Here is a 1,153,433-nt window from a genome sequence, read left to right as displayed (position 1 = left end):
CATTCGCGTTACCATGGGAACGCCCAGTGCTTTCATGGGGACTCCCATAAAACACTGGACCTTCCCGTGGCCCAGCAATGTTTCCGCCCCATCCGCCCCCTTCCCTCCCTCCTTGCAACGAATGGCCCGACGATTGTAAAACTTGCGAAAGCCGTTCAGTGCTGTTGTCTGCACAGGCGCAATTATGCACATGTACAGAACCCCCCAATCGGAACGGTTGTGAATCACTCCCATTGTTCTCCCACTATCCTTCTACCATCTCAGATAAATTCCCAACAATCTGGGTATAGAAACATCTAAATATGACCTGTGCTTTATGTGTTCTTTTTGAATTCTGCGCAGAATAAAAATCTAGAAATCCGTCAAACCTGATTTGCATTTATTTAAAAGTCAGCGGCTTAATGACGAGCGGAGCGGGGAGCTGGAAAGTGACATTATGCTGACAAAAGAGAAACCTAACTTGTCTACCGGGCTCGGCTGGAATACGGATTGTGGTGATAGAACATTTTATTGCAGATTAATTAACTTTTAAATATCACAGATGAGTGGCGTGTACAGCGGAGTCACTTAGCCTTACAAGCAAGTTGTGTGTCCTCTTCTTAGGGGACAGGAAGCAAATCATAGACAAGTGGTGATCCATACTTGCCTACTTTTGAAAACGAGTTTCAGGGAGATTGGCACCTAACTTGGTCGAGCTTTCAACTTCGTTGCTCCAACTTTATGGAACTCTCTTCCTCGCACAGTGTGAGATGCCCCCACTGTAGAATCCTTTAAAAATAGACTATTATTATTATTATTATTATTATTATTTTATTTATAAGGCGCCACAAGTGTTTCGCAGCGCCGTACAAAGGAACAATACAGGGAGACAAAGCTTGGCATAACATTGAATAAATAACAAAAATACAGTACAAATAAATAGCGCCACAGATCAATACACATTACAGCTTAAATGTAAGTAGTGAGGACTCAATCAACATACAACTAGAGGCTTGATGCCAATGATGGAGAGGAGTATGCGGACAAAGATGGTCACTGAGTGTTGGAGTATAGGAGAGCTGTGAGGGAAATGTGAAGAGAAGTGGGCTTTGACAACAGGAGGGAAGAGGGCCCTGCTCAGAGGAGCTTACAATCGAGTAGGAAGGGGAGACAGACAGATTACAAGAGGAGCAAGCAAGTGGGTGGTGGTTAGATAGCAGGATGTAAACAGGCAAGGGGTCGGAGAACTAGCTGGTTTATGCAGTAGAAGGGTATGCTTTGATGAATAGGTGCGTTTTCAGTGCCCGTTTGAAGCTTTGCAAGGTCGGGGAGAGTCTAATGGAGCGAGGGAGTGCGTTCCACTGAAGGGGTGCAGCACGGGCAAAGTCCTGTACTCTAGCATGGGAAGCAGTGATCAGGGTGGAGGAGAGACGACAGTCGTCAGCCGACCGTAGAGGGCGGGAGGGTGTATGAATGGAGATGTGGTTAGAGATATGTGGAGCAATGGAATTAGACTAAAGACCTACTTATTTACTCAAGCATTTCATTGACATCTACTGTTAACCTTGTTTTGTATTTTGAACAGTAAAGACAATGGTAAAGCACTTTGGGTCCTATTGGGAGAAAAGTGCTAAATATTATTAATATTATTATTATTATTATCTACATTTGGATATAAGTCATTTTACAAGATTCCTCTCAGATGTAGCAGCGCACACCCACACTTCTAGGTGCCACATTCACAATCTCTTTTCACAATCTCACCATATATGGAACTAGCCACGCCCTTTGGGAGGAGCATGACACGCCCCCTCAATGGGGTGCTTTGTAAAATTCTACTGCCATGTTTGATTAGATTTAATTTATCCTCTGCCAGGTTTGTCTTCCTCCATCGTCTTTCAAGAATATGACCCCTTTTCTTGAGATCTTGAATACTGTTGGCAAACCAGGGTGCTTGATGGTGTGGTTTGCAGGGTCATATACGCACAGGGCCGATAGTATCCAGTGCTACTGTCACAGCCCTGTTATAATAATGGACTAGGGAACATGGATCTTTACAGGTCCCCATTACTGCCAAGAGGTCCAAGTTAGGTGCCAGGGCCTCATACCCCTCCTCAGGCGATATCTGGTCAATTCCATGGGCAAAGATCTATTTTGAGGGGTTGCAACTGAGAACCATATTGAGTGGTGTTCTGACCATGTGACTGGGTTTATCTTTAGGTCAGAGACTTCTAATCCAACCTGGAAGACAAGATCAAGAGTGTGACCACTTTTATGTGTTGCAGAGGGGATGACTTGTGTGAGCCCAAGAGCATTCATTGTGCACATGAGATCTTGGCCAAGGCGTGAGAGCTCATCGTCGACCCATGCATTGAAATCCCAGAGGATGAGCCATCTTTGGTGCTCCAGAACTAGCCCAGCAACAATATATGCAAAATCTTGTAAAAATGTCTTTCTATATCCAGGGGGGCAGTAGATGAGAAGTACTCAAATGAGTAATTTCCATTGGGCAGACCCTTAGTTTTAGTGCTTTTTTAAAGCCTCCCCTGCGGTCCAGTCTGGAGTTGTGAATGACAGAGTAGTTTGTTGGAACTGCAGCTTCCAGGATAGGTGCTGCATTTTCGGTACTTGTGTATTTTGGCGGCGCCCCCGATGTCCGTCGTACGACGAACAGATCGCATCGCACGCCATGCACCCGATGGCATACGATGCGATGCGACGCGATTTTGACCCCCTATACGATCAAAAATCGTATAAGCACCCAAATGGGTGCTTACAATGTTAAATGCACCCCCACGCCACCCCCCCACTATAAACGTGAACCCGAAGCGTGGCGAGTGCAGTGAGCCCGCGAGGGGCGGCGGTACGTGTCCTACGACCTTTTCATACCCCCACTATCTACGTCGGCGTGGAGTTGAGAATAGAATAGTGTGGCGAGCGCAGCGAGCCACCGAGCCCGAAGCGTGGCGAGGGGACGCGGATACCTTCACAGGTAAACGCGTCCCTTCGCGGGCTTCACAGGTATGCGCTCGCCACACTATTCTATTCTCAACTCCACGCCGACGTGGATAGTGGGGGTATAAAAAAAAGGTCGTAGGACGCGTACCGCCGCCCCTCGCGGGCTCGCTGCGCTCGCCACGCTTCGGGTTCACGTTTATAGTGGGGGGGTGGCGTGGGGGTCCATTTAATATTGTAAGCACCCATTTGGGTGCTTAACATTGTATAAGCACCCATTAGGGTGCTTATACAATGTTTAATCGCATCGCATCGTATGGCATTGTATGCCATGTACAATGGCATACAATTTCAAAATTGTATGCCATCGTGCACTATCGTACGATATCGCGTCGCATTGCATACCATCGTATGCGTTATGGTATGCGATGCGATGGGCGCCGCCAAAATACACAAGTACCGCATTTTCATCCAGCCAAGTCTCAGTAATACAGGCTATATCTGACAATTCAATAAGGTCAGCAATTGTAGCAGTCTCGTTTTTTATAGATCTGGCATTACAAAGGACGGACCTGATGGGGCATACCAGAGGGCCTGCAATTTTCTTTAAGTTGTGTGTGTTGGCACTTTGGATGTCACTCACAGAGGGTGGGATGTATTAATATACATCGCCACCCTTCGCCTGACAGCCGCCGCGATGCTGCCGCATAGGTACTAACATATGCGGCTAGCATCGGGTTGCGGTGATGGAGACCCCCGCGACACCTGTGATGTGGTCTGCGGGGGTCTCCGTCACATCCCGGTGGCTGCCAGTGTCCCCCTGCGTCTCCTCCTCCCCCCCTGCAGCCGGATGTCCTCCCGGCTGTGACACCTGCTGGGGTAGGAGGAGATCAACGGACCGGGGGCACGCGGACGGCGGACGGCGATAGAAGCCCATAGGCTTCTATAGGGTATCGCCACCCAGAGGGTGGACGAGTATTGGTACATAGAAAAATGCGGTAAAACCCCCGTTTTAACGCATTTTCCCTTTAGTACATCCCGCCCAGAGCAATAACTTACAGATCTGTACTTCAAAGCACAGGGCCGTCTGTTGGGTACTGCTTCTATTTGTCTCCTATTTGAAATTGGAGAGACTGAGGACAGGTTAGCACGCTAGATGAGCCTCAAAGCAGTTTGTAAGAGCCACTATACTTGGTAAAGTGCTGGGAAATGGGGCTGATGATTCAATGAAAATGTATCTATCTCTCTTTCCTTTTTTCCCCAACACTGTAATGTGGGCTATTTGAAATGAGGGAGATTTCTACACTAATGAGGGAGAGAGGGAGATTGCTGTTATTTCAGGGAGTGCAGGAACCTGCCGACTTTCAAAAACTCCTCTCCGGGAGAAGTGAAAGGGGGGCGCGACAAGGCTTTCGGGGGTGGGGCGAGGATGATGTCAACAAGCCCCGCACCCATGATAGGCATCCATATTAATTTGCGGGTCTGTGGATGGCAGGTGGGGCTAAAATGACGTGAAATTACGCGATTTGCATCATTTTAGCCCCGCCGCCTCCCCGCGGACCCGGGAAATTCAGCATTTTATACCGCGGGTAAGGGGGGAGCAGTGGCTGTGGTGATAATGCGGGAGACTTACCCACCTTCCCGGGGGGCCGGGAGGGGGACCTGATTTGTGGGACCCTCCCTGCCATTCTGGGAGGGTAGGCAAGTATGGTGCAGGAGGGTAGGTAGCTATGTGGTGATTAGACTTTTTTTTTATTAAGCTAGAACCCCAAGTGTCATTTTAGTGGAGCTGGGGACCAAGGGCATAAATACCATATTTGCAAGGGGTGCAGCTGCTATGGGGCCAAGAGCTGAGTGGGGGGCATCTGCTTTGCGTAAGTTACATGTATCATATACATTTACAGTATCACCATTGGTTGCTACAGAGGGACACTTAGAAACTTTTGCTATGGGGCCTACAAATATCTAGTTACACCACTGCTGTGGACCCCAAAAAGGGGGTGTGGTACAGGGGTCTGACAGTCGGGATCTCGACAGTCATTAGCCCGATGTCGGGATCCTGACTGTCCGGACTCAGACAGCATGGTGAGCGCAACTAAGACCCTTGTGGGATCGCTGCGCTCGCCACGCTGTGGGCACGGTGGCTCGCTACGCTCGCCACCTATTCTATTCTACCTCTATGGGGGTTGTGGACCCCCACGAGGGAAAATAGCAGTTGGCCGTTGGGAACCCGGCTGTCTGTGTTTTGACAGTCGGGATCCCGACGTCGGGTAAATACCTGTCGGGACCCCGTCCTACACCCCCAAAAAGGTGGGTCCCATTACCACGTACTTCATTTAGTACAATAAGGGGCTTTACTTGACTTCATATTTATTTAGTTGTTTTATATTTTTCTTTATTGTATTTAGTCAAAAGGTAACCATACTTGCCTACCCTCCTGGAATGGCCTGGAGGGTCCCGCAAATCGGATCCACCCTCCCCAGGAAGGTGGGCAAGTCTCCCGCATCACCACCACAGCCCCCACTCCCCTCTTCCCCGCTGTAAAAAAATCCCGAATTCGCCGGTCCGGGGGAGGGAGCGGGGCTAAAATGATGCGAATTGCGACATTTTTTAATCATTTTAGCCCCTCCCCTAATCCACGGACCCGCGAATTAACGCAGCTGGCTGTCATGGGAGTGGGGCTTAGTGACATCAGCCTCATCCCGCCCCTGAAACGTAGCCTCCTCCCACCCCCCTTTCACTCCTTTCCGGGTTCTCCCGGAGAGGAGTTATAAAAAGTAATCAGGTATGAAGGTAACAATTATAACATATGTTCTTGAATGCGTGGTGATATGTTCACTTTGGGTCTTATTCAGACCTGCTCGCTGGGCTGCAAGTGTTCGGAGCACAGTGAGCAGTTAACTGCCACCCGCTGCCCTGGGAAATCGCCCCTTACGTTCCATTTGCAGGGCTGCGAACGAATGTGTACGGGTACACATCCGCTCGCATGCGGTCACTGAGAGGAAAACCCATTCAGTTTTTACTTACCATGACATTTTTTTTCCTCTTCTCCCTGATTCTCACAGCCGCAAGACTCACTCGGCGGCTGTGAGGGAATAATAGCCACTTCCAGGAGGGCGTCAACATCAAGCACCTGCCCTGGCAGGCAAAAACAGGCCTGCATTTTGGCGGGCAGTCCAAGCCTTTCATTTGCGCACAGCCATTTTTGCAGGCACGTCCATGAAATGTCAGGGATCCACCCCAACCCCTGCCAATCAGGTTGTGAGCGCCTTGCAAATAGTCTGTCCTAACACATGTGCATTGCGGCCAACCATCAGCCAGCATACGAATTCAGACCTGGCCGAATGGATCCGGAATTAGGCCTTTTGTGTGTACTCATTGGAAATTGAATTTGCATTGAATTTAACTTTTGAGGACCAAGCCAATGTACACCTATTGGAGGACTAAATTTTGATTCCATTCTTTGGAGCCCTCAATATATGTGGAATATTATCAGCCACATTAAACTCCAGAATTGAAATCAGATTGATATCATACAGTATTACTAATGAAAGCGGGGAGGAGCATCTATTGATAAAGATTTTGAAGATCATATACTTGTGAGATCACAATCATGGGAGAAATGATGTGTTAAACAAAAATATACAGTTGAATATCATTATTGGTCAAATAAAGACTGTCGAAGATTTATGTAACGCAACCCTGATGAAGTTTCGTAGGGAGACGAAACGCGTCGGGCCTATGTGTACATCAACTGTTTAAGAAAAATCCTCTGACAAGAAATTACTGTGGAATTTTTTTTTAATGCATATATATTTTAAATAAATGTTTTAGATTTGAAAATCTTGTCTATGGATATATAAGATAAGGAAAGACAAAAGTAAATACTATTGAATATAGGGCTCTATATAACACTATTGTAATATATGTTACTCCAACATAGAGATGCTGCCATAACTTTAAGAACTGTGCTCTGCTGTATTCTGCCTCATACGCATTTGCTTTGCGCCCACTGTAACCAGAATCTTGCTCGCCAATTGGCAGAGGGACTGTTAATTAGCCTCTAATTCAATAAGGATAAACTGTAGCGCAGGCACAAGCTCGTCCAATTGTTCCAATATCTGATTAGTCACCTCCACATCTAAAATTAAACTCGTACTGCAGGGATTTCACTGACTTGGGCCAATTCTTAATGTGCTGCCAACTGACTCATAATAAATCTGTTGGAAGGGAACGTCGGCTGATTTTGCAATAATCGGTTTTCCCACAAGACACCGCTGCACTGTCCATATTTTCTATAGAGGGAATCCACGCGCCAAGCTAATTTTATTTCATTTGTAAGTGTTTTGATCGCAGCAGATGTAACATGAGCAGAGAGAGTTAGATTTGGGCGGGGTTTTACTTCAAAGTGAGATCTATATAGCAGTGTAAAAATAAAGCAGTCAATATTTACCCTGCACAGAAACAAAATAACTCACCCAAATGTAACTCTCTCTGCACATGTTACATCTGCCCCCCCTGCAGTGCACATGGTTTTGTCCATTTGAGAAGGAATTTGCCTTTGCGAGTGAACCAGAATAAGGTCCCTGGAGAGAAGTGGGTTAATTTGTCTGACAAATCCACAGCGTCCACTCTGCTGCTGAGACAGGACCAGCCGCAGTAACACACGTCCTGGGCGAGGTGAGAGGTCTGTCATCGGGCAAAGAAATGATATTTTCGAGAATCGCTGACCCTCCACTAATTCCCAATTACCCTCTCAGTGAAACACAGCTGAGCCGCACTGCGCTGTGATGAAGTGTTCATCAGGATCTGAGACTTCCCCACCATGACAAGTCATTATTATCTCCAGTGCAGATTAACTCATTGCATGTAACTGGCATCTACATAGCCGCATGCTTAGGTATCTGCAGCTACATGGCACAGACCTATATAGGGAGTGGGACATGTCAGAGTTTATAAAGAAAATCTCTGGGTCTCGGTGTAGATTCCCCAATTCAGGGGTGAGTGCAAATCACGTAGTTACGATTTTTTTTAGAGCTTGGGAGTATAAAAATATGTCAGCTTGAGCATTTCTTTTGTGTACTTTCATGTAACGGACTGATCAGACCCTGGGATGCTCACTTTGTGTTAAAAGAGCAGAGCACTACCGCACATCCAGGTTTCCTGTTCTCCATGGAGGCTTCATGCCCTATCCCAAGATGGCTGCCGAGATCTCATGTGCAAAGGCCGTCTTATCTTGAGACTGTTTGTAAAGTTTAGTGTAGTGACACGTGGTTGGGAGACAGAAGTCTCTAGCTGTGTGCTGCATGAAACCCTGCGGCGCTCAAGCTTTACTCAATCACCGGAGTGCATGTAACAGTGTAAAGTGTGCCCTCACTTACATGTGTGCCACTTTCATTAATGTCTGCTGATATTCTCTGGGCTGTATTCAAATGTTTTTTTTCTGGCAGCCACTAGAGGGAGCCTAATGGAGCTATTCAATTGTAAAGGGGGCGGCGAGCTGAAATGTGCAAAAAGTCATCCATTTGAGTGCTCAAACTGCACTTTTTGCCGTGCGCCCATTATTTTGGCCATAATGAGCGTGATCAGGACAAAATAAAATAACATATTTGCCTTCTTTTAAGTGCTGATCTCCAGGAGAAGCCTAGAGCTGAGACACCGATGTGCAGTTTCAGGGACAGGTTGAACACTGTCATCACTAAGCCCCTTCCTCTGGCCCACCCAAATGCCACGCTTTGCGGGTCTATGAAGAGCAGGTGGGGCTAAAATGAAGCAATTTGGGGATGGTGGGAAGGCCACACGATTTTCCGGCTACTCCGGGAGGGCAGGCAAATATGATCCATATGTGCAACATTAAGTAATGTCCCTTTTCAATTTGTTGTATTCATAAGTATCCCCCCATCTCCACCTGTGTCACATCCTTTAAAGTCCCTTTTTATTGTGTCCGAACTCCAAATAAATCACTCTAGAGTGTGTGGATATTAGAGGTCATTTAAACTACATTTTCTACCCATCATCAATCATTTACTACGGATTGATTTTTTTTTGTGTGCGTAAAGTCTGATGGTCGATGTCTTTTCCCCAATGATGTAGAGCAGACGCTAGTTTCCTGCCTTCTGTGTTTTCTCTGTTTAATTCTTAAGCAGTGCTATCGATGGTGGGATCAGTACTAAATTACAGATGGTCCATATTCTACTACATACTAAGGTTGTACATCGATGGCCAATGTTTGCCAACTGTTGATGGTTCATAGTCGATGGATTTGCCATGTAGGGCCACAGTGGTAATTTTCCCTCGGTGGACCATGACGTTGTGATGGTTAAACTTTCAATGTATTTTGGCAAAGGGCTCCTCCATTGACGATCAATAGCAACAGCTCAGACAAGCCGAATACATGTACAAACTAAAAAACCTAACATTGCACCAATACAAAGAACGGTGTTCTCGGTTGTACATCTGTCGAGGTAGGTTTATGAACAAAATCTCTGGGACGCCATTCAGAGCCACCATTTTTCTCACCGCTCATTGAGGTGCCCAGCGACGTCGGTCTACTGTAATTATGTGCGTGGCAGCGCCTTGCCAAGAACTGAATCAACCACAGACATTAAAATACTGATTGTTCTGTTACAAGAGACAAGATATAGCGACCGTCTTGTCTCCACAAGTACATGCATGGCGTCAGTAAATGCTGGTCAGGCTGAGGTTAATCGTGCCCTGGGTGTGTGTTATTGTGTATATTCACTTACAAAGGAATTACGCAGCTGACAATGCCCAGAGCAGAAATAATACTACCCTACTCCGTCTAATACTCCGCTGGTCACCAGGTGCTGCTGGTGTTACCATGGCACCTATCGATTTTAACGAGGGCTGAATTCGCTATAAATTCAGATAGAGATGACCGCTGTAAATAAACACGAGGACATGGGGCTTTTAAACACTGGGGGAAGTTGTGTTTTATGAAAGTCAAGAGCTGAGAGACGGAGGTTTTGTCCTCAGCTCCCCAAGAGCTCAGGGGTTTTGTCTTTTGTCTTCTAAAGCGTTTATTGAACAAATAGAGGATTAATAGATGGAAATGGAATGGCCCTGAGGCTGGCACAGTCATAGAGAATGGTAGAACAGTAAGTGTTACAGGCATTGGGGACCAAGGATAAACTAGGGAAGTTGTTCAGCGACAGACTCCTCAGCTTCATTTTGTATAAAAAACACCTTTTTTGGGGAAAAAAAAATTTAAACTGATGTCGACATTTCATGGCAACCTTTTTATGTGTCGACCTATGGCCTGTCAACCAATAGTGGTCGACCTATTGACTGTAGACTTTATTACTGTCGACCTGCTGACTGCATCCCCAAAATACGCATAGAAAAATAAAATCTACTGTATCATCTATTATTTTGTCCCAACAGGGCCACAACTAGCATTAAAGCTGGCATGGCCAAACTATGGCCCTTAACTGTTGTGAAACTACAAGTCCCATCATGCCTTGACACAGTTTTGCTATTAGGGAATGCTAAAACTGTGGCAAGGCATGATGGGATGTGTAGTTTCACAACAGCTGGAGGGCCGCAGTTTGACCATTGCCTGCATTAGAGAAACCACTATGAGAGTACTTCACCTGTAGGAGCTGCATGTAATGTGCTCTATATGCAAAGCGGAAACTTTGAGAATTTGCCGCTTCTTTTGCAGGTTTCACGTGAAAAGTGCATTTACATTAAAGTAGAAAGCGCTGTGCACCGTACAATTAGGGGAATTATGCCACTTGGCAGTATGAATGCACCTGGGAGTGCACAAACTAGATACCTTGGAGAGGACCATGGACGGGGACACAGGAGCAGTGCTAGGCAGACTCACAGAGACATAGGAACAGTGCAAACATCAGTAGTGAACAAGTACTAACACTAAAACAGACTGGGAGCATACACACAATACACAGAGAGGATACTGGGGGAACTCACAGGCACAGGTAGGGGCTGGGAGGATGAGAGCCCAACGGATAGAGCGTCTCCCAGTATCAGAGAATAAGTATCTCTCCGGTAACAGGAGAGATACCTATAGTGGAGCTTGGTGTAATGCTTCGACACGTGAATGTACTAGTTGCTATAGGCAACCCCAGTCCCAACAGGGTACTACAGAGGGAGGCCTATAGATTCCTAGGTCAGAGATGAAGAAGACCATAGGAAAATATCCTAAACCCGTACCCCTCGCTTGCAGTACACAGGTTCAGCTAGCTGCCACCAAGCTGACACCCATGGGCCAGGGCCGTCTTAACAGCACTGTGGGCCCCTGGGCAAAGCAAAGCACTGGGGCCCTTACCCATTCTCCTCTCCTAGGGGTGGGGGTGGTATCAGCAGCATCTTTGATGTCCCACGGGTGGCAGCGGGTGTTCTATCTTCCATTCAACGTGTAGGACCTGGAGCAGTAACTTCTGCTAATTACTCCTTTACTGCACAGGTGGTGGGAGGGTGAACACTAACGTGTGGAAGGGAGGTAGGGGATGTTTTATACGCAGGGGAGGGTTGGATAATGGAGTGGGCTTAATATTCGTCATTTTCCGGTGGAAGGGTAGCTTGTTTGACTGCAGATATCGCCATTATCTGGAAATAGATTTCTTAGCCTTCAATAGTATAAAAACCTAGAGTCCCACCTTTCAGAAGGTGCTGGGGACTTGGGGATCAGAGATCAGGAGCCAGAGCAATCCATTGACAAAAATATAAAACTGTACACCAGACGTTTGGAGCTGGAGCAGAGACCGGCTGCTGGAAAGCTGATATCTCAGGTTCTGGGCATGATAGAGACAAGCCACTAGTGTGGACAGAAAGGGGAGAGTTCCAGCTTTTAAGTCAGAGAGAACCTGAGAAATATGACTGGGAATTGCAATTAACAGGTCGGATGTGGACTGCTGCTTTGAAGTTAAATATCTCCAGTTCCCCAGGGCCGATTTTCAAAATTCTGGTATCCCTGGAAAAAGGGGATCCTCAGCTATCAGCATAGGGCCCGTATACACCTGGGGCCCTTGGGCAAGTGCCCATTAAGCCCATACGAAAAGACGGCCCTGCCATGGGCTCTGCACTGAGGGAAAGGGTAAGATATCAGGACATGAGCGCACCTGCCGCACACAGGTTCAGCTAACTGCCACCAAGCTGACACCAGTGAGTGCTGCATAGGAAATGACGGAGTGTAACAGCAACCTAGCTGGATCCACAAGGTGGTACAGGGACCCAGCAGTTACAGTCACAACTCCTGATTACGGCTAGGTCTGGATCAAGGCGCAAAGATGCAAACTCCAAGACCTATATTACTGTAATCAACATACAATACAATTGCTAGAAACTAACTAGGCACAGGACAAGGCTGACTGGCTATCTGACGAGGATTCTGCAGCACCTGCCTAGCCTGAGAGGAAGGTTTATATAGCAGGTGCTGCCACGCCCCACTCAGACATCACAGACTGTGAGCACAAAACCAGTGCCGGATTCCCTGCTGTGAACAGACTGCCTGTCACCACTGCAACAGCAAAAACCCGAACCGGAGTGTCAGCTGTGCTCAGGTAATTTTGCTAACAGGGGGTCCGAAATGCATCAGTCTCTTTGCGCTTGCTTGGGACCCTCAATTTGCAGGCTTGGTACAGAACCATTTAGAGGGACGTTATCTCTCCAATCATCCTGGGACCTACTGAGCAGGGACTTATACAGTGCAGTGTATGTGACTCTGGCATGCTCGAGCGATTCCAAAAGCTGGAGAACTTGCTCATATTTTACATTTTGGTTTTTATGTATGTCTTGGTGCCTTTATATGTACCTTAGCTTAGCCATATCTCCCAACATTGGTGGTCAGTGGTGTGGGACCCTGCACACACACGTATTTGACTGCATAGGTGGGTCTTGATAAAGGTAGTGGCAAGTCGCCTGTTATGCCTATGTGATTTACAGTGATGTAAGAATAAATTGCTGATATTAACGAGCACTCTTTTTTCATATATTGCTATATGAGTGTGGCACCTCAGCCTTATTGCAAGAGATAACACAAGCATACCTCCCAACTGTCCCGATATTCACGGAACCATCCTGTTTTTTTGGGACGGTTCCGCCTCCCACCCGGGGCAGACAGTCATCCCGCGGTGGGGGGGGACGACGACACACGACTCTACTTTAGATTGGAATTAAGTCACATGTTGGCTATAGATCCTTATTATTTCAATTGATTTTCCAACATATAAGTGGCTTCGAAATAATCTGTCAAACTATTATTGTCAACAGCTGGTTCTTCTATCCATAAAACTCCTGATAAAGTCTGGAGGATGAAACGCGTAGGGTTGTATTAGAAAGACTCTAATTTCTATGGATATTGGTTCATAAGATTGTTAACTCTTAATGTTCCCTCATGTACACATTGTATATTTGTGTGTTTCATTGTTAAAAAAATCTAGGAGGATTTTGTCTTCAAAGAAATATGAGATATTCTTTTATGGAAATGTGCTTTATCTTATGAAGTTCTGTGTGATAATATTAATGTTCTTAATAAGATATAATTAATATAATATCAAATTATTGATATATTTTATTTGATTTATTATTAGCACCCTCCGATATTGCTGTTTTTTTCATATTATATATATTTTTTGATTAATCGTCCACACGTTCATTTTCTGTCTGGTAAAAGGTGAATTGCAATTCATTTTAGATCATTTGTTTTACCTCTATGGAATCTGCAGCCGCATTAGGAATCTCGCGGAATACTAACTAATGTTTCTTCTGCTCCGCACTAAAGAGATTTGTTATTACACTTAAAATGTTTGCATAAGACGAAGATTGTGTGAAGAACAGACTGTTACCAGCCAGGGATGGAAATGTCCCCTTGTTTTGAGGTGCCATGTGCTGATTACTGGCACGGCTGGCACTTCAGCCCCCCCAGCACAGTTAGCGTGGTCGGCAGGGATTGTTAATACAATGCGCTGTGTGGGACTGGAGATTTGGCCTAGAGACATCTTCTGATCTTGGCATTTCACAGTATTCATCCGTCTCCTGCCAAGAGAAAAATATGTTTACTAGATCTACTTTCTGCTAAATCCAGCTCTGTCCTTAAGCGGCGGCTGTGCTCTGGCCTGCTCAGCGCCTTGACACTTGTGGGTAAGATACAGCTATCAGTAAATTATTTTTACTGCGGTAGGATGACATTCTGTTGGTACAATTATCTGCCATAAAATCCGCCTGGAAGCTCACGGCCAGTGCACAGCGGTACATCAGGAATTACAACAGCTTGCTTTTATAGAGACCAGCACATTCCAACGTATTACGTGTGCGCAGAATGTACGTGATCATTTCACAAGCTTATAATTGTGAGGGCTTGGTTTATGTGAAGCACTTTGTCAGTGGGACAGATTCTGAGTCCGTTCCAGGAGCAGGCGGCCGCAGCGGTCCAGATTTGCGCGGATCAGCCCATCTTTGTGCATACAGCCGCAAAGCTCTCTGTTTTTTTCTTCCAACGTCCATAGCATAGACTAGGCTGGGTGCTATTTTTGTTATTGTTATTACCAGTTATTTATGTAGCGCACACATATTCCGCAGCGCTTTACAGAGAATATTTGAACATTCACATCAGTCCCTGCCCCAGTGGAGCTTACAATCTATATTCCCTACCACATGTACACACACATTCATGCTAGAGTTAATTCTGTTGGGAGCCAATTATCCTAACAGTATATTTTTGGATTGTGGGAGGAAACCGGAGTACCCGGAGGAAACCCACGCAAGCACGGGGAGAATATACAAACTCCGCACAGTTTCGTCCATAGTGGGAAAATAAGTAGAATTTGATTGGTTGCTATGGGCAACAGCAAATCTTCAATAAAACTTGTAAATAAACGACTTATATGGCAAACATCCAAGTGTGGTATAATATAAACCGACAGTCATAATGTCGGCATTCATCATGTAGACAGTGATAGAATGTCATCATACCATCCCTGGTGGCCCAGCAGTGACTTACATGCTCTAAGTGGCTGCAGCGGCAGATTCCAGGTCATGGAGGTCAGATGTGTCATCGGGTGCCGGACGGGTTCCCGACAGTCGGGATCCCGACAGTCATTTACCCATCGTCGGGATCCCGACTGTCAAAACGCCGAAAGCCGGGTGCCGACGGCCACCCGCTATTTTCCCTCGTGGGGGTCCACGACCCCATAGAGGGAGAATAGAATAGGTGGCACGCTACAGGCACGGTGCCTGCAGCGTGGCGAGCGCAGCGAGCCCGCAAGGGGCTTTTTTGCTCTCACCATGCTGTCTGAGTACAGGCAGTCGGGATCCCGACTGTCGGAGTCCCATACCACACCCGTGTCATCGCCGTTCAGACGGTGGTTTCTGGGCGTGAATAAATTAGCAGCTGCCATCTCACTCGCTACTGGAGAGCCCTTTGTGTCCCAGATACCAGCTCAGCTTCAGCGTCTACAGAGGCACTCAGACTCTGCAACATGACGTGATATGCGATGATCACAATCTGATATTTCAGCAATTATACACCATTGAAGAGATGAAAAGACAGCAGTGGGCGCCCCTCTACCCAGCTTAGCTACTGCCCATACTTAAATGGGGTGCCGGACGCGGTCCCGACAGTCATTTACCCGACGTCGGTATATCTCGACTGTCAAAACGGCGACAGACACCCGCTATTTTCCCTCGTGGGGGTCCACGGCCCCCATATAGGGAGAATAGAATAGGTGGCGAGCGTAGTGAGCCACCGTGCCCGCAGCATGGCGAGCGCAGCGAGCCCGCAAGGGGCTTTGTTGCGCTCACCATGCTGTCTGAGTCCGGGCAGTCGGGATCCTGACGTCAGGCTAATGATTGTCGGGATCCTGACTGTCGGAACCCTATACCATACCCACTTAAATGCGTACAGCAATAGACAGCAAAAGCAGAAAAAAACACATAGGAATCAGGCCCTTTGTCATTTATTAATTGCTAAAATACATAACGGCATCTATACTTCACACAAGAGTATGCCGTGTTTACAAAGTAAGATTAATAGAAGCTGGCACTAGCAGCATGATGGCATTGTGTAAAGTTGGCACAAAGCCGCCAACACACGATGATACAGAATGCATGCAGAAACTTGGCACGCTGAAGCGATATCCTGACACATTGTCACAGCTCAGCAATAGGATTAGAGGATTAATATAATACAATATCACAGTGGCAGGAAGGTGTGACACATTAGTAAAAATCAAAGCCACGGCAATCTGATATACTGTATCAGACTGACAAATTGCTGTCAGGGAGGGTTTCTGTATGGGGGCCTGATTATCAGGTAGGCAGAGTAGGCATTGGCCTAGGGGTCCTGCGCATTTTAGGGGCCCCGCAACAACTGATCAAAATAATATTGACTTGATCTTGAAAGGAATGTAAAATCAGGATTTATTAAGTTGTATGAAAAAAAAAATGAATCAACTCAAAGAAACAAAAACTGTACCGTAAAGACTCTATAGAGAATATACTGCATTAAGGTTATGTACCCAGTATGTAACGCCTTCCAATGCATAAACCATAGACCAGATTCACATTACAGGTTCCAGATCGTAGACTGTTGATCGGTAAAATTGAAAATGTATTAGGTGATCATTTGCACGGGGCCCCCACGATTTGAACTGCCTAGGGTCCACCACAGGGTTCAATCCGGCCCGGGCAGGAATGTAACCAGTAGCCTACCACCAGTGGCTATTTAGTATGGCAGTACTGAAGGGAAGATGTTGTGACTATGCTGAGATCACATTGGATGGCGAAGTGTTGTATTGTTAAAGAGGGTGTGGCCTAAATTTGTTTGGCTCCACCTACTCTCCTTCATTTCAAATGCAGAAGGGGGACAGAATAATATAGGACACAATCCTAGATCCTAGATCATCTGTTAAGTGCACACAGGGCCTGGTTCAGGTCATGATGGAGTAGTGGCACAAAGTAACAATGTTTGTGCATGCACCTGACTAGGTAATGCACATCTGCGATGTAGCATGCATGACTATTTGACACTTTTCTGGGTCAGGGAGGGGGCAGCAACGGTCTCTGTTTCCCATCAAGGCCCATAGTGTAGAGGTACCAAATACAGTACCTCAATATGTAAACAGATAGCTATACATCTGTGTTGTTCTGAGTAGAGCCTGGGTCACAGGGGGAAAGTACCACTTAGAGCCTGGTCCACATGCAGAGGGTCCCACCCAGAGGCTGGTCCACAGGGAGAGGGGACCATTGAGAGCCTAGTCCACAGAGAGAGGGGCTCACTCAGACCCTGATCCACAGTGGGAAAGGACCACTTAAAGCCTGGTCCACAGGGAGAGAGGACCACTGAGAGTCTGGTCCACATGAAGAGGGGCCCACCCAGAGGCTGGTCCACAGGGAGAGGGGCTCACTCAGACCCTGATCCACAAGGAAAGGGGCCCACTGAGAGCCTGATCCACAGGGGGAAAGGACCACTTTGAGCCTGGTCCACAGGGAGAGGGGCCCATTCGGAGGCTGGTCCACACGGGAAAAGGACCACTTAGAGCCTGGTCCACTGAGAAAGGGAACCACTAGGAGCGTGGTCCACAGGGAGATGGGACTACTAATATCCTGGTCCACAGGGAGATAGGACTACTATTACACTGGTCCACAGGGAGATAGGACTACTAATAGCCTGGTCCACAGGGAGAGGGAACCACTCAGAGCCTGGTCCACAGGGGGAGAGGACCACTTAGAGCCTGGTCCACTGGGAGAGGGAACCACTGAGAACCTAATCCACAGAAAGATGGGACCACTTGGGCTGTGACATAGGAAGCGATTAGCTACCTGTATGTATATAGCACTCCGTTGTTCACCATCCCCACCCCATGTGCAGATAAGGCCAGTTAGTAGGGTCATAAGTAGCGGGATAACTTGACATGCCTACTGACTGTTGTGTTGTTGACCGAACAGGCTACAGAGCACTCTATACTGTGCCTTAAGCTGGGATACCATACCAGAGGAACCTGGGAGTGCTGTCACGTGTGGGATAACTCATTTTGAAGCTTATATTCCCATCATGCCATGAGGAGCATCACCCCTCTAGATCTATCTACATTTCCCGAGCCACATTTTTTCCTAGCAGAAGATCTGCTCATTTAGATGACAGGACTGACACCAGTTTGGCAGCAGAGTTTGACTGACTGGTCCAGGCTTGTGAAATGTTATTTGCCGCCTCTTGCTCACGCCAGTCCCTCGCTGACGGCTGAGCAATGGGGGGAAGTCTGTACCAATTGTTCCCCTTCTCTAGGTAACAATACCTCCTTTGTTAAGTGAAAGGGGAACAATAAGGTTTATTGTTAAATAGCTTTAATACCATGCGCCAATCAGCGCCTATTGTATGCAGTGTCGTGGTTGCAGTTATAATACTTAAAGAGAGCACGAAGGCCTCATTAGAAAGTAACGGGAGTGTTAAGTCGATTGCTGCCATTCTCCTATAGAACAACACACTGGCTGCTTGAAGAAGACTCTTACACTTGGCTTTCAAAAGAAACTATAGGAAGCTCATTTGTGAACCATTATATGAACCAATCCGTTCCTCTTGAGATAGTGGAGGGACATTATAGTTTATGTCACTGGCTGTTAGCAACCACAAAAGGAAATGAACACAGCGCCATTATTTACCGCCAGAGACACTTGGGTCTGAAGGGCTAAAGACAGCACTTCTATACAAGGTCCACATGAGCCAGCTGCCGGCTGTAATGTTCTGTACATCTGATTTCTTGTTTCCAGTTCTAACACATACTGAAAATAATCCTCTTAGTGGAAGGCTCGGATAAGCTCTAGGTAATATGCTTTATTGTAGGATGGATTAATCAGAGAACCCTTCTAAGTGGTCGTTGGATTATTCATTTTACTTTCAAAAGTATTTCTTTTACTTTTAAGTGTTTTATGGCATTTTCCTCATCTACCCATAACCTGTTTATCTACCCTCCCGGTCTCTTGTCTGAGATGGGACCTATCAAGTGTGACCGCACCCTCGGTGAGTGAGAGTGGGGGCTTTCATGCAGGTGGTGGGTGGCGTTTAGTTGACTTTGCAGCTTTGCGAGTCAACCAGAATGACCCCATATATATTTATACTGTATATATATATATATATATATATATATACTGTGTGTATGTATATATATATATATATATATATATATATATACACACATAGAGAGAGAGCGAGAGACCCAATCCGCACTTATACTATAAGCAGCTCCTCTGAAGTTTCCCCTGTTAGACAGAATCCAACATTTAGAGATTAAAAGGAAAGGAAAGGGCGCTAGATTCAAATTATAAACAAATGCGTTCAGTATTTAATATAAAAAAATAAAATAAAAAATACCCTAAGGGCATAACATTGTGCATATAGATTTCAACACAATTCAATGTATCATCTTTTGAATCATATAGAATGTTGACATTACAATCATCAAATCCACATAGATAGCTATTTATGTCGATTCGATGATTGTTTTGGATTGGTGACAGTAGATTCTTAGATAGATTCAGTAGAGTCTTTTATTTTAGGCATTGTCACCGAAGTCTGCAGGCCGGGATTGCTTTGCATTGTACACAATTGACAAATGTTTGACACCAAATATTTTGATTATTATTATTTGATAGTTTGGCAAAAGGGGCAATTTGTCACAAACTGTAAAGGAAGAGACAAATATTTCTCTGGGAGTCTTCTGCTGCAAACAGGGTAATCTATCACAGGTGAAACAGGTGACACGTGGGTGTTATTGATTTTTGGTTTCGATAGGTAAGCTGGGTACACACTGGTAGATCTTCAGATCAATTGATTAAAGGGATTTTTTCGGATTTTGGGGGCTCCCTGACATCCAGGCATTGGCTTTGTCCTCAGAGGTATCCCCGGTTCCACATCATAATGTCACCGGCATATCCGCGCAATGCATCCTTGGGACCGGGGATGCCTCTAAAGATGAACCCTATGGGAACCCAGGGATGTCGGGGGTCCATGAGGGAAGTATGAAAACCGGTGGTGGAAAACCCTCCAAAATATTCCAAAAACTTCTGTTTTCGGATACCCAGATAATGGATACTCGACCTGTATACTATATATGTTTACACTTTATAAGAGTTAGGTAGAAGTCCTTAAATTGCACTGACCCTGTCTTAACCTAACATTGGCGGTAGCGGTATTTCTCAGCGTAGCTGTCCGCTTCTTCTTCTGATGTGGCTGCCATGGTGTAGCAGTGCGGCTGCCGACATGCGGCATGATGGTGACACTGCTGGGTTCGGCGGTTGGTGGCTTTGTGCTGTAACAATGTTGTGTGCGGCGGTTGGTGGCTTTATGTTGGGGTAATCCTCTTTTCCCATCCAACTCGTTTGGGTACTTTTTCAAGGATACCATAATTATTTGTACTAAAAAAAATTATTGTAATTCCCGTAGTTGGTTCATTTTAAACAGCGGGAACCACATGGTTCATTTTGACAGTCTCATTTTCTTTCATGAGAAGTACAAAACAACATACAGGAGTCACTCAAAAATAAATGAAAAAATGTAATAGTGTGAAATAGATATTAGAAAGGATTTGTGAGAAAAAGTATAAAAAATAGTTGTCCATTTAAAAAAAAAAAGCATTTAACTCAATTTAGCAATTTGACACGGTTATGAAAGAGATGGGGCATCTGGGAGATTTAGCTTCTTAACACAGATCATGAATATGTAAATTTAGCGTTATTCGACACTCTCATTGATCAGCGCCGTAATCCAATGGGTCTCTACTGTATATAACGCTGTTTCTGTCATTGTTCTAGCTAAAGCGTTCTCTCAACACAACATTGATCAGCTAGTCCTGTAATGCAGAATCAGGCGGTTCATCTTTTCTGATAACGCTCACCAGACTGAAAGGTTGCCCTCTCCCACCCTTAGAACCCATAAATATTTCATGTCACCCGTCTCTCCCCCCATGTTATGTGTTGACTGTAGAACAGAGTGAGATGACGAGAGAGACTGCAGCCGCAGATAACAGAATGGTGTCAGGCTTTTGAAGGGAAATGGAGAGAGATTAGGCCAGTGAAGTTTGTCCCCCTGGGAACCTATTCCTTTGATTTGCACACCCCCCTCTGAGGAATTAGATCTCTACTGGATGAAGAGCAGGATAAAGGCAGCATAATTGGGATTTATTCTGCTCAATGCTTTCCCTGTTGTCCTAAGGACTTTGTGACAAGCTGAAATTTCCATGCGGAGGGCGGGAAGCGATGTAGCTGGTCTGCATGCATCTCATCCTCGCCGACGCCTGCTCAGATCTATAGCACGTACCAGCAGCAGCAGCTCCCGGGGGGGATTCCGAAAACAAATTAATGCTTCTGAAACTTGGAATAATTATTGAAGTTTGCTGGAAGCGCTCGTCAGTGTCTTAGTTTATTGGTATTGTGGTTTCTTCTGTCAGCGACATTAGGGTGCATCTGTTGTCGCCACACTTGTGGCAGTTGTATTGTGGGCTGACTGGGGACATTACTGAGGCTGAGCTATGGCTGGTGACACTACTGAGGGCTGGACAGGGACATGCGAGCAGATGACATGGATGTTGTGGAGACAGTAGTCATGACATCATGGCTTATACAGTCACTAAGAATCACATTGTGTCTCATATAGGTATAGTATTCATTCTTGCACCCTACACCTGTCAAAACCAACCTGTCCCTCTCTGCAATGGTGCTTCTAGCACACTCTGGTCTGTATTTCAGTGCCAAGATACAGACCAGAGTGTTCTAGGAGCATAAGATGCAGAGAGGCCCAGGCAGGAAAGCAAAAACATCAGGGGTTGTGACAGATGCAGGGTTCTAGAATGAACTATGTCTTATTACAGGAGAAGAGATTTGTAATCTTTCTTTATGTGGATGTTACAAGTCTATTACTCAGGGCCTGATTAAAGGTCCCAGGTGCCCTAGGCGAATACACATGTAGCTCCAATTGTAATGCTGCTAAACACGTGTGTATGGGCAATCAGGGTCATACTGCCCATGTGAATGCAACAAAGGTTTTACAACTGGCATGTAGGATCTAATTGCTGTGGCGTGTGAAGAAGACTTTGGGAGTTATTCTGGTTGACTCACAAGCTTGCAAATTCGCAGCCTTTTGAGTCCACCAGAGCCTGCCCTGCGAATGCCCCCCCCTCCCACACACACACACCGTGGGTTTGCACAGCATGCAAATGGATGTTTTGCATAAACATCCATTCGCAGGCCAAGGGGAACCTCCCACATTTTTCGATGGATGTGGTGCATGCACGCATCCAGAAAGTGACTCTCAGGTCACTTAAATGTGCATGCACATTCGAGAGGTACTGGGCGGTCAGCCGTCTGCCCCCAGCACCAACGTAACCCTGTGATCACCATGGAAAGGCCCAGCGTTTTTATGGGAACGCCCATGAAATGCTGGCCGTTCCCATGGTCGAGTACTCGCCCCCCCCTGCTGTGCTGTTCGCTGTGGCTGCACGCACCCTGCGTCTGCACATGCCCAGAAATGCATCGGCAGACGCACACCATCGGGCCCATTGCGAACGAAAAGGTCCAAACGAACGGACCTGAATAAGGTGTTTTGTCTTTAGGCTGCGCAGCTGCCGCTGTCGCACAATGTGGCCAATTCTGGTTGGCTCGCTAAGAAGCTGCCATATCCTGATAATGTTCCTTTGGTGGATATTCCATACTTAGTGACCCGGAACGCACCTTGGCCCTCAGCTGTCCCCGCAGCATTGAGCAGACCAGCAGAGAGCGGGGTGTACTGGATGCTCTTTTTGCAATCTGAGCACTTTTTAATTACCAAGATTAGGACAATCTCCTCTCGTTATCCTGGTCAGACTGACTCAGTACAATTCTCCTTCGTGCATATAACAATTATTGAGTCTCTGTGTTCTGATTTGAAACAATTAAAGATCAGAGACTGAATCATCAAGTAATTACTGGCTGGCTCAGGATTACATGCAGGAGGGTCATTTCCAGGCCGCTTTATGCGCACGTTATTGCCAGGCTGATGCTAAATTAATGCTCAGGGTAGGAGATTACTGTACCTGCGCATGATTAAGGAAATTCACTGATCATGGGAGAAGCAGATTGAAGGCAGGGCAGGCCCATAGCTGGAGCCCTGTGGGGTTCCCACCTCTCTTACTGGGCACTCTTACCACCCCGGGCCGCACCCTTCCCTTACTGGGCACACATACCACCCCTACCCTTCCATTACTGGGCACATATACCACCCCTACCCTTCCATTACTGGGCACACTTACAACCCCTCACTAGGGAGACTTATTACCCCCTCCCCTCCCCTTTCTGGGCACACTTATCCCCCTCCCCCTTACTGGGCAAAATTACCAAGCGGCACCAGGCAGATTTAGCACCGCTACCCCTCCCCCTCATACTGGACACACTTACCACCTCTCACTAGCCAAACTTGGCATCCCCCCTTTAATGGGCACAGTTACCACCCCCTCTCCCTCAGTTATTGGGCACACTTAACACCCCGCCACACACAACTCTTACGGGGCACAATTACTTCCCTGCACCATTCAGACTTCACACCCCCTCCTTACTGGACGCAATTACCACCAACACAGTAAGTCAGCCACACTGAGGGCCAGATGTACTAAATTTGAAAAGTGATAAAATGGAGAGTGATAAACCACCAGATAATCAGCTTCTAACTGTCCTACCACAGGTGGTATTTGAAAAATCACAGTTAGGAGCTGATTGGTTGGTGGTTTATCAATCTCCATTTTATAACTTTTCAAAGCTTAGTACATCTCGCCCTCAGAGCCTCCATGTGTTTCCCACATCTTTCAGGGGTCTCCACTGCCACCCACCAGCCATACAGAGCTGTCACACAGCACTGACAGCCCTGGCCCTGCACACCATGGTTTCTGTCTTCCCATCACCACCACAGATTTCCGCTGCTGCCTACTGCCCCACCCAGACCCCAAAGTTGAAGTGAATCTAGAGACTTCTCTTCTACTGCCACTGGGGTGGAAGGGATTCTGGGAGCCGGCACTTCATTAACCCCTCCCCCCTCTCCGTTATGGGGGAGTAGTGGCATCAGCGTAAGTTATCCATATGTGTATTCAATGAGCCCCTGTTATTATTGGCACTGCTATCTTTAAGTTATGACACCGATGAGTGGGCAATGTATAATCAGTCAGTGGCACCGACTGTTCGGTCACCTGCAGCTATAGGAAGATGGGCCCCACAGCAGCCACCATGCCCATAATGCAGGGTGCATGGTACTGGACCCATGTGCACATTCAGCCATGTCTTGTGCTACTGCAGCTGCAGGTTTCTGTAAAATTAAAACCACACTTGCCTACTTTTGAAAACTAGTTTCAGGGAGATTATAGTTGGTAGTAGAATTTTGCACAGCGCCCCATTGAGGGGGTGTGTCATGCTCCACCCAAAGGGAGTGCCTAGTTCCATATATGGAGCGATTGTGAAAAGAGATTGTGAAGGCAGATGAGCCCTAAATCAGTTAGTAAGAGATACTATACTTGTGCTGGGAAATGGCACTGATGATTCAATGTAAATTTATCTATCTCCCATTCCTTTTTTCCCCAAAAATGTAACAGTGTAATGTGGGCTAAGTGAAATGATGGAGATTGCTAGACTAATGAGGGAGAGAGGGAGATTGTTGTTATTTCAGGGAGTCTCCTGCAGAATGCAGGAGGGTAGGTAACTATGATTAAAACGCCTACATGGGAAGCGTGCCCCAATAGATATACACACCATGCCTATCAGCACTGACCAGGATACCCCAGCCAGTCTCCTGTTCCGCGGAGCCCCCAAATCAGGAGATGGCATAAAGGCGAGATAACAAATCATTGTACAGCATGCAGTAAAAGTTGCCATAGCTGATATTTCGTTTCATGAGGTTGGAATGGCGCGTCAAATATGAAATAATAATGTCAGAAATAATATTTATGCCGGCTTTGTATTCTTGGAGCATCTTCTGCCTTAATGAAATCAGTGATAATAATAGATAGAATTACGTGTAATTATCAGTACAATACAGGGGAGCTGTAATGGATTATAATGGTAGTATTATCAGAATGTCAATATCAGATTGAAACGCCGGAAAGTACAACCCAATAAGAATCAGGCAGGAAGCTGGAATGTGATCTGAGCTGGCGTGTATAGGGGTAGAGCCCCGTACACACGGGGGAGATATATTGCTCAGCCATATATTGCTAGCAATATATGGCTGAGCAATATATTGCTCAGTTTCTCCTTTTCATCAGTGACCAGAGATGGTCGCTGATGAGAAGGAACCTCTGCCGGCGGAGCCGCAGAGGTAATCAGCTGGTCGCAGGAGCAAGCTCCTGCGACCAGCGATTATAACAGGGCTGAAAACGGGAGCGCGCACCCGGCGATTTACCGGCCATACTCCCATCACTGGCAATATGGTCTCCAGCGACCATATTTCCAGCAATTTCAGCCCCTAATCTACTTTTATATATTTAGCACCTTCTTCATACCTCCCAACTATCCCATTTATCGCGGGAACGTCACGGTTTTCGGGACATTCACCACTGCCCACCCAAGGTCAGCAGTGTCCCGCAGCGCGCGCGCGCACGGGGGGGGGGGGGGGGTCAGTTGGGAGTCCCCGCTGCCACCCGCTTGTCCGCGAGGAGTAGACGCTGTGCACATGCAGCATCTATTACCTGCAGTCAGACAGGCAGCAGTGGCAAAATGGGGGAGTGGCCTCGCACATGTGATCTCATTTGAAGGCCACACCCCTGAAATTTTGGGTGCGAAGGTCCCGGTGGACCACCAATGAAAGTTGGGAGGTATGCCTTCTTGGTTGCCCATAGCAACATCCCATCTGAAATAGAACTCCCATCTTAGTACATTTCCCCCTACAAGTCATACGGTGAGGCCGGTTTCACACAGTCCGGCTCTTACCGCTCGGCTTAAAAGCTGTGCCGCCCCTACAGTGTATGATGGACAGCTCTGTGTCCATTCACACTGGACGGTCACGGCGCGGCCGCCGGGTAGCAGCCGGATCTTGCCTCTGCAGCGTGCGGCTGCCGTGCCGTGGCCGTCCCGTTCTGCCCATTCAGTGTGGTGTGGAAGGCAATGGGCGCCTTCACACACCACGGAAATTGCCGGATACTTACGCCTGCCCCCATGTGACGAGTAGGGCCGGCGTACACCCAGTCAGACTGGACATGCCAGTCAAACTGTTTGGACCCACCCCCATGTGACGAGGGGGCGGGGCCACAGGATCTCCAAACCGCACCATGTGAAAGGTCCTGAAATCCGGCTAAAAACCGGACAAAGTGGGTCCGGCTTTTTTCCGTCCGGTCAAAACCGGAGTGTGTGAAACCAGCCTTAGTGAAGCATTGATGTCAGTGACTAAACCAGAATCCAGCTACACACAACTCAAATAACAAAACACTTAATTCATGGAGTAGAGAAGATAGGCCGACAGTCAATAGGTCAACATGCAATAGGTTGACATTGACAAAAGGTCAACACAAGCAAAATGTCAACATGACAATAGCTAATACATGAAAAGGTCGACATATGAATGTGTTGACATGAGTTTTTCCTACTTTAACATCCACATGGACTCTTATTAAGAATGGTAAAGCTTGGCGAGTGAAGCAAGGGTATGTGCTACACTAATTGGGGCTCCATGTCAACAGGTGTCGACATAGTAGCATAGTAAGTAAGGTTGAATAAAGACATATGTCCATAAAGTTCAACCTTTTAAAAAAATATATATTTTACTTTGGACCAAGCAATGATTACAGTGACATTATTTTGCTCCCCCCCCCCCCCCCCCCCCCCACATTGACACAAAAAACTTGAAATACTAATGTCGACCTTTTGTTGTCATCTAAGACCTTTCAGCAGTGGTGTAACTATCATTTTGACGCCCCCCCGCCGATAATAAAACACGCCCCCCCCCTCACCCCACCACCACTCCGGGCGCCCATGCCCACCCCCCATCCCCCGCATACTTACCTGTATTCGCTGCGCTGGTCCCGGCTCCCATCCTGGCTTCATTCTGATATGAAACACGGACCATCACAAAATGGCCGCCCCCATACAGCAGACAGTTTCAGAGAACTGGCTGCTATATGGGGGCGGACATTTTATGATAGCCCGTCGCAATAGCAGAATGAAGCCAGGGGAGCCGGGACCACCGCAGCGAATATAGGTAACGCTGCGGGGGATGGGGCATTACAATAGCGCACTTACCCAGCAACTCCCCGCGACCGCGGGGGCTGCGGTGCTGTAGTTACGCCACTGCCTTTCAGTCTCATTCTGTGTAGGAACCTGTGGTTGTTGTGTCCAGGTGCAAAAATATAATTTGGGTCCCCTCCTCCACCTCAAACCCAACTTCATAATCTGCAACAAGGTGGGGGGTGACAGGAAGAGGCAGAGTGAGACAGGAAAAAATAGTGGGTGACAGGGAGAGGCAGAGTGTAACAGGGAAAAACAGTGGGTGACAGGAAGGGGCGGGGGAGGCAGAGTGAAACGAGAAAAAAACAGTGGATCACAGGGAGAGGTAGAGTGAGACAGGAAAAAACAGTGGGTGACAGGGAGAGGCAGGGGTGACAGGGAGAGGCAGGGGGTGACAGGGAGAGGCAGAGTGAGACAGGAAAAAAACAGGAAGAGGGTGACAGGGGCAGCAATTAGTCTGCTGCACCTGTTGCACCAATGGTAGTTCCAGCTCTGCCCTCATTCACTACACTCATGTCAAGGACGGATGGCCCCTCGTTGAGACCACCAGTTGCCACAGTGGTAACACTTTTAGTCCAAGCTTCAAAATGTGTTTTGTGATGTGCCAATTTTTTGGGGCGAATGATCCCTTTGCAGAGAAGACACCTCTCGGTCTGTGCTGGGCTAATCTGGAATGGGGGAGAGTTGTCAACCTGATATGAGGAGCTGGGTATAACTTGTGTAAATGTGGACTTAGCGCCATCATGTGCCTCATCCGGTGCACTCATGCCAAGGAGGATTTTATTTTCCAAGATTAACCCCTTCCTGACAGAGCTAGTTTTTGCGTTCCTGACAGAGCCATTTTTTTCAAATCTGACATGTCTCACTTAAGTGGGGATAACTTTTTTTTGCTTTTACTTATCCCAGTGATTTTGAGATTGTTTTTTCGTGACACATTGTACTTCAAATTAGTGGTAAATTTGGGTCGATACAGTCTGTGTTTTTTTGTGAAAAATACCAAAATGTCGTGAAAAAATGGAAAATTTAGCGATTTGCAAAATGTTAAATTTTCTGCTTGTGAGACAAATAATCATACCACTCAAAATAGTTAATAACTAACATAGACCATATGTCTACTTTATATTTCCATCATTATTTCAACTTCCTTTTAATTTTTTTGGACACTAGGAGGCTTCAAATATGAATAGCAAATTCTCAAATTTTCAAGAAAATTTCAAACACTGATTTTTTTAGGGACCAGTTCAGTTCTGATGTGACTTTGAGGGACTTGTATGTGAGACACCCCCATAAATGATGCCATTTCAAAAACTGCACCCCTCACAGTATTCAAAACAGCATTTTGGAAGTTTGTTAACCCTTTAGGTGTTTCACAGGAATTAAAACAAAGTGTAGGTGAAATTTCAAAATTTCATTTTTTTTTCGGATTTTCAATTTTAATACATTTTTCTAAGGAACACAGTAGATTTTACTAGAGAAATGTGACTAAAAATTGATTCCCCCAATTCTTTGGTTTTCATAAATATCCTATATGTGGCCCTAGTGTGCACGGTGACCAAACCACCGGCTTCATAATAGAAGGAGCACCTACTTGATTTTGGAGCCTCCTTTTTATGAGATTATTTTTTAGGCACCATGTAGGTTTCTAGGCACCATAAGATGCTAAAAGTTAGGAACCCCCCCACAAGTGACCCCATTTTGCAAACTACACCCCTCAGGGAATTCATCTAGGGGTATAGTGTACATTTCAAACCCCCAGGGGTTTCACCAATTGTGGTACAACTGGGCAGTGAAAATGAAAAAAAATAATTTTTCATTTTCACAGCTCAGTTGTATCAAAATTGGTGAAACCCCGGGGGGTTTGAAATGTACTCTATACCCCTAGATGAATTCCCTGAGGGGTGTAGTTTGCAAAATGGGGTCACTTGTGGGGGGGTTCCACTGTATGGGTGTTTCGGGGGTCATTCAACCAGAATCTGTGCTGCAAAATCCAAAAATCACTCCTTCCTGCCATGCACCCAACTGGTATTTTTTGGTCACATGTGAGGCATTGCCGTACCCGGGAGAAATTGGGGCACAGATTTTGGGGTGCTTTGTCTCCTTCATTCCTTGTGAAAATGAAAAATTTTGAGCCAGATCTGCATTTTTGTGTAAAAAAATTTATTTTTTTACACAAAAATGCAGTTCTGGCTCAAAATTTTTAATTTTCACAAGGAATGAAGGAGACAAAGCACCCCAAAATCTGTGCCCCAATTTCTCCCGGGTACGGCAATGCCTCACATGTGACCAAAAAATACCAGTTGGGTGCATGGCAGGACTCAGAAGGGAAGGAGTGATTTTTGGTGGTGGAATGAATGGCGGGTGCTATGTCGCATTAGCAAGACCCCCGAAGCACCAATACAGTGGAACCCCCCCACAAGTGACCCCATTTTGGTCACCAGCTTTGGGAGGGGGGCTGGCGCTGCGGCTGGCGGGGGGGTGGGAGGGGTGCTGGCGCTGCGGCAGCCGGGTGGGGTGGGAGGGAGGGGGGCTGCCGGGGTGGGAGGGGGGGGGGCTGGCGATCGTAGGTGATCGGTGCGGTATACGCACACACACACACACACACACACACATATATATATATATATATATATATATTGTGTTATATATATATATATATATATATATATACATATATATACACTATATATACACACACATATATATATATATATATATGTGTGTGTATATATATATATATATATATATATAATATATATATATATATATATATATATATATTATTACACATTTGCACATTTTTTTTTATTTTATTTATTTTTTAACTTTTCCAGCAGCAGCATGATGCTGCTGCTGCTGCTGCTGCGGCGGGGGAGGGGGGAGGAGGGGGAGGAGGACGCAGCGTGCGCTCCGGACGTAGCGGTGGAGCCGCTGGAGCTGCTGCTGCTGCCGGGTGAGTGCCCGGCGGGTGGGAGGGGGTGCTGCCGCTCGGTGGTGATCGGTGCTGCACCGATCACCACCGATCCTGTGTTACCGAGCGCTTAGCCGCCGGTAACACAGGAAACGCTGTGAATGGCTGTTCAGATTTGAACAGCCAATCACAGCGATCGCCGACCGGGGGGGGCACCCCTGCCCCCCCTGGGCGACGAGGGGGGATGTCTGCTGTCAGGGACAGCAGACATCACCTAACTGTCACTGCGTCTCTAGACGCAGTGACAGTTTGAAGTCATGACGTACATTGTACGTCAAATGTCGGGAAGTACTTCCCGACCATGACGTACATGTACGTCAAATGTCGGGAAGGGGTTTAAACATTTACCAACACACTAAAGCACCATATTTTTGTGCATGGGTTGAGGTGGCGCAGTTCTAGACCTCCAGGGGGCACTATTTAGAGGAAAGTTTGTGTTGAAGTGCCAATCTTTTAGACGCGAATGAAACTTTAAAAAAAAACATCTCAGCTCAAACTTTTTTGTTCTAAGCTGTAATTAATCCCCTTTGCTGACCATTTTGGTGCAATTTGTGCTGTCACATCCCAACCGCTGACACACAAACTGTAACATGATTTTCAGTAAATCGTATGTTTCCATATTTTTCATCACACAGCAAAGACCAAATGGGCCCCCAAAAAGTAGGAAAAAAAAGGGAGCTAAAAGCAAATACTGTGTGTTGTTATATTCAGCATTAATCCACCGTTTCATTATGAAATCTGCAACTGAAAAAGATAATGTTTTTTACTATGTTTGAATAAATCCATAAACGTGTCGGAATAATATAGTACCCCGTACACTTGTATAGATGCCAGTATGCGGGAGATCCTGCCAGGATGCGGTAGAACCCACATTTCTGGACGGCACACTGTTAGAAAGAGGGCACTACCTTCTCTTAATGCAGCTGCCGCAAGGTGTACGTCTGTCTATGCCAGTGGTCAGGGAACCCGGTCCTCATTACCCCACGCAGTGCATGTTTTGCAGGTCTCCTCACAGAATCACAAGTGAAATAATAAACTGCACCTGCGGACCTTATAAAATGTGTCTGTGAGTAATTAGTACACCTGTGCACCTGCTGGGTTACCAGCAAAACATGCACTGTGTTGTGTGGTAATGAGGACCGAGTTCCCTAACCACTGCTCTATGCAACCTCTTTCCCTGACACTCCCACAACACGCCCATAGTATGGACCTCCGTTACCACCCCCTACATATTCAATACACTCCTTCCTGCGTGCATCTAACATCGCAACTGCGACTCTGTGCTAGGTACACACCAGAATGATCATGATTGGGAGCAGATTGTACGATGGTCGCACGGTCTGCACACAATCTGCATACGTTCCAATTACGATCCGATCATAATCTGTACCTCGTTGAAGGATCATTTACAAATCCTGACTGCAGCAGGTAGGATCTCAAAAACGACTAAACAGGAATCGGATCGGATCAAAAACATGCCCAATTTACATACAATCGGTCGAAATTGCATCGAATTGACGGGATTGAGACCAAATCGTTCTGGTGTGTACCCAGCATTAGACAGTAGCATTGGCGGTGCGTGCGCTTCTAAATCCGTTTTTAAACGATAAAATTAGTAGTCTTTTTTTATTTTATTTAAAAAAAAAGACCTAAAGTGCAAAAGTACATGAAGTTCATTTACATACTAATGTCTATTCAGAATGCCTTGAAGTTACAGTAATAGCAATACATTGCTGTCTGTTCTTTGTTTGCTTTCATTTGAAGTAAAATGTGAAAATATCTACATTTACTTCTTTTTTGAATTGGTTTGCTACAGGTCTACAGTGCCACCATGTGGTTAAGTTTAGAAATAAAATTGTATACCTGGTCCAGAAGCTGGCAGTATCCAGGGCAAGCAGTGTTGGCTGAACCTGGTCATCCCATACTTTGTTATTCCCAGAGTAATCTCTTTCTTGCACTGACAGGTTTGTGCAATAGGTGCTGTATGTTTGTCTGCTCTCTGTGGGACTTTTGCCTTGATATCTATATGGGGTATAAAACATGTGTCTACCTATGTCGGCAGGGGGAGGGGGGGGGGGGGGCGGGGGGCGGCAGCCAACACTGGCAGACGTGGTTGTTTCTTTGTATTGCTAACAGATTATAAGTCTGAGGTCTCAGGGTCCAAGGTGGACCGAAACCACAAGTGCATTTTACAAGCATTGCTGTACTGCCTGAGCACACATTGCATTGCCCAATGTCACCTATTCAGGAGCAAGTGGCAGAGATAGGCCCATCTATATGGGCCACACAAGCAAGTTACTCTATAGAAGCCAGCTCAGTGCTAATTCCTATTGTTATCAGGTTTATGCGGCGCCTATAGCAAATGGGTTAAACACAGTGTATGCATAAAGGCGCTGATTGGATGAATCAACCAATCGGCATTGAGGTAAGTGCATTCTATAAACTTATATGTAGAAGTGGACTAGTTGCCATGGGCAATGTCTCCTCTCCGCTGCTTTATACACCCCCCCCCCCTCCAAGGTGCAGGGATGCTGACAGTTGGAGAGTTTGTAGCGGCCTGTGCAGAAACTCACAGCCGGGTGCTGCACATCAGTCTATTGCTGCCCATACACGCCCCGATATGGGCGTGCTTTCCGTGCTTAACTAGCACGGATCACATTGCATTGCATTGCCTGTGCACACGCTGTGCATGCAATGCGATGCAATGTGATGAAAACTAAGTACAAAAAGTATGTGCAAGCACATAGTTTTTGTACTGTGCGATGAGGTGCCGCGGGAGCGCGCACCTCAAAGCACACATCGGGACAGCTCTCATAGCAGCGTGTATGGGCTGCTTATGTGCCAGATTCCCTAAGCTTCAAAAGTGATAAAATGGAGAGTGATAAACAGCCAGCCAATCATCTCCTACCTGCATGTCACAGACCGTGTTTGAAAAAGGTCAGACAGGAGCTGATTGGCTGGCTGTTTATCACTCTCCATTTTATCCCTTTTGAAGCTTAGAGAATCTGGCCCTTTGAATGTAACAGGCATTTATATAAATACAAGATTTCTTTAGAATTCTATCAGATAAATCATAGCAATATTATTAAGTAAGGGCTGTAGCCATGGGCCGAGCCATGTGAACCAGCTGCAGTAGGGCAGGGCCATCTTAACAGCAGTGTGGGCCCCTGGGCAGAGCAATGCACCGGGGCCCTTACCCATACTCCCCTCCTAGGGTTGGGGGGTGCTATCAGCAGCCGCTTTGGAATCCCACGGGTGGCAGGGGGTTCTCAACATGTGGGACCTGGAGCAGTAACTTCTGCTAATTACTCGTTTACTGCACAGGTGGTGGGAGGGAGAACACTAATGTGTGGAAGGGGGCACTGAGCTGAATGAAGGGTCCCTTGTAAATAACTTCCAGTGAGGTAGGGGGTGTTTTATACGCAGGGGAGGTTTGGATAATAGAGTGGGCTTAATATTCGTCATTTTCCGGTGGAAGGGCAGCTTGTTTGACTACAGATATCGCCATTATCTGGAAATAGATTTCTTAGCCTTCAATAGTATAAAAACCTAGAGTCCCAACTTTCAGAAGGTGCTGGGAACTTGGGGATCAGAGATCAGGAGCCAGAGCAATCCATTGACAAAAATATAAAACTGTACACCAGACGTTTGGAGCTGGAGCAGGGACCGGCTGCTGGAAGGCTGATATCTCTAGTTCTGGGCATGATAGAGACAAGCCGCTAGTGTCGACAGAAAGGGGAGTCCCAGCTTTTGGAATATACTCTAAGTCAGAGAGAACCTGAGAAATATGACTGGGAATTGCAATTAACAGGTCGGATGTGGACTGCTGCTTTGAAGTTGGATATCGCCAGTTCCCCAGCGCCGATTTTTAAAATTCTGGTATCCCTAGAAAAAGGATACTCAGCTATCAGAACAGGGCCCTTATACACCTGGGGCCCATGGGCAAGTGCCCATTAAGCCCATACAAAAAGACGGGCCTGCAGTAGGGTGGCCAATCCTGACATCGGCGGAATCCTGGGATTTGGCCCCAAAATTGCCGGGATTTTGGGAGCAGACTGCACCCGCCCAGACACTGCCCGGCCTCTTCTGTCCCTGGCTGTGCGGCTCTGAGCAGTGTGAGGTCAGAGGTCACTCTACACAAGCCGCACAGTCGCACCACCCACCTCGCTGTCTTCCTCACTGCCCGGCCACCCCCACCAATGTAAGTAAATATGTGGGGCATCTGAGCTTTTTTTTTTTTATTAGGGAAGCCAATCACGTGGGCAGCACGGACGGTGTAGTGGCCCAACAGCTCTGCGGTCATGGGTTCGATTCCCACCATGGCCCTAACTCTGCAGATACTGGTAGGTTAATTGGCTCCAAACAAAAATTAACCCTAGAATGTCTGTGTGTGTGTGTACATGTGGTAGGGAATATAGATTGTAAGCTCCACTGGGGCAGGGACTGATGTGAATGCTCAAATACTCTCTGTACATCGATGCGGAATATGTGTGTGCCATATAAATAACTGGCAATAAATAAATAAATCCAGGGATTGAAAAAATGCCCCGGGATTGGCTTCCTTAAACTGCAGGGGGGGGGTAGGTGATATGAGTCAGAGCAACCTCTCCAAGGCCCTTATTCTAGTTGACTCAGTCGCATGCGTATTTCCGGTGGCCACCGAGTGTTCTTAGCCCTGCCTACGGTATGGATCGCACAGACTGTCCGAATGCGGTAAGACGCCGAGCAAATGGACCGCGAGTGGATGTTTCATGTGAACAACTCCCCCATGTGTGGGAACCTCCCCCATTCTCCGATGATCGCCGACCATCGAATGATGGTCAGACAGCTCCGAGTGCTCCAGACCACTCGGACATTTTTCAGTGTCAAAGCCGGGATATGGGCGGGCAGCTGACATCCGGCTATGTCAGCTGCCCGCCCCCCCCACACGTGCGTCACGGCCGGATTACCATACGTACGCCCTGCATTTTCATGGAAACGCCAATGAAACGCGGGGCGTACGCATTCCGTACGATCCTTTTCTGCGCGGAATTCACGCTGTGTTCAGATGTGCAAGGCATTCGCTCATGCGCAGAAACACCTCTGCACATGCGCAAACACAATACATCAGCCACACAACACTTTTGTTGGTAAGCTGCTCAATCAGAGGTGTGTCAGTCAGGTGCCAAAAGGGAGGGGTAATTCTGGTTAGGAAAAAACATTTGGTATCCCAATTGCACACTGAGTGAAACATAACTACATATTAATCAGATAATACAGAGATTTTGGTTGCGTATCTCTGCAGATATTAATTGCTAAGCCCCTAGGCCGTACGCAGTGGCATAGCTATAATGAGGCAGTCTCCGCAGTGGCTTGGAGGAGACAGCGCTGCGGGGGCGCCAAGATCGGAAGCGGCATTGCTGCTTAAAAAGATATTAGTAGGGACGCGGAGGAAGCCCTCGCATCCTTGGCTCCTCCCCCTTCCCTACACGCCGCCGGCGCTGCTCGCTTCCTCCCTGGCCGCGGCACTGACTCTTAGGGAGGGAGCAGCAGCATGTCAGGTGACTGCACGCCAGGAACAACCTGCAGCGTCTGCAGCCAGCCAGCACATTAAGCAGCCTGACACCTCCAGCGCCATTCCCCGAGGCCCCAGGTGCCGCACTGCTCCTCCTTACTGTGAGAAGCTTTCTGCCTGCCCCTCTCTTCCTCTCATTGCCTGCTGACGAGGACTTCCCTCTGATGCTGGCTGCCCCGGAGCCAAAAGATTTTGGGGAGGTAATAAATCAGCTGTTGGCCCTGGGGTGTGCAAGAAAAGGAGACCTGGTGCCCAGCTCTGAACATGTTTTAGAGATCTTTGACATGTGTGTGTGTGTGTGTGTGTGTGTATGTATGAGTACACACTGGGGCAAGGGAATTATATGCAAAAAATTTTTTTTGCAAACAAGGTGGTGGTGGGAGGGGATCTCTGTAACAAAGGTGAAAAAGAAAACAGTAGTGGGGAAGGGGGGGGGGGAATCAAGAGAAGCCCTATGCCTCATAATAGCCATGTTGCACTAACACCCTACTGGAAAGTTAGCCTCCTGCAGAGCTCTGTCCCTCCATCACTGTCCTCGCATCCCATATGTCTCTGCATCCCTGCCATCTCTGTCCCCACTGCCTTTGTCCCAGCATCCCTTCTGCCTCTGTCCCCGCATCCCCTATGCCTCTCTCCCCACCATTTTAGTCCTGTATCCCCTCCAACTCTGTCCCCATGTCCCCTCTGTCTCTGTATCCACATCCCTGCCATCTATGTCCCCTCCACCTCTGTCCCTACGTCCCCTCTGTCTCTGTCCCTACGTCCCCTCTGTCTCTGTCCCCGCATCCCTGCCTCTGTCCCCACATCCCCTCTGCCCCCACATCCCCTTCGTCTCTTTGAGTCCCCGCTTTACCTGAATTTTGGCTCAATCCGTGTGCCATAATGTGAATTTTGTCTCAATCCATGTGGCATAATGTGAATTTTGTCTCATTCCGTGTGGCATAATGTGTAAGGGGCAAGTGTAATGGGATCTACTATTGTGTTGCATAATGTGCATAAGGGGTATATGATGTGGGGCATGGACACATAGTATAGTGTGAGGAGCATTACAGTGTGTGCGTATAGTGTAAGGGGAATCATGGTGTGAGGCATATAGTGTAATGAGCATTACATTGTGTGGCATGTAGTGTAATGGGAAATCCGATGTGTGGTGTATAGTGTAAGGGGCATTACGGTGTGTGGCATATAGTGTAAGTAGCATTATGATGTGTGGTGTATAGTGTGAGGGGCATTACGGTCAGACATAGTGTAAGGGGCATTATGGTGTTTGGCATAATGTGTACTGGGCATTGCAGGGTGTTGTGTAAGTGGCATTACGGCATGTGGAATTACGGTGTGTGGCGTAATGTGCAAGAGGCATTATGGGGGGGGGGTGCCCACAACTATTTTAGCTTGGGGGAGCAAAATTTATAGTTACGCCACTGGCCGTACGTCAAGGCATCTCTGTCACTGGGGGTCCCTAATACTGGGTATGGTCTGGGGTGTGGGCCCCCAACATGCCGACACAGGGTGAGTACTCCAGGGCAGCACACAAATGAAAATTAGTAGGGGTTAATAAGAAGCACATAGGTGCTATGTAGGGAAGTGAAGGTGTGATTAAAATACAAAATATATACAATGTGATAGGAAAAAATAATACGCTGGATTGCCCAAACCCTCCCCGAACTTGGAAGCCAAGCAGTGGAGGGCTGGGATAGTACCTAGGTGGGAGACCCCTGGGGAAGACCAGGTGTGGCAATATAAGTACAAGGGAGGCGAGCCGCCGTTTCAATCAAAATATCTGTATTTATGACTGCCAGAGTGAGTTTCTATTAGAGAGTATATATGTTTGAGGCTGTGACTTCCCCTTTTTTCCTCCCTTGGTAAACCATTCTAGGTATACCTACGGTGCAATAATAGCACAAGATTATATACATTTAGGGGGAACCGAATCATTTTACTGCCTATGTTCACTGATAATTGTACCTTTGATAATACAGTGCATAAATGAAAAATTAAAGTGTGATAAAATAATTACTATTCCTTAACATTATCTGTTTAAGGATCACACTACATTTTTAAACCAATTATCTAATTAATTGTGCCATTCTTTTAAAAAAAAAGTCTTTATATAAAGTTGTCTTAAAATAACCATTGAATTCATTCAAATTTAAAGGAGCGCGCCCAAAAAGCGTTTTTTCTTTCTTTGTCAGTCTCTTTCTGACAAAAATCCCAGTGAATAACCTTTATATCATAGGCAGAATTAACATTTTCAGCTAGTTATGCTACAGCAGCTCATCCAGCCTTTGCCCCCCTACATGAATCAGCAAGCCTTGGGTGCCCAAGGCAGAACGTTTAGGTAACATAGTAATTAAGGCCAAAAACAGACGTTGCTCTATCGAGTTCAACTTATCTGACTTGTAACTACTGACTTGACTAAAGCCCTGTGCACATGCATCGATTTTTTCCTGATTATCGATTCGATTTTGCTTATAGAAGCAAAATCGAATCAAATCCTAAATTAAATCTAATGGCTTTTGGGTCACTTTCAATCTACATTCGATTCGCGCTCCCATTTTCACAAAATCGAACAGAAAAATCTACTGTGCAGCCAAGGAAATATCGAATTCGATCTAGTAAATCGAATGTGTACAATGTACCATGAATGGATATCGAATTCAATGTCTAATACAAAAGTACAGATCTAATGCCAAATCAAATGGAAAGATCTAATGCCAGATCTAATACAAAATCGAATCAAAAGCAAATCAATGTGTGTGTGTACAGGGCTTAAGTCATATCTATAGGATTCCCTTAGTGGCCAAAAATGTATCCAGTTTTGATTTAAATTCATTACCAGTAGTTGCTGTAATCACCCCCATCGCCAATGCGTTCCAGAAATTTACTGCTCGAATGGTGAAGAATCCTCTTCTTAATTCAGTACGGAATTTATTTTCCTCGAGCCTCAGTACATGCCCGTGTGTCCTAAGTATAGGCCTGTTAGTGACCAATCATCTCCCAGTTCCATAGGATTCCCAATCCTGTATTTGAACATACTAATCATATCACCTCTCAGCCTTCGTTTCTCCAGTGAAAACATATTCAGCCTGGTTAACCTATCGTATTCTAGGGATTCCAGATCTTTCACTAGCTTATTCGCCCTTCTCTGTACCTGTTCGACTTCATTTATGTCCTTTATAAGGTTCGGTGCCCAGAACTGAACACAGTATTCCAAGTGTGGTCTCACCAATGCCTTGTAAAGAGGCACTATCACATTGGCATCCCTTGAATCCATTCCCCTTTTAATGCATGCCAGTGTCCGGTTTGTTTTTGCTGCTGCACTTGAGCAGTGTGGCACTATTACCCATTTATTCATCTATGATGACCCCCAAGTCATTCTCTACAGCACAACTTCCTATAATATCTCCATTTAGCCTATACGTACCTTGTTCATATTTGTTCCCATAATTAATTACTTTACATGTATCAACATTAAACTTCATTTTCCACCTTTCCAGTTTTATTAAGTCACTTTGTAGTGTATCCACATCCTCCTCTCCTGAGTTCATTTTGTGTTGTCTGCACATATTGCAATAGTACTCACTATGTCACTTCCTATATCATTAATGAATTTATTAAACAAGGGGGGTCCCAATATTAAACTTTGCTGTGATACCGTCTTGTCATGGAGGGGTGTAGAGGGGGGGGGGGGGGGACGGACTGTAGAAAACCTGAATCAGGCCCAATGTTACATTCCTCAAGCTTCGTACAGGTAAATAGTGCATGCACGCAGGTGGACTAGTTAAAGGGACAAGGGCTGGATTAACGTAACCCCTCCTCTATTCACTGCCAGAACTAAGAGGTAGATGTATAAAGCAGTGATAAGGGAGAAGTGATAAAGTGTTTGGTACTTTATCACCGGCCAATCAGCTCCTGACTGTTAAGTAACATGCTAGGTTTAAAAAGGAACAGTTAGAAGCTGATTGGTCAGTGATAAAGTACCAGGAACTTTATCACTTCTCCTCCCTTATCACTGCTTCATACATCTACCCCTTTATACATTAATAGCTGTGAGCTCAGAGAATGTAGATACACCGACCAACTACAGGAGAGTAACTTATGTATCCTTGTGTATTCCCAATACCTTCCATTGTGGGGTCTGGTATGGGATCCTGGTGATCGCCACAATCCCGACAGAGGGGTGAGTGCAACGCGGCCCCTGCAAGCTCGCTACGCTCGGCGCACACATTTATTCTCCCACTATGGGTGTCGTGGACACCCACAGAGGGAGAATAGGTCAGGATTGGGGTGGTCGGGATCCCGGCATTGGTATTTCGACCGCATCCCTCATTGAGTACATTGCCAACTAAACATGATCTTACTTTATGAAGGCCTGCAGCTGCTTGTATCTCTTCACCACAGAATAGTGCAATGTGCTATTTATGCTACTTCATTCTCCAGCTGCCATAGGTTTGTCTCCAAGCTCAAGCCCTCATTCTGCTACCAGCGCAGCACTGATCCATTGTAAGTGGCCATTGTTGAAATAGGTGACACCAACAAGGAGATGGTGCAGCTGTGCAACCACACTGAAGCCCTGTACACACACACACACATCGAATTGCTTTTGAGTCAATGTTAGATTCGACTTTCTATTAGATCTGGCATTAGAGCTTTCCATTTGATTTGGCATTAGAGCTGTACTTTTGCATTAGATATCAAATTCGATATTGAATTCGATATACATTCATGGTACATTGTACACATTCGATTTACTAGATAAATTTCAATATTTCCTTGGCAGCACAGTAGATTTTTCTGATCGATTTTGTGAAAACGGGAACACACATCGAATCGAATGTAGATCAAAAGTGACACAAAAACCATTCGATTATGTTTAGGATTCGACTTTGCTTCTATAAGCAAAATTGAATAAAAAAAAAAAACAAAAAAAAAACGATGCATGTGTACAGGGCTATACTGTACTCAAAAAGCAGCAGCTCCAGGTGCTGGTGTGGGGGACTGGGGGAACAAGAAGCTCAAGTTCTCAGTGTAGGTGTGGGTGTTGTGGACACCCATAGAGGGACAAAGTTGCGGCAGTCGGGATTCCGGCGTCGGTATTTCGACTAGTGGTTACAGTACTAGAGCCCAGGAGGACTAGTGGTTCCAGGTGCTGTGTAGGAGCTAGCAGGTCAAGGAGCAACAGGTGCTAGTGTAGGAGCCTGCGAGAACAAGTAGTTCCAGGTGCCAGTACGCCCAGGAGGACTAGTAGTTCTAGGTGCCATACAGGAACTGGGAGGACTAGTAGTTCCAGGTGGCGGTATTAGAGCCTGGGAAGAGTAGTAGTTCCAGGTGCCGGTACGGGAGCCCTGGAGGAGTAGTAGTTCCAGGTGCCAGTACAGGAGCCTAGGAGGACTAGTAGTTCCAGGTGTCTGTACGGGAGGACTAGTAGTTCCAGGTGCCGGTACGTGAACCCGGGAGGACGAGTAGTTCCAGGTGTCGGTACGGGAGGACTAGTAGTCCTAGGTGCAGGAGCCCGAGAGGGCTAGTAGTTCCAGGTGCCGGTACAGGAGTCTAGGCCTATACATTAGCAGACCCTGTATGAAAGTGTTTGACCAGTGATAATTGGACCATATTTTCCACCATTTCCAACCAACCCCTGCTAGATCATGGACAGTTGATAACTGGGTTGTTTGGGGTCTATGCTAGCTGCAGCCAGGACTAAAATAATAGTCTGCTGACAGACCTAAAGCCGGGCTCTCTGTCTGTCAGGTAATGGGTGGCCCTTACTGCTCACATGCAGTGCAGCTCCTGGGTTTTTGGACACAATACGGCTGCAGACTGTCCGTGATTAACAGTCCGCTGCTGTTTGGGCGGAGTATCAGGGCCAGGATCTTTAACAGAAGATGGTGATTCCAGGCTTTGTTGCAGGAACTACTGCGGCTAGTTTACATGACACCCACACAGCTCTCCAATGGTGTTACAGGTTATCCAGTGCCGTAACCAATGACGCAGCACGGATATATAATGTAAGCAAAAAGTGTCCAGTATTGGACGCCTCCTGCCTCATTACCATACTAGTACATGGCCATGAATGCACCTCCATCCACAGCTGAATCAGGCCCACTGTGCCTGCTTGAGTATAAAGGTTGTATGTGTATATAGGATGGTGATGTGGGATCTGGGATCTGTAACACTTAAGGTGGCCATATACACGCTGATTTATCTGCAGATCGGTCTGGTTGGAACAAAAACATGGTTATGGATGAGAACAAATGACAGTTGACCATTTGCTTGGAAAACTGACAAATTGTCACTCATCCATAACCATGTTTTATTCCAACCAGACAGATCTGCAGATAAATCTTACTAGTGTATGGGTACCCTTAGGTTTATTATTATCAATTCAGTTTACTGTAAACCGCCAGCACTTAAGGGAACAATAGAGAACCAAAAGACCTTTCAAGTGAGGTATGTAAATTGGGCACAGGACCCCCACAGTTCTGATATTTGAAATGATCCAATCACATAAGTACAATGAAGGAACCCTTCAAATCATTGCCTTTAATAGGTATTTAGGGGTTAAATTACTAAAATGGGAGTTCTATTGAAATGGGATGTTGCCCAGAGTAACCAACCAGATTCTATTTAATATCTTTTACAAGGTGTTAAATATAGAAGAAAAATCTGATTGGTTGCTATAATCAACATCCCATAGACCTCCCATCTTAGTAAATTCACCCATTAGAGCAGGCCTGGCCAACATGTGGCTCTCCAGATCAGATCATTGTCAAACTACAAATCCCATCATGCCTTGCCACAGTTTTGCTATAAGGGAGTGTTAAAACTGTGGCAAGGCATGCTGGGATTTGTAGTTTGACAACATCTGGAGAGGCACAGGTTGGCCTGTCCTGCATTAGAGTGTAATGAGAACCTTCTTTAACCCTTTCAAGTCCAACGTCTAGTCAGGCTCAACAGCCCTAGCGCTAGTAGCAGATCCAATGGTGAGCCACTTTAAAATAAGAACATTAACATCGTTCAACATTCAATGTAACCCATTTTTTAATTTAAAAAAAATGACAATTACTTTAAACCAGACTTTTTGAATTGCAAAAAATAAAAAAGAAATGGACTGCAAAAGGTTAAAGTGACAGGAGATTGAAATTAGTCAAGAATTAATCAACATGAACACATAATATACACAGGCTTTATTATATACAGAATTATACACACTTGTTAGTCACCAGAAATGTGTGTTTTTATTTGTGAATCAGTGCTCCTGGTATCTATATTAATATATAAATATATTTAAGGACTATTTTAAAACACAACTTTTTTTTCCAGTTTTGGTCATATATAATGCCATGTAAAAAATACCCATTTAAAAAAAAAAAAATCTTGGTAGGGATCAGACGGAAGGGTGTCAATACTAACTGGTTGCTTCATATAGTGCTTTTATCATTATTCTCCAACGGTTGAACATCCATAGTTTTAATGTGTCACATATTTCAGCAACCCTTCGGTCATAAAAGTTATAAGTGCCCTTTATTTTTCGTACTCATGGACCACTCCAAAACAAGACTGGCTATAAACCTATTCTCTGACAGCACCTACCATTTACCTGTAGCTTGTAGGAGAGTTCCTCGTTGGTTCAATGTTAAACTTGGTTTAATCACTATTTTATTTTTTAAATGTAGATAAACTGAGTAAATGCACCTGACTGCACAGATGGTTATTTTCTTCTGGAAGAAGAAAAAAAAAAGATAAAATCCTAAATATCTGGATACAACTGAAACAACGTATGTCTCGAGAAAAAAAAAAGAGGAAGCAGTAGGTAACGGTGGTTTTTGAGGTTGTTGGAGATATTGTACACTTCATCTCTTAGTACCCACTGCACGTATCACCACCTTCTGTCTTAAGATCCCAAAGAAACGCGTTGTGCTCTTAGACACCTAGTCTGGTTTTCAGCCCTGAGAATGATCATGATCTATGACAATATTTGGGCTGATGGTCCTTCTCAAAACAAGCCTAGAAACTTAAAATAAAAATATAAAAAATGTCTCCACATTATACACCATGCCTCACTCGCCACAATACAATTGTAACTCCATTGTTACTGGAAAAATCAAATTATTTTCCAAATATATAGAGTTTTCACTACAAAAGAGAAAAAAAATGAGAAAAACCTAATAGGTTTTACCTCTCAACTTTCATTTAAATACAGTTCAAAAATAACTTACTAAAAAAGTTATTCCCTCCCCAGCCCTGTAACAAGACTTCTGTCTTTACGGTGTTCACTCTTTGTAACAGTTATTGTGCTTAACAATTGGGAGGCGTTCACCAAGTAACTGGACGGAGAGTCATGCAGTCTTCATAAGTTTCAGTAACAAACAGCATGGTCTTGAAAGATCTTAAAACGAGTTGGGCACTCAGGAACGGAATGCTGTCGGTTAGAGAATGGATAAGAGAAGGGACTCTCTAAAGGGTTACGTGACCATAGTTCATGATGTGCTCATGCCTAGTGGGTAGGATATCCATGGTGCCTTCAGACAGCAGAAGTCCAGCAAAATGGTCATGACCCACCAAATAGAAGACTGACCACCCAACTAAGTGTGTCACTTGGACTGAGATTTCTACTTACACTGGTATCATTTGTTATCCACAAGCTGCACTTGGAACAGTACAGATCATACGGAAACCCTTATTGTCCCCAGTTAATCAGTCAATTTAGTGCTTTAAAACCACTTCTCATAAAATCTTCAAATAAGTTTATTTTACATGTTCTGCAGCATGAGAAGAACAATAGTATTTTTTATGAGCAATGAAAGTCGACAGACTACTGAACTTGATGTTGCAGAGTCGGCAATATCTGTGGTTCCCATTGGGCAATGGAGATGTTAGACCAGCCTTTGGGGGTTGCATTGCTTTGTCCCCAGGCAACAGCGCATGAGTGGACACCCTGAGTCCATCTTCCCTATGGTTTTCCACCAAAGGATTTAGAGGAAGAGCTGGAGAGCTTGGCAACAAGGGTCTAGGGGTGCTGGTCAACACTGACCGCGGAGTGGTAGTTGAAACCGGACTACCACTGGCTGATGAAGAGGAGGAGGAGGTGGCATCTTTGTTGTTTGTATTGTCTTTTTGGAGCCCGGTAAGTTGCAGTGGAGAGGACGATGAGACAGGGGGACTAGGCAAGCTGCTCTCTGATACATTACTTGGTTGCACCCGAGCTGGTAATAAAACCTCCATGACCGTGCCCTGTAGACGGTGACCTATGGTGGGTTTTGCCAACAGAAGGCCATGGACACTCCTGAAATGTTCAAGTAGGTCTCCTCGAATGACCACATTGGGAGGGCAATACGGACATGTGGCTGTAGAAGATGGAGTTGCTTCTAGTGCTGCAGTGTACTGCTGAAGCGGTTTGCAATCCGGAACAGCTGTATACGGCACAACGAGCGGCTGAATGGTCTCACTCACTGATGCTGGACTTAACGTGGCTCTTCTCTCCACTTTCACTCTCACAATGTCTTCCCCAATCTTTCCAGCTGCATTCGAGGGGGATTTAATTTTCTGAAGCTGCTGCAGAGCCTTTTGTTGCAAAGTAGCTGCAGGACACGAAAACTTCTTATGTGCCAGGTAGCTTTCAAGGCTGTTGAAACTGATCCGGCATGCAGTACATTCATGGTAGTCTGCCAAGGGAACCACAGCAGCAGCTGGAGAAGTCAACGGTGCTTCAACCAACAGACGAGGCTTTTTGCTTAGGTCGATAGGCCCATCCGCAGCATCTGGGCTGGAACTGGGTGAGGGCATAGCAGGAGCTGGTATAAGGCCTGGCATGATGGGTAGCAATGATGGGGCATTTACCTCTGCTGGAGTTACGCCATGGATTTCGTAAAGCTTCCGGCGTTTACGTGTTCTCGGAGCTGGTTGAGGTGTGTATGGCAACCCAGGCTTGTTGATCCCACTGCGTCGCAGAGGTGGGTCATGACGTGATGCGCAGTAATAACGCTTGTGTACTACATAAGTGTCATGTCTGCTGAAACAGATGTTGCAAGCTTCACACACGGTTCGTGTTGGATCTTCGACTGGGTCTTCCACCGAGCTAGAAGTCTGGCTGCTTTCACTATTATGTCCGCTCCCCGCTGCTTCGTTTTCTGCAGCGACACCCTCTTCTACTTTTATTGACACGATTGGGGTGCTACTCTCTCCTTCAGCTTCCTCTTGAGGTGGGGAAGTCCTCTGATCATCAACAACAGGTAGTGTAGAGGTTCCAGGAGCTACAGCCGCCCGTACAGGCACCACCTTCACTTTGCGGCTGTTGGCCGGACTCTCGTCTGACACGTGTCTCCCAGAGCAGTAAAGTCTCTTGTGTACATAGTAGTTATTGATATTGTTAAAAGTGATTTCACACTCAAAACAAGTAGCACCTTTGGGTGCGGGTGCCCCTGAAAAGCCGGTGGAGGTAATTGCTTGTCCTTGTTTCAAACGGCTGTGTACGAGTTCTGACATCTTCGCTAGGATCTCAGAGGCCTGCGGAACTATGGCTGGAGATGCTTCATGGCCAAAGACATAGTGTGGCATGATCACCGTCCCGCCACCAGCTGCTGCTGCTCCAGGCTCACTAGGGACAGGGCTTGATCCAGGGGTGGGACTGGAGATTTCAGTTTTCACTTTCACAGCAGGAGACGCTACCAATGACGCTCTGTCGCCAGTTTCACAGCCGGCAGCGCCAGGATCGCTGATTGCTTGTTCTGGTTCCGGTTCTTCTTTAATTTTGACTTTAAGAGGAGGTTCCTCACTACCCGAGGAGGACATAGGCGACTTAGCATCACCATTTTTCAAGACCTCAGGATGTTGCTCCCTATCAGGATCTGATGGGGACTTGACAGAGTGCGGGGTGAAAGGAACAGGAGCAGTAGCGTGAATGAGTGCGTGTTGCTGGAGAGTAGGGAGCCCATCAGCCAAGAATCCACAGAGGCTGCAGGTCAGAAGACTGGAGGTTGATGCTGGAGTTACAGCTGTGGAAATGTTAGAGGAGAAGTTACTATGGAGGTTCTACAGAAGGAGAAACTTAAGGATCAATATCTTTCTAAAATGAAGATTCCAGCCATGTTGCCTAGCTTAGACTGTCCCTATAAGCATGGGGTAAGGGGGAACATCTCTTACATCTCGTAGAGAGGCTAAGGCAGACATATGGCAGATAGTGGGGTATTCGGATTTAAAGCACAAGAGCAACAATGGAATTACAATAAAGAAAACAGATGTGCACAAGTGACCTGGAAAATAAACCTCTCAATGTCTCCAAGAGACATTTTCAATTATCATGGTTCATGAGTCTGCTCATGCTTAATAAACATATTATTATTTAGCCTGGGAGATGTTCTGATCCTGCAGCTGCTGTGTACTATGCTGGCACCCACAGCAGTATGAATGAGACTGTAGCTCATCAGTGAGGTACACAGTGCCCCATGCCTCAGAGTAGCTAGTTCCTGCCTCTGGTTCTGTACCACTAACTTACGATAATCAGCAATGTATTGTTCCCCATGGGGTTAGGAGCCTTGTTACAAGCGTGTATACAGCAGAACCGGATGTGGTCAGTATACTAACATCGGAATCCTGACCACTGGTACTCTAACAGGGGCCTGCGCAAACAAGTCCCTTGCGGGCTCGGGTGGCTTGTTGCAGGCTCTATTCTCCCTCTATGAGAATCGTGGACCCCCCACGAGGGAGAATAGCCCCTGTCAGTCGGTATTCCGATGTAGGTATACTGACCGTCGGGATCCCAACTGTCGGCCCTTCATCCGGCACCTGTGGATCCTTCTGCTTCTCCTAGGCCCAGTGAATTACATCAATTTCTGCTTAATAAAGACCACTTTTATACCGGTGAATCATAGGGAAGCGCCTACTCATACTTACTCTGATTTGCTGGCTTGGCGGAAGGTTGCGTTTTCACAACTGGATACACCTCGACCTTGGACCCTGGTTGGCAGATCATGTGGTTGGTTACCAGATGGCTGTACAGAATGTCACGGGTGGTGGAGATGAAACCACAACCATGGCAGACACCTGAGACAAAAAGTAAAGGAGACTTAGAACAGGGTCACTCCTCAGTTTCAGGTATTCTATCAAGTCACGTTGTTTAGTACAATCAGCCCTCGAAGAAACCACAAGATTAATTTCTATATATAGCCCCCTCCAACATTTATGCATTAAAAATGGTGAAGAACTATGCATGGGCAGTAATGCAGCGAGGCATTGATTCTGCCAACTTCTGGAACAGAGCGGCCAATACGCAGGACCATTCGTACATAAAGGAAGCTGCTCTGCGGATTGTGAAAGGAATCCGCTGTTTCAGAAATGCTATAAGTGCTAGATTACGTTCAGATTTGGTGGCCGTGGCTTTTGGCTAAAACCAACGTCCTCTTTATCAAACCAAGGGGTGACCACAAGCTGGTGCGGAGTGGATTAGGACACGGTCCTCCCAACAGACAGAAATGCGGCCACATGCCGGGAAGTGGACCTCTCAGTACCATTATGTAGGGCTTAGCATCGACCAGCAGATGATCCACAGAACATTATGGAAAGAGCAGAACATGCCACTGTTGGAAACAAACACGCAGGACTAGAGCCGCAGCGGCTGAGAACATGGCCAAGTAAGCTTAAGGTCATAAAAGAGTTCAGCAGAAAGATGAAGGATCTTATCTTATTCCATTGGTGGCATGTAGAAAGGGATGTATAGGGCAGTATAAGTATTGGCATCTAATACTTTATACCCCAAGTTGGAGCACCTTACCCGACATATTTTCTTTTACACTTTAAAATTACATTAGGATGTTCTTAAGGCATAAGAGAACAATAAACAAGATTTTCATATTCAGATCAACAGCATAACAGAGCTATTATGGCAGAATAAGGGTTACACCAGTGGTTCCCAAACTGTGCCGTGGCACCCTGGGGTTTTGCGGAGCCCTTGGTCGGACCAATTCAAATTATTTATGGTTATTGTAATAGGCAAGACCAATGCTTGTGGCTTCCAATCATAAAACACGTGGATAAACAGATGCAGATTCTGTCCCTCGCCACGTAACTCATTATAAGGATTACCTACAAAAACACAGTTTATTTCATTTAAAACATTTTTCTAAGGATCTCAATAAGAAACTTTTGACCTAGGAGTGACTCGAATAAATGTCTGATACGCTAGGGCACCAGGATTCGCAAAAGTTTGGGAACCAATGGGCTACACTGAAAATAGCCCATTAACACAAGAGGCAGAGATCTTTTATCCACAGGGAATACACCTGCACTGCAGTGAGACTGAAACCCCTAGAACAGGCATAGGCAACCTGTGGTTCTCCAGCTTTTGTGCTAAAACTGTTGCACGGCATGCTGGGACTTGTACTTTCAGCACAGCTGGAGGGTCATAGTTTAGCGATGCCTGCTCTGCCCTATTCAAGGAATAGATCTCCTACCTTCACTGCTCAGCAACCAATCGGTTGCCAGTTCTTTTGACAAGGACCATTCCGCCCCCTCCCTACCTTAGTGTTGGCAGGTCATATTGAAAAGCAACAGTAGTTTAATTACCGTTTGCTATTTGCAAATATATAGTGTAAAATGCCTAATTTATCAGTTCCCTGCCCCATAATGCTACAGTCAGCAGGTGCACAGGAAATAAACACCCCCCTCCAACCAATGGGCCTACACACGGGGAGATGTGCTGCTGAGCTAGATCACTCAGCACACAGCGATGGAGAACACTGGCCCTTACCGGCAATTATAGATTTATCCAGCATGCTGGATATTAATCGCCGGGCGATAGCGACGCTCTGGGAAGCGTATTGCTATCGCCCCTACACACGGAGCGATGTAGGGCCCCATAACGCAGCATCATTTCTGATGAGCTTCCTAAGCTTGTACGTATACGGAGCGGATTCTGCAGTGGACGGATCTCTATGCACGGATATAAATGATGACCTTTGGGGGTTATTCTGATTCACTCGGAAAGGCACAATGACTGGACAAAACCATATGCACTGCATGGGAGGCTGATGTAACATGTGCAAAGAGAGTTCGATTTGGGTGTTTTATTGTTTCTGTGCAGGGTAAATACTGGCTGGTTTATTTTGACACTGCAATATAGATATCAGTTTGAAGTGCACATTGAACTCTCTCTGCACATGTTACATCAGCCCCACCTGCAGTGCACATGGTTTTGTCCATTAGAGAGTGTGAGAGTGATTGTGCCTTTCCGAGTGAATCAGAATAACCCCCTTTATCATACGGAAACTGCATTATCATCGGGTAGTAAATTGGGTTTCCGCATCTGCCAGAAAACACGGCCCCTTTGTGTCCGACTCAGTCAAAAATATTTGAGCAATTTATATTTATCCTCTGTATATACATTGCAGATGTAGTAGTTACTATTTCCCTTTATTGCACAAAGTGACATGGCACGGAGGGTGGGCCCAGTTACCATTGAGGGTGTCCGTATGAACCTTGAGGTGGCGTTCGCAGTTGGCTTTGGTGGTGAACGCGGACAGACAGATCAGGCACACAAAGGGTCTCTCGCCTGTGGAAGATAAGAGCATCAGTTATTCAGCCTCTCACTGCACCACCCCGGCTCATCGTTATCACAAAGCCATAGGAGTACGCCGCACTCTGATTAAGATGGGATGATTGCTTCCTGTGATGCTAATTCATCTGAAGGGGACACTTTGAACAAACAGATCGGTCTGTATTATAAGGTAGGAGGAGGCCGCAGATGAAATACTTCTCTGATCAGGGCGTTTATACATAAGTGTCCAACTTAACCCCTTCCGTAAAAAGCTGCAGTACCCATCAACCGCCACAGGAGGTCATCCCCCTATGTAATACATAAGGCTAGCAGAGCAACTAAGGGTTAAATCAGTCTGACGCTCGAAAGCCTATTTTATCTGCCGATCTGCCCATGTGATAAGCTCGTCTGGAAAGTATCCTTAAACCACCTCGGTTCTACCATGCTGCGGGCTTATTGTACCCTAGCGATTCCTTATTGTCCCTATCCTGTGTAATGCGGAAATAAATGCAGGTTTATGTAGATACTTCTCGTTAATGGCGCATTAGTAGTCTAATTCCTAGGTGACAGAGATGCCAGTGGTATTCCTAGCAAGTGGAGATGGACTGAGCAGTTTTTCTAGTTGTTTAAATAGGAATTCTACCACTAGAACTGGATGCACCTGTTAGCTGGTGTGTGCAAGGTGTGTGTCTGCTTTAATCAGGTTGAAGCTGAAACTGGTGCTAGGGAAATCTTAATTTGATAATCTCCACATTAAATTAAGTTCAAGCAGGTTAACTAATTTTAAAAGTGTGTGCACATTAGATGATGAAACAAGCGATATACATAACGACCATTGTTAAAGATGTGTTTGTGCACAGCGAATGTCTATGCGCTAAATCGTTAATGATGCACGCTCCCGCAGCGATGTTCTCTGTCATCTGTACATGCAGGATGATGGAGGATATCGTTAGAGAGCCATGCTGGGGAAGCAGGTATTCAAGGGGAACACTATATATATTGATATAAATAAAACCACTGACCAGGTCCAGCAAGGAGGAGGAAGAAACATGCTAAGGATTACCTGCTGAGGGGTAACCTCAAAGTCCTGACTCCTCCTCAGTAACAGGAGCCATGTGCTGCAATGTAACATTACCTGCAGCATCTGGCTTCTGTCACTGTGTAGGAGCCAGAACTGCATACAGCCTGGTCTCCAGGGGCAACCTGCATCTCTGGCCCCTTGGAGTGAGGAAAACGGTTTCTGGGATTCAAGAAGATGCTTTCCACGAGGCCACAGCATCATCCCGCAAGGCCATACCCCTTTTCTTTGGCATGTAAAGAACATGCCATCCTGCATTAGGTGCCACCAGAGGTAGCGACACCACAGCACTGGCCCGAAGGAAATTGCAAGGAGGTGATTTAATTTAACAGGTTTCTGCCTCTCCCTGCTGGATCATGAGTACAGGGCACCAGAGTTAATGTATGGAGGAGTGCACAATAGTCTACAGAATATGCGTGCACTATATAAAATGAATGGTAATAATGATAATGATTTGCCCATTCATCTTAATGGACTGCATTTACCACAGATGGTTGGTTTGCAGGAATTGTGCTACCGGGCCCGCTGCCACCGCCATACTCACCGCTGTGGCTGCGCATGTGAATCTCCAGCGAGCTGGCACTGGGACAACTCTTCTTGCAGTGAGGAAAGGGACATATCCGCTCATTGGGGTAGGTGTCCTTGGGCTTCTCATCCACCGAGGGGGAGGTGGAACTCTGGCGGCTGGCGCAGTAGTACATGAGATGCGCCTGCAGGTTCCGCTCACTGCGATACCAGATGCCACAATCCTTACAGGGGAACACGTCCTCTGAGATAGAGAGAGAGGTCATCAGGGTGGAAGATGTACCAGAAGAAGCAATATTACGGCATGACCGAATACTGATCAATAAAAGACAATACACTATAAATCTGGTTCCTTTACCCCTAAAACGCGCCCATCGCTTCCTTGGTGAGTATGTGAGGATCTGCAGAGATCTCTGAGGCATGAAATGCCTTATGCCTCGGTTATGTCACCAGCAGAGGCGCATTGACCCTTTGAGTGCCAACATCTCTCTGAGAGATATGCAAAATATCTGCTGAAAATGCCAGCGTCACTCACATTTGTTATATAAATTCAAACAAAAAAATGTGTAAAAAAGGTTATATTTCCTATATACGGTAACATTACAGGTCATTATGATGAATAGAAATGGTTGCTTGCCAATTGTCACACCTATTTTTAAAAATTCAATTGGCACTCAAAGTAGTAAGCGAGGAGGGGGGCTCATGTGAAGTCCAGGTCTCCAGGAAGATGGCACTCGCCAGGGACGTTACTAGGGTGGGGCGGACTTTGCCACCATGGGGGGGGGGGGATGGGGGGCAGATTATTAGTTAGACAATCAATAGATCGACCCCAAAAGGTCAACATGCAAATAGGTTGAAGGGTGAAAAGGTCGACATGGGAAAGGTCAACAGGGTCAAAAGGTTGATAAGAAACATAAAACGGTCGACATGAGTTTTTCACATTTCTTTGGTGTCAATGTCGACAACTGTCAACATGGACCCCCAATTAGTGTCCCTCTTTGAAGCTCGGCATCTCCTGATTGTCCCGTTTCTTTCCCATACCCCTTCCTGTGCTATGTAGCATTCATAGGCTTAATATAGGAGCTCTTTGTTGTTCGGTCACACTGTCCTTTATTACATTTTGGGGTGCTTGCCTGCTCGGGATTCACACCCATTGCCTGTGGTGTTGCAGTCAAGACACTCTTTTCAAGAACTATCTGACCCTGCATGGAAGGATGGAGACTTCTGGCTGATTGGGGCTAACATTGTATTTCTTAAAGGGGTGATCAGTGTTTCAGCTGAGCAGATCTATGTGGTGTGTAACTATAAGGGTTTGGATGTATGGCTGCACATTGCATGGATCTGCTCAGATGCAATGATGGTTATTTATTATGGAGTACATGTAGCTTAATTAGTTGGGGTCTTGAAGCTTTTCTTCATGATCGGACAGCTTAATGGGTGTCATGTTTGGGTGCAGTGCAATAGGTTGTGGGTTCGAGACCTGAGTGTTACAATATATTGAAATGTAAGGGGTATTGTGATTGATATGTTAAAGGAATGCCACTAGTTCGCTGGAACCTAGATAACTGCGTGTGGTTCATCTACTACTTACTGTTCACAATGGCGGTGGCCAGAATGGCAGCCATGCCCGCTTGCTGAGGTAGCAGCTGGAACTCCGGATGGGGGTTGGCTTCCTGGGAGGTCTCACTGGGCTCCTCTTTCACAGTGAAGTTGGGGATGGCCTGAGGTTCTGCCATGAGGAAGGCTCTGATGACCTCACCTTGCTGTATGATCTGTGAGGTCTTGCACCAGATCTGGTCACCTGGGCACAGAGGGGGGTGATGGTGAAAGTTACAAAAACAATAAAATATCAGAACAGGGAACGTGCCACAGAGTTCTGCCCCGAGACTCACCTTTCCGGTACAACACAGAGTTGGCTTCTAGCTCACATGGGACCAGAGTAATGTTTTTCAGCCAACAGTCATCATCTAGGTCCAGCGAGAGTGCGACGCTCTGCAGACAGAAACAAAAATGCCTGTTTAAAGCAACACTAAAAGTTGGATGTCAAGGTGCCAGGAGCGCGACACTACTGCGCACTTTATCTTTTCACCCTGTATTGGGCACTCATTTGTTCCTACCCAACAGTCAGCCCCAAGTCTGGAATTTTATAGTTATTATTAATAGTCCATTTACTATACAAATAAGCAAGATGTCTACACGTGTCATTTAGCAACTGGCCATTAGGTGGCGCCCTTCTCCTTTTAGATACCAATTTTGCAACATTTTTCTTTCCTCTTACTTACCACAAAGATCAAGTGTGAGAAATGTCACTGTGTTGTAATTTATTTTAGACTAAAGGGCCCATACACTGGTCAATTTACCTGCAATTTGGGTTCTTTTTATTTGATTGCAGCAATCAAATCGCAGGTGACTGACAGCAGGTCCGATGCAATGTGTGGTCCCATGCGCATCGCACCAGACCCTCGGAGTCACCCCTGCTGCAGAAACAATCCCTTGGATTGCTTCTAAACTGGGCTGGCTTGGCTGGGATTGCATGCAATATATTCCATGCAATCCTGTGGGTGGCTCAAACCCAAAACACACACAGAGTTACATGCTGCCCTGAGTCCTGTATGGCTAATAAACATCTATTTTTTTTTCCTGCCATTTAAATCCCACTTCTGTCACATGGACACAGAAATCAGCTACAAGATCAGAGGCCATATATACTAAGCTTCAAAAAGTGATATAGTAGAGAAATAATGCACCAACCAACCGACACCTAGCTGTCATTTCTTTTTTAAACGGCCTTTAGGAGCTGATTGGCCGTTACCTAATAACTCTCTACCTAATCTCCATCTCAGATGCACAGAGAATATTCCCCCCAAAACATGCTCACTGTATTTATTTCCTAAAGCCATTGATTTGCAGCGGTTGTACAGTAGCCCAGCGGCAGCAGCACAGGCCTCGCATCTTCCCACAGAATACAGTCTGTTCAAGACGATTCAGCTTTTCCACGTCTCTAATGAATATTAATGAGCACAGAGAAAGAGAAATTAATCTGCCTGATCCTCAGATGGCTGCGTCAGTAACGATATGAAATCTAATTATTCCTTCCAATATTTCTAAGACCCTCTAACCGAGAGGAGCGCTGGCGCTAGTCAGCTCTGGCTTATCACTGTGACGAGCCGCATCTTGCCGGCACGATAAAGAGTGGAGCTGCTGATGGTGCAAAAAAAAAAAAAAAACATGAGTCGGTTAGTTGTCTTCGCCTTACCCCCACCCCCCACCACCGGTGCCGTCTCGAAACGCATTACACAAGAACGGCCTATGTGATGTCATGAGCAATTAGGGGGAAACAAGAAAAAAAAATTCCTGTGCCGGAGAGATATTCTCTGCTTGGAGTTTATGGATCCAGTCGCAGTTTAATGCTGCTTTGCATAAACAAGAAGTTCCCCTCTTTTCCTGCCAGAGAGAAATAAGCTTATAATGAGGAGTTGGGGACTCTGCATCTCCAAACAGCGCTCCTCCGTGTCTGTGACAAGATGTGTTGTTTTCTGCTGGAACAAAGAGGTCAGTGTCTCCGCTCTGAACTTTGCCTGATACCATCAGAAACTCTATCTCTGCTGCATCCGCTGTACGGCTTATCCTAGGAAGGTGCGCTCTAAATCCTGGCAGCGCTCATAGGCGAGCCGCAGAGGACAGAACGCGGGTGGGGGCAGCCGCACATTCCGGATAACCCCCCCCCAGTTCCTGGTGGCTGGTAGAACCCAAACATTATTTGTGACCCCTTAAGCAACTTTGTACTCCTACAGTAAAGAAATCAGAGCGATTATAACAGCTAATAAAGAACCACTGAGCCAAATGTATCAAGCTTCAAAAAGTGATAAAGTTGAGAGTGATAAACCACCAGCCAATCAGTTCCTAACTGTCATGTTACAAGCTGGGTTTGAAACAGGACAGGAAGAAGCTGATTGGCTGGTTGTTTATCACTCTCCACTTTATCACTTTTTTTAAGCTTGCTACATCTGGCCAATTAACTCTAAAAAAAACAGGCGCACGGTACACAGAGCAGCTACCAATAACCGTTACATATAGAGCTATAAGGTCCCATCCCATATTGTATTATAAAATTATATTTTCTATGATATTCTCCTCATATCTTACATGTTGTGCAAAACATGGCCGACTGCACCATACGGAACGTAAACAGATTTTTTTTTTTTTTTAAATCCCTGCAGTGTAATATTTATTTATTAACAGTTTCCTATACAGCATAGCAGGTTCCGTTGCGCTTTACAATTAGATATAGGTATAAAACTGGGTAGTTACAGTCAAATGGTAGGAGGGCCCTGCTCGCAATAATATACAGTACTTCATTAACTGGCACATATAGGGCAGTAGCCTATTGAATAGGGTCATTTTTCACACGTGTTGAATTACCCATTATGGGGTGATAACACAGAGCATATGGGATACGTTCCCATGTGTTATTGGATGAAACCCTAACCCTTTGCGTGCCCCAGGCAGAATCCAGTTTACAGGGCTAATTGAATAGGCCCCGGGTAACCCTTTAGCTGTAATAATTTACCGATAATTGAATACCGCTGTCATTATAATAGCAGAATAACATAATCGTATAGCAGCCACCGGCCTTGTTTTACAGGCTTATCTCCTCAAATGCTTTCCCATTGAGAAGTCCAATAAGGTATGTTCCTATCATTATGCATGGGCCGTTGAGGACCACTGGGCCTACCTCAGCATGGGTCACTAATCTGAGTAAACGCAATTAGAGCGATTATTGGCAGACCGCACGGGTGCAGCCTTTGTGTTGCACGTGAGGTCAAACTGCAAATGAAAATAGAGACCACTTTGCAATCCAGTCACAGTTTGACTGACAGGAAGTCAGCATTTGTGGTTGGAAAAAAGGCGTTTTGTGGGAGCGGTCGGAAAAACGCAGGTTTTTGTTTTCTGGGGAATTTCTGACATCAGCGCCGACCATTTTAAGCCTGTCTGTGTCACAGATTAGTGGAAGCCTCGGACTTACTCATATCTGCACAGATCGTAAAGTCCAATCACTAAATCTGCACATGCATAGTGCTTTGCGAAGCTTGCGCAATTTGTTTTTTTGCTTGCAGTCCACTACGTATCCTCTATGTAGCGATCCAACCTGGTTTAGCCCAACTCTTAGAGAACGATCAATGATTATTTTTGTTTGATCTCTCCGCAAACTCTAAATGCGTAGAGACCTTACACGCTCCTCGCAAGCTTGTGGATATAGAATCCTGTAAAAAATGAAGAGGATCATTTGGTTTTGGTCTAGGTCTGGGTGTACAGAGAAAGTGTTAATGTGCTTGGCTACCCGCTGACAGGCACATAGGACAAGGCTATCTAACCCCGGGGAGGATGTGCGACAATTAGTGGAGAGGAGGAAGAGGGGAATTGAAAAAAAAAATTATAATCAGCCTAAAGGAGAGAGGAGGAGGGGGGGGGGGGAGAGGGGAAGTTTAAAGTGCGAAGGATGATCCGATTCCATCCTGCCCCTCCTAGGGATGCACAGATAGCAGGGGGTGGGCAGAGATGAGCTGGGCTGCAAACCATCAAGACACCCGATAAGGGCAGGACAATGGTGGAAAACACTAGCAAAAATATTTAGACAATAAATGAAGTATTGGGAAGGCAGGGCGCTATCTACCAGGAATCAATCATTTGGCTGTCTTCTGTCTGGACAAGTGGCGCCATTAGATCATAACTCCCCAAACAGGGGAGATAAGGGGTTAATGAAGGATTTCATTCTGCAGAGATAACGGACTCTATCGCTATCACAAACCCAGCTTGCTCTCGTCTAATATTTCCAGCTCCAACCTTAAAGCGGAGGAGATAACGACCCTAGCCACCCCCCCCCCCACCGCCGCCTTTGTGTAAGATAGGAAAAGCTCAGATTTTCTGTTCTATTCGGTTCATTTTGTCCCTGGAGCAACAGTCTCCCGGTTTTAACCCCTGTCCCGGGAGGCATCGCTGTCCTCTGCCAAAAATAATCCGTATCTCCAGAAAATCGCGCTCCGTTACCGCCGAAAAAAAAAGAAGATAGATTAGGCGCTCATTAATCTATTGCGGAAGTTCACTGACACTGCGGCGCCAGACAGGAATATTCAATGCAGCCGCTTACGGTGTGAAATAAGAAGTTAGGACGTCCACATAAGGAGCGTCGTTCCAGAATCATGAGCCGGGCGGAGGGATTATGAAATATAAAGATATAACGGAAAGACTTAAACAAACTGCACGTATTTTATGAGCAAATGCTGGTTTCTCATGAGGACACGTGGGAACAAGGCCCCAAACGTGGTGACTATTCCAGATGGGATGTTGCTGTGGGCAACCAATCAGGTACTATCTATTATCTTCTCGAAGGTGCTACATAAATAAGAAGATTATAATTGGTTGCCCATAGCAATATCCCATGGGAAATAGAACTCCCATTTTAGTCATTTTAATGGATGTGCACTAGGTGGACATTGATAAAATGTCACATGATAATGGTCAATACATGTGAACGTCGACATGACTTTCACAGTTTCTCTCTTTTTTCGGTACTCTTTACCTAGAACGGCGCCCATCGGGGGGATCGCGGGCAGTACATAAACGGCCGCGACGCGATGCCCGCGATCACCGCGATTTTCCCATAGGGAACAATGTTAAAAAGTCAGATTGATCGCGATTTTGCATTCAATGCCTCAATGCCCGCGATTTTACCATAGGAATCAATGTTAAATGGGCTACAGAGCCCAAATAGGCTCAATTAACCCTTAAATGTCACCCCAATTTTTTTACGCCACCCCACGATCCACGCCAACCCGAAGCGTGGCGAGCGCAGCGAGCCCGCGAGGGGCGGCGGTACGCGTCCTCCGACCTTTTCATGCCCTACTATCCACGTCGGCGTGGAGTTGAGAATAGAATAGTGTGGCGAGCGCAGCGAGCCACCGAGCCCGAAGCGTGGCGAGCGCAGCGAGCCCCGCGAGGGGACGCGGATACCTTCACAGTTATACGCGTCCCCTCGCGGACTTCACAGGTGTCCGTGGCGACGCCGACACCTGTGAAGCCCGCGAAGGGACGCGTTTACCTGTGAAGGTATCCGCGTCCCCACGCGGGGCTCGCTGCGCTCGCCACGCTTCGGGCTCGGTGGCTCGCTGCGCTCGCCACACTATTCTATTCTCAACTCCACGCCGACGTGGATAGTAGGGCATGAAAAGGTCGGAGGACGCGTACCGCCGCCCCTCGCGGGCTCGCTGCGCTCGCCACGCTTCGGGTTGGCGTGGATCGTGGGGTGGCGTAAAAAAATTGGGGTGACATTTAAGGGTTAATTGGGTCTATTTGGGCTCTGTAGCCCATTTAACATTGATTCCTATGGGAAAATCGCGGGCATTGAGGCATTTAACATTAAAATCGCGATCAATTAGGCTTTTTAACATTGTTCCCTATGGGAAAATCGCGGTGATCGCGGGTACACGATTTTGATGTACCCGCGATTTACCCGCGATGCCCGCGATTTTTTACCCCCGACGCCCGCGATTCTGATCGCGGGCGCCGTTCTAGGTAAAGAGTACCCTTTTTTCTTTAGGCGCTTTTTCATGTTTTACCATCCACATGGATGTTGAGCGCACCTCCCCTGATGTGCAGTGAGCAAATCGAGCCATGCGAGGGTATGTCCTACACTAATTGGGGGTCCATGTGCTCAGGTGGCAACTTTTGACAACCCACAAAAAAATTCTGAAAAACATGTCCAACTGTCCTTGTGTCAACTTTGTCACTGTCAACCTAGTGCCTTTCTACCTTTTGTCGACCTACTGTAGTACATGTTGACCTTTGCTGTCTACCTACTGACTGACTGTCTACCTAGACATGGTCTGTGGGCTAATCCACACCTGGCGCCATGCCCCAGGTACTGTACGTTCAAGATGGGATTAATGAAGCGCTTGCCCGTCCGTGCGGGCTTGCATAGGATCTGTCTACCTCAGACACACTGGAGGAGATGGGCTGCTGATTGGGTACTGGAGGAGGTGGGCTGCTGATTGGGTACTGGAGGAGGTGGGCTGCTGATTGGGTACTGGAGGAGGTGGGCTGCTGATTGGGTACTGGAAGAGGTGGGCTGCTGATTGGGTACTGGAGGAGGTGGGCTCCTGATTGGGTTCTGAAGTATTAAGCAGTGGAGGCTAAATCGGTCTTAAATATCGGTGTTAGCATCTAGTTATTTTTATTGTGGGTCTGAATCTCCACGGCAACTCTCAGCTTCTAATGGACATAAGACAGGAAGTGGAAAGCAGAATTTCCCTTTAATAACACACAAGCTGCCAATATCTTTGACAACCATTGGTCAGACCTGGAGCAGTGAGGGGGCTCATCCCCACGCTGTGACGTGACAATAATGCTATGTGTCCTACGCTCTTACCATTTGTGTCCGGTCCGGAGAAGATGCGTTACCACTGAAGGTTCCTCTGAACGGACCCCAAGTACAGCCCTTGGCTATCTCCGTCTGAGCACGGACCTGGCTAACTCCATCAGGTGAGGGGATCTCCAAAACCAGCTCATCTGTTAAGGGTGGTGAGGGGAGAAACACAGGGTGAGTACAAGAGTAGCACGGAGATGTTCGCGACACATCCGTATTGTCATTAGTCATTTTCCTTGGACTACTGCATTTAGAAAATTACAATATTTACGGCAATAGAGTTGACACATAGGTGCTTAAAATTACAGGACGCAGCTAAGAAAGAATGTTAGATGAGGTCCCCACCGGTCCGGGCAATATTTGCGCTCTACTCTGCCTCCAAAGTCACCCCAACCCGTCAAACTGCTCAACAATAAAATATTGCTAATTACAATATGTATTTATTTACATTTTTTTTTAATAGCGCAGCATATTCCGTTGCGCTTTACTGGAAACAGTGATAAAACAACCCAATATAGAGGTAGACGGGCCCTGCTCGCAAGTTTAGAATTTATAGGACCCCCAGAATCCAATTTCTACTTAACCCTGACCACATGTATCCTAAGCAATGGCTGAGATGCAGTACCTATTTGCTGCCTACAGAGGTCAGTGTTGCAGTGCTGAGTGACAAGTCACCTGAAATGTATCATTTATTATAGTCAGTACGCTTAGGACTTGAAATGACCATTTACGGCAAGCCTAGGGTCCAAGGAATCTCTTACAGGATGTCAAATTTATAATAGACCTGCAGCCAAATCTCAGCTGAGACTCCTAAACATTCAAGACATATTTTTCATAAATAATATTCCAGTGTGTTTCCTATAGACACAGAACCGGCCCTCCATGGAGAAGGTGCGGCATTTCTGAAACAAGAAGGATCCTGTGTTAATATAAGGTTAACATCAGAGCTGCGAGGTCACGGAACTCATGTCTAACTGATAACGCTTTTGGGCTGACACTTTCCATGTCAAAACATCCATCTATCTTCTCTATATCAAACCCCACCAAGGAAAATACACAGAGCTGCTGATAAGGCAGCCTCACAAGCTGCAGGGATAAAGCTAACAAACAAGGGACACACAGTAGCAGAAGGCCCAGCAGTTACATTCCCAGGAGCAGCTTACAAAAGGTGTCCAAAATAAACGGTCAGCTCTCTGCTAACTCCAGGAAGAACAAGGTTGCGTCCCTATTATTATTTATTAACAGTTTGTTATATAACGCAGCAAATTCCGTTGTGCTTCACAATTTGAAACAGTGCAACAACAAACTGGGTATTTACAGACCGTTGAAAAGGTAGGAGGGCCCTGCTTGCAAGCTTACCATCTATACCAGTGATTTTCAACCTTTTTACCTTGCGGCACACTAAATAAGATTTAAAAATTGCCAAGGCACACCATGACATCCCCACAGGGCAAAAAACATTGGCCCCCACAGGACAACAATACAAACCTATTGGCCCCCATATTAAAAAAATATATATATATATCACACTGGTCCCCACAGGTAACAAAAAAAAAACACATTGTCCTTTACATGAAAAGAAGAGACGGGTAAAATAGAGTTAAACTGGTGGTGGCTGTAAACAGGTTTGGGTATCTCTAAATCTGGGGCAATCTTGAGAACAGCTCAAGGCACACTAGTTTGCCACGGCACAGTGGTTGAAAAACATTGATCGATACCCTAAGTAACACTGCAGCTCAGACTCAACAACGTGGGCCTACAAAAATAAAATTCAAACCTACTAATAAAAACACTACACAATAATTTCGCAAGTCGATCTCGAAAATTCTCACAACATTTGTCACATTGTGCAGAACAGACATGCGTGTCTCTCCATCTTGCTGCAGGTAATCTACAGGTATGAACCAGGTTTGTACAAAACTTTATCGACTGTCTGCGAAGGTGACACTGTCCTGGTATAAAACAGAAGGCAGATCAGCAAAATTGCCGGGACATCACAGCTGTTTGTCTGCTCCACCTGCATTACTGTTTCACAGGTGTACCACTCACAGTCCAAGCCCCTAATTTCAAACAACAAAATTCAAAGGCCCAGGCAAAATGGCTGCTCAGACGGATGTCCCACAGTGCACACACCTGCTGCTGTATAGGCTAAATCCTGAAGGAGAACCTGTTAATAGGGTTTAGTCGGTCTTACCCGGACACGCGCTTCCGGGGAACTCGCTCCCTGCTCCCCCCGCTTGGCAGCCTAGGTTTCTCACAGCGATAGCAAGTTAGGAAAGATAAAGACTGACCTTGCAGTCATTAATATTAAGAACACTCAGTGCGCTAATAGTTAAAAATAATCTTTTTTTTTCCCCCCGATTATCACAGGAGGCAAAGTCCGCTCTGAATCCTATCTCTGTATCAATAGTGTTGGTTCTTGGTGACACCACACTCCCAACAAATATAGACCCCGTAATCTAATCTCCCATCGCAGGCCAGCATCTGATTGGCTGACGCCAGCCAGCTGGTCTGCGTATTATCAGACTATTCCCTATCACCGGGATCATTAAGTAAATGTTGCAGGTAACTGGGGCTGTTTGTTTCTGATAAAAGTCACTCTGAAATGAAATAATAACAGCTTTAAACTATTAGCGGGCTCCCCGGGAGGGGTGGCGAGAGGTCAGCCGGAGACGTTTTGCATAATGCTGACAGAAGAGTCCTTCTCTCTGCAGACTGGATATTGGGGGGCGGTATAGGCTGTTGTTACACAGTGAGCGGAAATGACCAATGTCTGATGTTAGTAACAGAAAATATTCTTTTTAATTTATGTTTAAGTTGTTTATAGAGCGCACACATATTCCGCAGCACTTTACAAAGAACATTCGGTCATTCACATCATTCTGTGCCCCGGTGGAGCTTACAATCATATTCCGTAAGGCATGCTCACACATACACACTAAGGGTAACTGTTGTCAGAAGCCAATTAACCTAGCAGTAGGATTTTGGACTGTGGAAAAAAAAAAAAACAACCTATGAGCAGGGAGAACATACAAAACACACACAGATGGACAATGAGGCAGCAAAGCTAACCACTCCACCATCCGTGCTGCCACTGGAAACCTGCAGTTACATATAGGAGGAACACGTATGGACACAAACAGGATGCAATGCACTGTCCTGCCACTAGGCGGTGCACCGCATTCTCCCAATACACTCCCTACACAGTCAGCTTTGTACAGTGAGCACACCTGCGGAATACACAGGGCATCTCCAGGGTTTGGCAGTATCCATGTTTTATTTTACACTATGGGTTCACAAACTGCTTACGCTTTATAGCACGGATAGGGAACCTTCGTCCCTCCAGCTCTTGTACACATCCCAGCATGCCCTGCTACAGGTTTGCTATTTGGCCATGCTAAAACTGTTGCAGAGCATGCTGGGATGTGTAGTTCAACAACAGCTGGAGGGCTGAAGGCTCCCCCATCCCTGGTTTATAGGGTAATGGTCATCATGGGAAAACACAATGCAGCAAGGTGGCCCTATTTATACTTGCTGGGTTATCTATATCAGAGGGGAGGTGGTCCTACTTCCTAAGGGAAGTCTGGCCAATCCCCTTGGAGACTCGGGCTGGGGGGAGATACTGAAGAGTTAATGGGGCAGGAGATTCCCAGGAGTCTTGTTTTCGGGGGCTCTCGGTCTGCAGCCGGCTCACTGGCGCAGTTATGTGTTATTTAAAAATACTCCAGTATTCCCTATCAGGTAATTAGCTGGCCAGGGAGAGGGAAACAATGGAGGCAGGTAGAGGTATATCAGCCCAATTACACATCCTGAGCGACAGATGGAGCATGAATGGGAAGCAATGTCAGACTGGAGCCATGCCAGAAGCAGCCATTTAAAGGGACAGTCCAACTGCCAGGAAGTAATGATCCCATCTACATCCATAAGGTATATTTTATGCCCAATGACATCAGTCCTACTACTCGGACTAGCTGCGACGTGTCCCTGGCGCTGGGCAGTACTGTGACAGCAAAAAAACTATTTGCTGATGATTTTGCAATATCTTAGGCTTGAAATGAAGTCCGCTGAATGGTACCCCGTTATTTATTAAACCATCTCAGTGACTTGGAATGTGGGATGAACTTTTGCAAAAATATGGCAGTGTGACCTGCATGCTCTCTGCATTCAGTTAGCATAAGCAGCTGTTCTGGTCTTCTAAGAAAGAGTTTGACTATCTTTTAAAACCCAAACAAAAACAGTATTTACATTGCAAGGATCACAATATAATGCAAATATGATAAAGCACTTTACATTTCATACATGTTGTCCTCTCTTAAGCGGTGTACACACATTTTGGCTTAAAATCGCTCAGCAATATATTGCTCAGTGTACCGTTTTCATCAGCGACCAGCGATTTTGGCTGAAAATTGCAAGCTATTCTGTCTCTACCTCATTTTGACTAGAAATCGCTGGTGCACAGGTGTAGTCAGGTGCTGCACAGAGCATTGTGCACCAACGGCCATCGTTTTTAGCCATAACCGGAGGAGCATGCTGCTGCGACCTGCGACCATGAAGGGCTGGCAGTGGGAGCGCGCTCCCGGTGAATTATCTCCCACAGCACATGAAATCACTGGCAAAATGGTCGCTCAGTGACCATATTGCCAGTGATATGTGCTGAAATCACCCTCGTGTGTACACCACTTTAGCTCCAACTGGGATCAAAGGAACAACAAAAGACGTTTGCAGGTGGAGACAATCCATGCTACACTGCAGAAAAGGGTGCCAAGACATTTATCTGTTGTGCATGCAGGGTAAATACTGGCTGCTTTTGCATGTGGCCCACACCTGCTGGACATTTTTACTATTACACTGCAACTTAAGTACAGCTAGTACACGCGGGCACCCTGATCCCAGAGGACAACTCCCCACTGCGCATGAGAGGGGAGGAGCTCATATTGAAACTGCAGATAGGTGCCGCCTCTCTGAAGACCCTGACAAGAGGGTAGTGCCAAGGCAAAAACCTACTCCATTTTTCAGCTTTGACTACAATTTAGAATCAGCCCATAGTGGGCAATGGAAAGGTGGATTGATCTATATGGCTTTGTTCCGATACAATTTAGAGACAGGATTCCAGATGAAAAAGACCAAGAAGTTTCTAACCGCCAAAGCATGGAGTGTTGTATATCAGACTCATTGTGATAAAGACCTATTTCTGCCTTTCTCTGTTCCTGTGGGGAGGGTACAGTAGGAGCGGAAGTTGTGTTGGTTCCGTGTAATCTCCCCGTAGTATTCCCAAGTGTTGCACATAAACATGTATCCTGGACCACATACTTGGTTGTTGCTACCAATACACTGCACCCGGATTACAGTGGCGCTTTAGATTTCCTGCATTCCGGTATCTCCCAATCACCTGCCGGTTATTTTACCCCTAATACAAGTCTCTGTATCACCTGGGAAAATACCCGTTCCCTTGTACGCCTCCTGTAACGTCACTACAACCCCCGAAGGCGCCCTGTAGTCAGAGGAATACACCCTGGCTGCGATCGCCGCGCTTGGGAATCACAATTCACATTTATTGATTTTTTGACACAGCACAAAGTGAAATCTTTATCAGCGCTGAACTGTGACCTACACTAATAGCTGTGTGATCTCAGCACAGCACAGATATAAGCACTGGACTATGCAGAACGTATCCTGTACGGAGGGGGGAGGCGCGGATATGCGGAGGGGTGGGGCGCCTGGGAGCAGTACCTTGCAGACTACCATTATAGCCGCAGCTTACTTAACTTGGAGACATTCGAAAAGCCCTGTATCAGTGTTCTCTAATAGACACAAAAATAGGGCCTGATTCAGCCTAGCGAGCAGGTAAAGCCCCGTCGAATGCCCCCCCACCCCACACCTGAATTTGCGCGGGCGTCAGCTGTCATCGGCACGCCTGCATTTACAGGGATATGGCCAGCGTTTCCAATCACCCCCCTAGTGTCTACTGCACTCCGGTGATTAAATCGGGTTTCCCTTCCCTTGTGTTAGCTCGGAGCACAAGGAGAACGCAGGAATTGGTGCTTGCGTCGCGAGCCCCGCGAGGGGGCGCGGATTACTTTACATGTATTCTGCATCCCCTAGCGGGGATCGCCACGCTGCGCTCGCCACACTATATAAAATCAAGTCCACGCCGACGTGGCTAGTGGGGGTATGAAAAAGTCGGAGGACGCGTTCCGCTGCCGCTCGCCACGCTTCGGGGTGGCGTGGATACAGGGGGTGACGCAAAACAATGCCAGAGGTGCTTACAATTGTAGCACCCATCACATGTAATCACATCACAGGGAGCGGGAAAATCGCATCGCATGCTAGTACTATGCGCTATGCGATGCGATTTGACTAAGTTTGCGTACGTAGCCAATCTGGGTGCCGTGCTAGGAAACAAGTACCCAGGAATTTTCTGCAGTCACAGCAAACGCTGATGTGCAATACAAACAGGCTACAATAATAATCATTGATGTAACACTAAAAACAGCTGACATAAAACACAAATGCCCAGCGGACTAATTGTTTCAATATTGTGCTCCATCGTGTTACGTTTCTATATGAAGTGTTAAATCAACGGTGACACGAAACATAATAACACAGAGATACCCATCACTGCCAGTAGCTGAAACAATGGCGGCAGCCTTAGGACCGGCGCAGGTACACACCAATGATGGCGGCTGTTTGTGATTGGCTAATTGCAGACCGACCCCTGTATTTTACAATGGGCAGTGCCCATATTATATGATTTTATGGCCATTTCTATAACCAAGGGGATATATTTCACTATAAGGATTGTCTTATCGTTTGCAATCTTACAGGGTGTTTATTTTGTACCCAGCGGTGACCTCCAAGCCGGCAGTTCTATGGTAAGAGCTCCAGAGCTCTCTGAGCGAGAGAGATCTCACTCAGGCAGGAAGCAGAAGAGACAGCTGTGGGCCAGCCTTCCAAGGATAGCAAAACTTCCATTCCCAGGAAACCGTGGCAGGAGAAGGAAGCAGAGTGCAGCGCGATTAGCTACGTGCCAGATATGATGAGCAGGAAAGATGGAACCACATCTCTCATGTCACCCCAATCACTGATAGCCAGAGCATGGCTGTGACAAACTGCACTTCAGATGGTACAGGGCAGCTTTCAGCAGCTGCCCAGGGGAGTGAGACGCAGGGTGACAGACGAGGTGGCTACAGGCATATGATCCTATTGACCTTGGTCAAGTGGGTGTACAAGAGCCGGCTGCTCGCAACAGGGATTTTGTCTCTATCAATATGGCCAATAGCCATCAAGAGAGTAAAATAGATGTATTAATGGACCTGATCAACTTATACTAACCACAAGGCCATAGATCTGTACTGAATGGAAGCACGATCTGTAATAGAACTCTAGAAGGGATCTTGTGATTGGGCCACAACTTGAACCACAGCAGCACAATCTATATCTACCTGCCGTAATTAAATTTGTGTTCCACAAAATCATGACCTCTTTTGCAGTTTCAAAGTATGGCGCGCACACACATACACACACAGAAGGGGAGGAGAGATTACAGTACACAGGGATGACCTATTTCTAGAGTGGCATTCTGAAGCCTCTCTGCTCACTAACTACAGCATGAGGCATGTGACTGTGGTTGCCATGGTAATCACATGGCACTGTCCAGTATTATAAATACTTTTTAGCAGCCTGAAGAAACAAACCAAAGAATAATGGTAAATATGAGCATTCTTTGACTTATGATTAAGAAAATGAAAACACTTCTTTGTTTAGTTCTGTGGCATAATGCCATAAACGCGATCTAGACCTTTCAGTTATTGTTATTAGACAAAAGTGCCTGATTCAGCATAAGTTGTAATTGCCTGCCGGGTCCCTCACCACGATGCCATTTCTAAATTTTGCAACTTAAATGCTAATATGTAAACACTTGGCTGGATAGCAAAAGCATTTGCATAACTAGGGTAGGCCCCTGCCTGTGAAGGGCATCACCGGGCCACTATGTCCTGGGTCGCAGCTGCGTGTGACATAACACAGCCACCACGACACACAAATGGTTTAGACACTCCTTCGCTGCCCACCCCTGGCTGTGTTGCCACCCCTCCCAATGCTGCATAGCGCCGCCACCCGCCCTCCCCCCCAAACTATTCATGATTTCTGCACTTTAATGATCCGAGCTGAATCCTATATCTATTGAGTTCTGAGCTATATGTCGTGAGTTAGGCACGCACTGTGGGAAGCAGGACTGTGTGCCACAAATGTTGTCTCCTGCACATGGCTCACACTGTAAGTGAGGCTGGGGAAAGTTTAGGGGGAAGGGAGAGTAGGGATTACAATCACAGGGTTTGCAATCGATGGTGCTTTCCATCAATGAGCCGCTCTAGTGTGACACAAGGAACCAAGATAGCGGGGATACATCGGGCTTCTGCCATCTTTAGGCGACAGTAGGGTCTCCTTGACCTAGCTAGCCCCAATAAACTAGTTATGTAATATGGGGCATATAAATCTTTAAATAAATGTGCATTAATTAAGATTAAAGGCAGAACTTCATGCACAGATAAAAGGAGTCCTGATCTCGGATCATTTGTACCATTATTACGTTACTCTGGAACAATGGTATTCTGTGTTCTATCAATGCACAACTTCCAAGCAGCCATCTCCCTGTAAACTCTTCTTAACCCAAACTGAAAGTTCCCCTTTTGTTGGATACGAGTGTTAATCTAAAACAAATACTTCTATCTGCCGTCAAAGCAAGCTCTGCCGATAAAGGAGAAAATAACTTAAATTATTCTCCCCACCCACACATACCAAAAAAGTAGCACTATCAGTGGAATCTCCTCCTCCCATGTCCATCAGAACATACTGTGCTGAACTGGTGCGCTGTCCTGGTCCCACAGATAGGGAGACCTTGAGGTTTTTACCCAAACTCCAGGCATCTGGAGATTAGGGAGGCAGGAGAACTGGGGGGAGATAAAAATTAACTGAAACCGGTTTTCATCACGTTTTAATGAAATTGCTTTGAAATTAAGCAGTGAGGAATCGCACCCGCTGGACGGACAGCTGGGCACGTCATGGGGATAGTTACATATTTATGTGGATATTTTGGATGTATCAAGAGGGAGAGCTCCTATGTTTATGTCATGGAAACGAGCGTTATCCTACATCTCTGGAGGCTGTTGGGGTCATGCTGACCCAGCACAAGGTAGCAGACATAACACAGAAAGGTGATTCCTATGCACTACACTGCTCAGACTGTAAACATAAGTAGTTGTAAACGACAACAGCATGGTCCTATAGGTTGTATTTACTAAAGGTTGATTATTATTTTACAAAAAATAAGGTTATATTGGCATGTGCCTGGGATATTTTTTATCAGTGGGGTTCATTTATCATTGTACATTTGTGACTTAATAAGGGTATTTTCAGGGGTTAACTGCAAATATTAATTATTATTTATTTTATTAATAGTTGCTAACATATCGCAGCATATTCCGTTACACTTTACAACTGGAAACAATGACAAAACAAACTGGGTAGTCACAGACAGGCATAGAGGTAGAAGGGCCCTGCTCGCAAGCTTACACTCTAAAGAACTCCCAAGCACTAGTGAGATTTGGTCCATATGGGAGGCTGCTGATTGGCTGAAAGAGCTCTCAGCCAAATCAGTGGCTTCCCATTCATGTGTTTGGGGTTTTTATTGCAGCTCTTCTTCTAGCTCCCCTGCCCGGCTCTCCGCGAACCCCTGGCTCCCAGCTCCCTCCGCCTGCAGCTCCCCAGGCTGATCAAGGCCGGCACTGACGTCACAGACCCTCCATTAAAACGCCTAGAAACACCTGCGTTTTACCTAGCACTCCCAGAAACCGTCCGGTTACCACGACCAAACGCCGCTTCCTGCCAATCAACCTCCACCCACTTTGCATTTATGATCCATACGCATTTCATTTTCGCTAATTGGCCATGTGCATGTGCGTGGAAAGCATGCGCGGTTATTCAATAATCACTAGATTAGCAAGTTCTCTAATGATCGATCCACTCTAAATCAGTCACTATAGCAGGACATGCTGAGATGTGTAGTTCCATGCACTGCCTACCCCCAGACTACATCAGCGCCCCCTTATGACCACCTAGAAATATGACCTGCCCGCTTTTCTCAAATAAAACACCAATCCCATTTTACTGCGCTTGTGCCTAGTGTTACACTACAATACCCACAATGGCGTGTTTTGCTGGAAAACAATGAGTCTTTATTGTTCCTTTAAACCACTAATGTGTTGCTAATGGAGCCAAGGAAAGGGTTACCTGGGTGCATGCGTGGCTCGCGGACCGCTGACACCCTGTGAATTATGTACAGAGCAGGCCAATAAATGTAACAGAGGACCGCAAGGAACTTTAGCGCTGGCATGGAGAGAGAGGAAAACATGGCTGAGCTATCTGCAGCAATTCCTCATTCCCTGCCAATGGCAACGAGTTCCGATAGCATCTCTGCCCCGCTCGCAGTAATGAACTTTTAATTTTTATGCTTCCAGGCAAAATAACAAAGTGCCCATAAAAAGGGACAAGCCAGAGCATTAAAACAGATTTAATTAAAGCACAGTAAAAAGGGTGGAAAATGGATCATTAAAAGGCAAGACAAGAAAGGGAACGATTGTAACGTTTCCGCTGCTGCTGAAGGCGGCGAACTTGCGGAAAAATCTTCCTGCAAATAAGATAGTAGAAGCCAGAATCAGTTATAAAAACAGGACGGCAGAAGTCTCCTCCTTCGGTAATGAGCGGTAATAATAATATGCAGCATTACCTTGGCTTTAAGTATCTTCATCAAAAGCGTTATTATAGCGTGTTATAATGACCGTCAGTTTATAAATTATTGTTATTCAGACCAGGTATACAGTGTTCTTTCTACTACACTGCTTACAAACACATGGAGCCTTAGGCCTGGTACCCACTGGGATTGGAGCAACTACAGGCGAAACGTACGTCATGCGGCGGTCAACCGGAGCGTATACCTGCTCAGTGCAAGCAACACTCTACTGACCCGTGTGCACATATACTAGGGGGAGACACCATCTGTAAATCTATGCTACTCCACGAGTCTCCAATTGGCTGAGACTGGGGAATAATGGTTACAGGAGCGGTGCTGGGGTCACTCCGAGCAGGTGGCAGAAGAGACCGCTTTGTGTTTACTGAACTTAACTCAAAACTATTCAATTGTGCTAATTTAATGCATGAATCCTATAGCAGCAATGAATTCTAATGTACTGTTTGTCATATGGGCTGTTGAAAATTATCATTGAATCTGTAGGTGAGGTTAAGGGTTGGCTAGTGGGAAGGGGGGGGGGGGTATGAGAACCGTTTGCTCATCAATTTCTAAAAGTAAATTAAACAGCCCTCCATCTGTAAATGCTCCCAAGTTGAGGATTATAGATTATAGTTATCAGCTATTTGCATATCAGAATTTTAAGCAGACAAACCCCTCCAGCAAACAAGGTCATTCCAAAGATAAAAATTCAGTTAGGTTTTTTTTTTTTTTTTTTATATTCCCAGCCTCGACTTGTCTCACTGAATGCGACATTATAAATTTAACCCCCGAGTTCCTGCAAGTTCCTAATGACCAATATAAACTAAACAGCCTATTGTGACCGCCTTATTATCTGTGTGAATAGGCCATTATACAGCAGCTGTGCATACCACACACTTGCATCTGCCTCCCCTATTCCATGAACACAGGCTGTGTATGTTTCATACATCGTTAAGCTGATATATATCACAGCAGGAGGTGCGAAAATCCTTATAATAAACAATTTGCTTGAATAAATGCTAGTTTCTTATATGAGGGGGTACAAGACCCTCACGTGGGTGTTAGCAAAGATGTACTCTATATCCATTAGGAGTCATGTAACCTAATGGACAGTGAGGCGTATTTTACTGGACTGCCATCAGCGTGTAGGTTTCCCGGTGCCCTTCTAGAGATTGGTAGATAAAGATGCAAAGATGGGCAGCCTGAGAAGGATCCACGTGCTTGGTGCATTACCTAAGAGGAGTGCTTGTGGAAGACCAACTAATTGTGGTCCCCTTCCAGACTTGTCCATTTTTTCTGAAATTTCTCATTCAAATTGATTGATCACAAATAAAAGGATGTCGCAAAAGGCGTTCCAGACTGTTTTGAGTAAAAAATGATTTACCTGTAGTGGATTGAAAATCCTTGTTTCCACTCTATAACAACTATTAGAACATTGCCCCTGAGGAAGTCGTTAAGACGAAACGCGTTGGGGGTTTGTTTTCCTTTTACTAGACCATTTCAATTGTGCCAAATGATTGAGAAAAAATGTTTTATTGCATTTTTATATTTATTTTATTACATTTACCAAATTGCTTGGATACAGCTTTGAATCATTATTGTCACTTTAATTTGATGGTGGTGGTGTGTGTGTGTGTGTGTGTATGTATATATATATATATATATATATATATCCCAACAGTTTTGGGGATTCCCCCCGTCATCAGGGACAGCAGCTGTAGGTGTTGCTGATGCTTTTGCTGTCTACAAACTATTTTAATGAAACACTCAAGGTTTTAACCTCGACAGCACTCATTCATTTAATCCCAGCAAAAGTAGTGCATATCCCCAATCTACATTACACCCTTTAATATGGAATAGAACACGTTCTGGGTTACACACGTGTCACAGACTGTTCCCTTTATGAAAGGAAATCCCCCAGATATAAACTTCTCCTCCAGCTCAACCGGTGACACAAGACCCTGCTGTCTGCTCCGACTAACCAGAACACCGTTGGCACAAGTCACCCAGCTGGTTTTGGCTGGCACCTCGCAATACCCTCCAGGCTTTGTATATTTTTATTAAGAGCACACATTAAAGAACAACGGGCTCCATTCTTACAGGTTTGGAGCTGGCAGAGACATTGGCACTGCCAGCCTGTTCCCAGAACTATTAGTCATGTCAGTGGCATCTCTGATGAAGACACACCGAAGTAAAGGATTGCAGCGAGTGATAAATGTCCCTTCTTTAGTACGGTCCATCTATTACCGAGGCAGGAGAGGAGAACAACCAAAAGCGGGATCTCTAATCCCTCATGATTACGTAATGAAGAGGCCGGAGTGCTGCTTGATAATTATAACAAAAAAAGAAAATTATACCTTTATCTGTGTCTATTCTGCATATAGCAATATCCAGTTTATTCAAGTTCCATTACTACAGTATGTTTGCATTCTATTATATATGTACATACAGAGAGAGAGAGAGAGATAAAGAAAGAGGGGTAGAGAGAGAAATAGGGGGAGAGAGAGAGAGAGGCAGGGAGAGAGAGAGAGGGAGGGAGGGAGAGGGGAAGGTAGAGGAGGAGAGAGAGAAGGAGGGAGAGAGGAAGGGAGAGGAAGAGACAGATGGAGAGGGGAAGGGAGAAGAGGAGGGAGAGGGGAAGGAAAAGGAGGAGACAGGAGGTAGGAGGAGAGGGAGAGGGGAAGGGAAGGGAGAGGAGGAGAGAGGGGGACATAGATGGAGAGAGAGGATGAGAACTAGGGAGAGACGGGAAGAGAGAGGGGGAAAATTACTTTTTCTTACAAAGTGTCCCAACTGTACAGAGACATTTGGGGTTATTCTCAGACTTGCACCAGTAACACAGAAGTTTCTTTCAGGGAGTAAATAATACACAAAAGTAGTAATCCGCTTCCTTCACTCAGCCGTATAAAGCATTAAGGCTGATCTGGGGCTCCCTCAATATCAGACATGCAAAGGACTCTACTGGAAACGAAGGATCCAAGAACAATGGCCTGCAGAGGCAGGGGCATAGAATATTCTGGCATCAATTACCTGTGCGGTGCCAGTTCAGGCCCTAAGTTAGGTTAGTGGCCACATATCCATCAGGACATAGAGAAAAACACTGTTTGCTGAGCTGCGTCTTGTATCCGATATCGCTCTCCCACAAATGTCACCTAAGTAGGCGCTGTGTAAGCCCTGCACATGTTTTACAAGCTGTGCAATGCAAACAGCAGGGATCCAGTGCCTGCTCTCACCAAGGGAGAACACTGTGGGGCTGAGATAGCAATCTGAGCCTAAATTATTCAACACAGGCTGAATGCGAGGCAGGAGTGCAGGGCGGACAAAGGAGGGGGCAGACTGTTAACATATCCGCACAGGGGTTTCTGTAAATGAATTCACTGGCTCCCAACCATGGCACATATCTCCGTGCTGGGCACTGCCAGTGGAGCGGCAGCTACACGCCAGTCTCGGCTCTATTTTAGTTGATGAAATGTATGTGGTATTTCTATTAAGTCCTTTTTACAGGATAAAACAAGGGTACTCCCAAACCTCAGATGCTTTGCATACAAGTCAGAATTCTATGCATGGGCCTCCTGGCAGTAAGAGAACCGCTCCCATTCATGTAAGGGCGTCCATCACCTGCACCCAATGAAGGCCGGGTCACGACTGAGGGCAGCACCGGGTTCAAGCACGGCTGAGGGCAGCGGCGGGTTCTAGCACCGCTGTGGGCAGTGGCGGGTTCTAGCGCGGCTGAGGGCAGCGGCGGGTTCTAGCGCGGCTGAGGGCAGCGGCGGGTTCTAGCACGGCTGAGGGCAGCGGCGGGTTCTAGCACGGCTGAGGGCAGCGGCGGGTTCTAGCACGGCTGAGGGCAGCGGCGGGTTCTAGCACGGCTGAGGGCAGCGGCGGGTTCTATACCATTCTATGGAAACTTGCTAGAACCCAGAACTGTGACTGTCGCACTGCACTGTGCAATAAGGGACTGAGCATTCTAAATACTAAAAAAAAAAACCACCACATACCTGACTGTGTAACAAGAAATACCAGGCAAAGCACAGTGTGAAAATACAAGACGTGAAAGCAAAGATACAGCTAGCTGACCTTAAGAGCTTGCAATCTATTATCCATGTATGAGGACACGCTGTGCTTATAAATAGGGTATTCTCTTTTCATGCAGTGCTGTAAACCTAAACGTGCCCAAGGGCCTGAACACTGCTTATGTACGGAGGATGCCAATGATAATAATACAGAATATTGTTCCTCCTGCACTTCCTCCTGTCCCCTCTCCACCAGGGCTGTCCCTGATAAGTGTGGGCTGCAGAGGAGCAGATAGAATGCCTATCACAAGGGTATATGTGAGCAGGGAGCCCTATCACTACTCCATCGCAGGCACTGCCATCTACTCCCGGCCGCACAGAAATTAATAACACTCCAATTACCGGAACAGAGGCAGGCTGAAGGCAACTGATAGGGAGAGTTCTCTTACATGGAGGGGGGACCCCCACTAGGAGCCCAGTTAGAACTCTGCCATGCGCAGTATGTTCATTCTGTCTGAGGTCCAGAATGTAAATGACAATACAAATGCTGCGCGAGGAGAAAAAAAAAAACGTTCCAAAAAGGATGTAAAGGTATAGATTCCCAGCCAACCATAGACAGTACAACTGCACAGACCTAATAACTGCCATTGTATTCAAAATGAGGAGTGTGGATAATGTTGCAGTTCCACGTTCTGAGCCTTTACCTCCCCAGTACTTCTATGGGGCCCAGGGTCCTATCATGTGATCTCCACTCTTTGGACTCGCATACAGCCTAGACCATGGGTCTTCAAACTGTGGCCCTCCAGATGTTGTGGAACTACATGTCCCAGCATGCCCTGACCGTTTTGGCATGCTCTTATAGGAAAAAATGTGGCAATGCATGTTGGAACATGTAGTTTCACAACATCTGGAGGGCCGTAGTTTGAAGACCCATGGTCTAGACCTTTTGCCCTGCACTAGAAGGATGATGGGGGAGCCCAAACTGCTGCAATAAACCACAAACCATGCAGCGTAGCGAGTGATGGGCAGCGTTATGTAACATCTCCATCCTGCTAAATTCGGCTTATAATGTTGGGGAGACCAGGCCGGTGTCCCCTCCAAGAGTGCATGCCAATTAATTTGGAGTGACTTTCAATTGAAGTATTCTTCTCAATGAGCGACAACGGAGTTCACAAGATGTGACAGCCGATACACAAGGTGTTTTTAGATCTTTTTAATAATGGAAATCACTAGCAGTAAATATCAGAGAGCAATGGCATCAGATCACATGTTTACATGGGTGTGTAGTTGTGTGATATGCGCTAGACGTTTTAACACCGAGAGCGCCAATGGAAATCTACCACACAGAATCTCTCATCAGCCATTAATCAACGCAGGTGATTAGCTAATCTACTGAACTTTGCATGTGTCAGATTAGTCATCAATTAAGTGCTGCGTATGGCTGCACCAAGTGACCCTATCAGACCATTTATAGGGAGGCCGGGGTGAGAGGCATCGGGCACAGCTGGTGATAGCCTGGAGGTGGCACCAAAGTAACCAGGGTTGTAAATAATCTACTCACATTATTCCTAGCATAATGCAACTGATGGGCCAGAAGAGCATGCTGGGGCTTGTAGCTCAACAACATTGATGTGTGACAGCAGATAACAGGTAATCTACCGTCAGTTTGCACTTGGTTATTCTACTATTTATCATTATTATAATAATTGACCTTAATTTATATGTCGCCACAAGGGACCCGGGTGTGGATCGTTTGGTCTACAACAACTAGGTCGACATGGGTCAAGGTCGACAGGACATTAGGTCGACACAAGTAAAAAAAACAATGTCGACGATATGCTTGTGTCGACCTAATGATCTGTCGACCTAGACCCATGGTCGACCCAATGACCATATCCCAGGGATCCGCAGCGCCCAATTACAGAGTACATAAACTAATAAGCAAAACAATGACTTCTATCCCTTTCACATGGCAAATGCCAAGTTGCATTTGGGATTTAGACACGGGTCCATTTTGGGAGTGACCGGAATTTGCAAGGAGAGTCCCTCACAACGACGCGGCAATAAGCGGACATCAGAAAAAGGATGGTATGGCATTGTGTCATCGGAGGAGGAGTTAGCGCTGAGAGAGGTCACTACCTCCTCCATATAGTGTAAAAGGGATCTGGGTTACCCGTTCACACTGCACAGCAACCCGGGTCCGACCCATGATTAAGCATTCTTTTCACCCGGGTCAGAATGCTGGGTTGCTGGACCTGGGTATTTTGAAAACGTCCTTTCGCATCGCACATCAACCCAGGTTATTTTTGCGGTCTGTAAGGGGTATTACAGTTGAATACAATAGAGGATAAGTACAGGGTACATAACCATAGCAGAGGGCACCGGAATAAGGATCAGCTTGGCAGAAAACAGCAGGAGTTGGTGCTATCAAAGTTGTTTTACTGTGAAGGAAAAGCACATGTGGGAAGAGGGTCCTGCTTGTGAGAACTTACATTCTAAAGGCTAGGGGCAGACAGATAGGGGTGACATGGATGGGGTAGACAGATCTAGGTGACAAGTGACTGGGAGGAAGTAACCAGTAGTCAGGAGACGCTGCATGCATTTAGAAGTCTTAGGTTCCACACATGATATCAACGCACCACCCCAAAATACATACAGCCCTGATATACGGCTAGCTCCATCCATATGCGGACTGTTCCTATACTGTACACTTGTGTGTGCGAGTGTCCCCTACACAGCTGCATAATCTGTAGCAATCATTTCCTAAAGGAACTATAACAAGGTATATACACTGACGTGGACCTGTTCTTCTTACGTACAACAGATTAATATGGACGACTGGCATTACCTATCACGTGCGTCTCAGGGCTGTATCCTGCTGCGTACGTGCCACCTATTTCCTATCTGACAGTCCACTTCTTGTTTATGTTATCTTGCAGAGCATTCCAGTGCAGCTCCGTCACTCCACGTACAGTTCCAGAATCCCGGAAAACGGCAGGAAGTGTTCGCATACTACGGTCCGGTGGGACAGATCATTGGGATGTTTTCGAACAAATAACAGAATTTTATCATATATAACTGAAGAATATTTTAAATGGGATTTATACTAATAAGAAAGTAGCCTGTCCTTGTGTTTCCCTCCTATATCCCTATAGATTGTAAGCTTGCAGCAGGGCCCTCCTACCTCCAAGTCTGTCTGTTGTTACCCAGTTTGTTTTATCACTGTCTACTATTGTAAAGCGCAACGAAATCTCTGCGCTATATAAGAAACTGTAACGGAATCTGAAGCGCTATATAAGAAAATGTAAATAAAAATGGTTTTTATAATGATCTGACTGCATCCTGGGCAGAAGCGGAAGCTTTCTCATATCTATTAGCAGGGAGACTGTCACTCTGCGCTGTACCTAGGGATCGGATTACCTCCCAATAAATGCTTCCATAGAAGTTCTATTATTTCATACAATACAATCATTTTCAGTTACAGGTGATCATCATTTCAACACAAGACATTTGTAACCTCAATATGTCACAGAAGTAGGATTGGTCATTTCAACTGTGCATTCTATTGGTAAATAGGAGGCAATAATCGGCAGTACAGTTAGATAGAGTGTAAGCTCTTATGGACAGAGCAGGGCCCTCTCCTCCTCCTCAGTAACTCAAAAGCTCTGATCCCATCGGTCTGTCCTGACACGGCACCGTCTGCTATTGACATTATCGGTCACTCAGTTGTATAGAGGTCCCCCTGTTCGAACCCTTTCCCCTCCTTTTATCCCAGTACTAATAGCTCCAAGAAGGAAATCCCCACTGGAGCAGGTGCTTTGGATGCACTCCTTACTATTAATTGATAATGCCTTCATTCCCCAACACCCGGAATAGATTATAAAGAACTGTCAAACAAACCTGGACCGTTCCAGCTCATCGGCTCCTCCGCGTTCTCCGCACTCAGCGGTCGCTCAGGTGCTTTAAAATCGTGGTTCTCTTCACCCTTCTGAGATTCGCCCTCTGCTTTCAAAACAGACAACACCATCTCAAAATCACTGTATATATATATATATATATATATATATATATATATATATCATATATATATATATATACACACATATACACACACACATATACACATATACTTTGTGCTTATAGGGCAAGGGATGTGAATGAATCTAATATTCTATACAGACGTGCTGTACAATAGGAGCGCACCATATAAATAACTCCAAATACATCAAAAGACCACAAGGAAATCCCTACACATACTAGAGCCTGTATTTGACCCTTTCCCAGAAGTTTATCACTAGAGGCCATTGTGTCTTGAAAGTCTATTAGAAGAGACTGTGCACTGTTTACAAATCCTTATTTACTATTGTCTGATCTGCAGTTAGTGAATCTGGTGGCAGTTGGTCTGTATTCCCCACCCCAGACCTGTGTCCTTGCCCGCTTCTAGCCACCAGTACCGAGAGGCGCATTGAGGTTCTCCCCTTGTGCGGCCCAAACCTGGTAGTGATGCCAATACAAGGTATGCAACTAAGGGGGGTATTTACTAAGCTGTAGAGAGAGATACAGTACCAGCCAATCAGTTCCTAACTATCATGTTACTGGTTGTATTTGTAAAATGACAGCAGCAGATTGGTTGGTACTTGATCCCCGCCCACCTGAATGGCCAGTTAGTACCCAATTAGGAAATAACAAACCTCATTCCAACCTAATTTTTCAATTAACCTCAGTAGTAGCAGAACAATGAATGTTGCAGCGGTCATTACTTTACATATATAAAAACAATCTAGGAAATTTACTAAGACGGTATGTTGCTATGGGTAACCAATCAGATATGATCTATTATCTTCTAGAAGGTGCTAAATAAAAAAGAAGCCGACATTGACTGGTTGCCCATAGCAACATCCCATCTGAAACAAAACTCCCATCTTAGTGAATTTCCCCCAAAGTTTCTTAAGGCAGGAGGTAGACCGCCGGAGCTCTGCCCCAAAGAGCATGTTGGTACTTTTAGTTCTCCAACAACTGTAGCGCCACAGCTAGCCTAAACCTGACTTAGAACCATACACGACAGGCAGCAAGCAAGACAACTTAGCATACAGGAAAAAAGACAATTATTCTGCTCTGAATTGCTGTCACCCCTTAGATTTATTTTTAAGTCCTAATGTTCCCCAGTCTGCAAGTTACCGGCCCATGTAGATTGTCCAGTTGTATTCAGCAGCTCAGTGGTTAACAGGGAACAGGGACCGGCTCTCCGCTCTGCCTGCTCCTAGCAACTGACTGATAATAATTCTCCCCATTAACTGCAGTTAAAGATGGCGTGATAACCCTATCGGCATATGACAGTGCTGCTGATTACTGCACAAAGTGCATGTTTGCATATTCTGCTGCTCGGATCGATAGTGCCCATAAGCCAACGTCAGAATTATTAATAGCTATCCCAGAGTGCGATTACAATCAGGGCGATGGGAACTGAAAACCGCACCCCAAAAACATTGCAGAGACTAACAGCCTCAAACCCACAGGTGCCGAGCTTCTCTATCAGTAAAATAAAGACAAATACTAGTTGCTACTGACGATTCCTAGAAATTATATTAGAAAGCCTAGCAGGGAAGCTTTACAGTATTACGAAGACTTGGAGAGAGAAAATGTGGACGGAGATAAAGAACAAACCAATCGGCCCTCAACTGCCATGTTACAGGCGGTTTACAAAATGACAGTTACGAGCTGACTGGCTGGTAGTTTCGTAAATAGACCCCTTTATCACGCTCTACTTTATCTCTCTTCAAGGGCGGGATGTAGTCAAGAAAAATTGGGTTTTGTCAGATTTTTAAATGTACTAAAGCCCCTCCTGGCAGTCCTCCGCTGAAGACTGTTACGCCAGCTCTAGCTGACATAACCCCATAGAAGCCTATGGCTCCTCTCTGCAGCGCTGCTGTGTGAGTGCTCAGACACGGGCCCCTCCCAGAATGCCCCGCAGCCGCCAGTGTAAGAAACCCTGAAGACCAGGCAGCCACGTGGATCACAAAGGGCAGCTCTTATCGGGAGAGCTGCCCTTTGCATCGGTCAGTACATATGTGAGCATCACGACGGCGGGCGGCGGGATGTACCGCCACTGCTTGCTACATCCCGCCCTCTGTCTGTATCTTGGTCTATCCTGTAAGACTATTCTCCAAGCTTGGCTCCAAGTGCCCAAAGAGAGGAGACATTTGGCACTAGGTGAAGAACCATTGTAAGGGCCTGGTGTAGCTGAAGATCTGGACAGGCCAACTCTGACTGCTGGACGGTTTCTGAGTTCCCAAAGATCCACAAAGATGTGGCAGACTAATAAACGGTGTTGGTTACTAGCGCATGCGTAGATCGGGCGTACAGTTGGCGTGCTACTACTACTTCTGATCCGTAAAGGAGCAGCAAGCGGTCAGACAGCAATAGGAGAGCAAGAAAAACTTTAGTATAGGAATAAACTGCATTAACCTATAAAAGATGCAGGTAATTACCCCCCCCCCCCCCCCTAAAAAAAGCCCAAGACTTTATTTACCTGAGACACATGGAGACGAGAGTGCTTGGCACAGGTTCGGCAGTGATCCCGAATCTCCTGCATCTTGATCCAAAGAGTGTGGCGCAGAACTGCCTCCGTCTCCTAGCAGAAACGACAGGGGAATGGATCACATTGGGAATCTTGTGACCTGTGCTACTGTATGTACTTGGGCCGTGAAACAGGGTATCTGGATGATAGTTCGACAGTGTCTACGTCAACAGTCAATAAGTCGACACCATGTGGTTGACATGCACTAGTTTGACATTGACAAAAGGTCAACACAAGCAAATGGTCGACATGCAAATGACCGACATATAGATTTCACAAATTATTTATTTTGTTGAACTTCTTCATGCTTTACTATTCACATGGGTTAAACTTGGGAGCCATGCATGGGTACGTGCTATACTAATTGAGTGTCCAGGTCAACAAATGTCGACATGGGCACTAATACCCGTGAAATACTCATGTCAACCTTTTCATGTGTGTATCTTTTTTCTGTATACCCGTTGCTTGTGTCTACCTTGGGTTTGAATCGGCAGATCAACAAGTTCTAGGTCGACAGTCATTAGGTTTAGCACTATTGGTCGACAATGGAGTAGGACACATGGAAATGTTGACATGCGTTAGGTCGACATGGTATATTCCCCCTCCATGTCCACTGAGACAGTAAAGTATGAACAAGTCTTTTTTTTTGGGGGGGGGGGTGGAAACACTTTCGGCTGTGTCGACCAAATGCATGTCAGCATTTTCCAAGTGTCGCCCAATAGTGGTCAACCTAAGGACCGCATACCGTCTACCTTTTTCCTGTCTAACTATTAGACATTGACCCCCGTAAAAATGAAAAAAAACAGGGGGGTTCTCAACTCAATGTGGGGTGTGATCTAGTAAAACAGTCTGGGCGATTTCTGAGCAGCACTGAAAATTGCTGTTTGTAGGTATTGCCTTAAATATGTAAGGTCTGCTGTTTATATTAAGCATACGAGAATGTAAGGGTCCCACAGTTTTACTTTGCTGCCAATCCTCAACTCTTTAGGGAACAGTGACTGTAGGATTTACCAGCTTCTAATTAATATACAGTATATTATCTACTGTGTGCAGGACCAGACAAGGCCTCGGAGGTACCTTCTGGGCCGTCGCTGTAAGATGGGCTGGAAGAGTCGCAGTCTGCCGATTCTTCAAGATCCGAGCTGGTTCCGTCTTTTTCAGAAAGGTTGGATTCCACTGCCAGATTCTCCTCTGTCTCCTCCATTTCACCAAGAGAACCTTGAAAATCAAACCACAACAATTCAGCCCACGTTATAAAAATAGATCAGTCAGTCAGAACGAAAATACCCCAAAGCATTTACTTCATAAATACCGATCACACATGTAACATATGATATAACTTTATTCCTTATATCTGGTGGGGAGTGAGTGATGCCACCTTGTTTACGTGATTCTATGATTGAATATAAAATGGTCAGTAAAGATATTATACACCGGAATAATGCAACTTGGTTTAAAATTAGAGGTTGTTTAACAGAAGCAATATTGTGCTGGAAAGTAAAAAGGATTTATGATTTTTGGTTCACATAGAAGTAGGCTTTACTTCAGTGTGACAGCAGCTCCTTGCACCATAAAACTCTCAGTCTGTGGCTTCCTGTGTCAGTGTGACAGGAGCCTGATATCCCTACTCTGTGCTGCTGGGGACCCTACTCATTCCACTATATAACTCTCAGTCTGTGGCTTCCTGTATAAGTGTGACAACAGCCTGATATCCCTACTCTGTGCTTCTGGGGAACCTGCTCCTTCCAATATATAACTCTCAGTCTGTGGCTTATTTATTAGCAGTTTCTTATATAGCGCACACAGATTCCGCAGTGCTTTACAGAGAATATTTGAACATTCACATCAGTCCCTGCCCCAGTGTAGCTTACAATCTATATTCCCTACCACATGTAGATGCACACACAGACATTCTAGGGTTAATTTTTTGGGAGCCAATTAACCTACCAGTATATTTTTGGATTGTGGGAGGAAACCAGAGTACCTGGAGGAAACCCACACAAGTACGGGGAGAATATACAAACTCCACACAGTTAGTGCCATGGTGGGAATCGAACCCATGATCTCAGTGCTGTGAGGCAGTAATGCTAACCATTACACCATCCATACTGCCCAGAAGCAAGCTTCCTGTATCAGTGTGACAGCAGCCTGATAACCCTACTCTGTGCTGCTGGGGAACCTGCTCCTTCCACTATATAACTCTCAGTCTGGGGCTTCCTGTATCAGTGTGACAGCAGCCTGATATCACTACTTTGTGCTGCTGGGGAACCTTGCTTCTTCCACAATATAACTCTGTGACCTTTTTCTGCGTCCATTTCCCTCCTTGCATCATAAAATGATCCCTTTCCTCACTCACACAATCACACACCTGTACAACTGTGGTCATGGAGATCTAATTGGTTACACACAGGCGAGCAGAATACAACCGAATACAATAAAGTGGATCAGACCATAGGCAAACAATTCAGAATGTCAGATCTGCACATCTAGTGCAGCCAGTGCTTACATATAGTCTATCATACTGTGATGGTTTCTTATGTCCTCACATTGTACAGTAGGGGGAACAATATACTGTACTTGCACTTTATTACCTAGCAACACTGCATCCATTTACTTTACATATATGAGTGGTAAAGCAAAGGTGGCGATAATCACCAACACGCACAGAGATCATCATTGTTCCAGAGGAAGAAAATCTATCTTCAGTAAATGGAATAACCTGAACATTTCTTTTATTTCGTCAGATAATCCCCTTTTTCTGGAAGTTGCAGGGTCAACCAATGCATCCCCCCCGACTAATAAAGTAGACATTCACTAAGTTGACATGCATTGGGTCGACCATTGAAGGTCCACAGGATATAGATTGACACCTGAAATGGCTTAGGTCGACACAAGCATTAGGTCGACAATGAAAAGGTTGACATGAGTTTTTCATGTTTTTTTATTACCGACATGTGCTGACAGGTGGTATTTCATGCTCTTACATCCACTACAGTGTGGTGGGAGAATTAAACAGTGTGCTGAACGCAGAGAGTGTGTCCATGTCGACTATGTTGACATGCGGGACAAAAAGAATGTGAAACACTCCATCATACAAGACCAGCGGCAGCCTGTTTTTTGGCCCTTGGCCGACCACCTATTGTCCTCCTACATTCGCCCACCTGGTTTGTGAGCGGTGGCCGCTGCTGTGATCAGTCTGCGGAGTGAAAGTTTTGGGGACACGATAGTGACAGTACGAGACGTTCTCCGCAGACCTCAGAGGCTTCCTGACTGCAGGCATGTATATTTACGCAGAGAGAACAAAGGCCCCATAATCTATACATAGCACACAACAATGAGCGTGGAGAAAGCCACCGTCAGACCCGGCACAGGCAATTTTTCTAATTCTGCTAATTTCAGTTCCAGCACAATTAAAGTCTGCGCTGATAATGCTGAGAAACAATCAGCAGCTAACAAATCGCTTTTCTCCTCTTGTAAATGTAACATCGTTAAGCTAATTTCTTCGTTCACGGCTGCAAGGCTCCTGGGTGTCTGATAAAGTTAACCCTTGGCTGACTGGTCACGTGATCCACTTTTACTGACAGGGAGCGAGAAGACGCTGGCACTGGGCACATAAGTGAGTTCCTATGTGCCAGCTAGGAGGGCATTTCATTATACCACCACAACCTGCAATAAGGGCATAGTCACCCCATAAGCACCCACAGCATTCTAATGCTGTAACCTGTCACTCACACCAATTGCTGCCCTTTAAGGCAGTGGTCCTCAAACGCCATCCAAGACACCCCAACGGAGCTCCTTTTACGGACATCTCTGTTTGAACACAGGTGACTTCATTCGTACACCAGATAATTAGATTTGACCAGATATGGGCTTAACCATGGATATCATGAATACCTGCACTGTTAGGGTTCGTTGGAGATCGAGTGTGGAAACCGCAGCTTATGGTATGCTTTTTCACGTGCACACACACCTTAGGCAACCATATTGTCGGCTGGACAAATATGTACCCTATATTACACTTACACACACACCAACCAGTAGTATTATTCAAGCGCAGGACGGGTTACTTAGCATCTCATAAAAGCTATATTTTCACACCCCGTCTAGATTCCTGCCCAGGAAACAGCGTGCATAAAATCTGCCCTCAGAGGCTAATGGAAGAGCCCCGGTTAAGGAACAAAGGGATCTTTTCAGCGAACTTTAAATTCACTGCTGATAACAATCTGAGATCAAACGCCTGCTGTTCAGGCCCCAGATCAATGCAATGAATTTAGTCTTCTGGCAGACTTAAAAAAAAAAAATAGATTAAAAAGGAAAGATGGTGATATCTGACCCAAATTTCATCCCGTTCCCTTTTCACGCTGGATACGGGTATCTTACTGTCTTGTCTCTCTGAGCTGGAAGAACCAATGGCTGCCCAGCAATGGTCAGCATATGAGGGGGGGTGTACAGTAGTTAAATGCCCTTTGTCAGGGCAGAATGATCATATATATATATATATATATATATATATATATATATATATATATATATATATATATATATATATACACATACACACACACACACACACACACACACACATATATATTTATTATTACCTACTATAATGACTGTACAGCGGCTTTCCTGTGTATGCATAATGTCAGACCGCACAAACATTGAAGCCCTCACTGTCCTTGTTTTGAACCTCCTTTGTTCCTTGCTCCATACAAACAGTCCCAGTTCTGCTTCCTGGGACTGTTTCAAATGTTGGGTGGTCGAATTGGCCGCTCATAATCTCCCCCAAATTAGGAAGGTTATAAAATTCCTTACACAGAGAGCATACAAAACGAAGGGCTCTCATTGTATGGAAATCAAAAGTAAAGAGATCTATGGGATCTGACCTTTCCTTGACCCCCCAATGCTTCCTTTTTTGTAAAAAGATAGAAGAAAGTATAGGGCCTGTGTCCAACAAGAATGGAAAACCTTCAGTGTTACAGGTTCTTAAAGACCAAATTCCAGCGGACTTGGGGAACCTGAAGAAACGGGGGCTTTTAGAATTGTAAAGCACCAAACTTTACCCAACATTTCTCTTTGCCCACATTGATGTACAGCAGCAGGAAATATCAGGCCGGAATCCAGCCAAAGTAGCCTCTAATGAGCAGTATCCCCTCACGGCTACACCTCTGGGTATGTAATGGTCCGAATTTCATGGGGGCTGTGTAGGATTGGCAATACCAACTCTCTGGCCCTGCTGTGGTATAGAATAAACAATTATTTAGTATTATGATTATAGTTAATGTCCTTTATTTATATGGTGCCACAAGGGATCTGCAGCACCCAATTTCAAACATCAACGAATAAGCAAATCAGGAAAGTGGCTTCAGCTGAATACAATAGAGGACAAGTACATATACATAGCTGCATCATACAGTAGGATGACATTTAAATAAGTATCAGGGTGGCAGAAAAATGCAGGATTTGGTGCCATCGAAGACTGTTTATGTAAGAGAAGGAAAAACTCATAAGGGAAGAGGGCCCTGCTCGCGAGAGATTACGTTCTAAAAGGGGAAGAGGTAGACAGATACGGGTGATCGTGTGGAACATAGGGTTATGATGAGAGTTGGCTAGATTTGGAGAAGAGGAGGGTTGTTTGAAGTTTTGTAGAGAGGTGGAGAGTCTAATGGAAGAGAGGGAGAGAGTTCCAGAGAAAGGGAGCAGCACGTGAAAAGTTTTGGAGGTAGAAGTAATGCGGATTAAACAATGCCATAATGAAAATGGCTATTGTGCCAAGACTACCGCACATTATTCTATGGTCTGGCAAAAAGACACAGCAGGGGTTGGGCACCTGTACTCTATTGCATATCGAGTTCTCCTTTGTGGTTGACAACTGCGCCATGAAGGACACAGACATTTATTTTTATAATGGAGCATATAAAGGAAGAACCACTGACAGACTTTACACAGCCTGTTGCAGTAATGGAGAACAGTATTAAAAAAAAAACACAAAAAAAAAACAAACACACACAACAAAAAACGATAAAACCCAAGTATATGTATCAGCCCGTATTGGTCGCTAGCTCCATCAGCAGCTGGCCATGCCCACGTTCCACACAAGCAGCTGCTGGGCTGACAAGCTGCCAGGCTGAAGCAAGACGCCAAGGCTGTGAGGGGAGTTTAGAGGAAGGGGGTTTGGGGAGGGGGGGCAGAGAGAAATGTCTGTCTCTGGCTCACTTCACTGGGATAGCTGGCACTTATCACCTCTCACAGACATCCTCCGACAGACTGATCTGTCTATTCTTCATTAAGCAAATGCGCTGGAATGGGAATGAAAACATAATAGCCATTTGATTTGCAGAGAGATATTTTGCATATTGGTTTGTCGCTGATAGCGGAATTTCATCAGCGTCCTTTTTCATGGTTTAAAAATGGAATTACTTGGCTGGTCACTGAAATGCGGAGGAGAGGGGGGGGGTGAACAAAATCCCCTCACAGCATAGCTCCCGCCATTCTACAGAATCTTCTGCTATTATTACTACATTATAATGGGGTCTCCCAGCCACCCTCGCTTGATAGACTGACGGCATCCGGGGAATTAACACCAGCAGATAAGACGCAATTAACTCATTAAATTCCTTCAATCCACATCGATTCACTGCGTAACTATCGCCATCTCTCACTTGTTCGGCCGTATTGTTACATTTTCAGGAACACAAGTTTAAACACATTGGCTCCTAATAAATAAGCTTTAGGTTTCTGAATGGATGGTGAAGGGATCAATATACATGGAGAAGTATACAGTAACCCATGCAATGGCGGATCCAGGGGTGGGGCTGCAGCACAGTTGAAACTTCAAATAGGAGGGGAACGTAAAACTGCCAATGAGTCAGATTGGAAGGGCAGTTGAAGGTACTTGGTGCAGCTCCTCTATTTGAATTTTAAACTGTGCTGCAGCCCCCCCGCTGGAGCCACCACTGGCTACATGTCACCGATCAATCAGAATTTTGCTCATATTAAAATCTAACCTCTGAGTGGCGCATACATCTTTTGGTAATGCTGTCGGTATGTGACGTAATATGGCAGTACAGTGCAACCAGCTTGGTGCAATGTGAAAGACACCGGAAACTGGGTGTCAATAACGGTGTGTGCTGCAACATTTTTGTTTTCTTCTGCTGCGTATTATTCAAGACTTTTTGCTTGTATCAACATTTTGTTACTGTTCACCTTGTGCATGTCGACCCATCGACTGTCTACCTAGACATAGGGGGGGGGTGTTCTAACATCCGCACCCCAGCCCCGCCCCCTATCGCCGCCCATCGCATTCATGATTATCGCATATGCACTAACATATGCAATAATTCTGGCAAAGGACAGCACTTGCGTTAAGAGCTGTCCTTTGCGGTGAGAGTCAGCGCTGCTGCACCAGGCTCTCCTCCTCCCTGCACCCGGAAGAGGATCATAGTGCAGGGAGGAGGTCACAGGACCGGGCAGCACAGCTCTGTGCTGCCTGGACACAGGTGAGGGGGGGGGGGGGTTGCGGTAGAAACCCATAGGCTTCTATGGGGCATCCCAGATTTTTCTGGCGATGCCCCCCCGCCACGGTAACCCGGCGGGGGATGCTTAGTGCATCCCAAAATGTGGTAAAGACCCCGATAACTGGGGTTTTACCGCATTTTTTAGGTTAGAGATCTCCCCCATAGGGAGGAAACATGGGCAGAATGCAGGATACAATAATCTAGTGCACAAACCACTTTAAAGGAGGATAAATTTACCATTTAATATTTCCAAGGATGAAGGAGGGACACTGAAGTTTTACTACAAAAGAGCAAATTATGCAACTCACGTAAAGATGAGCAACACGGGGTCTGGATGGTAGGTCGACATGGTCAAAGCAAAATGTCGACATGAGTTTTTCACAAATTTTTCTCCATTTTAGTAACTTTTTAAAACGTTACCATCACGTACACTACGATTGGGAACACAAAAATGGGGTCCAAATGCTCAGGTGTCAACATTGATAAAAAAAAACCTTGTGCATGTTGACCTTTGGTGTCACCCTAGACATTGCTGACCTAATGAACACACCCGAACATTACATCCATTATTCAGGGCAAGAGATGTGGCAGCCCATCCCGCCCATGGACTTATGACCACAGCAGCAACCACCATCATTAGTATGTGGTCTTACACTTGCCCCTTGCCCCAAAACATCTCTGTCCACAGGGAACCAAGCTTACACATCCACAGGACGGAAGAGCTCCATGCAATCACATGGTCTCCGCACAGAAGCGTGCATTTCAGAATCGGGCCCTTAGTGGTTTTCCGCTAGACCAGGTGTAGCCAAAACGGTCCTTGAGATTTACCACCAGTCCGTGTTTTCCAGGCCACGTGTGAATCTGTAGAATGTGTCAGGTAGGAATGAATGCAGCACGTTTGAAAATGTGACAGTAATGACTGCACCTGTGCTCCAGCTAGGTGGTCTGGGAAAGGAGAACTGCTGGTAGATCTCGAGGACCTGTTTGGTCACCCCTGTGCTAGACCTTCTCCCATAGCTCAACTTACAGACACAAATCAGCCAAAAAAAAAACCCCATTAAATTAGTTATCTCTAAAAAGTTACAAAACTAAAGATTTAATTAGGTGTCTGAAGTGCTATTATAGCATTCTTGTTGTTGGAATCTACAATTCTGGGGTGGATCCATACATCTAGAAAGCCAAGCTGAACGATACCTTCTGCAGAACATGGCAGTCAATTTGGGGAACTACTGCAGCAGTCACGGTGTTAAGCAGTAATAAAACGGCTATTTATCAGATAGACCCTTTGAATTCTGGCTTTCTACGAAGTAGTTAAAGCGATGACCATGGCAGAGAACCAAGCCCCCAGTGAAGAGCAGCGGGGGCCTGGGGACGAGCACCATGAAGAATGGGGGGCAGCCACGGTTCAAAGGACAAAAGGATTCCGAGTGATTGTCTGAGCGCTTCACCCAAATTAAAGGCCGTATTAATTTCTTTCAACAGTGAAATAATAAACCGTTTCAGAAATGCTCCTCGTTCATCCACTAAATTAAAAGAAAGAAGAAGAAGTAAAAAAAAAAAAAAAAGTGTTTTAAAGAGAAAGAATTCCAGGCTGGCAAGTGAAAGACCACGCGGTATCAGCGGCCAGGCATGCAGACAAGAGCAGGCCGATAAGGAAAGGCGATAACAGATAGAAAATAGTAACACATCCTAACTTTCCCACCAGCCTGGAGTCCATGGGAGGGATGTCAGCGCCCCTCCCATCACCCCACCGCAGTTGGTGAGGCACGGCGCAAAAGGTAGATTAACCCTTTGGGTAGATCCCATGGAAGCTGTAGAGAAGTTGACGTCTCCTGTGCAGTAAGCACTGGGATAAATTAAACTTTTTATTTTTATTCAATGGTTGATTTTTATTTTTATAGTACCCAGAATGTAGTGGAGCATCCCTAGATCTCAATTGTAACTAAGGATAGTCAGATCACCAGCTGCATATTGAGACAAAGTTCTGATCCATTAAAGTGGACCCAGTTCCCAAAACAAACAGTAGGCAGTCGCAGCTTGTGCTTAAAATCTGCAGTCAGGAGACCAAGGCCTATGCAGCCACTAGGAACCAGCGACTAGCCGCCACCAAGGTTTGCAAAACTCTATCAGACAGTGCGTGTTCAGTTCACCCCAGTGCTGCACTGATCAGGACAAGACCACGAGGTGAACAGGACAACAGCTCCAGACCGCCACATAAATAGGCCTATAAGCCTGACGACAGCAGGATGATGGCCGGACACCAGTTGGCCACACAATCAGCCATAAATCAATACAATATTTTAAAATTGCATTTCTATTTCACTCAAAAAATTATGCAATTTTTATACTTTTGCATATTTAGGGGGAAATTGGGGCTGATTGGGTAAGGGATGGACACGCTCATCACAACAGGCCTTTGAAAATTTTCTGCCTGGCCCATGCAGCCATTAATCCAGCCCTGGTGCAGATGGTGCAACCAGACATTCACCTTCACTTAGAGCAGTGTTTTTCAACCACTGTGCCGTGGTACACTAGTGTGCCTTGAGCTGTTCTCAAGTGTGCCCCCAGATCTAGAGATGCCCAAACCAGTTTACAGCCACCACCAGTTCAACTGTTATTTACTGGTCTCTTCTTTTCATGTAAAGGGCCAATGTATTTTATTTGTGTTACCTGTGGGGACCAGTGTGATTGTTTTTATATGGGGGCCAATAGGTTTGGGTTTTTTTTCCTGTGGGGGCCAATGTGTTTTGCCCTGTGGGGATCTCATGGTGTGCCTTGGCAATTTTAAAATCTTATTTAGTGTCGGTAAAAAAGGTTGAAAATCACTGACTCAGTATACAGTGGAACAGTCCAGTTTAAAGGTCGCATTTGTGAATGGGGAAGCGCTCGGTGAGGATATTGGGAAATAGAAATCTTTGCCCCTTAACACCCTCTAGAAAAAACACCAAAGCACAGAAAGATGGATCTGTCCACTAAATTCTGCATTTCTCATTCTTCAAATAATTACAATAAACCAGTTGCCGACACTGATGGACTGTTCGGGCATTGCCCCTCCAGATATATACGGTACAGCCAACTCTACCTGCCGTTCAAAAACCTGTGCAGTTCATCTTCCCTGCCTGGTGGGGTCACAGTGTGGTCTGTATTTCAGCACTGATATACAGACCAGCATGTGCTAGAATCACCACAGCAGAGAGCGACACCCCAGGCAGGGAAGAGGAACTGCACAGGTTTTGGAAGGTGCAGCATGCTAGAATGAACACTAAATTATGTCATTTACATCTTCCGTTTCCAGTATATCAATAAGGTGACACATGACTTTTAATGAAGCTCTGCCCAAAAAATGGCTGCCTACAAAGCAAGTATTTAGTTGGTCAGCTTAAAAAGACTTTTAATTTAAAATGTAAACAAATGATTCCCATTGATGAGGAATATCTTCCGTGTATTATGTTAAATTCAAGGGTTTTTGTTAAAATGGTGAAATAAACAAGCTAAATGCCATTCTGATTATCGCCTCATCTAATAATTTCAGGTTTTCTTTTTTTTCCCGCTCCACAGTGCACCAACATGTAATGAATGTAACACAGATAAAACTGATAACATTCTAAAACAAAAAAAAACAAAAAGAAAATGCAAGTTCCGGATTGTGGCTGACCCATTGCTTACCCTAAAATACAAAGCAGCCGACAGGTACCTCAAGCACTAAACAGCTCTTCACTGAGAGGGTCGTCGCTAAATCAATACTTAATTGGCTGAGCAGTTCCCATGTAATTAAAGATTTGTGCTCGTGTGGACAAGAAAAAAAAAAAAGACACCTTTATAAAAAGGAGTTTTCTAAATTAATCATGAAGTACAATGTAAACGCTAGTGAGCAGGGCCCTCCTCCCTTAAGTGATCCTAATCTTACTTAAACCATCTTCGATGGCACCAAATCCTGTAGTTTTCTGCCACCCTGATACTTATGTCAGTGTCCTCTGCTGATGCAGCTGTGGTTATGTACCCTGTACTTGTCCTCTGCTGACGCAGCTGTGGTTATGTGCCCTGTACTTGTCCTCTGCTGACGCAGCTGTGGTTATGTGCCCTGTACTTGTCTTCTGCTGACGCAGCTGTGGTTATGTGCCCTGTACTTGTCTTCTGCTGATGCAGCTGTGGTTATGTGCCCTGTACTTGTCTTCTGCTGATGCAGCTGTGGTTATGTGCCCTGTACTTGACCTCCGCTGATGCGGCTGTGGTTATGTACCCTGTACTTGTCCTCCACAGATACAGCTGTGGTTATGTGCCCTGTACTTGTTCTCAGCTGATGCAGCTGTGGTTATGTACCCTGTACTTGTCCTCCGCTGATGCAGCTGTGGTTATGTGCCCTATACTTGTCCTCTGCTGATGCAGCTGTGGTTATGTGCCCTGTACTTGTCTTCTGCTGATGCAGCTGTGGTTATGTGCCCTGTACTTGTCCTCCACTGATGCGGCTGTGGTTATGTGCCCTGTACTTGTCCTCCGCTGATGCAGCTGTGGTTATGTGCCCTGTACTTGTCCTCTGCTGATGCAGCTGTGGTTATGTACCCTGTACTTGTCCACTGCTAATAAAGTTGTAGTTATGTGCCCTGTACTTGTCCTCTATTGTCTTCAGCTGTAAGTCACGGTGTCCGATTTTGCTTATTTTTTTATGTACTCTGTAATATGGATCCCTTGTGGCACCATATAAAGGATAATTATAATAATTGGTGCTACAGTACCTTTATCAAGAGCACCAAGCACCCAAACCTATTCTGTAGGTGGCCATACACTACTGCGATGTAGCCCTGAATTAGGCCCAATGCATTAAAAGGCCTTTCAGGATTCCTTATTCGTTGGTTATTACCATTAATTCCAGGCAGGATATAAGAACCCTTATATACTAAATAATGCCAGAACAACCACACGGGTTTCTGGTCATTATCGAGGGGCTACATGGCACACAGGCCAGATGCATCGCATTCATATTCTGTATGCAAGTGACCCAAGCTGTGCCGGTCAAGGGCTTCAGCGGGCATTTCCCTGGAGCATGTAAAACATTCGTTTTCAGGTTTCCAAAGAAACACTTTTGCATACAATTAATTTCTACGCCCTGCGGGTGGCGATTTAGCTGCAGATTCCGGAATGCTATTCAGAGGAGACTCGGAGGAATAATTGGCACAAATGCAATTCAATGCGGGCCTCTATGACAATGCATGCCAGAGCAGCCTGGCATTGCCTAGCATCAAACCAGTGCTTTATAGGTCCTGCAGTGCTATTCAGTGGTCCGACTGGGTCGAGAGAGAAAGAGAGAAACGCTGAATATTTTCATACAGAAAAAAAACACTTTTCAGATTGTCTCTTGGACCACGACCCTGAGCAGAACAGAGAGTAGTGAACTCTGAGGAATGAAGGAAGACGTTCCCCCCCACAAAGTGACTCGATAGAAAGCAGATTAGGTTCCATCCACGGTGACCCTGAATTCATCTTCAACAGGGAGAGAGTCGTCAGCAAGCAGATGCTTTCCATCAAACCCGCAGGAGCTTAAATAGGACTTTGCTGCTTGTAAAACAAGGGTCTGATGTTTATCAATCACTTTGCAATTAAGGATCTGGGGGAGAGAGTATTATCTTAAAGTTAAACCTTCTTCCAAAACAGAGTAAAGGAGGGCAGTGTTTGAACTGTTTGCCGATCTACTTAAGTGGATGATTGAGTAGCATCCTCCCATCCTCACACAGACACCTGACTGTGCGTACAAGGCCAAGACAGCGGTGTGGGGCTTGGCGTATACAAGGAGAACTGAACGATCTTATGGATCAGAACTTTCTTAAATTGTAATTAGCTATATATGGTCGTTATTCCTATAGATTGTAAGCAGGGCCCTCCTACCTGTATATATTCTATTACTATCCTGGTTCTATCGCACAGGAAAAGTAAGTTCTGGTTTACGGATGGACTTGGAAAATCATTTGATGTTGATTGAGCAAATGGTGGAATTTCGGACACTCTGGTATAGGACATGTATCATGGTATCCTGAGGTCGGGGGTTGTAGGATATGTTGTCTTGTTTATTATGTTGTAATTTTGCAAGTCAACATAACATTTTTTTAACTATATTTAAGCCTAAACAGAACACTAAAGTGACCGTCGCCTAATGAACTTGTCAACATGTGGCCAGATCAGCTTTCAGGACATGTGGCCATTCTGAATTGATTCCCTGGGGCCTAACCCTACATGAGATCGCTGTTAAATTACCCTCTCTGCACCTTTCTACTGATGCATTACAGAGCCCAGATATACTGTTCTACTACGACGCCTCACACCAATGGTAACCACTGTGCCACACTTGTGGGTCATGGGTTGATTCCTGACCACAATCCACTGCTCTAGCTCCATAATGCACAGCTCCGCCCTCCAGTGCCGCAACGCACAGCTCCATGCCACAACACAGAACAGTATATCAATATTCACACTAAAAAACAGCTTTAAAAACCACCTTAAAATTAAAGCTCACCTTTTATTCACCCTCTTTGGTCCGTGTTATACCCTCAGCCCAACACCAAAGCCATCTATAAATTGTAAACTTGCGAGCAGGGCCCTCCTACCTCTATGCTGGTTTGTGCCTACCTAGTCTGTTTTATCACCGTTTCCAATTGAAGAGCAACGTAATATGCCGCACTATATAACAAACTGCAAATAAATCTACAGTAATAACGGAACCGTATTCGATTTTCAGAGCGATACCGATGTCAAAGACAGGTCGCCTGTTTAACCCTTTGCCTCTGCGGTTGCCCTAAAGGCATTAGCTAAACGTGGTCCCGGACGATCTATGCAGATTGCAGTCTGCGATTTCTTTATTGCTGGGACACCGACATGGTAATAACTACGTCTCTCCAGCCGCCTCGTCTTATCGGCCAGGGGATCTGGTCACTGCCTCATAAAGCAGAAAGCTGGGTTTAGTTGTTATCTGTTAAAAGACCACAACTAGGACTTAATCTTTAGCAGACAGCAGAGTCAGCCTGGCACAAGTGTGTGAATTATGAGGCTTCCCTTACTTGCAGAATAAATATGGCATCACTAAGCAGCACAAGATAACTTCCACCTTAACAGTACTTAAAGCGAGCTTTCCAACTTTCTATTGTGTCTTCTGGAAGGGACTCTCCGGAGAATTAATGGTCTTACACTAGAAATGGCCACGGTCATCCGGCCCCTACCACCCAGCAATGTATATAGATCCATAACAATTAGCTGTACATGTGTCTGCTTTCAGACGCCGGAAAAGAGCGCATAAACATGGTAACAGAATTCTAAGCAGAACGTGTCCTGCCAACACAGATGGATCTGTACTTACAGACGTTCCATTGTCGGATCTACCGTCGACTATATGACTTATTTTTCCTTAAAAAAGGCAACATTTAAACTTAGGATCTGGTTTCAGGTTATTTCATTCTGCACAGATCTTTAGACTGTCAGCTCTTCAGCGCAGATATTGATGAAGTGGGAATTATTTGGGGGGGGGGAGTGTTATAGCGTGCACTTATCAGATCAATCCGAAGTAACTAAACTATAGTAACCAAACTATACAATTCAGTTTGAATGCACAAAGGAACATACACCATTATAATTATCCTTTATTTATAAAGTGTCACCTGTGTGTAGAAGGGGTAACCCCGGCTTAAACGCATGCTTTGAGTACAGGGTCCCAGCTGGGTTATGATGGTGTCTGAAAAGGGATTTAGTTGTAATATTGGAACCTTTCTGGCATACCTGTCATTTTCACAAAATGGTTTTCTAGAGGGATTTCTGGCGGGATCCATTTTGGATAATGCTTACAATTAGAGATCAGGTTGTTCAAATCTAGTCAACCCATTTAATGAACGGAAATAACGTTTGCATTTTTTTGAATGGTAACAAACTGGGACAATCCCAGCTGCTTTCTTGGAAACACTATTACACCACAATATGTTATTGCACCTCATCCAAGAGAATACAAGGAGAGAACAGCGATTGGGTGATTTTCACCCCCAATGCCAACAACAGGCTGGGGACAAGGACACGCAGATGCCATATTTTACAGGATAATCTTTTTCCGATAATGCTGAACAGTTGTTGGTCTTTGCTGGACAACAATTTTCAAATGCAGCATCGTACATAGAGAGGATGTACACCGATAGCCACCTAACCTCCAGCATTATGAAAGTTGGTAATACCTGCTTAGAACAGTCATGCACTGGGTCAAAGTGGTCAACCCTAGTCTTCAAAAAGGGACATCTTTCAGATTTCATATGAGATTTTTGCACTTTCCCATTGGTGCGAACGAGATTTCAGTAGTAAATCAGTTTGTGCAAAGGATATAATCCAAATGCACTCATGAACCAAAGTCCATCCCTAATATCACTGTAACCCCCCCTGTCCCCTCGCGGGAGCCCCTCCAGATGAATTGCATTATGCATTCACTGTGAAAGGCTGATAGAGTCGGCCTTGTCCCAATGCTGAGCATTACCTTTCTCTAATTAGTAACCCTTTTCTATCCAGATAAGATAAACTCCTGCTGACCTTCCCTATCGGTTGCTGTGGAGACGCCATTACCCTCTTGTCATTAATAATTTCAGAGATTAAAATGGTAAATGGCAGGCAGGGGGGGGGGGGCACGAATGAGGTTGGGGGTGTAATGAAGCACCTTTCCTCTTCTGTAAGGACACGTGATCATGTCCCAGGTGCTGTTATTCACACGCGGTGGGGGGTAACTGACAGACGTGTGCAAAGAGGAAGGACAGGAGGACACCGGAAGGAGGAAGAGAAGGTGGAAATTTATGGGGCGGGGTGCATGGAAGAACTGCAGGTGGCGCTAGCGAGTTTTAAATCTAGACTATGACTTATTGCATCAGATGATTTCAACCCTACAGAAGTTGATACAGAAGGACTTGCTTCAGCTCCGCGGCATAAAACGTTCATAGAATCTGATGCCTTGATCCTTCTGCAAACACTAAAACAATATTCTTCTAGCATTAAAAAACTTCACACGTCAATGGTGTCAAATGCTGCAATCTCTACGGGAGATATTGGCTATTTGTAGACTAATAATAATAAACCAGCGAGAATATGCTTTGGAAAAGTAATGTTGTACAGTGAAATTACCTGTATAAACCAGTGAGTAGTGGTTATCAGTGAGGAACTCGGTTGGACACGTTAATGTATATTATAAGGAATAATGTAAACCCTTCTGTAAATTATTTTTGTATTAGCAGTTTCTACATAGTGCAGCAAAACCGGAAACAACAGCGATAATGCAAAAAACTGAGTAGTTACAGTCAGACATAGGAGTAGGAAGGCCCTGCTCAAAAGATTACAGTCTATAGGGAAATAGGCATTGATAGAAAAGGATAGGTGTTCTCTATAGCATAATGGTCCATCAGATTGCAGAGGTTCTTGGAAGGCTGTATGATACAGTGACCCAGCAATGTTGGTCAGGAGGATGGGAAAGTGAGGGTCTGTGAGGACTGTACAGTGGGGTTTACTTGGATAGGAAAGGTTTATTAAGGCAGTTCTGGAATTTTATAAGCTGCCTGAAGAGGTGAGTTTTCAGGGAAAAGCTTGAAGACTAGAGAAGAGTCTTCTTGTGCGTGGGAGGGCATTAAAATAAAAGAATTTTAAAATAATTATTATTTAAAAAATTCATTGGAACGTAAAAAGGACAGATTTCTGTTCATTTCTTTCTTCTTTTTAAGTCACAAAGTTTATCTATCTATACACACACACACATACACATGTAGAGGCAAAACAGCAATCTAATGATTGTACAGATTATGAAGGTGCGGTGTCCATAATTAGTATACAACAGCACTTACCCAACCTGTAGTAGAAGGTGTATTGAGGAGGTTACATAAGAGTTGACACAGGGTATGTTGCCGCTATGACTGTTAACTCTTATGTTAACACAGCAGCAGCTGCTCATACCACACCCAGCCAACACGAGACTGTCCCATGGTCTTAATGTATTTCACAACCTAAAAGATTTGTTTGGGCCACCACAAATTACCCTCTGATGCTCTAAGGCAGGGGTGCTCAAACTATTTTGCTCTGGGACCCCTTCAGACAAAAAAATGATTACAGGACCCCAGCAAGTTCCTACTGAATGGCCGCCATATATGTGTGGACCACAGGATGAAATATAAAAAATTAACAAACACACACACACAAAAAAAAAAAAAAAACACCTATGAAAAAGTCATTTCGACTTTTTCAAGCATCAACCTTTTGTCCAGGTCGACAATTTGGTGTCGACCTGAACACTATTGACACTTTGCTCGACAATTACCTACTGGTGCTCACCAACAAGATCTTTCCCCCGGGGATAACTCCCACCTTAATACAAGGTTACAAGTTACAGGTTGCTCCGATAAGTCATTTACATTCTAGCCAGTCATAAAAGTCTCCTAGCATAAAGCGAAAGCATCACCACTGTCCCATAGGAATCCTATGGTGCGGATGAGGCCCTCCCAAATCTTCCCTATCCCACTTCCAATGAGGCCTGCTCTGTAAGCACCGTCCTCTGGACAGCAGTAATTAAAGGAGAATTCTTATGTAATTGTAGTTCACACAAAGGGTAGAGCCCTTTCAATGGCCGGGCAGAGAGCATGGGGTGCCTTCCCTGCAACAGAGACAGCCATCAAGCAGGTAAGAGACAGCAGAAAACAATGAGAAGAGAGACGCCGCGATGGAGCAGGAAGATAAAGGACGCGCGGCTCGGAGAGGAGGGAGAGACAGAGAAGGGAGATAGAGACAGAGGTAGGATGAGAGTGAGGGAGCCTGAGAAAAAACAGCTCCAATGATATCTGGGAGATTGGTTTCAGAGGAAAATGTTCCGGCTGCCAAGTCTATATCCCATGTAACTGGCGTTACACTTAACATTCATCACTGCCTGAACTCTGAAACTTTATCAGCTCCGAAGCATGGCGCCATCTCTAGGCCCGGCCATTCTCAGCTCTCTGATAGAGCAGATAAGAGTCTGATAGATTACAGGAGATTGTTACACTTCACGGGACACAATTACTAATACTAATAGTGAGCCCACGTTCTCTGGAGCAGCGGGGAGAGGAGGGGGCGGGTGGCAGAGACTGGGCAGGACGGGGATGGAGTGTGCGCGCAGCAGTCATAAAGGCAGAAAAGAAAGAGAGAAATGTGCCACTTTGTGCCATATGTATAAATGACAGATTTATGGAGCAAAGATCGGAGGCGAGTTCAAAATGAGAATCGAAAGCAGCGGATAAGGCTATAGCCCAGGGATGCTGCTTGAGAACAGGTGATGCAATGGAATTAGCCAACTAAGTGGAGGCAGCAAGCGTTCCATATGAAAAATCTAACCGCATCATGGCTGGACCGGTCGGCTGGACTCGTTGGCACAGGAAAGGGAGACAGGAGGTTAACGAGGCACAGGACCGAGACTGGGGGGCAAAGTATTGTGAGACTAGAGGGCATGGGACTGAAAGACCAGGGAGGGGGCACGGAATTGAAAGATTGGAGGCAGGGTATAGGGCAGTGGTTCCAAAACAGTGTGCCGCAGCATTCTGGGGTGCCTCGGGACACTTGCAGGGGTGACCTGGGTTGAAGGTCCAGGAGCAACTCAAATTATTGATGGTCAATTAAATAGGCAAAACCAGTGCTTGCGGCTTCCAATCACAAACTATGTGGACAAACAGAAGCAAATCCTGTCCCTCATAATATAACTGAACCAAAGGATGACATGTAAACACAATTTGTCAAGAAACTTGAGACTTAGGTGTGCCATGAAAAAAAAGTTCTGATACTGTATGGCGCCGTGATTTAAAAAAAAGTTTGGGAACCACTGGTATAGGGGATAGCGAGATGAGGGGCATACAGGTAATGCTGACCAGATAGGGGCCATCTCTTTCATGTATGACCAGCATGTCCAGTGTCCAGGTTGCCTATAATGGGCCTGGTTCTCAGTCAGACTCTGGTCACGGAAAGCTTGCGCATGTGAAGATGGTGATGTGTTTTTGCTTATGTCCAAACTTTGCTGGATCATTCTATTTGTGAAATTCGGCATGAATATGGGGGAAGGGAAGCCTGTCTCTGGTAGGGATGGCCATCGACCATCGATGGCCAATGGCGTCTGCATCGATGGCTATCCCTAGTCTCTGGTGGTTCTCTATCACCTAGTGGGGGGCTGGTGTAAGTGCAGGCAATGATGACCGTGTAAAACCAGTGGACTGGCAAGTGCATGGCTCCTGCATTAGTCCTATAGATCCTGGCACTAGATAATATGGTAAATCAGGCCTCCGGGGCTGCCCGCAACTACAGACACGTGCGCATAACTCGGAAACAGCCCTGCGGATTGGTGGCCACATTGGATTTGATTTTCCCACGTTGCATATGGACCAAGGTTAATTTGGCTGACTGGTATCCGGGAGATAGATAGACAGTGATAGACAGTGTCTAAGTTGACAGTCAATAGACCGAAACCCAATGGTTGACATACATTAAGTCAACAGGTAAAAAGGTCAACAGGTTCAAAAGGTTGACATGACCATGGTCAACTAAGTTTTTTGGGAGGTTTTGTACATACATGTTTTCCCAACATTGCTTGATTTACTATTCATGTGGTGTACAATTTGGAACAGTTACCTGTGGCAAGCTCAGCAAGCCACCTCGTCCGAAGCACGGCGAGCTCAGCAAGCCACCTCGTCCGAATCACGGCGAGCCCAGAAAGCCACGCCGTCCGAAGCACGGCGAGCCCAGCAAGCCACGCCGTCCGAAGCACGGCGAGCCCAGCAAGCCACCCTATCCGATGCACCGAGGAGCCCAGCAAGCCACACCGTCCGAAGCACCGCGGAGCCCAGCAAGCCACCCCGTCCGAAGCACCGCGGAGCCCAGCAAGCCACCCCGTCCGAAGCACTGCGGAGCCCAGCAAGCCACCCCGTCCGAAGCACCGCGGAGCCCAGCAAGCCACACCGTCCGAAGCACCGCGGAGCCCAGCAAGCCACCCCGTCCGAAGCACTGCGGAGCCCAGCAAGCCACCCCGTCCGAAGCACCGCGGAGCCCAGCAAGCCACCCCGTCCGAAGCACCGCGGAGCCCAGCAAGCCACAGCGTCCGAAGCACGGTGAGCCCAGCAAGCCACCCCGTCCGAAGCACCGCGGAGCCCAGCAAGCCACCCCGTCCGAAGCACTGCGGAGCCTAGCAAGCCACCTCGTCCGTGAAGGCATAGCCCCCCCCCCCTCCCAAAAAATCAACTTGGGTCGATCATGGCCATGTCGACCTTTTGACCTTGTCGACCTTACCCACTGTTGACCATGTGGTGTCAACCTAAATACTGTAGATCTTCTATAAAACACCCATAAATGTTCACAAATATTCAAAACATCATTATTGGAGACTAAACATCACAATGGCACTGACTCAAGTGGGAGTACCACCAGTGCAACCATATAACCAGAGGTCTTATAGTATACCCAGTGGCTGCTCCAGGGGTGGGGCTGTAACACAGTTCAAAATTCAAATAGAGGAGAAACACCAACTGTCAGCGAGTCAGTTAGGAATGGCAGTTGGTGTGGCTCCCCTATTTGAATTTTGAACTGTGCTGCAGCCCCTCCTCTGGAGCCCTGAGTATACCGGGTTCACAATCCTCTGGTAACCCAAAGTAACCGGGGTACAGTCGCTTAGTCGACACTAAAAAGGTCAACATACATTAGGTTGACCACTAAAGGTCGAGGGGGCTAAGGTTGACACATGGAATAGGTCGATAGGGTCAGAAGATTGACAAAAGTATTAGGTTGACAATGGGAAGGTCGACAGGCGGTGTTTCATACCCTAGGGCATGGAGGGAGAATATAATAGTGTGCAGCGAGGCACCGTGCCCGATGCATGCGAGGGGATGTGGTGCACTGATACGCTGTCCATGTCGACAGAAAGAAAAAAAACTTGAAAAACTCACATTGACCTTTGTATGTCGACCAATGCTTGTGTCGACCTTAGCCATGTTGACCAATATCATGTGTCAACCTACACCCTGCCTAGTGGTCAACCCAATGACCCATACCCCAGAAATCCATGGCAGGTGAAAAAACAACAACACAGACCCGCGGCGGGGATGGGGGCAAATTTTGTTGTGCCATTTCAAATCTAATTCCAAAGCCCGTTTGCGAGAAGGCATCGTGCGTCGGTATGCACTAACGAGCGTTACAGCGGGCCTGCTACACGGATAAGACCCCCCAATCTATGTCGTTTTCTCTCTTTCTTTGTCTTCCTCTCCTCGAAGCCACCGATATAACACGTGCCGCGTCAATATGGATGTAACAGGGGATATTCTGAAACGATCGCTCCAGCAAGAACGTACAGAAACTGAATTTGTTTTCGAACAAAGAAAGAGGAAAACAAAACCGCTGCATATTTCTTAATTTATTGTTAACATTTTATCACGGGCTCCATGAATTATCAGAGTGGCTATTCTCTGTTCCTGGCATTTTGGTGCAGCGAGATAAGGCAAAAACAACAGCAGTACTGGAAGAGTGAGAACAGGCAGATAGATAACATTGATAGAACTCCTACACCAAACAGCCCCCACGCTTATCTGGGCTTTTTATCTTCCCTTCCCTTCCCCTCCGATCCCCCCCCTCCCCAGGAGCCTCATCAGGAGTGGACCAAAGCCTCCAAGCTGAACTTTACTCTGCTTTTGATACCGAGGTGCAAATAACATGCAGTGATCGTCCTGTGATAAGTGCGAGATTAATTGTAATGGTGTTAGATAATAGCAAGTTTCCACACTTGCCCTGGATGGATTGTGTCCTGTGACTGGTACGCTGGGAGGCAGGGAGACTTTAGCATGCACAGGGTTAAGTAAGTGCCACATCACCAGCGGGCTTTGCAAATTCAGGACGACAGGGGTTATAGTCACAGAATAACAGAGTGATAGATGGCGATAGATGGCAATAACATACAACAGGATTTAGCGGATAGTCGCTACATCATAATAATAATAATAATAATAATAAATCATCATCCTTTGTCCTGCTTGATGCGTTTTACAACAGATGTTTCTTCCTATGTGAATAAAAATAAAATGACATTATGGTCACAGTGGTCAGGTCACGGTGTAATAGATGTATTATCGCCAGCGGTCAGGACATGTTGGGGTGTAGTGTCCTATGTCTGTATAGGGTGTAATAGATGTATTATGGCCAGCGGTCAGGACATGTTGGGGGTGTAGTGTCCTATGTCTGTATAGGTGTAATAGATGTATTATCGCCAGCGGTCAGGACATGTTGGGGTGTAGTGTCCTATGTCTGTATAGGGTGTAATAGATGTATTATGGCCAGTGGTCAGGACATGCTAGTGGTGTAGTGTCCTATGTCTGTATAGGGTGTAATAGATGTATTATGGGCAGTGGTCAGGACATGTTGGGGGTGTAGTGTCCTTGTCCTATGTCTGTATAGGGTGTAATAGATGTATTATGGCCAGTGGTCAGGACATGTTGGGGTGTAGTGTCCTATGTCTGTATAGGGTGTAATAGATGTATTATGGCCAGTGGTCAGGACATGTTGGGGTGTAGTGTCCTATGTCTGTATAGGGTGTAATAGATGTATTATGGGCAGTGGTCAGGACATGTTGGGGGTGTAGCGTCCTATGTCTGTATAGGGTGTAATAGATGTATTAAGGCCGGTGGTCAGGACATGTTGGGGGTGTAGCGTGACATGTTGGGGTGTAGTGTCCTATGTCTGTATAGGGTGTAATAGATGTATTATGGCCAGTGGTCAGGACATGCTAGTGGTGTAGTGTCCTATGTCTGTATATGGTGTAATAGATGTATTATGGCCAGCGGTCAGGACATGTTGGGGGTGTAGCGTCCTATGTCTGTATAGGGTGTAATAGATATATTATGGCCGGCGGTCAGGACATGTTGGGGTGTAGTGTCCTATGTCTGTATAGGGTGTAATAGATGTATTATGGCCGGCGGTCAGGACATGTTGGGGTGTAGTGTCCTATGTCTGTATAGGGTGTAATAGATGTATTATGGCCAGCGGTCAGGACATGTTGGGGGTGTAGTGTCCTATGTCTGTATAGGGTGTAATAGATGTATTATGGCCAGTGGTCAGAACATGTTGGGGTGTAGTGTCCTATGTCTGTATAGGGTGTAATAGATGTATTATGGCCAGTGGTCAGGACATGTTGGGATGTAGCGTCTTATGTCTGTATAGGGTGTAATAGATGTATTATGGCCAGTGGTCAGGACATGTTGGAGGTGTAGCGCCCTATGGGGGGTATTCAATACCCACTGCTATTTCTGATGGGGGAAATAGCGGAGGGCACCTATTCAATGAAGTCTTTTTCTGAGAACGGCTGTGGAATGTCGAGATCACTGCCACATGGACAATCCATGGGCGTTTTCACAGACACACCCCCTTTTCGCCATTGGCAGGCAGGACATTGAATACCGCCTGCCGATAAAGATGCAAGCAGGCAGAAAACGGGCCAGGGTCGCGACTCTCGGGATGTGCTGACATTCGTGACCTGGGACAAAATAGCGCCCTGTATAGATTATAATAGGATGCATCTTGATCATCGCTACTTTAGTACATTGGGGTTTCTATGTTGGTTTAGTTATTTTGTTTCCCACCCCGGACACAGCAGGGTTAATGTTACCACAGGCTACTCACAGACTGCCCATTATTGATAGCTATAGCGACAGAGGTCAGATGTTGATCTGTGAGCTCCTGGCACAGGACACAATAAAAGATGGCCGCCTCTCTAAAAGGTTTTCCCCTCTCTCACATAAACAAGCACGCGTACAGATTTACATGTATTATTTACATACAGACAGTGTGGCCCCAGCTCGGAGGTTAGGCAAGGCACAGATACCGCACAATGAATTATATTCACAAAGAGGGTAACATTAGCTCCTGTGAGATATTATCACGTCACGTGGCGGGTTGCGTGGAAGAGGATTTATCAAGCAGTGAGAGGCCGGGGAGCTTGGTGAATCTGCTGTGTATAACCCGTGCTTAGATGATATATCAGTGGTCTTTAGCAGGCAATCTGTGTCTCTCAAATTGTAGAACTGCAAATCGCAGCATGTCAAAAAAATACAGTGGTGATTCAACACAAATAAATTCTTTCCAAACCATTATTAATGCAAAAACAAGATTTTCCCTTTAAAGTACACATACGGTAGGGTAGGCATTGTCCAAACTGTGGCCCTTCAGCTCTTGTGAAACTACACATCCCAGCATGGCTTGCCATACTTTTAGCATTCCCTAATAGTAAAACTGTGGCAAGGCATTATGGGACTTGTAGTTTCACAACAGCTGGAGGGTCATAGTTTGGACATGCCTGCTGTAGGGGTATATTCAATTGAATGTAACCCAAAAAGACGGCAGTTTTCGACATGAATAGATCGGAAGGGGTTCCGATCTATTCAATGCTAGCGGTTTTCTTTTCGGCAAGGTTAAAATGTTCCGACCTGCTGAAAACCACCTGCTTTTGACGGAAACACGGCCAAAACCGAAAGGTTTTGGGCATGTTTCCGGCAATCTAAATCTGACATGAAGATGCCGGATTGAGGCAGGGAGGGCGGCGCCGGGTGAGCAGCAGCAGCAGCTTACACGGCTCCGTTCTCCTGTCCACCACCTCCCATACTCACACGCCGCATCGGGTGAGAGCAACTTACCCAACCCCGTTCCGGCTCCCACTGCCTCCTGGGCAATCATGCAGCCTCCTGCCGCAGTGCTCACCTGGTCCCCGCGTCGGCCAAGTGAGCATCAATCAGTGGCCAAATCAGACATCCGGATTTGGCCGCTGCATTGAATAATAAAGTGGGCACTCTCCAGGGGCATATTCATCATGCTGAACGGGCACATTCATCGGCCTCCAAAACCTGAAAGTTGATGCAGTTTGTTTGCAGGAGCATTCACAATTTTCAGGTGGTGCTAATTTTCGGAGCCCTGTTCCTTTTTATGGCAGATTTAAAGCAATGTACTTCTGTGCGAACATAAATATGTAAAAGGTTTTATATATAAAAAAAAAATTACATGGTCCCCTAAGTAAATGAACACATCCATTGTGTGCCCATTTATTACTTATAAATATATCGAATCATGTCCTCTTTACTGGCACTATCGCTCCTCTTGCACCCTGTTACAATTATCAGTTTTCTTCGCGGATACTGTACTTAAACATTAAACGGGTCTGTAATGATTGGTCAGACCATGGGAACTACCACAAACTGGCCAATCAGCGTGTGCCCATACATTTCTATGGAGTGTCCATGAGTGACCTGTGATTCGCAATGGGGTCCTGGGAGGTGCAGTAGCCCCTTGAGTCCTATTGGAGGAAAGAACTACAAAAATAAAATGATTATTTGCTGGATTGCCAAGAATGGAGATACTACAGGGACTGAAGAAGAAGTGAATCCTTCCAATTGTAACTAATAAATGGTTAAACAAGGGATGTGTCAATGAAAAAATATTCAGCGTGCACCTATTGTAGGTGGAGGGCATGTGCCAGCAGGCATTTGATCTATGGGCATGCTGGTACACGTGGTTCACCATCATGCCCTGGAAGGCTAGCTGGGACCTGTAGTCCACCTGTAAGGAACAATAATATTTATACTTGATTATTACCATTACCTTGTCACCAAAAGCACTGGGGTATGGAGAAGAATGCTAGCTGTTCTCAGGAAGGAGAGAGGGCCTCACTTCCCTATGTAGTCAAGCTCTGTGCTGACCAGTTTGGTTCTGGTTCCTGCTGTGTTTCTCCCGGTTATAGGGTCGCCAGCTCTGGCTAGTTCAGCCTATCAATGGATATTAAAAAATGGGGAGAATCCCACAAAAAGTTAGTCCCCCGTACTTTTCAATACCAGACTCCGAGGCCCAAGACTGATGATAATTTATAGGTTGGAGTAAAATATACCCGCTGATCTTGGCACCTTCGAAGTTCCTGGCCATTCCCAAAAAACGATTAAAGAATCAGAAGCAAAAGAAACCAACACAAGTATAAAATGATTAATTAAAGATCTGATGATCAACAACAATAATAATCACACTTGAATATGCTACAGCCTAACAAAAAACTGATTTCTTAAAAAAATCTAAGCATATGAAAGGACAATCAACTCATTACAAGAGAGCGCATAAAATCTGATAAACACATACAGTCTAATTGTCCTATAGATCAGTGGTTCCCAACCTGGGGTACTAGTACCCCTGGGGGTACTCTGCAGACCAATTGGGGGTACTTGAAAATAATATTGGTAATGGTGGAAGGTGAAAAAGTCTTTTGATGGCAGAAGAAGAAGAACCATTGCTATGGAGAAGAATCATGTGTTACATATGGTTCTGTCTTCAGCATCATCAGCATCTCATTGTGCTTTTGCCTGACCAGCAATCCATTGGGAGCTACCCATGCTGCCCTCAGACATCAGCGATCATCTGCCCTGCACTGATACGGGTGGAAGAAACAGCGGCATTAATCCTACAGGTGTAAGTGGGAACCCTGGAGACAATACACAACCAGCGGCCAGACATGGAAGGGCACGATTCCTGTCTGCTACTCCTTAATATAAGGACATGCATAAGGATACGCATACCGCTGACTTCCACTCCATTCATAAGTACTGTCTATTTTTTAAATTGAGAGGAGGGGGTACTCATCAATGAAAAGCCTAATCAAGGGGTACGGGAGAGAAAAAAGGTTGGGAACCACTGCTATAGATCATTAATTATGAAACACAATAGATAATGAGAACCACCAGGTAGACTAAAGTTCAAACAGTTAATACTGAATTATGGTAGAACCGAACCTGGATAAGTTCAGCCTAGTGATGGTTCTTGGCAGAGACTGGTGGATGTCAGACACCTCTGGGACAGGAAGCCAGAACGTCACACAGATGCCACCTCTTCACTGTATCCAAAAAATTATAACATTGAGGTTTAAAAATCTGTGCTCAAGGATGTTACAACTTTCACTTATGGTGTGAATACATCCCCACGACTGCTCCTGTACGTCCTGACACTCACAATTATAGCACAAATCATCTGGGCAACCTCACCCAGTTACCCTCTTGTACAACATCATAATTCTAGATAAGGAAACATTAATATGGTAAATACAGAGCCTTGTCATTGAACAGACAAAGTGGTATGAACTTCTGGTCCATGCACAATTTTCCTTTGTACTTCTAGCCTTAACAATTGTACTCTTAATATAAATGTATTTAAATTAAGCCCCCTTTCACAGTACACCAATACAAAAGTGTGCAGGTATATAACTCCTCATATGCAGTAAAGTTACAATAAAAGGGAGTCCAGTAACGATCTGAATTGTCCACGTTTGGTGTGAAAAGATCTACCAGGGTTTTGTTACCCGAACCGACCCGGGCAATCAATGATGTGAACCGGGTCATCCGACACAGGTCACGCTAAAGGCATATGAAGAGCCGGACCACCGGCGCACGAAGATGATGTCATCTCCAGTCGCTGGCAGAAGGAAGTACCGCCAAGTCCAGTCTGTGGTGTGAACTGGGGTTTAAGCCGCTATAACATGGCTGGAAACAGTCTTCAACAACCCAGGTTGGACCCATTTATTTTTGGTGTAGAAAGGATATAACAGAGTTCTCATTACCTTTAGGTTTATTTGGAAGGGAAATGTTTTATGTGTAATCTGAATGCAATGTGTGTATCAGCAAAAACAGCCACTAATGCTTATACTATTATTCACTGATAAGATTACACAGAAATAACACTGACATTTCCAGCATTAATACAGAAAGGCATTCTACAGTAATCAGAAATGGTGAATAGCAATCTGGCTCCTATAGAATTGCACAATGTTTGAGAACAAAATGTACAAAGACGAAAGGGGCCTATTTATCATTGCTTACATATTCAATGCGATCGGGGTGTGATATTAGCCCAGCAAGTGTTTCAGACAAGAGTATCAACCAAAATCTACCAGGACAGGGGTTTGATAGGAGACAGTGGGCCAGATGCACTATGCTTCAAAAGTGATAAAATAGAGAGAGTGAAACAGTCAGCCAATCAGCTACGACCAACCATGTCACAGACTGTTTGAAAAATGTCAGACAGGAGCTGATTGGCTGGTTATCACTCTCCATTTTATCACATTTAGAGCTTAGTGTATCTGGCCCACAACCTGTGGTATGGGTGATGCAATTACCGATGGGAATGGAAGGCTCGCAGGATATCTATTATTTGCGGTTACCCCCCGGAGATTAACTCACAGACATACAATGATAAATGGGCCACTAAATCTGTTTGTATGTGCTTCAGTTTGATTTGGTTTGAGTATGCGAGGGTCAAACCTACCAAACAAGAACACATAAATATGGGCAAATAACTCAGTGACACAATTTACACCCAATAGGATTAGATTAAAGGTGATTGAAGTTTGTGTATTATACAACATGAGTTTTTCACGTGTTTTTGTCCCGAATTCGACGCAATTCAACGTGAACATCGTTTCAGTGTAGCGCTGTGCTCGCCATGCTTCGGGCACACTATTATATTCTCCCGCCACGCCGTAGTGGATAGTAGGGTATTAAATATCGCCTCTTGTCACAAGTCGGCTCAAAAAAAAAAAACTTGAAAAACTCTTGACAACCTTTTCACGGTCAACCCCCCTATTTTATGTGTCCACTTAAGCCCTGTCGACCGTTAACCTAATATATGTCGACCTTCGTAGTGTCGTCCTAGAGACCGAATCCAGACAAATTATATGTTTCAATTAGCCCGCAGTACTTGAATTCCTCTCCCTTGGATCACGCCCAGGATTTGAGGAAAGGCCACGCAGACGTGGGCACCTAGATCGGTGGACGGCCGTCACTCGCCATTCTGCACGTCACTGTTCTAGATTCTATCATTTACATATCTGAAACACACAGCGATCTTCGTTAGTACTGGATGGAATCTGTACTTTATATCACACATTAACGGTTTGTATCACGGAGAGCATGAGGGTAATGGACAGTTGAGCTATTCTGCTGCGGCACCGATAGAAGCACGGCCGAACGCGTGCACATTTATATCTGCAGAAAGCGGAGGCGCGAGATATGCAAACACTGGGTAATAAATGAGCGAAATAAATAAATAAAAGCCTCACAAGCAGCTGACAGCGCTCACATGGCAAACGAAGATGAAGGGGGAGCGCGGAACACGGGGACGCCTCAACTATCCATCACGGTGAGGGCCGAACTGCAGCAGGAGATCGGCACACGCATAATAAAAAGCTCTCTGCTGCCTAATACGCCGGAATCCTAATGTGACCATCAAATCATCCTATGGAGAAGACACATATTTACGTACACAAAACCCCCAACGAACGAGAAACATAGCAAATAAAATGGTTGAAAATGCCTCATTAGTCACGCTTACGGGCCAATTAACGCCACCGTGTACTAGGACATGAATCTCAACGCAACTCCGGAAAAACGGAAGTTTACAAGCAAGCCAATCATCAGCCTCTCCCGTCATCCATAGATATTATATAATGATATCACATGGACGGTACTAATCCAAAACCACCAAGTATGGCTGCCAGCAGTTTGCAGATGAGCAAAGGTTGATAAATGATCCATTAAAAGCATAAAGTATTTATGTCCGTTAAATGCACAGCTTTTTTTGTTTTATTATATTGTTTTTGCAGTGTCAAATAGCGCTATTTGCATTTTGACTGCGGAGGGTGTGTGTATGGGGGGGGGGGGGTCGTATAATGTGTGTGGATCAGGCAAAATGGAAAAAAAAAATGTCCTTTTTATTTTACTCCCTTTCCTTACCTCTCTTAGAAAAACATAATTTATCTGTGCATTATCAAGAAAGCCAGACACTTTAATCAGTGAGCTATGAAGTCAGTGTTTCCAGCCTTATCTGGTGGAGGAGTGGAAGTGGAGCAGATAGGCAGCTCCCAGGCTGATCACTGGTGGGGAATGTTAATGGGAGTAACAGCAGGGAGATTGGCTACAGAGGCCTGCCTATCTTCACCATTATCAAGGCGTTATCAATTCAACCATCGCAGCTCAGTAATGGGGCCAGTTCAACTTTCTGCTTTATCAGGGAGACTGATTCGAGCCAGAGGGACATAGGCTGCAAGACAACCGGGAGAGTGAATAAGCATCTTGTGTATTTAGAAAGCAAGGAGATTATTTTATTCTTATTTGCGTTGATCCTGCGCGTTAACCCCACTCGCTGCCAGTGGGAGACAGCAGCTTCGAAAAATAGCCACGTTATTATACGGCAAGCCTTAGGCCCGGTCTGGGGGGGAGACAGGCTATGCAACATCAAAACTTGATTTATAAAAGAGGTACGGAGGGCTTAGTTCAAGGCGCACAGTACTAACCGGTGAAATATCTTGTCCCAAAACGTCTCCGGCACAATTTTTATTTTTAGATGGGCGATAAGCGGAGAACACTGCATATGATCTAGAAAACAAATAGACTAAAACCAATAAAAATGCAGCTTAAAGGGGAACTCCCACCTGCCCACAACGAAGCCAGTCATGTGACGTCAGCCGAAACAGGCCCTGACGAGGCCTATATGTCCTAGTAGATGGCAGAGAACAACCTGGGAAGCCGGTAACCGTCACTGAACGTACTGGGGGCCTACACACGGGGAGAGGAGGCTGAGCATTCTGGGTGATGTTAAAACACTCATCAATATTGCTCGGCACACAGCCATGTGTCAGCACTGTGTGCTGAGCGATATGTCTGGGTCAGTGTTCTCCGGTGGTGACGTGCATGGCTATCGCTATGCTCCTACACACGGAGCAATGTAGGGGCATTTTATAAGCGATCTAGTGCGATCGCTTACAAAATGCCCCTAAATCGCTACTTGTGTTGGCCCCGTAACTTCATTCAGAATAAGCCATGTGCATGTTTCAGTAGGCTCCGGCTGACAATGGGGGATATGAAAAATGTTTAATAAAAAAAGAAACAAAGCAGGTAACCGCACCCTTTCGCCTCCCTTTCGCTACCCCCTACAAGATAAGAGAGTGGTTGGCATTAATCATGTCTATGCTATGACCCAGCAGAGTGGAGCCCTTGTGTCTTTGGTTCTATTCAATGTTTGTTATTATAGCTGAATCCTTCTCCCGTCTGCTCGCTGCAGATAAGGGTCCTTTATCTGCCTGGGAGATCTTTATCAGAGTGCAGATCAGCCCATACAACTTATCTGAAATTTACATCTAGTCAAGAGCCTGAGAAGAGAGGAAAAACAGGCCGGCCAACTCCGGCAAACAGACCTGACTTCACGTTTCCTTTTCTTCTTTTGTTTAGTGGATTGGAAACGTTCAGCTTCAGCTGGCAAAACGGTGTTTCTTGGGGTTGACTTGAACTTTTCACAACCGGCCATAATAGTCTGATTTTCATTTTCTTGGGATGCGTTAATCCCGTTATTTTTTTCACGTATCTGATATTTACAGCTTTTGCTGCTGAATAGAATAATGAGTGTTCTCCCACAGCAGAGTAATTGGGTTCTGAAGTGAGAGATGAATCAAGATCAACTAAGATCTAACAGGACACCTCGATCAATCTGTGGCCAATATTGTTTTGTGGCAGGGTTTAAGTACGCAATATACAAAGTAAAAAAATAATGCACTACATATGCATATAATATACTAGTAAAAAGACATATCACTTGACATCTGGTTCAACTAAACCCTGCTGTAATATTTACTCCCAGGGCCCGGTCCTCGTCTCCAGGTAATGAGTCTGGTCTTCTGCAGAACATTCAAACATTCCGTACCAAGCGGCGATGAAGCCACTGATATTATTTCTATCAGCGGTCTGTTTTATTATATAGATCAGGCATGTCCAACGTTGGCCCTTCAGATGTTGTGAAACTACACATCCCAGCATGCTTTGCAATAGTTTTAGCATTCTCTAATAGCAAAACTGTGGCAAAGCATGCTGGGATGTGTAGTTTCACAACATCTAGAGGGCCAACGTTGGACATGCCTGATGTAGATCATCATATTACTAACATGGGCTGCATACATTAATGGAATACATCCCTTTTGCATCCATTAGAGCTGCTTAGATATTTTAGAAGGATGGGAAGAGTTAATTTATCGGGATAACCCAAAAACAAAAAATACTACTATTAATAATTACAATTATATTAATAACTGTGGCATACAAGTGAATGTACTAGCGAGATGATCAGATCCAGATCACTCCGCCTGCAACTATCACCCTGAAAGATCTAGAACACATTGCATGAGAAGCAGGAAGTTCTGTACAGCAGAGATGGTTAGATATCAGTATACATTATCGTTTAATCTTTCAGATGATTAGATGTAGTGGGCGGGCCTCTCTCACCTTCAGTATCATTGTATCTGTTCATTCTTGTAGAACGTATACAACTGTTTCATATGCAGAACATAATGGTGCTAGATCTACAATGACATCTATTATTATTATTATTATTATTATTAATAGCCAAGCAGCAAGCACTGCTCTGTGGTCAGCTCATCCTTGTGGCGGTCATTTGCAGCCTCTGCATCTCCTATCAGTACAGGTTATAAACCGGTCAGTGCATCTATTTAACAATTGGATAAACTAGAACAGCGGTTCTCAAACTGTGGGTCCTGACCCCAAAGTGGGTCCCGACCTTCTCAGCACGGGGTCGCGACTCCATGTTGCTGACCATCAGGCTGATGACTTTTCTAATCTCAGTCAGTGATTCAAGGAGTCAATCTGTTGAATTGTCTGTTATTTTAGACTCCTCCCATCACTCTGTGCCTCCACAATGCTGCCATGTATGTGCTGTGATGACCTTCTGCAGTAACTTGCTGGGGTCCTGTAATTATTTTTATTGTCTGATGGGGTCCCAGAGCAAAATAGTTTGAGGACCCCTGAACTAGAACATTGGCCAATCTTTTGCAAATACCATCCAGAAGAGATCGTACTTTTGTATTGTGGGGCAGAATATTCAATGACTGAGACGACCATTCGCAGAGACCATACATGATGCATGTGCAGTTTTTCATCGGAGCATGGCCTCCTATTAGGTGTCTCTCTACACAACCTCTTCCAACGACATACCCGCGGCAATTCCACAAGACGCAGCTTTTCTATGCAGCTGTTGCACCATCCAGGATCGCCCCGCACATTTCTGCTGCCATTAGTCTAATTTTCTTCTGCAACTCTGTAGGACCATGGGCCTAATTCAGACTGGATCGCAAAAAGCCTACCATTTTTTTGGGGGGTAAAACCATGTTGCACTGTAGGTGGGGCAGATGTAACATGTGCAGAGAGAGCATTAGATTCGGGCTAGTAATATTGTTTCTGTGCAGGTAAAAAATTCTGTCGAACACTGAGATTTAGATTTTATTTGGAACACACCCCACCCCAATCTAACTCTCTGCACAGGTTACATCTGCCCACCTGCAGTGCAGCATGGATTTGAACATTTGAGGAAAAAAAATGTGTTTTGCGATCAAGTCTGAATTAGGCCCATAATTGGGATGCCTGCACGGTGCCACTCAGACATATGTGCATCCAACATTGCCACACTGAATATCAAGACCTGAATGTGCAGGACTACTGCACACAGATAAGCGTACACTTGCATATGTTGGTGGAACACTGTATAATATCCTGCACCCATTATTAGTGTTGGAAGAGTTATGAGTGGAGACTAATTAATGGATTAATACACTTTTCACACTAGGAGGCTGATTCAATTGTTTTGGGAATCTATTTTTTGTAGTCTATCACCACGTTCACACTGCCAGTGTGTTGAACACAGGTTTTACCTGCTCTCACCATGGATAGATGCCCAAATATTTGTCAATATTCAATTGTGTTCGCGGACCCATGCATATATCGCATATTGCGCCCAAACTGTCAAGGGTTAGAAGTTCCAGATAACCCAATTCCTGCTTTGGGCATCCTCAGGAGGCTGCGAGTAGAAATATACCCTACCCACTCCTGGCTATCGTACATCTAAACTGAACAACAATTGAATTGCTCGGTTTTGTACCTCACTGTAAGTAGCTGTGATCAAACTGGTCAAACAACCCAACAACAACAACAACAACAACAACAACAACAACAACATTGCCCTGGGTGCAAGTGAGATGCAGATCATACAGCATTTTAAGCAATTACTTATGATCTACTCAGAACGTACTTCATAGTCTGAGTGCGCTAGGCACAGATGAAGTGTAACTTATATTCAGGAGAATACACCCTACATAATAAACATGCAATAAAGAGGCAGCATGCTTTTTAATGTGAATACTGAATAATGATATTTGGGAAACCATCGTTTACCCCTCCCTCAGTGGGTATCAGCTCGGTGGGTATCGTAGTTCCCCCAATATTTGTGCCGTTCCAGTCCAGATTTATGCATGGAAGTTAGCTGTCCAATAGGGGATGGGGTACTGAAGCATTAACAGTGTGTCCCTTGAGCTATGACGTACATTCATCTGCAACACACTTTACAGGCTAACACTGTTTTGGGAGGGGGAAGAGAGACAATTACAATTAACAGAAGATCTGCAAAGAGCGAATGAATTGGGAGATAACATCAACACATCTTTCCTCAGTTGGAATCATTTATCAAAGTGCTGCTCGACCTCTGGTTTAGTTATAGCCTCACAACCATCTCCAGGAGGCTTACTTGTGCATGGGTTAATGCTAAAACGCATGTTACAGAAACTAATCTCCAGTCTGATCGCTTCCCAGTTATCGGTTGCATCTTACCGAAAACAGAACAAAGCATGGAAATAAAAGAAAATGAAAAACTCTCCCATTCTCTCAGCCAGCCAATCAGGAGACGAGGTTCGATTCCAAACAGAAACAGGGATCAAAGCAAAGTTCCTAATAATATTCACATTGCGTAACAGGGAGCGGATGACGGCATTTACATGCACAAATGCATAACTGTTCCAGGTCAGAAATGTTATTCACTATTATTTTGTGCAGCACCAAAAGCTCAGATTACAAATAATTTAAGACTTAATTAAGTATGGTGCTGCAGACCACTTGTAGCCTCATAAAACAAAAAACGTTGGTTCCAGCTCCGAGACATCGCTCGCATCAGACCTTTCCTTTCCCAGAATGCTCCTGAAAACATTGCTCACTCACTGATTATCTCACCAGGACTACTGCAACCTTCTGCTCGCCCAGCTTGCTCCTCTCCAATCTATACTCAACACTGCCGCTATGAATATATCTTCTCTTCCTCTCCCGCCACCCCAAATCTGCCAAGCCCTTCACTTGCTCCCCTACTGAATCCGATCACATACAACCTTCCGCCCTTTCTGGACACTCAATGACCACCACTTGTTCCTCCCCATCTGGTTACCACATCTCACTTCAGAATCCAAGTTTTCTCCCGTGCTGCCCCCCAACACTGTAATGATCGCCACCTTTTCAGACTATTCCCCAGCCTGCAGTGCTTTAAACTATTGCAGAAAAGCAACCTGTTCATAAAAGCTTATGCTTCCACCACGTATCCCTGTTATCGCATAACCACTTCTGCTTCTTGCCCATTGCCCCCTACCCCCTTACACTGGCTCACCCCATATGTCTTATGCTAGTCTCCCCCCCCCCCCCCCTTTCATTTAGATTGTAAGATTCCCAAGCAATGCGGGGTACACACCAGGACGACCCGCTCACGATGCACATCGTGAGCGGGTCGTCAGTGTCTCGTCCGACCCGCTCACGATGACGCGGGGGGGCACGACCCGCTCACGATGTGCACCGTGAGCGGGTCCGATCCGATGCCGACCCGCACCCGGCTGTATGGTCGTCATTGAGATCCTACCTGCAGCAGGTAGGATCTCAATAACGACCGACCCGCGGGACCGCGCATCGGATCGGTATCGGTCCACACCAGGTCAGAAAAGGGCCCAATCAGCACACAATCTACATCCAATTAATCGGAATTGGATCTAGATTGTGGTGATCGGGCCCTAGTCGTCCTGGTGTGTACCCAGCACAAGGGCCCTCCTCCCTCCCGTTCTCATTACCTTTTAAGCTGGTTACACAGCCAGACTAAACTTGCTCTGGGTTTTATACCAAGCCTGCCCACGTGGAATCTCGCACTGGGTTTTATACCATACCTGCCACATTGGAATCTTTCCCTGGGTTTTATATCATACCTGCCATGTGGGAATCTTTCTCTAGGTTTTATACCATGCCTGCCGCATGTAAATCTTGCCCTGGGTATATACAATACGTGCCAAGTGGGAATCTTGCCCTGGGTTTTATACCATGCGTGCCACGTGGGAATCTTGCCCTTGGTTTATACCATGCATACCACATGGTAATCTTGCCCTGGGTTTATACCATGCATACCACATGGGAATTTAGACCTGGGTTTTATACCATGCACGCCACGTTGGAATCTTGCCCTGCTTTTACACCATACCTACCATGTGGGAATCGTGGACTGAATTTTATAACATACCTGTCGCGTGGGAATCTTGCCCTGGGTTTTTACCATACCTGCCATGTGGGAATTTTGGCCTGGGTTTTATACAATCCCTTGCCCTGGGGCAAGACATTTTTACTACAGAAGCACTTTGCTTGTCTCTTAATAGATCATTTCCTCCTATCCATCTATATGCAGAAGAATGATCTCTAAATTGTTGTAAAACAAACATTTTACAATGAAACTTGTTGTCCCCTAATACATAGCATAACTACTCTCAATCTGCAGTTCTACCTGTGCAGACACTGGACTCTGGGCTTTATCCATTACAGGTATTATACCGGCACAGAGTTCAGTCTTATTAGTACACAAAGGGTTAACCTCCAAATTCTCCAGATTTATTTCAGATCAGGTTCCAGCGCTGATGGCCCTTTTGTTGAGTGTAATTAAGTCTGTTCATTTGATGATCAAGTGAGATTTATCTATTTATACCAAAAGAGGATCAGGCTAAGTCGCACGTTTACAGAGTTTTCGCTGTAACCTCTCAATCCTGTTAATAAAAATAAAACATCCTGTATATCTGGAGAGGACCATTCTCTCTTATAGCCTTCCTCACACATAGCAATGCAGGAAAACCAGGATTACAGAGTTGTACCAATCCGGTTATTAAGTGCCAGGTCAAGTCTACAGCTCCAACAATCCCCACCACACGCAACTAACAGAAGCCAACTGTATGTTCTAGTACAAAATTGTAGTCCGGGAATTCTGTGACTGCTCCATTTATATGTCCTCCATTGTCTAATTGACCACCAGTAAGGACGCAAGTGAGTTATATATACAGTGTTACTGGCCTTCCAAATGCCATAGTGTATCCAGCCATAGCCGACGCTGCCGAACTACAAACCCCACCTTATAGCAAATGGGTGACGAGTACTGCTCCCCGGGGCACAAGACTGTTACTGTCTTGGTGCTACACAACTACGGCCTCCCTATTAGACCAATAGAGTATTGTGTGCTGTCTTGGTGCTACGCAACTACGGCCTCCCTATTAGACCAATAGAGTTTTGTGTGCTGTCTTGGTGCTACACAACTACGGCCTCCCTATTAGACCAATAGAGTTTTGTGTGCTGTCTTGGTGCTACGCAACTACGGCCTCCCTATTAGACCAATAGAGTTTTGTGTGCTGTCTTGGTGCTACACAACTACGGCCTCCCTATTAGACCAATAGAGTATTGGGTGCGATCTTGGTGCTACACAACTACGGCCTCCCCATTAGACCAATAGAGTATTGAGTAGTGGTATGTGATGAATTGTAATATTTGGTACATTTTTCCCCAGATGTTCTATTCTGTAGGATCCAACAAAGGGAACCCGTAAGAGGACACACCGGACGCTGCTGCGGTTGCACTTTCTGTCACAGTTATTCTGGCGCCAAAATAAAATGTATGCCCTTCACCCCACCCCAGGGTGCCAAAATGGTGTGCCACAACCCCCATAGAGGGAGAATAAAATAAAATGAAGCAAGGGGCTTCATTGCGCTCCTCACGCTGTGCAGTCGGGATTCCGACGTCTGACTAATGACTGTTGGAATACCGACTGTCGGGCTAATATACCACACCCGCCAAAATGAACGTGATAACATTACATAATGTGTATATGAATCACGAAAGCATTCTGTCCCCAAGATATCTCATTATGGGATACCGATATGCCAAAATACGGAAAAATCGCATATCCCAAATTCCTTCTGGTCCCAAGACAACATCTATTGGTACTTATATGTTAGTTGGGCGCCCACTATAGTTAAAACGCTCATACCCAGGGCCGTCTTACCCATTGGGCACAATGGGCAGTTGCCCAGGGGCCCTTTGACCTAAGGGCCCACCCCAATGGGGAAGACAGCACTGCACGAACACCCATACCAGCTGGAGGTGGCAGCTAGGGGCAGGCGGATGACTGACAGGATGTCAGTCATCCGCCTGCTCTCCGTCAAGCCCGGTGCAGCCTCCTGCAGTGCCCACCCGCACACCCCCTCTCCGCTGGATAGGCTGCGTCAGCTGACGGGTGCGCGTTCCGGCCAATCACAGCATTGCAGCCTCCCGGGTACCTGGGGGAAGTGGTGCTCCGGCTAGCTGCACCCGGGATATGGGAGGGCATCCTGTGCGCCGGCTGCCTGACAAACGGGCGTAGCGGAGGGGCGTACTGTGCTCCATCTGCCTGACAGCAGCTGGACAGTGTCCCGCTATTTGCCGGGTCGGTGGGACACTGAGATTGGCCGGATGCAGTGTCCAGTGGACACTGATTGGCTGAATTCTCTCACCCAATCAGCATCCGGCCAGTCTTTTCAAAATCAGCAGCGCTTCCCACCGACCCAGCAAATAGCGCTACAACTCCCAGACGCCGCTGCTCAGACCCTGCTGCCCATAGGTATGTGGGGGGTTGTATGTGAGGGGTGCCGTATGTGAGGGGGGCCCACACTAGTGTTCTGCCCAGGGGCCCCTGACAATGTTAAGACGGCCCTGCTCATACCCCCACTATCCATATCGGCACGGAGTTGATTTTATGTAGTGTGGCGAGCGCAGCGAGCCACTGAGCCCGAAGCGTGGCGAGCCCTGCGAGGGGACGCAGAAGACAAAGCAAATAGCTTAGTGGGCGCCCAACTAACATATAAGTACCCATCTATTAACCAAGCAAAAAAAATATTCAAAAATAAAATTTCTGAAAGTGGGCACATAATACGTAAAGTAGCATAAGAGACTCCCTGGTCCATAATCCAAGATGATGACTTCAGTTACCACAGACAGCAGGTGCCATCCTGTAAAGCCTCTAGTTGGCCCAGCAAAGGGTATTATCTGGAACCTTACAATGATTTCCAGTTGCCGGTTTGAGCAATACATGATGCTTCAAGTGTAGAGCAAGAAGTTATCAGGTACAGTTGCTGATGGGCTAAAATTCCCTCTGATCCGCGGGGCAGCCCAGCTGAATGAGGTTAGGTTGCAGAGGTTCTTGAAGGGCTGCATGATCCAGTCCTGGAGTCAGTGTGTGCGTGTGTAGCAACAGATGTGGAACCAGTATGGAAAAGCACCATCATGGCAGTGTGCAGGGAATGGAGTCCAGCAATAAGCCGGAGACGTTGCTACCTGGATGAAAGGAAGCTCTTTAATCCAGTGTGTACACTGTGTTTATAGGGTTATTCCATGAAGAAGTTGGCCCAGAATCCTTAGCGAAGCCAGGACATCGCTAAGGATTCTGGGCCAACTTCCGCATAGAATAACCCTATGAACACATTGTACACACTGTTTAAAAGAGCTTCCTTTCATCCAGTTATTTGTATTACTAGATAAATAATCCAGCATATTACATAGTTATGTACAGAGGCCAATGACCCCTTTACTTCTGCCCCTGCCCATATAGAGCCTAGAATCTAAATCCACCGCCAGAGACAGAGTCAGATTAATGCAAAGCCTATCAGATACCTCTATGTTTTGGAACGGAGAGTAAAAGTTGTCAACATAGATTATCTATATATCTATAACTGACCGATGCAGCTGTTTGGTGCATGGAGCGAATGGGCCATTCCAAGAGACGCTGTTAGTGAGGGTGTCGGAAATAAGCATGGTAAGGTCCTGTGTTTTGTCCAGCTGAATATACTACCCACCCCCAAGAAAAGTTTTCCCAATCGGTAACAGCTGACTTTGGGTCAATATAATCCATGTCAATTACTCCAAAAGGAGAGTGGGCATAGCATCCATAGGGAGTGTGGAAGAGAGCAGGAAACTACTAAGAGAGGGTGGTACTCTCCTTGGCCAACAGTTGGCACCCAGCAGGAGAGCCAAAATAGGCTGCAAGGTACCTGCTTTGCGTCCTTATGTAGAGTCCCGCCATTATCACGCAGGAGATCAGTGCTGTATAGCAGCAGACAGAACGGCTGCCCAACCGCCCTGGCACATCAAAACGCGTGGGTGGCTCATTAACCCCTCGCCCTCCAGCACAGCAGTTTGTGAATGATAAATATCAGGCAACAGCAAAAATCAGTTTTAGTGCAAATGTTCATCACAAACTAGTTATGGAACTAACCCCCCCCCCCCCCCTCCCCCCGATCTACTAATGCCCCCCCTCCCAAACACTTCTGCCATTCTGGGAACCACTTCATTAGCCCTCTCTGGAATTAACAAAGGGGTTAAAGTGGAGGAAGTTGGTAAGAGGAAACAGAGTAGGAAATGGACTGGGGGGATTTGGAAAGAGAAAAGGGGACAGTAGGAGAGAGACGAGAAAATAGAGAGAGATTGAGATTTATCAATGTAATAATCGCTTCTGGAAAAACCCAGACAGGTAGATAGAACTTCAGGATTGCAATTACCTCCCCCGTCAGATAAACCAGTTTTATCAGGCAGTTACTTCTGCCATCCCTAAATCGGCTCCTTATCTGCAGCCTAGATCTCGGCGCAGCAAACAAGGCATGAGGTGCCCACGGAGGCACTGACAAAGTTCTGGGAGAAGCAGGACGCCCCCACCTCTAACCCAGCTAAAGCCCGCAAACATCACACAGCTGCCACCAAGCCTCCATTATCAAGACCGATTAGCAAAATAAAATTATGACAAAACGCAATCTAATCCCATTTCGCCATCTGCTCCTGGAAAAAAAAAAAAAGAGTTTGGTTTATTTAGCATTTTGATTTTTATCTTTTTTTCAGAATCATTATCAGCAAAAAAAAAAAAAAGAAACACATATGTCTGCTGGCTGCAGAGTAATATCTAGTGCGCGCAAGATAACATCGCAGCAGCTGCGAGATCTCAGAAGAAATACTTTGTAACACACGTGATCCTTTTAATACAATGAATGCGAGTCACACTAGATAAGATCTGCATTCAGGCCTGTCCCGACACACTGATTCTATCAGGATGTGACTGCATAATGGAATATTTTAAGCTTATCGGGCTGCTGATCGCAGCTCTTGCTGTTATCCTGCCTAGCATCTGGGTGGTAGCTGGGGCCTAGAAGAAGCAGCTTCTCACCTTTCACATCATCCCCCCCCTCCCAGCCTATCAAAATAATCTGCATAACAGCAACCGGAGTAATGAGCTCCTGGACTCTCCATCTCCTCCAAGTATCTGGGCTGGGGAGATAAGGTTACATGTGACTGAATGTATATGCAATATTACTGGCGCTGGCAAGCTCCTCTCCTGTTGTAGTGTCCAAAAAAAAAAGAAAAAAAAAAAAGTGTTGCATATTTTATTTTCAATACTGTTGGCTTCCTGATGCACAAAGACCCCTCAAAAAAGCCAAATATAATGGAAGTGATAAACTTTGCTCATTTGGGCAGGAATTCTGCGCTTCTTAAAGGATGGATCAATTAAAGATCTTCGGAAGGTTAGCCTGCCAATGAGTTAAGAGAACATGTTTTCCACGTGGCTCATAAAGGATTACAACGTACCAAACCACGACACTGAAACCACTTTTAATAATTGACAAAGACAGGGCAGCCTCAAGAACGCTAGCTGCTGCCTGACTACAACTCTCATCATCTTGGGAAAGTGGGCGACAGTGGATGTGTGCCTGAAGATTCTAACGTACTGTAAAGCTGGGTACACACTGTTCGATATTCTACATGAGCGATATCGTTAACGATGTGACTTGAACTCCCAAGCAAACGATCTAGTGCATATCGTTATCGATATATCATAGTGTGTACGCACCTTAAGGTTTCATAAACATTGTGCAAATGATCTTTGCTTTGGAGCAGTAAATTCTGACCACGAAGCACCAGGACTTCTGGTGAGAATATACTGGGGAGGAGTGTAAGCTTGTGCAATGCATCAGAAGTCTTAACAGATCAACCTGCGCATCCTGGTCATAAGTGTGGGAGAGATTCCAGCCTCTCGGCTCCAGGGGACAAAAGTTTGGCCAACTTTTTGTGTTGCCAATTGGACGCGGAGTATGCCACGCATATGGGTTGCAGCAGGGTGAATACAAGTCTATGTATAAAATCTGGAGAGATAACTAAGCACCTTAACCTGTATCAGCAACTTTAGCATAACAAGTAGCAAGCAAAACAGCCAAAGTTAAGGCCCCCCTTACATTAGAACGATTTTACCCGATTCTGGCCAATTTCGCTGTTTCTGGACGATATATCGTCTGAAAAGTGCCACATCGTTTGTGTTTTCCATCCGATGCGCAGTCCCGTGATCGTCGGATGGGAGCTTCTAGGTTGGTCAGACCGCACCTGCGATTTGTCGGAATCGGATGTAATCAGATGGAAAATGGAGTGCTTTTGGCGCATGCGACATATCGTGTGCGATATATTGCAGAAAGTATAGTACACATTGGCCAGATAAATCTCATACAATTTATTGGACCAAATTGCATGCACAAAATGACACCAAAGTACCAAATTGGATGCAATCACTCCCGGGACGGTCCAGGGGGAGTTCAAGGGAAATTGCATCCAATTTCAGCATCAGATATATCGTTCTAATGTAAGGGGCCCTTAAGTGTTATCCCAGCCTTTACCATGGGGCACTTACCCAGACAAACCCACTGGATTTTAGAGGGGACTGGTTTCTAATTGGCAGCCCGTCGGTCACATAAAATTCTTCAATGCTATTGGTGGCCCCATCCTTTCAAGACACTACTGTATGACATCAGGGGTGACAGTAGAGACATATTCCGCAGCGCTTCACAGAGAATATTTGAATGGTCACATCAGTCCCTGCCCCAGTGGAGCTTACCATCTATATTCCCTACCACATGTACACGCGCATACAGACATTCTAGGGTTAATTTATGTCGGGAGCTAATTGACCTACCAGTTTATTTTTGGATTGTGGGAGGAAACCGGAGAACACGGAGTAAGCCCAGGCAAGCACGGGGAGAATATACAAACTCCACACAGTTAGGGCCATGGTGGGGATCGAACCCATGACCTCGGCGCTGTGAGGCAGTAATGCTAACCATTACACCGTCCGTGATGTCCCGGTGCATTTAGTACCGGGTTCTAAACCCACGGCTTCTGTTTTTGTATATGCCCAAAATTTCAAAAGGGCAACGCAAAGCATGGCTTGTAAACGCATTCCGGGCAGATCCATGACCGGAGGTGCCAGGTTTTAGAGCCCGCCGCTTAGTAAATAAGCCCAACTGAGTCAGCCATGGTCTATAAATGACCTGATGTGAACACAGTATGATAAATCATTCCCAATCACAGGAGCACAGTATTCACAATGGAGAGATATTTATGGAGCTTAAAGAAGAGTAAGATGGCGTCATTTACGAGATAGTCCCAAAAATGTATACCTACATGACACCTGGAGAACCGCTCGCCAATATCACCCACTGGAAGCAGAGCCTAATCATAAGCTGGATATACAGGATTATGGACTTTGGTATCCGCGATCACGCTTGGAATGTACAAGACTCAGCCTATGGATTCAGTAGGAACGTGTGATAAGCCATTCTTACTGTACCTACGTGATCTCTGGGTTTGCTAGCATCGTGGGAGCCAGAGAGCTTCTAAATGGGATACGGTCATTAGGTAGACATGTATTGGTTGACAGGCCTTAAGGGGTGTACACACGGTGAAATTTTGTCAGGATATTTTGACTAGATAGTCAAAATCGGTACTTGTTTCCTATCTGGGCGCCCAGGTTTTCTACGTACGGCACCGTAATGAAATCGGATCGCATCGCATCGGATTCGGTACTCGATGATGTACGATGGCATACGATGCTATCCGATTTCATTTTAAATCGGATCGCATCGCATGCGGTGACGCGATCAACCAGATTTTTACATTGGAATCAATGTTAAATGGTCCCTGAGACCCGATTTTACATTGATTTCAATGTAATAACCCCGCAAACCCACGATTTGTATAGGAAACCCCCCCTGATGGTTTAAAATGCGCCTCCATTGTTAACGCCACCCCAGTATTGATGTCAACCCGAAGTGTGGCGAGCGCAGCGGTGCGCGTCCTCCGACTTTTTCATACCCCCACTATCCACGTCGGCGTGGAGTTGAGAATAGAAAGTGTGGCGAGCGCAGCGAGCCACCGAGCCCGAAGCATGGCGAGCCCCGCGAGGGGACGCGGATACCTGTGAAGTATCCGCGTCCGCTCGCCACGCTTCGGGCTCGGTGGCTCGCTGCGCTCGCCACACTTTCTATTCTCAACTCCACGCCGACGTGGATAGTGGGGGTATGAAAAAGTCGGAGGACGCGTACCGCCGCCACGCTTCGGGTTGACGTCAATACTGTGTTTCTGTGCAGATGTGACAAGGGGAGGGCTTTGAAGGGTAAATAAATACAGTAGTGTTACAGATGGGCCATCCTATGGGCCAACCATAAAAGCGGAAACGAAATCGCATCGCATCGTTCAATATCGTGTATGTGCATTTGTGGTATCCGATGCGATGCGATCCGATTTTTATACGGAGAATAGCATGGTGCGCAATTAACGTAGCGGGCGCCCAGATAGGAAACAAGTACCTCAAAATCTCCTAAAAGGTTAGCCAAAATCTACTAGTTTTTATCCTGCTTAGTCAATATTGTATAGCATAGATTGCTTAGCAAAGATTGCCGCTGCAGGCTATTTTGACTAGATCATAGACTATCATTACTTAGACAAAACCGATTAGTCAAAATCTCCAGTGCATCTAGCCAAAATCTCTCTAATAAGCCATTAGCCAATATCTTACCATGTGTATGGGGCTTTAGGTTGACACCGGAAATAGAGCGACATGGCTAGAAGCATTAGGTCGACAATGGCAAGGTCATGACAGTCAAAAGGTCAACGTACTGTAAGTTAAAAAAAAAAATTCTAACTGACCTTTGCCAACAGGCGGTATTTCATGCCCTACTATCCACTAGGATAATGTGCCGAGCTCAGCGAGGCACCGTGCCTGAAGCATGGCAAGCGACACGTGGGGACGCGGTGCACTTTGACAATGTCCATGTCCTTTATGTCGACATTCGGGACAAAAGTGTGAGAAAAACTCATGTCGGCCTTTTGACTGTCAACTTTGCCATTATTGACCTAATGCTTGTGTCAGCCTACAAACCCTGTCGACTTTAGTCATGTCAACCTATTTCAGGTTTCGTCCCAATGACCCATAACCTTCTAAATACTGTTTCAGAATACAAATCGGCTGCTCGTCGGCCCGCTACAAAGAATATATAGTCCTTCTATGGGCTTCCCCACATTCCCACAGGAAAATAGTGATAACCAGTGATGCAGCCTTCTATGACAGGAGGCAGATGCGATGCACACAGCAGAAACAGGGAACCTACCAGATTCTCTTAGGTCAGGCCTGGTCAACCCTGGTGGTTCGCTAGTTGTTATGAAACTACAAATCCTATCATGCAATTCCAATTTAAGCATTGTTGCATAGCCAAACTGTAGCAGGGAATGCTGGGATGTGTAGTTTTACAACAGCAGTAGAGTCACAGGATGGCCAGGCCAGTCATAGGTGAATGGGAGGGTTGGGGTGGTTTTGCTTTCCAGTTGTAGCTACTACAGAGAATCTACATTATGGAATAGGAACTTTTGGCCAGGTGCATCCATTGGTTCAGGTCTACAAGGCACCAAAGTTATTCTCTTCTGCTGTTGTCAGTGTGGGGAAATGTGATTACCGAGGAACACATGACCAAAACCAAACACATGACTTGGAGCAGATGACAGCTTAAAACATCTCAGAGGAATCTCCAGGGTTCACAGACTGCCCCCTGGGTACAAGAGTGGAAGTCTGATGCCTTAGGTTTCATTTTAGAAACTGCTGGAGCCTTATAGAGCAGACCCTGCGTCAGAGGGACTTGTTCTATTCGCTCCTGGATACAAAGTTCATACACACAAACAAAACACAAAACAAATGAAGTAATGAAATAAATAAAGGTAAAACAAACAGGAAGCCTGCCTGTTGCTGTTCCTCCTAAGGTTACAAGGGATAAGAAGCATATATTTGACAATGTGCCAAGTGTGTATATAATATGAAAAAAGAAATGTTGGGAGACAGGTCTTTCTCTATGGGATAGTTAGGAAATGTTAGGGATTTAATCCAGAGACCTCTCGACGGTCGAGGATGACTCCTACTTCCAGCTCCTAACTCCAGTGGTGGACAAAATAAAGACTTTGTCAGCCAATCTGGATAGAGAGAACATTTGAAAGTGAGACTATGAAGGCCAATAGTGCAGAATATGAATTTGTTATGCTGTCAGTGTGTAATCAGTTACTATTAATGGACTCTGCCGTAAAGATTTAGGGATCGCTGGATTATTAGAACCAACAAATAGTCCATTCTTTCCTGATATTAGATCCATGGCTTTCATGTAAATCGCCATGAAAACAAATATTACAGACACACCACCCTTTCCAGCTCCGCCATCTTGACACCCTACAGTGCCAAGTGACAGGCGATAACATCAGGGTCTACCACTGTCAGAACAGTTGGATACAGTCTAAATTAGGAAATCAAAGTTCCAAAAGGCTAAACCAATAACTGGCGGCCAATTTTACAGTTTTCCCTAAGGGGGGAAACTTTGCTCAGTGCCATTTTACAGTAGATAATACTGGCAGCTGCTGTTCTGTATATGCGGATGAACCCTCATAGAATGCTTTAACACTTGAAAACTGTACGCAGGTTCACAACAGCTGACAAAGCATGCTGGGAGTTGTAGTTCAATAAACAACAGTGTACACTAATTTAAAAAATGAAACGATAGAAACAGTAGAAAAATAGAAAATAAGCAATTAAAATGATAAAAAAAACACACAAGACTATGCATTATGCTGATTATACTGTATACAATAAGTAACATAACTGAATTGTAAGTTACGGGGTAACCCCCCCCACCACACACACACACACACACACACACACACATCTCCGATGAGCGCACCCTACAGGTAACAACATTCTTACCAATTGTAAAGCAGTGGAAGAACAGCACAAAACATTTACTTAACCAGGACACAATAGAAAATGATGTAGACTTCTTTGCACAGCCAGCAAGAATTCCACATCCCTATCACCTGCCACCAACACATTTAAGAGGCTACTATCGTTATAGCCCAAGATAAAGTATTACTATTACCTATACAGCATGACAGCCTGTGGGGGAACAACATGTATTAGATGGGCAGAGAAGGTGGGGGCACAGTATGTGTGGAGGGTATCTAACATGATGGGGGGAGGCGGAGCAGGTAAGTGGCAGTGTGGTACTTACGTTTAATCTGTCTGGGATTACTCTGTTTTCTTCTGGACATCTCTCTGTAATAGGCAGTCAGGGTGGCCAGGATGGATCAGGCTGTCCTCATGCCCACACCAGCCCTCAGTTCACCCAGTCGTTCAGGCCAAGGAAATGATCCGCATGGAGAGGGCAGCAATGGGCTTCCTTCCTAGTATTCAGCTCCAAAGGGCTAAGTTCCCCCACTGCTGCAGCCCTAACGGCAGTCAGGCAAGAGTGACACCATCTGTCAGGGGAAACTGGTTTACAGCTGCCTTTGGCATAACTCATATCAGGTAAATGTCCTCTCACCTGGCGCTGGTAGGGGTAGATGTCCTCTCACCAGGCACTGGCAGGGGTAGATGCCCTCTCACCAGCCTCTGGCAGGGGTAGATGTCCTCACCACAGGATGGGGCAGAAGTCCTCTCCCATATCCCCTTGTCGGTGTCCCCTGAGCCTAGGGGTGGGCATGGTCCCCCAACAGAATGATCTGGGGGAAGCAAGACTTTAACGTCACACCAGGCTGTCACTGACCAATGTCATCCAGCAGCGCTGCTAGCCACAGCCGGGGGTGAGGAAGCCCGCAGCGCAGGATGCAGAGCGCCCAGGGGGTAGTGCAGGGCTGTGCGGGTGTCCAGGGCTGATGCCGATGTAGCCCCAGCTGAGCAGAGCAGGTGTATTGCGGAGGCAGAGCCCCGGAGCAGGGCAGATAACGGTGCTGCAGGCTGTGTGTGTGTACCAGGCGGTGCCCGTGGTCCAGGCGCTGTGGGCCGGGCTCTGCACGACCTCTCCCAGGATAGACGCGCCGGGATTGTCACTTTCTCAATGAAAGCCAGAAATGTATCAAAGCAGCCGGAGCGCAACATTCCAAACGGGGTGTACACACGAGAGGGAGGCGGGACTATAGGCCACACCCACCTACTTACAGGAGCTGCCTCCCGGCCGGTGACGTCACGACGCACGCAGCATGGAGAGGGATAGAGGACTTTCAGATTTGCCGCCTCGCGTTACACGCTTCTACGGGTGCCCGTGTAGGACAAACGACTTCTCTCACGCTAGATGTCTGTTTATGTGGACTGACTGGAAGGTATAGCAATGTAAGTACCAGTTGATAGGTCGACAGCAAATGGTCGACATAGATAAATAGTCCACATGGCACATGACCTTTTCATGTGTCGACCTTTTGTTTATGTCAATTTTGTGTATGTCAGCTATTTGGTGTCTATCCTTTGTACCTTAATCATCCTTTTATACCAGGGGTCAGGGAACTTTTTTTTACCTTTTACCCCAAAATATACTTAGATATGCCGACATTATCCCCTTGAAAAAGGAAATCATATAATTGTAATACACACTGTACCCACAGAAATTGGTTATATATCCTGCTCAGGACCGGCAACAGAAATTTTGGGGCCCGGTACATAGACATCTCTGGGGCCCCTCCCAAAAAAGAAATCCTCCTGAACTGCCACTGCTAAAGGGATGCTGTGTGGGTTTGACCGGGGGTGGGCAAGGGAGCAGCTTGCCTCCCCCCCAAAGTATGAGAGAGGCGCCAACACCAGAGCACTGGGGAGCGGCAAATCAGCAACCCACTGCCCTGTGCACTGACTTTTTTTTTTCACCGTCCGTCACTGCTGAGGGGCCATGGACTTACGGCTGCTAGAGGAGGGGAGGTACCGGGGCTGCTAGGCGGGGAAGAGGGCAGCGCAACATCGCTGGCTTCTGGGTAGTGAAGAGAAGGCGCACATCTCTAGCGTCTGGGGGAATTGGAAAAGGCGGCGCAGGGCGCACATCACCGGCGTCTAGGGGGAGGGGGTGCCGCTGTCCTTTTCTACTGTGCAGTATGCACAGTCTCATAGAGGCAGTGATCATGGGGCCCCTCCGACCCTTGGAGCCTGGGTCAGACGTCCCCCTTGACCCCCCCCCCCCCTGATCCTGCTAGTATGGTAGCCATTGATGATGTTGATGATGATGATTACCATGAATGGTTGTGTGTGGTACAAATGGTGTACCACACATAGCCATACATGATAATCATCCTCATCATCATCCTCATCATCAATGGCAGCCAGGCTGTGTGTGGTATAGCCATTGATAATGTGATGTTCAGGCAACTCTTATGCTGCTTTCAGACCGCAAAACTGGCTTTGACCAGGTATTTTAAAACGTTTCTAAACACGGGTCTGCCAGCTAAAACCCCTTTCACACCGAATGTCTTTAAACGGTATTTCAGTGCAGTTTTTGTTCCTTCACAACACTGAACCCGTTTTAACCCATAGAAAACAGTGGATGAAAAAAAAAAAAAGCGGGTCTGAAATATAATGTCATCTCACTTAAATTGAACTAATGTAGAAAATATTTTGTGTGCCTGTACCCCTAACTGGATCTCAGGAATACTAAGTGACAAAACTAAGGGGAACTAAGTGACAGAAAAAGTGAATATATCTAGTCGCAATCCCCTCGCAGTTTGAGTGACAGGAAGCCAACATTTTTGGATGGTAACCGGACGTTTTCTGGGAGTGTCTAAAAAATAGGCGTTTCCAGGGAGGGTCTGTGACGTCAGCCCTGATCAGCCTGTCTCTGTCACGGAGCCGTGGAAGGGTCAGAAATAGGGCCCGCTCGCACAGCTGCAAATTTTGCAGCACGGGCGATGATCAAACTGTGCATACGCATGGTATGCTGTGCAAGGGTGTGAGCCATCAATGCGATGTTAGCCATCGATGGCTGCTCTCAGGGTGATTGCCACCATGCGGATGTTTGGGGGCGGGAGTGTCTCAGAAAATGTAGGCATTCTCCGGCTTCCTTCTCTCCACGGTCAACGATGTACCGAGTAAGTCCTGGTTTACTCAGTGCTGCGTCCAGAGGGGAAAACCATTTTGATGCTGAGTGATTGTGAATGGTTTTCCTCTCATGTGCGCAGCTGCAATCACAGCCGCACACATGGTCAGGGGAGTGCGGGAAGTGGGGCAACATTTACCTGATCGCTGGGACAGATTTGGATATCTGGGACAGATTGATGCTGGGATAGAATGGATATTGAGATCGTAAGAACTTACAAGTATCTGGGTTTTCACCTTAACAATAAACTGGACTGGTCTGATAATTCTGCTGCTCTGTATAGGAAGGGGCAGAGTAGACTTTATCTGCTGAGGAGACTGAGATCCTTTGGAGTGCAGGGAGCGCTCCTGAAGACCTTCTTCAACTGTGTAGTGGCATCGGCCATATTCTATGGAGTGGTCTGCTGGGGTAGCAGTGTTTCAACAGCCGACAGTAAGAGACTAAACAGACTGGTAAGGAAGGCCAGTTCTGTCCTAGGAATGCCTTTGGATTCTGTAGAGGTTGTGGGTGAGAGGAGAATGATCAACAAGATGACATCATTATTGGATAATGCTTCACACCCGCTCAAAAATGTTTTGACAGATCTGTGTAGCACTTTCAGTGATCGGTTGCTTCACCCTCGATGCTCAACGGAGAGATATCGCAGATCGTTCCTTCCGGCTGCAATTAGAATGTACAACTGTCATGGTCTGAAGAAGACCTGCATGTTCCTAGATTCTTGAGTTATATTGTTTGGATCTTATCTTATTATGTGTGTTCTTATTATTATGCTACTACTCTTATCTGTACTTGAACCTTGCTGTAACACTGAAATTTCTCCATTGTGAGACGAATAAAGGGATTCTATTCTATTCTATTCTATTTGCACGTGGTGGGGTTTCTGTCTGGGCGGCAGGTAACTACTCACCGCCATCTGCAACCTTTCAGAACGGTAATGAATCAAGCCCTTAGTGCGGTTTGTTTGCAAGTTCAACATAAACTGTTACCCAATGCTGGGGTTTTAGTGACCTCTTCTCAAAATGATGCCTTTATGCCAGTACTGATATCTACAGACAAATACTGGGGGTTATTCTGATTCACTCGGAAAGGCACAATCACTCTCTAATCATATTAGTCACTAACGATCTAATATCGGCTAAATCCAAAGGCCTCTTCTCTATCCTCATCCAGCTTGATCTGTCAGCTGCCTTTGACACTGTTGACCACCCTCTCCTGCTCAACACACTCCGCTCCTTTGGCATCACTGGCACGGTATTCTCCTGGTTCACCTCATACCTCTCCGATCGCTCCTTCTCCGTCTCCACTCCGAGCTCCTCCTCTCCTACTACCCCGCAGCCAGTCGGTGTTCCCCAAGGGTCTGTCCTTGGCCCTCTCCTCTTCTCTCTCTACACCACCTCTCTGGGCACTCTCATCAGCTCCTATGGTTTTCATTACCACCTTTATGCTGATGATACCCTAATCTATCTCTCTTCCCCCGATCTATCCCCATCACTCCTGTCCAAGGTCTCTGAATGCCTCACAGCCATCTCAGCCTGGATGACCCAACGCTTCCTGAAGCTAAACATGGCTAAAACTGAACTTCTAATCTTCCATCCCCCGAACATCCCCTCTTCTCCCACTATCTCCATCAGTATTGGTGAAACCGAGATCACCTCCACCGACCAAACGCGCTGCCTTGGTGTCATCATTGACTCCTCCCTCTCTTTCACCCCCCACATTCGTGCTCTCTCACAGTCTTGCCGCTTTCACCTACGCAACATCTCACGCATCAGACCATTCCTCTCCACTGACGCGACCAAAATTCTCATTCACTCTCTTGTCATCTCCCGCCTTGACTACTGCAACATCCTTCTCTCCGGGCTACCTCTCACCCGCCTCGCACCTCTCCAATCCATTCTTAACGCTGCTGCTAGGCTCATCTTCCTCTCCCGCCGCTCTACCTCCGCCTCCCCCCTCTGTCTATCTCTTCACTGGCTCCCCATTCCTTTCCGAGTTCTCTTTAAACTCCTCACCACCACCTACAAAGCTCTCTCCTCCTCCACCGCTCCTTACCTCTCTTCACTGATCTCTATCCACACTCCCTCCCGTCCTCTTCGCTCCATCACTGACCGCCGACTGACCTCTCACCTAATCACCTCCTCCCACTCCCGTGTCCAAGACTTCTCTCGCGCTGCCCCCCTGCACTGGAACAACCTCCCGCCACCCATCAGGCTTTCTGATTCCCTTACCTCCTTCAAGCGCTCCCTCAAAACCCACTTTTTTCGACTAGCCTATCCCTCCTCCTAACCTCTTTTGATCCTCTTATCCTGCCTCCGTTCCCCTCCGTTCCTACTTATCCTATTGTTTTTCGTTCGTCCACCCACCTATTTTTAGTATGTTAACTCTTATGAGTAGGGCCCTCCTTCCTCACGTACTCACCCTACCTCTTTACCTCACCTGTGCTCCTGTCCTGTTCTTCCCTTCCTCTACTTCATCTTTAGTCTCCTTGACAATTTTGACACCTACTTCTGAACTGATGCTGATTTTAGTTCTACCAGCTATACCCCCATTTATACTGTATTTTTCAACACACCCTGTACGTTACCTCGTCATTTTTTTTTGTTTGCTATGTACGGCGCTGCGGACACTTTGCGGCGCCATATAAATAAACGTACTACTACTACTACTACTAATCGACAAAACCATGTGCACTGCAGGTGGGGCTGATGTAACCTGTGCAGAGAGTTAGATTTGGACTATTGTTTCTGTGCAGGGTAAATACTGGCTGCTTTATTTTTACACTGCAATATAGATATTAGTTTGAAGTACACCCCCCACCCAAATCTAACTCTCTCTGCACATCAACCCCATCTGCAGTGCAGCATGGTTGTGTCCCCTGGGTTGCCGACTTTTACAGTCTCCTCTCCGGGAGAACCCCTGAGAAGAGACTGTCAGCATCACTTCTGGGGGCGGGGCCTGATAGACATCATCAGTCGCTGCCGCCCCCAGTAATGCAAATCCCGCAATATGAGGGGACGAGGCTAAATCTGCATGATTAGCATATTTAGCCCCGCCCTTCCACCGAAAATCCGCGAATTGCGGCAATTTAAAGCTGCTGCAACCAGGTACATTAGGGGCGGAGGGGGGTCTGCTGGAATCCGGGAGGGTTGCCCACCTTTACGGGGGGGGGGGGGGCCGGGAGGGGGACCCAATTTTCGGGACCCTGTTTTTTCCATTAGAGAGAGATTGTGCCTTTCCAAGTGAATCAGAATAACCCCCATTGTTTAATAGAGCGCTGTATATTTATCAATTCAGATTAGTGTATGGCAGCATGCCGCAAGTATTCCAGGAAAGTTAGAATATAATCAGTTCTACTTTAAAGGGTGGCTAAAATGTCACATTACCTTTAAATCCTGTTTATCAGGAAAAGCTTCACACATTCTATATGTCACCTCCTAGAGGACCTAGAAGATTAACCGGCAAATTAGCCTGTACAGCACTTTTTGGTCTCACATGCACTTATGTTTGTGATATATGTGATATTATCTCCTGTGAGATAATATCGCCATCTGTTGTTACATGGTGATTCATTAGATTAATCAGCTCACAGAAAACAGTGCATAAGGAGATGTTATCTCGCCGAAGATTATATCTCTCTATTTCTGCTACACCCAACTCAATTCTTATTTTGTATATTAAAGGCACATTGCTGTAAAAATATGTACGTTGCTGCTTTTGTTTTACAAATTGGACATGATTCTGGTCCATGCGCACACAACACTGCGGTCAGGGAGGCGGCCATGGGAACGCCCATGAAATTCCCATGGAGATGACCCAGTGACGCGGGTGCCGGGGGTGGGCAGCTGACATCACCGGATGTCAGCTGCTTGCTATGTTCCCATCCAGAACACAAGCAAGCCTAATGCTGGGTACACACCAGGACCACAAGGGTCCGATCCCATCAATCTAGATCCAATTCTGACCGATTGGATGTAGATTGTGTGGTGATTGGGCCCTTTTCTGTCCTGGTGTGGTCCGATACCGATCCGATGTGCGGTCCCTCTGGTCGGTCAGTCGTTATTTAGATCCTATCTGCAGCAGGTAGGATCTGGAAACGACCATACTCCCGGGTATGGGTCGCCATCGGATCGGACCCACTCACGGTGCACATTGTGAGCGAGTCGTGCCCCCCGCGTCATCGTGAGCGGGTCGGAAGAAACACTGATGACCCGCTCACAATGTGCATCGTGAGCGGGCCATCCTGGTGTGTACCTCGCATAAGACAACTGAGAGTGTCTTAGATTTGCGTGTGCACGCCACATAATTCACATAATTCGATGGGCAGCGAATTTGCAGCCATGCGGGCGAATTCGCCCTGCGAAGAGGGGCGGGTGTCTGTGGGGCAGCGCGTGGGATTTAAAAGACACTCGCTGTCTTTTAAATCCCTCGGTTCCAGAGTAGTCTGCCCGTGTCAACCAGAATCACCCCCATAATTCGGTTTTTAGGACAATTTGTTCATTAATACCCATTCATCAGGAACTATTGTGTGTTTTTGGGTAGCAGGGGCCATACAGGACCAAGATAATTTGCAGCACTTCAAAAAGGAAATAGTGAAAATTAAATTCAGGGGGACATTTAATAAGATGAGATATTTAGAAAGTGAGACATTTGGTAAGAAGTCTCCATTTTTTTTTTTTTTTTTTAAAGCGGCAATCATTTACACTGCACAACCGCTGCACACTTTCTGAATCTCTCATCCTATTGAATTTCACCCCTAATATCTGAATAAAACTTTTGGTTTCTAGTTATGACATTCTATAAGGAATATTAAGGGTCTAATTCGGTTGAACACAAGTTGGCTGCATTGAAATTCGCACTGCATGCAAGGAACTAAGGTCTCCATACAGGGGCGGATCCAGGATAAAATGACAGGGGGGGCACCACGTTAAAGGAGGGTTTGGGTGGGGAAGTGGTGGTGTTAGTGGTGCCAGTGTACATGCTAAAAGAGCGGCAGAGAGAGGGTGGGAATGGGATTAAAAATAGGCCCTGGCATTTAAAGTACGCAGGCCCACCATGGCGACAAAAGTGAAGGATGTAGTTGTGTGCGTGCGCCAAAGACGCGCTCCGGAAAAGGGTGTGTGGCCACTCAACAGAGGGCGTGTCCTTGAGTGTACCACACCATATACAACTTCTACACAATATGCAACAAAATACTAGATCCCATTATTCTTGCCCCTTACACATGATGCCAACTGGATTCAGCCAAAATTCAAAAAATGCCACATGGATTGTGTCAAAATTCACATAATGCCACATGAATTAAGAAAAAATTCACACAATGCCACATAAATTGAGCCAAAATTCACATAATGCCACACGGATTGAGCCATAATTCACATAATGCCACACGGATTGAGCCAAAATTCACATAATGCCACACGGATTGAGCCAAAATTCACATAATGCCACACGGATTGAACCAAAATTCACATAATGCCACACGGATTGAGCCAAAATTTACATAATGCCACACGGATTGAGCCAAAATTCACATAATGCCACACGGATTGAGCCAAAATTCACATAATGCCACACGGATTGAGCCAAAATTCACATAATGCCACACGGATTGAGCCAAAATTCACATAATGCCACACGGATTGAGCCAAAATTCACATAATGCCACACGGATTGAGCCAAAATTCACATAATGCCCCACGGATTGAGCCAAAATTCACATAATGCCCCACGGATTGAGCCAAAATTCACATAATGCCCCACGGATTGAGCCAAAATTCACATAATGCCCCACGGATTGAGCCCAAATTCACATAATGCCCCACGGATTGAGCCCAAATTCACATAATGCCCCGCGGATTGAGCCAAAATTCACATAATGTCACATGGATTGAGCCAAAATTCACATAATGCCACATGGATTGAGCCAAAATTCACATAATGCCCCACGGATTGAGCCAGAATTCACATAATGCCACATAGATTAAGCCATAATCCATTACACGTTAACACGCCATTATGTCCATTATGTATTATGCCAAACCCCATAATGCCTATTAAAAATGATGCTACATAAGTGCTGCTTATCTACATGCTCATTGCCAAGGGTTCCATGCTCATTACCAGATGTTCCATGCTCGTTGCCATGTGGGATTACATGCTCATTGCCAAGGGGGAATACATGCTCGTGGTAAACGGGGGACAGCCACCGCCAGGCAGAAGTGATAGCCACTGACAGTGGCAGAGCCTGGCTGTATTCAGAGCACTGCAGGTCCCGTGTATTTGAAATAATACCCCTTTCACACCAGAAAATGCATTACCAGGTTGGCCCCTTTTACACCAGCCTAGTCCCTGCATTTTCTGGTGTGAGGGGGATAGACAACCCCCCCCCCCCCCCCCCCCCCCCGGCTATATCTTCGGAACCAACTGACCCATTTACATGAGACAAGTATCATATTGAATAACTTTTGAGTGGGCTTTGAATGATTTTGGTCCAGTGAAACTGGAATGTTTGGTTCCAGAGTAATCTGCCCTCAAAGAACACGAACAGCCATGAAATTACATTTCAAAAATAAAAAATCGGTTTACCCGCAATATCTCTGGATCCGATTGACCGATATGGAACAGCCTGGTATTGAAGGCCCAGCGATTTGGAATTGAATGAGTGCATCCACAAGCTTCTGTGATGCCAGGGGGAGAACTGGCAGGCGTCGGAACCGGGTGGGGGTAGGAATTAACGGGTCCCATATTATCCTATGGGGAAAAACGTTACAGCTTTGACAGGCGATATCTCCGGTTCCCGGGGGGCTAGAGACACGGGGCTGGGCTTGTTGGAAAGCCCTGGTCCTCAGCTACATGTCACCCTCTGAAATGACAGGGGGGGCACATGCCCGGGTGCCCCCCTGAATCCGCCAATGTCTCCATACAGACCTGTTCAGTAGGCTGCGTATACTCTCGGAAACCCGAATCCCATATCCATATCCATGTTATATGTCACAAATACCCACTCTTATTGTGAAACTATTATACCAATCCCTAACCAAATATATTGTATGAAAGTTAATGTATGTTCTATAATTGCAAACACAGAATTCTGTTACTATTATATTCTGCTCATTAACAAATGCTAAACTGTATCATATAAGGTGCCCACACATGGGTAGATATCGGGTCCAATCCCTTATCTATCCAATTTCCCTTGAAGTCCATAACACCCCTGATCATGGCCACACACCGAACGATTGAGTAAACAAGTCATGTCCAAACTATGGCCCTCCAGCTGTTGTGAAACTACAAGTCCCATCATGCCTTGCCACAGTTTTGCTATTAGGGAATGATAAAACTATGGCAAGGCATGCTGGGATGTGTAGTTTCTCAACAGCTGGAGAAAATAAACCATCAGAGGGTTTACTTAATCGTTTTGTGTGGCCATAATCAGGGGTGTTCAGACTTTTAGACCACCCCCTTCCACCACTCCGTCGAACCCCCACACCTCTGCCTTTGGCGGGCCAGAGATTTCAAAACTCCTGTTTATTTGAATATGGCGGCCGCTATTTGGCTGAGAAAGCTCTCTCAGCCAATCAGCGTCTGCCTTTTTCATTTGAATAGGATTGCCATCAAGCCCACACACACAGTAAGTTTTAAAACGATTGGTTCCAACATTCCGATCAGTTGGAAAAAGCCATATCGTTTAAAAATAAAAATCTTACCATGTGTGGGCAACTTTTATTCCTGTTGCAATTAAACACAATTTCTAACTGTGTATTTAGACACCCTGGAGTAACCTGTACGTTAACTACCAGTATTATATAACAATAGGTCAGTGAGTCTTAACTGTTGCATAAATACTGTAAGATGCCATAAACAGACATGTGGTTGGGAGAAGGTATTCCCAGATTCTAACCTCCGGCAAGGAGCACTGTTGCACACGGGTTTTAGGGTTTCGCCAGCCGGGATCCCGACAGTCATTATCCCGACAGTCATTATCCCGACGTCGGGATCCCGACAGTCATTATCCCGACTGGCCGGACCCAGACAGCATGGTGAGCACAACAAAGCCCCTTGCGGACTCACTGCGCTTGCCGCGCTGCGAGCACGGTGGCTTGCTACGCTCACCACCTACTCTATTCTCCCTCTATGGGGGTTTCGTGGACCCCCACAAGGGAGAATAGCCGGTAGCCGTCGGGCCCCTGTGTGTCAGGGTTTTGACTGTCGGGATCCCGACGTCGGGTAAATGACTGTCGGGACCCCGTCCGGCACACTTTGCACACACACATTTTTGCAATACACAGTGTTTTCTAGATTGTTCCTTATGCCAGTGGTTCTCAAATGGTGTGCCTTAGAATCTGGTAGTTCCCTGGGGACACATGCGGGTTGGGTTGTGGTCAAATTATTTGTGGTCAAATATTTGTTGCGTCAAATCATAAATTACAAGGATTTATAAAAGCAAATTCTGTTTGTCACCACATAATGTAACCTAAGAATGATGTAATTAACACAAATGACTTAATTGAATATTTTTTTTCAAAATTTCTCAATAAAAAAATTTTGGTCTAAGGGGGGCTTGTAAAAAAATTCTGCAGTACGGATGGTGTAATCGTTAGTATTAATGCCTCACAGCGCTGAGGTCATGGGTTTGATTCCCACCATGGCTCTAACTGTGCAGAGTTTGTATATTCTCCACGAGCTTGCGTGGGTTTACTCCTGGTACTCCGGTTTCCTCCCACAGTCCAAAAATGTACAGGTTGGGTAATTGGCTTCCAACAAAATGAACCCTAGAATGTCTGTGTGTGCGTGTACATGTGGTAGGGAATATAGATTGTAAGCTCTACTGGGGCAGGGACTGATGTGAATGTTCAAATATTCTCTGTAAAGCGCTGCGGAATATGTGTGCGCTATATAAGAAACTGTTAAAAAATAAATAAATGTATAATTAGTATGCAGAGCACAATGATGTACAAATGCATGTTCACACTGCTTTCACAAGGATAATCGGCAAACGTACAGCCATCTTTCCTACAGCTACAGCTGAACTCTCCAGACACCAAGCACAACAGCGACACCAGGAGGTCATAGGAAGGTGGTGCATTCAAACACACTTTCATTAGCAAAAATCATTGCTACTCAGTAAAGCCCTGTACTAGAAGACACGTACCATAACTGATATTGGCCGCGGCTGTTGGTGAACAATATTGTACTGTATATGCACACTGGAGGATATTGTCCAGTGACATCACCCATGGCTGCTGAACATGCAGGCCATGGTTACATACCAATAACGGACCTGCATGTTTCGATGATGGGACGTGGGGCCGTTAATGTTATTGACTGTACCATTCCCAAAAGCCCTTCTGAGCAATTATTATTCTTATTTTTTTATCGTTGGCATGGGGCTTTAGGGGTACATTTACTAAAGCTTCTAAAAGTTAGTGGGGATGTTGCCCATAGTAGTAGTAGTAGTTTGTTTATAAGGCGCCACAAAGTGTATGCAGCGCCGTACATAGCAAACAAATTACAAGGCAACCTGCAGGGAGTGTTGATAAAATACAGCATAAATAGGGGTATAGCTGGTAAAACTAAAATCAGCATCAGTTCTGAAGTAGGTGTCGAAATTGTCGTGGAGACTGAAGATGAAGTTGAGGAAGGGAAGAACAGGGCAGGAGCGCTGGTGAGGTAAAGAGGTAGGGTGAGTACGTGAGGAAGGAGGGCTCTACTCATAAGAGTTAACAGACTAAAAGGAGGTGGGTGGACGAATGAAAAACAATAGGATAAGTAGGAACGGATGGACTGGTAGGGTAGGCAGGATAGGAGGAGCGAAAGAGGTGAGGAGGAGGAGGGATAGACTAGTCGGAAGAAGTGGGTTTTGAGGGAGCGCTTGAAAGAGGGAAGGGAATCAGAAAGCATGATGGGTGGTGGGAGGTTTTGTGTCACGCGAGGAAACACTAGGGGACGGGGGGGGGGTGTCACGTGAGGAAACACTAGCGGACAGGGAGGGGGGGGCTCACGCGAGGAAACACTAGCGGACAGGGAGGGGGGGCTTACGCGAGGAAACACTGGCGGACGGAGTCATCACGCGAGGAAACAGTGGCGGACGGAGTCATCACGCGAGGAAACAGTGGCGGACGGAGTCATCACGCGAGGAAACAGTGGCGGACGGAGTCATCACGCGAGGAAACAGTGGCAGACAGGGGCTCATCACACGAGGAAACAGTGGCGGACAGGGGCTCATCACGCGAGGAAACAGTGGGGGACAGGGGCTCATCACGCGAGGAAACAGTGGCGGACAGGGGCTCATCACGCGAGGAAACAGTGGCGGACAGGGGCTCATCACGCGAGGAAACACTGGCGGACAGGGGCTCATCACGCGAGGAAACAGTGGGGGACAGGGGCTCATCACGCGAGGAAACAGTGGCGGACAGGGGCTCATCATGCGAGGAAACACTGGCGGACAGGGGCTCATCACGCGAGGAAACACTGGCGGACGGGGGGGTGTCACGTGAGGAAACAATAGGGGACTGGGGGGGGGGTCACGCGAGGAAGCACTAGGGGACAGGGGGTCATGAGCGGAGACACTAGCGGACAGGGAGAAGGGCGGCGGCGGCTCCTCACGCGAGGGAACACTAGGGGATAGGGGGGGGATCACGCATGGAGACACTAGCGGACAGGGAGGGGGGCTCACGCGAGGAAACAATAGCGGGCAGGGAGGGGGGCCTCACGCGAGGAAACACTGGCGGACAGGGGGTTCATCATGCGAGGAAACACTGGCGGACGGGGTCATCACGCGAGAAAACATTGGCGGACAGGGGGTCATCACGCGAGGAAACACTGGCGGACGGGCTCATTACGTGAGGAAACACTGGCGGACGGGCTCATCACGCGAGGAAACACTGGCGGACAGGGGCTCATCACGCGAGGAAACACTGGCAGACAGAGGGTTACGCAAGGAAACACTAGGGGACAGGGGGGTCATGAGCGGAGACACTAGCAGACAGGGAGGGGGCGGCTCACGCGTGGGAACACTAGGGGATTGGTGGGGTCACGCGTGGAGACACTAGAGGACAGGGAGGGGGGTGGCTCACACGAGGAAACACTGGCGGATAGGGGGTCATCACGCGAGGAAACACTGGCGGATAGGGGGTCATCACGCGAGGAAACCCTGCGGATAGGGGGTCATCACGCGAGGAAACACTGGCGGACAGGGGCTCATCACGCGAGGAAACACTGGCAGACAGAGGGTCACGCAAGGAAACACTAGGGGACAGGGGGGGTCATGAGCGGAGACACTAGCAGACAGGGAGGGGGCGGCTCACGCAAGGGAACGGGGGGGGGGGTCACGCGAGGAAACACTAGGGGACGGGGGGGGTCACGCGTGGAGACACTAGAGGACAGGGAGGGGGGTGGCTCACACGAGGAAACACTGGCGGATAGGGGGTCATCACGCGAGGAAACACTGGCGGATAGGGGGTCATCACGCGAGGAAACACTGGCGGATAGGGGGTCATCACGCGAGGAAACACTGGCGGATAGGGGGTCATCACGCGAGGAAACACTGGCGGATAGGGGGTCATCACGCGAGGAAACACTGGCGGATAGGGGGTCATCACGCAAGGAAACACTAGCGGACAGGGGGTCACGCGAGGAAAACACTAGCGGACAGGGGGTCATGCGAGGAAAACTCTAGCGGACAGGGGGTCACGCGAGGAAAACACTAGCGGACAGGGGGGGGGTCACGTGAGGAAACACTAGCGGACAGGTGGGGTCACGCGCGGAAACACTATGGGACGGGGGGTCACGCGCGGAAACACTATGGGACAGGGGGGTCACGCGCGGAAACACTATGGGACAGGGGGGTCACGCGCGGAAACACTATGGGACAGTGGGGGGGCCATGCGCGGAAACACTATGGGACAGTGGGGGGGCCACGCGCGGAAACACTAGGGGACAGTGGGGGGTCACGCGCGGAAACACTAGGGGACAGTGGGGGGTCACGTGCGGAAACACTAGGGGGCGGGGGTCACGCGAGGAAACACTATTGGACAGGGCGGGGGGGGTTACGCGAGGAAACACTATCGGACAGGGGGCTTACGCGAGGAAACACTAGCGGACAGGGGGGGGGGGGGGTCACGCGAGGAAACACTAGCGGGGAATTGTCACGGGAGGAAACACTAGCGGGGGATTGTCACGCGAGGAAACACTAGCGGGGGATTGTCACGCGAGGAAACACTATTGGACAGGGCGGGGGGGGTTACGCGAGGAAACACTATCGGACAGGGGGCTTACGCGAGGAAACACTAGCGGACAGGGGGGGGGGGGGGTCACGCGAGGAAACACTAGCGGGGAATTGTCACGGGAGGAAACACTAGCGGGGGATTGTCACGCGAGGAAACACTAGCGGGGGATTGTCACGCGAGGAAACACTAGGAGGGAGGGGATTATCACGTGAGGAAACACTATGGGGTCACACGAGGAAACACTATGGGACAGCGGGGGTCACGCGCGGAAACACTATGGGACAGTGGGGGTTCACGCGCGGAAACACTAGGGGACAGTGGGGGTTCACGCGCGGAAACACTAGGGGACAGGGCGGGGGTCACGCGAGGAAACACTATCGGACAGGGGGGGCTTACGCGAGGAAACACTAGCGGACAGGGGAGGGGGTCACACGAGGAAACACTAGCGGACAGGGGGTGTCACGCGAGGAAACACTAGGAGGGAGGGGATTATCATCCGAGGAAACACTAGCGGACATGGAGGGATTGCCACGCGAGGAAACACTAGTGTACAGAGGGTAAAAAAAGGACGGAAAAGGCTGGTGGTCAGGCTGGAACATGAATGTGTGAATAAAGTTTGAGGGACAAAGGGTAGGTGAAAGAAAATGTGGTGAGCGGGTGTGGACTACTAGATAGACCATGTCCTCGATTACTCCAAATATATGCTGGTAGGTTAACTAGCTCTGAGCAACATTTAACCGTAATGTTTGCATCTTATGTTTAGGGCAGACTAGATGGGCCAAGTGATTCTTATCTGCCATCAAATCCCATGTTTCAAATCAAAATCCTGGGTGAGACCCAGTTCACACTGTGCGGCTTCAATCAGAGTTTTTCCTGGGTCTGCGCTGTTAATACTGCACAGAGGTGCAGTCTCTCTTTCTTATCGTTCGCAAATTCATCTCTCTGTAAATGTGATTACACCATGACGTTCTCGTGACTCACCTGAGATGGATTGCAGGGTTGCTTGACAAGGGTTATTTTTTGAAGACCCTTTCAGACTAAGTGGCAACCTGGGTGGACCTGTCAATAGGCCGGGTTATTACAGGAGTCTGAAACGGATATCGCAGAGTGTCTGCTCTGAGAACACCATTCACACTACACTTCACACCTGTGAAAATCTTGGTCGACCTTTTTCATATATAAGCCATTTCTGCCCTGGTGTTAAGTGTGAAATCATTCAAAGGGATGGCTTACAAAAATGAGGTCATGCAAAGGCGGAGGCTGACTATAAGGTGGCGCCTAAAGTCCAGACTATACTCATTGCTGTCGGGTGCATGGTACCCGGAGTACCTACTGTTTTAGCATTTATTTGCTATATTTCGCGGCAAGTGACTACCTTAGGCAGCCGCTGAGACTGCTACATTGCACATGCGCCATCAGGAGGAGACACAAGCATTTTGTGCTGGAAAGGGATAACAAGCGCTGCCTATACATGTTCTGGAGGAGAGCCTTGTTAATGGCTAGTCTCTCATCCATATTTCGGATAACCTCTGCACCATGGTCAATGGGAGACTTTATGGGTGATTTAGAAGCATTTGAGGAGAACTAGTAGTTGACACGTTTAAGAATATCACATATCAACTTTAATAACATGCTAATACTCCTCATCCCAAAGGTCAGGCCACTTGCTGGAGAAGACCTGTCACTGAGTAAGAGACCAGCGACCGTCTTGTGGTGGTATGCCACCCCTGGCGATTATCGTACGATCTCCTGTTTGTTTGGAATTGGTATCTCCACAGTGTATGTTCTGGTGTGGTCAATGATACAGGCAATATTAGATACCTTATATCATCGTTTTAAAACCTACCCCCTTGGGGACAACTAAAAGAGACAGTGGTGGGTTTTCTGCGTCACGGATACCCGCTGTGTGCTGAGGCCATTGATGGTATCCACAACCCGATAATTGCTCCCTCTGACAGCCCAGTGGACTACAATCAGAAGGGCTGGTATTCGATCTTTCTAGTGTTTAATGTTATATATAAAATTCATTGGTCTATTTGTTTGTCTGTCCAGTTATGCATTTGGACACACCTGCTGAAACCAACGCAAGATGGTCCAGTTGGTTCCTGGCCAGGTTTTAGGGGGGTTAGGGTCCCAGTCAGTCCTCAGTGGAATGCACCAAAAATGTTTAACCAAAGGAGTCTGTTCTGGGCCTTCCACTAAATGGATTTGGAGAAAACTTTACAGAGAGATAACATTGGATCCCAGAAGACATACTAGGGCAGTGGTCAGGGAACTCGGTCCTCATTACCCCACACAGTGCATGTTTTGCTGGTAACCCAGCAGGTGCACAGGTGTACTAATTACTCACAGACACATTTTAGAAGGTCTGCAGGTGGAGTTAATTATTTCACTTGTGATTCTGTGAGGAGACCTGCAAAACATGCACTGCGTGGGGTAATGAGGACCGAGTTCCCTGATCACTGTACTAGGGAGACATCTTACTGTTGTGTGCTGCCCAGAACATTTACCTGGAGAGCCTGTTCTGATCCAGTCACTGGATGGATTTGGAAAAAAACTTCAGAAAGTGGTAACAATTGATCTCAAAAGACAAACTAGATGGTCTGGGTCCGTTGAACCTTATGGTTTGATGCACCGGGAGCCTGTTTTGGGCCTTCCACTGGATGGATGTGGAAGAAAACTTAGCAGAGTGGCAATAGTATCCAAGAAGACATTGGGCCAGATGTACTAAGCTTCAAAAGTGATAAAATGGAGAGTGATAAACAGCCAGCCAATCAGCTCCTACCTGCCATGTCACTGGCTGTGTACATCTGGCCTATAGTAGGGGTTTGAGTTCCTGGTTGAACTTCGTGTTCAATAGGCAGAACTTTAATGCAGGGAGCCTGTTCTATGCCTTCCACTGGATGGATTTGGAAATAAACTTTACAGTGATAACATTGGATCCCTCTGTAGACGACTCCCTATGTCAACATATATACAAATTATTCGAAAATACAACTTGGTCCCTTATTCATCGGGTTTCCTTAGATTGTAGATCTAGGATAAGACACATGGATGGTGGAGATCCTGGAACTAGGTAGATTGTGATATTTCGGTAAGGACTGGCAATGTTGAATTTGAAAATGTGCTCGCTACACCCACCCACCCCTAGTGACCCTCATGTCTCCCCCCTCCTTAAGTCTGTACTGATATTTGTTTATTTGTAGTTTGTTTATTATTATGATTATGGGACATCTGCCATCTGTTCTGATTCAGTATATTTAATGGTGCGTACACACGGGGCGACATATCGATGAGCGATATATCGCTCAGTGTCCCGTTTTCATCAGCGACCAGAGATGGTCGCTGATGGAAGAGAACCTCTCCCAGGGTAGCCGCATAGGGAATCAGCTGGTCACCGGAGCAAGCTCCTGCTGCAGGTAGGATCTCAATGACGACCATACAGCCGGGTGCGGGTCGCCATCGGATCGGACCCGCTCACGGTGCACATCGTGAGCGGGTCGTGCCCCCCCGCGTCATCGTGAGCGGGTCGTCCTGGTGTGTACCCCGCATCAGTCTTATGCTGGATAGACACCAAAACGATTTGGGCACAATCCCATCAACCTGGATCCAATTCAGACCGATTGGATGCAGATTGGGTCAAAATCGTTTGATTGGATCCGATCCTACCTGCTGCCGCTAGGATCTGTATAAGATCCATTCATCTGAATACAGATGGGATCGGATCGGATGCAAATCGGAACACAATATTTGCATACGATTTGTATCCAATCCAAATCGTTTTGGTGTGTACCCAGCATAAGTGTACAGCTTCCCCTCGCATGGGTCACTGCGCTTGCCATGCTTTGGTCACGGTCTCTCGATACGCTAAGCACACTATGCAGCGAGATGCGGCGCCTGTCAGCTGACGGGGACACATGAGCGTCTCGCTCGCGCGTCCCTGTCAGCAAGGAGGCGGGGAGAGGCTTCCCTGCCTGTCTCCGCTTCAGGGAGACGGGCAGGGAGTGGGTGGAGCTGCAGGGAGGGGTCAGAGGGCTGCTGCAGCCTCCAACAGAATGGGATGCGTAAGCATCTTGTGTGCCCCCTTCTGATGGCGATTGGCGATAGAAACTCAACTTAGAGCTGCTCCATCTGTATTTTATTATCCCACCACGCCGTAGTGGATGGTAGGGGATGAAATACCGCCTGTCGGCACATGTCGGCTTTAAAAAAAACTTGAAAAACTCATGATGACCTTCCATTTGTCAACCTAATGCTTGTGTCGACATTCAGACCCTGGCAGCCTTACCCATGTCATCCTATTTCAGGTGTCGACCTAAGGCCTGTAAACTTTTAGTGGTTGACCCAATGCATGTTGACCTTAATGAGGTCAACCTAATATCCTTCCAGAAATTACTGAAGAGGAGGTACAGTATATGGTGGCAAATATGCTGCATACTGCATTTGACCTACAGATGAGGCGCCTGTCAGCGAGCCTGCAGGATCGCCAGGTGTCCGGAGCTGGCGCAGGCTTGCGGACAGGAGCTCCAACTGACAGCGCATCTCACACGCTCTCCCTGGCGGCGGGGAGTGGCTTGCCCATCTCAGCTTTAGGGAAACAGGCAGGGTGAGTGGGGGCTTTGGGGGAGCCTGGGGGAGGACTCAGACGGAATGGGGTGCTCGTAGACGTGTGCCCCCTAACATCGGATGGTGTGCAGTGGTGATTATATCGCCAGGAGCAGCTCCATTGAATGCTGCTCCATCTGCATTTCCTGTGTGTAGGGTAACTCTCAGGACCCTGCTGATAAAACAAATTTCCAATGTCAAACAGTTTTCTGTGTACCTATGTAAACAGTGGAGGTTTCGCAACATTTTAATTTCACCACCCATTACACCATTGTTACCATAGACAGCTCCAGCACAGTTATAGTTCGATATACACAACAAGATGATCTTGTTCTGATTGTTTTACAGTGGCCCTGAAGTAGAGTTTGCTCCAGGGGACAAGGGAGTGAAAATGTTGGAAGGGAAGATAAGGGCTATAAGCGGCTATCACATGTAAAGATCTATACAATGGATAAATAAACACTAATTTTTATGCAAACGGCCTCTAGATAAAGCAAAGGCAATCTGTAGTATTAACCAATAAAAGTTTTATGGCGTAATAAACAATAATGTTTTGTTTCCTTTATTCTGGTGATAGTGTCCCTTTAAATAAACATTTATATCCCTGTTGTATAAAGTGTACATAATAGAGTCTCCACTCCAGCGAGCCCAATCCTGCTCTGTTACAAATGTGTATAGTCTTTGCTTTCATAACATATCTCACCTCTCACTATTTAGTAGATGCTACCTTCCGGTGGAGGCCGGGGATGGTCGCATGCGTGTGGAGTTCCGATCCACCATCCCCGGCTTCTGGAGCAGCGTGCGGCGTGGCAGAGGGGAGCTGAAGGAGGAGGATGCTGTGCCGAGTACCGGGGACGTGTCGACACCCGGCTAGAGGAAGAGGGAGGCTGCTGTTGCGAGCGCCGAGCCAGGCGCTGGGGACACAGCGACACCCGGCCGAAGGAAGGAGGGAGGCTCCAGAGACAAGCGCGATCCGGGCGCCGGGGACGGCTGCCTAGGAACTGTGCACTCAGCCATATGTAACCCCGTCCCGTGTCTCCTGTGTAATAAATGTACTGTCTCTGCTATAACTATTGTCTCTGCTTAAGTGTTACCTACCTGGCTGGTGCAATGACCAGTGGCGCTGCTGATGGCTGCCTAGGCACTGTGCAGATCAGCGGGTATGTGCCCCCTGCATCTATATCCCCCAGGGTACTTCTAGCATATACCTGTATGTGTTCCTATATCTGTCACTGTTTAACTGTACCAAACTGGCTGTTGCACAGCACTCCAAGTCAAATTCCTAGTATACGCAAGTATACCTGGCCAATAAAGTTGATTCTAATTCTATCCCAGTTTCAGGGCACTGTTCTGATGTCTTATGTAAAATAGAGAGAGCCAATCGTCTGTTTCATATCGATCCTAACAAAACTGTATGTGTCTAATCAGGGGTTAAAGTGAGGGGGTACGGGGTGGAACGGAGTTCCACCACCTCATGGTGAGGTGGACCATTTTAACCTCCACATTGGCCTTACACTGTAATTCTCACAGAAAAGCATTCTAGTTTTCAGGGGGATGCCAAAAACCCTACCACTGGCCCTGCCTAATGGGGGGAGGGGGGAAGGGGTAATTAGGTGGCATAGAGAAATGAGTTCCCCCACCACTGCTTGACCACTTTAAGCCCTGTGCCTAATACAGAGAATAAGCACAGGATTAATATTGAATTTCTGCACAGCTGGGGAGCTAAGGAAGGGTATCACATATGTGGATAAAGAGCTAATATAAGGTTGCATGTCTACGGTTGGGAAGCTAATGAAAGGTCACATGCGTGTGTTTGGGGAGCTAAGGAAAGGTTGCTTACTTGTGGTTGGGGAGCTAAGGAATGGTTGCTAGCTTGCAGATGGGGTGCTAAGCATAGGATGCTTGTGTGCAGTAGAGGAGCTAAGGAAAGTTTGCATATGTAGAGTTGGGGAGATACAGAAAGTTTGCAAGCAGACATTCGGGGAGCAATGGAAAGGTGTCATTGGTGCATTCGGGGAGCTAAGAAAAGGTGTCATTGGTGCATTCGGGGAGCTAAGAAAAGGTGTCATTTGTGTGATCCGGGAGCTAAGGAATGGTGTCATCTGTGCATTCTGGTGCTAAGGAAATGTGTCAAGGCTGCATGTGTGCTGTTGGGGAGCTGTAGAAAGGTCACATCTGTGCATTTTAGGAACTAAGCAAAGGTTGCTTGCTTGCAGTTGGGAAGCTAAGGAAAGGTTACATGTGTGCAGTTGGGGAGCTAAGGAAAGGTTACATGTGTGCAGTTGGGGAGCTAAGGAAAGGTTACATGTGTGCAGTTGGGGAGCTAAGGAAAGGTTACATGTGTGCAGTTTGGGAGCTAAGCAAAGGTTACATGTGTGCAGTTGGGGAGCTAAGGAAAGGTTACATGTGTGCAGTTGGGGAGTTAAGGAAAGGTTACATGTGTGCAGGTGGGGGGCGTGAGGCAGTGGGCCGCCAATGTGCATATGGGCGTTCCCTTGAAAGCGCTGGGCGTTCCCATGCAAAATGCCTGGTAGTGCAGAGGCAGACAGCTGACGTCAGCGGATGTCAGCTGCCCACCCTGTCTTTGCACAGGGTGTCCGCAGGTCTGACACACCATAGTCTCAGATCTGCAAGCGCTGAGGAAATCATTCGATGGTCGCCCACCATTGAATGATTTCTCCCCCACACCCAAGGCTGCGAATGGATGACTATGCAAATCATCCATTCGCATGCCTGCGGGCAGTTTGGGGGCTAGGCGGCGGGCAGCCATTGGTGGACTTGCAAGGCTGTGAAATTCACACAGGAGCCCTGTAACACCACACAACCAAAGCAAGAAGCTGATTGCAAAGGTGTCAAACCTGTAGAAACATAGAAATGTGTAAGAGCTGGACCAGGTGGCCGTTCTACACAACTGCGACAATGAGAACCCCCATGCTGTTGCCCAAGATGGACCGATGGAGTGAGCGAAGACAGACGCCGGCGGTGTCTTATTTGCAGCTATATATGCCTGCTTGATTGCAAGACAAATCCAATGCGCAAGCATCTGTTTTGATACTGGCCAGCCCCTCTTATTTTGCATCATATAGAACGAAAAAGGAATCGGACTTCCTCAGAGATGCAGTCCTGTCCACATAAAGACGTAATACACATACAACGTCCAAAGCACTGTCCTCGCCCGAGTAGGCGGGGACCACAGTTGGCTGATTAATGTGGTAGGCAGATATAACTTTTGGCAAGAAATCCAAAAGTGTCCGAAGTTCTGCTCTACCTTCGTGAAAAATCAAGTATGGAGATCGACAGGAAAGCTCCCCCAGTTCAGAAACTCTCCTGGCCGATGCTAGGGCCAGTAAGAGGACCATTTTCCATCTGAGCAAATGCAAATTGATGGATTCAAACGTGTCAAAACTCTCTGTCCGGAGAAAAGAGAACCAAAGGAAAATCCCACGGGGCCGTAGAAGCCACCGCCGGAGGTTGAAGACGAACAACGCCCTTTAAGAATGTTTCGACTTCGGGCAACAAGGCCAACCTGCAGTGAATGAAGACCGACAAGACCGGCATTTGAACTTTGAGGGAACCAAAACAAAGACCTGCCAAAAAAACAGCTTGTAGAAACCGAAGGAGGAGGGGCAGACTGAACAGAGCTGTAGGTAAATGCACACATATGCCTTCTAGATCCGATGGGTAGATGTGACTTCCTTTCCTGCTTTTAGCATAGTTAGTATGACCGATTTTGGAATGCCTGCTCAACAATTCGGACTCAACAGCCACACCATTGAACACAGACGTGGTAAGTCAGGGAAGATGCGCATTCCTTGTTGGAGAAGATCTTCCCGCAACTGAAAGCCAGGAGCCATGGCCTGAAAGGCCAGTCTGAAGGGACGAGAATGACCGATGTTGTTTCCCATGTTATCCATCTGAGTAGCCTGGAAATAAGGGGGAAGGGCAGAAACAGGTAAACTAGAGAATAGTTCCATGGGATGTCAAGGCATCCATTGCTGCTGGATCCCGTGTTCTTGAGCAATAGAGTGGAAGCTTGTGGTTCAGTCTGGAGCCCATAATATCTTTTTGCGGGACTCCCCACTGATGAATCAACTGTGATAATTCCATTGGGTGGAGAGACTACTCTCCCGGATTAAGATGGCCGATAAACTGGTGTCATGTTGTTCCGCCCAAGTGAGGATCGGCGTACTTTTTGCATCGCTTGTGGACTGCGGGTGCCGCCGTGATTGTTGATATATGCTATGGCAGTAGCATTGTCGACTGAATCCTGATTGCTTTGCCCTGGAGACACGGGTGTGCCTGCATCAAGGCCAGACAGATAGCCCTGAGTTCCAAAACATTTATGGGTAGTTTGGACTCCTGATGTGACCAACGACCCATAAAATAATGTTGAAGGACGACCACCCCCCAGCCTCGGAGACTGGCATTCGTTGTCCATTCCCAAGTTGCAAAGCTGCGATCCTGCAAAAGATTTGTGGAGTGTAACCACCAATGGAGTGATTTCTGGTGCCAACACCACCATCTTGTGTAAATGAAGGTGGGATCCTGACCACTGTTTCAGAACATCCAACAGAAAAGTCCTGGAATGGAAGAGACCAAACTGAATAGCTTCAAAAGACGCTACATGTGCAGAGATGTACTGGGACCCTGTGATCTTGTAACACCTGTCTCACTAGATCCTGTAAAGACTAAACTTTTTCCAGTGGAAGAATTTTTTTTCCTGGACTGTATACAGGATTAATCCTATAGAACAACAGCCTCTGAGTTGGTAATAGCTGGGACTTTTCGAAGTTCAAAATCCACCCATGTTGGATAAGAAAATAGGGTGCATCCTGTCGTAACTGTTCTATTGAGGAGGCTTTTAGCAACAGGTCATCAAGGTAGGAAATGATTGTAATTCCCTGTACTTGAAAGGCTGCTATCATGTATGCCATAATTTTGGTAAACACCTGAGGTGCCGAGGATAGGCCACACAGGAGGGCCCGAAATTGGAAGTGGAGGTCCCGAACTGCAAATTTGAGAAATTGGTGATGTTGGTCTGCATCCTTGATATCGAGTGATATCATGAATTCCGAGAGTTCCAGACTCTCAATGAATGAGCGTAATGAGTCCATCTTGAATTTCTGATAAATTACAAAATCGTTTGTTTTTCGGGTTTAAAATGGGTCGAACACAGCCGTCCGGCTTTGGCATGACAAAAAGACTGGAATAGAAACCCAATTCGCGCTAACCCTCTGGAACCAATATAACTACACTTGCCTGTAAAAGTGTGTTTATAGCTGCCAGGAAGACTTATTCATCCAGTTTTGCAGGAAGAGCTGTCGTAAATAACCGCTTTGGTGGTGGGAGGACAAATTCCAGAGTGAACCTGTAGATGACAATATTCCTCATCCAATTGTCATTGCAGGTCTGTAACCACTGAGCTTGAAAGTCAAACAGACGAGCTCCCACTCTGGGCTCCCCCAGGTGGGTCAGAAACCCATCATGCCAAGGGTTTATCTGTGGCCTTGATATCTGGGCGACGAGCAGCAGCTGTGGAAGACAGGGAGGAAGAGGGAGTGCGTCTACCTCTGCCACTAGCTGTGGAAAAGGAACCTCTGGAAATACCCCTAAATTTTGGGGAACCCGGAAAGGACAGCCCTGAAAACACATACTTCAGGGGAGGTGGAGCTGAAGGTAAAAAGGGGACTTACCCCCTGTTTCCTGAGCAATGAGTTATTCCAGCTCTGGTCCAAAAAGGGCATCACCAAGTAAGGAAGGGATTCCTTTTAACTTCTGCTCACGCTTACCATGACCTTAGCCATAACGTGCATCTTGCTGAAACAGAAGAAGCAGATATCTTGGCAGCCAATTCAGACAGTGGCACCCTGTCTGCCTGTTCTCACTACCAGTATTACCTAAAAACTCAGCCTCCCATGAGGAGACCAAGTACCAGGGATCTGACGACTCTGGCACTTTTTATAAGACTGAGGTCTGGGGGGAAGAAGAGGGGAGAAGCCTACATCACTTCAACTCCTAGCTAACGCTCTCTATTCCCGGCGCCAGCAGACCATTGTATTGGATGATGAACCCCAGGTGACATCCCAGGAGTCACGCACTGATACGCCGATACCGGCACATCATTCTATAGGACGATAGACCCCAGGTGACACGCCAGGGGCAAGTCTGGTCCGAGCCTCACGTTTGGATCCTTTTTTTATCTTACTATATCATTTAAACCCACATCAGGGCAGAGTCTGGTTGGCCCTGAGGAAGCTGAACTGCGAAGCGCGTGCCGGCTAGCGGTGTGCAGGCAGACAGCTGTTTGTTATTTTTCTTATACTGCATTTTGATTGATTGTGTGTCCAATTAGTGTTATGCTCCTGTAGCCTGCACTGAGGCCCGTATCCGTGTGCAATTGTGTGCATTTGCACTCAGAGTGTGTTATTCAATCGCACATTTCTGAGTGTATGCATGTCCTCCCTGGTGCATAATCCTCAACCGCATTGACATAGAGGGACACCCAGGTTTATACAAGAGGACTTGCATTCTGTGACTTGATCAATAATAGGGCGCAATCCACTATAGGAGAGCCCATATACAAGATAACTTTGGAACATTGTTTTGTCACTTGCACTGTTGCCACAGCGGACGGCAGGACTGTAAAGGAGTCAGAAGAGGTCAACTGACCCACTCCTACAACGGCACCTAATATAAAGAACTGGCAGCAATTATTGCAGAAGTCCTGTAGACCTGCGAAAATTGCACAGTTCTAAGGTAGCCCTGACACTATACAACCACACAAGGAGTTTCAAATAGGGAGTGATCCCACTCCAGTATGGCACCCCATTGTGCGATCTGACAGCATCCATTGCAGAGTACCAAGACCTGCGATTGTTGCACAGATCGGGATAGCCTACACATGGTAAAATCACGGACACACATCTGAGATTTATTATATCACAACAGCTCTCTCTGCCTGCCACCACAGTTTTTAATGTGTGTGAACCCTACCCATGTATGTTGAATGTTGTTTTAAGTATTTTCACAGCCTTTTAATAAAGACTTAATAAAGGTTAATTTTTAACTATTTCTCTGAGGCGCACCTAACAAAGGACATATCTTTCCTCTCCACGTATTCGCTCTCTATTCCCCAATGTAGCCGATGTCAGTGTCCCCTGTGAATGCAGGAGAAAAGCAAATTATTATTACACGGGTTTTCCCATTCTCGGCAATAGAACGCACGGGTGTGTGAGACTCGCGCCTGCCATGCCCACCTCCAGCGGGGGCCGGCTGAGGCTGTGTTTTTAAAGCCACTTAAAAATATCCAGTCCATTGATGATGGCGAATGACTGATGCCGCAGGGTGGTACCCACCAAAATACTAGTATGGGGAAAGAGTTAAAAATATAACAGAAGACTCTAAATCCCCTTCAATATACTAGTCATAGAGGTTCTAATGTGGCCCACATGTCATCAGCTCAGACATAAGTGACGGGATCTGTGTGCACATGAACGCGTGTGTAATACTATGTGCTAATGCAGCCTGGTTACTGGTTAATCTTCTGATGCTTTTTCTACTGGTTTGAAGATGATAAGATTAGGAGGAGAAAAGATACCACAACCCCATTCTTCCACTTTCACAACAGCTGATGAGCAGCCCTTTGTCCCTGGATTTTTACATACCAATGCTCCACAATCCAGCCCGCTGCCTCAAACCCTTAGCGACATGAATGCTTTTATGGAGTTTTACAACCGGTGAAGAAAAAGCACCAGAATTTCTCCTCCTGTAGCAATACACCAGTTGCTAAATTGAAGGAGCGCTAGTTGACTCTTCTGCCAGAGTATTATAATTCCGCCTCAAAGGGAAGTGTCTGCCAATCACAGCTGCAATGCACTGAAAGCCCCAGATAGGAAGGGAAAGCTATAAAGATTAGTTTTATTGTCAGTAGTGCAGTTAGAAATTACTTCAGCTTTCAATGGACATGGGGGGGACGAGGGGGGGGGGACATGATTATAAAAAAAAAAAATAGATTTACATCACATCTGCAGAAACAAATTGACAGACCTTTAGAGTTATTTAACCCCTAACATATATGTTGGTAATTTACCGGGAAAACCGCAAGATCTGTTTCACTGGGAACGTGTAAAGGTCATTTATACACAAACTGCCATTCATCTCTGTCAGCTGGAACATCCCCATTGTATTTATCCATCGGACACAGACAACGGTGCAACTGAGGCTGGGCATGATATGTCCACAGTCATAATATTGACACATACCCTCCAACATGACCCATCCCATTAGGTACAAAATGCTCTGTTCCTGGACTTCCCTGCCAGTGGCAGTTACAGATGTGAGCCTGCAGCACAGTCCAATATTCAAAGAGGGGAGGTCACATCAACTCTCAGTAATGTTTGGGATGGCAGCTGATGTGGCTCCCCTTTTTGAATATTGGACTGTGCTGCAGGCTCACATCTGTAACTGCCACTGGCAGGGAAGTCCAGTAACAGAGCATTTTGGGGCAGATGTATTAAGCCTCATGAAGAGATAAACTGGAGATAAAGTGGAAGGAGATAACGCACCAGCCAATCAGATCCCAACTGTCATATTTTAAACACAGCTGATTGGCTGGTGCGTTATCTCTTCCAAGTTATCTCCACTTTATCTCCAGTTTATCTCTTCTCCAGGCTTAATACATCTGCCCCTTTGTACCTAATGGAATGGGTCATGTTGGAGGGTATGTTGACATAGTCTTCATGTTGGCCATGTAGACATACCGTCAGTGGTGGCTTAGCGGCAACTTGCCTTCTCTTTGCGGCTGCAGTGCGGCGTCCATGTGATCAGCCCTTCTGGGTCATAGTTGTGAAACTCCAGCATTCTTGTATTTCTCTCCTAACCCTACTCCTCCATCTACAAGCTAACCATAACCCCCCTCTCCTCACAGCCCACAGTAGGAATGGACATCGCATCACGATGTTTCACTACCATCAATGTTTTTTATTCGATGGTAGTGTTTTTACCATTGAAAGGTAATGTTTCCCACCATAAAATGGTAAACATTCGATTGTGCTCCGATGATCTCACCCCCCCCCCAGCCAGCCACGCTGCAGTGCTTCTGCGCATGTGTGGCTGGGCTAAAGATGGTTGCGCATTCTTTTGATGCGATGGTCAGTGACATCCTTAGCCCACAGTGACTTTGGTGGTGCAACTGTGCAATATAGAAACGGGGTTGATAATAGTGACCAACAGTTTTTCATTCCTGTCTTTCCACTTTGGCCAGATGAAGGCGGCAACAATTTTCTCACACAATTGATCTGGAGAAGACAGTATCTGTTGTCACTTCCATTCTTTAGCAAATTCCTGGATTCAATACTTAGTATAGTAGCATGGGACTGTTTAGCTTGACGCAAGGCTGTTACAGTACTATCTATGTGCTTGCAGAATAATTGCTATAGCAACATAATTGTATGACCATTTGGCATTAATTGTTCTATGAGTAATATGAGTAAATTGCGGCAGATAATATTCTCGGGAGATTTGCTTATTATGTCAAGTTACCCTGCAGAGTAAAATTGAAACTGAAAATGCCTGCATGGTTAGTGTGACAAATGTGTATGAAGAAAGTCAGAGAGAAACTTCTTAAGAAAACTTTCATTTATCCTGTCAGATTTTCATCCTCTGTCTTCTGTCGGGTTGGGATCATTTGGTGCGCTCGGCACACTATTTTATTTTCCCACCACACCCTAGTGGATGGTAGGCCATGAAATACTGCCTGTCGGTACGTCGGCTCAAAAAACCACATGTCGAACTTTTGACTGTTGACCTTGCCCATGTGGACCTAATGCTTGTGTTGACCTAATGCGTGTGTCGACTTAATGACCTGTCGACCTTGACCCATGTCGACCTGGTGGTGTCGACCCAATGTTTGTCGACATAGTTGCTGTAGACCTAATGACCATATGGTACTTGTGTAGTTTCACGGCTCCACAAAATCGCATGCGATTTTACATGAGATTTACTATCCAGGTTATATCCCCACTATCCACTAGGGCGTGGAGTTGATTTTATATAGTGTTGAGAGCGCAGCGAGCCACCGAGCCCAAAGCATGGCGAGCGGACACGGAATGTATTCCACGGAACTGCATGCAAATGCCATGCGATATTGTGTGTCGCTGTGAAACAACACAAGTAGCGTAAGCTGTGTCCGCTCGCCACGCTTCGGGCTCGGTGGCTCGCTGTGATCGCCACACTATATAAAATCAACACCACGCCCTAGTGGATAGTGGGGATATGAACTGGATAGTAAATCGCATGTAAAATCGCATGCGATATCGCATGCGATTTAGTGGCGCCGTGAAACTACACAAGTACCGACCGTATTCCCTGCTGTCTTCCTCTAATAATGGGGCAGATGTATTAAGCTTTAACAAGAGATAAATGCAAGGGTGATAAAGAGAGATAAACGTCCAGCCAATCACCTGCCAACTGCCATGCTACAGCCTGTGTTTGAAAAAAGTCAGTAAGGAACTGATTGGCTGGACGTTTATCTCTCCTTATCACCCTTGGATTTATCTCTTGTTAAGGCTTAATACTGTACATCTGCCCCATTGTGTGTTAGGTACAGGATTCAAACAAATTCAGTTTGAGGTCTAATGCTATTGGTTTCTATTGTTTTACTAGACTAGATACAGGAAAACTCAGACTAGCCGATTTTATCTATCTACAGGCTTAGTCATTTTGATCTTTTTACAAAATAACGGCTTATGCAATGAGCTGTGACCATTTTTAGCCCACACTCCACACCGCACCCCCAGTCCCTATCTGCACCTACTACTCCCAGTCTCTGTCTTCACAGCTCCCTCTCCGTAGTCAGCAAATCTGAAACAGATCAGTGTCCCTGCAAACATTTATTTCACTTTCGAGTAGCCTCTAATGGTCAGTGGCGGTACTTCATCTCATAGAGGTGAGGAGTAGTCGGCCTTTTTTATATAGATAGTTTTTCTTAAAGATTTACAGTTAAGTGCAGCAACCAAATTGTATTCATAGTAACTGTCCTCACTACTTGCTTGTTTACATATTGTACTTTTATTCATAAAAAAAGAAATTCACTTTTTTTTTTTATAAGGTGAATTAGATATTATTTATTATATACAATAAAGAAACAAAGCACATGTGCACTTTTAGGGTGACATTCTATGGGATGAGATTTGTGGGGGGTTTTTTGGCGAAATTTGCTCAAAAAACGGCCGAAATCCCGTTTTCGCATATTTAATGAGATGCGGAAAATGGCAAAAATCGCAGATTTTGCCGCGAAATAGCACTTTTACAAAGTGCGATTTTAACTTGCGCCGGAACTCGCATCCAGATGTTTTCCCATTAAAAAATATACAAATTGCATATTTCATGAGATGGGAATTTGGGAAATGTGTCTTAAATTCTGCAAAAAATCAGACCAGGTTCTGATATGCGAGTTGGCCAGAACCCTGCACAGATCATTGAGATCTGTGCATGGTTCTATGGTAAAAAATGTGTTTTGTTTTGTTTTTTAAGAAAAAAATTGCGTGGGGTCCCCCCTCCTGAGCATAACCAGCCCCGGGCTCATTGAGCCGGCCCTGGTTCCAAAAATACGGGGGACAAAAAGCGTAGGGGTCCCCCGTATTTCTGAAACCAGCACCGGGCTCCAACAGCCCGCAGTGTCATGCCACAGCCGGGGGACACTTTTTACATAAGGTCCCCCGGCCGTACCATGAGCACCGTGGCTGGTCAGCCTTGGACGGGGTACCTGGAGGAGTGGGGACCCCCCCAATAAAGGGGTCCCCCCCCCAGGCTTCACCCATCCAGGGCTGAAGCCCGGGGCTGTCACCGGCGTCCCTGGCCAGTGGACGCCAGCCTGATGGGGTTAAATCTTTCAATCCTAACATTGCTTTATACAGTAGGACTACAAGTACCAGCAGACCTCCCCCGCAGGCTGGGACTTGGAGAACCACAAGTCCCAGCATGCGGGGCATTAATGGGCCCGCTAGGACTTCTAGTCCACCTGTAAAAAGAATGTTAAAAGAAAACACACACACAAAAAAGTAAAACTTTATTACATACACACACACACACATCTCACTTTTACACCCACATACTCACCGATCCAGGATCCAGCGCTGGTCTCCCTTCTGCAGAGCCGGCTACCCCCGCACTGACAGCGGGGACAACCGGCTTTCTCCGATGGAGCTAACAGCTTCAGGTCGCGCTGTCCCAGAGCGTTGAGAGCTGAGAGCGTGATTGGGCGATGCGTCTCCATGGAGACGTATAGCTCAGCCCTGATTGGCTGAGCTATGCGTCTCCATGGAGACGCATACGCCGAAGACGCTCTCATTCTCTGTTGCGCTGGGACAACGCGACAGAAGCTGTTAGCTGCATCGGAGAAAGCCGGTTGTCAGTGCGGGGGTAGCCGGCTCTGCAGAAGGGAGACCAGCGCTGGATCCTGGATTGGTAAGTATATTGTTGTAAAAGTGAGATGTGTGTGTGTGTAATAAAGTTTTACTTTTCTGTGTGTGTGTTTTCTTAACATTCTTTTTACAGGTGGACTACAAGTCCCAGCGTGCCCATTAATGCCCCGCATGCTGGGACTTGTGGTTCGGGGGACCCTAAGATTTTTTGTCCCCCCGTATTTTTGGAACCAGGACCGGTCCAAGAGTCCGGGGCTGGTTTCAGAAATACGGGGGACCCCTATGCTTTTTGTCCCCCGTATTTTTGGAACCAGGTCCGGCTCAATGAGCTGGTTATGCTCAGGAGGGGGGACCCCACGCAATTTTTTTTTTTATATTTTTTTTTTTATATAAACCCAAAATCGCACATAAGCTCAAATTCACACATTTTCATGCCTAAAAATCGCACATTTTCATGCCGAAAATTTGCCCATTATCGCACTCAATAGCACTTTTCTTGCCGGAACACGCACCTCATTAAATATGCGAATCCAAGGCAAAAATGCGATTTAAATAAAGTGCGATTATGGGCGAAAAACTGACGAGCGAAAAACTCTCATCCCATAGAATGTCACCCATATTATCAGGTTTATTTATTTTTTACCTAGTATAGTAAAACCATAGTATATTTATCTAGTGTAGTACAATCGGGATACAGTCGAAATATCGACCACACTTAAGCCGACAGTCATTACGTCGACAGGTGTCTAGGTCGACATAGGACAAGGTCGACATGGGCTTAGGTCGACATTACGTTAGGTCGACATGGGTTATGTCGACAGGTCGACATGGTTTTAATTACTGTTTTTTGAGCCGACATGTGCCGACAGGCGGTATTTCATGCCCTACCATCCACTAGGGCGTGGTGGGAGAATAAAATAGTGTGCTGTGCGCATCGAGGCACTGTGCCCAAAGAATTGCGAGCAAAGCGAGCGCCTTCCAACTGTGTCCATGTCGACTATGTCGACATTCTGGACAAAAAATGAATGACCTATCAACATAACCCATGTCACCCCTAACGCTATGTCGACCTAAACCCATGTCGACCTTGTCCTTTCTTTCAACCTAGACACCTGTCGACCTTCACCTATGTCGACCTAGACACCTGTTGACCTTCCCCCCTGTCGACCCAACGGTGTCGACCTAAGTGTGGTCGATAAAAGGATCTACACCCGTACAACCATAGTATATTTATCTAGTATAGTAATACAGGTTGAGTATCCCTTATCCAAAATGCTCGGGACCAGAAGAATTGTGGATAACTGTTTATTCCGTATTTCAGAATATTTTTATATTTCACCGATGTATCTTGAGGTATCTTTCATTTATGCTGTATAACACACCAAACACATGAAATATACGCAAATATTTTATTTGTGCATGAAACAAGGTTTCAAAACATGAAAAAAGATTGTGTCCTATCTCTGGCAATGAATTTGAATTACAAACTATAATTTTCTAGCACATATTTAGTGCCATTTACCTATCATGTCCTCAGTAGTGCCAGTTACCTATCATGTCCTCAGTAGTGCCAGTTACCTATCATGTCCTCAGTAGTGCCAGTTACATATCATGTCCTCAGTAGTGCCAGTTGCATATCATGTCCTCAGTAGTGCCAGTTACCTATCATGTCCTCAGTAGTGCCAGTTGCATATCATGTCCTCAGTAGTGCCATTTACCTATCATGTCCTCAGTAGTGCTGTTGCATATCATGTCCTCAGTAGTGCCAGTTACCTATCATGTGCTCAGTAGTGCTGTTACATATCATGTCCTCAGTAGTGCTGTTACAGATGTCCCCAGTAGTGGCAGTTACATATCATGTGCTCAGTAGTGCCAGTTACATATCATGTCCTCAGTAGTGCTGTTACAGATGTCCCCAGTAGTGCCAGTTACATATCATGTGCTCAGTAGTGCTGTTACATATCATGTCCTCAGTAGTGCCAGTTACATATCATGTCCTCAGTAGTGCCAGTTACATATCATGTCCTCAGTAGGGCCAGTTACATATCATGTCCTCAGTAGTGCTGTTACATATCATGTCCTCAGTAGTGCTGTAACATATCATGTCCTCAGTAGTGCTGTTACAGATGTCCCCAGTAGTGGCAGTTACATATCATGTGCTCAGTAGTGCCAGTTACATATCATGTCCTCAGTAGTGCTGTTACAGATGTCCCCAGTAGTGCCAGTTACATATCATGTGCTCAGTAGTGCCAGTTACATATCATGTCCTCAGTAGTGCTGTTACAGATGTCCCCAGTAGTGCCAGTTACATATCATGTGCTCAGTAGTGCTGTTACATATCATGTCCTCAGTAGTGCCAGTTACATATCATGTCCTCAGTAGTGCCAGTTACATATCATGTCCTCAGTAGGGCCAGTTACATATCATGTCCTCAGTAGTGCTGTTACATATCATGTCCTCAGTAGTGCTGTAACATATCATGTCCTCAGTAGTGCTGTTACAGATGTCCCCAGTAGTGGCAGTTACATATCATGTGCTCAGTAGTGCCAGTTACATATCATGTCCTCAGTAGTGCTGTTACAGATGTCCCCAGTAGTGCCAGTTACATATCATGTGCTCAGTAGTGCTGTTACATATCATGTCCTCAGTAGTGCCTGTTACATATCATGTCCTCAGTAGTGCCAGTTACATATCATGTGCTCAGTAGTGGCAGTTACATATCATGTCCTCAGTAGTGCCAGTTACATATCATGTCCTCAGTAGTGTCAGTTACATATCATGTCCTCAGTAGTGCTGTTAAATATCATGTCCTCAGTAGTGCCAGTTACATATCATGTCCTCAGTAGTGCTGTTACATATCATGTCCTCAGTAGTGCTGTCACATATCATGTCCTCAGTAGTGCCAGTTACATATCATGTCCTCAGTAGTGCCAGTTACATATCATGTCCTCAGTAGGGCCAGTTACATATCATGTCCTCAGTAGTGCTGTTACATATCATGTCCTCAGTAGTGCTGTAACATATCATGTCCTCAGTAGTGCTGTTACAGATGTCCCCAGTAGTGGCAGTTACATATCATGTGCTCAGTAGTGCCAGTTACATATCATGTCCTCAGTAGTGCTGTTACAGATGTCCCCAGTAGTGCCAGTTACATATCATGTGCTCAGTAGTGCTGTTACATATCATGTCCTCAGTAGTGCCTGTTACATATCATGTCCTCAGTAGTGCCAGTTACATATCATGTGCTCAGTAGTGGCAGTTACATATCATGTCCTCAGTAGTGCCAGTTACATATCATGTCCTCAGTAGTGTCAGTTACATATCATGTCCTCAGTAGTGCTGTTAAATATCATGTCCTCAGTAGTGCCAGTTACATATCATGTCCTCAGTAGTGCTGTTACATATCATGTCCTCAGTAGTGCTGTCACATATCATGTCCTCAGTAGTGCTGTACAGATGTCCCCAGTAGTGCTTTTAGCAAGATTTTTTTTTCTCTTCCTGGAATGTATAGTTTTAATAATAATTTGGATAAGGGGCAGGCGGTGGGTGCCGAGCTGCAGCGGGTGGTGAGGAGCAGTGGGGCGGGCGGTGATCGGGAGGACAGGCACGCTGGGCTGCAGCGGTTATTAGATTTCTTTTTTTTTAAAGTGTTGAACTTGCAGCAGGTTCAATCTGTAGGGCCCGACCCGATGCACACAATTTCTTGGCCCAATCCGTCAGAATCAGGCAAAATTAGCTCCAATCGGATAAGTGTATGGGGGCCTTGAGTCTGTATTTGGAGAACAGTGGCCCTAGCACTTTTTATACTGGTTCAGACAGATACACAAGTGTCACATATAAAATGAGTCCCAATAGCACTGCTTCGCGAGCAAGACACATTCACACCTAACAAGACGCCCAGCGTTAGCAGAGTACCACAGGACCTGGCACACTGCCAGGCGATGTTTGGCGTGACTGCAGCATTGATGGATGAGGACACATCTGTACCTCACACTGCTCCGAGCAGCTAATATTTGGAGGATAAAGATAAAACTGTCCCATTTGTGACATCTGAAATGCAATTTGTAACTGGATTGGAAGCCTTCTCTCTATGAATACCAATAATAGGTAAATTCTGCTGTTCCCATTAATTTGTTTCATCCCTGGTTGAGTGCCGGTGGTAATGAGTTTCACAACAATAAATTTGATGCAAACACATATTAAGATATACAAAGTATTCACGGCAATGGTTAATCCTCTCCGCTGTTTTCCCTGCAGCCCTCCTATCTGCATGGCTATTGTTCCGATAGAAGGAAATAAATGCTGTGTTTTGCAGAGAAAGGAGTCGCAGGTCTGCAGGGAGGAGATAATAGCTCAGGAACCGCAGCTTCCATTATGTTCCGCCTGACACCTCTTACATACTTTTTACACACTTGTATGAGAGCCAATTAGTCTGTACTGATATTATTAAAGGACTAAGTGGAGGTGGCTCAGGAATGTTATGGTCGGCTGGTGTGAGCTCAGCACAGTGGCCTTAATTCCTGCTCACTCAGTCCTTCAAGTGTGGATGACAGAGCTGCCTGGGCAACCACAGATAGCAGACAACCAAGTAGATTTGCTATCACTAAACCGGGATTTGGACACGGGTCCTTCCCAGGAGTGACCCAGCATTTGCACTAACTGCAGCTCGCAGCGACCCAGCTTATTGCCAATATGCTGAGGTTATCCGTGTGGGGTGGGGGATGGGGCGGAGTGGCGACGTGTCAGTCCAGAGAAGAGACAGCACTAAGGTAACACTTCTGCCTCCTTCATAGAAGTGAACAGGACCCGGGTCGCTCGACCCGGGTTACACATTCACACTGCACAGCAACCCGAGTCCGACCCGGGTAAAACCCTTTTTACCTGAGTCATGTTGCTGGACCTGGGATTTTTCAAATAGCCCTTTCACACCGCACACATACAGATGGAGTGGGCCTTATTATTGGCCGGCACTCGTCAGATGCCTTTCACTGGCGAGCGCCGGCGATAGAGACTAGGACATGCGTCCCAGTATCACGGCAGCTGGGCATCTCCCTGCCCGTCTCCGCTTCAGGGAGACGCCGACCAGTTTGGGGGGGGGGGGTCGGGTGGCGATGGTGGGGGGAGGTGGCGAGCTCCGTTGCCACAGGGCGCGTGTGCGTCTTGTGCGCACGCCCCCCCTGGTGGTAGCCGCCTGCTAGCGGCGGATAACGTTAGAATCGGCATCCACTGCAAGGATGTGGCCGGCTCCATCTGTAGTAACCAATCAGATCTTTTTTTTATTTAGCACCTTTTAGAAGATAATAAATAGAATCTGGTTGGTTGCTCTGAGCAACATCCACTCTTCAATAGAACTCCCATCTTAGTATATTTACCCCACCGTTCCTCCTTTTCGACCAAACCTTTTCCATTTGTATCCATCATTTGCTAATTAGAAATGACCTGTATATATCTGCAGAACATTGCTCTCTCCCATTTACCCCCTGCCAGGCAGATACATAGGAGTTCTACTGAAGATGGGATGTTGCCCATAGCAACTCTATCTCTTATCTTCTAGAAGGTGCTAAAAAAAATAAGTAGGGTTTATTTGCTAAGTTGGGAGTTCTATTTCAGATTGGGTTGTTGCTACGGGCAACCAATCAGAATCTACATTTTATTTATTTAGCACCTTATAGAAGACAATAGGTAGGATCTGATTGGTTGCCCGTAGCAACATCCCATCTGAAATAGAACTCCCAACTTAAGGTGCGTACACACGTGGTGATATATCGATGAGCGATATACGCCCAGTGTCCCGTTTTCATCAGCGACCAGAGATGGTCTGGATGTTTTATTATTACACTGCAATTTTGATTTCAATTTGAACACATCCCACCCAAATCTAACTCTCTCTGCACCTGTTACATCTGCCCCACCTGCAGTGTAGCATGTTTTTGCCCATTTGAAAAAAATATATTTTGTTTTGCGATAAACTCTGAATTAAGCCCACAGTCTGTAGAATATTACTTATATCACTTTTAGACAGAAGCTGGGGTTGGGAACAGGGGTTAGATATTGGTCCATCTCAGTACCCACTTTCATACAAGGGCTGGAATTCCCAGGGCAAGTCCCAGGTCCTCAACCCTGGTTGTGACTAGAAAAGACCCAGGGTGAGCGGCTTGTTCAGCACATTCCCTGGCCAAAATCTATGTTTGAAAAAGGTTATTATTGACCACTAGAGACTAGCAGAACATTGCTCTGTCCCATCTAACCCCTGACAGATACATAGTGCAGGGTTGCCGACCCTCCCGGAATGACCGGGAGGATCCCGAAAATCGGGTCCTTCCCCCGGAAAGGTGGGCAACCCTCCCGGATTCCGGGGGACCCCCACGCCACCCCCCGATTGCGGCGTCTTCCCCATACCTTTTGGATTGAAATCGTCAATCCTCGGGTCTCAGAGGAGGGGGCGGAGCTAAAATCGCGTCATTTTAGCCCCGCCCCTCCACGGAGATCCGTGACTTGGGGGTTTTCACATCCTGGGGGCGGGGCTTAATGATGTAAAGCTCAAGCCCCGCCCCCCGACCTGCAGCTGGAAGTCTCCTCTCTGGGCTTCTCCCGGAGAGGAGACAGAAAAAGTCGGCAACCCTGACATAGTGGTATCCTGTTAATTATTAGATCACTGTCCACTCTGGAGCACGTGGCTGGAATCTGGACCTCACACCTTAATTATAAACATAATAAGGGTTGCTACCATACTGCCACAAAAGAAAGGGAAAATGCAGGTGTATAAATCAGGGTAAGCCACCTCCAGGCTTGGGGAGCTATCAACAATCCACCTATTCCAGAGCACCTAGCTGATGCACAGGTGTATTCATTACTCACTGACACATTTTACTAGATCCACAGGTGGAGCTAATTATTTGTGATTCTGTAAGGAGACCTGGAAAATGTGCAGCTCTTGAGGACTGGAGTTGGCTACCCCTGCTCTAAACACTATGGGTCAGATCTACTAAGCCTTGAAAAGTGATAAAGTGCTGAGAGATATAGGGGGAGATTCTCTAAAGCAGAAATGCGGTAAAAACCCCGTTATCGGGGTTTTTACCGCATTTCTGTATGCAGTATGGCCCCTCCGCAGTGGCAGCGCTGCAGAAGCCTATGGGCTTCTTACCACAGCGCTGTTTGAGGGATCCGTCACGGATCCCTCCCAGCATACTCGGAAGTCCAGTGCCGGCACCGCATCGCAAGGGACAGCTCTTATCGCAAGAGCTGTCCCTTGCGTTAATAACCGCATATGTTAGAACATATGCGGTTATTAACCAGAACCAGCTTCTGTTATTTTTGCCTGTAACATGACAGTTAGGAGCTATTAGAATCGCCCAGAGACAAGGTAATTACTGGCCTAATACAGTCCATGTTTTCCAGGTCACCAATGCATGGGCATTGTATATCACCAAATATCACATTTAAAAAAAACAACAGTGGACATAAGAAGTGCTAGTGCTCCGTGAAGACCACATTTCGGAACCACTGCCCTAAGGAAACCAGGTGACAATGGGACCGCCACTGGGATTAGGGGAAAGAGGTTTTTATCACTAAAAACCGAAGGTCAGTGGAAGAATCGGGTGTCAGGCTGTGGAAATTACCATATGAGGTGATAATGCCGTACAGACCGATTGGATGCTATCATTGCCGGAAACGACATTGATGGCTATAATTAGCGCGTATTATACTGAAGGTTAATGTGCTTAATTGTCTCCTTGGTGTTGGATTTATACAATGACAATATAGAAAAGTTTGAATGTGATCTTTTCTCTCCCACACAATGGGGTTTATGTACTAAGATGGGAGTTCTATTGAAGATAGGATGTAGCCAATAGCAACTAATCAGAATCTACTTATTTATAATTTAGCACCTTCTACAAGATAAATAGATAGTATCTGATTGGTTGGCCATAGCAACATCCCATCTTCAATAGAACTCCCATCTTAGTAAATAAAACCCCAATGGGACTAATGCTGCATTTGAACACCCTGGAAGGGGGTAATACAGTATATTGGAAGTCAGCGAGAGGATGGTATTAGAACTGTTTTCATGCATTGTTCGAGTGGCATAATACCAAGTAGGCAGCTGATAGGACAAGGCATAAAACTCAATGGGGGCGATTGAATTGTTCTGTGTGCCTGCCATGTCTAATGGACGTCTGATTATATGGATTTGTTTTGATAGATATTATTATCCGGTACTCTTTACCTAGAACGGCGACCATCGCATGCACTAAAAAACGGGTGCGATGCGATGGCCGCGATTTCCCATAGGGATCAATGTTAAAAGTGTGATTGGACGCGATTTTAGTGTTCAATGGCTCAATGGGGGCGATTGAATTGTTCTGTGTGCCTGCCATGTCTAATGGACGTCTGATTATATGGATTTGTTTTGATAGGTATTATGATCCTTTATTTATATCGCACTACATGGATCCACAGCACCCAATTCAAGAGTACATAAACAAATAGGCAAAACAGAAAGCAGTGACAGCTGAATATAATAGAGGACAAGTACAGGGTACATAACATACATAGCTGCAGAGGCCACTGAAATAAGTATCAGGGGGCAGAACCACAGGATTTAGTAAGAGAAGGAGAAAAGCAGATAAGGGAAAAGGGCCCTGCTCGTGAGAGCTTACGATTTAAAGGAATGCCCGTTTCATACAGAATCCCAGCAGGGGACAAAAAATCCCTCTATGGTACTATTTTCACAACCCTTTTTTTTTTTATCTCAGCACGCTGCTTGATTTTCTCAATAAAAATTAAATGTAAACTGTAGCTCCACCTAGTGGTCAGATTGTAAAATACATGCTAGTTTACCAAACACAATAATTTTATGACATGGGAATTGGAGTGGTTCCATTCCGCAAGAAAAGCTTCATAATTTAAAGGAAATCAACTGTCAGTAGGATCATTTTTTCATAGTGAACTAGATCTCAATACTTGGATTTAGATTACAAGTGATCTCCAGGTGATCCCATATATGCACAGATGTGATCACCAACCAGAGTTTATGCATTTCCTTATCAACTCTAAAGGTGCGTACACGCGGGCATTTATCGCTGGCAATATGGTCACTGAGTGACCATATTGCCAGGGATTGGAGTGTGCACCGGCGATAAATCGCCGAGTGCGCGCTCCTGTTTTTAGGCCCCTTATGATCGCTGGTCGCAGGAGCTCCCCCAGCAGAGGTTCCCTTTCATCAGCCACCATCTCTGGTCGCTGATGAAAAGGAGACACTGAGCAATACATCGCCCCCTTGTGTACACAGCTTTAAGGTGCCCATACATGATGCACACCGTGTGATTTGGGGCTAGTTTGCAGCATCTAGTTCAAAACACATGCAATATGCTAAAGCCGTGTGCGTTTTGTACTAGAAGTGATACAATCTAGTGTGCTGCACTTCATGTACTGGTGTCATGTGATGTGCGCCGGAGCGTTGCCGTGCGGTCTTAGCTCCCAGGTTAAGTGCTTGGAGCCATTGAATTATTGCTGAATAGCTTCAGACCCAGGGTTGAGTGCATTGGCGTAACTATATAATTTGCGCCCCCCCGCCGCACTTTTTTCGGCGCCCCCCTCCCCTCCCCTGCCCATACCTGACAGAGTGCCCGGCTGCATCTGCGGTCACTGTCCCGTCCAGTCTCTCCCGGCTCCTGCTGATAATGAAAAGTGACTCTTAGAAAATGGCTGCCAAAACAGTCTGCAATTTGGGGGCAGCCATTTTCTAAGTGTCAGTTTTTATTATCAGCAGGAGCCGGCACCGGGAGCGAGTGACGGAACAGTGACCGCAGATGCGGCCGGGCAGAGTAGACAGCAGCGCAGCAGGTAACTGTAGCCCCGCAGCCCCCCCCCCCCCCCCCCCCCGCGCCCATAGTTACTCTGCGCCTCCCCGCCACGGCGGGGGCTGCGGAGGCATAGTTACGTCCCTGGTTGAGTGCCTTAACCTCAGGAAGGTCAGCCTGCCCCTGACCTTCCTGCCCACACTCTACCCACCCTTCTTGGTGCCTCATCCTAACCCTTCCCGCATCCTAAACTTAACTCTCCCCCCTACCCCCGGCACCATAGCCCGGGATACGGTCACCAGGACAACACTACGAAGGTCGACATACATTAGGTCTACCACTAACGGTCGATAGGGCTTAGGACCACATATGAAAGGTCGACAGACAAAGGGGCGACATGAGTTTTTCGTGGTTTTTTTTCTTCACAAAACAGCCGGTATTTCATGCCCTACAGTGCACGAGGGCGTGGCCTTGCGGGAGTGATGCGATTTGTAGTCCACGTCTCTTGTAGCCAGGTCACGCCCCCAAATATTGGGTGCACGCCATCAGTGGGGGCAGGGGTCTGGCCGGGCATGTTTCTAAAGTTGGGAGGTATGGGGACAGGAATAAATGTGACAGAGGGGTGTGACAGGGACACGAATAAATGTGACAGCGGGGTGTGACAGGGACACTAATAAATGTGACAGCGGGGTGTGACAGGGACACTAATAAATGTGACAGTGGGGTGTGACAGGGACACTAATAAATGTGACAGAGGGGTGTGAGGGACACTAATAAATGTGACAGTGGGGTGTGACAGGGACACTAATAAATGTGACAGTGGGGTGTGACAGAGACACTAATAAATGTGACACGGGGGTGTGATATGGACACTTATAAATGTGACAGAGGGGTGTGACAGGGACACTAATAAATGTGACACGGGGGTGTGACAGGGACACTAATAAATGTGACAGTGGGGTGTGACAGGGACACTAATAAATGTGACAGAGGGGTGTGACAGGGACACTAATAAAGGTGACACGGGGGTGTGATATGGACACTAATAAATGTGACAGAGGGGTGTGACAGGGACACTAATAAATGTGACAGTGGGGTGTGACAGGGACACTAATAAATGTGACAGCGGGGTGTGACAGGGACACTAATAAATGTGACAGAGGGGTGTGACAGGGACACTAATAAATGTGACACGGGGGTGTGACAGGGACACTAATAAATGTGACACGGGGGTGTGATATGGACACTAATAAATGTGACAGAGGGGTGTGACAGGGACACGAATAAATGTGACAGAGGGGTGTGACAGGGACGCTAATAAATGTGACAGAGGGGTGTGACAGGGACACTTATAAATGTGACAGAGGGGTGTGACAGGGACACTAATAAAGGTGACACGGGGGTGTGATATGGACACTAATGAATGTGACAGAGGGGTGTGACAGGGACACTAATAAATGTGACAGAGGGGTGTGACAGGGACACTAATAAAGGTGACACGGGGTGTGATATGGACACCAATCAATGTGACACAGGGGTGATAGGGTCACTGGTAAAGGTGACACCCCCTGTGATAGGGTTACTAGTAAAGGTGACGCCCCCTGTGATAGGGACACTAGTAAAGGTGACACCCCCTGTGATAGGACACTAATAAATGTGACACCTGGGTTAGGTACTGGGACACAAATGGCAGGAATGCAGTAACACAGACATTGCACGTCGTGAGACGTCACTGTTGCGTTGAGCCTGAGGTGGGGCGTAACCAAGAGCTGTCACACTCAGGCTGGTGAGGACCAGTTCATCACTCCCCTGGTATATCACTGACATACTAGGTTATTCTAAGCACATTCTCCAGTCACCATTCCTGTCATTAGCATAAGGGTTCCTTTTGCTCTCCAATAACATATAAAGGTACTGCTTCACACTGAGCTAAATTAAAACCTATAAAACCAGCTAAAGATGGTTAATAAACAGATTTTTTAAATTCAGTAGTTGCCCTTAATCTATCTATCCTATCTATCTATCTAATCTATCTATCTATCATATATATATATATATATATATATATATATATATATATATATATATATATATGTGTGTGTTCATTCTAGCACCCGCCATTTCTGCACATTTCTTATTCAGGTCAAGTCACAACTTTTCCACACTGGCCGATTTTGAATATCTACATTTCAATTTTTTACTCCGCCTTAATATATAATATATTAGGGCGGAGTGAAAAATTGAAATTGTGAAGTTGTAATTAAATTGTATCCTTAGGTCCAGTTATATGGTGAGGAACATGATTCACTTCTCTTTACCCACATATTTTATAATTGGAAGCCATGAGCACTGATTTTGCCTATTTCATAATTATTTTAATTGGTTCTGGACCACCAACCTGAGGCACCCCTGCAAGTGCTCTGAGGCACCCCATGGGAGCCTAGGTGCACAGTTTAGGAACCACTGCTCTAGGGTGCTGTGATTCAAGACACTTTGGAAACCGCTGGACTACAGTATAACAATGCCACCCAGTGGCCAAAAGTAATCTTGTACAAATTCCATGGGGGAAATTTAATAGGATGAGAGATTCAAAAAAAGTGAGAGATTTGGTAAGAAATCTCCAGGTTTTTTTTTAAGCGGCAATCATTTACACTGCAAACCAGTTTGATTTTGCAGTGTAAATGATTGGCGCTTAAAAAAACCTGGAGATTTCATACCAAATCTCTTACTTTCTGAGTCTCTCATCCTATTACATTTCGCCCCTTGTGTTTTAGTTATGTTAATTTTTTAACATTGCAAAATGTTCATCTGTTTTGTTTTAGATAAGCTCTAAGTACTTTTTAACCCAATTTTATCTTTAAAGACCTACCTTCTGTTTTAATGGCCACTTATATTTTTTTTTTCTCATCTCCGTTCTGCAACACAGGAGAAGTGGTACAGGAAGAAGTCATTTTTGTTTATCTCTTTTTGTCTTTTCTAACTGCATATAAAAGAAGCAATTTATTATTTTGGGAATAGTGTAAAAATCCTTGTTGTAAGCACAGTAATATCTCTGCATTGTTAAACCGCTCCCAGAATGCTGGTGGATGTGTCCCCATATTTATAGATATGGAGATAGGGTTTCAGCGAGATGTGGTTACTCGGAATTTATGTGCTGATTAGATTAAGCAGCAGACAAACCTCCGCTGTAGAACTTTGTGATACGTAACTCACTCTTATAAAGCTGAGATAAGCAACATCATTAGTATTTCCACGTTAGCGCTTGGCATTTTGTGTATGGTCCTTTTTCTCTTAATAATTGTTCGCACACATGAGCTGGAAATTAATGTAGAACACATGAAAACAAATACGCTTTACCAGTAAGCGTTTACTGCTCTTTCCATATGCCATGTGCAATCCATGCATGAGGCTTTTATCCGTTCAGCCTTTTAGCAATAAGAAACGGAAAATAACCAGCGGATGCTATAGAACAGGATCAAACACTAGAACACATCAATGAAAGTCTGAAACAAACAAAATTATACCTTCCAAAAAACAAAAAAGGGGGTTACTGTAAACCCTCAAGCATAAAATATAACAAAAAACTGCAAAATCATTAGTTACTAGTTATTTTTTTTTTTTTAACCCCTTCCCGACAATTGACGTACATTTACGTCATGGTCGGGAAGTACTTCCCGACACATGGCGTAAATGTACGTCATGGCATTTAACTGTCACCGCGTCTATAGACGCGGTGACAGTTTCAACATGTCTGCTGTCCCTGACAGCAGACATGTCCGTGCATGCCCAGGGGGGGCTGCGATGCCGCCCCCCCGTCGGCGATCGCTGTAATTGGCTGTTCAGTGTGAACAGCCAATTACAGCGTTTTCCTGTGTCACCGGCGAATAACGTTCGCCGGTGACACGGGATCGGAGGTGATTGGTGCTGTAAAGTACAGCACCAATCACCGCGGGGTGTAAGGGTGACACTGGTGTCACCCCACCTCACCCCGCCCGCCCCCAAAGGCCGTGATTGGTCCGTCGGACCGACGGACCAATCACAGCCATGGAGGGGGGTTTAAACTAACGGTGACTGCACTGCAGACGCCATTCCGGTCTGGAATAGCGTGCAGTGCGGTCACCGTGCCGAGCTGTCGCCATTTACTGACCAGAACCTTCCAAAATACTTACCTGATCACTGCAAATATCTTGCCTGCTTCATCACTGCTTGTGTGTGCTGGATGCTTCCTGGATCCTGTTACTTGTGACTTCCTGTGCTGCAGTGTAATAGCGTTAGTTAGATAGAGAGAGATAGAGAGAGAGATAGAGAGAGATAAAGAGAGATAGAGAGAGATAGAGAGAGAGAGATAGAGAGGCCTAGTGACTGAGAGTGCTATATTTTGTGCTGCTGCAGTGTAATAGTTATAGATAGAGAGATAGAGAGAGATAGAGATAGTGACAGATTGTGCTATATCTTTTTTATATAACTGACTGCTGCCCCCCCTTTTGTGCTGATCAGTATAAATTAACTGATCAGCAACTTTTTGGGGGCGCAGGTTTTTTTTATATATATATATATACCTGTCACTGCTGCTGCTGCAGTGTCATAGAGTGTTAGATAGTGAGAGATAGAGAGATAGAGAGAGATAGTGACAGAGAGTGATAGAGAGTGCTAAATTTTGTGTCTGCTGCCCCCGCCTTTTGTGCTGATCACTATATCTGAGGTGATCAGCAACTTTTTGGGGGTGCAGAGGTTTTTTTTTTTTTATATATACCTGCCAGTTGCACTGTCAGTTGCACCAAAGGTTCTGCACCTGCTGCCCCTCACTGGTAATCAGTGTCGCATCACTGATCACCTTTTTTTTTTGTGTGTGTGCTGTGGGGTCTTTTTTAAATTTTTTTTTTACACACACTGTGATTTTGTGGGTGTCCTGTGGCCGCTGTGCGCTGATCAGTGACGTACATCACTGATCATCTTTTTCGGCACAGGGTTGATCTATTTTTTTTTTTTTTTTTTTGATCAAATTCCTGTTGCCTTTGAGCGCTGTTCAGTGACGGACGTTACTGACCAACATCTGTGCTCAATTTTTGGCGCAGGACCTTTTTTTTTTTTTTTGTTTAACCCCTTCCATTTTTTTTTTTTAACCCCTTCAATTTTTTTTTTTTAACCCCTTGAATTTTTTTTTTTTTTGTATAAAGTATTTTTTTTTCTGCACTACATACACACTACACACTACATACCCCCCGGGTTGAAATAAAGTTTGTACCCCCCCCTACACTATACACGTGTTGAAACATTTCACTACCAGTAACACAAAAATAAAAATGGCATCCCAAATGTCATCCCAAATGTCATCCCAAATGTCATCCCAGTCATCCAGGAGAATGTATTCAGTGGAGGAGGCATATGCCATGCTTGCCTCTGACTCTGACACAGCCAGTGAGGCAAGCGGGGAATTTGAAGGATTCGTCTTAAGCTCCTCTTCCTCCTCTGATGATGAGGGACCCCCTCAAAGACGCCCCCGTAGAGCAGCTGAGACCCCCCCCCAATAATTGATCTCGTATGGACCCCACCACCAGACAATTTTGAGCCCCAGGTTCCTGAGTTTTTGGCCATGCCAGGAATCCAATTTGATTCCACCGGTCTCAGAGAAATTGACTTTTTCAAATTATTTTTCTCTGATGATTTTATAAATTTAATGGTGGACCAAACTAATTTATATGCCCAGCAGTTTATTGCTCAAAACCCCACGTCATCATTTGCTAGGTGGACCCCTGTAGATGCAGTAGAGATGATGACGTTTTGGGGTCTGGTGTTTCATATGGGCATAGTAAAAAAGCCAGAAATTAGGCAATATTGGAGTACAGATGTTCTGTACAGCACCCCATTTTACCGTATGGCCATGCCCCGGGCTCGATTTGAGACGATTCTTAAATTTATACATTACACCGATAATGCACAGTGCCCACCCAGAGATGATCCCACCTTTGACCGGCTATTCAAAGTCAGGCCGGTCATTGATCATTTTAGTGCCAAATTTGAAGAGGTGTACATCCCTGAAAAATGTATTTGTATCGACGAGTCCCTTATACATTTTAAAGGAAGGGTTAAATTCCGCCAGTACCTTCCCAGTAAGAGGGCAAGGTATGGCATAAAAATGTATAAACTGTGTGAAAGCACCTCAGGGTACACCCACAGGTTTAGGGTTTATGAAGGGAAGGATTCAAGAATTGAACCGCCAGAATGCCCCCCCTCCCTCGTAGGTGTTAGTGGGAAAATTGTCTGGGATTTAGTGCACCCCTTCCTGGATAAAGGTTATCACCTCTATGTGGATAACTTTTACACCAGCATCCCCCTGTTTAAGGCCCTTGGTTCAAGAGGTACAGCAGCTTGCGGTACTGTGCGCAAGAACCAAAGAGGCCTCCCAAAAACGCACATTGCCCAAGTAATGAGAAGGGGTGAAAGCAGGGGAATATGCAACGAAAATATGTTGTTGGTCAAATATAAGGACAAGAGGGATGTCCTTATACTGACAACAATTCACGGAGACAGTACCACCTCCGTCCCTGTACGAGGTACCAGTACCCACACCTCAAAACCTAATTGTATCCTGGATTACAATAGGTACATGGGCGGAGTGGATCTTTCAGATCAGGTACTGAAGCCGTACAGTGCCCTGCGGAAAACAAAAATCTGGTACAAGAAGGTGGCCGTGTATATCATCCAGATGGCACTGTATAACGCTTACGTGCTATTCCGTTCTACCGGCCAGAGGGGGACATTTATGCACTTTCAAGAGGAAGTCATAAAGGGCCTAATATTTGGGAACCAGCAGGCAGAGGGCCCCAGTACTTCTAGTACTGGCCCCCGTATTGTACCAGGGCAGCATTTTCCTGATGAAATCCCCTCCACTGGAAAAAAGGGCAGGACACAAAAAAGGTGCAAAGTTTGCTATAAAAAGGGAATAAGAAAGCAAACTATTTTCCAGTGTGACACTTGCCCCGACAAACCCGGCCTATGTATAAAGGAGTGTTTTAAAATATACCACACATCTATGGAATACTAGGTTCATAATTTCACCGTGCTTCGGGGGTCTTGCTAATGCCACATAGCACCCACCATTCATTCCACCAGAATCTGAGCCGCAAAATCCCAAAATCACTCCTTCCCTTCTGAGTCCTGCCATGCACCCAACTGGTATTTTTTGGTCACATGTGAGGCATTGCCGTACTTGGGAGAAATTGGGGCACAGATTTTGGGGTGCTTTGTCTCCTTCATACCTTCTGAAAATGAAAAATTTTGAGCCAGAACTGCATTTTTGTGTAAAAAAATGTAATTTTTCATTTTCACTGCCCACTTGTATCAAAATTGGTGAAACCCCTGGGGGTTTGAAATGTACACTATACCCCTAGATGAATTCCCTGAGGGGTGTAGTTTGCAAAATGGGGTCACTTGTGAGGGGGTTCCACTGTATTGGTGCTTGGGGGGTCTTGCTAATGCGACATAGCACCCACCATCATTCCACCAGAATTTGTGCTGCAAAATCCAAATATCACTCCTTCCCTTCTGAGTCCTGCCACTTTTTGGTCACACATGAGGCATTGCCGTACTCGGGAGAAATTGGGGCACAGATTTTGGGGTGCTTTGTCTCCTTCATTTCTTCTGAAAATGAAAAATTTTGAGCCAGAACTGCATTTTTGTGTAAAAAAATGTAATTTTTCATTTTCACTGCCCACTTGTATCAAAATTGGTGAAACCCCAGGGGGTTTGAAATGTACACTATACCCCTAGATGAATTCCCTGAGGGGTGTACTTTGCAAAATGGGGTGACTTGTGGGGGGGTTCCACTGTATTGGTGCAACATAGCACCCACCATTCATTCCACCAAAATCTGTGCTGCAAAATCCAAAAATCACTCCTTCCCTTCTGAGTCCTGCCATGCACCCAACTGGTATTTTTTGGTCACATGTGAGGCATTGCCGTACTCGGGAGAAATTGGGGCACAGATTTTGGGGTGCTTTGTCTCCTTCATACCTTCTGAAAATGAAAAATTTTGAGCCAGAACTGCATTTTTGTGTAAAAAAAATGTAATTTTTCATTTTCACTGCCCACTTGTATCAAAATTGGTGAAACCCCTGGGGGTTTGAAATGTACACTATACCCCTAGATGAATTCCCTGAGGGGTGTACTTTGCAAAATGGGGTGACTTGTGGGGGGGTTCCACTGTATTGGTGCTTGGGGGGTCTTGCTAATGCGACATAGCACCCACCAAAATTCCACCAGAATCTGAGCTGCAAAATCCAAAAATCACTCCTTCCCTTCTGAGTCCTGCCATGCACCCAACTGGTATTTTTTGGTCACATGTGAGGCATTGCCGTACTCGGGAGAAATTGGGGCACAGATTTTGGGGTGCTTTGTCTCCTTCATACCTTCTGAAAATGAAAAATTTTGAGCCAGAACAGCATTTTTGTGTAAAAAAATGTAATTTTTCATGTTCACTGCCCACTTGTATCAAAATTGGTGAAACCCCTGGGGGTTTGAAATGTACACTATACCCCTAGATGAATTCCCTGAGGGGTGTAGTTTGCAAAATGGGGTCGCTTGTGGGGGGTTTCCACTGTATTGGTGCTTGGGGGGTCTTGCTAATGCGACATAGCACCCACCAAAATTCCACCAGAATCTGAGCTGCAAAATCCAAAAATCACTCCTTCCCTTCTGAGTCCTGCCATGCACCCAACTGGTATTTTTTGTTCACATGTGAGGCATTGCCGTACTCGGGAGAAATTGGGGCACAGATTTTGGGGTGCTTTTTCTCCTTCATACCTTCTGAAAATGAAAAATTTTGAGCCAGAACTGCATTTTTGTGTAAAAAAATGTAATTTTTCATTTTCACTGCCCACTTGTATCAAAATTGGTGAAACCCCTGGGGGTTTGAAATGTACACTATACCCCTAGATGAATTCCCTGAGGGGTGTAGTTTGCAAAATGGGGTCACTTGTGGGGGGGTTCCACTGTATTGGTGCTTGGGGGGTCTTGCTAATGCGACATAGCACCCACCAAAATTCCACCAGAATCTGAGCTGCAAAATCCAAAAATCACTCCTTCCCTTCTGAGTCCTGCCATGCACCCAACTGGTATTTTTTGGTCACATGTGAGGCATTGCCGTACTCGGGAGAAATTGGGGCACAGATTTTGGGGTGCTTTGTCTCCTTCATACCTTCTGAAAATGAAAAATTTTGAGCCAGAACTGCATTTTTGTGTAAAAAAATGTAATTTTTCATGTTCACTGCCCACTTGTATCAAAATTGGTGAAACCCCTGGGGGTTTGAAATGTACACTATACCCCTAGATGAATTCCCTGAGGGGTGTACTTTGCAAAATGGGGTGACTTGTGGGGGGGTTCCACTGTATTGGTGCAACATAGCACCCACCATTCATTCCACCAAAATCTGTGCTGCAAAATCCAAAAATCACTCCTTCCCTTCTGAGTCCTGCCATGCACCCAACTGGTATTTTTTGGTCACATGTGAGGCATTGCCGTACTCGGGAGAAATTGAGGCACAGATTTTGGGGTGCTTTGTCTCCTTCATACCTTCTGAAAATGAAAAATTTTGAGCCAGAACTGCATTTTTGTGTAAAAAAATGTAATTTTTCATTTTCACTGCCCACTTGTATCAAAATTGGTGAAACCCCTGGGGGTTTGAAATGTACACTATACCCCTAGATGAATTCCCTGAGGGGTGTAGTTTGCAAAATGGGGTCACTTGTGGGGGGGTTCCACTGTATTGGTGCTTGGGGGGTCTTGCTAATGCGACATAGCACCCACCAAAATTCCACCAGAATCTGAGCTGCAAAATCCAAAAATCACTCCTTCCCTTCTGAGTCCTGCCATGCACCCAACTGGTATTTTTTGGTCACATGTGAGGCATTGCCGTACTCGGGAGAAATTGGGGCACAGATTTTGGGGTGCTTTGTCTCCTTCATACCTTCTGAAAATGACAAATTTGGAGCCAGAACAGCATTTTTGTGTAAAAAAAAATAATTTTTCATTTTCACTGCCCAGTTGTACCACAATTGGTGAAACCCCGGGGGGTTTGAAATGTACACTATAGCCCTAGATGAATTCCCTGAGGGGTGTAGTTTGCAAAATGGGGTCACTTGTGGGGGGGGTTCCTAACTTTTAGCATCTTATGGTGCCTAGAAACCTACATGGTGCCTAAAAAATAATCTCATAAAAAGGAGGCTCCAAAATCAAGTAGGTGCTCCTTCTATTATGAAGCCTGTGGTTTGGTCAACGTGCACACTAGGGCCACATATAGGATATTTATGAAAACAAAAGAATTGGGGGAATCAATTTTTAGTCACATTTCTCTAGTAAAATGTACTGTGTTCCTTAGAAAAATGTATTAAAATTGCAAATCTGCAAAAAAAATGAAATTTTGAAATTTCACCTACACTTTGTTTTAATTCCTGTGAAACACCTAAAGGGTTAACAAACTTCCAAAATGCTGTTTTGAATACTGTGAGGGGTGCAGTTTTTGAAATGGTATCATTTATGGGGGTGTCTCACATACAAGTCCCTCAAAGTCACATCAGAACTGAACTGGTCCCTAAAAAAATCAGTGTTTGAAATTTTCTTGAAAATTTGAGAATTTGCTATTCATATTGTAAGCCTCCTAGTGTCCAAAAAAATGAAAAGGAAGTTGAAATAATGATGTCAACATAAAGTAGACATATGGTCTATGTTAGTTATTAACTATTTTGAGTGGTATGATTATTTGTCTCACAAGCAGAAAATTTAACATTTTGCAAATTGCTAAATTTTCCATTTTTTTACGACATTTTGGTATTTTTCACAAAAAAACACAGACTGTATCGACCCAAATTTACCACTAATTTGAAGTACAATGTGTCACGAAAAAACAAACTCAAAATCACTGGGATAAGTAAAAGCAAAAAAAAGTTATCCCCACTTAAGTGAGACATGTCAGATTTGAAAAAAATGGCTCTGTCAGGAATGCAAAAACTAGCTCTGTCAGGAAGGGGTTAATAAGGCGCCACAAGGGTCCTGCAGCACCTAACAACGTATGTAAGTGTAAACCACATGAGGCAGTACAGACGGTGTAATGGTTAGCATTACTGCCTCACAGCACTGAGGTCATGGGTTCCATTCCCACCTAAAAGTGTGGAGTTTGTATTTGCTCCCCGTGCTTGTGTGGATTTCCTCTGGGTACTCTGGTTTACTCCCAGAATCCAAAAATATACAGGTAGGTTAATTTGCTCCCAACAAAATTAACCCTAAAATGTCTGTGTGTGCATGTACATGTGGTAGGGAATGTAGATTGTAAGCTCCACTGGGGCAGGGAGTGATGTGAATGTTCAAATATTCTCTGTACAGCGCTGCGGAATATGTGTGCGCTATGTGAATCACTGGTGGTAAATAAATAAATAAACGCCGCACACAAAACGAGAGAAAATTAAAATGTTAGTACTACTGCTGCTGAAGAAGGCAGCGTGATAATCACACATCACAGTAGTGAATATCCAACAGTACATACCTTGAGAAGCGGCATGTACATTAGGGTGGAGTGAAAAAACTGAAATTGAGAAATTCAAAATCGGCTAGTGTGGGAAAGTTGTGACTTGACCTGAATAAGAAATGTGCAAAATCATTTTGATCTGAGTCAACATCTTCTGTTCTGGCAAGAGGCCTGAAGTTTCACTTTTTTGTTGAAAATGACGAAAACTGTGAAGATGCTCCGATCTAGTTAAAATTATGTCATGATGTCTTAGAGTGGTTTATTAATATATTTTAGCTTAGTAAAAGAGAGTACGAGCTTGTCCTAGTGCAAAGTGACTGACTTTGGTGGGGAATAAAATCCCTGATAAATGACCCATTTTCATGTTTTCAATTGTGAATATTGTGTTTTCTCCGGAACGTGTTTTTTTTTTTTGTGGGGGGGGGATGCTTTGTAATTGATGTGATCAAGAAAAGAAACTTGGTGGAAAAAAACAGGGTGCACAATAGGTGCACTATTCTATTAAAGGCAAACAAAAGGGATTTCTGTGAATTGTTGTATCACTGCCTTTTGGCTCTTATTCAAATCCAATCGCAGTACAAATTTGTTCTCAAAATAGGCAAAAAAATGCTGCACTGCAGGAGGGCAGATATAACATGTGCAGATAGAGTTAAATTTGTGTGAGTCATTTTGTTTCTGTGCAGGGTAAATTATGGCAATTTAGATTTCAGTTTCAACACACCCCACCCAAATCTAACTCACTCTGCACATGTTACATCTGCCCCCCCCCCTGCAGTGCAGCATTTTTTTGCCCATTTTGAGAACATATTTTTACTGCGATCAGGTTTGAATAAGGGCCAAAAGGCAGTGATACAACAGTTCACAGAAAAGCCTCATTGCCTTTTCACTAGTAATGTCCTACCAGCCTTCTATATAACAGGATATTATCACATATGGAGTAAAGCTGATTATATTTTTTTACAACCTTATATGAATTTAGGAATGTTTTGTGATAGTAATGTCAATCAAGTATAACAAAAAAACCTGCACTGTTTTTGAAATCTGTAAATTAAAAAAAAATACTATTTAGCATTGTTTGGAGCACTGTGAGTGTGGTATATTGTGTCTTATAAATAAGAGTGTCTGGTTGTCAGATCTTGATAATAAGAAATAACTGTTGCCGTCTGTATTGAAAAACAGTAACTGTTCCAATAAGTATTACAATTAACAGTGTAAACTGTTTAATGTATCATTTTAAATATCACTAAACATTAGATGTATTGGTTTATTACATCATAATACACTTCAACGTATTTAACTTTTAATATATTGGCTTATCTTTGGCCTAACTATATGCCGTAATGCAGCCCTTTCATGTTCCCAGCATACAGTATGCTAAACTGTTTTTCAGACCAATTCATGTTTAAAATAAACTTCCACAAGTAAAGACAATAAACAGAAGTGTTTTAAATCCTGCACCTAAAGAACAGAGCGTAATGCAGTGTTACTAAACTTACTAGAGCATTCAGTAAAGAGTTTTTTGGACATTAGAAGACACATAGGTGCACTATTCTATTAAAGGCAAACAAAAGGGATTTACCCAGTTTTTATTTTCCACCAAGTTTCTTTTCTTGATCACATCAATTACAGAGCATCCTCTCCCCAAAAAACACGTTCTGGAGAAAACACCATATTCACAATTGAAACCATGAAAATGGGTCATTTATCAGGGTTGTTTTCTCTCGCCAAAGTCAGTCACTTTGCACTAGGACAAGCTCTTTTACTAAGCTAGAGTATATTAATAAACCACTCTAAGACATCATGACATTATTTTAACTAGATCGGAGCATCTTCACAGTTTTTGTCATTTTCACCAAAAAAAGTGAAACTTCAGGCCTCTTGCCAGAACAGAAGATGTTGACTCAGATCAAAAAGCTTTTGCACGTTTCTTATTCAGGTCAAATCACAACTTTTCCACACTAGCCGATTTAGAATTTCTCAATTTCAGTTTTTTTCACTCCACCCTAATGTACATGAAACATTTGTCACCTTTTCTCCTGATAGTTCATAGACCCCTTAAGAAGGGCATGTTTATCAGTTGTTGGGTTTTATTTAAAACAATACAAAACTACGTTTTTTTTTGGGGGGGGGGGGGGGGGGGGGGGGGGGGGCGAAATGGCATTGCCAAAACTGGTTGAAAACAGACGCGGATTTGACAAAACTATGTGAATTTGCAGCAATTTCACCAATAGATGTGGTCTTTGCCAGTGCTGAATTTTTTGGCTGGTGCATTATCTCCCACTTCTATCTTCCACTTTATCTCCAGTTTATCTCTTCTCCAAGCTTAATACATCTGCCCCATTGCCTGTAACATGTCGGTTAGGAGATGGTTGTCTGGTACTATGGCCCTTATTCAGATCTGATCACAGTACAAATTTTTTCTCAAAATGGGCAAAACCATGTGCACTGCAGGTGGGGCAGATGTAACATGTATAGAGAGAGTTAGATTTGTGTGAGTTATTTTGTTTCTGTGCAGGGTAAGTACTGGTTGCATTATTTTTACACTGCAATTTAGATTTCAGTTTCAACACACCCAACCCAAATTTAACTCTCTCTCTATACATGTTACATCTGCCCCACCTGCAGTGCACATGGTTTTGCCCATTTTGAAAACAAATTTGTACTGCGATCAGATCTGAATAAGGGCCTATGCCTCCGTCCACTTTATCTCCATTCAAGTCTTAGTAAATAGACCCCAAAATCTGTTTATGATGTCAATTTGTTTCCTTAATTATTTTTTTTATTTCCAAGTTAAGTTTAAACGGGTTGGGATAATTTGGTCTACAGCATGATGGTCGACACCATTATGTCGACATGGGAAAATGTCAACATGGGTCTATGTCGACATGGGAAAAGGTCGACATGGCTGTAGGTCGAAAGGTCATTAGTTCGACAGGTCGTTAGTTTGACAGGTCATTCGTTTTCTCTTTCCCTTTAAATACAGGTCATTAGTTTGACAGGTCATTAGTTCGACAATATCTAGGTCGATAGTGAAAAGGTTGACATGGTTTTTTTTACCTGAATGTCAACACAGTTGATATGACCACAGTTTAAAGTGCACCGCATCCCCTCGCATCACTCATTGCGCAATGAGCCGGGCGCAACATGTCGGCTGAAAAAAACAGTGAAAAACTCCATGTCAACCTTTTCACTGTCGACCTAGACATTGTCAAACTAATGACCTGTCGAACTAATGACCTAGACCCATGTCAACCTTTTACCATGTCGACCTAATGGTGTCGACCCAATGACTGTCGACCATCATGCTGTAGACCAAATGACCGCATCCCGTTTAAACATATTCTTAACCTGTCTAATGTAAATTATTTGGTTTATATTAGACATAAAAATGCATATTTTTGTGTAACTGAAATAAAATGATTTCTTAGCCATATTTCATCCTTTTCCCCAAAAACTTAATGCGAGGCAAAACTTGCCTGTATCTGTTATAATGATGTGTTAGGAAATATATCGGCAACAGTAAAATAACAACTGAAATAAGGAAATATGGGGCAGATGTATGAACATATCTGCACTTAACGCTAGCTAACTGGGGGGATAATGTTTTTAAAAATGTATTAACAGCACACCTAACATGCGCTAGGGACAGCCCACTGAGTAACGCTCCGTGGGGCTTTCCCACTAGCAACGGCGTGGGCGATGTATGACCAGCCTGCCCAGGGCTAGCACTGTCCTATCCCCACTGCAGGGACAACGCTAGCTCTGCTGCTGGCTCCGAGCTGCGCTGAAGATCTCACGATTATAGCGAGATCTCACGCACGCCCAGTGAGCCAGCCAGGCAGGAAGAGATAGAGCATCAGTGTGAATTGATGCGCTGTCTCCAGGAGGGGGATATCCCCAGAGGGGGTGTTTGCGCTCCCACACTTTGGCAGGCAAGATGTTAATACATCTTGTTGATGTCTTTCCTGCTTTGTCTTGTTAATGAGGCGAAGCAGGAGGTGATTTACCTGCACCCTATATAACAAATGACAAACAAACCTGACCGGCCTAGTGAAGTGCTTCTCCTAAAGAGGCAGATGTATCAAGCCTGGTGAAGAGATTAAATTGAGATAAAGTAGAAGGTCATAACACACCAGCGAATCAGCTATGCTTGAAAATGGCAGGTAGGAGTTGATTGGCTGGTGTGTTATTACCTTCTACTTTATCTCCACTTTAACTCTATACCAGGCTTAATACATTTGCCCCAGTGTGAGAGGAATAGAGTTGGTGTGAAAATAAAGAAAGTCCTCATTAGTAAGTAGATGGTGAAGGCTGCCAGGCGCTAATAATGGGCACCCGACACTGTAATTCAATTATTTGCTGGTGACCATTCATGATCACTCAGATAGTCCAGGTTAAATCTGCCTACAGTCCATCGCACATTTGCTAACTCAAGAGGAAATGTCATCAACCCCCTCCCCCCCCCCCGACTTTCTCAAGATTTAGGGGTTTATTTACTCAGATTAGAGTTCTATTGAAGATGAGTTGGTGTGTTGCTATGGGCAACCAATGAGATTCTATCTATTATCTTCTAGAAGGTGCTAAATAAATAAGTAGATTTTGATTGGTTGCTGTGGGCAACCTCCCATCTTCAATAGAACTCCCATCTTGCTAAATAACCACCTCAGACTATAGAATAGTGGTGGCCATTGTACCATCACCAGAAGGAAATCTGTGATACCAGGATATGGACTTAGTTCAGCACGGATCGCTAATCTGAGAAGTTGCAGTTGACTATGAGTAGAAAGACGACGCCCAGACAGAAAGAGAAAATGTTCCGAGCAAATTTGTAAACGGATTGTAGATCACTATCCACTCCCAGATCCATAAGGAAATCCCCAAAATCAAAGAAAATGTGCTGTCAGTGCAAATGTAAGTAGGTCTGAGACGAGCAGGAAGTAGACAGAGCTGACGTTACGGACCCTCCCCAAGAACGCCTGCACATGCCTCCATTTTTCCTGACACACCCAGATAACGCCAGCTTTCTGTCAATCAAACTGCCACTACATTGCGTTTACGATACACATTTTTCAACTGTCACCCTGTGGACTCCTCTGGAAATAACCAGCCAATTGTTCATATCATATTTTATTTAACAACAATATAAAGAGGCATTTTTAGTCATACAAAATTACAATATAAAAAGGCTTTATGCTCTTTCTGCTTTTTGTGGACACAAATATCAAAATAAAATCTTCTGAATTAGTCATTGCACGAAATTACTAGAATATTTTTTTTTTATACAATACAATGCATTTTAATGATACATATTAACAGGTTAAAGCCTTGCAAAAGTGTTCGTATGTCCCTTAGGAGTCTGTGCAATAGCTTACTCTGGTCTCACAAGCTACATCAGTGCTTTACAACGCATGTCTGTTAGAGGTTTACAGCTAAACCAGGCTGACCGCCATTGCACCCGAGTCTCCCGTTTCTCTCTATATATTTATATATATAAAAAAGATAAATCTGCATACAGGCATATATAAACTAGATAGAGGATAGAGTGATTTTAACACTGTATCGGCACTGGACAATGAACATTTCTGGGTTTATTTTCACATTACTTGAACTATGAACTAATAGCACCATGGGTTTTATTAAGCATCATTTTCTGTGTTACAGTAAGATTGTCAAAGCCTTTGATATTAATATAAAGCGCATCAAAGTCCTTCAAAAGCAAGGGACACCTACTGCACTTCAGAGAGAGTCCGCAGCGCAGTGTCCACGTTACCAGGTGCTATGAAGGCCGGGTAATGGTCATAAAATAAAGGGGTAGTAAAACACTGATACCATTTATTTTACAGTGGTCACAGAAATGAGAGAAATAGAACAATACACTCTAAAGTATATGTTTAAACCCTCGTGATGTATTAAACAGTATTTTATAGAAGAGTGACATGTTCATTTCAATGTAACAAGCAACATTTATTAGGCTAATTAACAATTCTTCATCTGTGTGTGTATTTCATGAGCGCGGTAGTTTATTTTCACTGTCCTGTATCAGTATCACTCAGCGGGGCTGCTCTCAGATACCGGTGCTGTAAAAACACACCACCCGATAATATAAATATCTGGCTGAAAAGCACCAAAGGCAACCAGAACGATAATGCGATGCATGTAATAAAAGTTGCAAGAGGGCGCATAAAAACCAACAAATTAGTCATCTTTTTTTTTTTTTTTAACAGGCCATGCCCCCTCCAGTGTCTGTGAGCTAAATGAGACTCACTAGTGCAGGAACATGACTGGGCCGCCCCTGCTCACAGCAACGGTTAAATAAAGTTACTTTTCCAGCAATAAATCCTGGGTGCCAATTTGTACTTTAGAGAAGTCCTGATACATGGTGGCCCCTTTTTAAGGTACAAATGTCACATGCTGCCCTTCTGCACAATCCTTTCTGTAAGACATTTCTTATTCAACCTTGATACAGTGTGTTTGGATAATCTACAATCTAGTACAGTGTACACTGATTTAGGACCAAATAATATTCAAATGTACCCATTATTCGAACATAGGGAAGTCAGGCGTGTAGTCCGGACAAGTATTCAGCCTCTCTATTCAATAAGAACTGGTGATATCTACTGCATAGAATATTCAAAAGCTGCATTTCGATGAATATTGACCTACGAAACGTTTTCCTACACATTGTGTAAGTCTCTGGTCCATTTAAATGTATAATCTATAAGAGATGTTAGGTGCCAGTCAAACAATATTCAGCGACGTGTTAAGTCTTTAACCCTTTGAGTACCAACATCTCTGTCATAGATGTGCAAAATATCTGCAAAAAATTCTGCTGTCGCTCACATTTGTTATATAAATTCAAATAACAATGGCCCTTATTCTGGTTGGGGCGGTAATGTCCGCGTGCGTTCGTGCCGCCAATGTTTTGTGTCTGCGCATGTGCAGAGGCGTCTCTGCGCATGTGCGAACGGGACGCACGGCCAAATTCCGCATGAAATGTGTACACTACGAACAGGGGGTGGAGAGGGGCGTGAAGGGCTGTTTGGGCTCATTACCATATGTTTACACCCCGCGTTTCATGGGCGTTCCCATGCAAACGCTGGGCGTACGTATGGTAATGCGGCCGTGGCGCACGTGTAGGGGGGCGGACATATGACATTGCCGGATGTCAGCTGCCCGCCCAGATCCCTGCTTTTGCACGGAGAAATGCCCGTGTGGTCTGAGGTTGCGGGAGCTGGTGGACCACTCGGTCCTGCATTCGATGTTCTGCGACCATCGAATGATGGGGGAGGTTCCAAGAGATGGAGGAGGTGTATCCCTGCGGTCAGCGGATTACCGCATTCGGACGGAGTGACGGAGTGAGCAATCCGTACGAAAGGCGGGGTTTAGGACGCACGGTCCTGGCCGCATATTCGGCACCAACCAGAATAAGGCCCAATGTTGTGTAAAACAAGATTATAGTCCCCATACAAGGTAAACATTACAGGTCATTATAATGTATAAAAAATGTTGGCTTGGCAATTTTCACACCGATTTGGCCAAATTCACTTGGCACTCAAAGGGTTAAAGCCGATCTTCCATAATGAAAGTTTTAAGGGGTAGTGTTCATCAGTGCCATGGAGCAAACTGCAGTACCGTACTGCTCCATAAAAGTTAGGGGTTTTAAGTCTTATAAACTATATGTGAAAGTAAATCTTTAGGCAAGCATGTTCCCGTTCTGACCCATTCAAAATTTGTATGTGCAGTTGATATTTATGTATGTATTAAAATCTAAAGTCATGACTTGGTTGATCAAAAAAACACCTACAATCTTGCAAAGATGATTGCTTATAGCATTTGTGCCTTTACATTTTTTTTTTTTTTTTTGTGAATAATTTAATATGGTTTCACCAAAACTTTGACTTGAAATTATAGAAAGATTAAATATTTGTATTTTAAATTACTCCTTTTTTTTAATTATAATTATGGAAGAGCACAGGTTTCATTATTAACCTGCAACCTCAACTCCTCATTATAAAGATAAAATATAAACATACAAAAAGAAATTATATACAATAGTAGAAAAAGAAAGCTTTTGACTATTATTTTTGTCCAAAGCAGTTAAAATATTGGTTCCGTAAAATCAAGGTACATATGAACATTACAACATTTCATAACAAATCCGATGCATTGAAATAGATTACAGCATGAAGGGAACTATCTTACATAGGTGGCAGTGCAAGTTTGGCAAGCTCAATGGGGTGGGTGATGCAATAGTTTTTGTTTTTTTGTTTTTTTTTATAAAAAAAAATGTTCGCACACTTTTCATTGTCTTTTTGTTACTTGATTGTTTTTTCTTCTCAGTTAAGTATAGAGAGCAACTAATCTCATTCTGTTATATCCCTCCGTAAAGGAATTTTAAAGCTAGTTAATTTCTGTCCAAAAAGTTGGCTTAGTAAATTGTTCTGTGATTCAGCGGTCCTGTAATTCGATGGCTCAGGGGGTTTTGTGTTGTGCCCCATTTTACGTTTGTGAGAGGGGCTGTTCTGAGACAAAGCAGAACTTTTTGGAGTAAAAGGTTGCAAAGTTTTTGTAAGAGCAGTCTTTTTGCACTTGTAGTCCCCGTTGCTAGATTGGGAGTTGACTTTCTTTTGGTTGTATGTGTCCAACACAACCTTTTTGAACTGGCCACTCATCCCTCCAGTATGTGGCTTAGGGTAAAGCCGGCTTCCCAGAGCCTCATCTTTAGTGTCCGAGAGGCTGTTTACCAAGTCTGGCTTTTTGACATTACAAGAAGATTCACTCTTCCCAGTCGCTACCAGTTTGTTTGTTTTTTTCTTTCCTTCTCCAGCTAAGTTCTCCTGTGATGCTGTGTTTGCTTTATGACTAGATACTTTGTGCTCTTTGCGCTTCTTTTGGTGATGTTTTGGAGGCATCAATATAGACATTTTGTCAATGTTTTTAAAATCTGTGTTATTTTTTGATATGCTACCAGTTACTTCTTTTTTGGACAACTTTTGTTGGCTTGTAGTTGTCTCTTTTAAAGTACAAACACTATTATCCCTTGCCAGAGAGCATGCAGCTTTTAATCTTGGTGTAGAAGACTTCACAGGTTCTTCACCATTAGCAGATGTGTTGTTTGTTTGTGCTGGCGTCCTGCCATTCAGTTGACCAAATGACTTATTCTTTTTAAAGCTCTTGACTTCTTTAACTAAAATATTGGTATCAGTCACAAGCGACTTTTCTTTGGGGGACATTGGAGGGACTTGTCCTGTCCCATCTAATAGCATTGACCTTGGGTCCACCATTGCTTCCATTACAACTTTGTGCGATAGGGAATCTGGTTCTTTGGAGTTAATCTTTGAGGGTGATATTTTTTTTTCAGCTGTATACGTATCTATTGGCTCGTCGGATGGCAAGTGTGAGAGGTTTTTGTCTTCTGAGGTGTGATAAGCTTGCATATGTGGTGTTTGCTCTGTCTCATTCATTTGTTTACCAATTGGTGGTTCATGTGTTGATATTTCGGTAATTTTTTTAGTATTATTTTCTGCAAAGTGACTATTGTTTACTGCACTCTTGAAAGAAGGCATAGACATTTCACAATCTAACATGGGCAATGTCTTGCTGAGTGTCTCATTATCTTCCTTCTGTTTTAGTTCCAAGACACAAGGTTTAGGAGAGCAAGGACACATCTCGGCAATCCACATGCTCTGCTCTTCCTTATCTTCGGCCTGAAGTTCTGGAGCATCCATAAATATCTCCTCTACTTTCACTGCATTTTCATGTTCCTTCCCCAGATTTACCTCAATGTCTTCATTGAACAGCACACCAGGCGAGAGCTTTGGGCATTGAGGTAGATCCCCATGGTCAATGCCAACTAGATCGTTGTCTGCATAGTTTGAGGTCTTTTGCTTTTTGGAGGGTGGCATGCTATCATATGTTGAAGAGTCTCTTATTTTTTCCTTAATTTCATTTCCAGAATTTGTTGGTCTGGTCACACCTCTAAATTTGAATGTCATACTGCCACCAATCAAGTGCTTTTCCATGTGTCTGTCATACTGTTCTTTTTTGGAAAACGTGTAGTTGCATGTGCTGCAGATGAAGGACTTTTTTATCACGTGCATAACATCGGCACAAAGCTCACACGCATAGAGTGTGGTGTGCTTGATTTCAGACTTCTCTGCAGATTGGTGCTCGCTGTTAAGATGACTTCTCAACTCCTGCACCTCCTGGTATGATTTGGGACATCTGTGACACAGGTAAATTTTTTGCAAACTATGGACAACAAGGTGCCTTTGGAGTTTGAATGGTTTGGGGAACTGCTTTCCACAGTGGTGGCAGTCTCTAGAGGGATCTTTACAGTGGGGATGCATAGCTGCATTTTTGTGGATAATGTCATTCTTTTGAGAACTGTCCAGTGAAGGACTGACTGAATGCTTTACATGGATGGGAGCAGGTGTTACAACATGAACACTGCTCTCTGCTTCCTTCTCACTAACTACTTCATCTTCATCCTTGTGCTCCTTCTGGTCTATTTTTTTACTCACTGGACTTGCATCATCAGCCTCAGGAGATTTTGCCAACTTGCCAGGGGTCCTATATATAAAAGTACTCAGGAATGTCCTCACCATACTGTCTTCTCCAAAGCAGCCTGGCATACCCATCACCGATTTTTGAGCTTGGCCTTTCCTAGCAAACTGGGTTGCGTGCTCTCTTAAGTGCTCATTGTACATCCATACATCAGAGATTTCTTTCAGACACATCCCACAGATCCAGAGGCCTGCCTTATTTTTTGCATGCTTTTCTTTTAGATGGTCTCTTAACTGTTCTCTGGAACTAAACTTGCGCTGAACACACATGTAGCAGGTAGGGGGAGGCGAAGGGTTATGTGTCAGCTTATGAAAATCTAGTTCTCCCAAAGTCAGAAACCACTGAAAACATACTTTGCATTTGTACTGCTTATCCTTTGTTTTAATCTTAGCATTGTTTCGTTTTTTCATCTGCCGTCTTTCATCCATTTTGTTTTTGAAATGCTTCTTACGTCGTCCTGCCGTTTGTGGGATCTCATCTTGTATATCTAAATCGGATTGGTCAGAATCATCTCCACAAGCACTGAAGAAAGACAGTTCTCTCATATCAAACTTTGCACTAAGCATCTTCATATCAATCGTAGGAAATTCAGGAAGACCTGTTTCATTGTTGATTTTGCAGTGAGACTGTTCTACTTCTGGGTCTCCATGGCCTGAGCCTGTATCTCCAGACAATTGTCCACATGGCTTGTGGACCTTACCATCACTATCTTTTTCATTTTGAGTTCCCCTGATCAACAAAGGTACGTTTGTATCTTCTGTTTGACCAGGAGTTATGAATGAGAGCATTTTGTCCTCCTCACCATCTATAGAGTCCTTATGAGAACTAACCTGATCATAAGGTCTAAAATGTTCTGTTAGGTTAGATGAATTGTTATTGTCTCCTAAAGCCGAATTTGCTGATATGCTTCTTTGGTCACGGGTATAGTTGATTTGAGAGGGGTGGTAGTGCTCAGCCATGTCGGCATGTTTTAATTCTGCCTCAAAACTCTGTGTTTGTTTTTTGCTCCTTTTCCCATAAACTCTAGTGCACTTCCTTCTGATTAAATGATCATCTCCTGGAAAGAGTTGGGAAAATGTGTTCTCATCATCAAAGAGGGCATGAAGGTCATTCACGCTTTCCTTAGATAAGTTCGACACATGGACATCTTTTTGAGCTTCGGCAGTTTCTGCAGCCTGTAAGTATTTCTCCTCTGCACTTAACAAAGTGTGATCTTTGGACAGCATGCACTCTTCAGGCTGAATTTTGCAATGATTTGTAATGTGTTCAACATGCTCATTAAAGTTTTTTGTCCAGGTTTGTTCATTAAGTAAACTACCTCCACTCATTTCCAAATCTAAAACGTCACTCACTAGCTTCTCATCCTCATCAATACTTATAGCAGCAGAATATGTTTCTATATTCGTGTGTTCCAACCCCGTATCTTTCTGTGCAGGGTCTTTAAGTGAAGGCTCACATTCCCAGTTAATCTTTTCTTCAGATGAGTTAAAACTGTTTGACTGCCCGATTGCTTTCAGAATATTTGTTTTGAGGATGTTTAGAACATCATCTGGTGGACCTTGAGAATCTGTGGATTTGTCTGTAAGCTTCACCTTTCTTTTTTTAATTTTGCCGTATATCTTCTTTTTGCAAGCTGCTTCTACAGAACCATTGTCCTCAAACTGTCCATTGGGTCTTTTTTCACCTTTGGTTTTTGCAGGCAAAGGTTTCTTTTCTCCCTCTGCATTTAGTAGTTTGGATTGAAGATCATAGTCTGGGTTTAGAAGATTTCCAGTTATAATCTGTGATGTGTCAGAATGAATGCTTTGTTGGCCATCATTGATGCAGTTCCTCTCACATAGTTTATTTTTCACAATGAGAGGTTTATCACTGATCATACCACCTGTGCTGGATTTCAGGGACCCGTTGTGCTTAACAGCCTTGTGTCTTGTTAGGCCGGGCTTTGATCGAAAAGATGTTGAACATATATCGCATGTTAGTGGTAACCCAACTGATTTCTTTTCTTTGACTGGGCTACTTTTCAGGGACATTCCAATGCTCTGCAGGATTTCTCTGCTCTTGTCACCTTCTAGGATTCGCAATACACCATCTATAACAGAGTGCATGTCATTAGTACATCTCTTTGCAGACTCCACATTGGAAACATTAGCTTCCGTTGTGCTGTTGAAATCGTTCATTGAATGTGAAGCGTTGTCTTCTGCTGTTTTTTGGTGGCAGTGAAAATTAACAAACCCTGGATCTGCAATCTCCATCAGGTCACACACCATTGCTGATGACCTATCCTCTCCACTAGGAAATACATGTTCTAAGTTGGAGCCATCTTGTGTGTTCCAATCACACTTAAGAGCCTCTTCTTTTTCAACGCACAATGAAGACTCTACAGGAGCTTGTGTGGTTTCAGGGAATAGTTCAGTTGGAATTCCGGGAAATGCATGATCACTTTCTCCAGTATAAATATGATAGTTTTCATTTGTTGAAATTGATTGACACTCAAGGACGATGTCGGCAACGGATGCCATGTGTTGATCTTTGTAATGTGTACAAACTAATTCTGAGCAGAAACATGGCGTTAGCTTGCCCTCAACAGTTGGTGTCATAGAGTCCTTGTCCTCCATCATCTTTTGGCTGGCTTCCAACGACGACATCCGACTTATGTCTTTACTAAGGTTCACCTCTTTCCCTTCCGCCGGACGTTCTGCAAGTTCTCCTTCTCGGACATTTCTCACTTCGTTTTGGCATTTCTGGGTCATTTTTGATAACACTTCTCTTTCTATTGTAATTAAAGCATCATCTGTTGAGAATAAAAATTTATGCTGCGTTTTCGATTCTTTCAATGATTCGTGAGGGAGCAACTCAAAACTCAACATTGAATGTGCTGTAGTTATGTTGAGGGCATGGAGCTGTGCTTCATATTCACTGTTGCTTTCACATAGGACTTTGTTACTATTATCATGCAAGGGAAAGTGAGCAGTAGCCTTGCCATCATCATCATCAAAGGGACCATCTTTGTCTTGACTCAGCACAGAAATGTCCTTTGTGTTTTCAATTCCCAAAAATAGTTCTGTTTCTTTCAGTATATCCATGTGCTGTTGATGGGTTTCTGGACTGGCAAAAACAGAAACTTCATTGTTGATGTCTTGCATCTCCTGATCTTCTGAGCTTTTGGACATTTGTGCTAACTCAATTTCTAAGGCATCTGAAAATGAAGACCCATCATTGGGTTTATCAGGTGAAAGCTCCTGGACATTGAGCTCCTTAGGTGTGATCAATGAGCCAACTGTGTATGTTTCATCATGAAATGCATCACTGCAGCTAGTAGATTTACATTTTTTCATAGATAATGAAGATCTTTTCTCATCACTTTCATAATAGTTACTTATATCTGTATTGTCCACTAGCCCTTGCTTCAGTTTATCAGCGAATCTGCTTTCAGATGGCAAGTTATCGGTGTCCATTCTGATTCTGCCTCTATCTATATTAATTGCATTCAACCCTGAGCATTCATCTTCTAAATGGTGTGCCTGTTGGTCAACATTGTTCAATGATTCCAAGAGAATTTCAGAACTGGAGTCTAGGTGTTTGGTCCCTGCAGTCTGCATGGAGGATTCTGATAGTTGGGCTGTTCCTTTCTGCTCTAGCACATTTGCTGTAATTTCTGGTTCCACTTTAGAAGTTAATGTACTCTCTAGAGTATGGGAGGAATCGTTTTCTGTTTCTGGCTTGGTGTCGGCAACTCCAGAAGCAGCCAGCAGCATTGGGAAGCATGGCATAAGCATCTCTACCTCATTGTTTTTGGCTGTTCTTGCCACAAACAGTTGAAGCTGCTGCAGTGGGTTTTCTGCCGAATGTTCAGCATTGGTAGCCTTTTCAGTTTTCGTACTCTCTTCCTTCACTAAAACGGGCATGTCAAGGAGGACATGGTCTTTTTCACTCATTTTATTATTCTTCTGGAAACATTCTTTATCATTCACCATTACTTGTCTTTCGCAGTGTTCCATATCTGTTTCAGTGCCGGAAATAGTAGATTTCAGTGCTTGGTTGCATGGAGGCTCTTCAGTTACACTACTGCTGTACTCTGATGTTTTAGTGATGTTTAACACTGGGGCATTTTCATTGTGCAAAACATATTCAGAGTTAATTTCTGAGACGCTTTGAAAAGGTTCCAGCTCTGGTGGATCATCAAATTGATCTTCCAGGTTTTGCTGTTTATTGGTTTGATTTTCGGCATCACTTTGTTCAGTTTCTTTTTCAGCGTTCTCTTTATTTTCTTGGATTTTCGAGAGTAGCGTTGTCCCACTCAAAAGGTCAAGTTTAGAATATGCCTGAGTCTCCACTTGGCTTGAGAGGTTTGTCGAGCAACCATCCGTTATGGGGGTGCTGCGGTTATTATTCAAAGTCTCCAGCTGTTCTATTAGACATGCATTGCTCACAGCAGACTGATACTGGGTACAGGTGTCCGTGGTAGTGAAAGATTCCAGTGTGCTGGTCTGTTTGGGGCATTTAATGCCTGAAGTAAAAGTGTCAAATTGTGCTGAACAAGTCCAAGATCTCTCGAGACTTTCACAACAATCGTCAACTTTTAAAAGTGGTTGAGTATCCTGGATGTGATCCGCTTTAACGGGCTGCATTGAATGCTTTATGTCGTTACGATAGTTAGGTTTCTCATTATAATATGCATTCTCTCGGCAACTTTCTGCTTTATTATCTTCCATTGATGGGAATGTGAGTGAAGAATCTGGAAGTTCTGAGGTAATCTGATGGGTGGACGAAGTTTGGGACATGTTCTCTTTCTGAGCTTTGCTAGTTTGAAGCTGGTTTTCTAATTCTGTCACCAGCCTTTTGATTTCTAACTCATCCTCCGACATGTTGTTTATAAATGGTACATTATAATCTGTGATGACTTGTGGCATATCTATTGCCATTTGTTCGGATGAGGTAGACATGTGTTTGGCATACTTCTCCACGGCTTCATTTTCAATCACTTGAAATGGAGACACGTTGTTTGAGGACATTTGCGTGCCTTCCCCTGTAATATTCCAACTTTTCTCTTGCAAAAACTCAGGGAATTGATGTTCAAAATGAGTTGATTTGCTAGACTGATCATATTCCACATAGTTATCTTTTGAGGGTGTTATACTGTTGTACAGTGGGGATTCAAAGTCAGATATAGGAAGTTCTTCAAATATAGAAGTGGAGTCGAATGAAAGAGATGAACCTTTATCATTATTATTAGAAGTATATGATGTCACATTTGGACATTTATTCTCATAAGAGTTCATGCTGTTAGAATTACTTTGGTTTGCATATATCTCTTCCATGTTAGTAGAATCAACACATTGAGTTTTGGAAAAAATATTATTACCATATAAACTGGGCATATCTTTGGGGTCAGTAAATTCTTGGCATTCGTTGCTGTAGGGTTCGTGGTTTTGCTGTGGCAGTATATTCACTGTTGAGTCTCCATTGTAGCAAGACATGTTCATTGCAAAGTCTTTGTGGCCATTGCACAGAGCTTCATTTAAGTATTTTACACTATTATCGGAATAAACTGGATTTACGTCTGTGTTCGGAATGCCTGGTGCACATGAAGGAGAGTTTAGTGGCTTCTCTTGGTAATTTGTATTGTCCGCATGAAAAGAAGAAAGTTGTTGGTGCACATTGTCTATGTCTAGCATTAGATCGGGGGTATAATTATCTTGTGATAAGGTGCTTGGTTCCATTGCTTTTTGGTAAGTGCTCAGTCTGTCCTCTTCTCCAGTATTGTTAAAGCAGTGCGGTTTAGATGGTTTTATAGAGTTCTCCTCCAGAGAATCAGTGCTTTGTCTCAATGTCTCTTTTTCTCCATAACATGGCGCACCATTTGTCTTTGACGGATATACTTTGGAACTTGCAAACAGGAATTTAGCTGATCCGAACCTTTTGGTTCCTTTGGAGAAGTCTGAATGTATTTGTTTATCCGACAGATATTCTCTGTATAGAGGTTTTATCACATTTCTCTCTGCTGCTGCTTTTTGAGTACATGTAGCAAAGCTTTTACACCTTAGGACACTCTCCTGTTCAGTTTCAGAATCAGTCCGCTCAGTGCTCTTTGGGCTCGATCCTATTTCACTTGAAATACTTGTGCTTTGGTCACTACTGTTTGAAGACTGGCTACTTCTTCTCCGAATTCTGTTTGAGGTCTCTTTATTTGTGTTCCTCAAATCTTTACTTTGCAGCTGGAACCTTGTTGCTTCCCCCATCCGCCACACCGTTTCCTTTACTTTTGTCCTGCCACCTCTCGGTTGCAGGTCCCTATTAAAGCTGTACTTCAACCTGCTATTTGGCATTTTACCCGGCACTGTCGTAGCAACAACTTCTTCATCGGAATCTGAAATGTAGTCATATTCGCCGAAGAGGTGACTTTTAGTTTGAGGGAAAAGTCTTTCGGTCACCAAGGACAATTGAACATTTTTATTACTTTTGACGTGCAACTTGTGAAGCTTATTTTTCTGCTGCACAATTTTTTGTATAAGTTCTTTACTCCAGGTCCCATTGTGTGCCTTCTTTTTCTGCAAACCTGTCCTTCTGGTTTTTGGGGTATCTGTGATGGAAAACTCTTGAGGATCACTTCTCAGTGTTCTTCCTTGCGGTGAATTATAATATTCTTTTTCATCTGGATACTCAAAATCATTTTTACTTAGGCCAATTTTCTTTTTCTCCTGTGGTGGTATACATTTTTGAATGTCGCCTGTTTTTTGCCTTTCACAGTCTTCAGACTCTGTAGCTGTCATCTGATTAATGTTGGTCTCAGTGTTCACAGAGAATGGGTGGGCAGTTCCCACTTCTGTCGGTTTATGTTCATTCCGCATTTTGATTGGGTTCCTGTGGAAATAGGATGCATCTGTTCTATAGTTTTCTTCATATGTATATGATGTTTGGTTATGTTGAGCTTGTTTTTCCTCAGCGTTTAACGCTTTTTTGCTATCTGTAGACTCTTTCACCTTAAGCGACTGGCTGCATCCAGTAGTCTTAGCAGCTGTAAGATCGTCATCTACAAATACATCTATAAAGGTGCTGTCTATTTCAGGATTGTCCACCTGAAACTCCAGGCCATTCAGTGCTTCAATGATTAAACTGTCCAGTTTCGCATCATCCATTTCCAAAGTGTCACAAGCAGTCAAAGACAGCAAATTTGGTGTTAAATTCTGGAAAATATTACCCTTTGTAGGATCTTCTTTGGCGTCTCCTTTGGCATCACTGTCTAGAAGATAATCTTTGTTAAAGCCACCTAGATGTGCATGAAATTCCATTTGTCCTTTGGGAAGGGATATTCCTGGTACAGGTTGGGAAGCCTTAAAAGGGTCAGCAACAGACTTCCTTATATCTCCAACCTGTGTAGAATCCTTCATCTCATTCTGGAGTGTTGGGTTTAAATGACAGTACTGCCTATGCTCCAGGAAAGAAGATAAATTATTAAAATTCTGGTCACACTGTTTGCAGGTTAGAAGAACGTCAAGCTGGTCTAAGTTGGCACTGCTGAGTGAGCTGGCAAGAAAGTGGTGGGAAGAATAGGGAGGTGGTGGTTCATTCTCAAAATTGTCAAGACAACCTTTGCTGGGCTCGTTAGCTAATTTTTGGTATTGATTTTCATGTAGATTTGTGAATGCTTGTTTTTCCTTAGAAGCATCTGAAATGAAATTGAAGGTTTTTGTAGGCTCTGCGTGATAAAGGAGGGAACCAGGAATGAGTGAATCGGGCGGGTGGAAGGACTTTTCTGTTGGATGACATGGCTGGTGAAAATATGGAGAGGATATGAGTGTGGGAGGCACTTGGTTCTCATCTGAACTTGGATTCACAGGGCTACTGGACATAGGTGAAAGAGAAGAGCAAGTACTGCCAGAGACAGGATTGTTGACAGGGGAAGGAAGAGGCGAGTCACAGGGGGATTCCGCTACAAAGGCATTTCCAGACTGTGGTGCAGTCTGGTTGGAATTGTTCCGTGATTGTTGAATGGGTTGGCTCATGCCATATAAAATGCCTTTAGTTCTTGAATCACCCATCTGAGAATTTGTTTCCTTCACACTGTCATACAATATATCATTACTTGAGCTGTAACTTTGTCTGGCTGCGTCAGTCCTTTGCGCAGAACTGCCTTCCACCATTAAGTGTTTCTTTGCGTGATAAGTTGGTGATATTTTTGGTGGCATCAAGTTGGTGTTTTGCCAGTCTTGATTGCTGAGGGAATATGGGAGCTTTTGGTTTCCAACATGCCTTGACAGCTCCATGCTATTTTGGTTTGTAGCTGCAGAAGTAAGATGGCACTGCTGCCAAGACATCTGTGTGTTTTTCAGTGCCTGTCTCTGGTCGCTTGGTGGGCATTGATAGGGTATTAAGTTTCCAGAAGCATTTGGGTATGACACAGAGTTTTGGTCCAGAGATGGAAAACTGTTGCTTCCTGCATCCCAAGTCTGAGGTATTCTAGAGAGGTTTTTCTCAAAAGGCACAGATCCAGTGCTAACACTGTTATATACTTTGTTGGGAAACTGAACTTTGTTTAGAGAAGTCTGTGGTATGTTCCTTCGTAATGTGTTCCCTGGAGCCAAGACTCTCTGACTGTGTACAAAGTCTGTAGGTGGCTGTTGCCTTTTATTGATTAATGCTGGTACACTGTTACTATGTAAACTGAATTCACTAGGATTAAAAACTGATGGACTTTCTTGAAAAGTGCTTGGGGTTTGTTCTATAGCACCAGAGGAAGGTAAAGCACCAGATGAAGTAATAGCACCACTGTGGTCAGCCGAGTGTTCATTAGTGTAACAAGGGGTTGTCGGCTGGTTATGTAAGAAAGGAGTCTGCTGAGACGGTAACCCATAAGTCCGGCTATCTGGCAGGACATTACTGTAGGATCCATTACCCTGTTGATCCTCAGCTCCTTCTCTCGATGTGGACTGGAAGAAGAAAGCATTGTGAGCTACCTGGTTTGTAGCCAGTGCAACATCAACAAAGTCCTGATTGTTCCCATTGTTGCAAAAAGAATTGCCATTGGGGTCCTGTAATGATGGAAATGGATATTGAAATGACACAGGTACAAAACCATGTGAGTCAGATTTGTTGCCCTCAGGAAAAGGACATAGCTTTTGACTTGAGATGGCATATCCATTGGCACCAGGAAAGTGTTTATCTGTAGGATGCCATGGGTTTCCATTAGATTGGAATTCTAAATAATGCAACTGTCCATTAGGGTTGGCCGTGTCAAGAAGGTTGCCCGGCTGGATCTTTAACCCATGCTGAATCCTGGAAGCAGGAGCTGCTTGTGAGGTATAGTTTGTAGAGGTAAGGCTGGAGGTGGCCTCCTGGAGCGACCTATTGAAGTTGAGGTCTTCTTGATGGAGTTCTGCCTCCCTCTCGGGAATACTTGGCACATGAAAGCGGTAGCTTCCAGAAACTGGACCTTGACTGACTTCTACTTTTTTAGGCGGTGTGACCTTTTGCTGAGGGTAAGCAATTCCAATGGTAGGGTTGGATCTTGAGCTGCTAATACTGAGCCGGTAAAGTTGTTGCTGGTTACGATCACCCTTCCCAGACCTCTTATTTTTGTCTTTTCCCCTACTCTTTCCTGTTGGGGACAGGGGACCACTTTTCCCATTAGTCCAGGCAGCCTCACTGGAAAACTTTGGCCTGTTGTGAAGTGATTTGAAGTCAATTTTCCCTGCTTGTTGCGGCCTTATAACGGCTTCCCTTTGACTGTGTGTCTCTTTTTCCCTACCATTTAACTGAGTTGCCTTCTCCGCAATTAAGGCACTTTGAGAGCTATCAGACCCCCCAGTTAATTTTGTTTCTGATGTGTCCTTGTTGCTGAACCGTTCAAAATCAGAGTCCTTCTCCTTGGAGGTTGGTGCTTTAGCATTGATAGCATACGCAAGTTTCGTCTCTCCCGTCATGGTACCACTCAGAATAGGTAGGTGGCACTTGGCTTACCAGCCACCTTTTCTTTGCTCATTTTCCTCACATATTGATTGTGGCTGGTCATTCTTTGTGAAACAGGATGAGAGATTATTTGAACAGCCCCATTCATGTCTTTCTCATTCTTGCTGTTAAGACTTCGATTCTGCAATCATTCTTTCCAGTATATCCAGGATATACCTACAATAAAAGAAAAATAGAATCAGTAAAAATTTGGATTCATATTGTTTATTTGCAACCTTTAAAACATACATTTATTATATCCCATTCACACCTAAATCCCGGGTCCAATCACTAGTTCAAGCTGTCACGTGTTCAAACCCACTTCTCCCTGCTCTTTGGACCCAAATTATTCCTGGTCTGTGGCTTTCACACTGCACCCGTGTCTGCCTTGCATGTCGCTCCCTTGAGTGGGCCTCTGCATATACAGCTATTCAGAAACTTTTGAATATAACCAAGGTGAAATGTCATTGTCATACTGCAGCTTGTGTAGGTCCCAGGAATAACTCTGGTCTTGACCAGGTTTGAGTTGCCCAAGATAACCTTTTTACACCAAGCTAGGACCTGGGTTGTCCTGGAAATGTCCCATTTCAGAGACAGCATGAAAATGGTATTATATGTCTTAAGTACCAGCAATATAAGGACCGTATTATCTTGCATTACAAAATCAGTTTAAATCTCATAAATCTAAATTGACCCTTATAGGTGTATTCAATCCCGGGTCACGACATGACCCTGGCCCGTCTGAGTTTTGTTCAACAGCATATCGCCAGGCGGATTCAATGTTCCACTTGGCAATCTGTGAAAAGAGGGCGTGGATTGCCGAGATTCGCCCATGATCACGACAATTCATGACCGTAATCAACAAAACGAGCCTGACTGCTTTCAAAGTCAGGCCTGTTCTGTCGATCTGCCTCTTCAATGCTGTCGGACAAGAAAGAAATTGCGGCGGGGATTGAATACCCCCCTTAGATTGCTCTAACTGGATCGCTTAGAAAATGTCCCTACATCGATCCGTATGTAGGGGCCATTTTGATAGTGATGCGCAGCCCCGCGTGCCACTATCACCCGGCTATTAATATCCAGCATGCTGGATAAACCTAGTTACTAGCCGGTCAGGGCCAGTGTTGTCACCGGAGAACACTGGCCCTGACAGATCGCTCAGCACACAGCGCTGAGCGATCTTGCTGAGCGCAATAGCATTGCTCAGAACGCTTAGCAACATCTCTCCATGTGTAGGCCCCTTATGACACTCAGATGTGTGTTCTAGGATTGGCTTATGGGAATGCGCTGTTTCTGTATAGTATCTAGACATTTTTCATTACTTTTCGCACCACTGATAGTAAAGCCATCCTGTGGCTTTCTCACTCCTGAGTGCGATGCTATCCACACAGCTGTAGGCTCTCATTCAGTCCCTGCTGCGTTTACATAGCTGAATCCACAGTCAATCCTCGTGCATGATATTAGCTTGACAATCCACCACTTATACCCAATACTGCTGTAACTATAACGTCTGTTCAAATCTACAAGGGCGTCCTGCCAAGACAAAATAGACAGCCAATCCATGCCACATTATCACTGTTGTTGCCTTTCAGTCGTATAAAGAAGGTATTTTGAGACTTGAGGCTGTATCTTATGCTAGAATAAAAGATCCAGTCTGTGCATTGCAGGGAATCCTGATTTAAGGTTTAATAAATTGTATATTGCCAAAAGAAACAGCGGCGGTTGTACAGTTTAAAAAGACCGTTTCCTCCTCTGACAGTTACGGTTATTGCGTCTTGCCAAGGCAAGGTGCCTGACAGGAATGTAGGTATTGGGCATTATAAATTCTTGATAATTTATTCAAGTGTAGGATATTATACAAAATACAGTGAGTGATGTCATTGGAGGCTGCAAAACCTTGGCCCGTAATTCAGTGTACTAGATGCAGGCATGTCCAAGCTATGGCCCGCCAGATGTTGGGAAACTACAAGGCCCATCATGCCTTGCCAAAGATTTGCTATTAGGGATTGCTAAAACTATAGCAAGGCATGCTGGGATGTGTAGTTTCACAACAGCTGGAGGGCCACCGTTTGGACATGCCTGTACTACAGCATGGCGGCAATGCAGAGTTGAACGTAAGTCGCCAGTAATAACCCTGCATTGCGTGTAGCGAATTAATACCCCTTTCACATCGCACCTAATGTGTCGACCTAATGACCATATCAACGTAATGCATGTCGACATATGTCATGTGTCGACCTAGGGACCGGACATTATGATGATGGAAATGCCGGGTTTGTCGACTCAGGTTTAAGCTACGGTGCTTTCACACTGCACCTTGATCCGGGTCCATAAGTCACCACATTGGCAATAACCAGGGTTGAGGTGCAGTGTGAAAGCACCACAGATTATAACTTGGGCCGACCAACCCGGCAATTCCATCATCATCGTCAGCTCCGGTCATTGGGTCAACAGAACTTAGGTCAAGAGTCACTAGGTTGACCCATGAGATATGTTGACATGGTCATTAGGTCGACATGGAAAAGGTTAACATGAGTTTTTCATGTTTTTAAGTTTTTAAGTCGACATGTGTACCGCCTCCCCTTGCTTTGGGCATGGTGCCTCACTCGCCATGCTTTGGGCACGGTGCCTCCCTACACTCGACACACTATTATATTCTCACTGTGCCCACTGGTTGAGTAAAGTATGAAAAACCTCCTTCAAAAAAAACCATGCAAAACTCATGTTGACCTTTTCTATGTTGACCGTATGCTTGTGTCGACCTAATGACCATGCTGTGTAGACCTAGTTACTCATCTTCAGCCGTCGGGGGGAGAGCCGACTGAGTTACGTCATCCACAATTGCTTATACTTGTCCTTTGAGTGTATTATGAAGAAAGGCAATATACTGTGCATCAGCCTAAGCCGGTGCATTATTGGTTTATCTGTGCAACAGCTCTCTGGCCTTATTGTAATGGGGGAAAAAATATGGAAATCAACCACTAGGTGGCAAAAATCTCCACAGTTCATGGAAATGCTCATTTTATTTAGCATAAGTGATAATGAATTATTTTCTGTTTTTGGTTTATCTGTATGTTGAAAGTCTCATAAAAATCCTTGTTTATTACAGAAATGCTTTGTAGGATGAACTGTATGTAACATGGCAGAGAAAGTACATATTCCAGTTATATATGTACATATCCACAGCATTCTACATCAGCATCTCACTTCTGCACCTTTACCAGTGGATCTAATGCTCTGTACACATAGAGCGATTGGTCGCTGAGCGATATATTGCTGAGTGATGCATCGCTCAGCGACCAAATTGCTGAGTGTCACGTTTTCATCAACGAGACACTCTGCCTGGGGAAGCCGCGAGACACTCTGCCTGGGGAAGCCGCGAGGCACTCTGCCGGGGGAAGCCGCTGGTAGCAGGAGCATGCTCCTGCGACCAGCAATCACTTCAGGACTGTCACGGGAGCACGCTCCCGGCGACCATCGCCCCATACACACGGGGATATGATCGCTCAGCAACCATATCCCTGGCAATTCATGCTGAAATTGCCCCGTATCTATGGGGCCTTACACTCTATCAGGGGCTATCCAATTACCAGCAATCATTGATCACAGGTTATTGCTTTGTCTGGGGGCTATTTTATTAGCTCTGATAAGCCGTCATGAGCCGCGGCTTATCCGGGATTTTGTTTTATTCAGGCATGCGAAGCAGAATGCCCGATAAACGCTGGCTTTGTGAGAATGTAGCGGTAAAACCACACAGGTTTCACTGATCCCATGTGTTTTTTTTTTTTTTTACAGGAGATCTAATTGGATACCCCATAAAAATAATATTAGTGAAACATCTGGAAAAATTGTGAAAAACTGTTGTTGCTCCCTATGTTTCATTGTACAGTATGTAAATGGTTACCTCACTAGGGGCCAGATGTATCAAGCTTCAAAAAGTGATAAAGGGAAGAGTGATAAACAATTAGCCAATCAGCTCCTACCTATCACTTTTCAAACTCAGCCAAAGTTGGGAGATGATTAGCTGGCTTTTTATCGCTCTCAATTTTATCACTTTTTGAAACATGATACATCTGGCCATATATTCCCTATTATGCTAACTAGAAATCTAGAGTACATTGTGGTCGATCCTATTAAACCCATAGTTACCTACCCTCCTGCATTCTGCAGGAGACTCCCTGAAATAGCAGCAATCTCCCTCTCTCCCTCATTAGTCTAGCAATCTCCCACATGTCACCTAGCCCACATTACACTGTTACATTTTGGGGGGAAAAAGGAATGAGCGCTAGATACATTTACATTGAATCATCGGCACCATTTCCTAGCACTTTACCAAGTATAGTATCTTACTAACTGCTCTAGGGCTCATCTACATTTCGATATAAGCCAATTTACAAGATTCCTCTCAGATGTAGCAGTACATAGCCACGCTTCTAGGTGCCACGTTCACAATCTCTTTTCACAATCTCTCCATATATGGAACTAGACACGCCCTTTGGGTGGAGCATGACACGCCCCCTCAATGGGGGCGCTGTGCAAAATTCTATTACCAACTATAATCTCCCTGAAACTAGTTTTCAAAAGTATGATTAACTCTGATGTGCACGGATGATTCGCCGAGTGCGAATCATCACGATACCGGGCGCACTTTGCAGCGGGCCGAATTCGCTGAAAAGGGCTCACACCTCCATAGGGGTGCGAGAAAATTTCAGCCAATTCAGCCCTGCGAAGGGTCCGAGTTAGGGTTAATTTGGGTGCCGTTTTCAGTGTGAAAACGGCACCCGAATGGCAACTCGCAGCCTTCGGGTTAATAGGATTGACCACAATGAAGAAACACAGACAAACATGTGGAGAGGACATGCAAACTGTACTGATAGAGCCCTATGGGTGTTGGTAATCGCAGTTCTGTCAGGCAGCTCATACAGTAAAGTAAGAAAAAAAAACTTATGCCAAATCTAATCCAGAAAAGAAACCAGATTTAGAAATGGTAACGTCAGAAATGTAAAGACAATGTCAAAAGTTTGACTCTGTCTACAGGCTTTTTCACGTGACAAGTTTGAGTCTTCATAACCAGTGATAATGGATGGACCATTATTCTCGGAATAGAAAAGACTTCAATAAATGCTGCAGTTTTATAGCTTTGCGACCTCCGTGACCTTCTGTGTCAATACACTTCCAAGTTAATGGGTCGTTTTTAATTAATTCTCCATACTCCATAAATAGCTTAATTTAGTCATTTTTATTGGGCACTTTGAAAAAAGCATTTTCAGGATTTATAGGAATCTATGGTCTGTCTGACACACTCCTCGTTATCTGTATTAATCTGCAGTCTTATACACCCATGAGTTATGTGCAGCAGCAGCAGCAGCAGGGTTAGTTTGGGGAACCTGCCAAGTCTATGGTTTGCCTGCAAAAAATGACTTCCTTCTGTGAAATGACCCCTCTCACGAGCCGATTGTGGCTCAGCGTTGGCTCTTGTGTTTTTAACATAGTGATGATTGAACCACCAGACAGAATTATCAACAACATCTTATCCCCTTCAGGGATGGAATATAGATCCTACATTCACTGCTGGTGATGATCAGCTGTGTGGACAGGACCTATAGAATTGGTTCGCACTGCTCTGTCATGGTTGACTGTGCAAGTTAGTGATTTTTATTACATTTCACTTAAAAAGAGAATTAAGGTGTGTACACACGGCGTAAGCTGGTCGCTGAGCAATTTTGGCTTAACATCTCTCTCAGCAATATATTGCTCAGTGTACCGTTTTCATTAGCGACCAGAGATTAAATTGCAGGCTATTCTGTCTCATTATAGGCCGCATTTATCAATCAATATTTGCAGCTAAATCCCAGAAAACACCCATTTTGGGGGGTTTGCCGCAAATATTAAGTATCACCCAAATGTATCAGGAGGGACCGCAGCAATCCCTCCTGCACTGCCACCGGCCGCTTTCCCATAGGTTACTATGGGGGATGCGAAGCTGGGCGATGTATCAACATCGGGCAGCATCGCATCCCTGGGCTACCGCCATTCTGAGATAGTGATGGCACATTGTAGCCTATGGGCTGCTGATCGCACTGCCGCCGGGGCAGATTTGTAAGTAAAGCAGGTAACTTTGTGTCTGGAACATGCAAGTGGAGCAAATACATTTATATTTATTCTGTGCAGGGTAAATCCCGTCTGCTTTTGCATGTAGCCCACAAATGTCAGCCAGCTTTACTTTTAAATTGCAATTTAGATTTCAGCTTGAACATCCCCCACCCAAATATAAAGCTGACCATACAGCATTGATGGATTGGTGCAATGTGATTTTTTTTTTTTTAAATATTGCCCTAAACCATCGCTGATTGTATGGGCTTCCCCAATTGACGATTGCGATCAGAAAGTGATTGCAATTGCCATTGCAGATTGACCAGCATGTTAGACCAGTGATGTCTAACCTTGACAATCCAGCTGTTGTTGAACTACACATCCCAGCATGCCCTGTATCAGTTTTAGCATGACCAAATAGTAAAACTGTAGCAGGGCATGCTGGGATGTGTAGTTCAACAACAGCTGGAGTGTCAAGGTTACCCATCACTGGGCTAGCAAATGCTATTGTTAGGTGGCGATTGGTCTTTTTTTGATCATACAATTCTTCCACTGCAGACAATCACTACTATAGAGAATGCAATTAAGCAGTGGATCGGCAATTACAGATTTGTAAATCCACAAATTAAGGTGCCCTTACACCAGCGGAATCCACCGATCCCCTAATGGTTGCGTTGAGGAATATTAACCATGTGTCAATATTCCAATTCTCCGATCCTTGCAAGAAATGCAGAATTGGGACTTTTTAACATGCTAAAATTTCCTCGATCCCCAACAGATTGACAAACATCGTTGGCCACTGAATGGTGCATTCGGTCAGTGGAACCGGCCAGTTCGGGAATCGAGCCTTTTACTGGTAAATGCAGATTGTAACATTGAGAAATTCTTAAGAGATATTGCTAAATCTTCAAAGAATGGATCATAGATTGCTGATATGTTGCCAGCTCAATACTCTCTCTGCACCTGTTACATCTGCCCTACCTGCAGTGCAGCATGATTTTGCCCAGATTCTTGTTTTTTTGCTGTGCTTGCAAATCTATATCACGCCCTTAACTTATACTATTTGAGACTAATGATGTCTTTTTAACTTGACATTATAAAGACCACTTCCATATGGACCACATTACTGTATATACTGAATTCATACATTCCCTAAACATGTTGGCTCTGTAATTACTCTTTCATTAGTAACCAGTTCTCCCAAGTAACTAAAGGATTATTGCTGAATGGATGAATCTGATGATATTTTGAAGGCGGTTCACAGGTTCCTGAGTGACAGGTGAGTTCCCCTCCCCCTTCTTCTACCAAGTCTCACAGCTCAGCACCTCACATCCCAAGCTTGCAAACGCTCGACCCCTTCATGGAACAGAAATTCCTTTTGCCGATGTCAAAGTTGAGCTATTTGAGGAATCTGCAAGTGGCTGCCTGCTGGCTACAGGTTGGGGAGAGTGCATGGGGCTCATCGTAATACCCAATAAAAGTAATCTACAGTAGATAAGTGGCTGCCTGCTGGCTACAGGTTGGGGAGATGGATGGGGCTCATCGAAATACCCAATAAAAGTAATCTACGGTAGATAAGTGGTAATCTTGGAGTCTATATTAACTGCTGCTCTGTAAGTGATGTGTTCAGCTAAGATGCGCGAAGATAATCTTCATGAGAATACAGTTTATTACAGGGTATGGGTAAAACCCGGACCAGGACAAGACCGCCGGACCGGGCATCAAAATGTGCAGTCCGGAGCTTGTAGCGTCCAGTCTGGGGGGGTGTCCTGTCCAGGAGGGCTGTCTGTGACACCAGTCACCAGGGAGGGGAGGAGGGGGAGAATAAAGCCTCCCTGTATGGTCCGGGCATGTAGCAAAAACCGTACGGTCAGGACCACATGGGGAGGCTGTAATCTCCCCTTCCCCATGTCCCTGGTGATAGCTATCACAGGGACACCCCCCCCCCCCCCCGGACAAGACACCCCCCCAGGACGGAACACCCCCCGGACTGCACTATACAAGCTCCGGACTGCAGATTTTGATGTCCGGTCTGGGGTTTAGTCCGGGTCCAGTTTTTACATAGTCACTTTATTACAAAATGTGGGGAAGATTCAAATGGTGCAGATTTTTGGGGGCTCTTTTCATAGTTATTCAGTTTGAGTTTTGATTTTTTGCTTAGGTGAAAGATTTGGCACAGTGAGTAGCGCTGGGAGGGAGCTCCCGCAGCTATTTGAATCAGTGTGAGCCTAAATCTGACAAAATAGGGCGGCACAAATAGCGTCTCGCAGGGCAAGTAATTCGTAAAATGCTGGTACTCTCAATGTAACACCCGCAAGTAGCGGCATTCTCCAACTTAGCACCGCACTGATTAGAATACCTCCGGAAGCTCCCTCCCTGCACTATACACTGCACACCCTATTTAATTGACAACATTAAATGGTAAAAATGTCCAAGAACTGTGAGTTCAGAGTACAGTGTTTTTTTTTTACATTTTATGGAATAAATATAGATACCTTTTTGGGCCTGTTGCTGTGGCCTCAGGCCAGTCACATACAATGAATCTATATAAAAGATCTACAATCTCTACTGTAGGTAGACAGGCAATAGGTCTATATGTATTAGGATGACAGTTACAAAGGTTCAACAGGGTGAGAAGGTCAGAGGTCGACACAACATTGGTTGATAATTTTTTTATTTACCGATAGATAACGTAGAATCGTCTTCAAGATGATAAAAAGATATTTATTATGAGAATAAGGCCTATAGTCTCAGAGAAATTTCAGCAATACAGAAATATTTGATTTAACTTCATCAATTCCCAATAGTTATTCATGTAAATAGTAAATAAAACAAGTATTTTTAAAACACATGAAAAGCCCCAAAACCGTGTTCACCATCATGTTGGCCTTTTGAACCTATTAACTTTTTTTTTATCTGTCGACCTAATGCATGTTGTAATATGGTGTCTACCTATTTACTGTCTACCCACTATAGGTCCGGATACCCTAGCGCAGTGGTTCCCAACCCTGGTCCTCAAGTACCCCCAACAGTACACGTTTTCCAGGTCACCCGGCAGGTGCACTCATTATTCAGGCACATTTGAAAAGATCATAGGTGGAGCTAATTACAGCACTTGTGATTCTGTGTGGAGACCTGGAAAACATGCACTGTTGGAGGTACTTGAGGACCAGGGTTGGGAACCACTGCCCTAGCAGATACCCTAGCATGCAGTGATTCAAGACAGTTTGGGAACCGCTGGACTACAGTATAACAGTGCCACCCAGTGGCCAAACGTAATCTTGTACAAATTCCATGGGGGAAATTTAATAAGATGAGAGATTTATGATTGGCATTTGTCATCAAATTATGTTACCCAATTTCATCATTTATGTTACCCAATTACCCAAATGACTTGGGTACGTATGTAGTGCACGCATGGTGGAACAGTTCCATATCTTCTCCTTTGCGCAGATCTATTACAGCAGCCTCTGATAAATCTCAGGGTAAAGTGATAGGTCTGGCGATACTGTGCAGACAAACTACATTTACACATATTTCCTAAATTATCTCCTGCATTAATCTTAATTGGGTAAGAATGTATCCCAACAGTACCTGCTCTATTGGCCAGAGAACCATAAGCCTCTATTCTAGCAAATGGACTAATCTGTTACTAACATGGACTTGTCTTCGTAAATAATAATTTTTCACGTCCCTTGGAAATGAATGCTGTGTTTGGTTTTGTATACAAGGCGTTAATAGTTTCAGATGTGATTGTAGGGCCCATAACATTTCTGATCTAGGCAAGTCGCTGTATTGATGCTACATAAGCTAACATTAGGCAGGCATGTGGATAGAGAATGTATGGGCGCTATCTTATTACCCGCGATATCTGATCTAATTAGGCTAATAGGAGACTTGTAGTCGCACAACACCTAGATGGCTGTATGAGATGTTTTAGTTTTATGACATGATTTGTGACTGCAGTAAAGTTTAAATCTGACATTCCTCCTATTAAAGACCACAGGGGGTTAAATATTATTAGAGCCGCGGTTTCCTTGACCGGTGTATTGATCATTCCCCTGATCGTGACATCCTTTGGAAGGGTTTGGGCTAATAAGAATGCTCGCTTTAAAGGTGTTTACACAAGTGGAGCTTATTATGGTGGCATGCCCTCCTCTATGTAAATAGCCCCCTGATAAATCACTCCATTGTTCAGTGCCACAGACTCAGAGAAATTAGATTTACTGTAAAAATACTCCATTCCCAACCAGAGCTGCTCCTTTTGGGCTTTCCCTTATGGCGCACAGGGCCAGATGCACTAAGCTTCAAAAGTGATAAAATGGAGAGTGATAACCAACCAATCAGCTCCTGCCTGACATTTTTTTCAGGTAGGAGCTGATTGGCTGGCTGTTTATCACTCTCCATTTTATCACTTTTGAAGCTTAGTGCATCTGGCCCACAATCTCCTGTGGCTGCAGGAAAACCTATTTTCTGAGACTTTCTCAGTACTTGAACCTTTTCACATAGCTGCTCTGGCCCATTGAGCTGACAATTCAGTCATTGAGGAGGCCTGATTCAGAACGTAAATAGATGACAGGAGTCTAAACAATTTCCTGTTCAACACTGTATTTACACCCTGCCTAGGTACTGTTACACAAGGGACTGGTTGGAGGGCGCATTGCCAAAGAGAGATCATATTCGCTCTTCCTTCCATAATTACATTGTTGTGTTACGCTTTATATAGTGAAAATGAATCCAGCTGAGTGTCTGTCTGCCAGTTCTGTACATTTGTTGATAACATGGTTGCTAGGTATGGGCTTAGTTGCGCATAGCGGCTAAATCAGACTAAAGATTTTCATCGGGTGTCTTAAGTCCGGGTTTGGGTGATTTGTCTGGAGAAAAACTGTGACTTCTGTAACAGCTCTGATAGATGCCTAGTGTTCATTCTAGCACCCGCTATCTTTAAAATACCATGCAGTTTCTCTTCCCTGCCTGGGGTGTCGCTGTCTGCTGTAGTGCTTCTAGCACAGCGTGGTCTGTATATCAGCACTGATATGCAAACCAGACCTGTGCTAGAAACACAAAAGCAGACAGCGACACCCCAGGCAGGGAACAGGAACTACAAGGGTTTTTAAAGATAGCGGGTGCTAGAATGAACACTAGAAGCCCATTCATATAAATGCCCAGCAGGGGGCACGCACCACATTTGAATGGCTGGCTATATGTATTAGGTATGTTATCTGATATGAGGTTAAAACTGGTACAGTGCCACTGGTAGTAATACAATAGTAGTAAAATCCATATTTATTACAGTAAAAGAATGATCCCTCTGCAAATTCCAGTGCCGGATTAAGCACAGGGCGAAAGGGTGTCAGTTGCCCTGGGGCCCCACATCGGCACTGCTGCGGCGTGGGTGGGTGGCAGGCAGCGGGGTCGGGCAGGGGTTCCTGTGGCAGCTGGGCACTGCAGTCAGCGGCGGGGTCCCTGCAGCAAATGGGAAGTCAGCTGCAGGGTCCCTGCGGTGGATAGAAAGTCAGCGGTGGGGTCTTTGCGGCAGATGGGAACTAATAGCGCTATTGATTGCCCGCTCGCCGCAGGGACTGTGCCGCTGACTTCCCATCTGCCACAGAGACCCCGCATCCCCGCTGCCCGGATACCACCTGCCTCCGTGGGGGGGGGGGGCACCGCAACTTTGTTTTCCAGGGCCCCCACAGACCTTAATCCGGCCCTGGCAAATTCAGATTGTAAAGCGTACTCCAACAGAGCATTAAGGGGTACATTTACTAAGATGGGAGTTCTATTGAAGATGGGATGTTGCCCGTAGCAACCAATAAGATTCTATCTATTATCTATAGAAGGTACTACATAAATAAGAATCATAATCTGGGTGCTGGGTGCAACCTCCCATCTTAAATAGCACTCCCATCTCCCAAATTCACCCCTAAGATCCATATTGATTGGAAAGCCCCATGGAATGTTATATTGTAGGTAGGCTGATAGGGGGGATGGGGAAGATGTAGGGGCTACAAATACATTTAGAATAAATCACAAAGTCATCAAAGAATCCCCGAGCAAAGAACCAAAATCTTGTGGATTCAATGTGAAGTTCTATTTAAATCTTGTGAATAAATAAATACAGTTCTAACCACAAACGTAAATGTTCCCCAGTTTCTCTTTGTCAGATGTCTAAGTGGTAAGCCTGGAGCTTATATCCCAGGCACACATGTATAGTGCTTGGTGTAATCCTCGCCTTCATAGTTGCGGCATTTTATGGGCTTCACAGAAGTTGTGTTTTCTGTTTTAAAGGACAACTAGAATCTGCGTACAGAGTATTTAATTCTACATCCTGTATGTGTATGTTTGCGCGTGTGTGTGCGTGTGTGTGCGTGTGTGTGTGTGCGCACTTTAATCAGAGATATATGGTTGAACACAGCTGGAAATACAAACACCCACAAAGAAAAGAAGTATTCTTATGGATGCACTAAGGACCAAAACATTTTTTTAATATATAAAAATTAACTTTTATTGTTATTCTCATAAAAAGTATCGTATAGAAGAGAGACCTGATATCCTTGATATGGTGAAATATTTAAAAGAAAGATTGTGAATAAAGAAAGGAAAATATATGTGATATTATTTAAAATAAGAAAGAGAGGAATACGTGTGTGTGTGTGTGTGTGTGTGTGTGTGTGTGTGTGTGTGTGTGTGTGTCTTATGGTTTTAGTATTTTTCACTCAATGGTGCTATACCATAGATCTCACTAAAGTATGTCCTTACAGCTGGAAATACATATGAAATGTGAGTAATGTTATTAGCCTGTAGACATTTGGAGTTTTCTATCTGCACCATCTAGTGGTCTAGAACCCGTTTTCTGAAGCATTTGATGTCACACTGCCATCATTTATTTTTGTTAAATTGATTGTAAGCGCGCAGATGTGAGTTCATCTAATTATCCCACATATTATGACACCGGGAAATCCTCCTCTGTGTATTTCAGGGTTCACAGACAACAGCGCATAGATGGATTGTCTTGCTACAGGAAGGGTTCCAGATGGCATATATGGACACCCGGAGGCCTGAGTGATCAGGTTAGTCACATCGTCTATTGCCAAGCCTACTAAACCGTGATCAATGTTTACCCCGATTGTGACATATTTTGACATAAGGAAGCATTAATTGATTAAACTACCCCCCATCCACCCCCACTGTAATGTAAACATGAATTGAGCCATGCAAGCTATGTTACGCATTGCAGCTTGTATGATTTCCTGCAGAGGGCGCCAGCATAGCTTGAATCGGTTTAATTTTAAATGTGGTCCTTTAAGGACTGGATATTGCTGTACATCATAGTGTAAATCATTCCACACATTATATTGGTTTTGCAGTAACTTCAGCTGAGGTTAAAAACTACGGTATGCGGTCCCTGGGGCGACAATGTCTGGGTCGATCACTATTGGTCAACATAGACACCCCAAAAAAGTGAAAACCGTATGTCAACCTTGTGGGTGTTGACTTTTTCCATGTCACCCTTAAGCTTGTGTCAACCTTCTGTCAATGTCGACCATTTCAAGGTGTCGACGTACAGATGGAGCCCATCTTGTCTTTGGGTGGCGCTCACCAGAACATCCCCGCTGGTGGAGAGGGTCTCCATCAGACTGGGATCTCACGCACACACGCGTCCCAGTCTCTCAGCTACAGGGCAATGGGACCCTGCCCGTCTTCGCTTCAGGGCCACGGGCAGGGTTAGGGCGCGATTCAATGGCATCAGCATTGAGGACCATCAGCGATGGGGCCGTCGATATTGTCTATGTGTTATACTGTAACCAAAAACTTCTACAAATACAGAATTAGATGTCAGTCAGATGGAAACAGAATAAGAAAAAATTCAGATGTCAGTCAGGGAAAATGTGTTTCATTAACACCAGCAGCAATTAATCCTTTAAGCATTAAGTTTCCAGGAGCTTTGAAACATAGAAACATAGAATTTGATGGCAGATAAGAACCACTTGGCCCATCTAGTCTGCCCCATTTTTAAACATGTTACCTCAAACCACATTTGATCCTTATTTTTTTGTAAGGATATCAATATCATACCTCCCAACTGTCACGATTCCGTCGGGACAGTCCCGATTTTCGGGTCCTGTCCCGACGTCCCACCCGCGGCAGGCATTGTCCCGCTGCGGGGGGTGGCAGTTGGGAGACCCCCCAATCTAGTAGAATAGACGCTGTGCGCATGCGCACAGCGTCTATTCTCGTATGAAAATGAGGTTGCGGCTAATTAGCATAAGCCGCACCCCCATTTGCATACGCCCCACCCCCTTTTCGGGCGCTATTTCATCTGGACACAAGTTGGGAGGTATGCAATATGCTTATCCCAAGCATGTTTAAATTGTACTACTGTATTTGCCTATACCACCTCTGTTGGGAGGCTATTCCACTTATCTACTACTCTTTCTGTGAAAAAATTCTTCCTCTCATTTCCCCTGAATCTTCCTCCCTCTAGTTTCAGTGCATGTCCTCGTGTTCTGATGCTCCTCTTCCTGTGAAGAATGTCTCCCACCTGTACCTTGTTAAAGCCCTTGATATATTTGAAAGTTTCTATCATGTCCCCCCTTTCCCTTCTCTGCTCTAAACTATACATATTAAGATCTTTTAGTCTTTCCTGGTACGTTTTGTGATGTAGGCCATGCACCATTTTAGTTGCTCTTCTTTGTACAGTCTCTAATGTATTTATAGCCTTCTGGAGATATGGCCTCCAGAACTGAACACAATACTCTAGGTGAGGTCGTACCAATGACCTATACAGTGGCATTATTACTTCTTTCTTTCTACTGCTGATACCTCTCCCTATGCAACCAAGCATCTGACTTGCCTTCTTCATTGCTTTGTTACATTGCCTACCTGCTTTTAAGTCCCCTAAAAAAAGTGACACCTAGATCCCTCTCTTCCTCTGTAGTTTCCATTATAGTGCCATTTATACTATATTGAGTCTTTGGATTTCTGAGACCCAAGTGCATGATTTTATATTTTTTGGCATTAAACTGTAGTTGCCATTCTCTTGACCATTTCTCTAATCTGCCTAGATCCTCAATCATTTGTTTTACCCCTCCTGGTGTGTCTACCCTGTTGCATACCTTTGTGTCATCTGCAAAAAGGCACATTTTATCCTCAATTCCATTTGCAATATCACCAATAAAGATATTAAAAAGCATCGGTCCAAGTACAGATCCCTGGGGTACTCCACTTGTAACCTTTCCCTCCTTTGACTGTACTCCGTTTACTACAACTCTCTGTTTTCTGTCCTGCAACCACGCTCTTATCCATTCAACTATCTTAGAATCCAATCCCAAGCTTTCAAGTTTATTTAACAGTCTGCGATGTGGGACAGTGTCAAAAGCTTTACTAAAGTCTAGATAAGCTACATCTACAGCCCCACCTTGATTAACTTTGGTAGATGTTGTTAAGGTAATTACCAGGGGGTGTGTATATATAAATGGGTGAAGCTGGCAGACAACTAGGGGGTAATTGGGTGCTGCACAGAGGTACAGGAAAAGATGGATGGAGTACACTGCTGGTGAGATACAAAGTTACAGCACTGTAACTTGGACAAGTAAAACTGCATGGAGGAACAGGAGCACACAGACAGAGCATGCATCAAGCAGAATCCGGAACAGCTGACAGGAAGTTGCTGAACTCTGAGCCAGGTGACTGCTGGTTCCAACAAAGTTGTTCTGGCCATGAACAACTGCACTAAGGAGTTTAAATAGGGCAACCTGGATGCTCATTGGTAATTCTGGTCAGGTGTGAAAGGAGCGGTCAGTGATTGGGGGATCTAAAGTCAGCTGATGTGAACAACATGCAGTGCTGGGTTCAGAATTGATGGCTAAGTACAATATAAATTAGCCAGGTACAGTATGACTTGATTTACTGTAATGTCCTGCAGAGCACCCCAGTAGGTAAAAACATCAGTGCAGAGTTAGGTAGAAGGGTTTGGGGGTCCGATTTATCACAAGATAATTTTGCATAATTTTTTTTTTTTTTTTTGGAAATGCAGGCAACTCGGGCCCACTGTATGCTTCTCATGTGTCGGCCTACCTGAGTATTGAACTGTTAGTTTGTGCATTTTGCAAAATGCTTTAGAATATTACATCCCAATATAATGTAGGTTTATGACCGTTTTATTTCATATGTACAATGGTTATGTAGCTTCTATCATATGCCTGTGGGGCATGCAACACTTTTTTTTTTTTTTTTAGTCAACCTCACATTAGCTGGCTTATGAGCCATACCGTCTACACCGTAGTGGAACCTGTGGTGATGTAAATACAGTATGAGATGTGCTGGGGGCATAGAACATAGCTTATTTCTGGTTAACCCTTCAGTTACTGAGGCTAGGGTACCGTTCTAGAGGAGTTACGGATCCCGCAGATTTCAGACAGACACTCCAGGCAAGCTCTGGAAAATGGCCCCCGTTGCCAATTTTCACAGCTTGCAGCAAGAGATTTGAAGCCGGCTCCTGTCTGGCCTTTCCATTTAGTGTCTATTTATCCAACAAGGTCTTCTTTAAAAGACAGCCTTTATTAATTGGAAAATGTCCCTCCCTTAAAGAAAAACACACACACACCTTGTTCCGTGGATGTGGCTGGGAAGAAACCTTGACAAATCCTGGGCATTGGGGAGGGAGCAGTCAGGCTGGCAGTCGCAGTGGGGAGGGAGTTAAGGAACATGTGGGCTCTGTATAAAAGTAAGTTAATGAGGTTGTCCCAATTGTAAAGCTGTGTACACACGGTGCGATTTTGTCGCTGAGTGATTTTGGCTTAAAATAGCTCAGCAATATATTGCTCAGTGTATCGTTTTCATCAGCGACCTGTGATTTTGCAAGCAATTCTGTCTCTACCTCATTTTGACTAGAAATTGCTGGTCGCTGGTGCACAGTGCATTGGTGCAATTTTAAGCCATAACCGGAGGAGCCTGCTGCTGCGACCAGCGACCATGAAGGGCTGGCAGTGGGAGCGCGCTCCCGGTGAATTATCTCCCACAGCACATGAAATCACTGGCAAAATGGTCGCTCAGTGACCATATTGCCAGCGATATGTGCTGAAATTGCCCCCGTGTGTACACAGCTTAAAACTGTGTACACACGGGGGCGATATATTGCTCAGCAATATATTGCTCAGTGTCTCCTTTTCATCAGCGACCAGAGATGGGGGATCCACAGAGGGAATCAGCTGGTCGCAGCAGCAAGCTCCTGCAACCAGCGATCATACCGGGGCTAAAAACGGGAGCGCCCACCCGGCGATTTATCGCCAGTGCACACTCCAATCGCTGGCAATATGGTCGCTCAGCGATAAATGCCTGTGTGTGCGCACCTTTAGAGAGATGTTTAGTAACCTGTAAGCAAATGGCCTTTAGGGTCTGCCGGATGGATGCTGTGTGCAGGTGTAGCTGGGCTACATCTAGGTGTCCTGTGTATATTAAGTCAACTTTGAAGAACGATTTGTAATGTATTCCGACCCCATTATCGCCAAACATATGTATTGTACCAATTTAAATACTGGCTACATTGCACAACTGTGGAAGGCTGAAGAACAATTTGGATATTTTTTAAATAACTTCTTTCTTTACCTGTTGAGGGACAACAACTCCCAGCATGCAGCAGGGGAGAACCTTGAATTTGATTTTCCTTTTCTGCTGCTGCTTCTGTTTATACAATTGAACAATGCAAACTACTGTACTGTGCCATAGGGCAGAAGCCAAAGAGTAAAGCGAAGCCTGGAGAACTGTACTCAGCTGTCAAATTCAATGTTAGCATGCAATAACGCAACTGTCAGTGAAAGAAGGATTGGACAGGCATTTGACCTCTGACCGGTAATAATTATTTGGCTGCAGAGGACTCTGGCATTACACCTCAGGGGAGGTCAGAAGCGTGAGCACAGCTGGAGAGCAGGAATCTAATGTACACAGCCCATGTTAGGGCAGCTTCTTCTCTGAGATAGCTGGATACAAAACTATAGGGTATGTCGAATGCAATAGTTTTATTTTTTGGTGGTGAATAATAAAGATTGAGAGAGAGAGAGAGAGAGAGAGAGAGAGAGAGAGATTGATTTAGACATTACTGCAGTTAATAAATAGTTGCAGGGCCTGGTCTGAAGAGGCATTTACTACAAAGAAGTCCCAAAATATTAAAGAGCATAAAAAAAAAATGGTACTTCCTCATCTTTGCGGACACAGCTTACGCCAGTTACGTTAACCGCTTTCAGAATAGCATCATCGTCCCCAGGGTGGTGCGGGTTACGCTATGTAAGTGACCGCAAAGATGAGGAAGTACCAAAAATAAATTTTCATCTATTGTCGTCATCCCGTGTTTGTTCATTAGGAGTAAAGGAATGCTACTCTCCACTGAAACATATCAAGCCTTATTGCTGTCTGTAGCCACAGCTGATGAGTAAACTGGGATACTAATGACTTACACAGGTTCTGTGGCTGGCTGACTTCAAGTCTGCATTTGGTCTGGTTTTAATCATCCACACAACCTGTGTAATCCAAGACCAATCCAGTTTAAATAGACAGTATGGTAAGATCATATATAAGCCCTACTGTCATGTACAACTGTTACTCTTTACCCAGTGGTAAGCGGGCCTCCTATGAATCAGATTAAAAGTTGGAGTATTACACTCAAGATGCACTAAGCTTCAAAAGTGATAAAATGGAGAGTGATAAACAGCCAGCCAATCAGCTCCTACCTGACATTTTTCAGACCCAGTCTGTGACATAGCAGGCAGGAGCTGATTGGCTGGTGGTTTATCACTCAACATTTTATCACATTTGAAGCTTAGTGCATCTGGCCCAGAGTGGGCCGTCCATTTAGAAGAGTGTAATACTCCAGCTAGGAGCAAAATCGCACATTCGAGCTGGAATTACCCTGATTGAGCACCTGAGTAGGTAATCTGCAAGTATAAATTTTGCCTGTACATTGTATTGGTTCCTCTTCTGTGTCCAATGGCCTCAAGTTTGCATGTTGAGGTTCAGAAGAAGACAGCTGGTTTTCACAAATGCTGGATTGTCTGGTGATATTAGGCTATGTATTTCCTGCTATCTCCACTGGTAGCTTGCACTAGCAGCTAATATATTTGCATTCAGAAGTACACTAAGGGGGCATACACACGGAGCAATTTTGTGCTATTTTCTAAGCCAGCGGTTCTCAAACTGTGGGTCCTGACCCCAAAGTGTGTCCCGACCTACTCAGCATGAGGTCGCGACTCCATGTTGCTGACCATCAGGCTGATGACTTCTCTAATCTCAGTCAGTGATTCAAGGAGTCTGAAAGATCTGTTGAGTTGTCTGTTATTTTAGACTCCTCGCATCATGTTGTGCCTCCACATTGCTGCCATGTATGTGCTGTCTGCTGACTACACATGTCATGTGATGACCTTCTCCTTTCACTTGTTGGGGTCCCATAATTATTTTAGTGTATAATGGGGTCCCAGAGCAAAATAGTTTGAGGACCCCCATTCTAAGCAATCTGATTAGATTGCTTAGATAGTAAGCACAGATCTCTCTGTGTGTATGCCCAGAGTAATTAATTTCTCCTGCTAACTAAGTCCGTGCAGGCAGTCAAAATCTAGTCAAATTGCTTAGCAAATGACTGCAAATCTCTCTTTGTGTACAGAATGAGAGATTGTGATCACAATCTCTCATTCTGAACCACTATCCGGCCTTTTTTTTCCGCTTAGTAAAATCACGAAGCACACATCTGTGCATGTGCATATACTAATGAATTAAATTAATCCAAGTAAAAAAAAAATGCTATTTATATTAGAAACAACTCTATTATCACAGCAAGCAATTAAGTGGATATAGTATATGTAGGACTCACTCTGGGTCAGTGTATCTGTCTATTATACATGGCAGGAAACACAAGCACACTGCACTCATTCTGCATTCCGCACAGCTATTCCTTCTAGATCCAGAGAGGTTAAAAGCTACTGTGGGCTTGGCAATAGGACTCCAAACCACATTTCTGTAACCAGTATGGCTTCATATAGCTGGGCGGCACACAATGTCCCTGGATGTCTCACTGGATCATGGCTGTTCTGGTGAAGCCGGCAGTCCTAAAGCTGTACATACAATACTGTAACCCCGTTTGTGACCAAATAATGATACCAATATTCATGCCTTCTGTCTGGGAAGCCTATCCTTGCCTCCTGCCTCTCTGTTTTCCTTGCAGAAGATAAAAAGTACAAATTATACCTTTGTGAAAGACTGAAAAAGGCACCATGACATTATGTACTTTTCCTGCTGCCTCATTCGTTGGGAAAAGCTTTATCCCCGTGAGGACGCGGCAGACACAGCTGAGGTTTCGCGGAGGAAGTACAATTCTACAGGTTTAGGTCATCATAACAACTAAAAGCAAGCAGTATAGATTTCATATAAGAAGCCTCAGGTGAGGATGTGTTCTCATCTGGGCCTTGACATGTACTGCAGCTCTTACTACAAGTAATGTGTATTCCAGCACTACCCTTCATCACATCATATCCTACTACTACTACAATGGTTCAAAAGGCTTACGTAGCATTAGACATCATTGTGTCTTCCAGTCTGCACACACATTGTGTTACCTAGAACAGTCATGACCAACCTGCGGTTCTCCAGCTGTTGTGAAACTACACATTCCAATAAGCATTGCCCCAGTTTTAGCATTCCCAAATAGCAAAACCGTGGAACGGCATGCTGGGACTTTTAGTTTCATAACAGCTGGAGAGCCACACGTTGGCCTGCCAGGCCTAACCTAGAAGGCTGTAAGCCGAACACACGCACAACTTTTTATGAACACATTGCCAGGAATTCAGCCTCCACCTTTGTGTCCATTAGTAATTTTACTTACTATTTATTTATTTATTTATTTATTAACAGTTTCTTATATAGCGCACACAGATTCCGCAGCGCTTTACAAAGCATAATTAGGAGCAAAAACACATATCAAATTACAGTACAAGACAGTTTAGGACAAGTACATGGTAAAAATGGATAGTTGCATCAGGGGACAGGACACTGAAGCAATCATCAGGGTGGCAGAGGTTTATATATTCTAAGAAAGGCACAAGAGGAGAGAGGGCCCTGCTCGTGAGAGCTTACATTCTAAAAGGGGAGGGTTAGACAGACAGGGGTGACACTTGAAATTAATCATCAGCTACTTGAAATTAATTTTTGCTATTTTTGGCATACAGATTTAGCCAGCCGCATCAATCTTCCACCATGTAACCGGTGCGAAATGCGTGGCAAAAGGCGCACAACAGTTGCGCTCACGCGTTGAAGTTGCACTCATGATTCTTATATAGCGCACCCATATTCCGCAGCGCTTTACAGAGAACATTTGTACATTCACATCAGTCCCTGCCCCAGTGGAGCTTACAATCTATATTCCCTACCACATGCACACGCACACACAGACATTCTAGGGTTCATTTGTTGGGAGCCAATTAGCCAACCAGTATATTTTTGGATTGTGGGAGGAAGCCGGAGTACCCGGAGAAAACCCACGCAAGTACCGGGAGAATATACAAACTCCGCACAGTTAGGGCCATGTTGGGTATTGAACCCATGACCTCAGCACTGTGAGGCAGAAATGCTAACCATTACACCATCCGTACTGCCCCTACATTAGCCTGAACCCAGGCCAGGGTAGCTTTTTGGAGGTGCGGGAGTGACTTGCTGCGCCAAACAGGCACTAGCGGCCATACCGCAGCCATGATGAGTGGCTACATCTTTATATGGGCGAACGTGTCTACATTCATGCTGTAATTCGCAATAATGATCATTGATAATAGTAGGAGTCTGTCCACTGTACATCGTTCATAGTCATTGCTGAAATGGGCTTTAGTGGACTGCATGTTTCGGAACTGGTCCATTTCGTCATACGTGGATGGGATCCTACTAATGAGATTTGTGCCAAGCAGACATCCTGTCATTATTCATTAGCACTTTTATGTTGGTGTTCAGTAAATGTTTATGATTGGCTTAGAATTTATTGGCAATATAATTAATGAAAATCAATATATGCATGCACATATACGAAAGAGGCTCTTTGAGAGATATAAGTCAGTATGGGATAAACTCGCATGTGGCCGCACGGAGGAAAAAATCATTCGATGGTCACTCACCATCAAATGATTGCCTCCGCTGTGCTGCGCTCGGTGCACTGAACGAAGCACAGGCTTCTTCAATGTAGGACATTGGCAGCCAATTAAAATGCTTTACCAGATTTTGCGCCAAACAGAGCTCATGTACAGCTTTTGTACCAATCAGAGCGGCTGCCAGAACACCAGCTCTGATTGGCTCACCAGCTGGTGCTGCATTTTAATTGGCCGCAGGCGTCCTGCATTGAAGAAGCCTGTGCTTCGGCACCTGCAGGAGGGGATGAGGAGGGAGCAGGAGTTGTGCGTTAAGTTGAGGAAGGGGGGGGGGGGGAGGGATTGGAAATCAGTCATGGGCCCCAAAAATCCTAGTGGCAGCCCTGCTGAAGGCATTCGCTCTGGGGGTTTGTACATGGACATATTCACGCATGCACACAACCCAAACATCGGACGGAGCAAATTCATCCAGCAACGTTGAAAAAGAAAGAGTGATGTGATATAATAGACTGAGGCTGTGATGAGTAGATCCACAGCATCTATGTATACGGTCAGAGAGAAATGTGATTGCATTGTCTGCATCTGTTTAAACCATCGGGTGCATGGTTCTGTCATTACCAGCCTGCTCTGTTCGGAGGGACAGAGGAAGGGTGGAGGGAGCTTATGGCCTGTCTGAAAGGATCTGTGTTGTGGATGGTGGGATCGCTTTACACCACAATTTCCCATCACTGTCAACCCACACAGGGCAGTCTGTGTGCAGAGCGCTCAGTCACTGCCGCCGACACGTGTTTCTGCAGACACACACAGGCTACAATTTATCTACGCTCCTTCAGAATGTTCCATTTTTTTTTTACTCCTCCCATGAAAATATCTTCAGTTTCATAGCATTTCATTCCGCACTGTGTTGGCTTGCTCAGCCAGTCCAGCCCAGCCCACTGATACCTGATAAACCATCACAGACCGCTCCCAGGCCCCCAAGCCTAAATGTAATGACCGTCTGCTCAGTATGAGTACTTATTGCAGCTATAAATCAAATAACCAATAGGGCAGCCGCAGAAAAGGTTGGATTGTGAGGATTGATGTGTTTTTTAAAAGAAGAAAATGTATCTGCTAGTTCTAAGCAGTGATTTTAATGATCTCTGAAGCCTAGAATGCAAGTTTTGCTTATAGCTTGTTGTCAGATTGAACTATACTTGAGGTTACATGCTGGATTTCAGGTCATTGAGGCTATTAATGAGCTTTATAGCTCAATAACACTACTGACATTTTATATAAACTGTTAAAGGCCCAATTAAATCACCCAGTGTGTATGTACAGCGATGATCGCAAAAAACGCTGCGCTAAAAATTGCTCAGTGCCTACACACTGGGCAATTTTTTTATTTTTGCAGGCGCATTTCATGTGCAGATGCAGGGTGTGAGCGGGCACTGCGAACTACACGTTTGCCCTCCCGCTCGCACCCAGCAGAGGCATGGGACAGTGGCGAGGGGCGCAGGTCATGGGAGTGCCCAGGGTTTCATGGGTGTTCGCATGAAAACGCTAGGCATTCCATTGGTAGTGGCTCGCTTCCTGCCTAGGGTGCTCGGAGAACAGAGACACCATAGAGGTGTCTATGATCTGCGAGCGCTGGAGAAATCATTCAATGGTCACTGACCATCGAATGATTTCCCCCCTGGCTGGGAATGGATGATTATGCAAATGATCCATTCCCAGCCAGGGGATTTGCAGGGGATCGCGGTGTGCAGGGGGGGGGGGGGGCAGCACTGCGGGCGGTGTGCAGCTTCTGGTGGACTCGCAAGGCTGCAAAATTTGCAGCCTTGCGAATCAACCAGAATAAGGTCCTATGTGTGAGACTGTGTATAGTGCAATGCGGGGGAAGATGAGCTGCAGCCCCCATTCTACCAGTATGAGACAAGAATCTGCCCCCAGGCTGGGAGGTTTGTAAATACTACTTTCATTTAATGCTTTGCGGTTACCACTGATTCTGAGAAAGGGAAATTGCTGTAATTAACAGTTCTACATTTGCATAAGTCTGCCGTCTCTAAATGATGGGGATGAAGAAGCCGTCCTTACTAATCAAACATTACTGACACGGTACTGTACATCCAAGGAAGGAGTCCAACTCAATATCCTTTGTTATTTGATTTAACATTGGATAGGGAGATAATTGTGTCTCTCCCTAAGGAGGAGAGTTATCAAAACTTGGATGAAGTCATGAAGATAGTACAAACCGATCAGTTTATGTCATTTTATAGACTGTGCAAGAATAATTAATCTGGGTACACCCTAGGTCAGTGGTTCCCAACCCGGGACCTCAAGTACCCCCAATAGTGCATTTTTTCCCAGGTCTCCACTAAGAATCACAAGTGAAATAATTAGTTCCACCTGTGGATCTTTTAAAATGCGTCTGAATAATAAGTGCACCTGTGCGCTTGCCGGTAGGAGTGGACATCGTTGCAATTGCCATCGATGGCAACAGTGCAACTGGCCATCGATAGAGTTAAACTATGCAATGGATGACCATCAATATTTTTACCTATCGATGGTCATCCATTGTGTTTGACTGATTGGCCTGTGGGCCAATCAAAACATGGGGACGGGGCTTCGCGAGTGTCAGGGGCAGAGCTATGCTCCGAGCCCAGGCACTTTGAGAAAAAAAAACCCCAGTGAACCATCGTTTTGCTGTGCCATCGATGGAGGGAAACCATCCGGTTCTCCCCCATCAATAGCAAAAGTATTCAACATCGGCCATAAACCATCAATGATTTCAAATCATCGATGGTCGATATCCATCCCCATACCTCCCAACTGTCCCGCTTACCGCGGGAACGTCCCGATATTCGGGGACGTTCCCGCGTCCCGCCCGGGGCCGCCATTGTCCCGCGGTGGGGGGGAACAGTTGGGAGCCCCCCCCAACCTGCCAAGTATAGACGCTGTGCGTATGCGCACAGCGTCTATTCAGCACCGACGAACGGCTAAAACGGGGGCGTGGCCGGAGTTCGCGTCACCCCGCGAGGTCACTCCCCCTTTTCTCGAGGCCGCCCCCCCCCTTTTTTTTTTTCAAAAGTTGGGAGGTATGCATCCCTACTTTGCCGGGTACAAATTGGCACTCCCCTTGCCTGTAGAGAGTCACCTACAGCTCTTTCTGCTTCTCCAATTCATCTCAGATTTAAATTCAGAATCCGTTTGAGCAATATAAAAGCAGGGACAGTGGGGGCAGGTGGCTTTGAGATTTGTATACAAGTCACTGTGAGATTTTAGGCTAGCAGTATCCCTATGTCTCCTGGAACTTGTGCCTAAGGGGTGTCAGAGACATTCTGCCTAAATAATGGTGATTTTCTTGCATAAATCTGTCAGGAGTGTTTGTGTAACAACCTGGATGAGAGAGAAGTTTGCCTTTCTTCTTTGACTTATGACAGTGTACTTGCATCTTGTTGCTTGCACACCATACCACCATTTATATCATATTTCCTTATCATGAGTCTTCATTACTTCTGTATAAGCCTAGTGCACACAGGCCCTGTAGTGCATACTTGTCTACTTTTGAAAACTAGTTTCAGGGAAATTATAGTTGGTAGCAGAATTTTGCACAGTGCCCCATTGAGGAGGCGTGTCATGCTCCACCCAGAAGGCGTGTCTAGTTCCATATATATAAAGAGATTGTGAACGTGGCACCTAGAAGCGTGGGTCTCATTCCTTTTTTACCCAAAAATGTAACAGTGTAATGTGGGCTAGGTGACATGAGGGAGATTACTAGACTAATGAGGGAGAGAGGGAGATTGCTGCTGTTTCAGGGAGTCTCCTGCAGAATGCAGGAGGGTCGGCAACTATGCGTGTATCGCTTGGTTGCAGGGGAAACCTGCATTATTAGCAGGTACAACCCAGCTGCTACCCTTAACCTGCATAATCCTCTTCTGCTAACACATGCCCCATGATGAATCCCAAACACAAGCATCAAACCTTAAGCTCAATGCTACTTTAAAATCCAAATGTCTTGATCCAGCCAGGAAGAGCGCACTCCTCTCTCCAGCATCTCCAGATAAAAGGCAGGAAAAGGTTGACATTTCTGGACTCCCTGGAGCCTGTTATTTAGCTGAATATTTTATGTGACCATTTCAGTTTGATTTATCTCTCTCACTGGGCTGAGGGATGAAAGCAGCTCCTCACATGTTCCCTGTGAAGGGGACTCTTCACAACTAACAGATGTGCAAACACAGGAACTAAATGGAGATACTGTCGGATCTTTGCAGAGAGTGGGCGAGCTCACGGGGCCCGGCACTTTGTGCAGAGGTGGCAAATATATAGCGTCTGTGTGCTGGGTGTGATGTGGACATGTCTCTACACCCCATTTTTTTCCTTTACAGAATTGCTGAACTTTTGGTGAATTCAAACTTTTTCTTTTTCTACACTGATGAACTTTAGACTCTTAAATACATTTTCTTTTTTCCAGCCCAGACTGAGAGTTTATTATTGTAGAGCATTACAGACAGTGGAAATAAATACTTGCTCCACTTGTCTGTGCTATTTTCATTCATCGTGCCATAGTCTTTGTGCTGTTCTACCTTTTATAACTTTTGCAAAAGAACAAGGGGGATCCCAAATTAGCGTTGGGACACAGAGTATTATCACAAGCTATTGGAGTCAAACAAGTGTTAAGGTCCCCATACACTACAGCGATTTGGCCTGAATTCACCCGTTCCCAATGGATGGGGACGAGAAATCGGCCTTTGATGTCCCCCCTGGTCCAATGCGTGGTCCCGTGCACATCAGACCGGAGTCTGAGGTCGGATATCTGACTCAAACCCCCTCCCGGCGTGTGGGAACATGTATCACATGTATCGCATGCGATCCTGCCGCCCATGCGGCTCGCGGGGGAATGGATGGCCTACACTGCTGCGATACACCACAGTAGTCTATGGCCATTGGCCTCGCAGCACACTATAATGCAGACTGTGGGCCTTATTCTGGTTCACTCTTAGAGGCAAATTCCTTCTTAGCTGGACAAAACCATGTGCACTGCAGGTGGGGCAGATGTAACATGTGCAGTGAGAATTAGATTTGGGTGGGGTTTTACTTCAAAGTGAGATCTATATTGCAGTGTAAAAATAAACCAGTCAGTATTTTCCCTGCACAGAATCAAAATAACTCCACCCAAATCTAATTCTCTTTGCACATTTTACATCTGCCCCCCTGCAGTGCACATGGTTTTGTCCATCTAAGAAGGATTTTTGTCAAAGAGTGAACTAGAATAACCCCCTGTACAGATAGCGCAGGGCTTGTCTTTGCTGGGGATGGCGGAGGACTCGCCACCCGCCATCCCCCGCCCCGCGCCATCTGTATGTCGGAAGGGGACGCGCGTGCACGAGGTGCACGCGCGTCCCGTTCCGACGGAGCTTTTGCCCGGGTCCCCGCCGGCTTCCCCGGGTCCCCGCCGGTCCACACCGCCCCCCCGCAGCCCCCCGCAGCCCTGCCCGTCTCCCTGAAGCTGGAGACGGGCAGGACTGCACCCGCCACGCCGCCTCGCCGCCCGGCTATTGAGACGCTCGTGCGTGGGAGACGCACGAGCGTCTCATTCAGCCAGAGCGCCAGATTGCTGGCGGATCGCCAGGGACACGGTCCTGGCGCTCCGCCAGCAATAATAAGCCCTGCTCCATCTGTATGTGAGTTTCCACTAAGACCACTTTAGGTCATCTACTTGTACTGTACTCGTCATTTGGAAGTTCCCTATCCCAAACTGTGACACACAAAATTAATCATTAATATTTATTAAAAACCACTTGTTCTAATTATGAAATGCTACTGTATCTAGTCCAATATTTGAAAGGAGCATTTAAATATTGGATTATTTATATCCAGAAAGTTTCTGAAAGTATTTCTAACCGCACACCTGTATACTTGCCTACTCTGTTGGCGGCCTGATAACTTCCAGAGCTGTGAGTCATGATGCCGATTTCTACGAACTTGCTATGGGCAGGATGGCTGCTCAATGACCTGATTGGGGCCTAATGATGAGAAGCTACCAGTCCCTGCTTCTCATTGGTCGTTTGTATCTCCCCCAGTTACCACAGCCTCCTGCTTTACAACTTCATGCAGCAGTAGAGTGTCCTAATGACGTGATTATTTAGTAAGGCAGTGCCCACCACAGAGGAAGGTTTAGCGCAGGGGTGGCCAAACCAGTCCTTGAGATCTACCAACGGTCCACATTTTCCAAATCACCTAGCTGGTGCACAGCTGCAGTCATTACTAACTGTCACATTTTCAAACCTGCTGCATTCATTCCTACTATAGATCCACAGGTTGCCTGGAAAACATGCACCGTTGGTAGATCTTGAGGACAGGTTTGGCCACCCCTGGTTTAGCGGAATCCAGAAGAAGCGTGCGTTGGGAGATTGCGTAGCCTGTTCTGAAAAGGCTTACATGTATGGAGAGATGGTATTAGGGTTTGCTCATTACCAAATCACTGGGATCTAGTGACATCACTAATGTATCAAGCACTGCAATTCCTAGTGCTACATATCACAAATAGCATGTGGTCTTATGCAGTAACACAAGTCAGTTGCGTGTGTTAATGAGCATTTTCATTGTTATAACGTTTCCATTCTGTAGAATAGCTAGAGATTTATTTCAGTTTTAATCTTTTTAATTTGCAATTTTACAGTATAGTTCTGAAACCAGTATTCCTATACATGAGGTTGCAGGGCTATGCTGTGTAATGGCGTTGTTCTGCACGGATGCTGTCCAACCTCTTATGTATGGAGCCACATTCCCTGAGTAAAACTGGCCATACAGCTAAAGATTTATTGTGCGATTCGGCTGGTTTGAACAAAAATCAGATTTACTGATTTTTGGCAGTTTTCCAGCATTTTGAAGCAAATGGCCAAATGTCATCTGCTGTCATCCATAACCAGCCGGACAATAAATCTGTATGTGTATGGCCAGCCGTATATAGTATACAGATATGGAGCACATGCAAGGTGATATCCAACATGGAGCAAGAGAAGTGATAGTGCTCAGTTTTCCAAACCAAGGCCCTTATTCTGATCGGTGCGGCAGGATCCGATTATGCGGCCAGGACCGTGCGTGCGAAACCCCGCCTTCCATACGGTTCGCAAACTCCGTCCGTACGCGGTAAGAAGCTGGCCGAACGGACCGCACGTGTATTTTTCACGGAATACGCCTCCTCCATCTAAGGGAACCTCCCCCATCATTCGATGGTCGCAGAATGCAGGACCGAGTGGTCCACCAGCTCCTGCAACCTCAGACCACACGGACATTTTTCCGTGCAAAAGCAGGGATCTGGGCGGGCAGCTGACATCCGGCGCTGTCATATGTCCGCCCCCTACACGTGCGTCACGGCCGCATTACCATACGTACGCCCAGCGTTTGCATGGGAACGCCCATGAAACGCGGGGCGTATGCATATGGTAATGAGCCCAAATAGCCCTTCACGCCCCTCTCCACCCCCTGTTCGGAGTGTTCACATATCATGCGGGATTTAGCCGTACGCCCCGCTCGCACATGCGCAGAGACGCCTCTGCACATGCGCAGACACAAAACATCGGCGGCCCGAACGCACGCGGATATATCCGCACCGACCAGAATAAGGGCCCAAGTGAGTAACAACAGACCCATCATATAAACAAGAATTGTGGTGCTCCGAGGCTGTCCGCTGAAAGAGCAGATGGTAACACTTCATATTGTGACCGGGGTACTGCCTAGATGCGTTCTTCAAATTATCCGATTGCAACTGGAAAGTGAAATATTACATCCAGTCTTCGGAGTTAATTCAATTAGCCACAAGTAAATGCAGCTTTATGCCCCACTAACAGTACGTCCAAATATTCTGTTCACTGCCTCATAGCGCAACGCACATAAATCTACAAATCCATGGTGAGAGCGAGCCACGAGTGTGGCAAGTTGAGGTTCCGTGGCCAGTATTCCCACGCAGTTGCACCTTCAACCCTCCTAGGTGCTAATTGTATTGACCCCTATGTAAATGCGTACTGTAGGATGGACGTAAGACCTGCTGAGACATTTACTGCTTAGCGTATTGCCCCATCCAGGACAATGACTGTGGTGTTCTCATCTTCCTACTCTGATGGATTGCTGAGATGTACTGTACATGAAGAATTACAGACATTGAAAGTATAACATAATAATCTGTCATCAGCATACACCTCCTCAGCACCAATACAGCTGTTTAGATCATTAGAGTGATTGAGATATGTGCTGGCAGCACATCCGTTGCCATACAGACCTACAGTAGGAACATTCGCTTTAGCTGTGAGAGACACTAATTATACTGATGACAGTGACTGCTCTCTTGGAAGTAAAATAAAGACGTCTGCTTATGTTGAGGTTGGGGAGTCCTGACGTCTGTCCGTCAGATCCAGACACAGCGACTACACCGGGCTTCTCAGAGGACAGATTATAGGAAATATGGATGTAGGAATCTGCATCATGTGGGATGACCTCACAGACGCTGATTTATCTGCATCTTCTCTATTACACCACTTCCTACGGGACTCCGCTACTTCTCAGCGCTAGATCGTCATTGAAAAATCATTTGTGTGAGTCAAGGGGGGTGTATATTTATATTGTGGTATCATGGCATTTTTCTGGCTTTGCCGTGCCGTGAAGGAATTTTGAAACCGTAAACGAGAATCCGTTTCTTGCTCAATCTCCTGTTCCATTAATCAGTAGCCATGAGGTAATGTTCCGAGTGGTAAGAAAATCTGTGTCTCCTTATATGCTGAGATTAGCTGCCAGTTGTGGGAATAATGTGTACCCTCAAATAAAGTATGGATATTGTATTTCCTCACGTGTACTAGTCTATGGCAGTAGGAATCAGTGATGTACACAGGTGGTGCTGAGAGCAGTGATGTCATCACACTCCAGGCACGCTTCCTGTTTGAAATAGGTCAACAGTTCGCTGCTGAGCCTTCATGTCACTTTTATTTTGGGGGTAGCTTGGGGACCACCAACATTGAATGTGGAAATATGTCCAGTAGCTTGAGACCGAAAGAATGCTGTTTACTTTCTACGTGGATGTCACACACACTACCACATGTCTTTCTTAATGAGGGAATATGTCCTAAATGTAAATAAGAAGCCAGAGGGGAGACTGCCTTTAATTTCCATATATTCCACTGATGCATTATACCTATAAACCAAAACTTTGATGTGGGACTTTCATCATGAGAGGGTCATAAAAATTCTGATTTAAAGACTTAATGCATCAACTGTCGGTTTATATTTACAGTCTCCCAAAACTGTAAACTACATTTTATTTGAAAACGTGCATGTTACAAATCTTCCAATGCTGAAAAGTAAGCCACTTATTATTTGTAGTGTACTTTAGACATTAACAAAGTTCAGTTGTAGGTGACACAGTTAAATTACAAGTCAGGGAATCTCTAGCCCAATGTATTCCGTGGGAGTTACTCACTCATTATAATCCTGCAGCGGGCATCTGCGGGAATGGATAGACGCTACTAGGATTTGCTAACCCCATATTATAAACTCTGAATGCTAAGTTGGAGAACAGGCAGACGTGCCCCTCCCTATCAGTAATACACAGAAACTCGGCCACATCTGACATCTAAAATAGACACTTGTAATCACAGGACTTTTAAGTCCATAGACCTTGCAAATCCGGGAATCCTTGATGTGGGTCACTTTGGTCTATGACACACTCCTGTCTCCAAATTCTATCTCTAAAATAGATTGCAAGCTTTTTGGTGACAAAAAAAGCTGAGTATCACAGTACTGCATTACGGCTAAAGGTAGTCTTTTGGAATACAAAAAAAGCTGTACTGGTTACAAATTCATTTCAGAAATTCGACACGTGCAACTAAAAGGCCCCATACATCAGAAAGATATTGTACCCAATCGTACAATCTCAAATGGTTGTATGATGGATTGTATGCAGATTGTGTGCACACAATCGTGCAATGCGCGGTCCCGTGGGTTGGAGGATTGGTCATACGTGCTGGATCAGTTGGGATTGGGAGCTTTTAAGCACATGCAATCGGTCGTTTAACTGGTCATACAATCTGAATAATTTGAGTGGCAGTTTTCAGGCAGGTTAAGTGCATACAATCGATTGTGAGACGACCGGTCGTATGCAGCAGCTGGATTGTACAACAGATTGTATGATGGAATGTGAGTACATTGTGTGTCCAAGAACCACCAAGGACTGCCGGGGCTTTAAGGGAAATTGGACAAAATCATGCAGACTTGTTCAACTTATTGTTCAACAAATTGGACCTGATTGATTTAAGATTTATCCTATATGCAGGAGGATCAATCTCTTACAATCTCTTGGTTATACCCAATGGCACAGAATTGAGCATTGTGTCCTACACATCAGGCACATCAGATTTTGTCAGATAAATTGACTCAATCCACCTGAATTGGGTCAATTCTCACAAAATCTCACAAGTGTAAGGGGCCCTTAAGACCGATCTTTCTGATGTATGGCCACCTTAAAGCATGGTGGTTTGTATGTGCAAAGATCCCATTGAATAAGGTGGCTAAGTAAGCTTAATGTTTCATCCATCCACCTTTGAGTTAGTTTAACTCCAAGGTGTTTAAGGTGTATCAGATGTTTTAGTAATCCGTCGATGTGCAGATACAGGGTTTCAGATCATTTGGGCACAACAGTAGATGAAACCCAAATACGGTTTATGGAGCAGAATTAAAGCACGGCACACTTCAGTAATACAATACATCAATCACCACCACTGCAGCACATAACTGTAAATACAGCATGATATCATCAGTCAAGTCCCGGCATAATCCCCATGGTATGACGGACATAAAGAACTAAAGGGCTAAAAAGTACAGTCCTGGTAGGAATTGGAATATTGCCATGTAACAGAAAAGGCCTGTTTCTGTACAATTGGGAACAATTTGTTTGCATTTAGAAATAAGGGGCTCAGGACTGAAATTCATTTTTTACTCTATTAACATCCAGGTAATTGTGATTGATGATAATATAATGAAATACAATAATGGGAGCGATACCAGCAGAAAGGTACGTTGTGATGTCAGGCCTTTTGAGAGACAGCACCTGATTGGTTGCTATGGGCAACATCAGCTCCTTTCCTTTTCAGCTTTAGTAAATTTGCCCCTAACTGGCAGTATATTTGTGTAACTATTGTTAGAGCTTTTCTGCAGCATTAAAGCTTCCAGCCCAGCTAATAAAGTTGTGCGGCCATCCCTTGTGTAGTAAGACTTCTGCAATAGAAGAAGAGACATGATGGGTACATACTGTAGGCTGAAATGTGTGTGCGGCTTCTTGCAGAACAATGTCTGGAAGGTAAATAACCATAGACATCTGGACTGGTCTTTCTAGAGATAACAATGGATGGTCCCAGTGTGGTAGATATGCGGTATGGTAGTTGTTCTGTGTAATAGTAATGACGACCATGGTAGCAAATAGGTTAATTATCCGAGACTGAAAGAAAACCCCCCACATGGCTGAGCAGCGTGTGTCAGCCAAATGAAGACACAGACATCAACACTGTGTATTCTTCCCAGCTGTACAAACACTGCAAGAAAATCATATGTATCTCTGTGTGTCAAATGGTAAAAATAAAATATATATAGAATATGACACACAGACACACACACACACACACACACACACACACACACACTATCTGGAAGACACATCCTAAGGGTGGTCTTCATTTGGCCAAACATGGACCATGACTAGCCTGAGGGTGAGGTACACCGAGAGTAGATGCCCAGCTAGAGAAGCACACGTCTGTTTTGTTCACCTAGAGCTGGTATGGCCAAATTATGTCCCTCAAGCGGTTGTGAAACTACACATCCCATCATGCCTTGCCACCATTTTGCTATTAGGGAATGCTAAAGCTATGGCAAGGCATGCTGGGATGTATAGTTTCTCAACGGCTGGAGGGCCACAGTTTAGCCATACATGACCTAGAGACATGGATCAGGCTTCTCAGCTGGCTGGATATAGTGTTAAAGACAAATACATCTGGGTTGCCTATCTTGCAGGAAAGAAAGAGGCTGTCCAGCCAATAGAACATGTCAATTGAGGCTGCCCAGATAGAAAAGAAAACTCCCAACACATCAAGGTGCACATGGGCTGAGGTTGGATAGCTGGAGGAACACAGACTGAAGTAACACAAATAGAGGAACACCCTGACTGATGCCCAGCTACTGTAGCCATCCATAGATTGAAACTTCTTTGAGGAACACAGGGATTAGGGCTGCATATCTCGCAGGCCACTGATTGGATTGGACTGTTGTTTTATTACACAGCTGTTTCCCCACAGAGTTCAGCGTTGCACTGAGCAGGTCTGTTGCAGTGTAAGCAGCCTGTTATATCCTGGTGCTGACTGTTACTAGTGTGAGAGCTACAAATCGAATGAGTTCCCTGCATAAGCCACAGTTACCAGCCCCATCACTGGTGCTTACATCTATTTTGGTGGAGATTTTTTTGGTACTTGTTTCCTAGCACGGCCACAATCGCGGGCATCGGGTGTAATTTTTAGTGGTCTGCGACGCGACCGACGCGATGCCCCCGATTTTCCCATTGAAATGCATTGAAAAAAATCCAAATCGCGTCGGTCGCGTCGTAGGCGGCTAAAAAAGGCTTAAATGGTCCAGACGCAATGCCCCCGATTTCCCATAGGAAACAATGTTAAATGCCTCAATTTACCCGCGATGCCCCCGATTTCCCATAGGAAACAATGTTAAATGCCTCAATTTCACCAAATCATCATAGGGAACAATGGTAAATGGGCCAGAAACCCCCAAAAACACCCCTGAACAGTGAAATGTCCCCCCAAAAGTAGTTTACACCACCCCACGATCAACGTGAACCCGAAGCGTGGCGAGCGCAGCGGTACGCGTCCTCCGACCTTTTCATACCCCCACTATCCACGTCGGCGTGGAGTTGAGAATAGAATAGTGTGGCGAGCGCGAAGCGTGGCGAGCGCAGCGAGCCCCGCGAGGGGACGCGGATACCTTCACAGGTAAACGCGTCCCTTCGCGGGCTTCACAGGTATCCGCGTCCCCTCGCATTGGGAAATGGGAAATCGCGGGCATCGCGTCGGTACCATCGCACCCGATTTTTTAGTGCATGCGATGGCCGCGATGCCCCCGATTTTTACTAACGATGCCCACGATCATGATCGGTGTGGCCGTGCTAGGAAACAAGTACCATTTTTTTTTTATTATTATTATTATTATTATTATAAAACAGTTTTATTTTTAACATTGCAAAGATCCACAATAATTCTGACCCCCCTGCACAAATCTTTGCACCTGGAATAGGCTGAGCACAAGGCAAGGGAGTTGCCGCTAACGGGCCTTTTTAATATACAGGAGTCCAATGATATACGAAGCCCAGCAATGCTAAAAGACCAACCTGTTCGCTGCAGAGCTTCGGTGCCCTGACTGCTGATTTGCATTGGAAATGGGACAAGTAATGAGGGATAGGAAAGTGTCCCTTCAGCTGTCAGCACTGCCCGTAGTGTCACAAAAGGTTATTGATTCAAATCATGATGTTTTTAGCAATATGGCTATTTAAAGGATGGGTGTACAACTTTAGCCATTCACATATTTGTTGAGAATCTAGTGGGCGGTACTTATAGACGGCTTAATACGGATTTGGGCCAGAAATGCCTGAATGGGATCACGGGATTAGGTTGCGTATGCGCAGTTGTACTGGGCAGAGCTCAGCACTTGGATCAGGCACTACACGTCTGCGTGGACTGGGCAACAGCGGTGAATATGGCGCCGTTGGCATTTCAAATATAGCATTGGATGGTAGCCAACCAGAGATGGTGGACAGGTACCCAAGCAGGGAAGTGGCAGCAGCAACCTCTCTTGATTGGCTGCTGGACCACCAGCTCCGATTGGCTTGTTTCTGGCGCTATATTTGAAATGCCACTGGCACTTCCTGTGTCTTTGTGTCTGCTCTCATAATAGTAAGTGCCACACTCCATTATATCCGTCCTGTCTGTTTTCCCCACACACCCACCCTCATTGCTCTCTGCTCCCACCCTTCCTCACTGTTCCGTTCACCCTCACTCACTGTTCCCTACAACCACCAACCCTCGCTGCTCCCTACACTCCGCCTCACTTGCTCCTCCCTACACCCCTCCTCATCGCTCCTAACAGCGATCCATACTTCAATCCCCGGAATCCTGGTATTGAGCATTTTTGAGGGATTGAAAAAAAAAATGTCACAGGATCGGCCTTCCGGTGGTGGCCACCTTGGATATGAATGTAGTACGAATGCCCTTTATGTACGACATTGCTTTTCTAGAGACCTACATCATATATTGTCAGATATTAATGGGTTAAGTAGCCCTGTGAATGTAATTTCCGCTAAACCATTTGCTTCCACTTACATTCCACTGAAACCCTAGACTGCTGGCAGCCCGGAAAACACTACGTTTCCGACCTGCTACATATATGACCAAATACATAATGTTGATGGGAAGGAGGCATGAAATGATGGAAAATTCTACTGAGAGCTGGATTTTGATTGTCATCACAGATGATTAAGCCGGCATTAGCACCTTCCCTGCGCCATGGAGTTAGGGGTTAAGCTCCGCTGACACTGCAGGTGGATTACGGTATGTATGGTAATGTGAGAAATACGGCCCTGTTATGACAGCATAAATGAAGCTGTGGATTTGCAGTTTAGTTATTACCCATGAAACCAAAACAAATGCTCACATGAACGTATGTGCTGTCATCTGTCACCAGCTTGGAATACTAATTGCATTAGCTCACAGCTCCTACCTGTCTGTGTGCTCACTACGACTGTATAATTGGGAGTGATCCTAATAGGCAGGGAGCTTACTGACTACTTACATATAATGATGTATATTGCACCTTATTCAGGTCTGTTCACAGCGACCGATGATTGGCGTGTGTGCAGCCGCATTTCTTCGCATGTGCATACAGGCGGTGGGGGGAGGGGGGGGCAATGGGCCGGGGTACTCACCCGTGGGAATACCCAGCATTTCTTAGGCGTTCCCATGAAACTAGGGATGGCCATCGACCATTCCAGTATTGTCGAATACTTTTGACATCGATGGGGGAGAACCAGATGGTTTCCCTCCATCGATGGAACAGCAAAACGATGTTTTGCTACTTTTTTTTTTAAAGTGCCGGGACCCAGAGCATAGCTCTGCCACCCCAACACACGCGAAGCCCCACCCCGTGTTTTCATTGGCCCACAGGCCAATCAATCAAACATAATGGATGACCATTGATATGTAAAAATGTGATGGTCATCCATTGCATAGTTTAGCCACATCGATGGCCTGTTGCAGAATTGCCATCGATGGCAACCATCAATGGCAACGATGGCCGTCCCTACATGAAACCACTGGTCATTCTCATGGTAATTGCCCGGTGGCGTGGGTGCCGGGGGCAGGCAGCTGACATCACCGGATGTCAGCTACTCGCCCATTTCCTCCCGAATGTGCACGCATATCTGAGTGACCTGAGAGTCACTTTTGATATGCGGGCACACACCACATCTTTCGATGATCGGCATGCGAGGGGGCGCAGGGTGGGTTCAAATTCGCATCTGAGCGAGTCGACCAGAATAACCCCCATTATGTAGAAGTGGGTGTATTTGTGCCCGGAATGTAAGCAGGAAAAAGTCAAACGCACCGAGCTAGGTTCCCTCCTGCTGCCCATCAGTAACACATGCAGCAGTAACCAGTGCACAGACTCATGCCGCAACCATAGTGAGGACTCTCAGCTGGTTATTAATGTAAAGCCGCATTTGCCTAATTGTATACTGTACAGTAATGTAATACGTGTTGTATGTACATCAGAATATTCCTTTAACAGCTATTAGTAAGTGCAAATGCATATGCTATATAAATGATCATTGGAACCCTGTAATAAATACTGGGAATAGGCATACACTACATTATACATTACAGCTACCACACTAAAGAATGAAGTGCACAGTATTAAATCCACAAACGGCGACAGATGTGTGTTGTTGCAGCTGCAAGAGATAATGACCGGTATCTCATTGCCGCCGATAGTTTACAGCATGAATAAAACAAGCTTTATAGCCCGATATTCTATTATTAGGCTATCCAATTATAGCCCGTTTTTACCGTGTGGCAAATGATCCGTTATCGGGAGCTGACGCATGGAATCCGGTATAAGTTCCCAGACTCGTGGGTTATTGGACAAAAAGTGGGGGACCTTGGGCTGCTTATTGAGGATTATGCAGAATCCTCAATAATTGGCAATATATGCATCTAATTGGATATCCCCTGGGGCCAATCAGTTGGCTGCGGTAATGTAATTTACAGCAGCTAATAGGATACCTCATAATGGCTCCTTACAGGTGTGTCTGGTCTGGTATAGTCTGTGTCCTGGTCTGCTTCAGTCCCTTTACAGCCTATGCATGCCTTTCACCATGCATCCCCAGAAGTCATCAGTGTAAGATACACCTACGTCTTCTGCAGTACAGAGTCCAATGGAAGTAGTTTACACACACCGTGGAATCTGTGTGAGGACATTCCCTCTTTAAGAATTCTTAAAAATGTAGCCCGACTCCCTACTACTTTATATGGGATGTTCCTCAATCTCTCCCAATCTATGGTAGCATTAATACTACAATTGTACTGTTTATTTTATAGATTTGTTCTCAGCTTATTGATAACATTCTGTGTATATACCACAAGCAACATATCCGTTACCCATATTCAGAAATCTCACAAATAATTGCGCTCCTGCTCCCTACTCGCCAAGGAAAGACCTTTTTTGACGCTCACTCCTGGTCATGAACCTGGGCAAACGTCTGATCCTCTGCAAACCCCCTCTTTCAGTATAAGAATGTAAGCGCACAAGTCGTGCCACCCCCAGAGAAGATTTTGTGTTGAGTTGCAGGTGTTTTGCAATAAGTAACTGAAGATTGCCGTATGAAATGTAGACCCTGATAGATCCCTCCTACCATACTCATTGAGTGACCATTGTCTATGTTGTGAGGAGCCTGTTATTCGGGCATAATTGAGGAACAGGCCCTGCTCTTTTCATTGACCTGCCTCCTTTTATTCCCTTCCATATAGAATTTAGAAGACTGGTGAAGACTAAATCGCACCGTCCAATGTAACGAGTAACGTGCTTGCAGTTTGTGCTTTTTGTGAGTGCCGAGAACAGCCCCTAGACTTTGACTTACAGTTGCCACAACTGGGGCATGAGGGCTGTGTTATTCAATTTAATTATCTTTGCTTTGAAACTATATTATCAGGAAAAGCACAGAATTTGCAGAAAAGACTCCTCGAGTCTCCACGTCACTCCGTTTCTCAGATGGTGTCTTTCAAGGCTTCAGTTCCTCAATTTGATTTGAAAAAATATAAAGAAAATTAAACATCTGTACAAACATCCGGAACGTAAGGAACAGGTTTTCTCATTGGCTCCTTTGCAGATCTCTCCATATGCCTTTTATTACAGGCAATAACCCTCATATTACTCCCCATCTGCTGGGAGCCTCTGTACATCGATCCAACACAAGATTGAGAAAATCCATCACCAGCCAAGCGATGGGCTGCTCCCATAATCTTGCGGCTCTTCACCTGCCAAGTGGAAGATTTCCAACGATATGGGGTCACCATGCATAATCGTGGTAAGATTTCTGGTTTGTGCAATCCTTTGTTACAGAAACCAAAATGTCAGTAATCATTTTATAGAAGGCCGATCATCTTTATACAGCTGATAGCGTACTCCATCGCCCCCCTTCTCAGATCTAGGTCCTGGCCTCTTTGATGGTTTGTGGTTTCACAAGTTTTCTTCTCTCCAGGTCAGAGACACTTTTATTTGATCAGATAAGGTATTAAGGGGGAGATGTATGAAAAAAGTGGAGATGTTGCTCATGACAACCAATCGGCTTTGAGGTAACACTTAGCTAGTGCATTCTGTAAATGTATAGGTAGCAGCTGATTGGTTGCCATGGGTAACCTTCACTTACTCACTTCTCAACTTCTCCACTGACTCACTTCTCTTTTCACTGCTTCATACATCTCCCCGCTAAGTTTGCTTCCATACTGTATAGAAATGTGTCAGTGCTTATAATTGGTATCATGAGGAGAGTGAACAGGCAAGAGATTTGTTTTGACACTTAAGAATACTATTGCGAGTATAAGCCTCTGCATGACCCCACACTGGCCTCATTTCCAATATCCTAATTTTCCCCTGCTGTAGAACTTGCTGACAGCTGCAGTAGTCTTGGAAACCGTATGATGTCTGACTTGCAGTTGAAGGGAGGACTAGTTCGAGTAGCTTCTCTACAGAATGATAACTTTCTTTTACGAATTGACTTTCTATATTCAGATTAGGAGGCCATTTTGTAAAACATTTCCAAACAGCAGAAAAAAAAAGCGTTGGCTGCAATAACTTTTAAAGACTGTAAATTTAATGTCCTTTCCTAGCCCTCAATGGGGAGTATTTACCAACAAACAAATCACAGTTACTCACGGCAACCAATCAGAAATGCGCTTCATACAATCGAGTTTTAATTAGACAGGAAAGGAATGCTCACTTGCTGTGAATTACTGACCTTTTACTCCCTGTTGGTAAATATCTCCTAATGTAACTTGAAAATGTAATGGTTTCATTATGCATCATTTACGCCATAAAAATTCCAACCCAAGGCAGAGGGAACCATGTGGGGGATACAGGGAGGACACCTTAAAATGAGATGGAATTATCCATTTATATAGGAAAAATCGTTTTAAAATAAGCAGCTCATACAGTCTAATACTACAGCATGGTTTTATATTAATTGTTTTATATATGTTATACATGATATCAAAGTAAACCATTTCATAACCAACTATTGATAGCAATGTAATACTGGATGTAGCTTATTCTTCTGGCTTACAATTGCAATCTAGCACTTTCACATTCCTATCAATGCACTAGCTATCTTATACTATCTTATACTTTGCCCAATTTACTTCATCAAGAGCGGTTTGACTCCTGTATTATGTAATATTGGTTTTAGTAAGTCGGTACTGAACTCCTTTTCTTATACTGGTTGTGTTCAAATAATACACTGTGCAAAAGAATACGGCCCAGTTTTGTAAATAATTATGATGGTATTTGTAGTATTTATATGGTAGCTTCATGTTGTGTTTGATATATGATGGGATTTAATTGGTTGGTACGTTATTTTTCTCCATGCTTTGATAATTATTCCACACAAGGCCTTATGTAGTAGCCGCGATGCCTCCTTCGGCGAAGTTCCTGCAAGTTAGCCTGTATTTTAAAGCAACAATAATTTAAAAAGCAAATTGACTTGGTTTTACCATTTAAATTGTAGCTGTAGTAAAAATATCACCAGAATGGCACCTCTGTCCGAACCTTGCCGGGATACAGTCGGCATCCCGGCAATCAGGATGCTGGCCTTCAGTATACCAAAGTCAGTATCCCAACTGCCGTCAGAACACCGGTGCCAGAACTTCGAAGCGCATTACAGACATCCGACATCCCGAATGTAAGAGAGGCGGGTTAGGGTCAACCCGTGGAAGGGGGGGGGGGGTTAGGTTTAGGCACTATGGTATTCAGGTGTAGGCTGGGAGGGAGTGGAAAGTTAGAGTTCGGCAGGGGGAGAGGGGGTTAGGACCTTACAATGGGGGTTGAGGATGTGGGGGTTAGATTTGAGTGGCGGGGTATGGGGATAGGTTTAGGCAGTAGGTTAGGCAGCTGCAAATAGGGGTAGGTGGAGAGGGTCAGGCTACGTACGGAACTAATGTCTGGAGTTTCCGTATCGGCCTTTTAACCAACGGCATCCCGTCCGCCGGAATGTGGTATGGATCTCCCTTGCAGGACACTACTTAATGCTCATAAAAAGATGACATTTTGACTCTTTTGGTGGAAAAGTAAAGCATCACAGAGCTTTGGTGGCAAGTAAAGCGTTAATACCTACGAGTACTTTCCTGAGTCCTGGGAGAATCATTCTGGAGAGAACAGGCTCTAGTACTAAAACACAGCACATATAAAAAACAGATGCCTCTTATAATGTTACAAATCAGCCGAGGAGGCGGACGGGGATTTGCTGCAGGATCAGAGCATGGTACTAACCTCATCTAATAGGAGCTACTGTTGGGAATCCCCATGGCTAGCACATATACTTTTACACTGAATCCACATATCAAGTAAGGTATTTCTGACATCAGGCCCAAAGCTGATCAGATTGTACTTCACCCCCTCACATGCACTCAGGAAGATTAAGAACTAAGGGGCAGATTTATTAAGCTCGTTGAAGTGATAAACTGTCTGGTTTTTATCACCGGCCAATCAGCTCCTACCTGTGAAGTTACAGGTTTGGTTTGAAAAATGACAGGTAGGAACTGATTGGCTGGTGATAAAAACCAGACAGTTTATCACTTCATTGAGCTTAATAAATCTGCCCCTTAGTACAGGCCTGACACTATGGAAAAACCAAGACAGGGGCAGAGACTCAATGGACAGCTTCTTTCTTCCCTTAGTGATTTATTAAAAATGTTATGCTGCTGCTCACTAAGTGGAATCGTATACGGAATATCTGCAAGTCGCGTTGGTAGGTTCTTTCTAGGAGATCATATAACTGTTAGATTACATGGAAAATAACAATTTGTAAATAGTGATGATAATGTGGTTAGCAAAGCCATGAGCATTACAGACTGAGGTCTTAGGTTTCACTCCCAAGGCTATATCTGTTTGGAGTTTGTATGTCCTTCCTGTATTTACTTGGGGTTCCTCAATGTACACCCCCCCCCCCCCCCCCACACACACACACACACACACACACAAATATCCCTAGTGTGTACATGTCCATGTGATTGGGTATGTATATTGTTTGTAAGCTTTAATGGGGCTCTCATTTGTCACCTTCTGCAGAGTAGCCTAGTTCTGTTGGGGGGGGGGGGGGGGGAGCATTACAGAGGCTGAGTAGCTGTCACAGCGCACCGGAGCCCTAGTCTTACTTACTGGGTCCGGATGCACAATGGCTCTGGTGCGGAAGCTTACCAGTCAGCATAAGTTGCCTTCAAGTTTTACTGAAGGTGCTAACAGTCAATGCGCAAGCCTCCATTCTATTTTGACAGTGACCATTGTATGGATGTATATAATATCTGCCGGGAGTACCAGTCTGCTGGAAGGAACGAAATATGTAGGACCTTCAGCCTGTACACAGCCTACAAAGGTAGTGGCTTCTCAGAGCAGTGTGTCAGTCTATAGCAGCCTGTGATGGCCATAAACAAGCTTTTGCTTTCTGGCTTTCCTATCACCCACCAGAAACTGCACTTAAAGTATAGAATCTGTGTGTCCGATGCAGTATCTCTGCTCTGACATCTCCCATCTCAGGCATTAGGTTCTTCCACGGCACAGAGATGCAATGATCCCAAATATTGGAGCCATGCTGTATGTGGTCCAACAAGACATCTAGATGCAAACCAAGTTTTCTCTATACTGTATTATGACATAACAGTGACAAGAAACGAAGCCTAGAACAGTTACGGGGGTTTGTCAGGTAGATTTCAAATCAAGAGCACTATAGAATAAAATAGAAATCACAAGTTATGCAGGGTCTGAATTTCACTATTAGCCCACCTAGCCCGATGCGTCTGAACTCCTGTCCTCAAGTACTCACGGCTGGTTAGGTTTCAGGAACTCTCACTGTGAGAAGGCTTGGAATAATTAATGTTCCTGTCAATTACATTACTTAACCACAGCTGATTATGAGGAAAGCATTACTATTTGGGAGTATTGGGAGTTGCACGTGTGCCTCTGACTATTAGTAATAACATTACACCTCGTTATCTGCTCTGTAGATTAGTTTTTAATCATTCACAGCCTAATTGAAGCATTGCATGGTTGTCACTCCCCCTGTCTGAGACTAGCCATCAATAAACCTGCATTGGGATGAGAACAGGCGTAAAGCCCGCTGGGGACACTCATTAAGTAGAATGTCCGTGGCATTTCCCCAGAGATTCCTACGTTTCCTTATACCACAAAATACTAGAGATGTGCAGACTTTGATTTACATCTTATGTGTTTCTGCACCACAAGATGCATGCGATGCTTGCGATTAATGCGACTACAGTGATTTTTTTCATCGTACCCATTTTTATCGCATGCATCGCATCACTCGTACTGTAAACATACATACAATGTATGCGATGGACGCGATTTACGACCCCCACTATAAACGTGAACCCGAAGCGTGGCGAGCGGCGGCGGTACGCATCCTCCGACCTTTTCATACCCCCACTATCCACGTCGGCGTGGAGTTGAGAGCGAGCGCAGCGAGCCACCGAGCCCGAAGCGTGGCGAGGGGACGCGGATTCCTGTGAAGCTTGCGAGGGGACACGGATACCTGTGAAGGTATCCGTGTCCGCTCGCCACGCTTCGGGCCCGGTGGCTCACTGCGCTCGCCACACTTTCTATTTTCAACTCCACGCCGACGTGGATAGTGGGGGTATGAAAATGTCGGAGGACGCATACCGCCGCCCCTCGTGGGGCTCGCTGCGCTCGCCACGCTTCGGGTTCACATTTATAGCGGGGATTTGGCGTGGGGCTGCATTGAACATGGTAAGCACCCATTTGGGTGCTTAAAAGCACCCTTTAGGGTGATTAGACAATTTGTACGTGTAGGGGGCATACATACACTATAGTATATTGCACCCATCGCATTGTACATCTACAACTACATACAATCCATACAAGTGACTCGATGAGTGTGATGCATGCGATAACTATAGTACTGTTTTTCATACGATGCCTGCGATTTAAAACCCTAAATCGCAGGCATCGCACAGATTGTATGCCATATAAAAATGTACACGATTACTGCAATGGGCGCCGTGCTAGGAAAGCAGTACCGCAGGATCTTATTGGCTATCAACTGTCAACAACTGTCATGTGATTTGGGATAGCCAATAAGATCCTGCTTTGAAAGCAGAGTAAATCAGAACCTGCACATCTCTACAAAATACTGTATGGTGCTTTGTTAGCATCTAAATGTTAACTATTCAGAAGGCGCTGCTCACAAATGTGCAATTGTATGTATATTGTAGTACTGACCACTGATAGAGCCCAGTGCCTTTCAGTTTTTATTATCTAGTGTTCATTCTAGCACCCGCCATCTTTGAAAACCCATGCAGTTCCTCTTCCCTGCCTGGGGTGTCGCTGTCTGCTGTGGTGTTTCTAGCACAGGTCTGGTTTGCATATCAGTGTTGATATACAGACCACACTGTGCTAGAAGCACCACAGCAGACAGCGACACCCCAGGCAGGGAAGAGGAACTGCATGGGTTTTCAAAGATGGCGGGTGCTAGAATGAACACTACTATCTGATACAAGAATCTGGATGCATCGGGCCTCTTGCTGACAGTTTGAGGTGAATAGCCAATAGCGTTTTAGTTTACCAGTCCGTGAAGGATTTAATGCCACTTTCTGTGGTTACTCTCTTTTGTTGGACCAATATTGGTCCTTTTGTTTAATTCCAGACTCAGGGAATCCTAGGGAACGTGGGGGATAATACCAAGTTACTTGCACTCTCTAAAAGAGTAGTAACATCTAAAGCTGAAGGGTACTATGGGAATTTCAATGGGTTTAAAAAGGAAGATGCCAAATACATTTCAGAGATGTCTTTTGACAGTACTAGCTTAAAGTTACAGCTTCTTGCCCATGAAAAGACATTGAGTATGGGAAATCAGCATCCAGTAACCAATGGTCATTCATATTCATGCTAAAATATTACTATTCCATTGTTGCATACCTTGTAACCAGGTAAATTTAAATATTCTTACATATAAACATAAACTTCTCATAGTTCTAATACAGCTAAAGGTGCTTTCAAGGTGCTTACGTGATGATACAGTAGATTATAATAGTTGCACTCAGCCTTAGTGGGTAACTTAGGCCATTAGGGTGATATTGTTTGCCTTGATGGGAATGGAAACCAAGATTTCAGAGAGGCAGTAAAAAAGTCATCAGCCTGACTTTGGAGTCAGGACCCACAATGTGAGAACCGCTGCACGATTTGATATGCACTGAAATATCGTTAACAGTGCTTGTTAACGTGCATATCATATTTCGGTACTTATGTATTATCTGGGTTCCCGATTTTTTCATTGCATGCCACTACTTAAGGCATGCAATGCAATGCAATGCGATTTTTCATTGTAAAGACCTGATTTTTAATTGTATAGTCAACCATGGGTGATTTCATACCCCCACTATCCAACTACACATGGAGTTGATTTTATATAGTGTGGCGATCGCAGCGAGCCACCGAGCCCGACGCGTGGCGAGCGGACGTGGATAACTTTATATGTATTCTGCGTCCGCTCGCCACGCTTCGGGCTCGGTGGCTCGCTGCGATCGCCACACTATATAAAATCAACTCCATGCGTAGTTGGATAGTGGGGGTATGAAATCACCCATGGTTGACTATACAATTAAAAATCAGGTCTTTACAATGAAAAATCGCATTGCATTGCATTGTATACCACTATATTGCATGCGATGCGATGCAATTAAAAAATCGGAAGCCCAGATAATACATAAGTACCCATATTTCTTATTGTCTAGTGTACACACCACCTTAACACTGTAAAATATCCCCAAAGGATTCTGGGTAGAGGGGATATTGGTACTAGCAATAATGTTTTTCTGGTGTTGTGACATGTATCCTTACAGGACACATTGTATCCACATGTTACCAGTTGTCGATGTATGTCATTGATTACAGCGTGATTTAACTTTCTCGGTAGTTATCCAGGGGCAAATGCCTGTAGGATACCATTCTGTTATCCAAATATAGAACAGCAGGAGACTGACATTGGTGGATAATTAGTTGTTTGCAGTAAATTTGTGTGCAGCTGTGTTCTCCCAGTTATGTAATTAGTAAGGCTGAAGAAAAGAAAAAAAAAACATTCCTCAAAGATCAACTTTTCGTGTATCGTAATTGTGATTGTGTGCTTTCAAGGCCTAGTTTTAGAAAGTCAGGTTTTACGGCCCTTTAGATAAACACTACAGTCCTTTAAATAGCACCAGTATGTAACATTTTTCCCAAGCATAATCCAACAGAATAAAACAAACAGCTATTCTGTTTCACCCTGACGCTTGTCAGCAGACAGCAAAGTGTTGATTGCAGATGTTCACACAGAAATCGTTTGCAGGGATAAATGTCATCTCTTTTTACCGGCCTTGCCTCCCATTGGCTGTAAAATGCATTTTGTGCAGGCATTTACCATCACAAACAATAGCCTTCCACATTTATAGTTGCTCGGGTATAGGGACCTTAAGACATTAATGGCTTCCTATGCTGACAGTTTGTCATGGTTTTAGTATCATTTATTTAATGCTAACATCATCTATATATATGTCTAGTGTCCGTGAGTAGCCGAAACACTGCCATCTGTTGGCAGATAGTGAAACTACATCTCTTTCTGCTCTCTTTCACACATGTACAAACACAGAGGCAAGTTTTTGTGCATGTTTGTACAAGGTAGCAGACTAGGTTTCGAAGCACTTGCTTCGAGCGAGCTTACTAGTATTACATAGCACTTTATTGAGCTTGTTAACCTCAGATCTTGCTCCAGTGTTGCTTAAAATAATTTGCACCTCTACATACTGTGACAAGGATCACAAACACGGGAGCTAAGATGAAGATGCTGTTTATTTTGAACAGCAGGTCACAGCATCTCCATATGCTCCAGTGGTCCCTACAACAGCCCACAAACCCCAGGACTATCGCTTGGGTGGCTAGTGCACCATCAAGAGCAAGGTGACTCTGCCCTGGAAACCCTTATATCAGAAGATCCCAGGTGCAGCTGTTTACCCTCCTGGGATTCTACTAGTGCTTTCAAAACCTGGGGCCTTATTTTGGTTCACTCTTTCTGACAAAATCCTTCTTAGATGGACAAAACCATGTGCACTGCAGGGGGGCAGATGTAAAATGTGCAGAGAGAATTAGATTTGGGTGAGTTATTTTGTTTCTGTGAAGGGAAAATACTGGCTGCTTTATTTTTACACTGCAATATAGATCTCACTTTGAAGTAAAACCCCACCCAAATCTAATTATATCTGCACAAGTTACATCTGCCCCACCTGCAGTGCACATGTTTTTGCCCATCTAAGAAGGATTTTGTCAGAAAGAATGAACTAAAATAAGGCCCCTGGTCTGGATACTCCACATTACTTTCATGTGGGCAGATGCTGTCTCTGCCATAATACGTCTTGCATCATTTATACTTCTACATACATGTTTCACATCCTTTACACCTCTACATACCTGCCCCACATCAGTTACACCTCTACATTCATCAGAATCAACCATGTATACTTGCGGATAATAGAAATTTGATTTGGATTTCTGTGCAACAGCCAGATCTGGTACAGTTCAACAGTGACAGTACAAATATACATAACCCAAACGGCATAGGCTAGTTATGCCATGGGAGATTAGACACACGGGGGACACATACCTGCTGAGCAGCCCAGTGCCTAGGCAGCCATCAGCGGTGCCACTGGTCACTGCAGCAGCCAGGTAGGTAACAATACAGGCAGAGACAGTACAGTTATCACACAGGGAACATATACTCGCCGAGCTTCATGTCCCACATCCTTTACACATCAGGCCATGTGTCCCAACATTTTTACCGCAAAATCAGTGGCAGCTCGTACCTTCTTGGGGGAGGGGGGCTGCCTCTGGTCGAAGCCACCGTGGGGGTAACACAATCCAGACACCCCCCCTCCCCCTGTTGCCGCCGCAACTGCAGCTGATGCTGCCTCTTCTCCCAGGTCCCCGGCATGCCTGTACTTTGATGACAGGCGCCGGGACTGGCACATGCGGCCAGCTTCTATGGGCTGCTTCGGCAACAGCCCATAGAAAGAATCTTGGTCCCGGCACCTGTACAATACAATGACAGGCACTGGGACCAGCGCGTGCGCAGTACCAATATAGGTACACATGCGCAGTACCTATATTGGCCCACAGAAAGGCGTCCCGGAGGGAGGGAACACTTCCCAATGGGACTGCCTTTGTGACTGGCAGGTTGGACTTCCAATAGGAATATGAAGTAACTGCCAGTCACAGTGAAGCCAGTGCAGTCTTGCAGTCTCGGCCCTTCAGCCCATAGGTAAAAAACGCCACTGCGCAAAATATATTTCACCTGCTCATGATGGTGAGCGCACAAAAAAATGTGATCAGAATATAGCAACTGTTGTATATCCAGTCATCTGGATCTCAACAATGCTGTAAGGGAAGTGACCTGAGGGGGCGAATGGCCAGATGTCATGCTGTGTGTTTGTATACTGTAGAACACTGATCCTGTTGTTCTGCACTAGTGCTATGCGGCTGTATATGGCTGTGTGTGTGGTCTGCTTATCAGTGTCGCTGATACTTTATTTATTATTTATTTATTTACAGTTTCTTATATAGAGCAGCAGATTCCGTTGCGCTTTACAATAGTTTATGTTGTTTTCCTATTAAACCCTAACTGCCACTTAAGTTCACTGCACTGGGAAATCACAGAGTAAGCCACAATAGATCAGAGATAACAAAAAATAATTGCGGCTAACGGGTGTTTTCAGGGGTTGCTGCAAATATTTAGTATCCCTTGAACGTATGTAGGAGGGACCATAGCACATATTTCTGATACCTGTTGCGATTCCCCCATAGGTTCCCTGTTGTCTATATGGATTACACACCAAAAATGCTCCTCCTGGAAATCAAGACACCCCCCCCTGGCTGCTGTGGATGTGTGGTCAAGAGGACCGGGCCTGTACAGTAGTCCTGCTTCCACACTGAGCACATTGCAGGACCAGGATCCTTTCAAAGACGGCGTCCCTGCTCATCGACACAGTCCATTCGCATATAGCAATGTGATCCTGCACTCTAATATCGTGCCCAGATTGCATGGCAAATGCGATTAATAATATATGGGCACCAAGGTTATCACCCATATTACTGATCCTTTTTCACACACTGGAAAGTAAAGAAGTCCATGCGTTCTACTGCATCTTGTATGGTAAAGGTCCCCATTCAGCCAGCACTGTGAGAGAAAATAACGTTGTACCACATACAAACAGAGATCTCATTCAGAAAGAGAGACTTTACTCAGCAGATCACATCCTCAGTCCCAGCACTGGAGTTACAGATTAAAGCTCCCGTATCAACAGACAGAATTATTTACACAACACTCCACCGACAAGCATCTTGTGCCCACATTGTCTCTTGAATGAATGAACTGCCGTCTTTGTTGATTTATTCCAGGCGGTATTTTGGGGAATTTTCTTTTATTCAGCTACTTCACAGACACCCCACAAAGGAGAATAAAGAGGAACGAGACAAACGTTTATACTTTAAGGTTGTAAATTGAGCCTCCAGGCCTCTAAGTTACTATTTTAGGTTTGTAAAGACACAGGGCCAGATGTATCAAACTTCAAAAAAGTGATAAAATGTGTGAGTGATAAACAGCCAGCCAATCAGCTCCTACCTGTTATGTTACAGGCTGGGTTTGAAAAAATGACAGGTAGGACCTGATTGGCTGGTAGTTTATCACTCTCCACTTTATTACTTTTTGAAGATTGATACATCTGGGCCACAGTTTGGAGAAAACCACGTTAAAGCCTCCAGGAGCAGACCTGTACAGTGGCATAACTACTGTAAGGCAGCCCCAGCTGCCGCTTGGGGGAGCAAGCGGCAGGGCGGACTCTGTGGGTGCCGGCACCTGCTCGACAGACTGACATGCTGCTGTCTGCCGCTGCCCACTGGCTGAGCACCGGAGGCGAGTCAGCCACAGCGCGGGTGCAGCCATGACAGAGACGACAAATCCCCCACCGATTCAATTGACTGTACACAGAGCTGGCTATTGGCTACTGTGTAGTGGATGGACATCCTAGGGCGGCCTGGGATGCGTCGGAATCAAGGGAAGCAGCAGTGTCTGCTGGTCTCCCTTCCTCTATCCTGCTTCAGCTTCTCTGTTATGCTAGGGAAACATGCTGGAGAGGAGCCCGGGGGGGCACAAACTTTTTGGCAGGGGGAGCAAAATTTATAGTTACGCCACTGGACCTGTGCTAGAGTGGGGAACGTAACACTGCACCTCCAATCTGTGTATCTGCAAGTTGATCCTGAAATAGTTCTGGTGTTTGGTTCTGCACCAGTGCACCACGGCCAAGTCACGCCCTGCATGTACATCAGTCAGTTTTAGTAGTTAACTGCCACACTGACTGAATCTGGATAGAGAAATGTGTGCAGTGCATGATCACTGCAGAGATTTTCACATTCAGGTCCTGTGTAGGATGCAATGGTGATCATTTGTTCAGCCATGCATATAAAGGTGCAAACACTAAATTGCCACCATAACTTGCACTACCCAATGCTAGATGCAGTATGGACTCCAATGAGAGAGATGAAACGCCTTTGTGCACAAGCACTGTCAGTGACACGCCCATAAGGAAAACAATCTCCATGAGTCTGATACAGTTATACCCCTTTTCCACTATACCCCTTTTCCACTAGCCTAAATACTGTATACCGGGTTCATGCATGGGAGCATGCAAAATCCGGGATTGAAAGCAGGTGGAAACGCTCCCAGTTGAAAGGACTCATGTAGTGAGACCTGGCATTTCAACCGTGGTTGCGAGCAGGGTTGAACCTGTTTCAACTCGGCTCACTGTGCAGTGTAAACGAGTAACCCAGGTTGATGGGACTAGGGTTCCGTTTACTGCAATGCAATAGCCAGAGCTGGGAGATGCTCTCCCAGCGCCGGCTCATGACCCCTCTCTGGTGACGTCACCCGCCCGCATTAGGCTGGGTGGGGATTCTAGTGGAAAAAAGTTCACAAGCCGGGTCGCACCTGGGTTGGAGCCGGGTACAAAATCCCGGCTGGACCTGGCTTGTAGATGGAAAACGGGTATAAGCCACCTCCCAGTACACCCCATACATTTCTAATACATTTCAGTATGTCGAAATCCGTACTGTATCATTCCACTGCCGACATAGACCGTGCATACGACTTAAGGGGATATTTACTAAGATGGGAGTTTTATTTCACATGGGATATTGCTAAAGGCAACCAATCAGAAACTACTTATTTATATTGCAACTTTTAGAAGCGAATAGATTGGTTGCCCATAGTGAAATAGAACTTACATCGTATTTATTAATTTGTTACCAGTTATTTTATATAGCGCACACATTTCTTGGAGCTTACAATCTATATTCCCTACCACATGTACACGCGCACACAGACATTCTACGGTTAATTTTGTTGGGAACCAATTCGTCTACCAGTATATTTTTGGATTGTGGGAGGAAACCGGAGTACCCGGAGGAAACCCACGCAAGCTCAGGAAGAATATACAAACTCCACACTGTTAGGGCCATGGTGGGAATGGAACCCATGACCTCAGCGCTGTGAGGCAGTAATGCTAACCATTACACCACGTACTGCCCATCTTAGTAAATTTCCTCCTTAGTAAAAAAAATCACTGAAAGCCAGAAGACTGAACTTGGCTCATGGAGTCATATTCTATCATATTTGTTCTCTACATACAGCACCTCCTGGTATTTAATAATTCACTTCAAATGATCTTCTTTCAGCACTACAAATAGAACCCACACGCGCGTGCGCATTAGTAAGAAGTTACTATGTTAGCAGGAACTGTTAAAAGCCAGATGTGTAGGATGTATAGAAGTTGGCTTGGGGATACTGTAACGGTACTTCCCAAAAAATGCAGATGATGATAATATTCTCTTTGTTAGGTTTGAACATCAGTGGCCTGTGGCTATAGAGGTATTAGTCTACTGGCGGAATCCCAAGCAAGCCGCATACAGGAAAATATGTCTAATATCTATAGATGTAACCGCTGCTGGACGGCTGGTGTTTCGGGAAGACAGAAACTTCCTCGTCCTCTCAAATCCTTTTTCAGATCACTGTGTAATGCCAGATCTTTCAGTCCAGAGGAGAAGCCTCTCAGCAGCTGCGTAGTACTAAATATAGTCCTATGGCTGGATTACATCTGTTACGTATAGGATTTAATTTAATCTGCTTTGTGATCATATGCTGGAGATGATTTCTCTTCCATATTTAGTAACAAAAGTGATTATTAGCAAAGTACAATTGTGTCAAACTTCTGTGTCACTCAGTCTTCACCAAACAGAAGGCGGGTGTGACCACTAGCGGGATTTCCTGGAAAGATGTATGCCGCAAAATCTATTTATATTCAACGAGGAGGAGCAAATGGCGCTGTCCAGAGCTGATGGGTATATATACAGTTTTATTGTAAAATGTAATATATTAAATGATAAAAACTCAGTTGAACTTTTCAGTATACACTACATCAGTGTTTTTCAATCACTGTGCCGAGGCCGGCGAGTGTGCCTTGAGCTGTTCTCAAATGTGCCCCCAGATCTAAAGATGCCCAAGCCAATTTACAACCACCACCAGTTCAACTGTTATTTACTGGTCTCTTGGTTTCATGTAATGGGCCAGTGTATTTTATTTTTGTTACCTGTGGGGACCAGTGTGATTGTTTTTTTTTATATGGGGGCCAATAGGTTTGTTTTGTTTGTTTTTTTCCTGTGGTGGCCAATGTGTTTTGCCCTGTGGGTACCTCATGGTGTGCCTTGGCAATTTAAAAATCTTATTTATTGTGCCGCAAGGTAAAAGGGTTGAAAATCACTGCCCTGCATGGACACATATGTGTTCCTTCTCATTCCAAAGCCTTGGACATAGGCATTTGGGCCCTCCTTTGTTGCCACAATAGACTCTACTCTTCTGTGAAAGCTTTCCACTAGATATTGTGATATGCAAACACATCGCAACATACTGCAACAGTCTCTGGGCTGGGACTAGTCTCCCATACAACTAAATGGCATGCGTCTGCATGTGCACGTCTCAGTCACGGGCACACTAGATGAGCACTGATACATCTGTATTTCAAGACAAGTTTCAATCTCTGTAATAAAAATGTTCTAACACACAACAGTGGCACATAGTATTCACTCTAGGATTTTTTTAGGGCAGGGTGCTGACCCCCAGTCAGGGCACTTTTTATGTTAGAAATTGACATTAGAAACAAAAAAATATATATAAAAAAATTGCACACTGCACTAGGATTACGCCCATTAAATATTGTCATACTCTATGCCCATTACATATTCTGGTGTAATAACAATTACACATTATGGCACACACTGTAATGCCTCTTACACATTATACCACATGCCCATTACACATGATGGCATACTTCCTAATACCCATTGAACATGATGGCACACACTGAAAGTTCTCAGTGGCATGTCAGCAGGGTGGGCAGGGTGCGGCAGTTTGCAAAAGAAGTTTAGAGGGAACACTAGGCACATATACGACAGACAGTCGTATTGTCCCCTCACTCTCATGATCATTTAAGAATTAAATATGGCACAACCAAGCGGTAATTCAGGGGGAGTCAGCTGGACATAAGACACAATGATTTCTACCATACGCCAGTTCAGTCTGACCCACAAATCCAGGTGTAGTAATGCAGTGGGCGAGGAGGACCGTTGGGTCAGTTTGTGCAAATACACTGAAGAGGCTTCCACTGAGACTTACCCCTGCTCAGCCCAAATCCTGCTTCCTCCTAACATTTGATGATAAAATGGACTCCATACCCCCATATTCCAGCACATTTCACCAAGAAAAAAAAAAAAAAGTCAGTTGAGTCTGTTTTTGTCTTTTGAGGAAAAATACTTCTTCCTTTCAGATAGAACAATTAGATTATTCCGGAGCTTTTGATGTCTGAAATAGACCATGATAACCCTCTGCATGTTTCCTTTTATCCCTTTATTAAATGTGTTTGCCACATCCCTTCTCCTTATCATCACGCACTTTACTATAAAGCTCCATTTCCATCGCTAGTGGCGAGTCTGTTAATAATTCCATTCTGAGAATTCATCTTAAACCTTTTCAATGCAATTTACTAATTGAAGCATAAGCATCTATTTATGCGCACAGGAGCATTTCTCTTCAATGTAATAGGCTATAGAACAACCACAACATGAAGGCAGTTCTATGCTTGTATAACATACAATAGATTTGTTACAGCCACTTGGTGAATAAGAAAGCCTGAAAAGCACACTGGAGTGATTATTTCAGCTGTGTACTAATCCGATTACACAGAATCAAACTAAACGGTGTAAGAGGGTGGTGCTGCTCTATCTTACATCATTCTCTACCGGGTTCCTAGCCTGCAGCCAGACAGTAAGTGGTTTCTAGCTGGCGGACTGGTGTATGGTTTGAGCTATCAACAAATATGGATGCAGCATTCTCTACCAACCCGCAGTCAGACTGCTGTCAGCATGCTGATTGGTATTCACCAGTCAAAGTGCTTATAGCCGTTCACTGTGTGGAAGAATGTGGAGAGGGGCAAGTTATGATTTTTTTAAAGTGTTCCTATGAATGGTTGGATAGGGGCCCCAGTGCATAGCTTTGCCCAGGGCCTACATAAGACAGCCCTAATAGGATTTCACTATCCAGGCATTTTCTATTTGTATAAAAAGAGGTCTATTTACTAAGCCATGGACGGAGGGAAAGTACCAGATAATCTGCTCCTTAACGGTCACGTTAAAGCATGTGTTAAAAGAAAGTTACAGCAGTTAGCAGCTTGGTGGCTGCTTCTTTAAAATCACTGTGGTACTTCCTCATCTGTGCAGCCCCCGCTTACGCTACAGAACTTACGTAGCATATGGCGAGCCACGAGGGTTATTTTCAGGGTCCACGCCACTCTCCTGCGTCCATGCCACCATCTATTATCTTTAGAAAAGTAGTGGTGAGCGACAAGACACCAGGGGGCTTTTATCAGGAACAAGGAGAAGGGGAGATTACAGCCTCCCTGTGTGGTCCGGACCGTTCCGGTTTTTGCTACCTACCCCGACCATACAGGGAGGCTTTTTTCTCTCCCGCCTCCTCTCGCTGGTGTCAGCTGTCACAGGCAGCCCCCCACTAACAGGACCCCCCTGTCCCGCCCCCTCCCCTGTAACTGGACCGGACACTACAAGCTCCGGATTGCAGAGTTTCATGTCCGGTCCTGCAGTCCGGGGTCTTGTATGGGTCCGGTTTTTACCCATACCCCTGAAATCATCCTTGCTGTCTCCAGAGACGTAGGTGGTATAAAGACCTTCTGTAATTCTGTCTCATGTTCTGTGTGCATTCAGACAAAGAAACACCAACAGTTCCTTAAATGTGTCTTCCACATATCCTGTATAGCCTACTCCTGTATGCCAGAAAACTGACTGCCATGTTGGCATATTCATCTTTTGTGCATAGACCAGGAAAAGCTGTTCAGCCTAGTCCTACATTGTGCCGCAGGGTTAACCCGCCTGGAGTGTGCTATGTTTCCCAGCATTATTAATACAAGCAAAGGTATCAGAGGAATTTGGGCATTCACAAAGATCTTAACAGTGATCTTGTGGAAGTGTTTTTGTTAAGAAGTCTGCAAAATCCTTTCTACCTTCCTCTGGTCTTGCCTTGCTCATATCATCCTGCTCTGCTCTCCTTAGGGAGCAGGGTCAGCCTGCCGCTACAAAAGAACCCTGTATAAATGAAAAAGAAAGGCTTCGCGTTCACTCATCTCACATACCCGGCTGCACGCTGGAGATTACTGTTTCTCGCCTGGAAAAAGAATATGCCTTCCAATAATAAACAGAAGATTTTCCTCACCCACTAAACAGCCCTGAGCCTTCCCTGCTCCCTAACCCCTGCTTTGCTGGATAAGCGGCTTGGCTATGTAAACTCCTGCAAGAGTCTGGCACAAAGAGGGTTACTTTGATAGAAGCTGGCACACAGAATATTTAGGGACGAAGTAAAAACTGTACCCTGGCAGAACACTGGACTGGACACCCCCCCCTTCCCCGGACCAGACACTACAAGCTCCAGAATGACCGATATTAATGAATGGAGCCTGTCCGGTCCGGTGTTTCGGGGTTCTGTCCAGTTTTTACCCATCTCAGAATATTTATAGGTACAGTAGTCCAGCTTTGCTTTTAAAATTGTCAAACGGTATTGAGTATCAATTTTATATTTAATGCATACATCTATGCTTGAAGCCTCAGGGGCAGATTTATTACGTCTGGTGAAGTGATAAAGTGTCCAGTGATAACACACCAGCCAATCGGCTCCGCAGTGTCATTTTTCAAACCCAGTCTGTAACTGCCGGGTTGTTGGTCAAGGTGCGGTGTTAAAGCACCAAACTGAGGGGCTGGTACTTTATCACAGGCCAATCAGCTCCTAATAGTTAATTTAGGGGCCAGGTTTGACAAATGACAGGAGCTGATTGGCCAGTGATAAAGTATCTGTCACATTATCACTTCAAAGCGCTTAATAAATATGCCCCTGAATAACCTGGGTTGACCAACCTGGCAATTCAACCCAGGTTATAAGAAGGGTTATAAACCCAGGTTGCCCTGTGTAAAATGGGTGACCTGGGTTTGATGTGAAAGGGTGGGAACTTGGATAGAAAATCCAGGTCCGAGAGGGTTTTGCTATCTAAAAGCGGTATTAATTTGCCACGCCGCGCAAAAAAATGAACATAGCTCTTTATTATATCATTAAGCTATGTAAACATCTGCGCTGGACAATGAGGTAAAGCAAGATATTCAACCCAGATCTTCTGCTATTTGTCTTGAAGGCAGAGATGTAATATAAACTTGTTCTGTTAATTATGACTTTGTCAATGGTCCAACTTGAGATAACTTCAACACAAAACATCTATCACATCTGTGTCCAGATTATTATCTGAGTTGTGTGCATTGCGGTGTCCAGAAGTTAATTACTGACTGAAAATATCTCATAAGTTCCAGCCTTTTTCCAGTCTTTGTCTTCAGTAAAGACCTCACAGAGCTGGACAAATTCTTGGCTGTGTGTGAAAAAAATTACCCTTAAGCTGCAATTTAGGCCCTGGATGGTAATTAAACATGCAGCGTTGACAGTAGTTGAAGCTGACAGTAGGGTGACAGGAAGAACTTTAAAGTTAAATAAGCAGTTGAAGGAAGAAAGGGGAGGTTTTCAGAATAGTAATCTCGTCCTAACCTGGAATACACTGGATAATGATAATGATTATCTTTATACCCTTCCATCGCCTCAAGCATTGCTTTATAGAGAAAACCGAACCACTGCTACCGGAGCTCTGCCGTGTGCACTGTGAGGCTGATTCGGAGTCGTGTACAATTACTAAAGTTTTATAAATAGATTGTTCTCAATTGTCGCATTGTGTATGAGTACCACGGTGTCCCACGGTAATGTGTACTCCAGGGCGGCGTCTGGCTATTTAGATGCTCAGAAAAGTACAGGATTATGGGAGGGGCGCAGAACTGTTTGCGACCTCAGACGCCTGTTAGATGGAGACTTTGTACATAGCATGTAGCAGGTTCAAGTTTCTATGGTGGGTCTTAGTGATCTCTTTAGGATGCAAGCAGGGCAGAGGTGCGGGGGCAGCATGCACGTGTTCTCATGAAAGGGGCATGGTCAACCATGGGATAGGGCGCGGCCCCACCGGCGCCACTCTTGTGGGCGGGATTGCCCCAGCTGGCATTATTGAGGACATGCCCGGCCGCTGACATCACAGGAGGTGCTGGCCTTCCCCAAGCTCTCCACTCAATGTGGCAGTACGCGGAACCCTGCTAAAACAGCCTAGTGTGAACACTAGGTCTAATGACGCACCAAGCAGGATTGTTGCATCTAAGACCTGCAAAAGTGGGCGTCCCAGCCCTTGTTAGTATAAATGTGCAGATGTGATGGCGGCAAAAGCTGCACACAGCTACATCCCTCCCCAAATCAGCCCCTGTATGTCTGTAATAATGTACTATGACAGAAAGGTGTACTCTTTTCCTTTGGCTAGACATTGGGCTAATTGCACAACCTCTCCCACTTACTCTACTGTAATGCCTTCACTTTTATCCCTGACCATCATGGACACACGAGCTGCTTTCAATTAAATGTGAGAGACTGAGGAAGAGATTGCCCATTGTATACAGTACACATGTTCCTTTGAAGGATAAGGCAATTATATTAATAAATGTGGGCGAGGCTTCAGCCAGGTTACATATATATATATATATATATATGTAAATATATATATATAAGTAAATTGTCAATAATGGGAGGTGGTGTTGTCTACGGACAATGGGGGTCATTCTGGTCTATTTGCTCATAGGCGATCTTGATGTTTGTGAACAGACTGCTCGCCAGGTGCACGCACCCAAGATTGCGGGCGTGGGGCAGTGGGCCGGGGGACTTGCCCATGGGAACACCCAGCATTTCATGGGCATTCCCATGAAAACTCTGGGCTTTCCAATGGAAATCGTCTGGTGACATGGGCGCTGACATCACCCGCCCTCCCGAATGTGCACGCATATCTGAGTGACCTGAGAGTCACTAGATATGCACGCACTCACCGCATCTTTCGATGGTCGGAGACATCCATTCAAAGGCCATGTGAGCGAGCACGGCGGGCAAAGGGGGGGGGGGGGGGGCAGGTGGCCCAGCATTCTGCGGATACACAGTCTTTCGAGTAGGGATGCCAATCCCGGGGCATTTTTTCAATCCCGGGATCCGGGATTGAAAAATGCTCAATCCCGGGATTCTCGGGATCCCGGGATTGGCATCCCTAATACAGTTCTGCTCCACACATACCCACCCCCACACCGGCCGACCCGCACATTTACTTACATTAGCAGGCGGCCAGGAGTGGGTTCGGAGGTGCCTCCAGGCTCGTGCACCTCCTTCTTAGCAGCCAGGCCGCAGGCCGGAAAGGATGCGGGCGGGCAGAGGCAGGCGGGTGACGTGCGGAGGAGACTGGAAGGGGGCGTGCACAGCAGAAGGCTGCGCAGCGTGACCTCTACTGTCACGCTATGCATCGCCGCACGCAGGGGTCAGGATTCGGGAGCCGGGCAGCGTCTGAGCTAGTGCTCAGACGCTGCCCGGCATTAGACTGCGCATGCGCAGTCTAATCCCGAAAATCCCGGGATTGGATAATCCAATCCCGGGATTGAAATCCCGGACTTTTTTAGGCCAAATCCCGGGATCCCGCCGATCCCGATCCCGGGATTGGCCACCCTACTTGCGAGTCAACCAGAATAATGTCCAATGTCCTGTCCAGTCCGTAGCAGAATGACAGAATATGCAGGGTCAATGTCAAGGTCAATAGCTCGGCACAAAAACTTGTGTCGACTATTGTCATATTGACCCTCTCACCGTCACTCTTTTGAACCTGTTGACCGTAATCACTGTCATCATATTATATCTGCCAACCTTTTGTACCTGTCAAACTGATGCATGTTGGCCATAGGTTTTTGTCCTATTGACGGTCTTCCTAGACATTGTACATGCACAGTATTATACAACACCCCCATTGAGTGTTTCTAAGAACCATAATGGGAGGAAGTGCAAACACACATTCAGGGGCAGATTTATTAAGCTTGGAGAAGAGATAAACTGGAGATAAAGCGGAGAAAAGGTAAAAGGAGATAAAGCACCGGCCAATCAACTCCCAACTGTCTTTTTCAAACACAGCTGATTGGCTGGTGCTTTATCTCCTTTTACCTTTTCTCCGCTTTATCTCCATTTTATCTCTTCTTCAAGCTTAATAAATCTGCCCCTGAGTCTCATGGAATCATCCAGCAATGTAAATCTTTTGGTAATAATCCTAGGGTGGATGAACAATCAAGTTCCAGAACTTTGAAAAATGAATAATGCAAATACAGTTTTTCTCAACGTGATCATTTTTCTATATCTACAGTATTTGTCTTGAAGGCAGCTACTTACTCATTGTTCTCTAAGTTCTGACTCAGACCATACTAAAACTGGCAGGGCATGCTATGATGTGTAGTGCCACAGCAACCGGATGGCCGCATGACTGTGACCTGCTCTAGATCTTAAGCATTGTCTAAATTCATTAGAAGCTTTGTAGATTTGCTTATGTACATATGACTGTCTTACTGTATGTAATCTATAGATTAGTAAGGCAAGCACAATACTTATAGCAAGGGTTAAATGTCAGTGCATTCTCTTACGATGGAACACGGCGCTACTGTTTCTTGGTTTTGGCATTGAAGCATTGAGCTGCTGGGTGCCTCTGGGGGGATAATTTAAACTTTATTTCCATTTAATTAGAGGCTTACATAATTTTCTGTAGTTATTATAGAGGGTGTATAGTATTTTTCTTAACAGCCCCATCCAGCAATTCATTGAACTGTAGCTTGCTGAATGCTTTTTCAGCAATCAGGGGGTTAATTGCTAGGGCAAACCTGCTTCTGGTTAATCTCTATACTGCACACAAACATATTTGTATATATCTCTCCATTTCATTTGTAACTTTCAAACACGTAATTCCACGTATTTCACTCACTGAATTGTGACTGCTAGCACTGGCCGTGTGAAGGACCTTAGTGAGCAGACCCCTTGTGGAACATTCACTGCAACCTACTGTATCTACTCCGTCTCTTCATTACTATCATTACTCACAGTTTCACCTGTCAAATCTACGTAGTGGAATAAGCCAGGTTCACACCCAAATAATGGTGTCCTATTAGTGTAATTAGCATTTATACCTATAGCACCAGTGTATTTTGCTGCACTTTACAATTCGGAACAGTAATAAAAATAGGCTGGGGGGGGGACAGCAAATATTTAGTATACACGAAATGTATGACAGGGATTGCAGCAGAGCCCTGCGATACCTGCTGCAATCCCTCCATTCACGCATGGCAGCCACAACCCCCATGGGTTTCTATGGAGGATGCGATGTTGCGTGATTTACTAACCCCTAGAACGTGATTCATTATAAAGGTTGGTCACCGTAGTTAGGGCCTTATTTTGGTTCATTCTTTCTGACAAAATCCTTCTTAGATGGACAAAACCATGTGCACTGCAGGGGGGGCAGATGTAACATATGCAGAGAGAATTAGATTTGGGTGAGTAATTTTGTTTCTGTGCAGGGAAAATACTGACTGCTTTATTTTAACACTGCAATATAGATCTCACTTTGAAGTAAAACCCCACCCAAATCTAATTCTCTCTGCACAAGTAACACCTGCCCCACCTGCAGTGCACATGGTTTTGCCCATCTAAGAAGGATTTTGTCAGAAAGAATGAACCAAAATAAGGCCCTTAGTGTCATCTGAAGATGACGTTAGCCTGCTGAAGCCTATGAGCAGCCCATGGAGCAATAAGTCGGCAGAGTGACCCTTGCTAACAATGGCCGCCACACATGTGTGGTCAGCAGGACCACGCACGTGCAGTAGCCCCAGCAGCACATCACAGGGATGGGATCCTTTCAAAGCAATTTTTGATAGAAGTCCCTATGCTGAGGCTGACGCTCAATACACACTAGGCGATAGAGTAAAAGTTATCGCTCAGAACGGCCCTTCTGAGCAATATCTGTATCGCCTAGTGTGTACACTGAACTCGAGGGTTCCTGTTTATTGTCGTATCGTTAGATATCGTAACAATGCAACATTGATTAACTGATTTTTTTATTTTTTAATGATTAAGTCTGAGGGGGTGAGATAACATCTGTCATGTCTGCTTAGAGATGACTTGTATTCCAATGAGCTCATTCGTTTTTCAAATAGAAGTGGTATAAATCCCGAAGAGCAGGGGAACTAGGACTGACCCTAGTGAAATAATAGGTTTGTCTCAATGCAGGTCACTTACAAAGGGGGAAATGTAAGCTCTGTAGTGCAAATACAGCTGTTACTTGTTGTGCAGTGATCTGGACAAATGCTCATACTTTGCAAATCAGTTTGTATAGTTGTGCAAAGCATAATGGTCAAATTACCAGACAGCGGGCAGACAGAAGTTGTGCTGAGTGAAGGTGTTCTTCTTAACCTATGGAGGAGACATTTCAGAGTACAACAGAAATGACGTTTTACTCTGCATAGTAAGATTACTGTGGGAGCGGGTAGAAATGAAACCAGCATCTATTACCAAGCCAGTGGGGTTTATTCATTAACCACTGGTGCAGTCACATAGGACGGGACCGCAGTCGACTGGGCTATCCCTTATGGAAAATTGAAAGGGTCAAAGAGCTGAATTGCTAGGATTTCACTGGCCGCGCTCCTGTGTCATCCAATCCAGTGCGACTCTGGCTATGATTCAAGTGATTCTCTTGAAATGCTTCTGTAATATTTTAGGGATGGAAGGAACTGTAGAACTAGTTATTAATGATTTGCAGACATTGGGGTATTCGGGCTATGGAGTTGGCATCTACCTGTCATTTGAAGTCTTTGTGTTCTAGTTGTTGCTCAGTATTTGCTTTAATAAGGATAATGCCCATACACCAGCTGGAGCGTTTGGGCAGCACTGCCGTTCTGCGTCCAGCGAGGATCAGCAATCCATCGGGGGGGATCGGAGATATTAAGCATGTTAAAACATCCTGATCCTGCGATCCCTTCCGGATCGAGATATTTACACGTTTTAATATCCCCAATCTCCCAGTGCGGCCGTCAGGGGATTGCCCCAATACACCAATAGTGTATGGGAAGATTTAAAGCACCTTTAAGTGTTATAGACATCTCTACATTTTGATTAAACTTGTGATTGATGGATGTGATTCCCATTATCCACTGACCTAAAGTGATTATCTTGATGTAATGATGTAGATGGATCTGATCACCAGGGGCCCTGAAAAACTCTCATACAATATATTGGTTGTATTACTTGATAATAGAGGAGTATATGGGCAAATTCTCACATCAGTGCTAATAATGGCCATAACTTTGTGAGTGCTGGAAAGGACTCTAACTTCAGATATTGTACATTCCCTCAGGACTGATCTATCTAACACTGTACTAACAAATGTCACAGTTCCGTCTGTAGTCCATTTCAGCTACAGAATTCCTTCTGTGTCATGTTGATTTGTAGTGGCCGTATATTGTATAACATCATTTTATCTGCAAGTGTTTAAAGGTTCCTGAAATATAGGTTTTAAAAATGTAGCATTATTAATTGAATGTAATATCACTATAGACTTATTAACACCCTCATCTGAGAAATATGCCCACCACCCCCATCCCCCTCCATCGTGAACTTAAAGTTGGGTATGGGTAAAAACCGGACCAGACCGGACCCCGGAACGCCAGACCGGACAGGCTCCATTCATCAATATCTATAATTCTGCAGCTTGTAGTGTCCGTTGGGGGAAGGGGGGGCGGGTTTGGGGAGGTGTTTGCAGACCACATGGGGAGGCTGTAATCTCCCCTTCCCCATGTGGCTGGTGAAAGCTATCACAGGGCCCCCCCGGACAGGACTCCCCCGGCGTTCCAAGGTCTGGTCCGTTAGTTTGCCTGTACTCTTGGTGGGGACTCTTTATAAGAGTCATATTCCTGTTATGTGTAATAACTAATGTGGAGAGCCAGTGTTGTAAACTACAAGTTTGTGCCCTTAACGCATTCTACATTATAAGGGGGGTGGGGGGAATTGCTGCTGACTTGTTCACCCTGCCGAATCTTTGCAGCACCTGCCACACTTTATAGCAGCGGGATCTCCTGTAGAATTGTTCCCTGCCCCATATATTAGTGGGCACCTTTTCATTCTATATAAAACTCCTTGCCATCAGGTGAGCTGTACTGTAGTTAAATGCCTGTGCTCCAGTTTCCTTGAAATAACCCAATTACATGGGAATAGTACAGTGTGTGAGGTTCCTGCATTCTAGACACTGCAGACATGGTCTGGGAGGCATAGACCAGACACAGATGTGGAAAGGAAGCTGTATATTTACTGAGTCCTCTAAGCAACAAGCCCTCCATCCCCATTCCATATCATTCCACATCACCTATATGCTGCACGCCATTGGCTAAAAGATAAATATATACTGTGTGCACTTTGATTGCAGGCTCTGCAGGGGATTACTAGCTGATAGCTGCTGTGCCTGTGACTGTAAAGTACAGTACAGTAGTTAGTGGAGTACAGCAAGCAGCATGGCGGAGGGTAACATACAGGTCGGATGCAGTATATCAGGAGGTGCTTTAGGGCAGAACTGAAGCATGGACTAAGAACGTTGTGTGTTTGGGAACAGTGTAATGTAATATCAGGAGGTGCTAAAGGGCAGCATTCGTGTAGAGTTTAGACACACGGACCTATTGCCATTACTATAGATTTATTTATTACCAGTTATTTACATAGCGCACACATATTCCGCAGCGCTGTACAGAGAATATTTGAACACTCACATCAGTCCCTGCCCCAGTGGAGCTTACAATCTATATTCCCTACCACATGTACACGCACACACAGACATTCTAGGGTTACATTTTTTGGGAGCCAATTAGCCTACCAGTATATTTTTGGTTTGTGGGAGGAAACCGGAGTACCCGGAGGGAACCCACAAAAGCACAGGGAGAATATACAAACTCCACACAGTTAGAGCCATGGTGGGAATAGAACCCATGACCGCAGTGCTGTGAAGCAGTAATGCTAACCATTACACCGTCCGTACTGCCCCATGCACTGCCCCCCATGTTTCCATGTCCCTAAAGCTAATTTAACAGACGTTTTACACAAAACCCAAAGATCCACCTGGCTGAATAAATATTGAATATGTCAATGTAATCTAGTAAGTAGCAGAATACAATGCAGTAGCGGACGTTTCATTACTGTGTGACCTGTCCTCTGAGTATGTTCACTCTTGTTGGAAATCAGCCATAGTATGTGTGATGCTCTCTTCATTTACTCTCTGACTCATAGTAAATGCCATTGACATGACCACCTTTTCTGACAATACTGTACATACTCAGGATTTTTGGCCATGCTAAAGGACAGTGCTGAAACAGATGCCTCTTCTCTATTTGCTAGTGTCCATCAGCAGGATAACAGCTGTAAGATCACCGATGTGTCTGCACATAGGGCATCCCTACTATCACAGGGCAGTGAATCTGATAACTGTGTGTACCTCAGTTCCAGGCACTTCCCGAGCTGTCTCCCCCACCAAATGCACTGCTTGTAATGGTTTTACATAGCTCAATGTTAATGCGAACAAAATAAAATAGAGGAACTTAGGTTTGCTTGGGCATCAAGATGCCAGGTTATACTTGTCTCTTACTGTCGCCCTTTCAGATGTGTACATAGAGCGAGGGCTGAGGGGAGAGAAAGAGAGAGAGTGTGTGTGTGTATGGGAGGCCTGCACACTAGTCTCCCGAATGATGACTGGCTCCAGGCGCCGCTGCTTGTCCTTAAGTTTATGAGCTAACCCCAGAACACCTCATTTCGTAGAGAGGGAACAACGAGAGGAAAAATAAATGCTAAATGGAAAAACATTACTCTCATCCCACAAAGCTCCCAGCCTGCGCTCAGAGCAGCCGGTAAGGATTCACAACAGCTGATGCACAGCCAGCCAAACCTACAAATGTACATTAGTCTGGTGGAAGTTCTGAAACCCACCCATTCCTATGTCGGCTGTCAGATCGCAGACCCGGGGCCATATTCAGAGGTGCACGCACTGTCAGACCCATTTCACCCCCATTACACACACACTGCGCATGTGCCAACGCCATATGGAGACCGTTTTCTGGGCTTTGCCAACGGAGAGGCCCCAGCGTCTTACAGAGGGTACACATGGTGAGATATGCACTATTTTTCTATTCGGCTTATAGAAGCAAAATCGAATAGAAAATGGAATGGGCATCGAATGGTTTTTCTACATTAGGTGCAGATTCGATCCCAAAGCTCCCGTGTAATGTAAATCGAACAGAAAAATAGTCTTGTCAGGCAAGATCTGTACTATATATAGTCAAATCGAATGCATTTTGTGTACCATTCGATTCAATCGGGATTGAGTCCCAAGCAAAATTGCACCGTGTGTATCAGATCCGATGTTCCTAATGTTTCCACTTATGTATGTGAGCAGGTGGGATGTCGGCAGTGGGCGTCTCTGGGAACAATACAGGGCCTGTGTTATAAGTTTCCACGGGTCCTCTACGAATGTCTTCACTGCCTAGCATGCAGTCTCGCCCTTTGTAGTCCAAAATTGCACCAGGCCAGTCAAATCTGCACTGCTATTGGCCACTAAAAAAAGGGTTACATTGGAACCTGCAATTAGTCCTCCTCGCCGACTCCAGGTTTCTGACAATTAGCCATGGATTTAAATGAACATTGTATTAAAGCTACTAAATAATGGTATTGATTTTTTTCCCAGCATCTTCTGCCACATCCATCTCGTCTCTGGCATTATAAGGGGACACATAAGGCCACCGTTCCAATTGATGATTCCTGCTTCTCTGACTTAATTTGGTAATAATAAGGGCATTTAAAGATTTTTTTTCTCTTCATTAAGTCAACAAGACCGGTTCTGATTTGATGTTTTGGAAAATAGCATCACTGAATGGATTCACAAATCTTCTTACGTTTCAAATCAAAAAAGGTTGTTTAATCCTTATATGTAATGATTATATGTATGTATATAATCAAATTCCGAGAAAAACACATTTAAAGCAACAATATTGTAGTGTTCATTCTAGCACCCGCTATCTTTGAAAACCCATGCAGTTCCTCTTCCCTGCCCGGGGTGTCGCTGTCTGCTGTAGTGCTTCTAGTACAGTGTGGTCTGTATATCAGCACTGATATGCAAATCAGACCTGCGCTAGAAACTCCACAGCAGACAGCGACACCCCAGGCAGTGAACAGGAACGGCATGGGTTTTCAAAGATGGCGGGTGCTAGAATAAACACTACTATTGCACAGAAAAGATTGGTTGATTCCCATGTCCACAAAGATATTTTTTACAAACTTATTCAAACAGATACTCATCAGTAAGATTTCCTGAATTTGTTAGGACATCTCTGCACGCTGACAGCCAAGGCCTTGCAATATTTACCTTCTGCTTTATGTTACTGTATGTAATCCGTTTGTATTATAAATTCCTCCATTTGTAGTGCCACCTCTGTAAATATCAGATAATTATATAAAGTCACGGGTGACCGGTGCCATTACTAAGTGCTGGCTCAGCTGACAGGCGCCCCACGGCAAAGGAGGACAGAAAAACTGAAACTTAAGGTCCCCATCCCCGTTACTTCTCCAAGGGGAAAAGTTGCAGCCGATCCCCTTGAGCCGCTTGGGAGGTCCTTTTGCGTGAGTGCTGGTAGAGGCAGTCCGATCTGACAGATCCTACATGTAGCGATCTAGGGGTCCCGATGAGCACAGGACCACGGTGCAGATCTAAAATACCAGTTATTTATATAGCGCCCACACATAGACAAGAGTGGAGAAGTGGTCCAGTGGAAAAGCAACCCATGGCAACCAATCAGCTTTGAGAAAGAATTTAGCAAGTACATTCTAGACAATGATAGGTAGCTGCTGATTGGTTGCTATGGGTACAGTAGTTTCTGTACTAATTCAGTTGTCCACTTGTATGTGCTTGATATGTAAACCCCTCAGTGCTTTACCAAGAATAGTCACCCGCATCAGTCCCTGTCCAGTGGAGCTTACAATCTATATTCCCTACCACATGTACATGCACACACCGACATTCTAGGGTTAATTTTTGTTGGGAGCCAATTAGCCTTCCAGTATATTTTTGGAGTACCCGGAGGAAACCCACGCAAGCACGGGGAGAATATACAAACTCCGCACAGAGGTGCTTCCATGCTGAGACTTGTAGTGCCATCTTCTAAGCACTAAGAATACTAGTAAAACAATCAGAATTAATTAACATTAAGGGTTAAGCAACAGCATCTGGGAAACCACAGGCTCTGCTTTGCTCAACAGTGAATGGGAATTCACTTAAGTACTTGGTCTTCCAGTGACAGCGCCCAGTGTACACATCCAGCCGAGTAGCAGTAAATACCAGCAGCAGTGTCCTGTCTGTCAGTCTGCGCTCAGCTCACTGCTGGTTCCTCATCAGGATACTTTCACTTGGTGAGGAAGAGTAAATGTGGGCAACTGCCATAAGTGCAGGAGTAGGAGCTTGGGAATGTCCATATTAAGGGCCTGATTCTGGTTCATTCGCCAAGCAGTGGTCTTTTGCTGCAGGCTGACTCCGCCTGCCGGGCCTACGAACACCCCCCCCCCCCAATCCAGTCTTGAAGCATGCGCATGGATGTGTACGCTGACACATTCATTCGCATGTGAGCGTACAGGGTGAAATAAATAATTTGATGGTCGCCGACTATCGTATAATTTTTCCCCTGTTCGCAATTAAGTGTCCATGACATTTATTTGTCTGAGAATGGGGCATCAGCATGTGACGTCAGCCACCGGCCCCGTGCAGGCTTGACAACTACGCCTGCGTTCGCATTGGTACGCCCGGCATTTTTTTCGGCGCACCCGCCATTTTTTGTGGGCACAGCTGGGAAAGGTGGGCATCCCCATGCACCAGCCCCCTGGCTGCCCGATTGTCTGAGAATGCCTCAGCGACGGTGATAGTCCCCCGAAGGTGTTTGCATAGGGGGCTGTACTTGTGCGAAATCCCCAAACCATGGGACTGGGGCACGGCAGACTAAGCCAACTGGAGACAGCAATGCATTGGAGCAAAGTGTGATACTGAGTGGGCTGGTGAGGGCCCATGTTACAGAGCGGATGCTGCAGCTATAGCATACTGTAGCTCAGTGGTGTCAAACTCATGGCCATACAGCTGTTGTGGAACTACATGTCCCAGCATGCCCTGCCACAGTTTTAGCAATCCATTATATCAAATCTGTGGCATTGCATGCTGGGATGTGTAGTTCCACAACAGATGGTGGGCCATGAGTTTTGACACCACTGCTCATACAGGAGTGTACATGAAGAATTACCCCACTGTACATAGTCTAAATACAGCTGCTAACTGCCCTCATTATCTTTGAAAGAAATCACCAAAAAAAAAATGAGTTCCCAGCCCAGCGTTCCCCTAGAGTCACAGATGATTCCTGTGTGGGTGACAGGTTAGCTCTCTGAATTCATCAGTCCCCCTCAGAGTGATACTGCAGTACTCCGAGACAGACAGGGTAATAGTTACCCCATCTGCTCTGTCATTGCACTGGCAGTGAATGGGTGTATATCCTGTGACTGCAGGGGTTAATAATGTCAGTAGCGCAGAATGCAGCAGGAAGAAAGGAATGCCTCTAAGTGTTCTGTACAAAACCGTCTCGGTAATATCAGGAACTCCCCTTGAGAAGACAGCTGCTTTCCCCTACAGCTGATGCTGATCCCACTCCCCTTCTCCAGGCGCAGATTCAGAAACCCCCGTCCTATTTCAGAGTAGCCGCCTTTCCAGAAACTACCTCTTGTTAATAAAGGAAGGTGCAAAATAAAGTCCGGAACCTTAATATCAATTCATATAGATCGAAACGTCTGCAGGTAATTCATCCATTCATCCGATTTAGTTCATTCATTGTTTAAAAGCGCTCTAGGTATCACATGACTTCATTGACTGGGGTTTTAAAGATGTCCCCACCATCCACATGTGCTGTGAATATATGTATCACATTTCGGTAAACTTGCCATAGCACAAACTCGCATTGATCTGCCTCCTAGCACGGCACCTTCCTGTCAGGAAGGGGTTAACACGACCTTCTTTATGCATTTCGGATACAGTAAGCTTCTCACAGCAGTGAAGGGTTACACACACACACACATCTGTACAGCTGAAACAAATCCATAGAGTAACTTCCGAAAAAGGAGGCAGGGGGAGCTAGCGGCAGCTTTAGAATCTGTCATCTAGAACTGACAACGCACACACAGGTTCTGTGCCAGTCTTCAGTTCAGCGGTGGGGGTGGACTCCCCCAGGCACAGACAGGGTACATCTATATACAGGCCACCACTGCCATAGCAGACACGGGGACATGACATAAGACAAGAACCATTGACATGTCCTCCACATCTTCCTGCTAGACTCTCTAGAGCCACATCTGTCTGCTAGCCTGCACTTAAACGCATACATAAATGTCCTCATAATGTGTATCTTGTATTCTATAATACCCAAGCAATCATTTTTTTTAAGCTACTCAATGAATGTAAAGACGCGTTACCGGCACAGACATTCCTATACCATACAATGCTATAGGCTGGCTAAGTGTCAAGCTTCTTCATGGGAACCTATTAGAACACACCACCCAATGCACTCCGTGCCAACAGACCACAACATCTACCAGACCTAACCACAGCTCCTGCTGCGGGGAAAGGAAATGGTGAAATGCATGCCACTAAGCAGCAGAACTCACAATCTATATAAAATAGCAAACCATGCCCAGTGGGTGCCATCTGCCAATTACTTGCAAAAACTATAACACCAGCAATACAAGACGCCCTGCAGACTGTATATAGCACTTGCAGAAATGTTATTTAAATGAGGTTATATAGACAGGCTTAGATACCTTACCTTAGCAGCAGCATGCCGGTTATTGGGATTGACTTATTTCTCCGGCTGCAGTAATCACTGGGGGTGAAAGACAGCAGTAGTGTGCTAGTTCCGTAGTAATGTATGAACAGACTGAGAAAGCTTCATTACAGAGCAGAGTCGCTGGCAGCGAAGATCCCGCCCTCTCCAGCTGCATCAGCCAGTAACACACAGTATTCCAAGTGCTCGGAATACACACAGCTAAAGAGGCTCATTCTCAGCTCAGCTGCTGAATGATAGGTACTCTCTCCTGTGCTGTAGTGCCACTTCTGCTGTCATCTGTCAGTATCGGCTACCGCTCTTACGCTCATTTTTCCCTCAGTTTTTTTTTCCTTTTTGTTTCATCACGTGCATTAATAGGCATTTTTTTTGCCTTTTGAAGCTGAATTTATTACAGATTTCCAAACATCTCCCAGCTGTGACAACTGAGCGCGCCGAGCTTGGTGTAAATATGCTCCAGATTGAGAGTTGTGTCGGATCCAGTTTGAATTCAAAATCAGAAAGTTCATTTGTAGGAGGATTTGTCGCTCCCACACAGCGAGTGGGAGTGGATATTTCCGGCGTGGAACCAATATTCTTGAGAATATACGTTTTCGGTTAACTGAGATCTTGTGATTTTGTATAGTCATGTTGTGTAAAGGGGCATATACACGGAACGATCTGACTAAAGTAAGCACAGATCTCTCGGTGTGTATGCCCCCGAGTGATGGCGATGCACAGTTCCGTACGTCGTTATTGCCCGCTAGTTAAGTCAGTGCAAAATGTAGTCCTATTGCTTAGCATGTGACTGTAAATCGCTCTGTGTGCACAGAATGAGCGATAGCAATCTACGTCATCCAGAACCACTACCCTGCCTGTTTTTTTTTTTGGCTTAAATAAAATTGCTTAGTACACATCTCTACGTGTGTATGGGCTCTCTACGGGAGATCTATACATCAGGAAATCACCTAACCTACAGTAAATACAGTAGCTTAGCAAAAACACAGCACCAAATATTTCCAATTTGTTTTAAAGTGTCTAAATGTATTTCCCATACCGAACAATATATATATGACTCCGGTATTGCTGCATAAATTCAACCTAGCTAATTCTAATCTTTGTTGGCGGGGCTGTGGATATGTGGGCTCTGTATTCCACATATTCTGGGAATACCCATATATTTCCAATGTCTGGACTGCGGTGTGTGAACTAATCTCAACAGTTTTAAAAATACCTATTTCCCCTAACTTCAAAATTGGCAATTGTTCACCATGTAACTGCCTAGTGATGAACGATATGTTATGGGCCATATTTTGATCACATCTAAAACCTTGATTGAGCAGTATTGGGGTTCCACTCAAATTCCAAGTATCCCTCAAATTGATCAAGCCGTTCAATACAGCTGAGAATACGAAATCACTGGAGTGCGTTACTCTTCCTCGACCTCCAATGGCTTGACTGGACCGAGTACTGGACCCTATAGAATAAAGTTTATATTCAAATATTACAGAACTGGCTTCTGATCTCATTCCACAGCTTATGCTTATACATCGCATGTTGTAAACGGTATATTACTGGTTAATTACCATTTTTATACCTTTCACGTTGAACCCGTTTTCACCCATTCCCTGGACTTGCCAGCGGGGTCTCCGGGGTCCATTTGGCGAATGGGCAGTGTGTGGCAGGGTCCCTGCGGCAGATGGGAAGTCTGTGGCGGAGTCCCTGCGGCGGTCCATGTCAGTGGAGGACATGGACCGCGGGAGATGCCGGGAGGCATCTCAGCTGGCGTCTCCAGCACCTCATGATGCGAGTGGGCTGACAAGGTATTGCACTGCCATTGGGGACCGCAGGTGAGGGTAAACAATGTGGGATGTGTCTAATGTTGGGTGGGACTTTCCAGTGGGAATATTTTGTTGTTTGATTCACTCTGTGACATCCCTAAGGACGAGCCACTAGCTCGAAACACGTAGGATGACCAGCCTGCATTCAATTTGCAAGTTTTTCATATGGAACCTTAACCTGTGAATGCATTTATTGCATGGGGTAGTGTTGGGTGCAAAGGGGCTATGGGTGGGGGGAGGTGGTTAGGGGTTCGTGGGGGTGGGGTGGTGGGTGCGGGGATACTGTGGGTGGTGTAGGTGGGGTATGAAGCACTATAATGTATTGTACACCACTGTGCTCTGCTTCCTCTCCATGCACTTATGGCTGAGCGGGGAGCGGCGTCGCCTGTCACTTGCTTCTGGCCACTCAGACATGGTCACAGGCAGCATGCCGCCCATGATAGGTACCGGATCTAGTCCTTCTCATGGGCGGATAGCTGTGGATAGACGGAACCAGGAAATGGTGGGGGATGCTGCTGGGGAGAGTATGGTGGAAAGTGGGGATACAGCTGGGGGATCAAGGGGGGAGCTGGGGATACACCTTCTCGCTCATCACAGCTACTTGATAGGCTACCCAATCTGTCACTCTATGATTTAGTAGTGCTAGAGTATATTTATATTAATCAGTAGTGCTAAGGTGTAGCAGAAGAGGAGGCAAAGAGCAGGGGGAGGCTGCAGTGCTCAGTATTCTGCATCACTTGATAATGCTCAGCCCTCTTCATAGCTGCTGCTGAGCTTCGTCTCTCACATGCACATCCATAGGCAAGCTGAGATCCGGCCAATTAGAGGTCGCCCTTTACTGCACAGCATGGCCGGAGTTGTAGTCTCCAGCAGCATGGTGGTGAGGAATGCATACCTCCCAACTCTCCCGCTAAATGCGGGAATGTCCCGTTTTTTGAGGACGTACCCGCGGCCAGCAGTGTCCCACTGCGGGGGGGGGGGGGGGGGCAGTTGGGAGTCCCCCCCAATCTGACACAATAGACACTGTGCACAGCGTCTATTCAGCGTCGCAGTGGCCGGAAACGGGGGCGCGGACTAATTTGCATACATCACGCCCCCTTTTCGGGCGTTCAGGCATCCCTATTCTTCAATTGAAAAAGTTGGGAGGTATGGGAATGGAACACAGAGAAGGGGAAGGCTGCAGAGGAGCATCGGTTCCTCTAGAACTGCAATCACATTCTAGTTTCAGCGCTCAAAAATGCAGACGGGATGGTATGCAGGCAGGTCGGGGTATGCAGGCAGGTCGGGGTATGCAGGCACAAGATTGTGTGCAGGCAGGAGACAATCTGCAGGCAGGATATGGTATGCAGGCAGGGGATGATGTTTAGGTAGGGCGTGGTATGCAGGCAGGGGCGGTATGCAGGCAGGGGTGGTGTGCAGGCAGGGAGTGGTATGCAGGCAGGAGGTGATATGCAGGCAGGGGATGTTGAGCAGGCAGGGGATGGTATGTAGGCAGGGGATGGTATGTAGGCAGGCTGTGATATGCAGGCGGGGGGGTGGTGGTATGTAGTCAGGGGGTGGTATGCAGTCTATTAGTGTGCAGGCAGGTGGATGGTATGCAGGCAGGGGATGTTGTGCAGGCAGGGGATGGTATGTAGGCAGGCCATGGTATACAGGCAGGCCCTGATATGCAGGCGGGGGGGGGGGGTTATATGTAGTCAGGGGGTGGTATGCAGTCTATTGGTGTGCAGGCAGGCAGGTGGATGGTATGCAGACAGGCTCAGGTATGAAAGCAGCGAATGATGTGCAGTCAGGGGATGGTATGCAGGCAGGGGATGGTATGCAGGCAGGCTGTGGTATGCAGGCAGGCTGTGGTATGCGGGTAGGGGATGGTATGCGGGTAGGGGATGGTATGCAGGTAGGGGATGGTATGCAGGCAGGGGATGGTGTGCAGGCTGGGGATGGTGTGCAGCCAGGCTGTGGTATGCAGGTAGGGGATGGTATGCAGGCAGGCTGTGGTATGCAGGTAGGGGATGGTATGCAGCCAGGCTGTGGTATGCAGGTAGGGGATGGTATGCAGGCAGGCTGTGGTATGCAGGTAGAGGATGGTATGCAGGTAGGGGATGGTATGCAGGCAGGCTGTGGTATGCAGGTAGGGGATGGTATGCTGGTAGGGGATGGTATGCAGGCAGGGGATGGTAGGCAGGTAGGGGATGGTATGCAGGCAGGGGATGGTATGCAGGCAGGGGATGGTATGCATGCTGGGGATGGTGTGCAGCCAGGCTGTGGTATGCAGGTAGGGGATGGTATGCAGGCAGGCTGTGGTATGCAGGTAGGGGATGGTGTGCAGGCAGGCTGTGGTATGCAGGTAGGGGATGGTATGCAGGCAGGCTGTGGTATGCAGGTAGGGGATGGTATGCAGGCAGGCTGTGGTATGCAGGTAGGGGATGGTGTGCAGGCAGGCTGTGGTATGCAGGTAGGGGATGGTATGCAGGCAGGCTGTGGTATGCAGGTAGGGGATGGTATGTAGGCAGGCTGTTGTATGCAGGTAGGGGATGGTATGCAGGCAGGCTGTGGTATGCAGGTAGGGGATGGTATGCAGGCAGGCTGTGGTATGCAGGTAGGGGATGGTATGCAACTTGTCCTGCATTTGCATTGCTATGGATCGCATATGCTAAGCAGGAGTGTCGATGCCTTCTCGGGGAGGGTGACTGACATCACATGACGTTAGCACCCGCCCCAAATTTGGCCATCTCCTTCTGAAATTAAAGTCAATTCACACTGACTTTCATTTGCGAACGGGAAAAAAAAATCACTTGATGTTGGCGACCAACGATTGATTTTTCACTCGTGTGGCTGCATGCGAGGGAATGTGTAAGCATGCAAATGCGGGGATTTGTGGGGGGGGGGGCATTTGCGCGGGCGGCGATTACCTTTTTGTGAATACATACTGCCGAGCGAACAGGCTGAATCAGCCCCTGAATGCAGGAACCCGCACAGTATTGTAAATGGGTACCATTAATAGGCCAAAGAGTTAAATTGTCATTTTATTCTACTCTAGTTCATTTGTCAGGTGTATATATGGCTGCACGCAAGGCTTGTGCACACAGCGTGCACTCATTTAGAGAGCCCTCTGGCGCTGTAGGGATTCCGTTTCATATATTTATATGAGGACCAGAGTTTACGCAGATTAGATTTAGTTGTTCTCTCTCCACTAAAGAGGATGCTTTAGCCTAAACAGGACACACATTCCATAAACTCTTCCCTCTGTCACTGTGTGCAGCCACCTCAGAAAGAATAAACATGCGCACTGTAAATAATCATTCTGTATACATATCCAACGCACTTCTTACCACATTGAGTCATTTAAGTTATTGCAATAGCTTCATGCTATAGTATAGTGATAGTTTGGCTACTTTGGGGATAGAATCGTCAGTTCACATTTGCAGAACATACAATTAATGGTGCTCCTGCTGGATTCTCTGGAAAACTCAAAGCATTAAACAATCAATATGATTTTAAAAAGTAACAGTAGTTTAGCATGTCCTTCATCTAATGTCATCATCATCATCACGATTACTCAACTCATCTAGGGGCCCATTTATCAATGATTGCATTGTAAGCGGAATATTACTGGCATACTTGCCTACCTGACCCTCTCCTTCAGGGAGAAAATGCTCTGCTCCTGGACTTCCCTGGTAATGTATGATTGCCATCACCTGTGGTGAAACACCAATTACCTAGCTCTCCACAGGTGATGGCAATCCTACATTACCAGGGATGTCCAAGAACAGAGCATTTTCTTCCTCATGGAGAGGGACAGGTAGGCAACCCTGCTTATTACAGTAATTGTATTTAATAAATGATCCTGTATCAAAGCATTACTAATAATCAGTCTTCAGTATTCAAAATAAGTGGCAAAATTGTATCTAATGAATAATATAAGAAGAGGTACATCCTGGGCTTTAAATGTAAAATGCTAATCAGAAAACAGGTGCTTTTTTGAACAGAGAAGTAGTCTGGCACAAAGCATTCAGCCTGTATGGAAATGGACTGTACAGACCAAAGCACTTGCTGGATTATGTATTCATTATCTTCAGGAAGACAGATTTTGTGCATGTAGCAGTGTGGCCACTACTAATTCACAAAAGACTTAAATGCCTCACACAGTGCACTGTTCCTTTCCACTGTAGAGGCGCCTCTGTATACTAGCAGTGTGTCTAGGTGTGATGGAAAACCCTACAGAGGTGCTAAAGACTTGACCTCACATCAGAGTCCAACCTTCCGCCCCAGAATAAATCCTTTGATAAAAATGGGAAACGGAATACTATTTTCAGCCTCTCCAATGGTCCAACCGGAGCAACACATGCGCCTTTGATGCTTTATATATTGCACATACTGGGTATAGATTGACTATATACTTTATTTGTGGTCACATTCTCTAGTACACCCTGTTTTAACTTATTTTCATAGCTTATGGTAACTATTTACCTAGATGCTTTGCAACAGGTGTGTTGGTAATTGCCTCACCTTTTACTCTGCAGTGAGCTTTAGCCCAGATAGCATGCCTGGAATTAAACATTAATGTGATAGCTATTTGTATTGTAATAATTTTGAGCAATAGTGTTAGGACCTGCAGAAAAGTGGGGTCCCGTGCTGGGGGCTGCAGGCTTCAATGTATTGATCAATACATGAACTAAATCTCCACTATTTATTAATATTAGTTCATTTAGTGAGTGCAGATCCCCTACAATGTCTGTTTAAACAATGTGGTCACAAGCCATAGGGCACCCCTGAAACTAGGAAAGGTGAGTGCCAATGTTTAATGTATAATAACTATATATATATATATATATTTTTTTTTTTTTTATTGCTTCTTTTTTATATTTGTGTTTTCATGGAATAAATGTTCTACTATTGGGGGACAACAGCTTTCAGCTAAAAGCCACTCAAACAAATAAACTGCGCTGCTTTAAGCTCAAGGTCGTCCAGTGTGTATAGTCTGAGGAGTCTAAGGAGGAATGGCTTCAACTATGGGTGTCCCTATATATATATATATATATATATATATATATATATATATATATATATATACACGCCTGATCCATGCATATGTCTGGTACGTATACTGTTCTAAAGAAACTGCATTATGTTAGCATTTATTAACCAATTACGCTATCAGGCGCTGGTTTTCTCCATTTTCTACAGGACTGTAGATCTGTTTATGATTCATAGCAAATTATAACGCATTTGGGTATTAGTGATTACACATTCTTCATGTGTGGCCCTTACTTATTAAAGAACCACCCTTGACATTTGCAGATTTGATTTGGGATTGCCCCCATTGTTATGCGCCTCTAGCACAGCATCAGCAATCCAATCTGTTCATACTGCCCCATCTAATGGGTAAAATCTGTTCTGGAGCAAACCTGGCCATCTTGCTGCCTATGCTAAAAACGGGATGTGGAGATCCATATGAATGCAGGGCAGGAAAGGCCGGGGAGGGGGTTAGTTTAGACCAGGCATGTCCAAACTGTGGCCCTCCAGCTGTTGCAAAACTACACATCCCAGCATGCCTTGCCATAGTTTTAGCATTCCCTAATAGGAAAACTGTGGCAAGGCATGGTGGGACTTGTAGTTTTACAAAAGCTGGGGGGGGGGGGCATAGTTTGGACATGCCTGGTTTAGACGCTAACGGGGGGACTTTAGGGAAGGTTAGGGTGCAGGAAGGGAAGGTTAGGATTATTCTGTGGGAAGGGAAGGTTAGGCACTTAGAGGGGAGTTAGGTTTAGGCTGCGTGGTAGGTAGGTTAGTGTTAGAGGTGGGTGGGGCAGGATGAAGGTAAGTATACTAGCGAGACCCCTGTTGGGATTCCCTCCTTTAGAATGCCGGTGTCTGCATTCCGACTGCCGGCAGCCCCACCATTGGTCATCTATATTCCCTGCATCCTGCCCTTCATTCATATTAAGCCCTAAATGAGTTTCACAACTATGTATTATGTAAGGTATGCAGCGTGGAACTGATCGTCAGTCACAGCAGAGCGTGTGCAGCATCCTCCTGCATCCTAACCTAGACATTGAATCGGAGCTTCCTTCTAGTGAAAGAAAAACATCACAGCCTGGAGAGCAGAGAGGCCCAAGGTGTGGTAATATAAGACGGCAGGGCGGCAACCATGAATAAACCCTTTCACTCTGGTCCAGCTACGCAGGCCACTGCCACAGAAGCCCAAGAATTTCAAGGATTCCACTGCGCGAGCCAGGCAGGAGAAAACACTGGGGAAAATATGAAGACACATTGCTAAGAATGATGAAGACATAATTGTAGTACTGCTCTGTAGCCCCAGAATAGAATGAATGGTTCTTTCAGTCGGCCATTTCTGCTGCAGAAAGGGTTAATATTGGTGGCTTTGGTCAGGGACAACTCTCCGGTGGTTTCTAGGGGTTAATTCTCATTGCTGTCCGGTCTTCCCAAGAAATTCAAAGGGTTAATCATTTCTACATTCTGCAGAGGAGAATTGCAGCTATTCTTAAGGGCACTTACATTGCTGTAGCAAAACTTTGCATGTAAAATATCTGAGAAACAACCAAACCATTGAACCGCATTGTGAGTTTTATAAACCAAGAATATATAAACAAGGAGGATGGTGGCAGCAGTATGAATGAGAGGAGTGTATAGGGTAACTATATACTGCTCTCTATGGCTCTTACTCACAGCCCTGCCACCAGCTCGCTCTCTCCTTTGTGTCTGCCTCCAGACTCAGAGCAATTCAGCGGATGTTCAGACAGTTTCTGGGAGTGAGGCGCTAAACAGATAGATAAATATGTAATCCCTAGTACAAAGGTCAGGCACATTTCAGAGGGGTTCATAGAAGTACGGCTGCAGTGAATTACATAACAGCGTGAGCCGTATTAACTCTCAGGTGTATTTATTTACTACCACTTATTTATATAGCACACACATATTCCACAGCGCTTTACAAAGAACATAAGGCCATTCACATCAGTTCCTGCCACAATGGAGCTTACAGTCTAAGGGCCAGATGCACTAAGCTTCAAAAGTGATCAAATGGAGAGGGATTAAACAACCAGCCAATCAGCTCCTACCTGCCATGTCTCAGACTGTGTTTGAAAAATGTCAGGCAGGAGCTGATTGGTTGGTTGTTTATCACTCTCCATTTTATCACTTTTGAAGATTAGTGCATCTGGAACTTGATTTCCCACCGCATGTACGCAATATGGTTCAATTTTAGTTGGGACCTACCATATTTTTATACAGTATATGTGGAACCAGCAGAACTCCTGAAGCACCTGATACACAATTGCTCGTAAGTTAACAGTGGTGACTCACACATTAGCTGGGCGGGAATAATTATGTATATTAGTCCTGCTGTGGAGTTGTACCCATTCCTGCGGTGCACTGGTCCCTATCCATATGCCCAGTGTGGCCCTATCCATATGCCCAGTGTGGTAGCCATCAGTCTCATATTATTTGGGCGCGCAAACACCAGCCTATACTTGGTACCAGGGCTATTTTTCTGCAGGCTCCAGCAGGAACTGTGGCCCTTATTCTAGTTCACTCTTTCTGACAAAATATTTCTTGGATGGACAAAACCATGTGCACTGCAGGTGAGGCAGGTGTAAAACTCCACCCAAATCTAATTATCTCTGCACAAGTAACACCTGCCTCACCTGCAGTGCACATGGTTTTGTCCATCTAAGAAATATTTTGTCAGGAAAAGTGAACTAGAATTAGGGCCACAGTTCCTGCTGCAGCCAGCAGAAAAATAGCCGTGCTTGGTACGGACTATTCTGCAGGAAATAGGAATATTTATGCACAGCCCATTATCTTTCTCTGAGCTTTGGCTACATGAGGTACAACCCTATACCTCCCAACTTTGGGGCCTTGGCCTAGCAAAAGGGGGCGTGGCCTATACTTGTGGCTTTCCTGCAAGGCCATGCCCCGTTTTCGCTGCTGTGGGGCATGAATAGACGCTGTGCGTGCCCCTATTCACGGGCGACAGTGGGGACTCCCAACTGCCCCCGCCGCAAGATACTGCCGGCCCCCGGGCGGGACGCAGGAACGTCCCCAAAAACTGAGATGTTCCCGCGGCAACCGGGACAGTTGAGTGGTATGCAACCCAGTGCACTTGCAGTTGGAGATACACATAGCTCTGCATTGCTCAAGCTTGAATTCCATGTTATAAAGTGTCATAACACACAATGGGGAGTCCGCTGCCCCATTGCCAGGTAACACATCCATAATAATCGCATATAAACGAACATATGTGATTATTAAGGCAAAGGACAGCTCTTCCAATAACAGCTGACCTTTGCGATGCGACTCTGGGGCTGAACTTCCAGGTCTGAGACCCAGTAGTCCCTGTGAGCATGCGCAGAATGAAGGTGCGATCACTCACACAGCGCTGCGGAGAGAAGCACATAGGGTATTGACAGCTTTTGCAGCTGGATTGATTTAGCCTATATCGTGTCTGTCGTCCTTCCATCTGCCTGCAGCAGCCGTTGTGACCTTAGTCATGCTTGGATGCGGCTTGCTGTGCCGATAGTGCTGTTTGTGTAGTCGTGCACTGTATCTCTGCTTGCACATTGATAAGAACAACTTGAAATGCTCTCTATAAATGTGGGTGTCATGCAGGGCCGGATTAATCACGGGGCGACAGGGGCGGCCCCCACTCCAGCACTGCTGTGGCGGGTGGGTGGCAGGCAGCAGGGTCGGGCAGCGTGAGGTGGGCAGGGGATCCCTGCGGTAGCTGAGCAGTCAGCGGCGGGGTTCCTGCGGCCGATGGAAACTTGCAGCGCTACTATTTCCCGTACTCTGCAGGGACCCTGCCGCTGACTGCCTATCCACCGCAGGGACCCCGCTGCTTCCCCAGCGTTGCACGGACCCTGCTGTGGAGCTGCCCGGAACCCCACTGCCACCTGCCTCCTAAAGGGGGGGCGGCATCACAATTTAGTTTTGTTGTCCAGGGCTCCCACCGACTTTAATCTGGCCCTGGTATCATGTACACCCTGTTGTAGGCCTATGCTATTATGAGCCTCTTGTAGGAGGTGGAACATGGTTTAGTTGAAGACCTCCAGTGAACTGATGTCAGATCTATCACACATGTCACAGATAATCACAGGGTAACAGGGCTGTGATCACAGGGGTGCTCCTATGCACCCCTGAATATCAGCTATTGCCTTGACATTACCAAGCTTAAAATTCATCCAATGGGAAGTGCGCTCATCACAGAAAAATTTACGGGCCACACACGCACCTGTCTCCGACATTCACAATTCCGATTAAACTATTCAGTGATTAATGGTGTTCTATTTTGCCCAACAAAATCATTACTTCTTCCTCTTCTGACCTTCACCCTGACGGTAGCCTTTCAGGCACATTAAGTGATTTGCGGGTTTGCTTTTGATCACTGATCTCTTGAAATGAGAATTCTCTAACAACCTTGTCCTCTAACCTGTTCTCTGCCTGTCCCCCCTCCTCTACCAGAGTAGCTACACAGATTAGTTAAAAGGTACAGAAGACACAGTAGCTCTCTGTGCTCCGAGTCCCTCACACACATAGATGCCATTATATTTATCTGGCCTCACATCTCTGCCTTAATATTTTTTTTAGCAGCGGACTAAATATTTTTAACATATGCAAACATGCATGAGTTGGGCCGCTGCAGGTTCTGGGAGCGAGTTTGCTTCTGTGTACCAAGTCGGAGACAATGTCTGCTTTCTCTCCCTACAGCATCTGCCGTCACCTCGCTCTGCTTTCACTTGTATGGGGCGATAATATTGAGCCTCATTTATTTGCTTTGATTGATTTAGGTGATTCTTGTTCCGGAGAATTACTGGCTCTGGTCTCACTTCCACGCCTGCTACATTTCTCGTGATGGAATGAGGATGTCACGCTGTTCCATCATGATTATTAATGAGCTATTTGCTGAAAAGTCCTGACTTTAAGCTGACCATACATCTACAGATCGATTTGTCAGATCTGGCTGGTCGGAACAAAAACCTGGTAATGTCTGAAATACAGTTTTTGGCAGTTTTCCAGCATTTCAAAGCAAGTGGTCAACTGTCATTTGCTTTCATCCACTACCAGGTGTTGGTTCCAACCAGTCAGATCTGACAATTAATCTGTAGATGTATGGCCAGCTTTACACACAGTATAGAGGTTACGAGAGTTGGACTAATCAGACAGTACGGCAGTTTGCCCTATAATCAATGTGATGAAAAGCTTATACAAACTTATACAATCATCCAACTATTCTCCCAATATCTGGTGCACAGTGGACTCTTGTATAGATGCGTACTGCAACGCACTGCACAACTGACATCCCAATCCCCAAAGTGGAGCCACCTCATTTTAACTTTCAACTCTCAAAATGGGCAAAACCATGCTGCACTGGAGGTGGGGCAGATTAAATCTAAATCGCTATGTAAAAATAAAGCAGCCAGTATTAACTCTGCATAGAAACAAAATAACACCCAAATGTAAAGGCCCCCATACACTAGGGCGACTTGTCCTTAGGACAAGTCGCCCCCGACTTCCCCCTGAGCTTCCCCGGCTCAGGGGGGGTACAGAGCAGGGCTGCTGGTGGGAGCAGGGGGGGCTGGGGACGCTGCGGGGGACACAGGTGGCATAGAGCCGGGCAGAGGGAGCCGGGAGCTGTCAGAGCTAGAAAAAAAAGCCTATACAATGAATGGGCAGCCTGTGATTGGCTGAGCACTCTCTCAGCCAATTGCTGACTGGCTGAGAGAGCGCTCAGCCAATCACAGGCCGCCCATTCATTGTATGGGCTTTTTTTTTTTATTCAGTGCTGACAGCTCCCGGCTCCCCCTGCCCGGCTCTGTGCCGCCTGTGTCCCCCGCAGCGTCCCCAGCCCCCCCTGCTCCCTCCACCGCCGCGCCGCCCCACTAGGTCCCAAGTCGGGTGGTCGGACGTGCAGCAGGTCCGACCACCCGACGCAGATACGATGCGCACGGGACCGCGCATCGGATCTGAAAGTGCATCAAAACTAGCCGATTTTGGTCAGATTTCGGCCAGATCTGACTGATCTGGCCGAAATCTGACCAAAATCGGCTAGTGTATGGGGGCCTTAACTCTCTCTGCACATGTTACATCTGCCCCACCTGTGGTGTAGCATGGTTTTGCCCATTTTGAGAACGATCAGCGATCACGTCTGAATTAGGCCAATTTTTCTTTACATGTCCTGACTGTGTTCAGCTAAGATAATTTAGTGACCTTCTCATCCGCCCCATACACCTGTACTTCTTTGGAAGGTCATCATTTATGTGTAAATTGGTATTACTATTTATTTTTCTTTAATGAAAACAATTTGTGACTTCATTATCTGTTGGAATAGTGAGCGGTAAATGAATTTACAATATATGTAGCAATACAGAAATTGAAAACAGTGATCACATGCATTTCGTAATTAATGTTGTGGTTTTTTTTTTTTTTTTTTAATGAAATACAATAGTTTGACATTATGTATTATTACACCTTGTTGTTACCAATTTCCCTCATCTGATCATTGTGCTTTGTGTCTTTGATGTACTATTGTGTTATGATCCTTGCAAACAGCTGGTCCTTACTTTGTTTGCCTTGTACTGGCATTGGCCTGTGTTACTAACTGCATGGACTTTGGCTAGTTACTGATTCTTGCAGTCTTTGCATCCAGCAGGTCTAATGTTCACATATTAATGCACTATTATAATACACGTTGGTTAAAATACTATATTCCCGAATCTTTAAATTTCACAGTCTGTGCGGAAAATGTTTTTTTTTATTTTTTTTAGCATTTATTTAGCTCTGGCACTTCAGCTGAATATTGTGTTACTGACCAAGTTCCAATAATAACCAAACCTAATTCTGCTCTGACACACAAGCAATTGCTTTATCTCAAAGACTGCACACTTAAGCCTGGGTTATACTGGTTCACCAAAATCAGGATCACGGTCTTACTGGCGAGGACTGCAATTATACCTATGAAATGACGGATTTGCTACAACAGATTTAAAAGATTTGTGTCCATCCTGCTTCTGTGATTCCTCAGGAGTCCCATCTGCTTATCCCTCCCTAGGCTCACAAGAGACCAACACCATAAACTGGGCATTACTAATCCTGCTCAGATTACATATTCAGGTATAGCCTTGCTAGTTCCTGTCAAAATGTACTAAAGTGGGTTATATCATTTTGTTGTCCATAGATGAGGCTATTGGCTTAAGTTTCCACAATTCTGCCCAGAGCAGCCCTACATTCAGACATTTGGATGACGTAATAGATGTTAGAAATTTGAAATTGGAAACTCCTCGATTTCTTTGACGACTCAAGCTGCCTTGGCTGCAGTTTGCCGTGGAAGTCATACTTCGGTAGGGTATGCTACTGACTTGCATCCATAGAGTTCAACCTAGATTTTAATAGCTTATCCCTTGTAAAAGACAGAATATGATTCTTATTAGTATCCTTTGATGTTTTTATCCAATAAATGTTTGTCCAACCTTATTTTGAACGTATTTAATGTGTCTGCCGACACTACTTCTCCAGGAAGGGAGTTCCACAGTTTGACTGCTCTGACCGTAAAGAAATGTTTTGAGGGAACGAAATCTTCTTTCTTCTGATCTAAACTCGTGCCATCGTGTCCTAGATTCCTTTCTTGCAGTAAAAAGGGTGCTTGAAAGTTCCTTATATTGGCCCCTGATATATTTGTACATGTTGAGCATGTCCCCCGTTAAACGTCTCTTCTCTAGTGTAAATTGTCCCAAACTGCTCAATCTCTCCTCGTAAGTTAAATTCTCCATTCCCCTGATTAGCTTAGTTGCTCTTCTTTGGGTTTTTTCCAATTTTATGATGTCCTTTTATAGAACTGTCCTCCATATTCAAGGTGAGGTCTAACCAATGCCTTGTACAGTGGCATAATTACTTTTGAGTCCCTAGTTTCCATGCCCCTTTTAATACATGTTAGAATTCTGTTGGCCTTTTTTGTTGCTATGTGACATTGAGCACTGCACCCCAGCTTGTTATCTATTTGGATTCCTAAATCCTTTTCAAGTACTGAAATACCCAATGCCTCCCCACTTAGGTTGTAACTAGCACACTGGATATGCCTCCCGAGATGCATAACCTTGCATTTATCGACATTGAACCTCATCTTCCACTTTTTAGCCCACTCATCTAGCTTGTTAAGATCATTTAGTTGAAATCCTTAAATTATTTGGACAATCTTTCACAACACCAACTATATATTATATGAGGAAAAAGTCAAATTCCTGCAGTATACTGTATTACAATGAGTGAAAATGGGAGGTAGTGTCTGGCTTTAAGGTCCAAGGATATTTAATTGCATTCCTGATTTTCCTCAATAGCCTTGGTAACAACCTTTAAAGCAGCTTGATAACGGGCATAAACATGGGTAACAGCTGTTAATGCACAGAAGCCATGAAAAGTCCACAGATTTGTGTGTTATCCGGGTCGCAGGGTCAATAAGCCTTGACCCCCGATTTATTTGGCTTTTTTTTTCTGACCGGCTGAGTGGTGAAAAAGAAAATCTCTGATGGCTCGTAGCTTTAGGGCTAATTGGATAGCCCAGAGGGGATTGATTAGCTTGTGGTGATCTACATTGGCTAATTGAATTCCACCTTGTATGTGGCTTTATAAAGATGTTAATTAAAGTTCTTAGCCAATCATCTCGTTACAATATCTAAATATGGATTCTAGTAAAATTCTTTTTAAAATATCCTTTCCCAAGAGTGCAGAGTTTTAGGTTTCTGAACATCTATAGGCGATTTATCAAAAACCTTCTAGAGTTATTGCTCCTAGTATCTGACTCACTCATCTACAATTTGTGGTCAAAGTGGAGCCATCTGATTCTGAGGTGGGAGTTGCACTTTCCTGGAATTCAAGATCTAATAGGATCTTACTGTAGATCCCTGTGATCACTATTCCCATCAATAGTCATCAGCAGAGAGAAACTATTATATATAGCTAAATAAGCAGCAGTAGAAAGAAAGAAGTAATAAGGACACTGTATAGGTCATTGGTACGACCTCACCTAGAGTATTGTGTTCAGTTCTGGAGGCCATATCTCCAGAAGGATATAAATACATTAGAGACTGTACAAAGAAGAGCAACTAAAATGGTGCATGGCCTACATCACAAAACGTACCAGGAAAGACTAAAAGATCTTAATATGTATACTTTAGAGCAGAGAAGGGAAAGGGGGGACATGATAGAAACTTTCAAATATATCAAGGGCTTTAACAAGGTACAGGTGGGAGACATTCTTCACAGGAAGAGGAGCAGCAGAACACGAGGACATGCACTGAAACTAGAAGGAGGAAGATTCAGGGGAAATGTGAGGAAGAATTTTTTCACAGAAAGAGTAGTAGATAAGTGGAATAGCCTCCCAACAGAGGTGGTAGACGCAAATACAGTAGTACAATTTAAACATGCTTGGGATAAGCATATTGATATCCTTACAAAAAAATAAGGATCAAATATGGTTTGAGGAAACATGTTTAAAAAAAGGGGCAGACTAGATGGGCCAAGTGGTTCTTATCTGCCGTCAAATTCTATGTTTCTATCTCATGTATCATGTCAAGAGGCTAAAGCTATTAAAATTGCTAAGTATGATGTCATCTTAAAGCATCTTACCTTGCACCTTAGTTACTCAACTTTTCATGCCATAATCCAAGAGATTTCCGTTCTAAAGGTCCATACACACTGGGCAACTATGCCCAGCGTGTATGGACAGCGATTATGAAAATCATCGCTGCAGGGAAAGTTGCTCAGTGCATCCACACTGAGTGGCCTTCCCCCTGCCCAGCACAGACTGTGGACGGCGTTGCATAGAGGTGCGCTATGCAAAGCCGTCCTGAAAACTGCTTAGCTGCTGGTATAACCAGCAGATGAGTGGCTTTCCCAGCAATGATGCGGGAGCGCGCAACAGCACTCACCGCTCATCGTCAGGCCATACACACTGGGCGGCTTTGAGCTGAAAGCCTCTCAAACCTGCTGTTTTGAGCGACTTTTAGCTCAAAGTCGCCCAGTGTGTATGGGCCTTAAGGCTCCAGTCTAGACCACCTATTGATTCATTATTGCCGCAGCCCAGAGCCGGCCCTAACCATTTTGATGCCCATGGCAAGATTTTGTCTGGTGCCCCTTAGCACGGCGGCTAGTTCCACTAGCATCTTTCTCCCAGAACAGCCCCAGCACTGCATAGACCACAGCAGCACCTCTCACCCACAGCTGCCATTATCAAATCAAATTGGCAGCTTCCAAATCAGCCTGTGTAGACCTTTACAGTCTAGATGTATATAGAAACAGAAGAAGGGTAGCTTTATAATAAACAATATTAATAGACACCCTTTGACATTATAGAAGAGAGACTGAAAGGTGATGGATTCCGCAATTGTGGTAGGGAAGATGTCATGCATGCTCAAACAGATGACTCTCCACAGCTTTCATGAGAAGACATAGGGTGACATTTAATAGGAAGAGGTTTTTTTTTTTTCGGGAAAAAACGGCACGTTTTCACAGTTTTTCCAAAATCGCCAAGTTAATGAGATGTGAAATGCGGCAAAAAAAATTTGCCGCAAAATCGCACATTCTGAAGTGACGATTTTTAGTAATGCCGGAACTCGCATCCAGATGTTTCCCCATTACATAGTATACAAATCACATATTTAATGAGATGCAAATTCGGGAAAACATTACAAAAAATTACCACACATCTGTGCATGGTTCTATGTTAAAATATGTGTAAAAAAAAAAAAAATGGCGTGGGGTCCCCCCTCCTGAACATAACCAGCCCAAGGCTCATTGAACCGGTCCTGGTGCCAAAAATACGGGGGACCCCCAGTTTTTTTTGTCCCCCTTAATTTTTGGAAACAGGACTGGTCCAAGAGTCCGGGGCTGGTTTCAGAAATATAGGGGAACCCCTACGCTTTTTGTCCCCTGTATATTTGGAACCAGGTCCGGGTCAATGAGCCTGGGGCTGGTTATGCTCAGGAGGCGGGACCTCACGCCATTTAAAAAAAAAAATGAACAAAAAATCGCACATGTCCTCATTTTCGCCCATTTTAATGATTCAAATTCAACATTTTCATGACTAAAAATCGCACTTTATCCCACTTTTCTGGCTGGAATCCGCATCTCATTAGATATGCGCATTATGAGAAAAAATGCGAATTTAAAAAGTGCAATCATGTTCGATTTCGGAAAGTGACCAAAAATCACATCCCCATATATTTCTGTTTAAATAAAAGCAATTGCATACCTCCCAACACTCACGATTTCAGCGGGACAGTCCCGATTACCGGGTCCTGTCCCGCTGTCCCACCCGCGGCCGGAGGTGTCCCGCTGCGGGGGGGGGGGGCAGTTGGGAGCCTCCCCAATTTAACAGAATAGACGCTGTGCACATGCGCACAGCGTCTATTCCCGTCCGAAAACGGGGGCACGGCTCATTTGCATAAGCCGTGCCCCTCATTTACATAAGACGCACCCCCCTTTTGCGGCAAAGTTGGGAGGTATGCAATTGGTCACCTATTGGCTTTAAGCCCTTTGGTTCACATCTATCCACCATCTTCTTCAATGTATAGTAAACAGGAATACTGGATTATTCATCTCTAAAAGTCTTTCCATTAACGTACAGTAGACTGAATCTAGTAAGTTTCTACTATGTGAATACAACCATATTTTAGCATCTATTAATACCATTCCCCATATGACCGGACACAGCTGCAATGTTCCATGTGTCATGCAGATGGCGATATTGTACTCCAACATAGTGATGGGAAATCTAGTTCGTTTTGGTGACTAGTTCATTATGATCTAGTTCACCCAAAAGATTAGATCAGAAGATTAGTTCATCTAGTTCATTTAGTTCATTATTCCATCCCTGACTCAGAGACTGAGAGGAGTGCATGGATCTAGATGAACTAGACTAGATTATGACACACAGAGCAGGCATTGTAATACCAGCTCATTGTAGGAGTTTAGTCTTGTTAGAATGATCATATACTGTAGGTTTAATAAATCAGATTATTTTAGAAAAGCAATAAATTATACAGCACACTTATAGTGACATGTTTATTGTTTAGCTCTGCAATATTAATCCCATTGTGGTGGTTATTTTACCTTCCATAATATGCAAGTAAAATACCCAAATTCAGAGTAATTTAAAAAGTCAATTTTTTTCTGCTTTTAAAATACAGTAATTAGAAAAAAACATGTCCCCTTGCCCCAATTTAGCTGACCTTAGAGAGAGATAAAGTAGAGACTTTGCAAAGTAACCAGTTGCTGATTGGTTGCTAGGGGCAACTGCTCCACTGTATGTATCATGAAGGTTCATACATATCCATCTCTGACTGTAATGTGGAGTAAACAGAGCTACTACAGTATACTGTATAACATGCAGCAGCCAGCACTGTGTCTGTGGCTGCATACACACAATACATGTGCCTGAGCACAGCAGTGCCACACATGGTAGCTCACAGGTACTGTACAGTCTCATTATGGCTGTATAGTCAGAGATTAGTTCAGGGATCTGTATGATCAGTGAACTAATTGAACTACTGAACTATTTGCAGGACTCATGAGTCATCAGGACAATGTAGTTCATTTTGGATCCGCAGAGTCCAGACCATGTGTGAGCTCAGCACTGCCATCTTTGGCAGCTAACATGTACTGCCTCCTGTGTATTGCATGAGACTATGAGAGCTGATAACATGGCTGCTGCAGAAGCTCCTACACAGATCCCAGCAGAAGATTTAGCACAACAGTATGCTCAGGACCCAGTACCAGAAGCAGCAGCAGTAAGTGTTTGGACATCTGAACTAATCATATAATGATAGTATCACATAAAGGTGAGCAGCATGAGCACACATTCTCACTCACAGACACACCACACATAGACTTTGGCTAGGCAGTGCATATTTATATTTTATTAGATTTGTATTTGCTGGGCTTTATTGTACTTTTAACTTTAGATTCAGAAAGTAAAGATCCAGTAATGAGCCTTATGGAGCTGCTGGGCTCTGTCTGTGTTACACTGGGCTCTGTCTGTCTGTGTTACACCTCCCACTTGCTTTACTTCCTGGTGAACTAAATGAACTAATCTTTGCCAGAGCAGTGATCTGAACGATTTAGTTCACTTTGAAGATTAGTTCATTTTGAACTAATCATTCACGAACTACCCATCACTACTCCAACAACCAGCTGCATTGATCACCAGAAAACTGGGGCACTGGAATAGCTCTCTAATAACCCCCTTACTGTAGTGACATAATCTGATTGTGTGTCCCTGTGTTAGATCACCTCTCACCTCTGAAGGGTTAAACCGCTTATGATCACACAGCAACCCCTCACACTGGAGAATAACCAGCTCTGTGTGCAGTCACCCTTCATCTAACTGTAACACCTGTATCTCAGATGTGCGACTGAACCAAAAGATTCCGATAGGGAGGAAGCTCTGCGCTCAGCGTCCAACGGCTCTGTGCGCTCTCTCGTTATCAATCTAGGTTCAAATTCAGCTGCTGTATCTGAGCACACAGCCAGACATGTGCGGACTCGATGGGGAGACGAGTTCTCTATGACAGATTTATGTGCATCGTGTTGTCCATCAGGCTGTCAGTTGTTACATATCAGTTTTGCATGTTGTGTTAACCCCTTCTCAGACAGCTCAACTTCCTCTAAAATGAACAGTCGGCTATACACAAAGGTGGAACCGATTGTTTCCCAGCCTGCACATGTAGAGAAGAAAGTTTGACCTCAAATTCTTCATCTTTGTGAATATTGGTGTACCGAGCGGGCAGCAAAGTGCTGCAATGCTTAGCTTACTGCCTCATAGCACTGAGGTCTTGTGTTTGAGTCCCACCGTGTCACTGTGTGGAGTTTGTATGTTCTCACAAAGTGCGTGTGGGTTTCAGTTTACGGTACTTGTTTCCTAGCACGGCGCCAGCGATTTTAATTGCATCCATCGGGACCCAAAAAATTGCGTCGATTGCAACGCATGCAACCAAATCGCATGCGATGCGATCGACACGATTTTTTACATTGGAACCAATGTAAAATGGTCCCTGAGACCCGATTTTACATTGGCCCCAATGTAAAATGCCCCCCAGACCCCAATTTTCATTGTATGCCCCCCATTGTTAACGCCATCCCGCATTCAACGCCAACCCGAAGCGTGGCGAGCGCAGCGCTACGCGTCCTCCGACCTTTTCATACCCCCATTATCCAGATCGGCGTGGAGTTGTTTTTATATAGTGTGGCGAGTGCAGCGAGCCACCGAGCCCGAAGTGTGGCGAGGGGACGCGCATTACTTCACAGGTATTACGCGTCTGCTCGCCACGCTTCGGGCTCAATGGCTCGCTGCGCTCGCCACACTATATAAAATCAACTCCACGCCGACGTGGATAGTGGGGGTATGAAACGGTCGTAGGACGCGTACCGCAGCCCCCCCATTGGGTTGCCGTTAACAATGGGGGGGCATTTAACATACACATTACCCATTAGGGTGCCTATACAATGAAAAATCGGGGCCATTGGCCCATTTAACATTGTTCCCTATGTAAAATTGCGTTGATCGCGTAGGTCGCATCGCATGCCATTATAATGGCATGCGATGGACGCGATCAACGCGATTTTTCATAGCCAGCTAATTTAACATTGCACCCTATGTAATATCGCGTCAGTCGCATCACGTGCCATTATAATGGCATGCGATAGATGCAATCAACGCAATTTTCTCATTGCCGGCAATAAAGGCTAAAAATAGCCAAATATCACCCACGATGGGCGCTGAGCTAGGAAACAAGTACCCAGTTTACTCCTACAATCCAGAACCTGCTCTGCCAGTGTGATAGAAACAGGTTGATCTAGACCGGAACTGACGTTGCACACCCTCCGTGAAACAGCCTGGGCACGCCTGCATTTTTCCTGACACTTCCAGAAAAACATCCGGGTGACCCTTACAAACGATGACTTCCTGTCAATCTACTTGCGAACAGCTTGCAATCAGAAAAGACGCTGAATAGCCTTGTGCGTGTGTGCTATGATCCAAAAGCATGTGCAGTCGCGCGATAATTGTCTGGGCGGAGATCAAGGGGGAGATTCTCTTACATTTGTGACGAATGTATCTATTTACCGCTACTTTAACGGCACATTTGCGCGCCGTTAATGACTACCTCTTCTCCATATGCTCTGTCAATTAGGCTACCGCATTGTGTTTGCGGTATCTCACCTCTCCGCGATCCCCAGGTTGTGTCCAGTGCGCATGCGCCCGCTGTTTCATTTTCATGTCATGCGCACTGCTTGTCCGTAAGCCAGTGGGGATCTCCTGTCCGTCAGTCCGGCAGGCTCTGGCGCGCGGTGCACGGGGGTATGATATATATGATTTGGCACCTCCGCGCATTATAAAAAAAACCTATTAATGATTATTTAAATATGGCTATTCCCTGTGCTCTAACGCCCGCTCTGTAGTAAAGCAGGCTGTACAACTTTGCCACCTCAAGCTTGCGAAGTTGAACAGCCTACTTTACTTCGGCGCGGGTGTTAGAGCATACGGAATAGGAGGGAAGGCAATGCAGTCCAATGGGGAGCCGGCACCGTGACGAAACAGGAAGGAATGCGGAAGTGCGGTGATCGCGCGCCGGGAAAAAAAGAATACAGCATATGCTGTAACGGCATAGAAAAGGACCCCGGACCGCGGCGGTAAGCAATAGAGAATCTCCCCCCAAGTCTGAATAACCCAATAGACTATAGGGCAGGCAGGGACTGATGTTAATGACTGAAATATTCTCTGTAAATTTGTGCATGTTCTATAAAAATTACTTTTAATAAATAAAACTCACTGGCCACACTATGTGAACGACTGCTATACATTCATTATATTAAGGCATCAGGCCATGAGGGCATCACTTGCCATGTGAACACCTTGGATTCACCACTGTTGGAAATCCAGCTGACCTGTAAAGGGCCTTTGCTTCTGAAGGACAGAATGACAGAATAGGCCAGAAGGAAGAGGCGATAGGCCATATATAATAGCCCGCGAGGTTATGCGCACAAATTCCTGAACAGCCTGCACTTCGCGCACAAATTCCTAAACAGCCTGCACTTCGCAGGCTCTTACATATGGCCCGATGTGTCTGATCCCGGAGATGGCAGTTGGACGAATGAACTTGCAGCAGTTAGAGAAAAATCAAAGGCATTGAGTGTAGAGTGACCTGGGGCTCAGTCTGATAGCTATTATACAATCACATTCTTCACATAGAACATCTACAGGGACTCCTCAAACTCTTTCCAAAGAGCATAAGAAAAATATTGTCTTTTATATGAAGTGTCAAATTTATAATTAGGATGAATACTTCAGTGTATTAGGAGCTGGGAATTTATGCTCTTTACAGATTATGGCGGTTATTCTGGTTGATGCGCAAGGCTGCAAATTCGGAGCTTTGCGAGTCCACCAGACGCCGCCGCGTACGCTGGTATGTTAAACCTCCATTGTCAAGCTGTGGGGGAACACCAACATCATTCGGTGATGTCAGCTGCCCACTCCCGGTACCCACATCATGGGCCGATTTGCATGGGAACGCCCAGCATTTCATGGGAACGCCATGTGTAAAAACATTTCAGAAACATCTCACACAAGTATCAGATGCTAGAACAATATAAATTTGACAATAAAATGTGCAGATGAAGGCTCAGAGGCCGCCTGGTGCACATCACTGATGTACATTGTACTGAAATCAATTAACATCCAATATCTGACACATTTTTCTATGAGATAGAAAACTGCTTCCAAAACGCAGTGACACCAGCCTTATTATCATAGGCGTGCGCAGCCCATTTTCTTAGGGGCGTGTTCATCAAGCCTACTGGGAGTGTCCATCAAAGCCTACTGTGCGTGTCCATCATCGCCTACTGGGCATCAATGCTAATTAAATAGAAGGTGACTTATTTATGTATATGGGCTTCGGAATTAATCATTCCCATCTCACACACTAGAAACAGGGACAGTGCACGCCGAAGGCGCGCTGCAAAAATGTTCACTGTAATGGCCATTACACATAATGCCATTCACCGTAATGCCCATTACACATAATGCCACTCACCGTAATGCCTATCACACATATTGGCACACACAGTAATGCCCATTGCACATAATGCCACTCCCCGTAATGCCTATCACACATATTGCCACACACAGTAATGCCCATTCCACATAATGCCACCCAGCATAATGCCCATCAAACATCATGCCACACACAGTAATGTACATTCCACATTATGCCAGGGCGTAGTGACCCATATTTATATTATACAGAGTGCATTGACCCATATTTACTTTATACAGCGCGCAGTGACCAATATTCGCACGTAGTGACCCATATTCACATTACACAAAGTGAACTTACCCATATTCACATTACAGTGTAGTGACCCATATTCACATTACACAGCACAGTGACCAATATTCGCACGTAGTGACCCATAGTCACATTACAGAGTGTACTGACCTATATTCACATTACACAGCGTAGTGACCCATAGTCACATTACACAGCGCATAGTGACTAATATTCACACATAGTGACCCATAGTCACATTACACAGCGCGTAGTGACTAACATCCGCACGTAGTGACCCATAGTCACATTACACAGTGCATAGTGACTAATATCCGCACGTAGTGACCCATAGTCACATTACACAGTGCGTAGTGACTAATATTCGCACGTAGTGACCCATAGTCACATTACACAGTGCGTAGTGACTAATATTCGCACGTAGTGACCCATAGTCACATTACACAGTACGTAGTGACTAATATTCGAACGTAGTGACCCATAGTCACATTACACAGCGCATAGTGACTAATATTCGCACGTAGTGACCCATAGTCACATTACACAGTGCATAGTGGCTAATATATGTATTATATGTATACGCTAGATGTACCCTGGGGGATATAGACACAGGGAACATATATTCGCTGAGCTGCTCAGCACCTAGGCAGCCATCAGCCGCACCACTGGACCCCTGGGTGGATAACAATATAAGCAGAGACAGTACAGTTATCACACAGGGAACACGTACCTGCCGAGCAGCACAGCGCCTAGGCAGCCAAAGAAAAAAATTCTTATCCACGGCGCCACTGGTCGCCACAACAATACAGCACAGTTATCACTCAGGGAACAAATACCCGCCAAGCTGTACAGAGCCTAGGCAGCCATCAGCGGCACCACTGGTCACCGCATCAGCCAGGCAGGTACCAATACAGCAGGGACAGTAGAGTTTTCACAGTTATTCGTGGGCAGTGTTCCGCTTGCTAAGCAGCAAAAGATTGCTGCTTCGTGAGTGATCCTGAATCAGGCCCCCTGTTCCACTCACAAATCAGGCCCCCTGTTCCCCTCACTACATTTTCACACACAGCCCACTCCCTCACAATAAACGTCACACTCCCCAGTTTCTGCACTCACATTACCTTCAGGCTTCAGCCAGGAGCCAGCCTGTGAGCCTGACACATAACAGTAGGCAGGGCCACTGCACTGCAACTGCACTAGTTAACCCGGGCACAGGAAAAGGCAGGGGCGTGGCCTAATCACGGACCCCCGTGGCCACGCCCCCTTTTGAAACCTCGACTCGTGCTGCTGACTGCTGAAGGAGCCCAGCCAGGCCAGCCCAGCACAGGTACTGCTAGCCGGCCTCTGCCCCTCATTAGGAGGTGCTGCAATTGTGCCGGTTATTAGGAGGTGCCTGTGCACCCCCTATGCACACGCCTATGCTTATTATAATGATTTTCTGTCTCCAGCCTGTGCTACAGTCCGACCATTTCTCCCATTTCCCGCTCCCATTATTGTACACGTTGCGGAGCGGCCCTTTGTTGTTCAGTCAGGCTGGCATTGTTAAAATGTTTCTCCACAAAAGTATTGGGGCCACAGCTGCTGCAGGCTCAACAATGATTCAGCTTCTTCTGCACAACCGTGTTTAATACCACACACCTCCCTTGTGTCACTTGAGACACAGTGATAATTGAGCTGTGTTAATTATTATGAGGTTTAGAAAATTGTTCACACTGGAAACGTTTATTTTACTGCCTAATAAATCTCAGAGCTTTTACTTGTGCTTCAGATGTGGCTAAGTGCTTGGGAAGTTATTTATAATCATTCTAGAAGAATGCAGCCAGTGTAATAGGCAGGTATATGTAACACATGCAGGTTTCCTCAGCTTAGCTTAGTGCAGCGATGTACTGACTGCACTGACAGGCTCCTCACAAGAGAATCGTTCCATTCTAACTGTATACAATGCATAACATTGGTAAATACAGGCTAATACTTCATTATTCCTCCATACTGTAGGGGCCAGGTGCTAGACTTGACTGATACATTCTATTTTAGTTCAGAGCTTTAAAATCTGGGGATGACCGTTTCATTTTATTCCACTCCTTCTTTACACTAGCCCTCCAATACTCCAGGGGCCAGTTCTCAGTGTTAGCTTTGGTCCTCCTTACCAAAAAGGACTAGACTATTCTTCCTGTTCTTTAAGAAGCAGGTGTATGTTCCTGCCTCTCTGGTATGGTGGCGGTAGGAGCTAAGAATTTCATGGGATTTCTATTTCACCAGATACTGGAGGTGATAGCAGTTGTTGTACTCTATAAAATCTACTTGTCTGTGGACACGGCGCTCCTCCTCCTAATGAAAATGACCATCACAAAATGGCTGCCCCTAACATCAGACCGTTTTTGAGGATGCTAGAGGAGGTTGCCGCCTCCTCTAGCATCCTCAAAAAGTGTCTGCTGTAAGGGGCGGACATCTTGTGTGGGCTATTTTTCATTAGCAAGAGCTAAGAGGAGCACCGGGACCGCAGACAAGTAGATCTGTGCAGTGGGGTAGCTTTGTTTGGGGCGCCCCCCCCGCCATTAATGGGGGGGTGCCCCCCCTCTTCCCCCCCCCCCCCAGCTGCCCGTGCCCCCTCCCCCCATTGCCGCATGCTTACCTGTCTGCGCGTCCCGGCTCCCCTCCTGGCTTCAATTAATTCTATGCAGACGGACCACGATAAAATGGCCGCCCCCATACTGCAGACAGTTTCAGAGAACAGTCTGCTTTATGGGGCGGCCATTTTATCGTGGTCCGTCTCCATAGCATTGATTGAAGCCAGGAGGGGAGCCGGGACGCGTGGACAGGTAAGCATGCGGGGGATGGGGGGATTACTATAGCACCGCAGCCCCCCCGGCGCCCCCATATGCACAGCACCCCCCCGCGACCGCGGGGGCTGCGGTGCTATAGCTACGCCACTGGATCTGTGGGTCCCGGTGGCAAGCAGAGGGGTAAGGCAGGCTAGTCCCGGCAGCAGTGCAGCACATTAATAGCCCTGCTGACCCCTGGTGCCCACACTTATTCAGCGCCTCCCCTCGACCTTTGGGATCTGCAGGGTTATTGTTATGCTGCTGGGTGAGTGATGCTCAGGCGCTGGCCGGCATTAGATATGCGCAGCAAATCCCAGAATACCGCAGTTTTTAGGGCCAAATCCTGGTCCCAGGATCGGCCACCCTACCTGCATGCAATTGGCCTGTTTGAGAGGGTGGCTAGCAAGAAGCCGGTACTGATTGTATCATTAACAATTTCGCATGAACTCCCGTGGCAAACACATTGAATAATATCGTTGTGTGACGTGTAGTGGTTGTCAATATATTAAAAACTGAGCTGCATTTACAGAGGACACAGGACTGACTCCATTAACAACCCACGGGAGCAGGCATCATTAACGATACTGAGCATACAATTACAAACGAAGGACCAAAATGAGCAACATCATTTAGCGTGTTTTGGGGTGTAAGTGTCTTTTGTAATACAGATAAATATGTTTTACCTTTTTTTTGGGGGGGGGGTTTAGAAAAAAAAAAAAACCTGTTTTAAATAAATATATTCAAATGTTCTCCAGATTCTTATGCTAACACATGTCATCCCCTCCACAGGGTTGAGTCTTGTGACTCCTTGGCGTCATCGATCTACACGTATGTTAATTATAAGCAGTGATATTTTTCTCATGGCTGCATTTTTTCTATTACAAGCTCATAAATAATGCAAAGGCTTGATCTTTAAATTTAGCAGGTAAGGTCCCTGTTATTGTCAGTGGAACAGCTGGCTCTCTGAGCAGAAAGTCTTAGCCATGTACTTTATGTTGGTGAAATGTCGAAATATTCTTTGAACTTTAGAAAAAGAATTGTCTTTGTAGAAAAAAAAACATGCATGGGTTATTGCAGAGATTATTATTATTATAAAACATGGATTAGGTATACTGTAAAACATTCTCACCATTATTTTCCTAGAAGGAAAATCCCTCTATTTTGGGCAATAAAAAAAATACAGCCCGGAAAAATAGAGCAGTCATTACTGAATATGGATAGCATGGGTTGGCATTGCCTTTCTACAGCGTTGGGGTAATGATTCCAATCTGGTATTTGTATGTTCTCCCTTGTTTGCAAGGTTTTCCTTCGGGTATTTTTGCTCCTCCCATACTTTAAATTCCATCGTCTTTCCCCCCCACAACCCCACGCACGCACACCTTTCTCCCATTCATAAGTTGTTCCTACAATTTTATCCGTAACTTTAGATGTCAACGTCTGTCAGGTACATTCTTTCATTTTCCCTGAATCTACCCTTATTTATTCTCCCAACTACCTACTTACTCTTTGAGTCCCAATAACGGGTATGTTTGTACCTTGCGTGCTTGAATGGTTTACATTCTACCTCTGCTAACTCTTTCTCCTATTACTTGCCTTCATCACACCCACCTTTTCAACTTTCACCGCCTTTCTTATATTTCTCCGATTTACATACCCATCTCTCCAGTCTTCAAGAAACCATCTCTGATATTTACCCCACTGTCAATCTGCCATCCAAACTCTTTCTTTTGACTCCCAAGTACATTGCCCTAGAGACTGGTCTATGCCTGCTTACCACTTTCTGCTCTGAACACACCACTCCCCAGAAACTGCCTTGACTAAATTCCCTAACAATCTTCCTACCATTAAATCTTATATCGTTTTATTGTTACATCGGGATAGTCAAGTGTGTACCTTGCATAACTATACAATATAAGGAGCCATATAGAAATTGTGAATTAATCATTGACGTCTCCTACATGTTTTGGGAAGGGGTGCCACTACCCATGATGGTGAGGAGACAATGAAGTGCCGGCACAAAAGATATGGCAGGCACCAAGATCGGTGCATGTGCGCAAGTGCCAACTTCACTGTGCATGCGCTATACTCTGGCTTGTATGGACTGCATTGTCTGCAGCCAATAGAAGCTGGCTAAGGCTGACAATCAGGCAGGAAGTGGCTTTGTACATTAAGCCAGCTCTCTGCTAAATACAGCCCAGTCTGGCAGTCCATGAGGGAGGATACACCTCCCAATTGGACTACCTGTTCTGCAGTTGACTGGCAGGTAGGACATCCAATAGGAAGTCACAGCCAGTAACAGTGCAGTCTCTACTCACTTGCGGTGGCAAATTTTGCTGGGGGAGGCGGAATAAGATATAAGCAAAAATATGCCTGTTTTCTTGGGCCTTGACTGATGATACAGTAGCAACAGTAGTAGTAAACCAGTCACATGCACAGATGGTGTCACCTCTGTAGATACATGCAGCTCTGAAGTTACATAGGCAAATATTTGCAGAGTGCTGCATTTACTCTCTGCATCCAAATGCATTCCACCCTACACGGACTATATCGCAAACAATGGGTTGACAACACAAAATCACACATTTCCACCAAAACTCGCTGTCACGTGGCTACTTTATATGTTGCTTCATTGAAACTTTGGTCTCTATTAACACTACGCTCCAAATTGTAGAACTTCCCAGTAAATGAAACCCCTCGTGGATCACAGCTGCACTTCCATCATGAGCTGATCGGTGCTCAGCAGATAAACTCACATTGCTTAAGAGGATTTAGGGTTTTACAATTGCCAAGGTCATGTTGATCTGACAGGTTAATTGCGGTGCTACGACAATACTGAAATAAAATGTTCAAGTACAAACAATTTTCACAGAGAACATTTCACGCTTAAGATTCTTTACCATTCCGCTAGATAGGTAACATTCTCTACAGCTACAAAGCGTAACAAACATGGAACGGAATGCGGGGGGGAATAGATTGTCTGCTCTTTTCTAGTTGTCTCAAGTAATCTCTTCATTCGGGAAACAACGAGGATTCTCGTTATGTACACCAATGTTTATGTCACTTAATATATTAAATTGTAGTCCGCTTCAATGTGATTGTTACATCTAGCCTTCAGCTGTATTCTCATGCTAATGAGGCCATGACGCGGGTGCGGGGGGTGGGCAGCTGGATGTCAGCTGCCCACCCATTTCCTTCCCAGCGTGCACGCATATGTGTCTTGAAAGTCACTTATATGCGTGCATCTTCCACATCTGTCGATGGTGGGTGACCATTGAAAGATGTGGGAGGTTCCCCCTGCCCTGTGAATGGATGTTACTATGTAATATCCATTCGCAAACCCCTGCGTGCGAATAACCCTTGCAAATGGGAGGCGCCAGACAACTATTCGCAAGGCGGGGTTTGGTGTACTAGCAAGGCTGCGAATTTGGAACCAGAATAACCCGCTAAGCCTGGAGAAGTGATAAATTTAAAGGTGATAAGGCACCAGCCAATTGGCTCCTAACTGTCAAGTTACAGACTTGGTTAAAAAATGACAGGAGCTGATAGGCTGGTGCCTTATCACTTTCCACTTATCACTTCTCTGGGCTTAATCTAACTGCCCCACAGCACCACTGCTTGGGTTTGGACAGCATCAGCCTACGTTATTCTCTCCCACTACAACGGTGAATCCCAATACACCTGTGACCAGTTCATCACTCATTGCAAACCCAGGGACATATCCATAGAGAAAGCAGCATTCATTGCACAAAGTATACTGTATATCTCCGCACCTCTAAGCGCTCATGTCTGCTACATAAAGGGTTAATGAGCAGGCTCCGCACACAGTCTCATCTCACTTATCCAGGCACATCAGGGCTCAGTGACTTACACCGATTAGCAGTCATTTACAGAACTTTTAGCATAAGCGCTCTCAGACAGAAGTGGAGACTCTCTGATAGGAATCTGCACGTTTCCATCTAAATGCTGTTTTCAGCCAGGAGCGCTGCATAAAGCAGAAATCCTACATAATAGCCCATTTACCATTAAGCCAAGCTGCAGTTCTTAGTTGTGTGTGTGTGTGTGTGTGTGTGTGTGTGTGTGTGTAAACATAGAAACACAATACGGACTTTCTACAAATCATACTGGCTGGGCTGCACTAAAGATGGCTGTCCTATAGGGAACGATAAGTACATTGGGCCAGGAGTAGCAGGAGTAGAGTGCTAGAGCACAGAAAGGCCCATTTATCAATGATCGCATTTACAATGTGGAGTATTACCGCCTAGGATCGCATTGTAAAATGCGATCCTAACAGTGGGATGTATCAACCCCCGCTCGCAGGAAAGGAGCCTGTCCCTGCGATGCGCTCAGCCGGAAGCCAAGGGTGTCTGCACATGCGCCGACCCCGCTGACCGCACAGCCCCAGCAGCAGTGCAGTGTGTAGCCCATAGGCTACAATGGGCTACCGCCATCTCAGAATGGCGGTAGCCCAGGGATGTGAAGCGCTGCTGCCCAATGTTGATACATCTGCCAGCTATGCATCCCCCATAGAAACCTATGGGGGTGGCGGCCAGAGGTAGCACAGGAGGGATTGTGGCAAAAGACTTGCAACCCCCCCCCAAAAAACGCTAGATTTTTGCGCTGGATGACCTCGTGTATACACGCTACGATCCGTACACATGCGCAGTCAATTGATAATCGGGCACCTTGCGAAATCGCTTCCTGGTTTAAAAAAAAATCAGAGAACCAAACAAGTAGGGGTCCCCTGTATTTTTTAAAACCAGCACCAGGCCCAAGGCCCGATCCTGGTTCCCAAAATACGGGGGATGAAACAAGAAGGGGTCCCAGCAACCTGTGATGGAGAACCACATGTCCCAGCATGGGCCTGCTGGAATTTGTAGTTCCACAAAAGTACAAATAGTGCAATAAAAACACACACGATCCGTGCAGGCTGCCAACTCGTATTTGCATTTAGCGGCTGTATATTCGGCCGCTAAATACGAATACGACCGAGTACGAATCTGTAAATGCGGCAGATTAGTCCATTTTTAGACAAAATACGACCAATGCAAGTCGTATTATGACTGATTGGTATTTCCCCCACTGTCTGATAATAATGCATTTCCATTACTACATAATTACTACTATATTTTACTATATTATCCATTCATTGTTCTATAGATGTGTAATGTATGTATAAATCACCCTTTACAAACTGTTATTTCCGCATAATAATACCCAGTGCAGGTGACGGTTTCTGACATAACTGACATGACATTCCTACATTCCAACGGAACAGCGCTCCCAGTGGCCATATTACCCTAGCGCAGGAAGGAATAAATGTTTACAGTTGGCATGCAGGTACCCGTTATCTGCCCAACATGACAGAACCAACAAAGAGCTACAATATATATGTATCTCTGCAACCTGTTAAAGTCTGCAGGTTGTGGTACAACAAATCCCAGCATGATCATTAGTGCATGATGGAACTTACAGTGCCACAACAGATGGAGGAACCGGTTCCTCCACTTTCAAATGCTGATGTCCCTTTAAAGGACAGCTCCTTCACCAACCGATTCTCATTGCCGTAGCTAACAGTTGTCTCATTGCATTGGCATACAATTGGTTAAGTCTGCAGGGAATACGTAGGGAACAGCCTCACCTCGTAACACTGCTGGCTGTCTCATATCCCAGGAACCTCCCTGCCGTCACACTGCAGCCGGAGACAGTAACGTAGAATGCAGAAAAAAAATAATAATATCCTATTGGAAATGAATGCATGGAAAAACTTCAGCACAGTAGTGACAGTCCGCAGCTACCAGCTTCCCCAAGGAAAAGGCAGTGAGCACACCTGTGCTGTAACTATACACAGCCAGAGGAGCCCATACACTGTCTGGCGGTGACATCACCTCATTAGCATGCTGGCTTGCAGGGTCTGTCACTGACTTTGAAGACTTTTCCAATTAATACAGACATTAACCCTTGGATGGTACATTGTAGGCTGCAGTAACATTGCGGAGTTAAAGCTTGCTCTAAGCCTCAATGTTGTCGTTCAAATCATGATTTTGGGGGCCTCGTCGGGATTTTATTCTTTCTTATTCGCTTGCAGCAGCCAACACCTAGATAAATCAATCTCTCAAATGTTATCAGCATCATGCTTGCAAATTGGTAGGTACCAGGGATTTAAAACACTTTTTTTTTTCTTTTGCAATTACCCTATTTTGGGTATTACACGGGCAATTCAATTGCCAGCACATCTGGTGGCCATACACTGTGAAGCTCCGCACACGCAGAGCAATATGATAGATAATTCACAGTGTGTGGCCAGTGGACACTCAAGGGGCCGGATCTAATGAAGTATGAGTTAGACAGCCATGTGCAGTCAGCCGATTGGGGTTGGGGGCAAACATTTACAAGGTTTTGCTTTGTAAATAATCATTTTCAGATAAATGTATTAGTAGAGAGTGATAAACAACCAGCCAATCCACTCCTCACTGTCATCATACAGACTGGGTTTGATTGGCTGGTTGTTTATCACTTTCCACTTTATTGCTTTTTGAAGCTTAGTACATTTGGTCCAACGATACAATCTTAAAGTTTGAATTACAGCTGATTCAGTGGTTTCATCTACTGAACAACTGCAAGCCCAATGTACACTAAAGCCCATTACACACCAGGCGACCCACACCATGGCCGATATAGTTGACTATTTTGTGCACACACTCTGGGAGATATCGTTGACCCCCTGTTGCCTGGTGTCGTTGACGATATGGAGGGTACACACTACACGTCTTTTTAAAAGATCTCACTGGAAAGGGCTCTTGTGTATGCTCAATATCGCCAACGACGCGCATTCCCAGGGATTGTTAATGCTTTCAGTCCTGCATGTACAGGTGAAGGAGGACATCATGAACGAGAGCCATGCTGCAGTAAGCCAATCAGAGGTCTTACAATGTGAGATTGCAGGAACCATTCTGCACATATCCAGAACAGGCCATGCACGTCGGGAAACTGCGCGTTGTACCGATTATGCAAACCAACCTGTATCGGGCACATTTTTTGTAGAATTTCTATTCACAGAATAAATATAAAGCCGGATCGGGAAACGCAACTTCCATAAATTACATGAAACCTTAGTCACTAAGGAGCTGATTCAGAGATGGACGCTATAGCTACAGCTCCGGCACCTTTTGTATGCAGCAGCTGTGCTATAATATGCAAAAGCCACAGGAGGTGTCCTGTGTGAAGACGCCCACTAAGGCTTGTGTCACTGCCAATCAGATTGCATGACTATTGGATATAGTTACTGGTTTCTCAGGATGTCCGGAGCAAATAAAACCAGTGGTTTTAGTACCCTCTTTTCCTCCCTACCCTCAAACACCAGCAACCTGTCAATCACGCTGCAGTGTTTGTGGCACAGCCCCCTATCTGCACATGGGCAGTAAGACTTCTGTGTATGCGTAGATCTAAAAACAGAGATTTACGTAAACATTGAAATATCGTCCATCTCTGAATCCGGCACTACTCTAGGTCTGGAACAGGGCAAATATGTTGGTGAGCCGGTTTCCACATTTGTCTTATCTCTACCCCAAAGTATCTGATTCCCCGGGCTCCTATGCTGCTAGTACTGTATGTTGCTGTCCAATGATAGATCCAGTCAGTGACTTAACCTATTCATTTACATAACCAGAAATACTGACATAAATTATAGTAAGGTGGTTAGTAAGAAACCATGACTGCTGCTATCTGCTGATCACAATGGAGGCACGTCTTCCTGGGATGCTTAGAAGATTTTCTAGGTGGTCATTTTAATACAGCATCAAGTGTTCATGTATGGACAGAAGCCAGAAATGTCACCAACTTAATCTAAATTGGAACTTGAGAGGAAGTTTTTTTTCTTGATTTGGAAATGAACGACATGACGATGATGCATTTATTTAAATGGAAAGGCTTGCATTAATATTGGAACCTTGCACCCTGACTTTCCTTTAATTTTTTAAAGGAACATTAATTACCAGTTTATCAAGCGTATCTGGGCCCTTATTCAGATCTGATCGCAGTACAAATTTGTTCTCAAAATGGGCAAAACCATGTGCACTGCAGCTGGGGCAGACGTAACATGTGCAGAGAGAGTTAGATTTGTGTGAGTTATGTTGTTTCTGTGCAGGGTAAATACTGGCTGCATTATTCTTACACTGCAGTTTAGATTTGTTTTTCAACACACCCCACCCAAATGTAACTCTCTGCACATGTTACATCTGTCCCACCTGCAGTGCACATGATTTTGCTCATTTTCAGAACAAATTTGTACTGCGATCAGATCTGAAAAAGGGCCCAAATGTGTTGCCAGGCTCGATACAGTGCTGAAGAATGAAGTGAGGCCTAGCTGCGATGTAGGTATATACGCTACAGACATTTAATTGTTTTTTTGGGGGGAGGGGGGGGTCTTTATTTAAAAAAATCATTATTTTATAAAATATTAAAGTCACATTCCTGAATAGACATATCCCAGACCGCCCAGCACACCCTCTTTCTAAGCTGGTTTGTCAATTGGCAGACATATGGAGACCAGAAAGCTCCAATATAAAACTGCGACTGATGATAGGAATGATTATTATACTCTTATTTTTATATCCTGCTGGTTCACTGAGTATATACTGGGTTCTCTGCTTCAAAGGGTTGTCATAATAATTCCTCGGGATGGGCTTTCAGTCAGTTGTTTTGTGGGGTTTGTTGTTGAAGACAATACGAGGGTGGTGTAACGTTTGAGACCGGACTGATCTGCAAGGTCTTCTGCCATGATGGTTATGTTAGGTATTCTCTCATACACGGACTATGATTGGTTGGTTCTACCAACTGTCACACTGTGATGATACTGGATTAATATTGGGTCCATCAGTGACTAACATTGTTGGGGTGGGGGGGGGGGTGCATTTTACATCCTGGTAATGAGAGCCCGAGCATCCGGACATTACATTTTGGGGTGATGCAGAAAGATCCTGCTACTGTATTTTGGCCGCAGTACCTGCAAATAGCCCGCCAAGCATGTAAATCCTACATATGCTATAAATACAGTGCTGGTAAATGTACGGCTGAAGCCCTCATATTGCCGTTGTAATACAGTGATGGTTATAGCAGGTCATACTCCTGTCTAATTAGTAAAGCAGTGTTCATAAAGTTCAAAAATTACTTAAATTTTTTTAGATTTTACTTTCTAAGAAATATATAGATATACTTTACTTTATTAAAACATTTATCAAAATCTCAGTTTTGCAGCTTTATGGTGTAGTTGTGAGGTAGCAGGCCAGGTCATAGACGTGTAGATGCACCAACGCTGACTTGGCATAGTGGTAGTACTCTTCGTCTGCTCCCAGTCACTATAGCCGGGCAGCTATCACCCCGCTACTGCAACAAAGGATTCATAGGGGGTTATTCTGGTTCATTCGCTTGGATGAGAATTTGCATCCTTGTGAGGGAACCAGATGCCGCCTTGCGAATGGTGGTACGCCAGCCCACCATTCTCAAGTCCAGTCTGTTTGCAATAGCTGGGACTGTCCCATATCTTTCCATGGTGGAAGGTGCACACATATGTAAGGTTGCTCTGAGCTTGTACGCTCGGGGGGTGGGGGGGGGGGGGGGGGGAGTGGTCGGGCAGCTGACATCCGGTGATGTCAGCTGCCCGCCCCCCGCATGTCCATCACGGCCTCATTAGCATGAGAACACCCAGTGTTCTCATGGGAACGCCCATATGCTAATATGCGCATTCCCATATGCTAATATGGCTGCCTGCAGCCCCATGCCCCCCCTCCGCCCTCAAACATAGGTGCATGCACCCAGTGAACAGTTTGCAAAGCACAAACCTTGGCCGCGTGCGAACGGACCTGAATCAATTCCATAGAACCTTTCTGCAATTTCTTATCATCACTGCAGTAAGGACAATGTAAGAATAAATCTGTTTTGTCCCTGAATAACTAAGCTGGATTGTTCATCATTGGTGTAAAACACAGGTGGCATACTGTATTATTACAGGGACTCGTGTGGATGGAAATGTTTTACGTAGAAGCTTTTGTTAATATCAGGACCTGGAATGTTTATGCTTCTTATCTCAGGATCCCCCTAGTCCTAAATCTCTATAAGTAAAGTTAAGTGACTGGGTAAGTGGGAAGGATCAATTCATACATCTATCAAGTGTTCTGAGATTAAGGGGTGAACTCTTCTAAATCAGTGCAATAAACTAACGATCCCGGCAGTGTATTCTTAGAGTAATCTATTTACTAGTCTTCATTCAGAACTGATCGCAGGACAAAGTTGTTCTCAAAATAGGCAAAAGCATTCTGCACTGCAGGTGGGGCAGATGTAACATGTGTAGAGAGAGTTAGGATGGGTACACACACATACCTCCCAACATTTTAAGCTGGCCAGGTGGGACAGTGCGAGCGTCAAAATTTTGGGGGCATGACCTAGTGGGAAGGGGACGTTTTGCCGCTGTGGGGCCCAGCCCCTCTGGCTGAAGGAAAAGACGTGGTGTGTCTATTAATGGATGACAGTCGGAGACTCCCAACTGCTCCCCCTTTCCCGGCCGCGGGACACTGCCGGCCCCGGGAGGGACACAGATTTTTTTTTTTAAACGGGACGTTTGCACAATAAGCGGGTCAGTTAGGAGGTATGCACGCACAAAGATTTATCAGTACTTGTGTAGTTTCACGGCGGCAGTTACGTAGTCAGTGTAGCATCACTGTCAGAATCAGAGTAGTGTTCCCGCGGCCAGCGTACTCAGCGTCCCTACCAGTATCAGCGTAGTGTTCCCGCGGCCAGCGTACTCAGCGTCCCTATCAGTATCAGCGTAGTGTTCCCGCGGCCAGCGTACTCAGCGTCCCTATCAGTATCAGCGTAGTGTTCCCGCGGCCAGCGTACTCAGCGTCCCTATCAGTATCAGCGTAGTGTTCCCGCGGCCAGCGTACTCAGCGTCCCTATCAGTATCAGCGTAGTGTTCCCGCGGCCAGCGTACTCAGCGTCCCTACCAGTATCAGCGTAGTGTTCCCGCGGCCAGCGTACTCAGCGTCCCTATCAGTATCAGCGTAGTGTTCCCGCGGCCAGCGTAGTCAGCGTCCCTATCAGTATCAGCGTAGTGTTCCCGCGGCCAGCGTAGTCAGCGTCCCTATCAGTATCAGCGTAGTGTTCCCGCGGCCAGCGTACTCAGCGTCCCTATCAGTATCAGCGTAGTGTTTCCGCGGCCAGCGTACTCAGCGTCCCTATCAGTATCAGTGTAGTGTTCCCGCGGCCAGCGTACTCAGCATCACTGTCAGAATCAGAGTAGTGTTCCCGCGGCCAGCGTACTCAGCGTCCCTATCAGTATCAGCGTAGTGTTCCCGTCCGTTCGCGGCTAGCCGGATCTTACGTAGTTCGCAAAGTCAGTCAGCGTTACGCAGTTAGCGTAGTCAGTCTGCGCTTATTACATTGTGTGGGAACCATTGACGATTTTAACCTGCCTGACATGACAGGTGTGAATGTGTTCCTAAAACATCCCCACTATCCACGTCTGTCCGAAGCGTGGCGAGCGTACGCGGTGCGCGGTACGCTTCAGGCTGACGTGGATAGTGGGGGTTTGAAATGGAGGCATTTGCCAGTATGTAACATGGAGCCCTTGCAAATGCATCCTTTATTGTGCATGAGACGCAGTTGCGCACCGCACCCCCTCTTTGTGCAGGTGATGCATGTGCTACCGAACCCCTAACCCTGTCCATCTCCCTGAAGCGGACATAGGCAGGGTTGCCGTATCCTGCCGCAAGAATTACTGAGACACCCAAGCGTCTGAGACGCTCGTGCGTCTCAGACAGATGGAGCACCTCTCCGCCAGCGACCGCATGATCGCCTCTCCGCCGCCTGATGGGGACACTATGCTGACTACGCAGGGCTGCCACGGGGACACTAAGCTGACTATGCTAGGCAACCGTTGGGCTATGCTGACAACGTAGCGTAGCCTGCCGCCGTGAAACTACACAAGTACCGATTTATCTATCCAATCTGGTGGGAACAAAAATCCACCCTGCACGGGAAACAAAATAACTCACCCAAATCTAATGGTGTATACACACAGTGAGATTCATTTGCTATTCGACTTGCTATACAATCTTTGCTAACTCGTGTGTTATTTACATACAATTCATGCTAGCTGCATTAGATTTGCACTATATAGTCATAGCTGTACTGTCTATCTGGGTGTCGATTTGTGCTGTCCCGGGAGCGCACATCGGGATCGCAAGGTAAAAGACCTGTTTGATCTGCATAGGATCCCGATGCGATTTTGACTATATTGTCCTCAGTGCTTTCCTTCTATAACTAGACTGTTGGTATGATTGGCGAAGACAAATAAAGGCCCTTATTCTGGTTGGTGCGGTCGAGCCGCATATGCGGCTCCGACCGCACCAGACGAATCCCCGCCCACCCTACGGATCGCCACGGCCGTCCGTACACGGACGGCTGGCGATCCGCATAAAAATGGTGGAGGCTACGCCTCCACCATGGTGGGAGCTGCCCCCTGCATTCGATGGTCGTCGACCATCGAAGGCAGGTCCGCACGCCGCGGCAGCTCCCGCAAGCTGAGACCACACGGACAATCGTCCGTGTGGTAGCTTGTATGGGGGCTGAAAGCTGACATCCGGCGACGTCAGCTTTCCGCCCCCATGAGTTGCGTCATGCCCTCATTAGCATGCGTACGCCCCGCGTTTGCATGGGAACGCCCATGAAACGCGGGGCGTATACATAGGGAAATGAGGGCATGAAGCCCCTCACTCCCCTATACGCCCCCTTTGCGGCGTATTAACGTTATGTGCGGCGAATTCGCCTGCACATGCGCAGATTGACCTCTGCGCATGTGCAGACGGAAAACATCGGCGGTACGGCCGCACGCGGGCCGTACCGCGCGAACCAGAATAAGGGCCAAACTGATTTATCATGTCCGATCTCCCGTCTAAAGTGACGGGAGAATGCAGGGTGATATTCAGTTGATCTTTTCTTTCGTGCATACTGTATCGCGCTCATTATATTTAGAATGCACAGTTTTCTTTTCAATATTATTTTAGGCCATTCTGAACTGCGTAACCCAGGGGTGAGGAACCTTTTTTCTACCAAGGGCCATTTGGATATTTATAAAATCCTTCAGGAGCCATATAAAAATTATCAATATATTTATGCGGGTATTATACAAACGGGCAGCGGTATATACATGTGGGCATTAAACATATAGGCAGCGGCACATACATGTGGGCATTATATCAGGGTTGCCGACTTTAAAAAAATCCTCTCCGGGAGAAGCCCGGAGAGGAATCTTGCATTGCGCATTTTGGGGGTGGGGCTTAACTGTGACGTCATTAAGCCCCGCCCCCATTAAATCAAATAGCATAAATAACTGATATCCATGGAGGGGCGGGGCTAAAACGCCACAATTGTGCCGTTTTAGCTCCGCCCCCTCCCCTGAGACCCGCGGATTGCGGCATATAAATGCCGCGATCGGGGGGCTCAGTGGGGGTCCCCCTGATTCCGGGAGGGTTGCCCACCCTTCCGGGGGCCGGGAGGAAGGACCCGATTTTCGGGAGACTCCCGCAAATTCCGGGAGGGTCGGCAACCCTGCATTATATACATGCGTACATACACATAACAGTTCTGCCCACCACTGCAGAGACACCACAGGGCTGGCTAATTAATGCACAGCAGTGTGAGGGTGATATGGATGATAATCAGACATAATCACATAAACCTGTTTGGGAGTGACACCCCCCTTCCTCCACACTGTCACTTTTTATGAATAAATGACAACCCCCTGGATCTGTCAGTCACTGGGGAAGGGAGGTCAGCATGAGTGAGTCTGGGTGGTTGGGTGAGAGGAGAGGCGCAAGAGGCAGCTAGGGAAAGTGATGAGCCGGGAGCAGCATTTACCTTTTTTTTTTTTTTACACTTAACAGTTATTACTGTAGCTCCGGCTGCACAGGGTAATGGCGGCGGCTGCTGCTGTGGCTGATGGACTCTGTCCTCTCGCAATGCTCCCGCCCATGCAGTGCATGGCGGGCGCATCACTAGTCCCTACCACCCGCAGTGATTGGCTGGCGTGTCTCCACAGCTCTCCCCCTTATCTTGCAGATCGGGCGGCGCATCAACACTCCAGTTTGACAGGAGGGAGGGTAAGCGGTCATGCGTGCGGGCAGGCGGGCCGGACAAACTGGCTGCGGGGGCCGGAGGTTCCACACCCCTGGCGTAACCACTTACATTAACCACGTCTGACGTGTATCTTATCTGATACATCCACGACTTTGTATGTTTTACATATGTTTGCATGGTTTTATCTAAGTAGGTGCTCTGGTTTCCTCCAAAATGTCAAAATAATACATACTAGAGCAGGGGTGGCCAACCGGTCAGAGGTAAAGAGCCGAAAAATATCGGTAGTCAAGCTAAAGAGCCGACAAAAAAAGGGGCGTCGTTTATTTTGACCCCTTGGGTGGCTCTGATATGCCTCCAATAGTGCAGTGCCATATATACATATGCCCCCAATAGTGCCAGATACACATATGCCCCCCACGGTGCCAGGTATGCACCACACGGTGCCGGGTATGCCCCTATGGTGCCAGAAAGTTGGTATGCCCCCACAGTGCCACAAACTGCTATGCCCCCACAGTGCAAATGTCCCAGCAGCAGCACTCACCGTTGTTGCTGCTGCTGCCGGGCTGGGAGAGGACAGTCTGGTGTCCCCCTGCAGTCCTCCTGTCATGTCCCTGATGGGAGGAGAGCACAGCACAGCACACCGCGCGTCTACTTCCTCCTCACTTCCCTGTGACTGGGCTGTCCACCAATCAAAGCTTGCTGGCCGGCTCCTGATTGGCTGCTGGCCCGCGAGCTCTGATTGGCGGACGGCCCAGTCACAAGGATGCACAGTAAGGGGTAGGAGAGATGCGCGATGCGTGCTCTCCTCCCCTCAGAAGGAGAAGGGATTTAGGGAACCGGCAGCAGGACTGGGACGGACGGTGGGCGGAGGGCAGCAGGAGCCTCACTTTACAAGGGGGAGAGCCGCATGAGGCTCAAGAGCCACAGGTTGGCCACCACTGTACTAGAGGCTAAATGACATAGTCAATTGTGTGACATGTGTGTTTGCGCGTGTGTCAGCATGGTAGAGATGATTTTTTCTAACCAACCAGGGTAGAAACTAAACAATAACCTCTGTAAAGTGTTATAGAATATGTGTATACTATACAAATGACTAGTAATAAATAAACACATAGGCCAAATGTAATAGCCTGAGTTAAGCCAGAGGTGCATAGATCCTGTCGTTCATCCTAGGAGCAATGCAAGAGATGCCGTTTGGGTTTTTTGTTGTGGCTGAAGGGCTGATTTCATTGGACCAAGTTAGGGTAGTTGACCATTCACCGAGCTGCTTGTAAATTGTCATCATTGTATTATTAGTTGCTTTTGTATCAGAAATGTGCCCAAATCACTGTATACTGTACATTGGCATCTTAAAAGCATTCTCCCTGCTCCGCATCCATTCATAGGTGTCAGTATATAACAAATTGTCTCTCCATGACCGTGAAGGTGCTGCGTTCTTCATACTAGCATTGTATTCTGTTTGATCTTCAGCAGGTGCTATATTTTTCCATAACTACATAGTTCCTGGAGTCCTAATCAAACCTGAAAGGTGCCAGTACCAGTCCTGCAAGGCCTGTTATTTGGCTGATTACAGCCAGCATGAAGCAGCTTGCCCAAGAAATGTTCTCACACCCAGCTCAGTGGCCGACAAAGACTGCTGCACATGCTGATACCCTAGAGCAAAAACTGCATGAAGAAACAAAGAAGAATTGTAACTCACAGGTTCCAGTGCACATAAGCAGAAGGAAACACTAATATTTAGCAGTCTGGCAAATGAGCATTCATCCATACCCCATTTAGGGTTATACTTGATCTGTATTCCCAATTCTGTAGATCTATTTCTGGTCTTTACTGTGATATAAGACCCTGGGGGAATCCTGATCGCAGTTTCCCTGGAGTGAGGTCTGGGCTTATCTCTGGCAGCACGAGACTGATCTCCAGTTTTCATTGGTGAGAGATACTGTATATGGTGATCGTCAAGTCTGTGCGAAGCATGAAAGAGATGACACCAAAGGATGTAGTATTGAATATCCCGGGTAGTAGGAATGCCGACAGTTAGAATCCCAAAAGTAAGTGCTGGGGTTGGGCACTAGGTGGAAGTTTAGGGTTAGACTGTGGGGATAATTTAGGTTGCAGGAGGAGTGGTTTAGAGTTGGGCATCAGGGGCCTTATTCAGATCTGAGCTAAGTACAGATTTGTTTGGAAAATGGGCAAAACCTTGTGCACTGCAGGTGGGGCAGATGTAACATGTATAGAGAGAGTTAGATTTGTGTGAGTTATTTTGTTTCTGTGCAGGGTAAATACAGATGGGGCAGGTCCCATCTTGGCAGGGGATGGCGATGGCGACGCCAGCCGCCATCCCCCACCAGCGCCATCTGCATAACGAGAAGGGGATGCGCACGCACGAGAGGCGCACGCGTCCCTTTCCGACGGCGCTTCCAGCCGCTCCCCCGGGTCACCGCCGGCTTGTCGACGGTAACCCGGGGTCCCCGTCGCCTGCCTGCACCCCCCCTAACCCTGTCCGTCTCCCTGAGGCGGAGACGGACAGGGTTCCCGTCGCCCCGCCGATGGAGATTGAGACGCACGCGCGTCTCAGTCAGATGGTGAGGCAGGCCGCTGGCGGATCGCCAGCGCTGACGTTCTGGCGATTTGCCAGCAAGGAAGAGGCCTGCCCCATCTGTACTGGCTGCATTATTTTTACACTACAATTTAGATTTCAGTTTCAGCACACCCCACCCAAATTTAACTCTCTCTATACATGTTACATGCCCCACCTGCAGTGCACATGGTTTTGCACATTTTCCAAACAAATTTGTACTGAGCTCAGATCTGAATAAGGCCCCAGGAGAGGATGGTTAGGGTTAGGCTGTGGGAGAGGATGGTTAGGCTGCGGGAGAGGATGGTTAGGGTTAGGCTGCGGGAGAGGATGGTTAGGCTGCGGGAGAGGATGGTTAGGCTGTGGGAGAGGATGGTTAGGGTTAGGCTGCGGGAGAGGATGGTTAGGCTGCGGGAGAGGATGGTTAGGGTTAGGCTGCAGGAGAGGATGGTTAGGGTTAGGCTCCGGGAGAGGATGGTTAGGGTTAGGCCGCGGGAGAGAATGGTTAGGGTTAGGCTGCGGGAGAGGATGGTTAGGGTTAGGCTGCAGGAGAGAATGGTTAGGGTTAGGCTGCGGGAGAGGATGGTTAGGGTTAGGCTGCGGGAGAGGATGGTTAGGGTTAGGCCGCGGGAGAGGATGGTTAGGGTTAGGCTCTGGGGGAGGATGGTTAGGGTTAGGCTGCAGGAGAGGATGGTTAGGGTTAGGCTGCGGGAGAGGATGGTTAGGGTTAGGCTGCGGGAGAGGATGGTTAGGGTTAGGCTGCGGGAGAGGATGGTTAGGGTTAGGCTGCGGGAGAGGATGGTTAGGATTAGGCTGCAGGAGAGGATGGTTAGGGTTAGGCTGCAGGAGAGGATGGTTAGGGTTAGGCTGCAGGAGAGAATGGTTAGGGTTAGGCCGCAGGAGAGGATGGTTAGGGTTAGGCTGCGGGAGAGGATGGTCAGGGTTAGGCTGTGGGAGAGGATGGTTAGGATTAGGCTGCGGGAGAGGATGGTTAGGGTTAGGCTGCAGGAGAGGATGGTTAGGGTTAGGCTGCAGGAGAGGATGGTTAGGGTTAGGCTGCATGAGTGAGGGGTTCGGGTAGGGTTAGGTAAGGGAAGGGTTAAAATACTCACCAGGATCCATCGGAAGTTTGAACGCTGGGATACCCATTAGGATATTGACTGCCTGGATATCTATACCATCCCTAGACCTAAATTAAAGTACCCTAGAGTTTTCAATTACTGAAATGGGGATAAAATCCACTGACAGAAATAACTGTCAACACCTATTAAATTAATGTATATTGTAAATGACATACAGTAAATGTAACTATACTTCCCTGTGCATCCCAGATACATCCGTCAAATATATTCACAGCTAAATAAATATAAAAGTGAAGAAAAAAAATGACAGCTTGATGCTATAGGCAAAACGTTTTATACCACAGCTTCCTCTGATTATTACTCCCTGCACAGTGGCGTAACTAGAGTCCCGCAGCCCCCGCGGTGGCGGGGAGGCTCTTAGTAAGTGAGGGTGCTGGGGAGGCTGCGGGGCTATCGTTACCCATTGCCTCCACTTAATGCCGCCGCCGGTAACTGTCGCTGTGCCGCATCAGTCTACGGTCCCGACCGGGTGACCCTGCACTCCCGGCTCCTGCTAATGGGCAGCCATTTTCTAAGTGTCAGTTTTCATTAGCAGGAGCCGGAAGAGCAGGGAGACCCGGCCGGGACCGCGAACTGATGCGGCACGTACCGGCGGAGGTATAAACGGCGGGGCGGTGGGGTAAGGTGGGGGGGCGCTGCCAAAATGTGCGGCGGGGGGAGCTTAAATAATAGTTGCGCCACTGTCCCTGCAATTTGTAGGGTTACCCCCCCCCCCCATCCCTTTCCCCTCTCCGATAGATTAGCATTGATAATGATGATGATGTGTTTTCCATTGCACAGCAATGTTAAGAATAATGACTGTAAATAAGATGAGTAGTATCTGGGTTGTCCATTACCAAACTCCACTGTCTCATAAACACCAGATGATTTAGTGGTCCATTTACTAAGGGGAATACACATGCTATCACTTCTGTATGCACTCTGAGCAGCCTCCAGGGGGCATGTAATAGGATACGAGTACAAATGCAGATTTGTCTGCGATTGTGCTGCAAGATTTAAAGCCCTATTTTGTTGAAGGTAGGAGAGTCCTGATCTTTGCTTCAACTCCTGAGGCAAAATCAATGTCATATCTGCAGTTGTACAAACTCTGGGGGTTATTCAGACTTGATTGCTGCTCTGCGAATTTGCAGAGCCCTGGGAACAGATAGCCGCCACCCTGCAAGTGCAAGGCTGCGAAAGGCCTGAGAAAGGAACACTGATCGACGGCTAGCTGCAAATTCGTAAGTTACTCGCCATGTAACGATTTTCCCAGTGTGTGCGCAGTCTGTGTGTAGTCCAGGGCCTACTCAGCCAGTGAGATTGAAACAGGCTGATCAGGGCCGGAGCTGATGTCCCACACCCTCCCTGACAACGCTTGGCCCTGCCTGCGGTTTTCCTGACCTTCCCAGTTACCACCCACAAACGCTGGCTTCCTGACAATCAACTTGGGAATGGCTTGGGATTAAAGAAGACGCTGGATAAATGTTATCATTGATTCATATGCATGTGCATTTTTCCCCATAATCCTCTGGTACGCAAATTCGTAATCCATTGATCAGGTCTGAATAAGCCCCTCTGTGTATTACTGCAAGAGTGACATGCATCTATTTAAGTTTTAGTGATCCCAATCCTGTACATGAGATGTAACGGTCTGGCTGTGTGTTTTTCGTTTTGTTTGTCTGGTTTGGGTCAATGGGTTATGTCCTGAAGCCCTAGGTGGGGCCCATTGCTGAGAGGGGCCCACCTTTCCCTACCAATCTTACATGGTTAACCATTATGTGACACATTGAGGCCCTTACAAACTTTTGCTATGGGGCCTTTAAGTGTATAGTTACACCCCTGGCTACAGCAGTTGCTTATCTGACAGTGGTGGGTTTGTGTATTGCTAATCCCATTATGGATTTTTGCTGCATGTTATTTATGGTCGTTTTAAACCTTTGCCTTTTATTAAATTTCTCGGTTTTAACATCCATGTAGCGTATATTCTGTTCCCTTGAAGAACATAATGGGTCAGATGTACTTGATAAAGTAATAGTGGAAAGAGATTAACTACCAACAACCAGCTCCTAACTGTCATTTTCAAACACTGAGGCAGATGTATTAAGTCGGGTGAAAAGATTAAAGTGGAAGGTCTTAATGCACCAGCCAATCAACACCTAACTGCCATTTTCCAAAATTAGCTGATTGGCTGGTGAGTTATCACCTTCTCCTTTATCTCTCAACTATGCGTCATACAACTGCCCCACAGCCTGTGACATGTCAGTTAGGAGCTGATTGTCTCTACACTTTATCACTTTTTTGAAGTTTAGTACATCTGGGTCAAAAAATGTAAATTTGACTATATATTATTATTATGGTTAGCTGTTTTTATGCTACAAAACAGAAACTGGCCCGAGGAACGGACCGGGAGCATGCGAGATCTCTCACCGTCTTCGACCTTCGCTGTGTGTAACGTTTCACTATTGGAGGTCAGACACGGGCTTGTTCTGATGGGGTAATGTAATCGGTGGCAGAGTGCCAGGGTGCTTCTATCTTCAATGAGGCTGCTATAAGCACTAAGTATTGTAATAGCCGAGAGCTACAGTTTTTCCCATTGCATGAATATCTACTTCTCAGGTCACTGTTTCTAAGCACACCTGCTCAGGTTTCTCCAGGCCCCGGGCCTCCAGACAACTTGCCCCGGCATGCGTGCGAGCATACATTGTGTTAGGCAAGGTACTGTGTGTTATTTTATGCAGTGCGATGGATGGCCAAGAGGCACTTCCAGTCCCCCATCATGCGAGCGTCATTCATTATTCAGATAGCTGGGGGAGGGCGGGTGTATTCCTGACATATAAGTGAACTTTGTAGAATGGCAGCTGAGTTTGATGAGCATTTTATGAGGATGATACTATGATGGATGTAAGCTCTCATTGTAATGCAGAAATATCCTCTACAGTGTAACTCAGCCCAGAACATGATTACTTGTATGTTTATGGACTTACAGGACAATTATTGTCAAGACAGATTGATGTGCTGTCCATAGACCAGTGAATTGTGTGTTTGTGACGCTGTGTTATTGTGAGATTGTCCCGTGCATCCTGTCTGCAGTAGCCTGGCATGCGTTGGTGTCTGCAGTAGCCTGGCATGCGTTGGTGTCTGCAGTAGACTGGCATGCATTGGTGTCTGCAGTAGCCTGGCATGCGTTGGTGTCTGCAGTAGACTGGCATGCATTGGTGTCTGCAGTAGCCTGGCATGCGTTGGAGTCTGCAGTAGCCTGGCATGTGTTGGAGTCTGCAGTAGTCTGGCATGTGTTGGAGTCTGCAGTAGTCTGGCATGCGTTGGTGTCTGCAGTAGTCTGGCATGCGTTGGTGTCTGCAGTAGTCTGGCATGCGTTGGTGTCTGCAGTAGCCTGGCATGCGTTGGTGTCTGCAGAAGTCTGGCATGCGTTGGTGTCTGCAGTAGCCTGGCATGCGTTGGTGTCTGCAGTAGCCTGGCATGCGTTGGTGTCTGCAGTAGTCTGGCATGCGTTGGAGTCTGCAGTAGTCTGGCATGCGTTGGTGTCTGCAGAAGTCTGGCATGCGTTGGTGTCTGCAGTAGCCTGGCATGCGTTGGTGTCTGCAGTAGCCTGGCATGCGTTGGTGTCTGCAGTAGTCTGGCATGCGTTGGAGTCTGCAGTAGTCTGGCATGTGTTGGAGTCTGCAGTAGTCTGGCATGTGTTGGAGTCTGCAGTAGTCTGGCATGCGTTGGAGTCTGCAGTAGTCTGGCATGTGTTGGAGTCTGCAGTAGTCTGGCATGCGTTGGAGTCTGCAGTAGTCTGGCATGTGTTGGAGTCTGCAGTAGTCTGGCATGCGTTGGAGTCTGCAGTAGTCTGGCATGTGTTGGAGTCTGCAGTAGTCTGGCATGCGCTGGAGTCTGCAGTAGTCTGGCATGTGTTGGAGTCTGCAGTAGTCTGGCATGTGTTGGAGTCTGCAGTAGTCTGGCATGTGTTGGAGTCTGCAGTAGTGATGCTGTTTAGTAACAGGTGACGTGTGCTTTATTTAGTTAATTTCTCTAGCTTTCGTTTGTACACAGATTCCATTGATTCTTAATGAGATCCAGTGGCCTCTTCAGAATAAATAGACATATCAATTGTTGGATTGTGTATGAACAATGAGTTACATCCATTAACTAAATTAAAAATGTATAGTCAAGTCAACTATAGAAACAGCTTTTTGCCCTCTGCACTTTTCATACCCTCCAACTGTATCGTTACTTTTAGCCAGTACAGTACCGTGTTTTTTTTTTTTATGGTCTGTAGCAACCAAAACAAGGGGCCTTATTCTAGTTCACTCTTTCTGACAAAATCCTTCTTAGATGGACAAAACCATCTGCACTGCAGGGGGGGCAGATGTAAAATGTGCAGAGATAATTTGATTTGGGTGAGTTATTTTGTTTCTGTGCAGTGTAAATACTGACTGCTTTATTTTTACACTGCAATATAGATCTCACTTTGCAGTAAAACCCCACCCAAATCTAATTATCTCTGCACATTTTACATCTGCCCCCCTGCAGTGCACATGGTTTTGTCCATCTAAGAAGGATTTTGTCAGAAAGAGTGAACTAGAATAAGGCCCAAGGGCTGTAATGGGTGCAGTGTCCTCTGATTGCTAGACTTATATAGCAGCCCTGCAATACCACGCCCCTGTTCCTGTGACCACACCCCTTTTCTCAGAGATGTGTGTGAGTTTTTTTTTGTCTTCTCCTGTCTTTGCAACTGTGGGTATTAAAACTTTATGTGAATGTGAATAGCAAAGCAAAAGACAAAACATAGGGAGAGGAGAGTAGAGGATATAGATATTCTGTCCTGAGAAGATACTGTACATACATTGGGTGAAATTGAATAGGATGAGAGATTCAGAAAGTGAGAGATTTGGTAAGAAACCTCCATTTTTTTTAAAGCGCCAATCATTTAAAACCAGTTTGATTTTGCAGTGTAAATGATTGCCGCTTTAACAAATCTGGAGGTTTCTTCCCAAGTCTCTCACTGTCTGAATCTCTCACCCTATTAAATTTCACCCCTAGTGTTCTGCATAAATAATACACAATGACTTTAGAAAGGAAGAAAGATGAACTACTACTACTGATACTAATAATATTAGCTTTTATTATTTATTTATTTATTATTTATTTATATTTCCACCATAACGAGTTGCTTCATCCAACCTGCAATATTATTACTTACTGTTAAATGGTTTAATTTCTATATAATTGTATTATTGTAGCTCTTTCATGGTGGCCTGCATACAGCATGGTTCTATTACACTCAGAGGCTGGAAAGCCATGCAGCTGGTTTTCAGTCACACGTAGATTTCGGAGTATTTCACACGTGCAGCAAAAAAAAAAAAAAATTGTTTCTACGCTGGTCAGGTGAACTCTTAAGCCTTGTGGGAGTACTGGAGGCGTGTCCGCTGACTTCTCTGCTCATTGGCTGCATGCAGATGAAAATGGGGCATCTGCGTCAGCTGGATCTTTTGCACCCAGCACGGGTCTAGTGTAAGTCCTGGTACATATGAACAGTGGAAGGGACAGGCCTCCACATGCAGGCACACGCAAGTGGCAGATTCTCTGAATATCATAATGTAGCGCGGGTAAACTCCCTGCGCCATAACTGGTTTGCGAAGGCATCTTACACAAGATCAGCCCCTATAGGTACACCCTAACACCGACTTCCATAAAATACCTCCATATTGAAGCCACTTTTTCCTCCATAAAACAGGCATATTGATTTCCTTTTCCTGCTTTCCAGGAACCGTCAGGGTGGCTAATGGATAGGAGTGCAGTCCTATGTGAGGCACAGATGCTATGAATTGCCAGCGTATAGATCTCTTTGTATAATTTCCTGAATCAAAATAACGTTCAGACCATAAACAATTGTCTTCCACTGCCACAGACAGATCAAGGGCATTCAGGAAACCTCATAATCATTCTTTTGATACAAACTTCACGGCAAATTGCCTGTTATTTTTCCATCTCGTGCTTCTAATGTCTAACAAACTTGCGTAAGTATAGCAACATGCTAGCAGCTGCTGCTGAAACGGCAAATCTCCGCCTGCCTGTCTCTCCCAGAGTGAGCCTCATCCCAATGTTTCCGTGAGTGCTCAGATGTATCCGAAGATCCTTTATTTACATAATATCTCAGTCATGCGGGATATACCTTCCAAGTGTTCATGGTATGGATTAGGCCCATCAGGAAGTGTGCGTTGTGTGGGAGTGTGCTCTTCATACCTAGCTGTCATGTGAGAATAACAATGAGGGAGATCCATCTTCCTTACATCACCGTAGCTGTCCTTTAGTCATCTGTCTCCATACAGTAACTGCAGTGATTCTAGTTTGAGCCATTTGAAATGCAGATTTGTCCGCATACAACTAGCGTCTTTTACATCATACAACGCTAGACATCCGGCACAATTGAGATGCTCTGAATGGTGTGGCATTTCATTTCAATCTTGCTTGGTTGTCGCATCTCTGGCAGTGTACTACAGACACTGGTCTGCAACTTTATCCACACAGGAATTTAATTTTAAACATGTACAAAGTCACAGATGAAGCACAGCAGGACTTGGAGTGTGAAAAAGCTATGGGCGCTGCATTGTAGCACTTTGATTAAAGATTCAGACTCTGTTGCATACAGATATACATATGTCGCAATCTAGAGCACTTTTGAGTATATCTGTTACTCCTGTGTGTTAAATGTATGTAACTAAGGGCCTTATTCTAGTTCACTCTTTCTGACAAAATCCTTCTTAGATGGACAAAACCATGTGCACTGCAGGTGGGGCAGATGTTACTTGTGCAGAGAGAATTAGATTTGGGTGGGGTTTTACTTCAAAGTGAGATCTATATTGCAGTGTAAAAATAAAGCAGTCAGTATTTACCCTGCACAGAAACAATATAACTCGCCCAAATCTAATTTTCTCTGCACATTTTACATCTGCCCCACCTGTAGTGCACATGGTTTTGTCCATCTAAGAAGGAATTTGTCAGAAAGAGTGAACTAGAATAAAGCCCTAAGACACACATTGGCCCTTATTTTGGTTCAATCGCAAAGGCAAATTCCTTCTCAAATGGACAAATCCATGTGCACTGCAGGGGATGGGGGGGGGGGGGCAGATTGCTTAGGGGGAAAAAAACCTTAATCACTACATGTGTAGGCCCATAACTCCTGTGTTCATAGATCACAACATCGGATAAATGACTGTGAATATAGATGTTCCCGAATGTACTGATAATTTAGTTAGCGAGTCCTGAAACACAACCTGTGTAAATTTTACAATCTGTAATATTCAAATCTGTTGATGCCATCAAATAACTCTAAGTAATTGTAATAATAGGTGAGGAGCCTTCGGCTGTTACCTCATCCTCTTTACTAGGCACTCCTTACTCCATGCATACTCCTCTGTCTCACCCTATGACCCTGCCAATGTCATCCTGCTCTCACATTGCTGATCAGCATTCCAGACTCCAAGCTCTTCTATATTACTGTTCTTTGTGTCTGTCTAGAGCTGTCCATCTATTTTATATAGAAATTACATTTTATAATCACCTGAGATATAGTGATACTGTAAACTTTTAAAGAACATTATTATACTGTATGTTCAAACTTAAATATGGCTTATTAAAATATTGCTACTTGAATCTACATTTCATCGGAAGAATAAATAAAAGTTACATTTGAGTCAATTTATCATACATAAGAATGCCTCAAAACGAGTTTCCTCTTTTCTTTACATCTGGCAGAGAACCACCTGTAAAGCCCCATACTCCATATCGTCCAGTGTGTACGCTCAGTAACAATATCTACTGTCGTCTGTACATTCAGGCCTATATTAACTCTCTTGTCAACAACTGCATGTTAAAAAGGGTGGGGGCGCCATACAGTGAAGTGAACGATTTTGTATTGATATTGTTTAGTGTGGGTGCAGTATAGTGTTTGCCCACAGGTTACGCAGATTTTGTTGGCGATATCGCTCGCTGAGCATATCCTCTAGTGCAGGGGTGGCCAAACCGGTCCTCGAGAGCTACCAACGGTCCACGTTTTCCAGGTTACCTAGCTGGTGCACAGCTGTAGTCATTACGAACTGTCACATTTGAAAACATGATGCATTCATTCTTACTATAGATCCATAGGTTGCCTGGAAAACATGCACCGTTGGTAGATCTTGAGGACAGGTTTGGCCACCCCTAGGTCCTTTACCACTCATGTACTTTATATAGTCTAGCACTTTCCAATTTAAATACTATCCTGCCACCCATTACTGATCTTATTTCGCAATATAGCAACAATTGATATCTTTTTTTTTTTAAATAAACGCATATTTCATATTTCTCAAAGAAAAATTACATAAAAAATGGGATTATTGTAAATTCTGTAAATTATCTATTAACAGGTTTACCAGCCAGGTTTATTCAGTAGAGCACCTGTAGAAGAATAGATTATGTGATCACAATTCCCTTTTATTCATATATGTGCTGTATGTCTTGTGGTAAACATGGTGCGATTACAGTCCATTGCAAGCTGCTCAAGATGTTGCTCTTACATTGGTTTGAAAAGAGACCCGTCTCTGAACACTGCTGGCGAGCAGCTGAAGGTTCTGGGAATGTTTAATTGCAGTTAAAGTTGGGAAGTTTATTTGTGTGAGTGTTGTTAGCTGTATGTTTGGCCTATTGTATTACTAGCGCCTTGAGTTCTGTTGGAGAAATAGCACCTTAATTTATCAGAGCAAAATCATACAAAACATAAACAAAAAGGGTCATAATGAATACAAAGGCCTACTGGAGGCTGCCACAAGTAGTAACGCAACATGAGTATCATAGCTGAAACAGTTTCCTACAGTAATGGCCATATACTATACAATATACATACTTTTCTTTTTGGTTTTAACCTGAGCCTTGAAGGGATCTTTGCACAAACATATAAACCAATCCCACAGAAATAGCACTACTTAAATACAATTATTATTACTGCCTCACTGAAATCGGATTCTGCATGAAAAGCCGGCGGTCGGGATCCCGGCGTTCAAAATCCCGACGCCGGAATCCCGAACGCCGAAATCCCGACAAGGGGGGGCGTGGATGGCCCCCCCCTTGCGGGCTCGCTGCGCTCGCCACGCAGTGGGCCCGGTGCCTCGCTACGCTCGGCACACTAATTTATTCTCCCTCCGAGGGTGTCGTGGACACCCACGGGGGGAGAAAGTGTCGGGATTTTGAACGCCGGGATCCCGACCGCCGGGATTTAAACTGCATTACCTGAAATCTTGGTTTCCATTACCATCAAGGCAAACAATTATCACCCTAATGCCCTGATCAAAAAGTTACCCACTAAGGCTGAGTGCAACTATTATAATATACTGTGTTACAGTATCATCACGTAAGCACCTTGAAAGCACCTTTAGCTATATATAATGCAGTCCAGCAGTTCTCAAACTGTGGGTCCTGACCCCAAAGTAGGTCCCGACCTTCTCAGCATGGGGTCGCGACTCCATGTTGCTGATCATCAGGCTGATGACTCTTCTAATCTCAGTCAGTGATTCAAGGAGTCTGAAAAATCTGTTGAATTGTCTGTTATTTTAGACTCCTCCCATCATTTTGTACCTCCACAATGCTGCCATGTATGTGCTGTCTGCTGACTATACATGTGATGTGATGGCCTTCTACAGTAACTTGCTGGGGTGCTGTAATTTATTTTTATTGTCTGAAAATAGTTTGAGGAGTCCTGACTAAAGATGTTCTTCAGACCACATTCATTATTGTTATTATTATTATTATTATTATTATTAATACACTTTATAATGGGCCAGATGCACTAAGCTTCAAAAGGTGATAAAGTGGAGAGGGAGTGGGGTGGCTAGAGGGATGGGGGTTGGCCGGGAAAAGGTCTATAGGAGGAGAATTTGTGACAGATTGACCCATTTTAAAAGAGAAGAAAAAGGCAAAGTTGGTGGCAGTGAGAGAGGAGGATATGGGGACATGAAGCGGAGTTCTGAAAGTAACAGAAGTTTGAGTGTAGTAAAATGAAAAGACAGTAAACCATGGTAGACTAAATAATAATAACAGTATAAAGGACAGAGTGTATACAGGAGGAAGACATTCAGAAACTATGAAGATGAATCCTCTCCCATTATTCTGCCTCTTCCTCCTACTTGTAGGTAGTCTGACGTAATGCTCGCTCTGCTGAGATACAGTTACTGAGCCAGCAGGGGTCCTGAAGGAAATGAGGAGGTGGTTAGTTTAACAGTACAACGCCTGATTGTTCAAAAGCTCTAGTGTCAAACTGGAGAACCCATTAAGGGCCCGCCCCAGGAGACCCTTTATTATTGCTTAAAATGCTGAAAAAGGACATCTAAGTAACCACACTTCAGCGTATTATTTAGTAATATAATGTCCCGGAGTTCTACATATCCTAATCAATTTATGTAACTTTTATATTTTGTAAACTAGTGCGATGCACAGGAATGGGAGATAATATTTATATAGCATACATAGCATAATGGTAGGCAACCTGATATACTTTAAGGGGCCACATTAGGCGGCTAACTGACCTTCAAAAGGGCTGTACATTAATCTCAATTAATTTGATACATTTAGTGTGCTTTGAGCTGTTCTCAAGTGTGCCCCCAGATCTAGAGATGCCCAAACCAGTTTACAGCCACCACCAGTTCAACTGTTATTTACTGGTCTCTTCTTTTCATGTAAAGGGCCAATGTATTATTATTATTATTATTATTATTATTATTATTATTATTTATTTTATTTTTTTTACCTGTGGGGACCAGTGTGATTGCTTTTCTTATGGGGGCCAGTATGTTTTTTTTTTCCTGATGGGGCCAATGTGTTTTGTGCCTTGGCAATTTTAAAATCTTATTTTGTGTGCCACACGGTAAAAAGGTTGAACATCACTGGTTTAGATCAACAAATTTGCTACTTCTTCTGCTATTCCAATTTACTCTTCACAGATACCAACCTCAGGTGCCTTAACCCTTTGAGTGCCAAGTCAGTGAATTTGTCAAAATAGGTGTGAAAATTGCCAAGCGAACATTTGAATTCATCATAACGATCTGTAATGTTACCTTATATAGGAAATATCATCTGTTTTGTTTACAACATATTTTTTTTGAATGTATATAACAAATGTGAGCGACGGTGGCATTTTTTTAGCCATTATTTTGCATTTCTCTCACAGAGCTTTTGGCACTCAAAGGGTTAAAGTTCATCCTAAATGATATTATCAGAGAAGACTAAAATATAGAAGAGCTGGATAGCGCACCCTAATACCAGATGAAGCCAGTGATAGAAGCTCCCGTTCGGCACATCTGCTTCTTGCCAGTAAGCATTTTCATCAGCTGTGACTCAATAAGAAGATATCACGTTGTAGACAGATGAGCAGGACTTAGTCAGTGGGATATGTACTCTACCTGTGTCTGGCAGATGAGAAATGATCCATATGTTCCGTGTCCTGCCTGGAGGCATAACCGGGTAATACATGCTGCATGGTACCGCAGGAGTTACATGTGGGGACTTGTGCCTTAAACATAGGCTGAAATGCATTCTCTAAAAGTGCTTTGTATAGTAGCTGATAATAACAATAATAATCCTTAGAGTTCTTGGCTGAGTGGTTTTCCTTTGTATTAGTCTCTCTCGGCATTCCAGGTGTCCTTATATCATATGGGTACTTGTGTATTAGCACGCCGCCAATTATACAATTATACAATTAAAAATTTATACCATTGTATATGGCATACAATGAGATGAGATGAGATACGATTTTAAATTGTATAAGCACACTAATGGGTGCTTTCATTGTGAATTGGCCCCCCCTATAAGATTTTTAATTGTATAAGCACCCTAATGGGTGCTTACAATGTTAAATGCACCCCCACGCCACCCCCACTATCAACACCAACCCGAAGTGTGGCGAGCGCAGCGAGCCCGTGAGGGGCGGCGGTACGCGTCCTCCGACCTTTTCATACCCCCACTATCCATGTCGGCGTGGAGTTGATTTTATATAGTTTGGCGAGCGCAGCGAGCCACCGAGCCAGAAGCATGGCGAGCGGCCGCGTTTTACTTTACATGTATTACGCGTCCCCTCGTGGGGCTCGCTGCGCTCGCCACACTATATAAAATCAACTCCATGCTGACATCGATAGTGGGGGTATGAAAAGGTCTCCCCTGGCAGGCTAGCTTCGCTCGCCACACTTCGGGTTGGCGTTGATAGTGGGGGTGGCGTGGGGGTGCATTTAACATTGTAAGCACCCATTAGGGTGCTTATACAATTAAAAAATCGGTACTTGTTTCCTAGCACGGCCACACCGATTTACATCGGGGTGGTCGTGTCGGAAAAATCGGGTCGATCGCATCGCATGCGATGCGATCGACGCGACCGACCGATTTTGGACCCGATTTTTTTTTTTTAATTAAATGTAAATCGGGTCCCTGGGACCCGATTTTACATTGAATTCAATGTAAAATATTCCCAACCCCCCCAAATGTCCCGGCGTACACCCCACCCCACGATAGACGCCAACCCGAAGCGTGGCGAGCGCAGCGAGCCCGCGAGGGGCGGCGGTGCGCGTCCTCCGACCTTTTCATTCCCCTACTATCCACGTCGGCGTGGAGTTGAGAATAGAATAGTGTGGCGAGCGCAGCGAGCCACCGAGCCCGAAGCGTGGCGAGCGGACGCGTATAACTTCACAGGTATACGCGTCCCCTCGCGGGGCTCGCTGCGCTCGCCACGCTTCGGGCTCGGTGGCTCGCTGCGCTCGCCACACTATTCTATTCTCACTCCACGCCCTAGTGGATAGTAGGGGAATGAAAAGGTCGGAGGACGCGCACCGCCGCCCCTCGCGGGCTCGCTGCGCTCGCCACGCTTCGGGTTGGCGTCTATCGTGGGGTGACGACGGGGACATCTATAATGTGAAATGGGTCATATTGGCCCATTTCACATTTTTCACATTTTTTCAAGATTTCAATGTTAAAAAATATTTTAACATTGAAGCCTATGGAAAAATCGGGGGCATCGCGTCGGGACCAATGTTAATGGTCCCGACCGACGCGATGCCCCCGATATTTTACCTTTCCCGACAAGATTTCAATGTTAAAATATTTTTTAACATTGAAGCCTATGGGGAAATCAGGGGCATCGCGTCGGTCGCGTCGGGACCATTGTTAATGGTCCCGACCGACGCGATGCCCCCGATATTGTCTCCTAGCCGGCAAAATGGACCTGATTTCAAAGGAAATCGGGTCCATCGTATGGATCGTGTACCTTAACTTAAAGGTACACGATCCATACGATTGTGGCCGTGCTAGGAAACAAGTACCAAAAAATCTTATATGGGGGCCAATTAACATTGAAAGAACCCATTAGTGTGCTTATACAATTTAAAATCATAAAATCTCCTTGGTGACAAGCTCCAGACTGCAGATTTTGATGTCCGGTCCGGGGTCTTGTCCAGGTCCAGTTTTTACATAGTCCCGACATGCCATAGACAGACCTTCTTCTATTCGAGCTTGTGCTTCAGTTATAATATCCGTTTAATTACTGTGACACCCCCCCCCCCCCCCCCCCCCCCCCGCTGTCGTTTCCAGGGAACTAATACCAAGCAGCAGCAATGATCTCTAGGATGGACGTGTCATTTGCTGTAGTTATTTGTCTTCACACCAATGACTTTGGACTGTTTGATCACATTCACATTAAGTAAAACCCTGTCCTTCAAATCCCTAAGTATGATTTATTATAAGAAGCAATGTGAAGACATTTGGCTTATTGCATCTCCTAGAATACTGACGAGTGATTTAGGGTTAATGACAGTAGCAGAATAATAGCTGTTGTATGATGCTCGGATCAAATGACTTAGAAACACAGGATCTCAGGATTCCCTACAGCATGGGGAATATTCATAGCTGACTTTCACCATCAGAGAGACAATGTCTGTTACATGTGTCCTTCCCTTCAGTACATCACCTATCACTGTTATTCTCCTGCTGGACAGATCAATTATAAGGACCTTTGGATTTAGCAATCCCTTAAAAAGTAGAGTTAAATGTGTATTTAGAGTCACAGAGATATAAGCAGGTCCCATGCAGTACAGACTACATAGAGCAGGGATGGCCAGACCTGTCCTCAAGATCAGTTCATGTATCTCGGGTCACCTGTGGATCTATAGTAGGAATGATGCAGCAGGTTTGACAATGTGACAGTTAGTAATGACTACAGCTGTGCACCAGCTAGGTCGGGCATGTCCAAACTGTGGACCCCAGCTGTTGTGAAACGACATATCCCAGCATGCCTTGCCATAGTATTAGCATTCCCTAATAGTAAAACTGTGGCAAGGCATGCTGGGACTTGTAGTTTCACAACAGCTGGAGGGCCATAGTTTGGACATGCTTGAGCTAGGTGGTCTGGGGAATGTGACAGTTAGTAATGACTACAGCTGTGCACCAGCTAGGTGGTCTGGGGAATGTGACAGTTAGTAATGACTACAGCTGTGCACCAGCTAGGTGGTCTGGGGAATGTGACCGTTAGTAATGACTACAGCTGTGCACCAGCTAGGTGGTCTGGGGAATGTGACAGTTAGTAATGACTACAGCTGTGCACCAGCTAGGTGGTCTGGTGAATGTGACAGTTAGTAATGACTACAGCTGTGCACCAGCTAGGTGGTCTGGGGAATGTGACAGTTAGTAATGACTACAGCTGTGCACCAGCTAGGTGGTCTGGGGAATGTGACAGTTAGTAATGACTACAGCTGTGCACCAGCTAGGGGGTCTGGGGAATGTGACAGTTAGTAATGACTACAGCTGTGCACCAGCAAGGTGGTCTGGGGAATGTGACAGTTAGTAATGACTACAGCTGTGCACCAGCTAGGTGGTCTGGGGAATGTGACAGTTAGTAATGACTACACATGTGCACCAGCTAGGTGGTCTGGGGAATGTGACAGTTAGTAATGACTACACATGTGCACCAGCTAGGTGGTCTGGGGAATGTGACAGTTAGTAATGACTACAGCTGTGCACCAGCTAGGGGGTCTGGTGAATGTGACAGTTAGTAATGACTACAGCTGTGCACCAGCTAGGTGGTCTGGGGAATGTGACAGTTAGTAATGACTACAGCTGTGCACCAGCTAGGTGATTTGGGTCATGTGGACCGTTGATAGATCTCCAGGACCGGTTTGGCCACTTCTGATATAGAGCTTTGTGCGCTCTCATTCATATCATATCATGTTGACACTGTTAGGGGCAATGTTCTCGCCTCCATGCTGAGACCCATAAAAATATAACGGTACTGGTAAGACTGGTTGCCATAGTGTCAGAGACATGGTTGTTTTCTGTGTACACAGTTAAGGGTTCCAGCTTTTACAGACCTCATAGAATCATAGAATTTGACAGCAGATAAGAACCATTTAATCCATAATTCTGTGTCATTCTTGAACGTTTCCAAATCCAATGTTCGTGTCATGGCTACATGACTATTGCAGCTAATGTACTAGTTGGCGTATAAAATAGCTGCTAGCAATCTTCACAAATGTGTATATTACAATTTTATCCTTGTGAAACAACTTGAGCCTTTTATCCGTCAACTCCGCTAACAGGCGTGGGGAGTAATGGATCTCTGACAGGAAGTGTGCAGTGCTTGGGGAAAACATCTCCCCCTTCTAATCAGCTTTACAAAATGTATACTGCACGTGTTATAATGTAGTTTGATGTTAAATGCTGGATCATGTCCTGCACTAGACCAGATTAGCTTTATAGGGTTATGTGTACCACAGCGATTAGAAGGCCAAGCCTTTGAGCTCTCTTCATGAACAACAGGCTTTCTGCACCTGTCATCACCTCACATATGATGACCAGTAATCACTATCAGTTTCAGAGGATGTCACCTCGAGAATCTTTCTACATGTTTAGTTTACTGAATCCATCCCCCCCGGTTCAGTTTCCAGTCAGAGTGAAAAGCCTGTAAAGTCCATCGTAACCTTTTTAAAAATAATTTTTCTTTCAGACTTTTTTCTTCCCTCACATCTTCTTCTCCAGTTGCTCAGGTTACATATACAAGCCGTTCTATGCTGTAGTATGGACACAAAAGGTATGGCATGCATACAAACTGGAACGGAACTTGGAACATCCTTTTACATTTCTCACTCAGATTATAAAACATTCTCAGACCATTCAGTGGTTTCTATAGCTGTCCAAACCCCAATCAGTGATAAACGCTTACAAACAGTGTGACAAAACCACAACCTTTAGCTATTCCAGAATATCTCTCCTGAAACAAATCGAGCTTTAGTATGTTGTATATTTGTTCTTTACACCATGTCACACCATGCATTTGGTCGCAAGCAGTGATCGCTTGAGCCGACCGGGACCTACCCAGGTGGCAGGATCGCATGCAATATATTGCATACGGTCCTTGTGCATGCAATAGGGTATAGTCAATGGTTTTTGAGAGCTGTGACAGCGAGCAGTGCTGACTGCTCGCTGTCACAGCTCGCACGGTCAGTATTCAACTGACCCCCTGCACACGCCGTTTCCACCTGGCTAAATTTTTACAGCGATGTGGAAACGGCGTGTGCGGCCACTAAAACAGCAAGGCTGGTGGCTAAATGCAGCGGGCTCCCAGCATTAGCCGCGAGCCTCGCTGTTTGGGGGAATCCTCGCCGTCATCTGACAGCGTGGGTTCCCCTGGAACATTGAATACGGTGAGCGGCCGGAGCAGGGGTTAAACGGTGAGAGTCGCTTTTTTTTTCCTGGCGATCCCAGCCATTTAATCCCCTCACCAGCCGCATTGAATACGGCCCAATATATCTCATGCAATCCCAGCCAAGCCAGCCCGGCTCAGAAAGAGGTTGCTCCTGCAGGAGGGGCGACTCAGAGGGTCCGGTGCAATACAGTCAGTCACCTGCAATTTGGGTTATTTTCCTGTGATTGATTCCAGCAAAGTGTATTGTACTGTATGATGGCCTTAAGGCCCTTCCAGTAAAAGAAGCTAAATAAATACTAATTGCCTGCAATAGCTACACATATAAAATAAAGAGTAACAACTCGGAAGGTTACACTGAGAACTCACATGTTTGAATTTTATTGAATTAAAAACCACACAGGAGAGCTCATGCTAATCCTGATGATAACATCTCTGCCTTCAATAAGTATTGTTCATTTCTATATGACTTAGGGGATATCCAATTATTCCCAGTAAAATATCAGAAGTAAAAAAAGGACGGTTTTCCCAGTTTTCCCCCAATTTATTTTGTTAAATATGGCTAGCCTATTGGATTGCATAACAAGACACATTTTCGCACAAAAACACACTGGCTCCATAACAACTGTGTGTTTTCGTCCAGCCACAGCTACATTTTTGCTGGAATCGGTCTGCTTTCGGGGATTTGCTTCAGCTAGTTTGTGTGGGCTTATCGGGGCTAATTATATAGCCCTGGGCGAGAATATTATCTGTGATCGTGGGTAATAGGATATCAGCCTTAAACATTAATAACCCCTTTTATCAAATAATGATTGGCATTAATAAATACTTGTCTATGGCCCTGCAGCATATCAAGTAACAACTATTAGATATTGTCAACAACAGTCAGTTAAAAATCAGATACAATTTATAGCACGAAAACAACAGTGATGGATAAAATGCAAATCTAATCATGCACCGTTTCCTAATAGAGTCACAAATATGTACAACAAATGTGTCAGCACAGCGTCTATTCATGCCTAAGGCTGGGGCCGCACATAGTGTTTTAGTAGGTTCTGTACACAGTCTCCTATGCAGCCGGCCAAACAAGCAGCGGGGCTGCAGCCGCCAGATCCAAACGCAGCATCCTGCAGTAGGAAAATCAGGCACTTCTGGCAAACAGTCTGGACCATATTTCAGCCATTTTGGTGCTGCGAGCGATTATCAATCCTGTTCAGTCATTTTATCAGCTTATTTGAGTGATTGTCATCATCCCTTCTCTGAATAAAAGTCAGTACTCATTGATCCACCCTTATTTTATTATCTGTAGTCGCACAGAATGTCTTTGGCAGAATTGTCTGGTCATACATTTCTCTGATTTTACCTCCTCTTCGCTACCTCTTTCAGTTGGAGTACCTCAGGGTTCAGTTTTAGGTCCTCTGCTTTTCTCAGTCTATACATCATCTCTTGGCAAACTAATCAGCTCTTTTGGATTTCAGTATCATCTGTATGCGGATGATACTCGGCTCTACCTATCCTCCCCTGACCTGTCCCCATCTGTATTGAGCTGTGTCTCTGAATTCCTTTCTGCTGTTTCATCCTGGATGTCATCTCGCCACCTCAAACTTAATATTTGAAAATCAGAATTAATTATATTTCCGCCGTTAAATAGTAATTACCAACCTGATATCTCTATTGCTGTTGAGAATATGACAATTACTCCTACCTGTAAAGCTCGCTGCCTAGGTGTTATCCTTGACTCAGAACTTTCCTTTGTACCCCACATTCAATCTGTCTCAAAATCATGCCACATGCATCTAAAAAACATATTCAAAATTCACCCTTACCTTACACAATACACTGCAAAAACTCTAATCCATGCACTCATTATCTCACGGTATTAATTGTTGCAATAGTCTCCTTATTGGCCTTCCCCAATACAGACTCTCACCACTACAATCCATCATGAATGCAGCTGCGAGGCTAATCTTCCTAGCCAGACGTTCATCGTCTGCAAAGCTACTCTGTCAGTTACTTCATTGGTTACCTGTATTCTACATTATTCAATATAAAATTATTTTACCTACACACAGAGCCATAAACCAAACTATCTCAAAATATCATCCAACACGACCTCTACGCTCCTCCCAAGATCTACGTCTCTCATCCACAATCATTACTTGCTCCCATTCCTGACTGCAGGACTTTCTTTGGACTGCACCCACTCTGGAATGTCCTCCCAAGCACAATAAGACTCTCCTCCAGTCTCCAAACCTATAAGCGTTCCCTGAAAACTCATCTCTTCAGGCAAGCTTATCACATTCCAGAACCAGTCACAGAACCTTGCATTCTGGTGGAATCGATGCAAAAAAGAATACAGCATCTATCCTTATGTATCAATGCCTATTTCCCTATAAATTGTAAGCTTGCAAGCAGGGCCCTCCTACCTTTTGACTGTCTGTAAATACCCTGTTTTTTGTATCACTGTCTCCTTTTGTAAAACGCAACGGAATATGCTGCGCTGTATAAGAAACTGTTAATAAATAAATACATGTTTGGGGTTTATACCATAAGGCAGGGATGGGGAACCTTCAGCCCTCCAGCTGTTGCTGAACTACACATCCTAGCATGCACTGCTACAGTTTTGCTATTTGGCCATGCTAAAGCTGTAGGAAAGCATCCTAGGATGTGTAGTTCAACAACAGCTGGAGGGCCAAAGGTTCCCAATCCCTGCCAAAAGGCATATCAATCTCAATATCAACACAGCTACTTTAAAACTTCCTAGAAAATCTAGCCCTAGAATTTTATTTATAAAGAATGTTGTTTGTTAAGATCACTACAATCGTACTTTTTATAATTATAACCCTTTTGCTGATAAGCCCTTATTGGCTTATGCAGTACCCGCACAAATGATACATTTTGTATTATGGTATTAATTCAAATTTCTAAAATAGCAAACAGACGGAATCTACGCGTTTCGCATAGAAACTGGATAAAATGTGTAAAATGCATTTGGCTGCCCAACAAGGGATGACATGAAAAATAACCACATTCAGTAAAGAGTGGGAGATTTGGGCATTTAGTGCTCACTAAGCGATATATAGAAGCGATATATCGCTACTGTAACTATAGCGATACACCACATCCAAAATGTTGCCCTTCAGAATTTTATTTTGCTCTCCTGGCTGATCTGCACCCTGCATCTAGAGTGAATAAAAGGCATTAAAATCAAGTTAAATGATCTAATGTGACTGGACATATTTGTCCATTAAGATGCCCCATTTCTTTTTGGAACATGAATATCCCTCCGGATTTTCTAATTTCCTAATTTGGATTAAAAGAAGCACTTTTAACATCTTCCAATAGCCGTTCCCATATAGCGAACATTTTCATAAAGTTTTTACTTTTCAAAAATGGCCAAAGTCAACAGGTTTTTTTTTTTAAGATTTTGGAGCAATTCAATTCAGTGCAATTTAGTAGAAATGCCGGTTGATAATGTGTTTTTGCTGGTAAATGTCATCTCTGTGAAATCTTGCAAATCAATTCCAAACTCTCTGACAAGTTTCACAGCACAATTACATGTTTTCCTTCCTTTGATCAAGCGAAAACAACCCAGGATTCCGACTGTCGGATCCCCTATTGAATACCCCCATACTGTAGTCTCCAGAAAAATCTACTACAGTATACAACATATCATGTCACATACAGGGGTGCCGAGAGGGGGGGGGGAGCAGGTACACTTTGCCCGGGCCTGTCAGGGGGGCCCTGGTCTGGACACACAGTTTTTTTTATTTGGTGTTTCTGAGTGCGCTGGAGTCAGCTGTTCATCGGCGGCATTGGAAGTGCGGATGTGGGCGGACATGGGCCGGCGTGGGAGCAGCAGCATCACAGAGGTCAGTTTGAGCATCATTCTGCTCTCCAACTCCAGGGCCTTCTGGGAGCCAGCCATGTGACTTGGGAGTTTACCGTGGCTCGGCGACAGGAGGATACTTCGGGTAGGTATTCCCTGGGTGCTGGGAGTAGCTGGGACAGAGGGAGGCCTCCTCCTGTAGGAGTACCACCCACTCCGCAGCATCCGGCTCGCCCCACATTTCCATCCCAGCCGCCACCAGCAGCAGCAGGTGCCAGTGCCATGTCTCCTGCCCAGCAGTCCCAGACCTGGTTCCCCACCGATGTCCAGGTCACTGCATTCCAAGGTGGAAGGTGGGTGGCTGGGTGCTCTGTGTCTGCTGCCTCCCTGCATGCTGCTGGGGCTGAGATCCAACTCTGGAAATCAGCATGTAACCCCTGGCAGAGCATGTACTGTAACTCCATGACAACGAGCATGTTAACCCCTGGCAGAGCATGTTAACCCCTGGCAGAGCATGTAACTCCTGGCAGATCAGGTTAATCCCATGTCAAAGAGCATGTTAACCCCTGGCAGAGCATGTAACTCCTGGCAGAGCAGGTTAATCCCATGTCAAAGAGCATGTTAACCCCTGGCAGAGAAGGTTAACCCCTTGCAGAGCAGGTTAATCCCATGGCAACGAGAAAGCTAACCCCCTAATATGCAATGAGCATTACGGTGTGTGGAATAACATGTAATGGGCATTATGTCATGGGGTAAAATATGTAATAGGTATTACGGTGTATGGCATAATGTGTACTGCCCACTACGGTGTGTGGCATAACGTGTAATGAGCACTATGGCATGTGGTACAATATGTAATGAGTGTGTGACATGTGTAATAGGCATTACGGTGTAAATTTTTGTCCCTGTATCCACCTTGGAAGCAGTGGTGTAACAACGGGTCAGTTTCGACCGTGTAGGCCCCAGAAAGTTGTTGTACCGGGGCCCAGGATTTCTCTTGGCGGCCCTGGTCACTTATTCACATATACCATGCCTGGCCATTCTTTGTTATCAAGATTCTCGAAAAGCATTGTTCTTCATATACTACATCATCTCCTTAAACTCTGGATTTCCCAAACTAGCTGGTAACATTTGGGCCACAACCAGATGGCTCACTGCTTCATTGTTTAAGCCTCACTTACTTCCAAGTTCCCAGAGAAGAACAAAGTGTTGCACACATCTGGGTCCTAGCCTTGATGGATTAGCTGACCACTGGAAACACTCACCACTTGAGCAAATTGAGTTGTGAGCAAAGTCAAAAGTTACCTCACCCCATGGCAAAAATATGTTGCACTGCAGGGGGTAAATGTAAAATGTGCACTTCTAGTTTATTCATGTTATAGAATACAGCAATAATGGTAACTACTAGAGAAATACTTTGTCTTATTCTGATGACCATCGGAGCAATGGATATTTTTTAAACATTGCATTAGGGAGGTGTTGGAACCGCTTGTAGCTTCTGATCACCATAGGTGTTCAAACAGAACCTGTAGCCCCAAGTACTAGAACAATTTTCAGTATAGTCTGACAACTTCAGGGGAAAGGGTTGCATTCCAGAATCATATCATTACAGACACCACATACTACACAGAATAGCCTAAAGCGTGAGTCACAGTTTGACACATGCCTGCTTAGCCCCACCGCCCATACAGATTATGCCGTATGAATGGCCCAATTCATGCTTATGCCAGTGGGTGACATTGTGTTACACTAAATTCAGATTCTATCAAGTGCCAATGCCAGGTATTCCAGAAGATTGAGAGGATGGAGAATATATAATCTTTCCATCTACTTGTATCCAGTCTAGACACTGCTCTCTAATTACATATGCTCCATGCTTCACTTGAGCAGCTTATAAATTAAATGAGACTGAGGCATGCCGTCCCTAAACAAAATCATATTGCCAGAGAGGACGCGGCGCAGGGAGAGGATTTCCTAGAAGGCTTTCATTTAGAAGGCAGCAGCCCCTGTTACTTGGAAAAAGCTATTATGCCGTTATCTGTATGCTCCCAAGAGTAAATCCCCTGAGAGCCATCTGCAGTATTAACGGTGGCTGGAAAGTTCAGAGGTGCTCACACACACACACACACATAACAATCATTTCTGCAGACACACTTATAGATTACTGCAGGAAGGCTCCACCACTATGCTAAGGAGGATACAGGAGGTTTAACACTTTGTAACTGTTCTATTAGTCTCTCTGGGACCCTATATCTCGATGACATTGATCAATGATTTGAAAAACAGCTTCTTATTATGAGCAAAGTGCCCACATTCCTCACCTTTACAGGCAAATCTGATCTAGCGCTAGCCGACTACACCGCCATCCTCTACTTTGTTGGAAAATGCATTTCAATGTTGGAAGAAGACGCCAGAACCTACTTATGGTTTGGGGCCATTTATTATAAAGGAACGGATATCTCCTGTGTTCCAATACTTCCGTATGGGGACTAAAATCCTTCAAGCTCCGAAATGATTACATTTCTGGAACTTGGTAGCCATGTTCAGACGGCACTAAAACCTGGACTCCATTCCTATAGGATGGAGGTTCCTTAAGAATGCAGAAAGGAAATATTTTTTGGATCCCTCTACCCATGGTAGGTTCTCTTGACAGCAACTTTTCTGTGCGCATGCCTGTGAGTGTTAGCCTTGTGGAATCTGATTTGGCAGTTTTACTGCCATCAAAGTAGCGGTGAAAGATATCGCAGGGACAGCTGATCAGCTGTCTCTGCAACGGAACAATGGTGAAATACACTTGTGTGAGTTTGAGATATGGACTTGGTTAGTAATGACAGCCATGCAGCCTCTTCTGACCCCCTAGGGCTAACAGAATATGTGTAGTCTGAATGCAAATGTCTAATGGTCTATGGAACTCTGTGTATCACTTGTAGCGGGTATGGCTCTAGCCTCCGTATGTCATGGGATGTTGTAAGGTTGCAGTGTCAGTATAAAGGATAATGGTAGGTATTTGTTGAGGTGAGTTTTGGATGGGGACAGAGAGGTCTGACTCACTCGGGGGCCCAACAAGCTGAAATAGCTGCACGATAATATCCAATATCGTTGGGCCTTGTCTTGAGTGTGTGCTAGTGATGATTCTTCTAGAAGGCAAAATGTCACCAGCGCAGCCAACTGCTGCCACTATCATCAAGGAACTATTTCACTGCTCAAACGGGGAAACTAAAGGCCCAATTCGGACCTGTTTGCTAAGCTGCATGTAATCGCAAGCTTAGCAAACAGATAAAAGCTACCTGGCCGAACACATTACTGTGCTTTATGTGCAGGAAAACAACATATAAATTGCCTTGGCTTATAAATGAGGGTGTAACATGGAAAAGTGAAGCACGTGTATGGTACCTCGGAAAGCTTGCTATTTCAAGTGAATGCCATGGATCAGAGTAAACTGGCACAAGAGCCACCTATAGATGTATGTTCAGAGCTCTGCTCTGTAACGTGCTGGTGTGCGCATAGCTTGTGGTCAATTAGATACTTAATAGGGGCAGATCCATTCATTTCACTTCAGAATCATCTCATCCCAATTCATTGACTATCACTCAGTTCATTTGTGTAGCTGCTCCCTTGGGGCATGGGAGAAGGATTGTAATGATTGTGTTTATCAGGGAGGCCAGTGGCCGGAGATAACATATATGATGTATGAAGGGCCGGCTTTGTGAGATATGCAGGTGAGGGTGAGTAATGTGAATTGGATATGAGACATATGGGAGCCAGTGTTTGTAGAGATGTGAGGGAGGGATATCAGTCTTGCAGTGGCATATAGGACATTTTGTTGCAGGAGTAAGTGGATAAGGAAAATGCCAGATAGGAGGAAGTATGTTAAGCCAAGATCAAGATAGCTTTTCATAAAAGGTTGGGGTAATTTACTAAGATTGCCAATCACGGCCCATCCGCGGTACGAACGGGAAACAACCAGGATCGACCTGAGCATTCGGCACATTTACTTAGTTGGCAAATTCTCAGGATTCATATTTTATGATGGTGAAGTCATTCTTATCTGGCTGACGAGTTTCCCGGCAGCCAAATATGGATGTGCATGAAGCCTGAATTCAGTAACCAGGACCAGTCCGAGAGCCCGGTGCTGGTTTCTTTAATACGGGGAACCCCAGTTGATTTTTTTCCCCCTGTATTCGGAAACCAGTACTGGCTCAAGGACCCCGGGGCTAGTTTCCCTCAGGAGGAGGGACCAGGGCTGTCTTAACATTATCAGCCTCCCCCCCCCCCTCCTCACCAATGTGCAGGCAGCGGGGGCTGGGATATTGTAGGGCTATTGCCGGTGCGGGAAGGAAGCGCTGCTGTCCAACGGGGTCCGGGCAGCGGTGGCTGCAAGCTTGTAGAACTGTAGCGGGGTGAGAAGGAAGCGCTGCTGATTTTGAAAAGACTGGCTGGATGCAGATTGGCTGATAGAATTCAGCCAATCAGCGTCCAGACAGTCTTCTCAAATGCAGCAGCGCTTCCCACCCACCGCCCAGAAAATAGGGCTACAAGCTCCCAACTGCCTTTGCCTGGATCCCCTCTGCCTGGACGCCGCTGGCTGAACCCCGCTGATTGGAGCTTGTAGCGCTATTTGCTGGGCAGTGGGTGGGAAGCACTGCTGCATTTGAAAAGACTGGCCGGACACTGATTGGCTGAATTCTCTCAGCCAATCCGTGTCCAGACAGTAGTTTCAAATTCAGCAGCACTATCTTCCTGTCCTGCCAAATAGCGCTACAAGCTTGCAGCCTCCACTGCCCATTGCCCACCGACTCAGCCACAGCAGCTCCTCGGGGCAGTGCTGTCTTCCTCATTGGGGTGGGCCCCTACAATCCCTGAGCCCCTGGGCAACTGCCCATTAAGGCCAATGGGAAAGACAGCACTGGGAGGAATCTGTGCATGCTTCATCAAAATATGGCTGAAAACTGTGGTCTTTTTTCCCGTCATATTTTCTGCTGAATTCGCAGCCGAAATCAGCAGCATGAATGTTAATAAATGAGAAAACCACTATAGAACTCATAGCCAAATACGGTCGAGTTCTATCGATGTACTATCGGTGTACTTGTTCCTACAGCCAAATTTGTCTGAAGTTGCCATTTGTGAAAACGTCAAATCAGCCAAATTCGGCTGATGGTAAATTAGCCGATGTGCGGTTCCTATTCAGATTCAATGGGTACAAATGGGTGCATTCATACCCATTCTATCTTAGTACATTTCTCACTGTTGAAGGGAGATACGCAGTAGTAAGTAACCGTTGGACTTGTTGGGAAATGTGGTCAGAAGTTGTTCACTTTTGAACTGTCCAACTGATCACATAGACCCCGATGTAACCTGGAAGTGACCCAGCTGACAGATGCAGACAGGAGACTGATGATGTTCCCAGATGCCTGTTTCTGATCAGTTCTTTATACTGACAATGTTTCTGGTTTATTGGAAATGTTGTCAGTTGTTGATTTCTGATCACTTGTGTGTTGTATGTAGGGAATCTGAGGAGAATCTCAGCAGATGTGGAGATGAAGCGGACAAAGATTTGACAAATCATTAAAAAGCATAAAAATAGACATTGAAACGTTCTTGTGATTAATAGGCAACATCTGATCCCCGTACTGAGCTTTTGTTTACACTGCATCAGCCAGTGGATATGATGATATCAGAGGATGGATTATTTTGTTTCTAGGCTGAAAAGGTAGAATCTGTCACACTATTGGTGCCTCAATCCTCAGCATTTCCATATGTGGCAAGCTCAAGTGCTAAGTGCATTCTTCTCTCCAGAGCAAATCAGCCCTGTGATCTGCCTCAGGCCGGTACGTCTGCACGATTGTCTGCCTTATAGGAAGCGGGGACTGGTGGGACAGTGTGTTCTCTCCAGTGTCACTGCTCTGGACAGCGCTGACTGTTATAATCACAGCCTGGTGGATATTAGAGTACAAAACAGAGTTTAGGATCTAGTCGGATACAGAAAGGAGGCATCTGATATTAGTTACAAGACACTAGGGGAAATTTAATAGGATGAGAGATTCAGAAAGTGAGAGATTTGGTAAGAAATTTCAAATTTTTTTAAAGCGGCAATCATTTACACTGCAAAACCGGTTTAATTTTGAAGTGTAAATTATTGCCGCTTTATAAAAAAAGTGAGATTTCTTACCAAATCTCTCACTTTCTGAATCTATGGTCCTATTAAATTTCACCCTAGTTTTTATTGAATGTACTTCTCTCAATAAATGTAGGCTTCAAAAGTTTTTAGGCCATAAAACCAAGTATTCACAAGTGATAACATGCAAGGTGCATCGATTAGAATGGTCTAGCTTGTGGACTCTGATACCACCTTTATACTGCTGAGCCAGGTCGCACCCAGGATTTTGTGACAATGCTGTCTCTACCCAGAATAATTCCGTGTGGGTGATGTCAGCGGAGGTGGGTCCTTAATGTCGGCTATTTATTTGCTGTGAACGGGTCCCGGGTTAACCATTTACACTGCACCGCGAGCTGGGTTGAATCCATGCCCAACCCTAGTCAATAGCCGCTTTGAAATGCTGGCTCTATCAACCCGGGTCATTTCAACTGGGTGCATTTCCACTGCACAATATACGGGGTCGCTGAACATTTATGTGCAATAACAGTGATATTTTGGGCAGTGTAAAAGAGGTATGAGCTACAGTACCTTCATCCATCACTGCCCCAGCTTCCTCTCAACCTCCCTGTACATCTAAAGGTTATGGTCTTTTAAATCTACAGTATCTAGGTCTACAATCAAAAAGTCAGCAGGGTCCAAAGTTTGACGACGAAGGTAAACATGAGCTTTTCTGTGTTTTTACATCGACAGGTGTTTTTCATGTTTTCTTTGGTGTCTATGTTGACATAGGTCGGCATGGACAGTGTTTAAGTGTACCGCATCCCCTCGCATGGCTCGCTGCGGTCACACTGTTATAATCTAACTCTATGCACGTGGATGGTAAAGTATAAACAAGTCAGTTTTTTACAAAAAAAATATCATGGCGACCTTTTTGATTGTCTACCAATAGTTGTCGACATTTTGATTGTCTACCTAGATACTGTAAATCTAATGCCTGGATACCGTGTCTAAGCTACTGCCCCACTACAGCTTACCTACCATGTTAGTGAGTAGGATTAGGTTGCCCCCTGATTTATTACCACACTGTGTAACGTTACTGTGTACTGTGTAGGATTAGGTTGCCCCCTGATTTATTACCACACTGTGTAACGTTACTGTGTACTGTGTAGGCTAGCATGAATATCTAATCTACAGTGTTATCATTGTGAATTATCTCTCAGGATTTTCTGTTACTTCTCCTGAATTCTTAAATTTCCCTAGAGCTCTAGTGAAGGTTCCAACTATGGAATTTGCCGGTTATGTGATGCATTACCCGTGATATTAACACAGACATAATATTTGGGTACATTCTGTTCCTTTCCAGCACTTTAGAGGGTTCACAAGTTATCTCAGAAACATGTGTTGGGGTCACAGTGAACATAATGAATAGATTAGACTCTTCTTACAGTTCTCCTGTGTGTAACGGAGTCTTTAAGAGATCCAGAGGTCAGGATGCTGAGACTGGAATGGCTACAACGGCATTGCTACAACCGGTGAGTATGTGGGGTGGGCTAGTGTGTGACCGGGGAAAGCTGTGGGGGAAGGGAAGGTTATGTTAAGGCTGTGGAGAGAGAAGGTTAGGTTTAGGCATTAAGGGGGGGGGGGGGGGGTGCAGAAGGGTTAGGTTTAAGAATTAGGGTACTGGCAGAGGCAGAACTCTGGGAGGCAATAGAGTCATCTGCTGTCGGGCTCCTGCTCCCAAGGGGGCACCTCTCTTCCCCTGCAATTTCAAAAACGTTAATGCAAAGCCATTGATATCACTTCTAAGTTCTGAAATATATGGAGGGGTGGGACCAATACACGGGATGCAGTTTAAATCCCGGTGGTCGGGATCCCGGCGTTCAGAATCCCGACCGCCGAAATCCCGACAGTTTCTCCCTCCGTGGGTGTCCACGACACCCCTGGAGGGAGAATAAATTAGCATGCTGAGCGTAGCGAGGCACCGGGCCCGCAAGGGGGAGGCGATCCATGTCCCCCCCTTGTCGGGATTTCGGCGGTCGGGATTTTGAACGCCGGGATCCTGACCGCCGGGATTTCATACTGAATCCCAATACACATCTTGTGTCCGGGCAACTGGGATGAACTTCCGACACTGGGTACTGGGGTTAGGCACTAGCAGGGAGAGATAGGATCAGGCAGTGGGGTAGGGAGGATTAGGGTTAGGATGCTGTAAGGGAGGGTTAGGGGGGTAGGGAGAGGTTAAGGTTGCTACAGACACCATGTCGGGATTCTTCTAATTGGGATGCCGTGGTCAGTCTTTTGGCAGATACAGATATATATATATATATATATATATGTATATATATATATATAGACCCTGGAGATAGCTGTAGATATGGAGTGGCTTGCAGCCCTCAGCCTTTCCAGGAAAGAGCCTGCCACATTAATAGAAACAGGTTTATTTGTTCCACAATTAATGCCTTCTCTTCCTCTGAGAAACATCAAACGGTTTGATAAATTCTCCCCACTCCACCATTAACCAGCTGCAAGATATTAGATCGTTCTGTGAGACTCCCTACATCAAATAACTGGATCCACCCATTCATTGCCAGGGGAAGCTGCAGTCATCATTGTAGGACCACACTGAGATAAGCATCGCTTCTATTACTGTGACTCATTCCAGTAATGGCCGCAATTACAATCCAGGCTTTATAGTTTTTCTTTTAAATAGCAGGGATAGAGGGTATGGGTCATCGGGTCGACTATAAGAAGGCCAACAGTCATTAGGTCGACACAATTAAAAAAAGGTTGACGTGGCTTAGGTCAGTGGGGTCAAAAGGTCGCCACAGGCAATATGTCGACATGGAAAGGTTGACATGAAAACAGTTTGACACACGTTTTTCAAAAATGTTTTTAAAAAGCTACAACCAAAGCTGAATGATTCCCTATATTCTCTAAAGTGGTGGATCCCGTATCTGATCCTGAATACCCAACTTCACCTTCCCCTACTTTTAATAAACAAGCCAGCAAGTTACTGTAACATGGGAGGATACGGCTGTGTGCTCATGGATGGTTATAGAGCTGGTTGTGTTACATTGCTCTACAATGTTAACACAGTAATAATGATCTCAAACTGGTAATCCATTGATCTGTATTAGAGGACTCTAACGAGGACATGCACTGATGGAGGGAGGTAGGTTCAGGGGAAATGTTAGAAAGAATTACTTCACAGAAAGGGTAGTGGATAAGTGGAATAGCCTCCCATCAGAGGTGGTAGAGGCTAAGACAGTAGAACAATTTAAACATGCTTGGGATAGGCATATGAATATCCTTACAAAGAAATAAGGATTAAAAAGGGTTGAGTTTACCTGAAGGGTAAAAAAGGGGCAGACTAGATGGGCCAAATGGTTCTTATCTGCCGTCAAATTCTATGTTTCTATGTTTCTATTAGGATTGCTCTATGTCAGTAAGCACAGTACTCCGCGCACGCAGAGGATGAGAATGAGTGTTGTCTGCATTTAGAGGGTTATTCTGATTCACTCGGCAAGGCACAATCACTCTGTAATGGACAAAACCATGTGCACTGCAGGTGTGGTAGATGTAACATGTGCAGAGAGTTAGATTTGGGTGGGGGTGTACTTCAAACTTATATCTATATAGCAGTGTAAAAATAAAGCAGACAGTATTTACCCTGCACAGAAACAATAAAACACCCATATCTAACTCTCTCTGCACATGTTACATCTGCCCCACCTGCAGTGCATATGGTTTTGTCCATTAGAGAGTGATTGTGCCTTTCCGAGTGAATCAGAATAATCCCCTTACTGACTGGCCCCCTTTTTACTGGCCAATTATTTTATTTTATTCCATGTTATTTACCATGGTGTTTTATATGTTATTATTTTATGTTATATCACATTAAGTATTGTTATAGGCCATCCAATCTTCATGTTTTCCAATTTGCCATTCATATATAGCGCTGCTCATCTTCTCTTCTTTGCTACATATTATTATACAGGGCTAACTACCCTGTTTTTTTGTATGGCAGCTGCTAAAGAGACCACCCATACCAAGCGCCCCCAGGCATAGGTGCTGATTTATGTTTTTGCTGGTGGGTGCTCAAGCCAAAAATATAGGGGAGTGGCTTCAGGGGGAAGGGGCGTGGCCACAAAATAATACCAATTTATATGATGCAGCACAGTCTCCAATATTCAAATTACGGCAACATAGTCCCCCTATTTACACATTACGGCCAAATACATATATGCCCCCACAGTGCCAAATACATAAATGCCCCCACAGTGCCAAATACATAAATGCCCCCATAGTGCTGATACATTAATGCCCCCACAGTACCTGTGCAGGCGACGAGGGAGGGGGATTGGGACACTGGCAGGTGGGCCGCTGCTGAGCTACTCAGTCAGTGTGCACTATTTGCAGCGCCGGCGTCTGACCTCAGGCGCTGCACAGCATGCACAGAGCACGCACAAGCTGGCCCATCCCATGTCCACGTATTTCTCTACGGACGGAATACACTCTTTACACCGTCCCGCATATTGTTTCCCCGGCGATGTGGGATGATCGAATCAGCATCGAATGTGGCTGAAAGCCGTTCGATAACATTTCGATATGAATATAATAGTCAAAGACAAAGTCAGAATCACACCATGTTTACCTTACATTAGTGTTGAGACTTTATGAATTAGGGGTGGTCTAACGCTAATTTATAGGGATATTTTAGGGAGTACTATGCTGTTTTGTTCACTTAATATATTTTTAGACACTTTAGTTAATTTAGATCTTTTCAATCTGCGGTGGTTTCAATATTCACTTACTAAGACACGTTCAATTTACTGGGTGCTGTTATTATCCCTTAGTTTAAGGGGTGTTAGTAGCTACATTTGTTGAAGTTGACAAAAAAATCGAAAGGAATGCTAATCACCTATGCTTAATGACTGTTCCCTGTTCCCAGGTCCAACAACACTTGGAGATAATTCCTCTAGAGGGAAGCTTTAATGTTGTTCTCTAGGCTCTAACAAGCTGTTGACGGATTAGATAATTACTCTGTAATCCTTCATTTATTTGGATAGTAATAAAGGGTTTACACTGTACAAGTACATCATCTCCCATGATTTAGCTAAAACACATTACAAATTACTGACAAAAATGAGTAACTTTCGAGGAAAGTTGGCAAAAAACAGAAACTTACCCTGGTCACAACCTATTCACAGCCATGTCTGGGTGTCCGAGGCCAGATGTAGGGGAAGACAATTCCGAATGCGCATGCAAGTGTCTGCAGCAGAATTATCTGCAGACAGAAGGAAATAATCAGCAATACAACCTTACACTTCATGTTGCAGAATCAGCTGATCTCAGTGTGATATATAGTATTTGACATTTGCAATGTTAAGGTGGATAATAATAGTTGTGTATGTAAAAAAAAATTTACCTTGTGAATTTTATGTTAACTATTGACTTATCAAAGTTTTCAGCACACCTAAATACGGAAACCTTACTGTAGCAGAACGAGCTATGTTTAGACATTTTCATTTGTTTAAAGTTAATGTTAATGAAAATTATTGATCTCCTACAAAACCAGTGACAGTCACTTATGAAGTACAAATGCACTTCTCCAATGTGTACATACAAGGTGGGAGTCAATGTGTGCACTGCATAGATTTCTGCTGCTGTATTTCAGAATACAGTAGGGATGGCCATTGATTATAGATAATAACAAACCATTGATTGTTAATGACCAATGTCAAAAGGTTTTGCCGTCCCTAACGGTTGTGTGCCTATCGTAGGCACAGAGTCAGACCCATGATTCCCCACCCTCAGGCTCTAATATTGGTTGGCAACTTATAACATAGCTGCTTTAGCCAGTCCAGTACTGTTTTTTATGGTCAACACCCCCGTACTGGTTCTCTGATGAGATGTCCATATTTCTTAGTAGGACTCCGGCAGTGCTGCACAGTGACACAGACAGGTGGATTTCCCCGCCTCCCCAGTGACTGTCTGCAGTTTGTCTGTGCACTGAGTGGCACTCAGCGCCAGTGCATAGGAGAAAATGCAGTGTAGCTGGCACTGGCTAATTATTGTCTTATACTGTAAGTTTGTACACTTTCTATATAAAAGGGGGTTACTGTTGATTTGTAACAGCACCAGCATCCTCTATCTCCCAGTGTACATTTCCCCACGTGACCACACCCCCTTTACAAAACCAGAGTACCCGGAGAATATCCACACAAGCACAGGGAGAATATACAAACTCCACACAGTTAGGGCCATGGTGGGAATTGAACTCATGACCTCAGCGCTGTGAGGTAGTAATGCTATGCATTAAACTGACAAAACCATTGCTGTTTTGGTCCCCATCCGTTTTCTAGTTAAGTTTTGATGTCATATATACATAGGGTTGGTCATTGGGGGGGGGCTGTTTCTTTAATTTGGGGAATAAAATACAGCATCTCCTAGAGGCTCCTGCTGAATCCCCAAATCCAGGGTAATTATCAAGATTTGAATTCATTGAATGCATAGCTGCCTACCCTCCTGCATTCTGCAGGAAACTCCCTGAAATAGCAGCAATCTCCCTCTCTCCCTGATTGGTCTAGCAATCTCCCTCATTTCACCTAGCCCACATTATGTAGAAGGTAAAACATTTTGGGGGGAAAAAAGGAATGAGAGACAGATACATTTAGATGGAATCATCAGCACCATTTCCCAGCACTGGTGATAAAACACAATCCCTATGGCTACATGCATGTCTTGTGGCTATTTATATGGAACAATCCCTGACACATATCAGTGACTTTTTTTTTATCAAGTATAGTATCTCTTACTAACTGTTCTGGGGCTCATCTACATTTGGATTTAAGTAATTTTAAAAGATTCCTCTCATAAGTAGCAGTACACACCCACGCTTCTAGGTGCCATGTTCACAATCTCTCTTTACAATCTCTCCATATGTGGAACTAGACATGCCCTGTGGGTGGAGCATGAAACGCTCCCTCAATGGGGCGATGTGCAAAACTCTACCAACTATAATCTCCCTGGAAACTAGTTTTTAAAAGTAGGCAAGTATGATTGAATATCAGCATTGTCATCACAGTGGTCCCATCATAATGGACAAAAAAATGTTTATCAACTATGTAATGGAAATTAAACTTTAGATTTCTTAAATGCAAAGCACAGATATATATTTTATTTTTCAAGCCCAATTAGGTAACATTGCAGATCATCAGAGTATTGGTTGCTTGAAACTTTTAGTTTTTGACAGAATTGATGTTTTTTTATTATTATTATTTTTTATTCCTATTGCTTAAAATAAATTTATGCCAGTACGGGTGGGCCTGGCTACAAATGTACTGAACTCTGACTAAACTCGATCATTGACACATGGCGTATAAAAATGAAAATCTAATTGTTCCGTGTTATGCAACTTTTTGACTGAGCTTAAGTCAGATTCCCCCCCCCCTCCCCCCAGAGAAAAGGGATCCTATAAATAAACAGGTCCCCTATTGCCAGAGTTCATAATGCAGTTTTCTATTTCTTGGCCCACGTGACATGCCACAGAGTGTGGCACCTATTTCAGTGCACTTCAAGGAAAACTGCTTGTCCCTTATTTTCCACAGTAGAACCATAGCCGGAACCGCACATGATCCGATCCTCTGGCCAGGCTCCCCTCAAAGACATGATGTTAGCAGGGTCTAATCCTTGCCATAAAACCACAGCATTCTTGGACTTTAACTGGTAACCCGACACACAGAATATCTCAGCAGATACTGCTTCTCTGTTGCTGTGAGTCATTTTCCATACTCTCGTCCTTCCACAATCTTGTTTTTGTAGCAAACTTTAAAAATATGTCTATCAATCTGTTGGTTTACAGCAGCAGCAGCAGCAGTCTTGCCCAGATTCCCAGTTGGGTTACATAATCAGATGTGGGAGGTCGTTGAGTCCATATCACCACCACTTTAAAACAACCCAGCTGAAATAGATATTTTTAACCAAAAGTTTAAAAAAGTTACATTTATGCTCTATATATTTATTATTTTGTGTGAATTTTGTAATTTCATTCGCAATCGCTGTGAATTATATAATGGTGGCTCAGTAGACCAAACTCAAAAATGAGGAAGGAACCATCTAAAGAGAAATGTCACTATTCTATTCATAATACAAAGCCATTCCATTATTTTCTAAAGGCCTGTACACATGGGGTGATTTAGGGCTATTGTCTAAGTCAGTGATTTTCAACCTTTTACCTTGCCGCACACTAAATACGATTTTAAAATTGCCAAGGCACACCATGAGATCCCCACAGGGCAAAACACATTGGCCGCCACAGGAAAAAAAAAAAACCTATTGGCCCACATATAAAAAAAAAACATCGCCGATTCGCCATCACCCGCAGGGATAGATAGTGCATGCACTGTCTATCCTGCTAAAATCTGTGTTTTGCCTATTAGCAGAAGTTTGGCTTATAGACCCACTTTCTCGCAGCGGCAAGAACATTAGTACTGATTGAATTAAACCCTAGGGTTCCGTTACTTGAATGTATACAAGTTTATCTGACTCTGCTCTCTGGAAACCAGCATTCGCATGTTAATTTACCCCCAAACACATTGGCCCTTGCAGAATTAAAACAACCACTTTATCCCGCCCAGAAAAAAAATTGCCACATATAGGAAAAAAACAAACAAGCACGTACGTACGTACGTACGCACAAACACACACACACACACATACACACACACATTTACTCTGGCCCACATAGAAAACACTGAGCCACAGAACAAATGCACGGTGACAGGAATGTAAGCAGAGTACCTGGTCGGTGACTAGGAGATGGAGGTGTTGCGAGCTTGTTGCTGAAAGGTGTAACATACAGAGACACAATCACTACCGTAGGAAGCCATAGTCAGATGGAGAAGCTACTGTACACCTGCCATGAAAGGGCTGCTGCATGTTTCCATGGTCCATCTACAGCCTCGCCTGGCTGGAAATGCAGCATCTTAAGATGTTTCTGTTGGACGTCTCAGTCCTTGCACTTTTGGTTGCACGGATGTACACAAGGGAAGGCTAGTGTTGCAGCATTGCATGAGGATGCGGCTTGTGTGCAATGAGTCTTGTGCACTGATTTATACATGCTTAAAAGCCTTACTCACACCCCACATAAGTCAAATTCAAATGAACATATCATGCACCAGGCACATTTGCCGTCCAGATGGGACTAATATATATAAAAAAATGATTCCGTGGGCTAAATACAACAGCAAATATTAGAGTATTGTTCAAATTAGAATCGCTGTGCACTCTGGACCGCTATAGACTTTATGAAGTTCTTAGACTTTGTTGAATGTCCTGAAACTGCAGATATCTGACCTGAGGCTTAATGAATGACAAGTGCTGTAATCATATTGGTTGCTGAGACTTGGCTGGGACTACATATGAGTTGATCTAAGGCTATGGGAATTGTAGGAGGAATGTATGAGAAATATATGTCCACAGGCAATCTCAGAGCTTTATACTGCTAATATCCAGCTATTAACCCACCACCCTTAATTTGTATGTTGGCAAATGAGGGCGGTCAGTATTGGGGTTTGGCAGAATCGGCCGCAGGAATTTGCCAGCGCTATTTCACAGCTACTTTACAATTCGCTTTTACTCTTTTTAAAAAAAAAAATTGTTTGTTTTTCTTGCAAATCACTTCCATGCGGTTTGTGACTATTACTGGGCGAGAGGTATCAGTTGTGAGGTTGAGGTCCTATAGATTGGACACTTTGTCATGATGGTCAGTTAGATAGGGACATATGTATTCTGTTCCGTGCAGGTATCAGTTGGCATTGTTAAATCTGATACATGCGATACAGTAAAAGAGAAGCATGTGATCCACTCACTGACCTGCTAATAATCCTAGAGTGCTTCACTTTTATAGCATATATGTGAAATAAATTTATTGCGCTGTGATTTGCAGAGAGCCCCTAATGCATTCTGTAACTAGCCCAGTCAGACGACAGTAGCTCTGATTTATGGCACTTTTGATTGTTTTTTCCTAGTTAGGGAAACGTGACTACTTATTTCCAGCTCTGTAATTTAGCGTGAGTCACTTTAACCTATTCAGTGCGGAGTATCCCAGTCTGGCCTATCTATAGCGCAGATTTGGTGCAAATATTTATATGGAATTGTACGCTTCAAAGAGCATAAATATTTAGCAGATTCCCTCTTTTTAATATCCCACTCTCATTATGGCCAGGGCCAGATTAAGCATTACAGGTTATCCTGATGAAATTTCTGTTGAAGAAATGAAACATTGATACGCTTATACTGCTGTGTCCATCTACTTCATTTATAAGCTGCCCAGAGTTCCACACCTGTATGTGTTGTATTTGCCTTTATTTGGATGTGGGGCACCGGACCAAGGCCCTTATTCAGATTCGAGCGGTACGGCCCGCGTGCGGCCGTACCGCCGATGTTTTCCGTCTGCACATGCGCAGAGGTCAATCTGCGCATGTGCAGGCGAATTCGCCGCACATAAATTTACTACGCCGCAAAGGGGGCGTATAGGGGAGTGAGGGGCTTCATGCCCTCATTTCCCTATGTATACGCCCCGCGTTTCATGGGCGTTCCCATGCAAACGCGGGGCGTATGCATGGTAATGAGGCTATGACGCCAGTGATGGGGGCGGAAAGCTGACATCGCCGGATGTCAGCTGCCCGCCCCAATACAAGCTTTCACACGGACGATTGTCCGTGTGCTCTAAGCTTGCGTGAGCGGGGGGAGCGTGCGGCCCTGCCTTCGATGGTCATCGACCATCGAATGCAGGGGGCAGCTCCCAACATGGTGGAGGCGTACGCCCCGCCATTTTCATGCGGATCGGCAGCCGTCCGTGTACGGACGGCCGTGCCGATCCGTCTTGTAGGCGGGGATTCGTCTGGTGCGGTCGGAGCCGCATATGCGGCTCGACCGCACCAACCAGAATAAGGGCCCAAGTTAACTTGACTTTTGCACAGTGCTACAAATGTCACAATGCCACAATGCTACAAATATATATATATATATATATATATATATATATATATATATAAGTGGGTAAGATCCGACACTCCATTGTGCAAGGAGTTAACTTGCTCCTGTGCCCTCTGTATGCCTTGACAAAGGGGACGAGTGCTCCCCGAAACATTGGCCGTTGCCATACATGTCTGATGCTTTAATTTAATACACCTCTTTGTTTTGAAAGACTCAGAGTGCTGCTGCTTATTTATACCAAATGAAAAGCCTGTGTTTGTTCCTCTGTACCTTACTGTTACCTCACAGGCTCAGCACTGCCTGATTAAACCCTCCCATGACGAGGCCACTGCTGCTACTGTCCTCCATGGGCCTGAGTAGCATGTGATGAGCTCCACCAATCAAAGCTCAGCACAAGCCTCTCAGCCTCTGACCTTTTGTGCAAAGTCTTATGGGACTTAGTTAACTCCCAGTAATGCACTGCACACTTGTGCAGTCAGTGTGCCTTGGCACCATTAATCATTGTCACATTGGCAGATGCTGCAGCACTACCCCACTACCATGCACAAAACCTTTAGCGAAAAAAACCTAACTTTTTGGAAAATTACATGCCAACCACAGAGGGCCCCATAGGCACTGATCCTCTGAGCCTCCCCCCCCCCTTCATTTGGCTTTGATTATAGCCCTTCTTTCCTCCCCACTATTTAAATGAACTAGATGGATTTAATCTTCCTGAATGTTACCGAGCATTCCTAGTGCACTGACACCAGTACTTGCGATATATAACGTAAATTAAGTTGTTATAACACTCATAAAACCTTTACAGAGGTTTCCAACTTGTCTACTTGTGAATTTGAAAGTTTGTCTGCCATTGTAGTTGACAATCACGCCCCTTTCCTGTACAGTACAATGAAGCTTGAAGCCAAAATGTTAGATTATTACATTGCTGCATATTATTGATGGCTATACTGCTAAACATACAGCCAGTAGATGCTTCCTTTTATGTATTATACTTCCCAATTCTCCTAATAAGAAAATACTCGGGTCTTGTGCTTAACCCATCCAATCCATGCTGTTATGAGTCCACATCCCGGTCAGAGCTATTCAATTGCCTGACCTGTGTGCAAAGTAGCAAATGCATGTAATGAGGTACCTGATGTTATAATTGCGGTAATGTACAATTCCCTTTAGGGGATCCAAACAAGAATTAGATGTGCTGTATTATGATTGCCTGATTCCTAGTCTCAGACTACTGGCCAACGCAGGATTTTTAGAGGGGGAGTTTCCACATGTAATCCAAAAAGTACTATAGTCTGGGGGAGCGGGAACAGCCTTGAAAATGTTTAAGTTTTTATACACTGCATAAAGCATGTAATACTACAGCACAAATATTAAACAGCACAAATGGTCTATTGTATAGGCTGTTTTAAACATTTAAATAAGATTAAGTGGTCAGGAAACGGTTAAACATACGGTACTTGTTTCCTAGCACGGCCACAATCTTCTTGGTCGTGTGCCTTAACTTTAAGGCACACGATGCCCACGATGGACCCGATTTTCTTTAAAATCAGGTCCATTTTACCGTCAAATGGAAAATCGGGTCCATCGCGTCGGTCGTGTGCCTTTAATAAGGCACACGACGCGACCGACGCGATGGACCCGATTCTCCATAGGCTTCAATGTTAAAAATATTTTTAACATTGAAATCGCGTCGGTCGTGTCGGTCTTGTGCCATTATAATGGCACAAGATAAGATGGACTTGATTAAGTCCATCTTAACATAGTAATCAATGGGAAATGGGCCAATATGGGCCATTTCTCATTGTATATGGCCCCGTCATGCCCCCCCATTGTAAACGCCACCCCACTATCGACGCGAACCCGAAGCGTGGCGAGCGCAGCGAGCCCGCGAGGGGCGGCGGTGCGCGTCCTCCGACCTTTTCATTCCCCCACTATCCACGTCGGCGTGGAGTTGAGAATAGAATAGTGTGGCGAGCGCAGCGAGCCACCGAGCCCGAAGCGTGGCGAGCGCAGCGAGCCCCGCGAGGGGACGCGTATAACTTCACAGGTATACGCGTCCCCTCGCGGGGCTCGCTGCGCTCGCCACGCTTCGGGCTCGGTGGCTCGCTGCGCTCGCCACACTATTCTATTCTCAACTCCACGCCGACGTGGATAGTAGGGGAATGAAAAGGTCGGAGGACGCGCACCGCCGCCCCTCGCGGGCTCGCTGCGCTCGCCACGCTTCGGGTTGGCGTCTATCGTGGGGTGCGGTGTACGCCGTTAAATTTGGGGGGGTTGGGAATATTTTACATTGAATGCAATGTAAAATCGGGTCCCAGGGACCCGATTTACATTAAAAAAAAAAAAAAAAAAATCGGGTCCAAAATCGGTCGGTCGCGTCGATCGCATCGCATGCGACCAAATCGCATGCGATGCGATCGACCCGATTTTTCCGACACGACCACCCCGATGTAAATCGGTGTGGCCGTGCTAGGAAACAAGTACCAAACATACAATAAATACACAAACATAATATAACCAGTACTGCACTTTCTAAGCTCACAATCTCCCACCACATGGTAAGGCTCCTTTCTCTTCCTTCTGGCAGCTACTCTCTGGTCCATTGCTATGTTTGAGGGCTCAGATGCACACATACAGTCCCAGGCTCTGCTCTGTCCCTTACACTACATGATGTGGTGGCAGCTCTATTAATAATATTATGTACCAGTGCTACTGTTGTCATAATTGAAGGCACTTGCAAAGAGATGGGGGGTTTCCGGGCAACCAGAAACCCTCTCAGCGTTTGCCTATGCAGATCCTTTTGTTTGTGTAATGAATTGTTTATAAGCAACAAACAATATCCTCATTTTGCCCTTGATATTATTTAATAGGCCATTTGGGATTGATAGCTTGCAGCAGGTGACAGCAGTTGACCTTTCTATTGTACTCAATTTCTCATCTGTTTTAAAACCTTAAACTGCTGATCCTTGTTCTTATTAGATGGTTCATTTACATGCAGTCCTGGCAGCCATCCAGTCACGTATTATCTCTATTTTATTACATGTCTGCTATGTAAGATCAAACACATCTACAGATTTGGCATACTTTGCCAGCAGAATTTGTTCTGGATGGAATTATCAGGCCTGCAAAAAAAAGCAGCCAATTCAATGATAGCCAATCAGAAGCATCCAAAGCAGGAAAAGCATCTGATTGGCTGGCGGTGAAGAAGAGTATATCTATGGGAAATGGTCATCTATTAGACCACGCTTAGGTCGACAGTCATTAGGTCGACCACAGAAGGTCGACATGGGCCAAGGTCGACAGGGTTAATAGTCGACATGGGTCAAGGTCGACATGGTTCTAGGTCGACAGTCATTAGGTCGACATGAGGTTTTCACTGTTTTTTGAGCCGACGTGCCGACGGCGGTATTTCATGCCCTACCATCCACTATGGCGAGCGATGCGAGGGGCTGCGGTTCAACTCCACCTGTGTCCATGTCGACTGTGTCGACATCCGGGTAAAAAAACCAGTGAAAAACTCATGTCGACCTTGGCCCATGTCGACCTTGGCCCATGTCGACCTTCCGTGGTCGACCTAATGACTGTCGACCTAAGTGTGGTCTAACAGTTGTACCATAACCACCCTTATGGGGTATATTTACTAAAGGTTGAATTTTGGTTGTTTTGGTTTTTGTTTAGCTATTTTCTATTTCTATTTAGATTACAAGCAATCTAAAGTGATGTTGGATTTCCAGGGTAGAACATGCATTTTCTAACATTTAAATATTCATTTTAAAATCATCTGTAAATGTATGTTTAAGCCCTGGAAGCCCAACATCTATTGAGAACGATTTTAATCAATCTGAAATCTATCAAAAATCAACCTTTTGTCCCTACAATATGTCTCCTGTCTTTGACCATCGGATATTATATTGCTGTAGTATGGTGATTTTAGGGTGGTACAGTTTACAAGGATGCTGCGGAGCTTGCAAGGTTCTGTCATTTATAGAACTGGTACCATAGCTGCACTCGAATGAACTCCTCTCTTCGGTTCACAAAAAAATGCATACCACCACCCATACATACTTCAATCAATATGTACGTTTTAAAATAGTCGTATCTTTTTTTAGTTGTGTCTATAGTTTTCAGCATCTGTATATGCTAATGTTCTGCATTGTGGAAGCTTATCCTCCCCAAGTCCTAAAATATATACACCTGTATTCTTGTGACACAAAAACATACTTTATTGGTAAATATAGCAAACCTTAAACAAAAATGATATTTTTTTGGGGGAAAAGGTATGTGCACCCCACCTGCATCAGCAATAACCTGAATCAATCCTTTTCTGAGTTTTACAGTCCCTAAGATCATAGATGAGAAGTGTCTGTCGGCCTCTCCTATATCACTGCTTATGTTCATTGTAGGGTTCTGACATTAATCTCTCCATCGCCTGCAAATGTCTCAGTGGAATTGACTATTCTCCATTTTTTCCCTCATACAGGAGGTCATGGTGGGCTTGTGTATTGAGAGTTGTGCAGTTCTTGTGACTGCCAAACACCTGGGAACTCTCCCCTCTCTGCCACTGTGCTTGTCAGTTGCAGAGGCGTAACTAATATTGTGGCGCCCCCCCGCCAAAAAATTACCTTACCCCTCCGCATGCCGCCGCCGGCCCCGCATTCAGTCCGGCACCGCAGATAGCCTCCGGGCTCCGTCTCCTGCAGTAATGAAAAATGACACGACAAAATGGCTGCCCCCGTACAGCAGACAGGTTTTTTAGGGATGTTAGATGAGGCGGCGGCCTCCTCTAGCATCCTTAAAAACTGTCTGCTATTAGGGGGCAGCCATTTTGTCGTGTCATTTTTCATTACTGCAGGAGACGGAGCCCGGAGGCTATCTGCGGTGCCGGACTGAATGCGGTGGCATGCGGAGGGGTAAGGGGGGGTTCTGACCAGAGTGCCCGGGCACCAGAGGCGCCCCGCTGGCGCTTGCTCCCCCAAGCAGCCGCGGTGGCTGCCTTACGGTAGCTACGCCTCTGGTCAGTTGGTACTGTATGAGGTTCTCCTAGTAAAACTCTTGGCGTGGTCCGAAACGGACAAACAAATCTACTTTGGTCTTCCCTGTACACGCAGGCATGTCCAAACTGTAGCCCTCCAGCTTTTGTGAAACTACACAACCCAGCATGCCTTGCTATAGTTTTAGCATTCCCTAATAGCAGAACTGTGGCAAGGCATGATGGTACTTGTGGTTTCACAACATCTGGAGGGCCATAGTTTGGACATGCTTGCTTTACAGTATACAGCATTTCAGCATTTACATTTTAAAATAAGTTTTATCACTGAAACATGGGGGGAATTCAATCAGCCCCATTAATTTAACAGGACGTGACAAAAGGGGGTATCCTTGTGCTTTCACACACTGAGCTATTCAATTAGAGCCCCTTTTTCTTGCCTGTTAAAGTAATCTGTTTTCAGGCATAACCTGATAGAATCTGGGAAAAATTCCCAGACCTATGTATTAACATGGTTGCAATGTCCAATAAACATGACTAACATCGGGGGTTACTTTTCAGGTATATTCAAACCAGAAAAGAAATCCCAGTTAGATGCTGCCTGCGGGCGGCCTATGGAGACTTATTGAATAGCTACAGAGGATGATTCAGCTGCGGCTAATTGAATTCCCCCATAATGGATATCAAATTATTATACCCCTCGTGAGCTGTAGAGACATAACTATTGGGTCACCAGATGTGGCGGTAACACAGGCCTGAATGTTTCAGATCATGTGGTTAAAGATTCTTCATTTATGCACTAGTGACAATAATCCAAGAACAGTTATCAGCATCTGGTTTCTATGACTTTTTTGATAGAGTCAGTAAGGATGTACTTACTTTTCACAGCTGGCTTTTATAGATTTATCTTATTTTAGGACTAGATGAAATTATTTCCTGGCTAGTTACCATCCCATCAAAGTGAAGGAACAACATAACCGTAATATCAGCACCAGCAGATGTGCGTGGCAGGACGAAGGAACATTTGAATAGCTCCGTCAGGCGTCATATAGTGGTCGCCGGTGCACAAAACACTTTGATATCCCCCAAATAGAGGTGAGGAGCAGCAATAGCCTTTTATTAAATAGGATATGGAATATGGGCCCTTATTCTAGTTGAATCAGACTGATGCGTATTTCAGACGGGCACCGAACGCTCACACGGTACGAATGCGGTAAGACGCCGGCCGAATGGACCACGAGTGGATGTTTCATGCAAACACCTCCCCCATCTGTGAGAACCTCCCCCATTCTCCAATGGTCGCCGACCATTGAATGATGGACGGAGTGGTCAGTCAGCACTGAGTGCATCAGACCACTCTGACATTTTCCATATGAAAGCAGGGATATGGGCGGGCAGCTGGCATCCGGCTATGTCAGATGTCCGCCCCCCACACGTGCGTAATGGCGGGATTACCATATGTACGCCCAGCATTTTTATGGGAACGTTCATGAAACGGGGGGCGTACGCATATGGTAATGAGCCCAAACATCCCTTCACGCCCCTCTCCACCCCCTGCTCGGATGGTTCCGACCGATCGTTTTCTGCACGGAACTAACGCCGTGTTCGGACGTGCGAGGCGTTCGCACATGCGCAGAAACGCCTCTGCACATGCGCAAACACCAATCATCGGCCGTCCGACCGCACACGCAGCACTTCAACTCAATCTGAATAAGGGACATGGTGCGCTGTCTCTAGATCATGATGTTCATTCCACTTTCATCTGCTCAGCAATTCTCCAACGGAAAATACCCATATGAAGAGTGAAAGATAGAAACACCAAATCAAAGCTCTATTCCAAACAGAGCTGCTGAGGGTCAGGTGATGCAGGAAAGTCCTCCTCAAGACCTTGATTTGGCGTTTCTCTATCTTTCACTCTTCATATGGGTATTTTCCATTGGAGAATTGCTGAGCAGACGAAAGTGGAATGAACATCATGATCTAGAGACTGCACACCAGTGCACACCAGTGTCCAGCCATTTGTTTTTGTGTGTATGCTTGTATGTGGGTTTGGTATCCCAGGACGGTACACGGAGCAGCAGCCTCAGTTGGCGTGGTTGAAACTATTTGCTAAAATTATTTTTTGCCAGGATATGGAATATAGTATAAATTTTAATGTGACTGTGTCTTCTAATAATAAGGTTATTGCGCTTGATTAGATAACAAGAAATATGGACCTGAATCACCTCAATCCGCCCCGTCCCTGTCGCCTTACCGCTATATTTTCCCCTTGGCATAACATCCCTCCTCTCCTTCCCTGGCGGCCTGTCCGGTCTCAGACTCGGGACAGATCTGTCACTTATATAATCTCATTGTGTAAGAACGCTGCTGACAATGGCCCTACTTCAGGTGTCCGCCGCTCCGCCAGAGGAAAATCCCGCCACGAGCAAGTCTGCGAATTGCTTAGCATGGCTTTGCAAAAATGCTGCATGCTTGCGATTAGCTGCAAATCTATTCATAAGACTCTCACCATCGATGGATTTTTCCAGTGTGTGCAGTCTGTGTGTAGCCCAGGACTTACTATGTGGCTGTGATAGAAACAGGCTGATCGCCACCCTAAAACTCCAGGGCACGCTTGCCTTCTCCCTGACACTTCGGTTACCACCCATTAACGCCATCTTCCTGTCTATCAAAAAAAGCAGCAGGATTTTATCGCAGAACATTCTCGTGCATGTGTACAACGGGCTGTACGCATGCACATTCTATCGATAATCGCTCAGCCTGCAGCCGTGTGCGATCAGGTATTACATTACATTTAAGATGAAAGTATCATTCATTTTTTGAAACAAAAGAAGCCCCCATGTGTTGTAAATATCGGTTACTAGAACCCATACAGATAAATTACTTTATTCTGTTTACTTCTACAAACAGCTGTCTCAGATATGTCTCTTATTCCATTGAATGGGGAAGGTGGCTTTATGTGAGTGATGTTAAACATATGTTACCAGTTTATTAAAAACAACAACTGAAGATAGTTTAATTTATGTCAACAAATCATAATCAGATTATATTGCTGTAAAGCACTTGCCAGAGAGCGATCTACATTGTGATATGGTGATACAGTGGTGGAAGGAGGGGGGGGGGGGGGGGTGTTATGTAGACAGACGATAACAATCATAACAAGAAACTAAGGGGGTTATTCAGACGTGTGAATTTGCAAGGTGGCTGATTATGGAATGACCGCACATGCGTGTGGATCGTAGCATGCATGCACAAGCTCAAACAGCTACAAAATCCAGCATCTTTTCGGATTGCTAGCTGTTTGCAAGGTGAATGACAGGAAGCCACCATTTGTGGGTGTTTCCCAGATGTATTCTGGGACTGTCCGCAAAAGCACAAGCATGCCCAGGCGTTTTCAGAGAGGGTGTGTGACCTCAGCTCGGGGCTCAATCAGCCCGATTCTATCGCACAGGAAGAGTAGGTTTTGGGTTATGCACAGACTGGTAAGGGCATTGCGTCATGGTTGGCCATTCCATGAGGGTCCCCCTCCTGGCCCCCCAGAAAGGTAGGTAAGCCTCCCAGAATTGTGCCTATCCTCCATCAGCGAGGGGTCCGTGGGACCAAGTGGCGCGTCATTGTAGTCCCACCCCCCGCTGTGCAATGCCTGAAATACTGGCATTGCATGGCTGGGGGGGTATGGCTACAAGGATGCAAGTGCGCTGGCAATGCCCCCAAAGGCGTCATAACTTTCTAGCACCGCCCCCACCTCCATTCCTACCCCGTCAGCTGCCCCGACCCCCTGCCTCAAAAGTACTGGCTGCCCAAAGGTAGGCAACCCTGCATTGCGTATGTACTTGCATCTAGCCTCTGATCGTCAATTTGTTCACAAGCCATTCACAGCCCTGCACACGGTAGGGTTTCACTCTTACGGAGCTGCAACTATCTGATCGCTGGACTCAGGCCCTAAGTAAATGGTGTGGTCATTAGTGTACTTTCATGGTAGAGAATATATGAGGAATAATTAAATAAATTGAAGTATTCATTTATGTGTGTATGCAATGGCGATGTTCACACAGATGATTGGTTTACGTGAGACTGCGCATGCACTGCGAAGGTACCATTGTGAATCCTCCAGAAACTACATTTTTACCGCAAAGTGATTGGCAGGAATGGACCATTCGGTGGTGGCTACAAGGACTGGCAGCAAAACGGAAGGCGTGTCACGGCTGCGGTCATATACACAGAAAAATATGACTCCAACGCCGCTATTGCCACATACAGTCTGCATGCTCACCCGCGGAGGCAATGATCCTTGCTGTTGAGATGATGCTGCAAATACGCACATGTCTCTAGTGGGTGTCTTTATTATTTCCTGGGTGACCGCATCACTTGCGATTGAACAGCAAGTTCATAGCCTGAAACGCGCAGCTGCGTAGGCAAGTGCGGAGAAACCTGAATTAGACTCATGGTTAACTCCACTCCATTTTGCACACAAATATATTAACAACCTCTGTATCTGATTTAGCAGTTCTGAATTGTTCTGGTTTTTTTTTTCCTATTCTCAAAGAAGGTGCCAAATACTGGCCTGGAACTCCAGGCCCCGGAGATGCAAGTATGACAGTTTTCTCACTGACTGCATCCAACATATGATGCACGAGTTCGCTGCCAAACATTACCCAATCTGAGGCGAAACACAGACTCTTAACCACTTCCTGACGGAAAACACTTTCCCCCAACCGCACTGTGTACTTCAGGCTTTCTATGTCGTGCTATCTTATCCAGCCTACAGTGTATATCTGGTTAGTGTCCCTATATCCCTAGCGGGGATTAAGGCCATCTCTCTGCCCCAGTGTAGCTGTCAGGTGCGGGAAATGGTGCAGACCCGGTACACTATAACACTGGTGTTGTGGTGCCTCAATCCAGTGCCGTCTTTACTACATGGTATTCCCACTGCTGCAGCCCAGGCACTAGCTGTTATCTATTCTGAGTACAGTGGTGGTTTTGGGGGGTGTTTTGTCTGTCATGTCTGCTATGATTTTACTACATAACTGGAAGAAGGAAAATGTCCAGCTGCTTTATCTCTAGGAAGAAATATTTGGCTATTCTACAGATCGTTAGAACAAGCATTGATAATGATTCCGCTACACAAACAAGGAAGTGCATAGTGGGACTAAGTAAAAACCGGACCCAGACAGGACTCTGGAATGGAGGTGTCTTGTCCTGGGGGGGGGGAATGGGGGGGGGGGAGGAGGTCACCAGGGACATGGGGATGGGAAGATAACAGCTTCCCCGTGTGGTCCGATTTTTATTACATCCCCGGACAATGCAGGGAGGCTGCATTATCCCCCTTCTCCTCTCCCTGGTGCCCCAACGAACAGGACACCCCCGGGAATGCACCCCCTCCCCCTGGACCAACACTACAAGCTCCATAATGACATGTATTGATGAATGGAGCCTGTCTATGTCAGCGTTCCGGGGTACTGTCTGGTCCGGTTTTTACCCATACCCGTGCACAGTATAGATGTCCTGTGTGCTGTCATGTCTTATACAGCATAACATATTATATATCTCATAGGACAAATATTACTACGTATGACAAGAGAAGTGTAATGTACCTTAGGACCTCTCAAGGCGAATCACATCCATTTACTAATTGGTAGTATTTAACAGCCACAGAGCCTTACAATCTTCAGGTTGTAAGCTTGCGAGCAGGGCCCTCCTACCTCTATGTCGGTTTGTTTCTACCCAATTTATTTAATCAAAGTTGTTTCCAATTGTAAAGCGCAATGGAATATGCTGCGCTATATAAGACACTGTAACGGAATCTGCTGCACTATATAAGACACTGTAACGGAATCTGCTGCGCTATATAAGAAACTGTACATAAATAAATAATAAATAAAATCTGCGTTTCCCACGATAGAACGACCGTTACATCAGGGATAGCTGTAAGGCCATTTGTACAGTAATCCTCCTGCTGTCTGCCAGGCAGGCGTTGCCTCCATATGTTGGGGCTGCAGGACGTCATAGGATTTTACCATAAGGTGCTGCACCTCATCACTGTAGTTATTATTCCGTGAGACATCTAGAACATACATAAACACTCAGAAAGGGGACAGAGAACTTTCTATGCCAGTTATTAGAGTGGAATCATTACTATCGCTTCACATTTCTACATAAAGCTTGGACGTCTCTAATCATATCCAAATGTTCTAGTGCATATTCATGAGTTTATTATTAAGCCAGGAGCATCAAGTTTCCAAAATAGCTAAAAGCAGCCACATGATACTGGAGCCCTGTGACCCAACAGATCGCCCATTAGCATTATGTCGTTATTTCACCACCCCCAACTTGTACCTATCGGAAGGGGAAGTGACACTTCCCTGAAATCTGAGCATAGGGAGTTGGACCCTTATGGACTGTTTGCCTGGCTGTGCTAGGGCACAATGCCCAGTGTTCAAGACTGGTAACATAAGTATGAGTGACAGGTCCGAAACGGCTCCTGCACTCACTCCCTAGCATGTCATTTTCTATAAGAGCAAACATTATATATGGTTTCTACACTCAAAATGCATATTTAGGAATAATTACACGTAATTCTATTTACTTATTTGAAATGGGTGAACGGTGTCAAGTGTCACTGTTCCTAAATATACATTTTTACTTTTAGAAAGCATATTTCATGTATGCAGTGATAGTAAAACTAATATAAATGAGTCATTTGTGGTCTCTTTCCACTGGCGCTACCTTCCCCACACTTCATGACCCCATTTGCTTGGAGATCCTACAGCCCCCATTTCTTCTAACTCACCTGATGGCAGGGAATTAAATTGCCCTTAGCGTTTCACGCTGGCGGTCTCCCAGGCACACATTGGGGAAAGTACTCTGGCCAATATGCAGCTAATGTATATGTATCATTTGCCACTAAGAAACCTTATTACAGAAATTACACTTGTGCCGAATACCTACAGTATATATGCTAGTGTACAAAAAGGGCAATAGTGAGCTATTCAGTGGTAAACGCAGGATTTCTAGAGGGGGGTTTCCAAATGCAGTCCACAAAATTTTCCACTGGAACATTGGAGCAAGAGCGGGAGTCTAGAGGAGCGCTAGTAGAACCTAGCAATGACCCTTGACATTAATGTACAAACTTGTCTTTTTATACACTGGATACTGTATGGCACACGGTACTAATATTTAACACTAGATATATCTATACTTTAGTATAGGATGTATCAAACTTTTAAATAATATAAATAAGTTGTCAGGAAAAGGTTAAACATACCATAATGAATGAATACACAAACCTAATAGAACCAGTACTGCACTTTCAAAGTTTACATTCTCCCACCTCATGGTAAGGCTCCTGTCTCTTCTTCCTGGCAGCTGCTCTCTAGTTCAGTGCACTGACTGAGGACACAGCAAACTTGGCAGAAGAAGTTACTACCACTGGGCATGTAAAGCAGTTCTGCTCTGTCCCTTACACTGCACTGAGGTCATTGGTTCGATTCCTACCATGGCCCTAACTGTGCAGAGTTTGTATACTCTCCCTGTACTTGCGTGGGTTTCCTCCCACAATCCAAAAAATATACTGGTAGGCTAATTGGTGCCCAACAAATGAACCCTATAATGTCTGTGTATGCATGCACATGGGGTAGGAATATAGATTGTAAGCTCCACAGGGGCAGGGACTGATGTGAATGACCACATATTCTCTGTAAAGTGCTGCAGAATAAGAAGCTGTGGTACTTTTTACCTAGAAGGGCGCCCATCGTGGGCATCGCATGTACTATAAAATCGCATGCGATGCGACCAACGCGATGACCGCGATTTCCCATAGGGAACAATGTTAAATGTCCCAATTGACCCGATTTTCCATAGGGAACAATGTTAAATGGCCCACAGAGGGCAAATAGGCACCCTGAAGTGTGAAATGGCCCCCCCAATTGTTAACGCCACCCCACGATCAACGTCAACCCGAAGCGTGGCGAGCGGCGGCGGTATGCGTCCTCCAACCTTTTCATACCCCCACTATCCACGTCGGCGTGGAGTTGAGAATAGAAAGAGTGGAGAGCGCAGCGAGCCACCGAGCCCGAAGCGTGGCGAGCGGACGCGGACACCTTCACAGGTATACGCGTCCCCTCGCGGGCTTCACAGGTGTCCACGTCCCCTCGCGGGGCTCGCCACGCTTCTGGCTCGGTGGCTCGCTGCGCTCGCCACACTTTCTATTCTCAACTCCACGCCGACGTGGATAGTGGGGGTATGAAAAGGTCGGAGGACGCGTACCGCCGCCCCTCGCGGGCTCGCTGCGCTCGCCACGCTTCGGGTTGACGTTGATCGTGGGGTGGCGTTAACAATTGGGGGGGCCATTTCACACTTCAGGGTGCCTATTTGGCCTCTGTGGGCCATTTAACATTGTTCCCTATGGAAAATCGGGACAATTGAGAAATTTAACATTGTTCCCTATGGGAAATCGCGGTCATCGCGTCGGTCGCATGCAATTTTTTTTCCTTACGATGCCCACGATCAAAATCGTGGGCGCCCTTCTAGGTAAAGAGTACCGAAGCTGTTAATAAATAAATAATTATATAAATAAGAATTGGACTAAACTGTATTACCTTACTAGGTGCTGGCTTTTAGGGGTTTGAAATACACTATACAGGTAAAAAAGCAAATCCATTGCTCCCCTTAACTACAAATTGTCACCTAAATGCACAGTTAGTAGAGGTCACTTTCTGGACGTCCCAGGCAGCCTATTGTAAGTACATATATCCCAGCACTGATGTCAGTGGCCTGTCTGTCCCACTTTTCCATGCATTTGCTAGTTGTAGTATGGAAATACAATATATTCTATATATAAAATCTGATCTATGCATACATCTCCATGGTTCCTTAGATCACTCAGTGACAGCGCTCAGTCCCTATTACTCATGTTTCCTAAGGGAACGGGCTTATTTTATTTTTCCAGCTACTCAGCAGAACATTGTCCTCTTCACCATTAATCTGCCGGGACTCGGAGACTCCTGTTGTCAAAGACCCTGTCATGATGGGAATGAAATTACATTTTCTAGAGCTCACAATTTAAACCTGACCACAAAGCCGAGAGTACAGCGGATATAAGTAAAAACCGGACCCGGATAAGACCCTGTAACGCCAGACCGGACATTAAACTAAGCATTCTGGAGCTTGTAGTGTCCGGTCCGGGGGCTGTTCTGTCCGGAGGGTGTCTTTTCCTGTGATACTTGTGATAGCTTTCACCAGGGACATGGGGAAGGGGTTTTTACCCATACCAGAGTACAGCACTAAAACCATGTTAAATACGGCATGGAAGGAAAGATGTCTGTATGCTGTCTGTTTTCTGATATGACTCCTTATGGGGTGTCACAGGGTTAAATAATAGCACGCACCAAGCTGACACAATCACTGTGAGGACACATTATCTGCCTGAGCTGAGATATCGGGGCAATGAGTGTATACTCCTCCAAGAGTATTTACAGCAATGATTCTCCTCTCCGGGCTCTTTGGAAATGAAATTGCAGAATGGTTCCATACAATTGTCAAAGTTATTTACATAATCTGATCCCTGAAAGTTAACAAAGAATACAGAAAGAAGTTCTAGGAAATGTCTCCTCCCTACACCAGACCTCGGCTGGGAATGGCTCATTGGCCAGGAACTGGTTGATTAAGAGGCAAAGCCAACACGCTCATGTTCCCAGCTACACGTGTCCTCCTGGAACGAAGATCCACATTTTACTTCAGATGTTCAGCAGAACTTGGAGCAGGCCAATGCTAGTTAACAGTACTCTTCAATAAGCTACTCCATCAATACAATAACAGCATGTATTATTATAAAAGCCTTTATGGGAAGAGAGGCTGAGCTCAGTTACAACTTTGCTGAAAATGTTTATATATGTATGCTTCCGGTGGGGGCCAGGGATGGCCGCATCCACATGGAGATCTCCTCCGAGCTCCCATCCTCGGCCCCCGGAGGAGGTGAAGGACAAGCAGAGTAGAGCAGAGGAGGTGGATGGTGGACAGGGGAGGCGGAGGAGGCGGACAGACAGAGGACAGGAGTACCGAGCCGGGTCAGGCGTCGGCATCAACCACGGCCCAGGCAATGACCACCAGAAGAGTCCACCGCAGCCACCAGCAGGATCCCCCGGCCGCATCTCCTGGCTGCGACACACGCGGGCATCAGCCACGGCCCTGGACAATGAATGACCACCAGAGGAGTATCCGTGCACCAGCAGGATCCCCCAGCCGTATCAGCAGGATCCCCCAGCCGCAACACATGCGGACCTCCAGCCTGTCTGCCCCCACCGGATGCTCCAGCTCCGTGTGAACCCAGCGGTGGCCCCCAAGGGACAGCACAGAAAAGGCACAACTCCGGTCCCCGGCCTCACAAACTCACTCCACTGGCCTCACTGACTCTGTTCCCCCCCCCCCCCCCCCCTTTGCCACCACCCTACCACCACCCACACTGGCCTGTTGAGCCCCGCCACTGCTGCCTTTGAGCAGCAACGTAAAGATGGTACCATTGATGGCTGCCTAGGATCAGTGCTGCTAGCCAAATATGTACCCCTTGTCACCCCTGTCATGTTCCATATCTGTACTGTTTTTACTGTCTACCTATCTGGCTGTTGCTATCACCAAGTGGTGCCGCCGAAAGGCTGCCTGGGTGCTGTGCAGCTTAGTAAATATGTCCCCCATGTCCGTGTCACTCATCAGGATATGTCTAATGTATATCTGTACGTGTGATATATACAGTATCTGTACTGTCACTGTTTACTTGTTCCCACCCTGGCTGTTACACAGCAATCCAAACCAAATTCCTAGTATACATAAGTATACCTGGCCAATAAAGCTGATTCTTCTGATTCTGATGTGGGAGATCTCCTCTATGACTAATGATTCAAGGAAGGTTATCCAGAGATTGGGAGTCTGTGTCTCCAAGACTTGTTTTAATTTAGTCAGATGATTGTCAGAGACCAAAGCAATGATGCATCTTCTGTCCTTTGCTGATTTACTGAGCTTGTGAGTGAGGACTACATCTCCCATCTTGCTGTCCTCTCAGATAGAGCTTTTATCCCGGCTACTGTGGGAGGGGGATCTGCATGTTTGTTTTGTTAGGTGTGAGATGTTACCAACTGTGCACACCTCCAGGCTCCATTTAGTGCATACTTGCCTATTTTTGAAAACTAGTTTCAGGGAGATTATAGTTGGCAGTAGAATTTTGTGCAGCGCTCCATTGAGGGTGCATGTCATGCTCCACCCAAAGGGCGTGTCTAGTTCCATATATGGAGAGATTGTGAACGTGGCCCCTAGAAGCGTGGGTGTGTACTGCTACATCTGAGAGGAATCTTTTAAAATTACTTATATCCAAATGTAGATGAGCCCCAAAGCAGTTAGTAGGATACTATACTTGGTAAAGTGCTGGGAAATGTTTACTGGTGATTCAATGTAAATGTATCTATCTCTCATTCCATTTTTCCCCCAAAATGTAACACTGTAATGTGGGCTAGGTGACATGAGGGAGATTGCTAGACTAATGAGGGAGAGAGGGAGATTGCTGATATTGCTGCAGGGAGTCTCCTGTAGAATGCAGGAAGAGAGGCAACTATGATCTAGTGGTGGCTGGTGTGCAGAATTATTTCACCATAGAGGTGAGGAGCAGATTTAGCCTTTTATTATAAAGGATATTGGTGGCAGGCTCCAGCCCAATGGAGCATACACATGGGGCGATTACAGCCCCATTACTAAGCGATCTAACCGGATCACTATTAAGTGTGGCTATTTGTAGCCCACTGGGGCTGCATGCAAAAAATCTAAAGTCCAGGACAGAGTTAAATATAACTGATATTGCTGGCTCTTCAGCCATTGCAACTGCAACTCGCTCCTAATTGAATTGACCCCTATATTTTTACACCATTGAGTACCAACTTCAGTCCTCAGGGACCAGTAACAGTACATTTTTTACAGATCTCCCAAATTTCACATTTGGAATAATTTGCTCCACATGTTGATCTTTTAAAATGTCTCATTCACTGTTATGCTGTGTGCACACGGTTCGATTCAGTGTCCGTTTCGATTTGGACTATATAGTCCAAATCGAATCAAAAATGACACTGACTCGGAAAGTGTTAGCTGCATTTGATGGCGATTTGATCTTGCGGCATCTGGATAGCAGAAATAGACTTGGCAGCCAAATTTCGATCTGCCAGATTGAAACCAGTCCCGTGCTGCTCAATGCAGCACCCCCCCCCCCCCTGCGCTCCATCCTCGCAGCCAATGACATTGAATCGGGCGACGGGTCTTACTCTATATAAGCCGCCATCCTCGCAGCCAATGATATTGAATCGGGCGACGGGTCTTACTCTATATAAGCCGCCATCCTCGCAGCCAATGATATTGAATCGGGCGACAGATCTTGCTATATATAAGCCACTAGGGAAGCTTTGGTTTGTGTATTATCATGGCGCCCATCGCATCGCATACCACTAATTAAGGGATGCGATGTGACCCGATTTCAGGGTTTTAAGGGCTGACTGTACCATTCTAATATCGGGTCGCATCGCATGCCATTATAATGGCATGCAATGCGACGCGATCATAGCCGATTTCACATTGTACAGCCACCCTGATGGCTGAATCCTATGTTAAATAGGTACTTATGTAATATCTGGGCTCTCGTTTTTCTTATGAGACCGTGTCCCCTCGCGGGGCTCGCTGCGCTCGCCACGCTTCGGGCACGGTGGCTCGCTGTGCTCGCCACACTATATAAAATCAACTCCATGCGTAGTTGGATAGTAGGGGTATGAAAAAATGGGGTGCATTTAACATGGGAGCCCAGATAATACATAAGTACCGTTAAATACACCCCCAGACACAATTTTTTATTGTACAGCCAACCTGATGGGTGATTACTATGTTAAATGGCCCCCCATTGTTAACGCCACCCCACTATCAACGCCAACCCGAAGCATGGCGAGCGCCATCGGTATGCGTCCTCTGACATTTTCATAACCCCACTATCCACGTTGACGTGGAGTTGATCTAATATAGTGTGGCGAGCGCAGTGAGCCACGAGCCTTATTTATTGCCTAATAAATGTACTTTTGGCATTTAATCATCTGTGTATTCATTTGATAAGATATATTTTGTTTCTATCCAATGCCCATTTGCTGTGACGTCGCCATGTTCCTCTCTGCTTAATATATTACCTGTGCATGTATAAAGGTGTAAAGGTGCATTTCTGCTTGCAGTGGCATGGCGGAGCACAGACAATCACAGTCCCCGGGGATATATCACCAGATGTCTCCCCAGAGAGCTCCATTTATCTAGAAAAATATACTGTACCTGGTGAACATTTTTTATAGATCGGGAAAATATCCATATGCGCTAATATTGTTTTACTTAGCGTTCTGACGATAGATTGAGTGTAACACAGGAGATATAAAAACAGACCATTTGAAATATCCTAGCGCAGTAACAAGTCTCCCATACATTAACCAACGTCACAGGCCTTGACTCCTGTGCATGAGAATCTGATCTGCAGAGATCGCCTTTAAATAAATACACAGAGAAGAATGAATAGGCGCACACATTGCTTCATGCTTCCTATATGAATATAGAAACAGAGCCACACTCACACCTATACGCAAATAGATACACATCAACTACTCGGTACATAAACACATGCACACTGATTGGGTTGTAGATCTGTGTATAAACAGATACACAAACCTTTACACACACACACAGAAACGCACACACACACATGTACATATCACCTGTCAAAATGAGTGATGCTATTTATCTTTCCAGTGTCAGATAACATCCGCAGGGGCAAGTGCTCACCGCATCTCTACCACTGTACCAGGGCCAAACAAATCTGCTTTGTTACACCTAATTCTATACATCCCTGTGTAACCATAGCAGCAGAGAGCGGAGTGAGGTGCTGACGGAGAAAGAGAAAGAAGTAACACAGGTTAAGCTTTCGGCATTGCTGCTTACTATTTCATTTAGAACAAGCTGTGTGCTTTGGGAATTGGCCAAATTTCCTGAATACACACAGACATCAGAAACCTGTGTGATGGTCCTGCAGTGCGTGACTTCTGCCGATTTCACACAGGCCGCGGCTGCTTCCTGCGGGACCCTCGTTGGTGGCTTCCGTGCTTTTGAATAAGTTACTTTCAACATAGCTGTGTTGGTTGAAAGCGTCCTTTTAAACACCCAGCGTACTGGTGTTTCCTTGCATTGAATGGCAAAGAAAATGCCAGGAATTAGTCAACACTGAGTTCTAATGATTTCTTAAATTGTGTATAGTACTGATAGAAATGCGCTACATTATGCATGCTCCGGTCTTACCAGTTGCTGAGTCGTATGGTTGGTAGCTGTATAACATTATGCTGTCTCTGTACCCCTCCAAATGTCCAGCCAAGTTCTTCCCTCTACTGGTGCAAATTGTTCCTCACTACACAATCCCATGCAGGTCTAGACTTGCATGCTCATATAGAGGCGCATGGTAGACCAAAGTGTATACTGTAGGTCCAGTTTAAGAAGTGGTTGACCTGGCAGTTCGCTGAAATGCTGATGCCTTGTTCATCTGACAGAATTAGTTCAACAGAGAGGCCGATTCAGACCCGCTCATAGCAGGTCGAATTAGGCCCTTTCCCCAATGTTTGGGATTTGTGCATTTATGTGCATTTACTCTATGGAGTCTATTGTGATTCCTTCGGTTCTAATGAGGCCGTGACGGACATGCTGGGGGTGGACAGCTGACATCATCGGTTGTCAGCTGCCCACCCTGTCCTTGCACAGGGCGCGAGGGGGGGGGGGCGGCCACACCCTCCGCTCCTTTGGCATCTCTGGCACGGTCTTCTCCTGGTTCACCTCATACCTCTCCGATCGCTCCTTCTCCGTCTCCACTCCGAGCTCCTCCTCTCCTACTACCCCACAGCCAGTCGTTGTTCCCCAAGGGTCTGTCCTTGGCCCTCTCCTCTTCTCCCTCTACACCACCTCTCTGGGCACCCTCATCAGCTCCTATGGTTTTCATTACCACCTTTATGCTGATAATACCCTAATCTATCTCTCCTCCCCCGACTTATCCCCATCACTCCTGTCCAAGGTCTCCGAATGCCTCACGGCCATCTCAGCCTGGATGACCCAACGCTTCCTGAAACTAAACATGGCTAAAACTGAACTTCTAATCTTCCATCCCCCGAACATCCCCTCTTCTCCTACTATCTCCATCAGCATTGGTGAAACCGAGATCACGTCCACCGACCAAACGCGCTGCCTCGGTGTCATCATTGACTCCTCCCTCTCTTTCACCCCCCACATTCGTGCTCTCTCACAGTCTTGCCGCTTTCACCTACGCAACATCTCACGCATCAGACCATTCCTCTCCACTGACGCGACCAAAATTCTCATTCACTCTCTTGTCATCTCCCGCCTTGACTACTGCAACATCCTTCTCTCTGGGCTACCTCTCACCCGCCTCGCACCTCTCCAATCCATTCTTAACGCTGCTGCTAGGCTCATCTTCCTCTCCCGCCGCTCTACCTCCGCCTCCCCCCTCTGTCTATCTCTTCACTGGCTCCCCATTCCTTTCCGAGTTCTCTTTAAACTCCTCTCCACCACCTACAAGGCTCTCTCCTCCTCCACAGCTCCCTACCTCTCTTCACTGATCTCTATCCACACTCCCTACCGTCCTCTTCGCTCCATCGCTGACCGCCGACTGACCTCTCACCTAATCACCTCCTCCCACTCCCGTGTCCAAGATTTCTCTTGTGCTGCCCCCCTGCACTGGAACAACCTCCCGCCACCCATCAGGCTATCTGATTCCCTTACCTCCTTCAAGCGCTCCCTCAAAACCCACTTTTTTCGACTAGCCTATCCCTCCTCCTAACCTCTTTTGATCCTCCTATCCTGCATTCGTTCCCCTCCGTTCCTACTTATCATTGTTTTTCATTCGTCCACCCACCTATTTTTAGTATGTTAACTCTTATGAGCAGGGCCCTCCTTCCTCACGTACTCACCCTACCTCATTACCTCACCTGTGCTCCTGTCCTGTTCTTCCCTTCCTCTAATTCATCTTCAGTCTCCTTGACAATTTTGACACCTACTTCTGAACTGATGCTGATTTTAGTTCTACCAGCTATACCCCTATTCATACTGTATTTTTCAACACACCCTGTACGTTACCTTGTAATTTTTTTTTTTGTTTGCTATGTACGGCGCTGCGGACACTTTGCGGCGCCTTATAAATAAACGTACTACTACTACTGCGGGTGGAGGGTGGAGTCTGATGGACTTGCAAGGCTGTGAATTTCGCAGCCTTGCAAGTCAGTCAGAATAAGGCCCTATGTCTCATTATCTCCCGCATTGATTATTGCAATAGTCTCCTTACTGGTCTTCCCCAATACAGACTCTCACTGCAAACCATCCTGAATGCAGCTGTGAGGTTGTTCATAGTTTGCTGCACCGCCATTGCTCTGGCAGTTCCTCCATTGGTCACCTGTACTACCATATTCAATAAAAACACTTTTATTTCCACATAAGACTATTAACTAAACTGCACCGACGTACATCTCTTCACTTATCTAAAATATATCCCTACCCAACCTCTGCACCAGATCTACATCTTTCCTCCTCACTCGGTACTGGCTCCCACCCTACCCAACCTCTGCACCAGATCTACATCTCTCCTCCTCACTCGGTACTAGCTACCACCCTACCCAACCTCTGCACCAGATCTACATCTTTCCTCCTCACTCGGTACTGGCTCCCACCCTACCCAACCTCTGCACCAGATCTACATCTCTCCTCCTCACTCGGTACTAGCTACCACCCTACCCAACCTCTGCACCAGATCTACATCTCTCCTCCTCACTCGGTACTAGCTACCACCCTACCCAACCTCTGCACCAGATCTACATCTTTCCTCCTCACTCGGTACTGGCTCCCACCCTACCCAACCTCTGCACCAGATCTACATCTCTCCTCCTCACTCGGTACTAGCTACCACCCTACCCAACCTCTGCACCAGATCTACATCTCTCCTCCTCACTCAGTACTGGCTCCCACATGGGAAATCTTGACTCCAGCAAAATTGCTTAGCAAAATTGCTTAGCACAGATCTTTATGTGTGTATGCCCTTAAGACTCTCCTCTAGGCTCCAAATGTTCAAGCGTTCCCTGAAAACGTACCTTCAGAAAAGCTTATCAGATTCCAGAACCACCAATTTGCAGCTTGTATTGGACACATGGTTGAATATGTCTCCTTGTTACATTCTGTGCATTCGATTTGATGAAGTAACCAGAACCTGAAGAAGACTCAGATACAGTATCATCTAAGCTTTCATCCTGTACTGCTCTGGCAGAATTTTATCCCTGTGAGGTTCACAAGTGCCACCCACAAAATAAAATGAATAGAGATCCATTAAACATGCACCCAAATACCCAGGTACATGACTCTTGTGATCCTCACAGATTTTAGTAAGTTCTGTCCATGATACCCCTGCTCGTTAGACTCTAGCTGAGCAGAGCCCAGCACAGGCAGAGCAGCCACAGGGCTTGGTTGATTGTGTGCCAGGTAATTCTCTGCCAGCTGGGCAGCTGCCCTTTTCTATTTGCCCGAAAGCCATAAGAGAATTTCCCACGTCGTTTTGGAACCGTTTAGTAGGATTATATTGGTAATTCAAACCTTTTTCACCATCCAATGACAACCCAGTTATGCCATTGTCACAGTGATAGTCTTCTCATGTACTATTACTGTATATGCTATTGTTCACACTAGCAAAGATGAAGTGACACGGAATGTTTGGCAAAGACCCGTCTCTGTAGAAATGCAATAAAGACAAAAACATTATTCCGAAATAGTAGGTCTTAAGGAAGCCAACAGATACTGTGGGCCAAAATTAATAGGGTGTGAAAATCAAAAAGTGAGAGATTTTTTTAAAGCGGCAATCATTTATATGGCAAAATCGACCAGTTTTTTTTCCCCCAGTGTAAATGATTGCTGCTTTAAGAAAATGGGAAAGCTCTCCAAAAATCTCTCACTTTATGATTCTCACGCCCTATTACATTTGGCTCTGTGACTTTATATGCAGATGCCGATTTATTATTTCAGTGGTTCTACAGGTTATCACTACATTTGGCTCCTACTCTGGGTTACAGATTATTTTAGAAAAATCGTATATTCTAATATTCTCCCATTTCAAAAAACCTGTCAATCTTCTCCTCTTCCCATTAGCGCGCAATCATTATCTGTCTATCTGAGACCTCATTCCTGGACTAAACTATTGCTTACAGTGAATGGTCGTATTAATTTGGTAATGATGGTGGTCAAACCGAAGTTCTTTCATGTGTTTCACTAATCTCCTGGGTTTTTAACCCCATCTAGATAGATGTTCAGAAAACTGAACAGTATAATTTTCTCTTTGGCATCCTAGAGTTCAGCGAAATACCCTCTTTAGCATAACACGGTGTGTCAAGCTCTTCTAATTCTTTGTAGCTCAGCTGGTTTATGTGGCTACACGGTGACCCTGTAAAGGACTGACTGTAGGTCAAATTATATGGCACGCGGGTTTTCACTCAGCTAGGCAATAAGCATCTGCCTCTTATTTTTATAAGTACCTTCAATTGCAACATGCCTTATCTTCTCAGTTTTCAAATACCCCCCCCCCCCCACACCCACTCACACACACACACACAAAATGTAACAGGTAAAGCAGGCATTTAGGGTGCGCTACATAGGTTACCCTTGGTGGAATAGGCTCACCTAGAAACCATATGGGGAAGGTGCAGTTTACTAAAGCTAGAGGCAAAGTCCTTACCTAGCCACAACAAGAGACTGCCCCCAAACCTATTCTCTAAAGTACATACAACAAAATAATAATCAACGTCAATTAAGAAAAAAAGATACTACAATTCCAAGTCTAACTGCATGCTTCAGATGACGAGCTTAAGATGCTGGCTTCAATATGTCCGGCAAAAAAAGCCTTTTCCTTTGTGTTTTATTTAATTATAAGCTTGGAATTATGCATTTATTTTTAGCTTGTTCATCTTTTGTACCTGTAATTACAATACCATATCACTGAATGTTTATCTGGGTGAAAATCATTATAAAATGAACCCTGTCCCTTTCCAGAAGGTGGAAGGCATATAATAAATCTGGAGAAGAACTTGCGCTAGAAACTGACTTCCACATTGTGTGCAGTACTTGCACCAGAAACTGATACCACATTGTGTGTGGTACTTGCACCAGAAACTGATACCACATTGTGTGCGGTACTTGCGCCAGAAACTGGCACCACATTGTGTGCGGTACTTGCGGCAGAAACTGACACCACATTGTGTGCAGTACTTGCGCCATAAACTGACACCACATTGTGTGCGGTACTTGCACCAGAAACTGATACCACATTGTGTGCAGTACTTGCGCCAGAAACTGACACCACATTGTGTGCGGTACTTGCACCAGAAACTGATACCACATTGTGTACAGTACTTGCGCCAGAAACTGACACCACATTGACATTTTGTGCGGTTCTTTAGTGACGTAAGTATGTCAGAGAGTGTGATGTCCTGGTGAAGATGTATATCTGTTTGTAGGCCAAAATTTGAATAATTCATATTTCACTTTTACTCAAGGACAACTAATAGCATAGATGAATTTCTAGATGGTTACCAGAACATACTGTATGAATGTTACAGGCAATACCATATTTGTATTTTCTATGAATGACATTGGTTACATTCATTACCGAGCCTGGAGTTTTCATGAAAGTACTGTATTCATTGATGAGCTATACCTGCCCTTATTGTGGTACAGGTGTGTCGGTTGACAGACAGCGCTGTGATTGGCAGGTCACCTGGAGAAGAGTTATTAGAGGTTTCAGCTGGATATGCAGTATGGATATCAGAGCCGGTTGGTATTATGAACAGGGCACAGTGTTTGTCTAACAGGTATGAACGTGCTCTATGGTGCAATTACTGTTTGTCGAAAGGCCAACATTATAGCAGCCTTTAATAAGACCACCTGCTGACAAAGGATACTTGTCTCCTACAATGTCTTCAATGACCCAGTTCAGCCTGACTCGCTGGCAACGCCAGGCTCCCCTCGCTTGGTCTTTGGTGTCAATAAAGGGTTAAGGTGATTGTCCTCGGGAATTACTAATGGTTTGGATGCTGTGCAATGCGTTTGCAGCAACACTCGTACAAAGCGGACCGTTATCTTAGGCTTAAGCAAGCCATAGACTTGTCTGAAAAGTGTTCCTTTCAGTTGTGCATTTCCTCGATTGGCTGCAGTTGTTTCTTCATTTGTTACAGGATATGGAAATTGTGTTGATCATTTTGTTCACTGTCAGTCTTTGGAGAAACAACATACAGGGTTTGAGTGAAGGTAATATGGGGTGGGGATGTGCAACTTATTTCTTGTCAGTCACTGCAGATTAGTATTGGTTACACGTATGTAATATTCTAAATATTGCCCCTCCAGACCAAATCCCTTTTTTTTTTTACATTTTGGAAATCTTCCAATAATTAGATATGATAAAAGTTCAACAGCATACCTTCCCCACATTACAGGCCCATACGCACTGGGCAATTTGGAACTGAAAGCCGCTCAGTTTTGCATTTTTTTTTTCAGCTCAAAAGCCGCCCAGTGTGTACATGGCAGCGTTGAGCGGTGAGCGCTAATGCGCGCTCCCGCATCATCACTGGCCACCACTGGTATTACCAGCAGATGAGCATCGGGGTGGACGGCTTACCATAGCGTCCTGCTATGGAAAGTCCTGCACCCCCGGGAAAATCGCTTAGACGGGGGCGAAAATCGCTCTGTGTGTATGTTAGCTGAAGAGCAGGGGAAGCAGGACCTGGTGCGCACAGAGGAGCGACCGCAACCTAAAAGTGGGTGGGTCTCAAATGGATTGGGCGAGGTCTCATGCCGCGACCTCCACATCAACATTTTAAGGGTGTTCACATCGCTCGCTGGCCAGCCCTCGGCTCCCTTCCCTGCACAGATAGACGCTGTGCCCATGTACACGGCATCTATTAAATGATCACAGACTGCTTTATAAAGAAGATCAATGGTGATCACCAGCTCTCCCAACTGTCCCCCCCAACACCCGCAGGAGACTGTGACCCGCAGGTGGAACCTTCCAGCTGTAATTGGGACAGTTGAGAAGTAACGGGATATTTTGAAACCATAATTTGGCTCCAAAAATATTATTCAGAGTTTAGGTACAACAGGTAAGAGCAAGGAATCCATAGAATGTGAGGAATTCTGCATCAATCCCATATTATTTTTACACGTGGTCCACATATGAGGTTTAGAGTGTTTAGATCCAATTATCTGAGCTGTTGCATCAAGCAGACCTAGAACCACAAATTCTATAGGATAGCGCTGTCTGCCAGCTTCAGACTTGGAGCTCACGGAAAATATCTCCAAACTCTCTATCTGTTTGATGAATTGCAACCCTGTTCCTAATTATGGAAGTTTGCATAAGCAAACCGCGGGAGTGTCACCAACCTCTCAACAGGGAACGGTTTAGAAAATCTGTATATTTCACATTACGGGATATGAATTTGAATTCATCTTGTGTAAATATGGCCTTGTTTGGAAGTAAATTGCATTAAAATCTTCACCGGAATAACCAATTTAATTTTAGGAACTACTAAGCAAATATACAAGAGGAAGGCTTTTCCGCACAGCAGTTTCAGAACGTCAATCAGTTGGTGGGCCGAGTGCTCTGAGCTGCAGTTGTAACTTGCCCGTCTGCTGCCCCTGACTTCTCCATTCACGTTAATTCTGGAAAAATAAATCAACTTCTTCTTGAATATACATACAGTAAAGAGGTCCTTTCTGCAAACATCAAGTTAAACACATTTCTTCTGAGAATTGAAACTGTCCTTTCATTTTCCCTCACTACAAAAATAATTAATCTGGCATTCGTGATGGACTGAAAGAGTCGTCGAAACGTAGTGTGTGTAATATTGTGTGGACTGGTTTCTAGATCCAAAGGCTTGGGGATTAGGGCCAAGGACATGCCGATCTGTGGAGTATTCTAGTGTGCAGTCAACCAAAGTCCTGCAGGAGGAGGGGCCGGTGCTGCTTGCTTGGGTTTCAGGGATGCCTTTGTTGAGTCCTCTTGGCTTGCAAAGCTTGGCCACAGGTATTATTGTAGGAATTATTATGATCTTTTATATGATGCCAAGGGTTCTGAAGTGCCTAACAAAGTACATGACTGAGCAAAACAAGAGAACAGCGATGTAAGACAGGTACGTGGTGTATAACCATTGTTGCATCAGCAGACATGACGGTACTTGTGTAGTATCACGGCGCCAGCATGGCGCCATGCATCTGAGTCCCCTTGCGGGGCTCGCTTCGCTCGGCCCATGCTGCGGGCTCGGTGGCTCGCTATGCTAACCACGCTATCTATGTTGGCATGGAGTTAAGTTACTTTATTTTACATAGTTATTTTACATAGTGCTGGCGCCGTGAAACTACACAAGTACCGACATGACATTGAAATAAGCATCCGGGTGGCAGAAACTATGGGTCATATGCCATTGTAAAGAGCATGAAGTAAAAGGTTGGAGCAGCAGTTCTCAAACTGCGGGTCCTGACCCCAAAGTGGGTTCTGACCTTCTCAGCATGGGGTCGCGACTCCATGTTGCTGACCATCAGGCTGATGACTTTTCTAATCTCAGTCAGTGATTGAATTGTCTGTTATTTTAGGCTACTCCCATCACTTTGTGCCTCCACAATGCTGCCATGTATGTGCTGTCTGCTGACTACACATGTGATGTGAGGACCTTCTGCAGTAACTTGCTGGGGTCCTGTAAGTATTTTTATTGTCTGATGGGGTCCCAGAGCAAAATAGTTTGAGGACCCCTGGATTAGAGGGTTCCGCTCAGGAAAGCTTACATTCTAAAGAGGAAGGACAGACAGACAGCGGTGACACTGAAGGGGTCGAAACTGAGCATGGAACAGTGTATTAGGATGGGAGATGATTGGATTTGGTGAAGTGGGACTTGTGAACCTGTTTGAAGTTATGCAAAGAAGTAAAAAGTCTCATTCCGGACATAGGGAGTAGCACGTGTAAAATCTTGGAGATTGGAGGGGAAAGAAGTAATTTATTGGCAGTAGTGGCCATGTGTATTAGTGTAGCATAAGAGGGGTGGGTGGGAGTGTAATGGGAAATAAGGTCAGAGATGTAAAAGGGAGAGGAATGGATGTGGGCTGTGTAAGTGAGTGCGAGAGGCTGGAATTGGATTCTGAGGAGGTAGGAAAGTCAGTGCAGGGTTTGCAGGAGAGGGGAGACGTGCGTAGTACTTTTGGAGAGGCAGATGAATCGGGCAGCGGCATGGAGGACAGAATGGAAAGAGGTGGAAGTCATGGAGGCCGTTGGATATTTGCACTATGCTATGTTTATTATATTGATCAATTACCCAACACTGTTGGAACAGATTTCGTAGGGCATGTTCTCCTTCGTCGCATGTATTTATCAATTCATGGTCTTATAATCTGGGCTTTTACCTTGGTGTATGACCTGATCAGTTTGACTATGGACTTACTGGTTACAGGAGAGCTACTGCTAAACATTGCACTGTTGTGTCATTATTATTATTATTATTTATTGGTCACAGCTTATTAACATGACGTTGATCATTTTCTTTTAATGATAGTCTTCAGATTTAATGCTGTGGTGTTTGTAAAGACATATGGTGGGTGGAGACGTATCATGTTTTCTAAAGAGCAGAGAAGTTGCCCACAGCAACTAATCTCCTTGGTAGCATTTATTGCATCTGGGGCAGCACAGATGGTGTAATAGTTAGCATTACTGCCTCACAACGCTGAGGTCATGGGTTCCATTCCCGCCATGGCCCTAACTGTGTGAATTTGTATATTCTCCCTGTGGGTTTCCTCCCACAATCCAAAAATATACAGGTAGGCTAATTGGCTCCCAACAAAATTAACCCTACAATGTCTGTGTGTGCATGTGGAAAGGAATATAGATTGTAAGCTCCACTGTGGCAGGGACTGTTGTGACGGTTCAAATATTCACTGTGTTGCGCAATATGAAGGGCCAGCGCCACCACTAGGCAGCCTTGGGCATTTGGGAGCAGCCGCCTGCCCCCCCAGATCAAGGGGAGCATCTCCCCCTTCCCCCCCCCCCCCCCCATGGAGCGACGCATCTCATGCCACCACCCCCCCCCCCCGTGGAGCAGGTGAGCGCCGGAACGCCCCATCCCCCCCCCCCCCCCCCCTCTGGGGCGCTCCAGTGCCTTGCACTGGCCCTGGAATATGTGTGTGCTATATAAATAGCTGATAATAAATACATAAATATAAATTAAATATATTATATGAAAGTGTAGGTAGCAGCTGTTTCCTTGGATAAATTCTACCAATCCACTCCTTAGATGGCTTTATGCATTTCCTCCATGGATTCACAAAGCTTGCCATTATAATCGATAGTATAGACCAACTAAAACAGCTTCTAATAAATTACTGGTCACCAGTAGGTTATTTTGTAAATATCACCAACATCCGACTCCAATTTGTTTTCTTTTTCAATCTCAACAGTTAGGAAGGGTACATATTAGGCTTATATTGCCATGATCTGCAGTATAGGAACTACAAATCATGCAACCATAACGGTGCCGGATGACGCTCCGGGACTCCGACACACATTAGTCCAACATCGGAATCCTGACTGTTAAATGCCCAACAGTCAGGATCCCAACTGATGGGCAACTCTCCCCCAAGGGAGAACAGACCCTGTGGCGAGTGCAGTGAGCCAACGAGCCTGTAAAGAGCTTCAAATCGCTCGCCACCCTGTCAGAGTCCGGGCAGTCGGGATGCCGATGTCGGACTAATAACCATCAGAAACTCGACTGTCTACGAGTAGTACGACACCCACTGTAAAATGGACGGTGTAAAGGTTAGCATTACTGCCTCACAGCACTGAGGTCTTGGGTGCGATTTCCACCATGGCCCTAACTGTGTGGAGTTTGTATATTGTCCCTGTGTTTGCATGGTTTTTCTCTGGGTACTCCAGTTTCATCCCACAATCCAATAATATACTGGTAGGTTAAATGGATCCCAACAAAGTTAACCCTATTGTATACATGTGCACGTGTGGTAGGGAATATGGACTGTAAACGGAAGTTGAATGGGGCTGGTGTTAATGGCCAAATATTCTCTGTAAAGCACTGCAGAATATAAGTGCGCTATATAAATAGCTGATACTAAACTAGTAATAAGTATTTCATGCGGTCCCGCAGGTCACATCCAGTGTTTTCCAGTTGGCTGTGCTGCATGATCAACCATGCAACCCGGTCCAGTGTAATAAGGAACGGAACATTCCATTCCATGTGTCATTCATTCCATCAGCTGGTGTGTCTGACCAATCTCTGACAGGCCATTTGGGACGATAAGCCATCTATGTAATGTATTTTCACCCTTATACTGTATATCACCTAGAAAACGTGCACTGCATAATATTTGTTAAAGATCTAAGTATCTGTTTAGTTGTTTTTGGTTTCCATCACATCTGCGCTATTTGTACAGTTGTTAAATGTTAGTACGTTGTCTTTTGTACATGATCCATATGCTAAACTCTGGTAATAATTCAAGTTGGATACTGGCGGAGTCTGTCTTTAACCCTATGGAAACATTACTGAAACAGGAGACCTAGTCCGCTTCATTAACTCTCCCTGAGAGCAACAAAGCAGCGGCGTTTGGATAAATCGCTTCTTTTCATTCCGTCACAAATAATTTCTGCATCTGCTGTGATGGGAACAGAGCAGTCCGATTACCTTTCCCCACCGCTTCCTTCTGGAATGCGGCTATGAACACGATCTGTTATTTTCTTGGAAAGTCTATGATCAAACAGAAGTTAATTCAGTCCTAAATAACAGTTTGAACACTTTTGCTTCTGTCTACGAAGGCCACTTACAATCATTTCCCCAGTCCTAAAATTAGCACTCAGGAATGTGTTTGGAGAAATGCTGCTAGCATTTTTATTCTGTGAAGCATTTCAATGTGAAAGCGTAAATAGTAGTTATTTTGTGCTCTGACGTACGCGCTCTCTGCAATTGACATCAGCAATGTGTACGTTAGAATAATGCATCCAGTAAGTTGTAGCGCTCCATGACTCATCCTTCATCTCTGTCCCTTGTATATTATACCCAAAGACTCTTTCCGCTTTGGCCCTATAGATCAGCAGGCCCAGCAGCAAGGGGTTAACGGCAGCCATATGGAGAGTGATTTCACTTGTTCTATGCTAGAGAATTTCCCCTTTTGTACTTTGGCTGGCATCCCATTGGCACAGCGTCTGCGGCTGGCGGACATACGGCAGAGGTGGTCCCTCCTGATCTATAAATAAGTTAACAAGATGCAGAGAATGTGATCAATCAGATTTGTGAACCAGGAACCTGAATTTGTAAACATTCGATCCCCTGCAGAACGTCATGTTTTGGTATAAGAAACATATAGACAGACATTTATATGCAGTGATTTACTGAAGCTGCAAATGATTTTATTGCACACAATGTGAGTGTCCTCCAAATAGTACAGATCTGGATGCAGGCTAGTTTTTTTGGAGCTGGAGGAGAGTGGAGTTGGTTGCCATTGGCCATTTATCTTAATTACCGTCATTAAACACTTGCAGTAATATGTAAAGTTTTAGATTTATTTGACGGGAAAGAGGTTTAAATGTCTTACAGCAATATTGTTAGGTCTTGTTGATTATCCAATCACAATGAAGGTGAATCTGTTGTCTATAGTATAACAACCATTTCTACCCAAATCTATGATTTTAGGGCATTTTCTATGCGTTCTCACCACATCACTCTGTGTGAGGGGCGATAGCAATTTGTAGCCCCTCGGGTCTTTATCGCCTGGCGACTAATATCTAGCATGCTGAATAAATCTACTTTGTCACCGGTGTCGACCGATCGTTCAGCACACAGCGTTAACACATCACTCTGCAGCGTTCTGTGCTGAGCAGTCTGGGCGATTGATATTGCTCAGATCTCTCAGCAGTCTCGTTCTGTGTGTAGGCCCTTATAAAGCCCATACACACTGGGAGATTTTGAGCTGAACGCTTAATGTGTTCGGGCCAGTGATGCGCGCTCCCGCATCATCACGCGGTCACCGCCGCGAGTCTGCTGTGATTACCAACAGATGAGCGGAGGAGTGGCCGACTTTCCATAGCGCCCTGCTATGAAAAGTCATCCACCCCCAGGAGAATCGCTCAGATGGGTGAAAATCGCCCAGTGTGTATGAACCTTTAGACTGCATCACTCTTCTCCCAAGCACTAGGAGTCAGTGATACCAGTGAGAAGCAAGGCTGTAATTTATGTGTTCTTTAGCATGTGTGTTATTACTGATTCGGATAATGAGTATTAGGTGACCGTGCTGTAGCTAATAACCCAGGCGTTGTTATATCGACGTTACTATGTGGATAATATTTGCTATCAACAGCAAATTGTTAAATGGATACTGAGTACTGAGTGTGGTTTGTTAAACCAAAAACCACAGTATTATTAAGGGGTTATTTTTGGCAGTGTCTGCATTTTTGGTTATGAGATCAGTCCACTATGCTCCCCCCATCACCCCCCCTCCTGTCTGTGGGATCCCCTGAAGTCTGCTGGTTAGTACAGATTGTGCTGAGGAGAAGCCTGGCTAGAAATGATGGATCCTGAAAGATTTGTAATGTTACTTATCCGGGACAGTTGTCTGGTGTTTGTCCTATGAACAAAACATCTGTGACCTTGTGATGCTCCGAGAACAGACACTTAAAGCATCATTTACTGACCCCTTATACCGTGCTGGTGGGGAAGGGACACTGTGTCACCTGAATGCAGCACTGCACAGCTCAGACCTCAGCATTTCCCTAAAGCAATGCAGCCAGGAAATTCTGCGTAATGATAGAGCGTGCTTCAGGCTTTTCTCAGAAGCCTCGTCACTTTATCAGCGGTAGCTGCAGTCGGCTAATTATCTATAGAAAGTATTTGGCCAGCAGCTAGATCTTTCCATAGGCAACAATGAAAACCACAACATCTTACAGCTTTAGGATGAAAAGTAAAGGTTTCCAAACCTGAAGATGTCATTTGTGAATAAAGCAGCATAGCTTTAATCTATATCTGTGCACTACGGCCCTTATTCTGGTTCACTCGCAAAGGCAAATTCCTTCTCAAATGGACAAAACCATGTGCACTGCAGGGGAGGGGGGGGGGGGCAGATGTAACATGTGCAGAGAGAATTAGACTTGGGTGGACCCAAGAAAGGCTTGCACAGTCAGTCGCTGAATACAGTAAGCATCAGTTTTGCCTGGCTGTTTTGGACCCTTGATTAATCAAGCCAACATTCTAGAACAGATCAGAGAAGTCATCACCCTGATTGTCAGCAACATGAAGTTGAGACCCCATGTTGTGGTCCAGAAGTGCAGAATCCTGTAGCAACAATCCTGAATCTCAGGATTGGAAAAATACTCCGGGATTGGCCTCAATAATTGCTATGGAGCGACATGAGTAAGGAGGGAAATCTGTGGTAAATTCCATAATTGCTGGTGCTGCAAACTCGGCAATTATCCTGGAATGTATGGGTTAACACGTGTTAGCCGTGCGAGGAAAAGGGCCTATATTTACATTTCTCAAGTCCATGGCTACTGGCACTTTTGGTTGTTATGTAATTACAGCAGCTAAGTTGTCCCCTCGCCTCTGGCTCAGTCAACGTGGGGTTGGTTGGCAGAGGACTACTTTTACTCATGGCCTGCAGCGGATGTAGACAACTAGCAGCAGTTGTCCCCTCGCCTCTGGCTCATTCAGTGTGGGCTGGTTGGCAGAGGACTACTTTTACTCATGGCCTGCAGTGGATGTACACAACTTTCAGCAGTTGTCCCCTCACCTCTGGCTCAGTCAGCTTGGGGTTGGTTGGCAGAGGACTAATTTTACTCATGGCCTGCAGCGGATGTAGACAACTTGCAGCTCTCATCGTTATGGCGATACACTGGATGGAGTCCTACATTGCATCTGCCGGGGGCGGGGTTATAGTTTTATATCACACCATGCGATTCAGGGGAATGTTAGGTCACATTCAGGTGCCTTATCACCCCAATCTCCAATTAGGATTCAGCTTTTATTGTTTTCCATACTACACGTATGTCTCTTCCGGCATGAATACAGAGCGACAGTTTTCCCTTCAGGAGTGTCAGGTGTGCGAGTGTTAGGATATTTCACAATCTCTCTGTCAGTAAAGTGTCAGCACATGGAAGGAATTTCCTAATGGCGTTTCTATAAACATGACAATGTGTGCACCTCTTTTGATGGCCTCTTATAATGATGAATGGGAAATATTGGGAAACAGCCAACTGCGGTGTCAAGAAACAAGTCGCAGCAACTGCGGAAGCCCAGAGCTACAGTATTCCACCTCTCCAGCTCACCATCTGTCCCTCATCCTCACTCCGGTACTACCCAGGTTGTTGCACAGAATATCTTACATTGCAGCACTATATAAATCCCAGTGTCAGAAACGTTGGCAGAAGACAGATCCTCAATTCTACTCAGTGTTAAAATCAGCAAATACATTATCAATTGTCATTCAAACCTGTGGTAAACATTTGTCAGCTTGGCACGCATTCCTATTTTTAATATAATATTTACCTATATGTGTTAAGCCCCGTACACACTAGGCGATATTGTGAACAATATCGCACTGAAAGGGTTGTCTGAGCAATATTGCCTAGTGTGTACACTCAAAGGGGGTTATTCTGTTTGATTCGCAAGACTGCAAATTTGCAGCCTTGCAAAGTCCACAAAACCCCACCTTGTGAATGTTTGGCTGGCTCCACCCATTCGCAGGGGCGACTCGCTCACAGGGGCTTGACAATGGGTGTTACACAGTAACATCCATTCGCAGGGCACAGGGAACCTCCCACATTTTTTGAAAGATGTGGAAGGTGCACGCATATAAAAGTGATTTTCAAGTCAGTTACATATGCGTGCATGCTGGGAAGGAAATGGGCGGGCAGCTGACATCCGGTGATGTCAGCTGCCCACCCCCTACACTTGCGTCATGGCCTCATTAGCATGAGAACGTAGATGGATCTGTGCATATTCTGTGAGGTGGAGTCTGTTTGCCTGGCACAGGACTATCCCTGCCTTTAACAATGCAATCTTTTGCCAGCAGTGTTCATTTGAGTCTAAATACCTCAGTTTCACGTTTAGTCCAATCTTAGTCAATGTCATAACTTTTGCAGTTTAATGATACTGTAATGGATTTTTCTGAAGAGTGCTCATATATATTATTAGGGATCTAGACTCAGTAGGCTGGGAGTGATACGGACAGGGGAGCTCTACCATTAGGCAGCTGCCTTGGGTGCCGTGATCTGGGGGGTGCATATAACAAAATAAAGGATGCCTTGCTGTACTTGATTAAGGTGGCGGCTGTGGAGCTTCTAACAATTCCCACTAACTTGTGGGGGGGGGGGGGGGGGGCATATAATGAGTCACCCTGGCTTATTATGCACCATCGGCTGTGAGCATGCAGAGTTGGAGAAGTTATAGAGAGGTGCACCCTCCACTGCAGGAGCCCGTCGGCAGCTGCCTCTATTGTATCCGGCAGTTCCGCCAAGTTCAATGGCCAAATGTGCCGCTGAAGAGGGTCCAGTCGGCCTAGAATGCCCCCATCACTTCATTTCATCCCAGAGGTTCTCAGTGGGGTTAAGATCTGTACTCTGAGCTGGCCAGTCCATCCAGGTTATTGTATTATCAGCATATCCACCCAGCCTTTCCCTAAAACATGACAGGTGGCATTGTCGTACAGGTGGCATTGTCGTCCTGATAAAAACATTCATCGTTTCCATAGAACTGTCACAATATGCGGAGCACCCAGGTACCCAGAACATTTCTATATTATTTTGACCATGCATTACAACTAGTGGACCCATGCCAAACTAGCTTACCTGGCCCCACAGACTAACGCCCACACCTGTATGCTTTACTGTAGCCATCAGATGTTCTCCTGGTAATTGCCAAACTCAAGAACGTCCATCTGACATAAAAAGTGTAAATCGTGTTTGTTGACTCCGTAACACTCCCCCCTTCATCCAACTATGCTGTATTAGTCCTATTTACACCATCGTAAGTGCTGGGCTGCATTCTTCTTTATGATTAGAGGTCTACTTTATGAGCAGCTACTCACCCATAATATCAAAGTATATGTACTTCACTACGATGTGTTCTTGTTGAATCCAACACATTTTGGATTCTGCAATTTGCAACTTGCGTGCCGTGGCATGCAATGGATGACCCCTGTTCTTACCCAGCTCCCTGTGTAGCACTCGTTTCTCACACTCATACATCCGATTGAGCAGCCTACGATAATCCCCTTCTCATACTTGGCTATTTCCTTCTGGCAAGCCATTCGTTCGCAAATGATCTTATCAGTGCCCCTATTGTATACCATCATGAACACGTGTCTGATACATAGCGCAGTTTATGACCCTCATCTGGGCCACACTGTGCCAGAATAACTCAAACTGGATTATACAGGGCTAATAAGCCACAATAACTACCTATTCAATTCACTATAAGTGGGAGCGAGACCTAATTATGTAATTGGGGAATTTAGGTTTATTCTAAGTCTTGGCTTATTGAGCATGTCCTACTCCCTGCTGTTAAACGCAGGTTCATCTTTCTATTATCGTCAATAGAAATGATTTATAATACACGTCAAGCATTTTATGCACATTTACATGAATAATAAAAGGCATTTTGCCTGGAAACAAATAGCTTTAAACTACAATAAATGCACAGAAATGCGGTCTAATGCATAGAAATGTGGTCTTACGGAACACATGACAAATATAATTTACACTGTGCTTCAATGCATGCATTTCAATGTGTTTAGTTTACATGGACACTGACGCCCGTGTACCTACTCTGTAAAAACAATACAATTTTAATTTCTGCCTGGTCCGAAAAACACTAAGATGATTGTTCAGCAGAATAAACTGGAGACAGACTGAATAATTTCCAGCTCCCCTGGTACATCATTCATCAGAATAAACACGTCCCCTGTGGACTCTGTTTGCTGTACAACGGATAAATCCACTCCTAATAATAAAAATAGTGCATTAAGAATATGTGCGAGAATGAATGGCTCAGTATTTGCATGTGTAGTACACCGAGTTACACTGATTCTTATCACCTATCTCCGGTACACTGACTTTATAGTTGTACTTTCGAACAAGGGACATCTTTGTTATATCGTTTTCAAGCTTATTCAGTTGTATTTACCATCTCTACTGGAGACTTATTTTATGAATTAACTACTATATTTTGACAGTTTTCCTATAAACCAATCCTTCTCTCAATGGGCCTCATCTTACACATATCAGTTAACAGCGAAGCCTACATTCACAGCCATCTAAGTTTGGGCTGCAAATTTGCGCGAAACTCTTGCGGAGGCCCCTATTTTGGGGGTGAGATCTCAGAGCGGTATTAGCGGCTGTTATGCGACAGTAGGAGTCAGGCAAAAGCTAGAACTGAGGCGCTATACTCTGGGGGCGCCAATGGAATGTCTGGCCTGGGCTGTATGGTGGATACATAATAACGCGATGTAGGATCATTGATCCCTGTGGGTTACAGAGCCAGTTATGGAAATACAAGAACAGGGGTATGCAGAGCACATACATCTAGTGACTTAATACTCCTGGTTTAGATTACCTGTAGGTGATAATTCAGAAAATAGGTTAAAGGTCTAGGCAAGGGCATAGTTACCATACATGCAGGTAGTGCAGCTGCTATGGGGCCCAGAGATGAGGGGGGCCCAACTCTGTCAAGATACATGTTTTATATACATTTTTCATCACTGGCTGGTACATAAGGGCTCTTAAGCCTCATTCACACTATATATTTACTATATCGCCAAGTGTGTACACTGAATATTGTTAACAATGTGCACCCCCGTGCATCGCTAATGACCCCCTTCCTTCGTCATGCATATTCTAATGAGGGCTGCAAATTGGCCTTTGCTCCCTTTTGCTTTGTAGACAACCATATATCTACCTATGCCCTTGAACCTGCTCATTGTAATGTGGTACAAAATTAACTGGAGGACATCATAATGTTACATAATATGAGAACTGAGGCACTGTAATATGTGGGTGCACTAATAGTGTGGCATAATATGAACAGGCACTAATGTGGCACAGTATGAACTAGGGACACCGGGGTGCTACGGAAGACAGTTTGGGAACCACCTTCTAAATAGAGACTCATCACATTTATCAGACTCTCAAGTATTAGCAGAAGAAATAAGGGTACTTGTGAGTTATCTGGACGCCCGATTTTTTGATTGTATGCCTTAAGTTAAGGCATACAATCAGATGCGATGCGATGCGATATCGCATCGCATCGCATCGCATGCGACCATCGTATGCGATGACCCGATTTTTCCATAGGAATCAATGTTAAAATGATTCCTATGGAAAAAGGGGTCCTTTTCATACCCCTACTATCCAAGTGGGCATGGAGTTGGATATAAACCTGTGGCGAGCGTAGCGAGCCACCGAGCCCGAAGCGTGGCGAGCGAAGCGAGCCCCGCGAGGGGACGGTATTCCGTGTCCCCTCGCGGGGCTCGCTACGCTCGCCACGCTTCGGGCTCGGTGGCTCGCTACGCTCGCCACAGGTTTATATCCAACTCCATGCCCACTTGGATAGTAGGGGTATGAAAAGGACCCCTTTTTCCCATTGAATTCCATGTTAAAATGGACTCAGTCCATTTTAACATTGATTCCTATGGAAAAATCGGGTCATCGCATCGCATCGCATCGCATCCGATGGTCGCATGCGATGCGATGCGATGTCCCGATCCGACCCGATTTTAAAATCGGGCGTCCGGATAACTCACAAGTACCGAAATAAGTGTTGGTAGTGAGTCTTAAAGGGATATTCAATCGCCGTCGAGCATCTCCCGTGGGGGAGATGCTCGACGGGCCCTATTCAATGCTGTCTTCCCCGACAGCATTGAACAGGGTTTCCTGGCAGAACGAGCCCGACATCTCTAGCTGTCGGGCTCGTTCTGCCGAGAACAGCCGGGAAGTGACGAGCTACCGGCTGCATCTCGTCACTTCCCGGCCGCAACTCGCGGCCACGCCCCCTTCTCGTCCCGCTGCAGGCGGGACATTGAATCCCGCCTGCATGTTCTCGGTCGAGCTGACCGAGAACGGGACTGGGTCACGGCAGGCGAGCAAGCTCGTCTGCCGTGACCCGAAGAATGAATACCCCCCTTAAGGTGGATACACACTGTACAAATTTTTTTGCCCATTTTTTTTTGACCAATTTCATTCATTTCGGCCATTCTGAACGAAATTGGTCAAAATATCTTTCAGTGCGTTTGCGACGAACGACGAATGATGATGCGCATACCCGCCAGTTGTTCACCAAGATTGTTCGTCAACTGTGCATGCAGCTCAATTTAGATATCTTTCAAAAAGAGCCTATAAAGTGTAGCTAGATCTTTCATCTGTCGTCAATATCTTTCGTCCAGGACACTGGGTTCAAGGGAATTGTCTTTCAATGAAATTGGTCCAAAATATTGTACAGTGTGTATGCACCTTTACTGTATATGCTGACTGCAGTGGTGTATTTATACAGTGTATGCAGTACACATGGGCCCCTGTGCCGACACTGCACAAACTGTGCTCATTTTTTTTTATATACTTTGGAATCTGACATCAGAAGTACCATTTTTCCCACAGCCATACACATAGAAGTACCTTCAGTACATTCTATAGGTTGTGTTGCAATTTTTATTCGATTCATTTGTCTTGAGTGGAAGAAGTGTCGGGATCGGGGGATGATTTTAGTGGGCGTTGGCCAGTTGCATATATTTGCCCTGCATGACTATTGACTCACTGATTTCCAGGCTACATAGCAGGGACAACAACCAGCGTGTGGCCCTCCAGCTGTTGCACTGCACAATTTTGCTATTAAGGCACACTTAGACTCTAGCACAGCATGCTGGGATTTGTAGTTCCACAACTATTACACTTACATCAGTATCACAAATTCACTGCAAAGCAACTAGCAGGTCATTAAAGTATTGCTATTGAGGCCTCTAATGCAGATGTGCAAGGTCTGGAATCTATATTCAAGACCATAATCTGCACCTCCGGGGACCATATTATCTCTGCTGGGCTTTTGCACATAGTGTGATAAGACTGTGAGCATTAGGCCTGAACTATGGCTGTTGCTCCTGCTAGGAGACACCCAGGACGCACGAGAGTAATGGAAGGACGGACGCAGTGTTGCTCTGAATCTCTAAAACAGCCTGTTTCATGTGGTTACAGATTATCTGCCATGGAGGAGCCTGCAGGAAAGTGCTTACAGCCAGAACATTGAGATGGAGCATCTTATCTGTAAGTCTACAGTGTGTTTTCAATTTGAATGCAATACTTTGTTTAACCTCTACACCGTCCCCAGCACAGATCCTGCTTTAGAGAACAATATAGAGTGCACCATGTCTGTAATGATTCATCACCTTAGGGGCATTACAGTCCCACGAGTAGAGTACATTATATCCAATGAAAGTCTACTAAGGCATAAATAAGATTGTCTTTACAGGGGGTAGACTGGCCATTGTACTAAACAGGGATTAGTAAAATTAATGTCATAGGCATGAATCAATACAGAGGACCAGATGTACTAAGCTTGAAAAGTGATAAAATGGAGAGTGATAAACCATCAGCCAATCAGCTTCTGTTTGGACGGTGGTTTACTCCTCGTAGTCCACTGCAAATCCTCACAGTAGCGTTCAGGTTAGACAGGCTCATAGTGCATACACACTAGAGGAAATGCACAATATCATTAACGATAACACAATCGTGCATATCGCAGGGTTGCCTACTTTTAAAGTCTCCTCTCTGGTAGAAGCCTGGGGAGGAGACTGTCAGCAGCATTTCTGGGGGTGGGGTCTGATGTAGATGTCATCAAGCCCCGCCCCCAATATGGAAGATCCCGTCAATCGCAAGGCATCGTGCAGGGCTAAGTGATGTGATTTGCCTCTTTAGCCCCCCCCTCCCCCCCCCAAAAAAGCTGCGAATCGCGGGAAATTAACGCTGCCGCGGGGCGATGGAACGCTGGTATCCGGGAGGGTTGCCCACCTTTTCGGGGGGGCCGGGAGGGGGACCCGATTTCGGGAGCCTCCTGCCCATTCTGGTAGGGTCTGCAACAGGGTGGGAAACCCTGGCATATCGTTTAAATTTGCATACTTGCCTACCTGACCCTCTCCATGAGGGAGAAAATGCTCTGTTCCTGCCCTTCCTTGGTAATGTATGATTGCCATCACCTGTGGTGAAACACCTTTCTTATCAATTACCTAGCTCCCCACAGGTGATGGCAATCATACATTACCAGGGAAGTCCAGGAACAGAGCATTATCTCCCGCATGGAGAGGGTCAGGTAGGCAGGTATGAATAGTGTGTACTCACCTTAAGACTCTGTAACACTGAGAAATGATTTCTATTACTGTTTTGTTCATAGCGCTTGTTAGTGAATGAAAATGTAAAACTCTGGCCAAGCAGATCCCTCCGAGAGAGACAATGTATTTATAAATCCTGAAAATCGGAACATTTGTAGTTTCCAAGCTGCTAATTTTGCTACAGACTTGTACAAGCCAGCACACTGTTGGCTCTGGAAGTTGACTGTTTTGCACATAGCCAAACTGGAAAATAACAAAGCCCCACAGAGTGTGTTTAGAAGAGCTGGTAAAAATCTCTCTGTAAATGACGGCCTCACGCGCTCAGCCCCGAAGGCCAGCGATATTGTATACTGTGCTGGAACGCAGCATTGATGGGATGTGAAGTCTTTCCCAGCCCCCAGTACCTACAGTATGTCAGAGCCCTGAGCTGTGTTCTGCAGCCTCTCACATGTACATGCTGCCTCTCCAGCCAAAGGCAAGATGGAAGCAGATCAAAAAGATCGCGTTTACTTGGCTCCGGTTCCTGCGCATAGCTGTTCATCACATAAATAAGAAATCTGAATAAGGGCCAAGGCACAGGTGCAGCTGGTTCCTGGCAGACTGGAGTGTCCGTTATCTAATTCAGGCAGATTAGGCTCAACACTCCAGGAACTGTAATCATGCACGTAGCTGCCCCTTACCCTCCGTGGCAGCGCTGCTCTGCAGCATTCCTGCTTCCTGCACTAGAAGGAAACACAACTAACGGCATCTAGCGCAGGCCGGACAGAACAACCAGGGCCAGCTTTACGGCTATGGATCATTGGATAGACAGCAACTAGGTCGACAGGGTCATTAGGTCGACATGGGGTTTTACACTTTATTTTGTCCCAAATGTTGACACAGTCAACATGGACACTGAAACGTAGCACCGTGTCCCCTCGCATGGCTCGCTGCACTCCCCATGCCTACAGGCACGGTGCCCCGCTACTCTCTGCACACTATTTTATTCTCCCACCATGCCCTAGTGGATGGTAGGGCATGAAATACCACCTGTCGGCACATGTCGACCTTTTCACTGTCGACCTTCCCCATGTCAACCTAATCCATGTCGACCTTCCTGCATGTCAACCTTCAGTCATGTCGACCTAGTGGTGTTGACCAAATGCTTGTAGACCTAGTGACCGTATCCCCAGCTCTATCATTAGGCAACTTTTTGGCTGCTTCCTGGGAGCTCCAGAATCTGGGTGGGTGCTAGGGTTGCCACCTCTCCCGGATTTCCAGGATTCTGCCGGATTTGGTGGCAACCCTCCAGGAGGCTTTTCCAGTCTCCCGGATTCCGGGATTCTCCTGGAATCCAGGTGACCGGAAAGCCTCCACAGCCGCCCTATGTAGCGCTGCTGCTGCCGGGCCTGTTGGTTGCTGGCAGCAAGTCCCGGGTCGCTGCCAGGGGCGGGGGTGGGGTCATCGGGTCGTGGCCAGGGGTGGGGGGGTCATCGGGTCGCGGCCGGGGGGGGGGGGGGGGCATCGGACAGCGCATAACAAAAGGCGCTGGAAGTCTTCAGGCTTAAATTGCTCCAATATTCCTCCTCTCGCCCTACCGTGTCCTAGGAAGCCCTTCTGCTATAAGTTCTCCCTTCATCCATAAATCGGCTCACAGAAGTGCTAAGCTCCGCCCCTCCATGCAGTGCCGCAGGCCGCAAAGAAGAGTAGGGATGTCGTAAAAGTGTAGGGTCCCAGCAACGGGAGAGGGGTACTGGCCGCAGCTCCAATGTTGCCATTGGTTACTGTTACTTGGGCTGAGGAGGGAGAAGGCACAAATGCATTAGAGCAGCTGTGTGAGGAGCGTTACCACCAGAGCAGCCTATTCTGAAGGTGTGTTGTGAAAAAAAAATGTAAATGTTAGGCTCTCAGGAGTTTTTACTGATGCCCTTTGTTGTGTAGGGGGAGGGTGGATGCTCTCTGTGGTATAGGGGGTCACAGCTGCTCCATGTGGTATACAGATGACCTCTTTGGTGTACGGGGGCAAGTCACTGATGCCCCCTCTGGTATACGGGGGATCGATAATTTCCTCTGTGGTACAGATGGAGACGCTCTGATTGCTGGTGAATCGCCATCCGCCGGGATCTTGCTTGCGTGTCCAAATCCGGGAATGTGGTGCGTGCGGGGAGTGGTGTTAACTGCGCCAGGAGCTGCTCAGATGAGAGCTGCTCCACCTGTATATGGGTTGCGGTCAATGATGCACTCTGTAGTATATGGGGGGTAGTCGCTGATGACCTCTGTGGTATACAAGGGATGTGTGTAGTCATTGATGCCCTCTGTGGTGTACAGCGGCAGGTTACTGATGCCCTCTGTGATATATAGGGGGTTTGCTGAAGCCCTCTTTGGTTTTATGGAGGGTTGTCACTTTATGCCCTCTGTGGTATACGCAGGTGGTGGGGGGGGGTCGTCACTGATGCCCTCTGTGGTATACGGGGGGAGGGTGCAAATTTATAGTTTGCAGGATGGCGTTGAATACCTTAGCACCGGCCCGGCCCATTAGTACTGCAGATGAGAGGCTCGGGCTCATCATCTCCTCCCCTGCTGTCCGCTGGCCTGGTGCACTGCACAGTGCACATTAGTCAAGTCTCTGAGCTCGCCTCACAGGTATGTAATGACTTGTTTGTGGCCCCCAGAGTGTATAACGTTTTAGTTCTATTTTATTTTGTACTTATTTTCTTCACCGTACATAATACCAAATACAATAGGCATTATGTATTACAAAGACCACGCCCACCTTTCTGGCGAGTCCACACCCATTTTTACAATGCCACACCCACCATTCGTGGAGCACGCGCGCGTCTTCAGCGTGCGCATGAGGTTGGGGGAGGGGATCTCAGGGAATCGATGATGCCTGAATTGGCAACCCTAGTGGGTGCCCCTAAATCTGACTCTGAGAGAGGCATCCTTGTTAAACACAATGCAAATGACAGATGTTGAACTTCTAAGACATCACCTCACCCGAGGTTCTGTTAAGTGGGTATTAGTGTATTAGAGGGAGCAGTTTTCTAATGTTTTGCATAGGGTGTCCAAAGCCTTGCACCAACTTTGGAAACAACTCATTAATGGAAATAAAATTAGTGGAAATTAAGTTACTTGTATCCTAGCACAGCGCCCATCGCATAAGATTGTATGCCTTAATTAAGACATACAATCTTATGCGATCACATACAATTGAACAGATTTTTAATTGTATGTACAATATCGCATCTTATGGATCTCATCTTATGGATCTCATGGATCTTATGCATCCATAAGATGCATAAGATCCATGAGGTCCATAAGATGCCATAAGATAAAAATCGTGAGCCCCCAATAACCATTGTTAACGCCACCGACACTATCACCACCAACCCAAAGCGTGGCGAGCGCAGCGGTACACGAGGGGCGGCAGTACGCGTCCTCCGACCTTTTCATACCCCACTATCCACGTCGCGTGGAGTTGATTTTATATAGTGTGGCGAGCACAGTGGACTACTTCACATGTATTCCGCATCCCCCTTCGGGCTCGGTGGCTCGCTGCGCTCGCCACACCATATAGAATCAACTCCACGCGGACGTGGATAGTGGGGGTATGAAAAGGTCAGAGGACGCGCACCGCCACCCCTCGCGGGCTCGCCACACTTCGGGTTGGCATTGATAGTGCCGGTGGCGTTAACGATGGTTACATTTTACCTTTTAAGTACCCATAAGGGTACTTTTACAATTAAAAATCTTATATGAATCATATACAATAAAAAATCGCATACAATAAAAAATCGCATTGCATCCGATATTGTACATACAATAATAACAACCAAAATTTTATATACTTGATATACAATGCGATGAGATCAATAAGATGCATCTTATGGATCTCAGCTTATGGATCTCATGGTTCTTATGCATCCATAAGATCCATAAGATAAAAATCGTGGGCGCCGTGCTAGGAAACAAGTACCGAAATGAATACTGTATGTCTCGCAGGGAGGTAATTTCAGTACTGTAAAAGTGAGAAATAGACCTTAATAGTAAACAAGGAAAGGAGAATGAAAAATGTTCTTACAAAAAAACAGCAGTTAAGTGCCGGATAATAAGGTATTATGCAGAGGAGCGCCTGGCATCATAATCTGTCAGAGTGATCATCAGATAATGAGACGGAACGTGCTGTCTTGCTGCACTGAGGCTAAAATGAACGAATAGCAGTGAACATTCTGATAGAATCTGGGCTGTTCCGCTGGTGATATTACATGTGTTATTCATTTAATTGCGGTGAATGATCATCACATAGCCAGCACATTGCAGTGGAACTATAACTTCTAGTGGTGACATTAGTAACATCGCTGAGCTGGTATTTTATTACTGCAGTCTGCTATAATTATTTATTACTATGATGTCAGAGAAAGGAAACCTGTAAACATGAGAAAAAATCCCTGGTAAACAAAAAAAAAGTTGGTCTCAGCGATAGAATAAGGCAACCCATGGGAGATCTTATTTACGAGGCACGTGTGACTCTGGTTCTGTGTGTGGAAATAATGTCTCACTAACCTACTGTTATTCTGGCTTCCCTGGAGATAGACGATGTATCTACGTACCAGCTACAGGCCCTGGATTGCCGCTGATCCCCAATACCTACCACCCCCACCCCCCTCTTTATAGCCTTGTCACTGGGTCCTACTCCTGAGAAAGCACCTGCCCGATATCCGGCAGGAGTGTTAGGTTGGGTGTGGACAGTGATCTAAATTTCTCACAGCTCCTGTGAAGTCATTATGAGTGTGGCTGAGTTACACAGAGAGCCCGCGTAATTTGTTTATATACACACACACCCACACAGAGGGTTCATTAGGTACGTTTAGCTTGTGGTGATCTAAATCTCAGGCAATAGAATCCGACCAGTTGACACAATACCGGCGACAATATCCTGACATCACTGGAGATGCCTCCCGACAAGGGGGGTGGGGGGGGGGGCTCTGCACTGGAGAAATGGTTAGGCACAAAAAAAGGTGAGAAGATTAGGGTCATGTACTAATGAGGGAGGGTTAGGGTTAGGCTATGGGAGGAGGTTAGGGTGAGGCACCAGGTAGTTTTGGGGTGGTAGGCTAAGGCACTAGGGCAGTGGTGGCCAACCCGTGGCTCTTGAGCCTCATGCGGCTCTCCCCCTTGTAAAGTGTGGCTCCTGCTCCCACTGCTGCCCGCTGCCCACCGTCCGTCCCAGTCCCCCCTGCTGCCGGTTACTTGAATCCCTTCTCCTTCTGAGGGGAGGAGAGCGCGCATCGCGTATCTCTCCTACCCCTTACTGTGCATCCTTGTGACTGGGCTGTCTGCCAATTAGAGCTCGTGGGCCAGCAGCCAATCAGGAGCCGGCCAGCGAGCTTTGATTGGTGGACGGCCCAGTCACAGGGAAGTGAGGGGGAAGGAGACGCGCGGTGTGCTGTGCTCTCCTCCCCTCGGTGACATCACAGGACTGCAGGGGGACGCCAGACTGTCCTCCCCCCCGCCTGCAGCAACAGCAACAACGGTGAGTGCTGCTGCTGGGAAATTTGCACTGTGGGGGCATAGCAGCTTTTTGGCACCGTGGGGGCATACCAGCTTTCTGGCACCGTAGGGGCATACCTGGCACCGTGTGGGGGGCATATGTGTATCTGGCACTATTGGGGGCATATGTATATATGGCACTGCACTGTTGGAGGCATATTTGTATCACACCCACCCAAGGGGTCAAAATAGACTACGCCCCTTTTATTGGCGCATGCGCCTTCGGCGCACGCATGATGTCGGCTCTTTAGCTTGACTACCGATATTTTTCGGCTCTTTACCTCTGACCGGTTGGCCACCCCTGCACTAGGGGGATTAGGAAGAGTCTTGGGTTTAGACTTGTGTGTGTGTGTGTGTGTGGGGGGGGGGGGTAACACTACACACTAAAAGAAGGGTTGGGGTTATGCACTAAGGAGGGAGGATTAAAGTTAGGCGGTAGGGGTGGGGGAGGGTTAAGGTTAGGCATCAGGTTGAGCGGTTTAGGGCTATGGGAAGAGGGTAAGTGTACTCGCCCAGCTTAAGTCGGAATTCTGCTCCTGGCATCCTGATTGCCAGGTACTACAATAAATCTTTCTAACTACTGTACATGTATGCTGTCCCATTAGTTACTACATAGCGTCAGAGTCTTTATCATACTGGGAAGGGGATAAGTGCGCTAGAGGCCACAGCTTCCTAGTTAGGGACAATTTCACTGCAGATCGTGGAGGGAAACTAAAACAATCGTTTGAATTCAAACATGGTGGCCAAGCTGTGGTACCACTGTTTGGCATTCATGTGTTCTCTTTTGCTATTCGATGGTCTGTTGGTTATGAATGTCCATCGGCCAATCTCATTATTTGTAGATCAGAACCATGAGGATGTAGCCCTGTTTTTTTTCGTAGTAAACATATTTATTTATATGAGAGCCGCTGTAAAATCTCTACCTGCCCAGACCTCAGTAGCTCTGTCGTATATGACATACAACGTTTTCAGCACATAATAGGAAAACATGTGAAATATGCAGTAAAAATATATAGGATTCTTTCCACACCATAAAACTGTCTACAGCACAGATTACTCATAAAATGCCTAAGAAGATTGAATTGCAATTTTCTCACCATTTTTCTGATTTGGGCGAAATAGGGGATGTTTTGGGTTTGTTTCAAGCTACATACGGGGCGACTTCCATCTTAGCCATTCATCTCTGATATACCATGGTGTTTCCCTGCATCCCCAGGGTCATTATCAGACTGGTTATGGCTGTGGCTGCTGTGGCTGCATTCCCTCTGTTTGCTGTGCTTATGTCAGAATCAATAGTCTTCTGTGAAAGTCTGTGCTTAGTTTTTACATTATCTGTAGGATACGTTTTAATTATAATTGTGTCGGCACAAATGTAACTCTGGGCATCATCCTCCTGACTACAGTATGTGCCAGAATCTCAGTATTCTACTCCGTCTGCATCTCCTGCATTGATGATTTATACTCTTATTTTGCTTTAATGATCTCTCAATAATATTTTATTCTTTGCCAGTAGTATATAACACACAGCACGGTGCATACTGTTGTGACATAATAGGGAAAATGATTGCTGATCTGAGATATCATCTTACATAATGCCTCTGTGTATTACTGTACCACTGTCATATAATATCTGTACTGAGTCAGCGACGGCCCGCCCCCTTATGTTCTTTCTCCCCCTGTGCGACGTTTATTACCCGTGAATGGTTAGACCACAGTAAATCAGCCATACAGGGAATCTGAGAGAATACCAGGTCTGCAGGCATGCACAGCGGTGCGTGGTGGAGAAATCACACTCTGCGCAACACATGTCACGGTGGACATAAAGCACAAATCATGCTCATTAGCTAATCTAATTAATAAAAAAGGCCATCCCTTTATTCAGCGCTGTGTGGGGTGATTCTCCCTCTCACAGTCACTAATCTGGGTTTTCGTCCATTACAGTAGCTGCAGAAATATATACGTAATCCATATATAATGAGAAGTATTGTGTGGTGTTTCCCCAGGAGGCAGCGCTGGGAGCTGCCTCCATAGTGTGAATGGGATCTGGGTCGCTCAGACCCAAGTTACCCGTTCACACTGCACAGCAACCCGGTTCACAGTGAGTGTGGGTCATTGGGTCTACCCATATTATGTCGACATGTAATGGGTCGACACGTGGAATATGTCAACAGGGTTGGAAGGTCGACACAAGCATTAGATCAACAATGGCTAGGTTGAATCAAAAGAGCAACATGAGTTTTCACAATTTTTTTGTCGACATGGACATCGTAACGGTGCACCGCCATGCTCCGGGCACGGTGTCTCACTACGCTCACCACACTATTCTATTTTCCCTCCATGCCCTAGTGGATGGTAGGGCATGAAATGCCGGGTTGCTCGACCAGGGAAACATGGCTTTTGTGCTTTCGGATCGCAGATCAAACTGGGTTAACATGGCAATAACCTGGGTTGATTTGGAGGTCTGAAAGGTGGGATAACTTGCAAATGACAACGCCCTCTAGTGTCTAAAGGCTGTATACCATGTTCCTGTGGAGTGGTTATAAGAACCAGGGACAATGAAAAGTCTTATGACACAGGCTTGTCATACACATATATGAGTTTGAGCTGCTTTGCTGTAAATATCCTGGTTTGTTATATGGAACCTTGCACTTTCTGTAACTCTATAGTGGTTGCACTGGTTTTGACTTTAGGATGTTCTATATGGTTTGGTTGCTGTTATTTTACCATTTTCTGTTCTAAAATAGTCTACAGTATTAACATAATTTTTTTTTAAATATTGCCTGTACGTACAACAAAACTATAAGGGGTCAATTTACTAATTTACTAAAGCGTGAGATTTTAGAAGTTAGAGATGTTGCCCAAAGCAATTAATCAGATTGTACCTATTATATTCTAGAATGGGGAACCTTCAGCCCTCTAGCTGTTGTTGAACTACACATCCCAGCATACCTACAACAGTTTTAGCACGGGCAAATAGCAAAACTGTAGCAGGGCATGCTGGGATGTGTAGTTCAACAGCTGGAGGGGCCGAAGGTTCCCCATCACTGTTCTAGAAGGTGCTTGACAAATGATAAGTCAAATTGATTGGTTGCTATGGGCAACATCTCTCACTTCTATAAACTCACACTGACCCCTAAAGCTCTGTACACACGGAGCAATATGATCGCTCAGCAATATATCGCTTAGTGTCCCGTTTTCATCAGCAACCACAGACCACACACGGGGATATGGCAGGGTTGCCTACTTCCTGGCTGTTCAGCAAGGCATGGGGGGTGGGGCCACTGACAGGGCGGGATGGGGCGGCTGGCAGATGACCAGTGTGGGGGCATGGCCAACATGATTGTCTCCTCATGGCCACGCCCCCTGCCTTGCAATTCAAGTATTTCAGGCATTGCACAGCGGGGGATAGGGCTACAAAGACGCAAATCACGTCACTTGCTCCCACGGACCCCCCTCCCCGCCTGTATTCCTGGAGGCTTGCCTACCATTTAAGGGGGCCGGGAGGTTGTCCCAATTTCCAGGACCCTCAGCTCAGCGACCTTATCCCCGGAAATGATGGCTGAAAAGGGGGGCTTAAGTCTCTGAAACTGTGTTTTATACAGCAGTCTGTTCTCAAGTCGTTGTGGAACTATAATATCCAGTATACCCTGTCTTAGACTTGCATATACTGGGTTAAACATATTAGACCTGCAATGCAGGCTCCGCTTCCTCTGTGCGTCGTCCTCTGATATTAAATGCAGATGGAACGTTCTTCTTATGATTAGTAGAAATTTGATGACCGCTATTAGATTTCCCCAGGAAGGACTAATCAATAGCGATATTTTCTCCAAGCAATTTATGTCTTTAAAATCTGAAATTGTCTTGTAAAATACAAACATGTGTTATTTCTCTTAATTCCTATCATTTAAGTTTCAGATTTATATGGGGTAATGGTCGCTTGCATAATGTTAATTACTACTGTATGTGCATCACTTGCTCAATGTTTAAGAATATAATAATAATGGAATATAATAATAATGGAATATAATAATAATGGTACGTAAACGTTTACATGAATAAGCAATATGAAATACAATTGTGGTGTGGCGCCTAAAATTTTTAAACAGTGTCCATAAATTGGATGATCCGCTGTCAAGTGAAGCAAATGGAGACAATTCGTCCAATTTCTTTGTTTATTAAGTTGATCTTATTGTCATAGGTAACATGTGTACAATAGTCCCCTATGGTCCCTTAACCCTCGGGGGACACTGTGGCGAGGCAGCCAATCTTATCTGATTATAATTGGCCTATAATTTAAGCGCGTGGTGGATTATTGGATATTATGAATAAGCAATGATAAATTGCCATTACTAAGGTTTTCCTACATCCTACACTTTGTCTTCTTGTTGTTATTATTATCATTATTAATAATAATAATTCATATTAATAATTAGCCTCTAAGTAAGACACTAATTTGGGCCCCCTTTCCTCACTGTCTGTATTATGTCTATCAACAGCAGCATAAAGCCACAGCAGTACGACCAGGGCGTTACTGGTAGATTCCAGGCAGATGCAGTGTGTCTTGGTCAGCGACTGCTTCCAAAGATATATCTATATATATATATATATATATATATATATATATATATATATATATATATATATATATATATATATATATATATATATGTATAAATATATATATATATATGGTACTCTTTACCTAGCACGGCGCCCATCGCGGGCATCGCGGCCATCAAATGCACTAAAAATCGGGTGCGACGCGATGCCCGCGATTTCCCATAGGGATCAATGTTAAAAGTGTGATTGGACGCGATTTTACTGTTAAATGCCTCAATGCCCGCGATTTTTCCATAGAAAACAATGTTAAATGGGCCACAGAGCCCAAATAGTCCCCCTGAAGTCCGAAATGGCCCCCACAATTGTTAACGCCACCCCACGATCAACGTGAACCCGAAGCGTGGCGAGCGCAGCGAGCCCGCGAGGGGCGGCGGTACGCGTCCTCCGACCTTTTCATACCCCCACTATCCACGTCGGCGTGGAGTTGAGAATAGAATAGTGTGGCGAGCGCAGCGAGCCACCGAGCCCAAAGCGTGGCGAGCGCAGCGAGCCCTGCGAGGGGACGCGGATACCTTCACAGGTAAACGCGTCCCTTCGCGGGCTTCACAGGTATCCGCGTCCCCTCGCGGGGCTCGCTGCGCTCGCCACGCTTCGGGCTCGGTGGCTCGCTGCGCTCGCCACACTATTCTATTCTCAACTCCACGCCGACGTGGATAGGAGGGGTATGAAAAGGTCGGAGGTCGCGTACCGCCGCCCCTCGCGGGCTCGCTGCGCTCGCCACGCTTCGGTTTCACGTTGATCGTGGGGTGGCGTTAACAATTGTGGGGGCCATTTCAGACTTCAGGGGGACTATTAGGGCTATGTGGCCCATTTAACATTGTTTCCTATGGAAAAATCGCGGGCATTGAGGCATTGAACAGTAAAATCGCGTCCAATCACACTTTTAACATTGATCCCTATGGGAAATCGCGGGCATCGCGTCGCACCCGTTTTTTTAGTGCATGCGATGCCCGCGATTTTTTACCCCCGATGACCGCGATGGACATCGTGGGCGCCGTGCTAGGTAAAGAGTACCATATATATATATAAAACACAGTGTGCTGAAAGAGTCTTTGATTAGAACCTTGTGTAGAATATCCAATCCGACAGTTGGTACGGTTCAATCCTTCCAAGACTAAATGCAAACAGTGGCGTAGCTAAGGCTCCGCAGCTCTAGCGGTTGCGGGGGGGGAGCCGGCGCCATGTGGGCGCAGGGTCACGATGCAGTGATCTGCAGTGTGAAAGCTGGAGGCAGGATGTGTCTGTTCCGGCCGCTGCCGCTCTGCTTTTCTGTGGAGGAGATGGGTAGGACCTGGCCGCTGCTTGTTGATGCTGTTTGGAAGAATTTTTATGCTGGCTTTTCGGTGCGCGGGTGAGTGGCAGGAGAAAGGGTGCAGGACATGGTATGCAGGGGGGGAGGTAATGGCACACTGTGTATTAGGGGAAGGGGTGTCTGCTGTATGCTCCCTCCTCCCTCCATCACCTGACCCATTTATTATATTTCTATACTGTGTGTGTGTATGTATGTGTGTACATATATATATATATCCATATATCCTGGGGTCGCCTTCCAATGGTCCCACGTAGAAACCACAAATATATCCAGAACAAAGAAGAATGGCACTCACCAGGGCTTGATAAATTTGCCCAATAGGATGTTTTAATCCATCAACATAAAATTACAGACAGTGACCTGACCTGTCTGTAATTTTATGTTGATGGATTAAAACATCCTATTGTGCAAATTTATCAAGCCCTGGTGAGTGCCATTCTTCTTTGTTCTGGATATATATAGATATATATATCTATATATATCTATATAAATAGATATATATGGGAATATATAATTAGACTCCACCCATTTGCTGCAATATTAAACAAAATTCTTGGGGGGGGGGGGGGGGTGGATCTCCAGGAATCGATTATGCATGAGGTGGCAACCCCTACCTGCAACCCATGGCAAGGAGTATGTACTGTAACCCCTGACAATGAACATTGAAACCCACGGCAACTAGAATGTAGGTAAAAAAATATGAATTAATGTATTCATTTCTAGTTACGCCTTTGAATGCAAGACACTTAGGCAATTAAGCCCAGCTGCTCCGTTCTCCAAATTCAAGTTGTACCTGTATCCAACAAGATAGAGATTTCTAGAGAGATAAGATTGGGCGCTTGATAGTGCATGAAACTGTTTAAAAACACATGTACTTTATTCTGACACAACAGACAAGTATAGGTAGTGAACAACGTACCAACGCTGGCGGCTCTTATCACCGCAATCTCACAGTATGGACACGGTGCACAGCACCATAGTGTTGGAGCTGGTTACACTCACTGCTCAGCTTCCCAACACGAATGATGATCCCGACGCTAGGGGCGTGACCTACAAGGGGTTTATCAGAATGATGGCGACGAGTTTCGGGAGATACGGTGTTGACATATTTGTCTCAGGATTAACACCGTAAAACATTTAAAATGCTGCAAAGAAAAAATAATTTATCTAGTGAAAATCGTGAGCAAATCTTCTTCCATCCTGATTGATAACACAGATGTACGAATGATAGACCATTTCATGGCAGCGTTCCTTTGATCATAAGGAAACCATGGTAAATGACTAGATTGAAGGTCTGCTCTCTGCCCTGCCAGTTGGGAAAGGCATTATCTGCATCTTCCTCCTTGCGCTGGACATCTGAATTTGGTTTATAGTACTTCGGATGTAAATTGGAGAGAGCAGTCATTGTCGTTCCATGGGAAGAGGAAGTCTCCAAGCTGCAATATCCTATTCTACTTTTACTGCAGGTCATGGCCTCTGAGCAGCATCTGTCTGTCAGACGCTAGGCCGCACGTGATCAGCCGCCATCCTAGTGCAGCCCTTCTGCAAGCTGAAAATACACACCGCTGACATCATTTTTTTTTTTATTTGGTGTCAATTTGTTTGCAGCATGGGTGTGAACAGCCTGTCTCTCTGGCTAGCCTCTGCGCGCTACTGGTTATGTGTTATCCTGCCACCACTACACTGATAGCAGTGCTGCTAAGCTAGATTAAACACTGGTTATGTATGGGTTCTACAGAAACAAAAACATTGCTGTATTCCTCTGGGTTTTTTTCTGTACTATTTCTTAGTAGAGTTTTGTATGTTAGCCACGGATGCGAACTCTGCTCTGTGCACTATGGCCCTTATTCAGATCTGATCGCAGTACAAATTTGATCTCAAAATGGACAAAACCATGTGCACTGCAGGTGGGGCAGATGTTACATGTAAAATCCTTTTCCTCCACCATGCTGCTCCTCCACCTATGACCTGTGGTCTCTGTTTTAAAGGTAAATACCTGTATTGTTATCATTTTGTTTCTTGGACTGTATCTATTGGGCTTTAGAGGTTCTATGATTGTTCGTCTAGGACTAGACTTATTGAGAAGCGTCCACTCTAGAATCGCTCACAAACAGTCTCAAGACTTTCCTGCTTGCTCAGGCATTTCCATGATTCCCTTAAATATCGTTTCTGAGAAGCTTTTCTGTACTTCATTGTTCCTGTACTGTATTACATTTATGCTATCTGTTAAGCTCTATATAAGTAAAAAATATTATTATTACTCATGTTTACTAGATGTTCCAAGTACTGTATATGTTTAGGAATATTGATGCTGATGTTCTATTTTCCAAGAAGGTTCCTTTATTCCCCTCTCCCCGCCCTCCCCTTTCTTTCCTTTTGTCATTTGCTTTTGTTTCTGAAAATGCTTTCAATAAACATACCTTTTCTAAATATGAAAAGAGGTGATGTTGCCACCATTCAGATTTTGTCTGTCACATTCTAGGTAGCAATAGAAAATTCATAGACAGAGTCTGATTGGTCGCTATGGACAACATCTTTTTTCATTTTTAGAAGCTTTAGTAATATAAGTTTTTCCTTAAGCAATAAGATCTGTTATGTAGTCTCTCTGCTTATAAACTGTTATATACTACGTAACACCAGGGCCGCCTGTGGGTACAGCTGTCCCGGGCCCCGGCCTATGGAAGGGCCAGGGCAGCTCATTTTGCCACAGCAACCCTCCGCTGTATGCTGCCTGCGCTGCACTCGGTCCTCGCTCAGCAGGTCTCGTACAGTACAGGTTCTTCAATGCAGGATGCCGGCAGCCAATTAAAATGCTGCAGCAGCCTTTGAGTGAATCAGAGCTTGTGTACCGTTAGCCAATCAGAGCGGCTGCCGGTACACAACCTCTGATTGGATCACCAGTCGGTGCTGCATTTTAATTGGCCACCGGTATCTTGCATTGAAGGGGGGCGGGTCCAGACTGGAAATCAGTCCCGGGCTCCAAAATTCCTAGTGGCAGCCCTGCGTAAGACCCTTCCTTTATATTGCCCTCTATTGGCCCCTGAGCCGATACTACCACTGAGTGAACTAAGGTGTCTACCTTGTGCATCAAAGTTTAGGGGATGCTTTAGAGTAGACCCTGATGTTAGATGGTTTCATTAATTCAGATTTATCATCTTCCCTATGCTTCCCACACGCTGAACGCTGGCTGAGAATTTCATTTCAGCACACACCCTTCCTCATTGGTTGTAGCGCTAAAAATATCCCAGTCGCTTTTAGGGACAACGTTGGATAGAGAATACAGTACCGACCTCTGTGCAGGGAATGGCTAGACTTTAAATCTTCAGATATTTTGTAGCACTTTAATTACAGATGTCCTATTGGTTTCCTTGTGTTCTCAGTGAGTGAATCTGCAGAACTCGTTAAAGCTGTGAGTCAGCGAGGCATAATTATGCTAATGTGACAGTCTTTATACGGCAGCCTCCTACGTTACTTCTTACACCAGGATTTAGAGCTTTGGTTGGCATTGAATATTTATTTTCCTAATACAGTATTTGCCAGTGACACATTGAAATGAAAAAAAAAAAAAGGAGAATGATTTAGAAGGCAAGAAAGATCTGTGGTTCTACACGTGTGTGCGCGCCCGAAGCTGACCTTCCAGCAGACATAGCAGGCACTCTTCTAGGGACACATGTAAATGTGATGTGCATGGCTGCCAGGTGCTTCCGGGAAACTGCATAATGTACAGTGCTGGCTTCTCCTCTGCATACCGACATATACAATTACCCATCCAAGGCTACATTTATTGCACAAACACACATCAATGTAAGAAATCATATATAAAATCCTGCCAGAGGTTCCGTAAATGAATTTTTATATATGCACAGTAAACGCGTGGCTGACATGAAAAAATGTCAACATGTTTTCACGATTTTTTTTTTTTTTTCAAAAAGACCGACTTTTTCATGTGTGACCATTCCAGTGGGCATAAAGTAGTGTGCTGAGCGCAGCAAGGTACCGTGCCAGAAGCATGGCGAGCGTAGCACGCCATGCGCGGTTACGCTGTACACTTATATAAATAAGAAATTATATGGTGTCCATGTCACCATATGTTGCCATAAACACTAAAAAACACACAGTGTTGACCTTCCGTTTGTGTCAACCTTTTTTGCTGTGTCGATTTATTGCCTGTCGATTTAATAGTGGTCAATCTATTAACAGTCCTCCTAGACACTGTCGACCTAATGACCCATTCCCCTCACAGACAATGTCTAGGTCAACACCAAAAGGTTGACATGTCGATATATTGTATAAGAAAGGATTTGTGAGCCATTGGGATACCAGGTTGTAGATGCACAGAGTTTCCACACCCTTTATTAAATTAACATATTACCTAAGGCCTGGCTGGCTGCATTTTCCATCTTCAAAGCCATATTAAATATTAGCTTGGGGAGATAGGCTGGAAAGCTGATGTGCTTAATTAATGTATGGAATATGTTACTTGCATTGCTGAGGAGTGCATACAGGTACAAGGGAAGAAGTGTGTACACCAAGGTATGCGCACAGCTTCTCCGGGCTGTTATCATATCTCCGGGCTGTCTCATATCATTTCCACCAATAACAAGTAATTGCAGTTCTATGAAAATGGAGGGAGGAGCAGCTATACCCAGCATTCCCAGTAATGGCTACATCCAGGGCCGGTGCAAGGCACCAGAGCGCCCCAGGCAAGTCAGGGTGGGGGCGCCCCGGTGTCTGCCGCCCGGGTACCTGTCCTGCGGCGCTGTAAAGCTGGCGGCGGCAGCGGCAACGGGGGCTATGCGGAAGCGCTTCTGTTTTGGAAACACTGGCCGCACGGCGCACGCTGATTGGCTGAATCTCAGCCAATCAGCGTGCGGTCAGTGTTTCCAAAACAGAAGCGCTTCTGCATAGCCCGGCGGATAGCGCTCGTTATTTCTTATTGACTGCAGGGACCCCCCGCTGCCGCCAGTTTTTACGCACATATACGCCGCAGGACAGGTACCCGGGCGGCAAGGGGAGGCGAAATACCGCCCTCCAGTGGCCGGCGCCCTAGGCAAATGCCTAGATTTGCCTAGTGGTGGCGCCGGCCCTGGCTACATCATTTATGGAGCTGCAGTGGTGAATCAGAGTAATCAGGGTGGCCGCTGGTCCTGCAGAATGATCATCAGCCACAGCAGCACTGCACACACACGACATGAGATTTCTGTTTACACCAGGCTCTTCCTCTCATATTAGTATATGTTTTGCATTGCTGCTGTGGGACTAAGTAAAAACCGGACCCGGACAAGACCTCCTGAACGCCAGACCGGACATCAAACTCTGCATTCTGGAGCTTGTAGTGTCCAGTTCGGGGGGTATCCCGTCCGGGGGGTGGCTTTTACCAGGGACATGAGGAATGGGAGATTATAGCCTTCAAATGTGTGGTCCGGACCATTCCTGTTTCTATTACACCCCCGGACCATGCAGGGAGACTATATTCTCCCCCTACTTCTTTCCCTGGTGACAGGTTTCAGCACAGCCCCTCCGGAAGGGACACCCCTGGCAATGCACGCCCCCGGACCGGACACTACAAGCTCCAGAATTACATATATTGATGAATGGAGCCTGTCCGGCGTTCTGGGGTACTATCCGGTATTTACCCATACCCTCGCTGCTGCTGCTGCATGCACGGACGTACTACTGATGCTTACATGTGACTCAGGTATTATGTGCGGACAGCTCAAACTCCAGATCTAGGATCTCCTCCTTTCATAATTCTACAGCAGTGATTTTCAACCTTTTTACCTTGCGGCACACTAAATAAGATTCTAAAATTGCCAAGGCACACCATTAGATCCCCACAGGACAAAACAAATTGGCCCCCACAGGAAAAAAACAAACCTATTGGCCCCCATATAAAAAAACAATCACACTGGTCCCCACAGGTAACACAAATAAAATACATTGTCCCTTTACATGAAAAGAAGAGACCAGTAAATAACAGTTGAACTGGTGGTGGCTGTAAAATGGTTTGGGCAACTCTAGACCTGGGGGCACACTTGAGAACAGCTGAAGGCACACTAGTGTGCCACGGCACAGTGGTTGAAAAACACTGTTCTACAGCCTTGTAAGGAATGAGATAATCTATGGTAATAAAATGTTGAGGATGCACTGCAACCAGAAGAAGAGTATGCGAAGAACATTGATTTGCACGCGTATTACAGAGAACTACTATAAAGTCCTGTTTCAGTGATATATTGTACCCTATAGTACAGACTGGAAACGATCATCCTCACATTCTCATGTGTCTACGGGACAAACTCATGTGTGGTGCTGTCCCAAACTGGTGAGCTTCTAGCAGGTGGGGGAGATCAACTTAGACTTGGAGAGTGAGAGAGTGGAGTGGAGAGTGATAAAGTGCCAGCCAATCAGCTCCTAACTGTCCTGTTATAAGCTGTGTTTAAAAAAAATGGCAGCAGCTGATTGGATTTTTTCCATTTTACTGTATCTTTTTCCAGTGCTTATTACATTACATCTGTCCCTTTATCTCTTCCCAAAACTTAGTACATCTGTCCCTATGAGAGGAAAAGCATTGGTTCTGATCCTGTGCAATCTCTCATATTCGTATAGAAGAAAGAATTGTTTTGAAATCACAGACAGGTGCGCACCCAGGTGTGCAGCAATAGTATTGAAGATATCTAGGAGGTAATTCCACAACCCCTCCAAAACAGGATAAAGTACAAAAAAAGGGTGATATCTTCTACACTTATGCGCACCACACTTTCATATGTGACAAATACACCAAAATTTCCAGAAATATCTTAGCTTTAAAGTAGTTGGTCCAAATCTGATCTCTTCTTCAAATTCTCTCCGTTTTATGTCATATAAGAGAGAATTGTAAAACAACCATAGTGTAAAACAGTTTAATAAGACATGTAACACATAAGGTTAAAATACATCAGACACGATGCTGGTAAAAATTGCAATTACCAGATAAAAGTGAGAACTATAAACAAGTTCTCTACATAAGCATAAAACACTTTATAAAAGATGGTCCGCCACGTCACTCCAAACAGAAGGAAGAAAAAGTCAACACAATTACCAGGTCTTGTTGAGAACCCAAGATGTACTCGGTTCTCTGTAAGGATAAGATGTGCGGCTGTATGGCGCTCCTGGAACTCTGCAGAAGTCCTTCGGCAGCGTCACTTTCCCTCTGTTCGGGCTCCAAATGGCTGATTGGATATGTAGGACTCCTCTGTGCTTTAACCCCTTCCTGACAGAGCTAGTTTTTGCGTTCCTGACAGAGCCATTTTTTTCAAATCTGACATGTCTCACTTAAGTGGGGATAACTTTTTTTTGCTTTTACTTATCCCAGTGATTTTGAGATTGTTTTCTCGTGACACATTGTACTTCAAGTTAGTGGTAAATTTGGGTCGATACAGTCTGTGTTTTTTTGTGAAAAATACCAAAATATCGTGAAAAAATGGAAAATTTAGCAATATGCAAAATGTCACATTTTCTGCTTGTGAGACAAATAATCATACCACTCAAAATAGTTAATAACTAACAAAGACCATATGTCTACTTTATGTTGCAATTATTATTTCAACCTCCTTTTCATTTTTTTGGACACTAGGAGGCTTCAAATATGACTAGCAAATTCTCAAATTTTCAAGAAAATTTCAAACACTGATTTTTTTAGGGACCAGTTCAGTTCTGATGTGACTTTGAGGGACTTGTATGTGAGACACCCCCATAAATGATGCCATTTCAAAAACTGCACCCCTCACAGTATTCAAAACAGCATTTTGGAAGTTTGTTAACCCTTTAGGTGTTTCACAGGAATTAAAACAAAGTGTAGGTGAAATTTCAAAATTTCATTTTTTTTTCGGATTTTCAATTTTAATACATTTTTCTAAGGAACACAGTAGATTTTACTAGAGAAATGTGACTAAAAATTGATTCCCCCAATTCTTTGGTTTTCATAAATATCCTATATGTGGCCCTAGTGTGCACGGTGACCAAACCACCGGCTTCATAATAGAAGGAGCACCTACTTGATTTTGGAGCCTCCTTTTTATGAGATTAATTTTTTAGGCACCATGTAGGTTTCTAGGCACCATAAGATGCTAAAAGTTAGGAACCCCCCACAAGTGACCCCATTTTGCAAACTACACCCCTCAGGGAATTCATCTAGGGGTATAGTGTACATTTCAAACCCCCAGGGGTTTCACCAATTGTGGTACAACTGGGCAGTGAAAATGAAAAAAAATAATTTTTCATTTTCACAGCTCAGTTGTATCAAAATTGGTGAAACCCCGGGGGGTTTGAAATGTACTCTATACCCCTAGATGAATTCCCTGAGGGGTGTAGTTTGCAAAATGGGGTCACTTGTGGGGGGGTTCCACTGTATGGGTGTTTCGGGGGTCATTCAACCAGAATCTGTGCTGCAAAATCCAAAAATCACTCCTTCCCTTCTGAGTCCTGCCATGCACCCAACTGGTATTTTTTGGTCACATGTGAGGCATTGCCGTACCCGGGAGAAATTGGGGCACAGATTTTGGGGTGCTTTGTCTCCTTCATTCCTTGTGAAAATGAAAAATTTTGAGCCAGATCTGCATTTTTGTGTAAAAAAATTTATTTTTTTACACAAAAATGCAGTTCTGGCTCAAAATTTTTAATTTTCACAAGGAATGAAGGAGACAAAGCACCCCAAAATCTGTGCCCCAATTTCTCCCGGGTACGGCAATGCCTCACATGTGACCAAAAAATACCAGTTGGGTGCATGGCAGGACTCAGAAGGGAAGGAGTGATTTTTGGTGGTGGAATGAATGGCGGGTGCTATGTCGCATTAGCAAGACCCCCGAAGCACCAATACAGTGGAACCCCCCCACAAGTGACCCCATTTTGGTCACCAGCTTTGGGAGGGGGGCTGGCGCTTAGGCTGGCGGGGGGGTGGGAGGGGTGCTGGCGCTGCGGCAGCCGGGTGGGTGGGAGGGAGGGGGGCTGCCGGGTGGGAGGGGGGGGGGGCTGGCGATCGTTGGTGATCGGTGCGGTATACGCACACACACACACACACACACATATATATATATATATATATATATATATATATACATATATATACATATATATACACACACATATATATATATATATATATGTGTGTGTATATATATATATATATATATATATACACACATTTGCACATTATTTTTTATTTTATTTTATTTTTAACTTTTCCAGCAGCAGCATGATGCTGCTGCTGCTGCTGCGGGGGGGGAGGGGGGAGGAGGGGAGCGCAGCGTGCGCTCCGGACGTAGCGGTGGAGCCGGGGGAGCTGCTGCTGCTGCCGGGTGAGTGCCCGGCGGGTGGGAGGGGGGTGCTGCCGCTCGGTGGTGATCGGTGCTGCACCGATCACCACCGTTTTCTGTGTTACCGAGCGGCTTAGCCGCCGGTAACACAGGAAACGCTGCGATCGCCTGTTCAGATTTGAACAGCCAATCACAGCGATCGCCGACCGGGGGGGGCACCCCTGCCCCCCCTGGGCGGCGAGGGGGGATGTCTGCTGTCAGGGACAGCAGACATCTCTTAACTGTCACCGCGTCTATAGACGCAGTGACAGTTAGAAGCCATGACGTACATGTACGTCAAATGTCGGGAAGTACTTCCCGACCATGACGTACATGTACGTCAAATGTCGGGAAGGGGTTAAAAATCTGCCCCTATGGCAAAAATGGACATTCACCTTCCACTGCCTTGAAAAAGACCACGGACGTGGTCGAAACGCGTCGGCCTAAAGAGGACCCTGGTGACCCGCCATTTGGAGCCCGAACAGAGGGAAAGTGACGCTGCCGAAGGACTTCTGCAGAGTTCCAGGAGCGCCATACAGCCGCACATCTTATCCTTACAGAGAACCGAGTACATCTTGGGTTCTCAACAAGACCTGGTAATTGTGTTGACTTTTTCTTCCTTCTGTTTGGAGTGACGTGGCGGACCATCTTTTATAAAGTGTTTTATGCTTATGTAGAGAACTTGTTTATAGTTCTCACTTTTATCTGGTAATTGCAATTTTTACCAGCATCGTGTCTGATGTATTTTAACCTTATGTGTTACATGTCTTATTAAACTGTTTTACACTATGGTTGTTTTACAATTCTCTCTTATATGACACAAAACGGAGAGAATTTGAAGAAGAGATCAGATTTGGACCAACTACTTTAAAGCTAAGATATTTCTGGAAATTTTGGTGTATTTGTCACATATGAAAGTGTGGTGCGCATAAGTGTAGAAGATATCACCCTTTTTTTGTACTTTAATCTCTCATATTCATTCCGTGTCTATTTACAAACGTTCCTATGAAGATTAATAGGCTATAACCGCAATGGATCCGGGAGTAGATGGCTCTTACTTAGAAGATTCCGCAACCACCCATTATTGTAGCATAAAACAACCAATTTGGCAAAAATAGTTTATTTTTCATCTTGCCATGTAAAACAATTCCGAATTAGGCATAGTTAAAATTGGTCCAAAATCTCATCCACACACTGCGGTAAAACGAATGCCACGGGCACATACTACAATGGCCTTCATTTATACTGCCAGCATAAACCCAAGCGCCCACTGCTTCTACAGCAAACTAAATCCAAGTCCTTCAGAATGACGCTGTAGTGACTAAGACTGCAGCCAGGACACTGTGTTGTTTTTGGTTCTGCGTGGTTCTTTACAGTCCCGATTTAGCTGCGGCAGTCTGGGTTTTGGTCAGGCCTGAAGGTTTGGTGCTAAATCCAATTCACCCACAGTCTGCAAAGCTTTCAGGGGAGGAGAATTGGATGTGGGTGGTTCAGAGCATTCGTTGCACGTGGCCCCTTCTTCTGATGCGTGTTGTGTTTGGAGGTATGCTGGTGTGAATGATGAAAAACGCTGTTTAAAATGTTTGCACTATGTAAATAGAGATGATATCAATTGAAAGACTTTCCCAAAAACAAAAGGGAACCATAAAACCTCTGTTTTTAGAAAATGTTGTAGGAGGGCAATACAGTATAAGGGCCAGATGCGCTAAGCTTCAAAAGTGATAAAATGGAGAATGATACATCCAGCCAATCAGCTCCTACCTGCCATGTCATAGACTGGGGCTGAAAAATGTCAGACAGGAGCTGATTGGCTGGCTGTTTATCACTCTTCGTTTTGTCATTTTTGAAGCTTAATGCATCTGGCCCTAAAGCTGTGAGTATTAATTTTAAGGTCCATACAAAGTAGACCCCTTTTCCTGTTTCAACTACTTTGAGCTCAAAATATCCTTGGTGTGTATGGGCGGGTGGTGAGTGCTGGGACCTGCTCCTGCATCATCACCAGCCGCTTCCATCTGTTGCTCTGTATTACAGGGCGAGTGAACCACTTTAATTAGCCTCTAAAGGTCCATACACACTGGGTGACTGCCCAGCGTATATGGACAGCGATGATGCTGTGGGGGAAGCCGCTCAGTGCATACACACTGAGCGACTTTCCCCCTGCCCAGCGCCGACGGAGGGGGGTGGACGGTGTTGCATAGCAGAGCGCTATGCAACGCCGTCCTGAAAGCCGCTCATCTGCTGGTATAACTAGCAGATGAGCGGCTTTCCCAGCGATGACGCGGGAACGCACAGAAGCGCTCACCACTCATCGCCGGGCATACACACTGGGCGGCTTTGACCTGAAAGCCGCTCAAACTGGGTGTTTTGAGCGACTTTCAGCTCAAAGTCGCCCAGTGTGTATGGGCATTTACTATTAAAAATTGCTGGCCAGGGTGAAAATCGCTCAGTGCGTATGCACTAAGCGGTTTATCGGGCAGCGCTTTTCGTTACATTGTCCATGGGCAATAACGCTCAGTGTGTACGCGCAGTTCTTTGCAGTTGTACTACTTTTTATTGTGTATATCTACCACCTGCATCTGCTTTCCAATGCCCACAAAATAAATGGGCAGATTACAGAGGAAGCACTGGCCAATCAGAAGTCTGCATCTGTGAGTCCTGCTGCTTGTGCTGTTTCTATAGCTGGGACCCTGCAGAGATTTCTCCCCTGGGTGTGGGAATCTTATCACAATAATACCACAAGAAATATCGGAAGGTTCCCTGGGGCGCTTGATCTAATGGTCTCTTTTTCTTCTCAGAAGGTTTTTTTTTCTCAAGATAGGAAAACTCAGAAAGAAAGAAAATAGAACACAATAGTGTAACACTGTAACACTTTTTGTTATAAGAATGGTTCACTATAATGAAAAAACTTGTACCAAAATAGAAGGTCTACCAGCATAGTAGACATAAATGCTTATTGGGGGACATTCACGTCACCTTGGGCTTCTGCTTTCTCCTTCTCAAATTAACCACTCAATAAAAGCATAGGGTGGAAAACTTCATAGTGTAATAAAGTTTTTAATGAAATCACATAAAGCCATAATCTCTGGGTCAAACCGTTGCAAGAAGTAGCCATGATGAATGCAGTACATGTTGAAATGATCTAGTGTGAGCTACAGATGTAGTGTACGGGGCTCGCCAGACCACCCCCCACTGTCTAGCGCCACTATATCTGACTGGGACGCTCGTCCCTGTTTCCCGTCGGTGGGGGGACAGGAACCCTGCCCGTCTCCGCTTCAGGGAGATGGGCAGGGTTAGGGGTGGGAGCGAGGAGGTGGGGGAACGCAGCGGGGACCGGCTGCGAGGACTCAGGGGGAGCCCCGTTGTAAGGGGATGCACGTGCGTCTTGTGCGCGCGAATCCACCGCCAGCCCCTGCAAATCGCACCTTCAACACAAAGTAAGCCTTTAAGACACACAGGCTTCACTTATTGGGCCTTATTTTGGTTCACTCGCAGAGGCAAATTCCAATAGGCAGAACCATGTGCACTAGAATAAGGGCCATTGTGCAGCAAGTGTTTGTTCCTACCAAGAAACCATGTGGATGTTCTAGCCTTGTATTGCTCTGGAATGTGCCTGTAAGTGCAATAAGACTTGTAGTAAGGATTGATTACTCTGTAGCCTACATGATACTGCTGCGTACGGCACTGTTCTGTAGATGGGACGCTACGCCCTAGTGTTAGTTTAGTAACCATTCCTGGGACATCCCGTATCGGCATGTTTGGCCTATATAATCCTCTGTCTTGTGTTGATATGTCTTCGTGCAAAAAAAAAAAAATTGAAACATTTTTAAATGTGAAACAGAAGAGAATGAAACCGTAAGAAAATAACCTACATAAGAAATGATGGATGCTGTTATAAAGTGCTGCTGCTACACTTGTGTCAGGGCACATTCTGAAATGTCTATACAAAATATTAGGGATGCAATTCCCTCTGTGTCATATTAATGTGTTGACATTCCTTGGTTCCAAATAAGTTACAGCTGTCCCACATCTCCTGCAAGGAAAACTATATAAAATAATGCTATGAAACCTCCCTCCAGGAGGTGCAGTCCATTCATCAGTAGGTTGTAGTGCCAGATATGACATCTAGTAGTACTGACACTATGGATGAATGGGTAATAGACATTCTAAATCCTCCCTCATAATGGCCCTTATTCTGGTTGGTGCGGCCGGAGCCGCACACGGTGCTCCGGCCGCACAAACCAATCCCCGCCCACGAGACGGATCGCCACGGCCGTCCGTACACGGACGGCTGGCGATCCGCATAAAAATGGTGGGGCGTACGCCTCCACCATGGTGGGAGCTGCCCCCTGCATTCGATGGTCGTCGACCATCGAAGGCAGGGCCGCACGCCACAGCAGCTCCCGCAAGCTGAGACCACACGGACAATCGTCCGTGTGATAGCTTGTATGGGGGCTGAGAGCTGACATCCGGCGACGTCAGCTTTCCGCCCCCATCAGTGGCGTCATACCCTGATTAGCATGCATACGCCCCGCGTTTGCATGGGAACGCCCATGAAACGCGGGGCGTATACATAGGGAAATGAGGGTATGAAGCCCCTCACGCCCCTATACGCCCCCTTTGCGGCGGACGAAATACGTCTGCGGCGAATGGGGCTGCACATGCGCAGATTGACCTCTGCGCATGTGCAGACTAAAAACATCGGCGGTACGGCCGCACGCGGGCCGTACCGTCCGATTCAGAATAAGGGCCAATGTGATCAGTATGCAGACAGAAGAACCTTGCAGAGTGACATCTAGTCCTATGGGAATATATGCCTGTACCAATATGAGGTTCTGTGTGTAGCATTGTTTTTTTAATAAAGGGTCTTTGAGCAGGGCAATTATTTATTATTTATTTATTAACAGTTTCTTATATAGCGCACACATATTCTGCAGCGCTTTACAGAGACTATTTGAACATTCACATCAGTCCCTGCCCCAGTGGAGCTTACAATCTATTTTCCCTACCACATGTACACGCGCACACAGACATTCTAGGGAGGGCAATGCTCTATAATGAGGTTAGTAAGCTCCTGATTTGTAAATTATTCAGACTTATACCCCTTTTACACCGCCGCAAAAACCTGGATTTTTTTCCCTTTTGGAACCAGGTCAGCAGAGGTGTAAAAGGGGTTAACCTGAGCGCTGCCTCCGTTTACACTGCGGGTAGGCACCGCAGTGTAAACAGTGCAAATCCCGGATCCGATCTGGCTTGGATCCGTGTTCCAAATGCTGGGTCGGATCTGGGATTTGGGTGTAAAAGGGGTACAGGTATAATTAAGTACTGGTATTGGGTAAAATGTTACAGATTAGTATGTTGTGTATATTTGCTTTGATAGTAAACTGTTTATTGGTAAAGACCGCTTTATTTACTGTAGATGACTTTTCATGAGCTCTCAGAAAAGCCCCTGGCCCCTCCCTATTTCACCATTCTCCCATCCAAAATATGGCGATATTTGCCAATTGCCAGATCATTTTCTTCCAAAGATCAGATCTGCAAATAATGAAATAAAGTGCCTATTTTAATGACACGGTTCGCATCATCGGGTCCTCCTTGGACCCCCTGCCAATTGGGAGTTGCGGGAGGCTGAGGGGATTCTGGGAGGCTTGCCCACCTTCCTAGGGGGGCGGGAGACGGACCTGATTTCTGGGAGCCTCCCAGCCTTTCCGGGAGGGTAGGCAACCCTGGTATATGTGGTAGGGAATATAGATTGTAAGCTCCACTGGGGCAGGGACTGATGTTCAAATATTCTCTGTAAAGCGCTGCGGAATATGTGTGCGCTATATAAATAACTTTTTAATAATAAATTCTCCAGTAATAAGCGACAGGTAGTGCCATCTCCAGGTTTATTGCCAAATTTGTTTGTTATATCATGTAATTTGTTATTACAGATAGGTGTCTCTGAGTCAATTTACTGTTGGAGCTTATTACAGAAAAAAAGGGTAATGAACAAACCAATAACTCCCCCCCCCCCCCCCCCCCCCCTTCCCCCTGTCCCCTCTCTGTATCTGATACTAAACAGATGCACTTCGAAAAATAACATCTTAAAAATGTATCTTCCACAATGAGCCAGTGCCTTTCCAGCGTATGTGATAGATATAGCCCTGGCTGTCTCCTGCAGGAGGTTAGGTAAACGAATACAGAACAATACAGTAAGGTATTTAAAGTGTCACATTAAGCAATAAAAAAGTGTTAAATGTTCCAAGTAGGAATGTGTGTGAGCCTCCTTGTGCTGGGCAGACTGTTTCATCTACACATTCGGCGCTGTGACAGCATCACTACACACAGGTTTAAATGTAGATGCAAAATATGTAACAGGATCCAGCTCTGGCACCGTAACATCCTGGCACTTGGCGTGTTTATATACCCAGAACTAGTCTATGACTGCAGTATATGCAGCCGCCTCTCTAGTAGCTCATAAGCTACGTTTGTCACCTAAGATTTATTTTGGACATGTGTTGGTTTCCTTCTAAATAAGTCCTCTTCTCTCCTCTTGCTTTTCTTTTTTTTTTTTTTTTCTGAAGGATATTTTATTAATTCCCGGTGATAAATGAGGCATCAGGCTGCAGATTCTAGACTCTGGATGGAAGGAGGTTGCCAGTTGGCTTTTTACAGTGTTTTTTATTAGTGTTTATAAAGGCATGCAGTTGTGTTGGGCCATCCCAGGGTGCCAAAAGCTACAGGGAAATATTTTAGGATGAACGAGACATTCTTAAAGATCTTATTGCTTGTGTCCACCTTTTTTGCTCAATGCTTTGCCCTGCTGCATAGGTCACTGTGGAATGCTCCATGCACTGAGACATCAGGCACCGAACCCAATGACCGGCAGGAGAAAGGCATCAAGAGCTGTTCCAAAAATGGTCCCCTCCAAGCACAGAACCAGTGGCACTGTCATTAATGTTGTAATGTAAATATACAGAATGAAATTGCATTGACATGACTGGGAGCCAAGAGAATAGAACCGGAAGTAATAAACAAATGAGAGAATAAAGCTGAATTTAAAGAGTCCGCCAAGTTCTAATATAAGCGCCTGATTCCTATGTTTATTGACGTGCCCTCTCAATTCTGTCAAATTTATTGTGAATGTAGCAGGATGTCTATGTTGTAAAAAGCTGCCACTTGCACGGATCTATATGTTCCGGGTGCCGCGTCAGAGGACTGGGCACCAGATAACACTTGTGCTTCTAGCTGAACTTACGGCCTGATTCAGGTTCAGTCAGTCAGGGACGAAGCGGGCCCCATTTCAGATTATGCAGGTCTGCGTGAATATGCGTATGTACAGACCCCCTGTGCTCACACTCGCACGGCGTTCGCACAGGCAGGGGAGAGAAGGGGGCGGTCAGGGGCAGACAACAGGGGAATAGCCACCATTTTATGGGAAGCAGGCGGATCTAGGGATGGCCATTAACCATTGATGATTTCAAATCATCAATGGTTTATGGCTGATATCGAATACTTTTGCCATCGGTGGGGGAGAACCAGATGGTTTCCCTACATCGATTTTTTTATTTATTTAAATGCCTGGACAAGAAGCATAGCTCCGCCCCCAGCACCCATGAAGCCACGCCCACGTGTTTTGATTGGCCCAAAGGCCAATCACTCAAACATAATAGAGGACCATCGATATATAACCCATTGAGTAGTTTACACTATCGATGGCCAGTTGCACTTTTGCCATCGATGGCAAAGGCACCGATGGCCATCCCTAGGCGGGTCATATGACGTTGGCGCTAGTCCCATTTTCATCCATCTCCTTGGGAAATAATAGTCAGTTTAGACTGACTTTTATTTGTGGACGGCTGCATGCGCTGGGATGTGTAAGCATACACATCCCCTCGCACGCAAGGCAGTCACTACTGACAACCATTGTGTTCCGTGACTATCTCACCTGAACCTTCCTTCTCTCATTTGCCCTCCAGACCTTGGATGGATCCTACATGCATTAGTTTCCGCTCTCCTCCTCACCGGGGATTTCTCTTCCTGTTCACCTTTATCCCTAGGCTTTCACCATGAGCCATACTCTTCCTAGTCTCCAGTATCTCAGTGGTGTCACTCATTTCTGCCCATCTGAGCTACAAGCAGTGCAGTCCTATCAGACACCCATGTACAGTGGAGGGGGTTGGGACCAATTCTGGCTGATTGGCATCTGTAAGCAACTCACTGGCTGTACATGAATACATTTACCCTACAGATTACCAATTTATCAATTGTCACTGGTCGACATTAGCATCAGGGGCCAAATGTAATAGGGTGAGAGTTTCAGAAAATGAGAGATTTTGGGAGAGTTTTCACCTTTTTTTTAAAGGAGCAATCAATTACACTGCAAACCCAGGTTGATTTTGCCATGTAATTGATTGCTGCTTTAAAAAACAAGGGAAAACTCTCCCAAAATCTCTCACTTTCTGAAACTCTCACCCTATTACATTTGTCCCCAGGTTTTTTTTAAAGGCTTTTTTTCATACTTTTTATTTGATGTCCATGTCAACGTAAGTAAACATAGACACCAAAATTCCACCTGTAATTATCCCCCAAACAGTTTTGTATTCATAATTTCCTGAGCTCGGTATTGGGTATGATCAAATTGGGTCCACCGATGGGTTGGTCCATTGTCCTAGTGCCAATAACAGGGTGACCTCTTCCATATGGATTGCATTGTCTTTATCAGCACCATGGACAGTGACATAAAGGCAAACAAATGCCATCAATCTAAAGTGTATATCATTCAGTTCTGGGAGCAACAATGGTACATGAAAAATACAATATTCAGTGTGACCATTAGCATCTAATCTAAGTACATAAACACATGAGCCTACAGAAAAACCAGACAAAGCCAACAGGAGCAGTACTTTGTTACTCCCTCAAATAGGCAGCATGCTGGCAAAAACCAGTGGTTGGGTGCAATTGATAGGAGCATGGGGTAGATGACAGTATTAGTAGGGAAGTCAAAGTACACAAGAGAAGATCAAGCAAATGAACCAGAATCCCCCCTGAGTACAAAGAGCAGGATGGCTTTGTGCTTAGTAAATGTCGCAGGATGACACTGTGGTACATGGACGTACAGTAATATTGCCTGTGCCAGAAGGAAATATTATGTGAATGCCTGTAGATGGCGAGATGCTATTGCATTTGTAGAGTACTTAAGCCTACTGCGACATGCACGGTCATGTCGTCAACTGTGAATTTTTCCATGTCAACACGCTGGTTTTAACATTGTGAATTTGAACGTACTGACTTTATACCGTCCTGATGCAGAAAGGCTGCTTTAGCAAATGGCAATCACTGTTGTTTGCATAGATGATGCTCAGAGTTCTCTTGGCTTAACAATTGTGCATCAAGGGCCTAAAGAAGTGATTCATATGCGGTTGGTTGGTTCATTGTCGCTGCTTACATGGAAGTCACAGTGATGCACAGATACTGTAATGCAGCAGGAGACTCTCAATCTTTTGATGTCTACCGTTGTTCTGTGTCTGATGATGCAGGACCCATGCTGGGGTCTAGCATCGGTACTTCATGACGGGATGCAGTCAAAATCCCGATGGTCAAAATCCCGAATGGGTCATAATACCGACAAGGACAAAATCCCGACTAGGACAAAATCCCGACATTTAAAATACCGACAAGGACAAAATACTGACATTTAAAATCCCGACAAGATCAAAATACCGACATATAGAATGTGCAGGTGAAATAGTCAACATGACTTTGTGTCGACAGGTCACGAGGTCGACATGGGTATTTTCACAGTTTTTTGACCCGACATGTGCTGACAGGCGGTATTTCATGCCCTACCATCCATTAGGGCGTGGTGGGAGAACAAAATAGTGTGCCGAGTGCAGCATCGCGCGTGAAGGGAGCGATGCGAGGGGCTGCGATTCACCTCCAAGTGTGTCCATGTTGACTGTGTCGACATTTGTGTCAAAAAAACAGTAAAAAACCCATGTCAACCTCGCGGCCTGTCGACTTCGCGACCGGTCGACCCAAAGTCATGATGACAGTTTCACCTGTACATTCTATATGTCCGTATTTTGACCTTGTCAGGATTTTAACTGTCGGGATTTTGTCCTTGTCGGTATTATGACCCATTTGGGATTTTGACCTTGTCGGGATTTTGACCCTTCATGAGATGTACCACTAGTCTTCCTATGCATTAAGCTGCATCCTTCATGTAAAGGTTGTCTGCAATTAACTCCAATATACTAGGAGAAAATTGAGTTTTTTTATATTAAATGTATGTTTATACTTAGGTAGTTAATTAATAAAGACTGTTTATCTACATATTTCTGCTTCCTCTAATTTTATTACATCCAATTAGCCCTGATACGTTTTTGCCCATATATTGCGGTATATGTTTCCAAGTGTTCTTATGGATCCACAGGCTGCTTACCGGGGCTTATGCGTTGGGTCCCTGACAAATGCTGGGTTATTGGGGCTAGTTGGTTAGCCCTGGGCAATTCCATTAGCTGCTGTAATTTACTGCAGCAAATATTATAACACCCTATAAGTTACTTGTTTTCAACTGTGTCAACAGCTGAATAATCAGAAGAGACGTATTCAGTAAAGTAGTTTTATTGCCCTAAAATGAAAAACACAATAGCGCTTTTTTGAACAGCCTTTCTTGCCATATTTCGGCGCATAAAGAACCCGCCTTACTAACGAAACAAATAAAAACAGAAATTGTAATTCGGCAACATCTGCGGTGCCGACGGATTGCCCAATCCTGGACTGGTTACTGCAGACGTGGCCTTTTTTTTTTATTATTATTATTTATTTATTCATTCTGTGTCCCCCTTGTACAATTATCACTGGGATGCTTCACTTCAGGCTCAGTAATTCTTGGCTTAGAGATTTGGAGAGAGGGTTATTTATTTACTAAGCTCATTGAGATCAAAGAGGTTTGATGAGGCCATTAGTTTTCCATAACTGATATTATTACCACATGAGAACTCAATCCACACTCCATAAACTGAGTTTAGACGATGAGATTAACCCTGTGACTCAGAGACAAACCCAAGGTCTCTTGCCAGAGAGCGTCTGCAATGCTAACTGGGATCTTTTTTTACAAACAATGGTTTAGATGCTCGATCTTCATTGTATATTATTTGTTTTAATCAAATGTACTAGTAATTGAAGGGCATCATTTCCTTTCATTGAGATGATAATCAGTTGGCCAGACCTTCAATCGTCTGCTGAGAAGACACTCTTTATTTACCAATAACATTCCCAGCCCCACCAGATGTGTGCTGCTCCATAACGCCTGGGCCCGTAGTATCGTCCTCAGAATAGATGTTCAGGAACCAGGTCTCCGCATTTACAGAAACTCATACCGGCGGGTGACTTGTTCTGGCATTGGAAGGAGAACATGCGTACTGTTCACGAGACAAGTGCTTTACAGTTGGAAACTTGACCCTTGCACTTTTTAAAATGGAAGAAAATATATTTGCCGGGTTCACTACGTGGTTATTTCTCAGCATGCAGTTCCCTGTCTACAGCTTAGAGAACATAACTCAACAGGTCACCTCTGTTAGCTGTGGACAATGAGCTTTATTCATGTATATTTTGCTATTAGAAGTCAATTAAGGGACGCAAGTCTGGTGTTAACTGTTTCATGGCAGGCAGAAGAAGAGACCCATTGTTTGAAACTGTCCCCACTGCGGAATGCTACCTCCACGATCCAACGCAGTCCCTGACTGGTGGTGAGAGGTTAGTGTCCTTGGCAGAAGGACATCCAGAGGAAAAGCAGGCCAAGCTTTGTAGTCAGCGTTATAAGCTGTTTATCAGCTACCGCTGCTGCATCAGCACTGCATACACACCTATGCAATCCGCAGCCGTTCCCCCCGATTTTGGGAGAACAGGAACTTCTGATGCATGTCTGTAGTGAAGAAAACCCCATGTCAGTCATTGAATGATTTACATGGCAAATATATATGATGTCACAACGGGACGGTCCGGGGGTGTCGGATGGGCTATATACTGCTGCGATACATTTCAGTAGTATATGACCACCTATAGAGTCTGTTCTTGCGGTTTCCATACTACATCACTACAATGCTGTCAGTTTCTTACTTTGTACATAGAGTAGAGCTAATCATTTTAATCAACTTGATTTGTGCCTTTCCCCAACACTTTTAATCCAACATATGAACTCGCTGAACATGAATTAACTCCAATTATAATCTTACTGAATTGCTTCCTGTCCTGGGAGTGGCCGCATGTTCCCAGCACAGACTCGCTATGACAGATTGCATAACCCTGTGTGTATATCCTAGAGAGCTTGCGCGGAGCTGGTGGGCGGCCAGTGGGATACAGTGTTGATAGGTGCTGAAGTTCAGATGACAGAGAGTTATTTGGTTGCAGTGTAATCTGTGGCTGAGCTGGTTACTGCACTTTACGAACTTCCCATTCTGATTACAGCTTCTTACTCAATTACAAGAACCACATATTATTATTATTATTATTATTATTAATATCCTATTTTATATAGGACAAGGGTTCTGCTGCGCCCGATTTACAGAGTACATAAACAAATAAGCTCATCTGTGACTTACGGTTGAATACAATAGAGAACAAATACAGGTTGCTGGAGATTGTACATGAGAAGACACATATTTCGATGATGATGGAGATGAAGCGGTACTTTGTGCTGCACCCGTACCGCACAATTGTCGGAAGATGGAGGGTTTCTGACTTCTTTGCTATATCTGTGGCAGCTGGCTTGCCCCACCCTGTGGGTCATGCTGCATGCCAATGTTGTCGCAGATGATCCGATGCTGCATCCTAGACTGCAGCTCAGATCACTGATGTTAGCAGGAGGCATGACTTCTGCTGCATTTATTCTGGTTCTATGTAGCAGCAGCAATAACTTCTTCAACTACATCTGATTAAGGCCCTCTGTCCCTTCAAACATAATGTCATGAGGATCTCATAGACGATTGGGTTATGAATTCTACTTCATGCACTAGGCTGCAAAGTTACTTAGGAATGCACCTTATTGTGTAATCAAGGATTAATAGAATAAAACTCTGCCATATATTAGTTTTTTTTTATTATTTTTTCATTTCTGAGCACTGTTATACAGTTAGGGACGACATGGACCTTCCTCTAAGGGTACATACACACTCGGCGATTTTGCCCAGCGTGTAAAATTGTTTAGTGCATATACACTGAGCGATTTTCCCCGGGGTGGATGAATTTCCATAGCAGGACGCTATGGAAAGCCATTCACCCCACCACTCACCTGCTAGTAATACCAGCAGATTCGCAGTGGTGGCCAGCGATGATGCGGGAGTGCACAGCAGCACTCACTGCTCATTGCTGGCCTGTACACACAGGGCGACTTTCGAACTGAAAGCAGCTCAAACGACAAAACTGAGCTGCTCAAAGTCACCCAGTGTGTATGGGCCTTTTACTGTCGAATGTTCTACAAATTACAGATAATCCCATGTTAAACAGTACATTTACGCAAAGAAACTGCTCTCTGTAATAACATATCAGCTGTGATTTTACACCGGTGTCAAACGCTATAATCAACAAATCCGGCAATACAGCAGGAAGGAGTTGGTGACTTTTCATAGAGCTGCATTTGGCCCCTCACTCCTTAAGGCAACCACACTGTATGTAAACTAGAACTATAACGCATACCTCCCAACATCTGTGTCTCGCTAATAGGTACACTCGCGTCCATGAAAAGGGGAAGGGGGCCTCGCAGGAAGTTGTGTCCTGAGGCCACGCCCCCATTTTCGGCCCCTCTGCATGCGCACAGTGTCTATTCCCTTCAGGCTGGGGGGACTCCCAACTGGCCAAGCCCCCTGCCGCGGGACACTGGCGGTCCTGAGCGGGATGCAGGAAGGGCCTCAAAAAACGGGACATTCCCGCGGAAAGCGAGACCGTTGGGAGGTATGCTATGAAGCATATGTGATGCAGAAGCACAGTGATGATAGACATATGAACTCATGTATCAGTAATACTGGTCATCCAGTCTGCAATATGGCCAGCAGTAGAGAGCCTAGACGGGCCCAGGTTCTTTTCAGGTGGCAAGGCCTAACCACAAGAGGCGTGGCCATGCACCCTTAGAATTAAATACAGAAATAATCATCCCTCTTTTGGCGGCACTGAATATGCCTACCTCCTCTGTGTCTCTGGGCAGTATTCAATGAGAATTATTCTCCGTGCATGGCGAGAGATTTTTTTCTCTCGCCATGCACTCGCCCTGTTCCGGAGGGCTCGCTGCCACTCCTGCTCCCACTATTCAGTGTGGTTAAGACTCGCCGCCACTCGCGGCGAGTCTTAACCCCTGCAGCAGACGAGCATCCGCGGCAAGGAGCTGGCAGGGAGCCGGGGGACGGTGGCAGCCAGGGAGATTACAGTCTCCCTGGCTGCCCCAGAACATATGTGGAGGGGAGGAGGGATCCCCGGGACCCAGCGGGGGACCCAGTATTCACTGCACCCGATCGTGCATATGTAATGATCGGGTGCAGTGAATATATGAATATCTAATGAGCGGCTCGAGAGCTCCGGCCCCCTGCTGGCTGCTCTGTGTAAAATAAATAAAATAAATAAATTAAAAATATTTTTTTTTTAATTAAATATATATTCATGTGCTATAAGCACATGAATAAAAATAACATGCCCCTTCACAGAAAAAAAATCCTGATTTTTTGACACCAAAAAAAAATAAAAAAACCTTTTAGTTTAAAAGTTCACATTCCAGTTCTCCATGAAAAGATGGAGAATTGCTACACGGAGAGACACGGCGAAAATCACCTAAAAAGATGAAAATATCACTTTGAATAGGGTGGTTCACTTTTGGAGAGCAAAATGCTCCTTCCAACGCGAAAATAGCACAATTTGCCATAAAACACGGCAAATTTTTCTCATTGAATACTGTCCTCTGTCATAGGTATACTTCATGCACAAACACTGTATGGAGAATGTGTTTCTATCCTGCATTTCATACAGAGATGAAGTAAGAGCAGCTAACCCCATTGTAAACTGCGAGGTTGTCAGCATAATTGTTGCTTGGACAATGACTTGTGGGCAGGGTATAGAAAGCCCAGTGATTAAAGCAAGTCAAAATGTCTCCGCTGTTTTAGTGCCATATCATCAGCACTATATGATATAAAAATAATCTTTATTCATCTCTAAACACTGTTTCGTTGAACCATCCCAAATTCTTCTGTATTTGCACAGTAGCAGAATTGGATAATCTAGTTGGCTGAACATTGGTACATAGAACACAATAATTAAACCATCTTCAACCGCAGAGTATAGAAAACATATATTATTCCAGTATACACAGTGGGGAAATGAGCTATAATCGTCCGGAAAAATGTTGTTTCCTTTCTACAAAATACTTGTGTGGAGAAATATCAATTATGTTGTGATTGCGTTTAATCAGCGGCTCCAGATCTTCGTTACAACACTTTATTTTAACTGCATTTAAAATAAACAACTTCAAATTACAAGTTGTTTGAAGTTCCAAAAAAATTAAGAGACCCAATTAAATTCATTTAAACAGAAGAAAGATTCCCATGTCATTCCACAAGTATGACAGTGCCGATTAAAGGCTTTGGTCTCATCTGGGAAATCAGGAGAATGAATTTAGAAGTAGAGGTGGGACGTTGGGTTGTTGCTTTGTGGTCCCCTGGTGACCCTCACTATTAACGGGAATACACTTCCAGCATACTTCAAGACAAAAAAAAATATTTGACGATTGGGGCTCTCCAAGAGGTGTGTTGTACCATGTTTTTGTTTTTTTTAAGGATTTTTAAGGGATGGTATCCAGAAATATTTAGATCTTCATAGTTTACTTAGCATCAACCACCATGGGTTCGTGAAAAATCGATCATGCCAAACAAATTTACTAGGCTTCTATAAGGATGTCAGCAAAAACCTTGATAATGGAAACGCTGTAGACGTGGTCTTCCTAGACTTTGCTAAAGCTTTCGATACAGTGCCGCACAAGAGCTTGATAAATAAAATAGAGGACCTGGAAATCAGTGGTAAGAATCTGTAGCTGGGTAGGGAACTGGCTGTGTAATAGAGAGCAGAGAGTGGCTGTGAACAGTGCAGTATCAAATATGATCCCAATAGTAAGTGGAGTGCCACAGGGTTCGGTACTAGGGCCCACTTTATTTAACATATTTATTAACAATTTTGGGCTGGGATTACTCAGCAATGTTTCCATCTTTGCTGATGACACAAAACTGAGTGGAGTTATTTGATCAACCGAGGATGTCTCCGCGCTTCAGAATGATCTTAATAAACTAGGTGAGTGGGCAAAAAAGTGGAAGATGAGGTTCAATGTGAATAAAGGCAAGGTTATGCATTGGTTATCATATTCCAGAACTGCTAACAGAACCTTCATAAGCCCAGACCATCATTACTGGGTCACCGTATCATAAAGCCCACCAAGAGCCCTTGTAATCTGATGGACAATGATGCAATAGAGAACCCTGTGCATCAATGCCTATTTCCCGAAGCAAGCAGGGCCCTCCTACCTCGGTCACTGTCTATAACTACCAAGTTTGTTGTATCCAAATTTTCAATTGCTAAGCACAACGGAACCTACTACACTGTATAAGAACCTGTTAGTAAATAAATAACCCATCTTTCTTGAACACATGACATTTTTCAGTCTCCGTTCAGTTATAACGGGAATCATGCCCCAGAAGTCTGTAGTTAGTTGTATAAATGCTGAGGCTCTTACTACATTCAAGAAGGAATAAAGAACGCAACATTTGCAATATAAATTGTCTTTTCAGTCTAAGAAAAACGTAAAGGTCAGTGGATACGGCTATGTAGTCTGAAAGAAGAGTTTCATGGAGATGTTGTCTTGACATTTATTGCATTTCCAATGGTTGTTTAGACGGGAGTGACTGACCATGCCCGTTGTCAAGGTAATTGATATTCCCAGTTACTAGGGCTTGAATATTTTTAGTGACCAACAACAGACCAAAATGATTCTAAACTAATAATAACAATACCAGAAATGTAAAAAAAAAAACTATGAGCCACAGATGTAGAAAAGCTCTGTGTTACCTAAAGCCGAAGCTCCCCATATTGTTCTCTGTCCCCACCATGTCCCCATTTTGGGCTTGATTCAGACCCCCCCCCCCCCCCCCCCACTACGTAGCAATCTTTTGCTGCCTAGGGAGCGGGAAGGGCCAACCCTGCCGCCAATGGCGCCCGCATCCCCTCGCATGGTTTAATGGTTTCTCTCCCCTTCGCAAATAAAAGTCAGTGAATATTTCTGGGGGCAGGCAGTGACATTATGTGACGTCAATAGCCACCACCCCCCGTTCCTCCAAGCAGGCATCAGTCCGCCAACCAGCGTTTTCATGGCGACGTCCATAAAATGCTGGGCATTTCCCCCGCCCCCTCTGGAGCGACCCACTCGGTGTGTGTGTGAAACTCACCAAATCCAGTCCCTCATGGGGTCCGCTCATGAGCAAAAATGCGCATGTGCAGACACCCCAACACTGGAACAGGGCTGAATTAGGCCCCGTCCGAACAAATCTGAATCACCCTCTTTGTGCCTTTCATAGTAATGGTGTGTGCACACGGTACAATTTCACTTTAGGTTTTGACTATATAGTCATAATCAGCTCGGGATCACATATACATCGTATGAAGATAAGACCGGTTTTTAACCTTTCGTTGCCATTACGTGCCCCTGTTCCGTTGAAATCGAATAGCGATATAGACAGTGCAACAATGACTACGTAGTGCATATCGAATGTAGATTGTATGAATCGAATGCTGTTTTTATGCCTTGCGATTCGTATGCGATCCCGATGCAATGAATAGCCTTTTATTCAAATTTGCAGTATAGTCAAAATCTAATAGTCAGAATTGCATGTAAATCGCAAGCACATAGTCAAAAGTCACATCAGTCGCACAAAGTCGCATCAGGATCGAAAGTACAGAAAGTCAAAATCGCAAAGAAATCGCACACGAGTTAGCAAAAGTAGAAACAGTCATGCTAGGTGGGTGGTGTTTGGTGCCTTGTTCCCATTGTTTTCCCAACAACCTTACTGCACGTGAGTGCTCTATGGGAGAGTTGCCTGCTCTCTTAGAAGTGCAGGAGGTCTCCCTATTATTTGTCGGTTCTCACGCCATCCCAGGAGAGTACACGACTATTTGTTAATGTCAGATAGCGATTTTGGTACTTGTGTAGTTTCACAACAGCACTTCCCTACAGATCGCATTGTATGCAAATTGTATGCAAATATCATATACAATTTGCATACCATTTGCATACGATTCGATCCGCAGTGCGATTTAGCACACCCCCACTATTCACGTCAACGCGTTACGCTTCCTCCTGACCGGTTCATACCCCCACTATCAACGTCGGTGTGGAGTCGATTTTATAAAGTGTGGTGAGCGAACACGTATTACTTGACGTGTATTCCGCGTCCCCTCGTGGAGCTCGCTGCGCTCGCCACGATTCGAGCTAATTTTTGGCGGCCGCTCGCCACGCTGCAAATATCGCATACGATTTGCATATGATCCGCTGGGAAGTGCCGCCGTAAAACTACACAAGTACCGCGATTTTACTAACATTTTCATTATCATGTTAGATTTGACTGAGGTGACAGTCCCATTGCCGACAATGATTACTGACAGAAGGCAAGAATATACTAGTCTAACATAGTCATTCTCTGCTAGTCTTAATTTGGCTGAGTAATCTCAAGTATGTTAAATAATCACTTGCACAACCCGGAGCTTGTCCTCTTGACCCCAGCCTTTCAATCCTGTCTATAAAATCACATTAATCCCCGAGAAGGGGTCTCTGAAACATGAATTACAGAGTAATGAAAGTGGACACTGTAATGAGATCCGTGACCCTGTAACTAAGCGAATGACAATTATTCCCAGGCTAATAAAATGGTCTAGCACATTCTCCACTAACTGCATGACAATGCACTAAGAGCCCCAAGTATAGAATACAAGAGGGTTCTATTAAGATAAATGACTGCTAGAATTCTAGGTAATAATTCTTTTTCCAGCAGTCATAGTAAAGTGTATCTAATGGCCTTTTTACATGAGCCCGTATGAATCAGCGCAGAGATCATTCATCCATACACTATCTCTCACACGCGTGTGTGATCAGCGGTGGGAATGCACTCATTCCTGGCTCATGTCAGGGTATTAAAAGCATGAACAGAGATGATAGACTGTACATATATGTTAACCCTTTCAGTGCCAACATCTCTGTGAGAGATGTTCAAAATATCTGCTAAAAATGCCAACGTCGCTCACATTTATTTATTAACAGTTTCTTATATAGCGCAGCATATTCCGTTGCACTTGACAATGGGATACAGTGATACAACAAACAGACAGTCAAAGGTATCATGGCCCTGCTCGCAAGCTTACAATTTATAGGGAAATAGGCATTGATACATAAAGATAGATATTCTTTATTGCATTAATTCCGCCAGAATCCAATAGGTTCCTGGTGTGCTGTATGACACGGTGACCCAGCAGTTTGGTCAGCAGGATGGAAAATGTGAAAAAGAAAGAGAGAGGATATGTGCGGCATGTACAGTGGGGATGCGATTGGATAGGAACGGTATATGTATATGAAGGTTAAGTGGCTGGATCTGGAATGTGATAAGCTTGCCTGAAGAGGTGAGTTTTCAGGGAACGCTTGTAGGTTTGGAGACTGGAGGAGAGTCTTATTGTGCTTGGAAGGGCAATCCACAGAGTGGGTGCAGCCCGAAGAAAGTCCTGCAATCGGGAATGGAAACGAGTGTGGATGAGAGACACAGATCTTGTGAAGAGCGTAGAGGTCATGTTGATATTGAGATTAGAGAAGCGTTGTATTTGTAGTTTGGTTTATGGCCTTGTGTGTAAAGGCCCCCTTACATTTGTCTGACTTGTCATAATGACAAGTCGGACCCGATTGTCCCAGCAGCTCCCCGGGAGGAATCACATGCGATGGCACGTCATGTGCCAAGTTTTGCATGTGATAAATCGCATGCGATTTATCACATGCAACTCCCAGGGAGCTGCAGGGACAATGGAAGCGGGGGACAGCAGCGGGGATATGCCCGCAACCAGAGAGTGGGGGGGGGGGGGGGGAACACAGGGGGCCAGGCAAGAAGCCGCTGGGCAGGGAGCAGGGGGGGGGCGGCGGCGCAGAGTACCAGGGAGCCGGGCAGGAGAAGACGATGCAGCAGCAGCGCGAGTGGCACGAGCAGCAGAGCACTTCCAAAAAAATAAAAACCCCAAACAAACGCATAGGAAGCCATTGAGAGGCTGATAGGCTGAGAGAGGTCTCAGCCAATCAATGGCTTCCTATGTGTTTGTATGGGCTTTTTTTTTTTTTGAAAAGTGCTGCTGCTGCAGCGTCTTCTCCTGCCCGGCTCCCTGGTACTCTGCGCTGCCCCCCTCCTGCTCCCGCTGATCCGGCCCGGCTCCCTGCGCCTAATCCCTCTGCTCTGGTAGGTCCCCTGTTGCGGGGGAGCACGGCTCCGGGCAGCACATAAGATTTAGCAAATCTTGTGTGTAGCCCGTCCGACCTCCCGTCTCCGATCCGATGCGCACGGGGCCGCGCATCGGGTCGGAGGGGATGTCTCCATATGCGATTTGGGACGATTTCACGCCCCGATTCATCCGAATCGGGCAAAATCGTGCCCAAATCGCATAATGTAAGGGGGCCTTAAGTTAAATAATTTTGTATTGAATACGGTAGAATACAGGTAACCAATGAAGTGACTGACAGAGTAGCTTTGCAGACGATGAACGTCTGGCTAGGAAGATTAGCCTCGCAGCTGCATTCATGATGGACTGTAGTGGTGAGAGTCTGCATTGGGGAAGGCCAATAAGGAGACTATTGCAATAATCAATGCGTGAGATGATGAGAGCATGGATTAGAGTTTTTGCAGTGTCTTGTGGAAGGTAAGGGCGAATTTTGAATATGTTTTTTAGGTGCACGTGGCATGATTTTGAGACAGATTGAATGTGGGGAACAAAGGAAAGGAAATAAATTTATATAAATTCAAATAAAGAATGTTGTGCAACAAAAAGATTATATATCCTATATAAGGTAAACATAACAGGGCGCTATGATGAATAACAATGCTTGTTTGTCAATTTTCACACCTATTTTGACAAATACACTTGGCACTCAACGGGTTAATCATAATTAACAGAATCTAGGTTAGAGTTGGATATTTGTATATTAAATCAAGTGCTTTTGTCAGTGATTGACGCGAGATTGTTAATGGCCATGCATAGGGCTTGATTTATGTCAATCAAAAAGCAAGTAGCTTTGTGTCTGGAACAAACCATGTTGCAATGCAGGGGGAAAGGATACTGTATACTGTATTTTTCCATGCAAGGGAAATACTTGCTGTTTTTGCACGTATACCACAAATGTTTTACAGCTTTATTCATACACTGCAATTTATATTTTAGTTTGAACACTCCCCACCCAAATCTATCTTTCTCTGCACATGCTACATCTGCCCCCCACCTCCCTGCAGCATGGTTCTGCCCCCCCCCCCCCCCCTCCCCCCCTGCAGCATGGTTCTGCCCATGGTTCTCCTCTCCAATCTGTCCTCAATGCTGCAGCCAGGCTTATCTTCCTCTCCCGCCGCTCTAGTTCTGCCACTCCCCTTCAACAAAACCTGCACTGGCTTCCATTCCCCTACATAATCCTCTTCAAACACCTCACACTCACATACAGGGCCATCTCTAATTCCATTGCTCCATATATCTCTAACCTCATCTCCATTCATACACCCTCCCGCCCTCTACGGTCAGCTGACGACTGTCGTCTCTCCTCCACCCTGATCACTGCTTCCCATGCTAGAGTACAGGACTTTGCCCGTGCTGCATCCCTTCAGTGGAACGCACTCCCTCGCTCCATTAGACTCTCCCCGACCTTGCAAAGCTTCAAACGGGCACTGAAAACTCACCTATTCATCAAAGCGTACCCTTCCACTGCATAAACTAGCTGGTTCTCCGACCCCTTGCCTGTTTACATCCTGCTATCTAACCACCACCCCCTCGCTTGCACCTCTTGTAATCTGTCTGTCTCCCCTTCCTACTAGATTGTAAGCTCCTCCGAGTAGGGCCCTCATTCCTCCTGTTGTCAAAGCCCACTTCTCTTCACATTTCACTCACAGCTCTCCTTTACTCCAACACTCAGTGACCATCTTCATACTTATTTCCATCATTGGCCTCAAGCCTCTAGTTGTATGTTGATTGGGTCCTCACTACTTACATTTAAGCTGTAATGTGTATTGAACTGTGGTGCTCTTTATTTGTACTGTATTTTTGTTATTTATTCAATGTTAAGCCAAGTTTTGTCTCCCTGTATTGTTCCTTTGTACGGCGCTGCAAAACACTTGTGGCGCCTTATAAATAAAATTATAATAATTATAATAATATTTGCAGTGTGCCTTGTCTGATATTGTAGCTGGAATCGGTTGATTAGGATTTTGTCAGATTAAGAGCGGAGAATGTTGATATTACTGGCGAGAGTTGGAAAGCTGTTACATATGAATAAATATGGTGTACAGATGTGTCCTTATACATGTAGCCTCAATAAGCCATGCACCATGAGATGCCTGGTCCGAGAGAGATGGCAGATTCTGGGCAACTCCGCTAACATCTGGGGGCTTATTTGCACTGTAATGCGAATAAGACGCACAAATAAACTCTGCTGTTTAGAATGATATGGGGCATGCCTGCGTTTTGTATGCACCTGCAGACTGTATCTGCATAGGTAATGCTGCGTTACAGTGTTCTCCAGGAAAACATTTTGTGTGCGCAGAGGTGCAATTGCACATAGAATGCAGCAGAATCTGCTCCGTCATATTCACATTATGCACAGTCTGCTTATGTGTGATATTCGTATAGCAATGCGTAGAAAGACTCCCACTGTTAATACACACGCTCATGTCTAAGCGCACCTAGAAGGGCTGCAGCAACCCACCTGTAACTGTGTATTGAGAGGCGTGGAGAAATAGGGTGCGTAGAGGTTAATGTGGCAGAGGAGTGTGAAGGTGATCATATGACAGAGAGTAATGGCATCCATACACCTACTATGTATTGTGTCAATGGCCCGATCCCCTGTGGCCAGATCGTGGGGGCGGGTATATAAAACATGCTATAATATCATGATCCAAACCGAAATCTGGGATTTTTAACATGGTTAATTTGCCCACAATAGATCCCCGTTCGGCAATGGTGGGTTTGGGGTTACTGTCCATGTCAAGGAATAAGCCTGGCCTCTCCCCAAAAAAGTGACGTGACACGCTCTCGTATGCAAAAACACTGACCGCTTCTCCCCGCAAGCGGTTCTGCCTGTCAGTCATGGGCGATCGCAATTTGCTATGTGATCACAGGCACATGTGCCCCACGGGTGCTGTGCGTGCGCAGTTTCCCATATATGTGCTTCTGTGGGTTTCCTCCGGGTTCTTTGGTTTTCTCCCACAATCCAAAAATATACAGGTAGGTTAATTGGCTCCCGACAAATTAACCCTAGAATGTTTGTGTCTGCGTGTACATGTGGTAGGCAATATAGATTGTAAGCTCCACTGGGGAGTGATGTGAATGTTCAACTATTCTCTGTAAAGTAATAATATATATGATATATAATAATATATATAGCTAGTTGGAAGCTAAAAACCAGCATTTGTGACATCATGATTTTACTATTTGTGGAGGCCACTTTTGCATCTTGTTTCATGCGTATACGATCGTTGGTTTCTTCTCCACAGCTGCTTGCCTACAGTTTAATGTTGCTATCAAAGGGCTGAAATATAGACAGTAATAACAAAAAGACAAAATCACGGCAGGAAATTGTGATTTGTGAGCCCCCAACCCTGAAAAGAGCAGAGATGAAAGTATTCCGTCAAACCACAAGACGCTTTCATTCGGCAGGAAAAAGAAATACAGACAGGGGTTCAGTGCTGGCCAAAGCAAATAGTAAAATCACCCACTGTGGAGACTACTAGCTACCAGGAAAGTACAGATCTCAGATTAACCCCTTCACGCTGGCATTGGGTTACTGGTAACTCATCCGACACAGTGCGGCCAGACAATTATTATTATTATTATTGCTGTGGGGCTGATGCAGTTACTGTTTGCTTTGTGTAAGCTGTAAATCTGTGGTGGCGTCATTTCATGGATCAATGTAATGCCAGATGTTAGATACTTGCCAGTGACTGGCAGCAATGACCTTCGTTCCGTTTTGCCCTTTATGTTGGCAAAACCCAGCTGCCAGATCACGGCAATGAAAAATACAACCTGGCAAATGGTTCATGCATGTTAGCACTGGATTTGCAATCTATCCCTTCAGGTGATTCCTGGTGAGTAGTGCTCATGGACACACTGTGATACACTTATGATATCACATGGGCCAGTGCCAAAAGCATGGCTATGTGGGGACCCAGGCATGGCTAGTAGGCTAAGGCCCACAGTTAAGAGTGTCAGGCTGCATGGATTTCACAGATACTGTAAGAACATTGTGCCATATAGGGCAGGGTTGCCGACCCTCCCGGAATTTCCGTGAGTCTCCCGAAAATCGGGTCCCCCTCCCGGCCCCCCGGAAGGGTGGGCAACCCTACCGGATTCAGGGGGGACCCCCGCTGACCCCCGGATCGCGGCATTAAAATGCCGCAATCCTCGGGTCTCAGAGGAGGGGGCGGAGCTAAAATGACACAATCGCATTATTTTAGCCCTGCCCCCTCCACGGAGATCCCTGAATTCGCTGGTTTACCAGCATGGGGGCGGGGCTTAGTGATGTCACTCTTAAGCCCCGCCCCCTGAGCGGCTACTGAAACTCTCCTCTCCGGGCTTCTCCCGGAGAGGAGAATAAGAAAGTCGGAAACCCTGGGGTCATTATGCAGGAGAACCAGGATCACTTCCATTGGTTGCATGTTATTTTTGCCCCACAGGTTGGGAGTATGCAGTAGAGGGGCCACAGGCAGGGGCATTGTGCTATATGGGTGCCACAGGCTGGAATATATGGTGGAATATGAGGTACAGTGTTCAATATAAGGCTTACAGGCCTTATTGCCTTATTCAGGGCAGCCGCACAGTGGTCCTTATTCTGGTTCACTCGCAAAGGCAAATTCCTTCTCAAATGGACAAAACCATGTGCACTGCAGGTGGGGCAGATGTTACATGTGCAGAGAGAATTAGATTTGGGTGGGGTTTTACTACAAAGTGAGATCTATAGTGTAAAAATAAAGCAGTCCGTATTTTCCCTGCACAGAGAGAAAATAACTCACCCAAATCTAATTCTCTCTGCACATGTTACATCTGCCCTCCCCCCCCCCCCCAGCAGTGCACATGGTTTTGTCCATTTGAGAAGGAATTTGACTTTGCGAGTGAACCAGAATAAGGGCCAGTGTGTAATGGGAGAAGGGGGCAATGGGGTGCCAGTCAGTGTCGTGGGGTGTAGTGTGCTGAGGAAAGTAACACCGTTTGGGAAATATCTCTTCCTCTCTCACACATGCACAAACACAGAGGAAATCACAAGGCAGCAGACTAGCTTTTGAAGCATTTGCTACCATTATAGCTAAACAGATACCTGTGAAACACAGAACGATAGTGTAGACCCTCAACATGAACAGTCCAGAATGAGGCACGGGGTGGGGTGCAAGAGATGAACTCTAAATACCAAGGGACAGATGTACTAAGCTTCAAAGAGTGCAAAAGTAAAGAGAGATAATAAAGTTATATCCGTACATCTGCCCCAAAAAGAGGGACCATAGCCTCCAACATATGCTGAAGAATCGGGTTTTCAACCGGATGTGGGGGAAAAAAACCTGTTCCATCATCTCCTATAGAAGTGAGAAGCTGATTTATACAGCATACCTACAAGGAACGTTTTATGTGTATAGCTGGAAGGGGCATTTAAATCTTTCTGTGCTGAACACAAGTGGTTTTATTTTGTTCCTGTCCCCTAGAAATTCCAAGAACCATTCTGACATGTCCAAGCATTCAGTAAAGATCTTTAATCTCTTGATCTTCAGGATTGTTTACTGTCTTTATAACACCAGGGGGAAAGAAAAAATAAATTATGTAAAGGAAAAAAATAGATAACATGTTCTCAATACCAGCTACAGTATATGATAAAGTGTGCATTAACGTGTTTATTGGCTATATAAACCATCATAGGAAAGTTCAAGAAACTTTCAGCACAATATGAGATGGTGCCAATGGATTTATGTACGTTTTGCATTGTTGCACTAGAAAAATATATAATATACTGATAGAAGTTACAGCTAAATATATAATCTTTGCAGAAGTCTCTATACCTTCCCTTATAGACCATAGACCAGGCATGTCCAAACGATGGCCATCCAGCTGTTGTGAAACTACAAGCCCCATCAAGCCATGCCACAGTTTTGCTATAAGGGAATGCTAAAACGATGGCAAGGCATGCTGGGATGTGTAGTTTCACAAAAGCTGGAAGGCCACAGTTTGGACATGCCTGTCATAAACAGTCAAAATACACAATGGTCAAAGCTTGTTACCTTAAAGTGGCCGTAGGAGCTCGGGGGCAGATGTATGATCCTCTGAGGTTGGGTTTAGCCCCCTCTGCGCACGTTTTGTCCTGCAGATAACACTACTCCCCATGGAATAATGTGGGGTTGTGCGCTAAATGACCGGGGTGTTCCCATAATTATCAGCACTCCTATCTGCAAGCAAATGTATGAACGGTGGGGATACCATCCTGGGCCCCAAAAAAGAGGCACCTCAGAAGTCGGTCAAAAGGTGGACAAGGAAAAAGGTTGACATTAGTTTTTCGTGATTATTTTTTAAACTGACTTCATAAGTTACCATCCCGGTGGGCATAGAGGGAGAATATAATATGGTGCCCGATGCATGGAAAGCACAGCGAGACATGCGAGGGGACGAGGTGCACTAGTGCAGTGTCTATGTTGACATGGACACAAGAAAAAACCCAATTCAACCTTTTTCCAGGTCAAACTTTTCCATGTTGACCATTTGCCCATGCCGACCTAATGCATATCACCGTTTTCCATGTGTCAACATTTCTGCCTGACGACCAATGGTGGTAGACCTATTGACTTTTTTGACCTTATGCTTGTCACCATAGTGATCCACACCACAGGCAGTCAGTGGCCATACGGAAAGTAAAAGTGGTTTTTAAAAGGTGTCGAATTGATGATTTTTGTACTTTTTGTGAATGGTTGGAAAATTATAGCAAGCGTGTTCATCAAATGAAAGTCTTTCCAGCATTTTGGGTTACAGAAAAATGTTTAAATGTTTTTAGACATATTTATAGAACCCCTTTAAATGTCTGCTGGTGCCCAATTACTCTTTAGGAGGGGTCTTGCACTGGTAGGGGGGTTGTGCAAATCTTCAAGAGATATTGCAAACATTTTACAATCCGATATCCTGTCGAACATCCATACACATTTCACTCAACATCGAATCATTTCCCCAGTCTGTGAAATTGTAACACTGCGACAGAGACAGGCTGATGAGACCGTTGCTGACATCGCACATTCTCCTTTAAATCGCTTGTGCATGTATGCGTTTTTCTGACACTCCCTGAAAATGGCCAGTTACCACCCCTAAACGTCTGCTTCCTGTCATTCAAATTGCAAGGGGGGTTGTGATTAGAGATTTCCGCTCTTTGTCGCTATTTTGTCTCACGAACCGTTTGCATACGCAGTTATTCAATCATTGAATCAACTCTGAATCAGGTCCAGTGTCATTTGTTGCAGGACCCGTTTGTGCAGGGTCCTGCGCTTGTGAAAAGTAACAAAAATCAGTGATAAATAATAAATACTTTGCGACGATGGGTGCAGCTCCATTAAGCCCACTTTATGTAGTCAGTTTGATTTGGTAATTATATGATGATTTAGGACAGAGAATTACATATTATCGGATTTATTTTCCAGCTTCTGCAGTCAAACGTTTGTTCTTTTTATATTAAATCTATCTGACAACTGATTGACTTCAAAATAGACTTTGCAGAGAAAATCGTGCTTTAGAATTTTGTTACGTCTTTCGATTTACAAAGCTGATATTGTAGCCTCCTGCACCCAGTTTCCAAAAAGGATTTGTGTTTCAAGATCTGAGTAACTTTAGGCAAAACGTACAGCTGACAAAGGTGACCTCGGTTCCACAGGAATTCTATGACATTTTAAAATTATATCTGAGCTATATTGTGTGTGAGAGGTGATTTTTAGCATTGCAACAATTGTGTAGGCTTCAATTATAATCCTGATTCCTCCTCAATTTGTTAAGTACCCATCTGACATAAATTGGGCTAATGCAATGACTCTCCCTGTGAAATACAATATATTTTGAGCGCTATGGGCCAAAGTTTGAGTACTGTGTGCAGATGGCTGCCCTCTGGGAGGGGGATGCCGCCCCCAAAAAAGTGTACAGAGAAAAGGGAATACCAGTAGGCGCCTTGTGCACACAATTAGGACAATTTATTAAATGAGCAATTAATAACAAAATCAATTAATAAAATTAATTAAACACAAATAACATACACATCGATATCAATAAAAATAATAATAAAAAAAGGGGTTAAAAACATGTGCAAATAGCAAATTGCTTATTTGGTAGGTGTATAATTACCAAGTCCCGGTAGGTCTTTATCATATGCGCATATGATACAGGTACTAATGTCCCGAATTTGGAGAATAAAATACCAGCGCTCTGTGGAGATTTTTTTGTATTGTAATCCACAGTGAGAATTTTCTTTTGTTGTAAAAGGCAACCAATATTTTGAAGAGCCAGTATAGTCGACACTTACGTGTCGGCGGAGACAAAAAACCACAGTTCTTTCTTGCAGGCAATAATTTGTAGCAGGTCCCGAGTTGGGAGAACGAGTACACCGATGTGCCCCACGCCTGATGGTGTCAGATGGCAAGGCAGCCGCGCCGGCCAGACAGCCAAGCGCAAGCCGCTGGACACAGACGGAGGCTGCTTGGACTGGTGATCCCGTGCGCTCTGCTATGAGCGTAACTGCTGTGTGCCGTAGGATGGTAAGCAGGCTGTACGTTGTCTCCGGTAACACACCGCTGCTGCGCTGCTGGAAACGGAGCGGGGACCGAGGTAAGCTGAGAATTTTGGAGCTCGATAAATGCGAGATTCCTCCAGGTCCACTCGCTCAAATGGCGGCAGCAGGGGCTCCTATTCAAATTGAATAGGAGCCCCTGCTGCCGCCATTTGAGCGAGTGGACCTGGAGGAATCTCGCATTTATCGAGCTCCAAAATTCTCAGCTTACCTCGGTCCCCGCTCCGTTTCCAGCAGCGCAGCAGCGGTGTGTTACCGGAGACAACGTACAGCCTGCTTACCATCCTACGGCACACAGCAGTTACGCTCATAGCAGAGCGCACGGGATCACCAGTCCAAGCAGCCTCCGTCTGTGTCCAGCGGCTTGCGCTTGGCTGTCTGGCCGGCGCGGCTGCCTTGCCATCTGACACCATCAGGCGTGGGGCACATCGGTGTACTCGTTCTCCCAACTCGGGACCTGCTACAAATTATTGCCTGCAAGAAAGAACTGTGGTTTTTTGTCTCCGCCGACACGTAAGTGTCGACTATACTGGCTCTTCAAAATATTGGTTGCCTTTTACAACAAAAGAAAATTCTCACTGTGGATTACAATACAAAAAAATCTCCACAGAGCGCTGGTATTTTATTCTCCAAATTCGGGACATTAGTACCTGTATCATATGCGCATATGATAAAGACCTACCAGGACTTGGTAATTATACACCTACCAAATAAGCAATTTGCTATTTGCACATGTTTTTAAGCCCTTTTTTTATTATTATTTTTATTGATATCGATGTGTATGTTATTTGTGTTTAATTAATTTTATTAATTGATTTTGTTATTAATTGCTCATTTAATAAATTGTCCTAATTGTGTGCACAAGGCGCCTACTGGTATTCCCTTGACTCTCCCTGTGAAACATTCCATTTTTCCACGGCCTCGCTCTTACAGTTCCAGACCATTAGACTGACACTGGGAACGTTCTCTGTGGAGTGAAATGTTTGACTCATCGGACGATGCATCACTGACTGTAGCCAAAGCAGTGATACACAAAGCGAGTGTGTGCGGCGTGCTCTGCGAGGGAACATTGTACGACATACCGCAGCTTCTGGATATTCTGACACTTGTACAGTTTATTTCCAGCTAAAACAATTTAATGGCAGCACATGGGTGTCAGGCAGGAGCGGAAGAAACAAGGAAAAAACACTGTATCCCTGGCAGCTGCACTTTAGACTTCTAACCCTGTAACTCCTGCAATGCTTTCCACTACTCAACGCTGAGGCTGGCTGGGTATAGAGTGGAGCAATAGTAACTGTATCAGTTTTTCCAGCGAATCTCACATCCTGGTACATTACTCAAGTATCCACTCAATGGGCACTTTGGTTACTAAGTTGTGGGCATATATATGAGCGTTGGGCCTGCTCTCACATACTGTAGTTAGTGAACCTTTTTAAAATACTATTTCCATAGGCAAACTCTTGGAGGGGGGCTTCCGACCAATTTGAAAACCCCTCATCTTGTCAAGTGGCTCAAACTATGACAACAACAGCAATGGTATATAATTTGAATACTAGGAGTGCTCGATTACATCCCGACGGTCAGTATCCTGACATTGGAATCCCTACTGTCTAAATGCCCGACAGTCACGATCCCAGCAGGGGTTTTTCTCCACTGTGGGGGTCCATGACCTCATAGAGAGAGAATAGAACCTGTGGCGAGTGCAGTGATCCGACGAGTGCAGTGAGGCTTCTTTGTTCTCCCCCCCCCCCCGTACAGGCAGAGTACTGGGGCGGTTGAGATTCCAATGTCAGTATACTGACTGTCAGAATCCTGTCTGTTGGACCGTCATACCACACCCGAATACTAGAGCTGCCACCACAACATGTAGTGTTGATCGGAGCTGCTGCACATGCCCTTTGATAGAAGCTTCTTCTACCAAATGTGTGTGTGTGTGTGTGTGTGTGTGTGTGTGTGTGTGTGTAGGTGGGCTGTGTATAGATCTGAGTCCTCATTCAGTGCACTAGACCAAAGAGTAGCTGTCAGGAAGAAGGAACAGGAGTCTTGCAGGAAGGAGGGAGAATGTGTGCTTAGAAAGTGCAGGAGTGGTTCTATTTTGAACATGTATTTATTTATTATTGTTTGTTTAAACTTTTCTTGACCACTTATTTGTTTTATTTAAATATGTTTGATACAGCCTATACCATAGGTCATGTATAGTGTTAGATATTAATACTATATTGCATACATTAACCAGCGTATAAAAACTCCAATGTGTATATTAATGTCCAGGGTCGTGACTAGGTTCTATCAGTTCCCCAGACCCCTGCACTTGCTCCAATTTTCCGCAGAATGGGAGATTGTGGGTGGCATTTGGAAACGTCCCTTTAAACATCCTGCATTTGCCACCATTTTCAATCAGCTAAAATAAAATACACCACCATAACATTTGGCCAGTATTCAGTACAATCCATCCAGGTACAAGCATCACATACAGAATTCCACATTGTGCACAGAGAGATTATTATACTGTGCAGAGTTACATCTAATGACCAATCCCCCAAGCATTGTTTTATTATAGTGACCATTGGACTTAACTAGACATACCACAAGGCTATAATGATATACGACAAGACCTTCTGTTAAAAACATACAGTTCTAGATTGGGTATTTAGCCGAGGGACACTGGCAAGTTGTATCTGTAGCTCTTAGTATCTCTATCAACATTATCTGCTCTCTAATTAGTGTGTTTGCCCAATCTGGAGGACTGGAGCACCGGTGTGCATGAAACCTAGCTTACAGCCATGACATCTCCTTAGCCAAGACTTCCTTTTGTACAGAAGACTTTCACACTGACGGCTTTCCATCTAGTCGGTTCATCCAATGTCTTAGCTGTACGTACTGTTCTGACATGGAATTGTCTGGGATTAGCAGCAGCTCAGCCATAAACCAGCTCACAGAGTTGGATTGTCCATTGCTGATACATGTAAGAATTGCCTGTCCTCGGTTGCAGCACCCACTGCCGAGTATGGAAGCAACATCGGTGTAAGAACTGTGTCTGGAGCTTCAAAGATTGGGTTTACGTTGCATTGGAGCTCCACACATATCTCTGACTACCATGTTTGGGGTGGAAGCTCCTGCAGAGAGCCCTGGACCCAAAACGATGTAACTCCATTGGGGTGAAGACCCACCAGCAGAGCCGCAGAGCAGGGATAGTGCCTCTCCAGCCTGGCGCCTCCTTACATTGCAGGCTCTGCTGAGTGGGTTGCGCCGGCCCTGGTGAAGGGGAATGTCAACCTCACTTATGCTTATGTGGCTGATTGGATGAAGATGCCTGCAGCCATGTTCTAGCATAAAGCCTTCCTAGAAAACTGGAGGCTATTATTGCAGTTGTCTACTGGGTAAATACCTAGCAACATTCCATTTAATAATCCCTTACACATGTGCTGCCCAGACAGAACTGCGGTAACATTTCTATGCATTTTGTACTTTTACGCAACTAGTTTAAAAGTTTAATGGATATTTCTGGAAACTCCAGTAGGAGAATAAATAATATGGAAATGATCTATCGGCACCATTGGGCCAACCGATTCCCAACATCAAAGGCTCGTTCTGACGTCTCACATCTGAGAAAAGCTGTATTATTATTATTATTATTATGTAGCATCAGGTCTGGTTCCCAGACACAAGGGCTGAATTCTGCCATGTCCCACGGAACAGGGAAAACATCCATGTGCAGCGTTTGCCACGCCACGGAATCTGGGTCCAGAGACAATACCAGAGGAGGAGGGGAATTTCAGTGATATAAGTTTCCAAGAATTAGCTGGCGAGGGTCTTGCCAGTTCTCAGACCACCCATGTGAGGGAGCTGCAGTTCCAATTGAAGAGAACTTGCCTGAATTGGACGCTTGTGTTTGAGCTAAAATGAGCTTTGTTGCAATTGGAAGGAACAGCAGAGTCCTATTGTCCAGAAACCTGTCTGATGAGTGGCACGAGGAACGTAGGTGGCAGGCACTCTTCCCATCATACGAATATATTTAAGGTTCACACTGTAGGTCTGTGTTTATCCTGGCAAAGTTTATACAACATTTCTGAGGATTTAAAGTGATTGTGTTTTAACCCTTTTATGTACAGTTTGCAATAGAAACAATGTCTGTACACAGAAAATAGTTCAAGCTTTATCTATAACTAGCAATCCCTGTATAGTGCAGTCACGGTCTACAAATGCATGTTTGTGATATACATGACTTTATATACAGATGGAGCAGCCTTCATTCTTGCAGGGGCTGGCGGTAGATTCGGCAGCCGTGTGCGTCCCCTTACTATGGAGGGACCCACCGCTTTACCGCCGGTCCCCGCCACCCGGTCCCACCTCCCCGCTCCCCCCTAACCCTGCCTATGTCCCTGAAGTGGAGATGGGCAGGGTTCGCGTCCCCCGCTGCCAGGAAACTGGGACGTGCGTGCGTCCCAGTCAGATGGAGCGCTGGCGCTCCATCTGTATATATATATATATATATATATATATATATAAATCCTGATGATTACATAACAGTAATGTCAGTGTCAACAGATGTTCACCCCAGAACAGAACAACACTTAATTGCTCCGTCAGGCGCCATCTAGTGCCCGCTGCCCCAAAAAGCACTTGAATCCCCCCCCCCCCCTATAGAGGTTACCCAAAGGACCGTTATCACTCCAATTTAAATATTGAGACATTGAAAAATATAGGCATTTTGCAGTTGCTAAGGCTGAAAAAATGATATATATATATATGCCTTACCTGATAATGGGTCATCCAAGTAGGCAGGAGGAGCCAGCGATCCAGGGATAATGTCTAGGACAAAAAGAAAAACAAGTTTTAAAGTGGAGCAAGAGAAATGTAATGTCCCCCAGCAGGACTTCTCACCTCCGGTGAGGCTTATCGCTGCTAAAAATAGATGGCGATTAGAGACAAGAAGCTGCTCAACCAGATCACACAGATTTTTTGGCTCTTGAACATGAAATAAACTGCTCGTAAAATGACGTAAAGCTCAACATCTTCAAAGGCAAACTCTGGAGAGTAAATAGATTTCAACTTTCAGCCTCACTTCCTAATCCAGCGGAGACACAGACAATCCAGCACATGCGAGGGGAGATTGACCCCAATTATACGATTTTCTGTTGTATTGTGTCTCACATGGCAGTTTGTCATTTTTAAAGTTCTGTCTTCACAGCGTAGAAATATGAGTTCTCTTTAACCTGTAGTGTCCTTTGTACATACTCTAGTGGCTGGGACAGGCCCTAATCAATTCGCTGCCTTCCTCCAGCTTGGCTGCTTCTTAGATCTTGTGGCAGATTTATTATGGGGCAAATTTAGATTTTTTTGCTTTCACTCCATACAGGAAATTGTTACTGCCAGCAATAGCATTGGATTTTAATTTACGTTTTTAGGGTTTTTCATCTATTTTCTACAATCGGGGCAATTTTTTTTTTTTATGAGATATAAATTACAAATTCAAACTATCGCGCATGAGAATATTTTAAGAAACTGCTCCGGGAATGGATTTTTTTTCTCTAGAATTCATGTCATCTTCATATTTTGATCAATAAGCCACCCAATTATACATTCATATGGCTCCATAGCTGGAGTTTCCCATGATTCCAACATTCACAATTTCCCATATTAAATAAGAGGAAATATATGTATTCTGAAAAGAATGTATAGTTTGCTTTATGCCAGAAGACGTTGTGCCCCAGCCAACATTTCCAGATCATTTCCGAGGATACTTTTGTGCTATAAGCCCGTCCGACTTCTTGGCAGATCTCTTACACTACAGTCCTCAGCCTGACATGACACAAAATGGTTCTATGGACAATTCCAGGGTGCAATATCCTCTATTTAAGTAAAAGTGTAAAGAATAAAAGATCATCAGAATGGCATACATTAGGCAGAATAAAAGGATTTGTTTTGTGCTGTGCTTTTTTCAGGATTAAATAATGGGGATTTTTCTTCTGAAAGTACATATGGCCCATACACACTTGACGATTTTCAGCTGAAAATCGGTCAAAACAGCTGTTTTGAGCGATTTTCGGCCGAAAATTGCCCAGTGTGTATGCCCCGGAGATTGCCGACTAGCGATGATGCGCGCTCCCGCATCATCGCTAGGAAAGTGGTTCATCTGCTGGTTTTACCAGCAGATGTGGCGATGATGGATGGTTTTTCATCCATCATCGCCATGTGTGTACGCCTGCCGGGCTGAAAGATTAACCACTTTCAGCCCGGCGGACCGCCCCCTCGCCCCCTCGCCCGTCATACTCACCCCTGTGCTCCGTCTGGCTGGCCGGCTGGATGCTGCTGCTGCTGCTGCTGCAGAGACCTGCTCCCCGGCCAGGCTAGCCCCGCCCCCAGCCTAAACACACGGAGCAGACAGCACTGCTCCCTGCTAACACCTGCTGGGCACCAATAGTTATATTATTCTGCCCACTGCCACCAATGTATTCATTAAATGCACCAATATATATATATAATATATATATATATATATATATAATATATTATATATATATATATATTATATATATATATATATTATATATATATTATATATATATATATATGTTATATAATATATATATATAATATATATTAATTTATATTATAATATATTATAATATATTGTTGGTGCATTTAAATGAATACATTGGTGGCAGTGGGCATATAAAATATAAACATTGGTGGGCAGCTGTGTGTGTCGCTATCTGCTGGGGACGGCTATGGATAGTGTAGGGCACGGGGCGCCCCAGGCGGGGAGGGAGGGCGCTTTGGCGCTTACCCGCTTTGCTCCACAGGGGAACTATGCGGCCACATCTCACCGAGGGAGGGAAGGGGCTGGAGGGGGATGTGGTGACGGCCGCCGAGTCACTCCAGGGGCACATGTGGGGGGGGGGGGGGGGGGGAGGGGGTTGCATTTAAATAAATATACATTTGTGGCAGTGGGCATAAATATATAAACATTGATGGGCAGTGTTGGCAGTAACGTATACATTGCTGGTCTGTGCCAGCAATGCATAAATCATAAATTAGCATCAACACTGCCCACCAATGTTTATATATTTATATGCCCACTGCCACCAATGTACTGTGTATATATGGAACCCTTGGAATTCAAACCCAGCCCATTTATAATGAAAGATTTTCAGCAAAGTCTTTCGCCTCCTGAAAATCTCTTGCTCTTTGGGGAAAATAGCTCAGTGTGTACGCACTACTTTGGTGAAAGATATAGCTATCAAAGATTTTGGCAAAGTTTTTTTAAATGAAAATCTTCAAGTGTGTATGGGCCTGAAGGGCAGACATCGGTACAAATTTGTCCCCTTTCTTTTACTTTCAATGGACAGTTGGAGATCCAGAAACCCAGTACAAAGCCCTTGTTGGCTTTCAGGCCATAAAAACGGTCCTGCACCTGCCAAAAATGTACAGTTTGAGGGTATGTAAGTACAAAGCTGGGACTGACCATAGAATTAGGGACCGTGTGCATTTCCTATGCTGCCTCCCCAGCAGCAAGTGGACGCACATAAGTAGCCGGATAAATACAAAGCTTTGTTTAATGGGAAATTCTGGAAACGTAAATTCCATGACGGACACTTTTCTTTTGCGCTGATTATCAAGTACACGTTGGGCCTGGTGTAGCATTGGACCCAAGTACACTCTCGAGTTGTGACTCTACACATCATTGAAACATCATCGCGCTGCACATTCCCTTAAGTTGCACCTGTATTTTGTGCAGTTTATCAAATACATTGACCCTATGAACTGCAAATTGCAGACCAGGCCCATTCAAGCATGGTACAGGCAAGGTGTGGAGACACAAGGTAACATTGCTCTCCCCCTTCCCCCAAACATGTATGTCCTAGTACATATATTGTACATGCTGGGTAGCACTGCGGCCCCAGGACATGTATGTCCAAGCACACTTCAGGTGGGGAGCGGAGACATAGGGCAACACTGCACCCTCAGGACATGTATCTCTAAGTACGGTACAGGTGGGGTATACTTATTGCAGCATTTGGGGGTGAATGTAATGTGTTTCTCATCCGGCAAAGCCAAGCCTGGTAAATGACTGCCCCTTTAATATTATGCCTGCGAGTTCCACCGACATCCCGCACAGCTGCCGGACTCTCAGTATCAGAATTTTAGTTTATTGCCAAGTGTATCAGAGATGCACAAGGAATTATTTTCCATTAGCCACAACTTCCATATTATCCCACATTTAACACAGCCAATAAAGACACATAACAATAGGAAAACACAATCGTAATAATGAGTTATGAGATTTACATTCCAAGATAAACTTCCAAAGCTGCCTGTCTTAGCTAGACCAGAGGGGAATTTAATTGATTGACTGCTTGTGGATAAAAGCTGTTCTTATGAGGAGTTGTTTTCACATTGAACGCATTACATCCCGCACTAGGTGCGATTGTTATTGTAAGGATCTAATATCTGTAATACTTACCTAAATTAGAAATGAGTCCATGCTAAATACCACCCATGTACCCTTTCCCCATGATCATGTCTGTGCATTAAAAAATATTACAGGGTTGGTTAGTCAATACACCCCCACAAATACCCTTATTCGTGGCTAATTTAACTTTTATATTGAGGTTCGATTGGATGGATACGTTTTTCTAGAAAGAGAAAACAGTGTATATTTTTTTCTCATTACGGGAACCATACATTGATGCCTCCCACTCCCTTTCCAAAAAGAATCCATCACAATTTAAAAAATACTATGTCGTATCTCACCAGAAGAGCGACAATTGACCCACTATTTAACCTATATTAAAATGTAGGTCACTTACATACTCCCCAGGCTCTGGAAAATTCATATATATATATATATATATATATATATATATATATATATATATATATATATATATATATATATATATATATATATATATCCTGATGAAGAACCATTATTAAAAGTTTCAAAACGTTGATCAACGAAACTGCCTCTGTGAGAAATTATTGTTGGTGAGTGCTGCCGTCTGGACGCATATATATATATATATATCTGTCGTCGGGTCGGCACTCCACATAGAATAATTGAACTCACCCTGGTGCCTTCCCAGGTAGGGACAAATCTCCACCAACATATATATATGGATTTGGTCATAAATACTGCTAGTGTATCTGTTCTTCTTGACTATTTTTTGTCACGATAAATGGAGACAAAACTAAGCAAATATTGTAACAATGTCCTTCATTTGATTTTGGAATTTTATGGATATTAAGATTCCGTTTAACAGATTCCATACCGTGAGTGATGGATTTTTCCTTACTGCTGCAGCCAATGACAAAGTGGCCATTCATACATCGCCAGCGTTATCAGCATGCAAGCTAAGACAATAGAATTGGAGGGCACTATGGGTTCCAATGGCTTGGACCAGAGAATGTGTACGGTTTACTAAGTTATACTATCAAGCTTATAGCAACAATGGCTGCTTTCCTGATATAAGCCACAATGTGCTATATCACATCTCCACAATGCCTGGGGGGCTTCTTCATTACAGTCCCACTGACACAGTATCTGTGTACTCAGAACACGCACACTCCTTCTAATTGTGCACTCATAAATTGCATTAATGTGTGCAGTGATTGAGAGGAATGTTACTTGTGGTTGAAATTTGATTCATTTTTAAATAGAACCGTGTTAAATAATATTTTTACAGAGAATGCTAATGAGCAGTATGATGCACCAATCACTATAATCTCTGAATAAATTGTTCATCTCTACCGGAGACATGGATGGCCTCTGCCAAGTGGTGATCAGCGGTAACAGGCTTCCAGGCATTTCATCCTGCAAACAGAGCAGCTTATAATAATGACTACTTAGTGGTAAACATCTACTTTATAGGCACAGACTGTTCTGCAGCTGAAGCATTTCATGTGAGAGCCAAGAGGTGATAAAGTTTCTACTAGTTTATTGTAATATAAGGTTAGCTGCCGTCAGTGAATGTGAGTCATTCTTCATGTTGGTGAGGCATTGGGGTTACCATCTGAGTACATTGTAATAGCCGCATGTTTGTCCAGCTACATTACTCATCCTATAGCTCTTCTGTATTTCTGGGTCTTCAGTACATAACGGGGCAGTACGGATGGTGTAATGGTTAGCATTACTGCCTCACAGCGCTGAGGTCATGGGTTCCATTCCCACCATGGCCCTAACTGTGCGGAGTTTTTATATTCTCCCGTACTTGCGTAGGTTTCCTCTGGGTTATCCGGTTTCCTCTCAAAATCCAAAAATATACTGGTAGGTTAATTGGCTCCCAACAAATTAATCCTAGAATGTCTGTGCAGATCTGACACAAATCCATACTGTAACCTATCCAGGTAACCAGTCATACTGTAGTCCAGCCAATAATTACCAAAAATAACTGCAAAAAAATAACTTGCTTGAATACTTTGAGTAAAAGGGGAGCTAGTCGGGGGGCGCTGTGCATATGGGGGCGCCGGGGGCTGCGGTGCTATAGTTACACCTCCCCTCAATCCCCCGCAGGCTTACCAATTTCGCTGGTCCCGGCGGCTCCGTTCTTCTACTGAGGACCACCACAAAATGTCCGCCCCCATATAGCACACTGTTCTCTGAAACTGTCTGCTGTATGGGGGGCGGCCATTTTGTGGTGGTCCTCAGCAGAAGAACGGAGCCGCCGGGACCAGCGTGAAAGGTAAGGCTGCGGGGGATTGGGGGGGTTTGAATGGGCGGCGGGGGGGTTCCCAAAACGTAGCTACGCCGCTGGAGCTAGTGTAATAACACCAAAGGGTAAAACATCCAAAAAGTACCCAGATTGACAATCAATAGGCAACAAAAGGTGTTTAACACAAAGTGCTCAGTGTATAACCTTAAAGAATAAATTTAAACTTAAATGCTTGTCACGGCTCTGTTCGTCTGAAGCACATAGGAATCAGCCGTGACCATCACGGCTGTTCCACATTTGCTTAAGCATTTTGTTAGAATGTTTATAAATTATTTTAAGTCACGGCAATCTTGCTGGTGTTTATTCATCTTGCAGGTGCATTTACATATATAAATTGGTGCCGTAGAAAGCTCCACCAACCAAATTCCGGTCTGGTTGGTGGATCTGTGACTGCTCCTGCCCATTCTACCTGACTGTAGCAGTTTGCCATTGTGGGGATTTGTTATCATGCTGTTTTTATCATCTACGTTTGTAAGTGTGGACATGTATTAAATCTCTTTTTAAACTAAGGATAATTTGCACTATTTTTGTGCTTTATGAACCTTGTGAAAAAAGGTGGCTATCATTTCAGGTCATCAATCCTGTTTATTGAACCGATCCAGTGTCTCTAAAGTGAAAAATGGTGACATTGTTTCATTATCAATTTATTCTTTAAGGTTATACACTGAGCACTTTGTGTTAAACACCTTTTGTTGCCTATTGAATACTATGAGTAACCAGGTTGTATATAGATCCCACTCTAAGATGCCCAAAGGTTTGGTCTTAAAAGTGGCTAACACTACAGCTGCGACTTAAATAATGGTGGTTCCTCCTCTGAATCTTTGCTGCAATGCAGTCCTATAGCGGGAGCGGACAGGTATAGTAGGTGGTACCTTCTGGATAAAGTACTGTAGTGATGTGAATGTTCTAATATCCTCTGTAAAGCGCTGCGTAATATGTATGCGCTATATAAGAAACTGTTAATAAATAAATAAATAATAAGTAGGCCTTACAACGGCAGATAATGAACAAGTAGTTTATGTAGTTGTCTCTCGGATTGCTTCCTCAATAGATAAATCATATATTTGTGTTTATAGGACTCCAAAATTAGTAGGTTCCTCAGCCCTATGCTAATATTTTACCATCTAGGAATAGTTTAGGCACAAACAAAACTGAAGATGTATCAAGCAGTGTACAGTGTGGAGTAGTTGCCCACGGCAACAATCCGATTCAGGGTAACATTTTTTCAAGAACATTTTATAAAATGATCGGAAGGAGCTGATTGGTTGCTATGGGAAACTATTCTTCTTCTCCACTCTTTACATGGATTGATACTTCTCCCCCCAAAATATTTATTTTACATCCTTTACACCTAGCTGATCAGACATGAGATTAGTAGCATTATGGCAAATTACAAGGGGTAATGCCAACTGTTGGCTTGGTAGATACGTGCTGCAATAACGTAGATGAGAGACCCGTCCACGCTGTCCCCGACACAGGCATAACGCAGCCGTACTAATATACAGCAGCAGCTAGGTGACTATAACCACTTTGTATTATTATCTGTGACTATCTGATCGGCAAAATAGTACCAGAATCAGGAGGATACCGTTTGAGCGCATACAAATTCTGGATATACAGTGACTTTAATTACTAAATTCCAAAAAGAGTATTTGAAGGGCAGTCGTTACCCTGGCATTCTTTACAGAGATTCAGTCTTGGTTAATGTCTTTACATATATTTTTTTTATATTTACAGCCAATATTTAACATCCATTTTACTGGATAATATACACTATTGATGTGTTATTATTTGTATTGTGTTTTTTTTTTTTTTTAAGTGATCACAATATTGTAGATATACAGGGGGGTATTCAATGCCACAGCGAGCGGCCGGCGAGGGGGTTAAACAGCGAGGATTGCTGAAAACCAGCGATCCTCGCTGTTTAACCTCCGCGCCGGCCGCTCGCTCTATTCAACCTTCTGGGGAAATCCTCGCCGTCACAGGACGGCGAGAATTCCCCAAAACAGCGAGACCCACGGCTGCTGCAGAAAACTCGCAGTTTTTAGCCGCGGTTCTCGCTGCTTCTGGAGCCGCATCCGCCAATTCCCCCTCGCTCAAAAAAACGGAGCGAGGGGGAATTGGCGGATGCGGAGGGTGTGTTGAATGCGGTCAGGGTGAGTGGTGACAGCGAGCAGGAAGCCCTGCTCGCTGTCGCCACTCGCAAGCAGCATTGAATACGTGCCACAGTCTGTGTGTTAGGTGGCCATCTGATATTTAATGTGAATTTACTGTTAAAGTAAATATATATATATATATTAGTTACTTAAGTCTGCTACTTCCTTTAATAAAAAAAACAAATGTATTCATTGAAATACTAGCGCTATAGTGATCAAATCTATATACTATGGGTGAAATTTAATAGGATGAGAGATTCAAAAAGTGAGATATTTGGTAAGAAATCTCCAAGTTTTTTAAAGCGGTATGTATCACTGCCAGTTTGATTTTGCAGTGTAAGGGATTGCCGCATTAAAAAAAAAAACTGGAGGTTTCTTCCCATATCTATGGCTTTCTAAATCTCTCATCCTATTAAATTTCCTCCAATATATCAGCCCCCAATTTCTTTGTATTTTCTAGTTTATTTAAAAAAAAACTATAGTGTTAAAGAATTCTTTTTAATTTCCCCTCCCCAATTTTATCTTATGGATAGTGCAGCCAGTGCTAATGCTATTGGTGAGGAGTTATTAAACAAATATATTTTATCATTAAGGGGGGTATTCAATTCAGTCTGTTTGGTTAGCCTAAAAAAAAAAAAACACAGACTCTTATTTCATTGCGGAACTTCTCATACAGTTATTAGTCTTTTTACTGATGCAGTAACCATTTTTTTTTTTAAGTTGAAACTGCAATCAAACGCCCGCCATTTCAACAAAAACACTTAGATCGGAGAGTATTTCACCAATCCTCACGTTGTTCGACTGACCTGGATTTTTCAACTGTCTAAAAATGGGCACTTGAATTGAATAGGTTGAATGCAAATTCAACCTAAAAAGCAAAAAGTGGAGGTTTTCCGAAAACAATCCAGCACAGAACTTAAAACTCCCCTAACAGGTAGATTTACTAAAGCTTCTAAAAATGAAAAGAAGTGATTCAGATGTTATCATTTTCTAGGATGCAATTGAGAAATGATAAACAGAATTTGATTAGTTGCTATGGGCAACATCACTTCTTTTCATTTTTAGAAACTTACGTAACTTTACCCCTAAGGGGGGTGTTCAATCCCGGGTCACGATTTTTGGGACATCCTGACAGTCATGACCTGGCCTGGATACGGCCGTGATTTCGACAATCCACGGCCGTTCACGGCAAAATGGGCCTGACAGCTTTTAAAGTTAGGTCCGTTCTGCCGAGATAGACAGCATTGAATAGGCCCCCGCCGCTATTTCCCCTGTTAGAAATAGCGTCGGGGGAATTAAATACCGCCCTAAGTATTGTAATTCAGCGTCATTTATTGCTGATACCAGTTTAACCTTACACCCACCTGAAATAGGACAATCTCTTTTTTTTATCATCGGTTTTTTGAAGTTACATCTGGAGCTTTTGCCAGCTCAAAATTATCGAAGCTCTCGTTCTCCACAGGCGCAGGCCATTCCTGCCAAAGAATGAGCCTCACACAGCGAGAAATGTTTAGGACCACAGAGCCGCCCTTGTTGTAGAAACAAATTATTTCCAAAGGATGCAATTAAAAGAGATGCACATATGTTATGAGCTGCGGTGAAAAGGAAATAAAATCGGAAATGGGGTTTGGTTAATTAATGAGGCTTCACTGAACTAGCATTTCATCCGGAGGCCTCAAGTGAACCTTGGGGGTGTGGTACTGTATGTCACATGCTATGTCATCACTAATAGTTTTCATTTACCTCATCTGGATGTGTTCTTATTGTGTGAGGTGTGATGTGAAGATAATACTGCTTAAAATATCTAGTGCTCACTAGACAATCCAGGTTTAATGGTAACGATAAAAGTTACAGTATATATGGTTGAAAGACTTGAGACATCAGAGGGGGATAATATCACTGTTTCAATGATTTAATTGTACTGTACCAAACTGTCTATTTGAACCTGACCAGACTCGTTTTCCACCACTGAAGCCTCTGATAAAAGTAGCGCCAACTATGAGCCTCTTTATACGGTATACAGGTTACGTTTACAGGACCTTAATTATCATCACTAATAACTAAGATTAATGCCACCCATCCATCTTCACATATTATCATTGAACCAGCAAATCGCAGAGGTATTTGGTCTTTGATTACAGGGTATGTCCATGTACCAGTAGCCTCCAATCACCCTAATGTAGCGCCTGGCGTCTTTTTTTTTTAACAACTTTTTCCATTAAAATGCATATTATTTTAAAATGGAGCGAAAACGATGCGCAAGCAGCTTTTGCTGATTAAAATGACGGGGCATCTGTGTGTGACCAAGGGTAGGTATGCCTCATATTATTGTAATCAGCTGAAGCGGTGTCCTATTCTATTCACCCCATTTTACACATAAGATGCATTATAACACAATGAGCTCACGTGTTATGTATAACGAGACTTGTACCGCATGAAGGATAGATGTAAGTTGGCTGAGATATATACGAAAAGATAACAGTAATGCTGTTGACATCAATGGAGCAATGGTGACGTGACCGTGTCGGCATTGTAACTTTAGACATGTTTTAGTCTTGTTTCCACTGCTGCTTTGACCTGGTCCTATATGGTCTGACTTAACCTGCATAAAACATTGTGCATGGGGTCCTCTTGTACATTGTGGGACAACATGCTTAATTCTTATTGTCTGTACTCGGCGGGTATGTGATAGATTTGATTTATCTCCTTAATCTAGATTTGCCTTTTGTTTGTTTGAGGGTGAAAGATTTGTCACATATGATCACCAGGCTGGTAATGATTTCTTTCATTGTAAATGATGAATATAGATTGTAACTTGGCGAGCAGGACCCTCTTGACTTTGACTGTAAATACCCAATTTGTGTTATCACTATTGTAAAATTGGGGGGGGGGGGGGGGCGCTGCCTCACAAATGCAGTTATGATAAATAGAATTAATTAATTTGGTTGAATGATAGCGTTTCTTCTCATCGGTACATATCTGCACATTTCCCTGCCGCTGGTGGGAGTCACATAAGGGGCCCCCATCGGTCTCGGTATTAGCAATAAGATGCCGTGGTGGCTTTATCCAAAGACAAGTTGCAAATGCAAATCATCCACCACTGAATCACACCCAGGATGTTTATAGGAATACACAAAGCAGTTCCAAGGGGATGAAATCAGGATGTTGTCACTTGGGATGGAGGCAGTCAGGAGACAGACAGTGTCATCCCGTTATGCAGAATCCCCTCACCCAAGGATAAGTATTCTAACTCTCTTCCCCTAAACCTAACCCTACACCCCTCAGCCTAACCCTAACGCTTCCCTTCCTTAGTGCCCAACTGCTCCCACCTGCCTAAACTTAACCATACACCTTCGTTCCTAACCCTAAACACCCTAACCTCCCATCCCCACCCAGATTTCCGATGTCGGTTTTCTCACCCTAACCTTCCAACGCCGGATTTCTCACCCAAACCTCCCATCCTCACCCAGATTTCCGATGCCGGTTTTCTCACCCTAACCTCCCATCCCCACCCAGATTTCCGATGCCGGTTTTCTCACCCTAACCTCCCATCCCCACCCAGATTTCCGATGCCGGTTTTCTCACCCTAACCTCCCATCCCCACCCAGATTTCCGATGCCGGTTTTCTCACCCTATCCTCCCATCCCCACCCAGATTTCCGATGCCGGTTTTCTCACCCTAACCTCCAATCCCCCCCCCCCAGATTGCCGATGCCGGTTTTCTCACCCTAACCACCCATCCCCACCCAGATTTCCGATGCCGGTTTTCTCAACCTAACCACCCATCCCCACCCAGATTTCCGATGCCGGTTTTCTCACCCTAACCTCCCATCCCCACCCAGATTTCCGATGCCGGTTTTCTCACCCTAACCTCCCATCCCCACCCAGATTCCCGATGCCAGTTTTCTCACCCTAACCTCCCATCCTCACCCAGATTTCCAATGTCGGTTTTCTCACCCTAACCTTCCAACGCTGGATTTCTCACCCTAACCTCCCATCCTCACCCAGATTTCCGATGCTGGTTTTCTCACCCTAACCTCCCATCCTCACCCAGATTTCCGACGCCGGTTTTCTCACCCTAACCTCCCATCCTCACCCAGATTTCCGACGCCGGTTTTCTCACCCTAACCTTCCATCCCCACCCAGAATTGGGATTATCATCGGGATTTTGACTGACTGTACCCTGAACGCCTGTACGCTGATCGGATTCCAAGCATAGGTAAATCATATACAAGAAGACACTGAGATGTATATTAAGTGAGGGTTTTCAAATTTGGAGATGTTGCCCACAGCAACCTATTCAGGTTCTTCTTGATCTGATTGGTTGCTATAGACAACATCTCCAGTTGTGTAATTCTCCACTTTAGTAATTATACCTCTGAGAGTAATACACTAAGTATAGACGAGAAGCATGGGTGTATAAGAATACAATGAGCATACTGTATATGTTGTGTTGATCTATTGTACAGTAGAAAGCAAATACTTTTGAGAGCTTGGGAAAGGGTGTATGTAGTTTGTGTGTAACGTATATGTATTAAATAATATCATTATGAAGACGAAGCAGATGTTTGGCATCTGTTCCACCAATACTGCCTGTACAGTGTACACATGACATATGCAGCATCCAATGTACTGCTAGTGAATAGATTCCCTCTGTGGGTGGAAGTCCTTGTTTCTAGTGAATTACTGGATAGTTCCATAGTGAGGAGGAAGCCCCGGGAGGGGTCGTGTTTTTGTTTTACAGTTCTGAAAGTCATATTCCCACCATACAAATATATGTCTACTATTCCACTCTGCAAAGATCCAGACTGAGCTAATCCATGCAGCACAGGAACTGCTGAATGAAAGCTTCTAGCCCCTGATTCAGAGTTGGGCGCAGTGACAATGTTTCTATGGCCGGTGCACAAGTCACATATGCAGCGTACACAAGCGGGGATGATAATTGATGTCGAATGCAGTAAAGATTTAATCACAAAGTGTGTGGAAAGTACAGTAACAGAGGGAGGGGGCTACAAAACACGAGTACTTTGCGACCGTTTTACAGGTGTATCTGGGCCTGTGGTTGCAAATTCATACTCCGTTGTAAAGTCTCAACAAGTGACCAATGTTGCATCATTGGGCAGTATTAAAGGCTCTTTTGTCAGCACTGCTCACCGTCATAGCTTGCGGGTCAGTATTCAACTGACCCCCCTGCATACGCCGTTTCCATGTCACTGGGTTTTTACAGTGATGAGCCTTGCAGTTTGAGGGAATCCTCGCTGTCCTCTGACAGCGGGGAATCCCCCAGAACGTTGAATAGGGTGAGCGGCCGGCACGGGGGTTAAACGGCGTGGGTGGCTTGTTTTCGGTGATCCTCGCCGTTTAACCCCTTCACCGGCCGCATTGAATACGGCCCATTGCGTGCAAGCGGCAGAATTGGGATGTGTGTCCCTGAATAAATGCCCATTGGCCTATTTATGCAGATCTGCTGTGTGCACAATCGCAGTAGAGACGCCATTTGTGTCTACTTATGAATCAGACCCCTAGAGACAATCATTAGCAAAGCAGAAGAAAAGAACATTTATATTTACAGTGCTGGATCTACCTGTAACCAAGCAGAGCATCCTGAGTGACATGACCAGCCTGCAGTGTTAGAACAATCCCCGGGTTACACTAACCTGCAGCCATTAACAGAGCTATAATCTAGAGTTATACCAACCTGCAGCCATTAACAGAGCTAGAATCTAGAGTTATACCAACCTGCAGCCATTCACAGAGCTAGAATCTAGAGTTATACCAACCTGCAGCCATTAACAGAGCTAGAATCTAGAGTTATACCAACCTGCAGCCATTAACAGAGCTAGAATCTAGAGTTATACCAACCTGCAGCCATTAACAGAGCTAGAATCTAGAGTTATACCAACCTGCAGCCATTCACAGAGCTAAAATCTAGAGTTATACCAACCTGCAGCCATTAACATAGATAGAATCTAGAGTTATACCAACCTGCATCCATTCGCAGATCTAGAATCTAAAGTTATACCAATATGCAGCCATTCACAGAGCTAGAACAAAGGTGTAGCTGCCATAGGTATGAACATCTGAAGCCCACCATCAAATGATGGCTGAGTTTCCGCCATAGAAACATAGAATTTGATGGCAGATAAGAACCATTTGGCCCATCTAGTCTGCCCCTTTTTTTACCCTTCAGGTAATCTTAACCCTTTGTAATCCTTATTTCTTTGTAAGGATATTCATATGCCTATCCCAAGCATGTTTAAATTGTTCTAATGTCGTAGCCTCTACCACCTCTGATGGAAGGCTATTCCACTTATCCACTACCCTTTCTGTAAAGTAATTCTTTCTAACATTTCCCCTGAACCTACCTCCCTCCAGTTTCAGTACATGTCCTCGTGTTCTATTACTTCTTTTCCTTTGAAATCTTTTGATGTGATGGTCGCTGGCCATCACATCAAAAGAATTAGATAGAATTCTAAAAAAAATGCATATGATTGGCGCATGCGCAGAATCCATCTTTAATGCAGCCACGCATGTGCAGAAGCACTGCAGCTTGGCTGGCTGGGGGACGGGACCATTGGTTCACCATCAAATGTTTGCCATTTGATGGCGGCAAATATCTGAATTCCACCATTGATTGTTAAAAAAAGTCACTACCATCTGAAAAACATTGATGGTAGTAAAACATTGCGATGTGATGTCCATCCTTAGGGCCCACCTTCACCGTCAAAGTCACATGTGTTATATTCATTTTTCACCACTGGGTGGTACATTGGGGCCCTTAGTGCATGCATTATATGTAGATATGCCCCTAGACACACTGATGAAGAGCTGCTTTGTAGATCGAGACACGCCTGCGCCCAAAAAAGGGGGTGCGGCCTGCGAAAAAGGGGCGCGGTCTCACAGGATGATGCATCCTAAGGCAACGCCCCTGTTTTGCATCGCTCTGCGATGCTGAATAGACGCTGTGCACAGCATCTATTCTCTTCAGGCTGGGGGGGGGAGAGACTCCCAACTGCCCCCCCCCCCACGCGGGACAATGGCGGCCCCAGGCGGGAAGCGGGAACGTCCTTTCAGAACTGAATTCGCCCCTTGAACTTTATTTCAATGATAAAACTAAAAAAACATACACAAGAATGCCTGTGTGTTCCGCTAGCTATACCATCCGGTTTTCTAGCAGCCAGATTGTAGATATCTCTTCTCACCATCTGTCACATTCACCCAGACGAATACAAACAACTTGAGATCTATTGAAACAAATCTCCAACGGCATTGTGCAGCGTGTCGCTAACACATGTTGTTTTCCCTTAAGTATACATAAATGACACACGGTAACACAAACAAGAAGGATTTGCTGAAGTGTGTTACAGAAATTTAAACAGTTAGCCAAGATGTATAGCGATGACACGTGACACTTCACGTGACATCACACGGCAATCACAACAGTGTAACTGCCACAGTACTGACTGCTGGAGAGGGCCCCTCTAAGTATTTGGCAAATCACAGACAGGTCACACAAAGTTAAAGAGCTATTTTAAATGTTAATGTCTAATGTAATATTGCTCTATCATAATGGGAAGAAAAAAAAGTGCAGATGTTTCCACTCAGGGAATGACGTTAAAAACTTTCCGTTCATTGTTGAATATCTCCATAGTGTGAGGCCGGTTGGGTTTGTGAAATGTACTTTTAGGAAGATCTTCATTCAGTCTGGAGTGGCGTGTACTTCTCTGCTTCGCTAATAACCTTCAGCAATTTAGTATTTAATGAAGTATGCTTCTGGTGTCATACTGCTACAGATGTAGCCGGGCTCATCCTTGCCCGGCACCCGCCAGATCCCTTTCACTGGCGAGCGCTGGCTGGGCAGCGTCTCCCTGCCCGTCTCCGCTTCAGAGAGACGCTGCCCAGTTTGGGGGGTCGGGCGGCGAGGGGGACCGGCAGGGGAGGCAGCGGGACCCCCGCCAAGCTCCGTTGCCATGGAGCGCGCAAACGTCTCGTGCCGGCTCCATCTGTACCTCATCACTTCAATTGGGGTTCTGCTTAAATTTGTAACCCGCTTATAGGGTGACATTTAATGGGATGTCATTTTTAGAAATAACAAATTATCGCATTTTCGGTACTTATATGTTAGTTGGGCGCCCACTATAGTTAGTACGCTCATACCCCCACTATCCATGTCGGAATGGAGTTGATTTTATATAATGTGGCGAGCATAGCATAGCAGGGAAAACTAAGCAAATAGCTTAGTGGGCGCCCAACTAACATGCAAGTACCGCATTTTCCGAATTGTGTGTGAGAGAGTGCGATTTTTAGTCTTGAAAATGTGCAAATTTTTAGATATGTGCAATTTTTTTAAGACGTGAAAGTGTGTAGTATTTAGTGAGCCTGGGTCTTGTTATGCTCCCCCGAGCATCACAAGACCCAGGCTCATTGAGCCGGACCAAGTTCCAAAAATACGGGGGACCATCAGTTTTTTTGTCCCCCGTATTTCTGGAACTAGGACCGGTCTGGTTTGAGAAATACAGGGGATCCCTACGCTTTTTACCCCCGTATATCTCATCCCATTAAATGTCACCCCATAGGGTCTGTGGTCTATACCAGTGGTTCCCAACCTTTTTTCTCTCCCGTACCCCTTGATTAGGCTTTTTATTGATCAGTGCCCCCTCCTCTCATTTTAAAATATGGGCAGTATGTAGCGGTATGCGGATCCTTATGCATGTCATTATATTAAGGAGGAGCGGAGGAGTAGTATACAGCAAGGAATCATGCCCTTCTGTGTCTAGACACTGGTTGTGTATTATCTCCAGGATTCCCACTAAAACCGGTAGGATTAATGCTGCTGCTTCCTCCACCTTTGTCAGTGATGGGCAGATGAAGGCTGATGTGATTGCTGGTCAGGCATATGACCAGGGGCGGATTTAGGGATGAGGGCGCCCCTAGGCACAACAATAATGTTTACTAAGTAGGACAGTTTATAGGGGCAGTATATGCATGTCCCATCCATTTACACTCTATTTAAGATGGAATATAGTACAGTACAGTGGATATTTTGCAGTTATTGGTACATTTTGGGCTGACAGTACTATCACAGGCATCCAAGTGCCGCCCCCAAACATGTGCCGCCCCTAGGCCGGTGCCTCACGTGCCTAATGGGAAATTCGGCTCTGCATATGACACAACATGGTTTGTCTCTATGGCAATGGGTCTTCTTCAGCCATCAAAAGACCTTTTCATCGTCTGCCATTACCAATATTATTTTCAAGTACCCCCAACTGGTCTGCAGAGTACCCCCAGGGGTACTAGTACCCCAGGTTGGGAACCACTGGTCTATACAATTGCAATAGGTTACAGCCATTACCAAAACTCTGATTTAGAGTTGCATGGATTTTGGCCACATTGGGGCAGATGTATTAAGCCTTAACAAGAGATAAATGCAAGGGTGATAAAGAGAGATAAATGTCCAGCCAATTACCTGCTAACTGCCATGTTACAGGCTGTGTTTGAAAAAAAGTCAGTAAGGAGCTGGTTGGTTGAACATTTATCTCTACTTATTACACTTGCATTTATCTCTTGTTAAGTCTTAACAAAAAAAATGTGTATTGATGACCTTATCCATCCGCTAATGAAAGTAGCTGTCCTCGGTAGCCCTGTACTTGGTGCGAGAGATTACATCTGATAAGACTCATCTCTGCGTATGTTCAGATCATTATATCACAGACCATATATTCAATCTGGCTAGTATGAGTGAAAATCTGGAAATGTACAGTATGGGAGCAACTGCTGTCAGTGAGGTTGCAATGTGCTGCTGTCAGTGAGGCAGGTATGTGCTGCTGTCAGGGAGTCAACCATGTGCTGCTGTCAGTACGGCTGTTATGAACTGTAGTATTGTGATATTTGGTAATAAATTGTGTGTTATTTTAATAGTTTTTGGTGCCCTCCCAGTACTGTTTTTTTATGAATATATATATATATATATATATATATAATGTTTCCTGGAACAATCTAAGTGCAGCGCAGTGAAATCTTGCATGCTTTAAAATCCTACATATTAAATTAATTGTTTCCTCGAAATCAGTAGAGTAACAACACATTGCAGTAACACATCAACACATTTTTGCATCCCACGTAGTTACAAGTTTAGTTTTAAAATATGTTCAAGCCTGTTACTAAGATCTTTCCATTGCCTCCCTGTGACTTAAGCAATAACTCATCAGTGGCCAATTATACAATTGCCCTACAATGATCTCTTCAGTTATTGTATTATATCCACTGTGAACAGCAGAGGGCACTATAATCACTACCCACACCCACACACAGATTCATAGCCGAGTGTATTTCTAACCAAGTGGAACAGACCATGATCTTAGAACATCAGAAATCTGCTTAAACTGTGAAAAGAAGTGAAATGATTTGTCACCTTTAACATCCATTCTGGGAAACAGATGTGTCTCCCCTCAAGGGAGAGACTCGGCACTCATATTGTGGCAGTGGAAGCACTGCTATGAGAACAGTACTGTAACATGGGAAGGAAGTTTTTTGGCTTTTATTAATTGCTGGTTACCTGTTGATCATCTATCTGCTAAAATGTATTTATTTTACACCACAGACAGCAGGTTATAAACACACTTAACATTAGCGCAGCCTCACTTCTCAGACTCTAATTCATCATTCTCCAGGGAAATGTTTATTGCTCCTGTGCCCGTTTTATTGTGAGTTCATGCATTGTTTTACAGATTCCAAACATAAGATGAAAAAGACTTACATGAAAGCCAGAGTACAACCAGGCTACAGCCCCCCCAGGAACCTATCTGACCAGAGCATGATGGCCCTAGGGGTCAATGGCGGGATTGGGATCGGTGGGATCCCAGGATTGGCCCTAAAATTTCAGAGATTCGAATCCCTAGATTGGTGTTTCAATTCCCGGAATTTCGGGATTCAACTGCGCATGCGGTCTAATGCCGGGAAGCGCATGCACAGCTTAATGCTGGCCAGCATCTAACCACCCACTCAGACGCTGCCTGGCTGCTCCCGTCCCCAGCTAAAGAAACATAGAATTTGACGGCAGATAAGAACCACTTGGCCCATCTAGTCTGCCCCTTTATTAAACATGTTACCTCAAACCATCTATGATCCTTATTGCTTTGTAAGGATATCAATATGCCTATCCCAAGCAAGTTTAAATAGCTCTCCTGTGACTGCTCTCCATGTACTACAACTCTTTTTCTGTCCTGCAACCAAGATCTTATCCAATCAACCATCTTAGAATCCAATCCTAAACTTTCAAGTTTATTTAACAGTCTGCGATGTGGGACAGTGTCAAAAGCCTTACTAAAGTCTAGATAAGCTACAGCCCCACCTTGCTCTATAACTTTAGTCACCCAGTCAAAAAAGTCAATAAGATTTGTTTGACATGATCTCTCCCCCAGTAAACCCATGCTGTTTAGGATCCTGTTGCTGGTTTTGAGATATTCTACAACTACAGGCTCACTGGTTGGTAGCTGCTTTGCTTCCACTTTTGTGCAGTGGGACTACATTTGCTATTTTCCAGTCCTCTGGGATTACTCCAGTAGCTAGTGACTGGTTGAATAATTCTGTTATTGATTTTACCAGCTCCCCTTTAAGAGCTTTTAGTATCCTTGGATGTATCCCATCTGGCCCCATTGATTTATTCATGAGAGTTATGTTAGGACTTTCTCCTCTTTAAATGTACTTGTTTCCCCCTCATTTTTCTGACTATAGTTGCAACGTAACTGTGGCCCCTTCCCCTCTCTTTCAGCAGTGAATACGGAGCAGAAATGATTATTAATATGATCTGCTATTACATTGTCCCCCTCAAGAAGGCTTCCACTCTCTGTGTTTAGTCTTATTATTCCACTTTTTGTTTTTCTCCTTTCACTTATATACCTAAAAAAAAGTTTTTCCCCCTTTACCCACTGACTGGGCCATTTTCTCCTCAACCTGTGCTTTTGCACATCTGATTACCTTATTAGCCTCCTTCTGTCTAACAAGATATACCTCTTTGTCTTCATTATTTTGCCTCTACAATTTCCTAAAGGACAACTTTTTTGCTTTCACAATGCTTGCTACTTCTTTTGCAAACCACACTGGCTTCCTTTTTCTATGTGTCTCTGCACAGCATGACATAGTCAGAGGTCACGGTGTGCAGCCCGCCAGCACCACCGCACTCCTGGCCTCACCGCATGGTTGGGTATATAGCATGTCAGCTGAACAGACATACCATCTGAGCCAGGACGGCAGGGGGACCACGACAATAGGTAAGAGGACACACAAAGTGATGCTTGACTGCGACCTTGATGCTGTGACTGCGAAATTGGAATGTTCCATCGGTCACGTGGTCCAAGCTACATTTAGAAGATAGGAACTATCCTTGACCCTCTTCATGCTCTCAGCCGCACCACCTGCCCGCCATGTGAGTAAATGTGCTGGGTGGCCTTTTTTGGGGGGGGGGGGAGGGGGGTGTTTGTTTATCAGTGAGGCCAATCCCGGATGGATTGAGCATTTTTAATCCTAAATCCCAGGATTCAGGGGTGGGATGTGCAGTGGTAGAATCCCTTATTTAGCCATGTGGCCAGTCTCAAGAAAGGGCATGGCCAGCCACCGCACTTGCTTAACCATTTGGGAGTGCATGGTCTGGGCCCCTTGAAAAATATGTATAGTAAATACTGCTAGTGCATGCAATTTACTGTGCCAGATCATTAATAGCAACACACGGTAGAAAATACACTATAGTCCTGTGCGGTATAAGGTAACATATGTATAATGTGTAATTCAAGTTCACAGTCTGGAACCTAATCTTTAGAGGGGTTTCCCCTGTGGGCCGGTCCGGCCATAGTTCCTGCATAGTTTCTAATGGAACAGCTAACTGAAGTATTAGAAGAGATGGCTTCATGATGGTCTATGCTGCAGGTGCTCTAGAACAGTGGAATTATGCTTCCACAATGCATCATGTATGTGGCAAGTTACGCCAGTCGTCCACAATTCTTCATGTACCGTCTGGGGCTTGTAGAGGGGAGACCATTGAGTCTGTTGAAGGGAAACACTCTGTCCTTTTACAAGAAGAGTCCTGACTTTTAGAAAACAACAAAAACAAATGAACTAGTGAAATTAACCTGCTATCAGGGACCTATTGCCACCATTTTTTCTTCTTTTTTTTTTGAAGTAAATTAACACTAATGCTTTGAAAACAGCAAAGTGGATCATCCCGACTGTAGAGCAACCTTTAGTTTTCACCTTGTTGTGGAACTGTAATGTCCAGCATGTCTTGCTTGCATGTGTCTAGTTTCAGAACATCTGGGAACCAACAGTTTGTGTGCACTGTTCCTACCTCATTATTCGGCTTTGGTACCAGAGCCCCCAATACAGACACGCTGGCTGCATTTAGCACCAATAGAAGTGAACTTATCACCGCAGCAGATGGTTGTGATCGCTTTGACGCTTATGACAAATTTCAGGTCTGTTCTTTAGCTGGAAGTGTGTTAAAATAAATTCCATGGAAGCCGGTTTTTGGAAACATCTTCATTTCCCCGCCTTCTAATTCATTCCCTGCCAAAGATTACAAATCAGAGACACAGAGCCATGCTTTTATCAGGCCAACTTTACGATCAATTAAAACCAGAATTCCAAGACGCGCTGCTCGCCATTGTGCATCTGAAGCCACTTTATCCTGATAAATGCATGAGAACGACAGTTCCGAAGCAGAATACCAACATTAACCTCAGCATGGCCGGTGAAGATCTACCACAAGAACTCTGCAGTTTGGACTTTCTAGTTATGACATATGAGAGTTTCTAGATGGGGATATTTATTTCTTGGCTGAAATAAAGTTCTAACAGCAATGTGAAATCAGGGTTTGTGTTTGAGTGCCAGATCACCAATTATCCTTGTCTTGTGATATTCATTGCTGTAGAAACCATCTTAGTTTCCGCTTATCGGTCCGAGTATTATGTCATAAGGCGGCTATAGAGCCAAAGCTAGGGGAGACAATCCTGCAGCTTATTACGCCTCCCTATAGCTCAATTCCTGTGGCGTAATAATGCACATTTCTGTTCTGTGCGCGAGATGGATCTGAATAAGACATTGCTGCATCTTCAGCGCTGGTTCTTAGTAGACGTTCTGCAGGTGCCTGAGGCCTGGCGATAAGCCCTTTCTGATTTCTGCCTGTATTGACCCATGAGTTTTGCAGTCATTCTGTCAAAAACTGTTCTGTTTTGTGAATGTCCCTTCATTTTGTTCTTTACAAATTAGATGGCATGACGGGCGTTTATAATGATTACTGTGGAGCTGTGTCTTGTATGGTGACTCGTATAGAAAGTCCCAGTGTAGAAAGCAAAATGCGTGTCCAGGGCATATACTAGATCAGACATGTCCAACGTTGGCCCTCCAGATGTTGTGAAACTACGCATCCCAGCATGCTTTTGCTATTAGAGAATGCTAAAACTATTGCAAAGCATGCTGGTATGTGTAGTTTCAAAACATCAGGAGGGCCAACGTTGGACATGCCTGTACTAGATGTATCCAGTATCCATGTTCTTCAGTCCGGGTGTCTAATTAGGGCAGAAAGGGGTCCCCAGGGATCGTTGAAGTTTAAGCCTTAGTTAAGTATACCTAGATTTGCGGCTTTTCGGGAGGGCTAAAGATGTAAATCTCAGCATTTTGCCCCGTCCCCTCCTTGAAGACACACAAATTGAGGGATTTGCCGTACTGGGGGTGGGGCTTGATGACCTCTACATCAGGCCCCACCCCCCGACGTGCTGCTGACAGATTCCTCCCCGGGCTTCTCCCGGAGAGAAGACTTTAAAAGTAGGCAACTGTTAGAATGTGTATCTGTGTGATCAGGCATGTTCTCCGTATAGTACAATAATTAACCTAGGTTAACTGTTAGAGCGCCTTAATATGGGTTTGTTTTCTAATAAGCAGCTGCTACCGGGGGTGGTCAGTTCCCCAAAAATAAACAAACAAGAGAAAAACAGGAATGAAGCAGCGCTATACCAAAATGAGGAGTGTATGCATCAATTAAAAGTAATGACAATTTAATAACATTTAGACATACATAAACAACACAATGGTATGTATTCAATGCTGTTTGCGAGTGGTGACAGCGAGCAGGGCTTCCTGCTCGCTGTCACCACTCACCCTGACAGCATTCAACACAGCCTCCGCATCCGCCAATTCCCCCTCGCTCCGTTTTTTGAGCGAGGGAGAATTGGCGGACGCGGCTCCAGAAGCAGCGAGACCCACGGCTAAAAACTGCAAGTTTTCTGCAGCAGCCGCGGGTCTCGCTGTTTTGGGGAATTCTCGCCGTCCTGTGACGGTGAGGATTTCCCCAGAGCGTTGCATAGTGCGAGCGGCCGGCGCGGGGGTTAAACAGCGAGGATCGCTGGTTTTCTGCAATCCTCGCTGTTTAACCCCCTCGCACCGGCATTGAATACATGCCAATGTTTAAAATGTGGGGGACCTGTTTAAGGTACGGGGGACCTGTGGAGTAGTCACCAATGGGGGATTGATATAACCTGACCTATTGGATCGAGATTGACGTCCAAGTGCAGAGCAAGTCCATTAGATGGTATTCCTTTCTGCTATTAACTAGTCTAGTTTTAGCACTGATTTTTTCCCCCCAACTGTATAGCACCACAGAATATGCCAGTGCCATAGCTGCCTTCCATCCTGCATTTGGCAGGAGACTCCCGAACTCCCTGAAGGGTGTAGCAATCTCCCTTACTGCACCTTACCTACATTATGCAGATGTTACATAAAAATAAAAACCAGATATACTGTATACAGTACATTCAAATCAGCGGCATTTCCCTGCATTGCTTAGAAAGCACAATGATCCCTATGGCTACATGCATTTTAAACAAGGTTTCTCGTGTCTACTTATATGGAACCACTATACATGAACAAGCTCTGACACGTATCAGTGTCTTTCCTCCAACAAATACTGTACATGTTACTAATTGCTTTGGGGCTCATCTACATTTGGCTGTAAGTGATTTCAGATGTAGCAGTGCACGTGCGCGTTTCTAGGTGTCACCTTCACAATCTCCCATACTTGCTTATTCAAATGTACCATCATGGCCCTAACTGTCCGGAGTTTGTATATTCTCCCCGTACTTGCGTGGGTTTCCTCTGGGTACTCTGGTTTCCTCCCACAATCCAAAAATATACTGGTAGGTCAATTGGCTCCCAACAAATTAACCCTAGAATGTATATGTGTGTGTGTGTGTACATGTGGTAGGGAATATAGATTGTACGCTCCACTGGGGCAGGGACTGATGTGAATGTTCAACTATTCTCTGTAAAGCGCTGCGGAATATGTGTGCGCTACATAAGAAACTGTTCATAAAGAAATAATGGCTGGTGCTACATATGTGAATGTCAATATATAAACGTGTTACAGTTTCGTTACCTTGTTACATCCCTAATGCCCCCGCAGCTGCAGTGTACCAAGACAGAAAATCTCAGTACCCTGACATCCGGGCGGTGGAATTACCACCTGGCCCCAGTTACAGGAAGTTCTTACCATTAAACATTTGTTTTCCCACTGTTCTGTAAACTAGAGTCTTAATCCATCCCAAATAAATGAGAATTGTGTTCCCACGTGTTTACAGATGAGTAAATATACACATATATATCAATCTATACACTGCGATGCCTCTGTACAGGGAGAGGTCACTAGGAAGTTATCATGATGGAAAATGGTGACAGTCCGGATTTATGTGCTCAGACATTCAGTTCTCCACAAATCATACGAGCAAGGATCTGTAAATCCCCTCTGAGGGATCCTAGTGTTTTACAGCCCTCTGGCTAATCAGTTTCAAGTATATTAGGGGTTATTTATCAAAGTCTAATACCTGGATTTATGTGGCAGTAAAACAATTGTTTAAAAGAGAAGAGAAACAGAAACCGCCTTTAATGGTTTATTTTAGTCCACTACTTCTAATTGTTTTATTGGCTTGTAAACTGGTAAACTGCAAGAGGGACTAGTCAGGCCCCTTGGTAATAGCAAAAAGATAAAGAAGGTATTGCAGCGCTCTTGTTTTTTTAATGATTCAACCACATACAATACTTATTATTTATTTATTTATTAGCAGTTTCTTATATAGCGCATACAGATTCCGCAGCGCTTTACAGAGTATATTTGAACATTCACATCAGTCCCTGCCCCAGTGGAGCTTACAATCTATATTCCCTACCACATGTACACAAACACACAGACATTCTAGGGTTAATTTTGTTGGGAGCCAAATTAGCCTAGCAGTATATTTTTGGATTGTGGGAGGAAACCGGAGTACCCGGAGGAAACCCACGCAAGTACGGGGAGAATATACAAACTCCGCACAGTTAGGGCCATTAAAACAAATTTAATTAATAAATGCATAGAATACAATTTTTAAAAACAATGTAACACATGAGAAGGGACCTGTCAAGATGTATGTGATAAAACCTGCTCTGGTCAATCAGAATCTTAACATGATTGGAGGAGTGAGACCGAGGGGTTGCTGGAGTCCAATAGTAATCCCAAAATTGTTGCTGGAGGTGTCCCAGACCTGGGAAGGATTTGTTGGTATATGGGGATCCTCTCTAAGGTGCGTTTGCGCTCATCATGGGAAGGATGCTCCAAATAGTAATCCCAAAAATCTTGTTGGAGGTGTCCCAGTCCTAGGTAGGACTTGTATACAAGGGATCATCAGTAAAGTGCACTTATGCTATAAGTTTGAAGTGCTCCAGGTGTTGGGAAAGGAGTAGCAATGTCCAGAACGATTAACAGGTACAGGGCTAGTAACCAAGACAGGTCCCAATAGATCACCAACGCGTTTCGCTGTCACTTCAAGGACAGCTTTTCCAGCAACCCCTTTTTTCAAATTGTATTCTATGCATTTATTAATTAAATTTGTCTTAAAGTATTATATGCGGTTGAATCAATAAAAAAAACAAGAGCGCTGCAATACCTTCTTTTTCTTTTTACAGGTTTTCCAATGCAGGACTGACAGGGCAGTTGGGAGGCAAATATTAAGGTGCCCACACACGGTGCGATGGTCTTATGCGGTTTGAACTTTTTAATTCAAAACGCATTGTATGCATTCACATCGCACAGTGTTTCTGTAGGCTTGCAATGTGGTGCAATGCGTGCTGCCACGCATTGCATATTGCAAAGTACAACAGGTATGTGCAGCCTGTACTTTCTGTACTAGATAACATCACATCTAGTTCCAATTGCATGCTGTTGTAGCACATCGCATTGCGATCTAGTACAAAACACATGCAATACGAAAAGTATAGTGTGTGGACACCATTAGCTTTACATCCAATAACAGTTCCAAATACCAGTTACTTGTGTATAACCTACAAATAGTCCTACTTGCAGGCCCATGTTATTATTATTGTTATTTTTCATTTATAAGGCGCCACGAGGGATCCACAGCGTCCGATTACAGAGTACATAAACGAGTAGGACAACACAGTGACAGTTGAAATCAATGTAGGACAAGTACAGGATATATCAACTTGGCTACATCAGAAAACAACACTGAAATAAGTGTTAGGGTGGCAGAAAACTGAGCGCTTGGATGCCATCAAATGGAGTATGCAGTAGAAGATAGTTTCAGTAAGTTATAAAAGCACATGAGAGAAGTTGGTAGGGGCAGACAGACAGTAGTGACACAGATGGGGTAGCCAGTGAGTGTGGAACAGAGGGTTAGGATGAGAGTTGTCTGGGTTTGGTGAAGATGTGGGTCTTGAGAGCCTGTCCGGAGTTTCGTAGAGAGGTGGAGAGTCTATGGGAGAGAGGTAGAGAATTCCAGAGAAAGGGTACAGCACGTGCAAAATCTATGGATTTATTCTATGCATATAATCTATGGGTTTATTCTATGCATATCATCTATGGGTTTATTGTGTAGTCCTACTCTCATTTGTACATCTGCTGAATATCCATAGTTTTGGAACTACATTGTTTTGCACTTATTTGCTTCTCTCATTTCTACTTATTTCTAAACTAATTGACTGATTTATTTCTATCCAAGACATGGAAAGAAGAGGCCAATGACTGCTGAGCATATTTATATCGAAAGATTAACTGATCTGCAGTTGATCAAAGAGAACACTTGATCTGGACGTGATTTATAGGGAGTGTTTGTATAACTGAGGTCACCCAGTGTATTCTGCAGAGAGCTCTGCGCGGCACATGTGAATACAGCACAGCTGTAGGACCAGCAATTTAGCGGGCGCAGCGGAATGGAAAACTGTCATTTTAAGTGGCGTGGAACATGAAATATAATTGGAAATTTTACTTTGGTGGAAAATGTATGCTTCTATTTAATACTGCATTCAATTTGAGTCGTCACCTATTTAGTATTTTCTTATTTTGAAGAGATTTTATTCCCAGATTTACAGGGATATTTTACTAAAACGTTGTTATTGCGCATTTCCAGTTGTACTTCAGTGGACTAGCAAAATTCTAGTTGCTCACCAGTGGGCAAGGTGCATTTGCAGTTGCAAATTTGTGACATACACATTTGCATTGCATATCAGTTGAAAGGCATATTTCCAGTTACAAACAAGTGGCCAAAGGCATTCTAGTTGCACATCAGTGGTAAGACATATCAGTTGCACATCAGTGGTAAGGCATATCAGTTGCACATCAGTGGTAAGGCATATCAGTTGCACATCAGTGGTAAGGTATATCAGTTGCACATCAGTGGTAAGGCATATCAGATGCACATTAGTGGTAAGGCATATCAGTTGCACATCAGTGGTAAGGCATATCCATTGCACATCAGTGGTAAGGCATATCAGTTGGACATCAGTGGTAGGGCATATCCGTTGCACATCAGTGGTAAATCATATCCATTGCACATCAGTGGTAAGGCATATCCGTTGCACATCAGTGGTAAGGCATAACAGTTGCACATCAGTGGTAAGGCATATCCATTGCACATCAGTGGTAAGGCATATCCATTGCACAACAGTGGTAAGGCATATCCCTTGCACATCAGTGGTAAGGCATATCCCTTGCACATCAGTGGTAAGGCATTCTAGTTGCACATCAGTGGTAAGGCATATCCATTGCAGATCAGTGGTAAGGCATATCCGTTGCACATCAGTGGTAAGGCATATCCGTTGCACATCAGTGGTAAGGCATATCCGTTGCACATCAGTGGTAAGGCATATCAGTTGGACATCAGTGGTAGGGCATATCCGTTGCACATCAGTGGTAAATCATATCCATTGCACATCAGTGGTAAGGCATATCCGTTGCACATCAGTGGTAAGGCATAACAGTTGCACATCAGTGGTAAGGCATATCCATTGCACATCAGTGGTAAGGCATATCCATTGCACATCAGTGGTAAGGCATATCCCTTGCACATCAGTGGTAAGGCATATCCCTTGCACATCAGTGGTAAGGCATATCCCTTGCACATCAGTGGTAAGGCATTCTAGTTGCACATCAGTGGTAAGGCATATCCATTGCAGATCAGTGGTAAGGCATATCCGTTGCACATCAGTGGTAAGGCATATCCGTTGCACATCAGTGGTAAGGCATATCCGTTGCACATCAGTGGTAAGGCATATCCGTTGCACATCAGTGGTAAGGCATATCCGTTGCACATCAGTGGTAGGGCATATCCGTTGCACATCAGTGGTAAATCATATCCATTGCACATCAGTGGTAAGGCATATCCGTTGCACATCAGTGGTAAGGCATAACAGTTGCACATCAGTGGTAAGGCATATCCATTGCACATCAGTGGTAAGGCATATCCCTTGCACATCAGTGGTAAGGCATATCCCTTGCACATCAGTGGTAAGGCATATCCCTTGCACATCAGTGGTAAGGCATTCTAGTTGCACATCAGTGGTAAGGCATATCCATTGCAGATCAGTGGTAAGGCATATCCGTTGCACATCAGTGGTAAGGCATATCCGTTGCACATCAGTGGTAAGGCATATCCGTTGCACATCAGTGGTAAGGCATATCCGTTGCACATCAGTGGTAAGGCATATCCGTTGCACATCAGTGGTAAGGCATATCCGTTGGACATCAGTGGTAGGGCATATCCGTTGCACATCAGTGGTAAATCATATCCATTGCACATCAGTGGTAAGGCATATCCGTTGCACATCAGTGGTAAGGCATATCAGTTGGACATCAGTGGTAGGGCATATCCGTTGCACATCAGTGGTAAATCATATCCATTGCACATCAGTGGTAAGGCATATCCGTTGCACATCAGTGGTAAGGCATAACAGTTGCACATCAGTGGTAAGGCATATCCATTGCACATCAGTGGTAAGGCATATCCCTTGCACATCAGTGGTAAGGCATATCCCTTGCACATCAGTGGTAAGGCATATCCCTTGCACATCAGTGGTAAGGCATTCTAGTTGCACATCAGTGGTAAGGCATATCCATTGCAGATCAGTGGTAAGGCATATCCGTTGCACATCAGTGGTAAGGCATATCCATTGGACATCAGTGGTAGGGCATATCCGTTGCACATCAGTGGTAAATCATATCCATTGCACATCAGTGGTAAGGCATATCCGTTGCACATCAGTGGTAAGGCATAACAGTTGCACATCAGTGGTAAGGCATATCCATTGCACATCAGTGGTAAGGCATATCCCTTGCACATCAGTGGTAAGGCATATCCCTTGCACATCAGTGGTAAGGCATATCCCTTGCACATCAGTGGTAAGGCATTCTAGTTGCACATCAGTGGTAAGGCATATCCATTGCAGATCAGTGGTAAGGCATATCCGTTGCACATCAGTGGTAAGGCATATCCGTTGCACAACAGTGGTAAGGCATATTCGTTGCACATCAGTGGTAAGGCATATCCGTTGCACATCAGTGGTAAGGCATATCCGTTGCACATCAGTGGTAAGGCATATCAGATGCACATCAGTGGTAAGGAATATCAGTTGCAGTTGGATGTACTTGTCCTCTGCTGATGCGGCTTTGGTTATGTGCCCTGTACTTGTCCTCTGCTGATGCGGCTTTGGTTATGTGCTCTGTACTTGTCCTCTGCTGATGCGGCTATGGTTATGTACCCTGTACTTGTTCTCTGCTGATGCAGCTGTGGTTATGTACCCTGCACTTGTCCGCTGCTGATGCAGCTGTGGTTATGTGCCCTGTACTTGTCTTCCGCTGATGCAGCTGTGGTTATGTACCCTGCATTTCTCCTCTGCAGATGCAGCTATGGTTCTGTGCCCTGCACTTGTCCTCCGCTGATGCGGCTATGGTTATGTACCCTGTGCTTGTCCTCTGCTGATGCAGCTATAGTTCTGTGCCCTGCACTTGTCCTCTGCTGATGCAGCTGTGGTTCTGTTCCCTGCACTTGTCCTCCGCTGATGCAGCTATGGTTCTGTGCCCTGCACTTGTCCTCCGCTGATGCAGCTATGGTTATGTACCCTGTACTTGTCCTCCGCTGATGCGGCTATGGTTATGTACCCTGTACTTGTCCTCCGCTGATGTGGCTGTGGTTATGTACCCTGTACTGGTCCTCCACTGATGCGGCTATGGTTATGTACCCTGTGCTTGTCCTCTGCTGATGCAGCTGTGGTTATGTACCCTGTACTTGTCTTCCGCTGATGCGGCTGCGGTTATGTACCCTGTACTTGTCCTCCACTGATGCAGCTGCGGTTATGTACCCTGCATTTGTCCTCTGCTGATGCAGCTATGGTTATGTACCCTGTGCTTGTCCTCTGCTGATGCAGCTATGGTTATGTACCATGTATTTGTCCTCTGCTGATGCAGCTGTATGTATGTAACTTGTACTTGTCCTCTGCTGCTTATTTATTTATGTACTGTAATTGGGCATTGCAGATTCCTCGTGGCACCATATAAACAAAGGATAATAATGTACTCAGTATTTGGGTGCAGCAAATCCCTTGTGGTGCCATATAAATAAGGAATAATAATATAATGGAAAAGTAACGTTAATATAAATCTGTCATAGATGCACAAATCTCTTATTCACTCCCTCCCATAGCCAAGTGGCTCCTAGATCAGAGAATTCTGTCCTACTAACTGTGAGCTAATGTTCATTTGATTTTAATTACACATTGTTGCTTTCAGCTCAATACAAGTATCCGTAATGGGCAATTAAATGTGATGACAAACGTATTGCTTTGATCAGTCCACTATTTAATGAGCCGCAGTGAGTTTACTACAGTATTTATGACTAGCCAGACCTGGAGACTGAAAATATTACACTCTATTGTATATCTCTGTATTTACATATCGGGACATCATTAGTAATCGTCTCTTCATTGCCAAAGCCTCAAACTTGTTCCATCTAATCTCATGTGGAAAATAACCCAAAATAATAATATGTACGTTCTTGTTTATTTATTAAGAAAAAAAATGAAACACCTGACAAACTCTTGGAGGACAACTCCACGGAGGAACACAGCGAGACCGGACATACTGCTTGTATAATAGCAAGGACAGTAAGGTGAGCCAGGTTATGTAACTGTGTAACAGTGAGGACTGTTATCATTCTTCCTATGAGTGAGAGTCCCACAGGGGACCTGTATGACCCTGGTAACATGCTAAATATTTGGATTTCTGAGTCTAATATGAGAAATGGGCAGAATAAGTACAGTTTGGCTTTCATGGACAGGTAAGGAGTAGAGGATTATGCTCTACCCCACAAGTATTTTTAATGAATATAAATAGATTAAATTAACACTCGGGTATAAGGGATGTGACCACATTATATAAACAAAATGACATGGATGCTCTTGTACTTGCCGTTATATGCTGTCTGCAGATAAGGTTCAACCCTGCAATGGTTATGTTTAAATCCACATTGAATTCACATTTGTACTTGGTGTAGGACGATAGGTCAGAGAGGGAAGTTTTGGGCACGAAGCACGGAGTATGTCTGTAAATTGCTAGATTAGCATTAATAATGTACAATATTTATTTATTAACAGTTTCTTATATAGCGCACACATATTCCGCAGCACTTTACAGAGAATATTTGAACATTCACATCAGTCCCTGCCCCAGTGGAGCTTACAATCTATGATCCCTACCACATATACACACACACACAGACATTCTAGGGATAACTAGTTGGGAGCCAATTAGCCTACCAGTATATTTGTGGAATGTGGGAGGAAACCGGAGTACACGGAGGAAACCCACGCAAGGGGATCCATTTGCATCCAGTGAGTATGAACACACGCTGCGAATGGGTGGTGGCCAGGCCACCATTCCCAAGGCGGGGTTTGGTGGACTCGCAAGGTTGCGAATTCACAGGTCTTGCAAATTAACCAGAATGACCCCCAATATGTAACCACGCTCACCGTTGCTGCCCCAATTGCCACGTGCGACTTCTGTGGCAATTGATGAAATCCTGTCGCTTCGCACATGCATTTAATTCACTCCTGCGGCTCATAGAAAAGCATTGAGCAGCGTTGTTGCAGCGTGTTGATTTCCCGCCGCGGGTTTGAGTTTTTTGGCAGGTGACAAACCAGCACGAGCGGCTAAATGAACATGGATACATTTATATATACATTATTACGGAGACCAATGTGGCGGTACTCACGGATAATATAAACAAAGACTACTCAGAGTCAATAAGTGTGATCTACGTTTCAGATTTGCATCTTTCGTCAGGATAACGTGCCCACTAAACAATTGAAGACCAACTTAATGAGAATATAAGGGATCCTGCTATACGAATAAAACTTCCAAATCGCCCGCAGTAATATACTATATATTCTCACCCTTCTTATATTCTAAGTAATCATAATCAGAAAAAAAGATAGGGATAAACTAATCTATCTGCTGATATAATTGTGACCTACTGTATAGGCGGAGTAGCACAGCGGAATGTTAGTATCTTTGTGAGCCAGAGGGGCCTGTAGGCAACTGGCATACGCAATGGCCAGGCTTGAGGAGCTGACTTCTGGCTATTACACAATAATGTCTTACTTTGTCTTTGTTGTACTATGGATCCAACTTCTGGTAACCACCCCACGTCAGAAGGGATCATGTCACAGGGTGACTGCCTGCCCATTTCTCTGGCAGAGGCATCTTTCGGACAATGAATGATCAGCATGATTGGACGTAGACTGCAGGCTCGTACACATTGGGCGATTGCCGGGTGCAAGTACATACACACTTACTGTTGCTGGGGGGGCAATGCTGCAGTATGGCCCTTGTAAATGATGCGCTTCTTCGCCTATGCCTAGACAGACAATGGAGGGAGGCGTTAACGTCTGATGGGAGCAAGCATCATTTGTCGGGCAGAATGTACGTAAAAAACTATATAGTTTTAAAAGAACCAAAATGAGCGATACCATTCATTGAGGGCGACCTTCCAATTAGCCATTATAGAGGTCTGCTTGAGGCCGAGCCAGGTAGTTCAGTACAAGTAATATTATATTCAGGCGGAGAATAAGTTATACATGTGCTGTAAGTGAAACACCTTATATCCACATGTACCCACTATACTCACTGTCAACAGATACAATATTTTGTTATAATATAAATGTATGCTAGGATCTAGGCAAACAATTGAAGGAGTGTTCTGTAGTACAGCTGTATACATAAATACCCATGTAGGAAGAATACTAACATTGCCATATCCTAGCACAGTCATTCTCATGGAGTCACCTGGAAAGAGATGGGTGTAACGCATCTCAGGACCGAGGGGTCTGACAGCAGATGGGAAACTATTCTCTGGCCACCCAGCAAGCTCATCTCCGGCTGTTGCATCTCTTCCTGCAGTGTTCTAAGTGACCGGTCCTTACTATTAGTCTTGTAACCTAATATTGTGTGACGCACCTAGGAATAGGGGAGAGACTCCCTGAGAGTTTGCCTGGGACGGTGAGGGGTTTGTGAAGAGGAAATGACGTTGCAGAGTCGGAAAGTCAGTTACATTCTGTCATACAATATTGTACTGTTGTTGAATACATTGTGTCCACAAAGATATCCTTGATCCAGATGTGATCCAAAAAAGTGGCTCATCGTGATGCCCCCAACGTTCCCTAGATAAAGTAGTACAGGGCTGTCTATCATGTGCCCAATGTAGTCTCCAGATTATGTCTAACTCACTATTAGGAGTACATTTATCAAAGGTTCTAAAAATGAAGAGGTGATGTTGCCCTTAGCAACCAAAAAGTTTATGTCTATCATTTCTCTATTGCATTTTGGAAAATGAAAGGCAAAATCTGATTGGTTGCTATAGGCAACTGCACCTCTTTTCATTTTTAGAAGCTTTAGTAAATTTACCGGGTTCAGTGTGATTTCCCAGCAGTCAAAATACCGTCAATCATTGGCAGACATTGAAAATACCGACATGTTCAAAATACCAACATCCCTTATGCCGGCATTTAAAATGTTGACATGTCAAAATAGCCAGCATCTTATTATTAATTGTGGGTGTCTATGTCGACATAGGTTGACATGGACACCATATAGGAGTACCTTGTCCCCTCGCCATGCTTCAGGCACCGTGCCCCGCTGCGAGTTTCGCACACTATTAGACTCTAACTCAGTGGCGGCTCCTGCCTTTAGACTTAAGGGGGCTGCAATTGCCTGGGTCCTGCTCGTTAGAAACAGAACACAACATACAGATAATCTACTTTAAATCACCTTAAACTATGGAATAAAGTAAACTTGATTGTGATTGCTCTGTACCAGTGATTTTGTGCATATACTGTAAACAAATGATGTACCCACATGCACACAAACACAGGTACAGCAAAATACACACTTTGAATAACTTTAATATTAATCAAAGTACAGAAAATTATACTAAAGATCTACACACAAATAATAGTTTAAATAAATATTATTCCCAGAGGCTCAAATATTCTAAAAATAAAAAAAACTTCCATGCACCTCTCTGGTTCAATGCATTCCTTCAGCTGCATTACAAGTCAGTTTCAGTGGAAAAATCACAAAAACCTCATGTCAACTTTTTCTTATGTCAGCATTTTAAATGTCTGCATTTGACCGTCTCAGCAAAATGAATGTCGGAATTTTGAACATGTCGGTATTTTGACTAAAAAATTGTTGTAGATATTTTGAACATTGGTATTTTGAATGTCGGTAAATTGACTGCATCCCAATATACCCAGTACAGTTTATGGATTGCTTTGTTTGCCATAAGATAAACATATATTGTTATTATTATAATACATAGCAGGACCATTCCCTGTCTCCCATGTGCTATCATAAAACAGACGGTCTGGTCTGACTCTCGCACCTTTGGTTGGCGCTTACATGTGACGGCTGCTTGGCTGTGGGAGGAAGGTGTATACCATGGGGATCGTGCCTCAGCTCTGGGGATAATATCGTGGTGGGGGCCACCGGGGGCCACCACCCATGGTGGGGGCCATACGTGGTGACTTAATTTACTGTCAAAGGGATTAAACTGCTGTAAAGCTGAAATTGCTCTATTGCCAAACATTTTATGCCCTCTGTACATTAAACAGTTCTCCTAACGACATAACCCAGACTATAAGCAGGAACATCCCTGTTAGCCTCAAAGAGATGTGGTATGTTAATGAATGATTTCCTAGCGTTCGCAGATTAGGTTAGATTGCAGCTCGCTCAGATCTTACGCTGCGAGTTACAATGTTTATGTTGTATCAGCAAATGCTTTTTCAAGACGCAGTTAACATATTCAACTTCAAGACATATAATCAACGGAACAGTTTATATCACTAACATATATAGTAAATATACAGATGCACGGAGCCTGAACCATTCCAGTGAACTGAAGGAGGGGTGGTATGTGTTTACTCGGCCTGTAGTGTTGCTCTGTAACCCAAGAAGAATGTCCCAAGTGACTGTAACAGAACGCAGGTTTCATGTCGCTGTCTGCAGTGGAAGCCTGTGAGTGAATAATTTGCTCGCCGGCTTAGCTGTGTAGAGCTTGGTACGGTCAGCATGGCATCAGCCGCTGTAGCCTGTGGGCCGCACCAACAGCTGCACTGTGCACAGGAACTTCCCCAGGGTGTATCGCAAGTGAAGTCTTCACAGTGGGGAAAGTTGCTTTGCTGGGACGGCTATTACTCAGGCATTGTCTCAGCAAAGGTAAATCGCTCCAATATATCAAAGCTTTTGACCTTCAAGTTCATCGGGTGAAATACCCTATGAATAATAAATAGGGCCCTAAATGATTTACGGGGGAGATTTAAGGGAGTATTCAATCCAGGATTCTGACTGACGTCCTGACAGTCGGAATCTCGGACGGTTTCATCGGATCCGACACTAACTTATCAGTAGGAATTCAATGTTCCGACTGTTGAGTGTCAGATAGTCCATAAATTTATCAGAAACGGCCGCGGATTGTCAGAATACGGCTGTGAATTTGACAAATTAGGATCTGGCAGCCTTCAGTGCTGTCGTTAATAGCAGCATTTAATAGGTGAGTGCCGAGTCATTAAGGTGCCCATACCCGGTACGATTTCCAGGTGCGATGAGATGCGTGCTCCCACGCACATACCATCGCACACCTCAAAAAGTATGCTCTGCACATATTTTTGGTACTAGATTGCATTGCATTGCAAAACGGATGTGATGCGATGCGATCTAGTCCAAATTGCATACAATAATTGTACCTTTAGATTTTGGAAGAATTCCAGCCTGGGCAACATATTTGTTCCAGTATATTTTGTGCCGCAGAGGTGGGCTGTAACAATTTAATACATAATTCATGCAGTGTAAAAGAATTGCACTGACCAGTGTGTGCGTTTGTGTGGCACGCAGGAGCATACAGTCTCTGTCCTAAGAAACCTTTCCTGTACTAGTTGTAGCCTTCGTAGTGGATCGTTGAGTTGAAAGTTCTGCACCCGGCCAATATTTATACCTAAGGTGCCCACACATTGCTGTGACTTCTCTGAGGGGAGAAGTCGCAGCCAATTCCCCTTGAGTCACCAAGGACCTTCCTGGGCAGCAGGATCACATGTTATATATTGCATGCAGTCCGATGTGTGGGAATCGGTCGAAATTGGGCAAAATCCCACTAGTGTATGACCAGTTATACAGTCTCCTACAGTCTTTTTCACTTGTGGGCCCCCAAGAGGAGGAACTCCCCTCCTGCAGAGAGAGAGAGATGATGTCACTGTGCCAGCTGTACCTCTCACAGATGTATATTTACTAAAATAGGAGTTCTATTGAACAGGGTCAAAATCCTGAATGGGTCAAAATACCGACAAGGACACAATCCCGACAAGGTCAAAATCCCGACATTTAAAATCCTGACAAGGTCAAAATACCGACATACTATATAGAATATACAGGTGAAACAGTCAACATGACTTTGGGTCGACAGGTCGCGAGTTCAACATGGTTTTTTTCACTGTTGTTTTGACCCAACATGTGCCGACAGGTGGTATTTCATGCCCTACCATCCACTAGGGCAGGCATTCCCAACCACGGTCCTCAAGGCACACCAACAGTGCAGGTTTTAGTGATATCCAGGCTTCAGCACAGATGAATTAATCAGAATTACTCAGGTACTAATTAAGTCACCTGTGCTTAAGCCTGGATATCACTAAAACCTGTACTGTTGGTGTGCCTTGAGGACCGTGGTTGTGAATGCCTGCACAAGGCCGCGGTGGGAGAATAAAATAGTGTGCCGAGCGCATCGAGGCACCGCGCAGGAAGCAAAGCGAGCGAATCGAGCAGCTGCGGTTCACTTCCAACTGTGTCCATGTTGACCGTGTCGACAGTCGGGTCAAAAAACTGTAAAAAAAACCAGGTCGACCTCGCGGCCTGTCGACACAAAGTCATGTTGACGGTTCCACCTGTACATTCTATATGTCGGTATTTTGACCTTGTCGGGATTTTGTCCTTGTCGGGATTTTAAATGTAAGGATTTTGACCTTGTCGGGATTTTGACCGTCGGGATTTCATACCGAATCCCTATTGAAGATGGCATGTTGCTATGGGAAACCAATCAGATTCAGGGCCAGATGCACTAAGCTTCGAAAGTATTAAAATGGAGAGTGATAAACAACCAACCAATCAGCTCCTGCATGAAATTTTTCAAACACAGTCTGTGTCATGTCAGGTAGGAGCTGATTGGCTGGCTGTTTATCACTCTCCATTTTACCATGTTTTGAAGCTTAGCGCATCAGGCCATCTATTATCTTCTCGAAATTACTTAATAAATAAAAAATAGATTCTGATTGGTTGCTATGAAAAAAACATCCTATCTTCAATGGAACTCCTATCTTAATAAATAAGCCTTATTTTATCTACAGTATTTCCAATCTGGCAGCTGCGTGGTCTGGAATATGGAATCCTATGGAGCTGTGCTGCCCATCCTTCGTTCTCGATGACGGTTTTTAAAAACACAGCTTTTATTATTGTACCTTCAACTTTGTTTTGTTACGTCAATCAAAATGACAGCTCCCACTACCTAATTCTACATAGGATATGTTTCCCTCTTACCAGTCTCTCTGTTCTGGGTTAGTGAAGCTGACATACAGCATATGGCTTCCCTAGAGTTACACTAATGCGTAGGCCTGTCATGTTCTGAATGACTGACAGATTTAGAGGGAGGAAGCTGCTCCCAGGCTCCATCACTGGGAACTGTCACCTATCACCATGTTACACGCAGGGGTGGATGCACCTGCACAGATGTATTATTGTCGTGGCAACAGTCGGCCCTGGGCCAATATCCAATCTTCTGTCATCTATCTGCAGCATCCAGGTCTTTTATTAAAAAAAAATTATGATCATTAAGGGCCAGATGTATCAAGCTTCAAAAGTAATAATGTGGAGAGTGATAAATAACCAGCCAATCAGCTCCTACCAGCCATTTAAAAAAAACAGCCTGTACCATGGTAGTTAGGAGTTGATTGGCTGACTGATTATCAGTCTCTATTTTATCACTTTTTAAAGCTTGATACATCTGGCCCTTAATCAGCCCTTTTTCTGTGTTATCCCATAAATACCAGCTTTTATTCTTAGCTGTAAGGGTCAGATTCAGATCTGCAAACAATGCCCAAAACAAGTGGTTAAAATGTTGCACTGCAATGTGGGACTGATGCAACATGTGCGTAGAGAGTGGGGGTGGGGGTGGGGGGGGGGGGGTCAAAGTAAAAATCTAAATTGCAATGTAAAAATAAACTTGTCTAACATTTCTGGGCTACATGCAGAAGCAGACAGTATTTACCCTACACAGAAAAAATATTAATGCATTTGTTTAGATTTTGTAGGTGTAAATAAAGAGAACTACATATGTCACCATACACGTTTGCTGCAGTTGATGCATTCCTTCACTTTATTCACGTCTTTTTCACTTGAATGTGTGTCTTAATTTGCATGCAATGAAAACAGCTTCACAAGACCATGTCCTTATTGTCACTGACATCCTCCCACACTGTCCTTATTGTCACTGACATCCTCCCACACTGTCCTTATTGTCACTGACATCCTCCCACACTGTCCTCATTGTCATTGACATCCTCCCACACTGTCCTTATTGTCACTGACCTCCTCCCACACTGTCCTTATTGTCACTGACCTCCTCCCACACTGTCCTTATTGTCGCTGACATCCTCCCACACTGTCCTTATTGTCACTGACCTTCTCCCACACTGTCCTTATTGTCACTGACATCTTCCCACACTGTCCTTATTGTCACTGACATCCTCCCACACTGTCCTTATTGTCACTGACATCTTCCCACACTGTCCTTATTGTCACAGACATCCTCCCACACTGTCCTTATTGTCTCTGACCACTTCCTACACTGTCCTTATTGTCTCTGACCACTTCCTACACTGTCCTTATTGTCTCTGACCACTTCCTACACTGTTTTTATTGTCACTGACCACTTCCTACAATGTCCGTCACTGACCACTTCCTACACTGTCCTTATTGTCACTGACCACTTCCTACACTGTCCGTCACTGACCACTTCCTACACTGTCCTTATTGTCACTGACCACTTCCTACACTGTCCTTATTGTCTCAGACCACTTCGACACTGTCCTTATTGTCACTGACCACTTCATACACTGTCCTTATTGTCTCTGACCACTTCATACACTGTCCTTATTGTCTCTGATGACCACTTCCTACACTGTCCTTATTGTCTTTGATGACCACTTCCTACACTGTCCTTATTGTCTCTGATGACCACTTCCTACACTGTCCTTATTGTCTCTGATGATAATTTCCTACACTGTCCTTATTGTCACTGACCACTTCCTACACTGTCCTTATTGTCACTGACCACTTCCTACACTGTCCTTATTGTCTCTGACCACTTCCTACACTGTCCTTATTGTCTCTGATGACCACTTCCTACACTGTCCTTATTGTCTCTGATGACCACTTCCTACACTGTCCTTATTGTCACTGACCCTTTCCTACACTGTCCTTATGGCCATTGATAGGAGCAGTACAGAAGAATGGGGCTTTTCATATTAGCTACTGTAAGTAATGAATAATTGGCTGCACTGTAGGAGTATTGCATTTATATGTAGATGTTAAGGGGTGTACACACGGAGCAAATTTGTGCTATTTTCTAAGCAATCTGACTAGATTGCTTAGAAAGTAAGCACAGATCTATCTGTGTGTATGCTCCGAGAGATTAAATATCTCTTGCTAAGTCAGTGCATGCAGTCAAATCTAGTCAGATTGCTTAGCAAATGACTGCAAATCTCTCTGTGTGTACAGAATGAGAGATACTGATCACAATTTCTCATTCTGAACCATTACCCTGACTTTTTTTGCTTAAGCAAAATTGCTTAGTAAAATCGCTTAGCAAAATCACTTAGCACAAATCTCTGCATGTGTATGTGCTCCCCATGGGAGATCTTGACACCAGCAAAATTGCTTAGCAAAATAGCTTAGCAAAATTGCTTAGCACAGATCTCTACGTATGTATGCCCCTTAAGGGTGGGCGCACCACAGTTCTCTAAGTCCTGATTTTTCCACTTGCTCAGAGTACATTGTATTGTATCCATAGAAACATTTACACCTTCCACTTACATTCTGGCAGAAAGCCGCTTTTCTCGGCGCAATTTGACCAATGTAATGTAAGGGACACAATTTGTAAAAAAGTCCTGCTGTCCCATCACTCTCCTGATTAAAGTAGGCGTAAAACTGGGCAGGCTTTAAGGATAACTTTGAAGCAGTTTCCATTTCACACATTTTCTGGAGCTTTGGTAAGCTGCCATCTGTACGTGCCATAGAGAGCTTTGCCATATAAACGTCTATAGTGGAGAATGTGTTGAAGTAATGTACAGTATAAGTGCACTGAGTGGCACTAGTGCAAAGGACAAAACAAGCCGCACGTGTCTGTATTCTCTGCTGCTAGTACATGAGTCTGAAGGTTGTCATAATAAAACCCGCACCAGTCCAGAGGGTCTATCCAGTATAACAAATGCTGTCAGGACAAACCTCGACTTGTATCACACAACAATATTTATGTGGTGTTCCGTGGAATGTAGTCAGAGAGTATTCTCAGAAACTTCACACTCAGAAAAAGACTGTTCCCAGCCAGTTTGGCTCTTTTAGGGACCTTCTTGAGCAATAATCTGGCCAAAGACTCATCCTGGCGTCATCCTAGAATTAGCCATGACATCAACATTTTTAAAGCTTTGCCGGCTCTGGTTCTGTAATTAAAGCCTGATTAGACATTTCTGTAACAAAGTAATTACCAGCTGAACCTAATGAATGCCAGTGAGGTCATTGGCTTATTTATTTGCCCAGGCGTGAGATCGAGATCTTGCATGGATACATCTTTGTGTTATGATTGATTAGAGCTTATTGGACGAATACTCCTTAAAGCCGAGACATTGGGTGGATTGTCCTCCACCACCTGATGACAGGAGACCATAACATGCTCAGCCTGTCCGTGTAGATACAATTGTACTGAAGAAGATGTGTGTCTTTTGTATCTGAGACTGTAGGATAGGTGAATGAAAACCCCACAGGTGATTGGAATATTTTCTCTTTGCTTTGTAGCGATCATGCCAACACGATTACCAGCACGACTTCACGTTCGCCTAATTGGGCCAGATGCACTAAGCTTCAAAAGTGATAAAATGCAGAGTGATAAACAACCAGCCAATCCGCTCCTGCCTGACATTTTTCAAACACAGTCTGTGACACGGCAGGTAGGAGCTGATTGGCTGGCTGTTTATCACTTTCCATTTTATCACTTTTGAAGCTTAGTGCAGTGGTTTCCAAACTATGCGCCTAGGCTCCCTGGGGGGTGCCTTGGAGCACTTGCAGGGGTGCCTCAGGTTGGTAATCCAGAATCAATTCAAGTTCTTTATGGCCAGTGCAATAGGCAAAATCAGTGCTTGTGGCTTCCGATTAAGAATATGTGGGTAAACAGAAGTGAATCATGTTTCTCACCACATACAGTAAGTGGACCTAAGGAAAACATTTAAATCACAATTTTTGTTTTATAATTTTCCTGAAAATTAGTAACATTTGGCCTAGGGGTGCCGTGAAACAAATTCTGGTACTTTAGGGTGCCGTGATTCAAAAAGTTTGGGAACCACTGGCTTAATGCATTTGGGCCAATGTATTTGCTATACCCGCTGCTTAATCTGCGTACCGCAGCTTTCGTGTTCCCCATCCCACTCACAGAGAGAGAGAGGGTGGTTCATGGCCAGAGTTAATTCAGCACAGAGTCTGACTAATACATCAGCAATGTAAGATTGGAAGACATCAGCATGGCACTTTACAACCGGTCGTGTTTTTAAGACAGAAACAAGAGTTTAGGTGGAGGTGATAACTACATATGTCTGGCCTAAGAAAAACAGGGCGTCTCCTCAGCACTATCTCGTACTCTGGATCATTGTAGATGGATGTACTATGTCCTTCCAAAACTGGAACACTGCAGATAAGATTTGAAACATGCACGGCTTAAAGTTGCAAGTCGTGGAATATAAATTCCTAACTGAATATATAATAGATGTGAGTTTCTACACCTATTTGTGGCTGGTTGTTCTAAGTCCTATAGACTGTAAGCTTGTGAGCAGGGCCCTCCCACCTCGCAGGGCCCTCCCACCTCTATGTCGGTTTGTTACTGCCCAGTTCGTGTTATCAGTTTCCTATTGTAAATCGCAACAGAATATGCTGCGCTATATAAGAAACTGTAAATAAATGTTAACCCCTCCCATTTAAAGCATTACAAACACTGTTTCAGATGTGAGACACACAACATTTAGGGTACAGAGCTGAACACTCACACAGTAAATGACTTCCACTTTTGTGCCAGTAACCCATGTCTGCATTCCCTCACTCTAAGGCAGTGGTTCCCAAACTGTGTGCCTAGGCACCCTGGGGTGCCTCAGGACACTTGCAGGGGTGCCTTGGGTTGTTGGAACAGGATCAATTCATATTATTTATGGTCAATGTACCAGGCAAAATCAGTGCTTGAGGCTACCAATCATAATATTTGTGGACAAACAGAAGCAAATCCTGTCCCTCACCAGATAACTGTGACATATAAACACAATGCACTTAATTTAATATTTTTTTTCTGAATTTCTTGATAAGAAGCATTTGGCCTAGGGCAGGGCTCGACAAAACCCAGGGGCCAGGTCGCCATGGCGACCAGATTCTGCTTCCTGGCGACCAGATTTGCCAGGAAGCAGAACCCCGGGCAGAGTGGTGGCTTGAATTATGGACAGCAGCGGGCCCCGCAGTGGGTTATAATTAGCGTTCCCGCTAGCTGCTTTTTGCGGGGCGCTGCACCCTGCCCGTTTTTTTTCCTGCTACTTACTCTGCCTTGTGCCCGGCTGCCGATAGGCTGACAGCCGCGCTCATCAATAGGTCAGGAAGCATCTCAGCGTGGCAGGGTGCGGGATGTGGCTGGAAGAGCTGACACGCTGCTAAACTCAGAGCAGCGTGTAAGCGCTTCCAGCTACCCACGCCATGCTGACAGGCCACTCACCTTCTCTGGTGTGAGCAGCTGTCAGCTGTAAAATGCATCTGTCCTTCCCCTGCCACGCTGACACGCCACAGCTATCCCATGTACCTGCTCACCCCGCCTCCTCTCCCACTCAGCGCAGCAGCGTGTCAGTGCTGTGCGATCCCCTCTGCTGTGACCAGCTCAGCAGGGACACACTGGCATGTGCTTTAACTGGCCGCAGAGAGACCCGGCCAAACAGTTTGCAAGGCAGCACAGCCTGGCTGTAGGGACTCGGGAGGTGTATACTATATTTTTAATGTGGCGCCTGAAGCCGGGGTCAGTGATTGGCTGCCTGGCTCACGAGCTTGCACCAGATTTCAAATGCCTGCTGGGGTCACCCAGTGTGGTGGGAAAAGAGCGACCTCGACTTCTCCCCTCAATAAGTAAGGAGGCAGCAAAAGAAGAGGCCTGGCAGTGGTGGTGAGCATTACTGCTGCTGGGGGTATTATACTGTATGTGTTTTACTGCTGGCATCAGAGCACTACTGGAGGCATCTTGTGCAGGGCACTACTGTGGGCATCTTATCGCGCTGCGGACCTTCTCTGATACAGCGGCAGCCGGGAGAGTTGTGCACCTGTCTGCTGGCTGCTGCTGGGCTGGCTCTTATATTGAACCATATAACCCACCGTGGGGCCATCTGCTTATGTGTCTGCTAAATGGGGCACCCGAGGCTGCTTTAAGTGCTCCTGATAGGATAACCAGCCACGGAACCCGCTGCTTACGCAGAGGCTGCTGCCAGCTCTCCCTGCTAATCTCTACCTCCTGGATCCTCATCCATGATCCTGCAATGGTGCCCACCCCCTCTGTAATTTTTTTTCTCGATCTGCCCCTGCCTGGCATCATGTCAGAAACCCATATGTGGCATAATATGTCATGGGCATTATGGCGTGTGGTATTATATATAATGGGCATTACAGTGTGTGGCATAATTTGTAATGGGCATTACTGTGTTTGGTTTACCCTGTACTGGGCATTACAGTGTGGTATATGTAATGGGCATTATTGTGTGTGGCATAGTATGCAATAGGTTTTATGGTGAGTGGCATAATGGGCATTGTGGCATGTGGTGTAATGGGTATATTGACATGTAATAGGCATTATGGTGTTACTTTTTGGCGCACACTGTCACTATTTTTTTTCTGGCTCCTACATTTTCATTCTGGCTCCTAGATTTTTTACAAATTTGTCAAGCCCTGGCCTAGGGTGCCTGCAAAATATTTTGATGCTCTAGGGCGCCGTGATTCAAAAAAGTTTGGGAACCCCTGCTCTGAGGCAAACTTGCCTACTTTTGAAAGCTAGTTTCAAGAAGATTATAGTAGAATTTTGCAAAGCGCCCCATTGAGGGGGCGTATCATGCTCCTCACAAAAGGGCATGACTAGTTCCATATATGGAGAGATTGTGAAAAGATATTGTGAATGTGGCCCCTAGAAGCGTGGGTGTGTACTGCTACATCTGAGAGGAATCTTTTGAAATGACTTATATCCAAATGTAGATGAGCCCCAAAGCAGTTAGTAAGAGCTACTATACTTGGTAAAGTGCTGGGAAATGGTGCAGAAGATTCCATGTAAATGTATCTATCTCTCAGATTGCTAGACTAATGAGGGAGAGAGGGAGATTGCTGCTATTTCAGGGAGTCTCCTGCAGAATGAATGAGGGTAGGAAACTATGCTCTAGAGCAGGGACCGGCAACTGGCGGACCGCGGTCCATCTCTGGACCGCGGAAGTCAGATCTCCGGACCGCCAATTACCAGGATGGCGGGGGACGCGGACACACAGATCTCTGTCTGACCCCATCTGGTGCCGGGACTGCAGCCGTCAGGAGGTAACTGCAGACGCTCCCTCCCGCGGCTGTGTGAGTGCTGCTGCACCCACCCCACTGGGAAAGACGAGGGGGCTGAGAAATTGTAGTGCAGCGCTATATGCCACCGGGCGGCGGAGCGGGAAGCGCTGCTGAATTTGAAAAGACTGGCCGGACGCTGATTCAGCCAATCAGCGTTCGGCCAGTCTTTTAAAATTCAGCAGCGAATCCCGCCCCGCCGCCCGGCTTCACATAGCGCTCCAAGCTGCTGCCAGTATCAGGGGCACCGGGGCTGCCGCTCTGAGGTGAGACATGATGCTGCCAGACCCAGGCTCAAAGCCGGCTGCCCCCATTAGAGAGAGAAGGTTGCTCGGGAACACCCCTCACCTCCTGGCGTTGGGCAGAGAGTCGCGCCGCACAGCCTGATTTCCCCGGTGATCCTGTGCTGCTGCAGGATGACGACAGAGAAGTGACTTTTGTCGCTATGAGCCTGGCAGCGGCGGCAGCTCCTTGTCCCCACCGGCTGCTGAGAGTGCTGCTCCTGTGTGGAAAGTCACATCCAGGCGCCATGGCAAAGCTCAGGGTGGCTTATGAATACTCAGGTTTGTTTCTGATCATCTGCACATAGGGGGTGTGGGGTGATTATGTGTGTGTGTGGGGGGGGGGGGGGGCAGTGAATTATTTTGCCCAGGGGCCCTCACTGATGTTGAGACGCCCCGGTACACAGCCTCATACACCCCGCAGCTCCCATTGACCTGCGCTGAGCGCAGCATTACGCACAGAGAGCCACTGCGCTAGTTGCCAGGTGCACTGGGGGAAATATACAGGATTCCCCCCCCCCAAAAAAAAACCTCCGTGAAGAGGTCTGTGCTCCCCCACTGGTGGGGGCTGCTGTTGAGAACTGTCAAGCACTCTCTGTGCAGTCAGAATATTTCTAATTATTTTGATCGAGGTCCACAAAACACAAAATCTAATATCTGAGATATATATATATATATAATATATATATATATAAAATGATATTTGATTTTGTGGACCTCAATCAAAATAATTCGAAATATTCGGACTCCGTTAAAAATTACTTGCCTACCCCTGCTCTAGAGAAAACCAGAATTGGCAACACATGTACATCATCCTAAAGATAAATAATCTATCTGGCTATTCAACCATAATATGATTTTTACATCGGCAAACAACTTTTACTATCACTGTTAATGATATTGCACTGTCAGTTTTGAAAATGCACAGCTGTACCTCTAATGACTTCACCTCTCCTGCTCTTCCATTGATAGTAGGTGTCCCCTAAAATTTTATTCTTGGCCCTCTTCTTCTCTATCTCTATACATCCTCTCTGGGTGAGCTTATTTGCTCACTCGACTTCCACTATCACATCTATGCAGTGATAACACTGAAATCTACCACTCCTCTCCTGATCTCTCTCCCTCTATCCTCACTCATATCTCCAACTGTCTCTCTGCTGTCTACTCTTGGATGACCCAGCTCTTTTTTAGACTTAAAATATCAAGGACTAAGCTGACCTCTTACCTTCCTGCATAAAAACCTACCATCTCTTATCCTAACCTGTTTATGCTCACTTCTTCCCCTTCTGTGTCACCCCTGTCTGTCTAACCCTCCCTTTAGAATGTAAGCTCTCACGAGCAGGGCCCTCTCTCCTTATGTGCCTTTCTTAGAATATATAACCCACTGCCACCCTGATGCTTGCTTCAGTGTCGTGTCCCCTGATGCAACTATCCGTATTAACCAGGGCCGGTGCAAGGCACCGGAGCGCCCCAGGCGAGTCGGGGTGGGGGCGCCCCGGTGCCGGGGGAGGGGGGGTACCTGTCCTGCGGCGCTGTCCGGTGCCGGGGGAGGGGGGTACCTGTCCTGCGGCGCTGTCCGGTGCCGGGGGAGGGGGGTACCTGTCCTGCGGCGCTGTGTATTTTAAGCTGGCGGCGGAGGCAGCGGGGGTCCCTGCAGTCCATTAGAAATAACAAGCGCTATCCGCCGGGCTATGCGGAAGCGCTTCTGTTGTGAAAACACTGGCAGCACGCTGATTGGCTGAGATCAGCGTGCGCCGTGCTGCCAGTGTTTTCACAACAGAAGCGCTTCCGCATAGCCCGGCGGATAGCGCTCGTTATTTCTAATGGACTGCAGGGACCCCCGCTGCCTCCGCCGCCAGCTTTAAATACACATCGCCGCAGGACAGGTACCCGGCCGGGCGGCACGGGGGGGGGGGGGGGGCAAAATGCCGCCCTCCAGTGGCCGGCGCCCTAGGCAAATGCCTAGATTTGCCTAGTGGTGGCGCCGGCCCTGGTATTAACCATGTAATTGTCCTAAACTGTCTTGTGCTGTAATTCGTTATGTGTTTTTCTCATAACTATGCTAGTAAAGCGCTGCGTAATATGTATGCACTATATAAGAAACTGTTAATAAATAAATATCCTGTAAAAGGTATAAAATAGAGAAGGCTATCTGTAATGGCTTCTATTCCATCCACAAAACACCCGCTGGTGGTCTATTACTTAACCTTTTGCCCAGCTGGGAATTTATCATAAGTGAATCATCCAATAACTGTGCTGATCTTGGCAGTCAGTCTCAGTGGATCACATTGACATAACATACCAGCAATATCTTCTAACTGCGATACTGTGAGGTACCATACAGAACAGAGAGAGTACAGTAGCTTCAAATATAGACAGATACAAATGAGGCATGTATCTGGACATACTGCATAGTAAATGCTAACTCCATGGAGGGAAAAATGTTTGCACCTCAGTAGTGGAACTGTTATGGCGGAATGCGCAAAAGCCATTCAATTTAGCCTGGGTTGTTGTATTTGGGACTGAGTATCATTAAGATGAAAGAGTGGGGTGTGTGAATTGGAGCTGTCATGATATCCCAGTACTGTGCCAATGAATTTCGTACCCTCTTCCCCCATCTATTCTTGTTTCTGGTACTTTATGCAAATTAGAGGGTGGGGACAAGTATAACATTAGAAAATGTATCTCCATACCTCAGAATGGGGCAGATGTATGAAGCCTTAACAAGAGATAAATGCAAGGGTGATAAAGAGAGATAATCGTCCAGCCAATCACCTGCTAACTGCCAATGTTACAGGCTGTTTGAAAAAGTCAGTAAGGAGCTGATTGGCTGAACGTTTATCATGTTTTATCACCCTTGCATTTATCTCTTGTTAAAGCTTAACACATCTGCCCCAGTGACAGTTATTAATTGATAGAGTGCTTAGTATAAAGTGTGAAGTATTTTATATCTGTCATTGGAAATATGTTTAAAGGCTCATCAAGCCTCCTTGCATGTTCAACAGCCCTTATACTCACGCCATGAGATGTGTAACTCAATAGTGCTATACTGTACATCTTTGTGTGACTTTTAAAATGCATCTTATTCAGCTCACTATGCGAATAAGATGCACAAGCAGACCTTGTTGATTAAAATCATATGCATTTTATATGCAGATACAGCCAGAGAATATAGACTAGTGTTCCTTGTAGGAACTGGCCAGGGCAGGGCGGTGCTGTACAAGGGTAGCATGAAAGGGGCGGACTGGACCCGCCGATGTCACCATTGTGGGTTGACCCAGGTTGCCAACATCACCAAAGTGGGTGGGCGCGGCCACCAACATCACCAATGGGGGCGGGTCAGGAACACCAACGTCATCATTGGGTGCTAGCCAGGCATTGCTGAAATCACTGCCGGGGAAGCGCCAGGAATCTTCAGGCGCATCGGTGGAGATAGGCAGCAAGCTGTAGTAGCCTGTTAAAACAGCCTAGCATGAACACTATAGGCATGCCACATATCATTTTAATCATCTAGGTATGCTTGTGCATCTCATGTTGAGGCTAGATGTATAAGGACACATACTTTCCAGAAACCTGGGATGTACACCATCACCCGTCATGTATACTATTAATAAGTGCATTTTTTAAATCATATATATATATATATATATATATATATATATATATATATATATATATAGTTATTTTTAGACATTTTCCACAATGACAGATATTTGTATTCTGCACTTCTGTCTTTTGCATATGGAAATAAACAAGAGGATTCAGGATATTGAAAGATGTCCGAGAGGCATTTCTTAAGGCCACAAAGAGAACATTTTCAACTGTTTTGGAACCGATGCTTATCTTAACCCCAACAAGGGCTGGAATAACAATCTCTCTCAAGGCGGCTCTCTGAGGCTCCCTACTAGCTGCTGGCCGATACAATACTCCTGTTGTGTAACCCAGCTTTGTAAATCCTCACTCCATTCATTGTGTGATCTGTGTCCTGGGATGACTTATTCTGGCATTCCTGAGAACCCCCAACAACGATCGTCCGTATAGATATCCTTGTACAGGTGGCTGAGCCAAATGAGATCCTGTAATTAACCTGCAGTCAAGCAGGAACATATGTCCATTGTTAATGTTTGATAAAACCAGTAATCACTTCATTGGACTAGAGCTGGGTACCAGGGTATAAAAAAGAAAGATATATTGTTCGTTAAAGCGGCAAACAATATCGGCAGCAGATCGGTGGGTGTGTATACGTGATATGTCTGTGAACAACATCATTGGTCGTCTGCCTGTACACTGGCACCACACCGCAAATGTAAATGCCCACCCAGTTATGATCTTTGGGCATCTGGTAAATGGTAAGTGTGTATAGCTTACCCAATCGGCTGCTCAGATGGCATGATGGCCAGAAGGGCACTTTATCTTGCTAATGTGTAGTCAACTAGGTCATATTGTGGCACTTTGTGGTATCCTCCCTGGGATACGGTCAATGGGTCGACATCAAGATGGTTGACAGTCGTTAGGTCGACACCATTGTGTCGACATACTGGAAGGTCGACATGGGGTCTAGGTTGACATGGGACAAGGTTGGCAGGTGTCTAGGTCGACACAATCGTTAGGTTGACATGGGTTAGGTCGACGGTCAAAAGGTCGACATGGGGTTTTTCACAGTTTTTTGACCCGACATGTGCTGATAGGCGGTATTTCATGCCCTACCATCCCCTAGGGTGCGACAGCAGAATAAAATAGTGTGCCCGAAGCATGTCGAGCGGACATTCGGGTAAAAAAACAGTAAAAAACTCCATGTCGACTTTTTGACTGCCATGTTGCCCTAAAGGTTGTGTCAACCTAGACACCTGTCAACTTTGTCCCATGTCGACCTTGACCCATGTCGACCTTCCAGTATGTTGACCCAACGGTGTTGACCTAATGACTTTCGACTAACAATTAGTTGACCCAATGATCCCATTCCCTATCCCTATCTGCTTGTGCTATTAGGGAGAATATACCTTGATGATTTGTTTCTATATTTTCCGTAAAACATCTTTATACACAGTGATAGCCGCCTTATGGTTCCTTTACACAAGGGGAAATAAAACGTTCCTCTAAAGACCAAAGTATAAAGGAACAGGGTAGAATGCTTATTCTCAGCACAAATACATGGTCTTTCTGTTTTTCATTTAGAAGGACTAGGAAATACATTTTAATATATATTAATATAAACGCCACTGAGGAAGTCAAGCTATTGACGAAACGCGTTGGGATATCTACATCAGTGCAGAAGACACTCCTATTAAAATTGTTTTAATTCATTGAATTTTAAGTTGTATTTATTGAATTACACTGTGGCTGCATAGGCGCACTCTGAACCTCTACCTTCTCATCTCTATTCTCTTGGGTCCCGTCTAACAGGGGATCCCTCAGAGTTGCTGCCTTAACCAGTAAAGGCGCGATTGGGGTACCTCGTATATATTAATATATATTAAGTCAAAAGTTTCATAAACTTCTGTCTCTTCTGTTGTTTCAAGGCTTTTGTAGGTTGAGACACTGGAAAAAATCATTGCACTAAGCATAGATTTTTATTCTCCTTCTGAATAGTTTATATGTAATACCGTCTCATCCTTAACACACCTTACCCTCCAAATGATGCCATACCTCTGCTACAATGATACTTCCCCATCACATCTCTATCATTTATCAGCAATGTATAGAAATAATCTCTGTTAGTCCTGACTTGCATTAAATAGGGTAACGGAAATCACAAACCCACATGTACAGAAGCTCCAAAAAAAAAAAAAAAAAAAAAAAAATCTGAATTCAAGCAAACCATTTATAAGATCAAGGACAAGAACAGAAGGACAAAGGATCAAAAGTCAGATGAAAAAAAGTCCTGTATGTGAAAAAAATGCAGTAAGAACAACATCACAAAGAAAGCGTTTTATGAATTTGTATGAGCCAAGAATAACAGCAGTTCTTGTGCACCAAAATATGCCACCAAATCTAGTCTCTCTTGTAAATATTACCATAGTGCACAGGACTGGACAATGGGAGTTTAGCTAGCTCCTGAGGATAAGAATATACAGTATTAAGCAAAGGGGACTGTCATGTGTTTAGCCATGTACACACGGGGGAGATATATTGCTCAGTGTCTCCTTTTCATCAGCAACCAGAGATGGTCGCTGTAATCAAGCTCCTGCGACCAGTGATTAGAATGGGGCTGAAAACGGGAGCGCGCACCCAGCGATTTATCGCCGGGGCACACTCCCATCACTGGCAATATGGTCGCCATCGACCATATTCCCAGCAATTTCAGCCCCTATCGCTCCCGTGTGTACACAGCTTAAGACAAGGGTACGTACATGATCATTATTTTATCATTTATCTGCTCCTTGGCATTGGCAGTCTATCGTCTTATTAATTGTCTATAGGGCTTAATCAGAGTTGATCGCTATTGTGTGAATTCACAATCCTATTGATTGTCGAACGACTTACCATGTGTACAGACCACTTAAGCTAAAACAGAGACAAACATAGCGAAAATATCTAATCGCAATCCCTTTGCAATGTAACGGATAGGAAGTCGCTGTTTGTGGGCGGAAACCTGACGTTTTCTTGTAGTGTCAGAAAAACCGCAGATGGGTCCGGGTGTGTGATGTCAGCATTGGCCTCGATCATCCTGTCTCAGTGTCAGAGTTGTGGAAGGGTCAGTGATTCTCATGTCTGCACAGACTGGGACAAATCATTTGATGGTGAGTGAATTGCTTATGGATTTGCAGAGAAAAGCAAATAGTGAGGTTTTAACAATTCATTTGAGAATTTGTGCATTTTATTTCTGTCTGGGTGGCGGCTATCTACTCGCAGTCATCTGCAATAGTGAACAAGTTTGAATTAGGCCCTATGCATAGTGTGGACAGTGAGCACTGTGGATATGCTTGTGGGTCTCCGTTCTCCCATCCAGGGCAACCATTAGGGGTGACTGCGAGGACTCCAGTCCCGGGCCCAGACAGAAAGGGGGCCCAGGACTGGAGTCCATCAAGAATAAATTGTCATAATTTCACTTGATACACTGTAGAGGCTAAGTTATGCGGCCATTGCTGCGGACACTGGAGGTCTCACCAGGCATGCCCGGGGCTTGACAAGGGGGAGGGGGGCCCTGCCTATTTTTTCAGACCCAGGCCCCACAATTCTTGATATCAGCCCTGCTCCCATCCCTCAACTGTTAGACTCAACATTAATGTAATGTTATTTAATAACTTCATTTAGGGCATAGTCATTAGTAGGCGGGAAATTCCCCCAAACAACCATTTTTGCAAGGATCCTGCCAATTACATCCCTGCAATGTCCTATGGGAATGCTAAAGCAGCTTATAGGTTTTTTTGGGGACTAAACAAAGTATTCTGTAGTTTGAGCCCTGCCGCTAAAGTAAGGCCATCTCAAGATGACACTAGTTTATTTTAGCCTACTTCCTTGTTAGCTTTACCAAAGTGTGATCCTCTATCGCCTTTCATTGACTTTTCACCACTTCTGTGTTTTTTTTTCTTTGGTAAATTTGCCCCTTAGTGATTCAAATGGCAATGGGAACAACTGGACGGTATTAATGAGAAATCGGTTCATGTTTCAGTGATGGCGCTAGATCATACAGAAGTGATCAAATGTTGATTGGTGATGCAGTTTATGTTCCCTCAGAGCCCACTTTCATAGGAGGGGAAGTCCTATTGTTTTGTCTTCTTTGTGGTTGCACAGAAAAAATATTTGGTGCAACTACCACCATTGCATGATGTTCATCTGCTACAGACCCCCCTCCCCCCGGCCAATATCTGGCCCCTGTAGGTCCTAAATCCTTTGCAGTGGAAGTTGTAGCGCCATAGCCCTGGGTGTTACGCAGGATGTGTGCTTTGAAATAATGTTTTTATGCATATCCTGCATTAAACAGTAATCCCTGGTGCCTCCCAAATGTTCTGAGCTGCAGCCTGACCTATTTTAGAGGTACTAACCATCCTTTCGTAGTTTCCAAGGGTTACCGCAAAGCTTTTTATTCTTCCAGCCAAACCAAATATGATATGTCTCAGTTAGCTATGGAATTTTAATTATACTGCTCTAGAAAGAGCACAGTTAGACACACACACATTATACTATGGGTAATCTCCGCAGCTGATGCACACACAATGCTGGACAGTGTATTTGTTTCCCTGAACACCACATAAGAATGCAGGGTTGTGCTCCTGGTAGTTGGTAGGGATGGCCATCGGTGATTACATATTGATGGTCACTATTGATGGTATCATTGATAGGTAACCTCAGTGGTGCAAAACCATCATTCATTGCTAGTGCATCATCGATGGTGGGAAACCATATGATTTTCCTCATCAATGGCAAATGTATTCAACATTGGTCGTAGACCATGAATGTTTTTGAATCATCCTTATAGTTGGTGACTTCTATGTACTGTAGTTATGTAACAGGTTCTACATCTACATAACTAATAATGCACTCTCTTGTGCCAACAATAAAGAGCTTAATACAATTCTAAAAATTACTTAACACCCTACAGACTTACCCCTATTCCAGTCACTTAATCCTCAAACCCAGGTTTGTTCTCCTAGAAGGCCGTATATAAAAAACTCTTGTAGAGGTTGATTGAAATATTCCTGTAACTGCCACAATTGCAAACAAAAGCGATGCCAAGCACTACTGATTAGTAAAGTTCTATCATTAGTTCCTGAATGCTGTCCCCCATAACACAGCACAGACAGGAGACACGGAAGAACTTGAAATGTTTATAAGGAAAACATCTCCCCCCCCCCCCAAAAAAAAAGAAATTTAAAAAAGACGAATTCCTCTGATCGTAATAAACTGTTCACTGGAATATCTGAGATATCACTTGGCAGGCTTAACCAGCATTTTCTCAAAATAATATTACGGTAATTTGGATGAATGTTTAAAGTCCAAAGAGCATCATAAGCGATCCTGTTAATTAAGGAGACAACCGACATCTTACTGTATGACCCAGCCAAAATAAACAAAATAGCTACAAGCCATTAGGGGACACTTTACAACAGTCATAACAATGTCCTGACGAGGGATAAGTAACCCATGTCGTTGAGTAGTACATCTCTGCAAGAAAACTGCACAGAATTGATTCTTCCACTGTAGACAGGCTAAGCTGTATCATTACTGAGGAAGAAATAGGAGAGGCCAATATCGCGTTGTGGCCTGATTGGTACTATAAAACGTTTGCATCTAACCTATTCACAAAAATTGCCGTCGCTTTTTAAGAGCATCATTGAGAGAAAATTTCCACTCATAAAAAAAAACAAAGTTAAAAGTGGGAAAGGACCATTCAGAATGCTGGAATACCCCACAATTCTCTTCTAAACCTTTAGACGGTTGCCAAGGTATTTGGTAATAGATTAGAACACTGCTACCAAGCCTAATAAAACCAGAGATTCATCCACTAGAGGCAATCACTTAATGATAATAGACAAATAATTGCTATATTTCAACACAAATACAATTCCCTCTTTGTTGCTGGTGTAAGAATGCCCGTGTGGCCATTTATGAATCTAGTAGCAACATCAATCCATTTGATGGCTATTAATGAGCTCTATAACAATCCAACCACAACAGTTTTCACCAACATCTTTCTCTATCCAACTCTACCTCTCTCCTCATTAATATGTGCCTTTATCATAAGGACCTTGGCTAGGAAATTAGTTAACAACTCTAATTGTTTGGACATCGCTAGTTGTAAATCACACTATGAAATTGCCTATTAAACCAATGATGTCCCCTTGACCATTGATAAACCACATGCACCACCTGCCATCTTGTTCCAGTATCACAGCTTTGCTTAATTTCTGTACAGGGGCAATACTAACAAGTCACAGGCACTGTATGTACAGTATGCTTTCTCATGTAGTCCACGCTGCACAGAATCCCGAAGTACAGTAGACCACCAGAATTGACCTGGTAATCAATATACGGCTCCCTCTGAAGAAGAAAACTAGTATAGATCCAAACTAGAGTTCCTAAAAGTTTGAATAGCATAGCGATGAAAGACAATCCTATTTAGATTTATTTGGTCGTAGAAAACCATATAAGACATAAACCAACACTTCCAAACAAGCATTGTCGATATGAGCTTGCTCATTACAGAGAAACCTAAACCGTCTGTCCCATTAAGACTCCCCCTTACCCCTCCTGCAGGGTATAATCAATAGATTCACTAAGTATAAGTGTATTGATTATTGAACATTTACTTCCTAACATTGCAACACAAGTACAGGTAGAATATACAAACTCCGCACAGTTAGGGCCATGGTGGGAATTGAACCCATGACCTCAGTGCTGTGAGGCAGTAATGCTAACCATTACACCATTCCTACTGATGCTTGATCGATTCACTCCATAGTTAATGCATTTAGTTTTTTAATCTGCCCCTTTTTGCTTTCGAATAGGTTTACAATGAAAAAGTTAAATTGATTCTAACTTGAAGAAACAGAGCGTCTGGACACCTTTCTGGATCAGCTGTTTCCTCCTCTCCATACAAAGTCCAGATTGTTACACGCCAGGGCAGATTGGCAAATCCCTTCATTATGGAATTAGAAGGATCGTTGCCTGGTTTTCCTACTTCCCTTGATTTTTAATTAGTTTTGTTAGTCCATGTTAACAATTGGGTGACATCTGGGCCGGTGTGAACATAGGACACATACATCTGTGTGGAAAGTTGTTATAAAAAGATAAACATTAGTGTCCTATCGATCTTGGCTTTTATTGTGTAAGACTCCTATTCCGCTGACGGCCCAGCACCTGGGATCCGCGTGTGTTCAGGGAGGCGGCTGACTGACGCGTGATGCAGAACAGTATGTGTATCTGGAACACATTAAACATCCTATATGCATTGGTGGTCTCTGACGGCAGAGAGTGACTGTGGATATATACTGTACATAGTAGAACGGGTTGGGATCACTGGGTCTACAGCAAGTTGGTCAACAATCGTTAGGTTGACATGGTTCTAGGTCGCCATGGGACAAGGTCGACATAGGGTTAGGTTGTCAGGTCATTAGGTCGACATTGTCTAGGTCGACAGTCAAAAGGTCGACATGGTTTTCTTTTACTGTTTTTTTTTATCTGAACGTCAACACAGTCGACATGGACACAGTTTCCAGTGCACTGCATCCCCTCCCATTGTTTCGGGCGCTATTGTATTCTCTCACCACGCCCTAGTGCAGGGCTGGGCAATTGCGGCCCTCCAGATGTTGAGGAACTACACATCCCAGGATGCTTTGCATTAGTTTTGCTATGTGGCCATGCTGAAACTGATGCAAGGCATGCTGGGATGTGTAGTTCCTCAACATCTGGAGGGCCGCAATTGCCCAGCCCTGCCCTAGTGGATGGTATGGTATGAAATACCGCCTGTCGGCACATGTCGGATCAAAACACAGTGCTTGTTTCGACCTGGAACCATGTCGTCCTAACGATTGTCGACGAACTTGCTGTTGACCCAATGACCGTATCCCAGTAGAACATGCGCTGCTTGTGTGCTAAACTATTCCTGTGGATTGGTGTACAGTAGATGTCTAGATAGGAGCGCTGCCATTATTGTGGAGCCACTGCCATGCTTACATACTATAGGCAATAGTGGCCTCAAACAGCGAACCAAACACAAGGGAAGCTGTATCCCCCACAATAAGATTACGTTCACGTCAGAGAGAATGCTACAATAATAACAATGTTAATCGCTTTTCATCTGTAGATATGATTTTTCTTTTAACTTTTTTTTATTATTTAGGGAGGAAACATTGGAGACATGTAAGGGCCGGACCACACACAGTGGCACAGTGGGTCTTGTTTAGCAGGAGCCTTCATACTGGCTCCTATGCAGGGACGTGCGGTGAGGTAAATGGCTCAAGAGTCCCTGGCAAGTACCAGAGCCAGATACTGTATGTACACAATATACAGTATGAGCCATGGGGTACATGCCGGCATTATACACATGTCCAGCAGTATACACTGCTGGAGATTTGCTGAGTTTTGATATGAGATGTGCAGAAAAGGTAGCGAGGTGAGGCACTGCCTCACCTGCCATAGACTTTTTACTAGTTTTGACTATAAAATGATTAGTATAATAAAAATAAGATTTTTTTAAATATATTCTTTGTATTTTTGACATACTTTATAAATTCAAAAAGTCCACATATACGCTAGTATGACAGGGAAGGCTGTGCCTTACCTGCCTCACCCCACTGCACGCCACTGCTCCTATGTGACCACTCACACATTAGTGGCAGTCCTACCGCAGCCGCCTGGTCTTACCGCAGCCGCCTGGTCCTACCGCAGCCGCCTGGTCCAACCGCAGCCGCCTGGTCCTACCGCAGCTGCCTGGTCCAACCGCAGCCGCCTGGTCCTACCGCAGCACGCGGTCTCTCATCCCTTCTATTCCTCCTCTTACTCCCATTTCCCCTTATTTCTTCTCTCTCTCCCGCTCTCATATCTCCTATTCCTCCTCTGCTATCATCTCCTCCTTTTCCTCTTCTCTCATTTCCCCCTATTCCTCCCAGTGCTTGTGTCAACCTTCTAACCCTGTCGACCTTAGCCACACCAACCCATTTCAGACATAAGGCCTGTCGACTTTCAGTGGTCGACTCAAGTGCCAACATATGTATGAGTGATGTGCAAAATATCTGCTAAAAATGTCAGCGTTGCTCACAAATTAATGATGTTGTGTAAAAAAGGATTATATTTCCTATATACGGTAACCTTACAGGCTATTATGATGGGTCCGGTATGATATGGTCGAAATACCAACGCAGGAATCCCGACAGCTGCAAAGCCAACAAGGGGGGCCGTGGATCGGCACACTATTTTATTCTCCCTCTATGGCATAGTTGCCGACTTTTGAGCTGCCCTCTCCGGGAGAGGGCAGCCAGCTCTGTCAGGCAGGGGTGCGGGGCCATTTCCAGGACTGGAAAAAGAGGCAGTCCAGGGGCGTGACCACACAGATGATGCCCTGTTGGGGGCATGTCTACAGCGTCACAGCATTTTAGCCCCGCCCCCCGCTGTGCAATGCCGGTATTTCAGTGATCGCACTGCGGGGGGCGGGGCTAAAATGCCGCGATCGCGGCATTTTACCTGCGGACCCCCCTGCCGAGGGACACATCGCAGGTGCTGGGGGATATGCAGGAGGATTGCCACCCTTTCCGGGGGACCGGGAGGGGAACCCGATTTCCGGGACCCTCCCGGCCATTCCGGGAGGGTAGGCAACCCTTCTCTATGGGTGTCATGGAAACCCATAGAGGGACAAAGTGCCGGCATTGCGGCGGTCGGGATTCCGGCATCGGTATTTCAACCGCCGGGATTCCGACCGCCGACATATTGACCGCATCCCATTATGATGAATACAAATGTTTGCTTGCCAAATTTCACACCTATTTTGACAAACTCACTTGGCACTCAAAGGGTTAATAGGTTCGACTTAATGACTCTATCCCTTTGTTAGTCCCGTACCCCACAATTTCGGGTGAAATCCCTGAATGGATCCCCCTAAAACTTCCGCATAGTATATTTATAGGCTTGGCGGAGTACGGACACCCTGAGAATGTACATACACACAGTACATAAAAATCCTCTAAGCTCCTTTATAAAAGACATTAAGAAATAGATTTGGAAACTCAGGGCATGCTGGGAAATCTAGTTCTATAAAAGCTGAACAGCTGCAGGTCGCCAAACCCTCTATCAGCAGTCTCACAGGTATAAGTAGATGACAAATAAAACATAAATGCAGTCTCTCGGCTCTCTAGGGCTATGAATACTGCTGTAAAGAAGTTTATTTAAACCCCGAAAGGATACGTTGCGTAGAAGAAGATTTACATTCTATGACTCAGTTTTATGTTTCGCTGGAATTAAAATGTTTCTAGCGTTGAAATGGGCCTTGTGGCGGATAATACAGTGTAACGAGGAGAAGTTACTGCCAGCAATAAAGCATTACTTCTAGTAATATCGTGTTGGGAGCCTCCAAGTGGTTTGTAATTCATGTGAAAAGCCAGGAAGGGTATTTATCTGCATAATGTCACGGCTGGGTTTGATGTTCAGAGCTGGGAGAACTCCCTATGGAGAAGTATTGGTTAAATACTAAGCCCTGCCGTGTTTATTAACCTCCTGCCCTTCCCAATAATGCAATCCAGTCCTTGGCTCGCAGCTGAAACAGATGAGTAAATGGCTCTGGCTGCGAGTAATCACCATGTTATCTAGAACGTATTACATTGTGGCCAGTGTTTGGAGACGCAACCGCTCAGGAATAAACTTCGAGACGGCGAGCCTGTACATCGGTCAGGATCTAGGTTCCTTTCTGCCTTCCAGCAAGTTAGTTGGATGTTAAATAGAAAATGTTTTTGCCATTTTCCCTGGCATAGGATACACTGAAACATTTACTGGTACAAGTAAAACCTAAAAAGGCATGTCCAAACTGTGGCCCTCCAGCTGTTGTGAAACTACACATCCCAGCATGCCTTGCCATAGTTTTAGCATTCCTTAATAACAAAACTGTGGCAATGCATGATGGGATTTGTAGTTTCACAACAGATGTTTGGACATGCCTGACCTAAGGGATAACCATCATTATCTGACTTCTAGCACATTCTATATGCCAATTAATTTAAAGTATTCAGAATCTTGGAAAGTTCTCAGTAATTTAAATAGACTCTGGTAGAACCACTACTTCCTAATATTCCAGGCCTCAAGCGATGTGATGTACAAGAGCAAAGGAATCACTCCCTTGCGTCTATAATCCATAGTAACGATCATAACTATAGTACAGATACATATTGGCGTAGCACAACTCCATGGGGAACTGTTTCCAGAATAGGTGAAATGTCTGTATCTGAAGGTTTGGTCATCATGTGACTTTCTGATGATTGGTCTCACATGTATTGTAGATTGTAGACATCCGTAATCAAGGAGGAGGGATGAAAGTAAAGATATTCCATCCCGTGCTTGCTGTATTCACCATCACTGAAAAGAGCTGCTTCGTAGTTTGGTAATTGCTAAGCAATGAGTCCTAGTCTTCATGGACTTTGTTGTGTCCCAGTTAGAACTTTCATGAGTGGTCAGGAACTTTCATTTGCTCTTTGGTAGGACTTGTGTTTGGATGCGTATTGTTGGCCTCAAAAACAAATAGAGTTGCAAATGCCGAGTAAAGGTGACATGGGAGAGACTAATGGTTCCACTGTACCGCAACAGATACAGAAGTAGGTCCATGGCCACAACCCGTAGCCATTTTTTATGAGATGTAGCCCTACAGTGTCAAACTCAGGATTTTTAGTGGGGTGTTCCAAATGCAGTCCACAATCTCCCACTCTGCGGAGCATTGGAGCAAGTGCGTGAGTCTGGGGAATTGGTAGAAGAACCTACTGAAGTAACAACTCTGTAAATTCATTTAAACATTGGTCTCTTTATACACTGTATGGCCTACATAACAAGAACTGTAATCCAATTTGGAATATGCTGGATGGCTAGACTCTTGTCATTATTATATGTATGGTTTTATGTACCTCCTAGGGACACGGTCATTAGTTCGAACCTTTTAAGCTTGACCACTGAAGGTCAACAGGCCTTAGGGCGATACCTGGAATACTGTAGGTTGACATGACTGAGGTCAACAGGGTCAGAAGGTGGACACAAGCATTAGTTTGACAATGGGAAGGTAGACAGTCAAAAGTTTTTCACCTTTTTTTTTGAGCCAACATATTTCATGCCCTATAATCCACTACCGCGTGGTGGGAGAATAAAGTAGTGTGTCAATCACAGCAAGGCACCGTGCCCGAAGCATGGGATGTGGTACACTTAGGCGGTGTCCATGTCGACTGTGCAGACACCTGGGACAAAAAAAATGTGAAAAACGACATGTCAACCTTTTGACTGCCAACCTTCCCATGGTCGGTTTAATGCTTTTGATGATCTTCCGTTTGCCACTTTTCAACCGATTACAACGGATCGAGCTAAGTAATCAAGTGAACAGTGGCCATATCACAGGTGTTTGACATAATGTCCGATACGATGCGCGGTCCTGTGCACATCAGATCGGAGGTCGGACCTGCTTTCACCTGACTCTGACAGCCTCCCGGCAGCGGGGCATGAGATCGCATGCGATATATCACATCCAAAAGGACCGCATGCGATATATACCTTCTCCAAGGGTGGCTTAACTGTGCCCTGTAAAAGTGAGAATTTTCTGCCCAGTAAATATTTGGACATGAGTCAGTCCATACTCCTGGCCTCTACTATGTACATTTACTAGCAGCAGTGACTGCCATAGCAATTGCCATGCAAGAATATGCAACTCTGCCCCTAGTGGCAAACAGCTGATTCCTTGCTTGGATTACTTCTGTATATAAAATGGGATTAGATTTATGATGGGAAAGCTACATATAATTTATACTTTTGTGATAAGATGTAAGGTGTGGGACCTTTCTGATTGCAGGAAATGTACTTCAGGACTATCAGACACACTGGGTACATCCTCAGAGAGCTGATGTGTCACGGAATCACAAGGGGCTAATGACAGTATCAGCTTTATGAGTATATAGCCTGAAAGTTCACTATAAGTGAAGTGTGACAGAGCAGCACTAGAAAGCAGCACAAGTGCAGTGTGTCAGATCAGCACTAGAAAGCAATACAAGTGCAGTGTGACAGATCAGCACTAGAAAGCAGCATGAGTACAGTGTGACAGATCAGCACTAGAAAGCAGCACGAGTGCAGTGTGACAGATCAGCACTAGAAAGCAGCACGAGTGCAGTGTGAAAGAGCAGCACTAGAGAGCAATACAAGTGCAGTGTGACAGAGCAGCACTAGAGAGCAATACAAGTGCAGTGTAACAGAGCAGCACTAGAGAGCAGCACAAGTTCTTGTACTGTATTTTATAATATGTACTATACTGTTTGCATGTGTACTGTGTTTTGGCTGTGCTGCGACACGGTATATGTGTGATATTTGTTATCGTCTGTTTTTTGCATTCTTTTTGCATTCTTTATGTACAATAAAGACCTGCTTTTTCAATAAAAAAAGGGGGCGTAACTATATATATATAATTATATAGGGCCCATAGCAATATTTGGTACCAGACAATAGTGATAAATGTATATGACACATATAACTTATAAAGAGAAGATGGGCCCTAATCAGCTCTGAGCCCCATAGCAGCTGCATCTCCTACATCTATAATAGTTACTGTATGCCCTTGATATAGGGCCTCACATGGATTTGTGTAGATGCATCTTATATTTGCATGCAGGGAAAGTACTGTATGCTTAAACATGTCATATAAAGACACTGAGAAATTTTCTTTTTTCTTTTAGATCATTAGATTTTTTTTTTTTTAATTCGATCATTTTTATTAAGGTTTTGCAAATTAGCATGAAAGGACAAACACCCCATACATACATTGAGTTAGCTGGAGCATAAGTAGAAAACTGCATAATAATCAGGAGCAAATAGAACAGGGATACAGTATATAGTTATACAAAAAAGAGCAGGGTTTATATATATATCGTAGACAAAGAATATCTCTAAACAGCAACCGTGACGCTTCCATGCCCAAAGGCGCCATTCGGGCATAATCCCACAAAGGCTGCACAGAATATATATTGAAATAGTAAGTATAGCCTATAGCAGGGCTGGGCAATTGCGGCCCTCTAGATGTTGAGGAACTACACATCCCAGGATGCTTTGCATTAGTTTTGCTATGTCGCCATGCTGAAACTGATGCAAGGCATGCTGGGATGTGTAGTTCCTAAACATCTGGAGGGCCGCAATTGCCCAGCCCTGGCCTATAGTATAGTATACGCTCTCTAATAGTAGGATACTCTTATATTATATTCCAAAAGTACTGCAGTATCCAAATAAAACTAAAGCAGGAAATATATGCCCAACTACCAAAAAAAAAAAAAGCTAATTAATACCCAAAACAAACCTACCCCAAAACCCCCCACCCTGTATAACCTACCCCAAATTTAGGCATACCTGGAGCCCGTAAATCAATGACCCCCTAGCCTCCCCCCCCCCCCATCCCCGAGAAGGGAAAAGAACTAATGACCTAAGCTGGGTGTACCCCAGCTCTCCCACATCAACATTTATAGATAAACCTACTGGTTATAATAACAGGCCTCGTGCATGTAGGATTACACAAAAATGGACATCTCTCAGAATTGGGAAGCCTACAGCAGTAAATAAAGCAGAAATCTCCCTACTCCTACTCCCCCCCCCCCCCCCCCCCAATAGAGGATAATAAAATAATCATGACTTACAGGGCCGGTAAACCAACATCCATCACCCAACTATCCCACATCCTCCTACTGTGAACATATATATAGGAGTTTACACATTTTTAAATATGGTGTTTTAGCAGAGATCGAATTTTACATCATACTTAAAAAAGATAACAAACAGGATATAGAAGTACGGTGCAATGAAATATAGAACAGGGCATGAGAGACATTTCCACCTGCAACTTTGTCATAAATCCTGTATCCCTAGTCCGGCCAGGCCTCAACTTCCAAAAATGACAGAGAGGAACAAATAGTTATGGCCCCGATCATTCGGAGATAGAGAGGGCGTTCAGAATATGTAGTCCCATAGTGCAAGAAACACATAACCTGCATCTGGAGCAAATCAAGGGTGTATGCATGAATCACATCGTAGATGAGGCAGTCAGGGGTAGAAAGGTATAGATCCACCGGTTTGGACAAGACCACAGGAAAGTCCAGGGCATGAGCAGACAGTGGAGCCACAGGAACTCCATAGTCATCAAACATAAGCTTAGCCACCTCAGCTCCACCACTTTGCTGTACAGGTGTAGTAGAGAGAGACAGGATTTTCTTCTGGGGATCAGCAATATTAGGAGCAAGCCCATCTGTAAAGGCATTAGCAGAGTTTTCAGAGGGAGATGCAGCATCCTCTGGCAGAATAGTGAACAAGTTGAGAAGCCTCCGCCCATAATGCAGGGAGGCACGCAGAGCGGCAGGGAATCAAAGCCAGCCGCCGCGGAGGAGCACTGAGGGAGACTGGCGGTGGCTATCACACCGCTAAACACTTATATATCAGTCCAAATTAGTGGTGCCAGAGGCCAGCAGCAGATATAGGACCCCAGCCGCACCGCACCCCCCCCCCCCACGCGAAAGCTCCGAGTGCAGAGGTTGCAAAATGGCCACAGCCGCGCCCCACACACCTGAGCCTCTCCACCAAGGACGGAGGAGCAGCCTGAGGGGATCAAAATACCACAGTACCTATACAGCGGCCAGAAGATGCCGCAGAGAACCAGCGGGCAACCAGCAGGGGGAAGCGTCTGATCAACCCAGCATCCAGCAGCAGCAGATGGAGCCCAACAGACCGCGCCGGAGGATCACGCCAGGCCCAAGGCAAGGAAATAAAGCAGCCCCAGGTCCTACAAACCAGCACAGGAGATGCCAAAGTCACTGACCCTCCTGCACAGCCAGCCCAGACAGGTTTCTATGTCCAAAAACGGATAGTTATCAGGATATTTTGTGGGAGAGCTGTCAGGCACCAGATCATTAGATTTAATTTATTTTCATCCGGTGATGTCAGCAGTCGTCCCCCCCCCCCCCCCCACATGTCCGTCACGGCCTCATTAGCACGAGATCACCCAGTGCTCTCGATGGAGCCAACCCGGCATCCCCCTCCCCGGCAAAGATGGGTGTTCGCCGTTAATTGCATCCACCCAGCAGAAATGCGCAAACATCAGCCATGTGCGAACTCACGAGGCCATGCCAACGGACCTGAATAAGGTCCTCAGTGTAGTCACTTTCTTCAGTCCCGCAAGACTTCATAACAACATACTGTACAAAGTTCACCGTGACAAAAAAAAAAGATCTGCGCTTCCAGTAATGAGTTCAGTGTCTCATGTGTCTGCTGCTTGCTTTTCCAATAAACTCATGCAACTCCACCACCCAAGTGTAACCATAGATAATCAAGGAGTGGGAGGACGCTGAATGATCACAGAAGCAGAGAAAGCATCCAATAGTACATGGTGTCATTTATTACAGAAAATTAATAAATAAAGTAAAACATTTCAGCAGATTACACGGATGTAGATAGGAGTAATGCTGTGTACACGCGGTTAGATCTAACATTGAATTTATTATTTATTTATTAACAGTTTCTTATATAGCGCACACATATTCCGCAGCGCTTTACAGAGAATAGTTGAACATTCACATCAGTCCCTGCCCCAGTGGAGCTTACAATCTATATTCCCTTCCACATGTACGCAGGGGCGGATCCAGGATAAAATGACAGGGGGGGCACCATGATAAAAGAAGGTTTAGGTGGGGGAGGGGCGGTGTTAGTAATGCCAGTGTACATGCTAAGAGAGCTGCAAAGAGAGGGTGGGAATGGGATTAAAAATAGGCCCTGGCATTTAAAGTACGCAGGCTCCCCATTGCGACAAAATTGAAGGATGCAGTTGTGCGTGCGCCAAAGGCGCGCTCCGGAAAAGGGGTGTGGCCACTCAACAAGAGGCATGTCCTTGAGTGTAGTGTACAACACCATATACAACTTCTACACATTATGCAACAAAATACTAGACCCCACTATACTTCACATAATGCCACATGGATTGAGCCAAAATTCACATAATGCCACACGGAATGAGCCAAAATTCACATAATGCCACACGGATTGAGCCAAAATTCACATAATGCCACACGCATTGAGCCAGAATTCACATAATGCCACACAGATTAAGCCAAAATTCCCAATACGCTTCATAAACAGGAACATTGTCCACCAAAGGCACGCATTAAACATTTACACCATAATGTCCATTACACGTTAAGTTACACGCCATTATGTCCATTGTGTATTATGCCAAACACCATAATGCCTATTAAAAATTATGCTACATAAGTGCTGCTTATCTACATGCTCATTGCCAAGGGTTCCATGCTCATTGCCAGAGGTTCCATGCTCGTTGCCATGTGGGATTACATGCTCATTGCCAAGGGAGAATACATGCTCGCGGTAAATGGGGGACAGCCGCCGCCAGGCAGAAGTGATAGCCACTGATAGTGGCAGAGCCTGGCTGTATTCAGAGCACTGCAGGTCTCGGCTATTTGAAATAATACCCCTTTCACACTAGAAAATGCATTCCCAGGTTGGCCCCCTTTACACCAGCCTAGTCCCTGCATTTTCTGGTGTGAGGGGGAGAGAAAACCACCCCTCCCCCTCTTTAACCAGTTATCTCATTTAACCGGCTATATCTTCGGAACCAACTGACCCATTTACATGAGACAAGTATCATATTGATTTGAGTGGGCTTTGAATGATTTTGGTCCAGTGAAACTGGAACGTTTGGTTCCAGAGTAATATGCCATCAAAGAACATGAACAGCCATGAAATTACATTTCAAAAATAAAAAAATCGGTTTACATGCAATATCTCTGGAACCGATTCACCGATATGGACCAGCCTGGTATCATATTGAAGGCCCAGCGATTTGGAATTGAATGAGATAAACCACAAGCTTCTGTGATGACAAAGAGGGAACTGGCAGCCATCGGAACTAGGTGGGGGTCGGAATTGCCGGGTCCCATATTATCCTATGGGGAAAAAACGTTACAGCTTTGCCAGGCGATATCTTTGGTTCCCGAGGGGCTAGAGACACGGGGCTGGGCTCGTTGGAAAGCCCTGGTCCTCAGCTACAAATGAAATGACAGGGGGGGCACGTGCCCAGGTGCCCCCCCCCTGAATCCGCCACTGCATGTACGCACACACAGACATTCTAGGGTTACTTTTTTTGTTGGGAGCCAATTAGCCTACCAGTATATTTTTGGATTGTGGGAGGAAACCGGAGTACCCGGAGGAAACCCACGCAAATACGGGGAGAATATACAAACTCCGCACAGTTACAGCCATTGGCTATATAGTCAAAATCGAATGGAAATTGAATGCTTTTAGCAGCATTCAATGCAGATTCGATCCTGATGCTGTGTAAGTCTTGTCAGGCAAGACTATAAAGCAGAAATCGAACGGCATATCAAATCGATATTGAATCAATTCCACATTTAACCATGTGTACACACCTTTAGGTATATGGTGGTGATGGAGAATTGCTGCCAAAATGGGCATCATTTATGTTAAAAAGTGCAGATGCTCAGGGGCCAGTGCTGAAAACAGCTTACCAAGCGCGATGTGGTGTGCAGAGTGAAAACAAGAAGGTAGAGACATAAACAGAACATTGAGCAAACTCAAAATAAAAAATAAAATAAAAAATAAATTTGCCCCTTAATTTGTACGGTCTTATGCACATGAAATACACATGGGTGCTCCTTGCAGCCACCTAGTTTGAAAATAAGATCTGCAGTTGGGACACATTTAAAATAAAGGCACCTATCCTTTGGGAGGTCGCCATTTGGTCTGGAATTTTGGGAATGGATGTACAGTGGCAGCACACGATTAGAGAGAGGCTCTAACTAACATATACACACACTTGTACTAACCAACAGTGACCACAGGATATGGCAGACTCTGCATCGGTTAGTAGTTGGCCTCATATACTATTGTGATACTATAGCTTCTGTTGCCAGCTCTAGTACACTATTTATACACATACACTTATCTGACCTTGTAGTATTAAAACTAAGACAGCTGTAAGCTTTCCATTTACTGTCATTATCTCCCCAACTCTTGTTCAACGAAACGCATCTCTTTCCAGACCCCAGGGGATCAGCGTGCTGCATTCTGTGCCTGGAAATAGAATACACTGTATAAGTTGTATCTAGGAGAAGGTACAACTGATTAATTCGGTCTGTGTCATTGTAGCACAGAGCCCCTGCGTTACGCTTCTTCATTGTAACCAATAAAGAATCATTTATCAGGGCCAGTTAGTACAAGATATGAAGGCTCTCAATGGACCCAAATTAAGGCAAAATGGACAGTGACACAAAATCCGTCCTCATTGTGTCAGTAGACAGACATTCCTGCAGTGTGATATGCCTGCCAGGGCTTCCAAGAACCTTGCTGGAAAGTATGAAGTGGGGGTTTCGCTCTGTCCTCCAGGAAGGTTCCACTTACAAACACTTCTACTCTTGTTTTTATCATTTAACTGTTTCCGAGCTCAGCAAGCATTTAGTAAAGTATGTGACTATGGCACCTGCTGTTGTCTCTTCCTTATATAGTTTTATTTCTACGTTATATATTTTCTGTAAGCTGATTTATGTAGCAAAATGATGTCATACAATTAATCATTATGAAATAATACAGTCAGTGTGATACCAGTAGTGCCAACTATTATATGGGGATAACTAGTATAGTACAGTATAATTGGTATAGTGCCCGTACTTCAGGGAATATGTGTATCACGTGCCAGGACCTCAGAGGGATATGTGTATCACATGCATGAACTCAGATAATATGTGTCAGGACCTTGGGTGGATACGCATATAATGTGTCTGAACCTCAGGGGAAGTTGTGTATGATGTGCTGGAACCTCAAGGAACACACGTATCTTATGTCTAAGCCTTGGGTATATGTGAACTAGATGCCATGAAACTTAGGGGATACGCATTTCTTGGTGCACTTTACCCAATGTAAACCAAAGGTTAGACTATGCAAGAGTGTTGTAATACCCTTAGAGCTTGGTGAGTAGATAATCCAACCAATGTAATACCCTTAGATGTTGGTCAGTAGATCACCTGACCAATGTCATTCTCTTAGAGGTTGGTCAGCAGATCACCTGACCAATGTAAACCCCTTAAAGGTTGGTCAGTAGATCACCTGACCAATGTAATACCCTTAGAGGTTGGTCAGTAGATCACCTGACCAATGTCATTCTCTTAGAGGTTGATCAGTAGATAATTTGACCAATGTAAACCCCTTAGAGGTTGGTCAGTAGATCATCTGACCAATGAAATACTCGTAGAGGTTGGTCAGTAGATCACCTGACCAATGTAAACCCCTTAGAGGTTGGTCCGTAGATCACCTGACCAATGTAATTCTCTTAGAGGTTGGTCAGTAGATAATGTAACCAATGTAATACCCATAGAGGTTGGTCAGTAGATCAACTGACCAATGTAAACCCCTTAGAGGTTGGTCAGTAGATTACCTGACCAATGTAATACCCTTAGAGGTTGGTCAGTAGATCACCTGACCAATGTCATTCTCTTAGAGGTTGGTCAGTAGATCATTTGACTAATGTAAACCCCTTAGAGGTTGGTCAGTAGATCATCTGACCAATGAAATACTCGTAGAGGTTGGTCAGTAGATCACCTGACCAATGTGAACCCCTTAGAGGTTGGTCCGTAGATCACCTGACCAATGTAATTCTCTTAGAGGTTGGTCAGTAGATAATGTAACCAATGTAATACCCATAGAGGTTGGTCAGTAGATCACCTGACCAATATAATTCTCTTAGAGGTTAATCAGTAGATAATTCGACATATGTAATACCCTTAGAGGTTGGTCAGTAGATAATCTGACCTTGTAAAACCCTTAGAGGTTGGTAAGTTGATCATTTGACCAATGTAATACTCTTAGAGGTTGGTCAGTAGATCACCTGACCAATGTAATACTCTTAGAGCAGTGGTTCCCAAACTGTGCGCCGTGGCTCCCTGGGGTGCCTCAGGACACACTCAGGGGTGCCCTGGGTTGGTGGTCCAGGACCAACTCAAATTATTAATGGTTAATTATTTATAAGCAAAACCAGTGCTGGTTGCTTCCAATCATAAAATGTGTACAAACAAAAGCAAATCCTGCCATTTACCACATAACTAACAATAAGAATCGCATATAAACCCAATCTAATTTATAAAGAATCGGCCTAGGGGTGCCGTGAAAAAATTCTTATACTCTAGGGTGCCGTGGTTCAAAAAAGATTGGGAACCCCTGTCTTAGAGGTTGATCAGTAGATCACCTGACCAGTGCAGTACTCTCAGTGGTTGGTCAGTTGATAACCTGACCAATGTAATACCCTTAGAGGTTGGTCAGTGGATCATTTGACCACACATTTCTGAGAAATATACTACATTACTTCAATGTGATGTTCTGAAGGTCTGCTGTAAGAAGTATACTACTCCCCATTATACCTGAACACATGGCATCTAGATTGCCATTGGAATATACACAGATTCTTTGCTCTGTGGTCCAGTAAACCTTACCTATGTCCCAGTATTATATTATGCATACGACTGACCAGGAGCAGCCAGAATGTAACCCAGCACATTGGTGGTGTTTCTTCTCCTTCTGCGGCCTCTGCACTGAGCACTGTAAGCAATATTTAAGATGCCATGAATAAAATGTATTGAAATGAATTGTATTAGTGACCAGTCAGGGTACTAGATTGTAACTATATATAGTATGTAGTCATCTTTGAAGGTTACTGAGCTACAGTGTGACCGATTACTAACGATTTCATATCTGAAATCCCGCTCTGCTCCGGTGCAGACCATCTGACTGCACTGGACCCTGAAACCTAGTGATTATACAGCTGTAGTCGTGCCGTAATCTGTGATTTCTAGCTCGGATGCAGTCATGAGCGGTGGCTGAGGTAGTCATTATTTCCCCATCAGACCATCAAACACTGCTAGAAATAAAAAGAATTTAAAAAAACTTTACAAGAAGTAAATAATAAAATAAAAAAAAACCTTCTATAATACTATAACTTGAAGACATCAGTTGAATAACACATTATTTAAGCTGCACATACGCTCACCTAATCCGTGAACAAATCGCCTCAAAGCAAATGTTAAATGCGAGCTATAGAACACGACGTATGTGATAGGAGAGGAATCTGCACAGAGGACAAGCAGATTTCTGTGAAATTCTTAAAAAGTATTTATTCCTGTACAGTCTTGCCCCCCTGATTGGAGATGTGAGGAGCCTCCTCTATTTCTCCCTGGGAAGATCAATCTAAATGAGATGTGACAGCTCTGGTACAAGTGTTTCTGTGCACATGATACTAGAAGAGACATCATTACATCAAAGTTGTTTACTACATAGGTTTACTACAAAGAGAGAACGTTTGAGTTGCACATTGTGTTGTACATGACACATAGATTTAAACATCCTCTTAACCTGAAAATAAAGGAGCCAATTACATTTACACACATAAATGTATAGTAGTCACCCTGCTATTTTGAGGATATCCTTAATCGCATCATAAGCTCCCAGAAAAGGTAGACTGCAGCATCCTCTAACCCTAAATACCCTCCCACAGCTTAACCCTAAATCCCCCAGTAGTGCCTAAAGCTAAACCCCCCCATTCCTAGCCACACGCTACTACCCACTGAGGGGGAGTTCCCAAGAAGAGACTTCCAACAATTTTCTTTAAAAAAGGTTGTTACAAAAAGACTACACTACAGGGTTCACATTGTCCCCCTTCTGCCCTAGGTTTGTAGGTGATGCCTCTTTTGACTTGATCTTGTTGTTTACCAATAGTAACGGGAAAAACAGAAAACATATCTTGGACCCCATAGGCTGGCATCATCTAGATTCCTCTCCCAATTTAGAGTGGCATTATCACCATGGTAAAAAATGATGCCAATAAATTAGTTTGGGAACTGTTCTTATGGTAGTTGTCCAGGAGACAAAACTCTCTGTATCCTTCCTATATCCAGAAAGTTTCACACTTATCCTGATTTATGATGGAGCCTAGAGCCTCCAATTAATAACACATTAGTTGGTTCATGACACGTGCCTCTGTCTCTGATGACAGAACACAGTGACAATAGGCAACTACCCTCAAAGGAGACCCAGAACTCAGCTACTCCCCCTCTACCATGCCACTCTCAATCCTTAATTGCACATACAGAAGGGTGCTCGGGACATCCCTGATGAACCCCCAAATATATCCAGATATACACGTAGCCTCAATACACTGGGGCAAGATATCTGGCACAAGTGAGCCGCGCTAAGCGGTATACCATCTTTTCTGCTTGAATGAGCGTCTTAATTGCAATGCGATGCAACAACACCACTCTATGTGATTACACCAATTAATGAGATGACACTTGTAAGTCTGTTTTCGACTGAGTATGAATCACAACGAAACTTGGCGTAAAAAAAAGGTAGCCACTGCACCGTAGCACTTCTTATGCAGCTTCATTTCTCGCTGAAACAGAATTTACGGGAGGAATTCAATCATTCCATGTTGACATAATGCGCTGTTCTAGAATAGCTCATAGCACCTAACATCATCACACATTTACTCTATAGAGTTGTGCTAGGAAACCGGTGATGGTAGCAATACTATACTATAATGTCACAGTTCATACATTATTACCTTCTGTCACTTGGGACATTCTTCCAACACTGGGATATTACACTATTGACATTGGCGCCTCCCCCCATTTACATGCTGGATTGGCTTTTTCTATGATACATGTTGAAGGACGGAGTTGCTGTAATCCAGGTGATTAAGTCATATTCCAGCAGTCTCCTTAAATATAAGTGATGGTTGGCACTTGTATGGGTGTCTGTGTTCTGCCAGAAACCTCTCAACATCTCGCCATGGCAACAAGCAATTACAATAAGAACGAGTTGTCAAGGCACAGTATAAAAAGATTCTTGGACATCCTCCCTACACTTCCCAAGCATACATTCATCCGTTTTGCTTGGACCAGCCTGTTAACCGGCCCCTTGCCAGTAGGATTTAGATTATTCGCACATTGGGCCTAGTTCAGAGTTGATTGAAAAAGCAATATCTTTCTCAATGGGCAAAACCATGCTGCACTGCAGGTGGGCAGATGTAACATATGCAGTTCCTGGTATGTCACTAAGAGCGAGCAAAATTCAGTGGAGTTAGTGACTACGTTGTATAATAAGTGCTCCAATTTGTTGTAATGACAATGTAACACTTTGTGATCTCTCTATCTCTATAAAAAGCTGCAGCATCAACTAACCATGTAACGATAGGTCGTACATTTCACAGACATTAGGCGTCTTTAATCACTGATCAGCGAACTCGCAAATCAAGCGATTATCGAATGGCTGCGCAATGTGCATTTGCAAGCCCAAAAAGTGATAGAAATGCGTTTGATTTATAAATGTGGCCAGTTGTTTACAGACAGGAAGACGGCATTTGCAGGCAGCAACCTGCCGTTTCCTGGGTGTGTCAGAAAAAAACAAAGGCTTGTCCAGGCGGTTTAAGGGAGGGTCTGTGACAATATCGCTGGCCTCGATAATCCTGCCTCAGTCGCAGATTTGAAGATAGGTCAGAGCCAGGCACATTTGCATTGACTGCAAAAACCATACAACGGTTTGGGAATTGCGTATGGATTTGTGAGTGATATCGATCTACGAGAATTTTGCACATTTTACACGGAGCGGGTTTTCTTCCTGTCTGGGTGGCTGCTATCTTCTCTCAGTCATCTGCAAATTTGCACAATAGCGATCTGGGTCCAATGTAGGCCCATTGAGGGGTTTCTTGGATACTGTACTTTGTATGCATTTCATCACATCATGCAGCACATTACGCAGCATCCATCAATTCAGTGTATAACACAAGGAACATTCTTGTAGAGCATATGGATACAGACGGCTATTTTTCAGCAGGCTCCAGCAGGAACTGAGGGCCTTATTCTAGTTCACTCTTTCTGACAAAATCCTTCTTAGCTGGACAAAACCATGTGCACTGCAGGGGGGCAGATGTAAAATGTGCAGAGAGAATTAGATTTGGGTGAGTCATTTTGTTTCTGTGCAGGGTAAATACTGGCTGCTTTATTTTTACACTGCAATATAGATCTCACTTTGAAGTAACACCCCACCCAAATCTAACTCTCTCTGCACAAGTAACATCTGCCCCCCTGCAGTGCACATGGTTTTGGCCATTAAAGAATGAGTTTGCTTTTGCAAGTGAACCAGAATAAGGCCCAGAATCCAAAAGCGTAATATTTCAGGTTACCGCAAAATGTCATGCAGGTCACTAAGAGATCATACATATTACATTGTATTTCTCCCAAACCATAATATACAGTATCATGTAGTGATCACAATTCACACCTAGAGGTTCATACTCAAACCCTGTGTACACGGATGCAATGTATAGGGTCCATAATGTTGAATTTACACATCCCCAAAGAGAACAGCATTTGGCAGAATATATGGCACCAAGCGACCAGCATGCATAGTAAAACCCAGCGATCATTTATATAAGACCTGCCACAAAGATTTGGTGACCAGATACAATCCTGAGCACAGCAGTCCACCTTGAAGTTGTAAACCAGTATTAAATATCAGGTGTCATATATATTTCTACGGGCTATAGAACGTACTGACATAGGCATGCTGGAAATTTATGAGACAACGCAGCTTAATAACATGGGGCCTGTTCATAACATTTAAACAACTTAAGTCTCAATTGCCCATTAAATCGTTGAAATACTTGGACTTCATGTGTGGGAAAGCCTAAACATTTCCAGATTGCCTTGTTTTATGTTTCTTGATAAATATGATTGGAATGATTGCACGGCTAGTAAGCTCACTATTGCCAGATACCATAACTTGCAGTGCCGGACTGGGGCAGGAAGGGCCCACCGGTAGAATTCCCAGTTTAGGGAACCAGTCTTATGGGTGGAGTCAACCACTAGAGGTGGCGTGGCCAGTCTCGATAAGGGCTTGGCTAACCATTAGAGAGTATTTGCTGAGTAGTGAGTGAGGCTTCTCTATCTTACATTATTAGAAATAGAGGTTGTTGGTAGAGAGGGGTGGGAGGAGCCACAATGCTCCAAACAAATGGGTGGAGTCACACAGAAGGTGGTATATTAACTAAAGGACAATTTTGATCAATCGATGTCGTATCAATTACAAATCGATGGCTTCTAGGGCCAAAATACACATTTACTAACGGATGATTTTTTTTTTTTTTTTACAATATATGTTTTTATTACCAGTTATTTATATAGCGCACACATATTCCACAGAGAATATTTGAACATTCATATCAGTCCCTGCCCCAGTGGAGCTTACAATCTATATTCCATACCACATGTAAATGCACACACACAGACATTCTAGGCTTAATTTGCCATGAGCCAACCCATGACCTCAGCGCTGTGAGGCAGTAATGCTAATCATTGCACCGCCCGTGTTTCCCGCATCCACTTTCCCATATCTGCATTGGGTCTTTTACGGCTCACCTCCCACAGTATAACCGTCATGAGTGCGCCCAACATGGCTGTCTCATCTGCTACGCTTGTGGATGGGATGAAAAATACATGGGCCTGATAGATTTGTTGGAACCCTACTCTACGCTGTAATTACACCATTTTGGGCCATTTCTTCTAGGGCTAACCTATTCCTTTACAAATAGAATATACCCAAGTTGCCAGGCTGAATGGTGATACTTGTTGCTCTATCACAGAGAAGGCAGAATATCTCCAATGTTGTGTTAGAGAATACAGTGTATTTCTACACCTTTTTTATATTAAAAGTCATCAATTTTACAGCTGGATACTAACATTCAGTTCAGGGATATAGTGAGCAGGGTTTTGGCGGAGGCTCTTCGAGCGTACAGGATGTAAATTCCAGGATCTTACTCAGCAGCCGCAGCTGTTAGGCCGCAGGTTGGCTACTTATTTATTACTGCTAGTTTATGTAGTGCCACCATATACGCAACGCTGTACAGAGAATATTTACAGTAGCCCCCCCCCCTCACCCCCCACGCTTAGGTGTTCTGGCAATTCAGTGGCTTTCCATTACACCTAGGTACTTTATTTTTGGGGCAAGGTCCATTCTTTTTGAGTTTTGTTCTGATGTTAGAGAGAGGCTCATTTCCAGCGCAGTGCTGTATTGCATGGCTTATAACTGAAGCTGTGATACATATAGGACTTGTAACCCGCTTATATTATTACATAGTGAGGAAGGCATGTGTGTGGATGCATTTACAATTAAATTACATTTTTGTGTGGGGATCATACCCATACATTTGGTAGGTTACCTCTAGGGGGATGCCGTTGCACCCATTACAGATAATCTAGTAACATCCTCAGTGTAACGCGATGCTCCCGCCGCAAGTACATTGTAATCACATCTGCTGTGGTACACAGATGCCGTATCAGATGCAGACAATAACAATACAGATACAGAAGGGGAACTGTGCAACTGTTCAAACATACAGAATAACAGATACAGGATATAATATACATCAGTGCCTGATTAACCAATAGGCTGATTAGGCTGTAGCCTAGGGGACCAGGACTGGGGGGGGGGGGGGGGGGGCTTGCAGGTAACAGTCGAGGAATAAAATTAAGAGCCTGATTCTGGTCGGCTCAGTAAAGCAGTGACAATCGTTGCTTACCAAGCTCTGAGAAGTCGTCTGGTCGAACGTCAGCTGCCCCCGGCAGGCATCGGCCCGCCTGCACTCCCATATAAACGCCCAGTGTTTTCATGGGGATCCCTATAAAGTGCCCCTTTTCTGCGCCCCCCCCCCCCCGCAACGAACGCCCCTAACAAGTGTGTAACCTGCCAAAGCCGGCAGGTTCGGTGGTAGGGGTTTGCACATGTGCAAATCTAAGCCCTAATTTATTCTATGCTTGTTAGCTATCACCTGTCCCCATGTACTGTAGGGGGTACAGTCCATAAGGTGACTGCCAGATGGCTGTGCCAATGTAACTTGCCGATGGAACCATTACTTTATGTACAAAGTGCTACAGTGCCAGCTGGGCAGCCTATCGCCAAAGTCTCCTTCCCACGCCACAAGCATTAGATCCTACATGTCATATAATGCACATGGGCAGTATGACTGGCGAGTCCATGAGCGCCCATACACATGTGTGCTAGCAGCATTACACGGGGAGCGACATGTGCATTAGCCCAGGGCACCTGGAACCTATAACCAGACCCTTTGCATCACATAGAATACAAAGAGATAAACTTCCCGGTGCTACACGTAAGCTTACGGGCTTCCTGCTCTAAGACCGTACTCCTTATTCTGGGCCGTATCCATCTCTTCTCTTTCCAGCCATTGGGTCTGATTCTTAAGGGTACATTTAATAAATCTATAAAAAATACACAGGGGTGATGCTGCCCATAGTAAACAACCAGATCCTGTCTTTCATTGCTCAATTGTATCCTAGAATATGATAGACATAATCCGATCGGTTGTTATGTGAAGCTTTATTAAAACACTGCAATTTGCATATGAGGTAGAAAGCCCACCCATCGTCACCACCACCACCAGCCCCATAGCTAAGTCTCCTTGCATATTACATCAGCCCTGCCCAGGAGTGGTATTACCCTGCCCGGTGCCGTGTTTCTCTATTATATATTATCTATCTCTTTATCCGGCCATTCTTAATGTCACTCCTTCAGCTCACACCTGGTAGGAACGAAGCTTTAGCTGAAGACTCCCCACGGATTTGATAAATAAAAGCATATGGGTCCAGTTTCATGAATGGTGAACGGGTGATGAAGTTAGCGAGACATCTTATTACTCAGTTTAATGGTTAGAACATGCAGTCATCCGTGAAGTGGTGCTGGATAGCGGTACCCTACAAGGTGGCATCTGTGCCCCTTATAATTGTATGCTTTGTATTTTTTTCCCTGGGTTACACATAATAATGCCCCTGGGCTCTCTCCAGTTATCTCTGCACCGATAGGGACTAAGTAAAAACCGGACCCGGACATCAAACTCTGCATTCCGGAGCTTGTAGTGTCTGGTTTGGAGGGTGTTCCGTCCTGGGGGTGTCTTGTTCGGGGGGATCCCAGTGATAGCTTTCACCAGGGACATGGGAAAGGGGATATCACAGCCACCACGTGTGGTCCAGACCTTTCCGGGTTTTGCTACATGACCGGACCATGCAGGGGGGCTTTATTCTTCCCCTCCTCCTCTCCCTGGTGACAGCTGTCACAGGAAAGACCCCGCCCCCCCTCCATTACACTCCAAGCTCCGGAATGCAAAGTTTGTTGTCCGGTCCGGCATTCTAGGGTCTTGTCCGGGTCCGGTTTTTACCCATACCCACAGCAATATTATACACTGAGTAACCGTATACATAAGTCTCACATTCTCTATTATTCATAAATCATTATGAGATCTCAAACAGTATCAAGTAATACTAGATTTAATAGGCGTGCAGCAGTAATTAATTCCCTTCACCCCAAGACCAGCTGTGCCAAGAATACAATTATTCATTGTAATCTGGGTTTTCTCTGTATTCGGTACAGGCAGAAAGTGATAACTGTGTGACATACCTGCCGGGGTAGTGGCAATACTTTACTACAACAAATAGATGAAATAAATTGGGCTGGTATGATGAAAACTATTCGCATTCAGTAATGCCCCCATGCCACCACGTCTTGCAGATCACTTTCACCTTGCATCATCGGCTGAGCGCTAATGAGGCACGCTGCCTCTAGAGAAGAGGTAGGAAAATCCCATTGCCTAGCAGGTGGAAGTAATATTCCGCGTGTTAGCACCATGAATAACTGTCGCCTCCTCTGCCAGAAAGCTGCCTTGTGTTTTTGTTTTGCTAAATTCAGAGGGAATGGCATTAGCTGAAAGTTCACACGTCATTTGTTGTACAGAAATCTGTGCCAGGAGCTGCATGGACTGGGAATTGTTACACACATCGCATTGTGCTGGAGCGATCGCTCTCTAATAGCGCAAGAAACTACAATTTCTGAAGTGGAAACTTATTATATTATAACATATTTAGAGTACATTTTATTCTGCATCTAACACAACAGCGGAGAGACACAACAGCGAGACACCCCCCCCCCCCCCCCGATAGTCTCGCTTTACACCTGATGCCAATATGAAAAGTATATATAGTCCAGCTGTATTTGTTCTCTAGATCAGAGTGACAAATACAGCATAGGGAAATTAATCCTTCTTGTTGTGATTTGCTGTTTGCATTGGGGAGTATTTGCACTGGGGAGTATTTGCAATGGAAGTATTTGCACTGGGGAGTATTTGCAATGGGGAGTGTTTGCATTGGGGAGTATTTGCAATGGGGAGTGTTTACATTGGGGAGTATTTGCACTGGGGAGTATTTGCAATGGGGAGTGTTTGCATTGGGGAGTATTTGCAATGGGGAGTGTTTGCATTGGGGAGTATTTGCAATGGGGAGTGTTTGCATTGGGGAGTATTTGCACTGGGGTGTATGTGTAATGAGGAATATATGCATTGGAGAGTATGTGTACATTGTTATATTCATAGATTAGCATAGCTATATACCTGATGCTGCGATGAAGCTCTATTACAATATGACACCCTAACACATCCATTAGCATCTTCTCTTCTTTCCTGTGTCCCTAGGTCATGGCAGTGACCTCTCTCTCTCGCTGTATTACAATGCCTTGTATTGTGTAAGAAGGTTTATACAATGTAAGTTCTACTATTGGATATGAAACCATATAGACTGCAGCACAAAACCATTCATTCCCTCAGTAGTAGAATGGCCACACCTCTAGTCCATACACATTAATGCTATATACTGTAGTAGCGGAAGTACAGGCTAGACCCGCAACTTACAGATTAATTCACATTCACAACAGTGTAAATTGCCAGATGAGACTTCAGCGGTACCCCAATCACTCGTACACTGAATATCGCAGTAATAGTCTTACACACAGGACAGAGACATCTGCACAATCTATACAATATACAAGGAGAACCAGTATATAGACAGACACAATTCCGGGGGTGACACTGTTAAATCTTCACTTAGAGGAATATCTGAGACTCCGTAAGACAGATGACAGTTTGCAGGAGTGAGAATACTATTGGAACATGCCCAGTTTATGCTTTTGTATACAGAAACTATTCAACTTTGTCCATTGACATTAACATGTTGGCAGGTATATGCCCTAATGCCAGTCACTGCCCTCTCCAGTATGTAACATGTTAAACACAGCAGGGATATTGCTTTGGCATCCTGACAACAGATAACTGTAGTTACTGTATCAGAAATGAGAAAACACATAACCTAACAAGAGCCTGTGCCAGTACAGCGTTACCCTCTGATCACTGGCGTCACCTTTATAGGTACGTACATAAGCACAGTGTACTGCCCTGCAGGCATCTGCTATACAGACAGAGTGGTGCTGGAGACGGCTAGGTACCAGGAACAGGATGTGCCCATCTAGGCATTGTGCACTTACCCTGCAGGCCGGAGTAACAAGCATGGCTATAGGTCTCCCCTATAGGAAACGTGGAGATTCCTCTCAGCCTGTGACTGACTTTCCCATCCAGACACTCAGTTTGCTGGGCTGCATCATTACATCTGAAACCTTCTTTCTCAGCTGAACAGTCTCAAGTTCCAGCCTGGGATTCCCTTCTCCACCCCCTCACAGACACTTAACCCTCATCCTGCTGAACGTCGTCCGCTGTAGGGGGAAAGGAGAGGCTGCACACAAAGTATTTATCATGACACAGCGAGGGGAACCGTGAGCTTACGATCAATTTGATCTGCTTACAAGATTTCCCAGTAACTATGGAGCCTGTAATAGATGGGTAGATTCAGGAATGGGTCATCTATAATATACAGGATGGTCAGACAGGTGTCATTGCTGCACACCTACCTGTATACCCAGTACATAAGTAGCAAGTCCAATAAGATCAGATGATGTCCTGACAGTCGGGATTCTGACAGTCAGTACTCCGACATCGGAATCCCGACTGTTTAAATGCCCAACAGTCGGGATCCTGACTGACAGAGGCTAGTCTTCCTTGTGGGGTCCACGACCCCCATAGAAGGAGATCTGTGGCATGCCACCGAGCCGCAAGGGGCTTCATTGCGCTTGCCCAATCCAATATTCTTGTCTTGTCACATGGGACTCCTAATAGCAAATTACTAGAACTACCTCATTTCCTACGAGCGGCTCATTTCCTACGAATGGCTCATTGTGCACGAGCGTCTCATACCGTAAGCGCGCTCTTTTCGGCGAATAGCGGGATACCACTGGCACATCACTCCGACTGTAGCTTGATGGAGCATTAGCCACCCAGTGGTGGCGGATTGTATTACATGGCGTGCTCCCACGCCCCTTGGTGGATGCCAGCGCCAGGAGAATATCGATGCGCCAGAACCTCCGCCATGGCGGCCTGGCGGCAATGATGAGACCCGCTACATCTGTAGCTATATTGGCCTGATTCAGATGTGTTTGCTACAGTATGACTGCTACATTCGTGCATGGTTATGCAGCAGGAAGCATCTATTACATACAGACGCCTCCTGCAGCAGTAATGATCCAATGCAGCATCAGATCAACCACCATTGGGCTTCTTGCAGCACCCATAATGCAGTGCAAGCGGCCCATCTCAGAAGCCAGGAAATCTCTGTTCTACGATGGAGATCCCAGGCTTCTTCCCACCAATATAGGTGGTGAAACCCCCAAGTTTTATGTCACCACCCACTATTCACCACCAAAAATCAATGACCGTCTGATGCCGGCATACCTCCTATACTACAGAACCCATGCTCGCAGGTACCTGAAATTGGTACTTTGCAACAATGTGCGAATGCACCTAAATGACCCCAGTTGTAATTGGGAAATAGTTTATACGAAGCCCGAGTTAACTTGTAATATCCATAGTAATTTACTGTAGCGGTGCCTTTATCTTTAATTAACACATACACGCACATTCATTATATATCGCTAATGTATGGATTTTATTTTAAACACCTAGGATGCTCAGCCATAAAATGTTGAGGGTGTCATCGAATAGTTCAGCAATAGCAGAGCACCTGTGGGAGTTCATGTATAAGGTATATCTGAATAGGGACCTCCACATGGGGCTACAATAAAAATCAGTACCTTGATCATTCAGCTGTTTGCAGACATTTGGAATCTTTAGTGTGCAAATTGGGATATTCAGCCGATTCTATACACGCACTAATGTAGAAATGCCTATTTGTTTTCCCTTAGAGATGTCACAAAAGACATTCAGGAATCAGAGCTTGTATTACTCAGCTGGAAAGTCTCGTAGATGCACTGGTAAAAAGGATTCACGTTATTCCTGATTCACGAAATGAAGAATTTATAATTCTACATGGCGGATTGAAAGAAACAGAATTATTATTGGAGGATTAATTCCTTTATCAAATTACGTTATCAAATCCTCCCAAGACTGTAGCGTAGGGTTCCGACTTGACAGCGTTGTACACCTGTTTGTACGCAATATAATGATTTACTAACGAGTAACGTGAGATAAGCAGGATAATATGAAATATATTTAAGTACAAATAGAAATTAACGACAAACATCTGTTTTCTCTTTTACAAATCAAATGGGAAAAGTGTTTCATGCATTAGCTCAAATGAAATGATCAATTAAGTAATGCAAATAGACAGCCGCGACTTCTTGTACTACTGTATAGTCCCGGTACTAAGATATAAGTACGGCCGGAGAAGTATACTTGTCTACATGTCCATAGACATGCACTGCTACATCTAAGAGGCGTGTCATACAATGACGTAGATCATAATGTAGATGAGCCCCAAAGCAGTTAGCAAGATCTAGGGATGGCCATTGGCCCATGTAGAATAGTGTAGCCATCGATGGGGGTGAACCAGGTGGTTTACTTCCATCTATAACAAATAGGTTTTTTTTTTTTTTCAAGGGGCAGGGGCACAAAGCGTAGCTCTGTCCCTGACATGTGAAGCCCAGCACACAGGATCTAATTGGCTCACAGCCCCTCAGTCAAAAAAAAGGGATGACCATCGATAGGTAAAACCATCGTTTGCAGCAATGCCATCAATGGCGATCCCTGGAAAGATCTACAGTACTAATACGGGTCAGGGCTAGTTCATGGATTGTATTTTGCAAGTGGTTCCATATCATACTTACCTACCCTCCTGGAATGGCCAGGAGGGTCCTGAAAATCGAGTCAACCCCCCTCCCCCCCCCCATTTAGCAGGGCCAGCGCACCCCCTCCCTCTGCTTGTCAATAACCGGCGTTCACGGCTCTTTGGGGAGGGGGCAGAGCAAATCACATGATTTAGTACCGCTGCCTAATATGATTTAGGTGAAATCAGGAAGATTGATAGCCTCTTCTGGGTGACGAGGAGATTGCTACTATTCAGGGAGTCACCTGCATTCTAGGAGGGTGGGAAGCCATGTAGAAGGGTACGCAACTATGATTCCAGAGACCTCCCTACCCCGAGCACATGTTAACATACAATTAATTTTGTTTTAGTATAAAAAGCTGAGCAGGCTCTTCAGTGGCCTGGATCTTAAACCTTCCCAAAATCCAGATCCAGTACCATTCTGGCCAGGGGGTTGTTTGCATTTTATTCCACAGTGTCAGTAAATTCTCATCCGGAGAATACTATTTCATAGGCAGCAGCTGCCTTGATAACATGTTATGTACAATTATACAACCAACAGACCCTTCATAACAAACAAGATTTATTATGCTTTAGAAACTGTATTAACTCACCAAAACGCAAATGAGGAAACACGCAAGACACTCGATTACAGACAAAGAGGTGATTTCAGCAATTGCTAGTTTTCAGGTTTCAAAACTTCCAGGCCCCGGTGACTGAACAGACCACTATTTAATAGCTTTGGTTGGATTCTTGCCTCTTTCCTACAAAAGAAAAGGGAAAAAATGCCATACTGCGGGAACATACTCTGCTGCCAAATGTGCTACAACAAATATATCGGTTATCCTTAAAACGGGTTTCAATCTGGAGTTCCCTGCCAACTACAACCCATTTTTGGTTTTGATCACAGACGTCAAAATCTAAGCAAAAATCTCTCCAGTATTATATAGCGAAAACCAAACCCAACCACACTCCCCACTATGCGTATCTGTCCAACGCATCCATTACTACTGTATGCTTACTTTGGGGCAATCGCGCGGGGGGGGTCCACATGTCTCAATTTAGAGCGATTGTCGCCAGCCCATTATCAATGCATAATTAGCATGTAACATGCTACAGTCTGACCCAAACAAAGAGCCGTTTATGTAATCCAGTACATCAGATGAGACATATGCTGGCCCAATGATCATGGTGAACTGTGAAGATTTTTTTTTGTTGGCTTCCACATACAGGTTATATTCCTGTATGTTTAGATACACTGACTACACACAGTTATTCATTGTTTTCTTACTCCAGTCCTGGCTCTGTGTTCCGAGTGTCAATCCCAGTGTGTCCCAGTTTAAAGGCTCCTTATGTAAGAAGCTGCCCGGAGACTGCATAGGACAGGAATCCGAATTAGAGAGGAGGAGCAGGGAGCTAGGCGAGGAGCTGCTTGGGGGTTCCAGCTTTTATACTGTCCCCACATAATGCAGCTAGGCAGGGAGTTGTATGGTGTTCACATAAGACACTACACACTGAGAACAATTGGCATCAGATCTCTCCTGTGTCCCGTGCCCATCGGAGTCAGGTCGGGCAGGTTGCACATAAGATAAATCTTATGTGCAGCCATCAGGGGCACATCGCTGTGCACCAGCGATGTATGGCTTCCAATACAGTGCGGCGGACGGTTAGCAGGGTGTGGAGATTGGGGTGCGGCGAGCGGAAGGGAGAATTGAAAAATCCAATTAAAAAGACTGGGGGACCGCTGAATGCCTAAGCGTGCTCTGAGCTAATCAGCGGCCATCTAAATAGTCTTTGTCACTTTATTAAAATTTGACAAAATTAAATGTGACATTTTAGTCATTTTTTTAAATTTTAGTAGTCAAGATTTAGTCAGTGGCTCTTGACTTACAACCTGCCTGATACAAGTAAGTAGTAGTTACAGGGCTAAATTAAAGCAACGGGAGCGACTGTCTTTAGACGTCTATCTAGACGGATTCAACTAAGGGTGTTTAATCATAACATGGTTGATCCACTATACCATAACCGATGCAATGGAAAACAGAATGTTCTGAACATGATTCTATAAAATGATGTCTGTTTCATAGTTTTATATTTCTCCAACCCAGTTATGTTGTACCGCGACCACTGCTCTTGTTTTTTTTTCAATATCTTTATTTTAATTTTTCAAAAAAGACACTAACAATACACAGATTTACATCCACAACACAGAAGTACATCAACATTTAGCTCATCTCAATTCTTTTTGCACATATTACTCAGTTATTTCGTACTATTTCCATGGTTTGGGTCTGGGAAGGGATCCGGAAGAAAAAAATAAATAAATACATTCTTTCTTTCTTTTTTTTATCCCTCTAGCTCAGTGTTTTTCAACCACTGTGCCGTGGCACACTAGTGTGCCTTGAGCTGTTCTCAAGTGTGCCCCCAGATCTAGAGATGCCCAAACCAGTTAACAGCCACCACCAGTTCAACTGTTATTTACTGGTCTCTACTTTTCATGTAAAGGACCAATGTATTTTATTTTGTTACCAGTGTGTTTGTCTTTTATATGGGGGCCAATAGATTTGTTTTTTTTCCTGTGGGGGCCAATGTGTTTTGCCCTGTGGGGATCTCATGGTGTGCCTTGGCAATTTTAAAATCGGACTCAGTGTGCCGCAAGGTAAAAAGGTTGAAAATCACTGCTCTAGCTTAACACTCGTTAGCTCTCTAACTACAATATCTTCACTTATTTATCTTATTTATTTAGAGGATTCACCTATGTTACAAATCTCTCCACCCGTTCTACCTATATAGCCGAGTGCTTCCGGGAGGGGGGGGGGGGGACAGTGTCCGATACATCTATTATACTCTTCCATTATTAAGCATATTATTGTGATTAATGGTGATAACCAATCACGTGATTATTCTCCACCAGTGTGGTTAATAAGCAAGACAATCAAAAACTTATAAAACGTATATCATCTTAATATATACTTAGTGAAAATTATTATCGTGATAATATACCGAAAATAACCCTTGGTCAGATGTGATAAAATGTACTTATAGTGTTACAGGAAATATATAATCAATATTGTGTTTCTGTCAAAAAATTATAAAATGTAAATCATCTTAATCTATACTTAATGAAAATTATTATCGTGATAATAAACAGAGGATAACCAGTGATGCCAAATTTGATAAAGTGTACTTAAAGTGTTACGGGAAATATATAAGTGTTTTTCGTGTTTAATAATATAATTAACTAACTTCTTCCAGCAATTAATGTCTGGAGCTTTATTCGACATCCATGCCCTGCCCACAATTACCTTTGCTATAGAACACAAACTGTTTATATATATTCTTTTCTTTACCGGGCTACTCCCTCCGACAATTCCTAAGATACAGCATCTAGATGTAAGTATCTCCTTGGATATCCCAGTGTCTACTATTACTTGTATAACTTTATCCCAGAAATCCGCTACCATTTTACACTCCCAGAGTAAATGTATAAACGAACCAGGAAGAAGGCTACATTTAGGGCAATTTGCCGATGACCTCCCTGCAAATTTCGCTAATTTTGTAGCAGACATATATGATCGATGGAGAATAAAGAGTTGAGTCTGCTAAATAGAAAGAGAGTTTGTGTCTGTGGTTACTGAGGATTTCGCCACTGTCCACTCCTCATCGCTCAGCAGGCCAACATCTTTTTCCCATTTCCCCCGTAGGGACATTAGCCCTTCATTGTACTTTGCTTTCCCCAGAACTCTATAGATCTTTGAAACAATTTTTTTGGGGGGAGGGGGCATTAGCGCTTAGAGCTGGCGCTGCTCCAAGCACTGCCTCCTCCATCAGTGTGAACAGGAACCGGGTCACTCGACTGGATTAAACCGCTCACACCGCAAAGCAACACGGCAAACGAACCGTAAGAACCCTTCTTTTTTACTGATTCACATTGCTGTTTTGCTACCGGTTTGCGGGACCCGGTAATCCCTTTCACATCACACAAATTACCGGGTCGAACCAGCAAGAAACCGGCATGAATCCGGTAATTAGGTGCGATGTGAAAGGGGTATGGAAGCAGTTGTGTTTTTGGTTTTGCATTTTGGATAGTTGGTTTTTATTCTGATTTGCACACAATCTAAATACGAGATGCAGTGGAGCAATGTTTTGCCACTGTGCATGCTGCAGAGCTGTATTACGCTGCGGTTGGATATGCACATACGTGTCGGGAATGTTTTCTGGACTAATCAGCCACTGCAATCTGTTTGCAACTGGAACAGCTCTGGCAATGTAAGAAAGATGCTCCGTGTGAGGCAGATGATGCAACCAATGTATCCCTGATGTTTCCGCATATGTACGTGAGCGGTGGCAGTGGGTGTCTCTGTGCATGGCGGCTGAGACAAGTACCCTGCAGGTGAAATCACAGCTGCACTTGAAACTGCATGGGCTGTCTTTCAAAACAGAGCACACTGTAGGGCATCATTCTTCAATCACGCTTGTGTGCCTTGAACTGTTCTCGAGTGTGCCCCCAGAGCTAGAGATGTCCACAGAAGTGCACAGCCACCATCGATACAACTGTGATGCACTGGTCTCTTCCTGCTCTGTATCCTGGGCAAATGAGACCACCTGTCTCAGGTTGCTGCCGCGTGATGCGGCGGGTGGGCTACTCACCCGTTCATGCCTGTTGCCGCTTGTCCTCCGGGGATGGCGGCGGCGGGCGGCTGGGCTCCAGGGCAGTCTCCGGCAGCGGGGAGAGCAGGGCGCACTGTCCGGAGGTAGGGTGTTCTCAGGAGGCGCTGGGAGTCTGGCGCCGCTATCTTTGTTAAGGGCTTAAGTATGGGCAAATGCATGATTGGCCAGGTCAGGAGGTTTTCCTAGTTCCCTGACCTTCCAGCCTATGGCAGCCACTCCCTGGGTACTTAAGGAAGCTGCCTAGGCAGACCTATGTCAGAACAAAGAGTCTCTTGTGCTTGATGCACTTCTGGGAGACTTCCTGACTGTTCTAGTGCTGTACGCTTTCCCAGCCCTGCATCCGTGCTCCACAGCAGGTATTCAGCTCACCAGCAGTCAGTCCAGTCCGACCCGGTCCGCTCCTGCTGGTCCACTCTAGCCAATATCCCTTCAGCCCAATTCTGGTGCACTTGACTTCCATTCATCTTCAGCCTTCTCCGCCTCTCCGTATTGGATCCAATAACCATTCTCCATCAGCCACAGTCTTCACCATACCCCTCCATCAGCTTCTTCAAACCCTTACGCAAGATTTTAATGCTTCATATTATTTAACCCCCACACAAGAACTTATTGCTTCATATTATTTAACCCCCACACAAGAACATATTACTTCATATTATTTAACCCCCACACAAGAACTTATTGCTTCATATTATTTAACCCCCCCACGCAAGAACTTATTGCCTTATTTTATTTAACCCTATGCAAGAACTTATTTCCTCACAAGAACTTGCCTCGTATTTATTGGTCCTCACATTATCCTCAAAGAAGTATTTGAGTGCCTTCCTATCTGTTCCTATTAAAGAAATAATCATTTACTAAACCTGCCCGTTTTAACCCCACTTCTCCTGACACGTCTTCTGTTCCTATGACTCACAGGACTCCATCTAATCCTTCACCCGTGACACCACCGGTTCCTGACATCAGTGGGTTTCGATCTGGCTTCTGGCCCCTCCTCCTTTCTCCATCTGATAATTATCATTGGTTGGCGGTGGCTGTTGTTGCTCCCTCTTTGACATCAATGTCAATCCCGGTTCAAGGGCTTATTGATTAATGAGGCTGCATAGGACATGAATTGAAGAACATAATGGCATCTAGGCAGTGCCTTGTGTGGTGTTCACATAACTCTACAACCTGGGGCACTGCACACTACAAATAACTGGCATTGTCATAATGTCTCTCCTGTGTTCTGCAATCAGATTAACCTGAAAAAAAAAAAGACTGTACTGTGTTTAAGTGGGGGTCACGTGTTTTCATTTTGTGTTCTATGGTGGACAGTGCAATTGTTTTATATTTGTTTTATGTGGGGACCAATGTGATGTTTGTTTTCATTTGAGGGCAAATTCATTTTATTTTTGTTACCTGTGGGGTCCAAGTTTTTTTTTCATATGGGGGCCAATGGTTTTGTTTTTTTCCCGGGGTCTGATGGGGTGCCTTGGTAATTTGAAAATCTTGTTTGCTGTGCCGCAAGTTAGAAAAAGCTAAAAGTCACTGCTGTAGGTATTGCGGTAGTGCCAATAGTGGTAAGATGTTGGAAATCAGACATCAATGCTCACCAGGTACAAAGATTGCACATGTGTATAGCTCAGGGTTACCTGAGGGTCCTGGAAATCGGGTCCCCCTTCCAGCCCCCCGGAAAGGGACATCTACAGTATCATAGTCCATCTATATCACTAAAGGGGGTCTGGGGGACAATGCCTGATGGTATTGAGGGTTTGACATAGGCATATGTGCAGGGGAATGGGGTGTATACATACATACACACGACCCCTTATACATTGGATGCCACTTTCTCCTGGACTGATCGGTGCGTAAACTCCCTGGCTGCTGACACACTATTGCACAACTGCAACAAATAAACACATGTTCCAGCAGAAAATAACTAATAATTGTGTCCCAGACTCTTGTAATTACTGTGGGTGGGAGCTGCTGCAGTGGATAATATTACTGTTTATATGTGAGTAAAATGTATCAGATAATTAGCTAGAAGATAGCCAGACACATCCTATTCAAAGCAACAGATGATATCAGGGGCCGCGCTGGTCTCTGATGCTACCTCTCCTTCCTCCAGAGTATATGTAATATATATATAATCACTTCATGCTGTGATGAAAATATTCACATCTTTTCTTATCCGAACCCTGAGCAGTTCCTAGGGATTACACAACACTCTGGAAGAGAGCTGTGTGCTTGTCACAGATGCACAGGCTCACACGGGGTTATACCCTGTGTCTACTGGGCATCTGCCAAATCATTGACCTGGGATTGAACCAACCCGTTTGGTAGGTGATGTGTGTGTGCTGACATTACATGTGGACAAACACAGAAGCAAATCTGTGTAAGTTATATGTGGGCAGCCTTCCAGCACTGGAACCGCTGCCAACTAGGAGAGTGAGAAGCGTGAATCACAGTGATCCAGAGCATGGGCTAAGAACATATCCTCGGGACATATTTCTCATGCTTTGTGTTTTACTACAGGATCGCGGTGCCCAGCGGCAGAGGATGTGATCATTTACTCCAGGTGGCAGTGCTGAGGGAAAGCACGGTGCTTGCAGGAACACACTGGAATGCAGCTAGGTAACAGTGGCTGGTGCCAACTCTGTCACCCTCTGCTAAGCTGTCTGTGCTGCATTCCATAGATTGCGCTGGTAGCCCCTGGCAGCATTTAGGGCCTGCTTCAGATTAGTTAGCAAAGATACAAAGCACACAACTGGGCAAAACCATGCTGCACTGCAGGTGGGGGCAGATGTATATCATGTGCAGAGAGCGTTAGATTTGGGTGGGGTGTGTTCAAACTGAAATCTAAATGGCAGTGTAAAAATAAAGCAGCCAGTATTTACCCTGCACAGAAATTTAAATAACCTCCCATATCTAAATATCTCTGCTCATATTACATCTGCAGTGCAGCATTATTTTGCCCATTTGTGTGCTTTTTTTGCTTTGGAACCAATGTTAAATGCCCCCCAGACCCCATTTTTTATTGTATACCCACCCTGCTGAGTAATTACTATGTGAAATGCCCCCCCCCCCCCATTGTTAACGCCACGCCACGATCAACGTCAACCCGAAGCATGGCGAGCGCAGTATTCCGCGTCCCCTTGCGGGGCTTGCTGCACTTGCCACGCTTCGGGCTCATATTCCGCGTCCCCACGCTTCGGGCTTGGTGGCTCGCTGCGCTCGCCACACTATATATAATCAACTCCGCGCCAACGGGGGGTATGAAAAGGTCGGAGGACGCGTACTGCCGCCCCTCGCGGGCTCGCTGCGCTCACCACGCTTCGGGTTGGCATTGATGATGGGGTGGCGTTAACAATGGGGGGGCATTTGATCTAATAATTAACCATCAGGGTGGGTATACAATGAAAAATCGGGTCTGGGGGGGCATTTAACATTGGATCCAATGTAAAATCGGGTCTCAGGTACAATTTAACATTGGGTCCAATGGGAAAATCGGGTCAGTCGCGTCGCATCGCATGCCATTATAATGGCATGCGATGTGACCGATTTTTTAATTGTACAGGAACCTCTTAAAAACCCCGAAAATCGGGTCTGATCGCATGCCTTAAGTTAAGGCATGCGATTTTAACATCGGGCGCCCAGATATTACACAAGTACCAAGAACTTTTGCTGTGCAGACCGTCGTTTGAGTGACCTTACAAATCTTCCCTGCCGCACCCATTTCCTCCAATGGAAAAATTAATAATCAAGATATTTTTCTCCCTGCTCTGTACTTTCCCAGTGTTGTTGTTGTACTGTTAATTATAGTAGTATACAGTCTGACCTGACTTGCCCATGTTGTTTCTTGTATTATTGATGTGTATACCGTATGACAGGGGTGTCCAAACTTTTTGCAACGAGGGCCAATTTTGGTGAGGTGAAAATGTGGGGGGTCGACCATTCAGCCTGACATTCTTTGAATCATTAGTCACATTTGAATGGTCCCCCACTCTGCCCCCATTCACTTTATGTCCCCAGCCTGCCCCTTCACTGTATATTCCCTAGACTTCCCCCCCTTCTCTGTATTTCCTCCAGCCTGCCCCAATTCACTGTATATTCCCCTGCCTGACCATCCTTCTCTGTATGTCCCCAAGCCTTCACTCTGTCTCCCAGCCTGCCCCCCCTTCTCTGAATGTCCATCACTGTCTCCATTCACTGTATGTCCCAAAGCCTGACCCTCCATTCACTGTATGTCCCAAAGCCTGACCCTCCATTCACTGTATGTCCCAAAGCCTGACCCTCCTTCACTGTATGTCCCCCAATCTGCTCCCATTCACTCTATGTCCCACAGCCTGCCCCCCTTCTCTGAATGTCCATCACTGCCTCCATTCACTGTATGTCCCCCAGCCTGACCCTCTTTCACTGTACGTCCCCCACTCTGTCCCCATTGACTGTATGTCCCCCTGCCTGCCCACTCCCTTTTCTGTATGTTTCCCAGCCCCCTGTGTGAGCCAGAGGAAGGAGAGGCAAAGCAGGAACTGCAAGGACAGGAGATGCTTGGGCTCCCGCTGCCGCCCTCCTCCACTCTGCATGTTACGGGAGCAAGCTTCCCCTTGCTGCACCCCCTCCCCACACACTGCTGTCACTATGATTGCGGAGGAGGGTGATATACAATTGCAGCTGCAGGGGTTGGACGCATACTCACCTGAAAGATGACAAACACATCTCACTGTGGCGGCCGACACCTCCTCACTGCTACAGACAGCAAGGTAAAGGCACGGACTGCTTCTGGCTGGAGGCTGATTGAAATGACAGCACGGGCCGCAATTGGCCCCCGGGCCGGACTTTGGACATGCCTGCCATATGACCTTATTTGGGGTGGCACGGTGGTTAGCATTGCTGTCTTGCAGTGCTTGGGTCCTGGGTACAGTCCCAACCACTGCACCTTTTGTGTTTGGCTTCCATATACTCTCTTTGGGGGTAATTCAGACCTGATTGCTGGGCTACCAATCTTCAGGCCAGCAATCAGTCAACCGCCATAGTGAAAGGCCGCCCCTGTGCATGGCTGTAAATGCCATTGCAGCCATGCGAGATCCAGCAAAACCATTCACATCCCTGTCACCTTTGAATGTCCCCCCCCCCCCCCATCTGTATTTTTCCAGATCCTCCCTGATAGAGGCCGGGCTCCTCCTCCAAACGCCAGCTGCCTGTCAATTAGCCAGGGTACGGAAAAGCCATGGCCGGCTTCCATCACATGGAGGGCGCTCATTCGATAATCGCCAGGACTGGGAATGTCAGACCTAGTTGGACAGGAGAACAAAGACCAGAGGTGGATTTTTCACAAGACAACCTCGGCATCTGCCTAGGTGCCCATTAAGATATCCTGGCCATCCAAAACGTTCCCAGGGGAGCAACATGACATCACATAGACTTCTCACACTCCCAAAGTCCCTTTCATGTTCTTTGATAGGATAAAATGTGACATAGGCAGTAAGCCAAGTACTAAAAGGTCTAGGGCCTGATTGAGATTTGTACCCAATGCCGATGTTCACGCAACTGAGCATTTATCGGGAGACTGTGTAAGCACCAAGGTTACTCTATTGATGTTGGCTGCAATCAGAAGCGAATATATAGTGCTATGGAATGTTGGAGGGAGGAGGGCCCCAAACTGATATCTTTCCTGGGCCCCTATGAGGTTTTAATCCACCTCTGTCGAAGACCTTGCCTGTGTTTGTTGTATGATCATTTCCTGCATATTTTTATTGATGCTCGGACAACACTGATAAGAAATATAATAATCCCTTATAATAATAATATGCCACTGATAATGATACACTGGGTATTCTCAGCATAGAAACATAGAATGTGACGGCAGATAAGAACCACTTGGCCCATCTAGTCTGCCCCTTTTTTTAAACCTGTTACCTCAAACCATATTTGATCCTTATTTTTTTGTAAGGATATCAATATGCTTATCCCAAGCATGTATAAATTGTACTACTGTATTTGCATCTACCACAACAGCATGTAATGTTAATGATTTTATTTTATATACAGTATGTATGGTCTAAAATAAGAAAAGAAACATGAAGCGATTCCTGCGGCCGATGATATAGCCAACGATATTGTCAGTTCCGCGGGAGAACGATATATTGCATACTACACTGACCGATATTGTCACCCCCCCCCCCCCCACAATCCGTACATGCAGTCCCTAGCAGTAGCCCGTGAGATTTAGCTGCATGTACAAACGACAGGGGGGTCATTAATGAGCATTGTTAACACTTTTGACTGTACACCCTGTACGATATGGCTGTGGTATTGCTAACAGTATCAGGATCGTCCATATCGTTAACAATGTATCACCCTGTGTGTACCCAGCTAATGTCTTCATATATCAGTAAGCTGTGGGGTAGATGTATGAAGCAGTGATAAGGGAGGAGAAGTGAGCCAGAGGAGAAGTGGCCCATGGCAACCAATCAGCTGCTCTGTATAATTTTATATTATGCAAATTATAAATCTTACTTCAATGCTGATTGGTTGCCATGGGCCACATCTCCTCTGGCTCACTTCTCCTCCCTTATCACTACTTCATACATCTACCCCTGTGTTACTGAGTATCCTAGGCCTCCTCAGGTTCTCAGGACTATACATACTTTATACCCTACGTCATGATAATATATTTGTCATTGTTGAAGCCTGGGTTACATTGGGTTCATGGTAATTACAAATGAGTAGGGTTTGTGTCACCAGAGTTCATGCAGATATGCTGTTCCGTCTGCCGAGGCCTGCAAGGAGTTTTTCTTGTTTTATCCTTTACTGGAAGCGAATATTTCAGCCAAGAAATGCGTGACTCAGATACTGATAGTAAATTTTTCAGCCATAACATTTTATTGTTCATAATTTTTTCAGATATATCCTCTGATTTAATTACAGTTACTTAGGAATTTTATTGTGTACTAGCCCTTCCAGGGAACTGCAGAACCGTGCTCTGCTATGGACGTACTTTGTCAAATGCATTAAGCAGTAGAATTGCAGTTCATTTCATTGGGATCCAGCACAGAACATGCAGTGCTGAGATCTACAGTAGAAGTTAAGCTTTAGGGCCCAATTTGAACCTGATTTCTCACAGATGACTATTATCGATACACTGCATATGCGTAGTGAAGAAATCCTGGTACTTTTTTCCTTCGCAAGGTTATTGACCGGTAGCCGGGTCCCGGGGTGTTACCAGAAAAAATGCCTGGGGCGCCTAAGCGTTTTAGTGGAGGGTATGTGACGCCAGCTCCAGCATCGATCATGCTTATTTCATTGCAGCCGCCGAATAAGTCCGTGGCTACTCCAAGCTTGCCATGACTGGTGACCAGTGGAAAAATCATTCGATAGTGAGCATCTTATAAATGGATGTGGACATTGTGGCTCGGGTGCGGAGTCTTCGCTAGCCATACACATCTATTCTTACAGCGAGCAAATTAATGCACATGGCTGTATTTGACTATAGCGGAGCGGCAGCTATCTGTTTGCTGGACGCTGCTAGTTTGCTCAGCAGCGATCCAGTCTGAATCGGGCCCTTAGAAACCACACAGTCATTGTCAAGAGAAACGAAAGTGGTTGACTGCGCTAAATAATGAAAGCAAATTATCTAGTACAATGAATGGATTAATAAAGACAATAATGATAATAGTGATAATAAAATTGGTCAGGTGTGTGGTGAAAAAAGATTGAACAATTTATTTTAGCTCTATTGACATGAATAAAAGACAAAATAAAATAGCAATAAAATAGTTAAAAGATGACACTGATCATATAGTCACCCTCAGATGAATGTGAACAGTCCAGTTCAATTAATCGGTCTTGGATTTTGGATCCTGTTGGTGGAATTGGATGAGTGAATCCACACCTGGAGATATCGAATTCTCCTGTAGAATGGTGGCAAAGTGAGGGGCCAGTTCACTTTGCAAAGGATGGTTGGATGTCACACTCTGTGTGGTACCCGGGGATAGTATTGCGGTACTCGGGGGAGCATTGGACCTCTATGATCCCAGCCGGGCTTGTTAAGGGGGTGGCGTACCTCCAGATGGATCAAAGCCTCGGATGGAATTGTGGGTTTCCCAAGTGTAGCACCCGCTGGTGGTGTCCAGATGATGGATGGTAATAACTGAATGTGCGATACTCCCGATTGGAGAGGTGCAGAGTTCAATTGAATGAAAAACAGGGACCGTGGATATCAGATCTGAGGGGTGAGCAGGTCATCAGAGTCATTGTCAAACCTGCCAGGGTTTGTGGAATGATCTAGATCTGTTCCAGGGGCCTGAGGTCTGTCACCTTACTTAGCAAACTCATTTTTCACAAACAATATTCTCTTTTTATTGCACAATTAGGAGATCCATAAATAGTCACTTAAGTGATTATTTGAGCTTTAGTGCATCCTGTAGTGTTACTTTATGACCATCATTATGAGAAACATTGGCTCAAAGCAGCAGTACTTTTAACAATCATTTGTAGCCGACAAAAGTGAGAATATAGTATGTGCCTGTCAGGGCCGGATTAAGGGGGGGGGCACAAGAGCTCAGTACCCCTGGGCCCCCAGTGGTCAGCATGTATTAAAAAAAAAAAAATTGCTTTGTGCATGGGAGTGTGAGGTAGTGCTGCAGCTTCACCTATCTGCCAATGGGACAATGATTAATGGTCATCAGCATCGGGAGCCAAAGCACACTGACTGCACAAGTGTGCAGTACATTATTGGGAGTTGACACATGACACTTTGCACATGCTTCTCAGGCCCATGGAGGACAGCAGCAGCCTCATCATGGGAGGGTTTTTAATCAGAGGCAGCGTGTGTGTGTGTGTGTAGCAGGCCTGGCAAGCCATGATCCAGCTCAGTGGTTCCCAACCCTGGTCCTCAAGTACCCCCAACAGTGCACGTTTTCCAGGTCAGCCGGCAGGTGCACTCATTATTCAGGCACATTTGAAAAGATCCACAGGTGGAGCTAATTATAGCACTTGTGATTCTGTGTGGAGACCTGGAAAACATGCACTGTTGGCGGTACTTGAGGACCAGGGTTGGGAACCACTGATCTAGCTTAACAAGAGGTATCCCTAGGTCTGCCTCTAAAGAAGGAATAGATTTCACCCATCCTGTAGGGTTAAGGTCAATAAACATGCTAGTGGCCATGAACAGCTGTGGGTGTAAGGATAAGAGTGATAGGTAAGAAAAACATGACACTGTAATGTGTAACTACAAGGCTCGGCAAGGCTTCCAGCCACTGACTGCTTGGACACTAGCTTAGAGAACTGCACCAGTATTCTTTGGCAGATAGTGTCCATAATAGCTGCATTATAATAAGAAACATGCAGACAGGTTAAATACAATTTAATTGAAACAGCACATACATAAAAACATTTAGCATGAAATTAAGTCCATTTTATTAAAATGTGTTGCACATTCTCCAAAATGCGTAATACAAATTTGTGGAGCGAGCCAACCACATGGTGTCAATTGCGCGGCGTAAACACGGCTTTAATAGAGTTATATATGATGTAAACTGTAGATTATGTCTGGACCTTGGATCAATCAGTTCCAGCAGGTTTATTTGGCACGCAGAACTCACAGGATGAGTATTGTTTCCTTTATTTGCAGAATAATTCACTCCACATACAGTAATTATTAATGTATTATATGTGTAAGGCTTGGGCACAGTGAAACGTAGCATACATAGAACATGGACATACAAGGTGGGCAACGAGAGTGCAGCTCCTGATCCAGCTTACAGTCTAGTGGTGATAGGGCAGCGATAATAGGTGTCACTCCGCCTGGAGATTGGAAGTGCAATAAGGATTAGCGGTGTCAGTAGTACAGGTGGGAGTATTTGATGGGTTTTCAGATAAATTATGGTAGAGTCTGAACAGGCAAAGTGGGGAATTCCATAGGTAGTATTCAATGCGGCCGGCGAGGGGGTTAAACAGCGAGGATTGCAGAAAACCAGCGATCCTCGCTGTTTAACCCCCTCGCCAGCCGCTCGCCCTATTCAACGTTCTGGGGATATCCTCGCTATCACAGGACGGCGAGAATTCCCCAAAACAGCAAGACCCGCGGCTAATGCAGAAAGCTCGCTGTATTTAGCCGCGAGTCTCGCTGCTTCTGGAGCTGCATGCGCCAATTCCACCTCACTCAAAAAACGGAGCGAGGGGGAATTGGCGTATGAGGGGGGAGCATTGAATAATGACAGGGTGAGTGGTAACAGCGAGCAGGAAGCCCTGCTCGCTGTCGCCACTCGCCCACGGTATTGAATACACCCCCATGGATAGTGCACCAGTGGAGTCTTATCTGTGGGTAGGTGCATAATAACACTGCCATCTCTATAAACACTATTAGGCAGCAAGCCTGAGAGCTGCGATTCTACTTGGTATTCGCAGCCCCATAGGGGTACTTGTTAAATTATACAATCTCAGGACTACTGTAAATGCGGTATAGTGCTCACCAGACTAAGGCAATTTTCTCTAATTAAATGAACCCCTATTTTTGGGCCATGATTGAAAGGTTTGATTGACTGGCGCCACGATTGTAGTTTAGGTCAGGTGGTTCAAGTTAGCCTATCGGTCTGCAGTTCCTTCCAGCAGCCAATCCATGAGTCCATAAGGGTAGTTCCTGAGCTCCCCAATCACCAGTGCGTTATTCACAGCCAGTCCGTGTGTGAGTTCTCTGTGCTGCACATTGTGCTCCAGCAGTTCCTGTTTGGTTGTCCACTTAAAGCATTCTTTGTTCTTTAGCAAGTCCAGTTTGCCTGGTAATTATCCGGTTCCGTCGTCTTTTCAGGAATCAGAATTAGAATTTATTGTTGCCAAGTGTGTCAATGATGCACAAGGAATTAGTTTCTGTTACCACAACTTCATAATACACTGCATACATTACACATAACAATAGACAATCATAACAGCATAAAAACAGTACAAAAACAAATCACAACAGCATAACACATGCATATATTTGTGAGGTATGGTTCCCTCGGTTCTCACCGTGCTTTCTGCCTTTTAACTATACAGGACGGAATTTAGTTGATTAACTGCCTATGGGAAGAAGCTATTCCTGTGACGGATAGTTTTTGTTAGCAGTGATCGACACCGTCTACCGGACGGTAAAAACTGGAATAGCTCATGGGCAGGGAGGGCATGATCAGCAATCTTCATTCATCAGCAAGTCCAGTTTGTCTGATTCTTTGTTGCTCCAGGTTTCCTTGTTGCATTCGCTATCATCCCAGGACGCCCGGCCAGTCAGTGCATTTATTGGAATTGAGGGGCAAATGTTTGAAGCTTGGAGAAGTGGTACCTATCTCCATATAAAGAGCGTTATGTACAAGATGATTACCCACCAACCATTCAGCTCCAATATGTAAATTGACATTTAGGGGCTGATTGGCTGGAGCATTATCACCTTGCACGTAACGTTCCTTATGGGGAAAGATACAGTCGCAAACACAGGATTTGCATGGGGGGGGGGGGGGGGGGGGTTATATATATATATATATATATATATATATATATATATAGGCGAAGAAGCAGACAGCGGCACTCTGGGAAATTTTCAAAAGCGTGTATTATAGCAAAAATAGCATTTCAACGTTTCAGGGTATAAGTCACCCCTTTGTCAAGGTAAATAGTGCAGTAACAAGTGCAGTCTTGTTACTGCACTATTCACCTTGACAAAGGGGTGACTTATACCCCGAAACGTTGGAATGCTATTTTTGCTTAAATACACGCTTTTGAAAATTTCCCAGAGTGCCGCTGTCTGCTTCTTCGCCTATGGTACACTACTGTTCCGGAGGGCACCTGGGTCTGTGACTAGCTGGGGGAGTGCCAGGTCTACATACAACCTTATATATATATATATATATATATATATATATATATATATATACACACACACACACACACACACACTGTACCAACAAACAAATGCACTGTGCCCCAATACACATTGTGACCTTATACACACACTGTATACACACATTGTGCTGACACACACACACACACAGTTCATAAGCTGGGCTCACCCTCAGCGCCAGTCAGTAGACGGCTGGCGCATCCCCGCAGCTCCTCTGCCTTTGCCTCCTTTTCCCCCTGCTGTGGCTTAAAAATGGTTTTGAATACATTCGCACGGCTGTGAATAGTTTTGCAGATGTACACTTCCATTCGCACATCGATCACATCCATTCTCTAGACGGGATTTCACTCTGGTGGGACGACGTCTACCAGAACACTGACTGCTGCAAATTGACTGGGGATGGAATGAGAACATTGATGATCAGATGTGCTATGGCAGTGTCAGACTGGGACATGAAGGGCCCATACATAGGAGTGTGTCAAGCCGACAGAGTCTTGGCGAGATGTACTAAGCCTTGAAAAATGATAAAATGGAGAGTGATAAACCACCAACCAATCAGCTCCTACTTGTAATTTTTCAAACACAGCCTGTGACATGACAGTTAGGATCTGATTGGCTGGTGGTTTATCACTCTCCATTTTGTCTCCTTTCAAGCTTAGTACATCTGGCCCAGAGTGTGGTAAACCTTCGCAGAGACTTGTTTTACCATTAGGAGTGTATAGTCTGGCCCTCTATAAATGCATATATAGTAATATACTGCTAGTGCATGGTAATGTAACAGATTAATAACAGCAATGCACTGTAGAAAATACACCATAGTTCTGTGCATTGCCATGTAACATACAGTATGTATAATGGATCATTCATGTGCACAGTAACTGCCATGCTGATCATTGTGGTACAGCTTCATTATTGTGTTAATGAAAAGAATGCAGCTGTTGGAACAGGCAGGAGTACACCGGGGGCATGATGCATAGATGCTGAGTATGTAGGTAGATGCTAGTCTCGGCCTCCCCAGTGGCAGTAGCATCGTCCGTTTGTCCAGGCAGTCCACTTCCCAAGTGTACATAGCCTGTGTAGAAGCAGCAATACATCTGGGAATGCAGGCCACTTGCATTGGTCTTCCCATTACCTCTCTCTTCAGGCCGCCTTCCATCCACCAACCATTGTAGTGACTTTGAAGCGCGTTTGTGTACGCAGTCAGGGTAACATATGTGATGTGTGCGTGTTCAGAAGAATCGTTCAATGGCTCCGTAGCCATTGCGTTCAGTTACCATACATCTCTGAATCAGGTCCTGAATAAGCCTTGTGCCCTGTTACCCATGCCAGGGATTAGACTCGAGGCTCCTGCCTCTGTAGGTTGCTGCAGTGCTGGCTGCGCTGTCCTGACTGTTGGAAAGCTCCATTAGCAGCATGTATTGGCCTCGCCCCTGACTTCCCACATAAACCAGGCCCTGTCACTACCACCTTGCTAGATTACTCTTCTCCTGCCTGGTATTTAGGTTGCTGCAAGCCTCTTGCTCCATTCAGCCTTCATTCCTCACGCACGCATCTTTAACGTCTCTTCATTGTCTGTGCTTCTAACCCACCCTTTTGGTACCGATCTGCCCAACTTTATACTGTTCCGTCTGGCCCTTCCGGTGAGCCTGTCAGCCTGTCCTCCTTTCTAGTACTGAGCTCGGTTTCTGATTTGTGACCATTACTACTAGGTCTTGAGGCTGAAGGCCACCGGGGTCTACAGATAAGGCAGCATTTGGTTATTTGAGCAGGGTTGAGGTTGTGTGATTGAATAGAGGGATCTTCTGTTACAGAGAGTACACTCTGCCGGCACAATCAAAGGAGCTTGGAGGGGATTCCAGGGATGTATTTGGTGGAATTCTATAGTGTGCAAAATTACACTGGAGTACATGGCAGATGTGTCGGTGGTGAGACTGGATTTGGTGCTTTATCACCCCTATTAGCATGAAACAGGGCCCAAGGCAATGCAGATTAAAAATGAACAGCTGGATCTAGAACACCCAGGGGGTAGGATTTCACAGACACATGTTAGCTTCTAGCTGTAAACCTTGCCACTTTGAACACCCCAGTGCAGGCTCATAGCCCCGCTTACATAGACCATGTGCTGACTAAGAAGAGGGATTTTCCCCTCCATTATTAAGAGATAACATAGCACTTGATGTTATTCTATTAGAAACCTGGTAACCGGCTGCAGTAAACCTTGGATTAAGCCGCGCTCTCACCTCAGATCTACTAGGTTACGCAACCTGAGGGTTGCAGATGCCAAGAAACATTATCTCCTATCCTACCTCAGCCAGTGTGTCTCTTGGCCTAAACTCAAGCATCTTAGGTAGAGGCTGGCATTAAAGAACCCCCTCTTCCATATATCCCTCATAATTAGGTTGGGATAGCTATGCAGGTCCTAGCACAATTAAATTATTCCAAGGGATTTGTATCCTTTACTACATCTGGGATAAATACAATGAACCCTGTTATGCACCTCCAGGAGTTCTCATTCTAGAACTGTACACCTCTTACTGCCCGAGACCCCAGTGTGTTCATGGCAGCATCACAATGCAAATCTAACTCAATTCATGTCTTTGTCATTTTCCTTTATACAGATTTTAAATAAAACTATGCTTGTTTGCAATTAAATAAATAATCTCTTTATTGGTATGCAATAATGAATTGTTACTGCTTATCCCTCTCATTAAGGACTATAAGAACTTATATGAAGTGATGGAAGCAAGAATGGAACTGCAGCGGAAACACGGAAGACGGAGAGGAAATTGGTATGTCTGATGTCTTGTTTACATCTTATCTGTCTCCGCTCAGTAGAGGATGTCACCTATGTGTCAGTGTTAGAAGTACACAAGTCCTTAGATCATTATGCTTGCAGACTTGATGGCGTTCTCTGTCTAAAACTGGGTGCACACCGGAGTGTTGGGCATTAGTTCCCATATCGGAACGAATGTTGTCAGTCCAGATTGTGTGTACACACTGGAGGTATGCTAATGAAGACCAGAACAGTCATGCTCCATCCTTCAATAGCATCGCATAAACATTGAACCTTTTTGAGCGTGTTGAGTGTACTTGCAGCATATCGGCCCAACATCCCTCCAGTGTATACTCTGCTTTACACTGTTGTTGGCACTGATAGAATAATGGGGCTGTTACGTTGCCGAAATAGTAACCTGGAGAGAGATTACGTCTGTTCCAGGTCAGTGTGATCATTGGGAGCAGCATGTGGCTCCTTGATGACCTTTTAACCCTACAGAATGATAGGATCATTGGTGAAAGTCTCAGTTTATTTCAAAGGATATTTTTTTAATGTCTAACGGTTGTAACATATTTCTGAGCACCACGTCAGGCACTATTGCTGATTTACTTGACAGTGGAATGCTGGAACATTGCTGCCTCACAGCTCTTGGCTTTCATTCTGGCCCAGGGTGCCACCTGGATGGATTAGTATATTCTCCCCCATTGTAATGTGGATTTCCTCCAGGTACCTTGGCTTCTACCCTCTGATTCTGAGGCGGGAGTAAAGAAAAACAAGTAATTCTACCCCTTTAGTAAAAACAGGTTGTGCCAATGATGGGGCAGCCGTAATATGCAGGATATGTATTTATTTATTTTTAGGGGGGGGGTCCAAATTTCAGCTGTGTAATAATAAAGCTGTCCAGCATTTGTGAGCTACATGTGAAAGACACCAGTATTTACTCTCCATGCAAACTTGTATTGCAGAATGAAAGGTGGGTGGGGGATGTATGGCTCTCCACTAGGGGAGGGATGGTCGATTGGTGCTGCAAATCCTGAGTCTGTCCAAGACCCCGGAAAATGGCTGTTTAGGTTTGGTGGACTGCGCACTCAGGTAAAAGTAGCGGCGTAGATCTCCTCAAATGAGGATGGGTGGGGGTAGGGAATAGTCACTGGGACCTACAGGCTGGTGTCCTCCTGATCTCTCTCTGTGGGTGCAGTGCGAGGATGTGTCACCGGAATTGTGGTCCTGGGGTTCAAGGTGTAGCTGATCTCGGCTGTATGCGGGGGGAGCCCTTGCGGGGATGGGGGTGATTAGCAGATCCCCTTCTACCATAAGAGGTGATGGGTCTCATGTCTCCTCCCATGTGCAGCGGGGTCAGGGTTAGGGTGATAATGTCTCGATAATGGTCGGACCTGTGCTGTGTGCAGGGGAACCCTTGCGGGGATGGGGGTGATCAACAGATCCCCTTCTACCATAAGGGGTAAAGGTTCTTATGTTTCCCCCTGTGTGCAGCGGGGTCAGAGTCTGTCCTGTGGTGTGTAAGCTGCGTCCCGGGTGTTTGTAAATGCAGCTGTGGGTGTGTTGAGGGGTATGCGTGGGACAAGGAGCGGCGTATCACTCCTTGTCTTACCCTTCTCGTAGTTTCTCACCTGTTCGGACGGAGGGTGGTGGTGGGAGTCATCCGACCCGCGGCTGGTTGCGCACTGGTACTGGGGTTCCCCTTTGCTTGTGTGTAGGTTACCGTCTGGCAGTGCTGCTAGATGTCCCCACTGACTTCAGTGATGCTGCGACGCGCCGGTCAACGCGATCCGACGCTTCCACCTGCGTCACTGGGCTGTTGGTGCGCTCGACTCCCTCCGGGAGGAGACTTGGTGTGGTGTGGAGGATTGTGGTACTCGTAGTCCTTTTTTTTATTTATTATTTTTGGGGGGGAAGGGGGGGTCCAGTTTCAGCTGTGTAATAATAAAGCTGTCCAGCATTTGTGAGCTACATGTAAAAGCCACCGGTATTTACTCTGAATGCAAAACAATTAATGTATTTGCCCAACTTGTATTGCAGAATGGTGTTCCAGACACAGTTACTTTTTTTTTAATTTTCTTTTTTGCTCTGTCCCAGGGTTATCTTAACTGATTTTACTTAGGCCCCCATACACTATGCGATATGGGAACGATTTCACACGATTCAGATGAATCGGGCAGTGAAATCGGCCCAAATCACCACTTGTAGACATCCCCTCCGATCCGATGCAAGGTCCCGTGCGCATCGGATCGGGGTCTGGAGGTCGGACGGGCTGCACATAAGATTTGCCAAATCTTATGTGCAGCCCAGCCCCGAGCCGTGCGGGGGACAGCAGCGGGCGGGGGATGCCGGCTATAGAGAGCCAAGCAGGGGGAGGCTGCACATGGCGCCGGGCTGGAGGAAGCTGTGTTGCGGTGGAGTGACAGCGGGAGGCGAGCAGGGAGAACTTGATGCCATGACGCTGGCTGCCGGGAGAAACAGATAACTTAAAAAAAAAAAAAAAATGCCCATAGAGATGACTAGCAAGCCAATCAATGGCTTGCTAGTCATCTCTATGGGCGTTTTTTTTTTCCAAGTTATCTGTTCCTCCCGGCTCCCGCCGCTGCGGCGCTGCCTGGCAGCCAGCGTCATGTCATCAAGTTCTCCCTGCTCGCCTCCCACTGTCACCCCACCGCAACACAGCTTCCTCCTGCCCGGGTCCCTATGTAGCCTCTCCCTGCTCGGCTCTCAATTAGCCGGCATCCCGCTGCAGTCCCCCGCACGGCTCCATCCTCCTGTAGCTCCCCGGGGACTGCATATGATAAATCCAGGCGATTTATCATATGCAAACCTTGGCACATCAAGTGCCTAATCGTGCTTCCCCCTCCCGGGGAGATGCAGGGGAAATCAGGTCCGACTTGTCCCTAGGACAAGTCGGACTAATGTATGGGGGCCTTAAGTTGCACTTGAACAAAGAATGATGTGTGTGTGTGTGTGTGTGTGCGTGTGTAATATACTTCCCCACAGAATGTAGGCTGTGTTTATAAATCTGGAATATATTGAGAAATTGAGACATTTTATTAATCTTGATGTTTCATGGAGAGGCATGATGACTTTTTATTTAGGAATGAGATACAATTTTCTCATGAACCACAAGGGAAATGTAATAATCTCATTACAGACAATGGAATTAGACAATGTGGGACCTTTACTCTTTTAAACCATTGAAATAGTGAATTAACACAACAAACGCCTTAAATCTCATATTTTCAATTAAAGAGGGGGTGCTCTTTTAAGGAAGTCAAAATTCCAATAATATTGCAAAGTCCCAGTGAAACTGAAGAGGGCACTCACCTATAGATTGAAGATAGTAAATAGACATTTATTTATTAGTCCCAATGGTCAGGACATTATGGGGGACATTTACCAAAATGGATTCGTAGAAAAAAGGTGTATTCGTAGGCAGAAATACACCTTTTTTTTACGAATTTGTATTTTCGGGATTTACAATCCCAAAAATACAACAATTCGTAGTCCTAAAGATGGAACATTCGTATTTGTAGTTACAAATACGAATGTCTACACCATCGATAGAATACGACAGAAATCACCATTCAAAAGAATGGTGGTTTCTGATTTACTAAGCAGCCGTATGGATAATACGGCTGCTTAGTGGTGTAAAACACCCACGCAAATACGACAGGAAAATAGAACACCATTTTCATGTCGTATTTGCGTTTTTGCCTGCACGGATCAGTCAGATCCGTGCAGACTTCGGTGTAAAAAAATAGAAAAATTAAATAATTAAAAAAAAAAACGGCGTGGGGTCCCCCCCACAGCCGTAACCAGCACCAGGCTGACGGAGCCTGGAGCCGGTAATTAAAAATCAGGGAACCCGACAAATAGGGTTTCCCCGATTTTTAACAACCAGCCCCAGGCTCCTGCTCTGGGGCTGGTTCCCAAAATACGGGGGACAAAATGACTAGGGGTCCCCCGTATTTTAAGAACCAGCCCCAGGCAAAACCAGCCAGCGGGTAATGCCACAGCCGGGGGGAGACTTTTTATACAAGTCCCCCCGGCCAAAGCATTCATCCCTACCGACCAGTCAGCCTGGCCAGGGGCCCTGGGGGAGTGGGGACCCCCCCAATAAAGGGGTCCCCCCCCTCCAGGACTTACCTGACCAGGCTGAAGCCTGGTGCTGTCCTCGATGCCCCTGGGCGGTGGGCATCGAGCTGATGGTTTTGTGTAAAAAATAGAATAAAAACCATTGTCTTTTACTGGTGAACTATGAGTCCCAGCAAGCCTCCCCCGCAAGCTGGGACTTGGAGAACCACAAGTCCCAGCCTGCGGGGCATTAAAGGGCCCGCTGGGTCTTGTAGTTCCACAGTAAAAGAAAGAGTTAAATAAACACACTGACACCCGTTTTAAATAAAAGTTTAATACACACATTACATACATACTGATACTTACCTTTCTTGATCCCGTAGGTAGCCCTGGTCCTGATGTCCTGTGTCGTCCTCCAGGTCCATGTCGGCTGTCTGCGTCGTCCTCCAGGTCCATGTCGACGGTCCGTGTCGTCCTCCAGGTCCATGGCGGTGTCCGGGTCCGAAGAAATCCATGTTGGAGCTGTGGAAGGAAATCCTACTCACCTGTTCCTGCGCTGAAGAAGTCTTCTCTTGATCCGACGTAGTCCAGGTAATCTTCCTGCTGTCGCCGGTCCCCGCTGTCTCCGCTGTCCGTGCATCGCGCTGAGGAGAGATGCTGAAGTTTCATATTCGCCGCCTCTCCTCAGACTGAATTCTATTGGCCGCCTAGCGGGCCAATCAGGAGCCGACTTTCTCGGCTCCTGATTGGCCTGCTAGGCGGCCAATAGAATTCAGTCTGAGGAGAGGCGCCGAATATGAAACTTCAGCATCTCTCCTCAGCGCGATGCACGGACAGCGGAGACAGCGGGGACCGGCGACAGCAGGAAGATTACCTGGACTACGTCGGATCAAGAGAAGACTTCTTCAGCGCAGGAACAGGTGAGTAGGATTTCCTTCCACAGCTCCAACATGGATTTCTTCGGACCCGGACACCGCCATGGACCTGGAGGACGACACGGACCGTCGACATGGACCTGGAGGACGACGCAGACAGCCGACATGGACCTGGAGGACGACACAGGACATCAGGACCAGGGCTACCTACGGGATCAAGAAAGGTAAGTATCAGTATGTATGTAATGTGTGTATTAAACTTTTATTTAAAACGGGTGTCAGTGTGTTTATTTAACTCTTTCTTTTACTGTGGAACTACAAGACCCAGCGGGCCCTTTAATGCCCCGCAGGCTGGGACTTGTGGTTCTCCAAGTCCCAGCTTGCGGGGGAGGCTTGCTGGGACTCATAGTTCACCAGTAAAAGACAATGGTTTTTATTCTATTTTTTACACAAAACCATCAGCTCGATGCCCACCGCCCAGGGGCATCGAGGACAGCACCAGGCTTCAGCCTGGTCAGGTAAGTCCTGGAGGGGGGGGACCCCTTTATTGGGGGGGTCCCCACTCCCCCAGGGCCCCTGGCCAGGCTGACTGGTCGGTAGGGTTAATGCTTTGGCCGGGGGGACTTGCATAAAAAGTCTCCCCCCGGCTGTGGCATTACCCGCTGGCTGGTTTTGCCTGGGGCTGGTTCTTGAAATACGGGGGACCCCTAGTCATTTTGTCCCCCGTATTTTGGGAACCAGCCCCAGAGCAGGAGCCTGGGGCTGGTTGTTAAAAATCGGGGAACCCCTATTTGTCGGGTTCCCTGATTTTTAATTACCGGCTCCAGGCTCTGTCAGCCTGGTGCTGGTTTCGGCTGTGGGGGGGACCCCACGCCGTTTTTTTTTTTAATTTATTTTTTTTTCTGATTTTTTTACACCATGCAGCCTGCACGGATCTGACTGATCCGTGCAGACTGCTAGAAATAATTCGTATTAGCAGCCGTATATACGGCCGCTAATACGAATCATTACACCATCGGAGGGTTACAAAGCAGTCGTATATGACTGCTTTGTAACTGATCCTCCGGAACACGACTTTGCATACGACTTAAACAGTCGTATGCAGTCGTAGGGAAAATACCAATACGAAAAACTAGGTTTTTCATATTGGTAAATTTCCCCCTTTTTGTCAACGTTTCAACCCCATAAGACATGTACAAGATACGTCCAGTCAGCATGCAAGCATCAGCTTGCATGATGACTGGATTTATCTTGTACATGTCTCGAAAATGGCCGCATGGGGTTGAAACGTTGACAAATGATGTCTTGAACATTGGGACTAATAAATAAAAGTCTAATTACTATCTTCAATCTATTGGTGAGTGCCCTCTTCAGTTTCACTGTGACCTTGCAATATATATATATATATATATGTGTATATATATATATATATATATATATATATCCTGGGTAGAAAGTAGGCACTCACAAAACTCCTTGGTGACAACTGCTGGGGTGCTTCATATAACTTAGGTCATAGCAAAAGTCCTCCAATGCATGACATAAATATCCAAACAGATTGTTGTTTGTAGCAACAAAAGCACACTCACCAGACTTCATCCACTGTTAAAAGGCAAAACTTTATTCCATGTCACTTAAAATCATCAAGCACAGTCGACGTTTCGGGCCATAGAGCGACCCTTTGTCAAGACAGCTTATGGTGTATCACTCCATCAGAGCAGCAGCTGACTAAATCAGTCGCAGACACCCTGAAATACCGGTGTACTCCGCCTCTAGGGTCAGAGTCCCACAATTCTAGCCAATCATATGCAAGTATCTAAGACCAGGTTAATACATTCAGGTGCGATGTAACTTACCCATCTAACCGGAGATGCACCTGCACGCCGCCGCGATCACATGGCGAGCGGCGTGCGTTCCATCTACATAGACGGATTCCTTCTTCCTGGTAATGCGTGTCATTGACGCATCCTCGCGTAACCGGAAGTTGGTCCGCGTCATCACTATAGTGATGCGCTGTGTATATCAGCCTATCTGCAGCGCTTCCCATGCGTTCCAGTATATTATGAATACTTCCTGGTGCCGCCATTTGCGTTCCATACTCGGGATGTGCTGATATACTTATTTTAAACTTTAAATCATTGGGCTAATGGTTTTTTCAGGGAGTACTACTGCCGCTCAGCCAGCTTTTGCTCAGTATATATTAAAAAACAATAAACCACACATTTAAAACTTTGCCACTATCGATGCAATCGCTACCAAAATCGGTCATCACCATTGCAATCGATGTTGGCAAAAAATCGCTCTCCAGTGTTTGATATCATTATTCTACCTAAAAAACAATACATAATGCAAACCCAGGCAAGGAAAAAATAAACAAGAACTCTACTTATAGAAAATTGCAAAATAACAAATACCACAAATCATAGAAAATCACTGATGATATATACTATGTTATCAACATTACTGTTCCTCCAGGAACATGGTCAGAGTGTTTTTTTCGTTTAGCCCTTTCGGTGCTACCGTTTCAAGATGGTGTATCCAGAAAGCCTCTTTTTTAAGGAGGGTCAGTCCACGATCACCCCCTCTTGGTGACGGGGGTATCCAATCTATCACCATATAACGGAGATTCGAGACCTGATGTTTAGCACTCAAGAAATGCATTGCTACTGGTTTGTCTGTGGTACCTGTAGCTAATGCAGCACGGATGGTGGATTTGTGCTGACTTATTCTTTCGCGCAAAGTTCTTATGGTTTTTCCCACATATGACAATCCACAGGGACATATCAGATAGTAGATTATGTGGTCTAGTAGGCAATGTAGCCTGTGGCGCAAAAAGATCTTCTTCCCACTGTGTGGGTGACAGAAGAATGTACCCACCATCAGTCCTTGGCACGTCGAGCACCCTAGACACTTGAAGCATCCTTTTCTCTTAGTCATCCAGTTGCTATCTGGTGCCTCTAAGTGTCTTGTGCTTGTGCGATACAAAGTGTCCTTTAGGTTACGACCTCTTGTGATACTTAATAATGGCTTCGTACCCTTCAATTTCTTGAAGGCTGGATCTGTGTCGATCAAGTGCCAATTCTTGCGTATCGAGTTCTGTGTTGTACTCAGATTAGTATCACAATGTACGTTAAGTACCAGGTGCTCCTGTTTGGTCTTGTTGTCTGTATCAGGTTTTGTCTGGTGAGTGGCTCTGGCCTTCCTGAGGCATCTCTCGACATCTTTCTTATTGTATCCTCTTGTTAGGAATCTCTCAAAACACTCCGCCACTTGTTCTTCAGCAGTTTCACCATTGGAGTTATTGCGAAGTACTCGGAGGAATTGGGATACAGGTAAATTCATCTTTAACTTTGGTGGGTGGTGACTTGTAGCCCACAATAATGTATTGCGGTCAGTCTCTTTCCTGTAGAGTGTATATTGTAGTCCGCCATTTTTATGTGAGATGGTAACATCTAGGAAATTAATCCCAACAGTACTACAAGTAGCTGTAAAACGCACTGGACTCGCAATTTCATTTAAATGGGTCACCATATCATTAAATGTATCCACATCACCACGCCAGATAACAATCACGTCATCAATAAAACGTTTAAAGTACAGTAGGCTCTCACCATATTTAGGTATTATATGGGTTCTCTCGTACAGATCCATGTACAAGTTCGCGTAGCTAGGGGCCACATTGGACCCCATAGCCGTCCCCGCTAGCTGTACAAAATGGCTGCCTTCGTACATGAAGTGATTTTCTTTCAAAACCAGTTCAAGGAGTGACAATAAAAATTCTGTTGGGGGATTTTTACTTTTACGTGTTTGTAAAGCCTCTCCAACTGCAACAAGACCATCAATATGGGGTATAATTGTGTACAACGAACACACATCAAGTGTGCCCAACACCACATCATCTGGTAGAACCCCAATTTGGTCTAGATCCTTTAGCAGATGGCCAGTGTCTTTTAAGTAGGTAGAGGTGTCTCTGACCAGGGGTTGGAGATGGTAATCTAAAAATTTGGCCAGGGGCTGTAGAACTGAACCCCTGGCCGAAATTATGGGACGTCCTGGCGGGTCCACAAGTGTCTTGTGGACCTTTGGCAAGGTGTACATTACCGGACAAACCGGGTGTGCCACTGTTAGGAATTCAATTTCGTCCTCATCCAACCATCCCTGATCACCACCTAGTTTAATCAAGGCATCAGCCTTGTTTTTTACCATCTGCATCGGATTCTTTGCAACTTTCTGATATGTCATGTGGTCCGCTAATTGTCTCTGGACTTCTTTATTGTATGACACAAAGTCCTGCAGAACCACTGCCCCTCCTTTATCTGCATTTCGTATTATGAGTTTATCATTATTTTTTAAGGAGGTCAAAGCTTGTCTCTCACTTGAACTCAAATTATCAAAACATTTTTTTGTCTGACTTTCAGTTTCTCGGCAATCTCTATCAATTACCCTCAAAAACGTCTTGAGACTCGCATTTCTGGAGGGAGGGTCAAAATGACTGCTTTTTTTAAATTTTTTTGTTGTCAAAGTTGGGGTGATTTGGGGAGTCTGTATATTCTGGGGTCTTTTGGGTCGATTGTCAAAGTACTCTCTTAGTCTCATCTTCCTTCCAATTTTGTAGTGGTCCACTGACCAATTGAAGGAATTAAACGGGTTGGTAGGGATAAATGATAATCCCTTTGACAAGAGAGATTCTTCTGCCGGGGTTAAAACATGGGAGGATAAATAAAAAATTAATTCCTGCCCCCCTTCCCCCTTCCCCTTGGACGCCCTCTTCCTCTTCCACCCACCGCGCCTTGGGTGCGGCCTTTTCTTCCCCTTGGTCCATCTTTCAGGCCCAGGCCACGATCTAAAAAAGCCGTGGAGGTGGATGCTAATCCAGATGGTGGTAGGATATCGTTAGATTCTGCATCCGATGATGAATAAGAATTATATCTATCGGAGTCATTATCCCTCTGCCATCTGGGTGCTCTCTGCGTTCTACCAAATCTTCCCTGATTATTTCTTTTAGACCCATCACCTGCGAGCCAGCGATAAACGCTGTGTAATTGGTAATCTTGGTTAACCTGCTCTAGTTTTTTCCTTTTAAATGCCACTAATTCGATTTTATATTTCTCTATCTGTTCCTGCAGACGGCCTAACCAGTCCTCATTTTTGTCATTTTTTAGAATGCTCAGTGACTCTTTCTCACAATCTTTAATTTCGCTTTTTACTTTAGTTAGTTCACCCCCCACCTCCTCTATCACTAATGCTATTAGATCTAAGGAGCATTTATTCAATACCCCACACCACCTGACGCAGAAGCCCGGATTCCTGCGCCCGATGGTGGGGGTATTGGCGATCCTAAATCCCCGGGGTATCCTCTTTTTCCGGTAATAATCCAAAAGGAATTGCCCGTGGAGCAACAAATCTATTTCTCGTTTTTTTAATTTATTTAATTTGTTGTAACGATCTGTTGGGGTTTCTGTGGGGAGTTTGCTAAATTCTATTTCGTTGAAGAGTATTTTATCAACCTCATCATCTGTGAGACTAATTTGTACATTTTCAGCGTCACTAAGCATACCCTCATCTAGAAGGCCTATACTGGCAGCCATCATGCAGTAATTAGATGCTAGAGCTTAACTAATCAAACACTGGAGAGATGTATATAAAAACAATGTAACAATTCTGCTTAAATGGAGTACTGCACACATAAATGCATATTAGAAAACATACAATATAACAAAAAGAAGTATTAAGATAAATACAATTGTATCAACTTAGTGGTTTTCTTTCAAATGGGTGCCCCTTTAAGAGAGACTCAATCCAATAAGTCCTCCAATATATCCTGGGTAGAAAGTAGGCACTCACAAAACTCCTTGGTGACAACTGCTGGGGTGCTTCATATAACTTAGGTCATAGCAAAAGTCCTCCAATGCATGACATAAATATCCAAACAGATTGTTGTTTGTAGCAACAAAAGCGCACTCACCAGACTTCATCCACTGTTAAAAGGCAAAACTTTATTCCATGTCACTTAAAATCATCAAGCACAGTCGACGTTTCGGGCCATAGAGCGACCCTTTGTCAAGACAGCTTATGGTGTATCACTCCATCAGAGCAGCAGCTGACTGAATCAGTCGCAGACCCCCTGAAATACCGGTGTACTCCGCCTCTAGGGTCAGAGTCCCACAATTCTAGCCAATCATATGCAAGTATCTAAGACCAGGTTAATATATTCAGGTGCGATGTAACTTACCCATCTAACCGGAGATGCACCTGCACGCCGCCGCGATCACATGGCGAGCGGCGTGCGTTCCATCTACATAGACGGATTCCTTCTTCCTGGTAATGCGTGTCATTGACGCATCCTCGCGTAACCGGAAGTTGGTCCGCGTCATCACTATAGTGATGCGCTGTGTATATCAGCCTATCTGCAGCGCTTCCCATGCGTTCCAGTATATTATGAATACTTCCTGGTGCCGCCATTTGCGTTCCATACTCGGGATGTGCTGATATACTTATTTTAAACTTTAAATCATTGGGCTAATGGTTTTTTCAGGGAGTACTACTGCCGCTCAGCCAGCTTTTGCTCAGTATATATTAAAAAACAATAAACCACACATTTAAAACTTTGCCACTATCGATGCAATCGCTACCAAAATCGGTCATCACCATTGCAATCGATGTTGGCAAAAAAATCGCTCTCCAGTGTTTGATATTATTATTCTACCTAAAAAACAATACATAATGCAAACCCAGGCAAGGAAAAAATAAACAAGAACTCTACTTATAGAAAATTGCAAAATAACAAATACCACAAATCATAGAAAATCACTGATGATATATACTATGTTATCAACATTACTGTTCCTCCAGGAACATGGTCAGAGTGTTTTTTTCGTTTAGCCCTTTCGGTTCTACCGTTTCAAGATGGTGTATCCAGAAAGCCTCTTTTTTAAGGAGGGTCAGTCCACGATCACCCCCTCTTGGCGACTCCTTGAACTGGTTTTGAAAGAAAATCACTTCATGTACGAAGGCAGCCATTTTGTACAGCTAGCGGGGGACGGCTATGGGGTCCAATGTGGCCCCTAGCTACGCGAACTTGTACATGGATCTGTACGAGAGAACCCATATAATACCTAAATATGGTGAGAGCCTACTGTACTTTAAACGTTTTATTGATGACGTGATTGTTATCTGGCGTGGTGATGTGGATACATTTAATGATATGGTGACCCATTTAAATGAAATTGCGAGTCCAGTGCGTTTTACAGCTACTTGTAGTACTGTTGGGATTAATTTCCTAGATGTTACCATCTCACATAAAAATGGCGGACTACAATATACACTCTACAGGAAAGAGACTGACCGCAATACATTATTGTGGGCTACAAGTCACCACCCACCAAAGTTAAAGATGAATTTACCTGTATCCCAATTCCTCCGAGTACTTCGCAATAACTCCAATGGTGAAACTGCTGAAGAACAAGTGGCGGAGTGTTTTGAGAGATTCCTAACAAGAGGATACAATAAGAAAGATGTCGAGAGATGCCTCAGGAAGGCCAGAGCCACTCACCAGACAAAACCTGATACAGACAACAAGACCAAACAGGAGCACCTGGTACTTAACGTACATTGTGATACTAATCTGAGTACAACACAGAACTCGATACGCAAGAATTGGCACTTGATCGACACAGATCCAGCCTTCAAGAAATTGAAGGGTACGAAGCCATTATTAAGTATCACAAGAGGTCGTAACCTAAAGGACACTTTGTATCGCACAAGCACAAGACACTTAGAGGCACCAGATAGCAACTGGATGACTAAGAGAAAAGGATGCTTCAAGTGTCTAGGGTGCTCGACGTGCCAAGGACTGATGGTGGGTACATTCTTCTGTCACCCACACAGTGGGAAGAAGATCTTTTTGCGCCACAGGCTACATTGCCTACTAGACCACATAATCTACTATCTGATATGTCCCTGTGGATTGTCATATGTGGGAAAAACCATAAGAACTTTGCGCGAAAGAATAAGTCAGCACAAATCCACCATCCGTGCTGCATTAGCTACAGGTACCACAGACAAACCAGTAGCAATGCATTTCTTGAGTGCTAAACATCAGGTCTCGAATCTCCGTTATATGGTGATAGATTGGATACCCCCGTCACCAAGAGGGGGTGATCGTGGACTGACCCTCCTTAAAAAAGAGGCTTTCTGGATACACCATCTTGAAACGGTAGCACCGAAAGGGCTAAACGAAAAAAACACTCTGACCATGTTCCTGGAGGAACAGTAATGTTGATAACATAGTATATATCATCAGTGATTTTCTATGATTTGTGGTATTTGTTATTTTGCAATTTTCTATAAGTAGAGTTCTTGTTTATTTTTTCCTTGCCTGGGTTTGCATTATGTATTGTTTTTTAGGTAGAATAATGATATCAAACACTGGAGAGCGATTTTTTGCCAACATCGATTGCAATGGTGATGACCGATTTTGGTAGCGATTGCATCGATAGTGGCAAAGTTTTAAATGTGTGGTTTATTGTTTTTTAATATATACTGAGCAAAAGCTGGCTGAGCGGCAGTAGTACTCCCTGAAAAAACCATTAGCCCAATGATTTAAAGTTTAAAATAAGTATATCAGCACATCCCGAGTATGGAACGCAAATGGCGGCACCAGGAAGTATTCATAATATACTGGAACGCATGGGAAGCGCTGCAGATAGGCTGATATACACAGCGCATCACTATAGTGATGACGCGGACCAACTTCCGGTTACGCGAGGATGCGTCAATGACACGCATTACCAGGAAGAAGGAATCCGTCTATGTAGATGGAACGCACGCCGCTCGCCATGTGATCGCGGCGGCGTGCAGGTGCATCTCCGGTTAGATGGGTAAGTTACATCGCACCTGAATGTATTAACCTGGTCTTAGATACTTGCATATGATTGGCTAGAATTGTGGGACTCTGACCCTAGAGGCGGAGTACACCGGTATTTCAGGGGGTCTGCGACTGATTCAGTCAGCTGCTGCTCTGATGGAGTGATACACCATAAGCTGTCTTGACAAAGGGTCGCTCTATGGCCCGAAACGTCGACTGTGCTTGATGATTTTAAGTGACATGGAATAAAGTTTTGCCTTTTAACAGTGGATGAAGTCTGGTGAGTGCGCTTTTGTTGCTACAAACAACAATCTGTTTGTATATATGTATATATATATATATATATATATATATATATATATAAGTATAGGTCAGTCCGGCACTCTCCCTGGGGGTATTCAGCTGCCCCGGTGCCCTCTCGTGCAGACAGTATAAAGATGATCCAATAAACAAGCAGAGGCACTCAGGAGTGCCACTGCTTGTTTGATTGCGGAATATCTAAATTATCCGGGAGGCACCGGGGCAGCTGCACATTAGGAGAGTGCCAGGCCGCACAGACATAATATATATATATATCGGTGTACAGCGGGTGGCACTCAAGAAAATAAAGACAGCAATCACAATCAGTGTTCCAACGTTTCAAATGTTATTTCAACATTTTTCATCAGGGTGTAACAAACAAAGCAATAGGACGGTATTTATACGTTACTGAATCAGTGTAGGATGACCCCCATCAGCAGAAACCTCCGGCGTGCGGCAGGGGACGGAGCGCACGTTCGTCTGACGCGATAAACGTCATGTGTCAGCGCGCCGGGGTCAGAGGATGCTTTCAGGCTATCACGTGATCCAGCTCGCTGAGATCAGCGCAGCCTTCCGGCTTCCTCGTCGCCTAGCAACGTCCTTGCTCTGTGTCATTACGGCAGCCGCGGCTTCCATCCTCCTGTCACACTCGGATCATCTGTCAACAAAGGGGAAAAGATATAAACACATTTATAAAACGTGATCAATACAACCATATCGGCTACTGGTGCTAAAAAATTAGATATTATTGTAAGGTGTAAACGAAGCCTGCTAACACAGTGATTCTCAGCATATAGTAGTATACCAATTCAGGTCATTCCATTGTTCTATTTCTAATGCAGAATTGACTATGGGCATTTAAACATTACATGATCTCATTTAGACAAATGGGTGTTGAACTAGCAGCTTGATGCAAAAGCACTAGATATTAGCTGGATTCATTATAAGGGCATCTAATACAGTCAATTATATGTAATATAACACTATGGAACAGGCCAATGGGGAGCAAAAACAGCAGAACATGTCTGCCACAGTGTTCAAGTGGCCCACAGGAGCTGAATCCAGATGAATAAGGTTGACAATTCTATAGAAAGCAGGCAAGGTTGCAGTTCTCATTAAGCCCCTTGGGGGCAAGGGTATCCATTCTTCTTATCCATTGGATTTCCTCTGTCGCCTCCTCTTTTGAGAGGGGGGACATGATCCACTAGTTTGTAGCGGAGTTGTGCCAGTGAATGGCCTGCTTGTTTGAAGTGTCTGGCCACTGGTTGGTCCACTTCCCTTCCTGCCAGGGCCAAGCGAATTGCCGATCTATGTTGGCCTGCCCTCTCTTGAAAGCTACAGACAGTCTTGCCCACATATGCGAACCCGCAGGGGCATTTTATGACGTATATTACGTACTTGTCATGGCAACTTAACACATGCTTGATGGGTAATCTCCTGCCAGAGAAGGGATGTGTGATGTCAGGGCCTGCCTCTAGGTGGCTACATGTTGCACATCCTATGCATCTATACGACCCTGGTTTTTCACACCCTGATGAAAAATGTTGAAATAACATCTGAAACGTTGGAACACTGATTGTGATTGCAGTCTTTAGTGCCACCTGCTGTACACCGATATATTGGAGCAAGCTTTTACCTCTCTTCTCCTGGGAGAAACAGATAACTCCCAGGAGTTTGGTGTGCCGGCTATCCCCTGGAAATCTGCTATATATATATATATATATATATTTCCTGTAGAAGCACGGGCACTCGGGGACCACATATAGATGGTGAAATCAATGGCCAGGTTTATTTCATAACAAGGTCATTCAATGTTTCGGGGGACAAGCCCCCGTCGTCAGGACGTGAAAATAGGTGAATATTTGACAACAGGGTCTTGTGCCCCGAAACGTTGACTGACCTTGTTATGAAATAAACCTGGTCCTTGATTTCACCATCTATATGTGGTTCCTGAGTGCCCGTGCTTCTACAGGATATACATTGAAGGCTGTACATGGCACAGCACTCCAGCGGTTGGCACCGGGGCAAGTTCTTTACAAGTCTATATATATACTAAGGTGAGGAAAGAACGGGCGGCACTCACGGGTTTAAATCCAAAAAAGCAAACTTTAGTGCAGGTGTCACATAAACCGACGTTTCGAGGCTTCTATGCCTCTTTTTCAAGGTGTGTTCACAAGTTGATCCGATCGCTACCAAACTTCACAGGATCACCCGCTGGGCTAATCTGAAGATTGCCTGAAAATTTCATCAAAATCTGTCAGGCCGTTTTGGAGTCCATAGGGAACATACTGTACACACATACTCACATCGATTTATATATATATATATATATATATATATATATATATATATATATATATATATATATATATATATATATTAGAATAGAATCAACTTTATTGGCCATGTGTGCTTGCGCACACTAGGAATTTTTTGTGGATTTCAGTGCAGCATCAAGCAGGGATGAAATGGGGGGGGGGGGGGGACACATTACATGCATTCCATTGAGACATTTTACACATTCCATTGAGACATTAGACGCATTACATTGAGAGCATTAAGACATCACTTGCAGGGATCACATGCCTGCCAAGCTGCACAGCGCCTAGGCAGCCATCAGCGGCGCCACTGGTCGTTGCAGCAGCCAGGTAGGTAGCAATATAAGCAGGACAGTATATTTATCACATAAGGGACATGAACCCGCCGAGCTGAACAGCGCCTAGGCAGCCATCGGCGGCGCCACTGGTCGTTGCGGCAGCCAGGTAGGTAGCAATATAAGCAGGGACAGTACAGTTATCACACAGGGAACACATACCTGCCGAGCTGCACAGCGCCTAGGCAGCCATCAGCGGCGCCACTGGTCGTTGCAGCAGCCAGGTAGGTAGCAATATAAGCAGGGACAGTACAGTTATCACACAGGGAACACATACCTGCCGAGCTGCACAGCGCCTAGGCAGCCATCAGCGGCGCCACTGGTTGTTGCAGCAGCCAGGTAGGTAGCAATATAAGCAGGGACAGTACAGTTAACACATGATACATTTGCACAGTTCCTAGGCAGCCATTTGCGGCGCCATCTTGAATCTTCCTGGGGGAGAGCCGTGGGTGGTGGTGGTGGGGGGAGGGGGCAAAGTCAGTTAGGCCGGGGGAGAGGAAGTGGAGGTGGGGGGGAGGGCGCGGAGCTGCCACAGAGTTTACCCGGGGCTGGTGCGGCCTGTTGGGGGGGGGGATCCTACCGGCCACTGCGGTGAATTGCCGGGGGTCCCCCTGGCTGATCTGCCTCCTGTCCTAGGTGGCGGGGGGGGGGATGGGTCCCTTCTCACCGGGTCTGCTGGTCTTCTTTCGCCTTCTTTTGCCCGGCACTGCGTCCTTAGGGCAGTGGAGGTGGTCCTAGGGTGTCCCCCCCGGCCGGTGGTGTTGCTGAGGGCATCCGCTCACTACTCAGCCACGGTGCGCAGGCTGCGTCACCCGTGATGCAGGGGCCGCGTCAGAGCCGGCAGGAGAGGCTGCGGCTGCGCTGCTTGGTCCAGGCCTCGATTTTCCGGAGGCCGCGTCGGGATGCTGGCGGGTCCGGGGGGAGGGGGGGGAGGCGAAGGGGTGACGCCTGGGCTGATTGCACACCCGCCTCATGCGGGTGAGCTGCGGCGGGCGCCTGGGCTGATTGCACACCCGCCCCGTGCGGGTGAGCTGCGGCGAGCGCATGGGGTCAGCCTTCTCCCCGCTCCGGCCGCATCGTCCTCGGAGGATCGCGGTGCACGCTTCCCCCCTCCTCCACCACTGCCTGCCTCCTCTGTCTCCGTCCCCTCAGCCGCAAGCTGCTCCTGAGGCCGGGGATGGTGGAAGCTCCGTGGATGGTGACGGAGCTCCACAGCATGCGACCATCCCCGGCCTCTTCCGGAAGGATATCCAATATATATATATATATATATATATATATATATATATATATATATATATATATATATATATATATATATATATATATATAGATAGATTTAATTGCTTGTGCAGTATATGCAGAGAAGCATCAGCAATGATGTAGGTCAGACCGAGGCCCTGCGATCTCATCTCTGTCTTCCTGTGTCAGCCCAAAATGTGGCCGCCACATTTTATGTACAAGAAAAAACGTAATAATAATAATTAAAAAAAAAGTAAAATATTGGCAATGCGTTGAAAATAGACATGCACAAAATTTTCTGCAGGTGGAAATGGTACTACATATCTAATCAATATAAAAAGTACTATTATTCGAGTAAAATATTGCTAGAAGTGAATGAGAATAGGAAAATGAGCTGACAGTATGTAACATGAACGAGGGAAGGTGACATCGGATGGTTTTGCTGAAAAACGGAAACTCCTAGCATAAGCGGAGTGCCCCTGGTGGCCGCAGCAATGTTGCGGATTCTGATTCGTTGAGGTACACAATAAAAGTGGTAAAGTACAAAAGCCAAAGTTTTATGGTCACATGACTGCTTTTGCCTTTGTGCATCTCAGGCGGCATTGTAGCAAGTTTGTTGGGTTTATTACATAAACCCTGCTGCTTAAACCTAACAAACCTTTTAAGTGCCTAACCTCCCCCTGCAGCCTGACCCTAAATCGTGCCCCCCCCCACTGTCTGATCCTAATCTCTGGGTTTACGAGATTGCTCCCCGGTTACTCACCATATGGCACCCCAGCAGTCAGGATTCTGAAATCCTGATCGCCGGGATGCTAAATGTATTCCCTACCAAGAAAGATGTCCTTAAGGTCTACTTAATCATGTTTTATTAATAACATTATCTAGAAGTCTCCAATACTATAGTAGACCCAGGAGGTAGATACAGTATATACTGGTAGATTTAAAAATACATTCTGTTAGATATATTTTTATGAATATTTATGCTCCTAATACAGGCTCAAAGAAGTTTTTTCACCATCTTCTAACGATCTTAGCCCCATATGTTCCACACCAGATCATTCTGGGAGGGGATTTTAATGTTATATAGTCCACATACCTGTACACTAACTCTAAATCAACTGCCAGAACCCCACCTAGAGTAGGAGTCCCTTTTTTGGCTGAGCAACTAGCCCTAAAAGATACCTGGAGAGAGCTGCATCCTACAGACCGGGACTTTACTTGTCTATCTGGAGCCCACATGTTGTTATCCCGAATAGATTATTTGCTTATCTCTGAGGGTATGCTGTCTAACTCTATAGAAGCTCAAATAGAACCAACGTGTCTCTCTGACAACTCTCTTATCTGGTTCTCTCTATCCCTTTCGCTTGATGTGGGCACCTTTTGCTTATGGCGATTCCCTTCACACCTTACTTACTCACTTGGCTTTTGTAACTGATTGGAGGCATTCTAGGAGGAGTCTAAGATGGACAACTTGGAGGTTTTGGATAGTGATCCGACTATATTCTGGCAGCCAGCGAAAGCTGTTCTTAGAGGCCGCATGTCTCCCAGCACAAAAAGGAGTCGGTCGCTAGATACAAAACTCTTCAATCTGACCTGTTAATGTCATATGAAAAGTATAAACAATCCCTGTCCCTCCTAAACAAACTACAATATACAGCAGCTAAATCTAGTTTTGATGCTCTTTTAGCAGCCATGGAAGACAGACACTCCTTCTACAGAGACCACCGATTTCATAAATTCGGTAATAAAACTGGACATCTTTTATCTAGTTTATTGAAAGCAACTGCGCCATCAGCTATTATTCAAAATATTAAAGGCCCGGATTGGTCTCTGGCTCCGACATTGCTGAAATATTATCTTCATTTTACGCTGATATTTATTCCCAACCCCCACGTGATGTTGATAAAGAGCGAACTTTTTGGGAAAGTATTACGATCCCTCACCTTGCGCAGGATGAAACCTCACAATTGGGTTCCCCTATAGACACTCAAGAGGTGGAGGCAGCTATTAGGAGATTGAAACCAGTGAAATCCCCAGGCCCAGATGGCTTTTCAGGGGAATTTTACAGAATCCTTCTACCTAGTACTCGAATTGACTGCAGTCAATAATATTATAGCTTCTGGAGGTATACCAAAATACTTTAATGATGCCATTATATGTCTGCTGCCCAAACCAGGTCATGACCTGCATCTCCCGGGATCTTACAGACCTATATCCCTCTTAAATGTAGATTATAAACTCTTTACTTCATAATCTCTAATCGTATCAAACATCTTCTCCCTAGCATAGTCCATACAGATCACAAGGATTTATAGTGGGAAGACACTCCACATCCAACATCCAAAAAGTAATATCGACCATGCATTGGTTGACCACACATGAGGCTACTGAAACCTCTTTTCTTCTCGCGTCAGATGCCAAAAAGGCCTTTGATATGGTCTCTTGGGACCATATTTTTCACACGCTTGCCAGATTTAATTTCCCCCCAAGCTTAATTAACATTCTGAAATCCCTTTATTCGGGCTCTACTTCCAGGCTTGTTTGTAATGGTTATTTATCGGATCCCATTCATCTCTCCCTTGGCACAAGGCAGGGATGTCCGTTATCCCCACTTCTCTTCATGCTTGCTATTGAACCGCTGGCCATTGCCTTGAGGGCTTTGCCCGATTTTGCTGGTATTACAGTTTCGTCAAGAGAGCTAAAACTCGCGCTCTTCGCAGATGACATGCTGCTTTTTGTTAGTAACCCTTTGACCTCAATTCCGGCTATAATGCAGTTAATACACAAATTTGGATCCTTTGCAGGCTACAGAATAAACACTGATAAATCAGAGCTCTTCCCCATGAATGCTGCTGCATTTCTTCTTGCCTCTTCTCCTCCCCCCTCTGTACTTTCTGGCTTTAAACTCAATAGCCCCTCACTGAAGTATTTGGGAATACTAATACCCTCAGAGATAAATAAACTGTACGCACTAAACTACACACCAGTATTTACAAAAATTAACACGCTTCTTCAGTCTTGGGTTAACATGCCGATTTCTCTACAGCAGCGGTTCTCAAACTGTGGGTCCTGACCCCAAAGTGGGTCCCGACGTTCTCAGCATGGGGCCGCGACTCCATGTTGTTGACCATCAGGCTGATGACTTTTCTAATCTCAATCAGTGATTCAAGGAGTCTGAAAAATCTGTTGAATTGTCTGTTATTTTAGACTCCTCCCATCATTTTGTGCCTCCACAATGCTGCCATGTATGTGCTGTCTGCTGAATACACAAGTGATGTGAGGGCCTTCTGCAGTAACTTGCTGGGGTCCTGTAATTATTTTTATTGTCTGATAGGGTCCTGAAGCAAAATAGTTTGAGGACCCCTGCTCTACAGAGTAGAGTAGCCGTCCTAAAGAGTATAATTTTCCCGAAATTGTTGCATGTTATACAGATGCTCCCAATGTACCCCAACTCATCTGATATCAAACGATGTGAAAAAATGTTTTCTAAATTCCATTGGGGGGGAAAGAAGCCAAGAAGAGCATTACCTGAACTGAAGCTGCGGAGAGGTGATGGCGGTATGGCGGTATCTGACATTAGAGCCTTCTCGAAGGCCACAGCCTTTAGATAAATCTGGGATTGGCTCTTGGAACGATCTACTTACACTAACCTTAGCCTTGACCAAGACTCCCTTCGACTTTATACCCTGTCAGCCTTACTGCATACGCCCAGGTCTGTACTCCCTGCAGAGGCAAAGCTACATCCATTATTTTGGAGCACATATTTGGCATGGTGGTCTGGAAACAAGCTATTAAAAAGGCACACGGCTCATTCCCGGTTCCTTACCTTTTGTGGCAATCCTTGTTTCCCAGCTGCACAGGATAACCCGAAGTTTGTCTTGTGCCAGAAAAAAGGCATAATCTCGATCAGAGATGTATTCAACCCTGGGGGTGTTGTCCTATCTTTTGCCTCCCTAGTCAACAAATTTCACGTTGCTAATTCAGACCTTTTCATGTTCTTACAAATCAGACATTATGTACAATTATTGCCTCCTCCGTATGATGCTTCATTGACTCTGGATCCCTAACCTCTCTGGCCGCTATGATCTCTATCGCCCCATATAAGACCAGTGAGCCACAGTGTCAAGTGTCAAGCGGTGTGTGGGGAGCAGCAGATAAAATTACTTCACACGCAGCCGCACATCATCACAGTGCCGGGAGAGCATTGGGGGTAGCCCAGCCTCTTGGAGAGTGCTAGGCACGCCGCCACAGTGATGGGAATGGGGGTGTTGCCAAGTGCCGCACCTTTTACCAAAGCTCCACCCCCTTTATACATGTGCACACTCCCTAAGCCACCACTGATATACAGTGTATGTACCTGCCAACTACCTTATGGCTTTTAAAGGTGAGTTCAGGTGCTGTGTTGGGGATCAAGTTCAGGTTCTGTGTTGAGGATTGTCTCACCTTTAAACGCCATAAGGTACTTGGCAGCAATGTTCCCTCTAATTTTACGAAGGCTGTGTGCAGCAAAAGATATTGGCTGTGCAACTTTGGAAGGAAATGTACATTTTTGTGCATCACATAATGTATACAGGCCTAGGTTTCGAGTTCTGTTGAGTTAATAAAGCAATCTGAATGTTAACAGACTTGACACACCACACATATAGGCTATAGCAGTGATTTTCAACCTTATTAAACTCGTGGCACACTAAAACAAGATTTTAACCTTTGTGCGCTCAGTTGTAATGTCTGTGCGAGGGCTCGGTGAGTTGTGTGCGCACGCACACACGCACAGCTTAGAGGGAACACTGCTTGGCAGGTGAGCTCTAAACCAAGAAAAAACACATGTTCATTTTAGCTATGATGTGTCAGTAGTTGCCAGGTTCCTAAGAAAACCAGTTGTTAGTGTAGGACGTGCAGTGAAATGGGGTCCCTTGGCGATGGGCTGCAAGCTTAAATGCATTGATCAATTCATGAACTAAAACCCCATTATTTATTTGATCATTTGTATATGAAGGTGAGTTAGTTTATTATGCTGAGTGCAGAGCCCCTTGTATTTGTATTTACGAGAGTGTGTGGTCACAGGCCACTGCACCCCAACCTGGGAAGTGTGGGTGCTGTTTGCACTCCATTCTTAGGAATGGCGAGTGTGTCGGTACTTCTGTGTGTGTGTGTGTATATATATATATATATATAATCCAGAAGGACTCCAGGAGGACCCGCACCAATCAAATGGAGATAATCAGTTCAAAGCATATAGCATATTTATTCAGCCCAGCTCGCATCCAAAATAGAGCACATGAGGCAAGGCATTAAACACCCAACAGGCAGATACAAGTGAAATACATTACTGGCTCCTCGACGGCCGTTTTGGTGCTAGGAAGCACCTTTTTCAAGAGGGGGCATCCTCATATCAAATTGTCAGTGGGTGCGATTGCTCTTTGAAATATATATATATATATATATATATGAACCAACGAAGACCGGCACTCCTGTATGTAACACAGCTGACTCCGGTGCAGCATCCAATAGATAAATACACAGTCCCAAAACGGATGTCACTCGGAGATTTAATACTAAGTAAAGAATACGCGACAACTGTATGTGGTCAACGTTTCAGGGGGTTAGCCCTTTTATCAAGACCTGAATAAACAGAGTGAAACAGCCAATATATATAGGATACAAAAACTTACATAATCCAGTGCGCCCATCACCGTGATCGCAGCCCGTACGGGTCCGGTGACGTCATCACTGCGCACTAGCAGTGACAGAACGGCACCTCCCCCGGGGGCGCGGTTACCGACGTGTCTCCCTGGTTGTTATGGCAACCGTAGTAGTGTACGTAGACACTGTGCGTATTCCCCCATTGAGAAAAATCCAGCCGGCGTCAAACTGCAACAGCGGTGACTGCCGTAACACATCAGGGTACTGCATCTTCGGTGATAACGCCAGCACTGTCGGGAGACACAGAAGGTGAAACAATTAAAACACCAAAGTGAAGCATATGTCAAATAAAGAGCACATATGCAAAAACAACATGAAAAACAGTTGACTGGGCGACACAGTGTCGGTCAATGTGTCGGCACCAAGCGGAGCAATACTAGTAAAAGTCCAAGACTGTGGAAAAATTTCATGTTAGCAGAGAAACATAACAAAAGGAACAATGTGGGACTGAGTACTTAAAGGAAGGATGAAAACGACAGCAATTCATTAAGTCCTTTCGGATGTACTGTCTGTAAAGCATGTATCCAGAAGGTTTCTCTCTGTAGAAGGACCCGTCCTCTGTCACCACCTCTATTATTGGGTGGAATGTGGTCGATCATTTTGAATTTAATACTGGATAAACTGTGTTTGGCATCCCTCCAGTGTCTGGCCACTGGTTGGTCGGCTGATTTCCCCTCTAGCGCAGCACGGATGTGCGATTTGTGGAGGGCAAATCTTTCTTTCATCTGGCGAGTTGTCTTTCCGATGTATCTCATGTCGCAAGGGCATTTAATTTGATATACAACGTACTTGCTTGAACATGTGAGGGGAAATTTAATGGCAAATGCTTTGCCAGAGTGGGGGTGAAAGAACTTGTCACCAGTTTCCATCGAGCTACAGGTAGAACATCCAGTGCACCTGTAGTTACCAGGTTTACGCGTGAGGAAGTGGTGGGGTTTAGGTAAAGACCAATTGGAAATGTCATTGTGTACTACAATGTCCTTAATATTCTTACTTCTGCGATAAGACGGGAGAAGTTGGGTCTCTTTCAAGGCTGGTAACGAAGGGTCCTGCATCACAATAGGCCAGATGGATTTTGCTTTAGTCATGAGTTGAGAACTGGAAGTTGTGTACTCCTGAGTCCAAACAATGTTGTTTTTATGGGCTAGTTGGGGTTTGATGGCCAGAGCTTCTGTTCTAGAAATTGCTAAGGCTTTGGTCTTGGCTGCTGTGAGAGTCTTCCTATGGTAGCCACGTAATAGAAATCTTTTCAGCATGATGTCCATTTGAGTGATGGTGTCAATGGGGTCACTGCAGATGCGTCTAACACGTAAAAATTGTGAAAACGGTAACGATCTGATGAGAGCTGGTGGATGGTGGCTGGTTCCTTGTAAACAAGTATTTCTGTCTGTTGGTTTGTAATATATGGAACTGCCAAAGTGACCAGAGTTGGATTGTGTGACCTGAACATCCAGAAAATGTACAGATTCCCAGCTACATTCGTAGGTGAGTTTGATGGGGCAATTACGATTGTTAATGTCCCGTATGGTACTCTCAAAGGCAGATTGGCTCCCCGTCCATAAAAGAAAAATATCATCTATGTAGCGAGTGTACCCTGCTACATATTTTGAAATTTCGGGGTCAGTGAAAAAGAAATCGTTCTCAATCTCAAACATGTAGATGTTTGCAAAGCTCGGGGCTACGCAAGAACCCATTGCGCACCCCGAGCTCTGCAGATACATACTACTGTTGAAGAGAAAATAGTTTCTCGTTAGAGTTAATTCTAGCAATGTTAGAAAAAAAGTCAAGTCTGGACCGCTGTATTCCAGGTTGTTGGTCAGAAAACGTTTGATACTGTGCAATCCTGCCATTTGGGGGATGCTAGTGTAAAGGCTGGCCACGTCAACCGTACACATCAGTACTTGGCCAGATTGACCTGACCAATTATCCAATTTGCGCAAAAAGGTTGTAGTATCTTTAAGGAATCTGGAATGTGACTGTATCAGGGGCTGAAGGAAGTGATCCAGATATTTGGAAACATCATAATATAGACTGTCTCTTGCGGCGATGATGGGTCTGCCGGGGGGATGGAGAGCATCCTTGTGCATTTTCGGAATAGTGTATAGCGCAGGAATACGTGGAAATTCTTTGATCAGAGCATCTCTGGTATTGCTAGTAATTATGAAATCGACCGTTGCTTGTTGTAAGGTAGTGTCAAGTTCTGCTTTGAACGACATAGTGGGATCTTTGTCCAGTTTTTGGTACACTTGGTGATCTTGCAATTGGCGTTCGATTTCCGCAATATAGACATCAAGGTCCTGCACCACTACTCCACCCCCTTTGTCTGAAGGTCTGATGATGATGTCCTTGTACTCGCCTAGGCTCTTGAGAGCCTGTCTTTGTGTTTTTGACAGATTTTGATTAGTTTTAGCGATATATCTGGAATTGTCATTAATCAGATGTTCCATGTGTTCCGTAAAACATTTTATGTTTTTGTTTCCAGATTTTGGGATGAATGTTGAGTGTTTGCGGACTGGAGGTAATTGTTGGATGGTAGGCTGATCGTTGTTGCCAAAGAATTCACGTAGTTTGAGACGACGGTCAAACTTGAAAAGATCGATCTTATCCTGGAATTGGTTGGGGTAGTGTGTGGGTACATATGACAAACCGAAGTTTAAAACCTCCAATTCGGTACTGGACAGGGTTCTGGAGGAGAGATTAAAAACTACATCCTCACGTTGTTCCTTGGATTTTTTGATCTCACGCGCCCACTGCCCACCCCGCCTGCTATGGGCTCGTTTGTTAAATCCAGAGTGGACCTGGTTGCCAGCCCTAAAGGGGGACGTTGGGAATTTGAATTTGCAGCACATTCTGCCTCGCTGGATGACGCTGCGCCGCTCGAGTTGTCAGTGTCCAGAGGGAAACGTTTTTGGCGTCTGAATTTTGGACATCTATCTCTTTGAGGGCCTCTGTTATATGCCCAGCTATAGACTCTTTGTTCAGAGTAATCTCTATTCACTGTTTCAAATTTGGATTGTTTAAATTGGATGAGATCAGCTCTATATTTGTCAATTTGTGTACTGATAGAGTTTAACCAATCTTGGCTTTTGTCCAATTGGATAGAGTCAAGGTGTTTGGACTCAAAGTCTTTGATTTTCTCTTTTGTTATGTTTAGTTCCCTGCGGGACTCTTCGATTACTAATAACAGCAGATCAAAGGAGCATCGGTTCAGAACTGCCGCCCATTTACGGCAGAAATCTGTATTATAACGCCCGATTGTTGGCGTGTTGCGAATTCTGAAGCCTCGGGGTATCTTCTTTTCTCTAAAATAGTCTGATAGAGAGACACCATGCAAGAAGAAATCGACTTCCTTCTTTTTTAGTCGAATTAGTTGGGCTGTTAGTTGTTGAACAGACTCTTGTCCTGCTGTTTTGGTAAGATTATCCGTGAAGAGGATAGATTCTGCCTCAGTATCCGTATGCGTGAGGACTTCACCCAGAGGGAGTGTAATATTTGTAAATCCAGCACTGTTGTCCGACACCGACATCACAAACAGTCAACTTGAAGAACCAGTGAATATTGAAAAAGGCGGATAGGGTAGTGCACAGAAAAATGAAGTCTTGATTGAAGAAAAGCACTTTAACTGCTTTGAGGATTTCTGATGGGTGCCTTGCCAAGGGATATATGTATACCCTAATGATATGAACCAACGAAGACCGGCACTCCTGTATGTAACACAGCTGACTCCGGTGCAGCATCCAATAGATAAATACACAGTCCCAAAACGGATGTCACTCGGAGATTTAATACTAAGTAAAGAATACGCGACAACTGTATGTGGTCAACGTTTCAGGGGGTTAGCCCTTTTATCAAGACCTGAATAAACAGAGTGAAACAGCCAATATATATAGGATACAAAAACTTACATAATCCAGTGCGCCCATCACCGTGATCGCAGCCCGTACGGGTCCGGTGACGTCATCACTGCGCACTAGCAGTGACAGAACGGCACCTCCCCCGGGGGCGCGGTTACCGACGTGTCTCCCTGGTTGTTATGGCAACCGTAGTAGTGTACGTAGACACTGTGCGTATTCCCCCATTGAGAAAAATCCAGCCGGCGTCAAACTGCAACAGCGGTGACTGCCGTAACACATCAGGGTACTGCATCTTCGGTGATAACGCCAGCACTGTCGGGAGACACAGAAGGTGAAACAATTAAAACACCAAAGTGAAGCATATGTCAAATAAAGAGCACATATGCAAAAACAACATGAAAAACAGTTGACTGGGCGACACAGTGTCGGTCAATGTGTCGGCACCAAGCGGAGCAATACTAGTAAAAGTCCAAGACTGTGGAAAAATTTCATGTTAGCAGAGAAACATAACAAAAGGAACAATGTGGGACTGAGTACTTAAAGGAAGGATGAAAACGACAGCAATTCATTAAGTCCTTTCGGATGTACTGTCTGTAAAGCATGTATCCAGAAGGTTTCTCTCTGTAGAAGGACCCGTCCTCTGTCACCACCTCTATTATTGGGTGGAATGTGGTCGATCATTTTGAATTTAATACTGGATAAACTGTGTTTGGCATCCCTCCAGTGTCTGGCCACTGGTTGGTCGGCTGATTTCCCCTCTAGCGCAGCACGGATGTGCGATTTGTGGAGGGCAAATCTTTCTTTCATCTGGCGAGTTGTCTTTCCGATGTATCTCATGTCGCAAGGGCATTTAATTTGATATACAACGTACTTGCTTGAACATGTGAGGGGAAATTTAATGGCAAATGCTTTGCCAGAGTGGGGGTGAAAGAACTTGTCACCAGTTTCCATCGAGCTACAGGTAGAACATCCAGTGCACCTGTAGTTACCAGGTTTACGCGTGAGGAAGTGGTGGGGTTTAGGTAAAGACCAATTGGAAATGTCATTGTGTACTACAATGTCCTTAATATTCTTACTTCTGCGATAAGACGGGAGAAGTTGGGTCTCTTTCAAGGCTGGTAACGAAGGGTCCTGCATCACAATAGGCCAGATGGATTTTGCTTTAGTCATGAGTTGAGAACTGGAAGTTGTGTACTCCTGAGTCCAAACAATGTTGTTTTTATGGGCTAGTTGGGGTTTGATGGCCAGAGCTTCTGTTCTAGAAATTGCTAAGGCTTTGGTCTTGGCTGCTGTGAGAGTCTTCCTATGGTAGCCACGTAATAGAAATCTTTTCAGCATGATGTCCATTTGAGTGATGGTGTCAATGGGGTCACTGCAGGTGCACTGGATGTTCTACCTGTAGCTCGATGGAAACTGGTGACAAGTTCTTTCACCCCCACTCTGGCAAAGCATTTGCCATTAAATTTCCCCTCACATGTTCAAGCAAGTACGTTGTATATCAAATTAAATGCCCTTGCGACATGAGATACATCGGAAAGACAACTCGCCAGATGAAAGAAAGATTTGCCCTCCACAAATCGCACATCCGTGCTGCGCTAGAGGGGAAATCAGCCGACCAACCAGTGGCCAGACACTGGAGGGATGCCAAACACAGTTTATCCAGTATTAAATTCAAAATGATCGACCACATTCCACCCAATAATAGAGGTGGTGACAGAGGACGGGTCCTTCTACAGAGAGAAACCTTCTGGATACATGCTTTACAGACAGTACATCCGAAAGGACTTAATGAATTGCTGTCGTTTTCATCCTTCCTTTAAGTACTCAGTCCCACATTGTTCCTTTTGTTATGTTTCTCTGCTAACATGAAATTTTTCCACAGTCTTGGACTTTTACTAGTATTGCTCCGCTTGGTGCCGACACATTGACCGACACTGTGTCGCCCAGTCAACTGTTTTTCATGTTGTTTTTGCATATGTGCTCTTTATTTGACATATGCTTCACTTTGGTGTTTTAATTGTTTCACCTTCTGTGTCTCCCGACAGTGCTGGCGTTATCACCGAAGATGCAGTACCCTGATGTGTTACGGCAGTCACCGCTGTTGCAGTTTGACGCCGGCTGGATTTTTCTCAATGGGGGAATACGCACAGTGTCTACGTACACTACTACGGTTGCCATAACAACCAGGGAGACACGTCGGTAACCGCGCCCCCGGGGGAGGTGCCGTTCTGTCACTGCTAGTGCGCAGTGATGACGTCACCGGACCCGTACGGGCTGCGATCACGGTGATGGGCGCACTGGATTATGTAAGTTTTTGTATCCTATATATATTGGCTGTTTCACTCTGTTTATTCAGGTCTTGATAAAAGGGCTAACCCCCTGAAACGTTGACCACATACAGTTGTCGCGTATTCTTTACTTAGTATTAAATCTCCGAGTGACATCCGTTTTGGGACTGTGTATTTATCTATTGGATGCTGCACCGGAGTCAGCTGTGTTACATACAGGAGTGCCGGTCTTCGTTGGTTCATATCATTAGGGTATACATATATCCCTTGGCAAGGCACCCATCAGAAATCCTCAAAGCAGTTAAAGTGCTTTTCTTCAATCAAGACTTCATTTTTCTGTGCACTACCCTATCCGCCTTTTTCAATATTCACTGGTTCTTCAAGTTGACTGTTTGTGATGTCGGTGTCGGACAACAGTGCTGGATTTACAAATATTACACTCCCTCTGGGTGAAGTCCTCACGCATACGGATACTGAGGCAGAATCTATCCTCTTCACGGATAATCTTACCAAAACAGCAGGACAAGAGTCTGTTCAACAACTAACAGCCCAACTAATTCGACTAAAAAAGAAGGAAGTCGATTTCTTCTTGCATGGTGTCTCTCTATCAGACTATTTTAGAGAAAAGAAGATACCCCGAGGCTTCAGAATTCGCAACACGCCAACAATCGGGCGTTATAATACAGATTTCTGCCGTAAATGGGCGGCAGTTCTGAACCGATGCTCCTTTGATCTGCTGTTATTAGTAATCGAAGAGTCCCGCAGGGAACTAAACATAACAAAAGAGAAAATCAAAGACTTTGAGTCCAAACACCTTGACTCTATCCAATTGGACAAAAGCCAAGATTGGTTAAACTCTATCAGTACACAAATTGACAAATATAGAGCTGATCTCATCCAATTTAAACAATCCAAATTTGAAACAGTGAATAGAGATTACTCTGAACAAAGAGTCTATAGCTGGGCATATAACAGAGGCCCTCAAAGAGATAGACGTCCAAAATTCAGACGCCAAAAACGTTTCCCTCTGGACACTGACAACTCGAGCGGCGCAGCGTCATCCAGCGAGGCAGAATGTGCTGCAAATTCAAATTCCCAACGTCCCCCTTTAGGGCTGGCAACCAGGTCCACTCTGGATTTAACAAACGAGCCCATAGCAGGCGGGGTGGGCAGTGGGCGCGTGAGATCAAAAAATCCAAGGAACAACGTGAGGATGTAGTTTTTAATCTCTCCTCCAGAACCCTGTCCAGTACCGAATTGGAGGTTTTAAACTTCGGTTTGTCATATGTACCCACACACTACCCCAACCAATTCCAGGATAAGATCGATCTTTTCAAGTTTGACCGTCGTCTCAAACTACGTGAATTCTTTGGCAACAACGATCAGCCTACCATCCAACAATTACCTCCAGTCCGCAAACACTCAACATTCATCCCAAAATCTGGAAACAAAAACATAAAATGTTTTACGGAACACATGGAACATCTGATTAATGACAATTCCAGATATATCGCTAAAACTAATCAAAATCTGTCAAAAACACAAAGACAGGCTCTCAAGAGCCTAGGCGAGTACAAGGACATCATCATCAGACCTTCAGACAAAGGGGGTGGAGTAGTGGTGCAGGACCTTGATGTCTATATTGCGGAAATCGAACGCCAATTGCAAGATCACCAAGTGTACCAAAAACTGGACAAAGATCCCACTATGTCGTTCAAAGCAGAACTTGACACTACCTTACAACAAGCAACGGTCGATTTCATAATTACTAGCAATACCAGAGATGCTCTGATCAAAGAATTTCCACGTATTCCTGCGCTATACACTATTCCGAAAATGCACAAGGATGCTCTCCATCCCCCCGGCAGACCCATCATCGCCGCAAGAGACAGTCTATATTATGATGTTTCCAAATATCTGGATCACTTCCTTCAGCCCCTGATACAGTCACATTCCAGATTCCTTAAAGATACTACAACCTTTTTGCGCAAATTGGATAATTGGTCAGGTCAATCTGGCCAAGTACTGATGTGTACGGTTGACGTGGCCAGCCTTTACACTAGCATCCCCCAAATGGCAGGATTGCACAGTATCAAACGTTTTCTGACCAACAACCTGGAATACAGCGGTCCAGACTTGACTTTTTTTCTAACATTGCTAGAATTAACTCTAACGAGAAACTATTTTCTCTTCAACAGTAGTATGTATCTGCAGAGCTCGGGGTGCGCAATGGGTTCTTGCGTAGCCCCGAGCTTTGCAAACATCTACATGTTTGAGATTGAGAACGATTTCTTTTTCACTGACCCCGAAATTTCAAAATATGTAGCAGGGTACACTCGCTACATAGATGATATTTTTCTTTTATGGACGGGGAGCCAATCTGCCTTTGAGAGTACCATACGGGACATTAACAATCGTAATTGCCCCATCAAACTCACCTACGAATGTAGCTGGGAATCTGTACATTTTCTGGATGTTCAGGTCACACAATCCAACTCTGGTCACTTTGGCAGTTCCATATATTACAAACCAACAGACAGAAATACTTGTTTACAAGGAACCAGCCACCATCCACCAGCTCTCATCAGATCGTTACCGTTTTCACAATTTTTACGTGTTAGACGCATCTGCAGTGACCCCATTGACACCATCACTCAAATGGACATCATGCTGAAAAGATTTCTATTACGTGGCTACCATAGGAAGACTCTCACAGCAGCCAAGACCAAAGCCTTAGCAATTTCTAGAACAGAAGCTCTGGCCATCAAACCCCAACTAGCCCATAAAAACAACATTGTTTGGACTCAGGAGTACACAACTTCCAGTTCTCAACTCATGACTAAAGCAAAATCCATCTGGCCTATTGTGATGCAGGACCCTTCGTTACCAGCCTTGAAAGAGACCCAACTTCTCCCGTCTTATCGCAGAAGTAAGAATATTAAGGACATTGTAGTACACAATGACATTTCCAATTGGTCTTTACCTAAACCCCACCACTTCCTCACGCGTAAACCTGGTAACTACAGGTGCACTGGATGTTCTACCTGTAGCTCGATGGAAACTGGTGACAAGTTCTTTCACCCCCACTCTGGCAAAGCATTTGCCATTAAATTTCCCCTCACATGTTCAAGCAAGTACGTTGTATATCAAATTAAATGCCCTTGCGACATGAGATACATCGGAAAGACAACTCGCCAGATGAAAGAAAGATTTGCCCTCCACAAATCGCACATCCGTGCTGCGCTAGAGGGGAAATCAGCCGACCAACCAGTGGCCAGACACTGGAGGGATGCCAAACACAGTTTATCCAGTATTAAATTCAAAATGATCGACCACATTCCACCCAATAATAGAGGTGGTGACAGAGGACGGGTCCTTCTACAGAGAGAAACCTTCTGGATACATGCTTTACAGACAGTACATCCGAAAGGACTTAATGAATTGCTGTCGTTTTCATCCTTCCTTTAAGTACTCAGTCCCACATTGTTCCTTTTGTTATGTTTCTCTGCTAACATGAAATTTTTCCACAGTCTTGGACTTTTACTAGTATTGCTCCGCTTGGTGCCGACACATTGACCGACACTGTGTCGCCCAGTCAACTGTTTTTCATGTTGTTTTTGCATATGTGCTCTTTATTTGACATATGCTTCACTTTGGTGTTTTAATTGTTTCACCTTCTGTGTCTCCCGACAGTGCTGGCGTTATCACCGAAGATGCAGTACCCTGATGTGTTACGGCAGTCACCGCTGTTGCAGTTTGACGCCGGCTGGATTTTTCTCAATGGGGGAATACGCACAGTGTCTACGTACACTACTACGGTTGCCATAACAACCAGGGAGACACGTCGGTAACCGCGCCCCCGGGGGAGGTGCCGTTCTGTCACTGCTAGTGCGCAGTGATGACGTCACCGGACCCGTACGGGCTGCGATCACGGTGATGGGCGCACTGGATTATGTAAGTTTTTGTATCCTATATATATTGGCTGTTTCACTCTGTTTATTCAGGTCTTGATAAAAGGGCTAACCCCCTGAAACGTTGACCACATACAGTTGTCGCGTATTCTTTACTTAGTATTAAATCTCCGAGTGACATCCGTTTTGGGACTGTGTATATATATATATATATATATATATATATATATATATACATATATATAGAATATTGTAGAACTGGCACACACAATCCTCAGATTCCAACTGCTGGGGTGCCAAACTTTAAGCATGTAGTCCCAGGGGTACAGCCAAACATAGTCTTTTTTGTAAAGAGCACTCACCAGTCTTCCAGTTTAGATGCAAGTAAAATTTAATACATCACCATAATCTCAGACAGATTGCCTGTCTGAGATTATGGTGATGTATTAAATTTTATTAGCATCTAAGCTGGAAGACTGGTGAGTGCTCTTTACAAAAAAGACTATATACATATATATATACTTCCACGTTGAATGTAGACTGTGTTCGTTAATGTGGAATATATTAATAATCTTGATGTTTCATTGTGAAGCAAAATAATTTTTTTCCATTTAAGAATGAAACACATGGCAAATGTAATAATTTAATTACAGATAATGGAATTAGAAAATGTGGGACCTTTACTCTTTTAAACCATTGTAAGAGTGAATAAAAACAACGAACGCCTTAATTCTCATATTTTAAATTCCTTAAAATGTCAAGAAGCTAAAAAACTTGAGAGACACTCCTCCCTTAATTCTGTGATGAAAGATTGTAGTCCGCCATATCAATGGAATACAGCTTTGGTAACATGACAGAGTATTTTATTATGTATAAATAACAGACAAGGTTATCTTATTGCACCCATCTATGCAAAGTCTGCACAAGTTGCTGTATCCAATTTCCCGTACTTTCCATCTTTTGAATAATCATGCATTGTTATAGATGCACATTTTATTCATGTTCACTACACTTATTTAATACTTTGTCAGGGGTAACAAACTCAAGTACTCGAAAGCTACTGTACCAACAGTGCATGTTTTCCAGGTCTCCTCACAGAATCACAAGTGAAGTATTTAGCTCCACCAGTGGATCTATTAAAATGTGTTAGTGTGTAATGAGTGTACCTGCGAGGTGAGCTGGAAAAGGTGGACTGTTGGTAGCTCTCGAGGACTGGAGTTGGCTACCCCTGCTTTAAGTAGTAATGATGTTGCCAGCTTTCCTATAATTTTGCCAGAAAATCACAAAATCCAACACGTCTGATAGATCCTTCCACCCCACACCATGTCCAATCTACTCACCAGAATACAGAGCGGCGATGTCCAAGAGGGAACGGTTTGGGTGCAGTATGTGCAGGAGGGAACGGTGTGTCCGATCCAGGGGGGCGTGGCCACGGAGGGAGGAGAGTAGGTGAGCGTGCTCTAGCCTCCTTGTGCTGGCTGCATGATAAGTGTGCTCTCCCCCCCATGGGCAACCTAATACAAAGTGCCGAGAAATATTGAGGGACCCCGGCACAGGATCGTATACCTTCCCGGCAGCGTTGATCAGCAGGGCAGCGGTATTCAGCGGGGCAGAGGATCCCGGGCTTCCCCCCCTCTGTTGGTGTGAGCAGCGAGTGGCGGGGAGTGACGCGTCGGGTCTGTGAGCTCCAGGCGTCCAATCCGGAGCTCCCGACGTCACAGGCCGGGGACGCCGACAGGCATACGGCGGCCAGGAGAGACGACCGCAGGGCAGACCTGTGGAACGCCCGATAGTGCAATCAAGGCACGCGCTGCCTAAAGGGACAGAAGGCTGCATCGACTCTGCCGCAGGACGCTTGGCAAGCGGGGTGGTGACGAAGACAGTGCCCGGACTCATGCCAAACTGAGGGAACAGCAGGCAAGGGTGAAGACGCTGTGGCACAAGACACCCCCAGTCAGCTGTGTGAGAGGCAGACGCTGGGGGAGTGTATAAGGTCAGCAGCGGGCTCTGTGGATTTGTGCCTGGTGCACAGCTGAAGAAGGTGCCAGCGGAAGATACCTAGGCCCCTGGGTGAAAGCCGGTGTCTGGGCTGGGCAACGGAAGCCGCAAGAGATTGAGATCCCGGAAGGCGGGGAGGAGGCCTGTATGAGTGCAGAACAGACTGAGACAGGAGAGAGGACATTTTTGGTGATCTAGTCGACGCACTCTAAAGGCGACACAGACAGCATAAAAGAGCAGCTAAGCAAGAAAGATCCAGCCAGCAGTGAGTAATCTTTTTCTCGTTATTGTACCTTGGCGCTGCTATTTGGAGAAGAGGGCCTCACTGTAATACAGGACTGAGGGGGTATCAACCTATTGGGCAAGTAACATCATGGGCAAAACAGGGCAAAATACAGCGGCGGCAAGACTGGATAAGTTTGCTAGGACCCAGCCCCAGACAGGGAACAGTTCGCAATCTAACACCCCCATGACTACACCAGTTAAAAGTGGCAGTGCTCAGCAGGCTCCTGAAGTCACACTGCAGCAGGTGCTAGATGCAGTGAACAACTGCGAGTCCCGGCTTATGGAACAGCTAAATAAAGTCCAATCGGACATAATGCTGCTCAGGGACGATGCCCAAAAAACACGCGATAGGGTGACGGAGGTGGAGAGTCGTGTTTCGATGTTGGAGGACACTATTACCCCCCTGCAAGCCCAGGTTAAATCGATGTCGGGCCAACTCACTGATATGCGCCAGAAAGTGTCTGACATTGAGGGGAGACTCAGACGCAATAATGTGCGGTTTATTGGTTTTGAGGAGCGGGTGGAGGGTAAAGAACCCGAGAAATTTTTAGAGGCCTGGCTAATCCAAATGTTCGGTAGAGAAGCCTTTTCGGCTCAGTTCGCGATAGAACGAGCCCATCGGATTCCGGGTCGCCCCCCGGTGCCTGGGGGCCCCCCTCGCACCCTAATAGCCAAAATTCTTCATTACAAGGACCGGGACTCTATCCTACGGCTGGCTAGGGACAAATCTGACTTTGTGCATAATGGAAAGAACATTGCTACCTTCCCAGACTTCCCCATAGAAGTTCAGAAAGAGCGTGCAAAGTACAGGGATATTAAAGTGAGATTGAGAGATCTGGGCCTGAACTACTCTATGTTATACCCATCTAAACTGAGAATTGTGGTGGATGGAAGCACCAAATTCTTCTTTTCTCCAAGCGAGGCAGCCAGCTGGCTTGATGTGTCGTACCCCGGGAGAAAACAAGTGTTGGCCAAATGAAATGAAATGAATTCGTATACTTGCTATTAGTATCAGCTATTGATATATGTTCGCTTTTTTCTTCTTTTTTTTGATTTTTTATTTTTTTATTTTTTTTTAGGGACCCTGGCTTAGAGATGTAGCTTGTAGAGAGCTGTTTGCATTCTGTTATATATTACTCGGTTATTGCTGCATTCATTATTGCCGTCATGATTCTGCAGCGGATAGGAAGGTATTTGGAACGGTTGTAGATGTACTGTGGCAGCCCGTTCTAGACACATTCATAACCGCTGGAGTAGGGAGTGGGGAGGTGAAGATCCGGGAGCGCCGGAATTTTAGTCATAGAAGTATGTTCGGGATACATCTATATATTTGCATTTCCCCGCAGTGGATATGGAGGTGCTTGTATACATGCTGGAGCGGTCTGCCATCGAAGCATTTGTGTTTGCATGTTTCTGCAGAAGATAAGATGGCAGGCCGATATGTATGTATGTAAAGGCGGTGACTGTCACATGTATATTTGCAGGATCATGCATTGATAAAGAAAAAGAAAAAAAAAAAAGAAAAAGGAAAAGGGAGAGAAAAAGAAAAGAAAGGAGAAGAAAAAAGGGGAAAAAAAAAGGAGAAAAAAAAAAAAAAAGGAGAAAAAAAAAAAAAAAAAGGTGGAAAAGAAAGTGAATAGAAGAGCTGGGTTAGATACTATTGTTATGGTTATGGTTATGTATACATAATCTTGGTCCGGCTCCGAAAGTGAAGAGGGAAAATTGCCTGATATAGGTTGCCGGGGGGGTATACTAATTGAATAATGTGATAAAGAGCGAATAAAAGACAGCATGAGCACGGGGAGGGGGAGGGGCTCTTTTTTCGAGGCCATTAGTTAATTGCCCCAGGGTTAAAAGTATTTAGGGAAGTGTTAATAGTGGGTTAAACTTCTTTGTCTGTGTTGTTTTGGGGGGAGATAGGTATGCCTACTGGGTTAGGCCATACAGGGTGGGGGGGGAGGGGTGTTTAGTGTGTAAGTGTTTGTTAGATTGTTTGTCCTGCATTGGCCCTAATTATTGCTCCATGGAAAAGAATGCATTCAGCGTCATGTGGGGTTCCCCCATGGTAAGGGGCAAAGAGATTACAGCTACTGACTATGGTTAAGATATTGACATGGAACGTCAGAAGGATAAATTGTAGAATTAAAAGATCCTTGGTTTTAAAACAGTGTTAAGATCTTGGGGCAGATATTATCTGCCTCCAGGAAACTCATTTGAGAGGAGAAAGGCTTATGTCCCTAAGACGCCCGTGGATAGGTTATGCATATCATTCCACTTTTTCCTCCATGTCAAGAGGGGTTTCCATGTTGATTAAAACATCTTTGACATTTAAGCCCGGGGTGGTAAAGATTGACCCAGCGGGGAGATTTATTTTTGTAGAGTGTAGCATTAACCATGTAAGAATTTGTATTCTTGCAGTATACATACCCCCCCCCCCCCCCTTTTCGTATGATATTATCAAAGCGGCGGTAGAACTCTCAGATACTTTTTCAGACTGTCAGGTCATATGTTTGGGCGACTTTAATAGGGTTCTAGACCCAGGGTTAGATCGTTGGAGGAGATCAAAGGATGCGGGGGCTAAGGAAGGTAAAAAATTCGCGGAATTCATGAGAGAAATAGGGTGGTGGGACCCATGGAGGGCAAAATATCCCGATCGGCAACAATTCTCGTGTTTTTCCTCCTCCTATGTAGCTTTCTCCAGAATAGACCTGATATTTGTAACAGAGGGTCTCCTTAACAGAATTCCCCAGATAGAGTATAAAGCCCGTGGTATTTCGGACCACTCGCCGGTGGTGATGCAGTTGGATTTAGAGGGCGAGGTGGGTTTTAAATACTGGAAACTTCAGCCCTTCTGGTTGGTGCAAATGGGAGAGCAGGAAGGAAATGAAAATATGATGGCAGAGTTTTTTGAATTGAACAACGGGTCAACCCAAATGACTATAATGTGGGATGCTTTTAAGGCATTTATTAGAGGGGCCCTGATAAAAAAAATAGCAACCTTAAAAAAAAAGCATCAGACTAGGGCTAACGAGTTGGAAATAAGGATGGGCAATCTGGAGTCGGAATTCCTAAAGAATAATCTCGAAGTAGATAGAGTTGCCTGGCAGATAGCCCAACAGGAATGGTTGGAATATATACAAGATGTCACATGTAGAAGGTTAATAGCTGGGGATCACCGATGGTATGCGAGTACAGATAGGGCGGAGAAATGGCTTGCACATTTGGCTAAACAAGATCGGCCCTCAAATATTATCCCAAAGATCATACTAGAGACGGGGGAGGTGGTGGTGGAGACCCCTAAGATCGCACAAGCCTTTGTGACCTATTTCAGCAAAGCATATCAATCTCAATTAGGTAAGAGGAAAGATGAAATTAGGGATTATTTGGGCTTAATAACCATGCCACAGCTCCCGACAGAAATGAAAGAACTCCTCGACGCCCCCATAGATCTAGTGGAAGTGGTAGAAGCGATTAAATCTTTACCGGTTAATAAAGCTCCTGGGCTAGATGGGCTCCCTGGGGAACTATACCAGCAATATGACAAGATTTTGGGACCACAGTTGCTAAAACTCTTTCAGGCAATGGAGGAGGAAGAGAGTATATCCCCTTCAATGTCAGAAGCATCTATAATAATGATCCCCAAAAGTGGGAAGGACCCTTCTCGGATTGATTCATACAGGCCGATTTCGTTAATTGCCTCGGATGCTAAAATATTCGCAAAAATATTAGTGAATAGATTGAGTAAAATCATTAACAACATTATCCATCCCGACCAAACCGGATTCATGGCCGGTAAATCGACAATGATCAATCTGAGAAGGGTCTTCTCATATATCCAAATGACGGAAGGTGGGAGGATTAATGCCGCAGTGGCGTCTTTTGACGCTAATAAAGCGTTCGACTCCATTGAATGGGAGTATTTGTGGACAGTCCTCAGGACCTTAGGTTTTGGAGATAGGTTTATAAAGTGGATATCATTACTTTACAAAAGTCCTCGGGCAAGAATGACGATAAATGGGTTTACGTCCCCCCTGTTTCCCCTGTTTAGGGGAACCAGACAGGGGTGTCCCCTCTCCCCACTGCTTTTTGCGGTGGCGGTAGAGCCCCTGGCCTGTGCATTGCGACAATTACTGGATAGAGGAGAGCAGGGTCCGGGGGTAGGACTTAATATGGTGTCATTATACGCAGATGATTTATTAGTCGGTGTGTCCAACCCAGAGCAGGATATCCCCAGAATCATGGATTATCTCCAGGAGTTTGGGGAATACTCGGGGATTAAAATGAACTGGAAAAAATCGCATCTAATGTATATTAGGAATCCAAACCAAAACCTTACAGATTTAATGGGACCATATCTTCAGCCAGTAGAAAAGTTCAGATACCTAGGGATACTTGTGTCAAAAATGGCAACCGATTACATCAGTGACAATCTTGTCCCGCTGATCAAAGATATTAAGGTTAAGTGCCGGTGTTGGGCAAAACTCCCTCTATTGCAAATCGGAAGGGTTAATTTAATAAAAATGTCATTACTGCCCAGGTTACTCTATGTATTCCAACATTCACCGGTATATATTAAGGATGAATATTTTAAGAAAATTAACAGCATAATCTTTTCATTTATCTGGCAGAATAAGCGCTCAAGGATTAAGATGGACACGATGTGTAGAGATAGGGACAAAGGGGGCCTGGCAGTTCCAAATTTTAAGATTTATTATATCGCCGCCCAACTGGTTCATATATGTGCCTGGGTCCGGGAAGGGGAAGCTACCGGGGAATTGGTTAAATTAATGCAATGTGGAGGGGCAGATCTTGCTCCACTTCAGCGGTTGCTCTCAAGGGATCTGCGGGGCAATCAGCCATCAATTATAATTCAAGCAGTGAAGATATGGAATTGGATATATAAAGTGTCCAATTATACCGGGATAGATCCCGATACATCAATATTTTCCCTGGAGGCCCTGAGAGAAATAAAAGAGCAGCAGGGCGGGGTGGCTTGGGGGAAATATGGGGTGTTCACGGTTGGACAATTTTATTATGAAGGAAATATCAGATCGTTTAGTGAACTTCAGATGGAGCATGACCTGCCCAGACACATGTTTTTTAGATTCCTTCGAATCAGAAGTGCTCTGATGCAGGAAGGTAGCGGGATACTGGACAATATAGTTGAATCGCCATGTAAGAGATTCCTTAGACAATCTTTTCCCGCTGCTCAGTTGCCCAAGGTGTATAGGTTTCTGAACTCGTATATTCAAAATGAAGAGTTGTTGGTTCTGAAAGAAAAATGGTCAACTGATATTCCGGGGCTGGACGAGAATGATTGGGGGGAGGCACTGTCATTTCCGGGCAAGGCTACAACATCAATCCGAATCCAGCAAGTACAATTTAACATTCTGCACAGGAGCTATATAACTCCGGTTAAATTGAGAAAAATCGCTGGAGTCCAATCCGATAGATGTCCCAAATGCAGGACCGAGCTGGGCACCTTCTGGCATCTTTTGTGGGAGTGCGATGTAATTAAAAAATTTTGGGACGAGATAATTGTTAAATTGGAAACGTTGGGAGTCCCCCGGGGGTCCCTAACTGAGGTAAATCTGGTACTGGGGGTATGGGAGGAGAATAATCCGGCATGTGATTGGAGGCAATTGGTGATGAATTTGTCTGCTATTGCCAAGGTAATAATTGCAAGGCAATGGATGGCCTCCTCAGGCCCAAAAATGATTGAGTGGTTGAACCTGGTCAATAGCACTTGCAAACATGAGCAGTATGTATATGCCACAAGGGGAGCGGGATCCAAATTTTGAAAGACCTGGAGACACTGGAAAAAATCAAGGTTCTATAAAATAGATGCCCCGAAAGTCGGCCAATGAGGAAGTGTTGAGGGGTGATAGTCAGTAATTAGGCATGAGTAATTTGGGACACAGTAGCCTACAATGTAGTTAGAGTATATAAGGGATAAGGATAAAATTAAAGTTATAGTTAATTAAAGCACAGTAACACATAAACACGTAAGTTGATATTAAATGTCATTTTTCATTCAAATATATATTAAATTTTCATATCAAATTTTCATAAAATGTGAGTAGTGTGACAGGAATCCACAAGATATATCACTGTATAGTGTGCCACAAAATTAATGAAATTATAAAGGGGGATAATTAGTTGAAACACTAAAGATAACGGAAAAGATAAAGGAAAAGTATAGATTAAGTTTTGAATATACAGAGTGTGGGGAAGAGTATAGATTAAGGTCACAAAAGGTGTATTGGGAAGGGTCCCAATTGTAAATAATATATTAAAAAAAAATATTGATAATTGTAAAATTTGATGCACTTTTAATAGGTAGGTCACAGTACTTATAAGGTATATATCAGGTCTACTGGTATAAGATAAAATAAAAGGGTGTCTCAGGGTATAAGCTATTACTTGGCTAAATGGTCAGAAGTGGGTAAAAGGGGGTATACCAAGGCAGTTTAAAGGAGCTAGGTTGTTCTGAAGAGATTTGCCGATATTAATGAGGGGGCAATGAGATTGGGCCTAATGTATGTATATGTGGGGTAAGGGGAGAAATGGGGGGGTGGGGGAGGGGTAATGTATTTGTATATTAAATTGAAATGTAATTATCTGTATATGTAATTGACATGTATTTTATATGTAATATATATGAAATGTTGGAATAAATAAAACTTAATAAAAAAAAGAATACAGAGCGGCATCCAATCTACTCACCAGAATACAAAGCGGCATCCAATCTACTCACCAGAATACAAAGCGGCATCCGCGCTACTCACCAGAATACAAAGCGGCATCCGCGCTACTCACCAGAATACAAAGCGACATCCGCGCTACTCACCAGAATACAAAGCGACATCCGCGCTACTCACCAGAATACAAAGCGGCATCCACAATACTCACCAGAATACAAAGCGGCATCCACGCTACTCACCAGAATACAAAGCGGCATCCGCTCTACTCACCAGAATACAAAGCGGCATCCATGCTACTCACCAGAATACAAAGCGGCATCCACGATATTCACCAGAATACAAAGCGGCATCCACGCTCCTCACCAGAATACAAAGCGGCATCCGCGCTACTCACCAGAATACAGAGCGGCATCCACGCTACTCACCAGAATACAGAGCGGCATCCACGCTACTCACCAGAATACAAAGCGGCATCCACGCTACTCACCAGAATACAAAGCGGCATCCGTGCTACTTACCAGAATACAGAGCGGCATCCACGCTACTCACCAGAATAAAAAGCGGCATCCACGCTACTAACCAGAATACAAAGCGGCATCCGTGCTACTTACCAGAATACAGAGCGGCATCCACGCTACTCACCAGAATAAAAAGCGGCATCCACACTACTAACCAGAATACAAAGCGGCATCCACGCTACTAACCAGAATACAAAGCGGAATCCGCGCTACTTACCAGAATACAGAGCGGCATCCACGCTACTCACCAGAATACAAAGCGGCATCCGCGCTACTTACCAGAATACAGAGCGGCATCCAATATACTCACCAGAATACAAAGCGGCATCCAATCTACTCACCAGAATACAAAACGGCATCCGCGCTACTCACCAGAATACAAAGCGGCATCCGCGCTACTCACCAGAATACAGAGCAGTATCCAATCTACTCACCAGAATACAAAGCGGCATCCAATCTTCTCACCAGAATACAAAGCGGCATCCGCGCTACTTACCAGAATACAGAGCGGCATCCAATCTACTCACCAGAATACAAAGCGGCATCCAATCTACTCACCAGAATACAAAACGGCATCCGCGCTACTCACCAGAATACAAAGCGGCATCCGCGCTACTCACCAGAATACAAAGCGGCATCCGTTCTACTAACCAGAATACAAACCGTAAGTAATTGACCACTATTAAACACGTAATACTGAAAAGAGAAAGTTCACATGAAACTACGCACACATAATTTGTATTCAATCATCTACGTTTATTTATTTTTATACACCTCACTCACAATAGTAATATAGGGAATATATGTAATACACAAACACACAAATACAAGATATGGGTTAGCTATGCAGGAAGAATAAACAGAAGGTATCTGTTCCTTGAATGTAAATGCAGACTCCACAAATTCACTTATATGTCCTGATTCTTGATATCAATAATGTAATATACACGGCATTATCAATTATAATATATGTAGCCAAAAGAAAAAATCTTTAATAAAGACTACATGATTTGGGGGCGTGGCTTGGCCAAGCATGTGAGAGGCAGCAGACTCTCTGAGCTCTCCGGCCATCCGTTTGGAAAATCCTTAATCCTGCACTGGAATCTACACCAGCACCTGCCTACAACCTGCCTGAACACCCCCTGCTATCAGCCGCCCGTTTGCCGCCCGAATTGCCCACACACCTGCCCCTGGAGCGCTGCGGGAACCTGGTCGCGTTCCGGGGTTGGAGAGGACCCGCCGCCATCTTGCTGTCCTGAGGGCGCGGGTTAGCTGGCTTGAGCTGCCCCCGTACAGTCCTGCCGTCGCCCGACTCTCCCCTGCAGCAGCATCCGACTCGGGAGGTGAGCCCCGCTGCGCGGCGTTGTGCTGAGCTGGACTCCGGCTCCCGTCCCCCCGCTCACGTGTAATTGGAGCGGCTGGCTGGACGCGGGGTACTCGCGCCTTCCACCCGACCACCCAGCGGGAGGCAGCGATCCCCCATTGGCTACAAACACCTGCCTGGAGGTCCTGCTCGCCGCGCACGGAGCCTCCGGAGCTCCTGTAACATATAGCGGGGGTGAGTGCACTGGGTCTTGGCTACTGAGCCTGTCGCCATCCTCTCCTCCTGCTTCAGGCCTCTACTTCTCTCTGGCTATTGAGCCTGCTGCCATCCTCTCCCCCTGCCTCAGGCCTCCATCTCCTATTACTGAACCGGCCTGTATATATCCTGTCTGTACTGCCCACATCAGGGATCTGTATCTAAGTGCCCCGCGGCCAGCTCATAAGTACAGAGCGTGTTCCCCCCCCCCTCAGCATAACAGCATCTCCCTGCAGTCTGGAAGCATCTGAAGCTACTCCTAACCTGGTCTCCCTATTCCTGGTCTCCCCTGCAACTCACACCAGGCCTGGGATTTGCCTAGGTAACAGACAAGGCTGGTCAACATGGGGAAAACGAATGCAGCGTCTTCTGCAGCTAGGCTGGAAAAGTTTGCGCGGGGAACCCAGCCTTCATCCTCCACGCAGTCCTCCCAGACCTCTCCCTCCCCTTCGCCCCCTCAGTCAGAGGTCGACGCACCTGACGCTGAAAGCTCAATTCAGTCTACTCAACAGATCCTCTTAGCTATAACGGCGTCCGAACAGAGAGTCACTGGTGAGATTGGCCAGGTGCGCTCGGATATATCCCTGCTTCGACATGATATGCAAAAAATAAGAGAGAGGGTGGGAGAGGCGGAACACCGTATATCCGACCTGGAGGACACAACTAATCCCCTTAAATCTGCAGTTGCCGACCTTACCACCCAGATGTCAGAGGTCAAATCTAAACTGTCGGACATGGAGGGGCGCCTGCGCCGGAACAATGTCCGTTTTGTTGGCCTCCCTGAGCGGGCGGAGGGATCCTCCCCAGAGAAGTTCCTGGAGGGGTGGCTCCTAAACCTGTTTCCTGGCGGTGAATTCAGCCAGCATTTTGCTGTGGAAAGGGCCCATCGCATCCCTGCTAGGGCTCCCCCGCCGGGTGCCCCCCCGCGTACATTTATCGCTCGCTTCCTCCACTACAGAGACAGAGACGCTGTCCTCCGCCTGGCCCGTCTACAGGGCCCTTTGAAATGTGACAACCAAGTTGTGGCAGCATACCCAGACTTTGCAGCGGACGTTCAAAAAACTCGTGCCCAATTTCTTCAGATCAAAAGAAAACTTCGGGAGCAGCAAATCCAGTATTCAATGATCTTTCCGGCACGATTGAGGGTGGTGGTTGACGGCAACTCCCACTTCTTCAACACCCCTCGGGATGCTGAACAATGGCTGGATCGCAGGCCGCGGGGCCCACCCTGATGCTACCCACGTGAGCATGATGGTGCTGCTGTTGCATCCAGGAGAATATTTGGCCCTTTGGCAAAATGTTGTTTCTCTTGTTTATTTCCCTTAGGTCCGGGGGTAATCCATGCGTTTCTATTTTCAGGTTGCAGTGTGTTTGTGCGGTTTATTGTGCAGGAAATGTGTGTGTTTTTTTTTTTTTTTATGGAGCTCAATGCTGGGAAATAGTTATCTGTCTATAGGCGAGTACTGTCTATACCTTTGGGTATACAAAGTTTAGCTATAGTTGGGTAACCCCTTCTTTCCTTTTGGTTGTTCGGGATCCAAAGTATATCTAATGTTAGATAGGTATACCGGGTGGGGGGTAATGTTGCGGGTTTTTTTTCTTTTTTATTCTCTAACTATGTTTTTGTTTAAAGTTAAGTTGGTGCTGACTGTGTTTTTTGACAGGAACTACTATATTATAATGTGCAAATTTACCTACTGTACTAGCGTAGAGTTAACTCCCCGCTGGCTGCTGCTGTCAAGTCCAACCTCAACAGGGAACAGATTACATGTATCTACGTATGTCTCCCCTCCCTATGTAGCCTCCTCCCTCGCCTCTGATTCTCCTCTGTCCATCTCTATGCCCTTCTCTATCGGCTCCAACTATGGCTCATACCCATAACCTGGCGGGGCTCCGCATACTCGGCTGGAATGTCCGTGGCCTCAACGACCGTGTTAAGCGCTCCCTGGTCCTTGCAGAGATTAAAAGGAATAGGGCGGATATAGCATGTCTCTCAGAGACTCACCTAGTTGGCACAAGAACTATGTCACTCAAGAAACCTTGGGTAGGCCACATGTTCCATTCCACCTTTTCCAACAACGCTAGGGGTGTGGCGATTCTAATCAAAAAAACCATAGGCTTCCACCTCACACATCACCAAATAGATCAACATGGCAGATATGTTTTTCTGAGGGCCCACGTTAACCACGTTCTCCTCAATATACTTGCCATTTACGTTCCCCCCCCCTATAGCAATGACGTACTTAGAAGGGCAATATCCTTCCTGGCTTCCTTCCCATCTGTGCCGACTGTCTGTATTGGGGACTTCAATAATATTTTAGATAATACCCTAGACAGATGGACGAGCGCAACTAATCCCACTCCTTCACCTACTCCCTCTCCCACGCCATTTGCTAAACTGATCAACGAACTTAACTTAATAGACATCTGGCGACTTAGACACCCACATCAGAAGCAGTTCTCTTGCTACTCTGCTGGCCATCGCTCTTTTTCCAGAATAGATCTTACGCTGATCTCTCCAGACCTCATACACAAAACTAACCTAGTTGATTATCTACAGAGAGGGATATCTGATCATTCCCCCATGGTGATAGTTTTGGATCTGATGCCCTCCAGGGGTGCCAGTACCTGGAAGCTAAACCCCTTCTGGCTCACCTTGATGGCTGACAGTGATGCGCTACTCGGGGAGTGGTCAGACTTTCAGGAACATAATGCGTCATGTACGGACCCCCACATCCGTCACGACACGTTTAAGACGTTCCCTCATAAAGCGCATAGCTAACATTAAAAAAGCCAGCAGGGAGGAGGAGTCAAAATTAGAACTTGCATGCTCTCAACACGAGGCCACATACCTGAACTCGGGTCTGTTGGAGGATGGAGTGAGATGGGATGGGGCGCGCAGGCTCTGGACGGACTATCTACTTGACAAGTCTAAGCGTGGGCTCCTGTTCTCTGCACATGCAAGGTATGCCCAGTCAGATGCGGGAGGCGGCTACTTGGCGTATCTCGCCCGAGACGAAAGATCAACTAACTCTGTCCAAAAGATATGCGACTCTGGGGGAGTGGAATACCATACCACCCCTGAAATTGCTCAAACCTTCTTATCATTCTACTCCTCGTTGTACACGTCCCGGGCGACTTACACCTCTGGCCAACTGGAGCAGTATCTATCAAAGATAAACATACCCACTCTCTCCCGGCAGTCTGTAGACCTCTTGGAAGCAGATATCACTACTTTAGAGATTGAGACCGCAATTGCCTCCTTTCCTAACAAGAAAGCCCCCGGTAGTGATGGCATACCGATTGAGGTGTATAAAAAACATAAAGATTATTTTGTCCCTTACTTGCTCCAGCTGTACACTGACCTCAGAAGGGTTGGGGGCCTCCCTCCTTCCATGTCGGAGGCGGTTATAGTTGTAATTCCAAAGCCTGGAAAGGACCCCTCCCTCCCGGACTCGTACCGTCCCATCTCGCTCCTCTCAACCGATGTTAAAATACTAGCAAAAATCCTTGCTACCAGACTGAATGCAGTGGTCACTTCCGTTATACACGAGGACCAGTCAGGCTTTATGCCTGGCCGCTCCACTACCCGTAACCTCAGGCGACTCTTCTGTCATTTACAGCGAGATACAAACTGTGGGTCGGGGGCAGTGGTAGTGTCGCTCGACGCTGCCAAGGCCTTCGACTCTGTGGAATGGAGCTACCTATGGGAGGTCCTACGCTCCTTTGCCTTTGGCCCTAATTTTATCAGTTGGATAAGGCTACTATACTCCTCCCCGATGGCCCGTATTTCGGTTAACGGCTATGTGACCCATGCATTCCCACTTGGCAGAGGTGCCCCCTCTCCCCTGCCCTATTTGCCCTGGCGATAGAGCCCTTGGCTATCGTTCTCCGCACCACCCCGGCTGTCCGCGGTGTCTCTATAGGTAATAGGGAGGATGTCGTCGCTCTTTATGCTGACGACACTCTCCTTTTCCTTAATGACGCCGGAGCTTCCCTTGAGGCGGTCCTGCGAATTGTTGAGAGATTCGGCTCATTCTCTGGCCTTCTCATAAACTGGGGTAAGTCAAGCATTATGCCTCTTTCAGGTGTAATTCCGAGTGAATTGATACCCTCCTCCCCTCTGCAATGGGTCCTCAAATTTAAATACCTGGGAGTATGGATAACCCCTAAAGTGACGGAGTTTGTACCACTCAACATAGACACCATTACCACTCAGTTTAAGGAGCGGGTCCGCCAGTGGAAGAAACTTCCTCTTATTGTCATGGGCCGCGTCAACTTAATAAAAATGACGATACTCCCCAAATACCTGTATCTGTTCCAGCACTCCCCAGTATACATCCCTAAGCATGTCTTTACGGCCATAAATAGCTTAATATCATCCTTTATTTGGGGGAGCAAGCCGCCTAGAATAGCCCTTAGGACATTGGTCAAGCCCAGAGTTGATGGAGGGCTGGGTCTTCCCAACCTCCAGGCCTACTATCTAGCAGCCCAACTTATGCACCTATCAGATTGGATCTTGGGACGCTGCGGTTCCACCTTTGAGTGCTCCTATGCCGAGTGTGTGGGGTCCCGCCTTCCCCCCACTCAATTTCTTCTCTCTTTCCCTTTCAGTCCTACTCTCTCTCCTCTCTTCAGACAGGCGCTGCTGGTGTGGCGTCAGGCCCATAGATTATGGAACTGGAGGGGCATCGACTCAGAGACCCCCCTATGGTACAATAAGACATTCCCAGAGTTTAGGCAGTTATCCAGGGACGGTTTCTGGCTTAGTGTGGGTCTTACATCAGTCTCCCAGCTGTTCCTGGCTGGGTCCCTTAAAACATTCCAGCAGCTGGCGGAGGAGCATCAGCTCTCAAATAGGCTCTTCTACCGATTTCTACAACTCCGACACGCAGCCAGGGCTCAATTTCCTAACTCCCCTCCCTCCACTTCCGACTCTCCGATTAAAACACTATTAAAAAGTCTGAACACGAAGGGTCAGATATCTACTATATATAATAATCTTAGCAGACAGATAGATATTGATAGCCTAGACTCCCTTAGGGGTAAATGGGAGCCTAACATTGGAACCCTGGATGCAGAACAGTGGAGTCAGATTTTGGAATCGGTCAAGTACACCACCCCATGTCTTAAATACCAGCAGATCTCTTTCTATATTCTTCATAGAGCCTATCGCTCTCCAGTCTCCATGCACAGAGCGGGACTCAGATCAGACGACAGCTGCCCCAGGTGTGCCTCACCCAGTGCAGACTTCTGGCACATGTTATGGCTCTGTCCACAGGTGTATAGCTTTTGGGAGGCAGTGTGGATTGATATAATCACTACTGAACCATCAGTCCCTCCCATCGCTCCTAAATACTGTATGTTTGCTCTTGACCTAGAGGAATTACTCTCACCTTCAATTTATAAATATGTTCTATGCTTAACAACTCTGGCCAAGGTTCTCATTGCCAGGAAATGGTTTGACCCTACATTCCCAAATATATACAACTGGAGGGCTCTCGTGAACGAGGTTTCGGGGCATGAGAGATTCACCTTCAAAGCCAGGGGTTCACTCACTTCTTATTATAACAAATAGAGCAGATGGACCTCCTCTAGATTCGCCACAGCCGTCGACATCAGGCCCAACTTCTCTAATCCTTGACTACAGCTATGGGGGAGCCTATATCTATATTTATATATATTCATGTTATTATGTATATTTGCAAGTGTACTTACTTCTCTATGCCACGATACATGTAGACCATCCGCATTTATTTATTGGACTGGGCCCCATCATCACAATGAGGTCGTTCCTAAAAACACTAACGCGCTATGCCTCCGTCTCAGACAGCACCATGAACTGAACTTAATCCTTTATTGTCACAGTCGTTTTTTTTTTTTTTTTTCTTCTTAGGTAGGGGGACGGGGGGTGGGGGTAGTGTTAAGTTAGCTAGCTAAGTTTTTGTTAAACTGTTAAAATGAAAATCTTTTATATGTATGCTGTTTCATATGTATAAAGCATAGATTTACCCATACGCTTATCCAGATATATATTTGACGATAAAGGACCGACAGAGACTACACCAAGTTATACACGAAAAAACTTTATTATACCTTGTATTTCTCTGCCCGGCAAACCTTCTGTAAACGCTGTTTGGTTGTTACAATGACACTGTACATGTTTTATGCTTTCTAACAATGTGTACAATAAAAAAAGTACTCAATTTAAAAAAAAAATAAAGACTACATGATTTTAAAAAAAAAAGAGTACAAACCGGCATCCACGCTACTCACCAGAATACAAAGCGGCATCCACGCTACTCACCAGAATACAAAGCGGCATCCGCTTTACTCACCAGAATACAAACCGGCATCCGCTTTACTCACCAGAATACAAACCGGCATCCGCTTTACTCACCAGAATACAAACCGGCATCCGCTTTATTCACCAGAATACAAACCGGCATCCGCTTTACTCACCAAAATACAAACCGGCATCCGCTTTACTCACCAAAATACAAACCGGCATCCGCTTTACTCACCAGAATACAAACCGGCATCCGCTTTACTCACCAAAATACAAACCGGCATCCGCTTTACTCACCAGAATACAAACTGGCATCCGCTTTACTCACCAGCTAATGAGTGTCAGCTCATGCTACAAGCAGTGTTCAGGTGATTCATATGCAAATACCTTGTGGGATGTAAAGTCAGCAGATCTTATATAAGAAATATTTGTAATTTATTAAGTAAAGAAGTAGGCATGGCTGTCATTTATTTCCTCATTAGTGTCTGGGCTACACCGTCCTTACCTTTGCAACACCTGCCTCTTATAACCCTAAGAATTGTAATCCTGAAAGGTGGCATAATATGGCGGGCAGGGGTTGCAGTAGGATTTACTGTATACCATGGGCTATGCATTGTATACAGCTGTACACAGTTACACAAACCTGTCCATCCCCCCTCCGAAGTTACACAAACCTGACCCCCTCTGTAGTCACACAAACCTGGCCCCCCTCCATACTGTAGTTACACAAACCTGACCCCCCCCCCCCCTCCTCAGTTCCACAAACCTGGCCCCCCTCCAGTTACACAAACCTGGCCCCCCTTCCATAGTTACACAAACCTGGCTCCCCTCCAGTTACACAAACCTGGCTCCCCTCCAGTTACACAAACCGGGTCCCCCCTTCCATAGTTACACAAACCTGGCCCCCCTCCATAGTTACACAAACCTGGCCCCCCTCCATAGTTACACAACCCTGCCCCCCCTTCATAGTTACACAACCCTGCCCCCCTTCCATAGTTACACAACCCTGCCCCCCTCCCTAGTTACACAACCCTGCCCCCCCTTCATAGTTATACAACCCTGCCCCCCTTCCATAGTTACACAAACCTGCCCCCCTTCCAAAGTTACACAAACCTGCTCCCCCCCTCCATAGTTACACAAACCTGCTCACCCCCTCCATAGTTACACAAACCTGGCCCTCTTACATCATCACTTTGCAACTTAGGAAGAATATTTGTGTTCATGATGATAAGGTGACATTAATGACAGCTTGGCCTCTAAAATGCACCTTTTCTGTAACCGTTATTGTGCTGGATATATGACCCACATAGAATGAGCATATAAGTGGAGACAGCCACTGAGAGGTATGAGGCACAAAGTGGCTCCTCTCTGTGATGTCAGTAGTTCCTAGTAAGGTGATCGCTTGTGTGCCAATGATTCCAGGGTCAGCCCAGTGTGAATACACTGGTGCTACTACCTTGTGTCACCCAGATCTGCATGGCGTCATGTGAGATCTTGTTGCTAAAGAAAACAGCTGACTAAGACATATTTCAGCGTCTGGAAAAGCAGCGCTCATATCACTTTCAATAAATTGAAGCCACGTTCTCATCGTCTCCTGCGGGTTTTTTCTGGCTTCTGTCTACTAAATGTGAGGCATTATACAAGCTCTGGAGGACCTTAAGCTGGTACTCTTTCACTAAACTACATTTTATTAACTCCAGGTTCAGTGAATGTAAAGTCAACAGCATTTACACATCCAGTGTGAGCTCACAGTCACAGCAGCAATATTCATCAACATCCCGACTACCGCTCACCTACAGAGTTCTACATACTGTAGCATCACATTCCACTCTATAGGAGGAATTACCATACTTCCTATCTCTGCCCAATATTCACTGTTCTATATAATTGTGCAATAGGCTTCATTAATACTAACCAAAAATACTTGTCTGCAAAACTCCTCTCCGCCATTTGCCCTCTGTATCCGGAGCATTTTATTAGAACTGAAGGTAAAAATGACAGCCAGCTCTCCCCCAATCAGGAATCAACTGTTATCCTGTCTCCACCAATGTGATGTACAGGACTAGAGAACAGGTGTTCCCGTACAGGTATCCACAAGTGATGCGCCAGTGCGGTGGGACAGGGGAGGCTAACAATATCCTTTAAAAATTTTGAGACATTGGCCCAGATGTATCAAGCTTCAAAAAGTGATAAAATGGAGAGTGATAAACAACCAGCCAATCAGCTCCAACCTGTCATGTCACAGGCTGGGTTTAAATAATGACAGATATGAGCTGATTTATCACTCTCCATTTTATCACTTTTTATACATCTGGTCCATTATGTGGTCTGTGATGGTATTTTATCCTATAACCCCCTAACAAAATAGCAGCTCTCCTATGTATTACATGCAGTTATACATATTAATAGTGTTCTCATTATTTTAGTTTACTTTTTACTAAGAAAGAAACGGCACCTTGTGGCAAATAAATATTTTATATGTTCACCCTGCATTTTGCGGCATGTATTGCAACTCCTATGTCAATGAAGAAAAAAAAAGAAAGGAATTTCCTAGGATGGTGCAAATTCCTTCAATTATACCATTATGGACATGCTGCGAATGCCTACTATCCTGTCCTATACATTCTATATTGTACTTTCTATACCTGCTAACAATTCCTTCCTATGCAGTCTATGCCAGCTAAGCATTCTCTCCTATACAGCCAATGCCTGCTAACCATTCATTCCTATACAGTCTATGCCAGCTAAGCATTCACTTGTATACAGTCTATGCCAGCTAAGAATTCCCTCCTATACAGTCTGTTCACACTAACCATTCCCTCCTATACAGTCTATGCACACTAACCATTCCCTCCTATAGTCTGTGCACACTAGCCATCTCCTCCTATACATTCTATGCACACTAACCATTCCTACCTATACAGTCTATGCACACTAACCATTCCCTCCTGTACAGTCTGTGCACACTAACCATTCCAACCTATACAGTCTATGCCTGCTAACCATTCCCTCCTATACAGTCTATGCGGACTAGCCATTCCCTCCTATACAGTCTGTGCACACTAACCATTTCCTCCTAAACAGTCTATGCAGACTAGCCATTCCCTCCTATACAGTGTGTGCATACTAACCATTCACTTCTATACAGTTTATGCACACTAACCATTCCCTCCTATACAGTCTATGCACACTAACCATTCCCTCCTATAGTATGTGCACACTAGCCATTTCCTCCTATACAGTCTATGCCTGCTAACCAATCCCTCTTTACAGTCTACGCACACTAACCACTCTCTCCTATACAGTCTATGCAGACTAGCCATTCCCTCCTATACAGTCTGTGCACACTAACCATTCATTCCCTCCTATACACTGTGCATACTAACCATTCCCTTCTATACAGTCTATGCACACTAACCATTCCCTCCTATACAGTATATGCACACTAACCATTCCCACCTATAGTCTATGCACACTAACCATTCTCTCCTATACAGTCTATGCAAGAAAACCATCTCCTTATAGAGTTTATGCCTGCTAAGCATTCCTTCCTATACAGTCTATGTACACTAGCCATTCCCTCCTTATACAGTATGGGAAAACTAACCATTCCCCCCTATACAGTCGAGGCCCACTAACCATTCCCACCTTTACAGTATATGCACACTAATCATTCCCACCTATACAGTCTATGCCTGCTAACCATTCCCTCCTATACAATCTATGCACACTAAACATTCCCTTCTATACAGTATATGCACACTAACCATTCCCACCTGTACAGTCTGCGGACACTAACCATCCCCTCCTATACAGTCTATGCCTACTAGCCATTCCCTCCTATACAGTATATGCACACTAACCATTCCCACCTGTACAGTCTGTGGACACTAACCATCCCCTCCTATACAGTCTATGCCTACTAACCATTCACTCCTATACAGTATATGCACACTAACCATTCCCACCTGTACAGTCTGCGGACACTAACCATCCCCTCCTATACAGTCTATGCCTACTAGCCATTCCCTCCTATACAGACTATGCACACTAAACATTCCCTTCTATACAGTCTATGCCTGCTAACCATTCCCTACTATACAATCTATGCAGAATAGCCAATCCCTCCTATACAGTCTGTGCACACTAACCATTCCCTCCTATACAGTGTATGCAGACTAGCCATTCCCTCCTATACAGTCTGTGCATACTAACCATTCCCTTCTATATAGTCTATGCATGCTAACCATTCCTTCCTATACAGTCTGTGCCTACTAGCCATTCCCTCCTGTACAGTCTATGCACACAAACCATTCCCCCCTGTACAGTCTATGCCTGCTAACCATTCCCTCCTATACAGTCTATGCAGACTAGCCATTCCCTCCTATACAGTCTGTGCACACTAACTATTCCCTCCTATACAGGCTATGCAGACTAGCCATTCCCTCCTATACAGTCTGTGCATACTAACCATTCCCTTCTATACAGTTTATGCACACTGACCCTTCCCTCCTATACAGTCTATGCCTGCTAAGCATTCCCTCCTATAGTCTGTGCACACTAGCCATTTCCTCCTATACAGTCTATGCCTGCTAACCATTCCCTCTACAGTCTACGCACACTAACCATTCTCTCCTATACAGTCTATGCAGACTAGCCATTCCCTCCTATACAGTCTGTACACACTAACCATTCCCTCCTATACAGTCTGTGCATACTAACCATTCCCTTCTATACAGTCTATGCACACTAACCATTCCCTCCTAAAAAGTCTATGCACACTAAGCATTCCCACCTATAGTCTATGCACACTAACCATTCTCTCCTATACAGTCTATGCAAGCAAACCATCTCCTTATACAGTTTATGCCTGCTAAGCATTCCTTCCTATACAGTCTATGTACACTAGCCATTCCCTCCTTATACAGTATGGGCAAACTAACCATTCCCACCTATACAGTCTATGCCTGCTAAACATTCCCTTCTATACAATCTATGCACACTAACCATTCCCTTCTATACAGTCTATGCCTACTAACCATTCACTCCTATACAGTATATGCACACTAACCATTCCTACCTGTACAGTCTGCGGACACTAACCATCCCCTCCTATACAGTCTATGCCTACTAGCCATTCCCTTCTATACAGTCTATGCACACTAACAATTCCCACCTATACAGCCTGTGCACACTAACCATTCCCTCATATACAGTCTGTGCACACTAACCATTTCCTCCTATACATTCTATGCACAGTAACCATTTCCTCCTATACATTCTATGCACACTAACCATTTCCTCCTATACAGTCTGTGCACACTAACCATTTCATCCTATACAGTCTATGCACACTAGCCATTTCCTCCTATACAGTCTGTGCACACTAACCATTTCATCCTATACAGTCTATGCACACTAGCCATTTCCTCCTATACATTCTATGCACACTAACCATTTCCTCCTATACAGTCTATGGTCACTAGCCATTCCTGTGCATATACAGTCTATGCCTGCTAACCATTCCCACCTATACAGTCTGTGCGCACTAACCATTCCCTCCTATACAGTCTATGCCTACTAGCCATTCCCTCCTATACAGTCTATGCCTACTAGCCATTCCCACCTATGCAGTCTATGCCTACTAGCCATTCCCACCTATGCAGTCTGTGCACACTAACCATTCCAAACTATACTTCTTCAAAGGCAAGTATCTGCCAGTATTGGGACCTTAGTGACAATCCATAAATGGGTGTGGTATAGGGTTCCGATAGTCGAAATCCCGACAGTCATTAGTCCGACTGGCCGGACTCAGACAGCATGGTGAGCGTAACAAAGCCCCTTGCGGGCTCGCTGCGCTCGCCACGCTGCGCTCACCACGCTGCGGGCATGGTGGCTCCCCATGCTCGCCGCCTATTCTTTTCTCCATCTATGGGGGGTCATGGACCCCCACGACAGAGAATAGCCGGTGGCTGTCGGGAACCCGTCTGTGTTTTAAAAGTCGGGTAAATTACTGTCGGGATGCCGACTGTCGGGACCCCCATAAATACCAGCATAGTGCCCACTCTGCCGGTGACTGATAAATGTCACTACTGGCTACTGGTTTTTACAGCAATGTTGCTGGCTCCTAGAACAACACATCTGCTTTTCCCAGTCATAGAAGGAGCTGCGGTGTGCAGAACATTCCTAGTATATGACAGTGACCTTCCAAACACTTCCAAAGCCACTTCTGACGTGGTTTAGGAATTATGTTTTTTAATTCCTCCAACCTCATCTATTTAATCAGTTGAGTTCTAGTGTAAAACAAGCCACAAAATGACAAGCAGCAGTAAGTTAAAGATAAGGCAGTGACGTACACCGTTTTCTAGGCCTATGAGCTGTAAGCCATAGAGAATTCTAGGACATGACATGTATTGGGTTCTAGAAGTCTCACAACAAATTCAGTTAGGCTTCACTATTAGTGGGAAGCAGCTTGGATTTGTGAGGGAGATGTCATGTCAAACTGATTTAATTAGCTTTTATGAGGCATGGGCAACACAGGAGATGTGGTCTGCTTAGAATTTGATAAGGCCTTTGTATGTGATATGGTGCCTCACATGAGGTTGATATAATACATTTATTTACTTACAGTTTTTTATATAGCGCAGCAGATTCCGTTGCGCTTTACAATAGTAGACAGAGATAAAACAAACTGGGTAACAACAGACAGACTTGGAGGTAGGAGGGCCCTGTTGCAAGCTTACAATCTATAGGGACATAGGAGGGAAACACAAGGACAGACATCAGTAATAGCATAGCAGTCCCACCAAGTTACAAGTCCATATAGCAAGTAATATAGGAGATGGGTCTAGGAGGCATCATTTGCACTTGAGTCAAAAATTTGCTGGAAATATGCTCCCACGAGCAGGGACCTCTTACCTCCTGTGCTTATCCTTTCTTCAGTAGTCTTCGACTGCACCAAATCACGCGGTTTGCTGCCACCTGGATACTTAGGTTGCAGTAATCGGCTGATGTTCCTATAATTATTAAAGTCACTGTTTTCCTGTTTTTATTATGTGTACTCTGTAATTGGGCGCTGCGGAACCCTTGTGATGCCATATGGGTAATAATAATACTAAAATATTACACTAAATTATGTAAGATAATAAAATCAGGTCAGGATGTTATATCTCTATAGAACAACCTAAATAAACTGGAGGATTAGGTAGCAAAATGGAAAATAAGGTGTAATATTTATAAATGTAAGGTTATGCATTTTGGTGGTGCAATTTATAATCGAAATCAGTAGTGGAGAATGATTTGGGGTTGCTCATTGACAGTAGACTTTGCTGCAGCTCCTTGACATTGAGCACTACAGCTAAGGCCAGTAAGGTATTAGCATGCATAAGAAGGGGCATAGAAGCAACGGAATACAGTGTAGTTTTGCCACTTTATATATCATTGATACAGCCGGGATGCAGTTTAACTCCCGGCGGTCGGGATCCCGGCGTTCAGAATCCCGACGCTGGAATCCCAACCGCCTAAATCCCGACACTTTCTCCCTCCGTGGGTATCCACGACACCCCTGGAGGGAGAATAAATTAGCGTGCCGAGCGTAGCGAGGCACTGGGCCCGCTGTGTGGCGAGCCCGCAAGGGGGGGGGGGGGGGGGGGTGGTGGCGATCCACGTCCCCCCCTTGTCGGGATTTTGGCAGTCGGGATTCCGGCGTCGGGATTTTGAACGCCGGGATTTCATACTGAATCCATACAGCCTCATCTAGAATACATTGTATAGTTCTAAAAAAAGAGACATTTTGGAACTTCCGAGAAGTGCCAAAAAATTAATTAAGCGTTTAAAGTTATTGAGTTATGAGGAAAGGCTAGCCGGCCAGGTGATGTATGGTTACATTGGTTAATGAGGAAAGGCTAGCCGGCCAGGTGATGTATGGTTACATTGGTTAATGAGGAAAGGCTAGCCCGCCAGGTGATGTATGGTTACATTGGTTAATGAGGAAAGGCTAGCCTGCCAGGTGATGTATGGTTACATTGTTTAATGAGGAAAGGCTAGCCTGCCAGGTGAGGTATGGTTACATTGATTAATGAGGAAAGGCTAGCCCACCAGGTTAGGTATGGTTACATTGGGTTATGAGGAAAGGCTAGCCCGCCAGGTGATGTATGGTTACATTGGTTTATGAGAAAAGGCTAGCCCACCAGGTTAGGTATGGTTACATTGGGTTATGAGTAAGGGCTAGCCCATCAGGTTAGGTATGTGTATGTTATATAAGAGACGGAAAAGAGGGGATATGATTAATGTATTCAAATACATAAAGGGTCAATTCAGTGATCTATCAGGACTATTCGTGGACTGATGGCTTTTTCAACCTCACCAACTATGTTACTATGTACTACAGCCCCCCAACACCCCCCACACCCCCTTCAACATGGACATTCTATGCATCAGGTGTGGTGGAATGGTTATAAAAGAACCAGTATTTGTAGATGTGGTGTGTACATTTTTATCAGCAGATGTAATCTCATACTCCGCATTGTCTTGGCTTCTGCTAGCGTGGTTCCGTGGGACACAGACTTACCGCGGACGGAGTCTGTTTTGTTTTAGAGAAATATTACACATACAGTGCAACAATCAAAGCCAAATCCATCTCGGCAATGCCAAGACCTGCATATAAAAAGGACAAAGGGCGAGTAAGAAATCTCACAGGTTAAAAGGTTCTATGAGGAAACATGGGAAAGTTGTAAATGCTGTTGTAATAAATATTAGAATCTGTCATACTGTTCCTCTCCCTTAATGAGTCCTGATGTTGTATAAAGTATTCTCTACAAAAACAATCTAATTGGATACTGGACAAATGAACCCCATTGGGATCATAGAGGGGTGCTCTAAGGTACATGTGTGGGAAGTGTGACTTTATTTCCATAGGAATGGCATGTCACATTACAACCATGATACTGCAATTGATCGTGTAACCAAATTTCCATGTACATTGTGAAGCGGGATGGGTGGATGGTGGCCTATTCTGCCACGGCCACCAGGAGGCCTCCCAGTAACTCAGTCTCCCTGAGCAGGCAGCTATATGAAATTTGTAACTGACCCAGTATCTTTTCTTATTTGTTCTTATTGTGGGTAGTATTTCTGTTAGTGGTCTTTGTGTAGTGATTGGATAGTCTACCTCTGCATGTTACTGCAGAACCCTTGTCACACCATAAGGCAAATAGTTTGTTATAGATATTGGCCAGGTGTCTTCAGCGGGAAAGCAGCTGGGTAAATACACCCATATCTCCCATACACAACAGAATTATTCCCTAATCCTAATCAGTGGTTCTCTTTTAGTACGTACAGGGTTAGTACATCCCATTTTCAGAGGTTTCATCCTGGCACCCTGAGAATGTCCATACCAAATACTGTATTGTCTTACATCGCCGAGGTTGTTTTACAGTTTGCGTAGAAAATTATTCATAAGTTGTTCACTGTTGCCTGCCACATTTTGTTAAAAATCCATACCCCATCTGAATTTGATTTATAAATAATATTCCTTGCTTCATACTGTACTGTATGTTAGATCTCTCAATTTTTTAAATTTTTTTAATAAAATAAAAAATTGATACAAGAATCTTTCTGTGTTCACAGAGATCATAGCAACCCCCAGTTAGGACCAGTATTGGGGGTGGGGGAATTCGATTCAACTCGATGATCTTGATGTGCCGTTTCGCATAATGTTGGAAAAAATAAGTCAAAGAAGAACAAAGAGGATTTTGCTGCATTTTTGAAATAATTAAAGTTCTGCATAATGTTGGCAGTACCGTAACTGACCAGTACGTATGCAGCCGAGTCTTGTGGCACTTAGCCAGTAATAGAATTCTCCCCAATTAAGACTGGGAACCCCTGGAATGTTGTCTCTACCCACTACCAGCAATATGTCTCTGTTTATATCACATTACTCAGGATTTCCATTCCTCACAACACAAAGGCTGTTTCTATAACCCAGCCCCCCCCCCTCCCCCTGTGTCCGGTAGAAGATATGTGATTAGGTATATTTATACGTTTCCTCGTTTTAGTGGTTGGAATATGATTGCTGTTGGGCAGTTTTGCTACAATTACAGAACTGTAAATCATCGTTGCCAACGTTGAAATGTTAACATGAAGAAGCCGTACCCTGTATTATCCTGTTCTGTAAACAACACTGTGTTTATTTGTGTGCCGTACATACGTGTAAGCTTCCGCTCTTCTTTTTATAGGTTTTGCAGGGTGGATGGAGGGAGAGAATTGTATCAACTGTAGCCAGTATGAAAGAAAATATTTGTAATACAGTTTATTTTTCCTTTATGTGAGGCAGTCTGCAAAGTCATCAACATTCCCCTGCATAGACTACAACTGGGCAGTGTTTGCCAATGTCCCAATTATGATGGCAACACACTGTCAATCAAACAGCAGCACCTTCTATGCGGAATAAAGCCCATTCTATTCTGAATGCTAGTTGCATACTTATATCTGTAGAACGTAGAACTACAATGTACCTGGATTTGCCGGTGAAGGTATTCCTGGGTCAAGGCAAAGTGCTTTGTGGCAAATCATTTATGTATTATACTAATGGTGTTATTTTAGTTCCAGACAAAGTACTGCATTAGCCTTACATCCCATTCTGAGGGGGAAATTTACTAAGATGGGAGTCCCATTTCAGATGGGATGTTGCTATTGGCAACTAATCATATACTTTCTATTATCTTCTAGAAGGCGCTAAGTAAAGAAGAAGTAGATTCTGATTGATTGCCCATAGCAACAGCCCATGTGACATAGAACTCCCATATTAGTAAATTACTAATCCCGGCTGCTGAAAAACATCACCACAGCACGATGCTGCCACCACCATGTTTCACTGTGAGGATGGTGTTCCTGGGGTGATGAGAAGTTTTGGGTTTTCGCCAGACATAGCATTTTCCTTGGTGGATGAAAAGTTCCATTTGAGTCTCACCTGACCAGAGCACCTTCATCCATACATTTGGGCAGTCGCCCACATGGCTTTGGGCAAACTCAAACCGTGCTTTCTTGTTTTTAACACTAAGTAATGACTTTTTATCTGGCCACTCTTCCATAAAGCCCAGCTCTATGGAGTGTACGGCTTATTGTGGTCCCGTGCGCAGGTACAACAGTCTCTGCTGCGGAACTCTGCAGCTCCTTCAGTGATACCTTTGGTCTCTGTGCTGCCTCTCTGATTAATGCCCTCCTTGCCCGGTCTGGGAGTTTTGGTGGGCGACCCTCAATTGGCAGATTTTTTGTGGTACGATGTTCTTTCCATTTGAAGATGATGGATTTGATGGTGATCCAGGGGATCATCAAAGACTTGAAATTGTCAACAACTTTTTCCCTGACCTATTTGGAGAGCCCCTTAGTGTTCATGGTGCTATTTGGTATTGCAGCCTATGGGGCCTTTCAGCAAAGATGTGTTTATACTGACAGGTCATGTGACACTTAAGGTCCATACACACTGAGCGACTATGCCCAGCGTGTATGGACAGCAATGATAGCGCTCATCGCTGCGGGGAAAGCCGCTCAGTGCATACACACTGAGCCGCTTCCCCCCTGCCCGGCGCAGATGGAGAGGACCACGTTGCATAGCGGAGCGCTATGCAAAGCCGCCCTGAAAGCCGTTCATCTGCTGGTATAACCAGCAGATGAACGGCTTTACCCGCGATGTTGCGGGAGCGCGCAGCAGTGCTCACCGCTCATCGCCGGGCCATACACACTGGGCGGCTTTGAGCTGAAAGACGCTCAAACCTGCTGTTTTGAGCGACTTTCAGCTCAAAGTCGTCCATGGTGTATGGGCCTTTAGATTGCACACAGGTGGTCTTCCTTTAACTAATGATGGGAGTTCTGAAGGTAATTGGTTGCACTAGATACATATGCACATGCCAATTTTCAGATTTTTATTTTGAAAACATTTTTTACATATATTTTTCTCTTCATGTCACCAACTTAGACTATTTTGTGCAGATCCATCACATGCAATTCTGATTAAAAAAAAAAAACATTTAAATTACAGTTTGTAATGTAACAAAATGGGTAAAAAGCCAAGGGAGTGAAAACTTTTGCAAGGCACTGTGGGGGTTATTTTGGTTCACTCTTTCTGACAAATTCCTTCTTAGATGGACAAAACCATGTGCACTGCAGGTGGGGCAGATGTTACTTGTGCAGAGAGAATTAGATTTGGGTGGGGTTTTACTTCAAAGTGAGATCTATATTGCAGTGTAAAAATAAAGCAGTCCATATTTTCCCTGCACAGAAAAAGAATAAATCACCCAAATCTTTGCAAATTTTACATCTGCCCCCCTGCAGTGCACATGGTTGTGTCCATCTAAGAAGGAATTTGTCAGAAAGAGTGAACCAAAATAATCTCCTGTATGTGGAAATCTACCGGTCTGATGTAGGATTTTCTGATCATGTCTGAGGACACCTCAGCAGTAAGCAGAGGGCATCTGGTAAGGCTGAAGTTAGATGGGGCTCTCTGTGCTGAGCTGTGTTTAGTACCTGTCCCTGTCACCGGTTTATACTATACAGCCTTTGAAGGTGCCATGTGCATTCATGTTTCACTACGAGGCGCCTGTGGTCATTCTAAAATTGAAATTCTCTGGTGCCAGCTGGCTCCATCTTGTGCCTCAAGCCAGCCAGCCACGAGGTGGCTTCTCAACCACAGAGCCTGTTCGTATTTATAAACAGACCCCTGCAGGTTTCACCTCCGCAGCCAAGAATACGTTCTCTCATGCCCATCCTTTCTGTTAACCTGTCCCTTGCTGATGCGTGGACATAGAAATCCCAGGATAGTAAATACAGTGTGTCCATATGCTGATAAATACACATTTATTGAGGTTGCTAACAATGTGTCATAGATCACAGAAGTTAAATAGAGACAGTGTATATTCTGCTAAAAGGGTAATTATTAGCAAATTCAAACAATAAACACATTATAGAGCACTCCGGTAAATGGCATTGCCTGAAACTTCCGTGTGATAGCTGTGATTATCTGGTTCCAAATGGGCCATTTTCACAGTATTTTCTCTGGAAAGCGGTTCTGTTCTTGTGACACAGAGACTGTAATTCCAGAACTAGATACTGAACTAACACTGGTTCCAGCAGATAGTGTGGAAAAGGCCCTAAATGCACGTAGCAATCAAATGCGGACATCTCTGGAAGATGGAAAATGTTCTATATTGTATGGTTGGAATAGGACATTTTTTTCCACTTCGATAAATGTAAATCAGCTGCAAGTGACTTTCAGCTCTGTCTAATTTAAAAGGAGGAACTTGTTGTAACTGAAGTTCCATTGGTCTATGGGAGACCAGAACCTCCCGCCACTAAACCAAGTTATTCAATTCCAATTCATTCATGGTGTGTAAAGTTTTCCAGATCGGTTTGGGAATGATTCTCTCTTGGGTTACGCTGTACCCATAAGTACAACCTGTATGAACACCAGGATCTCCTTTCACAGTCCGATGGGAAAAATTCTGGTTATTGCTCTATAGCGAGTTCATTTTTTTTGCAGCAAATTTGGGACAAGACAAAATGAAAACCAATCTATTAACAAAAAAAAAAGAAAGAAATCACATCTGCTACTTGATAATTGTTCTTTTTAGATACAAATCATACAGGATAAAAAAATAGCGCATCAGAGAGTACAAACAGTTAATGTAATGGATTCTCCCTCCAATCCGCAGCAATAGTCCCATCCATTGCAGTGTGGTCCTGTGAGCCTACCAAGGTCCGATGCCAGAACGTTGGTCGGCAGGGCGGCTCCACTAACATGTTTGTTTACTCAGCAGATGTGTCCCAGCCATGCTGCTGGCTGCAGGGACGTGTTTATACAGTAGGTGGTGGTCCTTGCCGTCACTATTGGATCTGAATTGCTCCGTGTTCTATGTGCATTTCTGGTTGGAGAGCGGACTGCAGAGGTTCCACGGCCTGGGTGATATAAAGGAATATTATTATATATGACCAATGATAATTCTGGCAAGTAATAGAAGCTTCTGTCTGCTGCTTACAACATGCTGTCTGCTCTGCAGGTCTCATGACACTAGGAAATGTTGGGAGAAGATAATATTGTTTTGTAGATTTATGGGCCTGACTCAAATGGGCAAGACCATGTGCACCATCTAAATTGCAGTGTAAAAATAAAGCTGTCTAAAATCGGTGGGCTACATGCAAAAGCAGCCAGTATTTGCCCTGCAGAGAAACAATATAAATGTATTTGCTCCCCTTGCAAATACATTTATATTTAAATAATGTGAATTACAGATGACAATACTGTCCATAGGGTATTTTCATATGTAATCCTGGAGCGACTGCTCTGCACCTCTTAGGCACAGTGGTATACTGTATGTCCCTCAGCTCTTCTTTGCGTCGCCGTGGTCTCCGCTCCGGTCTGAACACCCGGAGATTTGATCTTTTTTTGTTTTGTTAGGGCAGGTATTCCCAAAGTCCACCATTACAGTGCAGGTTTAAAGGATATCCATGTGTTAGCAGAGGTGACTTAATTATGACCAAAGTGAATTTGATTTAACCATCTGGACTCACTCAAGCATGAGTATCCTTAAAATCTGTACTGTTAGGGTAACCAGAAGTAACCAAAGGTGTCATGCAGTTACATCTCCTCTGCCTGCGGGTAAATGGGATGTACTCTGCTGAAGTTACAGGAAGCCTCTATCAATCCTTCTACAGAGGACAAAGCAAAGTTGCCCATAGCAACCAGTCAGCTTTTAGCTATCATGTATCAATAATATTTGATAAAATGACAGCTGGACGCAGATTGGTTGCTATGGGCAACATATATACCTGTCATTTTTATAGGAGCGATGCATTTTTTGTTATATCTCTGTTCTCCAAAAATGTGACGTTCTGCATTCTCTATGTTGATAAAACATTATTATTATCCCCTTCCTCCATAACCCAGTTTTTAATTGGGTAAATCCAATAGGCCGCAGTCAGCTCACACAGGGGTGCAAGTTGCTGTTGCGTCAGTGTGTAAATGACAGCAGTAGCACCAGAACTCGACCCCCTCTGTCACCCTTCTAGTATTGGACTTGCACATTTGTACTTCAGCACTACAGGGGCCGGCGGTACCGTGTGTGCGTCATTCAGATAACTGGACTCAACTCCGTATTGTCATATTACAGTAAAATAAGCTGTAGGCATATCACCCAATACAGCAGCTAATGTCTGCTCACCCCTCCAGAGGCTGAAGATCAGATACAGACTGATAATTGCACAAAGCGCAGGAAGCTGTGAATCAGCCCCATGTCAGTTACTGTATGTCCCCCTCTAATGTATAGTTATTGATGGCACATTTTTTAAATAAGTGAAGATCTAAATATATTATACAGATGTGAAGTTCTCTGAATATTCCACTAGGCACCGACTCTATCATTCTGTACCTGCCCTACATGAATTCTATGGAGGATAGTAATTAAGAAAATTGGCGTACATACATTAAGGACATTGGAGAGAAAATAATTGACCCAATGTTGCTGGACGTAACTAATATTTTCAAAGACATTTTTACTTGGATTTATTTCTTTAAGGAATTAAAGGGATGAGAAATGAAATACTGAAAAAGCAGATTTAGCGCTTGGCTGTATGTAAGACATTGCTGGCATTGATAAAACCTTTATTAGCAATTCCTGCGGGGCTGGAGCACTGAAGCGGTTATTCTATATTATAACAGCAGGAGATAAACACATATCGCTCGCTCAATGTTTGGGGAATTACGCCTGTGTAATAGCTGGGTTTTTACATTTTCCAATTCCATTACGTTTTCATTCATTGAAAACTTAGTTTTTAAACGTAAGTAATTTATAGAACAGTGCCACACGAGCCGATGGGAGCCGGCGGTGCTGAGCATTTGGCTTAAGCGAGATCACTTGGCAAACATCGCTGCACACAGGTTTAGCACCAGCGATGTGTGCTGAGCGATCTGTGCTTGGCGGGGTTTTGCAAAACCCAGCAAACTTAGCAGGTAAGACAGTGCAAGCAAGCAAGCACGGTCTTTCCCTGCGGGTGATGGTGACACGAGGGACTGCACATAATCATCGCTATGGGGAAATCGCCCAGTGTGTATGCCCCTATATCCTCTTCAAAAATGTCTGTGTTTCCAAAACTTAACAAGACCTCCCTGAAATTACGTTTCTTTTATCATTATTTAAACTTTATAGACATTTTAACTACAACAGGAGACACTTCTCCTCCCACTATATAACTCTCAGTCTGTGGCTTCCTGTATCAGTGTGACAGCAGCCAGACATCACTTCTCTGTGCTGCTGGGGACCCTGCTCCTCCCACTATATAACTCTCAGTCTGTAGCTTCCTGTATAAGTGTGACAGCAGCCTGACATACTTACTCTGTGCTTCTAGGGACCCTGCTCCTTCCACTATTTAACTCTCAGTCTGTAGCTTCCTGTATAAGTGTGACAGCAGCCTGATATCCTTACCCTGTGCTGCTGGAGACCCTGCTCCTCCCACTATATAACTCTCAGTCTGTGGCTTCCTGTATCAGTGTGACAGCAGCCTGACATCACTTCTCTGTGCTGCTGGGGACCCTGCTCCTTCCACTATATAACTCTCAGTCTGTAGCTTCCTGTATAAGTGTGACAGCAGCCTGACATACTTAGTCTGTGCTTCTAGGGACCCTGCTCCTTCCACTATATAACTCTCAGTCTGTAGCTACCTGTATAAGTGTGACAGCAGCCTGACATACTTACTCTGTGCTGCTGGGGACCCTGCTCCTTCCACTATATAACTCTCTGTCTGTAGCTACCTGTATCAGTGTGACAGCAGCCTGATATCCTTACTCTGCACTGCAGGAGACACTTCTCCTTCCACTATATAACTCACACTCTATGCTGCTGGGGACCCTACACTCTCTGCTATATGAATCACAGTCTGTGGGCTTCCCTGCTGCCTCCATTCCCCTCATAATATAGGAAGATATTCAATTGTCTTCGGTGCCGGCAGCTGTTGTTGGTGCTCAATAGTGCTATTGAATTGTAGCTCTGTTTGGGCCCCTATCAGCTGCCTCTGTTTGCATTTCAGCTCGCACCCTCTGGGGGGTGGAGAGCAGAAATGAGCAAAAAAGTAGCCTGCAAAGTGAGCACTCAAATGAGAATTTTTCATGTTGCACCAATTACTTTGGTCAGGTTTAAATATCCCCATACAATCTCCCATCACTTTAGACGGAAGACAAGGCGTGATATAACAATTGAATATTGCACATGATGTCATTGTACCTGTCACATGCAGCCCTGTACTCACTAAGGCTGGGTACACACTTGAACGATATATCAGTAGTTCAACAGCAGACTAGATGGGCCAAGTGGTTTTCTGCTGTCAAATTCTATGTTTCTATGTAACGGCAGGTGTGTACACCGTTGTTCACAGACCTATCAGGCTTGTCCTGCAGTACAGACGATGCTGCTATAACTTGCAAATCTATCAGCATATCTGTTTGGATGTATGGCTGACCCACCCAAAGTCCCATATGCCAGTCCTAAGATGACATCACAGCTGTGCAAGCAAAGACCACTGCCTGTCCAGTTGTGATGTCTGGCCACATATACAGAGTGGCAGAATGGTATTATGTCTGGGGTAATTTATGCATGTTAAACAGAAATGTCCTATGTTTATGTAACTTGTCAGTTCTTTGGCACAGTTATCTATCTTGGCAGACACACAGCGAGCTGGCTAACGAGATACCAATGTAACTGGTACCAACGGGGCTGGAATTTGACTTGTCTTCTGTTGCAGGAAGAAGAGAATTTTCTTTCTCTAACTTTGACAAGTCCCTGAGGATTTCCTCTCAAAGCTTATTTTCTAAATATCTACTTATGCACAGTGATCCTTCCATCCAGTGTCTCGGAATGCCGCTCCCTATCATTACGTTACTCTCAAGGCGACGGATCACATTTCATATGTCAGTCCTCACAATGTTTCAAGCGGTTTCAGGAGCATTTGTTAATAGTGAGATATTTAGAGCCTCCTTTGTCTTGTATTTACTAAGCTTAAAACATTTTGTGGCTGTGAGTGAGCTATGGGCATGGGTGATCTAACACACTTACCTGCGCTGTTGTCGTTGACTCTGAGACTGGTGCAAGTTGGACATATTGTACCTGGATGTCATTGGCTTGAAGGGGAGAGCCATCCACCACGCCAGACGTGGGGTCAGCAGAGGCGACAGCAATGAGTTGGGCTCCTTGAAGTACCTGAAAGGAATGAGAGATATTCCGTAAAGCCACAAGTATATACAGTACATTGGGGACTGCAGACAGTTCTATACAGTGATGTAAAGAGAACGGAGGTTTGTCTCCCTGATCCCTGGCGTTACATTACGGCAGTGAAGAGTTAAAGCAGGGATTTGGGTGATCTCCAAAAAAGTATTGTGTACTCAATGCCAGCCAAATAAGCATACCACAGTAATGATTACAGGGGTGGAATTCCGGAGTAGACAACCACTGCGCTTTCTGGAATGGCCAGGAAATATTGAGTGGCATGTGTGTGCAGTATTGCTGGGACAGGACAAAGCCTAATGCTGCCCATACGCTTATGAGATATTGCATGCAATCATTCGATTTCAATCACATCTGTTCGATTAATCAAATTATTGTATGCATATTTTAGGGACCATTTGACCTGATGCGCGGGACCGCCGCGGAATGTTGCATCATAGATAGTATGTGCTGAACATATCTAGCGAATTGCAGGAGCGATAGCATTTGGTTTTTAACCACATGCGATTGCTCAAATGCAATCCGCGGGTGGGGAGCGGAGGGAACGCTTTTCGGCGGCGGCGGGTTTGGGGAGAGGGGGCCGTAGGGACCGATGCCGATATAGTTTAGCAATGTGAAGTAGCGCTAGCAGGCGGCGGGGTTCAGCGGTGGCGGCAGAATGATTTAAAACACTGAGCAACCCTCTGATTGGCTGAGCTCTCTCAGCCAATCAGAGAACCCTCAGATTGGCTGAGCTCTCTCAGCCAATCAGAGGGCCGACCAGTGTTTTACATTTTTCAAATTCTGACGCCGTGCTGACCCCCGCCACCCGCTAGCACTACTTCATAGCGCTATGCTACTCTGCCGCCCAATGTCCGCCCTCTTCCAGCACCCGTGTGCCATCGCAAGATGGCATGCGACATCGGGTGCTGAAAGGGGGCACTTTTTGCACCAAAAGATGCAATCGGATTTGATGGAAATTGCACTTTGATGTCGCATAAGTGTATGGGTACCATTACTCTTTCCGTGACACCAGCATCTCCCAGTCACAGAGATGAAGCAACACGTCTGACTAATCACCAGCAGCCGCTGCAATATACAGCACTTACATGGAGCGGCCTGTTATATACAGAACTTGTCTGGATGCCTGGGAGACGATCAATCAGGGAGGAATAATTGTAATGACCTTTGCTCCTCTCTCATATTTCTTGTCACTTTGCTACAATGTCTGTGAATTTGTTTCCTCCATCTAATACACATACAGTATACAGGATACATGCTGCCAGATGGAATGGCAAATATAACTATTGTTTATAAAAAAGATTATACATAAAGTTTTTTTGTAAATGCAAAGGTTTAAAATGAATACACTTTGAATAATACACTTTGAACTAGTAACCAGTCTGACATAATGACGGAACAATATAATCGTGATGTCAGCGCTGACAGCTGTGCACACTCACACGGGGCAACATTGAATTGCTCCATCCAGCACCCCCCAGGTTCTACCAGATACTTGAATTCCAGATATAGCGGTGAGGAGCAGCGTTAGCCACTGGTATTATCTACAAAGGCATACAAAATTGTCTGTCCGTTACCACATTTGTGCCGCAACGGAACGTAACATTCACAATAAATTCTGCTGCAGCAATCTCATCCAAATCCAGCTTTGAAAAAAAACAAAACCGAGTGTATGGCATAGAGAGGTCATACGTTCGTATTGACTCATTATGAAAAGTCTGTGCTGGATCCATATGTGTTTGGCTTGGAGAGGTGCAGCGTGCTGACTCGCTACTGAACATTCCTAGCGCTAGGATTTAATATAAGACAAACACTGGCCCCCTGTGTCTTCTCCTCATGCTGATATTGGTACAACTGCACCAAATTGTTGCTTGATTGATGTGTGCAAACCACAGTGATGTAATATTATAAACATGTTAACTTAATTGATATTTAAATCTAAACCACATATGTTGCTAGCAAAATATCACTCAAAATAAGAGAATAAATCAGCTCTGTATTGGGCCATATATAAACCTGGACACATTAGTTTTTGTTTCCCTTTATGTAGCAAATAGGTCATCCTGCAATCTGTTTATGGTGCTGCCGCTGGCCGGGTGTTGGGAGAATAAAGCCCGTCTTTGGAATGCGGGGTTGCTAAGGGCATCCTTGTTGGCAGAGAGCAACTGCAGCCATGTACTAAACAATGATGTCAAATCAAATGGTAAAAAAGCTGACATGAGCAGATTCTAATCAGTACAAATCCCATCTGTATGGGTTGATTGAAATATTGGAAGCGAGGTGCAATGGTATGCTGTGTAGCAGCCAAATGCCTGTGTGAGGGCTCTCCTGCCCACGCCATTGTCTGACATCACAATTGGGCCGGCAACTGCCACCATCCACCCAGAGTTAAATCCCACCCTGTGCAAGGCTGCAAAAATCTTGCAAAATTATCACAGCCCTGCGATTAGCTGCAAATCCATTCGCAACCGCTAATCATTCAATGATTTTTCCATTACGTGCAGTGTGTGCAGTCCAGAATCCCATTGAAAGTTTAGCCCTTGATACAGCAATAGAAACAGGCTGTTTGGGACTGGAGCAGACGTCGCACACCCTCCCTGAACACACCTGGGCACTCGTGCATTTGCCTGACACTCCCAGTAAATGGCCTGTTACCTGTCAATCAACTTGCGTACGGCCAGCGAGTAAAAACTACGCTGGATTTATCACCGCATGGCCTATATGTGTGCTTCGAGCAGTCATTCAATGAATGCCGGCCTGCGAAATAGGTTGAACTCAATGGACCAACGTCTTTTTTCAACCTTAATTACTATGTACACTAAGTCTGAATAACCCCTATGTTGTGGGCAATAAGCATCATTGAGCTCGTGCAGTCTGTATCAAAGGAATCACACAAGAAGGTGAGCTGCCTGCTTCCTTTAGGGTTACGCAATGTAACCAGGACAAACAAATGTTGTGAACGATGAAAGCCAAGAGCAGACCAGTAACCATGTCTACCAGTAACAGGTAAATGGACGCCTTTCATGGCCAAATTCTGTATTTCCAGAAGCAGCATCACTAGTTCTGTATCCATCATATAAAAGCGATCACTGAAAATAAGACTTATTACCATTCACTGGCTGTGTACCCGTCACCATCAGCACATGGAATATAGCCGTGAGTGTACTGAATCGCCCCGTTTACTACTGTGTATATGGCATTTAGATTGTGGCACTGTACAATACACAAGCACTATGCTAATTCTGTAATCTGTAGCATGTATACAATAGTTTCATGTGATATTGGACAGCTGGGTTTCCGGTAAGATTGCATATGCGTCCATACACATATTGGCAGAGCTGGATTTGCCACTAGGCCCGGTGAGGCTCCTGCTCATACAGATGTGCGGCGGTACCTGTGCCATGGACTCCGGTGCGGAGGTGTTGGTGTGGCCGGCAGTCAGCTGCAGTAGCCTCTGGCAGGAGGATGACAGGGGCACGGTGCAGGGGCTGCATGCGGAGATGGAGGAGTTCCGGCTCCGCGTGGAGAGGCAGCTTGAAGATGTGTTCAGGCTGGCCGGGCCGCTCTCCCGCTCCGTCACCGACCTGCAGGGTGAGAACTGGCAGCTGCGGGAGAAGATGGAGAGGTTGTACCACTGGTGGCGGCGCTGAGCCATGCGCTGCTCTCCGTGTCCAGGAAACGTTAACTTGCGTCTTAGGCATTTGGGGGGTTTGGGGGATGTCAGCTAAATATGTGCTGCCTAGGGGTGGCCTGAGCCCTAAATCCGGCCCTGCGTTTCAGCATTGTGAAGCCTGGGAATGGCATATGATAGTCTTCATTGACTTGCTCCTAAATAGACTGGGAATCCTGCATAGAGCAGCACTGCAGGGATACGGCATATGGTCACAGTTATAGAGCAGATGACGCAAGAATCAGAATTTTTAGCAAGTTTAGGGAATTAAAACCAGCAAAGAGCACATTTTATATGCAGACTACAGGAGACGTATACAAATTGCTGACTGTTCCTCAGACTCAGTAAAGATATTGGAACGCGCCATACAGATAAGCCTTTCATTTTATAAAATAGTAAAATTCTCTGGGTACACTGCCAATACCTCTGTAACTCCATCTCCTCCCCAGTAACTGGAAAAGGACTTACAGAGAAATGGGTGGGGAGTCAGGAGCCGCCAGCACCGACTGCCAGAGTCCAATTAAGCCGTTACCTATAATGTCAGGTCCATTTATGAAGTGGAGTAAGTGGCGGTACGGGCCAGAAGAGCATTCTTGGTCATGTAGAATGTAACACCTCGCAGAGAGAGAGAGAGCGAGCGAGCGAGGGCACACACACCATGCTGACACATTGCTCTGCTATCTGCTGTGAGTCACACACAACAGCCCGGCTGATGGGGCTGATTCATCTGCCCCAGAGGACCCAGCATCCTCTCCTAGGGAACAGGGCAAGGGGCTCAAAAGTCCAACTAGATGGAACCGAATGTGGTTATAGAAAGCACTATGTGACATAAAATGTACAGTCATCCTCCGAATATCAGGCAGCGGAGAACATTTGTCTGCAATGTGCTACAAGTGTGTCCAGCTCCCCAGTGATTATTAATCACACCACGGGTTACACTTACATTCCTTCTAACGACAAAGGATTTTATTTACATGTCACACTGAGGTCACCAAGTACACCAGACCTGATTTGCCAGATCATGCGGAGAGACTGCCATCGCTGACAAATGACACGCACAAGGATTTTGTGATCTCCTTTGCCAGGCTACCAAATGTGCGGAGAGAGGCTCTGGCTGAGATTACACTGGTTCTGCAGAGATTGCTACTTAGACCAAGCATCTTCTTACAATTATCCAGCTCGGCAGCACATGAAGGCAGATTGTGCATCCTTTTTACTACCTCCCAAGTAAAGGGTGGCCATGGCACTGTCAGCTGCATCACCAATGAACCATACACAGAGCCGGAGATGGAAGGGGTAAAGTGGGTGACCGAGGAACAAATGTGTTGTAGGATACAAGTTGCCTAAATAAATGTGACATATACCAAGATTTACATTGAATAAAAACAGTTTTTATGTGTTTTTAATGGCAAACAAAAAGGCACTAATAGGATCAAAACACACTGGTAGTATCAACTAACAAGCATAAAAGTCTTTTATAACAGACAGATGTGAGGATTTAGTGTGAAAGCGAGAAATCAAAGAATAATCCCGGCGTTTTCAGGACGATGGATGTATTGTAGTGTAATAGTTTATTTTCACACTGGAATTAATACCATTGTTACACCCACAAAATAATTGCATGAACGATTGTGTTAGGCATAATATAAATAAGATTAGAACTTACGAATAAGAAAAAGAATATGCTTAATAATTACTTTAAATATGAAAGCATTAGCACAGCAATGTACTGTAGAAATCCATAGTACTGCTTCAATACTTTCTATGACCTAAAACCAGGGGTTAAAGTGAGGGGGAACCTCTATTGGTGAGGTGGAACATTTTAACCTCCACATTTCCCTGCACAGTAATTCTCGCAGAAAAGCATTGTAGCTTGCAGGGGGAAGCCAAAATCGTACCACTGGCCCTGTTTCTGCCTAACGGGGGTAGGGGAGGGGGTAATTAGGTGGCATAGAGAAATGGGATGCGGTCATTTGGTCTACAGCATGATGGTCGACAGTCATTAGGTCGACGCCCTTAAGTTGACATGGGAAAATGTCGACATGTGTCTAGGTCAATATGGTCCTAGGTCAAAAGGTCATTAGTTCTACAGGTCATTAGTTCGACAGGTCATTAGTTCGACAGGTCATTAGGTCGACATGGGGTTTTTCACTGTTTTTTGAGCCGACAGGCAGTATTTTATACCCTATCATCCACCGCATTGCGAGTGCAGCGAGCGATGCGGTGCACTTTAAACTGTGTCTATGTCGACTGTGTTGACATTCAGGTAAAAAAAAACTGTGAAAAAAACCCATGTCGACCTTTTGACTGTCGACTTAGACGTTGTCGAACTAATGACCTTTCAACCTTTTCCCATGTCGACCTAATGACTGACGACCATCACGCTGTCGACCAAATGATCCCAACCGAGAGAAATGAGTTCCCCCACCTCTGCATGACCACTTTAAGCCCTGCCTAAAACTATTAACAAAATGAAGTTGGCTTGCAATTCTCCACCTACATACCAAAAACTCATCACGCCACAAATCGTGTCCTAGCTCCCAGTGTTATTAAAATAAAAAGTTTAAGGCTTCTTATCCCACTTAACTGGCACAAAGGAAGCTGCCCAAGGCAGTGCCACAAGTCACACAAACATGCAAAAATCATACCTGCTAACTTGGCTCAGTCCTCAATTGCTATGACTTTCTCTTAAAACTGCCTCACTCTAAAAACCTAAGCCCTCTCTGATGTCTCCTAGGGCCTTATTTTGGTTCATTCTTTCTGTCAAAATCCTTCTTAGATGGACAAAACCATGTGCACTGCATGGGGGGCAGATGTAACATGTGCAGAGAGAATTAGATTTGGGTGAGTAATTTTGTTTCTGTGCAGGGAAAATACTGACTGCTTTATTTTTACACTGCAACCCCACCCAAATCTAATTCTCTCTGCACATGTTACATCTGCCCCACCTGCAGTGCACATGGTTTTGCCCATCTAAGAAGGATTTTGGGCCTTATTTTGGTTCATTCTTTCTGACAAAACCATGTGCACTGCAGGGGGGGCAGATGTAACATGTGCAGAGAGAATTAGATTTGGGTGAGTAATTTTGTTTCTGTGCAGGGAAAATACTGACTGCTTTATTTTTACACTGCAATATAGATCTCACTTTGAAGTAAAACCCCACCCAAATCTAATTCTCTCTGCACAAGTAACACCTGCCCCCCTGCAGTGCACATGGTTTTGCCCATCTAAGAAGGATTTTGTCAGAAAGAATGAACCAAAATAAGGCCCCTGGTGTTGCCTTGCTCTTAGCCACAGAACAAGCTCATTACTCACACTTATTATTTTGCTGATGCCTTGTCTACCTTTAAACCAGCTCACCCCTCGCCCTCTGTGACCTTCTCTGATCCTCATTCCTGAGCCTTTTTTGACCTTCTCTTACTGACACTTCGCTATCATTCCTCACAGACCTAGATCATTCCTCAACTTCTCAGGCCATTTAGTGAAACCTCACATTCACCAACAGACCAAGCTTATTTTTCCCTCTTTGATCATCTTACTGGTGCCACGTCTTAAGGGGCATACACATGGAGCAAATGTGTGCTAATTTCTAAACAATCTGACTAGATTGCTTAGAAAATAAGCACAGATCTCTCAGTGTGTATGCTCCAAGAGATTAAATATCTCCTGCTAACTAAGTCAGTGCATGCAGTCAAAATCTAGTCAAATTGCTTAGTAAATGACTGCAAATCTCTCTGTGTGTACAGAATGAGAGATACTGATCGCAATCTCTCATTCTGATCCATTTCCCTGCCTTTTTTGCTTAAGCAAAATTGCTTAGCACAAATCTCTTCATGTGTATGTGCTCTCCATGGGAGATCTTGACTCCAGCAAAATTGCTTAGCACAGATCTCTATGTGTGTATGCCCATTAAGTCTTCCATCGCTCTTACACCCGTGTATCATGCTCATTCCTCACCCACCCTGGCTCTCTCTCATCTCACACTTAAGCTGGGCATACATCAAGGCGACTTGGTCCGATTTCGGCCGATTGCGACCAATCGGCCCGTTAAATCGGACCAAATCGCCTCTCCCTGACATGTAGTCGGGTCCGATGCGCGGTCCCGTGCGCATCGGACCCGACTAGGTGGTCGGACCGGCTGGCCGTCCGACCACCCGTTCTGGGACGGGCGCTAAGCAGTGACGCATGCGATCCATCACAACGGATCGCATGTGTCCCTGCCGCCGGAAGGTCCCGGCGGCTTGCAGTCCATCGGGTGTCCGTAAACTGCTGCGAGACGTCGCAGGCAGTGTATGGGCACCTTTACCCATTGCATAACCCTAGTCCATTGTATTTTTAATGCCAACTCAACTTTTACAGACTCTTCTTATCAGATAGACATACCATATGATCTGAAGAGTTGTCATGGTTTCCTTCCACCAACAAATTTAGATTCCACATCCTTTCTTGTCTTTATACAATACTTCTAACAACCCTGTCAGTATTCCGTGTTAAATCCACACTATGCTTATACTGTCCTGATGAACCTCAACCAGCTGAACATATATAGAAGGAATGATTTATTAAAGCAGGAACCAAACATTATAATAAAAGTAAAACCAGCATAATTATACCATTGGTGGCAATCTAGCAATGACCATCTAACATTGCTCTGGTACTTATATGCACTCACCGCGATAAGTCAGAACTTGGAATTCAGTATATGGGACTATTCTGCTCTATACCATATAGGATGACTTTTAATGGCCACAACATTCAAAAGGACCAACTCATACCCCTTTCACACCAGAAAATGCAGAGACATACCCGGGAACATGGTCCCTGGATCATGCAGGGATGTTCCCGGGTTGGCCCCTTTCACACCAGCCTAGTCCCTGCATTTTCTGGTGTGTGTGTGTGGGGGTTGCGGGGTCTGGGCAGCGGGTGGCGGGGTCCGGGCAGCAGATGGCGGGTTCCGGGGTCCAGACTGTGGGGATGCTGCAGCAGCGCTGCAGCATCCCTGCAGTCTGGACCCCGGACCCTGCTGCCCGGATCCCCTGTTGCCGTCGGGATCAGACATCACCGGGATGGAAGCAATTCGAGATTGTCGGGTAAGTACCTTTCACACTGGCCTGTATCTGGTCCCGGGAGCAACCTGGGCTGGTTCCGGGAACAACCCCGCTCTATCTAGCAGGGTTGAATTCCCGGTAAATTTTCCCGGGAATTTGTTCTCTGGGCCACCAGGGAATTCAGGCTGGTATGAAAGGGGTATCAGTTACATGGTTGGTTATTACCCCTCTCTAACTCCTGGCAGATGCCTGGCTACAGGTCCTGACCATTGTAATCCACTATTAGTCACTCAATACTCATGATCACATACAATAACACAATACATTGTGGAAGCACATTTAAACACAACATTTCTAAAAGCAATATAGGTTTATCTCGGTAAAGGCATGGCTTACTTCTCTGTACTCTCACCGGGCTTTACAATCCTACAGTAAGTTATGATGTTCTCCTCTACTCTGTGACAGCTCTGTTCAGGCTCACTACCATATTGGTGACCCTATCTGTAATAGCTGCTGCCAATATAGCTTAGGGGTTTAAGTAAGGATCCACTAGTGTTGAAAGCATAGGAACATGTGGGGAAGAGTGACAGGTGGAGCACTGCAGAGCTGATACTGCTGTCCTGGCCGGTGTATGAAAGCATAGGAACATGTGGGGAAGAGTGACAGGTAGAGCTCTGCAGTGCCGATACCGCTGTCCTGGCCGGTGTATGAATGCATAGGAACATGTGGGGAAGAGTGACAGGTGGAGCTCTGCAGTGCTGACACCGTTATCCTGGGCCATGGTTACGCAGTCTCTGACACTCATAAAGCCTAGTAGAGCAGGGTTTCGTAGACACAACACATTCACATAGTACTGGAAACTCGGATAAGAAAGTATGTCAAGCATGTACAGAAAAATCCTACTATAATATACACTCTAGTTACTATCTGCCAGTGACATCTGTATTTTCCTGTGATATGAAGCAAGAAAAGAAAAAAGGTTTAACACAAAAGGTCAGCGTGACTTGGTGAGGAAGGAATGAAGAGGAAGCAGATTAATAAAACAGTGAAATTTGTTAGTCCCTGGGGGAGCTAAACTGTTAAGCCTAAAACCTGTCATCCTATCGGTCTGGGAAGCCTCTCATTAATAACATTTAACCCATTTCTGCAGAAAATCCCAGCACAGGGAAATGTGGTCACATCAGTTTATCATGGGCACCGGTGAACCTTTGTGTAAACTGTTTAACAGCACAGACTCCCTGACCTGAAATAAATCATAACGAGGGGGAAGCGGTTTCTAATAAGATGGCTTTCAGTGCACAGCGGATGTTGGGGAAGCTGAGGAGAGGTGAGGCCATTCCTGACTGCTGCGTCATTTACCTGTGTACAATAGGGGCAGCATGCACTGTGTAATTGTTAGCATCACTGCCTCCTAGCACTGAGGTCAGGGGATTGATAAACCACCATGGCCTTAACTGTGCGGAGTTTGTATATTCTCCCCCTACTTGTGTGGGTTTCCACCGGGTGCTCCGGTTTTCTACCACAATCCAAAAATATACTGGTAGGTTAATTGGCTCCCAACAAAAATTAACCCTAGAATGTCTGTGTGTACGTATACATGTGGTAGGGAATATAGATTGTAAGCTCAACTGGGGCAGGGACTTGCAAATATTCACTGTAAAGCGCTGTGGAATATGTGTGCGCTATATAAGAAACTGTTATTAAATTATTTTTTTCTAGTGCAATAACGTAAAACATAGATACATCCATTGGCACCATCTTATATTGTGCTTAAAGTTTTTTGAGGCAGGGACTGATGTGATTGGGCAACTGTACTCTGTAAAGCGCTGCGGAATATGTATGCGCTATATAAGAAACTGTTAATTAATAATAAATAAATAATAAAAACAGAGACATTGTAGTAGTATAGTAGCTGTACAGTGTTCTGCCGGCTGTGCCCCGGGTACTTTGAGAATAGTCTGCCTTAAAATCAGACTTTCCCCTGTGATGCACACAAGGGTAAATACTGGAGTGTGATTTATATACTGTAGCACAGGTATACTACGTCACATGGCCCAGCCACGATTCTAGTCTGTATACTGGAACATCCAGTGGGAGCAGCAACGATGTTGGGCGCAGTGTCTGCTTATGCATGGAAGTAACCCCACGCATGCCTACCAAATTGCTGTGTACAGCACAAATGTAGGCACACTGCATCAGAATTGTGGCATTTCAGGGCTGTGACTGACATGCCACTTATAATGCTTCTTATAAGGGTCACATGCTGCTTAAGGCCCCATCCATTAGTGAGATGTCTCTCAGCAATAAGCTGAATGCCTTTTGCTTGCAATGTGGGTGGGACCTTCCCGGGTTAAATGCGATTTGCTACTTGCGTAGTTATTTTATATCATTTTATTTATCTCATGCAATCTATCCAACAGTGATCCATCTAATATGATAAATCTGAAAGGACATTTTTTTTTATGTACACATGCGATTCATCGTGTGGGATGGGCTATTACCATATATAAACTTTCCTCCGAGTAATCGCATGCATTTGCATCGCAAGTGTACAAACGCAATGCGATGTGCACCTATTCATGTGAGAAATATTCATGGCAGCCAGTGAGATCTGTGATTGAGATGTGCAGCACACGGGTGTGTCCCTGTCCTCGCAGTCGCAAGAAAAGGACATGCAATGTGCCAGTTTTCATGCAATACATCGCAGCAATGTGTCTGAATCACATGTCGCAGTAGTGAATGGGGGCCTTTAGAAAGACTCTCTACTGATCACATAGGATGCTATTCTCAAACGGAGGAACTACAACTACCATTGGGCTGCTGCAGGTTTCGATGGCGCAGAAATCAGTACGTCAGCATCTGCGGACACTGACAGGTGGTCTTGCACGGGAAGCAGCAATGGCATAAAATCACAGACCTGGCTGGGGAAAAAGTTGCAATGACGACCTTGACTGCATATGGCGAAGTATCAGGCCAACTAGTTGTACGTAGCTCAGGAGCCACTGTACCTACCACTATATCTTTGGCTAGAGATCCAGGAAGGACTTGGGGGCTTTCTTATATGCAGGACACCCAGAGGACCAGAGCACAAGCAGTGTTACATCTTGAATCCATTTATTATAGTCATCAATTGTTCAATCAGTTCATCAATCTGCATGTGTCAACCTGTATATAACTCATTTCAGCACCCCGAGATGTAAAACTTGCCCTGAATTCAGGAAAGCTCTACAAACGCTGTATCCCCTGTATGCCGACAACCATAGAACTGTAGAAATACATTGTTATTCCTGCTAGCTGGAGGGAGAAGGTGAGAAATACAATGCTCGCTATACTGATACGTGGGTCATAGATCAGAAGAGCACAAAGTACCGATGTTGGCTACTAACAAACCATTTGTGCTTGAGGACTTGATGTTGCGACCAGAAAGAACGGATCCACCAGCGCACAAAGGGAATGCAGAAACTAGCATGTACATGTTTTCTCACTAGCACCCCACAATATCTGTGTGCACCACTGAATCGGACCCATTGTAATCACCAGAACCATACATTACATGCTACGGCCTATGAACACATGAAGAAAGGCCTGACTGCTATACTAATGTAACCTGGACAAACGTCCCAAATTAAATACCACACATTACATTACCCCACCTAGGAGCTGGGGTTTTGGTTGATAGGTATAATTTTAGTATGCAAACATGGTACCCTGAACTCTCCCATTACCTGGTCATACCCATGGGAGCAACCACTCCCACTGCCTGTCATTATATAGTGACAATGCTGCTGTAATTACATAGACTGTACTCACATGTATGTTGTTTGGCCTACCCCCCCCCCTTTTTCAAAAGACCAGGGTTCAGCAAGCCAGCATTCCGACCCGGGTTAAAAGAAGGGGTAATCCCGGATAGTTCACACATTAGGGAGGAGGCAGCGTCACCTCAAAGAGCCCCCTGATTATGTGCCCCTGCTCCGCCTGGCCCTCTTTCTGACATCAGCAACCTGGTTTATTGCTGGGTCGCTGTGGGGGATGTGCATTGCAAATGCTGGGTCGCTCCCATGTGCGACCCAGCATTTGTGATGTGAAAGAGTTATTACTATTTCCTTAATGAGTGGTTGCAGAGGGGTCAATGGTAGAGACCTTTCTGATGGATTCTTGAGGCATACAATGAGTCATGGCTTTGTGAGGATTGGTGACATATGTGTTGTATGAGTGCGGAATATCTGACCGTCTGTGTTTTCTATTAGACAATTTTTATTTCAAAGGGCCTGCATCTTTTACAGCGCTTGTTCTAGCAGACGTAGGTCCTGGACTGCGACCAAGCTCTTTGTTGCCGAGATGTAGCGCGTGATTGTTCAGCTCCATATAGTTCACTATATAAAACTTCTGTTGGACTTTTTACTCTGCAAATGAAGCTATGAATAAAACATAGGATGGCGTTGAACTGGAAAACCATCAGGGGATGCTGTGAACATAGAGCGAATTATCTACACCTGATGGGCAATATTGTGCTATGCTGTGTATAAATGACCTGTTGCAGGTTCTCAGCCTAGGACAGGGGTGGCCAAACTGGTCCTCCAGATCTAACAGTTCATGTTTCCCAGTCCACCTGTGGATCTGTGGAACGCAATGACGGCTCCAGCGGAAGGGTTTGCAACACAGTTTAAAATTCATATAGAGGAGCCACACCAACTGCCATTCCAAACAGACTCACTGGCAGTTGGTGTGCCTCCCCTATTTGAATTTTGAACCGTGCTGCAGACCCACTGGTAGCACGTGTGGGGTAGGAATGAATGCAGCACATGTATGAATGTTACCATTAGTAATGGCTACACCTGTGCACCAGCTAACTGGCCTGGGAAATGTGACCTGTTGGTAGATCTCAAAGACTGGTTTGGCCAGTCTTGGCCTATGAGGAACATGCAGAATGTGCACATCTGTGGGATAGTCAGACACGTGGTGACTTTGCATTCCAACCTACTGAGTCTGACCAACTCTATTTTGTCTATTTAACGTCACGTTGACAAATTCGCACATCCCATTAGCAGAAAACTGTAAATCAACTTTCCCCAAGGTTATTTTTATTCCACAAAATTCTGACAAAGCAGACATGTTCCATTTGTGCAGACTGAGTCCTCCCTCGGTTACTGTCCCCTCAGCTTACGCCCCTTCCAGAGGACTTGGAAAAATTCCACCAGGATCATCTTTAACAAAAAAAAAAAAAGTGACTGGTTTAACTCAGACCGTGAAGACAATGGTGACTGGCCCAGGGAAGGACTTTTGTGCTATTCTGTAATTAAATATTAGGGAGTTGGAGTAGAATCTGGATTAGACCTACAGGCAAAAATTAAAACTAGTCTTTGATGACTCACTGAGAGCTGTTTTTAATTGAAATGCAGCTGTTTATACACATCTGTCACTGCGCTTCACTTCTGCTTGCAAAGCAAAAAGAAGAATATTAACCCGCATTGCATTACCCCATCACAAAGCCCTCACTGCTCCCGCTACAGAAACCTCACTTCTATAAATTAGATTCATGACAGCCATTTACACATTCTTCTCAGGCAGGGAGAGTGACTGAACTCCCATAAAGATTATGAAGTACACGCTTCAGATTAAATATTTATCTATCCGCTGTGTCTCTGAAGCGAACATAAACCCTCATACAGTTTTTCAGCTTCCTTAATGCTTAAGTAAAACGTTCAAAATTCGAAGTTAAATCTGAAAGGTTGAACGCAGACCATAACTTATTAAACACATCTGAAATACGAGGATGGATTTCTAGACACGGTATTTACATAACATTCCAATCTATTTTTCTAATTAGAGGGTAGACATTTTCTACCATAAAATTTGGGATTAGTTTATGGATGAATGCTTTGGCATTAGAGAGGGGAAAAAAGTCAACAAGATGTTAAATTGAGAATCTGATGATCAGATGTGTGTAAGGGGGAATAAGGGGCTGTAAAGGTCTCAGGATTAAGGGATGCCCTTTACCTTGCAAACTGAGAGATCAGGAAGATATAAAAGTGTCTAAGAGATGAGGTCATACAGACAGAGATGCCTTTTTATGACTTAAGAGAAACTCAAGGCAGAGTAATAATGTGCTATAGAATCTAGACCAAGAGCAGACAATAGAATATTTATTTATTATTTATTAACAGTTTCTTATATAGCACATACATATTCCGCAGCGCTGTACAGCGCTGTATTTGAACACTCACATCAGTCCCTGCCCCAGTGGAGCTTACAATCTATATTCCCTACCACATGTACATGCACACACAGACATTCTACAGTTAATTTTGTTGGAAGCCAATTAACCTATGTGTATATTTTTGGATTGTGGGAGGAAACCAGAGCACCCGGAGGAAACCCACGCAAGTACGGGGAGAATATACAAACTCCGCACAGTTAGGGCCATGGTGGGAATGGAACCCATGACCTCAACACTGTGAGGCAGTAATGCTAACCATTACACCATCCGTGCTGCCCATAGAATAGAATCAACTTTATTGGCCATGTATGCTTGCACACACTAAGAATTTTTTGTGGATTACAGTGCAGCCTCAAGCGGGGTAGAAGGGGGGAAAGTCATTACGGTACTTGTTTCCTAGAACGGCCACAATCGTGAGTGATCGTGGCTCTTAATTAAGGGACACGATCCTCACGATGTGCCCGATTTTTTACAATTTTTTCCCTTTGAATGACAGAAATCGGGTCAATCGGTCGGTCGCAACCAATTAAAATCGGCCGCGATGCGACCGACCGATTCACCCGATTTTTCCATAGACTTCAATGTTAAAAAATCTTTTAACATTGAAATCGGGAGGATCGCGTCGGTCTTGTGCCATTATAATGGCACAAGATGAGATGGACTTGATTAAGTCCATCTCACATAGGGAAAAATGATAAAAAAGGTGAAATGGGCCAATATGACCCATTTCACATTTTTTATGTGCCCGCCATGACCCCACGATAGACGTCAACCCGAAGCGTGGCGAGCGCAGCGAGCCCGCGAGGGGCGGCGGTGCGCGTCCTCCGACCTTTTCATTCCCCTACTATCCACGTCGGCGTGGAGTTGAGAATATATAGTGTGGCGAGCGCAGCGAGCCACCGAGCCCGAAGCGTGGCGAGCGCAGCGAGCCCCGCGAGGGGACGCGTATACCTGTGAAGTTATACGCGTGCGCTCGCCACGCTTCGGGCTCGGTGGCTCGCTGCGCTCGCCACACTATATATTCTCAACTCCACGCCGACGTGGATAGTAGGGGAATGAAAAGGTCGGAGGACGCGCACCGCCGCCCCTCGCGGGCTCGCTGCGCTCGCCACGCTTCGGGTTGACGTCTATCGTGGGGTCTAGCCCACTTAGTAACATTTGGGGGGGCAATTGAAAAAAATCGGGTGAAAAAAAAAAAAAATCGGGTGAAAAATCGGTCGGTCGGATCGGTCGCATCGCATGCGACCAAATCGCATGCGATGCGATCGATCCGATTTTTTATCTTACGACCACAACGATCTAAATCGTTGTGGCCGTGCTAGGAAACAAGTACCGTCATTACATACATTACATTAAGACATTACATGCAGGAAACACATACCCACTGTGCTTCACAGCACCTAGGCAGCCATCAGCGGCGCAATTGGTCACCGCAACAGCCAGGTAGGTAACAATACAAATAGAGACTGTACAGTTTTCACGGGTGTCGGATGGGGTCCCGACAGTTGGGATCCCGACAGGCATTTACCTGACGTCGGGATCCCGACTGTCAAAACACTGACAGCCAGCTTCCCGACGGTCGTCGGCTATTTTCCCTTGTGGGGGTCCACTACCTCCATAGAGGGAGAATAAAATAGGTGGCTCACTTAGCGAGCCACCGTGCCTGCAGCATGGCGAGCCTGCAAGGGGCTTAGTTGCGCTCACCATGTTGTCTGGGTCCAGCCAGTTGGAATCCCAACGTCGGGGTAATGACTGTCGGGATCCCAACTGCCGGACCACTGTACCACACCCAGTTTTCACACATGGAACACATACCTGCTGAGCAGCACAGCGCCTAGACAGTTATCAGCGGCGCCACTGGTTGCCACAACAGCCAGGTAGGTAACAATTAAGCAGAGACAGTACAGTTAGCAGAGACTGTACAGTTAGGTTGCTATGCAGTATATGAGACAGGGGGGACACAGGCCTGTTTCTGATTGCATTAAAGTGGACATTACTCATTACTATTAACATATATTCCTTTTTATATTAATTATGACCACCAAACTAAGGTCACCTCTACTGACTGCACCAGCAATTTGATGTACAGGGACTGCAACCTTTTATGAAAGGTGCGTATGGCTCCTTTGATGCAGTCTCTGGGCTCGCAGTACAAATGCACCCAAATACAGATATCCGCCACTGCTTTATGTCTTGTTTTCGGAATGGACGGATAGAAGTTGCAGACAGTGCTACATGGCGGCTTACCCCCATGGCTAGCAGACAACTGAAAGATCTCTATGGGGCTGTCGTTCCAAAGGACACCCTGAAAAACAGCAAACTCCTGGATGTGGAGAAACAGGACCCATACTCATTAGACCGTGGAGTATTTGCTATAGCGAATGTTGTTGAGTTCTTCTTCACCGACGACATGCCCATCTGCAGATACAACCGTCCATTAATGAAGACACATCTCATACAGTGCCTGGAGGATGGACAATTCACACCTTTTCCAAAAAAATAGGGAAAAGAAGAAGCCAAGAGAATATGGAAGTAATAAGCGAGTGAGAATCAATCCGGCTTTTACTAACTAATCAAAGAAACCGAAAAAGTGAGACCACCTCTAAAAACCTGTAGAAGAAGATGTGTCATTCAGTAAGGAGGTAATGCGGCAGTTATTAGCTGCAGCTCCGCATCAAATCCCACGTGGAGTCATATTATTGAACTGAGAAGGAAAAACTGGGGATTAGGGCTACTGGCGATACCCCAAAAACAAAAACGACACACAGCAGCCACCTCATGGGTGTGTTGGAAGAGCTGCTAAGCTGCTAATTATTATTTCAATGTTGCATCAACCTCATTGATAACTTAATAACATGAAGAGATAAACCCTGGGTACTTTAGCTAGTAAGCAAATAATAAATTATATTAACATAGGATGCTAGTCGACGCCTGTAACCTTATCATTTTCAGTGACCTTAATTATCCCAACCTTAACTAAAAATTGCAATCCTTATCTTGCTACTGGTTTTTTTCCTTCTCTGCTCAAACATGCCATGAGTACTCCCATTCATACAAACAATTCATGCAATATAAATTTGATTAGCAATATATAGTCATTGCTGCCCTGTCTAACTGGGTTTTCGATTTGTGCTGTCCCGGGAGCGTGAATCGGGATCGCAAGGTAAAAAACCTGTGCGATCTGCATGCGATTTTTTTTTGCGATAATCTTGATTTGAATTAAAAAAAATCAACAGGCTGAAAAATGAGTTCCATAAAGAAAGGTAGACAGTGAATGCAGAAAATTCAACAAATAATGGACTCCTAAATATTTATTTTACCCTGTGTGTGAAAAAGATGTGTGCTTTATCTGTAAGGAATCTGTGGCAGTATTCAAAGAATATAATTTAAAATCGACCTTTTTGAGACAAAACATGCTTTAAAGTATAAAAATGTATCTGCTGAAGACAAAATCGGAGAAAGCCAATTAGATTTTTTTCCCACTAAATTATCATCTGCACAGGATGGAATTACTAGAGTGAGCTAAATAAAAGCACACAAAATCGCCAAAAACAGAAAAAACATTAATTGAAGGAGAATTTATAGAGGAATGTATGGTTGACGCTGCTGCAATATTGTGCCCTGACCAGAAAAACAGTTTGAAAACCTCAGCTTGTCACGGCGAACTGTTGTGAGGCGCATCAAGGACATATCCAAGAATATTGAAGCGCAATTTAAAAAAAAAAAAAGTCAACAATATGTAATTTTTTGCATTAGCACTGGATGAAATTTGTGATGTCAAAGACACAGCCCAGTTGATGATTTTCATTCGAGGTATCAATGAAAAATTTGACATTACAGAAGAAATGGCATGAATGCAGCCCATGAAAAATACAACTGGAAAGGATTTATTGGAGGCTGAAAATCAGTGTATGTCCAAAATTGGCTGGTGTGACAACAGATGGAAGCCCCAATCTCAGAGCCGGCCCTGGCCTAAATGATGCCCTAGGCAAGATTTTGGCTGGTGCCCCCTAGCACCGCCACTAGTTCCGCCTCTGCCATGCTCCCCTTTCCCAGCACCATCAACCCTCATCATAGTAGTCATCATTTTGGTGCTCCTACCCACAATATTTTAAATAGAAACCGTGCACACATTCGGTGCGCAGCCCAAACAGTGGTGTGTTCTTGCTGGGAAGGGGCATGGCCACCCAATAGTACCCCCAATTCAAATTATACCACACAGTAGTGCCACTTTATTCACATTTTATCATGCAATGGTGTCCGTTATTTACGTTACATCACACAGTAGTACCACTTTACCTTATGTACATTACTCCTCACATTATTCACATTATACCCTTAGAAAAAAATCCTGAGAAAATATAGTATTTTAAGCACCTCCATGGCCACAATTCAACCCAGCACAAAGCTGTGTGTGCTGGGCAGAGGAGAAGAGCTGCAGCTGCTACTGTCACTTAAGGGGAGGGGCCCCCACTGGGCCCTTCCATCAGACTTTGGCCTGGGTAATTTGTACCCCCTACCCCTTTCTCTCTGCACCTCTGATAATACCACACAGTAATGCCCCTTACACATGACATACATTATTAATGTCCATATAACCATAATGCCCCTTACACATTATGCCAACCTTTTATTAATGCCCTTCATACACATAATGACACACATAATGCCCCTTACACATATGTTGCACATTATTAATGCCCTTATACACATGACACACATAATGCCCATTACACATATGTTGCACATTATTAATGACCTTATACACATGACACACATAATGCCTGTTACACATATGTCGCACATTATTAATGCATTTATACATTACACACATAATGCCCCTTAAACATATGCCGAACACTATTGCACAACCAACCCACCCACAGACAGCACTCGCACAGCCGCTAACACTGTGACCTCTGCCTCTGCTTGGATACAGATGTTTCCTCATACATCTTGACTCAATAAGGCCATGCAGCTCCTGGCCAGTTCTGCTAACGTTGGGTGCCTTTTTTGCTGAAAATTCATCTTATTTGCATTGTTATGACCAGGACACACACAGAGCTTCCAATGATTAAAATGATATGTGGCATGCCTATATTCTGTGTGCGACTGTGGCTGTACCTGCATGCAGAATGCTATGTTACAGTGATTTCCATGAATACACTATTTCATATGCAGATACAGCCTCACTCACACACAGAATATAGGCATGTCATTTTAATCAGCAGAAGCTGCTGATGCCCCGAGGCATTCCAAATGCCCTAGGCAATTGCCTAGTTTGCCTGTGCCTAAGGCCGGCTCTGCCCAATCTAATAGGAAAAAATGTTGGATTGCTAAAAAGAATTTAAGACCAAGTCACAGAAAAGAATCCCCATCACAAAATGGTCTTTCTACATTACATTATACGTCAAGAGGGCCTTTGTAAAAGCATTTTAAAATTAAGCAATGTTGTGGACACTGTTACAAAAGTGGTCAACACTATCCGTGCAAGAGGATTAAAATCACAGACAATTTACATCACAAAATCAGAAAAGATTTATTATTGGTCTCATCACCTTCCACATTTGATGCCGACGACGCTCCTTGTAATCTCCAACTTGAGCTTATTGACCTGCAATGTGATGCTTTGCTTAAAGAGCAATTCAAATCAGATCCTCTTCCCCAGTTTTATGCCTCTCCCAATGGAAAAAACTTTCCAAAGATCAAGACTCATGCACGGAAGATGCTTGCCCTATGTGGCTCAACCTACATATGCGGACAGGCATTTCCAGTGATGAAATTTAACAAATCAAAACACCGATCTTCCATGAATGATGACCACCTTGCAGATGTGCTCCGTATTGCAACAACAGAGATGTTCCCCTTCTCCTCCATTCCGGATCCTTGTACTCCGACATAGACATTAACTGATTTTTTCTGTAGGTTTTGTAACATGTTTATTAAAAATACTTGTGATAAAAATATTAAAGCATTTTTGTGATGCATATTGTATATACAAGATATACATTATATATATATATATACTGTACACAAGATATTTTGTGTGCAGCCCTCGAATATTTACTGGAAGTGTTAAGCGGCCCCTCAGCCTATATGGTTAATAAACTTTATGCTAAAGCACATAAATCATTACATTCAGTTGAAGAAACCAGGCAGGGTGATGCTGATGATGTCACAGACAGCCTTTGTGATGTCACAGCAGGTGTGAAAGAAAAGGCCCTGCTTGGGACAGGACAATCACTCATTGGATGAGAGTGAGCGGTGTTGGTAGCTTTGTAGCTGTTTACACGTGTTTTCTCATTGGAAAGAATGTATGGTTCAAGTTATTCAAGTTATTTCTTGGAATATTTACAGAAAATGTGGCGTCGCTGTATAAACACATTTTCTAATTTCTTTAAATTCAAGGTTACTCCTAAACTGGTTACTCCTAAACCAGTTACTCCTAAACCTCCACGGAAAATGTGGCTGCCTCATTTCGGGCTGACACAACAACACAGACATAAGATTCTGGAGGGCCACGGTTTGACTTTCAGGGCTGTTGAAGCTGCACAGCAAATACTGCGCCAGCAATTTGATGTACAGGGACTTCAATCTTTTATGAAAGGTGCGTATGGCTCCTTTGATGCAGTCTCTGGGCTTGCAGTACAATTACACCCAAATACAGATATCCGCCACTGCTTTATGTCTTATTTTCGGAATGGACGGATAGAAGTTGCAGACAGTGCTACATGGCGGCTTACCCCCATGGCTAGCAGACAACTGAAAGATCTCTATGGGGCTGTCATTCCAAAAAACACCCTGAAAAACATCAAACTCCTGGATGTGGAGAAACAGGACCCATACTCAAAAGACTGTGGAGTATTTGCTACAGCGAATGCTGTGGAGTTCCTCTTCACCGGGGACATGCCCATCTGCCGATACAACCGTCCATTAATGAGGCCACATTTCATACAGTGCCTGGAGGATGGAGAGTTCACACCTTTTCCAAAAATCAGGAAAAGAAGACGCCAAGAAGAGTATGGAACTAATAAGCGGAGGAGACTCAATCCGGCTTTTACTAACACATCGAAGAAACTGAAAAAGTGAGACCACCTCCAAAAACCTGTAGAAGATGCATCACTCAGTAAGGTCATAATAAAGGAGGTAACCTGATGTGGCAGTTATTAGATGCAGCTCCACATCAAATCCCACATGGCGTCATATTATAGAACTGAGCAGAAGGAATAACTGGGGATTAGGGCTACTGGCGATACCCCAAAAACAAAAACGACACACAGCAGCCACCTCATGGGTGTGTTGGAAGAGCTGCTAAGCTGCTAATTATTATTTCAATGTTGCATCAACCTCATTGATAACTTAATAACATGAAGAGATAAACCCTGGGTACTTTAGCTAGTAAGCAAATAATAAATTATATTAACATAGGATGCTAGTCGACGCCTGTAACCTTATCATTTTCAGTGACCTTAATTATCCCAACCTTAACTAAAAATTGCAATCATTATCTTGCTACTGGTTTTTTTCCTTCTCTGCTCAAACATGCCATGAGTACTTCCATTCATACAAACAATTCATGCAATATAAATTTGATTAGCAATATATAGTCATTGCTGCCCTGTCTAACTGGGTTTTCGATTTGTGCTGTCCCGGGAGCGTGAATCGGGATCGCAAGGTAAAAAACCTGTGCGATCTGCATGCGATTTTTTTTTGCGATAATCTTGATTTGAATTAAAAAAAATCAACAGGCTGAAAAATGAGTTCCATAAAGAAAGGTAGACAGTGAATGCAGAAAATTCAACAAAGAATGGACTGCTAAATATTTATTTTACCCTGTGTGTGAAAAAGATGTGTGCTTTATCTGTAAGGAATCTGTGGCAGTATTCAAAGAATATAATTTAAAATCGACCTTTTTGAGACAAAACATGCTTTAAAGTATAAAAATGTATCTGCTGAAGACAAAATCGGAGAAAGCCAATTAGATTTTTTTCCCACTAAATTATCATCTGCACAGGATGGAATTACTAGAGTGAGCTAAATAAAAGCACACAAAATCGCCAAAAACAGAAAAAACATTAATTGAAAGAGAATTTATAGAGGAATGTATGGTTGATGCTGCTGCAATATTGTGCCCTGACCAGAAAAACAGTTTGAAAACCTCAGCTTGTCACGGCGAACTGTTGTGAGGCGCATCAAGGACATATCCAAGAATATTGAAGCGCAATTTAAAAAAAAAAAAAAAGTCAACAATATGTAATTTTTTGCATTAGCACTGGATGAAATTTGTGATGTCAAAGACACAGCCCAGTTGATGATTTTCATTCGAGGTATCAATGAAAAATTTGACATTACAGAAGAAATGGCATGAATGCAGCCCATGAAAGATACAACTGGAAAGGATTTATTGGAGGCTGAAAATCAGTGTATGTCCAAAATTGGCTGGTGTGACAACAGATGGAAGCCCCAATCTCAGAGCCGGCCCTGGCCTAAATGATGCCCTAGGCAAGATTTTGGCTGGTGCCCCCTAGCACCGCCACTAGTTCCGCCTCTGCCATGCTCCCCTTTCCCAGCACCATCAACCCTCATCATAGTAGTCATCATTTTGGTGCTCCTACCCACAATATTTTAAATAGAAACCGTGCACACATTCGGTGCGCAGCCCAAACAGTGGTGTGTTCTTGCTGGGAAGGGGCATGGCCACCCAATAGTACCCCCAATTCAAATTATACCACACAGTAGTGCCACTTTATTCACATTTTATCATGCAATGGTGTCCGTTATTTACGTTACATCACACAGTAGTACCACTTTACCTTATGTACATTACTCCTCACATTATTCACATTATACCCTTAGAAAAAAAGGTACTTGTTTCCTATCTGGGCGCCCAGGTTTTCTACGTACGGCACCGTAATGAAATCGGATCGCATCGCATCGTACACATACACGATATTGAACGATGCGATGCGATCCGATTCGATTTCCCATAGGAAACAATGTGAAATGGCTCAATTTAGCCAATTTTTTATAGGAACAATAGTAAATGGGCCAAAAACACCCCTGAACATTGAAATGTCCCCCCAAAAGTAGTTGACGCCACCCCGCCATCAACGTGAACCCGAAGCGTGGCGAGCGCAGCGAGCCCGCGAGGGGCGGCGGTACGCGTCCTCCGACCTTTTCATGCCCTACTATCCACGTCGGCGTGGAGTGAGAATATAATAGTGTGGCGAGCGCAGCGAGCCACCGAGCCCGAAGCGTGGCGAGCGCAGCGAGCCCCGCGAGGGGACGCGGATACCTTCACAGTTATACGCGTCCCCTCGCGGGCTTCCCAGGTGTCCATGGCGACGCAAACACCTGGGAAGCCCGCGAAGGGACGCGTTTACCTGTGAAGGTATCCGCGTCCGCTCGCCACGCTTCGGGCTCGGTGGCTCGCTGCGCTCGCCACACTATTCTATTCTCACTCCACGCCGACGTGGATAGTAGGGCATGAAAAGGTCGGAGGACGCGTACCGCCGCCCCTCGCGGGCTCGCTGCGCTCGCCACGCTTCGGGTTCACGTTGATGGCGGGGTGGCGTCAACTACTTTTGGGGGGACATTTCAATGTTCAGGGGTGTTTTTGGCCCATTTACTATTGTTCCTATGATAATTTGGCTAAATTGAGCCATTTAACATTGTTTCCTATGGGAAATCGAATCGGATCGCATCGCATCGCATCGTTCAATATCGTGTATGTGTACGATGCGATGCGATCCGATTTCTCTACGGAGAATACAGTAGCATGGTGCGCAATTAACTTAGTGGGCGCCCAGATAGGAAACAAGTACCGAAAAAAATCCTGAGAAAATATAGTATTTTAAGCACCTCCATGGCCACAATGCAATCCAGCACAAAGCTGTGTGTGCTGGGCAGAGGAGAAGAGCTGCAGCTGCTACTGTCACTTAAGGGGAGGGGCCCCCACTGGGCCCTTCCATCAGACTTTGGCCTGGGTAATTTGTACCCCCTACCCCTTTCTCTCTGCACCTCTGATAATACCACACAGTAATGCCCCTTACACATGACATACATTATTAATGTCCATATAACCATAATGCCCCTTACACATTATGCCAACCTTTTATTAATGCCCTTCATACACATAATGACACACATAATGCCCCTTACACATATGTTGCACATTATTAATGCCCTTATACACATGACACACATAATGCCCATTACACATATGTTGCACATTATTAATGACCTTATACACATGACACACATAATGCCTGTTACACATATGTCGCACATTATTAATGCATTTATACATTACACACATAATGCCCCTTAAACATATGCCGAACACTATTGCACAACCAACCCACCCACAGACAGCACTCGCACAGCCGCTAACACTGTGACCTCTGCCTCTGCTTGGATACAGATGTTTCCTCATACATCTTGACTCAATAAGGCCATGCAGCTCCTGGCCAGTTCTGCTAACGTTGGGTGCCTTTTTTGCTGAAAATTCATCTTATTTGCATTGTTATGACCAGGACACACACAGAGCTTCCAATGATTAAAATGATATGTGGCATGCCTATATTCTGTGTGCGACTGTGGCTGTACCTGCATGCAGAATGCTATGTTACAGTGATTTCCATGAATACACTATTTCATATGCAGATACAGCCTCACTCACACACAGAATATAGGCATGTCATTTTAATCAGCAGAAGCTGCTGATGCCCCGAGGCATTCCAAATGCCCTAGGCAATTGCCTAGTTTGCCTGTGCCTAAGGCCGGCTCTGCCCAATCTAATAGGAAAAAATGTTGGATTGCTAAAAAGAATTCAAGACCAAGTCACAGAAAAGAATCCCCATCACAAAATGGTCTTTCTACATTACATTATACGTCAAGAGGGCCTTTGTAAAAGCATTTTAAAATTAAGCAATGTTGTGGACACTGTTACAAAAGTGGTCAACACTATCCGTGCAAGAGGATTAAAATCACAGACAATTTACATCACAAAATCAGAAAAGATTTATTATTGGTCTCATCACCTTCCACATTTGATGCCGACGACGCTCCTTGTAATCTCCAACTTGAGCTTATTGACCTGCAATGTGATGCTTTGCTTAAAGAGCAATTCAAATCAGATCCTCTTCCCCCGTTTTATGCCTCTCCCAATGGAAAAAACTTTCCAAAGATCAAGACTCATGCACGGAAGATGCTTGTCCTATGTGGCTCAACCTACATATGCGGACAGGCATTTCCAGTGATGAAATTTAACAAGTCAAAACACCGATCTTCCATGAATGATGACCACCTTGCAGATGTGCTCCGTATTGCAACAACAGAGATGTTCCCCTTCTCCTCCTCCATTCCGGATCCTTGTACTCCGACATAGACATTAACTGATTTTTTCTGTAGGTTTTGTAACATGTTTATTAAAAATACTTGTGATAAAAATATTAAAGCATTTTTGTGATGCATATTGTATATACAAGATATACATTATATATATATATACACAAGATATTTTGTGTGCAGCCCTTGAATATTTACTGGAAGTGTTAAGCGGCCCCTCAGCCTATATGTTAATAAACGTTATGCTAAAGCACATAAATCATTACATTCAGTTGAAGAAACCAGGCAGGGTGATGCTGATGATGTCACAGACAGCCTTTGTGATGTCACAGCAGGTGTGAAAGAAAAGGCCCTGCTTGGGACAGGACAATCACTCATTGGATGAGAGTGAGCGGTGTTGGTAGCTTTGTAGCTGTTTACACGTGTTTTCTCATTGGAAAGAATGTATGGTTCAAGTTATTCAAGTTATTTCTTGGAATATTTACAGAAAATGTGGCGTCGCTGTATAAACGCATTTTCTAATTTCTTTAAATTCAAGGTTACTCCTAAACTGGTTACTCCTAAACCAGTTACTCCTAAACCTCCACGGAAAATGTGGCTGCCTCATTTCGGGCTGACACAACAACACAGACATAAGATTCTGGAGGGCCACGGTTTGACTTTCAGGGCTGTTGAAGCTGCACAGCAAATACTGCGCCAGCAATTTGATGTACAGGGACTTCAATCTTTTATGAAAGGTGCGTATGGCTCCTTTGATGCAGTCTCTGGGCTTGCAGTACAATTACACCCAAATACAGATATCCGCCACTGCTTTATGTCTTGTTTTCGGAATGGACGGATAGAAGTTGCAGACAGTGCTACATGGCGGCTTACCCCCATGGCTAGCAGACAACTGAAAGATCTCTATGGGGCTGTCATTCCAAAGAACACCCTGAAAAACATCAAACTCCTGGATGTGGAGAAACAGGACCCATACTCAAAAGACTGTGGAGTATTTGCTACAGCGAATGCTGTGGAGTTCCTCTTCACCGGGGACATGCCCATCTGCCGATACAACCGCCCATTAATGAGGCCACATTTCATACAGTGCCTGGAGGATGGAGAGTTCACACCTTTTCCAAAAATCAGGAAAAGAAGACGCCAAGAAGAGTATGGAACTAATAAGCGGAGGAGACTCAATCCGGCTTTTACTAACACATCGAAGAAACTGAAAAAGTGAGACCACCTCCAAAAACCTGTAGAAGAAGATGCATCACTCAGTAAGGTCATAATAAAGGAGGTAACCTGATGTGGCAGTTATTAGATGCAGCTCCACATCAAATCCCACATGGCGTCATATTATAGAACTGAGCAGAAGGAATAACTGGGGATTAGGGCTACTGGCGATACCCCAAAAACAAAAACGACACACAGCAGCCACCCCATGGGTGTGTTGGAAGAGCTGCTAAGCTGCTAATTATTATTTCAATGTTGCATCAAACTCATTGATAACTTAATAACATGAAGAGATAAACCCTGGGTACTTTAGCTAGTAAGCAAATAATAAATTATATTAACATAGGATGCTAGTCGACGCCTGTAACCTTATCATTTTCAGTGACCTTAATTATCCCAACCTTAACTAAAAATTGCAATCTTTATCTTGCTACTGTTTTTTTTCCTTCTCTGCTCAAACATGCCGTGAGTACTCCCATTCATACAAACAATTCATGCAATATAAATTTGATTAGCAATATATAGTCATTGCTGCCCTGTCTAACTGGGTTTTCGATTTGTGCTGTCCCGGGAGCGTGAATCGGGATCGCAAGGTAAAAAACCTGTGCGATCTGCATGCGATTTTTTTTTGCGATAATCTTGATTTGAATTTAAAAAAATCAACAGGCTGAAAAATGAGTTCCATAAAGAAAGGTAGACAGTGAATGCAGAAAATTCAACAAAGAATGGACTCCTAAATATTTATTTTACCCTGTGTGTGAAAAAGATGTGTGCTTTATCTGTAAGGAATCTGTGGCAGTATTCAAAGAATATAATTTAAAATCGACCTTTTTGAGACAAAACATGCTTTAAAGTATAAAAATTTATCTGCTGAAGACAAAATCGGAGAAAGCCAATTAGATTTTTTTTCCCACTAAATTATCATCTGCACAGGATGGAATTACTAGAGTGAGCTAAATAAAAGCACACAAAATCGCCAAAAACAGAAAAAACATTAATTGAAGGAGAATTTATAGAGGAATGTATGGTTGACGCTGCTGCAATATTGTGCCCTGACCAGAAAAACAGTTTGAAAACCTCAGCTTGTCACGGCGAACTGTTGTGAGGCGCATCAAGGACATATCCAAGAATATTGAAGAGCAATTTAAAAAAAAAAAAAGTCAACAATATGTAATTTTTTGCATTAGCACTGGATGAAATTTGTGATGTCAAAGACACAGCCCAGTTGATGATTTTCATTCGAGGTATCAATGAAAAATTTGACATTACAGAAGAAATGGCATGAATGCAGCCCATGAAAGATACAACTGGAAAGGATTTATTGGAGGCTGAAAATCAGTGTATGTCCAAAATTGGCTGGTGTGACAACAGATGGAAGCCCCAATCTCAGAGCCGGCCCTGGCCTAAATTATGCCCTAGGCAAGATTTTGGCTGGTGCCCCCTAGCACCGCCACTAGTTCCGCCTCTGCCATGCTCCCCTTTCCCAGCACCATCAACCCTCATCATAGTAGTCATCATTTTGGTGCTCCTACCCACAATATTTTAAATAGAAACCGTGCACACATTCGGTGCGCAGCCCAAACAGTGGTGTGTTCTTGCTGGGAAGGGGCATGGCCACCCAATAGTACCCCCAATTCAAATTATACCACACAGTAGTGCCACTTTATTCACATTTTATCATGCAATGGTGTCCGTTATTTACGTTACATCACACAGTAGTACCACTTTACCTTATGTACATTACTCCTCACATTATTCACATTATACCCTTAGAAAAAAATCCTGAGAAAATATAGTATTTTAAGCACCTCCATGGCCACAATGCAACCCAGCACAAAGCTGTGTGTGCTGGGCAGAGGAGAAGAGCTGCAGCTGCTACTGTCACTTAAGGGGAGGGGCCCCCACTGGGCCCTTCCATCAGACTTTGGCCTGGGTAATTTGTACCCCCTACCCCTTTCTCTCTGCACCTCTGATAATACCACACAGTAATGCCCCTTACACATGACATACATTATTAATGTCCATATAACCATAATGCCCCTTACACATTATGCCAACCTTTTATTAATGCCCTTCATACACATAATGACACACATAATGCCCCTTACACATATGTTGCACATTATTAATGCCCTTATACACATGACACACATAATGCCCATTACACATATGTTGCACATTATTAATGACCTTATACACATGACACACATAATGCCTGTTACACATATGTCGCACATTATTAATGCATTTATACATTACACACATAATGCCCCTTAAACATATGCCGAACACTATTGCACAACCAACCCACCCACAGACAGCACTCGCACAGCCGCTAACACTGTGACCTCTGCCTCTGCTTGGATACAGATGTTTCCTCATACATCTTGACTCAATAAGGCCATGCAGCTCCTGGCCAGTTCTGCTAACGTTGGGTGCCTTTTTTGCTGAAAATTCATCTTATTTGCATTGTTATGACCAGGACACACACAGAGCTTCCAATGATTAAAATGATATGTGGCATGCCTATATTCTGTGTGCGACTGTGGCTGTACCTGCATGCAGAATGCTATGTTACAGTGATTTCCATGAATACACTATTTCATATGCAGATACAGCCTCACTCACACACAGAATATAGGCATGTCATTTTAATCAGCAGAAGCTGCTGATGCCCCGAGGCATTCCAAATGCCCTAGGCAATTGCCTAGTTTGCCTGTGCCTAAGGCCGGCTCTGCCCAATCTAATAGGAAAAAATGTTGGATTGCTAAAAAGAATTCAAGACCAAGTCACAGAAAAGAATCCCCATCACAAAATGGTCTTTCTACATTACATTATACGTCAAGAGGGCCTTTGTAAAAGCATTTTAAAATTAAGCAATGTTGTGGACACTGTTACAAAAGTGGTCAACACTATCCGTGCAAGAGGATTAAAATCACAGACAATTTACATCACAAAATCAGAAAAGATTTATTATTGGTCTCATCACCTTCCACATTTGATGCCGACGACGCTCCTTGTAATCTCCAACTTGAGCTTATTGACCTGCAATGTGATGCTTTGCTTAAAGAGCAATTCAAATCAGATCCTCTTCCCCCGTTTTATGCCTCTCCCAATGGAAAAAACTTTCCAAAGATCAAGACTCATGCACGGAAGATGCTTGTCCTATGTGGCTCAACCTACATATGCGGACAGGCATTTCCAGTGATGAAATTTAACAAGTCAAAACACCGATCTTCCATGAATGATGACCACCTTGCAGATGTGCTCCGTATTGCAACAACAGAGATGTTCCCCTTCTCCTCCTCCATTCCGGATCCTTGTACTCCGACATAGACATTAACTGATTTTTTCTGTAGGTTTTGTAACATGTTTATTAAAAATACTTGTGATAAAAATATTAAAGCATTTTTGTGATGCATATTGTATATACAAGATATACATTATATATATATATACACAAGATATTTTGTGTGCAGCCCTTGAATATTTACTGGAAGTGTTAAGCGGCCCCTCAGCCTATATGTTAATAAACGTTATGCTAAAGCACATAAATCATTACATTCAGTTGAAGAAACCAGGCAGGGTGATGCTGATGATGTCACAGACAGCCTTTGTGATGTCACAGCAGGTGTGAAAGAAAAGGCCCTGCTTGGGACAGGACAATCACTCATTGGATGAGAGTGAGCGGTGTTGGTAGCTTTGTAGCTGTTTACACGTGTTTTCTCATTGGAAAGAATGTATGGTTCAAGTTATTCAAGTTATTTCTTGGAATATTTACAGAAAATGTGGCGTCGCTGTATAAACGCATTTTCTAATTTCTTTAAATTCAAGGTTACTCCTAAACTGGTTACTCCTAAACCAGTTACTCCTAAACCTCCACGGAAAATGTGGCTGCCTCATTTCGGGCTGACACAACAACACAGACATAAGATTCTGGAGGGCCACGGTTTGACTTTCAGGGCTGTTGAAGCTGCACAGCAAATACTGCGCCAGCAATTTGATGTACAGGGACTTCAATCTTTTATGAAAGGTGCGTATGGCTCCTTTGATGCAGTCTCTGGGCTTGCAGTACAATTACACCCAAATACAGATATCCGCCACTGCTTTATGTCTTGTTTTCGGAATGGACGGATAGAAGTTGCAGACAGTGCTACATGGCGGCTTACCCCCATGGCTAGCAGACAACTGAAAGATCTCTATGGGGCTGTCATTCCAAAGAACACCCTGAAAAACATCAAACTCCTGGATGTGGAGAAACAGGACCCATACTCAAAAGACTGTGGAGTATTTGCTACAGCGAATGCTGTGGAGTTCCTCTTCACCGGGGACATGCCCATCTGCCGATACAACCGCCCATTAATGAGGCCACATTTCATACAGTGCCTGGAGGATGGAGAGTTCACACCTTTTCCAAAAATCAGGAAAAGAAGACGCCAAGAAGAGTATGGAACTAATAAGCGGAGGAGACTCAATCCGGCTTTTACTAACACATCGAAGAAACTGAAAAAGTGAGACCACCTCCAAAAACCTGTAGAAGAAGATGCATCACTCAGTAAGGTCATAATAAAGGAGGTAACCTGATGTGGCAGTTATTAGATGCAGCTCCACATCAAATCCCACATGGCGTCATATTATAGAACTGAGCAGAAGGAATAACTGGGGATTAGGGCTACTGGCGATACCCCAAAAACAAAAACGACACACAGCAGCCACCCCATGGGTGTGTTGGAAGAGCTGCTAAGCTGCTAATTATTATTTCAATGTTGCATCAAACTCATTGATAACTTAATAACATGAAGAGATAAACCCTGGGTACTTTAGCTAGTAAGCAAATAATAAATTATATTAACATAGGATGCTAGTCGACGCCTGTAACCTTATCATTTTCAGTGACCTTAATTATCCCAACCTTAACTAAAAATTGCAATCTTTATCTTGCTACTGTTTTTTTTCCTTCTCTGCTCAAACATGCCGTGAGTACTCCCATTCATACAAACAATTCATGCAATATAAATTTGATTAGCAATATATAGTCATTGCTGCCCTGTCTAACTGGGTTTTCGATTTGTGCTGTCCCGGGAGCGTGAATCGGGATCGCAAGGTAAAAAACCTGTGCGATCTGCATGCGATTTTTTTTTGCGATAATCTTGATTTGAATTTAAAAAAATCAACAGGCTGAAAAATGAGTTCCATAAAGAAAGGTAGACAGTGAATGCAGAAAATTCAACAAAGAATGGACTCCTAAATATTTATTTTACCCTGTGTGTGAAAAAGATGTGTGCTTTATCTGTAAGGAATCTGTGGCAGTATTCAAAGAATATAATTTAAAATCGACCTTTTTGAGACAAAACATGCTTTAAAGTATAAAAATTTATCTGCTGAAGACAAAATCGGAGAAAGCCAATTAGATTTTTTTTCCCACTAAATTATCATCTGCACAGGATGGAATTACTAGAGTGAGCTAAATAAAAGCACACAAAATCGCCAAAAACAGAAAAAACATTAATTGAAGGAGAATTTATAGAGGAATGTATGGTTGACGCTGCTGCAATATTGTGCCCTGACCAGAAAAACAGTTTGAAAACCTCAGCTTGTCACGGCGAACTGTTGTGAGGCGCATCAAGGACATATCCAAGAATATTGAAGAGCAATTTAAAAAAAAAAAAAGTCAACAATATGTAATTTTTTGCATTAGCACTGGATGAAATTTGTGATGTCAAAGACACAGCCCAGTTGATGATTTTCATTCGAGGTATCAATGAAAAATTTGACATTACAGAAGAAATGGCATGAATGCAGCCCATGAAAGATACAACTGGAAAGGATTTATTGGAGGCTGAAAATCAGTGTATGTCCAAAATTGGCTGGTGTGACAACAGATGGAAGCCCCAATCTCAGAGCCGGCCCTGGCCTAAATTATGCCCTAGGCAAGATTTTGGCTGGTGCCCCCTAGCACCGCCACTAGTTCCGCCTCTGCCATGCTCCCCTTTCCCAGCACCATCAACCCTCATCATAGTAGTCATCATTTTGGTGCTCCTACCCACAATATTTTAAATAGAAACCGTGCACACATTCGGTGCGCAGCCCAAACAGTGGTGTGTTCTTGCTGGGAAGGGGCATGGCCACCCAATAGTACCCCCAATTCAAATTATACCACACAGTAGTGCCACTTTATTCACATTTTATCATGCAATGGTGTCCGTTATTTACGTTACATCACACAGTAGTACCACTTTACCTTATGTACATTACTCCTCACATTATTCACATTATACCCTTAGAAAAAAATCCTGAGAAAATATAGTATTTTAAGCACCTCCATGGCCACAATGCAACCCAGCACAAAGCTGTGTGTGCTGGGCAGAGGAGAAGAGCTGCAGCTGCTACTGTCACTTAAGGGGAGGGGCCCCCACTGGGCCCTTCCATCAGACTTTGGCCTGGGTAATTTGTACCCCCTACCCCTTTCTCTCTGCACCTCTGATAATACCACACAGTAATGCCCCTTACACATGACATACATTATTAATGTCCATATAACCATAATGCCCCTTACACATTATGCCAACCTTTTATTAATGCCCTTCATACACATAATGACACACATAATGCCCCTTACACATATGTTGCACATTATTAATGCCCTTATACACATGACACACATAATGCCCATTACACATATGTTGCACATTATTAATGACCTTATACACATGACACACATAATGCCTGTTACACATATGTCGCACATTATTAATGCATTTATACATTACACACATAATGCCCCTTAAACATATGCCGAACACTATTGCACAACCAACCCACCCACAGACAGCACTCGCACAGCCGCTAACACTGTGACCTCTGCCTCTGCTTGGATACAGATGTTTCCTCATACATCTTGACTCAATAAGGCCATGCAGCTCCTGGCCAGTTCTGCTAACGTTGGGTGCCTTTTTTGCTGAAAATTCATCTTATTTGCATTGTTATGACCAGGACACACACAGAGCTTCCAATGATTAAAATGATATGTGGCATGCCTATATTCTGTGTGCGACTGTGGCTGTACCTGCATGCAGAATGCTATGTTACAGTGATTTCCATGAATACACTATTTCATATGCAGATACAGCCTCACTCACACACAGAATATAGGCATGTCATTTTAATCAGCAGAAGCTGCTGATGCCCCGAGGCATTCCAAATGCCCTAGGCAATTGCCTAGTTTGCCTGTGCCTAAGGCCGGCTCTGCCCAATCTAATAGGAAAAAATGTTGGATTGCTAAAAAGAATTTAAGACCAAGTCACAGAAAAGAATCCCCATCACAAAATGGTCTTTCTACATTACATTATACGTCAAGAGGGCCTTTGTAAAAGCATTTTAAAATTAAGCAATGTTGTGGACACTGTTACAAAAGTGGTCAACACTATCCCGTGCAAGAGGATTAAAATCACAGACAATTTACATCACAAAATCAGAAAAGATTTATTATTGGTCTCATCACCTTCCACATTTGATGCCGACGACGCTCCTTGTAATCTCCAACTTGAGCTTATTGACCTACAATGTGATGCTTTGCTTAAAGAGCAATTCAAATCAGATCCTCTTCCCCCGTTTTATGCCTCTCCCAATGGAAAAAACTTTCCAAAGGTCAAGACTCATGCACGGAAGATGCTTGACCTATGTGGCTCAACCTACATATATATGCGGACAGGCATTTCCAGTGATGAAATTTAACAAGTCAAAACACAGATCTTCCATGAATGATGACCACCTTGCAGATGTGCTCCGTATTGCAACAACAGAGATGTTCCCCTTCTCCTCCTCCATTCCGGATCCTTGTACTCCGACATAGACATTAACTGATTTTTTCTGTAGGTTTTGTAACATGTTTATTAAAAATACTTGTGATAAAAATATTAAAGCATTTTTGTGATGCATATTGTATATACAAGATATACATTATATATATATATATATATATATATACTGTACACAAGATATTTTGTGTGCAGCCCTCGAATATTTACTGGAAGTGTTAAGCGGCCCCTCAGCCTATATGGTTAATAAACTTTATGCTAAAGCACATAAATCATTACATTCAGTTGAAGAAACCAGGCAGGGTGATGCTGATGATGTCACAGACAGCCTTTGTGATGTCACAGCAGGTGTGAAAGAAAAGGCCCTGCTTGGGACAGGACAATCACTCATTGGATGAGAGTGAGCGGTGTTGGTAGCTTTGTAGCTGTTTACACGTGTTTTCTCATTGGAAAGAATGTATGGTTCAAGTTATTCAAGTTATTTCTTGGAATATTTACAGAAAATGTGGCGTCGCTGTATAAACGCATTTTCTAATTTCTTTAAATTCAAGGTTACTCCTAAACTGGTTACTCCTAAACCAGTTACTCCTAAACCTCCACGGAAAATGTGGCTGCCTCATTTCGGGCTGACACAACAACACAGACATAAGATTCTGGAGGGCCACGGTTTGACTTTCAGGGCTGTTGAAGCTGCACAGCAAATACTGCACCAGCAATTTGATGTACAGGGACTTCAATCTTTTATGAAAGGTGCATATGGCTCCTTTGATACAGTCTCTGGGCTTGCAGTACAATTACACCCAAATACAGATATCCGCCACTGCTTTATGTCTTGTTTTCGGAATGGACGGATAGAAGTTGCAGACAGTGCTACATGGCGGCTTACCCCCATGGCTAGCAGACAACTGAAAGATCTCTATGGGGCTGTCATTCCAAAGAACACCCTGAAAAACATCAAACTCCTGGATGTGGAGAAACAGGACCCATACTCAAAAGACTGTGGAGTATTTGCTACAGCGAATGCTGTGGAGTTCCTCTTCACCGGGGACATGCCCATCTGCCGATACAACCGCCCATTAATGAGGCCACATTTCATACAGTGCCTGGAGGATGGAGAGTTCACACCTTTTCCAAAAATCAGGAAAAGAAGACGCCAAGAAGAGTATGGAACTAATAAGCGGAGGAGACTCAATCCGGCTTTTACTAACACATCGAAGAAACTGAAAAAGTGAGACCACCTCCAAAAACCTGTAGAAGAAGATGCATCACTCAGTAAGGTCATAATAAAGGAGGTAACCTGATGTGGCAGTTATTAGATGCAGCTCCACATCAAATCCCACATGGCGTCATATTATAGAACTGAGCAGAAGGAATAACTGGGGATTAGGGCTACTGGCGATACCCCAAAAACAAAAACGACACACAGCAGCCACCTCATGGGTGTGTTGGAAGAGCTGCTAAGCTGCTAATTATTATTTCAATGTTGCATCAAACTCATTGATAACTTAATAACATGAAGAGATAAACCCTGGGTACTTTAGCTAGTAAACAAATAATAAATTATATTAACATAGGATGCTAGTCAACGCCTGTAACCTTATCATTTTCAGTGACCTTAATTATGCCAACCTTAACTATAAATTGCAATCATTATCTTGCTACTGGTTTTTTTCCTTCTCTGCTCAAACATGCCGTGAGTACTCCCATTCATACAAACAATTCATGCAATATAAATTTGATTAGCAATATATAGTCATTGCTGCCCTGTCTAACTGGGTTTTCGATTTGTGCTGTCCCGGGAGCGTGAATCGGGATCGCAAGGTAAAAAACCTGTGCGATCTGCATGCGATTTTTTTTTGCGCTAATCTTGATTTGAATTAAAAAAATCAACAGGCTGAAAAATGAGTTCCATAAAGAAAGGTAGACAGTGAATGCAGAAAATTCAACAAAGAATGGACTCCTAAATATTTATTTTACCCTGTGTGTGAAAAAGATGTGTGCTTTATCTGAAAGGTATCTGTAAGTACCTGCACTTATGTGTGTGCCAGCGGTGCTTTACCGCTGGCACACACCTACAGATCGGACCCAACACACCGTAGGTGCTAAAAAGCACCTGCGATGTGCCGCTGATGGGTCTGTTCCGATAGACTAAACCTGCAGCGGGTTAAATCTGTAGGATACGACCCAATGCGCACAGCACCGGGCATCGAGTCAGAGGGGATGTCAAATACATCCAACTTGGGACGATTTCTTAGCCCGATCAGTCGGGATCGGGTGAAATCGGACCAAATTGTGCTAGTGTATGGGAGCCTAACTCTCTCTCTAACTACTGTCCCATCTCTCAGCTTCAATACCTTTCCAAGCTACTCAAGAGACTTGTCTATTCTCGCCTTACACACTTTCTTCACTCCCACACCCTATTAGACCCACTTCAGTCAGGCTTTCGTTTCCAACACTCCACAGAGACAGCACTGATAAAAGTGGTTAATGATCTGGTCACTGCTAAATCTAACGGCCATAACACACTACTCATTCTTCTTGATCTTTCCTCTGCTTTTGACACTGCTGATTCTCTGACACTCTTCTCATACAAACACTATACTCCATAGGTCTTAATGATACAGCCCTTTCCTGGTTCACATCTTACCTACAGATGGGGCAGGTCCCATCTTGGCAGGGGATGGCGATGGCGACGCCAGCCACCATCTGCATAATGAGAAGGGGACGCGCGCGCACGAGAGGCTTCCCCTTCCGACGGCGCTTCCAGCCGCTCCCCCGGGTCACCGCCGCCTGCCCGCAACCTCCCTAACCCTGTCCGTCTCCCTGAGGCGGAGACGGACAGGGTTCCCATCGCCCCGCTGACGGAGATTGAGACGCTCGTGCGTCTCAGTCAGATGGTGAGGCAGGCAGCTGGTGCCCCATCTGTATCTGAACTCTCTCTCAGTGTTCGCTTCTCTGATTCTACCTCCTCTTCACTACCTCTGTCAATCGAAGTTCCGCAAGGCTCAGTTTTAGGTCCTCCACTTTTCTCAATCTATACCTCATCTCTTGATAAGCTAAATCAGCTCTTTCAGATTTCAGTATCACTTGTATGCAGACGATACTCAAATCTATCTATCTATCAACACCAGAGTTGTCACCAGTGGTTTTGGGCTGAATCTCTGAATGCCTCTCTACCATCTCATCTTGGATGTCTTCTTGCCACCTCAAACTCACTATTTCCAAAATGGAACTAATTATATTCCCACCAACCAAGAACAGTTAACATATAAACGATAACAATAATAATAATAACTGTTGACAACTCGACAATCTACCCTACCCAACAAGTGCGCTGCATAGGGGTCATCCTCAACTCTGGACTGTCCTTTATTGCCCACATTCAATCTGTCGCCAAATCATGTTACATGAATGTAAAAAACATATCCAAAGAATGCCCCTATCTTACACAAGACAGTGTTAAATCTTTACTCCATGTACTCATTATATCCTGCGTTGATTATTGCAATAGTCTCCTTTCTGGTCTTCCCAAGAACAGACTCTCACCACTGCAATCCTTTCCTAATGCTGCTGCTAGGCTGATCTTCCTAGAAAGGCGTTTATCATCTGCTGACCCGCTCTGCCTGTCCCTCCATTGGTTGCCTGTATTTTTCCGTATTCAATATAAAATACATCTACTCACATAGCTATTAACCATACTACAACAACGTATAATCTCTTTACTTATCTCAAGATATCTCCCAACTCGACCACTCCACTCTACACAAGATCTGCGTCTGTCTTCTGCACGGATTACTAGCTCACATTCACGATTACAGGACTTTCATCGGGCTGCTCCCATCCTATGGAATGCCCTTCCACGCACAATAAGACTCTCCACTAGCCTCCAAACTACTGTAGCTTCCCTTCTGGACTTGCAACTTGGTGGCACTGGTGCTGTCCTTGTGTTTCCCTCCTATATCCCCATAGACTGTAAGCTTGCAGCAGGGCCCTCTTACCTCCAAGTCGGTCTGTTGTTACCCAGTTTGTTCTATCACTGTCTACAATTGTAAAGCGCAATGGAATCTGCTGCGCTATATAAGAAACTGAAAATAAATAATATTAGAGTTTTGCATACCCTACATTCTATGACACATTACACTCTATTGCATTTCACAGCTATATTTGATTTATGTGATGCCCGGGTGGTTTTGCTGGACTGGTTTGGGGGGTGCCCTGCACCCCAGACATGAACCCTATAGTGCTACGGACCTGCTCATTATTTAGGATGAGCGGTGCGGCCTACCATCTGCACCTGGAACTACTGGTTGGTGTGGTCACATTGAAGCAACATCTCCTGGTTGGTATTGGCTAATACCCACTGGTCCATTACTACCTGCACGTAAGCTTGGGGGCTAAAATGTACCAACATTAGGCTTCTTTTTAGATCCTTCATTTAACACCTTGTTGGCTTTGTGTAACAATGGACCAGGAAATTAAAGCAATTAAAGTTATGGGGGAAACACAGCATACAAGATCCTCATAGATAGGACCTGGATCTGTATCAAATCCTCACCCTCATGGCTGTACAGCCGCAATGATCACTATCGTGCCAACCACATATCCAATTACATCTTACAGACTTCTGACGATGGCTGGGTATTCTATCCTCTCCATTCTTAGCATCAGGGCTTTCATGTGGTCAATGTTATACAGTATACTTAAGTTGATAGCATCTTGACAATAGATTTGTTTTCCCCTCTTACTTCCTGGTAATTGGTAGTTTTCCAGCTTAGATCACCCATTGGTTTGCATTGTGGCGATTTGGATCATGTTACACTAATATTAGTGGGCATCACACATTCCTACCTACCTGTCTGGTGTGGCTGCATCATCAGACAGACTGTGGGTTAAGACCCTAATACCATAATACAACTGTGGTCTTCTATTCATTATATAATGAAAATTAGGAGAAAGTAGAAATGTAGCTATAACTCTGCTGTCATAGCTCTAACTAAAGCTCTTATATATGTCAGCTAAGCAAGTACTATGGACGATTAGGACACCCCTCTATATCAGTCGTTCCCAAATTGTTTGGTATTGCAGTGCCCTGGAGCAGACCTGGCCAACCTGTTGGGAAACTGCACATCCCAGCATGCTTTGCCACAGTTTTAGCATACCCTAATATCAAAACTGTGGCAATGCATGCTGGGACAGTTGGAGAGCCACAGGTTGTCCCAGGCCTACCTTAGAGCATCATTGCCCTTTTGAAATTCCAAATCTGCCTTTTCTGATATTGCAGGAAACATCTCAGGAGCCCCCGGGGAGCAGAGACAAGACAACTTTCGGTACTTGTTTCCTAGCACGGCACCCATCGCATCATATGCCAAAAGCCTTACAATGGTATGCGATGCGACGCGATGGCACCCGATGTTATACAATTTAAAATCGTATACCATTGTATATGGCATAAAATGGAATACAATGCGTGGTATACGATTTTAAATTGTATAAGCACCCTAATGGGTGCTTTCAATGTTAAATGGCCCCCCTATAAGATTATTAATTGTATAAGCACAGTAATAGGGGCTTACAATGTTAAAAGCACCCCCGCGCCACCCCCCAATATCAACGCCAACCCGAAGCCTGGCGAGCGAAGCGAGCTCGTGCGGGGCGGCAGTAGGCGTCCTCCGTCCTTTTCATACCCCCACTATCCACGTCGGCGTGGAGTTGATTTTAGATAGTGTGGCGAGCGCACGCGGAATGCGCTCGCCACACTATATAATATTAACTCCACGCCGACGTGGATACTGGGGGTATGAAAAGGTCGGAGGGCGCGTAACGCCGGCGCTCGCCACGCTTCGGGTTGGCGTTGATAGTGGGGGTGGCGTGGGGGTGCTTTTAACATTTTAAGCACCCATTAGGGTGCTAAAATTGTATAGGGGGGCCATTTAACATTGAAAACACCCATTAGGGTGCTTATACAAATTAAAATCGCATCGCATGTGGGTATATGGCATGCAATGCGATACAATGCATAAGATGCCATACGAATGAAAATCGTGGGCGCCATGCTTAGAAACAAGTACCCAACTTTCTATTACAGACTGACAATGCAATATCGTATATTTGTTTAATGAAACAACATATGAACATGGTAAACATTTGAAATTTATTGCTTTAAAAAACTCTGCTTGTATGATTTACTTTTATAAGAGTGACCTTCACAGTCACGCATTAGACCCCAACAGTAGTCAGCCATCATATTCCTGTCCAATCTACCCGGTTACCTTTCCTCCATCACTTTTATGTCTTGGTGAAATCTCTCACCTTGCTCCTCACTATAGTCGCCTAAATTAACTGCAAATTTGTCCAAGTGACAGTGAGGAAAGTGTACTTTTATGCTCACCTAACTAAGGGGGTTATTCTAGTTCACTCTTTCTGACAAAATCCTTCTTAGATGGACAAAACCATGTGCACTGCAGGTGGGGCAGATGTAACATGTGCATAGAGAATTAGTTGGGTGGAGTTCTAGTGAGATCTATATTGCAGTGTACATGGTTTTGTCCATCTAAGAAGGATTTTGTCAGAAAGAGTGAACTAGAATAACCCCCTAAGTAACTAAAAGTTCCTGATTAAGTGAGAACACAATGAAGATCAAAACACATCTGCTGAGACAATAAGGTCTAAAGCGTTTATGGGGAATGTTCAATTTCAGGGTACAGTATATGCAAAATCTCATAAACTAGAGCCAATATGGGAAAACTAATGGCATATTTGGAATCAGTACCATCAAAATACCCTTAATTCATTCAAATATCCTTGACTTTTTTTTTTGTTGGCCAGTTGATTAAGTAAATTTAATTAATTAATCTATTTTACATAGGAATGCAAAGGAACTTAAAGAGGCCGTACCAGGAACACACACTGAATACAGACAAAAAAGAAACTGTATTAGCTGGATATATGAATGGTATGTAGTTATAATTCTGCCATCACATTCTATGTCTCTCTGTTTCAGGATACAAGTGTGGCTGCCATGGGTTGTCATGTACAGAGCTCAGGAGACCACCCAGGGGGCACAGTAAATACTTCCAGTTAAACGTTGGTTTGAACGACTTATCTGAGGAATTCAAAAACTTTTCAGATTACCAGCGATTTTGGGGAGTAAATATTCTGGCCCAAGCTTAAAAATGAAAACAAATTATTGTAAATCATGTGGTTACGTTCCTCCCATGGTGGATATGAATTTACCTCTAGAAATAACTGTAAAATGTTTGTGTTTTGTGCCTTTGGGTTGTTTCCACTGACAGACAGGAACGCTGTGTGGAAAGTGGGCAACGAGAGCAGACGGCTTGCTGCGGGCCGTGATGTGCGGTTACTGTGCATCAGCGTCTGATAATCGCTATGCCGTCACTTTGATAAAGGGCCATTACACGGAGAACAGAACCTACAGACGTCCTGTAACGTGTTCCTTATACGTAATCTAGTTTCCCTCACTACTAGTATCAGCCCCAATCAGACCTGGCTGATTATAAGGACTCGTCTTACAGATATTTTATATTATACAGATGGTGAAATGTGTGACCTGGACAGCGTGTAATGCACAGTAATGATAAGTGCAGCTCACACAGACTAAGCACCAGAAGCAACCCCACATCTCAGTCCCACTCAGCCTATATACGCTGAAGGTAAAGGTCACATCCATGTGACAGGGATCAGCCTAGTAACACAGCGGTCAGTCTCTAGAACCACCTTTATCTTAAAACCCATATACTCTACTGGCTCTACCTGGTTAGTTATGGTTATCACGGATTATTAGTGTGCTTACCAATCGATATACAACCACCAATGACTAGGCTCAAAATAAATCTAGTAAATGAGAATAAAATAACTGCTGACAAGAGGTTCTGCAGCAGCATATCACACACAGGAATAATCACAATACTACCGCAGCGATACAGCACCGAATGGTGACAACCACTGAAAAACAAACAAATAAATAAAAACAACATAAAAATAGACTGTTTCTTTGGGTATTTGAGGGGTTGTGGTGCAGGGTTCCCTACCATAGTACAGTCATTCTTACTGTATGTGAGACAGAGACAGCTGTTTGGCTTTTAATGCTCCGCTTTACCCTTGTCGCACTCATCAATAAAAATCCTCCCTTGGACCTGGCTCTCTTGTCTACTGCCCTTCTCTCTCTGCTTATGGTATAAAGGGTCATAGCGCACAAGGTCGACAGACAAACTGTTGACACATGAATAGGTAGATATGCTGCGGAGTCCACATCGATGATAGAGTACGATAAATCCCCTTCCCCAAAGACCTTGTGGATATTAACCATATGTTGTTAACATACTGACTGTCGACCTATCAATTAAATCCCCTCTCTGTCTCTCCTTCCCTTGAACTCTGAGATCCTATAGCTGCTCCACTTTCCTCTCCTACCACTCTATTCAGAACCTTGGTTTCTGCTCCCTCCACTCTACAGAAATGGTGCTCACTAAGGGTACTATTGATCTTATCACTTTACACCTCACCCCCTTGGAGATATCATCTCTAAATGTACACCTATTCTAGTCTATCTATATATATAGTCTATATATATATATATATATATATATATATATATATAAGCATTTATTTTTAGAATGTGGTAAAAGAGCCCTACTTACAAGCTTATATGGCCTACCGTGTGTAGGCCGTATAAGCTTGCCATGAATTGACGATTTCATGGCATTTTCTAAGCAATCTCACTAGGTCACTTCGAAAACGCCTTTACATTGCTCCGTGTGTTAGGGCCATGCCACGCATCGCAGCATGCAGGCTAAATCTATTTAATCACCAGTCAGAGGCAGTGTCCTCACCGGAGAACACTGGCACTGACAGATCGCTCAGCACACAGCTCTGACACAGCGCTGTGCAGCACTGTGTGCTGAGCGATCTACATTGCTCAGATCGCTTAGCAGTGTAGGCCCCATTACACTCTATGCCAATGTTTATCAAAGCTGACCGTCTTAGAACCCTTAAGGCCCATACACACTTGAAGATTTTCATTTCAAAAGACTTTGCCAAAATCTTTGATAGCTATATCTTTTACCAAAGTAGTGCGTACACACTGAGCTATTTTCCCCAAAGAGCAAGAGATTTTCAGGAGGCGAAAGACTTTGCTGAAAATCTTTCATTATAAATGGGCTGGGTTTGAATTCCAAGGGTTCCATATATACACAGTACATTGGTGGCAGTGGGCATATAAATATATAAACATTGGTGGGCAGTGTTGATGCTAATTTATGATTTATGCATTGCTGGCACAGACCAGCAATGTATACGTTACTGCCAACACTGCCCATCAATGTTTATATATTTATATTCCCACTGCCACAAATGTATATTTATTTAAATGCAAACCCCCCCCCCCCCCATGTGCCCCTGGAGCGACTCGGCGGCCGTCACCACATCCCCCTCCAGCCCCTTCCCTCCCTCGGTGAGATGTGGCCGCATAGTTCCCCTGTGGAGCAAAGCGGGTAAGCGCCAAAGCGCCCTCCCTCCCCCCTGGGGCGCCCCGTGCCCTACACTATCCATAGCCGTCCCCAGCAGATAGTGACGCCCACAGCTGCCCACCAATGTTTATATTTTATATGCCCACTGCCACCAATGTATTCATTTAAATGCACCAACAATATATTATAATATATTATAATATAAATTAATATATATATATATATATATATAATATAAATATATATTATATAACATATATATATATATTATATATATATATATAATATATATATATATTATATATATATATATATTATATATATATTGGTGCATTTAATGAACACATTGGTGGCAGTGGGCAGAATAATATAACCATTGGTGCCCAGCAGGTTGTTAGCAGGGAGCAGTGCTGTCTGCTCCGTGTGTTTAGGCTGGGGGCGGGGCTAGCCTGGCCGGGGAGCAGGTCTCTGCAGCAGCAGCAGCAGCATCCAGCCGGCCAGCCAGACGGAGCACAGGGGTGAGTATGACGGGCGAGGGGGCGGTCCGCCGGGCTGAAAGTGGTTAATCTTTCAGCCCGGCAGGCGTACACACATGGCGATGATGGATGAAAAACCATCCATCATCGCCACATCTGCTGGTAAAACCAGCAGATGAACCACTTTCCTAGCGATGATGCGGGAGCGCGCATCATCGCTAGTCGGCAATCTCCGGGGCATACACACTGGGCGATTTTCGGCCGAAAATCGCTCAAAACGGCTGTTTTGACCGATTTTCAGCTGAAAATCGTCAAGTGTGTATGGGCCTTTACAGTTCACGTTTTCAAGGTATCCCCAGGAATAATACCACCTGTAGATCTACAGTATGGTGTTAGATAATTAAGACATTTGTGCTCCAACTACATGAACATGAACTGCAGGGTTCCACGAGGACTGTTTTTGAGAAGCACTAATCTATGGTTGATACATTAAGTGAAGATCAACATTCTACACATTAGACCAGGTAGAGTTTTAAAGGTTATTGGTGGGATGTATAATCTCGTCACACAGCAATATCGGACTGAAAAAATTGTGTGAGAGTACAAAGAGAACACATGTATGTTCTGTGAGAACTGTGTAGGGGGTGGAAAGTTGGTAGAGTGGCCTAAAGTGGTTAGGGATTTCATAAGCTGAAGGAAGATTGTATAAAAATAAATTCTATATTTTCCAAATGCAGCTGTTATTATTCATCATGTATAACATTAGGTTTAAATGATTGTACTGTGTGTGACCTTGGGGACTGCATGACAATGCTGCATTTCCAGGCCCAGAACACCACTATAATGTTCTCGGAACACCTCATTTTACCTCGCCAGTAAATTATTACACTCCCTTTCTATATTAGAGCTAGATAAAATAAGGTACACTAAGTTAAAACCCTGGCAAAAAATAAAATAATCTATTTAAACCTGCTGTTTGATTTATTACCACTAGGGGCAGACCTTTCCCCCAGTGAGAGAGGAAGTGGATGTAAGAGTGAGTGATTGAATGTTTGTTTCCGAGCAGGGAGTTCATTCATAGCTTTCCCTTTCATGATCCAGTCATCCGTCTGACAGCACCGTCTGACAATGACAGCTGGGCGAGAGCTGTTGGGGATCTCCATTGTGCCGTCTTAAAAGTGGTGCGATCACAGATGTGAGAAAGGAATGTGGCAGGAGTGGTGGCCATGGATGCAGGATTTTATAGATAATGCCCACGTTACTAAGTAGGCTACTGTGGTTGGCTGCTGGAGGGTATTTATCTCGAGCTGCGGTATGTTGTGGTGAGTTGTATTATAACCATATGCGACTTCAAAGGAAACATGCAATGTTCTTTTCAAACAAAGCTTCATTCTTTTTCCAAGTGCTCTGCCATAACGGGCTGTAGCAGTGCCAGAAGCCTGCCAACTACAAGGGAAGACAAGGGATCTCACTACCATGCTGAAGTGTGATAGGCTTATGCAGCACTTTATTATTTTGTATTATTTGCAAACTTTAGGGCCTCATTCTGAGTCACACTAAGGACCTTATTCAGATCTGATTGCAGTACAAATTTGTTTGGAAAATGAGCAAAACCATGTGCACTGCAGGTGGGGCAGATGTAACATGTGCAGAGAGAGTTAAATTTGGGTGGGGTGTGTTGAAACTGAAATCTAAATTGCAGTGTAAAAAATAATGCAGCCAGTATTTGGCCTGCACTGAAACAAAATAACTCACACAAATCTAACTCTCTCTGCGTATGTTACATCTGCCCCACCTGCAGTGCACATGGTTTTGCCCATTTTTCAAACAAATTTGTACTGCAATCAGATCTGATTAAAGGCCTAAATGCAGGCTCAATTTCAGAGCTTCCAGCAATCTAAGTTCTATGTGGATATCTGCCCACCTACTGTATACTGTATATATAGCACTACTTCAAACCCTCCATCTGTGAGAGCAGCTGTCATACCTGACCCATTATGTGCGCTTACACTGTAGCACTCCTTATATACACTCTACCTATATCCCATTAATCCGTACAGACTACAGTCTGCATTCTGGCAGCATTGAGTTTCGACTAAGATGCACGTTTACTCCAAAAGATGACCAGCACTAGCAGAGTCTCACAAGGCCTGGCACACTAAGAGGGGAGGTTTGGTGTGATTGCACCAATAACGTATCAGGACACATCTGTAGGAAGTGGAGCGAATGTAAGCGGTTCCAAGTGCTGTCATAGGATCTTGGCGGTGGCAGTGAGTTACATGCCCAGTAAGCAGTGGAGGCAGTCAGGAACAGGCACCTACTGGTGCTAGGAGTGAATCTGTAATATTCCAATTCACTGGATCAAAAATTTGTGATCAGCTGACTGATGGGGTCACCCAAACATTACTACATTTATTGCAAAACTTATACCACCTTCTTGGCTGCTGTAATACAGCATCACTTTTACCCTTAATGCAGTGTCTGACTATGGGTGTGTGGGAGTGCAGGACAGAATGCACTATTATACAGATCATCAGGAACTGGTGGTTATATTGGATTGTCACTAATACGCAATCTTGTTATATGTGCTGTAACTCAGCGCTGCTGAATCCTCATGGCGCTATAATACTCAATGATAATAATAACAGAGCTCTCAGCAATGTAGCAGCCAACAGACACAAGTCATACATGACACAGAAGGGAGCATATGGCTGAATGGAACTATACCGCAGAATCGGGTAACCTATATCACTGGCTCCATGCTCAGGCTGCACAGCCGTTTTCATTGGTGCATAATTGCTTCTGAATGGAGATCTCATGTGTATCTCGGAGCTACCATCTTTTATTTCCTCCCATGCCAATAGTTAAAGTCTTGTAACGCCCCAACTCTGATCCTTATGATGTGTGATAACGTCTACATGCTCCAGAAAACAAAACAGGATTTACATTACATCATGGGAATGATGATAGAGAGATACAATCTGTACCGGCACTCTATAATACCCTACAAGCAGGACTGTGCCAGCCGCCATGTAATGTGCTGTGTATTATATATTCACATGCCAGGGTCGCGAGTGCCCTAGCATCACTGAAGGTCCAGCTGCAGCGTCCTCACCTCTACAAGCACAACTGTGCCAGCCGCAATGTAATGTGCTGTGTATTATATATTCACATGCCAGGGTCGCGAGTGCCCTAGCACCACTGAAGGTCCAATTGCAGCAACCTTCCCCCTACAAGCAGAACAGTGCCAGCCGCCATGTAATGTGCTGTGTATTATATATTCACATGCCAGGGTTTTGTGTGCCCTAGCACCACTGAAGGTCCAGCTGCAGCGTCCTCACCCCTACAAGCAGAACTGTGCCAGCCACCATGTAATGTGCTATGTATTATATATTCACATGCCAGGGTCGAGAGTGCCCTAGCACCACTGAAGGTCCAGCTGCAGCGTCCTCACCCCTACAAGCAGAACTGTGGCAGCCGCCATGTAATGTGCTATGTATTATATATTCACATGCCAGGGTCGCGAGTGCCCTAGCACCACTGAAGGTCCAGCTGCAGCGCCCTCACCCGTACAAGCAGAACTGTGCCAGCCGCCATGTAATGTGCTATGTATTATATATTCACATGCCAGGCAATTTATAGAATGTAGTCTTCCAGCAAAATCCCCATAGGCTGTGGGTCACAAGAGGCTTTGGAGGGCAATTATTTATTTTATTTATTAACAGTTTCTTATATAGCGCAGCATATTCCGTTGCGCTTTACAATAGCAGACAGTGATACAACAAAACAGGGTATTTAGACAGTCAAAATGTAGGAGGGCCCTGCTCGCAAGCTTACAATGTGGCCACAACCGTCAGCCTGATCTACAGATATCGGCGGCTAATGGGCAACATTGAATCTCTGTTTTTCAGCCCCCGGTTGCATAAAGAAGCAAATGCAAGCAGTACTCATACATACATACATACATACATACATACATACATACATACATACAGTAAGTACTTATCACTGATCTACACAGCAACCTGCAGATACAGAGAGAGTAACAGATGGTACTGGCTGGAGGTGGCATTACAGTGAATAAGAATGTCTGCATCAGATGTTAGCATCAGACTAAACATGTCCTATCAATCTGCTGACAGTTTATGTAGTACATTCGCTTTCATATCGACTTCCCATTGCTGTACTGATCTGCAGAACAAATGACTCATTGATAAAATGAAAATAATTAAAAAGAAAACCACAAAAAATCATTATTTTCCTGCGTGACAAAGAGCTGGGACAGTTCTAGAGCAGAAAGCCAGGGAGATTTGTGACCTCTGTGTCCGTCTATGTTTTCCCTTCTGCGCAGATAACACTGAGGGAATGATTCACATTCAGCTACTTGCAGATGACTAATCGCAATGTCTCAGCTGGTGGGAAATAGCAAGCTCATGGCCACTTACCAAATACTTAGGAATTCAGATGGCTGATCCCAGCATTCCCGAAAACACATTACACCAGTGGTTCCCAAACTGTGTGCCGTGGCTCCCTGGGGTGCCTCGGGACACTTGCAGGGGTGCCTCGGGTTGGTCGTCCAGGACCAATTCAAATTATTTATGATCAATTATTTCTGGTCAAAACCAGTGCTGGTGGCTGCCAATCATAAAATGTGTACAATCAGAACCAAATCCTGCCCTTTACAACATAACTGAACATAAGAAGCACATATAAACACAATCTTCTTAATTTGATATATATTTTTTAGGGCCTAGGGGTGCCTTGGAAAAATTCTAGGGTGCCGTGATTAGAAAAAGATTGGGAACCCCTGCATTACACACATCAAAAAATACAAAAATATATTGGAAATTGATATTTTACTATGGAAGCCAAGTCACCTAGATGTATGTGTACTGTATGTGATAGCAAAGACTCTGGCACACAGCTGTGTTTACAGGAAGACTGCCTAATGGTTAGGGAAGTGGGTCCCACCTTAACGGCCCCATACACATACCTCCCAACTATCACGATTACAGCCGGACAGTCCCGATTTTCGGGTCCTGTCCCGCTGTCCCACCCGCGGCAGGCATTGTCCCGCTGCAGGGGGTGGCAGTTGGGAGACCCCCCAATCTAATAGAATAGACGCTGTGCGCATGCGCACTGTGTCTATTCTCGTATGAAAATGAGGTTGCGGCTAATTAGCATAAGCCACTCCCTCATTTGCATACGCCCCACCTTTTCGGACCCGCGCAAGTGTCCCTATTTCTTAAGCACAGAAGTTGGGAGGTATGCATACATCAGCAATTAATTGTGACAATTTTCAGATCTGGAGATGATTGCCACAATTAATTTTAGATGTGTGGGCTCCCCCTTTTGGCAATCCCAATCAAAATCGCCAATCGATTGCTTAATCAGGTTTTTAAACATGTTTAATAATCTGGTATTATCTGCAGATCTTTTTTATATGTGTGGGCGTTCCCAATTCGTCTTCTTCATCTATTTACATTATGAACAGCAATCGATTGGGCAATTTCCAGATATGAAGATGCAATCTTTAGATGGAAAAATCTGCCGATCACTGAAATAAATCTGTAATGTGTGGGCAATGTCAGATAGATTGTAAAATCCATTTATCTGGCCCAAAAATCCCAATATCTGGAAATCCATAAATTGTGATTGCTGATGTATGGGACCCATTAGCTACAGCCTTGCTTTAGTGGCAGTAGATTATTCAGACTATGCTTTACAGAGGGGGGGGGTCAAACCCGTCCTCAAGATCTACCAACAGTTCATTTATATAAGGTAAAACTTGTGGATCTATAGCAGGAATGAATGCAGCAGGTTTGACAATGTGACAGTTAGTAATGACTACGGCTGTGCACCAGCTAGGTGGTCTGGGAAACGTGGACCGGTGGTAGATCTCGAGGACAGGTTTGGTCACCCCTGTCTACAGTATTGAGAAAACTTAATTTGTCACAGCTCATGCTGGCACTTCCTCTGTGACTCCCCAGGGCAGCGACTGCCTGCCTGCCCGCCCATGATTTCTTGATCCATTAGTAACTATTATAATAACACACACACACACACACACACACACACACACACACACACACACACTATATAGCACGAATGGTCAGGGAGCTGCCAAACAGTAATCCTTAGAACTACCAATCGCTCATGTCTTTCTGCAATTAAATCTCTCTACCAACTTCACCAGAGAACAGTTTTAGAAGTCTATAGATTTTTTCAAACATCAATCATGGTCTACACTACAGACTCCCCTTTTAGGGGCTTTATAAAGAGTGAAGCATTAATAAAGAACTGAAGCAGTTTATAGGTACAGTATGCAATCACCTACAGTATGTAGGTCTGATACTTCGTAGCTCCGGTATCTCTTAAGGTGCCCATACACGTTACAATTATTGTATACAATATCGCATCTCATCCGATCTCGGTTTTGCGATGACATCAGATGAGATGAGATCTAGTACAAAAAGTACGTGCTGCACATACTTTTTGTACTAGATCTCATCTCATCTGATGTCATCGCAAAACCGAGATCGGATGAAATGCGATATAGTATACAATATTGTATACAATAATTGTAACGTGTATGGGCACCTTTACAGTGAGCTCTGACAATAAGCTCTGCCACTTACCCGCCATAAATCAGGCCCAGGGAGTTGCACTTTCCATATGCCACTCACAGTAACTATGCTTATATCACGCCACCTGTGTCATCATATGAAGGACTGTTATTTGCTGATATCACGTCTTCTACTCTTCCTGGCAAATTGCTGACGTTAATTAAATGGACTGGTGTTCAGTGATCACAGGAAAATGTACACTTTAGAGGCTTTGCCCCTCTCAGACTGGGTGCAGGGGAAAGGTGAACAATCAGCATTGTTATTGTACTTAATCAGCCTGATACCCTTTTCAGACTACCAAAGCAACCCGAGTTATTGCTGTGTCAACCCGGGTTGATCTGTGGTGTAAAAGTGCCACTGACCAAATTCCAGGATCAAGCAACCCAGCATTTCAATCGTGGTTACAATCAGGGTTGCTTTGCAGTGTGAATGGGTAATCCAGGTCGAGTGATCCAGGTCTCATTCACACTATGGATAAGGCAGCCAGCTCTTAGAGACAGCGTCAGCTGCCTCCTCCCCTGCCCCCAATGACATCAACGACCCGGCTTATTGCCTGGTCGCTATGGTGTCTGAAGCATCCCAAATGTCAGGTTGCTCCCGGGACAGACCTGTGTCCACATTTTGGGTGCGAGGCGGCATTTGTGGTGTGAAAGTATATGAGTAACACTGACATAAGTACAATGGAATTGAGATAACAATACCTAAAAAAAAATAAAAAAAATTCAATCTTCCTTTCATTTTTTTTTTACAGTCTTTATTTTATATACCAGAGAAAAATATCTACAACACTAAACAACCAGCATTACAGTAAAGTGTGCATCGAGGCACCAAGAGATAATCATAAAAGCTACAAAACAGCACAAAATATCCAAGAGACAAGGAGAGGGTGGGACAGAGCAGAGATGCACTGGCCACGCTGGTACTGTATTATTCTCCAGTAGGCCCTGACTTTAAGCCCCTCCCCATACTGTGGGAGGGCGGGGCCTATGACCACTGCCCGCTAGATGATTCCTTTACCATAATAAAGAAGCATAGCTGTAGGCTACCCATGGTGGATAATTAATGCTGTCCTTGTTGGGGGTTTTTGCCACTCCTGGAGCACAATTGACCAAGTGCCCGCACCTGGATGAGCGGAGCCTCAGACGGTGGGGTGCAGTGATTCAGGGAGGGAGCACAGGGCCCAAATCGATGTGCACTGCCTCTATGACTGTTCTTGCTGACTGCCTATACAGGATGTCATAGGGAAATTGGCCTCTGTGAGTTACATCAGAGTGGGAGATTTCTAAAGACACACTGGGCGACTAAGATGAAAGCCGCCAAGTGTGTACGAGGCAGCAGTGAGCAGTGTGTGCTGATGTGCGCTCCCGCTGCTCATCTGCTAATATTATCCATAGCGTCCTGCTTGGCAAAAGTCAACCACCTCGGGAAAATCGCTCAGTGTAAAGTGATTTTTAGCCCAATGATTTTCCCAATCATCGTTCACCCACCCCTTCCTCCTTGCGGTCAAGCGGGACCCGTTCAGCGGGACCCGCTTGGCCGCTATGTGTGGCCCAAGCCTTACTGTATGTTGGAGGAAGCAATTACTCTCTCTCCAAAGCGATGAAGCTTGGAGCGGTGCTCCTATGCAAGCATTACATGGGCAGAAAACTTTGGCAATGCCAGGATACCGTTTCAACAAAAGGCTGGGGCAATGGTCCCACCACGACAGGACTTTGTAATGTGCCTCAATATCAGAGGTACACAATGAACAATTTAGGATTATACAGAGTATTTGGTTCCAGTCAGCAAGTTTCCCAGCTCTCTATCACAATCATTTATAAACAGAAGTATTCTCTGTATGTAATGTGTATGTACTGTGTGGGGTAGGTAACATTTAAATGCAAGAGCTGTAACAAGTGCAATAATACTTCTAGTGATTTATCCGTGCACAACTTTCTTAGAGAATGTACTATTGAGCACGTTAGGCCCTGTTACACTGAACCCTGACTGTAATGACTTCATATAACTGTCCTTTTCCTGCTACTGTAAGAAGTGATAAATGCAGGACGCCTACTATATAATCAGCTGCACATCTGTAAGGCCCCACACAGCTGCAGCCCCTGTTCTATCTATAGAACAGCTGATGTGATCAGGTCAGCAGATGTACCGCTAACTGCAGAGGGATTACATAACCCTCCAGTGCATTTATCACACAAACCTCTCCCTAGGGGGAGATGTACTAAGCCTTGGAGATAAGTGGAGACAAAGTACTAACCAATCAGATCCTAACTGACATGTTACAGCCTGAGTTTGGAAAAAGTCAGGAGCTGATTGGTAGGTAATTTATCTTTCTCTACTTAATCACTTGCCAAGGCTTCATATATCGTGCCCTTGAGAATGTTACCAAATGTGTTACAGCTCTGCCCACCTTTATATTCATTAATTTAGAGCAGGGCTGGCCAAACCCAGGGGCAGATTTATTATCGGTGAAGTGATAATGTGGCTGGTACTTTATCACCGGCCAATCAGCTCCGAACTGTGAAGTTACAGGCTGGGTTTGAAAAATGTCAGGTAGGAGCTGATTGGCTGGTGATACAGTACCAGGCACTTAATCACTTCACCGAGCTTAAGAAATCTACCCCTCAGTCCTCGGGATCTACCAATGGTCCACGTTTTTCAACTAACCTAGCTGGTGCACAGGTGTAGTCATTACTGTCACATTCCCCCGACCACCTAGCTGGTGCACAGCTGTAGTCATTACTATATATATTATTTATTACCAGTTTCTTATATAGCGCACGCATATTCTGCAGCGCTTTACAGAGAGTATTTGAATTTTCACATCAGTCCCTGCCCCAGTGGAACATTCTATATTCCCTAACACATGTATACGCACGCACAGACATTCTAGGGTTAATTTTGTTGGGAGCCAATTAGCCTACCAGTATATTTTTGGATTGTGGGAGGAAACCGGAGTACCTGGAGTAAACCCACCCAAGTACGGGGAGAATATACAAATTCCACACAGTTAGGGCCATGGTGGGAATTGAACCCATGACTTCAGTGCTGTGAGGTAGTAATGCTAAACATTACACTAGCCGTACTGCCCCCTATATTCGGTAGACATACATTGGGTGAACACCCTTAGGTTGAAAGGCCTAAGCAGTAAACTTATATGGTGTCCATGTTGACATTAGTCAATATAGCCACCCTCCCAAAAAATTACACCATGTGGACCTTTTTTTTTTTGTGTTGACCTTTGGCATGTGAACCTAAAGTCCCTGTCAACCCATACAGGTTTGATCCAATGATCCACATCTATCCACAGGTGGCCTGAGACATATGAACTGTTGATAGATTTTGAGGACAGGATTGGCCACCCGTAATATAGAGACACTAAGGGGCAGATTTATTAAGCTTGGAGAAGAGATAAACTGGAGATAAAGCAGAGATAAGGTAAAAGGAGAAAAAGCACCAGCCAATCAACTCCCAACTGTCTTTTTCAAACACAGCTGATTGGCTGGCGCATTATCTCCTTTTACCTTTTCTCCGCTTTATCTCCAGTTTATCTCTTCTCCAAGCTTAATAAATCTGCCCCTAAGAGTAGGCTCAGGCAGATTAATCAGTGATAGTTGTGTGGTTTCAATAAGAGTTGAGGACAGTGCTGGGGTCGTCCTTTTTTTACCACCGCCTCACTGTGCAGTCCTAACATGACTAATAGTCGGTAGGGCTCTCTCTCATTATGGCGTCTAGTCTTGTAGACATGAAACAATTACCCCCTCCGCTCGAGATTCCATAACGTATTACTCTTCTGCTGTTCCCATAAACTCACCACATCCCAGCGGGCGCTGGAGGGCAGAGTCTGCCCTGTTTTTATGCTTTTATAAACCCTGCGTAAGTCCCTACCTCAGTCTTATTCATTCCCCCATACTGTTCCAAACAACCCTTGGATGTGATTTGAATCATCTTAAAGCTGTTCCTACAACATAATTTCAAAATAATAAGGCATTTTTTTCCTGGCCTCTCTTCCTGCGTATGACCCGTCTGCAGAGCTCCCAGCTGCTATTGGCTTGGGGTTGGAGAGTCCAAACAGTTAGAACTGGACTCCTGATCTGCAGCAGTAACGCCAAGATCCTGGGCCAGCCAAAGTTCTTCCCTTTCAGACGAGAATATGCATTTGGTGTGAGACACACAGGCTTTCCGCTCAGTGCGTTGTGTTTTTTCCCCTTAGTTTTGCAGTTTTCTCTCTCATTCTGCAGACAATAGGAGAGTAATATGGGGTGTGAATTTAAAGCAGACTTCAATGAAAGCTATAAGCCTAAGCTGATTGCTTTCTTAGAGTACACATCTGTTTTCCCCCCACTGTTGCCAGCTCTGTTACTCACTTTACTGCCCACAAGAGACCATGTGAATCTGGTGCATAACTTCCAGAGCATGACAGAAGCACATCTGTTTATCTGTTCTGCTATGGCAAGGTACGTAAGAGTACACTTCGCCCTGCTGCCAGGCTCCTGGGCATCTTAGGGGTATGGAAATGGAGCGTAACTAGCCCCAATGAAATGTCATTACCATTATGGAGCAAGAAGAAGGCTGAGTAAAATGTCAGTGATGGAGGCGCAAAGTACCCAATTTATGCTCCTCTTCCTCAATAAACGTGGAAAGAATTCCCTCACACGTCGAATGATCCCCAAGGTACAAAATGGCTGCCTAGAAGTCAAGCTCTGTAGCTGCCCGCTGGGAACGGAAGAGGCCAAAGATACACAAAATGTAAATATAAAAGATTCCAGCGAGAATTGAAGTCTGCAGTAAAGATGCATCTGTGCTATAGAGAAGACTAAAATAATCTCAATTTAAAGCACAAAGAAATGTCTGTGCATAGTTTGGGAAATCGAGAGGAATTTCCTGTTGCATTCTGCTTCCAAATAAGCTTTTTCCCAGGGCTGGACTCTAGAACTCCAGAGTTTTGATGGATCAACGTCAAGTTACAGCTTCTCTTCCATCAACCTGCTGAGCGTCAACTTATCCAGCTGGGATATTATATTGTTTAAATGGTAATTTACAAAACACTATTTCATGGAAAAGAGGAGCAAGAAACTCTAAGCAACTTAATTTCCAAATAAAATAATGATAGTAAAACAAGACATAAATAGGATTTTGTTTCACCTAAAATTCAAGAATGTGTACAACCTGCACCATCCCTAGCTCATATTTCATGTATTAACCCATATCAGGATCATCCACATTCACCTATATGCAAACATAAATTGTACAACCAATCAGGTGCCAACGTGCAGAGTAACCAGCCATTACAACCAATCAGCGATAAGCGTTCATCAATCTCATGCAATATGAAATGACTGGTTGTTTGGTTTGCTGCATTCTGCATTTACGTTCCCCTTGCTTATACATACTAATACGGCCTACACACATGCCGATATTAAGGCATTTTCTAAGCGATTTTGCTTAGTTTGGCAAAGTCGCTTAGCAAATGCCCTCACATCGGTGTATATGTGGGGGCTATATCGGCAGCAGTGCGCGTCCCCGCGCGTCTTTATCGCTGGCCGAGATTGATGGACAGTGTCCATCAATCTCGGCATCGGCAGGGTTCTCCCACCGGAGAACACTGGCGCTGTCTGCTCGCTTAGCACAGAGCTGACAGCTCGCTCTATATGTGGGCTGTCAGCTCTGTGTGCTATGCGATAGCGGCGCAGCACAGCCCGACCTAGCATAGCTAGGTCGCCCTACACACATCGCTATGTGTGTAGGGCCCATTAGGCTGAATACTACGGTGAGAATTGTTGGTACGTAATATGTAAATTGAAGGGCTGTTTACTTTGCATTTGCTGTCTAACCATTGATATTTAAAGATACTGCATTAGTAAATCATATATATATATATATATATATATATATGTGTACATATATATATATATGTATACATATATATATATATATATATATTTATTTGATTGAAGTGACACATTCTAATCTTTATTTGTAGTCACTAGAAATAAATTTGCATACATTCTGTCTGTTATTTTGTCAGTGTCTGGGAAAGGGGGTACGAATTCCTTGCCTCTCTGCTGTGGTGTGAAGGAGAGAAAAAGAAGCAGTGCTGCCAAGGTCACAATTCTGAAGCAAGAATGGATTCCTGTCACAACAATGCATCCTGGTAACATCATAAATTTATTTGGGGTAGCACAATTCGATCATCTGCAAAGTATATACAGATGTGTCCTCATGCACCTGATTTTTAATATGGACTGAGCTGCAGATGAACAGAGCATAGCATGAAAAAAAAACCCACAGTGGCCACTGCATCATAGCACTTCATACACAGATTCAGAATTATTTACATAAATATGTACAAGTGGTGCATAGCTAGCCAATCAGTGCAGCTGTGAAAACAGGAGGGAGGAGGACCTGCTCTTAGAAGCTTACGGTCTAAAGGGAAGAGAGGAGACAAATTAGAAATCTGAGTGATGAGCTAGTGTAGGGGGAGTGATCCAGTGTAAGGGTATCTAAGGGCAGGAAGAAAGAGAGTGGTAGAGATGGGGTGTGGAGTAAAAAATACATTGTGACACGTCATTTGGCGGATTGGTAAGCTTTTATGAACAGGTGGACTTTCGGTACCCAATTGAAGATATTCAGGCAACAGGAAGTTTAACAGAAAAAGGGATATTGTCCACTGATGGGGGCAGCACGAGAGGAGTAGGATGTAATAACCAGGGTAGATAAAAGGCAACCATTGTAGAGGGCAGGAGGTAGTATGTATATAGATGTAGGAAGCATTGGAGTTGGAGAGTGCCTTGTATGTGAGGGCGAGGAAGTAGATTATTTTTTTTATTATTAGATGTGATTGATGTAACCCTTGGTATTTCCCAGCTCTGAGCTGAGCAGAGTTCTCATACAATCCCTGTGAGCTGTGTCAGTTTATCCAACAAGTGCCCTGGCTGTTCCAAAGTGCTGACAAGTTTTATCTACAAAGATGCCCTTTCAAATGTTATTGCCCAAACCCTCCACAGCCGCACTCCAGGAGAAAAACTGCAGTTCTGTCTGTGACTGGTCAGCAGTGTACATGTGTTTCTATCCTGTGTGTAGGGGATAATCAAAACCTGATTTCTGTTCCAGGCTAAGTTGGTTTGAACATGCATATCTGACTGTCAAGTTAAATTAAAGACCTTTATCCTATACAATAAAAGCCTAACACTTATAATCACATCTATGGTGTGCTGGCGACCACTAGATGGTGCCCAATGGCGCTTTGTTTATATATGAGCACACACACACCCTACACACCGCAGCACAACAGAGCGGGGGTTCCAGTAGCTCTGTCATTTTCATGAGCAGGTGACTAGTATAACTACTGTGTTTGAAAACAGAACAGGTCCAAGTGTGATGGGAAACAGAGTAAATCTGAGAGCGCGTCCCTTGATAACAGCCATACTGTAAATGCAGTTCTCGGTTCTATATCTATAACTATTATTGTATTTTCCATGTTTTAAAAGTATGGATACATAGGGCAAGTAATTGAAACTAGATTCACAAGGACAGTAATCAGAAAGTAATGTAGATGGTCAGCTGACTGACGTCTAGAGACAATCCCAGCTCTGAAGCTTTGTCTTTGGGAACCAGGGCTTAAGGTCCTGGACTAGAGAGGTGGTGGAACTAATTTCCCCTGACACTGACCCCATCCCCCTCATTAGGCGGAGCTCAGGCCAGTGTCGGGGTGTTTGGCAACCCCAGCAGACTATTAAGGGACAGTGGTCCTAAAAGCAAGGGGTGTGGTCACATAATAGTAATTCCAATTAAAATTACACCACACAGTAGCACAATCATATTCACATTACACCCTCATGTAGTACCCCTTATTCCTATAACACACATACTGTAGTAGTGCTCCTTATTCACACAGTAGTTCCCTTATTCAAGTTGCACAGTAGTACTCCTTACACATAATACCCACAGCCCCATTAACACATAAAGTCCACAGTAGTGCCCCTTATATACATATCTGTCTCTGTCACTTGTGATGCTCAATGCCCTGCCCCCACCCAGCAGCTCCATGCCAAGTGTTACTCAAGCAGCTTCCCCTACTCTGTAATATCCCGCCATACCCCTCTCACTCTGTCCTTAGCGTACCCAGAGCCTGTTCCACTATGTGACGCTTCATCACTTCAGTGGTGGTGGCATGGCATCGCATATGCCGTGCAGGAAAAGGAAGCTGCTGGGACTCACCACCCACACTTTAACTCCTGCTGGGAACAACCCTGTGTTACAAAATTGATGGTCTGCACAAGAACTGTCCTGGCAAATACGTATTCACGGGTAGAGATACTGCAAGTCAAGCTGCTACTACTACAGATGTCACACAGAGAATGGGCGTACTGGAGTATGCGTTTAACAAATCATATGGGTATGTGTGATGTCTGCACGTACAAGGTCAAGTATTCAATCATGTTTGAAAACTAGCAAAAATATTTTTTATTACAATGCACAAAAACCTGACCACTAATCAATATTATGCAACCTTATTGCACAATTACTTCATACGTTCTATTGAATGACACCTTAGTAGGACTACCTCTCACAGAAAAGAATTCTCAGCTGATAAAATTTACAGATTATGTTTGTATGGCACTCACCAGGTTATCAAAATGGTCATCATCTAGGCTGATTACCGCCAGCCCCAGAGTGACTACCCCAGGCTAACTGACAGCCCTAGAGTGACCAACCCAGGCTGATCATCCACCACCAACCTGAGTGACCAACCCAGGCTGATCACCCACCACCAACCTGAGTGACCAACCCAGGCTGATCACCCACCACCAACCTGAGTGACCAACCCAGGCTGATCACCCACCACCAACCTGAGTGACCAACCCAGGCTGATCACCCACCACCAACCTGAGTGACCAACCCAGGTTGATCACCGACCGCCAGCCCCAGAGTGACTACCCCAGGTCGACTGTATGTACATTGACTTGAAATAGCTGCTGAGGGTTATTGTTCCCTGGCAACTAAACAATTCCTGACATTGGAAATATATATATATATATATATATATATATATATATATATATATATATATATATATATATATATATAATGCTAAATCAATTGAGAAGATGTTAACTGCAGATTCTAGAGGGTATAGATCTACTGCATATGAGGAAATGTTACACTTGTTCTTTAGTGACACACTCATACCAATATAATATACACAGATTTAAAAATGCACAATTTAGCGTCGGATGGGTCCCTAGCAGCGCAAATAGACATCTGAGCGATAAAGAAATTAGGGTTCTATTTATGCATCAAAGCATTGCTTTTCCCCTCTGGAGCCACCACATTCTACACACACACACACACACACACACACACACACACACACTATCACAACCAAAGAGTTAAGGATTTCCCAGAAATAACATCCTGATGAAAAGAACTTCACTGTACTGCTGAGAAACTGAGAAAATTATTATTATTAATGATGGGAAAGACGAAATCGGTGACATGAGGGGTTAGTTAACCCAATAGAGGAACAGCTGGGCCGCTGGACAGATATAATCCGCAGTATTTATGTGTGAAGTGGAAGTTTATTACAGTGTAAATATTTAGCATGTTATTTATTACTAGTCCTGATGCATCTCTTCAGCAGCTTGTCTGCTTCATTGACCCTGATGTGTGTGTGGACATCGACCATGGCTTACAGACACTGGGCAGCGCGAGGCACGCTCTTACATGGAGTCACATTGTCATCTATACACACATTTAGCATCCTTATTGTTTCACAGAGCAGCCCCAAAATGTCCCATATAGCATACCATAGTTGTATACATTGCTGCAGAGGGACATATCCCATGGGCTGGGGCTCTAGAGGTGTATAGAAGCTGTCTGGTAGTGGCTATTCCCCCCAATCTGTGTCTTACTGTACATTAGGGATAAATATAGCAGAGGAATTGATGTTTATGAACCTTTGATATCAGGCAGATCACAGCCAGCGAGCAGCACTAGGAGCCTTATGTTCTGTTCTACATGATGGCACCAAGCTTTATGTTGGCCCTCGAGACAAAAGACAAAGGGCTTAATTTAGAGGTGGGTGCTGCCAGTGCATCTTCTTGCTAAGGCCATGAGTGATGTCATCCTACTGAGGCACTCATTGGCTGCGGCACTAATGTGGGGTTGTGGATCTAAAGAGGCACCATTGGTCATACCAACAGAGCTTGCACTGGCCCTATAGAGGTGCAGAATCTCTGTCTGAACATGGTGGCCAGTGTTAGTGCAAGTGCATATTTATAAGTACTGCAACAGCCCCACACAGCCGATGATGGATAACTTGTATCCATACCCAAAATCTGGTAAGGGTCAATTACAGATATGGACTATGCCAGTGATCAGTAGCACTGATTATGCTGTATCATAGGCTTACCCAATAGGATACATGCCTATACAGCATCTACACGCTTGTAATACAGTGTGACTGCGCTTCCCATACTACGCTTCCTAATGTGATAGCAGCCCATGTTACTAACATGTTACATTAGGAAGCTCACCACTGCTGTTCCATATCCAGATAAGTGTCTGTACAAAGGCATGCTGCTGTGACAACTACATAAGTATAGACACACAATAGTGCACGTGGGGGGGGGGTCTGAGTACCCAGAACACCCCCCCTAGGATTTTAAGTGCCACATTCTGAAAGCTGAGGGTCCCCTCTTTCCATGGGTATAAGAATTTTAAAAATCGGCCATGGGGAACCGGAGATATCTGACTTCAAAGCAGTGGTCCCCATCCAAGCCTGTTAATTGCTCTCCCAAGTCAGATATTTCAGTTTCTGTCTGACATACAGTTTTTTTGAGGGTATATTCCAAAAGCTGGGACTCTTTCCCTTTGAAGGACAGTAGTAGCTTGTCTCTACTGTGCCCAGAACCAGAGATATCAGCCTTCCAGCAGCTGGTTACTGCTCTAGCTCCACACACCTGGTATGTAGTTTTATATACTCGTTGGCAGATTGCTCTGCCTCCTGAATTCTGATCTCCTAGTCCCCAGAACCATTTGGAAGGTGGGATTCTCTAGTTTTTAATTAAATTAAAAGCTAAGAAATCTAGTTCCAGGAACTGGAGATATCTGCAGTCAGGCAAGCTGTCCTCCCACCAGAAAATTATGAATAATAAGCTCACTCCACTATACACCCCTCCTCTGCATATTAAACATCCTCTACCACCCTGAAAGTTATGTATCAGGGCCCCTTCATTCAGCCCAATGCCCCCTTCTCCCACCTCATCTCCCAGCATCTGTGCAGTAAAGGGGTAATTAGTGGAAATTACTGAGCCCTACATGCTGAGTGGTTGATATAATACCCCCTACCACCTGCGGGACATCAACGCTTCCGCTCATAGCACCCCCCACCCCTACCGCTGGAGGATAGGTAGGGGCCCTAATACATTGCTATGCCCAGGGATCGACACTGATGTTATGTGTATATATATATATATATATATTTATTATTATTTATATACATTTGGTCTATCTGTAATACTTTAACTGACCCGGCATATACAGGGTCACCTAAGTGTCCATCTCCGTGCTTTGCTCTGCCCCTCTCTGGAAACCCCCCTCTGAAAATCCTGCGTTTGCCCTGACACAATTAGCAATCCTCATCGAGTTCTACAATGTGAGTAATGGAACCTGGTGGACCAATAATACATAACAGATATTTACATTGATTATCTAGCTACAAAATAAGGAGATCTGTAGTTACATTTGATAAAGTGCATCCATAGTCCTGTAACTTGTACACATTTATCAGACTTATAAATAGTATTTGGCTACAACACACTATATTGATATTTAAGTACCTATATAGGTTTTGGCTACATATCCGAAATGCGTAATTTGTTGAGTGCAAAACATTAATAATAGCCATTCAGTTTTAGATTTCCTGGTGTGCCTAGGATCCACTCTTGGGCAAACTTCAGTTGATTTGGAGCATCATACAGTCTGATCTTTGGGAGAATTTACATGGCCACCCTGGGGAAAATGTAGAGCTGTCTCTTACAATGTTCTCCTTTTCTAAATAATGTCCATACATTGGAGCAGCAACAAATTATTACCTGGCATAAATGGCAGATGTTTTACAGTGAACACACAAAACCCTAAATGCTCTGGACGGCATGACACAGGCGACAAAACTAACCTATGATCAGCCGCACCTGGCACATACTGCAAGACCATGTCAGTATTACCCCTTTCAGATCGTAACTAATTACCGGGTTCATGCCAGTTTGTTCATACAGTAGGTGCGATCTGAAAAGGCTTACTGGGTCCAGCAACCCGGCATTACGTACTGGTACAAAAGCAGGGTTTTAAACAGTTCGTTGCCAGGTTTGCTGTGCGTTGTGAGCGGGTTAACTGGGTCATGCGACCCGGTTTCCGTTCACACTGATGGAGGAGGCAGTGCTGGGAGCAGCTTCAGCTCCAAGCGCTACCTCCCTCCCCTGGCCCCCGATGACGCTCGGCCCCACCACCGCATGACATCAGCGAACCAGCAATATTGCTGGGTTGCTGAATGGGCCCTGAAGACAGCAAAATACAGGGTCGCATAGGGACTGAACCGTTTCAAGTCCTGGTGCAACCCTGCGTTTTGCGATATGAAAGTGGTATAAGGGTATACTCTAATAAACCTGGCTTCATTATTATGTGTTGCATTTCTGAGGGACACATGACATGGGTGGTCAGACAATACTACAGAATTCCCTTCTCCATACTGTATGTCACTTCCAGTGGTCTAGTATATGACTGTGGTCGTGTAGACACTGACCATCCGTCACCAGGATGGAGTTCTGATCTGTCCACCAGTTCCCACACCCTTTGTACATACAGTAGGTAGGTCTACAGGAGCACTCACCTTAGAGGCATAGAGTGTGTATGAGTGTGACGTTTAGGACAGCGTTACTATAAGATCACACTGTGATACGGCTGCAACTATATGCAGACAACAGGATGTCTATGAGAAGAACATTTAACATAGATGAAGACAGCAGTGAATGACAGCATGCATTGACTTTACCCATCCAAACTTGGTACCTGGCCTTGAATGTAAGCCTGGGGGATACCTGGAGCCCATTACTGGCTGCACATAGGACAACACATGGGGTGAGAAGTGTCATAATCACAATGTAATCTTCTGGGTCTCATAGGGGAATGATGCTCAATGAAGCGATCCTCAGCCAAGGAGAATCCTAACTACTCCCAATACACAAAGATGGTCTCATCATATACATTCTCTTTGTTTCCTGTAGCTTACGACTGGTGTTCAGCCCTGCAAACAGACCACCAAGGCACACTCACAACTGCTTCTGATCTCCTGTCATTTTATCTGTTTGTTATTACTGCCAAGCCAACAGCCTGATAACATACCTCCTCTCTCCCTCTGTTGCTGGTTTCTTTTTTAGGATCCCTCTCCCAGATTTTATCTGAATTAATAAAAACTTAACCCATTCCTTCAGACCCTTACTGTACATTGATGGTTGGGTTAGTGAGCTGCATAGTACACATAGGACCTTATTCTGGTTGACACGCAGCGCTGTCTTTTTAAACCCGCCCCTAGCCATGTCCGCCCCTCTTCGCATGCCGCGATCCCCACACGGCTGCTAATGGATGTTTTACATAAATATCTATTTGCAGCCTTTCGGGGGAGGACTACATCATTCAATGGTCGCCGACCATCGAATGATGTGGAACTAGAACGCAAATTTAAGACACTCTCAGGTACCTTAGGTTTGCGTGCACCCTATGCGAGGACAGGGGATGTCATCTGCCCTCCCCAGGCAGCCACGTCACTGCCTTGTTACCATGGGAACGCCCATCGTTACCATGGGAACACCCGTGAAACGCTGGGTGTTCCCATGGGTGTGTCTATCACCGCTGCCCCATGCCCTCCACCCACACTGTTGGGTGTGAATGGGACGGCAAACCCCCGATCACACCCGGCGTCTGCACATGCGCATAATTGCATATGCGTAGATGCAAAAAATTGGTCCTCCGTGCGAACGCATGAAGAGCCGAATAAACCAGAATAAGGGCCATAGTAATGCATAAAGTGTTTCTATCACTCCTTCATGCTGTACAGCTGTTGGTAATGTTAGGGAGGATGTGCGCAGTGTGTATAAGCACATACACTGAGTATACTCTGGGAGTCTTTTAAGAACAAATGAATGTTGTGGGAATACAAAGCAGACATATATTTTTTTTAAATCTGCAATCTCTGGGGGTAGGTGGTGGGGGGGGGGGGGATGTTTTTACAATTTAAGGCCCCAATACACTACTGGAATTTAAGCTGATTTCACCCGATCCCAACGGATCGGGCCGACAAAATCCGAATAGGATGCGTGTGATGTCCCGTTGGATCTGATGCACAGCCCCATGTGCATCGGACCTGAACCGGAGGTCAGACCAACCTCTGACTGGGATCCCCCCTCCTAGCGGTGGGGGGTACAGGGGTCGCATACATCACATTGGGCCTTTAGGACCAATTTTTTGGTCCTCTGCTTTTCTCAGTCTATACCTCATCTCTTGGCAAACTAATAATCTCTTTCAGATTTCAGTATCACATGTATGCGGACGATACTCAAATCTATCGATCAACCCCAGAGTTGTCACCAGTGTTCTTGGGCCGAGTCTCTGAATGCCTCTCTGCCATCTCATTACATGCATCTAAAAAACATATCCAAAATACGACCCTATCTCACACAAGACACTACCAAATCTCTTATCCATGCACTCATTATATCCCGCATTGATTATTGCAATAGTCTCCTAACTGGTCTTCCCAAGAACAGTCTCTCACCACTGCTGTCCATTTTAAATGCTGCTGCTAGGCTGATCTTCCTAGCAAGACACTCATCGTTTGCTGATCCGTTCTGCCAGTCCCTACATTGGTTGCCTGTATTTTACCGTATACAATATAAAATACTTCTACTTGTATATAAAGCTATTAACCATACTGCACCAGCCTATATCTCTTTACTTATCACAAAATATCTCTCATCTCGACCACTCCGCTCTGCGCAAGATTTGTGTCTCTCTTCTGCACGGATCACTAGCTCCCATTCACTAATACAGAACATTCATCGGGCTGCTCCCATCCTATGGAATGCACTTCCACGCACAATAAGACTCTCCACTAGCCTCTAAACTTTCAAGCGTTCCCTGAAAACTCTTCAGGCAAGCCTATCATATATAAATACCACACGCATAACCCCGAGGCACTTATGTATTATATAGTTTCCCTTCTGGACCTACAAGCTATGCTATTACTGGTACCTGTCCTTGTGTTTCCCTCCTATGTCCCTATAGATTGTAAGCTTGCAGCAGGGCCCTCCTACCTCCAAGTCTGTCTGTTGTTACCCAGTTTGTTTTATCACTGTCTACAATTGTAAAGCGTAACGGAATCTGCTGAGCTATATAAGAAACTGTAAATAAATAAATGTGAAAGGACTGCATGCAATGTATCCAATGCCTGGACAGTTCGCAGTACATCAAGGTAACTAAACACTGCAGTAGTGCATGTTTATTTGTGTCGATGGGTATGTGTGTTTTGCTGATAGATAAGGTGTTTATTCTGATTGTCAATGTTTTACCCCATACTGATGGTGTGAACAACGCTCAGGAGAGTGCGGTTCCACAAAACCGTACATATATACATACACAAATACACTCTAAGACTTGATTTGTATATTTTGTTCTCTGTATAAAACAATCCTGTTTTATGTGATATTCCTAGTGCAGACGCATTTTTGGACTAAATAATATTTTGCTTTAAAGAACACATCTGATTCTTCACGTGACGTTAGAGTGTATTTTTCCAGCTGGAAAGCCAGCTAAACCATCTCATTAAATATAGAATTATTTAGAAATATAAAGGGAGAGAAGTGTTGCTTGGGAATGTGCCTATTGGAAGGGAAGAACAATTGGTGAAGGTGTTTTACGGCAGCGCTCTTCAGCAATTACAGGGATCATGTTGACATCAGTCACGTCTGGCTACATAGCAGCAAGGAAGTGGTTAGGATATTAAACATGACTTGGCTGAAAGTGTCAGATAATCCTGAATAGGAGGACAGCAGATAACTGTAAAATAGTTATTGAGGAAATCGTATGTATCTACAAGTCTTCCTGTGTGTAAATATTTACATGCATAATCTCTGTGTGTATTACACTTAAACCTCCTCAGCCACAGGCAGAACATACTTAAAGGGCTTATCGTTGCCATTAGATTAACTTTAGCGTGACTGAATAGGGCTACATCTGAGACCACCCAGATAGAGCGGAACGCTTCTGCCTGGGAAGCAATGGCCACAACTGCAGCACTTCACTGTGTGCAAGCGGTTTTTGTGAGTATTTTTTGTATGGTTATACACCAAAAAAAAAAAAAAAATGGTTGTGTATTTGGAATGTACAGTACGTCCTATCATGGCAAAATATCACTAGCTGTTCTCATGGAAAAACTAATTATCTAATCTCTCACGGATATATCTTTACTTTGCTGATAGTGTTAATGATAACTGTTATAGGTCCAGTGCCACGGACATAGAACGGCCACACACTGAGCAATTGGGATGTTCCTCAATAAGAGCATCGCCAACATATAGTGACGCGGATTATACACAAAGTCACATATGTTGTGATTGCAATATAAACATGTATCCGTGGGGTCCTAATGTCCAGTCAGTAACTCTATCTGTGGCCAGTGTTATAGATAGAGCAGAGCTGTGTGGATGTAATAAAATCAGCCATAATTCCACACACACACACACACACACACACACATTGCGCCATAGAACTATTCTGCATTTCTGCTTATTGATATATAGGTTCTGCAAATGGATGTACAATTAATCTTAGCAAAAATGTACAGAAGTAATTAATGGAAAGTTACAGATCTATATTAATTCTGAATCTTGATAACAGTATGAGAAATGTGGATGTGCAGCTCCTGGCCCGCATGTACTGTATGGACTAGGCTATGATGTTGCCACATTATCTGTGCTGATAAACTATATGACACAACCTTACATATACTGCCTAATAATACAACGATTATCTAACACAATGCGAAAGCATCCGCTGCCTAATACACTCCATAAAGTGACTCGCTGGAAGGGGATTTGTGTCTTTCAGGTACAGAAATCACAGCACTGCTCCCAGACAGCCACCCATTTATCATAATAAAAACCTGAGGGAGAGCCTGAATCCAGTAATAAGTCTGAGAACACAGAGCGGGGCATATTAGTCACAGCAAATTGTCTTTTACCCTAACGTCTGAATTGTCCATCAAAGCAAATACCAACCGTAATTGAATTTAGTTAGAAAATACATATGTGTAAGTGATTTCTATTCCCTGCATGTTTCCATGTAACTCCCTTGCACAGTGATGAATTGTGCGAGTGTGGGGTGAGGTTCCGGCCAATCGGTTGTCACATCTGCAGGCTCGCAATGTGCTGGCATATGCTGTGAAAGCCACAGTATATACGCTGCACTGAGATCTTGTGAGTTACTGAGTGCAGTCATTGTCTGATCACGGTGACAGTGGAAAGACTAATATCTCTGACTACAACCGTCATGCAGTGAATGGCGCAGCTTGGGATAACTGGACGGTCTCAGTGTAAGTGGCATGGCAGTTTCTATGAAGACGTCAATAGGTCAACATACACAATGTTGCCACAGACAAAAAAGTTCAACATGGAAATGGTCTAAGTATTAGAAGGACTACATGAGTTTTTCATGTTTTTTTTTGTTTCAATTTGTACATGTCATCATATGGACCCTAAATTAGTGTAGAGGGTTCATTCGCCCATGCTTCGTGGCTAGTTTCGCTACTACTGCACTTGGCACACTTAACTTTTCTCCAATCGGAGTTCTCGTGGTTGGTAAAGGATGAAAAAGTAAAAAAATAATCCCCAAAATACTGTCAACCTTTTCATGCATCATCCTCTTGCTTGTATCCACCATTGGTGTATGTCAGCCTTTTATTGTCAACCTATCAACTGCGTATCAACTGGACAGTGCAAGTGTAGATTGTTGCAACTCTGAGAGGAACCCTAGGAAAGGTTACTGGTAAGGACGGGCCCTGACTCTGTTAATCCCCCTAGAGATTATAGGCACCTGCAGAGCTAAGACTTCACCTATAATAGCCATGTTTGAAGGGGCAAATTAGGTCTGCCCCAACTCCGGTGCCACCAGGTCTTGCAAGGAAACAAGGAGCCCAACACCTGCACAGCAGACAAGAGGAGAACTAACTAAAACCCGTAAAATGCGACACAAAACAAAATGTAGCACAGCTGTCCTCCACTGGAGGGAATCCTCCAGGAGTCCAACATACACGTGGATAAACATTTGACCCCTAAACGGATCAATACAGGAAGGTAGTGAAGTAGGGAGCAGCGATGCAGCTTCCTACCAAACTACCGCAAATGCATGAAGGTGTTAAATTAGGTACACATAGATCCAGCAGCAGACAGCAGGAGACCAAGAACTCAGGCTGGACAGGCTGCAGGTGGAAGAATCACCTGCGCCAGGCAGAAGGCAGCCGGGAAGTTTAAGCAAGGGCTGCTCAATCAGGGGAGAGTGTGACGTCAGCCACCCACCGCCTTTGCCGCCCGGTGTGTCCCGGCATCCCCCAACGACAGAACCCGTTGCTGGACAACAAGTCAGGCATTTCCGCACGGGAGCCTTCTCCAGACGATGGCCCTGTTGCAGACACTGCCACTCCTCATGTAGCCTGACATAGATTCTGCTAGTTGAAGGCCTGACACGCAACTAGTTTGACTTTACCAGACTTAGGACAGGAAAGAAAATATTAAAAAGTAAAATACAACAAAAAATATTTTTAAAACTGAGCTACCAAAAAAAAATCTATACTTTATCCAATAACAAAGCATTTTATCATCGACTGTCTTCTGTTATACAATGAAGGAAGGCATCACAGTGGTACTTTTATATGTTTTGGCCTAGTTTGTGTAATATTGTCTACTCTATATACATCTACATGAAACGCTCCCAGCTTTGTATTCTATAGTAATTGGGTAATTGTTTTTCCTCCACCATTAAGATGTCACAATAATTCTGATATAACCATTGCTATGGAAATGGGTGAAACATGCCAGATATGAGCCTGTCAGTGTAGCAGAGGTTGCCATCTCTTGTTCAGGAGGAAATGACTAAAGACAGAGGTAGAAATTTGTCAAATTCACTCCTGTCCCTCCCAGCTGGTCACTGCCAAGCACAATATAATGAAGCCCAACACGACCAGCTGTGCGTTCTATGGTATCCCACCTACCTCAGTATCCATGTGACAAAGTCTAGTCTTAACCCCTTGAAATAAAATTATTTCCTGCAGCATTATAGCCAAGCAGGAGAAAATACAATCACAAGGTTTGTGGCTGCTATAAGGGACTTTGGCTGCAGGTTAGGAGCTGGATCCAGCACAGACCAGCTAATCAGCTGCACATTTTGGTCATGGAACAACATAAAGAAACAGTTTACCTGGAGTAAGTAATATAGCAAGAGAGCTGTCTGGTGGGCACATATACTGCTACTCTCTACTGCTGTAACCCAGGCACATATACTGCTACTCTCTACTGCTGTAACCCAGGCACATATACTGCTACTCTCTACTGGCATAACCCTGGCACATACAGTATAATACTCAGGGGCATAACTAGAACTTTGTGGGCCCCATAGCAAAATTTATAATCCCCCCCCCCCTCGGCAATGCCCATTACACATTTTTCGACACACAGTAATGCCCTTACACATTATGCGACACACCGCAAAGCCCCTTACACAATATGCCACACACCATAATGCCCCTTACACAATATGCCACACACCATAATGCCCCTTACACAATATGCAACACACTGCAATGCCCCTTACACAATATGCCACACACCGCAACGCCCCTTACACAATATGTCACACACCATAATGCCCCTTACACAATATGCCACACACCATAATGCCCCTTACACAATATGCAACACACTGCAATGCCCCTTACACAATATGCCACACACCGCAATGCCCCTTACACAATATGTGACACACCGCAATGCCCCTTACATAATATGCGACACACTGCAATGCCCCTTACACAAAGTAACACACACCACAATGCAACTTACACAATATGTGACACACCAAAATGCCCCTTACACAATATGCCACACACCGCAATCCCCCCTACATAATGTGACAATCAGCAATACCCCTTACACAATGTGACACACAGCAATACCCCTTACACAATGTGACACACACCACAATGCCCCTTACATAATGTGTGACACACCTCAATGCACCTTACACAATATGCAACATATCACAATGCCCCTTACACAATAAGCGACACACTGCAATGTCCCTTACATAATATGCGACACACCGCAATGCCCCTTACACAATGTGACACACAACACAATGCCCCTTACACTATATGTGACACACCACAATGCCCCTTACACAATATGCCACACACCATAATGCCCCTTACACAATGTGACACACACCATAATGCCCCTTACATAATGTGACACACCTCAATGCACCTTACACAATAGGGGAAAGGGAATTTCCTTTCCAGTATTCTACAAGGGGGGACCAGGACTCCCCTCTATAGGTGCAGGCTGCTAAGTGTTCACCCTTTTCTCTCTGAGCGCTGTGCAAACACCACTTACCTATCACCCTTACACAATAAGCCACACACCACAATGTCCCTTACACATTATTCGATACACCGCAATGTCCCTTTCACATTTTGCGACACGCAAATGTGTAAGACATTATACAACACACCGTAATGTCCAGCTCTCGCATTTGGGACAAGCGACCAGCCAGTTGCAAGACATTTTGCACTGGCTGGACATAGTATTGCCAACTTATACTACATGATTATTGATCATGTTCCCTCTAGATTAAGGGGAGGGAATAGATCATTAGCCCTGCTCCAGTGTGAAGCATGGTAGATACACTGGTTGAGAACCATGGTCCCATAGGGCTTCATGCATTTTTATAGTATATGGGGTTGTGTTGTCCTTGTGCCTGTTCTTGTGCTTTTCGTACATAGTGCAAGTGTATTTTTCTTGGCTGTTTCTTGTATATTGTAGATTTGCTGGTCTGTTGATTCATATTGTATTTATTATGCTATATGTTTATAATATTACAATGCGTGTCATTATTGCTGATAACCTTGCCCGGTATCCCTGTTTTTATTACAAGGTAGTTGCTGGCAGAACGTGGGATGGTCCTCCGTTGGTAGGCGGCGTCATCAGTGTACGTCGGTTGCCATGGTGTGGGAGACTCAGTGTATGTGCGTGACCATGGCAACGGACGGGATGGTGACGAGGGCCGATGACGTGAGTGGCTGACCGTGGGAAGCGTGCGACGACGTGCACTTTGGAGAATGGGATATAAGGTGAGCACTGTTTGTGATTTATTATGCTTGATGACGATTTTTCAATAAATCGAAACATTGCTGTTTAAATATTCCTGCTGGATTGCGTGATTTGGACTGTGTGCTTCCTGTGCTGCTGCGGCAGTGTGAGTATCTATAGTTGGCCTTTGGTGAGCACCAGGATCCATTCTACATTTATTTGGCGTGCTTGGCCATTATATATATGTGTGTGTGTGTGTGTGTGTGTGTGTGTGTATGTATATATATATATATATATATATATATATATTTATATATATAGTGGCGGCGAGCCGGCACTCCACTAAACAGGTGTCACGGAGCCTGTGTGCCTTTGCAGAGAGATATACAGACAGCAGATATGGGGACTCAGCCTGTAGCTGAGATGGTCCAAAGCACGGCACTACAGGATAGGTGCAACAAAATTTTATTAAGCTAGGTTTCGGGGCCAATCGGTCCCGTCGTCAGGCTATCAGCATACTTGATGACGGGGACCGATTGGCCCCGAAACGTAGCTTAATAAAATTTAGTTGCACCTATCCTGTAGTGCAGTGCTTTGGACCATCTCAGCTACAGGCTGAGTCCCCATATCTGCTGTCTGTATATCTCTCTGCAAAGGCACACAGGCTCCGTGACACCTGTTTAGTGGAGTGCCGGCTCGCCGCCACTATATATATATATATATATATATATATACATATATATATATACACACACACACACACACACACACACACACACACACACACACACATATATATAATGGCCAAGCAAATAAATGTAGAATGGATCCTGGTGCTCACCAAAGCCCAACAAAGGCCAACTATAGATAATCACACTGCCGCAGCAGCGCAGGAAGCAGTGTAGTGCCGTGCTTTGGACCGTCTCAGCTACAGGCTGAGTCCCCATATCTGCTGTCTGTATATATATATATATATATATATATATATATATATATATATATATATATTTTATATATAAATATATATATATATATATATATATATATTTTATATATAAATATATATATACACACACACACACACTCCCCAAATGGTGGTATAGCGCCTAAATTTCTAAAACATTAGCCCATATGTCCCACCAAAGTTTATGAAATGACCTCATCCCATATTTGTCGCTTCATATTGGACACTAACATACGCAATTTGCGCATCCAGTGTTTCAACTACAGATTGAAATTGTTACCCCTGAGGAAGTCACTTGTTGACGAAACGCGTTGGGTGTTTTCTGTCTTGTGAAACTAACAAGGGTGATACTTCGGTCTCACGAAACCGACATAATACAAGAATCTTTTAACCATTGTTTTATATGTGATTTTGTATTAAATTGTCAAAATTGTAATATGTGTCTGTAATTACTACAGCAATTGTTGGTGGTTTCCACTCTATCTATATCTAACTATCTATCTATATATATCTATATATATATCATTTTTTGTTTTTATAAATACATCACTTGGCTTTTACCCCAAATCCATTTATTTGGATATGATGATTAGTTTAAGCTATAGGAAAAGAACACAGAACATCTTTTAAATAATCTATATACATACACGCTCAAACAAAAGACATATAATATGTTTCATAGGAAATTGTCCATGTCAGCAGGTGGTAGTGAGGTCATCACTAATAACACATAACATTGCCATGTGCATACAATTATCCTCTCACCTAGAAATGATCATAGTGCACTTTCTGTTACTGCTGCAATTATACTGCCACCCTTTTGCAGCGCTAGTGTTACATGATGCCCACCTCGCTATAAGGCCAGTTCTGGCTGCATTCTAAGCTGGCAGGATAAGGAGAGAGGACTATACTATGTGTAACATCTCCCAGCTGAATGTGATCCTGGCTCTGTGATAGTGATGGGGTTAATCAGTTTAATTCTCTCCATATGTTCATTTTCAGAAAGCCAGAAAACTTTGCTATTAACAGGCTAACAATAACTTACCACTATACATAGATACATTGTTTCACTGGAACAAAATGTTACAGAGCTGGAAGATGAAAGGGGCTTTTCATTACTAACATAATTCTCCATTTTGCTGCAATTTGCTTAATGACCCCCTCAACTCTTCATTGCTGAGAAACTGAATATTTGTGGTGTGACAGTGGCTATGTGACACAGGTCCTCCGGTGTGTGTTGTTGGGGCAGTACGGATGGTGTAATGGTTAGCATTACTGCCTCACAGCACTGAGGTCATGGGTTCCATTCCCACCATGGCTCTAACTGTGCTGAGTTTGTATAATCTCCCTGTGCTTGCGTGGGTTTCCCCCGGGTACTCCGGTTTCCTCCCACAATCCAAAAATATACTGGTAGGCTAATTGGCTCCCAACAAATTAACCCTAGAATGTCTGTGTGTGCATGTACATGTGGTAGGGAATATAGATTGTAAGCTCCACTGGGGCAGGGGCTGATGTGAATGTTCAAATATCCTCTGTAAAGCGCTGCGGAATCTGTATGCGCTATATAAGAAACTTAATAAATAAATACTGTCTCAGTACAAACACATTGGTGGCGTGTGACGGTGGCTGTGTGACACAGTTTCACCCATACTGTCACAGTACAAACACATTGGTGGTGACAGTGCCTGTGTGACACAAGTCCTCCCGTACTGTCACAGTACAAACACATTGGTGGCGTGTGACAATGGCTGTGTGACGCAGCTCCTCCTGTACTGTCACTGTACAGACACACTGGTGGAGTGTGACAGTGGCTGTGTGACGCAGGTCCTCCCGTACTGTCGCTGTACAGACACACTGGTGGAGTGTGACAGTGGCTGTGTGACGCAGGTCCTCCCGTACTGTCGCTGTACAGACACACTGGTGGAGTGTGACAGGTACTGTCGCTGTACAGACACACTGGTGGCATGTGACAGTGGTTGTGTGATGCAGGTCCTCCCGTACTGTTTTTGTACAGACACACTGGTGACATGCTACAGTGGCTGCGTAACGCAGGTCCTCCCGTACTAACACTACAGACACAATGGTGGTGTGACAGTGGCCGTGTGACAAAGGTGACATGGTTAAAATACTTTGAAGAACATCACAACCCAAAAAACTATTCTATCACAGTGGATTGATACAGCACCACTCCCTCTCACAATGATACACTCTAGAATTCAATACTTGTTCATAATGGACTGGACGGAAACTGCAACAAACAAAGAAATATTAGTCAATACATTTCCTGACATGTGGCTACCCTACATGCAGACATTAAGCCAATCCATGAAAGAGGCATTGAGAAATAGTCTTAAATCAACGCCCTGGTATGACATGGAGATTATTGCAAATGGCGCGCCACCTTTTTGAGACCTTTCACAGGTTAATGGACTCAAAGGCAGGTATTCAATGCCGATGCGAGCGGCCAGCGAGGGGGTTAAACTGCGAGGATCACAGAAAACCAGTGATCCTCGCAGTTTAACCCCGGCCGCTCACACTATTCAACGTTCCGGGGGAATCCTCGCAGTCACAGAACGGCGAGGATTCCCCTAAACTGCGAGAGCCGAGGCTAGTGCAGCAAACTCGCTGTAATTAGCCTCGATTCTCGCAGCTTTTGGAGGCACATTCGCAAATTCCCCCTCGCTCAAAAAACGGAGCGAGGGGGAATTTGCGTATGAGGGGGGTCAGTTGAATACTGACAGGGTGAGCGGTGACTGCGAGCAAAAAGTCCTGCTCGCAGTCACCGCTCGCCCACGGCATTGAATATATGCCAATGTATACAGTATAATTTATCATGGTCTTCTACCCTCCTTCATCTTACTACTATCCTTTATACTGTATGACATTGATGCCTGATATCTATGTGTCTTTTTCATGCTCTTTGTATATGATTCCGACATGTAAGGAACAAATGCTGTATATTCAGGACCGGCGCCACCACTAGGCAAATCTAGGCATTTGCCATGGGCGCCGGCCACTGGAGGGCGGCATTTCGCCCCCACGTGCCGCGGGGGTACCTGTCCTGCGGCTGTGTATATAAATCTTGCGGCGGCGGCAGCGGGGGGTCCCTGCAGTCAAGAAATAACGAGCGCTATCCGCCTGGCTACGCGGAAGCGCTTCTGTTGTGGAAACACTGGCCGCACGCTGATTGGCTGAGATTCAGCCAATCAGCGTGCGCCGTGCGGCCAGTGTTTTCACAACAGAAGCGCTTCCGCGTAGCCAGGCGGATAGCGCTTGTTATTTCTTGACTGCAGGGACCCCCCGCTGCCGCCGCAAGATTTATATACACAGCCGCAGGACAGGTACACCCCCCCCCCCCAGCACCGGGGCGCCCCCACCCCGACTCGCCTGGGGCGCTCCGGTGCCTTGCACCGGCCCTGTGTATATTCATGTTCAATTGTGCATTGCATTCAATAAACTATATTTAAAAAAAAAAATAATAATACGATCACAACCACATTACCACTCTCCGGTCGACATAATGCTATCAACAGTATTAAGGTGCATAATCAATTTTCCATATATTATAGGAAGAGGCCTTTACTAACATCCATACAATACATGTATGTAGAGAGGTCAGGGAAACCAATGTAGCAGTGTATATGCTGTTGGGTGCTACCATTCACACACGTTTCTGAGCACCGATTTGAGGTGGATTTGAGTCCATAGTGGATGGCAAAGTGGCAGATCCAGTTAGGCCTCAACAGGAGATTGGGCACTTATAGTTATAACGGGTTCGGTAGGATTTACCTACAATCAAAATCCCGACGGTCAAAATACAGACAGCAATTGACCGACGGTCAAAATACCTACATTTAAAATATAGACAGGTTAAAAATTACACACCTTTTTCATATTTTTTGGGGTCTGTATGTTGACATAGGTCGACATGAACCCTGTGCTTCGGGCACGGTGCCTCACTGTGCTCGGCACACTATTATATCCCCCCCTCCATGTCCACTGGGATGGTAAAAGTATGTACAAGTCGATATTTTGACCGTCGGTCAATGGTTGTCGGTATTTTGACCGTTGGTATTTTGTTTGTAGGTAAATTGACCGCATCCCGTTATAACAGCCATGACAAACAAAAATAAGCATGATTTGCTAGCATCATGCTGGAACCATGTAGCTAATTGGATCCATAAATGTATCTACCAGTAAAGTAAAAATTTCATACAAAGTTCTATAGAGTGCATTACATGAAATGGGCCTGGAACAGCTCAAAGCCCTCAGCGCAGGAACAGGCTCCTTTGAAGTTTAATTTTGCTGTAACTTTTGGGAAAACCATTTACAGTAATGGGAGTATTTTCATTTGACTCTGTAAAACCATGTCCTATTACATCCGTCTATCTCACATTGTAAAGGCAGGGTTTTCAGATCAATAAAACCTGAAGCTATCATTTGCTATTAGATGCCCGTCCATCCCTTTAATGGTAGATGAGATAACATGCGTTTCATCGCAGGCTTCTCCTGCTGAAGAAAGGCAATCTCCTATTAAACAGGAAAATGTCAAACCCACTTGCAGGCTAGACAGAGAAGCCTGAGAATAGCAGCAGCCCGGCATCCAGCTGGCCACATAGAGCGGTGTCTAGAGAGAAGGTCAGGAGACAATTCCCAACTAGCTCATTAACGGGGAATGGAGAGACCGGCAATTCTGTAACAGCTTTAATGAACCTCAACTCCGCACAAGAACAGGCAACAGGGATAAAAAAAGCGTTTAACACATTCAGTGACAGCAAGCTGAACTAGAAGACAGGTATGTAGGAGCTTTTGGTGATCAGTTGCACAGGAAGGGAGATGGATATCAGAATAGTTTTTTAATTTATTCAATTGGCCCCCTCTGGTCAAGTTTATTCAGTTTCTATTAGATCCAGGGGTGTGCTCCCACCGACAATTTATTTAATGAGATTTTTACAGAAAAGAGAATGGATTGTCATATGGTGGTGCACCATTTATAGAAAAGAGTCATAAAATTTACCTTTTATTATTTTTATTTTAAAAGTGAAGAACACGAAATATGACAAACAACAAATAACATTAACACAAGTGAAAACAGTGTGCTATTAAAAGGCACGTGCGAGTTCCTGGAGCAAATTCCCTCTATTCAATATTATCAATTACACTACTAGCTTTCTCCTTCTTGACCTTTGAACAATTGTTTGAGGAGAGAAGTGTGTCAATCTTAAATAGGTTTGTGTTCTATATACAAATGTAACAGCCTGTCTGTTAGCTACTTTGATGCAGTGTTTGGTACTCAATTGGTTGAGATTGAATTAATTAGCTCAATTAATTACCAGTTTATCTGGCGTGGTGCTGTTTGTATTATTTGTATATTGATAATACAATTGAGCTGTGTGTTATCACAGAAATGCAGTAATATCACTAATCGGTTACCCCTTTCCGTCTGAGGTCACTATTAAATCAGTGCTTACAGAGCGGGTTTTTAGGGTGATGCAGCACCTCTATTATATGTATGGGTTACTGCTAGTGAATCAATTCAATGCCTGGATAAACATTGCTACCTGGGCTAGGGTTATTAATTAGGCTGATGGTGTGGAGTTTTTTCCTTACGCCGTTTATTGAGAATATAGCTTATAGTTGCGGTCGCAGGGAGACTCTTTAACCAGTACAGCTTAAACCTGCCCTATATGGACGGTATGCAATGATTCCCCCAAAAGGAGAGGCTGGTGGTAACGGTAACAATAGTATCACAGGTACTAGGTAGAACCCCGTGCTGTCGACCTGATACTATGGTCGCGTACAGCTAGCAGGGAGCCGTCCGTTCTCCGTATAACAGGTAGCTATCGGCGCGCACTCCCTGTCCTAGGGACAAGTGCCGCAAACAGGATTTCAGTTGCCGTATGTCTTTAAGTCCAACCCTGTGCCACTGTCAGCTCGTACTGCTGCTGGTGTGGTCTTAGGGTGACTAGTGACAAGAGGCTGCTATTACATTAGAGTCCTGAAAAGGACTAATAAATACATTTCATAGAACACAAAAAAAGGGGGGTAGGGAATTGCTGGAGGAACGTGCGCACGGCTGGGTCGGCCGGCGTACGCTTCGTGGGTCTTCCTCAGGGCAACCAGTATAGGTGCCCAGGGTAGGCTTATAAGGCTTGTTCTGATTTGAATGGTCCAATAATCAGGTTCTTGGTCACAGAGGTCCCGCCCCTGCTACAGTTCACCTGTCATTTAAGGGTATATATCCCTTCAATTATTCCTTAATACGAATGTATATATCCTTAGTTAGTTCTTCAAATTATGGGTACATTATCCATGTATATGTGAATATTTTTACTGTTTGAAACAGCTTAAGGCAGCTGAGATTGGCTTAATTAATGCGTATATGTGTTCAATTAGTATCTTCTCTTGTTGGTTTCTGGGTAATAATGTTGGGCTTCAGTGCACCCATGTGTCCACATGGGATGTATGTCGACCAATACCAACAATAGAATATTACTCCAATGTTGGGCTCCAGTGCATCCATGTGTCAACATGAGATGCATGTCGACCAATACGTATAGGTGTTCAATCGTTTTCTGGGTTTTTGGAGTCATAGAATAATACAATATAAGGCTCCAGTGCATCCATGTGTCAACATGAGGGGCATGTCGACTAGTGCATTGAATGCTTGACATAATTCAAGTTATTGCATTTCTATAGGTACCGTCGGGATCTGGTCCCGTGTATGTTAGTATATTGTGTCGTATATTGAGATGTATGTCGACCAATACCAAAATAGAATATTGCCCCAATGTTAGGCTCCAGTGCAGCCATGTGTCAACACCTGTTGACAAAGGTTTCTGGGTAATAATGTTGGGCTTCAGTGCACCCATGTGTCCACATGGGATGTATGTCGACCAATACCAACAATAGAATATTACTCCAATGTTGGGCTCCAGTGCATCCATGTGTCAACATGAGATGCATGTCGACCAATACGTATAGGTGTTCAATCGTTTTCTGGGTTTTTGGAGTCATAGAATAATACAATATAAGGCTCCAGTGCATCCATGTGTCAACATGAGGGGCATGTCGACTAGTGCATTGAATGCTTGACATAATTCAAGTTATTGCATTTCTATAGGTACCGTCGGGATCTGGTCCCGTGTATGTTAGTATATTGTGTCGTATATTGAGATGTATGTCGACCAATACCAAAATAGCTACCTATTTTGGTATTGGTCGACATACATCTCAATATACGACACAATATACTAACATACACGGGACCAGATCCCGACGGTACCTATAGAAATGCAATAACTTGAATTATGTCAAGCATTCAATGCACTAGTCGACATGCCCCTCATGTTGACACATGGATGCACTGGAGCCTTATATTGTATTATTCTATGACTCCAAAAACCCAGAAAACGATTGAACACCTATACGTATTGGTCGACATGCATCTCATGTTGACACATGGATGCACTGGAGCCCAACATTGGAGTAATATTCTATTGTTGGTATTGGTCGACATACATCCCATGTGGACACATGGGTGCACTGAAGCCCAACATTATTACCCAGAAACCTTTGTCAACAGGTGTTGACACATGGCTGCACTGGAGCCTAACATTGGGGCAATATTCTATTTTGGTATTGGTCGACATACATCTCAATATACGACACAATATACTAACATACACGGGACCAGATCCCGACGGTACCTATAGAAATGCAATAACTTGAATTATGTCAAGCATTCAATGCACTAGTCGACATGCCCCTCATGTTGACACATGGATGCACTGGAGCCTTATATTGTATTATTCTATGACTCCAAAAACCCAGAAAACGATTGAACACCTATACGTATTGGTCGACATGCATCTCATGTTGACACATGGATGCACTGGAGCCCAACATTGGAGTAATATTCTATTGTTGGTATTGGTCGACATACATCCCATGTGGACACATGGGTGCACTGAAGCCCAACATTATTACCCAGAAACCAACAAGAGAAGATACTAATTGAACACATATACGCATTAATTAAGCCAATCTCAGCTGCCTTAAGCTGTTTCAAACAGTAAAAATATTCACATATACATGGATAATGTACCCATAATTTGAAGAACTAACTAAGGATATATACATTCATATTAAGGAATAATTGAAGGGATATATACCCTTAAATGACAGGTGAACTGTAGCAGGGGCGGGACCTCTGTGACCAAGAACCTGATTATTGGACCATTCAAATCAGAACAAGCCTTATAAGCCTACCCTGGGCACCTATACTGGTTGCCCTGAGGAAGACCCACGAAGCGTACGCCGGCCGACCCAGCCGTGCGCACGTTCCTCCAGCAATTCCCTACCCCCCTTTTTTTGTGTTCTATGAAATGTATTTATTAGTCCTTTTCAGGACTCTAATGTAATAGCAGCCTCTTGTCACTAGTCACCCTAAGACCACACCAGCAGCAGTACGAGCTGACAGTGGCACAGGGTTGGACTTAAAGACATACGGCAACTGAAATCCTGTTTGCGGCACTTGTCCCTAGGACAGGGAGTGCGCGCCGATAGCTACCTGTTATACGGAGAACGGACGGCTCCCTGCTAGCTGTACGCGACCATAGTATCAGGTCGACAGCACGGGGTTCTACCTAGTACCTGTGATACTATTGTTACCGTTACCACCAGCCTCTCCTTTTGGGGGAATCATTGCATACCGTCCATATAGGGCAGGTTTAAGCTGTACTGGTTAAAGAGTCTCCCTGCGACCGCAACTATAAGCTATATTCTCAATAAACGGCGTAAGGAAAAAACTCCACACCATCAGCCTAATTAATAACCCTAGCCCAGGTAGCAATGTTTATCCAGGCATTGAATTGATTCACTAGCAGTAACCCATACATATAATAGAGGTGCTGCATCACCCTAAAAACCCGCTCTGTAAGCACTGATTTAATAGTGACCTCAGACGGAAAGGGGTAACCGATTAGTGATATTACTGCATTTCTGTGATAACACACAGCTCAATTGTATTATCAATATACAAATAATACAAACAGCACCACGCCAGATAAACTGGTAATTAATTGAGCTAATTAATTCAATCTCAACCAATTGAGTACCAAACACTGCATCAAAGTAGCTAACAGACAGGCTGTTACATTTGTATATAGAACACAAACCTATTTAAGATTGACACACTTCTCTCCTCAAACAATTGTTCAAAGGTCAAGAAGGAGAAAGCTAGTAGTGTAATTGATAATATTGAATAGAGGGAATTTGCTCCAGGAACTCGCACGTGCCTTTTAATAGCACACTGTTTTCACTTGTGTTAATGTTATTTGTTGTTTGTCATATTTCGTGTTCTTCACTTTTAAAATAAAAATAATAAAAGGTAAATTTTATGACTCTTTTCTATAAATGGTGCACCACCATATGACAATCCATTCTCTTTTCTGTAAAAATCTAATTGAACTAGAAGACAGCCTGGAACACAGACTCAAATTGGTTTATGGAACAGACTTTTAAGGCCCCCATTCATTAGGCTGACCTGTCCCTGGCAGCTCCCCGGGACTGCCCGCCCCACCACTGCCACCACACCCCGGGCACTCAGTGCAGCCCAGAACCCAACGCTGCCCGGACCCAGCTGCTGCATATAGGTATGTGCCAGTGGTGCTTCACTGCTGGCATACCGCTGTTCAGACCAAACACATCGTGGGTGCTAAAAAGCACCTGCGATGTGCCACTGATAGGTGCGATCCGACAGACAGGTTAAATCTGTAGGGTCTGACCCAATGCGCACGGAACTGTGCACCAGGTCGGATGGGATGTCAAACACATGCAATTTGGGCCAATTTATCTCTTTTTTGGGAGGGGGAGTGTGACAATCCAATTAGAGGCTGCTTTTAAAAAAATTACCTGGTGACATAAGATCTGTGGTAAGTTTACGGACCTATAAGTTTTCACGGTTTAAGGCCGTGAAACAGAGCACTTCATAGGGCCTCAGCACACACACACACAAAAATTCCCAGATAAGTGCCGGCATCAGGCTGCCTTTGGGGCTAGTTGGCTATCTATCCTGAATGGAGAAAAAGCCCTCAGACTACTGAATTCCCCCTTTAGGTCACAGTCTTTTATGTGAATGAGAAAACCAGTCACCGCATCACAACGCTGCATTCCCACTTTATAGCACCACTTTTATGTGCTCTCAGTTATCCCAATTTTGGTTGAACACTCCCAAATTGATGGCTCAGTGGCAGCATCCCAATCAGGACCTGTTATATCAAGTTTCTGTTATAGTGGAAAAAGCCGTGTGGCAGCCTCCATGACCAACAGCCTTAAATCACACATTTCCAATGCTGGTGGAACTACTTGTCCCATAAGTGCCACAGTTTGCTTCTGCTGCCTACGAGTAACGTGATACATGTGATATGCTTGGACGCATTACCAATAGAATGAGGGGGCTGTGATATAGGTGACTCACCAGACCCTTAAAATCTTTATTTACAATCATTCTTCCTAACATTACAGATTCCAATTACACTCATGCTGAGCGTTTTGTTGGCTGCAACTCTGGAGGATGATATATGTGGCATTTGCTGCTACAAATACCAGCCGTAGCTCCAGGGGTGTCAGAACTGGAAGATTAAACGAGAAGAGAGAATGTGTGAGAGATGATAAAAGTACACAGAATAAAATATCCTCTTTCAGGGATTTATGGCGTTGCTGCAGTCAGGCGGCCGGTGGCCATGGTGACCAATACTGAAGGAAGTTCTGCCATGGCAGTCAGTCACTTTCCAGTACCACCAAACGGCTCCGGCTGAAATACTGACAAACATGACTATTAGCTATAGAGTTGTCACATTGTATTGTGTTACATATCTATGTGGAATCCCTGTGGTTACATGAGACATATAAATGGTACATGAGTGAGCAGGGTCTGAATTCCATCAAGGAATTCATCTTTTTCAGTTCCTATCCCCAAAGCCCTAAGTACAATTATTCCACATATACGTCCAGATTGTATTGTTGTGTAAATAAGAAATGGCTTACAGAACAGGAGTGGTATGCGATGTGCACCTTAGGGTGCCACCCTGCGCTCAGTGTCACTCAACCTTGTATGTGCTACTGTATGTGTCTAGACGGTGTTTCATATACAACATGCACAGTATTGATGAATGAATAAAAAAATTTATTTGTCACAAGATTAAAACATATTATGGGACATTTGTCATTGCATGTGGGTACAATATACAATAAGAATGGGAGAATGAGAATAAGATTAAAAATGGAATTCAGATGAATATAAGAATAAAAATAAAAATACAAATAAAAATAGGACAAGTATACAATATAATATAAAATATATATGTCAATAAGTATATGGATATACAATATATGTTATGTAGGGTAGCTGCAGAATAAACAGTAGGTTAAAAAAGTATTCTTGCTAATAGGTTATCCTAGTACCGGTACACATGCCACAATTGGGAAGGTGGGGGTTGGGGGTAACGTACGTAGACTCACATAGACTAACACAGTCTTTGTGGTACCAGTAGATAATTGCCACAAACTTGTGGCTCCTGTGTAACGTTTTTATGCGATTCTGCTTCCAAATGGGCAGTTTAGGTCTCTTTACCTTTAGGCTGGGGTGAGTGTCTGCCGGCAGACTCTCGCTGGTGCTGTCACTGTGTGGACGGCGCTGGGCGAGTGCAGGAGTTCACATCAACTAGTTTCGCCCGGGGGTGGGCTTCTTCAGGATAGTTGTGAATCCTGGCTGGCTCTCCCCTTTGCCTTTTTATACTGGTGGGTATAGTTAGACTCCTCCTTGTAGGTGGGTGGCGTCTGCGTCGCTTCTGCCCTTCCTGAGCGTGGGTTAGCGCGGCTATGTGTGTACGGACTTCCGCCCTTAGTGCTGCGTCACTTCCGGTATTTTCGTGTCCTGTCTGGCTGTCGATTAGCACGGCTGTGTGTATGGGGGCTTCCGCCCTTAGCGCTGCGTCACTTCCGGTATACGTGTGTCATCAGCTGGATGAATATTTTCTCCGTGGTCTTTGTTTACTTTGTGCGTTCCAGCGTTACTTTGGTTGCCGCCCCTTTTTGCGTTTCACACTGTTTATATCGTGTTTCCTCATTTTTGCTGTCACTTTTTAACTGATGCCATAGTGTCGGCTATGTGGTATTTGGACATTTTGTTTGGCTCCGTATAGGATGTGTTTCGTCTCTGTCCAATTCAGCTTGCATGATTTAGTGACATATAACATATAACATGTACATGAAGATAGGTTCCGATTCTGCTTACATGATTTTGTAACATATAACATATAACATGTAACATGAAGGTAAGTACAAGGAGGGGACGAGACAAAGGGTATTTAGTATATCTGGTGAATATGTGATGTTGTAACATTTCATAATCTGATGGGAATTTGTCACATAATTACTTGCTCATTATTGGCAGTGAGTGGGATGTGGTTAAGGAAAAATGAAATGAATCTAATATGTTTTTTTTTTTTTAAAATAGTACTTTGTATTTTAGAGTTGCTATAGGAGTATTGGCAGGTACTTGGTCGCCGTTGATATATATATAGAGGTAGTATTAAGCTCAAATATTTGTATGTGTGTATGTAAAAATATAGAGATATGTATGAGCAGTGATGCGAACTGGAGTGGAGTCTGATCTATAGAGTCTAGTGGGCTTGGTATTGGATAGATATATTAAATAGATATATTAAAGTAGGCTTGGTAATTGATTATTGGGTATGTATATTATAGTAAACATGGTAATTGATTATTGGGTATGTAGGAGACTGTACTTCTATATAAATGTGAGCCCATATATACACACATAGATTGGTGGATGGTCACTGGGTTGGAAGATATCTTGGGGATCTCCAGTGGTAGTGAGTTTTTCCTTTTTCCTTACAGGAAGGCACCTATTTCCATGTCTATGTTCATACCTTTAGGGTTGAGTGTCCCCATGTAGTATATTAATTTTGTCTCTTCTTTTGTGAGTGCATTTTCTTGGTTGCCTCCTCTCCATGGTACTGTGACCTTCTTTAGGCCCACAAAGGTCAGGGATGCAGGGTTGCTGTTGTGTTTTTCTGTGAAGTGCAACGGGACGCTATGGTTGTCTTTTTTATTTTTGATATTGCACAAATGCTCTTGTATCCGCGTATGCAATTTTCTTTTTGTTTTACCTATATATTCTAGTCCACAGGGGCATTCCAACATGTAGATTACCCCTGAGGTATTGCAGGTGATGCGGTCTTCATTCTTTGTTTTCTTACAGGCAGTGCAGTCGCCGCATCTTGAAAAACCCTTTGTGCGTGTTAGTGATCTTCCTATTTGGGTGTTCTCTGTGGGTTTCTGATAGCTCCGGACTAGTGAGTTTCTGAGAGTCCCCGCTCTTCTGTAAATAATGCGCGGTTTGTTCGGTAGGAGTTCCCTTAGGTCTTCATCAGCTTTGAGGACATGCCAATGTTTCCTCAGGCTTTTTTCTAGGAGTCTGCTTTGTGTGGAATAATCTGATATAAAGGTGACGACCTGGTCTTTCATCTTACTTTTCTTTGGTTTGGTCTTTAGCAGGTCTTTTCTGTCGATTTGTTCGATTCTCTCCTGTTCTTTTTGAAGAAAGGTTGGATCATACTTCTTTTCTTTGAAGTTGTTGATGAGGTGTTCTGTTTGTGTTCTGTAATCTTCTGTTTTTGAGCAGTTTCTTCTTACTCTTCTTAGTTGACCCCCAGGGATGTTTTTGAGCCATTGTTTGTGGTGATTACTTGTTGCTGCCAGGTAGTTATTACAGTCGGTTTTTTTGATGTAGGTCTTTGTTTCCAATTTTCCTTTTTCTATGAAGATGTTTTAGTCTAGGAAGTTTACCGCTGTTTCACTTATACTGCTTGTGAATTCTAAATTCACGTCATTCATGTTGATTTTGGTTATGAATACTTCTAGATCTTTTCTTTTTCCGTCCCATATGATTATTACATCATCTATATACCTGGCCCAAAGTTTTAGGTTTTCCGTGTGGTCTTTGGTTCCCCAAATGGTGTCCGTTTCCCATTGTGCCAGGAACAGGTTGGCGTATGAGGGGGCAAATTTGGTGCCCATTGCTGTTCCTCTGTGCTGCAGGTAGAATGAACCCTCATAGTAGAAGTAGTTATGGGTTAGGATGAATGTAATTGATGACATGATGAAATCTTTCTGTGCGTCCCTTTTTTAAAAAAAAAACCCATATTAGATTCATTTCATTTTTCCTTAACCACATCCCACTCACTGCCAATAATGAGCAAGTAATTATGTGACAAATTCCCATCAGATTATGAAATGTTACAACATCACATATTCACCAGATATACTAAATACCCTTTGTCACGTCCCCTCCTTGTACTTACCTTCATGTTACATGTTATATGTTACAAAATCATGTAAGCAGAATCGGAACCTATCTTCATGTACATGTTATATGTTATATGTCACTAAATCATGCAAGCTGAATTGGACAGAGACGAAACACATCCTATACGGAGCCAAACAAAATGTCCAAATACCACATAGCCGACACTATGGCATCAGTTAAAAAGTGACAGCAAAAATGAGGAAACACGATATAAACAGTGTGAAACGCAATAAGGGGCGGCAACCAAAGTAACGCTGGAACGCACAAAGTAAACAAAGACCACGGAGAAAATATCCATCCAGCTGATGACACACGTATACCGGAAGTGACGCAGCGCTAAGGGCGGAAGCCCTCATACACACAGCCGTGCTAATTGACAGCCAGACAGGACACGAAAATACTGGAAGTGACGCAGCACTAAGGGCGGAAGTCCGTACACACATTGCCGCGCTAACCCACGCTCAGGAAGGGCGGAAGCGACGCAGACGCCACCCACCTACAAGGAGGAGTCTAACTATACCCACCAGTATAAAAAGGCAAAGGGGAGAGCCAGCCAGGATTCACAACTATCCTGAAGAAGCCCACCCCCGGGCGAAACTAGTTTATGTGAACTCCTGCACTCGCCCAGCGCCGTCCACACAGTGACAGCACCAGCGAGAGTCTGCCGGCAGACACTCACCCCAGCCTAAAGGTAAAGAGACCTAAACTGCCCATTTGGAAGCAGAATCGCATAAAAACGTTACACAGGAGCCACAAGTTTGTGGCAATTATCTACTGGTACCACAAAGACTGTGTTAGTCTATGTGAGTCTACGTACGTTACCCCCAACCCCCACCTTCCCCATTGTGGCATGTGTACCGGTACTAGGATAACCTATTAGCAAGAATACTTTTTTAACCTACTGTTTATTCTGCAGCTACCCTACATAACATATATTGTATATCCATATACTTATTGACATATATATTTTATATTATATTGTATACTTGTCCTATTTTTATTTGTATTTTTATTTTTATTCTTATATTCATCTGAATTCCTTTTTTAATCTTATTCTCATTCTCCCATTCTTATTGTATATTGTATATTGTACCCACATGCAATGACAAATGTCCCATAATATGTTTTAATCTTGTGACAAATAAAAATTTTTATTCATTCATCAATACTGTGCATGTTGTATATGAAACACCGTCTAGACACATAGCACATACAAGGTTGAGTGACACTGAGCGCAGGGTGGCACCCTAAGGTGCACATCGCATACCATTTCTCTTCAAAGAGGTACCCTGTAGTATACCTCCCACACCCCGCAGCCGACCCACGTCAACCAAGTCTACAGCGCAACAACCCCAGAACCCCTTCTGCACACCATATATCAACCTACTACAACTGGGAATTGCAGCGTGACACAGAAGAAAAGATACTATGGCTCTAAGCAGAGAGGAGAGGTACAAACATCTAGAGACCTTCTCCCAGATAACACTGAGACCAGCAACATCCACCGAACAACCAACAGCAGAAAATTTCTGCAGCCTATACCTACAGCTTAAAAAACTGGAAACCACAGAAATAAAGCAATGGTGGGAAAGCACCACACTAAACAAGTATCTAGAACAGAAAATGATACCACGTGGATTAAGAATCATCAAAAAACCCACATTCTTCTCTAAAGATGGCGAATTCGAAAATAAGTGGAACAAAGTCCTGGACACATGCTCAAATGCCTTAATGAGGCTGATAATTGCAGACAGAGAAGAGTCACTAAGAGAAATATCCAAAGAAATACAACAAATCCAGAGGAAGATACAACCACTAAAGGAACACAAAGACTTTATAAGATTGGACCAATTGACAAAAAATAAACTGAAACGAGTGGAAGAAGAAGTTATTGAACAAAAAAGAAAAAAGTATTCCAGAGATGTAGAAGATTACCAAAAAGACTATAGAAACTGGAAAACAGAAAGAGAAAATAACACCTACCGGAACGCAAGATTCCAAGGAAATAGAAACAATAAATACAAAACCAGACCACAAAGATACCCAAACTCAAGAAACTTCGACGAACCCCCAAGAAAAAATTATAGAAATAGAGAAGACTACAGAAAGGAAAGATATGAAAACAACACAGAGGGGAGAAGAAACAGAGATGAAAGAAGGGAAGGAGAAAAAAGAGAACATGAACAGAGGAGAGAAAACAATAGAACACACTACAGAGAACAAGCCCAATATCCAGATGAAAGAACAATCCGAAATAGCTTTAACCAGGGAAGAAGAGACCAAGAGGATGAAGAATATAACACCTCCCCACATACACTGATGAACAGACTCAAACTCAGAGATTCCATACAGGCACCATCTGAAACCGAGGAAGAATATGACGATCAAGCAGAACAAAACATGAGTTATTTTTTAGAGTGGGCCCAGAAAAACACCCAACCAAACCCACAGACAGGAGCCATTCCGAAAAACATTCACGGGAGAATCGACAACAGAGGCAAAATAAGAAAAAGGAGTTCCACTATAAGCGAGGAAAGCGAGGAGGAGGAAAGAAAACAAGGGAAAAGGAAACAGAACAGCAAAAAGAAGAGAGAAATAAAAAGGAGAAGACCAACAAAAGCATCATCAACTTAAGCGAACATCAGCTGACCGAAGCAGAGAATAGAGCACTCCTGAAAGGACTAAAATTCGCACCAAATAACAAATTAAATAAGTTCAACACGTTTATAGACTTACAAAAATTTGTAAGAAAACTAACCTTGAAAAAGTTCTTCAAAACCAAGAACAACGATAACACAAACACACAAGACGAAAAAGACCCAAACAAAGAAGACAAGGAAGAAGAAGAAAAAGACTTCCAACATACAGACCTGAAGGAAAAATCAACCTTTTTCCCAAGGCATCTCAGAGGTCATTATGTGCAAACATTCCAAAAACTGGTGGAACAAGACTTAGAAAAAATAAAAAATTACAACATGGACAAAAAAGAAATACAAGCAGTGAAATCACTGAAAGACAATGATACCATCATAATTAAACCAGCGGATAAGGGGGGGGGGGGGCATAGTCATAATGGATAAAAGAAAATACACAGAGGAGACTATGAAACAACTCTCAGACGAAAGCACGTATAAAAAACTCCCATCCAATCCAACCAAGAAATTCTCAGAAGACTTAGAGAAATTGTTGAAGGAAGGTTTCGAAAATGGCGTACTAAACAAAAAAGAATACAACTACCTGAAACCTAAAGACCCCATCATACCAGTACTATACCATCTCCCGAAAATACATAAGAACATAAAAGAACCACCGGGACGCCCCATAGTAGCAGGCATTGGATCAATTACTTCAAATTTATCGGAGTATATAGACAAATTCCTACAACCAGTAGTAACCAAGCAACAAGGTTACATCCGAGACACCACCCACATCTTAGAAAAATTGGAAAACATTGTATGGAAAGATACATACATTTTGGCAACCTGTGACGTGAAAGCCCTGTATACCTGCATTAACCATGAACAAGGATGCAAAAACGTAAAGAAAAAACTAGAGGTAGACACAGGACTGAGGGACGCACAGAAAGATTTCATCATGGCATCAATTACATTCATCCTAACCCATAACTACTTCTACTATGAGGGTTCATTCTACCTGCAGCACAGAGGAACAGCAATGGGCACCAAATTTGCCCCCTCATACGCCAACCTGTTCCTGGCACAATGGGAAACGAACACCATTTGGGGAACCAAAGACCACACGGAAAACCTAAAACTTTGGGCCAGGTATATAGATGATGTAATAATCATATGGGACGGAGAAAGAAAAGATCTAGAAGTATTCATAACCAAAATCAACATGAATGACGTGAATTTAGAATTCACAAGCAGTATAAGTGAAACAGCGGTAAACTTCCTAGACTTAAACATCTTCATAGAAAAAGGAAAATTGGAAACAAAGACCTACATCAAAAAAACCGACTGTAATAACTACCTGGCAGCAACAAGTAATCACCACAAACAATGGCTCAAAAACATCCCTGGGGGTCAACTAAGAAGAGTAAGAAGAAACTGCTCAAAAACAGAAGATTACAGAACACAAACAGAACACCTCATCAACAACTTCAAAGAAAAGAAGTATGATCCAACCTTCCTTCAAAAAGAACAGGAGAGAATCGAACAAATCGACAGAAAAGACCTTCTAAAGACCAAACCAAAGAAAAGTAAGATGAAAGACCAGGTCATCACCTTCATATCAGATTATTCCACACAAAGCAGACTCCTAGGAAAAAGCCTGAGGAAACATTGGCATGTCCTCAAAGCTGATGAAGACCTAAGGGAACTCCTACCGAACAAACCGCGCATTATTTACAGAAGAGCGGGGACTCTCAGAAACTCACTAGTCCGGAGCTATCAGAAACCCACAGAAAACACCCAAATAGGAAGATCACTAACACGCACAAAGGGTTTTTCAAGATGCGGCGACTGCACTGCCTGTAAGAAAACAAAGAATAAAGACCACAAAATCAAAAAGACCGTAACATCCTTTTCAACAAAAAAGACATATGAAATTAAAGACCGCATCACCTGCAATACCTTAGGGGTAATCTACATGTTGGAATGCCCCTGTGGACTACAATATATAGGTAAAACAAAAAGAAAATTGCATACGCGGATACAAGAGCATTTGTGCAATATCAAAAATAAAAAAGACAACCATAGCGTCCCGTTGCACTTCACAGAAAAACACAACAGCAACCCTGCATCCCTGACCTTTGTGGGCCTAAAGAAGGTCACAGTACCATGGAGAGGAGGCAACCAAGAAAATGCACTCACAAAAGAAGAGACAAAATTAATATACTACATGGGGACACTCAACCCTAAAGGTATGAACATAGACATGGAAATAGGTGCCTTCCTGTAAGGAAAAAGGAAAAACACACTACCACTGGAGATCCCCAAGATATCTTCCAACCCAGTGACCATCCACCAATCTATGTGTGTATATATGGGCTCACATTTATATAGAAGTACAGTTTCCTACATACCAAATAATCAATTACCATGTTTACTATAATATACATACCCAATAATCAATTACCAAGCCTACTTTAATATATCTATTTTAATATATCTATCCAATACCAAGCCCACTAGACTCTATAGATCAGACTCCACTCCAGTTCGCATCACTGCTCATACATATCTCTATATTTATACATACACACATACATATATTTGAGCTTAATACTACCTCTATATATATATATATCAACGGCGACCAAGTACCTGCCAATACTTCTATAGCAACTCTAAAATACAAAGTACTATTTTTTTTAAAAAAAACCATATTAGATTCATTTCATTTTTCCTTAACCACATCCCACTCACTGCCAATAATGAGCAAGTAATTATGTGACAAATTCCCATCAGATTATGAAATGTTACAACATCACATATTCACCAGATATACTAAATACCCTTTGTCTCGTCCCCTCCTTGTACTTACCTTCATGTTACATGTTATATGTTATATGTTACAAAATCATGTAAGCAGAATCGGAACCTATCTTCATGTACATATTATATGTTCTATGTCACTAAATCATGCAAGCTGAATTGGACAGAGACGAAACACATCCTATACGGAGCCAAACAAAATGTCCAAATACCACATAGCCGACACTATGGCATCAGTTAAAAAGTGACAGCAAAAATGAGGAAACACGATATAAACAGTGTGAAACGCAAAAAGGGGCGGCAACCAAAGTAACGCTGGAACGCACAAAGTAAACAAAGACCACGGAGAAAATATCCATCCAGCTGATGACACACGTATACCGGAAGTGACGCAGCGCTAAGGGCGGAAGCCCCATACACACAGCCGTGCTAATCGACAGCCAGACAGGACACGAAAATACCGGAAGTGACGCAGCACTAAGGGCGGAAGTCCGTACACACATAGCCGCGCTAACCCACGCTCAGGAAGGGCGGAAGCGACGCAGACGCCACTCACCTACAAGGAGGAGTCTAACTATACCCACCAGTATAAAAAGGCAAAGGGGAGAGCCAGCCAGGATTCACAACTATCCTGAAGAAGCCCACCCCCGGGCAAAACTAGTTGATGTGAACTCCTGCACTCGCCCAGCGCCATCCACACAGTGACAGCACCAGCGAGAGTCTGCCGGCAGACACTCACCCCAGCCTAAAGGTAAAGAGACCTAAACTGCCCATTTGGAAGCAGAATCGCATAAAAACGTTACACAGGAGCCACAAGTTTGTGGCAATTATCTACTGGTACCACAAAGACTGTGTTAGTCTATGTGAGTCTACGTACGTTACCCCCAACCCCCACCTTCCCCATTGTGGCATGTGTACCGGTACTAGGATAACCTATTAGCAAGAATACTTTTTTAACCTACTGTTTATTCTGCAGCTACCCTACATAACATATATTGTATATCCATATACTTATTGACATATATATTTTATATTATATTGTATACTTGTCCTATTTTTATTTGTATTTTTATTCTTATATTCATCTGAATTCCATTTTTAATCTTATTCTCATTCTCCCATTCTTATTGTATATTGTATATTGTACCCACATGCAATGACAAATGTCCCATAATATGTTTTAATCTTGTGACAAATAAAATTTTTTATTCATTCATCAATACTGTGCATGTTGTATATGAAACAACGTCTAGACACATAGCACATACAAGGTTGAGTGACACTGAGCGCAGGGTGGCACCCTAAGGTGCACATCGCATACCATTTCTCTTCAAAGAGGTACCCTGTAGTATACCTCCCACACCCCGCAGCCGACCCACGTCAACCAAGTCTACAGCGCAACAACCCCAGAACCCCTTCTGCACACCTTACAGAACAGGAGGTTGGTGACCATCTCTTGAACCAATAATGTTTAAATTTGATCCAATATTCAGACTATGAATGCACTAAGAATTAGCGATATCACTGAGCCACAAGATTCTATGTACCACATGCTTCAATGTGATCTCTAATACCCCTTTTCCACTACCCTACATATCCCAGGTTTTTGCATGGGAGCGCACAAAACCCGGGATTTTAGGTCGTGAGACCCGGACCAGCGCCCGCAGCACAGTTGGGCACCAGAACCTGTCCAAGTGCAGTAGCACTACAAAGACCAGCAAAGCCATCCTCCACGCCGTAGAAAGGGTAAGAAGCAAGTCAGCGGGACGACGCTCCTTGCTTAACCCTACCTTTTTCCGCACTTCCCCACACCTTTACCCATAGAAGGAGACTTTAACATCCCACACCTGCACTGAAGTGCTAAGACTTATCTTTCTCTTGCCCCGGGACATTGACATACGTTATTTGCTAAGAGACATAAACCCCATCTGGGCTTATAGTATAAAGGGGTCCGTTGACTCCCTCATTCCCTCAGGGGCTCCCAGCAAATTAGCGTACAAAGGTTTACAAATGCAATACCACATTATGTTTTTTTTTCATATGTACTGTACACTGACCTTTTAGCATAAAAAAACACCATTGAATTTCCTTTACCATTCTCTCACTCCTGTGTACAAAACCCAACTAACGTCATTTACTTCACATCAGCATTTCCTCATTTTCTATACTTAACGGGATACCAAAACAGAGGCAGCGCTTCAGCCCATCCCAATTTTTCTCCACCAATGACATCACCTTCCCGGCATTATACTGGGTGGGGAGTCTAGTGTAAAAGGGTTCAAAAGCCGGGTCGCACACGGGTTGGAACTGGGTACAAAATCCCAGGTGCAACTCATCTTGTAGATGGAAAAGGGGTATAAGTGATAGGAGCCATTCTTCCATTTATCAGTAAATAAGCTTCCACCCCTCTGTCTGCAGGTATATGCTAAGAGAGGTGCCCCCACTGGCCATCAGGTAGGTCTATTACCACCATACAAATACTTTTACTTACTGCTAAGAGTATATTTACTAAAATGCACTCCCCTGACCCCAACCCCGCTCCCTCACTCATATTTTAAGCTGTCTCTCCATTATTTCTCCAGCCACTTCTTAAACGTAACATGTCTGAGACCGAGCTGATCATCTTCCCACTCTTCTATCTATTGTTTGCTCAGCTTTCTCCTTAAGCCCTCTTGGAGATATCCTTGATTCTTCCCTTCTTCAAATCGCACATTCAGCACCTCTCATAGTCCTGCAGTTTCCATCATCCACTCACTGGTCATCTTCAGATGGGCTACTCAATGCTGCTGCTGGGCTCATCTTCCTGCCCGCACTAATGTACATTCATCTCCCCTCTCCTGCAAACCCTTCACTGGCTCCCTTTCCCCTTCAGAACCCAATTAAAGCAGTGATTTTCAAGCACACCAAACAACATTTCAAATGTATGCCGATATTTAGCACACCCACTCGCTCAGAAGAGGGGAAATGAGCAATATTATTGCAAATATCGCTAAGCAGTGTTGCGGGAGCGCCAGGCTCCCATCTGATAAATAAAATGCAGCATCAGTTGCTGGGGCACTAATATTTTTATTTTAATATATATTACCATACAGTCCTTGCCAGATACCAGACATAAATTCAATTTTTCGGGAACATCTGGAATTTGTTCAACAAAAACTGGACTGTCATCGTAGATTAGAGAAAACACACAAGTGAATCATTTTGCCATTGTATAGGTTAAAAAACATCTTTCAATGGAACAAGAGTGTACAAAGTGATGCAAGGGGGCTGCAGGTCTGTGCAGCTGTATGGGATTAAGCAGTAAGGCGCTACTGATAACACTGCCTAAATGGAAGGTGAATCACAAACCCTTAGCAGGTCTCTATTCCATGGATAGCATGCCACAGAAGCTACACCCAGATGACAGAATTATAGCTGTCCATATAATATAGCAGTATGCTGTAGTATCGTAGATCATTATACCAGAAATATGTATATTCTGTAGAAAATACAACATTTACTGTATGTGTTGTTTGGTGAAACATTATATGCATATCCATACACCCCTACTGCATATTCTATTGTGGTCAATGGATATTTCATTATACTGGTTTGCAGAGGACTGCAGATAACTAAATAATAAGACTCCATTTTTAACTTACACACACTGTATAAGTACCAGGGGAGCATCTAGGACAGTCACCAATACCAAGTCAAAAATGAAGCGTTGGAATCCACAGCAGAAGTATCAGTGGGTCCTTCACAAATCCAAGTCAGAAATCAATAAGCAGCGTAGGTGTTAGGACTCTGAGAGGTTCCACCAAACCTGACCCTAACTCTATTGCCTCTACTCGTGGTCGGCGGACACGTGCAATGCTAGGCTTCACCTTTAACAGCCGCGTTCGAAGGAGCTGGTTATGCCGGTTCCAACCCCAATGCCGCCAAGCCTTACGTGGGACAACGTGTCCTCTGAGGCGGAGGGAGAGCAAGAGGATAGCTACCTAAGAACAAAAACAGGATGGGGTACCTCCAGAGTCTACAAACCCCCAAGAGGGATCTGGGAGCAGGCTCCCCAAAAACCTGGAAAAGCAACAATGCTAAAAAAAGGTGACTCATTAGATACAAAATATAAGGTGTAACAATACACAAGATGGAGACGTAGTAAAAGTAATAACAAGAGCTGAGGTGCAACAATGCACAAGGTGATACCAAATAGATAATGAATGCAGGCAACCCCTGACTTATCTGGGTGATGGAAATCCACAGGAAGTTCAGGAGTAGGCAGGCTGACCGTCTGTAACTGGAACCAGGAACAAGCTGACTGCTGGGCAACACTAAAGCAGGCACACGAACGCAGGGCTGTGGAGCCTGGGAACACTCTGAGGCGTCTGTGCCCAGCAGACGCCGTTCTTATATTTAAAAATCGCCGCCCACGACGCCCAGCAGATGCCATTCTTATATTTAAAAACCGCCGCCCATGACTCCTGGGTGCGGCCGCTCGTCTAAAGCGGAGGTTCGGGCCGTTGCTTAGCAACGTACCCGACGCTTCTGCCCTGCTCGTCCGGCAACTGGACGCCTCCGGCACTGTCACTGACTGAAAGCCCGGCACTTGACACCACCGAACTAAGATTAGAGGCCAGGTACAGTTTTTATGCCTGATAAAAAGCCACGTGCATGCGCAGGATACAATTACAATCCCGACGGCGGAATCCCGGCGGCGAAATCCTGACACGTTCTCCCTCTATGGGTGTCGAGCATAGCGAGGCACCAGGCCCGCTGCGTGGCGATCATAGCGAGCCCGCAAGGGGGGGCTATCCACTCCCCCCCCCCCCCCCCTGTCGGGATTTCGGCGGTCGGGATTCCGGCGTCTGGATTTTGAACGCCGGGATTTAGAACCACTCCCGCATGCGCAGGACATTAGCAAACTGACTTTTATAGAGAAGAATGGGGACGGACACTACATGTGCTGTGTAGTGCGTTAGGGCTCTCTTAAATAGACATAATGCAGAATCACGTGACACCGCGATTGTGGAGCTTATCGCGTTATTAGGCCCCTTAGTGTAGCAATAGGCTTACTGTACATAAGCATCTAATATAAAGGAATACATGACTTGCACTTTATTGCAAAATAAAGCACCAAAAACTTTATGACAACCCAAATACTACACGTAGCTTACTGCTGCATTATAGAAAAGTTGGCGTTGTGTCTCATTCTCATTAATCATTGCCTCCACTTCCCGCCATGACTGACCCCCGACACGCAGATACGGCAGCGGAGATGCTGATGAATGGCCGCCTCTTCCTAAATTTCTGCACTTTCTCTCTAAAGCTCTAAAAATACCCTGTGAGTGTGACTCAGCCTGGAATAAATGTTGTGGCTGCGCTGCTTGTGCTTAGTCAGGAGATCCACAATATTCCTTTGTATACGGCGAGATTCCGCACAAACAACTAATCACTACCAATATCACTGACCTCACCTCCACGAGCATCTGCTCTACATTAGGAACCTAAGGAAAAAAAAAACCCAAACCCTAAACATAATCCCTTAAGCACTTCACGTCCATCAGTTCTCCACAGTAGTTACTCAATTTCCATTTTTATTTATGCAACAAATTTCTCTGTCAGTAAACGCAAGAAAGCCTGAGCTCTTCTTACCCGGAGATGGAAAATTCAACGCGCCATTAATCAAAATGAAGCTATAATGCAGCAATAGTAAAGTTTGCAAATATGTTGCATTTTAGATTTGAGATGAGTTTATTTATCACTGGTGGGGATTCGGATTACTGTGCAATGTCTGAAATAATCAGAAGTGGCCTGTGAATGGAGTCACTCTGATAACAAGGCAAAGGTCCTTGTCTGTACTGTATAGATGCTGAGATACTGATGCGTCCTTTTACATCCAGCCTCAACATGCCGTTTATAAAGGTATGTCTGTGTCAATGAGCCATTTAGGTCCCCGGCAAATAGCGTTGGGTGTCTATTCTTGTCAAAATGCGTATTAAGCGGTGTACACACTGTCCAGTCTGCATTAGCGATATGCACAATAAAGATATCGCTAAAGATATCGTGCATATTGTTCAGTGGGTACACTCTATATCGTTAATAATGCGTGCTCCATAAATCGATATCAGCGGTGCCACATATCGTACAGTGTATACGGACCATTAATCTCAACACAATGAGACTAGTACACAGGAGAAGGTGCTGATTAATGTTATATAGGACAATGCATATTTTGTGTGACTGTGTACAGACTCAGAGACTCAGTCGCACACAGATAGATATCTATGTTGCATATATAACATTACGCAGGCTCCTTGTGTCCTTGGGCCTTATTCGAGTTCACTCTTTCAGACAAAATCCTTCTTATATGGACAAAACCATGTGCACTGCAGGGGGGCAGATGTAACTTGTGCAGAGAGAATTAGATTTGGGTGGGGTTTTACTTCAAAGTGAGATCTATATTGCAGTGTTAAAATAAAGCAGCCAGTATTTACCCTGCAAAGAATCACCAAAAAATCAACAAATCTATTTCTATCTGCACATGTTACATCTGCCCCCCTGCAGTGCACATGGTTTTGTCCATCTAAGAAGGAGTTTGTCAGAAAGAATGAAATCGAATAAGGCCCCTAGTCTCAGAGCTTTGTGACATAGGGGGTTATTCTAGTTCAGTGGTTCTCAAACTGTGGGTCCTGACCCCAAAGTGGGTCCCGGCCTTCTCAGCATGGGGTCGCAACTCCATATTACTGACCATCGGGCTGATGACTTTTCGAATCTCAGTCAGTGATTCAAGGGGTCTGAAAAATCCATTGAATTGTCTGTTATTTTAGACTCCTCCCATCATTTTCTGCCTCCGCAAAGCTGCCATGTATGTGCTGTCTGCTGACTACACATGTGATGTGATTTTATTGTCTGATGGGGTCCCAGAGCAAAATAGTTTGAGGACCCCTGTTCTAGTTCATAGAGGTGTCTCTGATCTGCGAGGTGTCTGATTTGCAAGCGCTGGAGAAATCATTTGATGGTTGTTGACCATGGAATCATTTCTTCCCAGCTGTGAATGGATGGTTGCAAACCATCCATTCACAGACTCACAGGGGATTGCAGTGTACAAGGGAGAATGCGGGCAGCTGTGCTGGCGGACTTTTGGTGGACTCACAAGGATGCGAAATTTGCAGCCTTGCGAGTCAACCAAAATAAGGTCCATAATGCAGTATTGTACACGATTGTTACGATTTAGTGCAGTTCACTAAAATGTTGTATAATGTGTACACACGATGTGTCATAAGATGCGCACTCCCGGGCATCGTATGAGACATTGTACGATAAAGTCCTGCATGCAGATGATGAGTTATTGGGTGATGCTCTGCACATATTATGATCTTATGTCACATTGTGTAGTGTGTACATAAGAGATCACATGTCCAATGGGAATTGTATACAATATCTTATTGTATCCCATCGTTCTAATGTGTACATAGCCTCATTTGTTGGTGAGCAGCTTGCACAGGGCAGTGATTACCTGATTGTAGGCTCTGCAAATGAACGGCCCAGCGATCAGGACTGGATAACCCCCTAATACGCATTGTCATGAAATGCAGGAAGATATACACGTAATAAGACGTGCCAGGAAGGAATGTTTGGCGTGATTGCCGCAATGACGTACAAGGACAGATATGTATGATCAATATGAGTAATTGCATGTTTATGGTATGCTTGAAATGTACTAATTGAATCATTTTGTCCAGCTAAGCACTTATGGAGTCAGATAGGACACACCCCTGGCATTGGCCGTATCAGTGACCTACACTGAAATAGTGTTATTTATCAGAATATAAATATACACAGGGGGACATTAGATGAATTGCCACAGGAAACCCTGATATGGAGAAGGTAAAAGTACACGTGGGAGGTTTGTATAAATGTGGAGCACGCTATAGTCAAATTGTAGGTTCCTAATAGTCTTACAAAGGTCTGAGAAAAACTTACATTTCACATCATCATATACTGAACAAATCTTAATTAAAACGTTACCTTAGTCCTTAAAAATGTGTTTTTTCCTTTTTTTCCTGTCCTTAAAAAAATCCATATAAAACGACATAACAATATTCTATAAATCTTGTCTGAATAATAGGCACCCTTATACTCCCCTTTCAGACCCGGGTTAGTTCCGGGTCCCTACGTCACCAACCCGGGTCAAGGCGCAGTGTAAACGGGTAACCCAGATGGAGCGACCCTGGTACCGTTCACAGTATGGAGGAAGCAGTGCTGTCAGATCCAAGCACCGTCTCCTCCCCCCCGATGACGCAACGCCGCTCAGTCCCGCACCTCCGTGTGACATCAACGGCCTGGAAATAAGCATCGGACGCAGAGCTGACAGACTGCAAATGCCAGGTTGCTCCTAGGATGGACCCATGTCCTAGGTGCGACCAGGCATTTGCGGTCTGAAAGGGTTATACATCATATATGGCTACAGATTATAGACACAAAGACGCTCCGTCCTGCTATAGTGTGTTACTATAGCCAAACTGGGCAGAGATGGTAGATAACAATACACTTATCAGCAACTCCACCACAGCTGTAGACATGTTATGAGAAGTTCTATTGGGTATAGAGACATTTCACTAGGAATCCCAACTCACTGAGTGCACAAACACAGAGCCAGCAAGTGCTTATTAAGCATTACCATCCTCCCTTATTGATGTATAAACACAAGTAACCGTAGGAATGGTGCCAAGCTTTACCTAGTTCCGGTGTAGTTAGCAGAGACAGGCCGGGTCAGAGCTACAACAAGGTGGACAAGGGAGACAGGTAACGGTACTCGTTACCTAGCACTGCACCCCCAATTTTGATCGAAGTGCATCTTATACAATCGCATCGCATGCAATATAGCGGCATGTGATGCATGCGATTCGATTCTTAATCATACAAGCACCCTAATGGGTGCTTACAATGTTTAATGCACCCCCATTATCAACGCCACCCCAAAGTGTGGCGAGCGCAGCGAGCCCGCGCGGGGCGGCGGTAAGCGTCCTCCGACCTTTTCATACCCCCACTATCCACGTCGGTGTGGAGTTGATTTTAGATAGTGTGACGAGCGCAGCGAACCACCAAGCCCGAAGCGTGGCAAGCGCAACGACCCCCGCTTTACATGTATTCCGCTTGCCACGCTTCGGGCTCGTATTCCGCGTCTGCTCGCCACAGTATCTAAAATCAACTAGATGCAGACGTGGATAGTGGGGGTATGAAAAGGTCGGAGGACGCGTAGCACCGCCGCTTGCCACACTTCGGGTTGGCGTTGATAGTAGGGTGCCGTTGACAATGGGGGTGCATTTAACATTATAAGCGCCCATCAGGGTGCTTGTCCAATTAAAAATCGCATTGCATCGCATGCCATTTGCTGGCATGCGATATTTCATTGCACAAGCACTCCTGTTAACAGGAAGATCGCATCACATTGCATTGCATGCATTGCATACCACTAAATACGTTATGCGATGGGCGTCATGCTAGGAAACAAGTACCCAGGTAACCAGACCCACCCTCTATGGCAGGGGTGTCCAAAGTTTTTGCTACAAGGGCCAGATTTGGTGAACTGTAAATGTGTGGGGGCCGACCATTCAGCCTGACATTTTTTGAATCATTAATCACATCAGAATGGTCCCCCACTCTGCCCCCAATCATTCTATGTCCCCCAGCCTGCCCCTTCACTGTATTTCCCCCAGTCTGCCCCTCCATCACTGTATGTCCCCCAGCCTGCCCCTCCATCACTGTATGTCCCCCTTTCACTGTATGTTCCCCACTCTGCACCCATTCACTCTATCCCCCAGCCTGCCCCCTTCTCTTAATGTCCATCAGTGCCTCCATTCATTGTATGTCCCCAAGCCTGACCCTCCTTCACTATATGACCCCCATTCACTATGTACCCCACTCTGCCCCATTCACTGTATGTCCCCCAGCCTGCCCCTGCTCCCCCTACTCTGAATGGCCATCACTGCCTCCATTCACTGTATGTCCCTCAGCCTGACCCTCCTTCACTGTATGTCCCCCACTCTGCCCCCTCCCTTCTCTGTATGTTTCCCAGCCCTATGTGTGAGCCAGAGAAAGGAGAGGCAAAGCAGGCACTGCAAGTACAGGAGATGCTTGGGCTCCTGCTGCTGCCCTCCTCCGCTCTGCATGTTATGGGAGCAAGCTTCCTCCTTGCTGCCCCCCTCCCCAAACACTGCTGTCACTGTGATTGTGGAGTAGGGTGATATACGATTGCAGCAGCAGGGGTGGGAAGCCAAACACATCTGACTGTGGCGGCTGGCACCTCCTCACTGCAGCAGACAGCCAGGTAAAGGCACGCTCGCCGGGGCCCCACCTTTAGTGTCCTGTGCTTTGCTTCCCACATCTGATGCTCTGCCCGCTTCCAGCTGGAGGCTGCGGGCCACTTGAAATGACAGCATGGGCCGCAATTGGCCCCCGGGCCTGACTTTGGACATGCCTGCTCTGTAATCTCCTCAGTTGGAGGGACAGGCCTTCCCTGTAGGGCCTTGCAATAAGCTCTAAACCAAACCTGGAAGCATCAGACCCAGGAATTGGGAGGCAGCCATCCCATGCACTCCCCAGTTTACTTTCTCTGCATCAGTAAAAAAAAATAATGATAAATTGCACTTACAGATAACAGAAAACTACGGGCAACAACGAGGATTTTAAGATGGGCTGGATAATACTGAGGCTTTTTATTTGGTGAGGAAATTCTGCACCAAAGTACTGGAAAAAAGATCTGCAAGTTGCAGAGCTTAATTAGAAGTCAGAGAGTGGAGCCAATGTTTCCAGTTTTTTGGCACCATGAGATAAACAAGCAAATGTTCTGAGTAAGCCCTTTGAAGAACTCGGTCCAAAGCAAACATGATGATTAAGACGGCAGACAAATTCTGTAGGGCTTTTGTTGGGCACAATAATTGTTTCAAGGGGTATAAATAAACATCAATATTAATAGTACAGTTGAATCTAGCAAGACTATGTGCTGTTTGTGCCAAAGTGCATTGTAAGCACATCATTATGAACTGCTGCCTATACAGTACATTCCACTTGCCATCAAACTGAACGCTTCTCACAGACTGCAGTCAGTACTGCATGTACAGTGCATGCTGTAAGGGTGGCCAGTATTCATACCATGATGTGTGGTCCTGTTCATCTGCAAAATAGGGGAAATGAGTAAATCCTGGCATCAGTGTCATGTCTGCACTCACTCAATTCCCCAATGAAACTTATTTACTCAATATTCATATATTTCAGTAACATAACTAGTTCCTAGTGACTGGATAGGCTGCATTCTCAGTTATGTCACTGGTTCCTAGTGACTATATAGGCTGCATTCTCAGTGATGTCACTGGTTCCTAGTGATTAGATAAGCTGCATTCTCAGTGATGTCACTGGTTCCTAGTGACTGGATAGGCTGCATTCTCAGTGATGTCACTGGTTCCTAGTGACTGGATAGGCTGCACTCTCAGTGAGGTCCTGGTTTCTAGTGAGTGGATAGGCTGCACCTCTCAGCAATGTCACTGGCTCCTAGCGAATGGATAGGTTGCATTGTCATGAATATGCAGCATGGATGGTGTAATGGATAGCATTACTTCCTTACTGTATTGAGGTCACGCATTCAGTTCCGCCCTGGCCCTACCTGTGTCAAGTTTGTATATTCCCCCCAGTGCTTGCATGGGTTTCCTCCCACAATCCTAAAATATACTAATAAGTTATATCCTTGCCCTGTACACTGTATCTGCCAGAGAGCAGTGTGAGGTCATGACAATGTAATTTGTGTCATCATGGGGACACCACGCTCTCTACAAGCTGTGCTTTGTGCCAGACACAGCAGGGGCAAGTCTAGGAAGACAAAATTTACAGTGAAGTAAGTGAGAAACTACAGTACGGAAATAAAGATGATTTGTCGCAAATCACCAACAAGGGGTCTGTGCCAGCAGCTGTCAGTGACAGGCGCCTGACATTGTAGGCAGCTAAATGTGGCACTGCAGGGCAAGATCAGGATGCAAAACCAATGAGCACCCAAACAACTGTAAATCGCCCATGTCTACATCATATGTATAAGTGTCAACATGATATGTATCAGTTCCGAAAGATAATGAAAAAACAAACTACAGAACAGTATATAGGGCAAGATTCATTTAGTTGCGATTGCCTGCAGCCTATGAAGCTATAGGGCTACAGTAACTGCGCAGCCCCAGCTGCCAACAGCAGCTTATTTCTAACTGCTCAGCCCCTAATCAGTGCGGTACACAACGGACACCACTAAAGGTAGGAGACGCGGATTGTGCTGCTAGACACTACAATAACCTTTGTGCAGAAACTGGTATTTGGCTGTCTAAATCTTGAGTGAAGAAACCTGGTTCTAATTCCAATGTTAGACATTCAGGCTTAAACAAAGACACTTTATCCCCACGCCGCACACCAACCACAACTAAACTCCGTAAGGGACATTCAACCCATCGCCTTCCACAGCTTTTCCATGTATGATGTCATAAGAAAATGTTATTTTATTTTCGTACTCTGCAATAATGTGTCATAAAGCACTATGATAGGATAAGCTCTTCTAGGCAACATAGTAGCACAGAATGCAGCTATTACTTGAAGTAATACAGGGAACATGTCTCAGTCACATAATCTTAGAGTTCCGCAAGCAACAAGATGGGACAACTTAACCGAAACCTGGTGCCTTTGCCGTATATGTATACTTTACATTTACATCATACTGTATGTTGAGTGACAGTTTGTGGATAGGTTCAATAACTTTCCCAATGGCACCAATGTATCAACTCTGTAGAGTCCAAGTTTTATCTAGTGACCACTATCTACAATACAGAACTGTCACTGCCAGATATATACTGTATATAAGATACATCGCAGCACCTACTGTGATGCCAATATGCTGTAACCCACAATGACCAGATGGACATATGCGTTGGTGGTTTATATCTGACAGCTGTAGATTACGGCATGACACACACTAAGAACGCCTCTCAGCACTGTGTTGTTTTTGTTCCATGGCTGCCGTGTCAGATGCGGCTCGGTGTGTTGTCTACAATGCAGGGAACCCTCTAGGAGAGAGCGTGACTGGCAAGTGGACAAACACATGGGGAAAGGCTACTTGTTCTGGGGCCTTACTATGATGTGTCCTTGAGCTGATATTGCATTTACTCATCAGACATCAGAGTGCTGGGGGTTTCCCATGGCCGCTGACTAATCAGCTGCACACATGCTGTAAAACACTTCTGCTGATGCAGTCTGGGCCCTCGCACACAGCAACAATATCATCTGGTCGTAGACTCTATACTGCAAAGCAAGCAGACATGAGACAGCACATAATCCATTTTCAAATGAATGGAATAAAATGTATGTAACCTCTCCGCAAATAGACTATATTCATCCGTGTAAGAGACTGGCCTGTGCTTGTCCTTCATGGTCCCAGGCAGAATACTAACTCGTATAGCAAGTGACTGGGCAGTAATTGTAGTGCGTTGTCTGCCTGACCAGCATCATACTTTCCAGCTATTTAAAGCAAACATCTTTCCAGGAAAGTCCCAGAGGGAACCAATCATGGAGGTGTCATGGTGCAATGATATTCTCTGCACTGAACTAGGTGATGGGGCAACTCATCAAACCCCCAGAACACACTGCTCTGGAAGTGGGCAGCTTGTAGGAGACTGGCACTCACTGTTGGGAGTCAGGAAAAAGCTCTACTGCCCCTTCCTATGATGGACAAACACTACACATATGACATGGTGGACCCCACAATTACCTCACATATATACATTACAGTGATCTTCCGTTTCCTCCAGGTGCTCCACTTTCCTCCCATTCCACAAATAAACTGGGAAAGAAATGTGTGTGTGTATGTATGTATGTATGTATGTATGTATGTATGTATGTGGTAGACAGTCCAGAATATGCAACAGGACAGTGATTGCTATGAATGACTAAACATTCGATGTACAGCGCTGCGCAGCCAGACTAGTGCTCTCATATTTTTATTGGAACATCTAGCCAATAGGGGGCGCTGTTCTATTGTAATCTATGGCTCAAAATTTATTGGAGATCAGACTAGGAAGAACTATGGCAGAGTTTGCACAATATAAAATATGATTTCAGACAGGTAGATAGATAGATAGGTAGGTAGATTTGTACACACAAAGAAAGGAACATACCTGCTATAGTGATATATTAACCCCAAAATTGGTGCACTGTGGCCTGACTTATTGTTGAACCAGAAGCTGAAACAGTGGTAATTCTGTAGAGCTACCACAGAACTTGGGAGACACAGGGGTTTTACTACTCGCACAGGACCCTCATCAGTTGGAGGTTGTTATAAGGCAGACCCCCACTTAATACATTAACTGTTCTGTATAGAGTGTTACGGGAGGTGTGCTACCACTGGACATCAACAATGAGAGAACATGATGAAGAGAAAAAAGTATGTCCTTATGTGGTGCACCTATAGAGATTTGCACGAATAAAATATAACTTTTAATGATGTTTTAAGAAAGCGAAATATAAAAACACACACACAACATAAACGCAGGGTGTTTTAAAATAACGGCGGCTCTCTGTTCCTCCTAGGAGCCGCCGTTATTTTAAAACACCCTGCGTTTATGTTGTGTGTGTGTTTTTATATTTCGCTTTCTTAAAACATCATTAAAAGTTATATTTTATTCGTGCAAATCTCTATAGGTGCACCACATAAGGACATACTTTTTTCTCTTCATCATGTTCTACCACAGAACTTCTGCATGTAATGCTCTACACCAGGGGTGGGCAATAAGCAGCCCTCCAGCTGCTGGTGAACTACAGATTCCAGCATGCCTTGCATGGCCAAATACCGAAACTAAGGCAGGGCATGCTGGGATGTGTAGTTCATCAACAGCTGGAGGGTCGCTTATTGCCCACCCCTGCTCTACACAGTCCGCACTTAAAGCGAAATACTTATTATCTAGATCCCTGCCTGCACAGTCATGAAATCCACACATTTATCTAGTCCCCAATGAACTATGTAGAAAGATGTTAGGAGTTGCTGGATCTCAGCACTCGCAGATAAATGCCTGACTGTCACTTCCTCTGGTTTACATTCATCCATATGATCCCTAATTATCCTATATTACTTAGCTGCTGCCCTGCTGGGAGATGAATGTATGTAGTGTGAATGCACAAGCTATGTGACCATCACCCACTCCCTGATGTATCATTACTAGCAGTGGGACACAGCCTTATGGCAAGGTGGGCACGGACCACAGGAGGGGGGGCAGTGAGGCACCAGGCCAAGGCTGAAGATGCCTCAAGAAGAAAGAGGGCAACAGAATAATGGGAACTCATTAAAACATATGAGAATTTTCCTGATCCAACTTATTTACCTTTATGTTTGTAAATGTAATAATCCAGACACATGGCCCATTTGCAACAGCAGTTTGTATATGGAGTGAGTGGTGCCCTCACATCATTTGTGAATACATTTCTCACATACAGTACATCTACTCACATCGGTCCCATGCACAAAGTCTAGGGAGGTAACTAAATAGGAAATGTAGGGGTATATTTATCCATTCTAAAAAATGAAGAGAGCTCATATTGCCTGCAGCAACCAATCATATTCTGTCTCATGTTCTAGGATGCAACCCGATTGGTTGCAATGGGCAACATAGTGTCTTCATTTCTAGAAGCTTTCCTCTGTACTGTCAGAACCAGATGTGCACCTACTGTATATTCCTGCAGTACTAGCTCGGTAACATACAGTATGTCACTGCCCATACACACCAGGGACAGAGAGAAACATATCGCTGCAGATGCTTAGGACACCTTCTGGGTGCTGTCGCATTGTGCGACAGTACTCCCGCAGAGAGCACAGGCAGGGTGACACACACATATACTCTCCACTGTGACATGTACAAATCATGTCACACAGAAATGGCTGCCAGACGGGTCCCGAGCTTGAGCAATCCTTCTGCATCGGATTGTTTTCAGGCTTTGCCGTCTAATGAATAAAATCTGCTAGACAGATTAATTATTAGGGGAAAAATAGAGCTGTACCGGTGTGTATTTCATTTAACGTTGGTTTATGAAAATCACTCATTCTCCTAAAGGAATACACATGTTCATTTGCATGTTGTCTATTTACTGATGAGTCAACACATTGTGCTGAGAACAGTAGAACAGTAAAACTTGTGCAGCTCGTGGGATGCTCCAGAAGATGCCTGTAAAGCAATGTACTGTGTATATATATATATATATATATATATATATATATATATATATATATATATATATATATATAAGGAAAAAATCAGCGGCACTCGGAGACTGAAGAAACTGGTGAATGAATCTGGAATATTTATTCCATGTGCAATAGAAAACGTTTCGGAGCTCGAGGGCTCCGTCGTCAATTCAAAGTAAGCCGACGGAGCCCTCGAGCTCCGAAACGTTTTCTATTGCACATGGAATAAATATTCCAGATTCATTCACCAGTTTCTTCAGTCTCCGAGTGCCGCTGATTTTTTCCTCCTATACATATCCTGAGGATCCTTCCCCTCTGGCTAAGAGGGCACCGGAGCAAGTACCCACGGGCATCCACCTCTAAGTCCTGAGTGCCGGCCTCTCTTGGGACTATTTATATATATATATATATATATACTCTCTCTGACGGTGGCACTCTGGACTTGGAAGAAGTAACAACAGACCACTTTGGTAAAGCAACGTTTCAACGCTTTATTGCTCCCAGCTGTGGCGTCGGTGTGCCCGGTCCGCCCCCCAGCGCCCTGCCCGGTGTCACTCCTAGAGTGAACACTAGAAAAAAAATAGTGTGCCGAGCGTAGCGAGGCACCGAGCCCGAAGCATGGCGAGTGCAGCGAGACATGCGAGGGGACGCAGTACACTTAGACAGTGTCCATGTCGACCTATGTCAACACAGACACCCTAAAAACATAAAAAACGCATGTCGACCCTTTTCCATGTCGACCTTTTAACCATGTCGACCTTGTGACTGTCAACCATTAGTGGTCAACCATATGACTGTCTATCATGAGCCAGTCTATGTTTTATACCATAACCCTCTGTAAAGCAGAACTGCTGTGTGAGCCTTTGTCCTGCATAGAAGAAGTGCATCCATTTCTCTCACATGCCAGTGACTGACTAACCCAATGGTAGTATTGGGATGTAAACAGATCTGATCTATCAACCGACATATGTGTGTCAGCAATGATGCTGCTCTGACAATGCACTATTACACAAATACATTATCTACACCCATTAAGTGTGGCTGTGGTCACAGTTCATAGTTCATGTTACTCAAATGCATTAAACACATAAACATGTCACACATGATATGTGCGGCCTGTCCCCCCACGCTGCAAACACATTATACACAGATGTGAGACGAAGGGGGGATGACAATGACAGAGCACCAAGGGAACTCACTGTGAGCGTTTTACATGCAGAACCAATTCTGTTAACACTAATAAGACATATTGCTGAGCACTATGAGGATTGCTCTGTAATATACATGAAACAAAAAAATAATAATAATTTGCTTTAATAATCTAAAATCAGTCTATTAATCTGTCCACAGGGGGTGTAAATTAGAGACTAACATGATTGCGAAAAAGAACCGTAATGCATAATCCTGTGACAAACACCAAACCAAAGCTAATAACACAGAAAACAGTTTACTGCAAGCAACCTACAATAATTACTATGTCATTAAACAAAAATCAGTGTTAAGACTATATTAATCCTCCATACAACTTCAGCCAAGACTGTGTTTAAATGTCTCAGTCCCCTGGAACACAGCATAGGGGTATCACAAGAACACTTCATAGAAATGGAGACCATTCCAATTCCAGGTGAGAAAGTTACAACATTCCAGTTGTAAAAGAAATAACAAAAAATACTAACATCAAATTTCACGTACAGTATCAACAAGAATGTCACTAACATTTCTTGAACTTTAGCCCATATCCTAAACTTGACCCTACTGTACATCAGGCAACTCAAACCTAGATATAGCCTAAGACAGTGGTTCCCAAACGGTGTGCCATGGCTCCCTGGGGTGCCTCGGGACACTTGCAGGGGTGCCATGGATTAGTGGTCTAGAGGCAATAAAAATTATTTATGGTCATTGAAAAATGCAAAAACATTGCTGGTGGGCTACCAATAATAAAATATGTGGACAAACAGAAGCTAATCCTGTCCCTCACCCATAAATAAACCCATGTATGACATACAAATCAATTTACAGAATAAGAAACTTTTGGACTAGGTGTGCCGTGAAAAAAATTCTGATGCTCTAGGGTGTCCCGTGATTTTAAAAAGTTTGGGAACCACTGGCCTAAGACCTTATTCACCATCAACCCAAGAAATAGCCAAAGGCCTAATCCAACCTCAACCTTAGATATAGACAAAACATAATCCATCATCAAACCTAGACATAACCCAAACTATGATCTAAAGCTAACTTTATCCAAGCCTATCTATACACCAGAACCTACCCTAGTCACAATCTAGCCTAACTGTAATGCCTAACCACTAGACCAAACGCTATTTTATACAAAGCCTGAACATCAAAGCCTAATCTTACACAAAGTTCTAATGAAGTAGTTACTAGGTGCCGCAGGTTGATTGTCCAGAACCGTGTCATATTATGTATTTTCAATGTGATAGGCAAGCATGTGCTAGTGGCTGCCAATCATATCATATAAGGACAAAGGCGTGACCTTGTCCACCACACCACATATTATATCCTTAGGATCGGAAATCACAAATGAATTTACTTTTTTTATGAATTTCTCACAAAGAGATCTATGGCCCAGGGGTGCCAAATAAAATGTGGATACTCTAGGGTGTAGGGATTCAAAGAAGTTCAGCAAACACTGCTCTAATGCAAGACTAACCACATAGACATAGTCCTAATCCAAGCCTAGAACTAGACCAAGCCAGACCAAAGACAAGCTATGCCTAAAGCAGCAGACCACAATGTAGAGCTGTAATAAATCTCAAACTTTACTCCAAAAATGATAGAAATCAAATAGCCTTTCTAACAGAATATATTTTTTTTACCATTGGAGAGATTATTGCTCCAAATAAAACATAAGTACATTACTTTTGGGATACAATTATACATTTTTCAAAGGGATTTGTGGCTCCATTATTGTGATCTTTGCTTTGGACCCAAGAATATATTACATAGGCCTTTCTAAGCCTATGTTGAGGTGTTTATGCCTGGTGTAAAAACAAAAGGTTTACAAGTTAGAACCTTCACCACTACCGGATATACAGTAGTTACAGGCAATGGCATTTGCTGCTCATGCACCAACAGTGATGCCTTTTACAATGCACCTTACACACGTGTCCCTGACCTCTCTCACATTAGGCCTTATTCTACTGTAGTTCCCTCTTTCTGACAAAATCCTTCTTAGATGGACAAAACCATGTGCACTGCAGGGGCAGATGTTACTTGTGCAGAGAGAATTAGATTTGGGTGAGTTATTTTTTTTTCTGTGCAGGGTAAATACTGACCGCTTTATTTTTACACTGCAATATAGATCTCACTTTGAAGTAAAACCCCACCCAAATCTAATTCTCTCTGCACAAGTAACATCTACCCCACCTGCAGTGCACATGGTTTTGTCCATCTAAGAAGGATTTTGTCAGAAAGAGTGAACTAGAATAAGGCCCATTGTATGGAACACAACAATACACAGCAAGCTTTCCTGTGATATTCCGCAATGACTAAACACTGTCTACACCAGGGGTTCCCAATCTTTTTTTAATCACGGCACCCTAGAGTATAAGAATTTTTTTCGCGGCACCCCTAGGCCAAATTTATTTTAATTAGATTGGATTTATATGCGATTCTTAGGGTCAGTTATGTGGAAAAGGGCAGGAATTGCTTCTATTTGTACACATTTTATGATTGGCAGCCACCAGCACTGGTTTTGCTTATAAATAATTAACCATTAATAATTTATGTTGGTCCTGGACTACCAACCCAGGGCACCCCTGCATGTGTCCCGAGGCACCCCAGGGAGCCACGGCGCACAGTTTGGGAACCACTGGTCTACACACATTTTACCTTAGCAGAGACATCTGAGAAAGTAATCTCTGGGCTATAGTCAGTGATTCATAGCCTGACATAGCCACCTGCAGATGGCGTTAACCTTTTATGGTGCTTATCGGGGTATAACAGGAGTTTTATGATCAACGTGTCAGCCGCTGCTATACATATCACCACCCAAATTATAGGCACAGGAGGATGTACAGTACACTTACATTTTATTCCAGCATGGAGACTACATCGGTGAGCTGAGGCAGTAACTCATCCAATCACCAGAGGGCTGGACCTAAATTCACAAGTCAGAATTTGTGACGCACATTTGTGCCTGGGCTGAGCCTTCCTGTGTGAATGAACGGGAAAGAAATACTCCATTGCACTTTATGGTCTTACTATGATTTAATACTGTGACCTCATGTAAAGGCTGCAGTCAGTCAATCTAACCACAATGTGATCTACCTGAAATGTCACTTTTTCAACCTGGCCAATTATATATCTCTTACCATGCTTTTCTTATATACTACCAACAGTAATGGCCCACTAAAGTCTCTAAATCTGCACTCTTTTTCAGCGGTGTCCTCTCCCAATTAGATTGTACGCTTTTGTGCAGTGGCAGTATCTACCTATGGGCTGTAGGGATGCAGTCCCCCCCAGGTAAAATCTGCCACAGTTCTCTGAGACTGCACTGGCTTCACTGTGACTGGCAGTGACTTCCAGTGGATGTCCGACCTGCCAGTCACCCGAGGCAGTCCCATTGGGAGGTGTTCCCTCCCTCCGGGACGCCTCTCCATGGGCTGCCGATCGGCAGCCCATAAAGACTGGGCGGTACTGTGGTACTGCGCATGCGCCAGACCTGGGATCCTGAATATGCCTCTGGGGACTGCTGCAAAAGTAGCCCATAGAGGATGGGGCCAGCCTCTGTGCAGTACCGAAGAAGCTAAGGGGAGGCCCGCATAGCGGCAGCCCCTCTCCTCCAAAGAGGTAAGAGCCGCAGCTGCTCTCGTGTCCAGGGTACCCCCATCCCCTTCTGTTGGCATGTCTGTACTTGTGCTATAATAACATAATATCCTTTGACATTAACACTCTAGCCTGAACAATATTGGTACATTAATCACAGATGTATATTAATATGATTAGATACACACATGTGCAGGCATAAACATCTCAGGCATATGAAAATACATCTCTCAGGCTTCATCTGAACATTTGCATCAGATTCATTCCAAAGACATTTTATCAAATAATCCTGTTTACATTACATATCTAGGGAAGTATTTGCACAGAGCCTTGTGCTCTTGGAGAGTGTTTCAGTGTCCTGTCCCCTGATGGCAGTGTCTTTGTTTACCTTGGTCCTAAATTGTCTTGTACTGTAATTTCTTATTGAATTGCCTCACAGCACTGAGGTCATGGGTTTTATTCCCACCATGACTCTAACTGTGCAGAGTTTGTATATTCTCCCCGTGCTTGCGTGGGTTTCCTCCGGGTACTTCGGTTTCCTCCCACAATCCAAAAATATACTGGTAGGTTAATTGGCTCCCAACGAAAATAAACCCTGGACTGTCTGTGTGTGCGTGTACATGTGGTAGGGAATACAGACTGATGTAAATGTTCAAATATTCTCTGTAAAGCGCTGCGGAATATGTGTGCGCTATATAAGAAACTGTTAATAAATAAATAATGATAATAATATGGCGCCATTAAGAGGTCTTGTAAATAAGAAACCAGGTGCCAAACAGGCCCAGTTCGTTCAAGGTTTCAGTCCAAGAATATTACCTTCAAAAAGATGTGACCACAGTCTAACGGGCGTTAACACAGCATTGAGGGGGTGTGGTGAGGACAAAGCAGGCATGCCCAGACCCTTTGCAGAGCAGGCTGCAGCTGCTGCGTGACCCAAATGATAGCATCCCGGGAACTAGCTGTGCAGCCAGGGAGCTGCCCTTAACATGTAAGCCCTTAACTACATATCACATAATAGCAATGCGGTTTCAAAAATGTTGCAAACACATTGTTGGGAGAGGCCTGTACTGTATTGCCCCCCCCCCCCCCCCACATACTAGCACCGGGAAATAGGCCCATTGATTGATTTGATATTGAATTCTCTTCAATACAATTACTGTGCATTTCCTTAATTAATCAAAATAAACTATTAACACTTTTATAATTGAAAGCATTCTAATGCTGGGTACACACCAGGACGACTAGGGCCCGATCCCCACAATCTAGATCCAATTCCGATCAATTGGATGTAGATTGTGTGCTGATTGGGCCCTTTTCTGACCTGGTGTGGACCGATACCGATCCGATGCGCGGTCCCGCGGGTCGGTCGGTCGTTATTGAGATCCTACCTGCTGCAGGTAGGATCTCAATGACGACCATACAGCCGGGTGCGGGTCGCCATCGGATCGGACCCGCTCACGGTGCACATCGTGAGCGGGTCGTGCCCCCCCGCGTCACCGTGAGCGGGTCGGACGAGACACTGACGACCCGCTCACGATGTGCATCGTGAGCGGGTCGTCCTGGTGTGTACCCTACATTACACTGCAGCATTTTTTCACACCTGCCTAAAACTTTTGCTCAGTACAATATATATATATATATATATATATGGATAAGACAAGGAATGGGAAGAGAGCGCTTCCTGTAGTAAAGACACTGTGGGCTGGCTACCACACGGCTCAAACAGTATAACCAAAACGACAGGCTGCTCACACGGTCCGTGCTGTAAGTGGCGCCGGGTCTCAGTGGCGTGCTGACGCTGGATTGCGCCGCAAGGAAGCGGGACACCGGTAGGCAAGGAACAGACGTCCGAGGAGACACAGGAGAGCAGGAACGTAGAATTTATGAATTTATGTATATTTTATGAATTGGTGATACTATTTTTTATGAGATGTCCATTATCTCACTGTTATATATATGTATGAATTAATGTGTTTTTTTTTTATATTGTTGTTTATGTAATATTCATTATATGGTACAGCTGCGTGTGGTAGCCAGCCCACAGTGTCTTTACTACAGGAAGCGCTCTCTTCCCATTCCTTGTCTTATCCAGATTGTTTCTCCGCCGAATCCAGGAGCTTGCTGGGAGATTGAGCTGCAGTCTATAAAAGGACTTTGGTGCATATGTTCCCCTGAGCTAATCTCAGGTGGTTTTGCTGGACTCATTGATTCCCACATACTGTCAGCGCTACGATATTCAAGTACTTTTTCATATATATATATATATATATATATACATACATACACACACCACTCACATAGCATAGTACTTGTGCATTTTCTCCAATTATTAATGCCACATCATGTACTAAGCCTGTCAGCATGCGATAATTATTCCTTTGTTGTCCCGTCCTAAACACTCTCTAGAGACAATTTAGAAAAGGACGCCATTGTATCAGAGTGCGCACTGCAGCAGGCCGAGAACATGCTTGTGGTCTGGTGTTTGCAGAGGGAAGAGTCACCGGAGTTCCATAAAGACCGTATTGAATTGGCTGGATGGAATTGGGTGAATGGGTCTCAGAAAACACACTCGGCTCAGGAAGTGCTGGGGATCACCCCAAGCCAATCATGAGCACGTAAGTAAATGTTTTCCTAAGTAAGTGCCGGAGACCGATCGTTATCATATAAATTACTTTTGTTTTGAAAATGACTGCAGTAATTACCACAGGTTATAAACTAGAACAGGCCTGAAGAGGAAAAAATTAATCTTACATAAAGGTGTTGCAGACAGGCCTAAATTATGGACAGGCCATGTCCTAACAAGCCGAAGCATAAAAAAAAGAGAGATATCCCCCCAGGCTTATACCCCCCTGTGTAGTGGTATTGCTCTACTCTTAGCATGTAATCAAGTACATGTGGTAGGAAATATAGATTGTAAGCTCCACTGGGGCAGGGACTGATGTGAATGTTCAAATATTCTCTGTACAGCGCTGCGGAATATGTGTGTGCTATATAAGAATCTGATAATGAATAAATAATAATGATAGGAGATAGAAGCCAGGTTATGGCATATTTTATGTCCAATAGAATGACAAATGATTAAGTATACAGTATTTAGTCTACTTATAAGTGCCGCCTGCCTGCACTAAAGAACCGAGGCTAGCTCTGCCACAATGGATGCCAACCCTGGCCGTGGAGATCGATGTTATACCAAGCCCATGGCACAGAACCCCAGCCCTCTGCACATCCCTCCCAGCTGTCCCAATTTTTGAGGATAGTCCTGTTGCTTTGGACGGTCACACAGCACAGAGGCGGGAGGGGGAAAGCTTCTCACTTGTTCCTTTGCTTAGCAGAGCAGCAGTGAATAGCCTATTCACAAAGCCAGCAGCTTACACAGTGACCAAAAACGGGGCATGTTTCACAACTGCAGCACTACTATATGTTAAGCCACAAGAGGTCACGTGACCCTCTTCCCAAAGCCACACCTCTTTACAGTGTCCCTCTTTCCTGGACCCAAATGTTGGGAGGTATGCAATGGTGTGTGTACTGGATCCTACCTTCCTAAATGCTCGCTGAGATGGAGAAAGTAGCGGATACCTCCTGGGTCACCACCTGTCTAAGAAGTGTCCAAAAAATAAACCCAAAATAGTTTAACATCTGGAAGCTGCTCAGTTGGCAGCACCCTCCCTCCATAAATTATACAGGTTAAGAGGCTGATTATAACCAGCATGCTCTTTAGTAAACCACGCACCCTGTATAATTTACATGTATCAGTAATTAAAGCTATGAGTCAGCAAATCTGAAGTACTTCTTGCTGGGAACCATGAGTATCTTGTACTGAGCCACCCTGATTTACCTGTACTCAAACCGAGAGAACTTTCTGGAGTGCAAACTGAACATTTCATAAAGGGCATACAGTATTAGGGCTATTTCACACACTCCGGGGCTCCTCCGGGCGGCAAAATCCTGAACGGCCACAAGCCGTGCACAGTAGTTTTTAATGGACACTATTGTGTACATTCACACGGGACGGACACCTAAAACTTCAGGTGGGAAAAAGAGAATGCAGTGATTCCTATAATTATGCTTTCCATGGTTTTCTGCAGACACATCTTCGTCCTTCTGGGAGTGCGGACAGGCAGACAGCCGCTTGTGTGTTGTCATTGATCAAGAGGACTGGTGCCTACCAGGGGTGTGGTACATGGTCCCGACAGTCGGGATCCCAACTGGCCGGACTCAGACAGCGGTGTTGACCTATGACATTGTCTGTGAGCTATACCACACCCTCCAGAAGGAATTTTTTTCTTTTTATTTGCGGTGGTGGAAGATTTTATTAATGTTTTCCATTACGCCACTGAAGAATCCATTTACCACTGCTTCCGTAATACTCTTACCAGCAGTGGTCCGCAAACACAGTCTTTATGGCATCCTAAGGAGGAAATTTACTAAAGCTTTTCAACATTTACAAAAAGGTGATGTTGCCCATCGCAACCAATAAAATTCTGTCTTTCATGCAAAAAATTAATGATATACAGCATATGATTGATTGCTATGAGAAATATCACCTCTTTTCATTTTTAGAAGCATTACTTAATTTACCCCTACCAGTCAAAATATCCGTGCTTGTGCACAGATGACTGATGCGGGGTACACACCAGGACGACCCGCTCACGATGCACATCGTGAGCCGGTCGTCAGTGTCTCGTCCGACCCGCTCACGATGACGCGGGGGGGCACGACCCGCTCACGATGTGCACCGTGAGCGGGTCCGATCCGATGGCGACCCGCACCCGGCTGTATGGTCGTCATTGAGATCCTACCTGCGGCAGGTAGGATCTCAATAACGACCGACCGATCCGATGCGGGACCGCGCATCGGATCGGTATCGGTCCACACCAGGTCAGAAAAGGGCCCAATCAGCACTCAATCTACATCCAATTGATCGGATCTAGATTGTGCGAATCGGGCCCTAGTCGTCCTGGTGTGTACCCAGCATAAATCAAACAGACTGAGGTATTAAGTTACCTGTGCTTAGCATGGATATGTTAGGGTGCCTCGAGGACAGCGTTTGGGAACCACTGCTCTATGGTAAAAGACTCATGTACTTACAAAGACCCGTAGTTTTTGGGGCCAGGCTTCCATGTATATATTGATTCTGACCGCTTTCAGACAGAGGGAGGAGGAGAAGACCACCTGCACTTGCGGATACTGACACTGACTTTCATTTCCGGTCCGGCTTTTTTCTGCAGCGCCTCTGACCGGGAGCCAGTTTAACCCATCTCATCGGTTCCGTCTGCACCGCTATCCCTCACATCCATGTTATGTGATTTTTAAACTTTTATCTATTTATCTGTATTGGATCCACCCATGTTGGAATAAATCCTGTTTTTTCCTTCTACTGCCTGGTTGCTGATATATGGGAAAGATACCTTTATGGGAACTCGAGATAGAACCTCAAAGTTATTTCAGCTTATTTTATATCCAGAAGTCACCATAAAGATACCATTACGTGTACACCTGAATAGAACCTATAAGGCCCATATACACTGGGTGACTTTGAGCTGAAAGTTGCACAAAACAGCAGGTTTGAGCGGCTTTCAGCTCAAAGCCACCCAGTGTGTATGGCCCGGCGATGAGCAGTGAGCGATGATGCGCGCTCCCGCAACATCACCGGGAAAGTTGTTCATCTGCTGGTTATACCAGCAGATGAGCGGCTTTCAGGACGGTTTTGCATAGCGCTCCGCTATGCAAAGCCACTCTCCCCACTCCTTCAGCGCCGGGCGGTGGGAAAGCCGCTGAGTGTGTATGCACTCAGCGGCTTTCCCCGCAGCAATGAATACTATCAGCGCTGTCCATACACGCTGGGCATAGTCGCCCAGTGTGTATGGACCTATATGCAAGTCCATCTGGCATTCGTGACACTGCACGGAATAAGTTATGCATGTGTGAGTGGAGAGTTCCATGAGATTTTAAAGGGGACTTACATCATTTTTGAGATATTGTGATCTGCTATCTCCATCACAGCGTTGGTCATCTACAATTTCTGTCTGTCTATGCTATGCCAGGCTGGGCGTTCACCTACCATAGGAGACCAGCTGCTATATTAATTCAGCGCAAGGTTTAAATTAATTTTGGCTATCTGTTCCATTTATATATGCTTTGTTATATAATATGAATTGTGTAATCAGCCCTTGACCACTCTGGACATGATCTGTCATGATGTACCTACATTTTCTACTTCTGTAGTTGACTGTCTTTATATGTGGATAGAAATTTGCTTATGTCTTAACAAAGGAAGAAACAAAGAAAATTAAAAGCAAGCGGCATATCCTATCGTCCATAGCATTAACGCCAGCATTCATAAAGCCTGAGGAGCAGCATGGGGCAAGGAGGCTGCAGAGTGTGGTGTGGGGAAAGTTAAAGTCAAACAACATACTGCAAGCTCGTAAATCATTGCTGTAATTTCAGATTTTTTTTCTCTCAAGTTTAATTTTAAGCTTCTTCCTTTGGCAATTAGGAAAAAAAAATAATTTAGAGCAGAAGAGGAATCTGGTCCCAGATGTGGTAAAGTATGTTCTCAGAGCCTAGGTTTTCATAGGAAGAAATTCTTTACAGTTGCAGATTCAATACCATCAGGACAACAAGAGTATTGTCTCTGGGAGAGGGAACAGAATAAGGATCATCAGTCTTTTCTGAGGAATAATTAGGAGGACACTTTAAAGGCCAGCTGGGTTGGAGAGATTGAGTAATAACGGAACTCTATAGTATTATTGCATAGCTGCATGAGTGCATGGTGTCCCCAACCCCTCCAATTATAAAGTAATGTGGTTAGGGTGTAAAAGGGGGTTGTGTAAATAAAAATGTAAATAACAGCAGCCTATTGGGTAAGCTATATATATATATATATATATATATATATATATATATAATTACCAATCAGCAGCTCGATATGTCTGTCTTGTCATCACAGCTGGGTGGTCATTTAAATTTGTCAGCATTGGCAGTCCTTGCAGCAAGTGTATGTGTCATCCATACACACAGCCAGACGTGTCGTTGTAACTGTGCTGCAGGGCTTACATATGTTGCGTACACACCTGACGATTCGCTGACTCCATATTGTCGGTTTGGTCCAACGTATGATATATTAACCAGTGTACCCAGCTTAACAGCACAGGTTTTAGGTCTAGCCATACTTGACTTCAGTTATTTTGATTGAACCACCAATCAAGAATAGCCTTAAAGGCTAGGTTGTTTTGTGTCATACACACCTCAACAACATATCAGCAGCAGATTGGAAAATGTGTTCACTTAATAGGTCTGTGAACTACGTTGTTCACAGACATCAAGTGAGTCTGGCTATTAATATGGGCAATCTGCTGACTACCAACGCTGATGTCACAACTGGGTGGGCAAATGTAAATGCCTGCCCTGACATATCAAGCAGCCAATTGAGAAGTTTGTACAGCTTACCTAATTGGACGCCTTTAAGTGTGTAGCCAGCCTGACTGTGCCTTGAGAACTGGGGTTTGCAAACACTGGCCTACACCATGACACTTCATTGTAGCTTTGTAACCCTTTCTAATCGTGGTGACACTCCCTCAAACACCTGATGAGAACCGAAATAGATTAAAAAGCTAAAATGTCAATTGAGCTACTGTGATGCCTCTGGCCCTGCCACTGCTTGGGTATAAATCACTAAGGGGGGTATTTAATCATTGTCGAAAAATTGCCACTTCTGTTTTTTTAGGACGAGATTCGGCATAATTAATTAAACTGCTGATGTTTTGCCTAGGCAAACAAATGAATCATTGCTGAAACACATGTGGATTTTGCGCTAAATTGCTGCCGTTTTGACACTTTCTCTCCAAAGTGTCGTTGGACCCCCCCTTTTCGAAACTATTTGAATACCCTCCATCTCTACTTCAAGCTGCCAGTCCCTCCGGTTCTGCCATAACCCAGACAGATGATCCTCCATCCCAGCATGAGAACCAGCTGCAGAGGTATGGCAGATAGAGCACATACTGTATTATGTGTGAATATTAGTAATGCTGAGACCCTCATGGTTATTAATGTCAGATAGTGGCTTTACTCTTATACTCTGGGAGGAATGAGCATTTCATGGCATAGAGGTGATTTACAAAGGTGATAGACACTACAACAATAAGAATGCGAGCCAGACTTGTGTAAATATACACGGCTGGACCCGGTATTCCCTGAAAAGACAAAGCAGAAAGGAAAGTGGGCAGATTAGGTCAGGAAAACATGCCCCGTCTGCTGCCAAAACCCCTCACCATCATCCTGATCTATGATAGGACTGCTTGCTTTATTGGAACCAGATAACTGCCGTCTAGAACTCTGACTCTGCCACCAGCATCAGTGTGAGTGTCAGTATCTGCAGGATAACTACTTAATGACCTTGTCCGGACTAGCAAGGTGTCAGTACCACTAGGAATAGATTTATACAGCAGATAGTCAATATATAGCTGATTCAATACTCAATGTTAGGGTTATCTGGGGCGTACTCAGGGTTAACCCTTGCTGTGACTGGCAGGACTGCAAGATCTTGATTACCCCCTGATGTGTACTGCTGTGGCCGAGGTGGTGAAGCCACAGCAGTACCTGAGCCTGAACCTGCCTCTGTCACTATACTCTGCGTCGGATGGCACCTGCGCTGGTCTTATACTTCGCCACTAATAGCTGCCCTTCCAGGGCAGACTAGCTCCACCCTGTACTCAGACGCCACCTGGTCTTTCGTGGTGACACAAAGTCCCAACCGAGTCAGGGTACTAGTAAGAGAAAAAACTAACTAGGCAAGACAAAGATAAGTTAGGCTCTGCACATAAACATAGACTTAATATGCAACCTTGCAGACAGGGATTGAACACAGGATTTGCGGCCTTAATCGATATAATGCGAATCCGTCACAATAAATAAAACTAAATACCGACTGCAGATAGTAATGAAAGGTGCCACTTCCACCACAATGTGTGGGGAAGCTGCTGGTACTCACAGAAGCTGGACATAGACAAGATCTTATATACACTGGAAGCAGTGGTTCTCTGACACAGGCAGGGTTACTTGCTGGACACAGACTGGAACACACTGAACACTGGAGTAATCTCAGATAGTAGTTAGCTAGGAACTCTGAGAATCTCTAGGAACATAGAGATAACCAGGAATGTACTAATGCTGCTTTCACACCGCATAAATGGCATTGACCTGGTAATTTAAAACGTTTTCAAATATGGGTCAGACAGCCTTAACCCCTTTCACACCACTTATCTTAAACAGTATATTACCCATTTAAGTGCGGTCTGAAAGGGGTATTACCGTTTCAATGCCATTTTGTCCCATCACATTACACAGGGACATGGAAACGGGTAGGACCCTGCTTTCTAACCGTTTTGAATTACCGGTTTTCTTGAACTGGTAAATTCAAAACGGAACTTTCACACTGCACATATTACCGTTTTAAAATGGTAAAAAAACGACATGTTACCCAGTAAAAAGTGCGGTCTGAAAGGGGTATAAGTGTATAACAGGACTAAACAGATCTAAACAGGACTATAACAGGACTAAACAGAATGGAGACAGGAATTTAACAGGTCTCTAACAAGACTAGAACAGGAGTGCAGAGGACTATACCAGCAGGGTCTATGTGCTGGAAGCATACCTAAATACCCAGTGGCTTAGGAAGCAGCCATACCCAAAGACTAAAGTAGCATGGAAACAAGGCAAGATGGATCAGCCAAAACCTGGAGTGCTGATCCGGTGAACACACAAAACTCCACACAGAACATAGTGACTGCTGCATTAACACTGACCCGCCGGAGGAAGCTTATAACACTCAAGAGATCTGTGAGCAGATGGAGTCACTGAAGGAGAGACAAGGGGCTGAGTGATAGGGATAGTGATGACGATGAGCCCACAGGACCCTATATAGTAAGGTGGCAGAACAGCGCAGCTGTTGACACGTGAACTCATGAACACCTCACTGTCTAGTCGCGCCATAACCCTTTGCACATAATCTAACAGTGTCCCCTCGGAATAACTTTCTGTATGACTGTACATGTACCCCACCTGTTTATATTGTTTATTGTTTATACTGAATGCTGTTTACTTGTTACCCACCTGTCTGCTGCACAGCAAACCGAAAACAAATTCCTAGTATACGTAAGTAATAAATAAAGCTGATTCTGATTCTACTGGGCAAAGTCTTCACCCAAGAGCACAAGAAACACCTACAGTATAATGGCTCAGTGCCTTTTACCTACAGTTATCCTACAGGCTACTAGCACTCACACCACACCACACCACACCACAGAAGGAACATATACCTCTGTCTTCACTTCCTTCAATGGGGAGATGTAGCAAGCCTTTGAAAGAGATTAAGTGAAGCAGTTGCCTATGGCAACCAATCCACTGCTGTCATTTTATAGGCTGTGCTATAATAGGTAGAAGCTGATTGGTTCATATGAGCAACTTATCCACCTCTTTATCTCTATCAAAGGTTTTATACGTCTGCCCTCATTGGTTTAAGCTGCCAAAGAGCAGATGCTTTGTTTATTTTTTCAGAGCCCACACATTACATGTAGCTAGAAAGCACACACCTTATGGTACCCACACACCGGTGCATTGCATATTGCAAGTCAAAATAGTATGCGCAGCCAGTGCTTTGTGTACTGGACCGCGTTGCACGCTGTTCCAGCAGATCACATCACATCTAGCTGAAATCACACACTGTTTTAGGATATCGCATGCGATTTGAACTAGATGCGATCTAGTACAAATTGTACCGTGTGGGGGCGCCTGTATATTTTTCTCCATGTTATATTACATTAGCCTGTTCCTATGCTCAGGTTACAAGTGTCATTCATTGATATTGGAATGGACAGTAAGCCCTGACCCTTATTACTCTATGGAATGTAGATGCACATTAATGTATTACTATTCCTTGAGACTGAGCACAGCTTAAATGATTTGGTGTTTAGTTTCCACCTCCTGGAGAGATTTAGTCCTAATGTAGTCTATGATAGTGGATGTGGGTGATTAGTCCCAGCCACTGCTATTCCTCCTGTACATTTGGGTATCAGTCACAACAGTGTCAGGATGGTAATTTACCCTGTCTGTGACCTACAAATGGTCGCTCTATGCTAATCTAAACTCTACATCAACTCCAACTGCTTCATAGTTGCCTAGCCTCCTAGTATATTGGTAGACTGCCGCGGACAAACCTCCCAGACAGGCTCGGACTGCTGCCCCAACCCCAGCACTACACTGTGCTGCCCACTGACCAAGGACCATTGTAAAACAAACATGAATAAAGACAAAGACCATAAGAGACCAGAGCGATGCAGTAATTACTTATCCCCGAACTGCTACCCGGACTGATCATAGACTGACTAGAAGGTTATATGGTCGACCACTAATGGTCGACAGGGTTTAAAGGTTGACACACAATAGGTCGACAGGGTCTAAAGTTCACCATGGAAAAGGTCGACAGGGTTTAAAAAGTCAACAGGCAATAGGTCGACATGGTGCAAAGGTCGGCGTGGAAAAGGTCTACATGCATTTTTTTTTACTAACTTTTCGGCCGACATGTGCCGACAGGCGGTATTTCATGCCCTACCATCCACTAGGGTGCAGAGGGAGAATAAAATAGTCCCCATGTGAGGGGACGTGGTACACTTAGACAGTGTCCATGTCGACCTATGTCACCATAGACACCCTAAAAATCATTAAAAACTCATGTTAACCTTTTTCCATGTCGACATTTAGACCCTGTCGACCATATGACTGTCTATCATGAGTCAGTCTATGATTTATACCATAACCCCAGAACTACAGATTTTTTTTATTTAGTTATTATTAAGAGTTTCTTATATAGCGCACACATATTCTGCAGCGCTGTACAGAGTATAGTTGAACAGTCACATCAGTCCCTGCCCCAGTGGAGCTTACAATCTATATTCCCTACCACATGTACACGCACACACACACATTCTAGGGTTCATTTTGTGGGGAACCAATTAGCCTACCAGTATATTTTTGGATTGTGGGAGGAAACCGGAGTACCCAGAGGAAACCCACGCAAGCAGGGGGAGAACATACAAACTCCGCACAGTTACCACCATGGTGGGGATCGAACCCATGACCTCAGCGCTGTGAGGCAGTAATGCTAACCATTACACCATCCTTGCTGCCCCTGAAGTTCCTGAATACCCATCCTTTGTGTTATATGCACCATAATGTAGGCTTATTTCCTGTGCCGGCTAATATGGGGCTGTATATGCATTCCTGTGCATATTATGTAAGTACTCCAGTTCATCAGTGTAAACCAGGAATAACCTACCATTCAGCCCAGGCAGCATGCCACCCCTGAAATTCCTGGCCCATTCAAGGAGAGTAGGTCGTATAACCCTTGGTTCCACATCATTGGGCTGGACAGGCTCCTGGTGGACACTAGATAGCACCTTGTGTGAAGCCAGAAACCACCCTTTATGTCAGCAACATTACTTCCATAATCTCCCTGACAAATGTATAATTTCTCGGCTTGTCTGCCCCCTCTTCCAGCGCTTACACAAGTACACTCCTACAGTCTGTGCCTTTCAGCCATGTATTTATATAATACACAGGTGGCTTATATTCTCTTTCCCAGGGAAAGGTGGTGCTTATTCGAGCCGTGCCCTCTGCACACCCAGAAGGCAGTGCATCAGTCGCCAGGACATAATAACCAGTTGGAGGTAAGAGCTTGGACCTGGAGGAAATAATCTGCGGTTGAAATTATTTATTTACCTACACTGACTTGCCGGGACACTGGACCCGAACACTGTGTAATGGACACATATGGCAATGGGGAATACATGAACAAACAGCAACACAATCTGTAGTATGTAACTATGGGTAAGCACAATCAAAGCTTGGGAAACCCCAATTCCCAGCCACTGTGATCATTAAGAAGGGGATCACAGTAGATATTTCCTAAGTCTGTGGTGGTAAAACCCCCCCCCCCCCCCCCCAAATGCTTCTACCAATATTACTGAATATCTGTAGTCACTTCTAAATAACATGTGGGCATTGCAGCTGCTGCTGATGGGTGCCACTATTAACCATGTACAGTGGGGTGCCAAGTGCAGAGGAGAGTGAAGATACATAGATCTATTAATACCTGGCCATGTCAGCTTCCTGGGATGGTAACAGCTAGGCACCCCACAGGACATGCACCAGAGTAGCTAGTAGCAGAATCTTTCTCCCTGACTTTCATGTCACCGCTCCCTTTTATTTCTGTACTGATGTGACTGACGTGGTTTAACGCAGACGCACTGAGCAGTGCCAGACAGAGGAATGCTACGTACCAGCTCTACTGTCTGCAGCACAGAGAACATGCTTCTGGTATGTTCAGTCTGTGACATCACTTGTGGAAACATCCGACCTCACACGGCTGCACTCTCTTATGTGGTAAAATCAATGAGTCATTGCAAAATGTGACACAGTATTATGTATATAGTATTCCCATTGTGAGAAGCTGCTGGGGAGAATTCCGTCCCTGATGAGAACTTGAAGGAACTCACTGTACTGACATGGTGGCACAGGGTAATGAAACACATAAGACTTCTGTGACTGCTGACATGTGCCAGGATGGACTAAGGTCCTATTCTCAGCCTTTCTATACTGTATATATTCTTCTATTTCATGCTCCCAATGCTTTACGGTGACATAGACAAACCTGGAATCAATCAAATGTCAACATCAGTTTTTTCAGAGGACCACAAATTACTAAAGCAGACAAATGTGTTGATGGGAGGTATGACATTGAGGACAGGGCTGCATGTGACACGGGAAATGACATGATGTGAGGAGGGGAATGGAGGCAGCAGGAAGCCACAGGCTGGGAGTTATATAGTTGGAGGAACAGGGTCCCCAGCAGCACAGAGTACATCAGGGGATGAGTGATGTGTCAGTAAGGACAGGACTGCATGTGACAGGGGCAGTGACATGATGTGAGGAGGGGAATGGAGGCAGCAGGAAGCCACAGGCTGGGAGTTATATAGTTGGAGGAACAGGGTCCCCAGCAGCACAGAGTATATAAGGAGATGGGTGAGGTGTCAGTGAGGACAGGGCTGCATGTGACAGGGGCACTGACATGATGTGAGGAGGGGAATGGAGGCAGCAGGAAGCCACAGGCTGGGAGTTATATAGTTGGAGGAACAGGGTCCCCAGCAGCACAGAGTACATCAGGGGATGAGTGATGTGTCAGTGAGGACAGGACTGCATGAAACAGGGGCAGTGACATGATATGAGGAGGGTAATGGAGGCAGCAGGAAGCTACAGACTGCGAGTTATATAGTTGGAGGAGCAGGGTGCCCCAGCAGCACAGAGTATATCAGGAGATGGGTGAGGTGTCAGTGAGGACAGGGCTGGATGTGACAGGAGCAGTGACATTATGTGAGGAGGGGAATGGCGGCAGCAGGAAGCAGCATACGGCGTGTTATATAGTGGGTGGAGCAGGGTCCTCAGCAGCACAGAGTACATCAGGAAGTGAATGATGTGTCGTGGAGATAGAACTGCATGTGACATGAGCAGCGACATGTCAGGAGGGGAATGGAGGTAGAGCCTGGAGCAGTGTAACAACATCTTATTTGCGACTGTGAATAAATTGCAGGTAATTAGATCGACCATTGAGAGTTATTTAGTGGACAGTGCAGAATGCCAAGAAGCACAGAGTAGGGATATGGCAGGCAATGGCTGAAATTTATATAATTGAAGATACAATGTCCACAGTAGAACAGTGTATAAGGGGACAAGTGATGTATTAGTGAGGTCAGGGCAGAGAGAAATGCAGGCAGCAAGAACAACCAACATAACAATTGTATAAAAGAAAGAGCAGGACTCCAGCAGAACAGAGTATATCAGGAAATGTTTGACATGTGAGGACAGGGCTGCATGTGACAGGGCAGTGTCATCAGGAGCAGAATGAAGGCAGCAGGAAGCCGGACACTGGGGGTTCATTTCTAAATTCTGAGTTTTTAGTAGTGAGAGATGTTGCCCATAGCCACCATTCAGATTCCATCATTTATCAAGCATCTTCTATAGGATAATAGCTAGAATTTCTTCTAAATACTCACACACATTTACCACTGGGAGTCAAACAGTGGAGGAAACAGGATCTCCAGGAGCACAGAGTCAGGCTGATGTCCCACTGATACAGAAAGCCACAGACAGTTATATAGTGGAAGGAGCAGGGTCCCCAGCAGCACAGACTAAAGATGTTAGGCTCCTGTTCCACTTATACATGAAGCCACAGACTGAGGCCTGTATTCAATGCTACAGTGAGCAAACTGCATTTTGGATTCGCTGTGCGCTCTCCATGATTCTCCGAGGTCCCCGTTTCGTCGCCAGCCCTACTTTGACCCTATTCAACTGGCGCGAAAATCAACCTCCCCAGTGAATGGAGGACGTCGGAAGGCGTGGGACTGGCGGGGAGTCTTCTGCGGCGGAGAGGAGACAGGGCAGGCAGGAAGCGCTGCGCTGGTCCCACTCCATGCATATGTAATGAGCGGGACCAAGCGCAGTGAATATTAATGAACGGGTTCCCGCCCCCCTGCTTCCTTCATGTACAAAAATAAATAAAAAAATTACAAATACATTTATGTGCTGCATTTTTTTTTACTAAAAATAGTAAGACCCTTTTGACCCCCAAAAATAAATAGAAAACTTTTTTTAAAACACATTTCAGTTCACCTTAAAAAGATGTCGAATGTAAAACGGAGAAACACAGCCCAAGAACTTCGTCAGAGGCCTCTGACGAAGTTCTTATACGAAACGCGTTAAAGCGGGGCTTGGTGACGACAGCTCACTGTGTGCTGGGTCTCCCCTGCCTCCTCTGTTCCTGTTAGGATTATCGTACACTGCGTCCCGCAGTTTGTGAGTCCGGCGGATGACCGTACATAACCACAGTGCCCCGGATGGTGGTAGGAGAACTGCCTGGCTTGGTTTTATTGCACCTTGTGGTTCCCAGCCCACACCTGTTTTAGTCCCGGTACGAGTTCATTTTGGCTATACCGGAGCACTCTTTGTATGCTTACACTATGGAGCGCTCCTCTTTTGTTGTATTTTCACACACACACACATTATATATATATATATAATATGTATGTGTGTGTGTGTGTGTACATATATACATACAGTACACACATATACACATACACACACTTGTGTTTTCTCTGCACATATCTCCTTAATGACTTGCCCATGGTATCCTACTTTGGCGTTCTAGACATTCTAGCCAATTGACAATCTCTCCCAACTTTGTCAATAATCACAACTTGTAAGCTGCTTCTGTCCCCTCGCCGAGCATCCGCAGACAAGCTTTTTATATCTCACTTGAACTATCCTGAGCCTGGAAACACAAGTTTGTAAAGAAAAAAAAAAAATCACCACAGAACTATGGATTCAGTGAGGAGGTCCATTGTGGAGGCCATGTGTATGTAACATTGCCTAAAATGCACTTCTATATGTCTCTTGTGCTCTCAGCCATGTAAAAATTCTGTTCTCCCCATCAAGTCTCTGCTTTTAGCACCACTACTATTACACAGTAAATGTCATCTCCCCGACAGGCATTTGTTGATTCAACAACCCAGTGAGACACAAGGAGCAAAACACATGTTAATCACATACTGCACAAATAGAGATTCCAAGGGGGCTTTAATCATGAGTGCCCGGTACACCACAGAACGTTGGCACCTGCCTGTCTGATCTGGTGTGCAGGCCTCTCCACGGAATGGAATGTAACACTACGAGAACCCCAGGGCATATGGCTGACATAACATGGTTCTCAGAGGTGGACGAGGGTAAACTCAGATAGTAATATGCTGCTGCAATGTTCCGCATTACACCTTTCATCTTTCAAACTACAGAGGAAAAAATAAACCCCACAGACGACAGAGGGTCTGATATTACAGTGTTCTGGAAACGTAATAAGCCCCGTGTCTGGATTATCAGCCAACTCCAACATGTCCTGTCATCAATGCTGGGGCACTGCACAGGTGGGACATCGCACCTATGAAAATCAAGACAATGAAATACCCACAGACAGAAAAACCTGTCATTATACCCAATAGAGATGCCTGCGCCACAAGGTCTTCTCCTATCGAATTCAGGACCTTATTCTGGTCCCTTCGCTCCCCCCATTGACCGCATGTGCAGACGCTTGGTGTGAGCGGGCTTGGCGAACTGCATGTTCACCGTCCCCTTCGCACCTAGCAGTGCGGGCGGGGGTGGCAGCGACGGGCTGCCCCCTTGGAAGTGCCCAGCATTTCATGGGCATTTCCATGAAACCGCTGGGCATTCCCATGGAAATGCACCCTTGACGCAGGTGGCGAGCAGCTGATGGCAGCAGATGTCAGCTGCCCGCCCACTTCCCGTACAGGTATTTGCCGGTGTAAGACACCAGAGTGGAATCATTGAGAGAAAGAAATCATTTGACGGGTGCCGCTATGCAGGGGAATTTGCAGTGAGGAGTGGGCGGCATTACAACCACACGCAAAGCTGCAAAATCTGCAAATCTGCGTGTGGACGAGAATCAGGCCCTTCATTTCATAGTTGCTCTTATTACCCCTGTGTAACAAATGCAGACAGAACTGGGCTGTGTTACATCCACGGGCTTATCGAATGTCAGTGAGATGATACAAGGGAAACAAAGTTATACGTCTAGTGAAAGTCACAGAGGGGTACGGTACAAACAGAATAGGTTTGGATATATTTGCAGTGGACGTTCTATACTGTATCTGTCACTGACACTGTCAGAGTGCTGCCATCGTTATCTGTCCGCACACACCCTGTACTTCTGCACCTCACCAGCCTGTCGTCACATTACACAAAGCTTCAGAGGGTCCGCCTGAGAAGAAACATGGCTAAACATTCTGTGAGATCTTCAGGGACTCTGCGGATGATATGTGGTTTCACCAGGAAGGGGGGAAATAGACTCTAAATTACCATAGACATCTCAGGTGCAAAGTCGGGATGGCAGGAGGAAATGCGGCTGACAGGAATGAATAATGTCTGACAGGAAAGAATAATACAGACCACTAAGAACAGTGACAGTTCCACATTGCAGGAACATAATTCCAGGGTGGAAAAGGCTGAAACGACCCCTGTAGGACCCCGGTTTCATGTGTAATTCCCTTTGCTGCCATGGGTCGTCTGCATAAGGCGAAATGCTGCATTTGTGATATGCATTACATACATGAGTGCTGCTCATGGCATCTCTCCCTGGGAGTAGAGTCTACATCACACAGGTCAGTGGTTTCGTATGTACAATGCACAAAGTATAAAGGCCAGCTGGCAGATATAAATTCATCGGGATTGCTGGGCTTGGCCTACAGGAAAACACGGCATTTCAGTTGGAGAAATGAGATCGATATCAAACGGCGTCAAGAAACAGTCATCCCTGACAGAACGGCCAGCAATACGCTCAGCACCGTGTAAGTGTGAGATTCCACATGGTAGAGATGGACAATAACTCACAACCTGAAGGGACGCTTGGTGTTCAGCATCAGAGCATGCAGGTCTCAGCTGTGTCTCATTGCTAGGAACACATTAAAACACAGCAGGCAGTGCGACTAGGGCGGCACGGTTACACTGTGTGTGGCACAGGGTAGTTTCAGAATACAGTAATGGCATCTATAATAGGAAAAAGTGCAGGATAAAATATACTATACTCTATCCCATTCTGCTGCCTCACTTCAAAGCAACAAATGTATCCATTCTGAGGGAAGTGGATGGATACACTATGCAGCTTTGATTTGGGTGGAATTAGCCAATTTATCAAGCTCCAAAAAGCTTCATTTTCAGCGATTGCCCCTGCACCATAAAGCCACCTGCAGAAGGCATTGGCTACAAGTTCCTGATGGTAAAGTAGCATTCATCCTAGCACTCTGCACTGTACAAAACACATGCAATTCCTTTTACCTGTCTGAGGTGACACTCTGCTTTGGAACTTAAAGAACAGTCTGGTCTGTATATCAGTTCTAAGATACATACCAGGCTGTGCTCTGCTGCCTGGTATACTTTAATTGTTTAACACTACTGTATTATCGGCTTAACTCTAAAATGGAAAAAAGAGAGGGCATTTAAGAAATCTGGGGTGAAATGTAATAGGATAAGAGATTCAGAAAGTGAGAGATTTGGTAAGAAATCTCCAGGTTTTTTTAAAGCGGCAATCATTTACTTTGCACAGCCAGTTTGATTTTGAAGGGTAAATGATTACACTTCAAAATCAAACTGGCTGTGCAGAGTAAATGATTGCCGCTTTAAAAAAAACTGGAGATTTCTTACCAAATCTCTCACTTTCTGAATCTCTCATCCTATTACATTTCACCCCTGATGTGCTAAAATTAGGTGAATCATAAAGCAGAAGTGTCCATGCCTTTCCAGCAGGAAGGGTCTCACCTGTCATGCAGGCTCCGGGTACCAGATTGCCCGGACTTCCCTTCAGCACATTTTGAGGTTGATACCTAAGGTAGCAGTGGACTTCTCTCACTTCAGAAACTGCAGCTCCCATTGTGACTCCTCAATATATAGGGCATGCTAGAGTTCCCTCCAAAATCGACCCAGTGATACCCCCAGCCTATCTCTTCTCAGCCAGAGGGATAAAGGAAGCGGACTGAGTACTCCCAAATCACCAGTGCTTCGTTGTCTCCAGAGCTGCAGTAAGTTACAAGTTGTGTGTGTCCAGAGACGGTCAGTGCATCATCCATCCAACGCTTCCTGACACCTGCATCACTGGTTTCATCCCACTGTCCATAGCATTGCTGGGGCCATCCCAGCAGCCAATCTTGAATAGCTGGTACTACCTCTGCATCCAGACATGGAGTCCTGAATAGCTGGTACTGATCCGCATCCAGGCATCTAGCCCTGAATAGCTGGTACTGCTCCTGTATCACAGCATCTAGCCCTGAATAGCTGGTACTGCTCTGCATCCCAACATCTAGCCCTGGATAGCAGGTACTGCTCTGCATCCCAGCATCTAGCCCTGGATAGCAGGTACTGCTCTGCATCCCAGCATCTAGTCCTGGATAGCAGGTACTGCTCTGCATCCCAGCATCTAGTCCTGGATAGCAGGTACTGCTCTGCATCCCAGCATCTAGTCCTGGATAGCAGGTACTGCTCTGCATCCCAGCATCTAGTCCTGGATAGCAGGTACTGCTCTGCATCCCAGCATCTAGCCCTGGATAGCAGGTACTGCTCCGCATCCCAGCATCTAGTCCTGGATAGCTGGTACTGCTCCGCATCCCAGCATCTAGTCCTGGATAGCAGGTACTGCTCTGCATCCCAGCATCTACCCCTGGATAGCAGGTACTGCTCTGCATCCCAGCATCTAGTCCTGGATAGCAGGTACTGCTCTGCATCCCAGCATCTAGTCCTGGATAGCAGGTACTGCTCTGCATCCCAGCATCTAGTCCTGGATAGCAGGTACTGCTCCGCATCCCAGCATCTAGTCCTGGATAGCAGGTACTGCTCCGCATTCCAGTATTTTCCCACTAATTATTGGCCTCGCATCATCTACAACACAATAATCTTATTTTTGTACTATCCCATCTCTTTACGGTCTACACACAGCCGAGTCCGGATTCACAACCGTACATATCCACGACAAGGTGATGCAAACACAGCAAAAAGTACAATTCCAACAAGCTTTAAACATACGGAGAGCAAAAGTCACGGTGCAGCAGGTACCAGAGTGCTGCACTCAGTCATCAGTCGCAGATGTCTCTGGCTGCTTTCTGCACACCATATTCTTTACAACATTAGCTAGATAAACTTTTCTTTATTATTTAGCAGGTTTGATACATAAAGTCCAGAAGATAGAAAGATTTGCAGAGCATATGTAATTTATGACCACATTTTTGAGTTCCTGAAGTGGCTGGAACAAGACAAGGTCCCTGGACAAGCCTTATCTACGCGTTTCCTTAGTGTAGCGCAGAATTTGTTTTTCTTTGCAGTTCTCCCCATATTTATGAAATGTACGCAACAAAAACTCTGCCTTAAATCATAGGCACTTGCTGACATGAGTTTCTTCACATTATTTTTTCCAAGATATTTTAATAAACGCTCTTTTACAAAGACTATAGTTTGTATAAATGTGCCAGGAGATTCCATCAAAAGCTTGGCTCAGTGCTATGCGACTGACAGGACTTTTAATTGGTCAAAAGTGATTAATTTCCTAAACATGAACATTCCAGCCTATAAGAATGGAAAGTTCAGCCATATGTTATGTGAAGACAAGGCCACCCATCTGCCCTGGTTCTTTGCACCACCTCACTGTCACACGGACTCAAGGATTCTTGTTGTCAGTTTATTTCGTTTGAGCGTACGAGACTTGTGTAACTGTCCTAGGTGGGACCCATTTGATCACAGACAGTCTAACTTGGCTCTATCGTCATGCAGCAGGGGTATTATGTGCCCTCTATTGGTGGCTGGTGTAGTAGTGCCCCATGCTTATTGCGTATATTATTGCTTATTGTATATTATTGCGTTTCACGTACTCTCACCGTTGCTTTATTTTTTCCTTAGTCACTTTGAAACTGATCATTGTGGCCGCTGTCTTCAATATCTAGAAACAGTGTTGCAGATGTAGTTTGGTAGGTTTACTAAACCAGACAGGTGGGAGGTATTGCCCAAGACAACCAGTTAGATTCTGTAAATCATTCTCTAGGATGCAATATTGAAATAATAGAATCTGATTGGGTATTTGAGCATCAACTCAACCATTTTCAGCTTTATTAAATCTATTTTTTTGCTAAATTCCATAAAATTTGGGAAGGATGGTTTTTATTTTGGATATTTGTCTAAAACCCCACCCAAAAAGAAAAACCACACACATACAGTACCTTCCTAAGCAACAGGGACGTTGCTCATATACCTGGACTGTAGCAATGGAGTCAGGACATTTGGGGGGGGGGGGGGGGGGGTGAATATAATAAAATGAATAAAATACATCTGGTTCTACAATTATTTTACTAGGAGCAAACATTTTGATATTTCAGATTTTTTTGCAGTTCATGCATTTAAATGTTTTTACATTTTATTTGGTCTTTATGTTAATAAGTTTTTAATTGACTTACACAATCTGAAGTCCTTGACGAAACGCGTAGGGGCGTGACATGACTGACGCTCTTTCCAAGCAGGAGACGCAAGCAGCCGCCGAGCAGCCTGCCGGTGATAGAAACTACAAGCGCCGCTAGCCGGGGATCCCCCAACGTGGTGTCCGTGAGTGATCAGCTGTGTATGCAGATAGCGTTCCTGAAATTTGCCAGTGTGGCTAATTATAAATACACCATGTGGTTTTAAAGTCCACCACTGAGGACTTTTATGGTACGAGCAATGTACTAGTGATCATGTTCACTTTTTATTAAATAAACTTTTATGTGTTTTGACAATACTACGCTATTGGGCGCCCCTTCTCATTCTTTGTTTGTAGATTGCTTTGGCGGTGTCTCTTGGGACAGAGACAGAAGAAGGGTGCTGCAGTTCCCAAACCTTGTTTTAACAAGCGTAAACGTTAAGAGGATTGTGGACTTCCTAAAGTAGTTGGAATAATTATTAAGCAGGTGTCAGCGCACCAATTCCAAAAAAACTTTCTGTGTATCATACAGTATATATATATATATATATATATATATATATATATATATATATATATATATACACTGGTCGGTGCGGCGGCACTCAGTCACAAGAGAAACTTATCAACAGCCTGTTGATAAGTTTCTCTTGTGACTGAGTGCCGCCGCACCGACCAGTATTGTAGGATCTTCCTAGGCTGTTTTGCCCGGAGGGCTCCACGGAAGGCACCAGACTTGATTTCCCTGTCTAAGCAGTGAGTGCCAGGATTACAGAACGATATATATATATATACTGTATATATATATACTGTATATATATATATATATATATACACACACACACACACACACATACGCACACACGCACACACGAAAAAGTAATTAAAGACTTAAGAGGATTTTCACCATTTACTTTATAAATACTGACTATATTATTTAGACTCCTTCCCAGTTTTATTTATTTACGTATTTGTGTTTGTCCATGTGGTAACAGCCAACAATATTATATTCTTTATAAATGTAAGATCTGACGAGCTTCTTCATTCTCCCATCGATGGCACCAAATCCCTGTTTTCTGACACCCTGATACTTATTTTAGTGTTGTCTCCTGATGCAGCTATATTTATGCACACTGTACTTGTCCTTTACGATATTGAACTGTAGGTCACTGTGTGATTGTTTTGCTTATTTATGTACTCTGTAATTGGGCACTGTGGATCCCTTGTGATTGCCATATAAAGGAATATAATTAAGGATAATAAACACTGTTGGATTTCTTACCCTTATGGAGCACCACTCTGATGTACTGACAAGAAACGTGAATTTGGATATTCTATGAGAGAGAGGAGAGAGATGGAATACTGATGGTGCCTTGAAGGATTCCAACCTATCATCTAACAGTACTGTACTTCTCAAACTCTGTCCTGAACACACACAAACAGTCCAGTACCTGCTTGAGCACAGGTGACATTTAGTACTGAAGTCATTTTGATTTACCAACAGTGCTCAAACTTGGATATCCTTAAAAACTGGGCTACTTGGCTTTGGGGACAAATTTGATAAGCACAGATCTACAATTCCCTCAGGTGACTGTAGGGACTGTGGGGTCCTAAATAACGAACCACACAGTTTATGCAAGCTGCCTGCTCTTGCATCTGGGCACATCTTGGTAATCCATACGCAATTCCTGAACCTTCAAAGAGGTTTTGCCATCTGTGCAATTGTGAGTAGGACTGAGGTTTCCTCTTATTGGGGACTAGGACATGGTGAAATGGTCATCACTGACATCAAAGACCCTCATCAAAAATACCAGGGAACACCTGCTTTTATTTTTAAGACAGGCGAAAAAAAAAAATACCAGGTTTCTGTCCCCAAATGTGGGCTTGCTGACAGTAAAACTCTGGCCACATTGCGTTTGGGCCGATTTCGGGTAGAGAAATCGGCCCAAAAGGGATGTGTTTGACATCCCCTCCAACCCAATGTGTGGTCCAGTGCACATCGGGTTGGAGTGGGGAAATTGGATGGGCTGCACAATAAATCTGTCAGATTGGACTCATCAGTGGCACACACCTATGTGCAGCAGCGGGGTCCAGTCGGCAGGGTCCAGGCAGCTGGGTGGGAAGTGCAGCTGAATTTGAAAACATATGTTGAAAAGACTGGCCAATCAGTCTCTGGCCAGTCTGGCTAGTGTCTGACAAGCTCCCAGCCGCTGTCGTCTACCCACACACTCCCCCTGGGGGATATTGCATGCGATTTATTGCATGTAAAAATGGCACATCAAGTGAAAAGTCGTAAGTGAGCCTCCCGGGGAGCAAACTGGTCCGACTTGTCCTTAGGATAAGTCAGACTATTGTATGGGGGGTATTTAGACATGTGAATTAGCCTCTCAGTATGCAACCCACAACCAAGTATTTGTTAAAACCTAAATAAAGTTTTGAGATGCATGTTCACTGGTTCAGTAATGCAATCAGGGTATCTGATACACACCTCGGTGTAGTGTTCATTCTAGCACCAGCCATCTTTGATATCCCATGCAGTACCTCTTCCCTGCCTGGGGTGTCACTGTCTGTGCTAGAAGCACTACAGCATTCTGGTCTGTATATCAGCACTGATATCCAAACCAGACCTGTGCTAGAAACACCACAGCAGACAGCGACACCCCAGGCAGGGAACAGGAACTGCATGGGTGGCTGGGTTACCCGTCTCCACTGTGACAACAGATCTGTGAGAGCCACTAGGTTTGTGGTATTTATGGCTTTCTTAGTGATAAATGTGGGAACATCTCCTCAAGCCTTATAAAATGCAATTAAGTTATAAATGGTCCTAAATGATCTGTTTCCCTTTCTCAAAACAAAGGTACTAGCGTTGGATTTCCAGCTGTACTATGTTTACTTTTTAATTCTCTTTTTTTTGTGTGTGTAACAATCCTGTTTGTATCCCTGTGTCCATTATTCAAAGCAGATGTGCAGAATCCAAGGAACTGCCCTTTCAGATCTATTCCCAGCTGGCCTGGAAGTTCAGAGTTTCAGCAATTAAAAGGGTATGTGTGGACTAGTAGATTGTTATTTTTCCGTGGTGGTTAGTCATTTATCAATGTAACACTGACAAACATGATCACTGAAGTTCAATGTCCAACAGGCAGAATAGTACGGAAGACCAAAAATATATAATTTCAAATTAAATGTAAATTTACAGATATGGTGGCACCCTGTGTATACGAATCACTGCGGTGAGGTTTCATCTCCTCCTATCTCCCTCACAGTGGTGAGGTTCCATCTCCCTAAATACATGACTGCTAGATTGTGATTTTATCATCAGATTTCTTCTAGTGCATCCTTACATCCTCTACTATTCCATCAGCTATACCCATCATATCCTCTTACACCCTCTACTATTCCCTCAGCTATACCCATCATATCCTCTTACACCCTCTACTATTCCCTCAGCTATACCCATCATATCCTCTTACACCCTCTACTATTCCCTCAGCTATACCCATCATATCCTCTTACACCCTCTACTATTCCATCAGCTATACCCATCATATCCTCTTACACCCTCTACTATTCCCTCAGCTATACCCATCATATCCTCTTACACCCTCTACTATTCCCTCAGCTATGCCCATCATATCCTCTTACACCCTCTACTATTCCCTCAGCTATACCCATCATATCCTCTTACACCCTCTACTATTCCATCAGCTCTGCCCATCATATCCTCTTACACACTCTTCTATTTCCTCAGCTATGCCCATCATATCATCTTACATCCTCTACTATTCCATCAGCTCTGCCCATCATATCCTCTTACACCCCATACTATTCCATCAGCTATACCCATCATATCCTCTTACACACACTATTACCCCATAAGCTATGCCTATCATATCATCTCGTACTTAATAGCCATCTTTCCACCCTCCCACACTTTCAGAGTGCCATCACGCCATCATCTAATCCCAACTTATCTTACAACTGTCCACCTAATTATGTAGACTGGACTGGTTTCGATGTGTAAACACGAGAGCTGAATGGTTTGAATAATGCTAGTACCCACTGACAGGGTCTTTCCTCTAAATAGGACTTAAATAACACCCCAGTGGTAGCCCTTGTTGGTATACCTAGCAGACAAAGACAAAACTCTATGGTGTTTATTTACTAAGATGGGAGTTCTACTATTATATTCTAGAATTTGCTAAATAAATAAGACGTAAATTCTGATTGGTTGCTATCGGCAACATCCCATCTTCAATACAACTCCCATCTAAGTAAATAAACCCCTACGTGTTTTGTCCGTAAAAAGCTTTTATCTATATATTTTATTTCTAAATCTACAGAAATTCATGAACTCAAAGCTATATAATATGCAGGAGAATGTACATAAAGGTTGCTGCTATCAGCATGCATTGTCTTCCTCACAACTGCTGGATTGTTGCTATGACAGGAATGCAGTGTTTACTTTCTAGTGTATTCTGCTGCTAAATAAGTTGATGATCAGTAAGAATGACTGAGATGAGCTAGGAATGCGCCTCACTATGAACAAACTGTATCACATGTAAATAAACTGTCACAGCACAGGACAGTGATACAATCTCCCTTAAAATTCATCTACCTTCTACTTCCCTCTACTGGTCAGAACCGGGAAAACTAGGCATAACATTAAGGAATTCTATTTGTAAAGAGCAACCAAAAAGTTGTGGAGCCTATATCACCAATGTCAGTAAGGGCCAAATAAATCCAGTTGGCTGGGAATTGCTTACTATGGGTTAAAAAATCTGGCTGTATTTTTTTGATGTTAAATTATATATTTATTTATTTCCAGTTTCTTATATAGCGCAGCAGATACCGTTGACTTGGAGGTAGGAGAGCCCTGCTGCAAGCTTACAATCTATAGGATCCACGTTACGTTCATGCAAGTTTCGGGGGGGGGGGGGGGGGGGGGGGGGGGAATCTTCAGATAGGTGAAAAATAATTATTTATGGCAACAAAATAATAATAATAATTTATGGCAACATTTCATGATCCCAGGACACCCCTCCCAGTGAATAGTAAAAATGGTTTATGGGTTTTAAAATAGGAACCATTGGTTTCACTATGTGGAGGTGTAATGATATGTTCTGTGTATGTGGAGGTGTAATAATATGTTCTGTGTATGTGGAGGTGTAATGATGTGGGACATGTATGTGAAGATTTTATGATGTGGAACATGTCTGTAGAGGTATAATGGGATCCAGTTAAAATAACAGCGGAAGGTATGCCGGCAGTCGGAAACCCGAAACTGGTCAGAACACCAGTGCCAGGATCCTAAAATCGCTCACAATGGAATCTCAACTTTTGGCATCCCATTTGTAAGTATGCTGGGGAGAATTAAGTTTAGGTTGCTGGGGGGGGGGGGGGGGGGAGTTCTAGATTAAGGAACTATAAAGAGAGTTAGTGTCAGGCTGGGGGGGGGGGTTATGTTTATGGGTATAGTGGGGAGGGCGAGCATATACACCTAAAAGTCCCTAGGGATCGGGATCCTGACCATCGGGACGCCCCTGTCGACCTTCTTACGCCGGCATCCATATACCTTCCTGGTGTAATGATGTGGGACATATATGTTGGTTGGTGAATTGGTGAGAAATTACTATTTGAACTTGCAGATGGGATTTATATTCACACTGAAATACAAGTCAGGCTATCATTTAAACAAATAAAATGAAACAGTCAACCATTTAACACCTGTTACCATCAGATTTATATTTCAATTGTAAACTACAACTGCAACAATGTCGCTCATTTCAATTCTACAGGGTGTAACCTGGCTGGAGTGCATGAAAAAGTGGAGAAATTATCATGAACCTCCCAAAAAGCCAGACATAAGACACGCCCTGTTCCAAAAAGAACCCACGGTGTGGTCAAGAAGTAGGCGGAATAATCCCCCTTTAAAATGCACCAATCAGATAAGAGAAAGTAAGGCCCTGTGTAACCCCACAAGTCTCCTAGATAAGAGAAGTGATTAATGCTGCTTTCCCACTGCCTACCCGGGTAAAGACCCGTTTTTTTTAAACGGGTCTTTACCTGGGTAAGAGCCACAAAGACCCTTTCCCACTGCAGCTTTTATACAGTAAATTACCATTTAAAAGCAGTTGATGTCCCATTCACACTTACCCGTGTAAACCACAAAGCAACACGTTTAAACTCTCTAGTAAACTTTGCCTGTCATTAAAAACATCACATGCACCAATCATGTTCTTAACCTTTATTATTATTTCTAAATACCGTTTAAAACCCTTTCCCATTGCCAAAAAAACGGCTCTTACACGGTAAAAACACTGCTTTTTACCCGGTTAACAAATACCGGTATTTGTTACCCGGGTAAAGCAACCTGGAGCTTTCCCACTGCAGCTCTACCCGTTTAAAAAGGCAAAAAAAACGGCATTTTACCGTGTAAGAGCTGCAGTGGGAAAGGGGCATTAGTAATGTCTCCCATATAATCACTATATCCATAAGGAAATCTGAGGTTGCAATGCCTGTAAAGTAACACCATGCCTGAGCTGACGTGTAAAATGTATTTCAGAACATACCAATCTAAACAACAGAAATACAAGTTTTATCAATGAAATGGTCCCCGCGGTGTAACGGAGCAGAGCTTCCTCCTGAAGGGCAGCCCCATCCATACATTACAGAGTATTCGTTCATCGCTACAACTATGCTGAAGATAATGAATGGCTCTGGGAATGGGAGAGAACTGAAATTACAGCTTCCCAGTGTGTTCCTAATTGCGGAACAACAGATCCACCGATACAATGCACAAGGAAAACGTTTTCATTCTGAAAACGGTGTTTATATTTTATTTATATTTTTTGTTCTTTTTTTCTGGGAAAGCAATTGAGTGCTGAATGTACTCATACTGCCAAACTTACAACAACTGCGGGTTTTGTGGTTTACGTCCGACATCAAAGCCCGATGCATATAAAGGCTGCTCGGAAGACTCACAGATTGCTATTTTTAAATTTGGCTCAAGCTCTGTTAAAAGGACACGGCCATTTGTGTTATCTACGCTACGTAGCACAGAGGAGCCAATCTGATGTGGGACACAAGGGTCAAATGTAACAGCTCGCAATTAGCAGGTGCCAGTCTGCATTACGGCAAGATACTTATTAGATTTAAAGCAAGTAAAGGCAAAACCAACCAGGTATTTAATAACTACATATATTAAGCGTAAACAGGACCAATAAAACTGATCACTGTAGGAGAGTATGCATTATCAATGGTGAGTATTTAATTTTATTGATAGCATTGACAAGCATATAGCCAATAAAAATATTATCTGATTAAGCTTGTTAGAATTAGAATGGCAGCAATATTGTATAAGAACGTGGAATAGTATTTATGTTTCTTTACATCAGATGGGCCATGTCCCCAAACAATACATTGCTGGGGCGCGTATAAAGGCAGGTTATCAAAACAAAAGAAACTTTCATAAAATAAAGAAATAAAAGGCACTTCATCCATGGCTGTGTGCGTGCGGTGCCCAGCAGTAACAGAGATCTTACTACCGCTTTTCCACTGAAGTCCGTGCCCGACCCGGGATTTGGAACTGGTTTTAGACAGGGTCAGACCCGAGACATACCCCTTTTCCTATACCGCGCTGATAAAGGTATATTTAGGAGCTCTCTAACATCCACTGCACTCCTTAATAACCTTACCTGCATGAGATCTGATCCTAAAGTTTAAGCACAGAAGGCCGCTCTGTGTACCAAATGTTAGCTGTTCCAAGTAGAAGACAGAAACACAAGGAGCAAAGCACAAACTAAACTCCTAATTCACTTTACAACACAGCACTTTGGGTCTCCGAGACCGAAATAAGCTAAATGACATTTACAAATAACCCCTTCCTCTTATCACTGTCCCTGGAATTCTTCTACATATATTATTTAGCTGTGCTTCCAATAACTTCTGTGAATTCAATTATTATCGAGCAGCAGCAATTAAGCATCAAAACCAATTTTTTTTTTTTAAACATGGACTTCAGGACTTTCCATTTGCAAAAAATCTGGTTATGTCAGTATTTATATGTAATTTAAAAACATTTGCATTGAAAATAAGTATTATTTTAAATGCAAATGTTTTTAAATTACATATAAATACTGACATAACCAGAATTTTTGCAAATGGAAAGTCCTGAAGTCCATGTTTAAAAAAAAAAAAAAAAAAATTGGTTTTGATGCTTAATTGCTGCTGCTCGATAATAATTGAATAGCACAATAACTCAGCTGTCACTACTATTAACAGTCATACAAGCTAAACAGAGACCCTGAGAGAATCAACGTTCTCTATAGGGAGCAGTTAGCCTCAGGAACATGGGTTTAACCTCAGCCAATTAGGAAATAGCTACAGTATAAGGATGCTGGTACCAGTGTGCGGGCTTAGTGCTACACCGAGAAAGACATTGTTTAGTTTGTGCAAATTGCCTGTCATCCTGATACATAAAGCAGATTATTACAGTACAGTTAGGGTATTACCTGCCAGGTGTCCCTAACACAGCACAAAGTACAGTATAGGGTGCACTTAAGCCATACCATTAAGATAAGACTGAACTGAATCTGTAATACTAACAGCTAGCGCTCATCATACTGTATGTCAATGTTTTTTAACCACTGTGCCAAGGTACACTCCTGAGCTGTTCTCAAGTGTGCCCCAGAGCTAGAGATGAGAGATAGTTTACAGCCACCACCACCAGTCTTCCTGTTATACAATGGACTCTTGTTTTCATATGGGGACCAATGGTTTTTGTTTGTTTTTTTGGGGGGAGGGGGTCCTGTGGGGTCAATGTGTTTTTCCCTGTGGGGGTATGATGGAGCGCCTTGGCAATTTTACTATCTTGTTTGGTGTTCTGCGAGTTGGAAAAGGTTGAAAACCGCTGCTGTAAGTGGTGAAGGTTAACAGTTTACAGTGTATTATAAGACAAATAACTCAGTACAGGAGGTAACGAGCCAATAACATTGTGTCTATAGAAACACAACAAAAAGCTTTGCATAACATACAATCGAAGACCAAAATAAACCTTTTTACTGCAAGACGCCTGAACGCTTCTTCCGGAGCCACGCGGAGTCTGTATCCAGCCACAAGAAGCCATGGCGGTATCAGGACGGCGCACCATCAGACCACACTGACACTTAGTAAATCAACCCCTCTGTGTTTTATTGCCTGAATCTGACTAGCGACAGAGAGGCGTACACTCCCAAAACATGATGTTCCAGTGGTCTGATTTCACATTCTCAAATCAAAGTCAGGCAAAAAAAATAAAATACATGGTTTCAAGCTAAAGGACCATTCTGTCTAAAATATAGTTTCTTAAGGCAACTCTGAAGATATTGGCAAACAAATAGGTCATATGCTTTAAGCTACACAACTATCTTAGTCTGTCAGGGCCCTGGACAGCTTGGATTTATGATGTGACAGGAACATGCTCCTTTGTCTCTGTAATCTGCAGATCCCACAATAAATAAGTGCAGTCAGTAAGAGAACAGCACAAAGACACACGCTCACCGTAAAGGGATATTACTTATACACGTAATCCACCTACAAAAGAAAAACACAATCTACAGGTATATACATCCCTTCCTTTCTGCAATGTCTAATCTTTATGGCTTCCTTCTGTGCTCCTCACTAAGCCCTTTATATCTCCAAGGCAGAGTCCTCTTTTATACGGAGGCTCGCACCTGTATGGGATGTTTTCAGGATAACAGCAATCTTGATACCGACTCTCAGAATCCCAACAGAACCGATGTAGTACAGGGGATTAGGTAAGGCTGCATGGAGGTGAGCAGGTTAGGTTGCGGGAGGGGACATTCAGGGTTAGGCTGCAGGAGGAGTGGTTAGGAGTCGGGTTAAAATACTTATCTGGATCAGTCAGGATGCCACTGTAGGCATCCTGACCTTCGATAAAGTAAATGCCTTTATTTTGTACCCAACCCACTTGTGCATTGGTTATAACTACATTTAAAATATCTGCTTTTTGTGATTCAACCAACATAAGACCATTTGCATGACATACTGTATGTACAGAATGGCAGAAACACACAGAAAACGACCACAGAGACATGTACCTTTGCAGCTTTTGGACGAATAATAAGCCACACCGGTACCTAAACTTTACTGAAGAGTTCTCCACAATCCCATTTGCTGACTGGAGAGATGCAAGGGTGGTTTAGGAATTAGAACTTAAAAAATGTCTTTCTGGACGCGGGCTATGCTTGAGGGACGGGTTGTACTAACCAAAAAAGCAAAGCTGTCCGATAGCAGAAAGACATTTTACGTTCCCACCGAGATAGATTTTGAAACATATAAATGGGCGCCAGCAGTGAAGTGTTCACTGTGCAATCTCAAGCTGGAAAACGTCTTACGAACTGGAAACAAAGGAAATATGTTTAAGTGCTCTGCGGGCTGAGTGACTGAGAACAGTTTTATTTGATTGCATTAAGAGAAGTCTAATCATTTTTACAGTTTCATGGGGTGTAATCTATCACACGGGCAGCTAACAGAACCCATGTGTATGAGGAATGGCGTCTTCTGCCAAAGCGTTTTCCATTGTACAGCCGCGAAAGCCAGAGACGGGCCACAAAGTAACAGCCTGCCCCCTTCTCATAGTGGCACGCCAATAACATCTAGCCCTAAACCCAGAGCCAACTCTAGGAGGCGGGCAGCGATAAAAGGCACACGCGTCACTGCCAGTGGCTGTGCTAGTTTCACCACTTCCTTAAGGATCACTAATTCCCAAAGCTCTAATTGCCAAATACAATTGATGGTTGAGAATAAACACATAAAAGACCAATAGAGAAATTGCACTACAAACCCATCCCAAAAAAAAAGTAGGTAGAATATTGACCAAGCTAATGGGTTTTGTACGTTTGGGTAGCATTTTTATCCATACATAAACAACAGTTATATACCTCATGCCCTTCTCAGATATCTAACTAAATTGTTGGTTTGGCAGGAAGATGGACTCAAATTACACTCTTCTACCAAACCCAAGAACACCCTTCAGCCAGCGATTGCCTCTCTGCTGTTTGTTGTTTTAAGCAATGGCAGACTTAACACTCGAATATAATCACTTCAGTATAATAAATTAATTTCATCAGTTTCTATAGTTGTACTTCTGGTACGCAGTCCTTTTCCTATTACTTCTTCTTAGTAGAGCGGCATTTTATTTAAAAATTATATATATATATATATATATATATATATATATATCATGGAGGAGAAAAGAAGAATGCTGAAAACAGAGCAATGAAAGTAAATAAATACCATCCTCATTCTTCAAATGCAAGCTACAAATAATAGGCTGTCCTATGATCAACTTCACCTGGTAACTGAATAAAAAACAGACTTACCTGCTAAAGACCAGCCAACCATATTATGTATTTTAGGGATAGAATGACTTCAATACAGCTCGCAATAAAGACATACTGTAGACATCCACATTGAGGTTCCCTTTTGGCACATCCATAAAACTCTCTGGTAGGCCATAGAAATTATTACACTGGGAGCAGTCAGCTGCCCACCCCCGGCAGCTGCGCCACTGCGTGATTTCCATGTAAACATGCAGCATTTTCATGGGAACGCCCACAAAATGATGGGCGTTCCCATGGGTGCGACTAGCCACCACCGACCCACGCTCCCAGTCCGCAATGGTGGGTGCAAGTGCCCGGCAAACACTGTGTTTGCCATGCTACTCGCACACTGCGCATTACTAAAACTTCGGGCTCCCGTGCGAATTCGGGAGCATATGGGCCTGAATACGGTCCTATGTCTCAAATGTGACTACCAGTTACGTTATTACAAATAAAACAAATTCTTGGTATTGTTAAAAGAAGGTAATTGTTAAAAAACCTAAAGTCGCCTAGACTAGTAATGTACTTCAAATGGAGAAAGTAATTGAATTTTATACTGTAAATGTATATAAATAGAAAATGAGCCAATTTTGATATAGAAAAGATCTAACGAGAAAATAGGACCCATGAGTACTCAGAAACTGATCTTAAATCCTTGTTAAGAAAAAATATTAGTTCCCCAGTGTTACGTGTGCGGCAATGACAAAATCACAAAGAAAACCTTGAGAAGAGAGGTTCCCATCAACCAAGAAAAAAGTCTCACTAGTTTATGTCACAGGACATCTTTTTCTCTAAGGAGCAGAAGACAATGGGAAGAGATTTTCATTATTGTAAGCTCAGATCCCACCCAAATGGCACTGAACATAACATTGCTAAGGTTGCTAAATCATTCAGCGTGGCCAGGAAGAGATGGCATTGTGTAACAATCTGCTGGTCTCAAACACTGTATACACATACAGAGATGTGTTAATAGTAAAAGTAAAATCAAATAAAATAATGTTACCACTGACTTTTTTTATAGTTCACTTGGACTCTAAATATAAGGATGTCCAGTAAACCCAGCACACTGTCATACAGGGAATTTGTGTTTGCTTTGTAGCTGTGAGTTCTCTGCGATGAGATCAGGCCACAACAGGCCAAGTGGAAAGAAAAACTGACTTTGTATGTGAGCAAGGCAGTTGATGACAATCATCACAAAGCTTACCTGTCCGTCCTGACCAACGTGGACTTGATGAATCTGCAAATTACCCTGGAAAACAAAAAACATACAAAAATGTTACATACTGTAGGGTGTTAAAGACCACTTTCAACTATTCATGGAGGCGCTTGTGTCAGTTTACTTAGGGAAGTCTATTAACAGAAAACCTTTCGTTCGGCTGCTATTTTGTTGGCAATAAAACACCCTGTCTTGTGCGCCTGGGTTTAAAAGCCTTAACCACAGCCTGTGCTCAGATCCTGCAGAGTATGGAAATCCTGTACGTACTGTAGAACTGTGAGGAGTTTTTTTGTCATCTGGGTAAATGTTTGATTATTGCAAGGATACTGAAAGAATTTTAAGATACACTGTGAGATTCATCATCCTTTCATCAGACAACTACATCAGAATCAACTTTATTGGCCATGTGTGCTTGCGCACACTAGGAATTTTTTGTGGATATACAGTGCAGCATCAAGCAGGGATGAAAGGTGGGGGGGGGGGGGCGCATTACATTGAGACATTACATGCGAGGAACACATGCCGGCCGAGCAGCACAGCGCCTAAGCAGCCATCACTTCCGCAGCCAGGTAGGTGACAATATAAGCAGGGACAGTATACTGGCACACAGAGAACATATACCCGCCAAGTTGCACAGCTCCTAGGCAGCCATCAGTGGCACCACTGGTCGTAGCAGCAGCCAGGTAGGTAACAGTATGAGCAAACACATTGTAGTTATAGCAGAGATAGCAGAGACAGTACAGTTATCACACAGGGGACACAAGGTTACATATGGCTGAGTGCACAGATCCTAGGCAGCCATATTGCTGCGCCATTTGTGGTGGTGGTGGGGGGGGGCGGGGGATTCACTGAGGCCTGGGGAGAGTCACTGAGGCCTGGGGCTTGAGTTGGGCCCTCCCTGGGCTGAGTTCCATGCCTCTGCTCCCGATAGTCTTATCATGCCTTTGATATCTAAATGTAAATTATTTTTAAGCAAGTGAGGAAGAGAAAGAGAATATCTGCTTTGCATTCGTCACTGATCTAGATTTCTGTGATGGTACCAGCTCTTCAAACAGATTCTAAATGAAACAGGACAATAGCTCTCTGAGCATCAAGTGGGTGCTGAACGTCAGTGACAAAGCTTCTGACAGCTCTTCATTTCCATGTGATTTGTACATTCACTGAAGACTGTCACTTTAATCAGTGTTACACTGCAGTGAATCAGATTCTGGCTATGGTAGTTTCACGGAGGCAGTTACGTACTTAGCGTAGCGTCCCTCAGAATAGGACTTATGTTCCCGCGGCAGTGAAGTGTGGTCCGCACGACCAGCGTAGTCAGTCAGAAGTAGCATAGTGTATTAAGAGTAGGCAGTACGTAGTCAGCGTAAGCGTCCCTGGCAAAATCAGCGTAGTGTGTGTACCCGCGACTAGTGTAGACAGAAACAGCATCTAGTTCTAGCGTAGTCAGAAACAGCGTATAGTTCACCGTAGTCAAAAGTTGCCTCCCTGTCAGAAACAGCGTGTTGTTTTCGCGTCTAAGTCAGTCAGCTGGTAGATTGAGCTCAGTATTAGGGAGCGGATGTGGCGCTGCCACATCCACACCTGTGAAAAAAATGTCAGTCTGAGGGCTGTACAGTGGTTTAGAGGGTGTCATCTCACCTTTGTTACCCTCATGCGCTTTGTGTTCTGCTGGGCTGAGGAGCGGACTAGCGTACGGTTTTGTCATAGACATCTCTCCGCCTCCCAGGCCACCACTGCACAATACAATACCTGCTCCCCCATACAGAGAAAGGCGACGCTGCAGAGGCAACTGCCTCGACTTTGGCTGGAGCGTCTACTTCGGCTGCTGTCTCTGACAGTACACTGTCAGAGGAATGACCTTTTTATCTTTTTTTGTGTATTTTACCTTCTTGTTATTCATTGTATTGTTCTTTAATAATTTTTTCTTGAATCATTCTATTTAAGTTAACTAAAATCAACTTACCAGTTAACACATGACGTCATTACTGTCTCAGGTGCAGGATATGGGAGGTGTGAATGTGTTCCTGAAACACCCCCACTATCCAAGCCAGCCCGAAGCGTGGCGAGTGCAGCGTGCCCCGCTACGCGTCCTACCGACCTTTTCATACCCCCACTATCCACGTCGTCGTGGAGTTGATTTTCCATAGTGTGGCGCGCGCAGCGAGCCACTGAGCCCAAAGCATGGCGAGCGCAGCGAGCGCAGCGAGAGGACGCGGGAAACTTCACATGTATTCCATGTCCGCTCGCCACGATTCGGGCTCGGTGGCTCGCTGTGCTCGCCACACTATATAAAATCAACTCCACGCCGACGTGGATAGTGGGGGTATGAAAAGGTTGGTAGGACGCGTAACGCTGCGCTCGCCACATATCGGGCTGGTGTGGATAGTGGAATAAAGAAAGTAGACAGCTGTTACTTCGACAAGTGTCATTGTCAACATGTTTAGTAGTGTTTTTCAAAACTTTTTTTGAACTAATGCTGCACCTATATCACACTAAAATTTACACGCTGTAGCGTCTAAATTTAGATGCCCCCTTGTTACCGGTTTTCAGAACATCTAAATTTAGACGCTAGAGCGTTTGGTTTGCCGAAGCTGTACTTAGACGCAATAGAATTTCAATTTTAGACGCACCCTTCAGACGCTCCCTCTGTTAGCGGTTTGCCGGGGTGTCAACTTTAGATATCCCGTCAAACCGCTAACAAAAGGGGTGTCTGAAGGGTGCATCTAAAATGACCTGTGAGCACTGGGCTGCCGCAGAGTCACTATGTTGACAACGTAGTTAAAGGCAGCCGATGAGCTACGCTGATAATGTAGCTACCGGCAGCCGATGAGCTATGCTGATAATGTAGCAACACTGATAACGCAGCTTAGGGAAGAAAGCCACGTATAGCGTAGCGCTGCTGTTAGCGTAGCTTAGAAAAGCCGTTGGGCTGATCGTAGCGCTGCCAAGAAAAGTAAGGCAGCCGTTGGCGTGCTGCCAAGATTCAAACCTAGCGTAGCGTACAGCTGCCGCCGTGAAACTAAACAAGTACCGTGGCTACAAAGAGCCTTTTCAACCTGTACATATAGTACCCAAAGAGTTGTTCTCATAGTAAAATCAATCAATAAATGATTCCCTTATGAGCAGAAGTTTGGTGGTGTTCTCTCTCATACATACATAGTAGTTTAGGTTGAAACAAGACATTCAGTTATTAAGTTCAACCTTTTTTGTTTTTATGGTACTTGTTTCCTAGCACGGCCACACCGATTCTAATATTGTGCATCGCAGTTACAAAATCTGATCGGTCGCATCGCATGCGTGCTAAAAAAATCGCATGCGATGGTCCCGACGCGATGCCCCCGATTTCCCATAGGGAACAATGTTAAATGCCTCAATTTACCCAAATAAATAGGGAAGAATGTTAAATGGTCCAGAAACCCCCCAAAACACCCCAGAACAGTGAAATGGCCCCCCAAAATTAGTTAACGGCACCCCACGATCAACGTGAACCCGAGCCCGCGAGGGGCGGCGGTACGCGTCCTCCGACCTTTTCATACCCCCACTATCCACGTCGTCGTGGAGTTGAGAATAGAATAGTGTGGCGAGCGCAGCGAGCCCCGCGAGGGGACGCAGATACCTTCACAGTTATACGTGTCCCCTCGCGGGCTTCACAGGTGTCCATGGCGACACGGACACCTGTGAAGCCCGCGAGGGGACGCGTTTACCTGTGAAGGTATCCGCGTGCGCTCGCCACGCTTCGGGCTCGGTGGCTCGCCACACTATTCTATTCTCAACTCCACGCCGACGTGGATAGTGGGGGTATGAAAAGGTCGGAGGACGCGTACCGCCGCCCCTTTTCAATGCATTTCAATGGGAAATCGGGTCCATCGCGTCGGGGGCCATCGCATACCACTATTAAGGGCACAAGATCAATGCGATTGTGGCCGTGCTAGGAAACAAGTACCGTTTTTATTTTATTGTAGTACCCGTTAGAACGTATGGTTCCGTTATTATCTAATCTAGTTAAGCTTTGCTACCTGTGTTTCTTGGTTGAACCCCTGGATGTTTTTTTCTAATAAATACCTGTCCAACCTTATTTTAAATGTAGTTGTTGTGGCTGCCGATACCAACAGTTCTGGAAGAGAGTTCCATACTGTAACTGCCCAAAAATCCTTTCCTTTGGAAAGTACGAAATCTTCTCTCCTCTAGTCTGAGCACATGCCCACATGTCCTAGTCCCCGATCTCAAAGTTAATAGGACAGTTTGCTACATTGTCCCCTAATATATTTGTGCATGCCCCCTTAAACGTCTTTTCCAGCGTAAACATTCACACTTGGGCTAGTCTTTCCTCTTAGCTTTAAGACTCATCCCTTTTTATTAGCTTGGTTGCACTTCTCTGTACTTTTTTCAGTTCTATAATGTTCTTTTTATAGTGCGGGGCACAGAATTGGACTCCGTTTCCTAGATAAGGTCAAACCAATGCCTTGTACAGTGGCATAATTATGTTGGTGTCCCTAGTTTGCGCACCCGTTATTATTCAGGCTAGTATTCTGTTAGCCTTAATGGCTGTTCCATGACACTGAGTACTGCTCAACAGGCTGTTGTCAATTTGGACTCCTAGGTCCTTTTCCAGTTCTGAATTACCCAACTCTACCCCACTTAGATTATAACTAGCACATGGGTTATGTCTCCCAAGATGCATAACCTTACATTTATCAACAATGAACCTCAGAGAGAATCTCGCGCTCTCTCTCTGAGCCCTTCATTACGCAGGTACTAGAACACCAGGACATGCACTGAGACTGATGGGAGGTAGGTTCATTGGACATTTATAGAAAAATTAGTTAATAGGGTAGTGGATAACTGAAATAGCCTCCTGCGAGAGGTTGCTAAATCTGTACTCTATCAAAGCTGTATGTAGCAGTAGTTGGGCTGCAAACACATTCTCACCTCCTACATCTCACTGAGGCTCCCTCTAGGAATCAGGCAGCAACAATGGAACACTTGTGTACTAGTGTAGACTACTTCCTATTGGTCACTTCAACAGTGACCAGTAAAGGGAGCTTCAGTGATTCATCCTCACCGCCCCGACCCCTCCCCGAAGTGGGCAGCGTCTCCCTGAAGCGGAGATGGGCAGGAAGGCGCTGCCCAGCCTCCGTGCTACTGGGACGCGTGTGCACGTGAGACGCACGTGTATCTCAGTCCCTATCGCCGGCACTCGCCAGTGAAAGGGATCTGGCGGGTGCCGGCCAAGGATGAAGCCTGCTACATCTGTACAACAGGCTGCTGCTCTGTGAGTAGAATGATAATCTTCTTTAATCAACTTTATTTTCTAACCAGGGCCCACAGATACTGGGGGGATGCAGGGCTGTCAGCGGTTCGCTCTCTTCGAATGACTTAAGACAGCCAAACAGTGGTTAGTGGCCGCCGTACTATTGAGGACAGAGAGCCTGCAGTATGCGCTGTGCAGACGGCAGTGGGAGGAAAGAACAAATACATTGATAACGATGTCACTTGGTGTCTACAGAGCTTCTGGTCAAAGATAGTGTGTGTAGTTGGTAATACATAGATAACATTGGTGGCACATAATATAAATTTGCATCATTCCTTTAACTGTGGGGCCAACAGAATATTTTCCCTAATCGCAAATGCCAACTGGCCAGACCACAAGGTAAGGGTTGAGTCTCCTATATCTGAAATGCTTGGGACCAGTAGTATTTGGGATTTCAGACTTTTTCTGTATTTTGGAATATTTGCATTCCGTAATGGGATTTCTTGGGGATGGGACCGAAGTCTAAGCACAAAATGCATTAATGTTTCATATACATCAGACTGAATGTAATTCTATACATTGTTTGTAATGATTTTGTGCATGTACAATAAACCATCAGAAAGCAAAGGCGTCACTATCTCATTCGCACTCTACAGAGTCTGTGTTTTGGAATATTTCTAATCATTCGATATCCAGAATTGAAAAGTCATGAAGTGTGTTTTCTGTATTGTACATATGTTTTTTATACCTTTTCTGTTCTCCTTTAATTCCATTGCAGCAGATGTAAGCTGCCAACTAACAATATGCATTGGCGTTCCAACAACCACTCAGCTAAGTAACACCTTCTGTCCCATTGTCCTCACGCTGCAAATCTCGCCGGTAGAAAGGAACACATCATACAAAATGTAAACGTACAGCTTGCTGGAAACTAATAACTGACAGATCCTACAAATTGTGAGTCTGCTGAGATATGAAACAGGTCTTTAAAAACCACAGGAGCTAAAATATTTGATTTTCCTGTAATGTCATCAGTTTTCACCCGATGTCAGGAACACAAATAAATTCTGTCGGTTACAGCAATGCACTTGGTATGTAGCTGTGATCACAATGCACGGGCCGCGGCCAGCCGCACACCGCTCGGCGCCAAGAGATCAATATGGCAGCCATACTTTCCCTTCCATGTGTGTTTTTAGGGATTGGCACAGCAAAGGGTAGACTGCGAGATGATGGCATTTATTACGACTTATTCTTTTACAATCAGAGTTAGCGCACTAATCAAAAGCGGCTGTAGATCCTTGTGGACAGCAGAGCTGACATCACAGTGTTCTTACAGCTACTGATATCAGGGGGTTAGGACAGCGCTTGGAACTGGGTGTTCTATTTAATAATCAAACACTTCAAAAAAAGAGACCAAATAACAGTATCGTTTTGAAAATAATATACACATTTTAATTCAATAAATTAATGAATAAATAAAATTAAATACACAGAGTATATACACCGGCCGGTGGTTAGTAAAAACAGGGAAAAAAATAATCCAATGTGATGCTTTTAAAAAAAGGCAGTCCTTTGTCTCCTAATGGGTTAGTACAGATAATTATTTTGTCAGAGATTAGTACTGTATTCCCTTTTTAGTCGCAATGGTTGCTGGTAATAGTTATTAAAAAAACCTTTAGAGTAGGTAGCCCACCAGATATTGAGGCGGCAGGTAAACTCTGCCCCACCAAGTTTCCTGACAACAGGTACCATATATACTCGAGTATAAGCCTACTTTTTCAGAACATTTTTTTTATGCTGAAAAAGCCCCCCTCGGCTTATACTCGAGTAAGGGTCCCACTTGAGTCAATAAGTTTTCCCAGTTTTCTGTTGTAAAATTAGGTGCCTCGGCTTATATTCGGGACGACTTATACTTGAGTATATACGGTATATTATACTTGCGGTCAACTAGGAGTTGCAAGAGGTCTGTACCCACTCCTAGTACGCAAGACCCCATTGGTGCGTGTAGCAACACCGCAGAAAGTCCAGTGGACCTGCGCTGGTTGCACCGCTCCTGGGTGTCTACACACCATACGACCTGAGTGTAGACCTACCAAAATAAGGAGGTCTCACACCGCGTCGTTAAGGACATACAAACAATAAAACATTTAGACTCTACAAATTAAGCAGCAGTTCCCGCCTGCCACCTTAGTTTTAAATTGTGTTTACCCCATTTATGTTGTATGTTCATGTTTTTTAAAAATTTTCGCAGCTTTTTAATAAATCATTAATAAAGGTTAAATTTTATCGTTAACTCTTAGGTGCACCTTATTTTGGACATATCTTTTTCTTTCCAGTTGTTGTTCTCATACCTATGTCCCTTGGTAGCACACCCCTGACCTGTAAATTACTGTAGATCAATCATATGAGGGGTCCTATTGCTCTGTAATTTAGTCTTGTGCGATTGACAACCAAAAACCCCCTTCTCTCCTAATATACCTGTTGTCAGGAAACTTGGTGGGGCAGAGTTTACCTGCCGCCTTAATATCTGGTGGGCTACCTACTCTAAAGGTTTTTTTAATAACTATTACCAGCAACCATTGCGACTAAAAAGGGAATACAGTACTAATCTCTGACAAAATAATTAACTGTACTAACCCATTAGGAGACAAAGGACTGCCTTTTTTTTAAAAAGCATCACATTGGATTATTTTTTTCCCTGTTTTTACTAACAACCGACCGGTGTATATACTCTGTGTATTTTATTTATTCATTCATTTATTGAATTAAAATGTGTATATTATTTTCAAAATGATACTGTTATTTTGTCGCTTTTTTTGAAGTGTTTGATTATTAAATAGAACACCCAGTTCCAAGCGCTGTCCTAACCCCCTGGTTTCTATTTTTGTACAATTGGGGATTGAGTATTCTCCTTTAGTCAGCAGCTGGAACTGGTGATATCAGGCTACATACCTGTTTTGTGAGATTTTTTTGCTACTGATATCAGATGCTCTGTGACACTCGGGGGGTAGATGTGTGAAGCCGTAATAAGGAAAGAGAAGTGAGCAAGAGGTGAAGTGGCCCATGGCAACCAATCAGCTGCTCTGTATAATTTTATATTATGCAAATTATAGGATACTTCAGTGCTGATTGGCTGCTATGGGTCACTTCTCCTCCCTTATAACTGCATCATTCATCTCCCCACAATACTATATGGCAGGACTGCAGCAATCTATGTCTGTCTAGCTGCTGGGAAACTGTATGCCCAGGGATATGCTATTTCTTGTAGTTCCTCATGCCATGTGACTATACATGTTACCAGGCCGAGCTGTCCAGGTATGAGGTGTAAATACCAATCTAGTGTGACTTTGATGTCTCCATTATTCCCCCAGATACTTCCCAGCACCCCAGTCAGCAATGGGAAATCCAAGTGGCCATTTAAACAATTGAACTTAATGCGGTCAACTCCATTAAGTGGAAAAAGGAAGACTAAAAATACCTCGCTGTCCTGCGTGATCTGCACCTGCTCTCCCTGCGGCACCTGTGCGATGTGCAGATGTCCCTGTAACACAATAGAGATACATGATGTAAGAAAACACAGACAATAAATGGAACATGGTTTTCCATGGGGCTAAAGGCTTAGATGTTCTATTTGATTAGACAATAACTGACTGCTAACTAGTTCCTACAGAAATAATGAACATTGTGTTAAAGTATCTGTTCCTGAATCGCAGTACAACTATACCCACGTGTTTCAGTGGCACACTGCCTATGTAGATGGTCCGAAGGAACTGTGCAGTGTGGGTGGGGGTAAAGCTTAAGGTCTAGTAGGTAATGGCAAAGAGTCTTCTATCAGGCACATTCACTGGCCTGGTTATGGAAGAAATAAAAATACTCTATAGAGGGGAGAATAAAGATGCTCAATTTGGAATTCAGTCAGAAAGCCTTTGTGACTTTTTATTTTTAAACAAGAACTATTGCCTGTGAATTTCAAAGAAACACAGCTCCCTCTATATCAAACAGCTTCATTTCCTTTGGAAGGAAGTTATCCTATTCATAAGAGGCAAAACAAAACAGACTGAACTTATCAAACTGACAATAGGGACTCCGAGGAAATATTTCCAGCCCAAGCTTCATTCAGACTTGATAAAAGACACTTTGCCTTCCGTTCCCCACAGCCTGGAGGAGACTAGTGGGAGTTAACCCTCAGCCCACTGCGGACGACTTTCGCAGGGGCTTATTATACATAGAATAAAATAGGTATATGTCTTTCTGATGGAACACATTTAATACCCAATTTCTCATTACAGAGCATCATTCACCTTGGTGATGTCACCAATTCCTAGTGCACTCTTGGTCCCGCCCAGAAAATGTCTACGTCTACCAACTACAGGCGAGTGGCCAAAAAATAATGTGATATTAGAAAAAAAAAAGATGCTATTTATATAAAGATATATGGAAAGGCTTAATGTACTGATTTATGTGCGGAGATGTGTTCCGTCCCTGTAAAAGTATAAACTGTTCTTATCATCATGACCACTTAGAAATGATAAACCACTGTCAGTACAAAGATACATTCACTTCGGACTCAAAATACTCTAGCAACAGTTGTTACATTCCTAAAAAGCACTAGTCCTGGCCGGGGTCCTGGGGCCTCGGAGCTGTGATAAAGAGATAGCAAGTGTTTGTTGGGTGAGACATTATACTATACTATAACTTTTTAGTAGTCACTTTATTACATACAATAATCAGATTTATAGGAATGGACTTATAATACTCTTATGCAAATGTATCTTTGATTTGACATTGGTTTAAAATTTTAAGTGGACTTTTTGACTAGGAAATTTTCTCCTAGCGCTGTCTGTAATGTGTAATACCAGGGCCAGGACTGCTTATACTAAATTGATGGATGGTCCTTCATTGGCATAACTATAGTGAGTGCAAGGAATGCCATTGCTGAAGAGCCCGGAGGCCTAAGGGGGGGCTGGAACCAGATAATACAGTAGAGCTGAATACCAATATCCCAGAATTGTCTGCTAAGAAATATGGTCTGATCTATTGCCCAGCTTGAATTGTGTGTCATAACATTGACTGGGGGAGTGTGTAGTGGGTGTTACAATGGTAAAGGGGCACAGTATGAATTGGACGGCACTGTAATGCTTCACAATCTGATCTGCTCATGTGGAGAGCACTGTAATGTTACATACTGTAATAACAACTGGGGCACTGTAATGCGACACATTATAAAATGGAGGCACTATAGTGTGGTATAATATGAACTGGGGTACTGTACTATGCCATAATATGAACTGGGGGCAGTGTTTTTCATGTATGTAGCTATATACAAACATTACATATTGCTTGTAGTAGATAGAATGGTCTGATTCTCTTTGTGATAAAGTACAGTTGAGCTAATGGAGCTAGGTGGGAGAAGGGGGGGGGGGCGCTGATTTTTTTTGTGGAGCGCAGAACTGAACCTGTCTAAAAACAGACACTCTGAGCCCATAAATAACAGTTTACTCGATTCACTTGTCTACAGGAGATTCTGTGATCAACCTACAATGCTTAAATCAATGTCTCTGCTTCAAGGTCTAGCTATCAACTGTGAAATTATGTGTCATTACTCTTCCTTTAATTGGCTGAAACCCGGCAGAGGTATTTCTCTGAGATAATCTTACATTCTCTGGGAAAAATCCATCGCCAGAGGAAATAAACTTTGTTTTATTGGACGGATATCTCTGAATTCACTGCCTTTCAGCCCTCACAGTATGAGGGGTCTCCAACTTGTTTTTCCGTACCTAGTAAGGAAAATTCTAGGTTTTAAGAAACCGTAAATATACTGTATTCCGGGGTAGTGGAAAGGTCACCTACTGGCGCCTTTACCCGATTTATCCCAACTGTAATACGGAAACTTGGGCTAAACGGACTCTATGTTACAAAAAGACGGCAATGCTTTTAGTAGACCATATGGAGCTCAATGCCAAGGTTAAGTCCTACATAATAATATGCATCAATTCATAGAACATTCTGTAAAAATAAGAAATGTATCTAGTAATCTATAGAACACTCGCTGCACCATTAATTATACAGTTTTGGTAATCAGAGCAATCCAATAATAAGTGACGCAATGCTACGGTGGAACAAAATGTGGGAACTTACCACCTGGACTTGGCCGTCTTCTCCGATCTGATGGATCTGCACCTGCTGAGCGTTGGCCAGGGCGTAGTGCAGCGCCTGAGGCGGAGTCTGTTGCAGGTCACTAGAGGACGACACTGTATTTTGTACGCCATCTGCAAAGCGAGACATACAACATACGAAGCTGTAACTAAAGAAGAATGTGCGTAACAGAAATGATATCAAAGACAAATGCAAAAAAAGTACAGTATCTCTTCTCAGTTCTAAACTTTCATCTTCATCTGTACAGTACTTTCTATGCTTTGATCCTCAAGAATCCAGATTCGGATAAGGAAACATTAAGGCTTCAGACAAATGTTCTGCATTTAATATGTTTCTAAATGGATGTGAAGAGAGTCACTGCACCATTCATGAGCCAAATAAAGGAGTGATTAAATTAAATTAAATGAATGAATGAATGAATGAATGAGGTAAAGGAGTGACTGAACACAAAAGACAATGAAAAGTTCCCTACAATATAGAAAATGCAGGGATCAGCGACTTGTTTGGTTCTACAAATCAGGAGGTTAGATGTTTGCAAGGCGCCTTTATTGCTCCTTGTTCCATTTCAGTGCATCAACGCAGACGTAAACTCACAATCACCACAACGGGAGCAGACTGGGATTATGTAAAATGTATAAAGTATCTAAATGCATATAAAGTGAATAAAAACCTATATTAAATGCATGCCATAAATGCAAAACAGTTTATATGACTATTACAAGGTGGTAAAAAAAATGTATTGCTTAAGCTAGTTTGTAGCCTTTAATGCACAACAGATGCGAAGTCTTCCTGCGGTGTCTGACCTTGCAGGGTTGTGTCATCTTTGACCACTTGCTCCCACTTCTGGTCCAGGACAGATGGGGTTAAACAGTTACTCTGGTTGGCTGGGATATGCCCCATAAATCTCCAGTACTTCTTGGGTGGCATTAGGAGAGGAAGACAGGAGCTGACTCTTGCAGATGCTGACTGTCAAGGGTAGTTACACACAGACACATGTAATTACCCCTGTACTTGGGGAACAGGGCTACCATTTCTAAATTGCCCACAATATACTGGCTCCAGCCATTCAATTCTATGACCACTTTGTGTAGGGCAGTGTTATCTGCATTTCCTTCCTGGGCTCTGGCACCTGGATGATGTGCCTGCAGGAGACTGATGTGCAGAGGAGGGTGTTATACCCGTGTAGTGGTCTGCCAGCTGTCTGCATGGATGTGCCCGGATGTAATGATGTTAGTGCACAATGCAGCTGCATTATGAATCGGATGCATTTATTTATAAACAGACATAAATCTGTCTGTACGGAATACCAGCTGGGAATATTAGGGATGCCACAACACACAGGTTGGGGGAAGGATGGGAAACCTATGGAAGCAAGTATTAGTAAGTAAGTTAGTAAGTTTAATTTATATAGCGCACTTTCTCCAACAGGACTCAAGGCGCTTTACAGACATTATAACAATGCACACAATACAGAGGATATAGGTAGTACAGTCCCAGATACGTCCCAGACAAAAGAAAGCCTTGAGCACACAGTAAGCATAATGCAGGAGTGGTGCAGCATTTTGGATTATAACTTCCATGGGTTGTGTACTCCACCCTGACAAATTACCAGGTGCGGCAGACATTTTAGGCGCTCTGCGTAGGATTACCCTGGGTGGAATAGATTACCCCTAAAAGAATTTACCCAAAATGGGTGATTTCTGTGTATACAGTATTTAGGTCCATGTATTTTTCATCCCATCCACAAGTGCACCAGATGAGGCAGCCATGGTGGGTGCACTACGAAGGTTACATTGTAGGAGGCGAGCCATATAAGGACCCAATGCATATATTGGAATTAATGTAAAGTATTAATGGCAAATAGATATTTCTGTGCTGTAGAAGAGAGCGCACTAGATTATCTCATATATATCCTTGCATTTCAACTCTGCTTAATCAGATTAATGAAGCTAAGTGATTACATCTTTAAATGCCCATTTTCCATCTATATATAATATCTGCTTACTGACAACACAAACATTGTCCCAACCATAAGTCCCAGGTGCAGCTTATATTTGGTACCCAGTCCTACTGGGTTCCTTAGGACAGAGATATGGCATAGAAGGCATAATTCAGCACCATGCATACTACCAGAGAAAAACAGAACACTATACTGTATCTGTATACTAATAGCATATCGACTACATGCCGTCTTAATCACGCACCGGAACATGGTCAGTACAACAGGCCACACTGCCCTATGCAGTACAAAGCCACAGCACAGCCCTTACTCCATAGCACCACCGGATGACATCTCACAATGCTCTCTACCTCTCTGCTCCCTATAGCTGTCTCCAGCTTCATGTGCAGCTTTCTCTTTCTTCTGTCTACCTCTATACTATCCCTAAGCTATTAGAAAGGTCCCCCCAACCATTTATCTCTTCTCTTAGCTTTTGCTTACTCCAGCATGATTACTCCCCTGAAAATCCACTCACCATTCCGCTCTACTAATACGAAGCTTAAACAAACCACAGACCCTTTCACATTGTCCACCTTGAGATTTATCGCTTTCAGGCCACTGGCCATAGAAAGGACAAATCGTACGTTCGGTCTACATTGGGTAGGAGTCTGCCAAGATCATTCTGCAACTCTTGTGCATACACAACAGACGATTTGTTCAGTGAACCATATTGTTGAGCGATTTCACTTGAACTTCCTGGCGTTCTGGACAAATGATTATGTGCATACGCACTGAACGACAGTCAGGGCTGGGAATATAAAGGTTGGCGATGGGAAATAGAGGTCACTTTCACCACGACCACAGTCCCAATGCAAGAGCAATGCTTGCACTATTGTTAGTTCCACCCTTCTGGTAGACATTGACTGATCAATAAATATGCTACCAATACGGTTATATGGATCGCACCTTACTATAGGAGAAATCACAGCTGCATGCCCCGGCCAGTGCCAGATGGCTGGAGTTCATATGTAGCGATCATTTTTTTTTTTTTTTTTTTTTTATAAATATTAAATTTTTTTCTTATTGAGTTCAATCTGCTAAAAGATGAAAAGGAACCATTTATCTATGAATTTATTTCAGCAGTCTGAAATAAAAAAAAAAAACCCACAGACGTTTAACAAGATGAGATCGTCTCCGAAATTCTCTGGCCCGGGCGAAAAGGAATATTTATCCATTTTTAAACAATTTTTCCACAAAAATAAACACAAACATGAACAAACTGAAGGGAGGGTAAGACAGCCGTTCTGTAAGTCACCATAACTTAATCTCCCTGGCTCGGCCTTTACAATTTTGATACGTGAGAGAATCACTGGCGGAGGGCGAGAGGCTGCACAGCTGAGTTAGAGAGAGACAGCGCCCCTAAATTCATGCTGACCGCTCTCACCTGATTTATTCATTGGGGGCTTTGGGTGGCCAGCTGCACATGTGTACTGTCATTTTTATTGTAGCTTTATTCACATGTAAGCAAACTGTTGGGAAGAAGCCTGGTTCCCGGAAAGCTCTGCTGATAAACGTTCTCTGTTAGTGGCTGGCACCTATCCCTCTGTTTTCTGTTTTTAGGATTCAGAACCCAGGAGGACAAAGAGACCCCTATTATTAGGTCTTTACAGGGAACCACAGGACAACGGAATGAAGGGTCCTCATCGAGAGCGTGCACATGAACAGCTGACAGTGAAGCCTCTGTACTACAGGAATGCAGAAATGGAAGTAGGTTTATTGAAGTTCAATGACCAGTGACTTGTATACCTAAACAGGCCTAATGAGTCCAACAAGTATATTTTTTTCCTAACATACAGTATCTATACTGTAGTTTTACAATATTAAGTCACAATTAACTGGCAGCATTCTGTAGATCACAGCTCATAAAATTTTGTTCCCATTCACCACTGAAGGACTTTGAGCTCCACCCACTCTGTGGAATGCCCTCCCACGCACAATTAAACTCTCCTCTAGTCTCCAAACCAAAGTGTTCCCTGAAAACTCACCTATTCACGAAGTTTATCAGATTATGGAACGGTCCACATACCCTTCATAAACCTTTCCTATCCAATGTCATTCCCACTGTACAGTACATTCCTCACAGATCCTCACTTATTTTCTCTCTCACTTTCCCATCCTCCTCACCCCTGGCTAACATTGTTGGGTCACCGTATAATAAAGCCTAAGAATCTTTGCAATCTGGTGGACTATTATGCCATAGAGAACACCTATCCATGCCTATTTCTCTATAGATTGTAAGCTTGCGAGCAGGGCCCTCCTACCATTTTGATTGTCTTTAATTACCCAGTTGGATTTACCACTGTTTCCATTTGTAAGTGGAATGGGATTTGCTGTGTTATATAAGAACTTTTTAAATAACTAATAAGATGACGTAGGTTGCGATGTACAGTAGTAGCCCTAAATTGAAGCAGTAGTCTTGGAATGAAATGGGGAGGTTAAAGTTGAAAACATGACCTATATCCAGTAGGTCAACCGGAGCAATAACAGTTTGGAAACGTATAGGATTTTGCCATTCAGAAAGCCTTATAAGTGTGATAGGACAATGAACAAAGTCATAATTATAAACATTGGCCAACTGCCAATCAGATTAGAATCAATACTGTATTTACTAAATTCTGCTGCTATCTGGTAGAAATAAGGTGTCACAAATGGTGCTTATAATGTAGTAGGGACTTTACAATGCACATGCTAAGTACAGTTTTGAACGTGGAATTATTAAACCCATTGTCCCTTCACTTGTTCGCAGGTTCTGCTTTCTTCCCATTAGACACAAATCAAGAATTGAATTTTATATCACCGGTAGCCACAACTTACAACAAGGTTCAGGAAAATTCCAGAAAAAAAGAGGACAGGGGAGACCGGAGACTTGCAGATGCTGGGAAGACATTTTTAGCAGTGGTTTGATGCACGTTAAAACCAGCTCAGTGCGGAAAATAATCCATTCATAAACGTACAAAGTAGCTCAATTTATCTCCACAGGCCACTGACATTTACGTGTAATACAGGGCAGATGCAGCTCAGTTCGGGATAAAGCATTAGGTGAGCCTGCCATGCTGTGTGCTGTTTATTTGGCTGTTGATCATATATGGGTGTAGCAGGTATAGGTGTACAGTTCTGTGTGGTTCTCTGTGAATATAAGCTAGGCCTCTCATACACAGCAATATCACCATCATTACAGGTCTCTATTCCTGCTCAATTTGGTAGGTTCTCATTTATCATATCTCCTTCTCATTTAAAAAGAATCCCCGGGTTCTACATTCATTATTACACTTGTAAATATGCTACGGCTCTGTCCCAGAGGGGCCTCTTCTATACCTTCTGTGCATCGTCTAGAACACATGCCTTACAGACTGAAGGCGGAGGATACACATTGTTATTCTATATATATTCTTTTAGAATGTATTTATTATGGAACACCTTTTATTACATTTTATTCAGATCCTTGTTATCACAGTGTTTGCTGCTACTGGGAATATGTGTCAACCTCATTCTATGTATTTTTATGCTGGATATCTGTGTATGATTCATTAATTTTTAGACCATCTGTTGTAGTGTTATGAAAATTTTAGTAGTGTGCCTAATACCCAAGTTAGGGGGCGGGGAGATCGGGGAAACGGCTGGCGGGCTGGCCCTGTGACCGTTAAAACCCCACCAGTCTGATGGACCCGGTCTCTCGCCCGGACTCGGATTAGAACTTTTATAGATTTTTAGATGTATTGGTTAGAGCACATTAATATACAAGTTGTCCCTGAGTGGGGGAATCTGTATGCCTGGTCACTATGGTAACAAATAGGAGTGCGTTTCATAGTGACAGGAAGTAGAGAACCCAGAAGTGCGACTGCTAATTACCGCTAGCTATAGCAATCTGCGCCTAGAGACGCATGAAACACTGCGTTCCACCGGAACTTCCGGAAGTGCCAATGCGTTCCAAACCCTTAGACATATCAGAACTGGAATCCCGTGCCGATGCATTACAAATCCCAGAAACCAGAAGTGAGTGACCGCGGAAGCGGGAAACTCACACAGGAAATTGCTTCTTAGAGAAAGGTATACACATGGAACCCTTGCTCATTAGATTTTTACTCCTGATGAAGTCCAGCCATAAAGAGCAAGGATTAAACACGTAGAAGACTATTCTTTGGTGACTGACCTAATTTATGCTTGGAAAGCATACACCAGATAAGCTGACTTTTTACTTATACATAGTACGGATTTTTTAATGTAATTTTGTGGTTGTAATAAACTTTTTTAACAGTATTACACTAGTACAGTATGTTCCTATACATTTCTTTTCCTATGTACTATTGGTGAGAACACCGGGTAGAGATTATAAGAAGTGTTCCTGGGAGCCACTGGATACTAGATCTGATAAACTCATAATACAGTGGTTGGATACCACTGTGAACGGTACTCCTTGATTTGTTGGGGTGTTTTTTTTACGGTGAAGGGTTTCACTTCGCATTATGAATTTATTGCACTAGAAGGCACCTGCCTCACCCTTTATTCCATATATATATATATATATATATATATATATATATATATATATATATATATATATATATATATATAAGAAGCAGAGGTCTGGCACTCCCGTGGGACAGCTTCTTAGCTGCAGCCGGTGCCCTCTCAAGGGTGATACATACGGAGACTGGAGGAGCGGCACTCGTGGCTTCAATGTTGATAAATCAATAAACACACCGTGACACGGTAATAGTGATCAACGTTTCAAATAACTTTGTATTTTTCTTCAGGAGAGGCTTGAAAAATACAAAGTTATTTGAAACGTTGATCACTATTACCGTGTCACGGTGTGTTTATTGATTTATCAACATTGAAGCCACGAGTGCCGCTCCTCCAGTCTCCGTATATATATATATATATATATATATATATATCACAAAACAGTCCAATTAGCGCGCAAGTCCTTATCCTTTGAATGGGTTAAATTAGTCTTTTTCAGGAGAAAAAAGTTTCCAGCACTTCAGGTCGAATGTGGGACCGGCTGCTCCCTCTTAATTACCCTTGCGGGCACCTGGATTCTTAGGTATAGGATTTTCTAAGAGAGGAAAGAGGAGCGCTCCAAATAGTGCTTTATCTTTTTATTTCAATCAAAGTATAAAATCCAACTGGTACATTTGAATTAGTGTCACGTACCACAAAAGACGGTTAGGCACAACCGCGGGTGATTCACAGCATGAATGGGGCTGTCTCCGACAGCGATCCAAATGGCAAACGGGTGCTCTCACCACTCTCACATCAACCATGGAGTTCAGACCGACGCCAGGCCACGCCCCTACGCGTTTCGTCACGAGGACTTCGTCAGAGTGCAATGGAATTGCAGCACTCCAGTCTTTGTAAATGTGCAAAAATAGATTATTTGGTACTTGTGGAGTATCACGGCTCCCACGACCTGCATCGTATGCAGATCGTATGCTAAAAATCGCATCGCATGTGGCATACGATGCGATGCGCCGTTTTACAGATTTTTGACCATTTTTGCTCAAAAATCGTATGCCATCGCATGGCATCGTATGCCATATGTAGTGGCATACGATGCGATACGATGTTTTACCGATTTTTGACCATTTTTGCTCAAAAATCGTATGCCATCGCATGCCATATGTAGTGGCATACGATGCGATACGAAGTTTTACCGATTTTTGAGCATTTTAGCTCAAAAATCGTATGCGATCGCATCGGATGCCATACGATGGCATCCGATGCGATCGCACCCGATTTTGCATTGAAATGCATCAGAATGCATTGAAATGTGTATTAAACTTGCGAAATGCCCCCAAATGGCATTTTTCATAGTGCACCACCCCCACTATCAACGTCAACCCGAAGCGTGGCGAGCGCAGCGAGCCCGCGAGGGGCGGCAGTACGCGTCCTACGACTTTTTCATACCCCCACTATCCACGTCGGCGTGGAGTTGAGAATAGAATAGTGTGGCGAGCGCAGCGAGCCACCGAGCCCGAAGCGTGGCGAGCGCAGCGAGCCCCGCGAGGGGACGCGGATACCTTCACAGCTATACGCGTCCCCTCGCAGGCTTCACAGGTATCCGCTGCGCTCGCCACGCTTCGGGCTCGGTGGCTCGCTGCGCTCGCCACACTATTCTATTCTCAACTCCACGCCGACGTGGATAGTGGGGGTATGAAAAGGTCGTAGGACGCGTACCGCCGCCCCTCGCCACGCTTCGGGTTGACGTTGATAGTGGGGGTGGTGCACTATGAAAAATGGCATTTGGGGGCATTTCACTACTTTAATACACATTTCAATGCATTCTGCACTACACTACACTGCAATGCACTACATATGGCATACGATGCCATGCGATTTTTGAGCAAAAATGGTCAAAAATCGGTAAAACATCGTATCGCATCGTATGCCACTACATATGGCATACGATGCCATGCAATGGCATACGATTTTTGAGCAAAAATGGTCAAAAATCGGTAAAACATCGCATGCCATCGTATGCCACTACATATGGCATACGATGCCATACGATGGGAGCCGTGATACTCCACAAGTACCGATTATTTTATTCAGCAACGTTTCAATACAGGTAAATGTATTTTCCTCAGGCACATACACATAGGAATAGTGGCATGCTTGACATACTGTAGGTTCCCCAATATCTCATCTGTTCTTATTTCTCCCATTAATGGCACAATGGTAAAGCGGGTGAACAGCCCATGGCCAATTATATGCCACCCAGCACAGCAGTGCCCACACCTTCCGCAAGCAGCACTAACAGAGGAGTGTGATGTGGAGAGTCACCGAATTACATGGAAGCCTTTATTCCTTTCATTATATTTAGGGGGTGGGGAGCATTGCTTACAATTTCCTAAAATATGAGCTGTTGCCTTGCAGGTTTTTTTTACTGTTATTTGTATGTTTACCACATGTAAGGCAAATTACGGGAAGTGTGTACACTCACAGGCTTGCTTCGCTTGCCACACTTCGTGTAATGTGCCGCGCTGTGCACAGCATATGAGATTAATCTGAATGGTAGTCCAAAGAAAAGGTGGAGAAAAAAATGATAATAATTATGTGGACCACGGGCCAATTCAGGTTCACACAGAGTGCAAACAAGACTGCCGGGCCGTTCGCAGCGGGGAGGGAGGGGGCTGTGGCAGCTGATGTCTGCCACTGGCCCGGTCTTCATCCCGCTGCCTGCAAATAGAAGTCAGTCTCCACCGACTTATATTTGAGAGGGCACGAGAAATCATTCGGTGGTGGCCGACCATGGAATTTCTCCTGCTGCGGGTTATGTTTTCATAACACATATACTCACATGGTTGCGAGGGGATACGGCGGTGCAAGATGCAAGGATTCAACCGTGGGAGGCGCCTCAACCACCCGGTAAACTGCGAGCTTCGCAGCTTACCAAGCAGTGTGATGCTGACCTTTTGAACCTGTTAACTTTAAGGACTATTGACATTTTACATGTTGACGTAACGCATGTTGATCATACGGTGACTACCACAACCAATTGACTGTCAACGTATCATCCGGAAACCGTATAATCCGACGCACTGGCAATACCGCAGCACTTAACAAAATACCTAATGAAACCATGATGTTTCTTTGGAACTCCCACAAGAAATCTTACAAATACTTGTCATCGCTATTTGGATCGGTATCACCACATTGAAACACATGGTACACGGCTTGCGTTCTGCAAGCACCGCTCCCGCTCGGAGATTCACATGTTTATATTGCTCCGGCCACAGATCAGATGGCCACTCTGTGTATGATATGGTCGGGAAAGTTACTTTTTTGGATGCAGAAAACTGTAAGTCAGTCTGTTTTCAATTCACTCCTCACAAGCCCGAAATGAAAGCATCTCCCCAGCTTTTCGCTCTATTTCTTACAGAGATACACTCTGGCCTGCACAGACATGATGACACTAAGGTGTAACTTGTGACTCCCACTTTAACCCTTATTACAAACATTCCTTACCCCAGGGGCCAATCCCTAGAGCTTTTTTCCGTATCACTGTTCCTCATACACACCTTGGATCAATCATTAGTGAAAGCCCTGGATTGTTTTTCTGCATTTAAATCTGAAATGAGAAATATGTGGAAATCTAGTATGAATTTCGGTATGCGGTTTTCTTGGGGTTTTTTTTATCTGTCTCTCTCATATATTGGAGACAAATGAAACACAATATGCCTCTGAATACCCAGGAATCGCAGACCAGCGGCAGATTACAGCAAATCCTGAAGTATAGTCAGAGAAATCCGGCTCTCGGCCAAATCCTACAAATCTCCCTTACATCAGCTGGGTGATGCGATTAAATATTTACAAATGTAACTATTAGAAGCTGTAACTTAATTTAGTGACTCGCATAAAGGGATTATTAACGAACATAAAGTTCTCTGAATGAAATGTTGTGACAGGTTACACAATGTTTATTTCTAGGGCGATTTGTTGAAAATTAAAATGTGATCATCGATGGAACAGGAATGACAATAACAATAGCGGCTGATTACTATAAGGAATCGGTTACTGCAGCAGATCAGACAGAGTCTTCATCATTGGGTTTGCACACATAGGGCAGTAAGTAGTAGTCCACAAGGTGCAGGCTGGGAAGATCTGTGAGTCTGTCCATAGTTTTAAAACAGCAAACATTTACAAGGCCAAACCGACCTGGTTTGGTGGTAGTAGATGATGAAGACTGGGCTCTTGCTCTTGTGCCTTCCCAGCCTCTGGTGATTCCGTGCCCAGGGGCAGAGAACAATGAGGCCCTATTCTAGCCAACAGAACCACAAAGGAGAGTACTCCGCAACAGCCGCGAAAGGAATCACAGTTGCAGCCTCGAACACCCCCCCCCAATGGTTGCAACATGCTTGAGTTTTTGCTGACACTCCCAACTACCTCTCCCTAACTGCCAATAAATCCCACTAGTCATCTCGTACCACATAGCACTAAAAGAATACGTTTGAGAAGGGCACATGTCATACAGCAAGAAGCTTGTGCAATTCACAACATGTGCAAATTGTAGGACATAGGAAATCTGTCTCATACTACAATGGGTTCCCAGCCACATAAGACCACCATCCACACACAGCACAGCAGCACGTTCATGTACAGAGCAAATCTCCATGGAAATACAGCGGCAATGTCACTGGTTCCTAATGCGTGCGATATGGGACTACATTAAAATGATTCTATTGGCTCTACACACAACCAATAGTGTTGGATTAATGACAATAACAGAGAACCACCTGTAACGGCTTCTTATTCCCTTCATCCATGTGCATATTGTGTGTGTCTGGCACTTTGACCCCTCCCTATATGATCCGCGGTTAGCGGGAGGGGTCCGCAAATCGTGGGCGGGGGCGTGGGGGGGCTTGAATCGTGGGAAGGGGGGTCCGCAAATTGCGGGAGGGGGGTTGTCGGGGTTAGTGAATTGCGGGAGGGGGGTTTGCGTAGGTCTGTGAATTGCGGGAGGGGAGCGTGGGGTGCCGTGAGTCAAGGGGGGGTGGTGCGGGGGTCCGTGAATCACGAGAGGGGTCATGAATCGCAGGAGGGGGGGGGTCGTGGGGGGGCTGCGAATCGCAGGAGGGGGGGTGTGGGGGGTTGCCGTGAATTGCATGAGGGGGGCGTGAATCAAGGGAGGGTGGGCGCAGGGGGGTGGAGCGGGGGTCCGTGAATCGCGGGAGGGGGCATGAATTGCGGGAGGGGGGGGCGTGGGGGGTTGCGAATCGCAGGAAGGGGGGTGTGGGGGGTGCCGTGAATTGCGTGAGGGGGGCATGAATCGCGGGAGGGGGGGTCCCCGAATGTGTGAATTACGGGGCGGTCGCAAATCGCGAGAGGTGCCGAGGGGGCCCGCAAATCGCGGGAGGTGGGCGCTACGGGGGATTCTGTGAATCGCGGGAGGGGGGGTTGTGGGGGGTTGCGAATCGCAGGAAGGGGGGTGTGGGGGGTGCCATGAATTGCGTGAGGGGGGCATGAATCGCGGGAGGGGGGGTCCCCGAATGTGTGAATTAGGGGGAGGTCGCAAATTGCGAGAGGTGTCGAGGGGGCCCGTGAATTGCGGGAGGGGGGGTCGCAAATCGCAGTAGGGGGGGGTGCCGTGAATCGCGGGAGGGGGGGGGGCGCGGGGGGCCCTTTTAATGCCAGGAGGGGGGGTCGCAGGGGTCCCGGGAATTGCGGGAGGGGAGGATGCAGGGGTCCTGCGAATCGCGGGAGGGGGCTCGCGGGAGGGGTCGCGGGGGTCCCGCGTTTCGCGGGAGGGGATGTCGCGGGGGTCCCGCGAATCGTGGGAGGGGGTGGTCGCGGGGGTCCCGCGAATCGCGGGAGGGGGGTCGCAGGGGACCCGCGAATTGCGGGAGGGGGGGGGGTCGCGGGGGTTCCGCGAATCACGGGAGGGGGGGGTCCCGCGACTCGCGGGAGGGGGGAAAGCGGAGGTCCCGCGAATCGCGGGAGGGGGGGTGCGGGGTCCCGCGAATCGCGGGAGGGGGGTCACGGGGGTTCCGCGAATCGCGGGAGGGGGGGTCGCGGGGGTCCCGCGAATCGCGGGAGGGGTCCCGCGAATCGCGGGAGGGGGGTCGCGGGGGTCCCGCGATTCGCGGGAGGGGGGCGCGGGGGTCCCGCGATTCGCGGGAGGGGGGGTCCCGCGAATCGCGGGAGGGGGGGTCGCGGGGGGGGGGGGTCCCGCAAATCGCGGGAGGGGGGGTCGCGAGGGGGGGGTCCCGCAAATCGCGGGAGGGGGGGTTGCGGGGGGTCCCGCGAATCGCGGGAGGGGGGTCGCGGGGGTTCTGGCAGAGGGTAGGGATGTGCAGGAGTAATGGTGGATGGTGGGCGTGTACTGTAGCCCTGGCTGGGCGGAGGGGGGTGATGTCAAGGGGGTGGAACGTCATACACATGAAACTGTTCTACACAGGAACGTTCTCCACAGGGGTTGAGTGACAGATCTGGCTAAATATATAAGATATATAAATATATATATATATATATAGACAAACTCTGGGGTATAAGCAGCACTCCAGCCTTGAATAAAATAGTGTTTTAATCGGTCACAGCAACAACAGCAACGTTTCAATACAAAGTGTATTTTCCTCAGGCTAGTGAATCACACAAACTACTGACCTTAAATACCAAAGAACGCGTCTCATCAACAGCGTGGACGCCGGGACTCACTGACGCTAACCAGTGACGTCACTCACTACAGCCGCGCTGCGGCAGAAATTGTGTACAACGGTAGTCATGGTGATATTGAAGTTCCATAACGGAAGCATAATATACAAATATTTAAAGTGCTGATAGTGCAACATAAAACATATACTTAGACAATATACATGCACAATACATAGATACAATAAGAAGCTCACATTAAAGACTTACAGCAAAGATTAAACTCATTGAGACCGGCGAAACATACACCAGAATATCAATAATGCTAACAGGATCCACTACCAGTATTGCGGATACCTTATTGAATGATATAAAACGAAACATGCTGGAACCTCATGACAGACAACTCAGCCCAGATGATTCATTTAGACCCCGCGGGGACAATGTATCCAACCACATTATCCATTTACTCTCTCTCTGTAACAACCGTAATCCTCTATTACCACCCCTGATGGATTCCTCAATGTGGTCTATCATTCGGTATTTTAAACTTAGTAGGCTATGTCCCATCATAGCAAAATGACGGGCTACTGGTTGGGGACTGGACCCAGTTACCAGCGCTGCCTTTATGGCAGAGCGATGTGCGCCCATGCGTTCCTTGAACGCGCGTTCGGTTTTACCGATATAGGATTTCCCACACGGACAAATGATTTGATAAATCACAAATTTAGAATTACAACTTAACGTGTGTCTGATGTTAATAGGTTTCCCTGAATGAGGGTGATAAAATACCGCACCAGGGATCAAAAATTTACACGTAACACAGGTGCACCGTACACAGCCCAAAATTCTACGTTTGTTGGTAACTTCCCTATCTGCAGGGGTATAAGTTTTAACTAGTAGATCTCTGAGATTTTTAGATCGTCTGTAGCAGGGGAGGAGTTTAGTATCGGTTATTTTTAGATCGGGATCCGATCTGACTATATCCCAGTGGTTCTTCATCACCTTGGTGATTTCAGTACTGGAGTTAGTATATGTACTGACCCATGGTATGAATTTTTGTTGTGACCCTTCACAGTTTTTAATTTTAGGGGTAAGTAAAAAATTTCTATCTAGTTGGTTTACTTGATCTTTAGTTTTATTAAGTAACTCCCTATTATATCCCCTTTTAGCAAACTTGTCAACCATCTCAGACATTTGTTTATCGGCTGTTACTGCGTTGGAATTAATTCTTTTAACCCTCATCAATTGGGATCTCGGTAGGCTGCACATGGTGCTCTTGGGGTGACAGCTGGATGCATATAACAAATTATTCCTGTCTGTTTCTTTTGCAAACAGGCAGGTGTTGATGAGCCCATCAACTAAATCAATCTTAACATCAAGAAAGTTTATCGAGGATCTACTTCTCACAAACGTAAACTTTATGGGGCTTGCACTATCATTATGGCCCCTGATGACCTCCTCCAATACATCCACTGGTCCCTGCCAGAACAGAATCAAATCGTCTATATAGCGGGAAAAGAAAATAATCTTCCCCGCTATCTCAGGACGGCTAAAAAATACTTTTTAGCCGTCCTGAGATAGCGGGGAAGATTATTTTGGGGATATAGTCAGATCGGATCCCGATCTAAAAATAACCGATACTAAACTCCTCCCCTGCTACAGACGATCTAAAAATCTCAGAGATCTACTAGTTAAAACTTATACCCCTGCAGATAGGGAAGTTACCAACAAACGTAGAATTTTGGGCTGTGTACGGTGCACCTGTGTTACGTGTAAATTTTTGATCCCTGGTGCGGTATTTTATCACCCTCATTCAGGGAAACCTATTAACATCAGACACACGTTAAGTTGTAATTCTAAATTTGTGATTTATCAAATCATTTGTCCGTGTGGGAAATCCTATATCGGTAAAACCGAACGCGCGTTCAAGGAACGCATGGGCGCACATCGCTCTGCCATAAAGGCAGCGCTGGTAACTGGGTCCAGTCCCCAACCAGTAGCCCGTCATTTTGCTATGATGGGACATAGCCTACTAAGTTTAAAATACCGAATGATAGACCACATTGAGGAATCCATCAGGGGTGGTAATAGAGGATTACGGTTGTTACAGAGAGAGAGTAAATGGATAATGTGGTTGGATACATTGTCCCCGCGGGGTCTAAATGAATCATCTGGGCTGAGTTGTCTGTCATGAGGTTCCAGCATGTTTCGTTTTATATCATTCAATAAGGTATCCGCAATACTGGTAGTGGATCCTGTTAGCATTATTGATATTCTGGTGTATGTTTCGCCGGTCTCAATGAGTTTAATCTTTGCTGTAAGTCTTTAATGTGAGCTTCTTATTGTATCTATGTATTGTGCATGTATATTGTCTAAGTATATGTTTTATGTTGCACTATCAGCACTTTAAATATTTGTATATTATGCTTCCGTTATGGAACTTCAATATCACCATGACTACCGTTGTACACAATTTCTGCCGCAGCGCGGCTGTAGTGAGTGACGTCACTGGTTAGCGTCAGTGAGTCCCGGCGTCCACGCTGTTGATGAGACGCGTTCTTTGGTATTTAAGGTCAGTAGTTTGTGTGATTCACTAGCCTGAGGAAAATACACTTTGTATTGAAACGTTGCTGTTGTTGCTGTGACCGATTAAAACACTATTTTATTCAAGGCTGGAGTGCTGCTTATACCCCAGAGTTTGTCTATATAGCTGGTGTACAGCTGCAAGCGGGCACCCGCCAAGGAAATTCTAAAGTGGAGCTGCCGGACCCCCCACCCGATCTATATATATATATATATATATATATATATATATATATATATATGCAAGGAATTGCAGCACTCCAGTCTTTGTAAATGTGCAAAAATAGATTATTTTATTCAGCAACGTTTCAATACAGGTAAATGTATTTTCCTCAGGCACATACACATAGGAATAGTGGCATGCTTGACATACTGTAGGTCCCCCAATATCTCATCTGTTCTTATTTCTCCCATTAATGGCACAATGGTAAAGCGGGTGAACAGCCCATGGCAAATTATATGCCACCCAGCACAGCAGTGCCCACACCTTCCGCAAGCAGCACTAACAGAGGAGTGTGATGTGGAGAGTCACCGAATTACATGGAAGCCTCTATTCCTTTCATTATATTTAGGGGATGTGGAGCATTGCTTACAATTTCCTAAAATATGAGCTGTTGCCTTGCAGGTTTTTTTACTGTTATTTGTATGTTTACCACATGTAAGGCAAATTACGGGAAGTGTATACACTCACAGGCTTGCTTCGCTTGCCACACTTCGTGTAATGTGCCGCGCTGTGCACAGCATATGAGATTAATCTGAATGGTAGTCCAAAGAAAAGGTGGAGAAAAAAATGATAATAATTATGTGGACCACGGGCCAATTCAGGTTCACACAGAGTGCAAACAAGACTGCCGGGCCGTTCGCAGCGGGGAGGGAGGGGGCTGTGGCAGCTGATGTCTGCCACTGGCCCGGTCTTCATCCCGCTGCCTGCAAATAGAAGTCAGTCTCCACCGACTTATATTTGAGAGGGCACGAGAAATCATTCGGTGGTGGCCGACCATGGAATTTCTCCTGCTGCGGGTTATGTTTTCATAACACATATACTCACATGGTTGCGAGGGGATACGGCGGTGCAAGATGCAAGGATTCAACCGTGGGAGGCGCCTCAACCACCCGGTAAACTGCGAGCTTCGCAGCTTACCAAGCAGTGTGATGCTGACCTTTTGAACCTGTTAACTTTAAGGACTATTGACATTTTACATGTTGACGTAACGCATGTTGATCATACGGTGACTACCACAACCAATTGACTGTCAACGTATCATCCGGAAACCGTATAATCCGACGCACTGGCAATACTGCAGCACTTAACAAAATACCTAATGAAACCATGATGTTTCTTTGGAACTCCCACAAGAAATCTTACAAATACTTGTCATCGCTATTTGGATCGGTGTCACCACATTGAAACACATGGTACACGGCTTGCGTTCTGCAAGCACCGCTCCCGCTCGGAGATTCACATGTTTATATTGCTCCGGCCACAGATCAGATGGCCACTCTGTGTATGATATGGTCGGGAAAGTTACTTTTTTGGATGCAGAAAACTGTAAGTCAGTCTGTTTTCAATTCACTCCTCACAAGCCCGAAATGAAAGCATCTCCCCAGCTTTTCGCTCTATTTCTTACAGAGATACACTCTGGCCTGCACAGACATGACACTAAGGTGTAACTTGTGACTCCCACTTTAACCCTTATTACAAACATTCCTTACCCCAGGGGCCAATCCCTAGAGCTTTTTTCCGTATCACTGTTCCTCATACACACCTTGGATCAATCATTAGTGAAAGCCCTGGATTGTTTTTCTGCATTTATTTCTGAAATGAGAAATATGTGGAAATCTAGTATGAATTTCGGTATGCGGTTTTCTTGGTTTTTTTTATCTGTCTCTCTCATATATTGGAGACAAATGAAACACAATATGCCTCTGAATACCCAGGAATCGCAGACCAGCGGCAGATTACAGCAAATCCTGAAGTATAGTCAGAGAAATCCGGCTCTCGGCCAAATCCTACAAATCTCCCTTACATCAGCTGGGTGATGCGATTAAATATTTACAAATGTAACTATTAGTAGCTGTAACTTAATTGTCTAACCTATTTAGTGACTCGCACAAAGGGATTATTAACGAACATAAAGTTCTCTGAATAAAATGTTGTGACAGGTTACACAATGTTTATTTCTAGGGCGATTTGTTGAAAATTAAAATGTGATCATCGATGGAACAGGAATGACAATAACAATAGCGGCTGATTACTATGAGGAATCGGTTACTGCAGCAGATCAGACAGAGTCTTCATCATTGGGTTTGCACACATAGGGCAGTAAGTAGTAGTCCGCAAGGTGCAGGCTGGGAAGATCTGTGAGTCTGTCCATAGTTTTAAAGCAGCAAACATTTACAAGGCCAAACCGACCTGGTTTGGTGGTAGTAGATGATGAAGACTGGGCTCTTGCTCTTGTGCCTTCCCAGCCTCTGGTGATTCTGTGCCCAGGGGCAGAGAACAATGAGGCCCTATTCTAGCCAACAGAACCACAAAGGTGAGTACTCCGCAACAGCCGCGAAAGGAATCACAGTTGCAGCCTCGAACACCCCCCCCCCCCCCCCCCCACCCATGGTTGCAACATGCTTGAGTTTTTGCTGACACTCCCAACTACCTCTCCCTAACTGCCAATAAATCCCACTAGTCATCTCGTACCACATAGCACTAAAAGAATACGTTTGAGAAGGGCACATGTCATACAGCAAGAAGCTTGTGCAATTCACAACATGTGCAAATTGTAGGACATAGGAAATCTGTCTCATACTACAATGGGTTCCCAGCCACATAAGACCACCATCCACACACAGCACAGCAGCACGTTCATGTACAGAGCAAATCTCCATGGAAATACAGCGGCAATGTCACTGGTTCCTAATGCGTGCAATATGGGACTACATTAAAATGATTCTATTGGCTCTACACACAACCAATAGTGTTGGATTAATGACAATAACAGAGAACCACCTGTAACGGCTTCTTATTCCCTTCATCCATGTGCATATTGTGTGTGTCTGGCACTTTGACCCCTCCCTATATGATGTCACAAATCCCAACCTCCACCCATTGCCACTACTTTGTAACGCCAAAACTGATGATTTGTGAAAGGATTACCGCACTTGAATCAGACTGACACGAGGGCACAGGAGGGATATAAAGGGATTACTTATGGAAAGGATACAATTAAATCTCTCTAGTAAATGCTGTGTGCTGCCAGCCGGCTTTACAGTACTTGCACATTTATTGAGGCTGAAGCTATGTAACGATAATTATGTTTCTGCATTTGTCTCTGCATCTTCGATAAATGGAAATGAAAACCAACAGTATTCGCAGCACCGCCTACCGTCCTGACTATGGTGGGACAGTCCCAGCATGAGGGGACTGGCCCGCTTTCATACATTTGGCACGTTTTGTCCTGTGCTGTTGGATGCTGCCATACACACAGGGGAGAAGAGTGCCTCCATTGTGTCCAGCAAAAAAATGTGGGAAGGGAGGGCTGCCTAGCATATCAGAAGAGTTAACCACGCCCACTGGCAGTGTGGCCACAAGGAGCGGCTGGATTCAGGGGCAAATGTATTAAGCCTTGTGAAGTGATAAAGTGGAAGGTGATAATGCACCAGCCAATCAGCTTGTTACTTTCATTTTTTTAAACCCAGTCTGTAAGTTGACAGATAGGAGCTGATTGGCTGCTAAATTATCACCTTCCACTTTATCACTTCACCAAGCTTCATACATCTGCCCTTCAGTTCGCTATTCTTGGCATGTATGGATCCCTAGGCTATGGGTAAAGATTAAGGAGGGATATTCAATCTCCCACCGCTATTCCTGAAAGGGGGAAATAGCGGCGGGGCCCTATTCAATGCTGTCTTCCCAGACAGCAGTGAACAGGGATCTTGTCAGAACGTGCCCGACTTTACAAGAAGTTCGGCACGTTGTGCCGAAAACGGCCCAAAATGGTCGAGCTCCCGGCCGCAGCTGGACGATTTGCAGCTGCTTCTCGTGGCCACATCCCCTTCTTGGTGCTCAGCAGGCGGGACATTAAATCCCGCCTGCCACATCAGTGTTGAGCTGGCCGAGAACAGGGTCATGGCTGTCCAGCCAGCCTGACAGTCGTGGCCCTGCATTGAATACCCCCCCTAAAGCTTTAATGATCAGTTGAATCTACTGGATTAGGTGCAGGCAGGAGCAGAACAGGGAGTTACTGGGCCCCAGGGTGAAATGTGGGGAAAGGCCTGGTGACACTTCCCCATTGCCCTTCTTATCATGAGTGTTTTTGCCACGTGCTCACAAGAGCCTAGAACTAGGAGCGCTGGATGATAGCGTCCAAGCCTTGCTCACCACCAACTGGCACCGCTCCTGCTGCAGACCCACCGGTGTGACAAAGTGTCCAAGGTCCTTTAACAGATTATACCACTGGGCAAGTCTGTGAAGAAACCACAAGACATCAAGTGGAGTTACTTGGATTTTCTCTAGAATGGACTTGGTAACATCTGCACTCTGCAATAAGACTTTACTAGGAATGCCAAATGATTCAATCCATCATGACAAATCCACTGTGACATGTAACATTTAACCCTGACACCTTCCAGCTAGCAGTAACCATCTTGATCTGTTGAGATAGAAACCCAGTTGCAACACATATGGGTGCTTACGGTAATTTGCAACGCATAGAGCCACATCCAGCACTGAGGATCACCAAGGAAAACGTCAACAGAGTTTAAACAATCAAAGTAATTTTTGTCACATAGGCTTGGAATAACGATTTGGCACGATGGGTAGTTTTACAGTTCATCTATCGATCAAATCTGAAGCGTTTAACAACTGCAGACTAACTGAGCTACAAGCGGAAAGCTCTGGTGTGACAGAAGTTTGCAGCACGGTTCAATATGACCTCAGGAATCCTTCTCGGGACTAGAGAAAATGAGATGTTACGAGACGCATAAACAGCAAAGGCTTCACTATTGTAACAAAGGCTGACAGCTCACATATTGTGACACAGCCAGGGCAACACAGTCCTCGAGAAGAGGAAAATAAAACAGAACACATACTGTATGCTGCGGAGATTAGATGCTGGCTGATGGGAGAGAGGCACAAACGATGTGATCGGTCTTGTGCACAACGAAGTGTGATGTGTCCAACGCAATATGCCAAAGGAAAACATGGAGACGCAGCTTGTGATCCAGGCAATCTATTCCAATTGCCTGGTTTGGGAAACATCATATCCAATGATGGAGATCTGCTTAAATCTGGGAGACCAGAACATCTACAACTTTATTAAACAGGAAGCAAAAGTGAAATATCCACTGCAGCCAATGGTAACACATTACCGTAATTAATGTACCAACACATTCCTCACCTATCTATGCCTTATAAGCCTCAATAATGGTACATTCATTTATTAAGCATTGGATCAAAAAGCACTGTAACTTTTACCCCCATATCCCAGTGCCAATCTGTTACTGAGAGCCAGTGCTTGGTCACGCTGAGCAGGGGTGTGTGTGAGTGTATGTATAGGTGTGCGTGTAGGTATGTGCTGCCTGCGCAACATAAAGGTGAGGAGCAGCAATAGCCTTTTAATTATAGAGATTCTGTATACCTGTAATAGCCAAGCTATAATGAGGACACATTATATACACCAGTAATGGCAGGTGTGGGTGTGGTATATGGTTCCGACAGTTATTAGCCCGACTGGCCGGACTCAGACAGCATGGCAAGCGCAACAAAGCCCCTTGCGGGCTCGCTCCGCTCGTCAGGCTGTTGGCACTGTGGCTCACTACTCTCCCCACCTATTCTATTCTCCCTCTATGGGGGCCGTGGACCCCCACGAGGGAAAATAGCCGGTGGCCGTCGGGAACATGTCTGTCAGTGTTTTAACAGTCAGGATCCCGACGTCGGGTAAATGACTGTCGGGATCCCGACTGTCGGGACCACGTCCGGCACCCGCAGGTGTCAGCACACCAGTCCCCAAACAGCTCCCGGCCAGATTGGGGGTAAGCTGGCTGTAGGGGTCTGGTCATGGCCTTTGCAGGATACCAGAGGGACACGCGGGGTATCAGAGGGGCTCCACCAATGCATAGTAAATATAAAGCAGCTGAGCCCCACCTGACCACACGTGTTCTCGGTGCCTCCATTCTGAGCACTGCGTGACCATCTAGTGGTTCTTGCATCTGGTTACTACTGAGTCCCAGGTGCACCATATGCAGTATAAGGGGATGCGGTGCACTGGAAACTGTGTCCATGTCGACTGTGTTGACATTCGGGTAAAAATAAACAGTGAAAAACCCCATGTTGACCTTTTGACTGCAGACCTAATGCTTGTGTCAACCTATTGACCTGTCGACCTAAACCCATGTCGGCCTTTCCCCATGTTGACCAACTTGCTGTAGACCAAACGATCCCAACTCCTTAGCGGACTTTTTAAAAAATCTCAAAGAAACAATTAAATATATAAATATATATAAATCTAATCTAGAACTTTCCTACTGAAGGCAGCAGAAAATGTTAATCTTTTTCTCTCCTGTAAACGGAATTTCAGACCTAATGTGGCTTGACAGGTCACACTCGTAGAAAAATATTATATAAAAAACCTTTGCCAATCAAAAGCTGAGAACATATTGTACCAATCTATTCTAACGACTAGCCAGTGTTTGTACATGCCAATTCCATCTTCGGCCTCCTCTATTTTATTGTGCGCTAAATAAAGCTGAAAGGTAATAAAAAATCTCTGCTGACTCGTCAGCCATTGTTCATTTCAAGTAAACCTTGACTTATTAATGACTTGGGATGAGCCTCTCTGATCCGCCACCTCTGTCAGGGTATACGGTGCGCATGCTGGATAAACAGCTCAGATTACTTCACGCACATCACTCTCTTCTAACCTCCATTTACAATTCTACATCCCGTGTTTCAAATCAGGTTTGACCCCTCCAGCGATAAATGGGTAGAAGTCAGGGAAAGTTCAGCCTGCTAGATCTTCAGTCATTTGGAATGTTTGTTCAACGGAAACACTCAATTACACTTCCCAAATTTTCTGGAATTTGCATTTTTTTTATTAAATAATAAAATGTATGTTTCAAATTAGTGAGATCCAAAAAGGTAATTGACAGATAAATGCTAGTAAAGCATTACTGACGGCAAGTGGAACAGAAGTAGCTGCATAATTCCAGTATGCTGAATGAAAGGAATGGTGGGGCTAAATATATATATATATATATATATATATATATATACAAACATAATTAAAACATTTCTTAAATCTGACTATTGTATTGTGATCTCTAAAGAGACGCAGATCACTGAGCAGTCCACATCTGTGCTCTTCCACATAAGAGTCCAATTAACATCTTCAGTTCCTGACTCAAACACATTCTTTTCTATGCTGAATACTGGTATACAGTCTCAAAGGCCTTCGGGGGATGTAAAACTATCAAAATTCTATTGACCACACATTAGTTCCATTGCTGTATTCGGCCATAGACATATCTATGGCTCTTCTATATTACTATTACATCACTGCTGGTATTTCTCAGACAAGTATTTCTTAAATGGGTTATGCTGCATGTGTGTCCCATTGCTTAGAGGATGCCTGGTAGAACAAATAAATAACTAACTTTGGAGCTCATTTATCAACGAGCGATAAAACTTGTATGCGATAAATGGCGTTCCAGCCGATCAGCTCCCGTGTCATGTTTTAAGCTGGTATGTGGCAAAATGACAGTTGGGAGCTGATAGGCTGGAGAACCATTTACCATATGCAATGAGGTTTATACAAAAGAACACTAATCTGAATGGATTTGGGTGATAGAAGCATTGAAGAACCTCAAAGCGATGATGCAGCAGAATTGACTCTATACATAAAAACACGTTCCAATAAAGATCTAATGTATTGTTAAAAAGTGTTAATACTTCTGTAAACCGCAAGATAAAAAATAACGCTTTTCAGAACGTGTATGCTTGCATACTAATTCTCATTTTACAAGGCTTTGAGAAAGCATGTTATATACTGTATTTGTAATCCAGTGCACCAGATCACAAAGCGTCAGTGATCTCAGAGATTGGTTACCGTCTCCTAGGAAACAGACATACTGCGTTTAGGTGGCCAATGACATCCCAGTAAGATTACGGGGTATAAACATCATACAACTTATTATTTCTGCTTCTAGATTAGCGGCATCATTTCCTGTAAACTGTATGATATCCTGGGTTTGTGGTGGACTAAATATACTAGCACGCAAAGGTTTAGTGGTTTCATGCTGAACCAAAACAAAGATCGGTCATTTCTCCCCCAATGTATTTATATTTCTGTAAAATATTGCCTTTCAGACGCTCAGCCAAATTCAAAATCAAGGCATCATTCATTCCATAAATAGCCAACAACACGCACCAGTGCGAAGTGATATATAACCTGGCTTCTGTAATGTGGTTTGGCATTTCCCATTGTCTGGTCATTTGTTTTTTGAATTTAGGAATAAACGTGAATGGCTTATTTCCACTACTGACTGCAGCGTTGCTGTACACAAAGCAATAGCGTAACATAAAATGGCAGAAAGGCACAATGTATTATACACAAACTATAAACATCATTGATGTTGTAATAAAACTTAGAACCACATTTTTAAAAAAGTGCCTTGGTCACAAGGATGTATTTCTGAATGTATGTATGTATGTATGTATGTATGTGTGTATGTATTAAAGTATGTATAAAAGGTCTGTGAGTATAACATGGGAGGGATATTCTTTACACGTCTTAAGCCCCATACACACTAGGTGATATTCTGAACAATATTGCTCAGAAAGTGGTTTCTGGGGGATATTGTTCACAAGATAGTCTACTGTGTACACTCAATATCGTTAACGATGTGCGCTCCAGTGCTTCGTTAACTACATGCAGAACATAGTAATATAGCCAAGTGACCTCCATCTTTAGCGGGTCCCGATGACGGTGAATGAGATCGGTGTCCGATATCGCTCAGTGTGTACGGACAATATCGGGCGCTCACAGCCAGGGCCAATATGATTAACTATATCGGCCGTGGCCACCATCTGCTAGTGTGTATGATGCTTTAAACTATATAAAAGAAAAACACACAGCTAGTACACTCGGCCATTCATATCTCAGAAGGGTAAAAAGCAGCTTTTTATGGACCCTCATGCAATGCTCACTGCTTCATAGGAAACAATAGATGGTGCAAACGTCATTGCTTTTCCTCTGCTTTGACACAGTGCAACATTTTGTTGACATAGTTACATAGTAGGTGAGGCTGAATAAAGATTTGCGTCCATCTAGTTCAACCTATGTTTCTAATAGTTTATCCCTTGCTGTATAGTATGTTCCGATATTTTAAAGACAGATTATGTTTCTTATTTGTACCCATGGATGTTTTTAACCAATAAATGTTTATCCAACCTTATTTTAAACATATTTATTGTGTCTGCTGACACCACCTCTCCAGGAAGAGAGTTCCAAAGTTTGACTGCTCTGACTGTAAAGAATTTTTGGTACTTATGTAGTATCTGGGCTGCCGATTTTTTGATTGTATGCCTTAAGTTAAGGCATACAATCAGATGCGATGCGATGCGATATCGCATCGCATCGCATCGCATCGCATCCGATATCGGATGCGATGACCCGATTTTTCCATAGGAATCAATGTTAAAATGATTCCTATGGAAAAATGGGTCCTTTTCATACCCCTACTATCCAAGTGGGCATGGAGTTGGATATAAACCTGTGGCGAGCGTAGCGAGCCACCGAGCCCGAAGCGTGGCGAGCGAAGCGAGCCCCGCGAGGGGACGGTATTCGTCCCCTCGCGGGGCTCGCTTCGCTCGCCACGCTTCGGGCTCGGTGGCTCGCTACGCTCGCCACAGGTTTATATCCAACTCCATGCCCACTTGGATAGTAGGGGTATGAAAAGGACCCATTTTTCCCATTGAATTCCATGTTAAAATGGACTCAGTCCATTTTAACATTGATTCCTATGGAAAAATCGGGTCATCGCATCGCATCGCATCGAATCGCATGGTCGCATGCGATGCGATGCGATCTCCCGATCCGACCCGATTTAGAAATCGGCAGCCCAGATACTACATAAGTACCGAATTTTTTTCTTCTAGATGAACAAAATCTTTTTTCTTCTAATCTAAACTCGTGCCCTCGCGTCCTAGATTCCTTTCTAGTAGAAAAAAGGGTGTTTGACAGTTCCTTATATTGGCCCCTTTATACCTGTTGAGCATGTCCCCCCTTAAACATCTCTTCTCTAGTGTAAATAGTCCCAAATTGTATCCTTTCCTCGTAGCTTAAATTCTCCATTCCGCTAATAAGCTTTGTTGCTTTTCTTTGGATTTTTTCTAATTCTATGATGTCCTTTTTATACATGCTATGTTTTATCTTATGCCAGAACGATTTGGCCACAATTCCCCCAATTTCGATTCAATCTCGATCGATGGTATGTAAATTGGGCATGTTGAGATCCGATTCTGATCCGATGCGCGTCCCCGCTGGTCGTTTGTTCATTTTGCAGATCCTACCTGCTGCAGTCAGGATTTGAAAACGACCCCTTCAACTGGGTACAGATCAGCTCGTGATTGGATCGTATGTAGATCGTGAGCAGATTGCACGCTCCAACAAGATTCGCGACCTTTGTATGATTGTCTCACGATCTGAAAGCAATTGTGATCTTTCTGGTGTGTACCCTACCATAAGGGTTGATACATCTCACTTGACAGGTACAGAAAACCCCCAAAGAGACATGCAAGGTCTTCCTAAGGCTGCAATATGAAAATATTGTCTCAAAAATACCTAAAATCTCTATTGTGGTTAAATATGATAAAGGTTCCCATTAATATTCTTTAGACTGGTGTGGAACTACAATCACCACATTGCCAGGTCAGCCACTGCCTGGTACAGCCTGTAGGCATACCGCGGGTTTCTTCTGTTTTGATTGGACCTTTTCCATCTTCCACTTTGCAACTGTTGAGTGAAACTCTAGATTTAGTTAAAGCTGTTGTCATTGCCGTCCAAGTTAATAAACAGCGACTAGTTTCCATTAGATGCTTAATCCACTTAAGATTCTTGGAGATGATCTCGGTCTGACACAAGATATTCAGATGGGGATTCTGAGTTCAGGTTGCATCAGATCATGCAAACTTTTACATTTCCAACTCTTTCATTAACAGTAGTGATGTCCAAGAGTAAGAGAAAATGATAAAAAATTAGCATACGGATTAATAAGTAAATAATAATCAATGCAATCTGAGCTCATCTGCTGTCCTGTGGGGTGGGGCAGAATGTCAGGACCGTATTGATCACCTCATTTTAATGACGCAAATCATGTGATTTGAAAGAGCGGGTGCAGGCCACTTCCTGAGACACCCAGACATCACATCGGTCATGCTGAACATCCGGAGAGCAACTTGCGACCATATTAACTTGGAGGAGCCCAAAATCTCTTAGCTCTCAGTCAACTTTTCCCGCTGAAAATTTCTTTATCACTTAAATAAAGCAATTGGAGTGCCAGAACTGCATTGTTAGCAAACACTGTGGGTGTGTGCGATTTGAACATCTATGTGTGACCGAGTCCGAATCACGCCACGTTCCTCTGTGCTACATCTGCGACCTCGCACATGTGCATTTACTTAAGTCACAGCCAAATGTCTCTGGTACACTGCAAACTGCTTCTCACCCGCTGCGCTAGGCAACAAAGATGGAAGATTTCAGTTGTGCCATGTGGCTAAGTACGCCAAGTGTATGGGCACATCTGTAGTAAACGTACAAGACCCACACAGGTACAACACTTGCATGGTGACTTAAATATGGTATAGGGGATCGACCATGTCTAGAACAACAATCACTAGGTCGACACCTAAAAATGGTGGACATACCATAGATCGACATTGACAGAAGGTAAACACAAGCTTAATGTCAACACTCAGAACTTTGACAGGTTTTTCACGTTTTATTGGATGTCTATGTCGAGATGGACACTGTATAAAAGTGTACCACCACCCTCGCTATGCTTCGGGCACACAATTGTATTCATCAATGTCCACTTGGATAATAAAGTATGAACTAAGTCGGTCTTAAAAAAATTATGAAAAACTTGTGTAGACCGTTTGAGTGTCAACCATGTCTTGACATAGACATTGTCGACCCAGGTAACGGATCCCCTGCATAATATATTAATATTACAGATCAGCACAGAGGTTTTGCAGCAGGGAAGTACTTGTTGGCTGCTATCTGTATCAGGGAGTATGGCATCCCATTACTTTCCATACTGCAGAAATACACAGAGCCTCCAGGTGTCTGATACTCAGGTAATCCTTAGTGCTGCCGTTGTGCAGGAGCAGACGTAGCAACTGGGGGCTGGTGCTGAGTGAGCAGCATAGGTGTGATATGTCCAGAAAGTAGACAAAGGTCCTGCCTAACTCGCCCCACAGTGCTACCCTATAAACACTGCCACACCGCTCGCTCTCCCAGCCTGAGAGAAAGTAGAAAAACACACGCCTCCCTCCTGATCAAACTATGACAAGTATCTGACAGTAAGTACACAGTGTCCCAGAGCACTGCCTGCTACCCTGCCCCACTGGCAGCATTCATCTCCATGCAGAAGCATTTTAGCCAACAGCATAGAGAGCGACCGAGTGCTATGATTAATCTTCACAGTGACGGATGTGTACTAAGGCAGATTGACTCCGAGACATATTTACTTTGCAGATGTTGTATACTAAGAAGGAAGCAGCTGTAAATCCAATCACAGGAAGCCAGGTCGCTGTCTCAGTAACTCAGGTACTTGGCAAAGGAGCACCCCCTAATACCTGGATGTTGGTGCAACTCTCAGCGTGAACACATAGCTGAGATGCTCTGGGAGGGAGGGGGCTGTGTACAGTCTGCGGCTCTGGACACAGTGGGTGCTTGGCAGGCTTTGGGGCCTATGAATGTCCCCGGGGGAGCTGTTAAGGAGAATTTTAGCTCTCATGAAACTGGTCTGAGCCAAATCATGTCACAAAAATAGACATCCTATATTATGTCGCAGCGGGATCACACTTGATGGGTCACAAACCAAGGCTCTTGTTTGTTTTAGAAATTTTTACGGACCAACATCACAGTATTCAACCCTTGTGTCAAGTGGGAAGCAGGCCTGCGGAATCCTACTCCGCCTGTGTATGGGACATAGAGCAGAGATTAAGGATATGTAAAGAAGTTCTTCATCTTTCCGTCCTTAATTCTCTTGGAAATTATTATTTTTTGTACAGCTTTTATCAGTTCTCTTCTTCAGTGATGCCAAATACTTTGTACACTAATAGGGAGGGAGATCCCATGGCGCACTCTCTTGGGGAAGGGAGGGGGAAGGGGGTGTTACGCAGGGGAGGTTGGTCACCAAACCCTATGGGGGGGGGGCTACAAATCTCTGGGGATCAAACTGGAGAGAGAGAGGGCATGTGGTGTACTACTGTGTAAAATTATAGTGGTAAGTGAATGTGCGCTGACACCCTCCCTCTGAAACGGAAACCGTAACCGTGAGGTGTAGCGCACCTTCTTTATTTATATTAAGTGAGAAAGAGTGAATATATAGATAAAACGTTATTCTCCTTCTCTTACGTGTCTTCACCTCATCAGAGGCTCTCCATTATTGTAAATATGACTGAGACATAGACAAATAGAAATCCAAAATGGTATAATATTGTAGGGATAGACAGAGGTACTTGTGTACTTTCACGGCTCCCACGATGTGCATCGTACAGGGAAAAATAGCATTGCATGCGATCTGATGCGATGTCATTTTTCACAGAGATTATGGACATGAGTTGACATCATGTAAAATGCACCCCAAATGTCATTTTTCACACTGTACCACCCCCACTATCAACGCCAACACGAAGCGTGGCAAACGCAGCGAGCCCGCGTGGGGCGGCGGTACGCGTCCTACGACCTTTTCATACCCCACTATCCACGTCGGCGTGGAGTTGAGAATAGAAAGTGTGGCGAGCGCATCGAGCCACCGAGCCCGAAGCGTGGTGAGCCCCGCGAGGGGACACGGACACCTGTGAAGCCCGCGAGGGGACGCGGATACCTGTGAAGGTATCCGCGTGCGCTCGCCACGCTTCGGGCTCGGTGCGCTCGCCACACTTTCTATTCTCAACTCCACGCCGATGTGGATAGTGGGGGTATGAAAAGGTCGTAGGACGCGTACTGCCGCCGCTCGCCACGCTTCGGGTTGGCGTTGATAGTGGGGTTGGTACAGTGTGAAAAATGACATTTGGGGTGCATTTTACATGATGTCAACTCATGACCATAATTTCTGTAAAAAAATGACATCGCATCGCAATGCATAAAAACACGGGAAAATGGCATCGCATGCCATCGCGTGCCACTACATATAGCATGCGATGGCATGCGATGGGAGCCGTGAAAGTACACAAGTACCTAGACAGATTTATTCAAAAAATAGGGAAATACAATACATTTTGAAAAACAAGGGGTAATTTGAAATAAAAAGACCACATTATTGTGTCTCAATCTATTTAAGATGGAGGTTTACCAGATTGCGATGATAAAAACGCCTGTAGAAAGATCTTTCTCTCTTAAGGTGCCACTGGCTTTCCGGATCAACCAGGCCTTCAGGTGTCTCCAAAATCCACAATGGTGGGTCCCCCTCCAAAAAAGTTCCAGGTTACTGCAACGCGTATCGGAACTACCCTGTTCCTTCCTCAGGCAGTACTGCCTTAGGTTTCTATAGGTGCTACTGAATTATTAAACATGCCAAGTTAGTCTTTTAAGAACTAGGCCCTAATAGCCACCGCCACCTCCAGAGGCTAATGTTTTGTAAAGATTACCACAAAATGACACTTGCAAATGAGCTGTCTGGCGACCACTCATGTGCACTAGCAATTCCCTGTGCGAATCACATAAGCAATCACTCTATCCACTCAGCAGGGACGGTATCCAATCAGAGCTTCTGTCCCTTCAGGAGTTTAATACATTTCCCCCAATAAGATATTTCTTATTGTTGCAATGAGAAATTTAACTTATTGTGGGTTTAAGCAGGACATTGGTAAATGCGACCTATAGTAATACAACAGAACCAGTGTTAAATCTAATCGCCACAATGCATTAAACCAGTGAAAGCTGCCACATTGATATATGGTAACATAACCAGAAGAAAAAGAAGAAGTTGAACCTCAGCAGGCATGTACTAGATTTGCATAGCGCAATGCGAAAGAGAGCACCGTGACAATCTCTCCTGGCGAGATCGGACCCCCAGCAAACAGAACCTTCTATACAGTGCTGGTACCCAGCTCCGGGGACAGTAGCAGGTGGGGAGTTTGACTGGGACAGTGCACTTGTCAAACCGTAACGCAGGTGTCCTGAGGCGAACTCAGGGAGGACAGAAACCTCCCACGTAGAAGAAGGGCCCTTAGGACACATGCGTCTCATTAGGCTGCTTCATGGACTGTTTAGCTGATTGTGTTCGGTTTTGTATAAAAGCTCTACAAGCCCCTGATGTCAGCCCCCCAATGCAGACCAGACTATAGTACAAGGCGGCACAAAAACATTAATGTATTATTGATGCTTTGCTGGTTATCAGCTACTTGCCAATAAATTCCTATAACACTTGTAAAGGCCGAGCCCTCCACTGTGCCGAAGCCCGAGGAGCACATGGGTAAAGAAAAGTAATGAACTATTTATAAAGTGCCAGACTAATTTTGTATGCATGAACAAATAAATGGTGCACACTAAATATATATGCTAGACCTTTTAATATCTTGCTATATTGCATTTGAGGTTATTAGCATAGTAATGGCCATTAGTATCGGCTTGTCCACCGCGTCCAGGTTACCTCAATAGGACAAGTCCCTCAGCAGGTAGCACCTCATATGTCCAGGGTGTGCAGTTTAGGGCCCCTCCCCCTATGTACTATATATTGTGTATTCATACACACTGGAAGGAACTAGAGACGCCTTCCTCCTTAACTTGCACCCCACCCACCTGTCCCAAATTGATTTTAATTAGGTTGGAGTCCCAACATTCAAGACTGCACACCTCAGCTTGGCACTATGAGGGTAAGTCCTACTATACATATATGCTGAGTGTTGGTCTGTGGGACTGTGTTTGGGGCGCTGGGCTCTTTGGGCTGCTGTTGCTGGGCTGCTCCATGGCATCATATCGTATACTTTCAATCACCCCTTTAGTTTGTTTAATATATATGTAGCACCCTTCACATTTATTATTACTTCTTACCTTGGTAAGTCCTATCACATATAATTTCCCCTATCCCTTTTACTATCACTTTAATTTCACACTAATGTGATGCCATGGGGTGGTTCTGCTGGGCTGGCCTGGGGGGCCCTGTGCCCTGGACCTGTCCCAGAGTAGTGTTAGGGACTTGTCCTATTGAGGTAACCTGGACGCGGTGGACAAGCCGATACTAATGGCCATTACTATGCTAATAACCTCAAATGCAATATAGCAAGAGATTAAAAGGTCTAGCATATATATTTAGTGTGCACCTGCAAACTCCTCCTCCTGCTTGCTGCACTACAAGTCTCAGCAGCTAGCACCTCATATGTCCAGGGTGTGCAGTTTAGGGCCCCTCCCCCTATGAACAAATAAATGCACAGATTGCAGTCTGTGAAATACAAAACTTATTCCAATTACAAGCTGGCACAAATGGTAGAGCAGAAATGTAAAGGGATGGCCAGCAAACGCCAGGACAGGGTCCAGTTAGCGAGTGAGCCACATTTCTGCAGGAAAGGTTGGTACTCTAGAGAGAGAAAAACATATTCACGCTTTTACCGTAACGCTGATGACTACAGCGCTCCGATCATGTGCACGGGAAGGAGATTATAATATTTAATGTCTTTTCTTTTCATATTAGGCTCTTGGAATTATGTCACATTTGGAGAATTGAATTTTTCCATTGCAATCAGATTTTGGCTTCCTGTGCAGAAGATACAGTGGTTACTTATAATGAGCAGCCAAAAGACCAGTACAGGGAATAAATTTTGATCCCGTTTTATCTGGGAGAGTCTCCAAAATGCTGCTTTTAATATAAGATGTACAGCGCTTCAAAAACACTGCTTATAAAACACAGGCGGGAGCCAGGAATGCCCTGTGCAAACATTGGGGGAGCCAAAATTTCCAACCGTGCAAATGAAATGCGCTACCGGCCCGGCGCGTTACCCTAGCTAAGCAGAATCTCATAGCCACCTGGGCCGAGCGCTCAGCTCAACCGGTTGTGAAGGTCACCTGCCAGTGACGTTCGTATGAAGGTAATAACCTATACTGCCCCAAATATCACAGGTTCTTATGTAAAACCTCTTTCCCTACTAACAGATTGAAATGTTTTTATTTCTATTCTATCAGAGATCATAGGGTCCCCATTACACACCCTTGCTGTGCATATTCATTATTATCGGTTACCAAGTTATATATAAAGTCCTGAACCATTTGAGTTAATATCTTCAGTGAAATAACCAGCAAACCCCTTACAATGCAGACAGGGATGGGAATCTTTGGCCCCCTACACATCCGAGCATGCCCTGCAACTATTTTAGAATGGCCAAATAGCAAACTGTAGCAGAGCATGCTGGGATGTGTAATTCAACAACAGCTGGAGTGAAAAAGGTTTTCCATCACTGCTGTAAGAGAACAGTATAATGCTGACTACAATAAGCAAGCTGAGGTATGAGGTACAGATGACTACAATAATCAAGCTGAGGTAGGAGATACAGATGACTACAATAAGCAAGCTGTGGCAGGAGGTACAGATGACTACAATAAGTAAGCTGATGTATGAGGTAAAGCTGTCTACAATAAGTAAGCTGAGGTAGGAGGTACAGATGACTACAATAAGCAAGCTGAGGTAGGAGGTGCAGATGACTATAAGTAAGCAAGCTGTGGCAGGAGGTACAGATGACTACAATAAGCAAGCTGAGGTAGGAGGTGCAGATGACTATAAGTAAGCAAGCTGGGGCAGGAAATGCGAATGTTCAAAAATTCTCTGTAAAGTGCTGTGGATTATGTGTGCGCTATATAAGAGACTGTTAATAAATAAAAATAAAGCGGAACTCTTCTATGGACCCCACCATCACCCATCTGGCTGCGAGGCACAAGGCCTGGCGGTGACTTACCTGTGGTACTATAGGAGGAGTTTGAGGGTGTTCTTCGTGAGAAGCTCTTCACGGCCAGGCTCTGACCCCGTTGTTTTCTGCGCCAGGCAGTGCGGCACTTGGAATCAATGCTCTGCTTTATTCTATACCAGTCGGATTCTGTGATCCTGAATTTGTGGAAGAGGTGACCTGGGGACCGAGGAGATAGAGGGATCTTTGTTAATTGAAACATATTTCCATATTATTGTACTGTATATCTTATATCAGGGGTCCTCAAACGATTTGCTCTAGGACCCCATCAGACAATAAAAATAATGACAGGACCCCAGCAAGTCAGCAGACAGCACATACATGGCAGTATTGTGGAGGCACCACATGATGGGAGAGACAGACAGTCATCAGCCTGATGGTCAGCAACATGGAGTCACGACCCCATGCTGAGAAGGCCGGGACCCACAGTCTGAGAACCACTGTCCTATATGAATACATTTTCTAAGCGTATGAAAGCATCTATGCAAAACCATAAAAACATCCAAATAATGATGAAAGAAGTTGCACTTGATATTACGTTCAACATGAGGTTATATTTTCTGTGATTGTATTATATAACATTATGTCATTATCATGGTATAAGTGTCACACAAATTTACACTTGCACTAGCCACAGAAACCCCCAAATATTCTGGGTATGAACCACGGCTGTATAAATCTGTGTTCACTGTTATTCCACTACAAAATTATATAAGACTGAAGTATTTATCCCCTCTCCACAACCCATTACAGATGGTTATTTATGTATTTACAGTTTCTTATATAGCGCAGCAGATTCCGTCGCGATTTACAATTATAAATAACAGTGATTAAACAAACTGGGAAGTCACAGACCGACATAGAGGTAGGAGGGCCCTGCTCGCAAGCTAACTCAGGTTATGGTCTTTTAGTTCTACATTGTCTAGGTCTACAATCAAAAGGTCGACAACTAATGGTCAACGGGGTCGACATGGAAAATATAAACAAAGGTCAACATGCGTTTTTCACAATTTATTTTTATGTGTTTGTCGACATGGACTCCGTATATGTGTACCACTGCGCTCGCCATGCTTCAGACATGGTGCCTCACTGCGCTCAGCACATTATACTAATCTAAGTCTATGTGGATGTCAACCTTAATAAAAACTCATGTCGACCTTTTAACTAGACACTGAGGGGAAGATTTATGATCCGGCAGTGTGGGGCATATGCGCTATCCCCGTGCGCTAAAGCAGGGGATAGCACTTCACTACATCTATGAAACCCGCCGGCCGGGTACTTTACCGGCGGCGGTGTAAGGCAGGAGGCATAGCGCAGCTATGATATTTCGCACTGCGCGCCTGCCTCCTGCCTGATTTATGAATGGTCCGCATCGCTGACCGTTCCACCGCCTGCAACTATCAACTTCGACAGCTGCAGGCGGTGATGCCCTATGCCCACAGCAGGGACAGCGCTGTCCCTGCTGCTGGCTCTGAGCTGCGCTGGGGATCTCACGAGAGTAGCGAGATCCCACGCATGCCCAGTCAGCCGGCCGGGGGGAAGGAGGGGACATCGCCGAAGGGGGGAGTTAACTCTTCCCCGCTTCGTCCGGCAAGATGTTGATATATCTTGTCGGCGTCCCCTCCTGCTTCGCCTCGTTAATGAGGCGTAGCAGGAACTGTTATAGCGGCGCGTTTAGCACCGCTATAATAAAACTACCCCTAAATATCTAATGCCTGGATACCATTACAGACACTTGAGGCTTCTCCATCCGTCCTATATCTTCAGGAGAGCAGGACTGCCATCAGAAATAGTGGGGCCCAGGACTGACAAAATAGGCATACCTGGTGAGAACCCCTGGAATGCCTGGTGAGACCTCTGGTGTCGGCAGAACTGGGAAATGTGAACTTTGTTTATGACAGATTATACTTAATAGACTCTAGTCCTGGGCCCCCTTTCTGTATGGGCCCGGGACTGGAGTCCCCGCGTAACCCAACACACACACTTAGGAAAGTATACTAATTATTTTGACCAAAGTAAAAATAGGCATATCATTTTTTTATCACAAAAAAAAAAAAAAAGATTATTGGCAATTATCTGCGCTCACACGGAACGGCTGCTGGAGATCACACTAGAATAGGGCTACCAAACCCAAAAACATATGTATACAACAAAAGGAAGTGGATCCCTTCAGCGCTGTTCACAGGATTCTTTCTGAAAATATTTTTCAATAGGCCGTTCACATCCAGGGTACTCAGGCCACCAGGAAAAGAAAGAGAAATCTCTTGGTTACCATCAGTATACAGTAAACTCCAACTAGATGGTCAAACACCAATGACACTCACCCAGACTAGCTAGGAGAGGTTCACTTCAAGGTTTCTTTCTACACGATCACCAAAATATGTACTTTTGAAACAGGACTCACCTAGGGTAAATGCCCTATATGCATCCAAAGATTTCTTTTGCTGAGATGAAGCAGACTCTGGGACACTTGCAAGTTTTCAAAGTAAAAAGTTCACACTTTAATAGTAAAAAAGGACACTCCACATCTTCAAAACACAGCCTCGTCCTAAAACCCTCACCCGGAATGGGGGCTAGTCAGGGGCGGCGGGTCCACAGATGTTAAAAGGGCAGAAGATTGGGGTCCAGAATAAAATCCTTATTCTGGACCCCAATCTTCTGCCCTTTTAACATCTGTGGACCCGCCGCCCCTGACTAGCCCCCATTCCGGGTGAGGGTTTTAGGACGAGGCTGTGTTTTGAAGATGTGGAGTGTCCTTTTTTACTATTAAAGTGTGAACTTTTTACTTGGAAAACTTGCAAGTGTCCCAGAGTCTGCTTCATCTCAGCAAAAGAAACCTTTGGATGCATATAGGGCATTTACCCTAGGTGAGTCCTGTTTCAAAAGTACATATTTTGGTGATCGTGTAGAAAGAAACCTTGAAGTGAACCTCTCCTAGCTAGTCTGGGTGAGTGTCATATCATTTTTTTAGTCTGACCCTATGGGTCCAATTCAGATAAGAGAGAGGTGTGTCCGTCGAGCCGTTCTCACATCAAACTCGCACTATAAATTGTATTTGCACTCCAGCTCCAATCTTGCATTGCTTTTTTAGAGACAACTTGGTTCTCTTTGTGTGTAACCCCTCCTCAAATTACCACCAAATGGAATGCACTTCAAATTTTATCACGGTATTTACTTAAATGAAAAATAATTGCAAAAAAAAAAACCACACTGGGCAAAACCATGTTTCACTGCAGTTGGGGCCGATAGAACATGTGCAGAGGGCGTAGGTGTGGGTGGGGTGTGTTTAAACTAAAGAGGTTGAATATCTGTGGGCTACATGCACAAGCAGACTTTACCCTACACAGAAAAACTATAAATGTATTTGGACCCCTTGATTTGCAGCTTGGTGTGTTCAAGACACAAAATGACTATTTTTCGCATTACTGGATCTGGCCCATTAAGAGCGGATTTAAACTCCATTGTCAGCTGCTACGTGTCCGGACTCTCACTGTGCCTGAGCAATTTGTGACTGATTACAACCAAGACTTCTCACGCTGACTTTTACAATTAATCGGATATTAGGAAACCTGCATTATCCAAGGAACATCTGCATTAAATGGCAGAGTTTGTAAGGGAATTGTTGAGTTCAGCGAGCGGTTTTCTTATGTTAGGGACTTGGCCGCGCTGCGCTCCCCAGCATGCATGTACCATAGGAATCACTACCATAAGGGCGTGTACCCGTGAAAGCATCAACTTGCATAACAGAAATAAACTATTTGCCTGACAGCTCACTCTTTGGCAGCCTATAAACATATTCTTACATCTTAAGTTTGCATTTTTGCAAGCTTGAGAGAATTCATATGTTAGATGGGTTATTTTGGTAGGAGCTAAGGTCCTGGGGTGCCACATTAAATATAGAAAGCTGCCAACTCTCTCAGAACAAATGAGAACAGAAGGAACAAGTCAAGTGCAATTTAGCTCAATAGAATGTTATAAAAGTGCGTTCAGGCCTCTGCAGGGAGGCAATGGATTAATGGACGCGGTTATCATCCCCACATGCCATTAACGTGTGCATTCGCAAGCATGCACCATTAGGGATAAACTACATTTGTCAACAGCAAATAATGAAGATTGCACAGGGTGTACGGCTGCAAAGTGTTAATAAACATCACATTTAATTACTTCATGCTGGATGTACAAGTAGAGATGTGTATGCAATGCAAACACATGCAAAATACGCAGAGCCGTAATACCACCGCAGAATAAATGTTGGCGGGGAGAGCTGGCAGCGCAGTGGTACAAGATCTCTATCAGCAGATTTTATCTGGTCTGGTTGTCTGCATGGAGTCTGCTTTAAAATGTCCCACTAAAAATGGCCGCTGCCTTGGATGACACAGATGCTAGAGGTCTTATTGGATGGCAGTACATTACTAAAGACACAAATGCCTGTCTTCTGCTGTGCACCATATAACATCAGCGGTGAGTCACAGACAAATCAATTCAATCTCATCCTACCAATGGGGGTTCCAGAGCTGCTGACATACTACCGACCACAGGTTGCACTCCAAAATATATATATAAATGTATGATGTATAACAGAACCCAGGGTTATTAGTAAAAAAAAAAGGAAAAGTTAGTCTGTTACATGATTAACTATATTTTTAAACAAGCTTAAGAAAACAGAAAATCCCCTTAGAAGGTTGCAATGAAATGACGAATACTTTCCACATCAGATATATTCATCATTTGTATCTCAATTATTAAAATGTGTTGTGTTCCATTGTGCAGCCTTATTCTACAGGTATTTCGTTACAAGTGCTAATGGAAGATAACGAGTGGAGAGTCTTTCCTGTGTATTAGAAACCATAATTGTCAGGATTATTGTTGTACGATTACAATCCCAGACCTTGCAGAACGGATTAGCAGGATTCACCGGGAACCAGGAAATACGTGCAGGCTGGCAAAATGTTTGCATCCAGGTCCATGTGTAAAAATGTGTTTGGGGCCTTGAGCTACACTTCTTACAATGAGGCGGAAATGCGATAATAGGACATAGTGCAACGGAAATGGGATAATAGGACATAGGGCAACGGAAATGGGATAAGAGGACATAGGGCAACCTTATACACGAGACACCGGATAACTATAACCGATGGAAATGAATCTCCTTCTCCAGGCATTGCTGATGTAAGAGCCTGAGAAACGGACCAAGCTGCAAACTGGGCTCCAAGAGGTTTTATTACCCCCAAAATGACCGTGTCCCTTTCATTTCATGGTACAGTGTAGTCATTCCACAAACCCCAGTGGGACAGTAAATTAATACGGAAAAGCTTCAGCAGCTCAAACGACTTATATAAATGCTTTATGAGCCGTAACATTGCAAGATTATCTGCGCACGTTTCACTCATTAAACCTTCATTCTGAACATGGATAATGGATCAAAGATTTTTTTTGCACCCCAGATCCTCCTCCATTACAATCCTTTAATGAGGCACAATTATCTCCAGTATCCCGTGATGAAATCATAAAATGGGTCTGAGTTCATTCTGAAGTCTGCATTATAAGAAACAGGCTTTGTGCATTATGCCGTTGTACAGGACTGAAACCTTCACTAACATGACAAAACCCTGGACAGAAAGGAAGAACAAAAATCTGTTTTGATCTAATAGAGATATAGATCTAGCCAAACAACCGTCCTGCCAGCTAAGCCGGTTTTCATTTGCTGTGTTAACCCCTCACCGATGACATCCAGAATTTCTGGTGCTATCCATTCCATACAATGTCTATGACTGCAGGATCCATAACAACTTCCAGGTGTGCCCCAATATCCCCAGAGGCGGCAGCTATGGGACAGTACCTGGCTTACACATCAATAGGACAGAGAGCAGATTGCTGCGGAGACATCGTCATACGGAATATTGCAGTGTTTGCAGCTATTTAATCTACAGCGAGGCCAGCGCCATGGCAACGCATCGCAATTCAATCACTCTGTGTGTGTGTGTGTGCGCACTGTGGCCCAGATGTGGCACAGTAATTAAATCAGGAAAGTTTCATATAACAGCAGCTTTGTGACCACATCAGAATAAGGACCACAGAGTGGTGGCAATTGTACGCTGGTAACGCCTGCAACCATTCCAATTAGTGACACCCCCCCCCCCATGTCACTAATTCTGCAGATCAACTTTACAACAGCCTTATTCCAAACTCATTTACAGGTTGGGTCTCACTTGGGACCAAGATTATTTTGGATATTGGATTTTCCATAAATTGGAATATTTGCATACTATTTATTTTATTAACAGTTTCCGCACACATATTCCGCAGCGCTTTACAGAGAATATTTGAACATTCACATCAGTCCCTGCCCCAGTGGAGCTTACAGTCTATATTCCCTACCACATGTACACGCACACACAGACACTCTAGGGTTAAGTTTTGTTGGAAGCCAATTAGCCTACCAGTATATTTTTGGATTGTGGGAGGAAACCGGAGTACCCGGAGGAAACCCACGCAAGCACGGGGAGAATATACAAACTCTACACAGTTAGGGCCATGGTTGGAATGGAAACCATGACCTCAGCGCTGTGAGGCAGTAATGCTAACCATTACACCATTCGTACTGCCCAACTATACTATAATGAGATCTCTTGGGGATGGGACCCAAGACAAGTCTAAACACTAAATGTATTTATTAATAACATATACCATATACACATAGCATGAAGGTAATGTTATATCATATTTTGAATACACTTTGTGCATGCAACACAACTGTGTACATTGAACCATCAGAAAACAGAGGTGCCACTGTCTCGGTCACACACAAAAATGTATTTTGGAATATATTGGGATATTAGCTTTTAGTTGCTGCAGGGACTATGATAGTTGTAGGTCTCTGTACAAATACATTTTATATATATATATATATATATATATATATATATATATATATAACACTCCCCCCCCCCCCCCCCCCCCTCTCAAACCACTGAGTGATGGTCTGGACTCCTTAACCTGGGGGGTAAGTGTACTGCATATTATTATTATTATTATTATTATTATGGACCAGGCACCAGTCTAACATTATTTATGGTTGGAGTGGCGCCCCATCTCCCTAATCTATATATATATATATATATATATATATACACACACATATACACATACAAGTGATATTGACAAATTGTTTTACTGTGGATCTTTAATACATTGTGGAAAAATTCAAATGGAACCTTCCACCGCTTAATATTCTAAATCATCGTTATTTTTCAACCGATTATACCACTGAAGAAGTCGTAAGGCCGAAACTCATAGGCTATGGGTTCCTCAACTGCAATCTAAATGACCAGAATACAAATGAATGATTCATGTTTTTAATGTCTATTTCTAATTGTTTTATACATTGTTTTATGAATTAAATTGTAATTGTCATAAGTGTGTGAGAGCCATCAGCTCACTCTCATTATTTCCATGTCCAGTCTTTTCACCGCCACGAACAGGGAGGCTCATTTCTATTAGGGCACTGTGAGGGCCGTATTCCTGTTCTACATGAGTTGCAGAGCTCACAACACAGCTTCCTCATTGAAGGGAATTAAGGTAAGGGGTTTCTGCAATGTCAATAAACACTTCAAGATTTGTACAGTGCACTGAAATCATGTATCCGTAAATACAATAAAGGCGGATTACAATATCAGACAATAGGCTGAGTTACATGATGCTGGCCACGTTTCGGATTTCAGGGCATCAGTAAAAGAAAATGACAGTCTGATGTATGTACATAGAAGAAAGCGTAAAAGGCAGATGGGGACATAATTCCGGAGCCTCGCGAGAAGATGCTTCCAGCTGTAACCAAAGCAGGGGTTTATTTTTTAATACGCTTCTCACGGCATGCTCGAAAAAGACAGAAACATGTAACTGCGCCAGCCTGTGTGGGATGACTTACAGTAAGGGATAACAACCAAGCCAACATAGGCTTATTGTATGGTGTCAGCCTGTGCGCTGCCCAACTCCTTTCAGAGTTAGTGATTTGTCTTTAGGCCCCAGCGCTGGTCCGCTGGCTGGCTGCTATATAATAATTACTGAGTGATGAAAGCACCGGTCATGTAATGCACTGTGCTGGCCCAGGGGCTTCCTCGCCGACAGTACTGTATATCATTAGACATGAAGTACAATGTCAGACTCTCAGGAAACAGCTTTATACATTCTGCAGAGATGACAGGTGAGGGACATGGGTTTCAGCTTACCTGGCATGGAAATTCAATTTATTATTATTATTCAATAGTACATATAATTTATGTGTAGATGTCATTTGTTACATTAATGGTTACTATTTGTGCCATTAGTGTTACACCCCATATCGCAAATGTTTCAAGCTTAGTGTTTAAAGTGTGTTGCCCTGGACTTCGCACCAAGGGACCGTGAGAGACTCTTATTATATGCACTGCATGCATTTCTACCCACTCTTCTGTGTGTGCCAAGCTCCCGCCCGCTGCGATACTTCTGGTAAATGTAGCTTAACATGACATTACATGTGTTAGCAAATAATTGTATAACAAATAGCAATATGTATTTTTAAATGCACACAGAGTTGCAGGGCTTACTTGGCGCTGCAAAGAATGTGCCGGTGCTGACGGCCGTCTCAGAAAACTCCTGGGTCGCGCCTGCATTTTCCCTGATCTGCTTAATTCCTATAGGAAAGGGAGACTGCGCTCATAGGATAGGTTTCCCTTTTTCCACCATGGATGAGTTCAAATGATCAAGGACAATGGAGACTGTTGCAATATAAAAGCAATAATTTGCAATTTATTTAAACATTAATTATAGATATTAAAAAGAAAATAGGCGGCCACCTATAGCATTTCATGTACTAGTACATTATATACACAAAAAAGAAAAAACATCAAAAAAAATATATATATATATATACATATAAAATATATATATAATGAAAATATTAATTAAATGGAATGTGATACTTTGTAGAGTGGGGAAAGCAGATGTTATTCCACACTAGATATTTATAATTGGAGGCGCCGACTTTGGCCCGTTAATTGTAAAAAAGTCAAATTGGCCACATGCGGTGAATTTATATAAGGAAATATTCCCTCACCAAAGGACAGTTAGTAACTGGGGTTTATCTGTAATTGCGTGCATTTAGCACATAAATCTTACCCTTGATCCAATGGTGGCAGTGACGGAGTGTCCCGCTGGGAGGGGGGTCAGCGTACCGGTCCGGGCGTTGGAGGCAGCTCACGGGTCTCTCACTCCCGCTGCTGCTGGCTTGTGGACAGACGCTGGCGGCAATGAACCTCGCACGTTTGCCATACCTCCTCCTCCCGGCGTTCTCCTGATCTGTGTTGCTTGGGCTGCGGCTGGATGAGCACAGGTTGTGCAGTCCGTGTGTGACACACTGTGAGTAGATGGCGTCCACAGGGTGTCGGAATATCTCGGGCTGTTTCGGCACTCCAAGGAGGATGGCTGGGTCCAATTTTCTAACGCGTTTCGCCCAACTGGGGGGCTTTTTCAAAGAATATATATATATAAATTCACCGCATGTGGCCAATTTGACTTTTTTACAATTAACGGGCCAAAGTCGGCGCCTCCAATTATAAATATCTAGTGTGGAATAACATCTGTTTGGAAGTCCCGTGGCTTTCCCCACTCTACAAAGTATCACATTCCATTGAATTTATATATTCATTAGGTACTTGTGTATTATAGCGGCGCCCCCGATGTACATCGTACGATGAACGTATCGTATCGCATCGCATGCCATGTACCCGATGGCATGCAATGCAACGCGATTTTGACCCCCTATACGATTAAAAATCGTATAAGCACCCTAAAGGGTGCTTTTGAGCACCCTAATGGGTGCTTACAATGTTAAATGCACCCCCCCCCACTATAAACGTGAACCCGAAGCGTGGCGAGCTCAGTGAGCCACCGAGCCCAAAGCGTGGCGAGCGCAGCGTGCCCCGCGAGGGGACGCGGATACCTTCACAGGTAAACGCGTCCCTTCGCGGGCTTCACAGGTATCCGCTGCGCTCGCCACGCTTCGGGCTCGGTGGCTCGCTGCGCTCGCCACACTAATCTATTCTCAACTCCACGCCGACGTGGATAGTGGGGGTATGAAAGGTCGTAGGACGCGTACCGCCGCCCCACGCGGGCTCGCTGTGCTCGCCACGCTTCGGGTTCACGTTTATAGTGGGGGGGGGGGGGGGGGGGCGTGGGGGTGCATTTAACATTGTATGCACCCATTAGGGTGCTTAACATAGTATAAGCACCCATTAGGGTGCTTATACAATGTTTAATCGCATCGCATCGTATGGCATTGTATGCCATGTACAATGGCATACAATTAAAAAATTGTATGCCATCGTACACTAACCAACGACATCGCGTCGCATCGCATACCATCGCATGCGTTATGGTATACGATGCGATGGGCGCTGCCAAAATACACAAGTACCATTCATTATATATATTTTTTATATGTATATATATTTTTTGATGTTTTTTCTTTTTTGTGTATATAATGTACTAGTACATGAAATGCTATAGGTGGCCGCCTATGTTCTTTTTAATATCTATAATTAATGTTTAAATAAATTGCAAATGATTGCTTTTATACTGCAACAGTCTCCATTGTCCTTGATCATTTGAACTCATCCATGGTGAAAAAAGGGAAACGGTACTTGTTTCCTAGCGCGGCCACACCGATTTCCATCGGCGTGGTCGTGTCGGAAAAATCGCGTCGGTTGCATCGCATGCGATGCGACCGACGCAATTTTTTTATTGAATCAAATGTGAATAGGGTCCCTGGGACCCGATTTTACATTGGATTCAATGTAAAATATTCCCTAAACCCCCAATTTTACACCGTAAACCCCACCCCACGATTGACGCCAACCCGAAGCGTGGCAAGCGCAGCGAGCCCGCGAGGGGCGGCGGTGCGCGTCCTCCGACCTTTTCATTCCCATACTATCCACGTCAGCGTGGAGTTGAGAATATAAAGTGTGGCGAGCGCAGCGAGCCACCGAGCCCGAAGCGTGGCGAGCGTAGCGAGCCCCGCGAGGGGACGCGTATTACTTCACAGGTATACGCGTCCCCTCGCCAAGCTTCGGGCTCGGTGGCTCGCCACACTTTATATTCTCAACTCCACGCCGACGTGGATAGTAGGGGAATGAAAAGGTCGGAGGACGCGCACCGCCGCCGCTCGCCACGCTTCGGGTTCACGTCAATTGTGGGGTGACGACGGGGACATATATAATGTGAAATGGGTCATATTGGCCCATTTCACATTTTTTACTATGTGAGATGGACTTAATCAAGTCCATCTCATCGTTTGCCATTATAATGGCACAAGACCGACGCGATGCTCCCGATTTCAATGTAAAAAAATATTGTAACATTGAAGCCTATGGCAAAATCGCGGGCATCGCGTCGGTCGCGTCGGGGCCAATGTTAATGTTCGCGACCGACACGATGCCCGCGATTTTCCCTTTGCCGGCAAAACGGACCTGATTTCAAAGGAAATCGGGTCCATTAACTTAAAGGTACACGATGCCCGCGATTGTGGCCGTGCTAGGAAACAAGTACCAGGGAAACCTATCCTATGAGCGCAGTCTCCCTTTCCTATAGGAATTAAGCATCTTTCTCTGTATATTTCCAAGGTCAATCCGTGGGCATATGGAGTCTTTTGCACTGACACTAGTACAATTTTTAAGAACTGCAGCTAAATAATATAATAAATAGTAATATATTGAATAATAATAAATATATATATTTTTTTCCGTGTGTATGGTCAATTAGCAACCAATCTTCCCCTGTTTTTCAGGGGATATTCAGTATTTTCCCTGATCTGCCCTGAAAACGCCTGGGACCCTCCTCCGAATGCCAGCCGCCTGTCAATCAACCTGCGAACGGGCTGCAAAGAATAGCAGTCGCAGGCTTTCTTCGCACACTGGGGAAGTGGGAAGAAAGCCTGCAACGGCTAATCGCAGGCTTACAAGTTACATCTGCCCCCCCCCCCCCCCCTGCAGTGCACATGGGTTTGTCGTCCATTTGAGAAGGAATTTGCTTTTGCGAATGAACCAGAATAACCCCCACTGTGTATCGTGCGCATTCACAGTCTTTTTAATTTTTAGCCCTGTATTCAGGTCTGAATCAGCCCCCTGACATGGCAGGGGCTAGCAGTCTCCAAGACCACTTGGCTGAACGGCACCAGTCCCATCAAAGGGGTGTGCAGCTATTTCAGTTAGCCCCATGCACTGTGGGTTTGGCATACAGTACACATGGAATGGAGGGGACACTGTTCTAGCAGTCAGTTTAGATTGATGTATTACTGTATCCTGCGAGCCATGCTTGGAATCCTGTTGGAGAATTTGATTAATAAATCATGACAACCGCACTATAAATACTACTATGCCCATCCTCCTATGTCACTCAGAAAGAATCCCCTAAAAAAAAAAATCTGGGTGTTATTTCTATTCATCGGTGAACTGAGCAGAATTCATGCACCATCGTCCTGGCGGTTTCTGTCCAGCTTCCAGCACAGCAATTGGGAAGTACAGACCAGGAGGGCAGACAATGTCCCTTCTCACAGTTACACAAACCACCATTAGAAACTGCGCATGAAGTCTATTCTTTTCTAATGTACAATTAATTAGTAATTATTTCTAAAACTGCCAATAAAGATAAAATGTCACCAATTTAGACTTTTCACTGTGCCACAATTCTACATGGACAGTCCTTGGAGTTTCTTGTCACGTTCACGGTGTCCTGGGAAATATCCCAGGATTATCACTCTGTGCTGCTCGGATCGTTCCAGGGACTCAATTACACAATCACAAACATGCAAGAGAGGGAATGGGCCAAGGGTCTGGGAAATGAGGGCACATTAACTCGTCACGCCCTAAGGCAGCACAACTGCCGATCATGGTCCAAGATATGGCATAAGCGACAAGTACTGCATGAATGGGCAGAACGTATTGGAGTTTAGACAATGAGAAGTGTGAGGGAAGGGCAGCAGACATTGGTCTACCTAGACACAAATGTCTTAGGGATAGATTTATCGATCTTCAAAAAGTGATAAAATGGAGAGTGATAAACAACCAGCTCCAACCTGTCATGTTACAGGCTGGGTTGAAAAATGACAGGTAGGAGCTGATTGGCTGGTTGTTTATCCCTCTCCATGTTATCACTTTTTGAAGCTTGATACATCTGGCCCTTAGTGGGTAAAAAGATGGTACATAGGACATTGGAACTAGAAAAAATACAAAACATGTTGGCAATATAGATGGTAACAGTGAGCGTTTGAAACAGGACAAAAACAATACAGTGAGTAATAAGTAAGGGGAGATATTGGGAAACAAATAGGTCTAATGCAATGATAATATACTGGTAAGCAGCATGAAGGGCACAATGCTGCTTATATAGACCTCAAAACAGCATCAGACAGCGGTCCCCAACAATCAGGCAGTAGACCCCTATTAATGCTTCCCCGCTTAGCGCCTGAGAAATAAATCTGTTTGGCAGCACAGATACCATGAACAGCCAGTCCTGGCAGGACACCGAAAAATGGCTAATAAAACACTGACAACACAAACGGAACAAAAACAACGAGAACAAGAAGTATTGTTTTCCTGTAAGAAGTCACAAATGGCAATGTTATGCTGGTATAATTAATACTGGCCATTTAATGAATTTCTAACTACACAGTTCTGGTGGGAATGGAAAAATAAGAGCCCAGGCATGCATTAGGAGACATCGTACCCTGTTCAAGATGCGCTCTGCTCAAGAAAGGCTCCCAATTAAAGAGACAAACAAAAGTGGATCTGTGAGAACGGACATGTGTGCTTTAATCCATCATTTTACAGCTGAATTACTTCTCTCAAATAAACAGGACATAAATGTTTAATGGTTATGAAAATAAATGGGAAAAAATGTGCATATTAAAAGGAAAATGTAGCTTTGCAGCAGCTTTTGGCCGACTTTCTGTTTGGCACGACGACCATTGCATGCTTTGTGGATTTCGCACCAGAGGGGCACTGGTGGGAGTGCCCGCCTTGGGGGTAACTGCAGCATGATATAGCAATACAAACTCCTGGTAATCTTCCCTGGAACGGACGCCGGCCCTAAGGGGGGGGGGGTTTAGCGGAAAGTAGAGTAATGTAGGGGCACAGCCAATAACAGCTCCCATTGCTGCTAGTGTATGTCCAATACCTGATATGGGGACATCTACTAAATAGGGATAGAAATAAATCACTATTATATTTCATAACAAAGGCAATTTGACAACAAGAAGTGGCTTTACTAGGATTTAAATCACATGATTCTCAGCCTTCTACATGCCCCACATACAACCTCTGGGAATCTTACTTAAAGTTAAAAAGAAACCAAGTTAACCCCTTCCCGACATTTGACGTACATTTACGTCATGGCCGGGAAGCACTTCCCGACACATGGCGTAAATGTACGTCATGGCTTTAAACTGTCACCGCGTCTATAGACGCGGTGACAGTTTCAACATGTCTGCTGTCCCTGACAGCAGACATGTCCGTGCATGCCCCGGGGGGGCTGCGATGCCGCCCCCCCGTCGGCGATCGCTGTGATTGGCTGTTCAGTGTGAACAGCCATTCACAGCGTTTTCCTGTGTCACCGGCGAATAACGTTCGCCGGTGACACGGGATCAGAGGTGATTGGTGCTGTAAAGTACAGCACCAATCACCGCGGGGTGTAAGGGTGACACTGGTGTCACCCCACCTCACCCCGCCCGCCCCCAAAGGCCGTGATTGGTCCGTCGGACCGACGGACCAATCACAGCCAAGGAGGGGGATTTAAACTAACGGTGACTGCACTGCAGACGCCATTCCGGTCTGGAAAGCGTGCAGTGCGGTCACCGTACCCCCCTGCCGCCATACTGACCAGAACCTTGCTGCCTGCAATACTTACTTGATCGCTGCTGATTGATTACTGGATCCTGTTCAATAATTGTGCCTGTGAAATTGTGCTGCTGCACTGTATTAGCTAGATAGATAGAGAGATAGAGAGATAGATAGAGAGATAGATAGAGAGAGATAGAGAGAGATAGAGAGAGAGAGATAGAGAGAGATAGAGAGAGATAGAGAGAGATAGAGAGAGAGATAGTGTCAGAGAGTGCTATATTTTGTGCTGCTGCAGTGTGATATAGTTATAGATAGAGAGAGAGAGATAGAGAGAGAGAGATAGAGAGAGAGGCCTACTGACAGAGTGCTATATTTTGTGCTGCTGCAGTGTGATAGTTATAGAGAGATAGAGAGAGAGAGATAGAGAGAGATAGTGACAGATTGTGCTATATATTTTTTATATAACTGACTGCTGCCCCCTCCTTTTGTGCTGATCAGTATAAATTAACTGATCAGTAACTTTTTGGGGGCGCAGGTTTTTTTTTATATATAGATATACCTGTGAGTGCTGCTGCTGCAGTGTCATAGAGTGTTAGATAGTGTTAGATAGTGAGAGATAGAGAGATAGAGAGAGATAGTGATAGAGAGTGCTAAATTTTGTGTCTGCTGTCCCCGCCTTTTGTGCTGATCACTATATCTGAGGTGATCAGCAACTTTTTTGGGGGTACAGAGGTTTTTTTTTTTTTATATATACCTGTCAGTTGCACCAAAGGTTGTGCACCTGCTGCACCTCACTGGTAATCAGTGTCGCATCACTGATCACCTTTTTTTTTTGTGTGTGTGCTGTGGGGTATTTTTTTAATTTTTTTTTTTACACACACTGTGATTTTGTGGGTGTCCTGTGGCCGCTGTGCGCTGATCAGTGACGTACATCACTGATCATCTTTTTCGGCACAGGGTTGATCTATTTTTTTTTTTTTTTGATCAAATTCCTGTTGCCTTTGAGCGCTGTTCAGTGACAGACGTTACTGACCAACATCTGTGCTCAATTTTTGGCGCAGGACCTTTTTTTTTTTTAACCCCTTCCTTTTTTTTTTTTTAACCCCTTCATTTTTTTTTTTTTTTTACCCCTTCATTTTTTTTTTTTTTATTGGTATAAAGCATTTTTTTTTTTTTTCTGCACTACATACACACTACACACTACATACCCCCCGGATTGAAATAAAGTTTGTGCCCCCCCCTACACTATACACGTGTTGAAACATTTCACTACCGGTAACACAAAAATACAAATGGCATCCCAAATGTCCTCCCAAATGTCCTCCCAAATGTCCTCCCAATCATCCAGGAGAATGTATTCAGTGGAGGAGGCATATGCCATGCTTGCTTCTGACTCTGACACAGGCAGTGATGCAAGCGGGGAATTTGAAGGATTTGCCTTAAGCTCCTCTTCCTCCTCTGCTGATGAGGGACCCCCTCAAAGACGCCCCCGTAGATCAGCTGAGATTCCCCCCCCAATAATTGATCTAGTATGGACCCCACCACCAGACAATTTTGAGCCCCAGGTTCCTGAGTTTTTGGGCATGCCAGGAATCCAATTTGATTCCACAGGTCTCAGAGAAATTGACTTTTTCAAATTATTTTTCTCTGATGATTTTATAAATTTAATGGTGGACCAAACTAATTTATATGCCCAGCAGTTTATTGCTCAAAACCCCACGTCATCATTTGCTAGGTGGACCCCTGTAGATGCAGTAGAGATGATGACGTTTTGGGGTCTGGTGTTTCATATGGGCATAGTAAAAAAGCCAGAAATTAGGCAATATTGGAGTACAGATGTTCTGTACAGTACTCCATTTTACCGTATGGCCATGCCCCGGACTCGATTTGAGACAATTCTTAAATTCATACATTACACCGATAATGCACAGTGCCCACCCAGAGATGATCCCACCTTTGACCGGCTATTCAAAGTCAGGCCGGTCATTGATCATTTCAGTGCCAAATTTGAAGAGGTGTACATCCCTGAAAAATTTATTTGTATCGACGAGTCCCTTATACATTTTAAAGGAAGGGTTAAATTCCGCCAGTACCTTCCCAATAAGAGGGCAAGGTATGGCATAAAAATGTATAAGCTGTGTGAAAGCACCTCAGGGTACACTCACAGGTTTAGGGTATATGAAGGGAAGGATTCAAGAATTGAACCGCCAGAATGCCCCCCCTCCCTCGTAGGTGTTAGTGGGAAAATTGTCTGGGATTTAGTGCACCCCTTCCTGGATAAAGGTTATCACCTCTATGTGGATAACTATTACACTAGCATCCCCCTGTTTAAGGCCCTTGGTTCAAGAGGTACAGCAGCTTGCGGTACTGTGCGCAAGAACCAAAGAGGCCTCCCAAAAACGCACATTGCCCAAGTAATGAGAAGGGGTGAAAGCAGGGGAATATGCAACGAAAATATGTTGTTGGTCAAATATAAGGACAAGAGGGATGTCCTTATACTGACAACAATTCACGGAGACAGTACCACCTCCGTCCCTGTACGAGGTGCTAGTACCCACACCTCCAAACCTAATTGTATCCTGGATTACAATAGGTACATGGGCGGAGTGGATCTTTCAGATCAGGTACTGAAGCCGTACAGTGCCCTGCGGAAAACAAAAATCTGGTACAAGAAGGTGGCCGTGTATATCATCCAGATGGCACTGTATAACGCTTACGTGCTATTCCGTTCTACCGGCCAGAGGGGGACATTTATGCACTTTCAAGAGGAAGTCATAAAGGGCCTAATATTTGGGAACCAGCAGGCAGAGGGCCCCAGTACTTCTAGTACTGGCCCCCGTATTGTACCAGGGCAGCATTTTCCTGATGAAATCCCCTCCACTGGAAAAAAGGGCAGGACACAAAAAAGGTGCAAAGTTTGCTATAAAAAGGGAATAAGAAAGCAAACTATTTTCCAGTGTGACACTTGCCCCGACAAACCCGGCCTATGTATAAAGGAGTGTTTTAAATTATACCACACATCTATGGAATATTAGGTTCATAATTTCACCGTGCTTCGGGGGTCTTGCTAATGCCACATAGCACCCACCATTCATTCCACCAGAATCTGAGCCGCAAAATCCAAAAATCACTCCTTCCCTTCTGAGTCCTGCCATGCACCCAACTGGTATTTTTTGGTCACATGTGAGGCATTGCCATACTTGGGAGAAATTGGGGCACAGATTTTGGGGTGCTTTTTCTCCTTCATTCCTTGTGAAATTGAAAAATTTTGAGCCAGAACTGCATTTTTGTGTAAAAAAATGTAATTTTTCATGTTCACTGCCCACTTGTATCAAAATTGGTGAAACCCCTGGGGGTTTGAAATGTACACTATACCCCTAGATGAATTCCCTGAGGGGTGTAGTTTGCAAAATGGGGTCACTTGTGGGGGGGTTCCACTGTATTGGTGCTTTGGGGGTCTTGCTAATGCGACATAGCACCCACCATTATTCCACCAGAATTTGTGCTGCAAAATCCAAATATCACTCCTTCCCTTCTGAGTCCTGCCACTTTTTGGTCACACATGAGGCATTGCCGTACTCGGGAGAAATTGGGGCACAGATTTTGGGGTGCTTTGTCTCCTTCATTCCTTCTGAAAATGAAAAATTTTGAGCCAGAACTGCATTTTTGTGTAAAAAAATGTAATTTTTCATTTTCACTGCCCACTTGTATCAAAATTGGTGAAACCCCTGGGGGTTTGAAATGTACACTCTACCCCTAGATGAATTCCCTGAGGGGTGTACTTCGCAAAATGGGGTGACTTGTGGGGGGGTTCCACTGTATTGGTGCAACATAGCACCCACCATTCATTCCACCAGAATCTGAGCTGCAAAATCCAAAAAATCACTCCTTCCGTTCTGAGTCCTGCCATGCACCCAACTGGTATTTTTTGGTCACATGTCAGGCATTGCCGTACTCGGGAGAAATTGGGGCACAGATTTTGGGGTGCTTTTTCTCCTTCATACCTTCTGAAAATTAAAAATTTTGAGCCAGAACTGCATTTTTGTGTAAAAAAATGTAATTTTTCATGTTCACTGCCCACTTGTATCAAAATTGGTGAAACCCCTGGGGGTTTGAAATGTACACTATACCCCTAGATGAATTCCCTGAGGGGTGTAGTTTGCAAAATGGGGTGACTTGTGGGGGGGTTCCACTGTATTGGTGCTTGGGGGGTCTTGCTAATGCCACATAGCACCCACCAAAATTCCACCAGAATCTGAGCTGCAAAATCCAAAAATCACTCCTTCCCTTCTGAGTCCTGCCATGCACCCAACTGGTATTTTTTGGTCACATGTCAGGCATTGCCGTACTCGGGAGAAATTGGGGCACAGATTTTGGGGTGCTTTTTCTCCTTCATACCTTCTGAAAATGAAAAATTTTGAGCCAGAACTGCATTTTTGTGTAAAAAAATGTAATTTTTCATGTTCACTGCCCACTTGTATCAAAATTGGTGAAACCCCTGGGGGTTTGAAATGTACACTATACCCCTAGATGAATTCCCTGAGGGGTGTAGTTTGCAAAATGGGGTGACTTGTGGGGGGGTTCCACTGTATTGGTGCTTGGGGGGTCTTGTTAATGCCACATAGCACCCACCAAAATTCCACCAGAATCTGAGCTGCAAAATCCAAAAATCACTCCTTCCCTTCTGAGTCCTGCCATGCACCCAACTGGTATTTTTTGGTCACATGTCAGGCATTGCCGTACTCGGGAGAAATTGGGGCACAGATTTTGGGGTGCTTTTTCTCCTTCATACCTTCTGAAAATGAAAAATTTTGAGCCAGAACTGCATTTTTGTGTAAAAAAATGTAATTTTTCATGTTCACTGCCCACTTGTATCAAAATTGGTGAAACCCCTGGGGGTTTGAAATGTACACTATACCCCTAGATGAATTCCCTGAGGGGTGTAGTTTGCAAAATGGGGTGACTTGAGGGGGGGTTCCACTGTATTGGTGCTTGGGGGGTCTTGCTAATGCGACATAGCACCCACCAAAATTCCACCAGAATCTGAGCTGCAAAATCCACAAAATCACTCCTTCCGTTCTGAGTCCTGCCATGCACCCAACTGGTATTTTATGGTCACATGTCAGGCATTGCCGTACTCGGGAGAAATTGGGGCACAGATTTTGGGGTGCTTTTTCTCCTTCATACCTTCTGAAAATTAAAAATTTTGAGGCAGAACTGCATTTTTGTGTAAAAAAATGTAATTTTTCATGTTCACTGCCCACTTGTATCAAAATTGGTGAAACCCCTGGGGGTTTGAAATGTACACTATACCCCTAGATGAATTCCCTGAGGGGTGTACTTTGCAAAATGGGGTGACTTGTGGGGGGGTTCCACTGTATTGATGCAACATAGCACCCACCATTCATTCCACCAAAATCTGAGCCGCAAAATCCAAAAATCACTCCTTCCCTTCTGAGTCCTGCCATGCACCCAACTGGTATTTTTTGGTCACATGTGAGGCATTGCCGTACTCGGGAGAAATTGGGGCACAGATTTTGGGGTGCTTTTTCTCCTTCATACCTTCTGAAAATTAAAAATTTTGAGCCTGAACTGCATTTTTGTGTAAAAAAATGTAATTTTTCATTTTCACTGCCCACTTGTATCAAAATTGGTGAAACCCCTGGGGGTTTGAAATGTACACTATACCCCTAGATGAATTCCCTGAGGGGTGTAGTTTGCAAAATGGGGTGACTTGTGGGGGGGTTCCACTGTATTGGTGCTTGGGGGGTCTTGCTAATGCGACATAGCACCCACCAAAATTCCACCAGAATCTGAGCTGCAAAATCCAAAAATCACTCCTTCCCTTCGGAGTCCTGCCATGCACCCAACTGGTATTTTTTGGTCACATGTGAGGCATTGCCGTACTCGGGAGAAATTGGGGCACATATTTTGGGGTGCTTTTTCTCCTTCATTCCTTGTGAAAATTAAAAATTTTGAGCCAGAACTGCATTTTTGTGTAAAAAATTTAATTTTTCATTTTCAATGCCCAGTTGTACCACAATTGGTGAAACCCCTGGGGGTTTGAAATGTACACTATACCCCTAGATGAATTCCCTGAGGGGTGTAGTTTGCAAAATGGGGTCACTTGTGGGGGGGTTCCTAAATTTTAGCATCTTATGGTGCCTAGAAACCTACATGGTGCCTAAAAAATAATCTCAGAAAAAGGAGTCTCCAAAATCAAGTAGGTGCTCCTTCTATTATGAAGCCTGTGGTTTGGTCAACGTGCACACTAGGGCCACATATAGGATATTTATGAAAACAAAAGAATTGGGGGAATCAATTTTTAGTCACATTTCTCTAGTAAAATGTACTGTGTTCCTTAGAAAAATGTATTAAAATTGCAAATCTGCAAAAAAAAAGAAATTTTGAAATTTCACCTACACTTTGTTTTAATTCCTGTGAAACACCTAAAGGGTTAACAAACTTCCAAAATGCTGTTTTGAATACTGTGAGGGGTGCAGTTTTTGAAATGGCATCATTTATGGGGGTGTCTCACATACAAGTCCCTCAAAGTCACATCAGAACTGAACTGGTCCCTAAAAAAATCAGTGTTTGAAATTTTCTTGAAAATTTGAGAATTTGCTATTCATATTGTAAGCCTCCTAGTGTCCAAAAAAATGAAAAGGAAGTTGAAATAATGATGGAAATATAAAGTAGACATATGGTCTATGTTAGTTATTAACTATTTTGAGTGGTATGATTATTTGTCTCACAAGCAGAAAATTTAACATTTTGCAAATCGCTAAATTTTCCATTTTTTCACGACATTTTGGTATTTTTCACAAAAAAACACAGACTGTATCGACCCAAATTTACCACTAATTTGAAGTACAATGTGTCACGAAAAAACAATCTCAAAATCACTGGGATAAGTAAAAGCAAAAAAAAGTTATCCCCACTTAAGTGAGACATGTCAGATTTGAAAAAAATGGCTCTGTCAGGAACGCCAAAACTAGCTCTGTCAGGAAGGGGTTAAAGTGAGGACAAAAAAAAAAAGGTAAGTTATGCCAGAACATATTACAGTAACACAGAATACCGAAGTTTGTATACAATGTACAGTAGGTGATTTTATAAATTAAAGGGGAGAGGGGAAACCAGTGCACAGGTTATATTATTATAAATATGTACGTTAATATATACTATCCACAGTCATTAGAAATCTTGTGAGATTCTTCTCATTACTCAGTAATTGGTGTGGAGGTGCAGTTAAGTCATTGTAGGTGATTTGTCTGATACATGAGAAAGGATTGTCTGATTATAAACCCACTGTGCTTTTGTAAATGATGATGACTGAAGTCAGAATTCTCCCAGTGATTCAAGCAGAAGCGCTCTCAGGGAGTCAAGAGGGAGCGCTCTGTCACAGAAAGCACAAAATAAGTGCTCTGTCTCCCTGACTCAAGGAGGGGGCGCTCTGTCTCCCTGACTCAAGGAGGGGGCGCTCTGTCTCCCTGACTCAAGGAGGGGGCGCTCTGTCTCCCTGACTCAAGGAGGGGGCGCTCTGTCTCCCTGACTCAAGGAGGGGGCGCTCTGTCTCCCTGACTCAAGGAGGGGGCGCTCTGTCTCTGTGAGACAAATAGGGGGCGCTCTGTCTCCGTGAGTCAAGGAGGGGGCGCTCAGTCTCCGGGAGTCAAGGAGGGGGCGCTTAGTCTCCGGGAGTCAAGGAGGGGGCGCTCAGTCTCCGGGAGTCAAGGAGGGGGCGCTCAGTCTCCGGGAGTCAAGGAGGGGGCGCTCAGTCTCCGGGAGTCAAGGAGGGGGCGCTCAGTCTCCGGGAGTCAAGGAGGGGGCGCTCAGTCTCCGGGAGTCAAAGAGGGGGCGCTCAGTCTCCGGGAGTCAAAGAGGGGGCGCTCAGTCTCCGGGAGTCAAAGAGGGGGCGCTCAGTCTCCGGGAGTCAAAGAGGGGGCGCTCAGTCTCCGGGAGTCAAGGAGGGGGCGCTCAGTCTCCGGGAGTCAAGGAGGGGGCGCTCAGTCTCCGGGAGTCAAGGAGGGGGCGCTCAGTCTCCGGGAGTCAAGGAGGGGGCGCTCAGTCTCCGGGAGTCAAGGAGGGGGCGCTCAGTCTCCGGGAGTCAAGGAGGGGGCGCTCAGTCTCCGGGAGTCAAGGAGGGGGCGCTCAGTCTCCGGGAGTCAAAGAGGGGGCGCTCAGTCTCCGGGAGTCAAAGAGGGGGCGCTCAGTCTCCGGGAGTCAAGGAGGGGGCGCTCAGTCTCCGGGAGTCAAGGAGGGGGCGCTCAGTCTCCGGGAGTCAAGGAGGGGGCGCTCAGTCTCCGGGAGTCAAGGAGGGGGCGCTCAGTCTCCGGGAGTCAAGGAGGGGGCGCTCAGTCTCCGGGAATCAAGGAGGGGGCGCTCAGTCTCCGGGAGTCAAGGAGGGGGCGCTCAGTCTCCGGGAGTCAAGGAGGGGGCGCTCAGTCTCCGGGAGTCAAGGAGGGGGCGCTCAGTCTCCGGGAGTCAAAGAGGGGGCGCTCAGTCTCCGTGAGTCAAAGAGGGGGCGCTCAGTCTCCGTGAGTCAAGGAGGGGCGCTCTGTCTCCGTGAGTCAAGGAGGGGCGCTCTGTCTCCGTGAGTCAAGGAGGGGCGCTCTGTCTTCGTGAGTCAAGGAGGGGCGCTCTGTCTCCGTGAGTCAAGGAGGGGCGCTCTGTCACAGTGAGTTTTAAAAAGTGGGAGTGCTCTGTGAGTCAAGTACTGTAGGAGCGCTCTCCGAGAGTCTGATAAGGTTGGAGTGCTCTCCGCGAGTAAAGTAGGAGTAAGGTGTGCTTTCAGGGAGTTTGATAAAGTAGGCTCACTATCTGTGAGCCAAGTAGGAACGCACTCAGTGAACAAAGTCAGAACGCTCTCAGCAAGTCATGTCAGCGATATCTCAGCAAGTCTGATAAAGTCAGAGGGCTCTCAGCGAATCTTATAAAGTTGGAGCTCTGCAATTACAGAGTTAGTGAACTGATGGTTCTCTCCAGTGTAGAACACAAGAGAACCAAGGAAGGTAGAAGTAATGCATGATTTCCTACTGCACAGATCTGTCCAGGCACAGAGGACAAGGAAAGCATCATCAGTGACCAGTGAAACAGGGGGCCAATTGTAATAGGGTGAGAGTTTGAGAAAGTGAGAGATTTTGGGAGAGCTTTCCCATTTATTTTAAAGGAGCACTCAATTACATGGCAAAATCAACCTAGTTTTGCAGTGTAAATGATTGCCGCTTTTAAAAAAAAGAGAAAGCTCTACCAAAATCTCTCACCCTATTACACTATTACATTTGGCCCATTGTGCCTAGACTTACATCAATTGGGAAATAATTAAATTATTTTCTCCTGTATTAGGAGAAATTTCCTTTCTCCTAATACAGGAGAAAGGTAATTATGTCACGGAGAAAGGCAGAGAATTACTGCTATAGGTGAAACCACACACATACATTGCTTATATATAAAGTACTCTATAGGCAGCACACTCTCCATCAGGCTCTCCAGTGAGTTCAGACAATATTAGTCACACGTATAACTTCTAAGGGGAATAATATCTCTTGCAGTACTAATTATATGTGTATGCAGTATTTGCGAATGGAGAAAATAGAGGCAACTCCAGCACAAATAAAAGTTTTACTGCTAATGTGATATCCAGATCCAAAATTATAACACAAAACACATGAACCTACTATGCTAGATGCATCGCTTCAAACAGTCACTTGGTTGGGAATCAAACCTCAAAGTTTACACACATGTGAAATGTGACAAACATGTCATGCCTCAACGTATCAAGTGAACGGGGCAATCTGTAAATAATTAGCCAAAATTGATGTCATTTTGAACACTTTCATTTTTTAATTATCACTCAACTTTCACCAATGGTAATGGCAGAAAAGACAGCTGCTCTGCAACCGAGTGCTTCCTATAAGGTGGCTTCTAATGGCTTTGGGATATAGGGTCACAGAGAAGAGCAGCAGAAAGGAAACAGCTATTAAGAATATGTCCAGACCCATCAGCCTCTGAACTCGTCATTACTCGTGGATTAGATTTATTGCAGGACAGATGAAATGACACATCATGAGACATTGGCATTTCAGGTTACAAAAACATTGTTGCATTAAAATAGAGAGCACTTGATACTTTATTATTCAAGGAAGAGAGCTCTTCTTTCTTGCAAAATCTTATGCTGTGTACACACGGTACAATCCAGCATGAGATTTTGACTATATAGTCAAAATCGCATGCAGATCGCACAGGTTTTTTACCTTGCAATCCCGATGCACGCTCCCGTGACAGCACAAATCGAAACCCAGATAGACAGGGCAGCAATGGGGAGTATTCAATGGTTTTATTCTCCATGTGCAGTGAATCCTGTTTAGGATTCGCTGCACATTCGCAGGGTTCAGAAGGGCTGCAGCTTTCGCTGCCAGCCCTCCCTGTCACCCTATTCAATGCTGCAGGGGCTCGCTGCCCCTGACGGTGAAATGTAACCTCTGCGGCATTACCCGGGGGATGGAGGCAGGCAGGGAGATGCAGGGAGACACAGGCAGCAGAAGCCCCCCGGAGAGCTAGCAGGGGACAGGGGTATATACCAGAATTACACGATGGCGGAGCTCTCTTCCTTTTGTCTTTCATATCCGACAAAAATACTGCAAGAGGCTCACACTGGATACATCCCCAATACGAGGGAAGTAATGTTATTTTTAGCGTTTTTTTTTTTTTTTTTTTTTTTTAAGGAAAAGGGCTTTTTTTTCTTTATACATACTTCTCCACTGGAGGTTTGGTGTTTCCTCCCAGCTCATACTCACCTCTAACTGCTGCTATCTATGCAACAGGAATTTCACCTATTTCTTCACCTATTTGTAGCTCAATGCACATGACAGAATATTTCCTATCCATAATCATCGCACACTTCCACCTACGTCTCCCATGCCCGCACCCACTTTGGATACTCCTTATCATGCCTGATCACTTACCTAGTCTAATGACTGTCGATCCTATGACCCATACCCCTCTACAGAGTACTGTAAACACTTACATATCTATGATAATGTTAATAAAAGCAACTATCTGTTTGCTGGGCAGATAATTTAACCCATTTTTATTCCCTCAGAAGCTGAATGTGAAAAAAAAACCTGCTTAGTGGGTGGCAGCAACTAACTGTCACTTTTCCAAGACCACCCACCAAGTCACATGTTCCAAGGCACAGAACAAGCACACAATGAGATTTCAACTGTCACATTTTCCAGAGCACAATTAAAATGATTTGTAAATGGCCGGTGGACATTTTGCCACATAACTCCAAAACTAAGCGACAGCACCAACTACAATGCCATTAATTTCTATAAATCCACACACCAAAACCTTTCATTTGCTCAGACAACAGCATCATAGAAATGTCGCACTTAGAAAAGTCATCCTTCTGCTAATGACATATAGACTAGCTGATGTGCCAGGTTTCAACTAGGCAAAGGTTTGCTGATCGTCCTTCTGTTACTAGAATATGGATATCTTCATAGAGCTAATCTCAGGTCAGCTCTTAAACAAGGGATGCAGTCAAATAGTTGACACTTATAAGGCACTAGGGCAGTGGTTCATAAGTGCATTATAAGAGGGTACTCTGCAGACCAGTGGCAATGGAGATGAACCATGTTGCATCACTTCTGGTTCCATCTGCAGCGCCATCAGCATCTCCTTGTGCTTTTGCCCGACCAGAAATACACTGGCAACTACCAATGTTGAAGTCATCTATCCCATGCTGACATGGGTGGAAGAAGCAGCGACATTAATTCTACAGGCGTTAGCGGGAACCTCAGACACCATACACAGCCAGCAGCAAGACACAGAGGGAACTGATTATTGACCGCACACTACTCAGTCGCTACGCCTTAATATATGGGGGGACACACCACTCACTTCCACTCGGCATGTAAGTACTGTGCATATTTCACAGCTGAGAGGAGGGGTTCCTCATTCACAAACGAAAAGCCTAATCAAGGGGTATGGGAGAGAAAAAAGGTTGGGAACCACTGCACTGGGTTGAGGATTAGGGGACAGGAAAACACAGCTGGAACTGCTGTACCAGGTAAGTACGAATTAGACAACCAGGGTCAAACTGTCAACATTCTAATCATGTCTACATTTCATCAGTGCCAAAATAATGAATGTCCCGGTAGTCAATGTCAACAAAATCAAAGCAAATGTACAAAGTCTAAAACAGAGCCTATTCCCATTTCTACAGTAACACATTTCTTCGATTTATTCCCATGGTTCCAAGGTTATGGCGCAGAGAAAAGTGACTAAGACTCTACATACACCCAGGCAGGTTCCACTGCACCCATCTCCTACTGTTAATCCTTTCCACAGCCTTCATGAAGCTGAGCGAGGAAGTGCGCCAAGGCCAGCTGTCTGCAGGTGCCAAGATGTACACGGCAGAGCCATGAAACAAGGTGGAGCTGTGATGAATTGTGTCGCTACTGCCAGCATTAGCAAATGTTATTTGCTGTTTTATTGGAGAATGGACTTCAAAGCCCCAAGGTATCATTTCTGTCTGGCGGTGGATTATAATTTAAGATGTGTCATTTAATTATGTTTAGATGCCGTATGACTTTTTTCTACACCTCAAATAAAAACTGGAAGAATAAACTACGAGCACAACGAGACAAGGATAACGGTTGGGGCTAAGCTCTAATGACTCTCAAAAGCTCATTAAATATACAATGCAAATTGGTCCATGTAACAAAACTAGTAGAAGTATTCACAAACATTTGTAAGAATTTACTGTATGAGATTGGAGAGAATTAGCTGATATTGGGGGAAATCCCTATGCACTCCAGACTTTCTCTGTTAATAGAAACAAAAAAAACAATTTGAATAGAAATGTATCAAATTGAGGATAAATGTGTCCAAATCAGTCAGACTGCAAAAGAGTCTGGATAGATAGTACGGTTCTGAATATAGGAATCATTGGCAAGACCTCAGACAATAGTGCTTATAGCATAATTACAGTGCAACTGTCACAATCCAGCTTCTAATAGTATAACCTCCTGCTCACCTACACAACGGGTCAGATGAAAAGTCACTTACTGTAACACTTCCATTACCAAGGGGGTGTTATGGGACAGGGATACTGAGGGTAACAGGATGTGTATATAGCTCATGTACCTGCGTCAGATGGGTAATGGTGTAATTAGTGTGATGTAGTGATGGGGTGTTATAGGACGAGGATACTGAGGATAACCGGATGTGTATATAGCTCAGGTACCTGTGTCAGATGGGTAATGGTGTAATTAGTGTGATGTAGTGATGGGAGTGTTATGGGACAGGGATACTGAGGGTAACAGGATGTGTATATAGCTCCGGTACCTGCGTCAGATGGGTAATGGTGTAATTAGTGTGATGTAGTGATGGGGTGTTATGGGACAGGGACACTGAGGATAACAGGATGTGTATATAACTCAGGTTCCTGCGTCAGATGGGTAATAGTGTAATTAGTGTGATGTAGTGATGGGGGTGTTATGGGACAGGGATACTGAGGATAACAGGATGTGTATATAGCTCAGGTACCTGCGTCAGATGGGTAATGGTGTAATTAGTGTGATGTAGTGATGGGGTGTTATGGGACAGGGATACTGAGGATAACAGGAGGTGTATATAGCTCAGGTACCGGCGTCAGATGGGTAATGGTGTAATTAGTGTGATGTAGTGATGGGGGGGTTATGGGACAGGGATACTGAGGATAACAGGATGTGTATATAGCTCAGGTACCTGCCTCAGATGGGTAATGGTGTAATTAGTGTGATGTAGTGATGGGGGTGTTATGGGACAGGGATACGGAGGATAACAGGATGTGTATATAGCTCATGTACCTGCGTCAGATGGGTAATGGTGTAATTAGTGTGATGTAGTGATGGGGTGTTATGGGACGGGGATACTGAGGATAACAGGATGTGTATGTAGCTCAGGTACCTGCGTCAGATGGGTAATGGTGTAATTAGTGTGATGTAGTGATGGGGGTGTTATGGGACAGGGATACTGAGGATAACAGGATGTGTATATAGCTCAGGTACCTGCCTCAGATGGGTAATGGTGTAATTAGTGTGATGTAGTGATAGGGGTGTTATAGGACAGGGATACTGAGAATAACAGGATGTGTATATAGCTCATGTACCTGCGTCAGATGGGTAATGGTGTAATTAGTGTGATGTAGTGATGGGGGTGTTATGGGACGGGGATACTGAGGATAACAGGATGTGTATATAGCTCAGGTACCTGCGTCAGATGGGTAATGGTGTAATTAGTGTGATGTAGTGATGGGAGTGTTATAGGACAGGGATACTGAGGATAACAGGATGTGTATATAGCTCAGGTACCTGTGTCAGATGGGTAATGGTGTAATTAGTGTGATGTAGTGATGGGGTGTTATGGGACAGGGACACTGAGGATAACAGGATGTGTATATAGCTCAGGTACCTGCATCAGATGGGTAATGGTGTAATTAGTGTGATGTAGTGATGGGGGTGTTATGGGACAGGGATACGGAGGATAACAGGATGTGTATATAGCTCAGTACCTGCGTCAGATGGGTAATGGTGTAATTAGTGTGATGTAGTGATGGGGGTGTTATAGGACGGGGATACTGAGGATAACAGGATGTGTATAGAGCTCAGTACCTGCGTCAGATGGGTAATGGTGTAATTAGTGTGATGTAGTGATGGGGGTGTTATAGGACAGGGATACTGAGGATAACAGGATGTGTATATAGCTCAGGTGCCTGCGTCAGATGGGTAATGGTGTAATTAGTGTGATGTAGTGATGGGGTGTTATGGGACGGGGATACTGAGGATAACAGGATGTGTATGTAGCTCAGGTACCGGCGTCAGATGGGTAATGGTGTAATTAGTGTGATGTAGTGATGGGAGTGTTATAGGACAGGGATACTGAGGATAACAGGATGTGTATATAGCTCAGGTACCTGCGTCAGATGGGTAATGGTGTAATTAGTGTGATGTAGTGATGGGGTGTTATGGGACAGGGACACTGAGGATAACAGGATGTGTATATAGCTCAGGTACCTGCATCAGATGGGTAATGGTGTAATTAGTGTGATGTAGTGATGGGGGTGTTATGGGACGGGGACACTGAGGATAACAGGATGTGTATATAGCTCAGGTACCTGCATCAGATGGGTAATGGTGTAATTAGTGTGATGTAGGTGTTATGGGACGGGTATACTGAGGATAACAGGATGTGTATATAGCTCAGGTGCCTGCGTCAGATGGGTAATGGTGTAATTAGTGTGATGTAGTGATGGGGTGTTATGGGACAGGGATACTGAGGATAACAGGATGTGTATATAGCACATGTATCCGCATCAGATGGGTAATGGTGTAATTAGTGTGATGTAGTGATGGGGGTGTTATAGGACGGGGATACTGAGGATAACAGGATGTGTATATAGCTCAGGTACCTGCGTCAGATGGGTAATGGTGTAATTAGTGTGATGTAGTGATGGGGGTGTTATGGGACAGGGATACGGAGGATAACAGGATGTGTATATAGCTCAGGTACCTGCGTCAGATGGGTAATGGTGTAATTAGTGTGATGTAGTGATGGGGGTGTTATAGGACGGGGATACTGAGGATAACAGGATGTATATATAGCTCAGGTACCTGCGTCAGATGGGTAATGGTGTAATTAGTGTGATGTAGTGATGGGGGTGTTATAGGACGGGGACACTGAGGATAACAGGAGGTATATATAGCACATGTATCCGCATCAGATGGGTAATGGTGTAATTAGTGTGATGTAGTGATGGGGGTGTTATAGGACGGGGATACTGAGGATAACAGGATGTGTATATAGCTCAGGTACCTGCGTCAGATGGGTAATGGTGTAATTAGTGTGATGTAGTGATGGGGGTGTTATGGGACAGGGATACTGAGGCTAGCAGGATGTGTATATAACTCATTCAGATGGGTAATAATGTAATTAGTGTGGCTTGCTTCCCGTGAGGCCTCGCCATCACCTATGATGGAGCATAACCAGCGCTCTATGATCTGCTGCAATCCCCCCTGTTGCTCTTTCTTCTGTAAGTAGAGACTGTGCATACAGCGTCTATTCCCCACTGCTCTGATAAGCAGCGAGTGCCAGGGGGTCTCCCAACTGCCCCACCACAGGACACTGGAGCAGATGTATTAAGCCTGGCGAAGAGATAAACTGGAGATAAAGTGGAAGGAAATAACGCACCATCAACTTCCATCTGTCATATTTCAAACACAGCTGATTGGCTGGTGCTTTATCACCAGTTTACCTCTTCGCCAGACTTAATACATCTGCCCCACTGACTGTTCTGTGAAAATCAGACAGTTAGGAAGTGAACAGCTGAATGCTGATGCACAAGCTGAGAATCCAACCATTTCTGACTGGTGTACAGAGACTGAATCATATTTACTGATCTGGAAAGACATGGAAACATTATACAAAGTAGTACCATTATGGTAATTCTGAGAGATTTAAGGACCACAAATGACTTTTTTTTCCAGTATGTTTACTTGAAACTATTTTTTGTTATGGTAAAACTGCAAAAAAGTTATTACAGAAGGACTTGTATTACAGTTGAGTCTGTTAGTGAGAAAGTTTGCTTTTTATCATTAGTTTCCTAATATTATGCAGAACAGGACAAACTTCACTGGCACAAGCTCTCAAACCACTTGAAAGGGAAAACTCCAGGCACTTCTGCTTGCGAATGAATCGCAGGTACAGAACGCACAGGGTAAACCTCCCAAGCTTTCTGTAGAAATGATTTCCTCTTTCCAAAAGTGGCCAGGGACGGCTCTGCAAATGTGTCTTTTAATAGAGGATAAGTGGTTACTTTAATCACAGACAGGCATTTACTAAGGCACCTAGAAGATAAATAGAAGTGTGTGCACACTGCACATGCTGCCTCATATTTATACAGTTACATATTTAATAAAAAAAAATGATACTCCCTAGACATCCTGTTACATAATCCCTTCTGGATGGCAAGCAACAGTCACGCCGGCCGCCAAGAAAAATAAAGTTATGAATCACCAACAAGAGTTTCAGCTCTTCCAAGGGACCTTGTGGCTTTGTAAATGAAGGTTCATGAAAGAAGCCTAATAGGACATTTCACCTAACAGCTGTAACCAGAGGCGTAACTAGAGCTTTGAGGGCCCCATAGCAAAATCTTGAAAGGGGCCCCCCCCAATGAAAAAAAAAAACGGCCTCCAAATATAAATAAAAAAACAAACTTCGCACTGTAGTCTCACCCCTTTACCACCATAATGTGGTGCAGGACAAGTTTTTATCTGAGAGACAAGACAGATAAATGCAGGGCAATATGGCGGAGATAGACAGATGAAAGGTGGTAGGGAGGGGGTATATAGACAGTAGGTGACAGTGAGATATAGGACAGTAGGGAGGTGACACAGAGACGCTATGCAGTGGGGAGGGGATAGTGAGATGCTAGGCAGTGGGGAGGGGATAGAGAGACGCTAGGCAGTGGGGAGGGGATAGAGAGACGCTAGGCAGTGGGGAGGGGATAGAGAGACGCTATGCAGTGGGGAGGGGATAGAGAGACGCTAGGCAGTGGGGAGGGTATAGAGAGATGCTAGGCAGTGGGGAGGGGATAGAGAGACGCTAGGCAGTGGGGAGGGGATAGAGAGACGCTAGGCAGTGGGGAGGGGATAGACGCTAGGCAGTGGGGAGGGGATAGACGCTAGGCAGTGGGGAAGGGATAGAGAGACGCTAGGCAGTGGGGAGGGGATAGAGAGACGCTAGGCAGTGGGGAGGGGATAGAGAGACGCTATGCAGTGGGGAGGCGATAGAGAGACGCTAGGCAGTGGGGAGGGGATAGAGAGACGCTAGGCAGTGGGGAGGGGATAGACGCTAGGCAGTGGGGAAGGGATAGAGAGACGCTAGGCAGTGGGGAGGGGATAGAGAGACGCTAGGCAGTGGTGAGGGGATAGAGAGACGCTAGGCAGTGGTGAGGGGATAGAAAGACGCTAGGCAGTGGTGAGGGGATAGAGAGACGCTAGGCAGTGGTGAGGGGATAGAGAGACGCTAGGCAGTGGTGAGGGGATAGAGAGACGCTAGGCAGTGGGGAGGGGATAGAGAGACGCTAGGCAGTGGGGAGGGGATAGAGAGACGCTGGGCAGTGGTGAGGGGATAGAGAGACGCTAGGCAGTGGTGAGGGGATAGAGAGACGCTAGGCAGTGGTGAGAGGATAAAGAGACGCTAGGTGGTGGGGAGAAAGACACTAGGGGATAGGGAGTGGCCGGGATAGTAAGACACCGGGCAGCAGTAACCAACACCAATAATCAGCAATTACATATAGAAATTACAAATAAACACTTCCTTACCTCAGAGGGCCTGCAGCTGCTCCGCTGAAATCCTGGTCAAGCTGTCACTATACAGGCTCTCGACTCTCTAGTCATGCTGGCAGACCAGGAGTGAATTACCACCTCAGCCTGTCATTTACGGTCACTGCCTGTTCCAGCTGGGCAATGGTCATGTGACGTCCTCCAGGTAATGTTTAAGGGGAAGTGGCAGAAGAATATTCTGCCACTGAGGCTCCGCTGGTCACCCGGACACTCCAGCCCCACCCCCCTCATGCCCCAGCTGGCATCAGTTGTCGCACGCATCCCCTGCCAGCCAGTGCCGTACATAGGCGCCGCGGTCACAGTTCAGCCCCCCCCCCCCCCCCCGCCCCGCCGGGTGCAGCCCCCCCCCCCCCCCCCGCCCCGCCGGGTGCAGCCCGACATCTGCGGTCATTCGGACCCACCGCGCGCGCTGCTACCGCGCATCAGCGCTCACGTGGTCCCCCTGCTGCCCGGTGCGTGACGTTAGCGCTGTCATTACCCGGAACCTCTCGTCGGCTGCTGCCTCGTGCCTGCATCAGCAGTCACATAGCCCCCGCAGTGCACGCACAGTCAGAGATCGCCAGGCCCGGCCCGCACTGCCAGGAGATAATTGGTGCAGGGGGTAGCTTGCTGGGCCCGCGGGCCCCCCCAGCCACCGGGCCCCATAGCAAGTGCACCCCCTGCACCCTCTATTGTTACGCCACTGGCTGTAACTCTATGGTGTCTTCCTAAGGGAATGAGGGCAAGTTAACCTCTTCAACAAGCAGGTGATGGGCAGAGCCTTCTTGACACCTTCATTCCTACGTTTCTATTGTACCGATAATCTCGTGGCGCATGACTTCAGTGGAATTGCGATACGTACCTCTGCAATGATTTCACAGTCTCGTACGGTGGATGCCAGTGACAGGCCATAGTTTGTGGGATAGTCCAGACTAAACTACTGACGAGAGATTTAGTGACTGAAGCGGCAGCTGGCTCACGAGCAGAGATCAGAGAACCGCTTGCATGTATATATGGAGTTTGCACATTAGTACAGAAAGTAGCTTACGGCGTGATACATAGAGAAAAGGGATAAGGGATTACCAGTAACATCTTTAATAAAATGTAATACCAACTTACAATGGCAGGATGGAAGGTCAACACAAGCATTAGATCGACATAGGGAAGTTTGACAGTTAAAAGGTCTACATGGGGTTTTCCTTGGTTTGACCTGAATGTCGACACAGTCATGGACACCAGCTAAGTGTACCGCATCCCCTCACATGGCACGCTGCCATGCTTCAAGCAGACTATTTTAGTGCAAATTAAATTTTTATTGATTTTAGGTACAGCAAATACAGTCTAATTCAGTTACAAGGTTGTCAAGTAGAGAGTAAAATATTTGCAGAGTAATGAACACAAAAACTGGTGCGAAAACACTGGTATGTATAAAGAGAAAAGAAAGAGTGATAGGAGAAAGAATGGATAGGGGAAGGGAAGGGGTACTCCGGTACGTTCGTGAGTATTACATTAAAAAAGATAATACATAAAGTCTTGTTTATGTGAAAATACGTGTACAAACAGTTGAACATTATCAAACGAGGAAAGGGTCAGCAGGGAAGTAAGCAAGAGGGGGGACAGAGGAGTTCCAAGTCGTTGGAAAGTGGAGATACTAAGAGGATTGGGATGCCATGACTTCTTTATAGGTCCCGGTATCTCTGAAGAGCAGTCACCGGGACCAAGTATTCCTAAACTGGGCGTGTCTGTCATCAAGGATAGGATGTCCTCCATGTCCATGTAAAAGTCTATTTTTTTGAACCAGTCCTTTATTGTTGGAGGAGAGGAGGAGCGCCATCTCACCGGGATAACCGACTTAGCGGCGTTGTTCAGGTGGCATAACAGGGAGTTTTTATATCTTGAGAGGGGGGCTGGGGAGAGGTGGAACAACCAAAATAGTTGGTCGGTGGGGATCTGATCGCCGAGAATTGTCTTAGATAATCTAAAGATCTCTGACCAAAAAGGCAGGATGAGAGGGCATTGCCACCATATGTACAGTGGATTCCCCGGAGCCCCGACACAACGCCAGCAGATGTTAGGAACTCCAGTACCCATTTTGGAGAGGGTGTCTGGGCATCTATACCACCGGGACATTAATTTGTATTGTGTCTCGCGTACTCCAACATTAGTGGAACATGCGTGTGCCAGGCAGAAAATCTTTTCCCAATTGGTGTTACCTATCTCTTTTTCCAATTCGTGGTCCCATGCTACGGTGAAGTGGGGAAGTTCAAGACTAATATTTGCTAGGATAAAATTGTATAGTATAGAGATGGTATGTTGGGGGGGGGGGGGGCTTATTGGCACAGAGGAGTTCAAAGGGCGACGGAGGGTTGGTTAATGTGTTGAGAGGACCAAGAGAGTGGAGATAATTTCGGACCTGTAGGTATCGCCAATATTCCACATCTGGTAAGTTCCATTAAGTTTTAACCTCAGCAAAAGACAGAAGGCGTCTCCCGCTCACCAGCTGTCTGACTCGGAAGAGTCCCCCATCTATCCAACGGCTGAAGGCCTTTAGGTCTAGACCAGGGGGAAAGCAGCTAAGTGCAAGAAAGGACCTAAACGGGGAGGCTTTTGAGGAAATGGAGGGGAATTTCCTAAGAGATTTCCAGGTATGCATGGTGGGCCCTATAGTGGGGTGATCTGAACCAGGTAGAGAGGGGAGCCATGGGGCTAGATATACCGGGGTGTGCAATTCATGCTGCTCGATCTGAACCCATTGCTTCAACGTATCTCTTCTCGACCAATCAATGATTCTAGTTAATAAGCAAGCCTGAAAGTACCCTTGGATGTATGGGAGTCCAAGGCCTCCCCCTAGATGTTGATCTGTTTAATAGGTCTAATCTCAAACGCGGTCGTTTTCCTGCCCAAACAAAATCTCATATAATGGCCTGTATTTTCTTGAACCAATGTTGTGGGAACCTTATGGGGAGAGTCTGAAGAAGGTATAAGATCCTGGGGAGGAAATTAATTTTGAGGATTCCCAGTCTACCAAACCATGAAAAAGGTTGAGCTCTCCAAGACTGCAGATCATGTCGCAATTTAGTAAGGAGGGGAGTGAAGTTAGCCTCAAATAGTCAGGAGTGGCATCGAGTAATGACTACGCCAAGATATTTCAATTGGGAGTCATGCCAGGTGAAAGGAAACGCAGATTTAAGGCCGGTGAGCATATTAGGGGGGTGGAGATCTTTAGAGCTATTGACTTTGTATAGTTAATTTTAAAGTTAGAGAGAGCTCCAAATAGGCGAAACTCCTCCATCAAGTTGGGAAGGGAGATATTCGCAGAGGTTAGGGTTGCGAGTAAATCGTCAGCAAATAGGGCGAGTTTATATTCTTGGCCATGGAGGGTGAAGACTGAAATATCTGGGTTTACTCTAATGGAGAGGGCTAGGGCCTCCATGCAAAGAATAAATATTAGTGGTGAAAGGGGACAACCCTTTCGAGTGCCATTCCTGATATTAAAGGAAGGGGAGAGGGAGCCATTGACCTTTACTTTAGCTGACGGGCTACGATATAGGGAAAGAATACGTTGGGAGAAAGTGGGGCCTAATCCCATATGTTGGAGGATACCCGACATGAAGCTCCAGTCGATCCTATCAAACGCTTTTTCGGCATCGGTAGAGAGCAGGATCACTGGAGTTCCTGTCTTGGAAATGTGGTGGATGAGGGCCAGGATTTTGGAGGTATTGTCACGGGCCTCATGTCCCGGGACAAATTCAACTTGATCGCTATGTATGATGCTCGGAAGCAGCAACTTCAGTCTGTTTGCTAAGAGTTTGGCAAATAGTTTTAAATCCGAATTTAAGAGTGAAATAGGGCGGTAGCTGGGGCAAAGGGACGGGTCTTTGCCCTCTTTGGGGATCACTGTGATAATGGCTTAGAGGGACTGGTTGGAGAAGGGGGATAAGTCTGAGACCGAATTGAAGGCTTCCAGAAGCATGGGGAGCAATTTTTTCTTGAAAGCCTTATAATAAATAATGGGGAAGCAATGCAGGCCTGGACTCTTCCCGGTAGGAGATGATTTTATAGCTTCCTCTAGTTCGTGGAGTGTAAATGGTTTTTCTAGTTCCTCAATATTGGATGAACTAAGCTTCGGAAGCCCTACTCTGGTGAGGTAGTCACCTACCGCACGTTGCTTCTCATGAACACCAGGGAAAGAACCTGTAGGGGGGAGGTTGTAGAGCGAGGAGTAGAAGGAGCAGAAAGCTTCCGCTATCCCATCAGTCTTGTAGAGAGTTCGGCCTGTTCCATCTACAATAGAGGGTATGAAGGAAATGGAGAGCACGGGCCAGCATTTTGCCAGGTTTGTTACCCCATTTATAATATTTGCTACGACATTTTCTATAGGAGGATTTTATCTTGTCCAGAAGGATCCTATTTAATTCTGACCGAGCAGCAAGAAGTTCAGAATAAGTGTCGGGAGAGAGGGAGGTTTTATGGGAAGATTCAAGGATCTGTATGTCCCTAAGAAGTTTATCAATCTGACCGGTCCTCTGTTTTTTGAGAAATGAGCTTAATTGAATAAATTTCCCCCTCAGAACACATTTATGTGCTTCCCATATTGAGAGTTTGGAAACTTCAGGGGTAGAGTTCTGCTCAATGTAATCCTTGATGGTCTCTTCTAGTTGTGATCTGCAATACGTGTCATTAAGCAAGGATTCATTGAAGCACCAGGGTCGGTAACCCAATAAAGTATGTCCTAGGGAGAGATCTAGCGAGATAGGGGCGTGGTCTGACCAGGTCACTGGGCCAATTTTAGCCTCGTGAACAATCTGGAGGTGGCTATGATCTATCAATAGGTAATCTATTCTAGAGTAAGATTGGTGTGGTGGGGAAAAGTGAGTATAATCTCTTTCCGCGGGGTGCAAGATACGCCAGATGTCGGACAGCTGGTGAGCATGGAACAGGCGCCCTACTCTGCGTGGCGTCCTCTCAGGGCGAGAGGGCCCAGAGGAGGCGCAAATCGGGGTTCAAGAGCCCAGTTCAAATCGCCACCAATGACCAGAAGGCCGACACGCAAGGACGATATCTTATCCAACATTTTCTCTAGGAAGGCTGGCTGGCCTTGATTAGGGGCGTAGATATTAACTATGGTGATAGTGGAATTGGCTATGGAACAGGTAATAAGAGGACATCTCCCCTCCTCCCAAGCAGACTATTTTATTCTCCCACCACGCTGTAATGGATGGTAGGGTATGAAAAACTGCCTGTCAGCAGAGTGTTGGCTAAAAAATAAAAGGGATAAACTCCCGTCGATCTTCCCATTGTCGATCTAATGCTTGTGTCGACCTTCCATCCTGCCATGTGCCCTGTGGACCTTCAGTAGTCTAATCAATGCATGTCAACATTCATAGGGTCAACCTTATGACCATATACCCTGCTATATATTTAGCTGGACATATTGGTTGCTATGGGCAACTTCTCATCTTCAATAGCACTCCCATATTAGTAAATGTACCCGATTGTGTCCATTTGGTAGGGTTTAGTGTCTGTTGCCCAACTAGCAAGGTGTATGGTAATCATTGCAGTGAGTAGTGATGTTAAAAGGATAATGTCTTATATATGTATCACTTTAATTTGGGTGTAGAACTGTATATTGTAATGAACTTGAAAGCGTCCTTTATTTTATTCCTTTGCTCTTTGGGAGAAAGCCATAGAGCTGTCACTAACTGTGGGAGAAAGCTTTGCAGGGTACAGGGAGATGAGGAGAGTGTTGCAGAAATGGAAATAACTGTATTTATTACTGTAATGGAGCACCAAATGTAGCCTACAAGCTGCCATGAGTACACCAATAATAACACATGTGCACACATATATGAGTTTTCAGTACCTCATATCTCCACCCCTAAGGAGCAGGTAAGTGGGTATCATACAACCCCAGAGGAGCAGTAAGCGGAAGCACTGTCGCTGGAATGATGTAAGATGAAAGGAACACCTGATTGGGTCCCAGGCTTTTTGTCCTGCTCTGGTTAGCTGTGGCTCTGACTTTGCTGGTGCAAATGCTAAGCTTGGGAAACACGGCGAGTGTAGGTTACATGCCCCTGAAGAGCCAGACTAAGAAGAAAGCTGCATCTCCAAACCATAGTATAACTGATTGATTGATGTCACATTGGCCTTCTTGGCGTAGTGAGATACAGTTTGTCAATCCAGGATTACTGTTCTAGTATATAAAGGCTAGAACCTGCGTCAGGAACTGCCACCTAACTGCTTGCACACACTACGCTGATGACACCAGGTCAGAGCGCGATGACCTGTCGCACCTCTAGCTGCACTGGAAAGGAATAAGGTGAAGAAGGGACAGGACGTGGGTTAATTGCTGTGCCTGACCTGCTGATTTTCCAGACTTGCTGTCACAGCTCTCGTTTAACCTCATCCCCTCACGGCCTCTTTCTGGCGGTCCCTAACGCTTAGCTTTGGCCAGTCGTCATGTTGGAGCAGTTTCTGGATAATGGAACATTACAACAGACACCCTGCTATAATAACCACTCCTGAGAAACTTGGGACAGAATGGCAACAACATATGGGACAAGTCTTAATACCTGCGAGCAACGCCAGGGTGTCAGAATTGGCATTGGCCCGGAAAAAGCTAAAACTTAAAAATGAAAAGGAGGAAATTCTCCTTTCAGCACACATCACTGCCGAGCGAACCTGCTCAGCATTGTAATGTCTCATATTATTCACATCAATTATTTAATTTTGCTCTTGCAGCACTGACTTTCGTTTTTACGCCGCACAAAGGCCCAGCAGGGCACAATGCATTTGCTGTGAGACTTAATCTATTTTTTTGAAGCTGTCACAAGTGAATACATGCGCTGTGAGAATTCAAAGGTACATTTGGAGGTGGTCTGCAGCGATTGATCTCAAGGTCATGTCTCCCCACTCACAACGAATTGACTATTAATGGGGGTATGCAATCTGCCGCCGCTATTTCCGACAGGGGAAATAGCGGGGACTCCCTATTCAATGCTGTCATTAATGACAGCATTGATGCCTGATCACGCAGAACGGGCCCGACTTCAGAAGCTGTCGGGCCCTTTCTGCCGTTAACGGACGTGGATTGTCGTTATCCGGGCCACGGATCGACAATCCATGGCTGTTTTTGCGGCCACACCCCCTTTGCGCCCATCGGCAGGCGGTACATTGAATCCCGTCTGTCGTTATGCGGTCGATCTGACCGCAAACGGGCCTGGATCACGGCTGTCTGCGGATATCGACAGCCGTGATCCCACATTGCATACCCCCGAGTCTAGTGCACCAGGAACACCTTGAGGTATACAGCTTGATCCCTGAGATACCTGTATTTCCTACCACCTGCCCATGCATCCATAATATAACATCCCTAGTGATAGAGATGACTGAGGAATAAACTTCTCTCCTCCAGACTATCAGAAAAGCTCATCGGCATCTCACAAAGGAAAAAAATGACTAAAGCTTTTTGCCCACCACCTATAACGTTAGTTCAATGCCACAATATAGATTTCACTGTCAAAATTAGAAAAATGGTACAATCTTGGAAGCATAGAAATTTGACGCATTAATATTGCAGACACAATCTCAGATGCTACGCAACAGTGTGCTGCTGGGCTGCTGGAATAGGCATTATTTCCTAGGTACTGAAAAGTTCAAAGGATGACGTAAGAATCTGGGGAATGGGTAGCGAGAACTGGCTTGTGCACGGAAATTAAAACCCTGGCTAAACAACACTAAAGAAAATAAAATGACTTCGGTTTTGCTGTGCCTGGAGATTTGTATGTTGATGAGCTGCATTCAGTCCATGTTGACAAAACACCAGAAGCTTCTATTCCAGCGCTAGATTTGTTCTGCAGATCCCAAATAACTTTTGAGAGATTAATATGAAAGTCTGGTGTAAGTGTTTTCCCACATGGTGTAATGAATCGGTTTTCAAGAAGATGTCCTTTCCTCAGACGTCAATAACTGCTACATCTGAAAGCTCTTCCTACACAAAGCTCTCCCCGCTCTGTTGGTGGCCAGGCCTGGCTAAAAGCAGGCAAACGCCAAGTTCATTTTTATACAAAAGTGCAGGAACAGAAGGGCGCAAATCACTAAGGAACGTGGCATAATGTTACAGGTACCTCTTACAGTGACCATACATACGATGATACCAACATCTCGGGAGCCCAGAACTCTATAGAATGTACTCCATCCTGATCATGGGCCTAATTCTAACCTGATCGCACAGCTGTGATATAGCAGGCCGAGCGATTATCGATGGTATGGCTTTTAGGGAACACATGCAAGGCCATCCTGTGATAAAATCCTACTTATTTTTTCATAGCTGGCCATATGCAAGTTGATTGGCAGGAAGCCGGGTTTAGGGGTGGTAACCAGCCATTTCCTGGGAGTGTCGGGAAAAACGCAGGCATTTTCGGGGAAGGTATGTGACATCAGCTCCAGCCCCGATAACCGCTTCTATCGCCTCCACAGAGTAAATCCTGGGCTACGCAGAGACTACACACAACGAAAAAATAATTTGATGGTGAGCGGCTTGCAAAAGGAATTGTCAGGAGCCAGGTTTAATGGTTCAGTCTGTTTTGTTTCTGTTTGGCATTTTGACTCACTGGTGGCCTCCAGTGGTAGGTCTGTTGCCATTACAGCCTTGGGTTCTGTGAGCAATTATTCACAGGCTGTGAGGTATTAGCTCGTTAATCAGGAGCTGCCTGGAGATCCACCAGGTGTTTCAATCACCTGAGGCCTTTATAAACCATGCTCTCCTGGGGATCTGTGCCAGTGATAGCTTCCTGTTTAAGTTCCTGCTGCATGTGCAGGGAACTTCTGTCTGGTCCCTTGTTCCGGTCTCCTGTCTGGATCCCAGGATATATCCTCTGCAGCCCAGCTTCTTGCAGCCCTGCATTTAGCCTCTTCACCCGGTCCCTGGATTCTCTTGCTCCCGTCCATGGAGTTCTGATATCTGGCCTCCCTGCCACTCTGTCGGCTGGAATATCTTCTGGTCTCAGGTTTTCACCTACGTCTGTCCACGTCACCCTCCTTTGTTCCTGTGGGTCACGTAAGTGCTCCATTGGAGCTTGGTGTCACTTATCCATACCTTCCAGGCCCGCCGTGGCTGTACCCCGCCATGGGTACCTTGATACCATCCAGGCCCGCCGTGGCTGTACCCCGCCGTGGGTATCTTGATTGGTTGTTACGTTGTCACCATATCTTTTCCTTTGTCTTATTTTGTCTGTTGCCATAGCTTCTGCCAGGCAGGGGTTCTCCCCTTTTCCCACTGCACTCGGTTTTGGGGAATCAGTAGTCCTTCTCTGTCTCATATCAGAGATTCCCTTGTTCTCACATTTGTGTTTGCTACTGGGTAGCCTCTCCCTGTTCTTGGCCTGGTGCTGCTAGTCAGGGGTTCCCGTCCAGGTAGGCCCTGTAGTTAGACGGTCCTCTTGTGATATCCCCTGGCGATTGCTTACCCTTTGTCACATCATAACACCTGGCTGCATCGGGGTTAGAGCCGGCGAAACTGGCTCTTTCGAACACAGCGGCTACAGGCGAAGCCTAGCACTCTGCAGGGGTATTCCATCTGCCCGGGGGACTCAACAGAGTCAGTGTAGGTTTCGCTGTGGCCGTCCTAAACAGCGGTCCCAGCTACGGGCTTACGCCTGATCTCCAGCTTCCTGCCTCCTGCAGCACCACACCAACACCCTCACGACCCTGTCTCCGAACTCCAACGGTGGGAAACACTTAGATCCCTAACAGGAATTGCAGCTATTCCCAGGCCTGTGACATATTCGCAGGCCGAGCTAAACATTTGCAGGTGGGATTTTACCTGTGTTGAAGTGCCGTATACCTGATTGCAGGGCACAGAAAATTAGCAGCACAGCAATCCGGGTTAATTTAGGCCCCATGTACAGCAAAGGGGACCAGCCGAAATATGGTGCTAAAAAAACTTCTAAAAACAATGCAATTTGCCAATTTATTACAAAAAAAATCTAAAAAAATTTAAACAATTCACCTGGATTGTTATTTCCATAATTTATCCTCCCTAATAGATGAATATTATAGTGTTCCTAATTAGTATATCCCCCCCCCCACACACACACACACACACACATACACACCAGGTCAATCCCCCCTCCTCTCAAATAATATTTGCCCACACATCTTACATTACTTACAATTACATGCAGAGGACAAAGGACGAGATGTCCCATCTTATCACATACCCTGATAATGATCGGTGTCACTGACAGGAAGTGCCTTATTAATATTTTGAGGTTTGCTCACAGCAACCTTGGCACTCAAAGGGTTAAATTACCCTGCATGTAAGACAGTCAGTGAGGTATAGTAACAGGATTGGGATATTGGTCCCTCTAATTTCGGTCCAACAATTACAGCCCTCACAGTAGATTCACTGAGGGACTCTATCTCCAAGGAGTGTGTGGCTAATGTTTCTGGGTTGACACTCAAGAGCAATGTAGACCAGACTCAGACGTACAATGACACTTCAGCCTGATTTGGACGCCACAAGGCTTGTGTTGGGACACTGCTAATATAAAACAAAATATTTTATTATCAGTTTGTTATATAGCGCAGGACCAAAGACCACGTTTGAGAACCACTGCTCTACTGCATAAAGTTAACCAGATTGGTTCTTGGTGGGCTGTATTATACAGTGACACAGCAATGTTAGCCAGGGGTCAGGAGGATGGCAAAGTGAGAGAGAAAATGAGTGAGGACCTGTGAGGACTTTACAGTGGGAATGTAGTTGGAAAGGTTAATGAAGGTTATGTCGTTGGTTCGGGAATTTGAAAAGCTGCCTGAAGAGCTAACGTTTAATATCTGTAATACAGTAAATCACGGGCAGAATATCATTACTCCATATAAAACACACGTTTTATATGGAGTAATGATAACACAGTGATAACCTCACACCACGCTGTTTACACAACTTTTATTATAATCACCTCCAACACTACCTGTATTACAGTGTAATTATGGCACAAGAGAAAAGATCAAGGGGGGAGTGGGAGGCAGCGGCAAAATAAGGGTGTTGCGGTACTTGTGTATTATCTGGGCGCTCGATATTGTTAATTGCATGCCTTAACTTAAGGCATGCAATGCGATGCGATCAATGCGATTTCCCGCGATAAAATCTCGTCCATCGCATGCGATGGCCGCGATTTTCCATAGGAATCAATGTTAAATGGTCGCAAATGGTCCCTGAGAACATTAGGGTCAATGTGAAATGCCCCCCAGGCCCCCCCATTGTTTGTATGCCCCCTCATTGTTAACGCCACCCCACCATCATTTTTCCAACCCGATGAAAATATCGGGCGTCCAGATAATACACAAGTAGATAAGGGAAAGCAGATGAAGGAAGAGGGCCCTGCTTGTGAGCGCTTACATTTTAAACCTCAAGCCTGTCAAAAGCAAGTGGTCAAGGACGTGTTGATGTAATGAGCATAACCAAATACTTTGCCTTTTCTAGAAAAGTAGGCCAGTGTGTCTTAATGGACCAAAGGCTGGTTGGTAGGGTATGCTGGGTCTAGTAGTTCTATAATAGTTTGCAAAAGTTTCTAGTATTCTGTAATCAGCACAAGATATATTGAAGAATAAACGTCTCAAACGTCTTGTACAAAAGCTCCAGATGTAGTAATTCATATGAGAAACACACAGTGGTGACCAAGTGATGCATACGGCCACCCGTGGTCCTTAAATGATAACCAGAAAACCTGGTCCGCAGCGGGACCGCAAACACAATGTAAAACCACAACGATATAATGTACACAAGTAGTACGACATTAACACATGGTGAAACAAGCAAAGAGCCCGAGCTCCAAGGAGCTTATCGCTGGTCAAATAACAACAAAAGGGGGAAACTACTCTACCACATGCTCAATATGCAATTTGGCACAAGAGTGTGCACAGCGTGGACTGCTGACAGTGACCTGCACCCCACCCACCTGCCTCGCAGATGAACTCCACAGGAGAAAAAAAAAAGTACTTTTCTTCTCTGGCTCTCCCAAGTCGGCTTGGATTCAAGTGCATTCATTTGTTATTGCCTATCAAAATAAGAAGTGTTCCCAGTAGGGAAAACAACACCTTTGGTGGGAAGGATAGTAGGAAGACACCGAAAACACACTCTTTTGTACAAGGAGCTCTCGTGAATTGCAAATGCCTTGGCCTCTGTCCAGATGTTTTGCTAGGAATACTACATTTAATTTATACTGGCTGGGGTCCCTTAATTCAGGATTGCTCACGGGTATTTTATTGCTATCCCCAGTGAACCGCAGCTTAATAAACTGAAATCAAGGGAGTTGTGATTGACAGTCGGTAGTTGACTCCAATAAATTGAGTTTAAAATATATATATTTTTTTATTTTTTTTAAATCGCTACATAGAATTTTCTTTTTTTTTTTTGTTAGTAACAAATATCCCTGCAGCTGCTACTGTGCAATATAACACAAATCTGATTGTGCTGTATAATAAATGTATATGAATCACAGGATATCTGGGATCTAGAACATTGAAAAGTTGAACTGATCAAAATGTCAACAGGTTAAAGGAAAACAGTACTTAAGGTCGACATGACGAAGGTGGACACAATTCACGAGGGTACATGTCTACAGTAATTTGGCTCAGATATGGGAAAACATTCAAGATGACACAAAAAAACCTGCGAAGGTCATTTTTATCGCATTGTTATCCAGGTTGTTACTTTGATCTTGTTGGTCCCTCACACAACAACCATTTGGGGTAAACACACTGGCAACATCGTATTACTGTAGATCACGGAACACCCGGTATGAGGCACAGAGGTGGGGGGGGGGGGGGGGGGTTAGTTTGATAGAAAACATCATCAGCACTTATGTTCCTGCAGTTACACAATTTTCTGGATGGAAGAAAGGTCATTCCAGCTTCCCAGTACCAAGGCAAGCTCTCGCTAATCCACTCTGATGAGTGTTTTTGGTACTTATGTAATAACTGGACTCCCGTTTTTCTTACGAGACCGCGTCCCCTCGCGGGGCTCGCTACGCTCACCACGCTTCGGGCACGGTGGCTCGCTGCGCTCGCCACACTATATAAAATCAACTCCATGCGTAGTTGGATAGTAGGGGTATGAAAAAATGGGGTGCATTTAACATGGGAGTCCAGATAATACATAAGTACCGTGTTTTTTTACTTAAATCTGCAAAGAAATTTACATATCTTATCCATCATGTGATTTTATTAGCATGTACTCGTTACCAACAGTCTATAAAGCAGACATTTCTGTACACATATATAAAATAAGAAACAGGCCTCTCTGACTCCAGCCGCACGATTTATGGCTTGATAAGTGGGAAACGCTGGAGGGCCCGCGACCAAAGTGTCCCCTGACCAAAGCGAGCTTCAAGCCCTGCCTGCAAACAGATCAGATGTTTGGAGATGGCTGTGACAATATGATCCTTGTGGAAACACAGTCCTGGCATGATGCAATTCCTGTTCCAGAACACTTTGCTACGGCTGCAGTAATTGGTCATTTGTAGCGAAGCATCAATTGCACATTGTGAATGACCAGAGGACATTTAAAGTCAGAGTTTTTGCCACCAACGCAGACGTTCTCATCATTGTGGATGCCGGAGATATACACAACAATTCCTCTGTGGTGTAACGGATACTGTGTGTCAAAACTACGAAGGTAAACAATCTTTCGTTTGGAAAAAGACTTGCTGGCAACTTTTCTCTTGCAAAGCCTGGCATCAGATGTTCACAATTAGGAAGACGTTTTGAGCGCATTTGCCAGCATAATAGGAAAGAAAATCAAAAATAAATTTTTAAGGAGCTGCCGTGCTGACACCACTGTACTCGCTGGATACACAACCACTGGGAACCATATATAATGCAGATGACGGCGATGCCTCCAGTCCTCCAGTTTAAGGTTACGACTTTTATTGGCATTAAAACAGGACACCAAAGGCCTGACGATGACGCAATGCTGGTACAGTGGAGATATGTTTTTGCTGCTGTGCATGCATCCCAATGGTGTCCCTACAGAGGGCCGGATATGTACATACAAATAACGTGTGCAGAACGGGTCTTGTAATATCACTTGCAGACTTGCAGCATTTTTAACGTGAGCAACATGTGAAGGGCAGAGCAGGGGTGGCAACTGTATAAATTTTACAAAAACAGGGAATGCTGCCAAACGCATACCAATCTCTTACAGACGCCTCCTGCTGTATATGTACAGCACCATACAGCCGCTTCCCAATGGCTGTTAAATACCTTACAAACTGGTATCAAGCCCAGAGTTGCATTCAATTTAAGGACAATGCAGGGATAATAACGTAGTGTGGGTTCCTAGGCTGTGTCTTGTGACTACGGATATATCTGTATTACTGCGAGCTGGGAAGCTGACAGTAGGCAGGGGCCCGGGCCACTTGGCAATTGAACATTCAAAAGCACGGATTTAGCAATATCTGCCTAATGGTAAAGACAGGCGACCCTTAATAGAGGCTACAACATGCACCCCTGAATTGACAGGATGGCTATGTCCAAAACTTGCGAGCGTGAGGCCTCAGGCAAAAGTTATTGAAAGTAGTAACCAGTTATACAGTAAATGGGCAGAACTTTAGCAGACTGGCACATCCCTCCCACCACTAATGTACCCTTTTCACACCATCCTAAATTCCCGGGAACAACCTGGGACTAGTGCTGGTGTGAAAGGCTACCAGGCCAAAATCCCAGCACTGATGTGCTGTGTTGCTCCCAGGACCAGCCCGGGATACAAGCCATTGTGAAAGGTACTTACCCGACTTCCCGTGACTCTCCTTGGGCAGCAGGCTCCTGTGTGCTGGTGGCAGTAACTCTCTTCGGGCAGCAGCAGCATCTCTGTGTGCTGGCGGCGGTGGCTCTCTCCGGGCAGCAGCAGCTCTCCTGTGCGCCTGCAACAGTGACTCTCTCCAGGCAGCAGCTCTCCTCTGTGCCAGCGGCAGTGGCTCTCTCCAGGCAGCAGCAGCTCCCGTGCACGCATCCCACTGTCAGTATCAAGCACATGGCCAATCCCAGGCCAGAATCATCCACTCACCCCGACTCCCGCAGCCCGCACTAACACTCGCCCCTAATACCAGAAAATGCAGGATCTAGGTTGGATTTTAAAAGGTGGCCAACCCGGGAATTTCCTTGCATGATCCCTGGACTGCATTCCCGGGTAAGTCCCTGCATTTTCTGGTGTGAAAGGGGTATTAGCAGACTAACATATCGATCCCACCACTATTAGCAGACTAGTAATCAAACTTGGTTGTAAACTCAAATCCGGCAATTTACGATTAGGAAATATATACTAATGGAAGTCCTAGTCTATTTCCTAGAGCATCCTGCACTTAATCTGGGAGATTAATCATCTATGGTGGGCGTAGTTCCTGTGTCCCTCAGCCATTACTGCAGAGGCACCAGGCCAACCTGAAGGATTTCAAATGAGTATTGTGAAAATGAGCACTGTAGTGGAGGGCCTGTCCCCCATAGACGGAGTGTCTGCTGCACAGTACTTGGTGCATGCTACTTTAAAAGGCCTCAGTCATTTGCAAAGTAACCCCGTACACCTGTAGATTGTTTTTAGATTTCTTTAAACATCTATACAAAAGGTCATTATTCTGGTTGATTTTGTACCTGGAGTGTTCGCACCGGGACCAATGTTTCGGTTTTATTTAAATATCTGCATGTGCAGGGCTTCTGTGCAGGCACCAAAATGGTGGGTGCACCCAGAAAAATGCTGGGTGTCCCCACGCGAATGCAGGCGGGTAGCTGCCTTCTGGGGGTGGGCGTCTAACGTCCGAGGAGGTCAGCCACCCCACCCGGACCCGGATGCTACAACTTAAGTCAGTCCTGACTGACTTAAATTTGCAAGCAGGGTAAAAACCAATGGATGCAAATGGCTGTAGTGCAGTGAGGATATTCACGAGGTGGCAGGAGGGTGGGCATTCGTATGCCCAGCGGGCGGCGTTAGAAGGCTCGCTATGCAGCGAACTACCACTGCTTAGCAAGCCAACCATACTGGCGTTAAAGAGAAAGGGGTCAATTGGGAGGTTAAATAAAGACAAAAAGAGAAGAATTAAGTAAATCAGAAAATAAGGAGTAAAAAAAAAAATCACCTGCATCTGTCTCAAACTTGCTGTTTTCTTTAAGTACATAAAGGTACAAAGGTATCCACAATATACTGAAGCACAAGGCAAAGGGAAACCCTGGCTTCATATTTGCCAATTTATTTAGTTTTGGCATGTACAGTACTTGACAGTAATATCTGTACATTTGAGGTGCGTACACTATACCACCATATCCTCCGTCCCCTGAACACGCAGTCAAATTTTGACTATATCGTCAAATACTGTTCCGCGAGATGCCAGGTGACATCCCTGAGCGATATTGTGCAATGTATTTGCACTGTATTGTTTGCCCGAAGCACTGCCTACATCGGTAACAATATTGGCGATTGGGCGAAGGAGAAGTACCCATTGAGAAGGAGAACTGTAGCTAAAATTAAAATCTATAGAAACGTCCTCTAAAACACAGAAAACACGGAGCACAGTGCTGCAGTGGATGAGGTCATTTGTATCATCTCATAGTTTTGAAACATTCCAATAACGATAATTTTAGCGGTGTATAATTAGCTGAGCCATCATGTTCTCGAGGCTAATGATGAAAAGCTGCAGAATCACAAGTAATAATCATGGTGGAGAAATTAAAACTACAGTACTTTAAAGGAGAAAGCAATACAAAAAATGTACAGTTTAGATTTGCCTGGATAAGCATGTCAGTATGACAGATCGTACATAATAAGTGGTGCAGAGTTTATTAATATAGCTCCGCAGGCTGACAGTCTGACAGGGTATAAACGTTTAGTTAAAGGAGAAATCAAGCATTAGAGTTGTCAGAATGACTATATAAGCACTTTCTGGACCTCTAGCAAATACTGTCCAGAAATACTTCCCCATACGGTATAGTGTGACATGGGGGAGGCAGAAATTTGAGGCATATCTGAAGGCATGAAGCACAAAGTGGTCAGTGAATTATTGGGCTGCATTTAGCCCACAATATTGGATCTGGGGTACGGATATATTGGAGACACTGAACCTAGACAGGCCACACACACTCAATTTACCATTATTTAAAAAAAAAAAGAAAAAATCTTAAAAGTTTGCAGAAACTGATCTGTTTTACCATATGGAACCTGAGCAAGTCTTGCGCAAGCCCTCTACACACGGGGCGACAGAGCCTCCATGCTTAAGCACAGATGGCTCAGCACACATGCTATGCACCAGCGATGTGTGCTGAGTGATCTGTGCTGACCAGTGTTTTCTGGTAAGAACACTTGCCATTTGACAACCACAGAGAGCAACATAGTTGCAGCAATCAGTTACATACATTGTAGTTTTAACACTTTATAAGTGTAACAATCCATAAACGGTTTGCCTTGGTTGATCAGTGCTATACGACACCACTGTAGGTAACTGGACATAATAACATTACTATATAACATCATTACACAGGCGCAAGACAGTCATTGAACTGTAATTAAAACACACGCACACAAAGGTCAGCTCCATTTGAATCAATTTTTGACACTTTATCACCACGTTTTTAATATATTTCACAGCTTTTTTAAGACGTAATTAATAAAAGTTAACTTTTCTTGGGACACAATATGTTGGTATAAGATTTGGCAGCATCTCCCTAAATACAGTAAGCCCGAATGTATGGTAATACACAGCGTATAGGGAATATCTGACTACCACAAAACATACACTTTGACTGTGTGTATTAATCCTTTTCTCTCAATTAGTGCGGTGGTTCTAAAACTCGGTCCTCAGGACCACAAACAGTTCACGTTTTTCAGGTCACCCAACAGGTGCACTCATTCAGTGGCATAACTATACATTTTGCTTCCCTCAGCTCAAATAAGTTTCTGGCGCCCCCTCATAATGCCCAGTACACTATATGCCACACACCATAATGCCATACACTATAAGCCACACACCATAATTCCCCTTAGACCAGGGGTAGCCAACTCCAGTTCTCGAGAGCTACCAACAGTAACATTTTCCATGTGTCCTCACAGAATAACAAATGAAGTAATTATCTCCATCTGTGGATCTTTTAAAAGGTGTTAGTCAGTAATGAGTGCACCTGTGTACCTGCGAGGTGATCTGAAAAACATGACCTGTTGGTAGCTCTCGAGGACTGGAGTTTGTTACCACTGCATTAGACTAGACGCTACAAGCTGTAATACTACTTACATATCATTCAGTTGGAGTACCTCAGGGTTCAGTTTTAGGTCCTCTGCTTTTCTCAATCTATACCTCATCTCTTGGCAAACTAATCAGCTCTTTTGGATTTCAGTATCATCTGTATGCTAATGATACTCAGCTCTACCTATCCTCCCCTGACCTGTCCCCATCTGTATCGAGCTGTGTCTCTGAATGCCTTTCTGCTATTTCATCCTGGATATCATCTCGCCACCTCAAACTTAATATTTCAAAAACAGAATTAATTCTATTTCCGCCAATAAATAGTAATTACCAACCTGATATCTCTATTGCGGTTGAGAATATATATACACCTCTCAAGCTCGCTACCTAGGTGTTATCCTTGATTGAACTTTCCTTTGTACCCCACATTCAATCTGTCTCAAAATCATGCCACATGCACCTAAAAAACATATTCAAAATTTCCCCTTACCTTACACAATACACTGCAAAAACTCTAATCCATGCTCTCATCATCTCACGCATTGATTATTGCAATGGTCTCTTTATTGGCCTTCCCCAATACAGACTCTCACCACTACAGTCCATCATGAATGCAGCTGCGAGGCTAATCTTCCAAGCCAGAAGTTCATCGTCTGCAAAGCTACTCTGTCAGCCACTTCATTGGTTACCTGTATTCTACCGTACTAAATACAAAATTCTTATTCTTACACATAAAGTTGTAAACCAAACTACACCAACACACATACCTTCTCTACGCTCCTCCCAAGATCTGCATTACTCGCTCTCATTCCTGATTGCAGGACTTTCTGCGGGCTGCACCCACTCTGTGGAATGCCCTCCCAAGCACAATAAGACTCTCCTCCAGTCTCCAAACCTATAAGCGTTCCCTGAAAACTCATCTCTTCAGGCAAGCTTATCAAATTCCAGAACCAGTCACAGAACCTTGCATTCTGGTGGAATCAATGCAATAAAGAATACAGTAGCTATCCTATTTCCCTATAGATTGTAAGCTTGCGAACAGGGCCCTCCTACCTTTTGAAATACCCTGTTTGTTGTATCACTGTCTCTAGGGAAGCCAATCCCGGGACACTTTTTCAATCCCGGGTATCGGGATTGAAAAATGCTCAATCCCGGGATTCCCGGGATCGGCTTCCCTGATTAAAAAAAATGCCCCGGCCGCCCCGCATATCCACTTACATGTGTGGCGGGTGCGGCCGGGTAGGGTGGGCTGCTCCTCCGGGAGCTGGGCAGGCGACGGGTAGGGTGGGCTGCGTCTCCGGGAGCTCGGCAGGTGGCGGGTAGGGTGGGCTGCTTCTCCGGGAGCTGAGCTGGGCAGGCGGCGGGTAGGGTGGGCTGGTCCTCCGGGAGCTGGGCAACATAACAATCAGCGTGGTGTGCTGTGCGACCTGCGCAGCGTGACCTCTGACATAGTCACGCTGCGCAGAGACGCTCTGCCGGGCACGGGAGAAGCCGGGCAGCGTCTGAGCAGGGTCTCAGACGCTGCCCGGCATTAGACTGCGCATGCGCAGTCTAATACCGAAATCCCGGGATTGGAGAGTCCAATCCCGGGATTGAAATCCCGGTGTTTTTAGGGCCAAATCCCGGGATCCCGCCGATCCCGATCCCGGGATTGGCCACCCTAACTGTCTCCTTTTGTAAAGCGCAATGGAATATGCTGCGCTACATAAGAAACTGTTAATAAATAAATAATAAATAGACATATTATAATATACACACACACACACACACAATAGCACAGGTCTGGAACTCAGATCAATAACAAAAGAGCTGGTGCACTTATAGCAGACTTGACCGGTCTCCAGTCTGTTCTACTCCAGTCTGTTTATTGTACCTTATGTATGGCTTTTATAATACAGGATTGGCCCTAGCCTATTTTTATGTGCGGTACTCCAGTGAACTCATGTGTGATGCATTACATGCAGAACCCGCCGGCGCTGGCTCTCCCAAGCAACCGCAGGATCTGCGGCAGCATTGTTACGCCACTGCACTCATTACTGACAGAAACATTTTAAAAAAATTAACAGGTGGAGCTAATTATTTTACTTGATTCTGTGAGGAGACATGCAAAACATGCACTGAAAGGGGTCCTGAGGACCCACATTAAGAACCTGTGGACTAGAAAAAAAACGCATGTAGTACCTGTATTGTCAGGTGGCGGTGACGCCGTTGCTTGGGGGTATGCACAGGGAGCAATCCGTTCTTAATTTTAGAGATCTAGTCAAACACTTAGAAATGGGCCTAAATTTGCCCCATTAGAAAAAATAGCGCTGTCAGTTTTATTTGCACTCTTCCTGCAGTAACATAAGTTCCCTCTAAAAATAATGTTCATGTCACTTAATTGGCATGTCATTATGTTGGTAGGAGATTGTACCCCCTCTAGAACAATGGGCGATATATACGGTATTTTAGTTTTGCTACTATAATTAATCTGTATTCCTGAAGAACCAGTCTCCAATAGATCAGTTTTCCAGTAACTGTGCAGCTGATTTAGCTCAGGTACAGAGCACAGTCCAGCACCCACACTGTGGTACACGCGAAACCATTGATAGGTTCTACAACCGAGAACCACCGCAGATCTACCAGATACAAACCACTGAATTCCTGATTGAACTGTTACGGGGTAAAATTACAAAAGCTTCTCAAAATCAAAAGTGGCGACATTTCCCATAGCAATCAATGCCCCTTCTTATTGGTTTGTGACTGTGCCAATAGGTTTTCACGGAGCAGCTGGGGAAGGGGCGTCATGATTTTATGTTGCTGCATACAAGTGTCTGGCATGATTAATCCAGAGAACGTCAGACATCGATGGATCTTCTGCATTAAGGGTGATATTCAGTCTCCGCCTCCTATTCAATGCCGACATTTCTGACAGCATTCAAGGCAGATCTCGACAAAACAGATCAGACTTTCAAACCAGTCGGATCTGTTTTGTCGGAAAAGGACGTGGAGTGTCGAATTCGCGGCTGTATCTCGACAATCCACAGAAGTTTTCGCTGGCATGCGCCCTTTTCGGCACTCGGAACATTGAATATTACACGTATTAGGTATTAGACTGTATGTAAACAACTCGATTGAAAGCAAGCGGGAGCTATCAGTAGAGTCTGATGTTTTACCAGTAGAGTAAAACCCTGGACCACAATGGATTCCTCCCGAGAAATAGATAATTAAAAATGCTTTTAATTACCTCTGTTGGTTGCAAAGCCTATTCATTTAACAAAGACTAGCAAAAACACAGAGGGTTCTATGGAGTTGTCTGTGGTTTTCTGGGATGGGGGCCCCTTACTCATTCCATCCCGTGCAGTTAATAAGTCTGTTTCCATCCTGCACTTACATTTATGCCTACGCAGTGTTTTCAGAACACCACAGAACACCAAAGTAAACTTATAACGAAGTGTTTTTATTAGCTACTGAGATTTCTCGCAGTCGAGAACCAAATGCTAGCCTGCTGACAAGGCAGTTGTACATGTGAGGCTTTGGGCTTATACAAACACTGTTATTTCAGTGTGGTGTTGTAGACACTGATACCACGAGGACCAATCTCCCCATAACCAGCCAGCATCCTGCGTTTCCGGATTCTCCTTTCACCAGAACTGGCTCGCATGGCCTCTCCTTTCCTTTCATTTCTAGCGTGGAATTCAGTTCAGCGGAATTCCACATAAATTGTCCCATTTTTATAGGAGGGAAAGCACACAGCTTCCTCTTGTTATTCCTCACCGTGTCCATATTAGCCTTCCAAGCACTATAAAAGGCATATCCTAGCACCGCTGTTAGAAACATTTTGTTTCTGTGCTAACGAACACGCAGAAAATTGATATTGATGGAAATATCTATGCCAGTGAAGGGCAAACGGAATATCTTTCAGAGCAGATTTAAAGAGACACCAACAACTCAAAATTCTTTGCAGAGCAAATGTTCCAAGAACCTTTTCCTTGATTATCTTAAAACGTCACCCTTAATATACAAAAGGGGGGTGTCCAGAGTGTGCTCTTGTAGTACCACCTAGCCGCAAACTCGTTGTATCGAATAGGTATTTTGTTCTACTGTCTCTCACTAAAAGGAGAGTCGCTCCAGAGTTGCAGCTGGTCGAGAGACCAATCTTAGCGCAATTTCCTAGACCATATTATGTTTTCTTTTATATATACTGTATATAAATATATATCTTTTATATGTATGTATATATATACATATATATTTATATATATATATATATATATATATATATATATTCAAAAGACGGTAACTTGTAAGTGTATCTTAGGTTTCTTAAGTGTTACAGTAGACCGAGAGACAGCCGGTATGCCACAGTACACAATCCAGGAACGCGCAAGATGTGTGTAACATTATTTCATTAGGACAGAACAGTTGGCCTTCCTTTTGGCTGTAACAACTGGGTTCTAGGACAATTAGCAGAGAACTGCACCACCAAACAGAAGTATCCTGTCTTCAGTGGAAATGCTCCAGCAAACAGGGTCCGTGGCTAACCATTACAAAAGCCATTTTATATACTAATCTACTTGGTTTCTATGAAGAGGTTAGCAAAAACCTTGATAATGGAAATGCTGTAGATGTGATTTTCCAAGATTTTGCTAAAGCCTTCGACACCGTACCACACAAGAGGTTGATAAATAAAATGGAGGACCTGGGATTAGGGGCAAATATCTGCAGATGGGTAGGGAACTGGCTGTGTAATAGAGAACAGAGAACAGTGCAGTTTCAAATATGATACCAGTACTAAGTGGAGTGCCACAGGGTTCGGTTCTAGGGCCCATTTTGTTTAACATTTTTATTAACGATATTGGGATAGGGTTACTCGGCAATGTATCTATCTTTGTGGACGATACAAAACTGAGCAGAGTTATTAAATCATCACAAGATGTCACCACGCTCCAAAATTATCTTGACAATCTAGACGAGTGGGCAAAAAAGTGGAAGATGAGGTTCAATGTGGACAAATGCAAGGTCATGCACCTTGGGAGACATAACCAGTGTGCTAGTTATAACCTAAGCGGGGATGAATTGGGTAATTCAGTACTCAAAAAGGATCTAGGAGTCCAAATAGACAACAAACTAGGGTGTAGTGCTCAATGTAAGCAACTAAAAAGGCCAATAAAACTCTGGCATATATTAAAAGGGGCATGGAAACTAGGGATTCAAAAGTAATTATGCCTCTGTACAAATCATTGGTTAGACCGCACCTCAAATACGGAGTACAGTTCTGGGCCCCACACTATAAAAAGGACATCATAAAATTAGAAAAAGTCCAAAGAAGAGCAACTAAGCTTATTAGGGGAATGGAGACTTTAAGCTACGGGGAGAGATTAAGCAATATGGGACTATTTACACTAGAGAAGAGACGTTTAAGGGGGGACATGTATATCAGGGGCCAATAGAAGGAACTGTCAAGCACCCATTTTTCTGCTAGACAGGAATCTAGGCACGAGTTTAGATTAGAAGAAAAAAGATTTTGTTCATCTAGAAGAAAAAAATTCTTTACAGTCAGAACAGTCAAACTTTGGAACTCTCTTCCTGAAGAAGTGGTGTCAGCAGACACTATAAATACGTTTAAAATAAGGTTGGATAAACATTTATTGGTTAAAAACATCCAAGGGTATGAATAAGTAACAATCTGTCTTTAAAATATCAGAACATATTATACAAGGGATTAGCTACTATAAACATAGGTTGAACTAGATGGACGCAAGTCTTTATTCAGCCTCACCTACTATGTAACTATTTATAAATAGATAGAGAGATAGATAGGTTCAGCATGGGTCAAAATTCCCAGATCTTCGACCCTGGTTTTTACCAGGGTCGAAGAGACGGACATTTCGACCCAGTTGACCCTTTCACACAGAAGAAATATCAGTGTTGATCAGCAAATTACCTGATAATTCGATAGGGACAGGCTGGGGCCTTCAAAACAACCCGTTACTCAAATGCTGAGAAAAAGCTGGGATTTAGGAGCTAATCTGTGTGAAAGTAGTATGTCAGCTATCTGTGTGCCCCTGCTGTAAATATATGTATGTATGGGCAAGAACAAGGTTCAAACTCAGGCACAGCACTCCAGGACATCAAAAGCACTTAGCTGTATATTGTCTGTGATTGGGCTAGGCCCCTTATCTCCACTGAAGGGTGCGCATAGTGCTTCAGCATACCAAGACATGTTGGACAATGCTATGCTTCCACCTTTGTGGCTACAGTTGGGGAAGGCCCTTTTCTATTCCAACATGACTGTGCCCCAGTGCACAAAGCAAGGACTATAAAGATAGGGTTTGATGAGGTGGAAGAACTTGAATGACCTGCACAGAGCCCTGACCTCAACCCCATCGAGCACCATTAGGATAAACTTAAATGAAGAATGCGAGCCGGGCTTTCTCGTCTAGCATCAGCGCCTGACCTCATAAATGCCCTACAGACACTCCAAATTCACATATACTTAAATATGGAGTTGGTCTCCCCTTTGCAGCGTCTACTCTCTGTGGGTGGCTTTCCATGTGAATTTGGAGTGTCTGTGGCCAACTCCATATTGAAGTATATGTACAGTATGTGAACACAATGTCATTATAGTCCCTGTTGGTGTAAAAGTCAGGTGTCCAAACACTTTTGCCTATATAGTGTGTGTGTGTGTGTGTGTGTGTGTGTGTGTGTGCTGGATAGTAAATCTAGAGGATTGTTATCTATAAACCATTGATCCTCAAACTGCGGCCCTCCAGATGTTGTGAAACTACAAATTCCAGCATGCCTTGCCACAGTTTTAACACTCCCTTATAGCAAAACTGTGGCAAGACATGCTGGGATTTGTAGTTTCATAACATCTGGAGAGCCGCAGTTTGAGGACCCATGCTATAAACTTTCGTCTGTCTTAGGGTGCTTGAGCCTTTGTCGGCTGCCCCTTCCTCAATGCTCTGAACTGGACACCCACATGGTCATCTAACAACCCCAATGATACAGCCTGCTCCCAATCAGCAAGAGGGCTCTGGAGAATAAGAGGGACACGCCAAGTGTGTCATACACGGATAAGGAAACAAGGAGGGCAGTGTAGCTCTCCCGGGTTCCCAGCTGCATCATGAGAACACGTCCTGATTGTACACAGACTGTTTACGCCAGGATAGAATTGTTTGTTTTTCATTATTGCATTGTTTGCTTGTGTTATACACAAACAGTTGGAAGCAGCACATGGCCTGTCCCTGCTGTGCTACATACTAGTACACTTATACAGGAAAATAAATACATAGCAACATTCTTTGTTGACATGACAAAGCTACTTAAAATCTCCTTTAAGGGATCCGCAATAAAATACAAATGGCACAGGGTGGGAAACCATTAGTCATGTACTACGGAGGTCGGGACCCTTCCTCACGGTTTAGGCTGTTTCCAATTTCCAACCCACTTAAAGCCCAAGAGCCTTAAATTGAGAATGGACAGTTCTGGAGGGGCAAGTCCCATAGATCCGGACCCCGCACTGACCTAGGCTGACTCCCACACAAGCTGAGCTCTGGGACAGAACAGCGCATCCGATAAGTGACCCACGGTGATCTCTGTGTTGGAAATTACAGGAGGAGATGAAAGGAGAAGAGAACGTACTTTATACTTAGCACACTGACCTAGTCTAGTGAATGCAGCCTATGTGAGCACAATGATGTCTACTGAGTTACATAGTAGGGTGCGGTTTGCAGAAAGACATGAGTCAGTCACGTTAATCCAACACTGAATTTAAAAAGGGTTTTTAAATCCAATCTGTCATCGCATTTTTCTGTAGTTCGTTTTACATTTACTTGACTACAGGGTTTACTGCTTCAACCAAATGACAATTTGTAAAGCAGATTGTTAACGTGAGTTTACATATCTGGGCATAATGGGTGTTTTGATATTTGAAAATATGTCTGGGAATGGAAAGGTTAAATTACTATCATGAAGGCTCATAATAATCTGCTGTGAGAATCTGCTGCTTAGTGCAACCCTCTTATTTTTGTATTAATTATCTTCTTAACTCCTGACTTTAGATGGATCAAAAGTCTTCAGAGCTCACTAAAAACTGTAGCAGTGATTTATGTAGAAGTAGTCACCACTTGCTTTTACAGCAATTCCAATCGGGTGCCGGAGGGGGTCCTGACAGTCATTTACCCGACGTCGGGATCCCGACTGCTAAAACACCAACAGACGGGTTCCCGGCGGCCACCAGCTATTCTCCATCATGGGGGGAAGGGACCCCCATAGAGGGAGAATAGAATAGGTGGCGAGCACAGCGAGCCCGCAAGGGGCTTTGTTGCACTCGCCATGCTGTCTGAGTCCTGCCAGTCGGACTCCCGACGTCGGGCTAATGACTGTCGGGATCCCGGATGTCGGAACCCTATACCACACTCTTCCTTCCAACCAATTAAGTCAGAGCTGTGGATCCCTCCACTGTTCACACGACAGTGATATTACCCCTGCGGCCTTGTGCGCAACTGATGACAGTGATATTACCCCTGCGGCCTTGTGCACAACTGATGACAGTGATATTACCTCTGCGGCCTTGTGCACAAATGAGGACAGTGATATTACCCCTGCGGCCTTGTGCACAAATGAGGACAGTGATATTACCCCTGCGGCCTTGTGCACAAATGAGGACAGTGATATTACCCCTGCGGCCTTGTGCACAAATGATGACAGTGATATTACTCCTGTGGCCTTGTGCGCAACTGATGACAGTGATATCACCCCTGCGGCCTTGTGCATACATGCATGACAGTGATATTATCCCCGTGGTCTTGTGTACACTCAAAGACAGCAATATTACTCCTGTGGCCTTGTGTACACATGTATGACAGTGATATTACTTCTGTGATAATACCAGACTGTGTTACTTTTACTATTTGAACATATGCTCTATATGATGTATGCTACATACACAAAATGTGACAAAGACAGCTAAGTATATCGTTAACAATTTCCCATGAGCTCCCCGGAGTCACAGAATAAACTATATAGTGCATGCACACTCCATGCTTTCATACTATAAAAGACGGCTACATTATAGCGGTCACCTTAGGCTGAAAACTCTACAGAAATACCAATTACACCTCTCATCCCTAGATAGAGTAAACTGGGGAGTTTGGACTAACACTGTAAAGGTGCCCACAGACGCACCGATCCCGGCGTGCGTTGTGGGCTTAACTAGCACACATAGCATTGCATCGTATGCCTTGTGCATACGATGTGCATGCGATGCGATGCTAGAAAAAGCTAGTACAAAAAGTATGTGCAGCACATACTTTTTGTACTGTGCGATGGGGTGCCGCGGGAGCGCGCACCCCATCGTATAGCATTGCACCGCCGGGATCGGTGCGTGTGTGGGCACCTTAAGACAGTGTGGCCAAACCGTTCCTCAAGATCTACCAATGGTCCACATTGTAGTCATTACTGTCTAATTTTCAAACATACGGTACTGCATTCATTCCTACTATAGATCCACAGGTTGCCTGAGACACATGAACTGTTGGTAGATGTTGAGGATCAGTTTGTCCACCCCTGCTGTAAGGTATGTTCAGCTCTAGAAGTGTAACATACAATAAACACACATATGTTATTGTTGCAGAACAGCAAAGGAGGATATAAGTCATCCGTCCTACTTACACCGTATACCGTAAATCATCAGGGGATCCAGCTGCTTTTTCCCATGCTTCCCCTGGCCTGATAGGTTGGAGACGGCCTGTACCTCCCGGTGGAAAAGGTAATCCAGCAACGTCAGGGCCATCTTCTCTGCTGTGCGACAGTTAGTGCTGATATGAAGCATGTCGGCCGCTGTGATCGGACATCTCACTCTCATCTCCGCATTGCTATCATCCCCCAGCCAGGTGCCGCTTGGGTAATCCTCTGAGGGAAGAGATGAAACGGGATACAGAATAAGAATCCAGGAGAATTAGCCAGCATTTCTGATTACACAGTGTGAATGTCAGCAGGTTACCGAATAGTATGACAATAAAACTAACAATATCTATATATAGTTGGTGCAATGTATGGAAGTTGTATTATAATACGTTTAGTTACTTGGTGCAGTGAACAGAGGTTGTAATATTAATTTATTACCAGTTTCTTATATAGCGCACACATATTCTGCAGCGCTGTACAGAGAATATTTGAACATTCACATTAGTCCCTGCACCAGTGGAGCTTACAATCTATATTCCCTACCACATGTACACACACACAGACATTCTAGGGTTAATTTATGTTGGGAGACAATTAGCCTACCAGTATATTTTTGGATTGTGGGAGGAAACCGGAGTACCCTGAGGAAACCCACGCAAGTACGGGGAGAATATACAAACTCTGCACTTAAGGCTATGATAACTTACACATACTGTAGGCAATTGGGGGGTGATTCTGGCTGGTTTTCAGAGGCAAACGCCTTCTTTAATGGACAAAAACATTCTGCACTGCAGGTGGGGCAGATGTAATATGTGCAGAGAGTTAGATTTGGGCAGGGTGCGTTCACACTAAAATCTAGATTGCAGTGTAAGAATATAGCAGCCAGTATTTACCATGCACAGAAACAAAATAACTCCCCCAAATCTAACTCTCCCTGCACATGTTACATCTACCCCACCTGCAGTACAGAATGGTTTTGTCCATTGAAGAGTTTGCTTTTGCAAACTAACCAGAATCACCCCCTTGGTGCAGTGTGCAATATATGTGTAGGGTCTTAGTGCAGTGTACGGTATGAATACAGCAACATTGTGCAGTGTATAGTATGTATACAGCAGTGGTCGCCAACCGTATTTGGGGTGTGAGCTACTTGAGAAAAATGAAACCGCTTGAAGAGCTACTAAAAATGTTTTTAGAAAAATCTGCGAATTTCTCATGTGGTCCCCGTACCTGCCTGGCCAACTTCCAACAGATCCCCTCTCCATCTCCCAGTGACTCCCAACTACCTTCCCACTTATCTCTGTGGGAGTGTCATCTGTTCTGATGTATCTCACCAGTGGCTACGGTGGTGTGCATCTTCTTGGTTACCCAGAGCAGCCTTCAGTCTGCTATGGGACAATGACACTGGATCCCTCTGCAGCTGCCGGTGGCTTCCGGGTTCTCTCTTCCTGCCTTGTGGTGGCTCCCCGATTCAGGTCCTGATTTCAGGCACTTAATCCCAGCTGAGAGCAGAACTGCAGCTAGGCGAGCCACCCAAACTATGACCGTGAGCTACAGGTTGGAGACCTGTAGACAGAGACTTTGTGCAGTGTAAGTATGTAGTCGGGGGGGGGGGGATTCAACACTGCTTGGTAAGCAGCTTACCAACACTCTGCCGAACTCATCCCACTCAAAGTGTTGTTGAATTAGGCCTTTGGTGCAGTGTGTAGGCAGGGACTTGGTGCAGTGTGTAGTATGTAGGCAGGGACTTGGTGCAGTGTGTAGTATGTAGGCAGGGACTTGGTGCAGTGTGTAGTATGTAGGCAGGGACTTGGTGCAGTGTGTAGTATGTAGGCAGGAACTTGGTGCAGTGTGTAGTATGTAGGCAGGAACTTGATGCAGTGTGTAGTATGTAGGCAGGAACTTGGTGCAGTGTGTAGTATGTAGGCAGGGACTTGGTGCAGTGTGTAGTATGTAGGCAGGGACTTGGTGCAGTGTGTAGTATGTAGGCAGGGACTTGGTACAGTGTGTAGTATGTAGGCAGGGACTTGGTGCAGTGTGTAGTATGTAGGCAGGGACTTGGTACAGTGTGTAGTATGTACAGGCGATGCAGTGTGTAGTATGTAAGTAGAAGGAAGGAGAGGTGGCATTATAAAACATACTGTAGGAGGCTAATTGAGTGAGGGGGACTTATATACAGGGTAATGTTGGAAAGTAAAAACCACACACACACACACACACACACACACACACACAATGCCAGTGGAATGTGTGTGGCCTAATCAATCTTTGCAGTCTTGCACAGTCTCCAGAATTTGACCCCTGGATGTGCTTCCACCTAGGAACGTATATATAAGACAGTTTGTACTAATACGTAAGTAGAAAGATTTTCTGTGTGACCAAAAATGTTAAAAAAATTAACATCTGAAATTGTCACAAGAATGACAGGAATTAAAAAAACACTGAGATTGTTCTTCCCCTGTTAATTTAATGTACTCATGAAACAAAGTTAATAAGTTACATTTGGTGCTATAGAAACACTGGACATACTCTGAGGGGCACATTGTAAATGAAGCCAGATCCTCATCTGCTGCGCACTGGAGAGTATTATCTGTGCTGAATTCAGTCAGGGCAGAGACACAATGATACACTCTACATGCAAGAGAGGAGGGATAGGATGAACGATACTCCAAACCTGACTGCACTTGTTATCCCATCATCATTACCCAGAGCAGCAAAGGAAGATTCTGTGTTACTGTACGAGGCCACTGATACGTGCAAGTGTAACACTATGAGGCTGCAGTAGCTGCTAAGTGTTACTGTACAAGGCTACAGGAGCAGAAACAGGTTACTGTATAAGGCCATGCACCCAAGCGTTACTGTACGAGGCTACAGGAGCAGGCAAGTGTTACTGTACAAGGCCACATGAGCAGGCAAGTGTTACTGTACAAGGCCACATGAGCAGGCAAGCATTACTGTATAAGGCTGTAGGAACAGGCAAGTGTTACTGTAGGAGGCTGTAGGAACAGGCAAGTGTTACTGTAGGAGGCCACAGAAGCAGGCAAGTGTTACTGTGGGAGGCTGTAGGAGAGGGCAAGTGTTACTGTATAAGGCCATGGAAAGGACAAGTGTTACTGTATGAGGCCATGGGAGCCTGCAAGTGTTATTGTACGAGTTCACATTAGCCGGCAAGTGTTATTGTACGAGTTTTACATGAGCAGGCAAGTGTTACTGTACAAGTTCACATAAACAGGCAAGTGTTACTGATTGAGGCCAGAGAAAGGACAAGTGTTACTGTAGCAGGCCACTGAAAGGACAAGTGTTACTGTATGAGGCCATGGAAAGGACAAGTGTTACTGTAGGAGGCCATGGGAGCCGGCAAGTGTTATTGTACGAGTTTTACATGAGCAGGCAAGTGTTACTGTACAAGTTCACATTAGCAGGCAGGTGTCACTGTTTGACAAGGACAAGTGTTACTGTAGGAACGGGCAAGTGTTACTGTATGAGGCCACGGAAAGGACAAGTGTATGTATGAGGCCACTGGAGTGGGTAATTTCTCTGCTGCCTTTGGAATGGTGGAAAAGTACCACGATAACTCAGACAAAAATGAACTGTGATTGACAATTATGTCTATGTATACACGTGAGGCGTTCAGAAAGATAAAATCCATTTTATGATTCTGCATTTTCGATCTGTCCACTGGATTCCCCATATCTGTTCCTCCAACAAATGGCCAAGTTATCACAAATCCTCCTGCAATGTGCACAGAAAACCCACAACGCGCAGCCAATCCACATCTGAACTGTGCTGTGACACAACAGAGTTTTTATGTAATTTGGGAACTATATCACAATAGTGGATAACATTGTACTTCGTGGCCAGTGAACTGTAACTTAAGATTTTTCAATCAAATTCTTGTCCATCGGAACAATTTTACTGGTATGCAGACTAAACTATCAGGCTACTTTGCAGATCTCAGTGGCCCCCTCTTGTGGAATAGTGTGACTATGCATGTGAGGTCAGCAACATCACGACACATTACAGCCAGTTTCACAAGCTTTGGATTAATGGATATCAATGTCAAGTTGACAGGTCCAAGATATAAAACGGAAAAATACATAATGCACATAAAGTTAAAATGTTAGATGATTTAGTAATTTGACAGAAGAACTGAGAGCTAAATTGTTACAGTAATCTAATTTTGTAATTCTGAAAATCAAGTGGTATTTATTCTAGCAGAGCCAATCAACAGTAACGTAAAACAGAGCAGGAAAATAACAGTTTGAAAGTTCAGACTTCAGTGCCGTTCCCGGGAGGAATCTCGGTCTGAGTTGTCAGGCCGCAAATGTGGCCTCAAGGATATGCACTGCTGAGAGTGGAACAGAAAGACTTTGGTGTACAGGTTACACTGGTCTTTTCGCTAGCTTACATACATAGCCTGGTGACTGGAATCTGTCGTGATGGTGATGCCATGGATTTCCATGTTAGTGTCCTGGCTTTACGGTAATGAGGAGCAACATCTGTGGCCCCAACCACTTCCTAAACAGAAAAATGCCAGATCCTAATCAATGTAAAGCTCCTTTGTTATCAATTGACGAATGGAAATCAATATCACCCTGGGAATCGGCATCTATATGTCTTCTGTACTATTTGAATTCTGTTCCTACAGACCTTAAGCAACATTGGGGCAGATGTATTAAGCCTTAACAAGAGATAAATTCAAGGGTGATAAGGAGAGATAAACATCCAGCCAATCACCTGCTAACTGCCATGTTACAGGCTGTGTTTGAAAAAAGTCAGTAAGGAGCCGATTGGCTGGACGTTTATCTCTCCTCATCACCCTTGCATTTATCTCTTGTTAAGGCTTAATACATCTGCCCCACTACTATCTCTATAGTTCAACCACTGCTCAAAGGAACCAGCAGCCCAGATTATTTGCAGGACACCATATTTCACAACCTTCTCCAGGATCTTCAGAAAGATTATCAACAATCAGCCCAAAAGACATATAGCAAACAAAGATTTCACCTATACGTGGACCACACCCCGCCCCCATGCCAATAAAAATAAACTTTAAATATTTAATGATCTAAACTAAACATTTCCCCTATAAGAAGGATTTTTTTTTTTATCATGTTGATACTCTCTGTTACCACTTTGTCAAATTTGGTCAAAATATTAAATAGCCGATGGCTTTGTGGCCAGACAAGCTACATTATATATTAATATTAGTAGATCAGATCTGGTGAAAATGGAAAAGCTGAAGAAAAATAGATATATTTTGACAAAATTATTGTGTTGTGTCCAAAGCAATTCAGCTTGTAAACCATATAATTTAAGATTCCGAGCCTCAGGTTCCGTGTCTCACTTGGGGTAATGAATCACTGCAAACACTTTAAATCTATCTGCCTAATGGGGCAGGGTGAGGAACCAGCCAGAGCCAATGCCAGCTGCCTACCTGGTTATGGACAGAGCCCAGCCTGACTTTTCCATCAACATTTCCAGTTGGAAAATTACTACTCCCTCAAAAATGGAAAGTATGAAACAGACAGGGGAAAGAACAGTGGGCAGCAATGTTGATGGAACTTGCGGCTTATTTTTGGGTCATCTCCTATTGCTACTGTACAGCTATCGAGCAGATTATGAGCGGAAGGGAACTTAAAATAGCTGCTGGTGTTCAGTCTACATGCCATCCCTAAAAACAAACTTACTGCTGCATTGGGTAATAAAACGTCTCGTCATCTCAGATTCCTGAGCAATGACAGCAGAGCTGGAACACTATAAAAGGGAGAGACTCACAGGCTCATAGTGTGGAGTACGAGTTACATTGAGAGCGCAGCCAGTTGTACAGTCACTGCCGCACCCATTGTGCATGAATACACCATTCACACGGCACCTGGCGCTGACTGCCCTCCACTCTGGTGGATCCACATGACATTTGGACACCGAAGAGCTCTCTGGAAGATTCCTCTGGGTGTCTGTACTGCTCGGCTACGCGCACAGTGCCTACTGTTCATTCATAATATAGAGAGGAAGTGGAAGCGATTCAATAGAAATAGGCTTGTAGCTTTGATGGGCTGTGTCTTTAGAATGGTCGGGGTGAAATCAGGGATCGGTATCGTCCAGTAAGAGATAAATAAGTGGTGGAAATTTGAATCCCACCCTTAGCCGCAGGACTGTCTGATAGAGAACTTCAATGAGCAGGAAGCTCATGCAATTATCTACTGGGGCCTGTTAAACCTTACATGTAACCAGGGCTATTTTTGTGCAGGCTCCAGCAGGAACTGTGGCCCTTATTCTAGTTCACTCTTTCTGACAAAATATTTCTCAGATGGACAAAACCATGTGCACTGCAGGTGAGGCAGGTGTTACTTGTGCAGAGATAATTAGATTTGGGTGGGGTTTTACACCTGCCTCACCTGCAGTGCACATGGTTTTGTCCATCTAAGAAATATTTTGTCAGAAAGAGTGAACTAGAATAAGGGCCACAGTTCCTGCTGGAGCCTGCACAAAAATAGCCCTGCATGTAACGCAACATTCACAGGTGGCAATATGTTTGTTACAGTACAAAGTACCATTGGCGCTTCTTCAAGACAACAAGGTTGTTTCCCAGCTCCTGTCATTTTTCAAACAGACTGTAACATGGCAGTTAGGGGGTGATTGGTTGGTACTTTTAGCTCTTTGTAAAGGTGCCCATACACTAGTAAGATTTATCTTCAGATCTGGCTGGTTGGAACAAAACCTTGGTTATGGATGAGTGACAGTTTGTCAGTTTTCCAGCATTTCCATGCAAATGGTCAACTGTCATTTGCTCTTATCCATAACCATGTTTTTGTTCCAACCAGCCAGATCTGCAGATAAATCTGCGTGTGTATGGCTACCTTAAGACTTCGTACATCTGCTCCTTGGATTGGAAAACTGGTGGTATATAGTATAACGGACACGACTGTAACTGCATAATATGCAAGGTGTAACCATTCCTATCTCCTGATTATAATGGGTTTTAAGCAGTAAGACAGACAATGCACAGGCTATAGAAGCCTGCATGCTTTCAGATGGGCTCCATTTCAAAGTGTCACTGCATGTAGTATATGATGATTAATGCCTGTTTCACATACCAGCACACGCAGGTACACAAGAACATCGGTAGCTTGTACGACAGAAGTGATACCCTAGTGTCACACACCTAAGCACAGCAGAGTGAACTGAAGGAAAGGTTACCAGGATCTACACTTGGACCATGCTTTGTAATACCTTTATTGGTGACGTTGCAAATAGTATTGAAGGGAACGTATGAGATTACAACAGGGCAGGCACACCAGAAGAGGTAACACAAATAATCGATTATCTAGGAAGACTGGTAAAGAACGTGGCAACTACAGCAACAAAAAAATTGTATCGAAAGGCTATATATATATATATATATATATATATATATATATATATATATATATATATATATATATATATAGTACTGATGGCACGATCATAGAAAGTACTGAGGAAAGGGTCACTATTTAAGGGGTTAAAAGGCAAGTAAGTCATATAACAAAGTAATGAGGATGGCAAGTCTGGTGCTTCATTGCATATGGAGAGAATTCAGCAGCAGAAAGAGAGACGTAGTATTGGCACTTTATAGATCATTGGTACGGCCTCATCTAGAACACGGTGTCCAGTTCTGGAAGCCATATCTCCAGAAGATTATCAATACATTAGAGACTTTACTAAGAAGCACAACTGAAACGGTGCATGGCCTACAATACAAAACTTACCTAGAAAGACTGAAAGATCTTAAAGTTTGGAGCATTGAAGGAGGGCATGGGGGAGTGGAGGAGTATATGACAGAGACCCTCAAAAATATCAAGGGTTTTAGCAAAGGAGTATCCTAGGGCCCAAGTGATCATAGTGAGAGCAAGTTCCGTTGTTACGACGTGAGCAAAATTCAAAGAAATCCAAAGATCCACAACTCAAAGACAGGAATGTTAAAGAAAAATCCACAGAACAACAAGCAGGAACACAAGGACATGCACTGAAAATGGAGGGAGGTTAATTTTAATAATTATGACATTGCAGAGAGGGTAGTGAACAAGTGGAGCAGCCTTTCATCAGAGGTGGTAGCGTAGTGTTCATTCTAGCACCCGCCATATTTGAAAACTTCTCTGCCCGGGGTGTCGCTGTCTGCTGTGGTGTTTCTAGCACAGGTCTGGTTTGCATTTCAGTGCTGATATACAGCACTACAGCAGACAGCGACACCCCAGGCAGGGAAGAGAAACTGCATGGGTTTACAAATATGGCTGGTGCTAGAATGAACACTAGTAGAGGCTAATACAGTAGAGGGATTAAACAAGCTTGGGATAGACAAATAAATAAGGATCAAAAGGGGGTTTAACATAACAATATAGTCAAAAAAAGAATGGCCAAGGGGTTCTTACCTGCCCACAAATGGAGGATATTTACTAAGATATAGTAAAGGGAGTTCTATTTCACATGGGATGTTGCTACGGCAACCTATCAGAATCAACTTCATATTTATTAAGCACCTTCTCAAAGATAATAGATAGAATCTAACTGGTTGCCCATAGCAACATCCCAATATATATATATATATATATATATATATATATATATATATATATATAAATACAGCTACAACCCATACATCCACAGCTAACGCAGGAATCTCAGTTGAATGCCTAACCCGCCCCACCACCTCCTCCGTCCCCTGTGCACACACAGATCATTCCCTGGAGCCACAACCAGTCACTACCAGGTGTCTGTACAGAAGAGAAAGAACATTCATTATAACCAAATACAGAACACTGTTTGGAAGCGGACGCGGTGATAGCTTGTGTTACACCACAGCTGAGAGTTTGAAGCACTTCCTTGGTTACACCCGCTCTAGTCATAGTACACAATTTCCCAGGGTTGAATTCGGAAATTGGATCCTTCCATCCAGGCCGATAAACATCTGGAAGAGGAACAACAATGCTTCATCAGGTGGAGGAAGTTGGACCAATTCAAAACGTAAGAAGGCCCGTATAGAGAGAAATCCTCGGGAGAGCGGAGCATTGTCTTCCTCCCATATGCGTAGATCATACAATTAAAGTTTATTTCAGGATAGGCACAAAATGAACAGATGCATGAAGAAGCTGTCTGACCTACGGCGATCCTAGCATGCTCTGCACAACTGTAGTGTGAAACAAGTTCAGGCTCTAAAGCGCTTGATCACATAGGCATAGAGGGCCACTGTCTCAGCACTGTGCAGACAAGGAGGTGTGCAGCCACAGGTAAAATAGAATGCGGTGGGCTGGTACACTATCAAGTATCAGAATGCAGTGGGCTGGTACACTATCAAGTATCAGAATGCAGTGGCCTGGTACACTATAAAGTATCAGAATGCAGTGGGCTGGTACACTATCAAGTATCAGAATGCAGTGGGCTGGTACACTATCAAGTATCAGAATGCAGTGGCCTGGTACACTATAAAGTATCAGAATGCAGTGGGCTGGTACACTATAAAGTATCAGAATGCAGTGGGCTGGTACACTATAAAGTATCAGAATGCAGTGGCCTGGTACACTATAAAGTATCAGAATGCAGTGGGCTGGTACACTATCAAGTATCAGAATGCAGTGGGCTGGTACACTATAAAGTATCAGAATGCAGTGGGCTGGTACACTATAAAGTATCAGAATGCAGTGGCCTGGTACAGTATCAAGTACCAAAATGCATTGGGCTCATCAGATTTGATTAACAAAATAAAATGTTTCCAGCTTTCGCAAGACTTAAAAATAGAAAAAGAAAAAAAGGGGGGTGGGGTGGGGGTGATGGATATAAAATGTACCAGCAATAGATCACTCCTGTTAGTGATATTATGGAATGGAAGGGAGGAGGGAGCCATTACATAAAGAGACAAGTCACAACCAGAGATAACACCGTTTTCCTTATAAAACAACCATACAAACAGGGGTGACTCGGAGGGAGGAGAAGATTGCCGCAGCTCAACCAGGTTACACACGAGTAAGACAATAGAATTATAGGGCTCAGAGCAGAGATATAGCAACAGCTCATGTGTTCCAGGCCACCTGGGGATCTGTAGAATGTGTCGGTTAGGAGTGAATGGAGCACATGTTCAAAAAATGTTAGCACAGTTAGTAATGACTACACCTGTGCGGCAGCTAGGTGGTCTGGGAAAGGTGGACTGTTGGTAGATCTCGAGGACCAGTTTGGCCACCAATGGTTTAGAGCCTTGATGGCTAACCTGGATACTCCAGCTGTTGTTGAACTACACATCCCAGCATGCTTTGCATCAGATTTAGAATGGCCAAAATAGCAAAACTGAATGTGTAGTTTAAAAACATCTGGAGTGTCAAGGTTAGCCATCAAGGGTTTAGAGCAGGCATGTCCAAACTATGGCCCTCCAGCTGTTGTTAAACTACACATCCCAGCATGCCTTGCAATAGTTGTAGCACTCCCTAATAGCAAAACTGTGGCAATGCATGATGGGACTTGTAGTTTCACAACAGCTGGAGGGCCATAGTTTGGAAATGCCTGGCTTAGAGAGTGTGGCACCGTCTCACCCAATGCCTAATTCAGACCTGATTACTGTTGTGTGAAATTGCGATCAGACAGACGCCGCCCAGATAGAGTGTAATCCAGCCCCTTATAAGTCTACAAATGACTAGCGAATGGATCGCTGATCAAAAAATAAATTTGCAACTAACCTACCACTTAACGATTTTCTCAGTCTGTGCAAGTGTGCATACATAGTTACATACTAGTTAAGGCTGAATAAAGAATTGCGCCCATCGAGTTCAACCCTTCTACAACTCTGCAATAGAGACAGGATGATCGAGGCCTGGGCTGACATCACAGACCCTCCCTAAATAAAACACCTGGGCATGCCTGATTTTTTTTCTGACACTGCCAGAAAACATCTTGTTACTACCCCCAAATGGCAACTTCCTGTCAGTCAAACAGTGGGGAGATTGTGATTCATCGCTGTTTTTTGCCACTGTTTGGTGTTGTGTATGCGTGCTGCGATTCAGACACATGTGCATTCATTTGATAATGGATAGGATTGTGAAATCGCACAACAGTGACCTGGTCTGAATAAACCCCATAGTCACATATTCATGCAAAGGGAAATACTGACCCATGGGGGCGGATGCAGGGGTAGGGTAAAGTCATTGGATGTACCCAGCAGAAAGGCAAAAAGAATTACAGCAATAAGTTTCTGGGGGGAAATGAGGTGGCATTTTTCCAAACTGGGCAATAGATGTTTGGGGACAATTGGTATATGAACCTAAACAAACCGATCATGTTTAGGAATGTCCTGAGAGTACAAAAGAACCTAGTTAGAGATAGATCAATATAAAAACCAGGGTTCTGGCTTAGAAAGGAGACAATGCAAGAAAACCTTTGGAGCAGTTAGGCCAACAGGGTTTAAAATGCTGGTGTCACAGTTTGAGCATTTTAGTCAAGACAATGTATATTCTGGTCAGTAGTTTCATTTGCTTACCAAGATGCTGTGAATAAGTCATTGTCCATTGTCTTGTAGACAGAATCCCACTGAGGACAGTTTTTAAGGTCTAGTTCTCGTTTAAGTGTTGCGATACATGTTTGTTATAGTAGTGGGAGCATGAAAATTCCATTCTGTGCAGGGGAGGTGATTAAAAGAAATTGTCTGGTTCTTTCGAATGCTTCAAAGCTTTTAATAAAGAGACGTTAGGACTCAAGCACAATTGGCAGAACATGGGAACTGTAATGTGAAACAATTATTTTGGAGCAGATTCGTTCCTAAGCACAAAAGCGGCAGCTGAGACCTTTACATGACCAGGGCAGCAGGTACCCTGGCAGAGCAGGACTGGCGAGTGACGTTGAGTGCCAGTTCCGCAAGTGGGACCAGCCGTCCGCCTGTGAGACCACTCCACTTCAGAAGGTAACCCTGCTCCACGGGAGGTTTCTGTAATCCCTGAGCTCGCCTCCTTAACCTTTGCACTGAAGCATCCAACACACTAGGACAGTGATTATAATATAAGCCGCAAAGCTCAATAGGTGCTGTGTCAATCACCAGGTCTATGAATTCCTAGGTGTAGAATACGATCAGATAACTAATCGGTTCATCTAACGTAATGAGGTCTGGAGTATTGTATCCTATGAGCATAACACCCTCCTGCGTGTGGACTCTGGGGTCTGCCACAAAGCAATGCATTACAAAGACCTCTGGTATGCTTTGCTAGGTATTGTATAATATGTACAGTATAATAACAGTAATGGTGATTAATAGAGTGGCGTTATTAATGTAGACATGCAAAGTGAAAGCCCGGTGGAATTCCTCTGATAAAGAAATAGGATCTTTCTGTGAACTGCTCTCCATATTGGATCTTATTGCATCTTTTTTTTTTTTTTTTTTTTGCAACTTCAAAAGACCGCTCTGGGATAATGAAAATGTACTTGGAAGAAAGGGAGCAGATAATGAGTATGAAGCGAAAAAGCTGTCAAGTGCGTCTAGCAGGAGGAGACTAGGCAAAGGGCATACAAATTATAGCCACTTATCAGCAAAGACGCATCACACTCCTCTCTGTCTGTCTCGGGTATCAGCAGATTCATCACCACGGAGATCATTCTCAGGGCCCTGCATTATTCACGACGATTAGGTGCTTTCTACGCATTTCACACATTCGTGGACTACAACGGAGGTTACGCTCCACATTTAAAAAGCATTAATTTAATCATTTTAATCATATAGATTTACGTTGGCTCTTCGGTGGTGTTTGAACAATACAATTGGCTTATTTTATCACGCCTTTATGTGGGGGCTTCGTGTAGGTAAGTGCAAAGGTTACTACTGAAGAAACTATACAGCTGTAACATATAACTGAAATAACTGTAACTTATTTTAGTTATAAGTTGGGTCCACAGGGACAACCCCATTACATATACAGACACTTTTATGCTGCTTTCCCACTGCCAAGCCGTTTAAAGAAACTGTATTTTTAAACGGTACAGTATTTAAAACGGTATTAGCTTTCACATTGCAGTAGATTACCGTTTTAAATACCATTTAAGTACCATTCCCATTGCAGTAATACCGTTTAAACCCCTCGTGTCCACTGGTACCTGTCCTGCCCCTCCTCCCCTCATACCTGCCAGCTGGTACCCTCGCATATCTAATGAGCCGCTAATTAAATATGCACATATTTAATAAACGGCTCCGCTGCAGGGACCCCCGCCGATGAAATGACAATCTCCTAATGGACCTTCCTCCGCGTCCTCCTCCTGAGCACTGACGCGTTGCCCGGATCCCCAGTGCCCCCGCTGTCTGTGCACCATCCTCCTCCTGCATGATGCTTTCAGCAATCAGTCTGGGACCTGCCGACCATGCCGCTGCCTACCATGCTGCCCCGCTGCAAGGTACCAGGGGAGGGGGTACCAGGGCAGGGGGGGGAGCGAGGGTACCAGCTGGCAGGTACAAGGGGGGGAGGGGGGGAGACCTGCAGTTGGAAGAGGGCATAATTTCCTAACATGGAAGATAAACGGCTCTACAACAATACTGTCAGAGGAAATGTCATGTAATAGATTTTGTATTTCAATTACAGTAATATGCAATATAAGATGGAAGGCGGGTTGCGTCCAACCAATTTGGCGGTTGGTGGTGGTGAGTGACCGGTATGATACAAGGCTAAGTGGCAGGCAGAATGCTAATACTATAATAAGTGGAGAAGAGGATTCCTATAAAAATAACAAAAAAATAAATATATCAAAAATTTTTTACTGTTACCCTTTGTAAAAAGTATTAAAAAAAGAATTTTTTTCTTTTGGAAAGGAATTTAAAGTTCAGGTCAATTCAGTTTCTTTCTTTTTTTTTTTTACAATGTGTCAAAATCACACATTTTTTATTTTATTTATTGGACCTTTTTCAGACATTTTCCCTTGTAAAGAGCCATATTTCCCCATGTTGGCAGTTAATTTTAAAAAGGGAAACTTTAATTCTGGCCACTTTATTCATGTCACATTCTACTTAATTCAGAAACAGTGGAATGGAAAAAAGTTTGACTGTAGGCCGGGACTGTAGGTTTTGGTTAAACGTTGCTCGGTGCAAACAACTCCGGCATTGCTCACAGGTCCCAACCCAATCTTGAAAACATCAGTGCACCTTGTGTCATAATAACTTGTGTATCAGGTATTGTAGTTTGGTATTCAGTTTGGTTGGAAAAGCAACCAATCAGCTGTAAGCTAGCATTTATAACACATACAGAATAACATGGGCAGCACTGATGGTGTAATGGTTAGCATTACTGCCTCACAGCGCTGAGGTCATGAGTTTGAGACCCACCATGGCCCTAACTGTGCGGAGTTTGTATATTCTCCCCGTACTTGCGTGGGTTTCCTCCGGGTACTCCGGTTTCCTCCCACAATCCAAAAATATACTGGTAGGTTAATTGGTTACCAACTAAATTAAAACTAGAATGAATGTGTGTGTGCATGTACATGTGGTAGGGAATGTAGATTGTAAGATCCACTGGAGCAGGGACTGATGTGAATGTTCAACTATACTCTGTAAAGCGCTGCAGAAGATGTATGCGCTGTATAAGAAACAGTTAATAAATAAATAAAGAAATAACTGGAACATTTGACCCACAGGTATAGAAAGAAGGGACTGGGTGGATCCCAGATGGGATACCCCCAGATTGGGATGGACAGGGAAGCGCTCTGCTTACTCCAGAGTGGCTAAGATTGCTGCAGGAATCCAGTCCAGCCTAGCATTCACCGGTGCCATTCTTAACCAATCCTTATAGAAAGTAATGGGAACAACAAATGCCTTCTATCTGGGGGTGTGGTATGTTTCTCCGAAAGTCATTATCCCGGCTGCCCGGACTCAGACAGCGTGGCCAGCGCAACAAAGCCCCTTGCTGGCTCTCTGCGACGCGAGCCACCTATTCTAGGGAATTCGAGGGAAAATAGCCGACGGCCATCGGGAACCCGGCAGTCAGTGTTTTAACAGTCGGGATCCCGATGTCGGGTTAATGACTGTCAGGATCCCGTCCGGCACCCCTATCTGGATAGGCTCCTTTCCAACAGTATATTTCCTATACTGAGGCTTATTACATCCTCTGAAATGAATATTTACAAGCGTAAACTGTTGATTGAGTGGGATTTGTGTGAGGTGAATGGTTGCTGCAGAATTGTACATAAAACACTTTATCTTTCAATGATGAGGAGATTTCACTCATCTCTGATAGTCTTCCGTCAATCATCTCTGGAAATATGGAAAAGCGAGATGAACCACCTGCCTAGAAAAATATTCCAGGAATCAACGTGTTTTATTATTGAAGCCGTCCTATTTATTTTTATTACAAATCTGGGTGCTATTCGGGGCTCAGCAGAGAATATGAAAACTCCTGGTAGCGGTGTTACTAAGACACAGACTTGCATTAATATTATCAAAACAACTCGTTCCTGGCTTAGAAAAATAAACCCAGTCTCTGGAGCAATTAAATAATATCTTTGGCTGATTTGTGAGTGAATTAAAGATTTATTTAAGAGAGAAAAAAAGGACTTCCACTGGCTTAACAGAGTTGTTTTTTCTTACTGTTACAAAAGTTCAAAGTAGCCAGGCGCACTCTAAAAGAATTCAGACTTAATGAACTTCGGGAACCTGATGCAGCGTATGGAAAATATATCTATAGCTATACCGGCCCAGTGTCAACAGTTCTGGTGGAGAACGGTAGCAAGGAAGGAGTATGTTTCCTATAAACATCCTCATGTGCCAGGATGTCAGGACCACCTTTTGCTGGACGTAATACGGTCCGCTCTGCTGGACGCAAGCCATTGATTCTCCATAGTCACGTGCACTTCTCTTCTCCCTCAGTTTCTTCTTGCTGGGAATAAGCGTCTCGTTCATCAAACAAGGAGCTGGACACATGAGGTTCCACAGCTGTGGTAGAACTACTGTACAGAGCCACAGGGTGCCTACTAGGGCGGAGTGAAAAAACTGAAATTGAGAAATTCAAAATCGGCTAGTGTGGAAAAGTTGTGACTTGACTTGAATAAAAAACGTGCAAAAGCATTTTGATCTGAGTCAACATCTTCTGTTCTGGCAAGAGGCCTGAAGTTTCACTTTTTTGGTGAAAATGACGAAAACTATGAAGATGCTCTGATCTAGTTAAAATTATGTCAGGATGTCTTAGAGTGGTTCATTAATATACTTTAGCATAGTAAAAGAGAGTACGAGATTGTCCTAGTGCAAAGTGACTGACTTTGGTGGGAGAAAAAATCCCTAATAATTGACCCATTTTCATGGTCACAATTGTGAATATTGTGTGTTTTCTCCTGAACTTTATAATAGAAGAAGCACAAATACTCTAAATGGAATTTCGGTGACACTGTGTGAAATATAACACTGCATAATAGCCCTTAATCAGACCTGATCCCAGTACAAATTTGTTCTCAAAATGGGCAAAACAAATGCTGCATTGCAGGTGGGGCAGATGTAACGTGCTGAGAGAGTTCAATTTGGGTGGGGTGTGTTGAAACTGAAATCTAAATGACAGTGTAAAAATAATGCAGCCGGTATTTACCTTGCACAGAAACAAAATAACTCACACAAATCTAAAGGTGGCCATACATCTACAGATCGATTGTCAGATTGGGCCGGTTGGAACAAACAGCTGGTAATATCTGAATGACCGTTTTTCAGCATTTCAAAGCAAATGGTCAACTGTCATTTGCTCTTATCTTTTACCAGGATTTTGTTCCAACCAGACAGATCGGACAATAAATCTGTAGATGTATGGCCACCTTAAATCTCTCTGCACATGTTACATCTGCCCCACCTGCAGTCCAGCATTTTTTTGCCCATTTTGAGAACAAATTTGTACTGCGATCAGGTCTGATTTAGGGCCATTATGCAGTGTTATATTTAACACAGTGTCACTGAAATACATGAAATTGGATTTATGCTGCTCTCTTTGCAGTGCATATACAAAGATAGACAATCCTGTGTATATAAATAAGAAATAACTGTTGCAGTCTGTTATTGAAAAACAGTAACTGTTACAATAAGTATTACAAGTAACAGTGTAAACTGTCTAATGTATAATTTTACATATCACTTCTGTTTATTGACAGAAAAACAGTGTTGCATCCCCTATACTGGGAACATGATTGGGCTGCATTACAGCATATAATTATGCCAAAGATAAGCCAATATATTAACTGTTAAATACGTTGAAGTGTATTATGATGTAATAAATTGTAAGCTTGCAGCAGGGCCCTCTAACCCCCAAGTCTGTCTGTCATTACCCAGTTTGTTTTATCACTGTCTACTATTGTAAAGTGTAAAGGAATCTGCTGAGCTATATAAGAAACTGTAAATGTTTAGGGGGAAAAAAACAAGAACAGTGGGGCAGATGTATGATCCGTCGATATGGGGGAGAAGGGGTATTAGCGCACGTTATGTGCACTGATACCGCTTCTCCCCCATGTATGAAGCAGCCAGCGTGCGGTACAGGACAGAGGCGCTATGCGCCCCTGTCCATATCGGCGCTGCTATCAAAATGATAGCAGGCCGAATGTATGAACGGTCAGCATCGCTGACCGTTCCGCACGAAGCCGGATTTGGCTTCGCCAGCATCAGGCTGGCGAAGCCCTATCTAAACAGCAGGGACAGCGCTGTCCCTGCTGTCAGCTGTGGGCTGCGCTGGGGATCTCGCGTGAACAGCGAGATCCCGCGCATGCCCAGTGCGGCCGGCCGGGGGACAGGAGATAGCGCATCAGTATTAACTGATGCGCTATCTCCAGAAAGGGACATCGCCGGAGGGGGGAGTTAACGCTCCCCCGCTTCGGCAGACAAGATGTTAATACATCTTGTCGATGTCCCTTCCTGCTTCGCCTCGCTATTGAGGCGAAGCAGGAAGTATCATAGCGGCGCGATAAGCGCTGCTATGATACATCTGCCCCATTGATTAAAAAAATAACAGGTTAATCATTCTATGAGTGGTGTCCAGCAGTACATATATGCCAATCACTGTGTTCATTTCTAGGCAGCAGGGCCGTCTTAACAGCAGTGTGGGCACCTGGGCAAAGCAATGCACTGGGGCCCTTACCCATTCTCCCCTCCTAGGGGTGGGTGGTGGTATCAGCAGCAGCTTTGATGTCCCACGGGTGGCAGGGGGTGCTCTATCTTCCATTCAACATATAGGACCTGGAGCAGTAACTTCTGCTAATTACTCCTTTACTGCACAGGTGGTGGGAGGTTGAACACTAATGTGTGGAAGGGGGCACTGAGCTGTATGAAGGGTCCCTTGTAAATGACTTCCAGGGAGGTAGGGGGTGTTTTATACACAGGGGACGGTTGGATAATGGAGTGGGCTTAATATTCGTCATTTTCCGATGGAAGGGCAGCTTGTTTGACTGCAGATATCGCCATTATCTGGAAATAGATTTCTTAGCCTAGTATAAAAACCTAGAGTCCCAACTTTCAGGAGGTGCTGGGAACTTGGGTATCAGAGATCAGGAGCCAGAGCAATCCATTGACAAAAATATAAAACTACACCAGACGTTTGGAGCTGGAGCAGGGACCGGCTACTTGAAGGCTGATATCTCTGGTTCTGGGCATGATAGAGACAAGCCGCTAGTGTCAGAGAGAACCTGAGAAATATGACTGGAAATTGTAATTAACAGGTCGGATGTGGACTGCTGCTTTGAAGTTGGATATCTGCAGTTCCCCAGGGCCGATTTTCAAAATTTTGGTATTCCTGGAAAAAGGGGATCCTCAGCTATCAACATACAGCCCTTATACGCCGGAGGCCCCTGGGCAAGTGCCCATTAACCCTATACAAAAAGACAGCCCTGCTAGGCAGGATTGATCAGCAATACTTATTACAGCATAATGCACTTTAATGTATTTAACTGTTAATATATTGGCTTATCTTTGGCATAATTATATGCTGTAATGCAGCTGCAGGTGGGGCAGATTTAACATGTGCAGAGGGAGTTAATGTGGCCATACATCTACAGATTTATTGTCCGATCTGTCTGTTTGGAACAAAATACTGGTAATGGATGAGAGCACTTTGCTTTGAAATGCTGGAAAACTGCCAAAAACTGTCATTCAGATATTACCAGGTATTTGTTCCAACCAGCCAGATCTGACAATCGATCTGTAGATGTATGGCAACCTTTAGATTTGTGTTGAGTTATTTTGTTTCTGTGCAGGGTAAATACCTGCTGCAATTTAGATTTCAGTTTCAACACACCCCACCCAAATTTAACTCTCTCAGCACGTTACATCTGCCCCACCTGCAATGCAGCATTTGTTTTGCCCATTTTGAGAACAAATTTGTACTGCGATCAGGTCTGATTAAGGGCCATTATGCAGTGTTATATTTTTCACACAGTGTCAATGAAATTCCATTTAGAGTATTTGTGCTTCTTCTATTATAAACACGTTCAGGAGAAAACACACAATATTCACAATTGTGACCATGAAAATGGGTCAATTATTAGGGATTTTTTCTCCCGCCAGTCAGTCACTTTGCACTAGGACAAGCTCGTACTGTTTTTTACTATGCTAAAGTATATTAATAAACCACTCTAAGACATCCTGACATAATTATAACTAGATTGGAGCATCTTCATAGGTTTCGTCATTTTCACCTAAAAAGTGAAACTTTAGGCCTCTTGCCAGAACAGAAGATGTTGACTCAGATCAAAATGCTTTTGCACGTTTCTTATTCAGGTCAAGTCACAACTTTCCCACACTAGCCGATTTTGAATTTCTCAATTTCAGTTTTTTCACTCCGCCCTAGTGCCTACCATTACGCCAAGCCCGCTGAGACGTCCACATTATTAGTGGACTAAGAAGTGAAAATATTCTATTTGACCATTTGCCGTCCAACCAAGATTTAAACTTACTTTTTTTCTTTCTCTCTTGCATAATCTTGGACTGAGACCTTCCATCTGTCATGGAGCAGCCAGCCCTATCATGACTGAGGAAATGTTCCAGAGATAGGCGGACACATAACTCCACATAGTTATGGCTGAAGCTGAGGAGAAGAGCGATCACAGCTGTAGCCAGGACTTAATAGTAGCTGACGAGCCAGTCCGTGCTTTTCTTTTGTGTAACATCATGAGGCAGGACCATAGACTGACCGTTTTGCTCCCTCCAAGTGTTATATCTGACCATAGATACAGAAATCTTCCAGCTTTCAAAATGGACCGGGGTGATGCAGAGAATCTTCATTGGAGGGATAAAATGTTTAGAATATTTGCTGTCATTACAGTATAAGTCTAATGAATGGTTCTAGACGGGCTCAGGTGCAAAAGTTGTTAGTAAACAGGATATCATTGTTCAATATGAACTGGAAATCTTGAATAAAGAAGGTTAGACCACAAACGTTTGTTTGGTCATTGGAGAGGGACACTAGAGTTTGTAGAACAAAAAGTGGCATTGGGATGGGTGGTATGCGCCTTCAGTCATAGGCTAAGATCGCCATTGGTTCATAATAGCAACTGCTGTAAAGTGCTCCTGACCAATACATGGGGTGGTCAAATCAAAAAGCCGATCTCAGACTCGAGTTCCGGATGAGATGGAAGTGACATATCATTTCTGGGCTTCCAGTTTGCCCTACTCCTACTAATTTGAATCAACAAAGTTAGGCAATATTTAGTAAAGGGTCTAATATTTATGTGTATGGTCTTGGGGATCGGTACTCATTTCCTCCTTCTCTCCTGTATCCGTATATTGGGAAAACACTGCAGCAAGGTGATTGGGGGGTAGATCCCACTTCACCCAACAAAGTTTATTACACAGATCTGTTAATTACACAAAGAATGCATCCACTGTCTTGTCCTAAATCACTATTCATGCTATCAATTCACTAGGATCTAATGACATCACTGGTTTCAAGTTAAGTGGTTAACTGCATTCTCCTACATATCCACTTAGCCTGCAAATATGGCTGCACCCATTGTCAGTATCAAAGGTTATAGGTTGCGTTTTACCATGGTAGAGGTGGTTTAGCAAACCCCATCCACTACACAGACATATCTGAAGCTACAAATCTCTTCAGATTTCCCTTGAACTCTCCCAGATATCTGATCTGACCCTGAGCTAAATTTTATTCACTTCAGATACATCCAATTCTATGGTAAACCCCTGACAGCTTCAGATCAGGATTGGTACTTCTTTACTTTCACGGCGCCAGCATGGCGCCGCGCGTACTTCCGGGTTACGCTCGCCACAAACTAAGTCAAATAAACGAAGTTAACGCCATGCCAACATGGATAGTTCATACCTCCACTATCCATGTTGGCATGGAGTTGATTTTAATTAGCGTGGTGAGCGTAGCGAGCCACCGAGCCCGCAAGGGGACTCTGACGCGCGACGCCATGCTGGCGCCATGAAAGTAAAGAAGTACCGAAGGATTTTTTTCGCCAGACCGATCCGAGACTCAGATGCACATCTGATCTGAGGAAGCTTAAAGTCCCATACATTAGTCACCTGATTGTCCCGGCAGCTCCCCGGGAGGGATCACACGCGATTAGGCACTTCATGTGTCAAGTTTTGCATGTCACAAATCGCATGCAATTTATCATATACAACTCCTGGTGAGCTGCAGGCAGAGGGAGAAGGGGGGCAGCGGATGCCAGCGAGGGGACCACGGAGTGGGGATGCTGATTAGCTGAGAGAGGTCCTATTCATTTGTATGGGCTTTTATTTTTTAAGTGCTCCCGCTGGTGCTGCCCGGCTCCCTGGTTTCTATTACTGCTCCCTTTGCCCGGCTCTCAGGTAGCCGGCATCCCCCGCCTGCTGTTGTCCCCCGCCCGGCTCCAGGCTGCACATAAGATTTAGCAAATCTTATGTGCAGCCCGTCCGACCTCCTGACTTTGATCCGATGTGCACTGGACCAGGCATCGGGTCGGATGGGATGTCTACATGTGCGATTTGGGCAGCCCGCCTGACCTCCCGACTTGGGGCCTTTACTCTGAGCAGCCTTTTAATTCCAGGTGTGTTTATTATCATTTTGCATTTCTAGTCAAAGATCATTGAAAAAGATAAAGGATAATCCTGATGAGAATTTCTAGGGGGTAGGCGATACAACGCCACTTAATTTGAATTGTTTTAACACTGACTTTGCATACTTCAACACATTTTATTCACCCAGACTGCATGGGATGCCTCTGCTAGTATTGGAAGTCTAACGAACTGGCACAAGCGACGTGCGATAGAGACTGTTTCCACTATCCAGCAAACGGAATGACAAACCAAGAGTTTATTTCTGCAGAGCAAACATCCCTGGGCTCATCCACTGCTGCCTTGGACCCATAAAGTTTTGGCTGGAGATAAATGCAAATCGTTCGATGGGAAAGAAAAAAGGAAAGAAAAAAGAGATCTGGGAACAAACTCATAAGGAAATTACTGAAAGTTTTTTTTTTATTATTATTTTATTAAGTACTGTCGCTGACACAGCCTTCAGTTTTATCTCAGACACTAATAAACTGTCAACGACTGAAGTGCATCCAGAAAATTCCCTTTTTCTGACTCAGAGGCCAAGGAAGCAGCATAACGGAGAACCTGTATACCTGTCCATTGCCCATTGCTCCATATTCTTAATCACCACATCCTCTACATATCCGGACCGATTTTTAAAGGTTTTGGAAAAAATGAAAATAATCTACAACTCGCCAGTGCAATTCTTTTTTGTTTTTAAACAGTAAAAACAATTTCCTTTCCTTGTTCACTAAAATATGTTCCATGTGAAATCCCCCATTTTCATGATCATCGGTTTTTGCATAAAACATTATTTTTGGCATAAACACAGTCAGTAGAAAATTGACCTGGTTAATCTACAATTATATGCATGTTAGATTTTACTGTTTTATCCATGTTGTTTAAACTTTAGTACACAAAGCAAATGCGCTATAGAGCAAAAGTCAGCAATAGCCAATTGCTACATAAAGCGGTATCAAACCACAGGGTTACTGTGTAACATACTTGCAAGGTTTCCAAAAGAATTAATGCTATTTGGAACAAAAAGCTGGTAACGTATAGGGTGGCCGCTGACTGACTGCGAGAGCTCTCTTAGCCAATCAGCGGTCGGCCTATCCATTTAAAATCTCCTGCCTGCCATGGAGCGGAAGACACCGAACATCCTTGATCATTGTCCCACTGAACCTTCTAATCGTTTACTCAATTGTTCTGTGTGTGGTCATGATCAGAAGTGTTCTTGGTTTCAAAGGAAATTGAACGGATATCTTATTGGATCCGATATCTATCCGTGTGTCGGCACGTTTACAAAGCAACAATGAGGTGCGCTAACATTTATGTTTGGGCAACATAATAGCCGAAGCTTAGTACAAACCTAGAGATTTATCTGTCTGGTGGGAAACAAAATCTGGTAATATATGTGAGCAAATGACAATCAACCATTTGCTCTCAAACACTTGAAAGCAGACAAACTGGTTAAATCCATTTGATTTAACAAATGTATCCAAACTAACGGTTTTGGCCATCTTCCAGATGACCTTTACTCCCATAAAGAGGTGCCACCGGTAGTATGCTGACATCCGGTCAAGCACTCTGAACCCCTTGCGTGCCAGAGAAGCACACAGACAATAGGGGAGTGGCCTGGTAAAAGGGGCGTGGTATTAGCAGGAATCTCCTAATGAATCACTCTGGGAGGGGAGGAGCCCAGCAACCCTACAGATGCTACACTGACCCCAGAGAATAGTGCTTGCAATGTTGTGTCTTCCTCTGTCACGGGAGCTGGGTTCTGCAGCAGAATGTAACACTGCAGCACCCAACTCCCGTCACTGTAGAGAAGCCAGAACTTTTGTTGTCACCCTTGGAGCTTGCACCCCCTTCTGACACCACTGCTCTCATATATTATCAAATTTAGTCTTCAGGCACATGTATGATTTATGTTCATGCATGTTTCTGCTGCAAGTTTGAATCATAGTTCAAAACTGGCCTTAAAGGGGGGCGTAGCTTGGCTGCTGAACATAGCAGACGTGCTGCAGAGAGCTCCTGCATCTACCCCATTTTTATAGCTACCCCACACATCCAGGTAGACTTCAGAGCACAAATACCTGTCAGTCGGATCTCCCTTGACTGTCGCCGGTACGCTGTGGAGCCGGGGGTCAGGTTTCACCCTTCCCTGCAAGTTGCGGTCTACCTGCCTCTCAGAAACTGGGGCCTCAAGTTCCGGATTCTCACTCCCCGGCGCGGCAGTTTGGAGACCCTTGCCGGGTTGTCCCCGCTAGTGGAATTGGGTCCTTCACCAGTCCCCGACGTAGCCTCCTGCTACAGCGACGCTTGGAGAGAGAGCGGGATGGCTCAAGGATGGCGGCCATCTTAGAAACAAGAGAAAGGACATAGGCTCATGCAGCCTATGAGATTGTAAAGGAGTTCCTTTGAACTGCCTGAATCCAACACAGGCTCCTTTTCTCAAAAACCCTACAAACAAATTGCTCTCAGCACATCAGTCTAAGGAGACCGTAGATCCCGCTGAAGGGGACCTACGGAGATATAAAGGAGCCCCTAAGGGTCACCTGAACCCCTGTCGGGGATCTCCCAGGCTGACACGTCTGTGAACAAAATTCCCTCAAGCAGGGGACCCCTTATAGGTGTACCCTAGAAACACCAAGTAATCAAGAATCCATATATCGCCCACAATTATCACCCACCTCAACCATTCAGAAGTAGTCTTAAATAAAGCAATTCTTTCTACATACCACCATCTTCTTCCATTTTTTCTTGCTATACATAAACACACACAGAACACAGGCAGCGCTTTAGCCCACCCAATATTTTTCTGGCATTTTGTTATGCCGGATTGAGAATGATGGAAACACAGCAGTTTTGGCTGTGTTTCCATCAAAAGCAGGTGAATTGGCGGCTCTTCTGTCAATCCACCTGCTTTTCGGCATGTCGAAACATTTCGACATGCCGGGGAAAAAAAACTAAAATTGAATACATCGGAACCCCTTCCGATGTATTCATGTCGAAAACTGCCGTCTTTTTGGCAAGATGGCCGTTTTGACACTAATTGAATATACCAATATAGCTCTTACACTGCTATACATAGGAGACAATTCACAATGATCTTTTTCCTTAACTTTCTATTCACTGTTACACTAATATGTAGCATGGTTCGATGGTCTAGTGTTATTTCCTATGTTTTTGCCAGGCACCATCACTATGTTATTCTTTTGTCCACTGCTCAAATGTTTATTTGTTTCTTACCTGATAAAAAAAAAAAGATAAAAAAAAAAAAAATGGCCTTATACATAACAAACAGGTGCAATTACATTATAAGTCTGAAACATGGCTATTATGGTGTGATTGCGGCAATTATTAAACCTCCATGACGCGGCAGCTGTCTGTTCCTTTGCTGGGAACTTCAGCCAAATATTATGTTTGCAGTTGTACATTTTTAAAGAGCAAAAAGATTATACTCATTCTATATACGTCAATAAGTAAGTACATTTGTAAAGAATAGAATCTCTATGAAAAACAATACAATGAAGATTAACCACAGCTTCACATTTACGATTTAGGAAATGTGGGAAAGAAGTAGGACAGTGTTCAGCTCATTCTTAGTGGTGCCAGTAAACGCAGCCTCAGAAATACACTATAGAGAACAGAGAATGAATTGCCATTAAACAGCGCCAGGTGATAAACACCTTACAGCCCTGAGCACAGATATCAGTATAATGTGGGTGTCTGGGAAACAATCACATGGTCCGCTAAACTGCATGGTGGGGATGACAATGTGTAAGAGTCATCAGCGAGGAATAATAATAATAATAATAACATGTCCTATAAGAGGATCGTTCCGAGTAGAACTAGGGAACTGCATGAGGAATGCTCATAATGGATTTTGCCATCACAGCAGATGATAGTATTGCCATATGTCTACAAACTGCAGTTTGAAGACGTCCGTCATCGCAAATGACAAAAACATTCTCATGCTTCCGATGTGCACTCGAGTAGCCACTGACAGATAAACAGCCAGCAACGGAAGTGGGGGAAACGATCACCTGTGACGTTATGAAACATTCCTGCGCAGACAAACGCTGTGCGTAACAGCTACGGTCTGAGCCTGAGATGATTATTGTCCCTAGGGATACTGGTGGGATACTTTGTGCATGAACAACAGCTTTGCAGTGCTTGGTTTCTTATCACAGGCAAACTACTGTTCAGCTCCCATATACCTCAGGATCCCACTCGTTTCTATGTTGTGATGATGTGATAGATTTCATCACACAGCAGAGGGTGTGGCCCACAGGGTGTTAAATTGTGTCATTATGGGCCCCTTGGACATCCCCTTCTTTGAAATTTCACTGGAGAATAAGTCCAAAAAGTAGCAAAGTAAGGCCTGCTCATTTCCTAACTGGCCAATGTCCCTGATTTCCAGCATCTTCATTTGCCAGATGCATTATTAGGGCCACCTTAGTGCTGTGGGAGAACTGCACAGCACTAAAGTATTCATCTGTTTCTGGTTTAACATTAAGCCTCCATGGTCCAATCACAAACTGCCAAGATTTTTCCTTATTCTCCATACTCTGTAGTTTGGGGACTTTTCACATATTACCAGCCTCTTCATAAACCGAGGGGGGGGGGGGGAATCCACATTCCTATTCTATAAAAAAGTTGGGGGGTTTGAATATGAGAAAATGGAACAGTGAGGTCACCTCTAGCAAGTGGAAAACAAGGGTACATGTTCATGGGATAATATACAGTATATAATATAGAGTACATCTTTCCTGGAGCTGGATTCAGACATTAACAACCGACCAACAAAACAGAGGTGGTCTCCGGCAATAAACGCTCGCTGGTTGGACTATGAAACACATCAATAACTGCAATAACATCAATAGACTCCTGCCCAATATACATGTAGGATAGTACAGGATAAGACGGACACCTCAAACACACACAAACAGAAGTATGTGTCACAGTAATGGAAAAGGAAACTTTGGTAAAAAATGAAAGTATCAGGCAGGATTGTGGCTCACCGCTGTAAGAATTTCAATGTTAAAAACGTCAAACTGTAATAAGGTAAAGCTGGGTACACATTAGACCACATTGCATGCGATGCGATGTCATCAACGATTTCCCTCGAACTCCTGGGCAAACAATATATTGCGTATTGCGTACAAACGATATTGTCAGTGGTAACATCAGGACTATAGCTGTCGTTGACTATATCCTCAGATTGAGCTGCATGTACAGACGACAGAGGAGCGCATTGTGGGAGCGTGCATTGTTACTGACATAGGACCTTATTCTGATAATCCATCAGTTGCCGGCCGCAGTGCCGGATGCCCCCTCACAGGCACAACACACACCCCACCGCACGCCTGTGAATGGTTGCTTTACATAACCATCCATTCGCAGGCGGGGAGAAATCATTTGATGGTCAAGGGATTTCTTCAGTGCTCACAGTTCAGAGATCAACTTTTGAGCATGAAAGTACGCTGGTTTTCCACATAAATGAGAGTGCTGAAAAGCACATTTTATTTTCAGCCAAAGACCTGTTCAGAGACACCGCTGCTTTAACAACACTGTCACTATCCAGAAATAGGAAGGCGGAGTACGGTAATTGGAAAAGGAGGGGATTACAAGGAAGACGTTACAGTATAATGTATTCTAGAAGAGTGCGATAAGATTCCCCAAAGCGTCCAGCTGGATACGCAGCTGTCCCACAATCACATTACAGGATGCTGGCTCCTGACTACAATAGTACAACCATAAATCCATCGATTCATTCCTCAAATCCCTGCATAAACATTTGGCACACAAACAACAAAATATGTAAAGGAAAAGCAGAACAAATGATTCTTGATTCACAGGTTCCTTTATCAGTTAAACCAAATAAATTTTACGAAACATTAGAATAACCCTTGGAAAAGGCCAGGAATGATCTGCTGCAGAGGAGGTGACCTGTTCAGGAACCCGCGTTCTCGGACTAGTCGCATTTATCAATGTTAGTGGGAGGAGGAACTCATTGACTGAAGAATGGAATTGAACTCAGATAAAATTCACTTTATATGTGAACTAGAACCTGCAAAGTATTGTCTTCCCATGGATGCCGAGTATGACCGTAACACTGCAGGAGGATGGCTCCGAACTAAAAATGCATACATCCATTAATTTATTCCTTCTCCAAATCTCTATCAGCATTATGGTGGCATTGGTGCCTCACAGTATAGGGGTCATGGAATTGTTTCTGACCAGAGCCCTATTGTCTGTTGTCCCAGTGTCTGTATTCCATGGGTGCCCTGGTTCCCTCCCCCATGCTCACTAATTGGCATCATTCACAATAATCATTAGTGGGTACATGTGGTGAGATATAGAGATTGTAAGTCTCACCAGGAGAACTTACCTACATATCGGCAATTGAGATCCTGCTGGTCAGGATCCGGACACCAGAATCTCAACACCCTCGGGACACCGTTGCCGGAATCCCGACAGATGAGTTCCCGATCGTCTGTAGGGGATCTTACCTTCCGTGACCCTGTCGGCATTGCCATCATCAACATATTGACTGCCAGCATCCTGACTGTCCATAAGTGATACTGAACCCACACAGAATCCCCATTTTCTCATATCATAGGCTACACTGGCAAACAGAGACAAATGACAATACGAGGGTGTCAATTTACTAAAGATCAGTTTTAGGTCCATTTTAAAACGGATATAAAACTGACCAACAATGAACATCCATCAAGTTTCACGATATAAGTAGGTTTTTCCCCTTCTAGATGTCGGTTTTTAACTTTCAATTCAAACCTGACAGCAACAAGAAGGAGAAACACTGCACATATCGCCATGGTCTGTGCGGTGCTTCTTAAGAGTAAAATGTATTAAATTTCTTGGGGTTCCAGCTGGACTCAACTATCATCTGGTCGCTGATTGACACTTTGTCAAGAATGCTACTGGACCAGGGTGCTGAGCAGCGCCATGGAGAAGGGGAGCATGAACTGTGAGAGTGTGGACTAAAGGGTTACAGCATTCAGTGTGCGAGTACTACTTGTTTTTAATGTTTCCTTCACAGTGGGAGTAGAGCTACCAATGGGCTCTTCCTGTACAGATATGCTGGCACTTGTAGATCTCTAATGCCCCTTTCAGACCGCACTTTTAAAACGGTAAATTGCCGTTTTTTTACCGTTTTAAAACGGTAATGTGTGCGGTCTGAAAGGTCCAGTCCCACTTAACCGGTTAGAAAATGCCGTTTTTTCTAACCGGTTAAAATGCAGGGTCCTACCCGTTTCTGAACCGGTATTTTAGCGCAAAAATCGGCTCAGAAACGGTATTTAGGACCCAGCCAATGAGCTGGGTCCTAAATTCAGCACAGTGAATACTTAATGAGCGCTCATTAAGTATTCACAGCACTGGAGCCCCCCCCCGCGCGTGTCGACGCCCCCCGCGCGCGTGTCGACGCCCCCGCGCGCGTCGACGCCCCCCGCGCGTGTCGGCGCCCCCCCGTGTCGACTTACCCCGTGCCGGTATCTCCGTTGTGGTTCCCGGCACTGCAGCTCAGTATGCTCGGAAAGCACTTATGAAAAAAGTGTCTTTCAGAAAATGGCTGCCCCCCATACGGAAGACAGTTTTTTTAAACAGGGTTTCCTATGGGGCAGCCATTTTCTGGAAGACACTTTTTTCATAAGTGCTTTCCGAGCATACTGAGCTGCAGTCCACAACGGAGGTACCGGCACGGGGTAAGTCGACACGGGGGGGGGGGGGGGCGCCGACACGCGGGGTGGGGTGGGGGGCGTCGACACGCGCGGGGGGCGTCGACATGCGCGGGGGGCGTCGACATGCTCTCGGTCGACACGCGAGGGGGGGGGGAGCTGCACGGAGGGGAGGGCTGAAGGCTGCACTGGCTTTGACCCTGTATTTGGAAAGTTTCCAAAAACGGGTCTGCCAGTGTCAAAAAATCGGCACTTAAACGGTAATATACCGTTTAAGTGCTGCGGTGTGAAAGGGGTTTTATCTGGCAGACCCGTTTTTGGAAACGTTTCCAAATACAGGGTCAAAGCCAGTTATGCGGTCTGAAAGCAGCATTAGTGTCATGATGATGTGTAGGCTTGCATGATTTGTAGTCCCTAAGTAACAGAAAATATTACGCTAGGTCGACATACATTCAGTTGACCACTAAAGGTTGACAGGGCTTAGGTCGACACATGAAATAGGTCGACATGGTTAAGATAGACAGGGCCGGAAGGTCAACACATGCATTAGGTCAACAATGGGAAGATCAACAGTGAAAATGAGTTTTTGTTCGAGCGGACTACCAACCACTACGGCGTGGAGGAAGAATATAATATTGTGTCCAAAGCATGGCGAGCACAGTGAGGGGACTTGTGAATGCACAAATAACACACTGTTTATTATAGAGCAACATTATGTTTGAATGTTAACTAGCATTTATTGTGAGACTTGTGCGTGAGGGTCTTTAATAAAACAGATACATATATTGATGTTGTCCTTCCGGGCTGATTTAGAGTTAAATGCTAATTGTTCCTTAGGCAAACAACTGCACAGATGCCCCCAATCAGCACCTTGGACAGCACGAATGGTGTAATGGTTAGCATTACTGCCTCGCAGCACTGAGGTTATAGGTTCAAATCCCACCATGACCCAGTGTGGAGTTTGTGTATTCTCCCCGTACTTGCGTGGGTTTACTCTGGGTACTCCGATTCCCTCCCACAATCCAAATATATACTGGTAAGTTAATTGTTTCCTATCAGAAATTTACCCTAGAATGTCTGTGTGTGTGTGTGCGCGTGTACATGTGGTAGGGAATATAGATTGTAAGCTCCACTGGGGCAGGGACTGATGTGAATGTTCAAATATTCTCTGTACAGCGCTGCGGAATACGTTTGTGCTATATAAGAAACTGTTAATAAATAAATCATGACCAAAATTTGTTCAACTTTCAAGAGGGGGGAAGATAGACCATGCATATTATACTTCAAAACGCTATCATTATGTATATGGAATTATTGTAGCAGAGGGGTGCTACTTTATGTACATAACTAAAAGTATCTTAATATCCTCAAATAAGAAAAGCACAATATAATAGCAGACGCCAGGGGCGAGGATCTGTACAATTGTGTGTTCTCAGATCAGCCCTCTCCACAAATAAAATAAGCGGAATGTCTGCACGAGGGCAGGGCTGATAGCTGCGAGGGCTTTATCCGCTGGCCGCCCCACTCTCTATTGCTGACAGATCACATTACAGCTGCCAATCACTCAGATGTCTGACAGCCTGCAATGGATTCCTGGTCCCCAGCACGCTCGTGCAGGTCTCTTTACTGTACAACTCACACACACAATACAGAAACACACATTTATTTTTTTATGTTATTCCAGGAAGAGGAGTAAAAAGTTATTTACTACAGCGTGCCGATTAATTTTCCAATCAAACCATAAGGCAGTGGTTCCCAAACTTTTTTGAATCACGGCACTCTAGAGCATCAAAATATTTTCAAGGCAACCCCTCGGCCAAATGCTTTTTATTGAGAAATTCAGGGAAAAAATATTAAATGAAGTGCATTGTGTTTATATGTCACAGTTATCTGGTGAGGGACAGGATTTGCTCCTGTTTGTCCACATATATTATGATTGGCAGCCACCAGCACTGGTTTTGCCTGGTACATTGACCATAAATAAAATGAATTGATCCTGGTCCACCAACGCAAGGCACCCCTGCAAGTGTTCTGAGGCACCCCAGGGTGCCTAGGCACACAGTTTGGGAACCACTGCCATAAGGAAAAAAAGCCTGATTTATCGCATGCCAATCAGATAAGAAGCAAATCTGCATCTAAAGCCTGGCAGTCCTAATGCCATCAGACATTACAAGGTACATTTTAGCTCTACATCGGTCACCGGCAGCAAAGGAAGGAGCAGATGTATAAAGCCTGGAGAAGTGAAAGCGGAATGTGATAATGCACCAGCCAGTCAGGCTGGGTTTGAAAAATGACAGTTAGGAGCTGATTGGCTGCAGCATTGTCACCTTTCACTTTATCACTTCACCAGGCTTAATACATCTGCCCATAACGTCTGTTTCCATGATCTCATCATATATAGAGCTCATCAGTGTATTCTATATAGTTGTGGATGATCTAAGTGGCCTCACTACAAATGTACAATATACTGTACTACCACAGCAAAAAAAGTCATTCACCCATAGACTGTCGGGGCAACAGTACTCCATCTATTATAATGGGAGCTATCATATTCTACAGATCTATGAGGTTACTGTATTGTAGTTATTGTTGTACCATAACTGAATAACAGCGATGAATTTCCCCAAGCACACCACCGGGCATATAACCAGTGCGTGCCCACCACAGTCAATCAGCACTACACCTGATGTATGACCAGTGTGTGCCCACCACAGTCAGTACTACACCTGTCGTATATCCAATGCGTACCCACCACAGTCAGTACTACACCTGCCGTATGACCAGTGTGTGCCCACCACAGTCAATCAGCACTATACCTGATGTATGACCAGTGTGTGCCCACCACAGTCAGTACTACACCTGCCGTATGACCAGTGCGTGCCCACCACAGTCAGTACTACACCTGCCGTATGACCAGTGCGTGTCCACCACAGTCAGTACTACACCTGCCGTATGACCAGTGCGTGCCCACCACAGTCAGTACTACACCTGCCGTATGACCAGTGCGTGTCCACCACAGTCAGTACTACACCTGCCGTATGACCAGTGCGTGCCCACCACAGTCAGTCAGCACTACACCTGTCGTATGTCCAATGTGTGCCCACCACAGTCAGTACTACACCTGCCGTATGACCAGTGCGTGCCCACCACAGTCAGTACTACACCTGCCGTATGACCAGTGCGTGTCCACCACAGTCAGTACTACACCTGCCGTATGACCAGTGCGTGCCCACCACAGTCAGTCAGCACTACACCTGCCCTATGACCAGTGCGTGCCCACCAGTCAGTCAGCACTACACCTGTCATATGTCCAATGTGTGCCCACCACAGTCAGTACTACACCTTCCGTATGTCCAGTGCGTGCCCACCACAGTCAGTCAGCACTACACCTGATGTATGACCAGTGTGTGCCCAAAAGTCAGTACTACATCTGCCGTATGACCAGTGCGTGCGCACCAGTCAGTCAGCACTAAACCTGTCGTATATCCAGTGCGTGCCCACCACAGTCAGTACTACACCTGATGTATGACCAGTGCGTGCCCACCACAGTCAGTCAGCACTACACCTGATGTATGACCAGTGTGTGCCCACCACTCTCAGTCAGCACTACTCCTGATGTATGACCAGTGTGTGCCCACCACTCTCAGTCAGCACTACACCTGATGTATGACCAGTGTGTGCCCACCACAGTCAGTACTACACCTGCCGTATGACCAGTGCGTGCCCACCACAGTCAATCAGCACTATACCTGATGTATGACCAGTGTGTGCCCACCACAGTCAGTACTACACCTGCCGTATGACCTTTGGGGAGCTGTACGTGGCCAGAAACCTCCACTGCTGTCCTCTCCCATTGCCTTTTCTCGCTGGTGGCTGTTGTCATTGTGGGCACCCAATAAGCTTCAGCCACGGGCATAGTAAGAGAGCATACCACCTCACACATCAGCTGAACTGTACTGAATGTATAACCCCTACATTAATATTAATAATTGGGAGCACTACAGTGTGAAATACTGCAGTGTGGGATACTATGAATAGTGGTCAGAACGGTGTGGCATGCTATGAATTGGGGCTCAATGCTGTTGAGCCCTAAAGCCGATGCACTGACCTGATTTAAAAGCCACCTATAAAACCAGAGTCCCATTGTGTGCACACCAGCCAATAAAGCTGGCTAAAGTACTAAATATGCACCATCATGTTTAAAAGCTCTAAGAAAAACATAACGCATAAATTATCGGTAAACGTAACAAAAAAAAAAACATAAATGAGAGGAAAATACAACAGCTTTCGTCCATACACAGCGGACACCTGTAACCAGGGGAATTTTACATGTTGCTAACACATTTTTTCCGAGGGTTCACTAGTTTTATAAGGATCTTTTGTGACACGTTCCCAAACCCTGTCTGAAGCCAGACCATTACTTAGCGTGTTGGTTTGTTGTGTTGCCAGGTAACTATTTACTTAGGAGAAGGTGCTAATCCCGCTAAGCAAAGCCTAGCATCTGGGGGTGACATTGGCAGAGCAGCTCTGGGAACCCCGCTGTACAGTATATGGATTACTTCACACTGGCACCTGATTAATAACAGGTACTAAACAATAAGGAACTGTACATTCCATTATGAACATACTACTAAAATCCATTCATACAGACTATACAGAATCAATAGAGGAGATTGCAGTAACGTGTGGGTTATAATGGTCAGTATTTCACATATAACTCATCGTTTCATTTCCAGTCTGATGTGATGGGTTCGTGTTGCTGGGAAGCCTGATGCTTATTTTTACATTATTACTGAAGTTCAGTAAAACATGATTTTAATATGTGGGAATAGAATCAGTATGTAAAAGGTTTTGGCTGCCTTTCCTCTGTCTCGGGACCAGTTAAACATTGATAAGTACTGGTCATTTGTGTAAGGGGATACCTCAGGGGTGAGATAAAAGAGTGTGGTGGTGAATGTGACGGACTTGAAGCAATGTTTATGGCCATAAGAACATCGCACGCATACATTGTAACACTTTGTGAACAATACACAGAATTGGGCTGAAACAACAAAAGTAAATTCAACAACAAGGATTCTGTCGGAATAAAGTGACGTATGCTGCACCATTTATGGACTGCATGCAGGCAATAGGCCTAGATTATAGACACCCTAGACACATTGGGAAGGAGAACATTTGAATCAGCAAGATGCCCCCTATTGCTTTTTGCCATCGGTTCAATGATTATCTTGCGGATGGTAGAGGTGGCAAACATGCCCAACATAGAGATCTCTGCGTGTTTATTTCAAATGGCATATGGTAGAAATGTGGTCTGTGGCGCTCTGGAGTGGTGGGGGTGTCGTACGGCACATGTGGACCAGGTGGACTAAAGTATAAATCTGTGACTCCCAGACAGGATGAACATTTCCAGGCATGTTCTCATGAAGGGAGTTTGCAGCCTTTGGCTGTGGGCACACAGAATGTGAGAAATGTAACTGCCACAGGGATCATAAATCCCCATGACAACGGTTCCCGCATGTTCATACTGCAGACATTTAGGTGATATCATATTAGGAATTTTTGTTCCCTCGGGACACTTGTAGGAATAAATCCCTTATTAGATGCAGCACAAACGCATGTATATATGCGTCTGTTTCTACATCAGCACCAGGCTCACTTTATTGCTATATGTACTGTTATTAGAACACACTAAAACAAAAGATGCATTTAGATATTAAAACTCAGAGACAGGTCCTGAAATTAATGTTACTACTGCACCAATTAGATGAAGCCCCTCACATGGACAAGAGTAGGCAGATGATCCAAAGCCTCACACCAGTATGTGCTCCAACACCTACATGTGTACAATGAACCGCTCACTGGCATACACCAGAGTGCCAATTAATGGCCACATTATATATAAGCTTCTGACAGCTTACAGGCTGTGAAGCCCGATACACTTTCAGTGCTACATCCGGAAATAATGATGCCTGAGGCGGAAGCAATGGCTACATAAACCTCTATTGTACCACCATCACCCAGCCAGTCCAGCTACTGGTACACTTTATAAGAACCAGCAAAATCCATAAATGCACACATGGCATTGACCTCTTTCTACACAGGGTTTAACCAGAAGAGATCAAACACTAAACAACAGCCACAAATGAAACATTTCATGTACAATCAGAAAAAGCATACTGTACACACTGCAAATGTTTTCTGACAACCATTTCCCATTAATACATTTCTTTGTCCGTGCCAGAAAAAGAATCAAGGCTCAGGCCAACTCTAGTATAACCTGAGGAGCAGACGTGGGCCTTGCTGGGTATCTTCCATTATCTCCAGCCGTCCACACAACATCTGTTATTCCTCACTTATTGCACTTTAGCACAAGTGGACGCGGCCAGTAACATCTCATACTGTAGTGGGCGCATCCTGCCTAGGATTTACAGTTCCCCAGTGTGTAGAGTCTATGCGGATATTCTGGGAGAACAGCACTGAACTCGTTGATTCACTGATACAGCATAAATCTCCGATGTCAGAGCGCAATATAACGCCACGGCCTGAATTACGGTACAATCATCTGTGTACTCGCCATGGTAACGCAGATTGCCCATGGCTCTTCTATCCAAGTTGCACAATTTGGCGCATGCCTTCTATCCACTTTAAGTAAGAGGATATCATGGGGTAGGGTAGTCCAAATTTTTTAAACATGGACGTGCACTTTACACTGAACTACAACTACCAATCAGCAATTAGTTATTAACTGTTAGTACAAAGTATCTCAGTGGCTGCAATGGTTTAACCTTTTGAGTACCAACATCTGTGAGAGATGTGCAATATATCCGCTAAAAATCCCAGCGGCGCTCACATTTGTTATATGAATTCAAATTAAAAATGTGTGAAAATAGATTATATTTCCTATATAAGGTAACATCACAGGTCATTATGAGGTTTGCTTGCCAATTTTCACACCTATTTTGACAAATTCACTTTGCAGAGGGGTATATTTAATTAATGCCGGATCAATTTTGAAATTCTTTTGCCGGAATGGATCTGGCATCCATTATTCAATGCAGCAGCCAAATCCGGATGTCAGATTTGGCCACTGATTGATGCTCACCCCACCAGTGCGGGGACCAGGTAAGAACCCGGCCTGGCGGTGGGACAGGTGAGTGCGGCAGGTGAGTACGGGATTCGGCGGGAGGGTGCGGGCGGCGCGGCAGACAGCTGCTGCTGCTCACCCGGCGCCATCCTCCCTGCCTCAATCCGGCATCTTTTCATGTCGGATTGAGATTGCCGGAAACTATCCGTCAAAAGCATTCCACCTGGTTTTCAGCTGGTCAGAACGTTTTCACCTGCCGAAAAAAAAACAGCTAGCATTGAATAGATTGGAACCTCTTCCAATCAATTCATGTCGAAAACTGCTGTCTTTTCAGCAAGACGGCAGTTCCAACATGCATTGTATATACCCCAAAGGGTTAAATACGAGTTTTTCATGTGAAAATTTTGCAAATGAAAATAGGTATTTAAAAGGAAATATGGCAATGTGTACTGAGCAACTTCTATAGGTTCCATTATGGAGCTTAATGTTTGTGACTACGACATCAATGCAGTTTATTATAATGGATGCAATTCCTAATGTTAGTGGGAGCATTCCATTTGTATAAATAAGTGGGCATATGGGTCGACGTGTATTGGGTCAACCACAGAAGGTGTTTACGATTAGATTACATTTACGATTACGATTAGAGACACAAGAAACCAATTGATTAAAAATACATTTTCATCATTTGAAGGCAATCTATCAGATGAAAGCCTAGGTAGTGTGTTTCCAAAAATAGAGAGAGCAATGCTAAAAGAAAATCGCATTTGGTGGGAAGTGGCCACCTTAGAACATTATATTGCCACCAATGTGATTCCGAAGGGTTTAAAAATAATTTAAACTCCATCCTATGATACACCAACTGAGGAATTTAAATCTGAATGGAATTCTATTCTGGATAATTGTTTAGTAAAATTAATGAGTCTTATCATTAAAGAGCGTAATAAAACCCTTAAAGATCTAGATACGGAAATTAAATCATTACAGAATTTAACACTACCCTTTAAAGAACAAAAAGACTTTCCTGAATTAGAGAAATCACTATTGCAAAAAATAGATAAAAATACCAAAGATCTTAGAGACAAAAAAACTAAGAAATACCAAAGAGACATCAAAAAAGACACTGATGTCATCATAGTGGGTGAATCTCTAGCTCCTAATGAAACACCACGGAGACCAGTTGCCCCAAATCTACCGATATGGAGACAACAGAAGTCGGTACTTATGTAATATCTGGACTCCCGTTTTTCTTATGAGACCGCGTCCGCTCGCTGCGCTCGCCACACTATATAAAATCAACTCCATGCGTAGTTGGATAGTAGGGGTATAAAAAAATGGGGTGCATTTAACATGGGAGCCCAGATAATACATACTGTAAGTACCCAGAAGTCTAAGCCCAACTACTCCAACACCTCACAACGATTTTAGATTAATCGCCAGTTCAATCAAGTCGCCCCTAAAAAGAAATGGATTAATAGAACGGTATAACAGGGAGGATTTGAACCCTGACTATAACCATCCCCACCAAAAAAGATATAATGCAAGGTTCAATGAACCAAATGCAAACAATCAAAGGGACCATAATAGATTCATGCCCTTGTTTGATCAGGCTGAAACTACAACACCTTTTTTAGAATGGGGACCGAGGAACAGGAGGATAAATTGAACACTATCCCTTTTAAAAAAACAAGGAGGGGTAAGAGGTCTGGGCAAAAGAAACACCACCCCCAAAAAAGGTATAAAAAATCTCTAAAAAAAACCTACTGTTAATGGGGATCCATCATCAGACAATACTGATGAAAATATGGAAACTAAAATCTTTAATTTAACTGATCGGACATTGACGGAGGCTGAAATTAGTGTTTTGCGTAAGGGCCTTAAATTCGCCCCATCGTTTAAACCAACATCATTTGATCTATACATAGATGTTCAAAAATACATAAGAAAGCTGGCGATCAAACGTTTTTTCTCACAGAAAGATGCTGAAAATCCTGTAGATCCAGATGTAACTATTGAACCAGTTACCCCTCAGTCAAAATTGAAAGCACCATCCACGTTCTACCCCACGCACTGTAGGGGTTCATTCCTTGACTGTTTTAATAAAATAGTCTGCGAGGAATTAGATAAAATTGGCAAAAACACAAAGGTAAACAATAGAAATGGTAAAATGAATTTAACCAAAAAGGAATTTGAAGCCTTAAATGTGTTGAAGAAAGACAAATCCCTGATTGTGAAACCCGCTGATAAAGGCGGTGGGGTGGTCCTCATGCAGAAAGAGATGTACTTGGCAGAAATTTCGAAACAAATTAATTCTGGTGAAACTTACAAAAAACTAAGGGGAGACCCCACACCTTGAATTAAAAAAACACTCTTAGACCTAACCACAAAAGCTCTGGAAGATAAAATTATCTCTAAGTGTGAATTCTAATTTTTAAATATATCCGAACCAAGTATACCATCTATTTACATTCTCCCGAAAATACATAAGGACCCCCTCAATCCGCCAGGTCGCCCAATAATTTCGGGGTGCAACAGCCTCACAAGCAATCTGTCTGCCTTTGTAGACTCCCACTTGCAACCTTTAGTGCTAGCAACAAAGGCCTACACCAGGGATACAGGTGATATTTTAAATAAATTGTCTTCTATCCAATGGCAAAATGACCAGTGGCTGTGTACAGCGGATGTCAGTACGCTGTACACAATCATAGATATGCAAAAAGGTATTGAAGCTGTAACGTATTTTTTAAATCAAAGCACAATGTCAGAACCCTTAAAACAATTTCTGATTGACGGCATTGCTTTCATTTTAACAAATAATTATTTTTTGCATGAAGGTCTGTATTATATAAAGTGCACTGGGACGGCTATGGGCACCAGGTTTGCCCCCAGCTACGCCAACCTATTTATGGCCCACTGGGAAGATCAGATAGTGTGGCAGGGAGGCGAGCTGGGGGTAGGCCTGGTGTCCTGGAGTCATTTCATTGACGATATCTGCTTTATTTGGTCTGGAGAAAAGACCACTTTAGACCTTTTTTGTTCCTTTTTAAATAACAATGGCAATAACATCAAATTGACTTTTAATTGCAGTCAAACGGAAGTCTCATTCTTAGACTTGAATTTATATATAGATGATGGTGTATTAACCCCTTTGTCACGACCCTAGTCGGCGATTCCCCAGATACGACAATCTGAGAATCGCGGCCACGTGACACTTCTACTGAGTACCCCAAGCGTGTGCGTATTTCACCACGATTTCGCTTGCCACCAATCAAAGTAAACTTTTGGACTTAGTCCGCGACAGCTTTGATTCTGCCGACACACCAAATTGTGAGTTACAGGGTAGCGCTCTGGCAATTCGTCAGAGGCTTGGGCTGGAAAACAGCAGATACCAGAACTAATTATGACTTTTTAATTAAGTGAAAACACTACAAGGCTTACAGTATATTACAGAAAACATAAGTTACAAGATATATGATTAATAGGTAAGTCAAACGTAAAACAATTTCAAAATAAAACAAAATGGGAATAAAGAAACAAACCACTTCAAGGACACACAGCATGAAGCGGGTTTTGGAGTGGAAATCTCTCCGGATATTGGATCATTTCAGAGACAGGTATCGGCCCCGTATCATCCCAAGGAAAATGAACAAAATGTCTTGTGAGACACACACTTTTAAGATTTTCAAAACACACACAATCACAGCCCCCACCTCAGGAATTTCCCTGTCCAGGGGTTTCCCTAGGATATAACCAGGGGCTGGCTAATTGACTTCCCTTTTGAAGATGAGCAATGTAGCCATTCAATCACCCCCCTGGGCCTCCTAATTCTTATCTCAAATAAGGTGTCCTTCTAGAGTTATAAGGGAATTGCTTTCCTGACATCTCTCTGGTCTGGGAAGACATTTGCCAGAAACCCTGGACTTCAATACAAGATTTATAGATGCAGGGGGGAAGGAGATAACCTCTTCTTTCCTGTTGAGGTTTCAAACAGATGGGCAGGGGTTGTTAAAATAACCTTTTTACCCTCATAAGAATACAGGATGAGTAGATTGCACACCATATCAGAAACAGTATTGTAAACAGAGCATGGACTTCAAGGGAAAGAGATCCCATCTGCCTTCCTGCTTCACCCCCCAGTCCTCCCAACCATCCAGGGCAAAGGCAGGTCACTTTCTCCATTACATTTACAATTAGGGCAGAATGGCGTGGTACAATTACGCTCCTTCTGGCGTAAAAATGGCGGTCGCTCATGACAAGATGGCATCCAATCATGACACCTCCCCCTTTAAAGATCAGCATGGGAGCAGTGGCCAAACCAGCCACAGTATCCCATGCTGAGCCCTGACACTTGTCAGTGCCCTGCCCGACAGTCTGCTGCAGTTTCCAGGTTAGGACCAGCGCTACGGGCGAAGTCCCCGAACTACAGAATTCTTGTATCACCCCTAGGCTCTGCATCTCACCCACCTCCCACCTTATTATCTGTAACAACTCCAGGGGTGTTCGGTGACCTGAGTCTACCCGGTGGGTGCCTAGGTGCCTTTTCCCTGGTCTCCCTGCGAAGCAGGTTTGGTACGGGTGCAGAGGGTCTGACCACTGACGCTGCTGCATTCCTACTAACACATTACGATAATTGGCATCTGTCAGGATGACACCTGACACCTCAGCCATGGCTAGGGCGGGCCAGGGGCCTGATTCCAGCTCCTCTTCCAGGAGACAGCAAGCTGTGAGCGAACAGGTGTCCCTGCCCAAGTCATCTGTGGGCACACTGATACAGTGGAAGCTGTGTCCCCTTGTGCCACCCTTGCTGGCAAGGTCACAGCCCACCCCAGCTGTGCATTGGACTCCTGGGCATAGATTCTCACCTGCCGCCGGCAGTTCCGTTTGCCATCCTGGGGTCAGAACCAACCTCTTCTGCCACACCCCACACAGGCATTCCCCTGAGGTGTAGGCGTTCCAGAGCCTCTGCTTGGCTGGGGCAGCCTTAAGAGGACTGTGGGACCATGCTATCAGGTGTTTTAAAGTACCTTTACATGACATGAGGTGAACAACAATAAATATGATACAAATCATATGGGCTAGGGCCTTTCCTGTGTTTACCTCAGCACTACATACCATGGGACAGGTAATCCTGTCACCTTCCAAGAATCTCTTGTCCTGCTCTCTTGCCTGAGCTGATTGACTCCCCCTCCCTTTCACTTGGGGGAAGGTACACTCCCTCAAAGCCTTTGTGTGTGTGAATTGTGAAGGGGGGCAGGTTTCTGCAGGGGGGAAAACCAACAGGTCATTGTCCCCTGTGTTGGAAACATCCAATTCCAGCCTTTTAGAGGTTAATGGAGCTGAGTTTATCTGTGCTCCGTGGGCCCTCAGACCCTTCTGGTTACACACAGCAGCATCACGACTTGCCACTGGCTCTATTACTGAAGCAACCCTCTCACTATACCCATGTGTATCTTTCACACTTCCCAGGTACGGGGCAGCCGCAGTGGGAGGCGGCTCACCTGGCATTTGCAGGCTTGCAGCCTCCATGGCTGTGGTTTGGTCACAGAATCTCTTCGTGATTGGAGAGGACCCCTTCTGGGTTCCTGTGTTCGTCAATATCTCCCTGGGGAACCATACCCGGGAGAATATGGGGACAAGGACATCGACCACTTTGTCTGCCCTAATGGATAAAAGGGCTACCGCTTCTGGGTAATGGGTGGCGTAATCTACCCCTATTGAAATGTACTCTGTTCTGGAGCTACTGGGCACTGCAAGGGGCCCTACCATATCTACAGCCACCCTCTCAAAGTGTTCTGATACCACGGGGAAAGAAATGAGGGGGGCCTTGCCCACATCCCCAGGCTTCCCCACTATCTGACAGGTATGGCAGGTCCGACAGTACCAGTCCACCTCTTTCATCATACCTGGCCAGTGGAACTTAGGCAGGCGAGCCCCGGTCTTTTTAACCGTAAGGTGTCCAGAGAGGGGAATTTCATGAGCTACCTTAAGCAGACCCTCCCTATACCTTTGGGGTATGACCAGGTGACGTTCCGTAACTTGCCCTGGTGGAGTGTTGTGGACTCCATACTCTCTATGCAAACAACCATTCTCCCAGTACAGCCTGGGAGTACCCTGGGAGCCATCTGACTCCTCAGCTGCTGCTGCAGCCCTGAGACTCGCCGTTATCAATTCCACTTTGAAAGATCCACTTTCTATTGAGCCCTCAGGGTGTGCAGGGACCTCCTGCTGTGTGACTGTGTCCTGACAAGAAGAAGGGGGGTCTGTGGGGGAAGCTGCAGCAAGGGACACTCTCTCCCTATTTTGGGAGCGAGTAGTGACTACAGCTGCCCACACAGACCCTCCCCTATCTGACAGGTCTGCAGTGCACCCAGGACCCACCGGGTCACTTATTATACTTGGTACCACATTTCCCACAGTAGTGCAAGACATCACAGTGTCAACATTAACATCAATCTCATAACCTGGGAAGGCATCCTGCACTACCTGCAAATTAGCCTGTGCATCTTCCACAACACATGGGACCCATCCTGCTGGCTTACAATTGGCCAGTGGTAAAACCTCTATAGCCTCAGGTCCCTGGGGAAGAATAGGGTTAGCTTCTAGCACCGCAACCTGAATGACATCACCAGCAGCACTCCTACCATTGGTGAGTGAGGGTGTCTCATTCCCAAGTAGATTAGGGCATTCGTTTAACCCCACAAACTGGCAAGGATTACCCACTATATCTGTCTTTAACTCACCCTCCCTTACCTCTACAGAAGGTACGGCACTATCACAGATCATCCCAGGAGTTTCACAAGAAATCACAACATTGCAATGTTCAGCATGGTTACATACTACCTGAGATGCATCATATGGTTCAGAAGGGTTAGCGACAGTGTGGACAATATTGACAGATATGTGTGGAGTGAATAAAAGTCCCACATCAGTAGTCCCACACACATTTGTGTGCATACAGTCAGAAAGTCCCATTCCTCTTTCCGACATTGTCCCTTCCGTGCATACTTTCACTATGCAGCCAGCCTCTTCCGGCAACAAATCTGGAGCAACGGGTGGGAACATGCTGCTCACATCTTCCAGCAGTTTAAACTGGGCCTTGTGATGTGAGGTCTCCGAAGCAGGTTCCATGATGACTGTAGTGGGCAGAGTTACCTTGTCCTGGTAGGGCATTCCTGGTGAGAGCAAGCTGCTGACATCCTCAGCTTCTGCTTCTCCCAGCAGTTTAAACTGGGACTTTGCTTCCAGAGCTGGTAACAGCAGCTGTTCTAGGCGATGCCACTCTGCATCTACCCGGCAGCACTGATCTCTCCAAAATGGGGTATCCAGCTTTCTCCAAGCAGCGACCTCCTGCTGCGCGAATTGGTAACATTCTCCCAGCTCTCTCAGCAGCACCTCAGGAGACGCAGATGGACCCCAGACACGAAATGCTGCACGATACTGGCTGAAGGCATTGTACTCATCGTCCCTTGCCTTGGTGAGCTGCGTGATCATCTCCCCACGAGTATGGTGGTGGCAGGAGATACCTTGCAGCTGGCATTCTTCTGTTAGTTCCTCTGTGCTCATTAGGGTAAACACATCATCATCCTCCTCTGGGTCAATATACCCACTGGACTCCTCCGGTACCATAGGGGATTGGTACTCCGCAGCCTCTGTGACTGCCATGCACCCTCCAGTCTCCCTGGTACTAGCAGAAATGCCAGTCCCCTGAGTAAAGTCCAGGTCCAGCTGGTTATCCACAACCAAGCCGGCATTTACTTTGCTCTCCCTGTGTGTTTCAAAGACAGGGAAATCATTGTGACGCAGTCCATTGAAATTTGCATCCACTGACACAGGCTGCCAGCTGAGCTTAGCTAGTTCCAGCTGAAGCTTGCGATCTGCTGCTTCCTTTGCAGCAGTGGACTCCCTTTTATTAAACTGCATTATCAGTTTCAGCACCACGGCATTATCTGGCTCTTTCACATACTTCAGAGCCTCTTGCATATACAGATCCAAGGCAGAGCAGTAATTGGAGGCATCCAATCCACGGTTTGTGGGGCCTGCAATCTTCATTGTCCGCTTCTCCTCTTCCTCTGTTCTGGAACCAGAATGATTCCCAACCTCAGACCTGGAATCCGCTTGATTCCCCCCAGCTACCTGCTGGTCCGCATCTCTGAGGACTTGGATCATCTGTTCCCTGGTCTGCCCCTTGGCAGGCTCCACTCGGTTGATACCAGAGACCACATCACGATCCAACTTCACACTATTAATTTCCGCAGAAAGTAAAAGTTCAGTACGAAGTCCACCTCCTGCTACCTCAGTAGCCCTGGCTGGTGAACTCTCACGCACAAGTCCGCCATCGTGATGCTCTGTATCTTCCTCCATAGAGTCACAGGTCAATCTCCACTTAATCTGTGCCTCCTTATAAGTAGCTGCCATTCTGCTGCAGTTACTTCTCCAAAATAATAAAACAGGGATGGGGAACAGAAAATGCTTTTACAGTGACTTACACTACTACATAAGCCTTGAGTTTTGGTATCTGGTGAAATGTATTCACTTAAGTTATCCAAATAAAAAACAAAAATTGCTTTTTGAAATATCCCCACCGCTGGCCACCAGTTTGTCACGACCCTAGTCGGCGATTCCCCAGATACGACAATCTGAGAATCGCGGCCACGTGACACTTCTACTGAGTACCCCAAGCGTGTGCGTATTTCACCACGATTTCGCTTGCCACCAATCAAAGTAAACTTTTGGACTTAGTCCGCGACAGCTTTGATTCTGCCGACACACCAAATTGTGAGTTACAGGGTAGCGCTCTGGCAATTCGTCAGAGGCTTGGGCTGGAAAACAGCAGATACCAGAACTAATTATGACTTTTTAATTAAGTGAAAACACTACAAGGCTTACAGTATATTACAGAAAACATAAGTTACAAGATATATGATTAATAGGTAAGTCAAACGTAAAACAATTTCAAAATAAAACAAAATGGGAATAAAGAAACAAACCACTTCAAGGACACACAGCATGAAGCGGGTTTTGGAGTGGAAATCTCTCCGGATATTGGATCATTTCAGAGACAGGTATCGGCCCCGTATCATCCCAAGGAAAATGAACAAAATGTCTTGTGAGACACACACTTTTAAGATTTTCAAAACACACACAATCACAGCCCCCACCTCAGGAATTTCCCTGTCCAGGGGTTTCCCTAGGATATAACCAGGGGCTGGCTAATTGACTTCCCTTTTGAAGATGAGCAATGTAGCCATTCAATCACCCCCCTGGGCCTCCTAATTCTTATCTCAAATAAGGTGTCCTTCTAGAGTTATAAGGGAATTGCTTTCCTGACATCTCTCTGGTCTGGGAAGACATTTGCCAGAGACCCTGGACTTCAATACAAGATTTATAGATGCAGGGGGGAAGGAGATAACCTCTTCTTTCCTGTTGAGGTTTCAAACAGATGGGCAGGGGTTGTTAAAATAACCTTTTTACCCTCATAAGAATACAGGATGAGTAGATTGCACACCATATCAGAAACAGTATTGTAAACAGAGCATGGACTTCAAGGGAAAGAGATCCCATCTGCCTTCCTGCTTCACCCCCCAGTCCTCCCAACCATCCAGGGCAAAGGCAGGTCACTTTCTCCATTACATTTACAATTAGGGCAGAATGGCGTGGTACAATTACGCTCCTTCTGGCGTAAAAATGGCGGTCGCTCATGACAAGATGGCATCCAATCATGACACCCTTCCTGACAGAGCCAGTTTTTGCGTTCCTGACAGAGCCCTTTTTTTCAAATCTGACATGTCTCACTTAAGTGGGGATAACTTTTTTTTGCTTTTACTTATCCCAGTGATTTTGAGATTGTTTTTTCGTGACACATTGTACTTCAAATTAGTGGTAAATTTTCGTCGATACGGTCTGTGTTTTTTTGTGAAAAATACCAAAATATCGTGAAAAAATGGAAAATTTAGCGATTTGCAAAATGTTAAATTTTCTGCTTGTGAGACAAATAATCTTACCACTCAAAATAGTGAATAACTAACATAGACCATATGTCTACTTTATGTTGACATCATTATTTCAACTTCCTTTTAATTTTTTTGGACACTAGGAGGCTTACAATATGAATAGCAAATTCTCAATTTTTCAAGAAAATTTCAAACACTGATTTTTTTAGGGACCAGTTCAGTTCTGATGTGACTTTGAGGGACTTGTATGTGAGACACCCCCATAAATGATGCCATTTCAAAAACTGCACCCCTCACAGTATTCAAAACAGCATTTTGGAAGTTTGTTAACCCTTTAGGTGTTTCACAGGAATTAAAACAAAGTGTAGGTGAAATTTCAAAATTTCTTTTTTTTTGCAGATTTGCAATTTTAATACATTTTTCTAAGGAACACAGTACATTTTACTAGAGAAATGTGACTAAAAATTGATTCCCCCAATTCTTTTGTTTTCATAAATATCCTATATGTGGCCCTAGTGTGCACGGTGACCAAACCACAGGCTTCATAATAGAAGGAGCACCTACTTGATTTTGGAGCCTCCTTTTTATGAGATTATTTTTTAGGCACCATGTAGGTTTCTAGGCACCATAACATGCTAAAAGTTAGGAACCCCCCCACAAGTGACCCCATTTTGCAAACTACACCCCTCAGGGAATTCATCTAGGGGTATAGTGTACATTTCAAACCCGCAGGGGTTTCACCAATTGTGGTACAACTGGGCAGTGAAAATGAAAAATTATTTTTTTTACACAAAAATGCAGTTCTGGCTCCAAATTTGTCATTTTCAGAAGGTATGAAGGAGACAAAGCACCCCAAAATCTGTGCCCCAATTTCTCCCGAGTACGGCAATGCCTCACATGTGACCAAAAAATACCAGTTGGGTGCATGGCAGGACTCAAAAGGGAAGGAGTGATTTTTGGATTTTGCAGCTCAGATTCTGGTGGAATTTTGGTGGGTGCTATGTCGCATTAGCAAGACCCCCCAAGCACCAATACAGTGGAACCCCCCCACAAGTCACCCCATTTTGAAAACTACACCCCTCAGGGAATTCATCTAGGGGTATAGTGTACATTTCAAACCCCCAGGGGTTTCACCAATTTTGATACAAGTGGGCAGTGAAAATGAAAAATTACATTTTTTTACACAAAAATGCAGTTCTGGCTCAAAATTTTTCATTTTCAGAAGGTATGAAGGAGAAAAAGCACCCCAAAATCTGTGCCCCAATTTCTCCCGAGTACGGCAATGCCTCACATGTGACCAAAAAATACCAGTTGGGTGCATGGCAGGACTCAGAAGGGAAGGAGTGATTTTTGGATTTTGCAGCACAGATTCTGGTGGAATGAATGGTGGGTGCTATGTTGCACCAATACAGTGGAACCCCCCCACAAGTCACCCCATTTTGCAAACTACACCCCTCAGGGAATTCATCTAGGGGTATAGTGTACATTTCAAACCCCCAGGGGTTTCACCAATTTTGATACAAGTGGGCAGTGAAAATGAAAAATTACATTTTTTTACACAAAAATGCAGTTCTGGCTCACAATTTTTCATTTTCAGAAGGTATGAAGGAGAAAAAGCACCCCAAAATATGTGCCCCAATTTCTTCCGAGTACGGCAATGCCTCACATGTGACCAAAAAATACCAGTTGGGTGCATGGCAGGACTCAGAACGGAAGGAGTGATTTTTGGATTTTGCGGCTCAGATTCTGGTGGAATTTTGGTGGGTGCTATGTCGCATTAGCAAGACCCCCCAAGCACCAATACAGTGGAACCCCCCCACAAGTCACCCCATTTTGCAAACTACACCCCTCAGGGAATTCATCTAGGGGTATAGTGTACATTTAAAACCCCCAGGGGTTTCACCAATTTTGATACAAGTGGGCAGTGAAAAAGAAAAATTACATTTTTTACACAAAAATGCAGTTCTGGCTCAAAATTTTTCATTTTCAGAAGGTATGAAGGAGAAAAAGCACCCCAAAATCTGTGCCCCAATTTCTCCCGAGTACGGCAATGCCTCACATGTGACCAAAAAATACCAGTTGGGTGCATGGCAGGACTCAGAAGGGAAGGAGTGATTTTTGGATTTTGCAGCTCAGATTCTGGTGGAATTTTGGTGGGTGCTATGTCGCATTAGCAAGACCCCCCAAGCACCAATACAGTGGAACCCCCCCACAAGTCACCCCATTTTGAAAACTACACCCCTCAGGGAATTCATCTAGGGGTATAGTGTACATTTCAAACCCCCAGGGGTTTCACCAATTTTGATACAAGTGGGCAGTGAAAATGAAAAATTACATTTTTTTACACAAAAATGCAGTTCTGGCTCAAAATTTTTCATTTTCAGAAGGTATGAAGGAGAAAAAGCACCCCAAAATCTGTGCCCCAATTTCTCCCGAGTACGGCAATGCCTCACATGTGACCAAAAAATACCAGTTGGGTGCATGGCAGGACTCAGAACGGAAGGAGTGATTTTTGGATTTTGCAGCACACATTCTGGTGGAATGAATGGTGGGTGCTATGTTGCACCAATACAGTGGAACCCCCCCACAAGTCACCCCATTTTGCAAAGTACACCCCTCAGGGAATTCATCTAGGGGTATAGTGTACATTTCAAACCCCCAGGGGTTTCACCAATTTTGATACAAGTGGGCAGTGAAAATGAAAAATTACATTTTTTTACACAAAAATGCAGTTCTGGCTCACAATTTTTCATTTTCAGAAGGTATGAAGGAGAAAAAGCACCCCAAAATATGTGCCCCAATTTCTTCCGAGTACGGCAATGCCTCACATGTGACCAAAAAATACCAGTTGGGTGCATGGCAGGACTCAGAACGGAAGGAGTGATTTTTGGATTTTGCGGCTCAGATTCTGGTGGAATTTTGGTGGGTGCTATGTCGCATTAGCAAGACCCCCCAAGCACCAATACAGTGGAACCCCCCCACAAGTCACCCCATTTTGCAAACTACACCCCTCAGGGAATTCATCTAGGGGTATAGTGTACATTTAAAACCCCCAGGGGTTTCACCAATTTTGATACAAGTGGGCAGTGAACATGAAAAATTACATTTTTTACACAAAAATGCAGTTCTGGCTCAAAATTTTTCATTTTCAGAAGATATGAAGGAGAAAAAGCACCCCAAAATCTGTGCCCCAATTTCTCCCGAGTACGGCAATGCCTCACATGTGACCAAAAAATACCAGTTGGGTGCATGGCAGGACTCAAAAGGGAAGGAGTGATTTTTGGATTTTGCAGCTCAGATTCTGGTGGAATTTTGGTGGGTGCTATGTCGCATTAGCAAGACCCCCCAAGCACCAATACAGTAGAACCCCCCCACAAGTGACCCCATTTTGCAAACTACACCCCTCAGGGAATTCATCTAGGGGTATAGTGTACATTTCAAACCCCCAGGGGTTTCACCAATTTTGATACAAGTGGGCAGTGAAAAAGAAAAATTACATTTTTTACACAAAAATGCAGTTCTGGCTCAAAATTTTTCATTTTCAGAAGGTATGAAGGAGAAAAAGCACCCCAAAATCTGTGCCCCAATTTCTCCCGAGTACGGCAATGCCTCACATGTGACCAAAAAATACCAGTTGGGTGCATGGCAGGACTCAGAAGGGAAGGAGTGATTTTTGGATTTTGCAGCACAGATTCTGGTGGAATGAATGGTGGGTGCTATGTTGCACCAATACAGTGGAACCCCCCCACAAGTCACCCCATTTTGCAAACTACACCCCTCAGGGAATTCATCTAGGGGTATAGTGTACATTTCAAACCCCCAGGGGTTTCACCAATTTTGATACAAGTGGGCAGTGAAAATGAAAAATTACATTTTTTTACACAAAAATGCAGTTCTGGCTCAAAATATTTCATTTTCAGAAGGTATGAAGGAGAAAAAGCACCCCAAAATCTGTGCCCCAATTTCTCCCGAGTACGGCAATGCCTCATGTGTGACCAAAAAGTGGCAGGACTCAGAAGGGAAGGAGTGATATTTGGAGTTTGCAGCACAAATTCTGGTGGAATGATGGTGGGTGCTATGTCGCATTAGCAAGACCCCCCAAGCACCAATACAGTGGACCCCCCCCACAAGTGACCCCATTTTGCAAACTACACCCCTCAGGGAATTCATCTAGGGGTATAGTGTACATTTCAAACCCCCAGGGGTTTCACCAATTTTGATAAAACTGGGCAGTGAACATGAAAAATTACATTTTTTTACACAAAAATGCAGTTCTGGCTCAAAATTTTTCATTTTCACAAGGAATGAAGGAGAAAAAGCACCCCAAAATCTGTGCCCCAATATCTCCCGAGTACGGCAATGCCTCACATGTGACCAAAAAATACCAGTTGGGTGCATGGCAGGACTCAGAAGGGAAGGAGTGATTTTTGGATTTTGCGGCTCAGATTCTGGTGGAATGAATGGTGGGTGCTATGTGGCATTAGCAAGACCCCCGAAGCACGGTGAAATGATGAACCTAATATTCCATAGATGTGTGGTATATTTTAAAACACTCCTTTATACATAGGCCGGGTTTGTCGGGGCAAGTGTCACACTGGAAAATAGTTTGCTTTCTTATTCCCTTTTTATAGCAAACTTTGCACCTTTTTTGTGTCCTGCCCTTTTTTCCAGTGGAGGGGATTTCATCAGGAAAATGCTGCCCTGGTACAATACGGGGGCCAGTACTAGAAGTACTGGGGCCCTCTGCCTGCTGGTTCCCAAATATTAGGCCCTTTATGACTTCCTCTTGAAAGTGCATAAATGTCCCCCTCTGGCCGGTAGAACGGAATAGCACGTAAGCGTTATACAGTGCCATCTGGATGATATACACGGCCACCTTCTTGTACCAGATTTTTGTTTTCCGCAGGGCACTGTACGGCTTCAGTACCTGATCAGAAAGATCCACTCCGCCCATGTACCTATTGTAATCCAGGATACAATTAGGTTTGGAGGTGTGGGTACTGGTACCTCGTACAGGGACGGAGGTGGTACTGTCTCCGTGAATTGTTGTCAGTATAAGGACATCCCTCTTGTCCTTATATTTGACCAACAACATATTTTCGGTGCATATTCCCCTGCTTTCACCCCTTCTCATTATTTGGGCAATGTGCGTTTTTGGGAGGCCTCTTTGGTTCTTGCGCACAGTACCGCAAGCTGCTGTACCTCTTGAACCAAGGGCCTTAAACAGGGGGATGCTAGTGTAAAAGTTATCCACATAGAGGTGATAACCTTTATCCAGGAAGGGGTGCACTAAATCCCAGACAATTTTCCCACTAACACCTACGAGGGAGGGGGGGCATTCTGGCGGTTGAATTCTTGAATCCTTCCCTTCATAAACCCTAAACCTGTGGGTGTACCCTGAGGTGCTTTCACACAGCTTATACATTTTTATGCCATACCTTGCCCTCTTACTGGGAAGGTACTGGCGGAATTTAACCCTTCCTTTAAAATGTATAAGGGACTCGTCGATACAAATAAATTTTTCAGGGATGTACACCTCTTCAAATTTGGCACTGAAATGATCAATGACCGGCCTGACTTTGAATAGCCGGTCAAAGGTGGGATCATCTCTGGGTGGGCACTGTGCATTATCGGTGTAATGTATAAATTTAAGAATTGTCTCAAATCGAGTCCGGGGCATGGCCATACGGTAAAATGGAGTACTGTACAGAACATCTGTACTCCAATATTGCCTAATTTCTGGCTTTTTTACTATGCCCATATGAAACACCAGACCCCAAAACGTCATCATCTCTACTGCATCTACAGGGGTCCACCTAGCAAATGATGACGTGGGGTTTTGAGCAATAAACTGCTGGGCATATAAATTAGTTTGGTCCACCATTAAATTTATAAAATCATCAGAGAAAAATAATTTGAAAAAGTCAATTTCTCTGAGACCTGTGGAATCAAATTGGATTCCTGGCATGGCCAAAAACTCAGGAACCTGGGGCTCAAAATTGTCTGGTGGTGGGGTCCATACTAGATCAATTATTGGGGGGGGAATCTCAGCTGATCTACGGGGGCGTCTTTGAGGGGGTCCCTCATCAGCAGAGGAGGAAGAGGAGCTTAAGGCAAATCCTTCAAATTCCCCGCTTGCATCACTGCCTGTGTCAGAGTCAGAAGCAAGCATGGCATATGCCTCCTCCACTGAATACATTCTCCTGGATGATTGGGAGGACATTTGGGAGGACATTTGGGAGGACATTTGGGATGCCATTTTTATTTTTGTGTTACCGGTAGTGAAATGTTTCAACACGTGTATAGTGTAGGGGGGGGCACAAACTTTATTTCAATCCGGGGGGTATGTAGTGTGTAGTGTGTATGTGGTGCAGAAAAAAAAAAAATGCTTTATACCAATAAAAAAAAAAAAAATGAAGGGGTTAAAAAAAAAAAAAAATGAAGGGGTTAAAAAAAAAAAAAAGGAAGGGGTTAAAAAAAAAAAAGGTCCTGCGCCAAAAATTGAGCACAGATGTTGGTCAGTAACGTCTGTCACTGAACAGCGCTCAAAGGCAACAGGAATTTGATCAAAAAAAAAAAAAAAATAGATCAACCCTGTGCCGAAAAAGATGATCAGTGATGTACGTCACTGATCAGCGCACAGCGGCCACAGGACACCCACAAAATCACAGTGTGTGTAAAAAAAAAAATTAAAAAAATACCCCACAGCACACACACACAAAAAAAAGGTGATCAGTGATGCGACACTGATTACCAGTGAGGTGCAGCAGGTGCACAACCTTTGGTGCAACTGACAGGTATATATAAAAAAAAAAAAACCTCTGTACCCCCAAAAAAGTTGCTGATCACCTCAGATATAGTGATCAGCACAAAAGGCGGGGACAGCAGACACAAAATTTAGCACTCTCTATCACTATCTCTCTCTATCTCTCTATCTCTCACTATCTAACACTATCTAACACTCTATGACACTGCAGCAGCAGCACTCACAGGTATATCTATATATAAAAAAAAACCTGCGCCCCCAAAAAGTTACTGATCAGTTAATTTATACTGATCAGCACAAAAGGAGGGGGCAGCAGTCAGTTATATAAAAAATATATAGCACAATCTGTCACTATCTCTCTCTATCTCTCTCTCTCTATCTCTCTCTATCTCTCTATAACTATCACACTGCAGCAGCACAAAATATAGCACTCTGTCAGTAGGCCTCTCTCTCTATCTCTCTCTCTCTATCTCTCTCTCTCTATCTATAACTATATCACACTGCAGCAGCACAAAATATAGCACTCTCTGACACTATCTCTCTCTCTATCTCTCTCTATCTCTCTCTATCTCTCTCTATCTCTCTCTATCTCTCTCTTTCTATCTCTCTCTATCTCTCTCTATCTATCTCTATCTATCTCTCTATCTATCTAGCTAATACTAATACAGTGCAGCAGCAGCACAATATCACAGTATGGCACAATTATTGCACAGGATCCAGGAAGCAATCAGCAGCGATCAGGTAAGTATTGCAGCAAGTATTTCTGGTCAGTATGGCGGCAGGGGGGTACGGTGACCGCACTGCACGCTTTCCAGACCGGAATGGCGTCTGCAGTGCAGTCACCGTTAGTTTAAATCTCCCTCCTTGGCTGTGATTGGTCCGTCGGTCCGACGGACCAATCACGGCCTTTGGGGGTGGGCGGGGTGAGGTGGGGTGACACCAGTGTCACCCTTACACCCCGCGGTGATTGGTGCTGTACTTTACAGCACCAATCACCTCTGATCCCGTGTCACCGGCGAACGTTATTCGCCGGTGACACAGGAAAACGCTGTGAATGGCTGTTCACACTGAACAGCCAATCACAGCGATCGCCGACGGGGGGGCGGCATCGCAGCCCCCCCGGGGCATGCACGGACATGTCTGCTGTCAGGGACAGCAGACATGTTGAAACTGTCACCGCGTCTATAGACGCGGTGACAGTTTAAATCCATGACGTACATTTACGCCATGTGTCGGGAAGTGCTTCCCGACCATGACGTAAATGTACGTCAAATGTCGGGAAGGGGTTAAAAACGAAAACGTTTAGAAAGGAGACTGACTCCAACAGTTTCATCTACACTACGAGTCAACATCATCGGAATTGGCTAGACGCGATACCGTTTGGTCAGTTCACCCGCATTAAACGGAACTGTACGGACGACTCTATCTGTCAACAACAACTGGAAGATGTCTCTAAACGTTTAAAAGGGTATTCAAAGGACGTAATAACAGAGCCAGAGAAAGAGTAGATCAGATTGAACATTCTGATTTATTAAAAGTAAAATCTAAACCTACTACAGTAGATGATCGATTTAAGTGGTCCTTTGTCACAAGATACAGCTCGATCCACAAGGATGTGGAGAGAGTATTTCGTAATAATTGGCACCTGCTTTTAAATGACCCTGTCATCGGTCTCCAATTACCACCGTTTATATATAAAAAAGCACCATCACTAAAAGATCATTTAGTCTATAGCTCAACGGATACTATTCCACGACAAACTATAAGAACTATTGGTTTTCACCGCTGCGGGTCGTGTCTTGCCTGCAGAACGGAGAAATCAAAAAATAGGAAAATTGAGCAATTTACTGTTAATGGAGAAAATTTTTCTATTCGACAGTTTTTAACCTGTTACACTAGAAATGTGGTGTATGTTTTGCAGTGCAGTTGCGGGCTGGCATATGTTGGCAAGACCAACAGACAATTTAAAAACCGCACTGCCGAACACATATACAACATTCATAAAAAACTGCAGACACATACGGTATCGGAGCACTTTCGCATTGTTCACAATGCAAATGAGTGCCAAATTACTAGCTTTTGTGCAATTGAACAAATCATCCCAAAGAGCCGAACAAATGATGTACCCAGGAGACTCTCTATGACAGAGATGAGCTGGATACACCGGTTAGGAACTCTTGTGCCAAAGGGATTAAATACTGAATTTGAATTAAAACCCTTTTTAAGTTAGTTCCTTTGAGTCTTTTGAACTCTTTCTCCCTATCCTTTTGGTGTAGGGTCGAGTATCCGTATGACTGCTTTTATATGTAAAATTTAATTTAACCTCTCTTTTTATATGTATTTTACAGCTGTTTTATCTTGTACACAGCATGCGCCTTCCCTGTGCACCAGCTTATAAATTTCCCATACTATAGCACTTTAGCTAAATTGAATCGTCTGTATCATGGAGAAATCTGCATGGAACGCAGGCGGGATCGCTGTGGAACGCAAATACTGTCCCAGCTCCGTGGGATACGACGACTTCCGGCTAATGGAACACAAACGGTGATGCGTTTCCGGTCTATGGAACGCATCGCCATCTTGGTGAACACGGAGTCCGGATGCTGGAAGCTGATTAGCGGGCGAATTAACGTGCTTGTTATTGTGATTGATAGGGGTATATATACGCCCCTTGGTGGACACTTTAACCATGCTTCTGATGAAGGACTGAGTTCCGAAAACCCTGTGCACAAGCGACACTTTGGAAAGGTATTCCTGGACTGAGCCCCCCTTGTTATCCGGATCAAGGGACCCAGACTGAGGGAATTTCTTGAGAGGTCATCTGTCTGCTGTTTTGCCTGGGATTTCACTGTTTGTGCCTTTATACAAGTCACTATATTGTAAGTGCAATCGTATTAAAAACCTGTTTGATTTTACTGAATTGCACTATGTGGCTTTCTATTATGTCTCCCCTGTGTGTGTAAATAGGGGAGCATTGGAGCCAGATCCCAATCCTGCATTATTTATATATACAACTGGGAATTCTGCCAATTAAATCTGGTTTTGTATATATTATATTTTTTATTCACAAGGCTGAAATCACCTTGATACATGGTTACCGCTGAGCGCTAATTTGTTCCATTTCACACCATTGTCTCCAACCAGGGCTTAGGTCGACACATGAAAAAGGTGAACATGGCTAAAGTCGACAGGTTCAAAAGGTCAACACAAGCATTAGGTCGACAATTAGAAGGTCGACAGTCAAAAGGTCACATGAGGTATCAGTGCACCGCATGTGCTCACCATGCTTCGGGCACTATTTTATTCTACCTCCACGCCCTACGGAATGTTAGGGCATGGAACACCGCCTGTCGGCACATGTCAGCTAAAAAAAAAAAAACAGTGAAAAGCCCATGTCGACCTTTTGACTATTGACCTTCCCATTGTCGATCTAATGATTGTGCCGACCCTGTCGATTTTAGCCATGTTGACCTTTTTCACATGTCGACATTCAGTGGTCTACCTATTGCAAGTTGACTTTAATAGTGTCGACTGTAATGACTGTATACCATGTGTGTTGGCTCGGTGTGTGTTCTAATCATGACAGAAACCACACAGCAATGGGTCGGGTAACTAAATAACGAAACGCTCAAATACCACCCGCCCCCCCCCCCCCCCCCCCCCCCCCCCCCCCGCCATCTGCAAGGAACTTCACTGTGTCTTGTGCCTTTTACAACCGTAATCAGAAGTAAGATCTTCTAACAATAAATTGTACATGTAAAGCTTAAACATTGTAATCTGCTTGGTAATAAACGCACTATATATACATACACTGCCGAGCGGTGGGAAGGTTTGAAAAATAGCCGACATATTGCTTCTATAAAAGAGAGGTCAGGGTCTAAACTGGGAATAATATATGGAGCTATCAGATAAACGTACACATTTATAGTATTAACTTAGTCTCTGCATAAACATACACCGCCATTAAACAGCCATTGAAGTTACGCAGCCAATTTCAACATGAAAGGGACCGTTCTAAATATTATGAAAGCTTTACACCGCATCCAGAAGAGACAATGAGCCTGTCTACAGCAGAGGGCTCGTATTGTTCATGCACACAGCGCAAAGGAAATCCATTGTTGTTCATATATATATAATCTAATTATAGATTTTTTTTTTTAAACAACTGATTTGTTACAACTGCAGTATACACAAGACTTGGAAGGGCACAAAGATTAAACCAAGCTGGCAATTACTTCCCATCTGTTAGAAAATTAAATAAATCTTGTGTGTATGGTACAAAAAAAAAAAAATAGAATTATTACAAACGGATTTGTTTATAAATAGAAGGGGTGGATTTTACACACTGTAAAAATGCAAATAACGCTGGATGCATTTTACATTAAAACAAAGTCATATTACACCACAAGAGACAGAGACTGTAGGATAAATATTTTGATTACAGTATACTCAGAAACCAGCTACAGAGAATAATCCAAGACCACTTAGCTAATGATGGTAAAAAAGATATTCATAATACTGATAATTCCATGTGCACAGGTTTCAGCCACTGTCAGAGAACCTGATGAAGGACAGTGCCTGCAGCTGTAGGGGGTTAGAAATGGATTTTACTCTACTGCACAGACGCAGTCAGATCTCCCCAGAACTGCCAATGAATTTAAACTATTCATACATACATTTGTGACTTATAGTAGTCAACTTGTAGATCAGGACTTAGGGGCCCATTTACCAATGATCTGGGCGGAATATGTTGTAAAATGCGATCCTAACGGTGGGATGTATCATCACCCACCCGCAGGGACAGGGCTACGAAAGGAGCCTGTCCCTGCGATGTGCTGAGCCGGGCACCAGGGGGGGTCTGCGCATGCGTGGTTAGCGCGGACCCTCCGTCGACCCCACTGACCACACTGCCAGGGCAGCAGTGTAGTGTGTAGCCCAGAGGCTACCGCCATCTCAGAACACTTGCCAACAGAGGTAGGGAGCCACATGACATGTGCATCGGTCCTTTTGAAGGGACAGCGAGGGATGTCACTAGCGACCCCCTTGAGTACAGACTAGACGATGTACCCAATAGGTCACCACGATACGTGGAATTTGGTGGCATATCGTCTAGTACAGGGCTGGGCAACACCGGCCCTCCAGATGTTAATGAACTACACATCCCAGCATGCCTTGCATCAGTTTCAGCATGGCCACATAGCAAAACTAATGCAAAGCATCCTGGGATGTGTAGTTCATTAACACCTGGAGGGCCGGTGTTGCCCAGCCCTGGTCTAGTATGTACCCAGCTTAAGTATTCAATTTTAAAATGAGGTTCTGGAAACCATAAAAAACATGTCACAATGGTCATTTAAATAGCATGATGATAACAGCACATCTGTTGGGGTATGGGTCATTGGTTTAAGGTCGACATACATTGGGTCAACCACTGAAAGTCGACAGACATTAGGGCAACACAGGCAAAAGGTCGACATGCCTAATGTCGACACAAATATTAGGTCGACAGTCAAAAGGTCAATATGGGGTTTAAAAAAAAATTTGTTCAGAATATCAACATACTGTAGACATACTGTAGACACACTATCGGTGCACTGCCCTCGCCATGCTTCAGGCACTATTATATTCTCCTTCCACACCCTGGCGGATGGTCAGCACATGTCGGCTTAAAAAGTTTTTATTTTTTTTAAAAACCTTGTCGACCTGGTCACTGTCGACCTAATGCTTATGTCGACCTAAGGCCTATCGACCTTCCATGGTCAACCAAATGTATGTCCACCTCAATAGTATCGACCTTATGACCGTTTCCCATCTTTTGTGCTGTAACCTAGAGCAGACATTCAATCAAATTTTTATTTAAAAAATGTAACAAACTAAACTGACTTATCTGATAGATCTCTAAAAGTCATGGGAGAATCCATTCACTAGTGATGTGTGCCTAAGCACCCTGGGGTGCCACAAGGCCCTTGCAGGGGTGCCTTGGGTTTGTGGCCTAGGACCGAAGACAAATTATCTATGGTCAGAGTGATAGGAGAAACCAGTACTAGTGGCAGCCACCCATAAAGCATGTAGACCAGGCATGTCCAAACTGCGTCCCTCCAGCTGTTGGGAAACTACATATCCCAGCATGCCTTGCCAAAGTTTTAGCATTCCCTAAAAGCAAAACTGTGGCAAGGCATGACTGGACTTGTATATTCACAACAGCTGGAGGGCCATAGATTGGACATGCCTGAGAAGCACATGTGTAGACCACCACCACATAACTGACCCGGATAATACCCAGTAGGCACAATTTACTTAATGTAATATTTTTCCCCAAATGTATCTATAAAAATGTTTATCCTAGGAGTACCATGAAAAAATTCTCATAATCTAGAGTGCCGTGATTCGACAAAGTTTGAGAACCACTGCGCTAGTGCCTCTGAGATTAATGCAGACATGGAATTGCAAATTGCCAAATCAAGCCATTCTGTGAGATGAATGCTGTAAACATGACAGCAGCTGGAAAGACAATGAAATGTGCCCCATGGACTCACAAAAGGATCTTGCCACAGACATACCTCTATGCAAACAAAAATCAGTGAGTTCAGGGTTACATGTAGCCACACTGGCTGCAACTTAACAGACCAACCCATAAGTGGCCAATCCTATTAGCTGCAAGCCCCCTCAAGGTGTAAGTGCAGCTAAATAACGGATTTTCGCTACGGGCGGGCTTGCTTATTTTTGTTCACAGACCCATAGGAGTTCCAGTGTTTCCATGCTTCTGTTGCTATGGTAACTCACCACCCTTGCACCTAATAGGATTGACCCCCAAAGAAGAACCGTTGCTGCTTAAAATAAAGTTTTGCTAAGAGCATAACTAACTAAGGTCAAGAGAGGAACCCTGTGTATTTGGAACTGACAAGCCAGGATACGCTCCACATTTCAGGAATACTGTATACTCCTCGGCCAGACAGATCCTCGCCTTCGCTGTGTTTATACTGAAACTGAATCTTCGCATACACATTCCTTGCTTATAAACAAAAATTAAACTGATTATCATTCAAAATTCTTTAGGGGATCAACTAATTATAGCTCCTCTTAAAGTGGGGAACAAATCCTCTTAGAAGCAGCTGTTATTTCAGAGGGAAAAGTTTGTAATTATGCAGATGTGAAAGAGTTTTAGCTCAAAAAGTGATTGGCAGCTCCCCCTACAGGCGGCTGAGAGTTGTGTGAGAAGTGCAGCACTAGTACTACTGTGGGTGAGCAATGCAGGGGTATTCCCATGTGCAAGAGATGCCTTGCTCCTCAGTCATAGTTCCTAACAGTAAGCAAGGGCATATTGTCTACTAACATGTCCCATAAGGACACAGGGCGGATTTATTAAGCATGGTGAAGTGATAAAGTAGAAAGTGATAACGCACCAGCCAGTCAGCTCCTACATTTTGTGGTTATAGGCTGGGTTTGGACTGGCTGGTGCGTTACCACCAGCCACTTTATAGTTTCTCCAGGCTTAATAATTCTGCCCCACAATTTCCTATTTAAAAAGTTGTAAAAGCAATGCATACTGTGTAAGATTATTTTAATGTTTTACAGCATGCAATCTATATTTACACACATGCAGCCTAATGACATGCATAATAGGCACTTTAGTATTTATTGTACCCCAGTATGATCTCTTATCGGAGCCGCCGCACAGTAAAGAACAGATTGTTAAATAGCCCTGAACACTAATTCCGTAATGCCCAGACAAGACTCGACGAGAGATGTTGGTTTCCGAAAATGTATTATAAATGTTCTGAACAGCCCCCAAAAACGTAGGAGCTAATTGGGCAGCCAGCTGCACTATAATCTTATATGCCGCAGATATTAGAGCTTATTTCCTTCCCTATCAATACATGATACCAAACCAATCACGGCCATATCCATGTGGCGCACCCACCTTCTTATTCACGGATTCCTAGAACTGTATAGAAGCAGAGGACGATGCTAATGTTCTATCAGAGACAAAAACAATGGGCCTGATTCAGCTTCACTCGCTAAGCAGCGGTTGTTTGCTGCTTAGTGGCGAAACATTCTTGTTTTAATAGAGGTATTAGTAGAAAAAGCAGTGATTTCTCCAAGGTTTATATCTACTCTAATTGGGAGAAGCACTGGAGAAAAGGGTCATCACTGCTTTACAATAGGCTCAAGGTTATTTTATTATTGTATATTTATAAGGCGCCACAAGGGCAGCACTGAACAGGGGGAAACAAAACCGCTGATATGTTAAATACAGTACAAATTATTACACACAAGTTATTTGTTTCACATAATTACAGTGTGCAGTTACTATTACTCTATCGGGAATGCAGAGGGTCCTGCTGGCATGAGGTTACAATCTCATGTGGTGTACAGGTTTTTCTTAGAGGATTTCAACAGATATTGGGCAATCGTCCAGCAGCGAGTTCCCTGCAGGGACCGATGGTGCGGACCTGCGCATGCGTATCGGCGATTATATGCATGGCCGATGTGCAAACGCCTTTGACAACTATCACAGCCGCCGAGGCATTTACGTAGTGGGCAGACAGAGGGCTGGCGCATGGTGATGCCCACCGTTACCTGGGCGTGCCCACAAAAATGGTTAATCCGTTCCCTACAGGCGGCAATGGGGGATCAGCAAAGTCAGAGAGTTCCATGATAACATAGTAATTGTATATTAGAATGCTGCCATTACCAACACTAAGCACTCATTTATTGGACTACAGGGATACACAGCAGTGTGTCATTAATTAGCTATATATTACTTTATATAGTGCCCATGTGTCAGGGGGCAGATTAGGAGTCACAGGCTGCAGCGTCTATTGGTCATCGCCCACCCTTTCCTTATGTACATTCATGTATGAGGGCTGGGATGCCCACTTTTAGTGCCCAGGCTTTAAACAGACAGTTCAAAAACCACTCCACCAAACACAGCCAAATCTCATTCTAACCCTGTGTACCACTGTCACTGTCTACCCCATCTGTGTCACCCTTATCTGTCTGCCTCTCCCCTTTAGAATGTCAGCTCTTAACTTAAACCATCTTCTATTCCAAACTCCCTTCCACTGCACCAAATCCCATGGTTTTCTGCCACCCTATGTTTATCTACCCCGTACTTGTCCTATATTATCTTGAACTGTAATGGTGTGTACACACGGTGAGATTCCCTTGCTATTCGAATTAAGATTTGATTGCTATGCAGTCTTAACTCTGTACTATTTACATACAATATATTTTATTTATTTATTTAGAGTTTCTTATATAGCGCAGCAGATTCCGTTGCGCTTTACAATAGTAGACAGTGATAAAACAAACTGGGTAACAACAGATAGTGTGGTGGTTAGAGGGCCCTGCTGCAAACTTACAATCTACATGCTATCTATATTCGATTTGTACTATATAGTCATTGCAGCCCTGTCTTATCTGGGTTTCGATTTGTGCTGTCCCGGGAGCGCACATTGGGATCGCAAGGTAAAAAAAACCTGTGCGATCTGCATGCAATTTAGGCTATTTAGTCAAAATCTAACCGTGTGTACACAGTCACTGTTTTCTTGTATTGCTTATTTGTTTATGTACTCTGTAACTGGGCTCTGTCAATCCCTTTCGCCGCCATATAAATAAATATTTTTATTATTATATTTTACTGAGCACACTGTTAATTATGGAAACTGGCACAAGGCGATATGTCAGAACACATCAGCTCTTGTCCATTTGTTTGCATTATTCTCTGAGAGACTCCTCTGTGCCAGTAACTATAATTTGCCCCTGGAAAGCAGCATGCAAGCTCTCTGTATTGGTTACACTAAATGTAAATGAGTGTGCAGAGATTTTATGCATTTTCCACCTGTGTATTTTAATTATAGAAACAATGGACAAAGAAAATGCTCCCAAAATAGGCTTACGATCTCTTAAAAAAAATGATTGTGTAGCACTGGGCCTGAATCATGTTAGTCAGTAAAGCAAACAAGCAAGCAACTGGGTAAAATCATGCTGCACTGCAGAGGGGCAGATGTAACATGTGTAACTATTGGCTCAATTGCAGTTTAAAATACAGCAGTCTAACATCTGTGGGCTACATGCAAAAGCAGCTCATACTTACCCTTCACAGAAAAAAATATAAATGTATTTGCTTCCCTTGCTTGGTAATATGGTTTGTTCCAGACACAACGTAACTTACATTTTATTGTTTTACTTACACACATGAATAAGACACTCCGTGAGTAATCTCCCTGGCTGCGGGTGAAGCAGTACAAGCAGCCCCCTGACAGGCAGGAGGATGTAATACATTCAACCACAGACACACAATTATCATAGCGAGCAGCTGAAATCAGACAGTGACCAAGAACATGTATCATTTATATGCAGATATAAAAAGAAGAGAAAAAAAAAACAACATCTGTTTCAAAGGTAGGAAATGTTATAAAAAAAAAAATTGAACACGAAACCTATAAAAGACGCAGTAAAAAAACAGGTACATGTTCCTGGAAATATTCACGCTGTAACACGGGAGAATGCTGCATGTACTGACATATGTCTGCGCCGGCACGGTGGAAACCTTCTGTTCGCTTGTTTGTTGGGGCTGGACACACTGGTGCATCCGTTGTCTGAGCAATGGTGTCATTATGGCCCTTATTCAGATCACAGTACAAATTTGTTCTCAAAATGGGCAAAACCATGTGCACTGCAGGTGGGGCAGATGTAACATGTATAGAGAGAGTTAGATTTGGGCGAGTTATTTTGTTTATGTGCAGGGTAAACACTGGCTGCATTATTTTTATACTGCAATTTAGATTTCAGTTTGAACACACACCACCCAAATGTAACTCTCTCTGACCATGGTACATCTGCCCCACCTGCAGTGCAAATGGGTTTGCCCATGTCGAGAACAAATTTGTACTACGATCAGATCTGAATAAGGGCCTATATTTGGTATGGGAAATATGGTATTACATTGTAGTCCTTCAGTATGGTGTGTGCCTGAGGTCCTGAGTTCAATTCCCAGTCATGGCTGATTTGTGTGAATGTTTTTTCTGTGATAGGAGATATAGGGGGCAATTTATTCGGGGGTCGCATATGAGACCCCCTGCACAGTATTCGGAAACATGCATGCCTGATTGGCAGGCAGACATGTTCGTGGGAAGGCATGAGGGCAGGATGGCCAGTGTTTCCATCCTGTTTCCTGGGAGTGACCAGGGCAAGGACTGCGATCGTGTCGTAGTTTGATGAGATCTCAAACGTAGGCTGGTGTTGGCATGCACCTCTTCCTGCATTAGCATATACAATCCTTACTGAATCAGGCCCCATAGAGTGCAAGCTCTGCTGGGACACCGACTGATGTGAGTGACTGACCTAATTTCTGGGAAGTGCTGGGTAATATGGACGCGCTATAAAAACAGTGAAATAACTTTGCCACTGATCCTTTGATAATATGGGAGAGAGATGATATAATGTCAAAACCTTGGGGAATACCTTTGTACACAACGCGTTTCACAGGGTATTTGCAAATGAATGCGCACACTCCATGTGGAACACAAAGACATTGCCGATCAGCTCACTTACCATATAGCATGCACCTACCTGTAAATTCTATACTACATATTACTGACTTCCCTGAACTCTTGCTGTTATCCAAGGCATGTAAATGGATGTTTGAGGTTACAGAAGATAAAAGTCATCAGACATCACAATTAAGATTGTAAACGGATGTTCCCAACAAATCTGTGAGATTATTTTTAAGTTGGTTACTCATTAAAGGACTTGTGGGAAACAAAAACATAATAACTATCTAAAAAATGTAGACCTCGTCCAAAACGTTATTTTTACTAAAGGCGCAGACACTATTTCAGCGGAGACCCTGCTGGGTGTTCTTACTAAGTACACAAATGAACAGATAGGAAAACTGTGATTTCATGTGTTTGGTCTTCTGTGGTGATTTATACCCAAATAAGAAAACACAGAGAGCTCAGTTTTATCTGTCCATAGATGTCTGCGGCGTTTCATTGCTCCAAGCGGCAAATGACCGTGAATTATTAAGTGTAAAGGAGTTTTACTCTTTTCTCAGTCACCCTCCTGTTCTACTGACACGAAGGTCAGGATTCCCTCATGGATTATAGCGGGTGGCAGAGGACAAACCAATGAAAGGACAGCTAAACGCTAGATCTAAAAACACCATTTGGCTTATTTAAGAGCGATAATAAAAACATTCAGAATCTAAGAGAGAGAGAGAAAAAATCAGTTTACCAGAACTGAATTACATTAAATAAACTTGTTATTGGAAGGAGATATTTTCCCAATTTGAGGGAGATGTTTTCCCTATGCAGGATTCCAATCAATAAATAAATTCAGGAGTTTGCCAGAACTGAATTTTGTGAGATAAACTTGTTATTGGAAGGAGATATTTTCCCTATGCAAGATTCCTATCAGTAACTAAATTCAGGAGTTTGCCAGAACTGAATTACATTACCTTATTATTGGTGTGAGATATTTTTCCAATGCAAGATTACTATAAGTTATAAAAAAACAAAAAAACAGGAGCTTACCAGAACTCAATTATGCAAGATAAACTTGTTATTGGAAAGAGATATTTTCAGCAGCCAAATCCTCAGGGAACAATAGATTGCACTCTGCTCTAATGTCAATACTCTGTAAAGCACTGCGGAATCTGTGTGCGCTCAGGGCCGGTGCAAGCACCCCCTGCCCCAGGCAACCCCCCCCCCCCCACGTGCCGTCCGCCAGGGGGGGCTGCGGACGATACTGCAGCACGGGGGGGTGGCACGTGGCGGGGGGGTGGCGCAGGCGATACTGCGGCGGACGACACAAATCCAACGCTGGGGGGAGCAGCGTTGATTCACGCCACGGACGGAATAGGAGAGGGGAGAGGGAGGAGGAAGGATGGATCACAGACTTACTACTCCCCGCTCCCTGCTTTCGGGTACCTCTCTATGGTACCTTGGCGGCTCAGTACTGCCCTCCAGCGGCCGGCGCCCTAGGCAAATGCCTAGTCCTGCCTAGTGGTGGCGCCGGCCCTGTGTGCGCTATATAAGAAGCTGTTAATAAATAAATAATAAATTATCAATATCTGTAAAGGTGACAGAGTGCATAGTATCGCCTGTGTGTCATATTCCTAGGTAACAGAAATTAGCAACTATTCGCTCAATGTAGACCTGATACGGTCATCTGCAAAGTGCATAGTCGCCGTCCAGACAAAAAGAAGACCCACCCCATGCAAATCTGCAAGAGAACTGTGAATGGTCTGCTCAAATGTGAGAAAGTCTGACCCTTTCACAACTCTAAAACCGATTCAGGTTGATTGAGGCCGGCGCTGATGTCACAGAACCTCACTTAACCTGCCTGGGGGCACGCCTGTGTTTTCCGTGAAACTCCCAGAAACCGTCAGGTGTCTAACCACAAACGCCGACTTCCTGTCCATCAAACTGTGTTGCGATTAAATATTTTTGCTATTTCTCTCACTATTTTGGCTCGCGCATGCGTGCAAAAAATGGCGCGCATGAGCAGTCATTCGATAACCGATAGGATTGTGAATTCGCACAATAGCGATCAGGTCTGAATAACCCCTTATGTCTGATGATAGAACTACATAGCTAAAAATCCATAGGGGAGCTTGATAGAAATAAACTGGATTTAGGGGGTTATTCTGGTTCACTCGCAAAGGCACAATCACTCTCTAATGGACAAAACCATGTGCACTGCAGGTGGGGCTGATGTAACATGTGCAGAGAGAGTCACAAGACAAAAAACCAGTGAGCTCAGCAATGCTGGCTCACACTACAAGATGGCAGCCTGCGCGGTTTGTAAAAAAAAAAAAAGGGTCCACTGAAATTGTTTCCCATTAGTCTGTGTACAAAACGTTTTGAGGAGGGACTAGGAAAGCGACTTTTATGGCTGAAAATGTTTTTCCAACCCAGTAATATATTATTTTTAAAGTTTTTCCTCTTGAGATCAAATATTTACAACTCCTATAAACAATGCATGTATACTGGGCAGGAATTAGAGCAGGCGTCCAATAAACGGGGGGAAAAAAATGCAGAAAAGTCACCATCTGGATGAGCAGATGCGAAGCAGCGGTCTAAATGTGATTATTATACATCGTGGATAGGATCAGCTATAAAATGTATCAGACGCTAACCCGAGGCAGGGAATTCAGCAGACATGGTAGTGATAGTGGGGGGGGGTTGTGGTGAATGGATGGATGGATGGATATTACATGCAACTACTGACAATTAACATGTCAATCTATAAACATGAATCACGGCTGACTGTCACGAACGTAGAGATTACCACACATATACCCCCCACTCAGTAGATGGGTATATTTTCTTCCACTGCGTGACGAGACACAGGCTGTAACATTACGATTTCCAATTAAACCCAGTCAGGCCAGACACACCTGGGATTACTTAAGCTGGTGTGCATACTGCTGACCCCAGGCAAGATCTGATAAAATCCTGAACAAAAGTGACGTCATTTGCTTTGCGGGATGCAAGGGCCTACAAATTGTGTTGGCAAACTATTAGACGCATGGCGCAGGACATTAATACGGCGCAGGCAATAACAGGAAGGGAGGAAATGACAGCAGGGCTGCTTATTTCCTTTAGTTCTAGCACAACTCAGTGACAGCATTCATTAATCATCCGCTGATAATTGGCTGTAATAATCACTAATACAGCACCTGCTTAAAGCAAACGAAAGCAGCAGAAAACAGTGTTCTGAAGGGAGAACGGTTTAGTCTGATAAATGGCTTAGCCAGAGAAAATCCCCAGAGCGTGATAAACCCCAAAGCAATGTTCCCCATACTGTAAGACGGGTCGGAGCATGTGTCCCAGACACAGTCACGCCAGCAACCTACGAGAGGAGGCGATATAAATCTGATTTGGAGAAGGGCCCACTGGACTTGTGTCTGCAGTCACAGGAAATAAGGATCAGATAGAAGGCTACTGTTTGACAGGAGACAGGCAGCAATTGGGAGGAACAGAATACTCAGAGGTGACAATGCTGAGAGTTATTATCCAAATGGGGAAACTCTTTTAAACGCACAATGCAGACAAGTAACAGCCAGAATTCTCCGGACTTCACAGACTCCACCAATCAGGCTACTCTGAATGTGACGGTGATCAGTAAGTTATGGCTACCTGATAATCCCATTACTGCTACATATCCCCTTACCATGGGTACTTTCCCCTCTAAAGGTGCCCACACACTAGAACGATTTTTGGGCCGATTGGCCGATTTCCGATAAATCGATTTTGGGGCCGATTTTGGTCCAATGCGCGCTCCCCGTGGATCTTTAGCTGAATTTTCTGATCTTACATGCTGCACAAAAGATCAGAAGATTTAACAAAAGATCCATAGGAACGCACATGGGATCTTAAGAAAAATCTTTGGTAAAGATGTGCTCTTTGCCTGAAATCTTTTGTCCAGGACGGAAAAGAGATTTTAAGGCTATTTTATGCGCACATCTTACGATCGCAGATCTTTCTAGTGTGTGGGCACCTTAGAAGAGACAGGTATATAGAAGAGACATCACTGAAGGTTTTTAATGCAACAACTCATGTTCAGCTGAGCCAGGTTAACAATGGGGTGAATGGGACTACAGGTCCAAACCTACACATATAAATAGGCCCATTATAAAGGCAACCAGGTGATGAGCAGCTGCAGATTTATACTGCAGGCTTGAATGATGTAGCCTGGCTGTAGCAGCGCGTGGGATCGCACATCGCTATGGGACATACATACTGAGTGACTGGTGCTTAATCTCTAAGCAATCTAACCAGATCGCTGAGAACACAAGCTCGCATCTCCCCGTGTGTATGTCCCATTACACATTGCTGCCATCATCGCTGGGGGGGAAGCCGCTCAGTACATACACACTGAGACACTTTCCCCCTGCACGGCGCCGCGAGCAGGGAGAGGATGGCTTTACATAGCGCAATGCGATGCAAAGCCGTCCTGAAAGCTGCTCATCTGCTGGTAATACCAGCAAATGAGTTGTTTTTAGGCGTTGATGCAGGAGCGCGCAGCAGCGCTCACCGCTCATCACTGGGACACACACAGTGGGCGGCTTTGAGCTGAAAGCCACTCAAATGTTTTTGGAGCGGCTTTCAGGTCAAAGTCGCCCAGTGTGTTTGGGCATTAAGTCAGTGCATGCAGTCAAAATCTAGTGAAATTGCTTAGCAAGTGACCTCATATCTCTCTGTGTGTACAGAATGAGCGATAGTAATTAAGATCTCTCATTCTGAACCACTACCCTGCCTTTTTTTTGCTTAAGCAAAATTGCTTAGCACAAATCACCTCATGTGTATGCGCTCTCCACGGGAGATCTGGACACAGGGAAATTGCCTACCCTAAATAGCTTAGCACACATCTCTACATGTGTATGCCCCTTTTACTCTCACAAGGACAGCTTTGGACCGGAGGTAGGTTCATGCAGAAAAGATGCAGGGCCTACAAAGTAGTTCTTGCACGCAAGGCAAGTCAATCATGTTTTAGGTACAGAGAATTTGTTACCGATTCAGACCTGTTTGCGCAGTTTTTTATTTTTTTTTTTAATCAAGTAATTAATGTCATATGGGTCAATCATCTTGTAAATCATGAATCCCCTTTATACACTGCTGCACACGCAATTTGTAACTGCTTTGTTGTGTGCAGCGCTGACTTCCAATCACGCAACGGAACCATCTCCCAAGGGCTCAACACAATTTATGACCGATATAGAATTTACAACAGCAAACTACTGTTTACTCTGAAAATCTTAAGCAACTGAGTAGGAGAGATCCCAGGATTTTATGTGTTATTATTCTATTTGTTGGGAGATATATATATATATATATATATATATATATATTATTTTTTCTACTTTGAAGTGTTTCATCCCATAACATTCTCTGGCAGAGACTGCAATATAATCTGTGTAGCCAGAACCAAATACTTAACGTGAGTGTCCAGCTCTCGTTTTATGCAGCTGACCACAGCCTCAGGGGAGGGAAAGACAGTTGCTCAAAGTCTCCATAGGTCCCAAATAGGTATTTCATAGGGAAGTGCTACAAGCATCCGAAGAAAACCATTCCCAAGAAATATTAATGGATTGGCAGCTTTCTCAACATTTACATATGAAGCGAGCACATAAAAGACTAGAAACATCTGTTCGAGCCAGAGAATGTGCCAAGTAACCATGCACACAGAACAGACCATACTAAATATTTTCACTGCATTAAAAACTTCCTTTTCATAAAATAGGAGTGGAGAGAGTTAGACTTATATGAAATCGCTCGGTAACTGTGAGTGAGAGGATGACTTAATGTGGACCTGTCGCCTAGACGCAGTGGAGCCCATTTGTTGGCTGAATCAATATTCATCAAAGTGCTGCCTATCTAGTCACTAAGAGCAAGTGACATGACCGAGAATGCAGCCTATGCATTAACTAAGAGCCAGTGACAACACTGAAATGCAGCCTATGCATTCACTAACAGCCAGTGACATCACTGAGAATGCAAACTATCCATTCACCAAGAGCCAGTGAAAACACTGAGAATGCAGCCTATGCATTCACTAAGAGCCAGTGACATCACTGAGAATGCAGCCTATGCATTCATTAAGAGCCAGTGACATCACTGAGCATGCTGCCTATTATTTCACCAAGAACCAATGACTTCAATGAGCTATCCCTTCACTAACACCAGAGACATCACTGAAAATGTATCCTCTCCGTTCACCAATAGTAAATGACATCACTGTGAATGCTCCCTATGTATTCACTAAAAGCCAATGTCTTCACTGAGAATGCAAGCCAAGGGCAAGTATCATCACTGAGAATACAGCCGGTCCATTCAAAGCCAGTGACATCACTGCGGATATAGCCTAAGTATTCACTAAGAGCAAGTGACATCACTAAGAATGCAGAGTATCCAGTCACTAGGAACCAGTGATACTGCTAAGAATGCAGGCTATTTGTTCACAAGGAACCAGTGATATCAGTGAGAATGCAGTCTATTCATTCATAGAAGTCAATGACATCACAGGCACAAGTACTGCAGGGTGTGGAGTGGGAAAGTCTAATTGTACTACTCGGAAGGGGTCATGCCAGAGTGTCCGAGTCACAATTTTATAGTTCCTTCAAGACATATACTTGCCTCATTGACGCAATTCACAGTAAATCACAGAAACAAGGGTGCAGTCCCCCAATTATGTGAATCTCCTGCAAATTGCAGAAAGTATGGAAAATTAGATTAGCTCACAATATAATACAGGCCACACTAACCGCTAATAATGCACCTTTTAGCAGGAAGTACAGGACAGAGGGCCAGATGCACTAAGCTTCAAAAGTGATAAAATGGAGAGTGAGAAACCACCAGCCAATCAGCTCCCACCTGAAAGTTTTCAAACCCAGTCTGTGATATGGCATGTAGGAGCTGATTGGCTGGCTGTTTATCACTCTCCATTTTATCACTTTTGAAGCTTAGTGCATCTAGCCCAGAGTGAGGCCGCATCATTTTACTGCAGATTTACGGAAACTTGGCGCGTGCAGTCATAGCTACTACTTTACTATCCCTTAAGATTCTCTAGAGACACAGACCATTTTACCACCAGGGAGACGAGGGGGCAGGCACAACTTTTATACACAGTCAAAATAGACAAATCGTTATTTGATATTATAAAAACATCAGGATGAAAGTTCTGCCTTAAAAGAGGTTTAAAAAAAAAAGGTTCTAGAACCCTGCAAAACGTGTTCAAATCCAGATTGCAGTGATAACTGCGGCTTTGCTGAAGTATTCAACACTGGTTTTACACTTCCCAAAAAAACAATCACATGCCTGGCCTTTGGAGCTTCAGAACATGCATCCTGTGTCAAATGAAAACACGGAGTGGCTGTTTCTCCCTATGAGAACATACACAGCATCTCAAGAATAACAAACACTGGGAAGGTCTGTGGACGGGGGCATCGGCAGACCTGCAAGTGTATAGGCATATGAATATCCTTACAAAGAAATAAGGATTAAAAAGGGTTGAGTTTACCTGAAGGGTAAAAAAGGGGCAGACTAGATGGGCCAAATGGTTCTTATCTGCCGTCAAATTCTATGTTTCTATGTTTCTAAGATTGTTCCTCGAACTGGAGTTTCCCATGCTTTATTGAAACAATCTTTTGCAAGACTTCAAAGCTATCTTAATGGAAATGGCCCAGAGCACTGGAACTAGCGTTTCACCACAAGTTATGCACAGTCGAGGCCGGCTTGGCCCTGGTACAATGGCAGAGACACCAAGTCCACCACAGCAAGTCTGCAGATGTCAGCGAATTCAGATCTGTACCTGACGCCTAAGCTTGCCTCTTGCTGACAGATAGTGTCGGAATGGGTTTAAGGAGATTTGGCACAAAACATTCCAGATTTCATAATCAGGGGTGGATGGTTTAATCTGAGAGGTGCGGCTTTTGGGCATATAACGTTTAACACAAAACAACTCGAATCTTCTGTACTGTGCGTGATCTGACACAAAGGTATTGGGATTGCACTGAGCACAGTGACTTTGCCGAATCTCCTATGATTAATATGTATATTTATAGTGCTGGAGCACCTTCGAACACAAACTTTCTCACCAATTCTAGGCCATGCTATTGCTTTACGAGGGACACCAGGGAGGAGTAATGTCTTCCAGTTGTGGAAATTACTGGCAGAAGGCGACTGTAAGAGAACACGTTCTGCTTGGAAAAGGTGGTTTATAGAAGTTGTATCGTGCGATCAGTCTGTACACAAGACACATACAGGGGAGAGAATAATGACTTTTTACAATTCTCATGAAAACATAACTAAGACTTAGTGCCCTGTCTGATTTAATATAAAGTGGAAAAAGTCCAAAACATATCAACATGGAAGAGAGAGGAAACACCGTGGCCCTCAGAAATGTCTCGCTAAGGAAGGATATATTTAAATCAAATTATAATACATAGCCGTAACCCCGAGATGCCTCTCATACGTTTCTCATAATACACTGAATTAAAACCAGTAAGCAGCTGACATATCTGCAAACAAGAATAACGTCCTGATGCGAGTTTCCTGCTCCGAGAGAAGCGGATCGTTGCCAATTTAAGTGTTTGTTTTCAAAAGAGTAACGGGTGCCAATAGCCTGGCATGATCAGCTATTCAACCAGCCCCTGAGTTTGCTCTCGGAGACTTCCAGTAACCACCATACGCATTCACACTTACAGCCAGTAGGTATAAACTTTCAAGCATTTATGCTTAAAACCCTCAGTGTATTATCAACATGAACTTGTAGGAAGAGAGCGAGAGCCGCGCGGGCTGCCATGTTTACAATGTACTCGCGGCTGCCCAAGGCCAATCACTCAAACATCACATTCTTGTCTCTTCTGACAGAAACCATAGCCGAGCACACTTCAGCCAACGGTGGTTTGGACGCACTGCCTACATGGGAAAGCTGGAGCTTGGCCCGTCATCCGACCAGAGGAACCCATCGGCAATCATCAGACCCGTGCCCACAATTTTAATGTACAAACAAGAGATTACTGAAACCATAGCATGAGTGAGCGGCTTAATGGCTGGGAATTACATGCAACGGAGTAATCGTGGCAACTGAACCCTGCAGTCCCTTCCAGCAGCCAGGGCAATGCTGCTAAGCATGAATGTGGTTAACTATATGTGGGGATGTATGCATTGTATGACATTGCATTGTAAGATTGCATTGTATGCCCATCTTACATGTAACACTTTACTCTATGGTAAATGAGAATCAGGAACAGATTTTTGGTAAAACAAGTAAACAAAGGATCCCTGTTCTTCTCTGTTGTGGCTGGGGGTAGGCAGACAGCAGGAGACAAAGCTATGGCTGCTGCTTGTGGCTGAGGGTAAGCAGGAGAAAGCTACGCTGCTGGCTGTGATTGGGGGTAAGCAGGAGAAAACTTTGGATGCTGGTGGCTGTGGATAGGTAGAAGGCAGGAAAAAGATATGGCTGCTGCTTGTGGCTGAGGGTAAGTAGGAGAAAGCTACGGCTGCTGGTTGTGGCTGGGGTAGGTAGAAGGCAGGAGAAAGCTATGGCTGCTGGTTGTGGCTTGGGTAGGTAAAAGGCAAAATAAAGCTATGGTTGGTGGTTGTGGCTGGGGTAGGCAGACAGCAGGAGACAAAGCTATGGCTGCTGGTTGTGGCTAAGGGTAAGCAGGAGAAAGCTATGCTGCTGGTTGTGGCTGGGGTAGGTTGAAGGCAGGAGAAAGCTATTGCTGCCGGTTGTGACTGTGGATAGGTAAAAGGCAGGAGAAATCTATGGCTGCTGGTTGTGGCTGAGGTAGGGGTAGGTAGAATTCAGGAGAAAGCTATGGCTGCTGGTTGTGGCTGTGGATAGGTAGAAGGCAGGAGAAATCTATGGCTGCTGGTAGCTGGGGTAGGTAGATGGCAGGAGAAATCTATGGCTGCTGGTTGTGGCTGTGGACAGGTAGAAGACAGGTGAAATCTAGGGCTGCTGGTTGTGGCTGTGGATAGGTAGAAGGCATGAGAAATCTATGGCTGCTGGTTGTGGCTGTGGATAGGTAGAGACAGGAGAAATCTATAGCTGCTGGTTGTGGCTGTGGATAGGTAGAGACAGACAAAATCTATGGCTGCTGGTTGTGGCTGTGGATAGGTAGAAGGCATGAGAAATCTATGGCTGCTGGTTGTGGCTGTGGATAGGTAGAGACAGGAGAAATCTATGGCTGCTGGTTGTGGCTGTGGATAGGTAGAGACAGATGAAATCTATGGCTGCTGGTTGTGGCTGTGGATAGGTAGAAGGCAGGAGAAATCTATGGTTGCTGGTTGTGGCAGTGGATAGGTAGAGACAGGAGAAATCTATGACTGCAGGTGGCTGTGGATAGGTAGAAGGCAGGAGAAATCTATGGCTGCTGGTGGCTGTGGATAGGTAGAAGGCAGGAGAAAGCGAGGGCTGCTTGTTGTGGCTGTGGATAGGTAGAGACAGGAGAAATCTATGGCTGCTGATTGTGGCTGTGGATAGGTAGAGACAGATGAAATCTATGGCTGCTGGTTGTGGCTGTGGATAGGTAGAAGGTAGGAGAAATCTATGGTTGCTGGTTGTGGCAGTGGATAGGTAGAGACAGGAGAAATATATGGCTGCTGGTTGTGGCTGTGGATAGGTAGAAGGCAGGAAAAATCTATAGCTGCTGGTGGATGTGGATAGGTAGAAGGCAGGAGAAATCTATGGCTGCTGGTGGGTGTGGATAGGTAGAGACAGGAGAAATCTATGGCTGCTGATTGTGGCTGTGGATAGGTAGAGACAGATAAAATCTATGGCTGCTGGTTGTGGCTGTGGATAGGTAGAAGGCAGGAGAAATCTATGGTTGCTGGTTGTGGCTGTGGATAGGTAGAGACAGGAGAAATATATGGCTGCTGGTTGTGGCTGTGGATAGGTAGAAGGCAGGAAAAATCTATAGATGCTGGTGGGTGTGGATAGGTAGAAGGCAGGAGAAATCTATGGCTGCTGGTTGTGACTGTGGATAGGTAGAGACAGGAGAAATCTATGGCTGCTGGTTGTGGCTGTAGATAGGTAGAAAGAAGGAGAAATCTATGGCTGCTGGTTGTGGCTGTGAATAGGTAGATGGCAGGAGAAAGCTATGGCTGCTGGTTGTGGCTGTGGATAGGTAGAAAGAAGGAGAAAGCTATGGCTGCTGGTTGTTGCTATAGATAGGTAGAAAGCAGGAGAAATCTATGGCTGCTGGTTGTGGCTGTGGATAGGTAGAAAGAAGGAGAAATCTATGGCTGCTGGTTGTTGCTGTGGATATGTAGAGACAGGAGAAAGCTATGGCTGATGATAGTAATACACAGTTTATTGCTAAAGGTACCTGTAACAAATGAAAGGACCTCTCAAAACTAGTGATGGAAGGAAGCCAGAGCTATAATCTAAATTTTATTTAATGCTGTGACTATATATTTATGCATGTGCGGATCACTGACTGCATAATAATACATAGGCGACTCTACGGCAATACACTGAGACATGACTGCTCTCTGGCAGTACAACGAGACATAGGCAGATCTTTAACTGTACCAAGAGGCACGGGCAGCTCTCTGATAGTACAAAGAGGCATCAAGCTCCTGGTACATGATGAAGTAACTCTCTGATGATATAAGGAAACATGTCTAAGAAGCTTACACATATAATATCGTACACTGTATTCAACATAAAGGTTGATAGAACTTGATCCTGATCAGACTCTCCTGAGCTCAGCAATAATGTAACAGGTTGCACAGGACTTACCTTCAGAGTTGAGTGTGATAAGTGTCACATTGTTCCCCATGCTGGAGTTTCCGGAGTGACCACTGTTAGACAATGTGTCACTGGCCTCGGAACCACTGTCATTGTCATCATCATTGTGACTATCGTCTGGGCCTGGGACCTTGACCACAATGGTATTGTGCCTCCGTCCGGTGACGGCACTGAAAAACAATGAAACCGTTTTCTTAACCCATTCGCTTACAGGGCTTTACGACAAAGCTGGTCGGTGCACTGCGTTATCGGTCATAATTCAGCCATAAATCCCCAGCATCCTCTGCAAAGCTTCCTCGTGAGATGACCCATACAGGAGGCGACAAGTATAAAGATGGCAGTAAGCACCTATTGGGATACATCCAAATAGCCCCGAACTGGCTGCAAGTCTTAGCTATTCAGTCAGAAATCCACATTAAACAATGTACGTCTCAAAGGAGTTAACGTGCACTTTATGCCCCTTTCCCACTGCAGGCTTTACACGGTAAAATGCCATTTTTTTAGCCTTTTTAAACGGCTAGAGCTGCAGTGGGAAAGCTCCAGGTTGCTTTACACGGGTAACAAATACCGGTATTTGTTAACCGGGTAAAAAGCAGTGTTTTTACCGTGTAAGAGCCGTTTTTTTGGCAATGGGAAAGGGTTTTAAACGGTATTTAGAAATAATAATAAAGGTTAAGAACATGATTGGTGCATGTGATGTTTTTAATGACAGGCAAGGTTTACTAGAGAGTTTAAACGTGTTGCTTTGTGGTTTACACGGGTAAGTGTGAATGGGACAAAAACTGCTTTTAAACGTTATTTTAACGTTTAAAAGCTGCAGTGGGAAAGGGTCTTTGTGGCTATTACCCGGGTAAAGACACGTTTAAAAAAAACGGGTCTTTACCCGGGTAGGCAGTGGGAAAGCAGCATGAGATTGCACCTGCAATGTAGGTAAAAAGTAGGAACTTTCCCTGGGACACCCCTACCAATGGATAATAATGTATTTACAGGAAAATAGGCCGAGTAGAACGTATCATTTTTATGTAATTTTCTCCATAAAGCAAAACAATGCGGTAAATGATGTGCGGCATGTATATAGAGGTAACATGCTGTAGATCATGTAAGTTGGGTGTTGTATTGATGGGGAAGGGTTTTATAAACTTGCAGATGGGAGCTGCAAGTAATTCTTCATCTTTACATTCATAGTAGCCAGTGCTCTAGAAATGAATGAGCTAACATGCCATTCTGGCTTCTCGCTGTAGTAATGAAACATTTTATGGGAGACAGCGGAGATGCCTCAGTACGTCTGCATTACGTGGCATTTTCACTGATCACATAAATCACTAGAACAGATTGCTGTCCTTATATTGCGATATGCGTATATAACAGTATTTCTAGACTATGAGGAATGAAAACCGAACCCAAAGTAATTCTAGTAAGGAGCACAGAGATAGATAGATAGATAGATAGATAGATAGATAGATAGATAGATAGATAGATAATGTATTATGTGGGGTGATGCAAATGCCAGAGCATCTCCATATGGACATGACCATTACTGTGACCTAAACATGCTCCAGAAAGTCACATTTGAATGTACATAGACAAATTACCTATTGAGCATATTTTCCAGACTTTCGGTTGTCCTGTTCATTGACTCTTCATGGCCTTCCAGCTTGGCCACAACAGAGTTCTGTCGTTCATTATTCAGGATTACGGTTGTCTGAGGAACAACACTATGAGACAAAGAGAGATTACATGTTCAGGTCAGGCAGGCCAGATAAAGTACAGACTGGCGGTGTTTATAAAACCTGGCACACAGGTGTGTAAAGCAGCTCATATATTGACAGTTAATGTTCTGCACTATCACTTAGAAAAGAGAAGCAAACACCGTAGATAACAGCCCATTGTACCTGGGCACAATTGTACATAACTGCCTCTGCGACTCGCTGGCTCGCTGCAGGTTCGCCTGGGACATATTCACTGGCTTCACTTTATTTCTCAGTCATAATATTCCTTATTGTTTTGTCTCCTGACCAAGAGCAATGTTAGTCAACCCCATTCCCTAAGCCAAAGGGGCCAGTCACCGCCTCCACTGCCAACAAGAGTTTTGGAATACTTAACTTGGAAGTCCATGATAGAATTTAGCTATTGTGTTAACTGCAATATGAATGGAATTTGCCATTTTGCGTTAAATGACCTGAAATCGTAGCAATCCAGCAGCGAGAAAGCGGTGTCCATTCCCAGAGTTTTTACACTCTGTCTTATCACTTTGCAGCAGGGTCCAGCATTGCGTCCCAATATTCCTGCACTCTGAACGCTGCCCCAAAACAAACATCTTAGCAGGGAACTGGTCAGGCTTGAATTTCCGAGAGCTCACCACAGAGCATTATAGTGTATTTTGTTCCACATAAAAACACTGGCATACAAGGTGGAAAAAGCACTAAAGCGGAGCCACAGAGGTAAGCTGAAGATCAGCTTTTTATTGACAACAGATCCTTAGCTCATTTGACAATTTTATGATTTTTCTTTACTTGGGAGTAAGAACTTTCTGAAGGTGCGACGCAGATAAATTAAAAACTTGTCAGACGGCGCCCGTTAGAATAAAAGGCGGCTTTATAGTGTGGCGGGATGCCGCTACCATCGTGAAATGCAAAAGGATGTTAGACATTATTGTGAGCTGAATACGGACAAGCATTGTATCTCCAGCATCTATACATACATAAATCCACCATATTCTAAGAGCCTAATCTCCTCATTCCAGGAACTCCTGCAGAATGGGCTTGCAGCGCCCCTGGAATAGAGTGCTGTTCTGTTACTCCTGGTAATATACTGGAGTAATTAACTGAAGCGAATGCAGCTAGGTTAAGTTTTACTTTTTCTGAAAAACCTATCTTCGGTGAAACATCTCCCGTGTGAATGGGACAGTCAGTGGACTTGTTCTATCTGCTGAAGGAGATATGCAGCATTTTGCACAGTGGGGAACCATGCATGGGAAAGAATAGACAACATTTACATGACAATGGTGCAACGCTACTCTGGCTTATGCAGCACACACGCGTAGCAGCCCAGTACATTAGGAAATAAGGCGCAGGGAAAGTAACAGGATAAAGGAATGTGTAAGTTGTTCCAACTTACAGCACTTAAGCGGCAGGTCGCTGCCAGTATCAATTCACCTTTCTAATTGGTCCACCTGACCTGCGAGATTTGGCGGCCATGTCAGATTTTCAGTTTCTATTGTAAGAGCCAAAAGGAGTCTCCAAAATGTGAAAATCTGACTGTAAGATCTGTTTTATTTCAGTGCATCGGCCTCGCTTATCCCACCATTATAAACGATACTGGGCGTTGTCATCCCAAATATATGTAATTGCGAAGTGATAAGGTTACCTGGCAAGACATAGCTCTGGCTTTTGCCAAATCTGGTAAACATCACAGAATTCAGAACCATATAACCTTAGAAAAAATGGTAAACAGACAATTATTTGTAATAGTTGTGGTCTATAGGGGGAAGCGCAGGCTTACTGAAAGCGAGATTCCAAATCAAAAAATCTACAGAATACATTCATAAGTGTTTGCCATAAATATACACACAAACTTCTGGAATGTTCCTCTTAAATATTTGCGCGTGTGTGTGTGTGTGTGTGTGTGTGTGTGTGTGTGTGTGTGTGTGTGTATGTGTATACACACACACACATATTTTTTTTCTTAAATTACTATTATTACTGTTTTTTATTATATTTTTTTACTGTTTATTTATTTTTTTATTTTATTTTATATTTTTCAGTGACGTTTGGAGCTCGCTGCAGCCTTTTACATGATTTGGCGTAAACCAAAAACAAAAATGATGGTTTAAGTTGACACACGTTTCAATCTGATCCCTTTCATCACTCTTAAAACAACAACAACAACAACAATAATAATATCCAGTGTGACTGTGATTCTGTCCAATTTATTGAAATGTAAGCAGGACAATGAATAGAAGCTTGTGAAGGATCATAGAAAACATTTGGGACACTCTGACAAAGGAGTATCTGGGTTACACAGGTCCTGGTTCATAAGCATGCCTGGGTCATCAGATATTGTGTTTTGGTCACATCAGTTGGTCGTTTTAAGGAAACATTTTTTATTTGAATCTATATAAATGTGAGCGACGTTGGCATTTTTTGCGGATATTTTAAACATCTCTCACGGAGAAGTTTGGCACTCAGGGTTAAATAATGTTTGTTAACTGTTGTGTATTTTTATTATTATTATTATTATAAAAACTACCAGCATTAGAAGATCGGTAGAGAGAAAATTGCTGTAAAACTTTATATAGAATAACTTGATGTTTATTTTCTCTTAATCTTTGTACATTAAGAAATATAATGTATTTCTTTTGACATCACACATAAAAGTACCTACATGATTTAATTAAAATCATATACAGGTATTAGCCAGAGAATCTCAGAAAATAAAGTGGATTTATTGGAGGAGTTACTTCCAGACGCTGCTCTGTCAGCAGTTATTTATTCCCTGTTCATATAAGATTACGGAGGAAAACTTAAGAGGGTTCTACAACTAAAACCTGCAAAAACAGAGGAAAAATAAAACCTGGGGAAGGCTTTGGGTTTCCTACAGAAGACTGACAGGAGAGGGCTGGCCCGGCACGCTGTCCTCACTCCCAGGCAGCATTCCTTTCATCACCTAGGGTGCTAACTGCCACTGTGCACCAAGCGGCACCAAAAATAACCGCGTCAGTATATAGGAAGTCTAATGTGTGTGTGGCCTGTGGTCAGCGTTACTATTAGTGTAACAGTAGGAAAATAAGATTACTCAAATGACTACATTTTACAGCAGACTTGCAATATATTTTATCGATATTATGTAACGTTGTTCTGGGAATTCTTCACCGAAAGAACCTTTAAATAGCGGTTTATTTCTATAGCGATTCCACAGTGAATTATGTACTGTAAACCTTAGAGTTTTGCTTCTGTACTTGTTAGTAGGAGTGGAAGATGCACCTATAGTTAGTGTTCATTCTAGGACCCTGCATCTTTCAAACCCGGTGCAGCTTCTCTTCCCTGCCTGGGGTGCCGCTGTCTGCTGTGGTGCTTGTAGCACAGTGTGGTCTGTATTTCGGCACGGATATGCAGACCAGATCTGTGATAGAAGCACCACAGCAGAAACAGACACCCCAGGCAGTGAAGAGGAACTGCACAGTTTTGGAGGATGCCGGGTGCAGCCCTGTTCGTTAGGGTCCGAATTCGACCACGTCCCGATGTTCGTGTTTGAGTATGCGCGAAAAAACAGGAGCAAACAGGCTGTTGGCTTTGGGAAGGGAGGGCTGGGGGCAGGCAGGGAGTGGGTGCAGGGGTATGCCCAGCGTTTCATGCCTGCTCGGGCGGGCAGCTGGAGTCACATGGCGTCAGCGCCCGCCCCGAATTCGGGTTGAGATTGTTTGGTCTACAGCAAGTTGGTCGACAGTCGTTCGGTGGACATTGGTCTAGGTTGACATGGGTTTAGGTCAACAGGTCAATAGGTCGAAAAGCATTAGGACGACAGTGTCTAGGTCGACGTGGGGTTTTTCACTGTTTTTTTACCTGGATGTCGACATAGTCAACATGGACGCAGTTTCCAGGGCACGGTTCCTCGCTGCGCTCGTCACACTATTTTATTCTCCCACCACGCCCTAGTAGGTAGGGCATGAAATACCGCCTGTCGGCTCAAAAAACCAGTGAAAAACCCGTTGTCGACCTAATGACCTGTCGACCTAAACCCATGTTGACCTAACGATTGTCGACCAACTTTCTGTAGACCCAATGACCGCATCCCCCGATTTCAGCCATCTCAGACTTGACAGTTTTATTAGCGAACAGAACATAAATCATTGCATGGTGAGCGACTATCAAGCGATTTCTCTTCCGTTCGCCCGCATGCGAACACCGGTCTGAAATCGCCCCATAATCTCCAGACACAAGTGACAGGAGGTAGCCATGAATACAGAGCTAGAGGTAAGTAGTATTTATTATTTTTAACCTTGTTTAATTCCAATGTAAATACAATAAAGATGTTTCGCAAGTGCTATATTGTGGTTCTTTCAAAAATCACCGAGCAGTATCCAGTGTGCAAGTTAGAGACCTGTAGAAATGATATCACTAGATCTATAACAGAGCACCGGGCCCTGCTGTCTAAGCAGGGAATATTATATAATAGTATAAAAAAAAATTACTGTACTATTCCAACAAAAACTATTCAATAAACAAACATCATTTTCCACACTGAGAGAAGCCTGCAAAGCCTTTATTATGAAATTAATCTAAAAATTCCCTCCCCTCCTCTTCCCCTCAGTCACATAATTATATGAAGTCATCAAGACCCAGCCAAGCTCATCGCAAGCGAGAGGGATCTGGAGAGCATTAGCAGTAGTGGCAATATGGCAGAATATCTGGGGCCCGTGGTTTGTGCTATGGCGGCAATGACCGTGTGTCAGTAAGAAAGAGGAAAAAATCCTGGTATATGTTTGTCTGTAGAAATGCAGCAGGAATATACCACTCGAATTGAAGTAAGAAATTCACGTACATTTTCATTACAGCTACCCAGGCGAAACTGTGGTTTTGGTAATAACAGACACAAATGGAGACCATAAAATGTAAAAGAAGCAGCAATCTGCAATTTAACCAATTTGTCTTAATTACAGGTCTGGTCCATTTTCCAGTGGTCGAATGTCATTTGCTCTTATCCATTCCCATTTTAATTTCAGCCAGCCAGATCTGGCAGATGACCTGCCCAATAATTGTATAGTTTATACCCTGCTCATAAGCCTTAGAGAGAGATAAAGTGGATGGCAGCAAAGTATCAACCAATCAGCCCCCAACGGTCATTTTTAATACACCCATGGCATACTCTATCTGTGGCAGCATCTCTTTGGAGTGTAAAGAGTGCACATTAATTGATGGTCCATGTAATGCTGTATACACATCATTCGATTCCGTGTCATTTTAAATTCGATTTGGACTACATAGTCCAAATCGAATCGAAAATGACACTGAATCGAACAATGTTCACTGCATTCGATGCAGACTTGCTCCCAATGCGCGGCGCCATGGCATCAGGATCGAACGCAGAAATAGACTTGTCAGGCAAGTCTATTTCTGCTTCAATCTGCCAGATCTAATGCAGTTCCATGCTGTTCAGTGCAGCATCCTCCCAGCGCACCATCCTCCCTCCCGACTTCCATCCCTCCCTCGCAGCCGATGCCAGCACCCGTCGGCCTTCCATAACGAATTGGTATAAACGGCCGCCGGGTCGGGCCATGTGTACAAGGCATAAGCTGACAAAAAATGTTTTGTCCCGTGGCTACCACTAGGGGGTGCAAAATGGAGCAACTCAACTGTTGCTCTGTGTATATGCCAGTTAGCTGCCAAATGGGATTGTGAGCGCCCTAACCCGGCATTTAGACGGTATAAGCTGCTATTCCCATGTAACCCAATCTATTTGGGTGAGTTTTAAGTAATGGGTTCCCACCAAAAAAATAAAAATGAATCAGCCCCTAAGTCAGTGATACTCAATGGAGTGAAATCAATTATTATCGCGCCCACAGCCACAAGATGGTGTAAGACCAAACATTTCAATTATTTCTCTGTTTGGCCGAGAACAGTTCACTGCCCCCCCAGAGGTGGAAAGCTGAAATGAGCGACAGGGGCACACAAACGTCACTTTTTACATCACGCTCAGCACTTTGATCAGATTTAGCCACTGTGTGGCCACAACAAGCTTGAAAAACAAAACTACTGGATTGCTCCTCGCAACCTCCTGTCACTTTAGACGGTGGATTGGGCTCGCAGCCAGTGAGATAAACAATTGATTTCCCCCCCCGAACACTTTTCAAGAGCTGCAAATACATGCTGACAAGTATAACTGTGCCGCAACCGAACTGAGGGGCAGATTTATTAAGCTCGGTGAAGTGATAAAGTGTCTGGTTTTTTATCCCCAGCCAATCAGCTCCTAACTGTGTAGTTATAGGCTTGGTTTGAAAAAAATGACAGGTAGCAGTTGATTGGCCGGTGATAAAAACCATACACTTTATCACTTCACTGAGCTTAATAAATCTACCCCTGAATTACAATTGCATTAATCAATTCCGAACAATGCTTATAAAAAAGTAGTGATCTATGATCCATCTCAAACCGACGTTCCATTTAACTATTATTTTGCTTTATAAAATTATTGGGATTCTGTCTGATACCGAAAAAGGTCACACAGGGCATTTTTTTGGGATGCACACGAAATGAATGAATGAATAAAACGGGATACACATCACGGTAGTGCAATGAAAACATCACATTTATTTAAAGTCAGCAGAAAATAAATAAATCATAACTTTATAGAGCGCTCAGTGTGCCAGCCGCCCTCCCCAGATAATTCACACTTAGGAAACATTTATAAGATGTGCGGACAATTTTTTCAGCATTTGAAAACAGGAGAAGAGGCCGAGTTCATTAAAGCACAGAGCAAAACTTTCTGCTCTCGTGTTTAGGTCGTTTCTCTGCATCTACAAAAGGCATCTATTTCACGGCCTCTGCGCGGCGGACAGTGATCCTACGAGCTGGAACCGTACACAGAGAGCCTTTGATCCGGCTGACAAATATATAGAGGTGATTAACCGCTGTTAAACAAATTGTACCAACCAATGAGAAAGCTGTTTAAACAAAATCTGTTGTGGTTAGTTCCCCTTTGAGGCAGGCTGATCCAGCGTTGGCTCAGTCACAGTAGGCATTTATAAAATGACAAATTTTATATCCTAGACTGTACTGGAAAGGTAAAATTATTTTTTGTGCGTCTTACCCCCAGGAAACCCAGTGGCCCCTGACCCTGGTGAACCATCTGCACTTCCCCTGCTGATTCCTATATTTGCAAATACCCACTGGGAAGTTTAGCCTTGGTTCCTGAAATGAAAAAAGGAAAGTGACCTTCATCCAACGATCATTTTTGATTAATAATTATTAGCTGTTTATTGGTGTCTCTGAGGAAGCTATAAAAAGTGTTGAGGGTCCTTTGGCAACAGAAGAACTGGGAACCGATGTGTTCGAAAACCTGAATACGTCATTTTCCAATAAAAGAGCTCACTTTTAACTCTTTCCGCTGCCTGCTAAGTAGCAGTCTCCCCCCCCCCCCCCCCCCCCCCCCCCCAAAAAATAATGTATGTAGGGAACATATGGACTCAAAGCTCTTTTTTTTTTTTTTTTTTAGCTTTGATTTACAGTAACACCAGCTCTTCCTAGGACTGTTTGGCTGGTGATGGGGGGAAACTTGAGCGCAGAGGTACGCCTGGACAATGTCACAGTGTGCATGGCAAGGACTATTCCGGAGTGTGTTATTCTGCAGGCAGCTGCGCTCAGTCCCGCTTCTAAATTCAATGCAGGCAAAGGTTATACAAACAGGGCGCTCATTAAAGACAATTAGGGACATTAACCATGTCATCCCAACATTCCCGGTAGTGTCATCACTCGATCCCGCCGAATGTCAGGGCTGGCATCTTGGTGAAGCCTTTTCTATACGTCACTTAAGTGATCGTTGGAGGAAAAGCAGAATGAGAGAAAGTAAATAATAGGAGCGCCAATAGTAATGAGTTAGACAGCAGAGATTACATGGATTGTAAGCCATGCAGAAGAGTAACACTTCCCATCCCTGCGGCAGGCACACACCTCTGTATCATACAGAAAACCCAAGTGCTGTCACTGTAGTTAATCATCTGAATCCACATCAAGGCGCTTGGAACCTCATCCCTGCTCTCCTGGCCCATGGCTGATTTGGCTGCTTGGAGACTTCCCACGTTCTCCCCCCACAGAAAATGCAAACTGGAAAGAGGAGCGCAGTGTGTATTCATATAAAATCAGCCTGTTTATTTTAAGAGGAGCCCTAGAAAATAACAATGCTACAAGCCAAGTACTAAGAGCCTGTCACTCACAGGGCTGCAGGGGAGATGTGCCTGGCTCCCACGTGTGAGCGTCGTCAGGCAGAACAGAACGGATCAGGCCGGACGGCGTTCCCGTTATCTGTCCTCTTTCATATGAATGACCAACTGCACACTACAATTTTATATTATGCTATGGATTCTAAGCACCTGTTCTTCCATTTATACCGCACTGCAATTGTGTTAGGGTTACATCACGTTCTAGGCCAGGATGAGCAAGATAGACCCGTCATCTGATCATAATGAGAAAGGTTCTCCAAAACATGAAAACGTAGGTTAATAAAAATAAACTCCTACCTTATAATAACATCAGAATAACATGTAAATCCCCATATACTCTTGTACAGTGTAGTTTACGAAACATCGGTTTCATCCCAAGCTAAGGTCTGCACTACAGCTCAGCATGTGTGTCTATATTATCTGGTACGCACGTAGTTAATTCTGAATCATGATTAAACGTATGGAACCGCAGTGATGAGGTCAAATGCTGGAACCGAACTGATCACAAAGCACTACAGACAAATTAAGAACACATTTACTGAGTGATGCTGAATATTGCAAATGTGTGGCTGGCTCCGGGAAGGAGATGTGTGTAAGAGAGGGACGTAAAGCCAGCTTATCGAGCCTGTCCGCGGAGGGCGATATATGACGCCACAGCCAGCAAAACACATACATCATGCGAACACCCAATTCTCTTCCTGGCAGCCATTCCCCCCCAACCTTCATGTGCCGATGAACTGTCAGCCACTCGTACACCGGGGAGCTCATAATTCTCCATCTTCAATTGAAATCAGCAAAAGGCCAAAGTGCAGGATGTCCACAAATAAAAGCCGTGTTTTACAAATATTGGAGCTTTTGAACAAAAGTTCCCTTAATGAGAACTGTAATGAACACAATGAATCTATGAAATTATGAGTAACTTGGCATCGGTCACGCTTCCTGATAATAAAACAGCAATTTGCTGTTAGAACGACACTTTGTCTTGGCAATTATTACTATTTATTAATGCACAAGAGACGCAGCGCAGCCAGACATCTATTGTAAAAATGTTAGTAGCTTAATCATTAGTTACCACAATTGGCGGTGTATGTGACACTGGCCGGGTCAAATGGCGGGCAGACAATTTATCTGCTCACGCCCTAACATTACGACGCACTATGGGGCCTATTCAGAGTAGGGCGCAGTTAGTACCCAAGCAGCTAACAACTTATGTAAAAGCCGCAGGAGGTGTCTGTAGTAGAAAGAGGACCACTACCAGCTTTTGTGAACATCGTTATCATCAGGTTACTCAGAAAGACTGTGAAATTTATGCTGCTTAATTCAGTTAAGCTGCATTCAAGGACGCAGCCAATGGGTTCAGCACGCCAATAGTGCATGCTGGCATGTATAATTCCCCAGCAGCTGGAATACCACTGCTACAGAGAGAGCTGGAGTTCAATGCATTGTGTTTGTTTTTGTGCGATTACGATCCGATGCGTGGGCCCGGGGGTCGTGAGATAGATCCTATGATCTTACCTGCTGCACATAGGATCTGAAGATGTTACTAATGACCAGTATATTGGATTTACAGATCTTATGCGAAATTACCATACACACTTGCCGATGCTGGCTCTGAGGTGAGCAATGGCAGGGGGGCCGCAGGGGGGGGGGTTCAACGGCCATACCAGGAGGTCCTTAACAACGCAAGGGTGCACGAGCGCGCGTCGTTATTGATGACAGGGAGTGCACACACTCTGCATTATTGTCTACAATATTAAGCTATATTGTGAACAATATCACCTAGTGTGTATGGGAGTTTAGATCTATCGTGTGTCTGGGAAGCTGCCGGGAAGTTCAAGGGAAATTGTATCTGCAATGTAATGGCCACCTTAAGCTTTGGAAAGTGATAACATAGAAAGAGAGAGTTAAACTATCAACCAACCTACAACATGGCAGTTAGGAGCTGATTGACTAGTACTTTATCTCCATCCACTTGGACCGGTATCTGATTAGCACTGATAATTTTTCGGGAACACATGCGGATTTCACGATTTTAGCCCGATGGGGAGTATAAATTGTATCCAATTACAACCAAACCCCCCCCCCCCACCCCCCACCCCCCCAAAGCATAATAGCCGATAATTGCCATCAGGAAATTAGGACGCCATAACGGGTTTAATAGGTGTGTGGGTGTGTGTGTGTGTGTGTGTGTGTGTGTGTGTGTGTGTGTGTGTGCCCCCAGCACACCTATGACAGCGGTAAATTGGGATAGGATAATCCAGATGATCTCTCTCCAGTGCTTAGTACATACACCCATTAAATAAAAGCACACACTAGCAACTCCTCCAGGTGAGACGATTGAGCAAGTTTCATTGGTCTCACTGACAAGTGTGGAACTTAGCACTGAATATTTAGATTTAAAAACACAAGACAGGCGAGATACCAGATGTCTGCATTCTGGCTTCTTAAGGTTGTGTTAAAACAATGCTGGAATGTGAAAGCACAAAGGGACTGAATCTGCACCAAGAACAATTCCCGTATAAACTGGTACATGAGTTAACCCCTAGGTTGCAGGTACAGATTCGTAACTGTGAATGTGATTAGTAAGTGATCTGCCACCGGCTGGAAGACAGTTTATTTAAAATATCTCTGGTTACTTTCCTTGCTCATTATCCCCCAGGCCTGACCAGTGTAACAATACATACCTTACGCAGGCCGAACTATGGAAGTCTGCAATGATACATTAAGAACTGCAGCGTAAATGCTTATACAAGCAATATGAAAATCCTGTGAAGTCATGTCTGTCCTACCAGTGACTTCGCCATAAGGAACAATGTATTTCCTTAGCGATCCGCTCTCCACTAAGGTATCGGATTATTCATGACCTAATTTCACCCATCCCCTCACGCAACCTACATACTGTACTTCATACAACATTACATACTTTGCAAATAAATTGGGCTGCAATCAACCCGTAGCGAATTCTATCCAAGCTCCTCCATCTGCCGATGTTTAAATTCTTTTCTTCCTCAAACACGTACCGGTCTTCTGAGAAATGATTCATATCAGATTTATTTTTTATTTATTTATTAAGTTGCACATTTTTATCGGACTCGGTTTTTGCTGATTAATCACATTTTGCAGTCTGACAGATGACAAATGAAAAGCTGAGACGCATTCAAAACGCCGTATTACTCAGAAGTGGCATTCTGGAGCCAAGAAACTTTTGCTGTTATTGTTTAATACTTTTTTTTTTTTTGACAGCGTAAGCAAAAAAAATAAATAAATAGGAAAAATTGTTGATGAGGTAATTGAAAGCGGCTGCCGTTTGCATGGATAGACATATAAAGGTTATACAAAAATATGGAAACAGCACGCCGGCGGCATGCGTGAACCAGACGATCTCTACATCAAACCGGAATTGGCGCCACAATAGTTTGTGTTTTCCGTATGAGGGAAAACTGGGGAGGCGGTTGGAGGTATCAGTTGCGTTAGTGAAATATGTGACTTTCAGAGAGGTAAAACATCATCAGCTAAACACCAGCGTGGACGAAAGTGTAACTGAGTGGCAGAAACAGAAGGGCATTGAGGATAAATGTGGCCAAGAATAAGAAAGCAACTGCTGCAAAAGTGACCACTGAGCTGAATTCCTGCATTCTACCCCCCGCGTCTGCAAGAACAGTGAGGATGGAAGTCAGCAATTAGGATATTCATAGGCAAGCTGCAGTTTCCACTGGCAAACCCAGTGAACACCAGGAAGCAGAGAGTGGTGTAACATTCATAAACCGTAGAATGCCGAGCAATAGAGGACGGTCATCTGGTCGGATGAATTGTCCTTCACCCTGTTCCCGACCACAGGACGAGTTTAAGTGTAGAGAACAAGCATGGTGAAGGGTTGATGATGATTTGGGCAGTCATAACATGGTATTCTGCTGGCCCCATTAGCAGGGTTCAGTCACTGCCAAGGTCTACGTAGACATTTTGGCCATCGAGGTCCATCCCAGGGTGCAGACATTGTTTCTGTCTGATGACGCATGGTACCAAGATGATCAATAACTGATTAATGCAGCTTGTGACATCCAATCATGGTTTTCTGAGCATGCAGACAAGTCGTCTCATCTTCCCTCGCCTCTCCAAAACTCCAAACCTCTATATCACAGAGACCCTGAGGTTGGTTTTGGAGAACAAGGCTTGGTCAAGATATCCGTCTCCAACATCACGCCAGGGACTTGAATAAATTTTGCATGAAGAATGGTTTAAGATTCCATTTTTGATTATGCCAAACAAATTTGTCCATTCCAAAGAAAATTCAGGCCGTCTTTCATACTTTAGGACACAGGACTGGCCAGCGAAACATACATAGGGATGGGCCCCGATTTCGGTTTGTTGCAAGCAATACTGAATCAGCCCCTCACTTAGCTTTGCCCTGAACTAAAATGTCCTGCTACTATGCATCAGAAGATCAATAAACTTACAAAATGCCAGAAAATAACTTGACAAAATAATATATGTGTATTGTGTAACGGGGGAGGATACTGCCATATAGGTTAGTTGTATTAGCAATCTATCTGCCCACTCCAGCGTTACTTATGTGCCCCCTGATAACAGTACCAAACATCAGCTCTAATGTATAGTAAGCTGTGTTGGCGGATATGTCAGAGACTTTACGAGTCCCCTTCATGGATTGATCAAAACAAATGAAATGAGTTAAGGAAAGTGCAGGAAGTTAATGGGATTCACTGAGAGGCTCCGGCACTATGTGGGTTGATATAAAGTCAATATACAAACGGCAACAATCTTCCGTTCACCATAAAAACACTTACCCAGATGCTGCTGCCGCCGCGTAAACAGATGACCCAATAGCGGATGTGCAGGATTACCAGACTATTTTCAAGGGAATCTGATGCTAATGTCACATGATAATAACACTAATTACCTAATTCCTTTCATAGTACATAAACAATTGAGACAAAAACGATGTAGACTTCATTTTACCTAAACTCCTTCATTTAACCCTTGTGAGGATCCGGGTTTCATTACACTGTAATTAAATAACCATTCAGTTCTATTACTTTGCTTATTTAAAAACGCTCAATTTACTTGAGTAAAGATGGAAAAAAATATGGGGCTATAACAGCATACAGATAACGAACAACAATAGATGGTTTAAGAGTTAGGCACTTAGTAGGGGGGTTTAAGGCTAGGCTGCGGGTGGCAGGAGGGTTAGGGTGCGGGATAAGAAGGTAAGGCACCAGCAAGGGGGGTTATGGGTAGGCTGCGGGTGGCAGGAGGGTTAGGGTGCGGGATAAGAAGGTAAGGCACCAGCAAGGGGGGTTATGGGTAGGCTGCGGGTGGCAGGAGGGTTAGGGTGCGGGATAAGAAGGTAAGGCACCAGCAAGGGGGGTTATGGGTAGGCTGCGGGTGGCAGGAGGATATTCTGACCACTGCCATCCCACCCGCCAGTCATAAGTGGGTGGGATTCAGTACAGCTAGCTAAGAAGTGGTCATCCGCCGCTTAGTGAGCAGCTTAATGCCGCCTGCCGACCGCTCGAATTGCACACACACACACACATGCACACACACACACACACACACACACCCCCCTGCACTACCATTGCCGACCATGAAAGCCTAGGATGACATTCATTACCACGGAGTTTGCTGACATAACATGACGGCAGCCGCCCGCCCCGAGCAGGGAACGCCGCACCTGCGTTTCCAACGCTCAGCATTTTCATGGGGACGCCCATTAAACTCTGGGCTTTCCCTATACCTGAACCCTGCCAGCCGCCCCCCCCCCCCCCCTCCCCTATCCGTGCAAATGCCTCAACAGGTGTGATATTCACGAAGGCGTTCACACAGGGGGTCTCACCATGTGGAAATACCCCCTCACCATTTTTACTGGGCCGATTTCAGCCACCTCTGATCCAACTAGAATCACCCCCTAGATCTGCATGCCATCAGAGAGCATAAGCTGGACATAACTAATATATAATTTCAAAGTTTGCTCTGACCCACTTCCCACTGCAAATGAATTACTCCGAAGTGGCTGTGTAATAGCAACAACCACAAACTGTATTATTAGATATAGGTTTCGTCAGATACTATTACGCATTGTTGAGTAAAAAGATTTAACTCCATTATACAGTATTTTAAGCCTCTGTTGCTCAAACAAACTGACTAGAAACAGGAACAGCTTGGAGCAGAGAACCGAAACGGAAAAACCCCAACAAATTAAACTTTTCCGGTATAGGTAAGTCTGCAAAATAGGGACTTTATTAAAATGAACCATATTAAACCCTTTCCTGTATTTGGGAGAAGAATCTCATACCCAATTTCGCAAATGATCCAGTTAATCCAGTCTAAGGTGAAAATAGTCTTGTAAAAATCACAGGCGGAACAAGCCCTGGCCCTTCCTGACCCTTACTGGAACAGAACCCTGCCGTGCTAAAATCAATTCCCGAATAGCATCCATAGCTCCGATACCAAACGAGGAAATGAAAGGGCTTCGAGGAAAATGCCGGAGATATCAGGGAATCACGTTCTTCGCTGCTGTGAGAGGATTTAGTGTTCACGTTCAAGTGACCTAAAATGCCCTTTAGATCTCTTCAGCAGTAAGAGAAAGAATGCCTTGTGGCCATCCAGCTCCGGATAAAACACTGCAATACTATTCCTGTGTTTATTCAGGGGTTTTATCTTCCACTAAAGAGGCAATAAACACATGGGGAAAACGTACTGGGATGTTGCACACCTTTCCATCCATTCATAAATGTATCTATGAGAGAGAGAAAGAGAGAGAGAGAGAGACGGAGACAGAGAGAGGTTTTAAGCCTTGGAGAGTGATAAAGTGTAGAGAACTAAAGGGCCTGATTCACAAATTTACTCTGCTTAGCGAGCCATCTAACGCTGGGCATCCCCATGTGACAGCCCCCTGCCCGCCTCCATCCTGCCCCCCTGTGCGAATGCCTCGGCGACTGTGCAAGTCTTCTGTGGCCCTGCACGTTCGCATATGAGACTATACGCATGCGCAGAGCGAAAACATCAGTCCCCTGTGCAAATACGCCGGGGACCGTTCAAACCTGAATCAGGCCCAAAATACCAGCCAATCAGCTCCTAGATGTCATGTTAGAAGCTGTGTTTTGAAAATAGACAGGAGCTAAATGGTTGGTACTTTAACACTCTCCAATGCTTAGTAAATCTGCCCCACAGAGAGCTCAAGGCGCTTTACAGATAGTATGAATAGAACACAGAGGGTTGGGTTTAAAATGCAGAAAAAATGAAAGTAATATAATTGAAGCAGACACGTTGTGTGGTCGGGTGTGGTATTACACACACAGAGTCGGGATTCTGACAGTCAATAGCCCAACGTCAGAATCCCGACTGCGGGGACTCGGACAGCGGCGGGAGCACAAAAAAGCACCTTGTGGGATCGCTGCGGGCACGGTGGCGAGCTACACTCGCCACCTATTCTATTCTCCCTCTATGGGGGTCGTGGACCCCCACGAGGGAGAATAGCTGCTGCCAGTCTGTCGGGCTTTTAGCAGTCGGGATTCCGACGTTGGTGTAATGACTTTCGGAATCCCAACAGCCGGTCAGTCATCCGGCACCCGTGTGGTCAGCTCCGAGTACTATTAATCCTCAAATGAATAATCTAGGTGAGACAGACATTTTAAATCACATAACATACACCGGGCAGATGACATGTAGTGGGTGAGATCAATAACTAGAAGAGAAGAGAAACTGGCAATCCAACAGTGTCCCAATAGTACTTGCCCTGGTGACTTCCCAGGAAATATATCTGGTGTACCAAATACACACAAGGCAAGGAGGGGATAAGTCTCTTTGTTTATGCTGAGTAGCGGCCCATCTGCTGATTTATTGGGGATACCCAAAAGCTTACAAGGTACACCTCAATGTAGTCATAACTGTACTCACAAAAGAAGCAGCGCCACTCCAGACGAATAAACAAGCTTAAGCCAGCGTTGTTAGCACTTTTAATGCGCTTTTTTCAAGAACAGCAAACAAACACCACAACCAGCACTCACCCTGATAGGGGATTAAAGGGTGAGTATTGTTTATGGTTTTTGTGTTTGCTGTTCTTATGTGTGTGTAGAATTCATATGCGAACAGGATGCCGGTGTCAGAAGACTGACATCAACCTCCCAATGTTCAGCAACCCAACAGGGGCCGGTCATGAAATCGTAAACGATGCCCATTGAACTGCCAGGGAGATTCCCAGGAGGCAGGGACACATACAATACATCTTATGCGCTCCTTCTGCATGCGTTATATCATATGCAATCCTGTTCGCCGCTGCCAGGAGAGGGGCCGATTCAAAGGTCGAACCTGCTGCATGTCCGAATTCCTACTCCAATGTGCATGGGATCGGATCGGACGTCAAACGCTTTCGATTTGGCCACTTTTCACCGGATTTCTCGCCCCAATCCAGGGGAATCGGGTGAAAAGAGGCCAAATCAGACAAGTGTATGGGGTCCTGACCATTTACGTCAGACTACGTACAATTTAACTTGTAATTCTCTATATATTTATCCTGCAGCCAATGCTTTATGTCTTATTTCCCCTCATGCTCAGTTCTGCATAGCAGTAGCAGCCTCACTGAACACTGCGGCCTCGCTGAACACTGCATAAAGGAACTGCACCACGTGACAACCACTTACACCTCTTCAGGCGCAAGTGCAGACTTGTGACACCTGGGCACGATACTGCCACCTCTTGCACATAGCTTGGCTCCGGAATATGTGCAATGCAGAAGACACTCACTGGAATCTAGCATAGCACATCTTCGCAAGTCCAAAGATAGGAAATCTGGTGTGAAATACATGCTTCCGCCACCGTCTGCTTGCCAACACTGTGATTGCTGGCAGGCAGACCACGTCCCATTTATTCACACGTTATTCTAAAAACTGGTAACATGAATATTACATAATATATTTACAGTATAAGACTTATTAGACCATTAGAACAAATGCAATCGGGTAGAAAGAAGAAAGCATTAGTGTACCTTTAATTTCATAGTGAAAAAGATAAATCCATTTTGCAGCGAAGAAAATAAGTAATACAACCGTCCATAATCAGAGGCATGGGTGAACAGGATACAGCACTGCAAACAGGTCAGTCTGGCTCAACAGCTGTTTTCGGCACGTGGTTGCCGTCGTCAGGAGCACCTGACTATGATTATGGACGGTTGTATTACTTATTTTCTTCGCTGCAAAATGGATTTATCTTTTTCACTATGAAAAAATTCTATTTTCTATCGCAATGGTGTGCCAGCCCCTAATTACCCAGCTACAATTTTTTACATGGTTTTTTAAGCACCCACTTGGTGACTTCTAATAGTGTGCAAATTGCTTTTGCCTGGATATATATATATACATATATATATATATATATATATATATATATATCCATCCCAAGTACAAATGCTCAAAATAGCAAACGGCCTTATCACTGTGACTCACAGGCAAACGTTCCTCGCAATCCGTCCACACCCACTAATGGAGATAATCTCAGGGCTTGGAATCCACAAACTGGCAGGGAAAGGGGTGAGGAATTCTCATAAACGAGATGAGAAACTATTTATTGGACACCCAAAAAAGGTCACACGGGTAGAGACGGTGTGCACAGCAAATGCTGGCTAAGAGGTTTGTCGCCATCATCCAACACTTGTCAGGGCCATTCACTCATCCTGCGCACTACTCCTGCTCCGTTATAATAAGTCCCAGAACATTATAAAACTATTAACCCCTTCCTGACAGAGCCAGTTTTTGCATTCCTGACAGAGCCCTTTTTTTCAAATCTGACAGGTATCACTTAAGTGGGGATAACTTTTTTTTGCTTTTACTTATCCCAGTGATTTTGAGATTGTTTTTTCGTGACACATTGTACTTCAAGTTAGTGGTAAATTTTCGTCGATACAGTCTGTGTTTTTTTGTGAAAAATACCAAAATGTCGGAAAAAAATGGAAAATTTAGCAATTTGCAAAATGTTAAATTTTCTGCTTGTGAGACAAATAATCATACCACTCAAAATAGTTAATAACTAACATAGACCATATGTCTACTTTATGTTTCCATCATTATTTCAACTTCCTTTTAATTTTTTTGGACACTAGGAGGCTTACAATATGAATAGCAAATTCTTAAATTTTCAAGAAAATTTCAAACACTGATTTTTTTAGGGACCAGTTCAGTTCTGATGTGACTTTGAGGGACTTGTATGTGAGACACCCCCATAAATGATACCATTTCAAAAACTGCACCCCTCACAGTATTCAAAACAGCATTTTGGAAGTTTGTTAACCCTTTAGGTGTTTCACAGGAATTAAAACAAAGTGTAGGTGAAATTTCAAAATTTCATTTTTTTTGCAGATTTGCAATTTTAATACATTTTTCTAAGGAACACAGTACATTTTACTAGAGAAATGTGACTAAAAATTGATTCCCCCAATTCTTTTGTTTTCATAAATATCCTATATGTGGCCCTAGTGTGCACGTTGACCAAACCACAGGCTTCATAATAGAAGGAGCACCTACTTGATTTTGGAGCCTCCTTTTTATGAGATTATTTTTTAGGCACCATGTAGGTTTCTAGGCACCATAAGATGCTAAAATTTAGGAACCCCCCCACAAGTGACCCCATTTTGCAAACTACACCCCTCAGGGAATTCATCTAGGGGTATAGTGTACATTTCAAACCCCCAGGGGTTTCACCAATTGTGGTACAACTGGGCAGTGAAAATGAAAAATTAAATTTTTTACACAAAAATGCAGTTCTGGCTCAAAATTTTTCATTTTCAGAAGGTATGAAGGAGAAAAAGCACCACAAAATCTGTGCCCCAATTTCTCCCGAGTACGGCAATGCCTCACATGTGACCAAAAAATACCATTTGGGTGCATGGCAGGACTCAGAAGGGAAGGAGTGATTTTTGGATTTTGCAGCTCAGATTCTGGTGGAATTTTGGTGGGTGCTATGTCGCATTAGCAAGACCCCCCAAGCACGATTACAGTGGAACCCCCCCACAAGTGACCCCATTTTGCAAACTACACCCCTCAGGGAATTCATCTAGGGGTATAGTGTACATTTCAAACCCCCAGGGGTTTCACCAATTTTGATACAACTGGGCTGTGCAAATGCAAAATTACATTTTTTACACAAAAATGCAGTTCTGGCTCAAAATTTTTCATTTTCACAAGGAATGAAGGAGACAAAGCACCCCAAAATCTGTGCCCCAATTTCTCCCGAGTACGGCAATGCCTCACATGTGACCAAAAAATACCATTTGGGTGCATGGCAGGACTCAGAAAGGAAGGAGTGATTTTTGGATTTTGCAGCTCAGATTCTGGTGGAATGTTGGTGGGTGCTATGTTGCATTAGCAAGACCCCCCAAGCACCAATACAGTGGAACCCCCCCACAAGTGACCCCATTTTGCAAACTACACCCCTCAGGGAATTCATCTAGGGGTATAGTGTACATTTCAAACCCCCAGGGGTTTCACCAATTTTGATACAACTGGGCAGTGAAAATGAAAAATTACATTTTTTTACACAAAAATGCAGTTCTGGCTCAAACTTTTTCATTTTCAGAAGGTATGAAGGAGAAAAAGCACCCCAAAATCTGTGCCCCAATTTCTCCCAAGTACGGCAATGCCTCACATGTGACCAAAAAATACCATTTGGGTGCATGGCAGGACTCAGAAGGGAAGGAGTGATTTTTGGATTTTGCAGCTCAGATTCTGGTGGAATTTTGGTGGGTGCTATGTCGCATTAGCAAGACCCCCCAAGCACCAATACAGTGGAACCCCCCCACAAGTGACCCCATTTTGCAAACTACACCCCTCAGGGAATTCATCTAGGGGTATAGTGTACATTTCAAACCCCCAGGGGTTTCACCAATTTTGATACAACTGGGCTGTGCAAATGCAAAATTACATTTTTTACACAAAAATGCAGTTCTGGCTCAAAATTTTTCATTTTCACAAGGAATGAAGGAGACAAAGCACCCCAAAATCTGTGCCCCAATTTCTCCCGAGTACGGCAATGCCTCACATGTGACCAAAAAATACCATTTGGGTGCATGGCAGGACTCAGAAAGGAAGGAGTGATTTTTGGATTTTGCAGCTCAGATTCTGGTGGAATGTTGGTGGGTGCTATGTTGCATTAGCAAGACCCCCCAAGCACCAATACAGTGGAACCCCCCCACAAGTGACCCCATTTTGCAAACTACACCCCTCAGGGAATTCATCTAGGGGTATAGTGTACATTTCAAACCCCCAGGGGTTTCACCAATTTTGATACAACTGGGCAGTGAAAATGAAAAATTACATTTTTTTACACAAAAATGCAGTTCTGGCTCAAAATTTTTCATTTTCAGAAGGTATGAAGGAGAAAAAGCACCCCAAAATCTGTGCCCCAATTTCTCCCGAGTACGGCAATGCCTCACATGTGACCAAAAAATACCATTTGGGTGCATGGCAGGACTCAGAAGGGAAGGAGTGATTTTTGGATTTTGCAGCTCAGATTCTGGTGGAATTTTGGTGGGTGCTATGTCGCATTAGCAAGACCCCCCAAGCACCAATACAGTGGAACCCCCCCACAAGTGACCCCATTTTGCAAACTACACCCCTCAGGGAATTCATCTAGGGGTATAGTGTACATTTCAAACCCCCAGGGGTTTCACCAATTTTGATACAACTGGGCTGTGCAAATGCAAAATTACATTTTTTACACAAAAATGCAGTTCTGGCTCAAAATTTTTCATTTTCACAAGGAATGAAGGAGACAAAGCACCCCAAAATCTGTGCCCCAATTTCTCCCGAGTACGGCAATGCCTCACATGTGACCAAAAAATACCATTTGGGTGCATGGCAGGACTCAGAAAGGAAGGAGTGATTTTTGGATTTTGCAGCTCAGATTCTGGTGGAATGTTGGTGGGTGCTATGTTGCATTAGCAAGACCCCCCAAGCACCAATACAGTGGAACCCCCCCACAAGTGACCCCATTTTGCAAACTACACCCCTCAGGGAATTCATCTAGGGGTATAGTGTACATTTCAAACCCCCAGGGGTTTCACCAATTTTGATACAACTGCTCAGTGAAAATGAAAAATTACATTTTTTTACACAAAAATGCAGTTCTGGCTCAAAATTTTTCATTTTCATAAGGTATGAAGGAGACAAAGCACCCCAAAATCTGTGCCCCAATTTCTCCAGAGTACGGCAATGCCTCATATGTGACCAAAAAATACCAGTTGGGTGCATGGCAGGACTCAGAAGGGAAGGAGTGATTTTTGGTGGTGGAATGTTGGTGGGTGCTATGTCGCATTAGCAAGACCCCCAAAGCACCAATACAGTGGAACCCCCCCACAAGTGACCCCATTTTGCAAACTACACCCCTCAGGGAATTCATCTAGGGGTATAGTGTACATTTCAAACCCCCAGGGGTTTCACCAATTTTGATACAACTGGGCAGTGAAAATGAAAAATTACATTTTTTTACACAAAAATGCAGTTCTGGCTCAACATTTTTCATTTTCATAAGGTATGAAGGAGAAAAAGCACCCCAAAATCTGTGCCCCAATTTCTCCCGAGTACGGCAATGCCTCATATGTGACCAAAAAATACCAGTTGGGTGCATGGCAGGACTCAGAAGGGAAGGAGTGATTTTTGGATTTTGCAGCTCAGATTCTGGTGGAATTTTGGTGGGTGCTATGTCGCATTAGCAAGACCCCCCAAGCACCAATACAGTGGAACCCCCCCACAAGTGACCCCATTTTGCAAACTACACCCCTCAGGGAATTCATCTAGGGGTATAGTGTACATTTCAAACCCCCAGGGGTTTCACCAATTTTGATACAACTGGGCAGTGAAAATGAAAAATTACATTTTTTTACACAAAAATGCAGTTCTGGCTCAACATTTTTCATTTTCATAAGGTATGAAGGAGAAAAAGCACCCCAAAATCTGTGCCCCAATTTCTCCCGAGTACGGCAATGCCTCATATGTGACCAAAAAATACCAGTTGGGTGCATGGCAGGACTCAGAAGGGAAGGAGTGATTTTTGGTGGTGGAATGTTGGTGGGTGCTATGTCGCATTAGCAAGACCCCCAAAGCACCAATACAGTGGAACCCCCCCACAAGTGACCCCATTTTGCAAACTACACCCCTCAGGGAATTCATCTAGGGGTATAGTGTACATTTCAACCCCCAGGGGTTTCACCAATTTTGATACAACTGGGCAGTGAAAATGAAAAATTACATTTTTTTACACAAAAATGCAGTTCTGGCTCAAAATTTTTCATTTTCATAAGGTATGAAGGAGAAAAAGCACCCCAAAATCTGTGCCCCAATTTCTCCCGAGTACGGCAATGCCTCACATGTGACCAAAAAATACCATTTGGGTGCATGGCAGGACTCAGAAGGGAAGGAGTGATTTTTGGATTTTGCAGCTCAGATTCTGGTGGAATTTTGGTGGGTGCTATGTCGCATTAGCAAGACCCCCCAAGCACCAATACAGTGGAACCCCCCGACAAGTGACCCCATTTTGCAAACTACACCCCTCAGGGAATTCATCTAGGGGTATAGTGTACATTTCAAACCCCCAGGGGTTTCACCAATTTTGATACAACTGGGCAGTGAAAATGAAAAATTAAATTTTTTACACAAAAATGCAGTTCTGGCTCAAAATTTTTTATTTTCACAAGGAATGAAGGAGACAAAGCACCCCAAAATCTGTGCCCCAATTTCTCCCGAGTACGGCAATGCCTCACATGTGACCAAAAAATACCATTTGGGTGCATGGCAGGACTCAGAAAGGAAGGAGTGATTTTTGGATTTTGCAGCTCAGATTCTGGTGGAATGTTGGTGGGTGCTATGTTGCATTAGCAAGACCCCCCAAGCACCAATACAGTGGAACCCCCCCACAAGTGACCCCATTTTGCAAACTACACCCCTCAGGGAATTCATCTAGGGGTATAGTGTACATTTCAAACCCCCAGGGGTTTCACCAATTTTGATACAACTGGGCAGTGAAAATGAAAAATTACATTTTTTTACACAAAAATGCAGTTCTGGCTCAAAATTTTTCATTTTCAGAAGGTATGAAGGAGAAAAAGCACCCCAAAATCTGTGCCCCAATTTCTCCCGAGTACGGCAATGCCTCATGTGTGACCAAAAAGTGGCAGGACTCAGAAGGGAAGGAGTGATATTTGGATTTTGCAGCACAAATTCTGGTGGAATGTTGGTGGGTGCTATGTCGCATTAGCAAGACCCCCAAAGCACCAATACAGTGGAACCCCCCCACAAGTGACCCCATTTTGCAAACTACACCCCTCAGGGAATTCATCTAGGGGTATAGTGTACATTTCAAACCCCCAGGGGTTTCACCAATTTTGATACAACTGGGCAGTGAAAATGAAAAATTACATTTTTTTACACAAAAATGCAGTTCTGGCTCAAAATTTTTCATTTTCAGAAGGTATGAAGGAGAAAAAGCACCCCAAAATCTGTGCCCCAATTTCTCCCGAGTACAGCAATGCCTCATGTGTGACCAAAAAGTGGCAGGACTCAGAAGGGAAGGAGTGATATTTGGATTTTGCAGCACAAATTCTGGTGGAATTTTGGTGGGTGCTATGTGGCATTCGCAAGACCCCCGAAGCACGGTGAAATTATGAACCTAATAATCCATAGATGTGTGGTATATTTTAAAACACTCCTTTATACATAGGCCGGGGTTTTTGGGGCAAGTGTCACACTGGAAAATAGTTTGCTTTCTTATTCCCTTTTTATAGCAAACTTTGCACCTTTTTTGTGTCCTGCCCTTTTTTCCAGTGGAGGGGATTTCATCAGGAAAATGCTGCCCTGGTACAATACGGGGGCCAGTACTAGAAGTACTGGGGCCCTCTGCCTGCTGGTTCCCAAATACTAGGCCCTTTATGACTTCCTCTTGAAAGTGCATAAATGTCCCCCTCTGGCCGGTAGAACGGAATAGCACGTAAGCGTTATACAGTGCCATCTGGATGATATACACGGCCAGCTTCTTGTACCAGATTTTTGTTTTCCGCAGGGCACTGTACGGCTTCAGTACCTGATCTGAAAGATCCACTCCGCCCATGTACTTATTGTAATCCAGGATACAATTAGGTTTGGAGGTGTGGGTACTGGTACCTCGTACAGGAACGGAGGTGGTACTGGTCTCCGTGAATTGTTGTCAGTATAAGGACATCCCTCTTGTCCTTATATTTGACCAACAACATATTTTCGGTGCATATTCCCCTGCTTTCACCCCTTCTCATTACTTGGGCAATGTGCGTTTTTGGGAGGCCTCTTTGGTTCTTGCGCACAGTACCGCAAGCTGCTGTACCTCTTGAACCAAGGGCCTTAAACAGGGGGATGCTGGTGTAAAAGTTATCCACATAGAGGTGATAACCTTTATCCAGGAAGGGGTGCACTAAATCCCAGACAATTTTTCCACTAACACCTACGAGGGAGGGGGGGCATTATGGCGGTTCAATTCTTGAATCCTTCCCTTCATATACCCTAAACCTGTGGGTGTACCCTGAGGTGCTTTCACACAGCTTATACATTTTTATGCCATACCTTGCCCTCTTACTGGGAAGGTACTGGCGGAATTTATCCCTTCCTTTAAAATGTATAAGGGACTCGTCAATACAAATAAATTTTTCAGGGATGTACATCTCTGCAAATTTGGCACTGAAATGATCAATGACCGGCCTGACTTTGAATAGCCGGTCAAAGGTGGGATCATCTCTGGGTGGGCACTGTGCATTATCGTTGTAATGCAAAAATTTAAGGATTAACTCAAAACGAGTCCGGGTCATGGCCATACGGTAAAGTGGGGTGCTGTACAGAACATCTGTACTCCAATATTGCCTAATTTCTGGCTTTTTTACTATACCCATATGAAACACCAGACCCCAAAACATCATCTCTACTGCATCTACAGGGGTCCACCTAGCAAATGATGACGTGGGGTTTTGAGCAATAAACTGCTGGGCATATAAATTAGTTTGGTCCACCATTAAATTTATAAAATCATCAGAGAAAAATAATTTGAAAAAGTCAATTTCTCTGAGACCTGTGGAATCAAATTGGATTCCTGGCATGGCCAAAAACTCAGGAACCTGGGGCTCAAAATTGTCTGGTGGTGGGGTCCATACGAGATCAATTATTGGGGGGGTCTCAGCTGCTCTACGGGGGCGTCTTTGAGGGGGTCCCTCATCACCAGAGGAGGAAGAGGAGCTTAAGACAAATCCTTCAAATTCCCCGCTTGCATCACTGGCTGTGTCAGAGTCAGAAGCAAGCATGGCATATGCCTCCTCCGCTGAATACATTCTTCTGGATGACTGGGATGACATTTGGGATGACATTTGGGATGCCATTTTTATTTTTGTGTTACTGGTAGTGAAATGTTTCAACACGTGTATAGTGTAGGGGGGGGTACAAACTTTATTTCAACCCGGGGGGTATGTAGTGTGTAGTGTGTATGTAGTGCAGAAAAAAAAAAAATACTTTATACAGGAATTTGATCCCAATAAAAAAAAAAAAATTGAAGGGGTTAAAAAAAAAAAAAAAAAAGGTCCTGCGCCAAAAATTGAGCACAGATGTTGGTCAGTAACGTCCGTCACTGAACAGCGCTCAAAGGCAACAGGAATTTGATAAAAAAAAAAAAAAAAAAAAAATCAACCCTGTGCCGAAAAAGCTGATCAGTGATGTACGTCACTGATCAGCGCACAGTGGCCACAGGACACCCACAAAATCACAGTGTGTGTAAAAAAAAAATGTAAAAAAGACCCCACAGCACTCTCAAAAAAAAAAAGGTGATCAGTGATGCGACACTGATTACCAGTGAGGGGCAGCAGGTGCACAACCTTTGGTGCAACTGACAGTGCAACTGGCAGCAACTGACAGGTATATATAAAAAAAAAAAACCTGCGCCCCCAAAAAGTTGCTGATCAGCACAGATATACTGATCAGCACAAAAGGGGGGGTAGCAGACACAAAATATACACTCTCTATCACTCTCTGTCACTATCTCTCTCTATCTCTCACTATCTACTGTATCACTATCTATCACTCTAGGACACTGCAGCAGCAGCACTGACAGTTATATGTATAAAAAAAAACCTGCACCCCCAAAAAGGGGGGGTAGCAGACACAAAATATACACTCTCTATCACTCTCTGTCACTATCTCTCTCTATCTCTCTATCTCTCACTATCTATCACTATCTATCACTCTATGACACTGCAGCAGCAGCACTGACAGTTATTTATATATAAAAAACCGCTGCACCCCCAAAAAGGGGGGGTAGCAGACACAAAATATAGCTCTCTCTGTCACTATCTCTCTATCTCTCTCTATCTCTCTATCACACTGCAGCAGCAGCAGGAAGTCCCAAGAAGTCAGATCCAGGAAGCGTCCAGCACGCTACAAGCAGTGATCAGGTGATCAGGTAAGGTATTTGCAAGGATCAGGTAAGTATTAGCAAGGATCAGGTCAGTATCACGGCAGATAGGCACGGTGACCGCTCTGCACGCTATTCCAGACCGGAATGGCGTCTGCAGCGCAGTCACCGGTAGTTTAAATGTCGCGCCTTGGCTGTGATTGGTCCGTGGGTCCCACGGACCAATCACAGCCTTGGGGGCAGGTGGGGTGAGGGTGGGGTGAGGTGTCATCGTCACCGATGACCCCCTCATGCCCCCTGACGCCCGGCGGTGATTGACACCTGTGTTACCGAGCGTCTGATTCGCTGGTAACACAGGAAACCGCTGTGAATGGCTGTTCACACTGAACAGCCAATCACAGCGATCGCCGACGGGGGGGCGGCATCGCAGCCCCCCATGGGCATGCAGGGACATGTCTGCTGTCAGGGACAGCAGACATCGTCCCTCTGTCACTGCGTCTCTAGACGCAGTGACAGTTTAAAGTCATGACGTACATTTATGCCATGTGTCGGGAAGTACATCCCGGCCATGACGTAAATGTACGTCAAATGTCGGGAAGGGGTTAAGAGCAAGAGTTTACATGTGGGAAAAGGTAATAACGGGCAATTATCCAGCCTTGATGACTAATGATATAGAATGTATCCCACTTTTAAGGAAATCAATTTAAATGATTGTTGCCATGAGTGTTTGTAGTCTTAACCTGGCAATGCAGCCTGGAAGGTCCGGCATTCATATGTGTGGTCTTCAAAAAGACAATAGCCTTAAAATTTGCATTATCAGACATTACATTACCAGTAATAACAAATATATACAACGATAAGTAAGCGTTTAAATTACTCGTCTGCCTCTAACCCCACCAACAACCATACGGTGCAGCCGTATGTGGTCCAAAACGTATGAAACCTGTCTGCAGAACTATACAATACCACATATCGCTATATATACAGTAGTACTACATTTACAAATATACTTTAATTATTGGAGGAAGGAGAAACCAGAATGTGACAAACTAATTAAAGGTGTCCATGCTTATGGGGATATTCAATTAGCGGCTAATTGCCATCTAAAATCCCTGCAGTGCAGGGAAAGGCCATTCAATTAAATAGGCTATTTCCTGCACCTAAAAATCAGGGGTTCAGTGCGAACTGAAGAACCAATGGACTTTCCCCAACTGCACGCCCCCAATTCTGCTGCTTACTTGCGGACTTTCCCTCACAGTCCTGCATTGGGTATTCATATGTAAGCTAATTGAATTTCTCTAGTGCAGCAACTGAATATCCCCCTTAGGACGTCGTTTCCATCAGGACCCTATTTTTGTGGAATGAACACTTCGATAAAATCATAATGCAACTGCATAAAATATAAGCCAGTGATCATAATCTACACAATAACGAGCTTTGAGTATAAGCAGACACCCTGTAATATGGGGACTCACTATCATATGGCCCCACCAAGCACACTTGCTAATAGCGCCACCTTATGGTAAATAGAATGCACCCAAGCAGCCTCTGCCTCTGTAACTTGCATGTCAGGCATAAGGTCATGCTATGCTACAGAGCAGGCTTTAGTGCATCAATACAGATGCTAACATCCCAGAGTTGGATTTGTACCCAAGTCTAAATGTAGTCCATGTGTGTGCATATCTGGAGAACCCCCAAAGAGGTATGGGAAAATCCAAATATAAATGTATTAATTATCCAAAAAAAATAAAGAGCAATGTATGAAAGTTTAACAATTCATGTTAAAATCATTAACTGCTCTATGTAATTGTAAAGGCAATAATATAATACTAACTGCAAATATAATACAATAAAAAATATAAGTCATGGAATTCTAAGGCCAGCACTTCTGACTCATGACGGAATTTCTCTTTAATTTAATATAAATGGAATTACACGATCATGGTGGACAGATTAATGAATGATGAGAATTTGTTTCCTCTCGGTGTTTACATGTTGCTTTTATATGTTGTAGAAGAAAGAAATGCTGAAATGTATACCTGCATGCTGGGGAAACGGACGCCGCAAGCGAGGAAATACGTCCTGGACTACGGACAGAGCAGGTCTGGAATGGATTATTGGGTGAGTAGTTTAAAGAGGAGATTTGTTTCACAACAATTAGTTACCCACGGGCTTTAGACAATATTATACATCGCAGGAGCAAACGCTACAAAATAACACGCGGCTGAAAGTCAGATAAATATACGCGAGACCAATGGCGGGCAGAGAATACATGGAGCAGCTACATAAAACAGACTGCTAAATGGAGCATACATCCCCTTTAATCAATGCACTAAATGCTTTAGGACAAAAAAAAAATCTTGACTGTTCTCACTTTGTTCATTTCTTTTTTCAGAAAAAGATTTTATGGTACTTGTAGCAGTAATTTGTTTAGGAGGCTGGTTAATGCCCTATAAGCAATAAGGTCGATTTATACGTGAATTATTGATACAATGCGAATGCGCCGCAATGCGCTTGCGTGACACTTGCTAGCGAACAACTCTTGCTACTTTTCTCCTTTGCTAGCTGTTCGCCAGTGACAGACAGGAAGCCGGCGTCTGCGGATGGTAACCAACTGTTTAGTGGGAGTGCTAAGAAAAATGCAGACGTGGCGGAAATAAACGCTACGCCTGCCTAGGAAAACGTTGGCATTCCCAAGAGGGTCTATGACATCAGCACCAGGCTGGATATGCATGTATTCGTCGCAGCCGCCGAGTCCTTGGCTACGCGTTGCTTGCGATGACTGGAGCCCAATGGATAAAACATTCGAAGGTGAGCGGCTTGCGATGAGAATTGGACATATGCTCTCGGCTGCTAAGTCTTCGCGCTAGCCATACACATCTATTCGCACAGCGAGCACATCAATTCACAAGGCGGGATTTCCCTGTAGCGGGGTGGCGTCTAACTGTTCGCTGGCTGCTAGTAATTCGCTCAGGTCTGAATCGGGCCCAATGTCTCTTGCCTAGAACAGGATCTTAGTTTCACCGATGGATAATGACAGACAGTGGATAATGATCTACTTTTCTGTAAATGGAGTATTGAATCGGATTTGACATCCTGTGTATGACCCGTGTAGGGAGTATATTATGTTTTATTGGTGTTTGTATGATCATTTACACATAATTAGTTTTTTCTTATTTTGCAAGTCTGTAATGATATAGAGTGACCCCTCCCAATTGTATATGGTTCTATTTGTATTCCAATTTTATTATGCTTTATACCATTAACCTTTTTTCATACTCACATTATTAAATTTATAGACCATGTTACTATTTACCCCAAGGCCCTATTGTACAGTACCAGCTGATTTTCCTCTTCCTTCAAGAGCGAGCCAAGGTGAGGAGAGGCCCTGTCCAGTTGGCAGTACGTATTAACCACATGCTCCACTAAAGGCGGAGTACCGTATTCTTTGATGATTTATCTTTCTTAAAAATAAAATATTATTGACATCTTAAGTCATAATTACGAGTGTGAATTAGTCACAACAACAAACATGTCATCACTGTATATTAAGAGTGCGCGAGATGAAGGTTCCAGCTGTTTTTGGACAACCGCCGCCATAACAACCCATGCAGGCAGTTGGCCAACTGTGGTGGTATCTAGCTGAGTAACAGCTGTGGCTCACGTATAGGACCTACCTCTGCTGTAAACGCCTATCGCTTCGGATATCTTAAAACCTTCCTCAAATGCAGAGCCAAACAAAGTTATTATCAAGGGTACGCCATATCAACACCTCTATATTTAAACAACGTGACAAATAACCAGGCCGAGTGGATGTCTATTAGATCATGGCCAAGCTCTTCCTGAAGTCTGATGGGATTGTGAAAATCTAAATAAATTAGCAAAGCCAAGAATTTCACTGAGCTGTGCTGCTGGCTGGGTCCCAGCAGGAATTGGCTTTCCCAATATAGTCTGCGAAGTAGAACGGACGGCACTTTACCAGTTTCTCCGCTCTGAGCTTTATTACAGCCGAAAGCATCTTCAAGTAAAACATATTTTCCCCCTGCGGTTTTATCTGCCGTGATTACTGCCAGATAAATTGTCTGCAACACTTAGGCCTGTGCTGTGGGAGACAATGCCAGCGGTTCCCAGGGAGGATACCATTGGAGGCAAGTCAACAGATCTTACTGTGCGCAGCGGCAGGGGAGCACGTTTGAGTTTATAGGCCCTGGATTGTCAGTCGACTCATATATAAAAAAAGAAAAATGAGAAATTAGAGGGGAAAAAACTGTTCTTATTGCTATAAAATTTATTTTATTGTTTACAAAGAGCTAATAACTTTCAGAAGTGGCCCCTGGATGAAAGTCAGGCTACGGATCTTTCCTCTCTCTCCCATTTTCTGCTACATAGGATACATGTTTATATAGGATGGAGGTGGGCAACTCACAGCAGCTGAGGAAATGCGGGACTGGCCAGAGGACTGCAGGGCCTGCTGGGACTTGTAGTATCGCGAACGCTAAAAAGACACGTTATGCCTAAGGTTGCTCTAGAAGCTTGGAAGCTGAATAAAGTAACTCATTAATGCTAATTCAAGGAAACTGCAGTGAATTGTAGCTCGCTGATTCCCACGCAGTGTGCTGGTATTCGTCATCGTCCGTATTTGTTTTCAAAGGACTTAGTAACGTTTCCAACACTGGGCCGATTCCCTGCGTAACAATTCTGCCCAAAGCACGGAAAAATGTATCCTCGCATTCAATTTTATAATACAGGCACTGGCAGTATCAATACAGCAAGGGGTGCGGAAGATTCTGATCCAGTCACTTGTTACAGGCTTTGACAGACATATCCAAGAGCCAATAAGCGTTGATATGCAAATTAGTCTATACACTCACACTCATACACTAACTTTTACCACTAACATCATTTGATTTAGCTACATGTGGCAATCATTCTGTGAGTGTGTATAACGCTGGGCGGGGTCATAGCCTTATGGGCCATAAGGCTATGACTCCGCCCAGCGTTATACAGCGTTATATCAGAGCCTCTTTGACTCCGCCCACACACACACTCACAGAATGACAGAGAGCTTGATAGTCCCGATAGGGCTCCATCCGCCACAGTCATCCTTGCAGTGGCCGGGGATGTCACGCTGGTACTCCCGGACCGGACCCCCCCCCTCCCTCCCATCGTGCTGCCGGAGAACATAATGTGGCTTTGCTACGGAGACCCACCAGTGTCGCCCCCTCACCCCTAGCCTAAGCACTTCCCCTCCCGGAGCTGCCCCCATCCCCGTCCTGCAGCCGGGGCACGCACTGTGGCTTTATCACACAGACCCGCCAGTGCTGCCCCGTCACTCAAAGCTCACCTATGCTGAGCAATTTCCCGGACGGAGGTGACCGTTCACGCCCAGGAACGCCCACCCGCCCCCGTACTGCAGTCAGGGAATGTAATGTGGCTTTTCCACAAAGACACAGACCCGCCAGTGCTGCCCTGTCACTGCCATCACCCCTACACTGAAAAAGTAACTTCAGGGAACAGCCCGTCCCCATGTGCCAGGTGAGGTGCAGGCAGCATTTACTGAACATGGTCAAGGGGATTCAGAGGTCAGAGCGGTTATAAAAGCTGCTGTGTAGTGTCGTTTAGTGCAGTGCAGGGTCCTGCATGTGTAGTGTAGTGTGCATTGCAGTAGTTCAAATCTGTGTCCTGCATATGTAGTGTAGTGGAGAGCAGTGTGAATAATTGTAGTGCAAAGAGGTGCCTGCCTGTATATGTGGTGTAGCCTAAATACGTATTGTGCACACCACTGTCTTTCCTGTATATGAAGTGTTGTGCGCAACATTTAGGCCAATTCTGCCCTGATCGCACAGCACCCCGCAACTACCCCACAATTCACCAGGCCAACCCGCACCACCCACCCACAATCATCCTCCCCCACGGCACCCTCACACTCAACCCTCACCCACGCCACCGCCACACCCACCACTCCACCCACAGCACCCTAGAAAAACACCACACCCACACCTTCTGCACCCGCAAGATTTTGCCACCTGCCCCTCCTGCACAAACCATATGTCAAAAAATAAAGGCCTACACAAGCTATGGGGTCGGAGCCCCTTATGACGGTGTGAAGAGCACCCATAGGGCGCAATAAATCATTATATATATATATATATATATACATACACACATACATACATATATATATATATATATATACACACACACACACATACACATACATATATTGGTACTAAGCTGGTTCACATCTGAGGATGGCGCAGCAAAGATGGAGCACTCATTATGGTAGGCCTGCATAAAAGAGCAGGAGGCTCATTTACTCTCCCTAATAGAGACAGTATATAGGAAATGAAAATAAGAAAATGTTAAGGTCTATTTAGCACAGGCCTGATCAGGAGTTGGAGGCGAGTGAAAATGCACACGGGTGCCAGATGAGATGACGTAGCCACAGTCAGGATTCAGTACGCTGACATCAGAATCCCGACTGTAAAATCCCCGACATTGTGACTCCCAACTGACAGTGGCTATTCTCCATCATGGTTGTCCACAACTCCCACAAAGGAAGAATAGAACCTGTAGCAAGTGCAGCGAGCCCGCTGCGTGGCAAATGCCCGAGCCCACAAGGAGAACCGGCAGTCAGGATCCTGAGGTCGTTGTTATGACCGCCGGACTCCCCACTGTCAGCCCGGCACACCACACCCAATGCGCACAGATGTTGTGGCTATTTCCACACGTGCCTTAAGAAGACGTGGCCTGGCATACAACATCAGAAATTGCCAGTGGATAAGGTTTGAGCCTTCTGGGTGATGGAGCCTTCTGCTAGTGAAAGGCCTGCTTCTGGGTGGCGACCATGCCAACACACCATTCTGCTTTTATACTCGTTTGTATCGAGAGGGCGCAGGTTTTTTCATCTTGCATAAAGCAGATGCCAGTCTTGATACTAACTGAGCACAAAAGAACAGTCGCAAAATAGGAGAGCCACGTTCAGACGCACAGATGATTCCGCATCTGGAGCAAAGCAGTCTGCAACAACAGCCAATGCGCCAACTGAAAATCAGGCCCTTAAAAAATCTGCAAAATAACCACAGTTTTTGCGACTCGAAGTGGCTTTTTACTGGCAGCCGGAATGAGCAAAAGCCCCTATAAAAATCAGATGCTTGTATTCAGGCTAATACGTACAATATTAAACATTTTTACATTCTACAACGGCATCAAAGCCTTTGTTCGTTACTGTTACAAGATGGAGTTTTACTTTTATTTGCCCTTTAATGTGGTTACAGTTTATGTACAAGGTTCTCTGAGACACAATAAGCAGCACTAGGCCTTGTAACTGTAACCTATGGAAAATACGCTGGGAAAAAGCCGGAGCAGTTTCCTGAACAATAGCTGGCGCGTCGCTGAAAACATCCTCCTGCACCAAGAAGTCAGTGAAAAGCCATTATTTCATCTATTTCCCAGCAAATCCTGCACTGGTGTCTTTCTGCTTGTAAAATACTTGAGCTGTCTGGCTTGGTTTATCCCCCCGACTTGTAAAACTTCAAACACAACTCGCGACTGTTTTCATGTCAGAGTGTGCGCGGATTATCTAGATGTTTCAACCGGGCTGTATCTTCGCATGAAAGGTCTACAAGGCAAAAGCCTGAATTCCAAACCGGTTTAAAAAAAAAAAAAAGGGGCAAAATGTCATGGGTACATTAAGCTAGGATCTGGCAACAGAGTAGCCACGACGCTAACTGAACCGGCGCAGCAAAGAACCTGGACTTCACGGTTATATAGAAACTAACAAAACTTTGCTTTGGCAATGCCTTACAACTCCCACCCACAATGCACTAACACAAACAATGCCTGGCTGCCTGATCCCCTATTGCACAACGGAATAATATCATAAAGTGCTTTTTTTCCACTAGCCACCTGGATCCAACATGTCCCCAGTATGAGCAAGTGCACTGAGCATTTCAACCATAACCATCTGGGAAGCACAGACGTGATTTAAGGGCTTTTATTTCTCAAGGACAATGATTCATCCTGAATTCTGACCGGAATTACAGACGGCGAATGCACATCTGTGACTGGGATATAATGGGCACAAAGTGTCAGCAAACAATTGGTAAGACCAAAATGTACATCTGAAAATACGACTGGCACTACACAATGATAACAACTACCCACCTAGCCATGCTGATCAATTTACAGCACTTTTCACTGACCCTAAGCTCAGGACTATTTCAGCATAAATAATGACTTTGAGCTCAAATGGTTCCTCTGAAACTTTATTTTACATGTTTTTATTTTTACTTTTAATATTTTTGAGATAAATCTGTAGAAAATCCCTATACACTATTAATATCCTTCCCTCCAGTCCATGTATATTATATTTTACAATTCATAGAATACTTAGTTAGTCTTTTTATTCTATTTTTAGACTCCACTGAATTCATTCTTATTTTTAGAGCCATCTTGAGGGGTTGAAAACCGTTACATCTATTAAGGAAGTACAAGCCGAACCATTGTACCATGTGACCAAAATTATTAGCTGAGTAAACCATCTATGCTAAAAAAAAGCGGGAAGAAGCAGAACGCCAACGGAAGCATAGAACACAGACTGCATGGACCGGAAAGGGATTTGAAACCTCAACCGGAAATAGAGCCAGCAGAGATCTATGCTGGCCAAGACACAGAGGACCAGCCGCATGGACCAAAAATGACGGAGGCGCAGGGTGGAAGTGGAGCCAGCGGTAATGTGCGCGGCTCGTGACGATCATGCTTCTTTGCCGGGACTGCCTGTAGATGACTGTCGCATTGTGGAAGGTTGGAAGAGATCCACTCCATTAACAGACGGAGAATAGAAAGGTGTTATTTATGAAAGAGTGAGGAACTTCCGGCCACGGAGGTCCGGAACCGGAAGTACACTATGGACAGCCTATATAAACAGAGGAGGGACACTTCACTAGTCAGAAGCCTGAAGAAGAGACTGATATCTCTAAACATGTTATTTCTGCACTGCATTCATTTTCAGAGAAGAAGGTAAGTGTAAGAATAGGTGTCCACACAGGCTCTAGGTCCGGATCCTTAGAAACCTGAGTGTTGACTATGATTGACACTGCCTTCACTGTGATTTTATGAAAAGTTTTTTAAGTGTACTATGAATAAAATTGTCTTCATAATTCAAGAAGCCTAAAGATACCCTTATGTGTGTTCAGCCATCGCTTTGATCGTGAGTACGGGTATGCTGCCCTGTTTAAAAGAAACCCAGATATGTGTATACTGATTGCATAAAGAGTGAGTCGGGGTACGCCATCAGTACACCATCATTCAAAGACGCAAAAAAAGTCTGTTACTGTTGTTGTTATTTATTCACACATTGGCTCCTATTTTTATTTTCCATTTTATATCACCAACGAACTTTGAGAATATAAGATATCATTCATTAAAGCTTGGAGAAGAGAGGATCACAGAATCCATCAGAGGGGAGTATTTGGTTATCTGTATCACCCACTCCACTATTTTTCAAGCCCCGGATTTCTACTATTATGTCCTTTAGGAGAGCGCTAAAATCCTGATTATACTATATAATTTTTTCTGATATCATCTAGGGCAGGGGTTCCCAAACTTTTTTGAATCACGGCGCCCTAGAGCATCAAAATATTTCCAAGGCACCCTAGGCCAAATGCTTCTTATCGAGAAATTCAGAAAAACACATTAAATGAAGTGCATTGTGTTTATATGTCACAGTTATCTGGTGGGGGACAGGATTTGCTTCTGTTTGTCCACATACTGTATATTATGATTGGCAGCCACAAGCACTGGTTTTGCCTGGTACACTGACCATAAATAATATGAATTGATCCTGGTCCACCAACCCAAGGCACCCCTGCAAGTGTCCTGAGGCACCCCAGGGAGCCTAGGCGCACAGTTTGGGAACCACTGATCTAGGGATAAGAGGATTTATCCCTCCACCCAGGATAGGCAAACTCCAATAATTTTAGTGCCAAGAAATTTTCCAAACCCTTAGTCTATATGTACTGATGTGTAGCATGCCACTCATACGGTCCATACACACTGGGCTATTTTGCCCAGCGTATATGGACAGTGATGATGGGGAAAATCGATGGGACGAAAATTTCCCCCTGTCCGGCGATATTCCCGAGTGTGGACAACTTCCCGTAAAAAGGACGCTATGGAAAGCCATCTGGCCCTTCACTCATCTACTGGTAATACCAGCAGATGAGCGGCGGTGGTCGGTGATGATCCCTGAACGCGCATAAGTGCTTCCCACCGGGCTGTACACATTGGGCGGCTGTTGAGCTAAAAGCAGCTCAAATGACAAAACTGAGCGGCTTTCAGCTCAAAGTCGCCCGGTGTGTATGGGCCTTCACTCTGACGTGGTCTGTCCTGGATACTGAAAGAGACATGAGCTTGTCTGGAATAGATGCACAGTGAATAAATCCATAAACAGTCCCGCACCTTATTTCATTTGCAGTAAATGGCTTATTAAATCTTGCAATTGGAACAAGACATGAGGCTCTAGCTCAATATTCCTGCAGCTGACGGGACATTTACCAGTCACCGAGTGTAATATCCCCTAATTGGGTCTCCTCACATTCCGGGAATAGGTTCCTGCATAAATATTTTATTTGGCTTTCCACGTAAAAGGAGGCTTGAGGCGGCGTTTGTGATGTGATACCAGTGTTACAAAAGTCAAGGGCCTTACGGGTACAAGGTACAGGGGTTATGGTCATGTGAACAGGCAATGACCTGAGACATATCACACCGCTCCATACAGAGGATGATTCTCAGCCATGGTGAAGATCCCAAAAACCGCACTCTGACAGGCAGACAGTCTGGTGGAGAAGTGCATATGAACTTTTCGGTACTCTTTACCTAGAACGGCGCCCGCGATTGAAATCGCGGGCGTCGGGGGTAAAAATCGCGGTGATCGCGGCCATCGCGGGTAAATCGGGATGGCCGCGATGACCGCGATTTTCCCATAGGGAACAATGTTAAAACGGCAGATTGACCGCGATTTTACTGTTAAATGCCTCAATGGACCCGATTTGGGGCCAAATAGGCAAAATTAACCCTTAAATGTCCCCCCAAATTTTTAACGCCACCCCACGATCCACGCCAACCCGAAGCGTGGCGAGCGCAGCGAGCCCGCGAGGGGCGGCGGTACGCGTCCTCCGACCTTTTCATGCCCTACTATCCACGTCGGCGTGGAGCTGAGAATAGAATAGTGTGGCGAGCGCAGCGAGCCACCGAGCCCGAAGCGTGGCGAGCGCAGCGAGCCCCGCGAGGGGACGCGGATACCTTCACAGGTAGACGCGTCCCCTCGCGGGCTTCACAGGTGTCCGCGTCGCCACGGACACCTGTGAAGCCCGCGATGGGACGCGCATAACTGTGAAGGTATCCGCGTCCCCTCGCCACGCTTCGGGCTCGGTGGCTCGCTGCGCTCGCCACACTATTATATTCTCACCTCCACGCCGACGTGGATAGTAGGGCATGAAAAGGTCGGAGGACGCGTACCGCCGCCCCTCGCGGGCTCGCTGCGCTCGCCACGCTTCGGGTTCGCGTGGATGGTGGGGTGGCGTTAAAAATTGGGGGGGACATTTAAGGGTTAATGGGCTCTCTGGCCCATTTTACATTGATTTCTATGGCAAAATCGGGTCCATTGAGCCATTTAACAGTAAAATCGGGTCCATCGCGCCTTTTAACATTGATTCCTATGGGAAATCGGGAGCATCGCGTCGCGGGCATCGCGGGTACATTTATGGCCGGCCGCGACGCGACCGACCCGATTTCCATGTTTAACATGGTTTTCAATGGGAAATCGCGGGCATCGCGTCGGTCGCGTCGCGTCCACACATAAATGTACCCGCGATGCCCGCGACGGGCGCCGTTCTAGGTAAAGAGTACCAACTTTTCTTTTTAACAGTCCTCTTTTAGCAGCAGAGGATAACAGTATACGAGAAGACAAATAATGACCCTGGAGACACGAATGCATATTCAAGTACAGCCACTTGTCAAAAAACAAAATAACTAATGATCAATACATTACGCATACATCACTTGTAAAACCCCTGAGAACTGTACTTATTGATTAGGCATCAACATACAGAGCACTAGAAAAACACGATTTTAATACTAGAAAAAAGACAAATAACCAATATTCGGCCTCTAAAGGCGTCTCTGCCTTCTTCCTTATAGTGTCCTGGCAGAAGATCTTTTTTTTATGCTCTTGGATATAACACGGTTTAGCTCTGTGCACTGCAGAACAGTCACGTTATATCCATGGGCAACGAGAAAGAACAACTGTGCTTGGATGATATATAGACTTTGTGGAAAAGCAGAGAACGAATGCAGGGAAGGTACAAAACAATAAAGGCAAGTCACAGGACATTGGGTGGTACAGTGTTTAGATTACTGCTACCTCTATAGTAGACATTGTGGGCCTGATTCAAAGGCGATTGCTATACTGATGTTCCAAAATATTTGAAAACCGCTGCAGCTCATGCGTTACACTGGGTGTAAACACAAAGGCGCTATTGCGTGCAGGAGAGTTGGTATCTGAATGGGAGAGGCAAAGCAATGAACGTTGTTCTTGGGCGATGACCGGGAGGTGGTCTGAAGAACATCTCCTCGGCCATGTCAGTGGACCCGATTCAGACTGGATTGCAAAAATAAAAAAGGAAAAATCATTCTCCAAAACCGTGCTGCCCTGCAGGTGGAGCAGAGTAACATGCAGAGAGCTCAACTTGCAGTCACTGATGATATTATAAGATTAAGCTGTTTGTACAAATGGAAGGGGGGTCGTTAACGAACGCGGCCACATGCATCATTAATGATATTGACCATATACATGACAATATAAACGCTATATCGTTAAAAATATTGTCCATGTTGTTAACAATATATCACCCAGTGTGTACCCAGCTTAACTCTCTGCATATGTTGAATTTGCCCCACCTGCAGTGCACATGGTTTTGCCCATTTGAGAACGTTTTTGCATTTGTCATCGTCTCTGAATCGTGCTCACTGTAAGTAATAACTGCATTTTGGCTTTACCCCAGGGGTTTTTAACTCCAGTCCTCATGCCCCCCAAACAGGTCAGAGTAATCATGCCCAGGTGAGTTAATCTATGTTATAGATTCGGTAATTATCCCACCTTCTTCCACGGACAGAAGTCCACACAACATGACCTGATGGGTAGAACAGGTGGTTGAGGCTGAGAACCGCTGGGTTAAACAATTCCAGTAAGAGCACATATTCAGCAACATTTCTCTGCACACTGCATTGTCCACCTACCATCGCACTTTGTTCCACGTCTGTGTGGCTCCGAGCGGAGAACCAGCCACCATGGGGACTTGGATTGGGTTCGGCTGCTTGTTCATTATGAGGTCCAGCTTCTCCTCAAGTGACTTACATGTTGCCTCTAGGACCTGCAGCTTGGACTCGATGCTGTCCAGCCGAAGGCATATCGTCTGGTTGATCGAGAACAGGAAGGACTGTAAAGAGACAAAAGCATTCCCATTAGTTACAGCCGCCTCATTTTTAAGGCAAGTGATATTCAGGTGGCAGCTTTGGTGTCAGTATTTACTGGATAGCCCACAACATAAAGTTACATCAACAGTGACTGTTTTCAATGCGACCTGCTCTGTATGCAGCCACCAGATAAAGACCAGCAACAAGGACATGAACCATCATTCATACCAAGGGCAGAGACCATGGGTATTTAACATGCAGAACTCCAGCTGCTGCGTAACTACACATCCCAGCATGCACTTATAGTATCAACTGTAATGGCATGCTGGGATGTTTAGTCCATACAGGAAAAAATAATAAAACCTTTATGGTGAGGCTCCAATATTTTTGGATTTGCACTCCTCCCATCTATGGACTCTATGTAAAAGGTAAGGCCTGGATACATTTGTATAAAGGGCCTGATTCACTACCGCTTAATAAGCAGCAGTTGTTCTGTCTGGGTGATCCCCTGCATGCCCCTTCCCTTGCTCCCCACAGCGAATGGCTCAACAGGATGTAGGGTATGGGCCCATATTCAACTAGGCGCAGATGCATTAAGCCTGGAGAAGTGATAAAGTTGCCGGTGATAGCACATCAAATCAGCTCCTAACTGTCAAGTTACAGGCTGGGTTTGAAAAATTCCAGGAGCAGATTGGCTGATGTGTTATCAACTTCCACGTCTGCCAGGTTAATACAGATGTGGCTGGCTTCATCTTTGCAGGGCTGGCGTTTCTAACGCCAGCCCCGCCATCACGCCAGCCCTGCCAGGGGGCGCGCGCAAGACGCTCGAGCGCCCCCTGGGCAACAGAGCCTTCCTCCGGTCTCCGCCGTCGCCCTCGCCGCCCCGAGCGCCCCCCTAACCCTGCCCGTTTCCATGAAGTAGAGACGGACAGGGACATGCAGCGTCCCCGCGAGAGACTGGGACGCGCGTGCGCGTGCGTGTGTGTGTGTGTGTGTGTGTGATGCACGCGCGTCCCAGTTCACTGAAGCCCCAGTGGGGAGGGTCTGGCGAGCCCCGGCCAAGGATGACAGGGGCTCCATCTGTACATCTGCCACTCAATATTCTCAGTGCACCTTAAATTGTGTTTTTCCTGTGTGGTGCTAGAAGCCTTAAGTGTGGTAGCACCGGTTTAAAAATAGAGTGAGCAGTCCAATGGCATAGAGTAGACATAAAATGAAAAGCATAACATGTAAAGATATAACAGTAACAGTATGCTTAATCCTTTGAGTGCCACAGTAATTTGGCAAGAAAGTTGTAAAAATTTCAAAGAAAACGGTTTTATTAACCCTTTCAGTCCCAACGTTGCTGTGAGAGATCTTCAAAATATCTGCTAAAAATGCCCGCGCCGCTATCAGCGACTGTTCTTTTTTTTGAGGTGCAATATTTAATTACATTTCAAAGAATTGACTTGGCCGTATTTGTATTTATTTTATAATAAAAGAACAGTCGTTGTGAGCGCCGCTGGCATTTTTACGGGCTATTTTGAGGATCGCTCACGGCAACGTTGACAATCAAAGGGTTAATGAAAGGTTTATTGTAAAAAAGGGCGGCGTTTGTAAGAGTGTAGCATCATGGTCTGATGTCTACTGCTCCACTCTCACACTTACAGGTCTCGGCTCTGCTGCTACCACAGGTAAACATGGTACTATTAGTGCAGCACTGATAACATAACACAGCACTACATGCAGAAAAGTGACAAACGCAATTACACAGTACAACGTATCTCATATATATATATATATATATATATATATATATATATATATATATATCACCCCATGACGAAGCACGTGACAAAACACTTTGGGCGTGGCCAAGTGGTGACGTGAAATCCTGACGAGCGGTATCCACTTCCCCCCACCACGGCCTGCAAGGACAGCTGATGGAGGGCTATGTGTACTGTAACTGCTGTATGTCACTGCACAGCTTTTTTTATTACATCAATTTATTTGAATTATAGCTCATTGTGCGTTTTCTCTGATTCTCTTGCATGTACTTTGGTAAGCCATGGGAACGGCTTAAGAGAGAACGCTGCACAACATCTGGATAATATTGTGGACTCTATATGGACTAGCATGGCTAGAATCTTTATCTGTATCTCTCTCTCTCTCTCTCTCTGTTATATAATATAAACAAAAGGCTTATTACTGCAATTGACCACTAGAGGCCATTTAAGGGACCACATTACTCCTTTGTATGCTAAAAAGAGGTCATAACAGAAAGTGAAAGCCATTTTTTCAGGTACTCTGATCTGTTTCAAACTTGCTGGATATAGAGAGAGGGAGCTGTGAAGACAATAGGGACTGGGGGTGGGGTGGAGAGTTTGGTACGCAGCGGCCCGGCCTGTAATGGCGGCCGCAGCAGTCAGACAGGTTGCTGGAGGGGAGGAGAGTGCATTGCGCATATCTCCTACCCCTCAGTGTGCTTCCCTGTGACTGGCCGCCCGTCCGCCAATCAATCAGAGCTTGCGGGTCGGCAGCCAATCAGGAGCCGGCCCGCGAACTTTGATTGGCGGGCAGCCCAGTCACAGTGAAGGGAAGGAGAGATACGCAGTGTGCTGTACTCTCCTTCCCTGAGAGAAGCAGCGCGGCAGCTACATGGCAGGGGGACACTGGACTGTCCTCTCCCCGGCAGCAGCGTCAATGGTGAGTGTGCTGCTGCTGGGAAATACTATGGGGGCATTGCTGGCACTGTGGGGGCATACCATATTGCTGGCACTGTGGGGCATACGTGTTGCTGGCACTGTGGGGCATACTTGTTGCTGGCACTGTGGGGCATTGCTGGCACTGTGGGGCATACTTGTTACTGGCACTGTGGGGCATTGCTGGCACTGTGGGGCATTGCTGGCACTGTGGGGCATACTTGTTGCTGGCACTGTGGGGCATTGCTGGCACTGGGGGGCATTGCTGGCACTATGGGGGTATACTTGTTGCTGGCACTGTAGGGGCATTGTTGGCATTGTGGGCGCATACCCAGTACCATGGGTTCATACCTGGCACCGTGGTGGCATTCCAGTTTCTGGAACTGTGCGGGCATACCTGGCACCATTGGAGCATATGTGTATATGGCACTTTTGGGGGCATATGTGTATCTGGCACTATTGGAAGGCTAACGTGATCAGTTGGAATGTCTGTTGCTTCAGTAATAGAGATTTGACAAGGTTCTGTTATTTTATATGCTGTCCGCAGAATGGGCTGAGCTTATATTGTGGTCAAGTGGTTGCACTTTTTTTTTTCTCGTCATTGCCAGTATGACTTGCCCTTGTTAAGCCACACCCCTTTTTAGGCCATGCCCCCTAAAATTTTCACGAGGGGGTACTCATAAATGAAAAGCCTAATCAAGGGGTACGGGAGACAAAAAAGGTTGGGAACCACTGGTATAAACTGTCACAGCTGAAAACACATTGCAGAAGCTGTCATTTTGATGGGCTTTTAACTAATATAATTATAAAAACACTACACACACACACAATTGCGATCATCAATAGTCCTCTCCTCTAAAGTTGAGGCTTATAAATACATAAAGAAACAGAGATCAGATTTCTTAGGTTGCAAAAAGTGCAAATACATTTAGAATGAGACAAAGCAAGATGTAGGAGAGCAGTCTGATTGGCTCATTAGGTTTTGTTTGGTTTGTTTTTAACCATCAACAAAACATCATACTTACAGTGCATAAAATGAAACTTTCAAGCATTAAAATGATTTATTAATGTACCTCACATTATTCTTCTTGAAATGCCTTAAAAATCAAACCCTGTATCACCATACACCCTGCATAATCCAGACATCTCATTTCAAGTAATATATCCTGCTGTAAGATTAATCTGGGCTACAATTCTCAGCCATTTTTTAACAGGCTCGCTGACAGGCAAATATAGGTAAAGGGAGGAATGTAATCTCTGACCTCGCATAGAAATGACTTGCATTAATAGATCAGTTTGAGGATTAGTCTTGAGGAATGGCAAGTTTGCCATCTTGTGGTAGAAAGCAGATACATTTTAAATAGCAAAAAAAACTTTTCTGTATTCGTATTACAATGCAGGTTAAAAAAAATGTAAAAAAATCACGCATTAACAGTGGAGGTAGAGTAAAAGTATTTTTTTTTACTGACGTTTTAGTAACTATACGTTGCAGACTGACTTTTAATTACGTTACGAACATGTCTTTACTGAAATGTAAAATATCTACTGTGCCCCTCCAGGGATCATGATTTCATTAACCGTTACTTATATTAGCTGTTGGTGCTTGCAAACTTCCAATGACAATGATCTCATGTGACCATTCACAGCAATGAGCTGGCAGCTTGATGATGTCACAAAGTTTCCCAGAAGCAGACTAATAGCATGCTCCTGCCAGTACATGGGTTGTTGAATTTAGGTGCCAGGCAATCTAAGTACCGGTTATCATTAAAACTTATCCAGATCTAGGAAGCAAAATTAGACATGATTTAACCACAAAGGTCCTTTAGCTGAATAGCTGCCTAAGGGCCCGATTCAGGGGTCATCTCCGGAGGGCAGAAACTGCAGAATGTGCATGCGTGAGCCCTGAAACGGTTATCAAATACAATCACCGTTTCAGCAGCGGGCGGCAGGGGGAGGCAAACAATCGTTTTGTGGCAGCGGTCTGCACAAGACAGCAGTGTCCTTACCGCTTGGTGGGAGGGCCAGGGTGGCCTTGCCATGTGAAGATTTATGTGAGATGGGCAGGCTCCAGAGGCAGGGATGCAGCACAGTTAAAAATTAAAATAGGGAATGACACCAACTGCCATTCCAAACTGACTGACTGGCAGTTGGTGTCTTTGAATTTTAAACTGTGCCGTAGCACCTCCTCTGGCACTGACACAGCTGTCACCCCAGTATCACAGACCCTTTGGGTATCAGCATCACAGTACAAACCAAGGAAAGAAACTGAAAATGTAAGACCTTAATGGATGGGTCCTGACAGTTGATTTCTATCCGCTGTCGTTTCAGCGAAGGGGCCATGTCTTCTTCTGTCATTTCATGATTCTCTAGGATAACTGTGGAAAAACAAAATACAAATAATATATCAAATGAAACTGAAGTGGAGTTCTTATCCAGGACACCTAATGGGTCAGCTGGCAGGGCAGTTTGGGGTGTCCACTCTGTGATTGCACACACCCTTGTTATTGATGAGACAATGGGTGGAGTGATGGCACGCGATAGAGCATTCTTCTGGCTCAGTGTAAGGCCGTTCCTCTGTTGGCCGTGGGAGATCACTGACTAATGACTAAACAAAGTGTAAAATCCTAGATAGACTAAGCTCTTCATCAAGGAGTCAGCTCAACATCCAAGTGTCAGCTATTTCCCTCTGGTGACCCCGCAGCTGGGCTTCAGCCAGTGAGCGAGCTTAAATGAAGAGCAGATTGCGATGGACACACGCAGCAGTAGTCTGCAAAGCTGGGTTCTCGCATTCTGAGTTCAGTGATAAAGCAGAATAGTGTCGCACAAGAAAGTGCTTCACATAAAAAGGAATAAAAAACTACTGTGGAATAAAATAAAACTTCACATGAACCTAAAGCTGGGTACACTCTAGACCAGGTCCTCGAGATCTACCACGTCCGTGTTTTCCAAACCACCTGTGGATCTGTAGAATGTGTCAGTTAGGAATGGATGCAGCACATGTTTGAAAAACTTAGTTAGTAATGACTACACCTGAGCAGCAGATAGGTGGTCTGGAAAACATGGACTGTTGGTAGATCTCAAAGACTGGTTAGCCAACACTGCGCTAGATGAGGTGTCGCCGGATCCCGCAGATTGGAGCAACATTTTGTATACATTGCCGTATCTGCACTCCTGCGGATTACTAGCGACATCTGCCTACTAAATTTTTTAGTGACGTGTGGCTTTAAATCTACTTTGCTGGCTGATGTTTGTATAGGAATCTATTTGCACATTCCTTAGATATTACTATAAGTACTATGTTAGGGATTTCCCCCCTATGTTTTCATACAGCAGGCATCTCCATTATTAAACGTTGCTTTTCTTTGCAAAAGTGTGTTATTGAAAGTGTTTACTAAAAAGTATTCAATTAAAAAAGAAAATGCTACTAATTCTGTGCTGGCCAAACTGGTCCTCGAAATCCACTAACAAGCCATGTTTTCCAGACCACCTAGCTGGTGTACAGGTGTAGTCATTACTAACTGTAATATTTTCAAACATGTGCTGCATTTATTTCAACCGACACATTCTACAGATTCTGAATTAGCCTAAGGAGTAATGGAATAGCCCTGGGCATTAAAGCTTGAAGCTACCTCCTTTGTCCATGGAAGGTAAATTAATTGAATCTGGCTCATAATTTCCTTTCCCCAATTCTATTACTGTGGCGGTGAACCCACCTACTGGACAGATCGCACATGTATTTTGTATGTGTTCCATAAGGTTCATGGACTGATCTGACCTATAGTCTATTAGTTAAGTGTCTGAAAATAATTTCTTTAACTGTAGTCGTGCTTACTGTAACATGTCACAGCTAATTCTAAATGAAACCAGACACGTGGTGCAATGAAAATGCTTATAGTCAGACAGTAGTAGCTGAAATCCTATTGAAAATCTCCTCCATCAAACCAAGTCATATATAAAAGATAATAAATCATTGTTTTCCGATTTGTATACTAGATGCGGTCTACATGAATGGAGAGCCACGAGATGGGCAGCCTCCTAATATTATCGATAAAATACATGATTTCCTTTTACCTTTGTGAGCAGCCTCTACTGGAATTACTGGGCATAACACATCGCAGCAGGCAAGGTAAAGGCAGGCCAAGTGTTCTATTAACAGGATCAGAATCTTCAGACACCAATTATAATCTCTCTCGCAAACAAAACAGGGGCACACGGTACACTGTAGGGAATGATTATACCGTTTTATAGAACAACCTCTCCTCCCCTATGTGCGATTACCCAGACACAGCTGCACAAGCAGATAATGCGTATTTTTAAAATGGAATTGAAATGGGCTCTTGAAAGAGAGATAAGAGCGGAGCATCACAAATCTTACAGACATCTTAAACGCGGCAATGGGAAGGAAACAAGTCCATTTGCAGGCAGCATTGGGTACAGCGCAGAGGACCGGGAACAGCGGGCTTAATTAACTTGCAAATAAAAAGCACGGCAGCAGTTAATAAAGCTCAATCTATATAACATTTTATTGGCCAGTAAAAATAAACTGGGAGAACAATAACGTGTTATATCTTCATGCTAAACACAAATGCTCACGCAGTCTGTTCTCAATGACTGCTAAACCTAAAGTGCTGTGTATTTCAGAAGACAGAGCTGCTAATTATTTATTTATGAACTGGTTCTTCTATCGCGCAGCAAATTCTGTTGCGCTTTACAAATGGAAACAGTGATAAAACAAACTGGGTAGTTACAGATAGTCAAAATTAATATTTAATATATGAGCACTGTGGTTTCAAAGGCTTATCAAAAGTGAATATATTTAAGATATTAAAGAGATTATTGTGAAACTTATTTATTTACTAGTTAAAAACCTTTCAAACTGACGGCTTAGTCATTTGCCCCTACCTCCAATCTCTGTCCTCACAGCTCCCTGTCCCCATATCCAGCAAGTTTGAAACAGATCATTTTGATTTCACTTTCTGTTAAGGAGTAATTTGGTCCATTTAGTGGCCTCTAGTGGTCACTGGCGGTACTTCACCTCAGAGGTGAGGAGTATTTAGCATTTTTTATATAGAATCTCTCTCAAGCTAGCCTGCTACCTCTGTTTTGTAAGTTCCTTAATTTAGAATGTACCTCTAGTAATATATATTAGACATCAGTGGGGAAATGTTACAGCGTCCTAGAATGCAAGAGGTTTTTATAAGGCATGGTTTTGCCTTGTAAATGATTGCTGCTTTACAAAAACATTTGAGATATCGATCACATTCTGGTCTGTACCTCAATACAGACCTGAGTGTGCCAAAAGCACCAAAGCAGACAGTGACAGCCCAGGCAGGGAAGAGGAACTACGTACATACACACAAACACAGAATACATACACATTTATAAAGAGTTCTAGTCATAAGTCCACTGGAGAGTCGTGATGAGAGCAACTACATTACTATGGGTGGTATAAGCCCTGGTATCCTGTGGGAAATGCTAGGTCTATACATGGGAATGTTAATTTAGAATTTATCTGGCTGAGCTCCTGTAATTTCAGCTACGTTAAAACACAAATGTAAGGGAACAGAGATATAAGAGAACGAGAAATCCCAGAATTTCTAATAAATTATATTTAAGCTACATATATACAGTACCTATAATGAGACGCAGCACAATTAACGAAAATTCCAGAAGCACACCTGTAAGCAGCCATCATCTCATCACCTGTAGTCAGGGCCTCATTGCAAACTATTGTTTACAGGAGCATAAGGTTTGGATGCGGACAGTAACGTACATCTGGTCTGTGCAGTGGCTGATCTGTAGGCCTCACACAATGCATGTAGGTAGAACATACGTAAGTCTGCATGCTTAATAGCTTGCAATAAAACTGATGGCCGAAAACTTAAGGCTGCGCTTAATAAGAAACTTTTTACCCTATAACTCAATAGCATCTACGTCACGTTTAAAGAGCTTGCATGATTATACTAGAACTATGGGGTTCCAATGTTTGTGAGGACACTGTTCCCCTGAGAAACAGCTGGAACACATTAGGTAATACCTACAAGGCAATATATGGCTCTCATTGCATCTGCCTGAATAGCTGCTGCGGCTTCATTATTTTTATTTACAATTTCTTATATAGCGCAGCATATTCTGTTGCTCTTTATAATGGGAAACAATAGTACGTGCGTAGACTGCTGCAGCACCGCCTGCCCAAACAGGGTATCCTATTTGGGGAGGGCGTCAATTTTGTAAAACTTTACAAAAGTGTGTTGGGCCGACCAAGTAGTTCTACATAATTGCAGAGCCGACACACTCCGAGCAGCCGCCCAGGATGCACCCATCGCTCTCTTGGAATGAGCCTTCACAGAAGGTGGAACCGGTAAGTCTGCCGCTCCATAAGCCTGGCAAATGGTAGCACAAATCCAACGTGCAATAGATTGTTTTGAGGCCGGCAAACCCTTTTTCTGGGCATCATAAAGCACAAAAAGACAATCAGTCTTGCGTAGCCTGACCGTTCTACCAACATAGGCCTTAAGCATTTGAACCACATCCAGTAGCCTGGTTCAGATGGAAAGCCGAAACAACTTTCAGCAAGAACTGCTGTTTTGTTCTCAGTTGAAACCCCAGATAAGGACTCCTGCAAGATAAAGCACCTAACTGGCACCTAACTGACACACGTCTAGCCAAAGCCAGAGCCAGAAGCGCCACAGTCTCCCATGTGAGGTACTTCAAATCAGTTCAATCCAAGACGACTGCAGGAACTTTAAGACCACATCAAGGTCCTAGGGAGCAGTAGGTGGCATAAAGGGGGGTTGAATCCTCAAAACCCCCTGGAGAAAGGTCTGTACTTCTGGATTATTAGCCAATTTCCTTTGAAAGAAAATGGTAACAGCCGAAATCTGTACCTTTAAGGAACCTAGCCATAGGCCCAGGTCCAAGCCTGACTGCAAAATCATAGAAAATTATCCAATTTAAAATTTGCAGGTGGAAACAAATACATTTTTGCACCAGGCTACATACTTTCTCCAGATCTTATGGTAATGGGAAGCCGTCATCTGCCTCTCAACCTCCAGGCCGTCAAACGAAGCCGTCCTAAGTCCTGGTAAACGAAGGGCCCCTGAGTGAGCAAGTTGACTATGAGAGGTAGAGGCCACGGGGTCCCTACAACCATGGCCTGAAGATCTGCGTACCACGCCCTTCGAGGCCAGTCCGGGGCCACCAGAATTGCATCCACTCCTTGGCTTCGAATTCTTTTAGCACGCGACTTATCAAGGGAATTGGAGTAAACAGGTAAACCAGGTTGAATGACCAAAACGTCGTTAGTGCATCAACTGCCACTGCCTGAGAGTCCCTGGACCTGGAGCAATACTTGTCCACCTTTTTGTTGATCCTGGACGCCATCAGGTCGATCTGTGGTAATCGCCACCGATCCACAATCTGCACAAACACCTGGGGACTGAGACTCCACTCTCCTGGGTGCAACTCATGACGACTGAGGAAGTCCGCCTCCCAGTTGTCCACACTCAGAATGTATATGGCCATGGCGCAAGCCTCTGCCCAAACCAAGATCTTGGATACCTCCATCATGCAGGACTTGCTCTTTGTCCCCCCCGCCGGTTGATTTACGCAACATGTCCGACTGAACCTGGATTGCCAGGCTCTGCAACAAGGGGGCTGCCTGCAGGAGTGCATAAGGACAGCTCGGAGTTCCAAACAGTTGATGTGAAGTTTGGACTCCCACAGAGACCATTTTCCCCGAACAGGGTGGAGTAATACCCCTTGCCCTGTTTCTGTTCTGGAACAGGTATTATAACCTGGGTATCGTGCAGCTTCTGTACAGCTTGCCTGAGGACCAGCTGATCCCTTGCAGCAGCCGGGAGTCCGGGCTGAAAGAATCTGTGCAGCGGCAACCTGTCAAACTCCAGCTTGTAGACGTGCAAAATAAGACCCCTGACCCATGGACTGAGGCAGGAATCCTCCCACACCTGGTTGAAAAACGACAGCCGTGCCCCCAACGTGAGTAGATCTCGTGGTGGGTGTAGCCCGTCATGCTGAGGGCTTTTGGGGCGCTGTGCCCTACCCTCTTTTTAGCATTAACGACCTAATAAAAGTTATGTATTAAAATTGTTTAATCAATATCAGTAAAGTATGCCCCAAAAAGCCTTGTTCTTCCTTTTTCTGTCACGTTGTGACCCACGTTATTTACTTTGTACATCAACAATATTTGCTCACAGGGCAACTCAACACCCATGTTGCCAAGTAATTGGATCCACCATTGATGTTGGAAAAATAGGATTTTGGGTACCTACCGGTAAATACTTTTCTCGTAGTCCATATGGGATACTGGGTTATACTACGGGGATAGAGATCCTCCGCAGGAGAGACAGGCACATTAAAGCTTTCAGTGTGGGTGCACTGGCTCCTCCCATCTATCTCCCTCCACTAGTCAGTTAATGAAAAACTGTGCCGAAGGAGAGCTATGTGAGGAGGTATGTGAACAATAACGTGGTGAGATTCTCACAGCACACCCAAACCAAAATAATAAACATAAAATAACAAAAAAGGTGAATCATAACAACTTCTGAGTTCACCATAATCCGTGAAGAAGGTCAATATATGACAACAAGGCAAAAAGCCCTAACCGTGTTAGTAACAGTGTCGTTACAGCAGAAAGCCGCACAGAGGCGGGCTCCCAGTATCCCATATGGACTACGAGAAAAGGATTTACCGGTAGGTACCCAAATTCCTATTTTCTCTACCGTCCAATGGGATACTGGGTTATACTATGGGGAGGTCCCAAAGCTACCAGAACGGGCGGGAACATGCAGAGTCTGCTGTAAAACCGCTTGTCCGAACTGGGAATCCTCCCTGGCCAGAGTGTCAAATCTGTAAAACTTGACAAACGTGTTACTCCCTGACCAAGTTGCGGCCCTGCACAGGTGCAGAGCCGAAACCCCTCGGGCAGCCGCCCAAGAAGTCCCAACAGATCTTGTGGAATGGGCCTTCAACGCTGGAGGAAGGGACAACCCAGCCGATGCATAGGACTGTTGTATCGTGCATCCAATCCACCGGGCTATGGTCCTTGTAGATGCAGGAGAGCCCTTCTTTTGCGCATCATACAAAACAAACTATTAGACTTAACATTCTAGCCGTACGTTTAACATACGCCTTGAGGGTATGTACCACATCCAAAGAGATAGGGATATCAGGATGTACCGCACTGGAAGGAACCACAATAGGTTGGTTCAGATGGAATACGGACACAACCTTTGGCAGAAACTGCGGCCTGGTCCTGAGCTCTGCCCTATCCTCGTGGAATACCAGGTAAGGGCTTTTACAAGACAATGCCCCAAGCTCAGACACCCGCCTGGCTGAGGCTAAGGCCAGTAGGACAACAGTCTTCCAAGTAAGATGTTTCAACTCCGATTGTTCCAAAGGAACGAATCAAGAAGACTTAAGGAAGGTGAGGACCACATCCAAGTCCCAAGGCGCGGTGGGTGGTACAAAGGGAGGCTGAATCCTCAGCACCCATTGCAGGAAGGTGTGGACCTCCGGCAACAGCGCCAGTTTCTTCTGAAAAAATACTGACAGAGCCGAGATCCGTACCTTCAAGGACCCCAACCGGAGGCCCAAGTCCAAACCGGCTTGAAGGAATCTTAACAGATTGTTAAGACGAAATACTGCTGGTGGCAAAGCATTTTTCTCACATCAGGCTATGTACTTCTTCCATATCACATGGTAGTGAGAAGCCGTGACTGGTTTCCTGGCACGCGTCATGGTTGTAATCACGGAGGGATGTAGGCCCTTGAGGCCTAATATCTGCCGCTCAACCTCCAGGCCGTTAAACGCAGCCGCGTTAAGTCCTGAAAGACAAAAGGTCCCTGGAGGAGAAGATCTTTTCTTAGAGGAAGACGCCACGGGTCTTCTACCTGCATGGCCTGAATGTCCCCGTACCAGGCCCTTCGAGGCCAGTCTGGAGCCACTAGAATGGCTTCTACTCTCTGGTGTCGAATCCTCTTTAGCACCCGTGCCAGCAACGGGAGCGGTGGGAACAGGTACACCAGCTGAAAATCCCACGTCCAAGTCAGGGCATCTACTGCTGTTGCCCCTGGATCCCTGGTCCGGGCACAGTACCTGTCCAGCTTGTGGTTCAACCGTGAGGCCATAAGGTCGATCTGAGGGAGCCCCTAAAGATCTACCAGGTCCTGGAACACCTGAGGGTGAAGTCCCCACTCCCCGGGGTGGAGATCGTGACGACTGAGGAAATCCGCCTCCCAGTTGCCGACTCCTGGTATAAAGATTGCCGACAGGGCTTTTACATGGCGTTCCGCCCAGGAGAATATCCTGGTGGTTTCCCTCATACAGGGCATGCTCCTTGTCCCTCCTTGGCGGTTGATGTAGGCAACCGTAGTTGCATTGTCCGACTGGACTTGTACCGCCCTGCCCTGCAGCATAGGCTCCGCCTGTAATAGGGCATAGTGAACAGCCCTCAGCTCGAGGTTGTTTATATGCAGCATGGATTCCATCGGAGACCAATGGCCTTGCAGGCGGACTCCCTGTATCACGGCTCCCCAGCCTCTGAGACTGGCATCTGTGGTAATCAGAAGCCAGTCCTGTATCTGGAAGCAGCGACCCGCCAATAGATTTGGCGAATCTAGCCACCACTGCAGGGAGAGTTTGGTCTGCGCAGACAGGCAAATCCTCCTGTGCAGCGTTCGCCAACCCGTCGCTCGCGAGCGACGGGTAGCTCGCCGGGTGTTTTAGAGTAGCTCGGGGACTCCAGTCCCCGCTGCCGCTCGTGTAATGGCGGCGACTGGGCAGGGTGAGTGCTACCGCCTCTAAGCGGCACGGGCGCAGCAGCAGCATGCGCCTCACGGCATCTAGCACAGCAGGAGCACGCGTGGGCGGAGTCCTCCTGCCACGCATTGGCCGTGTGTGTGTGTTTATGCGTTAACACGGCGGCGTACCGGCGACAGACTGCAGAGAGGGACCCTGGAGTGACTGACAGCCCGGGAGCCGGAGCGAAGGGAGAGGTTTCCCCAGCAGCGCACGGACCTGAGTGAGTTCCCGCCCGTCCCCGCGCACTGTTTGTCCACGGGTTGCCGCACTTATCGACGCCACAGGTATAATGGGCATCATGTTTATGGCATATGTTTAATGAGTCATTAAACATATGCCACACAAATAATGCCCATTAAACATATGCCCCACACCTTGATACTCATTAATTAATAATCATCAAGGTGTGTGGGGCATATGCCACACACGATGCCACACACTTGATGCTCATTAATAAGGAGCTTCACGCTGTGGGGCATTTGTATAATGGGCATCATGTGTGGCATATGCCCCAGATACCTTGATGATTATTAATTAATGAGCATCAAGGTGTGGGGCATATGTGTAATGGGCATCATTTGTGTGGCATATGTTTAATGAGCATCACAGTGTGTGGCATATGATTAATGGAGCATCACGGTGTGGCATATGTATAATGGAGCATCACGGTGTGGCATATGTATAATGGAGCATCACGTTGTTGGGCATATGTATAATGGGCATTGTGTGTGTGGCATATGTATAATGGAGCATCACACTGTGGGGCATTTGTATAATGGAGCTTCACATTGTGGCATATGTATAATGGAGCATCACGGTGTGGCATATGTATAATGGAGCAGCACGTTGTTGGGCATATGTATAATGGGCATTGTGTGTGTGGCATATGTATAATGGAGCATCACACTGTGGGGCATTTGTATAATGGAGCTTCACATTGTGGCATATGTATAATGGAGCATCACGGTGTGGCATATGTATAATGGAGCATCACGGTGTGGCATATGTATAATGGAGCATCACGGTGTGGCATATGTATAATGGAGCATCACGGTGTGGCATATGTATAATGGAGCATCACGTTGTTGGGCATATGTATAATGGGCATTGTGTGTGTGGCATATGTATAATGGAGCATCACACTGTGGGGCATTTGTATAATGGAGTTCACATTGTGGTATATGATTAATGGAGCATCACGGTGTGGCATATGTATAATGGAGCATCACGGTGTGGCATATGTATAATGGAGCATCACGGTGTGGCATATGTATAATGGAGCATCACGGTGTGGCATATGTATAATTGGAGCATCACGGTGTGTGGCATATGTATAATGGAGCATCACGGTGTGTGGCATATGTATAATGGAGCATCACGGTGTGTGCCATATGTATAATGGAGCATCACAGTGTGTGCCATATGTATAATGGAGCATCACGGTGTGTGGCATATGTATAATGGAGCATCACGGTGTGTGCCATATGTATAATGGAGCATCACGGTGTGTGCCATATGTATAATGGTGCATCACGGTGTGTGGCATATGTATAATGGTGCATCACGGTGTGGGGCATTTGTATAATGGAGCATCACGGTGTGTGCCATATGTATAATGGAGCATCACGGTGTGTGGCATATGTATAATGGAGCATCACGGTGTGTGCCATATGTATAATGGAGCATCACGGTGTGTGCCATATGTATAATGGTGCATCACGGTGTGTGGCATATGTATAATGGTGCATCACGGTGTGGGACATTTGTATAATGGAGCATCACGGTGCGGGGCATATTTATAATGGGTATCACGGACTGCACTATTGGGGTCATGTGTATCTGGCACTGCACTATTGAGGGCATATGTGTATCACACCCCCATTTTCCATGGCCGCACCCCATGTGGCTACAGCTCTTAGAGAGCTGACCATGCCCCCATAGCGGAAAAAATGGGGGATGTAGTCTTGCAGGAGTTCCACGGTAGTAGCTGAACCCTCTAATTTTTGGCACGCGCAGATATCTCTTCTCCTCTACCTACATATGTTTGTGACATATTGGACATTGCAGTGTGTGCCATATTATGTCTGGGGCATTGCAGTGTGTTTTTTTTTATATTATGCAGATTTTTTAACATTTTTTACTTTAGTAGCTCTTCGGGCGGTTTATTTTGTCGCGAGTAGCTCCCGACCCAAAAAAGGTTGGAGACCACTGCTCCTGTGCATTTGCCGGGGGGATCCTGACCATTTCGTGAGGATATCCAGCTGAAAAGTCCTGGAGTGGAACCTGGCATACTGGATGGCTTTGAATGAAGCAACCATCTTGCCCAAGAGCCTCAGGCAGAGGTGCACCGAGACCCAAGGGTTTGATAGGACCAATTCCTGTAAAGCTGAAGCCTTTTCGGCCGGCAGGAACACCTTCTGCTCCATCGTGCCAGAGTCATACCCAGGAACACCATTCTCCGGCTCAGGAGCAACGAGGATTTTGGTATGTTTAAAATCCACCTGTGGTCTCTCAACACCTGCAAAGTCAGATTGAACGCACTTCTCAGCAGATCGTCCAGGTAGGGTATGACATTCACCAGCTGGAGCCTGAGAAGGACCATCATTTCTGCCATGAGCTTGGTAAAGACGCGCGGGGCAGTTGACAGCCCGAAGGGTAGCGCCTGAAACTGGTAATGGCTGTTTCCCACCGCAAATCTTAGAAAGACTTGGTGGGGAGGCCAAATTGGGACGTGTAAATAGGCGTCCTTGACGTCTACAGAGGCCAGAAATTCCCCTTTTTTCCAGGAAGGCAATCACCGACCTGAGCAACCCTATTTTGAATTTGAACACCTGCAGAAAGGGGTTCAGCGACTTCAGATTCAAAATGGGCCTTACTGAACCGTCCGGTTTGGGGACAAGGAACAGGTTTGAATAGTAACCCTGGCCTTGCTCCTGTATTGGTACAGGTAGGATTACTTTGAACAGGAGGAGCTTGTGAATTGCTCCCTGAAGGAGCAACTGATCCTCCACTGAGGCTGGGAGGGCCGACTTGAAGTAGCGTCGAGGAGGGGGCCTGGCAAACTCCAGCCTGTAACCTAGCGAAATAAGACTTCTGGCCCAGGAATCTAGGCACGAGGCGTCCCACACCTTGCTGAAGTGTAACAGCCAGGCCCCCACCTCAGGACCTCTCGTGGTGGGTGCACCCCGTCATGCTGCCGGCTTGGAAGCGGCAGGGGCGGTGGAACGGTCCTGATGACCTGAGGGGTTTGGCTTTCTGAACTTCCCTCTAGTGCCTCTGCTAGCATTAGAGGCGCCTCTGGCCTTAGGGCGGAACTTGGACCCACGAAAGGACTGCTGGGAGGGACCAGTGAAAGGGCGTTTTGCCGGAGTGGGTGCTGATGGGAGGAACGTGGATTTCCCTGCAGTAGCCTTAGAAATCCAGTCGTCCAGCTCACTAACAAAGAGCCTCTCCCCTGTGAAAGGTATGCCTTCCACACTCTTTTTGGAATCCACATCAGCCACCCACTGGCGCAACCACAAGGCCCGCCTAGCTGACACGGCCATTGCAGAATTCCGCGCATTAATAGCGCCCAATTCCTTCTGTGCCTCACAAAGCACCCGTGCCGTGTCCTGAATGTGACGCAGGTTTTCACCTATCTGAGCCACGGTCATGTCCCCCAACAAACCCTCTTGGATCTGCGTGGACCAAGTATAAATGGCCTTAGCCATCCAGCAACTGGCCAATACCGGGCGTTGTGAAGCCCCACTGGTCATGAACATAGACTTAAGAGTTGCTTCAAGTCTCCTATCTGCACCATCCTTGAGGGTAGACACCCCAGGAACTGGTAACAGCACCTTCTTTGAAAGGCGGGAAACAGAGGAATCCACCGCTGGCGGTTCCTTCCACTTCTTCTTACCAACAGGATCAAAGGGATACGCATTTGTGAACCTCTTTGAAACCTGGAACCTCTTTTCAGGGTTCTGCCAAGCACCTTTAAAAGCACTTTCTAATTCAGCCTGTTCTGGGAAATACACCAGCTGTTTTCTCTGGGTCATGAAAAAGGAATCTCACTCAGAGGGTTCCTCCATAGGAAGCTATAACACTTCCCTAATGGCCTTAATTAAAGCCTCAGAACCATGAACTTAAGACTGCTCCTGAACAGTATCCTGTTCATTTGCCCCATCTCCCACTTCAAGGATGTCATCATCATCATCAGAGTCAGGGGCCATTGCAGTAGCAGGCCGCTTTGGAGGCTGAGCAGGGGGAGGGGTGAGAATATCGACCCTGGCAGACAACATGGCTAATTCCCTTTGCACCCTCTGCGCGTCTGCTGTGTATTTGCAGAGAGCTGGGAAGCAACAGCGTTTTTATGCTGCTGGCCCAGGCAGGCTCTTGACTATCAGCCTGTGACCCATCCACAAGTTGTGGGGGCACCCCACTGACCTGAGTTGTTACACCACTGGGCTCTGGCAGCATACACGGCTCACAGGTAACCTGTGACTGTGAAGCTGGAATAAACTTTGTGCTGCACACCATGCATGTTAACTTTTTCACCATGATGAAGCAACAGGACACCCCCAGCAGCGCACACACGCACACACAACACCCACACCTGATGTAGTATAACTCTACACAGTATAAGTGTAATACACCTCTGTATTAGAGACTATGGTGTGTGTACAAGTGGTTAACTAGCCAGTGGGGTAGACTCAGAGCAATATGAGGAGACCAGTACACCCTAAACCTTAACTCACGGATTTGAGTGAGCTGGTAACGCACAAAACACACAGTGATAGGTCATACACAGTGTAAATAACACAGCTAAGTAACGCTGCAGCGCTGTTATAACTTGCTGTCTCTGCCGCTGCTGCAAAGGATCAAATCCACCACGCCGCTGAGGAGCTGTAATGGCGACCTCTGGATGCGTGAAGAAGCAGGAAGCAGAGACAGGGCGCGCCCAGCAGAGCCTGGTCCCGCCCCCTTTACACGGAGCTGGCACTTCCAGTATATTTAAACTGGCATAAGAAGCGCTTTTCACATAAAAATGCTTAAAAAACGCACTGGGCATCCCTGGTGGTCCAGCGACATCACCCTATGCCAGTGTGATGAGGGGGGGTCGCGCGGTCCCTGCAAGAGGGCCGCCACTACTGCCGCCGCCATCTTGCCGTACGGAACGGTTCGGGGTGTCCCCTTGTGGGACCCCCAACCTGTACTCACCACAGACGTCTTCGAACCAGTCAGGGGGTGTGCGGCAGCTGGGGGGCCTGCTCGCTACAGCGCAATGCTGTGCGGTGACAAGCCCCACTCAGGACAGATTATCCTGCAGCAGGGTCAGCTCTGCACCTTAAGAGGTCGGGACTGACCCTACCCCTGACACCCTCGAAGTAGGACAGCTGCCTGGTCAAAGCAGCGCCCCAAAATAATAAACTAAATAAAATTTTAAGAAAAGTCTGGAGCATCCAGAAAGCACTGCCTCTCCTGAGGCACATTTTTCTAAACTGACTATTGGAGGGAGATAGAGGGGAGGAGCCAGTGCACCCACACTGAAAGCTTTAATGTGCCTGTCTCTCCTGCGGAGGATCTCTATCCCCGTAGTATAACTCAGTATCCCATTGGACGGTAGAGAAACATCTTTGTAATTAAATCTGAGTATAATCTAGACGACTCATATGTCCATATTTATTTATTTGTACAAGTAGGGACCTGGCAGGACTTCTTCTCTTCAATGTCTTGACATAAATCCGGGCAATGCATGTAACTTGCTATAATCTATACAGAATACACACATTTAACCGCAATGGCTTGCTGCATGTGTTCAGGTATTTTGGATGTTGTGCACACATTACTCACCTGGATGATGATCGGGGTGGAGATCTTCCACCGCTATCTGTACAACTTCCGCCAGCTCCTGTCCTGACATCATAGACATCCGTGTATTCAAGAACAAGTCACTGTCCTGGGTGGTCCTACATCGGAGACACAGAAAGAATACAGATCAAACATATTAGTTTTATTTTTGTATTTATTTCCTAAAGTACACTATATACAGTAATGGAGAATCCCTTCAAAAGCAAATCCCTCATTACATAAGGGTAAAATAAATGAAAAAAAAAAAATCGATTCATTCCTATTTTAACAGTTATGGTATAGTATAGCGGATCAACGCTGTCTAAATCAACCACGTTCGACAAAGCATGGTCAACCACAACATGGACGATCTAGACATCATAAATCAATCATCACAATATGCCTTTAACAACCCCCCTCTCACAAATCTACCTTTTTACACCGGTTAACCATCATCCGTGAAATCAAATATTTTTACTTTTTTGACTCCACATTGTTTACTATAAACCAGGGGCGGTTAAAACGGTCCTCGGGAGCTACCAATGGTCCATGCTCTCCTGACCAACTAGTTGGTGCACAGATGTAGTCATTGCTAACTGTCACATTTTCGAACAGAAGTCCTAACCGAAACCTTCTACAGACCCACAGGCGATCAGGAAAATATGAAGTGCTGGAGGAGCTCGAGGAACAGTTTGGCCACCCCTGCTATAGGCTGCAATCTCTTCAGGAAAGACCAATTTTCTCTTGTTGTAATCAAACAAACTCCTTATGCGCCGGCACCCAGATCCTGTCACATAAGCTATACAAAAGGAATCCCGTGTGTGTGTGTGTGTGTGTGTGTGTGTGTGTGTGTGTGTGTGTGTGTGTGTGTGAAACTGGTGCTACAGTCACATCTGAGCATTTGACTGAGTGATGAATTTTCAGACACAGATTTGGACAGGCACGCTGTACTAATTCATGCATGTACCAAATGACACAGCAGCCGGGATGACAGCAGGGACAGACAGTCCTGAAAATGAGCAGATGAGCCAGAAAGGCAGCAGAACCTCTGCGCTGATTTCTGCTCACCAGTAATTATTCAGTGAGAACGAGAAACCGCGTCCAGAAACTTTAGTCAACATTTACAGCACAAAACAAGTGAAAAATAAGCCACTTAAATCTGTGGGATTAAATGCTAGGAAATGGGCAGTCCTGATGCAGATAGCGTGATCTCCGGTGACTTGAGTGCCGTGTCAGAAAGAAGATTAACATGTTTACCAATAATAGCTGCAATCGACTTAAGAGCTGGCAGAAATAGCGCCGCAGTTACATTGTGGCTCGTAAGACGCTGCTGGCAGTAGGGACGAGGCTGGCATACAGCGATAAGGCAGGAACAGCCAGACCTGGCTCTGGTGCTTCACTCCTGTACAGAGATTTCGCCGTTCTGGTAGGTTGCACAAAATGACTCTACTGCTGAGCAGCTGTCTCACAAACAGGCTGAAGAGCCAAAGCACAAGCCAAGACCTCAGATGACTGCGATGTTTCTATCACAACCATTGCTTTGTTTCTTCAAGAAAATGCACCAATTAGAAATTTGATTATACTACAGTACAATCTGTCTTTCCACAGACCCGAAGATGAAGATTTACTTTGAAAAATAAAACATAGCTTGCCCCTCCTACAGTCCTGACACACGAAGACAAGGAGGAACAAAATTGTCTTGGATAAAGAAGACACATGTTGTAAGGTGGGCGGCATTGGGTGACTGCAGCAGAAGTCTATCCAATGATCAGATCACACACCTGTCCGGGCCAGATGTGTGTGCAAATACAATGGATGGGATTTATCTTCTGCAATTCTTTATGGTTATAGTAAACTGTGCAATCTGGTGCAGTAGAAGTGGTAAAAATACCGATAGTGACCAGACGTTAGAGTCACTTTGGCAATTTATGTCATTTTACAAAATACTACGGCTATAGCACCTTAATACCCTGCAGCAGTCACAAAGGTCCCCATCTGTCCCTTAAAATAATTTTCTTTAAAGCCGACGGAATTAAATTTTATATCCAAATAAAGGTCAGCCGTCAGAACAAATTAAACCGCGTGACGCAAAGTGAGAATGTAATGTTGCTGCTAAAGCTGGGTAGACCCCTTCCGATGGTGCATCCCAATGTTGTAGTGATGTGTGGTTACTATACACTGTACTGCTGTCCACACTGAGCAATGGTGTGATATATTGTTACATGCTGCGTGTAACTACACTGCGTCAAGCGTGGAATCGTCCCATTGGATGTGCAGCACATTCAATGAACAATAAATGGGGGGGGGTGCACTCTACACAATGTGGATGATCTATCATACCGATATGCATCAGAACAATAGTGTTTCTAAACAATGGTTAAGGAAATATGTCAAGATCACTGACACCGTATGGCAACTTGTGAGCCAGATCAATTGTGCAATCGTTGGTGGTCAGACAATGGATAGCATTTACTGAAGTTCCCCATAATGATGCTATAAAATGTGATAGGAAAATTGTCGGCAAGGTACTACTTTTGGAGGCTGTGAGGAACAATATCTGGCCAATGTCACATGTAGTCATTGGTAATTGATTAACAGAATTATTGCAGCGACTATAATGACATTAAAAGTAGATATACAGATTCCTTTTTTGTTTTATGGATGTTTCCGCTTTCTAAACCTGTCATATCTTCCCATTAGTGCTGGGAACGTAGTTCTGTGATGCTCAAGGAAGGCTGTTTGTATGCAGACCGTAGGGTATGCGGAGACCTTAAAAATAGGTTCGAAAAAGTTTGAAGGTGTTAAAGGGTTGATTTAATTTAAACTTGGGCTAAACTCTAAACAGTATTTTATCTGTTAACTTTACATGTAAACAATAAAAAAACCTTCTTCCGCTGAAGTGTAAAGTATCCTAAATAATCATCCTAAATAATTGCCCAGCTCCAGAAATGGGTTTCTATGTCCCCTCCCACGGCACCCCATGAAATACAACATAACCAGCTGATCACATGTTTAATAGGTGATTATGTCAAAAAAAGGTGCAAGTGAGGGGTTCAAGTAACAAAGCCTGAAAGATAACAGGGTCTGTAGATGCTGCCACGGTAATAATTGCCCATTCCCCTAACTTATTGAAATGTAACCCTCTAGAGTTGTGGACGGCCAATGGCCTCTCAGGAAACCCTAGGAAAAGCCTTCTGTGTAATGCAGAGAAGAGGGTAGAATGGAAATTCAGGTTACTCAGACCCTGTGGGGCAATTCAATGGAGGGTGATATGAACAACACTGGGAGAGATATCCTGGAGATTTTCAATAGACCACACTGTTATGTCAGATAATGCTGGTTCTTGCTCCTTAAATCAACTGTTTAGTAGTGAGAACCGGCATTCTCGGAGTTAAGTGCCTGCCGTGAGGCTGTGTGCGCCACACTAAACGCATTAGGCAGCTAATTTCTGATTCTGTACCAACTAAATAGCTTGGATTGCACCAATTGAATAGCTCAAATACCTCCTTCCCGGGATGAAATTAAACAGATAATGGGCCTACATACAGGGTAATTTCAGGGCATTTTCTAAACAATCTCACTAGATGGCTTTGAATATGCCCCTACATCGATCCGTGTGTAGGGGCCATAGCGATGCGCAACCCCGTGCGTCGCTATCACCTGCCGATTAATATCCAAAATTTGACAGAAATCCAAGTAAGAAATAACCTAAAAAATCACCAGTTAATGTTAAGGTGCCTATATACGTACGTTGCGATAGGAGTGTGCTATGCATTTTGTACTTTATTGGTGCTGTGGGATTTTGTATGCGATGCCATGCTTTGTGTAATTTGTATTGTGCGTTGAGATTTTAGCCTTTTTTTGTTATTTTTAAGTATATAGTCAGCTAATGGTCACTAGGTACATCGCATCGCACTGTACTACAAAGTGATGCAATGTAGCCTAAAAACTACTGCCTTCACATACTTTTTGTGCTATACAATATCGCAGTCGCGGGTACGCGCATCGCATCCCCAAAGAAACACGGTGCTATTATAAGCACATGCGATGCATTTTGAACTTAAAAGTTCAAAACGCATGCGATAATCGCAGCGTGTATGGGCACCTTTACAAGATGGTACTACCCTGTATAATAAATAATAATATTATTACTATTATTAAAAATAATGAACAAGCTAGAGAACTCAGAGGCAGCAATCTCAAACACCCTCATAATTAACATTGTGCATGATATAAAATGAGCGATGCTAATTTTGTTTTACATTTTCTTTCCAGTCACCAGAAACATATATTTTTGGAAAGCCGAGATAAAAATAATCCAAAGAAAACTATCACCGGGTTAATGAATGCACATGTGGCAAGGACACAGTGACACTGAGATGGGGATTGGCAGTCATCACAGCCCTGAATGATGTCATACAACGATTTAGTACAGAGAAATTCTAAGAGAAATAGAGAATGGACTCTCAGGAGAGAGAATTAAAAACAATTAAAGTTCTGGAATTTTACCTATTTACTGCTGTTAGAAAATGACAAGCAAATGCTCGAATGCAGGAGAATTTTTCTACTTCCAGTCCATCTGCTTCATTTGAATGCCTATAACAGGGCATAAAGTGGAAAAGGTGCTGCTGTAGCACCACCTTGTGAGGCAAAATGGGTACTGCAGGAATTACGATTTTGAATTCAGTAATCCATCAACTGAGTGGAACATCATGTCAGACAGTAGATATGGGGCCTATGTATTATGCCTTGGAGAAAAGCAAAGTGGCTGGAGATAAACCAACCAGTTCCTGTCATATTGCAAACTCAGCCTGTGAGATGACAGTTAGGAGCAGATTGGTTGATACTTCACATGTTGGTTATTTCTCCCAAAACCTTAGTTTGGACTCTGCAGTCGCTATATGATGGTGCCCAAAGGAGCAATTCAATTGTTGCTTTGTTTTCAATGCTTAGATTGCAGACAATTGAAACTTCTTGCTTTACAGCCTAAAATAAACTAACATACAGTACAAGCTGCATTGACATGGACCCGAGGTTCTGACCTGAAGAAATGGAAGATAGAAATAAAAATAGCTGTAGCTGCTCTATTGTCAAGTGTGTTATTTAGTTTAAGAATAAAACTGAACGCAGCATGCAGCTCATCTGCAACTACTGTTTTGTGTTTGTCTGTCCATGACTGTAGAATAGGTGCTAGGCTCCATTCCAATACTGAGTGGGGTGAATTCAATTGTTTTTTCCCCGCAGTCGCCACTAGCTGGCACCTAACTGTGCAATTCAATTGTTGCTCCATTTTGTGTACAATGAGCCATGGGGAAACACATTTCAACTTGCAGCAATCTCCCACCCCCCTGGGCAGGCAAAAAGCAATTTTCGGCTCGTACAAAGCATTTTGGTCTGGTGTAGCCATTTCATTCTGGTAAACTAGCCTCCCTGGGCATGATCAGTGCAATAAAACACACACACTCCACCTTGTCACTTTTGACAGGAGATTGGGCAACTTATTAAGTTGTTGCTGTACTGTGGTTTGCGCACACATTACAGTCTCTTCGCCAGCATAGCTTACAATAAATATTCCCTATGATATTCAAAAAAAGGCCACACGGAGTGGGTTAATTTTTTTTTTATTTTTTTTTGGGGGGGGGAATCATCCATTGTTTTGTAACCAGCCATTGGAGCAATTCAATTGTCTAACCCACACCACCCAAAAAAAAGAAGCAAATGTGCAACTAACATTGTGGCTTTTCATTGGTCCTCTCTCTAATACACATGACTTCTGAAGCCATAACAGGTGGTAACTGAAAAAGTAGTGGTGCCATTAATAGACACACCATCGGTCCGATGTGGCCTCACCCAAAGGAAAACATTAAAATAGGAATTTAATACCTACCGGTAATTCCTTTTCACGTAGTCCTTATGGGATACTGGGAATGGTCTTAAGACATTGGGGATGTCCCAAAGCTTCCAGAAAGGGAGGGTACGTGCGGAGACTGCTGCAGTACTGCCTGCCCAAACTGGGTATCCTCTTTGGCCAAGGCATCAAACTTGTAAAATTTTACAAAGGTGTGTTGCCCCGACCATGTAGCAGCTCTACAGAGTTGCAGAGCTGACACACCCCGAGCAGCCGCCCAGGATGCGCCCACCGATCTGGTGGAGTGAGCCTTTAAAACAGGGGGTGTCGGCATGCCTGCCGTCACATAGGCTTGTTGGATTGTAGTCCTAATCCATCTAGCAATGGACTGCTTAGATGCAGGGTGTCCCTTCTTTTGTGCGTCATACAGGATAAATAGACAATCTGTCTTCCTGATTCTTGAAGTCCTCTGGACATACACACGCAAGACACGCACCACATCCAGAGATACCGGAATATCCGGTGAACTAGACGCAGACGGGACTACAATAGGCTGATTAAGGTGAAAGGAAGAGATCACCTTAGGGAGAAATCGCGGGTTTGTTCTCAACTCCGCTCTGTCTGAGTGAAAAATTAGATAGGGACTCTTACAGGAAAGGGCTCCCAATTCAGACACTCTCCTAGCCGAGGCTAGGGCCAAAAGGACCACCGCCTTCCAGGTGATATACCTCAATTCTATCGACTCCAACGGTTCAAACCAGGAGGATTGAAGGAAGTTTAGAACGACGTCCAAACTCCAAGGAGGTGTAGGAGGTACAAAGGGAGGCTGGATGTGAAGCACTCCCTGAAGGAAAGTTTGTACTTCCGGGATGACAGCCAATTTTCTTTGGAAGAATATGGACAGGGCCGAAATCTGTACTTTTAGTGAGCCCAGACGGAGACCCAAATCCAATCCCGCTTGTAAGAAGCACAATAACCTGTTCAGGTTAAACTTCGCTGGGGGGACCTTCTGCTCCTCACACCAACCCACGTACTTTCTCCAGATCTTGTAGTAGTGGGTGTTTGTTACCGGCTTTCTGGCCTGAATCATCGTGGTGATAACTGATGAGTGCAGACCCTTCTGAGCTAAGATTTTCCGCTCAGCCTCCATGCCGACAAACGTAGCCGCCCTAAATCTTGGAAGACGCAAGGGCCCTGTGTGAGTAGATCTCTCCTTAGAGGCAGGGGCCAAGGATCCTCGATCAGCAGGTTCTGTAGATCCGCGAACCAAGCCCTTCTTGGCCAGTCCGGAGCCACCAGAATGGCTTCCACTCCCTGACTTCGAACCCTTTTTAGTACTCTGGTCAGCAGTGGTATGGGTGGAAACAGGTACACCAAGGGAAACACCCATGGAATTGTCAGGGCATCTATCGCCACTGCGCAGGGATCCCTGGTCCTTGTGCAGTACTTGGGGACCTTGTGGTTTAACCGGGATGCCATCAGATCTATCGATGGCTGGCCCCAACGGTCCACAATTGCTGCAAAAACCTGTGAATTCAGGCTCCATTCCCCGGGATGGAGGGCGTGACGGCTCAGAAAGTCCGCCTCCCAATTGTCCACACCCGGGATAAAGATGGCCGACAGAGCCACCACGTACCTTTCCGCCCAAGCCAGGATCTTGGAAGCTTCCTTCATGCAAGTCCTGCTTTTCGTGCCTCCCTGGCGATTGATGTAGGCCACAGTTGTGGCGTTGTCGGACTGTATCTGGAGCGCCCGACCTTGGAGAAGATCCTGGGCCTGTAACACTGCATAGTATACAGCTCTCAGCTTCAGGATATTGATGTGGAGTCTGGCTTCCCACCGAGTCCACTGACCTTGAAAGGTTCTGTCCATGGTCACGGCACCCCATCCCAGCAGACTCGCATCTTTCGTGAGTCGCACCCAGTCCTGGATGCCAAAACTCCGACCTGCAAGCAGGTTGGACTCCTGAGTCCACCATAGAAGGGACTGCCGGGACTGATGCGACAGAGAAATCCTCTTGTACATCAGGAGATGGGAGCCCGACCATTTTGACAACAGATCCAGTTGGAACACCCTGGTGTGAAAGCGTCCGAACTGAATGGCCTCGAAGGTGGCCACCATCCTGCCCAATAACTGGATGCATTGGTGAACCGACACCTGAGGTTTTGCCAAAATCACCGTCACCAGGGATTGTATGGCTTCCATCTTCTCCCGGGGGAGGAAAATCTTTTTCACCTCTGTGTCCAGGAACATTCCCAGAAAGAGGATACGCCGCGACGGCGTCAGAGAGGACTTGGGGATATTTAGGAACCACCCATGCTCGGATAAAACCTGTCTGGTTCTTGTTATATCCTGTAGCAAGACCTGTTCCGACCTTGCTTTGATCAGCAAGTCGTCCAGGTAGGGGATAATGTTGACACCCGACCTCCTGAGCAGTACCATCATTTCTGCCATCACCTTCGTGAACACACGCGGCGCTAATGACAGACCGAATGGCAGCGCTCTGAATTGAAACTGCAGATCTTTCAGCGCAAACCTCAGGAAAGCCTGATGTGGACCCCAAATTGGTATGTGGAGATAGGCGTCTTTCACATCCAACGATGCTAAGAACTCTCCCTCCTCCAGGCTTGCTATTACTGCCCGGAGGGACTCCATCTTGAATTTGTGAACCCTTAAAAAAGGGTTTAGTGACTTTAAATTTAAAATGGGGCGTACCGAGCCGTCCGGCTTCGGCACGAGGAACAGGTTGGAGTAGTAACCCCTTCCTTGTTCCTCCAATGGGACAGGTGTGATAACCTGTGACGTTAGCAGGCGTTGTATTGCCTGTTTTAGGTTCACTCGATCTGCCTGTAGGGCCGGCAGACCTGATTTGAAGAACCTATGAGGGGGAGGTTTTTCGAATTCCAACCTGTAGCCGTTGGTAATAAGATCTCTCACCCAGGAATCCAGGAGAGAGACTGACCACACGTGGCTGAAAGCTGACAGGCGACCCCCCACCTCGCAAGTGACTCCAGGGTCGGAACCCGAGTCATGCTGCAGGCTTAGAGGCGGTGGCATTAGCGGCACGATCCTGAGATCCTGTGCTGGCGGGCTTTCTGAACCTACCGCGGCCCCCTCTGGCGGCCGAGCTGGAGCCTCTCGCCCTCTGCCTGGGCCTGGAAGGCCGAAAGGACTGAGACGCCTGAAAGGACTGGGAAGCATGCCCCTGAAAGGGACGTTTAGCGTGAGTGGAAGCTGTCGGCAGAAAAGGTCGACTTGCCGGCTGTAGCCTTGGAAAAAAGGTCGTCAAGTTCGCTACCAAACAACTTTTCTCCCTTAAAAGGCAAACTCTCCACACTACGCTTTGACTCTGGATCAGCTACCCATTGTCTTAACCAGAGGGCCCTGTGGCCCGAAACCGCCATTGCGGAAGAGCGAGCATTTATAGCTCCAAGCTCCTTTTGAGTGTCACATAGGATCTTTGCAGTATCCTGGATATGGCGAAGTCTCTCTCCAACTTGCGCCAGTGACATATCGGCCAGCATGCCTTCCTGGATTTGGGAAGCCCATGTATAAATGGACTTTGCCATCCAACAACTGGCGAGGACAGGTCTCTGAGACGCCCCACTCGCAGTGTACATGGACTTAAGGGTAGTATCCAGTTTTTTGTCTGTACTATCCTTTAGTGTTGCTGCCCCTGGAACGGGGAGAACCATCTTTTTGGACAGTCTGGACACTGATGCATCCACAAGCGGAGGCTCTTCCCACACTTCTCTAGTGGCGGGATCAAAGGGAAAGTTGGACTTAAACCTTTTAGACAGTTGGAAACGCTTTTCAGGTTGTTTCCAAGCCTCCTTCAACGTCTCATCAAGGTCAACTTGTTCAGGATAAACAATTTGCTGTTTCCTTTGGGACCCAAAAAACGGGTCACCTTCCTGCATGTCTGCTAAGGGAAGGTCTAAAACTTCTCTTATTGCTATAATTAGAGGTTCCGGGCCCCTAAGAGATGACTGTGAATCAGGGATCAGAGCCCCGTCATCCACGTTATCATCCATGTCGTCACCCGCCTGCAGATCATCATCTGAATCAGGCAACATGGCGGCCGCAGCACGCTTCCGTGACTGGCCCGTGGTGGTATTCATATTATCCACCCGTGCGGCTAGAACTGATAAGTCCTGCTGCACCTGTTTGGTCTGCACTGTATTTGCAGCCAACTGAGTTGACACTGCCTGCAGCATGGTTTTAATGCCTGCAGCCCACTCAGGCTCTTGTGAGTCTGATTGAGGAGTACCACTGATCTGGGGTGAAACCCCTGTTTGAGTGGACATGCATTCCTCACAGGTAATCTGTGAGGTGGACTTAGGCACAAACTTGCTGCTGCAAATGAGACAGGTTAACTTCCTCACCATGTTGAAGGAATAAGTAACCTTTTTCCACAAACACACCACAATCACAATGAAATTAAAAATATATAAAATCAATGTGCAGTGTATAGCAGCTATATATGTGTGAGCTCTATCACTGGAAGTGTGTAGCTTAACAAGCACGTGGGGGAGCGCTCAGATTACACTGAGGAGACCAGCACACCCTGTACAACCTGAACTCCTATTTAGGAGTTGGTAACACGCATAAACACAGAACAGTGTGATCAATTAAGCGATCTTAGCGCTAAATACACTTGCTGTTTTCTGCAGATTTCCTCTGTCCAACACCTCACCGCTGAGGAGTGATCTGGAGGCAGTAATGGCGCCCAGGGAGAAGCAGGAAGTAGTGTATGCGCGCTCAGAGCTCTGGCCTCGCTCCGCTGAAGCCCCGCCCCCTGTGATGGCGCAGGGGCTTCACTGATCTTTATACTGGCGCTGGCTGTCAGTTTTAATGGCGCCCTTTACACTGAACAGCGTTTTATGGTGGGATCTGCCCTGGTAGCCCAGGGACTGTCACCCGCAGCCAGTCTGTGACGGGGGGTCTGCGCAGCCCCTGTGCAGGGTACCGCGTCTGCCGCCGCCATCTTGCCGCACGATGAGCCGGGGTACCCCACTGTGGGGACCCCGGTTTTTACTCACCACAGACGTCTTCGGACTGTGTCAGGAGTGTGCGGCATGCTGGGGGTGAGTATCACTGCAGCGCAATGCCCGTGAGTACAAACACCCTCTCAGGACAGTGGTCCTGCAGCAGGGACAGCTCGGTACCTTAAGAGGCCTGCAGCTGAACCCTCCTCAACTGACTCCCTCGAAGCAGAGATACTGTGAAGTCCAACACAGTAACCCCAAAATAATAAAAGAAATAAAACTGAAGACAAACTCTCTGGAGCTCCAGCAGTGTGCATCCTCTCCTGAGGGCACATTTTTCTAAACTGGTTCCTGGGTGGGGAATCAGAGGGGAGGAGCCAGTACACCCAGCTTCAAAGTTATAGATGTGCCTGTCTCCTGCGGATACCCTCTAATACCCCAATGTCTTAAGACCATTCCCAGTATCCCATCAAGGACGTTAGTGAAATATATAAAAAAAAGAAAGAAGTAGAAATAATGATCATATTTGTGTACTAAGTACTTTAGGGGCAATTCAGTTGTTATTTATCTAAAGTGACCAGGAGCTACTGAATTGTTTTAAGTGACCAGGCCCAAGAATGTAGATATTGCAGAATTCAGCGTGCACCCTCCTTAGGCGCAACAGTCCATGTAAGGTCAGGCCTTGGGGCTGGATATGAATTCCAGGCTTGCCTTAACTGCAGTGCTCCCGAAACTTAGAAAGGGAAAAGCTGCTTACCAGCTAACCAAACTGCATCTGGAGGCAACAGTTAGGCTGGTCCCAGAATGACTGAATATCTTTCAGTTACTTTAGATGCAATAAACAATTGAATCACTGATTTATGTCCCCAACCAAAATGGGTGTGTCACTTTTATTCAATCCAACACAACCTGCAGCCATCATCTCAGTTCGCAACCTATACTAGGGATTCAGAAGCCCAAAAGTCTGCTCCCTTTAGGCAGATGTAAAATTTGGTGCCCATTTTGGCTGCAATTTACATCTACATGCTCAATAATCCATGACCTAGCAAAACAACAAAAGCAGCAACTTGCGCTTACATGCAGCAGTAACTAAGCCCCCTTCTGTCGGCTTCTTTGTTGATGACACCAGCTCCTAGTGTACCAAAAGGCTGCAATCCTGTGAACAGTAAAGCACCAAACTGGCTGTCTCCAGGTGCCAGGTCCCCTTCAATGCCTGAAGTTATTTAAATATTAAGTTGATATCACAGTGAAAACCTCAGTAGCTGTCGGAAAGGCTTCTGCTCCCTGCACAGCTCTCAGTGAGTACATGTATGACAGCTTGCTCAGAATGAGGCTCAGAATGCAATGAACCTGTGATAATTGTTCATCAGTCTGCTACCATTAGTTCCTTACAGCACCTGTGACCGTGAGCCAGAAACAATATCAACACCTCCCATTACCGCTGAGCGAGTGCGCTGACATTTCCTAGATTTGCACAGGGCATTAAGCCACAGATGTTCAGCTAATCTCATGGTGTGAAATGAAGGTCTAATACCTTGCTGACGCCTCTGACAAACACACGAGGGTCTAGAAAATGGAACAAACCAAACCTTAGTGATGTGAATGTGCATTTCCTCTATGGTTAATTATTCCCAATGCAGACAACAGATTGATCATTTACACTGAGGGCGATCGCGAAGCAAGAGGGTGAAAATAAAGCACATGATTACCTGAGCTTTCCAATACACCCGCTTAGGTTACTGATGTTGGCATAGTGTAGACAGTGGGTTCAGGAAATCATTAAAAATACAGTACTACCATCTATATTATATAAGTCTGTCACTGTTACTTTCACTTTGAGCTGTGACAGTTTTTAGCCTACACACTCCACCCCACCCCCAGTCCCTATGGGCTCCTACCTCCAAATCAACCAAGTGTCCCTGCAAAAAATCCTTTCACTCACTCTTTGTGAAGACATCTTTTAGCACATAAAGGAGTAATTTGGTCCTTTGAGTGCCCTCTAGTAGTCTCTGGCGGTAATTCACCGCAGCTGAGAAATAGTTAGTGTTTTAGATAGACAGACACACACAGACAGACAGAGATGTAATTTGTTTTATTTTATCCTAAGGGTACTGTGAAAAAAAATTAGGGTCATTTAGGGTGCCACGATTCAAGAAACTTTGGGAACCACTGACAGCAGGGTGTAGTGTCTGACCCCTAAATGAAAGGGGATTGGTACGAGTCACTCACTGTCAGCATACCGACATCGGAGTCGCAGCCACCGGTATTCCGACAGGTGGGGGTGAGCTGCGCTCTCCCCGCTGCGGGATCGTGGCTCATTTTGCTAGCCACTGGTTCTATTCTCCATCAGAATAGCCCCTGTTGGTCTTGATCAGTCAGGATTTCGGCATCGGTATACCGCTACCAACTGTCAGCGAGTCATCTGGAGTCTATAATAGTAGGGCTGCATTCTTTACGATCTAGTGGAATGGAAATCAAAAAAATTTTTACTTTAAAAAATATTTAAAACTACTTTTATGAGGGACTTAACGTACCTCTATTTAATGGCTAGAACAAGTCCTGACATTAAGTTCTATTATGTACATAACTGTATGTTCTTTTGACTAGTTAAAAACAATAGTTTCTGCAGTTTTGTGCCTAAAATAAACGGACCATTAAATTCCATGAACTGTCTCCAAGACAGACGGTGGTTGGGATGTAAGACAGGGCAGTCCCATTCATCATAATCATTACTGCACCTTGCTGAAATCTCCAAACACACATCTTGTGACCAATGTTTTCTGTATTTATGTAAAAACATAAGATAGTTATGATGCCACATGGGGCTCATCATAGACTGAACCTGAAAAGTCGGATCACAGGCCAGAAACGCTCATTCAGCCAACTTCCTTATAAAGTGTCTCTAGTTCTCGAGTTTTCCCTGCGAGACAGCTGTTCCTGTGCATCTTCCAGCAGCGGTCCTGCCAGATCGCAGCGACGGACACGGCTAGCAGATCCGGGGGCAGATTCAGTGTAACCCCTTCATGGCAGCATGGAATTTTCATGGCATTTACTGGAAAGAACATTCGGTACTTCTTTACTTTCACGGCGCCACTAGATAGGACAGATAGGATACTAGATAGGATACGATTTTGTATGCGATTTGACATAAGATATCGCATAAGATATAGGATAAGATTTACTATCCATTTCATTACCCCACTATCCACTAGGGCGTGGAGTTGATTTTATATAGCGTGGCGAGCGCAGCGAGCCACCGTGCCCGAAGCGTGGCGAGCGCAGCGAGCCCCGCGAGGGGACACGGAATGTATTTTATGGAATTGCATGCAAATGGCATGCGATATTGGGGACTTGCTTTGAAACAACATCCGTGTCCGCTCGCCACGCTTCGGGCTCGGTGGCTCGCTGCGCTCGCCACGCTATATAAAATCAACTCCACGCCCTAGTGGATAGTGGGGTAATGAAATGGATAGTAAATCTTATCCTATATCTTATGCGATATCTTATGTCAAATCGCATACAAATCGTATCCTATCTAGTATCCTATCTGTCCTATCTAGAGTGGCGCCGTGAAAGTAAAGAAGTACCGAACATTCTTTTTGTGGGTAGATATTAATGCATGGGTTAGGCATTAGCACTATTTTTAAGCCTTGGGAGCTTATTCAATTAGATGAGGAACCTATTCATTAAGGTCCTGTATCTTCCCACATGTTTCCAGTGGGAGCACAACTGTAATTTAGCACATGGGGAAAAACAAGAGCCCTGCATTGTACACCCAATCTATATGGTACCACGCAGTATCTGCGGTTTTACCACACGGTGAAAATGCTAAATAATTGAATTGCTCCAGAAATTAAATCTGGGGGAGGAAAAGGAATTAAAATTAATGGTCGCCCAACAGAGCAATTCACTGGTTATGGTGGCCGATTAATTATCCTGCTTGTCGCGTCCAAACAGATGAGGTGAAGAAACAAATAGCTGCTAAACCTATCTTATGTCACGGTTAAGGCACCGTCTTCTCAAACGTTTCTTCTCGTCTGCTCAGGACGCGCGCATGAATAGAGCAGCAATTGAATTACTCCATCAGACACCATCTAGTGGTGTCTAATTTAATATGCCCCTAAAGTTTAATATATTTATACTTTCAAGAAGGGTAAGGCTGCAGGGCGGGGAAACGGGGGTTAGTGTCAGGTCACGGGAAAGGAGGGTTTGAGCTGGATAATTATACATACCCGACGGTCCTGACCCATCGGGATTCACTTCTTTAGGATGCTGGCATTGGTATTCTTACTGCCAGTTAACCATATGTATCCCATATGCTCATCTGTGTGACCCCTTCGGTTTACTTGGGATGACTAGTGTGTTTTCATGCTCCCAGGGACAAGTAAGCCGAGTCTGGGGTTGCAGCCGCTGGATAAAGCACATCCAGAGAACTGGTGTAAGACGTTTCCATTCTCCAAAACACTGTCCCTGTCCGACCCTCTCCTGCTACCACCACCCCATCACACCCTCCCCCCCCCCCCCCCCTCCCCAGCATGTTAATTATGATGCAACTTAGGGGGCAGTTCTGCCATCATAGACCTGGAAACAACAAATATACACAAACAGTATGGCTGGCTTACATCCCTCAATTTGTCTTGACACTGTACTGCAGCCCACACTAGCCTGACAATTAATGACAACAAATAATCGCACTTTGATCCATATTAGTAAGGAAGACTCTTCCATAAAATCCCCCATCACTAAACTATCTGCAGGCCACAGCTCCCACCAAACATGGGAACGGAATCGAATAACTGTTTAGTATTATGAAAACCAAATTTGTATGCATTTGGTGCCACGTAACAAAGAACAAACTGTGGGCGAAATGTAATAGGGTGCGTTTTTTTTTTTTTGCGATTTTTCCCGCAAAATATGCCGTTTTCGGGCATTTCCCGAAAATCGCATATTTTATAGGGTGCGATTTGCGGGAAAAATCGCATTTTTTAAAGGTGCGATTTTTAGTTAGACTAAAAATCGCATCCAGATGTTTTCCCATTAAAAAGGATAGAAGTCGCATATTTAATAGGTTGCGATTTTTAGTAAAGCTTACTAAAAATCGCAAAAAAAATAGACCAGGTTCTGCCTGGCGCTTTTATCAGAAACATGCACAGATCATTGAGATCTGTGCATGGTTCTGTTGTAAAAAAATAGTTAAAACAAAAAAAAAAGAAAAAAAACGGCGTGCGGTCCCCCCCCTAAGCATAACCAGCCCCGGGCTCAAAAAGCCGGTGCTGGTATCATAAAATCAAAGGAACAATCAAGTTGGGGTTCCCTGGATTTTATAAAACCAGCACCAGGCTCAAGGTCCGGCGCTGGTTCCCAAAATACGGGGGACAAAATGACTAGGGGTCCCCCGTATTTTAAGAACCAGCACCGGACACAACCAGCCAGCAGGGTAATGCCACAGCCGGGGGGAGACTTTTTATACAAGTCCCCCCGGCCAAAGCATTAACCCCCTGGCTGGTCAGCATGGGCAGGGGTCCTGGGGAAGTGGGGACCCCCCCAATGAAGGGGTCCCCCCCCTCCAGGACTTACCAGCCCATGCTGATAGTCCGGGGCTGTCCCCGATGCCCCTGGGCGGTGGGCATCGGGCTGATATTTGGTGTAAAAGAATAGATAAACTATTGTTTTTTACTGTGGCACTACAAGTGCCAGCAAGCCTCCCCAGCAAGCTGGGACTTGGAGAACCACAAGTCCCAGCCTGCTGGGCATTAAAGGGCCCGCTGGCACTTGTAGTTCCACAGTTAAAAAAATAGTGCACAAAACACACTGACACACATTTTAAATAAAACTTTAATACACACATTACACACATACTAATACTTACCTATCTTCTTCCCGTAGGTAGCCCTGGTCCTGATGTCCTCCGGTCCTGTGTCGGCGTTCCTCTTCATGTCGACGTCCTTCTTGAAGTCGACGTCCCTGTCGGCGATGGCGTCCGGTGTCCGGGTCCGACGAAATCCATGGAGGAAGCTGTGGAAGGAAACCATACTCACCTGTCCCAGCGCGACGTAGTCCAGGTAAGGGTCTTGGAAAAAAAACAAACCGACACCCGAATCCAAGCGGACACGACGGAGACGCACGTGTGTTTGTTTACATCGTGCGGCTCCGCCTCCCGAATGCCGCTATTGGCCGCCTTGCGGCCTAGCGGCTCCTGATTGGCCGCTAGGCCGCAAGGCGGCCAATAGCGGCATTCGGGAGGCGGAGCCGCACGATGTAAACACCGTTGCGTCTCCGTCGTGTCCGCTTGGATTCGGGTGTCGGTTTGTTTTTTTTCCAAGACCCTTACCTGGACTACGTCGCGCTGGGACAGGTGAGTATGGTTTCCTTCCACAGCTTCCTCCATGGATTTCGTCGGACCCGGACACCGGACGCCATCGCCGACAGGGACGTCGACTTCAAGAAGGACGTCGACATGAAGAGGAACGCCGACACAGGACCGGAGGACATCAGGACCAGGGCTACCTACGGGAAGAAGATAGGTAAGTATTAGTATGTGTGTAATGTGTGTATTAAAGTTTTATTTAAAATGTGTGTCAGTGTGTTTTGTGCACTATTTTTTTAACTGTGGAACTACAAGTGCCAGCGGGCCCTTTAATGCCCAGCAGGCTGGGACTTGTGGTTCTCCAAGTCCCAGCTTGCTGGGGAGGCTTGCTGGCACTTGTAGTGCCACAGTAAAAAACAATAGTTTATCTATTCTTTTACACCAAATATCAGCCCGATGCCCACCGCCCAGGGGCATCGGGGACAGCCCCGGACTATCAGCATGGGCTGGTAAGTCCTGGAGGGGGGGGACCCCTTCATTGGGAGGGTCCCCACTTCCCCAGGACCCCTGCCCATGCTGACCAGCCAGGGGGTTAATGCTTTGGCCGGGGGGACTTGTATAAAAAGTCTCCCCCCGGCTGTGGCATTACCCTGCTGGCTGGTTGTGTCCGGTGCTGGTTCTTAAAATACGGGGGACCCCTAGTCATTTTGTCCCCCGTATTTTGGGAACCAGCGCCGGACCTTGAGCCTGGTGCTGGTTTTATAAAATCCAGGGAACCCCAACTTGATTGTTCCTTTGATTTTATGATACCAGCACCGGCTTTTTGAGCCCGGGGCTGGTTATGCTTAGGGGGGGGACCGCACGCCGTTTTTTTTCTTTTTTTTTTGACAACCAAAATCGCATATATGAAAATGCGCACATTTTCAGGACTGAAAATGCGCACATTTTCATGACTAAAAATCGACCTAAATCGCGGCAAATCGCATTTTTTGCCGCTAATTCGCATCTCATTACATATGCGAATTAGCGTCTAAAAATGCGATTTTTAAAGGTGCGATTTCTGGCGAGTTTGGAACTCGTCCAAAAATCGCACCCTATTACATTTCGCCCTATGTTTTGTATGGATGCACTAGACCCCTCCTTTCAATATGTAAAACATTTTTAGTAGTACAGCACCAGGTGCGACACAACAGGCTACACTTTAATAAAAACTAAAACATAATTTCCTACTTTTTTTTTTTTGCCAGTTTGTTTCACTTGGCAAATGATTATCTAATTATAAAACTAATTGGAGGATTAAGCAGCATTCTGTTTACAGCAGTAACTCTGTGGAGACCGGCAAATGAGGTAGATGAATTCAGTTCCAACAGGGAACTGGAAAGGCAAAATGTGTTTCTCTGCAGATACTGCTCCTATCGGATGTACCTCAGGGAGGGATTATTGGAAAGATGCTCTGTTCTTGTGTAATTAGTATCAGAGCTTGCAGGCTCTATTTGAAATACATTTATTCCGCCGAGACGGATAGTTTTCAGGAATATTACCCACACCCAGGTAAAGCATACGGACACCTTAGCAAAAGCCTTCGCAACTGCCTGACAAATTATCGGCAGCTGCAGCCCAGAAATATAAAAGGAAAAAATAAATATAGCCCGCAGCATGGAGTCCAAAGGGCGGGTGCGTAGCCATTAACTCTTCCAGAGGATTCAGGACCAGATGGGGAAACATTTCATCTTCTTTCATAGCATTTTGGTGGTGTCTGCATAACTAACAAGTATCAGAGATTACAGAGTGCGCACTAATCAAGCTGTCACTCCCTCCATTGGTTGCCTGTATTTTGCCGTATTCAATATAAAATACTTCTACTCACATACAAGGCCATTAACCTGGCTAAAACCAACATTTATCTCTCACTTATCTGAAAATATTTCCACACTGAACCTCTCAGCTCTGCACATGATCTGCGTCTCTCATCTAACTGGGAGCCACTGAGGGATATATATATTAGAGCATTACCAATTTGCTTTGTCTGTTTAGACCGCACAACGTGCTACATATCTGCAGAGACAAAAGCAGATTTTCCGTAAGGGAATTGCCTATGGCCCAGAAAGTACCAAGTGGCCCCATAAAGATAACCTAGCCGTCCAAAACGTTCTGAGAGGAGCATTGAGCAACTACCATGTGATGTCATGACATCACAGACTCCCCACGATCCCAAAGTACCTTTCATATTCTTTGATAGGACAAACCAGCTGTATAATAACAGTTGTACAATAACAGCTATATGAAAAGAAAATCCTGTATTGGACTTGCACGTGTGTGTGTGTGTGTGTGTGTGTGTGTGTGTCTCCTGTCTTGATAAAGGGTGTGCAAACCTGAAACATTGATATACCAGCTACCTGTGTGGGCTGTCATTTATTCTTATTAACTTTGAATTAAAGTCTCACGAGTGCCTCAAGCAACATATGTATACGTATACTATATATATATATATATATATATATATATATATATATATATATATATATATATATATATATATATATATATATATCTTGTAATAATAATCTTTTATACCCTGATGACTAATTAAAGAATTAGAAATGTTAGCATACACTACTTCTGACTGTTTTTTCCAGAGTGCCACCGACTATCCGTATACATTTGGATACACATAGTGAGGTTTTCAATGGAGGGCGCCTTTTGTTACTTATAGTATAAGCAAGTCATAAGGTCGACAGGCACAAAAGGTCGACAACCAAAAGGTTAACATGGTCCAAAAGTCGACAATCAAAAAGGTCGACATGGTCAAAAGGTAGACGCATTTTTTTTGTTACAAAATTTAGAGCCGTTATTTCATACCCGACTATCCTCTACGACGTGTAGGTAGAATATAATAGTGTGCCAAGCACAGCGAGGCACCGAGCCCGAAGCATGGCAAGCGAGGGGACGCGGTACACTGTCGACCTTTGGCCCCGTCGACCTATTCACTGTCAAACATATGACTGTAGACCTAGACTTTATAGATCTAATATACCATAACCGCCTGAGACATGATACAATCTGACATTACAGCTGTATATGGAATACTTTATCGACCCCCCCCCCCCCCCTTCCCTCCACCCGTAATGGTGATGTCCCAGTTTGCAGCCCTGTTGCATATGGAGGAAGATTGGCAACTATACATACATTTATAGGCTTCATTACATCACCAATTGTGAGTTGGATACGCTAATGTTCTCCCCTACATATGGTGGAGTGGACGCCTACATCTATCCCAGCACCCGTCTTGGATTTCCTACATGTAAGGGTGTTACTGTACAGCGGACATACTACATCATGGACCATTGGATTTTTGTATTTTCTGTTTCTTTGAGGAGAATTGACTGACAGACATAAATTTCATTTATGGTAATTTTATAGCTCTATATTTATCAAGTTTGTATTATTTTAGGATTTGTATAATCAACATTTCAATGTAGGAACAAGGCCGAGCACCATATCTGTGGTTCTCTGTGTAATACAGTCATATCTACTTATTCTATTGGAATTGGTGTCCCTGATAAACAGGCTGCAGCATAGGCCTTTTGTTTGGGTCGTGACACTTTTCTCATTTATATTGTAATCATTTTGACTTTGCATCTGGATTGACCCACATTTATTTATTTATTTATTAACAGTCTCTTATATAGTGCAGCATATTCCGTTGCGCTTTACAAAGGAGATAGTGATACAACAAACAGGGTATTGACAGACAGTAGGGTAAAAGGAAGATGTTCCTATAAAATACACCAATGAGTGATAAATTCACACTTCTGAGGAAGGACCATTGTTGGCTGACTGGCACCCCCCATCCCCAGGACTCTTTGGTGGACCGATTTCTGGAGTTGGACTCTGCACTGCCTGGGACAAGGTGCTTTGGGAGCGTGTTAGCAGTTTTTGCCTGGGATTCCATGTATTTATGCTTTATATACCGTCAACTCTTGTGAGTTTTTTTATATACATTAAAAATCAATGTATTTTAAATTACTACACTATGATGTTTTCTTGTCCTATACCCTTACTGTGAGTCCTGAATATTGGGGGACAAAATGGGTATTTTCATTACAGATTGAAAATCTCTCTGTGACAAATTGGAAACTCAAACGTGTCTACATGAAGTTATGTATTATTGGGTACTCTTTACTTAGAAGGGCGCCCACGATTTTGATCGTGGGCATCGTTAGTAAAAAATCTCGGGCATCTCGGGGATTGAATGCACTAAAAAATCGGGTGAGATCAATCGACGAGATGCCCGAGATTTCCCATAGGGAACAATGTTAAATGTCTCAATTGACCCAATTTTCCTGTTCAATGCCTCAATTGACCCGATTTTTCCATGGGAAACAATGTTAAATGGGCCACAGAGGCCAAATAGGCACCCTGAAGTGTATAATGGCCACCCGAATTGTTAACGCCACCCCACGATCAACGTCAACCCGATGCGTGGCGAGCGCAGCGAGCCCGCGAGGGGCGGCGGTACGCGTCCTACGACCTTTTCATACCCCCACTATCCACGTCGGCGTGGAGTTGAGAATAGAAAGTGTGGCGAGCGCAGCGAGCCACCGAGCCCGAAGCGTGGCGAGCCCCGCGAGGGTACGCGGACAGCTGTGAAGCCCGCGAGGGGACGCGGATACATGTGAAGGTATCCGCGTCCCCTCGCGGGGCTCGCTGCGCTCGCCACGCTTCGGGCTCGGTGGCTCGCTGCGCTCGCCACACTTTCTATTCTCAACTCCACGCCGACGTGGATAGTGGGGGTATGAAAAGGTCGTAGGACGCGTACCGCCGCCCCTCGCGGGCTCGCTGCGCTCGCCACGCTTCGGGTTGACGTTGATCGTGGGGTGGCGTTAACAATTCGGGTGGCCATTATTCACTTCAGGGTGCCTATTTGGCCTCTGTGGCCCATTTAACATTGTTTCCTATGGAAAAATTGGGTCAATTGAGGCATTGAACAGGAAAATCGGGTCAATTGAGACATTTAACATTGTTCCCTATGGGAAATCTCGGGCATCTCGTCGATTGATCTCACCCGATTTTTTAGTGCATTCAATCCCCGAGATGCCCGAGATGGGCGCCCTTCTAAGTAAAGAGTACCTATTATTGATTTATCACTCATTGGTGTATTTTATGGGAATATCTCAAAGTAGCGTTGTTTGGTGAACAAACTTCCTTTTACCCTATTGTATTTCTGGTGTTCTGACAAAAACACTGTTCACTGAATGCCGCATGCTTTGTTGGTGCGCTATATTTCAAACTACCCTGTTTCGATTGTATTTACAGACAGTCAAAAGGTAGGAGGGCCCTGCTCGCAAGTTTACAATCTATAGGGAATTAGGCATTGATACATAAGGATAGATACTGTATTCTATATTGCATCGATTCCACCAGAATGCAAGGTTCTGTGACTGGTTCTGGAACGTGATAAGCTTGCCTGAAGAGATGAGTTTTTAGGGAACGCTTATAGGTTTGGAGACTGGGGGAGAGTTTTATTGTGCTTGGGAGGGCATTCCACAGAGTGGGTGCAGCCCGAAGAAAGTCCTGCAGTTCGGAATGGGAGCGAGTAATGAGTGTGGATGAGAGACGCAGATCTTGGGAGGAGCGTAGAGGTTCGTGTTGGAAGATATTTTGAGATAAGAGAAGATATGTATGTTGGTGTAGTTTGGTTTATGGCTTTGTGTGTAAGTATAAGAATTTTGGGTACTTATGTATTATCTGGGCTCCCATGTTAAATGCACCCCATTTTTTCATACCCCTACTATCCAACTACGCATGGAGTTGATTTTATATAGTGTGGCGAGCGCAGCGAGCCACCATGCCCGAAGCGTGGCGAGCGCAGCGAGCCCCGCGAGGGGACGCGGTCTCATAAGAAAAACGGGAGCCCAGATATTACATAAGTACCGAATTTTGTATTGAGTACGGTAGAATACAGGTAACCAATGAAGTGCCTGACAGAGTAGCTTTGCAGAAGATGAACGTCTTGCTAAGAAGATTAGCCTCCCAGCTGCATTCATGATGGACTGTAGTGGCAAGAGTCTGTATTACAGAAGGCCAATAAGGAGACTATTGCAATAATCAATGCGTGAGATGATGAGAGCATGGATTAGAGTTTTTGCAGTGTCTTGTGTAAGGTAAGGGTGAATTTTAAATATGTTTTTAAGGTGCATGTGACATGATTTTGAGACAGATTGAATGTGGGGTACAAAGGAAAGTTCAGAGTCAAGGATAACACCTAGGCAGCGAGCTTGAGATGTAGGAGTGATTGTCATCTTAACAACAGCAATAGAGATATCAGGTTGGAAACTCATTATTTTTGGAGAAATAGAATTAATTCTGTTTTTGAGATATTGGGGAGTATTCAATGTTGTTATTGGCCATGTTCAGCGAATCCTGTTTAGGATTCGCTGCACATTTGCAGGGTTCAGGAGGGCTGCAGCATTCGCTGCCAGCCCTCCCTGTCACCCTATTCAATGCAGCAGGGGCTCGCTGCCCCCGTTGGTGAATTTTAACCCTTGCGGCATTAGCCGGGGGACGGAGGCAGGCAGGAAGATGTAAGCCTCCCTGCCTGCCCCAGAATTTGTGGGGGAGGGCTCCCAGGGACACAGGCAGCAGAGGCTGCCCCCCCCCCGGAATGCTGGCACCGTTTCTCTGGTCCCGCACGTAACAAGCCGGGCCCAGAGTGAAGTAAATATAGGAATATCTAATGGAGCGGCTCCGGGCCCCCTGCTGGCGAATGTGTAAAATAAATAAATAAAAAAATGTATATATATATATATATATATATATATATATATATATATATATATATATATATATATATATATATATATATATATATATATATATATATATATATATATATATATATATTAATGCTTCAAGCACATGAATAAAAAAAAAGCATGCCCCTTCACCAAAAAATATATATATTTTTTTTTTTTTAAAAACCCATTATTTTAAAAGATCACTTTCCAGTTCACCTTTAAAAGATGTCGAATGCAAAATGGTGAATCATGGCAAAAGTCCCGGAGAAAGCAATTCGCCATCCTAGCATTGAATACACTCTCTGCGAATCCCAGTGAAAACCCCATTGAACTACACCAACGAATTGCAGCGAGCATGAAACGGAGAAGTGGCCGCTATTCACTGTTCGCTGTTGGCGAACATTGAATAGGGTGAATAACATTTCAGTGAAAAAGATTCACTGCAGGGAGTAAAAACAGCCCGATTCGCTGAAAAAAAACCCGGTGAATCGGGAGCATTGAATACTGGCCATTAAGTTTGAGGTGGCGAGATGACATCCAGGATGAAAAAGCAGAAAGGCATTCAGAGACATGGCTCAATACAGATGGGGACAGGTCCGGGGAGGATAGGTAGAGCTGAGTATCATCCGCATACAGATGATACTAAAATCCAAAGGAGCTGATTAGTTTGCCAAGAGATGAGGTATAGACTGAGAAAAGCAGAGGACCTAAAACTGAACCCTGAGGTACTCCAACTGAAAGAGGTAGCGAAGAGGAGGTAGAATCAGAGAAACGAACACTAAAGGAGCGGTTAGATAGGTAGAATGAGAACCAAGAGAGGGCTGTAGGAGGGAATACATGTGAAGTTAACTGTGTCCATTCACCACGCTTCGGGCTCGGTAGCTCGCCACACTTTATAAAATCAACTCCACGCCGACGTGGATAGTGAGGTTATGAAAAGGTTGGTAATACGCGTAACGCATCCCCACGCGGGGTTCACCACACTTCGAGCTGGCGTGGATAGTGGAATAAACAAGGTCGACAGCTGTTACTTTAAGTGTCATTGTCGACAGGTTTACTAGTGTTTTTCACATTTATTTGGTCTGTGTCTTTTTTTGGGATAATGCTGCACCCCTACACCCCACTAAAATTTAGAGGCTCTAGGGTCTAGATGCACCCTTGTTAGCGGTTTGCAGAGAATCTAAATTTAGACGCTAAACTGTCTAAATGAGCAGTTTGCCGGCGCTGTACTTAGACGCTATAGCGTCTAAGTACTAGACACAAAATTCAGAAACCCCCTTTGTTAGTGGTTTGCCTTGGTGTCTGTTTCTCTGTGGAACTACAAGTGCCACAATGACCTGTCAGCACTGGCCTGCCGCTGAGTCACTACGCTGACAACACAGTTATAGCTGGCGCCGTGAAACTATACAAGTAAGGCAGCTATGCTGATAACATTGCTTTACCAGCTCTGTACTTAGACGCTATATCGTCTAAGTACTAGACGCACCCTTCAGACACCCCCTTTGTTAGCGGTGTGCCGGGCTATCTATTTCTCGGTGGAACTACAAGTGCCACAATGACCTGTCAGTGCTGGGGTGCCGCTGAGTCACTACGTTGACAACATAGTTCAAGCTGCCGCCGTAACACTACACAAGTAAGACAGCTACGCTGATAACGTAGCTTAAGAAGCCAGCCAGCCGTATGGCTGCCAGGATTCAAACTTAGTGTAAAGCTGCCGCCATGAAACGAAACAAGTACAGAGAAAAGTGCAGATACTTCATCTTCATTCGTGGGATCAAATGAAGTAAATGCGTCAGAGGGCTCAGGTATGGAATTGAGCAGATCACCAACTGAGTTGGAGCATACCAATTCAACTCTGACCTGGTCAATCTTATACCTGAAGTAGGAAGCAAGATCTTGTGCATGGATAGTGGCTGGTTGCTTGGGTGAGGGTTGAGAAGGGATTTAAATGTATTAAAAAGACGTTTTGGGTTAGAAGCTTGAGCAGAAATGAGAGTTTGGAAATATGTTTGTTTGGCAGTTCCCAGGGCATAACTGTAGGACTGGTAGATAGTCTTACATGTAAAGAAATCCATTGGACTGTGAGATTTACGCCAATTACGCTCAGCTTTGCCTGAGAGATTTTGTAGGTGTCTCGTTAATTTAGAGTGCCACGGTTGACGTCTAGGCCTACGTGGAGTGGAGTGGGTAACTGGAGCCACTTCAACCAGGGCTATTTTGAGAGTTAGGTTTAGGTGTGATACCGCCATCTCATTAGTAGTGAATGCAGAAATAAGAGCAAGCTGTTGTTGCAGTGAGGAGGAGAGTACTTGAAAATTAATATCATTAATATTTCTGCGGGTTTGAGGTGGATTAAAGGATTTCAGTATTTTTGAGTTAAAAGTACTAGAGGACAGCGTGCAGCAGATAAGGTTGTGATCTGAGAGAGGGAAAGAAGTATTGGTGAATTCAGACACTGAGCACAGCTTAGTGAATAACAGATCAAGGCAGTGGCCCTCCCGATGACTAGAGGAGTCAGTCCATTGGGAGAGGCTGAGAGCGGAGGTTAGAGAGAGTAGATTGGAGGCATGAGCAGCAGATTTTGGGCTATCAATAGCAATGTCTAAGTCACCCATGATGATGGTTGATATGTCAGAGGAAAGAAAGTGAGGAAACCAGGCAGAAAAATCTTCCAGAAATAGTGTTGGCTGCCCAGGTGGGCGATAGATAGCTGCAACACGCAGCGAGAAAGGAGTGTAAGTTCTGATGGAATGTACTTCAAATGATGTGAATGTGAGAGATGGAACCTGTGGAAGAACTGTATATGCGAAGGATTGGGATAGTAATATTCCAACCCCACCTCCTCTGCTGTCAAGTGGAGACCACCTTGTGACAGGGCTGCAGGGGAGGCTGTGTCTGATTGTGAGAGACATGTTTCTGTTATAGCCAGCAGGTTGAAGTTGTTTGAACTGAAGAGGTCGTGGGTGGATGTTAATTTGTTGCCAACAGAGCGTGCATTCCACAATGCACATTTTAGTGATTTGGGGGATGAAGGGAGGGATTTATGAGGTTAGCTGGTTTACTATGTTCAAGGGTATTTAACAAAATGTGACACGTCAGCTTTTGTGGACCCACATATCCCATTATGGCCAGCAAGAGTTTTACATGCCCATATAGCAAAACTATGGCAGAACATGCTGGGATGTGTAGTTCTCCAGCAGCTGGAGGACAACTTGTTGAATAACATTGGCAAACCATGTTTATCACTCTTCTATTTATCCTCTTTTTCTCTCAATGTCTCATTTTAACATTAGTGTCCCACCCCCCTTACCTCCTTTTGATCATTCACCACTCCTGTTCATGTGTGTCAGCCCTCCACCCAAATTTCTTGGTGCCTTCTTCAACTACACACATTTTAGCCAAAGCAAAAGCTTCGGTGTCAAACTGAAGCTGAGTACACCAGAAATCGAACTACTTTATCATGGCCTTAGAAACTCAAGCAGATGCATTAATAGAGCGTAAGGTAAAACCTACCCCTTCACATCCGTAAGACAGCCTTCAATCTTTTTGTCTACTGGGTCCTTAAAAGCAGCACCCCCTTGTAAAGGGAAGCAGTGAATTAGACAACCTGGCCACAGGCGCCTCCACCAGAGGGGTCTTTTCCCCCAATTTTATGTGCTCCTCTGGCATGAGATACAGGTTTGCAAACCTTTTTGGGCATGAGAAGCCTTTTATCAGGCGTCTTCCATGCTTTCCCAAGTAAAGCTATCATGCACTCATCCAAGGGGATGGTATTTTATCCATGCGCAGTCTCTTAAATACTCTGCGCTGGCGCTTTAATCCTCATCTGAGAGATTCAAAGCCTGCTTAACTGTTAGAATCAAATCCTCGATGCCAGGGACAGGAGACTTTCTTCCCTCTGGTCCCAAAAGGTGTCCTCAGCACACACATCTCATCATCGAAATCTAAATTCAGCAGGGTAGGTGTAGATAAGGGGTGCCTGAGAAATATTACCTCAGGAGCCTTGCAAACTGCTCCATGAACGCTGTCATTTTATGGACACTGAGTAGTGTCCTGCATAACCTGCAGTAAAGCAAGGTTCCCCTAAGGTGGGGTAATAGAGCCCACAGAAGGTAGAGAGGAGGAAAAAGGCCTAGGAGATTTACGAAGTCATCTCTGCCTACTCAAAGCCTGTGCTAAGGCAATCGAAAGACCTCCCCCGGGGAACAGCTGCCCATGCAGGTACCCCACTGAGCACATACTAACATGAGGGGCACAAATTCCCCTTATCCATCTGTTAATTAATACTATAAAATCTGCAGATAATTAACATGGCAGGCAACACCTCCACATGAGCAGCAGCAGCATTATACCTTACACAGTCATGAGTACAGTGCACAATGTCAGGCATTAGCTCAGAATAATGTACAGAGTACTAGTGTTCATTCTAGCACCTGCTATCTTTGAAAACCCATGCAGTTCCTCTTCCCTGCCTGGGGTGTCACTGTCTGCTGTTTCTAGCACAGGTCTGGTTTGCATATCAGTACTGATATACAGACCACACTGTGATAGAAGCACTATAGCAGACAGTGACACCCTAGGCAGAGAACAGGGACTGCATGGGTTTTCAAAGATAGCGGGTGCTAGAATGAACACTACAGTACTTATCTGTCTGCCCTGCTGCAATGGATCCTCAGCGATCACCAGGGAAGGCGCTGCCCAGGAGAGACTTCCACTCGTTCTGCAGTGTAATCCATACTTTAGCTCCGCAGTGTGGAGAGGACAAGCGCCAGAACAGAGTGTAGGAAGAGACCCAGTCTCTGCTTCAGCGAGGAGGGAAGCCTGTTGGCGCCCTTTCCACCATCAGCCGCTCCTACTAAGTGTCTCTCCTCACCTCCAGTGTCTCCCCTCAGACCGGGACCAGTTGGAAGCGTCCAGCTACGCTGGACTCCTGTAATAGGCTTCACCTCCATTTCTGGATTTCAGCCTATAAGCCCCTGAAAATAGCAGGCGCCATAGTGGGGGGTCCGTCATCCACGATCCCCCCCCCCCCCCCCCCTAAGCAGTAAGCGGGTTCAGGACGCCCCCGGGGCCCAGGAAACCTCTCTGTAACGGAGGTTAAGAGCTGACAGTACGCGCTTCTGTCAGCCTCTTCTGCACTCTCATCGTGTATAAACTTCCTGTGAAAGTAACTAGTGAATATTAATAAAATAAAAAACACCTAGCTACTCGACACAAAATGGCTGCAGTCAAAATGGTCGCCTGTGCCCTTAGAATTTTCAGCGACCTTAATTATCTCAACCTTAACTAAAATTTGGGCCGAGAGCTCGCTCACGAGTTGGCACTTGATGTGTCCTTCATACACGATTTATTGCATGTAAAAGGCTCCCCAGGAGCTGGGGGGGTAGGAGATTTTAAAAATAATAATTGCTGGGTGGCAGGTTCCGAGCAGCAGTTGTTGCTGTGCTGCGCTGAGTGCCCGGGGGTGATCATGCAGCAGCGGCTCCTGTGCGAGTGCCTGTGCAGTGGCGGGCGCCATGTGCATGTGAAGAGGCACCCCCCCCCCGGGCGCACAGCGCAGCCTGGGACCCCGTGCTCAGTGCAGCCCGGCACCTGTTGCGCTGCCCATACCTGCATATAGGTGTGTGCCTGCTCTTTTAGATTTCAGTATCACTAGTATCCGGACAATACTCAAATCTATCTATCTATCAACACTAGTGGTTTTGAGCCGTGCCTCTGAATGCATCTCATCTCGGATGTCTTCTTGCCACCTCAAATTCAACCTTTCCAAAATGGAATTATATTCCCAACAGCCAAGAGCAGTTACCATCCTGATATCTCCATAACTGTTGACAAGTTAACAATCTACCCTACCCCACAAGCTCGCTGCCTAGGGGACATCCTCGACTCTGGACAGTCCTTTGTTCCCCACATTCAATCTGTCCCTAAATTATGTTACATGCATGTAAATAACATATGCAAAATACGACCCTATCTTACACAAGACACTGCAAACTCTTTAATCCATGCACTCATTATATCCCACATGGATTATCCTTACTGGTCTTCACAAAAACCGACTCTCGCCAATGCTACAGCTAGGCTGATCTTCCTAGTAAGACGTTCATTCTCTGCTGATCCGCTCTGCCAGTCCCTCCACTGGTTGCCTGTATTTTACTGTATGCAATATAAAATACTTTTACTCACATACAAGGCCGTTAACCTGACTACACCAACATCCATCTCTTCACTTATCTCAAAATATACCCCCTCCCGACCTCTATGCTCTGCACAAGATCTGCGTTTCTCATCCACGCTCATTACTAGATCCCATTCACAATTGCAGATCTTTCTTCGGGCGCACATACACATTAAGACTCTCCTCTAGCCTTTCTAGCGTTCCATGAAAACTCTATCTTTATGTATATCCCTCCTATTATCCCTATAAATTGTTTTTGTCTCATGGACCCAGGTCAGTGTAAAAGGGGTACTGCTGTGTGCAGCCTCTGTTTACCTAGGGGCTAGAGCAGGGGTGGGGAACCTCAGGCCCGGGGGCCGTATGCGGCCCACGTAGCCGGTCTGAGTGGCCCACCCACCTGCCCGGCGGCTTTGCCAGGATTCAAGTACAGGGGAATTCTCGCGAGATTCCTCTTAATCAACAGCAGCCGTAGACTGTCAGTCCTATTCAGCGACAGCTGCCGGAGTGTGGGACGGCTGCAGCAGGACCATTTTTATGAGAAATTTTTACATATGGCCCCTGAAGGATTTTTTCCCCATACAAATGGCCCTTGGCACAAAAAAGGCTCCCCAACCCTGGGCTAGAGGGTAACCCAACAGCTTAACTTGGTGCTGGGCTTGCGCCATGTGCAGCAGTCCCTGCGCTTGGAGATGATGTAATCTCCAAGCCTCTGCACCTTGCACCCTTGTGCAGTGTAAACGGTGCTGGCTGGAATATGCCATGTCGGCGCTGCAGTGTAAATGGGGAAAATCCCGGATCCATCCTAGATTGGAACCATGTTCCAAATACCAGGTCAGATCTGGGATTTTGTAGTAAAAGCGGTAGTAGTCTTTAGCGCGCTTGACGGCAACATCTCAAGTTCCCATTTGAGTGTCTTTTCACACATTTATTTCTTGCAGGGTGGTCATAAAAAAAACAAAGTGTCTGCCAAAGCTAATGGGTGACTGATTAGAGCAGCAATTGAATTTTTCCAATAGACACTTATTAAGAGAAGCGCAGTAGGGGGCATCTGGCCCAATGACAACCACTGACTTCAGAATGTGTACATCACCCATAAAACAGTTTTCACTAAAAAAGGAGATTTTATATGTTTACAGAGCACTGGGACACGCAATACAATAAATGAGTTTGTATAGGGAACATACATTATATTTGGCAGATCATAATGTTTTTCAATTAGGATATTGGAGACTACAAAATAAAAAATGTTTTCGTTGAGTAATCTCCAATAAAGGTGAAACGCATTCTTCCAGCCTCACAAACAGCTTCGGACAGAACATATAAAGTGGAAACCTTCGATAGACAAGAGGACTAATCCTATCTTTACGTTCATGTTTTTTGGTAGCAGTGATTCAAGATGGATCACAAAAAATGACGTTTGTATTTTGTGTTTTACTGTACTTGGGTAATCGCCAATTTATATTCCAGTGCTTTCATAAGACAACCGATGCTGCGTTCACAGGTCACAGAATGGTATTTCGCAAAGCAAGTGCGCAAACTTTTATTAACGTGTTAAATAAATGTGAACAAGCCAACAGCAAATAAGCACTTAACATACGGGCATAATTGACTGATTAGCCACAAAATTCCAGCAGTGAAAAGCATGATGGTCAGGATGCTGACAGTGGCATGCTAGCAGTCAAAATCTAGATGGAACTGGGTAATTTAACCCTACCCCTAAATAAACATGTACTGTATGGTGCCAACCATCCATACCCTAAACCCCCCCCCCACACACACACACACACACTAACTTCCCCCACCCTCCTAGTGCCTCCTAGTACTTACCATTGGGATCCGTCCTAATTTTGACCATCGGGATCTCAGTGTCTGTATTTTGACTCTCTTGATCCTGAGCAGTATGGATAATACAATGCCTAGCAAGCACTCAGATCAGGGGTTTAAATCACACCTTAACTGTGTATTTTGTATATTATCCCCATGCTGGTCTGGATTTCCTACCACAATCCAATAATACTCTGATAACTTAATTGTATTCCCCCCCACCCAAAAAAAAAGAAACATTTAATGTAAATGTGAGCATGCATATGTGTTTAAGACTAGATGGGCCAAGTGGTAATTGTCTGATGTCAAATTCTATGTTTCTAGAACTGTTCGGGATCCTGACAGCATCCCGTATTTCCCATACAAGGCATAAGTATCTTTTCCTAATGAGGGGTTAAGTGTGCAACATGAATCTGAAGTGATCTGACAGCCGAACATCATTATCAAATTAGAACGGCAGTCAGCACCAGTACAGTGTCAACATTTCTCTCATTCTTCTGAGCAGGGTCCTAACTTGTAGCATCCGCATCAGGTTCAGAGAAATGATCCAGGCATTTTTTAGCAATTGTTTTAAATCTAAATATTAAGCTACCAGGGAAAGCTGTCCAAGCGCAACACTGCAGAGGTCAGCCTCCGTCCAACAAAAGCACCACTTCCCGGAGATCTCAGCGCATTCATTTCACTTTGGCAACAGAACAGCAATTGCTAAATTTAAACAATTAAGGGGGAAAAAAATATTTTCCTTCTGGAGTCCGGGGGCTTTGGCACTTAGAACTAGGTGTTACTTCATTTTGAAATCATTTTTGGGCAGTCAATTAAAGATTAGCTCTGGATAACATTTTAAGAGGAATGGAGGATTAAATTCTCAAACTTTCACCAAGATGCACATCCTTTAGTTATTTTGGGATCCTTTCGTGGCAGACGACCACCAGGAAAATATTCCAGCTGAAATCCCACTGTTTGAATAAGGCTCATGGCTAATCAGATACACATCGCACAGCAGTAAGTCATACACTTTGCACCTCCAGCTGTAAAATGACATCTTTTGGAAGGCAGTGCAGGTGCACTTCTCCGTGCTGGCTCCTCACCAAAGAAGTCCAATAAACTAAGCAGGTTTAATATTGCTACGGGGGTGTAAAGACTGTGTCAGGTCATCAATCATGCTGCCATTTAGGGGGCACTGTGCATTTCATCGCACACACAGATGTGCAAATACACAGATTGGAAAACATCTGAGATGTGTGCTATCAGGTTTAAATGAAGCATATAGTGACACAAACAGAATATAATCTGTGCGACAGGCATTGTGCTTGTAGATGAAGTGAGTAAGAAAAATCTGCAGCTGCTCACATCAGAGCCCCTCTCCATCGCACATCAAATGAATCCGTGTTATCTAGCAACACAGTTTTGACGCTCCCATTTGTTATATAAATGGTGAATAAGATAAACGTTCTAAGTGAGAAAAACACTAGTTAAAGCAGAGTCATCCCAGTCACCCCACGGTGTCAAACTTTTGACATGGTAGCTCATAAAAGGTTATTACTGAAACTAGGTAATTTAGCGTTAGGAGATAAAATTTGAAATTGGATGAAAAACTGGTTGCAGAATCAGGGACAGAGATGTGGAAACACTACATAGTGACTTAAATAAACTGGAAAGGTGGGTAGAAAGGTGGAAAAGGCAGTTTAACGTTGAAAAATTTAAAGTAATTCATTATGGGAACAATGAGCAAGCTACTTAGGCTAAATAGAGTTTATAGAGAATTCTTCTGTAGAGAAGGACTTGGGGGTCATCATAGATGAAAAATTGGGTAATAGTGCACACTGCTCAAGTGCAGCAGCAAAAGCAAAACGGACTCTGGCATGCATTAAAAGGGGTATGAATTTAAGGGATGCTAATGTGATAGTGCCTCTACAAGGTATTGGTGAGACCACACTTGAATACTCTGTTCAGTTCTGGACACCGCACCTTAAAAAGGACATAAATGAATTGGAACAGGTACAGAGAAGGGCGACTAAGCTAGTAAAAGGTCTTGAATTACTAGAATACAAAGATAGGTTTACCAGGCTGAATATGTTTTCACTGGAGAAACAGAGGTTGAGAGGTGATATGATTAGTATGTTCAAATACAGGATTGGGAATCGTATGGAACTGGGAGATGATTTGTTCACTAACAGGCCTATACTTAAAACACGCGGGCATGTACCGAGGATCGAGAAAAAGAAATTTCGTACTGAATTAAGAAGGGGATTCTTCACCATTAGAGCAGTATAATTCTGGAACTCATTGCCGGTGGGGGTGAATACAGCAACACCTGTTAATGAATTTAAACCAAAACTGGATGCATTTTCAGCCACTAAGGGAATCCTATAGATATGACTTACACCATACACACTAGACGATTTTCAGCTGAAAATCGTTCATTGTGGCTGTTTCGTGTGATTTTCAGCTGAAAATCGCATAGTGTGTATAGGCCAGCGAAGGGAGACTAGCGATGATGCGCGCTCCCGCATCTTCGCATGCAGTCTCCCATCTGCTGGTTTTACCAGCATGCCAGCGATGATGGCTGGTTTATCAGCCATCATAGCTGTGTGTATATGCCCCTCACGGCCGCTAGGCTAAAAGATTATCCACTTTGAACTGGCAGACCGCCCTGTCCTCTTCCCCCTGCTCCGTATACCGCTGCACGGAGCAGGAAGTTAAAAGCCACCGCCGTCAGCCTGCCTCCATCTGCAGCAGCGGCAGCACATCCTAGTCCTTTTCTTCTTGCCCAGCTCCACCCTGCTCCATATACTCACAGCCGCCCGCTGTCTGCAGGTCCCCCGTCGGAAACGGCAGCTCGCACCCCCCTTCTCCCTCCCCTGCTCTGTATATTCACAGAGCAGGGAGAAAAGGCTGTCCGCCGCCCACCCGATCTCTGGCTCCCCTGCCCGCAGCAGAACAATGTTGATTGATTAGCCGGTAATATATACATTGCTGGCACAGCAATATATATATTACTGGTACCACTGCCCACCAATGTATATTGATTAGCTGGAAATATATATATAGAATAGAATCAACTTTATTGCCATGTGTGCTTGCGCACACTAGGAATTTTTTGTGGATATACAGTGCAGCATCAAGCAGGGATGAAGGGGGTGCATTACATACATTACATTGAGAAGTTACATGCAGGGAACACATACCCGCCAAGCAGCACAGTGCCTAGGCAGCCATCAGCAGCGACACTGGTCGCTGCAGCAGTCAGGTAGGTAGCAGTATAAGCAGGGACAGAACAGTATCACACAAGGAACACATACCTGCCGAGCTGCACAGCGCCTAGGCAGCCATCCCTGGCGCCACTGGTCTCTTCAGCAGCTAGGTAGGTGACAATATAAGCAGGGACAGTATACTGGCACACAGAGATCATATGCCCGCCAGGCTATGCATGCAATAACACATGCACATGCCAGCAATGTATATATTACTGGTACTCCTGCATACCAATGTCTGTTAATAAAATGAGGCGGTAACGTATGGCCAGCACTGTATACATTACTGCCACCAATGCCCACCAACGTATCCCTGCATAGTGATTTTATCTGCTGTATATTGGATAGTAAAAAACTTACATTTGTAATTGTTTAGTCTGTATTGGGCAGGAAAGGACATTGTATTAGTGGGGGGTGTATTGGACTTTCCCTATTCACACTTAGCAGGAAACCTTTTGCTGTGGGCAGGGCTATCAATTAAGGGCCAGACACAGGTCTGAGATACTTCTATGTAATCTTAATCTGCACGGCTGATTGCTGTGTGCGGCTGTGTTGTGTGCAGCTGCTAAGTGTGTAGTGTAAAGTGTGTAGAAATATTAATAAGAATATTGGAGATATTCTGGAGAGGACAGGAGGACACCCATCTACCTTATTACAGGGTTGCCGACCCTCCCGGAATTTCCGGGAGTCTCCCAAAAATCGGGTCCCCCTCCCGGCCCCCCGGAAGGGTGGGCAACCCTCCCGGATTCAGGGGGGACCCCCGCTGACCCCCGGATCACGGCATTAAAATGCCGCAATTATCGGGTCTCAGAGGAGGGGGCGTAGCTAAAACGGCCCCATTCGCGTCATTTTAGCCCCGCCCCCTCCACGGAGATCTGTGAATTAGCTGCTTTACCAGCATGGGGGCAGGGCTTAGTGATGTCACTCGCAAGCCCCGCCCCCTGAGTGGCTGCTGAATCTCTCCTCTCCGTGCTTCTCCCGGAGAGGAGAATCTTAAAGCCGGCAACCCTGCCTTATTATCACCCAAACAGACTGCTATCAACATACAACAGTGAGCTAAGGACTGCACCACCTCCAACACATACTGAAGGCACAGGCTGGACTGTCCTCACTGAGCTCCCTGCCTGCAGGTTACCTATGCTCATAGCCAGTACTTTCTGTTCACCCTAATATCACAAGTCATATTTTCTCTGTATCCATTTCAGTGTGCCAGATTCCACATCAGTTCTCTGTGCATTGTATATGTCCCTCTACACCTCCTTCTCACACTACCTACCCTATAGGTGCGTACACACGGGGGAGATATATTGTTCAGCGTCTCCTTTTCATCAGCGACCAGAGATGGTCGTTTGATGAAGGGGAACTCCTGCGACCAGCGATTAGAACGGGGCTGAAACCGGGATGTGCACCCGGCGATTTATCACCAGGGCACACTCCCATCACTGGCAATATGGAAACCAGCGACCATATTCCCAGCTATTTCAGCCCCTATCGCAGCCGTGTGTACACGGCTTAACTCTGTGCTTATGTTTCTGAACTACACTGTTGTACCAGAGCCATGGTTCCTCAATCCTGTGCTATACCTATTCACTCTGCATGCTTTCTGCCCCCTAGCAGGGTGTGTTGTGGCATGGGCCACTGTGCAGGGCTGCTAGGGGTGAAAGGTGCAGGTAGAGGAGGGTGATAGGAGGAGGGAGATGACTACTTTGTACATTCTCTCTACCTGATGCCTCCCTGCCATGCTCACTTCTTGCCGTCCGGTCTCCTTACCCGCACCTCATGTCACCTGTCTGTCTCCCCCTCCTTCTATATTGTAAGCTCCTTAGAGCAGGGCCCTCTTCCCTCCTGTTCTCACAGCACCCTTCTTGCATTTCAACTACAGCTTTCTTACTCACCTACAATCTCTTCTCACTCAGTCCCTATATCTCAGCTGTATTGTGTACTAAGATTTGTGCTGTTTTTGATATTCTGTCACAGTTATGTATACAGTAGTTCCGTTTACCCTGTACTGTTCTAATGTGTTCTATATGTACGGCGCTGCGTACCACTTGTGGCGCCTTAAAAATAAAAATATAATAACACATGCATTGCTGGCCTGCGCCAGCAATATATGCGTTACCTCCGCCACTGTCAATACCCCCGCTAATGGCAAGCCAATTTTATTTTAAAATCTGCCCAGAACCCCACAGATAACATAGTTAGGTTACAGTGTACACTGCTCATTAGAACACCCAATGCAAGGTTGCACTTTCAGTGGTTAAAAGTATACAAGGTACAGGACCACATAGTGTTCAACACTTATATGGACTGATGATAAAATCTACACCATGTGCTCAGGAAGTGGATTATGGGAACAGTCCACAAATGCTTTGTTCTGGAGGGCGGTTTGGGCGTGGTACTCTGCCGACACCGGAAATGAGCGAAAAGTGACTTTTTACTTCGGTCGGGTCTATCTGCTTTATGCGTCTAAAAGCAACCTTTCTGGGCACAAACAGCACAATAAAAAAAATTACAGCTGAACCATAACCCCTACCTCCTCTCATTTTAGACAGATCAGGTAATATAAAACAATTGAATCTTGCCAAAAAAGTTAACAAAAAAAACCAACACACAATGGCCTTCCGCAAATACTGTACACATGTAATAAACAGCAAAGCAGCAGAGACCAATAGGCCAAAACAATACTGCACTCCAGGGCATGAGCCCTGAAAATCGTGTACACTTCATTAGGAAACAAAGCGCTATTTGTATTTAGTAACTGTAGCTTGTAAATAACTTTGCTTATTTTTTAACAGTCTGTTTACATTATAAAGTAACCTGTTGCAGTAATGAATAGGAAAATTATCAAGCAATGACTTGATATGGTACAGTATGCTGGATTCTATGGTTGGTATTCAATGCTGCCAGTGAGGGGGCTTGTGCAGTGAGGATGGCTTGTTTTCAGCAAGGATCTCCGAAAACAAGCCATCCTCGCCGTATTTTATGTTCCACCATCCTCGCCATCAGAGGATTCCATGGAACTGCAGGGTTCGCAGCAAATGCAGCAATCCCGCTGCATATAGTGGTAAGCCTCGCCATTTTGGCGGCCACACTCGCCGTTTCCACCTCGCTGAAAAGAACCAGTGAGGTGCAAATGGCGAGTAAAGGGGGGTTAGTTGAAACTGACCCGCGAGCTATCGGTACTGCTTGCCATCATATGCCCTCCTCCTCTATTTATTTATTTACAGTTTCTTATATAGCGCAGCAGATTCCGTTGCGCTTTACAATAGTAGACAGTGATAAGACAAACTGGGTAACAACAGACAGACTTGGAGGTAGGAGGGCCCTGCTGCAAGCTTACAATCTATAGTGCAAGCTTACAATCTATAGATCTATCACAATGCTTGTAAATTACATAATGGCAGTAACCAAGTCAAAAAAATATAAGTGTAAAATATGAAACACATCTACCAAGCTGTATACTCTTCATTGCATTCTCCTTCAATAAATAAAGAATAAAAAAAAAAAAAAAAAAGAAAAAGAAACACATTCACCAGACAGGATCCCTATGAGGAATTAAAATAAAAACGAACAAGTGTATTTGCACTTTTCCAAGGCTGATAAAAAAATATTATGTAATAATATTATGCAAACATAAATATGTGTGCATACTAATAAACTCCAGACAGATGATAACTACATATTATGTACATGTATCAGTCAGGCCATGTGGGAGGAATACACATTTATAACAACAATATTTCAGATGTCATGCCTAAAAGGATTATGATATATACACTACACACAACGCATATACGCACATACAGTACATATATAGATTGTGTGAGCAGGGCCGCCCTCTGGAAGGTGCAGGGGGTGCAGCTGCAATGGGCCCGCTGGCTTGGGGCCCCAAAGGCAATCCCACATAAACCTCATTAGTTATGTCCCCGTTTACTGTTGCCAGCTATACCCCAAAATAATTTCTGCAAAGCAGGGAGGCCCCGGACTGCAGAGGCTCTCTCCCTGCTGCTATGATATTGCGCCTGACACAGTGACCATGTCGCCCCCCAACCCACTGGATCCAGGAACCGGCAGCAGTGGCCTGGTCAGCAACTCCATGGCCAGCAGCAGACAGTGCCAACGGTAAGCTGCCCAATGTTGTAAGATGTAGTAGTGATCTCAGTGTGGCACGGGGGTGGGATATATATGGAAGCCGTGTATATCTGCATAAATGAAGCACCAGTGTATATATTTGTGAATTAAGCTTCAGTGTTTGAATAAATGAGAGCTGCAGTGTATGCATGTAGGGGAGCGGCAGTGCATGTATGAATGGGAGAGGCAGTGCATGCATGTATGTATGTATGTATGTATGTATGTATGTATGAAGGGGAGCGGTAGTGCACATATTTATGTATGTATGAAAGGGAGCAGCAGTGCATGGATGAATGGGAGAGGCAGTGTATGTATGTATGTATGTATGAAGGGGAGCGGCAGTGCATGTATGTACGAATGGGAGAGGCAGTGCATGTATGTATGTATGTATGAAGAGGAGCAGCAGTGCACATATTTATGTATGTATGAAAAGGAGCAGCAGTGCATGTATGTATGATTGGGAGAGGCAGTGCATGTATGTAAAGATGTATGAATTGGAGCAGCAATGTATGTATTTATGAGGGGGAGCGGCAGTGCATGTATGAATGGGAGAGGCAGTGCATGTATGTATGAAGGGGAGCAGCAGTGCACATATTTATGTATGTATGAAAGGGAGCAGCAGTGCATGGATGAATGGGAGAGGCAGTGTATGTATGTATGTATGTATGTATGTATGTATGAAGGGGAGCTGCAGTGCATGTATGTACGAATGGGAGAGGCAGTGTATGTATGTATGTATGTATGTATGTATGAAGGGGAGCGGCAGTGCATGTATGTACCAATGGGAGAGGCAGTGCATGTATGTATGAGGGGGAGCGGCAGTGCATGTATGTATGAATGGGAGAGGCAGTGCATGTATGTATAGATGTATGAATTGGAGCAGCTATGTATGTATGTATGTATGAGGGGGAGCGGCAGTGCATGTATGTATGAATGGGAGAGGCAGTGCATGTATGTATAGATGTATGAATTGGAGCAGCAATGTATGTATGTATGTATGTATGTATGTATGTATGTATGTATGTGGGGGAGCGGCAGTGCATGTAGGTATGGGAGAAGCAGTATACGGATGTGTCCTCATACAGTGTAGATGGAGCTACTTTTTGAGTTGATGAGTGTAAGGCGGCCCCATAGAAACTGTTGCCAGGGGGCCCCACAAAGTTCTAGTTAAGCCCCTGGTATACATACATACACTACATGGCCCTCTAGTCATAATAATACCCACACACAGCTCCCACAGGTACAACTGTACACTCCCCTCTCACAGCAGAACAGCTACATACACAGTGACCACAGGTGTATGGAGGTGTGCGCAGAGTTAGTTCTGGGCCCGGGCACCACACAGAGCCCGGGTAACTCCGGCGTGTGTGTGTAACCCAGGCCCGGCCATTGGAGAGACCGCTGAGACCCCCACATCGGAGTACAGCTGCTCAAGACGGCGCTCCCGCCTCCCTCCCCGGTCTCTCCCGCTGCCTCGAGGCCGGGGGAAACCGAAACGTCCCTCCGGGGGGCCCCAGGGGCCCTGTGACCCGGCAGCTCGGGCGCGGCGAGGCCGCAGGTTCCCAGTTACCGTTCGGGGGCGAGTTCTCGTGGTATTTTGTGGGCGATAATGGCGTCCTTCCTCGCGAGAGAATCCAGGGCCTGCCCGCGCCTCTCTCCTCCTCACACAGCCGCCGCCGCTCACTGCGCCTGTGCGCCGGGACGACGGGGAGTGCGCATGCGCGTGGGTTCCAGCGCGCCCTCTAGCGGTCCAGTCCACTTCTCTCTCTAGGGCTAGGCAACTGGATACGGTGCTGACGCTGTGGAACTATGCTTCGCAGCATGACCTATGCAAGTTTCTTCATGCCCTGATAAGTAACAGAACTGTTGCAAAGCATGCTGGTATGTGTACTTGCACAAGTTGTCAATGGATTGTCTACCCATGTGCTACTACATTAGGGTGACCAACTCATCCCTTTAATCCAGGACACATATTAATTACACAGGTTCTGTGGATGGCTTTCACCTGGTTTTAAACTGCCACACCTCAAGACTCCATTTCACCTGGTTTTAAACTGCCACAGAACCTGTGTAATTAATATGTGTCCCGGATTAAAGGGATGAGTTGGTCACCCTATACTACATGCACCTGCAGTAATTCCTTTGGAGTGCTTGCAAGGTGCAGTAGGTGTACAGTAGGTACTGTAATACTGCACTATGCGCATCTTATGCACACTCTGGCCCAGGAATACGAACACTAGGTTGACAAGGGGAAGGTCAACATGCATTGAGCCAACCACTGTAGGTCGGGATGCATGAAGGTTGACATAGGGTTAGGTCGACAGCGACATTAGGTTGACGCATGCATTAGGTCGACATGGGCAAGGTCAACAATCAAAAGGTTGACATGGGGTTTTTCATTTTTTTTTTTATCCCGAATGTCGACAGTGAAAAGTGCCATGCTTCATGCACTGCTCTCGCCACGCCCTAGGTCGACATGGGCAAGGTCAACAATCAAAAGGTCGACATGGGGTTTTTTCACTTCTCTTTTTGGTGCTGACATGTGCCGACAGGCGGTATTTCATGCCATACATCCACTAGGGCCTGGCGAGTAAATAAAAAAAAGTGTGTCCTGAGCGTAGCATGGCGCTTTTCATTGTCCATGTCGACTGTGTCAACATTTGGGATTAAAAAAAAGTGAAAAACCCAGTGTTGACCTTTTGACCTTGCCCATGTCGACCTAATGCTTGTGTTGACCTATTGAACCTGTTGACCTACAGGCATGTTGACCTTCAGTGGTCGACCTAATGCATGTCAACTTTCCTCTTGTCGACCCTATGACCCATACCCCTCTGGCCCTGCATCTGCAGTAATTCCCAGGGTGAAGTAGCATAGGTGACGACTCTGTGGGTGCTCAAGGGCCTGAGCACCCACAGGAATTAATGAGCACCCACGTGCCCATAACTCCAGAGTCCCAATGCCGGGCCACTGTATTTGCTTGTTGAGCCTTTCAATAGGCTTGAGCACCCACCAGCAAAAACATAAATCGTCACCTCTGTGTAGTAGGTGATACAGAAAATAAATTAGGAGTCTAGAATAATAGGCGCTCAGGTGGATGTCAATTGAAAGTCCTTTTCTTATAGATAAAAAAACGCAAACACTTTATTCATCCATATACAGCAATTTCCATCAAATCGATTTGCAGCAATATTCAGTAAAAAATAACGTCAGTCTATATGCTCGAACAAAGACTTCACACTAAGGGCCTTATTTTGGTTCATTCTTTCTGACAAAATCCTTCTTAGATGGGCAAAACCATGTGCACTGCAGGTGGGGCAGGTGTTAAGCTGGGTACACATATGTACAATTTAATTTTTCTTGCGACCGTTCGATCGACCGAATACACGTTCGGCCGTCCGAAACATACGACCGATCTGCGCGTACACATATGTACAATTTTACTTGCGACGTCCGATGTACACCCGTCCAAACAATCGCAAGAAAAAGATTGTACCACCGTACACACTCTCCCGTTCTGGCTATTCGCACGATAAAAATGTACACAACATTATCATAATGGGCTGGATTAAAAGAGCATACCAAAACGAGGCGTGATCACGGAACAAAGAATCGTTCGTGTAGTACAGTGAATAGAGCCGTGACTATTCAAATCCATTGCTAGCTGTACAGGATATACGTACGTACGTTCGTCTATCGGTGCATTTGGGCCTTTTTAATTATGAGCTTGAGGAGAAGGAAGGCTTGTGCGTGCATTTTGGCTGCTATGGCCATTAGATTGCAGGCTATTAAAAAAAGAAAAAGGACCAAGAATCGGAGCTGCTGGACCAGAGACTGGCTTCTGAGGAGAGACACCTTCTCCCACATGCCATTGCTACGGGAGAACAATCCTGATGATTTCAGGAATTATCTCCGTATGGATGACGCTACCTTCATGGAGCTGCTGACACTGGTTACCCCTTTAATAGAGAGAGAGGACACCTATTTCAGGAGGCCTATTTCTGCAGAGCAGAGACTGGTGGCAACGCTGCGTTACCTGGCAACAGGCAGGACCCTTGCCGACCTGAGATTCACCACCGCAATATCATCTCAAGCGCTGGGGTTGATAATACCAGACACCTGTGATGCCATCGTCCAAGTTCTACAGGACAAATACATGAAGGTAAATATGGAAATTACATACATGTCCCCCATATGTATAGCTGTGCACATACCTGTACCCTATATTTATATCTTTACAATGCCTGTTAATTTAATCTTTTACACCAGTGGGTGGGGGGTCATTTTGATAAGGCGGGTAATAGCTTTGAGGCTGCAATGGGGGAGGGCTGATGGGTCTAAAATCAACCCAACAGATTATTAATACGCATATACTTTTATATTGCAGTTTCCATCGACCAAGGAGGAGTGGCAAAATATTGCACGTGATTTCCGTGATCTTTGGAATTTCCCTAATTGTGGTGGAGCTATCGATGGCAAACACGTCAGAATCATGCCCCCTGCAAAGAGTGGCTCTTTTTATTATAACTATAAGGGGTTCTTCAGCATTGTTCTAATGGCCATCGCTAATGCTCGATACGAGTTTGTATTTGTGGACATTGGGAAAAATGGTAGAGTTTCAGATGGAGGAGCCCTGGAGAATACATTTTTCCATGACAAACTGAAAAAAAATGAACTGAATCTGCCAGAGCGGACTGAAAATGAGCACGGTTTGAACTTTGTTTTTGTGGCGGATGAGGCCTTTGCATTGCACCCTAATGTCCTTAAACCCTACCCACAAAGGGCACTGAACAGGGAACAACGCATTTTTAACTATCGCCTGTCACGTGCCAGGCGAGTGGTTGAAAATGCGTTTGGGATTCTGAGTAATAAATTCAGAATTTTTCACAGTGCCATCAATCTGCGCCTAGATAAGATTGACAAAGTGGTGCTGGCCTGTTGTGTGCTGCACAACTACATGTGCAGAAAAGCGGTGCACACACAACAACTGGGGGCTACAGTGGACGACAGCCAAGTTGTTGACGAGCCTATTGGTCTGACAGCTTTGGCAAATAATTTAAACACCAGAAATGTATCAACGCAAGCAAAGTTGTCAAGAGACGAGTACTTGAATTATTTCAATGGTGTTGGGGCTGTGGAGTGGCAGAATGACATGATTGCTTAAAAATGTACGTTATTGTCATTGTAAATATATTGTTTTTTGGTGTGTACTAATCAATATTTTGTCAATAAAATTTGTATACTCACAGTTCCGCACAAGTTGTCCTCTGCGTCTTCTTGCAGCAAGGAGGGGGAGGGGGAGGCCGAATCACGGCAAGTGAGTGGTAGTACTCAGGTGCCAGGCATTCCTGGAGGGCACAATGCCACGACACCTGGAGTGCAGACTGTACCCAGTACTGGTGTTTATGTACTAGCAAGTAGTGGCTCCACCACACCTATTTCTATGCCAATTTCTCCTGGTACTTTTGTACAGTCTCCAGGAGCAATACATGAAGGTAAATATTGAAACAACATGCATGTACCCCATATGTATATCTGTGCCCTATAGTCACCCTGCATGGTAAATGATATTTTCACACGGACACCAACTAGATTAGAGAATTTTTAATTTTTATATAAATTATTAACTTATAAACTTATAACAAATATAACATAAATAACAATGAAATAAATAATAAAGAAATACTTAAACATAAAAATATTTAAACTATATTATTAAAACAATAATGCAATTAAATCAACTATATAAAATATTTACATCTGGTGGTAAACTTGTCCCACCCCATAATCCCCTGTATCCATTGGTGGTTGGGAGGGAGATGGACTTTCCACTAAACTCTGGAAGGGGCCACCAGGTGGACCTGGTGGGAGTGTATTAGCCAACGTTGCCGGTTGGTGCTGCCTTTGCCCAGTTGGTGGCTGGAAATGTTGGTACTGCGATATTGCACCGGGTGAAATACCGCTTGTTGGGGTATAGGGGCAGGGATGATGGGTTGAAATTCAACCCTAGGCAGAGGGGTCTCATCGGTGAGCCGTGTGTGCCGGGACAGAGTCCCCACACGGGCCCGGTACAGCGTTTCATAAAATATGTGCTCTACCTCCACCCTTGTAGCCGGGTCTAACTTTCTTAAATTGTCAGCCAATACACTCCCCACCCGGTCCGCATCATCCTCCTCCATGGTCATCAATCTGTTGGCAGACTCCAGGATCTTGGTGGTTGCCACGTCCGCAGCATCTGGAGTCTGCCTCGGCCTTTTGCGCCCTCTTCTTGATGTTGCTTCTGCTGGAGGTTGAGCGCTTGTTTGCGGTTCAGCGCTGGTCGTGGCGGTTGGTGTGGGGGTGGAGCAGAGGGCCGGTGAATGCAGCTGTGATGCCACCTCCAGCGATGCCGAAGATTCCTCCTCGGCAAATAGCGATGGCTGTAACAAAACAAGATGATGTATCACTATCGATTTTTAAGACTTCCATATATTTTTATATCTACGCAGAAGAACGCAGCCCACACACCACCATGTTGCTGCCATGGATGAAAGTGAGCTAGTTGAAGAGGCGTTATGACTGGCATCTCTGGAAACTAATTATTTAGATACCAGACATACCAAATACTAATTTAAATACCAGAAATGCATCTATGCGTGCTAAATTAACCAGGGATGAATACATGCAGTATTTTATTGGTGTTGGCGCTGTGGATTGGCAGAATGATATTATTTCGTTAATTTTACACCACAAAAAAATATTACAATAATCCGCGCCAGAAAGACTACAACAGTGTAGATACCAGGGATTACCAATCCCAACCAAAAGTTCCAAATACAAAAAATGTGGTCAATGCACTTGCGATGTCTGAATATTGATCCCTGTGTTCTCAGGCGGATAAGAGTATACCTCCACCACTGAGAAGAACCAGAATTAGGGCCACAGAGAAGGTCAAATTGACGATGTATAACCAAAAGGGGGGGTATCGCCCCCTGCAACTGACCTCTCTGTTGTGCCCAACAGAGAGGTCAGTTGCAGGGGGCGATACCCCCCCTTTTGGTTATACATGTTCACAATTTTTATACTGTACTTGTTGTTATATTTATCTTGTTTAAAAAAAAATATTTAAAATAAAATCCGTCTACTTACTGTGCCGCAAATGGTGTCATCAGAAACCTCTTGGTTGCACGAGGAGGTGGAGGGGGCAGGCTGGTCCCTTGCAGTGTTGCTGACCGATTCCCTGGGCAGCTCCTGGTCCACCGTGAAGGCCAGCAGGTCGTAGTACCACAGCCTGGGCACATAGACTTGGTCTGCCCCTGCCCCAGACCGCTTTGAGGACTCCACCTTATTTAGTTCTTTTTTAAAGACGGTCCTCATATTAGCAATCCGAGTCCGGACCCACTCTACATTTGCTGTGGGGTAGTATGTCTGGCTCACCCTCACCAGCTCCTCCAGAGCAGATAGCCTCTTCTGCCGATTGGAATGGTCTCTGGATTTGGTGTTCCAGAGACAATTCTGATCCCTGTAGGCCTCAATGAAGTCCTTCATAAATTCGACATTTTTTTCTGCCATGGTTGAATTTCTGTTCCAAAAAATAAAATAAAAAGGCATATTATTTTCTTGATACACAAAGCACACCATAAACCATTTAATGTACAGGTGTTCAGTCTGTGGGCCACTAGATATACTGTAGCTATAGTACAGGAGTTGAAACTCTGTGGGACATAGGATACACGGTCACTACAAGCCCCAGCATACCCATGGCCCACAGATTGAAGTCCCTGTCATAGAAAACTACACATTTTGTTTTAATACTAACCGAAAGAAATGTCGATAAACAGTCCTGAAAATTCGCAGCGCAGCTCCGATCACTCGAACAGCAACGACGGAATATTCTTTCGTGCTGAACGTGGCTTGAAACACAGTGATTGGATGAGCGCAGGAATCTCCGCCCCACTCACGTGCTTCGCGTCACACAGACACGGGACATCGAGGAGCCATGTCGGAGGGTCTGGCGCCACCGCATATGGGGGAGGCCAGTACAGCACCTTTGTTTTCCAATTCATCACTGATAACAACAGATATCGCTGAGAGACAGGACAACAAGGAGAAAAAAGTGACGCGCGCCTCCGCCATGTCATCTGCAGAGGTGGAACTGATGGTAAAAATGTTGGATAGAAGGGACTACGATTGTTCGCGAAAAACATACCCCAAGACGAATTATAGAAAAGAAATTATTATGCAGCGTGTATGCAAGGAGATAAAGGAGAAGTTTGGGAAAAGAAGGTCCAAATACCAGCTACAGAAACGGTGGTCGGACCTGAAGCACAAGGAGCAGGCCAAGCTAAAGAAAATTCGTGGAATTATTAAAAGAAGTGAGTCCAGTGCCCTAGGTGGCTTTATTAATATACTGTCTTGATCCATTACATTTTGTGTGTTTTGCTGACATGTTGCTTGTTTTTACTCAGAGGAAATCCAGTCCAGGAGAAGACATGAGGAAGGCAGAGACAGGGCCTCCAACCTGAAAATAAAGAAGGAGAGTACAACAGGTAGGTTTTGTACCAGCACACCAACACAACAACACATGTTTTATACACAAAACAAGGTGTAGTAATAAGTCACTTTACCTTGTCACTGTAGATGATATCCAGGCTGCGCAGCCGATGGAAGGGACCACAGAGGGGAACCAAGTGATTGCGATCACAAGCAGTGTAGATGGTGAGTGTATACTGCAAATCATCTTTATGGGATAGTGACGTATCATTTGTGGAAAGGTAAACATTTCTTTATCTGTACTTATTATAGATATCATCGAGATTTCAGATGTCAGTGCAGAGGGGGAGAAGAACACACCATCACCTGACACGTCCAGCGACGAAAGCACAATGCAAGAAAACATGACACAAGTCCATAAATGTCTACAAGAACTAAGCGGAAAAGTCCATACCGTAGCTGTTAGGAGCTGCACGGGCAGCGCCTCCGCTCGCCCGGCAGTCTCCTCTGTTCTTCCGGCGGTTGCCGGGTTACCGCGACGCCGTCGCGTCATCAGCCGGGATCTTCCGGCAGACAGTCAGGCTGCCGGCGTACAACCCCTTCCTCCCCTGCCGCAGCGGTTGCCAAGGCGACGGAGGACGCCTGGCGGCCGCACGGAGGAAGGGGTGTGCATGACGCCGCACGCAGCGTCAGGGTAGCGCTTGGCGCGCTATTTAAACTTGGACACTGGGACACTCAGACGCCGGCTATAGCTCCTGATTTGGCGTCCTGAGTGTTTCCGGTTCCAGGCTCCTGCTCACCCGTGGTTCCTGGTTTCTAGTCCCTGTTCCTGGCTGCCTCCAGATATCGTGCTTGCATCTGCCTGCTGACATCTTGGTGTTCAGATAAGTTGGGAGACTCTCACTCCTTGCCTCCCTTATTATCATTTATATTGTGTCAGCATATTGTGTATTGTTACACCCGTCAGCAGTTCTTATTGTGTCAGCATATTGTGTATTGTTACACCCGTCAGCAGTTCTTATTGTGTCAGCATATTGTGTATTGTTACACCCGTCAGCAGTTCTTATTGTGTCAGCATATTGTGTATTGTTACACCCGTCAGCAGTTCTTATTGTATCAGCATATTGTGTATTGTTACACCCGTCAGCAGTTCTTATTGTGTCAACATATTGTGTATTGTTACACCCGTCAGCAATTCTTAGTGTGTCGACATATTGTGTATGGTTACACCCGTCAACATCTTGGTTTGTGTCAGCATACCGTGTACTCAGCACCTGGGTACACCTTGTGTATTGTGATACCAGTCAGTTTGGCCACGGTACTTTGTCTGGCCTGCTGCCCACTGCATTTAGCACCGCGGGTCCCAGCCCAGTCCGCTATCCACTGACACCCCCCTCTGTAGGGAAGGGTGGTTCTCGCCTCCTTGGTTTCAGGTAGATTTTCCCCTTGTTTACCTCCGGCCTTGGCGGCTGCGTTGTCACTAGTAAGACCAGGTGGCATCGGGGTGGGAGCCTGACTAACGGGCTCCCACGAACGCGGCTATTATTGGTGAAGGTTAGCTTAGCACGCGTCCGCCAATTCCAAGGGGTGACAACGGAGTTAGGGTAGGCGAGATCTCCCTGTTCCTAACATTATAGCCGGCCATACTTCACCCGAACTTCCAGTCAGCCATTATGGATCCGGCCCAGCAGGCTGCTAATCACGCCCTGGCGGGGCAGATGCATACTCTTACTCAAGAGCTTCAGAAATTGACCCTCCGGGTAAACTCACAAGAGGAACGAGTACAAGGGGTCTTGTCCTCATCTAGAAACCCCGAACCCAAGTTGAGTCTCCCGGACCGGTTTTCCGGGGAACGTTCCCAGTTTTTTAACTTTAGAGAGTCGTGTAAACTTTATTTCAAACTCCGCCCGGGCTCCTCCGGCGTGGAATCCCAGCGTGTGGGAATGGTCATCTCCCTGCTACAAGGAGACCCCCAGACCTGGGCGTTTGGCCTTCCCGCTGGGTCTGAGGCCCTTACCTCTGTGAGTGCTTTTTTTTCTGCCATGGGGTTGCTTTACGATGACCCAGACCGTGCTGCCTCAGCCGAAGCCAACCTGAGGGCACTACGGCAGGGTCAGAGTAACGCAGAGGCTTATTGTACCCAATTCAGGAGGTGGGCCATTGACTCTGGTTGGAATGACCCAGCACTCCGTAGCCAATTTCGCATTGGGTTATCTGAGACGTTAAAAGATGCATTGGTTCACTACCCTACTCCTACCTCCCTGGATGAAATTATGGAGTTAGCCATAAAGGTAGATCGGAGGTTCCGGGAACGCCAGAGGGAGAGGGTTTCCGGGGTATATCCCTCCACATCACTGGGGGAGACCTCGGAGGTTGTCTGTGATGAACCCATGCAGATTGGGGCTACACGTTTATCTGCCGCAGAAAAGAATCGTAGGAGGCTGAAGGGTCTCTGTCTGTATTGTGGTGGTCAGGGTCACCGTGCTGTGGTCTGTCCGTTGAAGGCGGGAAAAGACAGGGCCTAGGTGGGGTTGGGGAAACGCACTTGGGCCTATCTTGTTTTTCTCCCCTAGACTCGATCATTATTCAGGTTTCTGTCACTTATAACAACTGCACTGTCTCTACCACTGCCTTTGTTGATTGCGGTGCAGCCGTCAATTTTATTGACGGGGGGTTGGTTTGTTCATTGGGGCTCAAACCCATTTCCCTGGTCAATTCATTGTCGGTTTGTGGCCTGGATGGTCAGCCACTCACCAACGGCAGCGTTACCGCGTGCACCCCTTCTCTCCAGCTTTCGGTGGGGGCTCTTCACTCAGAAGAGATTTCTTTTTTGTTGTTTCACTGTCCGCTCACGCCACTCGTCCTAGGGTTACCATGGCTTAGGAAGCACAATCCCAGTATCGACTGGACCACAGGAGAAATTATACGTTGGGGCTCTTCCTGTTCTGATCACTGTCTCTCTCTTCCTCTTCGTCTTGTCCTTCCCGTTTTTTCTTCTTTACCCTTACCCTACAGAGACTTTGCCGATGTGTTTTCCAAGAAGGAAGCTGATACGTTGCCCCCTCACCGTCCCTTTGATTGTGCTATAGACTTAGTTCCCAATGCCAGATTGCCCAAGGGACGTCTATATGCCCTCTCAGAACCTGAGTCCCAGGCCATGGATTCATACATAAAAGAGAGTCTCGAAAAAGGATTCATCCGTCCTTCTAAATCTCCTGTAGGTGCAGGGTTTTTTTTTGTTGAAAAGAAAGATGGATCTTTGCGTCCCTGCATAGACTATAGGGCCTTGAACAAAATTACTGTAAAAAATTCCTATCCCTTACCACTCATCTCTGTGTTGTTTGATCAAATCCGGGAAGCGGTGGTGTTTTCCAAGATTGATCTTAGAGGAGCATATAACCTCATCAGGATTAGAAAGGGAGATGAGTGGAAAACAGCCTTTAACACACATTCAGGTCACTACGAATATCTTGTGATGCCGTTCGGCTTGGCCAACGCTCCTGCAGTTTTTCAGGATTTCATCAATGAAGTACTCCGGCCGTTCCTGGGAGTATTTGCTGTGGTTTACTTAGACGACATTTTGATTTTTTCCAAATCACTTTCTGAACATCGGCAACACGTCCGCCTGATCCTTCAGAAATTGCGTGAAAATCAATTATATGCCAAACTCGAAAAGTGTGAATTCGAAATTGCTCAAGTCTCTTTTCTGGGTTATGTCATCTCTCCTAAGGGGTTTTCCATGGACCCCAGCAAGGTTCAAGCCATCATGTCCTGGGCTCTTCCTAACAATCTCAAGGCCATCCAAAGATTCTTAGGATTCTCCAATTATTATCGGAGATTCATCCGGTCCTTTTCTGACATTGTTGCCCCCATTGTGGAACTGACTCGCAAGGGAGCCAATCCTGAAATTTGGTCCCCACAGGCCGTTGAGTCCTTTCATCAATTAAAGAAGGCCTTCTGCTCAGCTCCTGTCTTACACCATCCTGATCCCAGAATTCCTTTTATTGTGGAGGTTGACGCCTCGGATGTAGGGGCTGGAGCTGTCCTTTCTCAGAAGGACATTCATGATCAGAAGATTCATCCTTGCGCCTTCTTCTCCCGTAAGTTCTCCTCAGCTGAAAGGAACTATGATGTCGGGAATCGGGAATTGTTGGCCATTAAGTGGGCCTTTGAGGAGTGGCGTCATTGGTTAGAAGGGGCCAAACACATCATCACTGTGATCACCGACCATAAAAACCTAGCCTACATCGAGTCTGCTAAACGATTAAACCCACGACAAGCCCGGTGGGCGTTGTTCTTTACCAGGTTTCAATTCATCATTACGTTCAGACCCGGCCCCAAAAATGTCAAAGCTGATGCTTTATCTCGTAGTTTCCAGACTTGTCAGAGCACTGGACTCAAAGATACACCCATTGGCCCTTATTCAGGTTCATTCGTTCGCATGCACATACGCACGCAGTGCTACACTGCAAAACCGCTAGCACGCATCTTTCAGTCACGCCTATAAACTTGCCAACTCATACGTACGCACACATATCCCCAAAAAAGGTGTGGTCTACCACGGCGTGCAATCAGAAATGCTCGCACGCCCCACCACATTTCCACACGCACACGCACCACATTGTACGTCCGAACATGTTTTCTGTGCGTAATGTTTTGCAGTATACACTATTAAGCACGCAAGACACATGCACACACCACATCAATCAATGATTTCACGCTCCTCAATTAAGTGGGATGGATGTAGACTTGATTCAATCAGCAAACCTCATTACTCACGCAGACAACCCCTTAACCTCGTTGTTGTTTTCCATTAACGCATATTTGTACCTCAATAAAGTGTCCAATGTTCGATGTGTTGTTTTCTCATGACCTTTTTCTCGAATATGGTTGATTGTGTAGCGATGTCTATAATGAACACATGTTAGATACGCATATCACACACTAACAATATGGTGACACATGTCATTCGTCACAAATGTACAGACACACACTCATACACCTTTATGTTGTATCCGAATTCGCGTAAAATGACGCAGATATGCTATTTACATTTTCGCACTTCATGATCCAATACCGACTCGCCAATATTTGAGAAGGCTGGTTGATAGTTTGGCCACCATTGGCCAAAGTAGGGTCCGGAGTAGGCTGTGTGCTGGTCCCTGCCTGTGCTTGTGTTGGTCGTGGGTCAGCCTGCTTTTGCGTTTGCTACAGCTCCTCAGCTTGTCTGAGCCGTAGCATCAATACACGCGCATACTGTATATACAGGACATCTCCATGTAATGCATATTGTATGTATTTAAGTGGTTATGTGTACGGTCTGCGTATGTTAATTTTCGCAAACATATTGTTCTGTGAAGATGGACTAATAAAGTTATTACATGACAATTTTTGTGACCAATCAGACACCAGGCAAACTTATATATGTGCCTGCAATTAATAACTGCGCCATTGCCAAGATGTCTTCTGGAAGGGCACCATCTTTTTCCCTGAGGGAGCTTGTGGCCCTGGTTCGAGTTATGGACCATCGGCTGGGTGGCAGGGGCCCCTGTGTGTCCAATGCCGAGAAGCGGCGGGCGTATAATGCAGCCCGCCGGCGAATCTTCTTTCGGACGGGCGTCAGGAGGACCTTAGGCCAGGTTGAGCGCCGGTGGTCCGACCTCCGCCGAAGGCAGCCGGAGCTGCTATGTTCTATTCGCCGCTACATTAGCCGATGTGAGTATTTTGTCATTGCTGTAAAAATGCGAAATATTATAGTGTTTATATAGCACTTTTGTAATTAATATTTCGTTGTGCATTAGTCTATGGGTATATTATGTCTATGCTATGTCGGCCTATATATGGGCTGCTAGGTTAATATATGGTTGTGTAGTGGTATATATGGGTAGTGTGTATATGTCCATATATGGATGTACATTAGTGTGCATTATTTTGTTATCAATTATGTCCAATTTTAAAATGTCAACTTTCCCATATATATAAAGTTTTTATGTTGTAATCTATACTAAATTATTCTTTCCTTTTTCCTTTCATATTCTGCCACCATCCCTGACTCCTGAACCATCATGGCCATTTCAGCTCAGGCCAGGGCACGCATCAGGGCCCGTCAGGAGGAGGCTGCGAGGGAGGCCATGGAGCAGGCCAGAGCTGCACGACCCATGTCACCAGCCGCAAGCCCATCCACCTCCCACTCCCACACTTCATCCCCCTCCCCTTCCCCCTCCCAGTCTGAGTGGGCAGAGATTGTGCCACCCCCTGGACAGCACACCTTATCCCCATCCACCTCCCACTCCCACACCTCCTCCCCCTCCCCTTCCCCCTCCCAGTCTGAGTGGTCAGAGATTGTGCCACCCCCTGGACAGCACACCTTATCCCCATCCACCTCCACCAGCCACACCTCCTCCCCCTCCCCTTCCCCCTCCCAGTCTGAGTGGGCAGAGATTGTGCCACCCCCTGGACAGCACACCTTATCCCCATCCACCTCCACCAGCCACACCTCCTCCCCCTCCCCTTCCCCCTCCCAGTCTGAGTGGGCAGAGATTGTGCCACCCCCTGGACAGCACACCTTATCCCCATCCACCTCCACCAGCCACACCTCCTCCCCCTCCACCACCCCTCCCCCATTCAACCCACCACTACCCCCTTTTGAACCACCCTATTACTCCGCACCACCCTCCCCAAACCCCTCCCAAACCCCACCACACCCCAACACCTTGGCCATGACACCCATCCCTCCAGCATCCCTCCTTTTGGCTCCATCCCCCAGCTACAGGCCAACCACCACCAGAGAGCAGGATGACAATGGCACCCGTAAGTAAAGAATGTGCATAATGGTGACACCCCAAATGCAACACATTACCAAACACAACATACACATATGTGATGGCCACATCATTCTTTGTCCCACATATACACTGCAGTCCTAGGCTAACCTGTGGGGTCTTGTCCTCCTGGTTTAAACAGCACTGTCGGATTTGAATTGTGGTGTGTGGCCATGGCTCACCATGGCAGAAATGACAAGTTACAAACTTAGAAATCATCTTTTCCTTTATTTTAGAACAGTGTCTCCTATAGCAAACCATAATCTGTGCCAGTTTACAAAGGAGACAGTGATACAACAAACATGGTACTTACAGACAGTTAAAAGGCTGGAGGGCCCTGCTCAGAAGCTTACAATCTATAGGGGCAGGTCATAACATATCCTACAGTAGTGGTGTTGGAGACTTGTGGGCAAAGCTGTTATATAAGTGTAGTTCCCAGCATGATGAACCACATACATTTTCACAGTGTTCTTTTAATAGTGTGTTAGGCAATGCTGAGGCATGCATGACTCAAACAGCTGTAGGCCCATGTACAATGTATTTGTGCAATTGGTGTGGTCTTCACAGTTAAATTGCAACTTCTTAGTTTTGCCAAATATACAGCAGAACTGCATTTATTACAGTACATTTACACAATCATATTTTTTATTCTAGCCAGAAACTGAAGAGAAGCAGCCAGATGCAGAACTTCTTGTGGCCTTCATACACCTCACCCTCCTCTACCTGGCCACACTTGTTGCTCAACTGCAGGCTCTTCTGCATCGTTCTTAAATTTTTGTAAAAATTGTTATTAAAAAATTAGCCTAATGTTATAAGTTGTGTGTGTTATTTTTACAACATATGCCATTCACCTTTTCACAACCACATCAGTGTAATGGTGCTTAGTCCCCCATAACCATTGTGAATACAGAGATAGTGAGGCACACCAATGTATGTGATATGATAAATGTTTATTTTGCTGTCAAAAATTATGTTACAAGGTCTATTTGCTCCATAAAAGGCCGAGCAGCTCCATTAGTGTGCAGTCGCCATCATACATGTGTACACACACCAAGCAGCATCCCGTAGGTGACCATTGACCTCGCACCACAACACCTTCATGAGTTCATCTACAAGGATAGGAAAAGGCAAATCATTTAGAAATACATACTAGAAACCAATCATCACATGCAAACTAATGCTAAGCATCACATATATATTGGTGCAAGTAAATACGCACAAGTTGTGATAATGTATTTCCATCTATGTTATATGGTGACACATCAATCTGCCAATGGAAGATGGTTAGTAGTTGACAATATGTTGTAAATGAATGACACTACACCTACCTGAAAAAGCGGGCCACCACAGAGTCTCGGAGGGTGTGTCCACGGACATTTTCAGGGTGTCTGTAGCGGCAGGGGGCAGTGTCGTGTGCCTCAGGTGGATGGACTTCCTCCTCGGGGAAGGGTACAGACCTCGTTACAGCTATGTTGTGTAACAAACAACACAACCCCACAATCTTTGCCACCATGGCTGGCGCATACTGGAGGTCACCACCAGTGCGATGGAGCACACGAAATCGGCCCTTCAAGAGGCCAATGGTGCGCTCCACGACTTGCCTGGTGCCGACATGGGCCGCATTGTATGTCTCCTGTGGGCCTGGTGTTGGTGAGCTGTAAGGAGTTAGCAGCCAGGGTGTGCATGGGTAACCGGAGTCACCCAAAATCCACGCATCACGTCCTTCCAACTCTTTCAATCTTTGCCATATCCTGGTTTGCCTAATGACATAGGAGTCATGGGCACTTCCAGGAAAGTTGGAGTTAAAGGCCAGGATCTGCATGGATGGGCCACACACCACCATCACGTTGAGGGAATGGAACATCTTACGATTACGGAAGATGTGCTCAGTACGTGATGGTGGCACAAATGGTACATGTGTCCCATCCACAACACCTATCACATTAGGGAAATCTGCAATGTGTTGAAATTGCAGCTTGACCCTATCCAGGCAATCCCGGTCTAATGGCATGGCCATGAAGTGCCCCTTGCGTCGAAACATGGCCAACATGATACGCCTCAGGATCCTACTGAAAGTAGGTTGGGAAACTCCTGCAAGCACTGCCACCACTTGCTGGAATGACCCTGAGGCACAAAAATGCAACACCGCCAACCACTGTGTGAGAGGCGGAATTGCTGTTGGGAGCCGGTGACTGCTTTCAAGATCACTCTCTATTAATGAGAGAGTGTCTAGGATCACATGCGGTGGTAACCGGTACCTTGTTTGTACCTCATCATCCGGCATCCCAAAGAGGGTTACACGTGTGCGGAAGATTTGGGCACGCCCCAGCCTCCTTCCTCGAACAGGTGGAGGCACACGGTCTGCCTGTTGCTGCACACCCACCGCAATGGCCACCATTTGCATCTGGAAGCAAAAAGGTATTGTTGACTAAATGACCAAAACACACACAGACACACACACTCACCCCACCAACAACACATCAAATACATACGGGCAGAGGATGCCTGTAGAGATCCATACTCAATCCTAGTCCAACAAAAAAGGGCATGTATTGTAAGATGACCATTACCACACAAGCATCACATAACATTACCATCTCCTTAAGTAACAATCCACCCAAGTTAGGTATGATTGCATGACGTACCCCCTAGACATTTTGTATAATGACAGAGCACTGTACTATGATGTGTGGCTACACACCCAAAACATACTCCCACACCACAAAAAAAACAGCTGCAAGTGTAAACACCACACACCAATGTCCGGTGAGCTGTGATTTACCTTAATATAGTACTGAGGAAAGCAAGAATTGGGCACAGTACTTGACCACTAATCCAATCCTAAAGCCAAAATAGACAATACAAATAGCATTACAATGTGCCCCATTAACAATGACACCACTATAAACCATCAGTGCAGAGATGCATAGTAACATTACAGATGGAATGTTCAGTATGCATGGCACACCTTTAAGGCAAAATGTGTCATGCAATAGAAAGATTGACAACATAACACATGGCAATATTTGGTACTCTATAAAAATAGCAACAATACTTACACAGTGTGCTCCTGAAACATACGCCAATACCGTTGAACTATACATCAGGCGCAAGCAAACGCAACAATCGCCATATTTATAGGCACCCACCATGATTGCGGATAACCACAAAAATGATGTGCAAGCAAACACGCACTAAACACTGGCATGGATTGAGAATGACACATTCCAATTTAATGAATCCACAGTGCACATTACAACAAAAATAAATACGGGTGCCATGCGCTTAATAACTTACACATGTGAGGACGCCCCAAAAGATAGTGTTGGATAAGTTAGACATGTGGGAACGCACCCAAATAAAGTGATGGACGTTAGCAAACCTAAAGAGCCATGTTGCCAGGTTTTCACTGCTGCCGCACGCGTGCTCGCGCGTTTGTGAAAATTAGCTGCCGTCCGAAAAAACCAATTAGCACACGAGCCAGCCTACAAATGGACACATGAGTGCATAGCACATTTGGCAGCTCAATGAGTTCTGATTCAGAGGGAGACGTTACCTCAGACCACGAGGCTATCATAGAAAGACTCACTGCCATCACTGAAGCCCTCATGGAAAGGAGAAGAGGAGAAGAAGGGGAAGGCTCATCCTCATCCTCACAGCTAGCCATTCCAACACACTCTGCACATCAGTCCGTGGGTGCTGCAGTGGCAGGTCAAAGTGCTGGGGGTCCTACAGATGTGGCTAACCGAAGCCGCAACACCCCTTTCACTAAAATTGAATTGGGCATTTTAGTGCCTAAAGCCAGAGACCTCATTGAATTTGGGCCTAAAAAAATGAGCACCAATGCCAAGGATAAGGTGTGGCAACAAATCACCGACGACATCAATGCCATCTCTCCTCAGGCCCGTGATTGGCAACATGTGAAGCGCAGGCAAGTGTGATATGGTGTGTGTGTGTGTGTGTGTGTGTTGTTAAGTGTGTATGGGTGTTTTTGGTAACAATAACAAATGTAGAAGGCATGGGTATGTGGATGTATGTGCAGCTGAAAAGAGAGGTAGTATCACCACATGTGGAATGTGTGCAAAATAGTGGTAATGGTTACACTTTCAGGGGTGAAGATGACAAGGTGTTTCTTATGTGTAATGGCATGTAGTGCATGTGTAAATAAAGTAAATGTGTCAGTGTTACAATGCTAATGTAGTGTAATGCTTGGAAGAAGGTATGACATTTATATGGGCAGAAATTGAACCATGTGCATCATAACCCGGTGGACATATATAGACATGTTAAATGCAGACATATAGGTATCATTTTTGATTATTATTTTGCAAACATTTATGCAGGTGGCAAGATTTCAAATCACGCCTTAAAAGGAAACTGTCCAACAGATGGACAGCAAGCCAAAAAACAGGTGGGGGAAATCTCCCTGACCACCTCCAGCTTACGTCACTGGAGGAACTGGCCCAGGACTGTATTTCCCAGGAGGAGATTAAAGGTGTCTCCAGCATGGACAGTGAATTGGGGCCAGATGAGTTTGGCGCAGATACTGCCGGTAAATGTGAAATTGAAGTGGCACACTATAGATTGACAGGTGTATGTGCAACATCTGACATTTTCTTGTCTGTTGTTTCTTCACAGATGACAACACTGAGGCTGACGCTTCTGCTCCTCCACCACCACCACCACCATCAACAACTGAAAGTAATGGTGGTCAAGCAAAAACAGCAGCTGAGAACATTTCCCTTGCACATGTACTGCAGGACATACGTGAGCAGGGCCGCACCACTATGGAATGCCAGGATCAAATGCTGCAGGTGGTTGTGAAAATGGCCCACAGTCTCGAGGGCCTCCACCATGAAGCCAGACGCTTCAATGACCATATGGCCAGTGAAGTATCCTCCACTCGGCCCACACCAGCAGCTTCGACCTCACAGGGTGAAGGTCAGAATGCACCCCCACTTTTGCGTACACGCAGGTGTGGTAGACCCACCAAAGGGGGAGTCCAGAAGCGACCGCGAAAATAAAATATTGTATTTTGTTATTTATTAGTATTTAATATATTTTTTTTACTTTCCATTTTTTTATGTTTCCCTTTTTGTGTGTACAAATTGTGTTACTTTTAATTTGTGTTTAATGCTGTAGTATATGCAAATAAAAATATACTCACATTGAGCATGCGTTGTCTTGTGATTTTACGCAGATATATTAGATATATGTTGTATATGTGAGTTGACACATGTCGACTCATGTTGACAGTGCTAACATGCTACACATGGCAGAGTGAAAATGTACATAAAGGTGTGTTAGATAAGGGCAATTAATACATGTGTTAAGTGCATTTGCATTTGTGCCTTACAATTCACCCAAACATCGTAATTTCAATGTGTCTGTTAGCTCATGTTTGGTTTGGTGATGCAACCTGAAGTGGAGCTGAGTTAACTAATTGGAACAAACAACCATTAATTGCGCACAATGGGGGTCAGGTGCTAATAACTTCCACATTTCGCAACTGTGTTTTAAGCGTACGAATGAGCAGTTCACAAGAAGTATGCTATGCGAAACTGAAAACCTGCTTTAACCCCTTCCTGACAGAGCTAGTTTTTGCGTTCCTGACAGAGCCATTTTTTTCAAATCTGACATGTCTCACTTAAGTGGGGATAACTTTTTTTTGCTTTTACTTATCCCAGTGATTTTGAGATTGTTTTTTCGTGACACATTGTACTTCAAATTAGTGGTAAATTTGGGTCGATACAGTCTGTGTTTTTTTGTGAAAAATACCAAAATGTCGTGAAAAAATGGAAAATTTAGCGATTTGCAAAATGTTAAATTTTCTGCTTGTGAGACAAATAATCATACCACTCAAAATAGTTAATAACTAACATAGACCATATGTCTACTTTATATTTCCATCATTATTTCAACTTCCTTTTAATTTTTTTGGACACTAGGAGGCTTACAATATGAATAGCAAATTCTCAAATTTTCAAGAAAATTTCAAACACTGATTTTTTTAGGGACCAGTTCAGTTCTGATGTGACTTTGAGGGACTTGTATGTGAGACACCCCCATAAATGATGCCATTTCAAAAACTGCACCCCTCACAGTATTCAAAACAGCATTTTGGAAGTTTGTTAACCCTTTAGGTGTTTCACAGGAATTAAAACAAAGTGTAGGTGAAATTTCAAAATTTCATTTTTTTTGCAGATTTGCAATTTTAATACATTTTTCTAAGGAACACAGTACATTTTACTAGAGAAATGTGACTAAAAATTGATTCCCCCAATTCTTTTGTTTTCATAAATATCCTATATGTGGCCCTAGTGTGCACGTTGACCAAACCACAGGCTTCATAATAGAAGGAGCACCTACTTGATTTTGGAGACTCCTTTTTATGAGATTATTTTTTAGGCACCATGTAGGTTTCTAGGCACCATAAGATGCTAAAATTTAGGAACCCCCCCACAAGTGACCCCATTTTGCAAACTACACCCCTCAGGGAATTCATCTAGGGGTATAGTGTACATTTCAAACCCCCAGGGGTTTCACCAATTGTGGTACAACTGGGCAGTGAAAATGAAAAATTAAATTTTTTACACAAAAATGCAGTTCTGGCTCAAAATTTTTCATTTTCAGAAGGAATGAAGGAGACAAAGCACCCCAAAATCTGTGCCCCAATTTCTCCCGAGTACGGCAATGCCTCACATGTGACCAAAAAATACCAGTTGGGTGCATGGCAGGACTCAGAAGGGGAGGAGTGATTTTTGGATTTTGCAGCTCAGATTCTGGTGGAATTTTGGTGGGTGCTATGTCGCATTAGCAAGACCCCCCAAGCACCAATACAGTGGAACCCCCCCACAAGTCACCCCATTTTGCAAACTACACCCCTCAGGGAATTCATCTAGGGGTATAGTGTACATTTCAAACCCCCAGGGGTTTCACCAATTTTGATACAAGTGGGCAGTGAAAATGAAAAATTACATTTTTTTACACAAAAATGCAGTTCTGGCTCAAAATTTTTCATTTTCAGAAGGTATGAAGGAGAAAAAGCACCCCAAAATCTGTGCCCCAATTTCTCCCGAGTACGGCAATGCCTCACATGTGACCAAAAAATACCAGTTGGGTGCATGGCAGGACTCAGAAGGGAAGGAGTGATTTTTGGATTTTGCAGCACAGATTTTGGTGGAATGAATGGTGGGTGCTATGTTGCACCAATACAGTGGAACCCCCCCACAAGTCACCCCATTTTGCAAAGTACACCCCTCAGGGAAATCATCTAGGGGTATAGTGTACATTTCAAACCCCCAGGGGTTTCACCAATTTTGATACAAGTGGGCAGTGAACATGAAAAATTACATTTTTTTACACAAAAATGCAGTTCTGGCTCAAAATTTTTCATTTTCAGAAGGTATGAAGGAGAAAAAGCACCCCAAAATCTGTGCCCCAATTTCTCCCGAGTACGGCAATGCCTCACATGTGACCAAAAAATACCAGTTGGGTGCATGGCAGAACTCAGAACGGAAGGAGTGATTTTTTGGATTTTGCAGCTCAGATTCTGGTGGAATTTTGGTGGGTGCTATGTCGCATTAGCAAGACCCCCCAAGCACCAATACAGTGGAACCCCCCCACAAGTCACCCCATTTTGCAAACTACACCCCTCAGGGAATTCATCTAGGGGTATAGTGTACATTTCAAACCCCCAGGGGTTTCACCAATTTTGATACAAGTGGGCAGTGAACATGAAAAATTACATTTTTTTACACAAAAATGCAGTTCTGGCTCAAAATTTTTAATTTTCAGAAGGTATGAAGGAGAAAAAGCACCCCAAAATCTGTGCCCCAATTTCTCCCGAGTACGGCAATGCCTCACATGTGACCAAAAAATACCAGTTGGGTGCATGGCAGGACTCAGAAGGGAAGGAGTGATTTTTGGATTTTGCAGCTCAGATTCTGGTGGAATTTTGGTGGGTGCTATGTCGCATTAGCAAGACCCCCCAAGCACCAATACAGTGGAACCCCCCCACAAGTCACCCCATTTTGCAAACTACACCCCTCAGGGAATTCATCTAGGGGTATAGTGTACATTTCAAACCCCCAGGGGTTTCACCAATTTTGATACAAGTGGGCAGTGAACATGAAAAATTACATTTTTTTACACAAAAATGCAGTTCTGGCTCAAAATTTTTCATTTTCAGAAGGTATGAAGGAGAAAAAGCACCCCAAAATCTGTGCCCCAATTTCTCCCGAGTACGGCAATGCCTGACATGTGACCAAAAAATACCAGTTGGGTGCATGGCAGGACTCAGAACGGAAGGAGTGATTTTTTGGATTTTGCAGCTCAGATTCTGGTGGAATTTTGGTGGGTGCTATGTCGCATTAGCAAGACCCCCCAAGCACCAATACAGTGGAACCCCCCCACAAGTCACCCCATTTTGCAAACTACACCCCTCAGGGAATTCATCTAGGGGTATAGTGTACATTTCAAACCCCCAGGGGTTTCACCAATTTTGATACAAGTGGGCAGTGAACATGAAAAATTACATTTTTTTACACAAAAATGCAGTTCTGGCTCAAAATTTTTCATTTTCAGAAGGTATGAAGGAGAAAAAGCACCCAAAAATCTGTGCCCCAATTTCTCCCGAGTACGGCAATGCCTGACATGTGACCAAAAAATACCAGTTGGGTGCATGGCAGGACTCAGAACGGAAGGAGTGATTTTTTGGATTTTGCAGCTCAGATTCTGGTGGAATGAATGGTGGGTGCTATGTTGCACCAATACAGTGGAACCCCCCCACAAGTCACCCCATTTTGCAAACTACACCCCTCAGGGAATTCATCTAGGGGTATAGTGTACATTTCAAACCCCCAGGGGTTTCACCAATTTTGATACAAGTGGGCAGTGAAATTGAAAAATTACATTTTTTTACACAAAAATGCAGTTCTGGCTCAAAATTTTTCATTTTCAGAAGGAATGAAGGAGACAAAGCACCCCAAAATCTGTGCCCCAATTTCTCCCGAGTACGCCAATGCCTCATGTGTGACCAAAAAGTGGCAGGACTCAGAAGGGAAGGAGTGATATTTGGATTTTGCAGCACAAATTCTGGTGGAATGATGGTGGGTGCTATGTCGCATTAGCAAGACCCCCAAAGCACCAATACAGTGGAACCCCCCCCACAAGTGACCCCATTTTGCAAACTACACCCCTCAGGGAATTCATCTAGGGGTATAGTGTACATTTCAAACCCCCAGGGGTTTCACCAATTTTGATACAAGTGGGCAGTGAACATGAAAAATTACATTTTTTTACACAAAAATGCAGTTCTGGCTCAAAATTTTTCAATTTCACAAGGAATGAAGGAGAAAAAGCACCCCAAAATCTGTGCCCCAATTTCTCCCAAGTACGGCAATGCCTCACATGTGACCAAAAAATACCAGTTGGGTGCATGGCAGGACTCAGAAGGGAAGGAGTGATTTTTGGTTTTTGCGGCTCAGATTCTGGTGGAATGAATGGTGGGTGCTATGTGGCATTAGCAAGACCCCCGAAGCACGGTGAAATTATGAACCTAATATTCCATAGATGTGTGGTATAATTTAAAACACTCCTTTATACATAGGCCGGGTTTGTCGGGGCAAGTGTCACACTGGAAAATAGTTTGCTTTCTTATTCCCTTTTTATAGCAAACTTTGCACCTTTTTTGTGTCCTGCCCTTTTTTCCAGTGGAGGGGATTTCATCAGGAAAATGCTGCCCTGGTACAATACGGGGGCCAGTACTAGAAGTACTGGGGCCCTCTGCCTGCTGGTTCCCAAATATTAGGCCCTTTATGACTTCCTCTTGAAAGTGCATAAATGTCCCCCTCTGGCCGGTAGAACGGAATAGCACGTAAGCGTTATACAGTGCCATCTGGATGATATACACGGCCACCTTCTTGTACCAGATTTTTGTTTTCCGCAGGGCACTGTACGGCTTCAGTACCTGATCTGAAAGATCCACTCCGCCCATGTACCTATTGTAATCCAGGATACAATTAGGTTTGGAGGTGTGGGTACTGGTACCTCGTACAGGGACGGAGGTGGTACTGTCTCCGTGAATTGTTGTCAGTATAAGGACATCCCTCTTGTCCTTATATTTGACCAACAACATATTTTCGTTGCATATTCCCCTGCTTTCACCCCTTCTCATTACTTGGGCAATGTGCGTTTTTGGGAGGCCTCTTTGGTTCTTGCGCACAGTACCGCAAGCTGCTGTACCTCTTGAACCAAGGGCCTTAAACAGGGGGATGCTAGTGTAAAAGTTATCCACATAGAGGTGATAACCTTTATCCAGGAAGGGGTGCACTAAATCCCAGACAATTTTCCCACTAACACCTACGAGGGAGGGGGGGCATTCTGGCGGTTGAATTCTTGAATCCTTCCCTTCATAAACCCTAAACCTGTGGGTGTACCCTGAGGTGCTTTCACACAGTTTATACATTTTTATGCCATACCTTGCCCTCTTACTGGGAAGGTACTGGCGGAATTTAACCCTTCCTTTAAAATGTATAAGGGACTCGTCGATACAAATAAATTTTTCAGGGATGTACACCTCTTCAAATTTGGCACTGAAATGATCAATGACCGGCCTGACTTTGAATAGCCGGTCAAAGGTGGGATCATCTCTGGGTGGGCACTGTGCATTATCGGTGTAATGTATAAATTTAAGAATTGTCTCAAATCGAGTCCGGGGCATGGCCATACGGTAAAATGGAGTACTGTACAGAACATCTGTACTCCAATATTGCCTAATTTCTGGCTTTTTTACTATGCCCATATGAAACACCAGACCCCAAAACGCCATCATCTCTACTGCATCTACAGGGGTCCACCTAGCAAATGATGACGTGGGGTTTTGAGCAATAAACTGCTGGGCATATAAATTAGTTTGGTCCACCATTAAATTTATAAAATCATCAGAGAAAAATAATTTGAAAAAGTCAATTTCTCTGAGACCTGTGGAATCAAATTGGATTCCTGGCATGGCCAAAAACTCAGGAACCTGGGGCTCAAAATTGTCTGGTGGTGGGGTCCATACTAGATCAATTATTGGGGGGGGAATCTCAGCTGATCTACGGGGGCGTCTTTGAGGGGGTCCCTCATCACCAGAGGAGGAAGAGGAGCTTAAGACGAATCCTTCAAATTCCCCGCTTGCATCACTGGCTGTGTCAGAGTCAGAGGCTAGCATGGCATATGCCTCCTCCACTGAATACATTCTCCTGGATGACTGGGAGGACATTTGGGAGGACATTTGGGAGGACATTTGGGAGGACATTTTTATTTTTGTGTTACTGGTAGTGAAATGTTTCAACACGTGTATAGTGTAGGGGGGGGGTACAAACTTTATTTCAACCCGGGGGGTATGTAGTGTGTAGTGTGTATGTAGTGCAGAAAAAAAAAATACTTTATACCAATAAAAAAAAAAAAAAAATGAAGGGGTTAAAAATAAAAAATTGAAGGGGTTAAAAAAAAAAAAAAAGGTCCTGCGCCAAAAATTGAGCACAGATGTTGGTCAGTAACGTCTGTCACTGAACAGCGCTCAAAGGCAACAGGAATCTGATCAAAAAAAAAAAAAAATAGATCAACCCTGTGCCGAAAAAGCTGATCAGTGATGTACGTCACTGATCGGCGCACAGTGGCCACAGGACACCCACAAAATCAGTGTGTGTAAAAAAAAAATTAAAAAAAGACCCCACAGCACTCACAAAAAAAAAAAAAGGTGATCAGTGATGCGACACTGATTACCAGTGAGGGACAGCAGGTGCACAACCTTTGGTGCAACTGACAGTGCAACTGGCAGCAACTGACAGGTATATATATAAAAAAAAAACCTCTGCGCCCCCAAAAAGTTGCTGATCAGCACAGATATACTGATCAGCACAAAAGGGGGGGTAGCAGACACAAAATATACACTCTCTATCACTCTCTGTCACTATCTCTCTCTATCTCTCTATCTCTCACTATCTCTCACTATCTATCACTCTAGGACACTGCAGCAGCAGCACTGACAGTTATATGTATAAAAAAAAACTGCACCCCCAAAAAGGGGGGGTAGCAGACACAAAATATACACTCTCTATCACTCTCTGTCACTATCTCTCTCTATCTCTCTATCTCTCACTATCTATCACTATCTATCACTATCTATCACTCTATGACACTGCAGCAGCAGCAAAATAAAACCCCTGCACCCCCAAAAAGGGGGGGGTAGCAGACACAAATCTCTCTATCTCTCTACCTCTCACTATCTATCACTATCTATCACTATCTATCACTGTATGACACTGCAGCAGCAGCACTGACAGTTATTTATATATAGAAAACCCCTGCACCCCCAAAAAGGGGGGGGTAGCAGACACAAAATATAGCTCTCTCTGTCACTATCTCTCTCTATCTCTCTCTATCTCTCTCTATCTCTCTCTCTATCTCTCTATCTCTCTATCACACTGCAGCAGCAGCAGGAAGTCACAAGAAGTCAGATCCAGGAAGCATCCAGCACGCTACAAGCAGTGAGTAGGTGATCAGGTAAGGTATTTGCAAGGATCAGGTAAGTATTAGCAAGGATCAGGTCGGTATTCACGGCAGGCAGGCACGGTGACCGTTCTGCACGCTATTCCAGACCGGAATGGCGTCTGCAGCGCAGTCACCGTCAGTTTAAATGTCGCGCCTTGGCTGTGATTGGTCCGTGGGTCCCACGGACCAATCACAGCCTTGGGGGCAGGTGGGGTGAGGGTGGGGTGAGGTGTCATCGTCACCGATGACCCCCTCATGCCCCCTGACGCCCGGCGGTGATTGACACCTGTGTTACCGAGCGTCTGATTCGCTGGTAACACAGGAAAACGCTGTGAATGGCTGTTCACACTGAACAGCCAATCACAGCGATCGCCGACGGGGGGGCGGCATCGCAGCCCCCCCTGGGCATGCAGGGACATGTCTGCTGTCAGGGACAGCAGACATCGTCCCACTGTCACTGCGTCTCGAGACGCAGTGACAGTTTAAACTCATGACGTACATTTATGCCATGTGTCGGGAAGTACCTCCCGGCCATGACGTAAATGTACGTCAAATGTCGGGAAGGGGTTAAGCTTACGAAAGTTTGTGAGCTTGTGTGGGAACAATCCGTGTTGCAGTAATGCGAAACCAAACCCACCACTACAAGTGAACGCCCAGGTGTACGCCCATGTGTACGCCCCGTTTTGCTCATTATACTGGACGCGCCCATACAAACGCCTACATCACGCCTACTGGGTAATCTTTCGCTCAGACGGCAGAAACCGCTTGGAAGGTTGCTTGCGAATAGGAATGTAGCAGTTTGCACATGCGCTGTGCGTACACTGCACATGCGCAATGACAGTAGTTGGTTGATGCGTGCGTATGTGCATGCGAACGTGTCAACGTGAATAAGGGCCATTGTCCCGTCTTCTGTCATTTTTGCGGGTCTGACTCAGGACTTGGCCTCCCGTGTCCTGGCTTCTCAGCCTTCTGCTCCTCAGGAGACTCCACTTAATAGACTGTTTATTCCCAAACACCTCAGAAATTTGGTCCTCAAAGATTTTCATTCCAGTAGGGTCTCTGGACACCCTGGCGTTACTAAGACCCTTGAGCACTTGTCTAGGGCGGTTTGGTGGCCCACCATAAAACAGGATGTTGCTCTGTTTGTCTCTTCTTGTCCGGTATGTGCTCGACATAAATCTCCCAGGTCATCACCAGTGGGTACTCTTCTGCCATTGTTCATTCCCGAAAGGCCATGGTCCCATATTTCTATGGACTTCATTGTCGACCTTCCTTCTTCTTCTCGTTTTACCACCATTTGGGTCACGGTCGACCGCTTTAGCAAGATGGCACATTTTATTCCCTTGCGTAAACTTCCCACTGCTAAAGAATTGGCACAACTCTTTATCTCGCATATTTTCAGACTCCATGGCCTTCCCTTGGATATTGTTTCTGACAGGGGATCTCAGTTTGTGGCCAGGTTCTGGAGAAGTTTTTGTTCCGGTTTAGGAATACAGGTCAGTCTTTCCTCCGGGCATCACCCACAGTCCAACGGGCAGACCGAAAGGGTCAATCAAGCATTGGAGCAATATTTACGCTGCTTCGTCTCCAAATGTCAGAGCAATTGGGCCGAACTGGTGCCTTTAGCAGAATTTGCTTATAACAACTCGTATCATGCGGCCTCCAAAAGCTCGCCTTTTTTGTGTAATTTTGGGTTCCATCCCAAGTGCTACTCCTTCTTTGTTCCTAGGGATTCCTCTCGGCCGCCCTTCTCCACAGTGTCCTTCCTTAGGAAGTCATGGCAAAAGGTTCATTTGGCTCTGAGGCAATCTTCAGCACGTTCAAAAAAATTTTTTGACAAACATAGGAGACCATGTTTTTTCCAAGTGGGGCAAAAGGTGTGGTTGTCTACTCGCCACATTAAGCTTCGCCAGAGATGTCCCAAATTAGGGCCCAGGTTCATCGGTCCATTTTTGATCACTGCTCAAGTCAATCCGGTGGCATTTAGGTTGCAGCTCCCCAGAGCACTGCGGATCAATAATGTCTTTCATTGCTCTCTTCTTAAACCAGCCTCGATGGCTTCCCAATCAGGGCCTGCTTCCAACCGCAAACCTGTCCTCATTCAAGGGCACAAGGAATTCATAGTAGAACAGATATTGGATTCCAAAGTTGTTCGGGGTCAACTGAAATTTTTGGTCCATTGGAAGGGGTTCGGAGAAGAGGAGAGGTCCTGGGTGCCTGAGCGTTTGTTACATGCGCCCAGGCTCAAAGCAGAATTCTTTAAGACATTCCCATTCAAACCTGGTGGTAAGGGTTCGGTGACCCCTCCTCAAGGGGGGGGTACTGTTAGGAGCTGCACGGGCAGCGCCTCCGCTCGCCCGGCAGTCTCCTCTGTTCTTCCGGCGGTTGCCGGGTTACCGCGACGCCGTCGCGTCATCAGCCGGGATCTTCCGGCAGACAGTCAGGCTGCCGGCGTACAACCCCTTCCTCCCCTGCCGCAGCGGTTGCCAAGGCAACGGAGGACGCCTGGCGGCCGCACGGAGGAAGGGGTGTGCATGACGCCGCACGCAGCGTCAGGGTAGCGCTTGGCGCGCTATTTAAACTTGGACACTGGGACACTCAGACGCCGGCTATAGCTCCTGATTTGGCGTCCTGAGTGTTTCCGGTTCCAGGCTCCTGCTCACCCGTGGTTCCTGGTTTCTAGTCCCTGTTCCTGGCTGCCTCCAGATATCGTGCTTGCATCTGCCTGCTGACATCTTGGTGTTCAGATAAGTTGGGAGACTCTCACTCCTTGCCTCCCTTATTATCATTTATATTGTGTCAGCATATTGTGTATTGTTACACCCGTCAGCAGTTCTTATTGTGTCAGCATATTGTGTATTGTTACACCCGTCAGCAGTTCTTATTGTGTCAGCATATTGTGTATTGTTACACCCGTCAGCAGTTCTTATTGTGTCAGCATATTGTGTATTGTTACACCCGTCAGCAGTTCTTATTGTATCAGCATATTGTGTATTGTTACACCCGTCAGCAGTTCTTATTGTGTCAACATATTGTGTATTGTTACACCCGTCAGCAATTCTTAGTGTGTCGACATATTGTGTATGGTTACACCCGTCAACATCTTGGTTTGTGTCAGCATACCGTGTACTCAGCACCTGGGTACACCTTGTGTATTGTGATACCAGTCAGTTTGGCCACGGTACTTTGTCTGGCCTGCTGCCCACTGCATTTAGCACCGCGGGTCCCAGCCCAGTCCGCTATCCACTGACACCCCCCTCTGTAGGGAAGGGTGGTTCTCGCCTCCTTGGTTTCAGGTAGATTTTCCCCTTGTTTACCTCCGGCCTTGGCGGCTGCGTTGTCACTAGTAAGACCAGGTGGCATCGGGGTGGGAGCCTGACTAACGGGCTCCCACGAACGCGGCTATTATTGGTGAAGGTTAGCTTAGCACGCGTCCGCCAATTCCAAGGGGTGACAACGGAGTTAGGGTAGGCGAGATCTCCCTGTTCCTAACAGTAGCCCAAAAAATTACGAAAATCCAAAAAGGCGTAGCAGTAGTACACTCTTTATATGAAAAAATTTATAACGGTTTGCATTATAAAGTCAAAAAATAGTTTGTGTACTTTATTTTACTTTTTTTCTCCTTCTTGTTTATTTGGAGGCCAGCAGCATGCACCTTAAAATGGTGCATGTCATGGCAAGCAGTCCCACGGCAGCAATGCATCACATGTGAGCAGGCCGGGATGTTCCCATGTGATGCGTTGCTGCCGTGGGACCGCTTTCCACTACATACACCACCATGTTCAAATGTGTTTTATGTTTTTTGGGTGGGCGTTCCTGCTACACCTTCACACGTGGCACTTATGTCATGGCAAGCAGTCCCACGGCAGCAATGCATCACATGTGAGCAGGCCGGGATGTTCCCATGTGATGCGTTGCTGCTGTGGGACCGCTTTCCACTACATACACCACCATGTTCAAATGTGTTTTATGTTTTTTGGGTGGGTGGGCGTTCCTGCTACACCTTCACGCGTGGCACTTATGTCATGGCAAGCAGTCCCACGGCAGCAATGCATCACGTGAGCAGGCCGGGATGTTCCCATGTGATGCGTTGCTGCCGTGGGACCGCTTTCCACTACATACACCACCATGTTCAAATGTGTTTTATGTTTTTTGGGTGGGTGGGCGTTCCTGCTACACCTTCACATGTGGCACTTATGTCATGGCAAGCAGTCCCACGGCAGCAATGCATCACATGTGAGCAGGCCGGGATGTTCCCATGTGATGCGTTGCTGCCGTGGGACCGCTTTCCACTACATACACCACCATGTTCAAATGTGTTTTATGTTTTTTGGGTGGGTGGGCGTTCCTGCTACACCTTCACACGTGGCACTTATGTCATGGCAAGCAGTCCCACGGCAGCAATGCATCACATGTGAGCAGGCCGGGATGTTCCCATGTGATGCGTTGCTGCCGTGGGACCGCTTTCCACTACATACACCACCATGTTCAAATGTGTTTTATGTTTTTTGGGTGGGTGGGCGTTCCTGCTACACCTTCACGCAAGCACCTGTATGTGATACTCTGTTCAGGTCCGACCCCCCAAATAAACAAAGTGTTCACAGTATTTTTTGTCAGTATTTCTTAATAAATGTTAAGTGTTTATGCAGAACAATGAACATCACATATCTATCTATCTATCTTCTATAACTATATCTGTCAGGAATGCACACACGATTATTTATTTCAAAAGGAATGCACACACAACGAATATTCTTTAACAGCATGGCGCGGAAAGTACGGGGGAGAAGACTTCCTGTTGTTTACATGCTGCGCTGATGGAGGGATGACGCAGCTAGTCAACACCCACATGGGCGTGCTGCTTTTGGGAGGAATGATCGCAGGAACGGGCTGCATATCGATCGAACGTGCGTACACATGTCACTTTTCTTTCGATATGGAGCCGTCCTGTCGGAAGAATATTAAGCAGCAAAGAACCTGCGACCGACCGACCGTGGACGGCCAAGAGCGTTTTTGGCCGTTTATCGATCGCAACGAAGGGATCGGGACAGCGTACACATATATACAATCGAACGGCCGTTCGTCCGCAGATCGGAAGAACGGCCCGACGATTGTACATATGTGTACCCAGCTTTACTTGTGCAGAGAGAATTAGATTTGGGTGGGGTTTTACTTCAAAGTGATATCTATATTGCAGTGTAAAAATAAAGCAGTCAGTATTTTCCCTGCATAGAAACAAAATTACTCACCCAAATCTAATTCTCTCTGCACATGTTACATCTGCCCCACCTGCAGTGCACATGGTTTTGTCCATCTAAGAAGGATTTTGTCAGAAAGAATGAACCAAAATAAGGCCCTAAGAGAGCAGGGCAGGTATAAGTGAATTTTATGAAATACCTCTACTCCCATCTCTGAATCCTCAGCTTAGGTTCTGCATACAATCTGTAACAGCTGTACCACGTGGGGGTAGTCTCCTTGTCATTGCAGCCATATAATCGGCTTCCAGTGCACAAATAAACGTCCACCTCACAAGGGCCCTTATTCTGATCGGTGCGTCCGGAGCCGATTATGCGGCCAGGACCGTGCGTGCAAAACCCCGCCTTCCATACGGATCGCCAACTCCGTCCGTATGCGGTAAGAAGCTGTCCGAACGGACCGCACGTGTATTTTTCACGGAATACGCCTCCTCCATCTAAGGGAACCTCCCCCATCATTCGATGGTCGCAGACACAAAACATCGGCGGGCCGAACGCACGCGGATATATCCGCACCGATCAGAATAAGGGCCAAGGTTCCTTTGGCGTGGGGATAGTGGGCAAGCATATGTTGTGGCGTGGGTATCCTTAGGGCTGCACCGTATTGTAAAAACAAGGAACGAAACGCGTAGGGTTATATCTGTGAAATCCTCATTATGAACATCACTTGATTCATATTTTATTGTCTTCTGGATTGTAAAATTATTTTGAACTGTAAATCGATGTACCAATGTGTTGAATAAAAAACTACTTTTTAAAAATCTGCTTTAATATAGAGGTGAAAAAACTATTTAGGGCGCACATCTATTCCTTTTTCTTTCCATGTTTATCTATTGTGCCTCTAGTAACAGCTAGGCATTATAGAAGTGATGCCCCACCTTTAGCGCAGTAAAAGGTCAATCTCTTTCCCTTTATATATATATATATATATCTGCTGCGCTATATAAGTAACTAACAGAATCTGCTGCGCTATGTAAGACACTAACGGAATGTGCTGCACTATATATGGTGCTGTAACGGAATCTGCTGCGCTATATAAGACACTGTAACGGAATCTGCTGCACTATATAAGACACTGTAACGGAATTTGATGCACTATATAAGACACTGTAACGGAATCTGCTGCGCTATATAAGACACTGTAACATAATGTGCTGCGCTATATAAGACACTGTAATGGAATCTGCTTCGTTATATAAGACACTAACGGAATTTAATGCACTATATAAGACACTGTAACGGAATCTGCTGCGCTATATAAGACACTCATACAGAATGTGCTGCGCTATATAAGACACTGTAATGGAATCTGCTGCGCTATATAAGACACTGTAACGGAATCTGCTGCGCTATAAAAGTAACTACCATATATACTCGAGTATAAGTCTACTTTTTCAGACCATTTTTTATGCTGAAAAAGCCCCCCTCGGCTTATACTCGAGTGAGTGTCCCACTTGAGTCAATACATTTTCCCAGTTTTTTATTGTAAAATTAGGTCCCTCGGCTTATATTCGGGTCGACTTATACTCGAGTATATACGGTAACAGAATCTGCTGCGCTGTATCAGTGCCGGTGCAAGGCACCGGAGCGCCCCAGGCGGGGTGGGCCCGTGCTACGATCCTGCCGGGGGGGAGGGGGTGTGCCAGTAACTGAGGCGGTCCTGCATAAACATCCTGAGAGACATCCCTAACTCTAAATTACAAAATCTGCGGTTGGAAGGTATTGTGCTGCCGGCGACACTCACCAGCTAGTGCTCCTTGCAGATCTCTCAGCCGTGGCCTTCTCCCTCCTTCTCCCTCCTGATCAGCGCAGCACCGTCTGTGCTCACTAAAGGGGGCTTCAGGTGTGACGCTGACTCTCCTCGGGCGCTTCCTCCAGCGCTGTCGGCGGCGTGCGGAACCGCTATCCAACACATCCTGGCCGTGTGGTGCTGCACTGGCTGCTGGATGGCGTCACGTATACATGGCGTGCCTGTAACTAAGGCGGCAGGCCGCCGTATCATTACACGGGTGATGCGGGCGGGGGGCAGGATTGGTTGATGCGGGCAGGGGGACCGGCTGCAAACCGGGTGAGCAGGGCAGGAGGCAGGCGCAGGGCAGCCGCCAGCGCACTCTGCCCGTTAGTTCTATTAGTATGCTCTTATGATTATTACTAGTGCACGGATCATTTGCTGAGGGGATGCGGCACCATTCGACCAATCGGCGCCCGGAGCGTGAGCTCCACTGGCTCCACCCTCCCTACGCCTCTGAGGATATGCACACCCTATGCTGTGAGAAGCACCCAGAAGAAAGCAGAAAGAGCCCTCCCGGCTGCCCACCTCTGTTTCTTCTCACAGCAGTCAGTGGCGCAGCACACCAAGGCTGGCCTCCCCCACGTGACACACAGCTGTAGAGCGGGAGACTGCAGCACAGCAGTGACTAACGGCCCTGTCCCTGTGCAATGTGGAACACGATGCTCTGGTCCTTCACCTCTGCAAGAAGTAAAGCTGACTGTCATGTCAGATGGCTGTGCTAGGAGTGGGCTTAATGTCACCACAGCTCTGAAAAGGCAATGACAGATATATAGATAGATAGATAGATAGATAGATAGATAGATAGATAGATAGATAGATGTGCCTGTCTTGATGGATTGGGTAGTGTGTAAAGCGAATACGGTGCCTGATCAATCTCTAGATATATTTACTACAGTGTGCCCAGCATCTCTCTCTTAAGGCCCCAACTTTGAAGTTTTTTTTTTTAAAGTGGCAATCATTTACACTGCAAAATCAAACTAAAATTTAAAATAAAAAAAAAAGGAGATTTCTTTCCAAATCTGTCACCTTTTGGATCTCTCATCCCATTACATTTCACCCATTATGTTTACAATCTCTGTACTAAAGTCTGCCTTGCCAGGACATGGCTATCATCCAGTGGCCCAGTGCTACCTAGTAATCCCTAGTCAATGATACCATTGCTCATAAAAAATACATATAATTGGCTAGGAATTCAGAATGTACATTTCACAATGTCTGGGGTAGATGGTTAGACTCCCGTATGCCAATTTAACCATTGTTCTCCTACACTCCCCCATATTGTTATTGTCTCCACCTTTACACTGATCCTAGTAGTTAATGAATCCCTGAGACTGTACTTGGCTTGTCCATTAGCTATTGTACTATTTCACCAATTCTATTTTATTTTTTCTGGACCATATGATCATCACATGCTGACTACAAATGAGACTGTACCAAATGTAATGTATTACTGTTTTATTTGTTTGTATATGTAAATATATTTGTCTTACAATCCTTTATTTAAACAAAATCAATAAAAAATACAGGGTCAAACTATCAACATAAAAACAGTAGACACATGTCAACATAAGTTTTTCATGATTTTTATTTTCAAACCAGATTGTTCTCAATTCACCAGACAATAGTGATGATTAATATCCTGCATGTTGGATAAATATAGTTTGATCGCCGATCAGGGACAGTGTTGTCACCGGAGAACACTGGCCCTGACAGATCGCTCAGCACTCAGCGATGACACGTCACTGTACAGCGCTGTGTGCTCAGTGATATTTTTGAGCGATCTACATTGCTCAGATCGCTCAGCAGTGTCACTCGTGTGTTAACGCCCCTCAACTCTACCCCTGAATTGTGTTAAAATGTGTCAAATCAATCACACCCTTTTAGCTGACATCCCCTCCATAGGAACAGCCAGCTATCACAGATGAAGCAATCGTATATTTATCACTTGTTTTGTTACTTGTCCTTGAGTTACCTCTTTATCACTTTGATGTTTTTGGTTTGGTGCCACTTGGGCATATATTACGCAGGACTGTCCTAGGTGGTGTTTGCCAACTTTCACCGTTTTCCATTGTAATGTGTGTTCTTCTCCATCACGGGTCAGCTCAGATACATGGGGTAAAGATTAACCAGCTGCTTTCTATGTTGAGATAAGGCCGGACGTGCCCCCGAAAGACAACCAGAAGTATATTTATTCATTGAAACTGAATTTTTAATGGAACTCCCTCATAAATATGTGTGCCATCTGCAGTTGGGCAAACAGGAGGCGGCATATAGAGGGAGAGTGTCTTCCTAGTGATGCGCCAAAGATCATACATTCTCTGTTGCTAGGCCTTCTGCCAATGATCCCTCATACCCCATAGAGGTGCACAGGAATATCAGTGATCATCCATTCTCACAGAGGGCCTTATTATGATTGACTCGGATGTCTCAGAATGCGGACGGCCGGCCGATGGTTGGTGTTTGCGCATGTGCAGAGGCGTTTCTGCGCATGTGCGAATGCCGCGCACGTCCGAATACAGCGTGAATTCTGTACAATCCGAACAGGATGGTGGAGAGGGGCGTGAAGGGCTGTTTGGGCTCATTACCATATGCGTACGCCCCGCGTTTCATGGGCGTTCCCATGAAAATGCTGGGCGTATGTATGGTAATCCGGTCGTGACGCACATGTGGGGGGCGGACATATGACATAGCCGGATGCCAGCTGCCCACCCATATCCCTGCGTTTGCACGGAGAAATGCCCGAGTGGTCTGGAACACTCGTTCCAGCATTCGATGGCCGCGACCATCGAATGATGGGGGAGGTTCCCACAGATGGAGGTGTTCACATGAAAAATCCACTCGCGGTCCGTTCGGTCAGCGTCTTACCGCATTCGGACAGTGTGAGCGATCCGTAAGGAAGGCGGGGCTAAGAACACTCGGTTCCTGTCTGAAAATACGCATCCGACCAAATAAACTAGAATAAGGACCAATAAGCAGTATGCAGCCAAACAAAAAAGACCAGCAGTGGCCATGATGCCGACATGGGAGAGAGCTACTAGTTGTGCATATTGGCAAAACACTGCAGATGGGGCAGATATAAATTGTGCAGAGAGATATGGTAAGGCTCCTGTCTCTTCCTCCTGGCAGCTGCTCTCTGGTCCATTGTGATTAGGGTGGCCAATATCGGGATCGGCGGGATCCCGGTATTTAAGGCCAAAATTAACGGGATTTGAATCCCGAGATTGGATTCCTCAATCCCGGGATTTCGGGATTTGCGGTTCCTCTGCTGCGCCTGCAGCCGTTCTCATATCAGCATCAGACCGTCACGGCAGCAATTGAGAAACATTGGGAGAGATTTAATAGGATGAGAGATTCAGAAAGTGAGAGATTTGGTAAGAAATCTCCAGTTTTTTTAAAGCGGCAATCATTTACACTGCAAAACCAGTTTGATTTTGCAGTGTAAATGATTGCCACTTTAAAAAAACTGGAGATTTCTTACCAAATCTCTCACTTTCTGAATTTCTCATCCTATTAAATCTCACCCTCTGTCTACGCGGCTGAGCGGGCCGGGCTGAGCGCAGCAGCGCAGCCCCATTAAAGTCTGCCTCTTCAGCAGCGGCCGTCCGCTATTTTATGTGCAGAGGAGGACTTGCTTGGCCAGTCACATGACATGCATTAGGCTTGTGGTGGATTGTGAATCAAAAGAGCAGCGCTGGAGTTACAATGAACAGATTTACCAGTTTAAAATGGAAAAAAATATATATTTTTACTTTATAATTACAGATTAAAATAAACATTTACATACATTTACACATAATAATATGACACAATAAAAATATATAAATATAAAAAAAAAAAAGGTCTCACTCTGATTGGATGAGAATCTGTGAGGGCCACTGCCCAATTCGATATCAGTCCAATTGGAAAGTGCACTTAACCATTGGTATCTCTGCTGTAATGGGGAAGCGGGAATCAAGAAGGTTGTATAGGGGACAATCCACCGGTCCTCTCTATTATCACGGATAGCTGTTAATACCGCTGGAGGAATCGATGGGGAAATGTCCGTTTTATATCCCTATGAGGTCCCTCGGTTCCCCATCGATTCCTCCAGCGGTATTAACAGCTATCCGTGATAATAGAGAGGACCGGTGGATTGTCCCCTATACAACCTTCTTGATTCCCGCTTCCCCATTACAGCAGAGATACCAATGGTTAAGTGCACTTTCCAATTGGACTGATATCGAATTGGGCAGTGGCCCTCACAGATTCTCATCCAATCAAAGAGTGAGACCTTTTTTTTTAATATTTATATATTTTTATTGTGTCATATTATTATGTGTAAATGTATGTAAATGTTTATTTTAATCTGTAATTATAAAGTAAAAAATTTTTTTTCCATTTTAAACTGGTCAATCTGTTCATTGTAACTCCAGCGCTGCTCTTTTGATTCTCTGTCTTGCAAGTTTTTTGTAAAAAAACACAGGGAGTGACTACCCCTGTACCCCAGCAGCCGCTTGGAAGAACACCTCATACAACAGGCGCCCTTTACTGCCCTCTAGTAGAGCAGCCCCTTCTTTTTCCTTTGTGGTGGATTGTGGTGGAGCTGGGCACACGGACGGGAGCTGCTGGAGTTGCCAGGCTGACTACTGCTGCCGCACCCTGCTGCCGCCTGCCAAGGACATGCACCTTGGGTCTGGTGAGCGGTCCGGCAGGCCTCCCTGAGTGGCTGGGCTGGTGAGCGGGTCACAGGACCTTCCATTAAGCGGGCAGCACTTGGGAAGCAATGAAAGACCCCCTACAGACTGCTGATGGGTGGCTTGGCTGGTCAGAGGGCCAGAAGACTTCTCTTGGGGAGCTGCTGAGTAGTCTGGAGGGCTTACCTGTGGGGCTGCTGATTGGGCTGGAGGGCCTCCCTGAAGGGCTAAGTGGGCTGTAGGGGTCTTGGTGCACTGCCAGTGCCTGCCAACACACACAGACTCAAGTGCAAACCCACCTCCCGGCTTCACTGCCCACCCACCTCCTGGCTGCACTGCCCGGCTCCCGGCCGCACCGCTCATGTAAGTAAATTTGCGGGCGGCTTTTTTTTTTTATTAGGGAAGCCAATCCCGGACATCCGCCTTGGGTCTAGACTGGGATTGGGCATTTTTCAATTCCGAATTCCGGGATTGAAAAAAATGCCCCGGGATTTGCATCCCTAATTGCGATGTTTGAGGGCTCAGATCCACACATACAGTAAATGAGGTAGACGAATCTGGTACACTAGACATGTACAGCAGCTCTGCTCTGTCCCTTACACTGCATGATGTGGTGGCTGCTATTGATCATATTATATACCAGTGCTACTTTTGTCACATTTGCCTATGCCCCGATACACATTAGACCAGGGGTGGCCAAAAGGTCGATCGCGATCTACCCGACGATCGCGGAGGTCCCGCGGGTAGATCGCGATCTAGGTTCCTTACCCCGGCACATGCTGTATCTGCTGAAGCCTCTGACAGTACAGAGGCTTCAGCGTTCTCAGGGATGCAGTGCGTGGGTGCACGTGTGACGTCACCCGCGCACTGCAAGTGAGAAGCACATGTTTGAGCCGACTGGTTGGCTCAGCGGCGGCAGGATAGGAGAATACAAAGCACACAGTGGCTGCATGAAGTCTCACCGGAGGTAGGACAGGACTTGTGCTCAGTGGCAGCAGGAAGATCTTCCCAAATGGCAGGGATCACAGTAACTGTGCACTGCATGTGGGGGGATAAGTTTGTTTGTCCACAGGGGGCACAAAACTCCTTCACAGGCAGCAACTGGGATTCATTTACTTTTGTCAAGAGAGCCCCTCCCACCGCATAAAATATTTTTTCATTCTGTGTGGCCAGGGCCGGTGCAAGGCACCGGAGCGCCCCAGACGAGGGGGGGTGGGGCGCCCCGGTGCCTACGCTCATTCCCTGGGTTAGAAGGCGAATTTGGGGCTCATTCCCTGTGTCAGAAGGTGAATTTGGGGCTCATTCCCTGTGTCAGAAGTGAATTTGGGGCTCATTCCCTGTGTCAGAAGGTGAATTTGGGGCTCATTCCCTGGGTCAGAATGTGAATTTCGGGCACATTCCCTGTGTCAGAATGTGAATTTCGGGGACAATCCTCGTGTCAGAAGATGAATTTCGGGGACATTCCCTGGGTCAGAATGTGAGTTTTGGGGACTATACCTGTGTCAGAATGTGAGTTTTGGGGACTATACCTGTGTCAGAATGCGAATTTTGGCTCATTCCCTTTGTCAGAAGGTGAATTTTGGGGACAATATCTGTGTCAGAAGGTGAATTTCGGGCACATTCCCAGTGTCAGAATGTGAATTTCGGGCACATTCCCTTTGTCAGAATGTGAATTTCGTGCCCATTTCCTGTGTCATGTGTGGCATACTGTAATGTGAAGTTTGTCTCATTCCATGTTGCATAAGGTGTAAGGGACATATTGCATTTGGAGGGGTATATTTTACAAAGGGGTAGATGCCGGTAGATCCCCGGTAAGTAAGTGTACAAAAAGTAGATCCCGGGTTGTAAAAGTCCGGCCACCCCTGCATTAAACAGTATACCCAAGAATATATAAATCCAACGCAGTTTAGAAACATATATCAGCTATAATAGTAGTAGTAGTAGTAGTATGGGCCTAATTCAGACTTGATTGCTGGGCTGCAAGTAGGGGGCTGGAGCAGTTACCCTGCACACGGGGGGTGCCGATGCCTGATTGGGGCGGGCATCCGACATTACATGTCAGCGCTCGCCTCAAATTCGTTCATCAAATTCGCCTGTGCGGACACATGTGAGGGAATGTGTAAGCATACACATCCCTTCTCATGCTTTACACATTACGGCCCACCAGGGGGCTCCTCCATCCGAGCCCACTCCTCTCTGCTGAAAGCCATATAACGCAGCAATTTGCTGGGCTACAGAGTCTGAGCACTGGAGGGTCCTGCATGCTGCATGCATGTTAATGGATGTTTTACATAAACATCTATTCATAGCCTAAAGTTGCTCTCAGCATGTGCACTCTGAGGGAAGTGGGCGGGCAGCTGAGATCCGGTGATGTCAGTTGCCCGCCCCCCGCACCCACGTCATAGGCCCCATAGCATGAGAACGCCCAACGATCTCATGGGAACGCCCATGAAACAACGACCGCCCCCCCGCCGCCCCCTCAAAGTGCGGCATCGCCCGAACAGCTGCGAATAGATGTTTTGCATAAAGATCCATTCGCATGGCTCGGGTAACCGCCCACATCTTTCAATGGTGCACGCCTATAAAAGTGACTTTTCAGTCACTTACATTTGCGTGCACGCTGGCGTGGATATGGGCGGGCAGCTGACATCCGGTGATGTCAGCTACCCGCCCCCCACACCCGCGTCACTGCCTCATTACCATGAGAACGCCCAGCGTTCTCATGGAAACGCCCATGGAACGCTGGGCGTTCCCATATGTTAATAGGGCAGCCCGGCGCCCCCCGCCCATCTCCGCCCCCCCCCCACGCCGCCATGGGTGCGTGCACCCGGCGAACCGAAAGGTTGCCGTGGGTGCACGCACCATACGCCTGCACATGCGCAGATACCCAGCTGCGCATGTGCAGACGCGCATCATCGGTACTGCATGCAAATGCACGCAGTTCCGAAGTGATCTGGATGAGGCCCACTGGGCGTTCCCATTTGCTAATGAGCCGTCCCACGCTCACCCTCCGGCCACAAGAATGAGTGCGTGCACCCAGCGATTAGTTTGTTCACCATGGGTGCACGCACCCTGCATCTGCCCAGATATGACCCTGCGCATGTGTAGACGCAAAACATAGGACCCCTTGGGAACGAAGGAATTCAAACAAATGGACCTGCGTAAGGTCCTAAGGGCCAGATGTATCAAGCTTCAAAAAGTAATAAAATGGAGAGTAATAAACAATCAGCTCTTACCTGTCATTTTTCAAACTCAGCCTGTAACATGGCAGTTAGGGGCTCATTGGTTGGTGTTCATCACTCTCCATTATATCACTTTTTGAAGCTTGACACATCTGGCCCTAAATGTCACTAGATGTATTGAGAAGGCTGTGTTGGGGATGTGATCAATGCAATCATGTCATCGTGACCACGCATCCTGCTGCACAATGCTGGTATTATTGGCATTGCAAAGCAGGGTGTGGAGCCACAATGATATGATTCAGCTCTGTGTCAATTGGCCCCAAAAACCGCAACGCCAAGGGGGGGGGGGGGGGGCTGCAGGAGACTGGGGGCATTGCGGGGGACTTCCCCATCTTTCTGGGGTGCCTGGAGGTGGACCCAATTTTCAGGAGCCTCCAAGCCATTCTGGGAGGTTAGGCAAGTATGCTGCATGCACGGCCACCAAATCCATGTGCTTCTACATGCAGGTCAGTCCATTGGAACAGAACAGTCATGTGATGTGGGTACATAAGATGCAGGGACAGCTGTACCATTAGAGCGCATTAGGCAGCCTCCAAGGGCGCCGGGATTTGGGGCGCACCACTGAGTCTGCCGATCGCAACATAAAGGATGTCTATGAGGAAGACATCCTCGGTACTTCATGCAAGTGGTGGCTGTGTAACGTCTAAGACACCACCTTTACTGTACTGGTGGCATTGAAGTTTGGCCTACGATGGGGAGAACCCTTACACCGGCCCTGGTCAGATGCTCCAAAGTACTTGGGTTCAGTGGCGTAACTATAGAGGGAGCAGGGGATGCAGCTGCTATAGGGCCCGGTGGTTTGGGAGGCCCGAGGCTCCAGCAAGCTATCACCTGCACTCTCTAAAAATGTTTTCCTCATTTTTCATTTCTAATAATCACCCGGATTTACTTACACAGAGGGAGAGGGGAGGAGCCGAGGAGGGAACCGTCTTCTGCTGCAGATTCTGTCAGTGGGCAGTATTCAATGAAAAAGTTCTCCGTGCATGGAGAGCGTTTTATTTCTCTCTCCATGCACTCTCCGTGTTCCGGAGGGCTCTCTGCCACTCCTGCTCCCTCTATTCAATGTGGTTAAGACTCGCCGCCACTCGCGGCGAGTCTTAACCCCTGCAGGGAGCAGGGAGCTTTCAGGGAGCCGGAAGCAGCCAGAGAGATTAAAGTCTCCCTGGCTGCTCCAGAGGACTGTGGAGGGGAGGGGGGCTCTCCAGGACCCAGGCTGCACCCCCCTATAGCCAGCGGGGGACCCAGTATTCACTGCACCGTTCGTGCATAGTTACGTTCGGGTGCAGTGAATATATGAATATCTAATGAGCGGCTCGAGCGCTCGGGCCCCCTGCTGGCTGCACTGTGTAAAAAAAAAAAAAAAAAAAAATGTAAAAAAATATTTTTTTTTAAATTAAATATATATTCATGTGCTATAAGCACATGAATAAAAATAACATGCCCCTTCACAGGAAAAAAAACCTGATTTTTTTACACCAAAATTTTAAAAAAATACCTTTACGTTCAAAAGTTCACATTCCAGCTCTCCATCAAAAGATGGAGAATTGCTACACGGAGAGAGACGGAGAAAATCACTTAAAAAGACGGAGAATATTTCACATTGAATAGGGTTGCTCGCTTTTGGAGAGCAAAATGCTCCGTCCAAGGCGAACAAAGCACAAATTCTCCACAAAACACGGAGAACTTTTCTCATTGAATACTGTATAGTGTATGTAGCTGAGCCTGCAGTAGCGGAGCCGGGGCTGCCACTGTATAAGTCAGTGTCCGTCATCCAAGCAGCCCTGGCTCCGCTACTGCAGGCTCAGCTACACTGACAGAATCTGCAGAAGATGCGGCTGCCTCCACCCAACTCCATCCCCGTACACTGATGTGTAGCCAGCCCTGTGCAGCAGTGCAGACATCTGCATCCCCGTTAAACAAAGCAGACGTTCTTGATGCGGCTTCCTCCTTTCGTCTACCTCCACATGGATGCGGGTACAATGCAGCTGTGTGGGAAGTAAATCCGGCGATTATTACAAATAAAAAGTGAGTAAAACATTTTATTAGAGGGTGCAGGGGGGATAGCCTGCTGGGGCCTCAGCCCCCCAAGTCGCACCCTCTATTATTATGCCACTGCCCATCACTGCTGCTTTCAATGCCCCAATAACTCCTATCATTACCCCATCAATGCTGCTATTACTGCCCCTATCACTAGCCCCGTCACTGCCACTATTACTACCCCCATCACTTCCCCTATTACTACCCCTGTTACTACAACCATCACTGCCCCTATTACTATCCCCCATCACAGCCACTATCACTGCCACTATCACTACCTCCATCACTTCCCCTATCACAGCCGCTATCACTGCTGCCATCACTAACCATGTCACTGCCCCTATCATTGCTGTTATCACTACCCCCATCACTGCCGCTATTACTACCCCTGTTACTACAACAATCACTGCCCCTATTACTAACCCCCATCACAGTCACTATAACTGCCACTATTACTACCCCATCACTTCCGCTATTACTACCCCCATCACTGCCCCTATTACTATCCCCATCACAGTCACTATCACTGCCACTATCACTACCTCCATCACTTCCCCTATAACTGCTGCCATCACTAACCCGTTCACTGCCCCTATCATTGCTGTTATCACTACCCCCATCACTGCCGCTATTACTACCCCATCACAGTCACTATCACTGCCCCTATTACTTTCCCCCATCACAGTCACTATCACTACCTCCATCACTTCCCCTATCACAGCCGCTATCACTGCTGCCATCACTAACCCTGTCACTGCCCCATCATTGCTGTTATCACTACCCCCATCACTGCCGCTATTACTACCCCCATTACTGTCACTATCACTGCCACCATCACTACCCCGTCACAACCCCATCACTTCCACAATCACTTCCGCTATCACTGCCACCATCACTGCTGCTATCATTGCCCATATGTAGCCATGTAGTATGTATATATATATATATATATATATATATATATACACTGTATATATACAAATATAAATATTAGTACTGTATAACTGACACCTCCATGTTCACCCTCCACTGTCATGCCTCGCCCCCTATATGCTGTTCTGACACCCATCACCTCAATCCCCACTCCTCCCCACTATTGCGAAGCACAGGGGGGCCCCATTCAGAATTTTGCTATGGGGCCCGTAAAGGTCTAGTTATGCCCCTGATTGGGTTCTTATTCTCTGCTATTAAATCAAACATGTATGCATTATGTCACGGTTGAAGGTTCTGATGGGGTCGTGTGGTGTTCAGGGACTGGAGACGAGGCAGCAGCAGTAGGGTTAAAACGAGCGGGTTTAATAAATGTCATACAGGGACTCAAATACTTATTTGAGAAAAAGGCAGGCAAAATAATAATAAATAGCAAAGATAATGAATGTCCAGATAACAATGATGAGGAATATCCAGATAACAATGATGAGGAATGTCCAGATTACAATGATGAGGAATGTCCCGATAAAGAAGTGGAAAGATGGCAACAATAGTGGATCCGGTGACTGAAAGAATTATGAGGAATGGCTGAGACCTGAGGATGCTGGAAATGGATTTTTGGAAGTTCCAGGAGCGGGACCAGAGTTTAGGAATCCAAGAGGTAGCACCCAAGAGTACCAGAGAGAAGCTGGCGACCAGCGTGACTGGAAGGAGGCGATGGGGTCTATGGCCAATAGCAAGCTGACGGACACAGCGGGAATAACAAGGGCGTCTTTGAAGTTTGAAAAGTGCGTCTTTGAAGTTTCTTCGGTTCCCTTCCTTGGTCGCATACTTTCAAGTGCTGGGTTGGAGATGGATCCTGAGAAGGTTTGTGCTATTCAAGGAGTCTTCCAGGAAGTGCACGGCACAGAAGACTTTTTGCACTGACACTGAGCTACCTAGGCAGATCCCCTATATGCATAAAGGGCGGCTGCCATTGGTTGTCACAGTGGAACAGGTGAGAATACCTGACCTGTCCCAATCCCCTGTTTGCCCTTAAGCAAGATGGCGGCACTGGTCTCCCGGCGTCTATAGCCTAGAGCGGGACCACACTGCAGACTCCCATGCTGACTTCCACACTGCCGGACCTCTGCCTGCCGCCTCACCTGACATGGAGGGCGACACACGCCAGTGGGCGGCGGGCATGGACGGGTGAGTACAGTACCCGCCGTGAGATGGCGTGTGACATGTTATATCATACCTCCCAACTGTCCCACTTACCGCGGGAACGTCCCCATATTTGGGGACGTTCCCGCGTCCCGCCCGTGGCCGCCATTGTCCCGCGGTGGGGGGGGACAGTTGGGAGCCCCCCCCCCCGGCCTGCCAAGAATAGACGCTGTGCGCTATTCAGCACCGAGGAGCGGCGAAAACAGGGGAGTGGCAGGAGGACGCGTCATTCTCAAGGCCGCGCCCCTACTCGGGAGCGCGGGCGGCTTTGCCGCGCAAAAGTCCCGACCTCCCAACTACAGAAGTTGGGAGGTGTGTTATATAGTGCTTTGTTGATGCTCACAGGAAAGCAATGTCTCCAGTCAAACTACAGCGCCATCTAACCCAGGCTAGACGTGCAAGTTCAATCCTAAATAAAGTCTAGGGATGGTTATTTAAGGCTTAACTATTAATGGTCTCCATGAATATTTCTATTGGCTCTTAACTCAGGTTTCCCCTTGCACCAAAAATGTGTGCTACCCCATTGCTATTAAGGAGAACCATCAGATATCGATGGCAGAACCATTGACCATCGGTGTCAAAGTCATCAATGGTTGGTGATCAGTATGGGGGGGTACGGATGGTGTAATGGTTAGCATTACTGCCTCACAGCGCTGAGGTCATGGGTTCGATCCCCACCATGGCCCTAACTGTGCGGCGTTTGTATATTCTCCTCGTACTTGCGTGGGTTTCCTCCGGGTTTTCCGGTTTCCTCCCACAATCCAAAAATATATTGGTAGGTTAATTGACTGACTCCCCACAAAAATTAACCCTAGAATGTCTGTGTGCGCGTGTACATGTGGTAGAGAATATAGATTGTAAGCTCCACTGGGACAGGGACTGATGTGAATGTTCCAATATTCTCTGTAAAGCGCTGCAGAATATGTGTGCTCTAAGAAACTGTTAATAAATAAATAATAATGGGGCAGATGTATTAAGCCTTAACAAGAGATAAATGCAAGGGTGATAAGGAGAGATAAACGTCCAGCCAATCAGCTCCTTGCTGACTTTTTTCAAACACCGGCTGTAACATGGCAGTTAGCAGGTGATTGGCTGGGCGTTTATCTCTCCTTATCACCCTTGCATTTATCTCTTGTTAAGGCTTAATACATCTGCCCCAATCATCCCTATGAGAGAAAGAGAAGAAGCATGTCCTCTCTTATTCATGACATAACTCTTCTCCGCAGATATCAGTGCCCCGGGACATGACACAGAGGGGTAAATGTACTAAGAGGAGTTCTATCGAAGATGGGCAAAAAAATCAGATTTCTATTATTTTTATTATTCTCTTCCAGAAGGTGCAAAATAAATAAGTAGAATATGACGGCTTCCCAATGTATAATTACCCAAATTATTTGTTCCAGAAGATATTCAGTATGTGCAATTTTATATATGAATCTGCAGTGCTAAAATGCATATTCTTTTTATTCAAACAAGTGACCCTTTCTATCAGACAAGTGAGTGTCCTGCATACACTGAGTGTCAAGCGTCTGGTTTTCCCTACATTGCTCCTCTCCCTGATATCGCATTGATGGACTGATTCAGGTTGTACATTTGCTACATTTATCAAAACTGCAACCCCTGGAGGTAGTCTGTGGGGGAAGCGGGGGTGGCAAGGAGGCCCTGATTGTCAGGTCCCTCCCCACAATGTGCCGGCAAAGATTTGCGATTGAGTATGAATCAAGATACTGTAACATATTTCCAAAAAATTTTTTGCATATTTCAGGCTATCCAATTAGATTGCCCCAAATAATACCAAATTACTCCCAGAAACACACAGGTGCAGTGAAATCTGTTTCTTCAGCCTCCGCAGTCCCATTATCTCAAAACGAAATCCCTGATCGGCTGTGTCATGTTCTGGCTTAAGGTGCCCACAGACGCATCGATCCCGGCGTGTGTTCTGTGCTTAACTACCACACATCGCATCGCATCGAAGTATGTGCAGCACATACTTTTTGTACTGTGCGATGAGGTGCCGCGGGAGCGCGCACCCCATCGCATAGCATCGCACCGCTGGGATCGGTGCGTGTGTGGGCACCTTGATAGGGTCTAATTGGATAGCCTCGGGCGAGGCAGATGCATGCGACCACTGATTGGAAAGATCATTTGATTTCCTAACACTATACTCAGGGGCAGAGGACAGGACATTCCTGCTGTGTGCACAGAGCACTAGGTGTCCCTACCAGCTGCAAACACATTCTGGCAAAGAAAAGAAAAAAAGTTAATCATATACCGTGAGGAAAGAATAAAACACAATAATTCTGCTTATAAGAAGAAACATGACAGCTGCACATTTAATAATTCATGACATTTTCTTACTAAGGGAATATGTAGGGAACATGGATAAGTAATAATTCACTCACACTATTAGGCGTAATATGTGAATGTGAGATTTGCTACTAGACAGAGCAGGATCCCCATCTCTATTCATACCCAGTGCCTGGTGCCAGCCACAACTCACTCAGCCTGAATGCTGCACCCGCCCTGGAAAACTTGCAGCCAATGGGGCGGCCTGGGTGGAATATCAACTCTTATGTTCTAAACAAACAGACAGTCTGTATCTGTGTATATAACAGCCCATCTCTCCCTCTCCCTCTCTTTGCTGAACCTGGGCATCCTCTGCTGTAGGCAACACAGTTGTTGCCAGGGGTAACACATCAGTGCCCCCTTCAACAACTAGTCTGCTCTACAAAGCCTGGAGAATGAAGGGTAGAGCTGTTCTCACACTCAGCAGGAAGCTGGCTAAATGTGCCCTCCTCACCCAAGTCAGACACTGCAGCCTGGCAGCCTGTTCTCTGCAGCACAAGGATGCAAACCGTGAGTACTCCTATATATGAGGGAACCCCCCTCACTGCCCTCAGCTGGTCTGCAGAATTAGGGAGCAGGACTATGCTTCTCTGCTGTTTCCCAGGGTTTATTTAAACATTTATATTGCATTTTTTTTATAACAAACTAACCTGCAGTATGAAGATGATTTCTAATATGTAACTATTAACTTTTTATTGCAAGGGAATATAATAAAACTATCAAACTTTATCGGATGAATTATGCAGGACATTATGTTTATCATAAAGTGAAAGAGTTTATTACTTATAGTTTTGTCTACATAAAGTATAAAGAAACTCTGATACTATGACAGAAATGCAAAATAATAATTCAGCCACATAAGTCGGCACAGACAAGTACATTAAGAGAATAGCAATGAGTTTGGATGCTTTGGAAATGCTTATATTACTTGGAGGTTACAAACAATAAGGTTGGCATCACTGAATACACTATGGCCCTTGTTCTGGTTCACTCGCAAAGGCAAATTCCTTCTCAAATGGACAAAACCATGTGCACTGCAGGTGGGGCAGATGTAACTTGTGCAGAGAGAATTAGATTTGGGGCGAGTTATTTTGTTTCTGTGCAGGGAAAATTCTGACTGCTTTATTTTTACACTGCAATATATATCTCATGGTACTTGTGTAGTTTCATGGCGGCACTGGGATCGTATGCGATTTGATCGCATGCAATGCGATTTAGCACACCACCCACTATCCACGTTTAGCACCCCCCCCCCTCTATCCACATCACCCCAAAGCGTGTCGAGCACGGCGAGCCCCACATCGGCGTGGAGTTGATTTTAAAGAAGTGTGGCGAGCGCAGCAAGACCCACAAGGTGACGCGGAATACACGTCAAGTAATCCGCGTCCACTCGACACGATTCGGGCTCGCTGCGCTCGCCACACTTTATAAAATCAACTCCACACCGACGTGGATAGTGGGAGTATGAACAGGTTGGGAGGACGAGGGGCTCGCTGCACTCGCCATGCTTCGGGGTGACGTGGATAGTGGGGGTGTGCTAAATCGCATTGCATCGCATCGCACGCGATCAAATCGCATGTTTTACTCCTGCAAATAAAACAATAGTTTCTTTATGTCCCCAAGAGCAGAAAGTTGTCTACCTACAATATTTGATGTTGCGTCTTCCTAGGAAAGAGCCCGGCTTTAGGGTTCTGCAGATGGGGGGGCTCCACGATCCACGTCCCCCCCTTGTCGGCATTTCGGCTGTCGGGATACCGGCGTCGGGATTCTGAACGCCGGGATCCCGACTGCCGGGATTCAATACTGAATCCCTGCAGATCACCCCGGAAATGGGTGGAAGGATTTAGAACTGTATTACAGAGTACAGCCCGCTATCACTTTAGCATAGTGACCACTACTTATTTCATCATTTCACCCTGAAACATTGCACAGTTTAACCTTATGTACAGGAGGGAGAGCTGAGTTGATAACTTTTGTGTGTTTGAAAATTTTTTGTTACGTTTTGTCCAGGTACATCCAGAAATGCATTGTCGAGCTAAAGAGGCAAAACGCATCACAATATATGTAAAGAGCGGCTGCACTGCAATTTCCTCATTTATTTACGTAATACTATGCAAATAATATGCTTTCCTCTGTGAACTATGTTTGGCTATTCCACCACCAGGTGATGCCATTTAATTGCTTGACAATAGGTCAGAACGCGGTAGCCTTATCTTCCAATTGATGGACAATAAACTGTACAATAACGTACAGTTCTACAAGCATGACCTCCTTTCTTTCAGCTACACCTTGCACAGGGCAGTAGAGAGCTTTTCTAGGCCCCTGTACTTTTAAGGGGGCGTGACCTAAACATGGAAGGTGGGGTCATGCACTCTTAGAATAAAATACAGAACATAAGAGTACAATAAGCACCTCCCTGGCCTCACAGCAGCCCAGCGCACAGCAGCATCTGTCATTTAGCTTGCACTGTCTTTAAAATGACACATCTACATCTCCCTTTGAATCATTACTGGACTTACTGTATGGTGGGTACACCCCAGAACGATATGGCCTCAATTCCCCCAATTTCAATCAAATTCCAACCAATTGTATGTTGATTGTAGGTAAATTGGGCATATTCTGTCAGTTTAGATCAGATTCCAATCCGATCTGATGCGCGTCCCCGCTGGTCTTTTTATGCTGGGTACACACCAGAACGATCATGATCGTGAGCAGATCGTGAGACGGACATACGATGGTCGCATGATCTAATGGAGCACACGATCTGCATCCAATCCGTTTCAGATCTTTACCCAGTTGAAGGGGTCGTTTTCAAATCCTACCTGCAGCAGGTAGGATCTACAAAATGACCAAATGACCAGCGGGGGACGCGCATCAGATCAGAATCAGATCTAAAACATGCCAAAACATGGCTAATTTACATACAATTGGTCGAGATTGTATTGAAATTGGGGGAATTGAGGCCAAATCATTCTGGTGTGTAACCTACATTACAGTTGCAGGTAGGATCTGTAAAAGATCCATTAAACTGGATACAGATCGGATTGGGATCGGATCAGATGCAGATTGTGTGCTCCAACCATCGCACGATCTGCTCACGATCTGTTAGTGATCAGGATTGTTCTGGTGTGTACCTAGCATTAGTAGTGTCGGGAAGATGATTGCTATATGTGTGGGCTATCGCTCAATGGCCACACTTGTTCAAATTGGACTATGATACTGTGCCCCCCCCCCCCCCCAGTGTCCAAAAGCATGAAAGCGTATTTCATTTTGTATATCATCGTGTGCAGGTTCTCTATAAATATCTACGATTCATAATAAAGTTCTGAGTCTCCCACTGTGACTCATCCAAAGGCTTTTATGACTCATCGTGTTTACAGAATATTTGTGCTGGAATGTTCCCTTTCATTAAAACCAAAAAGTGAAGAAATGAAAAAGAACATATGCAAAAAAATAGAGGTAATCTTGTGTTATGAATGTTTTCTGCACTACATAAGGTACGTTCTGCATTACATAAGGTACACGAAGAAGCAGCAAAAAAACAAAAATAGCAGCAATGCAAATGTACAAGGAGACGCATACCATCCCCTGCTTGCATGGGTAGGTCCGACAGTCGGGATCCCGACAGTCATTATCCTGCCATCGGGATCCCGACTGGCCGGACCCAGACAGCATGGCGAGCGCAACAAAGCCCCTTGCGGGCTCGCTGCGTTCGCCACGCTGCGGGCACGGTTGCTCGCTACACAAGCCACCTATTCTATTCTCCCTCTATGGGGGTTGTGGACCCCCACGAGGGAAAATAGCCGACGGCTGTCGGGAACCCGGCTGTCTGTGTTTTGACAGTCGGGATCCCGACGTCGGATGAATGCCCGTCGGGACCCCGTCCGGCACCCGCTTGCATACCACCCACTGCCTGTTTTCCACCCAGCTTTCATACCACCCCTGCATGCAAGCCACCTCCAGCACCCGCACACCACCTCCTGCCTGCATACCACCTCCTGCCTATATACCTCCTCCTGGCTGCGTTTCATCCCCTGTCTGCACACCACCCCTTGCCTGCATTACCTAAATCTAAAATGTAGTGTAAAAATAAAGCAGACAGTATTTACCCTGCACAGAAACAAAAAAATACACCCAAATTTACACACACACACACACACACACTTGTGCATACACACTTGTTGAAGTCGGCAGGGGTGCAGCATGGTCCTCGTTAACGGACGAGGGAGGGGGTCATAAACGAAGCACGGGAGCATGCATCAGTAACGATGTTGAATGTATACACTAGACAAGAAGGGCCCTTCACAGCGATAACTTGTACTTCCTCATCTAGTGAGGCTTAACTCTCTCTGGACATGTTACATTTGCCCCACCTGCATTGTATATGGTTTTGCACATTATAGAAAGATTTTGCCTCGAGATCCTCACTGAATTACCACCATGGTCAACATTGACAATGTAGTACTAATGACGGGGTTGGGGGCGTAAACGTTATTGATCATATACCAGTAGTTCCCAAACATTTTTGAATCACGGCACCCTAGAGCATCAAAATATTTTCAAGGCACCCCCTAGGCCAAATGCTTCTTATCGAGAAATTCAGAAAAAAAATATTAAATTAAGTGCAGTGTGTTTATATGTCACAGTTATCTGGTGAGGGGCAGGATTTGCTTCTGTTTGTCCACATATATTATGATTGATTGACAGCCACAAGCACTGGTTTTGCCTGGTACATTGTCCATAAATAATATGAATGGATCCTGATCCACCAACCCAAGGCACCCCTGCAAGTGTCCTGAGGCACCCCAGGGTGCCTAGGCACACAGTTTGGGAACCACTGTTATATACACTAAATGGTTTTTAAAAGATATCGCTCAGAAGGGCCAACATTAGTGATATCTTTGAAAAAAGCAGCTAGAGTGTATGGGGATTAGGGCCTTATTCTGGTTCACTCTTAAGCCCTGTATACATGCATCAATTTTTCCTGATTTTCTATTCGATTTTGCTTATAGAAGCAAAATCAAATCGAACCCTAAATGAAATCGATGGTTTTTGTGTCATTTTCAAACTGCATTCGATTCGATGTGCTCTCCCGTTTTTACAAAATCGAACAGAAAAATGTACTGTGCAGCCAAGGAAATATTGAATTTCATCTAGTAAATCGAATGTGTACAATGTACCATGAATGTATATTGAATTCGATATCTAATGCAAAAGTACAGATCTAATGCCAAATCGAATGTAAAGATCTAATGCCAGATCTAATAGAAAATCGAATCTAACATCGAATCAAAAGCAAAACGAAGTGTGTTTGCATAGCTTAGGAGGCAAATTCCGGTACTTGTGTAGTTTCACGGCGCCAGCATGCGTCTGTGTCCAGCTGCGGGGCTGTAAACTCCATGCCAACGTGGATAGTTCGTACCCCCACTATCCACATTGGCATGGAGTTGACTTTAGATAGCGTGGCGAGCGTAGCGAGCCGCTGAGCCCGTATCGTGGGCGAGCGCAGTGAGCCCCACAAGTATCCAAATTCCTTCTAAAATGGACAAAACCATGTGCACTGCAGATGGGGCAGATGTAACATGTGCAGAGAGAATTAGATTTGGGTGAGTTATTTTGTTTCTGTGCAGGGAAAATACTGACTGCTTTTATTTCTACACTGCAATATAGATCTCACTTTGAAGTAAAACCCCACCCAAATCTAATTCTATCTGCACATGTTACCTCTGCCCCACCTGCAGTGCACATGGTTTTGTCCATTTGAGAAGGAATTTTCCTCTAAGAGTGAACCAGAATAAGGCCCTTACTTTTAATATGTTTTACAATACCAGATATTTGCATGTGTTGGTTGAGTCTGATGTAGTTCAAAGTGCTGTTACTGCAAAATAACAAGTTCAGAGAGATTTAAAGCTCCTGCCCCCAGAAATGCTAAAGGGGAATTTCCTCTCTGGGCTTCTACTGAAGAGGAGACACATTAATTAGTCAAGTATGGTAGATTATCATGCCTGCACTGGAACTAGTAGTTGCTAACTATATATATATATATATATATATATATATATATATATATATATATATATATATATATATATATATATATATATATATATATATAATCAAGGGTGCCAAATATTCATAGCAGTGAAAAGTGACTTTCGGAAAATGGCTGCCCCCATAGGAAAGACCGTTTTTTAAACAGGTTTTCCTATGGGGCAGCCATTTTCCGAAAGACACTTTTTTTCATAAGTGCATCCGTCCATACTGCTGGGATCCTCAAAGCAGGAGGTACCGGCTGCACTGGCAGAGGTACTGGCAGACCCCCAAAGATAGACCCCCTAACTATATATATATATATATATATATATATATATATATATATATATATATATAAAATCAAGGGTGCCAAATATTCATAGCAGTGAAAAGTGACTTTCGGAAAATGGCTGCCCCCATAGGAAAGACAGTTTTTTAAACAGGTTTTCCTATGGGGCAGCCATTTTCCGAAAGACACTTTTTTTCATAAGTGCATCCGTCCATACTGCCGGGATCCTCAACGCAGGAGGTACCGGCTGCACTGGCAGAGGTACTGGCAGACCCCCAAAGACTGGTCTGCCAGTGTAAAAAAACCGCACTTAAACGGTTATATACCGTTTAAGAGATGCGGTGTGAAAGGGGTTTTACCTGGCAGACCCCTTTTTTGAAACGTTTTCAAATACAGGGTCAAAGCCAGTTTTGCGGTCTGAAAGCAGCATGAGACAGTCTCAAAATAGTGGGACAGTTGGGAGGTATGGTATATTACTGCCTGATACTCATGTCAAAATAATTCCATGTCAGGATGGATAACACAGCTGTATGGTCTGGCAAAGGTGTAAGGAACAACATTATGGTGTAAATTTACTTAAGCTTCTACAAATGAAAAGAGGTGATGTTGCCCATAGTAACCAATCTAATTGGTTCCCACAGGCAACATCTTAAATACATAGTAATTATGACTTTTATATTCCATTTTATTTAACTGCTTTAATGTGTTGGGGTACGTGATCCCTGTCACCCATCCACAAAATAATGGCCGCCCACTACTAATAGTGATATTACTAAGAGGTAGGAGAGACGCTGATATTGGTTTTCTGCTAAATTAAAATGAGCAACTTTTCACTGCATTGGCCATGCAGAAAATGCGTACATAGGGCCCGATTCAGACCTCATCGCAGGGCTGCCAATATGCGGAAGTGGCAATTATCGATAGGCAGAACCGAAGCGTTTTCTGGAAGTGCCGCCGGAAAACGCAGACAGGCCCGGCCGTTGGGATAGGATGGGGGGGGGGGGGGGGGGGGTGGGGGTTGGGCACTGATGTCAAAAGGGGCCCCAATCTCCCCACAACCATTGTGGTTGCACTCAAGGAGAAATCCATTTGATGGCTACCTACTGTCAAGATGGCACCACGCATGTGTAATAGTAGGTGTGGTGGCCATCTTGGTTAGTGAATGAAGCCTCCCTGGAGGAATTAATATAGAAGAAGCACAGTAGAGCTGCACACCTTTGACTATGAAGGTTATCCAGGGCCGGTGTAAGGCTTCTCAGCACCCTAGGCAAACTTTAACCTACTACCGCCCCCCCCCCCCCCCCCTTCCATACTGCCACCAATAACCATTTTCCAACTCCTTCATGCATACTTGCATAACATTCTGGAATGGCAGGGAGCCTTCCAAAATTGAGTGGTCCTTCCAGCCCCCCAGGTAGGTGAGCAAGACTCTTGCTTTCTCTGGAGGCCCCCAGCACCATCCCCTTTGCCACCCACCACAGAGTACAGGAAGAGTGGGAAGCAAAATTGGGAAGTATGCCTCAAGATAAAGTAAGGTGATGTCGTAGAGGTTCCACAGCAACCGCCTGCATTAAGTACAACAATTCTCACAGACATCCTTTATTTTTTTGATAGGCAGACTTGGTGGCGCCCCCTTAGATCCTGGCGCCCTAGGCAGCTGCCTAAAGCTGCCTAGTGGTAGAGCCGGCCCTGAGGTTATCAGACTGATGGATCACCTTCGATTGGGGCAGTAATCCCAGAACCATTGGAGTGATTTTAACAATCAAGTCAACACTTTCTGTGAAGGACTGGTATCAATAGTTATATAATGGCTGCTTTTACATATAGGACCTTATTGAGGTCCGTTCGGATCCCCCGTGCATTTGAATTGCGGGCGGGGGCATCTGGCAGCGGCCCGGGTGATTCCCCATGGGAACGCCCAGCATTTCATGGGCGTTCACATGCAAATTGCCCGGTGACGCGGGTGTGGGGTGACATCATCGTTTTTCAGCTGCCCGCCCACTTCCTGCCGAGCGTGCAGAGTCACTTAGATATGCGTGCACCTTCGATATCATTCGATGGTCATTCGAATGATGTGGGTGGTTCTTCCTAGCCTGCGAATGTATGTTTATGTTAAAAATCCATGCGCTGTGCGAATTTGCAGCCTTGCGAACCAACCAGAATAACTCCCATAGCCGACAGCTTCATTATTTTACTGCAACAGAGATGTGAGCTAGGATGTGTCCTTAACAAATATATATCGCTCTGCTCTACATCTGCCCAAGTCCACCTGCAGCAGCCAAGGCCTCAGGTATCCACTGAACTTTCCATCTGAGGATTGGATTCTGCAGTCACTGTATCAGGTCAGGGAGTTTACAGAGAAGTAGGGGAAGGTTCACACGTGTGTACTCTGTATGTTACACTACACCATAGCCTTGAGTGTTTACCTGTTACGTGGCCTCCGAGAATCTGCTTTTACCAATAATATCACACATATAGCCTGAAGATGAGACAGAATAACAAGTAGGAATGTTAGATTTGGTAGGATGTGGGGGTTCACCCAGCACAGGACAAGTTCGTCCTGCATGCCTGGTCTCACCCCACAATCCAACTGCATAACTATTATGCATATTTACCTACCCTCCCAGAATGGCCGAAGGGGCCCGCAAATCAGGTCCTCCTCCCGGCCCCTGGGAAGGGGGGTAAGTCTCCCGCATTTTCCCCACAGCCCCTGCTCTGTCCTTCCCTGCGGTATAAAACTAAGAATTTTGCGTGTCCACGGGGAGGGGGCAGGGCTAAAATGACGCGATTCGCATAATTTCACGTCATTTTAGCCCCTCCCCCATCCAAGGACCCGAAAATTGATGCAGCGGTCTGTCATGGGGGCGGGGCTTGGTGACATCAGCCTCGTCCCAGCCCCAAAACGAAGCCCCTTCCTGCCCCCTTTAACTCCTCTCCGGGCTTCTCCCGGGGAGGAGTTTGTAAAAGTCGGCAGGTATGCTATTAAGCAAGGGCTATACTATATAGCAAAGTGGTCACTTTATCTGTAGCCCCCTGGCAGCACCAAATAGAGATTTTGGTAATCTACGTATGTTACTGAATCAGGCCCAGAGAGCGGTTTTTCACACCTTAAAAATTGGGAGTCTCTACAAGACATATTATATATATATATATTGTCACATTTATAGTTTCCGGCAAATAACACAAATAGAGAGAAGACTGTAAGCTCCCACGAGCAGGGCCCTCTTCCCTCCTGTGCTCTTCCTTATTCTACCGAAACCATCACCATACTCCCTTTGATGGCATCTAATTCCTCAGTGTTATGCCACCTTATTACTTATTTTAGTATTGTCCGCTGATACAGAAATGTATCGGTGCCAATTGCATCCGATTTGGGTCGATTTCTTGGCCCGATCAGTCGGGATCGGGTCAAATCGGACTAGTGTATGGGGGTCACTGTTAATGTTTTCGTGTACTTGTTTAGAGTATGGATCATTAGTTCACCAGCATTAGGTCGACATGAGTTAAGGTTGACAGGGTCATTAGGTCGTCATGGGTGAGGTCGACATGGGTGAGGTCGACGTCGAAAAAGTTTTTTTTAACCGGAATGTCAACACAGTAAACATAAACACTAAACGTAGCACTGCGTCCCCTTGCATTGCTTGATACGCTCGCCATGCTTCGGACACGGTACCTCTCTACGCTCGGCACACTATTTTATTCTGCCACCACGCCCTAATGGCTGGTAGGGCATGAAATACCTCCAATCGGCACATGTCGTGACGACATGGACACCGAAATGCATACCTCCCAACTGTCCCGCTTACCGCGGGAACGTCCCGATATTCGGGGACGTTCCCGCGTCCCGCCCGGGGCCGCCATTGTCCCGTGGTGGGGGGGGGACAGCTGGGAGCCCCCCCAGCCTGCCAAGAATAGACGCTGTGCTATTCAGCACCGACGATCGGCGAAAACGGGGGCGTGACCGGAGGACACGTCAACCCGTGAGACCACGCCCCTTTTTGCTGCGCGATCGGCCCGACCTCCCAACAACAAAAGTTGGGAGGTATGCCAAAATGTAGCACCACGTCCTCTTGCATGGTTTGCTGTGCTCGCCATGCTTCGGACACGGTGCCTCTCTACGCTTGGCACACAATTTTATTCTCCCACCATGCCCTGCAGGGGTGTCAAACTCAAATTCATCGGGGGCCGCATCAGCAATTTGGTCACCCTCAAAGGGCCGGTTGTATCTGTAGGACTATGGGTGACATTCTATGGTTTGAGATAAATGCGCATTTTTTTTATCGCACCACTTCGCCCTTTTTAAAATCGCAAGATTGGCCCGTTTTTCGCATATTTAATGAGATGCGAAAAACGGGGCGAATAGGTGCGAGTTGGTGCGATGTCTTTAGTCCTGAAAATGTGCGATTTTCATGTCTGAAAATCGCACGTTTGCAGGAAATCGCAAATTAAAATTAAAAAAAACCAGCGCGGGGTCCCCCCGCCAGAGCATAACCAGCCCCGGGCTCATTGAGCCGGTGCTGGTGACATAAAATCAGGGTCCCCGACAAATAGGGGTCCCCTTGATTTAATGCAACCAGCACCAGGCTCAAGGTTCGGCGCTGGTTCCCAAAATACGGGGGACAAAATGACTAGGGGTCCCCCGTATTTTAAGAACCAGCACCAGACCCAACCAGCCAGCAGGGTAATGCCACAGCCGGGGGACACTTATTATATAAGGTCCCACGGCCAAAGCATTAACCCCCTGGCTGGACAGCATGGGCAGGGGTCCTGGGGAAGTGGGGACCCCCCCAAAAAAGGTGTCCCCCCCCTCCAGGACTTACCAGCCCATGCTGAAAGTCCGGGGCTGTCCCTGATGCCCCTGGGCGGTGGGCATCGGGCTGATGTAAAGTGTAAAAAAAAGAATATATAACTATTGTTTTCTACTGTAGAACTATGAGTCCCAGCAAGCCTACCCCGCATGCTGGGACTTAAAGGGCCCGCTGGCACTTGTAGTTCTACAGTACAAAAAATAGTTAAATAAAACACACTGACACCATGAAAAATAAAAGTTTAATACATCCATAACACACACATACTGATACTTACCTACCTTGAGCCCGTAGGTCGGTCCCTGGATCCTGGGTCCGGGCTCCGGGGCTCCAGGGCAGAAGAGTCCGGTTCCGGGGCTGGTCCGGGGTTCCGGGGCTTCTGGGCTGAAGAATCCGGGGTCCAGGATCCGAAGTAGTCCACAGGGGTACCTGAGGAAGGAAATCCTACTCACCTGGTCCCCGACGACGACCTCGGCATCTTCAGCTCCAGGCGCGCTGCTCCCGGCTGCTGTGGTACCCGCTCACGGAAAAAAATCGCAAAAGTCTAATTATCTCATCCCATAGAATGTCACCCTATGTGTCCACTCTTTATTATCATAAATTGTTGTCACTGCATTCAATTATTACTGTTTTTTTGTAATAATGTAAGTAATAACTAGCACTGAAAGCAGAAACATAGTCAGAATAATGACAAGTAGATATTCAAATGTACAATTTTTTGAAAAATGATTTTGGGAGGAGTTACCTGGATAATACTTGAGAAAGTTCTCAGGAAAGATATTCCTACCTGATAGGGGAGATTGGGGACCTGAAAATGACTTATTGGGCTAATATGAGCTGCTTGGATTTTGAGAAAGATGGAAATGGTCACATAGCTATCCTAACACGTATTAAGTGGCTCAGTCGACCTGAACACTGTTTGGCCTTGAAGTCAAGTTAGGAGGAGAGCAAGGCCTGGTGTGTAAACGTCACCCTCAGTGACAGATCCCCATGTACAGCGGCCAGCCCGAGCTTGACACTACTAACCTATTCCAGTCAGCCGCCTCGCACACACGGTTACCACATGGAATCCAGCAGTAGTAGCGACCAATCACATACTTCCATTGCTCCCATCCGCTACTACCAGCGCGGATCGCCAGCTGCGTGACGTCCCAGTCCCAGCATTTCCCAGCACCAACCCCGCAGCTCCGGCTACGTGAGCTGATTGAAGGGAGAGTGACGTCACACAAGTTCCACAACTCCATCTGGATGCACGCCCTGATTGGCTGCTACTCCATGCAGTAGTAGTGCAAGCCGTCAGACGTGCGGCATGATGTAGGAGTCACAGAGCTTCTGGTAGCTCTCATGCATCTCATGGGACACACTGCCCCTACGTGCAGAGGCGTAACTAATATTGTGGCGCCCCCCCGCCAAAAAATTACCTTGCCCCTCCCGCATTCAGTCCGGCACCGCAGATAGCCTCCGGGCTCCGTCTCCTGCAGTAATGAAAAATGACACGACAAAATGGCTGCCCCCGTACAGCAGACAGTTTTTTTAGGGATGTTAGAGGAGGCGGCGGCCTCCTCTAGCATCCTTAAAAACTGTCTGCTATTAGGGGGCAGCCATTTTGTCGTGTAATTTTTCATTACTGCAGGAGACAGAGCCCGGAGGCTATCTGCGGTGCCGGACTGAATGCGGTGGCGGCGGCATGCGGAGGGGTAAGGGGGGGTCTGACCTGAGTGCCCGGGCACCGGGGGCGCCCCGCTGGCGCTTGCTCCCCCAAGCAGCCGCGGTGGCTGTCTTACGGTAGCTACACCTCTGCCTGCGTGCTATCTCCTCAGCAGACTGCAGGCCAGGATCTCAAAAAAAGAATAAAAGATGAAGGCTGGCGGCGGCTGTGCGGGCCACATGACGAGGTCTGGCGGGCCGGATTTGGCCCGCGGGCCTTGTGTTTGACACCCGTGCCTTAGAGGATAGTAGGGCATGAAATACGGCTTGTCGGTACATTTTGGCTAAAAAAACAGTAAAAAAAACCCAGGTCGACCTAATGACCCTGTGAACCTTACCCATGTTGACCTAATGACCCAGCCGACCTAACCCATGTCGACCTTCCTGCATGTCGACCATCATAAAATATAGGAAGATATGGTACTGCGCTCTGTCCTAATGGAGTAAATATGAGGGAATGTGAGATGGTTGTTGTAAACAAAAGTGTTTTATTATAATTCATAACACACTGAGGTAAATACATCTGAAGTCAAAAATAAAATAAAAAATATAAAGATAAAGGATATAAAAAGATTGATATGGGTGGAAACCAAATGAAAGCAGTGTGTGTGTAGAGCCCCCTGGGGGTGGGGGATGAGGGTGCCAATGGACCCCTTTCTACCATAATGATGTCGACCATCATGCTAGTGACCCAATGACCATATTCCTTTGTTTATATACTCTGTGCTGCGCATCGCTTGTGGCGCTATATAAATAAATGATAATAATGCTGTCTGAGCTTAGTTTCCCTTTAACTTATTATTCTAAGCAACATTGTGCGAGTAAAGTTGATATTATTTCATTTAGTTATTACACATATTACTTCATAAACTGAGATGTGATCACATGACCCCCCCCCCTTCTGTCCACAGCTGAACACACTCAGGCGGTTTCTCTGTGTGGGTGCGCTCCTCTCCCGGATCAGCAGCATGATAGTTTGGGTGTGTTATTATTATTCTTTTTTTTTTTTTTTTTTTACAATATTCTTGGCACGTTATCAGACAATAAAACAAAGGGTTTTATGAACACAGTGTTCTGCATGGAAAGGAAGGAGAGGGGCGGGGACACAGGATGTGCACAGTGTGTTACTCTCTGGCATGGAATGGATCACAAACTGGTTAAAGATACAGGATACAGGCTTGCAGCATGTCCCACTCTGCCTCTGTACTGGTGTGTCCCTGTCCCAGCTGCACCAACCAACCCCAGACAGAGTGCAGGGCTGTGCACAGGGGGGGGGGGGGGGGGGGGGGGGGGTGCGTCCCGCCGCTCACCTGCTCTGGGGAGGGTGATGTGGCCGCTGAGTCGTTCCATGACAAGGGGGAGAGGGGAGAGAGATGAGGAGAGTTGCAGCGGAGGAAGGGGAAGGGGATGCGGCTGCTGAGTTGCTCCACGAGGGGCAGGGTGTGGGGATGGTGCGGGCGCCGCTGCGCTCACCAGGCTCCACGGGGTTGGCGATGGTGCGGGCGCCGCTACGGCACTACCTCTTAACTGGCTCCATGAGGGGGGGTCCCAAGTTCCGCCCTCCAGTGGCTGGCGCCCTAGGCAAATGCCTAAAGCTGCCTAGTGGTAGCACTGGCCCTGGTTGTGTATAGGATTCACAGAACACACTTTCTTATCTTCAGTGATCTCGGTGGTCTTCTCTCCATCGATGCTGCCATTGGTACTTGGTAGAAAATCTGTATCAGAATACACACAGATGATTAACACTCTCTCACATCGAAATGTCAAAGAATCATAAATACTGCCATTACCTGGAACCGCATCTCCATAATACATAAGTGAAGAGGATCCATGCAAATAATGGGGCAGATGTACGAAGCAGCGTTAAGTAAATGCACTTAACGCTGGTTAACTGGGGGGATTACGTTTATGCTAATGTATTACTAGCGCACCTAACGTGCGCTAGTGACAGCCTGCCGAGTTATGCTCGGCGGGGCTGTCCCCTGCAATCCCCCCCAGGGATTAACGGCCGGGGCGATGTATTAACAGCCTTCAAGGCGTTAATTCACCCCGGCCGCTTCGCCAGCTCAGGGCTAACGTTGTCCTATCCCCCACTGTGGGGACAACGCTAGCCCTGCTTCTGGCTCGTCTGCGCAGGAGATCTTGTGGTTTTTGCGAGATGTCGCGCATGCCCATTAGAGCCGGACAGGGGGGGGGAAGCGCACTGAGCATGCGCGGGGCGCCGGGGGAGCAAAAAGGAGAGCCGTTAACACTGGGCATAACGGCTCTCCTTATCGGCTTGGGGGGGGGGGGGGGGGGTGTTAATACATTAGCAAATAACGGGTCCCTGCTTCTCCTCGTTATGCAAGAGAAGCGGGACCCGTTATTTGAGAAGCGCTAAGGGGGGGTTAGTACATCTGCCCCAATGGCCCTTTTTCAGATCTGATTGCAGTACAAAGCTGTTCTCAAAATGGGCAAAACCATGCTGCACTGCAGGTGGGGGCAGATTTAACTTGTGCAGAGAGAGTTACATTTGGGTGGGGTGTGTTGAAACTGAAATCTAAATTGCAGTGTAAAAAAATGCATCCAGTATTTACCTTGCACAGAAACAAAATAACTCACACAAATCTAACTCTCTGCACGTTACATCTGCCCCACCTGCAGTACACATGGTTTTGCACATGTTGAGAACAAATTTGTACTGCGATCAGATCTGAATAAGGGCCAATGTCCAAAGCTGGCAAATTAATAAAGCCCCCACTATATATGGTAGGCAAGGGCGTAGCTAAGATAGATGCATGGAGTGCAACTGCTATGGGGCCCAGAGCTAAGAGAGGGCCACCTCACCTGTCAAAGTTACATGTGTTATACATTTTTCACCATTGGGTGGTACATAAGGGCCCTTGCAAACATTCGCCTTGGGCCTGCGATATAGGTAGATGGTTATAATGAACTAGGGCACTTCTATGGGGCATAGCATTAACTTTGGCACTAAATGGGGCATAAACGTAACAATTGCTATGGAGAGGTGTCTGTATGTTAGCCATATCAGGTTACCGTGTATGCTGGAGGTTAACTTGCAAATGATGGAAATATGGGTCTTGTGGATGGCTTTAACTTTTTGCTATACTAATAATTAGAGCAAGTAAGGGGATGTGTTCTGTATCCCGGCGGTCGGAAATACGACAGAAATCGGGATTCTGGACCAAAATCCCGACTGCCGGGATGCCCAACATAAGTATGCAGGGTGGGTTTAGGCTAGGCTGAGGAAGAGGAGAGATTAGGTTTAGGCATTAGGGGGAGTCTTAAGGGATTCAGTATGAAATCCCGGTGGTCGGGATTCCGGCATTTAAAATCCCGACGCCGGAATCCCGACCGCCGAAATCCCGACAAGGGGGGGGACGTGGATCGCCCCCCCTTGCGGGCTCTCTGCGCTCGCCACGCAGCGGGCCCGGTGCCTCGCTACGCTCGGCACGCTAATTTATTCTCCCTCCAGGGATGTCGTGGACACCCACAGAGGGAGAAACTGTCGGGATTTCGGTGGTCGGGATTCCGGCATCGGGATTCTGAACGCCGGGATTCCGGCGTCGGGATTCTGAACGCCGGGATTCCGGCGTCGGGATTCTGAACGCCGGGATCCCGACCGCCGGGATTTAAACTGCATCCCCTCTTAAGGATGTTTCGTGGGGAAGTTAGGATTAGGCTGTGGGAAGGAGGGTAAGGCATTTAGAAGGGGGGTTGGTTGAGGCTGCAAAGAGGGAGGTTTAGGTTGGGTAGGGGGAGGGTAAGTAAACTTACCTTACACCTGTTGGGCTTCCCTTCATAGGGGCATCCCAACCATTTGTAATCCCAACTAAGACCCCAATGGGTCCCTAAGCAATTGTGGAAAAGGACCACATAATAAATAGATTACAGTAATCGGGAGCAGGAGCTTGCCCTATGGATATCCTTTATACCACTGTGCACATGCTAACAATTTACATATCAAATATTATAAAGATACTTTTGGAGCTGTTGTTTAACACAGCACACTAGAACGATCGTGTCAGTTGTTGGCTCCACAGCTCACTAGAACGATTGTGCCAGTTATTGGCCTGTCTGAGAAATATCATAATTTGTCCCTAGGCACGTTCCTGGATTGGGCAGGCCTTCCTACCTATCTGGCTTGTCACAAGCCACCGCATAAAAACAGGACAAGGTAATCCAGTTCCTTTGTTGGTTACTGAGCCCCAGGCCAGAACCTTGCTTACCATTTTGAATGACCGGTCTCTAAATGTAACCTTTTTCACACTGTAGTGAGGTGTACAAACGCTCACTAAGGTGGATATTGAATAGAAAGCATTATTACCAGTTATTTATACAGCTCACACATATTCCGCAGCACTTTACAGAAATAATTTGAACATTGAACATACTACGTCCCTGCACCACTGGATTGTGGTTGGAAACCGGAGTACCCCAAGCACGAGAAGAAAATACAAACTCAGCACAGATAGGGCCATGATGGGAATCAAACCTAGGACCTCAGTGCTGTGAGGCAGTAATGCTAACCATTACACCATCCATGGCCGCAATTTGTGCAAACAATGAATACTTATTTGCCCTAATGTACCATTGGTCAGCCAGTACAAGTACAGTAATTACATCTGCAATCACTTTACATTGTATTTTGGACAGCTGTGCATACGTCGATGTCTGTCAGCAGATGTGGGAGCGGGTAACAGAGGGGAAGGATCCTACAGATCTCTCTCCCGAAAAAAAACGATGGGGGAACGTGGTCGAGAAAGAAGCCACTATGGCAAATATGGAAACATTTGCTGCTGTCAGTCCATTGGGGTGGTACTTAATATGTGCTGGACTGGTTAAAATACAGAACACAAGCGTGGGTGTTGCCCATAGCAACCAGTAAACTTCCAGCTATAATTCAACTAAATTCTAGAACATTTTAGAACTGAAATCTATTCTGAGCATGAGCTGTTTGAAAACACCTCTAACATCAATGGTTGGTGACAAATATTAAAAAAATCTGTGTAAAAAGCAGTAGTAGCACATTACCAAACTGTGATCCTGGTTAAGATAACACTTTATTAAAAATGTTTGCTGTTTAACACAGGAATAACATGTAACATAGATGATTCCTCTCCAAGTCATGGGATTGAACAACAAAACCCTAATACCGAAAATGTCAGCTGTAGGGACAAAAATCCGGAAGTGTGCGTTCCACGACTCGTGTAAGCCGCTGGCTGTGATTGGCTGGTCGATGCTGATTGGCTGGACTTGGTGGGCGTGGCCAGGTTGGAGTTGGGAGAGGGGGAGGTGTTGTTGTTTTTATATGGCCAGCAGTAGCTGGGAACGCCGGTACCTGGGCGCAGCTGAGTCTATGACATGGTGCTGCACAGGTGCAGGAGGCTCCTCTCTACGGGGCTGGTCTCCCGCTGGTCCGAGAGGGGTTCCACGGCGAGAGCCCAGACCCTAGTGCCTTCCCGGATGTGCAACATATCTGCCTGCTCCTACAAGCTGAGGAATGTGGACTGTGAGTGACACCCTCTATCTATCTATCTATCTATCTATCTATCTATCTATCTATCTATCTATCTATCTATCTATCTATCTATCTATCTATCTATCTATCTTGAATGTTATATGCTGCTGGGTCTCTGTGTTACTACCCTTGCTGGTAATATAATGTGGGAATGTGGACTATGAATGACCCCCCTCCTGTATTATATTACCTTTTACAGGTGACATCGTGTACTGAGGAGTGTAGGCTGTAAATGGTATCTTATACCTGTGTTTTTTTTTTTTTTAAATAGAACCTGTGTTGACACTGATAATATCATTGGGCATAATCCGATATATTTTTTGTTTGGCCATAAATATGTGGCATCAGTTGTAAGAATCCTGACTTTAATGGAGTGATTCAACTGTTTAATGGGTCCTATAATTGCATATTGCCCCTAACTTTAGGCAGGGTGGTATACAATTGTTGGACGTCCATTGTTTTTGTGTGGTGGTTGTACCCAGAAGAACTGCTCTTAGCCGTTCAAAGTATCTGATGTGACGCAGAAAGCGCTATTCAGGCCACCTCGGGGGGGCTGTTATGTTAGTGTTCCCTTCTGCTGAAACCTTTCAACAACTGCTTGCAGGTGCACAACTAGGGCTCATTCTAGCATTCTGCACCTTTTTAAAATCCATGCAGTTTTTTCTTAAGGCCTGTATTTGTGTGTATGTCCCGGCGATGAACAGTGAGCGCTGCTGGGAAAGCCGTTCATCTACTGGTATTACCAGCAGATGAGCGACTTTGAGGATGGCTTTGCATAGCTCTGCGCTATGCAAAGCCGTCCGCCCCCTGCTGTCAGCGCTGGGCAGGGGGAAAGCCGCTCAGTGTGTATGCACTGAGCGGCTTTCCACCTTGCGATGAAAACGATCATCGCTGTCCATACACTCTGTGCCGAGTCCCGCTGCTGGGTCGCCATATTAACTTGCTAATTTGTGGCTGCAGCACCCACATCGCCAGACCTGCCACCTGGGAAACAGTATGCCGGGAAGAGTGTATTCTGTCCGCGGAGTACCTGCACTGTGGGGGCATTTATGTATGTGGAACTCTGTTGCCGTAATTTGAATATTGGAGACAACTGTGCTCCATAATATAAATCAGTATTATTTTGTGGCCACACCCCTTCCCCATAAGGCCACTTCTCTATATTTTTGGCTTGAGCACCCACCAGCAAAAACATAAATCGGCACCTATGCTCTGTGCAAAATCGCCCAGTGTGTATGGACCGTTACTGCCTGTAATGTCCCTCTATGCTGTGGTGCTTATAGCACAGTCTGATCTGTATATCAACACTGATATGCAGACCAGACCTGTTCTAGAAGCACCAGCAGAGAGCGACACACCAGGAAGGAAAGAGGAACTGCATGGGTTTTAAAAGGTGCAGAGTGATAGAATTTTTTGTTTGCTATGTACGGCGCTGCGGACACTTTGCGGCGCCTTATAAATAAACGTACTACTACTACTACTACTATAGAATGAACAGTTGTTGGGCTTGGCGTTAAAAACTACAACCGAAGGTCCGAGCAGCCATTTGGCAAAAACAGCAAATGCGTGTTTACACTTGGACACTCCATTCTGACCACTGTGCATATGCTTATAATGTATGGGCGCAATATAAGTATTGATGAATGGTTGAGTGAGTCTTGACCCCTACCACTGTTAATAATAATAATAATAATAATATTAATATTGCTGCTCCTGCATAGTGCTGCAATGTATTGCCATCATTTATATGGTATTTATAATAATTTCTCTACAGAGAATACGATTAATATTTTGTATTTATTTGATCTTAATTAGTCCTTTAATCGTCTATTTGTCTGTATCTAACTGTACTATTTCACAACACTTTAAATACACTACGTTTTGAATTGATATCCCAATCTACTGCACCTGTTCGGTTGTGCCAGAAGCTACTCCAGCACCCTAGCATAGTTTCTGTGGGGCAGCGAGCGCAAATGTGTGTGACATCAGAAAGAGATTGTTATGTATTAAGAAAATATATACCTGATTTAATCCTTAATGGGTGGGTGAAGGTGGAATTTGGAATGCCACAGAGTATTTCAGCAATGTGCTGCTTTCCCACAATTGAATGAAGGTTTACATGCCCTGTTAATGTCCTCACCCTAGCTGCAGTATATAATGGGCCTTGTTCTGGTTGACTCGGAAGCTGCAAAGATTGCAGTTCACCGCGTGCCAGAGAGCCCCGCCCTGCTGAAAACCCGCCCCCGGCACACATCTGCGACTATGGAAGTTGGCCGAAGCCATTCGCAAAGGGACACTGCACATGCACACAAGACCCCCAAACAACAGAACATGGCCTTATTTGGTCCCGTCCGAAGAAGTTATTAGAATGACCCCCAATGTAACACAGGAGTTTCCTGTAAAGGTGATGAATGATATTCCCCAAGACCTGGCTTGTACATTTGTGACTGAAAGATATGTACTCCGATGTGTACTTGTATTACACAATGTATGTGTGATTACCCTTCTCTGTACTCAACCTCTCACCTATATTCTTCTTATTTGAAGTATATACTGTCTATATTTATGTTTTAAGTGCAGTTGCTATAAGCTTGCCGAACATAATTAGCTTTTGTTTGTGTGTGTGTTTACCAGCTTTGTGCATACAGAATCCCGGAATGTTTATACCAGGGTGCCTGGCACTGCCACGTGTGACGCGGGAGATTGGGGCTGAGATCCTTAGCAAGGCATTGTGCTTTATTTACCCTTCGAGTGCCAACGTTGCTTTGAGAGATGTGCAAAAGATACGCTAAAAATGCCAGGTCCTTAGTCGAGGAATATAACCCAAATTATTTATTGCCGGCAAATGATCTGAAGACAATTAATTGAAGTGGCACTCAAGGTTAACATGGGTGATTTCCCCTTGTTTATTCCATGGATTTCCAGAAACCTAACACTAGCTGTCTATGCAGATTTGTATGGTTCAAATTGTCTAGTGAATGTCCGATTGGGACATGATCCAGTCAGACAGGTTTGGATGTGACAATATGTAAATCGATTTGGCCTCCATAATGAATGCTTAATCTCAGAAGGGAAACCCACTGGGTATGGTTCATTAGGTCAACACTGTTTTTTTCATTTTTTTGGTGTCAATGTTGACACCTGAGCATGTGGCCCTTTAATTAGTGTACTGCGTACCCTCATGGAACTCCAGCGAAGATGCATTTTTACCCCCTTTGCTACCATACAACCAGATAGTAACAACTGGTAGAGAATCAGCTCTTGTGGCCAAGGACATCTACCAGATGCTTACATCTTGTAGGCTCATAGCGATAACATTAATGGTCGAGCTAGTGCTGTATGAAAAGGACAGGATAGAATTAGATATGTAATGTTTTACTGCTTCTTGTCCTGATTGGCTATTTATTCTGCTGCTTTCATGTCTTTGTTCTATCTCCAGTGCACCCATTGTGGAAAGGACCTTTAGACATCCCCGGAGGATCTCGCCAATCTCCTATTAACATCTGTGTGCGGGACAGCATTTATCACCCCCAGCTTGCCCCCATCAACACCCGTTATGACCCGAATTCGTGCCTGCATGTCTGGAATAATGGCTATTCCTTCTTTGTAGAGTATGACGACTCCACCGATAAATCAGGTAAGAGGTTTTTGCTGAATTGCAGTCACCCTATAATCGCTGTATATTATCATTGTTTACTTATATAGTGCTGCTAGTTTATTCAGCGCTGTACAGAGGTTTCAGTCATTCATATCAGTCCCTGCCCTATTGGCAGCACACACGCACTCCACATGGTGGGCCATGATTGTGAATTTAACCTATGACCTCAGTGCTGGGTAGCAGTAACGCTAACCGCAATGTCATTTTGCTGTATAGGAAAGTATTCTTAAACAAAGATTCTTTAGTGCTTTCAAACTACCCCTATTGTAAAGCGCAACGGAATATGCTGCGCTATATAAGAAACTGTTAATAAATAAATAGGCAGAAGCAAAACCATTTCAAAGCCTGTAAGCTCTCTCGAGCAGGGCCCTCTTCCCTCCTGGGTTTCTCCTCCTCTTATTTAACTCTTTCAGGTCCAACGTCTAGTCAGGCTCAACAGCCCTAGCGCTAGTAGCAGATCCAATGGTGAGCCACTTTAAAATAAGAACATTAACATCGTTCAACATTCAATGTAGAAATTTGGACTGCAACTTCTGCTCTGTACTCTCTTCGACGGCATCCAATCCCTTAGTTTCTGACAAACTGATACTTATTTCTGTGCCGTTTGCTGGTGCAGAGATATCAGGGCCGGTGCTAGGGTGTTCGGCGACCCCCTGCAAACTATAAATTTGCGCCCCCCCCCATATTTTAGATAGAGGCGCATTCTGAAGGCACACAATAAAAAAAGGGTGTATAATGCCCGTAGTAGCAGCACCTCTTATACACATAATGTGCCCAGTAGCAGCATTGCTGTAAGTAGACATTTTTTCGTGAACTGTGCCAAAAAAAAATTAGTGCCCCACACAGAAATAAAAAAACAGGGACCGTGCATGCCGTAGGCGCTTAAAATTAAGGGTGTGACTTCCTGGGAAAGGGCCGTGTCCACATAATAGTACCAATGCACATTACACCACATGTTACTCACATTACACCACTTATACACATTGTACCAGCTAGGCACAATGCACCAGGTAAAGCCCCTTAGACATACTGCGCCAGGTAGTGCCCCTTGGACACACTGTGGGAAATTTACTAAGATGGGAGTTCTATTTCAAATGTGATGTTGCTATGGACAGCCAATCAAACACTATGTATTATCTTCTAGGTGTCGTAAAATAAAGAAGACTTAGATTTTGATTGGTTGCCCATAGCAACATCACATGTGAAACAGAACTCCCATCTTAGTAAATTTTGTCCACTGCGCCAGGTTACGCACACCGTAATGCCTATTACACTTTATACCACCCATCGTAATGTGTATTACACATGATACCACATACTGTAATGCCTGTTACACATTATACCACCAATTGTAATGTCCATTACACATGATACCACACATCCTAATGCCTATTGCATATTATACCGCAACACTGTTATACCGGTAATATATTATGCCACATAAGTGCTGCTTACCTATATGCTCGTTGGCAGGAGTTATTTGCTCATTGCCAGGGTTTTTTTGCTCATTCCCAGGTGGTTACATGCTCGTTATCATAGGAGGTTACATGCTTGTTGGCATAGGGGATTATCGTACATGCTGATTGCCACCGTGCATTTACATGTTTGTTGCCCAGGGGGAACTACATACTTATTAGCCAGGAGGGATTAAAAACTTATGCCGAGGGTGATTACATGCTCGTTGCCTCAGTGGATTACATGCTTGTGGCCCAGGGGGGATAACATGCTCATTGACAGGAGCTTTAGAGGCACAACGCTAATGCTCCTGGTGTCAGCACTCTGTGTAGCAATGGGCACCCTGACAGACGCTAGACATACAGGGGCACTATTAGTGTCTGTCTCCTGTAAGGCTGCGTCAATTTTTGGAGGGTCGCAGGGTCTCTGTATGTGGACAGAGACACTGAGGCATCGTCCTCCCCACTCATTTTTCCCAGCTTATTTTGTTTGTTTGTTGAATGTAAACTGCATGCATCAGGGATCCAGTAAGTGATAGCTGAAGGAGGGGAGCATCTCCATGTCTTGGCACCCCAAGTGGCTCTGCCCACTGTAATAGTGTCACCTATAATTTGCCCTTCCCTCACCCCAAACACTACATACACACACTCTCTATTACCCTATAATTCTGGCGGAATGGGATCATTCGTCAGACTGCATTTAGGTCTACAGTCATTAGGTCGACCCCACTAGGTCGACTGGCAGGAAGGTCGACCTGACTTAAGGCCGACATGGGCCAAGGTCGACATGACTTAAGGTCGAATTTGCATAAAGGTCGACATGAGGAAGGTCGACTGGTCATAAGGTCGACATGGGTTTTTCACTGTTTTTTGATCCGAATGTCGACACAGTTGGCAATGAGAATCGGACCCTCGCTTCGCTCGCGATGCTTCGGGCACGGTGCCTCGCTGCGCTCGGCACACTATTTTATTCTCCCACCACGCCCTAGTGGATGGTAGGGCATGAAATACCGCCTGTCGGCTCAAAAAACAGTGAAAAACCCATGTCGACCTTATGACCAGTCGACCTTCCTTATGTCGACCTTTATGCAAATTCGACCTTAAGTCATGTCGACCTTGGCCCATGTCGACCTTAAGTCAGGTCGACCTTCCTGCCAGTCGACCTAGTGGGGTCGACCTAATGACTGTAGACCTAAGTTCATTCTAATAGATGACCGCATCCCAACCTGGCTGGCAGCTCCTCCTGTGCTTACTCAGCCTTGCTCCTTTAGTGTAGCTCCGCCCCCAGAGTTCCATGTAGCTACGCCCCCTTTCAGGTCCTGTTCGGCATGAATCACACAGGTTCTGTGGCTGATTAATACCAGGTGAAATTCAGGCTTCAAGTTAGCCAGCCACAGAACCTGTGTAATTCTTGAGCGCCTTGCTTTAAATGGTTTTGGTAAGCCTATTTATGGGTCTCTTTAGCAATAAAAGCAAACCTCAGTGTAGTATGGGATATTTGTGGACATATGCCAGGAATTAATGTGTCCACATATAACATCGCATGTAATCATTGGAAAGCTCTTCATCCTGTGTGCATTTCTAGCCACTCTCCCATCTTCTTCGTGCTCCCAAACTCATTCAGATCCTTTTCTCTTTAGCTCTCTGAGCCTCTGCAATTTGGCTCTTACCCAGTGCGGTCCGCCCAGTCTGCTCTGTCATCAAAAGCTCAAGCATCCTATTTATAAATATTCACCGTCATCAATAATCGAGACCCGATTCAACAGCCCATAACAAATAACTGACTACTACATTACACATAAAGCATAATCACTTTTGCCTTAGCCCAGTCATGTCCGAACTGTGGCCCTCCAGCTGTTGTAAAACTACACATCCCAGCATGCCTTGCCATAGTTTTAGCCTTCCCTAATAGCTAAACTGAGTCAAGGCATGATGATACTTGTAGTTTCACAACAGCTGGAGGGCCATAGTTTGGCTTAGAAAGAGCCCGTTAGAGCAGTTCCATGCATTGATTAATAGTGTCTGTCTTCCAGATGCATATGATATTGATCCTAGGGATTACGATAGTATAAATATCGGCCATTATGGTGGGTTTTGGCGACGCACGCATTGTGTTCATGCTTTACGCAAGCCCTTTCCTCATACTTGTGAAGGGTAAATACTTGTGGGTTCTGCAGAGTGAATATAGTGTGCGAGAACCTGAGCTCCCAGCAGTGACGGCGTGCACAAAGTGTGGCCAGTGTCGTGCTTATCACTCACCTGAACGTGATGCAATAGTCCCCTTGTGTTGCAGCACCTGCCTTTACCTACCAACTTATTACATACTAGTATGTAAGAGACACAACCTGGACTCGTTAGTGGGCTGCGTAATGAATCTGCAGTGTAGGTAACATGAATGATATCTGCAGAATTCTCTGAGTGTGATACGGAGCGTGGCTTGGCCTGGTAATATTTATATAACACTATCTACCTCTTTATCTCGCAGCCTGCTAGGTGTGCATGAATGTGCCGCGTATATGTAATCTGAGGCTCTGTAATCAGCTGTCAGACTCACACATTGTATTCACACCATTCACGGCTGATAAGTGATAATGTTCCGAGCACTCTAACCAGGCCGGCACTGGCTGACGTATAGTGTTCCCAGTAAAGTCTAGCCAGGAGTTGCAGTCTGACATCAGACCCCCTCTTGTTCTGTATGCGATACTCTGCATAGATACAACCACCTGTCCTGGGTAAGGGTTAGGTTTGAAAAATAGGGTGTGGATCATTAGGTGACCAGCATGTTGGTCGACATGAGTCTAGGTCGACAGGGTCAAAAGGTCGACAGTTAAAAGTTCGAAATGGTTAAAAAAAAAATTGTCCCGAATGTCGACAGTCGACATGGACACTGAAACGTAGCACCGCATCGCTCGGCATGCTTCGGGCACTGTGCCTGGCTACGCTCGGCACACTATTTTATTCTCCCCACCATGACCTAGTGGATGGTAGGGCATGAAATATATACCACCTGTCAGCACATGTCGGCTCAAGAAAAATGTGAACTTTTGACTGTCAACCTAACCCATGTTGACCTAATGACCCATGTTGACCTAAATGCATGTCGACCTAATGACTGTCGACCAACATGCTGGTAACTCAATGACCGAATCCGAAAAAATAAGCACATTTCACGGTGAGCTCTCCCTTGTGCATTACTTGCAGCGCCCACTTTGCATATCTGAGCATTGTTTACGTACGATTTGGAGGGTTTGATTATTCCGCCATTGTTGCGCCATTTGTGGTAACATACGACGACTGTGTCTGCGGTGCTGTGAATGAGATCATAGCTGCATGCCAAAACACACCTCAGGGCTCTACCTACTTTTTGCAAAGACCTTAAGCCACCTCCCACTCTCCACCCGTAACCATTCACAGATCTCAGATGCCGCCTCAAGTAATATCATTGTCACATAAATATTTACACCATTGCGCAAACACATTAAGTACAGAACCTTCCATTGTGCACGACTGTACTAGCTGCTTCTTGCGCACCAGTCTAAGACCGAATACTCTGTTAGTCATTGCACAGGTTGGTTCCCACGTGCTCAGTAATGACTAGGGTTTTCCTGCATGAGCTGTAATAAATAATCGCTAACATCAATACTGCATCCACATCTGAGTCCTGCCCCTTGCTGGCTGCACTTCATCACTATCCTTATTCTGTATGTCAGGACTGCAGGCAAACACCACTATCCTTGTTCTGGATGTCATTCTCTGAATTTGTCCTTATTCTATATAAAAGAACAACATCACAGTACCATGTCCCTTGTTCTGTGTTCTGGTTGTAATGACCTTTTGCAAGGTTTTTCTGTGTTGTGTGCGTTAAGTGGCATTTGTGTTTTAAGCTATTGCCACATTACATATTCATTAGCTGTGTTCCGATGCTGATTGCTGATGGGAGCGCTTCAATGAATCGATGGTCATTTGGTCGGCCGGTACAAAAGGTTTTATACACAAATGACTGAAGCAGGTTGTGTATTTCTTATAATGTGACCACCATCAGTACAAACTTGTACCCTTGTAAATGACAGGTGGTTGTACCCTTGCTCCACTTTGCTTGCCACAGGTTAATATTCCCAATATACGGCCTTGTGTATAGTGAATCAAGCAGTATCTTGAGAAAACATGTGAAAAATGCAAAATACACGTGTCAACCTTTTGTACATGGTCGACATGCATTAGATCAGGGGTTCTCAAACTCTGTCCTCAGTATTCCACACAGTTCACGTTTTCCAGGTCACACCCACCTATGGTGGTTGCGATTTGGTATATAAGCTGCAGGCAGTGATGTTAGTGGTTACACATTCCCTACGTGATATGGTGGCGCTATAAAACGAAAGGATTGAGAGAAGCCTGCTCCTCCTCTGTCCCTGCTAACATGCTGCTATCTTCTTTTCTCAGTGGTGAGTGGGGGGCCGTTGGAGAACCCGTACCGACTGAAACAGTTCCATTTCCATTGGGGCGTGAACAATGACTGGGGGTCCGAACACACTGTGGACAGCAAAGTGTATCCAGCAGAGGTCAGTCTTTGACACACCTAATAACCCGCAATGTCATATGTGTGTTCTGGGCTATGTTACAAAATTAGAAAAAGAAAATAAGATCTAAACAAATTGTGGATTGATTGCATTTATTATGCAACACTAAGGGGCCCATTTACTAAGGATTGCATATACAATGACATCTGGGTGTGATCTTGCTGCCCAGGATCGTATTGCAATATTCATTAATATGATAACTGGGCCCCTAAATGAGCTAACAGTAGTACGACCTGGGGAACTGTACAATAAAGCTGGTTGAGAGGACTGAACTCATGTGATCACTTGGAGCCAATGCACTGAATGCTGGCAGCTTGCTGATGTCACTGGAAGTTTATCTGGAACACACTGAGCATTCTTCTACCAGTACATGGCTTGTGGTATTCAGTGACCAATACTCTACAAGTTTTATTCCTGTTTGTCCAGTCCATAGATGGTGGGGGGAGGGTTGCACCAGAGGGACTGGTTTAAAACTTTTTTTTTTTTTTTTCAAAAGACTCAGGGCTAGATTTATTGGTGGCTTTTGCAAGTCGCCGCAGTTCTACCTGGACCTCTCCATATTTCCAGCATAGTGGGTCTGGGGTTGTTGTTCAGTAAATAGGGTCCTTTTTGGAGTCTCAGTCTTCAGAGCTCTGTATGAAATACACTGGATAACTATCATATCATACACAAGATAGCTGAAGTGTGGGGCGGATCTTCAGAGGATTCTGTAGATCCTAAAATTGTCCTTGATTATCCCGTATTGGCATATGTGACTTTGTTCATTTACTAGCAAAAGGAATTTATAAGCTGCTGTCCTTATGTTACTGCTACAGACGGCAGACAGCAATTTCCCAGATTCCTTTGTGCAGACAGTAAATCCAGATCCACAATCTCTGTATCTTCACTGCCTGAACACTACCATAACAACCTGTTACAAAGCAAGCTGCAGGAACAGAGTTTATAGTCAATATAATGCATATAAAGAAATATATAGTAGTATAGGAAATATAGTGTGCATATAATATACTGCAGTATCTCATCTCACCAGGCCGTAAAATAATCAGATCCTGAATTGATTATCCAATAGGTTGGTGAATGTAGATTATGAAGAAATATTTCTACTATCGGTCTGTGTATGAGGCCCCTAATCATGCATCATACAGTATGGTTAATTGCGTGGCACTGGTTTTTAAGCAATAAATACAATTTTTTTTTTTTTTTTTTTTTTTTACTGTACATTAAAGTGGGAATAATGCATCACCATTGCCATGTGAGGAAAGTGGGGCTTCTCTATCAGAGCAGACAGTGACAGACAGATTTGCAAACCTGCACAGTGCATTGATTGATTCATGCATTGTTCTAGCAACAGGATGTTGGAGAATCTCCGCCCATGCTCTGGGACCCTGGCAGATCCCAATTGGGCACTGTTGTACAAATATAGGAGGAGCCTGTAAAGGCAACGGAGGTGGGGCTTAATTGTATAACATTTATTTGCGCAACGTAATCCAGAGATGAAAGATTACATTCACAGAACACAGTGAAACTGGTCTATTGTAATTACATCCCCCAAGGATCAATATCTTCTCTTATTAATGTCCAATCCTTATGAAATTTCAGCTCCACCTGGTGCATTGGAACTGCTCCAAATATCGGACCTTCGAGGAGGCCATTATGGAAGATAACGGCCTTGCTGTTATTGGAATATTTCTAAAGGTGATTTATTAGTCTTCCCGCCTTCCTTCCTTTGTGACGTTTGTTCTTGGTTCAGCCTGATCCTAAATTCTGTATTTCCACAGCTTGGAAAACACCATCAGCAGCTGGAGAATCTGGTGCACATATTGCCTACTGTCAGATATAAGGTAAGCGTTTGCTGGTGTGGGTGCAAGCTTTCTGGTTCTGATGCAGAGAGAGTACTCGCGTGTCTAATCTGAAATTGCTACGCTCATGGCCAGAATAGTGTGCCAACACATATGCGCTGATTTCCAGCATTCAGCCACTTACTCCTAGCTCCAGTGGCTAGCCCCAGGGTCTGCGGAAGCTGGTCACACAGGGGCTCTCTGACAGTGGCCATGTACACTATAGGGCACAGGTCTTCAACCTGTGGCCCTCCAGATGTTGTGGGTCTACATTTCCCATCATGCCCTGACAGTTTTGGCATGCTCTTATAGGAAAAAATGTGGCAATGCATGTTGGAACATGTAGTTTCACAACATCTGGAGGGCCATAGGTTGAAGACCCATGCTATAGGGGGTATTTAATCTTAGTGGCTATTTCAGACAGGGAAAATAGTGGTGGCCGTCTATTCAATGCTGCCATTTCCGACAGCATTGCAGGCAGATTCCGACAAAACAGATCCAACTTTAAAACCAGTCCAGATTAATTTTGTTGGAAATGGCCACGGCCGTTTCCTCCAACACGCCCACTTTTCGACACTCGTCAGATGGAACACTGAATTCCGCCTATCGAGTGTCTGTCAAGCGGAGCAAAAATTTGGGATTCGAACTGTAATTTCGAATTGAAAGGCGCACTCACACACAGACACCTGCTGATCTGGAAAGTCAGTATTATTTTCCGTGGCCATGGTAGATGCAAGTTCCAAATGGGGCGGTAACCAACATTAGGGAATCGCTGTAGATAGGTTAATGCATGGTCACCTGCTGTATTAGGTTTTAGAAGGTAAAATTATACCTTATACCCAGAGGCGTAACTAGACATTCATAGGCCCCATAGCAAAAGTTTGTATGGGCCCCCTATTTATCAACTGTTGGTAATAAATGAATATAGCACATATACCTTAGACTGTAAAGATGGGCCCCCTTCAGCTCTGGGCCCCATAGCAGTTGCACCCCTTGCACCAATGGTAGTTACGCCTTTGCTTATACCCATTTTTTGGTTGCACGCACAGAAAACTGTTTACAATGCAGATTTGTGTGTGTCAAGTATGCAGCTCGGCTTAAAGCACCGGTATCTGCTGCGATAGCCGCTGGACAAAATCATGCTTGTATTGCCTGCCGTTTTCTTAGGTGTAACTAAAAGGGCTCACTGCCAGCAAAGTGTTCACTATATTTTAGAAAACTGCATGTTGTTGCCACAAGATGGCGATACAGCACCAGCAATCACATTTATGATTTGGTAACTTGGAAGCCTTCGGTTGGTCTGTAAGCGGATTATTCATTATAGTAGTACAAAGGACACTACCACAAAATTAATTTATTTTCCTGTGGGCAGCAGGAGATGGGTTTTATTTTCTAAAATCCGTGTGTGTTTTGGTTTGGCTCAGCAAAATATTTAGGAGTGGTGTAATCTGCGTCGGGCCCAGTGAGATCAGTGGCCTTAACCGCTCCATGCAGATAGTGTACATCCAGATTTGTGGAAAGAGAGGTTCACCTTGGCGTGTGGGATTTGCCTCGCACCTAAACAAAATGCCTGTATTAGAAGACTGGTTGATCATGATTAGGCCATCGGTTGGGGGTACGGCTGCCTCTGTTTTGCTACAGCAGATGTAAAGAATGATAAGTAACACTATGCGACATCATTTGTCCGAGCTCCTTTCTAAGGAATACGTGGATTGCTCTGACAAAAAGTGTTTTAATCCGGACAAGCCGCTGTTCAAACTGTTGTCCACAGCTGCTGTGAGAGCCGTGGGCTGTGAGTGTTGGTGCGTAGAAAATACTGTGGTTCCAGTCAGTGGGTTTAGTAAAATTGTCAAACCTCACTTCCACATTTTAATAGCATCAGTATTAATTTGAGGCGCTTTTTAAAATGTATTTTGTATTTGGGTTAATGAGCCATGTGAATGAGCTTGTGGGTACTTGTGTACTAGCACGACGCCCATCGCATCGCAGACCATAAGGCATGCGATGGCAGCCGATGTTATACAATTTTAAATTGTATACCATCGAATTGTATGCCATTGTATCGCATATACAATGGTATGCAATTTAAAATTGTGTAAGCACCCTAATGGGGGCTTACAATGTTAAATGCACCCCCACTATGAACGTGAACCCGAAGCGTGGCGAGCGCAGCGGTACGCGTCCTACGACCTTTTCATACCCCTACTATCCACGTTGGCGTGGAGTTGATTTTATATAGCACAGCGAGCCACCGAGCCCGAAGCGTGGCGAGCCCAGCGAGGGGACGCGGAATACATGTAAAGTAATACGTGTCCCCTCGCAGGGCTCGGTGGCTCGCTGCGCTCGCCATACTATATAAAATCAACTCCACGCCGACGTGGATAGTGGGGGTATGAAAAGGTCGTAGGACGCGTACCGCTGACCCTCGCAGGCTCGCTGCGCTCACCACGATTCGGGTTCACGTTCATAGTGGGGGTGGCATTGCGGTGCATTTAACATTGTAAGCCCCCATTAGGGTGCTTATAAAATTAAACATCATAAAGGGGGCTTATACAATTTTAAATCGCATCGGGTGTATGGCATGCGATGCGATTATATGTCGTGAGACAAAATATCGTGGGCACCGTGCTAGTACACAAGTACCAGCTTGTGTTTTGCAGACGGGATATCTTTGGTGAAGGACTTAGAACCTTAGGTAGGGAGGGGTAAATTGCCCAGATTTGGGGACTTTTAATGAGCTCTTGAATTAAATATCTAAGCCAGGCGCTCCATTGGTTCAGGCCTGAAGATTTACACGGGTTGCCTAATCCTGGGTGAATTTGTGGTCCTTATGTACCATCTGGGCAATAAGCCATATACTATTTGAAATGAGGTAAGGATCTCATTGTCTGGGGAATCCTATGGCTGGTTGGAATATGTGGCAAGCAAGCTTAGTGTCGAAGGCATGAATCCTTGCCCATTCTATACATGCAGCCTTCATTTAGGAAAGGGACAAATTTGTAAAAAACTATTTTTTTCCTTTTTTAGGACTCTCTTACAGGATTTAATTACTTTGACCCATCCTGCCTTCTCCCAACTTGCAGCGATTACTGGACTTATTCAGGCTCGCTAACCACGCCACCGCTGACTGAGTCCGTGACCTGGATTATAATGAAGAAACCAATTGAAGTTGACCACAGTCAGGTGATTTGTCTTTAGAAAATCGGGCTGTTGAAATTCCACATCTAAAGAATGTTATGGCCTGACCTCGCACCCCTATCAATGTAACATCAGCCTGTTGCTTTAACGGAACCTTTACATTTCTGTGTACTGTGAAGATGACACAATGTTTTGCAGATAGAGTGTAGGCACTAGGACTCCTGGCGACATGTAGCAGGTCACTGTAAAGACATGTTCCGCTGTCATGTAGTGGCCTCCTAATCCAAGTCGCAAATTTACGTCAGCCAGTCACGTTGCAGTATCTTTCAACTAAAGTATTTAGCATATGGTTTGCAGCCTGAATGCTGGGTGGCATTATCAGGTGGTTATCCTGTTTGGAGTCAGGCGGAGCTTAGCTAGATCTGTCTTTCCGTGAAATAGGGCGAGAACTGAGTGGCAACTATGCAATCTCACTGCGTATGGTGGCAGTTTCTTACACTTGGCAAGCACAGATAATATTGAAGACTATTTCGACGGGTGTCGTCAAATCAAGGGGCAGAACTGGTTTCCGCTTGCAAGCGCACAAAACTCCACCTTTGTCCCCCCTTCTGGAGTTGATAAAGCTGCGGTCTTTTGTATAAATTGCAAAGAGTAGGCCGGAATGTACACCCTTACCGCTAGTAACTCTCTCCTTTTGCTTTTCCAGCTGGCTGTGTTCCGCAGTTTACTCTACACCGCTGTGGGGGAAGAGGAAAAAAACATGGTTGACAATTTCCGTCCTCTGCAGCCGCTGAAGGACCGCACTGTCCATTCAACCTTCCAACCAGCACTGAAATTGTCTGATATGAAAAAGGATGATGGGGGATCATCGCAGCAACGGCAAGCCGGATAAATGTGCGCTGCTATGAAGACCAGGGTCGGAAACTGCAGCGATCTCGCCATTTTGTATGGCCTAAACCGGCAATGTGTAGAAATGTGGTAACACTGCCTGTTATGAACTATATAGTGATACTGTGTACAACCTTATATTATAGCATTCCTGCAACACCGATACCTGCCTCTGAAATCTAGACTGTGATCATGTTACTTCCTTTATAATGACAACCCCCCCCCCTGGCCCTTGTTATTCGCATTAGCAGAGGTTCCTACCTCAGTATGGCGCATTTCCCCTATATTGTTTTGTGGTGCTTTATGGTACGTCCTATCTAAGCCAATTTGTAATCAGACCAACTGTAACAGATGCTGGAACTTGCTGTGCGGATCTCTAATGTGGACCATTTGTGACAGGCGTAATATAAAATAACGTTTTGCAATACCGTGGCCTAACGAGATATCCGGCCTCTTCCATATTGCCTTATTTCATGGGGTCTGCGCCATATTTGTCCTTCTACGATAACTCCGCCCATCCACAACACTTCTTGTGTCCTATATCTATCTTACTGCCATAGTAACCGGTGGTGGTTGTGTTTTTATTGGCTTACATTGAGTCTCCCCTGACCAATAAAAGCAGCTGAGGTATATTTTTTTTATTCTGCTGTGATGGATCCAACTGGGGGTAAGGCTTGCACTCTAACTGCATCATGCATGGAGGGATAGGTATGCTTACTTTTGGCGCTATCTGCTGTTACAGGTACCGGTTATGTTCTATTACACTTTGGGGGGTGCAGGGTAATCCCCATTAGTTATAATGATGCTGTTGACTTAAGCGCAGTATATTATGAATCATGCAGGGGTGACCGGTTATGGATTATATATAATTTTACCTAATGTAAATGTGTGCCATTTTTGGGATTAAAGCTTCCATGTTGTTCCCATGCAAATTAGATAATCTTCTCCAACAATGGTTTCTGGGATTGTCTCTCACTTTAAATGTGTTTGCCTCAGTCAGTATCTGTGTATATTTGTCATTAGTCAGCCATGTTTTGGGATGCCTTTTACATGGGAATTGAATAGCGCTTCTTATTGCTGTGCCTCATTCCTCAGTCCATGATATAACAGCCACCATGTAGGGTGACCGGTACATTTACTGTTCAGTTCCAGACATGCTGATTGTTCATTGGCTAATGTCTTTATTTGTGCTGATGTTGCTCAGTGTACTGTACATGTCTCCTGCAGACTGCCAGCTTCTTGGTTGTTGAATTGTAGCAGTATACTGCAGCCACAAGGGGTACAGGACGGTAATGCAGAATAATAGTTTGGGATGATATAATGGTATTGTGCCTGGCATTTCTGTTGCATGCTGTGTGATAATTCAAGTCAAACTATTTCAAAAGTCATTAAATGTATTGGCATTTGATGCTGGTCTAACACACCAAGGTTAGTAAATTGGTGTCTATGCATTTTGTTTTGGAGAAATTGTGACTTCCATTTAAGGTGAATCCTATTCCTTTATTTAAAAAAAAAAAAACCTAAATGATTTCTAATGGGGGATACACACGGCACGATTTTAAGCCCAATTTCTAAGCGATCTGACCAGATCTGTCATAATGTTGAAGTGAAGCACAGACCGCTCCGTGTGTATGCCCCTTCTCTATGGCGTTGCGCAGTCCCGCAATTGTCTCCTGCTAAATCCGCTGTGTCTTGCCTAGCAAAACAATGCTCAGTGCAGATCGTTAAGTACACGTCGCAGGTACATCGCTTGTGTGATTAACCCTTTGAGTGCCAAGAGAATTTGTGAAAAATAGGTGTGAAAATTGCTACGCAAACTTTTTTTTTTTTATTCATCATAATGACCTGTAATGTTTTTACTTTTATATAGGAAATCTTTTTTTACGCAACATTTTTTTTGAATTTATATAACAAATGTGAGCAACGGTGGAATTTAAGTGGCTATTCATTTACAGATGTTGGTACTCAAAAAGGGTTAAGCGGCTCCTCGGTGTGTACAATGCTTAAAGCTTTTTCTTTGTTTTTGTTTTTTTTCTTTATTACATGTCTGTTCTGGCTTTTATTGCTTATAGTAAATATTGTAACAATCAAGAGATTATGTAGAGTATATATACAGTTTGTAACACTGTATTGGTGTGTACACACTTGTACAATGTGCATGAGACTATATAGTCAAAATCTCATCGGTATCGCATGCAGATAGCATGGGTTTTAACCCTTGCAATCCCGGTGCGCGCTCCCGTATCTCAGCCAGAAAGTCTTGGCTGCATAGACTATATATAGTGCACATCTGCACTATATAGTCAAAATTTTATGCAGAACGCATGCGCCGTGCGATGCGATCTGATCGCATCGCAAGCCAAAATCGATAGTGTGTACACACCATAAGAGAAGGGTCTTGTTCTAATTGGATCCTTCAACTGTTCTAACAGACAAACCTTGTTTATATTTTAAATAAAGGACTTTTTCAAACTTTACCAAGTTTCTTCTATTGATTGCACAAGTGATATATAAAGCGTATTGGTCAATTGGGCTTTGTTAGACATATAACCAGATGTACTAGAACATGTGTAACCTTCAAGTCTTTATAATGGTTTATAGACCATGTAATAGACTCTTGTAGGACCTTCATCAGGTACATGGGGGGCTCTGATAGGATTCTTAAGGATCTTTGTAAGGGTTACTTACATGCTTGTGCCTTCCTAAAGTTGGTTGTTGCATTGTTCTGTCAACGCACAACACAAATCCGTGGGGATGAGAATCTGATTCCCGAACATAAAACCGTCCGACCTATTTGTTTCTTGTAACAATCCAGCCATTCAGTACTTTCTGTGTGGATTAACTGTGCTTCCTCTGGCTTTGTGGGAAACACAATCTTTTTTTCATATCTAGAGATAATTAGAGGGGACTCTATTGAAAATCAGCTGGGAAGCTTGTACTCTAATCTCTGCTCTTTGGCTGCTGTATATAGGTCGGTGGCAAGTACAACTGGAATGGACTCAATCTCTCAAGTCATTTATAATCCAATTAGAAGAATAATAATTGCACTGATGGGCAGGCTGACATGCAAAGGACACTGACGTACGTTTCGCTTAAGAGTTTGGGTAGGCACTAACAGGTTAATGGTTGGGGGGGTGAGGTACAGATGTATAATATGTTAAATTCTGATGTGGTAGAAAATGTGGTCCAGGTGAGATTTGTGAGAGTGCGGATAGATTGCTCTCTCTTCCTCCGGTGCTAGAGTGCAGTCACAAATATTTGTTAATGCATCTTATTGTGTATTTGTTAAAAGCTGGTGGTGAAACACCTCATGTAGCCCTGCGGCACTGTCCAGTTGCATGCATCTAGCAGTTATATTAATGTCTGTCTACTTGGTACTGAATGTAACTGTTATTTGTTTTTGTTTTTTTTCTCTTTTAACACCATTTTGGCAACAACCACAAACAAATTTCCTTCCTGAAGTTCCTGCCTGGTCTAATGATTTTTATTTCTGGAGGGAGAACAATCCTTTTGGAGAACATTACTTGAAGAACGCTGCTTTCCTGTCTGCGGAAATCAGAAGTTTTCTCTTAAAATTCGATACAAATTCTGTAAGGAATACGCCAAGTGTAATTTATTCATTAGGAAAACCCATGGTGGTAAAATATCCTTACTTCCAAAACCTATTTTCCTCTACCTCCCCATGGCAGCCAACCTCTGGGTTCTCTCCCTATAGGTAGATATCTGGAAAGGAATAAAGACACCTCCCCTATATAAGGACTGCCCCTTCCTAGGCTCAGTGTCTTTTTTTTCCTTTCCAGGTAGAGTAGTGCTTACCCTGAGGTTGGCTGCTGCCTTCTCCTCTGCCTAGTGCAGTTGGGGTCTAGGCTATAATTTGAAAAGTATGACTTCTCCCGCCATCTGGTGTGGTTGGGGGACTGCATATAAGCGTCCTGCTGCCAGGTGCAGTTAGGTAGCTTACCCCGGGTTCAGGAGCCGCAGGAGGCGGTTTCCTTGTGTAGGCATGGACTTTACTGTCGGATGGCCGTGGCGGTAATATGCTGAGTCGGGCGGCGGCGTCAGGGGCGCGGGCCGGGTGTCGGAGGCGCCGGACGCGTCATCAGTGGCGCCGGCCGCGTCACACGAGGCTAGGCGCATCATCACTGGCGCCGTCAGCACTGAGACACCGCGCGCGCCAGGGAGGCCGCGCGCGTCGCAAGAGTGCGCGACACCTCGGGCGCACGCTATGACGGGGGCAGGACCCCTTGGTGTGATTGGACGCAATCGCGTCATAGAAGCGAGCGTCATTTAAACGCGACACAGGCGCAGGACGGCGCCATTGTTGAATTCAAACGCCGGCATCAGGAGCTAGAACCCGGGGATTGTGATTATATGCCACTGCTTCTCCAAAGGGCAGCTGCAGGAGGCGATTCGGAGTTAAGGTAAGACCCTAGGCTTTTGCCAGGGCTATGTGTGGTGCCTGTATACCAGTGCTTACTCAGTGTGTATCCTTGTACAGATACTTGCAGACACTGTAAACTATGGAGGAAGAAAGAAAGCAGCCTGCAAAATCAGGGTAAGCAGGAAAGGCAGTCAGTTAGTCATGTATTTATTCTTTATTTGATATGGTTATTTATTCTCCTCATGGATGTGTTGTTAGTATAGTCAGGCACTCATTATGTGTGCTCTCTGGCAGGTCCGAGGCAAGCAAGAAGAAGGCGGAAGGAAAGGCAAAGCATAAAAAAATGCATCTGGCTAAATGCATACTCTGTGACAAGACGCTTCCTGACAAATGTGCAGGGTCTGTCTGTGATAGTTGCAAAGGTTCTCAGATACTGGCACCTTCACAAATGACAGAGCTGGTTGCAAAACTTAGGACTGCATTGGCAGATACTTTCGTGACAAAGGAGGATCTGGTAAAGATGTCGGCTAAAAGGCCTAGGGAAGTTGACTCTGCTAACTCAGAGGATTCAGAGGAAGGTACTGCTCCTGCTATAGAGGAGGAAGTTGAAGAAGGAGAAGTGATGCAGGAAAAAGCAGAGTTAGAGTTTAACCCTGACTTTCTGGATAATCTGCTTACGCTGGTGAACAAGTCTCTTAATATAGACGTAGCACAAGAGGAAGGCAAATTGCAAGATCTGCTTTTCAGAGACAAAAAGAAAAAACCTAAGACATTCCCGCTGTCTTTGACACTCAAAGAAGTAGTAGAGGACGAGTGGGCGCACCCGGATAAAAAGGTGGCGGTACCACTAAGGGTTAATAAAATGTACCCTTTCGAGCCTCAGGAAGTCAAGACGTGGGAGGAGCCGCCGAAGGTAGACGCGGCTATCGCACGCATATCTAGGAAGACGACGCTTCCATTGGAAGACGCCAATATATTCAAGGACTCCATGGAGCGTAAAATGGAGATGGGGTTGCGCAAGCAACACGTCACATCAGGAGCTGCGATCAAGGCATCATCAGCGATTGCGATTACTTCGAGAGTGCTCAGGTCGTGGTGCCAGGACCTAGAGTCAGATATGATTGACGGCATCAAAAGGGCAGATCTGCTAAAGATTGTACAGAATATGCAGGTGGCCATAGAATTTGTTTGCGATGCCTCATTAGACGCTGTCAGGTTGGCAGCAAGAGTCAACGCCAACGCAGCAGTCGTAAGAAGGGCCCTGTGGCTGAAACCGTGGGCAGCCGATGCCCAATCAAAGCATAAACTCGTATCCCTACCCTTTCAGGGAGAGTATTCGGGAAAAAACTCGATGACATCATCACAAAGGTGTCAGGAGGGAAATCAGTGTGGCTACCACAGGATAGGGGTGCAAAGAAGCCCTTTAATAAATCTCAAAGGTTCCAGCAATCGGAATTCAGAGAAGCGAGAACTTACAGGCCAGGAAGGAACTATAGACGGCCGTGGTTTGGAAATCGGAGTTCCTTTCGAGGTCAAAGAAACAAGGAAGGAAGGTTCTCGTTCAGGCAGTCATCACAATGACGCCAGGGACAAGGTCGGGGGCAGGCTGCTAGAGTTCAAACAGGCCTGGCTCCGATCTACAGAGGACCGGTGGGTACAAGAAGTGGTCTCCACCGGGTACAAAATAGAATTTATCATGACTCCCGGGAACTGGATGGAGGAATCCCCTGTGCCAAGGTGCCCGAGAGAGAGGGAGGCGCTAATGAGCAGCCTGCAGACTATGATTTCTCAGGGTGTAGTAGTCATAGTACCCAAGGATCAAGAAGGTCAAGGCTGGCACTCCAGATTTTTCGTGGTAAAAAAGGCGACGGGGTTTCAGGACCATTCTGGACCTGAGAAGACTCAATACATATGTTAAGACACAAAACTTCAAGATGGAGTCCATAAGGTCTATCCTCCCAGACATCAAACAAGGGTCTTTTCTGACAACAATCGACTTAAAGGACGCTTACTTACATATTCCTATATGTCAGCAGCACCAAAGATACCTAAGGTTCAAAATCAAAGGGACTACCTACCAATTTACGGCTCTGCCGTTCGGCCTATCTACATCCCCAAGAACCTTCACAAAGGTTCTGGTTGTGCTAATAGCAAACTTAAGAAAAGAAGGTGTGACAATATGGCCATATTTGGACGACCTACTAATTATGGCAAAAACAGAAGGAATGGCGAGAGATCATACAGAGAAGGTGATGAAGTATCTAAAGCATCACGGGTGGCTCATAAACAAGGAAAAAAGTCACTTGGAACCATCAAGAGCCGCAAGGTATCTGGGCGTGGTGATAGATACAGAAGCCATGAGGGTCAGATTGACGCCAGAAAGGCAGGAGAAAGGTCGGAAGTAACCAAACTTTTGAGAAAAAGGCTAGTGTGCGCAGGAGACTGCCTAAAGGTTTTAGGTTTCATGTCGGCAGCGCAAGACACTATCAAATGGGCCCGATTTCATACAAGAAACCTACAGGGATGCTTTCTATCCCAATGGGATGGCGATGGGAAGAATCCCATGCAAAGGATTTCCTTGTCAAAGCAAGCGAAAGAAGACCTAAGGTGGTGGATGGACACAAACAGGTTGAGACAAGGAAGGTCATTCGCAAAAAGGGAGCAGATATTAGTCACCACCAACGCCAGTCAGTCGGGATGGGGAGCTGTGTGCGGCAGAAGAACAGCACAAGGTCAATGGAAACTAGCCGAGTCGAGGGCACACTCAAATGTAAGAGAAATGAGAGCAGTGCTGAGGGCATGCCGAGCATTTCAAGTACAACTGTGGCAAAAGGAAGTTGTAATCAGATCAGACAACAGGGCTGTAGTGGCGTACCTAAACCGCCAAGGAGGTACAAGGAGCCGAGAACTAATGAAGGAGACGGCAAACATACTCCAGTGGGCAGAAAAACAGGTCCAAAGCCTGTCTGCAGTGTTTATCGCAGGGAAGGAAAACCAGTGAGCGGATGCCCTAAGCAGGTGGTCAATAAGACCAGGAGAGTGGGAATTGTCACCACAAATATTCAACATGTTGACGAGCCACTGGGGAGTCCCGCAGGTGGACCTAATGGCCACCAAGTACAACGCAAAGGCAAAAAAATTCATATCAAGACACTGGGAGCAAGGGGCATGGCAGGCGGACGCCCTAACCGCCAGCTGGGGAACAGGCCTGGCATATGTCTTTCCCCCATTCCCAGTGATACCGAGACTGTTGAACAAAATACAACAGGAACGGATGACAGTCATAGCAGTCCTGCCCTACTGGCCGAGGCGAGCCTGGTTTGCCAAGGTGGTAAGGATGGCGGTGGATGCTCCTTGGGAACTACCGGACATAGAGAACCTGATTCGACAGGGGCCTCACGTACAGAGGCAGCCCGCCCATTGGAATCTGACGGCGTGGCTACTGAGACAAGAAACCTGGTAGCAAGGGGGTTTTCCAGAAAAGTGGTGGATACCCTGTTAAAGGCGAGAAAACACTCTACGTCCAAGACGTATTACCGGACATGGAAGGCATATACAGAACTCTGCAGAAGGGAAGGCAGGGACCATAAGCTGGTCACTTCGGTACTGGACTTCCTACAGAGAGGGTTAGAAAGGAACCTCTCAGTGAGCTCTTTAAAGGTGCAAGTGGCGGCTTTAGGAGCTATGATGGACATTAGACTGGCAGATAACAAATATGTTCAGAGGTTCCTACAAGCAGAGAATAAGGCCTTCATTCCACAGACCCATGGCGCCATGGGATCTAAACATGGTGCTGAATGTCCTGACAGAAGAACCATTCGAGCCGCTGGAGGAAGTATCCACCAGAATGTTGTCGCTGAAAGTGGCATTCTTGGTAGCAATAACATCCGCAAGGCGGGTGTCAGAGTTGCAGGCTCTTTGGGCTGAGGAGCCGTTTCTGAATGTGTTCAACGACAAAGTGGTCTTAAGGACTAATCCTAGCTTCTTGCCAAAGGTAGTGTCGCGATTCCACGTGAATCAGGAGATAGTACTACCCACCTTTTGCGACAAGCCGACGAATGAAAAGGAGGCTAGGTTGCATAAATTGAATGTCAAACGGGCTATACTGATCTACCTGAAGAGGGTGGAATCATGGAGGAAGACTAAGAGACTTTTTGTAATATCAGAAGGAAAAAACAAGGGCTTGGGAGCCACCAAGACCACTATAGCTAGGTGGATAAAGTCATGCATAGCAGAGGCATACAGGATCAAAGAGATAGATCCGCCCGAGGGCATCAAGGCGCACTCTACAAGGGCAGTAGCGGCGTCATGGGCAGAAAGGGGCGCGGCCTCAATGGAAGAACTGTGCAAAGCGGCATGTTGGGCCTCAGCACACACTTTCACCAAACACTACAGAGTGGATGTAGGGTCATCAAGTGATGCAAAGTTTGGGAGAAAGATTCTTAGCGCAGTGGCGCTATAAGAAAAGTAAAAAGGAGAAGAAAGTTAATAACAAGGAAGAAGAGGTGAAGAGAACCTCGTATCCTTTTTTTCATTTGATGGTCCTATTTATTTGTTTATTATATGGACATGTTGTAACGTACAGTAATATTAAGTTGAAACCCGCCCAGTGAGGTAACTGCTAGGGTATTACCCAGAGGTTGGCTGCCATGGGGAGGTAGAGGAAAGTACGGATTATTACCTGTTAGTACGATTTCCTCTACTCCTCCATGGCAGCATTATTCCCTCCCAAGAGCAATTAAAAAAAAAAAAACAGAATAAAGTTTATTTGTATATGTTATGTTTAAGCTGTATAATTTAAAGACACTGAGCCTAGGAAGGGGCAGTCCTTATATAGGGGAGGTGTCTTTTTATTCCTTTCCAGATATCTACCTGTAGGGAGAGAACCCAGAGGTTGGCTGCCATGGAGGAGTAGAGGAAATCGTACTAACAGGTAATAATCCGTACTTTGCCTGACCCTAGGATGCCACCCCCACTATGATGGGGTGTGCTGCAGAGGGAGTGGGCTCAGTTGCCCGTGCTGGCGAGAGACTGGTATGTTTGTCGACTAACAATGGTAAATCATGTAGACCTGTTGGGGCCAAACCGGTCTTCGAGATCTACCAATGGTCCATGTTTCCCCGACCACGTAGCTGGAGCACAGCTGTAGTCATTTCTAACTGTCATATTTCCCAGACTGCCTAGCTGGTGCACATGTGTAGTCATTACAACCTGTCACATTGTCAAACCTGCTGCATTCATTAGTACTATAGATCCACAGGTTGCCTGAAATACATGAACTGTTGGTAAATCTTGAGGACCGGTTTGGCCACCTCTGATGTAGATATGCCCATAAATTGTGTCGATATTTTTACTGTCAAAGTGTTGGCATAGTTACCTTGTAGAACTGACATTCAAGACTAGTTGACATTATGGCAATACTGACTACATTCCAATTGTAAAACCCTACCAGTTTAATCTATGGTGTCGGGGATGTCTTTTACAATGCCTCTTAACAGCTATGAAAGTGCTAAATATACAGCCGGTGTAGGTAACCTGTGGTGTTCTGAGACTTGGTGTTCTCTGCACATCTATTACAGGACATTAGGCCTGATTCAACTGGGATCGCTTCTGCAGTCCGCCGCGCAGTTTCAGATGGTAGGGGAACTGGACATGCGCAGGACCCGTCCTGCAATCGCAGTGCGAAACTGTGATAGCCTCTGCCTGATTGACAGGTAGTGGCATCCACGTGGTGTGGCGGCCGGCATGTCGAGAAACGGAGGCTTGTAAGCCCGGCTTAAGGGATTGGCCAGGCAAAAGACTGTGCGCGAGGCAAGCTGGGCTACGTCAGGCAGCCTGAGTAAGGTTAGGCTGCAGTCGCAGAGAGACACTGGTGGTCATGATGTTCCTGTTAAACAGCCATCACAGATACAGCCAGGGAGTGATATGCACCTTCTCCTGCATTTGCATTGCTTAA

The 1,153,433-nt window shown here is 44.9% G+C and overlaps 5 protein-coding genes and 1 long non-coding RNA gene across 14 annotated transcripts; 2 read left to right on the top strand and 4 right to left on the bottom strand.

Moving 5' to 3' along the window:
• Window positions 1–42,826: 42,826 nt before the first annotated feature.
• Window positions 42,827–130,600, bottom strand: ZFPM1 (zinc finger protein, FOG family member 1). Of its 4 annotated transcripts, none has more exons than XM_083165159.1 (11): window positions 129,715–130,600; window positions 82,666–82,806; window positions 81,541–81,642; window positions 78,912–79,016; window positions 60,219–60,358; window positions 53,686–53,785; window positions 53,385–53,594; window positions 51,813–52,037; window positions 50,110–50,205; window positions 47,553–47,702; window positions 42,827–46,654 (listed from the first exon to the last, which is right to left on the bottom strand). In XM_083165159.1, the coding sequence occupies exons 1-11, from the start codon at window positions 129,752–129,754 to the stop codon at window positions 44,409–44,411; spliced, it is 3,555 nt and encodes a 1,184-aa protein (XP_083021285.1). In that variant the 5' UTR covers window positions 129,755–130,600; the 3' UTR covers window positions 42,827–44,408. The 4 variants fall into 4 exon arrangements, with proteins under 4 accessions (XP_083021285.1, XP_083021286.1, XP_083021287.1 ...); XM_083165160.1 differs by having other exon boundaries at window positions 78,912–79,013; XM_083165161.1 differs by having other exon boundaries at window positions 130,027–130,600.
• Window positions 130,601–188,283: 57,683 nt separating this feature from the next.
• ZNF469 (zinc finger protein 469) lies at window positions 188,284–535,133 on the bottom strand. Of its 2 annotated transcripts, XM_083165032.1 has the most exons (4): window positions 535,012–535,133; window positions 453,751–453,804; window positions 351,852–351,950; window positions 188,284–203,816 (listed from the first exon to the last, which is right to left on the bottom strand). In XM_083165032.1, the coding sequence occupies exon 4, from the start codon at window positions 203,612–203,614 to the stop codon at window positions 191,492–191,494; it is 12,123 nt and encodes a 4,040-aa protein (XP_083021158.1). In that variant the 5' UTR covers window positions 203,615–203,816; window positions 351,852–351,950; window positions 453,751–453,804; window positions 535,012–535,133; the 3' UTR covers window positions 188,284–191,491. The 2 variants fall into 2 exon arrangements, with proteins under 2 accessions (XP_083021158.1, XP_083021157.1); XM_083165031.1 differs by lacking the exons at window positions 351,852–351,950; window positions 453,751–453,804; window positions 535,012–535,133 and adding an exon at window positions 275,192–275,323.
• Window positions 300,565–618,684, top strand: LOC146045911 (uncharacterized). Of its 2 annotated transcripts, XR_014465677.1 has the most exons (6): window positions 300,565–300,708; window positions 302,993–303,128; window positions 397,999–398,067; window positions 485,239–485,336; window positions 556,918–556,994; window positions 617,754–618,684. It is a non-coding gene; the product is annotated as an uncharacterized LOC146045911 (long non-coding RNA). The 2 variants fall into 2 exon arrangements; XR_014465678.1 differs by lacking the exon at window positions 485,239–485,336.
• A 1,349-nt stretch (window positions 618,685–620,033) lies between these two features.
• BANP (BTG3 associated nuclear protein) lies at window positions 620,034–1,061,640 on the bottom strand. Of its 2 annotated transcripts, XM_083165122.1 has the most exons (13): window positions 1,061,445–1,061,640; window positions 1,020,551–1,020,666; window positions 1,006,178–1,006,272; window positions 1,001,040–1,001,239; window positions 960,979–961,101; window positions 959,378–959,556; window positions 882,622–882,861; window positions 821,497–821,664; window positions 787,637–787,767; window positions 784,977–785,039; window positions 776,239–776,283; window positions 626,222–626,365; window positions 620,034–622,076 (listed from the first exon to the last, which is right to left on the bottom strand). In XM_083165122.1, exons 2-13 carry the CDS (start codon window positions 1,020,627–1,020,629, stop codon window positions 622,005–622,007), a joined length of 1,539 nt encoding a protein of 512 aa, XP_083021248.1. In that variant the 5' UTR covers window positions 1,020,630–1,020,666; window positions 1,061,445–1,061,640; the 3' UTR covers window positions 620,034–622,004. The 2 variants fall into 2 exon arrangements, with proteins under 2 accessions (XP_083021248.1, XP_083021247.1); XM_083165121.1 differs by lacking the exons at window positions 620,034–622,076; window positions 626,222–626,365; window positions 776,239–776,283; ... (7 more) ...; window positions 1,020,551–1,020,666; window positions 1,061,445–1,061,640 and adding an exon at window positions 926,243–928,037 and having other exon boundaries at window positions 882,676–882,861.
• LOC146045038 (uncharacterized) lies at window positions 1,054,401–1,067,571 on the bottom strand. Its single transcript, XM_083163735.1, has 3 exons — window positions 1,067,000–1,067,571; window positions 1,065,970–1,066,290; window positions 1,054,401–1,054,457 (listed from the first exon to the last, which is right to left on the bottom strand). The coding sequence occupies exons 1-3, from the start codon at window positions 1,067,489–1,067,491 to the stop codon at window positions 1,054,401–1,054,403; spliced, it is 870 nt and encodes a 289-aa protein (XP_083019861.1). The 5' UTR covers window positions 1,067,492–1,067,571.
• A 41,877-nt stretch (window positions 1,067,572–1,109,448) lies between these two features.
• CA5A (carbonic anhydrase 5A) lies at window positions 1,109,449–1,145,573 on the top strand. Of its 3 annotated transcripts, XM_083165112.1 has the most exons (8): window positions 1,109,449–1,109,695; window positions 1,122,934–1,123,002; window positions 1,130,983–1,131,180; window positions 1,137,096–1,137,214; window positions 1,138,832–1,138,927; window positions 1,139,011–1,139,073; window positions 1,142,098–1,142,253; window positions 1,142,915–1,145,573. In XM_083165112.1, exons 1-8 carry the CDS (start codon window positions 1,109,581–1,109,583, stop codon window positions 1,143,098–1,143,100), a joined length of 1,002 nt encoding a protein of 333 aa, XP_083021238.1. In that variant the 5' UTR covers window positions 1,109,449–1,109,580; the 3' UTR covers window positions 1,143,101–1,145,573. The 3 variants fall into 3 exon arrangements, with proteins under 3 accessions (XP_083021238.1, XP_083021240.1, XP_083021239.1); XM_083165114.1 differs by lacking the exon at window positions 1,122,934–1,123,002 and having other exon boundaries at window positions 1,109,457–1,109,695; XM_083165113.1 differs by lacking the exons at window positions 1,109,449–1,109,695; window positions 1,122,934–1,123,002 and adding an exon at window positions 1,127,318–1,127,534.
• The last annotated feature ends 7,860 nt before the right edge of the window (window positions 1,145,574–1,153,433 follow it).

This window comes from Crinia signifera, chromosome 11, assembly GCF_055691185.1.
Source record: "Crinia signifera chromosome 11, ASM5569118v1, whole genome shotgun sequence".
Taxonomy (NCBI): domain Eukaryota; kingdom Metazoa; phylum Chordata; class Amphibia; order Anura; family Myobatrachidae; genus Crinia; species Crinia signifera.
The sequence above is the reverse complement of the archived record's forward strand: the minus strand, read 5'-3'. Positions and strand labels throughout refer to the sequence as shown.

Coding starts and splice junctions, on each gene's coding strand:
- CA5A (XM_083165112.1), top strand. CDS start 1,109,581: ATGAAGGGTAGAGCTGTTCTCACACTCAGCAGGAAGCTGGCTAAATGT. Junction 1,139,074..1,142,097: donor TGCCTACTGTCAGATATAAG/GTAAGCGTTTGC, acceptor TTCCTTTTTTAG/GACTCTCTTACAGGATTTAA. Junction 1,142,254..1,142,914: donor TTGAAGTTGACCACAGTCAG/GTGATTTGTCTT, acceptor TTGCTTTTCCAG/CTGGCTGTGTTCCGCAGTTT.
- BANP (XM_083165121.1), bottom strand. CDS start 927,817: ATGGCAGCTACTTATAAGGAGGCACAGATTAAGTGGAGATTGACCTGT. Junction 882,862..926,242: donor AACCATATGATGCATCTCAG/GTAGTATGTAAC, acceptor CTCTTCCCTCAG/AGGATTACCCAAGCGGCACC.
- LOC146045038 (XM_083163735.1), bottom strand. CDS start 1,067,491: ATGGTGTGCTTTGTGTATCAAGAAAATAATATGCCTTTTTATTTTATT. Junction 1,066,291..1,066,999: donor ATGACACCATTTGCGGCACA/GTAAGTAGACGG, acceptor GTTTTGTTACAG/CCATCGCTATTTGCCGAGGA. Junction 1,054,458..1,065,969: donor ACCCGGCTACAAGGGTGGAG/GTAGAGCACATA, acceptor GTCCTTTTTAAG/GTGCGGTGTCCAGAACTGAA.
- ZFPM1 (XM_083165159.1), bottom strand. CDS start 129,754: ATGTCCAGAAGAAAACAGAGTAATCCCAGACAGATTAAAC. Junction 50,206..51,812: donor TCACATGCGCAGCCACAGCG/GTGAGTATGGCG, acceptor TATCTTCCACAG/GCGAGAGACCCTTTGTGTGC. Junction 46,655..47,552: donor CGCCAAGCCAGCAAATCAGA/GTAAGTATGAGT, acceptor ACATTTCCACAG/CTGTAACTCCAGCATCAACC.
- ZNF469 (XM_083165032.1), bottom strand. CDS start 203,614: ATGACGGGAGAGACGAAACTTGCGTATGCTATCAATGCTAAAGCACCA.